Source organism: Equus przewalskii, chromosome 7 (assembly GCF_037783145.1).
Source record: "Equus przewalskii isolate Varuska chromosome 7, EquPr2, whole genome shotgun sequence".
In the NCBI taxonomy this organism is placed as follows: domain Eukaryota; kingdom Metazoa; phylum Chordata; class Mammalia; order Perissodactyla; family Equidae; genus Equus; species Equus przewalskii.
Window position 1 is genome coordinate 8,956,051 of NC_091837.1, and position 1,153,433 is coordinate 10,109,483.

Sequence of the window (1,153,433 nt, forward strand, 5' to 3'; positions counted from 1 at the left end):
CTGAGTATAACTTATCTTGTTCCTTTCTCTACTTATCAGACACAGCTCAGATGAAAATAACCAAGAACAGGTGCATCAGCATTGGTTAAAGCTGCCAGGCCTTTGGCAAATCTCGCTGACTTAGGCCAAACACCACACAAAGCTTCAGGAAATTTTCTGCCATCAAAGTTCTATTTATACGACCAAAGAGGGAAGTTCGGGGATTTCAAATCCATAAACGTATGCTTTAATACCTAAAGAGACTATACCTGTGCGAAATCAAAACAGACGTGGATACTTACTGCAGTATTGTTTTTAATAATAAAAGACAGGAAACAACCTAAATGCCCATCAGTAGGGGATTAGTTAAATAAATTGTGGTACATCCATTTAATATATAATGGAACACATATTAAATAGTCATTAAAAGGAATGAAGAAGCACTCTATGAACCTACATAGAATGATCTCTAATACATACTGCTAAGTAAAAAAGATGTGCATGTGGTATGCTGCAGGGGAAGGGGAGTTAGCAAGGAGACATCGGATACATGAAGGTTTGCAAATGTTACCTATGTGTAGAAGGAGATGTAAGAAATGAGTAAACGGTTGGAGAGGAATCTGGGTGATGGAAGGCAAGGAGAGGAGAGAGACCTACTTCTCCCTGTATACTCTGTACCTATTGAATTTGCTCCGTGCACATGTAATTTACCTTTCAAAGGTAATAAAATAGAGACTAACCTGCTAAATCAACAGATAATAACATTCATTTTCTATATGCAAACATATTCATTCAGTAAACTTTATTGAACACCTACTATGTGCCAGTGGAATCAAAAAGGGATTGGCCTATAGTTATAGAAGATGTTAGTACTGGGGGAATCTAGGTAATGGGTACACAAGATCTCTCTGTACTGTTTTTACAACTTCTTCTTCTAATTATTTACAATAAAAACTGTACCTTAAAATAATGGATTAGGCAATCCCTATATTCAAATAATTTCCTTTCTTTTTTCCCTGTTTCCTTTCTTCCCTTTTTCCATCCTTCTGGAAACATTTATTACTATATGAAACAGATAGAGAAGTCATAAAAGATGACAATAAAGTACACCTTAACTATTTTACAAAGTAATTTTAGGAGTTTGAATCTCATCTTGCTTCTTTAAGGTGATTCAAATTTAAGGCATGCTAGCATTCTTCCACAGTATTTATATCTATTTCTGGAAACTTTCATTTATTGTATTTAAACATCATATAATTCTCTTGAAAGGTACAATAGATGTTATACAGACAAGTAGCGGCAGTTCTTTCAAAACTCTTAGAAGTGTCTCTTCCACCTTTGAAGTACACCATCAATCTACGTCTACTTTGAGCCTTGAGGCGGAAGGCCAATCTGGGCCCCGATTCATCAGTGGTTTAAACCTTGCTTCAACCTGTCCCTGATTTGCAATGGCCACCCAACCAGGAGTCACAAACTCAAACAATGCTCCAGGGGCCAGCCAGGGAATGCGACTGAGCGAGGTGGGCCAGGTGTAAGCAAAAATAACCCAGCAAGTAAGATGGTAAATGGCAAAAGGGCCTCGGGCAGAAACACCCGTGGGAGTGGTGGCCTGGGAACACATGGCCATCCGGAAGGCCTCCACCACACATTGTTGCTCTGGGGAACATGGGCCTAGGATTTATACATCTGATTTGTTCAAAATAAGCAAAAATCCAGATATATTGGTAGTGTCTTCTGATTTTTAAATGTTTGCAGTAGATTTTAAAGATTTGTATTGCCCTATGGGGCCAAATAAACTCATCTACAGGTCATTTTTGGCCCAAAAGACACAGAAGAAAAGTCTGACAGAGTAGAGGCTGATTGGACCTGGTCATAAAACTATCAGTCCTAGACTGTAAAGGTAGAGGAAGAGGAAGAAACTCCAAGATCTGAGAAGTGTAAATACTGCACCATATAAGGAGACAGTTGCATGTGTGGGCAGTACCCTTGACTACATGAGGCATCTGTCTTCAGGATGCAATATTTCAATGAAGTGGAAATGTAGTCACATGTCTACTTGACCAGGAAAGGCTGACAATACATGAGGGGTCGTTAGAGCTTTGAAAGATAGACAAGATGAGTTGCTTAAAAGGTTTCCCTGATTATACTTTTATTTAAAGATAAAGTATTGAGAGAAAACGCTAGAAGAAAATAATGGCCAATCACTTGCTTTTGTCCAACTGTTTGAGATAGGGTGGCTTAGCACAGAAGTGAGTTAATAAGAGAGAAGAAGGATTTTGGGTGAGAATATAGACATGTACACTCCATTCACACTGGGTGGAAAGCAACATCAGTTTCCAGCAGGTAGTAATGAACAGGAATTGTTGACACAGCAACCCTTCCCATGGGTAACCTCCCCTTTCTGGTCCACATCGTCTCTCTAGTGCTGTCAGTCACAGAGCTCAGCTCTCTAACATATGTGGGCATGTGACCCAGAATGGCCAATCAGAGTATTCCACTCTGCTGGCTACAATGATTGGTTCAGAGGTAGGCATGTGACAAAAGGTGGACCAATCAGAGTCTTCCTTGAAATTTGATCTTTTGGAAACTGGGGGAGAGAAGGTCTGTCTTCTCCTGTGGGATCTCAGACTGTAAGGATTAGGCAAATTTAAACCATTTGTAGCTATTTCCCCAATCACATAGAAAATGCTGCTGCTGTAGATAAAGAAGGAGAAGCAGAGACAAGCTGAGATGAGACAAACAAGAAGGGAAAAGATTCTCACCGCATCATTTGAGGCCCTGGATCTACCCCTATGACAAAAGACTGCTGACAAATACAACAGTAAAGCTGACTAGTTCAATGACAATTTCAGTGACAGTAGGGAGCAGACATATACACACACCATAAAACCAAAGAAACACTGAGATCGAGGTAAGTCAAGAAACCCAAATTTTGCTAAAAGCAATTGAGTCAAATATAGTTTCATTTTGAGTTCTTTAGTAACTATCCCCCCAAAATTTTTGCTAACCAAGAAAAATGAGTGGCTGGCCCCACAACAGAGTGGTTGAGTTCCCGCACTCCACTTCAGCGGCCCAAGGTTTCGCCAGTTCGGATCCTGGGCGCGGACATGGCACAGCTCCTCAGGCCATGCTGAGGCAGCATCCCACATGCCACAACTAGAAGGACCCACAACTAAAAATACACAGCTACGTACCGGGGGACTTTGGGGAGAAAAAGGAAAAATAAAATCTTTAAAAAAAATAAAAATAATTCTGAAGCAAAAGATCTAAATAAACAAGTGTTGGGGCCAGCCCTGTGGTGCAGTGGTTGGGTTCAGCATGCTCTGCTTCAGTGGCCCAGGTTCATGGGTTGGGATCCTGGGTGTGGACCTACATCACTCAGCAACCACGCTATGGTGATGACCCACATACAAAACAGAGGAAGACTGGCACAGATGTTAGCTCAGGGTGAAACTTCCTCAACAAAAAAATAATAATAAATAAATAAAATAATGAGGTGTTCAGTATATTAATTAAGTGCATGGATGAATAGGTGAATGAATGAATAACTACTTAAACTAGAGTTTCCTATCATTTCAATTAGAGAACACTTAAAAGAAATAACTCACTATGTAGAAACAACAAAACCATATTCTCCAAATACAACATAGACTTCCAAGAGGCCTCACATTTTATTCCTGAAAGACACCTCAGAGATCATATAATATAGTTGTTGTTATTTGCTTGACAGGTGAGCAAATCAAGACCTAGAACCCACAGGCTAATAGATGAATACAAATTACACAGCACAGCCTCTCCCAGCCACCTATACTTTCTCATTTATACACAGGTGCTATCTGGCAACAATTAAACACCGGGCACAGATGCGATGTAGAAGAAAGGTATCCCACAAGTTTGCTTTATTTGTTTGTGTGTTTGAGGCACTGGCTTGCGGCAGAGCCACCTTCCCCTGCCCCGGCCAGCTAGAACCTTGAGGCTTTTGGAGGCCACAGCTTAGATATTGTCCCAAGGAGCTGACAATCCCTTTCCAAGAACAGCTGTGTGAGCGGTGTTACTTCTACCTCTTACTGTTTCCTTTGCTCTGAGCATCTTTCCCTTTTCCATCTAAGATAGAAGAAAGAAGAGAAAAATCAAGAAACAGGAATCTGAAATGAAACAATAATGAGAGTGAAGTTTGAAAGAGGCCAAAGAATTGATGATGTGGAGTGGGAACTGGGGCAACTCCTTTGGAGGACAATTGGGCAAAACCTATCAGAATTTAGAATTCACCCACCCTTTGGATCAAACAAGCCCACTAAGGTAAACTTATTCTACAGGTGCTTTTACACCTGCATGCAAACATTTCTTTACAAGGGACCTTCGTTTGAGCACTGTTCGTAGAAGACGAAGAATGGAAACAACCCGCACCCACCAGTAGAGCATGAGTTATGGACAAGTGATACAATAGCCCAGATTTGTTTTAAAATAATGCATTGGGGGAGAAAGTGTGGGTGGGGGTAGAGAAGAAAGAAGATTGCCCAGATGTTGGTAATTATTGAAGCTGGGTATTTGATACATGGAACTCCTACATTCTCTCTTTTGTATATGTTTGAAATTTTCCATGATACAATGCTTAAACATTTAAATTACATGTCCAGTAACAGAATATTCTGCAACAGTTAAAAATGAAATAGACTTATACGTCCTGATGCAGCAAGAGTTCCAAGACATATTGCCATATACAAAATGCAGGGTACATCACAGCATATATACTATTTTCCCAATTTTTTTTCTCTCTCTGAACCTCAGGTATATAGAATTAGACTAGTCATGGCACATACATCATTGGTCCATGTATGGCCCACTTTTATTTAATTTGTTAGTTACCTTTTACGATACAATGACAGTCATGATCCCACCATCCAAAATGAAAACTAGGACCTTGAAAATCACCTACAGTTTATTGTACAAAAAGATATGTACCAAATGTTAAGAGAAGCACTATTTACAAGAGCAAAACTTGGAAATAACCCAAATGCCCATCAACAGAAGAATGAAATGAATAAACTTTGATAAACGATATATCCATGCAATGAAATATGATATGAGTCAAAACCAGCGAACTTCAATGACTCACAACAAGGTGGATGAATATTAGCAATAGGATATGAAGTGGAAAAAATAAAGAAAGGTCCCAAAAGATTACATGCATTATGATATTCTTCTGTAAAGTTAAAAGCAACTTAAATGAAAAAATAAAAGTTTTAGGGTTACATATAGATGCAAATAAAGTATATAAAAGGACAGCAAAGGATTCAAAATGATGGCTAACTCAAACGGGGGAATGCAGAGGCATGAAATGGGGACTCTTACAGATATTCCCTTTTTTGCAAAACAAAACCATATACATGTATATATATGTATGTATGTATTCTCCCCGCAACCCCGGGATGTACAGAAGAAACTGTTGTCAAAATTGTTTGAAAAAAGGAAAACTGGAAGTCAGGGACGGAAAAGAGACTGACCATATTGAATCTTTTCTTTTACCATAACAGAAATCCAACTCAAACTGCCTTAAGCGAAGAAAAAGAAATTTAATGATTCACGTAACTGCTTTCCTCTGCGCTGTCATTTTCCTCAGTTTCTACACGGCAGCCCATCTCTTCCAGGCTCATACCGTTCCTGACGCCAGCGCTCCCGGGGAGGAGAGAGGTGTTTCCTCTATGCGCCAACCCAAGTCATGACTTGACTCTCATTGGCCAGAGTTGGTTTACGTACACCTCACTGAACCAATCACTATGGCCAGGGGGATGGAATATGCTAATTGGCTAGACCAGGCTCATCTGCCGTTCTCTGGAGCTGGGGACATGGGTCAGTCCCTTGCAACCACATAGACTGAGGTTGGGTGGTGACTGATTCCCCTTAGGAAAGGGGGAATGGATACTGGGCAGGCAGAACCCACAAAAGCAAAAATAGGTGTGGTACTCGCCTCCTCCGTCCCTGGCTCCCCACCCTTGGGTGGACAGGTGCTCCTCCTCCTGTTCTCGTGCCACCTTAAGCAGAATTTGGGTCATGTTGCACAACATTCGTCCATTTGTGTGTCTCTTTCCTCCTACTAGACCATTTAACTCCTTGAGAACAAGGACTATGCCTTTCGCTTAGGTAGGCAATCCCTGTAAAATACCTTACATACAGTTGGCACACAATAAATATTTGCTAAATGAATGAATGGCTCTTCAGTGTATGCCAAAATAAAGTCCTGACATTCAAGGCTTTTCCTGATTGGGCCCCGAGCCATCCTTCCTCTTTCTTCTACACCTTCCACAGCCTATAGGTCACACACACCAGGCCCTTTGCCACATCTAAGCCTTCATCTTGCTATTCCCTCTGCCTGGCTGCCCTTTCATCATGCTCAAAGAGTTCATGATGGAGGGATCCGGAAAGGCTGGCCAACCAGTTTCTGATCTCAAGACCCTGCAGCTGAAATTTCTGTAATAGAAAGCTTTTGACTACTCTGCTCAGCTTCTCATCTCCACTTTTCTTAAAACAAATCCACAGTCTCCTGAGACTGTTTGAACAAAAGGACTCACCTCTCTTCCTTGCTATAGTTGGTTCTCCGGCTGAAGAAGTCAGAACTGGGCTGCTAGTAAGTTGACAGGTGAAGCTGGAACCAGGAGGGCCAAGGAGGCTGACTCCTATCATGTGAGATGAGAAGAGCAACTGGCATTTATTGAGCATCTATACTGTGCCAGGCACTGTGCCAAGGGCTTTGTGCATTTTATCTCCTTTGATCCTTACATGGGGACCATAGTGTCCCCATGTTATAGTTGGGGAAGTGGAGAGGAAGTGGCTTCCCTATGGTCGCAGAGGTAATAAATGGTGAGGCCAGAACTGGATCCAGCTCTGATGCCATCTTCCTTGCTCCTAATCCCAAAATAGAGAGAAGAATAAAATAAATGCTCAGTGAGAAGTAGATCAGGAGGCTTTGTAGTCCCAGAAAGAGAGAGGGGGACAGTGGCTTCCTTGCCTCCTGATGGCTTCGCTGGTCCTGGCCCCTGTCTTTTAGGAGGCCCAACTATGCTTACTGTTCTTAGGTTCCTAAACACACCTTGAAACCTAAAAATTAATTCCTCTTTTTGCAAAAGCCAGCTCCATTTGCGGTAGACCACTGACAAGCTGTGTGGCCAGGGCACATCCTCTCTCTCTCTCTGGGCTTGGGTTTCCTGGTCTGTGGAATGTGGGCAATCCTCACCCTACTTCAGAGGGTCAAGTTGAGGATTACGTGAGATGATGGGTGGGCCATGGAGGGCAGCATGACCTGCATGTGGACGCTCATGATGGCTGTGAGCTCCGATTCCCCCAGCTCTGAGCTGAAGGCAGATTCTGAGTATCGTTATGCATCTCTTCCCACAGCACCTGGCACTGTGTCTCGCTTGCAGAAGGTGCTCAGCAAATACTTGCACTAGCCTATGGGAACCTTGAGTGGCAGCCACTCCTGATAAGCAGGACTTCTTAACTTCCATGCGGCTCTCAAGCCCTGGTGCTCAAGATACGGCCTACACTCTTGTTTGTTTCTTCAGTGAGTTAATGATTTACCTCCCATGTTAAATTTTGTTTAAACAGACATGACCCCGTTGGTGCCCAAGGCTCTGTCCCATCCAAAGTGGCCCAGGGATCAAAGAAGCCCAAAGACACAGGGAGCCCTCCCACTGCGCCATCCCGGAATTGTCCTTTAGACTGCTGGCATCTGCCTCTGTGCTGTTGTCCCCTTGGCCTACCCACCCTGCCTTCAGCCACGCTGTGGCTCGCCCTTAGTTTTCTTTGGGATTAATCTGCCTCTCTCCGGCCCACTGCAGCAGCTGAAGTGGCCACCCCCTCACTGCCCGGTGTTCCTGGGGCCACCCTGGGATCCCTCCTGCCTCTCTCCCCTGTAGATGAGTTATCTCAAGGTGTCTGGAGTGGATTCATTCATTCCCGTGAGGACACTGAGAGCCAAGTGTCCTCCCAGTGTTGCCCTGTCACTTACACCCACTCCGCAGCTACTGTCTCCTTGACTCTCAGATCTGGGAAAGTGGACTTGCCTCCTGGCTGGGGGCTTGGACAGGGTTCCTTCTACCCCCTATCTCATCTTCTCAGCCCTCCAGTCTGGGCTCCCTGTCCATCAACTTCTCTGGCTCCCAGCTCAGTTTCCCGCCTATATTAGTGTCCTAGGGCTGCCATAACAAATTATCACAAACCTGGTGGCTTAAAATGACAGAAGTACATCCTCTCACAGTTCTGGAGGCCAGAGGTCTGAAATCAAGGTGTCACCAGGACCATGCTCCTTCCAAAGAAGAGTCTTTAGAAGGGGAAGATCCTTATTCTTCTTCTTTTTTTTGCTGAGGAAGATTCACCCTGAGCTAACATCTGTTGCCAATCTTCCTCTATTTTGTGTATAGGCCGCCGCCATAGCATGGCCACCGACAAGTGGTGCAGGGCCACTCCCGGGAACCAAAGCTAGGCTGCCTTAGCGGAGAGCGCTGAACTTAACCACTAGGCCATAGGACTGGCCCCAGGATCCTTCCTTGACTGTCCCAGCTTCTGGTAGCTGCTGGAGTTCCTTGGCTTGTGGCTGCTTCACTCCTGTCTCTGTCTCCATCTTCACATGGCCTTTCCCTTCTTCTCTCTGTGTGTATTTTCATCTTCTGTGTCTTATGAGGACACTTGTCTTTGGATTTAGGGTCCACCAGGTAACGCAGGATGGTCTCCTCATGAGATCCTTAACTTAATTACCTTTGCAAAGACCCTTTCACCAAATTAGATCACATTTACAGATTCTGGGTGGATATATCTTTTGGGTGGCCCCAATTCAACCCACTACAACTAGTATTAACTGAGACCAAAAGAATATGGACATGCCAGGTAGTAAGCATAAAACTAGTGAAAGCTTGAGGTAATAGAGAGCCTGATCAGTGTGCCTGGAGCCCAGGAGGATGGTGAGAGGTGAGGTGGGGGACTTGGGGGGAGTTCGTGCACTACCTAGTAGGCTGAGGCAAGGAGATTGGGGATCTTCCTCATGGTCCTGGGGAGCCACAGAGGGTTTTAAGTAGGGGAATGACATTAGTCAATTGTCATTGATTATTGAAGATCTAGGGAGCAGACAACGTGTTATTCAAATAGAAAAAACGGCAGAGGGGATCTCTGCATCACAACATACCCCAAAACCAATTCCAAGAAGATTAAATTCCTCAACTGGAAAAGCAAAACTTCAGAAAGCACATATTGTTTTCACTTTGGAGTAGGAAAAGATTTCTTGAACAAATCACACTATAAAGGAAAAGAGACAAATTAAACTTTAAATCTTCTGTTACACAAAAGACACCATTAAAAAGGGAAAACAAGAGCACAGATGGGAAGATTTTTGTGACATGGAATCAACAAAAGATCAGTATCAGAAAGACATAAAGAGCATCTATAAAGAATAGGATAAAGATAAGCACCTGACAGAAAAGTAGGCAAAATATAACTGGGAAAGCCACAGAATAGGCAATCTGAACAGCCAATAAATGTGTGAGGAAACTCACTTATGAACAGGGAAGAGTAAATTAAAACCACAACAAGATCCACTGCACAGCCATCAGATTGGCAAAAATCAGAAAGTTTGACAATACCAAGTGTTGGCAAGGATGTGGAGCCACGGGAACTCACATGGCTGGGAGAGTGTAAGTTGCACAGTGGGATTGGAGAGCAATCTCATAGTATCTGGTACAGCTGAAGATGTGTACCCCCAACAACCACTCAATTACACTCCTACATGCACACATCTCCAAAAAATCTTGCTCGTGGACACAAGGTGGGTAAAAAATGTTCAGGGGGCGTTGTTTATAAGAGAAAAAAAAATTAAGGAGAAGATGACAATTAACAGAGAATGGATAGGTGTGATACAGTTGCCATGAAATAGCATGGAGTAAGTGAATGAATTACAGTTACATGCTTCAAGTTGGTTGATTCATAAATGCTAAATTAAAGAGTCAAGAAGAACACGTGCTGTATGACTTCATTTCAATAAGCTATACAAACGTGCAAAACAATACTACTTCTTGTTAGGGCATTCATGCAGATACAATAGAGTTAGAAAGAAATACATGGAAATAATAAACATCATGCTTCGGATAGGGTGCACCTGGGGGAGAAGAAGTGAATGGGAAGCGTGCGAACAGATTCTGCAGTTTGGGGGATGTTTTATTTCTCAAGCCATGTGATGAGAACACAAGCGTTTATTGTATTATCCTTTAAATCTTTCGATATGTCAACTATTATATACTTTAAAAAGAGGTGATACCAAAGAAGGTATACAAATAGCCAACAAGCACATGAGAGCATTCTCAATGTCACTAGGCATCAGAGAAACACAAATAAAAACCACGATGAGATGTTACTTCACAGCCACTAGGATGAACATGATATTTTTAAAGAATCCAGAAAATAGCAAGTGTTGGTGAGGACGCAGAGAAACTGGAATACTCTGTCTGCATTGCTAGTGGGAATGCGAAATGGTGCAGCTACTATGGAAAACAGTTTGGCGGTTCCTCAAAAAGTTAAGCAGAAATTACTGTATAATCCAGCAATTCCACTTCTAGGAAAATACCCCAAAGAACGGAAAGCAAGGACTTGAACACCCACATTCATAGCAACATCATTCACAAAAACCGAAAGGTGGAAACAACCCAAATGTGCAAATGTTTATCAACAAATGAATGGATAAACAAAATGCGGTGTATACCAACAATGCAATATTACTCAGCCTTAAAAAGGAATGAAACACTGATACATACTACAACCTGAATGAACTTGAAAATATCGTGCTAAGTGAAATAAGCCAGACACACAGGGACAAATATTATGTTATTCCACTTGTATAAAGTATCCGGAAGAGACAAATTCACAAAGGCAGAAAGTAGAATAGTGGTTACCAGGAACTGGCGGAGTTTAATGGGTACCCATCATTTAATGGGTACAGAGTTCCTGTCTGGGATGAAGAAAAAAATCTCTGGAAGTGGATAGCGATGATAGTTGCACAACATTGTGAATGTACTTAATGCCACTAAATTGCACAGTTAAAAATGATCAAAATGGGAAATTTTATGTTTTGTATACTTTATCACAGTAAAAATAAGTAAATAAGTTTTATTTACATTTATTTAAATAAAAATAAATTTTTATCACAATAAAAATAAAATTCGCCAAAAAAAGTAAAAGGATGGAAAAAAGATATACCAAATCAATTCTAATAAAAGGAAAATTATAGTGATGGTATTTAAAAAAGAAAGATTATAGCAAAGCAAGACACTGCAGAATCTAAGCTAGTTGTCACCAATATTTGTTATATTTATATATTTAAAAAATTAACCCTTAAAAGTAAACTTGGGGTCAGCCCTGTGATGTAGTGGTTGAGTTTGGCATGCTCCACTTCGGTGGCCCGGGTTCGTGGGTTCAGCTCTCGGGCACAGACCTCTACCACTTCTCAGCTATGTGGCGACAACCCACATACAAACTAGAGGAAGACTGGCACAGATGTTAGCTCAGGGCTAAACTTCCTCAGCAAAAAAGGAAGAAATTTTAAAAGTCTACTCAAAGAACAAATTGATTTAAAGAAAAAAGTAAACTGGATCAGGAGCATGCACGCTGTTTAGTCAACATTTTATTGAAGGTTAATGTACTCTCAGAGATGGGTAAAAATCACAAGTGTACAGCTCGATGAATTTTTATAAAATGAATACATCTGTGTATCCAGCTACTAAATCAAGAAACAGAACATTATTTCTGGGGCTTCCCTCCAGAAGCCCTCTTAATACTTACTCCTAATGCCTACCTTCCCCCTAAGAGTAACCAGTATTCTAACCTTGATACCCACGAATGAGTTTTGCCTGTTTTTCAACTTAATATAGATGGAATTATACGGCACATAGACTTTTGAGTTGGCACTTTCAAATCAACATTATGTTTGTGGATTCATTCTATTGTGGCAAGTAATTAATTTCATTTCCTTTACTCTCGCTGCTGGATAAAACCCCATTAGTGTGAACATACCCCAATTTATTTATTCAGTCTCCTGTTGATGGGCTATGGGGCAGTTTTCAGTGTTTGCTATTACAAAGAGTGCTGCTATGAACATTCCAGTGCGCGTCTTTTGGTGTATATGTGTACATATTTCTGTTGAGCGAATACCTAGGAGGGGAGCTCTTGGGTCACAGGGTGTGTGTACATTGTCGACTCCAGCAAATACTGTCAAACAGTTTTCCAAAGTAGTTGTTGTCCCAATCATCACTCCTGCCAGCAGGATCTGAGAGGGCCAATCGTTCCACATCCTCAACAACAATTGTTATTGTGTGCCTTTTTTTTTTTTTTACTTTTTTTTTGAGGAAGATTAGCCCTGAGCTAACATCTGCCGCCAATCCTCCTCTTTTTGCTGAGGAAGACTGGCCCTGAGCTAACATCCGTGCCCATCTTCCTCTACTTTATATGTGGGATGCCTACTACAGCATGGCTTGCCAAGCAGTGCCATGTCCGCACCCGGGATCTGAACTGGCGAACCCCGGGCTGCCAAAGCGCAACGTGCAAACTTAACCTCTGCACCACCAGGCCGGCCCCTGTATGCCTTTTTCATCTTAACCAATCTAGTGGATGTGTGGCATGCACATTTTTAAGGCTTTTGAGTCATGTTGCCCAAATAGACCTCTGGAAAGTTGCCCTAATTTACATTTCTGCCAACAATGCGTGAGTGCTCAGAAACCTTGAGTTCCTTGACCGAGTTTAAGTGGATAAAAATGTCCCCAGAGGGTCTCTACAAAAATCTATATCGTGGTCCCTTGAAGTTGTGTGATGTATTGTCCTTTGCAATCTACTTTGAGGTGTATGATCTCATTTGACCCTCGTAACCTGAGACAGGTAGAGCAGATATAATTATCCCCATTTTACAGGTTGGGGACTGAGGTTCTGAGATGTTTAGTCACTCAGCTTGTGAAGCATGAGGCTGGGAACACAGCTCGGGTCTTCTGACTTCCAGTTCAGAAATACTGTTAACAGAACACATTTACTTGCACCTATTTCTTTTTTTTAAAGAATTTATTTTTCCTTTTTCTCCCCAAAGCACCCTGATACATAGTTGTGTATTTTTAGTTGTGGGTCCTTCTAGTTGTGGCATGTGGGACGCCACCTCAGCGTGGCCTGATGAGCGGTGCCATGTCCGCGCCTAGGATCCGAACCAGCGAAACCCTGGGCTGCCTAAACGGAGCATGCGAACTTAACCACTTGGCCCGGGGCCAGCCCCTACTTGCACCCCTTTTTAAATGGATGGTGGCTACATCATACAACGGGGATATCTTCCAGGAATGAAGCTCATGTTAATTCCAAATTTGCTTAGAGGAACCTGATCTTCATGCCTAAATGTAGCCACATTCCGTACCTGGACCTGAAAATTCCCAGCGAAGTTCTCAAGGTCAAGGGCAAAGTTGAGTACATGCTCTCCTACCGCTTAATTGCTTTGAAACGTGATGGTTAACCTCTCCACTCAAGTAAAGCCTTTTCGCTAAGTCAGTGGGCCAAAGCATCATGTTCTTTCAACCCTGCTAAGCATTATAATCACGTAAAGCAGAAAACTTTTCTGTCTCTACCTAATGGACAAAGTCATTGAAATACTGACTCCAAACCACCCAGAACCAGCCTAAGCTGGTCAACACAGAGAGGTTTCTGCTATTAAAATTCCATTACCGTAGAAGGCTGGCACTAACAGGACTTTTAAATAAATTTTTTAATTAAATTTCATTTTTTTATTACTATTTTTTCCTTCTTCTCCCCAGAGCCCCCCAGTACACAGTTGCATATTCTAGTTCTGCTATGTGGGATGCTGCCTCAACAGGGCCTGATGGGAGATGCTGGGTCCGAAACCCTGGGCTGCTCAAGCCGAGCAGCAAACCAACCACTGGGCCATGGGGCTGGCCCCTGGGAGGACTTTTAAGTCTAAAGTCAGAGAGAGCTAAGGTCAAAGAGATGGCAAAAAGGTTTCCCCTGTGGGCCAACTCTCACCAGCTGTTGTGTTGAAAAAGACTCTGAGGCTGTGTGTGGACTTGGCGGGAAAGGCTCCTCGGGCTGGTGAGAGACTCCTGCCATGATACAGGAGGCAGTCAGAAAGCACACAGGATATGTGTTCACTGTGTGTAGGTGGCTCCTTCTCATTTCACAGGTGGAAGCTAATACTCAGAGGGGAAGCCACCTGCCCAAGGTCACGCAATGTATTATTGGATGAGCTGGGACTAAGTTGAAGGTCTCCTAGTGTTCCGGCTCTGACTCTTCCCCTCTCTGCACAGCCTCAGTGGACCTTTCCACCACGTGCTGGTCTCGTCTGGACGTCATAACAAGACAGTATTACTAAACTGTTTTCTCTTCCAAACAAAATCTCAGTCTACCCCTTGGTTTTCCTCCTTCTGGGTGTCCATTTGTCATTCATAGGCAATTTGTTACCTACATGCCATCTCCTCAACTGCACACGTGATCCGTGAGAGAAAAGTGATGGATCCAAGATTTCATGTGCAATCCAGCCCTATTCCCTTTGATGGAAGTCTGAGTCTCTAACCAGCCTAGCAGAAGGCTCTGATTTGTGTGCTTAGGGTTTTGGAAGAGGTCGGGGAACCAAAGTGGAGCACAATCCTCTTTCTGCACCTAATAACAAAAACTGTCACAGCAGAGTGTCTAATGTTCTGGTTGTATTGCCCCCTAGTGCTAGAAACAAGAACAACACACTAGGCGACTTGCAACATTTTCCAGCTGCAGCGAATTGGTCTTAGTGGCCTTAATTCAATCAAAACCCTTTATTTAGAGTTCTTATAAGGACACTAATCCTATCAGATTAGTGAGGAAGTTGAGGAAGGCAAGGTCCACGAGGGGAAGGGAATCACCGGGACATAAGGCAACTCAGTGGTACAGTCAGGACTGAAAGCAAGACCTAAGCTTTGAGTCCCGTATTCAGGACATTGCCATAGAGTAATAAACTAAGAAATACTTTTCTTAAAAGAAGCAATGACCCATCATAGCACATGCTTTAAAACACACAGCAAAATGCACATAAATTGTCTTTCTTCTGCCTCCTTTGAAGGCGGAAACTTTGGGTGAAGTACTGAGATCCCTGAGGATTCAGAAATGGCAATAACCATGTAGATGGCTCTTACCATCTATTGTGCTAGTCCCATGACCCAGACACTGGGCTTGGCAGGACTTGGCTGCTGTGACCACTACTCCATCCTACTTTTTTCATTCATTCAACAAATACTCATGGAACCCCTCTTCTGTGCCAGGCACTGTTATTGGTACTGGGGATGCCAAAATGGCCAAAACAGAGTCCCTGTCCTCAGGGAGACTAGATTCAATTAGGGCAGATAGATGATAAACAAGTCAATAATCAAACACATGGTACGTTGGCATAATGGACTGAATGATTATGTCCCCAGAAAATCCACATGTTGAAGCCCCAATGTGACTGTATTTGGAGACAGGGCCTATGAGGAAGTGATTAAGGCTAAATGAGGTCATACGGGTGGGGCCCTGATCTGATAGGATTAGGGTCCTTATAAGAAGAGACACCAGAGAGCACTCGCTTGCTCTCTCTGTCTGGGCATGCACAAAGGGGCCACAAGAGCACACAGGGAGAAGGTAGCTGCATGCAAACCAGGAAGAGAGGCCTCACCAGGAAGCAAATCAGCCAGAACCTTGATTTTGGGCCTCCCAGCCTCCAGAACTGTGAGGAAATTCGCATCTGTTGTTTAGGGCACCCAGTCTATGATATTGTGTTACGGCAGCCCGAGCCGCCTAAGCAGGTTGAGTAGCCATAATTACTATGGAGAGAAATAAGCCGGGGCCAGGGCATCAGGAGGGTGGGAGGCGATATGCTCCTTCCAATAAAGTGGAGGGGAAAGGCCTCTCTGATAAGGTGCCAGGGTGTAGCTCGAAGAACTTTTACATATATCACACTCACGTGCCATCCACCCAGATCAAGATATGAAACATTTCCAGCACCCAACATGCTCCCTCGTGCACTCTGCCATCAGTACGCACATACGAGCAACCACTATTCTGACTTCCATCAGCATGGATTAATTTTGTCTGTTTCTGAACTTCATAATAGTGGAATCTTATAGCATGCTGACGGACATTTGGGTTGTTTCCAGTTTGAGGCTATTATGAACAAAGCTGCAAAGAACATCCTTGAATATGTCCTTCGGTAAATATAACACTCACTTCTGTTGGGTATATGCCCGGGAGTGGAACTGCTGGGTCATAGAGCATACATTTGCTCAGGGTTAGTAACTACTGCCAAACACTTTTTCGAAGAGGTGTTATCAGTACATGTCCCCACCAACAAAATAAGAGAATTCTAGCTGTTCCTCACCAATGCTTTACATGTCAGACTTTTTAATTTTAGCCATTCTGGCAATTATGTCGTAGTATCCCTTTATGGTTTTAATTTACATTTCTCTCATAACAAAAGATGCTGAGTACCTTTTCATAGGTTTATTCGTCATTTTAATATTCTTTTCTGTGAAGCGTCTGTATGAGTCTTTTGCCCATTTTTAAAATTGGGTTGCCTACCCACAGAACGGGAGGAAATACATGCAAATCACATAAAAGGGTCTAGTATCCAGAACATATAAAGAACTCGTACAACTTAACAACAAAAAGACAAACAACCCAATTAAAAAATGGGTAAAGGACTTGAATACATGTTACTTCAAAGTAGATATACAAATGGCCGAAAAGCACATGAAAAAATGTTCGATGTTGTTAGTCATCAGGGAAATGCAAATCAAAACCACAGTGAGATACCACTTCACACTCACCAGGATGGCCATTAAAACAACAACAAAAAAGGAAAATAACAAATATTGGCAAGAATGCAGAGAAATTGGAACTCTCACACATTGCTGGTGGGAATGTATAATGGCGCAGCCATGGTGGAAAACAGTCTGTCAAGGGCCGGACCCTAGTCGAGTGGTTAAGTTCGCGCGCTCCACTGTGGCGGCCCAGGGTTCTGCCGGTTCGAATCCTGGGCACGGACATGGCACCGCTCATCAGGCCATGCTGAGGTGGCATCCCACATGCCACAACTAGAAGGATCCACAACTAAAAAATACACAGCTATGTACCAGGAGGCTTTGGGGAGAAAAAGGAAAAATAAAATCTTTGGGGAAAAAAAAAAGAAAACAGTTTGTCAGTTCCTCGATAAGTTTAAACATAGAATTACCATATGACCCGGCAATTCCACACCAGGTATATCCCCAAAAGAACTGAACATGTACAACCACACTTGTACAAAAACTTGTGTATAAATATTCATAGCAACTCTATTAACAATTATCAAAATGTGGAAACAACCCAAATGTCTATCAACTGATGAATGGATAAACGAAAAGTGGTATAGCCAACATACAGTGGAATATTGTTCAGCCATAAAAAGGAATGAAGTAGAACATGGATGAACCTCGAGAACACTATGCTAAATAAAAGAAGCCAGACACAAAAGGCCACATATTGTGTAATTACATTTATATGAAATATCCAGAATAGACAAATCCATACAGACAGAAAGCAGATTAGTGGTTCCCAGGGGATGAGGGGAGCAGGGAACAGAGAGTGACTGCTTAATGGGTGCAGAGTTTCTATTTGGGGTGAGGAAAAAGTTCTGAAATTAGAAGTGATGGTTGCACAATATCGTAGATGTACTTAATGTCACTGAATTGTGCACTTTAAAATTTACAATGGTAAATATTATGTTAATATGTATTTTACCACAATAAAAAAAATTGGGTTGTCTGTCATTTCTTATGGATTTGTAAAGGTTCTGCCTATACTCTGGATGTGAGACTTTTGCCAAATATATCTTCTTCCTCTCTGTCTTATCTTTTCACTCTCATTTTTTAATGTTATCTTTTAAATTAATGGAAATTCTTAATTTTAATGACAGCCAATTCATCAATCTTTTAATTTTTTTATTATTTAATTTTTCTTTTTAAAGATTGGCACCTGAGCTAACAACTGTTGCCAATTTTCTTTTTTTTCTTTCTGCTTTTTCTCCCCAAATCCCCCCAGTACATAGTTGTATATTTCAGTTGTGGGTCCTTCTAGTTGTGGCATGTGGGACGCATGAGCAGTGCTGTGTCCGTGCCCAGGGTCTGAACCAGTGAAACCCCGGGCCACCACAACAGAGCGCGCAAACTTAACCACTCAGCCATGGGGCCAACCTCCCATCTTTTCTTTTTTTTATAGTTAGTGCTTTTTGTGTCCTACTTAAGAAATCTTTGCCTATTCCAAGGTCATGAAATATTCTCCTATGTTTTCTTATAGATGCTTTATTTGTTTCAAATTTAAGTCTGTGACCTATCTCTAATTAAATTTGCATATGGTGTGAAGCATGAGTCAAGGTTTATTTTCTTCCATACAGAAATTAAATGCACCCAGATCATTTATTGAAAAGACCATCTTTTCCCACTGCACTGCAGTGTCACTTTTGTTATAAATCTGGTGACCACTGTGCTAAGGTCTGTCTCTGGACCCTGGGTTCTACCTGTTGGTCTGTTTGCCCACCTGCATCGTTACCACATGTGTAATTTGTTGCAGCTTTTCAGAAAGTCTCAAAATCCGGTAGTGTAGGTCTTCCAGCTTTGTTCTTTTTTGATATCAGCTTGGCTCTTCTGGGTCTTTTGCATTTCCATATAAATTTTAGAATCAGGTTGCCAGTTTATGCACACACGTGCACATACACACGTGCACACACACACACAAAACCTACTGGGCTTTGGGTTGGGATTCTGCTGAATCTATAGGTCAGTTGGGGAACTGACAGAGAGTCAAGAGGCTGTCCTCTTTCTTTCTTCCAGGGAAGAGGGAGAGATTCTGCTCCATCAGGCTCAGACGCCTCCCCACTTTCCTGTCATCTGCAAGGTTCCATTAATGCTACTTTCTCCCGGGAATACTTGCTTCCTCCTCTGACCTCCCACAGAAAGCTCTCCACATCTTTCTAATGTATCTCAACACAGTCCTACACTGTATTAAAGTCCCTTGGTTATCCGGTTGTCTGTGAGTTTCTAGAGAACAGGGAACCACGTCTGAGTCATTTGAGAGAAGGCAGGGGAAGCAATATAATGAACTGGGGAAGGTATAGACCAGCACAGCCCAGTCGAACTTCTGTGATGATGGAAATGTGCTGTATGTGCGCTGTCCAATACTATGGCCGGGAGCCAGCTGTGGCTATTGAGTGCTTGAAATACGGCAAGCGTGACCGAGGAACTGAATTTTTAAGTTTTCTTTCACTGCAATTAATTAAATTTAAACAGCCTTGCGTGGCCAGTGGCCACTGTATTGGACAGCACAGGAATAGACTTTGGGGAAGGAAATTGACCCCTAGCTCTACCACTCAGAAGCTGGCACCAAGCCCTGTCCACTCCACTTCCTGAAGGTATCCCAAATCCATCGTCTCCCCCTCCTCCCACTGTCACAGTCACAGCCTGGCCCAGGTTGTTCTCCTCCTGCTGCCAGACTGATCTTTTAGATAAAAAATCTGATTTCGTCTCTTTTATACTGAAAATACTTTAGTGCCCCCACTGACGAGCTGCTTCTCAAACCAGGAGCTAGTGACATATTCTTGGGGCTCCCTGAGTTCTTTATGCTAATTTTTAAAAAAATGTCAAACCCACAGAAAAGTGGAAAGAACAGAATTCATTTAGAATTACAAATTATTGACCTTTTGTCCTATCTTTCTGTTTCACTTTCGCTGAACCATTTGAAAGTAATTTGCAGCTATGAAAACATTTTACTCCTAAACATTTCAAAATACATCTCCTAAGGATGTTTTCTTATATAACCACAATTTCATTATGTTTATGATCATCTTGATATTTTGTTTTAATAATGTAAACAGGGGCTGGCCCCGTGGCTGAGTGGTTAAGTTCGCGCGCTCTGCTTTGGCGGGCTAGGGTTTCACTAGTTCAGATCCTGGGCGTGGACATGGTACTGCTCACAGGGCCATGTTGAGGTGGCGTCCCACATGCCACAACTAGGAGGACACACAACTAAAATATACAACTATGTACTGGGGGTATTTGGGGAGAAAAAGCAGAAAAAAAATAATGTAAATAATATAAACATATCCTCCATCATCCAGATGGCCTCTTTATATTACAGTATTGTGCCTCAAATTCAGTGCCTGTGTTAGACAGGATGGGCTAGATTCTACTGCAGTAAGAAATAGCCCCCAAACCTCAGTGTCTCGTAACAATCAAAGTTTATTACTATCTCATGCTACCTTTCCATTACACGTTGCCTGGCACTTTGCTCCATGTCACCTCCCTCCAAAAGCCAGGCTAATACCAAAGCGGCCGCCACCTTGAATATTGCTGGTTGCCATGACAGAGGGAAATAGCGTTCTGAAAGGTCTCACGCCAGCAATTAAATGCTCTGGCCCTGTTCACAACTCACTGGCCCATAGGAGTCGAGCAGCCAGAGAGGCAGAAATTTTGGTGAATAGAGTTAATGAGAACCACAGTGCCCAAGTTTTTGTTTGTGTTTGTGATCATCCTGGAGAGAAGATAGCACTACTTTGTCAGGGGTTAATAAGAAGAGAACAGAGTTGAGCTTAATGCTTAAAATTTATGTTTGCACCCACTGAGGGCTGGTGACATCCAGTATAGTGTACAACGGAAGGTTTCAGAGACCGCCTTCTCTTCCACTTTCTCCTCCTCACTCTCCTCCTCCTAGTACTTCTACCACCACTAACACAAGCACTGTGCTAAGCACTTTACGTGAATTATTTCATTCCACTATCCCTATGAGATAGGTGTCATCGCCGTGCTCTTTTACTCTTGAGAGCCTATGGCTCAGAGAGGTGAAGTCATTTGCTGCAGGCACACAGCTAGTAAGTGGTAGAACCCTGGGTCTACCTCAGGCAGCCTGACTTGGAGCACACACTACTAAGAGCAGGGGTTGTGGATATTCCAATAGAGAAAAGTGTGGGAAGAGTCAGTCTTCCGGCTGTCCTACAATCAGGGCAAACTCGAAGAACGGGGCCGTTGCAGCCAGCATCATCTCCGTTTGTTCTGAGTAGTAATTTCGTTTCAGCAAAGCAACTTTATCTGTCACATTAAATTGTTGATAATTGTAATCTTTATTTGTAAATTTGGTTCTGGAGTTCTGCAAGGAGTTTATCCCCAGTGCTACGCTTCTATATCACGATAAAAGTACTTTCAGTGAATACCATGTGGAGAGAGGGTCAGCAAGTTTTTTCCCTTAAAAAGGTCTATTTATACATTATTCAGGTTTCAGGAACAAAACCCTCCAGGATAAAGCTGAAGTTCCTAGCGAGGCTTCGAAGGCCCTTGGTGATCTGGTCCCTGTGTACATCTCCAGCCTCATGGTGTCTATACTCCCTTTTCTCCAGTCCTCTGGACCACTTGTAGCTCCCTGTCTTGTTTTCTCAAGCCTTGTATAAGTTAGGGATTGGTTGGGCTCCATATAACAGAAAACCCAGCTTACTATGGCTTAACCAAATAGGGTTCTTATCTCTCTCATGTAACAGGAAGTCAGAAGTGGGGAGCTCTGGGCTTGTATGGTGGCCCCTTGATGCCAGAAGGGACCTCCATTCCATCTATCATTCCTCACTCCCAACGTGTGGCTGTCAGCCTTGGGCTCATCCCCTCGTGGTCACAGAATGGCTGCTCCATCTCCAGCATCTTCTCTGCATTCCAGGCAAGGGCAAAGAGCAAAAGACATGCCAGCTGAATCTGCCCCTTTCAAAAGAATTTATCCAAAAGCTCCTCTTAGCATTTTTTGTTTCCGTCTCGTTGGTGAGATCTCTATGATCTGTCACACAGCCTCTAAGAGTTCGCTTACCTGCTGGCGGTGCTTCTACATTTCTGTGGTGAAATTGAGTAAATTAATAGGATTTCTACATCCTGGACAACACCTGCTTCTACTGAAAAAATTTCCAAAAATACAGATGTGTCAGCTCACCTTTTCCAGAAGCAGACACCGAGATGGGATTAGATGCACAAATTTATGGGAGAAACACCTGCGGACAATAAAGGGGAGGGGGCCAGAGAAGGCAGGGAGAGCCTTTAGACCCCGACGCAGCTCTCACACCTGTGAAGGGGAGGAGCAGGAAAGCGGTTTGGGTAAGAAGAGTCTCAGATGGTCACGCAGTTCTGATAAAGTCTCAGTGAGGCCAGTGGGGAGCTCTTGAGCCAAAGTTGCCTGGTGTAAGCGTCCCATGTTGCCCCGGAGTGGGCCTGCAACAGTAGCCCCACAGGACTCCTTCACTGCCTGGGAGGCCTTGGTGTGAACAGGAGTGCAGGGTGGATTCAGAAGGGCAGCACATTTCCACCACGGCCATACAGTATACTACGTTTCTGGACAAAGGGACCTTCAACAAATCCTTCCCCTACGATGCCCGCAGACCAAGTCTGAAGTTCAAACTGACGTCCTGAGCGTCCTGTGCTCTTCTCCCCGACAGCCCACGGCCCAGGGTGGGGGAGGGACTAACAACTATTGAGGCTCCAGTATGTGTTGGGACTGTTGTGTGTGCTTTTTTATCCCATTTAGTCATGAAGGCAGCTCTGGGAATTAGGTGTCGCCTCACCTGCTTCATAGCAATGTGGTGGGTGGTCGAGCCTGGCTGCCTGGTGGGGGCAAGCTGGTATCTGGTGTATTTGGCTTCTGGGGTGGGAAGTGGGTTCTTCCAAGACTGACGTGGTAGGAAACTCCACAAAGGCAGGAAGGGTCCATATGCTGGGCAGGAATTTAAAAAAAAGAAAGAGAGGGCGGCCGGGTCGCGCAGTGGTTAAGTGCGCATGTTCCTCTTCGGTGGGCCACGGTTCGGTTCGGATCCTGGGTGAGGACATGGCACGGCTTGGCAAGCCATGCTGTGGTGGGCGTCCCACATATAAAGTAGAGGAAGATGGGCATGAATGTTAGCTCAGGGCCAGTCTTCCTCAATGAAAAGAAGAGGATTGGCAGCAGCCGTTAGCTCAGGGCTGATCTTCCTCAAAAAAAAAGAAAGAGAAATGTCTCTCTAACTTTTCCTGATCGGGACCCTTGCCCAGGAAGTGGTGTAGCTCTCTCCTTTGTGCTCCCGATAGACCTGGTCCATGCCCTTATTGTGGCCCTGATCACACTGGTGACAACTGCTTAGATTATCTTCCCTTGTGTTAACTCTTTGGTTGTGCACAGAGGATCCTTGTCATCATTCAGTCTTGCAGCCCTGTAGGCACTGGGGATTCAGTGGTGAAGGAGAAGCACGCTATCCTTGCCCTATCAGAGCTTCTGGGCTGGTGGGGAAGACGATAAAACACAAAGGATGCAGAGATGGGGTGTGCAGAGTCCTATGGGAGGACACAGCATGGGAAGGAAGCTGGGGCAGGGGACAGAGGAAGTACATTAAAGCCAACGCTAGCCATATAGCTTTTGTAGCTGGCGACAGCTATTGTTGTGCCTGCCCCGCGTGCTCTCCCCTGTCTGCCCACCCCTCCCCACCTCCTGTGGTCCAGGTAAGGCTCTCAGTCACACTGCTCTGTCCCTCTGCCACCGCCACCCTGCTGGGCATGTGATCCTGGCCAGCCAATCAGAACACCAGTCCCCACGTCCACAGGGATTGGTTTAGGACGGGGAACGGGAGCCCAGCAGGGCCATTCAAAGTCTTCTCTGAGTTTTGATATAAGGGAACTGGGAGACAGGGCTTCTCTTCCTTTACAATTATAAGCTGTAAAGACAGTGTAAACTGGAGCTATTTGCCGTTTTCCCAGACGACATGGAAAAAGCCATCTGACTAGGCAAGAATGAGACCGATACACAAAGGAAAGTAAATAAAAATGGGGTGAAGGGAGAGCCCTGGTGATATCTTTCGAAGCCCTGGATGCATTTGTACCTGAAATCCATCTCTAGACTTTTTAGTTAAGGTGAATCATTAACTTTTTAAAGGTTACTTTAAGTAGTGTTGTCACTTGTTAAAGTCATCCTGACTGACACATTGAGTCTTTCATCTTGGATGTTTGCTCCTTCGCTCAGAGTAAGAGATTGATAAATATTTGTTAGATGGGTAGAGATTGTGGGTGGATGTTGACATGAGGTGGTTTTCCTCCTCCATCGTGCTTTTCACCTTCTGAAGCCTAGTAATTGAAATTCTCTGTGAATAATTCCTGTATTTACTTCATTTTATTTATTGTTTTCCAGCTTTATTGAGATATACAGTCAGCCCTCCATATCCGTGGGTTCCACATCTGCAGATTCAACCGACTGCAGAGCAAAAGGCCTGAGATGGTTGTGTCTGTACTAAACATGTACGGACTTTTTTTCTTGTCATTATTCCCTAAACAATACAGTATAACAACTATTTACATAGCATTTACATCGTGTTAGGTATTACAAGTAATCTAGAGATGATTTAAAGTATACGGGAGGAAGTGCGTAGTTTCAACGCAAATACTGCGCCATTTTATATAAGGGACTTGAGCGTCTGCATTTTTTGGTACTGGGAGGGCGTGGTGGAACCAATCCCGCGTGGATACTGACCGACGACTGTAATTGACGTATAACATTGTGTAGGTTTCAGGTGTACATGTTTTCTTGATACATACTTCACTTTTTATTTCTGAAAAATATAGCCACATAACTATGGCTTTGTGGCAGCTTCCAAGGGCTTTTTCATTAGGCACAGAGGATCATCTTAAGTAACAAATACATTGTTCTTGCTTTAAAAAATTTTTTTTTGAATATCCAAAATGTAGCCCCAGGATTTGAAATAATCAAAAGTACCACGATTGAGCACATCCAGAGTCCACATCTTGGTTTCTAGGATCATTTTCCAATTAAAGGAACCAGAGCTTCTTGGAGAAATGGCTGATTCCAGGACCGGGGCAGGAAATAGATAGAGATGAGCCTGGAGCATCTTGTGGTGGCAGAAGGTAAGGAAAGGCCCAACAACAACAAACATACTTTGATGGAGGTATGTCAAAGGGTCCCAGAGCTCCCAATGATAAAAACTGGAACAATTTGGGGCTGGCCCAGTGGCGCAGTGGTTAAATTCGCACGTTCTGCTTTGGCGGCCCAGGGTTTGCCGGTTCGGATCCTGGGTGCGGGCATGGCACTGCTTGGCAAGGCATGCTGTGGTAGGCATCCCACATATAAAGTAGCGGAAGATGGGCAGGGATGTTAGCTCAGGGCCAATCTTCCTCAGCACAAAGGGGAGGATTGGCAGCAGATGTTAGCTCAGGGCTAATCTTCCCCCCCCCCCAAAAAAGGAACAATTCAAACAACAACATAAATAAAGTAGTAGTGTTAGATTATAGCCCAAAGTATAAAATAAATATTAATGAGTCTATAGTGATATAGTGATTGAATAAAAAGATAAATAGGGGAGAAGTGATGAATCTCCCATGCAGAAGAATTCCAAATAACCTGTGTAGCTGCTCTGCCCTTAAGAAGGTGGAGTATATTCCTCACTCCTTAGATGTGGGCTGTCCCTACTGATGCCCTTGCAAAGAGTACAGTATGGAAACGCAGGGAAAAAGAAAAATGTAACAATGGAGAAAGCTGACATACACCACTTCAGCCAGGGGATCGAGGTCAACATCAGCAGTGACGGCAGGTTGGTGGTGTGTACCCTTAATAGGATGTGAAGAGAATGGCGCTTTACCTCTGTAGTCTTCTTCCTAAAAACTCACATCTCTGGTCTAACCATCAGAAAAACATACCTGACCAGTATTCCTCAAAGCCGTTAAGGTCGTCAAAAACAAGGAAAGTCTGAGAAACTGTCACACTCAACAGGAGCTTAAGGAGACATGACGACTAAAGTAATGGGGTGTCCCGGATGAAATCCTGGAGCAGAAAAAGGATATTAGGTAAAAACTAAGGAAATCGGTATAAAGTACGAATTTCAGTTAATTGTAATGTATCAATATTGGTTCACTAATGGTAACATGTATCATACTGATGTAAGATGTTAATAAAGGAAGAAGGTGGTTGTGGGATATGTGGGAACTCGCTGTGCTATCTTTGCAATTTTTTTTTAACAGTCTAAAACTGTTATAAAAAATGAAACTTTTTTTTAAAAAAATGTATCAGAGTTAGCAACAAACACACGTAGAGTGCTGCGAAGTTGTGAAGTAGTCACTGGCCTTGAGACCTCACCCTCTTTTCTTGAAGGCTAGTAAATTTGAAAAGCAGAGGGCTTGAGCTGCCTACTCAGGTGCTCCACCAGCAGGTTTAAAGGCTCAAGGCAACTCCAGAGGAACGCAGGCTAAAGAGAGTTCCACAGCTTCTTTTCACTGCGACTGAGAATTTCAGTTCAACTTACACATACCTATGGTCTGCGGGGGGGCCCCAGCCAGCCCTGCGGCCCTGAGACTTCCGGGAGGCCCGACAGGGCAGCGAGAAATAAAATGCAGAAGCGACTGGTAACTCAGGCACAGCAGGGAATTTTGAACTTACAACTCAGACATCAGGCTCACGTCACGGTGGCTGACATGCTCTGTCTCCCAGAATAAAAAGGGACAAAATGTTCCCCAGCGTTCTAGACCCCTCTGATGGGGCACATTCCTCACCCCGCTAGGAAAGCTGAGGGCACTGGACTTCAGGTGCATCTCTGAGGCCCAGGGCCAGGGGGTACCTTCGATCTCAGGCGTTTCCCTCACGCAGCTCTCTGGCAGAAAAGCAAAGCGAAAACAGTTTCAGCTGGGCCCGAGTTACCTGCCCCACCAGTCCTCAAACCGGGCCCAAGCCTTGGGGGTCTGGCCTGGCTCTTATTCTCACCCCGTTATGGGTGGTCACAGACTACAGATGAGGACAGGGGTGAGGAGACGGCTTGAAGGGTGAGACACCTCTCCTGCCTTCTAGGAAGTTGGAAACTGTCACTTGATACCATCAAGCCTGTCACTTTTCACTTTACAGTGCGATTCGTCATGCAGATGCTTTTGATTTTGATACAGTCCAATTTAACAATCTTTTCCTTAATGGTTTGCACTTTTTGCATCTTATTTCAAAGATCCTTCTCCAGCCTGATGTTCCAAATATATTCCTTAAATTTTCTTCTAAAATTGTAAGGTTTCATTTTTCGCATTTAGAGCTTTGATGCATCTGAAATTCATTTGTGGTCTGATGTGATGTAGGGAGCCAATTCTAGTTTTTTCCATATGAATAATCTGTTGTCCCAACACAATCCCTTCCCCGTTGACCTGCTGGTTTGGTGTCCAGGCTGAGTCAAAGTGGATCAATTCGGTCTACCCAGTGCGGGCCTCAGGGAGGAGCTGCCCTCTGGGTCACCGGACACTAGCCTTGCAGCCAGCCCCTTAGAAACTGCATTGATGAAGGAAGACGCCTGTTACAGTTTTTAGAAAAGTTGTGGTTTAAAACTGTGGAAACTTTGTAGGCAGAGAGAGAAGAGTGGTACAAGGGCATAGTTACAGATCCGGGCTTTAGAGTCAGACAGACTTACCATCAGACCCCCCCCTTTCCCTCTCATACGTGTTTCCTCCCAGCGTTCTATGGCTATCCCTCCTTGGAAGCCCCTTCTCCGACCACACCATCCCCAGCTCTTCCCTGGCTGCCTAACTGTGTCCACCCTCCCCAAACCACAGATGGCTCAGGTGAACCCTGGACAGAGGGAACCCACTCTTAGAGGCTTAGGTTGTGTTCCCTAAAAGCAGAGACAGAGGCAGGTGAGATTCTTGTGCGAGTGATTTATTGAGGCAGCGCCCTCAGGAGAAACCTGTGAGGAAGTGAGGAAAGCAGGACAGAGCCAGGGAAGAAGCCAAGCAAATATGTGCTTTCTGGAGAGGTCTAACCACAGCCTGATCCCACAGGGAGTTCTGGGGTATTTATTACACGCAGAGTTTGTCCCGCCTTGAGGCCAGGGAGCTGGGCTTTGTGCCCCACCCTGTTAGTCAGTCATTGGCCACGGGCCACTCGGGCTGTGTGTGTAACCTCCCAGGCATCTCCTGGCAGGGCAGCTCCCACTAGCTGACAGGATCCTCCAAAGAAGGATGGAGCCACAAGCTTTCAGCAGCCGACACCCAGAGCAGCTGGGAAGTGGGTGCACCAGCCTGTAAAAAGGACCTGGGCAGGGCACCAACAGCATCCTCCATAGAGACCAAGTCTCGCTGTGCGCTGCAAGTTAGTGTGACCTAGGAAGAAATGTTCTAGCAAAGACTGAGGATGTGATGATGGGAAAGGATTAGTGGAAAATATGTCCTTGGCTCTATCTTCACAAAGCTTCATCTGAGAATGATCTATTTTATTATTTGATGTTTATATTATGCTGGTTTAATTAAATTGTCCTTTGGCTTTATTCTTTCTGATGACAAAAGAAATCCTTGTGCACTGTAAATTATTCAGATGCTAAAGTTGTATCTTAGAAAGTAAAAGCGCCCCATGTCATACAATCTCTGCCCACACCCCCAGCCTGATGTAACCACTGTTAAGAGTGGGAAGTACATTATCTCAGCTTGTTATCCATAGGAGTCATTGTTCCGAAAAGTCCAGAAAGCAGAAATCTCATGAAATCTGACCCACTGAAAACCTCTAGCAAATATACTTACTGGTAAATTTGAAAGCTCTCTTTCTGAGATGGGGAATGAGACGAGACAGCTGTTCTCAACACAAATATTTACCATGGTCCTAAAGGCCTTATGACCTTAGGCCATGTGAGAAGACAATAATTAAAGCACAAGGTTTGAATAGAGAGAAGTAAAACTACCATTATTCAATAGCGACATGATTGTGCAAACAGCAAGCCCAAATGAATCTAAAAAGAAACCATTAGAATAAATGAGTCAATTGAGCAAATTTGCTAGATACAAGGTCAATATAAAAAATTTACTTCTGCACACAAGCAACAACTATAAAATGAAATGTAAAAAAGCACCATGATAATAGCATCAAAAATTCAAATATCTAGGGGCCAACCCAGTGGCGTAGCAATTAAGTTTGCAAGCTTTGCCTAGGGGGCCCGGGGTTCACAAGTTCAGATCCGGGGCTCTAACATAGGCACTGCTTAGCAAGCCACACAGCAGCAGATGTCCCACATATAAAGTAGAGGAAGATGGGCACGGATGTTAGCTCAGGGCCAGTCTTCCTCAAAGATAAAATAAAATAAAATAAAATATCTAGAAATCAACATAAAAAAGTTGTGCACAATCTCTTTACAAAAAAAAAAGCAAAATAATCCAAAAACCAACAATAACTATAAAACATTATTGAGGAGGAGTAAAGGATTTTTGAGGCACTGCTCGGGCTTCTTATTGTAAGCCTTTTACTTAGGCCTGTTTGGGCAGCTTTCTGTCCCCTGCCTGGACTGTGCCATCTTTCTATAAGCATTGAAGAAATCAGTAGCAAGTGTTTGCTTGTCAGGAACAGCAGCAAATACATGACATGCACACTTTATCTTAGAACAATCCTGTCCCCAGTTATCTCCATTGGGCAAGAGGACAGAGGGTCAGAGAGTTTAGATAAGTTGCCCAAAGTCACCCAGACAGCAAACTCTAACCCAGGCCTGCCTGGCTCAGGAAACAGTGCTCAGAATCATGGCTCAATGGCTGGCAACTCAATCTTCAGATTTATCGTGAGACAATATTTTTAAGTCCAAGGTTCTAGGAACATTTATAAAATTAATTTCAAAAATTCCACAAAATGGCAAAGATCCTCCTGTCAGAAACCTGGGAGCGAGTTAACCATTTTTTGCAAATGTGAAATAGAACTGCCGTCACTTGCAGGTGCAGTGAGGACAATGGCCACTAGATGGCCCTGCAGCTCTTTGCGGTGTCACTGCCAACCGCCTCGGCCTGTTTGCTTCTCGTGGCCAAAGCACAGAGAGCAAAGAAATGAGAAAAATAAGCACAGTGTAGGGCATTTTTCAAAAATGTTAATGTATTAAATTTAAAAGACCATCCTGTATTCTGAGATCACGTCTTTCCTGCTTTTGGGGGTGGTAATAGATGGTCGTCCCTGGGCAAGTATTCTTCCTTGGCAAAATTGACCTATTATGGTAGACCTCTCCAGCCCCTCCTTTTTTTAAAAAATAATCTTACTGAATTGTGAATTCTGAAAGTCTGGGATCAGTAAAGTATCAGCTTCCCATGAGAAACGGATCCAAGTCAAAAGTCTTAATATGGTTTCAGGATTCCCAGCCCTCCAAGCAGCGGCTCTTGAAATAAATGAGCCAACGTGACTGCAAATGTTAAATATAGTCATGAACATTGTATTTGGAAGATCTTTTTTTTTCTTCTTTCTTTTTGATAGTGAAATGGAAAAATGTTGATAAAAGAATCGTGAAGTCAAGGCAGCTCAGAGTCAGTAAGAATTTCCCAAGGGAAATATTGACATCAGTCGTTCAACAGTTGGAGTGTCAGGAAGGTACAGACATGTGGGGAGTTGGTTCTAGAGAAAGCAAAGCAAGAAGTCTTTGGTGCATCATGGGTCAAGGCTCAATCGAGGTGTTGACCGGGAAAGGTCAGAGCTGCCAAGGACTGGATGTTCTTTTTTTTTTTAGGAAGATCAGCTCTGAGCTAACGTCTGCCACAAATCCTCCTCTTTTTGCTGAGGAAGACTGGCCCTGAGCTAACATCCATGCCCATCTTCCTCTACTTTATATGTGGGACGCCTACCACAGCATGGCGTACCAAGTGGTGCCGTGTCCACACCCGGGATCCGAACCAACGAACTCCGGGCCGCTGAAATGGAACGTGCAAACTTAACCGCTGCGCCACCGGGCCGGCCCCCGGACTGGATGTTCTGAAATGGAAGGGAGGGGAACAGGGAAGAGGAATCTGGATGAATGTAGTCTTCTATTTTGCATTTAAAGATGTCAGTAACCGTGTCTCTGGGTGTGGCCAGAAGGCACCTGGGCCTCACCCCAGGATAAGAGTAGAAGGCCATCCAGTTATGGACACAGCCATTTGGTTTTTCTTTTCTTTAAGAACTGTTGAAATTTGAAACCCTCAGCTCAGTCTTGCTTCCAGAAGCTTCTCTGACTCCCTCACACACATCAAACCAGGTGACTGCTACTGTTTCTTAGTGTTGCTTGAAATTCTGCTTCAGTGTTTCCTTGGCTAACGATTTCCTCTCAGACCTACTGTGTGCCACTTAGCATTCTAATTGCTGTACATCTTGAATCGTTACAATATGAATAACCTTTCCCAAGTTCCAGTAAGCAGCCGGAAACTAGAGATGTGGCAATTCTCTTAGGGTGACTTTCCCTCTTGGTCAGGCAGGTGGATCCTGGGTTCTGCCCAGGTCAGGGCTCCAGGAATTGGGCTGGGCTGGGCACTGGGGGCCTGCAGCTCTGGGTGTGGAGCACAAAGGACCTGGAGTGTAAGCCTCCGATGAAGAAAACCAGGGAAAGTCCCAAGTGTCAAGTTTAGGAAAGTAGGTGTTAGGCAAGAGTCACACAGGAAGCCAAAATGGGCATCTGAGAATAAGCAAGATGAGCCAGCGAGTTCAGGGAGCTGTGCTGGAAAGATCCCCAGAGATACGGGGGTTGAAGGGCAAGGGCATTCTAGGGGGTGCCACTGTATGGTACTCCATGACCTCAAATGGCAAAGAGGCTGGCCCCAGCATCCTGGTTCCGGTAGGAGGCCCCAGGAGTCAGATAGAGCTGGGAAGGTGGAGGAGAATGTCCCCTGCTTGGGACAACTCTCCCTCAATTCTTCTATTTCTCTCCTCCCTGCTCCCTCTAGGTATTCTGAGCTCTAAAATTACCCCAGTTTTTTAAAATAGGAAAGAGGCATGCAAAGAGTTCCATAGGTATCCAATTTGATCATTCTAATTCTAGGTTTCCATTTTCCCAATGATATTTGAAGTGCCATGTGCATACATATTTTGTTTTCAGTCCAGGCCGATTTAAAAGGCTTGCAACAAACTCCAGCTTGCCTCTCCCACGCCTCCCCTCTCCTCGATCTTGCTCCTCAGAGGCAACTTCTTTGCTCTTACTTCATGTTACCTCCTGGATTTAGCTTCCTTTTTCTAAATAATAACATTATATTTTTCCATCTTCATGATCAATCCTTAACTTCATTAATTGACTTCCAAATGAGAAATTAGTTCTCTTTTTACAACCACATCCACTTCCCCTCATTCTTCCAATGTATTTTATGTCACCATTTTTATTAATGGAGTGCATTATTATGGTTATATAATTATTATTCACAGCAGAGACACATAGTATATGATGATTAAATTTTCTTTCTTTTATAACTCTTTGTTTTTCCTGTACTTATTAACTGCCTTGCTTTTTCACTTCCTTACTTTTCTCTATATCTATTGCTTTTTTTTTTTAACCAAATACTTCTATGGATCTTATTTTATTCCTATCTGGAGTCCTCCTCCTCCAATGTACACTACTTGTTCTCATAGCCTGTGGCACAACCTTCCTTCTCAGAGTCCCGTCGTTGTCTCCTGCGTGGGAGTTCTTATTTCCTAGATCCCATGCCTTCCTCTTTCTTGGGACACTCCCTTATTATCCTGGAGCACATCTGTCCTTTAGTTTCCTAAACACATGAAACGTACATTTTTAACAGTTTAATTTAGATATAATTCACATACCATATAATTAATCCATTTAAAGTATAAAATTCAATGGTTTTTAGTATATTCACAGAGTTTTGAAACCATCACCCCAAAAAGAAACTCCATACTCTTTAGCTATTAGCCTCCAACCCCTCTCACTATGCCCACCCCTCCAGTCCTAGGCAAGCACTAGTCTACTTTATGTCTCTATGGATTTACCTCTTATGGACATCTCATATAAACGGAATCGTACAATATGTGGTCCTTTGTACCTGGCTTCTTTCCCTTAGTGTAATGTCCTCAAGGTTCATGTGTCAGAATCTCCTTCCTTTTAAAGACTGAACAATATTCCATTGTGCGTTTATCCTGCATGTTGTTTATCCTTTCATCCATCGATGGACACTTGGGTTGCTTCTACCTTTTGTCTATTTGTGAATAATGCTGCTATGAACATGGATGTACCAATATCTCCAGTCTCTGCTTTCAATTCTTTTTATTGCCAAATAATATCCCATTGTATGGATATACAACATTTTATGTGTTCATTCATCAGTTGATGGACATTGCGTTGTCTGTCCTTTTTGGCTGTTTTGAACAATGCGCTATGAAAATTTGCATACACATTTTTGTGTAGACATGTTTCCGTTTCTCTTGGGTGTATATGTAGGAGTGAATTTGCTGGGCTGTACAGTAACTGTTTATGTTTCCCGTTTTAAGGACCTGCAGACTGTTTTCCAGAGCAGTTGCGCCGTTTTACATTCTTATCCGCAGTGTGTCGGGGGTTGATTTCAATTTCTCCACATCCCCATCAGCACTTGTTATTGTCTGTCTTTTCTATTACAGCCACCCTAGCGGGTGTGGAGCGGCATCTAACTGTGGTTGTGGCTTGCATTTTCCTAATGACTAACGATGTTGAGCATCTTTCCACGTGCTTTTTGGCCATTTGTGTATCTTCCTTGGAGAAGCGTCTACTCAGATCCTTTACTCAGTTTTAATTGGGTTATTTGTCTTTATTACTGAATAGTAATAGTTTGTATATTCTAAATACAAGTCCCTCATCAGATATAGGATTTGCAACAATTTTCTCCCATTCTGTGGGATGACAGGACACATTTTTTGAGTCCTTGAATGTTTGAAGAAATTCTATATTCCATCCTGCCACTTGAGTCATGGGTTTGGCTAGGTTGAGAAATCAAAGTTGAAAATCATTTTTCCTCAAAATTTGAAGACATTGCCCATACTTCAAGATTTGAATGTTGTTGTTGAGAAATTCTGTCCATTGTGATTCCCAATCTATGGTATAGGATTGTTTTTCTTTCTAGAAATTTAGCATTCTCTCTCTATCCATGGTGTTGTTACGTAACAGTTCCTTGATGCGGTTCTTTTCATTCTCTGTGCTGGGTAGTCAGCAAATCCTCTTAACATAGAGATTCGTGACCTCTACTTCCTTTATTTGTGTATTTTTTTGAGGAAGATTAGCCCTGAGCTAACATCTGCTGCCAGTCCTCTTCTTTTTGCTGAGGAAGACCGGCCCTGAGCTAACATCCATGCCCATCTTCCTCTACTTTCTATGTGGGACGCCCACCACAGCATGGCTTACCAAGTGGTGCCATGTCCGCACCCAGGATCTGAACTGGCGAACCCCAGGCCAGCAAAATGGAACGTGTGCACTTAACTGCTGTGCCCCTGGGCCGGCCCACATGACCTCTACTTCTGGGAAATTTTTTTTTTTGTATTATGGCTTCAATAATTTCCTTATCTCCATTTTCTCTGTTCTTTCTTACTGGAACTCCTATTAGTTGGATGTTGGGCCTCTTGGATTGAGCCATCAGTTTCTCTACTTTTTTCTCGCCTATTGTCCATCTCTTTGTCTTATTGTTCTACTTCCTGGGGCATGTCTTTGTCTGTATCTTACAAAATTTCTATTATTTTATTTTTTAATTTCAGTTGTCACACTTCTTAACATCAAGAGCCTTTTTTTTTTTTTTTGAGGAAGGTTAGCCCTGAGCTAACATCTGCCGCCAATCCTCCTCCTTTTTGCTGGGGAAGACTGGCCCTGAGCTAACATCCATGTCCACCTTCCTCTACTTTATATGTGGGATGCCTGCCACAGCATGGCTTGATAAGTGGTACATAGGTTTGCACCCGGGATCTGAACTGGTGAACCTCAGGATGCCGAAGTGGAACGTGTGCACTTAACAACTGTGCCACTGGGCCAGACCCCCAAGAGCTCTTTTATTATTATTATTATTATTATTATTATTATTTTATTATTATTGAGGTCATAATGGTTTATAACTGTGAAATTTCAGGTGTACATTATTATTTATCAGTTTCTTTATAGACTGCATCGTGTTCACCACCAATAGTCTAATTTTTGTCCATCACCATACATATGTGCCCCATTACACCTTATGCCCACCCCCCAAACCCCTTCACATCTGGTAACCACTAATCTGTTCTCTTTGTCCGTGTGTTTGTTGATCTTTCACATATGAGTGAAATCATGCTGTGTTTGTCTTTCTCTGTCTGGTTTATTTCACTTAATGTAATACCCTCAAGGTCCATCCATGTTGTTGCAAATGGGATGATTTTGTCTTTTTTATGGCTGAGTAGTATTCCATTGTATATATACCACATCTTTTTTTTTTTTTTTTTGAGGAAGATCAGCCCTGAGCTAACATCTGCTGCCAATCCTCCTCTTTTTGCTGAGGAAGACTGGCCCTGAGCTAACATCTGTGCCCATCTTCCTCTACTTTATACGTTGGACCCTTACCACAGCATGGCTTGCCGAGCGGTACATAGGTCCACACTTGGGATCCGAACTGGCAAACTCCAGGCTGCCAAAGCAGAACATGTGACTTTAACTGCTGTGCCACTGGGCTGGCCTGCTACATCTTCTTTATCCATTCATCAGTCAATGGGCACTTGGGTTGCTTCCAAATCTTGGCTGTTGTGAATAATGCTGCAGTGAACATAGAGGTGCATAAGTCTCTTTGAATTGTTTCAAGTTCTTTGGATAAATACCCTGTAGTGGGATAGCTGGGTCATATGGTATTTCTCTTTTTAACTTTTTGCGAACTTTCTGTACAGTTTTCCCTAGTGGCTGCACCACTTTGCATTGCCCCCAGCAGTGTATCAGGGTTCCCTTTTTTCCACATTCTCTCCAACATTTGTTATTTTTTGTCTTACCGAGAGTTCTTTTTGATTTTATTCCTTTTTCATAGTTTTGTGGATGCAATATTTTCTCCAGCTCCCTGAGGAGGATAACTCTAGGTTGGGGTATTTGTTTATTGTTATTGCTATTTTGTTTTCTCATAGCCCCTGCATTGCTTCTGTTTTCTCTGGTCCTTTTAGCTTTTCATTTTCGTCTCACTCTTTCATTTTCAAGGTTTTCCTCAAATGTCTGGGGATCCTTGGCCATCAGTTCAAAGTTGAGAATGGGGGGACTAGAAACCTGATTGCAAGTTCTGTATTTGTGTGACAGGCTTGTTAGCCATTTGATTTTCCCTGTAACATAACCAAGGGAAACCCTGTCTTTTTCCTGTGAGAATCCCCAAAATGACAGTGCGTCCGAGTCATTTATCTGGGACAATTCAGTTTTCCTGGAGGAGAACCTCCCGTCTCCTGTTTGGGGATAAACTTCCCGGGAGTAAGAGAGAGAAACAGACCTGGGAGTCTCACCGTTGGTTATGCAGACTTTCAATTAACCCCTTTGTTCTTGGTTCTGAGTCTTCTCTCCACCCCCTGCCACGCCTGGGGTCCCTAAATCTGGAGACTCTTAGGCTCAGTTTTTCAAAACTCTAAATTTAGCTGCACAGGTAAGATCTCTAGAGAACCAACTCTTTACTTTTCACCAGATATATTATTTCATTTTATCCCTTAATGATGACAAGACTTTGAATAACCCTTCAAACATAGAGTTGCCAGATTTAGCACATAAGAATACAGGATGACCTATTAAATTTGAATTTCAGATATACAGTGCAATATCTGGGACAATCTTTGCACTGGTCAGCTTGGGCTGCCATAACAAAACACCACAGATGGGGTGGCTTAACCAAGAGAAATTATTTTCTCACAGTTCTGGGGGCTAGGAGTCCAAGATCAAGGTGCTGGATAATTTCGTGTCTAGTGGGAGCTGTCTTGCGGCTTGCACTGTGTCTTTACAGGGCAGGGAGAGAGGAGGGGGTGAGCTCTCTGGCGTCTCTTCTGATAAGGATGCTAATCCTGTGGGATCAGGGCACCATCCTATTGACGTCATTTAAGCTTAATTACTTCCTCCAAACACAGCCACACTGTGGGTTAGGACTTCAACATACGAATTTTGGGTGGGGCAGGGGGCGGACACACAAACATTCAGGTCATAACAATCATGTACTAATAATTATTTGTTGTTTGAACTTCAAATGTAACCAGATGTCCTGCCTTTGGCAATCCTACTCACACGACTTATGCCCTTCCCTGTGGCTGTGCCGGGATCCAGGCATCAGCCCGCTCAGCCCTCAGGACAGCTGCCGGGGAAGTCTGCATCACCCCTGCTCTTACCCAGCAGGAAGTCATGCCCTGAGGGGTTAAGCAACATGCCAAAGTCACACAACTTGGTAGTGGCCAAAGCAGAAAGATGAGGCAAGAGTCAAACCGCTGAGGCAGGATGCAAATCCAGAGCCTCTGATGGCAAAGCAAAAAGCTGGTAACCACTTCATCAACATCCCTGTCCAGAGAGGGCTAAAGCCATTGTCACGCTTGGACAGGCTCTTTTAGCTCAAAGTACATAAAGTTCTCCAACATGACATTATTTACAAAAGCCACATGCCCATAAGTGAGTAATAATGCAACCTCTTCCCCTCCAAAAACTGTATCCATAAAGAAGGCAATGAAGTACCAGAAAACAGTTCTTCAGGGCAACACATTGGAAAACGGATGACCCCACTCCAGGGAAACGTGTCAAATCAAAGATTGCTGGGTCCTCTGCCTTTTTTCTAGGATGTTCACCTTTACATTTTTTTTAATTAAAATTTTTTTTCATTTAAATCTTTTAAGGAGGTATAATTAACAATAAATGCACAGATCTTAAGGTACAATTCAGTACTTTTTGACAATTGTATATACCCTGTAACAATTGCCCAAAACAAGATGTAGAATATTTCCATCACTCCGGAAAGTTCCTTTACACCTCTTTCCAACCGTGCCCTTTCCTTCCCCCACTGCAACTGCTCTTCTGATTTCTATCACCTAGAGTAGCCTGTTCTCGAACTGCAGATGAGTAGATTCATATAGATCATTCTCTTTTGTATCTGGCTCCTTGACTTAAAATGACACTTTGTTTCGTTTTTGATTGAGGTGAAATTCATGTAACGTAAAGTAATCGTTTTAAAGTGTACAATTCAGTGGTATTTTGTCCATTCACAAGGTTGTGAAACGTCAGCTTCTATCTAGTTCCAACACGTTTTCATCATCTCCCAGAGGAGATCCCATCCCCAGTAAGCAACCACTCTCCAGTTCTTCCCACCCCAGCACCTGGCAGCTACTAATCTGCTCTCTGTCTAACCTTTGCTTTTTACGGCTCAGCAGTTGTCAGCTGTCTGGTAAAATCTCACAAGTGGAGAGGAGTTATTAAACAGAGCTCCAAAGAAGGGAAGCAGGAGGACAGAAGCATGACTAGGTCAAACGAAATCAAGCCAGATGATGAAGCCACGAGGAAGGCCGTTCCTAACCCCCCAAACTGGAGTTTACTCTTCATCTTGAGCAGAAGGCTGCTGCTCCAGCCAGTCTGGAAGGCTGCTGCGTGCTGTCTACACGCCAGTGGTGTTTATTTCTTATCAACAAAGTACAATTCAGTGGCAATGTTGAAAGAGAAAAGCCCCACAGCTGGATCTCTCTACAAAGGGTATTGACATAAAGACCGAAGTAAATATTAACATCCTGGAAACAGCAGCAGGTGTTTTAAATACAAGAATAGCAGCCCCTGGGGCGAACTGTGACCACCTGCTGAGTAGCATCTACTTAGAATTTATTTGAAATGGTCATAATAGGGGTGATTTCTGACTTCTAGGTGCATTCTGTCATTGGTCTTTTTGCTAGGTCTTTCTTTGCAGGGGATTTCTGGATAATTTCTGATGTTTTCCAACCAGCTTCTTGCTCACCACCATACCCTTAGCACCTCATACATAGTGTGATGCTTGGCGCATAGTAGGTGAACAATAAAAAATTTTGGAAGGAATGAATGAATGAGTGAACTATCTGTGCTACTGATTGTAAAAGCGGAATCATAAAATCATTGCACGTTAGACTCAGAGGAGAGCTAGAGAGAAGGGAAACAAAATCAGTGACTTCCCACCAGGGACTGTGCAAGGCAGTGTCTATACATTACCCCATTTAATCCTCAAATCACCTTAAAGATGTCCTGATGCTAACTTTACAGATGAGGAAACTGATGGTCCAAGAGGCACCCTGCTGTCTCCCAGAACACTGAGTTCAAGCCTTTCATTGGATAATTGAGGAAACTCAGGCCCAAAGCAGTCAGGGGTCCTGACCCAGGTGACAAAGCTGGCCTAAGTTAGCAGCCTGACCAAAATGTTCCCAGGTCTGTTTCTAGCTGAAGGCATGATGATCCCAGAAGCAAAATGACCATTTGTATCTAAGGCATAGACAGTTTCCAAAGCTAGAGTATTTGCTTGTGGGGGGGAAAAGAAAAAGGAGCACGTGGCCTCCTGGGCAGATCTTAGGCAAATAAGCCTTTATGGGTAACACTAGGTAGACGCATATGACAGGAATCTCAGGGGATGGTCATGGGTGAGCAGAAGCAGGCAGGACACTTGGGAGGCCAAAAGGCCTGGGACTGGAGCACCTGGGATTGGCCCATGGGTCCCGGCTGATCCCTTTTCGCCTTTCTGTGCCTCAGAGAAGCAACTGACTAGGGACGTACTGAGGGCCTGCCAAGTGCCCTGCCAAAAGGGGCAAATTCAGTCAATAATAATTTGAGTGCAATTAAGTGGCTGGGGGGTAAAGAGGTGTATAAGAGTCAGTCCCTACTTCTTTCTCTGATGGGACAAACAACCATCCAGATTTGCTGAGACTATCCCGATTTAAGAGCTGAAAGTCCCGAATCCCAGGAAACCCCTCCATCCCGGGCACACCGGGACAGTTGGCCATCTTCGCGAGGTCTCGACGAGCAGAAGAAACCACATTTGCCATAATGACAAACAAACGCTATGGGTATCACGTGATGCCGTGTCTAACACAGACACCGCAACGGACACAAGACAACAAACGGTGTGTGCCAACCACATCAGTGCCTGCAGCAAAAGGCCTGAGTTCTGTGCTTTCATGGCTATGTGGGGAAACATCATTTAAGTATACACGTATATACTCATGTGTATATAACTTGTTTCAAGGAATTGGATTATATGATTGTGGAGCTGGCAAGTTTGAAATTTGGAGGGCAGACTGGAGGCTGGAAATTTGGGCAGAAGCCAACGCCGGAGTCCACAGGCAGAATTTCTTCTTCTTCAGAGAAACCTCTGTTTTGCTCGTAAGGCCTTTCACTGATGGGTGAGGCCCACTGAGATGATCTCCTTTACTTAAAGTCAACAGCTAGTAGACGTTAACCACGTCTACCAAACACCTTCACAGCAACACCTAGATTAGTGGTTGACGGAATAAACACTAATTATAGCATAGCCACATCGACGCATAAAACTAACCATCACAAGAGGAGAAAACCGTTCAGGGAAGTTACGTAAATTGTCCAAGATCATCCAGCAGATTGGTGTCAAAGTTGGGACTGGAAACGTGCTGTGTGTGACCACGAAGTCCACATCCTCATGTGTCTTGCTGTTTCTGGGCCTCCAGAGAAGTTCCTGGAGCATCAGAGCAGATTCCAAATCGTCTGCGTGACGCTGGTACGTCTGCGTCATAGTCATTTGCCTGTGTCTCCTCCTGGACTGTGAGTTGTTCGAGAAAACGTCTGTGTGTAAACATCTTTTTATCATCCACAGAACTAGTAAAGGGCCCCGTATGTGCCAGGCATTCAGTGAACATTTGCAGAATTAGAGAATCTAACTTCTTTTTTTTAGTTTGTTAACTTTTGGTTTTATTGAATCTCAATCCCCCCCCCCCACCAAAATAAAATCAAAGGAAAGGACTCTTGTGGCCATTACAGTATATTCCAGAATTCTGTGGTACGTTCTAACTCTGACTTCTTGACAGCCCTGTGAGGTGGGTCCTATTATTTTTGGATGAATGATAGGAAAACAGATGCTCTGAAAAGTTAAGGTGGTGTCTCAGATCACAGAGTTTGTAAGTGGTGAAACTCACGCTCGAACCCAGACAACTGGCTTCTTCTGTCTGCATGCCCTACCACCTTGCCACACTGCCCCAGGCAAACTGACCCCTGCGACCAGATTGGACCTCAGACGTCATGGAGTTGATTTCCTCCACTTCCAGAAGAGGAACAGAGAAGTACAGGTGTTAATAATGGCAGCACCCGGACCAGAGCTCCAGGCTCCTGGCTCCCCTCCCACACGCACATTTTCCCATTTTCCTAGTTGTCTCTCAAAGAGCGGCCCGGCTGGGGACCTTGCATACCCTCCCTGGGCCTCCAGGTGCTATTTACTCAGCTAGGTGTGGGCTCTGCCTGCCTCGCAATCTGTTGTTTGCACGGTAAATGCTGCCCAGGCCCCACCAGTCTATACCCCCAACCGAAGGATGGGAACAGAGACTGAAAGGAACATTCTTTTACTGGTTTCAGACACCTTGACTTGAGTTTTCAGTTTCTATCGAATAAAATGCAAATCACTGAATGTGGGGGTCACCTCAGAAGCATCATGTCCTAAAAGCAATAGGCCAGGCCTGGGTCGTTTCCTTGCCTGTGCAACCTCCAGGAAACTGGGCCACATCTGAAGTCACAGAGATCTGGGCTTGAATCCCAGTTCCATCACTAGTTGTGTGACCTTGGGTTTAACCTCTGGGAACCTCATCTTCTTCCTCTGAGAAATGGGGCCAATTCCTACCTTGCAGAAATAAGAGAACCGATGCCAATTTCCTCCTCGGTGCCTGGCACACGTCCCACACTTGCTAGCTATGGTTCCCCATATTGACATTTCACACACCCTCATGCTTGTTTCTTTGAAAATAAAGGGAACTTGGGAGCAAGGAGGACAAAAACAAGGCTTAATGTTCTTTGCCACTTTGATTTGCTATTCCCTGGCTTCTTCCTGGAAAAGGGTTCCAAGAACTTTTAGAAAGAGAAAGTGAACAAACATGGGAGATTTTAACTGGTAAAAACAGACGTGCAGATTCTGTCTTTCTCAGGGAGGCAAACGTCTACAGCTGGAACCAAACCCACTCAATCAGTAACTTGACCCCCCCTGATCAATTTCCAACAAGGAGTTCCTGTTCTGGAACCAGGATATGCAAACAAGGACACTTACTGGAAGGAAGGTTTCAGGGCCTCCGGATTTGTCAGCTGCCCACTCTCCCAGGAGAGCCGGTGGGACCTGTCAAGCCAGCTGCCAAGGCCAGAAGGCAAGCGGAACATTTCAAGGTCTACCGGGCCTCCTGCTTTTGAGTTGTTAATTTGAGCGGGATACATTCAAGAAATGCCAAGGAGGAAATGGTGTGGATTTATGGTTGCCAAGCCAAGTGGGGTGCAGGAAAAAAAACAAGATGAAATAGAAAAGGTCAGCTATCTCATTGTGCAAAGTGAGGAGGCGGGACAGGTGCAGGCAGCACAGCCTCAGGTCTCAGGAGCCCTTGGTTCCCTTCCCATCTCCTGACCTCCAGAGATAACGTCTCCCTGGGACTCCAAGGGAAAGTGACAATACCGCCGATGCTCAGATACCCGGAAGTCCCTTCTGGCTGCTTTAGGGAGAGAGGCGGAGCAGGAAACGGGGAGGGAGTAACTGTGCACAATTTAAAATCAGACGGGGTGGGGGTGGGGGGGTGCCGGTGGCGCAGCAGTTAAGTTCCCATGTTCTGCTCTGGTGGCCCTTGGTTCGCCGGTTTAGATCCTGGGTGCGGACATGGCACTGCTTGTCAAGCCATGCTGTGGCAGGCGTCCCACATATAAAGTGGAGGAAGATGGGCACAGATGTTAGCTCAGGACCAGTCTTCCTCAGCAAAAAGAGGAGGATTGGCAGCAGATGTTAGCTCAGGGCTAATCTTGTAGACCAGGGACTTCCGGGGGGTGGGGGGGGGAGGGGAAGTGTCATCTCTCTTTCTCATATTCCTGCCTCTATTTTCTTTTTTTAGAAAAGTTGTTGGTTAAAAGAGAAACGTTAAGGAAATCTTGAAGGGGGCTGAAGATGAGGATAGGAAAAGGACAAGGAGAGTTAAAATAAGTATATAGAAATCCAGAAGGATCTTTTTATCCACTTGGGCTTAGGGATAACAGCAGGTGTTAAAGATTGAATACACATTTTGTGTTAGTTTCAGGTATTTTTTTAGCACCAGGTGAACTATTACTGCTTTCTTGAGATTCTATGTCAGGGGCTAGGTGGCATCTAGCTTCTCTAGCCGGGAGAAGGAGCTGGAGGAAAAGAAAAGCTAAGTCCTGTGCAAACTCCTACTCATCCTTCAAAGCCCATGGGAACATCCCCTCCTTTATGAAAGCCTTCCCTGATGGCCCTTCCTTCTCGGTGTCACCACGAAGGGCTGGTTACAGTTACTGCATTGAAATGATTTCCATGTCTCTCTTCTCTTCTAGATTCCGCTCCCCTAAGAGCAAGATAAAGGCAGCACAGAGTTCAGGATGGATGAATGACCCCAAATCAAGGTTTTTCTGGCCATAGTTCTAATCGTGCTGCTGGAAATATCAGTTTATTTCATGTGGACACCCAGGCCCTGGGTAGACACCAAGTTAAAAAAAAAAAATCACTGAATTCAAATGGTTGAGCACAGGTGAAGGGTGGAGATTTCTGGGAGAAGCTCAAGTTAGTACAAAGGCAAATTGTTCTTCTCACGCTGGTGCCTGGGGGTGTGTGGGACACTTCTTTGATCAAGATTTGGGGAGTCCCTTTAGAAATCATTGTCTTCAACTTTTTTCTCCTAAAATTTTTAAGTCGAACTTAGAATCAGACAATCCACTCCTTGCAAGCCTGAACAAATCTGATTTTTCGAGCACTGATGAAACACTTTGAGAAATGTTCATTCCCATCGAAAGCTGTCCCCAGGGCAGCTATCTTCTTTACCCCTTGATCTGTTCCAGAAGGTAAGAAAAAGCCAGACTCACAGACCCTCCGAGCTGTGAAGTCACCTAGGTCACCCAGAAGGTGAATCTAAAGGACCCCCGTCTCCCCAGTATGTGTCTCTGAGATGTCAGAGAATCTGCGTTTGTTCCTTTGGCACCTCTCTCTGTACCGAGCTGCGCCCTGGGTGGGAGGCCAAGAGTCAGTGGGCATGTGCTCTGGTACCCGCACCCAGGCTTCCCAGGCGCCGAGGGGGCCGTCTTTGGGCAGGCAGAGCTCACGGGCGGGGGTTTGTTCCTGTTGCTAACATCCTCCTTTAGGTACCAAGGCAGAGCTTCCTAAAGTGAGGGGGTGTGGCTCAGGCTGGGATGGGCTGCTGCTCTGGAGCCTGGAACTAAATGAAACGAACCCCTTCCTGGGTTCTAGGCACTCTGCTAGGTTGCTTTCATGCATATTCCCACATTTTCTAGCAAAAACAAACAACAACAACAACAAAGGAATCTCTTGAAGAGGTTCCTGGTTTACTCCCGGTCATCCAGCAGAGCCGAGCGCTAACCCCCATCGCGCAGCTCAAGGTCAGCGGTTGGTCCACGACCTCTGGGCTCCCCAAAAGGCTGAGGATTGCTGCCGGGACAGACGACAAGTATTTTTGGAAACACATTGTGGGTCCTAAGGACTATAATAAATTCTATAATTCTGGAACTATATGCTGGAAAACACAACTTATTTTCAAACGGAAAATGATTGTGTTGTGTATGAAACAACAGGGTCCCATTTTTCAATTGCAGATCTCAGCTTCTTCTTTCCCAGACTGCACTGCCTCACCCACCTGTTCTGCGTAGAGCAGCTCCCATCAGCCTCCAGCCCCTACTATGGCGTAATCCAAACCCGGCCCCTGGCATCTCACCGAGGGTCATGGGGCTGTGTGCTCAGCAAATGTTTACAGCGCTCTGCTGGGAACGTTGTTCCAGGTCGCACTAACAGGGCAGATCACTGGCAGCCTGCGGCCAGGTCTGGCCCACCCAGGGGTCAAGTGAGCATTTTGTTCTCAGGTTGGGGGAGGGGTAACTGAGGAAAACTCAGCTGGTGTCCATTGCTACGATGTTTTTCCTGCTTTGTGGACCCCATCCATGCTTGTGGTCAGTAACTTCATTTCACACTTAGGCATATTTTAAAGACTTGGACCCTCGATTGTTCTGCTCAGCCTTCCAGGACCTGTCCAACTTCTGGCTACCAAATGTCAAAAGATGGAAGAAAGGATGAGATCAATGGTAGACTAGGAAGAGGGTAGCAACGCCAGTTGGCATTAGGGTGGACCACTGTTGGTAACAATAATACTTCACATGTATTACATGCTTTCTCTGTGTCTCATGCTATGTTAAGTATATTATTTTGTTCAATACTCAATTTTCTTTTTTTTTTAATTTTATTTTTCCTTTTTCTCCCCAAAGCTCCCTGGTACATAGTTGTGTATTTTTAGTTGTGGGTCCTTCTAGTTGTGGCACGTGGGACGCCACCTCAGCATGGCCTGAGGAGCAGTGCCATGTCCGCGCCCAGGACCCGAACTGGCAAAACCCTGGGCCGCCGAAGTGGAGCGCGAGAACTTAACCACTCAGCCACGGGCCCGGCCCCTCAATTCTCATTTTACAAACAAGGAAACTGAGGCTCAGAGGTGTTAAGTAACTTGTCCAAGGTTGCCTGTCCAGTACATGTTAGAGCTGAAACCCCCCCATGTCTCTCCATCTATTTCACAAGACAAGGCCCCTAGTGCGCAGGTGTAATGACTGTTCTTACAGGGTCTGGAAGTGGAAGATGGATGGGCTCTGTCCCAGTGCTCTCTGAAGTAAATATAATTCTGCTTCCTCCTCTGCTCCTGAAGCTTTTCTCTTCTCATAGCCCCTTTAGTCACAAGACCAGAGTTTAGACTATATTTTACCCAGCTAGCTCTCGGAACCACATAAATCCTGGCTGTTTTCATGGAAAAATAAAGTTTATGAGAGAACAGAAAAAGTACAGTTTACTGTCTTTTCCCACACGAATATCAGATGCACAAAGTCAGCTATAAATAAGAGAGGATTTTTTTTCAACGTTGTGAGTCCCCAGGCCATTCTCAGGAGATCCCGTCTCGGAGCCAGGTAAAGACAAGGCCCCCTCACCAAAGCGGGAGGGGCTCCGTCGCTGTTATTTTGGAATCAAAGCCTCGGAGTGCATATGTGTCTGGGAAGGTTGAATGAGTAAAGTCAGCTCTTCAAATAGATACCATTTACTGGAATTACTCATGAAACATTTCACAACAATGGATGAACCTACAGAAACTAAGTAATCAAAATCAAGGCAGAATCCTGGAACAGACAATGGGCATTAAGGGAAAAATGGGTGAAATCCAAATAAAGTCTAGAGTTTAGCTAATAGCAATGTGTCAGTGTTGGTTCTTAGTTTTGACAAATGTACCGATAGTAATGTAGGCTGACATTAGTGGGGGCTGGAACTGGGCAGGTAGGGGTGTATGGGAATTCTCTGTACTGGCTTTGCAAGTGTTCTATAAATCTAAAATTACATCAGAGTAAAAACCACCAACACCAGTGAACTGATATTTATTCTCCCAGTATTAACGAAGGGGGCCTGCAATGCTTAAATTTCTTTCAAGTGAGATAAAACTTGCTTCTGTCTTGCGGTTGAACCTTGGTGTCAATAAAGGTACTGAGAATGGAGGTTTGCGCTTTCTTTAAAGAGACAAGAACAAATGCAGAGCCTTTTAGCGATCTAGGTCAATGCCAAGAGAAAAGGGGAGACGTGCGGTATGTTTGCATTTTCCAAACATATCTTTTCCTTTTGTTTTGTGCCCTTTTAGGCTCTGTTTAATTTACTGGGCAAATGAACTGCAGGGTTTTGCAGCAGCCAAAGGAGTATTGAATTTCTTCGAACTGTAATACACACAAATGAATTCAGGAAGTGTTGCAACTCTTCTCCAGAAAGGGGTGGGCAACCACAGGATTGAAGGAAACATCCGTCCACACGACCGGGGAGGATTTCCTGCCCACATGCTCCCAGCCTCAATGTTACTTGAACGTTTCATAAACGTCCTCCTAGAAAAACATATTCATAAAATTAAAAGGACTAGGGTCACTGGTGCCAGCAAACCAAACGACTGTCATCCATTTCTAGAGGGCCGTGGAGCCCTGTGCACCAGATTCATTTCTTAGTTGTGACAAGCGTCCCATGGTCGTAGAAAATGACAGCATTAGGGGAAACTGGAATTGGGTGAGGGGCGTACACAGCACTTTCTGCAAGATTAAGATGCAACTTTGATTCCATTAGGGAAACAACAATATTATATAGACCTTTGCTCTTCACTCTTTCCTGTATCATTTAAGAGTTTTTTGTTTTCCCTTGGGAGATTATAGAAGTTGTCTTAGAATTTGTGCTTTCCTTTTCCATTTCCACTGGTGTTCAGAACAATGAGCAATGTAGTAATTTCTTGCTGGACTCTGCCTCTTGGTTACAGCACGGGCGTCTCCGAAATATGATGCCAAGCAAAGGCGTGGGACATATGAGTCTTTAACGAGTGTCAAAAGCATGGTGTCAGGGAGCCAGAATTCCTGAATGCTTTTCCCATTCTTCTCCTGAACCATTTTTAAATCTGTTTGGTCGATAAACAGGGGGATACAAAGATGAGTCAGATGCAGTGCTTGCCTTCAAGGTGCTTACAGACTAATAGAGAGATACAGGCAGGTGAACTTGTACTGGCAACTGTCACAAGTGTTTTGCTGGAAGTCTGGAGGACAGCATGGGAACAAAGCGGGTGCAGAGTGGGGTGATGTGGGGCACAAGGTTAGAGCAGTGGCTCTCAACCGGGAGACATCTGGGCTCCCAGGGGACATCTGGCAATGTCTGGAAATAATTTTGGTTGTCATAACTTGGGGGCGGGTGGGTAATGGGCTACTGGCATCTAGATGGTAGAGACCTGAGATACTAATAAAATCCTGCAATGCACAGGACAGCCTCCACAACAAAGAACTGCCCAGCCCCAAATATCGATAACGCTGAGGTTGAGAAACGGTGGTTCAAACAGAAAGATGAACGGGGGTTTTCCAGGCAAACTCAGCGGAAAAGGACATTTCAGAGAAATGGTAGGATTGAAGTATGGGGCAGCCAGATAAGCTAGAAAAGTAATCTACAGTCTTAAGCTGATTATTTTGTCCCTTTGAACCTCAATTTTCCCAGCCACAAAATAGTGATGCTGTAATGCTAAATGACTCATCTCTTTTCCTGGCATCAGAAAAAAGTGGCACTGATTAAAATTATGTCGCTGGGACCCACCTACTTTTAGTTGCCCTACGCAAGCATACTTGTTCCTCAGAGGTGCCGGGAGCCCAATCATGAGAAAAACAAAGACAGTGTTTGGGAAATCTGACTTAGGGTAACATGGTGGGTAAAGTGCCTGTGAAAGTGAGGACTCCATGGTGTGGTGTGTAACAAGAACCCAGCCACCACGGTATTTATATTTCTCACTTAACTTGGGATCTGGAAGTGGGCAGGCTAGGACTACACTGGGGCTAAATGGCCATCAGGAACCCAGACTCCTTCTGTCTTTCCCCTCTGACATCCTAAGCATGTGGCTTCCTTCCTCATGCTTGCAAGATGGCTGCTGAACCTTCTCAACCTTTCGAACTTTCATCAACATTCCAGGCAAGAAGGGGTTAGGGGAGAAAGGGCAACAGACAAAAGGCGAAATGCATCCCAGTTGAGTCTTTTCCATTAAGAAACTTTCCTGGAATCCTCTCTGACCAGAACTTCCACTTATCCCTTGGCCTGAACTGCATTACACAGCTATCTATAACTCCAAAAGAAGCTGGAAGCTGAGTGTTTTCAGCTGGGCACTCGACAAAATTAATTTTTTTTTAATAAGGAAGAAAAGTAGAATAGATGCTGTGTAGTAACTAGAAATATTGCCTTAGTGCCTTAAAATGAGCACAATTCCAGGCTTTTGGCATGAGTCCAAGATAGACCAACCTTATGTTGAATTCTGCTTTCAAGAAAACGGTATTGTGTAGCTATCTTCCAGGGTAATTTAAAAGATGGTCTGTCTTTTAAAGCATATTGCAGACAACCTGACAGTTCAATAATCATTTAAAAAATATTACTAGATGTCTAATATGTACTCGACACTGTACTAAACACAGAAGACCAGAGAACTATAGCACGTGCTTCTGTTTTTAATGAGCTTGTTGAAATCCAGTTGGGAAAAACATACAACACAAACAAATGAAAAGCTGAGTGACAATGAAAGAGTTAAATGACAATCTGAAATAGCCATAGAAGGAAGCAGGACGTTGTTGGTGGGAAGGTAAAATGATAAAACCACTTTGGAAAACTGGCAGTTTTTGAACATACACCCACCACATGATCCCGCAATTTCTCTGGTAGGTATTTACCCAAGAGAGATGAAAATACAAAAATGTCTTTCACGTAAAGATCAGTACACAAATGCTCGCAGCAGCTTTACCCACAAAAGCCCAAACTCGGAAATAATACCATTTCTAAACCTAAAACAGAATGGTTAATCTCACTCTTCAAGAGTAAAATGGAATCAAATTTCATGAATGTTTCTTTTTTCAAAAAAGTATGTTTTCTTGATTGGGAGGAAACTCCTCTATTAGACCCAACTTGTTAATTGTGCTATTTCAATCTTTTTTTCCTGCTCCATCTGCTGATTCCGGGAGAGGTGTGTTCGTCTCCCACTGTGATCGTGGATCTTGTGGATCTGTCATTTTCACCATTTATTTTCAGTTTTTGTTTCATACATTTTAAAGTATGCTACTGTGTTTATAAAGATTTATGACTGGTAACTTGTACCTTTAATCAACAGGTAACACCCTTCTTTGTCCTTGTTAATGCCTCTGCCTTAAATTCTATTTTGTCTGCTATTAATGTTGCTATATGTGCTTTTTTTCTGTGAACATTTGCCTGATAAGCCATTTTCCATTCTTATGCTGTTTTGTTTTATGTGTATCTCCCGTAAACAGCGTGTGGCTGGATTTTGGATTTTTCACTCAACCAGAGTCTCTCTCTTTTACAAAGAGAATATAATCCATTTATGTTTATTTTTGATTTTTTATATATTTGGACTTCTTCCTACCATGTTATTTCATGTTTCCTACTTGCTCTGTTTCTTGTGCTTTCTTCTTTTCTTATATTTTCTGAAATGACTGTTTATTGTTCTCTGTGTGTCTCTCTTACTCTCCTTCTCACTCTTGTTCTCTCTTTCTCTCTCCTAATGTTTTGGTTCTATTCTTCTACTACAATGGTCTTGAAACTTTTTTGTTCACATGTTCCATAAAATAATTTAGTAAAACTATATACTCCACACAAGTTTTAAACTTGACATCTAAAATTTCTCATCATAAGCTTAAATAGTTGAAAGGATGTCATTTCTAGTGCAACTGGGAGTATTGGCATTTTAAAATAAAACTTTTTCCTCAAAAAATTAAGAATAGAACTACCATATGAGGGGCCAACCCAGTGGCACAGTGGTTAAGTTCGCATGTTCCACTTTGGCGGCCTTGGGTTTGCCAGTTTGGATCCTGGGTGCAGACCTAGGCACCACTTGTTAAGCCATGCTGTGGCAGGCGTCTCACATATAAAGCGCGGAAGGTGGGCATGGAGGTTAGCTCAGGGCCAGTCTTCCTCAGCAAAAAAGAGGAGGATTGGTAGCAGATGTTAGCTAAGGGCTAATCTTCCTCAAAGAAAAAAAAAAAAGAAATATCATATGATCCAGCTATTCCACTGCTGGGTATTTATCCAAAGAACATGGAAACATGAATGTGTAAAGATACATGAACCTCAATGTTCGCTGCAGCATTATTCACCATAGCCAAAGTTGGAAGCAACCTAGGTGCCCATCAAGGGACGAATGGATAAAGAAGATGCGGTATATATACACAATGGAATGCTAGTTGGCCACAAGAAATGATGAAATCTGGCCGTTGACAACATGGACGGACCTTGAGGGTATTATGCTAAGCAAAATAAGCCAGAGGGAGAAAGTCAAATACCGTATGATCTCACTCATAAGTAGAAGATAAAAACAACAACAAACAAGCACATAGCAACAGAGATTGGGTTGGTGGTTAGCAGAGGGGAAGGCGATGGGGGTGGTTAGGCACATGTGTGTGGGGATGGATGGTAATTAGTCTTTGGGTGGTGAACATGATGTCATCTACACAGAAATCGAAATATAATGATGTACCCCTGAAATTTATATAATGTTATAAACCAATGTTACCACAATAAAAAATAAGTAAATAAAAAGCAAAAATAAATTACAAAAAACTTTTGTATCATTCTTTTAAATTTATTCAATGGAATCTAAATACCATAGTGATTTGCTATCCGTCATCATACATTTTTAAATACGAGCTGAGGATTTGGCCAAGAATGGTTGGCTGGGATGGGGGTTGGCACATTCTGGGACTGAGGATTCAAGTAGTCATTGCTAATAGATTGGTCACATATATTTGCATTCATGAGAATTTAGAAAATAAATATGTTGAAGTTAATGGGAACTTGTTTTCTTGTTGTCAGAGAACGGAGTTAAAATTGTGAAATGAGAGAAGGTTAGAATAACCCTTAGGTGTCGGATTGGAATTGGAGTTATTGGTGTGTGCTCATGAGTTTTTAATACATATAGATAGGTTGATATGAAAACAGGTATAGATATATATACATCTATCTACTTCTACATCTTTCTATCTATGTGGATATATACACACATACACATAAATATATTTTCTCGTTCTATCTGCTGAGAGAATGTAGAAGCAATGATATCCTAATAGCAATGGGCACATCATTCTCCACTAAAAGGAACCAGAGCTCCTTGGAGGAATGGCTGATTCCAGGGCTTGGCCTGGGAAAGAACAGATGAATCTGGAATATCTTGTTATACCAGAAAATAAGGATGTGCTCAAAGAATGATTGGGGCATGTCAGAAAGGACACATGCCACACACTCCCAGGGCTGGCCAGGTGGCGGAGTGATTAAATTTGTGTGCTCCCCTTCAGTGGCCTGGGGTTTGCGGGTTCAGATCCTGGGTGCGAACCTACCCACTGCTCATCAAGCCATGTTGTGGCGATATCCCACATACAAAAATAGAGGAAGATTGGCACAGATGTTAGCTCAGGGCCAATCTTCCTCACAAAAAAAAAAAAAGAGAGAGAGAGAGAAGAAGCTCCTATACATGCTACAACATGGATAACCTTGAAGACGTTAAGTGAAATAAGTCAGACGCAAAAGGAAAAATACTGTGTGATCCCACTTATATGATGTACCTAGAGCAGGCAAATTCACAGAGACAGAAAGTAGAATAGAGCTAACTAAGGGCTAGGAGGATGGGGGAGTGGAGAATTATTGTTTAATGGGTACAGAGTTTCTGTCTGGGATGATGAAAAAGTTCTGGAGACGGATAGTGGTGATGGCTGTAGAACAATGTGAATACACTTAGTGCCACTTAATTGTACACCTAAAAATGGTTACAATGGTAAATATTATGTTATGTATATTTTACCACAATAAAAAAAGGAGGGGGCTCCCATTGGCCAAGTCTGAGACAGCCTGAGAATCAAAATAAATAATGTAGTCACAGATTTTTAACCCACTGAGTAAAACAGGACTCTAGGAGTTGATACCGACGTAAACAAATAAGTAACAAGGGAAAGTTCCACCATACCATAGAATTCCAAATAATAAATACAGAAGGAATGAGGGAACTGGAAATCACTAATTGGAAATCATTATAGCAACAATTAATTTAGGCAGGAATCACCAGTGGATCCTAAGACTGGTGGGTGAAAGTCTAATGAGGAACAAGACAGGTAGATATCTCAAAATACCTTTCTACAAAATACTTATGATTAATAAGTATCACACAATAATTAACTTCACCTTGGAGAAACCTGGCAGACGCCGTCTTAACCAACTGGTAAAAGTTCACATCACTAGTCTGAGACAGACCAACATCGTGTGCCTCCTGAGGGGCACTGAGAAAAACCAGCATCACCTCTGTGGTTTTCCTGACTGAAATGCATAAATCATGAGGGAACATCGGATCCATCCAGACTGAGGGACAGTCTACAAAGTAATTGACCTGTACGTTTCAAAAATGTCAAGGTCAGAAAAGACTGAGGAACTGTTCCCAATGGAAGGACGCGAAAGAAACGTGATAGTCACCATAGGCAGTGCTTGATCTTGGACCAGATTCTGGACAATAAAGGACATTATTGGAACAATCAGTGAAGTTTGAATGGACTTTGGGGATTAGATAGTGATATTGTATCTGCATATATGCTAATTTTCAGATTTTGATGTTTGTATTGCAGTTACGAGGAGAATGTTCCTTGGTTTTAGGAAAAACACACTGAAGTATTTAGGAGCAATGGAGCATCACAGATGCAACTTATTCATAAATGGTTCAGAAAACAATTGTGACTATATACATGATGTATACACATATATACACACATCTACATACATCCACAGACAGACAGACAGACAGAGATTGATAAGGCAAACACAGCAGAAAGTTAATTGGGGAGTCTGAGGAAGGAGTCTGAGTAAAGAGTAAGCTGGAACTCTGTACTATTCTTGCATCTTTTCTGTAAGTTTGAAATTATATCAAAATCAAAAATCAAAAAAATATACCAACAAGCTCTTTATTGCAAACAAGAAAATTTACCTCATTTCTTTTCTTTTCTTTTTTTTTTTTTTAAGATTAGCCCTGAGCTAACATCTGCCAATCCTCTTCTTTTTGCTGAGGAAGATTGGCCCTGAGCTAACATCTGTGCCCATCTTCCTCTACTTTATATGTGTGACACCTGCCACAGCATGGCTTGACAAACGGTTCATAGGTCTGTGCCTGGGATCCAAACCAGAGAACCCCAGGCCGTGAAAGTGGAGTGCATGAACTTAACCACTGCACCACCAGGCCAGCCCCTCTCTTTCTCTTTTAAGTTATATTTCCATTCTGCTTTATCTACAGACTTTTATCTCAATGTAATATAGTTTAATGCTGAAAAGTCTATTATTGATTAGCTAATATGCCACCTTGCAAAAAAAGTATATACATTTAAGTATTTAAAAACTTTCTTCTTACCATAAAAATTATTCTGCATGGAGCTATCATAACAACTAAAATCATACAAATTTTACAAAGTTTATCAGAACAATATACATTTCAAGTTTTGATAAATGATTATTAAACATAGAGAGTAAAACAATGTTGGAAATGTAGCTTTAGATTCATCTATCATATATCAAGTACTTGGATTAGTAATACTTATTGCTGGCATGAGACAGGATTTGGCATTAATTTATTCCTTTATTTTTTTCATTAAAAAAAAAATGTAAGTGCCGGGCCAGCCTGGTGCCATAGTGGTTAAGTTTGCACAGTCCACTTCGGTGACTTGGGATTCATGGATTCGGATCCTTGGCACGGACCTACACACTGCTCATCAAGCCAAGCTGTGGCAGCATCCCATATACAAAAACAAAAACAAAAAATAGAGGAAGATTGGCACAGATGTTAGCTCAGGGCCAATCTTCCTCACTAAAAAAAAAGAAAAAAAACGTAAGTGCCCCAAAACATCATTCACATAACTAAGTGGAAGGAAGGCATTTTGTCACAACGTCCTTCAATTGTTTGAACATCTTTTGAGCTAGCAGCCAAGCCACAGAGTGACCCATCATCAAAAATTATTGTATTGAACTCTCAGCTGACAACTCAATTTTGTCTTCCATCAATTTTACTGAAAACAAAGAATTAGAACTAATGGAGTTGGAAAGGGATTTGGTACTCAGTGATGAGGGTCATTTCCTTTCTCAATACCATCACCAGCAGCTAGACTGGTCTATTTGTCTGAAGACCAAGAGTTTTTTCCACCTCAGGGGAATGCACCTTGGGTAGATTAAGCATGGGTGAGAAGAGGGTCTCCCCTTGGCAGAGCGCAAGAATGGGGGACTGCGAAAAAGAGAGGTGGGAAAAAGAATCTGCTCCAGAGGCACCATTCTCAGGCACATGGATCTTGGAAAAGAGATTTATCCATGTAACACACGTGGCTTGGACAGTCTTTGTGTACTGTTAAGGGTACATGCACCTTAGTTCTAAAATCACTATTAACACACCTATTTATTCTAAAAGTGTCTAGGATTAATCATTATGCATACCTTTCCCCTGAATAAGGAAGGAAACTTGGCAGGCATTTATTTCCCTCCTTCTCTCTTTACCTGTGCCGTCTCCCACATTGGAATCACCTAGACTAGCGTTGTCCAATAGAAATATAATGCAAGCCACTTATGTAATTTAAATTCCCGGTATCTAATTAAAAAAAAGAAACAGGTAAAATTAATAAAAAAGTTTAACCAAAATATCAACCATACTACCCTGTCAATGTATCATCTATATAAAACGTGATCAATGAAATATTTTACATTCTTTTCTTCATACTGTCTTCAAATCCAGTGTGTATTCCACACTTGCAGTACATTTTAATTCAGACTAGCCACATTTCAAGTGTTCGATAGCCACACGTAGTTAGTGGCTACTGTATTAAACAGAGCAGTCCTTGAATTTTACTTTCAGGTTGTTAATTGGGGTTTGGTTTGCTTTGTACATTGACATTTATTTAGACTTGATGTGCTTCTCATCACTGTTTCTTACATTTCACAAAGACTAAGAACATTGTATTTCATATATTTTATCACTCTTATCACAAGTGCCTAGTAAGTGCTTGAAAATACTAATGGCATCTGATGCAATAATTATCAGAATAATCTTACAGAGAGGATATGAAACTATTCAAAGGTTTGGACTTGAGGGTTCAAGACTTCATGGATAGCAATCGGCAGTGGGTCAGATTACTGTTTTTGAACATGATTTTAAATGTTTATCAAAAAGATAAAAAGCCTTGAAAACAAAGCTGGGGGAGTCAATTTCAAATTCCATCTCTACTCAATTAACGAGACCAAAATGCAATCTATCGACCTTTTCTCCTCTGCCCCAGCAGCACGTGCTGTCTCCATATGGTTATTCATTTATACCCTGCTGGACTAATAGGGGCCTCATGCATTTTCTTTTTATGCTAAATGATTTAAATTTCTTTCAGTCTCACCGAGATTTCTTCCACAGTGCCAGATATTCTCTTGGCGTTCACAAATGTTAATACGATAAATAAAAGGTTGCATGACAATTACAATGCACTTTTCTCAGAACGTCCTTCAGCTTTCCAAGTTCCTTTAACATAAATGTGTAATTCTCAACCAGTAGGCACTCCAAAGATTTCTCCCAAAAGGTCCCAGAGGCCAGGAGTGAGTCTCCCACCCCGGGAGATACATTAGGACCCAGAAAGCTCAAGGCTGATGAGAGTTAAGAAGGAGGCCCGGCTTCTTTGTCCTGCAAAGTCTCTGACCGCCCCCACCTCCTTTCCAGTCCACAGAAATAGTGTGTGGGAAGGACGCCCCGAGCTGGGCCAGCTCAGTTTAGATTAACAGTCACTGATGTGGCTCTGCCAATTTGGAGGAAGAAAACGCGTTACGGGACTCATGGTCCAGTCTTGGAAATAACAGAAACTGTGCCTCTTTAAAGGACCTGTATATCAAGAGATTTAATTGGTTTAGTTCCATCTTCCATCCTGTTCCCTCCCCACCAAAATATAACTGAAGAGCTAATGTGATTTAATAGTACCGATGAATTACCTAGAAACATTCTATCTTTTCATTTTTTGGGTATCTTCCAACCACCAGCTGGTGAGTTTTACTGATCTTTGCATCGTTAGAACCTAGAACAGCGCTAAACCCAGAGGAAGCAGTAACTACTTATTAAAGAAAGTACTGCTTTGTAATTCCAGGGAACTTAAGTTTTTGTAATTTGCTTTAAGAGAGTGAACATGCCTGCGTGGGGTGTTTTCTCCGTTTTAACATCTGTTTGTCTAAACTGCTCTCTGGCTGCGGGTTGGAGGTCCCTCTTTGGCAAGCGCGGGGCCCGGCATTGCTCAGCAATCGACCGGCAAGAGCCTCGAACTTTCCTGCGCTCGAGGGGGCTGAAGGTAAATCCCGGGACCCCCGATTTTACAAGTGAAATTTTCCTTTCTTGTCACTGAGAAAGAAAAAAAAAAGCAAGCAAGGAAGAAAAGTACGTTTATGCTATAAAGTTTAGAAATGCAAAAATATTGAATTACATCTGTTTCTTCCACTGGGAGCTAACACATCGTTTATTAAGACTTCACCAAGAGCTACACCTAGTTCTAAAAAGCGCGATCTCATTTACTAAAGATTTTTATTTCGCGGAATTTCACCGCAGGCTTCTTTCTAACCCAAGGCCCGATTCGCGCTCCCTCCCGACTTTCCGCGTCACTCGGAGCCCGAGGTGGCGCTGGAGACAAAATGCTGTCCGGCGGAGGTAAAAATCTGCTACTCTCGGTGAAAATTTGTCGGTCTGGAAACCGCTCGGTTTGGAATTAAACTCTGTCGTTCCGGGTGAAAATGCGTCAGTCTCGGGGGAAATCCGGGAGTTGAGGAAACTCCGAACCCAGCTCCAGACCCTTCCTTGCCAGGCCCGGGCCGCCCCCCACCTCCCCGTGGCCCCGCCCCCGCCCCGCGCTGGGGGTCGCCCCCCGGTCGCCTTCTCAGAAAATGCCTGGGCCCCCCCTGCCGGGGACAGCAATCGCCACGCTGGACGACCTGGCCCCGCCCCTGCCGGGCCCGGCGGGCCAATGGGAACCGAGATCGGCTGTGCGTCACGCGGCGCTGGCCAATCGCGGAGGGCCACGATTGTAGAAAGGCTGGGGGTGGCGGGGGCGGCCGGCAGGGCAGCGGCGGCGCGCAATCGCGTAGACAGTCTCTGGCCATGGTGGTGGTGGCAGCCGCGCAGAGCCCGGCCGTCGGGGGCCCCAAAGTGCTGCTTCTGTCCAGCAAGCCTGCCGCCGCCGCCGCCGCCGGATCCCCGGCCGGCCGGGCTCTGCCGCTCATGGTGCCGGGCCAGCAAGGCGCCAGCCCGGAGGAGGCGAGCGGGGGGCCGTCCCAGGCGCGCAAGAGACAGCGCCTCACGCACCTGAGCCCCGAGGAGAAGGCGCTGCGGAGGTGGGCGAGGGTCGAGGCGCGAACCCGGAGGGCGAGAGGCCGGGGTCTAGACCCGATCTGAAACCGGGCCAGGGGGCTGGGGTAACGCTGGGGCGCCCTCGGCCTGGCCGGTCCGGTGCCAGCGTGGCGCGGGGCGGGGCGGGGCAGGAAGCCTGGACTGACCGGATGCACCGCGCCGGGTGAAGTCCAGGGCTACCCAGGCCTTTTGTATTCCCTTCTCTTGTATCTCATTAGAGATGACCAGAGCTGGGTATGCGGGCACCTGAGTTCCAGGCCCCCTTGCTGTGTGCTCACAAAGCCATCGGTCAGCTCCTCCGAACTTGGGTGTAACACGGAGTCGATTAGTCTCTTCTTGGTTTGTCTACTGTTTTGGGGGCCACGGAGCTGAGATGACAGCTATTGAAAGGGCTGTGAGCTCTGTAAGGCTCACTAGTCAAACTCAATCTCTGCGTCCTTAAAGTGGTGTCTGCTTCATGAGGTCGTGGGGGAGACTGAATGAGAAATGCTTAGGACTTAGTCCTCCGTAAATGTGAATTCTTTTATGATCCGTGTGCCTCTTGTGATTTATTAAGTGCCTCCTCCAGCAGACACGGCCCAGCTACCGGGCACTGCCTAGGACCTCAGCACTGGGGCGAAAGGCATCAGCTGTCCCTTATTTGAGTTGGGTTTGGGGAGGGAGGGTTTCTGTCATAATGCTATGGCAGCTTCGTTAGATTTAATCAGTCCAGGTTGGACCCTGTTTGAGGAAGTTGCAGTCAGGAAGCAGTGGGGGAGTTGAAAGGGGAGGAGAAAATTTCTTATGATGCAAGATGGATAATATTTGTGTCCAGCCCCCATGCTGTGGCCAGGGTGGGTGATGCAATAGGAGAGAGAATAAAGCAGGTCTTCAAGCTAGATTGACAGAAGGCAGTATTTTTTTGTTGTTTCATTGAGAGGAGGAGTCTGAAGTATATTTTACGGTTAGTCTACCGTATCCTGTAAATTAAAATGAAAGCACCAGCTGGCTACGTTTTTAAATAAAGGTATAAAGTTTGAGATGACTCAGTGTGGTATATCCTTTCTGTTTTCAGGAAACTGAAAAACAGAGTAGCAGCTCAGACTGCCAGAGACCGAAAAAAAGCTCGAATGAGTGAGCTGGAACAGCAAGTGGTAGATTTGGAAGAAGAGGTAAAAATACTTCAGGCCAAATTCTTATCTTTTATCCGTTGTGTATCTTCCTGTGGTGAATGTTCTGATATTTGCTGCTCATCGCAAGTTGTTTCAGCTCCTTTAGAATACAGTTGACTTTGTAATTAAAAGTTAAACTAATCTAAGTCAGGGTAGATAGGTAGTTGGTTAAGTGGTGAAGCTTGATGAGAGTGGAAGTGATTGACCCTTTAGCATTTGGTGCCAGATCTATCTCAAATTTGCTGAATTACGACATTACGACAAAGTCTATCGAGTTGGCACTATGAAATTAGTGAAAGCAGATAGGAAATCATTGCTTAAACTTGAGACGCTTCCTGGCCTGGCCAAAAGTCCACCAACTGTTCCCTTCCCCTTCTAGGGTCCACGTGTTACCTAATCTTAAATCGTTGTTAGTTATACATCTTGAATGCATCAGGATTATTTCTATGGTTCTTTTTTTTATACATTTTGATTTTATGCTCCATGACTGCCACTTTTCTTATTACCTGCCAGTTCAAGATAGGATTTATTTTTAATATCGTATCTAAATCAAAGCCACAAGTCACCCCTTGCTGAGGTCTGTCTTAGTAGTTGGAGGCATTGTCTTATTTGTGACCCCAAGAAATGGCACTTCTTAAATAGCTTATTTTTATGACCTTGCCTTCTAATACCTACTGTGAACAACTTCATAAGCATAGAGTTTTCCAAAAGGTCAAGGAGAAGCAAAGGAAGCCAATTGCAGTGAATGTTCATCAAGTGGATTCTGAAGTGAAAGAATTAGATGTTTTAATAGCCTCTTATGAACTTTCTTTCAGAACCAAAAACTTCTGCTAGAAAATCAGCTTTTACGCGAGAAAACTCATGGCCTTGTAGTTGAGAACCAAGAGTTAAGACAGCGCCTGGGGATGGATGCTCTGGGTACTGAAGAGGAGGCCGAGACCAAGGTAAGTCACCTTCTTTATTTGGTGCCCTATTTGAGAACTGGTTCTAAGTGACATGACATGACCGATTTCTTTAATGACACATTCATTTTTCAAGTATGCAGTGAATAGTACTAAGTCCTAATAATTAAAATAAGTTACATGGCTCTCTAAGAGCAAACATTAACAAATGGCAACAGCCAACAGGATGTACCATTCCAGCATTAAGAACCAGAATAAGGGGCCGGCCCTGTGGCTAAGTGGTTAAGTTCGCGTGCTCCGCTGTGGCGGCCCAGGGTTTTGCTGGTTTGAATCCTGGGCGCGAGCCTGCCACCGCTCCTCAGGCCATGCTGAGGCAGTGTCCCACATGGCACAACCAGAAGGACCTACAACTAGAATATACAACTATGTACTGGGGGGCTTTGGGGAGAAGAAAAAGAAGAAAAAGATTGGCAACAGATGTTAGCTCAGGGCCAATCTTTAAAAAAAAAAAATTGGAAAAAGAATCAGAATAAGAGAGCCAGTCAAATCTGACGCTAAATGCTACTAAATTATAGTAGTTCTTTAATGAACATGAATGAGTAGAGAAAGGATTCATTGTGATAGTGACAGCTCTCTGACAGTAAGGTGACATATGGGTTTGAATCTATGGACTATGGCAAATTCAATGACAACGCTTAAGTGGTCTAAGATTGACAGTAGGGCAGTTCTACTCTATGAAGGTGATGTTCAGGACAAACAAAAATTACTATCCAAAAAGATTCTGGGTCTGCATTTCACTATAGAACTCTGTTACTTAGGAACATTATTATTAATGAGAATATGATTGAGATATTAAGAATATCGGTCCCGCCGCAGTCTTGCCTTGGGAAGGGAAAATGTTTCATTGCAAAGAAAATCACAATGAAAAGTTAGTCTTGCCTCCCTTTTCTCCTCTCTTCTTGAGGAGGACTCAAGAAAATGGAAATAATAAAGGTAAGGGGAAGATTTCAGCTCTGAAGAATAGCTTGCTAGCTTTCTTGAAAGTCAGGCATCATAGCCGCCGGCATGCATTTCCTCGGGGTCTCTCAGCTTTGGTTTTCCTTCTAGGGGAATGGAGCGAGGCCGGTGAGCGGGTCTGCTGAGTCCGCAGCACTCAGTCTACGTGCGCCTCTGCAGCAGGTGCAGGCCCAGTTGTCACCCCTCCAGAACCTCTCCCCATGGATTCTGACAGTGTGGACTCTTCAGACTCTGAGGTAGAGATTATTTAGATTTACTCAAGTGCGATATAACTAGTTAATTCCATGTTTGATGCCTAACATCCCTAACCAGATAGATGAGGGCAGGAGAAGTTAGTTTTGGTTGGGTTAGAGGTGAACATTGACTGCCTTACTGTTTCCAGGCGATTTAGGACATGGAGTAAAGTGTAGATAGATGGGTCTGGTGGGGCCCGGAGGTCATCCCGGAGCATAAGGATTAATTTTCATTATGGAACCTGGTACTTAAGTGTTCTAGGTAGATTCTCAGGTGCCTTCTCATAGTTGGACTCTGTTTAATTTTTTGCCTTTTGCAGTCTGATATCCTGTTGGGCATTCTGTTCAACTTGGACCCAGTCATGTTCTTCAGATGTCCTTCTCCAGAATCGACCAGCCTGGAGCAACTCCCAGAGGTCTACCCAGAAGGACCCAGTTCCTTACCAGCCTCCCCTTCTCCATCACTGGGGACGTCATCAGCCAAGCTGGAAGCCATTAATGAACTGATTCGTTTTGACCACGTATATACCAAACCCCTAGTCTTAGAGATACCCTCTGAGACAGAGAGCCAAGCTAATGTGGTAGTGAAAATTGAGGAAGCACCCTCCAGCCCCTCAGAGAAAGATCACCCTGAACTCACTGTCTCAGTGAAGGAAGAACTTGTGGAAGATGACTTCATTCCAGAGCTGGGTATCTCAGATCTGCTTTCATCCAGCCACTGCCTGAAGCCATCTTCCTGCCTACTGGATGCTTATAGTGACTGTAGATATGAGGGCTCTTCTTCCCCCTTCAGCGACATGTCCTCTCTGCTTGGTGCAGACCATTCTTGGGAGGACACTTTTGCCAATGAACTGTTTCCCCAGCTGATTAGTGTCTAAGGAGCGATCGAGTACTGTTGCCCTTTTCCTTGACTAATACATTGCCTGGAAGATAGCAGAGAAGCCTGCCTGCTCCATTCAAAAAGCCAAAGTAGAGGGTGTACAGTCCGAGAGAATTCCTCGAAAGTATTTGTCTGTTCAAACCTCATTAGGTCACCCCAAGTATTGGTTTTTGACATTCAACAGTGCAAGGTACTCAGATATACTACTGTAATCGAGAATTAAAGCTTTTGAGGTTGTACCTTTATTTTAGGGCATTAGTTTGCCCTAAAATACTTATGTAAGGGTCACTGGACAAACGTCTCAGACATGGAATTTATGAATGGCCCTTCATCATTCCTTTCCCCTTCTCAGCTTCCCAGGCTCGCCTCCAATTTTAGGTCCTTTAGTTTGCTTCTCCAAGCAGAGAACACCTACCTGAGGGGGCTCCTTTTCCCTCATTTACAGTTCAAGTAAAGATCAAGAATCTTTTACAAAATTATAGAAATTTACTATGTAAATGCTTAATGGAATCTTTCCCTGCTAGTGTAACTTTTGGAAGGTGCTTTCTCCATTTATTTAAAACCTACCCGTGCAATTAAAAAGTGCAATGCAGTGTCTTTGTTCTTTGATTCCTTCTTGGGCCTTAAGTCTTACTGTGCTTGCTCTAGGTGTCTCACTGTTTGCCATGGTAGTGACTTATCCAACTTGAGTAAGCATGCCACTTTTTAGTGACTGAAGGCACTTCCCCCTTAATTAGTACCTCTTTCAATTCCTGGCTGCCGTAAGTGATATAATCTACTCTTGAAGCAGTTTTATATTTCTAACAGTTTCTTCAGCCCAACTGACCAATATCCCACCTAGTAAGTGGCAGAGTTAGAACTCTTAACAAGGGTTTGCTATACCACTTTATGTTAGAGAAGGACATGCCATTAAATACCAAGATTCTCTTGCCATGATTATAGGGATTAAGAGCATTTTCTATCTCAAAACCCCTGGGTTCAATTCTGCCACTGGTTGGCCGAGTAACATTGGACATAGATCACTTATTTCCTCATCTATAAAGGGGCATAATAGTCTTTTTCTCTTAAAGCTTACTGGAGAATTAAAAGATGATGCACTATAAAAACTTAGTATATGCCAGGCACCATCCCCAAGCACTCAGGAGTTAATTATTACCTCCTAATCCACTTTGGAAGGGTTTTAATCTCTTAAAGAGGTATATACACTGTAGAACTGGTTTCAAAAAGAAGGAACCTGTTCAAGAAAAAGTCCTGGGGACATGAATACAACCCCAAAGCTACAGAGACTGGATAACCTCATCATCCTTCATGGTGCATCTTTCCCTTGGGATTCCTCTTAGATGACATTAAAGGGCTTCCCTCATTTATACAAATTATTTCACCTATGCCAGCATTATGCCAATATTTATTAAGACTACCTCTGGGGAGGTCAAAGTGAATGAGTGGACAAATAAGGTGTGATTCAAAGAATCCCAAGCTGCAAGGCAAAGCAGGCTATAATTTCAGCCAAGTACAGGGGACTGTGTTTGGAATGACTGGAGGCACGTCCACAAGCATACCAGGAGGCAAGACAGCCTAAGATACCTGCTTGCTGAAGTCAGAGCCCGATCCTAGTGCTTGGCAATACAAGCTTGCTAAAGCTCTGAGTTTCTGGATCCTAAATGTAAGGACAACCTCCAGCTGTCCCCATGATTAAAAACCTGATCACCTGATTTTCTAGAACTGAAAACTTAAGTGCTGAAAATCTATTTAGGGATTGTATAGACAGCTGTAATTACAGATGTATTTTAACCTCCATCGTAACAGAACAAGCAGCTGGAGATTGAGGCTCAAGTAATTTACATTCAGTGACATCACATGAAAGAGGCAGCTGTACTAACAGGAATAACGAATGGGACAGACATAACCTATAGATGATCAGGGTTTTCATTTCCTGCACAGATGGGTGAGAATTACTCAACACACTGTGCTCAGCCTTGAGAAAACACCTGGTATTCAAGGACATTTTCATATTGAAACACTAAATTGAATGGTTAGAAATAAAAATCCAGACCTTTTTCTGCAAAACCAAGGCAAGATTTCTATTAAATGCAAAAGGCTGTCCATAAATAATATTAAAAGAATCAGATGACAGATGTCTGCACACCATTTCCCTGGGCCTTGGAACACCAACCTATGCGCGTGTCTCCCGGCTTCTCTACTAGGTATGCTTCTCGGGCAGACACAAAGTAGGGAGAGAACTGTAGGCAGAAGGTAATGCTGCCTACTCCAGGAATATTGTATGGCATCAGCTACATTCTAACCACCTAAGAAGTACATCTGTACCCTATTATTCCTAAAGTTCATTAAGGCACACAAAGACTGGCTTGTTTACCCAATAATTATTTGCTGAAAGACAACATCCTTGTCTTGCTGGAGCTGTAGTCTAACACGATATTCTAACTGCATGTAGCTCGTCTCTAAAATGCCACTGGTAAAATATTTGAACCAAATCTATATACACAAAACTATATACCCTCAAGGAGTTTAGCATTACATTGCCTGAACACTGGATTGTAGATTATTTCAATGAAATCTAAATTACATTTTAGGTATTGCTGCAAAAAGACCGTAAAACCACTGGTCAAGCAGGAAGAACACTGGGCCTGCTGAGTTGAGTTATAACATTAAGTTATCACTATCTACTTAGGCTTTAGTTTCCAAACCTGTAAAATAAAGAAATTAGACAGCTTTGAGCTGTGATTTCCAAATTTTGGTGAAAAACAAAGCAATATCCTGAATCTTCTGTAATTGCAACCCAAACTTAACTCCACCTGCCCACAAATCAGGGATCCACATTTAAGAAACAATGGTTGTAAATATGCAGGCAATACTGCCACCCAGTGACCTGTCAACTCTTAAGGAATGACCATGTAACTGAACCTCATGGAATCTCCCTATTTCCTATTTTTAAAGGTCCCAAATCTGTAAAAAAAAAAAAAAAAAAAAAACCAAAAAACAAAACAACAAGACAACTGTGAACTTTCTATACCATTTCCAACTCCCTATTTGAACATTTTTGAAGACTCAGCCACCACTGCCATCTGAATACTGGCAATCAATCACCACTGCCAATCAGTGCTGTTGACTGACAACAGCAGTGAATTGCTAAGTGAGAGTGGAAAGCATTCTGTGGGTTTTAGAATTGCAAAACATAGTCTGCCTATTTTGGAAATAACTAATTCATTTATGAAACTTACTTTTAACCCAACATAATCATCTCTTCAGAATAAATTTAAGCCTTTCACAGATATGAATGCTGCTTCAAATACAATTTGGAAGAAAGCAAAGCAGTAGTTGATTTCATTTACTTAAGTGCAGGGATACAAATCTATCAAAAAGTCCAAAACACAAGTTTTATTGAAAACAATAAAATACAGAAACACCGGATTCTCATTGTAAAATAAAATTGACATCTTCCAAAACTTTCCTAGTACTGCACCCTTCTTGTCACTATTAGAAAAACAAAACCAAGTTCCAGATCCAAAATAATTAATGAAGCTGCTGATAAACAATCATTCATGGTTCTAGCTCCCGCACTAGTTATTTTTCTAAATTTTATATTTGCACCTTTTCAAGAATGAGTAGCAGCTGTTTTTTTTTTTTAGTTGACTGATTAATATTTGTGAGAACCGGACTTACTTTCTTCATATTAATGAAAAAAAACCACACACACCCTACTCAAACTCAGAGAAAATATACATTTGTTCATTAAAGCTCACCTGCTTTAGATAATTTTTTCTCTTCACACATTAGCATACTAAGCCAATGTTTGATCCATGCTGTAAAAGCTGTACAAAATGAAAAGACCTGTTAATTCCCGAGGGAAACCTTAAGGCAAAAGCAAAAGCCTTACGCTACAAAAGAAACACAAAGCCAAGGCCTGGGGACTGTGGAGAAGGCTCAGATGATTAAGCACCACAAGGATGAAGACAATTTTTGTACAAACAGATGCAAGAAGATAAAGTTTAAAAAGGAGCATTAGACATCTATTTTCCTGCAGAAATAATTATGTCAGATAATTTGACTCCTGAAACAAGTCTGTTTGGATTTTACTGGCCGGAATCTTGATTCTTTCCCATATTTACCAGCGGTATCAGAGCCTTGTTTGGGGGCTCTTCTTTCCTCCTCCTCATCGTACAGACCTTTGATCAGAGGCCTGCTCCACAATTACTATAGAAGACAATCAGTGTGCTTGGGTCCTTCTTTGGAAAGCTGTCACCTCCCCTTCTGCCCTAACACTGGGACTAACTCCAAATTCCGGGCAGTCACTTCATGTTTTTGAGTTGTACCAGAATAAATTTTTCAGCATGGAGATTTCTTTAAGGCTAGAAACTTTACAAGTTGGTCCCATTAAACAATAACCTAAAGGCAGGAGTTTTTCAAACGGCATGAATCAAACACTTGCACACTTCAACAGAAGACAGTTTACATTCATCTCTAAATCTGAGATTAAGAAACTATTAGCTGGTTTCCAACTGGTTTCAATACTGGTTTGAAGTTCGAATAATTTTACTGTGTAGACATTAAATATTTTGTTTAAATATTAAACATTAAATCATTTCCTGACTATCCAGACAGAAATAGAGAAAGCAGGAACAACAGGCAAGAGAAGAAACAGTCCAATTAACAGACTTGTAACTTCTATGCCATCTGTAACAAGAGGAGGGATTTCAGCACAGGTTTCAAAAATGCCTAGGAGCTGGTTTCTAAAAAGTCACCTGTACTTGGCATAAACCATTTTTTCCTACACAAGATATTGTATTCCTACAAAGAGGAAAGAAACTCAGAAAACAAAACAAGAAGAACTAGGGTGGTCTCCTGTTGTGTGATGAATGAGTGTTTAACAGTGTTACCCTATTACACTCATTTAATTAGTTATAGTGGATATTCTGTAGCACTAAAGGAACTGTCATTTTACTTTGCACTACTGAGTCCTTGCCACACAGAAGAGCTCTTCCTGAGAAATAAAAAGTTCAATCCTGGTTATCCCCAAAGGACATCTTGAGCCTGGTTTAGGTCACCAAGACAAAGACTTCCTGCTAGCAAAAGGCTATTCTCAGCTACTAACTTTTAGGCTTACTGCACAAAAGTTGAAGCACCAGGAAAATTGGCCATTTCAGTAAATCTCAATATCATTTGCCCATATATTCTCAGTTAATTATTCAGTCATTGTTTTCTAAACTAACATTAAAAAATGTTACTGAAAAATAACTGGGCTTACCAATTACGCAAGGGAAACCAAGGAGCAACAGTAGCACAAGGCAAAAAAGCCTTGAAGGAAAAACCTTTTCTCTGTAGTCTCATTGCATTTTTGGGGACAAAGAAGTGAGTCACAATGCTACTGGCTATTTAATCAATATAGCTACCCTGAACTGACAACTAATATACACATTTCAGAACCTCCGTTAAATTTCTTAGCAATAGGCTCAAGCTACCACTTTCTTCCCTCCTTCTCCCCAACCATAGTCACCACTGTAAACAGAGCTTCTATCTACAGAAGCAGCTGTGACTCAAGAGGCAGGGCACAGTCGTCGGAGGAGCAACCTTTCACCCTAATGCATCTTTTTCAACCCAAGTGTCTGAATGTTCCCCAAGTGTCTGAATGGTTTAGACAATGTAACAGATGACTTGAGCCACCCTGACACACACAGCTTCTAGACTTGCCTTTGCAGACCGTAATCTCACGTTCCTTTAACAAGCCCCCTACAAAACTGCTTTTCCGTTGAGACAAGCTTCCTTGGCAAAAAGCTGAATTCAAGAAATGGCTACCCAAGATGAGAGTCCCACCCCAAATCACAGGTGGAGATATTATTACACCCGTTTCATAAAATTTTCAAGTCCCTATATTATACAAATAGGCTCACGACTAAACACATGAGCCTTCTAAAATCTGACAACTTTAGTGTAGAAACTGGTTTCTAGAGTTCCATTTCTTCTTCTGTGCAAGCAGCTGTCTCCACACTATCGTAAACAGGCATCCCTGTTTGCCGAGGTTCCAAGAACAGTTCAGTTCTCTGAGGGAAGGCAGCGCCAGCAGCTGCACGCTCAGTCTGGCTCTCTCCTGTGTAGTTCTTAGCACTGGAGGATGGCTTTGGCTTGTCAGAAAGGAGTTCAGGAAGAGGTTTCCAGAGCACAAGCTCCATGGAAGGACGGCTCCTAAGACATAAAATATAGATTTTTATCAAAAATTTTAGGATATGAAAATAAGAGGTTGAAAAGCTGATGTCTGCTACCTAATATATAGAGTTAAGAACTGACAGCATCAAAAGAGATTTATGATAATCCAAATTAATCTTTAGAAAGGTCACTCAAATACATAAAATCTTACAGTTCTGCACCTTTTTTTAACCAAACCAACTGGTTGTATCGATGCTGTGATTAAAAGTAAGATACACATCCAATGTGAAAAATAGAGGCCCTTAATTTAACACTATTTTTTAAAATTGTGGTTCCTACTAGGAGATGTGGGCTACTATCTTGTACTAAAGCATTATAAATGAAAATGAAACACTGGACAAACACATTAAAAGGGTCTCAGTATGCTTTCTGCTTACTATAGCTATGAAGTATAATGCTTTTTTCAGTAAGCCAAAACGATTATGTCGCCAATGTCTATGCCTGCCCCTGAGCCCTCCCCCATCTAGGGATGGTTTGATTATTTCTGGGACCCAAAGGCAAGTAAGGCAAAATAAAACACAATGAAGAATACCTCCCAAAGGCTTGCTTCTGGAAAATGACCAAGACCAGAAAAGTGCTATGTTTTAGGCTGGAGGACAATGTGACCTGCCTACTCTTGGCTAAACAATATACCCACCCTCAGGGCTGGATAGTTAATTATAAACTCAAGTTAGGGGGCTAAGGCAAAACCTCTGTGATCGCATGACAAGCAGCAGCTAAAGCCACTCTGGCAAAAGGCAATAATGCCTCATCTACCTGGCATGATTGGGACTGGTGTCCTAGGAGAATTTTTCAGATATGAGACACACTAAGTACTAAGTCTAAGCCTTTCTAGGCAACACCTAAATGGCCCTTTATAACTTGCCTACTTTTTTACACAGCAGATAATGATGACTTGAGATCATCTAGACACAAGGACTAAAAGAATTACAGGGCTATCATTAGTTCTCAATTAATAGGCCCCAGGCTGCTTTGCTTTTTTTTTAGGTTCTTAAGTTTCCTTTCCAGTTTTCTCTCTTGTCCTCACACTAGACTATCACTACTTGCTACTACGAATTTGTTTGTTCTGTTCTCACTTGCTGTGTCTGTGTATCTACTCTGATGATCTAGGAAAGCAGATAACTGAGCTCATTAAGTTGTGTCTAAATTAAGAGCAAAAGGACTCTGAGAGCTAAACGCCTGAAGGGCTATACATTATGAGCCGAGAGTATGAGCTCTGGTTTGTGGCCTCTGTAACAACTATTTCGATTGCTGGGAGAGTTCTGTTTGCTTGTTTCCTGGGTCTCAATAGTGCTCCTGGACAACTGAGAAAGCCAGGTAAACAAGAGGTTTTGAAATGTGGTTCCTATAGCCCGTCACCAGAGTTTAAGAGAATGGGCTTAGACATCCCATTCCTAAATATGAGACTATAGTGCATTTCAGGACTTCAAAAGCATCCAGGGGTAAGCAGGCAAGGCAGCCACTACTGCGTATGTCAAACTCCTGCTTGCACAGCATTTTGCTCACCTGCAGTGAACTAAGAAAAGGTCTGTCTCCATCCTGGGCTAACACAAAACCTACTGTGCTTTCACTTGGTTGGTGATCAGGAGATGAAGAGATGGTTAGGATAGGACAGGTAATGGCTAGAGACATTGAGTTTTCCCTCCAAGATCAACCAGGAACCAAAACTTACATGGACTCAATCATTTTCTTTGTAAAAACTTCATCAAATTCCCTCTTCAAACCTGTTTTCATGGTATCAGAAAGGACAAGACTGGGGAGATGGTTAATATTTCTGTCAGCTTCAACTTCTTCATCTTCGTCAATTATCCTAAATAAAGACAGCAAAAGCAGAGAAAGAAAAATTATTTAGTCAAGCTACTATATAGTCTAGTAATGGGACAAAATTTAAAAAATAAAAAAGATGGGCCAGCCCCGTGGCTGAGTGGTTGAGTTCGTGGGCTCTGCTTCGGAGGCCCGGGGTTTTGCTGGTGCGGATCCTGGGCGCGGACATGGCACTGCTCATCAAGCCGTGCTGAGGCGGCGTCCCACATGGCACAACCAGAAGGACATACAACTAGAATATACAACTATGTACTGGGGGATTTGGGGGAGAAGAAAAAGAAAGAAATAAAAAAGATAAAAGCAACAGATGCTACAGGAAAAGATCAAGTAAAATATGAGGCCATACCTGAGTGAAAAAAGTACATCCAGGAGTTATTCAACATTTAACAAAATAGTTTTACATTATATGCAATTAAATTTGAAGAATGTGTCCCTGAAAACTCCCATAAACCAAAATTCAGTATCCAGAGATAGTAAAAATATTTAGTACAGTTTTACGAGAAGAGCTTACTTTAACATTTAATGTGTGCATTTTGAGTTCCCTGATCTTCAAAGTGAGAGGATGAGGATCAAAGTATTACCAAATGATGACTTAGATGAGCTTCAAAGAGTAGAGACGTTACAGGAGAAAGCAATCAGTCAGCTACGTACACTGCCCATTTACCTGTCCTCAATTTCCTGAAGCCTCCTTCGGGCAACTTCACACTGTGGTTCTCCGGTTGTCTGATCCATTTCTTCACAAATAGCATCTAACATGCCAGGCGCAGAAAGGCCACCAGTGCACGGATCTACTCCTTGGCCCTCTACGTCCTGATGCGCACAAAGAATCCAGTCATTAGGACCAGCACAGAGCCCTGCTTCAGTTAGCCTTTTCTTTCTCACTGGACAACTGGAAAAAAAAAATTTCAATGAAAATCCTAATATAAATGAAATATATATCATCCCTATTTCTAAACAAATTCTCACATAAAAAACCCTCTAATTTTTGACAGTCTGTGTTTAGAAGATAGAAGATCAAGTATTTTCTTTTCTCTCATTCTTAACAGCCTCCCTGAGATGTTTTCTTCTACTGCTCTTGGCCAAATTAGGCTGCACCTGCAAGATTCTGCCTTTCTAGTTGAGAAGCATTCAATGTGGGAACTTAAGGTCATTCCTATTTATTTGGGTCTAGACAGGTCAAGCAGGAAGAAAACAAAAATCACAAAGCAGCAATTCAGTGCCAGCCACGTTTCGTCACACTGCTGCTGCTCCATCAAACTGGGCATACGGGGTGGGTGGCCTGCAGGCATTCTATGTTCTCTTATGGCAAAACAGATGCCTCACTAGGTCTCTTCCAAGTACTACAAGGTGCAAATGATACTGCTGATTTCTTGGTCCTTCCCAAAAGTGTCAGACTGTCACTTGGCTCTATGAGTCTCCGATGAATAATGGGCTACACTTTCCTCCTACTATGCAACATAAACCATCTTTAATTCCTAGAAAAATTTATATTTCATAGAGACCTTAGAGTTCATCAAATACAATTTCTTTGTTTTGCAGATTAGAAACTAGGATCTAGAAAAGCTAAAGTGCCCCTCCAAAGTGTCACAGAGTAGAGCTGCATGTTGGACACCAGACCCCAGAGCTCCTGAATCCTACCTCTATGCCATTTTCACTAAAACCTCCAGCCTCCTTACGGAAGTTCAACTGTTCAAGCTCTTGCCATGAGCTAGGATCTGCAAGCACTATGACATGCCCAGTTTAGTTGAACGCTATCTGAAGCAAGTTAAATAGACAATTGGCTCTGTTTCATTTAAGCATATAGACCAAAAGTACTTTATTGCCTGGGCATCAGCAAGTGACTCTCAAAACCAGAACACAGCTCTGCAACCAAAAAAATTCATTAATGGCTACAATAGGTTCTGATTCTCTAAAGTGAGGGTCAAAGGAAGCGGGATGCGTTTTATAAGGAGAAATTTCTATTCCATGTTAAGACTATGAAAATCAACATTAAAGTCTGGCAATCTGACAAGTAAATATGCTCTCTTTAACTTAGATTTTTGATTGGAATCAACTATTAAATCATGTTTAGTTTATAATTAGCTTTAATTTGTACGTATTAAGAATGTCTAGCTGTACATCAAATATTTCTGCAATATTTTCATAGTTTTAAAAGTATGTAATGTTTGGAAAGCAGAAGAAAAAGTTATACACAGAAGAAACCAGCTAAGAAAAAGCAGAAATAAATCTAGAGGGGAACAGGTAATTTCCTAGCACATCTAACAATTCAACTGAGTGTAAGAGCTGGGTTCTGATCTCTGACCTCCAACATGATTTGGACTAAATTATTTCATGCTTGTAGGTCTATTTTGCAAATAATTAGAAATCAATGATGATTAAGTTCCAAAGAAGATGTGATATAAAAGACTTCAGAGTACTGATAAGAGCTATGGAAGTGGCAGCTGGGCAGCACACATCCAAATGTCAAGTCCCTCATCCTCCCAGGGCTTCAATCTCTCCATCTGTAAATTAAAGGTGGTTAACTAAGCCAATAGTTTTTACACTTCAAAGTTTTTATTTTTAACACTGGAACTCTTTATTCAATAATCTCTTAAAGGGAACCCCAAAAGATAATAGCAGAGGTCCCTGGGTATCCACAGCAATCCCAAGGTAATAACACATTATCTGGTCCAGTGGTTTTTAAACTAAGGCAACTTTCAAATCTACTGTCTTCCTAGTCTATGTATCAACAAGGTTAGAAAATCCAAAGTTTCTGCTGGCCAAAAAAAAATCATACACAAAGTTAAAAGACAAATGCCAAATTTTGGGAAAACATTTGTAACACACATAATAAACTGATTTCCTTATTAAAGATTTCTTATAGATTAACAAGATCAATAAGCCAATAAAAAACTTGCAGAAACATGAATGATTCACACACAATTAAACACAAATGACCTAAATGAAAAGACGTTCAACATCACTTATAATTTACAAAATACAAATTAAAAGTGATCTAATTTCTTTTTAACTATAAAATCCTATGCTCATAAAAGTATAAACAATTTAATGAACAGTTACAAAACAAACATCCATGAAAATAACTTTCAAGATCGAGACTGGTGCCAGCATCCCCAAATGATACTCTATTCCCTCCTCCCTACAGGTAAACGCTGTCTTCTATGGATATTTTTTTTTCAAAAACATGCTATCATGCATGCAGACATGCATCCTTACACAATGTTTAGTTTTGTCTGGTTTTGAACCTTATATTTAGGGAATTATACTATCTACGTTCTTGTGATGTTTCTTTTGCTCTTCTTATAAGACACATCCATGTTGCTAGGTGTAATTCACTTTTTTTCTTTTTGCTGAATAGAACTCCACTGTATGATCTTGTAATTTACTTTATCCATTTTACCATTAAGGGACATTTGGGCTGTTTCCAGTCGTGAGTATTATGAGCAAGGATGCTATGAACTTCCTTGCACGTGTCTCCTGATGTGCATGTGTCCACACTCAGGAGGGGAAGTGGTGGGCAAAAAGAGTATGCGTGCCTTCACATTATTAGATAATGCCAAACTGTTTCCCAAAGCGCTTGTACCAGTTTACGTTCTCAGCTATAGCATGTGAGTTGCTGCTGCTCTGTGACAGCTCCAATATCTGGTAGTAGAGTGAGGAGCTCATTGTGGCTTTAATATGCATTTCCCTACAAGACTGATGAGGTCGAACATCTTTTTATCTGCCTGATCATTTGGAAATCCTCTTCAGGGAATCCTTTCACTCCTTTTTCTCAACAGACTGCCTATCTATGAGACGCAACTTTTTACCTATCAGATGAGTCAAAAAGTTTGAAAATACAGTTCTGGTAAGGTGTAGAAACAGGCACTCCCACTGTTAAAAGAAGTATAAAGTGGCAAAACTCTTGTTCAAAATTTAAAATGCATGCACTCTGTACAACCAGAGGCACTCACAACTAGAACAGACAACTGCGGACTGGGGGCTTTGGGGAAAAGGAGGAAAAAACAAACAAATAAATAAAATGCATACACTTTTAAGACCCAACAATTCCCCATCTAAGACTCCACACTCACCTACTTGTAAGTAAATACAAAGAACTTAAAAAGAATGGTCACAGTTAGTAACGGCAAAAGATTAGAAATAACTTAGAAATCCATCAATAGCAGACCGGTTAATTATCTATGCCTAGGCTTCCAACGGAATTCCATCCAACAATTGAAAAAAAAAAAAAAAAATTAGGCAGAACTCGATGTGCCCGAACGCAACAAGCTCCAGGAGTAAAATGAAAGATCAACGTGTTGCAGTGGAAACAGTATCTTCCTACAAACGTAAAAAACCAGAGGAATATACAGCTATCCGCTGGCAGGTTTTCTGGTTATCTTCCAAAGGGGAAACGGCAAAGAGGGCACAGGCGTAGACCGGGGAGAGCGGTGAGCACGGACTGGGACGATTTTCAATGTCTCCTTTCGCACATTTGGACGTCTTCTCCCTCGCGCATGTAATAATATTCACGCGGCTCAAAACGCAAACATTACAATCGGTCACAGAGCGAAAAGTTCCCCTCTGCCCTGCCAGCCACCCAGCTACTTTCTCTAAAAGGCAACAACGGTCTCACTCCCTGTGCCTCCCTTCGGGGCCACCTGTTTCACCCTCCCACTTACAACAAGGAGGTGGGGATACGAAATAGGCTAACCGAAGGGACCATAAAGTGAATCAATGGCACCTGAAACTTACTCATCGTCTTCCTCCTGCTCTCGCTTGTGTTTCTTTTTGCAGCGACCCGAAACACTGTTGAGACAGACAGACAGGCAGTCAAGGGAGAGACAGGGGGCTCGCGCTCTCAGCATCCCCTCTTTCTTGCTCCAACACGCTTGCCCACCCCACACGTCCTAGCTGTCCCTGTCCTTGCCGAGGGGGCTGGACACTCAAGTCACACGGCCAGCCGGGCGCGCGCTGGGTGGTCCTGACCTCACTGGAGCCTGAAGTCCACACTTCTCATTCGTCACGGGAGCGGGAGGAGGACCCGGGGGCACCAGCGGAGGGAAAGGCGTTCGGGGCCGGCGCCGCGCTCAGCGCTCGTTCCCACGACCTCACCCGCAGGACCCGCGCTGTCCCACTTCGCGCAGGAGGAAACTGAGCGACCGAGGGGCAGCGGCCGCGCCGCGGGGACGTGCGGCTCCGCGGGGTCCGGAGCGGACTCGGGCGCCCTGGAGTTGGCGTCTCTGGGGATCAGTTTCCTCCTCCGCACGCTGCGCCCGGGGCTCGGGAGGAGGGAGGGGAACCAGCCCGCCCGCGCCCGCCCGGGGGCTCACCGTCCGCGCGCCGTGCCCCCGCCGGGGCTGCTCGGGGCGGCGCGGGGTCCCGGCCGCGGCACCAGCTCGGCGCCGTCCGCCCCCGGCGGGAAGGCCCGGCCCGAGAAAGCCGGCGGCGGCTGCAGGAAGTCCGAGCTGCCACTCAGGGGGAGGCCGCTGAAGGGCCGGCCGAGTGCGGCCATGGCCGGGGAAACGAGGAGACTGCGCCCGCGGCCCCGGCCGCCCGCGTCCCCAGGCCCAGCAGCTGTGGCCACAGCGACTGCCGACAGGCACCCGCCTCCGAGCCCGCTCTCGACCCCACGTCACGCCTTCTAGAACCCTCCACCCCGGGCCGCCCAGGGGCACGCCGGGATTTGTTGTGTGTGGAGAGCCGCTGCCGCGAGGGATGCCGGGAATTGCAGTCCTTGCAGACTACAAACAAGATGGCTGCCTCGGCTTGGCCGTTGGGCTGTGAGGATGGCTCTGGTGGGCCTAGAGCATAAGCCAGGGTCGAATCCTCAGTTTGCAAGTTACGTAACCTCTGTACCTCACTTTTCTCAGTAGTAAAACCTGTCTTCATAGAGTTTATGGGAGAAGTCAATGAATCAAAACATCTAGAGTCTTTAGAACATTGCTTGGCACGCACTACACACTCATTAAATATCAACTATTAATTCCTTCCATGTTTTAATGTAAGTGAAGTTGGTGAATGCTTAGAGGGAACAGCACCGAGGATCAGTGAAAACCTCAGAGCGCTTGTGAGAGGTACTGGCAAAGATAGTCGACCCCATTTTTCCCTTCTCAGGGAAGGGCTCCCTCATCCAGTTTGAGTTGCTTATGCCAACGTCAACGCCCTTTAGCCAAAAACCACCAAGAACACGCCTATAATTGAACAAAGATGGATTTATTGACTCCTTGCAATGAGGGAGTATCTCAGCAAGAGGGTGTTAGCCAAGGCTTCTTATAGGATTTGGGTGTGTCTTAGGTGATTTGGGGGAAGGTTGAAGGACAGCAGGACTTTGCTCTGGAATTAATAGTTAGGAAGCTGGGATAATTCTATGATTATTTTAGCCAATCTTTTCGAGAAGGTGGGAGGGATGGAGGGAGGTAAGGAAGCAATAGTCCTTCCTACTGACCAGGATGGGGGAATGTTTGGTCATTTTTGTGGTTTGGACAAGGCTCACATTTTTTCTTGATCCATCGAAGTCAGTTCTTAGTCCCTGTTTGATGCTGACATTCTGTGAAATTGTTTAACAGGAAGACATCAAGTCCTACCTGAAAGTACCAGGTCAGTTTCAGCTGTCGGAAGATGCTTTTATCATTCTAACCCAAAACCTAAGCATCGTGATTGGTGCCTCTTTTTTGTTCAGCTCCCTATTTAATCAATTAGCAAGTCCAGTGGGCTTTACTTCTGAAATGCTTCTAGATTCTCTTCATTTTTCTCCATCTCCATTGCCCTCATTATGGTCTAAGAAAAAATGAATGAACTCCTTTTGCCTAATGTAATAGAATAGAATAGGTTTACGTTTTCTGTGTGGCATTTACAATCCAGTTTTGTTTTCGTAAGTTAACACCCTTGCTTACCTCAACTAGATATGAAAGATAGTTTCCTGGGTCATTGCAATCCTGTGTTTATGCTAACGAATGAGATGACTCCAGATAGGGGCCGGTCACCAGAAAGACCAACTATGTGATTAGAAGATTTAGGGCTTTGAGCCAGCCCAACCTCTAGGGAGGGGAAGGAGGCTGAAGGTTGAATTCAACTACATGGTCAATAATTCAGTCAATAATGTTTGCATAATAAAACCCCAATAAAAACTCTGGACACCAAAACTCAGTGGAGCTTCCCGGTTGGTGAACACATTGATGGCTGGGAGGGTGGTACCCTGATTCCATGGGGAGACGGCATGGAAGATCTGTGTTCAGGACCCTCCCAGATCTGGCACTATGTGTCTCTTCATTTGTATCCTTTAAAATACAATCGTAATCATAAATATAACTTTTTCTTGACTTCTGTGAATCATTCTAGTGAATTGTTGAACCTAAGAGGGGTCATGGGAACCTCCTGGATTTGTAGCCAGTCTGTCATAAGTATGGATGACCTGGGAACTCCACTTGAGGCTAGCATCTGAAATAAGGGCAATTTTGATGGACTTCAACCTGTGCCCTTAAAGCTGTGGGGTCTCACGCTAACTGTGGGTTGTTAGCATTGGAATTACACTGCAGGATTGCAGTGGTGTCAGAATAGCAAAGGACCGAGAATAGCCAAACAATCTTAAAAAAGAATGAAGTTGGTGGACTCCAACTTTCTGTGATGAGAAAAACAACTTGTTTTTCTGAGTTGCTACCTAGGCGTTTTACAGTATGATAACCTTGCTCACACCCCACATCTGGACATTTAGCTAAGAACCTGAGCTTAGGATCCCGCTGTAAGTTCCTACTTTGCTTTTCCTGGGGCACCCAACTTAGAGTTAAGCCCACAAAAAGTTAGTGACCTCTGCCCCAACCACCTTATAAATAACAGGGGGTTGCTATGTGGCTGTCTCCTGCTTGCTAGTGACCTGGGAAGGAAGACTGCCATTCTCCTGGTTCATTCTGGCCATCTCCCTACCCCCAGCCCCATCCCCGCACTTCTGGGATTTGTGAGTAATAAATCTTTTGACTTTACTTCCTTTGTGTGGGTGTATTGAAACTGTACCTTCAATCAAAATGGCCCTGTGGGTTTCACTTCCCCAAAGTGGGAACTCAGAAACTAAGGGAGCTATCTGCCCACCCCATGTGGGTGGCTTGTGCCTCCTCATTCAGCAGGTCATAATCTGCATATTCGTTTTTTTTTTTTTTTTTGGATTGGCCCTGAGCTAACATCTGTTGCCAATCTTTTTTTTCTTCTCCCCAAAGCCCCCCAGTACCTAGTTGTATATTTTAGTTGTAGGTCCTTCTGGTTGTGCTATGTGGGATGCTGCCTCAGCGTGGCTTGATGAGCAGTGCCATGTCCGTGCCCAGGATCCAATCTGGTGAAACCCTGGGCCACTGAAGCACAGCTCGTGAACTTAACCACTTGGCTAGGGAGCTGGCCACTCTGCATGTTCTTAATTCAATACGCTAGCTCTAGCTTTTCAACACACTTTCCAATTTCAAAACAGTGTGGTATTGGTATAATGGTAGACATATAGATCAATGGAATTGAATTAATAAATACAAAATATACCCTCACATTTATGATCAATTGATTTTCAACAAGGTACCAAGACAGTTCATTGGGAGAAAAGAATAGACTTTTCAACAAATGATGTGGGACAATTGGATAGCCACATGCAAAAGAATGAAGTTGGACCCTTGACTTGCACCATGTACAAAAATTAACTCAAAATGGATTATTGACCTAAATGTAGGAGCTAAAAATATAAAACTCTTAGAAGAAAATACAGAGGTAAATATTCGTGATCTTGGGTTAGGTGATGGTTTCTTAGATATGACACCGAAAGCATAATAATAAAAGAGAAGATTGATTAGTTGAACTTCATCAAAATTAAAAACTTCTGTGGTTCAAAGGATTTCAAGAAAGTAAAAAGATAACTCACAATATGAGAGAAAATATTTGCAAATCATGTATTCAATAGGAGACTTTTAACCAGAATATATAAGAAAATTCTTACAACTCAATAATAAAAAAGACAACCAGGTTTTAAAATGGGCAAAGGATGTGAATAGACATTTCTTCAAAAAAGATTTTCAAATGGCTAGTAAGTACATGAAAATATGCTCAACATCATTAGTCAGAAATGCAAATCAAAACTACAATGAAATACCACCTTACACCGACTAGGATAGCTAAAATTAAAAAGACAGACAATAACAAGTGTTGACATGGACGTGGAGAAACTGGAACCTTCATACACTGCTGGTGAGATTGTAAATCGTATAACCACTTTGGAAAACAGTTTGGCAGTTCTCAACATATTAAACATAGAGTTACCATATGACCCAGTAATTCCACTCCTAGGCATACACCTGGGAAAAATGAAAAGATATGTCCACACAAAAACATGTACATTTATGCTAAGTGAAACAAGCCAGTCACAAAAGACCACTTATTATCTGGTTCTGTTCATACGAAATGTCCAGACTAGGCAAATCTACAGGTTAGTGTCTGCCGAGGGCAGGAAGTGGGGAGAGGAAGGGGAGGATGGAAAGTGATTGTCAAGGCTGGCCCCATGGCCGAGTGGTTAAGTTCATGTGCTCCGCTTGGGTGGCCCAGGCTTTCGCCGGTTCGGATCCTGAGCACGGACATGGCACCGCTCATTATGCCACGCTGAGGTGGCATCCCGTATGCCACAACTAGAGGGACCCACAACTAAAAATATGCAACTATGTGCCAGGGGGCTTTGGGGAGAAAAAGGAAAAATAAAAATCTTAAAAAAAAAAAAAAAGAAAAAGAAAGTGATTTTCTTTTTGAGATGGCAAAAATGTTCTAAAATTAGATCCTGGTGATGGTTGCACAGCTCTGTAAATAGGCTTAAAACCACTGAATTGTACACTTTAGATGTGGGGACTTTGTCGTATATAAATTACATCTCAGCGCAACTTTGAAAAAAACAAACCTGGTAGAAAGGTTGTGGGAGAGGAGCTCACACCTACCTCCGGCTCTCGGTGGTTTCTGACACCTACCGAAAGGAAGCGATAGCTATGCATGACCAGGCTGCCTCAGGTCCGTTTGCAAGACAAACCGCCTTTCCTGCTACAGGTGTGTGCCATTTTTTTTCTAACGTATGCTTTGAGGGTTTGGTAACTATTGTGAGTAAGAGATACATAGGAGTTATAGTTAGGTTTCCTCTACTTCTCTGAGAATTGGAAACTAAAGAAGCCAGACAAAATATGAACTATTATCATAATGATGAAAGCAAACATATATAAAAACAGCATGCAGAGAAATGATGGCTCCTCAGCCAACACTTGTAATATAATTGGTATTTAGGACCATGTTTTCTTTTTCTCTTTTTTTTATTGTGATAAAATATGCATAACATAAAATTTACCTTCTTAATCATTTTTAAGTGTACATTTTTTCCCCTTTTTTCTCCCCAAAGCCCCCTCATACATAATTGTGTATATTTTAGTTGTGGGTCCTTCTAGTTGTGGCATGTGGGATGCCACCTCAGCACGGCTTGATGAGCGGTGCCATGTCCATGCCCAGGAGTCGAACCGGCAAAACCCTGGGCCGCCAAGGCAGAGTGCACAAACTTAACCACTCAGCTACGGGGCCGGCCCCATAAGTGTACACTTTTTAAGTGTACAATTCAGTGGCATAAAGAACATTCACATTGTTGTGCAACCATCACTGCCATCCACCTCCAGAACTTTTTCATCTTCTCAAACTGACACTCTGTACCAGGAGCACATTTTCTGAAATTAGGGACCTGAGTTTGATTTTCCTCAAACTATTATTATGTGAATTTGGAAGAGCTCCTTTGCCACTCAAAGCCTTAGTTTCTCCATCTGTGAAATGGGGGTGATAGTTCCTGCCTGAAAGGGCTAATTCAAGGATTCGGTGAGAAGGGGAGCAAGAGGTGGTTATAAAAGGCCTGCTCACCAGATCTCTATCTCCTGCCCAGACATTTTTCCTCAGCTTCAAGCCAACCTCCAGTTGCCTATTGAACACCTATTGGAAATCCCAAGGACACACACACATCCTGTCCAAAGCAGAGCTCAGCCCCTCCTCCACCCCAAGCTGCAGCTCCCCTTCCTGGGTCAAGGCCTGTCCATCCTCCAGTGCACACACCATGAATTTCAGGTCCCTTAACTAAGCCCTCACCAGAACCAATATGTTGCTAAGTCCTAATGGTCCCATCTCCTACAACACTCTTGAATCTGTCCACTTTTCCCCCTCACCACAATGCTGCCTTAGTTCAGGAACCATCACCTCTCAACTCTCCTGAAGTCCCCACATAGTCTCCCTTTCTCCTCCTGATCTGGTTGCCTCGTTCTCAGTGTCATCTCTGCCACTTCCCCACTCCCACCCTCACCCACTGCGGTAAGATTCTTCTTCATTTGCATGCCATTTCTCCTGCTTACCTGTCTGAAAATGCTAAATGCCTTCCTATTCTTTAAGACTTAGCTCACGGGGTGCTGCCTCCAGGAAGCTTCCATGATTCCACCCCTAACCCTGGTCTAGGTTAGGAGGCCCCCTCTCTGCTCCTATCTCATTCTATGCTTCCTATCAATATTTGCCAAGTGCAGGGCTAGGCTCTGTGCTAAGCACTTTGTGTGGATGACTTTATGTACTCTTCACTCCTCAGGTTATATCTATACCTCCTCGTTATCCGCATTTTACAGATGAGAAAACCGAAACAGAGAACTTAACTGCTCAGGGTCACACAGTGAGTAACAGGAAGTACCAGAGGAAACTCAGTTCTGACCTCATGAAATCTGCAGTATCACAAATATAATTTGTAACTTCTTCTTCCTTCCTGAGTCCACAGGTGAATAGTCTCATTTTTTTTTCCTTGAGGAAGATTAGCTCTGAGCTAACATCTGCCACCAATCCTCCTCTTTTTTGCTGAGGAAGACTGGCCCTGAGCTAACATCCATGCCCATCTTCCTCTGCTTTCTATGTGGGACGCCTGCCACAGCATGGCTTGACAAGCAGCACACAGGTCCGCACCTGGGATCCCAACCCACGAACCTGAGCCGCCGAAGTGGAACACGTGAACTTAACCTCTGCGCCACTGGGCTGGTCACTCATTTTTTTAACCTTGCTGCTCTCACATCACCTCCTCTGCAAAGCCTATTCTGTCCCTTCCCCTTTTGCCAGCTGACTTAGTGGTTTCTTGCTTCATGCTTCCATGGGTCCTGGCAGCCCCAGGGAAATTTCCTGTTAAAATCCCCATTCCAGCTTCTCTTGAAAAAATCAGGAGATTGTCAACACAGTGTCTGAGTCTCACCATGCCAGCAAATACCAGAGTCAAGTGGCGTCTCCTCGCTCCTCTCCAGCTTTGAGGCGGGACACGTCCTCTCCATTTCCTGGGAGACCTCACTCTGTTCCAATAGCATCCACTTCCACCACCATCAGCCCTGTGTATTTCCTGCCTGGAGCCCTTACCCCTCTGTACTCTCATGATTCATTTCTGAGTCTCTTTTGCCTCCTGAGAGCAACCCCTGGAAAGGAAAACATGGTGTCTTGTCTTAATTTTTTCTTTTTCTTTTTTTTTTTTAAGATTGGCACCTGAGCTAACAATTTGCCAATCTCTTTTTTTTTTTTTTTTTGCTTTTTCTCCCCAAATCCCCCCAGTAGATAGTTGTATATTTGTAGTTGCGGGTCCTTCATAGTTGTGGCATGTGGGATGCCGCCTCAACGTGGCCTGACAAGTGGTGCCATGTCTGCGCCCAGGATCTGAACCGGTGAAACCCTGGGCCGCCAAAACAGAGCACACAAACTTAACCACTCGGCCACAGGGCCGGCTCCTTCGTCTTAATGTTTTCATCTGGCCAACTCTGATATATCCAACATGTCACAAAAAGCGACAGAACCAAAGGAATTCTTTGTTAAACAAAGCTTTAGGTCCAAGTCTGTTGCAGCCATTTGTCACTTGCCATTGAACACAATAGGTGGCATGACTGCTTTCTTGACTCAGAGAGCACATCTTTCTCTTTGCCGGGCGGCAGCCACAGAGACAGGAAAAAGTCCTTTAGCAATGGAGGTGCCTTCCTCTCTGGTTATAGATTGTTTGTTCTGTAATTCTCTCAGCTGCGATGGGCCCTCCCATTGGCTTCTGTGCAGAAAAGAATTAACATAGCAGCCCTGAGATTGCATATCCTTAGAAAGGCCTGTGACAAGTTGGCCCTTGGCTGGTGTCTGGGAATTTGGATTTGGGGAGGGTTTCCCTCTTCCCAGAATTGGTAAGAGTGGCCCACTGTGCCTAGATGGCTTGTAGAAACAATGCAGTTTATGCTGAATACCTGTTTTCCGTCTGGGAGTCTGGAATTCTGGCACACGCTAGGCAGAGTGCTTATGTGATCAGTGCCCAAGAAATATTCTGGGTACAGAGTCTCTAACGAGCTTTCCTTGCAGACAACATTTCCACACATGTTGTCACAACTTGTTGCCGGGGAAAGGAAGCATGTCCTGTGTGACTCCACTGGGAGAGGACCCCTGGAAGCTTGCGCCTGGTTTCCATCGGACTTCACCCCAAGCGCCTTTTCCCTTTGTTATGTTCCCTTTGGGTCCTCTCGCTGTAATAAATCCTAGCCATGAGTAGTCTTGTGAGTTCTCCTAGTGAGTCACTGAACCTGGGGGTGGCCTTGGGGAACACCTAACACAGGTTCTCTCTGCCTGTCTGGATTCTGCTCTCCCTCTTCCCTGAAGCCTTATTCCTTGGTTTCCACACCTGGGAGCGATCCCTTCCTTTGCCCAGGGAAGCTGCATGCACAGGCTTTGGAAACAGGGGCTCAGGTCAGATCTTTCCTCTGCTTGGCACGGTGCAGGCCCTGGTAAATGGCCCCTCTTGAGGAACTGTTTCATCCCCCGGCTGGTACTTAATCTGGTGAGTTCAGCCTCCCTAAGAGCACAGGCTTTGCAGGAAGAACTGGGTTTGAATCCCGGCTCTTGACTCTCTTACCTTCTGGGAGCTTGTTTCTTCATCTGTAAAACGAGTTGGATTGGGTTTAATTTGATGGAATCATGCAAAGTACTGCACACAGTGCCCAGAACACAGTAACCACACAGCAAATGGAAACTTTGATTATCGCTTTGTTATTGGTATAAAAGTTATCTCACCAAACAGACAGGAAACATCTAACTGCTCTCTCTCTCCCAGGACCAAGGCCAAGTATTCTCTGACACAAAGTAGGTGCTTGAAACTTTGTTGAAAGGATATTTACCTTCCAGTGAAAGGCCTGATTTTGTTGCCAAAGTAAAAATAATGTCATTATCTTTATTTATTTATTTATTTTAAGATTTTTAAATTTTTTTCCTTTTTATCCCCAAAGCCCCCCGGTACATAGTTGTGTATTCTTCGTTGTGGGTCCTTCTAGTTGTGGCATGTGGGACGCTGCCTCAGCGTGGTTTGATGAGCAGTGCCATGTCCGCGCCCAGGATTCGAACCAAGGAAACACTGGGCCGCCTGCAGCGGAGCCCGCGAACTTAACCACTTGGCCACGGGGCCAGCCCCTGTCATTATCTTTTAAAAATCAGATTTGAGTGCTTACTATGTGCCACGCACTGTGCTAAGCAATTTGTAGAGATAATTTATTTCATTTAATCTTCACAATGAGAGGGTTGGACTGCTGGCACAGCAGTTAAGTTCGCGTGCTCCACTTTGGCGGCCCAAGGTTCACAGGTTCAGATCTCGGGTGTGGACCTACACACCACTTATCAAGCCATGCTGTGGCAGGCGTCCCACATATAGAGGAAGATGGGCACAGAAGTTAGCTCAGGGCCAATCTTCCTCAGCAAAAAGAGGAGGATTTGTCGCGGATGTTAGCTCAGGGCTAATCTTCCTCAAAGAAAAAAAACCGTTGCAATGAGATAGGTGAGATAGGTACTATTATTCTTATCATTTTTAAAGTTGAGGAAATGAAGCTTAGCACAATGGTAGACTCACAGCAAATAAGTGGCAGAGCTGGGATTCAAACCCAGGTGTATCAGTCTGCTCGGGCTAACAAAGCACCATACACTGGATGACTCCAACAACCCAAGTTAGTTTTCTCACAATCTGGAGGCTGGCAGTCCAAGACCAAGGTGCCAGCATGGTCGGTCTCAGTTTCTGGTGAGGAGTCTCTTCCTGGCTCATAGACTGCTGCCTTTCTCACGGGGCCTTTCCCAAGGGCATGAGTGCAGAGAGAGAGAGGGAGGGAGCTCTCTGGTGTCTTTTCTCATAGGGACACTAATCCTATAGGATCAGGGCCCCATCCTTAAGACCTCATTTAACATTAATTGCTTCCTAGAGACACCATCTCCATATACAGTCACACTGGGGTTTAGGGTTTCAACACGTGAGTTTTTGGGGACACATCCAGTCCATAACACCAGGGCTGTCTGACACCAGAGCCTGAGAAGAAATAATCACAAATTAGTCAACACCTCTGATTTGTTCTGACACTATATTAGGAATTATGTGGGGAGGGAGGGAGATGTTTAAAGTGCTTAATTTGCTTCACTTGGTCAGAAACTTTAATCCAAACAGAGCTGCTAACCTTTCAGACGTCTAGAAGCATACCTCCCATAGGGCTTTCTCGGGGAATACTTGAAAAGGTTCCTGGATTTAGAAGTCCAGCTAAACTTGGAGTTTAGACTAAAAGGGAAAAAATTTGGAAGAGAGGAAAAGAAAAAAAAGTAATCCCACTGACTGACTCAGTCTTTTTTATTTATCCCTCAAGTCAGAAATGGTTTGTTGCTTGGCCCGGTGGCCTTTCCAGCTGATGGCAACAGGTGAAGGAAAACTTTTTTGAAGTTCCTCCAAAGACGTCCTTTGAGGCAATGTTTATCTGATTTCTCTTTGTGGTCAGATTGTTTTGGTTCTGATTATTGTTCTGAAGAAGGAATGAAGATTGTCTACAGGAGTATGCCAAACACTCCTCCACCTCCTTCTTTGCAGAAACACCCAATTTAATCAGGACATTTGCTCGCATTGTAATTATTTACTTAAAGAACTCCCTGTGTGTTTTCAGACAAGTAGCTCATTCTCCCTGTAAGTTGTGAGGGGGTTGGAGATTGTACTGATATTCCTACAGACGATTAAACCAAGACAGCTACTGTGGTTAATTTGCCTTCAGAAGATGCATAACTCCTAAAATGTTAACTAACATTATAACTGGATCAGGATTTACAAGATACAAATTCTAACACGAAGACAAGGCAGGATGCAAGGGAGTTGCAGTTTTAAGCTTTAGGAGTAGTGTTTAAATCCTGGTTCAGAACCCTGACTTTTTTCAATCACAAACAAGCAATTCTCTCCAAGAGTTTGAATGCTGTTTCTTGGAATTTTTTAATCAGAGTTTTCTATTTTAATCTTCCTTGACCCAGAGACTTAAAAAAAAAAAAGTATTTTTTTCTGGAAATGAGTCAAGAACTTAAACTGAATTTCCAAAGGTCCAGAGAAGCATGGGAATTGTGACAAGAGAGTGTCCACTGTCAGAAAGAAATTAAAACTGCTCCACCCCACCAAGGTGGAGCTGAAAATGTGGTTACTGTTTAATACTGGACTAGTTCTTGATAATATTATCCGTATTTTGAAATGTAGGGCAAAGAGACCCTTAGGCAGATCTGCACGGTTAACAAGAGGACTCTCTGTCAGTGAAGGTCATGGCATTAGAAAGATGTGGCTCTAGGGCAGAGGTTGGCAAATTCATGGCCAAATGCAGCCCACTGCCTGTTTTGTAAATAAAGTGCTACAATGACAGAGTTGAGTAGTTATAACAGAAGCAGTATGGCTCACAAAACCTAAAGTGTTCACTACCTGGCCCTTTGTAGGAAAAGTTTGCCCACCCCAACTCTAGAGCTGCAAGGTGGTCCGGTCCCCACCCACCTCCTCATCATTGGCCAAGATGGGGCACATGGCGTATCAAGTGCCACATGAAGAACTGACCACTCAAGCTCTGGCCAGGCTGTATTTCCCGAGGGAGAAACTTTGTCATCTGCTAATGCCTGAGTCACAGATTTAATTAAGATGATGTTAGCAGGTAAAGCATACCTAGTCTCAAGTAGTAGAAGCCAGAAAAGAAATAGACAAGAACTTTATTTTTAAAACTTCACAATTAACAACAGTTAGACGGGAATCTTCTTTAACTTGATCTTTTCTTCTACATTTGAAAAGTATCTCATCTTTGTTAAAATTTCCTTGGCTTTTTCAAAGTCATCTAAAATAAACAGAGACATTAACATGAGGCTTCATTTCAAGCAAGAATAAAATCAACTCTACCGACCGAGGCAGCCAGATCGAAGCTGAGCTCCGGGCTCTGGAGGGCCAATCAATTGCTCAGTAAATCTGAACAAGAGAGAGGAACCATCTGGATTGTTACAGGGATAAAGGGATTAACTAAAGGGGCCAAAAGCATGCTTGTTTACAGGATTCAGACTTTAAATATGCGAAGCTGATTCTCTCCAGGACAGTTCCCACATAATAAATGGGTTGTGTTTCAAGAGTTCTGTCTCATCATACCCGGTGGTCTAACCCTCAGGAGGATGTGGAAGCACTGGGTGATTCCTCTGTCAGGTGCTGAGGTACAGAGCTGCCCGCAGGGGGCCTCGGTCTCTGGAAATGACGCCCTCACACTAGTGGTTTCAACTGGGGGTGATTTTGTGCCATATTTTCTGGCAATATCTAGAGACATTTTCGGTTGCCACAACTGGAAAGGTGGTTACTAACATCCAGTGGGTAGAGGCCAGGTATGCTGCTAAATATCCCAGGGCATAAAGGACACCCCCCACGACAAAGAATTATCTTTCCCAAAACGTCAGCAGTGCCAGGTTGAGAAACCCTGACTTAGATATATGCAAAACTAAACAATATACCGTTACATTCATATATAGTTAAAACCATCAAGAAAAGCAAGAGAATGATTAACATGAACTTCAGGAGAGTGGTTACCATGGAAGAGGGATGCAACTCAAAGGGCCTACTGGGGCTTAGAAGGCAACGGTCACGTTCTAGTTCTTTATTTATAAAAATTATTTTAATGGTGGTAAAATACATATAACATATTTATTATTGTAACCATTTTTTTCTTTTTTTTTAAAGATTGGCACCTGAGCTAACATCTGTTGCCAATCTTTTTTTTTCTTCTTCTTTTCCCCAAAATCCCCCAGTACATAGTTGTATATTCTAGCGGTAGGTACTTCTGGTTGTGCTACCTGGGACGCCACCTCAGTACGGCTTGATGAGCGGTGCTGGGTCTACCCCTAGGATCCAAACCAGCAAAATCCCGGGCTGCCAAAGCAGAGTGTGCGAACATAACCACTCAGCCATGGGGCTGGCCCCTGTAACCATTTTTAAGTGTAAGGTTCAAAGGCATCAAGTCCACTCACATTGTTATGCGACCATCACCACCATTTATCCACAGAACTCTTTTCATCTTGCAAAACTGAAACTGTACCTATGAAACAATAACTCCCTATTCCCCTCTCCCTCCAGCCTGACAGCCACCATTCTACTTTCTGTCTCTATGAATCTGACTACTCTAGGTACTTCATATAAGTATTTGTCTTGTTGTGAGTAGCTAATATCATTTAGCATAATATCCTCAAAATTCATTCATGCTGTAGCATGTATCAGAATTTCCTTCCTTTTTAAGGCTGAATAATATTCCACTGTATGTATATGCCACATTTTGCTTATCTATTCAACGTCGATGCACATTAGGCCTGATTCCACCTGTTAGCTCTTGTGAAAAATTCTATCACCATATGTGCTACAAAAATTCTTTCCTTGACCAAATGCTAGCCAGGCTCCTCTGAGCCCTCTTCTGGACTAGGCCTCAATCTTGAACTAGAAAGGCCTGAACAAACACAAACACAGTTTCTAACAGCTCAATGCCCCATCCCTAGGATGACCCTAACCCCGCTTAAAATGCCTGCCTGAGAAAATTCAGGGCTGACAAAAGAATTTATTATTTATTCCAGCCAACACCTGAAGCCTGGGCCCCTGTCTCCCAGTGTCTGTGACTGGACAGGAGCCTAACTTCAGTAAATGCCAGTCAGCACACCCAGAAGGGTTTCACGTGGAACCATGCCTGCTTCTCACCGTTTGTAGTTTTTCCCTTCCCTCATTCTAATAGCTCCCTGAGAACCCTGTCTCTTTTTCCTCACCGGCCCTTTAAAATGCCCAGTCACAAATAAGTTGAGTTCAGTTCACCCTGGACACTTTCCCCTATTGCAATAGTTATTACTGACTAAAATCTGTCCTTAGCACTTTAACTAACGTCTGGCTTTGTTTATCTTCGATGGTTATTTGGCACTGTGACTTGGATCTGGATTGGAAACACCATTAGGCCCTCGGACGGACGTAACCACCAGGCTTTTCTGCTCGCACAGAGACCCATGTCTCATCTCCAGTCTGCTTGCTTGTTTGGGTATCTGGTGTTGAGTGTGATTCCCGATCCAATTCTCCAGATAAACGTCCGCTGAAGCGCAGCGAGGACAGACTTGGATCCTCAGGATTCTGAGCGCACTCTCTGAGGCTAGGCTAGAGTCCCAGGCTGCTTCTGAAAGGTGGCTCCTGGGCTGGAATTCTTGGCTCCTTGTTTCTAGGGGGGACTGGCTCCTGGGCTGGAAATGTTTCTCCCCTGGCTCCTTGTGAGGCCTTTGTTCTATTTGATCCTGCACCTTCCATGGGAACTCAGTCAACTGAAACCCTCCTTCTCAAACTCCTGCTGCCTGGATGCCACCATGGTGCTCTGTTGGCTTCTTTTCTTGGTGGTATCACTTATCCCCAAGCTATCGCCTTTAATACCTCCACTCTCCTTCCTCCTTTCACCACCTTCCATCTCCCTTCAGCTCCCTTGCATCCTTTGATATGTCCCCCTTCAAGCCCCTTCCGCCTCCACTCCTCCGTCCACCCTGCCAGACCTTTCTCTTCCCACTCCCATCCTTCAACTCCCTATAGTCACTGGAATCTTGGGCCCCCTGTCTCCTCTAGGGGTTCTCAAGGGACTCAGGTACCCCCAAAAGCAACCACCTAAAGCTGAAAAAGAAAAAAAAAAGCTAACTGAAAACAGACATTTAGTCTACAGCCTCCATAAGATTATATATCAGGGCCAAAAAATAAAAAATAAAAAATCTTAGGGGCCGCCCAGTGGTGCAGCGGTTAAGTTCGCACATACCGCTTCTCAGCGGCCCAGGGTTCGCCGGTTCAGATCTGGGTGCAGACATGGCACCGCTTGGCAAAAGCCATGCTGTGGTAGGCGTCCCACATATAAAGTAGAGGAAGATGGGCACGGATTTCAGCTCAGGGCCAGTCTTCCTCAGCAAAAAAGAGGAGGATTGGAAGTAGTTAGCTCAGGGCTAATCTTCCTCAAAAATAAATAAATAAATAAATAAATAAATAAATAAAATGTTTAAAAAAAAAAAAGAAAATCCCCTTCTCTTTTTTTTTTTTAAATTTATTTTTATTTTTCCTTCTTCTCCCCAAAGCCCTCCCGTACATAGTTGTGTATTCTAGTTGTGGGTCCTTCTAGCTGTGGCATGTGGGACGTCGCCTCAGCATGGCCCAACGAGTGGTGCCATATCTGCGCCCAGGATCTGAACCGGCGAAACCCCAGGCTGCCAAAGCAGAGTGCACGAACCCAAGCACTTGGCCACGGGCTGGCCCCTGCTTCTCTTCTTTCTTAAGCTATCTATGACTCATAGCAATCTCATAAATTATACTTTTGTAAACAAACTTAAAACATTTATCTTTTTCTCTCTTCCTGATCCCTCAAAAACTATTTTTGAGTATTCTTATTTTCATGGCAATATAGTTATTTGCAAAGGTTCAGTAAGAATCTGTCCTCTTTGTGATAGGACATACATAAAAACATTGGTTATACTACCAAAGTTTGGAATGGAACGTCATTTTTGAAAATGATGCATAAAATCAGATATAAGCAGACAACTTTAAGAAACTAAGGTTGACCTTATGGAGCCAATGCTTACAAAGTCTTCTGAAAAAAGCCAGCCTGGTACCTGGCTTATAGGGTTCCCAGCCTTACAAGTGAGTAAGGAAGGTCACTTCCTGGCAGGCCCAGGAACCTTAGGATATTTTAGAGACCTTGAGAAGAGGGGAATTCACCCAAATTTATAGGTACTGCAGGTGAAGGCTGATGGAGAATTCTTGGCTTGACGTCCTAGCATTGAGAGGCTTTTAAAGTCCAATCTGAGATTCCTTATACAAAGTTTCATAAAGAAAACTTAAAATGTCCTGTATGGCTGATTACCATTCTTGCTGTACTTGTGTAAATAATCAGGCTAAATTTAAGGAAACTAAAATTATTTTGTAAACAAGAATAATCTTACTTTGATTATCTTTGATCAAAAAGGGGGGTCATTGTAGTGAGAAACTTTATTTATTTCAGTGGAAATGTATAACACACCTTTGTGGGTTATTAGAATGTAGTCCTGTTCAGTCTTTGAGATTTTATTTCTCCCTATAAACTGGCTTACACATTTTATCAGCCCTTACCAAATCCTCAATTCTTCTAGTTTCCTTCAATATCTGACTACAACTTTCCAAAGTGATGTTTCCAATTCTTCTGCCTCCTTCCTGACTTGATGTCACTAAGAACTAAAACATGACTGCCCAGATCCTTATTGGGATTCAGCTTGTCTCACAGTTGCCCCTTTCCTCCAGGATCTGAAGCCACACAACTTGATGTAAACTTCAAAGAACTCAACACCACCACAAATCATGAATGGGCAACTTTTGTACTTGGAACTGCTGGTAGATGGGCCACTCAGAAAGTCCACCAGAACTCTCGCATCTTCCATGCTCTGCCCTGGGAAAGAACCATGACCGTGACACTGATGTCTAAGCCATCACTACAAACATTCAAACTATAAACCAGGAAATCCATTAGATTGGCACTGCCATCCTCACGCCACCATCTAAAGATGCTTAAGAGTTCAACGTCTTCTCAAGTGGCTGCCCTCTCGACTCAGAAATGGGGTTTATGCTCTGCTCCAACCATTAACCTTTGTTTTTCTTTTTGTTTCCATAGAGATGCTCCTCATTAAATGCCTGATCGCTCATGTCATCCAGCAAATATCCTCTATTACCAAGTATCAACAGATGGTTCAGCTAGTCCTTAATAAACATAAGGCGATCGAATGAGAAAAGGACTTACATTTTTCAGAGGAAAGAAGGGTATCTCTTTCTTAGTGTTTGTCCTAGCTAACACCTGAAGATAGGGCCCCTGTCTCCCAGGCTCTGTGGGAGGGTAGACGCTGAACTTCTATAAGCACCGCCGAGCAAACCCAGACGGGTTTCACCACCAACCCCTCCTTCCAGCTTTCTGTAATTTTTCACTTCCCTAACTCTGTTGAGCCCTGCTCATGCTCCCTCCCTACTCTCTCATTCTCCCTTTAAAATGGACTCTTTTCTCCACTGCAATAGTTGTTACTGATTCAAATCTGTCCTTACCACTTTAACTAATGTCTTGCTTTTTCTCTGACAGTGCATCTCTTTGAGCTCCTGTTGTCAATTCTTCCACCCAGAAGTGCAATTGCTGGATGGTACGGTAATTCTACTTTTAATTTTTTGAGGAACTGCCATACTGTTTTCCATAGTGTCTGCACTATTTTACAATCCCAATAACAGCACACAACGGTTCCAACTTCTCTACATCCTTGCCAACATTTATTATTTTCTGATTTTCTTTATAGTATCTATCTTAATTGGTGTGAGGCGGTATCTCATTGTGGTTTTGATTTTCGTTTCCCTAACGATTAGAGATGTCAAGCATCTTTTTATGTGCTTATTGGCCATTGGTATATCTTCTTTGCACGTTTGCATGTTCTATTTCTTAAGCTGAGTGGCAGGGACATGGGTGATTGTTCGATTATTATTCCTTAAATTGTACTTACATATTATTTGTTCTTTTGAAAAATTATCTTTCATAATTAAAAAAATAAAAGTATGCAAAGGTATAACAAGAGCTGGCGGTGGGCCTTGGTGGAACACAATCTGACCATCTTAGCCAGTGGGTTAGGGACATGGATTTCAGGAAGATACGTGGGGCTAGGTTCCTTTCTTGTCTGTCCTGTCTGTAATCTATATTCCCCCACATCTTTTTAGAGACCCGCCATCTGCCTGCTTCTCTGAATCGACTCCTCAAGTCCCTACAGAGTAGGCAGAACACTGTGTAAGCCTATCTCCTGGGCCCTAGCTAATTGGACTGGAGTGGACATCTGGCTCAAGCTGGGCCCATCAAATTCCCTCTCCCAGGAATCTAGAGTTGGGCCTAGGGGACTCCAGTCAGATGGGGAAAGGCCTTGCTCTTACAAGGTAATAGACAAAGCGGGACTCAAGAGTCATCCAGTGGAGGAGGCCACTTTGGAGCCCTGCACATTAATAAGGAAGCAGATGGAACTGGTTTATAGAGAGGAGAGGAGGATGGCGTGGACTGCCAGGGGCACAGATCCAGGATTGCAGTCTTGGTTCCAGACTGCTTTCTGGCTCCCAGGTTGTGTCTCTGAAAACCTCTTGTCACACTGTTCTATAGTCACTGCAAAGACTTTCTCTCTGGATTCTGGGAGAGAGTCCTGATTCCTTATAATAACCTCCCTTATTTGGGCTAGTATGAGGGGCTTTCTGCTTCCTGCAGTTAAATGATCCCTAAGCCAAAGAGCTATCATTTTCTTATGTAAGGGGTGGCAAAGTCAGGGATGGAGAGAAAGGTTGTTCTTGCTTAAAAATAGTTAGAAATAGATCTAGTCTCTGCAAGCTGAGAGTCAGGAGCAGTGGGGAGCAGGATGAGCATTCCATATTTGTAATTCAGGCACAGCTCTGCCATGGACTTCTCCTCCTGCGCTTTGCAGAAGAAACGGGTGTGCAGGTTTAGCCAAACGTTGAGCGTGCAGCCTTGCCCTTAGGATCTGCCTGTGTTGGTTTCAGCCCCCACCCCTCACCTTAGCTTTTCCTACTTGCTAAGGGGATTGGAAGCACTTTCTCTCATCCAGTCTTTCACTGGCATGGCACTGTTTTTGGCACACAGTGTATTTCTCTTGTAAGACTGTGAATCCTGAAGGCAGAAATGTAGACTCATATGTATTTTATACCTCCTTAAAATAAAGTCTTTAAAAAAAAAGTCAAGAAATGAAGAAAGTACCTCGTTCAAAAGCTCTGCTCACATTGTCTGTCAGTTCTTTCTGTTTGACTGAAAGAGAAAACCATTATCTTAATTTTTCTATTTGAATTGACGCATGATATGAAGACAACACTGAGTAATCATGCTGGTGTGAAAGCAACGCAGCAGGGAGCTAGGATCCAAGAGTACAGCATCACAGCCTCTGTCTCTACATGTCCCATGACAGCAGCTCGGTTTACTTTGGCTTGGGCTGACCCGTCCCACTCTTGCTTTTCCACCCATGAAAGGTCTGTGGGGCAATTACCAAGTCCCATAAAATGGTTACAGATTAAGAAAAAAAAAAGGACAAGGAAATGTCTTGATTATCTCCACCAAGCAATCTAAATCCTTCAGATTTCAGCAAGGAGAAAATTAACAAGCTGGGCTTGCCTATCAGGAGGGCATCACGGAGTGTTTTAGACAGCTACTTCGCGTTATATGGCCTCTCCGGAAAATGAAACATTTAGAGCATACTGTACCTTAAGGGAGAAGACGCCAGATGAACTAAAGGAGCAGCTATTTCGTGTTTCTGTTGTTTCCTCATTGGGAAATGAGGAATTTTACAGTAAGTGCATTTTCCACATATAAGTGTATCAATCATTTATATGGTGCTTGTTTTCAGAGCACTTTCAAATATATTATATCCCCATCGTAGGCAATGGCAGGTATTGGGGGATTGTCCTGTGGTCACGTGGTTGTTGAGTGGAGGAGCTGAGAAGAGACCCCCAAGTCTCCAGACTTCTAGACCGTGGTTAGAAACTCGCTTCTTGGGTAGCAACGTGGTTGACAGAAGAGCACTGGACTAGGAGTCTGGAGGCTCTGAAGTGCTGACCCCAAACCAACTAGCTCTATGCCCCTGAACTCTCACTTAGCCTGGGCCTCAGCAGGTACCTGTGCGGAAGGATTTAGGAATTAATGTAAATGAAGGTGAGTGACTCGCTCAAGTCGGTAAGGTCAGCCCTTTCTACAGGGCTAGAACAACCTCCACTGTTGCCTGAGCACTTACTACGGGCCAGGCATGTGTCAAGTGTTTTACATGCTTTATCCCATTCAGTTTGATCCTTGCAACAACCAGCATTAATATTGTCTCCATTTTACAGATGAGGAAACTGAAGCTCAGAGGGGTGGAGTCACTAGCTCAAGGTCACACAAAAGTCAGTACTGTGCCTTTTAGTGGTGTTGGGACTGAACCCAAGTCCACCCCACCCCAGAGTTTCACAATCTGCTGCCTTCCAAAGCCGTGCAGCTGCGGCTGCTGACTGCAAAGCTGGAGTTTCTCGTCTCCTCCACCCCCCAGACCTAATGCTGTGGATGCACCCTGAGCTGATAGTCCCCCCACCACGACTTCTATTTTACTGCTTTTAACTTGTTTGTTATTTATCCACTGATCTGACAAATATTTACTGAGCCTCTGTTATAATCCAAGTACGGCTCCGTGTGCTGAGGATGTGAGGGAAGCAAAAAGCAGACACAATTTCTGCCTTTGCAGAACTACTAGTCTAATAGGGCAGGCTGATATTGGTCAAATAATCTTACATAGAACAGTAAGGTTATAATGGTGATCAGTCCTACAACAGAGGTACAGACAGAGGTTCTTTGAGGATTCTCTCAGGAAGCAATGATTGTCCTCAGATCTGATGGGAGGAAGAATTAACTAGATGGGATCAGGGAGAAGGTTTTAGGCAGAAGCAACAGCATGTACAAAGGCACTGGGGTAGGAAGATGCATGGTACAGATAAAGAACTGGAAGTAGCCCATGTGGCTAGAATGGAAGGAACAAATGGGAGAAGTAGAGGCCAGACCATGCAGGGCCTTGTTAGTCATGCTAAAGAGTTTGGTCTTTAACCTGAGAGCACTGGGATGCCACTTAAAGTTTTTAAGCAAGGCCAAGGGTGATATGATTAGATTTGGGTTTCAAAAAGATCACACAAGATAAACTCAACCAAGGAAGTGAAGGATCTATACAATGAAAACTACAAGACTTTCTTGAAAGAAATTGACGACGACATAAAGAGATGGAAAGACATTCCATGCACATGGATTGGAAGAATAAACATAGTTAAAATGTCCATACTACCTAAAGCAATCTACAGATTCAATGCTATCCCAATCAGAATCCCAAGAACATTCTTCACAGAAATTGAACAAAGAATCCTAAAATTCATATGGGGCAACAAAAGACCGCGAATTGCTAAAGCAATCCTGAGCAAGAAAAACAAAGCCGGCGGAATCACAATCCCCGATTTCAAAACATACTACAAAGCTACAGTGATCAAAACAGCATGGTACTGGTACAAAAACAGGTCCACAGATCAATGGAACAGAATTGAAAGCCCAGAGATAAAACCACACATCTATGGACAGCTAATCTTCGACACAGGAGCAGAGGGCCTACAATGGAGAAAAGAAAGTCTCTTCAATAAATGGTGCTGGGAAAACTGGACAGCCACATGCAAAAGATTGAAAATTGACCATTCTTTTTCACCACACACCAAAATAAACTCAAAATGGATCAAAGACCTAAAGATTAGGCCTGAAACAATAAGTCTTCTAGAAGAGAATATAGGCAGTGCACTCTTTGACATCAGTTTCAAAAGAATCTTTTTGGACACTATATCTCATCTCCTCAGTTGAGGGAAACAATAGAAAGAATAAACAAATGGGACTTCATCAGACTAAAGAGCTTCTTTAAGGCAAGGGAAAACAGGATTGAAACAAAAAAACAGCTCACTTATTGGGAAAAAATATTTACAAGCCACTTATCCGACAAAGGGTTAATCTCCATAATATACAAAGAACTCACACGGCTTAACAACAAAAAAACAAACAACCCGATCAAAAAATGGGCAGAGGACATGAACAGACATTTCTCAAAAGAAGATATAAATATGGCCAATAGACACTGAAAAGATGTTCATCATCGCTAATCATCAGGGAAATGCAAATCAAAACTACACTAAGATATCACCTTACACCCGTTAGATTGGCAAAAACATCCAAAACCAAGAGCGACAAATGTTGGAGAGGTTGTGGAGAAAAAGGAACCCTCATACACTGTTGGTGGGAATGCAAACTGGTACAGCCACTATGGAAAACAGTATGGAGATTTCTCAAAAAGTTAAAAATAGAAATACCCTATGACCCAGCCATCCCATTACTGGGTATCTATCCTAAGAACCTGAAATCAGAAATCCCAAGAGTCCCTTGCACCCCTATGTTCATCGCAGCATTATTTACAATAGCCAAGACGTGGAACCAACCTACATGCCCAGAAACTGATGATTGGATAAAGAAGATATGGTATATATACACAATGGAATACTACTCAGCCATAAAAAAAGACAAAATTGGCCCATTCGCAGCAACGTGGATGGACCTCGAGGGTATTATGTTAAGCGAAATAAGCCAGTCAGAGAAAGATGAACTCTATATGACTCCACTCATAGGTGGAAGTTAACATATTGACAAGGAGATCTGATCAGTGGTTACCAGGGAAAAGGGGGGGTGGGGGGAGGGCACAAAGGGGGAAGAGGTGTACCCACAACATGACTAACAATAATGTACAACTGAAATCTCACAAGGTTGTAATCTATCATAACATTAATAAAAAAAAAAAAAAGATCACACAAGTGACAGTGTAGGAACATATTAGATTGAAGGTACAGATAAACCAGCCTGGAGTTACTGCAGTTGTCCAGGTGAGAGAGAATGGTAGTGTGGAACAGGGTGGTGGCAGTGAAAATGGATGGATGGATTTGAGACACATTTAGAAGGTCAGCTTTTCAAGACTTGGTGATGGAGTGTCTACGGGGGAAAGGGAGAATAAGTTGTTAAAGATGCCTACTCATTGTTTTGGACTTGTGCAACGGGAAAGTGTCATTCCCTTAGAAAGAGAACATCAGAAGAGGCATAGATGATTTTTTTGAGAGGGAGGGGAGACGCTCATGAATTCTATTTTGGACACATTGAGCTGGAATACACAAACTCCATGAAGGCATGGACCATGTCTTTCTTGTTCACTGCTGTATCCTCAGGGCCTGTATATATAGCAGGCATGCCATAAACACTTGTGAAGGTATCTATGTGCATACTATCAGAGTGAGAACCTTGAAGCCTTTTCTACATGGCATGGTCAATTTTATGTGTCAAATTTTAGGCTATGGTGCCCAGTTGTTTGGTCAAACACTAGTCTAGATGTTGCTGTGAAGGTACTTTGTAGATGTGATTAACATTTATAATCAGTTGATTTTAAACAAGGAGATGAACTTTGATAATGTGGTGGGCCTCATCCAATCAGTTGAAGGCATTAAGAGCAAAAACTGAGGTTTCCTGGAGAAGGAATTGTGCCTCACGACTAACATAGAAGTCCTGCCTGAGTTTCTGGCCTGTCAGTCTGCCCTACATATTCTGGGCTCACTAGCTCTCATAATCATTAAAATAAATTTCTGTCTCTCTCTCTCCATGTATAAATGTATACATACACACATATATACTAATGCTTCTGTTTCTCTGGAGAACCCCGACTGACAGACTATGGAATAAAGTGGAAAGGAAAGCAATCTGGGATCAGAAGATCAAGGTCTCAATCTTTGCTCTGCAATGTGACCTTGGGTATTTCCACAAACTTCTGAGGCCTATTTTTCTCGTCAGAGATAATAATGTTATCCAAATCACGTCAGGGGTAGGAAGGCGGATTGCAACCTGCAAAATACTACCATATTCTTGGTTGAAGGCAGACTTCCAGAGACTTAGGGATGTTGTGAGTCTAACCTCCAGACAAAATTGGTTTCAGTAAAATCAAGAAAAAAATTACTCCCTGAATCACGATGATGACCAGTACGTACTCTTTATATGCATTTTGCACTTAACCCCACACATGTACTCATAAGGGCAATAAAATGAATTTGGTGGTAGTTCATCTTTTACCTCTGACAACAGACTCAATCTCTTTCATGGCAGCTTCACTCTGAGCTTCGGCAAGTTTTTCATTCATTTCCATTATTTCCATGAGGAACTGCCTGTCCATTTCATAATCCGTCCCTTCAGGAATCTCTACTCCACGGAGCTTTAGCTATTCAGGCATAAAAGCAGGGAAAATAAGTTTTAAGAAACTTATTTACATTTATTTATTATTGATATTTACACTTATTTCTTAGAAATAAGGTTCAAGAAACTAGGGTCAGAGTCATAAATCCAACTGAGGACAGAATACCATTCACAGGGAAAACCTGAACTGTCCTGATAGTGAAAGAGTGAGGGTAGGCTGCTGGAAACTTGGGCTGAGACAGGAGTGCTGGGACGGGATCTCTCTCTGCTACCTGGAACTGGGTGACCCTGGGGGGAGTCATTCCTCCATTGGGGAGGTTAAACTAGATATTTGTAAAGATTCTACTAAATCCTAAAATTCTAAGGTGCTCGTCCCCCTCCAAAACTCCCCAAATTACTCTTCCCTAAAAGCTATTACCATCCAAGCCTTGAAATTTATAGAAAATAGTTAAAAAAAAATGCAATCGGGCAAGTAAGATTTAGAGAATACTGAGAGAAAACTGTATTTGTGTAGTGTCTTTGAGGCTAAATGTTGTTGGGTCCCTGGACTAGCTGAGGTCTCAAGCACTCTTCTGCTGAACACAGAGGAGCAGAGGTCCCATTGCACAATGGACACCAGGCAGTCCCACATAGAAGGGTTGGGAAATCACCTTACAAGATATAGTCCCCTGCTCAGGGGGGCCAGAAGGGTCTTATAGGCATCATTCACCAGGGTCGAGTGCTTCTCTGAGAAGTCCTTTTCAGTCTGTTAGCGGAGATGAAGACAGTCTTATTACCAACCAAAACAGCCATCTTACAGTCACAAACTCTTTCATGAAATACTGATGGGCAGGCACCTACGAAGTGGCCAAAGTAGAAGTGGTGTGGGATGAGCTGTCTTTATTTTCAACTGATGGGTTCTAATTCTTTTGGGAAGTCAGGTAAAAAGCTGTGGGTGCAGGACAGGTCCAGGGCCTGGCTGGCTGGGGGCAGGCTGCCACTGGGTGGAGCTGGTTGTCCAGCTCTGTCCCTGATAACCACATCACCACAAGGCCCCTGCCACCCACCCGGTGTGCACATGTGTTGGATCTCCTTAAGGGTGGCCAATAGGCTACCTGAGACCTCTGGCTGAAGAAGTCTGGGTGGACAAGACGCTGTAGCTGCTGGTACCTTTGCTGGAGCTTTGCAGTGTCAACTCTGAAGGAGCGGTTGCTGGAAGGAAATCGGGAGAAGACATTCATGCACCAAATATTTATAGGTTTGTATACTATGGGCCTGGTTCCTGGTCTCATGGGGAAGATGCAATAAACATGGAGACAGACATAATTTCAAAAAGCGGGAGGTGCTGTGAAGGAAAAGAGAATAGGGCCAGAGAGAGTGGTAAATGTGGTAGACAGCTGACATTTGAGCTGAAACCTGAATGATGAGCAGGAGTAATCAAAGGTCAGAGGAAAGAGTCTTCCAGGCAGAGGGACCACACAAAGGCCCTGAAGTGGGAACAAGTTTGGCACCTTGAACAACTTAAAGGGTGGTGTCACTGCAGCCCATCATAAGTGCTCAGTGCCTGCCGGGAGCAGATCCCAGAGATAAGGGGAAGGGGCATTCCGGAATCCCACCTGTCTTTCCAAGGCCCAGGTCTCTTCCTCTGTCTCCTGCTTTATTGTAACCCAATCCCTTTCGCTTTCTATGCCCAGAGCCTGCTCTGACAGGTTTAGCTCCGCCCACACGTCACCACCTGTCCAAGCTCCTCAACCTTCGGAGGAAAATGGGAAAAACTCAGACCTCCCCCCAGTTCTCACTTTTCCCTTAGACTCTGCCTACAATATTAGATTTTCTGTGCTTTTACTTTCTTATTTTGGCCAACACCTCAGTACTCCTTTCCTACAAGTCTCGACCCAATTTTAATCATCCTGACCCTATCTCTCAAGTCGCCCTTCTCCCGGGCCCCTCAGGTACTCTTCCCTCAGGCCCCGCCCCCCAACTCCGCTTTCCCTCAGGCCCCGCCCCTCGAGTCTCCCTCCACTGAAGCTTCGATCCTTCAATTTCCCCTAACTTCACTCCTCACCCCTCCAGTCCTGCCTCCACGCTTGTCTCTATCCCTCAAAGCCCCTTCCGTCAGGCCCGCCCTCAATTTCCTCTCTCTCAGGACACATCCCATCCTCCACTCTCCCAGACCCCGTCGCCAGCCCCAGTTCTCTAGCGCTCCGCCCACCTATCTGGCCCGTTCCTCCTCCTGCCCGAGCCTGATCCGCCCTCCCCTCTCGCACGCCAGCCCCCGACGTCCCTCTGGCACTGGCGCGTTTCCCGAAACCGCCTCCCGTACCAGTCCATGAGGCTGAAGTAGTCTCGAGTGAGGTCAGGTGGCTGCAGCGCGCGGCACTGCGGGCAGAAGAACCCGTCCCCCCGCACGGGGCCCCCTGGGCTGCCGCAGTTCCAACAGCCGGAGGGGTTGCTTCCCGCCAGCGATGCAGCATTGCAGCTTAGCGGTCTCCTTCCGAGAACCCCTGCTGGCCACAACCCCCACACCCGGAGCAAAGCCCCGGCCCTCCCGCCCCACATCTGGCTCGCGGCCTAACTGGCCGTGGTCACCCGTGGGGGGAAAAGCGGAGAGAGCGGTCGACCAGACTAGTGATGTTGATTGGCTGGGGAGCTGAGGGGGCGGGATCACCCGGGGGAAAACTGGCTGCTGAGTCCCGCTCTGCGTTCTAAACTACAACTCCCAGTAAGCCTGAGGAGACGCGTGGACGGTCACATCCGCTGCTCCTCATTGGTCCGGCGGCGGCGGAGGGGTGTTTTGATTGGCTGAGGGTGGAGTTTGTATCTGCTTGTTTAGCGCCACTCTGCTGGCTGCGGCTGCTGTGAGTGTGCGATTCCAGGTGGGCTCACGCGGTGAGTCGTAGTGGGGAACTATTCTTGAGTGTTTGGGGCTTCGAATCCAGTCCTCAGGGTCTTAATGCGAGCTGAATTTCCCGAGCTTCCGCTTTGTTCGGTTTTTGAGGTCGGGCGGTGGGGAGAGGAATGCGTGGCGACTCTCTTCCTTCTTTGTAGATAAACTCGAGGTGAAGTTCACTTCCCCTGTTACTTACAAGCTGAAACTAGCCGGGACATACAGGATAAGAAGGCACAAAGTTGTGCTGTTCAAAATCAGAGCGAAGTTGTTTTGTAAAGAGTTCTATAAATGTTTATAATTCCTACCATACTTGAGGATCAATTTCCAAAATATCTATTAAGTACCAATTCTTAGATGTTAGGCGCTGTAGGAACGGGAAACACACTGACCCATGTAGGAGGATGCCCTGAGAATGTCCATAAGTAAGTGTGTGGGATGGGGTGGCGGGGAACGGTTAGGAGGGCACCAGTCCTCCTTGGGACTCAGTTTCTCTATTTGAAAAAAGAATTATATTGCACTTGTAAGGGCTTTTCCAGCTGTCGGATTCTTTGGGACTGGAATTCAGTTCTCAATTATCAAGCATTAGTGGAGGAGGAGCTTTCACGCATCATCTCAGTTAATCCTCAAGATCTACTTTTTTCAGATAAGGAAATGGGCTCAGAGAGGTTGTAATCTACCTAAAGGTCATGCAAAAATTTGACTCGGGCATCTGACTCCAGACTATTCACTTCTAACCACTCCATTATACTTTCTCCTCATGGCTGAGACCAGTGTGGTCCTTATTTATCGTAAGCGATGATAGCAGCTGCTTCTTGAAACAGTCTTTTACCAGTTTTCAGGGTGGAGAAGTCTTGTTCGAAAAACAGCAGAAGGACACAGCCTGGCTGGGGTAGGAGAGCAGCAGGTCCTGGAGTGGCAGACTCAGCTCTGGCCTCACCTTCCTGTGCTTCAAGGAAAACTCATCAGGACCTTTGTATCTGGAAAGCTGTGTAAATGTGATCAGTGTGAGTAATGTTTACTATGTTCTCCTTGAGTAGCGTGAGTGTGGGCATCTGGAGAGAATGCCCTTTTTTTTTTTTTTTTTAAATCAGATTGGGGGTTTAAAGTTAGGGATTGAAAATGACCTTACTGTAAATTCTATTATCAGAGTTCAACTGTCCGTCAAGTTAATTCTAAAGCAAGGGTGGGAACCTATGTTACCGTCTCCTGTGACCCAAAGAATGGTTTCTGCAGGATTCTGTCATGCTGGGAGACCGTTTAGGGTGTTGACAAGCTGAGCCCCGTAATGACTTAGCATCACAAAGGGCTGGTTGGAGTTGTTTAGAGGAGTCTTCTTTGTGATCTGCCTCATTAAGTGGCCCTGCTCTTAGGTAGGAGTCAAGGAATCTAGAATGAAGAACACACAGTAGTCCTACCCTCCAGGAGCTGGCTTGGGGGAGGAGGGGCGTCAGTGTCATTTTATGTTAATGGCCACCCCTAGAGAGGCGCAGGGAGTTACGGTACAGTTTCTCTTTGCCCATCTTCTACCCCTGGCCATCTAGCCTGTCCCCTTCTTTCCCTTTCCAAAAATGTATGAAATTTAAGTGTAGTGTAGACTGTTAATGAATGTTTTAGATTTCATTTCTAATTTTTAAAAATTGAGTGAATGTAAGCTGTTACAAGTCTCTCTCCCCCTCAACTCAGTTTCATTGCTTTTTACTTATTTATAGCCTTCAAATAATATTTTTGTTTCTTTTCCCTCTGGTTTGTGGCTGTCAGACAAAAAACTGATCCGGTGAAAGCGATGTGACGAGAAGCTCTGTCCAGAAGAACTATAGTCTAGATTGTTAGAATTTTAATTTTTGCAGAGCATGCTTGCTCTGGATTTTTTTTTTTCCAATGTAATATGCCCATCCTTCACTCTTGAACTTTAAGTTTTGTTCCTTGAAACTCACCTTATTGTTGGACACTTATTTTGAGGTCGTGATGTCTCAGGAGAAGGATGTGGAGTGTCAGCAGTCCCACGGCAGTGCCTCCTCGCAGGCCCAGAGTGGCTCCTCGCAGTCCCATGGGCTTTCCTCACAGACACAGGGCACCTCCTCGCAGTCCCAGGGCACGTCCAGCTCCTCCACCAGCACAGCGCCCACGTCCAGCCAGTCCTCTCACTCCAGCTCGGGGACGCTGAGCTCCTTGGACACAGTGTCCACTCAGGAACTCTATTCTATTCCTGAGGACCAAGAACCTGAGGAGCCTGCTCCTGTCCCTTGGGCTCGATTATGGGCCCTTCAGGATGGATTCTCCAATCTTGGTAAGACCCTTTGTTATATAGTGTAATATTTTGTTCAGAAATACAATTAATGGAAAGTTGTTGTAGCAGAAAGCTCAAGACGCTCCTGGAATGATTCTGGAGTTTGAAGGTGATGAAAGATGAAACCAAGGAAGCAGTTTCGGGTGGGTGCTAGCTCTTAGCTATTGTGGGTCCCCTTCATTTTTTCTCTCAACACATATTAGTTGGGCATCTGCAATGTGCTGTGCCTCTGAGCATCTGAAGAGAGCTGTGGACTCTCCCTAGAAAAATGGAGATTGATGCAAACTTGCAGATATTTACCATTTAATCACAAAACCTCACTTAACCCCTGCTGTGGAATGCAGCAGCTTCGGAGCATCAATTGTACGCTTCAGAATAGGGAAGATTATTTGTTGACCGCCTGTTATATGTTTTTATCTCAAAATAGCCAACCTTGCATTTCAGATACATTCGTCCTCTCTGACACCTGGTTCCAATAGTAAGGCATTGCTATCAGCATGTTTTAAATAGCATTTTTTCTCCTTCTCGGATTAAAATGACCTCTTGATTTAAGAAAAAAATTGAACTTGACTTTAATGGAATAGAAAATAATAATGTAAAGAAATGAGTGACGAATGTACCATTTTGTGCTTTGTCAGTCAACCTTCCCTTGTATGTCATGTCCAACTTTGATGACTTGAAAAAACAGTGAAAAATGGAGAACAACTTTAAATTTAGAAGTAAACATTTGAAGCTATTTACTGATTTAAGCCATATTTTTAAGATAGGCTAAGGGCTTATCTTAAGCTTAGGTGAGTGGGAAACAAATAGTGGGAAAGGGGGAAGTGGGATGCATCACCTTTAAAAGTGAGATTACATATAAAGAGCCTGACAAGTGATCAGCATAAAGTAGATGCTCAATAAATAGAAGCTATTTATTATTATTTGTTACTGATCTACATCTATGTTTTCTTCTAAAATTTTATACTTTTAGCTCTTACATTGATCCATTTTGAATTGATTCTTGTCTGTGATGAGGTAGGGGTCCAAATTCATCCTTTTGCATGTGACTGTCCAGTTGCCTGAGCACTATTTCTTGAAACGGCTATGCTTTCATGAAACATTGAATGTTCTTGGCATCCTCATCAAAGACCATTTGACCATAAATATGAGGGTTTAATTCTGGACTTTCAGTTCTCTTCCCTTGATCTATGTCTGTCCTTGTGTCAGTGCCATAAAATCTTCCCTACTGTGGCTTTGTAGTAGGTTTTGAGATCCAGAGTGTGAGTCCCGATTCGTTCTTCTTTTTCAGGGTTGTTTTGACTGTTTTGGGTCCCTTAAATTTCCATATGAATTTTAGGATAAGCTTGTCACTTCCTGCAAAGAAGCCAGCTGGGATTTTGATAGAGATTGCATTGAATCTGTAGATCACTTTGGGTAGTATTGCCATCTTAACAATGGTAAGTCTTCCAATTCATGAACACAGGCTGTCTTTCCTTTTATTTAATTCTTCTGTAATTTCCTTCCACGATGTTTTATAGTTTTCAGTGTACAAGTCTTGGCACTGTAAAAAATTTATTCCTAAGGTTTTTTTTAATGTTTACTTTTTCTTATTGTGGTAAATATATATAACAAAATTTTGCCATTTTAATCATTAAGTATATAGTTCACTGGCATTAAGGACATTCACAAGGTTATATAACCATCACCATTATCTATTTCTGAAATTTTTTTCTCTGATAATTTCTCTCCTTTTTTCCCCCTCAGCTTTATTGAGATATAACTGACGTTTAACGTTGTGTAAATTTAAGGTGTACAATGTGTTGATTTGATACACTTAGATATTGCAAAATGATTACCACCATAGTGTTAGCATCGGTGGTAACATCGCATAATTACCGTTTCTTTTTTGCGGTAAGAACATTTAAGATCTACTCTTTTAGCAACTTTTTAAACATTTTTTATTTTTTAGTATTTTTTAAGATTTTATTTTTCCTTTTTCTCCCCAAAGCCCCTGGTACATAGCTGTATATATTTTTTAGTTGTGGGTCCTTCTAGTTGTGGCATGTGGGACGCTGCCTCAGCATGGCTTGATGAGCGGTGCCATGTCTGCGCCCAGGATCTGAACTGGTGAAACCTCAGGCCGCCAAAGCAGATTGCGCGAACCCAACCGCTTGGCCATGGGGCCGGCCCTCTTTTAGCAACTTTTAAGTATATAATCCAGTATCATTAACTATAGTCACCATGCTGTACGCTAGATCCCCAGCACTTATTTATCTTGTAACTGCAAGTTTGTACCCTTTGACCAACACCTTCCCATTTCTCCATCCCCCAGCCCCTGGTAACTACTAATCTACTCTCTGTTTCTGTGAGTCTAGCTTTTATAGATTCTACATACAAGTGATTTCATACAGTATTTGTTTTTCTCTGTCTGGATTATTTCAGTTAGCATAAGGCCCTCAAGGTTGATCCATGTTGTTGCAAATGGCAGGATTTCCTTTATTCTCATGGCTGAATAATATTCTATTATATATATACCACATCTTCTTTATCCATCATTCATCTGTTGACACTTAGGTTGTTTTCACATCTTGACTATTGTGGATATTGCTGCAATGAACATGAGAGTGCAGATGTTTATCTCTTTCGTATTCTGTTTTCATTTCCTTTGGATATATACACAGAAGTGGGATTGCTGGATCATATGGCAGTTCTGTTTTTAATTTTCTGAGGAACTTCTATACTGTTTTTCATAGTGGCTGTACTTTACATTCCTACCAACAGGGCACAAGGGTTCCCTTTTCTCCTCATCCTCACCAACACTTACCGTCTCTTGTCCTTTTGATGATAGCCATTCTAACAGGTGTGAAGTGTTATTTCAGTGTGGTTTTGATTTGCGTTTTCCTGGTGATTAGCAATGTTGAGCACCCTTTCATGTACCTGTTGGTCTTCTTTGGGAAAATGTCTATTCAGATCTGCTTACTTTTTGAAGAGACTTTCCTCTCTCCATTGTATGTTCTTAGCTCCTTTGTCAAAGATTAACTGTCTGTAGATGAGTGGTTTTATCTCTGGGCTTTCAGTTCTTTCCATTGATCTCTGTGCCTGTTTTTGTACCAGTACCATGCTGTTTTGATTACTGTAACTTTGTAGTCCATTTTGAAGTCAGGGATTGTGATGCCTCCAGCTGTGTTCTTTTTTCTCAGGATTGCTTTAGCTATTTGGGGTCTTTTGTTGCCCCATATGAATTTTAGGATGCTTTGTTCTATTTCTGTGAGAATTGGGATTCTGATTGGGATTGCATTGAATCTGTAAATTGCTTTAGTTGGTATGGACATTTTAACTATATTTATTCTTCCAATCTGAGTGCGTGGAATACCTTTCCATTTCTTTATGTCATTGATTTCTTTCAATAATGCCTTACAATTTTCATTCTAAAGGTTTTTCACCTGCTTGGTTAAATTTATTCCTAGATATTTTATTTTTCTGTTGTGATCATAAATGGTATTGTATTCTTGAGTTCTCTTTCTGTTAATTTGTTATTAGTGTATAGAAATGTAACTGATTTTTCTAAGTTGATTTTGTAACCTGGAACTTTGCTGTAGTTGTTGATTATTTCTAATAGTTTTCTGATGGATTCTGTAGGGTTTTCTATATGTAAACTCATGTTGTCTGCAAACAGTGAGAGTTTCATTTCTTCATTGCCTATTTGCAGTCCTTTTATTCTTTTTTCTTGCCTAATTGCTCTGGCCAAAACCTCTAGTACAATGTTGAATAAGAGTAGTGAGAGTGGGCGCCCTTGTCTCGTTCCTTTTCTTAGAGGGATGGCTTTCAGTTTTTCCCCATTAAGTATGATGTTGGCTGTCGGTTTGTTATATATGGCCTTTATTATATTGAGGTACTTTCCTTCTATACCCATTTTATTGATAGTTTTAAAAATCATAAATGGATGTCGAATCTTGTCAAATGCTTTCTTGGCATCTATTGAGATGATCATGTGGTTTTTGTTTTTCATTTTGTTAATGTGGTGTATCACATTGATTTGCAGATCTTGAACCATCCCTGTATCCCTGGTATAAATCCCACTTGATCATGGGGTATGATCTTTTTAATGTATTGCTGTATTTGGGTTGCCAATATTTTGTTGAGGATTTTTGCATCTATTTGATCAGCAATATTGGCCCGTAATTTTCCTTCTTGGTTTTATCAATGTTTGGCTCTGGTGTCAGGGTGATGTTGGCCTTGTAGAATGTGTTAGGAAGTGTTCTGTCTTACTCAATTTTTTGGAATAGTTTGAGAAGGGTAGTTATTAAATCTTCTTTGAATGTTCAGTAGAATTCTCCAGAGAAGCCATCTGGTCCTGGACTTTTTTTTTTTTGGGAGATTTTTGATTACTGTTTCTGTCTCTTTACTTGTGATTGGTCTCTTCAGAGCCTCTATTTTTTCTTGGTTCAGTTTTGGGAGGTTGCTAGGTCTAAGAATTTATCCATTTCTTCTAGATTGTCCAATTTGTTGACATATAGCTTTTCCTAGTATTCTGTTATAATCCTTTGTGTTTCTGTGGCATCCACTGTAATTTCTCCTCTTTCATTTCTAATTTTATTTATTTGAGCCTTCTCTTTTTTTCTTTGTGAGTCTGGCTAAGGGTTTGTCAATTTTGTTTATCTTCTCAAAGAGCCACCTCTTTATTTCATTGATCCTTTCTACTGTTTTTTTTTTTTTTTTTTAATTTCATTTATTTCTACTCTAGTTTTTATTTTTTTCCTTCCTTCTTCTGACTTTGGGCTTTGTTTGTTCTTCTTTTTCTAATTCTTTTAGGTGTACTTTAAGATTGCTTATTTGAGATTTTTCTTGTTTGTTAAGATGGGCATGTATTGCTATAAATTGCCCTCTTAGGACCACTTTTGCTGCATCCCATGAGTTGATATGGTGTGTTTTCATTCTCATTTATCTCCAGGTATTTTTTGATTTCTCCTTTAATTTCTTCAGTGATCCATTGGTTGTTCAGTAGCATGTTGTTTAGTCTCTACATATTTGTCACTTTCCCACCTTTTTTCTTGTAGTTGATTTCTAGCTTCATAGCAGAAATCAGATAAGTGCTTGATATGATTTCAATCTTCTTAAATTTATTGAGGCTTGCCTTGTTTCCCACCATATTGTCTGTCCTTGAGAATGTTCCATGTGCACTTGAGAAGAATGTGTTTTCTGCTGTTTTTGGGTGGAGTGTTCTATATGTATCTATTGAGTCCATCTGGTCTAATTTTTCATTTAAATCCAATATTTCCTTGTTGACTTGCTGTTTGGATGATCTACCCATTGATGCAAGTGGGGTGTTAAGGTTCCCTACTATTATTGTGTTGTTGTTAATATCTCCTTTTAGGTTTGTTAATTGTTACTTTATGTACTTTTGTGCTTTTGTGTTGGGTGCATATATAAGTGTTATGTCTTCGTGGTGGAGTGTCCCTTTTATCATTTTTTTTTTATTGATTTTTATTTTTTTCCGTTTTCTCCCCAAAGCCCCCTGGTACATAGTTGTATATTCTTCGTTGTGGGTCCTTCTAGTTGTGGCATGTGGGACGCTGCCTCAGCGTGGTTTGATGAGCAGTGCCATGTCCACGCCCAGGATTCAAACTGACGAAACACTGGGCCACCTGCAGTGGAGCGCGCGAACTTAACCACTCAGCCACGGGGCCAGCCCCCTGTCCCTTTTATCATTTTATACCGTCCCTCTTTGTCTCTCATTACCTGTTTTGTCTTCAAGTCTACTTTGTTTGCTATAAGTATGGCAACACCTGCTTTCTTTTGTTTGCCATTAGCTTGGAGTATCATCTTCCATCCCTTCACTCTGAGCCTGTTTGTCTTTAGAGCTAAGATGTGTTTCCTGGAAGCAGCACATTGTTGGGTCTTGTTTTTTTTTTTTATCCATTCTGCCACTGTGTGTCTTTTGGTTGGAGAATCAATCCATTTAAATTTGAGTGATTATTGATATACGAGGGCTTAATGCTGCCATTTTATCACTCGTTTTCCAGTTCTTCTGCATTTCCTTTGTTTCTCGTCCCATGTATTTCGGACTACCAGTTCAGTTTGATAGTTCTCTGATAGTTTTCTTAGTTTTCTCTTTATTTATCATTTGTGTCTCTATTCTAATTATTTGTTTAGTGGTTACTATGCGGTTTGTATAAAAAATCTCATAGATGAGATAGTGCATTTTCTGATAGCCTCTTACTTCCTTAGACTAAGCTGATTCCATCCCTTTCATCTTCGCTTTCTAAGTTCATATTGTCACAAGTTAATCCATCTTGTGTTGTAAGTTTCTGGTTAGAATGATGAGATTATATTTGTTTTTGATATTTTCCTTCTCTTATCTTTAATGTTATAATTAAGTGTTTGCTAACCTGTTATGATAGAGAACTGCAGTTTCCTGGTTTTGTCTACCTATTTATCTCCTTGCTCAAGGCTTTGTAACCCCTTTCTTTTCTTTTTCAAGTATGAGGGCCTTCCTGAACATTTCTTGTAGGGGGGGGTCTTGTGGTGATGAATTCCCTCCGCTTTTGTTTATCTGGGAAATTTTTTATTTCTCTGTCATATCTGTAGGATATTTTCTCTGGATAGAGTATTCTTGGCTGAAAGTTTTTGTCTTTCAGAAGTTTGCACGTCATTCCACTCTCTCCTAGCCTGTAAGGTTTCTGCTGAGAAATCTGCTCAAAGCCCGATTGGGGTTCCTTTGTAAGTTATTTTCTTCTGCCTTGCTGCCCTTAATATTTTTTCTCTGTCATTGACTTTTGCCAGCTTTACTACTATATGCCTTGGAGAAGTCCTTTTTACATTGATGTAATTAGGAGTTCTGTTGCCTTTTTTTCACTTGTATTTCCAGCTTCTTCCCCACATGTGGGAAGTTCTCAGCTATTATTTCTTTGAACAAGCTTTCTGTTCCTTTCTTCTTCTCTTCTCTCTCTGGAATACCTATAATCCCTATGTTGCATTTCCTAATTGAGTTGCATATTCTCTGAGAATTTCTTCATTTTTTTTTACTCTTAGTTCTCGCACTTGAAACATTTCTGTATTTCTGCCTCCAGACTGCTGATTCTCTCCTCCATGATATCAGCTCTGCTTTTCAGGAGTCCAGATTTTTCCTTATCTCATCCATTGTTCTTTTCATCTCCAACATTTCTGATTGTTTTTCTTTATAGTTTGAATCTCTTTTGTTAAGAAGTTCCTGGTTTCATTGAACTGTCTATCTGTATTTTCTTGTAACTCATTGAGTTTTTTTTACGATAGCTATTTTGAATTCTCTGTCATTTAGATTATAAATTTTTGTGCCTTCAGGAGTGATTTCTGGATGCTTTTCATTTTCCTTCTGGTTTGGAGAATTAATATATTTTTTCGTAGTGTTTGATGGTGTGGATTTGTGCCTCTGTTTAGTGATCTGGTTGCAGATTCCACCTGCTACCACTGGGTGGGAGTCAAGAGCTTTGTTTTCTGAGCTTGCCTTGACCCCAGCTCGCTTGCTCTCAGCTGTTGCTTTTCTATCATATGGGCAGGTGCTCTGGCCACCCAGCTGGGCTGAAGTGCCAGGCGGTGGGTAGGGGCATTCTCTTTTGCCTGTGTGATTCTGGGGGTGTTCTCGCTCTGCCCTTGCTATCTGCTCTCCTGGGGTGCTAGCTTGATGAAGCCACCCCCCACCATAGGTTAGTCACCTCTGTGTGGGGCTTTCTCACGGTCTGTGAGGGAATTTGGAGAGTGAAAGTGTTCCTGCTGAGGGCTGCCCCTCCCGCCTTTCCTTTCAGAGCTGAGGATGGTGCTGTTCCTAGGGTCACTACCATTAGGAGAGGAAGAGGAGATCCCCTTACCTCCTTCCACTTCCTCTTGGAGGGTCTGCCTTCAGTCATATGGCTGCAGGGGTCTCTCAGACGTCTTTTGCGTTATATGAATGTCCTTTTTGTTGTATCTTAGGGGGAAAGTCTAAGGGAAGAGCTCACTCTGCCATGATGCTGATGTCACTCTCCCAGATCTGCTTATTTATTTATTTTTTTTAAAGATTTTATTTTTTCCTTTTTCTCCCCAAAGCCCCCCGGTACATAGTTGTGTATTCTTCGTTGTGGGTTCCTCTAGTTGTGGCATGTGGGACGCTGCCTCAGCGTGGTCTGACGAGCAGTGCTATGTCCGCGCCCAGGATTCGAACCGACGAAACACTGGGCTGCCTGCAGCGGAGCGCGCGAACTTAACCACTCGGCCACGGGGCCAGCCCCCACATCTGCTTATTTTTTAATCATGTTTTGTTTTTTTTTTGCTATTGAGTTATGTGAGTTTTTTATGTGTTGGATATTAACCCCTTAACAGATATATGATTTGCAAATGATTTTTCCCATTCCATAGGTTGCCTTTTCAGTTTTTCAATTGCTTTTTTGCTATGCAGAAACTTTTTAGTTTTGTGTAGTCTTACATGTTAATTTTTGCTTTTGTTACTTGTGCTTTTGCTGTCATATCCAAAAAATCGTTGCCAAGACCGGTGTCAAGGAACTTTTTTTTTTTCTATGTTTTCTTCTAGGAGTTTTATGGTTTCAGTTTCAATTCTTATGTTTAAGTCATTAATCCATTTCGAGATAGTTTTTGTGAGTGGTGTAAGATAGGGGTCCAATTTCTTTCCTCTGCATGTGGTTATCCAGTTTTCTCAACACCATTTATTGAAGAGGGTATTGTTTCCCCATCACGTTCCTCTGGTAATTTCTTACCTACTTTCTGTGTCAGAATTTACCTATTCTGGATATTTTGTATAGTGAAATTATAACATTTATCCTTTTGTGTCTGCCTTCTTTCATTTAATGTTTTCAAAGTTCATTCATGTTGTATCAGAGCTTTATTTCTTTTTATCGGTGAATAATATTCCATTGTATATATTTTACACATTATCTCTATCCATTCCTTCATTGCTGGATACTTGGGTTCTTTCCACCTTTTGGCTATTTTGGATAATGCTCCTATTAATGTTTGTGTACAAGTATCTTTTTGTGTCCCTGTTTTCAGTTCTTTTGGGTATATACCTAGGAGTAGAATTGCTATATAATATGGTAATTTTGTGTTTAACTTTTTAGGGAATCACCAAGGTCTTTTTCACAGCAGCTGCACCATTTTATAGTCCCACCAGCAATGTATGAGGGTTCCAGTTTCTCCACATTTCACCACCATTATTATCTGTCATTTTGATTCTAGTCATCTTGGTAGGTGTGAAGTAGTATCTCATTGTGGTTTTGATTTGCATTTCCCTAATGGCTAATGATACTGAACATCTTTCCATGTACTCTTTGGCCATTTTTATATTTTCTTTGGAGAAATATTTTCTCCCATTCTTTAAGTTGTTTTTCTCACTTTCTTAATAGTGTTCTTTGACACACATGTTTCAAATTTTAATTATGTCCAATTTGTCTATTTTTCCGTTTGTTTTTTGTCTTATCTAAAAAAAGCATTGCTTAGCCCAAGTTACAAAGTTTTATCAGTATTTTTTCTTCATAGAGTTTTATAATTCCAGCTCTTAGAATTAGTGTTCGATTCTGTTGCAGTTGATTTTTGTATATGGTGTGAGCTAAGAGTTTCAACTATTCTTATTTTGCATGTGGATATCCACTGTGCTAGTACTATATGTGAAAAAGACTTCTTTCCTCAATAAATTGTTTTGGCACCCTTTTTGAAAATCAGTTGACTGGAAATGTGAAGATTTGTTTCTGGTCTCTCAGTTCTTTTCCATTGATCTATATGTCTATCCTTATGCTAGTACCACACTCTCTTGAGTTTGGTAGCTTTCTAGTAAGTTTTGAAACTGCAGAATGTGAGTAAGTTCACTAACTCTGAACTTCATTTTCAAGATTATTTTGGGTGTTCTAGGTCATTGCATTTCCATAAGAATTTTAGATTGAGCTTGTTAATTTCTGTGGGAAGGCAGCTGGCATTTTGATAGGGATTGTGTAAATTTGTAGTTTGGGAGTGTTGCTATCTTAGCAATATTAAGTCTTCCAATTCATGAACATATATAGACCTTTACAAATTTTTTTCAACAGTTTTGTAGTTTTTAGAATATGATTTGCATTTCTTTTTTAAAATTATTCTTAACAGTTTTATTCTTTTTTTGTTATTGTAAATGGAATTACTTTCTAATTTCACTTTAGGTTTGTTGATTGCTAGTGTATAGAAATATAAGTTTTTTTTTTTTTTTGAGGAAGATTGGCCCTGAGCTAACATCTGCTGCCAATCCTCCTCTTTTTGCTGAGGAAGACTGGCCCTGAGCTAACATCCGTGCCCATCTTCCTCTACTTTATATATGGGACGCCTGCCACAGCATGGCTTGACAAGTGGTGCCATGTTCGCACCTGGGATCCAAACTGGCGAACCCTGGGCCACCGAAGTGGAACATGCGCACTTAACTTCTGTGCCACCAGGCTGGCCCCAGTCCTCTTCTTTTTGCTTGAAGAAGATTGTTGCTGAGCTAACATGTGTGCCAATCTTCCTCTATTTTATGTGGGATACCACCACAGCATGGCTTGACTAGTGGTGCTATGTCCGCATCTGGGATGCGAACCTGCAAACCCTGGGCCACTGAAGTGGAGCCTGCAAACTTAATCACTACACCACTGGGCCAGCCCTGAAATACAAGTGATTTTTGCATATTAATCTTGTATCCTGTAATGTTGCTGAACTTTGTTTATTAGGTGTAATGATTTTTAGTGGCTTCCCTGCGGTTTTCTACATAGAAGATTATGTCATCTGTGGATAGAGATAGATTTGCTTCCTTTCCATTATGGATGCCCGTTATGTATGTATGTGTGTGTGTATGTACCCTAACTGCCGTGGCTAGAACCTCCAGTACAATCAACAGAAGTGTTAAGAGTGGGTGTCCTTATCTTGTTTCCTATGTTGGGGGGAAACTTTCAGTCTTTTATGATTAAATATGATGGTAGCTGTGGGTGTTTCATAAATGCCCTTTCTTGTGTTCACAAAGTTTCCTCCTATTCCTAGTTTATTGAGTTTTTGTTTTTTGATCATGAAGGGATATTGGATTTTGTCAGGCAAACGTTTGGTCTGTTTCTATTCTCTGGAGCTGATCTTGTGGTTTTTGTCTTATATTCTATTATTATTGCATGTTACATTAATTAGTTTTCACATGTTAAACCAACCATGCTTTCCTGGGTTCTCACTTCATCAGGTATAATCTTTTTTATATGTTGCTGGATTCAGTTTGTCAGTAGTATTTTGTTGAGGATTTTTGCATCTATATTCATAAGGAATATTGTTCTGTAGTTTTCTTGTGATGTATTTGTTTGTGGTATCAGGGTATTATTGACCTCATAGAATGAGTTGGGAAGGTTCCCTCCTATATTTCTTGGAAGAGCTTGAGAAGAATTGGTTTTAATTCTTTAAATGTTTGGTAGAATTTAAAATAAAGCTATCTGGGGCTGGGCTTTTCTTTGTAGGAAGTTCTTTGATACTAAGTCAGTCTCTTTACTTGTCATTGGGTCTCTTAAGATTTTCTATTTCTTCTTGTGTCAGTTTTGGTAGTTTGTGTCTTTCAAGGAGTTTGTCTGTTTCATCGATGTCATCTAATAGTGTCATACCGTTGTTCATAGTATTCTTTTTTTTAGTCCTTTTTATTTCTGTAAGGTCAGTAGTAATTACCTTTCTTTCATTCCTGATTTGAACAATTTGAGTCTTCTCTCTTATTTCTTTGGTCAGTCTTTCTAAAGTTTTGTCAATTTGTCGATCTTTTCAAATAACCAACTTTTGGTTTCATTGATTTTCTTAATTGTTTTTCTATTCTCTATTATATTTGTTTTTGCTCTAATTTTTATTATTTCTTTCCTCTGCTTGCTTTAGATTTTATTTGCTTCTCTTTTCCAGTGTCTTAAGGAAGGTTAGGTTATTGATTTGAAATCTTTCTTCTTTTGTAACTTAGACATTTACAGCTATAAATTTCCCTGTAAGTAATGCTTTAGCTGCATCCCATAAATTTTGGTATATTGTCTCTTCATTCATTTCAAAGTATTTTGTAATTTCCCTTGTGAGTATTTTTCTTTGTCCTTTCAGTTATTTAGGAGTGTGCTGTTTAGTTTCCACTTATATGGGAATTTACTAAATTTTTTTAAAGAATTTATTTTTCTTTTTTCTCCCAAAGCCCCCCCGGTACATAGTTGTGTATTTTTAGTTGTGGGTGCTTTTAGCTGTGGCATGTGGGACGCCACCTCAGCATGTCCTGACGGGTGGTGCCATGTCCTTGCTCAGTATCCAAACTGGCAAAACCCTGGGCTGCTGCAACAGAGTGCGCAAACCTAACCACTCAGCCACGGGGCTGGCCCCCTACTAAATTTCTTTATGTTATTGAGTTCTAATTTCATTACCCTTTTGTTGGAGAACACACATTGTATGATTTCTAAACTTTTAAGATATCGATGGGGGATTTCTTGGCCTGGCTTATGTTCTATCTTGGAGCAGGTTCTTACATGCATTTGAGAAGAAGGTGTATTTTCCTTTTATTGGGTGGAGTGTTGGGACTATCTTATTTAAATTTCAGAATAATCCTGTGAGTGAGTATTGTTATTCTTATCTCCATTTTACAGAAGAGCAAAGTGAGGCCTAGAGAGAAATTGATTAACTTGTCTCTGGTCATACAGCCAAGAGCTGGTAAACTCAGGAATTGAACCTATGACTTTCAGACTTTAAACGTAGGTTCTTAACCTGTAATTGGGAAAGAAATGAGTGTGGGGTAAGAAAGGTAACAAAATTAGCAGCCAAAGGGGACTGTGGAATGCAACAGAGGCTTGTTCCTGTTTAAAATGAGTGTATGAGGGGCCGGCCTGGTGGCTCAGTGGTTAAGTGCGCACGTTCTGCTTCTTGGCGGCCCGGAGTTCGCTGGTTCGAATCCCGGGTGCAGACATGGCACCACTTGGCAAAAAAAAGCCATGTTGTGGTAGGCGTCCCACATATAAAGTAGAGGAAGATGGGCATGGATGTTAGCTCAGGGCCAGTCTTCCTCAGCAAAAAAGAGGAGGATTGGCAGTAGTTAGCCCTGGGGTAATCTTCCTCAAAAAAAAAAAAGCAACAAACATACACACGAAAATAAATAAAATGAGTGTATCAGAGACTGATAGAGAAAGAGCTTAAAAATGCTTGAGTGGCATATATGGAAGATAACAAATACATGGATAAAGAGAACAGATTATTGGTTACCAGAGGGGAAGTGGGTTAGGGAGTGGGTGAAAGGGATAAAGGGGCACATATGTATGGTGATGGATAAAAATTAGACTACTGGAGGTGAGCACAATGAGGTATATTCAGAAATAGATAAATGATAACGTATACTTGAAACTACACAATATTGTAAACTATTATAATCCCAATAAAATTACTTGGGGAAAAAAATGCTTGAGTGGGAAGAAAATAAGGGTGAGAGTGTAGCTGAGGTGGGGGGTGAGTTGGGAGAAAGGGTGAGGGTGCTGTGGATTGAAAGACATGGGTTCAAGTCCTAGCTCTGTCCCTTGCTAGCTGTGTGACCTCGGGCAAGTGATATTACTTCTCTGAGCTTCATGGTCCTCTTCTGTAAAAGGGGAAATAATGTTAAAGGAATGGTCAGGAAAATATGCCAAAGGTTGGGATTGAAAGGGAGAGACAGGTTAGTTTTTCTCAGATGGCCTTAATTTTTTCAGTGATAGAGGATTCTCTGAGGGAGGTCAGTGAGTTTGAATTTCAAAGAGGTCTGGAATCCCTGGCAAAGGAAAAGAACTTACCTAAACTTTCACTTCATTTACCAAAACCAATGTATCTGTTCCTGTCCTCACACCCTCGCACCTGCACCCCCGTCTCCTCTCCTGGGAGGAGCGGCGCCTCCTTGGGTTCATACCTCTTGTTAGCTCACTGAGAGCTTCTGGCCCCCTTACCTCCTCCCTTGCTCTCCCTTTGCCCTTCCACACATCTGCCTGAGGCCTCTCCTAATGAGCAAAGATCCAGGCATGTCCTTCCATGGACAGCTGCTCCTTGCATTCTCTGTCCACCACACTTATTAGTGTCCTAAACTCTCATGCCGTTTTTTTCTCAATTGCCTCAGAATCTCCTGGTTTCTAGTAGAAATATCATGGTTCATTTATTCCTTCCTCTATTAAGAGATGCTTAGTTTGTTTTCAGTTTTTACTCCTGCAAGCAAGACTCCAGTGAATGTCCTGTTGTTGTCTCTTTCATCAGTTGGGCACTCTCTAGGGTGGAGCCTGAATCCAGTCGCTGGGTCATAGAGTAGGCATGGCTTTACTTTTAATGGATGCTGCCATATTGCATTCCAAAGGGGTCGTTCAGTCTATCCTTACTGTCTCACCTCCTCCATGCAGCCTCATTGGTAGCCCCAAGCAGATTTGCCTCAGAATTGTCTGGATAGTCTGCCTGTTGTATTACTGTTTTTTTTTTATGTTCATCTCCCCAGCAGACTTCAGACTCTTTAAGTGATTCATTTAATTTTTTTTTTAAAGATTTTATTTTTCCTTTTTCTTCCCAAAGCCTCCAGTGCATAGTTGTGTATTTTTAGTTGTGGGTGCTTCTAGTTGTGGCATGTGGGATGCCATCTCAGCATGGCTTGATGAGCCGTGCGATGTCTGCACCCAGGATCCGAACCCGCGAGACCCTGGGCCGCTGAAGTGGAGCGCGCGAACCTAACCACTTGGCCACGGGGCCAGCCCCTGATTTAATTTTTGAATACGTTATATTTGTATTAGGTACAAAATTCAAAAGAGGTGCAAGGTCTTCGTCCAGTTTCTGTCCTTCCCCCCTCTGCTTCCTAGTATTGCTGATTTCTTATGTGGCCTTCCAGAGATATTTGATGCATATATAAGCAACTAAGTGTCTATATGTTCTTTTTTCCCTTTTATTTTTAATACTAATTGTAATTCACAACACATTGGTTACAACTTATATTTTCTACTTAACAATATATCTTAGATGTCCTTCTATCAGAATATGAAGATCCTCATTCCTTTTTTTTTTTTTTTTTTTTGGTGAGGAAGATTGGCCCTGAACTAATACCTGTTGCTAGTCTTCCTCTTTTTGCTTGAGGAAGATTGTCACAGAGCTAACATCTGTGCCAGTCTTCCTCTATTTATATGTGGGATGCCACCACAGCATGGCTTGATGAATGGGGTGACCTAGTGGTTAAGTTTGGCACACTCCACTTTGGCAGCATGGGTTCAGTTCCCTGGCACAGACCTACATTGTTCATTGGCAGCCATGCTGTGGTGGTGACTCACATACAAAATAGAGTAAGATCAGTACAGACATCAGCTCAGGGTAAATTTTCCTCAAGGAAAAAGAGAAAGATTGGTAACAGATGTTAGCTCAGGGTGAATCTTCCCCAACAGAAAAAAAAAAAGAGAAAAAGAAAAGGAATAATGCTGGGGCCGGCCCTGTGGCCGAGTGGTTAAGTTTGTGCACTCTGCTTTGGCGGCCCAGGGTTTTGCTGGTTCAAATCCTGGGCACGGATGTGGCACTGCTCATCCTGCCATGCTGAGGCAGCGTCCCACATAGCACAACCAGGGGCACTCAGAGCTAGAATATACAACTATGTACTGGGGGGCTTTGGGGAGAAGAATAAAAAAAAGAAGATTGGCACCAGTTGTTAGCTCAGGTGCCAATCTTTAAGAAAAAAAAAATTTACTCAAAAAAAAAGAATGATGCTATAGTGAATAACCTTGTACATATGTCCTTATGTCCTTTCATAATACATACAATTCTCTCCTTTCTGGGGCCAAGGGTGTGTGCATATGTAGTTCTAAAAACTCAAAGTGAAATTCACATCACATAAAATTAATCTTATTGTGTGTGTGTGTGAGGAAGATTGTCCCTGAGCTAACATCTGTTGCCAATCCTCCTCTTTTTGCTTGAGGAATATTGTCACTGAGCTAACATTTGTGCCAATCTTCCTCTATTTTATGTGGGTTGCTGCCACAGTGTGGCTTGATGAGCGGTGCTAGTTCTGTGCCCAGGGTTCCAAACCTGTGAACCCTGGGCTGCCAGATCAGAGCGTGTGAACTTAACCATTATGCCAGTGGGCCAATCCCCAAAATTAATCATTTTAAAGTGAACAGTTCAGTGGCATTTAGTACAACATTGTGCAACCACCACCTGTGTCTAGTTCCAAAACATTTCCATTATACCAAATAAAACCCTATATCCATTAAGCAGTTACTTCCCATTCCTTTCTCCTGCCCTTGGCAACCACCAGTCTGCATTTCATTTCTGTGGATTTAACCATTCTGGATATTTTATGTAAATACCATCCAATATGTGGCCTTTCGTATCTGGCTTCTTTCATTTAGAATAATGTTTTCAAGATTCGTCCATGATATAAAATGTATGAGTTATAGCGTTTATGCCTTTTTATGGCTGAATAATATTCCATTATATGTAAATACCACAATTTGTTTAGCCGTTCCTCCATTGGGGGACATCTGGGTTGGTTCCACCATTTGGCTTTTGTGAATAGTGCTGGTGTGAACACTCGTGTACAGAATTTGTTTGGGTACCTGTTTTCAGTTCTTTTGGGTGTATACCTAGGAGTGGAATTGCTGAGTCATTAGACAGTTCTATGTTTAACTGTGTGAAGAACCACAAACTGTTTCCGACAGTAGCTGTACCATTTTACATTCCCACCAGCAATGTATGAGGGTTCCAATTTCTTTGCATCCTTGCCGTCACTTGTTGTTTTCCTTTTTTTGATATTATAGCCATCTTTATGGGTGTGAAGTGGTTGCGTATGTAATTTTGATAGATCTTGGCAAATTACACTCCCTAGACAGTGTATAAACTTATATTCTTATTGGCAATGTATGAGAGTAACTGCTTCTTCATACCTCTTGCCAACACAGTGTAATATGAAGTTTTTGGATTTTTGTCAATCTGGTTGTTGAAACATGGAATCTTATTGTCTTTTTGGTTTTTAAAGTTTCTTGTATTGAGTTAGCTTGGCCATCTTTTCATATGTTTGAGCCATTTGTATTCTGTCTGTTGTGAATTGTTTCTTCATATCATTTGCTCCTTTTCTACTAGATTGTTTGTCTTTTATTTGTAGGAACTTTACAGATATTAGAGAAATTAGTCCTTTGTGTGTGATAGGAGTTGCTAATATTTTCCCTAGTCTGTCTTTCCCTGAATATTTACTTGCCCACCGTATGCATTGTCCTAGGTGCTGGAGCTGTACTCTTAAACAGGAGACCCAAGGCTGCCCTCCTGGAGTTTATGTACTAACGGGAATGCAGGGAGACGATATACAAATAATCAAGATAATTTCCAGTTATGGTCCATACTTAGAGGGAAACAAAGCAGGATGTCATTATGATAACTGAAGGGTGGTGAGGTGGGAATCTGCTTACATAGAAACCTGAGTGGGAGGTGATCATTTGAGTCCAGACACAAAAGGCAAGATGGCCATTCAAATAGCTGTGAAAGAGGAATGCAGAGGCCATGAGGCAGATTGAGCCTGGCATATACGGGGCAGTGAAAGGAGGCCAATGGGCTGGGTGTAGTGGGCAAGGAGAGGGGTACAAGATGAGGCTTGTAGCCAGGGGCCAGATCCTGAGCATCTAGGCTGCCATGAGGAGGAGTGCTGATTTTGTACTGAGTATGATGGGGGAGCCTCAGGAGGGTAATAAGTCGGAAGTTACTATGATATCATGTCTTTTTCCAAATCATTAAAAATTGTTTGAGAACGCTTAATGTCTGCTTGTTATTTTGTGGTGATGTATAAACCATAATTTATTAAACTCATTGTTGGGAAATTTTGATATTTTTCCTCCGCTCTCATATTTAATCATAAAATCTTGATAAACTAATGTATAATTTTGATTGCCTTCTTAGGCTATTTTCCTACGATAGATTTTATGAGCAATTTTTAAAGGTGTTTGAGATGTGAAATTCCTCAGCCCGCTGGAGTGATCTTTTGTGTTACAGACTGTGTTAATGACAACTACTGGTTTGGGAGGGATAAAAGCTGTGAATACTGCTTTGATGAGCCACTGCTGAAAAAAACGGATAAATACCGGACTTACAGCAAGAAGCACTTTCGGATTTTCAGAGTAGGTGACAAATATCCATACATTTGGGAGAGCTGGTAATCTAGTCTTCACTCTTAGATATCTTCCCGCTATAACTCCCCACTGTTACAACTTTGAAATAAAATGTTCTCTATTTTAGGAAATGGGTCCTAAAAACTCTTACATCGCATACATCGAAGATCACAGTGGGAATGGAACCTTTGTAAATAGAGAGCTTGTAGGGAAAGGAAGACGCCTTCCTTTGAATAACAATTCTGAAATCGCACTTTCAGTATGGAATAATAAAGGTAATGTTGTTATTATTATCTTATGGTTACTGGAACTTTTTTCCTCTCATATAAAAGGAAAATTGACATGTATTCTTGCCGAAGTATGGTTTGAGTAAGTAAAGTAAGCAGATTTGCATTCAAGATTCAACCGAGTCCTAGTTGCGTTTTCAAATTATCAGGAAGTTCTATCATGATAGACACATTTCCTAAGGTTTAATTGGTTTGATTAGTTTTATTTAAAGCCATATGCTGTCAATTGAATTATCATATTGTTTACGAGAGTTCCTAGTTCATTGATGGATACAGGTTATGCCACATCAGTCTTAGATAGCTGTTGAGTTGTTGTTTTAGGCCATTAATTCATCTCCCTCCCTCCCTCCTCGTTTTTCCCTTTCGTGATCCCTTCCATTCATTCATTTCTGCATATATTTATTGAACTATTATATTCCAGGCAATAGGCTACAGGCTATGGGTTTTTCTATAAGAGTCTCAATTTAGACATTCCACCTTCTTAAATACCACGTGATTATCCTGTGAAAGTGGAGATGTTTATTGTCATCATCAAGTACTGTTTTATAAGCATCCATTCCTAAAACTTCATGAATATCACATCTAAAATGAACAATTGTCTTTCAGCGCAAAAGATTCAGTGCAGAAAGAGTAAAAATACCCTACAACTATCTGAGAGTTGAATAGCTTGGAAGGGTGTGTGTGTATGTGTGTGTAGATAACATCTTAAAAATATAGATTCCCACAGGCACTCTCCCGCAGACCCTCAACTAGTAGTTCCGAGATTTAAAACATCCTGTCTAGGTGATTCTTGCGCAGTCAGGCTTCAGATTGACCTCTGAGAACTATGACTATACTTGGCATGCTAACGTCCATTTTAGGATTGACTTAGTTTTCCCTGTTTCTGACTATTTTGTTTCCTATCTGATAGTTAGAGTCAGGGCAGCTGCATAGGGTTTTGCTGTTTGAGAACAGCTGGTGGAAGGGGCAACTGGGCCCTGAAATTTGGCCTGTCTTCCACTTGACAAGCTGTGTGCCACCTTCTAATTGGTCTCTCCAAGGGGCACCTTTTCTAATTTGAACACAGATGTCATATGGGTTAAAGGTGGCCATGGTTGAAATAGATCAAACTGGTATTCTGCAGACTGCATTTGGTCTACTGACATCTTATCAGGCATTTGCTGATATTTGTACTTTAACATGAAAATCCACGTTTCTTTGCGAAGGTAGAGTATCTGGCCACACTGAGCCTATAATCCCACTACTTGAGGATTTGCAGGTGCTGAGTAGAGGCTGCCTCCTTTAGATCGTGATATGTTTTCTCCTTTGAGTCCCCGTTGCTCCATGTTGTCTTACACTCAACCCTGCCTTCCAGCTTGTGTGGGCAACTGCGTTTGCAGCCCCTGAAGTAGAGCTTGACTTTTGTGAGAAATACATCTCCAGAGCCCCTCAAATTCCCAGATTCTCAAATGCCACTGGAACGTCTAGGTTCACAGATATCCACAAGCAGAGGGGCATCGTTGTCTCCTGGGTGGCCAGCAGGTTTCATTCACTAGGCAAGTGTCTACCTTGTGTGGACCAGTCTGGAATGAAGCGTACTGAGGTGGCTCAGATTCATGCCAGAGACTGGATCTCTAGGTTACTCCAGGGAGGTCAAAAACCGTCACCTGAAATCTGGGAAACTCAAGGGTCTTAAATTTCTCTCTTTCAAGATTTAACAGGTAGTTGCAAATTTACCATTGATGACTGTAGAATTGAAGTGTTTGGTAACTGATTGCAGGCTTGGCCCATGTGGATGGTTAAATTATTAAACGAATAGGTGTTTTTTTCCTCTTGTTTTTTCTCTGAGATACAGCCCGAATAATGGAGAAATCAATGGGATTCTTTTGGAAAATGCTATTTATTTAATTTTACAAGTAGGTTCAGGGCGGTTTGCACTATAAAATACCAGATATGTAAAGGTATAAATGGTAAAGAAGGTAATACAAGTATGATGACCTATGGTCTAATTTTTATTGGGTTGTTTATTGCTTGCCTAGAATATTTTTTCCTAGGCTCAAACTAATTGCCTTTTGGTTCTGAGCTTGTGTTAATCTGCATGGATATTTTATATTACTGCAATTGATTAATATTTTGAGGTCAAAGAATAAGACTAGCATTTATGTGTGGATTTCCTGTCCTATAGTGAGAATGATGCTGTGGATTTCCTGTCCTATAGTGAGAATGATGCTGTGTATTTCCATTAAAGAATGAAATTTGACAATCATCATTTTCCGTGGGTTTCATGATATGTATAGCCTATGTAAATAATTCCTTCAGGGTTAAATGTTAAATGTAATTAAAAACAATTGTCTTATATTCTATGTGTTTACTAAATTTTAGTGGCATTTATCTTCTTTTTTATTGAATGAATTAATGAGATCTATTTCTGCCTGTTTTTCCTTAGTTTTTGTATTTTTTGATCTGACTGTAGATGACCAGTCAGTTTATCCTAAGGAATTAAGAGATCAATACATCATGTCAAAAACTCTTGGAAGGTAATTTTCTTATTTCTTACAGATATTGCACTTAATTTTTTTCTAAACATTTGTCATTGCTTAGTTTTCCATTCCTGGTTTTATAACATTCATTATCTATTCATAACATATTTTAGGGGATCTATTTGTGATATGTATGTTATTGATTTATTTGATAATGATCAATTTAAATGAACAGGTTTTCCTTATAAATTTTATCTGTAATAACTTCTTAAAAGCAATTTTATTGATATAATTCACCCATTTAAACCCATTTAACTTACCCATAAAACTCACCCATTTAAAATGTACAATTCACTGGTTTTTAATATATTCACAGAATTGTGAAACCTTTACCACAATCAATTTTAGAACATCTTCACTAACTTCCAAAAAGAGACGTTTACTGCATTTCTGCTCTCTTCAGAATTTGTGAAATCTTGGGAAGTGAAATGAAACTATCCATTGAATAGGGCAAAGTTCTCAAAATTTTTGTTCTCAGGACCCCTTACACTCTTAAAAGTTGCTGAAGACCCCAAAGAGCTTTTGTTCATAAGTATCTGTTGATATTTACTATAGTAGAAATTAAAACAGAGACATATTATTAATACTTAGTTCATTAAAAAGAAACTCACTTATGTTAAGATAAATAACATTTTTTAATGAAAAATAATTACTTAAAAAATGATTAGTGAGGGGCCGGCCTGGTGGCACAGCCGTTAAGTTCACACATTCCACGCCTGGGGTTCGCCGGTTCGGATCCCGGGTGTGGACATGGCACCACTTGGCAAGCCATGCTGTGGTAGGCGTCCCGCATATAAAGCAGAGGAAGATGGGCACGGATGTTAGCTCAGGGCCAGTCTTCCTCAGCAAAAAGAGGAGGATTGGCAGCAGATGTTAGCCCAGGGCTAATCTTCCTCAAAAAAAAAAAAAAAAAAAAATTAGTGAGAAGAGAGGCATTGTTTCACATTTTTGCAAATCTCTTTGATACCTGGCTGGCTTAGTAGAAGATGGCTGGATCCTGATATTTGCTTCTTCATTTGGTCTTTTGTGATATCGCATGCCACGTAGCCTCTGGAAAACTCTGTACACTCATGAGAGAATGAAAACAAAAAAGGTAAATAATGTCTTAGTATTGTTCCAAAAATAGTTTTGACTTCATGGACACCCTGAAAGGGTCTTGGGGTCTTTAGGGGTTGGTTGCCTGATCATACTTTGAGAACCACTTCCTTAGGGAAGGTGTTCAGGACACCTTACCGTGTTACACACTGTCCTTCACCCTCCCATTCCTCCCCAACCCCCAAAGGCCTTTCTATTTATTGATGTTTTTGGAAACATGAGAGTAGGAAATAATAGAAGGCAAGACCACTCATATTCCTGCCACATGGAATCATGCATAGTGTACTCTTTATGACCATCTGTGGGAGATATTTTAGTTTATGGACATGAAATTCAGTAACTCGTTGTGTTTCCATATTTGCATTGGCTACGTGGAAGTTTGCAGCCAAATTTGTGCCTGCCCTTAAGAAATGTATGAGACTCTAATTTTTCTAAGGGAAGATTCCACACAAATCCTTTAACTTTTAGCGGGTGACAGAAATTTAACTCAAATGAGTCAGGTAAGAAATTTACTGGCTCTTGTAACTGGGAAATAGAGCAGCACAGCTGACTTCACCAGGCAGCCTTTGGGCTTCATTGCACTCTGTGGCTTTGTCTGTGGCTGGACCTAAGGGCTCCCACAGTGTTGCCAGGGATCTGGCTCCATCTCTGGATTCAGCTACTCTTTGTTGCCCTCCTATAGAATTGCTCTCTCTGTGCAGCAGAAAAGTGGCTTCCAGGAGCCCCACATTCATATTTTCTTTCTTCTAGAAACCACAGCAGAGAGAACTGTTTCTTTCCCAACATCAACATTTGATTCCAGGGAAAACCTTAATTGGCTCAATTTTGGTTACACGTCCACCTCCAGGTCCTCGGAGTGGGTGCTGTGCTATTATAGTCACTCCACTAGAGCTATGTGGACTCAGGGAAGATTTCTCAGGCAAAAGGTTACTGTTAGCAGCAGCAGGAGAATTGGAAAGCGTTTTGAGCAGATTTAAAAAAATAATAGTTACACGGACCAATATCTCACACCTTATACAAAAATTAACTCAAAACGAAACAAAAAACAATATATAAGAGGTAAAAATATACACCTGTAAGAAGACATAGGGACAACTCTTCATGACCTTAGATTTGTCAATGGTTTCTTAATAAGGCACTAAAAGCACAAGCAACAAAAGAAAAAATAAAGAAATTAGACTTTATCAAATTTAAAAACTTTTGTGCATCAAAAGACACTATGAAGAGGGTGAAACAGAACCAACAGAATGAGAGAAAATATTTGCAAATCATACATCTGATGAGGATCTAGTATTCGGAATGAAGAACTCTCACAATTCAACAGCAAAAAGATAACCCAATTTAAAAATGGGCAAAGGATTTAAGTAGACATTTCTCCAAAGAGACAGAAATAGCCAAAAACCACATGAGAAGATGCTCAGCATCATTAGTCATTAGGGAAATGCAAACCAAAACCGCAGTGAAATATCACTTCACACCCACTAGGATGGGCATAACAAACAGAAAGAGACAAGTGTTTGTGAGGACGTGGAGAAATTGGAACTCCTTTCCACTGCTGGTGGTCATGTAAAATGGTACAGCCAGTGTGGGAAATAGTTTGGTGTTTTCTCAGAGTTAGACGTAGAATTACCATGTAACCCAGCAATTGCCCTTGTAGGGTGTATACTCCCCCACATTGAAAACAGGTGTTCAAACAAAAACTTGTGCATGAATGTTCATTGTGGCTCTAGTCACAGTACTCGAAAGGTGGAAACAACCCAAGTATCCATCAACAAAGGAATGCATAAACAAAATGTGATATAGCCATACAGTGGAATATTATTTAGCTATAAAAAGGAATGAAATACTGCTACATGTTAAGGCATGGATGAACCTGGAAAACATGCTAAGTGAAAGAAGCCAGACACAAAAGGCCACATATTGTATGATTCCATTGATATAAGATATTTGGAATAGGCAAATCCATAGAGACAAAGCAGATTAGTGGTTGCCAGGGGCTGGGGGCAGGGTAGAATGGAGTAATGCTTAATAGGTAAGAAGTTTCCATTTGGGCTGATAAAAAAGTTCTGGAACTACATAGCGGTGATGGTTACACAACATTGTGGATGTACTTAGTGCCACTGAATTGTACCCTTTACAATGATTACAATGGTAAATTTTATGTTATATATATACAAAATACACAATAAAAAAGATGTCTTGGCAAACCCCTGACCCTACCCCCAAACCCACAATAGTTATAATAGTCTACTTCAGGCAGGTAATGAATGACTGATACTTGAGTAGCCATTCCTTTGGGCTGACCCAAGCTTTGGAGAACAGAGCCTACAGAGGATTACCTGTGTCCTCTGTGGCATCCCGGGTAGCATTCCTCCTCCATTTTACGATCCCAATTAATTGGAAATCTTTGAGAGCTTGCTGCAAGCAGGTTAACTGTGTAATGCTTTTGATTTCTTAGGTATTGTGATTTTATTTAGGGTGCAATTCATGGCATCCACTACTTACACACTTCCTTTGAAGACAGAATAAGAAAGAAATATATCAGTGAAAGTAATTCATTTTCAGATACTGTTTACTGTTACTTGTTTCAAGCGCTTATTTTTGACTAGGACTTTGTACTGTTTGATGTTTCTCGGACCTCTGGGATAAGTCATTTCTCTCTGATTTGTTCTTAGTGTCTGTCTGAGAATTTCACAATCTGGGATGACAGTAAGATTTAAGTCTGTATCACTTAGCTCAAAAAGTGGAATTTGGAGCTGACCCAGTGTTGTTGCATGGTCCACATTCACTTGTGCCCTTGACATTTTACATTGGTGCGGTGTTACTGTGTTCTCTGAAACCAGGGACAGTGGAAGGGTTGTAGATGGACCGTCTTTAACTTGTAATAGTTGAGGCTGACTCAGGAGTGGTGGGTCTCTCATAATTAAAAACATTCTCACAGTTACTTTCTCTATTTTTCTCTGTAGTGGTGCTTGTGGTGAGGTGAAGCTAGCTTTTGAGAGGAAAACATGTAAGAAAGTAGCCATAAAAATCATCAGCAAAAGGAAGTTTGCTATTGGCTCTGGGAGAGAGGCTGTAAGTACCTGTGTTTGTGGCTGCTTAGCTGTTCTTAACAATTTCTTCTTAACTTCTCAAAATAATTTTGGAGTGGTGATTTTCAATGTCAGAAAGAATTTACTGCTCAGATATGTGAATTTGTATCAAAGAACATTGAAAATTTTTGAGTATAGCCAACTAATCTAGAAACTTACTTACAGATAATTTGGTTCCAAAAATATTTGGTTGTACATAATAGTATACGTAGCAGGAAGTTTTTTTTTCTTCCAAGTTGTTACAAGACTGTTTTTACAATAAATGAAAGGAAATTAGGAAAAAAAAAAATCCAGTCACATCCCCATCACTGTAACCCTACAGCTGTTTTCAGTTTTCTTTTTCCTTCTAGTCTTTGTTCATATGAATTCCTGTTTTTAGATGGTTGAAATCATATTGTATATACAGTTTTGTATTCTTCTTTTCAACATAATCATTATTAATGCATAAACTTTCCCTAATATATCCTTTTTGATGATTGAGTCTTTATTTCATCGACTTTATCATAATTTATTCAACCATTTCTCTGGTTGATCATTTAGATAATTTCTAATTCTTTGTTCTTCCCATTAATGTGGCAATGAATATCTTAGTGTTTATAGATTTTTAAAAGCTTAATTAAATTATTTCAACAGTCTCTTTATATGGTAGCCATTCATTTTATTGCATTTTCTATAAAATACATTTACACTGGAATGGCCAAGGGTGTTGGTCTTTCAATATATGACCTAGCAAAGTAATGTGAAATATGGCCTGTAATCACATTTTCCTTTGTGGCCAGCTGTTTCTGGCTATTATACTTTAACATTCTTTAAAGATCAATTTTTTTCCCCCAAGACAATGCCATTCTCATGTGGCAAGAGGAATTTCCTTTCTGTGTTCATTGCGTTATAGATCTTTTCCCTTGTGATTCTGGATTTGTTTCCCATTTTCTGGGGGAGAAAATGCTTACCAGATTCTTAATGACTTGCAGCAAAATTTTCCTTCTTAATTTCCTCTTTCAAATCTTATTGGACTCTTTTAGAGCTCTCCACCGTCAGAGTCCACCCTGACTTGGTAATGAGTTTAACGGCTTATAGAAAGAGGCAGGCTTTTAAAATTAAACATCTGGGTTTCTTAGCCAAAGTCCATTTTACATAAGTATGTAATTCTATATCCTCTTTGCTTTGGAGGGTGTAGCCCCTGAGGTTGAGTAACTCAAGTCATCCTTTTGGAATTGTAACGGAGAGCAACTTCAGTACCCTGAAGCTTCCTCTCGTCGGAGCCTCTGTAAATACGACAGCCTGCAGTCAATTGGAACCAGTGTCTGCTCTATTATTAGAAATTTGACTTGACATTTTCCTTATACAGTTTAACTGAATACCTTCTTGCCTGTGGCTTTTGTTTGTTGTATCATTTTGATGAATGTAAATAATTCTACAGCTGATGAGACAAGCAGATCTTACCAGGTAAGCATGAGAAGAGTGGAAGCACATTTGTTTCTGGCTGTGGGAACTGGAGCAAGTGGCTTCCTTTCTCTCAGCCTCAGTTGTTCCATCTGCAAAATGGGGATAATAGAACCCAGTTCATTTGGGAATTATGAGGGTTAGATGAGATGACCGTTTTAATTAAAGAGCTTGGCATAGGGCCTGGTCACTTACTGAATGCTTACTATTGGCCAAGCACTTTGCAGAGTGATTTTAGGTGAGTTATTTAATTTACTGACCTCTAGGCCTTGATCTCTCTGTATGAGCAGAGCTGGGAACTCAGACAGCTTTTACTCAGCTGAGTTTAGCTGTAAATATTTTCTAAATATTGGCTATTATTATTACTAATAAACTCTAATATTATTTTATTTATCAAAGGATCCAGCTCTCAATGTGGAAACAGAAATAGAAATCTTGAAAAAACTAAATCATGTAAGTATTGCTGTAAAATATGACCCATACCTGAATTCATTCATCTCAAAATATAGCAGGAGTGCAAAGCATTTCAATATAATAAAGCTGGTATTAACCTGGGTTCCTTAACTGTGTATGTAAATGTGTACATGTGTGTGTTTGCATGCACGCATATATGTTTTTAGCTGCCATTTAGCTGGGAAGAAACTTTACCCTGAAATTTTGAGAGGACAATACTATGTAAAGATTTCATGATTAAATAATTATGTGATATTTCCACTGAGTTAGTTTCTGACCAAAAGAGATAGTAAATCTCCTAAATATTATATTTCATAGGGGCTTGATCAACTGATTATCTTTGTGAAGACAATGCTAATTTGGCAAATTTGGTTTAATTATACCTGAAGTTTTAACACCTCTGCATACCTTTTGACAGTACTGATTTCCATTTACTTCATTTGGAGTAAATCAAATAAATTCAAGGGTATCCAATAAGTATGACAACATTCTGTCCTTACATCTGACTAAATGGTGTCAGTGGCTTTGTTGAGTGTACATAGTTCCTATCTTTTTTGTGCCGTGATGACCTTGTCTCAATGGAAGTGTCTAAAGATGTGAGAAGAGAAAGTTAGCGTTGTGGATTCCATCTTCCTTTTTATTGTTCTTTTCATTTCTTCATTAATTCATGAGCCCTCATGAAGTCATGAGCTAGGTAGGCACTCGAGTGAAACTTGAAATAAGACCTCCAGTCTGTCCAGCTAAGAATTATCTTATGCTGATTCTTAACCTCCAACCAACAAGATTTCTTCTCCCTTTTCTCATCTCCTCAAATTGCCCCAAACAACAAATAGAAACTAAGACCAAAATCACTGCCATCATCACAATAATTCAGCAGCTTCCTTTAGAACCCATGGTGGATCTGAAAACCCATGAGAATCTGCGTGGCTGACCTTCCTGCTTGACTTTCTTCTAATTCCCTTCCAACTTCCTTCTTGCCTAAATTTTTCTTCTTCTCCAAGGGATCTGGAATCTCTTGTTAAAGAGAAGAGCCCTCTAATTATTTGGGGTGGAGTTGCTTCAAACATACCCCTAAGATAAACACTTAGAATCCTCAGAGAATTTTCTCTGATGTCAGAGGATCCCCAAACATAATATTTATACAAGTCCAATGTCCACTGCAGTCAAGAGGAATTTAGAACCCTAAAAAAGATCTCTGGAGATACTTCTTGGCAATTTACAAGGGCACGTGGAAGCCCTTGGGAATTTAATTTGGGCTCATGAGTGCATTTTGTTGCTTGAGGACAATGAGTTGAGCCTAATAGAGTCCAGTAGACTCTGGCCTTTGGAGTCAGGCATTGATTCAATCAACTGTCAAACACGTATTGTGCCAGGTTGTCTTCTAGGCCCCGGGCAGTAGTGAGCACGGATGGACTTGGCCATCCCTCCTCTCATGCGGCTTCAGTCTAGTGGGGAGACAGACCTGGGGTCCCATATCATCTCTGTCACCTCTTGGCTCTGAGAAGCTCATTTCAGTTTCTGGAGCCTCTATTTCCTCATCTGTCCAATGGACACAATGGGATATTTACCTCAAAGGTCAGCGTGAGAATTAAATGAGATGTGCTCGTAAAGCTTTCAGCACAGAAAACACACTTGGGGAATGGTAGGGATCTATAATTCCCTAAACTGTTCCCCGTGTGACCTAAATGGAGGGGCTGGGTTAGTAGCCTCTGGTTCCTGAGAGACACTTTCAGCTGTGACAGCTCCAGCCAGTGACCCTGGAGACAGTGCCTACTAGAGGAGACAGCTCATGCTGGCTTTGACCCAAGAGGACCTCTTCATGCTCTGTGAGCTCCCGGCCCCACCCATTCCCAGGTGGGCACTGCCTCTGCCTGATGAAGCCAAGCTGAACCAAGCCGCTCTCATTCTTAGCTCTAATCTCCTGTTCCTTTTCCGTGCATATCTTTCCTTCTGCTTCTCTTTTTTACTTTATCACTTGTGTATAGCTGGAGTCAGATAGTGCTAAAAGTTCCACAGCCTTCCTAATCTCCCTCTCTGCAAACATTTTACATCTCTTTTAGCGTTTTTTTTTTTTTTTGAGATTTTACTTCCGTATTTCTACATAACAAACTATTATCTCTTGGTTTATCAATTTTACATAGCTTATTGCCTTCCTGTTGTGTTTTATGAGAATTTCAGTTCTTCTTTCCTTTCTATGCCTCTTAATAAAGTACTTTAGTGCCTGTTCAGTGTTTTCTTTATTGTGACCATAACACATGTTCCTGCAGAGCCAACTATACTGTGATCATAGGGAAGGAGTGGTGGAACTTGTTGGCTCTCAGTCTGACTCCCATGGCCATGTGTTCCATGCTCACAATGTGGCTGGCAGGGTCTACCCTCAGTGGGTGGTGTATCTGTTATTGATGTTGTTGGTATTAATATGGGCAGCATATGAGTGTCTTCTGAGTGCCAGCCGTTCTGCTGAGTGTTAGTCCTCGAAAGATAAATAAGACTTGACTCGGCCCATGCGGTGTCTGATGAAAGGAGACCCGTGGTGGGTGTTAGTTTCCTTTCTCTGCCCTCCTGGAGCTCACAGCCTGGCTGGGAGACAGATGCTAAAGGTGCAGTGTGGGGTGGCACAGATTAGAACCACCGCAGGGAGTGTGGTGCATTCTGAGGGAGACATTTGAGCTGGAGCCTGATGCCTGAGGCCGAGTGTGCCCAGAGGGCTGGACCACCAGGCAGGGAGGTAGCTGAGGAAAAGTGTGGTGCTGAGAAAGAGCACAGGGAGTCTGGGCTGATGGGGAGTTTAGTGGTCTGGAGAGGAGGACGCTTGGAACAGGAGTAGGAGATGAGGCCGTGCTGGTGGGTCGGGGCAAGACGAGGGGCTGGGTCACGAAGGGCTTGCTAATCCCTGCTGAGAAATTAGATTTTAGCCTCTAGGCAGCAAGAAGCCAAAGGATTTCTCTCTTGTCTTCCTGCCTGCCTGCCTTTCATCTCATCCCTTCTTTTCCCTCCTCCTCACTCTCCTCTTTTCCTTCCTTTAAATATTTTTAAATTATATAATATTTAACACACATAAAATAGTAATTGTAAATTGTAAAGCAAACCAATAAAATGAACACCTTTCAACTCGCCATCCAACTTAAGAATGAAAACTTGACCTCCCTCACCCTCCAGGCCGATGTCCCCACTTTGCCCTTGTGGTTTTCCTCTTGGGAGCTTCTCACTAGTTTTCCTTTTTTCCCTCATTTAGCCTTGTATCATCAAGATTAAAGACTTTTTTGATGCTGAAGATTATTATATTGTTTTGGAATTGTAAGTAGTAAACTTTTTTATTTGTTTCCACTTAAATGCCTGTAAGCCCCCAAAGAATCGAATGCTGGCATGCATTTCTCATCCTGGGGACCCTCATTGTATGTATGTGGTGGTGGGGCCCACAAAGAGTGTGTGTGTGGGGTTCGTATAAATCCTAAAATCCCTCTGGTGTTTCCAAAGGAAGGTGGCTGAGAGGTCCCAGGCCCTGGATCTGAGGCCTGTGTTTGAATCTCACTCTCTAAGTGACTGACTGCCCTCGGGTTAGTTTATTTCACCTCTGAGTCTCATTTTCCTAGTGTTAAATGGGGAAGATAAGGATGCCCCTGTGCACCAAGTCGTAGTGATTAAATGCTATGAGGGAGGGAAAGCCCCCAGCAGAGCACCTGGCATCTGTAGGTGCTTAACCACAGGTGGATATTATTACACTGAAATACCTGCCTGTTAAGGGTGGACCTTTCTGTTTGGGATCACGGTACCAGGTTGCATGGTGACACCTGAGTATCTCTCAGGTGCTGGTTTACTTGCTGGTTTATTTCAGTGGCCATAAAGTCCTGTCTTATTTGGTGTGATGAAAATCATTTCCTGTCTCATTCCTGGAAGGGGCCTGTCTTGATGTCTGTTCCTGCATAAAAATGTAGTGTTTCTAGGGGTGGCTATTGTGGCAGACAGGCAAGGCTTTGCATCTGAGTGACCAACTGTGGCTATGCAGGTGACCATTAAGATTATATACCAGGGGTGGCCCAGTGGTGCATTGGTTAAGTTTGTGTGCTCTGCTTCAGTGATCCAGGGTCCACCAGTTTGGATCGCAGTTGCAGACCTGCACACTGCTCATCAAGCCATACTGTGGCAGCGTCCCACATACAAAATAGAGGAAGATTGGCACAGATGTTAGCTCAGTGATAATCTTCCTCACCAAAAAAAAAAAAAAAGAAGAAAAGAAAGAAAAAAAGATTATCTACTAGACAACAGCCCCAATCATAGCACCAGGGGAGACTGGATGGCCTGTGTGGTACTTAGGGGAATATCTGTTGCTATTAAATAGGAGCTTGGGACCTGACTGGATCTAGTTAAAACAGCTTAATTATAATAATAATAATAATATAATAATATAACAGTAACTGATTCTAATTAAGCACTTAATATGAGCAGAGTACTGCTCTGAGCATTTTACGTGGATTGAATCATTTAACCTTCTTTACAGTCAGCCAGGTTACTTACAGGTTATGGGTGGGTTACTATTTTTAGCCCCACTTTAGAGAAGAGCAAACTGAAGCACAAGGAATTGAATCTTCTTGCCAAGCGTCTACACCGTACCAGGTGCTTTACCTACATCACTTCTCTCTTAATTTTTGTGACAGCCATCAAGATAGGGGGGATCATCCCTATTTTTTTAAGAGGCAGAGACAAGCTCAGAGAGGTTACATAAGTTTGCCAAAATCCCACAGCTGGACTGTGGTGGAGCTGGGGCTCAGACCCTGGTTGTCTGATTATAGGCTCCTGCTGGCTTCTCTCCACCAGTCTCAGAATCACCTGGAGTGCACTATAAAATGTTCCTGGCCCCACCTCTGATCTATTGAAACACTTTTACAACCTTCCTAAGTGTCTCCGTTGCCCACTGCACACTCCTTTCATCCTTCCTTGTTCCTTAGTTTCCCACGGGCACATCGGATTGTGGATGAGGGTCATTACCTCATTGCCATTTACAAATGGGAGTCAAGAGTGAATAAAAATGGCAACTCTTTCCTGTGTTAATGAGTTTGTTTTTTTTGTGTTATTATTTTCCCTCCAAGTGAGTTTCCCTCCAGGAACGAGCCCCCTGCTTTGTGTGTTTCAGGATGGAAGGAGGAGAGCTCTTTGACAGGGTGGTGGGGAATAAACGCCTGAAAGAAGCTACATGCAAACTCTATTTTTACCAGATGCTCCTGGCTGTACAGGTAAGAGAATTCCTCAGTTCTTTGGATAACCTGCTTTCCTCTAGGTGAATTACTCCCTGAGTTAGGCAGAAAGCGAGCGACCGTGGATGAAAACCCAGAGAGCCGAGAGTCTGTGTGTGTGTTGTTCTGTTCTTGGCAAAAACTTCTCACCCCTTTGACTCAGATGAGACAGCGCATGCTGTGAAGCTTAAGAGAGAGTAAGAAAGGGAGTTACAGAAATAAATGCACAGTTCCATGTGTCTTCTCTTTAGCTTGGCGGTATTTCTGGAGGATTGGTCTCTACTTCTGCCTGATCCTTATAGCAATCTGCCTTTACCTCTTAGGGTGGGAGTAGGGCAGGTATGAGGGTAAGGATGGCAAGTTTGGGCGGTTGTGACAGACGGATCGCTCCCCATGGCACGGTGCTGGGTGTTCCCTTCCGTGGAGCATCCTCTTAACTGCAGCGGGCAGGCAGGCAGGCTTGTGTTGCTGCCTTCTCTTCTCTACTTTGGGAAAGTGTTGGGTGGAGGAACAGCCGGGGGTAGCCTGCCTGCTTCGAGGAACATCACCCTTTCTCAAACCAGGTTTGGCTGTGGTGCTTCCCCACCGAGGTTTCTTCCCTTGAAATCTTGCTCCTTGCAGGAAACAGTGATTGGAAGTAGTGCTTGCTGAGTGAGGATGGAGAGATTTTCCTGGGATGCTTCATCTGGGTTTGCCCTCCCTGGGGGCTTCACCAGGTCCCTTTCCCAGTAGAAGTGTTTTGGAGGAAATTTTTCCCTAGGCCAGGGAAGACTGAAGTCCATAAACATCTAACCAGTGCTTTACTCTCTTACTGGTTTATTTCCTCCCTTTTATTATACCAAGTATATCTGGGTGAATTGAGTGCAGATCGGTGGATGTGGGAATTTCTTTTTCCTAAAGAAATATGACAATATATAAAAATGAACACACAACCATCAACATTGTATTTCAACCGTAGAGTTTTCGAAGACTAATAGTCTTTGCATCGAGGAATATGTGAACTCTGGGTATTTAAACAGATAATTTACAAATATGTATTTTACAGATTCCTTTTAAAAATATTCTCAGGGATGGAACAACCAAATATATTAGTTTGATGGAATTTTTACGCTTTACTTTAATATGGTCTCAAGATATTTTATATCACTCATTTACATTTTTGTTATTGACATTGACGCCTGCCAATGGGAAGGGATATTTATTATCTTGAAAAATGAAATAAAAGGTTTACTGTCATAAGTTGCCTTTTTCACTCTTCTACTCTTTAATGATTTTCTTGAAAACAAATTTGTAAACACTAACCCCTTTACCCAATGGTTTTCTGTGATTTTTGAGACTATGGTTGAGAGTAACATGGCTTACGGTTTCACCCAGCTGTAAGATGCGTGTGTGTGTATCTGCTGATGTACCTACTCCATAAGTCTAAGGGTCCTGCCTCCCTTTGTGTGTAGTACCTTCATGAAAATGGCATTATCCATCGGGACTTAAAGCCAGAGAATGTTCTCCTCTCATCTCAAAAAGAGGACTGTCTTATAAAGGTGAGAAATTTGTGTTCTGTGTGTGATCACTCCAGTAGATTTCTGTTTAGAAACTGTTTTTTAATTCATCAGGTAAAACGTAGGAGCATATAAAGATTGAGAATTATTAGTTTTTAAAAAACAATTATTTTAAAATTATTTTAGAGGTCAGGTGGTATTGCTCCAATCCAGAGTCTAATGAGCTTTTATTGGGCTCCACTGTATACAAGCCACTTCTGTATTCAGAGGGAGGGAGGGAGTGGTCTAAATGGAGGAGTAAAGCACATCCCCTGTCATCCCCTTCCCTTTGTCTGAGGCAGTGCTTCCTGAGCCTGGCTTCCTTTTAGAATCACTGTTGATTAAATTAAATAAATATTTAATTAATTTAATTTTAAAGAACCATGACACTTCAGCATCTCTTGAAGGTGGCACCCAAGTGTAAGTATTTTTTTCCAAGCTCCTCAGGTATTCCAGTGTGCAGCCAAGGTTGAAAAACCAGGGTCTAAGAAGAACCATGCATTACTAGTTAGAATCCTAGAGTGTCTGTGATAAGGGCTATAAACATTTTGTGAGACTACAGAGAACACGGATAAGTTGGAAAAAACCCTGGGCCTTGAGGTTCCTTGGCTCAGAAATTTTAATTTAAGCAAAATTAAATAACTTGCAGAGCTTGAGATTACTTTACAAAGACGTGAATTTGCAGATGCCAGATTAACGGCAGGCGGGAATTATTGGATAGGCACTCATCTAGCCTGCATGTCTTTTGGGACCGCAGACTATGTTAGTCCTTTTTTTTTATGATGCCATTAAAATTGATTCCCTTTTGTCCTTAATTTTAGATTACAGATTTTGGGCAGTCCAAGATTCTGGGGGAGACCTCTCTCATGAGAACCTTATGTGGTACCCCCACCTACTTGGCTCCTGAAGTTCTTAATTCCTTTGGAACTGCCGGATATAACCGTGCTGTGGACTGCTGGAGTTTAGGAGTTATTCTTTTTATTTGGTAAGAAAAGTTTTCATTGCTTCAGAGTCTGGTTAGAGGTAATTAGGTGAAATCAGAAATATGTCCCGGGAGAGAGCTTGTGTTTAATTTAGGACACTTTTTTTGACCATCGATTTAAAGAAAAATCTAATTTTTCATTATGCTGAAAAAGAAATCTGTATATCCGAATGCCACTGAGAATGCCACTTGATTTCTTTTCCTTTCTCTCTCTACCAATATTAAGCCTTAGTGGGTATCCACCTTTCTCTGAGCATAAGACTCAAGTGTCACTGAAGGATCAGATCACCAGTGGAAAATACAACTTCATTCCTGAAGTCTGGGCAGAGGTCTCAGAGAAGGGTATGGATACGAAAGGGTTAAGAATTTGTGGTTTGCTAAAATGTGTGTGTGCTGTGGTGGGAGTTTCTTTTCAAATTTCCTGATGTTTTCTTCTGTCAATTCTGTTATTTTCTGTTGTTAGTTTTGTATCATTTGAGAGGCAAAAGAAGTTGTTAACAGTGTGGGCTCCAGAGCTCGGCCGATCTAGCCTCAAGACCTGAGCTGACTACGTCCTAGCTATGTGACCTTAGGCGAGTTACTTAACCTCTCTGAGTCTCCATATCATTTATAACAATAAACTCCTAGCTTAAAGTGTTTTTGTGAGGGTTAAGTGTAACATATGCAAATACCTGGCACCTATTTAAGTGTGCAAAATAATAAGTAACTTTTTAGTTATAAGGTTTCGTTTGAGTAAGCATGTAAAAGTTGAATATAATTAGTTACTTTGTTTTAGAATTTAAAAGTACAACTTTGTAATTCTCAAAAGAAAAAGTAGCAAGCTAAAGCTACATGTCAAATAACATAACATAGATGATTGTGTTAAATGTCAGACTGTCTAAGGAATAATGTTGCAATAAACAAGCTAGCCTCCCTTTGTGGCTGGCTCTCAAGCTTTATTTCTGCCAAGACTACAGTTCCAAGGAGCCTTTCGCTGGCTGAGGAACTTTTCACCATCAATCCATGGGTCTCGGGGAGAGTTGGCAGAGTATCCTGAGTGTCTTAGAACTGGGTGGAAGTGCAGCTTTAATTAGTTTTGAACTTGAGTCCAATAATGAGAGAGGGAACAGAGGGTTAAGAGGTTGTGATGTGCGAGCAGGGCGAGATGGGGAGCATCATGGTCATTTCTGGTATTCTCACAGCACTCTGATGAATACAGAGTGAGGAGGATTAGGGGGCCCTGCCCACCACGCCTGCTGACTCACAATGACCTCAGCCCCTCTCTCCTCTTTCTGGATGTTGGCCTGTGATTCTGGCATACTTAATTTTGCTGATTTAATGTATCTATCCTTTTCACCGTGATTTGCCAAATTATCTTATTGCTTTAGCTCTGGACCTTGTCAAGAAGTTGTTGATAGTGGATCCAAAGGCACGTTTTACAACAGAAGAAGCTTTAAGACACCCGTGGCTTCAGGTGGGTATGGGGCAGTGCCTACTAGCAAAAAATACATGGGCAGCCCTGATTTGTGCCTGAGACATGAGAAGGAAGATGGAAACACAATGTTTGCTTTGTTTGGTCTGTTTTTATAAGATTTTATTTTTTTAATTTTTTCTCCCAAAAGCCCCCCGGTACATAGTTGTGTATTCTTAGTTGTGGGTCCTTCTAGTTGTGGCATGTAGGATACCGCCTCAGCATGGCTTGATGAGCGGTGCCATGTCCGCGCCCGGGATTGCGATCTGGTGAAACCCTGGGCTGCCGAAGCAAGTGCGCGAACTTAACCACTCAGCCACAGGGCCAGCCCCTAGGTCTGTTGAATGCAATTGTTTTAGATCGAATTTTAGGTGTGTGGGGTGTGTGTGTGTGTGTGTGTGTATGGGTGTGAGTGTGGGTGTGTCTTTGTGTTTGGGTGCAACCTTTTCAACTAAACATGTGGCTCTTGGATGGACAAGCCCACTTTATGGCCTGTCCTGGTTCCACTTGGCTTCCTGAGTCTGCAGTTTGGCTGTGTTCCTTTCACGGTTGGTTCTAGCATCACACCTCCACCCCCAGCTGTGCCCTACTCTTTCCTCAAACCCCCACCCCAAACAGGTGGGGTGGGCTGCATTCCAACCATCTTCAACCTTAAATCAGGGAAGCAGGTTAGGAGGAGGAGGACAGCCTCTCTGGGGGAGAATCTGGCTATTTCTCAGGCCCAAGTGATTGAGTATAAAGGGTCCCACTTCTTGTTCATGGTGAGTAAGCATGCCATTAGTGCAGGCTGTTACCTGCGCCTTTCAAGTCTGCATTACCGCTGTGTTTCTGCTGGGGGTTGTGGCTGCCATTGGGTTATGCACTGACCTCACTGGAGCTGCCAGAGTTGGAGGTCCTTTGTGGTTTGCTGGGCTAGTCTTTGGTTTTGGAGTTAACTTACAGCATCGGGCAGTTTTCTTCTGACGAGCGTCAGGTCTTCAATTATGTGCAGTCCATTTGGCACAGCCATGCCCCTTTCTACTAACTTTCATTCGGTCTCTGTTTCCTGTGGGGTGGGGACTTACCCAGGTAGCTTGAACCAGGGGCTGTCACTCTGGAGGGTTACTGTTCCAGGAAATCCTCGAGCCAGCCAGTCGCAGCACTGTGCTTCTGGGACTCTGGGGAAGACCGTCCTCATTCTTTCTCTTTTCCAACCCTTCACCTCTTAACAGTTTTGCTCAGGTTGAGAACAACAAATCCTTAAAAGAACAAAAAAGTAGATATATGTTTGGGATGTTGCCCTGGAAACACCAGTCCCCCCAGAAGAAATCTGTCAGATGATTTAGCACATAATAGACCACACAGATTTGAAACAGCAGGACCCTGGAGAAAAGGAATTTGGAAACAAAGGGTGCCTTTGCATGTGGGAATTTAATTTCGATGAAAAAGAAAAACATGCCTCTTGGCTCTTTTCAAGTGCCCTGCTAGGGAAACTCTTGGGGCCAGATGTGGAGGTGGAGGAGCTTGCCAGTTAGGCCTGGGAACAGGGTTTGCATCTGCCGGAAATTTAAACAAGTCTATCTGATTTTTCTTGTCTCAAAAGAAAACTGTTACTGACACGGAGGAAGAGGTAAAGTTCAGCCCTGCCACAGGGGTCTCACTTGAACACCCTTTTGTCTACTTTTTGTTTTTGCAGCAAAAGGTGGAGCGAACATTGAGTGAGGACAAGGATGCAGATTCCCCATGTAAATCATCTGCTAGCGATAGTTCAGCTTTTATTTTGGGAAAATTCAGTGTTTTTGAAGAAACCAAACGGTTTTGTGGATCTGCCACTGGACTGAGCATTTGGAATGTGAATTCCGGTCTCTGTTTTGTCATTAATAGTGTCCAGTTTGGGGAGCATCCCTTATATCCACTTTTGGCCTCGTGTTCACTTCCCAAAATAGAGGATTCCTTCCTGCTTCCCTTTGAGGCATATTACAATTTAATATTACTGAATAGACTGTAGACACCTCAGAGGAAGGATATTTAGAGGTACACGTTGCGACCTGTGGTATGTAATGAGCTCCTTTTCCAAATTATTGCTAATTGACTTGTTTTAAATGTAGGCCTAAATGGGCTTGTGGTCAGTTCTGTTGGGCTGCCACAAGGGGCGTTCCAGCATGGTTTCATTTCTTAGTGCATTCATTCTTTCAGGGGACAATTAATGAGCTCCTATGTTGAGCACTGTTAGGTACTGTGGATGCAAAGAGGAGTTAAGATAAGCCCTTGCCTTGGGGTTCTGACAGTCTGAGTGGGGGCCAGGCCTGACCAGGGTCACTACAGAACAGTGGGATACATGTGTTAAGAGAGGTAGGTGCAGAGTATGGGGGATCCCCAGGATGAGATGGGACCACTAACCACGGGGCTTGAGGTACTCACAGGTTCACACGGTGTGGATAGTGTCTAACGGTTGGGTAGCCTGGGGCTGACATGGGTGTATTCATTTGCTAGAGCTGCCATAACAAAACACCCAAGACTGGGTGGCTTAAACAACAGAAATTTATTTTCTTACGGTTCTGGAGGCTAGAAGTCCAATTTCAAGGTGTTGGCAGCCTTAGTTTTTCCCGAGGCCTCTCCCCTTGCCTTGCAGGTTGGCCGCCTTCTCCCAGTGTCCTCACATAGTCTTTTTTCTGTGCGCTCACATCCCTGCTGTCTCTTTCTCTTTCTTTTTTTGAGGAAGATTAGCCCTGAGCTAACATCTGCTGCCAATCCTTCTCTTTTTTGCTGAGGAAGACTGGCCCTGAGCTAACATCCGTGCCCATCTCTCTCTACTTTATATGTGGGACGCCTACCACAGCATAGCTTGCCGAGTGGTGCCATGTCCGCACCCGGGATCTGAACCAGTGAACCCTGGGCCGCTGAAGCGGAACATGCGAACTTAACTGTTGCACCACCAGGCCGGCCTCTCTTCTTGGGAGGACACTAGTCATAGTGGATTAGGGCCCCACCCTAACAGCCTTATGTTAACTTAATCACCTCTTTACGGACCCTGTTTCCAAATATAGTCACAGCACTGGGGGTTAGGGCTTCAACATATGGATTTGAAGGGGGGGGGAGGGGAGCCAGAGTTCAGCCCACAACAATAGAGGACAGCATTTTCAACATTGACTGAGTCCCTCTGATATGGAGGCCCCTGTGCCTGTCACAGTGCCTGGCATCTAAGAGTGCTGGGGAAATATTTGTTCATGGAGTGAATGAGAAAGGTGGGCGAGGGGGACGGGCAGGAGGGCCAGGAGGGCATTCCCGGGGAAGGCTGTGAGCAGGTGTAGGAGGAAATAAGGCGCGGACCTTTAGAGTGGCACTGTGCCAGAAGTGAGATCCTAAGGGAGGTTGTGGAGTGGAATCCAGATGAACTTGGCACTCTCAAAATGGGCAGTGGGGAGCTACACTGAGTGATGCCATCAACAGAGCGATGGAAGCAGGTGATTCTCCACGAGATATATAACAGGTGAATTCATCTTTGAGCACTGAAGTTTTTTATACCCATTAATTTGCTGAATGTTGGAGGCCTTCACTCCCATGTCCTCTCCCCCACCCACCATGGTACACGTGGCTTAGTGGGAAGAGTAGGGTTGGGTGGGAAAGTAAGTGGGGCTTTGGAATCAGGCAGCTCTGGGTCTGTATTCTGCACACGTTACTTGTGGGTGGCTGAGCTGGGCGTCCAGCTGTCCTCAAAGCCTCTGATCCTAGTCATGGATGCTTTACCTTTCTGAAGGCGGGGAGAGCTGCACCGGGTCACCTCTCAGGACTCCCAGAGGCAAATCTTTGAACCCTGCAGAAGTGAATGTCCAGGGAGGTAGGAGTTACCCTCATACACATCTGGGCAGGATGTGCATGTGCTGCACCCCCTCTGCCCCCTCCAGCAGCAAGAAACACCTGTAATGCTGTGGCCTCTTATTGTCTTCCTTTCTCGTTAGAGCCAAGCTCTAGGCTATTGTGCACCTGAAGTCCTTCTGGGACTTGTACAGCAGTTGCTGGCTGAATTTTCCTAGGGTGCTGAGTTGGTTTGTTAGGCTGGCCCCAGTTACTGGCTTCATTGTTATCAAGGAGGAGAGGGGGTGTCCTGGAGTCAGCCCCCAGAGAACTGAGCCAACCCCAGCCTCTGGCCTCCTGCTTGCCATCTCTCAGCATCTGGGATGCTGGTTCTGCAAGTCTTGACTGCTAAGGTCTGTGGTTGTCTCTGACCCACTGAGAGCTCTTAGGTATGTGGGTTTGAGTCCTGACTGCTGATTAGACCACTCTGGGAAGGCAGAGGTGAGGACCACCTTTCTCTCCTGGAGCTCCAGCAAAGGTATGCCTCTAGGTGCACATACTGGATGTCTTTTCCCACTTCCCTGTTTCCAGGGGCATCCTAGCCTTGTCTTTCTAGGAGCTTTCTTTCCCTCAGACACAACCTATTTATGTTTCTCATTTCTTCACAGGATGAGGACATGAAGAGAAAATTTCAGAATTTGCTTTCTGAAGAAAATAAATCAACGGCTCTACCTGAGGCCCCAGCCCAGGTATTCTGGATGAGGGTCATTAAACGTAGGCTAAGTTTAAAGAGCAGATGAGCAAGGATGTTGAATTCCAATAGCCTCTTTAGCAGCAATTGCTTAACATTGTTTTTAGGATCAATGTGGTATATTTTGTTTCAGCTTGATCTGCTCTAGCAGCCTTAGAAGATTTAATAATGAAGAGTATGTTTAATGCATTAGAGAAGCCCAGCTAGGGAGTGTCTTTTAGGACGTCTCCTGCCAGTCAAGATTGGAAGCCTATTTTAGAGGTTCAAATTTAAATTTGTTGAAAAATTTAAAGTGTGGGCGAATGGTTGATAATTTATTGATTATAATTTTATTCCTCTTCAAGTTCTTCATAAGTTAATATCTATTCATTCTTGTCCTATCTTCTGTTGGTGAATGATAACACCCCTCTTCCCACTGCCCCTTCGCAGTTTTATAAATGGGAAAACAAAGACACAAAATGTTGTCTTCTCACAAAAGAACAAGGCTTGGGGCTCCTGGTGAGGGGTGTTGTAGTCCCTTTACACTTCATAATTTAGGAGAAGGTGACCAGAAGGAGGCTGGCTATGCTGCTGACTTTCAGTATATATCTTTGAATGGTTGGAAGCCACAGGGGAGAGAAATGTGAGTTTGATAAGCTTGTCTGAGTCTCGAGAGGTGTAGTGGAGATTCAGAGGTCAATGAAGACAATCAAAGAATCCAGTGGTTTTCTTTGAACATTTCTCCCTTTTCCCTTATCTCCAGCCTTCCACAAGTCGAAAGCGGCCTCTTGAAGGGGAAGCAGAGGATTCTGACACCACAAAGCGCCCGACTGTGTGCACTGCTGTCTCATGAACACTAGCTGAACATGGAAGAAATGTACCTTCTTGAACCTTGCTGACATTTTCTTTAAATCTGTTTTTTTTTAAATAACTTTTTTTTTTTAAATTTAGGTTATAATAGCTTACAACACTGTGAAATTTCATTTGTACATTATTTTTTGTTAGTCACCATATCAGTGCTCCCCTTTACCCTTTTGTGCCCACGCCCGCAGCCCCCTTCCCCCTGGTAACCACTGAACTGTTCTCTTTGTCCATGTGTTTGTTTATCTTCCCCATATGAGTGAAATCATACAGTATTTGTCTTTCTCTGTCTGGCTTATTTCGCTTAACATAAATACCCTCAAGGTCCATCCATGTTGTTGCGAATGGGATGACTTTGTCTTTTTTTGTGGCTGAGTAGTATTCCATTGTGTATATATACCACATCTTCTTTATCCAGTCATTGGTTGATGGGCACTTGGGTTGCTTCCACATCTTGGCTATTGTGACTAATGCTACAATGGACATAGGGGTGCCTAAGTCTCTGTGAATTGTTGATTTCAAGTTCTTTGGATAAATACCCAGTAGTGGGATAGCTGGGTCATATGGTATTTTTATTTTTAGTTTTTTTTTTCTGAGGAAGATCAGCCCTCAGCTAACATCTGCTCCCAATCCTCCTCTTTTTGCTGAGGAAGACTGGCCCTGAGCTCACATCTGTGCCCATCTTCTTCTACTTTATATGTGGGACGCCTACCACAGCATGGCTTGCCAAGTGGTGCCATGTCTGCACCCGGGATCTGAACCGGCAAACCCCGGGGTGCCAAAGCGAAATGTGTGCACTTACCTGCTGCGCCACCGGGCTGGCCCCTATTTTTAGTTTTTTGAGAAATCTCCATACTGTTTTCCATAGTGGCTGTACCGCTTTGCATTCCCACCAGCGGTGTATGAGGGTTCCCTTTTCTCCACAACCTCTCCAATGTTTGTTATTTTTTGTCTTGGTAATTATAGCCATTCTAATGGGTGTAAAGTGATATCTTAGTGTAGTTTTGATTTGTATTTCCCTGATGATTAGTGATGTTGGACATCTTTTCATGTGCCTATTGGCCATCTGTATATCTTCTTTGGAGATATGTCTGTTCATATCCTCTGCCCATCTTTTGATCGGGTTGTTTGTTTTTTTGCTGTTGAGTTGTGTGAGTTCTTTATATATTATGGGGTTTAACCCCTTGTCAGATATATGATTTGCAAATATTTTCTTCTAGTTGGTGGGTTGTCTTTTTGTTTTGATCCTGGTTTCCCTTGCCTGGCAGAAGCTCTTTAGTCTGATGAAGTCCCACTTGTTTCCCTTGTCCAAGAAGACATGGTATTCCAAAAGATCCTGTTAAGACCAATGTCAAAGAGTGTACTGCCTATATTTTCTTCTAGAAATTTTATGGTTTCAGGTCTTACCTTCAAGTCTTTGATCCATTTTGAGTTCATTTTTATGTATGGTGAAGGATAATGGTCTACTTTCATTCTTTTGCATGTGGCTGTCCCGTTTTCCCAACACCATTTATTGGAGAGACTTTCTTTCTCCCTTGAATGTGCTTGTCACCTTTGTGGAAGATTTGCTGTCCCTGGATGTGTGGTTTTATTTCTGGGCTTTCAATTCTGTTTCATCGATCTGTGTGTCTGTTTTTGCACCAGTACCATACTGTTTTGATTACTGTAGCTTTGTAGTACATTTTGAAGTAAGGGATTATGATGCCTCCAGCTTTGTTCTTTTTTCTCAGGATTGCTTTATCTATTTGGGGTATTTTCTTGCTCCATATCAATTTAGGATTCTTTGTTCTATTTCTGTGAAGAATTGGGCTTCTGATTGGGATTGCATTGAATCTGTAGATTGCTTTGGGTAGCATGGACATTTTAACTATGTTTATTTTTCCAAACCATGTGCATGGAATATCTTTTCATTTCTTTATGTCATCATCATTTCTTTCAATAATGTCTTATAGTTGCCATTGTATAGGTCTTTTACCTTCTTGGTTAAATTTACTCCTAGATATTTTATTCTTTTTTGTTGCAATTATAAATGGGATTGTATTCTTGAGTTCTCTTTCTGCTAGTTCGTTATTAGACTATAGAAATGCAACTGATTTTTCTAAGTTGATTTTGTACCCTGCAACTTTACTGTAGTTGTCGATTATTTCTAATAGTTTTCTGATAGATTCTGTAGGGTTTTCTATATATGAAATCATGTTGTCTACAAACAGCGAGAGTTTCACTTCTTCATTGCCTATTTGGATTCCGTTTGTTCCTTTTTCTTGCCTAATTGCTCTGGCCAAAACCTCCAGTACAATGTTGAATAAGAGTGATGAGAGTGGACACCCTTGTCTTGTTCCTGTTCTCAGAGGGATGGCATTCAGTTTTTCTCCAATGAGTATGATGATGGCTGTGGGTTTGTCATATATGGCCTTTATTATGTTGAGATACTTTCTTCTATCCTGATTTTGTTAAGGGTTTTTATCATAAATGGATCTTGTCAAATGCTTTCTCTGCATCTATTGAGATGATCATGTGGTTTTTATTCCTCATTTTGTTAATGTGGTGTATCACATTGATTGATTTGTGGATGTTGAACCATCCCTGTGTCCCTGGTATAAATCCCACTTGATCATGATGTATAATCTTTTAGATGTATTGCTGTATTCGGGTTGCCAAAATTTTGTTGAGGATTTTTGTATCTATGTTCATCGGCGATATTGGCCTGTAGTTTTCCTTCTTTGTTTGTCCTTGTCTGGCTTTGGTATCAGGGTGATGCTGGCCTCATAGAATGTTAGGATGTATTCCATCTTCCCTAATGTTTTGAAATAGTTTGAGAAGGGTAGGTATTAAATCTTCTTTGAATCTTTGGTAGAATTCTCCAGGGGAAGCCATCTGGTCCTGGAGTTTTATCTTTTGGGAGGTTTTTTTGTTTTTTTTTTTGAGGAAGATTAGCCTTGAGCTAACATCTGCCACCAATCTTCCTCTTTTTTCTAAGGAAGACTGGCCTTGAGCTGGCCCTGAGCTAACATCCATGCCCATCTTCCTCTACTTTATATGTGAGAGGCCTGCCACAGCATGGCTTGACAAGCATTGTGTAGGTCTGCACCTGGGATCTGAACTGGTGAACCCTGGGCCACCAAAGCCGAACATGTGAACTTAACTGACTGCTGTGCCTTGGGCTGGCCCTGGGAGGTTTGTGATTACTGTTTCAATCTCTTTACTTGTGATTGGTCTATTCAGATTATCTATTTCTTGATTCAGCTTTAGGAGGTTGTAAGATTCTAGGAATTTATCCATTTCTTTTAGATTGTCCAATTTGTTGGCATATAACTTTTCATAGTATTCTTTATAATCTTTTGTATTTCTGTGTATCTGTTGTAATTTCTTCTCTTTCCTTTCTATTTATTTTTTTTTGAGGAAATTAGCCTTGAGCTAACATCTGCTGCCAATCCTCCCTTTTTGCGGAGGAATACTGGCCCTGAGCTAACATCCATGCCCGTCTTCCTGTACTTTATATGTGGGACACCTACCACACACAGCACAGCTTGCCAAGCCGTGCCATGTCTTTACCAGGATCTGAACTGGCGAACCCTGGGCCGCTGAAGCAGAATGTGCAAACTTAACCGCTGTGCCACTGGGCCGGCTCCTCTAATTTTATTTATTTGAGCTTTCTCTCTTTTACTTTTTGTGAATCTGGCTAAGGGTTTGTCAGTTTTGTTTATTGTCCCAAAGAACCAGCTCTTTGTTTCATTGATCCTTTCTACTGTCTTTTGTTTCAATTGCATTTATTTCTGCTCTGATTTTTATTATTTCCCTCCTTGTGCTAACTTTGGGCTTTGTTTTTCTTTAACTCTGTTTTTTATAGTTTGTATTTTAATTATGGGAACAGTTGCTTTTCCATCATCATCGATACACTGTTCAAAACCTATTGGAACCTGGGCTTTATGCTTCTGCTTGATGACCAACTCTTTGTTTGCATGCCTTTTGTGTGTGTGTATCTGAAGTTGTTGTGTGCCTTTCATCTGGCGGTCTGTCCTGGCCGTAAGCAGGCAGGTGTTTCAGGATGTATCCCTGGTCTCAGCCTGGGGAGCTGCGTACAAATTCTAAAGGCCCCTTAGAAAGTTGCAGGGAAAGGGGCCCAGCAAGGTTGGGGTGGAGTTGGTAGAGACTGGCTGGCTGCCAAAGTCCTCATGAGATAGTAGCTGCTTATACCACAGGCCAGTGTTAAATTCTCACCTTCATAAAGATACAAGTCCACAGTCCCTGAAACCGTGGGGCCAGATAAGTTGTAAAATTCCAAGTTTTCCTGATTTTAGGAAGACGACATGGCACATCGACTGTACTATGTGTAGCACCCTGCAGAATCCTATAACCAAACAATTGAATATTTCTGTAGCAAATATTCACGGTAAAAAGTAGAGAGAAGACTATAAGTAGCTTCAAGTCAGTTCAGTGAGTTATGATGACTCTCAGGCTTCAGAGCTGTTTGGATTTTGGAAATGCAAATAAGGCATGTGGGCATGTCAGGTTGACCCAACAATGATCAAGGAGGCCCTGTGTAAAGCCCCTCTCTTGGTTGGTCTTGTCTAGTCCTCACAGTGATTCTATGGGTTGGGTCCTGCAACCACCCTTATGTTATAGGTGAGGAACCCAGGCTGAAGGAGTGACTTGTCCAATGTCACATAGCTAGTAAGTAGTAGAGCTGGGACCCAACCCAGGTCTTTCTGACTCTAAAACTAACGTTCCTCATCTCCTCAGTCTCGTATTCAATAAGACTCAGGGATGTTGACTCACACAGACAAAACTCACAAGAAGTTGATGTCTAAATCTTGAATGCCAGTGTGTTCAATGATTATGAATGGGTACAGCCCCATGATCTGTGCAAGTTGGAACACCTTGGTGGCAAGGAACAGAGGTCCATTCAAAGTACTTCATGGAAAAGGGGATTTGTTTCAAGGTTACAGATGGCTGGGCCTGGGAGCCATCAGGAACCCAGGAATTTCTAACGGCTGGCCTTTTGTCTTTCTGACCCATTGATTTTGCTTCTCTTGTAACTTTTTTCAGATGCCACTGGTCAGCCAGCCAGGGCAGGATCAGGGGCACACAGCTGTTGCCCCAGGCAATGGGGGTGATGGTTGGTAATTTCCATACGAAGGGTGTGCAAGCATTCTGAGGCTTGGCTGGCCTGGTGGGGGTGGGGGTGGGGGTAGATGGTGATTTAGGTGGTTTGTATATTTATGGGAATGAGGCTTAGATTGCCAAGTTAGATGGATTTTAGCTCATTTGAATATTTAATGTGAAGGCTGTGGTTTCTTAGGGCGTTTTTCCTTCTTGGGGCAGGGTCACCCAGCCCTTCTCTGTTTCCAGAGCACTGTGTACGAGCTCCCTCTGATTATACTTACCAGAGTAGGCTGAATAATGGCGCCCAAAGCTATCCTCCTTCTAATTCTCAGAATTTATGAATATGTTCCTTTACATGGCAAAAGAGACTTTGCAGATGTGATTAAGTTACGGATCTTGGGATGGGAAGATTATCCTGTCTTATCCAGCCCAATGTCATCACAATATTCTTTTTAAGAGGGACACAGGAGGAGTCAGAGTCAGAAGAGAAGGAGTGATATGCGTTGCAAATGGAGGAAAGGGCCACAAGCCAAGGAATGTAGGCAGCCACTAGAAGCTGAAAAAAAGCAAGGCAATGGATTTTCCTCTTGGAGCCTCCTGAAGGAACCAGTTCCTTACACCTTGACTTCAGCCAAGTGAAACTGATTTCAGACCTCTGACCTAGAAAACTGTAAGAGAATACATTCGTGTTGTTGTAAGCCACCCAATTTGCGGTAATTTGTTACAGCAGCCATAGGAAATTAATACACTCACCAATGGGGAGACACCAGCTGCTGACTTGGGGCTGCCCAGCATCTACTTCCTCTTCCTAATTTCACTCCAATTTTCTTTCGGGGGGATCTTTTTCCCTATCCTATGAAGTCATGGTGGGAGGGGGAGATGGTAAAGTTAAGTGTCTGCCTGCCCCCCATTATGGAAGCTGAAGGGGTCCCTGGAGGCTCCTTCCCTGACAGAGCTCCTCCCATTGTCCACCCAGCTGGAGGTGGGCAGAGGATTTTGCAACATGAGCAAATGGTGGTGGGCTGGCAACAGTGGTGGTAGGAGCAGTACTGTGCTAAGCTGCGCTCTCTGCACTTCCTGACTTTGGCTTTGGGCAAGTTACTTCAAACTGTTGAGCTTTTATTTCCTTATATGTAAACTGGGTGCAATAAGAGTACTAACCTCACATGGTGTTTGTGAGGTCCATCCATCAATGCTGGCTTCTATTCTTAAAGGTAGGAGGGCCATGTAAGTGGCCAGTGGGAGCCACTTGATCAAGTTCTTGATCAAGGAAGTAACATCATCTCTTCACCTTTTTGGGAGGCACACAAGATGGGAGGATAACCTAGATGCCTTTGGCAAAGCAGATTTGGGAACTGCTGAGGCTGGGGTGGGTGGTGGGAGCAGAGGTGGAGGGGCATTTCCCAAGGGCTAAAGTAACCGCCATTCCCTTCTGAAGAACAGGCATGTTGCCCCACGGCCGACCTGCCACATGCCTAGATGACGGTGCTGTGGACAGCTCTTAGTTTTGCCAGTCCTGCACCTGATGCCTCTTGTGGTAATTGCATTCCTATTTTTCTGGGGGAGGCATGCCTCCTTCCACTTGCCCGCACCCCATCTCCTTCTTGAGGGGCTGATCTCACCCCTTTCCTAGAGGGGCTCCATATAGCCAGGTCTGGCCAATCTTGCTCTGATTGGCTCAGGCAGGGGCATGTGACCCAAAAGGGTGCAATGAAAGTCAACCCTGGGACTTCGGCTGGAACTATTGGGAAACAGCTCCTGCTTTCCCCGTGGCATGTGAGCTAGGAGCTGCCGGGGACACTGGAGAGAACTGCATGAGAGTGAAGTCATCACAGGGGGAAGCAGTGCAGAGAGATTCAAGGAAGACTGAGGTTATTGTTTGAGCACCTGGATCTAGCTGTGCCTGAAGTGAGGTACCACCCCAGGACTTTTAAATGTGTTCCCGTTTTTGTTATACTCTGAGTTGGTTTTTTGGTCACTTGTATCTGGAAAAGGCCAGACTATTTACCATTTACAAACTCCAAGAGACCCCTGCAGACTCCTTTTTCTAGTAGGGAGAACATTCTCTGCTGCTGTTTTCCTGCCAACTTTAGGGTTTTCAGAGAGGTTTGGGGCAGAGAATGGAAAGCGAAGATGTGGGAAGTAACAGTACCTCCAGCCAGAAGGTTGTATGAACCCCTCCCAGCTAATTATACCACAGGGTTTGGGAACAGAGTACTCTCAGTAAACTTTTAGGAGTCTTGGAAGGATAGGGCAGGAATTAAACCAGCAAAGCTTGGAGAGCTTGGTGCGTGCCAGGTACTGTGCTCAGGGATGTACACCCATCGTCTGAAAACTAGCCTCAACCCTGTGAGGCACTACTACCGCTCTCCCCTTCGCAGATTTAGAAATCAAGGCTCTCTGGTTCGGACAAGTGGCCTGGTCAACGTTTCCCAGTTTGCAAGAGGTGGAGGTGAGACTTGAACCGAGATTTCCCTTCTCGAGAGCCCTTGGTTTGGTTACGTTAAAACTACTCAAGAGGTCTGGTCACCCGATGACCACTTGTAAGTACTAGGCGGCAGTTTTGACACTTTAGCTGGATTATCTCACTGAGTCCTCCCAACATGCTTTAGTTGTCGGACCTTCCTGATTAAGGACAAACAGGCCCCTGGAGACCTGACCTTAATCACGCAAAGGCTCTCGGAGATGCGAGACTCAAACTCAGGTTCTCCATTGAGTTTGGCTCTCCCAGGGACATGGGCATTCACTGTGCCACTTACGTTCGCGCACGCGCTTGCACACCTCCAGGACGGGGATCTCATCACTTCAGCGGCGTCGTTCCCCCGGCACTTCTTGGGGGTACTTCCCTCCTCGCCGAGTCCTGAGCCCCAAGTCCGGCGTCGCGGGTGAAGCAAAAGGGGCAGTGGCAGGAAGGGGCGGAGGCGCCTGGCCCAGGGTCGTCTGCAGTGCGGCAGGCGGCGGCGCCGAGCCCTGAACTGCGAGCGCTCGGGTCAGGCCGGACGGGTGCGGAGGGGGTGGGCGCGACGCCGGGAACAGCGGCCGGCTCCGAAGGATGCGAGGCGGGGCGCGCGGGGAGGGGGCGCGGCGAGTGCGCGCGTGCGCGGTTGGGGAGATCCGCGGCGGCGCGCGGGGAGCGGGCGCGGCGAGTGCGCGCGTGCGCGGTTGGGGGTGGAGTGGGTTGCCGCGGCGGCGCGCGGCACGGCGGGAACATGGCGCGCGGGGTCGGCGCGCGCGCCTAGCTGGCGGGACCGTTAGCTCGAGGCGGACGCGGCCCGGGCCCCGCCGGGATGGAGCAGTTGCCGCCGCCGGCGCTCGAGCCAACCCCGGGGCCGACCCCGGCACGGAGCCGCAGGCGGCGGGAGCCCGAGTCGCCGCCGGCGCCGGCGCCGGTGAGTGCGTGAGGGGCGCGGGCCGGGAGACTTTCTTTGTGAAACTCTGTCGGTGCGAGCCGGGCAGGGCCTCAGCGGCTGACGAGCGCCCGCGAGGCGGAATCCGTCCCCCGGGCCGGGTTCGAGCCCCGCCTCGCCCCGCTTGGCGGCAGGACCAGCTCTGCTGCCTGCCCGCCTCAGTTTTCTGCGGGTTTCTGTGCGCGCGCGCGCGGGGGTGCGGTATACAGTCGGCGCCTAATGCCGCGGCCCCTCCCCCTCGCCTTCCACCCCACCGGGAGGCGGCTGCCGCCTACCGGGGTCCCGCGGGAGAGGTAGACTGCAGCCGCTGGGAGACAGGTGTCGGCGCAGCCCGGGGAGGCTCAGGTGCAGACAGCCCCAGGTGGAATCTCAGGGAGTGAGCTGTCCGTCCCCGGGAGGAAACAAGTCTGTCGGTGGCTCAGCACCGTGATTTTGGGATGCTTTACATCCACCCCAGCTTCGTAGTTTGTTTGGGGGTATCGGTCAGGGTGAAGGATGCTGAGCGAAATGGACTTCGGAGGTGTGCCCTCGCCGGGTGGGATGGGATGGGATGGGATGGCCTTGAGCATTGGGCTCCCAAAACAGCCAGGGCATAGGAATAATCTGGAGCGCTTGAAATAGATACAGGCGTCCCAACTCACCCCAGGCCCACGGATTCAGGCTCTCCAAGGCGTAGGAGCAGGTTTTGAATTTGAACAAGCTCCCAAGTTGTTGTGATGCAGGCACATTGACAGGCACTGTTTTAGAGTGAGCTTCCTGCAGCGGGGACCTGTTGTGTTTATAGCTCACCATGGCATCCTGATAGCAGGCACAGTGCTTGGCACATGGTAGATGGTCAGAAAATATTTGCAGGAAGACTAAATGACTTAGGGAGTTTCCAAAACAGGAGTTCTTGAGACACTTTCAGGAGCTTTTTGAGATTATCTTTGTTAGATTTACTGTGTAATGTGATTTTTCTCAGGTCCCAACTTAACTTTCGTGACTGTTCATAATGCCGTGTCTTCAGTATGTTCTAGGCAAAAGCGGAGTATACATTGGTTAGTATAAACCATCCACTCCGTATGCCCTAGCTAGGTTAAAATTAATTCTGAAACAAAATGCAGAATAAAAAAAATGTATGTTTCTTTCTCTTCATCATTTGGGGATGCTAGGCTTATAGGATTTTGTTCCTTTGAGGCAGGTAAATATTTACATTTTCATCAAAGCAAATCTGAATTACTGTTTATTCAGAAAAGTTGGCAATTTGCTTAAACCTCTGAGTATTTGTAGTCTTTGTGTGACATTTTGAAATTGAGATTTATGTTTAGTTCAGAGTCGATGCTAAAATAGAATTGTTTGGAAGTTATTTGATATTTCAGGGCCTTTTTTTGGAATTTCAATAGTGTTTTTTTGTTCTTCACTGGATGAAATATGAATGTGTAAGAAGCCCAGACTAGGAGTTGAGGTTGCATCTGAAGAAGAAAAATGGAAAAATTAGGTGCTTTATTCTCTGTGTCATTTTTGTAGTTTATGTGGATGTCTTTTTTTTCTTTTTTGCATGTGTTGGTATTATTATGATATGATTTTCCCTTTGTTCTGTTGATATGATTAAATATATTGATTTTCAAGTGTTAAACCAACTTGGCACTTCTTTTTTTTTCAAATTTTTAAAATTTTTTTAAAGATTGACACCTCAGCTAACATCTGTTGCCAATCTTCTTTTTCTGGGGATATCTTTCTTTAAATCGAAATATAATTGACATTAGTTTTAGGCGTATGACATAATGATTCGATATTTGTGTATATTGCAAACATCCATCACCATACATATGATTTTTTTCCTTGTGATGAGAACTTTTGAGATCTACTCTTTAGCAACTTTCAAATATCCCAATACAGTATTATTAACTATAGTCACCATGCTGTACATTACATTCCTGTGGCTCTTTTTTTGTGTCTTTTAAAAAAAAACAAGTTTTTTGAGATATAATTTGCCTACCATAAAATTAACCTCTTCAGTGTACAATTTCGTGGTTGTAGTATATTCGCTATTTGCCCAACATCACCAATATCTACTTTTAGAGCATTTTCATCACCCTACAGAGAAATCTCATGCCCATCAGCATTTTTTATTAGATTGTATCCCAGCCCCAGGCGTAACTAACCTACTTTCTGTCTCCATGAATTTAGTTATTCTGGACATTTTTCATAATGTAATCTTACAACATGTAGCCTGGCTTCCTTCACTTAGCACCATGTTTTTGAGGTTCATCCATGTTGTAGCGTGTATCAGTACTTTATTCCTTTTTTTACCGAATAATATTCTATTGAATGGATATACCACATTTTGTTTGTCCACTCATCCATTGATAGACATGTGGATTTTTTCCACTTTTTTGGTTATTATGAATAATACTGCTATGAACATTAGTGTACAAGTTTTAGCATGGTCATGTGTTTTCATTTCTCTTGGGCATATCTCGATTGCTGGGTTATATGGTAACTCTATTTTAACCTTTTGAGGAGTTGACAGACTTTCCTAAGGCACTGCACCTTTTACATTCCTACCAGCAATGAATGAAGGTTCTAGTTTCTCTGCATCCTCACCAGTCCTTGTGGTTGTCTGTCTTTTTAACTTCAGCCATCCTAATAGGTATAAAATAGTATCTTGTTGCGATTTTGATTTGCATTTCCTTGATGAGTAATGATGTTGGACATTTTTTTGTGTGCTTATTACCTATTTGTTTATCTTCTTTGGAGAAATGTCTTTTCAAATCCTTTGTCCATTTTTTGGGGGTCCATTTTTTAATTGGGTTATTTATCTTTTTATTATTGAGGTGTTTCTTAAATATTCTGGATAGTAAACCTTAATCGGATATGTGATTTGCAAGTATTTTCTCCCATTCTCTACATTGTCTTTTCACTTTTTTGGGTAATATCTCTTATTGTAAAAGAAGTTTTAATTGTGATGAGGTCCAATTTATCTATTTTTTCTTTTGTTGCTCGTGCTTTTGGTGTTGTATCTAAGAATCCATTGCCAAATCTATGGTCGTGAAGATTTACTCCTATGCTTTCTTCAAAGAGTTTTATGTTTTTAGCCCTTATATTTAGGTTGTTGATCCATTTTGAGTTAATTTTTGCATAAGGTGTAAGGTAGTGGTCCTAGTTCATTCTTTGGCATGTGGTGATCCAATTTTCCAGCACTATGTATTGAAAAGACTGTTCTTATCTCATTGGTTGGTCTTTGTACCCTTATTGAAAATCGACTATGAGTTAGGTTTTATTTCTGGACTGTCAGTTTTATTCTAGTGTCTGTCTTTATGCCAGTACTACACTATTTGATGACAGTAGCTTTGTAATAGGTTTTGAAATTAAATGTAAGTCCTGTAACTTTGTTCTTCTTTTTCAAGACTGTTTGGCTTTTCTGGGTCCGTTACATATGGGTTTTAGGGTGAGCTTATCAATTTCTGCTGAAGAGTAGCTGGGACTTTTACAGGGATTGTGTTTCGTCTGTCCTTTTAGTAATGTTTTGTAGTTTTCAGTTCCAAGTCTTCCACTTCTTTCAAAAATTTATTCCTGAGTATTCTATTTGATGGTGTTGTACGTGCAACTGTTTCTAAAATTTTGTTTCATATTGTCATTGTTCATCACTATTTCATTGCTAGTGCACAGAAGAAATGTAATTGAGTTTTGGATATATCTTTTAATTTCATCATTTAGAGGTAGTCTGTTCCAATTTTCTGTTTCAAATGTTCCGCCCAAAATAGTGAGGAAGAATGGTCTTTGAAAGCTCAAGTATGGATGCAGATCTAGGTTCCTATCTCAAAGTTTTGGCTCTGCTACTTACTAGTTACGTGATTTTGACAGATCTTAGCTGTTGTACATCTCAGTGTTCTCATATATTTAATGGGCAGTATTGTTAAAGAAAAGAGAATATAAGTAGGTATTTAGAACAATGCCTTGTATGTCGTAAGGAATTGATATATTTCTTGTTTATCTTCTTCTGTTAATTAATTACATTTAAAAACAAGCCAAAAAACAAAAAACAAACAAAAACACCAAACCAAAACAAAAATAACTAAAAAAACCCCCAAACCCCCAAACAAACAAACCTAAAACCACAGACCAAAAAAAAAAAAAAAAAAAACCACAAAGAAAAAACCACAAACGAAAACCTCAAACCTCTTCCGGTCCCCATCTCTTTTTTGTGACCCAAGAAATCCCTGTGAGTGCTTGAGGAACATCGACAGACAACGTCTCGCATACCACACAGTTGTATTGTAAAAGCTGCTGAATCTAGGCTGCCCTATAGGCTATTCGACCACGTATTTCTAAGTATTATTAAAAACAATAAAAGTGTAACGCAAAGCTATTTGTTTTTACCCCATAGTTATTAATGTGCTGTTCTTACACTACTTATTTCTCCTAAAAGCAGAAGCAATATCTTTTCATTAAATTTTGATGATTATAATTCTATTTCTTTTAAATGATTGCTGTTTTTTAAAAACTCTGTTAGAGGGGCTGGCCCCGTGGCCGAGTGGTTGAGTTCGCGCGCTCCGCTGCAGGCGGCCCAGTGTTTCGTGGGTTCGAATCCTGGGCGTGGACATGGCACTGCTCATCAAACCACACTGAGGCAGCGTCCCACATGCCACAACTAGAAGGACCCACAACGAAGAATATACAACTATGTACCGGGGGGCTTTGGGAAGAAAAAGGAAAAAAATAAAATCTTTAAGGAAAAAAAACAAAAACAAAAACAAAACTCTGTTAGAGACGAAGCCTCATGTGTGAACTTAAACTTAATAATACTTTTACTTTGGTGTCTATTTTGGTAGCCAGAGTAGGTCACTATTTTGTATAGGAAGAAACCAGAGACACAATATAATCCAAATATGATGCTTGGAACACATCATATTCGTTGAATGTGTATTTACTATGAACCAAAGAAAATAATTGTTCACGCTGTAAATATTATTTTAACAATAACAACTTACTGCCAAAATCACAAGTATAATTAAATTTGTAACCCACAAACCCGCAGTTGATAACTCACAGGCGTTTCTATAAGAAAATTTTAAGTCGAAGTTGATCTTTATCTAAAAACTCTTTTATTATTACAAAAACTGCACATGTGCATCGTATAAAACTATAAAATATAAGATGAGCAAAATTACCCCCCATAGCATTACCAAATGTAGTGATTATGACTTAATACTTTAATACTTATCTTTGTGGAAATTTATCTGTGCGTCTTTCTATCTAACAGTATTTACACACACACACAAATGTATATAGATATTTAACTAAAATAAGGTAGAACTGCATAAATTGTCTTTAATTTTTATTGTGTTTTATAGTAAACTTAATTTAGGTAAAACTTACATACACTAAAATTTACGATTTTAAGTGTGTAGTTCTATGAATTCTGACAAGTATATGTAGTTGTATAATCACCAGCACAGTATGTAGAAGTAACAGAAGACTGTTTCTTTTTATTACTGAGTATTACTCCTTTGTTTGTGTCCTGCAATTTGTTATCTGTTCACCAGTTTTTGGTGATTGTGAACAGAACTACTATGAACATTCACACACAAGTTTTTGTGTTTTTCATACATGCACCCATACATACATATATATAAGAATGAGATTACTGGTTTGTATGGTGAACATATACAGAAACTGTTTTGAAACCTACTTTTTTTTCCAATCAACAATCCAATCTCCACTTTCCATTTAAGTAAATTTTCCTCTTATTAAATGCTCAGACAATAATCAGATTTTTTCCAGTCTATCCAAAAATGTTCTTTAAAGCTGTTCTGTCAAAATCAGTATTGAATCCAGGATCGTGCCTTAATTAATGTTGCTTAAGTCTGTTTTAATCTAGCATGATCCCTTTTTTCATGACACTGATTCATTGAAGAGATCAAACCAGTTGTCCTGCAGCATGTCCTATCATCTAGATTTGTCTGGTAGCTTCCGTGTGGTGTCATTTATCTTGTTCCTCTATTTCCTATAAACTAGAAGCTGTATAAAAAGACTTCGTGGGTATGAGTTAAATATTTTTGGCTACATTATATCATTGGTAATGTCTACTTAATGTTGTAATATAAGGCTTGTTTTATCATTAGTATTTTCTTGCTGTTGAGAAAGGGAAAGCAGTGGTAATGTCCTTCTATTCTTTAAGTAGTGATCAGAGACTAGTCCCTTTTGCTAGAGATCAAAAGTAGTATTGGGAGATTGAAAAGACGATAACACTAACTAGAGAGTAGAACAGAAAAAGGGGGAAGTAGGTGTCATTGTATGGCTCCATTTACCCTCACTGTGACCACTACCAAAAACTCCCTTTTCATCTTATGGTTATAGTTACTTCTAGGAGAAGATACTTCAGTCTGAAAAACATGCATTATTTTAAATTATTAATAGTGTAAAGTTAACTTGCAATAATCTGAAATGTGATTTGTTGAGATTCTAGATGACAAATAATTGATGATTTGTAATGAGTATGTGATACTATTTTGTGGAGGAAAGAATAGGATTGCTAAGAAATAGCAAGCGGTCTGAGTACCACAGCAAACCTGACTTTGTGTTGTGGTTTTGCAAGGAAAAGAAAGGTTAGCTCTGACTGTTAAATCAGGGAAAGCATGTTATTGTATGTGGTTTCTTATTCCATGATTATATATTTGGCATTTCCATGCTATCACTGGCTAAGTTTGCCACGGTGGAAGTTAAAAAATTGCCATAGTAGTGTTTCAACTTACTGTGGACTTAGTTCAGAAAATGGTAGGAAAAATTTTTTATCGGTATTCTTTGCACTTGCAGAATTGCATAAAGAATATCACTTTGATGAAGATGAAAATTACTGAGATTGTTATTGTCCTCTAATGTCAATCATCATAAAAAGAAAATCAAATTAACCTTGATACTTGTATTTTGCCAAATCATGCATATAGAAAGCCATTAGTGCTCATTTTTAGATTATAGACACAAGAAAAAATAGTTTATGAAGATGAGGAGGGGAAAATAATGGTGGAATAGATTAAAAGAAACAGATGTATTGGAAAAGAATCAACCAAATAAGCAGAAAGCAGAAGAAAGTGAAGATGGGAGGAGAGAAGAGGGTAATGTTTAGATTTAAAAGACAAACGTTCTAAAAGATATTATTGGGTTCTCTGTATACCTGGGCCTTTTCTTTTTCTTTTTTCTTTTTTTTTTTTGACTGAGCTCTGCAGCATCAAGTAAAGCTGGAATGGATTCAGTTCTTTGGGGCTGAAGGTATATTTCTTGGTTATTTTGTTTTAGCAGTTGGACTGGGCAGTTTAAGGAATGTAGTTCTGAAATAAGAATAAGTCTAATCTTGACATCCCATGTTCATGGACCAAAAGACTTAACATTGTTAAGATGACAGTACTCCCCCAATTGATGTACAGATTAAGTGCAATCTCTATCAAAATCTCATCTGCCTTGTTAGCAGAAATCAACAAGCTGATCCTAAAATCCATATTGAAATGCAGGGTGCTCAGAATACTTTACTTCCCAATTTCAAAATCTGCTTTAAAGCTACAATAATCAAGACAGTGTGGTACTGGCATAAGAATAACATAGATCAATGAAACTGAGAGTCCAGAAATAAACCGTCACATTTATGGTCAGTTGGTTCTCACCAATGGTGCAAAGACCATTCAGTGAGAGAAAGAATGGTCTTGACAAATGGTGCCAGACAACTGGATATCCACATGCAAAAGGATGAATTTGGATCCCTGCCTCACACCATACACAAAAATTAACTCAGAATGCATCAAAGACCTAAATGTAAGAGCAAAAACAATAAAACTCTTATCAGGAAACACAGGAGTAAATCTTTGTGACCTTGAGTTAGGCAATGATTTCTTAAATATGATACCAAAAACACAAGTAACAAAAGAAAAAGATAAATTGGACTTCATCAAAATTAAAAAGTTTTGTGTGTCAAAGAACAGCATCAAAAAAATGAAAAGAAATCCCATATAATGGAGGAAAATATTTGCAAATCACACATCTAAAAAGAGACTTGTATGGAGAATATATAAAGAACTCTTATAACTCAATGATAAAAAGACAACCCAATTAAAAAAATGGACAAAGTATTTGAATAGACATTTTTCAAAGAATATATGCAAATGGCCAATAAGCACATGAAAAGGTATGCAACATCATTAGTCATCAGAGTAATGTAAATCAAAACCACAGTGAGATACCACTTCATACCTACCAGGATAGCTAGAGTAAAAAAGACAGTGACAAGTCTTGGTGAGGGTGTGGAAAAATTGGAGCCCTCATGCATTGCTGGTGGGAGTGTAAAGTAGTGCAGCCATTTTGGAAAACAGTTTGGCAGTTCTTTGGACTGCTAAGCATAAAGCTGCCATATGGCCCAGTAATTCTACTCTTAGGATATATACCCAAGAGAAATGAAAGTATTTGTCCACAAAAACACTTGTAAATGAATGTTCATAGTAGCATTTCATAATAGCCCAAAAGTGGAAACAACCCATAAGTGCATCAAGTAACTGTTGAGTGGATAAACAAAATGTGGTATAGTCATACAATGGAATATTATTCAGCCATAAAAAAAGAAGTACTAAAACATAATACAACATAGATGAACCTTGGAAACGTTATTCTGGGTGAAAGAAACCAGTCACAAAACATCACATATTGTATGATTCCACTTATGTGAAATATTTAGCATAGGCAAATCCATAGAGACAGAAAGTGAATTAGTACTTGCCAGGCACTTGGGGAGGCAGAGTGGAGAATGACTGCTAATGGGTGTGGGACTTCTTTTTGGGATGATGGAAATATTAAAATTAATTTGTGGTGATAGTTACAAAACTCTGAATAAATCAAAACCACTGAACTGTCTACTTTAAATGGATGAATTTTATGGTATGTGGCACGTATCTCATTAAACATATAAAAAAGAAAGTCAACTAGAAAATAAAAAGAATATCTAATTTTTTAAAATGCCATTAAAGATATTCTCCTAAAGTCTTTATTTGCCCCTCTCCCATTTTTGTTTTTGCTAGTACATAGTAATATGAGGAGGATTATACCTGTCGTATAAGATTATCCTATCATCTGAGGCTGTCTTATGGAGTGACAAACAAATTCAGAAGATAAAATAGTTAAAATAGAGTGTATATGTATAACCAATTTCAAGCATATGGAAAAATAGATTGAGTCCAATAATAAACCTTTATGTTCTCTCATTACTTTTATTTGATAATTATTAACATTTTGCCAATAATTGGATATACTTTGAGAAATAGTTAAGATGTTTAGAATGTCTTTAATTTTCTAAAATAAAATGTGTTCACTAAGCATTTATGTAGAGAACACCTGAAATTAAGATGGATGAGAAAGTTTCTGTGAATTAAAAAAATGTCGTGTGAACATATTAAGATGTCTGAACTTTTTTTGGAATAGTCAGGTCTGTAAGTGACAACAATTTTTAATGCAAGCATGTTATCCTTCATGTGCTTATGAGATTACTGTGCCAAATTGTAGAACAGAGGGAACTGTCGCCACTGTAAGACTTTGCCCATGACCTGTCCTCTACTAGGAGCTTAGTTCCTGATATTTCATGAGTGCAATTTGGTATTGAGGAGTGTATATTTAATAAGGCTAAGCACTTAGGTTGGGATAGTACCTTTTATTTTGGAGTTAACTGGTCACAATCTGGGTATATTTTCATTCCCTTCTCAGGAATTTGCATGTTACCAATATGATTTTGGAATTCAGGCACCGTTATTGGACATTTGGCCTTGTGTGTAGTTTCTTGTCATTGGGAAAAGTATATTACAGTGGATTGCACAATTTCCTGAAAGAGTATTAAAAACACTGCCACAATTGCTTTTGTTCTGTACATAATGTTTTCGTATTGACTGCTGTCTTGGATCCTTATGGTTTTAGCTTATACAGAAACATGATTTTTGAAAGTTGCTCCACTGTCAAGCAGTGTTCTTCTTCAATTCATTACTTCCTAATCTCCACAAAGATTGTGGAAACCTTTCATAAAAATTGTTCAGGAAATTGGCCATAAATTCCAAATATATTTTATAAAAAATAAAATTTTCATTAGGCGTGTTTGGAAGAACTGTGTAAATTATAGAGTACTTGTGTGGAAGCAGTGTTCCTTCTATAAGTATAGTCTGTTGGTTTCAGATTAATATCACTAACCTGTTGTGTTTACTATGTGTCAGGCACTGTTCTAAATCCTTTATATATATTAACTCATTTAATCCTCACAACTACCGTATGAGGTAGGTACTATTGTTATTCTTGTTTTACACATGAGGAAACTGAGGTCCATTGAGGTTATTAAATAACTTGCTCAAGATCACACAGCTTGGAAGCCGAGTTGCCCTGGATTCTAGTTTAGCAGTCTAGATCTGGAGTCTACGTTCTTAACCATTGCACTAGACTATCTTTGATTTGAATGATCGTTACGCAAACAGTGATCAATTATAACTATCTTTTGCTATTGAATGTTAAACTTATTGCAGGAAAGCAATACAGGCAGTTCCTCTGGATATCTTGTTAAAATGTAGTTTTTATTGTGCACTGTATGGTTATGCTGCCACAGTATTCTGGAATTTGAGTTTCTATAATGATGATAGAGCAGAGAGACGAGTATTTGATGCTAAGTTTGTATCACAAGATAAAATTAACTAAAATGTAAGCAGTTTAATTTTTTAAGTATTTAAAGTTACAAAACTGTTGTTAAACTAATACTTAATGTAGTACCTGCCATAAATGTTTCTTGAATGAATGATGGGACTTAAACCAGATAATGAAGAAAGATAGTAAAGATAATAAAGGAGTGATTTTAATTTCATGTACATCTCTGAAATAAAAAGAATTATAAAATAAAGAAAAGCACTGCTTGTATCTTCCTTATTTATTTATTTAAGGGTTTTTTTTTTTTAAAGATTGGCACCTGAGCTAACATCTGTTGCCGATCTTCTTCTTCTTCTGCTTCTTCTTCTTCTCCTCCTCCCCCTCCTCCTCCCCCTCCTCCCTCCCCCTCCTCCTCCCTTTCTCTCTCTCTCCCCCCCGCCTTCCCTCCCCACAAAGCCCCCCAGTACATAGTTGCATATTCTACTTGCAGGTCTTTCTGGTTGTGCTATGTGGGACGCCGCCTCAGCATGGCTTGCTGAGCGGTGCCATGTCCATGCCCAGAATCTGAACTAATGAAACCCTGTGCCACCGAAGTGGAGCGCACAAACCCAACCACTCAGCTATGGGGCTGGCCCTACCTTGTTTATTGATAAAGGTGTATCAGTCTTTACAGTGAAAATTAAAAGTTGTTAACTAAAGACAAAGCATATTGATACTGTAAGTCGTTTGTTGATTGAGAATTTTAGTCCAAGGCCAGGTATGTGAAATAAATGTATAATTATAATTTCTTGAGAAAAGTTTTTGTTGTTGAAAAACAGTGGATTCCAGAAATTTATTCTTCATTTGCGTATTCTTCATTTGAATTTCCTGTGAGGCTAAAATATAGGTATTTACTTAATAAATATTAATTTTTGAGCTTATTTCTTATTCTTAAAGAGAATTGAAATAGCTGAATATCTGGAGATATTTTATCCTATTTTTTTATTTGCTTATTTATTTTTTATTGAGGTATTGGTTTGTAACATTATATAAACTTCAGGTATACGTCGTACTTCGATTTTTGTGTAGACTACATCATGTTCATCACCCAAGGACTAATTACCATCTGGCACTGTACACACGTGCCCTTTTACTCCTTTCACCCTTCCGCCTCCTCCCTTCCCCTCTGCTAGCCACTAATCTAATATGTATATCTATGTGTTTGTTTGTCCTTGTTTTTGTTTTTTATCTTTCGCATGTGAGTGAAATAGTGATACTTGGCTTTCTCTAGAATTTGGCTTTCTCTGTCTGATGTTTTTCGCTTAGCATAATACCCTCAAGGTCCCTCCATATTGTTGCAAATGGCAAGACTTTATCTTTTTTTATGGCTGAATAGTATCCCACTGTGTATATGTGTGTGTGTGTATATATATATATATATATATCACATCTTCTTTATCCATTCATCCATTGATGGGTGCTTAGATTGTTTCCAAGTCTTGGCTATCATGAATAATTCTACAATGAACATAGCAGTGCATATATCTTTTCGAATTAGTGTTATCATGTTCTTTGGATAAATACCTGGAAGTGGAATAGCTGGATCCTATGGTAGTTGTACTCTTAATTTTTTTTTTTTTTTTACTGAGGAATGTTTGCCCCAAGCTAACGTCTGTTGCCAGTCTTCCTCATCTTTTTGTATGTGAGTTGCAGCCACAGCATGGCCACTAACAGATGAGTGGTGTAGGTCCGTACCTGGGAACTGAACCCTGGGTGGCTGAAGCTGAGTGTGCCAAACTTAACCACTAGGCCACTGGGGCTGACCCTATTCTTAAGTTTTTGAGGAATCTGCATGCTGTTTTTTATAGTGGCTATGCCTATTTACATTCCTACCAGCAGTGTATGAAGGTTCCCTTTTCTCCAGATCCTCTCCAACACTTCTTATTTCTTATCTTTTTGTTTATTAAGATTATGATAGTTAACAACCTTGTGAAATTACAGTTGTACATTATTATTAGTCATGTTGTAGGTACAACACTTCACCCTTAGTGCCCTCCCCCACCCCCCCGTTCCCCTGGTAATCACCAATCAGTTCTCTTTGTCTATATGTTAGCTACCACCTATGAGTGGAGTCATACAGAGTTCGTCTTTCTCTCTCTGGCTTATTTCACTCAACATAATACCCTCAAGGTCTGTCCATGTTGTTGTGAATGGGACGACTTTGTCCTTTTTTATGGCTGAGTGGTATTCCATTGTATATACATACCATATCTTCTTTATCCAGTCATCAGTTGCTGGGCACTTAGGTTGGTTCCATGACTTGGCTATTGTGAATAATGCTGCAATGAACATAGGGGTGCATGGGACTTTTGGAATTGCTGCTTTCAGGTTCTTAGGATAGATACCCAGTAGTGGGATGGCTGGGTCATAGGTATTTCTATTCTTAACTTTTTGAGGAATCTCCATACTGTTTTCCATAGTGGCTGTACCAGTTTGCATTCCCACCAACAGTGTATGAGGGTTCCTTTTTCTCCACAGCCTCTCCAACATTTGTCATTCTTGGTTTTGGATATTTTTGCCATTCTAACAGGTGTAAGGTGATATCTTAGTATAGTTTTGATTTGCATTTCCCTGATCATCAGCGAGGATGAGCATCTTTTCATGTGTCTATTGGCCATCGGTATATCTTCTTTGGAGAAATGTCTGTTCATGTCCCCTGCCCATTTTTTGATTGGGTTGTTTGATTTTTTGTTGTTGAGCTGTGTGAGTTCTTTATATATTATGGAGATTAACCCTTTGTCGGATAAATAACTTGTAAATATTTTTTCCCAATTAGTTGGCTATTTTTTTGTTTCAATCCTGTTTTCCCTTGCCTTGAGGAAGCTCTTTAGTCTGATGAAGTCCCGTTTGTTTATTTTTTCTATTGTTTCCCTCGTCTGAGGGGTTATGCTGTCCGAAAAGATTCTTTTGAAACTGATGTCAAAGAGTGTACTGCCTATATTCTATTCTAGAAGACTTATTGTTTCAGGCCTAATCTTTAGGTCTTTGATCCATTTTTTATTTCTTTTTAATAGTAGCCATTCTGACAGATGTGAGGTGATATATCATTATGGTTTTGATTTACATTTCCCTAATAGTTAGTGACCTTGAACATCTTTTCATGTGCCTGTTGGCCACCTGTATATCTTCTTTGGAAAAATGTTCAGACCCTTGGCCCATTATTTAATTGAGTTTTGCTGTTGATGTTGTTGAGTTGTATGAATTCTTTATGTATTTTGGTTATTAACCCCTTATCAAATATATGATTTACCAATATCTTCTCCCACTTGTTAGGTTGTCATTTCATTTTGTTGAGGGTTTACTTTGCAGAAGCTTTTTAGTTTGATGTAGTCTCATTTGTTTATTTTTTCTTTTGTTTCCTTTGCCTGGGGAGACATGATATTAAAAAAGATACTGCTAAGACCAATGTCGAAGAGAGTACTGCCTATGTTTTCTTCTAGGAGTTTTATGGTTTCAGATCTTATATTCAAGTCTTTAATCTATTTTGAGTTAATTTTTGTGTATGGTGCATGATAATGGTCTACTTTTATTTTTTGCATGTGGCTGTGCAGTTTTCCCAACAGCATTTATTGAAGAGACTTTCCTTTGTCCATTGTATGTTTTTGGCTTCTTCGTCAAAAATTAGCTGTTCAGAGATGTGTGGGTTTATTTCTGGGCTCTCAATTCTGTTCCATTGATCTGTGTGTCTGTTTTTGTGTCAGTATCACACTGTTTTGATTACTACAGCTTTGTAGTATAATTTGACTCCAAGGAGTGTGATACCTCCAGCTTCTTTTTTCTCAGGATTATTTTGGCTATTTGTGGTCTTTTGTTGTTTGTACTCTATGTTTGAAGTCATGTCTATTTGTGAACTCAAAGCTATTTAGAGAAGAACTTTAAATTAAAGTTCTTTTTATTCTTTGTGAGGTGGGTTGTAAACAGGTTAGCAGATATAGAGAAATACGATTACTTTTCTACTTTACAGTACATTTTTATTTCTAGTTGAACTTAGAAGTGTAGAATGAATTCATGTGTTTACTAGTTAAAGTTTTTTCAAATGTGCTTAGTTTCCCACTATTGTCAAAGCTTTTGATTGATTTTACAGAGGGAGTTAAAGTGAATTTGTATCAATTTGGTTCAAAAAATTAAAAAAATTTTTTTTCTTGTGTAGTGTTTTATTCCTTTTTGTACATAGTGACTTCAGATGCAGCAGTATTTTAACACTGAGTTTTTGTAATCCTGAACCCTTAATCATGACACTAAAAACACTATCATTGTGTTTAACAATACTGCAAGAAAGTAAAAAGTACTTTTATTTAATTTCCATTTATATGAAGTTTGTGTGTAAGACATGTATTTGTTATTAAGGATCAGAAACTCTTTTTAATTTTATATTCTCGCTCCAGGATATTTTTGAGCTTCAGTCAATAGAAATAGTAATTTTAAAAATAAGTTATACATATGTTTACCATGAATTAACTTCCTTCTGATTTTTGAGTGGGACGGTAGTGAAGGTAGTAGTTTTTATTTTGCAGTGTGGAGGATGATTTGATTGCCTGATTTTCTGCCATTTTATCCTGTATTGTTCAGGGCACCAGAATTGTGTTGCCAGTTTTGATGTTCTCAGCAGAGAGTCTTGAAAAATCACTCCATGTGTGAGAAAATGATTTTACATATAGCTACAAATCCAGATAGGAACTTTAAAAAGCATGAAGCTAGTTGTGTGCAACAAGTGTTGCTTTTCAAAGGCTGCCTTAAATTTAGAGAGTAGGGGGCTGGCCCAGTGGAATAGTAGTTAAGTTTGCATGCTCTGCTTTGGTGGCCAGGGTTCATCAGTGTGGATTCTGGGTGCAGACCTGTTCGCCACTTATGAAGCCATTCTGTGGCAGGCATCCCCCATATAAAATAGAGGAAGATGGGCACGAATGTGAGCTCAGAGCCAATCTTCCTCAGCAAAAAGAGGAGGGTTGGCAGCAAATGTTAGGCCAGGGCTAACCTCCCTCAAAAAAAAAAATTTTAGAGAGTTGTGTATCATGGCATTGTAGCATATGTAGTGGTCAAAGGCATGGGATCCACACCTTGCTGTCCCATCTATAAAGTAAGAATACTACCGTTACATCCTTCACAGGGTTGTTGTGAGGATTAAATTAATTAACACATGTATACTATTTAAAACAGTTCTGGACATGTAGTAAGTGCTAAATAAAGTGTGGTTGTTTTTGTTGTTATTATTATTACTCTTCCAGAGTATTGGGAGATGATTGTGTTGGATACAGACTGACGCCCTTGATTTTGATCCCCTGCTCAAAGTTGTAGATTATTGAACAGATAGTTATGGGACCTTAGAACAGAAAGTATTTTGCTGGTTAAGTTATCTCTTAGCTCCACATCTATGTGTTTATTCTGCTTTCTGATCCTGGGGGCTGCAACTCTGCAAGCCTCCTTTCTGCGTTGCCAACTGCTCCCTGTTTGGCTGGCAGATAGGGGGCAGTAAAGGGCTGGAGGAGGAGGGAGGGACTTGCTCTTCCTTTGCTTTCTGTGGCCTTCCTCTCTGCTGTTCCTGTGAATGCCACCCTAACAACACTTCTTCATTCCTTCAGCAGCAGTACCTTCCTGTAGCAGTTGCTGGATCCAGTTGGCAGTTTTTCAGCACTGGAGGACCAGTTTAATCAAGCTTCCTTCAGATACCACTAGTGCCAGGCAGCTAGCACCCCTCTTCAGAGGTCTGATCCCAGACCTGTGAGGCCTCTCCTCAGAAATCAGAGACACCAGCACCTGCTGAGCAGTGCCTTCTCCTCAGAAGTCTGAGTTTAAGTTCCCTGGACCCCTCCTCTAAGCTTCTGTTAGCCTAGTGTTGGGCATGGTAGCTACTTTCTGCAGTTGCTGTCTGTATGATTCCTTAGAGGTCTCTTTTTTCCCCTTCAGCTCTTTACCTAAAAACTTCATACTCAGTTAACAAATCTTATATTAAGTTCTATCTGTTCAAATAACGGGTATGGGTCCTGTAGAGGCCATAAGGACTAGTAGCCAACAGGGATGTGCTTAAGAATTTGTTGCCACTTTTTTTGTTTTTAGGTAATTCTAAGATGACACAGTGTATCTTGACTTTCCCAAATAATTTTATAAAGTATCCCTTGAGAATCTTATGGAAAACATGAATCTTGTAGATTTACCGTTAATAAAGTTGTTGAATTAGACAATCATAGAGTTGATAGAAACCTGCAAGAAGTCTGTACCAAAATACAAGACCCTATTTTTTTTATTTAGTCTTAATGAATAATACTATTTCTTGGATGAAGACATGAGACCTTTCACAAATATGAGATGGATAGATAACACACTGAAAGAATTAGGATTCAAAGAGACATTGATATACTAGAACAGTAAGATAAAGATAATTCTATAATCTTGAGGGGAGGGACCATGTCTATTTTCTTTTCTTTTTTTATGTCCAATCCTTAGTAAATGCTTGGCACAGAGTATGTGCACAATAATTGAATATATTGATAAATCAAGGCAAAATTAATCAATTATAAGTGAGGTTCTGCGTTTAGGTTCAAATACATATGAACAGACCTTACATATGAGTATTTGTGGGAAAAAGTTTTGGGTTATCTGTAAGCTCAACATAAACTGACTATATTCAGTCACTAAGAAGCTAATGAATGCAGTCTTAGTATTTATTAATGAACATATGTAGTGTTATAGTCTTAGAAAGCTGCTGTTGCTTCTCCTCCATTCTGAGTTTGAGTCCAGTTTTAAGAATCATATTTTTAGAGGAACATATTAGTTAACTAGAGAGCATCCTAAAAGTGATTAGGTCACGTGATGAACATTTGAGAGAATTTGAGGTATTTAGAGAGGAAACATCATTTCCTACTCCTCACCTAAAGATTTACTGGTCCACTGGGAATGGTTGAAGTGACAAATTTGTGATAACTTCTTAGAGGATGTGCTAAGAAAACACCTCACAGTGAGGGAAGGGAAAGGAAGAACTAGGCATAATTTTTTTTCAGCCCCTGAGCAGTTCCTGAGTAGGCCGTTAGCAGGGTCTCAGTTCTGGGAAGGCATAAGCTGGCTTGGGTGTACATGGTCCTTAATTAAGGACTTGCTGGATTGCTGCTTTTCAGCCCTTACAAGTTACTGAGGGCACTTGGGCTTTTAAATGGGGATGTGATGGGAGAGCTACAGCTTATCAAATAGAAATGAGCAGGCACACTAACTTGTCTAACCAGCCCCTCTATAATGTACTCATTAATTCTCCTCTCCCCTGCTTTGCTCTTTCTCCCAAGTGAAAAGGACATGTTGCAAGGATAGAAGTTCAGCACACAACAGTCCTAAGCCACAGGAGCATACCAGAGATGTGGGAGTTGTGTACAATCTCTGAAGGTAGAACCTGCTGGCCTACAGCAGGGCGCAAAACTCAGACCAATGGGTGGAAGTGTTAGGGAGGCAGGTTTAGGCTAATGAGAAAAGAAACCTTTCTGGACAGCAAATAATAGGAAGTTGTATTTTCTGCTGTGGGCTTGGATTGTAGGTGTTCTGTGCTGTACTCTGAGGGCATATTTTTACAATAGGGATCAAATGGGCAATGGTAAAGATGCTGTCAGTTTCCTTTTTTGCAATATTGAGATGCTTAACTTGGTGTCTCATCTGATTGAAGGACCATCCTGCTGACCTACAGAACAGGTTGAGGGGGTACCCTTGAGGTCAAAAGTGGTATTTTCTGAAAAAACATTTGTCCGTTTCAGCCCTAGAACAAATGATAATCTCAAAGTTCTGCAATATAAAGACCGGCTAAGAAGATTTTGGCTTGAAAAATTTCTAAGCAGACATCTGCATTAACTGTAGACCAAAATCTCACAAATGTTTCAATGGACTTTTAGTTCTGTGTATCATAACTTCCCTTTGAACTTTCCAGGTAAGAGTGTTGTAAAATGTTCCCTTAAATAACCAATAAATAGACCAAGATTATTGAGGTTTTGAATATAAACCTATTACATTTTGAAAGATGTCTGGCAAAAACAATAGAATAGTTGCTATTAAGACATTATTTCTGGTAACAATTAGATAGGAGAATTGATTAACCAGCATAACCCTTTCTTCTCTGTAGCAAGGAGAATTCTACCAGATGACTCCTTCCTACTGTTTTGTGGACTCCGAAGGCGGTCCATGGTTCAATTTACGTGTATACCAAGAATTATCTGTAGACTGAGTAAATAAAATAACTTGTTTGCATACGTGCTTCTGTTTTTTCAAATATGTATAGATACTGTTTTGATTCACGAAATATAGATGTATTTAAAGGCAATACTGAATTCAGGATAGACTTTACTGTTTATTTGTATTTTCTCAATTAGCTGTCTTAAGATGTTCAATTAAAAGATCAGAAAAAGGTTTTGATGCTTAAAAGGGATCAAGAGACTAGAAATTATTGACAATTATTGATCTATATCAGAAGTTGGCAAATTTTTTCTATAAAGGGCCAGTAAATATTTTTAGATAGTAAATATTTCAGGCTTTGTGGGCTATACAGTCTCTGTTGCAACTTTAAACTCTGCCATTGTAGCACAAAAACAGCCATCGACAATATATGAACAAATGGGTGTGGCTGTGTTCCAATAAAACTTTATTTCCAAAGACAGGCAGTGGGCTGGATTTGACTCACATGCTGGTTTGCCTATACATGTGTGGTACTTTGAATTATCCTCAGAATTGCTTGTAATATTTTACTGGTTTAGTCATCAGTTATTAAGGTAAATAAAGTCTTTGTTGTGTGTTTATTTTATATTTGTCTGAGAGTCATGATTTTACCTTTAGGAAAACAGATATTTTAAGAGGAACAGGTCACTTAATAGTTTTTATTTACTGGTTCACCTCTCGCAAAATGCCCGTCAAAGAAGGAGAGTATGAACGTACCAGTAAGTTCGGGGATTACTAATCCTCAGGAATTTCCATTATTTGTCATAATTGCTGAAAAATAATGTTTTAAAAATTTTATGGTATGTGATAGTATAAATTATTCATGCTTATGTGTTAAATGTTTAAGTTGCATGTATTTGTAACTTGGTTGAATTTGAAATTTTAATAATTAATTTGACTGTGTATTTTGAATAGCCTTTGTTTTGAGTAAACAAGCCAAATTATTTTCCACACTAGCCTTGAAAGAAGGGAATTGGTTGGTTACCTAATAAAATGGTATCGACTTATTTGTAACTGTCTCAAGTGAAAAGAACATTGTAGAAATACAAAGTTATGAATATCAGATTTATGTTGTAGTAAATCTCCAAATCAGAGTTTTTATTGAATGGTTCGTGGTCTAGATTCTATTATTCACTGGCATGAAACTATAGGAATTAACAAGTAAATGCAATTTGGGGCTGATTGACGGGGACTTTCTTAAAACAAACAAAACCTCAACAGGTTACAAAATCTATAAACTGACAAATGGAATGTTTTTAAATGAGCAAAAGTAATTTTGGACATAGTTCTAGCATGGCTTATTCAGGTTGCAGGAAAAAGGCCTAAATAGACTTTTAGCATTTCCCAAACTTTGTAGGGACAAAGTTCTGCCAGATCTTAATAGGTATTCTGGGACATGAATAAAATGTTATGTTTTCAAGTAATTCTGGAAGGAAGGGTAAGAGCACGGACTCCCAGACTGCCTGGGTTTGAATCAGCTCCACCGCTTATTAGCTTATTATTTTCGCACTCTCCCTTTTTGTTAGGTTATTTAACCTTTCTGTGCATCATTTTTTCATTTAAAAATGGGGAAAATAATAGTACCTACTTCATAGGGTTTTGTGAAGATGAAACGAGTTAACACATGTAGCACTTAGAATAGTGCCAGGCACATATTAAGTCCTCAGTAATTTGTCTTATTTGGAAAGACTGTATATTCTCTCTCTTTCTTGGAAACTAACAAAATACATTAGCATGTTAAAGGTTCTAAGGAAGGCTTACGGTAGGCAAATCTGCTTTCTTCCAAACTATTTGAAAGTATTGGCAACTGTTGTTCTAGAATCAGCTAAAAGAGGTTTCAAATCTTAATAAATTTTTCAAAGATCCGAGTGAGGAATTTCCCCCAAATTATTTACATTAGTTTCCCCCAAATTGCTTGACAGTGGAATACCTTTTCAAGGACGCCTTTTAAGATCATTTCAAGGAAGAGTTTGGGAAGTGTTCACTTATTTGCGCTAAGGACTGGGAATTTATTGTAAGGATAGAGAGCTGATGACCTCTCGTGGTGTATCTGGCACTCTCTTTGACTCTTGTGTTAGCTGCTGCTGCTTCTTTTTTTTTTTTTTGAAGATTGACACCTGTGCTAACATCTGTTGCCAATCTTTTTTTTTTCTTCTCCTCAAAGCCCCCCGGTACATAGTTGTATATTCTAGTTGTGAGTGTCTCTGGTTGTGCTATGTGGGATGCTGCCTCAACATGACCTGATGAGTGGTGCCATGTCCGCACCCGGGATCCAAACCAGTGAAACCCTGGGCCACTGAAGTGGAGCGCGCAAACTTAACCACTCAGCCACGGGGCTGGCCCACTTGTATTAGCTTCTTAAAGTATCTTTATGATAGCCAACAAAGCTCTAAATTATCTCTATGCAGTAGAACTTTCTATGAAGAGGGAAATGTTCTATATCTACATTGACTAATCTAGTAGCCACTAGCTACCATGTGTGGCTGTTGAGTACTTGCTCTGTGGCTAGTACATTTGAGGAACTGCATCTTTAATTTTATTTAATTTTAATTAAGTAAAATAAAAATTTAAACAGCCACATATGGCTGGTGACTACTGTATTGGATAGCGCAGCTCTAAATGGTTTGCGTCCTAGTTACCTCTGTGACCTTACATGCTTTCACTTTTCACCCTGTTCTTAGCTACACTGGCCTTTTTGCTGTTTCTCAAACATGCCTGGCCCATATTGCCTTTATTTTGTTTCCTCTAGGTGCTGTGGGGGATCAGAATTGGCCACCCCAAAATGCATCTCTTTGCCTTGATTAATTTTAAGAACAAAAGACTCTGAAAGAAACTTTGACCTTCCCCCTAACTGCCTAAAACAATTTAAGATAAAAGGCCTGTCCCCAGGACAGGCCATCACTGTAGATAACTCTGGGTAGAGTTTGAGGGTCCTTGCTAAGCCCATCCTTATCAGAGTTCTGTCTACCATACGTTTGCTTTGCCATCTCCATGTGAATTGCCTTCCTCCCCTTTGAAGCCCCAAACCACTACCCCCAACATCCTCCTTTGTCTTCAGTAGAAGTTGATATTTAAGGTGACAACTTCAGCCATTTTGGCTGAGTTGCTCAGTTTTCCTGGGTTTCTCTCATGTATACACCTTATAAAGCTTTGTTTGATTTTCTCCCATTGTTCTGTCTCATGTCAGTTTGTACACCAGCCAGAAGGACCTAGAGAGTAGAGGGATTCTCTTCCTCTCCTACAATACCTAATTCCATATCTATTTCCGTGGCCAATTTCTTTGCCTTCTGACTTGTCAGTCTTTGATCTAGAAGATCCTTGTTGGAGTCACTGATCTTATCAGTTGTGGCGTGGCAGGAGGATTTTTTCCCCTCTAGAAGCACAGAGCTTTACAAGGCATGAAGAGCTGCCTGAGTCACAGATGGAGCCAGTGTTTTTTTGGCAAGCAGCTTATACTGTTATTCGTTATATACAGATTTTATCTCCAATGCCTATGAGAGTGCCTGGCACATAATGGATAATATTACTATGTTCTAGCTAAGAAATCTTTGCCTGGGGCTGGCCCGGTGGTGCAGTGGTTAAGTGTGCACGTTCTGCTTTGGTGGCCTGGGGTTCAGATCCCGGGTGCCAACATGGCACCGCTCATCAAGCCATGCTGTGGCAGGTGTCCCACATATAGAGTAGAGGAAGATGGGCACAGATGTTAGCTCAGGGCCAGTTTTCCTCAGCAAAAAGAGGAGGATTGGCAGTAGTTACCTCAGGGCTGATTGTCCTCAAAAAAAAAAAAAATCTTTGCCTAACCTAAATTCACAAAGCTTTTGCTCTGTTTTCTTCTAGGAGTTTTAGTTCTTATATTTTAATGTTTCTTTTTTCTTCTGTTTTTTTTTTTGATTAATCAAAAATTTTTATCATCTTTCTATTAAATTGTTAGTTATACAGTTTTTTACTCTTTATTTATGCTTCCCTTAGTGATTATGACATGCATCCTTGACATAAATGGTCTAATAAAATTAATATTTTCATCACTTAGCCCTTCCTCTAGGCTCGTGCAGCTCTGGGCCAGGGTGCAAAGGCTGGTTTTTAACTCCCTTTTGTCTTCTCAGCTAGACACCCTTAGAAAGTGAACAGATTCTACAGCTATGCATGGGTGCCCTGATATATAAAAGTAAGCTATGTTCTGTTTTCAGAATGATTTTTTTTGATATTTTGAAAAAAGCCCGTATATACATATAGTAAAATATCAGACAGTACAAAATTCAAAAGTTGGTCTTCCTCCTACCTCTACCTTCCAGTCCTCAAACAGCTCTTGTGAGACAGTTACTCTACCAGTTTATATATTGTTGCTGACATAATTAATCCATGTACATTTAAGCATGTAAGCGTATGTCCATGTGTTACTGAACCAGGTTCGTTTTTTGCCCACCACCCAGAAAGCCAAACACCAAGACGACGAGATTTGCAGCCGAGAGAGTTTACTCACAAGGCAGCCACGTGAGGAAGTGAGGAAGTGAGAGCATGAGCCTCAAATTCGCTTCCCTGAAAATAAGGACTCAGGGATATTTATGGGATAGGGGGCAAGATGGTCTGAAATGTGGGGGTAGGTGATTGGAGGTGAGGAGAGGTGAGGTCATTGATGATCTGCGCAAGCGTAGTCAGACTCCGTGCCTCTTCACAGGACCCATGCTCACAAAATGGAGGCGTTAGCATGATCTGAGTGTGGAGTTTTTAGCCTCTTGACGTCAAAACGTCGCCTATTGGACATCTGTGTGGGCCCAGTTGATGGGTTGGTGGTCTCAACTGGCTTGAAGTGGACAAGGAGTTCTAATTCCTGAAAAACAGCTCATATACCCATCACCATGGAGACCCAGGCTCCAGGGAGACGTTATCTATAGGAGCCTAGTGGGAGTCAGATAGCATATTGCCTACAGCAGCACAACAGATAGCACAGTTAAGGATGAGTGGGTTAAACAGCTAAAAGCTATAATCAGTAATTGCAAAAAGGAAAAAAACTTTAGTACCTAGCTACTTAATCATCAATGGCTAACTCTCTGCCGGTTTCACATGTATGCGTTATTTCCTTCCCCCTTTTTCATGGAAGATAACATATTGCATATCTCTATTCTGCATCTTGATTTTTTTCTATCTTTCCATGTCACTATATAAAATCTGCCTCATTCTTTTGGCTGGATTTATAGTATCAATTTTATGGATCTATTAAAACTAATTTATCTGTTTTCCTGCTGTGTAACATTTAGGTTATTTCTAACCTCATGCTAATGCAAATGATGCTGTTATGAATATCCTTATATATATGACTTTGTTTACATAGATAAATGTATCTGTAGGATAAATTACCAGAAGTGGAAAAAAATTCTAGAATTCAAAGTATATGTACTTTTTACATTTTTGTAGATATTCCCAAATTGTTTTATAAAGAAATTATATTAGTTTATACTTCCACCAATAATGTATGGGTTAACTTTTTCTTTATTCCCTTACCATTAAAGTGTGCTGATAATTTTTTTCCCATTAGTTTCAGAAGTGAAAAATCATATCTTGAGGTTTAATTTTCTTTTAAAATAACTGAAGTCACACATTTAAACTATTGTGCCTAAAAGCCATATAGATTTCCTTTCTCATGATCTATCTTTGCATATTCTTTGTTCATTTTTTCTGTTGGGTTGTTTTCTTTCTTACTGATTTGTAGGAGATTTTTATATAGTAAGAAAATTAGCCTTTTATCATGTGTTTCAAATAGTTTTTTACTGATTTGTTTTTCATCTTCTTGCTTTTTTAAATCTATTTTTTCCATGCCGATATTTAAAATTTTTATGATGTCAAATTTACCAGTCTTTTCTGTTATGTTTTTAGGTTTTGTGTTGTACTTAGGCCTTCTTCAGTTAACATGATAAAAAATTCTTCTGTTTCATTTTAATAATTTAATAATTTTATTTGAAACATTTAATTCTTTAATTCACCTATAATTTTTTTGATATAAAAGATGATAAGTATTTTTCTATATCACTTGAATAATCAAGATCTATAGAGGCCGGCCTGGTGGCACAGTGGTTAAGTTTGCATGTTCCGCTTTGGTGGCCTGGGGTTTGCTGGTTCGGATCCTGGGTGTAGATCTATACACTGCTTGTCAAGCCATGCTGTGGCAGGCATCCCACATATAAAGTAGAGGAAGATGGACATGGATGTTAGCTCAGGGCCAGTCTTCCTCAGCAAAAGGAGGAGGATTGGTGGCAGATGTTAGCTCAGGGCCAATCTTCCTCAAAAGAAAAGAAAAATCTATGACAGGGCTGGCACTATGTTTAGTAATTCTATGTGGCCAAATATTCTGAGCCCGTTTGGTCCATATGTTATTGACATTCCCACTACCCTTTTAAGTTGAGTTTGTCAGAGATTCAGAGGAAAATATCAACAATATTAATATATGTTGATATCCTTAAACTGTATGTGTATGAAATATATGAGGGAAGAAAGAATATCATAATCAGTCTAATTAAATGAGTAATTCAATATTTTATTTTTCTTTATCTGCTTAAGTAAAACTATTCACTCTAATTAATAGTTGCTGAATTTGACATGGCCAGTTATTCCAAGTACTATATATATATATAATCTGAGAAATACGTGCAGAAGTCTTTTCTTCCTCTCGGTCATGCCAAGTTTCTCAGTTGCAGAGAAGATAGAGGAGGACTAGGGGAACTATATTGCTTTTTTTAACCATACACAAAAATTGCTATTTCTTAGCCTCCTAAGGACCACCTTGTAACCAGCTGAGTAGACATGGCATATTTTGACAAATTGGAAGCTTCTGTGGACACTTATTAGAGTGCATTTTTCTCTTAAATTTGTGGACATTTGATGGTGATAATGGTGTTGGAGTTCTCTTCTACTATTTGTAATCTTTCTGCACCAGCCCAAACTTTTTCCATGGTGTTTTTCTTTGCTCTTAGAGGCCTTGTTTAGTAGTTTACATCAGTGTTTCAAGATATTTCTGGGCCAGCTAGATATTTCATTGAAAAGGTCCTTTGATTTCTTAATCTATGGTATCTCCCCTCTCAGATTTACAATGTGTAAAATAAAAGCTCTGAGAGGTCTTCCACTAAAGAAGAAACCTATTTAATTTTGTTCATCCCAGTATCCGGAGCACCTCGGGGTTCCTTGGAACATATTTTGGGAAATGTTACTTTATATTACTGTGTGTGTAGGTAGTAGAATGCAGACCTTTTTTTCTCTTAATTTGATTCTTATCTATATTGACATTGAACCAAAATTATTATTCTGAGAAGTAGGGAATGCTGTAATAGTAGGATCATATCTTTTTCACTGTTAGGTTACATATGAACCTAGCCATTTTACTTTTAAAGGCTGTTATTGCTTATACTCCTGAATTTTCAAATATAGAATTTGTTTCTATAATTTATGGCTGGTACTGCCTTTCAGTAGAGTCATGACGACTAGATTTTCCAAAATGAAATCAATCTTATACATTGTCAATGTCTTACACATTGGTTGGATGATATGCATAAAGTAATTAAAAATCAACACTGTTCAGGAAAATCCTGGTTGTTTGATAAATGTTACATAGTCCATTCACTGTCAAGCAATATATTTCATGATCATAATTTAAAACAAAACAAAAAACCAGAACTAACCAGAATACTTTATTGGTTAGCCACTTCCAGTATGAGGAAGTTGAGGAATATAACTTGGACACTGATATTTGAAACTTCTAGGATATTTTAATGTTTCAAATTCTCCTGGAAATCTAGGACATGATATCCCTGTAAGCGGTAGAAAAATAATGGTTGTCTGTGTGAGATTAGCGCTGTCTTTCTGCTTCCTCTCTGTGGTGTTTATTCTTTTTAACGCGAATACCACTGTGAGGAATCTATTACTATTGTGCATGTTGGTGTGTTACGTATCAGATTCTTCTTCTTTTGAAGGGAGGGACTGCACTTAGTCTTAAGGGAAGACATGGGGAAGAAAGTTACACTTATTAATTTCGCTTAGGGTAAGCCTGCTTAGAATTGCAAACTTTCTTGATACTGCTGTCTTAACTTTCTTCCCTTGGGACTCTAATGCAGTTCATAATTTTCCCCTTTTAGAAATGAATAACGTTTGACTCATTCACTCTCTTTGGTTTTAAAGTCAGTGCTATAAAGTCATAGAGGACTTAGCAATTTGGAAAAATCAACATCAAAAATGGCCTTAAATTGCCAAGATACAATTTACAGCAGATCTTTTTTCTTTTTGGTGATCTCCAAAACCTGGTGTTTGTCTTTGAAATTCCATGGTAGTAGCCAAATTACATTTCCCAAATTTGCAAGTCTGAAAAGATTTATTGGTACATTAAAATTTATTAAAAAATTTTTTTTCGTTTGAAAACTTAACATATGCTCATTGCCTAACATTTGGATAGGAGAAAGTTTTAAGAAAATAAAAGTAACCCATAATCTTATATCTAAAGATAATTTAGGCTAGTTAATATATTGATCTTGTTCCTTTCAATATCTTTTTTTTTTTTTTTTTTAGATTTTATTTTTTCCTTTTTTTTTCTTCCCAAAGCCCCCCGGTACATAGTTGTATATTCTTTGCTGTGGGTCCTGCTAGTTGTGGCATGTGGGACGCTGCCTCAGCGTGGTTTGATGAGCAGTGTCATGTCCGCGCCCAGGATTCGAACCAACGAAACACTGGGCCGCCTGCAGCGGAGCGCACGAACTTAACCGCTCGGCCACCGGGGCCAGCCCCTCTTTCAATATCTTTTTAAGTGCAACCATCTTAACATAGTTGAGATCATATTGTCTTTATAGGTTTGTATTTTGGTCTTTCCCTTAGCATAACTTCACCAAGGAAAAGCCTGAATCCAGTACTCTTTTGCATTCATTCATTCATTCTCTCAATCAAAAAATATGTACATATGTAAATATAAATGTGTATGTTTATAACTATATGTCTATATATAAACACACACATACATATATATACGTATGCATTCAAGGCAGTATGTTGGCTGCTTCTTGGAAAGTTTATTGTCTTTCTGGGCACAAAAGTTAACTATAGTACAAAGCAGACCGTGAAGAATGTCCATGTTCTCTTGAAGTTCAGACAAGGAAGCCCTCTGGATTATCTGAACTTTATCTCACAAAGTTTCTTTGTTTGTAGATTCCTCTCTTTGGTGCTAAGACTATTGGCCGGAGAAGTCCTGATGGACCAGTACTGAGCAAAGCTGAATTTGTTGAGAAAGTTCGTCAGAGTAATCAGGCCTGTCATGATGGAGATTTCCACACAGCTATTGTTCTGTACAATGAAGCCCTGGCCGTTGATCCTCAGAACTGCATCTTATACAGCAATAGATCTGCAGCCTATATGAAAATCCAGCAATATGACAAGGCGCTGGACGATGCAATCAAAGCTCGACTTCTCAATCCCAAATGGCCAAAGGTAGAAATTTCATTTACTTTCACAGAATCTTTTGTGCTGCTTTCTTATTTTAATGTGAGATTTTATTGACTCACTACAGTTATTAATATTTTAATAGTCTATACTTCAGCAAAATGTAGAATGGCTTCGTTAGAGCTGGTACGCTAGTGAATGGCTTCCTTTTTTGTGCTTTGGAAGTTTGCTTTCTATGTCCAAGTTTAATTCTTTTCCTGTATGTTTGAAATTTGAATTTTTTTTCACTCAGCTTCTTAATAGGATACATTCTAGTTATTTATATAGGTTTTGGACATCTTTTTTTTGCATAGATGTTTTAGATGGAGGATGATGATCATGTTTCTTCCAGTTTAAAGTAATTAATTTTATTCCCTGTTAATGAATGGTATTTAATCAGAGAGACTTTTTCCCCCCTAATAAATCATTATAATTAGCTGTATTCCCTTGAATAGTTTAAGGCTTGAGTTGTGATCTTTTTTTTTGTATATACTTTATTTTCAGTGTGTCTGTTCACCGCCTAACCCCCAGTTTATTTTATTTATTTACTTTTTTGGTGAGGAAGCTTGGCCCTGAGCTAACATCTGTTGCCAATCTTCCTCTTTTTGCTTGAAGAAGATTGCCGCTGAGCTAACATCTGTGGCATGAGCAGTGCATAGGTCCGCACCCAGGATCCGAACCTGTGAACTCCGGGCTGCTGAAGTGGAGTGCGCCAACATAACCATCAGGCCACCGGGCTGGTCCCACCCCCAGTTTATTTTGGAAATGATTTCTTAAGATGTGACTGAAGTATTTGAAATAGTTTTTATTGAACCACAAAACTGTTTGATCCCATTCTTGACTTCCTGTTGGGTTAACAAAAGTTAATGGTTATTTGCTAGAGATTTAAAAAAGGTTTTTACTGTCTTAATAATAATGTCATAGTTATATTACTTTATACTTTAATTCTCTAGGTATTTTTGGCTTCATTCAGTGGCATTTCCAGTATTGGTGCTGCCTCATGAATTGTTTAGTGTTCTGCAGTTCCCTAAAGGATTTCTTTTATAACCATAGTCATTATAAATTGAAAAAAATCTGTTTTAAAGCATTGTCATATGACACCATTTGGGAGTTAGAATGCTGTTTTAAAGGTCAGACCTAGGTTCAAGTTCCTTCTCTTCTATTAGTGACAGTATGGCTTTGGGTAAATCTCTTAACCTTTCTGGGGTTAAGATAAATGGGATAATAATACCTATCTTGTAAGGTTATTTAAGAAAGATAATTTGTTACTTGTACATAGTAGGTGTGTGGTGTATAATAGCTATGTTTGTGACATTTTTATTAAAAGTTCAGATTAATAAATTATTCTAGCAAGGCTTGGCAGGTGTCTTCTCTTTTTCTTTCTCCTTTTTTTTTTTTTGAGGAAGATCAGCCGTGAGCTAACATCTGCCACCAGTCCTCTTCTTTTTACTGAGGAAGATTGGCCCTGAGCTAACATCCGTGCCCATCTTTCTTTATTTTATGTATGGGATGCCTGCCACAGAATGTCTTGATGAGCAGTGCATAGGTCTGCGCTCGGGATCCGAACCGATGAACCCCGGGCCGCTGAAATGGAGTATGTGAACTTAACTGTTAGGCCACTGGGTTGGCCCCTCCTTTTTGTTAAAAGCTTGTGGTTGATGCAATAAGCCTGATGCATATAGAGACCTTAATTTTCAAATTAAGTATCTCCATTCCTTCCTTTTTTGGATCCACTTATCTCATGTCCTTATATTTGTAAACATCATTAAACTTTTATTTTTTTCCTTTTTCTGTGTCATTTCCACTTTCTCTTGTTAACCTCTTGTGATTTTTGCACAAAAAAATGGCTGAAAAAGGTGCAGTTTTATGGTTATAGATGAAAATTCAACCTTTCAAGATAACTTTTATCAGGTTTTAGTCTAATTTTTTCCCTTATTATAAGTGAACTTATTGTATATTGACAATTTGCATTAGTATTTCATTCAGCTCCATATTTGGCTTTAAGCAAACTTAGGAACATCTAGAATTATATAAAATTATATAAAATATAAATTAGGGTTTATTATTGAAATCATGAAAGGGTCTTCCTATACAATATGACTCATATTAAGATTAACTTATAAAGAAATTTCCATTACTGCCTAAAAAGTTTCATTTTATAAAAACTTGATTTTATACTTATTTTTCTAGAAATATACTCATATGTAAAAGAGAGTTCACTAATACTCTCGTCATAAATATGTCTGGTGAAATTTTATCAATTCATTTTTCTTTTATTTTTGACTTTCTGACTTTTTCATTATAACCCTTTGCCCTTCTGAAGTCTTTCTCTGAGATGTTGTCATTGTCTAGTTTGATGTGGGAAAATATACCTTCCAATTTCTATCTCTCTGTACATGTTAATTTTTTATGTAGAGATCCAAGGGCTCCAGAGATTAGATAGAGAGTCTTTTATTTACGTCTTTTTGTCTGAATGAAAGATTGCTTTTGGTGTGAAATGAGCTGCAAGAGAGATATGAACAAAGCACTATGAGAGCCCTCCAAAAAGAATAAGCCCAGTCCTATCACTAAATTAGGATACCTTATCTCCAGCTGCCTGTTAGCTCTTGTCTGTTGATGTTCATTCTTTTTGGGTTCTGTTTAAGAAATGTTTGTCTTACTCAAGATTATAAAGTTTTTCTTATGTTTTCTTCTGGAACTTTTATAATTTTTACCTTTAGGTCTAAGATTCATTTTGAATTAATTTTGGGGTATGGTATGAGGTAAGGGTAAAGTTTCACTATATTTTTTCCATATAGGTAACTGTGTTCCAGCAACATTTGTTGAAAACACTATTCTTACCCCATTGAATTATCTTTGGCACCTTTGTCACAACCATTTGACCATAAAAGTATGGGGCTATTACCAGACTCTCTACTTTGTTCCCTTGATCGGTCTGTCTATCCTTATGCCCTGATCATACTGTCTTGATTACTGTAGTTTTATTGTAAGTCTTGACATCAGACATTGGAGTTTCCCACCTTTGCTCTTCTTTTTCTATGTTGTTTTTGCTATTCTCTGTCTTTGCATTTTTCTGTAAGTTGTAGAATCAGCTTATCAATATCTTCAAAAAGCCTACTGGCAAATTAATAGGATTGCATTGAGTTTTTAGAGCAATTGGAGAGAAGTGCCATCTTAACATTATTGAGTTTTCCAATCCATGAACATGGTATATATCTCCCCATTTATTTAGTCTTTATTTCCCTTTGCAACTTATTGTAGTTTTTAGTGTTCGGGTCTTGCACATCTTTTATTAAATTTGTTCATAAGAATTTTATTTTTTGATGCTATTACAAGTGGACTTAAAATTTTTCATTTCTACTCTATTGGAATACAGTGTATTTTTGTACTTTGTGTCATGTGACCCTGTTGAATTCACTTTTAAGTTCCAATAGGGTTTTTTGCAGATCCCTTAGGATTTTTTCTGTACACAATCATGTTGTCTGCAAGTAATGACAATTCTTTTTCCTTTATTTTGCGTATGCATTTTACTTCTTTTTCTTGCTCTATAGTGCTGGTTAGGCTATCCAGTACAATTTTGAATAGAAATAGTGAGAACGAACTTCCTTTACTCATTCCTGATCTTAGTGGGAAAGCATTGAGCTTTTCATTGTTGAGGATGATGCCCTTAATCAGGTGGAGGATGTTCCCTTCAATTCCTATTATGATTGAGTGTTGAATTTTTTAAAATTTTTTTCTTCATCTATTGAAATTATAATATGTTTTTTTTCTCATGGTAAATTAAATTGATTTTGTTTGGGGATGTTAAGCCAACCTTGCATTCACAGGAGAAATACCACTTAGTCATTATGTATTATCCTTTTTATAAATTGTTGGATATGATTTGCTATAGTTTTGTTAAGAATTTTTGCATTTGTGTTTATGAGGGATATTGATCTATGTTTTCTTTTCTCATGATGTCTTTGTCTGGTTTTGGTATCAGAGTGATATTGGCCTCATACAATGAGTTGTGAAGTCTTCCCTCTTTTTGTATATTCTAAAAGAGTTTATGTAGGATTGGTATTGTTTCTTCCTTAAGTATTTGGTAGAATTCACCACTCAAGCCATCTTTACCTGGACTTTTCTTTGTGGGAAAATTTTAATTATGAATTCAATTTCTTTGATTGATATAAGGCCATTCAGGTTTTCTAATTCTTCTTTGATTAGTTTTGGTATTTTATTTCTTTCAATTAATTTTTACATTTAATCTCAGCTGCAAATTAATTGACATAAACTTGTTAAACATTCCTTTCTATTATCTTTTAAATTTTTGTGGGATCTATAGTGATGTCCTTTCTTTCATTCTTGATATTGTTAATTTGTGTCTTCTCTCTTTTGTCTCATTAGTCTGCCTAGAGGGTTATCAGTTTTGCTCATCTTTGCACATACTCAGCTATTGGTTTCATTGATTTTCAATATTGTGGTATGTTTTCTTCTTATTAGTTGTGCTCTTTATTATTTCCTCAAATTCTACTGTTTATTATTTCCTTCTTTCTAATTATTTTACATTTAATTTGCTCTCCTTTTCATTTCTTAAGATGGGAATTAGGCTATTTATTTTAAAGCTTTCTTCTTTTCTTAATATAAACATTTAAAGCTAAAATGTTCTCTCCTAGGGCTGCTTTTGCTACATCCCACAAATTTTGATGTTATATTTTCGTTAGTATTCAGTTTAGAAATTTTCTAATTTTCTTTGTGAATACTTCTTTAATTCATGTGTTTAAAAGTTTGTTGCGTACTTTCCTAATAGTTGGGGTGTTTTTAGTTATCTTATTATGGATATCTGACTTAATTCCATTGTGGTGGAAGAACATACTCAGCATGATATTAATACTTTTAAATTTACTGAGGCTTGTTTTATGGCCAAGCTTATGATTTATCCTGATAAACTTAAGTTTTACCTGGTAAAACTATTGGCACTTGAAAAGAATGTGTCTTCTGTAGTTGTGAGGTGTAGTTCTATAGATATGAATTAACTCAAGGTCATTGATGCTGTTGTTCATACCTTCTGTGTCTTTGCTCATTTTTTTTTTTTTTTGTCCAGTTATTCCATCAATTGCTGGAATAAAGAAGTTAAAATCTCCAACTAAGATTTTGGAAATTGACTGTTTATCCCTTTAATATTGTCAATTTTTGCTTCATGTTTTTTGAAACTATTATTAATATATACACTTCTATTATTGTTAGATCTTCTTGAAGAATTGATCCTTTTATCATTATGCAAGGTCCCTATTTATCCCTGGTAGTAATTTTTGTCCTAAAATTGATTTTGTCTGATATTGTTATAGCCACTCCAGCCACCTTCTCCTTATTTTTTGCATTGTGTATCTTTTTCTCTCCATATATTTTTAATATTTCTAGGCCTTTACATTTAAAATTCATTTCTTTTGGACAGCATATAATTGGGTCTTGCTTTTTAAATCAGTTTTGTCAATCTCTGCCTTTGATTGGAACCTTTGTCCCTTTACATTTAATGTAATTATTGATGCTGTTGATTTTTTTTTTTAAGCTTGGCACCTGAGCTAACAACTGTTGCCAGTCTTTTTTTCTCATTTTTCTGCTTCCCAAGGCCCCCCAGTACATAGCTGTATATTCTAGTTGTGAGTGCTTCTGGTTGTGCTGTCTGGGATGCCACCTCAGCATGGCCTATGAGTGGTGCCATGTCCGCACCCAGGATCTGAACCAGTGAAACCCTGGGCTGCCGAAGCAGAGTGTGTGAACTTAACTGCTTGGCCATGGGGCCGGCCCTGATGCTGTTGACTTTTGCCTCTACCATTTTATTATTTCTTTGTCTTCTCTGTTTTTGTTCCTCTGTTTCTCTTTTCCTGCCATTTATTGGTTTATTTGAATACTTTTTGAGTTGATTTTTTTTTCTCTTGAGAAAGTTTTCCATTCTTGTTGGTGGTGTTGCTTGGCAGGTAATTATTTTGGTTAGAATAGAACTGCATACTTTGTTTCTGGAGTTGTAGCTCCAACTTCAGTACAGATATTTTGTCTTTAGTTGAACTGCTTTGAATTTGTTCCATACATGTGTAACTCAAGTGTTAGTGAAAGATTCAAGTAGACAGAATTTGAATATCCCTTTTCTGTTTCTTTTCCTCCTCGGATCCCCTTCCTCCTCGGCCAAAGGCTATGGTTTCTTGTGCTTCCGTATTCTGATTCCCCAGGCCAGAAAGACAGCACTCCTCTCCCTCTACTCACCACTCCAATTGCACCCCACCTCTGTGACTTGAAAATGGGAGCTCACTTCACAATTCTCTTCTTCCAAAATCTGCCTACTTCTCTTCACTCTACAGTGCTTTCAGGTAACTCCTTTATGTATTATGTCTAGATTTTATAGTTTTTTTTTTTTGTATGTGAGAGTGGGTCCACTAGGATCTTACTCAGTTATTACTGGAAGCAAAAGTGACATCTTTTAAGTGATCTAAGGTTCCTCACGATCAGCAGATCCCCAACAAACTCATGTTGCCCCCTTGGACTGGTGGCTTTTTTGATGTTTTGAGTTTCTCTTATTGGGGTCGTTGTTCCTAGCTACCTGGTCTCATACATTTAGGATATTTATCTCTTTATCCTTTTTCATTCTTTGTATCAAATTAGTCAGTAACTCCTCTGCACGCTTTCTTAAATGTATTCCGTATATATCTTACACAGCTTATTTCCACAGCCAGTCAAGGTTCTTATAGTTTCATTCTTATTTTGTTGTGATAGCCTTTTATTCTTATAATGTTCTCATAAAAACTTTCTGTTGTTCCATGTTGCCAGTTGGACTGATATTTAAGACTGCACAGGCAGTCATGTTTCCCCCTTTGTTTCTTGCTACTCTGGTGACAAACCTTCTCTTCTTTTTGGTCCTGTCTTCTACTTTTCTTCTTCCGTCTTGTTTCTGCCAAGCTCTGTGCCTGGAGTTTTCTCCCTTGCTCCCACTATTATTGGGCTAAGTAGGTCCAGTTCAACTCTTACCTTTTCCTGGAAGCCACATTGAGCTTCTGTGAATATGTCATTCATCATCTCTTGCTAATTTCACTTAATATTTATATGGTTATATACACATGTCACTTGAATGTATCTGAGTTTTAAACTAGCTTGAAAATTCGTTGAAAGTTTGTCTTTTACTTATTTTATAGCCTAGACATTGCTGGGCACCTTTTTTTTTTTTTTAACCTCAGTGTCTAAATCAATGAGAAAATTAGGAGACGTAGTTGTGTATTTTCTTCTTGAAGACTACTAAGGATGCAGATGTCACAGACCATAAACTTATCACCTTGATGGTTTAGAAGTTCTTGCTTATCGTTAGATGAATTCCTCAATAGTTTTAATCTACTTTTTAATGAGTTCTGGAAGGAATCTAACATTTATTTCAAATCTCTCATATTAAAACCTTTCATATGTTTAGTGAGATAGCATAATATAATGGAAATAGTGTATACAGGCAGTCTTTGCTTTGCATGGTAGCAAAGTACCATAGAAAGGACTGTGCAAGCTGAAAAACCTTTCACTGTGATTTTTTCAACAATTTAGATTGTTCTGTGACATTTAAAAGTTTTTATCAAAATACTAAAAACTCTCTTGCTGTGGGTTATAAATGTATAAAGGATGGGAAAAGTATTAAAATTTATATTTATTTGGTACAACGTGATTTAAAAATGTTAGAAACATTGAGAATTTATTTTACTTTTCTGTAAAAAAGCTTATCTAGAGTTATTTGAAGAGTGCTTGCTGCCTTCTTCTCATCATATAACTTATGATACAGAGTGAGCACCTTTTCTATGCCTTGGCAAGGCATCATACTCCTTTCTAATTTGGATCAGCTTCCTCCATTTTAACCTTTGTGCTTTCAGTTTTATGAATTATCTCTGAGAATTCCTGTAATTCCAATAATTTTGCCAGTATCGCTTTCTCTGGGACGTTTTCAGGCTTTTTGTCACATCCTCTTTCCTCATTTATGTCGATAAGTTCATCTTCACTAAGTTCTTCTGCCTGAATGTCTTGAATGGTGGCTGCATCCACATTCCCATGGTCAGTTATTTCTTCTTTAACTCTCTTTATGTTTGATCTGAATTTCACCTCCAGCGTTATCACTTTTTATTTTTTTGCTGCACTCATCTCTGTTGGTCAATTCTGTCTTTCAAAAATCCATTTTTATAGAATGACCATGTGTTTATCACTGAGAGATAAGGAGACAACACTACTCCCTCTTTGCTGTTTGTGCGTAAGCTGAATAACAGATGTGTGGTGACCAATCACTGACAGACTTTGAAATAAGTGATGTGATTGGTCACTAAGCGTGATGTACATCTCTTAATTACATTGCCCTTGTGGACTAAGGAGCTAGGAGAGGAGTTGTGCTTTATACATTTACTCACAGTTAATATACCATGGTAACTGAAATTTGAACTGTGTTATTAAGAAACTGGTGTTATTTAACTGTGGTAACTAAAATTCGTGTATATTGAAGCAAGATACATGTGAAGTGAGGACTGCTGGTTCTTTGGAATTGGACCTGGATTTTTTCCCCCTTGCACAATGCTTCAGTAAACCTCAGTTTTCCCATTTGTAAACTGGGTTAGCATCACAAGCCTTGAAAGGTTGTGTTGAGGATTAAGTAAAATAATATTAGGCACTTAGCACAAGTTTTTCATATATTGGTTATTTAATGCATGATGGTTATTAATGATAATAGTGATCATCATGGTGATGTTAGTAATTGTTCTGTATTTATACACACATAGTTTTTCATCAAACTACCCAATTCTTTTTTGAGCATTTTTCTTCCCGCTATAATAGTCTCAGTTGTCTTCTGAATCTCTCTAATTTCTGCTCCTCATTTTTAAAAAAGTATGATGCCAAAATGGATAAAATATCCCGTTAAGATATATATGGAGTAAAATTCAAATCAAGTGTAAAGGAAGTTATAGAAGAAATAGCTGACCATGGGAATGTTGACACCCACCATTCAAGAGAGTCAGTCAGAATATAAGATATATTAAGAGGGAAGGGGAAGAATTATTTTTCACCACATATATAGGAATATGCTTTTTTGAATAACTTATCAGATCCTATTCCTCTTTTATATGTGTGCTATATTTCATTTATTTCAATTCAGTAAATATCTATTAGGCATTTACTATAGGCAAGCATAGTTCTGCTACTGTCTTCTCTGGTAACAGTATTTGGTTGATTTATCTTTTTTTAAAATTTAGCATGCTGACTTTTCTTCATTGTTTTGGTATTTTACTCTTCTCCATTATTAAAAAAAAACCCCACAAAGAATATAATGTTGATTTGTACTTGTATCTGCTAGCTTTTGCTCCGTAACAATTCACCCTAAAACTTAGTGGCTTAAAATGACAACTGTTTATTTAGCTCAAGATTCTATATGTCGTCAGCTGGGTGGCTCATCTGGTCTGGTCTGACCTGGCTGATTTCTGCTGGGCTTACTTATGTGTTCAAGGTCAACTAGAGGTTTGACTGCTGGTTGCATCATCTAAGACAGTCTCACTCACCTTTCTGACAGTTGCTGTGCTGTTGGCCAGGGGGACAACAGCAACTGGGCCACGTGCCTCCTATTATCCAGCAGGTTTTCCTGAACTTCTTCACATGGCAGTTGTAGGATTCCAAGAACAGCAAGAGAGTGGAAGCACAAAGCACAAGCACTTTTTGAGTCTGTTTATACCACAATGCTATTGTCTCATTGGCCAGAGCAAGTCATATGGCCAAGCCCAGAACCACTGTAGGGTGGGGATTACCCAAGGGCAAATATAGAAAGGAAAGAATTTGTGGCCAGTCTTGTAATTTACCTCAATATTCATTGTCAGATGATATGCACAATATGGTACATATACATGTGCCCTCATTCCTAGAACATATCCCTTTTTAGTTGTATCTATTTTAGTTTGACTTTTTACCCTTTATCTTTTTGTTCTGGAATTTTCTTGAATCACATCTTTTAGACAAGTCAGTTGTGAAGTAGTTACTGTCATTTTAGTGTAATTATGAGTTGCAGAAATAGTTATATTCTTCAGGGGTACCATAGGAAGAGAAACCCCAAGGAATGGTAGATTTTCATATGATACAACACTATGCAGGCATACCTCAAAGATGCTGTGGGTTCAGTTCCAGACCACTGCAGTAAAGCAAATATCGCAATAAAGAGAGTCCCATGAAGTTTTGGGTTTCCTACTGTATATGAAAGTTATGTTGACACTATACTGTAGTCTGTTAACTGTGCAATAGCATTATGTCTAGAAAAACAGTATACATACCTTAATTAAAAAATACTTTATTGCTAAAAAATACTAACCATCATCTGCACCTTTAGCAGTAGTAATCTTTCTGCTGATCCAGAGCCTTATAAAAAATGCAGTATCTGCAAAGTGCAATAAAGTGAAGTGCAATGAAAGGAGGTATGCCTGTGTAGGGAAAAGTTCCATAGTGGGGTTTTCCCATTAATTTTGAAGCACACCATAAATACCTCCTCTTTCTGCTCTTCCCATATTCTCATTCACTGATTTTTACCTGGTGACAGAATCCTATCATCAGGTGTAATACTTGATGACAGAGTATTATGCCTTATTTGTCAGGTATTATACCTGATCACAGAGTTATATGTAAGAAAAATTTTTTAACAATATCTTGGCCTCATATTTCCTTTTGGTTTACCTATGTGATAATAGTAACAAAGTATAATAGCTCTTTTTGAATGCTTTTTCCCAAAGGATTGTCTGAGTCTTTTTATTTGTGATATAAACTTTATACTCAGAATAATCTTATGAAGTAGATATTGTTATCATCCCAACTTTACCAAAAAGAACATTTATGCTTAGAGATTAAATACCTTGTGCAGGACATCCAGCTAGTAACTGGAAGAGTTGGACTTTAACCTGTGTCTGTCTGATTCTAAGGAATCTATGCTTAATCAGTATACTATACTATTTCCCTAGACAAGGGAGTCCATCAGTTAAGAGATCTTAAGAGTTTAGAATTCTCTTTCAAGTTTTAACACTGATATGTCCATATGCTGTTGAGGTAACTATTTAATTTTAGTTCTTATAATATAAATCAGGGCCTGAGATTGCAATTTACTTGCCTTTTACTTGTCATTACAAGTAAACAAAGTGTTTTATATGCCTTGAAGCTTAATGATAGAAATGCACAAGATGGTTTTTAAACTACGTTTTTATGGATAATCGGAATAGTGTGCATTCATTACACACTTCTTGGGTATATGTGCTTTTTATAATTTCAGTTCATTTCCTCAAGAAGAAATAAGTTTATTTATTGAGCATTTCTATGTGCTAGGCGCTGTTCTAAACCATAGTGTTTCAGCCAAAGACAAGGAGGAATAAAGTTACTACTAACATTCCGGTGGGGAGAAGCACGCAATAAAGTAGTAAATATATATGAAAATATTTGAAAGTGATATGTGCTCTGAAGACAATTTAAAATACGTTAAAGGGGCCGGCCCGATGGCATATTGGTTAAGTTCACACACTCTGCTTTGGTGGCCCGGGGTTCACAGGTTCAGATCCCGGGTGTGGACCTAGCACTGCTTGTCAAGCTACACTGTGGCAGAATCTCACATAAAATAGAGGAAGATTGGTACAGATGTTAGCTCAACGACAGTCTCTCACACTCACACACACAAATAAAAAATAAAACAGACGAAAGCAGAGTACTGAGAAAAGAGAATGACAGCACTGTGGGAGAGTGTGTGGGAGAAGATTCAGGTGAGACCTGAAAGAACCAAATGTGAAGATCTAGGCAAACTGCATTCTAGGCAGAGTAAACAGCGAGTGTGAACTTGGCTAACTGAAGAAAATTAGCGTGAAGGCCATTGGAGCACAGTGAGTGAGCGAATGAAAAGGAGATGGTAGGAGCTGAGGTTATTGAGGTGGGCAGGAGCTAGGTGATGCTGGGCCTTTTAAACCATTGTAAGGAGGTAATATTTTATTCACACACTGATGGGATGTCATTGGAAGAGTTTAACTAGAGGGATGACATTTAATTTATTGTCTAGTTAAAGGTTATGAGTATGTTTAATTCCCACATATTTGTGACTTTCCAAATTTCCTTCTGTTATTGATTTTAAATTTCATTCCATTGTTGGAGTACATACTTTGTATCAACAAAGAGATATCAATCCTTTTAACTTTATTGAGGCTTTCTTTATGGTCGAACATGTCATCTGTCCTCAAGAATGTCCCATGTGCACTTGAGAAAAATTCTCAAGTATTCTCCTGTTGGTGGTGGGGTGTTCTAAAGATATCCATTAGGTCTGGTTATATAGTGTTGTTCAAATCCTCTACTTCCTTGTTGATATGATGGATGGTCCTATTTAGTATTGAAAGTGAAGTCTCCAACTATTATTGTGGAATTTCTTATTTTTCCTTTCAATTCTGTCAGTTTTTGTTTCATGTATTTTGGGGTTTGGGTGCATATATTTTTATGATTATTATGTCTTCCTGAAGGATTGATCCTTTTATTAATTCCCAAATCCTTCTTTGTGTCGTGTAACAATTTTTGTCTCAAAGTCTATTTTGTCTGATGTCAGTATAGGCACTGCACCTCTCTTGGTATATCTCTTTTCATACTTTTCCTTTCAACCTGTTTGTATCTTTGAAACTAAAGTGAATGTCTTGTAGACAGCATACGGTTACATCATGTTCTTTTTTTAAAATCTGTTTTGCCAATCTCTGTCCTTTGATTGTAGTATCTGATCCATTTGTATTTGGTGTAACTGCTGATAAGGTAGGAAATATAACTGCCTTTTTGTTTGTTTTCTTCTGTTTTTCTCTTGTTGCATCACTTCATTTTATGTTAAATAAATGTTTTCTAGTGTACCATTTAAATTTTCTTGTTGTTTCTTTTATTATATATTTTTTATTATTTTCTTGGTGTTTGCCCTAGGCATTATAATTAACATTTTAATTTAAAATAATATAGTTTGAATTTATATCAATTCCAATAGTATACAAAAGCTTTGCTCTGATATAGTTCCATTCTCTTCTCCTTCTTTTGTGCTATTGTTGTCATACAAATTACGTCTTTATGTATTATAAGCCCATCAGCATAGTTTTATAGTTATTGCTTTATGCCATTGTCTTTTTTTTTTTTTTTTTTTTTTTTTTTTTTTAAAGATTTTATTTTTTTCCTTTTTCTCCCCAAAGCCCCCCAGTACATAGTTGTATATTCTTCGTTGTGGGTCCTTCTAGTTGTGGCATGTGGGACGCTGCCTCAGCGTGGTCTGACGAGCAGTGCCACGTCCGCGCCCAGGATTCGAACCAACGAAACACTGGGCCGCCTGCAGCGGAGCGCGCGAACTTAACCACTCGGCCACGGGGCCAGCCCCTATGCCATTGTCTTTTAAATCATACAATTTCTATCTCTTTATTGATAATCTCTATTTGGTGAGATATTGATCTCATGCTTTCCTTTAATTTTTTAGACATGGTTTTCTTTAGTACTTTGGACATGTTTATAATAGCTGATTTAAAGTCTTTGTCTAGAGCCAGGCGTGATGGCCTGGTGGTTAAAGTTTGGTATATTCTGCTTTGGCAGCCTGGGTTCGGTTCCGGTCATGGAACCATACCACTTGTCTGTTAGTAGCCATGCTGTGGCAGCGGCTTACAGAGAAGAGCTAGAAGGACTTACAACTAAAACGTACAACTATGTACTGGGGCTTTGGGGAGAAAAAAATAAAGTCTTTGTTTAGTAACTGCAGTGTCTAGATTTCCTCAGGAAGAGTTTCTATTGCCTGCTTTTTTTTTTTTTTTTTGCAGTATATGGGCGTACTTACCTGTTTCTTTGTGAGTCTCATAATTTTTTGTTGAAAATTGGACATTTTAAGTAATATAATGTGGCAACTTTGAAAATCAGATCCCTTGTCCTCCCCCCACGTAGGGTTTGTTTTGCTACTCTTTGTTGTTGTTGCCTTTTGTGAGTTAGTGACTTTCCTGGACTGGTTTTTTTTTTTTTTTTTTGCTGTGGAAGCTTCGCCCTGAGCTAACACGTATTGCCAACCTTCCTCTTTTTTGCTTGAGGAAGATTAGCCCTGAACTAACATCTGTACCAGTCTTCCTCACTTTATATGTGGGTTGCTGCCACAGCATGGCTCACAAGTGGTGCAGGTTTGTGCCTAGGATCTGAACCTGCAATCCTGGGCCAATGAAGCAGAGCACGGCAAACGTTATTAACTACCACACCATGGGGCTGGCTCCCTGTACTCATTTTTTAAAGTTTATATTCTTTGTCATGTGCAGCCACTGAATTTCTGCTCAGTTAGCTTAGTGGTCAGCTATTGATTGGACAGAGATTCCTTAAATGCTTTGAACCAATAACTGTCCTGACTTTGTTGAAGAGTTTGCTGAGTGTGTTGGGACAACCTTCAACACTCTGGCAGTTTACAGCTCTGTCTTAGCCTTCACTTCCTGCTTGTGTAGAACCTCAGGCTCAGGCAGAGGTGAGAGAATACAGCATTCTCAGGTCTTTCTTGGGTACGTGCACAGCCCTGCACGTTCCTAGATTCCCAAGAATAGTTTGGAATTTTTCAAAGTCCCTCTATGAACATCTAATTCTCCAGGTTTTTCTTTTAAATTTTTTCTTTATCCTCTTGTTTACCCAACTTGTATTCCTGCTTCAGGCAGCTGTGATGTTAAGCAGTTGCCACTGGTTTTGTTTGACGTACACCCTGGGGAGAGGGCTGTTTGCACGGAGCAATCTCTAAATCAGGTCAAATAAAGTCCTGTGAATGGAGCTTTCTTAAGGAGCTGCCAGACAGGTCAAACAGTGGTAATTTTCTGGGGCTAGGGTGTTTTGGGGAGCTCTAAACCATTCTGACTTCTCCATTGGCTCCTAAGCTTCTGCTTTTCACAGGTATTGTGCTTGAGAGGCTGCTGGTTTTCACGTCTACCACAGAGCTAGGGAAAGGGGATAAAAATAGCGTAAGGTTGTAACACCACAAACTTGCTGTTCTTTGAGATTCAGCTGTTTCTCTCGAAGAAACATGTTTTGGGTTGCTGCAAGTTGTTGGTTAATTTCCAGAATTCTGAAAAAGTTGATTTTGACAAGTTTTGCTAGTATTCTCATTGCTTTTATGGGAGAGTAGAAATTTGGAGTTGCTTACTTTGCCTTTTAGGTCCTTATTCTGTCATTTTGGAAGTGCTTTTCCATAATTTTATTTGTGGTCAAATATAAAAAATCACTGTGAGGGAAATGGAAAGTAGAAGAGTGAGAGCAGATGCTAAGTTTGACTAGAGCAGTGGTGGTGGACACTGAGAGAAGCTGAGGGTCTTGGGCTATGCTTTGTAAAGACTCACTGAACTCCACAACTGAAAGTCTCTTGCCGATCCTCGTAACAGTCGTCTGGTGTCGGTGGTGTTGTCTCTGTTTTACAGGTAAGGAAGTTCAGGGAGATTTAAGTAACTTACGCAGAGTCACAGAGTAAGAAAAAATCAGTATTAGAAACTGTTTATCTGACTCCAAATTTTCTTAACACCTGTGCGTTCTGCCTGATGACATTAAAATCAAAGTTATGAGTCAAATATTAAATTCACAATAAATACTTACAGTAAAACTGACTGTCTTCCTTGCATAATCCTTTTGTATAAGTTTATTCTTTTTTTAAGGAGGTAAGAATTTAGTTACTCCAAAGCTTTTTGTAGATGGTTGGAATGATAATCAGGAAGGGGATTTTTCATATGCAAGAATGTGACACTTCCCTTAAATTTAAGTGAAACTCTATATTCTACCATAAGCAAAATCCATCACAGCCAGTGGTTACTTATTTTATTTAATTTTTTTTCTTCTTCTTCTCCCCCAAACCCCCAGTACATAGTTGTATATTCTAGTTGTGGGTCTTTCTGCTTTTGCTATGTGGGACGCCACCTCAGCATGGCCTGATGAGCAGTGCCATGTCTGCACCCAGGATCCGAACTGGCAAAACCCTGGGCCACTGAAGTGGAGTGCAGGAACTTAACCACTCAGCCATTGGGCTGGGCCCCTGTTACTTCTTTAATGTTACAGATTTCATTACCGAAACAAGTGTTATTACCAATTTATGTTTGGGAATAAATAGTTTCTTATTTTTAATATATAGGGCATTATTTCATATGTCTTAAACATGATTTTATGACAGGCTTATTATTTGTACGCATTTGAAGCTATGTTTCAGGTGTTTTGGGTTAGTCTATAAATTGCACATGTACATACACACATAATTTTTAATTATAAAAGTAACTCAAAATTACTTATGGAAAAATCTCAATAAAAATTATATTCCTCCATCTGCTGCTCATCCCATTCCCTATCCCCATTCCAGTCTTAGAGTTAACTGTTTTTATCCAACTTGAATATTTTTTGAGATCTTTTGCAGTATACCTACAGCTCTACACATATGTATACATGTGCTCACACACATATGCCTACATATTTTTTGAAGAATGAGGGTTCTTTTTGAATGTTAGATTTACAATGTGTTTATTTTTCTCTGTTAATTCATATGCCTAATTATTTTTAGTAGCTATATAATATTCCATATTTTGAATGTACCAATTTACTATTTTTGATTTTTTACTTAAGAAGAAGATAAAAATCTATAATAAGAGCTGAGATAAAAAGTGGTTGAAAGATTTCTATCTTTTCTTGAGTTCATGTAAGAAGGCACAGAGTACTCTTTGTTTCTTTGTTATTCAAGAAAAGACTCCAAACAAAGGTCTACTTTCTAGTTGCCACCATTTGATTGGGAGCTTTTTCTATTTGGTGTTCAAGTGAGTCTCTCTTAAGCTTACTGGTCATTGTTTACTTATTTATGCGTTTAGTTTTTATTTTACTGTTGTTGATTTGAGATGAAAATCAGTTTTTTACAGAGAGGAATTTTTCTCATAAATGTGAGCCTGAGGTAATGCAGAGTCCACAGCATCTCCTTGGAAACCAGGCTTTTGTGGGATAGAACCAACTACTTTAAGATGGATGCTTTGTCCTTAGGAAATGATTCAGGAAGTCTGGCAAGAAGGGAAGTCTTGCTATAAAGGAAATTCGGGAAATGAGAGCTCAATTATTTAAATTCGCAGGTTTGTTTGTCATAATTCATTTCAAGAATGTTCTAATAACCAAGTTATAAACAGACGTATGATAAGTAACAAGTCTCACTTCCAGCTCCCAGATGGTGTGTCTTTATCACTTAGAAATGTGAATACATTGTTTTAAGTGAAGTGAAAGTTCTATTGTCGTTTGCACTTGACAGTTGATTAAACTTTAGATGTATGCTTTGTGGGTGATATTATTTAAAATGTATTAGGACACTCAACTTTTAAAGGTTTCTCTTTGTCTTGTTTCCTGTAATAAAAGTTTGGGAGCATTTTTTATGTTAATGAAAAGAGAAAGCTATCCTAGGGGTTTCCACAGTCATTTCATAAAAGTATTTTTCAGTAGTTTCAAAAAACATTTCCGATTCTAAGTTATGAAAGCAACTCTGGAAACAATGGCAAAGAAATAGTTTTTCCAAAAAATATTTTAAAACAATAAAAATGGTAGATGACCACTATATGTAAATAAAATTAATCTTTTTTGGAAATTGAAATATTGCTTCTACCAAAATTGGAACATTCTTCTTATATTTGTGTTACTATAGCAACACTGGAAGTCATTGAATAAATCTAGTCATTGATTAAATTTAGTGGTTTTCTTTTTCTCATAGGAGATTGGCTAATATTTCAGAAGTGTTAATTACACTGTTTCAGTTTTGAAGAAAGCTATTAAAAGAATTATTTTTACATTATATTTTAAAAGTTACCTTTAGGTAACTTCCTAGAATGTGAACATTATTACCTTCATTTGAATTTTCTGGAAGGAGTACCTTCCAATTTAATTGAAGGGAAATATTTTTTCTTGCTAATTGAAGTTCAGTGAGGCTCTTAAGAACTGAGGTTAGAATTGCTTCATATGTTTATTCCTTTAGATAATTTTTGAGATGTACTGTACCCTATTGTCAAAGAATTCCATTAATTTTTTTAACTTTTTATTTTGAAATAATTTCATGTGCTTATTAGTTTAGATATTTCTCTTTAAATATGCTGCACTCCACTGTCAAAGCATCTATATATTTTATTTACTTATATATTTTTATATTTTTAATTTTGGAATAATGTGAAACACAGAAAAGAAGACTTCTGAATAACCTTCATCTAGATCCCCCAATTGTTAACATTTTACCATATATATTTAGCTTATAATTCTCTCTTTGCCTATCGTTATTGTTATTTTCTGAACTATTTGAGAGTAAGTTGCAGACATGATGTCTCAACACCCCTAAATCCTTCAGTATGTATTGAGAACACTCTGATATACAACAATACAACCATTAAAACTAAGACGTGGGGCTGGCCCTGTGGCCGAGTGGTTAAGTTTGCACGCTCCTCTTTGGCAGCCCAGGAGTTGCCAGTTTGGATCCTGGGCGTGGACCCAGCACTGCTCCTTAAGCCATGCTGTGGCAGCATCCCACATAAAGGAACTGGAATGACCTACAACTAGGATATACAACTATGTACTGGGGCTTTGGGGAGAAAAAAAAAATCAAGATGTTAATATTGATACAATACTGCTATCTAATCCACAGACCCTATTCAAATTTCATTGATTGCCCTAGTAATATCTTATATAGAAGAAAGGGTCCATGATCAAGTACCTGGCAAGAATATATTAGGAGTCTAGTTCGGATAGATAGACTTTAGTATCAGGTCCGTACCACCTGCTTACATCGCAGGAAACTTATTTAATTGACTGGAGTTTGACCACTTTTGGTTTCCTAATTGTTGCTATTTCCTTGGTTAGTGCCCTGACCTTTGATCACTAAAATAATGTATTCGTTAACCTTTGTTCTGGGCTGTCAGCCTTTGCCTGTACTACCTAACCTGCAGCTCACTGCTACTAGTCTGGATTTTTTGTTTGTCTCTTGATCCTAGTAGTCAGTTCGTCTCTCTTGTTTCCTTAGCATAATAATATGTAAGGGATAAGTAATATTTTTGTGCCTGTGTCTGCCATGCCAGGTCCTCATGTAAGGTGCCTCTTCTGTGTAGAGTTAGGCGCAATATGAAACTTTTGGCATTCAGCATAATTTCATGTGTCACAGATAGTATTAAGACTATATAAAGCTGAATAGAGCTACACACCTAGAACCGTGTTTGTGTGTGTGTGCGTGTATGTAGATTATATTCTACCATGAATCTTGGGGTAGGCAGAAAGTGCTCTGGAATTATTTTGGATTATGCTCCTGCCTATAGGCTCTGTAATCTTCGTCTGGTTGCTTCATATACAGAAACTCCTCAGGTGGTAGCTTGTTATTTCTCTAGGGAGTGAACTAATGAAATCATAGCCTACCATTTGGGATTGCTTGGCAACTCTTGGAATGGAACATTATAGACAGAATATTCACTGCTTGAGAATTAAATAGCGAATATTAGTATGACATGGATTTGGATCAGTTTCTGAAAGTTGGGGGTTTGTTTCTTACAAGTAAGTTTCTTATGATTCTAATCATTCAACAGATAAGCTTTAACAATACTTGAAAATAGGCATTTTAAGAGTTGACTAGCTTCTAAGTAGTAGGTTTTCCAAGGAGAAGTTAGACTACAAGGTGGCATAAACTTCTGATTAAAAGTAATAATTTTTCTTAATGATAAAATATTAAATTTAAGTTTAAAGTCAGTTTGGATGAGGAATTTGTGTTAGCAGAGAAGCAGTGATTTGATTTCTGGAAAGTCTGTTGAGAGAGGGAAATATTTTCAGTGCAGTTGGCCTCTAGTACATATGTGAAGAATTCTTTACAAATCCGTGAGACCATGCATTAAGAGTGACAGATTGTTCAGTAAAATGCAACTTGCCTTTGGTTTTATGAATTTCCCAGACTTGTGCGCCCTCTTGTGTTTAACTTATAGTTAAGACTCTTCTATGTTATGTGGCTTTCAGTAGTTTGATGGATTGGGTTCGTCTATGTGCATTTTTTGAAGAGATTAAAAATTTTCAAGCATAATGATAAATATTCAGTGCATATTACCTAACCTTGTTATTATAAGAGGAAAGAATATTAAGTGTTTCCCTAGTTCTGTTCCCTACATTTACTTTCATATACTCCCCATCAAATTTTATTATATTTAATGAATGTATTTATTGAGGTGTATGTCCTTGAACATAAATTATTTTTTAAAAGGCTGAGAAGGTTTAATTATACTACTGTTTTTATAGGAAGCTTCTGTGGCTGTTGTAAGCTGTGTTGTGTGATCAAGCTAGTAAGTGCTTGGCACACTGTAGACCTTCAGTAAATATTTGTTGAAAGGAAGAATGGAAGTATTATAACTGATGACTTGTATTTTCTTATTGACTGAAAGAATTGAAATTAGTTGGATAATTGCCAACTTACTATATTCTGAAGGACAGTTTGTTACTCTGGTTCCAAAGACACCTGGAGAACAAGTGACTTGATCTTTGGGTCAGTATTTAATTGAAGTAGGACCTTTATACCTCACAGTACTTAGAACCATATTAAAATCTCAATCTATAACCTTCTTTTAATTGACAAGGAAGTAGGCCCCCTTATCTGGACCCTTCATGTTCTGAATTGCTTTGATTGATTTTGTGGATCCCATTAGAATCAGATCAACTTTGGTGCAGATTTATGAGCCATTGTGCCAAACTGATTATAGAAGCTTAGCAAATAGTGTCGTACACAAAACGTTTCATTCAAATGCGGGAGGAATTAAAAAGGTGCTTATAAAGAGTTCATTACCAAAGGTTCAGAATTTGAGAATGCTTTGCCTGCCTACTAGATAATAGTAAAATCCTCCTACATTTGGTTTGTATAGGCAATTATAGGCTAAATCATACAATTTAGAGTTGGAGAAAAAGGACTTTATATGGCTTTCTTGATTATGTTCTCAAATTTAATACCTCTTGCCTTTTAAAGAGTGAGATGTAGGATTCTTCACGTAAATCCCACATAGTTCTATAACTATATAGTGTCACAGAGTAGTAGTTTTGATTTTGGTTTTAGTGTTAATTTATTCTATACACAATCTTGTCTGTGCTTGTCACCTTGTAATTTTCATTGAAAAAGCATTCCATTGATAGTTTTTGCAATCTCTCAAATCACAATTCAAAAAGAAATTACTTTTGGAAAGAGTGACTTACGTATATGTAGTATATTTTTCTAAAGATTTGCTGCTCTGTATCATAAACAGCCACACCCATAATCCTGCCCCTTTTGTTCTTGATATATGTAGTATGTAGATTTATATTTTGATCTTTTAAGTTTGACCTCACCATTAGCAGATTTAAAAGAGTTCATTTTCTATGCACCAAATGGTTGGAGGGAATTTTGCTGGTTCTTCATATTCAGGATACTCTATAAATAATTTGACAAATATTTAGTAAATAGTAATTGTATGCATAGAACTGTGTCAACTATTCCTTGGTTATAAGTAATACGTTATTTGGATTTATCTTCAAATAATTTATATATGTGTAGAAGTGTTTACAACTTTCAAATTGTGTTTACATTTATTTCATTTTTTTCCTTGTTTCAACTCTGTGAGGTCAACATGGTAGGCCCGTTTATCCCTCTTTCACGAAGAAAATAGATCTGGAGAGATTGTAACTTGACTAAATGAATTTGTGTATGTGGAAGTACCTTGTAAAATATAAAAGGCTAAAAATATAAGAGAACTTTATTATTATTGGTTAGGCTATTCTCAAACTTGTGATTTTATTTTAGGGCCAATAGTCATTCTTCCTATGTACTATGTATTTTTCCATATAAATAGATCATATTGGCTAGTTGCCATACTGCTAGCAGCCAGTAACCCTGCCTCTCTATAATTTTGTTAGTGTTCATGGTGGATTGGAAATAGTGTAGTGTGTATTATAATATAATTCTCAGTCACTTCTGTGTTCCTGCCTACATATTGGAAGCAATTCTTAGCTCTTTCCACTATTCACATATTGGTTTAGAAAATAGATGAAATGTGCTTAAACAATTAGTTTAAACAAACTAAAATACCGACTCAAAAACTTGTATACATAGTTTCTTTTGTAGGGGCATCGGTAGTGTTACAATGTAATATCAGTTAAAAAACAAGGAGTCACTTAGAAACACAAAGTAGAATGGCGGTTGCCAGGGGCTTGCAGGAGCGGGAAACAGAGTAGTCATTCAACGGGTATGAAATTTCAGTTTTGCCAGATGAAAAAATTCTGGAGATCCATTGCACAACAATGTGAATATACTTGACACTACTAAACTGTACAATTAAAAAATAGCTAAGATGGTAATTTTGTGTGTGTGGTTTTTTTTGCCATAATAAAAAAAAAACATTAAAAAGGTGGAAAATGCTCAAAGTTTAGCATATCAACTATTCACGACCCTGCTACCTAGAATGAGCAAATGATAATGTTTTCTCTGCAGTGACTATTTGTGAGGTTAAATTTAAGTGAATCTTGGTGTTAGAGCTTGGTGTTAGCCTTGAGGCTTCTGCAGCCACCATATTATATCAGGTGAAATATAAACCTGCCTTTAATTTTTAGGCTATTGCTTTATTTGGTTCAGTTAAAATGGTGAGAAATGTTCTCTCTTCTAAATGATGTTACTTTTTTTATTCTGGTTTCTCTGGTAAGAGGAAGAGATGTATTATGTTTAATGACACTTCTGTGCTTTCACTCAGGAACCTCCTCTCCAGATGTCTCCCTGGCACTCATCATGAGCTATTTGGAGATATCTTAGGCTTTGCAAAATTAATAAGTGATTAGCATAAGATCCTAGTATAGTTATCTATAATGTACAGTGGTTTATGCGGGAGCTCTTCAATTTCTTTTAATAATGACTGTCAAAATCTCATTATTCTAACTTCTATTAAAATGTTAGTAGACACTGCTGTTTTATCCTTTAGTCTGAAGATTTAATTATAAAATAACTTTTCACTAAAAAGTAATTTATTAAAACAGAAGGGCTCCCTAACCAATAGCATAGTAATTTTCCTTTCTCAGTATTAATTTTCCTTTTAGTGCTACCTACTACGCAAATGCAGCAATTCAAACTGGCACATACATATTATGGAACCTTAGATAACTTCCCATCTCACTTAGAATAAAATTCTTTTTTTTTAAAGATTTTATTTTTCCTTTTTCTCCCCAAATTCCTGTGGTACAAAGTTGTGTATTTTTAGTTGTGGGTCCTTCTAGTTGTGGCATATGGGATGCCACCTCAGCATGGCTTGATGAGTGGTGCCATGTCCGCGCCCAGGATTCAAACTGGCGAAAACCTGGGCCGCTGAAGCAGAGCACACAAACTTAACCACTCAGCCACGCGGCCGGCCCCCTCGAATAAAATTCTTATCATGGCCCAAGAAAGCCCTGCTCTGGCCTGTGCCCCCCTCTCTGATTTCATTTTCTATCACTCACTTATTGACCCACTATACTCTAACCACAGTCTTTTTTTGCTGTTTGTTGAATATTTGCATTTCTTGTCTACTTTGGACTTTTTGCATTTGCCACCTGGAATTATCTTTTCCCCATATAATTATGGGTGGTTCATACATACATTCAGATATCAACTTGAATATCACTGCCTAATTTAATGTAACTATTTAGCCATCTGTAGTCGCATTGCCCTATTTTAATTCTCTCTATAGCTCTTGTTACTACCTGATAGTTTGTTGTTTTTTTTTTTTTTGCTGTCATCTGCCTTTGCCTCCTGGAATGTATGCTCCATGAGAGTAGGGAAGTTGGCTTTCTCTTTCCTCACTGTATCCCTGTGTCCAGAACAGTGTCTGACTTGTAGTAAATGCATAATAGTTGGACAAATGACTGATTCATTGTTGTCTCTTGCTGTGTGCTAGACACTGTGCAAAGTCCTTTGGAGGTAGAGTTTAGTCACAGAGACTGACAATTCAATAACCATAATACAATATTGTTAAGTCTTATAATAGAAGGATCTATAAAAAGCCTATGAGGCCATAAATAAAAGAGTAATTTCTCTTAGAGGTAGGTCATGGAGTATTAGAGATGAATTAATGTATTAATGCTTCATATTTCACATTAAACCGTTCTGTGGCACTTTGCTCATTAGTTACTGACTAGTTCTTGAATTTCTAATACTTCATTACCCTTGCTATTTACTTTCCTCTAAAAAGAGGGTGGTGATATTGACCTCAAGAATATTGTAAAAATTAATTGTTTAATGTTGGCTAAGTGCTTTCAAAATGCAGAATGTTGTATAAGCCCTGATGTTCTTAATCATATTAACAACCTCTTTCTATAATTGTTTTATTATACTTTGTTCCCAGTTATTCACATAGGAATAAATATTACACTGGTTTTTTTTTAAGATTATTTAGGAAAGGCCTGCTTGTTATTTGACATGGACCTTTTGCATTGTGTTTTTAGTAGAAAATAATATCTGTACTTTCTATTTATGCCAATGTTTTCTTAGAAGAGTAGTAATGTACTATAACCCCCAGGAGGCAGTAGGGTACCAAGAAGATGGTGTGCTTAGGCAAGCTAAACAGCAACGCGAGTCTGCTAGTGATTAGTGACTTGATTTAACGTGCAGAGACGTCCCTTCTTATTGATCAGATAGTGAAGGTTTCAACAGATATTTTAGCTTTCCTTTTCCTATGGTATTATGTTATCTTGTGTTTAAGAGTTTTTCCTTCCTCAAAGAGAAGATCTTATCTAGTTCAGTACTTGGAATGTAATGATATCTAGGGATTGTTATATACACAGAGGTAGCTCGCTTTTTACTATATCATACTATCCTGTGCTATATTACAGATTTTTTTCTAAAACTTATGAATAGAGTGGAACTTTCCTAAATTGAGTCTTACTTTAAACTTATTTTGGCAGTGAGCTTCAGCCTTCGTTTCTGCCCTGAAGCACCAAGGGGTAAGGTGCGCTTGAGACAGTGGCTTGCTGCTTCAGTGATTCTCAACTGACGGCAGTTTTTTTTTTCCCAGATCTTAGAGGGCTTCATGTTTCATTAACTAATTTAAAAGTCCTACTTCAGAGAGTTAGGGTTAACCATCTTAAAGAATTAGGGCTAGTAGCCATCAAAAAGAGTATTATTCTTAATATTTTACCCCTGCATCCCATTTATCTTTAAGGATTTTTTTTATATTAACATACCAGCAACAGTGTTTTCTGAAGTGTGGCCGTTTTATAGATTTTTTAACAGTGAAATAGTTGGGTATTTATAGATTCTTTCTGGAGAGTCCCCTGTGTGCCCCTGTGAACCTGCTCTTATCCTTCCCCTGAGTCCTGACTTAGCACACTGTGTTATAACTGCCTGTTACTCCGGGCTGCTTCTCTGGACTGTGAGCTTCTTGAGGGTGGGGACTTTGTCTTGTGCTCTCTGTGCTCCAGGCCCAGTTTGGTGCCCGGCACAGAGTAAATGCTCAACAGGTACTGAAAATGAGTGCTGGATTTGTGCAGACTAGAGATATTTTAAGTAAAGATACTTAGTGCAGAGACACAAAGATGCTATTTACAAACGTTTTCTGCTGTGGCAGGGTCGGGGGGTGGTGGTGGTTAGGAGTTGCGTTACACAATGCATTGTGTCAGTGAAATTTTAGGAAATTCTTATTGGGAGTACTGGTTTTAGAGGTTCCTGAAAGCACCAGTGGGCACTTAACACTGATTTTATTCCTCTTTGACGAAGATATGGAAGCCGACAGTTAGAAGGTGGTTTCTAAGAAGGTGGTTTGGCACATTGTTTCATTGATTACTAATTCCTGGAAATTACATGAAGTTGTTGAGAACTAGCATTTTAATTTATAGGTGTTGAGGCTTGATTTTAATGTTTTGTATTAACTTTTTTTTTTTTAAACCCACTTCTGTATAAAACGCATTCTACACTCTTGGTGGAAATATGAAGATATGAAAGCCCTACTCTTCCTTCTGTGGTTCTCTACCCATACACGTACACACATATTTTCCTGATTCTGATTTCAGAGTTAGCACATGTGTAGTTTAGGCCACGCTGTCAAGCCTGGTATCTTAGATAGATTAGCAGCATAAGGCACTGTTCTGTGTAATTCTGGAGATACAGTCTCTGGCTAAAGCTTGAGTGACTGCTCTTTTACCTGCCCACATTTATCATTGTTACACTCTCATTACTTTCATCTGTACTAAAAACTGCACAGCTTTATGTTACATAGGTTGTTTTTTGTTCTTTTTGTTTTCTGTCATCCAGAACATGAGGAAATGCTTTTAAAAATACTTGAAGCTCTAGGATAAGACTTCTCATTACAATTATTAATTTAGTTGTTTGGGGCTCATTTACAGATAAGTGCAAGGAATATTTTTGCCTCCATTATGACTTGTAAGAATTGAGAAAAAACTTAAAAAAAAAACCCCTATTCTCTTTTTAAAGCCATATGGAAACCCTAAGTACTTTGGGAAAGAGATGCTATCACTTGGTAATGGCTTCGGTACTGGAAGTTAGGGAAAGTGTTCCAATGCTTCATTTTACTATGTTCTCTGCAATGTACATTTTAGGTTAAAAGGTCTAGTAAACTGTTACAATTTACATAATCTCTGATTAAAATCCTCAATTTATTGATAGTCCCAAATTGTATTTCTAACTAGTCACCTACTTCCAGGGAATAAATGTGGAAATTTTCAATCTCATCGTAAGGTAAAAAAAAAAACCAAAAAGACTGTGATTCACTTTGGAGATGAGAGATAAGATTAGCTTATTAGCAATTAAAAAATAATGCTGGAAGCTTTTCCATCTCTAAAATTCATTTTGTCTTTAAAGTTTTAGGCACAGCATCGATGACTCTCATCACAACTTCCAGCACTTTATCTGTGCCTTAATTATAGTTCTGGGGACTTTTGATTTTTGTCTTTGTATCTTTTAAGAGTAGTTGTTAAATATATGAATTAATGAATGAGAAAATTTCTTCTTCCAAGCTTGAGAAGGCTTGATCAATAGTTTTATAGCTGATCTTTTCCTTATAACACCTCATTTCTGAGAAGTCATTCTTCCCCTCCCTTCTCCACTACTCCTTATAGTGCAGAGATTTGAGCAGTAAAACCAGTAAATCACCACAGACAGAAAAAACCTCTGGGTCCATGGGGCTCTTAGGGACATAAAGCAGTAATTATGTAGGTATATAACTTTTAAATAATTACTTCCCTTTTGAATAGAGATACATGCTTATAGTATGAAATTCAAGAAGGTACAAAAGAGTATAGAGTAAAAAATAAGTTTTCCTTCCATTCCTGTCCTCCAGCCATCCAGTTTCCCTCTCCAAAGGCAACTGCTATTACTGGATTGTTTTGTATCCTTCCCAGGGTATTTGATGAATGTATAAGCCTCTCCTTTTCCATAACTATATATATGTATATATGATCTTTATATATCTACATCTATCTATCTACATATAGACAGATATATAAGTACCTATAAATCTATACCTAATCTATATCTTTATGATTGTTAACAGTTTGGGATTGATAAGGAAAACAGAGATATTTAAAATATTTTAGGAATAAGAATTTTAGTCTGGGAGTTAGGGCTTACATGATTATTGGAAGAGCTGGAGGAGTGAATGTCAGGGAAATTACCTTGGAAAGTCAGGGAAGCAGACGCTGAAGACCTCCAGGGTTCTCAAAAGTTAATTGGGAAAATGCTGCAATTGTCAAGAATCTTTGAGATCACTTCTGCCATGTGCCTTGGGCTGCAGCCAATAAAGCAGGTGATTCTCAAACACTTGCCCAAAAGCTACTATGAATCTAACATCTGCCTCCAGCCACCTCTGAAGGGTAATGGCTTCTACTCTTTCCAGATCTCACATGCATTTTTTTCTCTGGCAAAATCTAACCCAGATTGATACAGAGAAGGGGTTTCTAGGAAACATAGAGGTGTCATAGAAGAGTGGTTGGTTGTACTAAGTTACCCAGACAATGGTCAATAAGATTTTTCACCTGAGAAAACTGCTTTGTCCCAAATAGGACTGTCATTCTTACTTGTACTCTAAGAAAGGGGTTTGAGATTTTTGATAAAAGATAACGGATTATAGACACCAAAAAAGACACCAAAAAAGGAGAATCAAGGAATGCAGTGTCCTGAAAGCCAATGAAGGTAAAAGTTTCCACGAGAATTATGCAGTTAATTGTAAACAATACTGTAATGAAGATAGAAGGGAGGAGGAAGAAGAAATCTATTGTGTTTGAAATGAGGATAGTCATTAGTGAGATTCAAGAGTAGTTTTGGCGGACTAGCCAGAGCAGCGACGTCTTTATAACTGGTCAATAGCATCATAATAACCAATCACATAAATGAAGAAAAGTTTATCAAGTGAACTTTGCCCTATTTTATCATCTTTCCAAGTGTTTTTCTGCTATATTTTTCATATTATTAAATGTAAATATCCAAGTGGAATGTAATACTCCTATAGTTGTCAGAGCAAAATAGTGTATACCTACAAATTACTTCTTAGTTCATTTACGTAAATTATCTTCACTTGAGTTAAAAAAAATCTGAGTCATATTGTTTGTGGTCCATTATTATTCCCAGGCACTATAATAAAAAGTACGTAGACAATATCAATTCATGGTTTTGATAACATACTTATGTAAGATTAACCATTGGAGGGAACCTGGTAAAGGGTACATGAATCCTCTGTACTATTTTTGTAACTTCCTATGAATCTATAATTATTTCAAAATTTAAAAAAAGTACATGGATCTGGCATTGAATCTAGGAATCTCTACTTACTAGCTGAGTCACCTTGGGAAATTCATCTAACTTATTAGCCTTAGTTACCATACCTATAAAATGAGATTGCTTTTTATAATACATCTAAATATATGTATTATACATTTTTGTAATATATCTCTCACAGGATCAATATAAGGATCAAATAAGATTTTTACTGAAAACAGTTTGTGGACAGCAGAGCACCATTTGAGTCTTACTCAAAATTGTACACTTTTTATAATTAAGAATACTTTTACTTATTAAGGGTCATTTATTTTTTCCAGACCAACTCACAGATTCATCAAAATCACTTTGAACTTTAATTGTGCTTTCTAAAGTTATGATTCTTCTACAATTGATTTTACCTGCAAACAATGAGTATACTCTCAGTATTATGTGTAGACCAAAGATTTGCAGTGGGGTATGATCCCTTTTGGATTAAATTCATATTTTTATTTTCTTAGGAACAGCAGCTGAAGCCATCATTTGAAAGGTTTGTCGTTATTTGTAGGGTAGGTAGGTTTTATAATCCATTTTTTAGGCTAGACAGATAAAAAAGAATAGGGCCTCATGGCTCTTAGCGATTGTGGTCCGTTATCATTCCCTAGCCACTAACAGACCACTGGTTTATCAGTTTTGGTTCTTTTCAACAGATGTTAATTGGGTATCTGTTGTGTGCTGGATAATGTTGTAGGCACTTGGGATACATCTGTGAACCAAAAGAAGAAGTTGCCATCAGTTGAGATGGAGCTTTTTAATGGGACAGGAGAGAAACAATAATCAAAATAAATATGTGGTACATTAAAAAATGATAAGTACTGTGGGAAAAAAAAAACAAGGTAGTACTGGTGGGAAGGATGGAAGTGAGGGTAGGTTTTATGCAAAAGGTAATATTTGAGCAAAGAGTTAAAGGAATTGAGGAAGATAATCATGAAAGTATCTGAAGGAAGAACACTCTAAGCAAAGGGAACAGCTAAAGCAAAGGCCCTGAGGCAGGTGGAGACCTGGTACGTTTGAAGAAGGAATTTCAGGCTGGAGTGGAATGAGCAAAGGAAAAAGTAATAGGACATTACGGGGACCAGAGCATATAGGTCATTGTAAGCCATTGTAAGAACTCTGGCTTTTACTTGAGAAATGTGGAGCCATTAGAAGGTTTTGAGCAGAGAAATGATAATATAACTTAACTTTTAAGAGGATTACTCTGGCTGCTGTGTTGAGACTGGACTGTGGGGGATAAGAGTAAGAGCACAGGGACTTGTTAGGACGCTATCGCAGTAATCCATGTGAGAGATGATGGTGGTAGTAGAGGTAATAAGAAGTAGTTAAGATTCTGGATATATTTCAAAATAGTGCCAACAGTATTTTCTGACAATTTCAAGGAAGTCGAGGATAATTCCAAGGTGTTTTGCCTGAGCAACAAAATGGGTAGATTTGCCATCAACTGAGATGGAGAATGTTGTGGTTGTGGTTGGAGTTGAATTGGAAAGAAGATCAGGAGTTCCGTTTTGGACATGTTGAGTTTGAGATGCCTGAAAGACATCCAAGTGAATTGTTGAGTAGGCAGTTAAATATGTAAGTCTGCAGTTTTAGAGAGAGGTATGAGCTGGAGATATAAATTTGTATTTAAAACCACGATATTAGTTGGAATTACCGTGGGGAGGTAGATAGAAAAGAGAAGAAGTCTGGGGACTGAGTCTGGCAGTGCTCTACCATTCAGAGGTCAAGGAGAAGACAAACAGCAAGCAAAGGAGATTGAGGAAGAGTGATGAGTGATGCAGAAATAACCAAGAGAGTGTGACGTCTTGGAAGCCGTAATATACCTCATCAGTGGGTGAATTATTGTTAGGCATGAGCGTGATCAAGATACTGAAAATGTATATATCAAAAGATGGTTTATGACTCTCATTCCTGAAAGTGGTGGGTTTAGTTTAAGTGGGTGTGAAAGTTGCTGATAGCGTTCTATAAATGTTCGTTAATTGAAATTAAAAAAATTATAATTTCTATAATTGTTTTGCAAAGGTTCATTGATCCTGCTAATTCATTGCATAAGCAAATATTTTGCATCATTGCTGGAGATTTTTAGTTCTTGCAGATTTGTTCTAAATTTTCATGGAGAAGATACTGAGGCCCCATGTAAGATTTAGAAATTGGAAGATGCCCATGAGGATCAAACAGGAAGTTATAGGAACCTTTTCAAGTACCTTGTTATTTTTATAATTCAACTAGGGATAATTTCAGGAAGTTGCCAAAAACCCCATATATTCCATAAAACTGGATTTATATACGAGAGTCCTTTTCAGGGAAAGTGTCAACTAAGAATGTACAACAAGATTATTTAGATAAACGAGAGGTTGGAAGATAGGGGAATGGTAGTTTTATCTTTTAGGGCTTAGAACTGCTTGAGGTAAGAATTGGAGAGTCTTATTTCAGAATAGCTCAATGCTGCTTTATTTCCCTGAAGTGCTAAAAGAGAAATGAGAGCTAAGAAGGCCTGAACATAGTATATGCAGAAGTTAAGGATGATGCTCAATGAAAATGCATAGTTTTTTTCTCTCAAATCTGAAAACAGAGATTAATTATATAAATATATCTCATAAATTAGTTTTGAAATGTTACTTGAAAAAATCATTTACTTAGTGATTCTAGTCTTTGGAAGAGAATAACTAACAAAAAGGCAGTTGCGTAATACGAATGAAGAGGTTTTCAAGAGCCCCAGGAGCAGTGTGCAGACCCTGGGTTTAGGTATTCCCAGGCAGTTTGTAAAGTTAGGAGTAAAGGTGCAAAAGTCCATCCACAACAGAAGCTTTTTCTGTGGCCCTGGGATAGAATGAAGTTTGGCCTAGTACCTTGTCTGCTAGTGGTGGTTGAGGGTCTTGGAGTTCAAGAAGGTATGCCATTTTTGTACTATTGTGCTCTTCTCAGATCTGCTGATATTTGTGCTAGATGCTAGAGAAGCAAAGAGGAAAAAACCAAGTTGAGGAGACAGACGTAAAGCTATGCCTTTTCCATTTCAACTATTGTCATGTTTTAAAAAGGCCTTTTCTACTAGTATTTAACATGTTAATCACAATGATTTTAAATTCCCTCTGTGTTAGTTCCAGTGTCTGGGTTGATTCTGTTGGTTGCATTGTCTCTTGACAGTGTGTTATCTTTTCTTGCTTCTTTGTGTGTCTCATATATTTTAGTTGAAAGCAGACGTCTTGTGTAGAGCAGTAGACACTGAAGTCAATAGTATTTATGCCTGGAAATGGTCATATCTCTTCTTTTTTCGGCTTTTTTCGTAGGAGTTGTGTCAGGTTAGTCAGAAGCTGAGCTGAGTTTGTTGCTGCCATTGTTATCCCCAGTCCAATATAGGCTTCAAATTCATCTAGTGTTACCTTGTGCTCTGGGTGAGGGCTGGTTTACCAGAGACTTTTTCTCAAAGTCTCATCCACTCTCAGTTTTTTTTAGTACCTGCACCTCAGAGAGAGTCTCTTTCCACATCCTTGCCTTCCCCCCATCTTTAGATCTACGATTACTACCATTATTTTGTTACTCAGTGCCTCCTAACTTGGTATTGGGGGCCAGGGTGGGAGTGTTTTTTGTTGTCCTGGTTTAGCCTCAGCCTTAGGCAGTTGCTGTGTTTGAGGCTTTCTCGGTGTTCCTGATCCAAGTTCCCTCGGAGGTAGAGGTAGGAAATGGCCTGGACCTGGAACATTTTCCTGTGTCTTTCCCCACTCAGGTCTTTTTCTGATCCCCTCTCCCAGCTTCGGTCAGCTTACGGCTTTTGTTCTGTAGGGAAGAAGGATTTGGATGGGGTTTCAGGCTTTCCTTGGAACAGCTGCTGCTTCCCTCTCCCGGGCCTGCACACAAGGGAGAGCTTCTCTGGTTTCTCACTCTTTCTCTCTAGCACCAAGAGAAGTCTCTAGAGGAGAATCTGTAAGTGGGTGAAATTCTGCTTGTTCTCTGACTCCCAGGGGTTCTATACTCTCTTGCTAGTCCACAGTTGGCTTTTAGCAATTTGTTAAAAATTTTAGCTGAATTTTTTCTACCAAGTGTATAGCACCTGGTATCTGCTCCAAGTAAGCATCTGCTCATCTCCTATTTCTCCTTGGAGGCATCTGTCTTTCCTTAGATTTCAGGGTAGTTGTTTGTCCTACAGCTTTAGTTCTTTAATGGTTTCTAGGAAAGTTTATGTTTGTTTAGATTATCCACTTTTATCTTATAAGAGTGGCAACAACTCTGTTTCCAGCATTCTACATCCTAAATGGAAGCCGGGAATTGTTTATAATGTCTTAAAATTTTAAACTTTGTTTCTATGATAGCCAGGCTTAAATGACATTTAAAGATAAATTAGTTCTGTTATTAATGACAGAAAGTATAATGCTTCCTTACTGAAATTTACAGCTTTATATGTTTTTTAAGTTACAATTTACTCCTGGTAACATAACGTTTTTATAAGTATATATTTTTTTCTACTTTAGGGAAAATTACTGATACTTGAGAAATTTTAAAACTATTTGACTTTATTTAAATTAGGAGAATTTTCTTACAGTTCAGGATTCAAGATAATAGATATGAAAGGTCTTTATAAAAATTCCAATTGTGGTACAAATGCATGGTTTTAGCGTTATTAATGATAAAATAATATCAGTTAAGCAATTCAGTTTCCTCTAATTTGTAATAAGCCCAATGAAAGGTGATGCTTCATACCTTTGTATTACTTATGAAACATACAGCTATGGTAAATTTTAAGTATATTTAACCACAATTTAAAAAATTGGAAAACATAGCTGAAAATTGCCTAAGTATCAAAAGAATTTTGATCTCTCATAAGAAAACACTAGCTTAAGTACTTTCTGTGTATGCTTTCAATGTGTCAGGTACCCAGCTTTATTAGCTAGACATCATGAGTCAAGGACTGATGATAAAAGAGAAGTACCATTTCTGGTCTCAGATCTATTTCTCCCTTTCTTCCCATCATGGATAGGTCAAACCATCATCTTAAACTTTTACTTTCATCTTCTCACACCAGGTCTTGCCCTCTGCTTTACAAGGAAAACAGAGATTATCAGGTTTTAATTTCATCTATTTCCTGTCTTCCCTAAACCCCTTGTACTATAAACATACATAAATTCACACTTACTTGATTTCTGTCTTTCCATCTCAGAGGAAGTGATTTTCCTCCTCTCATCCAAGGTTATCTCTTGCCTAGACTCTGACTTTCATTTCTGCTCATCTTCTCCAGAGCCATTCCCCATCAATTACTCTATCACTCTTTTTTTTTTAAATTTTTAATTTTTTAATTCAGTAACATTGGATTATAATAATATAAAGCTTTCAGATGTACATCGTAACATATTTCAAATTCTGAGTAGATTACATCATGTTCACCACCCAAAATCTAATTATAGTCCATCCCCTCACATGTGAGCCTAATCACTCCTTTTGCCCTCCCCACTCCTTCCCCTGTGGTAAACACCAATCCAATTGCTATGTGTTTGTTTGTCGTTGTTTTTGTCTTCTACTTGTGAGTGAGATCATATGGTATTTGACTTTCTTCCTCTGACTTATTTCACTCAGCATAATACCCTCAAGGAGACCATCCATGTTGTCACAAATGGCCGGATTTCATCATTTCTTATGGCTGAGTAATATTCCATTGTGTATATATAACACATCTTCTTTATCCATTCGTCTCTTGATGGGCACCTAGGTTGCTTCCAAGTCTTGGCTATTGTGTATAATGCTGCAATGAAAATTATCTTTATGGCATGTATCTTTATGTCTTTGCGTTTTCAAGTTCTTTGGATAAATACCCAGCAGTGGCATAGTTGGTTCATATGGTAGATCTACTCTTAATTTTCTGAGGATACTCCGTACTGCTTTCCATAGTGGCTGCACAGGTTGCATTTCCACCAGCAGTGTACTAGGGTTCCCTTCTCTCCACATCCTCTCCAACACTTGTTGTTTCCTGTCTTGTTAATTATAGCCATTCTGACTGGAGTGAGGTGATAGCTCATTGTAGTTTTGATTTGCATTTCCCTGATAGCTAATGATGTTGAGCATCTTTTCATGTGCCTATTGGCCATCCGTATCTCTTCTTTGGAGAAATCTCTGTTCAGATCTTTTGCCCATTTTTTAATTGAGTTGTTGGTTTTTTTGTTGTTGAGATGTATGAGTTGTTTGTATAATTTGGATATTAACCCCTTATCTGATATATGGTTTGCAAATACCTTCTCCCAATTGTTAGGTTGTCTTTTCGTTTTGTTGATGGTTTCCTTTGCTGTGCAGAAGCTTTTTAGTTTGATGTAGTCCCATTTGTTCATTTTTTCTTTTGTTTCCCTTGCCCAGTCAGACGTGGCACTTGAAAATATGCTGCTAAGACTGATGTCAAAGAGCATACTGCCTATGTTTTCTTCTAGAAGTGTCATGGTTTCGGGTCTTACGTTCAAGTCTTTAATCCATTTTGAGTTGATTTTTGTGCATGGTGTAAGGGAATGGTCTACTTTCATTCTTTTGCATGTGGCTGTGCAGTTTTCCCAACACCATTTCTTGAAGAGGCTCTCCTTTCTCCATCGTATGCTCTTGGCTCCCTTGTCGAATATTAGCTGTCCATAAATGTGTGGGTTTATTTCTGGGCTCTCGATTCTGTTCCATTGATCTGTGTGTCTGTTTTTGTGCCAGTACCGTGCTGTTTTGGTTACTATGGCTTCGTAGTGTATTTTGAAATCAGGGAGTGTGATACCTCCCTCTTTGTTCTTTTTTCTCAGGAATCCTTTGGCTATTCGGGGTCTTTTGTTGTTTCATATAAATTTTAGGATTCTTTGTTCTAGTTCTGTGAAAAATATTGTTAGAACTTTGGTAGGGATTGCATTGAATCTGCAGATTGCTTTAGGAAGTATGGACATTTTAACAATGTTAATTCTTCCAGTCCAAGAGCACGGAATATCTTTCCATTTCTTTGTGTCTTCTTCGATTTCTTTCAACAATGTTTTATAGTTTTCAGTGTACAGATCTTTCACCTCTTTGGTTAAGTTTATTCCTAGGGATTTTATTCTTTTTGTTGCAATTGTAAATGGGATTGTATTCATAATTTCTCTTTCTGCTACTTTGTTGTTAGTGTATAGACGTGCAACCAATTTTTGTATGTTGATTTTGTATCCCGTGACTTGACTGTATTCATTTATTGTTTCTAAAAGTTTTTTAGTGCATTCTTTAGGGTTTTCTAGATATAACATCATGTCGTCTGCAAAGAGTGACAGTTTCACTTCTTCTTTTCCAATATGGATCCCTTTTATTTCTTTTTCCTACCTGTTTGCTCTAGCTAGGACTTCCAATACTATGTTAAATAAGAGTGGTGACAGTGGGCATCCTTGTCTGGTTCCTGCACTTAGAGGGATAGCCTTCAGTTTTTCTCCATTGAGAATGATATTTGCTGTGGGTTTGTCATATATGGCCTTTATTATGTTGAGGTGCTTTCCTTCTATACCCATTTTATTTAGAGTTGTCAAATGCTTTCTCTACATCTACTGAGCTGATCATGTGATTTTTATTCTTCATTGTGTTAATGTGATATATCACGTTGATAGATTTGTGGATGTTGAACCATCTATCACTCTCTTATATCTTTAGTCTTTCCACAGATTCTTTACTGCTTCAGTCCTGCATTTCTCTCATCAGTTCTACACTGACCTTTAAGAGATTGAATTTTGGCCTGGAAAAAATCCCTAGTTTTATAATCCCAGCCCCACCAGAGTGTCCCCGGGCAAGTCACGTATAGCCCCTCAGAGGCACTTCTATAAAATGGAGATGCGGTTTACTGCTACAAGTTTGTTTTGAGGATTAAGTAAAGTTAAATGGAGTAATCAGTGTGAAGCCCCTTATTTCAAATTCTAGCACATAAGTTCTCCATGACGTTTGTTCCCAACTTTCTTTCTTCCTTCAGAGGCAGACTTCTTGAAAGAATGATCTATATTTGCAATCTCTATTTCAGGTGAGGTTTACAACCCCACTATTCTACTGTAACTTCTCTGTCTGAGATTACTAGTGATCTCCTAATTGCCAAATTCACTGAGTACTTTTCAGACCTTCAGCATGACCTTTCTCTTACCTCCCGCTAAAATCCTATTCCCACAAAGCAACCAGAGAAAGCCTTCTTTTTTTTTTTTTTAACAATTACGTTTTATTTTATTTTATTTTTTTGTGAGGAAAATTGGCCCTGAGCTAACATCCATTGCCAATCTTCCTCTTTTTGCTGAGGAAGATTGGCCCTGAGCTAACATCCATGCCCATCTTCCTCCACTTTGCATATGGGACGCTGCCACAGCATGGCTTGATGAATGGTATGTAGGTCTGTGCCTGGGATCTGAACTTGTAAACCCAGGGCTGCTGAAGTGGAGCACGTGAAGTTAACCACTATGATACCAGGTTGGCCCCCAGAGAAAGCTTTCTAAAATGTAAATCCAACCTTTTAGTAACTCTCCATCATATGTAGGATAAAGTAAATCATTTTTGGTAGGGAAAAAAGCACTCTTGCTCTAGATCAGTGCTAATATGGTAGGTTACTAGTTATATGTGGCTATTAAAATTTAAATTCAAGTTAATTACAATTAAATAAAATATAAAAAGTCAATCCCTCAGTCACACTAGCCACATTTCAAGTGTTCAGTAGCCACAAGTGACTAATAGCTACTGTATTAGTCAGCTTAGTTATAGAATATTCTCATATATCACATAAAGTTCTTTTGGACAGAGCTGATCTAGATTTGAGATATTTTTTAAAAAGGGAGACAGATTGGCATTATGCCAGACCTTGCTGGGTTGGGCAAGGGAATCATGGGTGATGATGCTAGAGAACTCATATTGTTAACCTGTGGAGTCAAGGTGCCTGGGGAGAAGCTGGAGTTGCCTTGAAATGAGGGATGCTTGGAAAGATCAGCAGAAGTGATGGTGGTGTCAGGAGAGGCAGGAGCTGGTTCTGTCATTTTGTTGCACTATGGATGAGAAATAAAGGAATCTCATTGATTAAATGAGAGAAAGAAATGGAATACTGCTGGAAATTTTGCTTTTTGCTTGCGATTGAGCAGTTATCTCAGAAGAAAAAAAATGGTGCTTACTTTTATTATTAAGAGAAAAGAATAAATGATTGAGAAACAGTTTCTTGGGATTTTTTTTTTTTTTTTGAGGATGATTAGCCCTGAGCTAACTGCTGCCAATCCTCCTCTTCTTTGCTGAGGAAGACTGGCCCTGAGCTAACATCCATGCCCATCTTCTTCTACTTTATATGTGGAACGCCTACCACAGCATGGTGTGCCAAGCAGTGCCATGTCCGGATGCTGCCAAAGCGGAACGTGCGAACTTAACCGCTGTGCCACCGAGCCGGCCCCAATTTCTTGGAATTTTAACCTTTTGGTAAATGATACCTCAGACCTGATATTAACCCATATGTTTTTTGGCTTAAAGGAATTTTGCAGGTATAAATGCTTTTGCTGAGCTGAAAGAGATATTTTTATTCTTATATTCTATAAATAGTCATCTCCAGTCTTTAGATTTATTTTCTGTTCAGCTTATAGTCAAGAATGCTGACTGTTTTAGTCCCATCTGTATAAGTTATTCATGCTGTGGTTTTTTTTAAGCTCCTGGATATTAATGTTTTAAGTTCCCAAACTTCCACGAGACAGGGTCCATACTGAAGGAGGCAGCTGTAAAATGCAGATGCTGACAAGCAGAAAAACAAAGAGATTTTCACAAGGAATTGTGGGTATTTAATGTAACTCTTTAGTTCACAGTTCAGTAAAATCGTGTTGTCTCCATAGTACTGCATTCTGTACTAACCTTCTGCTTTATTGCACAGCTAATTTTAAGGAAGAAAGATGTGTTACATTTTTCATCTGCTTCTTATCCTGCATTTTAACTTTTAAGCCTCAGAAGACGGGAATTCTACTGTCCCAGCGCAATTTGAGCTATTTAAAGTGGTCTGTACACGTTTGTAACTTTTACTTAATTATTGATGAGGAAACTTTAGTTTGTGTTTTATTATGATTATGAAAGTGAAGATGAATCACAAATTCATGAGTGGAACTGACTTTTTATTTACACTTGCTCTATTTTCTCGTTATGTCCTTTTAAAAAACGATTTTGTAAAATGAGAGTACTGCAGTGCTATAGAGGAAGAAAGGGAAAAGAGGTGATTGCATTGCGAGGGTGGATAAAGGGGCAGGCGTTGAGATCACTAGGCAACAGGCTGTGAGAAATGGAGCATTTCTCATTTGTGTCGTCATGTAACTATGGAGGAACCACCATAGAGCCTAACCTGGTATTTCTTTTTAATCAAGTCCAGCTGTTGGTCATGTGAATACACTCTTTCCTCTGGGTATTAAGGGTGTGTTTTCTCCTTTCCTATGGTATCTTAAATGGCTACTTATACATCACCTGGAATGTACTCATGTATTCTAGGAGCCCCTGTTACACTGGTCATTTTTCTTTATGAATCACAAGTAAAATCCTCACCCCAAGTTGCATGTAAAAACTTTAGAACAAAGAATGTTACTTGACCACATAAGTATTCTTTTTTTTTTTTTTTTTTAAATGAATAGAGCTCTTGTTTTTAATTTGATGAGCAGGGAACTTTCCAGCTCTAACCCTCTCTTTACAATCTGTCTTTAATTTGAGAAAAAGATGCATTCCAATTTTTCAGACATAAAACTATTTAATGGATTTTTTTGCATTCACTAGTTCTCTAGTCATGATGGGTTATCCTGAAATTCAACATATACCATTTCATAGATTTCAATCTCCTTTTCTCATTTGCACAATTACGTTTACTGCTTTGATATTAAAAAATAATTAGATGGCATCTCACCTTAGTCCTCCTTAAATAATACACAATTGCAGCTGTTAGACTGTTTTTATAGACTGTTGTTACCAACCAGGTCTTCCCTGAAAGAAATATGAAAGCATTTTCAACATCTTGGATCATTTAGTTTATTTTACTTATCCTCTGTGAGACATAATCTATGTGTATTTTTAAGACTGCTCTGTGTTTAAACATGGAACTTTTTTGTTCTACTGTATCTTCTTCGTAGCACTAAGAAACAAATACTTTTCCCTCTGTTTTCTGGAATCTTTTTCTTCCCATCTCCTCTTACTGTTGTGGAAATACTCAAGACGTTCTAAGTCCCAACACTGGACAAAGAATGGTCAGTTAATCATCCTTATAAATTCAGATAAGATAAATCTAAAAACTTGTATAATAATCATCTATTCTTAACTGAGAATAATGGGTAGTAATTGTAGGCGTGAATATTTGCTTTGTAGGCCACAAAATTATTATAATAATATTACTTTGTTTAAAAAATACCCACTTAATATTATTTTGAGATAATAACATTGTGCTTGTCAAAGCATTCTAAATAATACACTCTTTCAAAAGTTTATAAAGCCCTTACTCTGTTTTAGGCCTAATATCAGGTACATGAGATGCCACATGCATCAGTGTGTTGTTTATGATGCATGATCTACTAATAAGATTATGCCAGTTAATGTAGATACATAGGAAAATAGCCATGTGGCTAAAGGAAGAAGTGCTCTTTCAGTGATATCTGTAGATAAATCATTGAATTCTGCTTGTTAGAGGTTTCCTGCTCCTACCTGTTGAAATTTCAAATTGTATGTATGTGTTTGATAATTACTCATGACTATTAGTTTCTTTAAATATTTCTAATAGTTATTTAGATTTTTCTCCACTAAATCACATGTGATATATTTATTCCTTGGAATTTCCTGATATTACTTAATTCACTACCAAATGCCTATTTTGTGTCATTCTAGGGTATATTAGTAATCTCTAGGAATGATATAAACTTATTAGAGTAAAATTAGTTTTAGTTTATATAGATATCTTTTAAAAATTATTATTATTATTACTTTTTGAGGAAGACTGGCCCTGAGCCAACATCTGTTGCCAATCTTCCTCTTTTCTTTCCCCCTCAAAGCCCCAGTACGTGGTTGTATATCTTAATTGTAGGTCATTCTAGTTCTTCTAGGTGGGATGCTGCCACAGCATGGCTTGATGAGCGGTGCACAGGTCCATACCCAGGATCTGAACTGGTGAACCCTGGACTGCTGAAGCGGAGCATGTAAACATAATCATTCGACCACGGGGCTGACCCCTAAAAATATTTTTGAGGAAGAGAGCTATTGCAAAATCAAATAATGATAGAATTAAAATATGTGATTTAAATAAATGCTAATTTTCATTTAGTCCCAGAGGATATATTTTGAAACCCCAGGGATTTTAGCTTCCTAAGACAGGCTTTGCACTGTTTTTAGAGTGAGATGGATAACTGAAACCTAAAGACCCGGTTGTTTTCTCCCCAAATGTCATATTTTATAAATTACTTTAGGAATTGATACCGAATTTGTCAAAGAAAAGCAAATAGATTCAGGTAAAAATAATTACAATTCTATATTCAGTAGGAAGAATATTTAATTCCAGATCTTATGCGGTGTTTAGCCAGCCCTGGTGATCTAGTGGTTAGGATTCAGCACTCTCACCACCTCACCGTGGGTTTGTTTCCCTGTCAGGGAGCCATACTATTCATCATTTCAAATACCAGCAGGGTCACCCATGGTGGACATGTTTCAGTGGAGCTTCCAGACTAAGATAGACTAGAAAGAAGGACACACTTCTGGAAAAATTGGCCATTAAAACCCTATGAATGGCAGTGGAGCATTGTCTGATAGAGCGTTGGAAGGTGAGAGGATGGCACAAAAAAGTTTGGGCAGGATTCAGCTCTGCTGTACCCAGGGTCACTAGGAGTCGGAATCCATTCAAGGGCACTAACAACAAAAGTACAGTGTTTAATACATTATATACTGTCTCCAGTAAATAATTAAACATAGCTATGTTTAAAATTTGTGTAAAAATGACATTAGAACTAAGCAGTTAGGTAAATTTATGGACTCCTGCAAAATTGAATACAGCATGAAAGGAATCTCTGTAAGAGAGTAAAGGGATAGTGCAAGATGGTATAGTACTTAAATGGAAAACACAGATTGGTGGTCGCCAAAGAAGGGAGGAGGTTGTAGGGTGGGGAAAATGGGTGAAGATGATCAAAAGGTACAAACTTTCAGTTATCAGATAAATAAGTTCTGGGAATTTAATGCACAGCATGATGACTATGGTTAACAAAACTGTATTGTATATTTGAAACTTGCTAAGAGAGTAGATCTTAAAAGTTCTCATCACAAGAAAAATGTAACTATGTGAGGTTATGGATGTTAACTAAACTTATTGTGGTAATCATTTTGTAATATAGATCAAATCATTATGTTGTATACCTTAAACATATACAATGTTATATGTCAATTATATCTCAATAAACTGGAGATAGAAGGTGAAAACATTCACTGAGGAAAAAATTAAAAGATGGCATGGATTTATTAAGATTTGTTGAAGAAAAACATTTCAAAGACACAGCACTATAATGAGAAAATTAGGAAAGTGTAGTTATTCTTTCAACCTATATAATTGCCTATTATTTGGTAGAGAAGAAATCATAAGTCAAAAACTACCTCCAGGTTGGACAGAGTGCCCCTTCTCTGTGTTTCCTTATTACCTTCTATGTATTCTTGCTGCTGTCTTTATCATGCAATACATTGAAATTGTCTGTTTGCTTAGATATATATCTTAAAGAAACAATATAAATTACAGGCAAAGATTTTTCAAAAAGATGTCTGGTACAGCATTATTTAAAAATAATGAAAAACTGAAAACAGCCCGAAAGTCCTGTATTAAGTAGATGGTCATATGAATTTCACTTCTTCCATAGGAAAGAATGTAGTATTTTGACCTCATCATTAGGCTAGTGGCAAGTTGGTCACAACAGTTCCAGACACAACAATCTCCAGAGGGGGAAGAGGCACCTTTTCCTCTCTCTCCTTTAGGAGTGTGAAAATCTTGCCTGCAAGTTCTCAGCTGACTTATCCTTATTTCTCATAGCCCAGAATTGGATTTCATGAGCAGCCATTGGCAGGGCTGATAGGATCCATGGTGGAGAGGATTCAATCACAGAGACTGTTACAATGACAGATAAAAAATGTTGAGAGTGGTTATATTTTTGTAGTGGGAATAATGGGTGCATTTTATTACCTCACTTTTACTTTCCTAGAGCTTAGAAGATATTGCTTTAGTCATCAGTAAAAAAAAATATAGATGCATATTAAAATATTTTTGTGTTTGTTTGTCTGGGTTCCCAAACCATTTGCAGGCAGGGCACTGGTCTGTGGCTTCTTTATCATGGTATCTCCAGTGCTTAATCCATGCCTGGTGATAATAGGTTCTCAGTAGCTGTCGAACTGAATCAAGGATTTAATTAAAGTTAAAAAGAAACAAGCAATAAAGGAATGTAAAATATTATTACTTTTAAGTACAGTTCACATTGTGAACCACCCTGTATTTAAGTGCTAGTAAGTAAAATGAATTAATTAAAAAGTAATCATTCACAATAGGCTCTCATTAATTGTAATGCACTTTTCTCTCCCTAATTTTTGATGCTACTCTTTTTTATAGGACAAATTTTTCTCTACTTTTTGTGAGGTATTTCATAACTATACAAAAAGTGTAAATGTATAACTTTAAAGATTAATTATAAAGTGAACAGTTCTATAACCACCTCCCAAAAGAAATAGAATATTACCAGAACTTGGATTCCACTCGTATATGCTCTCGCCTGAACATCACACTCTGCTAACAAGGTAAACACTGTTCTGGTTTTTATAATAAATTATTCTGTTACTTTTCTTTATAGTTTTGTCATCTGTATGTAGATCCCTAAATAATATATTATCTAGTTTCACTTGTTTTTGAAATTTTTTGTAAATGGAATGAGACTGTAAGTATTTTTCTGTGACTTCCTTCTTTAGGTCAATGTCATATTTTAATATTCATCCATATTGATGAATGTTGCCATAGCTTGTTCATTTTTGCTCCTTTATAGAATTCCATTGGCATAAACATACTATAGTTTATTTATATAATTTATATAATTTCAGTATTTCTTTGTTTCCAGGTTTTAACTCTTAGGAACTATGCTGCCATGAACATTCTGAATGTTGCTATGAACGATTCTTTATGAAAGAGTTTCCCTTGGAGTTAAATTGCTGGGTTGCAGAGCATACATCTTCACCTTTACTTATAATGTAAAGTTGTTTTTCATAGTTTTGTTCCAATGTAACCTGCCATCAGCAGGATGAATTTGAGAGTTCTTATTGCTCCGCATTCGTGCCAATACTTGGTGATCACAATTTAAGTTACTTGCCAATTGGGTGAGTTGCAAGGAATTTTTAACTACTTAACTAAAACTTATGGCTGAGACTTGATTTGAAAAATCTTAATTTGAAAGTAAATTAATCCTTATTTCTTAAACATGTTCTTAAGAAGAAGATGTCACCACCAATTGAGAGAAAATATTTGTAAATGATATATCCAACAAGGGGTTAATCTACATAATATGTAAAGAACTCACGCAACTGAACAACAAAAAATACAGACAACCTGTTCAAAAAATGGGCAGAGGATATGAACAGATATTTCTCCAAAGAAGATATAAAGATGGCCAATAGGCACATGAAAAGACGTCAACATTGGGGCCAGCCTGGTGGCGCAGTGGTTAAGTGCGCATGTTCTTCTTTGGTGGCCCGGGGTTCACCGGTTTGGATCCTGGGTGCGGACATGGTACCGCTTGGCAAGCCATACTGTGGTAGGCGTCCCACATATAAAGTGGAGGAAGATGGGCATGGATGTTAGCTCAGGGCCAGTTTTCCTCAGCAAAAAGAGGAGGATTGGCAGTACTTGTTAGCTCAGGGCTAATTTTCCTAAAAAAAAAAAAATGTTCAACATCACTAATCATCAGGGAAATGCAAATCAAATCAAAACTACACTAAGATATCACCTTACACTCATTAGGATGGCTATAATAACCAAGACAGAAAATAACAAATGTGGAGAGGTTGTGGAGAAAAGGGAACCCTCATACACTACTGATGGGAATGCAAAGTGGTGCAGCCACTATGGAAAACAGTCTGGAGGTTTCTCAAAAAATTAAAAATAGGGGCCAGCCCAGTGGTGCAGCGGTTAAGTTCGCACATTCTGCTTTGGTGGCCCAGGGTTTGCCAGTTTGGATCCCAGGTGCAGACCTACGCACCACTTGTCAAACCATGCGGTGGTGGGCATCCCACATATAAAGCAGAGGAAGACGGGCACAGATGTTAGCTCAGGGCCAATATTGCTCAGCAAAAAGAGGATTGGCAGCAGATGTTAGCTCAGGGCTAATCTTCCTCAAAAAAAAAATTAAAAAATAGAAATACCATATGACCCAGCTATACCACTGTGGGGTATTTACCCAAAGAACATGAAATCAACAATTCAAAGAGACTAATGCACCCCTATGTTCATTGCAGCATTATTCACAATAGCCAAGACGTGGAAGCCACCAAAGTGCCCATTGACTCACGATTGGATAAAGAAGATATGGTATATATATATATAAAATGGAATACTACTCAGCCATAAAAAAAGACAAAATTGTCCCATTTGCAACAACATGGATGGACCTTGAAGATATTATTTTAAGTGAAATAAGCCAGACAGAGAAAGACAAACACCATATTATTTCACTCATATGTAGAAGATAAACAAACACATGGACAAAGAGAACTGTTTAGTGGTTACTAGAGGGAAGGGCAGTGGGGAGGTGGGTACAAAGAGTGAAGGGGTGAACCTATATGGTTACTGACAAATAATGTACAACTGAAATTTCACAATGTTGTAAACTATCATAACCTCAATTAAAAGCAAAGAATGCTTTTCTGAATTAGTATAAGTTCTGAGTCATGGTATCAAATTTGCTAAGATGCTATAATAGAGAATTTGTGGAATTTCTTGTTAAATTCATTTATCCAGAATTAGATCAATTAGAATAGATATCCAAGGCTTCAGTTATGATATTGGAGTTTGAGTCAGGTAGAAGGGGTGGTGCCAAAGATGTACTCTGCACAACTTAATTTTGCTTAGTTTGGCTACTGCCCAAAATTGCATGTAGCTTCAGATACTTTGCTTTGTGTAATAGGCATATTTTTGTGAGTATAGACCTGTTCAGGACATATGCATTCCTCAAATGTTCATGCATGTCATCATTTTGTATGCTTTACTTCAGTTAAGGAGCAAATTAAAAGAATAGTCTAAATCTTATTTATACAGAGAGAAAAACAATGCCAGCTTCAAAATTTTCTGATTTATTTTTTATATTTAGTTTTCGTTTTTGTGAAAGTTATACATATAACTCTTTTAAAGGCTCATTGAACGCCTACACTCCCCTGCAATGCCTTGCCTATCCTTACCTTCCCGCAACCATCTAGCTTCCTTGCTCTTGAGAGGCAAAAAAAGTTCAACTCTTGGCAATTTGTTTTGTAGTTTACCTCCCATATGCTTTCGCTTTTACCTCTTGTTTTCCTTTTTATTGTGGTAAATATACATAACATGAAGTTTACCATTTTAACCATTTTTTAGTGTATACTTCAGTTGCATTAAGTACATTCACAGTGTTGTACAACCATCACCACTTTTGCTGTTACTCCTACCTTTTTTTAAAAAAAAGAATTTATTTTTTAATTGAAGTATAGTTGACATCTTTTGCTGTTACTTTTTAAAAAAATCTTTTTAATTGAGGTCACACTTGTTTATAACATAAATTTCAAGTATACATCATTATATTTTGACTTCTTTATACACTGCATCATGTTCACCACCAAAAGTCTACTTGCCATCACCTTACACATGTATCCCTTTACTCTTTTTGCCATTCCTCCAACCCCTTCCCCCTCTGGTAACCACCAATCTGTTCTCTGTATCTATGTGTCTGTTTATCTTCCACATATGAGTGAAGTCATATGGTAACTATCTTTCTCTGTCTGCCTTATTTTGCTTAACATAATACTCTCAAGGTCCATCTATATTGTCACAAATGGCAGGATTTCATCTTTTTTATGGCTGAGTAATATTCCATTGTGTATATATATATATATATATATATATATATATATATATATATATGCACACACCCGACATCTTCTTTATCCATTCATCCATTGGTGGGTACTTAGGTTACTTCTAAGTCTTGGCTATTGTGAATAATACTCCAGTGAACATAAGAGATCCATATATCTTTTTGAATTAGTGTTTTTGTGTTCTTTGGATAAATATTCAGAAGTGGAATAGCTGGGTCATATGGTATTTCTATTTTGAATTTTTCAAAATTTTTTATTGAGTTAATGATAGGTTACAATCATGTGTGCTTTCAGTTGTACATTATTGTTTGCCAGTCATGTTGTAGGTGCACCCCTTCACCCTTTGTGCCCACCCCCCACCCCATCTTTCCGCTGGTAGCCACTAATCTGTTCTCTTTGTCTACATTTTTAAATTCCTCATATGAGTGGAGTCATACAGAGATTGTCCTTCTCTAACTGGCTTATTTCACTTAACATAATTCCCTCAAGGTCCATCCATGTTGTTGCAAATGAGACGATTTTGTTCTGTTTTATGGCTGAGTAGTATTCCATTGTGTATATATACCACATCTTCTTTATCCAGTCATCTGTTGATGGGCACTTAGGTTGCTTCCATGTCTTGGCTATTGTAAATAATGCTGCAGTAAACATTGGGGTGCATAGGACTTTTGGAATTGCTGACTTCAAGCTCTTTGGATAAATACGCAGTAGTGGGATAGCTGGATCATATGGTAGTTCTATTTTTAATCTTTTGAGGAATCTCCATACTGTTTTCCATAGTGGCTGCACCAGTTTGCATTCCCACCAGCAGTGTATGAGGGTTCCTTTTTCTCCACAACCTCTCCAACAATTGTTACTATTAGTTTTAGATATTTTTGTCATTCTAATGGGTGTAAGGTGATATCTTAGTGTAGCTTTGATTTGCATTTCCCTGATGATCAGCGATGATGAACATATTTTCATGTGCCTATTGGCCATCCGTATATCTTCTTTGGAGAAATCTCTGTTCAGATCTTTTGCCCATTTTTGATTGGGTTGTTTGATTTTATTTTTTGTTGAGTTGTGTGAGTTCTTTATATATTATGGATATTAAGCCTTTGTATGATATATGACTTACAAATATTTTTTCCCAATTAGTGGGTTGTTTTTTTGTTTCAATCCTGTTTTCATTTGCCTTGAAGAAGCTCTTTAGTCTGATGAAGTCCCATTTGTTTATTCTTTCTATTGTTTCCCTTCTCTGAGAAGACATGGTGTCCAAAAAGATCCTTTTAATACTGATGTCAAAGAGTGTACTGCCTGTATTTTCTTCTAGAAGCCTTATGGTTTCAGGTCTCACCTTTAAGTCTTTGATCCATTTTGAGTTTATTTTGGTGAATGGTGAGAAAGAACGGTCAATTTTCATTCTTTTACATGTGGCTTTCCAGTTTTCCGAGCACCATTTGTTGAAAAGACTTCCTTTTCTTCATTGTATGCTCTCAGCTCCTTTGTCGAAGATTAGCTGTCCATAGATGTATGGTTTTATTTCTGGGCTTTCAATTCTGTTCCATTGATCTGTGCACCTGTTTTTGTACCAGTACCATGCTGTTTTGATTACTGTAGCTTTGTAGTATGTTTTGAAGTCAGGGATTGTGATGCCTCCTGTTTTGTTCTTCTTTCTAGGATTGCTTTAGCAATTCAGGGTCTTTTGTTGCCCCATATGAATTTTAGGATTCTTTGTTCTAATTCTGTAAAGAATGTCATTGGGATTCTGATTGGGATAGCGTTGAATCTGTAGACTGCTTTAGGTAGAATGGACATTTTAACTATATTTATTCTTCCAATCCATGTGCATGGAATGTCTTTCCATCTCTTTATGTCGTCATCCACTTCTTTCAGAAAGGCCTTGTAATTTTCATTGTATAGGTCTTTCACTTCCTTGGTTAAATTCACCCCGAGGTATTTTATTCTTTTTGTAGCGATTGTGAATGGTATTGTGTTCTTTTTCTGTTAGTTCATTATTAGAATATAGAAATGCTACTGAATTAAGGCAAATTGATTTTATACCCTGCAACTTTGCTGTAGTTGTTGATTACTTCTAAAAGTTTTCCAATGGATTCTTTGGGGTTTTCTATGTATAAGATCATGTGGTCTGCAAACAGCGAGAGTTTCACTTCTTCCCTCCCTATTTGGATTCCTTTTATTCCTTTTTCTTGCCTGATTGCTCTGGCAAGGACCTCCAGTACTATGTTAAATAAGAGTGGTGCTAGAGGGCATCCTTGTCTAGTTCCTGTTTTCAGAGGGATGGCGCTCAGTTTTTGCCCATTGAGTATAATGTTGGCTGTGGGTTTGTCATAGATGGCCTTTATTATGTTGAGGTAGTTCCCTTCTATGCCCATTTTGTTCAGAGTTTTTATCATAAATGGCTGTTGGATCTTGTCACATGCTTTCTCTGCATCTATTGAGATGATCATGTGGTTTTTATTCCTTAGTTTGTTGATGTGGTGTATCATGTTGATTGATTTGTGGATGTTGAACCATCCCTGTGTCCCTGGTATGAATCCCACTTGATCATGATGTATGATCCTTTTGATGAATTGATGAGTTCTGGTTGCCAAAATTTTGTTTAGAATTTTTGCATCTGTGTTCATCAGTGATATTGACCTGTAGTTCTCTTTTTTCATGGTGTCCTTGTCAGGCTTTTGTATCAGTGTGATGTTGGCCTCGTAGAATATGTTAGGAACTGTTCCACCCTCCCTAATTTTTTGGAATAGCTTGAAAAGGATAGGTATTAAATCCTCTCTGAAAGTTTGGTAGAATTCCCCAGGAAAGCCATCTGGTCCTGGGGTTTTATTCTTTGGGATGTTTTTGATTGCTGTTTCAATCTCTTTCCTTGTGATTTGTCTGTTCAGATTATCTGCTTCTTCTTGAGTGAGCTTTGGGAGATTGTAGGAGTCCAAGAATTTATCCATTTCATCTAGGTTATCCATTTTGTTGGCATATAGTTTTTCATAGTATTCTCTTATAATCTGTTGTACTTCTGTGTAGTCTGTTGTAATTTCTCCTCTTTCATTTCTGATTTTGTTTATTTGAGCTTTCTCCCTTTTTTTCTTTGTAAGTCTGGCTAGGGGTTTGTCAATTTTATTTATCTTCTCAAAGAACCAGCTCTTTGTTTCATTGATTCTTTCTCCCACCTTTTTTGTTTCAATAACATTTATTTCTGCTCTGATTTTTACTATTTCTCTCCTTCTGCTGACTTTGGGCTTTGTTTGTTCTTCTTTCTCTAATTCGGTTAGGTATAGTTTAAGGTTGCTTATTTGGGATTTTTCTTGTTTGTTCAGATGTGCCTGTATTGTGATGAATTTTCCTCTTAATACAGCTTTTGCTGTATCCCATATGAGTTGGTATGGCATGTTATCATTTTCATTTGTCTCCAGGTATTTTTTGATTTCTTCTTTAATTTCTTCAATGATCCATTGCTTGTTCAGTAGCATATTGTTTAGTCTCCACATCCTTGTGCCTTTCTCAGCTTTTTTCTTGTAATTAATTTCTAGCCTTATAGCATTATGATCAGAGAAGATGCTTGTTATTATTTCAATTTTTTTAAATTTGTAGAGGCTTGCCTTGTTTCCCAACATATGGTCTATCCTTGAGAATGTTCCATGTGTATTCTGCTGTTTTTGAATGAAGTGTTCTATATATGTCTATTAAGTCTAATTGTTTTAGTTTTTCATTTAGCTCCACTATTTCCTTGTTGATTTTCTGTCTGGATGATCTGTCCATTGATGTGAGTGGGGTGTTGAGGTCCCCTACTATTATTGTGTTGTTTTTAACATCTTCCTTTAGGTCTGTTAATAGTTGCTTTATGAACTTTGGTGCTCCTGTGTTGGGTGCATAAATATTTATAAGTGTTATTTCTTCTTGATGAAGTGTCCCTTTGATCATTATATATTTTCCCTCTGTGTTTCTCTTTACCTGCCTTATTTTGAAATCCGTTTTGTCTGATATAAGTATTGCAACACCTGCTTTCTTTTGCTTGCTATTAGCTTGAAGTATTGTCTTCCACCCCTTCACTCTGAGCCTGTGTTTGTCCTTGGGGCTGAGGTGTGTTTCCTGGAGGCAACAAATTGTTGGATCTTGTTGTTTAATCCATTTTGCCACTCTGTGCCTTTTTATTGGAGAGTTCAATCCGTTTACATTGAGGGTGATTATTGATGCATGAGGGCTTAATGCTGTCATTCTGTCGCTCATTGTCTGGTTTTCCTGAGTTACCTTTGTTTCTTGTCCTGCGTGTTTTAGCCTACCTATTAACTACTGCAATTTCTTATGCTGGGTTTCTTAGATTTTTCCTTGTTTGTGTATTGTGGCTCTGTTCTGTTTTTTAGTTTAGTGTCTACCCTGAAGTTTGTATTTGTAATCTCGTGTATAATATAGTCCATTCTCTGGTGGTCTCTTACTTACTTGGCCTAGACTGATTTAGTCCCTTTGCTCTTCCCCTCCTAAATTATTGTTTTCATCTCTTATTCCAACTCGTGTTATGAGTTTGTAGTTAGAGTGATAAGATCGTCTTTGCTTTGGTGGTTTCCTTACCTTTATCCTAATGCTATAGTTGAATATTTGCTATCCTATTCTGATTCTATCTATTTGTCTCTCTACTCTGTGGTTTGTGACCCCTTTCTCCCTTTTTTTATTTTTTCAGATATGAGAGCCTTCTTGAGGATTTCTTGTAGTGGAGGACTTTTGGTTACAAATTCCCTTAACTTTTGTTTGTCTGGAAAAGATTTAATTTCTCCCTCATATCTGAAGGATATTTTTGCTGGATAGAGTATTCTTGGCTGAAGATTTTTATCTTTTAAAGTTTTTAATATGTCACTCCATTCTCTCCTAGCTTGTAAGGTTTCAGTAGAGAAATCCACTGAAAGTCTGATGGGAGTTCCTTTCTAGGTTAGTTTCTTCTGCCTTGCTGCCCTGAGTATTCTTTCTTTGTCATTCATTTTTGCCCTTTTTCTACTATATACCTTGCAGTAGGTATTTTTACATTGACAAGTCTAGGAGATCTGAAAGCTTCCTCCACACACATTTTCCCCTCAATCCCTAGATTTGGGAAGTTCTCTTCCATAATTTCATTAAGCACACTTTCTGCTCCATTTTCCTTTTCCACACCCTCAGGAATTCCAATGATTCTTAAATTCGTTCTCCTCATTCAATCCACTATTTCTCTGATATTTTCCTCATTCTTTTTAATCCTTAGTTCTCTTTCTTCCTCTGTCAGGAGCCATTCAGCCTGTCTATCTTTGATTATGCTAATTTTCTCCTCTATGGTGTCTACATGGGTATTCAGGGAATCCGTATTCTGTTTTGTGTGGTCCATTGTATTTTTCATCTCTAGTATTTCTGATTGGTTCTTCTTTGTAGTTTCAATCTCTTTTGTGAAGTAACTCCAGAACTTATTGACTTGTTTCTCTGTATTTCCGTGTACCTCATTGAGTTTTTTGATGATAGCTACTCTGAACTCATTTTCACTTAGTTTACCTATTTCCAAGTCCTCAGGATTTAATTTTGTGTTTTTATTGTTTTCCTTCTGGTCTGGAGCTTTTATAAATTGCTGAATGGCAGAGGGACGGTTTTTGCGCATGATGGTAGTATTCGGTTGCAGTTACAGCCTGTTGCCACTAGATGCGAGTCGAGAGCCGCGTGTTCTGAGTCCTCCGACTTCAGCCATGATGGCGGGTGCATAGTGTGGGTTGGGGGAGGAGGGGCACTTTCTCTCACCTGCTGATCTGAATTCCGATTAGCTCTTGCTCTCTGGTCTCCTGGGGCCCTACCTTGATGGAGTACCCACCCGTGGAAGCTTTCCCCCATCAGTGGGTTTCCACTGCACCGGTGGTGGGAGTCCTGGATGATCCCTGGATGTGCGGCTCCTCCCCCGCTCCTTTCCTCCCCTGCATCAGCGATCCCAGTCTCTAGGGGAGGGAGCGAAGTTCTCTCTTACCCCGTTCCAGCTCCTCCGAGGGTGGCTCCAGCCTCTCCGTCCTCCGTCGTCTTGCTGCTGTAGGTCTCTGACGGTCTCTGTATGAGAGTTATTGGTTGAAATTCAGTTCTTCTGATTCTTTGGTTGTAGTTTGGAGGGGAGAGAGTCCTGGGTCAGCTCACCCTGCCATTTTGCTGATGTCACCCCCCTCTATTTTTAATTTTTTGAGAAATCTCTATACTATTTTTCTCAGTGGCTACGACAATTTACATTTCCACCAGCAGTGTATGAGGATTCCTTTCTCTCTACATCCTCTTCACACTTGTTATGTCTTGTTAATTATAGCCATTCTGATGGGTGTGAAGTGATATCTCATTGTAGTTTTGAGTATAATTTTCCTAATAATTAGTGATGTTGAACATCTTTTCATGTGTCCATTGGCCAATCTGTATGTCTTCTTTGGAAAAATGTCTGTTCATATCCTGTGTCCATTTTTTGATTGGGTTGTTCTTTTTTTTTTTTTCTAAGAAAGATTTTCCCTGGGCCTACATCTGTTGCCCATCTTCCTCTCTTTTTTTCCCCACATCCCCAGAGCCCCAGTACGTAGTTGTATATTCTAGTTGTAAGTCCTTCTAGTTCTTCCATGTGAGCTGCCACCACAGCATGGCTGCTGACAGACGAGTGGTGGTGTTCTGTGCCCAGGAAGTGAATCTGGGCGGCTGAAGAGGAGCAGCCGAACTTTAACCACTAGGCCATCAGGGCTGGCTCAGGTTGTTCATTTTTGGTTGTTAAGTTGTATGAGTTCTTTATGTGCTTTTGATATTAACCTCTTATCAGATAGATGATTTGCAGATATTTTCCCATAGTTGGTTGTTGTGTTTTCATTTTGTTGATGGTTTCCTTTACCGTGCAGAAGCTTTTTAGTTTGATGTAGTCCCATTTATTTATTTTTTCTTTTGTTTCCCTTGCCTGAGGAGACATGATACTCAAAAAGATACTGCTAAGACTGATGTCACAGAGTGTATTGCCTATATTTTCTTCTAGGAGTTTTATGGTTTTAGGTCTTACATTCAAGTCTTTAATCCATTTTGAGTTAATTTTTGCTGTTACTTCTTACTTTTAAAGTATTATCTATTGTCTTCCTGAAATAAAATATGAAGATTGAACTCTTTCCCCTCTCTGGCACGTATGCACACTTCCTGTACTTCTATTCTCCCTGTATAATTATATCATAAATTTATATAGATTAAAATTATTTATATTAGTGTTATTCTGAAAACGCAGTTCACAGCTGAATCATTTGGTGTGCTATGATTACTTTTCCTTTCTTGTAAAACTTTGTTTCCTCTTGAGTTGATAGTAATTGTCCCCCAGTTTTTTTCTGTGTTTTTATCGCTAATTCTTTCCCAAATTATCCCCTAATTCTCTAAATCTCCTCTCATTGCACTTCGGACACACAGAGTGTTCAGTAAATTTTGTCTTCTTGAGGACATCTCTTCTGACTAGTTTCAAATTCTCAAGGAAGATATAGTTTCCTTATTTTTTGTAATGGCTCCAATCTTTCTCACAACCATCTTACCCACTTGGGTAGTGATAGGCGAGGAGAGGGGCAGGGTGTTAGCTTAAACTTGCCAGCTAACATCTGTTTGATTAGGTAATTCACTTTCTTTCAGGTATATGCTCAGTCTTTCAGATATCCCCAGATATGCCCCCTCTCCTCTTTCCCCTGCTGTGCCACGAGATGCTGTTTAAGTGCTATGGGAGTGGTCCTTAGGTGATTTTGTCATGGTGGTAGAGAGTATCTTGGAATTGTGTACTGGTCATTGGTACTGGTATCTGCTATGGGTAGCTTCTCTAATTTGTCCTGGACTGATTTGACTGTTTAGATGTTTTTTTGTGTGCGTTGGGAGTGATATTTCCAGTGCTAATGGAACTTCTGGATCCTCTGCATGTAGACCATAGGGAGCCAAGAGTATTGCCTCAAGCTCATTTACGTGTTACCTTTCTCTGCTAAGACACTGTTGTTCCTCCTTCCAGACCACATTGCCCCAGGACCATCCTGCATGATGGTATTCTCTCAGGATTTCATGTGGGGAGCTAGACAAAGCCTCCCCCTACTTTTGATTGTTCCCTTGTTTACATATTAGGAGTGGAAGAGGGGGCTTTCTCTGTCCCCCTAATGTTTGGAAGGTCCTTTATTTCATAGCCCTTTCTTTTCCAAAGTAGAATTTGTCACACCCTCTTGACTGGAGCCATAAGGGCAGATGGAGTACAGGGAGAGAAATTTGCCAATATGGGAAAATCCAAAATATCCCAATTACATTAATTAATTGTCTTATAATATAGCAGAAGAAATTTTGTCATCTCCTTTTAAAATGATTTCAGCACTTCTGAATTTTTTACATCTTTAATAGTAAATATACTTTTCCAACTCTGAATCAATCATTCTCAGTCATGATTTGTGAGATGTAATCTCAGAACAAAATTTGAGATTAGTAAGCAGTTAGTAAAGAGCTATTTTTATATTCTTATGGCATTTCCAGAAGTTGGCTGGGATGTGCAGATTCCATTATAGCTGCTTTTCATGTGGGAACTCTTGGATCAGATCCAGTTCTTTGAAAGATGGATTATGTGAATATTTGAGTGTGTTTTAAGAGTGTATCAAAATGTGTAATCAAGGAATCCCTTTTGATAGTGTTCTAGCACTTTAGGACTAACTACTCCAAGCCCCGTATCTTATTAATTCTTCAGTATTCATGCCAGGTATCATAAAGTGTCTTCTTTGGTACATTTTGGAGCAATTTATTTTGCATGGAAGCTTTGGTAGATTAAAATTGTTCTTAATTTTCTTTTTCTAGAGACAGAGCATAGCTATATATTACCCATGCATATTGTTTCTCTTGTCTTCCAGCTGAAGTGAGTACTAGTTGTTCTCTGCTGTGGATTATTAAGTTGTCAGCCTAGAGTACTGTACTATGTATGAGTGAGCCCCACTGAATATAGCAGAGATCTTCACCTTTGGTGCAGGGAGTTTGCATTCCTCTTTGAGAGCCTGATGAAAGCTATTGTCACTTCCCTTCCTGTACCTTTGCCCCAAAAATAGTACATAAACACATTTGTTTCTATTGTAGTTTTCTGTGTTGAAATATATATGATTTGTAGATCAGTGGTTCTCAAGATTGATAGCAGAGGTAGGATGAGGTAAGATGAGTATGGAGAGAGGGATCAGAATGATATGGGATGTTTTGCGATGTTTTCACGTCCTCTTGTCTTCTTTGAGCTAGTCTCATATACCTTGGTAGGTGGGTGTGGCTAGTGGTGTAGAATCACTGCTGGAGCGAGCCACTGTTCTTCATGCATTGTGCACTGTCGTTCAGATGCCCAGAATGTTGGGGGAGAAAAGTGTGATAACCGTATAACAGTCATGCATAAGGTGTTACGTTAAGTCATTTTAATGTAAAAATTAATAAATTAATGTTACCTCCTTAAAAAGTTGAAGTAAAATAGAATTGGGGAAATAGAACACTTAAGGCTGAATAGACCATTAAACCTGTGACATCTTTGAGGTGGCACTTTGTAAGTTTTTTGACATTGATTTGATTTCAACCTTAGGTTTTTAAAAAAACTATTTATTTAAAAAATTTTACATTTGAAAAAAGGAGGTGAAATTGACATTACATAAAATTAACCATTTTAAAGGGAACAATTCAGTGGGATTTGGTACATTTGAAACATTGTGCATCCACCACCTCTATCTAGTTGTCCCAAAATATTTTCATTGCTTCAAAAGGAAACCCCACACCTATTAAGCAGTTGCTCCTCATTTCCCCCTCCCCTCAGCCCCTGTCAACCACCAGTCTGCGTTCTGTCTCTAAGGGTTTACCTCTTCTGGATATTTCATATAGATAGAATCATACGATATGTGCTTTTTTTGTGTGGCTTCTTTCACTTAGCATAATGTTTTTGAGGTTCATCTACTTTGTAAATTTATCAGTCCTTCATTCCTTTTTATTTCTGAATACTATTTTATTGTGTGTATATGTCATAATTTTTTTATTCATGCAGTGATGGACATTTTGGCTATTTTCATCTTTTGACTATTTTGAATAGTGCTACTGTAAACTTGTGTGTCCATGCATTTGTTTGAGTACTATTTTCGCTTCTTTTAGTTATATATCTAGGTGTGGAATTGCTGGGAAAAGAAGAAAACTATTGTTTCCCTCTTTACTCATACTCTTACAACACCTCTGATATCAGATATATGGGTTTTTCACACCGAGCAGTTCTCTTATGGACACCAGCTGGGTGTCCTACAGTTTAATTAAGTTCTGACCCTAATTACCTGGAGTTAGTGTAGACTCCATAGGTTAAGGGATCAAACCCAAAAGACTGCTCCCCCACTTCAGATACTAATTGCAACTCCTAGATTGTCACCTATACTTTCGAGTGAATGGCTATAAATTGAGGATTCTCACAATCCACTCCGTGGGTTTGATAATTTGCCAGAATGGCTCACAGAACTCAGGAAAGTGCTTTATTTACTATTACCTGTTTATTATAAAGGGTACAGTTCAGGAACAGCCAAATGGAAGAGATGCATAGGGCAAGATATGTGGGAAGACGTGTGGAGCTTCCATGCATTCTCTAGGCGTGCACCCTCTCAGTGCCTCAGAGCGTTCAACAACCCAGAAGCTCTCTGAACCCCTTCAGTTAAGTTTCTCTCTGGAGCCTCCATTATGTAGACACAATTGATAACATCATTGGCGATTGAACTCAATCTTCAGCTCTTCTCCCCTCCCCAGAAGTTGGGGGAGGGGCTGAAAGTTCCAAGTGTCTAATCACATGGTTGGTTTCTCTGGAAACCAGTCCCCATCCTCCAAGAGCGACCTCATTAGCATAAACTCAGGTATAGTTGAAAGGGGCTTTATTATGAATAACAAAGAGCTCCTCTTACTCCTTCACTCAGGAAATTCCAACGATTTTAGGAACTCTGTGCCAGGAACTGAGGATGAAGACTGAATATATATTTTTTTAATATATCATGACATCACACTGGGTCATGTGGCAGTCCTACATTTAATTTTATGAGGAACTGTCAAACTGTTTTCCACAGTGATTGCACCATTTTACATTCCTACTAGCAATTTATGAGGGTTCCAATTTCTCCACAACCTCGCTAACACTTATTTCCATTTTTTTGGTTATAGCCATCCTAGTGAGTGTGAAGTGGTACCTCATTGTGGTTTTGATTTGCATTTCCCTAATAACTAATGATGTTGAGCATTTTTTCATGTGCTTATTGGTCATTTTTATATCTTCATTGCATCAATATCTGGTTTTGATGCAAAATGTTTGTTAAACACTTTGATTCAGAAAGGTAGATAGTACCAAAGCCAATCATTTCAATCCATATTTGCTTTGACAGGAATTACTTGCCTTATATCAAGGAATCCCAGAAATTTTCTAGACATTTGATTTACATGTATGTTATATTATTTGCTCTGCCTTTTAGCAGGGTCACAGCATCATTGACACTGTCTTCATTAGTAAGAAAAGGATGACAAGTGTACATTTCCCATTTAAGGTCATTGAGCAAAAGAATTCTTTTACAATATTCCTATAGATTTCTATCACCTTTTCTTGAAACACTTGAAAAGCCTTCCTCTAATGAAGTGATTGACTTTAATGTCAGAAGTCAAGCTTCTCTGGGGCTTTTGGCAATCTTTGACACTAGGGTTTGTGTGCTGGTTGGTCAGTTAACTGTTTCTCAGCTCCAAACCCACATACAGAATATAAAATATATTCTGTGATCTTGAAGATGGGACTCCGCAAACTACATTTCTTTTTTGTCAGCTGCTCCTTTCTTCTAGTGCAATAATAGTATAATAATAATGAAGACATTGAAAGCAGCATCGTAAGCATAGATACAAAGTAGTTGTTGTTGTGGATGTCTTCTGTGAAACATTTTTTTTTTTTTTTTTGGTGAGGAAGATTAGCCATGAGCCAACATCTGTGCCAATCTTCCTCTATTTTGTATGTAGGATGCCTCCACAGCATGGCTGATGAGTGGAGACTGTCCACGCCTGGGATCCAAACCTGTGAACCTGGGCCACCGAAATGGAGCATGTGAATTTAACTACTGAACCACTCTGGCCAGCCCCTATAAAGCCATTTTTAATTAGCTTGAATGAAGGTGGCTATATTTCTTATTCTCTTCCCCATGTACTCCATGATTCTATTTTCCATTACAAATTTTTTTGCTTCATTATTAATGTTTATCATTATTGTAACTATTAATGTTTATTAAAGGTACTTAATTACTATGCTTATTCAGTATTTTAAAGGTGATCTAAGTGTCCAATTTACCCTTTTGTGTGAGTATACATTTTAATGAGTAATTCTGAAATTCCATAATAATTTGAGTATCCCATATGTGCCAAGTATTATGTTAGATACTAGAGATATAATGATATACAATTTAGACGTGCTTTCAGGGAATACTTATTTTGACAGAGCAGACAACTACTCAGTAATTACAAAGCCAATGCTTCATGATAGAGAAAAGACAGGATAGTATAAGAGCATATGGCGGGGCTGGCCCTGTGGCTGAGTGGTTAAGTTTGTACGCTCCGCTTCGGTGACCCGGGGTTTCACTGGTTTGGATCCTGCATGCAGACATGGCACTACTCATCAGGCCATGCTGAGGCAGTGACCCACATAGCACAACCAGAGGCACTCACAACTAGAATATACAACTATGTACTTGGGGGGGTGCTTTGGGGAGAAGAATAAAAAAAAAAAAGATTGGCAACAGTTGAACAGTTGTTAGCTCAAGTGCCAATCTTTAAAAAAAAAAAACATATGGCAGGGGGATTAAGCATAGTTCACCTAGTTGACTGATTCAGGGAAAGCTTCTCTGAATTGATAGTTAAGATGAGACTTAGGAATAAGTATAAGTTAGCTGGATGTAAGGGGCAGAGGATGTGGAAGAGCATTCCAGGCTCAGCATTAAGAGAATGTGTGAAGTCAGTGGTTCCTGATGAGGCAGGAACCATATAACAATAGGTTTTATAACTCATTTTAAATAGATTGCACTTTATCTCAAAGCCAATGGGAAACCACTGAGGGATTTTTAGCAGAGGAGTAACATTACATTTAGTAAATACCTACTGCATGTCAAATGCTGTTCTAGGCACTGGGGATTCAGTGGTAACATGGCAAAATTCCTACTTCCTGGAATTTGCATTCTGATGCAGGAAAACAGACAGGCAAATAATATACAGTATTATTTCAGGTAGTGATAAGTGCAATAGAAGAAACAAAGGTAAGGAGATAGGAAATGAAGGGGAGGTAGCAGTTTTAGGTAGAGTGATCAGGGAAGTTCACCCTAAGGAGGTCATCTGAGGAGGTCTTTCTGAGTAGACATTTGAGCAGAGATTTGAATGAAGTAAGGGAGTGAGTCAAATGAAGATCTGGGGAAAGTGTGTCCCAGGAAGAGAAAACAGATAGTGAACAGTACTTGGGCAGGAATGAGCTTTATATGTTGGAGGAACTGCAGGAAGTTTGTGAGTGAGAAGATAGATTAGGGAGGAGGTCAGTAAGATATGAGGAATTTGAACGTGAGTTGTGAGAGGAAGAGAGGATGAGTCCTAGGTCCTTGGCCTATGCAACTTGGTAAATGCTGTTGCCAGTTCTGAGATGAGAAGGATTAAAGGAGAAATACATATTTTTTTGAGAGGAGTAATACAAAGCCAAGAATTCTATTTTAGATGTTAAATTTGAGATTCCTCTTGGACATCTAAGTGGAGATGACAAGTGGATATCTTGGCCTATGGGAGAGGTAAGTGCCTGAGTTACAAATTTGGGATTCATTAGCACATATCTGGTAAGTAAAACCGTGATAAAACTTGACAAGATCCTTAGAGAGTGTACATACAGAAGAGAGAAGTTCTGAGGACTGAATCTGTGGCACTTAAACATTTAGAATTTGGGAATAGGTGGGCAGATGAGTAAAGGAACCTGAGGAGTACAGCGAATGTGGTAAGAGAAAAAACTGGAGCATAGGATATCCTAGAAGTTAAGTGAAGGAGGGAATGATCCATTATGTCAAATACTAAGAATATATCCTGAATAAAGACCACTTTGATTATAGTATGGATGATGGACTACAGAGAGGCAAGACTTAGAAGTGGGGAAATAGAATGCTGTTTTACCTATCCAGAAGAGAAATGAGAAATTATGCCTTAGACTGGGACAGTGGCAATTGGGATGCAAAGTTGTAGGCAAATTCAGGAGGCAGAATTAACAGACTTGATAGTTGGGTATGGAGTGAGTGTTATGAGTCTTTGGTATAATCTTTTAAAAGATTGAACTTTAAAAACTAAAGTATTTAAATAACAGACAGACAAAAAACTAAAGTTACTGCAACTGGAGTACTTTTGTATGTTTGAGGCTGAAGTTTTTAGTATTATTTGAACTGATCAAGACTACAAATTTGGCTAAGTCAAACTATTTAGTGACATTTTAACCAATATTTTGGATTAGGGCATATCAATTGATCTTTGTGGAAAAAGTATTTCTAAGCATGTGGATAAAGTAAAGATTGCTGGAGTCATGATTAACTCATGTGAACGATTTTCAAGCAGTCAATTTTGAACAGGCCATCTACACAGCAAATCTTTTCAGGGTCACTATATGCTTGGAAATAAGGAAACTGAAATTCTTCAGGAAATTCTGTTATTCATACTTTGAAATATTTCTGATATGCTATATCCTCATTACGTGAAGTCCACGTTAATGAGGTGCTATATGATTAAAATACCCCAAGGTTTTTAGTTTCTTAGTGATAGTTTACATCTTACCATGCAAATGAACTCTAAATGATGAATTACTTATGATAAGTATTAAAATGAGTCTATGATAATTTCTCTGGAATTATTTATCAGGTAGAAGATGAGTAGATAAGAAAAGGACTTGGGGACTTTGACTTCTGGAAGAATAACAGACAAGTTAAGTTAAAGACCTTTCACTGCAGACTATTGGATAATGCATTGCTGGACTTTCAATTAAGGGAAATCTTACAGAACCCCTCAAGTGCAAAGCAAAACAAAATAACAACAACAAAATCCCAACTAAAAACTGTGAACTAAAAAAGGAACAGTAAAAGATAAGCACACATGAAAGGTTACCCTGGAAATAAATGCCCATATCAGCACAGCAGTTGGGAGTCTAAGTCTTGGGCTGATGACAAGGTAAGAAAGCTAAATATGAGATTCTAGCTTTAAGCCAAGGACCATAGAAGGGAGCTAAAGTGAGACTGATAGAACTCCATTGTTCCTGGCAGAAGCAAATACAAATTCTCTCCAAAGGAAAACATTTGTAATTTGCCCCCTAGGATACTCTCAGATTAAGATCAACCAGATATGAAGGTCATAATCAAAGATGACCAACCACACAAGGTAACAATTCATTCTTAAGGAGTTGGTTGAAAAAACAGTCAACAGATTTAGACCTCCAAGGACTTTCGATATTGGAAGGATCAGGTATAGAATATTAAATAACTATGCATTAAATATTTAAAGAAATGAGATGGACTCACAAAAATGAGCAAGTAACAAGAGATTAACGAATATGATCAGGAAGATTTGAAAAAGAACCAAATAGCATATCTAGAAGTGAAAAATGTTGTTATTGGAATAAAAACCTCAGTGACTTGGGTAAATAGCAAATTAGATATAGCTAAAGAGAGAATTAATGAACTGGAGGATGGATTTGAAGGAATCACACACAATGCAGCACAGAGGCAGAAAAATGGAATATATGACAGCGAGGTTAAGAGAAATGGAATAAGAAGGTCTAATATAGATCTAATCAGAATCCCAGAAAGTGAGACTAGAGAATATAGGAGAGACAATATTTCAAGAGTTAACAGCTGAGAGTTTTGTAGAATTATTGACAGGCTTGAATCTATAGATATAGGAAACACAGTATATACAAAGCAGAATAAATAAAAATAAATTCACACCTAAACACATTGTAGGTAGAACTGTGTCTGGTAGCCAGTCTCCAAGATGATCTGCAATGACTCTTTCCTTCCAGTATTCAGTCACATTTTTGTGTAGTTCCCTCTCACACTTAGTAGCGCTGACCTTTATAACCAACAGGATGTTGTGCAAATGAAGGAGTCTGGTTTCTAAGGCTAGGTCATGTAAGACATTATGGTTTTCACCTTGCTCATTCTTGGATCACTTAGTGAAGCCAGCCACCATATTGTGAAGACACTCAAGCTGCCCATGGAAAGGCTCAGATGGGGAAGAACTGAGGCCTCCTGCCACCAACTAGCATCAGTTTGTGAGGCATATAAGTGAACTACCTTGGAAGTGGATCCTCCAGCCCTGGTCAAGCCTTCAGATGATTGTATTATAACTGGGATTTTCCAAGATTATTGTATCAGGTCTTAATGTTGGTAAAAAGCAGAAGGTGAGATGTGAGCTAAAGTGAACAGTTCTACATTTTCCCTCTACTTAAATAGTATAGATGTCCAAATCTCTTCACATTTCACCGCCTGCTCAGGCAGCCATGACATTCTATATTAGCATATCATGGATCTGATTGGCCAATAGAAATGTAGAACATCTAATCTATTTTAAGTGAATGACTACTGAATACACCCAAGGTGATCCTTTGAAATAACTTAAAATAGGTCCATTGTGACTTTTTTTTGTTTTTTGTTTTTATTTTTTAATACTGGGAATAGTAGGTAGAATTCTGTCAAGACTGATCAAATGCTTTGCTGCAGTGCAAGTCCATTAGACCATTCCATTGATGTCATTACACTATAAAATAGAATTTATGAAACATGAGTACTTTTTAATGTTTCATTCTTCTCTTTTTATAGTTTTTCATAGAGCAAAATAATGTTAGAGGCCATTTTTCATATTAGCTTTGCCACGATACAAATGAGAAAAGTGCACTGCTGATAGAAGCAGGGCATAGAAGCTTGATTAATCATTAACAGTGTTGGTTACAAGGAAAATACACTGCAGTTACAGTTGATTCCTGAACACTAAGTTATTTGAATAGATATGTAGAATTATTGTGATTGATGAAATGAACTAGAACAGTCTTGTCTTTAAAGAATTGTAGCTTGAATCAAGAATAATGAAACCATACTAATGGAGATAAACTTTACTGACATTTTACACTTTTGAAGGGAAATGAGATCTTAAGCTGCTTTGGCTAAATTTTCAAAATGAATTGTAGTCATAATTCTGACATTATGGCTCTCTGTCCCTAAGAAATTCTTTAAAAGAATTTACTGCCTACTTCTGCAAAATGTCAATACTGTTATTTACCTCTTTTTTTCAGGAAGGTAGTCAGGATTAACTCTTTGAAAGTAGAAAATGTTATCTGTTAAATTGTTATATCTCATCACTAGAAAATATTGTTTCACTGAACAATTATAGAGAAGATAGTTATCGTTGATGTTAAGAGTTTATCACATACCTCATTGCACTAAAAATTTTGGGAAATTAAAGTGCAGATCTTATTTGTGAGCAAAAGTAACTTCCAAGCTTTGACTTATTAAATATAGAAGTGTGGAGATTTGGGGTTTGATAAAAAATCATTTACAATAGTGTTTTGTAAAATTAGTGATCTCCAATCTTTAGATTGAGGAAAAAGGTTAAAGCCCATAATTTCTACAGTTATTTTTCTCTTCCTATCAATTGCAGTTTTTTTGCAAATGTGTTAACGTAATAAGCATATAACCACATAGCTCTTCCTTTGAGAAGGGATCTGAACTAAAAAATACAGTGGTTATGTATTTTTACATTTAAAGATGTTCTTGTTCAATTAATTGGAAAATATTTGATTGCTTATTATATATTAACATACTAGGCACTGTGATGAGTACAAAAGAATTAAGATAGACTAAAAACAAAAATGGTAGAATCTAAATCCTTGGAGAATAGGACCATTTGTTTTTATTTTTGTGTTCATGGTATCTACATGGGGCCCAGCAACAGGAGACATTTAGTAAAGGTTAGTTGAATGAGTTGACGAATGAGAAGGGCTTTATGGTTGCCCTCAAGAAACTTAGAGCTCTTAGATATAATAAGATGAATATACAGAAAATCAGACTGAACAATAGACAATAATCAATAATTATGTGCTAAGTAACTAGAATTTAGAGGTATTAGAATGTGGAGGAAACACTCAAATAGTTTTCAAACATGATATTTGAAGTGCTATTATCAGAATTTATAGTTGCAATGTCAGATGAAATCTTCTTGAACAAAGTGGGACTTGAACAAACTCTAACAGATTGGTAGGATTTGGATGTGAATATGGGAGGCATCATAGGTGAAGAGAACATCATGACTGATAGGGGGATGAGAAAACGTGTTTTATGGGCCAATGAGAAAAACTGCCTTATTGGAAAACATTAACCTATACTAAGGTTGTATTGGTAGGTGGTATTTAGACAGAAGAGTTTGGATTCCCAAATGGCAGTTTTGCCATTCACCACCAAAACTGATGTGCTGAATGCTTCTAACCATATCCATCTTCCAGTAGTCTGCCTGGCACATTGCCTCTCAGCTATTTGCTCAAGGAGTTTGAGAGCTGCATAGGTAGCAAGAAATGGTGCTGTTAGTATCAGTAAAGCTGCCATCTCTGAAAGCTAGCAAACCAGCAAGATTTCAAGCTTTCTGACTAATGATTCATGGTGATGGTAAATAAAAAAAAAGTAACTTTAAATGGTATGGGATAGGCCAGGCTTGCCTTATTATTTGGAGGTTACCATTGTGGTATGATGTCAGGCTGGAAGGTCTCTCTGTTCACACTACAACATACTTCATCAGCACCCTGAGATGCCAGAACCAATTGATTATTTCTTTGCCCACCGACAAAACATATATTTGGAGAAGGGACCATGCTCAGCTTACTATGAGTGCATTTCTCAATCTTTCCCTAAGACCAGGATTTAATAGAAACGTGGGTAGAAAGAGCATAAGCTCACTGAATGCTGGTGAAGTAGAAAAAATAGTGAGAGAGTATCAGAGGATGAGGGACAAAGGGCAGAGAAGAGGCTTGAAGAACCAATGACAAATTTCATCCACATTACGGTTTTGCTCAGAGCTTCAGCTGCAGGTAATTACAGATTGGTTTAATATTATTGCAGGTGCTTGTAATTTATTAGGATTGAATTCAGTGGTTGGATATAACTGTACAGTATAGACTGGTAATGAGAAGAATTGAGTTTTCATTCTACCCTTTCCTGTTAATTATCTGTATGATTTTTAAACAAATTTGTTCATTTTCCTTCTTGAGGAAACTAGATTACGAGAACCAAGTGAAGGAATCTTGGAGTTCTCTTTTAATCCTAACATTTTGTGAATCTCTGTGGCAATCCAACAACATAGCTGGGAATGAAATTCATGGATACATATAATAAAACCCCTAGCAATTGCAGTCTGGATAAGAATACTTAATTGAGGGATGTGTTTATGTTTCCAACAAAGAAAGCTAACAGTTGTTCACAGGCTTTGTACTTTCTCTCTTACAAGTCAGAAGTATCTTTCTGTTGTACTGCTTGGTTCTTGGTTAACTTTATTATATTTTCATTTTGATTATATAGTATATTTAAAAATTATGCAATTTATATGAGCTGTCCAGGTGCAAGCATTGTTGATTGATTTTAGCTCCTTAGTAATTTTTATTGATCTAGTAGAAATAGACTGTAAATACCTGAGCATTGAGATATGTTAGCAATTTAATACTAAATACACCTTTCGACAGATGCCCACTTATAAAATCTGTCTGATTTAGTAGAGCCTCCAGAATCCTGGTCCGTGATAGAATAGGTCTGGGATGCCCAATCTGGCTTTAGATGCTTCTGGTTGGTTTCCTAGGAAGATATTTTGTTTGAGGACTGATGACTGAAGGCATAAGGCCAAATTTATTAATTCTTTATGCTGGAGTCCGCCTCTGCCCTGTCCCAGAGCAGAGTTCAATCCAAGGATTTGCTTTGGGACTGCCTTGTCCTTCCAAGATGATCTCGGGCTAGGCTAGATCCCTTAGGGTAACCACAAATTGTACTCCCCTCCCTGTGTAAATCGATGTCAAGGACATCGATGCTGAAGTAGGGGAAGAAAGTCAAATGTCACTTGGTAGATCCTTTGTCCTTTGTTAGACAGTATTTAGGTAATAATAAAAAAACTAGTACATTAGAATGATGTGACATAAAAGAGTTCCAAAAGAGAGCAGCAGTGTTGAGTGATTAGAAGTAGAGAGATTAAAGACCTATAATTTTCATATATGGTGTTTTTTTTTTTTGAGGAAGATTAGCCATGAGCTAACATCTGCTGCCAATCCTCCTCTTTTTGCTGAGGAAGACTGGCCCTGAGCTAACATCTGTGCCTATCTTCCTCTACTTTTTACATGGGATGCCTACCACAGCATGGCTTGTCAAGCGGTGCCGACTCCGCACCTGGGATCCGAACCAGCGAACCCGGACTGCCCAAGTGGAACATATGAACCCAACCGTTGTGCCACCAGGCTGGCCCCTATAGCATTCTTGATGGAATTATTGTAGCATTAAAAAAACTATGACTAAAGATGTCCTTACTTAAACACTGGCTGAAGGTTAAATAATTTTAGCTGTTTACCCACTGTTAAAGCATATGTTGTTAGAGAATGGTCTATGTTAAGCTTACTATGAATAAATTTCTCAGTCTTTCCCTAAGACCAGGATTTAATAGAGAAGTGGGTAGAAAGAGCATAAGCACTGGTTTTGCACAGTTTAATTTTTTTCAGCTAGTGAGAGTTAAGTGATACATATCTCTAGAATTGTTTTATGATACTTTTCTTTAACATGCCTCAGCATTAAAATGTCCTTAAGAATGTTGCATTATATCATAATAATCTGACTATGGAAGGAATGCAACCATATTACGGTTGAGTAAATTTTTCATGACCATAACACATGGATGTTAAATAAAAAATGATGGCTTCTTGGATTTGGTTGCAGTGTAAAGCTGTGACTCAGAATACTAGATTCATAGACTGGGGGTGGAAAGACAACAGACAGGACACTTAGTATGAGAGGCAGAAAATGTTTTGCATACTTTATAAGAGAGAGATGAGAATCTTAAGTGTAGTTCTGCATCATTTATTAATGGTAGAACCACTTAGTTGAAATGAATTAAGCATAAAGGCTTTTACTATTTCATCTTCATTCATTCAGCTGGTGTATAGGAGGATGGTTGCCGATTAAATGAACCTTTGGCTATGTTTATGCAGGGGGAACACTTATTTGGCAGTCCCGATCGCTGGACAGCACAGCCATGGAAGGTTGTAGCATAACTCCCATGTTCCACATGTGTGTAGAACAAACGGGCACACATGTGCCTGCGTGCACACGCAGAGAGAGAGCGAGATCTGTCTTAAGAAATCATTTTATTGAAGTATAATTTACATACAGTAAAACGTATTCATTCTAAATCTATAGTTCAGCGAATCTAACAAATATATAAATCTTTATAATTAGATTTATATATTTATCCTGGCTGTGCAGTCAAAATATAGAACATTTCTCTGACCCCAGAATATTCCCTGTGCCCTTTCCCAATCAGTCCATCCCTGTGCTCCTACCCAAGGCAACCACTGACCTGTTCACCATCGCTGTAGATCAGATCTGTCTTTTCTAGAGTTTCATGTGAATAGAATTGTACAGCATGGACTCTTTTGTGTTTAGTTTCCTGGCTCAGTGTAATGTTTTTGAGATTCCTCCATGTTGCTTTTATTATCAGTAATTCGTTCCTTTTTATTGCTGAATAGTATTCTATTGTGGTGTTCCAGACACACTACAGTTTATTTACCCATTCACTTGTTAATGGACCTTTGGGTTAGTTTTATCTTTTGGTGTTATGAATAAAACTGCTATGAACTTTTAAGTACAAGTTTCTGTGTATACGTGTTTTCGTTTCTCTTAGGTAAACACCTACATGTAGATTTCATTAGGTTGTGGGCATTTTTACTGTTTTCCTCTTGTGTGTTTGGTTGTTGTCGTCCTTTAGAAAGTGTTTGGCTGTGTTGTAGCAGGCAGTTATGCACAGATCTGTGTAGCTCCTTCCTCTTTGGAAGTCTGCCTTGCCACCTTCGACTGCCTCAGTCTTCCTGAACTCTGACCTCTGACTCTCTACTCAGTAAGACCTCTGTGTTTTGGATTTCCCTCTGTGCTCTATGGCCCAGAATATTCCTAAGAGCCAGAAGATCCTAAAGGGCACAAAGCGGGATATTCACAGGTCTCACCTCATTTGTTTCCCTTCTGTCAGGCATCACAGTTTTGTGCTGTTCTGTTGTCCAGAGTCTAAAAACAGTTGTTTCATATATTTTGTTCAGTTTTCTAGTCGCTGTTGCAGAGCATAAATGTGGTCTTTGTTACTGCATCATGGACGGAAGAGGAAGTCACCAGTGGTTTTAATGTAGGTCATAACACATTTGAAAGTGTGGTAAATAACGTAAATCTATCAAAGATTTATTCTGGGTAAAAATCTATGAAGATAGTCTGATCTTTTCTTATTGCCTTTTAACTAGTCTTCCCTTGTTTTATAGTAATGGTACCAGGAGTGTGATGATTCATCATGACCTATAGAATGAAAACTAGATCTGGAAAGATTTAATCTCATTTTGCCGCTGACTTGTGTGTGTCTTTAGACATATTCAAACCATTCAAACAACCCTTTCTTCCTCTGTAAAATGAAGAAAGCATATTCGACTGACCTAAGATTTGAAGTCTTTTTCAGCTGCAAAATTATGTGACTTTATATTATATCTATAAATGTCACTGCAGGTTGAATTCCAAGCTCTGAAACCAGTTAAGTATTGTAGAAATTGAAGAATCTGGGTTCTGGTTCTGGCAAAGTTTGTTCCTTACTTGATCTAGTTAAATAATAAAACAAGGATGAAAACAATATTAGACTATTGGATTTTATGGTACAAAGGGCGTGTATTCATAACAGTGTTTGATGCAAATAGATGGTAAAGTGCTATTACGATATCTGTGGGTTTGCATAGGATCTTATTTAGAATCAACTTCCTGCAGGGAGAGGCACAACTGAATGCATGGATATTCATGAATACATGGACATCTGAGGGCTGGCCCGGTGGCGCAGCAGTTAAGTTTGCACTTTCTGCTTCTCGACGGCCTGAAGTTCGCCAGTTCGGATCCCGGGTCTGGACATGGCACTGCTTGGCAAAAAGCCACGCTGTGGTAGGCGTCCCATGTATAAAGTAGAGGAAAATGGGCATGGATGTTAGCTCAGGGCCGATCTTCCTCAGCAAAATAAAAGAAGAGGATTGGCAGCAGTTAGCTCAGGGCTAATCTTCCTAAAAAAAAGAAAAGGATATTAAATTCTTAATCTCTATTAAAAATTCTCACTCAAATCCTTTAAAATATTAACTATTTTGGTTATGTAAAACATGCACATAGTTCCAAATATGAAAGGTACTAAAGAGAATTGATTGAAATATAAATTTATCTCTTTATCACCCCTCCCCAACCTTTAGCAATCTAGTTTCTCTCTCCAGAACCCCTTTCCAGAAGCAATATTCTTGTTTGTACTACCACAGATAGCCCATGCCTATAAAAGTATACCTATGTATATTAAAATTATATGTATATACACATATACACATACCGAGTAGCATACTATCTACATTGTTCGCATGTTTTTTTTCTTTTTATATTTAAAAATTTTTCCATATCTGTTTATAGAGAACTACCTTTGTCTATTAGCTGCTTGATATTGAACAAATGGGTATATCATAATTCGACAGTCCTCCATTAATGGATTGTTTTCAAGCTTTTGCTGATACCTTCAGTTTATAATGAATATATTTACTTGTAATTTTTTATTTATCTTAGATTATTATTTGTTTTTTGACATTGTTTATGCTGTGGGGTTTTTTTCATGCATAAAATTTCAATTTTTGTGTTTTTTTGTTTTTCTTTTGGAAGATTAGCCCTGAGCTAACATCTGCTGCCAATCCTCCTCTTTTTGCTGAGGAAAACTGGCCCTGAGCTAACATCCGTGCTCATCTTCCTCTACTTTATATATGGGATGCCTACCACAACATGGCTTGCCAAGCGATACCATGTCCACATCCGGGATCTGAACCGGTGAACCCTGGGCCGCAGAAGCAGAACGTGCACACTTAACTGCTGTACTGCCAGGCTGGCCCCAAGTTTTGTGTATTTTGATCTCTTTTATGTTTCTAAGTCTTTCAATCGTTCTTTGAAAGGCCTTCCCTACTCTTAAGATTTTTAAAATGCTCATTTTTATATTTAAAATTTTGACAAATCTGCAATTTATTTTCATGTGAGAGGATCCATCTTTATTTTGTTTCCAAGGTGGCTGTCCATCCATCTTTTCCCCACTGATACACAATTTCATCTTTATTATGTTCTAAATTTCCATATATATTTGGGTTGTTTCTGAATTCTCTCTTCTTTTTCATTGATATGCTCCTCTACTTATATATCATAGCCATGCTTGTAACTATTGTGGCATTATACTGTAAAATGTGTAACTATAGTTTAAGATCTGAGTTGAGTCAGTACTCATTACTTCTTTTTTTGAATATCTTTCCAGTTTTACTCACCCGTTTGTTTTTCTGTTTACTTTAGAATGAAGTTGCCTAATTAAAAAATTCTGCTGGGGCCATCTCAGTGGCCAGCGGTTAAGTGCCCATGCTCCACTTTGGCGGCCCAGGGTTCTCCAGTTTGGATCCTCAGTGCGGAGCTATGCACTGCTTGTGAGGCTGTGCTGTGGTAGGCATCCCGCATATAAAGTAGAGGAAGATGGGCATGGATGTTAGCTCAGGGCCAGTCTTCCTCAGCAAAATGAGGAGGATTGGCAGCAGGTGTTAGCTCAGGGCTAATCTTCCTCAAAAAAAAAAAATTATAGGTGAAAGAATTGACACTTTCATGGCATTGAATCTTTCTGTTCAAGATAGGATAGACCATTACACTTATTCAGTGCTTCCTAGTAGTTTCAAAAGATTTTATCATGTAGATCTTGCACTTTTCTTGATAACCTGATTCTTAGGTCAATCATATTTTTTTGTTGCTCCTAGAAGTGGAATAATTTCCTCTTTCATATCTTCTAAAATGGTTGTTTATATATTTGAAAGCCATTTACTTTTTGTATTAATGTTATTAGCTTAAAAAATATTTTTTCTAGTTAATTTCTATACGTTTTCCAGAAATTCAACCATATTAGCAAATAAACTTTACTCCCTTCTTCCTAGTTTTTAAACTTTTATTCTCTTATCTAATTGTATGAACTTTTAGAAAAATGCTAAGCAATCATGGTAACAGTGAATATGTTTTTGGCTTTTTCCTGACTTTGGTGGGAATACTTCTAGAGTTTCCTCATTAAATATGATGCTCGTTTTTAGGTTGAGATCTATATAAATTCATTTCTATTTTATTATGTTAAGGGAATAGCTATGTCCTTGTAATTTATTAGTTTAATTTGTTGAGATTTTATAAAATTCAGGCTTCTGTTTGTGTTGATTACATGTTATTGGTATTTTTATTTATGTGTTTCTGTTTCATTTCCATGGATATTTTCAACATTATGTTCAAACTGTTCTCTTTAAAGTGGTCTGTTTGAAAATGAAACAAAAAAATCAAACCATAAAGGGCATTACAGAGATTGGAAAGCAAGTAAAATTTGTTTCCATTGGAAATAGACTGATAGATTTGCAAAATCACTAGTATAGTGTGAATCAAAATGTTTCTGCATCATGTTAAAATAGTACAAAATTATGATATATGAGCCTTAAAGTTTCCATTTCAATTCCTACATTAAGTTTTTAGCTGACGTATTTGCAATTTTTAATGTGCTACTCCGGAGATTACAATATGCATCCTTAATGGTCTACTGAGGGGTAGTATGGCACCAATTCATGTAAAAGATGAGAACCTGGCAACAGTATAGTTTTATTTACCATCTCCTCATATTTTTTGATATTGTTGTCATATATATGGCACCATACTCTTTAAACCCCACAATATAGTGTTTTAATTTTTACTTTAAACAGTCATATGTCCTTTAAGAAATTAAGGAAAGAAAAGATATGTTTTTTATATTTATTCACAAATTTACCATATTTTGTGTTCTTCAGTCTTTCCCAAAGGTCTAAGTTTTTGTTTGGTATCAATTCCCTTCAGCTTGAAAAACTTCATTTAGATTTTTCATAGGGAAGGCTTGTAGATGGTAAATTCTCTCCGTTTTTATTTTTCTGAAAATAACTTTATTTTGCCTTAATTTTTGAAGATTTTTTCACTGAATATAGAATTTTAGATGGACAGTTTTTTCTTTCAGTGTTTAAAGATATTCCACTGTCTTCTGGACTTGTTATTTCTTATATGAAATCTTTCCTATTTGAAGTTTCAATATCTCATTCTTTCCCAATCAATGTCTTGAATTTCAGATGAGAAACTTGGTGAGACTATGAATTCCACTGTTGTTGTAATTCAGTAACCCACACAGTTAAATTTTGTTTTTGATTTTTAGCAAGATCTGCCCTGTATCTACAAGAAATAAAAGATTTTTTCAGGGCTCTCGTGGAAGCCCTGTGAATCTCAGATATGACTTGAGCTGAGAGTCAATTGAGTCTGTAATTTTTCTCTCTGTGAGCAATGAAGTACACTCGAAAGAATTCATCCCACATCATAGTCCTTAGAGTTGTTATCATCATAATTGTGAAGAGCACCAGCCATTTGAACCCCTAAGGCACTTGCTTCAGTTGATACTTGATTGGAAACAACCATAGGTGATATTTTGATTAACCGTGATGCCACTGCGTGCCATGGGTTTTTAGCATCCCATTTCCCATTGGCGAGGAGCTCGTAGTTCCCTCAAACCCACGTGCCCAAACAGACCAATCCCAGAATCCCATCTTTAGGAATCTATTTCCTGAGATTCCCTGTAATAATTCTCTATTGGTCTGGGTCCAATCAGGAGACAGTAATTTAAACAGGGAAAGTTTAGTGTAAAGAATCATTAAACTGTAATAAAAATGTATCTATAACACTTAAACGAACTCTCTAGAGTACCTTAAAGTTTAGAGAGAGTACCCAAGAAAGGACAGACTTAGAAGGATGTCCCTTCTTCAAGGCTGGAGACCTTGTTGACAAAGGTGTAGTTGTAGCCCATTGGATGGGAGAGAAATTTCTGGTTTATCTGGGCCAGAACTGGTCTGCAGATTTTAGGCAAGCATGTAACAACTCTTGGGACAGACTAAGCCTCATGCTGGTCACCTCACTCTGGTGACCAGTCTCCTAGGAGTGCAGAGGAAATGGGGACACCAGTCCTTGCAGGAGACCTGGAGTACACTGTGTCCACATTGGTAGGGATGTGGCATTGGGAGGGTTATAGGAAACACAACTCCAGGGAAAGGAGCAAGCAAAGGAATTTGAGGCACCAGTGTGGGTCGGGGGCCTGGAGTGTGCAGTATGTGTCTTGAGAGAGCTGCTGAAAGGTAATCATTAGGCTGAGCTGGGGGCTGTGAAATTGCTAAGGGACTGCATGTTCTTAGCACGTGGCTGTGGCAGAGTGCCACCAGATGTCCTCATACTGCCATCACTGATCCCCTGTGCAGCAGCCAGAAAAACTCTGGAGAGCTCACTTTCCTCCTTCAGTGGTCCTCTAGTGCCCTCTACTGAGAAAGCTCAGTATCGTGTTGACTGTAAAGGAGAATTCCATCCATTCTTGCAGAGCAGGTATTGAAGGGTGAATTTGGAGCTGAGAGACAATAAGTTAATAACAGACAAACCTGTCCTCTAACTTCTCAGGCCGGTAAGACTGTGGCTTTCTGTTTGAGTTCTAGCTGTCCTGCACTGTGTGGACTGGGAGTATTCTCAGACAAAAAAACATTTACATACAGTTTCTGCCAACTGCAGTTCGGTTCTTTCAAGGTTTGACTCCTATCGATCTTCTGTCTGACTTTGGTTGTTATTTTCCTTTAAATGGTTATTTCTTATATTTCGTTCATCATTTATAATGTTTATTTTCAGAGGGTCTATATAAGCTACTCTGTTATTACTGAAAGTGGAACCTGCATTTTTATTATGGAAGGAAAAATTTAAAGCTGTGAAAGATATGTTAGAATAATTATGTCTAACACATATTGAACATTTACCATGTATCAAATGAGATATGTTATTTTAATTCAACCTTCATAATAGGTAATTATTATCTCTAGTAGTTTTTCAGATCCAGGATATTAAAGTTCAGAGAGGTCCTTATTTTACTAAGATCATATGGCAGAGCTAGTATTTGAGTGCAAATGTGTCCCACTCCACAACACATGTCCCATACTTACAGATAGAAGAATAAGTGCAACTTCATTCATTGTGTTAGTATAAGAAGTCAAAAAAATATTCTGTAATTAGTGTTTGGACTTGTTCATTAGAATTCGAGTTTCTTTAGTGTAAAAGTGGTATGCTTCTCTTTTTTGTGATGAATTCTTATGATATGTGGAACATAGTACATTCTCAGTAGGTGTTTGTTAAATTGGATTTATTTCAATCTGAAAAGCCATACAAATATTTGTAAGAACCATTTTATGAAGTTATTAAATAAAAATACTTTTAGGTTTTTAATAGGGCAGTTAATTTTTCTTAAATATGTATTTTGTGTTTTTCAGATCTATTTTTATGTTCTCCTGAGGCTTTAATTAACATTCAGGATATAAGAATGAATTCTTTGTTATATTCACGGCACCTTCACAGACTCCATTTGTAGTATTCATGTCTTCTTTTTTGGAAACCTCATGAAATATAGATCATGACTATTTAAATGAAATTACTTAGAAAAGATACATTCTACTGTCTAAGTTTAAATATTTTTCCTTTTCCCCAGTGATCCTTTTAATCATCCATTTAAAAAAGATGTGAGTGTGTTTCTGCCTGAAAGATTTGTACTAGAGAATAACTAATAAAAACAAAACTTTAGATTAAAAGATTTTTTTGTGTGTGTGAGGAAGATTGGCTGACTTAACATCTGTGCCAATCTTCTTCTATGTTGTATGTGGGTTGCTGCCACAGCATGGCTTGATGAGCAATGCATAGGTCCATGCCCGGGATCTGAACCTTCAAACCCCAGGCCGCTGAAGTGGAGCGCATGAACTTAACTACTACACCACTGGGCCAGCCCCAAAAGGTTTTTTTAATATCAGCACATTTTATTTGTAGATCATAAAGACACGTTAAGTATAAAGAAAAATTACAAGTAATTTAAGCCCCTCAACAATGAGCCCAGTAAACATTTTTTCCATCTGGTATGTCCTGAACACTTTTTCATGGCTATAGAAATTTTTGAAAGAAAAAATGACTTAGAATAATTAAACGCTATTTCATTGTATGCAGATAATACAATTTTATTATGGTTTATTTATATAACTTTTTCTATTTGGGGACATGAAGATTGCTTCCAACTTTTCAACATTAAAATAATACTTATATGAATTTTTGCCTGTGATTCTTCCTTAGTATAAATTCCCAGAATTAGAATGACATGGTTAAAGAGTGTTATGATTTTTGTCGTCAATGATATGTAATTCCAAATTGCCCTCCAAACAGGTTATACTGATGTATGTTTTCGTCGGCAGCATATGAGAGTGCTTCTTTCACCATGCCTTTGCCAATGCTGTGACTTAGAATTTAAAAAAAACAACTTCATATTTTTGTGAAGTAAGGAACGGTTTCTTTGTCAATTTACATTTCTTTGATTTCTAGTGAGAGTAACATTTGCATATATTTACTGGCTACTGTTAATTTTTTGAGGGTAAATTACTTACTCATGTTCATTCGTCACCCCTCCATGACTTTTTTTTTTTTAAAGATTTTATTTTTTTTTCCTTTTTCTCCCCAAAGCCCCCCGGTACATAGCCGTATACTCTTCGCTGTGGGTCCCTCCAGCCGTGGCATGTGGGACGCTGCCCCAGTGTGGCCCGATGAGCAGTGCCATGTCCGCGCCCAGGATTCGAACCAACGAAACACTGGGCCGCCTGCAGCGGAACGCGCGAACTTAACCACTCGGCCACGGGGCCAGCCCCCTCCATGACTTTTTTAGAATTTCAAACTGACTCTGTTAAAAATAGTTTTTAATAAGGATGAATTTTGATAAAATTGTGAATTATTCAGAATCTGCTTTTTCACACTCTTCCTTCTCCAGGTTTTTCTGCTACATACTGTTTTGCCTTCATGTAGATTTTAAGAAGGCAGAGGAAAAGGAGGGAAAATATGAGATAATCAACGTAGAGCTCTTGGTACTGTGCTTGGCATTTACTAAGCACTTGCCACTGCTATTATTGTTATTACCGTTAAAACATACTTAATTACTATTGGATTTCTTTAGGTCCCTACTTTTTAAGATTTTCTCTATTTGGGTTCTGGACACAGGCAGATCTGGCTTCAGTTCGCTGCTTTACTACTTATAGATGTGACTTTGAACAAATTATCTAATCTCTCTGAGCCTTAGTTTCCACCTCTCTAACATGAAAATAATAACATTTATCTCGTAGGTTTCTTCTGAGGGTTAAATGTGAAAATGAATTGTAATGTTTAGCTCAGTGCTAGAACATAGTAAGTGATCAATCAATGCTCATATCTGAAAAGATATCTTTGGTTTAACAGGTTAAATCTCTCCAATTATATGTTTTCTTTCTAAAATGATCTTTCTGAAAATCATGCTTCCATCAAAGAAGTAACTTCAGTGGAGAGGATTTCAGACAGTGTGGCAGGTGGTAGGACAAAGCTTTTTGAGTAAGGAGTATCTTTTGGTGGCGAAGAGGAAGCCTAAGGGACGTAATTATATTTTTGAAAAGAAAGAAGAGAATTCACTACTACAGAGAAAAATTTTGTATGAAAGTTCAAGCTGCCACTGTTGTGGTACACTTTGAATGGTGAAAACATGTGCTCAACAATGACTGCATAGATTGATAAGAGAGGACAAAAAAGCTATTAAATAATGGCATCATCAGCTTTTTATTTTCCTAAAGCAGATCCTTTAGGGAAGTGACATACTAATGAAGCTAGAAAGACTGATTTATCTTAATCTAGGTCCTGATACAATGGGTTCTGATTAGTCTCCATAGTTCCCTGCCACGCAGTACATTGAAGGCTTAAAAGTTTTTATTGATAGTGGTTTCCGAAAGGCATAGGGAGACTGCTATGTAAGTAATCTTTGGCTAGTTAGTTCTCCTTCTCCTGAAACTCAACAGACTTTAGGCTTTGGTAAATTATGAGGAGCTGAAACAAACGAAGAATGGAGGGGCAAGGTCATCATTGTGAAATAATTATTAATGCGGTGTTCTGTGGAATTTGTGTTTTGTGGCTTTCAGTTAAAGGCAACTTGTCCAATTCTTTGTGATTCTTTTGGCTTAAAAACTCACACTTTTATTTTATCTTGTTCCTTAGATTTCTAATTTGGTATATTTATCAGCCTTTTTAATTGTTTGTTTTTCTGATAAGAAAATAATAAAAAATTAAAAACATTTGTTCTTTTTTTTCTGACTTTACCTAAATTGTTCCTTACCCTAGGACAAGTTGCTGAAGTACTTCTTAAATTTTCTATAGAAGTATCCCTAAAGACACAGTTTATTATTGCTACTTGTGGAGTTTGGCCAGAGCTGGCTGCTGCGACTGGGTGAATTCTTTTTTAAACATAGTGATTCATGTGAATTTTGCATTTTACTTATTCCATAACATATCGGCATTTGTTTTAATAACAGATGATTCAGATTACTTTCCACTGAGCAAAACTGATACTGCAAAGATGCACCATATTTTTTTCTGTGGTTTGAGTTTCTTCTCCATCACTGCCTCTGCTAAGAGGCTTCCAAATCAGTTTGGGAAGTACTGTCTTATAGAGAGTTGTTTCTGCCTTTTGGATAAAACCTAAGTTAGATGGAGGGCCTGCTGGAAGGTTATAGAGGATCCTTTGCAAAGGCTTCATCCAGGCCTTGCTTGGGTCATATTCAGGCTGGTTACCGTTTTTCTTGTCTCCTTTAGGTTTCGGAAAAGAATAGGGTCACTTCAACAATGGGCTTGGCATTGAACCATGGCTCTACAATTTTCTTTGCTAGCTGTGCGACCATGGGTAAAACCACCTGATCTTTCTGAGAGTCTGTGTCCTTGTTTATAAAAGGGGAGTAGTGATGCACCTGCCTCATCGGGCTATTTCAAGGCTGGATGGGACAACATGTGAAGAGCGCTGAGCACATTGAAGACCCTCAGGTACTGACTTTCCCTCCTCGCCCCCATCTCCCCTGACTTCCCTCTGAGAGCCTGAGAGAGCAGAGCTAGATTAAGTTGAGGTACCTGAAGGGTGCATTCCTGTGGCTGCCCAGGCTGAGTTTTGGTGATCTCAGTGTTATCTGGAAGAGTGTCCTCCGGGGGTCAGGCCAGCCCTATCCCAGTGGTGGTGGCAGCTGATTCAGGCTGTGCAGATTTTTTTTTAAGGTACTCACACCATTTGTAGTGAAAAATTTCTGTCAGTAACAATAACACCCAAATAACCTGGCTTTCAATAGCATAGAGTTGAAAGGGAGCAAACACACCAAGATTCAACTATGAGGTCTCCTGGCACACAGAGTGGGAAGGCCTCAGTGTTTCCAAATTGTCTCCTCTTTAGATTTTAGACTTGCCAAGACTCATTAGGGTTATAGTGAGAAATGATCTGGGTAAATCTGTAATGAGGTTAAACTGAATTATTTATTTTAAAATTAATATTCTAAACACTTGAGAATAGCGATCTTTGGGTCCCTTTTAATGGCAATTATCAGCTTCACATTGTACCTGATTTGTTTTTGACATTCTTTTCGGCACTGGTGATATATCAGTGAAAAAACCGACTTAGAATCTGTGATTACAAAATTTTCACATTTATATACTAGTTGAGAAGACAGACAATAAATAAAATAATAGAGATTGTGATAAATGCTAAGAGGTAAATACACAGAGTATTAGAGTATAACAAGAGAGACTGAATTGTGATAGGGTAGTTATGGAAGACATTTCTGAGGAGATGGCCGTTAATATGAAACCTGGAAGCTAAGAAGCGTCTAGCTTTGTGAGGAGCCTGCAGCACAAATGCTTTGAGGTAAGAGAAATTCTGTGTGTTCCCTATACTTACAGAGGGGCTTCAGGTTACTGTGTAGTACCTGAGGGACACAATGGTAGGAGATGAAATTGAGCAGGTAGGCATGGGCCAAAATGTATAGAAGCTTTATTTTAAGAGAGTAGGAAGCCATTTGATGGGTTTAATTAGGGGAGTGGCATGACCTGATTTGCATTTAAAAAAAATATTTATTTTTTTATTGTAATAACATTGGTGGATTACAGCATTATATAGCTTTCAGATGTACATTGTAATATATTTCAGATTCTGTGTAGATTACATCATGTTCACCATCCAAAAACTAATTATAGTCTATCACCTTACATGTGAGCCTAATCACCCCTTTTGCCCTCCCTCCTCCCCCGTTCCTCTATGGTAACCACCAATCCAATCTCCGTTGCTATGTGTTTGTTTGTTGTTTTTATCTTCTACTTATGAGTGAGATCATACGGTATTTGGCTTTCTCCCTCTGACTTATTTCACTAAGCATATTACCCTCAAGGTCCATCTATGTTGTCAAAAATGGCCGGATTTCATAATTTCTTATGGCTGAGTAGTATTCCATTGTGTATATATACCACATCTTCTTTATCCATTCATCCCTTGATGGGCACCTAGGTTGCTTCCAAGTGTTGGCTATTGTGACTAATGCTGCAGTGAACATAAGGGTGCATGTGTCTTTATGCATTTGTGTTTTCAAGTTCTTTGGATAAGTACCCAGCAGTGGAATAGCTGGATCATATGGTAGATCTATTCTTAATTTTCTGAGGATACTCCATACTACTTTCCATAGTGGCAGCACCAGTTTGCACTCCCACCAGCAGTGCACGAGGGTTCCCTTCTCTCCACATACTCTCCAACACTTGTTGTTTCCTGTCTTGTTAATTATAGCCAATCTGACTGGAGTGAGGTGATAGCTCATTGTAGCTTTGATTTGCATTTCCCTGATAGTTAATGATGTTGAGCATCTTTTCATACGCCTGTTGACCATCCGTATCTCTTCTTTGGAGAAATCTCTGTTCAGATCTTTTGCCCATTTTTTAATTGGGTGGTTGGTTTTTTTGTTGTTGAGAAGTATGAGTTGTTTGTATGTTTTGGATATTAACCCCTTATCTAACATATGGTTTGCAAATATCTTCTCCCAATTGTTAGGTTGTCTTTTCGTTTTGTTGATGGTTTCCTTTGCTGTGCAGAAGCTTTTTAGTTTGATGTAGTCCCATTTGTTCATTTTTTCTTTTGTTTCCCTTGCCCAGTCAGACGTGGCACTTGAAAATATGCTGCTAAGACTGATGTCAAAGAGCATACTGCCTATGTTTTCTTCTAGAAGTGTCATGGTTTCGGGTCTTACGTTCAAGTCTTTAATCCATTTTGAGTTGATTTTTGTGCATGGTGTAAGGTAATGGTCTACTTTCATTCTTTTGTGTGTGGCTGTGCAGTTTTCCTAACACCATTTATTGAAGAGAGTCTCCTTTCTCCATTGTGTATTCTTGGCTCCCTTGTTGAAATTAGCTGTCCATAAATGTGTGGGTTTATTTCTGGGCTCTCGATTCTGTTCCATTGATCTGTGTGTCTGTTTTTGTGCCAGTACCGTGCTGTTTTGGTTACTATGGCTTCATAGTATATTATGAAATCAGGGAGTGTGATACCTCCCGCTTTGTTCTTTTTTCTCAGGAATCCTTTGGCTATTCGGGGTCTTTTGTTGTTCCATAGAAATTTTAGGATTCTTTGTTCTAGTTCTGTGAAAAATGTTTTTGGAACTTTGATAGGGATTGTGTTGAATCTGTATATTGCTTTAGGAAGTATGGACATTTTAATCATGTTAATTCTCGCAATCCAAGAGCACAGAATATCTTTCCATTTCTTTGTGTCTTCTTCAATTTCTTTCGACAATGTTTTATAGTTTTCGGTGTACAGATCTTTCACTTCTTTGGTTAAATTTATTCCTAGGTATTTTATTCTTTTTGTTGCAATTGTAAATGGGATTGTATTCTTAATTTCTCTTTCTGCTACTTCGTTGTCAATGTATAGAAGCACAACCAATTTTTGTATGTTGATATGTTGATTTCGTGTCCTGTGATTTGACTGTATTCCTTTATTATTTCTAAAAGTTTTTTAGTAGATTTTTTAGGGTTTTCTAGATATAAAATCATGTCGTCTGCAAAGAGTGACAGTTTCACTTCTTCTTTTCCAATATGGATCCCTTTTATTTCTTTTTCTTGCCTGATTGCTCTGGCTAAGACTTCCAATACTATGTTAAATAAGAGTGGTGACAGTGGGCATCCTTGTCTGGTTCCTCTTCTTAGAGGGATAGCTTTCGATTTTTCTCCATTGAGAATGAGATTTGCTGTGCGTTTGTCATATATGGCCTTTATTATGTTGAGGTATTGTCCTTCTATACCCATTTTATTTAGAGTTTTTATCATAAGTGGTTGCTGTATCTTGTCAAATGCTTTCTCTGCATCTATTGAGATGATTGTGTGATTTTTATTCTTCATTTTGTTAAGGTGGTGTATCACGTTGATAGATTTGCAGATGTTGAACCATCCCTGCATTCCTGGAATGAAACCCACTTGATCATGATGTATGATCTTTTTAATGTATTGTTGTATTTGATTTGCTAATATTTTGTTGAAGATTTTTGCATTGATGTTCATCAGTGATATTGGCCTGTAATTTTCTTTTTTTGTGTTGTCATTGTCTGGTTTTGGTATCAGGATAATGTTGGCTTTGTAGAATGAGTTAGGAAGCCTCCCTTCCTCTTCAATTTTTTGGAAGAGTTTGAGAAGGATAAGTATTAAGTCTTCTTTGAACATTTGGTAGAATTCACCAGGGAAGCCGTCTGGTACTGCACTTTTATTTTCTGGGACATTTTTGATTGCTGTTTTAATCTCATTACTGGTGATTGCTCTATTCAAATTCTCTACTTCTTCCTGGTCCAGTTTTGGAAGGTTGTATGTTTCTAAGAATTTACCCATTCCTTCTAGATTATCCAATTTGTTGGTGTATAGCTTTTCATAGTATTCTCTTATTATCTTTTGTATTTCTGAGGTGTCTATTGTAATTTATCTTTTCAAAGAACCAGCTCTTGGTTTCACTAATTTTTTCTATTGTTTTTTTAGTCTCTATTTTGTTCATTTCTGCTCTGATTTTTATTTCCTTCCTTCTGCTGACTTTGGGCTTTGTTTGTTCTTCTTTTTACAGTACCTTTAGATGCCCTGTTAGATTGTTTATTTGGGATTTTTCTTCTTTGTTGAGGTAGGCCTGAATTGCTATAAACTTCCCTCTTAGAACTGCTTTTGCTGTATTTTGATTTCTCCTTTGATTTTTTCGTTGACCCAATTGTTGTTCAGTAGCATTTTGTTTAATCTCCACATTTTTGTGGCTTTTCTGGTTTTCTTCCTGTAATTTATTTCTAATTTCATACCTTTGTGGTCCAAAAAGATGCATGGTATTATTTTGATCTTCTTAAATTTATTGAGACTTGTTTTGGGGCCTAATATGTGATCAATCCTGGAGAATCTTCCATGTGCATTTGAAAAGAATGTGTATTCTGTGGTTTTTGGATCAAATGTTCTATATATATATCCACTAAGTCCAGCTGGTCAAATGTGTCATTTAAGGCCGTAGTTTCCTTATTGATCTTCTGTTCTGATTTGCATTTTTAAAAGGTCACTCTGGAAGCTAGGAGAAGAATAGATTGTGAGGGGGCCAAAAGTGGAAATGGGGAAATATGAGGCTACTCTAGCATCTGAGTGAAATGTTATGATACCTTGAACTTTGGTAGTAGCATTGAAGATGGAAAGAAGTCAAGGTATAGGATATATATTTTGGAGATACTGTTGACAGGACTTGCTAATAAAGTTTGTAAGGAAAAGAAAGGAGGCAAAGATGACTTTGAGGTTTCTGTCTTTAGTAACTGTTGGTGAGGAACAGACTAATGAGGGAGAGGGACAAAATGAAGAGTTCTGTTTAGGACATGTTAAGTTTGAGATACCTCTAGTAGACTCAAGGGGAGATATCCAATAGGCGGTTGGTTATTTGTATCTGGAGCTCAGAGAAGAGGTCAGGGCTAGAGATAAAGAATAGGAATTATCATCTTATAAATGGTATTTAAAGCCATGGGATAGGATGAGATCACTATGGGTCGTGTGTAGTTTAAGTAAAAGAAGAGGGCTTGGTACTGAACCCTGTGAAACTCCTGCATTTAGAGATTGAGTTGAAGAGCCAACAAAGGAGACTGAGAGGAAGCTGCCAGTGCAATAGGAGCAAAAGCAAGAGAGCCTAGCATCATCAAAGCTGAGAAAGACTACCATTTCAATAAAGGATGACAGTCAAATGTGTCAAAGGCAAGTGGGAGGTTGAGTTAGATGGATTTTAGAGAAGCCACCATTGTATTTGGCAATAAGGAAGTATCGTTGGCTTTGGTAAGTGCTTTCAGTGGAATGGTGCTGCAAGACATTATATTCATATGAGAGGAAGCATGAAGGGGGATTTGAGAAAGTTGGGAGTTAATCAAGTTGGGCGACAGTATTTTAGGGGAAGTATTGCTGTGAAAGGAAGCAGAGAAATGGGATGATATTTAGTATTTTACATGCCTAAGTATTATACCTAACTTTATCCCATACCTGCAAAGGAGGCGTTGAAGGGCACATTTCCTAAGGCTAAACTTCAAGCTAAAAGTCAGCTATACATAGGATTTGAACTTCAGTTTTAGTCTTATTTGTCAGAACATGACAAATAATACCTTCTGCTGCAATCTTTCATGTTCAAATTATTCAGATTTTATTATTAACCGAAGGGATATTATACTGATTTATTATTATAAACCTAACTGGATATTCAATTCCTCTATGTTCTGATAGATTTTCTGTCTACTTGCCCTATCAGCCATTAAAAGAGGTAAAGTTTTCCACAATAATTGTGGATTTGTCTACTTTTCCCTTTTAGTTGTGTCAATTTTTGCATTGTATATTTTGGTATGTTATTGGGTTGTATTAGTCAGCTTTTACTGCATAACAAACAACCTCAGAGATCTCTGTAGCATATAAAAATAAACATTTATTTTTTCCTTATGGGTCTAGGATCAACCAGATAGTTCTGTTACAGGCTGCAGGTTGAGTTTAGTTCTATTTCATGTATAGTTTTGCAGCCCCTGCTGTTGGGGTAAGGCTATCTGGGATTTTCTCTTCTTAGGGTAGATCAGTGAGCACAAGACTCAATCCAAACTGTGCAGACGCATTTAAGGCCTCTACTCCTGTCGTCCTCACTGACAATCCATTGGCTGATACAAGTAAAATGGCCAAGCCCAACATTAAAGAGAGTGGGGGAGAATACCTTTACTGAGATGTAGAGGGAAATGTATATTTGCTGAATAATAACGCAATTTATCATATGGGTATACATAGATTTAGAATCGTGGTATCTTCTTGCTGGATTAACTTTTAAAATTGTTACTATGAAATGTCTCCATCTCTAGTAATGCTATTTTTGTTAAAGTCTGATATTTATGTAGCTATACTAGCCTTCTTTTGGTTTGGGTTTACATGTTAAATCTTTTTCTACTCTTGTACTTTTAGTATTTCTGTATCTTTATACTGAAAGTGTGTCTCTTGTAAGTCACACGTTGAGTTTTGTTCCATTCTTTTTAATAATGGCTTTATTGAGATGTAATTCACGTACCATTGTATCTTTTTAAAGTATATAATTCAGTGGTTTTTAGTATATTCACATAGTTATGCATGCATCACCACTATCTAGTTCCAGAACTTTTTTGTCCTTCCAGAAAGAAATCCTATACCCATTAGCACTCACTCTCCATTTTTCCTACCCCACTCAACCTCCTAGCCTCTGCTAACTACTACTCTGTTTTCTGTCCGTATGGCTTTGCCTATTCTGGACATTTCATATAAATAGAATCATGCAATATCTGGTCTTTTGTACCTGGCTGGAATTTCACTTAGGTTGTTTTTTTAGGCTCATCTGTATCCTAGCATGTATTAGTCATTCATTCTTTTTTTAGATTTTTTTTCTTGCTCTGCTTCAGTTAATTATTTTCTGTTGGCCTGCTTTTTAGTTCATCAATAATCTGCTGTTAAACTCATCTATTGAATCCTAATTTCAGTAGTTGTTTTTCAGTTCTAGTACTTCAATTTTATATTTGTAGTATATTTTAATTCTCTGCTGAAATTCTCAATCTTTTTCCTAATATTTTCCATCTATTTCTCCATTTTTGTAAACATGTGAATCATGGTACTTTAAAAGTTCTTATTTGTTAACTCTACATTCTGAATTTCCTGTGGTTCTCTTGTTTGTTTTTTCTCTTCGGTGTCTGCCTTGTCTTTCTTGGCATATCTGGTACATTTTGATAGAAAGGTGGACATTGTGTGTAAAAATCACTGAGTCTACAAATAACGTTTTCTTGTGCAGAGGTTCTCTCTTTCCTCTCCTAGGCAGGTAGAGTGAGGCTGATCACTTTAATCCAGAGACTGAGTTGTGGCTAGCCTTCTAGAACTTTCAACTGAGAGTTCTGGTTGTTTGCCAGGGCTTCTTGCCTTGATGGGTTCTGAGCTCTAATTCTTGTCTCCTCAGCATTCTGAGACTGCAGAAAACTTTTTCCTCCATTTTGAAGGCTTTCTGTTTAGCCTCTTGTCCTGCGCTTGTTTAGCAAGTGTCTTAAGGAGAAAGCTGGCTGTGTGTCAGGCTTAGTTCTTTACCTCTCTCTTTTCCCTGGGATCTTGGCCCCTCAAGTTTCTAATTTTGTTTTACTAGCCCCAGGAGACAAGCAAAAAGCTCTGCTTGTTTCTGTGTTTTCCAGAAGCAACCTTCTGTCTGGAGGAAAGCCTGGATGGATTCTCAGCCTCTTGACCTTTGCCCAGAATTAGCCATGCCCCCAGGGAAAGAGGGACAGAAGAATACCTGCTCACCTCTGTGTTCTTTTCTCATCTCTGGAATCTTGGCTTCTCTAATGCTACTTGCTCTATCAGCTGTCTCTGATGCCTTTAAATAGATAGTTTTAAAAAAATATATTGTTTGGATTTTTGGGAATATTTTTGATGGGAGAGTTGGTCTGCCACAATCTACTCCATCGACTTGAAATCAATAGTTGGACCTAACTGGATAATCTCATTGCTTTTGTTTATGAGTGAGTCGAGCTCTCTGTTGTTCAGAGAATCACACTAAACTTTTATAGTTTTCTCATGTCTATGCAGTTGACCTCTAGTTGTACTCTGTAGGAAGGTAAAGTTTTGGTATTAATTACTTCAAACCTTGGAGATGGAAATTTATAAGATGTGTACATGAGACACTAGTTTATGAAACGCTTTTATATAATTACAAAACACTTTCAAAGATTTCAATTCATTTGGTTCTTTCAACTTTGTGAGGATAAGCATTATTATCTTCTTCAGTTTTCCAATTAAGAGTTGGGCTTGAAAAGACTATAACTTGTTTTCTATCTTTCATTTGCTCCTTTTGGGTAGAATGAGTTCTCAAACCCAGATCATATGAGCCCAAATCCAGTATTTTTTTCACCTGCATCCATTTGGAACTCTAGGAACTGGTTCTTTTGTAAATCAATTTGTCTTATTGCCTAATAGCTTCCTGTAAAGTATTATAACTGTAAAGTGGTATATAACTTACAGACATACATCAAGGATACACTTTCTTTTTCTCTTTAATTTGTCCTAAGTAGAGCATAAGCTCACAAATTGTTCTGTGTTTTGCTTTAACTGTGAACACTTGAAAGTGATAAATTTTACTTCTATCTTGTCTGTTTTTCTTCATCCTCTAGTAAAATGACCAAAGCAAAATTGAAGTGCCGGAAGAGAAATAAGACCCTTGAGTAATTCATAGAAAGAAGAGCTGTTTTCTTCTATTCTTAACAGACCCAGATTACTGTGAGGGTTCCTGGGTCTGATTGTTAAAATATTTTATTCTCTTTCTCCTTTGTCACCTGTCACTTATGCCATTATCAATGGTTTGCTTCTTGTTATATGTCCTTCTTCTCTCTCTGACTATTTTTGATCTGCTATTGCTGAGGAAATTAGGTAACCTAGGGTGTTAAAATTGTCTTAAAAAATAAGAACAGCATTTTAGGACTTTAGAGGGTAGCTGGTGTACCTTTTCTTTACTTTATAGATAATGAAATTGAGGTCCAGAGAAATTAAGTGCCTTGCCCAAGACACACAGCTAGCTAGTTAACACAGAACAAGAAGAACTGAATCTTCTTTTCTATGGACTATAGCATGGTCTTCAATTTTTCCACCGTTTTTTGCTTTTCATGCCTTGAATGAGGGCCTAGAAGCCTATAACAAGTTAAAGGACATTATTCTTGAATGTTTAGGGACATTTTTACTTCCTTCCTAATTGGTAGACAAATTCTTCCAGACATGTGACTTCAACATGTTTGATTTGTTTGTGTATATGTGTTTACACTTATTTAATCTTACATACTAATTTTCAAAAACTTGTCTATCTGTGATCTTAAAACAGGTAGCTGATAATGCAAACAAACCAGTTAACATCTCAGTTCACTGAAACCTGTGCAGCTGAAACCCTACAGCAGTCTTCATTTTCACGAATCTATAGTTTCCATGCTAAAGCCAGAAAGAGCCAATGATAGGAATATTTGAAGATTTCTGCTAAAAATTGCTGAGCATAATGTATCTAATATTTATAGTAGATATATATCATAGATGATTAATAAACATTTGAAGACTCCTCTGTCTAAAAACTTCAGAAAAGAGAAAAATTACTTAATAGTCACTTTGAATGAGTTCAAATTTAATATATTATGAAGTATTGAAGCAGTGTTTGGGGAAGTAAAGAGTTGAAAGTGTTTTCTTCCTATAGCCCTAATTAGAATAGTCAGGATATTGCTTTAATACGTATTTAACAAGTATGTTTAAGAACTTTAAATGACTTTATGAAGTTTTTTCACTTAGGATGAACTGTGGGACTCTAGGTTAACCTGGTTATTGGGAAGGGAAATTCTTGGTCTGATGGTTGAGTCATTCTCTAGCTTAGGAGCTTACAAGAGTTTTCTTACCACAAAGATAGCCTTGCCATTGTATACTGGACCTAACTGGAAGTTCACCAGCTACGGTGAATCTAGGCTCTGCTTAGAGCTCTCTGTCTGTATTCCTTTTTAGGGTAGAGGGGAGAGTGGGCGCTTGACTATCCCTTATGGAAATTTTTCTTTTCCTCTTTAGATTGCTAATTTCGTTGGGTATGTCACGTTCATGTCTTTTATGATGCTCTACTTTGGCTATAATCGGGCAAAAGCTAATTGGAAGAAACTCTTTAGCCACTTATTTACACTTGATTGTTTTACAATTTAGGACCTATCAATTTTTACCTTTGGAAAGGCAGTTTTCTCTCTTGCTTTTAGGGGACTGTTGTCCTCAAACACTAGACAGAATTTTAGAAATGGAATATATCAAAGTCCAGTAAATACTGGGAGTTGTGGAGTAGTGTGAGTTACATATATTCTAACCAAATAGTTAGTATACACCTTTGTTCTTAGTTAATAGATTTATCTTTACTTTTGGTTGTTAAAGAGTGCTAGAAGATTTCTGCTTTTATCCTGTTTACTTTCATGTTATAGAATCTATAGTTCTAGTCCCAATTTTCCCTGCTGACTAGTCCTTAGAGGATTTGTGGTTTATACTTTTATATTAACTCTCTTTAAATTTGGTCAGTTTGATATAGAGGAAAACTTTAGAGTCAGAAACACTTGGTTTGAATACCTAGCTTTGCCCTGTGCTAACTGTGCAACCCTGGGCAAGATATTTATTGTCTCAGCTGTAAAATGAGTTTTAGTGAATATATCTGTTAACTACAGAGTAGTGAGTTGTAGAGAATATTATTGATAACATATGAAAACTATTCTGTTATCCTGGAGCATGGCATATATTTTACAATTTAATCATTGATTTTTCAGAACCATTCTTGTGTCTTACATTTCTAAATAGCTTTTGGTTTTGAAATGCTTGCATAATTCTTAAGAAGCATCACAGTGTCTAGTAGACATGCTCATGCCTCAGAAAATCATTAGCATTGCCATATTAGTTTACTGTTTACGTTAAAATATGGATAATAAAATCATCTCTTTTCCAAATCACATGAATTCACTGAAATTTTCTTATAAATGGAAATATCTTACTATCCATTTTTATATAAAAAGATGTAAACTTTTATATAAAAAGTTGGTTAGGTAATACCTGACTTCTTTTGTAATTTACAAAATTTCAGACCCCACTACATATACCTTGTACAGAGGTTAGCTTGTATCCCAGCCTCGTGTGAGAAGGGCTAAACCAAGGGATGCTGAGGCCTTCCAAAGAGTGCTCTACTGTGTTGCATTGCCTAAATATTAGATTTCTTGATATTTGCCTTAAAACTCTCAATAGTTTGTGCTAAGAGCTCTGCTATTTGCTAAACTACCTTAGTAACCAGCATGCTGTGAAGCAAGACCCCACCTGGAATCTTTCAGTAAAATCTTTTTACTTTAGTTTTCCTATACTTACATGTGTGGTTGTATATTATAGACCAATGGGAAAAAAATAATTTTATGTGAGTAATGTTGCTTTTTCCTCCAGTTTTTTCACTGCTTTAAAAAATCATTAAGGGCTTTTAATACCTCTTTGAAAATAATTATCAACATTTTTAACTATCTTGAAATATCATAGAATCTATTATACAATTGTTTGAAAACGCTTTAAGTGGAATGTTTAAATTAGAAAAATCAGAATATTATTGAAAGCTTTTCTTTGATAGAAAAGCTGCTTTGAGTTTTATTTCATAATCATTAATTAAAAATATCATTTACACAAATTATGATTTACAACTGTCATAGTAATTTTCATCTATCTTCATAATAAAAATTCACTCTGTAATCTCTTGCATAAAAAGACAGTAAACAGCACCTGCCAGAGCACTGTAGCAATAAGAGCCATCAAGTGTGTATTCAATTCACTATGGAAAACAACAGTGAAAGAGTTAATAAAAGCTGAATGCATTACAAGATTACAAAGGTTTTTATTTATTAGGGGATAGGGAGGGTATGGAATATATGGGATGAAACATTAATAACCTCTCCATTCTGCAGGACCGACCTGTTGCTTTGGAACTACTCTCTTAGCCCCACAGGGACTGTGAAACTGTGTTTTGGTGGTCTATAGGAGAGGCTAGACTTGGCAAACGTTGTGGTGAATGATGTCACTGAATGCATACCATATGTATTGAGAGTCAGTGAACGCTGTTCTCACTGCCGTGCACAGGCATATGTAAGTGTTGGAATGGAAAAATCATTTTTATGAAAATACAGAGAAGTAAAACAAGAATGTTCTGTCCTAAGCCTGATCAAATCACCAGTAGCTGCCAAGTACGAATACTCCCTGTAAGGTTTTCTCTTCTTAATTCTCCAGCTTCCGGCCTTTTGTTGGCTCTCAAAGTAGACCCTGCGGAAGGCCTTATTCAGCATGTTCTTTCTCTTGATATGATATGAACACCAAATGAAAGTTCCATTTTCTCCATTAAAGTGAAGCTGGGAGAGTATTTTAGTGTGCATGGTTTGGAGCAGATGGAAATGATTAATTGATTTCACTAACTTGCCAGATTGTTCTCTTTTCCCCAGTAGAGCAGGGTTATCTGAGAGATTCGTACTGTTAATCATTATTCCACTCATTAATATATCAGAAAAGATATAATTGTTGTGTTTTAAATATTTTCGTTACTATTAAGACATTATGCTCTAATGGTACAGTAATGGATATATGGAATACATAAAGCAATTGGTTCCTATTAGGAATTTCAAGCCTGTAAGACAGAATAGAAGACTATATGGAGATACAGAAATGTGAAGTACCCAGTTATTTTATTCTTAAATTTTTATTAGCATGACACAGTGTCCTTAGTAAAAGTTCAATGTCATTTTTCTTAAGCTTAAATATATGCCATCTTAAAATCTTAAACTCCTTTGTATTATATACAAAGACCACCTCATATAAAAAATAATATGATTTTAAAATTATATAAAAATAAAAGCAATATTTGCCCATTACAGGACATTAGAATATATAGTAAATATAAATAATAAAATAAAGCATGTCATTATAACAGAATTCTGTTAATATTTCGATATATTTCATTTTAGATTTTTTCTGTATATGTACACATACGTATATACATAGACATATGTATGTGTGTGTAAAGACATAAGTGTATAGTTTTATTTTTATAAAATTTGGAAACCTTCTGAAATTAACATTTTTGACTATTTTTACTTAATGGTCTATCATGAGATTTTCTTATGTCATTAAAATGTTTTTAGAAATCTCATTTTTACTGAGAAATGAGGTTTTGTTTTAAAAAGGAAATGCTACCTTTTGGACTAGAAAATGTCAACAGACCCTTCCATTTCAGCTACTAAAATTTAAACCATGGAAACAGTGGGTAAGATTAAATAGTGAGGTGGCTGAAGCTGTCACTTGACACATTAACTCTCTCATTGGCTCTTTTCATTCTCGATCAGGGCATGACTATTGTAGGTAAAAAGCAAGAGCTAATATCTTCCTGACTTTGCATTAGAAAAAAGTGTGGGCTGGTTAATAACCAGTTCTTACTGTGTTGTCTTCAGTATGAGTAGTGAAGAAAAAATTTCCAGGTGAAAATATTTTAAAAAGAAGCACAGTGTGCAAAATTCATGTGGAAAATCACCTTTTTTCTGTTAAAAAAATTTTATTATGGAAATTTTCAAACATATACAAAAGTAGAATAGTGTAATGAGCCTATATCAAAAATTATCAGCTCATAGACAATCTTATTTCACCCTTACATCACCCTCCCCCCTCCACTAGGATTTTCTTGAAGCAAATAACAGACATTATATCAACAGACATTTGTGTAATATAAAAAAGCATTTTTTATTAAGAGCATCTCTTCCTTCAGAGCTAAGAATGGACAACCTCAGAGGGTGAGTATTGTAAAGTATGAGTCAGGTGTCAGAAAAATATTATGATGGAGAGAAACTGTAAAATCCATTTAGCAAACATTCACTGACTGCCTATTATGTTGAAACATTGCACTAGGTGCTGAGGATACAGATTTAAAAGATAGTGACCAGGCCTTCTCAGAGTTCACTTTCTAGGGGGGATACAGATAAACACTACATAATTATAATACAATAGAACAAGTGTGGAGTTTATATATGTGCATATGTGTGTGTATGTATAGTATCCTACACATATATGTGTGTATGTATACATGTGTGCATATGTATATATGTGTATATGTGTGTATGTGTGTGTGAGATGAGTATATATACATACACACATATAAGTATAGGATACTTTAGAAATACATAGGAGAAGTATATAACCCAAGGTGTAAAATTGCATGTGATTAGTAACTTCCCTTCTAGATTTTAGTTGTTTACATACAATTTTTTAAGTCTTATGAAGACAGTTATAGGAAAGAGATACCTAAAAGAGGTTAATGAACAATTTGGGTTGTATTTATTACACAAGTGAGAGGGAAAATAGATTTTTTCCTTTACCAAATTCATGATCAGGTTACTGTAGAAAACAAGAAAAGAAATGTATGTTGTTTTACTGCCAGGTTTATATTAAGGATCAAAGTCTGTAAATGTAGCAAATATAACAAATTATTGATTTACATGAGTCTATTGACTCAAGTGTAGTTGTGGGTGAATTGAAGAAGCTCATCTTTCCCATATTGATCCACATTTTAACTAGTATATTTGTTTGTGAGGCTGACTCCATAGGAAATGCTTCTTTCGGAAGCGTGAGTTACAGTGGGCCTGCCAGGCCTTCATGTGAGATGGACAATTATTATGAAACTAGCAATCGTTAGATCAGTGCTTTGAATCTGTCACAGGCTGCCACTGACTGGAACTAATGACTACTTATTAATTTTTGTCAGACAGTTTCATTATTTATTAGCATGTTAATAATCTGTAAGATTTTTTAAAGACCTTAGCTAATACTATTAAGATACTGCTCCAGACAACATTAGCTAAAATATAATGTGAAACATCCTTGCTGAGAATAATAGATTAACATTTTTATACAACATTTTAAAGTTGAGAGTTCACAAATCCCAACACTCAGTAAGGTAGCCTTTTCATTATCATCATTTCATAGATATGGAAACTGAAGCTTAATGATATTCAATGACCCTTTCAGATTTACTTAGTAAGTTGTAAAGCTAGTGTTTGATCTCAGTTATTTATCAACAAATACTCACTTTGAGTCTGCTGTAAAAGGCACTGGGAAATAAAGTTGTGAAAACTCATGGCTCTTATATCCTAGGGGAGAGCCAGATATTAAACTAATCAATCACAGGATTAATTATTTAATTACAATTGTGATTAATGATGGGAAGGAGTACAACGCAAAATGAGAGCATACAACAGGAAGACCTAACCTAGTCTGGAATTCTCTAGAGAAGTAATTCATCTGAATTCTCAAGAAGGTGGAGGAGGGTGGGGGGAGTGTTCCAGGTAGAGGGAGCAGCATGGGCAGTAGTCTGGAGGAAAAATGTTGTTAGATTTAGAAACTGAAATTAGACAGCTGTGTTTACAGCATAAAGAATGAGTGAAAGAGATGTCTGGTGAGGTAGCTAGAGGTCAGGGTCCAAATCTTATCCTTTTTAGCAGAAAGATTCGATAAATTGTTTAGTGCCTGCCATCCATGAGGCAATGTGTAATGGAGTATGAAAGAATACAGTCCTCCAATCTAAATTAGAAAATGCAAAAAAAAAAAAAAAAATGCTGCCAAAAGCCAGCCATGGACTTTTGTGGGTATTGTGGTATTATATGATCAATTTGTACTAATAAACTATATAACCCAAACTAGAATATGCTTGCTTTTATCCTTGGTTTAAAAGGTTAAGCCTTTTCCTCTGACTTTTGGAAAAATTGGAGAAGATTTGTATTATCCAAGATTTCTGCAATGATAGTCTTATTGTCAGAATCTTGTGGGCAGCTCTTTAGAAGGACTTTTGGGTGTTGCCTTTATATTTTCCCTCATAATTTCTTCAGAAAGGAGTCTGCATGATTCCTACTGTGTTGCCAGTCAGTAAGTGATATTTAGTGATATTGAAACCAGTTGATGAGCATTTTCCAAGCTGCAGCTCTCTCGGGTGCAGGGATAATGGGGATTAGGCTGTATTAGATATTGGTGCTCATTGTAGAAACAGCGGTTATCTTTTAACTGATTGTTATTAGATGGATTTTCAAGGCTTTGGTTATAGACCATTACCAGAAGTAGTAATTCTATTCTGTTCCATTTGAGATATATGTATGAGAGTGCTATATTAACTGTGTAAGTCTTAAAAGATTTGGTGAAAAAACGTAATGCCTTTATGGATACTAGAAAAAGCTTTTAGTACCAATCAGCTCTTCAATTTAAAACATCAGCATACACTATAAAACCCAAAACTGAATAGCATTTTAAAAATTCGTTGCATCAAAAGAGAATAGATATAAAAAAGTGAATAGGTAAGTGATGATTTTTAAAAAGTATATTTTCTAACATTTCATAGATTATTTTAAAAAGCAAAAAGAATACGATAATGAAAAGACTCCTCATCTATTTGCATTATCATGAAAATATGAAATTTGGAGATGTACTTGGGAAAGAACTACTCAGTAAGATTCGAATTCATTTTTCAAAAATCTGGATCACCAAGTAGGATTTCTTCAAACTTACATAAAGTTGTTCCTGGAGGAGATCTTGTTAAGAAGTAGAATAGGCATAAATATCATATGTTTCAAACTGACTTTTATCAGATCTGTAGTACAGACACTCTGAGATTCAAAATGTGAAGCTTCTTTCTACGTAGGAGTGTGAAATATAAGCTATGTATGTTTTGAAGTAATATCTTGATCTTATATTTGTTTTGTATCCCCCTTATTACATCAGGTATAGCAGCCTGCAATTAAAAAAATTCCATCTTGGGGTTGGCCCGGTGGCATAGTGGTTGAGTTCGTGTGCTCTGCTTGGGTTGCTCAGGGTCCACAGGTTCAGATCCTAGGTGCAGGCCTACCACCTCTCATCAAGCCATGCTGAGGCGGCATCCTACATAAAATAGAGGAAGATTGCCACAGATGTTAGCTCAGTGACAATCTTCCTCAAGCAAAAAGAGGAAGATTGGCAACAAATGTTAGCTCAGGTCCGATCTTCCTTGTACACACACAAAAATTCCATTCTCCATTCCGAAATTCTCCATTCTCACTGACACTGCCTCAGTTCTGACCCATATTAACTTTTAAAAACTTCGTTTTGTTTATATATAGTATAGACACAGAAAAGTGCAAAATCATGTGTGCAAGAGTGAACATATCCATATAACCACCTCTCAAATTGAAGAAATGGCATATTACCATTGTCTTGGAAGCACCTCCTTTTGCTTGCTCCCAGTCATTACCCCTTCACTTCTCTCTAAAGGTAACCACTGTCCTGATACCCAACATCATAGACTTTGACCTTTCTTTATAAGGAACCCAACAATATACATTCTCTTGTGGCTTCTGTGTGTTCTGGCTCCTTTAGCTCCACAGTATGTTTGTGAGATTGACATGTTACATGTAACACTAGTTTGTGCGCTTTCATTGCTGTATATTCAACAATTTACTTTGCTATTGTTGGATATTTGGATTGTTTCTAGGTTTTGGTTATTAATAACGATGCTATGATTATTCTGGGTGTATCTTTGAAAGCACATATATATACATTTCTGTTGGTATTTACCTGGGAATATAATTACTGGGTCATAGGGTAAGTATGTGTTCAATTTCATAGGTAATGTCAAGCTGTTGCGCTAATTTGAACTCCCACAAGCAGTTTATGAGACTTCTAGTTTTTCCAAATCATTTCTGACACTTGGTATTTTCAGTCTGTTTAATTTTAGCCAGTCTAGTGATTGTGTAGAGATTCTCATTATGACTTTCATTTGTGTTTCTTTCATGATTAAGGAAGTTGGGCACCTTTTGTTTGCTGTCCATTTGGATGTCCTAATTTGTGAAGTGCCTTTTGAAGTCTTCTTGCTGATTTTTTGTGTGTTGTCCTTTTTATTAGTGATTTATAGAAAAGCTCTCTATATAATCTGGATACAAACACTTGGTAAAGATATGCATTGCATAAATTTTCTTGCACTCGGTGGTTTGCCTTTGTGTTTTTCTAATGGTGTCTTTTGATAAACAGAGGTTGATTTTAATGTAGTCCGATGTACTATTCTTTTCCCTTATGGTAATGCTTGTATCTTGCCTAAGAAACCTGTACCTACTTCAGGGTCATGAAGATATTCTCCTATGTTATATTCGAAAAGCTTTATTGTTTTATCTTTTACATATAGATCTACAATTCACTTGAATTGATTTTTGTGTGAATGGTAAGAGGTAAGGGTAAAGTTTTATTTTTTTTCCCAATATGGATATTAATTGACCCAACACCATTTATTGAAAAGTCTATCCTTTCTCTACTGCTCTTCAGTGATACCATCATCATAAATCCAATGTCCATTTAAATATCGGTCTGTTTCTAGACGCTCAATATTGTTTTATTGATCTTTTGTTTGTATTTTCTTTAAAACTACACTATCTTAATTACTCTATCTTTATATTATGTCTTGATATCCAGCAGAGTAAATGCTTGTACTTTGCTCTCCTTCTTCAAAGTCGTCTTTGCAATTGGCTATTCTTTGTAGTTCAATATACATTTTAAAATCAGCTTGTCATTACCACATATGTGGGATTTTGGATTGAGATTGCATTGTGTCTATAATAGATCAATTTAGGGAGAATTAACATTTTTATAATAATGAATCTATGTCTGTAGGACCTGTAGTGATTGCCTCCCTTTTTATTCATAATGTTAATTATCTGAGCCTTCCTTCTGTGTGTTTTTTTCTTGATTAGTCTTTGGAGGAGTTTATAAATTTAATTAGTCTTTTCAAAGAATCAACTTTTGCTTTTGTTGAATTTTATTGAATTTTCTATATTATTAAGTTGTTTTCAATGTTTATTATTTCTCTTCTTCTACTTTCTTTGAGATTAATTTCCTGTTTTTTCCTTTAGCTTCTTGAGAAGGATGCTTAGATTATTAATATTTCAGTCTTTTCTTTTTATTTATATGCATTTAAGGCATGTACATTTCCCTCTGAACCCAGCTTTAGTTGTATTCCACAAGTTTTGATATGTACTGCTTTAATTATTATTTATTTCAGAATATTTTTCTTCCATCCTTTGTAATTTTTTTTGTTTTGTCCATTTTTTTCAAGAATTTATTGCTTAATTTCCAAACATGTTCTGATTCTCTTTTTATTATTGGTTTCTAGCTTAATTGCATCATTGTCAGAGAAATACTTTATATGAGTAGAGCCCTTTGAAATTTATTGAGATTTGGTTTTTTGACCTAATTTTTCAAAAGTCAGCTCTATTGATATATAATTTACATACAATAAAATTTACCTATTTTAAGCATAAGTTTAATGAGTTTCAACAAATGCATATACCCATGAAACTACCGCCTCAATCAAGATATAAAACGTTTCCATCATCTGAAAAGTTTCCTTGGACTCCTTTGTGGTCATCCTACTGCTATTACCCCTGGCCCCAAGCAACCACTGATCTGCTGTCACTATGGATTAGTTTTAATTGTTCTTGAATTTTGTTTAAAAGGAATCATACAGAATGCATGTATTGTTTTGTATTCGTCTTCTTTTACTCAGTATAATGTTTTTGAAATTTGTATGTTATTGCACATATCAGTAATTTGTGCCTTTTTTTTACTGAGTAGTATTCCATTGTATGAATATATCACAATTAGTTTATCCATTTATTTGTTGATGGATATTTGAGCTATGTCTAGTTTTTGACTATTATAGATGAAGGTATAATGAACATTAGTTTTTGTGGAGACATATGCTTCCATTTCTCTTGGGTAAATACCCATCAAACAACAACTCTCCATTCCTCCCTCCCCTCAGCCCTGGCAACCACTGTTCTATTTTCCATTTCCATGATTTTGACTACTCTAAATATCTCATAAAGGTGGAATCATTACAGTATTTGGCCTCTTGTGACTGGTTTAGTTCACTCAGCAGGATATCCTCAAGATTCATCCATGTTGTAGCATGCAACAGGATTTCCATATTTTTAAAAGCTGAGTATATTTCATTATATGTATGTACATCTGTATATATATATGTGTGTGTATATGAATACATATGTGTATTTATGTGTGTGTGTCTGACTTATTTCACTTGGCATAATGCCCTCAAGGTCCATCCATGTTGTTACAAATGGCAGGATTTCCTTCATTTTTTATGCCTGAATAATAGTCCATTGTCTATATGTACTCCACATTTTCTTTGTCCATTCGTCTGTCATTACACATTTGTGCTGCTTCCATTTTTTGGCTATTGTGAATAATGCTGCAGTGAACATGGGTATACAAATATCTCTTCAAGATTCCACTTACAATTCTTTTGGATGTATATCCAGAAGTAGCATTGTTGGGTCATATGGTAATTCTGTTTTTGGTTTTTTAAGGAATCTCTATACATTTTTCTGTAATGGCTACATCCTTTTACATTCCCACTAGTGGTACACTGGGATTCCAATTTCTCTAGATCTTTGCCAAGGCTTTTTATTTTATTTTTTATTTTTATTTATTTATTTATTTAAGATTGTCACCTGAGCTAACATCTATTGCCAGTCTTTTTCTTCTTCTTCTTCTTCTCCTTCTCTTCCCCCTCCTCCCCCTCCTCTCCCTCGCTCTCTCTCCCTCCCCCCTCCCCCCTCCCCCTCCTCCTTCCCAAAGCCCTCTAGTACACAGTTGTATGTTCTAGTTGTAGGTCTTCTGGTTGTGATATGTGGGATGCCACCTCAGCATGGCTTGATGAGTGGTGCTAGGTCCGTGCCCAGGGTCCGAACCAGCAAAACCCTGTGCCACTGAAGCGGAGCCTGTGAACTTAATCACTCAGCCATGGGGCCGGCCCCTATTTTTTATTTTTTTGATAGTGGCTGTCCTAACAGGTGTGAGGTGATATCTCATTGTGGTTTTGATTTGCCTTTCCTTGATGATTAATGATGTTGAGCATCTTTTCATGCATTTGTTGGCCATTTGTATATCTTCTTTGGAGACATGTCTGTTCAGGTCCTTTGCCCATTTTTTAATCAGGTTACCTGGTTTTTTTTTTGGTTTGTTTTTGAGTTGTAAGAGTTCTTTATATATTGTGAACCTTAACTCCATATCAGATATTTGATTTGCAATTATTTTCTCCAATTCTGTAGATTGCTATTTCACTCTGTTGATTGTTCTCTTTAATGTGTGCACGTTTTTAGGTTTTATATAGTCCCATTTGCTTATTTTTGCTGTTGTTGCCTGTGCTTTTTGTGTCGTATCCAAGAAATCATTGCCAAATCTAATGACATGAAGATTTTCCCCTGTGTTTTCTTCTCGAGGTTTTATAATTTTAGGTCTTACATTTAGGTCTTTAATTCATTTTGAGTTATTTGTATGTGGTGTAAGTGTCCAACTTCATTCTTTTGCATGTGGATATCCAGTTTTCCCAGCACCATTTGTTGAAGAGACTGTCCATTCCCTACCATGTGGTCTTGACACTCTTAGCAAAGATCATTTGGCCATATGCGTGATGGTTTATTCCTGGGTTCTCTATTCTGTTCCATTTTTCTGTATGTCTGTTTTTATGCTAGTACCTCACTGTTTTGATTACTGTAGCTTTGTAATATGTTTTGAAATTGGGAAATGTGAGGCCTCCTTTGTTCCTTTTCAAGATTATTTGGGGGGGGGGGCTGGCCCTGTGGCTGAGTGGTTAAGTTTGCACACTTTGCTTTGGCTGCCCAGGGTTTCACCAGTTCAGATCCTGGGAGTGGACATGGCACTGCTCATCAAGCCATGCTGAGGCAGCATCCCACATGCCACAACTAGAAGGACCCACAACCAAAAATATACAACTATGTACCGGGGGGCTTTGGGGAGAAAAGGGAAAAATAAAATCTTTAAAAAAAATCATTTTGGAAATTTGGGGTCTCTTAATATTCCATAGGAATTTTAGGATTTATTTTCTATTTCTGCAAAAGATGCCATTGGGATTTTGATAGGGATTGTGTTGAATCTGTAAACTGCTTTGGGTGGTAGGGACATTTTAACAATATTAGGTCTTCCTATTTATGAACATGGGACATCTCCATTTGTTGTGCATCAATTGAAATGATCATATGATTTTTGCTCTTCATTCTGTTAATGTGTTTTATTACATCGATTGATTTGTGTATTTTGAACCATCTTTGTATCCCAAGGATAAATCCCATTTGGTCATGGTGTGTGATCCTTTCATATGCTGTTGAATTCAGTTTGCTAGTATTTTGTTGAGAATTCTTACATCAATTAGTTTGTAGTTTTCTTGTAGTATCTTTGTCTGGCTTTGGTATCATGGTAATGCTGGCCTCATATGAATGAAAATGTTCTCTCCTCTTCAATTTTTCTTTTACTGTTTCTTAGAATTCTTCAGTGAATCTTTTGTTTGTTGGGAAGCTTTTGGTTGCTGATTCAGTCTCCTTTCTAGTTATAGTTCTGTTTAGATTTTCAGTTATTTCATGATTCAGTCTTAGTAGGTTGTATGTTTCTAGGAATTTATCCATTCTTCTAAGTTATCCAATTTGTTGGCATGTAACTGCTCATAGTAGTCCCTGATAGTACTTTTATTTCTGTGGCATCAATTGTAATGTCTATTTCATTTCTGATTTTAGTTATTTGAGTCTTCTCTCTTTTTTCCTTAGTCTAAGGTTTTTTCAATTTTGTAGATTTATTCAAAAAATCAACTCTTAGTTTTGTTCAATTTTTCTATTGTTTTTCTTTTTTCCATTTCATTTATTTCTGCTCTAATCTTTATTATTTCCTTCATTTTGCTGAGTTTGGGTTTAGTTTGTTCTTGTTTTTCTAGTTTCTTAGGTGTAAAGTTGTTTATTTGAAATCTTTCTTCTTTTTAAATTTAAATGTATATTGCTATGTACTTCTCTTTCACGACATCCCATATGTTTTGCTATGTTGTATTTTTATTTTCATTTATCTCAAGATATTTTTCAATTTCCCTTGTGATTTCTCCTTTGACCCATTGCCATTCTTTTAAATTTTGTTTTAATGGTATCTTATTGTGGTTTTTAACTTCCATTTCCCTGATGAATTAATAATGTTATGTGTCTTTTTTCTGTGCTATTGGTCATTAGCATATCTACTTTTTAAAAATATCTGTTTAAATTTTTTGCCCAATTTTTAATTGGGTTGCTTTCTTCCTATTAGTAAATTAAAAAAATTTATTCTGGATACAAGTCCTTCATCAGGCATATGCACTGAGAATGTTTTCTCCTAATCTGTAGCTTGCCTTTTGATTTTCTTAATGGCATCTTTAAAGAATAGAAATTTTAAATTTTGGTGAAGTCTAATTTATCACGTAATTTTTTTATAAGTTGCACCTTTTGTCTTATGTCTAGAGAATTTTTGTCTATTCAAAGATTGTGAATATTTTTTCCTAGGTGTTTTATAGTTTTGGCTTTTATATCTGGTCTGTGATCAACTTTTAAAAAAAAATTAATTAATTATTTTGAGGAAGATTAGACCTGAGCTAACTGCTGCCAATCCTCCTCTTTTTGCTGAGGTAGATTGGCCCTGAGCTAACATCCCTGCCCATCTTCCTCTACTTTATATGTGCGATGCCTACCACAGCATTGCTTGCCAAGCAGTGCCATGTCCGCACCTGGGATCTGAACCGGCAAACCCTGGGCTGCTGAAGTGGAACGTGCACACTTAACTGCTGTGCCACCAGGCCGGCCCACTGTGATCAACTTTGAGTTAACTTTTATGTACGGTGTGAGGTAAGGTTTGAGATGCATTTTTTTCGCATACAGCTATCCAATTGTTAAAGTATCATTGATTGAAAAACTGTCTTTTCCCTCATTGAATTAACTTGATAATTTTGTTGAAAGTGAATTGACTGTATATACCTGGGTCTACTTATGAATTCTTTATTCTGTTCCTTTGATTTATACATGTATCATGGCACCAGCATCACACTGTCTTGGTTACTGTCTCTTTATACTTTATAAAGAGTATAAAGTGTACTTATACAAGTCTTAAAGTCAGGGAGTGTGAGTCTGCCAACTTTGTTCTTCTTTTTCAAAACTGTTTTGGGTATTCTAGGTGCTTTGCGTTTCCATATAAGTTTTAAAATCAGCTTGTCAGGTTCTACAAAAAACTAGCTACCATTTTGATTAGCCTACCTTAAATCTATGGATAGATTTGGTGAGGACTGACATCTTAACAATACTAGATCTTTCAGTCCACCATCATGGTGTATATACTCCATTTATTTAAGTCTTCCTTCGTTTTTCATCATCCTGGCCTTCCAGACCCTTCATGATCTGACCTCTGCTAAAATTTTCAGCCCCAATTCTTGCTACTCCTTGACTCTAAATTCTTTTTCCATGTACACTGAACTGTTCACAGTTCCCTTCACACACAGTATTGTTTTATGCTTTGAGACTTATGTGATTTCCTTACCTGGAACACCAGACATATCACATATTCATATGATTAATAACAAGCTGCAGAGTCAGCCTGGGTTTGAATCCATCTAAAGCTTTTAATATATTACCTATCTCATGGTAATTGCTCACTAAATGTTAGCTTTTATGATGCTTGTATTTCCTTTGTCCACTAGATTGTGAAATCCTTTAGAACAGTGACCATATTTATTCATTTTTAAAAACTATCCAGTGCCTCATACAATGCTTGGCTTGTAGTAGATGCTCTACAAATGTTTATTTTATGAATTTTTGCAAGAGCTCTAGCAATAGACACTGAGGAATATTTTCCAAAATGTTCAAATTTCACACCAGTAACAGATATTCCTCTGGTGTCTGAAATTTTATCAAATAAGATACTCCATTTTTCAAGTTTACAAGCACATTAAAGGAAAATATAATGGAATAGTTGACATGTTTTTTGTTTCAGCCACAGACAACAGTGCCTCAAGTGATCTGTTTCTAGTTTCTCTTCCTCCTGTCTCATTTTGCAAAATTACTAACTATATTTTATTCTTTGTACAGCTTTATGGAACTCAAATTATCAGGAATCATGCAGAAGATTGTTACTGCTAACAAATAGAAATTGTTACTGCTAATGAAAATTATGGGATTACTGTGATAAGGAATTGTCTATTATAAATGTTGAGTTTTCTGCATATTGTAGACTTTAATGTAATTAGCTGTGTCCTAGCAAGATTATATATTAATCGAAAGATAAAACTCATCTGAATATTAAGGATAAATTGGACTTACTACTTCTACTGTTACCATTTTGTAATCATTTTCTCTTTGTAATGGTGGATCCTTCTATAAGAAAAGTATTTTTGAAAGATTATTACATGTATCTGACCTCGCCTCTGAATTCTTCCTATTTTATGGGAAAGCTCGATAAAGCCATATGGAGAGAAGATTAAAATAAATGATCTTAAACACATTGACACTGGAATTCTAACAGCAAAACGTGTGAATGGATGATAGCAGACAAAGGCCGCAGCTGTCAGACTGCTCACGATCGTCTTTTAGGTTAAGGTGGTGATGGTTCTTTCTTGGAGACTTCTCTCACTTTTGCAGGCTCTCCAAAGGGTTTAACATTAGCATATCAATTGAAAAAATATTTATTCAGTACTTACTATTTGTATTATTTGGAAAGATGTTAGAATTAAGGTATGTTATTATTTTTTTCAGCTCTATTGAGGTATAATTGACAAAATTGTAAGATATTTAAAGCGTACATCGTAGTGATTTGATATACATACACATTGTGGAAGAATTCCCCCCGTCTGGTTAATTAACACATCCGTCACCACACCTATTTATTTATCTACTTTTTGAGAGGAGATTTAAGTTCTGTTCTCCTAGCAAATCTCAGTTATACAATATAATGTTAGCAACTATAGTCACTATGTTTTCCATTAGATCCTCAGACCTTATTATCTTATAGCTGAAAGTTTGTACCCTGTTCCCAACCTCATTCTGTTTCTCTCACTCCCCAGCTCCTGGCAACCACTGTTTTACTCTATTTCTTTGAGCTTGACTTTTTTTTTTTCAATTCCACATATAAGTGATGCCAAGCACTATTTGTCTTTCTCATCTGGCTTATTTCACTTAGCATAATGCCCTCAGGGTTCATCTATGTTGTCACAAATGGCAGGATTTTCTTCTTTCTCACAGCTGAATAATATTCCATTCTATGTATATACCACATTTTCTTTATCCATTCATCCCTTGACAGACACTTAGGTTATTTCCATATCTTGGCTCTTGTGAATAATGCTGCAGTGAACATAGGAGCACAGATCTCTCTTCAACATCCTGTTTTCATTTTTTTTTTATATATACCCAGAAGTGGGATTACTGGATCATATGGTAGTTCTATTTATTTATTTGTTTATTAAGTAATTAATTAATTATTGTGGTAACACTGGTTTATAACATTATATAAATTTCAGGTTTACATCATTATATTTCGATTTCTGTGTAGATTACGTCATGTTCACCACCCGGGGACTAATTACAATCCGTCACCACACACATGTGCCTAATCACCCTTCTCACTCTCCTCCCTCCCCTCTTCCCCTCTAGTAACCACCATTCCAATCTCTGTCTCCATGTGATTATTTGTTGTTTTTACCTTCTGTTTATGAGTGAGATCATATGGTATTTGACTTTCTCCCTCTGACTTATTACACTTAGCATATTACCCTCAGGGTCCATCCATGTTGTCACAAATGGCCAGATTTCATTGTTTTTTATGGCTGAGCAGTATTCTATTGTGTATATATATCACATCTTCTTTATCCATTCATCCCTTGATGGGCACGTAGGTTGCTTCCAAGTCTTGGCTATTGTGAATAATGCTGCAGTGATCATAAGGGTGCATGTATCTTTACACATTCGTGTTTTCATGTTCTTTGGATAAATACCCATCAGTAGAATAGCTGGATCGTATGGTAGTCTATTCTTAACTTTTTGAGGAATCTCCATACTAATAGTGGCTGCACCAGTTTGCACTCCCACCAGCAGTGTATGAGTGTTCAATTTTCTCCACATCCTCTCTAACACTTGTTATTTCTTTCATATGGGCGTTCTATTTTTAATTTTTTGAGGAACCTCCATACTGATTTCTATAGAGGCTGCATCAATTTGTACTCCCACCAGTAGTGCACAAGGGTTCCCTTTTTCCACAACCTTACTAACGCTTATCTCGTCTTTTTTTTTTTTTTTGGTGAGCACGATTGACCCCGAACTAACATCTGTGCCAATCTTCCTCTATTTTGTATATGGGCCTCCACAGCATGGCTTGATGAGTGGTGGGTAGGTCTGTGCCCAGGATCTGAACCTGCGAACCCCAGGCCACTGAAGCAGGGTATGCAAATTTAACCACTATGCCACCGAGCTGGCCCCATATCTCCTGTCTTTTTGATAATAGTGTTCTAACAGATGTGAAGTGATATCTCATTGTGAGTTTTTTGTTTGTTTGTTTGTCTTTTGGTGAGGCAGATTGGCCCTGAGCTAACATTTGTGCCAGTCTTCCTCTATTTTGTATGTGAGACACCACCAGAGCGTGGCTTGATGAGTGGTGTGTAGGTCTGTGCCCAGTGTCCAAACCTGCAAACCCTGGGCCACTGAAGCAGAGTGCATGAACTTAACCACTACATGACCAAAGAAAAAAAAGAAAGAAAGAAAAACGGCAGACAATAACAAGTATTTGTGAGAATGTGGAAAAACCAGAACCCTCATCCACTGCTGGTGATTGTAAAATTGTGCAGCCACTTTGGAAAACAGTTTGGCAATTCCTCAAAACATTAAATAGTGACTTACCATATGACCCAGCAATTCTACTCCTAGGGATATACCAAGGGAATTGAAAACATGTCCACACAAAAACTTTCACAAGAATGTTCACAGCAGCATTATTCATGATAGCAAAAAAGTAGAAACAACCCAAGTGTCTATCAACTGATGAATGGGTAGAAAAAATGTGATATATCCATATACAGGAATATTATTCAGCCATAAAAAAGAATGAAGTATTGATACATGGTGCAATGAGGGTGAACCTTGAAAAGATAATTCTAAGTGAAAGAAACCAGACCATATATTGTGTAATTCCATTTATATGAAACATCCAGAATAGGCAAATCCAGAGAAACAGAAGGTAGATTAGTGGTTTCCAGGAGCTGAGGGGAGGTGGAAATGGGGAGTTACTACTAATGGGTATGGAGTTTCTTTTCAGGATGATGAAAATGTTCTAAAATTGATTGTGGTAATGGATGTACAACTCTGAATATACTAAAACCACTGACTTATATACTTTGAAAGGATGAATTTTATGGTGTATGAATTATATCTCAATAAAGTTGTTATTAAAAAAATCATGATGTTGGAGTTTATCTAATAGGCTAATTTAGAATTGCAGTCTTATGTTATCTTATCCATGTATGCTGTCTTCACAACTCTAATTTAAGTTCTTTCAGGATGGGAGCCATGAATTTGTGTTTCCTTCTATTTCTAGAGCCTAGCACTCTCTCTCTATATTGTATTTTCTCTATCTATACAAGCACACATATGCACATATACATATATATCATATCCGACATATCTAAATGTTATATAATTATAATCAGAGATATAGCTAAATAATCATATATCATGATTTTAGTTATTTGAGTCTTGTCTCTTTTTTTCTTAGTCTAGGTGAAGGTTTGTCAGTTTTGTTGATCTTTTCAAAAGACCAACTCTTGGTTTCGTTGAATTTTTCTGTTGCTTTTCTGTTTCATTTACTTATGCTCTGATTTTTATTTCCTTCCTTCTGCTAACTTTGGGCGTAGGGTGTTCTTTTTTTCTAGTTCCTTGGGGTGTAAAGTTGTTTATTTGAGATCTTTCTTTTTTCTTAATGTAGGCATTTATCACTTAAATTTTCCTCTTAGAACTGCTTTTGCAGTATCCCATACATTTTGGTATATTGTGTTTCCATTTTCTTTTGTTTCAAGATATTTTTTGAGTTTTTCTTGATTTCTTCTTTGATTCAGCTTGATAATAGATAAGTGAATATGACGATTGAAGATTGACTGTTGGATTCAGCAACATGGAGCTTACTAATGACCTTGACAGGAGCAGATTCAGTGGAGTGGTGGGGGTGAAAGCCTGTTGGGCATGGGTTTAAGAAATGATGGGAAGAGAAAATTGGAGATGATGAGTATATATTATGCATTAAATCCTCCAAATCTCCCCATTGTGTAAAACTTATATTAATATGTTCAGACCCATGAGACATTCTTAAAATTTTGTATTCTTGAAATCTCTCTGGAGCCTTCTGATCTACTCCGATTTAGATTAGTTGCTCCATAGCTATTGTATTGCGATAATCATTTACTGTCAACTGAGGGTTACCCCTCTCTTTTGATTCGTTTTTTTTTTTTTTTTTTTTTTGATCCCATGTCATCTTCCCATCTTTTGTTTTGGAAGTACACATTCTCTAGCTGTTTTGTGATAAATGAAACATAGGAAGAAAAATGTTAAAATTTTGCATGCGTTGATGAAAATGTCTTTCTTTGACTCTCACAGGAGATGAATAGTTTGGCTGGTTATAGTATTCTAAGTTGGGAATTATTTTCCCCTGTGAATTTTGAAGGAATTGATTCAGCCATTGTCTTTTTCTCTTTTTTTTGGTTGAGAATTCTGATGCTATTTAAAATCTTGATCCTTTATGTGAAGACTTTCTTAGCTCTGGGAGCTTATAGAATCTTCTTTGTCTTCCGTGTGTTCCAGGGAGGATTTGTTTTCATCAATTGTTCAGGACCCTTGATGGATAACTCCCAATCTAAAAACCTATGTACTTTAATTCTGGGAAGTTTCTGTTAATGATTTCTTTAATGATTTCATTTTCATAGTTTTCTCTGTTCTCTTTTTCTTGAACTACTCTTATTCAGATATTGAATCTCATTAGCTAATCTTCTAATATTTTTTCTCTCTCTTTTTCCACCTCTCTTGTTCCTTAATCTGTTTTCTGCAATATTTCTTCAACTTTGTCATCCAGCTCTTCTGTTTAGTTTTTTCATTTCTATCTTTTTAAAAAATTTCTAAGACCTTTGTTCTATGGTTATTCCCTTTTACCTAGCATCCCATTCTTGGTTCATAAATGCAGTATTTTCTCATTTCTCTCAAGGTTTTTTAGTTGTTTTAAAATTTTCTTCTTCAGTCTGTTTCTTCCAAGTTTCCTCTTTCCTTCCTTCCCCTTCCCTCTCTTCCCTCTGTATTTTAAGTCTCTGTCTTTCATATTTGGATACTTTTCTCAAATGTTAGATGATCTTTGAACTTCATCTGATATGTAAGAATGGGTACATGCTAGTCCTGGTTTTCTGGGGTTGTCACAGGGTGAGTGGCTGGGCTGTTTCCTTGGGAGGAACTCCTGATGCCAGGCTTTTTAGGTCTTTTCTCTTGAGCTTGTGAGACTCTGTAGTGAAGACTGTTTCAATTTCTGGCCCAAAGGATATTCTTTTGACTGCCAATGCTCTTGAAGTCAAGTTGGAAAAGGAAGTTAGAGAAGAATCATAACATTCATCAAGTAAACTTTCAGTTAATTCTCATTTCATGCAACATCTTATACTTCACTGTTCCTGGTGTCCCTTCTATGAGAGACCCGATATTTTATTCTCTCTCGAGGATAAATCTATGCCATCTTCCACTGGGATGCGGGGGGGCAGTTATTAGATAGTTTGAAAAAGGTATCTTGGTGGGAGTGGGGAGTTTAATTGCTTTTTTAACTTTTCACTATAAAAATTTCAAGCATATACAAGTAGAGAGAGATCAATTTCCATGTACAGTTACTAGCTCTTGGCCAGTCTTTTTTAATCTATTATTTTGAAGCAATCCTAGACATCGTTATTTCATTCATAAATATTTTAGTATGTATCTCTAAAGGAAAAAGACATTTTTAAAAAAGAAGGAACATTGCTGCAACACCATCATTACACCTAAATATCATTAATAATAATTTCTCATTATTGTCAGATAGTTTCATCAGTTTCAGATTTCCCTCATTGTTTCATTAATGGTTCCCATTTCTACCCCATAGCATGTTTGTTTGACTCATGGTCTAAATTAAGATCCATATATTGCCATGTCTCTTAAGTCCCTTAATCTCTCTCTCTTACTCTCATTCTCTCTTTCACTTTCTTTTTTTCTCTATTGCATATGCCCTTGCTCTCTCTCACTCTCTATCTCTCTTGCTATCTCAGTTTCTCTTTCCCCTTGCAAATTCTTGTTGAAGTAACAGGGTCAATTGTCATATAGTTTTCAGCCTGAACTTTGCTGATGGTATCCTTGTGATGTCTTTAACATGTTATGGTGTCTCTTCCATTTCCTAAAAACTGGTGGTTGGATTTAGACACTTTGTCAGACTGACTGTTGCAATTTTTTGTTTGTATATGGTGGCAAGACTACTTCAGAAGTGTTGCATACATCTATCATGAGGCACTAATGTCTTGTTTTTTCTTTTTGTGTTGTTGGCAGCCACTGATGATCATTGGCTAGTTCCTTAAATTAATTTGGGGTTGCAAAATGAAGATACTCTAATTAATTTCATTCCATCCACATTTATTAGCTAGAAAACTTCTATAAAGCAGTCTTCTTCTCATTTGCTATTTGGTTACCTGTGTTGTGGTTCCTATAGAAAGGCAGGATGACAGTTTCTACCCCTTAGTTTCCTGTTTTCACATTAATGAATTGGTTCCTTTACATCCTCCAAAGGGGACCCATGGATTTTGTGTGTGTGTGTGAGGAAAATTGTTCCTGAGCTAACATCTGTTGCCAGTCTTCCTCTTTTTGCTTGAGGAAGATTGTTGCTGAACTAACATCTGTGCCAATCTTCCTGTTTTTTATGTGGGATGCCACCACAGCTTGGTTTGATGAGTGGTTCTAAGTCCACGCCCAGGATTTGAACCTGTGAACCCTAGGCCGCTGAAGTGGGGCCTGTGAACTTAACCACTATGCACCAGGCCAGCGCCTCCTTTTTTCTGTTTAGTCTCATGAACCCTTGGATTTAAATGGATTTGGTGTGTGTCAGTCTGTTGCCATTATTATGCCTGACAATGATCAGTTTCTGGGCCTTGAAGCCTCTTCAAATTGGCTTCTGAGTCCTTTTGACATGACTCTAATGTCTTTGAAAGCTGTCTTAGTTTTTGGAACGACAAGATGTTTGGGCACATTTTGTACATTTTCTGCCTCAGACCTGGAATCAGCTGTTTCTTTAGGGAATTCTGTTCCTTTTTGGAGACATGATATTTAGAAGCCACAGACTATGTTCTAGGGGCTAATTGCTTCTTAAACAAATTTTTACCAGTCCTCCTATTTTTAGACCAATCTCCACGTCTTCTTTTAGAAGTGCCTGGTGCTGTTGCTTGCTGAGCCTTTGAGAGATTTTTCCATGTAAATTGATTGTTTCTTAGCTTTCTCTTCTGTTGGCTTAACTGTATTGGATCTGCTTAGTCTGTTTTCGCTTCTTCATCAACTTTACAGCTTCCAAAATTATGTTGCTCTTTTTTTCTGTTCCTGGTTGGGTTTTTTTTTTTTTGTCCTTTTGGGTTTATGACTTTAAATAAAATCTCTCATTTTAGTTTTAGAGAGTTTTTTTGTACTAAATATGTAAATTTTAATCTGTTGTCTTTAACTAGAAGCCATATATTAACTTCTTATAGCAATAATTTGGCTATCTTGATTTCACCCTCTTCAAAGCTTATTAGGATATTTTCTTAAACCAAGGCAGTACTCTCCCTAAGAGAAACTCTTTAAAAATATATTTTATCACTTTCCTTCAATAGGAAGAGGAAGAGAAGGAAAGAGATGGGAGAGAGAGAAACAAGGGGGCAGGAAGAAATGACAAGGCTGAGGATTTCATAGATGATTCCTAAGCTTAAGAATTTGTTGGTTTTATTGCTCTTGTCTTAAAAAAAAACCTTCTTGACTAAAAACAGTTTAAACTACTATATGATTGACTTATGTTTTAGGCAAAGAGGCCATTACTAGTGGTATCAAAGGAATTTCTTTTCTTTTAAGTGCACAGTATACAATTTTTATTCGACTTCTGTCTATTGTGGTGTGTCAACCATTTTCTTCTCTGATTAGAGAAACGTTAAGTTAGTGGGGTAAATTGCTTGGAAGAGTAGAGCCCTGTATAACTGCTCCATTTACTCGGTTGACAAAGGAAGTCTAGTTGCCTGAAACAGTGAATGCCTGAGGCTGTTGTCAGGCCCGCACTTCTCTGAGACCATCTTGTGGTTCTCCATTAAACCCTAAAAGTGAAATTACTATGTAAGTTTTCAACTGCATTCCATTCAGCATTTCTTTCTTTGTATTACTAATGGAGGTGCTTTTTGAATAGTTAAATTAACTGTGTGTGGTGGCCCTTAGTGCTGTTCATCACTACTTCTGGTTGTCTTCATTCTGGGGCACACAGTATCTCTGTACTTCCCTACCCCCTTGAAGTTAGACCTGGTTATATGACTTGCTCTGACCAAGAGAATGTCAAGGAGTCAGTACGGGATTTGCCATTTGCCGTGTTCTCTTCCACCTGCCTTGTGACCTGCCTTGTTCCATATGGTAGAAGCTCTCGCAGCTTGCATCCCTGAGTGAGGACTGTAAAGAGCAGAGCGATGGGTATGCGGGGAGAGCAAGAGAAGACTTTATTACTTGAAGCCGCAGTGGTTTGGGGGTGGTGCTGTGATGTAAACTAGCCTTTCTTTACTAACGGGCTGTGAATGTAGACTTAGTTACTTAGAAAAACGTGCTGCTATTTCTCTTGATTCCTGCTTAGGCAGTTAAGAACAAAAAGATATAGATGATTGATTTTTTAAAAACTTTATGGCTATTTTAAAATCAAGCTTGAGTTTATGAAGGATAAAATTTTAAAGTGTTTTGAAGGTGAGATTTTGGAGGAATATGTTCTTCTTATCCTTGATGGTTATGATTGTATCATAGGACACAAAAAGAAAGCTTTTGAATTCTGACTTTGTGGAAGGGTAAATATCTTTTAATGTAGAGATAAAATATAGCTTTCCTTTAGGAAAAGCAATATGCTTGGAAGTTTAAATCTGTTGTGTTGTTTTTGCTACCTCTCACTCATGGTGGCTTATTTCCTTTAATGGTTTAGTGATTTTTAAAAACAGATCATTTGTATATATTTGTTTGAACTTAATCTGTGAGAATCCTAAAGGCCTAAATTGGGGATTGTTTATTTCAGGGAGGATTTGCATTTATTTCTGTTAGAAGCCAAGGGCTCTACAGACTTGAGACCACTTTAGCAGCATTTGAGAGTCTTGGCTTAATTTCAGGGTGAGAAATTCTCATTCATTTCATCCAGGTTTAGTTCCTCCATGCCTCCCACTCGATTTTAGCTCATTGTTCCTTTCTCCACCTTAGGGCTTTCCCTTACTTACTTGTAAACCCAGAAATACGTTAGAAAATATTTTTTATAGAGTATCCTGGATCTAGTTGTATAATAGAGGACAAATCTTGTTTTGTTTGCCGAGAGCAAAAGCCCTAGAAAAGTCATTCCTAAAATATTGAGAGATATCCTATTTACTTGCAGTGTTCATTCATAATGTACTGTGTTCCTTTGGTAATAATGATATGTTACATTCATATAATGCAGGTTTACTAGGAGTTTTCATGTCCTATCTCATTTAATCTCCACAGCAACGAAGTATAAAAACCTTAAAAACAAAGGTATGCATGTTTGTTATTAAAACTAGTCATTTCCAAGAATGAGGAATTGACTTTATAAATCACAATTAGGAAGGGTATTTTGATATTAGTACTTATGGCAAAGTATCTCATTTGTTGTATTTTGCTTATTTTCATTCAGCAACATAGAACATGCTTACAATGGATAAAGAAAGAATATAAGATTGTATCTTTTATGATTATAATTAAGTCAATTACACATTCATATGGGTAAGCATTAGAAGTAAATGTGGCAAAATAAAAACACTTGACTTAAGGTATTGGGATTGTTATACTCATTTTTATTCTAGTGTTATGATTATGATTTTTTACAGTTAATAAAAGACATCTAAAACCTATTCAAAGGTTATTAATCTCCTAGTTTTAATTAAAATCTGTATATACATTTATGCAGAGAAAAATCAAAGATGGGCATATGTGTGTATGTTTGTTTACATATCAAAACCTTAACCATTATCATCTCTGGGTGGTAGGATTTCAAGTGATTTAAAAAAATTTATTCTTTATATTTTTGTAATAACCCATTTTTAAAAAGAGGGATAATTTATTACTTTTATAATTATAAAAAATGACAAAGCTATTTTTATTTTGAGAAAAGTGCCCTGTGTACTATAAAAACTAGGCTTTTGTTTAAAAATTTATCTTTTCATAGGCTGAGGAAGAAACAGCTTATGTCCAAAGGAAAAAGAAGTTTACAACGAATCTTTCCATAAATCTTACTTCTGTGATGAGAGTACGTAAAAATTGAAGACTAAATTTATCAACTAAATGTTGAGTGAGAGTCATTTGCCTTCAGAAGATCACATAGTATACTCAAATTTTTGATCATTCAACAGTAAATCTCAAATATTTAAGTAAATATTTGCCTGACGTGTAATTTATTAGAGGAATTAACATTTACTGAGGAAAGAGCCAGGTACTTTATATATGTGATGTTTAATGTCACAATCATCTTTAATCTCAGAACAGTCCTGCAGTGCTGGCATATCCTTCATTTTGTACATTTGTGAAAATTGAGACTTGACAGATTAAATAATGGGGCAAAGTCATTTACCTAGGAAGTGGAAGAGTCAAAATTTAAACCCAGTTCTGAAAGATTTGAAAGGCTTTGCTCTGTCCAGTGTGGCCTCCATAAAGAGTAGGCCCTTCCTGCTGTTTATCTTATTTGGTTTTGTTCTGTACTTATACCATTTCCATTTGGCACTTGGTTATTTCAGTGAAGGAAGATATTGAAAAATACACATAAAAAGTTGATTAGTTGTAATTCTCATAAGATTTGAGAAATTTCATTCTCCCCCCGCCCCCTTACGTGCCCCCTGCTTTTTTGGCAGTTTGCAAATGGTTAAACTTGATGAAATACTAATGAAGAATTACAGAGTTATTTGTTTGACTTTGCCACTTGGGACACTTGGCAAATGAGACAATTCATCTCAGTATGCAGCTAGTCTCATTTCTTAAAGAAAATTAATTAATGCAGTTTGTCTTCCTCCCATATCTCTGATTAGTCCTTTTATTATACCTTGACTTTCCTGCTTTTCTTTTCTTCCCTGGAAATATCTGTTTTTCAAGACTTCCTTGTTTCTTTCAACCTGATAAGTAAAAGCAATTTTCCTCAGTGTAAGTGCATATTTGTAATTTTAGTACACTTCAGACAAGACAAAGACATTTGTGCAATATCCATAGGAAGAAAATTCCTTGCTAAAAAATTTCAAAGGCATCAACCCCTTTTAAAGTGATTTCATCACTTTTCTTTTATAATTGTCTTTATAACTCTTTGTCTTCTTTTTGGCAAGATGGGTTAGTATTGTGTATATCTCACCACAGTTGTCTTCCTGCACGACAGCTCATTACTTAAATTTATTAGCAGTGTAATTATTTTGCTCTTAATACCTTTGCGTCTTAAAAATCATAATACCTATGATTTTGGGGCCATATTTTAGTGGTCTTTGAAGAACAGGGAGTTGTTTTCTATAATTTTAACAGTTATAACTAGAAATGTAATTTCTTTTCAGGAAATGTCTAGAGCAGTTTGTTACTCAGTTTCTTTGAATATATTTTTTCCCTATTTTCACAGTGTGGACTTCTCATTTTAAAGGTACAATGACTACATGCTCATTTTCTTTCTCTTTTGATATTCATCTGAAAAAATGGGATTTCAGAAAATCTAGCTTTTAAATCACTTTTAACATTTTTTCCACCCCACAGTCCCAGCAAGGCATCAGTTTGAAAAAAATGAGATTGTTATCAATCATCTACCATACCAATGTTATATAAAAAAATTTTAATCATGCTGGTGAGAACACGGAGAATTGGCATGAATATATTTAAAACCGACTGAATGAGAAAAGATATCAGAAAGAAAGGATGGAAGTGAAGTTAATTAGGAATTAAGCAAATACCTCATGTTAAGATAGCAGTTTGTATTTTTATATTAAAATTAAATAAAGGAAATATAAAAGTCACTGTTATAGATTATTCTGGTTTTCAGATTATTTTATATCTATATAGGATATTGACTTCCATATAACTAAAAATGAATTATAGTGAAATGGCTTGAGTCAGTCACGACCAGTTTAACAATGGAAGGATTTTATTTTTCTTAAGATTTGATAATCTTTTCTAATTTTGTCATCAGACCAGGTTTTAGAATTATTGGATTATTTCATTCAGTCACAGCCTTTTAAAAAAATGTTGACTATGTAGATTTACAGAAATAGTATGCCATTATTTGCCCTTGTGATAGCTGATATCTGGCAGTTGAAGGAATGGTAACCTTTAAAATGAAATAGCCCTGTCATAATATCATGACAGAAAACTGACAGGATAGTAAAAATATACTGGAGTTTGAGGGGCATTCTAGGGGGAGCAGTTTACAGATATTTTTATTAGGGAGATTTACAGATGCTATGCTATTTGGTATACTTAATGTCAAGCTGAGGAGGCAGATCGGACACATAAATCATGTTTGAAGATTCTAAGATAACCCAGAAGAGTCTTCAGATTTCAGAGAATAGTTGTGAAGTTGGTCTGCTATTTTCACCTTTTGCTTACTTACTCCTCTTATTTATACTTTCATTGAATTATTTCGATGTAAATCTATATAGTTTTTGTCATTTGAGGTTCTTTTGGGGTTGGAGTTATGGAGGGTTTCCTTTCTGGCCCCAGTCTATCATGAGTTTAGGGTCCATGGGAGCCATCTTTGGTAGAGGCCCTGGGGAGCAGGGGAAGGGAATAATTATATAGTGAGACTTAGAATGTGAGCGTAGGGAATGTTTTTGAGGTCGTCTACCTCTGAGGCTTCCAGGGAGGGATCTGAGGAGCTTCAAATATTAAAAGTGACAAACCATGGGGTATGCCTGTTTTTACAAATAAATTTGACATTCTGAAGTGCTGGAATTATAAAGCTTTTAATAAAACTTTAGGGGTGACGTGATGACTATAGCAGAGCTTTTGAAGAGCAAGGACAAAAGACTATTGCTTATCAGTCTTTACAAAATTGTATATCATGAAAAAAAATAACCTCATGTTAACTATTCACCAATCCTGTTGTGAAGTAGTATATTTCGTGTTACTTTTTGTATATGTTTAGCAAAACATTTCAGAATTTTTCACACTTCTTTAGTACCCTGTGAAATTTCATATTGGGTCATATACTTAATAGTAAGCTATAAACCCACTTTCTCCCTCTAGTGATAATAAGTTTATGCTGTACAGTTCTTTCATTGCTCAAAGATCCTTCTGGCATTGCCCCAGACCTCATAGCAGAGAGTAATGATTAGGTAGGATTATGTCACAATTATGACCTAAATAAACTTGTGGCTTACTTAAGTTTAGAAGAACCTCAAATTCTCTGAAGTCACGAGTTCAAATGGGTAAAATGGCAAGTTCTTTCTTAGAATATTCATTTAGCCAATACAGATACTCGTCTTGAAGAGGAATATGTAGGTTTAAATTTCAGCTCTGCCACTTACTTACTAGTTGTGTTGCATTGGGCAAGTTACTTAAGCTCTTTTTGTTTAGATCCTACATCTGTAAAATGTGAATAATGATCTTTCTTACTTCATAGAATTGTTAGGAGTAGCAAATGAGATAATATATAAACCATTTAGAATAGGGTCTGGTACATACTAAATGCTTAATAAATGTTAATGTAAGTATATATAGTTAAGTATATTTTAAATACTTTAGAACAAAGTTTCCTTCATTAATTTCATTCATTATTTTTTGAGCACCTACAATATACAAGGTACTGTAGAAGTTCTCTGGAGATGGAAAGCTGAATTAGACATGGATTCTGCCTACAAATTGGTAGGTGATGGTGTAGTAATAATTTAAACTTGTAAAAATCCTGTGCCCATAGATTCATTTGTTCACTTCATCATTAATTTAATAAATATTTATCAAGTGTCTGCTATGCAATAGGGATTTTTCTTTTTTTAAGATACTTGGGATACAACAATAAACCAAACAAACCAGATTTCTGTTCTCAAAAAACTCACATTTTTGTGGAAGGAAGCTAGTGATAAATACACTAGAAAAATCATTCCAGATAGTGATAATGCTCTAAAGAAAATAAAGTGTATGATGAGATAGAGAGTGATCTGGTTTCATGAGGAGGTAACATTTAAACTGAGACCTGACTGACAAGATGGAGTTAGCTACATAAAGATTTGAAGACACAGTTTCCTGACAGAAGAAACAACAAATACAAAGACCCTGAGACAGAAATGAACTTGGTGTACTTGAGGTACAGAAAGATCAGTGTCCTGGAGCGTAGAGAGTGAAGAGTTATGATAGGCAATGGTGTCAGGGAGTTTGGTAGATACCTGGTCATGAGGCTTTGTAGTAGGATATGGCAAAATATTTGGATTTTATTTAAGTGCAGTAGAAAGCCCTTGAAGAGTCTTAAGGCTGGAAGTGCCATCATCTGATCAGTGATTTAAAAAGATTACTGTGGCTGCTGTGTGGCTTATAGTGGTCAAGAAGGGAGATCAGTTAGGAGGTGAGTCCTACTGCAGTAGTTTGAGTGAGTGATGGTGATGACTTGAACAATAGAGAAGAAGAGACAGGGACAAATTCCAAATATATTTTGGTAGCAGAGCTGATAGGACTAGGTGATAGGATGGATATGGGGAGGGAAAGAGAAGAATCAGGATGGATCCTAAGTTTTAGCCTTGAGTGATCAGTTGTATAGAGGTGCTATTTATTATGATAGGAAGACTTGAAAAGGAACATACATGGCAAGGAAAATAGAAAATTATGTCTTGTACTTGTTAAGATTGAGATGCTCTGAAACATCTAACTGGAAAAGTTTGGAGGCAACTCCATATAGGAAGTCTGCACCCCAGTAGAGACGTTAAGGCTCAAGATATAATTTGAGAGTCATAAGCGTATAGATGACAGGACTGAATGAAATCACCTGGGAAGAGAGTTTAGTTTGAAAATATGTTAAGATCTAGTATATTTCTACAATGGAGTAGTGTGTTCTAAAAGATATGTTGTCTGAAAAAAAGAAAAGTCAATTAAATAGTTGATAAGGTAGTTTTGAGTTTAGGTTGAAGAAATAACATGGGCAACTTTTAGATGAAGAAACTTAAGAAAATTGATTTGATTTTAGCCAACATTTTGGGTTTTGTTTACATCTTGGTTTTATTTATGTAAATAAAATATTAAGAACTTGAGTGAAGAATGATGTCTTTAGTCATATTGTTAAAATCTTTCACTATCATAGTGGACTTTGAATCATTGAGTCCTATCTGGGTTAGAATTCCACTTTTACTGTGTATATCTGTGTCATCTTTAACCTTTACTTTATCTCTCTAAGTCTTAGTTTCTCGTGTGTAAAATGGGAGTAAGGATGTTTATCCATATTAGATATTTATTTCTATATGTATATTCATATACATGTATATGGTATATATTATATATATTTTGCCCAACTATACCAGGCATGTATAGGAACTCAAAAGGTAGCTTTATGATATTCTGTTCTGAGCTTATAATTCTTTTGGTATATTACTACCCTTCAATGTGTATTAGTTGATCCTAGAGTTCCTTTGCAATTTAGATAGTACTCCTTGGTTTGGAGTGTAAACTTCTGATTTCTCACTTCATCGGTTTAAACTGGGGCTATTCTCTAAAGTAGGATTATGGATAGCTATTTTTTCACTCAACTAAATTGACTTAAAGACAGCCAAGGCACCATGTCATCGCAGCTATGTCTGGGTTTCTTTGGCTACCTCTTAGAGGTTTCCAACTGTACTATTCAACTTATTTCTTAAACTTTAGACTGGAAGGGACCTTAGGCATCCTCTCCCCTCACTCCTGTCCCCACACTTTCTGGAAATTGAGATCCAGAAAGGATAGCTGACTTGTTTAAGGTAGTAGAGCAGGAAGTAGAACTGGGGTTCCTAACCCTTAGCCAGGTATATTTGCCCCACATTTGGAATTTAATACTTTATCTGAGTTATTCATAATTTGCTAGTTACATTCGTTTGAGAAATTGATGGTTTGAGATTTTAGAGTCCTGACATTCCACACCATTTTATTCAATGATTACCTCTAACTGTAATCATATCAGAAGTGTAGGTTTGTTGCCACAGGGCATACTGGTGATGAACAAAATTCACCAGATGGGTTTTATTTTGTATCACACAAGATAAATAGCAAGAATCTTTATATAAAGTTACTAGTCTGAATTAACATTCAGAAAAAGTCACAAAGGGAGCATTATCAAGCCGAAAAGATGAAAGTACTTTGGAAAAATATCATATAAGAAATAATGTTTCATAAAGAATAAATGTTTCACTGGCTATTGAGGTATCTAAAAGTGTTTAATTATCTCATTTCATGTTGTTTATATATCAGAGAGGCCTTTCCTGAGCACCCTATATAAAATAGTACCGTCCCATAACTCCCTGTACCCTACTCTGGTTAATTTTTTCATATCACTTACCACCATCTGATATGACATTTATATGTTACACATTTACATATATAAATAGTGATTAACTTGCTTATTATTTTTCTTTCTCAGTAGAATGTAAACTTCACGAGAGCAGAGACTATCTGGTACTTGGTTGGTCCTCAGGAATGCTTGCTTGGCTGTGGAAAACAGTTCAGCAGTTTACCAAAAAGCTAAATGTAGAATTACCATATATGACTCTGCAATTTCACTCCTAGGTGTACACGCAAAAGAATTGAAAACAAGTACTCAAATAAATACATATACACACACATTCATAGCGGCACTATTCACAGCAGTCAGCAGGGGGAAATATCCATCAGTGGATGAATGGACACACAAATTGTGGTATACATCAACAATGAAATATTCAGCCATAAAAGATGAAGATCTCATGCATACTATAACATAGACGAACCTCAAAAACTTTATGTTAAGTAACAAAAGCTAGACACAGAAGTTCACAGTGACCTTTTATATGATTCCATTTATATGAAATGTTCAGAATAGATAAATCCATAGAGACAATACAGATTGATGGTTTCCAGGAGTTGAAGGAGAGGGTGGGGGCATGGAGAGAAACTGCTTGTTGGGTATGGCGTTTTATTTTGGAGTGATGGAAGTGTTTTGGAACTAGATAGAGGTGGTGGTTGTACAATATTGCGAATGAACTAAATGCCACTGAATTGTTCACTTTAAAATGGTTAATTTTATGTTATGTGAGTTTCACCTCAGTAAATTATTTTTAAAAAATGCTTGCTTGCTTACTGAATAATGAATGTGGTCAGTTTGTTTGAGTGCCTGCTGAGTGTAGGGTATTGTGTTTAAGACTGCCAATTACTAGTTCTGCAGTCTGAGCAAAATGGGAGAATGGGAACAAGCAATGATTAGACTAAAATTCTGCAGAAGTTTTTGGTTTATATGGAAGAAGGAAAACACTTGATTGACGTGGAGCACACTTAGAAATAGTTCCTAAAACCTGATGTAACATGAGGGACAGAGCAGAATAAGATTGCTGGTGCATATAGGGTCTCTGTAACAGTGACATACACTTGTCAAGTTGAGAAATGCTAATTCTTTGGCTCTTTCCTTCCCATGAGACTGCCTGCCTGTATGACAGAGCTCATTTTACCTACTCCTCCTTACTTTATCCTTATTGTGCATCCTCCGTTCCAGCTGAAATCTTTCCAGCTTGGAGGTGCGGTGGAAGCACTGCAGCCCAAAAACCATCTTTTAATTGGCTAGAAGTATCACTGTTGACTGACGTGATCTTTCTTCCTTGGGGAATGAAGGAGGAGAACAGTACCAAGAAATTAATCCAAATTCTGTCTCAACATTGGAATCCAGTCATTTTACCCTAGCAGCTAGAAAAGCTTGCCCTTCATCCAAATATGTAGAACAAGTTTCCTGATCCCATCTTTTCCCTTCGTTTCATTCTGTAGCTTTGTTGAGCTCCGCGATGATTATCTGTCACGTGCAGACTTTCTGCTTTTTGCTAATCAGAATCTAGATAAATTTGGATTATTGTAAATTATAACCAAATGTCCAGACCTGGTGTTTTCCATACTAAAATACAGCCTTTTGTGTATATTCTATAATCACAAAGTGCTTTTTTCCCCTTAATTTACCCATGTTCTCTTTTCTGTTTATATTCCCGTGTGTTTAATTATTAGTAATGGTTTCTGTATTTTAGGCATCTCTCGAAATGGGGGAATATCTAAGTGGTAAACCTAAGGTTATTCTCAAATGTAGTGCTTTTCTATGAAAATTAATAATGAACCACCAAAATTTCTGTGGTATGTCACCTGTCATATAAGTGACAGAAATAAAAGTTAAAGAAACATTTTATTCTTTTAAAAGTACCTGTCTTGAAATAGGTAGATTTTTTTGTTGGGTAAGTTTTATAGATGTAATGCAGTATATAACAAAGAATAGAATATCAGAGTAGTGTAGTGATTACAGGCACAGGGTTTTGGAATCAGACCTGAACTTGCATCCCTTCTCTGTAATTTTTGGCTGTGTGACCTTGGTGAAGCCATTTAACCTTAATAATCCTCAGTTTGTCCATTTATAGGATGAAGATGATCAAACTAACTCTCTGATGTGTAAAGCCCTTTAAAAAAAAATAGGACCTGACATTTAGTCAGGAGTGATTTTTCTTTTAAATTAATGATTTTGAAAATACAATAAGAAAATTTTCAGTGTAACTTCTGTCTTTTGCAGCTGTGAACACTTGACTGCATTTTCTCTTTCTTGGTTTGCTTTCCTCCCTAACTATTCTCACCGTTGTCTCATTTGATATAAAACAGTGTAAAAGCATAAAAAAGCATTTAAAGTAGGCTAATCTACGAATGAAACTCTCTTTCCTCCTCTAGAAACTCAGCTTTTGACTTGGTTCTTATGTATGTATGCAAATGAAACACTGAAGAACTGTAGAAAGGACCTAAATAAAACATTGGTTTACCAATCATCAGATTGTTAGTATGCTAGAGAAATGTGCCAGACTGCTTTTGACAGAACCAGAATGAAAGGCTTTTTAAACAGCATGCCAAATGCTAATTAATTTTCTGAACATTTCAAGATTCCTACTGAGTTTATATTCCTGAGTCTTTCTACAGAGTCTGTGACCTGATATTATTGCCAGAAAGTTGATGGTGAGGTCACCAGTGTAAAATTTTAGTTTTATGGCAAGATAGTTGGCATAAAACATTAGGATCTATGTATAGCTTAGTTACATGAGAAACAAGTGTCTGAAAAACAAGAGAAAGGAAATTGTTGGATATGTTTGCAAAATTTCCCAACTCATTAAACAAATGCTTTTAGAATGAATGCTTGTAGCAGCACTCTTGTTTCTCGTATATAGCCTTTGTGAGATTGCTGTGGTAATCATTGTGACTGACAGTTCACATCTGGAGACTTGTAAAATCTGCATATTGATAACCTCCATTTGGCTTTGCCTCATCGTCTGTAATATGAGCTAGCTGCTTGCCTTTTTCTCTCCCTCAGGAAGGAGATGCATAGTCTAATAGGTAAAAACAGTATCTTTTCGTAGTTTTATTTCTTATATTATTCAGTAAATATTTAAAAATATGAATGAGTTCCTTTTAATGGACGCTTGGAGAGGAAGGGAAGAAAGAAGGGATAAGACAAGAGATTGGAATGGGCGTGGAGGAAAAGAGAAGAAAGGGAAAGGAAGAGATAAATTGAGAATAGATGACAGAATAGCAAAGATGAAGAGACTGGGGTTGTCAGGTATAGGGGTGGAGGAGAATGGGGCGGAGAACAAAGGTGATTATTTTGAGGTTAGTGTCAGTGAGAATTTACACACTTGTCATTTTAAGCTTTGAGATTCTGATTATCACCTGTTACTTACTGTCCTTTGAAATGTTTATTAATTAATTATGATTCACCAGCTCTAATACTTAAGTCATTAAAGGTTTCATTCCAAATGAGGTAATCAGAGCAGCCTACTAGAATGGAAAATTCTCTTAGATGCAACAGCAGTGACTAGTGAAAAATCATATTAAGGTCAGATTTGTCATCCTCTTGTGATTAGAGAGGTCTTTATAGTCAAAGAAAAGAAACGCTTATGACCCTTTGTATGAGAGTTTATTGTGAGGATATATGTGTATAGCACAGAAAGTCACCCTGATGGGGTTTTACTCACCCTTTGTGCAAACACTGGAAATGCAGAGGTTGTTATGGAGAAGCTAGCCTGCTTGTAAAGGGTAACAACCTAAGCCAGAGTGGCTCTCCTCATTCCATATACTGTTTGTCTGTTCATATATTTGAAAGAGAGACAGTCTGATTGGGTCAGCTTGCCACTCTGTGCTGAGTACCCCTTTTGGTTGTAGTTCTGTGAAGACATCTCAAAGGTGTTTCTTCTCCCTTGTACTTAGGCCATATACATTGCCTCGATTTGTACATTTGAAACTCAGTTCAGTCAGCTGTGGTTTGATTTCTTTATTCTTTGAGCACCTACAATAAGCCAGATATATACCAGGTGCTGGGAAATCAGAAGTGAGCAAGATAGAAAGGCCCTTGCCTCATGGAGTTTACATTTTGGAAGTGTGGAGGTGGTGAAACAGAAAATAAATAAATGAATGAACAAAGTGATTTCAGATGGTGATGTTAGCACACAAAGGGCACGATCTGCTTGCCTTGAGACAAACACCAATCGTCAAGAGGCAAGGTGGTGGCAGAGAAAGGGCATTTTATTACAACTCGCTAGCAAGAGGGAAGATGGCCGACTAATGTCCAAAAGAACCACCTTAACAGGGACACAGAATCTTGAAGCAGTTATATAGGCCAGTGGGTTATAGGGGAGGGGGTTAGGAATGTTGACTCTCTGGTGTTACGCACTGGGAGTGGCCACACCAGATAGACTCCCTGTCCGGGGATCATCACATTCCTAAGGAACTCAAAAGAACAAAGTTATTGTCTTATCAAAACTGGGAGATACCTACAGAAGCAGGGGTCATAAAATCTACAGAGCAGTTAGATCTCCTGGAGAGTGTATATCCAGCTGGGTGAGTTAGTCAGAGGTCATTCAGAGTTACAATATGGTTTCTTTTCTACCATATGGCTTCTTTTAAGTCAGCCTTGTATTGAGCCAGTGTCGGTAATAAGTCCCGTGGAGACAGGACAGAAGTCAGGGTGATGTGATACAGAGTGACTGGGGAGAAGGTCTGTTTTAGACAGGGTAGTCAAAGAAAACCTCTCTGAGAAAGTAGCATTTTAACTGAGGCCTCAATGAGCTGTGGCAGAAGGAGTAGTAGCAAGTGCAAAGGCCCTGAGGTTGGTTGGCTTGAATTAAAAAAAACCAAACACTTTTGGGGCCAGCCTTGTGGCCTGGTGGTTAAGATCGTGCACTCTGCCTTGGTGGCCCAGGTTTCTCCAGTTCGGATCCTGGGCATGGACATGGCACCGCTCATCAGGCCATGCTGAGGCGGTGTCCCACGTAGCCAGCCAGAAGGTCCTACAACTACAGTATACAACTATGTACTGGGGGGCTTTGAGGAGAAGAAGAAGAAGAAGAAGAAAAAAAAGAAGATTGGCAACAGGTGTTAGCTCAGGTGCCAATCTTTAAAAAAAACCCAAAACACTTTATTATGGAAAATTTCAAACAGAAAGATACAGAGAAAGTATAATGAAGTCTCATGTACTCATCACCAGTTTCAATGATGAACCTTCCACCCCACCCTATGTAATATGTAATGGTTTGACTATACCAGTTTATTTATTCACCTGTTGATGGACATTTGGGTTGTTTACAGTTTTTTGACTGTTATGAATAAAGTTACTATGAACATTTGTATACAAATAACTCTTTTTGTAAATGTCTTCATTTTTCCTGAGCATATACTTAAGAGTAGAATTGCTGAATCATATGGTTTAGTGTATTTCAACTTTATAAGAAACTGTCAAACTGCTTTTCAAAATTGTACCACCTCATTACTAATCAAGGAAATGCAAGTAAAGACCACAGGGAGATACCATGTTCACCTAATAGATTTTTAGAAGTACCATTTAACACAGTTTTCTCGGGGATGATTATCACTAGGACCTCTTACATCTTGCTAGTGGGAATGTTAACTTGTATAACTGATTTTGAAAACAGTTTGGCAGTATTTTGAAAGTTCAACTTTAAACTTCATACTCTACAACCCAGCAATTTCACTCCTAGGTGGAGAAACTTTTGTACAAGTGCACTAGGAGCTATGCATTAGAATTTTGAGAGTAACTCTGTTTATAATAGCAAAAAACTGGAAGCTATCCAAGTGTCCATTGACAAGATAAAGGGTAAATTGTGCATATTCACACATTCCAATATTATACGTTAGGGAAAATGAATGAACTGCAATTACATGCATCATTGATAAAGTTAATAAACAAGCAAAACTAAATAATATTTTGCTCAAGCATAATGTGAGAAAACTATGTCAAAAAAGGCAAGGAGATGATAAACACAGCATTAAGAGTATTTCCTCAGGCAGGAAGCAGGTGGATGGAGTGGTGGAGGTAAATCCAAGTTATGGGTAATATTTTGGTTTTGGATTGCTTTATAACGTAAATATAATCTTCAGTATATCTCTTGGTATGTCAAATATTATATTTAAAAGATCATACAAATTAAATAATTACTCTGGCTTTTATGTAGAAGAATGGATTGTAGTGAGGCAAAAGAGGGACTGATTTCATTGAAGGCAGAATCTGTTACAACTGTTACAGGAAAAACCTAGTTCATGCCTTTTCCTTGGAAGGGAACACTGTATTTGATGGGAGTGGACAAGTTTGGCAACCCATCCTGTATACTATGCTTCTTGGGTTAGTGATTCCCCATTCATACTTCTTCAGTGTTTAGGTCCAAATTCCCATTAAATAGGTATTTAGAAAATTGGAAACAATTTACTTAAAGTACATTTATAGCATTAATTCATCGTTTATTAATTCATTCAGTGTCTGCCTGGCATCGCCTTAATTACAGCATTTATGTTATCATTTGCAACTTAAATAAGAATAAACCTTTATTGATGGATTGATTAACTAAGCCTGATTCTTCACATACACAAGAGCCAACAAAAAAATTAGTATTTTACTTTGAAATTTAAACCCCTCTCTTTCCCCGTGCCCCCCTCTCTCCTTTTCTCTGCTGCGTTAGCTATTGTCAAAGGATTTCCCTTCATTCTCATTTGGGGACTGTATTTACATCTCATTTTTTGGATCTTCTTTTCCCTGGATCCCACATCTTCATCTTTTTTGGTTTACTCTTTAATTTTGGTAGAACATGCTCTCCAGTGCCTTCCCAAGAAAGGGAGCATAAGAGATATATTTTGTTCTCACAATTAGTTTAATTCTAGTTTAGAAATTATTTCCTCTCAGAATTCTTAAGGCATTGATTCATTGTTTTCTAGTTTTCACTGTTACAATTGAGAAGTCCAGTTCTATTCTGATTCCTTTCTTTGTGTGAAAGCTGAGCTTTTTTCCCCCTCTCTCTTTAGAAGCTTTTAAGATCTTTTCTTTGTCCCTAGCATTCTGAAATTTCACAACAATATGCCTTAATAGGGATCTGTTTTGATTCTCTGTGTTCAGGCAAATTTTTACAGAACTTACAGGCATAGAATTTGATAGTGTAGCTCTACTTTTCTCTATTTCTCTTCCTAGAATTTCTGTTACTGGCATTTTGAACCTCATGGACCTCTTGTTTAATTTTCTTACTTTTTTCCCCCCGTAATTTCATTACTTTGTCATTTTGCTCTAGTTTCTAGGACATTTCCTCTACTTTTTCTTTCAAATATTCTATTGAGTATTTCATTTCTTGCATCATATTTTTAATTTTAAAAATTCCCTTTTTAAAAAATTGAGATATAATTCACAAAGTTCACCATTAAAAAAAATGTACAATGCACTGGTTTTTGGTTCACTCATTAGGTTGTGCAACCATCACCTCTATTTAATTCCAGGACGTTTTCATCATTCCAAAAAGAACCTGTTAGTCATTCTCTATTCTCCTTACTCCCTAACCCCCTGCAACCACTAATCTACTTTCTGCCTCTATGGATTTGCCAATTCTGGACATTTCATGTAAGTGGAATCATATAATATGTGGCCTTTTACTTCTGGCTTCTTTCACTTACCATAATGTTTTCAAGGTCAATTCATGTTGTAGTATGTATGTCTTTTTTTTTTTTCCTGAATGTTCTTTTTTGGTACACCCTGTTCTTGTTTCCTTCGAGCAATATTTTCTCTTACTATCCTTTAAGGTATTTGTGATAACTTTTTGAGATTTTCGTCTGTGTACGTAGTCCCTGTTTTCCTCACGTTGCTTATTCCTGTTTGTTTTGGTGTGTGCTTTCTGTATTAGATGTTTTCTAGAAAATGTCTACCATTCTTATTTTTCTGCTTAGATTTAGGAGTGCAGGACAATAAAACTTAATGGAAGCTCTCTAAGCCAGGGTGAGACTGATTGACTGTGCTTTTCATCACATGGTGATCTGGCTGAGCTATAGAATTCCTTTGGGTCTTTTTTCCCTCTTGGGTGTAGTCAGATTCTCTACTACCAACTCTTCCATTTTCCTGCCTGAGGATTTACGTTTGGCTGCCTATCAGTGTTCTGAGAGCCAAACGTGTAAGCTTTTATTTCATCCACATGTCTTCAGTATGGAGCCCTCCAACCATGCCTATTATCTCTTAGCCCAGAGACTTCGTTTTCTTTTCTCCGGCTTCTGCCAGAAGAGGGAGGAGTAGTCATCTGGAAGTGTAACTGCTTCTTAAACGGACTTTCAACCTATCTTCCTGTTGCTAGCCCATCTTCTCAGCTTTCAGACGTATGTGGTACTGCCGCTTCCTGAGCCTGATAGGGATTCTCCACTACAAACTGGCTTCCTTTGCAGTTTTTCTCACTGGCTTAAGTTTGAGTTCTGCTAAATCAGTTACCATCAGTCCATCTGCTTTCTAGCTTTTAAAACTTTGCTGTTTTTGCCTCTTCTCCTGATCTTTTTTTCATTATGAGTTTATGCTATTTATAAAATCCTTTAATGTCATTTTAGTGGAATTTTGGAAGAGAAGAGGCCTAAATGCATGTGTTTAATCCACCATATTTAACTAGTATTAATTATTTTGGCAGAGTACTAAGAGAATTCTGTTAGCTTGCTAGGGCCGCCATAACAAAGCACCACAGACTGAATGGCTTAAACAACAGGAAGTTGTTTTCCCACAGTTCTGGAGGCTAGAAGTCTGAGAGCAGGGTGTCAGCAGGATTGATTTCTTTTGAGGCTTCTCTCCTTGGCTTGTAGATGGCTGTCGTCGTCTTCTAGCTTCGCGTGGTCTTTCCTCTGGGCCTGTCTGCATCCTAATCTCTTCTTGTAAGAACACTGGTCATACAGGATTAGAACCGACCCATATGACCTCATTTTACCGTAATTACTTACCTCTTTAAAGATCGTATCTCTAAATATAGTCACATTCTGAGGTACTGGGGGTTAGGACTTCAACATGTGAATTCAGCCCATAACAAGAATATTTTTGACATTATTAAGTGAATTTGATTTTATTATTTTTCAGCCTGTATACCTTTTCACTATTATTTCATTATAGTGTAAAGCAATCTTTTATAAGAATAATTATGGGTCACTTCCTCTCTCTTTTTTTTTCCTGGCGGAAGATCAGCCCACTGTTTCGTTTCAGGGTCTCTGCCATAGCCTGGTTGATGAGTGGTGTAGGTCCACACCTCGGATCTGAACCTGTGAACCTGGGCCACTGAAGCGGAGCATGCCAAACTTAACCACTAGGCCGTGGGGCAGGCCTCACTTTCTCTTTTTATTCAGTGAAATTAGTAATGTTTTAGCCAAGGCTCTTTTGTCGTTTTTTTGAGAAGGATTAGAAACTCACCCAAACTAGCTTAAATAGAGTATTTCTGTTGAGAAGTCTAAAGCCATTCTGATTCCAAATCCTTTCTTCATGACCCTTTAATATCTTCCTTTCTCTAGAAGCTTATAAGATTTTCAGTGTTCTGAAATTTCCTGATATGATGCCTAGATGTGAGTGCACTTTCATCTATTGCATTGGGTAGTTGGTGGGCTTTTTCAAACTGAAAATTAATATCCTTTGAAATTTTCTTGAATTATTTCTTTGATGATTTTTTCCCTTTGTTTTCTTTATTCTCTTTTGCTGGAATGTTTGCTATGCAGATATTGGCCCTCTTAGACAGGGCCTTGAATTTTTTGCTTATCTTTTCTCTCTTGCTTTCAATGTTTTCCTTTTAATTTTACTTTTGGAGAGACTTCCTTAGTTTTATCTTACTGTCCTCCTAGTGAGTCTTTAATTTTTATTTCATCTTTAATTTCCAAGAGTTCTTTTTGATTCTCTGAAGTTTTTTTTTTTAAGTAACCTGTTCTTGTTTTGTCATTGCGGTTTCTCTTTTTATGTATTTGAGGACACACACACACACACACATTTTCTGTTTGTCAAAATGTAATCTACAAACACAAAGGTATACAAAACAAGATGTTTCATTTATCAGAAGCAAACGTCTTTGAAATTACCATCCAGGACAAGTAATAGAATGCAGTTCTCCTGTCTTCTCCTTTTTACCTCCCATCTCCCACAAGAATTATTTCCCCACTGCTTGAGGCTCATAACCCCCGCTGGTAAAAGAGTGACTATACAAGTCAATCTTTACCATTATTCTTTATAAAGAGAATAGCAGCCAATTAAACAAAGAAATGTCATTGTATTAAAAAAAAGAGTGATAGGAACATCAGGAAGAAAATCATCCAGGCTGGAGAATTGGAGTGTGAAAGGTAGATATGATATTTGATGTAAATTAATAAAGGAATGATAGATATAAATAGATAGCCTTTTGTGTTTCTTAGTTGTTTAGAGTATGGTATTGTATTTGGGGCTTTAATTAGCAATACAGGAAAAACAGACTCTTTGAAGAAAGGTTTTTGATATTAACTTGTGTCACTCATTTATCAACCAACCATACATCATTTATTAAGCACTGAAGATTCGAAGATGCCTTGAGCACAGTCACTGCCCTTTACAGGCTTAATGATGCTCTCTGACTTCAAATGGGCCTTTCTTTAATTGGTAGATCCTAATAAAGGTCAGAACATGAAGCATTGAGTTTTTACCCAAGCCAAAGAGATGTATCTGAGACTGGCCTGGCAAGAGATTGGAATATTATGTTAATGTTCCCAGTATTCTTTCTCATCTTATACAGAAATCACGCTTCACTGATTCTAAGTTTCAGTGGATTAGAGGAAAATCTTAAACCCAGGAAGATTAATTCAAATCCTGTATTAACCTATTTGATCATGTCACAGTATTACTGGATAATTTGTAATTAGTGACAAGCATTTAGAGTTCACGAATAATCCTGTTTGGGTGATTGCTCCCATGTTCTGACCTTCCATGCTCCCTGTTGTTTGCAGGTGATAAATGAGCACTTTAGTTATCTATTGTTCAGGACACTCTGCTTTTTCTTTACCAAATGATACAGTATCTTCCCAATTTATGTTAAGCATGCGTTTTCCTCCCCCAGGTCTTTGTTTTTTGTCACAGTGTTCTTTCTAGATGGGTGTGTCTTTATTTCCCATGATTTTAGCTCTAGTATTCAACCTGGATTAGGTTTCTGTTATTAGGATTTTATTTTTCTGCATCACTAATCAGTTTCTAATGACATCTTGTCTTTTCATGTGAATTGAAGATTGAGATATAGGCATTCTAGCACTATAATGACCTATCTCATAAAGCTACTAAAAAGAACGATAACACCTTTTGGAAAAAGAGCTGTATATACATACCATAAGAAGGTAAATAAAAGACTGGTAGACTAATAATTATTCACAAAAGTACAACTTTCCAAGCTCTGAAAGATGAAAGGATTGGTAAGCTTGTCCATTTCTCGTTATTGAAAATGGAAAACTGCTTCTCTCATTCTACTGAGATCTAGTGAGTGACTCATTTTGGGAGAATATAATTTCTGTACTGAGCTGTTAAGATAGGTTTGGTTTTTGAAGTACATTTTGATTTCTCTGTTGATCCTCTAAATCTGTAGGCCTTAGACTGAAATGTGGGGAAAATCTGCTTATATCATCTCCGGGCTTTGAATCTAATCTTCTCTGGGTACCCATTTCTCTTACAGTGTTCTCTACCTGCTAAAACTTCTTCCTTTTTCATTGCTAGTGTGTAGGTTTTTCCCACACCAACAACCAGTTCTCTGGTTCTCCAGACACGAACTAGGGCTCCTCTGATTCGTTTCAATTCTGACACTAACTACCTGGAGTTAGTACAGACCCCACAGGTTAAGGGCTCAGTCCCAAGAGACTGCCCTCACTTCAGGTGCCGGTCAAAAGTCCCAGTTTGCCACCTGCACTTCTGACCAACTGACTATAAATCAGGGGTTCCCATGACCCCTTCTCAGGTTTAATAATTTGTTATAACAGCTCACACAACTCAGGGAAACACTTTTTGGAAGAGACGCATAGGGCAAGATATGGGAGGAGGGGCACAGAGCTTCCATGTCTCTCTTAGGTGTCCCACCCTCCCAGTACCGCAATGTATTCACCAACCCAGAAGCTCTTGGAACCTCATCATTTAGAGTTTTTATGGCACTTTCGTTATGTAGGCATGATTGATTAAATCATTGGCCCTTGGTGATTCACTGAACCTCTAGTCCCTTTCCCCTCCCCGGAGATCAGAGGTGGGGCTAAAAGTTACAACCCTCTAATCGTGCCTTGGTCTTTCTGGAGACTAGCCCCCAGTGACCAGTCATCTCATTACAAAAAACACTCTTAACCACTCCAGAGGTACCAAGGATTTTAGGAACGGTGTGCCAGGAACCAAGGACAAAGACCAAATATGTATTTCTTGATGTATCACAGTCATCTTACTGAATTTTGCCTAAGATGCAGTTTTAGGTTCTGGTCTCTTCCAATTTCCTTCTGGTCAATGTACCTTTTCTTTGTCAATTTTCTGTAGGGCTAAATATAAAATTTTGTTATATTATTTTGTTGACATATCTATGTTGATATGTTCAGTTGATGCAATTATATTGGGGAATTCCACATTTAGGTAAAAATAGAGTTTCATTTTAAGGCAAGGTATTCTAGAGATAATACCTAAAGCTACAAGGGTGATGACTGTGGTAGAAATTTGGGGCACTTCCAAGTATGTTTTTAAGCAGCAAATACATTTTTATGTGTTATGATTCTTTCCAAATTACAATGCATAGCTTCTTATACTTTCACTTTATGGAAGTAGATGAAAGCATAAGAAGGTATAAGGCTTGCTTTACATCTTAGCTAAGAATCTGATTGGCCTAAGCAAAATGTTGATTTATTGCAGTGGAACACTGGTATCTTGTGGAACGTAATGGCAAGATGTGTGAGCTAGGGCTCTTGAAGGAATGAAATAGAAAGCAGTTCGAAACTCAGGCAACCACTTTCTTAGTCTCTCTTTCTAGGGCCATGTGGTCTCTATATGAGTTTCTTGTTGCTGCTCTAACATGCTACCATAAACTTGATGGCTTAAACAACAAAGTTGTGGAGGCTCAGAAGTCAGAAATCAGTTTCATTGGGTTCAAATCAAGGTGTTGTCAGGGCCATCTTCCCACTAGAGGCCCTAAGGGAGAATCTGTTTCCTTGCTTTTCCATCTCCCAGAGCTACATTTCTTGCATTCTGTGGCTCATGTCCCCTTCCTCCATCTTCAAAGCAGCATAGCATCTTGTTAGTCATTACATTGCCTACTTTTTCTGTAGGAAAATTTCCCTCTGCCTCTCTTTCACAAGGGCCTTTTAATTATATTTAGGGCCTACCTGGATAATCCGGGAGACTCTTCCCATCTCAAGATCTTTTACTTGATCACATCTACACAGTACTTTTTGCCATATAAGGTAACATTCACAAGTTCCAGGGCTTAGGACCTGGATAACTTTGTGAACTGTTATTCAGTTTACCAGCCTCTTAGCACTGCACCTCTATCTGCAGCTGTTTATGCTTCTCTCTTTTTCTGAAGACTAGCTTTCTCAGTTTGGCATATAGGTACCAAGCATATCTCACCCACAATGGCAGCCTTAGGTCCTGGGTTCACAAGACAGTAGTCCAGACTAATAGGGTAGTAGACAATAGAATTGAGTATCAATTCCAGATTCCTATAAGAGGTAGTTTGAAGCCCTAACTTGGTCAGATGTCCAACCCTTGTCCAGCTTCCTATGGCCAGGGCACAGATTCATGCAAAACAAACATGCCTTCAGACTCTCAATCCTATTGAGGAAATGCAGTTCTCAGAGAAAGAAAGATAAGTAGGGGGCCTAAATTGAGGTTGTGAATTTAGTTATAACTAGAGACAGACTAAATACATGTTCTTGAAAATCATAATTTGAGCATTTTGGTTGTACTAAGAAGGATGAATCTAACGAGTAATGATAGACCCTTAATGATTATTATCTCTTTGTCCTCAAAACCAAATGAGAGCTAAACTTACAGTTGTGACCCTCAACATAGCATCATAAGAGGTAAATTCTTATATGTTTGAAAGAGGTAGAGGATGAAAGAAATGATAATCCAAGTTTAGAAGAGAGATAGGACACAGACTGAAAATTAGATAGCTGTGTGTCTTTACTGTTTATATTTCCCCTGAGCTTGCCGATTTAAATAGCTTTTACCTTCAGTCAAATAAATAGACTCTGTGGGTCTTGGGATTGCAATCTGGGCTTCTCCTAGTTGTGCTGTGAACTTCAAGAAACTGTCCCTTAACTGCTCCCGCCATTTGTAGACCAGCTGCAGATCTACCATGAGTATTCATTCAGCTTCTTCTCGGAGAGGGTGTGTCTGTTGCCCCAGAATTATGCGCACATTCTTTGAGGATGTTTTCCTTTTGGACACATGATCCTATTTTCATAGCATTCTTACTTGCACCTTATTTCTCTAAGTAAAACAGATCTTTTCCGGGATCTTTCAGATTTCTTTTATTTTAGGATATAACAAAAATTCTAAGCTTATGAATGCTTGAGGCATGTCTTTATATCTGTTTGTCATGTATAATTCCTAATACTACAATTCCATACTAAAAATTAATTGAGGATCCATTAATTGGTAGCACTTGAGATAGAAGAAAATGACCATATTCAACAGTATATTGTTAGTCTGGAAAGAAATTACTACCACAGCTGCCTTACTGAATAGGCTCACATGATGTGTCTGCTTGAAGCTAGATGCCAACAGATCAGTAAGTACAGAATTATTATAATAATAGGAAATCAGTATTAAAATTTAACAAATAAAGTCTTAGTTTTGTAATTTTTATTGAATTTTCAAGAATTCTAGTTATTAGTGTGGATTATTCTTTAAAAATATGATTCCCATTTTTGGTAGGGGCTGCTAATTTTTCACAAATAGAATAAAGTGCCCATTTTCAAAATTGTCTTCCTAATGTGTTCTAAGTTAAAGTAATAGTTACCTCTTCATGTCCTCCTAATGTATTAATTAGCAAGGTTACAGAAGATGTTTAGCAAGGTATATTGGATGTGAGAATGCTGATTATGGGAAGTGGGAAAAAATAAGAATAAAGGGGTTATGCTAGGAAACTAATGAAGGGTGAGGGGTGGGTACTGCCAAGTCTGGGCACCTATAAAGTACAGAAGATGTGGGTGCTGACCCACGAGTATATGCCGAGTGCTAGTCTCTGAAACCATCTGGCTTAATGCATTTATATGAGCAAATTAAAGATGTAAATGTGGCCATGCAGGATTAATCACTCACTGTGCTGCTCTTTGCTAATCCTAGCGCCAAATCACATTTCAGATTCTTGGTACTCTGTATGATTTCTTTGATGTATTACTTTTGTTTGCTATACCGTCTTTTATACAGCATTAATGCTCTACAGTGGAATTTTTTTATGTCTATACCTGCAACCCGGAGAAAGGATCTCAAGGGGAAAGATGAAACAGAACGCATCAACTCAACATTGTTTTATTTTCTTTCACTGCTCAAATGCTACCTCAAATCCTTAGTAAATTTACTGCTGTCTCTACGTTACGAATCTCTTGGCATTCTCAGTATAACCCTATATTTTCTGGCATTTTTCTTTCTTTTTATCCCCCAACTTTGTTGAGATATGATTGATATGTGACATTGTGTAAGACATTTACCTATTGCAAAATGATTACCACCACGGCGTTAACAAACATCTCCATCACGTCACATAATTGCCATTTTTTATGGTGAGAACATTTAAGATCTACTCTTATAGCAACTTTCAAGTATATAACAGTATTATTAACTGTAATCATCATGCTGTACGTTAGATCCCAAGAACTTATTCATATTATAACTGGAAGTTTGTACTCTATTTTTCTGGTTGATATTCTTCATGCCAAGAGTGGGAAGAGTTTTGAGTGAGAATGACTTGCCTGAGGTCACAGCTTAAGTTCTGGTGCTCAGAAACAATGAAATGTGATCACCACTGTGGTGGAAATTGCTAGCTGTTTCCCAGGATTCACTTCCTTTTCTTCCCTAGCAATAAACTCTCCAATTATTAACTGAATCTTTGGCCACCCAGAATAAATGCTACCTTTCCCGCCCTCACAGTTAGGGTGTACTATTCATAAGACTAAATTCTGGCCAGTGAGATGTAATCAGAAGTGTCAAGTACAATTTCTAGGACATATCTTTACAGGGAGGGATGTGCTTTTCTTCCCGTCTTTCTCCTTCCTGCTTGCTGGAATGTGGATATGATGGCTATTGCTTAAGTAGCTATTTGGACTGTAGTTGAAAGCTATGTGTTGAAGATGGGAGGAGGCAAGATTGGGGAATAGATCCTTTATAATAGTGGAGATGATATCTCAGCCTTGGACTTTGGTCTCTGGACTTTGTTTATATCGGATAAAATTAAACTTCTCTTAGTTAAGCCACTGTTATTTTGAGTTATCTAGTACCTGGAGCTAAATCTAACCCTGACTAATATAATCATCCCAAGATAAGACCTATTTTGTGCCCATTATAAAGTTGGAGAGTTGACAATTTCTAGAATTTAGATATGTACTTTTAAAAATTAAAATTTAGCTCCTGGTTTTCTTCTCATTATCTTTGTCTATCCTATTGTATTCCTGCAATTTTCCTACATGTAGAGTTTACCCTAATAATTGTGTTTCAGGAAGATAGCCGAAGAAAATAGTTTTCTCCCAAATGAAAAAAAACAGAGTTTATAAACCTAAGTCAGTAACCAGAAAGCGTAAATCTATGATGTTTTATAGTTCTGCTTATTAGATATGACCATTGGACACAGAAGTGCAGAAATGCCGTAAGAAATTGAATTTTTGGGGGAGTTTAAAAAATGGAGAGCATCTGGTGTGAAGTCTATAAAAGACCACAATATCAGGTCATTTCAAACTCTTGTGTGAGGTGAGATTTGGCTTGATGTAAGTGGCTTCCAAGTGATGGTCTTCCTTCTGTTCTGGAGGAGGATATTAAAGCAGTGAAGATGCTGTAGTTCAGTTAGGTGGATGTAAACATCCTGGGAGGGTCAACTCTGGGTAAGTATCATCTCTGCCAATGTTGAAACTGAAGTGAAAGCAGGGGGCAAACTTAGAGATAGCAGAAAAAGTAGAGATAAGATACAAGTCCTGATACTGAGAGAGAAAGGACATTTCATTTTAAATTCTGTTCTGAAGAAGATACAAGTCTGAGGATTTTTTCCCTTCTGAAGTGAGCAAATGAAGATCAGTAGAATCTTATCATGCTCTAATTTGATCTTTTTCATAGATAGGAAAAACCTTTCCTAAAGACAATTGAAAAGTAAACATCATCAAGAGAGTATAAGATACATGCCTGTAGTCAGGAAAACAAAGATGCAAATATGATAAATGAGCATCTGGCTTCCTCACCAATCTTCTAGGGGTACAAGCATGACCTGGCTTTATTTTCCTACAATCATTTCCTTCAACCATGCTCTGCCAAATCTGTCTTTCTGGGCAGATTCCAGATTCCATAACTTTCTGTGTGCTTTTGGATATTAAAAAAATTCATTCTGTTCCAATTTAAAACTCCAGTATTACACCCAATTTAAAGTTCTTCCCTTTTCCTTTCTCCAGAGCCAGTGGCCTAGGCCTCATCAGGAGAACTTTTCCTCCCCATCTCTTCTGGGTGGCTAGCTCTTCTGGTGTATTAGAGGGAAGGAGATGGAAAGGATTAAATGTCTCTCATTTTACTGATGCAATTGTATAGCTCACTCACTCTTAATTGTTGCAGTTTCTCTGGTCAACAGTGGCAGGTGTCCAAATGCTAGTTCTCTTATGGAAGCACATGTATGAATATTTTGGAGGACCCTTTAGGAGCTTCTCCATTGCAGTTTTTTAATATGAGAGACTAAGTTCCAGTTCTGTTTCTTCCAACCTCTCTCAGTGTCCACCTCTAGTGGTACACTCTAAAGCCTGTTCTTACTGGAATCCCCTTGTCTCCAGGCAATCCTCTTGGGTGGGATACCAGCAAGATGTCCCAAGTCATCTTCTCTGGTATGTACATTTTGGAAATTCTTGCATCTTTGCCATGCCAAATGATGAGAATTTAAGCTATTCTACCTTTGCACCCTTTCTGCTAGTTCTCTCAAATTAACAGGGCAGAGTAACTATTCATTGTTTAGCCAAGTAGTTCTCAAAGTGTGGTCCCTAGACCAGCATCATCAGCACCATCTGGAAATTTGTTAGATGTGTAAATTTTGGGGCCTGGTGGGGCCCACTGATCTGTGTTCTGACATGCCCAAACAGCTGATATAACTAATTATCCAAATAGGGAATGAGATGCCAGTCTTCTCTTACCACTGGTACTCTCAATCTTAATGATTAATTTTCTTGGGAGCCCCCAGCCCCTCTTTGACTAGGGGTAGGGAGAACCAAAAGACTCCCCAAGTAACTTCTCGGAATTTCTAATGTTGTTGTTGTTATTGTATAAACTGGAAAGGTAGGGGAGGGGAAAGCAGCAGCAGGAGGAATATTATTTGGGGGTATTAGCTTATGCTATATTATGCTGGGGTAACAATCCCCCAATCTCAGTAGCTTGCAAGTGCAAAGGTTTAGTTCTTATTCTCATTGCTTATTTACATTGGCTGCAGGTAAATTGCAGGCCTGCTCCACAACTTTTTTCTTCTATGACCCAGACTGGGCTCAGCTCCTCTTTTGAGACATGCCAGTCTCATGGCAGGGGAAAAAGAAGCATGATGGAACCATGTGATAGCTCTTAAAATTGTGTTCAGATGTGGTATATGCCACTTCTACTCACATTGTGTTTGCCAAACTTATTCATACGTCCAAGCCTGACATCACTGGAGAAGGAAGTATACTCATCTCAAAAGGAGGGATTCTTTTTGGATGGGCCAGCCAAAGAGAAGAGCAGTGAGTATTTTGAACAAATAATACAACCTATCACAGTTGCTTAATAAATTGTAGCTATTATATTATTGTTAAAATATAGTTTCTACTTTCAAGAGATGATAGGAGAGGAAACGCTAAGTAATATAGAGCTGCCAGAGAACAACTAATATTAATCTATATACTCTAAGGATAATTACAACATGAGTTTAGAGAAGAGAAGATTTTCAGACAAACTACGTGGTGAATGATGGCTGTGATTAGGATGGTGGGACATGAAAAGGGAGGGAGTTCTAGAATGGGGCAACGGATTAAGCCATGACATGGATGGCGGTAAGCATAACTGATGGAAAGGGCAGAGAAGAGACCAGTTTTCATGGACTAGGGTGACCTGATTTTAGAGTCAGGGAGGATAGAGTTGGCAAAGAGAGTAGGCCCGGATCATGGAGGACCTCAGAAAACAAAGGAAAAGATTTGGTTTGATATTGTAGGTAACAGGGCATTTTGTTTATCAGTTTTTAAGATTGACTTGATAGAACCATATGGTCCAATAGAGAGAACTAGATTGAGAATTGTAATGCTATTTCTGCCACGTATGAGTCATTTATCTTTAGATAAGTCAATGATCATTCATTCATTCAACAAAGTAAGTATTTGGTGTTACTATGGTACTATACCTGTAGTATTACAGGTGCTAGAGATATAAAGATGAAATGATAGAGATTCTGCTTTTAACAAAGTTTTAGGCAATTGGAACATAACTTCTGTAGAAAATAAAATAATGACAATAGGCAAGGAGGTCACAAGAGGACAAGCTTGGGAGTGTGCCAGATACTCTTGCTGAGGCGGGGGCCATAGGTAAGCAGATCCTGCCCATGGGTCAACTAAGCTACTGCATTTTGAATATAATGTAGTCGTTTAAAATTAGAGGAGGTAGCTCATGAGATGTCCTGGGTATTCTTTGGGGTGGAAAAGCAAGTTGTAGGTCCATAAATAAAGTATTATCTCATGTGAGTTGGAAAAAAATTTCTGTGTGCGTAGAAGAGTTCAGGCAGTGATGGAGAGGCTGAGTTTAAATTTTTATTTTATGCTATTCTATCTATTTACATTTTTACCACAATATATTTTAACTTTATAATTAACACTAGTTAAACAAAAGAGTATCTCACCATAATCAGCCTTTACCCGTGACTTTATCTCTGGATTCAAACATCCTAGTAGTAAAACCTTCATGTTCGTATACTTCAACTGTGACCTGGCTTCTTTCGTTTATTCAACTTTTATCCTGATAATCCTACTTGTTTTTCCTTGTAGAGTCTCATCAAATAGCTATTCTTTTCTTATAGACTCTCAGGTTCACTTCTATTATTTGTTTTTATGTTCAATTTTTTTTATTGTGGTAAAATTTATGTAATAAAATTTACCATCATAACCATTTTTTTTTTTTTTTAAAGATTTTATTTTTTCCTTTTTCTCCCCAAAGCCCCCCGGTACATAGTTGTGTATTCTTCGTTGTGGGTTCTTCTAGTTGTGGCATGTGGGACGCTACCTCAGCGTGGTCTGATGAGCAGTGCCATGTCCGCGCCCAGGACTCGAACCAACGAAACACTGGGCCGCCTGCAGCGGAGCGCGCGAACTTAACCACTCGGCCACGGGGCCAGCCCCCCATCATAACCATTTTTAAATGTATATTTCTTTGTATTTAACTCCTTTTCTTAATGAACATATTCTTCCACCTCCCCAGTCATCCTCCTCGGGACAAGCAACATTTTTTAAAAGGACAGCCTTGGAACTGATAGTTACAGCCAAGCCTGGGAATTTGAGAGCAGAGAACAATCCAGAATAGATACATACCAAAAATCAGAGCCAGATAATAGGTCAGGTGTCAAGATGTTCTTGAGGGCAAGAGCCAGGCATTGATTCAGATTTCTGGGTATTCAGAGACAAGGAATAAAAAACTTGCATAAGGAGAGGACATCAAGGAATCAGGACTCAATTTAGGAGATTGAGGACAAAGGCAAGATAATTGCATTGTTAATGTGGAGCAATAGCAGTAACAAGAAAGAAAAGAGATGGCTAATATATACTTTCTGCAAAAAAGAAGGAGCTAGTCTTGGACTATGGATGGGCCTGACTTGGAAGAGGGAAGCAGGTGGCACTTTGACCCTGTTTTGAGAGAAATGTTGCAGAGCAAGGCAATTTCTATCAAGTTCTATGCACCTTCTTTAGACTTTCTATTAGAAAAAAAGATTAGGATCTTTGGAGTAGGAATGGAATACTCCCAAACCAAACCACTTACCACTCCCACCCCCTTTGTCAAAACACACACCCACCACCCCACGCATGCACACACACAACTGCCTGCAGCCAGGAGATATTTTGAGCTTTGGATGTTGTATTCATAATCTTTTACTGGAATGCATGATACATTAATGATCTGATAAAACTAGAATACACTTATTATTCTGGTAAATATATTATTACTACCTTTCAGAAACTGACTTCAAATAAAAGATTAAGCCTCTTATTCAGGAACATAACTTTTGATGTTTTGATCTTTATCAAATCCTGGTTTGTATTAGAACTTCTATTTCAAGGGAGATTATCAAGAAAGTTATTGAAAAACAAATTTAGGTGCATCTGAATTTTTGAAATTATCTCACCCATTTCAGAGTGGTTTTTAGATATAAATTTGAAATGAAGTCCATACTGTCTTCAAGCTAAAATCAACTATTTTAGATTTTATATTTCCATTTGGATGAATTTGTTACCTTGTTTGTTTTATTTATTTATTTTCGTATCTCTAGAAATCCTCAAACAGGACTTTCTTACTCATTTAAGTGTATTTTATTATTATTTTGAATTGTACTCTAGGCTTTTTGAGATAAAACTTTTATGCCTAGAAAATCCAAATAAGTTGACTAAGATAGTAGAAAAAATGAGTTCAATTAAATAAGTAGCATTCCACTTAGCATCCCACCTAAGTTAGAAAATATAATGGGAAAAAAGAAGCACATTTATCAGAGCAAAAATTACTTAATAATAAAGTAAATAAAACTCTGTGTGATTTTATATAATGAAAACAGTAAAAATATCAACTAAATTTTTCTTGAAATTTGACATGATTAATTTGAAATTTATGTAGAAGAACGAATAGATTAGCATATCAAAGATTATTTTGAAAAACTAAAGCTAATGAAAAGAGATTAATTGTACACTATAATAAAGCATACTTTTAAAAAGGCTATAATTAAAACAGTATGATTTGATTTGATTTGATTATTATAACAACAATTTAAAACTCATACGTAATAACGATAAGAAGCTAGAAATTTCTATTGACAACATGAGTTTTGGATTTTCAGATATGAAAACTGTGACTGTTACTTGTCATTAAGATGTGACTATGCTTTAGGAAGGAGAGGTTTTTCTTAATATTTGGAACTGCTTTTGACACAGAACAGTCACTGTGTTTTAGATTGGAATTTTCAAATTTTATCTTTGAAGTCGCGGTGCCAAAATTGGTGAGGATTACAAGAAACAACCTTTTCACCTATATTTTTTGGGGGGCAGTTGAGAAAAGGTTTGTGCACAGGTTGTGGTTTTTTTGAGTTTGTAGTCGCGGATGAGATATGTTACGCTAGGCAGAGATTAGTTTCATCTTTATTTGGCCTTATTAGCTTTGTTCTGTTTCACTGGCTCTAACGTGTCTAAATAAGATAGCATACAGAGCCATGGTGTTGTTAGTAGAATGCTATGAAATATTGACATATTTTATTATAAATTTCAAATGTGCTATAGGCAATGATAATTATAGAAAATGATTCTGTGGTACATACTTACAGTAAATTTATATCATCAGAACATGTCCATGAATAAAATAACCCATTCAATTAAGAATGTTGATCTGTTTTCTCAACTTTTCATGCTGACATCAGTTTGCTAATTGTTTATTTTTGTTGTCTGGTACTAGAAGATGAGCGGTAGCTCATACCAAAGATTTAAAAAATTTATGCGAAGAAAATGTTTTAAGAAGAGAGAATTGTATTTTAACTTAATGTTTTTGTGAATTGGGGAAAGCTGGCTGCCTTTTTTTTTAGTAACATCTTTATTGTGATATAATTCACATACCATAAAAGTCATCCTTATAAAGTGTACAATTCTGTGGTTTTTCATGTAATCACAAAGTTGTGCAACCACTATCCAATTCCAGAACATTTTCATCTCCCCCAAAAGAAACCCTGTACCCATTAGCAGCCACTCTTCACTTCCCCATCCCCCAGTCACTGGCAACCGCCAATTTACTTTCTGTCTCTATGGATTTGCCTCTTCTGGACATTTCACATAAATGGAATCATTAATAGGTGTTCAGTTTCTTTTCTAGCAGCAGAATATCTGAATCCAAGTCTAGAAACACCAGCATTCTTACCAAATATGAGCAAAACTTCAGTTTTATTGCTAGACTTGATTTCACATCCCAGGAAGTGAGGTGATACATGAAAGTGTAGATTTGATGGCAAATTCATCAACGCAATGAGGGGAACATTTCAAGGAGATCCTATTTTGTATAGAATTATTAGTGTTGCAAGAGAGAGGGATGCTTAGGAGAAATGTGAACAAGAAAACCCTTTACACTACTAAAGAAAAAAAGGAAAGAAAAATAATATTTGTACATTTTAGTTAAATCTTTCACCCTATTTTGGTAGTTGTTTGCTAGTTGATTTTTGCCATTTACAGTATATAATTAACCCCAGCTGCTAACATGCAAAGTTATCTTTGCACTGTGTTCTATATGCAGAAAATTGCCAATAATTGTGTTAGATGGTATAATTGATAAGAGTATTTTTGTGAGAGTTGGATCTTCTGAATTATCTCCCATGCAGGTCAGTTGGTAGTTGTCTTATATGTGCATTCAGAACTTAAATGGAAAATTCTTTATGATCTTAATTGCAGTTGCTTAATTTAGTAATCAGAACGTCCACTGTCTGACCCATTCATATACTTTGGATATAGGGAGAAAAAGCCCTCTTATATTTATATGGATGGCCAGATAGACAGCACTTTAAAAAATTAGCATATGAATGTTTTGACTATCTCACTTAAGGCAGCCTGTCAGTTTGGCAGCTCTGAGCCTGTTATTTCTGTGTCTTCCCTTTTTGCATTTTCATGTTTTGACAAATGAGATTGTACTTTTGACAAGTGATTTGTACTTCATCTAAGGATTTCAAAGTGTTTTTCATTTATTTATTAAACTATCTAAAGATCATTTTATCTACCAATTTTTGGGTAATGTAAGATTCCCCCTAATACAAATAAAAATAGAAAGTGATATTACTGGAGTTCTTGAAATAAAAAACATCATTGGGCAATAATTATTTTTGAGAATAATTATTGCTTAGTTCTCAGCAGCTTATATTTCTTTCAACTGAACAGCTTTAAATTTACGCCTGGATGTAGTACTGATTTAAGGAGAATGGCCACTTTTTGTGTCACGTGGGAGAATGTATCTTTCACAGCTGAAGCTATTTATGAATATTCCTTGATAAATGAATAAATGCTATGTTGAAAATTTTATTGCAAAAGAAAATTCCATGTATTTAATCTTGTCATATAACTGACATTAGATTCACTCGTTCATTCAGTGAATCTTTGAGTGCCTGATATGTGCTGGGAACTGTTCTAAGTACTGGAGTTACAGTGGTGAACAATACAGATACCACTCTGTAGACCTTATAGTCTATTGGGTGACATAGAGATCAAAGAAGTCAATAATGCAATTTCGAATTGTAATATGTAGTTTGAAGAAAACAAAGCAAAGTAATAGAATATACAGTGAATGTGGGGAGGGAGTGAATTTTGGTCAGGAAGCTTCCCTGAGGCCTTGCTATTTGAAAGGAAATTTGAATATTGAGAAGGAAATACCTATTCTGGAGGAAGAGAATTCCAGGCTGGCATAACTGCAACCACCAAGGTCATGAAGGAAGCATAAGAAGGCAGGTCTGGCCTCAGCACAGTTAAGGAAAAGTATGATAAGAGAGGTCTTGTAGGACTTTGTAGGCCTTGGTAAAAGCTTTGTATTTTATCCTTTGTGCAAAGGGAAGCCTAAGGTGGGTTTTAAACAGGGGAAATGGATGTTCTGATTTACACGATAGAAAGATCATTCTGACTACACAGAGAGACTGAATCACAGGAAGCAAAGTGGAAGCTATTGTAGTAGTCCAGTTGACTTTAATGACATCTGTGGCTACAGAAGAAGGGGTAGAGGTGGTGAGAAGTGGCAGGATTTGCATTAGAATTTGTCAGTAGAGAGCTGAGGACTTGCTAATGGATTAAATGTTAAGGGTGAGGAAAGGATGGGAGTCAAAGGTAACTGTAAAGTCTGAGCTGCTAGATGAATAGGGATGCCATTAACTGAGATAAAATAAGACTGGCACAGCAACCGTTGTACCTGGGGTGCCGGAGCTGGAACTACCACTGCTGGAGCTGGATGCTGGATACCACAATGAGCTCCACTGGCACTGATGAACATGGTAATTGGATGTTGCTGTGGCTACTGCCAGAGTAAATTCTCTGTCACTAGTCTTTCTGTCACTTTCTTCACATTCAAAGTTCTGGCAAAGAAACAAACCTAGGTGTTCTTCATCCTAGCTATCAAGTGGTGGGAGAAAGTAATTATCTGACCTTTTTAGTTTCTGTCATGAGAGGTATTTCCTACATTCCACAAAGACTCAGATAATGAGTAATTCCCCCAAAACAGAGCGTGGAAGTTCACATATCAGGCAGTTCAACAACCACCATAAAAGTGTTAGTTTTGTGAATGTAATCCATTTAGTTGCTTATAAATTTATAATTATACAGTTAGGCACCAAATGAGTAGAGGGGCTTCAAATGGACCTTAAAAATAATATTTTCTCTCTACTGACTTTCTTTTCTCATAGCCCGTTTCCTGCCCTGGGATTGAGAAGAGATCCACTTTTCCTATGTTTCTTTTAACAAGAGAGAAATACAGCCTCTTTTGGTTAAAAACACACAAGTAAATAAGGCCCCAGTTCAAGCATCTTTCTTAAGTAAACATATATTAAAACACACACGCAATTACTACCATTGCACACTCAAGATTTCTTTAGGAAGGTGAATAAATCCTACAAAATCTAATGCACAGTGAGAAAGTCCAGCATTCAATCATTTTCCAGTAACACTTATTAAAGGACATGGGTGCTAACCTGGAAATATTTTAATTGTTATCTCTTTAGCAAGCAATTAATCTTCTATCATAAGAATGCTATGACTGTGTTACAAATTTTCCAATATAAATCACATCAATGGACTATCATATTTTGGGCTACAATCTTGTTACTTCTCTCTACCAGGTAGCCATAGTCACAGAGCATGTATAATTTTTCTGTTATATAATTTATCAATCTGGGAGAAATTTCTGTCTATGTTGTTCAGCAAAGAGTGTTGAACTTTGTTCTGGCAGATAGTTCTTACTTGTAGATTGTTTGCTTCTTTCAAGTTTGGTTGTTAAGCTTTGTTAGGGTGAGTTTAAGTATACTTTACTCTAGGCTAGTTTCTCCCTTCTATAAAGACATGACTTTTAGGAGTGATGTCACCATCATGGCAGTGTGAGTTGTTCTCTTTGTCTCTCCCCTCTAAGTTACAATCAATTGGATATCCATTGACCAACAAAGAATTCCAGACACAGCACAACAGGATACATAAGAGATCCAGGCATCTATATAGCTGAAGGTGGGTAGGCAGGACCCCCCCCGCCCCCCGCAGGGGGCAGTGGAACTAGGAGAGCAGCCCCGTCTCCCTTCCCCTGGCAGCAGCCATCCAGGGTGTGGATCCCCACACTGGCCCACATACCTGCGAGATGACAGGCATGGCTTGCTCCTTGCCTGCCTCCCAGCAGACCCAGACTACTTTTCCATGAATGGTCCCAGTGAGGGTGGAGAAGGTGGGCTGGCCTGCTCCCTACCCATCTCCCCATGGACTCATCCTGCTCTTTCATAATTGGTCCTGGCAGGGAGGGAGAAGGTGGGTTGGGTTACTCCCTGCCTATCTCCCAGGAGATCCAGTGTGTACACCCTCTCCCCTGGTAGTGGCTAGGTCTTTCCAACCGTGGGGATAGTATACAAAACTTGGATTTTCATGGCTGGGGTGGGATGCTCTGACCTGAGTTTTCAAAGCACACTGGATAGCACCAGAGACCAGAGGCTGCATAGTGAGCAGCAACAAAAGCCTCTCCTTGCTTAGCACCTGCTCCCCCCTAGCAGTGGCAGGTGTAACCTGTGACCAGAGGCTTTAGGAGCTGCAGCAGAACCAGTGACCCAGCCTGCACTGGCAGTATCCCCAACACCAGCTTCATCAGCAGCAGGGGCTGCATACAATTCCCCAGGTCCCCAGGGCCCCAGCAGTTACAGCAACACTCATGAACCCAGCACCCCCAGCAGCAGTGCAACCAGTGCCCCCAGACAACCCAGGAGCAGAGCCAGCACCCCCAGATAACCCAGGAGCAGCAGCACAGGTGGTGCACAGGGAAGCAGCATCTGAGCCTGTGGAGAAACTGCGGAAAGCCAGTGGAGGAACATGAGACCCAGGTGACCCTAGATGCAGTAGAAGTGCTCGCAGCCTGGTGATCCCACTGGTGACACTTGACACTAAAGAGAAGGCATCAGCAACCCTGGAGGCATAAGAAGCACAAGGAGGGCACTGATGATGCCCCTGGCAGAGGCATTGGGGGGTGGAAAGTGCAAGCTCTCAAATACAACCAGAAGCAGCACAGAACCAAAGTAACCAAGGCCGTAGCCAAATAAGAAAGGTGGTTACCGCCACAAATGCTCCGGTAAAGGATCAGTTCATCAAACACCACAAAGAACTACAGGAAGATGGCAGAATAGAAGGAGAATGACAGCTCTCTGGAAACCAGACTAGAAGTCACAGAAGATTACAATCTGACTAACAGAGAATTCAAAATAGCTGTCACAAAGAAACTCCGTGAATTACAAGAAAACTCAGAAAGACAGTTCAGTGAGCTCAGGAATAAAATTAATGAACAGAAGGAGTACTTCACCAAAGAGATTGAAACTCTGAAAAAAAACAAACAGAAATTTTGAAGATGAAGAACACAATAAATGAGATAAAAATAATGTAGAAAGCATTAAAAATAGAGCAGACCATATGGAGGAGAGAATTAGTGAGCATGAGGATAGAAACCTAGAAATGAGTCAGGTGGAGGAGGAAAGAAAACTAAGATTTTTAAATAATGAAGAAATTCTTCAAGAAATATCCAACTCATTTAGGAAAAGTAGTGTAAGGATTATGGGTATCCCAGAAGGTGAAGAGAGAGAAAGAAAGGAGCAGAGAACTTATTCAAAGAAATAATAGCTGAGAAATTCCCAAACCTGGGGAAGAAACCAGACAAGCAAGCATATGAAGCTGATAGAACTCCTAATTATCTCAACGCAAAAAGACCTTCTCCAAGGTATATAATATTAAAACAGTCAAAAGTCAACGACAAAGAAAAAAATATTAAGGGCAGCAAGGCAGATGAAAATAACCTAGAAATGAAGCCCTATCAGGCTTTCAGCAGATTTCTTAGCAGAAACCCTACAGGCTGAGAGAGAGTGGAATGATACATTCAAAATAATGAAAGACAAAAACTATCAGCCAAGAATACTCTATCCAGTGAAATTATCTTTCAGAAATGATGGAGAAATAAAAGCCTTCCCAGACAGACAAATGCTGAGAGAGTCCATCGCCACTAGACCTGCCTTAACAAGAAATGTTAAAAGGAGCCCTCCTATCTGAAACTAAAAAGCAAAGGTTTACAAAACCTTGAGCAAGGGGATAAATAGATAGACAAAATAAGAAGATTGCAGCTCTATACCAGAATAGGTTAGTAAGCACTTAATTATAACATAAAAGATAAAGGGAAAGAAAGCATCAAAAATAATTATAACCAATACAATTTGCTTACAAATTCACAACACACACACACAAAAATAAGAATTTATGACTACAAAAACATAGAAGGGGATGCAACCTGCATAGGCTAATGGAGATAAGAGGCTTTCTGAAAAAGGACTATCTTGGGCTAACCCTGGTGGCCTAGTGGTTAAGTTTGGTGCACTCTGCTTTGGTGGCCAGGCTTGGTTCCCAGGCACGGACCTACACCACTCATCTGTCAGTGGCCATGCTGTGGTGGCAGCTCACATACCAAAAAAGGGGAAGATTGGCAGCAGATGTTAGCTCAGGGCAAATCTTCCTCAGCAAAAAAAAAAAAAAAAAAAAAAAAAAAGAAAGAAAGAAATAAAAAAGAAAAAGGACTATCTCATTTATGAGGTCTTTTATATAAACCTCATGGTAACCACAAAACAGAAAAATCAGAGCAGAGTCACAAAGCACAAATAAAGGGAAACTAGAGAAAAACATCACAGAAAACCAGCAAACTGAAATAGCAGACAGAAATACAAGGAAAAAGAAACAATGTAAATATAGAATGACTGGAAAACAAGATAAAATGGCAGTATTAAGCCATCATTTATCAATAATCATTCTAAATTTACTGGATTGAATGCTCCAGTCAAAAGACACAGAGTGGCTGGATGGATTAAAAAACTAGTCCCAACAATATACTGCCTCAAGGAAACACATCTCAGCTCTAAAGACAAACATAGGCTCAGAGTGAAGGGATGAAAGATGATGCTCCAAGTAAATGGCAAGCAAAAGAAAGCGAGTATAGGTATGTTTATATCAGACAAAACAGACTTTAAGATAAAAAAGAAGAGTCAAAGATGTGTATTATATACTGATAAAAGGGACATTCCAACAAGAAGACATAATGCCTAACACAGGAGCATCAAAGTATATAAAGCAACTATTAACAGACCTAAAGGGAGAAGTTTACAGCAACACAATAATAGTAGGGATCCTGAACACTCTACTTAAATCAATGGGTAGATCATCCAGATAGAAAGTCAATGAGGAAACAATGGGCTTAAATGAAATGCTAGACCAGATGGACTTAATGTTCCATTAAGAACATTCTACCCCACAACAGCAGAATACACATTCTTCTCAAGTGCATGTGGAACATTCTCAAAGATAGACCATATGTTGGGAAATAACGCAAGCCTCTATAAATTTAAGGAGGTTGAAATCATATCAAGCATCTTTTCTGATCATAATGGTATGAAACTAGAAATCAACCACAAGAAAAAGCTAGGAAAGCCACAAATATGTGGAGACTAAACAACGTGCTACTGAACAACCATTAGATCAGTGAAGAAATCAAAGGAGAAATTAAAAAATACCTAGAGGCAAATGAAAATGAAAACAAAACATACCAACTCTGATGGGATGCAGCAAAAGTAGTACTAAGAGGGAAATTTATAGCAATATAGGTCTTACCTAAAGAAGCAAGAAAAAATCTCAAATAAGCAATCTTACACTATATTTAAAAGAATTAGAAAAAGAACAAACAAAGCCCAAAGTCAGTAGAAACAAGGAAATAATAAAAATCAGAGCATGAATAAAAGAAATAGAGACTAAAAAAACAATAGAAAGGATCAATGAAACTAAGAGCTGGTTCTTTGAGAAGATAAACAAAATTGACAAACAGCCAGATTCACTAAGAAAAAAAGAGAGAAGACTCAAATAAATAAAATCAGAAGTGAAAGAGGAGAAATTACAGTGGCTACCACAGAAATGCAAAGGATTATAAAAGAATACTATGAAAAGCTATGTGCCAACAAAATGGATGACCTAGAAGAAATGGATAAGTTCTTAGACTCATACAACCTCCTACAGCTGAATCAAGAAGCAACAGAGAATCTGAATCGACCAATCACAAGTAAAGAGAATGAAACAGTATTCAAAAACCTCTAAAAAACAGAAGTCCAGGACCACATGGCTTCTCAGGTGAATTATACCAAACCTTCAAAGAAGATTTAATACACATGCTTCTCAGACTATTCTGAAATGTTGAAGAGGACAGGTAGCTTCCAAACTCTATGAGGGCAACATTACCCTGATACCAAATCCAGATAAGGACAACACAAAAAGGGAAAATTACAGGGCAATATTGCTGATGAACATAGATTTGAAAATCCTCAACAAAATATTAGTGCATGGAATACAACAATACATTAAGAGGATTGTAAACCACGATCAAGTGGGATTTATTCCAGGGATGAAGGGATGGTTCAGCATCCACAAGTCAATCAACATGACACACCACATCAGCAAAACAGAGTGAAAATCACATGGTAGTCTGAATAGATGAAGAGAAAGCATTTGACAAGATCCAACATCCATTTATGATAAAAACTCTCAGTAAAATGGGTATCGACGGAAAGTACCTCAACATAATAAAGGCTATATAGGACAAACTCACAGCCAAGATCGTACTCAACAGATAAAAACTGAAAGCAGTTCCTCTGAGAACAGGAACAAGACAAGGATGTCCACTCTCTCTACTCTTATTCAACATAGTACTGGAAGTTTTAGGCTGAGCAATTTAGGCAAGAAAAAGAAGTCAAAGAGAGCCAAATAGGAAAAGAAGTAGAACTGTCACTGTTTGTGGATGACATGATTCTATATATAGGAAACCCTAAAAAATCCATCAAAAAACTGTTAGAAATAATCAACAATACAGTAAAGTCGCAGGGTACAAAATCAACATAACAAAAATCAGTTGTATTTCTATACACTAATGATGAACTAGCAGAAAGAGAAATCAGTACAATCTCATTTAAAATCACAAGAAAAAGAATAAAATACTTGAGAATGAATTACATCAAGGAGGTGGAAGACCTAAACACTGAAAACTATAAGACATTATTGAAAGAAATTGAGGAAGACATAAAGAAATAGAAAGATATTCCATGCTCATAGATTGGAAGAATAACATAGTTAAAATGTCCATATTACCTGAAGCAATCTACAGATTCAATGCAATCTCAATCAGAATCTCAATGACATTCTTCATGGAAATAAAACAAAGAATCCTAAAATTTTTTTTTAAAGATTTAAAAAATTTTTTTCCTTTTTCTCCCCAAAGCCCCCCGGTACACAGTTGTATATTCTTAGTTGTGGGTCCTTCTAGTTGTGGCATGTGGGATGCCGCCTCGGCATGGTTCGATGAGCAGTGCCTTGTCCACGCCCAGGATTTGAACCAATGAAACACTGGGCCGCCTGCAGTGGAGCGCGCGAACTTAACCACTCGGCCACGGGGCCAGCCCCCCCTCAAATTTATATGGAACAACAAAAGGCCCCAAATAGCCAAAACAATACTGAGAAAAAAGAACAAACCTGGAGGTATCACACTCCCTGACTTCAAAATATGCTACAAAGCTATAGTAATGAAAACAGCATGATACTGGCAGAAAAACAGACACAATGGAACAAATCAATGGACAGAATGGAAAGCCCATGAATAAAACCACACATCTATGGATAGCTAGTCTTCGACAAAGGAGCAAAGAATGTACAATAGAGAGAGGAAAGTCTCTTCAATAAATGATTTTGGAAAAACTCGACAGCCATGTGAAAAACAATGAAAGTAGACCATTATCTTGCACCATATACAAAAACTAACTCAAAATGGGTTAAAGACTTGAATGTGAGACCTGAAACCATAAAACTCCTAGAAGAAAATATAGCCAATACCCTCTTTGACATCGGTCTTAACTGTATCTTTTTGAATACCGTATCTACTCAGGCAAGGGAAACAGAAGAAAAAATAAATAAGACTACGTCAGACTAAAAAGTTTCTTCAAGGCAAAGGAAACTGTTAACAAAGTGAAAAGACGACCTATCACCTAAGGGAAAATATTTGCAAATCATATATCCAATAAGGGGTTAATTTCCAAAATCTATAGGGGCTGGCTCCGTGGCCAGGTGGTTAAGTTCGCGCGCTCTGCTGCGGCGGCCCAGGGTTCGGATCCTGGGCGCGGACATCGCACTGCTCGTCAGGCCACGTTGAGGCGGTGTCCCACATCCCACAACTAGAAGGACGTGCAACTAAGATATACAACTGTGTACAGGGGGCGTTTGGGGAGATAAAAGCAGAAAAAAAAAAAGATTGGCAACAGTTGTTAGCCCAGGTGCCAATCTTTAAAAAAAAAAAAATATATATATATATAAAGAACTCGTGTAACTCAACAGCAAAAAAATGAACAACCCGATCAAAAAATGGGCAGAGGATTTGAGCAGACGTTTTCCCAAAGGTATACGTATGGCCAAAAGGCACATGAAAAGATGTTCAACGTCACTAATTATTAGGGAAATGCAAATCAAAACTACAATGAGATATCACCTTACACCTGTCAGAATGGCTATAATTAACAAGACAAGAAATAACAAATGTTGGAGAGGTTGTGGAGAAAAGGGAACCCTCACACATTACTGGTGGGAATGCACACTGGTGCAGCCACCATGGAAAACAGTATGGAGATTTTTCAAAAAATTAAAAATAGAAATACTATATGACCCAGCTATTCCACTACTGGGTATTTGTCCAAGGAACATGAAATCAATAATTCAAAAAGGTATACACACCCTTATGTTCATTGCAGCATTATTTACAATAGCCAAGACATGGAAGCAACTCGAGTGCCCATCAACGATTGAGTGGTTAAAGAAGATGTGGTATATATATATATAATGGAATACTATTTAGCCATAAAATTAAGACAGAATTGTGCCATTTGCGACAACATGGATGGACCTTGAGCTTATTATGCTGAGTGAAATGAGTCAGACAGGGAAAGACAAATATTGTATGATTTCACTCATATGTGGAAGATAAACAAACACATAGATAAGAAGAACAAATTAGTGGTTACCAGAGGAGAAGAGGGTTGGGGGAGGCCAAAGGGGTAAAGGGGCACATATGTATGGTGATGGATAAAAACTAGACTATTGGTAGTGAACATGATGCAGTCTGTATAGAAACTGAAATTTACACAATGTTGTAAGCCAGTGTGACCGAGTCTTTATTCCATGTCCCAGATGTTCCGTCCACTCGGGCTGCTTAGAACTTGCAAGTCTTGCAGCCCTGGTGAGCTGTGGCAGTTGTTCATTTTATAGCTTCCTTTTTCCTAGGCTTGTGGAGTTTCACCCTACATTGGACAACTTTATATTCAGCCAAAACTCAAGGAGACCTCTTTGTTGATTTCTGGAGCACCTTGTCTGTGTGGCCCCTTAGAGTTCATCTTCTCCATTTCTCTACCCTGAAGGTTCTAGCTACTTTGTTCTCCTCAAACTCTGATCTCTGTTTTCTCGACTTGGCAAGACCATTAAGCTCTGCTTGGGATCCACTTCCTGCTCTGTGGTCTGGAAAGTGCCTCCAGGCAGAAAGCTAGGGTGTTCATAGGGCTAACTTCATTTGTTTTGCTTCTCTCAAGGTTCATAGTTCTGTGTTACTTATTGTCTGAAACACTATGAAAACAGTATTTTCCCCCGTATTTTGTCCAGTTTTCTAGTTATGTCAGGAGAGTAAGCCTGGTCTCAGTTGCTCTGTCATGAACAGAAGAAGTCCCATGAAGAAAATGATTCTATCACGGAAACACATGAGCGTTAGTTCTAGCAGTTTGCAGCCCTTAAAATGTAATCAACACAAATCCATAGTATTTTGAAGAAAGAGAAAAAAAATCACGGTTAGCACAGTAAAACAACAATAACAACAATATTAAGCAGATAGCATCATGTACAGGATATATTTTCGTGTATATAATTACATTCATAATTTAATCTTTGCAACAATGATGTTTAGGTAGGTGCTGTTATTATCTCCATTTTACAGAGTTGGAAATTGAGGTACAGAAAAATGGAGTAATGCATGGTCACACAGCTAGTATATGGTAGATCTATGGTTTGAACTAGGCAGCATTGGCCACATAAAAATTGCTGCCTCAGGAAACTGGGTAGGTCTCCCACCCATCCCAGCTGGGCAGTGAATTGTGTTGTATTTAGAAGTAAAGCATTGCTCAAGATTCAGTTCTGTTCCCTCCCTCCCTCTCTCTCTTTTATCTTTTTGCTCTAATTCCATCCCTGGGGGAATATTTTTTTTTAAGCAAAAACTTTATACATCATTATGTGAATGACCTCCAAATCTCTTTATCGTTATAGCTGTATATCCTTAACTCCAGACCAGACCTCCACCTACCTACTCCATATCCCTGGGTATCTCTTCTCTCTACCTCAGGCTCTATAAGTCTCAAACTGAATTCACTGTCTACTTGTTCTTTCTGTGATCCATACCTCAGTTAGTGGAGTGTCTCTTTTTCTAAAAGATGATGAAAAATTTTAGAATCGTCTTTATTTTTTTATTTTTCTTTAATTTTTTTTTGATTTATTTTTTTTCCCTTTTTCTCCCCAGAGCCCCCCGGTACATAGTTGTGTATTTTTAGTTGTGGGTCCTTCTAGTTGTGGCATGTGGGACACTGCCCCAACATGGCCTGACAAGTGGCGCCATGTCCGCGCCCAAGATTCGAACCAGTGACACTCTGGGCCCCCAAAGGAGAGCGCGCAAACCCAACCACTCGGCCATGGGGCCGGCCCTGGAGAGATTCTTGCCCTGGGAGGCAACAGGAGTGGCCAGCCTCTAAGGTTCTACACTTCTCAGATCCTGGGGTCGGTCTTCAGGAAGGAGGCACCCCTGGAGGGCTGGGAGGTGGTGTGAAGTGAGCACCATTGATGCAGTAGTTTTGGAGCTTTTAAGGCTTCAAAGCTCTGCTCCTAAACCTCCCTATTCATGATGGATAGGTTCATATGACAGGGTAGATTGTTATACACAGAGCCACATTTTCTTAAAGAGCTAGGAAAACAAATCCCCATTCTATTCATTAAATTCTTTTTTTTTTTTTACTTTTTATTAAGATTATGATGGTTTACAACCTTGTGAAATTTCAGTTGTACATTATTGTCAGTCTTGTTGTAGGTGCCCCACTTCATCCTTTGTGCCTACTCCCCACCCCGCCTTTCCCCTGGTAAGCACCAATCAGTTCTCTTTGTCTATATGTTTAACTTCCACCTATGAGTAGAGTCATACAGAGTTTGTCTTTCTCTATCTGGCTTATTTCACTTAACATAATACCCTCAAGATCCATCCATGTTGTTGTGAATGGGACAATTTTATCCTTTTTTATGGCTGAGTAGTATTCCATTGTATATATATACCATATCTTCTTTATCCAATCATCAGTTGACAGGCACTTAGGTTGATTCCATATCTTGGCTATTGTAAATAATGCAGTGAACATAGGGGTGCATGGGACTTTTGGAATTGCTGATTTCAAGTTCTTAGGATAGATACCCAGTAGTGGGATGGCTGGGTCATATGGTAGTTCTATTTTTAATTTTTTGAGAAATCTCCATACTGTTTTCCATAGTGGCTGCAGCAGATTGCATTCCCACCAATGGTGTATGAGGGTTCCTTTTTCTCCACAACCTCTCCAACATTCGTCGCTTTTTGTTTTGGTTATTTTTGCCATTCTAATAGGTGTAAAGTGATATCTTAGTGTAGTTTCGATTTGCATTTCCCTGATGATTAGTGATGATGAGCATCTTTTCATGTGTCTATTGGCCATCTGTATATCTTCTTCGGAGAAATGTCTGTTCATGTCCCTTGCCCATTTTTTGATCGAGTTGTTTGACTTTTTGTTGTTGAGCTGTATGAGTTCTTTATATATCATGGAGATTAACCCTTTGTCAGATATATAACTTGTAAATATTTTTTCCCAATTAGTGGGGTTTTTTTTGTTTCAATCCTGTTTTCCCTTGCCTTGAAAAAGCTCTTTAGTCTGATGAAGTCCCATTTGTTTATTCTTTCTATTCTTTCCCTCGTCTGAGAAGACATGGTGTCCGAAAAGATCCTTTTGATACGGATGTCAAAGAGTGTACTGCCTGTATTTTCTTCTAGAAGCCTTATGGTTTCAGGTGTAATCTTTAGGTCTTTGATCCATTTTGAGTTTATTTTGGTGAATGGTGAAAAAGAATGGTCAATTTTCATTCTTTTACATGTGGCTTTCCAGTTTTCCCAGCACCATTTGTTGAAAAGACTTTCTTTTCTCCATTGTATGCCCTCAGCTCCTTTGTCAAAGATAAGCTGTCCATAGATATGTGGTTTTATTTCTGGGCTTTCAATTCTGTTCCATTGATCTGTGCACCTGTTTTTGTACCAGTACCATCCTGTTTTGATTACTTTAGCTTTATAGTATGTTTTGAAGTCAGGGATTGTGATGCCTCCAGCTTTGTTCTTCTTTCTCAGGATTGCTTTAGCAATTTGGGGTCTTTTGTTGCCCCATATGAATTTTAGGATGCTTTGTTCAATTTCTGTAAAGAATGTCATTGGGATTCTGATTGGGATAGCATTGAATCTGTAGATTGCTTTAGAGGTAGTATGGACATTTTGACTATGTTTATTCTTCCAATCCATGTGCATGGAATGTCTTTCCATGTCTTTATGTCATCATCAGTTTCTTTCAGGAAAGTCTTGTCGTTTTTGTTGTATAGGTCTTTCACTTCCTTGGTTAAATTCACCCCAAGGTATTTTATTCTTTTTGTTGGGATTGTGTTCTTGAGTTCTTTTTCTATTAGTTCGTTGTTAGAGTATAGAAATGCTACTGATTTATGTATGTTGATTTTTATACCCTGCAACTTTGCTGTAGTTGTTGATTATTTCTAATAGTTTTCTAATGGATTCTTTGGGGTTTTCTGTATATATCATGTCGTCTTTATTTTTTTATTTTTCTTTAATTTTTTATTGTGGTCTAAATAGTTTATAACATTGTGAAATTTCAGTTGTACATTAATATTTGTCAAACCCCATATAAATGTGCCCCTACACCCATTGTGCCCACCCTCCTCCCTTCCTCCTGGAAACCACTAAATTGTTCTCTTTGTCTATAAGTTTGTTTATATGGAATCATCTTTAAATCCTTCTGTCTCTGTCCCTTTCACGTAACAGGTTCTTAGGACCTGTTTTACTTGTGAAATGTCTCTCAAGAAAGTCCTTTTTCTGCTTGTACTGCCCTAATTCAAGGCCTCTTCATCTCTTATTGATCTATTGCAACAGAAACTTATTTCGCCTTCCTGTCTTTATTGTTCTCCAATTCTTTCTATCTTTCACAATATTTCCAGAGTTAGCATAAAACTCGAATAGATTTGCCAATACCTTGATTAAAATCCCCTGTGCTCATCATTGTATTCTAAGTCAGGAGTTAAGAATAAGGCTTTGGAGTCTAATGGACTTGAATTTCCTTTCATCTACTTTCTAGCCATGATACTTTGAGAATTTACTTAATTCTTTAGCTATAATTTTCTCTTCTGTAAAATGGGCAGAATAGTAGTTCCTCCTCATAAAGGTATTAGGAGTAATCAAGGAAATAAAAAAATATATAAAATAGTTTAATGCTTGGCACATTATCAGTAAATAATGGTTATTATTATTATTGCTATTGTTAGGCTATTAGCTTTCACAGTCCTCTAACCTTAAGTCCACTTCACTGTGCCTTGCGTTCTAGGTTTCAGATCTATTAGATGACTTGCTAGTGTGGCGCACATTTTCATACCTCCACGTTTTTGCTCATGCTCTGTTCCTTCAATCTGGAATACTCCTCCCCAAATCACTTCTCTGCTTGTTGAAAGGATGCTCTGCTACCTCTCCTGTAACACCTTTCTCAGTTACCACAGTCAGGATTAATTGCTGTTTGGGGTTTCATAATCTTAATGAGAGAATATGCTATTTGTTATTTCATTCTTCTGGCACTTAGCTTTCACTAAGAGCTTGGGCTCTTAAGAGTCAGATGAATAGAAGAAGGTCAGTAAGTGTCAGCTGCTACTGTTATTGTTATTTTTGTTAGTTGTGTACCTGTCTTCTCCTTCAAACTCTACCAGACTGCTATCTCCCCAAGGGCAAAAATCATCTGATTTTTGTCTCCTCTCACAGTGTCTAGTACTGTCCCTTGTATATGATAAGTACTCAGTCAGTGTGTGTTGAATTTAAAGGGCTGGGTTTCAGCCTCTCTGTCATTGACTGATAGTGGAAGGAAGTGAGGTGGGGAAGGTTAGAGGTGATCTTCTCTGGAGGTTGTGGAGCAGTTTACCCCCAAGGAATGGGAGCATAGTCCTGCATCAAGTTGGCTGTTTGGCAGAATTCTTACTGTAACAAGTTATTTTAGTTTCTTTCTTTCTTTCTTTCTTTTTTTTTTTTTTTTAGCAAAGCAAGGCCTTTATATTCTGAAAGCACCCAGTTGTGTGAAATATCACTAATGAGGCAAAATCTTTTGGTCTCAAATATACTGCTACTTTTGTCCCTTTACTTTCCTAACATCTCTTTAGATACGTGAAAATAATTTAGAAGTCTTTAGGGAAATTAATATATTTCCCAAATACTGTTTCACATTGAGTTTAATACTCTACTTCTAAAACACAATAAATATAAATAAGTATGAGGCTAGCTTTTTCAGGCATTTACCCTGTGATCAATGTTAGACATGTTACTCCTTAGGAAATCTTGAAGAAATTCACAACAATGGAAAAAGGTGTGTTTTCTCCATTCATTTCGTCTTTCTTGCTTTTGTTCAAATTTGAATAGACAAGTGGTTATTGAGGAAAAATACTATTTTAATAGAGTGTTTTACAGTATCTGCTTTTAAGGAAGTGATTTGCAAAGTGCTATGTTATAAATGAAGGAGTTGTAAAAATGCCTTTTAGTAGCTGTGGATCTGATAAATTGTGTTCTTACTATTTGATATTGGATCTTTGAAACAATAAACTAAATTACAACATTTTGAACCATGTTAGCTTGGTAGCTCTATATAAATAATTCCTAATGGAGAAAGTATATTGGTATAATGGTAATTCTATAAATATTTCAGGTATAATTGCCAGTTCAATTTGGATAAAGCAAAATAAATAAATACACAGAGACAAAAAAATAAGGTGATTTAAGATAGTATTGGTATTTAAAGGTTTCTAGGGAATGGTCCTCTATCCAGTGGTACCTATTAAGTGAAAGTTGAAACACACCAGACAGCAGGGGAAGAAATACCATACAAATAAGTGACTCAAAGGATATGCCTCAAACACTGAAAACTAGTTTAAAGCCTTGTATCACTTTGAAGTTTAAATTGATTCTGTCTTCCTATAGAAACATAAGTATATTTTCTCTCTCCTTTCCTGTTACAGTCCGCTGTTTTCAGACCCCCTCTCCTGCAATTTAAATAACTTTGTCTTTTATTAAATCCAACAACATCTGATCATGAGAGATTGCTCTTCAGTCCACAGACCATGATGGTATGCATATGGATTCACAGATGCCTTCAGAAAACCACCCCACAGATTAGGAACCACGTGGGTCCCTTAATTTACAAACGGGAAAGTGAAGCCTTGAGTGGTTTAAGTCAGCAGTCACAAATTAGGACTTGCACATGGAATTTAGACCTACAGGCATGTTTTGTTTGGCCTGTTAGGATGCTTTAGAATTTTTGAGCAAACAGTTAAAAATCAGGAAAAACCAGGAAATTTTTAGCTTCTCATGAAAATTTAGAGAATCTGGCACCATTGGACTGATATTCCTGTATGACATCAATTGACTAGAGTTACGTAGTGGCTACCTCTTTTGCATGATTCTTGTAGCTCCAGGTTTACAATCCTCATAATTCCTTTTTGTCTCAAACCTGACTCTGTTTCACTTATTCATGTCCCCTACCTTGCCCTTCTGAAAGTTGTTTTATATAGCAAGTCAGAGGCAGAGTAGAAAGTAGAAACTTTTCTCCTGGGCTCCCAAGCAATTGTAGGTGCCTGCCCCCATCACGCAGGCGTTGGTTTATAAACCCTGGGTTCTAGCCCTTCCATTTGCCATTAACTTGCTGTGTGGCATTGACCAGGTCATTTAACCCCTCTGAATTTCAGTTTTGATATCTGTCAAACAGTCATAATCAGCATTTTAATCATGCACATAGTTTAAAAAAAAAATCTAAATTCATATAAAAAACAGTCTCATAAAGTCATAGTTAATATTTTGTTATATATTAGATTGCTTAAAAATGTTGCTTCAACCATGCCCCTTGCCTACTGTTAATACTTTCAATGCCCTGCATTCTGCAAAGTACAAATTTCTTTGCCTTACAGTGTTCCCTACCATTTGGTTCCAACATACCTTGCCAAAGTATCTTTTACTTTGTATGGAATAGAATGGAATTTCACTCATTCACTATTCATTCTTTTTTTCTGCCTCACCGTTCATTGTTTTATCCCATAAATATTGAGCACCTCTGCTGTGCCAGGCACTATTCTGGGCCTGGGGCATTCCAAAGCTGAATAAGACAAAGTCTCTTCCTTTAACATTCTCATACTTAAGCCTTCTATTTTAGGCAGGTCAGTATTTTGTATCTTGACTACATCTTACATATACTTGCCTCCTCTGCTCACACTATTCTCCTTTTTCTCTTTCTTTCATTGTTTCATTCAACAAATATTTCTTGACTGCTTGTTGTGTCAGGCACTGTTCACTGGGTGTTGGTATTATAACAGAGCAAAGTCCCTGCTTCCTTGTCATTTATCTTCTTGTGGGATGAACAAGAAAGACCTTAAATAAATAAACAAATAAGATATATGTATGTCATTAGGGTTATGAAGGAAAATGTAACAAGGAAGATAGAAAGTAACAGTATGTGGGTCATGGTGCTATTATTTTAGAAGGGATGGTGAGAGACAGACTTTGTAATATGATATTTTAAGAGTCCTGAAGGAACTGAGGGAAGGAGCCAAGAGAGTATCTGGAGGAAGAGTGATCCATGCAGAGTGTGCAACAAGTGTATGCTTGACATGTTCACGGGACAGTGAGGTTCAAGACGGCAGGGGCTGAGAAAGAGAGTGGGAACGGGGTAAGAAATGAGTTCCAAAAGGTAGGGGGTCTAGGTCCTGAATGGCATTACTGGCCATAGTAAGCATCTTGGCTTTTGGCTCTAGAATGAATTGTATCTCCTCTAAATTTTTACTTCACATTCCTTTGTGAAACTTTCCTTGACCATCCCTGTTTACAGTGATTTCTCCTTCTAACTCCTGGAATACCTATTGACCACATAAGTCATTTTTTGCTTAACTGACTAAGGCAATGCCTGGTTGTCTTCTTATAGGCCTTCTGTTCTGTCCTAACTTCTTTGTAACTTCATCTAGCGTGGGGACTTAGTCTTACACCTTTCTAACCTACATGATGCTTTGCACCTAGTTGGCACTTAATATATGTTTGTTTTGTGAGGCTTTGGCCTCAGATGTCAGCAGTAGGAATTTGAAAGCCATGTCTAAGAAAGAAGTGAAAGGACTTGGTGATAGATTAGACATAAGGAATGATGTTAATGTTTTAGTTTGTGATCCTGGAAGAATAACAGTGCTATGGACAGATAAAGGAAATTTGGGAAGAGAAACTGATTTTGGGGTAGATTGATGAATTTGGTTTGGAATTTATTGAACTTTCCGTGCGAGGAAGATATCCAGGTTAAGCTGTGCAGAATGATTTGGATATGTCGGAACAGATACAGGGTATTGGTATTATTTGTGACTGCTGCCTGCAGTCTGTAATTTCAAGAGTGGGAACAGCCTCTAACTCATATTTCTAGTGCCTGCAAAAGGGGCTGGTGAATTATGGGTGCTTAAATCATAGGCACTGAATAGTTTTATTGAGATGAGAGGTAAGGTCGGTGTGTAGCTAGGATACACATCATGGAAAGAGCATAGGCTCTGGCGTCAGGTCATCCTGGGTCTGAATTCCAGTCCCACCACCTTCTATGTGTTGTGGTTTTGGTTGAGCAAGTGACCTCTCTGAATCTCAGTGTCCTCATCTGGAAAATGGAACAATGAAATCTTTCTTGCAGGGCTGTGAGATGATGAATGTAGGCATGGGTCCTGTCATAGAGTAGTGGCTTAAGAAATAGTACCTATTCAAACAGCTATAATTGTTAATATTATTATTAAAAAGATAATACTTTCATTGTTGAATTTCAGACTCTTAGGCTTAGAGAAGAGCTCAAAAGTAAACTGTTTCAGTTAACTGTTTTGAGTATTTTAATGACATTTATAGTCTGATATAGTTAGTGTCCAATCTGCATATAATCACCCATATCAGCCAATCCTGCCAATGCATATAGAAGTCTGAGAGTAATAAATTAAACATTGTTGGAACATTGGACTCATAGTATATCAGTTACTATTATTATGTACATCAGTTAGTATTCTAGTAGCTTACACTATCCGTTTTATTCCCAGTTGTCAAAAGAGCCTCATGGAATAGGAGTTGATAGACATGTTGGATGGCAAATAATAGTAGAATTTGATATAGTATTTTGTATTTGGAGATATATCTCTTTAAATAGGATGGAATAATTTTACAGAAGATGAATGAAACTCAATCTCCATAGCAATATATGTATATTTTTCTTTGCTGAGAAAGATTTGCCCTGAGTTAACATATGTTGCCAGTCTTCCTCCTTTTTTTCTTTTATGTAAGCTGCCACCACCACATGGCCACTAACAGAGAGTGGTGTAGGTCTACACCCGGGAACTGAACCCCAGCCACGCTGAAGCAGAGTGTTCCAAACTTAACCACTAGGCCACTGGGGCTGGCCCCATAGCAATATTTTTTATAGTAATAAAATTAGTGCTAAATTTAGAGAAGCAAAGTCTATTCTTGGTTACATTTTTTATTATCAGATACCTCAAATCTTTTCCTTCAAATCACACATTAAGATTTTGTCTCCTTTTGATCTAGAGTCCTTCCCTTTTCCTTTTTTCTCTTGATATAACACAACTTAAGTACATCTTTTGAGATGGTTTCCTGATTTTGTAGATCTCTTCTAGCTCTGATTCCTTAGAAGCTGTTGGGTGCCTCAGAAACTGTATTTACTTTTTGCTTTGGAGCAGATGTCGTGGCACTAAGACCCAGAAACCATTTGCTCTGTGTGGCTGGAGCTGGGCAGGCTGTGCTCACACTGAAGGGAAGGAAGTCATTAGTGCAGACTGAGCTGTGGAGTTGGGTTCTTGCAGGATTTCCTTCCAGCCTTTCCCCACTAAGGTTCTTGGGAATTAAAAAAAAAATCTAAACACACAAACCAAGTTTTCCTATTTACAGTATTCAGGGAAGGTAGACATTTCGTGAAGGGCAGATCCTTTCCCCAAGTTCCAAGAAGGAAGAGAAAACAGCGTAAAGAAGCTCTGATTACAGATCTTTGGAATTTTCTTTGCTAAATTTTACAAACGAGAAATACACCCAGAATTTTGGGAATTGCTCCAGGCTGCGCGTGAGGGTTTGATTGCTTGTCTAATCTTTTTTTGAGAAGAGGAGAATTCGCCAAAAGGGGTTTGGATGGCAGGAGCCGGGCTGGGTTTCTGCAGCAGCTTGTGTTCTCAGTCTCTTCTCTGAGGGAGGGTCTCAGCAGCCGAGCTTGGAGACCCCCTGCCGCAGGCTCCTTTTGCAGGCGCTAGCTGGAGGGGAAAATGCCCCGCTCTGGCAGGAGTGTGCTGGTTGCTGCTAGGACTTCCTAGCCCGGTGGGAAGTGTGTTCGTGGTTTGGGGATACTTTTCATTGAACTGAAGGCGAAAAGACTGGACTCTTCTGGGCTTTTTCCCTTCGCAGTGAATATGGGAAACAATTAGGAGGTGGGAGGGAGGCAGCATGACTTGCAGTCGCCGCTGCCCTGCATCTGCCCCCAGCCCCAAGCCAGCATCTTGATGTTCCACGTATCGGCTGTACAAATATGATGAAATGGCAGCCCCGGAAGAAGGTAAGTGTCCCGGAGTGGGAACGGGGCCCTGACGCCCAACCCAGGGAAGGGTGACAGGGGGCGGTTGCCCTCGGGTCCCTCTACCCCTTCCGTAGTTTGCTGGACCCACGGGTCCGAGCAGCTCCGTCACCTTAGGGACTTGCACCAGTCCCTTAGGGATGCGTTGCCAAGTCTGGTCTGCGTTCACTGCCCTCTTAAGTTTTTCCTTCTTGGTATGCCTGGACTCTCAGGGGTGACAGCTCAGAAACATCCGTTTGCTTTAGAAGCCCTGTGGAGCCAGTGACACGATTAGCTTTTCAGGAGCCAGCCAAGACCTGCCAGGGTCTAAGGACTAGGTGGCGCCCCGTCTGGGGGGTGGGGGAGGCATTTGAGGATGTACCCCGACACATTCCAGTGTCCCCGCAGGTGGGTGTTGTAGCACTTACTTCCCCAAGGGGTTAATAGGCTTCCAGCCGCTGGCAGCTGCTTCCCCAGGGCCCCGCTGGGGGGCGAGCATCCCCAGCACAACCGCCCAGCAGCTGGTTCCCGGGCTGCAGGGCCGCGGGGCCTCCTTCCCTAGCGCTTGGGGCAGGGCCCTGGCTGGGCCTTCAGCCCGCGGGAGCCCGAGCGGCTGCGTGGGCCTGCGCCAGTGGGCTCGCCGGCCATTGTGCGCGGGTGTGTGTCTGTGCGTGTCAGCGTGCACGGCGTGTGTGCATCGATCGTGGGGAAGAGGGGGAGGGGGCACTTTGCTTTTTGCGAGATTATTTCCTAATATGGCTCCTTTGTTGAGAACTCAGGAAAAAAAAAACCAGTGGTTCTATCAAAATAAATTGCTATTGGTCCCAGAAATAACGTTTCTAAATGTGGGACTGGTCGCTACCCCAGGACGTTCAGGGAGAAAGACAGCTTTCTTCAAGTTGTTGGTGGCTGTAGGTTTGGCTAGGGCTCCCTTTGCTAACTTGTCTGACTGGCGCTAACTGTTAGGTGAACCCAGTGGTTCACTGCATAGCAAGACTCCCACCCCCCGCCCAACCTTCCCAACCCCCCCCCCCCTTCAAATACCTAATTTGGCCGTGGTTTTTATTGACATTCTTCTGAAGGAAAACATAGCGAACTGAGTATATTGTGCCCCTCCCCGGCTGTGACCTGTCTCTGTTAGCAGCTGCCTGGTGTTTTACTTGAACTAGCTAAACTGACTCTTTCTTTGTGGCATGATGTGTGATACCATGTTTTACATCAGAACTGAAATAGAAATCATGTGTGAAATGCATGAGAAGATATTGTGCATTTGTTTTATTGCTAGAGAATCTAACAAACCCTGCTTCAGTACAGCCTGGTGAATTGAAAGGTTTTCTTTGATATTTAATTGATACAGTTTTGATCTCTAAGTCATTTCTACCTCATCCTGCAGTCAGAGTCTCTCATCTATTAGTTCTCATCTTAGAGCTTCTTTCAGTGAGATTGGTTTCATTTGTTTTAGTTGAGATCTATGTATCTCCCCCCACCCCCATAAAAATCAGAGTTAGCATTAGGAAAACCCATAGAGGAAACCAGATAATTAAGCAATTTAAACAATGCTGTTAATTCCTAAAGCCCCCCCCCCTTTTCTTCTATATTTGTAAATTGTGTATTTATGAGTACTTTTAAGATGTCTGCAAACTATATATTCATAAATGTCTGTTTTTTCTATTTTACCCAATATGCAGTAACTCATGTGGTTATGTCTGTGGAAACCCCTCTGGGTACTGGTATTGCTTGAACCACGGAAGTATTATTCTTGGCAGTCAGGTGGATTTCTGGACTCTGGAAGATTCTGTTTCAAGTGTTAGGATTCACTCTGCAGTATTTACTCACTCTATGATGCTTAAATTGCTATACCAGAAGGTTGTGTTTATTCACTGTATTCATAATCCCAAATCATCATGTTATAAGGATCTAGATAAAATTCTGCAGAGGTCATAGCAGATTAAAAAATAAGCTGAGCCATCAAATACTGTATGATTGTTTGGTGGTGGCTTGAGAACAAATCTTGCTTCTTCTACATTGGAAATGGAAGCTTCCTTGAAGAGACTCGGTATTCAATTCAGGATACCAGTAAGTCCTTGCAAAGATTAGGTTTATCTCTGGCAAGAATGCTCATGTGATCAGATCATTGCCATGGTTTCTGGCTGGGTCTGCTAGCACATTTAGAGTGGTACAGTCACATGCCATGTGTTTTGCCAAACTGTTTCATAAAAGCATTTACACTACAGATGAAAGGTGATATTGCATTGATGTGATTTTAACAAAGCCAGGAAGATCATCCATAGAATGCTGCCCCAAGCAACATTTGTGTATAGCTGGACTTCAGGACTAGGATCGGTTGGTAGCTTGCCATCATGGTGCCCTGTCAGCCACTACCGGTGTTGGCTTTTGTATACTCTGGGCTCACTATAAGAGAATGACCATAGGTTCTAGGTTTCTTTGTTTCTGAGCATGTAGCTGGGGTACATGATTGAAGGGGAGTTCTTTACTCCTCTTTTCTCTGCTTACTTGCTGAGTTAAACAAAATACTAAAATTCAACATGTGGACTCTGGAGTATTCAATTAGAATCTGCTACCTTTTCACAAAGAAACCACCAGAACATGATTAATCATATTCTGCTCTCGGGACCAGTGAGGAGCTTAGGACCCAGTCTTCCAGAGCACAGTAGGCCTCTCACCAAGAGCCCTGTGATTCCCCTGAAACAAGATTCTGTGCGGTTGTGATTGCATCATGGTAAGAATGACATTTAATATCACGCAAATAGCAGCTTCCATTTTTAAGGCACCTACTCTAAGCTAGGCATCTCTACTTGCTCTACATGCATTCATTTCTTATCCAGTAAGGTGGTAGGTGTTACAATTTGCATTTTACAGATAAGGAAACAGGTTTAGAAAGGTTAAATGACCCATCCAGAGTCACGTGGCATGGCAGGGTCAGAGCTAGAATTGGATCAGGCCTTATTTGCCTCAAGAGGTGTATTTGTCACCATTGTACTTGGGAATTTTGATGGCCAGGGCTGTTTATCTGACAAAGATATAGCCTGAGAGCTGAGATGATCCCAATATATGAAGGTTAAGCTATAACTTTTCTCCCTTACTCTGGATATTAATACCAAGATGCTCTTCTTTCCTCTCCTTCTTGGAGAAACACAGTGATTTTATCTGCCTCGGAATTTGTAGAGCATTTAGAATCTATGCCCTTTTAGGCTGATTGTCTTTTATTGATAGTAACCTTTTTTTATCTCTTAATGTATATATAACTTTATCTCTTTATGTATATATCTTGCCTCTCAATTACACTTCAAGCTTCTTGAGTTCAGGAACCATATCTCACACTTCTTTTTTGATGCCAAAGATAATATAGTTGCTCAATATTTATTTGATGTAAAAGTAAATTAGAACTATTACTTTCTAAAACTTGTATTTTTAGACTTGCTTATTCTAAGAGTTGGTATGAACTTTAAATGTGAAAAGTTTCAAAATGTTTCAGTCGATTCATAGATATTAGGCTGTAGTGGATTATTAAAGAAAACCAGAATATTTTGCCACTCACTTCTAATCTTTTGTACACAATATCAGGGAGCGGACAGCTACACTTTCCACAAAATCTCCATGGCAGTCATTGTTAAGACGTACTACCAGGCTCCATGGATCAGCCTCCTGATCCAGTGTCACGATCCTTTTATTAATGTAATCTTATTGGCCTGGCAAAATATACTTTTTCCTGTTTTCATGTTAAAAGGCTATTATGCAGCACATTATTTTTATCTTATATTTGCAGAAATGATAGTAATTAAAATGTTCATCTCCTAGGAATATGTTTGTTTACAATTCTGAAGTGATTTCTGCTCTTAAAAATCCAAGGATTAGTATCAGATAACACTGTGTAAATAAGGCAGCAGTCAAAACCTTCAGGAAAGCTGCTGCTGGCTGGATTTTTTCATTGCTTATCTAATGTTATTTTACTGTTCACACATAATAAAAGATCATTAATAGGAATATGTCACCTAAGCTACATTAATTATGTCATTTGAGAATCATATGATGTATTTATCTTGTTTTACTTGTCACATTAATATAATGTGAATCTGGCTTCTTAAATGACTTCTGTGATGGAGCTTCATTTAAAAAGCTTGTTTGGAAGCTCACTTGTAAGGATTCCATCCTGTAAATTTGTGTCTTGGAATACAAAAGAGTGTATTTTAAATCCCTGCACTTTGTCTATGATAAAGTATTTTGTTTCTGGTTTGGAAAGCTAAGTCTCAAACTTTAATACAGCTATACTAAGTTACTTAGTTACCTGCCTGAATGCTGTGCTAGTTGATATTATTATATTATTCATTTTGGACCACAGTTTGATAGTCTAAAATTAGACTTAAAAATAATCAAGCACTGGGGACAAAAGTAGTCATAAAGAGAAGTCTTAGAAGTTTCATGATAAAGGTCTTTCTGCAAGTCCATTCTATGCAACGTTGGATCAGTACAAGCTAGATACCCAAGTTTTGGTTCTGGCAGTTTTCATGACTTGTGTCCTTGGGCATGTCATTTAATCTTTCGTAACTAACTCCCCACTGTTATAGTTTAGCGCCTCGTTATCACTTGCTGGATCTATTACCCGTGGCATCCTAATGATTTTTCTTTTTCTGGTCTATTTTTTTCTCTTATTTTTCCTTCTCATTCCTTCTAGAGTAGTTGTTAAAAAAACACATATCCGCTCACATTATTCACTTTCTTAAAACCCTGCCATGTCTCTCCATTGTCTAGTAGAGGTCTCCAAGGCGAGGTAAGCACACCTTGGGCTAGGGGGTGTGCAAGAAACTGACTGGGTTATGGGAAAAATAAGAGAATTTCTGTTTTTATGTATTTTTGAATCTAAAAGAATAAGAATTAAATTAAGCTTTACTAATCTTTCGATATGGTTTGCCACTTGCACCCTTATTTGTTCGGAGGCCGTATGGGGTTCTTAGTGATGCACACTCATTGTTCACGTCAGTCATTTGTTCACCTTTAGTGTGGTATGGTGTACTGTAGTTTCCATAATAAAAGATCTTGCCTAAGTGATTACTTTTATTAAAGAGAAGAAGAAGAAAAAAGGAGAGTGTAGCGTAGGTTGTATAGATGAAGAGGATGGGCTTTGAAGCTAGACTGCCTGGGTTTGAATTCCAGCTCAGCCTCTTTGAAGTTGTCTAGCCAAGTTACTTAAACTCTCTGTACTTCAGATGTCTCATCTATTTAATGTGAATGGCACCTAGCTCTTGGTGTGACTTTGAGAATATAATATAAAATACAAGGAGTGCCTGGCACGTAAAATGTGCTTACTGCATTTTTCCTGTTAGTGTGATTGTACCATACAGTCCAGCTGGACCTGGCTCACTGGGCCTCTGTGCATTTGCATATACTCCTTCCTTTGCCTAGGATGCCTTCTTCTCATACTCTTCTTAATTGCCTTCCTTTGCCACTAGTCATAGCTTAAGAACTAACTTGACCTTCTCCTCCTTAGTGAATCATATAATTGCTGGGCACAGTTGGCCATACCCTCATTTGACCATACTTTTATCGACCATAGTCATAGCCCTGTACTGTAACTGTCAGTATGTCTGTCTCTACCAGTGTAAGGATTTGAAGGCATAGGCACAGAGTAGGAACTGAACGAGTGAATATTTGAAAAAATGTAGTGTATTTATGGAATGAGATGGTCAATGATCTTCCACCAGTTGGCAAGATTCTCTGACTTGCCAGTTATTGGAAATACCTAACTTGCAAATTTGTCTCTAACCATTTCTCGCCACCTCAGAACGTCGTATTGACTATGAGTGAGGGTGATTCATTAAAGGGATAATCTTAACCATGCACCTGTTAAAAATAAAGTCACAGTTTTGAGGTGGTGGTTGCAAAACATTGTGCGTGTAGTAAAGGCAAGTGAATTGTACACTTTAAAATGGTTACTTTTATGTTATATGAACTTCACCTCAGTTGGAAAAAAATGGGGGAAAAAGTTACAGTTATTTGTAACACATCTCAAAGCTATCACAAAACATCAGTGCAGCAACACTGTGGTTGTAAACCAGCAGAGTAAATCTTTATTCCCTTCAACCCTAAACAGTTTTGCTTTTGTAAAATTGGTAGGGAATGGTCATCTATAGAAAACTACTTCTGGAAACATTTGAGAAGCTGGGAATGGTTGATCGACCTGATAAGAAGTGAAGGAGGTCAGCGATGAGGAAATCTGATTTGGCACCTTTACTGTTCAGGAGCTAGCCAGTAAACATTGCCAGTGTGAGAGGCTACAGAGTTTAATTGGTCCTAACTTCAAGAAAGGGCGCCAGCAGCCACGTTCATTTTGCTAGTCAGTCACAGTGATGACATGCTGTGGAAGACACAGTGGAAGCAAGAGAAAGCCTGAAATCCTGGCTGGCCCTTCTTAGCTTCCACAGTGAATTCATTATATCATTAATAACAATGTATGTCTTAGCTTTAAGACTTTGCTTTTATTGATGTGCTAAAAGCATGTACTTTTATTGAAAGCTATAAAAATTATATCATTTAACTGACATTTTTAGGATTTATTTGAAGCCTTTGTCCTGAACTTTCTTGTTAGTCCCCCCTTTAGGTTTTTGTAGCTAAGAGGGGTTTTCTCATATGGTGGAGCCCTTTAACTATATTGCTTTTTCAGCACATTTATTTATTCTGTTAGAGTGTTCTGTCTTTGTTATTTTGAGTATTCCATCCTTTTAGCGTATATTTTAAGGAAAAACATAAAACTGTATTCTTTGCCTTACACTTCTGTGTAATAAACTTAGCATTTCTGGAAAAGGTACATGAAATAAGCTTGATGGCAATTGTCAAAGCTGCACATAATCTTTTCGCTGGTATATGTCTCTCAGTTTGGACTATTAAAGGACTGAAATTTCTTTAACTTAAATCTGGCTATGTAAGCCAGTGTCCATTCATGAAGGCACCCATATTTCCAGCATTATTTAATTTGTGGGAGGTAGTGTTTTCGATTTACATCCCATTGTGGAACTGAGACTTGCGGAAGCGCAGATATTGAGGCAATTCTGAGTTAGAGAGCAGTTCACATTTTGGAATAGGGTCAAAGTGGAGTTGGGAGCCAGGAATTCATTGTGGGAACTCATTGTGTTTGGATCCGTACCCTCCAAAACACGCAATATACATAGACTTGAACCTAGAAAGGTAATAGTAGGCAGTAGGGAAGGGAGAAATCCACAAGGAAATGTTGTTGCGCATCCTGGGATAACTTTCTTATATTCTATGTTGGCATAACAACACTTATTAGATTAGAAATGGTTTTCTTTTTATTGAGAAATGATTTCTTATTTTGACTTGTCTGGTGTAGTGTTTCTTGTTTTAAGAAAAATCAAAATACAGTATTTTGAATGGGAAAACAGATTGAATGCCAAATTGTTTTACATAACTAAAAACCTTGAATGTCCATTATATTTATCTGGATTATTACTTCATTGCTCTGACCATTTATTGTTAAGCATATTATATATTTTTTATTATTTATAAATGAACATAGGAGGAATGCACACACATATTTTCAGGATTATGCTAAATTGTAGTATCTATGCAAAGGTGTAATGCTTAAGCCCATATATATCAGATATTTTTGGAACTGTGTTTGTGGAGTTGAGATTCTCAGGCATAAATAAGATTGCTATGTTTTTGAGAAGTAGAAAGAAAATGTCATAATTTTGTGATGGTGGACCCATGATCATTTTGGTGGACTTTGGGTCTTTACTACTTAATAATTAGTTTTTTCCAACAGAGGGTGGGCTAGAGAAAGAAAAGATATAATGCAAACCACTTTATTTTATTCTTTTATTTTTTTAAAGATTTTACTTTTCCTTTTTCTCCCCGAAGCCCCCCGGTACATAGTTGTGGGTCCTTCTAGTTGTGGCACGTGGGATGCCCCCTCAGCATGGCTTGATGAGTGGTGCCATGTCTGCACCTAGGATTCGAACTGGCGAAACCCTGGGCCACTGAATCAGAGCTTGTGAACTTAACCACTGGGCCACGGGGCTAGCCCCTATTTTATTCTTAATAATTTTGGTAAAGATATTAGGTCGAACCACATGAAATTGCTGATGTTTGACCATCTTTTATATACAAAAATAGAAATTTGCTATGGTTCAATTAATATTTGAGGGATTAGGAATGGTGGTGATAAATATTGAAATTAAGACTAAAATGTATTGGGGGATTGTTTATGAATTTTAATATTTGTTGAATACTATATTTATTGAAAAAGAATGCCAAGCCAGATACACCAAAGCAAAGTCAGACAAGGGAAAACTACAGTGGTATTTATCAAATCATTCAAAATTTATCATAATAATATTATGAATTTTAATATTCCATATTCACATTCCATAGTCACCATGGTTTCCATGGAAAATCCCTACACTAATATTTAATTTATGTGTGTGTTCTTGTGAATTTCCTGTTAACTCAAACTTAATTCATTAGCTGCCAGAATTTGTTAAATTTCGATCATTTTTTGGATGTGAAATTTTCTAAAATATGTTACACATTTTTTGCCTTCTTAAACAAGAGGTACTAAGCATGATTTAAACTTCTACTGATTACTCAGGATTATCATCACAAACATGAATTATTCTACTTTGCTGTAATATTGCAATACTGTCAAAGCTTTTAAGGAAGATAGCGTTATTTGTTCCTATACTGAATGATCCCAGATTACTCTTTATTTCTTTTAAAATCCTTTTGTGCCTTCTTTGTACAATTTTTATCTTTCTTTCCATGTTGCCCAAATTAATGCTGCTGTCACGTGCCTACCTCTTGTGATTCTGTTTTATATACTTGTTTCCTATCTGTGGTGGGTAAGAAACACAACTAACTGAGCCTTAGCTTGTGACTGAGATTAAAGTAAGTAGACTCTGAATGAGGGTTTCTCTTATAAGTATATGAACTTTAGAGTGTGAACTGTGGCTTTCTGTTTTGACTGCTTAGAGGTTTTTGTTTTTGTTTGATATTTGATACTTACCTTCTGGTTTTAGATAGTTGAGGTAGTTAAATAAGTGACCTTTTGATAAGTTAGATATTTATTATGCTTTTGATTACCTACATTTAGATATATTTAAGAAAGCATGGTCACAGGGACTGAAATTTTGAATGATAAATACCATTGTAGTTTTAGATATATTTAAGGATGCATGGTCACAGGAACTGAAATTTTGAATGATAAATGCCACTGTAGTTTTCCCTTTTCTGACTTTGCTTTGGTATATCTGGCTTGGCATACTTTTTCAATAACTTGTTCAAATACATACACACGATAAAAAACTATGGTGGAAGGACCTAGTATTAGCAGATTATGTGAAGGGTAGAATTGCCTATCCTGGGCAGTATATGTGATTGCCTTTGAGAAGAAATGACCAAGGAATGTGGGATTCATTTAAATATTAGTTATATATCAATTAACCAAAACATCATTTTTTTAGTGACACAAATGTTATTTTAAACAACCCTTTTAGTTTTAGCTTAGGCTCTTACTAGACAGTGCTTACCATACTGAGACTAAAACGTTTTTAGAAATGAAAGGAACCTTAAGAAGCATTTAATTTTACGGATTAGGAAGCAGAGTCCCAGTAGGGTAAACTGGCTCCCTCAGAATCACGTGGCTGTTCAGAGGCTGGCCCCAGACCTGGGTGCTCTAAGGAGAGGGTCATGTCCACTGGGCTGTAGGGCTTCTACTTCTTCTCTAGGAGCTGGGAATTTAGTGTTGGCCTGGTATGTTAAAAAAAACACACAGTTATATAGATGCTATATTTTGAAGACACAAGAAATTTATTTGCTTTCAGATGCCTCTTCTGTGACTTATTTTCCTAAAACTTCCTTTGTGCTAATGCTTTAAAAATCCATAGTGAAATGCAAATATGATAGTAGCATTTGTTTGCTATTTGTTAGCTTTGCTGATCTGTCACCTAGCAAGACATTCAGAAATGGGATCCTTATAACCTCTTGATCTAGCTGGTAGGGAGGGGTTCATGAAACTTCAGGACTGTAGTGACTGAGAAGCCTGGTTTGAGAGGAGGATGAGGTCACTTTGATGGGGACCCTGACTAGCCAAGAAGCAGCATTCAGGGTTCTGTGATTTGGGGTCAGGCGAAAAAGATAGTTGAGAGAGGAAATAGAGGGTGTTGACCACAAACTTCGCATACTTCATAATTTCAAGGGAGGATGAGCACTAGGTCACGGTAGGTGACGCAAAAAGATCAAGAGTAAGGGAAAAAAATTACTGGCTACTGTCAATAAAGATAGAATAACATCTCAAAAGTAAACAGTTTGCTTAGGTTTACACAAATATGAAGTAGACCTCATTGATAAGTAAATCATATTGGAATGTACTTGTCACTGCTCTAATTATTTCTAATGATAGCTATGGTTCTCAAGAAATTTTAATGAACCATATAAATGCTATCCTCTTTATAGTGGTCATGAAACAAACAATTTAGGACTGGGCTCTTATGGAATTAGTGTTTATAGTCAATAACTGTGACTGTGGGTAAATTATCTGTGTTGATTTGAACAGACCTCTCTGACATTATTTATTTATTTATTTATTTATTTATTCATTTTTTTAAAGATTTTATTTTTCCTTTTTCTCCCCAAAGCCCCCCAGTACATAGTTGTATATTCTTCGTTGTGGGTCCTTCTAGTTGTGGCATGTGGGACGCTGCCTCAGCGTGGTCTGACGAGCAGTGCCATGTCCGCGCCCAGGATTCGAACCAACAAAACACTGGGCCGCCTGCAGCGGAGCACGCGAACTTAACCACTCGGCCATGGGGCCAGCCCCTCTCTGACATTATTTTTTAAGGTGAATCCACAATATATCTTTGCATTGCATCATGCTGAATTAACAATAAATGAGAACGTAAATTCCTACAGCAGCTAATTTTTGAATTATTGTAAATCTACGGAATGTACTGCTGACATTTAGAAGTTGATTAAAATAGGATAAAAATGTGGAGAAAGTGAGTAGATTTATCTTTTTGTTTAAAATTTAAATGTAAAAATTCTAATTTTAGGAGATACCGCTTAAAGGAAGGATCTTAAATTATAGGTTATTGATTATGTGTAATTATATGTGTAAGTATAATTAACATTTATTCTGATCAAATAAACTAGGGAAGATTAATAGGCACAAAGGTTATAAGCTCACCATGGGTGAGTTTTAAACACTAATATAGAAATGTACAGTTTTTGGTTAAATATAACCAGGTATTTGTTCAGAGTTTAAAATATATATAATTTCTTAATGGGTTCTGTAACTATTTTAGATGCTGTTTCAATGATACACTTCTAAATGGGAATAACTTTAAAAATCAAATCTCTTTTAAATTATTAAATTATAAAACATTTACTAAAGCTGTTGGAGATACAAATATGAATAAAATACATTTTCTGTAGAAGGGAGGATACGACAAGTGCACAAATAACCTGAAATGTGAGGTGACATCTGTTAAGTATCACCAGAGAGAGTGAATAGAAGGAGAGGTTACTGCTGAGTTGGTGGAAGAAGGGGAAGAGTTTGGATTTCAGGACAGGAAGTAGCCCAAGAGAGTCTGCGTGGTGGAGTGGCATTTCAACTAGACTTGATGGCTGATTTTTACCAGACGAAGATGAGGAGGTCATTCTAGGCAATGAGAATACTATAGGAAAAGGCATGCTCTGATCATGTTTGTACAACGTGGTAAGGAATCCCAGTTTGGTTGGAGAATAGATTTCAAATGCCAGCTGAAATCCAGATGTTATTGGCCCCTAAAATGGTGAAATTAGGTTTTCACATGCTTATTCTCCTCGTAATGCTCAGTGAGTAACTGGTCTTTCTCACACTTTCTTATTAAAGGAGAATGAAAAACTGAGTAGATTGCTTATGATGGGATTTTATTTGGCTCTGCAAGGATTTTTATAAATACTACAGCAGCTGTTTACATGTTTTTCATGATTGCCCTATGCATATCAGAATAATTCTCCTCATTGTTTCGTGCGTAAGTCCACATTTGACTCAAGTTTATCTTTGAATGTTTGCCGTTTTCATTTTGTTTTTACTCCTTTGGGTAGTATTAGTTACCTGATGATAGGAATATCATAAATTTGGAATTTCAAGTGCTTCCAACTTCAGAATGTCATCTGTTTACTACACTTACTACATGGTACTATTAAACAATCAGTTTGAGGGCTGTAGCACAATTCACAAAGCAACAATCTCTCCTGTATTTCCAGATAGAGTAGTAGAAGGGAATGATATTTGCAGGATGTGCTATAGTGGTATATTTAGAGAGTACAAGATAATTACTTGTAATTATGGCAATTTTAGTAAGGGAAATCATCCTAATTTGTTCCTACTAAGAAGTAGAATTGCTCTACTCATAGCATTTGAATCTTTTTAGGAGATTAATGTCGTGTGCCTTCATTACTTCGAATGGACATTACAGCTTTTCACTACATCAGAAATTACCCCTTTAATTCACGCTTCTGTTTGAATTCCTGTTAAATGCAATCCTCACTTTTAAAAAGTCATATTCCAGAGCCGTCGTTGGAAAGAACTTATACGTCCGTCCTGAGCAAATTGTCAAAGAACAGTACATCTCTGCTACGAGAGTAAACTTCCGAAGAAGTCATGGTCTGGGTGGTGAAAACAGTCTTAGACTTGGAGCATCCTCCTGTCATGCTATTCCCTGAAGATTGTAAAATATAGATGGCCTTTAGGCTGATGGGTAATTGCTGTGGCTTAAAAGGAATGCTATGTCTCTGGGCATTTTTATGAAGAGAAAATTCTGACTACTTTTCTTATTTTTAAGTATTTAATTATACCATCTGGGAAAGATATCTTACATGTAGTTAAGACAGAGAGAAAATGGAGTGGGAAGAATGGGTTTACACTAGAATATAATTAATTGGAAAGAATATTGAAAAAGAAATGATAGACATATGTCTACATAGGTGACAAAGGTGCTAAGTATGGAAAGTTAACTCATTGTTAGGCTATGATTGTCTACAAAAATAAGTGATTTCAGTCTTCAGAGCTGCTGGGATGGCTTGAAAATTCTGAGTTTTTCCATTAGCACCTATTTCTTAACATTATACAATAATTTCTTTTGGCTCCAGTGAGTTGAAGCTGGTGCCCTAGTGCTAAAATTTCTGTCTCCTCTGATGCCAGGTACACTCAGCAGTAATCAGAAGCCATACTGGAGTACAGCAGCTTTTAGGTAGGATCAGGCAGAGCCAGTGAGACACAAAAGCCACAAGTGACTCAAGAGTTGTTCTCTTATTTTGAAATGTCCTGCTCCTTCGACTAAGGCCTAAATTTGTAGTCAAACTTGGGTTCATCGACTCAATGAAAATTTCAATATGCATTTATTGAGGCCTATTATGTACCAGATGCTGGCTGTTTACATCATAATGAGGAATAAAAATGAGTAATGCTTAATGGTGACTCTGTTATTTCAAAATATAGGATAGTTCTGTTTATCCTTATGAATATTTACCAAGTAAGTAATTACTGAATTTGAGAGAACCAACTAATTTACTAACTATAAGCACTCCCATAATTTATGACATGTTAGACCTTGGGGGTACAGATTTAGATATAATATGATCCCCATTCTCAACAAGCTTACAGTCTAGACAGGAAGTCAGGTGAGAAAATCAATTATTGCAATACAATATGATAACAATGGTACCACTTACAGAGTGCTATGGGAACATTGAAAAGAAGGAAGAGGAGGTTATATGAGCTAAGCATTGGAACTATGTGTAGATGTTGTCTAGGTTAATAACTACCATGTATTTCTATAGTATAGACTTTCTTACCACTTATCCTTTCATTTTTATTACAGTGATTTTCAAAAGTAACTAAAGTAAGCTAATTTTGAAAGTGTTCACCATTCCTCACCATTCTGATTTCATTTGTTATTTCCATGTTAGCATATTGTTATTCATGGCTTGATTTCCTTTTAGATATTTTTAGAAGCTAAATGTGCGTTTCCTACATATTCACCTCCAATTAGATTAGTTTTTGCAGTTGGATTCTTAATAAAATGAGTGCTACTGCTAGCCTTTTTTTTTTTTTTTTTTTGCCTTATGGCATAATGTGCTTTTTTCCAAATACTTTAATATACAGACCTTTTAAATACATTACTCATATTAATTTTTTTTTAATTTAAGAAAGCAGTTCTTTTTTTTTTTTGAGGAAGATTAGCCCTGAGCTAACTACTGCCAGTCCTCCTCTTTTTTGCTGAGGAAGCCTGGCCCTGAGCTAACATCTGTGCCCATCTTCCTCTACTTTTATGTGGCACGCCTGCCACAGCATGGTGTGCCAAGCGGTGGCATGTCCACACCCGGGATCCGAACTGGTGAATCCCGGGCCGCTGAGAAGCGGAAGGTGCGAACTTAACCGCTATGCCACTGGGCCGGCCCCAAGAAAGCAGTTCTTAAAATATATTTTATTAGATTCACTGAGGAGGAAAAATTCTATGGTTAAATAAATTTAGAAGAGGTGTACATACTGTCTCCCTCTTGGAGATTCATTTGGCTTTAAGGGTTCTGAGAAGTCCCACAATTTAAAAAGGAAGGAAAGGGAGGAGAAAAGAGACTTCTTTACCTTTATTCAACCAAATATTTCCCAAATATGGCCTCTTTTATTTTTTAAGATTGGCCCTGAGCTAACATCTGTTGCCAATCTTTTGTTTTTTCTTCTTCTCCCCAAAGCCCCCCAGTACATAGTTGTATATTCTAGTTGTGGGTCCTTCTAGCTGTGCTGTGTGGGACACTGCCTCAGCATGGCTTGATGAGCAGTGCTAGATCTGCGCCCAGGGTCCCAACTGGCAAAACGCCGGGCTGCTGAAGTGGAGCTTGGAACATAAACACTCGGCGACGGGGCCAGCAGCCCCTGGCCTCTTTTTTTTTAATGGTATGAAAATACATGTGTTTTGGGAATTGCTTTCTTAACATATCTTTGTTTTTAGATTAGATGTAAGAATTAATATACATAGTCAATATGGAAATATTCTTTTCTTCTTATGGCTGAAATTAATTAGAAGGAAATAGTAGAAGGAAGAAGTCAAGAGACGGAAATAAAATGAGAAGACTATAGGTAGAGAGATGTGAGAGAAAAATACTGGTAGCAGTAGAAAGGTACAAAGAAAACTTATCTTGTAAAAGTTATGAAATGTTATTAAAATGTGACAGAGTGAAATCCATTTATCAGGTTCTTGGATTTAACATTTCTCCAGAGATAGGAAAATGTTGCTAAGTGCCAAAGTATTTTTCTCACATTTAATTTTTTATAGTGCTTAAAACATTTCCCTGCTGTTTTTCCTGAAAAATATTATGAGGGTTTCATTTTATTATTAAAGGACTAAAATTTTTAACAATATAAAGTTAGATAAGAGGGCGTACTTCCTTTGGTGAATTTCACGATTGGGAAAACATTTTTCCTTCCTGGCTTTTTAAGGGCAGCTAAGTTTGAGGTGGTATGAAAAGAATCTCTAAGTTTGATGCTGACTGTGATAGTGTGACCTATAGTAGAACGTCTTTAAGTCTTGAATGAAGGTATGAATTGTTCAATTGTTTGGTTACTTTTTTTCATGGAGTGCTATTATTCTTTTGGATATCAACTGGGATAAAAGGCCATTTCTGAACTTGATTAAGGGGAAGTCAGAGAAGGCCATTGAGTCTGCCCACTCTCTTCTTGCCAGATAGCTTAGGAAAGAACAGAAATTGAGTTGGGAGAAGCATGCTCTAAGTCTTGTCAAAATATTCTGGTTAGCTCTTTCATGGTACATCACCAGCTGGTCCCATTACATCAAAGCAGCCTTAGAAGTAGAAAGTAAGAAAGGTGAAATTGTAGAGACCCTTTGGGGTTAGAATGGCCTGATATAACTCCTGGGGCACACCAACTGACCATAGGAAAATAGATTCAGAAAACTGACTGTGTAAATCGGACTTTTAATTTGATTAATTAATTAATAATATTCTCTGCTTAGTTTTTTTAACTTTGGCATTTTAAGTCTTTTTGAAAATGTCATCAGCTGTATGGAAAAGAACCAAAGGAGGATTTTGTTGTTGTTTTCCTCCACTCCCACTTGATTGGATTGTTCATTGAACAAATATTTAAGAAGTGCCTATGAATTTTGATAAGGAAAGACTACACCTCTTGGTGCCAGTGAGATGGTGGCAGCCACTGTCAAAGTGAATGGACTCCAAGGAAAAGTGAGACTGAGGGGATATTGTTGGGCTCTGTTGTTTTAGTGAGGAAGTTTCCCTTACGGTTTCTAGAGTTTTCCATCTCATCTCAACTTGCCCGAATTGAACTCCTTCTTCAAGGCCTTACTCAAGTCCTCGTCTCCATGAGGCTCTTTGAGATCCACCAAGTTGGAATTAATCCCTTCTTTCACTGCACTGTTTTAACCCTATTAGAGCAATTATTGTAGTTTGATCAATTAATTGATTGATTAGTTCATTTGTTCAACATGTGTTTGTTACACACAATATATCAGCTATTCAATGTATCAGGGAGGGGGCTGATGAGTAAGACTCTATTCTTGTCTTCACTGAGGTAATTGTGCATTGCTTTTGCTTGTTTATATCAGTTTCTCCCACTAGATCTTAAACCCCTAAAGAGCAGTGATGGCTCTTAGCCCTCCTCTCCTGTGTGCCCAGCATAGTGCCTGACTGAACAAGGCATTCAGCAAATGCCTTTGAATAGACTGAATTTGTTTTTGTATCTGACATACAGAACTGAAGATTCATGGATATTGCTTCATTATAGTTGAACTCTGTTTGATAGGCTTATATTGGAGGAAACCCGAATTCAGACAGCTTATATTAAGTGACACATCCAGCTGTATTTAGTAAGTCAGTAACAGATGAATTCATATTCTGATACTTTTTATGTTAGTTTGCAAGCCACTGAACTATTATGCCTTACTTTAGCTTATTTTGAATAAACCAAATAACTGAAGAACTATGTTTTAGAAATATAATTTGTAGTAGAAATAAAGGGTTGGATCTTTGTTTATATGCACGATGATTTAGTAAGCAATAGAGTCAGATGTCAAAAGGCTTTTAGGTCACTGGTTGAGTAGCATTGTGGTTTATTATTTACCTTTTGCCTACCACAAATGTTCTTCTAATCCAAGAACCCAGAGTAAATGTTTGCTGAGAGTCTCTGCAATGCCTAAACAGTGAAATATTCACATGCTTTAGTGGTAGCAAAATTGAATGGCAAACAGCTGCCAGCAGCCATTCCTTACTGATGTAATCCAGGAGGTTTGTGAAAGGCGAACATATGGATAGGGGCTAACTGGAAATTAGCAAAGATCTAAATGTTTGACTAAATGCGGTTATAGTTTGGTATGGTAGAGCCCAGAGGTGAGAAATGACCTCATATCAAAGCCAAATGGAGAAAAAGAACTTTACTGGAAACAGCTATGACACAAACACTGAATTAAGTATGAAATGCTTTTTCATGCGACTATATGCAAAGGAAGTAGTTATCAGACTTATGCTATGGCCTGAGTATTCAGGAGGTAATACATCAGGATGAACTTTTTAAAAAGACACAATTCCTGCCAGGGTATAGTTGGGAAGCATATCTTAATATTCAGTTATAATACAGTATTCTAAGTATTCTGATGGAAGTATGTACTTCAGATTATGGGAACTGAGAAAGGAACATGAGGGAAATTGAGAAAGTTTCTCACACTTGAGGGAAGTGTAGAGGGTTTGTTTCAGGCATGGCATCACCATGGGCAAAGGCAGGAAGATGTGAGACAGTAGTACACGTTTGTTTATTTACTTATTTGTTTATTGTGGGAGTGTAAAGTGTGAAGGGCAAGTAATTACTAAGAGCCTAATTTCCTGTATTCCTTGATATAAATAGTACCAAAAATGATAAATAATCAGGAAAATAGATTTCTGTGGTTTTTAAAAGTATTCCCTAATGTTTAGTGCAGCATCTCTTCTGTGAGTGAAAGGACAAGCTTTCATCGCGTCTTTTTATGTGCAGTTATTTTATTAGGTATTCTTCCAAGTTATTTCATAAGGTTAATGTTACATGAGTTAAGTACACCAAGGAACCTGGCATTTCTAGATGCAACATTCGAGATTTAAATTGTTCTAGTGATCCCAAAGAGGGATGTAGAAATCTGTGATCTTGTGACACCTGTGAGTTGCTTAGCTAATGAGTGAGCATAGCTGCCTACCCAGCAACCTTGTGTTGAACCATTTTATAAATATATCCACGTTTGAATTACTGCTAGTGGAATCTTGACTTCTCCCTGCTATGCAGTGTCCACATCCACCTCTTTATCCTGCTGGCCTATGAGCTGTAAGTGGCCATCATCAGCACTTCGCAGGAGCATTGCTCTGGTTTTGCACAGACAGGTAAGGTTAATGTACCTACTGTAATGATGTAACTTAATGGACTTCAGAGTTTATTTGCATGGCAGGATTTATTTTAATGGCATCATAAATTACTTTCCAGCATTTATAGAACCATCGAGGGTCTGAAAAGGGTTACCTAAAATTTTCAGTTATATTTTAGTGAATTTTGCGGGTGAAGCTATATGCTATGGTATCTTTTGCAAACTTGGGGAGTTAGAATGATCCAGAGATCTTTAGGAATGTCAGGGATCTATAGTAGTTTTTAAATTTTTGGCTGTTAATCTGGAATCTTTCTCCTCTCAGGTACATGGTATGTAATATCTCTATTTCTTTATTTAAAAAACTGAACTATTCTTTCACTATTTTGCGTGCAGAGGTAGGTGACTGGAAATAAGAAAATCGTAATTTGTATTATCCATTGATAGGAATTGTTAATAATGTTAACAGTACATTTTAAAAAATGTCATTGATTTTTAAAACAAAAATTAAACTTTTAGTGTTTATGAAATAAGGGCTTTCTGTCTGAGTTTTAAGATGCTTTTGAGCTTCTTGAGGAAGCATGGATAAAATTTAACTTATTTAATGTTATTGAATGGCAAAAGATGCAGACTGTATAGAATTTAGAGGTATGTGAGGTTTTAAATCACAAGTGTCTGTGTCTCTGTGTTTGTGGTGGTGAGTTATGTGGTTCCAAAAAAGGCTTCTGACCATTAACTTCTGAAACCCATTTATACATCTGCCCATTTCATATATAGAACCTCTTACTGTTCATCAAAGCCATTTAACAGGGAGGCCACTCAAGTGTAGAGTGAGAGGAAGGCAGCTTTCTTTTCCTGTTTCTGAACATTACATTATTACTATTATTCTGTTGAGTGTAACATTTTGTGCTTTGCTGACTTAACAGAGATGCTTATATTCATTTACTCCTCTCTTTTGCTCTTAAAAATAATCACTGGGATTTTTAAAGAGAAATACAGCTGAAGGCCATAACATCCCCATCAAATCTGTTTAAAGCTTATGTTAGAACACATTTGTTGCTCTTCATTTTTTTTTCTTTTTCCTGACTAGGTATCTATTATAGCTCTTCTTGATTTGAAATAGCAACTTTAGGCATTTTGATAAATGCCTTAATTATATAATTTTATCAGTTCTTGTGAAAATGGTATTTCTTCTTTAAGCAGATAATCGGCCTAGATTGATAATTATTGCTAATATATGTATGGAAAAAACATTCCAACCTCAGTCATCAGAGAAATATGATACAGCACTTTTTCACTCCTATTTCTTTTGATGAAATGCTTATTTGTAATTTTCTTTGAAAAGTCAGTAAATTACCATGTAAAATGAAATCAAAACAATTCTTTTTAAAGGTCTTTATTAATTGTATTTTCCTAGATTGAGACAAATCAGTTTCCAGGGTTGAAGTTTAATTTGTTTAATTTTGAAAGAGAATGTGCTAAGTATGCTTTTCGATGTGCTCATGTAAGGGTGGAATAGAATAGGATATGCCAGACTCCTTTTCTATAATTAGCTGGTATAAGACAAAAGAAAGGAAGAAAATAGAAAGATTAAAAATACATGGGAGCATAATTTAAGATCATATAGCATCTTTGTAGGTTGCTTTGTCAGGTAAACCAGAAATGTTGTGGCTCTTTCCTGACTGAGCACTTGGTTGTTGGTCACTAATAGCACTAGCCTCTGCAGGTTGCAACTCTATAGTAGAGTAAGGTCTCTCTGAACTTAGATCATTTTAATGGTAAAGAAGTTTTTATTGGGTCAGACATATGTTATATAGTTTTTGGATAAAATGTGGCATTCTACATTTGAATACATATCAATTAATGTAAAACATAGCAAAAAGAGAGAAGACATCTACTTTCTTTTCCAGGTGTGTCTCAGCTAAAACTGTGCTTAAAATGTTGTTTCTTGGTTTTCTCACTGTAAAAACAGAATTAGAGTTGCCTTCTTTCAACTGGGGAGAACAAAAGAGATAGCCAGAAGGTCAAAGAGTTAAGGCATGCACTCTCTCTCTGTTTTTAGGTGTAATTTTGAGAATTACTGCAGCTGCAGAGAAGACAAACTACCAGGAAAATACTTAACTTTCACCTAGTGTTGCTATTTAGTAATTTCTAATTGGTATCAAAGTTAGAAAAATAAACTATGTTTTCCAAGAGATACACTTGAGCTTTTGTGTTATATTCATGCCTTTTTTTTTTTTACTGCAACTCTGCTTATTAGTTAATAGTGAATTAAAAGTAGATTTTTAATATGGTGGAAGAGAAATAGGCATGTTTATCAAAAGATGAGCAGTTAGTCATCCAGCCAAGAGCTTTCATCTGTCTTCTTTTATAATTGAAACAAAATCTATTAGTCCTGTCAGTCAGCAGTCATCTGGGGTGATGACAAGGGCTGTACAAACACCAGTAGCAGCTGCCAAAGAATCAAAGATGTAACTTTTCAGCATCAGGCTTGCCTAATATGAAATAAATCAGCCCTTCCTGATAAGATTGGTAACTCAATTACTTGACTTCGGAAAATCCGTATCCTGTAGTTTGGATTTTGGGAGATTTTCCTCTTACTTATCATCTTTAGCTCTTTTTATTGAAAATGCATTGAGTCTCACTCTCATTTTAGAACTGCTATTGGGAAAATAGCGTTCTAAGCTATATGGATATTGATAACACTGGCAAGAAGTGTAACAGAAAGAAACTGAACAATGCTACGCTTAGAGTATGAGTGAAGTTTTATTTAAAGTGGAATAAACAGCGTCTTTTGTCATGGTCTGTTTGCTCATCATCGGGTGCTCTGGTTTAACCAGAAGGCCAGCATATCGTGCCTAGAAGGTGGTGGTTTCCTTGTTTAGATTGTTGATTTGCTGTTTAACATCATGTTTGTAACAAGAGTCCTAAATCAGCAGTGTTTCTTAATGATGCCCTCAGACAGTAAGAAAAGGCTAAAATTCTCTTCTGGTTTGCGTGTTTAGTTCAGTTAAACAAATATGTGTGCAACATCTACTTTGAGCAAGGAATTAGGTGTTGGAATAGATACAACGATTCAATAGGCGAGGTTCCATCTATTGAAGAGGTTAACTTCTTGTGGGGGGACCAATGCAAATCTAGCGTAATACAGGGCAGAATATAAGAAACATTTTGTAAAGTGCTGTGGAACACAGAGGAGGGAAGAACTCCTCTGAGGTATCAGATAAGGCTTCTTGGAAGAAATAACATTTTAAATTGTCATGAAAAATGGGTAGAATTTCAACAGGTGGATATGAGGGGTGAAAGTATTTAAAAACAATTATATTCTTTTTTTTCAAGTAATGAGTCTGAAAGAGGGAAATATTGATAAAATGAGAAATTATGGCTTCAGATAGTTATATAGAATCCTTAGTTATGATTCCGTGTTTAATAGGGGTTATTTAGCTTTTAGGTTCTTACAAGAGACAAAAGATTCAATAGAATGCTGATTCCTAAACCTGGCAGGTCATTATAATCATCGAGGCCTAGGAATCTTACAAATGACGTGTTTCTGGATTCTGCTCCTGGAGAGTCTGTCTCAGTGTATCTTGAGTAGGGTTCAAGATTCTGAATTTCAGTTTTCTGTGGCTCTCTCCTGCCAGGTTTGGAAGGCAACCTTCCCAGTATAGTCTTCCTCCTCTCATTCCCAAGTTTGCAAATCAAAGCAAAACAAATGGACATGTTTTAGTCCATGCTTAATTATTTGATCCTTGAAATTTCAATGTTCAAGTGGAATTGGAGTTTATTGTTAGCTATAGGCACATAGGTGCTCAATAAATATTTGTCGAATAGATAAAAATGTACTAAAAATCTTAAGGGTGTGCTGGAGAGTATCCCATAATAAATTTCTTTAAGAGACTCACCCTTTTTTTTGGTCTGTTCTCTCTATGTTTGATCACAGTATGTAATGCTCTTAGGTTTCTGGAAAAGCCCTGCAGGTTCCTTGTGGCCCATGCTTTGAGCATCACTGATAGCTAAGTTCCTATAACATTATGAAGGGCAGCTAGATAAAGCGAGTCATAATGCTGAGAATTTCTGTAATTTTAAGCATCTTTTGTAGCCTGTATTTTTGCTTCTTCACTCAACCAAAAATCTGTTTTCTAGAGATTCTGAAAAAATCTATACTGATGAGTATTTTGAAGTTCTGAGCAGTTCAACTGCTGTCATTGGGGGTTGAACTGTGCACTATATTTGATTTGTTATAGCTTCTTTATTCTACTCGCTCAGCATTTTCCTGGCAGTTAATTACACAGTGGCTTTAGGGTGCATTCCATAAGATGCTGAAGACACAGCTTTGCTGAAGTCTGACACACTTTCCTCCTTGGTTACATAGCTAATGGCCACTCTGGGATAATTAGTGAGAAGAAACTCCAATGGCCCAATTACTGTCTTCTCAAGGTTTTCCCTCTTAATTCTTCTTTGCTTAAATCTTGAAAGATTCCCTCCATTGTAGATTCTGCTTGTGTGCTGTTTAAAACTGGGTTTTCTTAGTTATGGTCAGACAAAAGGTAAACGATCTGTATTTTATGTGTTGAGAGTACTGTAAGAAGTTGATTGTATTTTAGAGAAACCATAGAGTAGTTCCATTCAGAGTAAGAGATAGCTAATATTTTCAAAGCCACAGTAATTCCTGGGTTAAGACTCATACTAACAGTCCTCATCTATGTAGTGAGAGGGCTTGAGGTTTTAGGCTCAGAGCTATTAGGGTTTCCATAGCTTTGCCTGATATGTAGATTAGTAATCAAATATTGTGCCATTTTTCTGTCAGGAAGCTTGGCTTGGGGTATTGTAACTTACTAATGTAATGAAAATGCATGTGCATATGCCTTGGTAATAAAACTATGTGAACATGTCTACCACAGTGTTTGCTAGGTAGGTAGAATCTAAATCTTGTAAATTCCTGAGTCATCTAAGTCAGCCATATGTCGTCTGCCTTTTTAGAATTTCTTTCCAACACAGAACACAGTGATTTCATTCTTTTTTCTAAGGTTCATGTCAACAGAAGGCACTTTTCATTGGGATTGTGCAAGCAAATGTCTATTTCTGAATTTTGTCCAAACTGGGGAAAAAATGACTATGTTAAAAGAAACTCCTTTGAAAAATTGCTTTATGGAAAGTTATTAATATTATGGCTATGCTGTGGATGTGCCATTTTCTATGAATGTGTTCTTTATATAGAGAGAAGGTGCTCAGTGAATATTTGTTGATCGAATGAATGTAATGAAGTTTTATCGCAGGAGTTCTAAATCTTTCCTTTCACTGCAGTCTTCCTGTTTGGTTCGGATGTTCCCAGCTCTCTTTGCAGAGCATGTTACTATCTCACCCAGCCTTTTGTTTCAGTGTTGTGTGCTGTGCTTTCCCAGATAGCTCATGAGGATTGGTAGGGGTAACTTAAAACCTTGGGGTGATGAAACTGAGCCAAGCCACGTTGCTGGAGCTCACCCTAACTTGTCATGTTTTATTGAAGCAGTAAGATTGATGGACATAAGAAAAGAATATTCTGGGAGTATAACAACAACAACAAGTTCTGTTTTACATCCTGGCAAATCTTCCTCTGGTTCGTCTCCAGCAAAGTAAAAGTTCTTTGGGCATTGAGGGTGGGGGCGATTGTATTCAGTATGTAATTACTCCATAATATTTAAGTAATTTCCATTACTTCAGATTGACACATGGAGGGGCTTCGCCTGCTGAGACTGTTCAGAATCCTATAGGAAATTGTGACTGAATGGTATTTTTCTCTAATATCCTCTCAATAAATATTTTTGCTAAGAAGAAGTCTTTTAAAGAATAAGGGAAAAATAACTAATCAATTCATAGAATATTGTGATGTAGTACGCTGAAATTAAAGGAACCAGAGGTGGAGAACAAGATTATTGAATGTACTCTTTATAACTACTGAGATGGCTTCTCAAATGTGTTTTTTAGAGTTTTGTCTACTTGCATAAAGAAAAATCAGGCAATTTTTATAGAGTTTTCTTTCATAGATATGGAGATACTTAGGAAAATTCAAATTTTAATATTGAAATGTTAGAACTTCTTTAAAAGAAAGCTTTTAAGTCCTTTTCCTTACTCAAGGAATTTTCCAGAAATTCTATGCCCTTTGTAAATATATACATTCTTAAACTTTTTATTGAAGGTTGCAAAATGTGGGGAATATATGCATTTGGTGTTTAAAAATTTTTTTGAAATTATTTTGGCCCTTTTAATAAGTTGCATCATTATTTGGATTTTGTCCAGTTTAGAGGCTGAAGTGCCTGATAAAGCACTGAAGGAAGATTTACAACTGTCGTAGCATAAGCTTTTTTTCCAATGATATGATCCTTTTCCTTTCATTGGAATAGCAGTCAGCAAATTGAGGTTTGGTGGTATTTCTTCTGTGTCGTAGCTGTGTGATCGTAGGCACATTATGTACCCATTCAGAGCCTCAGGGTTCTTATCTGTAAAATTGGATAAGGAACTGTGCCTGTCTCAGAGGGCTGTTATGAGGATCTCAAGGGGTAATATATGTGAAAGCATTTGGGAAACTTATAAAGCAATACATTATGACGATTTGTGTGAAAGGGAGTTTCAAATCATATTTACCTTTTGGTCACTATGGTCTATTATAAAATAAACCTATACTTAAACTTCTTTTTATTAATTTCAAAATGAGATTTCACCACAGTTCTAGAATCACATTGAACATATGTTTTATTCTGATTCAATATGGTGATAAATTTTTCCCTTAAATCTGTACTATATATTATTTTTTTCTAATAAAATTATAATTGCTTATCTGCATGCCCCTGAAGGATTGTCTCTCTTTTTCTTTAACTGTTTCTTCATTTAAAATTTCTCTTATTTATCTCAAGGGAATTTCATTTATCTGATATTATCTTATTTTTTCACTTGTCATTTAAGGAATGTGTTAATTAAACTCAGACCCAATACCAACCCTGGCACGTGCAGAGACCCTCCTCCCATTTGACATATTTTCCTTTATCATTTTCCTATGTGATCTCAGAGCCACTTTTCAATCCATCTGGCAGTGCTCCTATTAGGCCAATTTTAATTAAACTTGTGAAGTAGATTCTGAGACCCTGTCTCAGATATTTTACTAGAGTACAGTTTTAGATCATTGGTTTTGCCATAATTCAACAAAATATGCAATTAAAATATTAAAAGTAAATTGATCAAGTCTGTCCAACCTGATTATGTTTTTTAAAAGTTGTAAATATTGTACTGATTATTGCTTGTTACTCCATTTATTTCAAAGGAAGATATTTCTTGAAGTTTCTATACAAAATTGGACATTGAACTATACATATTGTGAATTTATTGGACAATTAGCAGAATTTTGCTCTACTTTTGGTGCTTAGATCATTGCACATTCACTTTTTCTCCCTGAGGGACTAGCTTACATCCCTGTCCTGTCCTTCTCTCTTCAATTCTCCCCCCTCCCCACCTAGTAATAGAAAGGTTTGGTCAGACAACCTTGGTGTTTGAGATACTTGTTACTGTTTCATCCTGATCATCTGTGTTGCCCCCACATGTCTGAAGCACACACCTCCAGTGAGAATGCTTTTTCCATCATAGGGCAACTCTGCTGCAGTTTTCAACTCGGAACCACCTTCTTAACCCTGAGATACGTCTTAGTCTGACAAGAACATAACACATTGGGTTCTCCCCACACCCTCCATCCTCTTACATTATTTTAGAGGGCTGCAGTTAGCATCCCAGATGTTTCAAATATTCCTTCCTGCAGGCACTCCCCAGTTACAGTCTGATCAACTTCAGATTTACTGTTGTTCTCTAGAGAGCTATGCTCCATCTGTACAGGGTGTTTGTTTCTGAAAGGTCATTTCCTGGTGTGAATTCCAACCAAAGGAGATCAAGCCAGAGTACAGCCTTTTTTCTCTTGTGTACTCATTTTACTTGGAAGAGAAATTAAGGCTCCATTCAGATGTGCTGTATAGCACAGAAAATTAGATGATGATGTGACATATTAATGATTGACAGACAGAAATAGGTGAAAATAGGAAGACTAAGCTCATCTGAGTTTTGACATGTGTCTAGGTTTCATAGTGAATTAAGTAGAGAATTATTTCTGAGTTTGAATTAGTCCCTAGTTTATTCTTCTCATTTTTATAATATCCTCTTCAAAGCTTAAAGATAACATAGCTTTTCACCTCTCTGTTGGGTTTTATGTCATTAGGCTGTCATTGTACTTTCTTTTGATCAACCGCAAAGCAAATAGTCCTCCTTCATTTATTCTGTTGTTAGTATCATTGTAAGTGATATGGACCACAGCTCATGGGAATGGTGGGAGGAAGTTACCGAGTCTTTTTTTTTTGAGCCCTCAATCCTAGTTAAAATTTTCTGAAAACATAGATTTGTTTCCTTAGCATTCTAAATAATTTTGACAAGGTATTTTGAAGTATAAGGGATTCCTCCTGCATTATACATTTAAAATAAGGTTTCCTGTAACAAAATTGATTCTCTTTAACCCCTGTAGCAGCCTTACAGGCTGCTTCTGGTATCAGTATAAATACTAGAGTTCATTATAGCATTTCAGCTTTTATCTCTCAGTATTTCATGAAAGTAAAACCCATTTCTCATCGTTTTTTAGTAATACATCAGATGCCCAGGAATAGTCTGATCTTATAGGAGTCATAAGCATGTTGGTGCCTGGATTCTTCGTAGGAGCCCACCTGAATGTGCTCCCAGGCGTTAGAGATCTAAATAATGCAGCAAGTGAGATGATTTTTTTTAAAAAGGTGACAACCAACTGTTTATATAAAATATTTTAAATTGACTAAGTTTGCCTACAACTGTTTTGCCTTCCTGTCTACTTGCAGCTCACCTGCCCCATCTCCTGCCCATTCTGTTACCAAGCATCACCATTCCTAAATACAGAAAGAGAAAATATTATAGAAAAACACGGGACATGCTAAGACTGTGAAATGAACAGAAGAGCAGTAGAGTAACAAGCTTTAACTCTGAGAGCAGAGCTGGCACTAAAGGAGCAGTAAAATTTTGTCAGTTGGTGGAAGGATGAGGGAAGGATATATCTGGCACAGAACTGTGAAAACACCTGGCATACCTAGTAGGTGGAGAAGATCACTGTGGCAGGATCTTAATAAGTTTGGTGGGATATTATAAGGCTGCAAGGCAGAAAAGATGGATTGGGTCATATTGTGAAGGCCTTGTACTCCAAGAAAAGGAGTTTTTGGTTTTGTTTTGGGGCCAGTGAACATCCAAGAAACATTTTCCGAACTCAGCAGAGAACCATGATCATTTTTCCTCTCTGTCTGTCTCTCTGTCTCTCTCTGGCTGCATGGTGGAAGATGAAGGAAGAGAGGAGCTGTGGAGGAGGGGTAGAGGGAGGACCTGTTAACCACCTGAGGCAGTAGTTGTAGTCAAGGGGTAACAGAGATGGGCTAAGATGCTGACTCTGACCATCTGGCACAGCCTGCATTCATCTTTTACTCGGCAGATCCTCAGATGTCTGAAGGCAGTCTTGGTCCTTTATCAAGGCATATATCTGAGGAACTTATGAAGTCCCAGCTTCTGTCTCCTGCTAGAACAGGGTATAATGGTCAGTGACTTGTCAACCTACTTTGTAGAACATCCCTTACTATTCTCGTCTCATAATTTTTATGCAACTGTACTATTTTTATTACTTTGAAATTACAATGCTTTAAAATATTTTATTATTTTGAAGTAAAATTGATGTAGGGTCTTTATTTTAGGAGACTCCAGCAGGGTCCAGAACTTTTGGAGAGCAGGATCCTGGAGACTTATGTGATATGATTCTGTTTGCCAGATCTCAGCCTGGCAACAAAGAACTTTGGTTTTGGTTGTTTCTCATATCTCTCATAAGGAAAACTTAAATGATTCAGGTATTACACTGGTTTCTGCTGTAACCCAGCAGTAATTGTAGCTCCTCCAGTGGTTGGAACCATTCATTTTTCAAGATACTACTTTCATTGCCTTTGCGACCCCCGAGATCATCAGTAGTGAAGGCCATTAAACTGACGTTATAACTGTTGCTGGGAAACTAGTACTTTCCTGCAGGCATCATTTAATCCTGTGCCTTTTTGGAAAGGTTATAGTTCTCATTTAGTTGTCAGGGAACATGCTGCTATCTTACAAGTACTGCTTTCTGATGAACTCATGCAGGAGGGATGCTGTTTTTTGCAGAACCTCTTTTTGAGGTTCTGAGGATGGGTAGGCATGATCTCCTGAACCAAAATGCTTTTCCAAGAAATTGGGAGAAGCTTGCTTTTAGATTACTAAGTATGATAAACGTAGCTGAACTGAATGAGAATGCCTTCCCTTCAGAGCAACTGCAGTTGCTCTTCCTGGTTCCAGATAGCTGGAATCTGCAAGTGTGGCTGTCATTGACTTTGCAGCTGGACTCAAGAGAAATTTTTATTATTATTATTTTTTTAAGATTGGCACCTGAGCTAACAACTGTTACCAATCTTCTTTTTTTTTTCCTCTGCTTTTTCTCCCTAAATCCCCCCAGTACATAGTTGCATATTCTAGTTGTGGGTTCTTCTAGTTGTGGCATGTGGGACACTGCCTCAGCATGGCCTGATGAGCAGTGCCATGTCTGTACCCATGATCCAAACGGGTGAAACCCCAGACCGCTGAAGCGGAGTGCATGAACTTAACCACTCAGCCATGGGGCCAGCCCCTCGAGAGAAATTTTTAAGGGTGACAAAACATGATAAAAATATAATACTTTGATCTAAAATCTATTAGAAGAAGTTTGATCTGGAGATTTGCTTAATATGTTTAAAAAAAAAAACAGTGCCTACTGGATAGGTTTTTATTGGAATATGTAAAAATTTACTGGTAAAGCAAGGATATTTAGTCTATCATCTTTTTTTAAGCAAACTTGAAAATAAAGGAATTGTGTAAAAATTAAGTCTTATTCATAGCATACTCAAATTACTGTTTTGGAAACACTTGTTCAGGTTAGCTTTGTGTTTTGTTTTAATTCTGTCCATGGTGAGGAGAATTATTACTGGAAAAAGCTGTATATTGAAGTTTCTATTATTAAAGATAGAATTCTTTCCTTTCAAAAAGATTGAAAAAGCAAGAATTCTACCTATATATTCACTTTATTTGCTAGTTCACCAAATTACTATTTTTCTCTGTTTCTAGGCATTTTATCTTTTTATCCTCATAAGTGTATCCCAAACTCTTCATTTAAACACTTTACTGATTGTATCTCACTAAATATCAGTTTTGGTATCCTCATACTGCCTTAGCCTCTCTTGGGTTCCTCCCAATCTACTTGGCTACTGTCTCTTTTTGAATGACTTCTTTCTGAATCCCAGATATCATCTGTTGATTACTAAGGTCTGTGCTTAGAAGTCACAATTTCTTCTTTCTCACATTAATATAATCTATGTTCCTTCTCACAATGAAATGCTTACCAGAGTGCCATAATTTATTTTCATTCATTATTTAGCAGGTTCATGATAAAGCATAAGTAGCTTTAAGATGAATACAGGTAAACTGGAACCTGCTCAGGATAGCCACCACAGCCAAGATAGTGAATGACAGGGGTGGCTTTTAAACTATTTCACATGAGGAATGACAGAGGGAAAAGGGTATATTTAGAAGTAGGAAGGGGCGTATAGTAATGTGTCCTCAGTATTTGAAGGATTATCACGTGGAAGAGGAATTAGCTATGTTCCACTTTGTCTTAAAAGGTGTGCAAGGACAAATTTTATGGTATATTAATTACATTAAAAAAAATTTCCAGTTGGTGGAAATGACAGGAACATGTTTTGGCTTGTTTCATTTAAGGGAGAACTTTCAAATAGTTAGAATGGTCTCAAATAAGATGCTCTCCCTCTGGAAGGTAGTGAGTTTTCTGTTACTGGAGATTCTCAACTATGTGCTGGAGAGCTGCTGTTGATGAGATTTAGGCATCAGGTAGGAGGTTGAATTAGATGACCTCTATGCCCGATTTCTTTGATTCTAAAAGATGCACTTTTCTCAGCTCTTAGTAATATAGGGATCTGTAAACAATAGACATGATTATGAGAATGACCTCTCTTTTAGTTTTAAGTTTAGAACCATATCATTTAACAATTGTTATTTTTCTTCCCATGATTATCACCAATTTTTCACAGCAGGAGAAGGGTGGAGTGAAACTCCCACATCTCGAAGGCAGATATTGTATAACGTTGCAAGGAGGACAGGGAAGCAAGGATAAGAGTCATAAATTGCAGCTGGAAGCTTGGAACTGATTCCTTTACCCTGCAGTAGCTCAGAAAGGATTCGGCTCCAAGTTTAATGAATAATGAAACATGATCTGAAGAAATTCTATGCAAGAAATACTCTGTCGCCTGGTTCTTAGGTGACTTCTAGTAACTGTACCTTCTGCTCTACATGGGAAGCAGCTCTCCTTGTTCACTTTCCCTTTCAGAGTTTGAGGCAATAGTTCAGGATTCACTTGGAAAGCTCATTTTAATTGCAGGTTAATTTCCAACACATGTTGGTGACCTGTGGCCATTGCAGAGCAGATGTAGAAAAGCACTGGCTTTAAGACTGAGCTTTTAAAATAAAAGTTGGGAGTTTTTACTCAGAGTGTTTGCTGATTGTGTGTATTACGAAATGAAACATTACCTTGAAAATCATGAAATCTTCTAGGTGGAAAGTACTTTAGGAGATACCTGATCCAGTTTCCTTGTTCTTCCTGAGGAACTAAAACAACCCATTGGAAAATGATACTGGAAAGTTGTATGTTTGCCACATACAATGGTGATGTTTTAGAAACCTTATTATTTTTTTCAATGCTTTGCAACTTTTAGGAAGTCTGCTTCCTAGCATCTTATTAATTAAGTCTACTCTATAAAAATGTGTTTACAAAAGAGGAACAACAGAAACTGTAGCTGAGTTTACAGTAATTCTTCCATAATGTAAGCAAAATATAAGAGAGATTACTGAAATAGAAAAGAGGTTACTAAGAATTCACAAACATCTTTTCTGGAATACTATTATTGAATAGAATCATGTATACCCCTACCTGTCATTCTAAGAGTTAATTGACACCCTGTGACCTTAACTTCTCTATCCAGTTCACTTTCCTTAGAGAGGATGTTGACTCTGTGGCATTCAATTCAGTTCCGTGGGTTGTGTACTTGGCATTGTGCCAGATCCAATAGACTGGCCCTTTGGTCATCAAGCACCAATAGAAGTGATTAGCTGTGTGAGAACTAGAAAAATAGAGGAGATAAGAAATTTGTCACCAGGGTGATTCAGTCCTTGTATTCATTAGATGTGCAAATCACAATACATGTACTGCAAAAATACTTAGATTAAAGATGTTATTGTACATTGTAACAACTGTCAGATTTTTCTTTCTTGTAAAATAAGATTAGAGCTCTGAAAAATATAATCAGTGAAGCAGTTAAGTGGATTACCAAGACACACCTACCTTGAACCTCAGCCTTATAGAGAATCAAAAGACATTCTGTCTTGTCCAAACACCAAAACCTTGTGTAAAACCCTGCTTTTGTGTATGTATGTATGTGTGTGTATACATAACAATTCTTTCATATTCCCAAACCTTGGAGCCCAGGGAGCCTGGGCATGCTGGACAGGCTTGTTGGGAAGGACCTTGTTGATAACAGCCATGGAGAACTACCCGGCATAGAATACCAGAAACCCTGGAAATTAGCATTGCTGTGCTTGTCTTTGCTTTCCTCCCTCCTGCCTTCTCTAGAAGTATCTTTGTCCCAGGTCTGGGGAAAGACTAGGCAGGCTAGGAGAGAACTGTATTACTCATCTTCCTAGTTAGGCCAGAAAATGTTAGAACACATGAATTTATACTAGTGGGTCATTTTTTGATGTATTGCTCTCAACAGGCAGGTAGAGACTCACCTATGAAGTACCAAGAAGGATAGTACTTATCCAGTTGCTAAAGCATAAAATATGTTGCTTTTCAACACATCTCCATCTTGCTTCAGGCAGGCCACATACGTACCTTTTTAGCACAGGTTAGAATTTCTAGGGCATGTGCCTCCTCAGAGGGCTAAAACTGACCCTGTAAATTTTTCTGTAAATTGTTAACAGCCTTTTCAAAGGTTTTAAGCATTTCCATGAATTAATAATAAGTGAAAACCTCATTTCCAACAAGAAGTGAAGCATAGAATGGAGTCCATCATGAGTTCTGTTTCTTGTCTGAGGGAAGGGTCTATAGAGGTAGAACGCAGACTTACCCAGGTTAACCGAAAGACTAAGACTCCTGACCTTGGACTCCTGATGTTCTCGTTAGGTGTTATAAGACTTTGAAATTTAGAGACTTGTTTCTAAGATAAAGCTTTTCTTCCCATAATTAGATGTTTACTAGTGCCGGGTTTTGAACTTTTAACATAGCAGATGTTACCAAAGTTTCTGGTTGTCTTTCTGGGTGTCCCGAGGATTTTTTTACTGGATCCCAGTGGAAAATGCGTTTCTGGGCCCACAAGGCTGTTCCTCTGCAACACAGCAGGGACAAGCTCTTCCCCATCTGTCTCAATCATAGATTTCCCCCTGAAATTCAGGAAAACGTTTGCTGTGTTAAGTCATTAACAACTGTTTCAAAACAGTCTGATTTCTAACAGTTGGAGCATGTGGAGATACCTAATTAAAATAATTCCAGTCTCGTTAATAAGTGTGTTTTCTAGTTGCTATGGGATTATTGCTATCAAATACAAAGGGTATGAGGCTTAGCAAGTGAATTTAGCTTGTACTGCAGTCCCTTTGCCAATTTCATCGTAATTTAAGAGTTTAAATCCTTATATTTTTTCTTATATTTTCATTTCAATGAATGGAAGAGGTAACTAGAGAAATGTCAAGGATGGGAATACTAACAACAGACAGTACCTGTAAATTCCACAGGAGATTTAGCTGCCCAGAGAAGTTCACAGAAATTGAAATACTACTACATGGTGAAATAGCCTCTTGTCTGAACTATCCACTATCTTTTCCACTAGTCCCTCAGCTGAAATTGATCTCTTCCTCCTCTGAATTCCCAGAGTGCTTTATATATATCCTTCTTATGGTACTTTCTACTTTCTGCTGTAGCTATTTATATAAACATCTTGTGTAAATGCTTCTCCTTGAAGGCAGGCTCTATGACTGACTAATCTCTTGTCTCCCATGGAACCTAGTGCAATTACTTGCACATCGTGTTTACTCAGTAACGTTTGTTGAATGATTGACCAATAGAAGGAAGAAACATTTTACCATAGACTCTATTTTATATAATTATATTCTAAGTCTTGAGAAGAAACTTAGAACCTGTTCTTAGGTATATAGGGATATTTTTATTTTTAAATCTCAAAAACACTGTCAAAATTATTAAAAGACTTTTGCATGTTGCATTTCATATGAAAAGAAACTGAAAAATGATCCTCTTAGGAAAATCAACAAAATCTTGCAGACCGAATATCAAGTATATCAAGCCTTCTTCAAGAAAACCCTGTATGAAGAGAGAATTCTTTATTAATTGTACAGAGTTCAGAGCTATCACTGAAGTGTCCTGTCTTGACAACACGCACTATTAAATGGTAAACTAATGGGCGAACAGAAGAAAACCACCAAGCATTTGAGGAAGTATTAGAAAGTCAAATATTTAATCAAGCCGTGCTTCCATCCGTCATTGATCATTCCTAGCCCTGGTTGACTCTGAAAACAAATTCTCCCACTGCTGTCTGACACTTTCTGACATCATGATCATTGACATACTCACTTCCCCAGACTCCATCTTCCTTAAAGCTCTGCTTTCTCTAGATAATTCTTATAAAACAAACATTGAGGTTTTGGCAGCTAACGATCCTAGTAAGGAGTCATAGAGGGGCACCTGAGAAGATAGTGAGAAGGAAAATCAGGGGTGGGTAGGAGAGGTGATAGAGGGACTGGAGAGAGGGAAGAAACTGGAGGTTATGTGCTGGGATGCAGGCTGTGAGCGAGAAGCTGCCGAGGAGAGATCAGGCTGGGCCACAGGTAGGCCAGTGCCTTGGAGAGGGTAACGTGTGTTGTGGAGACCAGTGGTCCACGTCTGTGACCTGCATCATTTCCTTTTTGTGTATATATCTTAAAAACAATGCGTATATTCTAGTCTTTTTCCATCTTACTAATATTCAGATGCCTTTTGTTAGTGGTTGTGTGTCTTTTGCTTCTGGAGCCTGTCATTTTAGAAGCAAAGAAATCAAAAGCCAAGCCAGTCACATGGAGATGGAAGCTTGTTACTTCAGCTTTTTGGGCAGATGTTTCTTAAGAAAATATGTCTGTCTTCTCTATTGCCTTTCCAGCTCTGGCTGACCTCCTCAGACCTGGGGTGTGAATGGCTGTAGAGATTGTTTTCATGACAAAATGAGACCTGTCACTCCTTTGAACCACACAAAGCTGTTTACCTCTGATGGCAAGAAGCCGAGTAAAACCTGTGTAATGCTCTCCTGTAGCCTCTTACACCTTTGCTATACGTGAAGCAGACGAAATGTGGCATTTGTGATAACAGGATGCTATTTACAGACAACAGACAGCTTTGATTGGCTGCCTGGTATGTTGGGAGTAAAGAGGTCCTGATTTAATACTTCTCCTGAAGCACTTGGGTAACATAGTGGGAAGAAGGGCAAAATGGGCCTTCATGGAGACAGGTGACTCAGGAAAGTATCTGTTTAGAGGGCCTAAATTAGGACATAAAGTGAACAAATGTTAGCCAAGCTTTGACTTTAGAACCGGGCATCATGTTTAACAAGGGATCAGGGCAGTTGTCTACTTAACGAGTTGAACTGTCACTATGGAATCCACCTGCCCTTTCACTGCTATGTTCTCTTTTGGACTTTAGTAACACTAATATTATAAGTGGGTAACAGCTTTGTGCATAACCAAGGTCTGTGGCTAAAACAAAATGTTTTGGGCCAGTTGTTTTTCCAAGTGTTAGCCTTGTAGTAGTCATGTTTGGGATCTAGCGCCAGTAGCAGAGAGCAGCGACTGTAGTCTGTGCTCCTTCTGGTATGTTTGGCATGAGTGCATTGGTAAATTTTTGTGTATGTCTCATGATTTGCTTAATAACAGATAGATGTATGGTTAAGAGATATATAAGCACAATATCTGTAACCTTTGAGATTGACTACCTCCCTAGGTTAAATTACCTTCTGGAGACTGGGAGATTGTATAGAAGTTGTGTAGACGTCTTACTAGTCTGTGACTCAAAAATAATTAGACATGATAAAAAGAACATTTGAAATCTTGGTTGTAAGAGCATGATTGGAGATAAAACTTTTGAAATTCTTTTCCAGTTTCACAGATGGAGGAAGGTTATCAACCCTAATAATAATAATAATAATAGTAAATAAACCATTTACTGAGTGCCTCCTGCATGCTAGGCACTGTTCTGACATCATTACCTACTTCATATCCTAACAATACAGCAAGAGGGTTTTTATTTTTTTAAAGATTGGCACCTGAGATAACATCTGTTGCCAATCTTCTTTTTTTTCTTCTTCTTCTTCTCCCCAAAGCCCCCCAGTACCTAGTTGTATGTTCTAGTTGTGGGTCCTTCTGGGTGTGCTATGTGGGACACCACCTCAGCGTGGCTTGATGAGCGATGTCATGTCTGCACCAGGATCTGAACTGGCGAAACCCTGGGCCGCTGAAGCAGAGTGTGAGAACTTAACCACTCGGCCACAGGGCCAGCCCCAGCAAGAGGGTTTTAAAATGACTGTCTTACAGGGGAGGAAACTGAGTCTAAGAATGGGTCAGTAACTTGCTGACGATCATGGATTTATAAGTAGTGATCTGGGATTTGAACCTGGATCCATCTGACACAGGTGTGCTGCACAATTTCTATAGTTGTGTGCTTTAACATGAAAAAATTACAGACAGGCCTACAAAGAAGTAGTGACAAAACTTCTAAGGTATAGAAGCCTAGAAAGCAGAGCTTTCAACAGGTTATCAAAGATCACAAACCAACAACCTGTGATGATCAGAATGAATTATGGAGTGAGTTACTTAACTAACACTCCAGGGTAATTTCAGGTAAAGGAAAGAGTTAATAGCTCTTATTTTTGCTTGTGCCACCACAGGATTTTTAATGAACTGATTTTCTCTGCTTTAAAAATGACAGTGCTTGTAAGCCGTGTGTCTCCTATCACCACATTAGGCATTATTCAGTGCAGACACCAGGAACTTACTTTTCTCCTTCATCTGTCTACCACTACTACTGGAAACAGATGTTCCTCTAAGCCTACCATCCCAATGCTTCCTCTGACAAGCTCATATAAAGTGGCAGTATTGCGTTTGCTCTTCCTACTCTTCCATTTCAGGGGTTAAACAGAAGACTTCAGTCTCCGTGGCATCAGCATTTCCACAGAGATGTACTCTTGGGGAGCCCATAGTTAGGAGTAATTAGTGCTGAAATCAGACTTTAGCTTTGGACTGAGGATGGGGGAACTTGACCAGTAAGCAGATGGGTGGGAGATCTTGTTTTTTGTTTCTATCTAAGAAAAGGGTCTTTAAAAAAAATCCTGTGTCTGAAACATAGCACTTGTGAATTAAATGCACAGATCTTTTCCAAGTTGATCTTTAGGTTTGGCTGTGTGGATCAGTAAATGAATTGATCCTGTCTCTGTTCTGCTGTGAGTGTAGCGGTTTCGTTGGTTCACGGACGGCACTGCTCTCCATTAGGAGACTAGCCGGTGGGTAAAGCGTTAAGTTGTTATGGGTGGTGGTTCTTCTTCCTCTTCCTCCTCCTCTTCTCCCCCCTCCTTCCTCCCTCCCTTCATTCTTTCTTCCCTTTTCTACTACCACTACTACTTCTTTTTGTCCTAAGGACATTTTATGATTTAAAAGTCCTATTGATATGCTAATAAAGAGACAACATTAATTTGATAATAATTATCTTGACATTAGGGATGTATGACATATGCATGCTTATTGCTCAGCATAGTGCTGTTCAAATTGGGGGTTTCAACAAATACTTGGGAATGACTCAAGGAGTACAAATGTTTTTCTGAATTTGATTTCCCTGAATTTATTTTAAGCACATTTAAAAGCTTTGGTTTTTATTTTTATTTTGGCCATATGACTTGAATAATCACTTAGTGAGCAGTAACAGGCCTGTTATAGCGGCTAATGTAAGGAGATGCTTTTGGTGTAAGGGCCAGTTCAGCTTTTATATGTTTGCTTTTCTCTCATTGGTTCCTTGATTGACTAAAATATGCCTTTGAATTTTCTCTTTGTTTCTCCTTCTGTCTGGCCCTCTACCAACCTAACGTTCTGCCTCCTTTTTAAACTGTAAACAATTCTGTTATCTTTTTTATCATACCTCCTTGATCCCCATTTTTCCTGCCCTAGCTGCCCCTATCTTCTTCTTCAACTCAAATATAAACAACAATTAAGGAAGATGAAACATTAATTTAAAATAAGAATAAAACCTTTGCTTTTTCAACGTTTGATGAATATGTATTTGTATTTTTAAAAATGTTTCAGACCCTTAAGAGTTGAAAGAATGAAATTGAATCTTGTTGGATTTCTTATGTTGCATACTCGTTTAGAATATAGAAGGCTGAAATAGTAATACTAGAAATATCTTAGTGGTGGCCTGGGGCATTGGCACTGCTGCTGTTACCCTCCGGGCGATCCTAAATATTTTAGCCAATATTTATGTGTTAAGTCACATTCATTTAGATCTTCTCAATCAGTCTGGATAATATGGCCTCTAACTTGAAGGTTCTGTTTTTTTCCAGATTGAGGATCCTTACTAACTCAAAGGTTTTTGCTTTGTTTAAGCTTTGTATGTATATGATAAGGAAATGTTTCCAAGTGCAGGGTGGTGATATTATTGCTCCTGCTGCTGCTACTAATACTGTTACTACTATACGCAACTATATGTGTATTGGGGCTTAGGGGAGGAGTCCTGGCATTTTCTGAGACATTGAACAGAAGGACTTGAGCTATGCAGATTGGCGCAGGGAAGAAGGCAAGTTATACCTGGCTTGGGAGAGACAGCTTAAAGTAAAAATTGATTCACGGGGATTCTAGATTTGATCCTAATTTGGACAAACCAGCTGGGGTCCATCTGGGATATCTGAATTTGGTCTGGGTATTAGATGAGATGGAAACTTATTGAAACGGAAAAGTGAAGGCTTTAAAAATCAGGTTGCAGAAGAGTATGTGGAATATAATGTTTTGATGAAAACATGTGTATGAATATGTGTATATGGGGCAAAGGGAAAGACCTAATAGGATATATATCAAGATAGTAACAGTGCTGATCTCTAGATGATGGGAATGTGAAATTTTAAAAAATTTTTTGCTCATCTGTATTTTCTAATTTTCTACAATGCACATGCTTCTATTATTATTATAGAAGGTTGTTTTGAAAATTGGCCGTTGAAGAGGAATATTTAGTAGAGTCTCCTTTTGGTTGTAGGGGAGGATGGCTATTGGTGTGGATCCAGGTGAGGTAAGACAAGGGGTAGAGTGCCTGAAGCCTTAAATACAGTGACTTTGATAATACAAAACATCAAGAATGAAAAAACTTCTTATCTTTTAACTGATAATATTTAAGATAAAGTTATCAACTTGTGTGATTATGAGAAATTTACCCTCCTAATTATATTTTAGAGTGATACTAAAATTAGTTTTTATTCTCAGATTATACAGTTTGTAGTGGAAAGAGCTCAGAAAATGAGCTGGGTGGCTGGGGAAGCCCACCTGGGATTTAAATTTTACAGAGATAATGCAGAGTTCATTGTATTAAGAGTTTGGCAGAAATCCCCAGGAGTTAAGACATTTCAAACAAAGGCTGACAGGAGATAGTTGGCTGGAAAATGAAAAAGTCTGGTAGAGTTGAAGTGCATCATATATTAGGATCATCAGCAATGCAAGGAATTTTCATTGCCAAATCACTAAAGTTAGAAATTTAAAAAAATAAAAGAACTGTTTTGGCTTTTACAGTCCATATTTAAGCTTTCAAAAATCACATTATATTTGAACCAGCTATTGCAGTCTGTTTTTCTAAATTGGAGTAGGAAGAAAGGGATAGAAATAAGAAACTGGAAAATAGAAGAAGGAATAATGGCAAAAGGCTGGAGATGCTCACATGGTAGGAAAGTCATGTTTACCCTGAGAAAAATATTATTATGAAGCTGCACCTTAACTCGGGAGGTAGGTTCTAAAGTCACTACCTAAAGTGAAGAATAGAATTGTCAAAATTACCTTGAAAAATTCCTTTAAAAACTCCACGTTAGAGATCAGTAAATTCACTATAGCAGATTTTCCCTCCATTGTTAGAACAAAGCAACATTTCTTTGGTTGAACCCCAGATATACTTGGCTAGCCTTTATAGGCTATGATTTGTAGGCAAAAATAATGCATTATACACTAGAACCACCCTCAGCATGACAAAGTGTTCACACCATGAGAGGTTCATAGAAACTGAGGCTGACTGAAGGGAGAGCACATTCATCACCTCTTTCCATCTCTCCTGAGCACACATGTGGGGCCTCTGTAACCACTTGGGCTCCATAGTTCTCAAGATGACCATTTTAGGCACTTACCAGATGCTCTTTGGTTTGGAATAGGATGGGGACTGCTCCTCTAGCCTGACAAGACCTATACTGCACCTTACAATACCTATGTTTCTGGAGCCATTTAGTTCTGGGGCAACTGGTGTCACCTTGAAGATTGGGTCTGAACTGGGCTCTCAGGGCATCCAGTCTGGTCTAGATGCCTTTAAGATGTTCAGACTTGGCTCACAAATCCTGAGGATGTGTGGGATTCTAAGGATTAATTTTGAGGCTACCTGAAACTTGGGATATATGCAGGGATCCTGGACTGAAAGCCTGCTGAAATGTTAAAGGAGTCTTTTCCAAAGTAAGATTCATGTGACCTGGAGTTTCCTTGTACAATCTGAGAGGCTGTATTTTATGGTAGAAAGAGCACTGAATGAGAGAGAGAAAACTTGGTTCCGTACTGCTTCTTATCTGCTCTATGTTTTTAGGTCAATGTTTCTCAGCTTTTTATGTTTGTGGCACATTTTATAATAGAGCTTTGGTGACATAATTGAAGGGGATAAAATCTCAAACAGCACTAAACAAATAATTAACAGTTGAGTAGAGTTACAATTAGAGTATCACAGAGTCTTGGCTCGTGTAAAAGCATCTTTGGTTGATATACTGTTTACTTGGTCACTCTTTCAGCACTGTTTTGCTGTTAGAGCTGCGCACTGCCTGACTGCTTTCTCATATAATTACGATGCAAAGTATTTGTGGTTTCATTAAATACACTCTTTCTTTGGCACCAGCTTTGTGGTGTGTTAACTGCTCTTTCCTCTTATTCGTAGCAATTCTGTACTCTGAATTTGTGCTTTCATCTGATAAGAAGGGATAACAAAAACTGTCTTACCTACCTTAGGACTGTTATGAGGATCAGAGAGCTATAAAGGATGCAAAAATTTTATAACACTTTTATGAACTTGTGCAGGGTTATAGAACTATAAGGGAATTTTGTCTGTTTGTCTCTTTGGCCTACTAGACAGTAAGATTATTGGAACCAGGGACTGGATTTTTTTCCTTTACTTTGTTCCCATTACATAGCTCAATGTTTGGCATATGAAAGATAGTCAATAAATATTAATTAAATTAAAATTTAAAGTTACTTTTATTCTTAGTATTGGATTGGTTTGCCACACAGCCAACCTCCTCTGTGCAAAGTGGTGTCAGTAATACAGAGACCCAGCTGTAGACTGTGATCTCGTCCTGTGTACAGACGAATAAGGTGCGTGTTTGGCACTTCTGGTGGGTTTGGATGGGGAGCAGGGACAAAAAGACAATCAGAGATTCAGGTGCCCTCTTTTGAGAAGCATTTTTCCTAAACGTCGTCAGCTGCATTGTCGCATGGCTGCGGTGTGCAGCATCTGTTTAGGCTGGTTCGAGATGTTCTGAGTGGCTTTTATTATTATAGTGTGTCTACTGGAGGCTCTTCCACAGCCTTATAGATTTCATTTTCTTTAATTGGGATGGGGAGGGAGAGAGAGAACAGCATTTACTTGGCATTCTTGCCTTTTAGAGCTTTGGGTTATTGATTCAGGGGCCTAGAATAGTAATGCTTGGAAGTAAAGGTTCCCTTGGGAGCACCGATGTTAAAGGGCAAAGGGAAAATGATTAGAATTTAAATCTCCAGACTCCACTGAATTTGTGGCTTCATTAAAAAAAGGAGGAGGAGGAAATGATCTGGGCTGCTGCTGTAGGCTTTGTTTAACACTTGCATCCACCAACTGATAACTCAGAATTACAGCCGTTACAAGTTGAGCTTTGTGGCCAAGTCTGAACAGCCAGCCAGTGGACGGGCTGCTTTTACTGCCAGACGTCATTTTGGGCCGTGTTCAGTTAGGGCCAATCAATTCTAGCAAAATATCTCTATTTTCTAAGGGAGAATGTAACCTTTGGCTTTGGCTTTCTTTGAGCTAGTGAAATCTCTTCTCTGCTTGTTTGTAGAACATGTAATCACCAAATTACACACATACTTTGTTCTTTGATGTGTCTCTCTTTAGAAATTCTACTTACCCAAAGTCAAATTTTCCTTTTAGAGTATTTATCTGATACCCAGTATTGCTACTTTAAATAGTACGTTCTCTAGCTTGTCTATTAGCAGAGGAGAGCAATAAGAAATAATGGAAAGAACATTAGACTGTAATGACAAATAGGTTCTACCACCAAACAACTGGGTGACCTTGGACTAATCACTTAACCTCTCTGAGCATCAATTCTTTTGGGTTCAAAGTGAAGGACTTGGGTTAATGACTTCTGGGTTTCTTTGAGCTTGGAAATTGTATCATTCTATGAAATAAAATGTAGTCTAGTTAATCTTTCAACCTTCAGCTAATCGGAAAAAAATCTTATTTTCTGCCGGAATTTACAATTTCCTTATAGAGAGACCCTATAGTATAGTGGTTAAGAGCGTGGGCCATGGAGCCAGAATGTCTGGGATGGAATCCTTGCTCTGCAGTCTACTAGTTGATAGTCGATCTTGGCTATTATTTAATCTTTGCGCTTCAGTTTCCTTATCTATAAAATAGTGACATTAATAATGCCTTTCACAGGCCTGCCTGGTGGTGTAGTGCTTAAGTTCACACACTCTGCTTCAGTGAGCTGGGGTTCACGGGTTTGGATCCTGGGCGTGGACCTACACACTGCTTATCAAGTCATACCCTGGCAGTGTCCTACATACAAAATAGAAGAAGATTGGCACAGCTGTTAGCTCAATGACAATCCTCCTCAGGTAAAAAGAGGAGGATTAGCAACAGCTGTTAGCTCAGGGCCAATCTTCCTCACTAAAAATAATAGTAATAATAAAGAAGTAAATAAAAATAAAAAATGTTTAAAAAGATAATGCCTATCTCCTAGAGTTGATAAGAGTTAAAGTATATAATAAATGTAAAGCACTTATTACAGTGCCTGATACTTAAGTACTAAATGTGTTACTATTAATTTGTTTTCCCAATGAATTTGCTTCTCTAATGATTCTACTTCAATAAATATTTAATGTAGCATATATTTCCTGAGCACATCCCAATAGAGGGAAAAGGCTGCCATAATTATTTGGAGTTGCAGGGGAATGTCATCTTGGTGTTACAAATATGGAATAATTTATAGGAAAAAATAGAGAGTTAACTAAACTAAATACAGTCGCTAAATTAACATATATATTTCAGAAACCTACAAACGGTTCCTATCAATGATAGTGTGCCATGCTTCAATTTATTTCAAAATCTGTTTTAAAATCTTTTTTTTTTTTGAGGAAAATTAGCCCTGAGCTAACATCTGCTGCCAATCCTCCTCTTTTTGTTGAGGAAGACTTGCCCTGAGCTAACATCCGTGCCCATCTTCCTCTACTTTATATGTGGGACGCCTGCCACAGCATGGCTTGCTGAGCAGTGCCATGTCCGCACCTGCGATCCAAACCAGCGAAACCAGGGCCGCCCAAGCGGAACGTGTGAACTTAACTGCTGCGCCCCTAAAATCATTTTTTTAAGCCGTGAGAAGAGGTGTCATGGTACTCAAGAATCAGCAGACGTGAAGTTCTAGCATTGTGACCTCAGACAAGTCACTTCTTCACTGTGGGATTTAATTTTCTCATGTGAAAATGAGGTCGTTGGAATATCTGATCTTTAAATGTGTTTTAGAATTCTAGGATTTAGAGCCTTTAAGCATAACTCAAAGGTACTGTATTATTTGTCTGTATTAGCCATGGTTGTGAATATTTTTCAGATTCTAAGGAATATGAAATTTATCATTGCCTTTCCTGATTTTGCCTGCTTTGATGAAAGATAAGCCACAGCTCATATCCAAATGGTGATCAGGTCTTGGTGCATGGTGTTTCAAAATGTTGCTTTTGTTTGAGTATATTTTGTAATGTAAATAATTTGGTGGAGCAGCATATGTCAGGGATGAAATAGCTCTCCAAAGACATGGGGGTTGTTTACACAGGGTTTATATAAATACACAATAATAATGAATATTGCAATTGTTGCTGTTTTTATAAAGGAAAATGTTTTCTGGCACCACACCCGCCTCCTTCAAGAAGAAAGAGAGAGATAAAGAGGAAGGGAGTGAGGAAGGAAGGAAGATTGATTTGCTCTTTTTTTAAAAAAAAATTGTGTATGGCACATAATTGTGTATGTTAAAAACAAATCCTGTTGCTGTATCCATAAAAATCTACACATACATGTGCACATGTCCAATTTGAGTCAAAGGAGCGCTGTCAAGCCTGACTGGGGATGTAATGTAATATGCTTCTGATCTCCAAGTTTTCGAGTTGAAACTCAAGTCCCAGCCCGAGGACTTGAAATTAAAGATAAAAGTGTGGAGGCTTTCACTTACAATGGAATGTTGGTTATTTGTCTTGTTGACAATAAGTAGATCATTTAAGCTGGTTCAGTAGGAGTCATAGTTACCATGCCAGCTCCAATATGTTTCTGACTATTCTGAGAGGAGAAAGACCGAATATTGAGTGATCAGGTACAATATAATATCCTGAAGGCTGCACTATTGAAATGCTGTGTGTTCTACATGCTCTAGGTTTCATGACAACAAAGCAAGAGACCACCCTCCTTAGGGATATTGGACAGAGGCCCAAGCAGCTGCGAAAGTGAATAGGAGAACTGTCCCTGTTTTGTCTTGGCTTTTCCGTTCATTTTGTCCAGAAGTTTAGTATCCAAGCAGAGAGGTCACATACTTATTGGGGTTTGAGAGTCAGACTGATCTTATTACAGATTAGATCTTTTTATAACAGTAAGTTGAATCTTGTATTAGCAGAGGCTGTTTAATTTGAGTAGTGATTTTGGTGTGATTAATAGAAACCTTCAGAGAAGGACTCCTTATGTGGTAGGGCTGACGGTTTTTAGGAATCCCAGAATTTGGATTTAAATTTAAGATCTTGGGCACAATGGAAAAATAAAATGTTTTTAGTTGTTTTCAAAATTAAATGCAAAAACTTGTAAGTGTTATATTCAAAGCAGGGTGCTAGTGACTTTTGATAATTAGGCATTTTAATATAACATGATATTATACATATCTACAAAATTGTACACTAAAAATAAGGGTTATGGGATAAAATAGGGCTAGATGTTGACTACTCACAATCTATGCAGCTTTGAACTATGGAACCAAAAAAACAATAGCTTGGACTGGCCAGGCTGGCAGCTCAGCATGGATGGAAGTTGCCATAGGTATTAAAAATGTACTGAAAGACAGTAAAAAATGCTGACTTGCAGAAATGTGAGATAATACATTTGAAAGTGGAGCCCTGAGCCAGTGGGGTTGCCATCAAGGTGAGCACAGAAGGAAGTAAGACTTGCCCTGAGATGAGAACCAGAAATTATGCCTGTCTTAGCCTTGTGTACAGGCATATTCACTTTTCATTTTCCTTAAATAGAGCAAAAGGCCTTGTCTGTATAGCAGGCTGGCTGAAGCCATTTTACTTTTTCTTCTGAAGGTTTTAATTCTATTCTACTATTCCAGTTCCTCTTGACTTAGAAAAAAATCACATATGAACCAATATGACTCTCGTGTTCTGTTGACGTGACCTAAGTGGTGCTATAGAAACATGTGTTGTAGCAGAACAGACTGTAAAATGCAACATATGAACTCTGCCTACAAAGAGTTGATCATTTAGTTCAAAATATGAGAAATAAAGTTAAAGTATGAAAGGTTTAAAAATGACTCCGGGAAATACTGTGAAATGACAAAATGCAGTCTGTGATTATCATATGATTAATCTAAGTGTAATTTCTCTAGGAATTCAGAAGTAGGGGAAGAGCTCTCCAGAAAGGAATGGTTGGGGACAGCTTAGGACAGTTGGATCATTGATTTTAGTTTCTTTTTCTAACCCTCTTTCTGAGTGAAGCTAAATAAAAACATTTAACTTAATGCTTCTGAGGAGTTACACAATTCTTAAGAATCTATAGCTATTAGATATCTAGTGTTCTCCCTCTCTCATACTTCTTCCTTTCTTCCCTTTCACCTGATGGCATTTTTTAAAAAGCTCTCGAAAGGGGCTGACCCCGTGGCCAAGTGGTTAAGTTCGCTTGCTCGGCTTCAGTGGTCCAGGACTTGCCGGTTCGGATCCTGGGCACAGACCTATGCACCGCTCATCAAGCCATAGTGTGGCACCATCCCACACAGAAGAACTAGAATGACCTACAACTAGGATATACAACTATGTACTGGGGCTTTGGGGAGAAAAAAAAGAGGAAGATTGGCAACAGATGTTAGCTCAGGGCCAATCTTCCTCACCTCCCCCCCCCCCCCGAAAGAAAGCTCTCAAAGTAAAATACTTTATGGAGTCATAGTATGGAAAGAATACTTATATCTGACTCAGTACCCATTCAAAGATAAATATTTTAGGGATGGATTGTTAGCTTTCTTTTCTAGTGTTGAGTAACTTGTGATTGTATAGGCAGGGAGTTCAATTTGATTCAACAGAGTTCTTCTGAATGCCAAGTATTGCATAGCACTGTGCTAATTGCTGGTGGGTCTCTACCCATCAGGAGAGAGTAGCAAAAGAGGCATAAATAAAATAACATAAAGTATAGGAGAAAGAGAGATAAATGCCAACTGGTAAAATTGTGGATGTCTTCTTGTAAAAAATGGGATTTTAGCTGAGCTTAGAATGATTGCAAGATTTTGGCGTACGTACTGGAAGAGAAAAGTATTTTGGGCAGAGATGGAGCAAAGAATAGACATAGGAAAATGCTGAATGTGATCAGAAATAGTGAGTAGAGTTGCGAGTGGAGTAAAGTTTGCATGGGGGCTAATGGATGGGGTGTTTAGTAAAAGATAAAGTTGGAAAACTAGGTTGGAGCCAAACTGTGGAAGTCTTTGGATACCAGGCTGAAGAATTTGATTTATTTTATATATAGCGGTAAGCCAGTTAAAGTCTTGAGCCAGAGAATACATCATCAGACTTTGGAAAGGAAAAAAGCCCTCATAATAGTTGAGTGCCTACTAGGTACACTGCTACTAACATTACATGCTTTATATTCTTATTTTAATTACTCCTCATAATAGTCCTGAAAAGTAGGTATTATGTGTCTGGAGGGAGTATGTGAGAACTCTGTACCTTCTGCTCAATTTTGCTGTGAACCTAAAATTATTTTAAAAAATAAAGTCTATAAATGTTTTTAAAAGTAGGTTTTATTATCTCCATTTTATAGATGAGCAAACTGAAATCCTGAAAATTTCAAATGATTTGTTCAAGGTCACATGGCTGGTAAATGACTGTCAAGGAAAGTCTATACCTGTCTAATTTTTAAAGTCTGACATCTTTCTCTTAGGAAGTACATTAAACAAGAGTTTGGATGCAGAAATAGCAATGGTAAGCCTGTTGCCAAAGTTAGATGATGGTGAGCAGAACTGGCAGTCGTAATGGAAATGAAGTGATGTAAAGAAGTGTTATGGAGGTAGATTTGAAAGAACTCAGAGACTAATGGGATGAGGGTAATAACGGAGAGGACTTATTGAAGATACAACTGGGAGAATATCTTCTTTTGGTCACCAAATATTTAGTGCACATCTACCATATACTGGATACTGATTTAGGCAATGGGGATTCAGCACTGAATAAAACAAAGTTCCTGCTTTCATGGAGTTTCTATTCTACTGTGGGAAAGAAAGACAATACATAAATACATTGGGATGGGATGCAAATTTATCTTGGGCAGAATAGAAAGGCATTTCTTAAGAAGTGCTGTATGAGCAGAGACCTAGAGGACCTAAAGGAAAAAGCCATGTGGCTTCTGGGGAAAAAAAGAGTAGTCCAGGCAGAGGGACCATCAAGAGGGCCCACAGGAGGGAATGTGCTTGCTGTACTCACAGAACAGGAAGAAGGACTATTTGCCTGGACTGGAGGGAATGAAGAACATAATGGTAGAAGATGATGTCAAAGAGGCTACTGGGGGAAGGGTGGATCATGAAGGACTTTTGTAAGGACTTTGGATTTTACTCTAATGGGAGGACATGAGACCAATTGGGAGACCCTTGTTGTAATGTGGGCAAGAGAAAATGATGGCTTGGACCAAGGTGGTAGTGATAGAGTGGTAAGAAGTAGCTGGCTTCTGGATATTTTTTGGAAATTAGGACTAACTGGATTTGTTGAAGGATTGGATATGAGGTAAGAGAGAAAGAATGGAGCCAAGTTATTTGGCCTGACCAAGTGGTAGAATGGAGTTGCCATTTATTTAAAAAGGGGGAGAGTGTAGATGAAGGAGGTTTTAGGGGAAGGTAGTGGGAATTAAGAGTTCATTTTTTTGATGCCTATTAGACATCTAAGTGAAGATTTGAGTACACATTTGGAATTCAGTGGAGATGTAAATTTCAGAGTTGTAGGTTATGACTATGGTCAGTTACCCTGAAATGACAAACCCTAAATGGAGATAGGTGAGGGGATGTGGACAATTTGGGATAAACACATCATTATTGTGGGCAGAGGAAAGTGTCTCAAACTCAACAGTGTTGTTTTCCTTAAAGAAAGCACATGAGTAAAGCAATAGACATAATAGAGAAGCAGTCTGAAAAGCAAGTATTAGGGACTTGAATATTTACAAAAGAAGGTAGGGTCAGAAACCAGGATAGGAAATCAAGAAGGAATGGCCAGTGAATGAATGACTACAACTGCTTCTGCATCCGATCTCTTGTCTAATACACTTCTTAACTGGAAAGATGATAGACTTTAGAAGAATGAAAAGAGAAGGGAGTCCTTGAGGCCAAAAGGGAAAATGTTTCAAGGATGAAGAAGTGATAGGTCGAGTAAGATGAATTTGAGAATTGGTCGATGGATTTGACAGCACAGAGGTCACTGGTGATCTTGCTTAGAGAAGTTTTGGTGGAGAGAGCTTAGGAAAATTGGAGACAAAGTAGTGACAGGAAGAATAGCTCGGTTCCTGCATTTTGAAGTTCTGTTATTAGGTGCATACATATTTATGATGATAATATCTGTCTGATGAATTTGCCCTTTTGTAATTATGAAATGTTCTTCTTTACCTCTGGTTCTTTTCTTTGTTTTGAAGTGTACTTTATCTGATATTGATATAGCCATATGCTATAGACACTTCAGTATCGATTTGGTCTAATTAGCTCTCATATTCATTTGATAATGAAGATTTTAAGTTGAAGCTATTTGCACAGTGATATAGGTTTGGTCTAATGTTATGCATTCTAGCTCTTCTGCTCATTTGCTCATTTACTTGTGTTGGATAGCTGATGAACTTAGGAACAGTTACCAAAGGTCAGATCCATGGATAATCCTGTCAAAGAATCAAATCTACTCGTTATCTGTACTTGAAGATGGCACAAGGTGAATATCATATTTGCTGTGCCTCATTTATGTCAGAAACAGCTTTGGGGTTCAGGGAATACTCATCTGATGATGTGGAGAAGGCAGCTCAGAGCTCTTGCCAAGTCTAATAGAGAGTAATAAAATGCCTTGGTATAGTTGTCATAATTGCTACTATGATACTATAGATTAGTATATTCATATTTATATCTTGAGGGAAAATGCAGAGAATTTAATTTGACATTTGGTTGGATAGGATGATGGTTTGCTTTATTTTTTTTGATAGCTTGGATCATACCGGCAGTCACGTTCTTTCATGACTACTGCACTGATCCCTTAATAAGGCTCATGTTGCTAGTTACAATAGAATAATTAAGTTCTCCTATTGGCTCTGGGCTGCTTCCACAATGCTTACCTTTTGTCTATAAATCTGAATGTTGGGCTGGCTATCTACTGCTGTCCATTTTATTCTTTAGCCAAATAATGAAGAATAGGCACTTCCTCTTCCAGTGCCTCCTGCCAGTGCATGTCAAATATGTTTTAGAATAGCATGGCGATCTAAGGGATACTTAGTTTTTAATCCAATCTATTGAGGTATCAGAGAAATATATGTTTTGAAATATAAATAGAATATAATTTTTAAGGAAACAAAATAGTCTTTAAATCTTGCAGTTTTCTTTGGCAGAAGAACAGTATTACCATCTGGTTACCAAACTGTGGTACCCCTTAAGAGAATTGGAGGTGGTCCAGTTTCCAATAAAATATTGGATTAAGTGATTTCACTTGAGTTTTTATTATTTTTAAGTACATTTCTAAACCTCTGTTCTCCCTGTAATTTGCAGTTTGCATTTAGTTGCAAGCAGTGATTTTAGTTTACATGATGAATCACTCTATACCAACATTTGTAGGATACCACAAAAAATATTGTGAGAGTGAAAATGCCAGGTTACTAAAATGCAGCAGACAGGAAGGCACCATATACTAATAAGACAGCTCCATCCTTGAATCCTTGTGTTGGAAGGGAGGGAACTGATATCATTGGGCACTGATCTTGTACCAGAAGCGTTGCATATTTTCTCTCTTTTAGGTTTGCAATAAGCATTTAAGGTAGGCTCATTCATTCCTCACAAAAATGTGCTGAATCAGCAAGAGCAGATATTATAATTTCTGTTGCACTGGTCTGGAATGGTAGATAGAAGTTTGTGAGTTGCCTGAGGTCACATAGCCAATCAGTGGTAGACTGGGACCAGTCCGTCAATTCCTCATTCCTAATCTGTTCCTTCCGCTGGGTTTCCTGAGACCTTTTTTGGAGAATGTGATCATAGAACTGTAAGAAACTTTAGTGGTTCGTTTTTCCAGTTAGTTTAGCCTTCTCATCTAACATTCTCTCTTTCAACAACTGCAAATGTAGTGTATGTATGTCCCTAATACCAAGGTGAATACTGTCCTACCCTGTAGGAGTTCCAAGTAGGAGAGGTAAGGCAGGAGTGAAATAAATGCTAGCAGTGACATTTAGCAGGTGTGGATTTCTGAGGGCCTAGAGAAGTTGTGATTCATGTAAACTTTCCCAGTGACGCAGTGGAAAAACCAGGACGGGAGCACTCATCTGTAAAAATGGGGATAATAGAACATTTCTTCTTAGGCTTGTTGTGAAGATTAAATAGATTATCAGATAATCCATGTGTAAAGTATTCAGAACAGTAGTACCTGGCACAGAGTAGCTGATCCAAACATATTAGTTTCAATTTCATGCTTTTTCTACTCCATAAAACTACCTCTCTAGATGGAAGTGGATAAGAAGGTCAAGAATTAAATGTGTGTATCTCATGGACAGGAACAATAGAGGGAAAAACATGCTTTTTCTTATGGAAATTTAACCAATGAATTGTTACTCTTCAGCAGAAGGGATTGATTCTAAGTGATTGGATTTCATGCAGCATACAGAATTCCACAAACCAATCCTTTTAAGCACGTTCCTGGTTCTTAGCTCCTCCTACGTTATTCCTTATGCACCTAGATCTCCACATTTGTTGGGTTAGTTTTGGGGTTAGTTTTGCTGTCACATGTGTCACAACTTTGGGAAGGAGCCATTTTTATTTTATGTGTAGACTATGATTTGTATGCTCTTCCAGCAGTGTTTGGTGCCCTCATTGTCCTGTATACTCCTGTTTAAAACACAGACAAAGCAAAATTGCTTCTCTCTCCTCTAAGTTAGACCTAAAAGGTGCTCATTCTGGACTTTATTCACCTGTATTAACAGTGGAACTTTTAACTGGAAGTGGTATGCCAACCATGCTTTCTTCTTTTTTTTTTAAACTCTTTATTTTGAAATAATTTTAGATTTACAGAAAAATTGCAAAAATAGAACAGAGAGTTCTTGTACACACTTCATATAGCTTTCTTTAATGTTAAAATTTTGAATAAACATAGTATAATTATCAAAACTAATAAATTAAGATAAGTACAGTACTATTAACTAAATTACAGCCATACACATTTGACCAGTTTTTCCACTAATGTCCTTGTTCCATTCTAGGATACAGTCTAGGATCCCACATTTTACTTAACTGTCGTATCTCCTTAAGTCACCTGTAATATGGGACTTGTCCCTCTTGTCTTTGTCAGTCCTTCCTTTAACAGTTTTTCTGGTGCAGATCTGCTGCTGATGAATTCTTTCAGCTTTTATTTATTTATTTATTTATTTATTTATTTTGAGGAAGATTAGCCCTGAGCTAACTGCTGCCAATCCTCCTCTTTTCGCCGAGGAAGCCTGGCCCTGAGCTAACATCCGTGCCCATCTTCCTCTACTTTATATGTGGGATGCCTACCACAGCATGGCGTGCCAAGCAGTGCCATGTCCACACCCGGGATCCAACCTGGGGAACCCTGGGCTGCCTAGAAGCAGAACGTGCGCACTTAACCACTGCACCACCAGGCCGGCCCCTCTTTCACGTTTTAAAAACATCTTTTTATTTTATTTATTTTGAATTGTGGCAAAATACATGTAACATAAAATTTACCACCTTTGCCATTTTTGAATGTACAGTTCTGTACTGTTGAATGCATTCACATTGTTGTGTAACCAATCTCCGGTGATCTTTTTACCTTGCAAAACTGATACTCCATACCTATTAAACAACAACTCCCTATTCCTGCCTTCCCCCATTGCTTGCCAACTACCATTGTACTTTCTGTCTCTATGAATTTGACTATTCTAGGTACCTCATATAAGTGGAATCATACCATATTTGTCTTTTTGTGACAGGTTTATTTCACTTAGCATAATGTCCTCAAGGTTCATCTTTGTTGTAGCATGTACCTGTCTATCTATGTATCATTGTTTATTTTTAAGGCAGAATAATATTCTGTTGTAGGTACATACCACATTTTGTTTATCTAGTCATCTATCGATAGAAACTTGGGTTGCTTCCGCTTTTTGGTTATTGTGAATAATGCTGCTATGAACACTGATGTACACATACCTGTTTGAGTCCTTGCTTTTAGTTCTTTTGGGTATATACCCAGAAGTGGAATTGCTGGATGATATGGTAATTCTATTTTTAATTTTTTGAGGAACTACCATACTCTTTTCCATATCAGCTCTTGTATGTCTGAAAATGTCTTTTTTCCCTATGATGTTTGAAGATATTTTCACTAAGTCTAGAGATTTCTTTCAAAGATTTAAAGGTGTTGCTCCACTTGTCTCTCATGTGTTGTTTCCAATGAGAAGTCGCTCTTAGCTTTGTCCTTGTGTAAAAATCTTTATTTTCTCTGGCTGTTTTAAGATTTTTTTCTTTATTAATGTTTAAGAGAACTGATCATGATGTTCCTTGTAGTTTTTGTTAAGTAGTTTTTATTTTTAAAAATAATCGTTTTTACTAAACTTGGAACTTTTTCAGTTATTTCCTCAGATATGTCTGTCTGCCCTCTGCTCTCTCTCTTCTCCTTTGGAAGCTCCAATTACACTATACGTTGGGTTGCCTCAAGTTGTTTACAGCTCACTGATGCTCTGTTGAAACACAGTGTTTCCTTTTCAGCTGTTTCAATTGGTATGTCTTCAAATTTACTAATCTTTTCTTCAGTTTCTAATTTGCTGTTAATCTCATTCTCTGTATTTTTTAAATCTGAGACAGTGTATTTTTATCTCTAGACCTCTGATTTGTGTCTTTTTAAAAATATCTTCCAGGTCTCTCCTTAACGTGAGTGTGTTTTTTTCTATTTTCCTGAACATAAAGAATAATGTTATAATAACTCTTTTAGTATCCTTTTCTGTTACTGTGTGTCATTTCTCATTTGGTTTCAATTGATTTAGTCTTCTCCTCATTATGGGTTGTATTTTCCTGCTTATTTTCATGCCTGATAATTTTTGATTGGGTGTCAGACGTCGTGAATTTTACTTTGTTGGATGCTAGGTATTCTTGTATTTACAAAATATTAACTTTGTTGTGGAGCTTTGTTGCTGTTAAGTTACTTGGAAATGGTTTGATCCTTTTAGGGCTTGCTTTTAACATTTGTTGGGTGGGATCAAAGCAGCCTTTAGTCTGTGCTACCTTTGCCCCACTAAACGCAGTGCCCTTCAGAATACTTCATATTCCATGTATTGTGAGGTTTTTTTTCACTCTAGCTGGTGAAAAGACTATTTCTGGCCCTGTGTGAGCTTTGGAGAGTGTTCCACCTTTTCTTTCTGGTGGTTCTTTCCCCAGCCTTGGATAGTTTTCTCACATGGATGCTCTGATCAGTTCTCAGATGAAGACTTAGGGTGGGGGACCCTCTGAAGATCTCTGCAGTTTGCTGTCAGTGCAGCTCTCCACTTTCCAGTATTCTCCCCACCATAGCCTCTTTGAGCCCCCAACTCTGTCTTCTCAGCTAAGGGAGACTGCTAGGCTCTTCTTGGTTCCTCTTCCCAGAGCTGTAGCCTAAAACTCTCTAGGCAGTGAGCTTGGGCAATCATAGGGCTCACCTCTTTCTTTGTCCTGTCTCAGGGATCGTTGTCCTTTGCTGTCTCTTGTCCAATGTCTGAAAATTATTGTTTCTTATTTATTTTTTCCACAGTTTTTTACTTAAGTAATTAGGTAGATAAGTCTTGTCCCTGTTACTCCATCTTGCCTGGAGGCAGAATTTGAGCAAGTTGTTTAATCTCCTTATGCTCTAGTTTACTCCTCTATAAAATGAAGATAATATTTATGGATTTGTGAGGATTGAATAAGATAATATACATAAAGCACTTAGTACAGTTCCTGGCACATACTAAGCCCTCTGTAAATGTTAGTTGTTGTTATTATTGGCACCAAAAAGGAGAACGAATGGCTTGAATCAGTTTGGGGAACTAGGATCGTGAGCAAGTCTTTTTTATTCTGACTCACTTTCTCTGAATCATAAGTGCTAAAAAGCAAGAGCTATTAGTGGAAATCTTTTTTTTCCCAGCCATTTCCTTCCCCTCCCCTCCTGTCTCCTCTTCTCTTTATTTTTAAGATAAAATAAACATCTAAAACAGGCCTAAAACATCATGCTTAAGACCCTAATCAATGTAGATATAGTAACTTTCTCTGAAGCCATTTTTTCCACCAAAGTAATAACAGTATAGTGAATAGGAGCACAGTCGGCAGAGTCAGACTTGGATTAAAATTTTTGCTTCCCCTTTTGCTAATGTGTAGCAAAGTTACTGCCTAATCCTCAGTTGCCTCATTTGTAAAATGGGGCAATACCACATACTTCATGTGGTTGTTAGGAGGATTAAACAAGTTAATACATAAAGCCCATACGTACATAAAGCTCAGTGCCTGTCTCATAGTTAGGGCTTAATAAATGGTGGCTATTAGCTTTACTAGTAGTGAGTTCACAAAGTTCACACCAGAGATCTAAACCTGACATGGCTGCATCTAACTCAAATTTCTAGGCTGTGGTTTCCTTTTAGTAGTCTTTTCTTCTTAATGTACAACTTAACAATATTTATATATCACTTTATAGTTTACAGAATGTATTCACATACATTATTTTATTTGGTGCTTGAATCTTTGTCTCTGTTTTCCAGTGAGGGACCTGAGACTCAGAGAAGGTAAGCAATGAACTTAGGGCCGAACAGCTAGTAAATGACAGAGCCGCAACTACAGCAGTGATGAGAGAACTCCTGTTAAAGTGTTCTATGCACTATCCATGTTGTGTCCTAGTGAAACATTTTATTTGTGTCTAGATTTACATACTGCATCGTCAGCAATGGGTTTTATATTCTTTCAGGGCAAGGATCATGAGGAGTCTTGCTCTATTTTGCTTAGTGACCAGCATTCAATATATAGATATTATTTATATATCTATGAAAAGAAAAACATACTTTTTCTTTTACTGTGTACTTCCCCACAGTGAGAATGATTATTGTGTAATTAATACATATTTGTGTAGGACACTATTAAGTGATATTTCTTCAAAATGTAGATGTGTAACTATACTCTTGAGAAATTTTAATTTTGGAAGCAAATATCTTCTATGTAGATAAATTTAGTGCATTTTCTTTTCAGGATAAAGCTTTTCTAGAATTACATCAAATGGAGCTCTTATTTGCCAATTTCATGGAAGTTATAATAATTCCTTTAGAAGATTCCATTTATAGATCAAATGTCTATGACTAAATATAATTACTTACAGCTAAATCTGATCAAAGCAATAAGCTCAAAATAACTTACATGGAATTTAAAGCAAAGAAGAGAGGCAGGATTCAAATGATGGACGTTTCCAATTGTTTCTTTTGAAAAACAGTCTTTATTTTGAAAAATATCTGTGTTCCTCCACATTTGCTTTCAGAAAACAAAACAAAACAAAAAACATTTCGACTTTTATTTCATGGTTTTTGCCTACACTTTAGTATCTTTACAGAGAAAATTTTCTTTGAAGCAGTTAACTATATGTTAATTATCATGGCCTATTCATGGTAATTGATAATTTTTTCTCCCTTTACTTCCCTACTATTAGAATAATTGTATTCTTTTAAGGAGCCTGTTTTGACCAATTTTTGTTTTTTTGTCTGTACTGCTTCTAGATTTAGGCAGAGGATTGCTGTCATTTCAGCTAGTTTTGGTCAAATCATCCTGTTAAACTTAGTGCAGTTATTTGGTAGTAGTCTTATTTATTTCCTTAGCTACTGGTTATGTTCTTCATAATTACCTATAAAGCAAGTTTTTGTTTTTGTTGTTTTAATACAACACATTACCCTAGGTGATAAATCTACATTCTGTGGTCCTTGCTCTCATAATTAAAATATCTAGTGGGTGCAGATGTTAAACAATGCTGTTTCTGAAGATGTGATTGGAATTTATGGATTCTACTTTTCTTCATCCTCTCTTCTCCAGCGGAAGGGTTCTGTTAATAGCCCTAGAATGCCCTAGGATGCTGAGTATTACTATGTAAGTAAAGCATCCTGGAGCATTTGGAATCCTTTTGATTTGCTCATCTTTTACAAAACATTGGATGCTTAAAAGCCGTTAAACCTTTGTGTATCATATGAAGGAAGGACTTCATAAAATACCTGAAGAAGTTAAAATGAAAGTCAAACTCCAAGGTTGTTTTTTTCAATTTGTAAACTAGGAATAAAACTTCCCTTACATTTTGGCCTTTTCTGTATGTGAACATCTGGCACAGTATCTTGCACATAGTAGGTGCTTGATAAATATTTGTTATTTGAATAAATGAAAGGATCCAGTAAATAATGTGAAAGTACTTCCAAAGTATAAAGTTATCTTTAGGGGTGAGCTCACCAATATCTGGTGTTCTCACACTCTGTCTTTTATTTGCTCTGCGTGCTCTTCTATCCTGCTCTTGTGGTATTCTTCACCTCTCAGCCTTTTGCTATAAATTAGAAATTTATATTAATTAATTTAATTTATTAAATTAAATTAAAAAGAAGGGTTCAGCTAAATGCAAACTTCAGCTAGAAACATAGACTGTTCTGGAAGGAACTTAGCTAACTCACATTTTACTGATGGAGGCATTCCTAAGTTTCGAAATGGCTTGTTTGAGGTCATTTTGGTTGGTCAGTGTATGGTCTATAGCTCTGTTCTCCTGACATCAGTGTTTGCTTCTCTATAGCACAAATCTTGCTGCTTTCCCCACTTTAGATGTTTGCTAGCTAGGACGTGTTGGCAGGATGAGGAGTCACTGAGATTGATGGAGAGGCAGAAGAGAAAAGGAGAGGGAAAAGCTGACCATCACCATCCAAGAATCCCTATCCTGGCCCTTCTGTTAGGAACAGTTATAGAGTTTCCACCCTGTTCATAGAACAAAGAGCATAATCCTGGAAAAAATAGGTATCAGTGTCTTATACTTATCTTCTTCCCTTTTTAAAAAAATGATAAATAGGACAAACCATGAACAATAGGGAGGTGGGGAGAGAAAGTGGCAGCTGGCAGAGTGTTCAGGGAGTATGGCTGGGACTGTAGGGAGAAAAAAACATTGCCATGTGGGTGAGTGAAATGCTGGAGTTTCAAAGTGGCAGTAATTTTACACTGAAAATCCTGTAATTATGTGCTTGGCTGTTTAATAAAAACATCCTGTAGTGAAATTATTATATGTTTACTCTGTATCTGAGATGCAGATATCTTAAATATATGTGTCATCATGGGATGGGTGCTACATCTTAAGTTTTTTAAAAAAGGAAATTAGATGTTTTTAGTAGCAGCTGCTCAGAAAATTTCCAACTATGAATGATCAATTCAGAGTTACCTGATTAAATCTATCATTTGTCAGTCTTGAAGGTTTCCTGTTTTCTGAACTCTTGAAAGAAAATTTCTGTGGAAACAAATGGTTGTATTATTAACTTCTTAGATGTGAACCTACTGTGAAAAAAACTGGTAGAAAGGGTGGTTAGGTTGAATCTACATGTCTGCATGCAGGCTATCTGGCCTGAGACTGAAGTTGAGTCTGGGTTTCTAAGTGATGGAACCTTGTGACTTTGCACATAAGAGCAACCATTTTGCTGCTTTAATGACAGTTAAAATGATCTTGAGTAAATAGAGTTAACTGTAGTAGCCCTGAGTCACCTGGGGATATTCTTAAAAACAGATTCTGATTCAGTGGATCTGGGACAAGACCTGAGTTACTGCCTTCTAACCAATTTTCAGGTGGTGCTAATGCTTCTGGGCCAAGGACAGCAGTGGATAACAAGGGTTTACCGTGTCTCTTCACTTTCTTAACTCTCCTCCCTCTCTCTGTAGTTCTATCTTTCTTCATCTGTGTGTCTCTCCATCTCTGTCTCTCTCTGCTTCTGTTTCTTACTCTTTCTGTCTTACCTTCTCTGTGTGTCTCTGCCTTTCTGTCTCTTTCTCTGCTTTCTCCTTCTCTGTCTTCTCCTTTTTTATCTCCTCTCTCTGGCAACCTGCCTGTCTGCTTAAGTCCTCTTTCCAGCTTTCTTTCTTTCTCTCTATCACACACGCATGCACACACACACACACACACACACACACTCCCCACACTCAGAGAGTTACATGTAGGGCGCAGTGATGCCCAGTGAAGAATGTTGATCACTATTTAATGATGTTGATGATGTATTTCCTATTTTGAGTCTAAGCCAAGGCTTTCTTTCTCCTTGTTGTCACAGATAAGGAACAATGCCAATGTGGGGGTGTGGTATCTAAATTTTTATTCATCGTTGGGATTCTGGACACTGAGACATCCGTCTAGAGGCGATCATAGTTCCCTCAAGACTGTTAGAAAAGCACACAAATCCCCTAGTCTGGTTTGGTCATTACAGAAGGCTACAGTGGTAATTCAGAATCCGGCAGTCTTAGCTTATAAGCTGAATTCCTCTTCCTAATTTAATCACTACCCTTCAAGAAGTCATACTTCTTGCAACCATACATCTACTTGCCCCCAAGATTTACTCCTGATAGGATTCAGACCAGCTAGCTAGTAATTTTGAACTAATTACTTAGACCTTAGGCACTGAGTTCGTCATCTGTAAAATAAGAGAGTTTAACTGGGTGGTCTCCAAGGCTCCTTTTAGCTATGACATTCTGTGATTTTTAAAATCGTTAGGTAAAGAACATTTTACACTGTTAGTTTAGGCTGTTAGTTTGTTCACATTCTTTATTGAATCATTTCCCCCATCAAAATATAAATTCTTTTTCTGTAAAATGGAGCTAGATTTGATGTGTTTGAAGGTTAATCAATATATTGAGTTCGTTTCTCAATTATCTCTACTAATGTAAATAAAGGTTAATGTAAGCAAAAAATCATTTTTATTTGTTTGCGAATACATTATCTAATTACAACAGAATTTTCTTTCCAATTAGTTTGCTTAGGTGATATTTGACATAGTTTATATTTGTGGAGCTACCTGGATCTATCACTATCTAGACATAACATCTAACACTAGATAATCTGAAACCTAAAAAGCCCAACTGAGTGCCTTTTACTTTTCAGTGCTCTGGATACTCTCTACTTCTTATCAGTGAACAGAAGTACAGTTAGTAACTGTTTTAGAAGATCCAGTGGATCTTGGGAACATCCATTGTACAATCATGTACCGTACAACGATGTTTTGGTCAATGGTGGACCACATATATGGCGGTGGTCCTGTAAGATTAGTACCGTACAGCCTACGCATGTAGTAGGCTGTACCATCTGGGTTGTAAGTATGCTCTATGATGTTCGCACAATGACAAAATTGCCTAACGACACATTTCTTAGAACATATCCTAGTTGTTAAGCAACAAATGACTGCATTTTCTTTGCTTTTGGTGGAGAAGAAATGAAGATACCAGGTAGAGTGAGTAGGGCCATGAAAAGCTGAGTTACTTATATACCTAAGTATTTTCTTCTGTAAATGGTCCCTATCAATATACTGGTACTAGTTTGAATGTTCCTTGGATTCAGCATCTCAAAATTTCACATATTATGTGTTTTCTATCAAATTAAATATTAAAAAACCATAGGTGATTACTTATTTCCTGAGATAAGACTTTTGATTTTTTCAGGGAGACCTTTGGATAAATATATATTTGTATATGTAGTCATAAAGCAGATTGGTATGTGCAGCCATTGGTATCACAATGAAAGTTCAGATAGATGGGAAATGTGAGACTGGACAAGATGTAGAATAGTCTTCACGTAAAATGTTCATTTGTCCCTCAGAACAGGTATATCTTGCTTTAAAGAAATATGATGTGTAGAAAGAGTTTAACTGAAGAGAATTTAATGAGGGCACTATTTACAGAGGTTTGAGCAGGGTTAAGGAAACTGAAAAAGGATAGTGAGAATCTGAGACTCGCATCACTGGGAAGCTGTCACCACCTCCCCTAGGCCAAAAGGAGAAAAGGAGGGAAACAGTGTTATTGAAGCCTGATGAGAGTTGGCATTGTTGAAGAAGAGCTATGTGATAAGAAGCTGTAGATGCAGAGGAATGAAGCCACTGATAACAATGGTGATGAGACAGAGAGGGAGCTGAGGGGTTGTAGGAGAGGGATCAGGAATAAATACTGTGATACCTCCCTCCTCTTGCATTCTGATCTCTTGCCAAGTGCCTCCCATTGGTTGAACCCAACTCAAAGCCAGGAGTTGGGGGGCGAGGGGAGCCATATTTGTCCCTAGAGGTTGGCCTCCTGGTGCACAGAGGGAGCCGACAAAACAGGGTGTAAGGGGAGAGAGGGATGACAAACAGAATAATTAGCACAGAAAGGATACATTTTGATTCACAGATAGAATTTAGCCCTAATGCAAAATGAAGCATATCTATGATTTCATCTCATGCTTACTATATATTCCTGTTAATCTTATGCATATATTTTTAGTATCCTTTAAACTTCTTACAAATAATAATTTTCACTGTGCCTTGTGAATACCTTATGAAGGACTTCCACATAAATGCTAAAAGCCAAAATCAACTTGTTCTGTAGATTTTGTTTACTTCTGTAAATCTTTATTATTCTTAAGAAAAGGAGGCGTGCTAGTTGGTCATGTTGACATTTTCTTTTAAAGCTGATGAAAGATACTTTAAATTAAGCATGAATCTTTGAAGAACCTGCCAGTGCATTTTTAAAACATGACCAGTTCTCTGATGTACATGGACTGTATAAAGAAAAGATTCCATTTTAACACCGCGTATTTTCTTTTGAGTGATGTGTTGCTAATCTAATCATAGCACTTGTTACAACTGATCACACAGAGGATGACCTTTTTCAAATATGCCTGTAGTCGACTTACCTTCCTGATACAACTTGGATCTCCCCATCACCTACTACCTTTCTAGAGGTTTACAACCCATTTTTATTTGTGCCTCATCAGAGTTACGTGTGGTGCTGTGAGACTCCATCTCTTGAATGAGAGAGTTCTGTGTTAGAAACAAACAAAACAGTAACAACAACAAAAACCCAAAAACTTTTTAGTACGTTTACAAACAGATAAGTACTTCAGTCTGCCCTTAAATGTAGTCCTTTTGTGTTCAAGATATGGGAATTCTCTAACTTTGCTAGTCTCCCTTGCACTGTCTACTCAGAAGGAGCTACCCCTGATAAGTAACACCCCTGATAAGTAATACTCTGGCCCTGCTAATGGGGCCAGATATATTGCCCTATTGGTTCATTTGCCCCTTGCCACCTCGGTTCATTTCTAGTCCCTGATCCTTACACTCTTTAGAGTACAATACTATTCTAATACTGGCTTTTCAAATCTAAACTTTTAAGAAAAGAGCTGGGTGTTTTTTCCTTTCTGGGTTTTTTTTTCTTTTGCAAAAGTGGTTTAAGACAGGAAAAAAGCAGTGGATACTCTAAGTAGTGACTCCTTGAAAAACCAGACACCCTTTGAAGTCCTTGATTCAGATCTAAAGTCCATTGGCTTACCACTGTGGTCTGAGAAAGTAACTTCAAGTGTATGCACCCTGGCCAGGACGTGACTTCATTCTCGACTGTTGGATCTCTTTCCCTTCTAATATTGTTTAATAGTTATCTTTTTTAGAACATTTATTTTTTTCAGGGCACATGGGTGAGAAAGCTGAAGTATTGAAGTATATTTATTTTGTTGGTATATTTTTATAAACTCCTGAGATGGGTGTTGCTAAAAATTTTATTCTCACTCTTTTAAATGTTTTTGCACATTCTTTCAGCACAACCCACTGGTCTATCTGTTTAAACACTCATCTTACTAGACAGAGCGTTCACATTGTAGTGTACACATTCAAATGTGACTTCACAGTAATATTGCAGCATCCTGTTGCCATGACAGGATGGAAGCATTTTTTGTAGTTTTTCATTATTATAGTCAAAAAATTTAAAAATAAGACTACTGTGTATCACTAATCTTTTGCAATCATGGAAGAAAATAAGGAACCAAATAAATTGTTTGGGTAGTTTAAGGGAAAACAAAATAAGGAAAATCAGCTGCTTTATACATATCAGATTTCTTATGGAGGTAGCTGAAAATCTGGTCTCTCCCAACTGACATATTCCATCCGTGTCTGCTTTATTCACTTTATCATATGTAATCTTGTCGCAGATATAGAAAACTACCCGAAATTGCAAACCTCAGAGGTGCCTTTGTTGTACTGTCTCACATATTCACTTCTTTTGCAAAGAAGAATGAAAACAGGGTAGAAATGAAATGATTGTTAATGCTGGGATATAACCCTTTTATGCTTTTCAAAAAACAGATTTATTGAGATATAATTGACATACAATAAACTGCACATATTTAAAGTTTTATATGTTTTGACATATGTATATGCTCATGAAACCATCAGCACAATCAAAATAGTGAATATATCCACCCCTCCAAAGAAGTTTCCTTGTGTGTGCCCTTTGTGCTTCCTCCCAGCGATGCCCTCTTCAGGCAACAACCAGTATCCTTTCTATAAATTAGTTTGCATTTTCTAGATTTTTATATAAATGGAATCATACAGTATATACTCTTTTGTGTCTAGCTTCTCTCACTCAGCCTAATTTATTTTGAGAGTTGTCCGTGTTGTTGGGTTTATCAATGGTTTGTTTCCTTTTACTGTGGAGTGATATTCCATTGTATGCATATACTACAATGTATTTATCCAGTCACCTGTTAAGGGACATTTTAGGTTGTTTCCAGTTTGGGGCTATTATAAATAAGGCTGCTATAAGAATTTGTGTTCAAGTCTTTGCATGGATATATATTTCATTTCCTCTTAGATAAATACCTAGGAGTGGAATGGCCGGATCATATGGTAGGGGTATGTTTAACTTTTTAAGAAACTGCCAAACTGTTTTTAAAAATGGCTGTATCATTTTACATTCCCATTGTCAGTTTATGAGAGTTCTAGTTTCTCCACATCCTTAACAACACTCGGTATGTATGGTCAGTCTTTTTAATTTTAGTCATTTTAATAGGTGCATAGTGGTATGCCATTATGATTTTAATTTGCATTTCTCCAGTGACTAATGATCTTGAACATCTTTTCATGTGTTTATTTGCCATCCATATATCTTCTTTGGTCAACCAGTTGTTTTGATTGGATTATTTTCTTAATGCTGAATTTTGAGAGCTCTTTTGCCCCAAATATAAGTCTTTTATCAGATATGTGCTTTGCAAAGATTTTCTTTCAGTCTCTGGCTTAACTTTGTATTCTTGTAGTTGTCTTTTGAGGAGCAGCAGTTTTTAATTTTGATGAAGTCCATTTTTTCAATTTGTTATTTCATAGATTGTGCTTTCAGTGTCATATATAAGAAATCTTTGCTTACTCCAAAGTCACAAAGATTTTCTCCTATGTTTTCTTTTAGGTGTTTTATAGTTTTAGATTTTATATTTCAGTCTATGGTTGATTTTTGTTTGTGGTATGAGGTATGGATCCATATTCTTTTTTTTTTTTTTTGGCATGTGGATATTCAATTCTTCCAGCACCCTTCATTGAAAAGGCTATCCTTTCTCCACTGCACTGCCTTTGTGCCTTTGTCTAAAAACAATGAATTTTTGTTATTGTGCTCTTCCACTTTTCTGTTGTGTTGTTCAGCACTGTGACAACAAAAGGAGAACAAAGACCAAACTTGCTGGAAAATAAACAAGACCTTAATTGTCTGGCCTCAGCTTAACTCTCCTTGTTCATCTCCTACCGTAACTGGTCTCTTCCCATCTCCCCCTGTTTTACTGTGTAGAATTGTTCTCAATTCCCTGACTCTATGGAATTGTTCTCAGTTCCCTGACTGTGTCATTGGCTTTCATGCCTCTGTGCTTTTCCAAAAGCTCTTCCCTCTGCCTGAGATATCCTTTTCCCAGTGAAGCATCAACTCCTTTAAGTCCATCCAGATGCTACCTCTGAGAAACTTCTCATTGCCCAAGTTAACTGCTCCCTCCTTTGTGTCACCAAAGCACTGTAGACGGACCTCTATTGAGTACTTATTACTTTCTATTGTGATTATCTGCATATCTGTCTTTCCTAATAGACTATGAACTCCTAACAAGACAGAGACAGGGATCATGACTAATTCATCTTTGTATCCCAGTGGCTAGAATTCACTAAGTAAGAAAATGTTAAAAGAATGAGTGATTGAGAGAAGAAAGAGGAATGTAGAAGTGAATATTTTAAGAGAAAAACTTGTTGAAAAGAAAATACATTGTATTTAGATTAAGTTTGCCTTTGTGGGCAAAATGTGATAGGGGCTATAGGAAATTTTGGGTGTGACTGCATATTTGCTCATGGGTTTCTTTACTAACTTCACAGGCTTCTTGGTTAAAATTTGCTGTTGTTTCTTTATGCAGTTAAATGCAGTTAGTAAATGACAGAGGAAAATAACAGAAGACAGTAATCAAGAAAGGTATGTTGAGAATGGTATTTTCAATATATATTTACATGCAAAGGAAGAGGAAAGAAGTTGTTGAACTAACAGCTGTTGAATTGTGGCACATGCTTTCCTTTTGGGTGCACGTTTACATAGTTTATAGCACTTAACCATATGCAAATCGATTGGTATTTAATAAGTATATGACTGATATGTGCCATATTTTGTTATTGCTTTTAAGCCAATTGCGGTGAGTGACATTCAATGCTACTACCTTTTTATGCATAGTTTTTAAAAATTCTTAATCCCAATGCTAGTGATTTAATTAGAAATGTCAGTGAGATCTAATTTTGGTACTATTTTTACATGGTATTACTCACTAATATTTGACAGGATTTCTAATAGACTAATACATTCAAATTAAAGGGAGAAGTGACTAGAGGTAATACACATACAAATATGCATGTATACATGCGTTAATATCAACACATAGATTTCATTTTTTTTCCTGTTTATGAGAATGGCCTTCACAAAAAAACACAAGATTTGTGTTCTTCTAGCATTTGCAGAAACAGCCTTTAAACAGAAGCCCTGAGCCCATTAGCACTAATGAAAACAGTCACCCACGGGAATAAGATGGATGTCTTGTGTTTGCATGTGGTAATCTCATGTATGTTTTCTGCTTCAAATAGTTTCCTGAAGATTGCTTTTGTGTTTTTAGGTTCATGTGCCTTTTTCTTAGTGGCTAAGCTGTTAGGAATGAGACTTATGTTGCATTACTGTCAATCATTTCATGGCCTTATTTCCTAATTTTGAATATCACCTAAATAAATCTATCACATCAGAGTTGTTCATGTATGCTGATGGTATTGAACGAAAATGAATGTTTATGAGTTTCAGATTTAATATTGATGTCTTAGTGAGAAGGGGACCCTTATACTTAGCTTTAAGAATGCTGGACTTTGTTTTAAAACAAAAAAAATAAGTGTAGCTCAGAGGATTTTTAGGGCAATGAAAATACTCTGAATGACATTGTAATGGTGGATACATAATCATTATACATTTGTCCAAACCCATAGAATGCATAACACCAAGAGTAAACCTTAATGTAAATTAAGGACTTCGGGTGATAATGATGTGTAGGTCCATCAGTTGCAACAAATGTACCTCTCTGGTAGACGATGTTGATAATGGGGAAGCTGTGTATGTGTGGGAGTATATGGGAAATCTCTGTACCTTCCTTTCAATTTTGCTGTGAACCTGAAACTGCTCTAAAAAAAAGTCTTTAAAAAATACAAATGAATACAAACAAATATTTTTTAAAAGCAGTGCCATCCTAATGTATATTTTACCAGTGTTTCAGAAAATATCAATTTTATGTAAAAATAATATGATCCTAATTAGTGTTTGAAACCAGCTTTATTGTAAGCTATCAAGGAAGAACTTCATGTGATCTCAGGTACTTTGTTCTCAGTGTTCTGCCCAGGATCCCAGAGAGGCTGCAGGCTCAGTTAAGCAGGTAGGATTCTAGAACATACGTTCTGTCTTCCTTCTCTGTTTGCGTCTAAGCAGGCCTTTTTCAATCTGTTTTATATATTGAACTTCTGGTTAAGATTTTGTTTGAAAAAAGATATTAGCTGCTTCAGAATGAGGAAGAAGAAGACGAGGAGGAGGAGGAGGTGGAAGAGGAGGCTACAGGTGGAGGGGAGAGGGAAAAAGAGAGGAGGAGGAGGAGGTGGGAGGGAGAAAGGGAGAAGGAGAAGGAAAGGTAAGTGTTTTGGATTGGGGATCAGATGTTCTTGAATAAGACCCGACCCTGCTAGCTCCGTGTCATCTTGGGCAAATCGCTTCTGGGCTTTGGTTTTCTCTTCTGTAAATGGGGAGAGAGAGGGTTTAAACTAGATGATATCAAGGTATATAGTATCTCTATAATATCCTGTGTGTTGCTCAGAATAGGGGCAGCCTGAGCATATGCAGGTCAGAGCTCTCTGCCCTGGCTCTGCCAGTCTCACACCCCCAGGCCAAATGGTCTCTTGAAGAGACACCAAAGCCTGACATTGATAAGAGGCCATTCCAGAGTCTCAGAATTTCCCTCTGTGCTGAATGGCGCCCAGTAGGCTAGCCTATTGTGGTCTATAAACATAGCTTCTCTGGTTACCAGTGTGCATCTGCTTGACGGTTGGCAGGTGGCTCATGGGCTTGCCATGAACCAGGTTCTTTTTCTTGGGATCCGCCCATGTACTGTCTGTTACTTAACAGGCAGGTGAATGCCACTGGATCCAGAAAGGATTTCACCCCCAAATGTCTTAGGCACTAAGAAACCTCTAAAGCATATACAGACACACTTCTTCTCTAACTCCAGTAAAATATGCCTCATATGAGGAAAAATGGATTATTAGATTCTGGCTGGGTAGCTCTTTTCCGTGGCCCAGTCACTAAACCAGATTTGCTTGATCAATTCAAAATCTGATTTGAGGGGCTATCACAGACGAAGGTTATTGTTTAAATGGTTGAGGTACATGACTACTGTCATACAAACCATTTTGTTTCCTGGTATGATCCTGATATGACACCTAAGATAGCCACTAGGGATAATGGAAGAGATTTTTTAAAAAAGTCTTTTAGACTTCTTTGCTTACTATTTAATTTTAGTCATTCTAATCCATATTCTAGAATTCAGCCCATAGGCTCAAACCTGTTAGTAGTTAAAATTATGCCAAAGTATTTTTACCCTTGTAGTGGGGTATTATTAATGAAATAATCTGCTTATTAGAGTTATTATTATTGCTATCTTAAGAATTGATTTTGTTGTGTAGTTCAGTAATTTTCTAGAAGGTTAGAGGAATCAGGGTACTTCTCAGGTTAGATCCCATTCCATATTACTTAGAGAGCTGAAGACAGGAGATGTGAAGGCCACATAGAAAAGTGGAGAGCAGAGTAGTAAACAAGGATGGAGTCGAGAATAAGAATCCATTGGGAACTGAAATAGAAGCCACAAGCGAGGAGGGTCAGGAATCACAGTGGTCCTCGTTCGCTCACTGCCTGCAGCCCCTCCATTACAGGCGAGTGGGAACATGGGTACCTCAGGCTGGAGGCAGACAATTACTTCAAAATAATAAGTTTCTTGGCATGAAATGTTTTATCTACTGAGTAGGAGAATGAATTTTGTGATATATGAGGATATTATTGGCTTAGGACAAGGCTTTCTTTCCTAATTGGAGGTGCTTTGTGGGCTCACTATTAGCATACCAGCTGATTCCTCTTGTGTTGCACTGCAAATTGCTGATTAACTGCTTTTATGTATGCAGAGCTGACAAGTTGCCTCATTTAGAAACAAACAGTAGTGCTCTAAGGAACTAGTCAGAAGTTCAAACTGACATTTAGAAATTGTAAACCCACAGACTTCATGACAAGTAATACTGTCAGTTTAAATTATAGCTTTTCTACCTAGAGATAGGATAAAAAGAGCTAGTACTATAGCCTGTGACCAGTGTATTAGAGAGATTCTGCTCTAGTGAGCTGAGAGATTGCGCTATTTGGATCTAACATTCAGCTGCACTTCTTTTTCCGTGGATATTTTCTGGGTGATCAGCCAGTGTGAAGGGTCGACACTGCGAACGGTTGTAACAAATGCATATTAGTTCAACCAAAAAAAATGCTCTCTTCTTGCTTTCAGGGGAGTATTTTGAGTAACTGAATTAGGAAATGAAGGAATTGAGAGTTCACTTCTCAAAATAAAGTACTTTATGTTAACATGAGGAAGTTTAGCAACAATTTCACCATCTGGAAAGACTGAATTATATAAAGTATGTGGAATGAGGGTAAGGAAGAATCAGGTTGAAGAAAATAGCTCCCTTCTTGATTTTGGTATCCCCTAGCTAAGTGCTTCCTCGTCATCCCTCTTACTATCTATCTGGCGTTTTGATGAACGTTCTCCCTATGAAATCAAGGAATCAGCTCTCCTGCAGTGAAAGTAGATTGTATCCCAGAGTAGCTTGGTCTCACCTGCTGACCTCGGAATCCTTTGTGACTGACTGCTGGTGACTGAGGGGGAAGGGGAGTCGAGATTGGTGAGTCAAGGTGCATATTGGTGTGGTACATTGGGGAAAAAATGAACTTTACACCTGTTATTTTTTCTTTCTTTTTTTTTTAGACTACATGTTTATGTAAAGCCATTGAATTCTAGAATGTAAGAAATAGAGTTTTTAAAAATATGACTGGAATTGACAGAAATTTGACCGAAATAATTTCCACCTAATGATTAAAGCAGTGGCTCATGTAGAGAAATGGTCACAATCCTAGTCCCCTCCCGTCTGCCCTTTGCTTAGGGAGCACATCACACTGGGATGGAGCTGGACCTGGAGTCAGGAGGCATGGGTTTACGCCTGTCTTCCATGCCTTGGGCAATGCATTTCACCTTCTGAGTCAGTTTTTCATCTGTAAAATGAGGATACCTATTCATCTCTATGTATAGGTTATTGTGAGAATAAATTGAAATTAAAGCTATTTTATGAACTATGATGTTTTATGCAGATGTTGGGTGGTATTATTATGATTATTATGTAGTGTAGCCAGGATCAGCTTCATGGGCCTGTAACCAGTGCAGTTACATGAGATCTCATGCTCAGACGGGGGTCCTGTGCTTGGAATTGAATGCTGTGTGGTCTTCATCTTGAAATTCTGAATAGTTGTATCTTTGAATTTATATTATGTAAGTGAAGTCAGATGGGACAGTGGAGCATGTGCTGGGGGCGTGGATCTGGGGCACAATCCAGCCTTTTGACACTTTTCACTTCCCTAGGGTGAATTCTCGGCTGCCAACTCCCCTGCCCCTGCCCAGAGAGTGCTGCCACCCTCCACCCCTGGCAGGGGCTGGGTATGGGCACAGGAGGAGTGGGATTTGGTGTGTACTCTAAATACCAAGTCATGGGTGGTGCTTGGGTGCCTGTGAGAATCTGCATTGTCCCATGAACATCTTCATGCCCTAGGGAGTACAAGATTAAGTAGCATATAAAAATACACCATAACTTGTTTAGGGAGAGACCACCGAGAAAAAGGAAAAAGCTCTTTTTCCTGCTTTTAAACAGGAGGCCCCACATTTTCATTTTGCACTTGCCCCACAAAATATGTAACGGGGCCCAAGTATAGTAATTTTCAAACTCTGCCTTTCAGAGCCCTAGAGATTTCTCTGGGTCCCTTCAAGGCCCCTGTAGGATAGATAATAGTGACTTCAGCAAGAGCAGTTTGGTAGAGGTGGAGTAGGGAGTAGCCAGAAAGGAGTGTATGGAGGAGTGAGTGAAAGGCGAGGGTGTAGACGGCAGTTGAAACAAACTTGTTCAAGAGACTGGCCTTGAAGACTAGGGAACAGAGTGGTAGCTAGAGTGGGAGATAAAATAGAGGGAACAGTTCTTTGTTTTTTGTTTTTTAAAGAGAACTGAGCATATTTAAGTGTTAGTAAGATGAAGTTAGTCGAGAGGAAAAGTGAAATATAATCATTTCCAAAATATTTTCTGAAAATTTATTATATAGATTTTGCTGTACATTCTTGAACTGAGGTTCAAAAGTTTTCATTTTCCAAAGCAGCAGAAGGCGCCTTAGATGCTATTCTTCATATCCAAATAGGGGAGGGCAGTGTGAGCCCCCTTAATGTGGCTCAGGGCCATCCATATTTGGCTGTCTTTTCAGCTGTCGTGGGCTGGTGCTGGAGCAGAAGGCCACGCAATCCGTTTTTCTTGACTCAATAATACAGCAGGGTGATCTTCTGCCCTTGCACACTGTGTTTGGGTGTGAGATCTGCTGGGCCTTTGAATACTCAGCCCTGCAACATGCTGGCGGCAGCTGTCGTATTGGCTCCTTAAGGTATCTGGGATAGCTGTTGGCAGTGACTACTATTCTTTGACTCCCTAGGGAATTGGAATTAATTGGCTCCTACTTGAATATTTATCAGAATTTGAAAGTAGTGAATAGGAGTATTTTGGATTACTATATTTTTGTTTCTTTATCAGTACAATGGGAGTAGTAATCCCTACCTCACAAATTGTTGAGAGAATTAAATGAGATAAGATATGTAAAATGCTTAGGACAGTGTCTGGCACATGATTAGATGCTTGACAAATATTAGTTTCCTTCCTCATTTCTCTCTCTTTTATTTTAACTAAGTGTTGTCTGGATATACCTTTCTTGATGCAGTAGAGATAGTCACAAAAAATTATGTGCTGTCAATTTAAAATTTTTAATTTTGTTGGCTGAAATGTCCATCAGAAGAAACCTTTCAGTGATAATTCCTTTTCTAAAGGGGGAAAATACTTTTGTAAGGAAAACATCTCCAATTTATTTTTTGAAAATATTTTCCTCTATAGTGTTTATTTTAAATAAAGGCAAGTAGATTTAAACCTCAATAGAGCTCTCTTTCTTATCTGTAAAGTCAGGATAACAATAATACATAGCATGGTGTTGTTAAGAAGTTTATTCTAGAATGATGGCTAGCACATTTTAAGTGCTCAATAAATATTAGCAATAATTATTATTTTCTTCAACTGCATATTATTTTGAGATTAAGGATCCTAAGTTTTTGAACATTTATACCCATATTTCCAACAGTAAAGTTGTCTTGATTCTTTTGTTTTTAAAGACGTTTAAGATATGTTAGTAGATATCAATAATATTAGGAAGAGGCATACTCTGAGTCACATGCCAGTTTTATCTGTTTGTTTATTTGTTGTGGTAAAATATATGTATCATAAATTCTATCATTTTAACCTTTTATTTTTTTCTGAGGAAGATTAGTCCTGAGCTAACATCTGTGCCAGTCTCCCTCTATGTTATATGTGGGTCACCGCCACAGCATGGCTGATGAATGATGTAGGTCCATGCCCAGGATCCAAACCTGTGAACCTGGGCTGCTGAAGCAGAGTGTGCTGAACCCAACCCTAGACCACAGGGCCAGCCCCTCATTTTAACCATTTTTAAGTGTACAGTCCAGTGGCATTAAGTACATTTGCTTTGTGCAAACATTACCACTCTCCACTTCAAGAATTTTTCATGACCTGAAACAGAAACTTTGTACTCATTAAACACTAACTCCTCATTCCTCCTTCTGCCAGTCCCTGGTAACCTCTATTCTACTTTCTGTCTTTATGAAGTTGCCTATTCTAGGTATATCATTTAAGTGAGATCATACAATATTTGTCTTTTTGTGTCTGGCTTATTTCATTTAGCATAATGTTTTCAAGGTTCAGCCATGATGTAACATGTATCAGAATTTTATTTTTTTATATGGCTAAGTAATAATCCATTGTATGTATATGCCACATTTTGTTTATCCCTTCATCTGTTGATGGACATTTGGGTTATTTGCACCTATTGGCTATTGTGAATAATGCTGCTTATAAGTATCTATTTGATACTTATGAGTATCTATTTGATAAGTTTTACACTCCCACTTGTGATGCACCAGAGTTCCAATTTCTCCATATCTTTGTCAACACTTTTTTTTCCCCATTTTTTGATAGTATCCATCCTAATGAGTGTGATGTGGTATCTCATTATGGTTTTCATTTTGCTAATAACTGATGACATTGAGCATCTTCTCATGTGCTTGCTGGTCATTTTTGTATTTTCTTTGGAGAAATGTCCATTCAAGTCCTTGACCCATTTTTGTATCAGATTGTGTTTTTTGTTGTTGTTGATAATAGGAGTTGTATATATTCTGGATTATTTATATTCTGGGTATTAATCCCTTATCAGATATATGATTTGCAAATATTTTCTCCCATTCTATAGGTTATCTTTTCACTCTCTTAATAGTATCCTTTGTTACATAAAAGTGTTTAGTTTGGATGATATCCAATTTGTCTGGTTTTTTCTTTTGTTGCCTGTGCTTTTGGTGTCATATCTACGAAAACACTGCCAAATCCAGTGTCATGAAGCTCTTCCCCTTTGTTTTCTTTTAAGAATTTTATACTTTTAGGTCTTTGATCCATTTTGAGTCAATTTTTGTATATGGTATAAGGTAAGGGTCCAACTTCATTCTTTTGCATGTGGATATCTAGTTTTCCCAGCACCGTTTGTTGAAAAGACTGTCCTTTTCCCATTGTATGGTCTTAGCACCCTTGTTGAAAATCACTTGACCATATAGGCAAAGGTTTATTTCTGGGCTCTGTATTCTATTCCATTGATCTATGTCTGTCTTTATGCCATTATAACACTGTTTTGATTACTATAGCTTTGTAGTAAGTAGGAAATCAAGAAGTATGAGTTCTCCAACTTTGTTCTTCTTTCTCCACATTTCTTTGGCACTCAGGTCCCTTGAGATTCCATATGAATTTTAGGATGGGGTTTTGTTCTATTTGCTTTTAATTCATTCATTTAAAATTTTAAAATAGTGGATTGAATAAATTTGTGAGTACTCCAAGTAATAAAGTCCTTAAGGCTTCCTATAGTTGCCAACATATAAGGCAATAGAAAATAAACTAAATTGATCTATAACGCTTTTTAAAAATCATGCTCCAAGTGTACAGCGAGACTGTGATGTAATGAAATTGATCTTTGTGTATAACTTTTAGGGATGCCTTATTATTGTAAAGCCATATCAATATAGAGGCATTGTTATATAGTGATTAAGAGCATGGCTTTTGGAATCAGACACAGCTTTGCTTGAATCCTGGCTCTGCCATTCACTACTTATATGACTTTGGGCAAGTTACTTCTCTTTGAGTCTCAGTTTCCTTATCTGTAAAATGAAAATAGTAGTAGGGTTATTTTGAAAATTAAATGTAGTAACACATTTTAGCACGTCAGACACACTTAAATTCTCAAATAGTAACATGGCTAAAAAAATTTTGGGCTAATGTGCTTTCTTTTTAATGGGGTTCTCCTTTTGGGTAGATGTTTAATAACGGAAGAGTGGGCAGCTGGTGATGTGTGTTCTGCCAGTTTTGCCTCTAACAAGCTGTATGATTGAAGATGATTCTGGGCTGAGATTTTCTCATTTGTAAAATAAGGTCTCTTCTAGCTATAACTCTTCAGTTAAGTCTTTCTCTCTATTCTCTCTGGAACCCTTGTTAGATGTATTTCGTACTATCTTATTCCATCTTCCTTGTCTCCACTTCTTTTTCCTATATTTATTTCCTTGTCTGTCCTGCAGTTTGGGTGATTTCCTGGGGTTATCTTCCTAGTCACTAATTATTAGCTGCGTATTGTTCGGGCTGCCAATTGAGGTCTTCCCCCACTAATATGCACCCCCTCCTTTTGTTTCTAGAGTTTCTATTTGATTCTTTTTCAAATCTGCCTGGTCAATTTTCATACTGTCTTTTTTTTAGCCTTATTACTTCTCTTCCTTTATTTAGCTCCTTCAATGTTTTAAATATTGTTTTCACCTTTCCTTTAGTCTGTTGAATGATGCCTAACTCTTATGGTGCAAATTCTCCCATCTACATTACTTCTCTGGGTGGTGGATGGAGTTTTTCCAGTCTCTGTTTCATGAGCAGACTTTGGAGACTCTTGGTTTTATTCAGTTTGTTCATGTCTGCTGGGCAGCCTGCATGAGGCCTGCAGCCTGGGCACCTCTTGCTGAGGCAGCATCAGCATGTCCCTCCAATGGCTGAAGCCTGTGACTGATGCCAGTACTCACTCTTCCTGCGAGCTTTATTGGCTTCAGCTCCTGCTCACCACTCTGTCTTTATTTCCTCTTTGTTTCTAGCTTTTGGGGGATTTCCCTTCCTTAGATACAAACTTGGGCATGTAGCCTAAAATTATTTTCATATATTCTACCCATTCTGTGTTTTCAGATTAGGAACTCTGTCTTTCCACAGTAGGCCAGTACACCATTTTTGCCATATTGACTGCAAGCCTCTGCAGATATCTAGACATACACATATATTTTCCTGTCTTATAAGTCTTCAGAATCTTTGATTAAACATCTCTCCTTTTTTCAGCCCTAGCATAGTACTTTGTATATAGTTGGTACTCAGTAACTAGCTGTTAAATGAGTGAATGAATGAATGAGATCTAAGGCATTGGTTTCCAGTTTTGAAGTCTAATAGACCAATTTTAATTTCACCATTTTAATAGACCAATTTAATCTCACCAATTTCACTGGTGAAAATTTAAACTTTATTGTTGCTTCATTTTTGTTTTCTTCTGTCTTATTCTCTTTTTAGATGAACTACATAACCTATTTTAATTAAAGCGAACTGAATTAGAGGGTGGGTCATGGAGGGGAGATTACCCAGAAACTAAAACCCAGTAGAGAGTTCAAAACTGCATCAGGAACTGATGATCCAAAGAGGGAGGTAAATATCAATAAGACACTGAAAGTTATTCTTAGAATCAGTGAAAAGCCCCCAGGGACCCTTCTGAAAGGAGAGAGCAGTGTTATCAGCTCCCCCTGTATCAACCATTTGTGTTTTTTCGTGAAATTCACCTCCTTATCTTTATAAGCAGACTTTGATAAAAGATTGCTGCCTAAGTAGTGTGTTTTTTCTTGACTTCCAAAGCTGCTTTAATTTTCTCATAAATACCAAGATAATCTCACTGAAACTAAGTGCCTCCTTCCATCTCAAGCAGAGCCTATTTTCCTGCTCTTCAGCTTGAGCAGGGTTAATGTTGGCTCTGAATGAACATCTGCTGGCCCCATATTGACACAGGAATAAATTATTCAGCATGTAGTATTTGGGAATTTAAAAGCTCCATGATGAATTCTACAAAACTATATTATGTCTCTGACATTCTAGGGTTTCATTATTTTGTCTTCAATTATTAACAAAGGCTTTTCACCTCTCAAAGCGTATATGGAATTCTTCAGATCAAGCGAGCCCAAGGCTGAAACGATGGAAGACAATATTAAGACGTGATGTTTGCCTATTTGTTTTGGTAGTATTTTTCTTTTTAGGTGGACTAAACAACGCTTTCTCTACACATATAAAATTGAGATCCATTTGTTATGAGAGTGAGCTCTTTTGTTTGCAGAACATAGGTTGTCAAGAGACACTCTCTATGTGCAGGGTTGCCGGTCCTTTCCTGACGGCTCTGGAGAAATGTTTCTTGAGGATTATAACAGTAATTCTCAAACTTCATTTACTATAACAAATTATCTGTTTCCTATATGTACATAGAGTGGTTCATTAAAACCTAAAGTCAAGCAAGGGGGTCTCCTAAATACCTCTTCAATCATTTTCTGTTTCTCTACTGTCAGTGCATTGACTCCAGCCCTCTTTGTTTCTGATTACATTGTTGTGGTGGCTTCCCACTAACTCAGGGATTCTTAAGTGTGTGTGTGTGTGCACACACATGTGTGTGTTTGTGTGTGTGTGATGGACCCCTTTAACAGTCTGGTGGAGTCTATGCTTACAAAATACTGATTATAGAAATACAGTTCCATCTGTGAAGTCCTGTATAGCTGAAAGTGTGAAATAGCTTGTAGTTTAACCTAATTCAGACCTCAAAAAATATTCCATCAAAGCTAAAACTTTCCATTCTTGTGATTAACCCCAAAGCAAATTTTTGGAGAGTTTGAATAAAATACATTAAACCATGAAAAAACCAAGTTTTTAAATTTTGATGAACAGATAATTAATACTATTAGTTCTTTAAAAAGACCAGAAAATAAGAATAATGATCCAGATTTTCTTACATTAATTTATTCACACAGTACATTTGATTCCTAAAATTGCTAGTAAATCTGCTAGATGCATAGAACGTATAATGGGAAAATAAGCTGAAATAGCTATGAGAAAATTGTGCTTATCTGGAATGCAGTTAATGTTTAAACTTGCCACTTTGTTACTGCTCTTATAGCCTTCTTTAGCTGCTATTTTATATACAGTGTGTGTAGGAAGGGACAAAGAAAGGTGAGAGATAATGAATCTGTTTCTCTCCAGTGCTTATGTCACTCTCTGCTAATGAGTTAGATGTGGAAAAAAGTACATTTACTTACTATTTCAACCTTCTAGGTACATGCTGGACAGGTATGCTGGTTTTGTACAAGAAGATAACATTACCGTCAAAGTAACATTTTACTTCAATGTAATAATTTTGGGTTAATGTTTTAGAAGTGTTGGGCACTGTGGGAAATGAATAGTAATGCACTGGGATCATGTCGTTTGTCCTCTTTGTTTTTTATCAACTCACTAGTGGAAAGTTAGTTCAAATCTTTTCTGGGTTACTGTAATAAATTATTTGTTTTCATATTTGTCCCCACTACATAATGGCATAAATAATAATAATTGCTTACATTTGTAACTAACTGTTTATAGAACATTTTTACTTGTTTGATCTCATTTTATCCTCACAGTAACTTGTGACACAAATATATCAGGGATTATTTATCTCTGTTTCACAGAAGAGGAAACTGAGGCCCAGAGAGGTTGTGACTTGCCTAAGGTCACAGAGTAAGTAAACGGTAGAGTTGAGATGGAAACTCAGGCCTCTTGGCTTTGTTCCAGGGCTCTTTCCTGAAACTCCAGTCAGAGAGGGTTTGCTCTTTGCTTTCTCTGCACTGTCCTTTTGTACTGCTCAGGCAGATGGATGGGCGTTTGTTCAGTCTGGGTAATGGACATGGATTATGTCCCCATCTGCTTGGTAGAAAATCAGTAACTAACTGAGCAATGTCCATTTAAAATATTAAATTGCATCAAAACTTATGACATTTAAAGTGCATTTACAATTTAGTTAAGATAACAATTTCATCTGTTTCTATGTAATTACAGAGGTTTTCAGTCACTTTAATTTAGCAGGCTGGAAAAATATGACCTCTGGCAACATGGCCTTTTCATGTCATTTTGTGTATGTGTGTAGCTGATGAACTTGGGGAGATTTCATTATTTTCTGCTCTGCTTTTCCGAGGGCTCTAATTGTCTCTACTGCAACCCCCAAACTGCCTCCTCCTGTCTGCTGACAGCAGTCAGCATTTCCATGTGCCAGAGAGCAGCAGATTATTGATTTTGTTTTTTGTGTCAGGGCACTGTGTGTGTTGCTTGAGGTGGTCTTGTGGGCATTTAGTTCATCAGTGATTATGCACAGGACCCACTTTAGTTTGAACTATGAAGGAAATGTCAAACAAGAAAGGATTGGGACAATTCTTTTAAGAGTGAACATCAGGGAATTTATACTAGAGAGAAACACTGAGCTGTCACTTCTCCTTCAGCTTTTCACTTTGATTTCCAGTTGGCATGTTTAAAGAGCCTGACATTTAGTTTCTCTGTGTTCACTTGAGCAGAGAGTATGGGATCAGAAGTCATTGATTGGTTAGCAGTAGTCTATAACTCTTAAGTAGCATTCGATCATGGGTGAAAGCTCCACATGTTTGGAAGTCAGTGCTCAAACAATTAGGTGTATCTACAGCCTGTGGTGGTCTGTCCTATTCTGATTCAAACATGGGGAAGTTGGTCTAGTGCTACTAGGCTTCAAGGAAGCCTCACCTCCTCTCAGGAGAGACCAATTCCAAGGACACAGGAAATCTGTGGGCTTTATTTTGGGCTCAGATAACCTCTGGAGGCCTGCTAGGCCAGACCTGCACCTGGTACCCTCTGGGAGCCCCAGTGAATCCTGAATATGATCTCTTTCCCTTGGCCCCTCAGCTACATTCCACCTTTCAAGGACGGGAGGCATATGAGAGCACTTGAGGGCCACTGTGCATGTGGGCAAGGGCTGGAGGTACATCTACTGCTTTCGTATTTTCTTTTGACAAGCTGAGACCACATCTATGAGTTCTGCAGTTATTCCTAGTGTCTAAGGGAGTAATAGTTGTTTTCTTTTGTAAATTTTACCCCAGAGGGAATCTTCTCCTATCATATCCCTCAAGCACTAGGTGGACTGTTGGAAACCAAGGTGAGGTTCTAGACTAACTTGGAATAGTGGAAAGACATGTGCCTGGCTCTTCCTTGGTGGCTTCATACTCCAGTGGCAAGCCTGCTCTTGGTTTTGATTGGTTGATACCAATCTGATAGTTCTGAAAGGAGATGTCAAAACCCCATTGCTTTAAGTCTCTCTTAATGTGTGATATGGCATAGGTGCTATCTTCTTGCTGCCCTTCTCAGTGGGCCTCATCTGCCGCATCTCCTGGAACAATGGATTGGACATGTTTATTTTGCTCTGTTCTCTCCTTGCACCTCTTTCTCTAAATTATCTCATTGTCTGTATGTAAAAAGTCTTGTACATTTCAGAGATTGGCGATCTATGAAGTTTGTGCTGAGCATGGCTCTTAGACAGTTTTCATGAATACTCAAGGAGGTTAGGTCCACAAGTCCCGCTCCTTATCACTTGCAAGGGCTATTGTCATCCACCTGCTCTAACAAGTGGTAGCTTTTGCATCTTTCTCTGATATTCTTTGGCCCATTATCAGCCAGCTTGAATTGTCTATTCTCAGACTCTGGTGAGAGTTTAGAGCTGGTGTCGCCCCTCCTGGCTTTTAGAAGTTTCCAGTGAGCATAAAGTAGACCCATTGTTTCAGGTAAGAATTGTTGGCCAGCACATGTCTTCATTCCCCGCTATTCGAGTTGCTGTTTCTAATCCAGTCTGACACATTAGAGTCAAAGCAATGCAAAACTTTGGTACCCCATTTTGACAAAGTAGGTGATATCTGGTATAAAGAATGATGAACTAAGAGCTGACATGTGGAGAGTTAGACAGGCCTGACTTCATGTTTCACATCTGCCATCTATTACCTTATGGCTTTAGGCAATTTATTTATCCTTCTAAACCTTAATTTCTACTCAGTAAAATGGGCTAATAGTAGGTATTTCACAGATTGTCACAGAGATTAAAGATAGCACATATGAAAAGCATCGAGGGTAGTGCCTGAGTTTGTTTTCCTGTCATCCACACAAACCATCCTACCAGCATATCTTACCCTGAAGATTTAATAAGAATTTATGGATTTATAAGGCAGCATGAGTGATTCAGGTTAGTTATATGAAATAATCTTTTGGCTGTGAATGCTGACTTTTTTCCGAGAGAAGGTTTTAACATTGAATGAATTCCCAATTATTTTAAACGCTTTTGTATAATATTGTCTGAAGTGAAGGTGATGGACCAAGTAACTATTTAAGATCACTGTAAGCCCTGTAGTTTTAGTATTCTTTGCTTTTTTTGAAAAACCACTATAATATGCCTGTCTGGGTTTTAAGTTCTCGTTTCTATGCAGTTAAAATCTTTGAAAAAAACAGTGAGTGGGGCCGGCCCAGTGGCGCAGTGGTTAAGTGCACGTGTTCCGCTTGTCGGTGGCCCGGGGTTCGCCGGTTCGGATCCTGGGTGCGGACATGGCACTGCTTGACAAAAGCCATGCTGTGGTAGGCGTCCCACATATAAAGTAGAGGAAGATGGGCATGGATGTTAGCTCAGGGCCAGTCTTCCTCAGCGAAAAGAACAGGACTGGCAGCAGATGTCAGCTTAGGGCTAATCTTCCTCAAAAAAACCCAAAGAACAAAAACAGTGAGCTTCATAAGAATTTTTTCTTGTTTATGTAACTGGAACATTAATGTTTTTGTGAAGATGTTTTCTCTTAAAAATAAAACAACTAAAAACCAGTTTCTTTGCCAAACTCTCAAAGTTGCTTTGCCTTGGGCTCTGTGAGCAAGCCTGGGCCGATCCATAAAAGGTCATTGCAGGCACCTCAGCTAAGCAGTGTCCTTAGCTCTCTGAGAAGAGTGGGGCTGAGGGAAACAGGAGAACAGGAGGCCTGGGAAAACCGTGGTTCTGGACTTGAGGATTCAATAGTCCCATGCATGGTATAAGGATTTTTAGGGGTGATTATTAGCGTTTTGGCAGCGGTTATATTTTTCCTTCCTGTGAGTTTTTATTTTGGGGGTCTAGCTTTGGAAGTTCTGTTAACCAGCACTTTATTGGCTGTAGTGTGACATATTCCTCTGTGGTTCCAAATATTTGTGGCTGTTGTGGGGTTTTCTTTTTAATTTCAGTTCCTGTGATATTAAGACTGGCTAGTTGAAGTTATTTATTTTGATACAGAAAGGTATTATGACTAAACCATGCTGAATAAAATTTCAGTCAGGGAGGTGACACACTACCAGGAAAGAGCAGCGGCTTTGAAAGTTAGATCTCAATTTGAGTCCTAACTCAATTGCCTAAGGAACGTGTGTGACATAGGGCACGCTGCTCAGCTTATCGGAGGCTCCTCTCCCTGGAAAAAAGGAATGAATAGTTCTTATATTTTAGGGTGGTTGAGAACATTAATTTTTTTCCTCTATTTATTTATTGGCAGTAATGTTGGATTATAACATTATATAGCTTTCGGATGTACATCATAATATATTCTGAATCCTGTAGAGATTACATCATGTTCACCACCCAAAAACTAATTATAGTCCATGCCCTCACATGTGAGCCTAATCACGCATTTTGCCCTCCCCCCTTCTCCCTTCCCCCTTGGTAACCACGAATCCATTCTCTGTTGCTATGTGTTTGTTTGTCGTTGTTTTTATCCTCACTTATGAGTGAGATCATACGGTATTTGACTTTCTCCCTCTGACTTACTTCACTCAGCATAATACCCTCAAGGTCCATCCATGTTGTCACAAATGGCCGGATTTCTTATGGCTGAGTAGTATTCCATTGTGTATAAATACCACATCTTTATCCATTCGTCCCTTGATGGGCACCTAGGTTACTTCCAAGTCTTGGCTATTGTGAATAATGCTGCCGTGAACATAGGGGTGCATGTATCTTTATGCATTTGTGTTTTCAAGTTCTTTGGATAAATACCCAGCCGTGGGATAGCTGGATCATATGGTAGATCTATTCTTAATTTTCTGAGGAATCTCCATACCGTTTTCCATAGTGGCTGCACCAGTTTGCACTCCCACCAGCAGTGTACGAGGGTTCCCTTCTCTCCACATCCTCTCCAACACTTGTTGTTTCCTGTCTTGTTAATTACAGCCATTCTGACTGGAGTGAGGTGATACCTCATTGTAGTTTTGATTTGCGTTTCCCTGATAGCTAATGATGTTCAGCATCTTTTCATGTGCCTATTGGCCATCCGTATCTCTTCTTTGGAGAAATCTCTGTTCAGATCTTTTGCCCATTTTTTAATTGGGTTGTTGGGTTTTTTGTTGTTGAGATGTATGAGTTGTTTGTATATTTTGGATATTAACCCCTTATCTGATATATGGTTTGCAAATATCTTCTCCCAATTGTTAGGTTGTCTTTTCGTTTTGTTGATGATTTCCTTTGCTGTGCAGAAGCTTTTTAGTTTGATGTAGTCCCATTTGTTCATTTTTTCTTTTGTTTCCCTTGCCCAGTCAGACGTGGCACTTGAAAATATGCTGCTAAGACTGATGTCAAAGAGCATACTGCCTATGTTTTCTTCTAGAAGTGTCATGGTTTCAGGTCTTACATTCAAGTCTTTAATCCATTTTGAGTTGATTTTTGTGCATGGTGTAAGGGAATGGTCTACTTTCATTCTTTTGCATATGGCTGTGCAGTTTTCCCAACACCATTTCTTGAAGAGGCTCTCCTTTCTCCATCGTATGCTCTTGGCTCCCTTGTCGAATATTAGCTGTCCATAAATGTGTGGGTTTATTTCTGGGCTCTCGATTCTGTTCCATTGATCTGTGTGTCTGTTTTTGTGCCAGTACCGTGCTGTTTTGGTTACTATGGCTTCGTAGTGTATTTTGAAATCAGGGAGTGTGATACGTCCTGCTTTGTTCTTTTTTCTCAGGAATCCTTTGGCTATTCGGGGTCTTTTGTTGTTTCATATAAATTTTAGGATTCTTTGTTCTAGTTCTGTGAAAAATATTGTTAGAACTTTGGTAGGGATTGCATTGAATCTGTAGATTGCTTTAGGAAGTATGGACATTTTAACAATGTTAATTCTTCCAGTCCAAGAGCACGGAATATCTTTCCATTTCTTTGTGTCTTCTTCGATTTCTTTCAACAATGTTTTATAGTTTTCAGTGTACAGATCTTTCACCTCTTTGGTTAAGTTTATTCCTAGGGATTTTATTCTTTTTGTTGCAATGATAAATGAGATTGTATTCTTAATTTCTCTTTCTGCTACTTCGTTGTTAGTGTATAGAAAAGCAACCCATTTTTGTGCGTTGATTTTGTATCCTGCGACCTGACTGTATTCCTTTATTGTTTCTAAAAGTTTTTTAGTGGATTCTTTAGGGTTTTCTAGATATAAAATCTTGTTGTCTTCAAAGAGTGACAGTTTTACTTCTTCTCTTCCAATGTGGATCCTTTTTATTTCTTTTTCTTGCCTGATTGCTCTGGCTAGGACTTCCAATACTATGTTAAATAAGAGTGGTGACAATGGGCATCTTTGTCTGGTTCCTGTTCTTAAAGGGATAGCGTTCAGTTTTTGTCCGTTGAGAATGATATTTGCTGTGGGTTTGTCATATATGGCCTCTATTATGTTGAGGTATTTTCCTTCTATACCCATTTTATTTAGAGTTTTTATCATAAATGGATGCTGTATCTTGTCAAATACTTCTCTGCAGCTGTTGAGATGATCATGTGATTTTTATTCTTCATTGTGTTAATGTGGTGTATCACGTTGATAGATTTGTGGATGTTGAACCATCCCTGCATCCCTGGAATGAAACCCACTTGATCATGATGTATGATCTTTTTAATGTATTGTTGTATTTGATTTGCTAGTATTTTGTTGAGGAGTTTTGCATTGATATTCACCCGTGATATTGGCCTGTAATTTTCTTTTTTCATGTTGTCCTCTTGTTTTGGTATCAGGATAATGTTGGCTTCGTAGAATGAGTTAGGAAGCCTCCCCTCCTCTTCAACTTTTGGGAAGAGTTTGAGAAGGATGGGTATTAAGTCTTCTTTGAATATTTGGTAGAATTCACCATGGAAGCTATCTGGTCCTGGACTTTTATTTTTTGGGAGGTTTTTGATTGCTGTTTCGATCTCCTTACTGATGATCGGTCTGTTTAAATTTTCTACTTCTTCTTGGTCCAGTTTTGGAAGGTTGTATGTTTCTAAGAATTTATCCATTTCTTCTAGATTATCCAATTTGTTGGTGTATAGCTTTTCATAGTATTCTCTTATTATATTTTGTATTTCTGAGGTGTCCATTGTAATCTCTCCTCTTTCATTTCTGATTTTATTTATTTGAGTCTTCTTTTTTTTCTTGGTGAGTCTAGCTAAGGGTTTGTCCATTTTGTTTATCTTTTCAAAGAACCAGCTGTTGGTTTCATTAATTTTTTCTATTGCTTTTTTACTGTCTATCTTGTTTATTTCTGCTCTGATTTTTATTATTTCCTTCCTTCTGCTGATTTTGAGCTGTGTTTGTTGTTCTTTTTCCAGTACCGTTAGATGTGCTTTTAGATTCTCTATTTGGGATTGTTCTGCTTTGTTGAGGTGGGCCTGAATTCCTGTAAACTTCCCTCTTAGAACTGCTTTTGCTGTCTCCCACAGATTTTGGCATGTTGTATTTTCATTTTCATTTGTCTCCAGGAATTTTTTGATTTCTCATTTGAGTTCTTCATTTACCCAATTGTTGTTCGGTAGCATTTTGTTTGATCTCCACATTTTTGTGGCTTTTCTGGTTTTCTTCCTGTAGTTGATTTCTATTTTAATACCTTTGTGATCAGAAAAGATGCGTGGTATTATTTCAATCTTCTTAAATTTATTGAGACTTGTTTTGTGTCCTAATATGTGATCAATCCTGGAGAATGTTCCATGTGCATTTGAAAAGAATGTGTATTCTGTGGTTTTTGGATGGAATGTTCTGTATATATCTACTAAGTCCATCTGGTCTAACGTGTCATTTAAGGCAAGTGTTTCCTTATTGATCTTCTGTTTGGATGATCTATCCATTGGTGTAAGTGGAGTGTTAAAGTCCCCTACTATTATTGTGTTACTGTCTATTTCTCCTTTTATGTCTGCTAATAATTGCTTTATATATTTAGGTGCTCCTATGTTGGGCACATAGATACTTACAAGCATTATATTTTCTTGTTGGATTGTTCTCTTTAGCATTCTGTAGTGCCCGTCTTTGTCTCTTGTTACAATTTTTGTTTTAAAGTCTGTTTTGTCTGATATACAAAACTTTCTTTTCTGTGCCATTTGCATGGAATATCTTTTTCCATCCTTTCACTTTTAGTTTGTGAGTGTCTTTAGGTCTGAAGTGTGTGTCTTTTATGCAGCATATACATGGGTCTTGTTTTTTTTAATCCAGTTAGCCACCCTATGGCCTTTTATTGGAGTGTTTAGTCCATTGACATTAAAAGTAGCTATTGAGAAGTACGTATTTATTGCCATTTTGTTACTTTTTTTTCTGGGTGTTTTAGTAGTTCTTCTCTGTTCCTGTCTTTTTCTCTTGCTCTCTTCCCTTGTAGTTTGATGGTTATCTTTTAGTAATACGTTTGATTTCTTTTGTCTTACTTTTTTGCTTCCTTATTGTATGTTTCTGATTTGTGATTACCATGAGGATCCTATTTAATATTCTATGTATATAACAGTCTGTATCGAGTTGATAGACTCTTTAGCTTGACCTCTTTCTAAAAGCTCTACTTTTTCACTCCCCTCTTCCCATATTTTATGTTTTTTAAATCATATATAGTCTCTTGTTTAGTGTGTGTCCATCCATTACCCTCTTATCATTGAAATAGGTGATTTTAGTACATTTGTCTTTTAACCTTCATATCATTTTCACAGGTAGTTAATCTGCTAGCTTTACTAATTTTTACCTTTACAAATGATTTTATTGCCTGTTTTTTTTGTTGTTGTTTTGCTTTTTTGATAATATATATATATTTTTTATCTCTATTTGTGGTCATTGCTTTTCCACTTAAATAAGTCCGTTCAGCATTTCTTGTACAACTGGTTTCTTGGTGATAAACTCCTTTAATTTTTGCTTGTCTGGGAAGCTCTTTATCTCTCCTTCCAATCTGAATGACAGCCTTGATGGATAGAGTATTCTTGGCTGTAGGTTTTTTCCTTTTAGCACTTTAAATATGTTGTGCCATTCTCTTCTCGCCTGTAGGGTCTCGGCTGAGAAGTCCGCTGATAGCCTGCTGGGCTTCCCTTTATATGTCACTTGTGGCCTTTCTCTTGCTGCTTTTAGGATTGTCTCTTTGTCCTTAATTTTGGACATTTTAATTATAATATGTCTTGTTGTGGGCCTCTTTGGGCTTATCTTGTTTGGAGCTCTCTGTGCTTCCTGAGCTTGGATGTGTTTCCTTCATCAGATTAGGAAAATTTTCATCCATTATTTCTTCAAATAAATTTTCTGCCCCTTTGTCTTTCTCTTCTCCTTCTGGGACACCTATAATCTGAATGTTAGCATGCTTGATATCCCAGAGTTCCCTTAGACTGTTCTCATGCTGTCTAATTCTTTTTTCTCTTCTGCTTGGGTGATTTCCTCTTGTCTTTCGTCTAGCTCACTGATCATTCTTCTGCATCCTCTACTCTGCTATTGAGTCCCTCTAGTGAATTTCTCATTTCCAGTATTGTATTCTTCATTTCTGATTTTTTTTTTTATATCTTCCAGTTCTTTGCTGATGCGCTCACTGTGTTCATCCAGTCTTCTCCCCATATCTGTGAGCATCCTCATGATATTTTGTTTGAACTCTTTGTCGAGTAGGTCACTTGTTTCTGTTTCATTTAGTCCTTTTTCTGGGGTTTTGTCCTGTTCCCTTGCTTGGAAAGTATTCCTTTGTCTCCTCATTATGCCTCTTTCTCTGTGCTTATTTCTATGTATTAGGTGAGTTGGCTATGTCTCTCGATCTTGGAGAAGTGGCCTTATGTATGATATGCCTTATGAGGCACAGCAGTGTGCTTCCCTCTCATCACCAGTCCAGAGGATCCAGGAGTGACCCCTTTGTGGGATACTTGTGTCCTTCAGCTGTGTCAGGGTTGCTCCCACTGCAAGTACCTAGGGAGTCCAGTCTTTCCTTCCCTGGCCAGCTGTTTCTAAAGCCGGTTTGGGGAGCCTCAGCACCATTGGCTACAAAGTCTATCAGCACATTCCTATTGCAGTTTTCCTCTTAATTGGGTTGGTACCCAGTGTAGCTGGTTGCTAGGCTTGGGGGCTTACAGATGCTATAGGCCTCAGGCCTACAAGGCTGTTGTCAGTTCTCTTAGGAGTGCAGCTGAGTGGGGCTGGCCCTAGGCACAGGAGCACTCAATTGTTTCAGGCTTTGGAAGGTGGGGCTGATCCCTTTTCTGCCACTGATAAGCCTCACCCCCCACAGGACCATGCACACCGTCAACACAGTCCTGTTCCATGCAAACTTCTCAACCCCTTGGAACATACCCCGACGCCATCCTGCAGAGGTCTCCACCTCTCCACCAACGCCCCCTACAGTTCACCTGGTCCTCACACAGGCTCTGCCCCACAGAGGCAGACACCCTTGCCTGCTTGTAGAGGATCAAGGCGCCCAGCCAATGCAGGCTGAAAAGTAGCCTGAGGGCTTGCTGTTAGGTGCAGTCAGTCCCTAGGGTAGTTGCCTGCCCTGGCTGAACTGGATTAAATCTGTGCTCTAGTGGGCATGGCAGACCCCTGGGCTAATAGGCCAAGGGATGAACCTCAGTGGTTCCCACTGGGGTCTGTGTCAGCACGTCTGGACCAGTTCAGAACAATGGCCCCCACCAATGTCTCAGGCTCTGAAGAGGCCCCTCCTCTCACCAAGATGCCCCCAGAACCCACCAGGTGAGTCTCATTTCACCAAAGGACTGTCAGCCTTTTCTTTGGTGATTTTAGGTTGCTGCAATGAGTGAGTTTGTGCGTGGGCCCTTTAAGACCTGGGTCTTTTTGGCTTTCAGCCCATAGCTTTTCTGGGGGTATCCTTGCTGCAGTTAATAACCAGCAAAGCTAGACAGTAAGCTCCGCCCCCCTCACCCCCCCACCCCAGTTGGGCTGAGTCTGAAGGATGCTCATAGCAGTATCAGCCCCTGCTCTGGACCTCACTCCTCCAGGGAGGGCTGTTTACCTTAGGGTGACTCCTACCTGGCTGGCTGAGAAGCTCCACTGCTCCCAAAGGTGGCTTTTTTCCTCTCCAGCAAGAATTTCTGCCTCTTCCGCCTTAGTCAGGACTGTCCCTTGTTGTGGGGGTTCTTTTTATCAAGTTTTCAGTTTTATCTCGAGGGTAACTTTTCCAAAAATAGTTGTAACGTGGTTGTGTTCGTGGGAGGAGATGAGTTCAGAGTCTGCTTACGCCGCCATCTTGACAAGATCCCTCGAGAACATTAATTTATGTAAAGTGTCCTATATGTAAAGATCTGCCTATGTTAGTACCCTACTTTCTTCTCCTTTGTCTTCTACTTCTTATTCATAAAAACATTCAACCTCTGATTTTAAATGGGGCCAGATCCTTACTAGCTCTTTTGGAGATGAAAGGAGAGAAAAATCCTTCTTTCTTCCTCCTATTGAGGTCGGGGAGATTCATTTTCTCACCCCTTTGGGAAACTTCCCTATCCCAAGGGTGGGCTATATCTTATTTCATGCAGATTATAGAAGTAGGATGATTATAAAATAACTGTGAGATTGGGACAAAAATGGAGTGCCTGTGTGATTGTTAATTATAATAATTCTCATCACTAATAATACCAATCAGAAAATAGATTTAAGTATTTTCAGTTATATTTCCTCTAAACATTCCAGATCTTTCGGTATGTTAGAGACTCATTCCTACAATATCCTTAATGCTTTCAGATTTTTAGGTTTGGCAGGTGGTATCATGGATCAATAATAGCAACAAGGTATTTGTCATGTGTTAATTCTTAAGCATATGTCAGAAAGATCTTGATATCAGATTCTTCAGGTCAGGAAGGAAAGCTAAAGAAATTTTGAATTGAGATTATTTTAAAGAATACATTGTTGAATTTGCGGTTATTTTCTTGGTAATGTTGCTTTAGGGAGAATGTGTTTTATTATTCTCTCTGGTCAGTGGCTCTTCTTCAAGACACAACTTGAAGACACTTGTTTTGAATATAGTCCAATTTCTGAGTTGTGTTCTGACACCACACTGGATTATTAGACCAATGGTCACGGGATTGGTTTATGTGTGGTTAGCACATTCTTTCACGGGGCTAGAGCAGATGCCAAATGAATAGTAAATGACTAAGGCTGTTTTAAAATAGCAAATGCTATTTGTTTTTATTGAATTTTATAATATAGCTAGAGAGTAATAGTGGATATATGTACATAAGTGGTTATGTTCATATATAAACAATAGCATATATTTAATGTTGAAGTAAAGAATCTTTTTCTTTGTTCTTTCTATAAGCTCCCGAGGAAATTAAAAATACCAGAACACTGGGTTAATCCAAGCTTTTACTGTTCATGTAATTTTTTAAACAGGTAGAAGCTAGTTTTATATCAGTGTTTGAAAGCTGTAGAGCAGCTGTACTGGTGTGCTGAATACATAACTCAGTGAAAATGTCACTGCAAACAGAACAGGCTCCAATAGCTGTTTATAGGTGTTTCCACATGTTCCAAATTAAATTATATTCATCTCCAGTGCCACATTCTACAAATCTCACAGAAAGGACTTATCTGTGCTCCATAAATGTAATCCTTTGGAATTCTTGAATTAGACTGAGGCATAGACCAGGCGTTGTTATTCTTTTGTTTCAGAAACTTTTAAAGACACTCGTGATTTTCTCGTCCAGGTTTTTCTGTTTAATCTCTATTGTATTTTATTTTATTCTAAATTTAAACAAATTTTTGGGTTATACATTTTGGAAATAGTTCTGACTGTTAGGTAAATCTTTAAAGTGTGTATACGTTATTCATAAGGTATTGTATTTTTTCGTTATGTGTACATGTGTATGTATGTTCTCTTCTGCCACCAACTAGAAGTTGTCATAGTGAAAACATTTCTTTTTTGCTTAACTTTTTTGTGAGAATAGCCTGGTTCTCTAGTAGAGAGGCTAATGTGAATTAAAAGGTGTTTGGAATTTCCTCTCATGGGTCTAATAAAAACTTTAGTCTAGGTCTGAGTGTGTGTATATTAATTTCTCACATTTATGGAAGAAATACTTTATTCTTTAAGCTATTCTAGTTTCTCTTATCTGGTTAGTCTCATATATTTATAATATGATTAATAGTTTGCTTTACAAATTAGACATGCTGTATGGATGCATGTATTTGATAAAATTATGGTATAACTTCAACTCTGAAATATAAATTTGATTGGATCTGTATGAAAGATAAGTTCTCAACATAGGATTTTATATATATATGCATGTGTATGTAATTTTATACACACTGTGTGCGTATCATACATACATACATATATAAAATCCTAAATGTCTTGTAAATTAACTTCATCTTGCTTCCACTTTTATCTATGAAGATTTTGTAACCAAATGACTATTTTAAGCCAATTTAAGCCACAAGAAAAAGTTAGAGAAATTTCAAGTTTTGTAAAATAATATATGTCTGAATAGAAAAGTATTGGCAATATATAAGCTAAAATGTAAGTAAGGGTCTGTGGGCGATGGGATTAAAGGATGAATTGACTTTAGCTTTGGTTGTGCTTTTATATTTTTCCTAGATTTTCTAGAATGAACACGTATTCTTTAATTAGAATAATATAAATTTTTTAAAATAAAATAAATGTAGTTTAAATTTCTTTGAAAGAAACATTTTAAACTTATTTGTTCTAACTTTTAGTTGAGAAATAGGTCTTATTTGATTAATAATGCAATAAGCATATTAGCATAAAGAACGCGAGTCCAAATTGCAAACTTAACTGTAAAAAAGTTTTTAAGTAATTTTACCTTTTTATGTCACTATCACATTAACATGTTATGCTCTGAGAACATAGTTTTCTAACCCAGACCATATGCAGCAGTTAGGAAATTTAACACAAAAGCAATTTTAGCTCTTATAATCCAAAGATAGATTACTTTTTATTACAGAGTTTTTAAGTACGTCCAGAGTATAAATACATACCAAGATTTGCTAACATTAACATGTCTTTATGATATAAGCTGAGCTAGTTCAAAATTGCAAAATCCCATAAGAAAAGCATCAGGAAGTCTGACAAATTCCAAAAGAAACATGAAATTTACCCATGTTATTATGACTGCAATTAATTGAGCAGCCTTTCTTCTTCTTCTGTTGTTCTGATGTATTGGTCTCCAAATGCCCACAATTCTTATTTGCATTTGCCTTTAATTCGTCTTAATTAGCCAATTGCGGAAGCCAGTACTTTTTTGACCTTAGAGATAGATGCATCTTAGGATCCTCAGGGCATTAGTCAACGCTGGGATTTGTTTTAGGCTTCTCAAAGATACTACATATTGTGCTCTTTGGAGACTTTAAAATAAAATATTTCTCTTCCTAGTTATCTAATTTAAGTCAATATTTCAGAGTATATTTAATGCTGGAAAAAGGCATCTGCGCAATAAAAAAATGTGACATTTTTGGAGCATTCACTAATGTGTAAAATGTTATATTTTCTATTCTGGTCATTTTATAGAGGACCTTGAATGTAGACCCTGTTTATTAGAGACTCCTGAATGCATAAATCAATTTTGACGTTTTCTTTGGTCTAATGATAATGTAACTTGTTAATAATTACTATAGTAACTTCCAATTAAGGAGAATTGTGACTTCAGATTAGATTCCTTCTAATTAGTACTTTGTCACTTTACATCATCAGAAAATGGTGTTTGCTAGTCTGGAATTAAGGGAAGAGTTCCATTTGGCAATAGGTGGTTCATTAACACGTGGAAAGAAATAGACCGCGCTCACTCTTATTGCCAATTGCAAATGTTTTTGTTAAAAGGAAAAGCTTACCCTGCTTTGTTGGGGGATGGTGTTGGCATATTTCTTATCCAAAACTCTTATGTTAGGTTTTCTTTTTAGGAAAAAGTGTTTGAAAAGGAGACATTGAAATGAAACCAAGTATGGTAATCATAAGGCTCCAAATGGTAGTGAATACGGAAGTATTAAGAGGAGAAATTTGGGCTGCCTCAGCAGTTAGCCACTCTATAAATAATTAAAAATGTAGCATTTCACAGAATAGGATTCTAGAATGTTACAGTTGTAAGGAACCTTAAGAAATCACTTAACCCAACCCCTCATTTTAGAAATGATGTAATTGAGGCCCAGAGAGGGGAAAATAATTGAAATTCACATAGCTGGTCAATAACAAGGCTAGGACCCACCCAAGATTTCTTTTCTCCCTGTCCAGTGTTCTAGTTTGCTACCATATATTGTTACTGTCTTAATTACTGTGCTGTCGGAAAGATTAACCTAGTCTAACTGTTTTGCAAGAAACGTGATTATGATTGAACTAGAGACTAGAAAATGTAGTGATTTATTTTCTTTAGATTGCCAAAAGTTTGTTACAAAATTATGCCACAGAACTTTAACTTCCTTCACCATAATTAACGTGGTAACTGATGAAGTATAAGAATTTTTAAATTTGGCATGTAAATGATTTTAAATTAAATGTCATTTGGAATAAGGAGCCCAAATATGTAACTTAAGAGCTTTTTCTGGAAGTAGGGGTAGCTACTACAGAAGTATGGATAGAAGTACAAAATGATATATCAGAATCGAATGTTGGCAGAACAATTAGCATAACCTAGTTCATTTTCATATAGAAGTCAACCCCTAGCATGATAGGGGAAAGGGACATTCTTACCTCGTTGCTTGAAATGCTTTCTTTGCTGTCGCAGTGAGAGACAAACAGCTGAAAGGATCAGGTTTTGAGTGGATATTAATGTCTCCAGACTATTTTGATTTCAAGTATACTGATATCTGTGTACTAAGTTATATCTGTTTATGTTGAAATCTAGAGGCCTTCACTCTCAGGGGAGGATAAGTGAGACAGCAGGAAGAGCTCAACTTTCTAAGCCTCCCTTTTTGTTTTTATTGCAAGGTGTTTTTACAGTTGTTGCGTTTGTCCAGTTTAAAAAAATTATTCAGATTCTTTGAAATAAGCAAAGGAAAAGTTGAATGATTTTCAAATAGACTAAATTGAGCTCTTGTAATTTAAAATCGTTTTATTTTTGTTTGCATTGGCTCTGCTTATTGAGTTTAAATATTTCTTCAGGAAGGACCTCTTCTGATCTGTGCTTTCCCTGGCAAATGAAATCAGTGTAAGCACTTGAATTTCAAATGCATGTTTTTTACATTTAAATTGCTGTTCTCTGCTATAGGAAGAGCTCATGAAAACCATCTATAGTTCATAAGGCTGGACTCTTACAGTGAAATTAGAGGCCATTAGAACTATTGGTCTTGTTTCCAACTGAATTAGTTAACTGCCTGTTAAGGTTCAGAGCTTATTGACCAATAGGCATTTATTATCCTGGCCATAATGACACAATGATTTCCATTAAATTCTAGAGTTTGTGGAAATAAAAAAGAGATCTTGCAAAGAAAGTGGTTAGTGGTTGCATTTAATTATTAGGATTAATTAGGCATTTAAATGGGGATATAAAGTATATTTTAAAAACAAGTATTTCTGTTTCATTGCTCTGAGCCAATTGTGCTGAAGGGAATGAAGATTTTGTTGTTATTTCTTAAAAGTACTGCTGGTTCTCTTGTTTTACTAAGTGTATACACTAAAATTGGTGAGCCATGTCTTCAGAGAGTACTTATCAATATTACAGGATATTTGGTAGTTTAACATTTGCCGTTAATAGTATTCAGGATAATTTTGAAAATAATCAACATGATTGGTATAGGATATTAAATGTACTCATCTGGAAGCCTAAGAAAATGGTTTGTCTTTTTTTCAAGGACTTTTAATGTGAGAATTTCAGAAACTGTATTTCTATCATTTCTATATTTTTATTTAATTATAGTCACAATTTTATAATTGACAAGGATTCTTTACATAAGATATCAATTAAATTAGGGGTTTTTCCGCATCATTTTTGAACTTGTAGTGGTTAAAAATGTATCTTAGAAGCTAGTTAAAAGAACTTATTAAAAAATTAATGTATCCTGAAAGAAGGTAGAGAGAATGACAGGTTATGAAGTGGAACCTAGTTTTTAAGCTTTTGGGATTCTATCTATTACATTAAAAATTGATGTAGGATCTGAATATTCATGTCTAAGACCGTTTGAAATGATAAGCTGCAGAATTAGAGCTATCTCTGTAGAAGACTCATTTGCAAGTGTCAGCCAACATTCCTTTCAAACAACTTGAAATGGGTTTCTTAATTTGCTTTAGAAGTGTAGTTTCAGAAAGTTGATGCAGCCAAGTTCATTTGCATTTCCTCTGGACAGGATAAATCCACTTCATTGATATTAGTTTGGATAATTTCTCCCCAAGGGGCAGTGCATCTTTTTCAAACTCAGAGATCCAAGAGCATTATGGGTAAAGCATCCTAGGTTAAATTCCTATCTGTCCTGGCTGGGAAGCATGCTGAGCCATATAAAAGATGTAAATATGGATTTAGTCTCTCTGGATTTCAGCATCTAAGGAAAGGAAGGAGGAGAGAACTGAGATTTTGAAAGACACTGAGTTCAAGGAATGAATTTGGAAATGGTCAGGATTGCAAGTTTAGGGAAAGCAGAATGAGAGAAGATGTGCTAGTGGGATGGAATTCTGTAGTTAATAAATATTTATTGACGGATAGATTATATATCTGTGGTAGGCTATTTGTGTATAGATATGAATAAACAATGACTCTTGCCTTTGAAGAACTCGTTTTTTGTAAATTTGTTAGTTTGTTTGTTCATTCAGTAATCACTAGGTAACTACTCTGTGACAAACACCACACTGGAGATAGAAAGATGAAAAGGCATTGTCTCTGTACTTCAGGAGCTTTTGGGCTGACATGTTTCTGACATTCCCATTTGGAACACAGAAAAGATGTTCCCTTATAAATGTTGTTTTAAAGGACAGCTGTATGCTATAGGAGTAGAAACCTAGCTTCAGATCCACACACTTCTGGGTTTGAATCTCTGTTCTGTCACTTACAAGTTATTACCTTGGGCAAGTTACTTAACCTTTACTAGCCTCAGGATCCTTATCTTTAAAGGAAGACATAATAATTTACCTTGCAGGATTATTAAGACTAAATAACATTACTTGTGTGAAAGTGCTTGTCACATGCTAATGAATATCAGTTCCATTTCTTCTCCTTTCTGTAATAGGGCTAGTCCTGTAAGCCAATGACATTTTGTATGAACTAGGTCATTGTGAACTGGCTGGTTAATATAACCACCCTTTCTTTACAGCATAATTTTTTCTTTTTATGGAAAAAATGCTTGAAACATTCTGAACAGCTGATTTGAATATGAACTTTTAGAAAATAAGTCCTTTGTAAATTGGGGAAGACCTATATTCAACTTTTACATGCACTTGTTCATATGTTGCTTTGAAACAATTCTTTATTTAATTTGCAGCTTTTTTATCTCTCCTCAGGTTGATTATTTGCTTTCTGAAAGCTGAGATTAATTAACTCTTCTTACATTCTTCTGTAGCACTGAATACATTTATACATAGTAGGGAAAGAACGCATTCTTGATGAAAGGTGAAACAGTTACAGAAAAAATGCCAAAGGTGAATTTAATTAAAAATATGAAATCATTTTGATTATGCAATTTAAAACTTGTCAACAAATAATACTAGAAAATATTTCAATTTAAAAGTTTCATAGAAAGAGAGCTTAAATGATAGAGGGCACAAAGTTAGCAATTTGTGATCTTTGGAAGAGGTGTGGAGTCACATTGTTGCTGCACAAAAGGTACCTGTCAGATAACACACCAGAATTGTGTGCTGCAAGAGACCCTCTTAGGGCAAGGAAGAGCATTCATCTGCAGCTATTTAGCCAATCAAGGCACCAATTGTCTGTGAATATTACCAAGACCTAGATGTTTTAATAGTTATGCAGTTGTATTTGGTGGTTGTACTTGTTTTTAAGTGATTTTGTAAAATACAGATAATCCCGCTGAATATGTAGTTTTTAACACATTGATATTATACCTGAATAAAGTTTCCGAATATTTCTCAATCAAAATAATTTAATAAGTTTCTAATTATGTAGGAACTGCTATGTTATTCTGATGGCTTTTTTGAAAGAGAATTCATTCGCCCCATCTCTGCTGTTTCTTTTTTGGAATTGCTGCCATAATTTCATAGGAACGCATCACCAATAGGATGATTATGCTGATGAATGGAAGCTTCTTGGGCCTGTTGGCAGGCACTAAGTAGGCTCTAAGCAAACTGAAATTCATTGAATCTTAGCAGGGCTGTTAAAAAAATAAGTGCAAATTGTCGGAAGAGAGATTTGTTCCTTAACATCGTCACTTGACTCTTGGATAAGAAATGTTAGGCAAGAAAGAGACTGTTTCAATTTGTCATCCTCCTGAGACCTCAAGATGTTATCTGCAGTGCTGAAATAAACCATTCCTTTCTATAAGCAGAGAAAATGAGAAAATGGTTTATGCCCAGATTGGTCCATTTAGTTAGGAGGACAGTCACATAAATAACTACCTAAGAAAACAAAAACAGAGGAAGAAAATGGGAAATCCGAATCTTTGGCATAGATCCTTTCAGGATTAAAGTCTTTGTAAATAGTATGTGCCGGACAGAACTGCCTGTTTAGGGCAGCTGTAATGTGGCAGGAGGAAGACATTGTGAACTTTAACCTCTCTTTACCTTAGGTTTTCCTCTATAAAATAAAAGCCATTTTCTTTTCACATCTCACAGGAGAAAGCTAGATTAACTCATGATTGAGAGAAAGCCCTTCCATCAAGGGGTTATAGAGATGTAATGACAATGATAATGTAATTACTGAACATGTGTCAGCAGTGTGATGTGACTAATAAGAAATGCATAAGATCCCAGGATGTACACAGACAGAGAAACAGCATATGTCAACTGCACTTCGTGTCATCAAGTCCTGTTTATTTCTTTTCTGTGATTTGCTTATTTTCTTTAAGATATATATATATATATCTACCTTAGTGAGACAAGAGAATCTTTGGGAGTGAGTCATAGGACAGCAGGAAGAAAGTGGGAGGCAGCATGATGTAGGTGAAAGAGCATGAATTTTGGCATCAATCTGATGTGGGGTTGGTGAGCCAAGGAGTCGAAAGAAAGATTTCTTAGACTCTCAAGATCTGGCAGTAGTGCTCTTTTATTTAGAGAATAGTGTGGAATAGCATGGGGACAGGACCCATGGGCAGTCAGAGCTTCTGCTGCCGCTGTTTCTGCTGCCCCCGCTGGCATGGGGACAGGGCCCATGGGCAGGCAGAGCAGCTGCTGCCCCCGCTGACATGGGGACAGGACCCATGGGCAGGCAGAGCTGGTGCGTGGGGACAGGACCCACGGGCAGTCAGAGCTCCTGCTGCTGCCCCGAGTTGAGGGTTAGGGCTAATTTTATAAGGCATGGGTACGTGACTTATTTTTACTGGAGAAAAGAAAAGATGATGTAAAAAGTCATTAAATGATTTCAGTGCAGATGGGGTCTGGTTATTGTGCGGTCATATAACTTTAGATACGAATCTGGCCATATAGATTGGCATGTAGGTGAGGATGCCCTGGGCTTCTCTCCCTGGGGCGGTCCTAATTCATACCATAAAAAAAGTCCACTGGGTCGTATAGTTTGGCATGTAGGCCAGGTCACCTTGGGCTTCTCTAGCTGGGGCAGCCTTAATCCACATCAAATCTACCCTGATTGAATTTTTCCCTGCTAGCTGTACAACTTGAGCAAATTTCTTTGCTTCTCTGAACTCAGGTTCTTCATTTTAAAAATGGGATAATAGGGGCCAGCCCCGTGGCTGAGTAGTTAAGTTTGTGCACTCCACTTTGGTGGCTCAGGGTTTCGCTGGTTCGGATCCTGGGCGCACACCTAGCACCACTCACTCATCAAGCCATGCTGAGGCGGCATCCCACATAGCAGAACCAGAAAGACCTACAACTAGAGTATACAACTATGTACTGGGGGAGCTTTGGGGAGAAGAAGAAGAAGAAAAAAAGGGATAATAATGCCGGCTTTTCAAAGGTGTTATGGGAACTAAATGGCTCATCTCATGCTGTTCTTTCCCAGTGTGGTGGCCTGCTTTGACTTCCACAAGCATACTACTCTCTTTTCAGTCACAGGCCTTTGCAATCCTTCCTGCAGTGCTCTTTCCTTGGCTAGCTTCTTACCATCCTTAGCTCTCAGCTTAAATGGTACCTTTTCTGGCATATTTTTAAATAGGGTAGCTCTTCCCTACCAGTTATTCTTTCGTACTCTACGTGTTTTGTTTCTTTATTGTACTTTCACGATTTATTTTTTTTTTACTGTGTCTTTGTTTACTGCCTATCTCTTGCACTAGATATGAACTTTAGGAGGGCAGGCCCAGTGTCTATTGCTCTCCCTTGAATTTCACTGACACAGTGCCTAGCACACAGCTAATCATGCAAAGATTTGTTTAAAGTATGAGTGAATGAATACAAAGCACCTGGAAGAGTATGGGTAAATTAGGAGGCACTTAATGAATAGTAGCTATTAGGGTTATTGTTAGTAATTGTCCCTCTACTTAGAGACATAGGTATCCACTCTGTCTCTGCTCCCTCTTAGAGCTCCAGGAGAGAGTAATGAACAATAGAGCACCTGCACTGGGTGTCAGAGCCAACAGGGAAAATGGTTTCCTTTTCCTCTATTTAAACATACAGTCGGCTCTTGTCGTTCATAGTACTTGCGTTGTATAGAGTTGAGTGAATACTGAGTTAGCAAATACTGAACCATTGCTCCTAGGGAAAATACATGGTTAGGTTCCTGTAAGGCTCTGGTCACAACATTTTTATCAAGGGACCAACAAATAATTTTGTGTTATGTGTGCTTCTGTTTAAATATACCTGAGTTAATATATATTATTGATTCATTAACAATGAACTCATGGCCAACAGCACTGTAAATAATACCTGAACAAAGCTTTCTAACGCATGTATTTTCTGTATAAGACACATCACAGCCTTCTTGCACTTAGGAATGCTTCAGCACCACACTTAGGGAACATTTAAAACAGTGAAATCACCAATGAAAAGGATATTTGTTTCCATATGAGAACTGAAACAAGAAGGCAAAGTGTCAACTTGTTTTACCTCAGCCAGGAACATGTGGATTGGGTGACTTAAATTTTTTGCTGCTCTGCACATGTCCTTGGGTAAACATGAAGTATTGATTTTGGGGTTACAAATAAATTTTGTAATTTACAAAATTTACAAATTTCAAATTTTTAGGTGAATTTTTTCACCTACAGGTGAATTTACAAATTTACATTTTGTAGGTGTACATTTTGTAGGTGTGAATTCACCTATTTACAAATAAATAAATAGGTGAATTTACAAATACAGAATCCACGAATAAAGAGATCACCTGTACATATTGCTATCTATTATTTATATTTAATCTCGTAACTTAATTTTTTTGGCATTGTTACCATACAAAATTGGGGTTCTCTACCCAGTGCGCATTAAAAAAAGCAAGTTAGGGGCTGGTCCGGTGGCGCAGCGGTTAAGTGCTCACTTTCTGCTTAGGCGGCCTGGGGTTCGCTGGTTCGGATCCCAGGTGCAGACGTGGCACCGCTTGGCAGGCCATGCTGTGGCAGGCGTCCCACATATAAAGTAGAGGAAGATGGCGCAGATGTTAGCTCAGGGCCAGGCTTCCTCAGCAAAACAGAGGAGGACTGGCAGTAGTTAGCTCAGGGCTAATCTTCCTCAAAAATAAATAAATAAAGAAGCCAGTTAATTACAGCATCAGCCTTTGGGAAAAGAGATCAGCTTTTATTCTGAGATCGATCTGGAGGGAGAACAGGCAGCGTGTACCCTCAGATCTGTCTCCCCGATTCAGGATTTGGGGCAAAATTTAAGAGGTTGGGGAGAACTGGCTGGCACATGGAAACACTGGTGGGACAAGTTTTGATTGGTGGGCTTCAAGCATTTATGGTAAGGTTTAAAATATTTATGACAGGGTTCTAAACATTTATGATGAAGTTCCAAACTTTTATGATGGGGTTCTAAACATTTTTGATGAGGCGTGGAAGGAATTTTAACACTGAATCTTCCTAAATGACAGAATCTTCGCTTCTGATAAGAGTCTGACTCTCAGGTTCCAGTCAGTTCCCGGTCCTCGGGTTCAGTGGGAAGCAGGATCTTTGGTTCTGAGGTCGTTTCAGGTCACGATTTCTTCTTTCGCGCATGCTCTGGCTACATGACTTTGCAGTTTTTCCAAAAGACAATCCTTAATCACTCTCTTGATAAGAGATGGGGTCTGTTCGAACTGGCTCTAAATGGACCCATGGTTACAGCTTTACGTTAAATAATAGACATTTATATAAATAGAATATTATGTTACAAATATAATATTTATATAAATAACTCTTCCGCAGTAGTTTTGTCATTTGTTTTATACAAAGCACATTCCATTTTCATGTGTTCTTTTTGTTTTACAATAGGGCTTGCAGTGTGTGTGTTGTGTGTGTGTGTGTGTGTTTATACATGCTTTTCATTGAGATACCCAAAGCAGCATTTTACTTTTAAAAATACCTTTAAATTTAAAAAAATCATCCACAGGGTTCACACCCTGAATTGGTCTTTATAGATTTATCTCTTGACTTTATTTGGCTTGTAGTTTGACCCAGTTTGGAGAAATTGGCAAATGGGCTAAATGCTAGTAATAAAAATCAAACTTGAAAAATAAAAAGTTATCCGTTCACCCATTGAATGACATTTGGATTGTTCTTAGTTTGGGGAAATTATGAGTAGAGCTGCAATAAACGTTCATGTATAGGTTTTGTGTAAACATACGTTATTCCTCTAGGATAAATACCCAGAAGTGGGATTGCTGTATCATATAGTAAATCTGTATTTCACTTCTTAAGAAACTGGAAAACTACATTCCAGAAGTTTTCATTCCACTAGCAATGTATGAGTTCCAGTTGTTCTGTATCTTCACTAGCACTTGGTATTGTCATTTTTTTTTAACTTTTTATTAAGATTATGATAGTTTACAACCTTGTGAGGTTTCAGTTGTACATTATTGTTAGTCAGGTTGTAGGTGCACCACTTCACCCTTTGTGCCCTCCCCACATCTCCCCTTTCCCCTGGTAACCACCAATCAGTTCTCTTTGTCTATATGTTTAACTTCCACCTATGAGTGGAGTCATACAGAGTTTGTCTTTCTCTATCTGGCTTATTTCACTTAACATAATACCCTCGAGGTCCATCCATGTTGTTGTGAATGGGACGATTTTATCCTTTTTTATGGCTGAGTAGTATTCTAGTGTATATATATATACCATATCTTCTTTATCCAATCATCAGTTGATGGGCAGTTAGGTTGCTTCCACGTCTTGGCTATTATAAATAATGCTGGAGTGAACATAGGGGTGCACGGGACTTTTGGAATTGCTGATTTCAAGTTCTTTGGATAGATACCAGTAGTGGGATGGCTGGGTCATAAGGTATTTCTATTTTTAATTTTTTGAGAAATCTCCATACTGTTTTCCATAGTGGCGGCACCAGCTTGCATTCCCACCAAGAGTGTATGAGGGTTCCTTTTTCTCCACAACCTCTCCAACATTTGTCACTTTTGGTTTTGGATAGTTGTGCCATTCTAACAGGTGTAAGGTGATATCTTAGTGTAGTTTTGATTTGCATTTCCCTGATGAGTAGTAATGATGAGCATCTTTTGATGTGCCTATTGGCCATCCGTATATCTTCTTTGGAGGAATGTGTGTTCATGTCCCCTGCCCATTTTTTGATCGAGTTGTTTGATTTTTAGTTGTTGAGCTGCTTGAGTTCATTATATATTATGGAGATTAACCTTTTGTCAGATAAATAACTTGTAAATATTTTTTCCCAACTAATGGGTTGTTTTTTTGTTTCAATCCTGTTTTCCCTTGCCTTGAAGAAGCTCTTTAGTTGACGAAGTCCCATTTGTTTCTTCTTTCTATTGTTTCCCTCATCTGAGGAGTTATGGTGTCCAAAAAGATCCTTTTGATACTGATGTCAAACAGTGTACTGCCTATATTCTCTTTTAGAAGACTTATTGTTTCAGGTCTAATCTTTAAGTCTTTGATCCATTTTGAATTTATTTTGGTGAATGGTGAAAAAGAATGGTCCATTTTCATTCTTTTACATGTGGCTGTCCAGTTTTCCCAGCACCATTTGTTGGAGAGACTTTCTTTTCTGCATTGTAGGCCCTCAGCTCCTTTGTCAAAGATTAGCTGTCCATAGATGTGTGGTTTTATTTCTGGGCTTTCCATTCTGTTCCTTTGATCTGTGCACCTGTTTTTGTACCAGTACCATCCTGTTTTGATTACTGTAGCTTTGTAGTATGCTTTGAAGTCAGAGATTGTGATGCCTCCCACTTTGTTCTTCTTTCTCAGGATTGCTTTAGCAATTTGGGGTCTTTTGTTGCCCCATATAAATTTTAGGATTCTTTGTTCAGTTTCTGTAAAGAATATCGTTGGGATTCTGATTGGGATAGCATTGAATCTGTAGATTGCTTTAGGTAGTACAGACTTTTTAACTATGTTTATTCTTCCAATCTGCTTGCATGGAATGCCTTTCCATCTCTTTATGTAATCATCAGTTTCTTTCAGGAAAGTCTTGTAGTTTTCGTTGTATAGGTCTTTCAGTTCCTTGGTTAAATTCACCCCAAGGTATTTTATTCTTTTTGTTGCGATTGTGAATGGGATTGAGTTCTTGAGTTCTTTTTCTGTGAATTGGTTGTTAGAGTATAGAAATGCTACTGATTTATGTTGATTTTATACCCTGCAACTTTGCTGTAGCTGTTGATTATTTCTAATAGTTTTCCTATGGATTCTTTGGGGTTTTCTATATATAAGATCATGTCGTCACTTCTTCATTGCCTATTTGGATTTCTTTTATTTCTTTTTCCTGATCTGGCCAAAACCTCCAGTACTATGTTGAATAAGAGTGGTGAGAGTGGGAACCCTTGTCTTGTTCCTGTTCTCAGAGGGATGGCTTTCAGTTTTTGCCCATTGAGTATGATGTTGGCTGTGGGTTTGTCATATATGGCCTTTATTATGTTGAGGTACTTTCCTTCTATACCCATTTTATTGAGAGTTTTGTTTATCATAAATGGATGTTGGATCTTGTCGAATGCTTTGTCTGCATCTATTGGGATGATCATATGGTTTTTGTTTGTCATTTTGTTAATGTAGTGTATCACGTTGATTGACTTGCGCATGTTGAACCAACTCTGTGTCCCTGGTATAAATCCCACTTGATCATGGTGTATAATCTTTTTAATGTATTGCTGTATTCGGTTTGCCAAAATTTTGTTGAGGATTTTTGCATCTATGTTCATCAGTGATATTGGCCTGTAGTTTTCCTTCTTTGTGTTGTCCTTGTCAGGTTTTGGGATCAGATGGTGTTGGCTTCATAGAATGTGTTAGGGTTTCATTTTCATTTGTCTCCAGATAATATTTGATTTCTTTAATTTCTTCCCTAGTCCATTGTTTGTTCCGTAGCATGTTGTTTAGTCTCCACATTTTTGCCCCTTTCCCAGCTTTGTTCTCGTAGTTGATTTCTAGTTTCATAGCATAATGATCAGCTTGATATTATTTCAACCCTCTTGAATTTATTGAGGCTTGCTTTGTTTCCCAAGATATGGTCTATCCTTGAGAATGTTCCATGTGCACTTGAGAAGAATGTGTAACCTGCTGTTTTTGGATGGAGTGTTCTATATATATCTATTAAGTCCATCTGGTCTAATTTTTCATTTAATTCTATAATTTCCTTGTTGACTTTCTGTCTAGATGATCTATCCATTGGTGTTAATGGGGTGTTGAGGTCCCCTACTATTATTTTATTTTTGTTGATATCTCCTTTTAATTTTGCTAATGGTTGCTTTACAAATTTTGGTGCTCCTGTGTTGGGTGAGTATATATTTATAAGTGTTATGTCATCATGGTGCAATGTCCCTTTTATCATTATAAACTGCCTCTCTTTGTCTTTCTTTATCTGTTTTGCTTTGAAGTCTACTTTGTCTGATATAGGTATGGTGACACCTGCTTTCTTTTGTTCATTATTAGCTTGGATTATTGTCTTCCATCCCTTCAGTCTGAGTCTGTGTTTGTCTTTGGGGCTGGCGTGTGTTTCCTGGAGGCAGCATCTTGTTGGGTCTTGTTCTTTAATCCATCCTGCCACTCTGTGTCTTTTGATTGGAGAGTTCAATCCATTTACATTTAGAGTGATTATTGAAATGTGGGGGCCTAACACTGCCATTTTATCACTTCTTTTCTGGTTCTCTTGCATTTCCTTTGTTTCTCATCCCATGATTTTTGCACTACTAATTCAGGTAGGTAGATTTCTGTATTGGCTTTCTTCTTATTTGTAATTTGTGTCTTTATTCTTGTTATTTGTTTAGTGGTTACCAAGTGGTTTGTATAAAACATCTCATAGATGAGATAGTCTATTTTCTGATAGCCTCTTATTTCCTTAGATTAAGATGTTCCATCCCTATCCTATTCCCCTTCTAGGTTCCTATTGTCAGATTTTTTTTTCTCTTCCTTCTTGTGTTGCGAGTTTGTGGTTAAAATGACAAGATTATATTTATTCTTGCTGTTTCCCTTCCTTTTATCTTTAATGTTATACTTAATTTTTGCTAACCTGTTCTGATGGAGAGCTGCAACTTTCTGATTTTGTCTTTCTACTTATCTCCTTTGCTCTGGGTTTTGTAACCCCTTTCCTTTTTTTGATTTTTCAGGTATGAGGGTCTTCCTGAACATTTCTTGTAGGGGAGGTCTTGTGGCAATGAACTCCCTTAGCTTTTATCTGGGGAAGTTTTTATTTCTCCATCATATTTGAAAGATATTTTTGCTGGATAGAGTATTCTTGGCTGCAAGTTTTTTTCCTTCAGAGTTTTGAATATATCATTCCACTCTCTTCAAGCCTGTAAGGTATCTGCTGAGAAATCTGCTGACAGCCTTATGTGGGTTCCTGTGTAGGTTATTTTCTTCTGCCTTGCTGCCCTTAGTATTTTCTCTTTGTCATTGACTTTTGCAAGCTTCACTACTATATGCCTTGGTGTTGGTCTTTTTACATTGATAAAGTTTGGAGATCTATTGGCTTCTGTCACATGGAGTTCCATCTCTCTCCCCAGGTTTGGAAAGTTCTCAGCCATTATCTGCCCCCTTCTCCTTGTCTTCTCCCTCTGGGATACCTATAATCCTTATGTTGCATTTCCTAATTGAGTCAGATAATTCTTGGAGTTTCTTCATTTCTTTTTAACCTTAGTTCTCTCTCCTCCTCTATCTGCAGCATTTCTGTATTCCTGTCCTCCAAATTGCTAATTCTGTCCTCCATATTATCGACCCTACCGTTCAGAGAGTTCAGATTTTTCTTAATCTCCTCTATTGTGTTCTTCATTTGCAATATTTCTGATTGGTTCTTCTTTATAGTATCAAGCTCTTTTGTGACATAGCTCCTGAACTTGTTGAGTTGTCTATCTGTATTCTCTTTTAACTCATTGAGTTTTTTAATGATGGCTGTTTTGAATTCATTGTCATTTAGGTTATAGATTTCATTGTCTTTGGGATTGTTTTCTGGGTACTTGTCATTTTCCTTCTGTTCTGGAGATTTAATGTATTTTTTCATACTGCTTGATGGCGTGGGTTTGTGCTTCCGCATAGAGATAGAGTTTAGTTACTGCTTCCACTTGCTTCTACTGGAGTGGGGTGGGGGGAGCAGCTGTTTAATCTGCACCAATCAGGATCCCTGTCAGCTGTTGCTGGCCGGACCTTGGCTCCTCCTTGTAGTCACAGTGGAACTGTGGGGTCTCTCAGCAGCTGTGGGGACAATCGCAAGGGGGCCTCAGGTTGCTGGTGCCTACTGTCGCAGACCACCTAGACGCGTTCCCTCCTTAGGGTCTGCAGTGGTGTTATGGGCTTTCACAGTGGATGGGAGCAGGTTCACCTAGATTCGCAGCTTTGTCACTGTCAGGGCCCACAAGATCTCACTTGCCCCCTCTGGGCCACAGCAGGACACTGTGAGTCAGAGGCAGCTGTTGGGCTGCTGCACTGCCCAGGATCCTCCTGCCCTGGGGCCTCCCAGCATTCTGAATGCTTGGTGGGGCCTCTCCGCTAATGCTGAGTAGAGGCTTTCCCCATGGCTGCTGTGGGACTGTGGATTTTCCCCCTGGACCATGGAGGAGGCTTGCTGGGACTCCAACCTGCCCCTGCCCACTCACACGGGCTCCCTGGGTGTCCCTTGTCCCCTCTGGGACACCTCCGGAGTCCGTGAGTCAGAGGCAGCTGGTGGGCTGCTGCCCTGCCTGGGATCCTCCTGTCCCGGAGCCTCTTAGTACTCTGACTGATGGGTGGGGCTTCTCTGCTAATGCCGAGGAGAGGCTTTCCCCCAGATGCTGTGGGAGTGTGGATTTTCCCACTGAGCTTAGGGGCAATTGCAGGGGGCTTAGGTAGGGCTGTAGTCACCTGTTTCCACCGTCGTTCTGCCAGTGTGCGCACACGCCTGCCCTTGGTGCCTGGCGATGCTATGAGCATGTCTACTGGAAGAAAGTCGCTTGCAGGTACTAGACTGTCTGGGGGTAGGGGTTCAGAGAGTTTTCGCCTATCTCCACCTCCTCCCAGGCGGAAGTCTGTCCACCTTCCGATGTATAGCAGCACCGGTCTCTCAGGCATCCTGAGATGCTGTGTGGATATCCTTTGTTGACTGATGAATGTCCAATTAGTTGTGGATTCAAAGGCGGAGAGACAAAGAAAACTGCTCACTCCACTATGTTGCTGACATCACTGTCATCATTTTTTTTTTTTTTTGCTTTGCTTTTTATCATTATTTTTCAAATAGCTGTAGTAGTTTACTTTGCATTTCCTTAATGGCTAATGATGTTGAACATCTTTGCATGTGTTTATTTACCATCTAAATATCCTCTCTGTTGAAGTGTGTGTTCAAATCTATTGCCCATTTTTTAATTGGGTTCTTTGTTTTCTGACTCAAGTTTTCATAGTTTTTTGTATGTAGTGGATGTTATAATAAAAGAAAGAGGGAGGATGAAGAGAGAGTAAGGAAAAAAGGGGAAAAAAGAAAAAGGAAGAATTAATGAAAAAAAACCCTCTTCAACATCTTGCAGATTAGTTCTATGCTGGGGACTCCTTCAGTTCTTAGCTGGGTCCTTTACAGCCCTGCTTTAGCCTTCCCTTCTTGCTTGGGCTGAGGCTAGAGAGTAGTCAGAGGTGAAAGGTTAGGGTCTTCTCAGGTCTTCTGAGTAGGGCATGTTCATGGCTTTGTAAATTTCCCAGTATACATGGGTACTTTTTAATGCCCTAATGTTTCAAAGAAGCTCTTTCCCCAGCTTTTCCTTCCAGATTTGCAGTGCTTCATTGTATGCCTCAACTGTAATCTTTGGCCCCAGGTGACTGGAGGTTGTTTATTTGCATTAAAATGTTTTTGAGGGGCTGGCCCCGTGGCTGAGTGGTTAAGTTCGCGCGCTCCGCTGCAGGCGGCCCAGTGTTTCGTTAGTTCGAATCCTGGGCGCGGACATGGCACTGCTCATCAGACCACGCTGAGGCAGCGTCCCACATGCCACAACTAGAAGAACCCACAACGAAGAATACACAACTATGTACCGGGGGCCTTTGGGGAGAAAAAGGAAAAAATAAAATCTTTAAAAAAAAAAAATGTTTTTGAGGAATGCCTGTGGTTTTTCTGCCCTAAGAGAGTTCTAAGTTAAGTGAAACAAAGGCGTGCACCTTACATTGTCCTTAGCCTTCAGACAGATCAGAACAGACAAACATGATTATTTGAGAATTAAGGTCTGCTGTGATCCCTCCAGAGCCAGGCAACTGGTTCCCACACTGGGAATGTGGGCTGCTGGATTCAAGACTGTCACCAAGCCAGGGAGGAGGCTGGGGCAAGGCCATGTTAAAATGTCACAAATCTTTCCTATTATTTAAAAAAAATTTTTTGTTTGTTTGTTTTTGAGGAAGAATAGCCCTGAGCTAACATCTGCTGCTAATCCTCCTCTTTTTGCTGAGGAAGACTGGCCCTGAGCTAACATCCGTGCCCATCTTCCTCTACTTTATATGTGGGATGTCTACCACAGCATGGTGTGCCAAGCGGTGCCATGTCTGCACCTGGAATCTGAACTGGTGAACCCGGGACCGCCAAAGCAGAACGTGTGCACTTAACCACTGCACCACTGGGCCAGCCCCTCCTACCATTTTTAAGTTGCCTTTTTCTTGGTTCAGCATTTGTTTTGTTGGTGTAAACCTGTGATTGTGTTCCAAAGTTCAGACAAAGTTAATCCTGATAGTTTTTCTTGAGTTTTCAATGTTTCTTTAGAGGGATGGGCCCTTGAAGCTACCACGTTGCCATTTTTGCTCTGATTCTTTCTTAGTGTCATATTTAATAACTTTTTGTCTAACTCTATGTCACAAATATTTTCTTCTAGAAGTTTTATAGTTTTACTTTTTCATATTTAGGCCTGTGTTCCAGTTGAGGTTATTTTTCTATAAAGTGCAAAACATGGGTTGAGGTTCATTTTTCTGCATGTGAATGCTCAAGTGTTCCAGCACCATTTGTTGAAAAGTATCTCCTTTCTTTTTTAATTCCCTTCCCAACTTTGTAAAAAATTAATTGTCTGTATTTCTGTGCATCTATTTCTGGACTCTCTGTTCTGTTCTCTTGATATGTATCTATTTCTTTACCAGTATTACACTGTATTGACTACTGTAATTTCACAGGAAATTTCAAAATTGGCTTCTATAAGACCTCCAACTTTTTATTTTTCAAAATTATTTTGGCTATTTTAGTTCCTTTACTTTTCTGTATAAGTTTTTAGACTCAGCTGTCTATATGTACAAAAAATCTTGTTGGATTTTGATTGGAATTACATTAAATCTATTTATGTTGGTTCAGTTTGGGGAGAGTTGACATTGTAACTATGTTTAGTCTTTCAATTCGTGTACATGGTGTATTTCTTCATATATATAGGCCTTCATTTATTTCTTTTATGAGCACTTGGTAGTTTTCAGCACACTCATCTTATGTATATTTAGTTAGATTTATATCTAAATATTTTACTTTTTGGAGCTGTTGTCAATGGTATTACTTTTAAAAGTTCAATTTCTAGTTATTCTTTTTTTTTAGGAAATTTGATTTATTTTTGTGTGTTAACCTTGTATCCATTGATCTTGCTAAATTCATTGGTTAGTTATAGGAGCTTTTTTCTGTATTCCTTGGGATTGTTTATATAGATAATCATCTTGGCTTCTTATAGGAACAGTTTTATTTCTTCTTTTCCAATTTGTTTGCTATCTATCTATCTATTTATTTAGACTTATTGTACTGCCACCTTTCCCTCTAGTATGATTTCTCTTGTCTCTAAAGAACTTCCTTTAGCATTTGTTTTAGAGTAGGTCTACTGCTAGCACATTCTTCTTTAGTTTTCCTTCATCTGATAGCGTCTTTATTTCAGCATCATTCCTGAAGGATATTTTCCTGAAGGATTACAGAATTCTGAGTTTACAGTTCTTTTCTTTTAACACTTTAAAAATGTCTTTCCACTGCTTTCTGGCCCCCATGGTTTGTGATAAGAACTATGCAGGTATTTGAATTGTTTCCTCATGTGTAATATGGCACTTTTCTCTGGGTGCTTTCCAGATGGTTTTCTTTGTCTTTAGTTTTCAGTAGCTTGATTATGTTTCTAGGCATGGATTTCTTTGGCATAATCTTGTGTGAGGTTTGCTGACCTTCTTGAATCTGTAGGCTTATGTCTTCCACAAAACATTGGAAATTCTCAATTATTGTTTGTTCAAGTTTTTTTGTTTGTTTGTTTTGTTTTCTTTCTGCTCCATACTCTTTTATTGTTTCCTACTGGGACTCCTATGACATGAATGATAAACCTTTTGGTATCACCCAACATAACCCTGAGGCTCTGTTTAATTTTGTTTTTCACTTATTTTTCTCTCTGTTATTCAGAGTGGGTAATTTGTATTGATCTATTTTTAAATTCACTCATCTTTTTCCTCTGTCATCTCAATTTTACCATTGAGCCCATTCTTAGTAATTTAACTTGTTATTGTATTTTTATGTTTTAAATTTTTTATTTGGTTTTTCTTTATATCTTTTATTTCTTTTCTGAGAGTATCTGTCTTTCCACTTGTTGCAGGAGTGTTTGTCCTTACTTCTTACAACATGGATATAATAGCTACTTTAAAATCTTTGACTGATAATGTTAACTTCTGTGTCATCACCTCAGAGTTGGCATCTCTTGATTGCCTTATTTTCTTGAGAGTTGAGATTTTTCTCATTCTTCATAGGCCACATAATTTTGTTTATATCTTGAATGTTTTGGTGTTATTCTTTGCATCTTGTTTAGATTTTAAGAAGAATGTAGTTTTTTATTGTTTTGTTTTCTTGTGTTAATAGTCAAGTTACCTGATTAGATTCAGGCTATAGGTCCCAACCCATATTTTGTGGACTTCATTTCCTATGTCACTTAAGTTTTCAGACCCTTTGTACTTCTACTAGGACCTTTCTTTTGTATGTATCACCCAGTGGCCAGTCTGAGAACTAATTAGTAGTCTCTCCTATAGTTTAGTCCTCAAAGCCTTAGGTATGCTATTTAGGGTCAGATCCATACACCTCTTTATGGGATAGCTCTCATAAGCTGCCTCCTATATCTAATCTCCCTGCCACTTTCCTGCTCTCTAGCTGCCCCCATCCCTTCCCATCCTCTAGCCAAAAACTAGGACTTTAGTTTCCCTGCTCTGCCATGTATATCCTGTAATTATGTTCATATGAGACATCAAAGAGTGAGGGAGCAGAGAGAGAAAAAAAAGCATTGGGACTCATTCTGCACCCTTGGGACCATAGCTCCTGTGATCAGAGAGAAGTGTCCCCTTTTCAGAATTTTAGATGCCCGCCCAGCAGCCACTGCTATTGCCATGCCTGCCACTGCTGGCTTGCACAGGTTGTGGACTGGGCAAGAATGGAAAGAAAATTTTAAAAACAGGATTTTCTTCACTCTTTCTGACCCTTTGAAGTCCTTTTTTGCTCCTCTGACCGGAAGAAGAGGACTTTTCTTGGAATGCTTTCTATTCGCACCCAATGAGTACTTGCTCGTTTTGAACTGCCTTTGCTTCCAAGCTGGGTGATACCAGATGGGAAGGATAAACAAAACAAGCAGGAAACCCATTGCTGGTTTGGTACTACTTTGAATTCTGGTCTTCTCCCTCAGTCCATCTGCTACCATTTACTATTCAGAGTTCTCAGAGAGCTGTTCCCTGAAGTCTTTCTAGGGCGTGGTTGTATTTAGCAGGAAGGACTGGATACTTACTCCATCTTGCCTAGAAATGGAACCCCTTCTCTTTTGAATAAAGATATAAAGTGTACTGTTATATTTTTGTTCTGGTAAGTATTGAGAGGCAAACATTTTTCTTTTTCTTATTTTTCATTGTGATGTGTGTCACCCTAACATATGTGTACCAATGTAGAAAGATTACATAATGCAGGAAAGGGAAAGAGGTAGGCCATGAAGTTTATCATTTAGAAAAACATGTATGAAATATTTGTGTAAGTTTTTGGGGGGCATATATTCTTGCCTTTCAGCCCTGCTCTCACCACTTGCTCATGTCACCCTGTCCATGTCCGTCTCTCTAATACTTGTTATTTTCTAGAGACTCTTACTGCCAGCTAGCAATTGAAGCAGTTGACAAAGGTATAGGTTGTCAGTGGTTTAGGCAAACTTTGCTTTCCCAAATACCTAAAGTCAAAAGAGAGGGGCTATTTTAAGGATTGGGGCTATAGGCGGTATGGAAATGGTCATTTATTTATGTTTTCTTTTTTAAAAAAATTGTGTGAACTCTTCATTTTCTTCTATAATTTTTCATATAAAAATAATTCTCCATTGATTGTAAAAAAGTATCACTGTGGTGTAAGATGTTGATAGTGGGGAAGGTTGTGTGTTTGTCAGAACAATGGTTATATGGGAATTCTCGTACTTTTTGTTCAATTTTGCTATGAATCTAGAACTGCTCTAAAACAGTTTATTAATTTAAAAAATTCTCTTTCAAAAACTTCAAATAAATTTGACATTTCAGGAGATGTGTTATATTATTGTATGCCTTTGCCCTTCTTCACAGTATAATGCTATGAACTCCCATTTTAATTGTAATTTGATGATAAAAGCAAGAGTTGATAAATCAGAAAGATGAGAGAGATAAAGGAATGAGTCACTAATGGTGGAATTTCATCTGGTCAAGGAAGCCTTACGTAGAACTCCTATATTCCAATATATAGCATTTATGGCAATAATTTCTGATAGACTGCTTTGTGGAGGGAGTAGATTTCCATTAATCTGGTATCGTTTGGGTATAGCTGCATAATGGTAGGTGAGATGCTAAGTATTTTTTTCAACATTTAGTGAGAATTCAGGATTCTTTAATTCCCACATTATTGGCTCCAGTGTTTTTCCGAATCCACCATTCTCTCTGCCCATCATTATTTTTTCCATTTTGCTTCTGGTCTTACTGCCTTCTCCAGGGCCAGGCCATGCGTGAAGGCACACGTGCTCTGTGTTCCAGGGTAGGGGGGATTGGTAGGGCGGGGGCACAGAACTCATGCCAAAGCCAGATGATTTCTTGGAGAATGTTCAGGAAATTCCCTGGTTTTCTTCTTGGCATGACTTTTCTCTCCTCCTATGCCACACCCATAGAGTGAAGGCACAAGATATGGAAACTTCAGAATCATTGCTCTAGGGGACTTCAGACTTCTTTCAGTGTTTATTTTTAAAGCTTGAAAGAGAAACTCCAGATGATGGTACACACGTTTTATAATCTGACATAAGCTTTAACATTGGGAATCTCTCCAGTGCTAGAAAATGACACCTACTTAGTTATTTAACTCCTGGCTGTCATTTCATCTTTTCTTTATCTTCTTATCAAATTTCTAATTTCTTTTTAAAATATGTTACCTTAGCACTTTTCATATAATTAGTTTAAAATTAATTTTGGGAAAAGAAATAGCTGATATGATATGAAATAGTCAGGATTGAGAGCAGATTTCCTTGAAATTGATATTGAACATACCAAAAGCCAATGTTGGAGAGAAAAACAATTCACAGCTGCAGATTTGGTTAGAACATTATGTTTAGGCCATTTGGGCCTCTAACTCTGGGTTGCAAACTAAATAATGGTGTTTTCTAAAATAGCCTCCTATCTCTTGCATGTGCTTTCAGCATACACTAAGACAGACAGTAAAAAAGTGGAAGTGTAGTTTTATGGAGAGATAGGAACGATTACTCCCAGCTGAGCAGGTAAAGCACATTGCTACATGAAGAATGTGTTCTTTGCTGATTCTCGAGGTTTTATTTATTTTTATTTTTAATATAAAGTGTCAGTAAATAGAAGCAAGAGAAAATTCACCTGAAAATGTCAGAAAATAAAAGAAGAATAGCAAATTTTATTGCAGGTAAAAGTCCATTTTAGCCAACAAACAAACAAGCATTGGCTGAGAAGCTTGCTGATGGCTCCTTTTGTTTCTCTTTGATTTAAAGCCTCATGCCTGTAATCTAATTAACATCGAACTGAGTTGCAAGTACAGTGGCCTGTTTGGTTCAATAATAATACATTTATATGAAAGGTTAATGAAATGAATTTTCCCTCCATCCAATTCATTAAAAATTGTTCTACAATCAACGGTTGCTAATGGAATAGAAATTAAATATTCATGTTCATAAATTTTCTGTGTCATTTCTGATTTTCCTTCATTTCTGCCTCCATAGGTTGAATTTTGCAAGTACAAGAATTCTCAGACAAAAAGCTTGATGTAGAGGTTAATTGCACACCATTAATTCTTTTATCAAAGAGGTAGTGTGGAATAGTGGAAAGAGAGTTTGGTAGCACGTTTGTCTCACTTTGCAGCTGTCTGATTTGGGGCAAGTCTTGTAACCACCTCTTTTTCTACCACAGCCATTATAAGAATTTCTTGCAGGTACTGGGAGGGTTAGTGATAAACTATGGAAAGCCCTGAGCAAAGTGTTGGGCACAAAGTAGCGGGTAAACAAATGATAACTAGAAAAGGTTTTGGAAAATAAAACTCCTACATATATGCAGTAAAACTTACAGTAATTTATAGTGGCAGGATCGATATGGTCAGAATGGGTTCTTGTTAATTCTAAATGTCTAATTCTAGGCATCAGGTTTGGGCCTTAGAACATCTTGTAGTAATTCTAATAATCAATGAAACAGAATGAAGTCTCTGAGAAGAAGGACTGTTTCATGTTTCTATAGACAGATTTTTGATCATCTATTTTCTGCCACTATTTCTTCTTTTCCACCTAAGCCAAAGGACCTTATTTAACCTGCATATAATGTTTTTTCCCAAATAATGAATGCACTAGATAATTGAAGCTTAGTCAGTCAACTGCCAAAGTATAAACATTTTTAAAACCAATTACTTTATTTTTTGGTTTTACAATTGTTTTGGGTTTATCTAAATTTTTTTTCCCAGATGTTCATCGTAATATATTTCGAATTCTGTGTAGATTACATCATGTTCACCACCCAAAAACTAATTATAGTCCATCCCCTCACATGTGAGCCTAATCACCCCTTTTGCCTTCCCCACCTTCCCCTATGGTAACCACCAATCCAATCTCCATTACTATGTGTTTGTTTGTCATTGTTTTTATCTTCTACATATGAGTGAGATCATACAGTATTTGACTTTCTCCCTCTGACTAATTTCACTCAGCATAATACCGTCAAGGACCATCCATGTTGTCAGAAATGGCCAGATTTCATCATTTCTTATGGCTGAGTAGTATTCCATTGTGTATAAATACCACACCTTCTTTATCCATTCGTCCCTTGATGGGCACCTAGGTGGCTTCCAAGTCTTGGCTGTTGTGTGTAATGCTGCAATGAACAAAAACAGACACACAGATCAATGGAACAGAATCGAGAGCCCAGAAATAAGCTCACACATTTATGGACAGCTAATATTCGACAAGGGAGCCAAGAGCATACGATGGAGAAAGGAGAGTCTCTTTAATAAATGATGTTGGGAAAACTGGACAGTCACATGCAAAAGAAAGAAAGTAGACCATTCCCTTACACCATGCACAAAAATCAACTCAAAATGGATTAAAGACTTGAACGTAAGACCCGAAACCATGACACTTCTAGAAGAAAACATAGGCAGTATGCTCTTTGACATCAGTCTTAGCAGCATATTTTCAAGTGCCACGTCTGACTGGGCAAGGGAAACAAAAGAAAAAATGAACAAATGGGACTACATCAAACTAAAAAGCTTCTGCACAGCAAAGGAAATCATCAACAAAACGAAAAGACAACCTAACAATTGGGAGAAGATATTTGCAAATCATATATCAGATAAGGGGTTAATATCCAAAATATACAAAGAACTCATACATCTCAACAACAAAAAAACCAACCACCCAATTGAAAAATTGGCCAAAGGTCTGAACAGAGATTTCTCCAAAGAAGATATACCGATGGCCAACAGGCACATGAAAAGATGCTCAACATCATTAGCTATCAGGGAAATGCAAATCAAAACTACAATGAGGTATCACCTCACTCCAGTCAGAATGGCTGTAATTAACAAGACAGGAAACAACAAATGTTGGAGAGGATGTGGAGAGAAAGGAACCCTCATACACTGCTGGTGGGAGTGCAAACTGGTGCAGCCATTATGGAAAGCAGTATGGAGTTTCCTCAGAAAATTAAGAATAGATTAAACCAATTTTGATTTAAAAATTTCCCTCAAATGTATTACCCACTTTACAGGCTTTTGAAACAGAAGATGCCAAACATAAGTTAGCTATTTTCTTAATAACTCAAGGTGATCATTATTATCATTAATTTTTGTTTTGTGCCTCAGTTTTTGTCAGCCCCTCACCCACTTTACCAAAGGTGATTTCTAGTCTGTGAGCTGGTCAGGCAGATGAGCCGCTTGATTAAATTGCAAATGTCAAATAGAGACACTGTTACTGAAAAATTCACTCTGTTCAATTTTTTACAAAGTACCTACTCTATGTTTTGTATCTGATATCATTTAGCACCCATTGTTACAACCCTTTGAGGTCATCATTTTCATCCTCTCTATAAGTGGAAATGGAACATGAAGTCTGGTAAAGTTAAGTGCCTTAGCCAAAGGCACACAGCTAAAAAGTAACCAGGACGGGATTCCAGTCTCAGCCTTATGAGTCCTTTCTCTTCTGTGTCAGCTGCCTTGGGAATGAGGAACAGAGCTTCAGTTCAGAGCTTTTGTGGTAGTTATTTAACTTGCTTAGTACATCCCTGTTCACTTTCCAATTTAGATTTGTATTTGGAAGTTTGTTGTTAGAGGAAGACCAAACTTTAGAACTGTACTGTCCAATACAGTAGCTACTAGCCACTTGTGGCTATTTAAATTTAAACTAAGAAAATGAAATAAAATTTATAATTTAGCTTTTTAGTCACACTAACCACATTTCAAGTGCTCACTGGTCACATGTGGCTGGCTAGAGGCTACTGTTATTAGTGCAGAGAACAGTTCCATCATTGCAAAAAGTTTTATTAATTTCTCTATTGTTCTAAATCAAACATGCATAAAAAAGGACGTAAAAATAATTTGCATGTATGTATCCATACAGGTGCCTATTTCATGCAAGAAGATGACAACTTATTGAGGCCATGCATCCTGTGCCTTCATTTTTATGTGTCAGATTTTTATGTGACATAATGTATAGTTTATAATATATAACAAATTTTATAGTAGGAAATATGTGCATAGTATTTCCATTTTGCTCTTATGATGGATATATGTTTTAAGTAATACAAACAGTCTTTTATTTTCCCATATGATGCTTTCCTGAAAAAGTATATGAAAGCCAAGTACATAGAAGATCAAACATGAATATATCAGACAAAAGATTGACATGTTCAGTGAGTGGGGAGTGTTAATTCCTAGAGAACTAAAAAATCAATTCTCAAATCATGGCTTTCCTTTTAAAAATCATTTTTTATGTATTCTCTGTTTTTGTCCTTTTCCATCACAACTGAACATAGTTGTTTCATGTACATTCAGTGACGTTAAAGTTTTTCTGCTTTTGGCATCCTATAATCATTTTCATTTTTGACTCAGTTGTGTTAAATTATAGGTTAGTGCTGCTGATTTTTAAGAACTAGACTCAGCATTTCTATTTTCCCTATTTCTACTCATATTAAGATAAAATAATAAAGGAAAATTCAGTAAAATAGTTATGTAATTTACAAACATTGTTGAAAAAGATGGTGATGGATGGTGTGGTAGCAGATGGTATGACTGGCTAGCAGGTATATCACCATGTTCTAGTTAGAGATGTCTGTTCTTCAAAAGATGTAAAAAAGTTCAAATTCAAACAGTGAAAGACAGGTTAGGAACATTAAAGTATAATATCTGAAAGTACAGGTTAAATAGAAGGCAGAATATTTGTGAATGTTTGAACTAAGTAATGGATTATGTATTGTAAGTATAAGTAAACATTCTAAATTTTATATATCTTTACCTATTACATGTATTTGTGGTATATTTTATGTTATAAATATACACATGTACCTATGAGGGTAGTTGTTTACTTCATCACTCATTTGAGCCATGGGAGAGTAGGATGTGAGGTTATTATTGGGTTCAGTGATGTTTTCGAATCGTGAACCAGGAATGGAATGCTTAAAGGTCCTTCAGTACTTCCAGGGGCGTTTGGAGTAGCTTACTGTTTCTCATGTTTAGTCTTTGAGTGTTTTGCTTTACCCTGTCTTAGTCCATTTGGACTGTAGCAAAATCCCGCAGACTGAGTGGCTTAAAGAACAGACTTTCATCTCTCGCGGTTCTGGAGGCTGGGAAGTCCAACACCAAAGAGACAGCAAATTTGGTGTTTGGCGGGGTCCTGGTTAATAGATCGCTGTCCTCTTGCTGTGGCCTCACATGGGAGAAGGGAGGAGGGAGGAGGGAGGAGGGAGCTCTCTGGGGTCTCTTTTATCAGGGCACTAATCCCGTTCATGAGGGCTTCACTGTCATGACCTAATCACCTCCCGAAAGCCCCACCTTCACATCCCACCACGTTGGGGATTAGGTTTCCACGTATTCATTTTGGAGGGACAGAAACACTGAGTCTGTGGCAAACTCTCTGAGGTAAGAGGAATGGCCACTTGATAAAGCGCAAATACTAACAATTTTAACAACAGAGCATGAATACTTTGGTCGTTAGTTACATTTTTATTACTGTAAAATTATTAAAAATCCTTGCTATTAGTAAGCAGTTACTGTAGGTATCAGTCAAGACATTTATAGCTTTTTTTAAAAAAAAATTGTGTCTTTCTCAAGTCATTTATAGCTTTTTATATTCTTCCCTCTGGACTGTGAGCGCCTCGAGGATACGAGTCCTGTATTTGTTTCTTTTTATTTGTGGTACACACCACAGTGCCTGGCAGTGTGGATTTTAGAGCGTGTTATTGAAGAAAGGAGGGAAGGAATGAAAACTTATTCTTGTAACTCAGTTGTATTTCTATTATTTGTGAGGTTATTTAGTAGCATGTGTAGAATAATCACTGGGGGCTCTTTGTGGTGAACAATAAAAAATAAATGAATGACTCTGCAACATTTGAAAATCTAGGCATCCTGCCTTTAGTCTCGTATTAACTAGCTCCCTATAAGTTTCTCTTCTTGGCTAAAGCTTCAGGTTAAAACCCTTGTTCTCGAGGTATAGGTGCTCCCAATGGTCAATCCATGTTGCCTTTCCTTCTCTGTCTACTACATAATCAGTGACCAGAATGTGGTACATGTCAGGTGGGAGGGCTGCTGAGGCAGGGGGATACATTATCTGAGGTTGGCTGGGTACCAAGTGTTCAACATTGCTTTGTAGGCCCCACCTTCGTTTGGCATGCTGCACATATACTACCCCTACTCAATCCTAAAAGTGATCAGAAGTTTCCCTTTCCCACTTGAAGCAACTTCTTGTGAAACCTGTAGTGGTCAGTAACAGAAAAATTAGTAGCAGGAACCAGAAGGGGAGAAGCAGGTAGGCTACAGTGGATCACATCGATTTTCTTGACTCTCTGGTAAACAGCTGTGAATCTCAGCACATCTTGACCTTCTCTTTGGAAGAGGCTGGCGAGGGGTCCTGTGGGTGGCTGCTACATCTCCTAAGACTTGATGATACCAATTTCTGGTAGTCAGGTGTTTCTGATTTTGCCTGGGAGCCCTACAGCAGTGAGTTTCCCACTTGCCAACAGTCTTTTGTGGAGCAGGAGGAGGAGAGAATGAAGAGGTGATAGGAATTGAATAATATTATATGGAATAATAAGAGATTTAAAGTTTTTCTTGGATTCCCCTTATATCCTGTTAGGCTGTAATTATGTGTTCTTGCTGTGATTCTTTCTCGTTAACAAAATAGCTAATTTTATTGAGTACTTACTCTATGTCAGGCACTGTGCTGAACTGTTTCTGTTGTACCACAGTTACCCACAGTAACCTAGGTTTTGTCATCATCAACTTGAACTCCATAGTGGCATATCTCTCCAAGAAGTATAGGTAACTAATTTGTATTCAATAGCTGTTTGTACATGTGATGAAAATTGCATGGAAAAAAGTTGGGAGAGCTCCACTCTATGAGTTTGGAACAGGATTTTGTCAGAGTTTGACTCATGCTTGACAGGCATACAATTCTTAAGCTTTTTTTTTTTTTGAGGACAATTAGCCCTGAGCTTTTTTGCTGAGGAAGATTGGCCCTGAGCTAACATCTGTGCCCATCCTCCTCTATTTTATATGTGAGACACCTGCCACGGCATGGCTTGATAAGCAGTGCTTAGGTCCGCACCGGGGATCCAACCCCGTGAACGGCTGCCCACCAAGGCAAGAGTATGCAAATTTAACCACTATGCCACCTGGCTGGCCCCACAACTCTAAGCTTTTAACAAGAAAATCTTATAAAGTTGGGTGGGGGATTCTGGAAGGGATAAGGGAGGACCAAGGGAGACTTTGAGCCTTCTCTGCTATACCACTTTTCAAAATCTTCTGAAGAAAGGAAGCCAAGATTGTGGATGATTGGTCCAATCATACCGTTTCTCATCTAATTTCTGAGTGCCCTAAGAAAACAGAACACACACATTCTTCTTTAACTGCTCTGTGAACTTAATACCCTAACTCGCAGTTCTCTGTGGACTTTCCCGACCTATTCGGGAGTAGATAAATCATACTTTTCGGTGATTTCATTTGGCAGAGAGGGAAATCAGTTCTTCTCTCAGTGAAGTAATGAATGATAAAGTTTTGCTTTAAATATGCAAGAAATTATAAAAATTCATTGAGAGTAATGAAAGATTTTTGTGTTCTTTCAATTTTATTGAGACATAGTTGACATACAGTAAGGTGTACAGCATATATTGTGAAATGATTACAATAGATTTTTGTGTTTCTTAAAATATGTGCTTGAATCAATAACTACAGATATTTTTTCTCTCTCTCCATAAATAATAATTATAGTTTATAGGTATTTAGCATATTTATGTATAAATATATGTATATAAATTTAATACATATATACAATTTATATACATATATACATAAGTATATATGTATATAAATTTTTTTAGTTTAGCTTTAATATAGCATTTCTAGAATTATGTAAACTATAGTTATTTTTAGTTGGATGTGGTATATATTGCCTCTTGGGTTATAAAAATCACCTAAAATGTGAAATAAAAACGGTAGTGAAAAATATCTATAAACACATTAAAGATTAAAACAGTGGCTGAGTCCAGTGAAAGGAGGTGATCTTATGAATTAGTAATGAAAGTGCATTTACAGGTTATTGTCTTACTTGGGTCTGAGTTTTAACAGCTGCTGGTAGTTTAAACTAATAGAAGTCTGAATAGCCCATAATAATCTGAGTATTCATTCTGTTTATGGATTGTTTCTTAATAGAAACACCAAATAGTATTGCTTTCCTTAAATTACCTCAAAAGGTAGTTATAAAAATGAAATAAGGTAATATGTTTTGTAAACATGAAAGGTGCTCTCTCTTACTCTCTGTGTGTATGTGTGCATAATGTAAAATTATAAAATTATGTATTAAGTTTATTGAGTAGTAGTTTTAGAAGTTATTTGAAGCTTCATTTAGATCCCATGAATACAGTTTGTGACAATTTCAAAATATATTGGACTGAAAAAGTTAAATTTGTGTTATAGACAAATAGTATTGTAAGAATATTTAAGTTGAATAGGAGGCCAAGTATTTCAGAAACAGATGTTGTCTTATAAGCAGTGAATGCATTAATGTCATTTTTATGTATTATTTAATCAGGTACAAGGTCCTTTGCTGGTTATGTATTAGTAACACTTTGTTCATTTACTTGGTTTTACTCTGTGTGCTTGAAAACAAACTGCATGTTCTTAAGACTATTCTTAAACTTAAATATTTTATTAATTTTCTGGCTCTTTCTGCAATTGGCTAGAAGGAAGGATGTTTTCCTGTAATCACAGATGATAATACTAGTTTTTAAACTAATACAATTAAAGAATACAAAGGACAACAGTCTTATTTTGTCTCTAGGCAAAGCACACATATTTTAGATAACAGCTTTTAAATATTATGTCTGAAACACCACATTAAATGTATCCATGTTATGTTACTTATTATTAAGATTGTCTTAATAATAATCACACATTGAGTTTTCCCTTTACGTAAAAGGGGAAAATATAAAACAGGTAGAATTTGAATGTCTCTCAATTATCTTGCACTGTACCAGATATTTGGTGAGATGTAAAGAAATCTCCAAACCTTTGTCCCTGAGGAGCTTATGCTATTAAAGCTTGGGAAAAAATATTTTAAAAATCATCAAAAGACAATAAATAAAAGCAATATATGAATAAATGACAAGAATGTAATAAAATTAATGTGTTCTAGAAGAGAAGAGAGTGAAAGTTTTAAATATAGTTTGCCTGAAAGGAGTATGCTTACATTTATGATGTTGGAAGAAATCGAATTTGATTATGAACCATTTACTAGGTTTTTGATCCAAGACTATCTCAATCTTAGTTTGCTGACCTGTTATTCTAATAGAGAATCACTATCAGCCTTGTTGGAGCATAGCGTATAAGTAAAACATGCATTATCTTTTCTTTATTTCCAGGCATACTTCCGACAGGGTGTTGCCCTCCAGTACCTCGGACGTCATGCCGATGCCCTGGCAGCCTTTGCATCTGGACTGGCTCAGGACCCCAAGAGTCTCCAGCTTCTGGTGGGGATGGTAGAAGCTGCTATGAAATCTCCCATGAGAGGTAAATATGATAAAAGTATTTGGTCCAAGACTAACTTAAAGTAGAACATTTCTAGCCTTCGAAGACTTTAGACTCAGGCCTTCAGAATTGATAGGTTATCAAATTTGTGAAGATTGGATATTTTAGATGATGGAAGATGAAGAATCACTGGCAATAGTTGATGTTAATGAGGCAGAATAGGATGGTGGTAAGGCCACTGGGATGGAAGTTTGTGAACCTAGATTATATTTTGGAATTTTTTGTTAACTAACTATATGACCGTGGATAAATGAATTGAATTCTCTGGATTTTAGGATTATCTAAAGAATCCTTATTTTTTTTGTGGTTCTAAATTCTATGCCTCTAAACCCCAACAACTCTAGTAGTAAACTGATTTGCTCAGTTGGACCAATATGCCATCTAGAAATAATCAAATAAGCGAAGATATTAGACATTCTAATTTCATAAAAGGAAATATGGATCTAACTATAGGCTGTGTCTAACATTTTTCAAAGGAGCATTAAAAGATTATGTTGAATTAAAAGTAAAGAGAGAGAAACAGACAGACACTAGCTTGCATGGTTTTCTCCTCCTATACTTCTGTTTTATACAATTGGTATTATGGAAAAACAATGGATTGAAACTAGTCCTGTGGAGACTGGAGGTGTTCTAAGGCCCCAAACCGATTGGTTTCACTTTGAGGAACATTGGTTTTTGAGGAATGAGCTCTTAGGAAGATTGGGCTGAAAGTGTACACCAAATGTCATCTTTGCAGAGTGATGGAGACAGTAAGGCAGATTGATGGCAACTGGTAGACCGCTAATAATATTCCATTTTAATTAGATCATGTCAAACAGAACTCTATTTTTGTCTCTGAAATGGTACATTTTTGAATGAACCTCAAAATTTTGATGGCAGTATCATTAGACATTTTATCTAGTTTTGAAAAGATTTGCAGCATTAGATAGTTTTAATATATTGGTTAGTATGGTACTTGGCTTAAAATATATGCTAAGTAAGAGTTTGATGAACTAAATGATACTCATATGATCCCTGGGCAATTCATAGCTATAAAAAGTATTTTCCTGAAAGTTGAAGATTTCACATTTTAGGAAAAAAAGTGGTAAGGAAACCTCTCTTCATGCAATTTTATAATCCCATACAAAGGTGAGTCTTTGCTGCAGGAACCTAATGGCTTCTCCCACTGGGGGACTTGCTGTTAATAAAGTCTGACTCAGAGCAGGTGCGCTTTGGAGCTCCAGGGCTTGGGGGAGGGTGGGTGGGGGGGGGCGGAATGGACAACAAGAAAAATCAATCTGTCTCTCCTTTCCATTTTTCTAGTATTTTCTCATTCGCTCCCTATACACTTCCACAAGTAATTTACATGAAACAGTTTTTGTTTAGTTCATGAAGATATCAATTCTTTATTCTGAGGTGTTTCTGCTGCTACCTTAGAATATTGGAGTGAATGTGTTGAGATCAGCAGAATCATACTTACCGTTTTGCCTTTGAAGCAATTTGTTTAGATAAATGTAAGGATATCTTCCCTGTGCTGTGAGAAGTAGCTCAGCGCTGCTCTCACCTTTAGGTTTTTCTGTGCCATATTCTTTCCCATCTTATAGCAAGTGACCTAAGGCTGACCCTGAAGAAAGCTGCATCTCGCAGGTGCCTGAAGCTCTTCAATATTTTCTTCTCTTTCCTTAAAGCAATTTAGTTTATCTCGTTTATTTTTAGCATTGCCTTTACTGCTGTATCTATTCCAGGTGGGCTTTTCTTATCAACATTTCTTAGAGAGACTGTTGGCTTTGCACGGTGTGGTTCTGGGCATCATCTCACATCTTAATGACCTCTTTTTTTGTCATATGGTTGTAATTCACAAAATCTGTCACCATTTGCTGCCTATTTTCCCCCCCACTGTTTGTTTAGCCTCCTGCAGCTTTCTAAGTTTCTGCCATTGTTGCGTAGCTATGCAGTCTGTGTCGCTTTACATATAGGTCTGATCTAGTGTGTCAGTTGTTTTTGTTTTGTGATTCTTAACTGCAACAGAGAAAGCTCCCTGGTCCAGGTGCATCTGTAAAGAAAGCTCCCAGGATGTGCACGGTGTTCTGTAGTTTGGCCTTTTTTGAAAGTTTTAAGATTTCATTTCTTTTTAAAGGTAGGGCCAAGCTATATTAATATACCCTTGTTCCCAAATAAATATGTGATATTTATCTACATTGAAACTTACTTGATGTTTTTATTTTGTTGTTGCCTATATTGCTAACTGAATTAAGTTTTACTTTAATTTTATGATTTCACTCACGCTCACCAACCCGGTATCAGTTAAACAACTACTCCTGTGGATCTATTTACATCATAATATGTAATGTATTTCCTTTAAATTGTTAATGAAAATATAAAAATAAGGATAATGTAAAATGATACTCTCTTTTTCATGATTAAGTTATCCTTTTACTATTTTCCACTTCTTCTTTTTAGATAGTCTTTTAGCAATTTCAGTTCATTGTATCCCATAAATGTTTATGCAAATTTGGATGGTGTAGCATAGTAGTACTGCCAACCTCAGATTTAATAATATAATTACAAAGTGAGATTGAGTTTATCTTTGTTTGTGCCTCTAAAGACCTAGGGCTGCTTCTTGCTGAGGGTTCTCTTGTGTGTATTTTCTCTCCTCCCGTAATTCAGCAATGTAAAGACTATTACGTTTACGGGCTATCACCTGTTGTGGCTTCTACCAATTCCAGAGGATCTAGGGAAGCTGATTTTATGAAGTGCTGGTGGACAATGGCTGTTGAATGTAGTATTAGCTTTTCTCTCAGCGTCAAGTTGGGGCTCATCTTTTATTTGCCTAATTGTCCACCCTCAGTGAAGTCTTCTGATTCTCTTTGAGGTGGCAGTCACTTTTCACAGGAGGCCTGTTTCTGAGATGTGTTAAAAAAATAGACTTTGGGGGCCGGCCTAGTGGCATAGTGGATAAATTCACACGTTCTGCTTCAGCAGCCCAGGGTTCACAGGTTCGGATCCTAGGCGCCAACCTATACACTGCTCATCAGGCCATGCTGTGGCAGTGTCCCACATACAAAATAGAGGAAGATCGGCACAGATGTTAGCTCAGGGCCAATCTTCCTCAAGCAAAAAAAAAAAAAAAAAAGACATTTCCCCCCAAAAGATCAGAATGTAATTCTAACGCCATTTGCTGTTCCAATGATTGAACAAGGTTGCCTCCCTTCTCTATACCTCAGTCCTTATCTGTAAAAGGGAAATGATGTTATCTACCTCCTAATGTTCTGAGAATCAAGAACTAGATTGTGAAGGCAGGTCCCTTGTAGGATGCCTTCCCCTCTGCAGCGTGATGCCCTTCTTCTCACTGAGGAGTAGAAGTAGCAGCAGTGTTAATCCTGCCCTTGTACTGACGGTAGGCACAGTGTTGTGGGTGTGGAACGAACACTGCACAGTGCCTGTGGTCCTCTTGCTGAGCGCTCACTGGAGAACTTTCTCTCGGGCCTCAGTGCCAGGAAAAGCTGTGTTTCTCCTGAGGGTTGGTGAATTTTTCTCTTAAAGGTCTGGGAATTTTTAAAGTGATCCTTTATCCTTTTGCTTTGTCCTCTATGAAGTGTAGAGCCCAGTGTCCTGGCCACTTTTAGGAAGTGTGCCAGGGCTTGCAGTCCGCCTGTCTGTATGCTGAGATTTATTGTCTTACTCTTATTTTCCACTCACTCTGACTTCTGTGTTTTCCAGCTTATTTCTATAGAAGGCCTTTGAATCCTTTTGGAATGAATTCGAATATATATAAATACACAAAGAAACCCAGAAAAATGTGAAGTGGCTTAGACAAAGTGCTAAACATGTCAGTTGTTTTTATTTTCATTTCTTGAGGAGGGTTAAGTTTTCCTTTTAGTGCAAACCAAGTTTTTGGTTTTTTAATTGTGGTAAAATATATGTAACATAAAATTGGACCATTTTAACCATTTTTTAGTGCTACAGTTCAGTGGTATTAACTGCATTTACAATGTTGTGCACCCATCACCACTATCCATCTCTAGAGCTTTTTCATCTTCCCAAATTGACACTTTGTACCCATTAAACAAACACTCCCTCTTTTCCCCTCCCTCCTGCAAATGGAAATTTGATCTTCTACCTCTTGTTCATTCAATTTCGTTTTTATTTAGTGAAAATTTGTACAGCTGAAGATTTCTTTTTCCTTTGAGAATCTTCCGGGTATTTCCCTCAGTCCTCCTGCTGTGGCAGTGTTCGTTCTTCTTTCTACTGTTGTGTAGTTGTAGAGGCTCAATTAGATGGTTCTTTTTTTGAACTTAGTCATGGATGCTGTTATTAAAAAATCACCAGCTGAAGCACAATCTCTTTGCCAGCCATCAGTCATTTTTGTCTGTTAGGATCTGAGCACTCTGCCTGTGTTTTGGGAATTCCCTATCTTATACTTCTGCCTCCTGCCTTCCACTGTGAAAGCTGAAAACATCAGATCCTAATCTTCCCATTCTCCTTTGCAGCTAGGACCCCACCTTTGAGTCAGGAGCTAAAGGTTCAAAGAAGAAAAGATAGCACAAAATTCGTTCAGGTAGTGGTGAGTGGCAACAGTGGCATCCATTTTCCACACGTGGCATCCAGTAGGGGTGGAGGCAGCACTGCAAGCTATGGTGTCATGTGTTTAGTTGTAGCAGTTATGCTGCCCTCACCAGGAAGCTTTTGTGGCATGATTTTGACTGTGAGTCTGAAAGTCTGGTTTTCCACCCTTCGCAGTAGCTACTTAGTGCATTTCTTTTCTACTTAAAACCAGCCAAGATTGGTTTCTTTTGTAAACAACTAAGAATTTTGCCTGGTATGGTATCATGAAGCCTGGACTTGGAGCCCTGCAATGGGTGCTTCTCTTGGCTCTGTCCCAAGCTGTCTGACCTTGAGGGAATTATTTAAACACTCAGATTCTTCTTTTCTAGAATAAGGGTATTTTCAAGGTCTTTTCAGCTCTAAAATTCTATTATTTTTGCTTCTGCTAATTGGTTGGAGGGATGCTAATGTAATTATCATTGGCTGCCAAACCCGTCAGCAGGTACCACAAAAATTCTGCTCACAGTTATTTCAGTATGATATTGTTCTTTTCTATTCTATCAATTCCTGGATTCTTGTGCCCGTATTTAACCCTATTGGTTAGCTAGTGTTTACTGGTACTATGCGCTGCTTGCATCTTGACAGGTGTAAAAATGTTCTTTGTTCTCTGTTTAGTGATCTGATTAAAGGGAAAAAATGCTTTAGGCACCAGTAGGTTTTGAGCTTTCCATGGTAATGTTGATTCAGACGAGAGCTCCTTAGTGGAGAGTTGAGATTTGAAGTCATAAATTGTAAAAATTACATTTTAATGCAGTACTGTTGGTTGAGAGATTCAAGATTTAAAGAGACCAGCCTTTTTATAGTTTTTTTACATATGCACAGTGAACGCTAATGTGAAATAGTTTTTCAGGCAAGCTAACAACAAATGCATTATAAATGCTACCTCATTGTAGGGTTATAGTCATTAGCTCTGCAGTTGTCTTTAAAAAAAGAGAGAGAGAAAAAGGGGAGACGGAGCTTAGCGGTCATCCACATTCAAACTCAGCTTCACGTGGAAAGAATCTTCCTTGTGGCTTCCTGACTCCTGTTCTATGTCCTTTCTAACACCGTGTGAAAATAAAATGAGATCAACAGTAATCTTGTCTTCCATCTTAGCTTAGTGAACTCGGATGATTTCTTTATGATTTTATTTTTCACCATAACAAAAATTGATAATATTTTTATTTGGTCACACTGGTCTCAGAAGCAGCAATGGACACTGGATTTTCAGTGAGGACAATGGGTATTTTGCTGGGAGAGCTTCTTTTATTGCATCTTCTAGGGGCAAAGGTGGACAGAGCTTATTAATCAGTCCTTCAGATTCAGGTTTAACAAACATTTACCGAACGCCAGATGTGTTCGGGACTTTCAGCTAGGTGGCAATGGCAAGTTTTTCTTTTGAGCCCACATTGTGTCAATTGCTATGGAGTTATAATGAAGTATTAAAGAGTCTCTACAGCAGTCTTCAGATTTAGCTGGGAAAATATTTTTAGAATTAAGGCATGTGGAACAATTTAAAAATAGTTAAGGTTCAAACTGTGCAATACTAGCAATAAAAATGCAGCAAAAGTTTCGATACAAAGATTAATGTGGGCTTGAGGACCCAGGGGTGCTGCATAGCAGAGGTGGGACTTGAGGGGTGTGTTGTGATATTTTTGAAAGGACAGCAGGACAGGGGAGGGAGAACCATTCAGGAAAAGTGGTGTCATGATCAAAGAAAGAGCGGACGAGAGGATGAGTGTGCCATAGGCATGTGAGAGTGAAGAGAAGGAAATTGCTGGACTGGGGTTAGTGTTACAGAGTCATATGAATAAATGGACAGTGAGGGTGGTGCTGGATTAAAAGTTGAAGAGTTAGTACTTGAAATAGACCATTGAAAGATGTGATACACATTGGTTTCTAGAGCATATTAGAAAAGATTGTTTTGTGTGTCATCCTACATTCTCCTGTTTTATTTTTCTTCAGACTCCCTCGAGCCCACTTATCAGCAGCTTCAGAAAATGAAACTGGACAAGAGTCCCTTTGTGGTCGTGTCTGTGGTTGGGCAGGAACTCCTGACAGCTGGCCATCATGGGGCCTCTGTGGTTGTCTTAGAAGCTGCTCTGAAGATTGGCACCTGCAGCCTCAAACTGAGAGGTTCCGTTTTCTCTGCCCTGAGCAGTGCTTACTGGTCTCTTGGAAACACAGAGAAGAGCACTGGATACATGCAGCAGGACTTGGATGTAGCCAAGACCTTAGGTAGAGTCATGCTTTTCTCCTTTGTTTCACTACAGAAAGGACATAAAGAAAGCTGATTAGCCTGTCATGAATGGGAATAACATATGCAATGAAGAGTGAGTGTGTCTCTAGAACATTCTCTGTTTTGGAGTACTCACTTCTTTAGGGCTTTTCGTATAACAAGATAACAAGGCTCCCAAAAGGCCAAGAGATGTGGATTAACATAGTCATTACCCTCCTCAGAGGTTTGGGCTTACAGATTTAGTATCCCAAACGATAGTATTGGTGGGTGAATCTTTAATCTTGACTTTTGTTTTTGCCTATGTTCGAATGCATCATCATTTTGTCAGAGGAGACAGTACACTGCAGTGGTAAAAGTGTGGACTATGGAGCAAGACTACTGAGTTTAGAATCCTGGCTCTGCCACTTAGTAGCTGTGTGACCTTCAGCAAGTTGTCTAACCTCTTTGTGCTGCCATTTCCTCATTTGTAAAATAAGTATGACTTATGATTGTGATTGCCATTGCAGTGATTATTCAAGGTCTTGCAGGATTGCAGTAAGAGAAGGGATGTGGTAAATCTGCCATCAGCTTACTTGTAAAGAAGCAACATATAGTAGGTTTGGAGTCAAACGACTGAACCAACAAGCTGATGGTTGTTCAGAACCAAAGGTCATTGGCAGAGCAATGAGGTGACTCAAACAGCAGCTGGGTTGTGTCAAGGTCTTTAACCTCTCATTTCCAGGACACGTATGTCCCTGACTGCAGTTGTATTTCATAACAACAATAACAGTTGTTGTCTAGAGATTTAAGTTCTAGGTCATAACTTTCCACACAGAGTCTTGTAGAAGAAGAAAATACTTTTCTAAAAGAAAGCGAGTGAAATCTTAGCTGGTAAATCTGTGGCCCTTAAATTAAGATGGGCATTATATGTTATAAATAATGCTATAACTTAGAGAAATTTTATCTCTGTTTTTTAAAATCCAATTCAGGTGACCAGACAGGAGAATGCCGAGCTCATGGGAATCTGGGCTCTGCATTCTTCTCCAAAGGGAACTACCGGGAGGCTCTCACTAACCACAGGCATCAGCTGGTGCTCGCCATGAAACTCAAGGATCGAGAGGTAGGACGTTTACCTACAGACCAAAGACAATGTTTTTGAAACATGGAGTCTTTTTTGCTTTCCAAAATATTTTAGGTACCTTCAAATATTGCTTTCAGGAGTTGATAACCTTTACTTCTATCTTTCATCAACAATCAGGTGTTGGATCTCTACCACATATAGGCTGTAGGGATAGAGAGATAAATAAGACGTGGTCCCCGACCTCAGGATCTAACCGCTTGGTCAGATATGTTGTTCCTATTCTCTTCAAATGTGCTGTGGAGTCAACATATGAAAAACTAGCCAAACGCTATATCATGATATATTTATTAAAATCAAGAAGCACACTTTATGCTTTATTTGAGATGGAATATTACTACTGCAAACCCTTCACATTGTTTGTTTGGTGGATTTTTAACTCAGGTGGTAGAAGTATAGTAAGTCTGATTGAGAGACCTGAATTGTAATGATAAAGAAATATCATCCTAGTCTTTATTAGAGAAATGAAATGTAATATTATCAGAGGCTTGATATCTAGTAGATGTGGCGTGATGAGAAAGTGCAGAGGGGAAGGAAGGTGGAGTTTGGAGTGAGAAAGACCCAGGTTTAAATCCCTGCTCCAGCACTTTCCAGCTCTGGGATCTTGGGGAAGTTATTACTTAACTCCTCTTTGCCTCTGTTTTCATATTCAGAAAATGCTGATTCTATTTATTCCATATACAGTTGTGATAGGGTTATAAATAATATATGTAAAGTACCTAGCGTGGTACTTCAGTAATGATAGTATTATGGTATTAATATGATATTATTAATAAGGAATGGAAGGTTAGTAGCAGAGGCAACAATAAATTTATGAATATGTATTGGGAAATATTTTTAGCTACATTCGCATCTCAGAATTTCACTATGGGACGTTATTATATTGTTTAAATGATCCAGCATCTACAGTTCTCTAGAACATGGTCAGGCACTAGGAAGGAATTGAGGAAGAAAAAAGTCTTTGCTTCAGTGACGTGCTGGAATCTCCCCTTTGGAAGGCTGGACTTCTGCAAAGTCTCTTTCATCCATGGGTGTCAGAAAAAAGTCTTTGAAAACCACCAAAATAGACCATTCAAGGGTCATAGACTTTTGGCAATTTTATTTTCAAGAGAGTTGCCTAAACACTTTTCTCTTTGCTTATCTACTCTTAGTTTACAAACAATTCTTGTAAGCCATATGATCTGATTTCTTGATGTTCAGAGAATGAAGAGAGGGATCAGACTTCTAAAGGCAGATATCCTGATGGCATTAAGAAGTGAGAGCCAGGATTAAGAACTAAAACAGCATAGTTGTCAAGATATGGCCATTTAGTGAAAGGACAGATAAGCTATGAATATGTCAAGAGCTTCATTTATACTCTATTTCCATAACCTTTGGCATGTATGTATTAGCCCAATTAGTGGATAGGGTAGAAAGACTTTTTTTTTTTTTTAAATATCCCTCCATTTCTTTTTTTTTTTTTTTAAGATTTTATTTTTTTTCCTTTTTCTCCCCAAAGCCCCCTGGTACATAGTTGCATGTTCTTTGTTGTGGGTCGTTCTAGCTGTGGCATGTAGGACACTGCCTCAGCGTGGTTTGATGAGCAGTGCCATGTTCACGCCCAGGATTCGAACCAACGAAACACTGGGCCGCCTGCAGCGGAGCGCACGAACTCAACCACTCGGCCATGGGGCCAGCCCGGTACAAAGACTTTTAATAGGGGCATAAGATTGTCATACGTGTTAAAAAGAAGTGACATTTTTCTGCATTCCTTCTTCTTAATAGTGTAATTTTCTATAGACTGTGTTATCTGGATTTTATAAACCTTTGCTGTATAATAATTTATTAAGAAGTCATTGAATTATAAGGTTGGAAGGGACCTTGAGGTAATGCTGGTACCAATTCCCTGCCCCAAACCTTCCCATCTTGGAGTTTCCCCCTGCTGCAGACACCCTCTCTCCCCCTGCCCTTGGCCTCTGCTCAACCACTACTACAGTGCTTCACAAGCCTGCCTATTGGGAAAGCCTCCTCATGCATGAGTGAGAGACCTTGAGACTGATTTTTAAACCTATTTTCTTCTTCTCCTCTGGGGGTAGACAGAGAATGTCCAGCTATCATAATCATGATCTATGGCCTCTCCTTTTCTAAATTGACAAATCTCATTCATTTTCTCCTCAAAGTTTCTGATTATCAAAACTTGAATAATTTTTACAACCCTTCTGGCTATTCCCCTTTCGCTCTGGCCCACTCTGACTGCTGGTTAGCCATAGCTTGATCGCAACAAAAGCCTCATTCTGGGATGTTCTGCTGTCTAGCCCATGCTGCTGCTCTGTGTTGCTGAAGCATATTTATCTGATTTCTAGATTGACCTATAGAATTTCTGTTTTCTCTCAGAGTGTGTCTCTTCTGTTGGGTTTACCTCTAGAATTATAGAGTACCATTTGTTTTCTTGAGAAATTTATGTATTTTTTTTACCATTTTTCTTAATTTTTAAGGTTGTATTTGAGTGCCACTTCTTGCCTGCCTGAAGTTAATTGGAAATCTTTATTCCCACATCCCTGAAATCAGCCACCAATTGTTAAGACTGGACTTAATATTGGTTTGGAACTTAAAGGAATACAGTTGTGAGTCACTTAACGATGGGAATACGTTCTAGAAATGCGTCATTAGGTGATTTCGTCATTGTGTGAACATCATACAGTGTACTTACACAAACCTAAATGGTACAGCTTACTACACACCTAGGCTATGTGGTGCTAATCTTATGGGACCACCATCATCTATGCGATTTGTCTTCACTGAAACATCGTTATGTGGCACATGACTGTACATAAATGTCTAAAAGGAACTACTGCAATGATATGTATTTCATTTAGATTCAAAGTGTTAGTTGGCCAGTCTTCTGGGATTTAATTCACTCCGCTCACGAAGCACCTCAGGTGTGCAGAGCACTGGCTGAGGGCTCAGGGTGTAGGTGGTAGATGTGTGTTCACTCTCCTCGAGGGGCTTATGTTCTCTTTGAGACAGAGTTTTAACACAACAAAAATATTAAAACACTGTGTGAGCAATATGATCAATGTTTTCTTAATCACTACCAAGATTCTGGAATTACAGAGGAGACAAATGCTGGTATAGACTTGAGGAAGCGTCATGAAACAGGTGCAACTCAAGCTGGCCCCTGAGTGAGATGTAGAAATTGGTATATGCGGCTCTAAAACCTGCTTGGCATTTCAGTCATGTTTTGCTGAGTGATAAGACAGTTCATGCCATTAGCAAAGATTAGACATTTTCCACCATCCTATTCGGTATACTCACAGACTCTTGGTTTATTTAAAAGGCAATATTTATTAGTTTTATCCGATTGTGTAAGAAATACATTAAAATAACCAACTGTAAGCCTGCCATCTTGTTAATATTTTTGAGTATAATGTTTTGGTCATATATGCAATTTATAATTGTTTATATCTGTTCAAACAAAAATTGAAATCCTTTTGTAATACCATTTTATGATTTATTTTTTCATTAGTATTTTTCCACTTAATTTTTAAAAAAATTTTATTGAGCTCATGATAGTTTATAACATTGTGAAATTTCAGTTGTACATTATTATTTGTCAGTCACCATATAAATATGCCCCTTCACCCCTTGTGCCCACCCCCCAACCCCCTTTTCCCTGGTAACCGCTTATCTGTTCTCTTTGTCCATGTGTTAGTTTATCTTCCACATATGAGTGAAATCATATGGTGTTTGTCTTTCTCTGTCTGGCTTATTTCACTTAACCTAACAGCCTCCAGGTCAATCCATGTTGTTGTGAATGGGACAATTTTGTCTTTCTTTATGGCTGAATAGTATTCCATTGTATATATACCACATCTTCTTTATCCAGTCATCAGTTGATGGGCACTTGGGTTGCTTCCACTTCTTGGCTCTTATGAATAAGGGTGCAGTGAACATAGAGGTGCATAAGTCTCTTTGAATTGTTGATTTCAAGTTCTTTGGATAAATAGCCAGTAGTGGGTTCGCTGGGTCATATGGTATTTCTATTTTTAATTTTTTGAGAAATCTCCATACTGTTTTCCATAATGGCTACACCAGTTTGCATTCCCACCAGCAGTGTAAGAGGCTTCCTTTTTCTCCATATCCTCTCTAACATTTGCTATTTTTTGTCTTGGTCATTATAGCCATTCTAACGGGTGTAAGGTAGTATCTCAGTGTAGTTTTGATTTGCATTTCCCTGATGATTAGTGATGTTGAACATCTTGTCATGTGCCTATTGGCCATCTGTATATCTTCTTTAGAAAAATGTCTATTTTCCACTTAATTTTTTTTTTTTTTGAGGAAGATTAGCCCTGAGCTAACTACTGCCAATCCTCCTCATTTTGCTGAGGAAGACTGGCCCTGAGCTAACATCCATGCCCATCTTCCTTTACTTTATATGTGAGATGCCTACCACAGCATGGCTTTTGCCAAGTGGTGCCATGTCTGCACCCGGGATCCGAACCAGCGAATCCCGGGCCACCGAGAAGTAGAACGTGCGAACTTAACCACTGCGCCACCGGGCTGGCCCCTGTCTTCCGCTTAATTTTTAAACCTCTCTTCATTTTATTAAATGTTCTACCGAAAGTCTAAGGACTCTCGTAATTTATTTCATCTATGTCCCTACTGTTTTGTTAGTTTGTTTCAAAATTTTTGGTATTATAAAATCTGGAAGAACATCTTTATAGATAAATCTTTGAACATATCTTTCATCTTTCCTTTGGTTAAATTGTTAGAAGTGGGCTTGCTTGGGAAAAACATATTAATAGGCTTCTGATACTTCTAAATTGCTCTCAGTAAGGCTGTATCTGTTTTCAGTCCTACCAGCAATGTATCAGGTTTCAGTTCTTTGCACTGGCTAACACTAGGCATTACTATTAAAACTAAAAAGTCAATTTAATAAGTAAAAAAAAAAAAGTGATATCATTCTTTTAATTTGCATTTCTTTGACCACTGTTGGGGTTGACTGCTTTTTAAAAATTTCTTTTATAATGAGCTTTATGCTCATATTTCTTCTATAAAGAGCTTAATATTCAACCTATTTCTTTCTATTGTGATATTGGTTATTTTCTATTGATCTGGTTCTGGGCATTGCTGTATCTTCCCACTGAGCTGTTGTGTTCTAATATACAGCTTTAATCGTTGTTGCTTTATAATACGTTTTATATCTGCTACAAGTCCCATATCATTATTCTTTTTTTTTCCTCCTCTAGGAAGATTGGCCCTGAGCTAACATCTGTTGCCAATCTTCCTCTTTTTGCCTGAGGAAGATTTGCCCTGAGCTGACATCTGTGCCAGTCTTCCTCTGTTTTGTATTTGGTTGGCACCACAGCATTGCAGCTGACGAGTAGCGTATGTCTGTGCCTGGGAACTGAACCCAGGCTGCTGAAGCGGAGTGTGCCAAACTTAACCACTAGGCCACTGGGGTCGGCTGCTCATTATTCTTTTTAAGCGTGTCTAGTATATTCTTTTCTCCCCCTTCTCCCAAAATTAACTTTAGAATCATTTTGTCAAATTTTGAAGACTTCCATTGGGGTTTTTTATTGAAAGTGTATTAAATTTACATATTAATTGTGGATGAATTTGTCTTTTCAATAGTTGATTTTCTATTCAGAAGCCTAGTCTGTTCCTCCATTTACCCTTTTCTGCCCCTCACTGGTCTACACTTTTCGGGAGATTTTTTCCTAGATAGTTAATGTTTCTCATTGGAAATGGGGTATTTTTTTCTGTTGCATGTGTGTTTTTTTTTAAATAGTTGTTGATGGCATATAGGAAAGGTGTTTATTTTGCATGTTTTGTAATTGGTCATGTGAAACTTCTCTCATTATAGCTCACGATTCTTTGTTGATTCCTTTGGATTTTCTTGTAATGCAAATTTTATGCAAATAATGATAATTTGGCACATTTCTTTCCTTATATTTTACCCCTACTTTTTCATCTCTTAATTATTGCAGTGGTTAGAACTTTGAGAACTCTCCCAAAAAACAATCATACCCTCTATCAGTATAAAAATTTCAGAGAAGGTGCTTTTTTATTATTATCCTACTCTTAATTGTATCTGTGATCTCAAATTGTACCTTGGTTTCCCTTTTGCATTATTTTGATATTGAAAAAAAAACAGGATACTGCCTTTTGAAGCACAAATTAACCACTGTGAATGCTGTGACTGGTGAGGATACCAAGCTGTGTCTTTCTGCCTCTTGCATCTTTGGCTATAAATACATTTTAAGGTTTTCCCAAGTAGCAAGATAGCAGGCTGAAATCCCTTTGTCCACTTACCTTGAAAAGCAGTGAGTTTTTCTTTTATCTGATTACTTTCAGATACTAGCAGAGGTGCTACCTTCTCCACAGGATTTCTCATTCTAACTAACCTTCTATCTGCTTTAATGGTTTCAAAATTAATTTCAGGTGCCCACAGAGACCTTCCTGTTAGACAATATTAATTGTTAGAAGAGTGCATAAATTATATTGTTTTAGAGATGTTGTTCTCTATTCAGGGACTCTGATATGCAAGTATGCTGATGACTCAGAAGGTTTTTTTTGTTTTTGTTTTTGTTTTTTGAGGAAGATCAGCCCTGAGCTAACTACTGCCGATCCTCCTCTTTTTGCTGAGGAAGACTGGCCCTGAGCTAACATCCATGCCCATCTTCCTCTGTTTTATACGTGGGACGCCTGCCACAGCATGGCGTTTGCCAAGCGATGCCATGTCCACACCCGGGATCCAAACCGGCGAACCCCGGGCCACCGAGAAGCAGAATGTGTGAACTTAACCACTGCGCCACTGGGCCAGTCCCATTGGAAGTTTTTTTTTTTATTAGTCTGATTTCTCTCCTGAGCTTCATATTTCTTTATCCAGCTGCCTCCTGGACACCCAATGTGCCTGAGTTAGCCCTCAATCTGTGCCTACTTCTGCGTTCACTAGTTGTCCTATTGCCTAAGCCACCTTACTCTCATGTTTGGTTTGTTGCTGGGTTCTCTTCTTTCTATAAGAGAAACCACTTTTCTGGCTCCACCCTTCTGCTCTACCATCTTTTGCCTGGACTTTTGCAGTAGCCTCTTCTCACAACTTTCCAGACCACTTTTTTTTTTTTTTTTTGGTGAGGAAGATTCGCCCTGAGCTAACATCTGTGCCAGTCTTCCTCTATTTTGCATGTTGGATGCGTCTACAGCATGGTTGATGAGTGGAGTAGGTCTATGGCCGGGATCTGAACCTGTGAACCCAGGGTGCTGAAGTGGACTGCGCGGAATTTTAATCACTTGGCAATGGGACCAGCCCCATTCCACACTTTTTAACAGATGCTCTCCTACAAGCCAGGGAGAGAGGATGTCTGCTACTTGGATCTATGAGCATAGCCTGAAGCTGCTGCCATAAGTAGATAATTTCTTTCAAGTATAGTTTAGTGGTTGAGAGTGTGAACTTAGATATTAGACAAGCTTGGGCTTGAACTTTGGCTTTGCCATTTATTACCGTGTGACCCTGAAAGTTACATAACTCTTCAAAGCTTGATGGACGTGTGAGTTGTTTCCAATTTTTGGCTGTTATGAAAAAGCTGCTGTAAACATCCTGGTATGTATCTTTTGATAAACATCACCATTTATTTCTAAGTGTTTAGTCATGCATATGTTTAGATTTTTAGATTTTTATCAGCTTTCCAAAGTAGTTATACCAGGTTATATCATCAGCAATGTAAGGGATTGTTAAACCTTAACAAAAAATAAATAAAAAGTAAAAAGAAAAAGGTATATGGAAACATAGATGTCTGAGTAAATAACTCTGTATGTGTGGTTACATGGAGGAAGTGATTCTAATAGTGACTGCTTTGTTTATTGTTGTGAGAATTAAATGAGTTAGTTTAATAAAGTACTTGCTTAGCACAGTGCCTGAGAAATAGTAAGGATTCAAAAAAGATTCAACTGTTGTTATTGGCATTATCATTGACATCATCATTTAAATGATTCATATGAGTGTTGCATATGCTTATGTAATATCAGTGTTTATTTTAATGTAAAATTGTTTTAATTTCACTTTTCTTGTTTTACATTTTATGTGGTTACTAGAAAGTTTAAATTATTATATTTGTGTTAGCATTGCTCTAGCCCATTTTCTATTATGGTTTCGTTTTTCATAAGTGGGAATATGATAGTTTTCCAAATGTTTTTTTCACTTATTAGTTTTGAACCTCTTTTCATGTCAGCACATACAGATCAACCACATTCTTTTGAACTTCTGTGTAGTGATATGTATTGCGGATGTCCCGTTCATCTGCTGATGGAATGTTCAGGGAGATTTTTTTTCCTTTTACAAACATGATTGCAGTAAAAAAAGACCTTGTTTAAGTCTCTTTCTATACATTTAGGACTAAAGTCGTGTCTGACAAGTGGGATCGCTGGGTCAGCAGGTATTATACACATTTCAAATTAAAAGATTTGCCCAAATTGCTCACCATAAGCACTTGATATCAATCTTTTAGGTTTTTTTTTCAAATTGATTGGCAAACCATAGCCCTTAGTGATCCCTCAGTTATAGCACTTCTCATTTACTAGCTTGTAATGGTGATCATCTCTCCAGTGTATAACTGGTGGCTTCCGGAGGGAAAAGAGAATAGATTATTTATAATAATAAATGAGATAATCTCATTCATTCATTCAACACGTTTCCTTGGTGCTTACTATGTGCCAGGCGCTATAATGCCTTTGGATATAAAGAGAAACATGCCATTGTTTCTGCCCTCAAGGACCTCGAATCTTCTGGCAAACCTCCTGCAGTGTTCTGTAATCCAGTGTTGGTGATGCTTATCACCTGGAGGAGGAACACGGAGGTTTACAGTAGGTGGAAAGTGCTCTCCTCTCCTTGGTTTCTTGGTTTTCCTTAGAGCTGGAGAAGAAGCCTTATGAAGCCCAGGAGTAAATGCCAACTAAGTTTACTCATCTTTTCTTTTCTGCATTACTTTGCTATCATTAACTAAACTCTAAAATTCACATTCAATAAGGACTTTTTTTTACATTCTCTAATGCCTCCAACATAAAAGATCTTTTAAAATGAAATTTTATTCTTTGTGATTTTGAAGATTACAGGTAAATCATAATCGTTATCAATTTACGAAACCCGTGGGGTCACAGGAACGGTTACTGACCCCCAAAAAGGGCTACTCAATTTTGTGAGAAAATTGAGCCTCTGAATTTCCTTTAAAATGTAGCTACAGGAAATTAATTAGATGATTTCTGATGACATCATCCTGACCACAGTACTTTCTCTGAAAACAATGCTATTTTTCTTGGACCTTTTTGCAGACATTTTCTACACCATGTATATTAGTGTATTAGTAGTGCTAATATGAAACCCACACGAAGGTTTGTGGGGTGTGTGTGTGTGAGAGAGGGAGACAGACAGAGAGAAAGAATGTAGGAGGTAATTGTTTTACTTCCAGTAGTGCAGGAGAGTGGGTTAGAAGGTAGAAACATTCCATTTCAGCAGAGAACTATATCCTCAGTGGGAGTATTAAGTTCAGGAGGGGAATGCTTGGCAATCTTTTCAGTGAGGTGTATCTTATAGGCTTTGGAGAAACAAATAAGATTGTTAAGCTGTAACTCTTCAAATCACTGAAGATTGTAAGACTTGGAAAGTAGACACTTGCAAAGAATGGTGAAAGGACATCAATTTCTTGATTGTGCTTTTTGTACATTGTATTATAAATCAGCTGGTACAGACCTTTTGGCTCTGTAATGAGTTATAAAAAGCTCTTTTTCTCCTACTGGTAAAATAGTTATTACCTCAAAAGAAATTGCACGCCCAGTGAATATATGTGTGTGTGTGTGTGTGTGTAATATATATGTTTGCAAATCATTCTGCCTTCAGCTGTTCCATTTTTTCCAACTGTATTTTTTTCAAGTTCTAATTTATCATGACTTTACCTATTATGTTTTTGTTTGTCTTCTTTTAGCCATAGCATTTTACAGTTTCTTCCTCTATGGAGTAGAAGGAACTTCAGACTAAGAATTGGAAGATCTAAATTTGAATCCTGGTTTTACTACCAGTGGCCTTGTATCGTGGGCAGATCTCTTCTGGAAGCTCTCTTGGTTGCTGGTTCACCATCTGTAAAAAGAAAGACCAGGTCAGATGGTCTTTGGAGCCCTATTGCCTGACACAGTAGCCATTAGCCACATGTAGTTATTTTAAATTAAATTAACTAGAATTAAAGTAAAAACTTCAGTTCCCCAGTCACAGTAACCACATTTTAAGAGCTCAATAGCCTGTGTTCCTAGTGGCCACCATATTGGACGGCATAGAAAAAATTTTCTCTTATCTCAGAAAGTTCTATGGAATGGTGCTACTAGAGTCTCTGGTAGCTCTAATCTTTAAATTAGTCAGAAGACAAAAATTACATCAGTGTGAATCATAGAACACCTTCACTTTTCCATAGTACCCACTGTTTATGATAGAATCGTCTATATTGTCTGTAGATACATGGAGAAAGAGGGAAAGTTCTGCTTCTACGGCAAAGTAGCTTATATCAGCCCAGACACATAGAACAATTATAAACTCTGGGCAAAATATAAAATGAACAACTATGTGAAGGTACTGGAGAATGACCAAAATCAGGCAGAAAGTGGAGGAGAATTAGCATTTGGAAGAAAGGAATAACACTAGATAAGTTTGCTGTTTTTAATATCTTTTTTGGCCAGAGTGCCCGCACCAGCCCCATAGTCTACTGAAACTTGTATAGAAACCTGTAGTCTTATTCGTTGTGCAGAGGACAGAGTTTGGACTCACAACAGCAGCAGAAAGTGAGGAGGAAATCTTGGAAAAGAGAGAGTTACATAGAGGAACCCCAAAAGATACGTATAAATTCTGACCGTATCTCTGGGTAACCCCTGCTGTAAGCATATGAGGGCAGATTCCAAGCAACTTGGCTAAGGCTGAAAGAAGCGAACAGAGATTTTTAGCTGCTGCTCACTTCAGGGGTAACAGTTTGGTGTTTGAGTCCATCAGGGTTAACTGCCTGCAAAAACAAAAAAGTTGATAGTCTATAGAATAATATAACAAAGTCCCAAGTGTCTACAATGTATCATTCACAATGTCCAGGATATGTTACAAAATTATTAGACACATGAAGAAACAGGAAAATATTCCTGAAGAGAAAGGCATTCAATGAGACCAAACCCAAGATGACCCAGATGTTGGAATTAATAGATAAGGGTTTTTAAACAGTTATTAGAAGTATGTTCCAATATGGAAAGTAAAATATGCTCATAATGAATGAATAGACAGGAAATCTAACAGAGAAATAGAAACTATCAGGAAGTAAAATATAATTTTTAGCACTAATAATATCTGAAATAAAAATGTTCACTGGATGGGTTTAATAGAGTATTGGAGATGACAGAGAAAGAGGCATGAACTTGAACATAGGTCAATGGAAATGATCTAATCTGAAAATCAGAGAGAAGATAGATTGAAAAGAGTTAACAGAGTCTCAGTGTCTTGTGGGACAATATCCAAGGGTCTTACGTATGTTGGATTATGTATGTATTGTGGAAAGGCAAGATAAAGAAAATAATGGAAAAAAGAATATTTGTAGAAATAGTGACTAGAATTCCCTAAATCTAGTAAAAATAAGGGGCCGACCCCATGGCCAAGTGGTTAAGTTCACGTGTTCCACTTCAGCGGCCCAGGGTATCGCTGGTTCAGGTCCTGGGCTCAGACATGGCACGGCTCATCAGGCCATGCTGAGACAGCATCCCACATAACACAACCAGAGGCACTCACAACTAGAATATACAACTATATACTGGGGAGCTTCGGGGAGAAGAAGAAGAAGAAGAAGAAAAAAAAAAGAAGATTGGCAACAGATGTTAGCTCAGGTGCCAATCTTTAAAAAAAATTTAAAAATAAAAATAAATAAATTTACAGATTCTAAAATTCCGGTTAACCTCAGGTAGAACAAATACAAAGGAAACCACACGTATGCACTTTCTAGTCAAACTTCTGTAAACCAGTTATAAAGAGAACATCTTGAAAGTAACCAGGGGAAAGTGACACATTATGAAGAGAGGGAGAAACAATACAAATTATGGCTAATTTCTTACGAGAAATAATGGAGTCCAAAAGACAGTGAAACAAAATTTTCAAAGTGCTGAAAGCAAAAGTAATGCTGCCAACCCAGAATTTAATAATCAGCAAAAATAGTTTTTAAGAATGAAAGCAAAATAAAGACATTTTCGGATAAGTGAATAGCGAGAAAATTATCAACAGATCACTAAATGCTAAGGGAAGATTTTCAGGCTGATGGAAAATGATATCAAATGGAAATTCAAATCTTCAGGAAAAGAGGAATAGCACCAGAAATAATAAGTATGTTGGTAAATATAAAAGACTACTTTTACTTTTTTTCCGCATATTTCTTTAATATGCATTATGTCTGTTTAAAGCAAAAATTATAACCTTAAATTGTAGGATATATAGCATACATGGATGTAATATATTAGATTCTCGTATATTGTTGTTGGAAATGTGAAATGGTACAATCACTTGAGAAAAATGTCACTGACTCTGTGGTCCAGCAAGTCCATTCACAGATATTTACCCCAGAGAAGTGAAAACATTAGTCTGAAAAATGACTTGTACAAGAATTTTCATAGTTTTATTCATAATAGTAAAATATGAGAATAGCCCAAGTGGTCCTCAATGGAAGAATGGATATATAAACTGCTGTATAGTTGTAAATATGTGCAGCAACAAGAATGAATCTCAAAAACATAAGATTGTGTGAAACAAGTCAAACATAAAAGAAAACGTACTTTACGATTCAATTACCAACATGTTCTAGAACAAGCAAAACTAATGTGTGGTGAAAACAGTGAGATCAGCGGATGCCTTTGGGAGCAGAAGTAGGGGCAAGGGGTTGATTAGGAGGGCATATGGATGGACTTTCTAGGGTGATGGGAATGTTTTCTCTCTTAATATGTGTTCAGGTTACCTGGGTGTTTGCATTTGTTGAAACTCATCAAATGGTAACATTTAAAACTTATGCATTTGGCTATAAGTAAAGTTTTTATTAAAAAGTAAATATTGAACTGTAGGTAGTGATACACATGTTGTAGTATTTAGGGGGAAAGTATACTAATGTCTGAAACTTACTTAATATATCAAAAAACAGATGGATTGATGAAAAGGTGTGTAGCTGTGTAATAAAGCACATTTAGCAAAAGCACATTTAATAAAATATTAGTAATTGCAGAATCTTAATATGAATATATAGGTATTGACTGTATAATTCTTTCAAGTTTTCTCTATCTTTGTAATATTTCACCATAAAATGTTAGAAAAAACAAAGAATAGAGGATTTGTTGGTGAAAGAAGGATGAGCAGTAATCCTAGTGATCAGACCTCTTGGTGGGAGCTGACCTATGTGGAATAAATTTCACTGGGTGCCCCCGTCTCTGCCTCCTCCATGTTAAGAAAGCAAAACCACACCACAACTCCCCTTTTCCTTCCTGGCTATACACGCACAGCATATCCTGGAACAACATCCAGCAAAATACTCCTTTACGGGTGAAACCAGGTTCAACTAAATGTCAGAAATTGATGAATTGCACATGAGCCTTGAAGGGCAGTTTTGGTGGTATGAGTGGAAGGATGGAGTGACAGTCTCATCTTCTCCGCTTTAGGAAGGCCGGAGTTCTTGCCTTAATTGCATGGCCAGTGGCCTTTTCTTATAGCATTGGCTGTGGGGAGCCACCTCTTCCTTGCAAAAAGGTGGTAGAATGGAGCAGGGAGGAAGATATAGGTCCCTGGTAAAAGTACTTTATGCAATTTAATAGAAATCACCAGAGCTAACTCTCTCATTTTATCCTATGAAATAGGAAACTTAGAGAAATGAAGTGACTTGCCCAAGATCAACAGTGTATTCCTCAATTTGTTATATTTAAGAATAATTTCCTTGTGTGATTGACGTTGCACTTTACTTCTAAAGATCCTAAATTAGTCAAGTATTTTCTCTGTAATGATACAATTTGCAGAATGTTAACTGAGTCCTAGTCATTTAAAATGGTGATTATCAGTGATAATGAATAATTGTATGTATGTGATTAATGTTTACCATTTACAAGTAAATTTGTTATTTTCTTATACATTATTTCATGTTATTCTCACAAAAACCTTGAGCATATATTTGCATTTCAGGAATGGATTTTTGTATAGTTTGATACGGTTCAGTAATTTCGCAGAGAGACGGGCTCCCTGGGCTATACCAAAAGCCTTTTGCTTGGTATCGCATGTGCTGCCCATATTAGGGACTGTGAACTGAATCAAGAGCTAAGAGATATGAGAACATAAAGAGTCCAAATTAAAAGACTCAGAAACAGAATCTGACATATTGGAGACTACAGCATCATGCAAGGGTGGAGAGGAGTTTGAGTGCTCTTGTTCCTAAGGGCACTGATGACAATCTGTAATGCTAAGACTTTTCATTCCAGTATGATGGGTGGCAGCCTGCCCCGAGAGAACAGCTGCTGGATTAACTTGCACCCCCTTGATTTTAACTTTGGACCATAGAAACGTGGAGAAACTGAAGCAAATTAGTAAAATTGTTTCTGTTTTATTGATGAGAAAATTAAGGCTTAAAGAGGATGGGTAATTTTTCTTTAGGCCACACAGCTAATAACTGTTAGAATCATCATTTTGGAAAACAATATAAAATATGTTCTGCTGGCTACTTGGAATAGAATTTTTGGTACAAATCATTAATCCTTGCTGAAATGAAATCTATCCTGTGTGTCCAGTTTTTAAAAAGATAATTTCCAAAACAAAAACAACAACAAAAACCACAATTTCTTACAGTCCATTCTAAAAGGACATCACTGAGATTGGTTTAATTTTATGTCATTATGGCTTAGAACAATTAAAATCTGATGAGAATAAATTGTAAGAACAATGCTCTTCCCATCCATTGCTACAGATGATCCAAATTAGGAATCTTTTCTTATTTTCAATTTTAGCTCACTATCGAAAAAAAAGTCTGTTTTCAAAGCAGTAATCAGAATCCTTTATTCTCCCTGAATGAAAGCACTTTCCCCTAATTACCATAAAACACGTATGAATCTCAAAGTTCTCCTTTTCTACAGAGAAATCACATCCCAAAGAAATTACCATTGAATTGCTTATTGCTTTTATTCCTTAATTCACATTCTTCTGCAGACTCACCTCCCAGGTGTCCACTGGTTTCTGGAGGTATGTTGGAGCGTGTCTTTGAGCCTTTCCTGGAAGACAGAGATTGAGAGTGCCAAGAATCTTCTAAATTTTTTTTTTTGCCATTTCAGCCTCTGATAACGCTTCAGTAATTAATCAGTTAATTAAGCTGATTCTGTTTAGAATTTGTGATAATTGGTTAAGCCTAAATTTTACCTATCTTTTAGGAGGTTTTACTAGGCAAACCAAGAGGCTAAAATGATTATAGAATGAATAAAATCCTCAAGACAATAAGCATTCCCAATTCTCCAGAAATATTAGGCATATAAAGAATTAACTATGCTGATCAGAATTTATAAGCCGAATGTGGTTAAGATCAAATAGACCCTGGTAGAGTCCTCACTCTGACACTTATCTAGTTGGCTGACCTTGAGTAAGTTACTTAAACTTCTTTAAACCTCAGTATCGTAATCCATAAAATAGGGGTAATATGCAACAAAGTATTTAACAGTGTTTAGCATAGAGCATGTGGTCGTTTGGTAAATGTTAGCTGCCACAGGAGTCGCTGCCACCATCCTTATCATCTTCGTCGTCCTCCTGTAGCCATGAAAGCAATTAGAGAAGTTCCAGTTACCATGTATACCTGACAGTATCATATCTCTACCTGCTTATCTAGTCAAATCTTCTTACTAATTCAGATCCCCCTCTCTCATGAATCCAAATCAGTGAGGTACCTAGTTTTCCTTTGATATGTAATTTTATTCTGTTACTTGATCCTGGTGGCTTAGGCTAGCCAAATTTGAGTGTTGATAGATTTGAAGTATCCCTATAATAAAAATAGTAGTGACAGTCCCTATTTTTTTTTGATCCTGTAGCTATCTGTAAACCGTCCTCTAAAGTCTATCACTTTCTGTATATCAGTAACTTTACTTGTTATAGTCCAATGCTGCTTCAACTAGGCGAGCAGAATCACTTGACCAGCCTTTCTAAACTAAACCTACCAGCTCCCACTTCATACCCTATCTGCTGATTCAGTGTCCTCACCATCTCAATATTATAATGGAATGGAGCAGTAGACACCGTAGTTTGAAAAAGAATTTTTTTAAACTTCCTCTTTTCCCACAATAGATTAAATACTTGTTACTTTCCTCTACTGCAGAATAACTTTACTCTCTCCAAAAAAGCAACGGGAGTGCCTTCATTCATGAAAGAGAGGAAGACAAAGGGCATTTTCATATGAGAACAATTATAGTCAGTATGACTGTTTCTATCAGTGGCTGTCTTTTCCAAGGCTCAGCAGAGTCTGATAAGGGGTTCCTTTACTAAATTACTGGAATGGAAGAATATCCAGTTCCTGTAAAGCCTGGGCTTGGTTTCTGGTTCCTAACATTGTTCAGTTTTAAAGCCGCCTTCATTACATATGAGATCCTGAAGGAAAATGTTTAGAAAAAAACAACTGCCAAATCAATAAGATTGCTTTGTTAACAGTCTATATCACAAACCGTGTGCTGGTCTTATGTTTTAGGCAAACTCATGGTGGTGGTGGGAATTTACTTTAAGGGCCTTCTCTTTCTTCCAGGTGAAATATGCATGAGATAGGAAAGGGCTTTGCTCAAGCTTTCACTCCAGACTGATGGATTTTCTGAAAGTTGCTCTAGAAATGTAGAATTTCTTATAACATGTATGTAATGCAGCCTAAATAGTCCATCCTGTTTTAAAGTTCTCATTCTTCTAGTGATTGCTGAATGTTCGCTCTATCACAAATGGACCCCTCCTATGAGGTTCAAGATACTGAATTTATTTTCTTGATTTATCCTGTCAAACTACTCATTTCCTCTCAGCCAGCCAGGTGGGAGCCGCCCTAAGGTACACAGTCCTCCCTGGAGGAGTGAGGTCCCTGAGCGGGGGCCCGATACTGCTATAAGCATCCTTCAGACTCAGCACAACTGAGACGAGGGTCTTACTGTCTGGCTTTGCTGGCTATTAACTGCAGGGGGGATACCCCCAGAAAAGCTATTGGCCGAAAGTCAATTTGCTCATTTCCTAATGCATCCTTACTAGCGTCTTTCCTGTAATCCATACTTTCTTGTTTTTGTTGTTGTTACTCTTAATAAACAATTCTTTCCCTCTTGTCTTAGACTCTTTTTGTTTTGCTTATCTTTAAAATTGATTCCTCATAGAAACAAATGTCTTATGTGATCAAGTTCCCATCCTGGCCTTCTGTACCTTAGTCACTTCATAACCTATAGATGAGCTATAAGTTTAAGCTCCTATTTCTGAGACTGTCTCATTCCTGAGAGTCTTTTGAACCCAAAGAAGGGGCAGCTGGATGATATATTGAGCAGAGAGTCAAAAGGAGGAAAGAAGTTGTGTATGGATCATTTGTGAAATGAATTTGCGATTTAAGGACTGCTATATGTGTGTATATGTTTGAATAAACTTTTATTGAAGTATAACATGCACACAGAAAAGTGCACAAATCATTTTTAAAAATAAATTTTCGCTATGTGAACATACCTGTGTAACTTTTCCTCAGCTCAGGAACTGGAATGTTACCGGAACCCAGTAGTCTGTTTCTCCTCTCCTTCCAGTACTAACCGCTCCCAAAGGATAACCAGTTTTCTGCTTATAATAGAGTAGGTTGGTTTTCCTATTTTTGAGCTTCATATGAATTCATAGTATATCCTCGTTTGTGCTTGGCTTCTTTTGCTCAACATTATGTTTGTTAGATTCATGATTGTTGATGCCTGTAGCAGTAGTTCATGTATTCTCATTTCTATATAGTATTCTATTATATGAAAATATACGCTCTTTATTCATTTTGGTTGTTTCCATTTTTTCTATTGAAAACTCTGTCTCAGTGTTATTGTTGATCCTTTGAAGATGCCCCCCACCCCCCACCTCTTGCTTTTTCTTTTGGTGTTTAGTTTTCAGCACTTTTACTATGAAATTGCCTAGGTGTGGTTTGCTTTGAGTTTATACTGTGTGAGGTTCACTGAGCTTCTTAAACATGTGACTTGATGCTTTCATCAATACTGGAGCATTCTCAGCAATCATCTCTTCAAATGTTGCTTCTACCTCATTTTTTCTGTCCTCTTGTTCTAGGCCTCCAGTTGCATGTAAGTTACAGTTTTTTGCCATGTTCCATTTGTCTGTTCATGCTTTACACTGTGTTTTCCATTCTTTTTATCTCTATGTGTTTCAGTCTAGATATTTTTTACTATCCTGTTTTTTAGATAACAAATATTCTCTCTTTTGCTATGTCTAACTTTCTGTTAAGCCTATATGTCACACTCTTAATTTCAGTCATTTTATTTTTCCAGAATATCAATTTGATTTTTTTATAGATTCTAGTTCTCTTATAATTCTCCATCTTATCATCTTTTCTTGAACATATTAGTCACAATTATTGTAAATTCCATGTCTAATAATTCATGGGTTTGTTTCTGTTTTTTCTCTTTGTCCTATTTTTGTTGTGCCAGGTTCAGTTTTTTGTTGAATGCTCATCATTGTTCATGAAATACTAAGAGATCTCAATGATATTGTCTTCCTCCAGATAGAATTTTCTTTAATATATGGTATGCATTTAGAGCAGGAGTAGATCATCTTAATCCAGTCAAGAATGAGGTATTTCAGAGCTAGGTTTCAGTCTGGTCAATTTTTGGTTCAACTTTATTTCTAGGCTCTAGTCTTTCAATAGTTCCAACTTTAAGCCTGAGGTACTTATCAGGCCCTACCACCATGGTGGGCTCTGAATTTCAATTTTTATCTTACCAGTACCATGGGAATGCCATTAACATGATTTATTGTAATTGCTTTCTACTTCTCCTCTTTTAGGTGTGTGCTAGTTATAAAATAGTGACTGCCTTGATGGTAAAGATGGCTCAGGTTCTTGGGCTCCCTTTTCTGTAATATTGATCAAATTCCGAGATCCTTGGTAGTCCTTAACTTAGAGTTTTATCTCCCTAGTCCTGTGTAATTGCTGAAGGCTCTGCTAAGTTTCTGTGCGTCATAGTAGCCACTTTATGTTTGACCTCTCAACCTTTTTCCCATGACCCTTTCATATTGGAAAATTTCTCCAGCAGATGTCAGGCTCACCTCAGTGAGTTTCTCTTTGTCCAGGATCTTGGTGCCTTAAGTCTTGAATGCCTTGATCCACTCCAGTGCCTTTAAGTGGATTTCTTTTAAAGACCAATTTTTTTTCTAGTTACTCTTGGCAAATGAGTTCTTCTGCTAAAAACTAGTCTGTCATAGCTGGAAGTAATTTATTATGTGCTTTTTACTCATTAATATTTTGACTCCTGATGTTTATTTATTTAGAATCACAACTTTTGATTAGATAAGGATCTTAGAGAGAGCCTTGCTCTCATTTTATCGCTGAGACAGTGAGGGCTCTGAGATAGAGAGACCTACCCAAGGACACACAGCCCATTAGTGGCTGTTCGCATGTCAGGGACTCCCAACTTCTAGTTGATTGGGTTTTATACTGGTATAAAATATCACTGGTAATGTAATATTTGTGTCTTCTACTTACTTACTGAGGTCGTAAACCATGTCTAACCAGCATTCTATGAAATCAACTCGACTTGCACTTGATTGAGTGATGATAGTGCTGTGACAAACTTCATATTATGAGAAAAGATTTTACATTTTGAAGTTGTGATAATATTGTGAAATTGCAGGCACATCCACAAAGCCCTATATGTACTATTTAATATGCCCACATTTAAGATTCTGAAGTTCTTTTTTTCCCCCTTTTCTTAGACTCTACGTGTAAAATGAGTTTTTTTCAATCTAGAGAGGATAATTCATAAAGAACATTACCAGATTATGCCATCTGGAGTGCTATAGAAAAGTATGTATTAACTACAATAGCTCAGCTCAGCTGGTGTACCAGAGAAGAATAAAGTATATATGACTATGGAATCACATACAGTCAAAGGGTGCTAAACCAAAGAATATTGTTGTGTACTTTTGCAATTTACTTTCAGAATGTTTGGATAATCTTAATCTTATTACTTCTTTTATCAGTCAAGTTGATAGCTTCTCTTACAAGGGTAAACTTGCTTGTAAACCAGAGGGTACCCTGTAGAATGAATGGAGCTGACTCTGACTAAAGAGTTTGATCTGGTTTATGGGTCTCATAGAGGAGCCATTGACAGTGGCTTTGTGGTAACATAGCTGGTTTCTCATGCTGTTTAAAGATGTATAAAGTAGCATCTGGGTTGCCTATCTATTTGCCCTTTAGTTTTTGTGTTAGGAAAAGTAAAACATAGGTAATGGAAATAGGTAAATAGAAAAAGATATTAATGGGGAGTAAATATTGCTTAGCATTTGACCTCTGTACATATAAAAGCTACTTTAAAGTGTTGGTTTTTTTTAAATGACAGAGTGTAATCTGTACTTGGTGATAGTCTGGAAAAGAATTCCAGTGTTGCTTTGGGCTTTCAGCTTCTCCAGACAAAGTACATTTATTAGGCAATGTCTGATCCAGGGATTATTACTACTTAATAGTATTGCCAGAGCCATAATTTTATGTGCTTGTGACTTTTCTCACCTCTCTCTATTTTGTTTCAGAGTAAGTGTAACTCTGAAGAGTAATATTTCCAGTATTTGCTCTCTTTTTTAATGCAGTTTTAGGATTCAAATGCTTCCTCAGTGTGTCTCTTTTTGTCTTTTGCATTTTGCTTTTTTCATAAGATTTAAAGGAATAATAAATGAAGGTAGTTAAGGTAAGGGACAAGAAATAAATCAGTGATTTCTTTGAATCCAGGCCCGGGGAACGTAGGAATTCTAGAAATGTAGAATTTTAGAAGTGGAAAGGACTTAGGGAGATCACCTATAGCATTCTTCTCATTTTATAGATGAGGAAGCCAAGGTGCATAGGTTGTCTATGTGGCTGATTAGGAGTAGATTTGGAACTAGTCTGCAGGCGTTCTGACTCCCAACTGAGTGTTCTTACCATCAGTCCCTCTCTTCCACACATGTTTTCTTCCAACTTAAAGTCTGGGTGCTTTGGTATTTTGTACAGCCTGGGCTGTATCTTGGGCTTTTTTCCCCTTTTCTGATTATAGAGATTGATTGGGGTGGTGCAGGTTGGATCCAGGGCATTTAGTTGTCACTTTCCTATGTGAGAGCTTTGCTTATCTCAGTTACTAAAAGTAAGCTTCTAAGAAAAACGCATGGTTCTCCCTGCCCCACCCCCATTTCATAAATGTCTTTCTTTATCCTAATAAACCATCCTTGAAAACTACTCTGTTTCTCTAAACTTTTTTTCTGATTAGCATAAATTCAGAGCTAGTCTTCTGAAAGCTTGTATCCCAAAAGTTATATGTAGGATGACATCAAGTAAGTTTGGCATTTCTTCATTCAAGGTCTTGTTCACATCATGAGCTATTTCATTGTGTTACAGAAATCAATATTGGTACATTATGCAAGAAGTCAAAAACTCATTTCCAAAGACAATGTTGTTAAATGTGGCTAAATAGCTCTGGCTAGAATGGGCAATGTACAAAAATAACTTTAAAGAACAAAACTGGGAAGAGTGTTGAAAGACCACAAGGACTTGAAAGAAGAAATTAAAAGGAAAATGAAGAGAGAAAAGCAATGTGTTTCTCATTGGGCAGAGTTCCCCAGAGGGACCCTGTATTCAAATACTCTTTGACATTGCATTTGAATCCTTAGCTTCCAAAGGCCACCGATACCACAGAGACCCAACAGTGTGTAATGGTTCCTTCATCTCCTGGGCCTCTAGACGCCTCCTATTACAGCCCCACATTTAAAAATAGCAGGGAAATAAGGGAAAATCATAAACTAGCTATAATAAAATTAGTGCTTGCGTGAAAGACTATTGCCAGAGAACAGCTTTTAGAAGGCCCAGTGCTGCCAGAAGGCTGCTGGGTGTTGGCAGTATTCAAGCATTCACTGGCCAGCATGTTGAGACCTGAATTAGGCGTTTTATTAAAGATAGAGTGTCTTTTCTTCATGATCGTGAGTGTAAAGAGGTTTTTTTTTTAAGTAGTAGAAAATGGAGCAGAAAAAAATAGATTGTCATAATAAATAAATGTGTTACTCTTCTTACCAAAATAAGAAGTAGAAAGTAAATAACATTGACTGAAGAAGAAATATTACTGCTTTTCTTAAAAATACTGATTAAGCCAACGGTGTCTGAGAGCTAACATCTAAGAAACTAGATATCTAGATAAGGAACACCATTACCACTAACAAAAACCCAAGTCTTCAGTAATCTCTAAAAGGGGGAAAAAGTAGGAATGAGACATGAAGGTACTGTGAGGATCATTGCATTTCCCATTAAATGCTTACTTGTAGAAGATCTGGAATTCTCATTACAACTTGAAAGGAAAACTGATTCTCTCTCAGAATCAGATATTTTCAAACTAGTATGTCACAGAGGCTGCTCTGGTTCGATGGTTCTTGCTACTAAGTATGCACTACTGTGGCAATTGGCTTTCGTTCCCACATACATCATTAACATGGATGAGTCTTGAAGTCAGTCTGCCTTCGAGGATGTGTTTCAGTGACCTGGATGAAAAGATTTTTACCTAACCTCATGAATCAGTCTTTTAAAAGGACTTTTATTGGCATACGCCCCACCGTGTCTCTGCTGTTGAACTTGTAGTACTCCTTTCCTGCGCCCACTGCAGGCAGTGGTCTGGATCATGTTTCTCTGTAATATTCTTGTTTCTAGTAGCCTTGGAAAGAAGGAGTTGGAGGATTTCAGTAATAATACCGTTACAAGGGCTATTCGAGTAAGAAGCTTGGGTAAATCTAAAAAGTTGGATCGGCATCCAAAGCTTTCATTTTAGGTAAACTCTTTCCTAGGGCTGCAGGGGCCAGGCCATTAATCTGGTTGGTATACTCCGTTTGTTTTTAATATGTTGAGTGTGCAGAGTATGCATCTACATTCTATTTATTTGTTTATTTGTTTGTTTATTGGTGAGGAAGATTGGCTAACATCTATTGCCAGTCTTCCTCTTTTTGCTTCAGGGAGATTGCTTCTGAGCTAAGATCTGTGCCAGTCTTCCTGTATTTTGTATCTGGGACACCATCACAGCATGGCTTGATGAGGAGTGTGTAGGTCTGTGCCCAGGATCTGAGCTTGCGAACCCTGGGCCACCAAAGCGGAGTGTGTGAACTTAACCATTATGCCATTGGGCTGGCCCCTGCATCTACATTCTAAATGGACAGAAAAGAGCCTATTCTTGATGGCACCGTAGGCTTCAACATGCCCTTTAGGTTTAAATAAGGTAAAATACCTAATATTAAACTTTGAGTAAAAGGATTTTACTGCAGCTGATCGGCTCTAGTCCCAAAGGACTTGATTTCTGTCCTGTACTATGGTATAGGAATGTGGGATATAAATCATTTTAGAGACATTGCAAAAACAATTACTAAAACCCTGAGCAAAGACATCTGAATCTAGAAACTCTCTAAGTGATATTATTGGCTTTAGTATGTCTAGACAATGCCTACTTCTGATTAGGTACTGCAGGTTTAATTCATGTGTGGTGATCGGACAAGAAGATTGATAGTACTCGGTTAATTTATATGATGATCTCCCTCTGAGGAACTAAAAATATTTTATATGTTTTAGCACATTCAGTGTTATGACTCTCAGACATCCATGTTTTATTCTGGTTCTACTTTATTTCTCTTGGTTAAGGAAAGAACTGGACGTAAGTAAAGGATCACAAGAAAGCAATGACTTGGGTCCTCCTCAACCAAATTTCAGAAACAGATATTTTGGCTTGCCTTCTTCCTGTTTGCTAAGTGCGATTTGCCCTGGCACTTAGCTGTTTTAGTGTCCTGAGTAGGCTATTAAAAGGAATGGATTTCCTAGCTTATAATGTTTCTTCTAGATTGATATGCCAAGATTAGACTCTTGAATACTGGAGAAGCCTTTCCAGGAAATAGGAATAGAAATTCAGCTGCTTTTTCTTCTCACTAGAAACCAGTGTTTCTGTGGAGTTAGGCAACTGGCTTCTTTCAAGGTATAGAATAAGAAATCACAGAAATGGGAAATAAGAAAATACTGTAGGTCATTTAGCCCAATGTTTTGTACAATACCTGCTATTCCCCACAGGCACCTGGGAAGTTAACTACTGTACAAGATAATTTTCTCAAATGATGTAATCTTAGTAACTCAATATCCTTGGTGCTTTCTGATTTTGAGTTTAAAAGCAGTATAATAGGAAAGGTCCAATATTTTATGCAATTCTGTATTAAAATCTAACTGTTTACAAATATCTGAAGAGCAGTGATTTCCCAAACCCTCATTCAAACACACGCTACACATGTCATTGTTGAGATGCTGTCATGTAATCATTCTGACAGAGTCTGGGCTTTTATAGCATTAGTGAGTAAACAATTTTCACATGCTTAATAATCCTGTACATCACTTTTCTGCTATAGTAATGCCGTATGACAAAACAACCACAAAACCTCAGTGGCATAAAACAATACACATTTATTTTTGCCTACATATCTCTGATCAGAGCTAGGTTCAGCGGAGCTTACTTACGTGTCTGTAGTCAGCTCAAGTCAACTGGGCAGTGGCTAGGCAGCTTCCTTGATCTTGCCCAGCCTCTGTCACATATCTGAGACTTCCTTGGGACAACTGTGTTGAGCAGGCTCCGTTCCATGAATCTCATACTCCGTTGGGTCACTCTGGGCATGCTCTTATAATGAAGTCAGAGGAGCAAGTGCTTTACAAGCTTCTGTTGTATCACATTTGCTAACATCATATTGGCCTAAGCAAGTGAACTTGACTGAGCAGAGTCAGCACCACATCCTTAATGGGAAGAGTGAAGAATTGGGCTATCAGTGCAGTTGTGGTGGTGTAATTATCTCATAAATGAGCATGACTGAAGATGATACACCCAAGTCCCAAAAACCTTAATATGTATTGTTTTTAATGTGATTCCTTTTGAGGAAGTAATAAACCTATTGTCCATGTTTTTGGTAGGAAGAACGGGACAAAGCATGACTAGAATCAGTTTACCTGGCACTTTCATACTTTTTTCCATTTAATCCCCACAAAAACCTACAAGAACTCTTTTAATAACTCTAATAATTATCACTATCCCTGAAATATTTGGGCTTTCTCGCTTCTATCTGGGTGCTGTTGAAGGAATGTTGATGAGATAACTTTTAAAAGCCATTTCCAACGCTAAGATTTTTATGATTCAGTGGTTACTGCATAGTTTTTCTGAGTATATGTCTCATTTACTATGTTATCTTGGCCAAATGACTTTGACTTTTTGTTTCAACATTATTCTAATATTTGTCTTTTCCCAAGAATTTTCAATATATAAATAAGTTGGTATAGGTCAATCATCAGCAACCTAGCACAGGAGATGATTTTTGAGTAGTGCTGCTAGTTATTTGGCAAAACTGTCGTGTAATAACAATAGCTACTCTTTACTAAGCCTCTCTTGTGTCCCATGGGATACATGCAGTATCTCCTCTAATCCTCTAATCTGTGGCTTACTGTAAGGTAAGCCACAGAAGTAGGGAATCTTATCTCCGCTTTGCAGATGTGGAAACTGAGGTGCCTTCTTTGAGGAAACATTTCAGCAGGTGATCTGGTACCCACTCCTTCTCATTTCCTTCTCCCACAAAGACTGATTGGGAGAGAGTGAATTGATAAGCCATTTGAAAAACTATACTTGGTAGTTCCTCCCATAGGCAGAAAATCACAGGATGGATGCATGGTATGCATGACCCCACGCAAGACATTTGCTTGAAATTACAATTGAGCAATCCATCAGTCTTACAGTTCCATTAATTGTGTAATTTGTACAGGTTGCTAATAATAATAATTTCTCAAAACCACATTAAAAAAACAATGGGCATAGGATACATAAATGTATGTTAATCACTTTTTTTCTTCCAGGCTATTTGTGAAATATGTGTTGCAATTCTAATTTATAAATACTATATATTTACATATTGTCTTATTTCCAAGGAGCTCGAGGATAAAATAGATTATCTTGTTGAAATTGCCATTTTTGTAGGTCAAAAAAAATAGAATATCGCTAGTTTCATATGATTTAATCTAATATTCAGCACCATTATCTGCAAGGGAAAATGAGGAATCACTCAGAAATCACTAGAGTTGTATTCTTCATCCTAGACCTTACTCTTAACCTTCAAACCCCTATTTCAGACTTCCTTCCCTACAGCTCTCCCAGTGTGTGTCACAGGCGTCTTCAGTTCATCCAGTCTAAATCGAAGCTCTTCGTCTCCTCTCCCTCCTGTGTGGTCTCTCCGATTCTCCTGGCTCTGCTGATGCCTAATGCAGAAGCCTGGTGATCATGCCAGCTTCTCACATTCTCCACAGCCAAGGCAGTCTTCAGGTCCTATCCAAGCTGACACAAACACACACGTATGTGTTTATATGGCTCATACATGCATGCTATATGAGATATATATGTATCTATCTCTTTTAAATTTCCTTTCTTCTTTTTCCCAGGAGACCCTCATGGACACCCTCATCATCTTCCCCTGAACACATTTAAAATGTGTTGTGTGTTCCACAAATGATGGAAGGGACAACAATCTCTGAGTTGGTCTTTCTGCATCCCCACTCCCTCCTTTTGACATATTCTCTCTAAGACTTCAGAGCAGAATTTCAAAGTGCAGATCTAAACACAGCATTCCCCTGTATCAAATCCACCAGTGACTCATGTAGCTCACAAATCAAAGTGTCAACTCATTAGCCCTGGCCTTTCATGATCCACCTCCTAATTACATTTCCACTACCATTTACTACTCCTCTATTTGTGGATCCTGTCCACTAGCCTGATGACTCTCCTACTCCTTTTGTCCGGAGATCAAACTTTAGAGCAAGCTTCATCCTCTCTGGTCAGACTTCCCTAAATGCTGCGTCAACATAATCTCTTGCCAGGTGGACTCCGAGCAAAGTTTAATGAAAGAACGTTATGTACCCCAGGTTCACTAATCTATCAACATCACCTCGTTAAGAACACAGAGCACTACATTCATTTGTTTTGCTTCACATGTATGTAAGAATTGACACAGGAACCTATTGAATAGTGTAGATTCAGGAAAGTCGGATGATTATATGAAATAAAAGGCAGATTGTATCTGTATGTAGTGAAATTGTCCCACTTCAGAATTGAACATTTATTATTAAAGAAAAAGTAATGTACATATTGCTGATTTTTTTTTTTTGCTTGCTGTTCATTTTTGTATAACTAGGCATGAGATGTTTATTTTGGACTTTTGTATATAATGAACTGTCATATGTGAAGCACAAATGTAATAGAGTGTTATTATTTAAAAAACATTTTTTATTGACGTATAATTGACATATAACGTATCAGTTTCAGGTGTACAACATAATGATTCAGTATTTGTATATATTGTGAAATGATTACCACAATAAGCCTAGTTAACATCCAGCAGCATATAGGTACAAATTTTTTTTCTTATGATGAGAACTTTTAAGATTGACTTTCTTAACAACTTTCAAGTATGTAATACAGTATTACTAACTATAGTCATCATGCGGTACATTACATCCTCATGACTTATTTTTATTTTATAACTGGAAGTTTGTACCATTTTACCCATCCCACTACCTCCTGCCTCTGGCAACCACCAATCTGTTCTCTGTATCTATGAGTTGTTTTGTTTTGTTTTGTTTTTAGATTTCATATATAAATGAGATCATATAGTATTTGTCTTTCTCTGTCTAACTTATTTCTCTTAGCATAATGCCCTCAAGGTCCATTTATATTGTCCCAAAGGGTAATATTTCATTCTTTTTTATGGCTGAATAATATTCTATTGTGTACGTATACCACCTCTTATTTATCCATTCATCCATTGAGGTATACTTGAGTTGTTTTCATATCTTGAGGGGTGCATTTAAATCAAATTGGTGTGTTTCTTTTCTTCAGATAAATACTGAGAAGTGGAATTGCTGGATCATAGGTAGTTCTATTTTTAAGTTTTCAGGAAACCTCCATACTATTTTCCATCGTGGCTGCAACAATTTGTGTTCCCACCAACAGTGCACAAAGGTTCCCTTTTCTCTACATCCACACCTACATGTTTTTTGTCCTTTTGGTAATAGGCATTCTAACAGGTGTGAGGTGATAGCTCATGGTGGTTTTTGATTTGCATTTCCCTGATGATTCGTGATGCTGAGCATCTTTTCATGTACTTGTTGGCCATTTGTGTATCTTCTTTGGAAAAATGTCTATTCAGATATTCTGCCCATTTTTAAGTTGGATTTTTTTTGCCATTGAGTTGTGTGAGTAGAGTTTTATTATTTAAAAAAATTTGAGTTAGCTGCTCACTCTCTCTAAACCTTTGTTTACTCATCTGTAAAATGGGGGAAAAAGCAGAAAATACTTCAGGGATATTAAAGACATTAAATGCATGTAACACATTAATATCATGCATAGTACGTAGTAAGGATGTAATAGATTTTAGCCATTATTATTTTTTGTCTCTTGATGCCAGAAACTGTCTCATTTATCTCTTCTTTGTTTCATTCAACATCTAACATAAAGCTTCACCATGAAAGCCTATTCTGCAGTTTCCTTAAAAACCACTTTGTACATCTTAACTCTGATTCTGGAATTCTTCCAGAGCAGCTTCTCTGCTTGCCTGCCCTCCTCTTCCTTGTCTTTGCCAGGCCTGACTCCTGAGCCACCCTTGCCTCCCACCTCTTATTTAGGCTCTGTAGTTTTTGGCTCCAGCCCTGCCCCTGGTTATGAGGGACTGACTTCTGGTAGTCATTCTTAGGTCTCATGAACAACCCCTCCCGGTGAGGAAAGCCCTGGTTCTTCATTGGCAATCAGGGCTTGTGGCATGGCAGATTTGCCATCTTTACTTGCCCTTAGGACAGAAAAATCATACCTCTCAGGCTAATATTTGGCCAATCCCTGCCTTAGTGCTTAACTGAATGATTTGAATATAATACATGACTCCTTGGAATCCTTAGCAAATAGCAGTCTTATGCCTAGATCTGACAGTCTTAGTCCCTTCATTAAGATTGATCTTATTTTATACATATTTTTTAACTTTAAGAGGGAAATCTTATAGTTAATTGTATCAGAGGTGAAACTGTAGAAATAGGCTGTTTATATTAAATTTCAGTGACTAAGAGATATTGTGGACATACGAGACTTATTTGAGATACTTTGATGTGAATAAAACAAGATCAGAGAAACAAATTGGATAATGAATATATTGCTTTGAAAAATGTAACTTTAATTTAGCTCTGCTGCAGTGTGGAAAATTCTATTTTTCTAATTTAGTGGCTCAGAACTATTCTTTGCATAAAGTCTAATTTACAAAGTCAGTAGCTGAGAGAAACATTTGTGTCAGAAACAGATGGCTGCAGGGTTGTGTCAGATAGAAATGGCTGCAGGGTTGTGTTTGTTGTAATGGTTCAAGCTGTAGGTCTACTCTTATGTGACAAACAAGGGCCACCGAGGAGTCTCTGCTCAAACTGATGGCCTTAACTGATTTTGCCTAGCATCACTGTATGTTGAGGGAGATTTTAGCCCTGATTTTGCTTTCAAGTACTCCTGATTTCCTTCTCTTTGTTATTATTTCACTGTAGCAAGAGAGAAAGGGTAGACGTCTAAAGCCTGAAGTTGTTTTATCTGTTTTTCATAACACATTTTGTTGACCTTGTGTAATATCAGTTTAGTAAAGAGTCTTCTATTAAAATGTTTGTACAATGACAGATGGCAACTAAACTTTTGGTGGTTAACACAATGTAGTCTATACACAAGTTGAAATAGAATGATGTATACCTGAAATTTATATAATGCTATAAACCAGTGTTACCTGAATAAAGAAAAGGTTTCTGATGCAGAATGTTAGAATAGTAGATCTTGAAGGACCTTGAAGATCATCTAGCTCAGTGTTTTCTGGACTGGGTCCTGAACTGTATTCTGTAAGATGTTAGAAGGCATTCCAATAGTAAAGGGTTCTATGGGCATAGTAGGTGTAGGATTTTCTTGGTAGTGCTGTTGAGTCAATTCCAACTCCAAGTGACCCTTTGTACAGCAGAGTGGAACCCTGCCTGGTCTTTTTTTGTGCCATCCTCACATCTTCCGGCGCTATATCAGACGATGCTCTGCTGCTATTCCCTAGGGTTTTCATGGCCGGGTTTTTTCAGAAGTGGCTGGCCAGGTCCTTCTTCCTAGTCTTAGTCTGGAAGCTCTGCTGAAACCTATCCACCATGGATGACCCTGCTGGTATTTGATACCAATGGCATAGCTTTCAGCATCACAGCAACACGTACCTGCCACAGTATGAGAACCAACAGATAACAGAGGGGTGGTGTGTTTCCCTAATAGGGAAACAAACTCGGGCTGTGGTAGTGAAAGTGCCAAATCTTAACCATTAGATCACCAGGACTGGCTGGTATATAATATCCAAGGCTAAGAAGTAAGCTTAGTAGGCTTCTTTCTGCAGGAGTACTCAGAACTTGAAATGTGCTAAGGTACTTCATTAATAAAAAGGGAGTTAAATAGGGAGGGTTAGTTAAGTACGGAGGGTGACTCAAATTTATTTGAACTCTTTTTATGTGGACACCTACTAACATGTATCAGAAGGATCCAGTTAAAATAGTGAGACAGAGTATGCTTCTTTGCTGCTCAGAATCATTGAAATAGGTTCCTATCTCACGCAGAATAAGAGCCAGGGCCCCTTACAGTGTCCTCCAAGACCCTTCAAGGCCTGATCTCCTGTCTCTCTCCAACCTCCTGTCTTGCTACTCCCTATCCTGCTCCAGGCACACTGGACTTTCTCAGTGAGGCCTGCTCGGATCATCCTGTTGCCAATATTCCCTATCCCCCTTCCTGCTCTATTTTTCTCTACACCATGCAGTGTCTTCTACTATACTAACTATATCATTGCTGTATTTCGGTTTTTTTGTTGTCTGTTTCCTCCTACTAGAATGTTATTCTGTGATGACAGAATTTTTTGCGTCTTGTTCTCTGTTGTATTCCCAGCCTTTAGAATACTGCTTTATACGTAGTAGATACTCAATAACTATTTGTTGAATGAGCTAATTGTCTTTGGAAGAAATCAAGAGAGTCTAAATTAGGGTGATATTCGTGAGGCTAGGAACAAAGGTGCAGATTTTTACTGCCTCCATCCTGAGTGGGCCGAGCAGGGGAGCAGAGGCACAAGCCAGAGGATCCCCTCTAGAAAGTCTTTGTAGAGGAAAGAGGAGTCATATTTTGATCTTGTAGTGGATGTGCTGACAGTTTCCTCCTCAGGACCAAGGGTGAGAAGGGGACACGGGAGGAAATTGGGAATGATACTTCTGAAATAGGAGTAGGTGATGGCGCTCATCTTACTGTGCTGTACTCTCCTGCAATTACGATGAGTGTCACATGAAAGGACAAGGGCAGCCCTCTGGCATGGCCTGACAGTGAACCCTTTGTCTAGAGCTGAATTGGCCCTGAGTCCCAGAAACACTGACCTGTCATTCATTAAGCATATATTTACAGGATGCCAAATCATGCCAAACAAGTTATACAAGGAAGAGATTCATTTTGGGGGTGCTATTTTTCCAGTGACAGATTTTGTTGTTTTGTTTTGTTCTGTTTTGTTTTTGCAAAGCTTATTCATTTGGTTTCTAGATATTGATAATTTCACCTTTTATTTTCCAAATCTGTCATGTCAAAAATGAGTCTGTTTTTGTCTTTCAAAAAACATTAGAACGCTAGGTTGGAGACTTGATGCTATAATGACATTTCTAGTTCTTGCCCCAAAGAAATAGAAGTTTTATTTTTTAGCTATCTGGTTTGTTGAGATTCCTTTCTACTATCATATATTTATCAAAAGGAAATAAGAGAAAAACTTTTAACCTCATTCTTTTCCAGATGGGTAAAATACGCCACTTCTGTTCCATTAGCTAAAAAGAATGTACTGTCCTGGAGAGTTAGTCCAAAATTTGTCCTCTATTAATGCAAAATGTTATAGTACAAAATCACAGCTACTAGTTTTCCACTTCTTCCACTCCTGCTTCATAAAAAGAGAATTGTTTAGAGGTATGTTTATGTCCCGTGAGATTCTGCTCTAGGACATGCGATTGCCCTAAATAAAGCACAGGCTTCGCTAGTTCCTAATAAATTATTATGTCTTCCACATCTGTTCCTGTCTTTTCTCTGAAGCATTCATCCACAAGAACACAGCATAAACTGAAAATACCAGAATCGTGGGAAGGCATTTTTCTGATAAATGCATTGACAGTTGATTTGTTGTGATTAGAGGAAAACCTCAGGAGTAGAGGGTTTGGGGCTGAAAACTGATTCTCTGCCTCTACTGCCAGACAGTGTCTCCTTCTGCCCTTTTCCCCTGTCCTTGCTATTTCCTCTGAGGGAAATCATGTGACCCCGTCACCACAGTTTTTAATGTCAAATATCTAAGTGTCTTTAAAATGCAGCACAACACTTTTAAAGCAAATAGTGGAGTAGTTTCATCTGACATTTCCATTATAGCTGCTCTTAGTGGATTCTAGACATCATACATAAAGGTGGCTAGCTGATACTTTTTAAAAAAAAATCATGATGCAAACCCATTGAGCTGTCTTTTCATATTTGATGCTCCATCCATTGAACATGCAACACATTTTTTTCTTAGAAATGTGATTTGAGCTGAGGATATCTATAATAGTCTAGACTAGATTTTTCTAGCATTTATCTTATATTTTAGAAATGCAGCCATTTCTCATAGTTTTGTGACCTAAGTATTTCTGAACTAGTATCAGTTACTTTGTTATCTCTAGTACTCTGAGTCCAAATTGAAAAAAGCAAAATGTTTAAATTGCCACCATTGTTACAGTTACTGTCAAATTGTTGTTTTATATAGAAGTGAAAATTGTATTTTCAGACTTTGTATACACTGTTTTTGCATCTTTAAAGTTTTATTAAATCCATTTTTATTCATTCATTAAATGTTTAATGAGCATCTATTATGGGCCAGGCACAGTGTATGATGACTTCAATACAAAGATGAGCAAGATTCACTCCCTGCCTTTGAAGAGCTCATAGTCCAGAGAGAAAAGCAAATAGGGAAATAGGGAAATTACAGCAATAATAAATCGCTTCTCAAGAGCTATTACATGTCTATGATATGTGCACATCTGTTACATTGTACCACTTGACTCCCCAGTAATGGACAACCAGGTTGCCTTCAGCGTCCCACCATCACAGCAGTGCTTCAGAGATCATCTTTGTGCCCTTCTGGACCTGTATGAGAATTTCTTTGGCATATATACTCAGGGGTGGAAGGGTGAGGTCATAGGATGTACATATGCTTGATTTAACCAAAAACTGCTAGGTTCTTTCCTGGAGAGGATGTATCAGTCTGTACCTCCACAAATGTGTTGCTGTGTTCCATATCTCAGTCAACACTTGACGTTCTTACAGCGTTCTAATTTTTGTTGCCCTAAGAAGTGTAGCGTTTCCTCATTATTGTTTTAATTTGCATTTCTTTCGTTAGTAACAAATTTGAGCATCTACTTGTATTCTTGTTAGTCTTTTGAGTTCCTTCTTCCATAAATCATTAGCCATTTTTGTTGTTGAGGTTCTGTCCTGTTCATTTGCCGGCGTCTTTCATATGCTCTAGAGTTTAGGACACTTGCCAGATTTAGACATTGCAAATGCCTTCTCTTATTGCTAGCTTGGTTGTGAGTGAGTTTGTGTAATTATTTGTATATTTTATGCGTTTTGCCCTTATTTTATAAAAATGAGTGGGGAAACTAAATATAAAAATGCTAATACTAGGAAAAAGGTATGTGGATCTCATAAACTAATACGATTGAGATAAAGATGGAACATTATTGGCCCTGCCCAAAACAGTATGTCTTTATCCTAAATTGGGGTTTCTTTCACTTCTGGTAAATGAAAGAAAAGAATAAGACTACAGAACATATGTAAGGTGCTGAAAATATATCTTTGAAGATCCTGTCTTACAGCTTGGATGTAATTGTAGAACAAAAACTTCCCTTATAATATGAAATTCCATTGTTTGACCTGTGCCCATTCAGCCTTTGTTCACATCTTCAAGAAAAATTATCACCAAAAGTAGGGCACAGCTCTGTCTGAGAGACCAGTTACAAGGGCATTGCTTAGTAACATCCACCACTTTAGGGCGTCGACTAATTCCAACTATAGTATGCTTATAAAAATGTACTTGTTTTTTTCTGCTAATGAAGGTGGATGATAGGAGGACTGAAAAAGAGTATATTATTAGAGGGCAAGTATATTATTATTTGGGGAAAAGTCTGGGAGCCTTTTACTCAATGGTTTTTAATTAGTATAAAGAAAGGAAGTAGGATTTCTAAAAGGACAATAGGGGTAAAAATCAACTAAGACTTTCTACAAGATTTGCTTGAAGAGCTTAGGAAGGTGAGCAGACAATATGTAGTTCCTCTTTTCTGTCTTCAGCCCTTACTTTAACCTCTTTCTCTTCACCATCAGCCTTATGAATATCTTCGGGTCTCTCTTATCTTAGAAAAAAATTCCCTCGACGCTGTGTCCCTTTTTAGCTACTGTGCTATTTCTTTATCACTGATGTGAGCCACATTTCTCAAAAACATAATCTACACTTATTACTGATGTTTCCTGACTTTCTGGTCACACTTACTTTTTTTTTCCCCCCTTTTTTTTGAGGAAGACTAGCCCTGAGCTATCTCCTGCCAGTCCTCCTCTTTTTTGCTGAGGAAGCCTGGCCCTGAGCTAACATCGTGCCGATCTTCCTCTACTTTATACGTGGGACACCTACCACAGCATGGCGTGCCAAGCGGTGCCATGTCCTCACCCGGGATCCGAACCGGCACCAAGAAGCAGAACGTGCGAACTTAACCGCTGCACCACCGGGCCTGCCCCTACACTTACTTTTTTTAAAAAAACTCTTTAATCATTTAAAAATATTTATTTTATATGCTTTTCAGACAGTACAGACTAGGTTATCCTGTAATAACGACCAACCAAAAAGTCTCATTGGTTTAGACAATGGAGGTACATATATTGTTTACACTATATATTATTTGCAGGTCATCAGAGAGTCTCTGTTCATTGTAGTCACTCAGAGACCCAGACTGAGAGATTAGCCACCATCCTGAGCATCATTCTGGTTGCAATATCAGAGTGAAAGCTATCTCACACTGGAATTGATACATGTTGCTCACCTACAGGTGGGCCAAGAGGTGCAATCTTATGTGCCCAGAGGCAAAGAGCTGGAAACATTTGGTGTTAGCACTAATGACAACCACAGTTATACTATGTCATGCTTCAGGGGTGCTAATTCTCAAATTTATTGCGTTCTGTGACTCTTGGTGAATGGCTTTCTTGTGTGTTCTACGCATTTGACAAATTGTGAGATAATCTTTATTGGGAGTGATTTTGGCGGAGTTCCTACAGGTTGGCTTTGCATTTGCTTCTGCTGAAGACATTCAGGAGTTTCCCTGGTCTAAGACTTGTTCTTAATGTTGATTTCTTGGTTTGAGATTCCATATAATTTGGGAGATTTAAGTTCAGGCTCCATAGCTACATATCACAGAGGCCTGGGGTTTTAATTTGTCTCTGTATATGGTGTTTCTATCCAGAAGACAAATGACAAGGTTTCTTGTGTCTTCCAGGAGTAGTTTTTCTAGTCCCCTTTTCATGGAGGGAGAAGGCCTTTTCCGGTCCTTGCTTTGTACAAGAGTATCAGTTCTGGTTCTCTGCCTTCTATGAACCTAAGGCCGGGTTTCTTCCTCCCCGTTCAGGTATTATTCCTCATCTGATGGCCTTAGACCACCACTCTGTTGGCTCCTATGCTTAATATTTTGGTTTTGAGTTCCCTCTCTTTCTAGGACCTGGGGAATTTTAGCATGTCATTATATCTGACATTTCTATGTGTTTTAAAGGAAGGGGGTTCACACCTAGCCTCCAGTCTCTCTTCAGCCATTATAGTATGTCTTTGCCTTCCCCCTTAAACTCAACCCTTTTTCAGTGATTTCTGATTGACTTCCATTTTAGCAAATTCCAGGGATACTTTTCAGCCTCTTATCTTATCAGACTTTTTCTGCACATTCAGTATTCCTGAATAAGCTCTCTTTTTGGAATGCTATTCTTCCTTGGGTATTCTCTTCTGATCCTTTTAGTACTTCGTATTTCTTCACTTTCATTCCTGGGCTTTCCCAAATATGTCCACTCACTAAGTGTTGATGTTCTTCAAGTTTATTTTTCTCTACATTCTCTGTTTGTATGATCCCATGTATTTTCATGATTATAAGTATTACCAAAAGTGTATTTCCAGCTTTACCCTTTCCCTTCCTCATGTATTCAGTGGCCTGCTGGACATATGCATTTAGATGCCCCAAACTAAGCATATCTAAACCTAGACTCATTACTTTCCCCTCTAAATTCATTTCTCTCCATGAATTCCTGATATCACTTAATGATACTATCATTCCTCTGGTCACTCAAGCAGGAACCCAGACCTTTCATCCTAGATTCCTCCTCTCCTTCAACCCCTCATCTAGTCAGATACCAAGAATTGCTGTTTTAGCTCCTAAATATTTTAAAAATCGGTATTCTCCTCTCCAGCTCTATTACCATACATCATTAAGGTCCTCTTTATTCATTCACTTGTTCATACAACAAGTATATATTGGGTACCTTCTGTGTGCCAAGTACTGTGTGCTAGGTGTTGTGGTCACAGTGTTAACTAAGACAGCAAAGTCCTTGCCCCACAGAGCTTTTATTCACATGAAGGAGATAGTGAACGAATAAATATATAATATATAATATGATGTTAGAGAGCAAGAAGTAATTGCATTGCAGTGACATTCTGTTGTTACCTAGTGGTGATTTAGGTAATTTACAGGTTTAGTTTTTTGGAATGTGAATAAAATCTCTCTTGAAGATTCGATCTATAATTACAGTCAGTGCAAGAAAATGTCATACTATGACTCTTTCTCTGGGTTTTAGATCTGCAAAACATAAATTTACTTAAAGTAGTTTGGAAGTATGAAAAATTGTTTCCATTGCATTATTGAGATGTAGTCCTTTAAAAAATCATTTGATTATATAGATATGTTATTTTATATGGTGGCTCTTTCTTTAGGCTGTATTTAGAAAATTTCCTAGAAGTGGAAATATATACTTCCTCTCAAGAGTATTTGTATAGTTTTCTTTTCATTTAATGTTTTGTTTTTTAGTCCGTTGTCTGAAATATCTATTTAAACATTTTGTAAGTGTCTTTAAAATGATGTAACTTTTTTCAGAAAACAAAAACAACAGTAAACTATAGCTATTGAGTGAGTGAGCACTGGAGTACTCAAATCCTATTTTGGCATTTAATAGGAATGGTATATATTTGGGTATCTTTGAACCCACATTATGCTATTCTTTGGCTTGCTCCAGTTGGTGATGAATCAGTCAACATGTTTCTAAAACCAGTAGCTGAACCATATAATTAATAACTGCTGTTGGAGGAGGGGCAGGAGGGCAGAACATTGATCTGGGCTTGCTGGGGGAGTTAACTACCATCACATCTGTCCCCATAGTCAGGTTCTGCCAGAGGATGGTACCAGGTCTTTTGTAGCCTTTGAACACAAACCTGAATCTTTCCCCTGATGTCCACGTCTTAAAAGACTCCAGCAGTAATCATGGAGATGAGCCTGGCAGTCTGAAATGAGTAAAAAAAGATCCCAGCATCCAACTTATTGCAAATGAACAGCTTCTCTTCTGGTTTCAGCTGTTTCATTTAGATAAATGCTTCTAGGAAGATGAGACAACACCATTTGCATTTATGGGTTTAATCATGGCAGTTACAGCTTAACTGTCTGGCTTCAGTTTTGTAGAAATATATACCATCATCTGCCTCCTCCCCTCCTTTCTTGATCTTGCAGCCATTCTCAATTCAGTACATTTCAATAGTTGGAATACAGCATAGCAGTGTGACAGGTTAAACACAATGATTGGAGACTTCATCTTATTTCTCATACTGATATGCTGGAGCTCTGTTTTTGTTAGGGAGCTGTGGCTGATGTTAAACAATGACTGTCGCTACTCCTGGATAATGGGACAGGAGACGTTGAAACAATCTGTTGTAATTGCCCTATCAAATGAGTTGAAGCAAAAGATAGAAATGAAATTACTCCATATTGGCCCAGGGCTGTTCTGGAAAGAGAGTTGTAGCATGTTACCATGTAGCCCTCTCATGTGTACAAATTAGGATACTAAATAATTTTGTGGCTGTTTCTGAGTGTGTCGTCACTGCACATAATAGAATTTAATTTTCTCTTCTAAAAAAAATTAGTAACTGAGTGGAGAATGTCTTACAGCTAGCTGACATGGCCAATAACCAATTGTCTTCAGGATCTAGGATGAATGCTCATGGTCCTGGTATGTGTTTGTTTTGCTTTCAATCACATCAAATATGGATTACTGAGAAAGAGAAAGTTTCCGATCCAGGATATTTTTTTATTGAATAGTGGAATGGAACTACCCTGTCTCATAGCCCTTTTGATATTTCAAAGCATACATTTTCTCATATTTTCATATCATTTATTAGGATAAATATTACCTTTCCACACATTAGACTGTGAAACACAGCTCAAAATAGGTTAAATAAATTGGTTAAGCTTGCTCAATTAATTCCTAACCATATGCCACCATAGATTTGTAAATCTCTTTACATTTTAGTTAGTAATTCATACTTGTTATATTTTTGTTTCTCTCAATTGTGTCACAGTCAGGTATGGAGTCCAGCTCTCTCATTTCCAATCCTGTTGCTATTCCACACATTTTTGGTAAAGAGCCAGATGGTAAATACTTTAAGTTTCTTGGGCCAGATAGTTGCAATTATGCAACTCTGCCATTTGTAGCACAAAAACAACCATAGATAATAAATGAATGGGTATGGCTGTGTTCCAATAAAACTTTATTTACAAAAGTAGGTGGCAGGTGGGATTTGGCCAACCCTTTCTCTAAACCAGTACCTTCTAAACTTCTCCTTTTATGGTTCCCATCTGTGACTCCTTCCAGTCTCCCATATTTTGAAAGTTAGGCTTTCAAACAAACTCAATATTAAATAATAATGAGTTTACTCTGTCATTTTTAAATTAATGTCAATCAAAACCTGTCATGGCCATGTTTCTTTTCTTTCTTTTTTTTTTTTTTAAGCCATGTTTCCTTTTTTTTTTTTTTCTGAGGAAGACTTGCTCTGACCTAACATCTGTTGCCAATCTTCCTCTTTTTTTTTTTGGAAGATTAGCCCTGAGCTAACTACTGCCAATCCTCCTTTTTGCTGAGGAAGGCTGGCCCTGACCTAACATCCATACCCATCTTCCTCTACTTTATACCTGGGACATCTACCACAGCATGGCTTTTGCCAAGCGGTGCCACGTCTGCACCCAGGATCCAAACTGCAAACCCTGGGCCACCAAAAAGCTGAACGTGTGAACTTAACTGTTGCACCACTGGGCCGGCCCCCTCTTCCTCTTTTTTTTTTTGCTTGAGGAAGATTAGCCGTGAGCTAACATCTGTGCCAATCTTCTCTATTTTGTATGTGGGTCGCTGCCACAGCATGGCTGACTAGTGGTGTAGGCCCACACCTGGGATTTGAACCCGTGAACCCAGGCTACTGAACCGGACTGTGCTGAACTTAACCACTATGCCATGTTTCTTAAAAGCTGTGACCATTGAGTCAGATATTACCTTGTGATACCCAGAGTCTAATTTCCTATCAAAGGCATAGCCACCTAGTTGATGACTTGAAAGTTAGATAATGATAGAACTCAAACCCTGGGCTAATTGACTACCTCCTTCTTTAGCTTCTGTAGTCTGTTACGTGCCAACTGCCACCTTGCCATCAGGTTCTGGAAATAATCCCCTGATGTCTGCATCTGTAGGCTTTCATCTCAGTCAGTCTCTCAGTCGCTATGCAGCCTCATCCAAGTAAATTAACCCCAAAAATTGCTTCCAAAGATGACCCTCAATATTGTTGGGAGGGCATAATCGTTTTTGGTGGGTAAGCATCTTTTTAGAATTATGTATGGAAATAGAGAAGGGATTCAAACCCAAGTATTAATATTTTTGTGTTAGAGAATATGTACTTTTAAAGTTTAAGAGAATTTGACCTGATAGATTAATGGGTCAGCCTTGTGATTCTTAATATATGTAATTGAGTAATTGATTAGATTTATGATTTTGAGTTAGAACTCTAAGTTTGTAAACAATATTAAAATATTTTAGAGAGCCCAAGAATGATCATATTTGAACATTTATGTATAAGAATTACCTACATTCTTTGAAAGGTCTTGTTTATCAGTCACGTAACTAGAAAACTTAAAAAGAGAACTGAGTATATTAAATTTATAAGTGTAGTTTAAAGCATTTAATTGAGTTTAAGTTAAATTATAATTGTCTTTGAAAATGATGTTATAAAGAGAATAATAAGAATAGTGAGAATAAGAAGAAAGAGTGAAGGAGAATTTTGAATTTCAAAATATAACAAATGGATAAATAAACCAAAGAATGCGTGGATACTCTTTTCTGTTTGTGTCCTCTAACACGTTAAAAAGAAAAGCCTCACACTGAAGTGTTCGGTAAGAGTAATCATTGTGACTGTGCTGTGCTGATGGAATTCCAGGCACAGCAAAGACGCGTGGTGTTTTAGTTACTTGCACAGTTTACAGTTTCCTAGAGGCTTTTGAAATATTGAAAATGGTTTATGAATCTCCACGACTGTCTTCCAGGACCATGATTTGCCAGTTACTTACAATAGACACCGCTCTTATGTGTGGAATTAACTTCCTAGTTGAGTGTTAATTGAAATGTTACATTTAAGTGGCTGAGAGTCCTCATTTTAATCACAACACGAGGAGTGAAACCTCAAAGATGCTGCTCTGAGGAACAGTGAATTGGTCTCCACATGAAATAGTGAGCCAGTGGCTGGTTTTTAGGCCTGACCTCTGAGGTAATGTCTCAGAACTGAGTTTTCAATAAAATAGATAAAGAATTTTTATTAAGTTTCCTGAGCTGGAAACACATCCATCCTCTTATTTTGCTGGACAATGTGTTTACCATTAAGGGTCTGCCTGTCTCAGTGAGAGCTCAAGGCTGCTGTGGAGGGCATGCAACCCTGCCACAGGAGGAAGTGAAGCTTGGCTGGATCCCAGTCGCATTACAAGTCCTGGTGGAGGCACTGCCCTTTTGCCCTTGTCCTTGGGAAATCTATCCGTTCCTAGAGCTACCAGAGATTGCAAGACATTATCTCATTCAGCCCTCTGACTCCAAGTAGGAGTTTACTTAAATGATCTCTGGCAAAGGAGAATGTCTTCATGTACTACTTGTATAATTCAAAATTAATTTTAAAGATATATTTAAAAAAAATTACCTGTGGGAGATTTCATTCTACCTCTTCCTAAGATCTGCAGGCATGGTGAGTCGCCTTGCTACCCTATGAGAAGTAATGATGATAAAGATAATTAAAGCTTATATATATTGAGCGTTTTCCATGTGCCAGATACCCAGGTAAAAATTTTCTATGCATTCACTTATTTAATCCTCTCAGCTGTCTGCTGGTGCAGATACTGTTCTTTTCCCCATTTTACAAGTGAGAAAACCCAGGGTTAGGGCTCCCGAGTGCTGGAGTTGGGATTTGAAACCTGGGTTTGTTTCATTTCAAAAGCTGAGCTCTCGACCTCTGTTGTTATTCTGTCTTCCTCAGTTGTGGTACTTAATTTGTCCTCTTATTGTGTTTTTCTTCTGGGAATAAATTATTAGGCTATATAAAGAATTACATAATACAGTGCAAATTGAAGGATTTGGGGGATTAAGGAATTGATGTTATTCTATGAGTCCTACTTATTATTAATTAACATGTACAGTATTTATGGTTGGAAGGACATACTGTATTTACTCACGTGGTAAAGCTGGTATAAAAGGAAACAGTTTGTGTAGTTCTGCATTTTCTCCCTTTGCTAAATACCCCACACTGCTTTACATTTTAGTTTATTCTTACCGTGTGGAAGAGTGGAGAAGCTAGACTAGTGAATTATCAAGTCCTCATGGCAAGAGTTAGGAAACAAATCTGCAAGAGAACTATGATTTGAAATAAGAGTGTGGGCCTTTATTCCTGGCCCTGTGGATTAGAAGCCCTCTAGGTTTACAAGGCATTTTGGGTAGGATTCTTTCTCTCTCCCGAAGTAAACATCAGTGGAGAGCAAGCTCTAGTGTGGCTTCAGTGGGTGTGTATTACGTAGGACAGAGCTGCAGCCAGAAAAGTGGAATCATATTCCAAGTCTTTCCTCTTCTTTACTAGCATTGAACTGACTTTAAAAAAATTACCTATTTATTCAGGTGGAGCATATAGTAGGGTATATATTGGTTATCTTCATAATATTTTTATAGTTGGCAGTGTTGAGAATTGTGTTCTGTTCTAAATTCTATTGTCCTCCTTAATTAAAGAGCACCTCTGGAATTAACTTTCATTTTTCCATGGTGAATAAGAGCCTGAGAAAGTAGTAGAGATTAAAGTAAATTCAACCCCCGGCCTGGCCCCTGGTTTCCAGGCTGGCTACAGTGAGAACTGTCAGGGAGATAGATGGGGGCTCTAAGGTTTCCTGGAGTTTTCAGCCATGTGTGGGCACCACATGTGGTGTGTTCAGTGAATACAAATACAAGAACACATGCTGTTTCCATTAGGGACACTTCAGACCCCTCTCTGTCCCCAGCCTTACTGCAGAGTTGAATGGGTCATTTATCATAGGCCACTTACTGATAGTGACTGGCGCTCAGGCCCTGCTACAAATAAGCAGCAAACAGTGTGACTTAGTTCTTGCAGAATGTTTATCATACAGTAATATTATTTCTTAGTAATTCAAAATTTCGTTTGCAAAGAAGAAGCGTTTTACTAGCTGCTTCTAGAGGGGACTGTATTTAAAATGCAAATCTGACCATGTATCTACCTTGCTTAAACCTTTCAATGACTCATGATAGTCAAAATCATTCAAGACTGGTTCCGCCCCCTCTGCAGCCTCATCCCCTTCGATTACCTCTAGGAGGCTGAACTGTTGTTAGCTCTCCACTTATGTCATAGAATTTTTGGCTTTTCCTTGACATCTGCTTCTTTGTTCCTTTTGTTGACAAGTCCTTTCTCCGCCTTCTTCGTCAAGGTAAAGCATTCTCATGTTATGAGACGTAGGTCAGATATCGCCTCCCTCAGCAAGTCTTCCTTCTCTTCCACTAGTCTGGATTTGGCGTCCCCCTCTGGGTGTTCAGAGAATGGTGAGATGTCATCTGTCATAGGTAGCTCTCATCTCACTGTATTGAAACAATATTTCTGTCTCTGTCTCATGGTGTGAGCAGCCTGAAGGCTGTCTTGCCTCTGTTTTCTCACCCGCCTTCAGGTGCCCAGCCCAGTGCCTTGAGCAGCACAGAGACAGCCAGTAGTGATTCTTGAACTGAGTTGAACTGCCTTGTAAGCAACTCAGAGCTTCACTCAGGCACAGTCACATATGATTCTCATTATCTTCCTTATCCCATTGCCTTACACACCCGCACTATGAGAAAGTTCATACTGAAGAACTGGCCGGCAGTGGGACTCCCTCAATTTTCCATGATTGAGGAGTCCAGATATACAAACCGTACAATCTGTTTTCCTTCGTGAGTGTTGTCACTAGGGACATTCTTTATTGAGTGTTGTCCCTGGCAGTCCTAGCAGGCACCTAATAGCCGCATCATCTATTGTTTACACTTAGGAGAAAAGTAGTATCTTAGAAAGAGTGCCTGCTATCTCGAAGATCTTAATCATTTCCCTGTTTTCTTTGGCATAGCTGCCCAGGGTCAGAGAGATCTTGTCCTCAGCCAGGGCTCTGGTCAAGTTTCTCACTGCTTCATTTTGTGATTGCATACCGTTTACTTTCAAGAAGTGCATTTTCTTCCTAACCAGGTGCTGGGATGTGTGCAGAACAGTTTAAAAACCATTTTCATTGACGTATAGGGTATCCTTGCCTTTTATTCCATCTTATTATTTTTGCTAGGTTTCCATGCTTGGTTTGTCATTTCTTCAAGAGGTCACAAAGCATGATGGGAATAACAGGAGTTTTGAAGTCGGAGACCTGAAGTGAAAGCTGAACTTCACCATGTAAAATTCTGATTGCCTTGTGGCTTAACCACTTTGAGCCTTAGTTTTCTCCTTTGAAAATGAGAATAGTTCCTATGTCATTAGGTTGGTGTGAGGATTCAATGAGATAATTTATACGTATAAAGTATGAATACTTAGTCACTGTGATCATTACCACGTGCAACTATGCTAGGGTCTTTGTGGGATATAAAATACTGACACAAGAAACAAGGAAGTAACAGTATAAGATGTTATGTGAAAAGTGGCAAGATTAGTGCCTCAAAGAATCACAGAATGTGAAAGACCGGAAAAGAGCCTTAGAGACTATCTTGTCTAGTCACCCCTGAAAAACAGGGTTTAAGTTCTGACTGTATCATTTATTAACTGTGTCATCTCAGATTCAGCTTCCTTGTTTTTAAAATAAGGAAAATCATTAATCTGTACCCCTTTACTTTATAGAAGTGGCTTAAGGATGAAATGGAGTCATTACTGTGTGCTAGCAGATAATGGTATTGGTATTACTGTAATTGTTGTTAGGAGCTACATAATCTTCCTACTGCATTTTGCTTTTATATTAAATATAGTTGAAAGTCTGTGATTTTTTCTCCATCATGAAGCATGGAAAACTGTTAAAATAGTTATTCAGTTCTCATGCATCTGTTAAAGAAAATTTCTACTTCTAAATGTTATCAAAACCCCAAAGGGAAGCTACTGTTCCCTGCCATTTGTGAATGTAAGCATGACCTCTGAAAAACAACTTTCTATGATATAAAAATGAATTCTGGCTTGCTTTTTCTCTCTTCATTCTGTTCTAGTGAGCTCTAAGGGCATCTGAATGATAACTGCTTTCTCTCTTAATACATAATGTCTCCACTTGAACTTATCTTGCTTGTAGGCATGACACAAGCAACATCAGGGCTGGGCACTCTCAGTAGGCCTCCTTCTAGGTGTATGTGGATGGCCAGCTAGATCACTTTCACTTCACTGAGCTGTGAAATTGACACCAAATTGTGCCATTAGCTTGTTTCTGAAGGGTATGTTGTGCTGGATGTTCTCTTCTTGCTTGCACGGTACATGACAAAAGACGACAAAATTAAAATGTCCCATAAACGAACATGAGCGAGGAAATTTAGATGTAATTTGTTGTGAATTAAAAACATTGAATAATGTATCAAGAGCCCCTGGAAGCAGAGGCGCTGAGAATTCAGAGCAGGCACTTAGTACTTGGGGAAGAGAAAATGTAGAGCTTTAGGTTTCTCTTTTGAAGTGTTTTCAGATTTTCCTTTGCCTTCTTTCTTAAGCCCTTCCAGCAAGGGGACAATCTTAGAGTCAGTTCAGTCATTCAGTAGCACTTACCTATCTGTTCGCTGGTGTAGGTGTACTGGTATGTTCATAGGAGTCTTTTTTTCTCTCCATAGTTAAATCATTCTTTGCCTACCTTTTGATTAGAAAATTGAGATAAATTATTTCTAAGTAAAATTTTTCCCCTATATTTGAAAGGAGGTGAAGGGTAACTGTAAATGTGGTTGGAATAGATTTCTCTGAGTGGAATCCTTGTCGTCCTTGTGAAAGCATTCTGCATGGGAAAGCAGTGGCTGCTCTCCATCTACCTTTGTGCTTTCCCTTCACTCTTCTCCCAGATATCCACTTAGCGCACTCTCTTACTTCCTCCAGGCTTTTATTCAAACCTACCCCAACCCTGCCTATCTGCCTTCCCTGCTGTATTTTTCCCTCAGAACTTATCACTAACTTGTGGCCATGTTTTATTGCTTCTCCTCGGCATATGTGTATTTCACATTTTAACATCTCTGAAATTGGGATGTGTCTAATATTCAGTGACATCTTAGATTCTGAAAAATAAATATGTATACTAGCTCATTTTCTTTATTGTCTTTTTCTCACCTCTAGAATGTAAGCTCCCTGAGGGCAAAGATCTCTGTTTATGTTTTGCATTCTGTATCTCCAGTGCCTCTGACAGTGCCTGTAACGTAATCGGTACTCAATAAATATTTATTGAATGAATTGAATAAACTGTCTAGATTCAAAGCATTTGGGGTAAAACTATTTTACATTTACTCCTCTATCGTTGTCTTATCATTCCCCCTCCTATTTACCTTTATGTTAGCCTACTAGTCTTCTCTGTGCCAGAGGACACTCTCATTTCACCTGGCCTGCATCCCTCCTTCTATAGCTTGTGAGGTCACTAAAGCAGTGAGCTGGCATGTACAGTGGATATCTGTTCCCCATTCCCTATAACTCAAGCCTAAAAGTCTAAGAATTCCCCTGCTGGCTCAGATCTTACTTTGTCTAGCTCTGTAGTCTGTAGTCTGTAATCTGTATTATGTAGTCTGTAGTCTGTAATATGATAAGAGCATCTAAACTCACGCTGGATTAGCGCAGTGCTTTTCAAACTCTCTGTGGCTAAAGATCAGTTGTAAATTTTCAATCCATCACAAATTGACACAGTTGTAAAATACAGGAAAAAAAGTGAAAACAAAACAGAGAAATGAAATAAAATTTTAAAAAGACAGATCTACAAGCCTCAATTTTTAAATTATTAGATAAAAATAGATATAAAATCACTTTGCCAAATTGGTAAAAATATTCCTGAATGCTTACTCTCAATTTCTGTCTATATCTCATTGCAGACTAGTAACAAACAATCTGTAGATCAGCGCAAGTCTCTGGGCCACAGTCTGAGAAGCACTGTAACAGGGCGCAGTTGCCAGATTTGATGTTCCATCTAAAACGAGTCTGCTTATTATTACTTCTACCTTTTATAGGACGTTGGTCAAAGACGTTAAATAAAGTTGAAATTTACCTATTCCGATCAGCACCAGTAATTGATTGGTTAATAAAAAAGTCATTTAGAATAGAAATCATAAGAAGGATACTTACATATCCAGGGGGATTATTTCAACTAAAACAAACATGAAAAAACACTGACCCAACAACCATAAGATGTGGAACCAATGCCTTTTCTTTCATGCAGCCCGTAGAGTTCAGCCGAGTTGTTTTTGCATAAACCATACCCATTTACAATTTCATTTTCTTCAAAGAGGTGAAAGAATTGAGTGTATCATTTACAAAGAAATCTGAATGCAGAACCCCTTTACATTTTTATGATTTTAAAAAATATTTTCTAGTTACTATTATTATTGTCTTTTTGCTGAGGAGGATTATCCCTGAGCTAACATTTGTGCCAGTCTCCCTCCACCTTATATGTCGGTTGCTGCCACAGCAAAGCTGGCAAGCGGTTTAAGTCCACGCCCGGCCAAACTTAACCACGATGCCACGGGGCCAGCCCCTATTTTATAGTTGTTTTACCTGTATTGAATTCATCTCAAATTCAGTGTCTTTCTAAAGTATTCAGTTGTTTTGTTTTCTTTTGTTTTGAGAAACAAGAGCTTTGTTTTTGTACTCATTGTTCACCAGTTTACTTAATTTCTTAATTACTGTAACAAATAAATGTGCCATGAGGTGGTTTGGGAGCAGACATAACAGATTCTTGGAGAGTGTACCACTCCATTAGGAGTAAAGGTGCTGGGCAGTACTGGAGAGCAGGCGGCTGTCAGGGGTGATCTACGTGCTGTGGCGCTGCGCAGGGTGTTCCGCAGAGGCAGCGGAAAGCAGGGGCTAATCTGTGCGTTGGTATGAAGATCCCTAAAAATAGTTTCTGCTATGCCATTTCATTCATCGTACTTTCTTTTTTATCTTCAAAGTACCACTTTTAAGCTTCTGCTAGTACTTCTAGAATTCTGTTGAATGAATCTTTCAGCCATCCTATTTATGATAATAAATGTTTCATTCATATCCTCACTTAGGTTTTTTTCCTTAAAAAAGAACCTGGTCTTTTTAGTATGTAACCATATGACGCATCCCAATCCTTTGATTACTTTCTTTTCCTTCCTCTAGTTTCATGATCACTTTCTTACATTGTTATAATCAAACTACTCTAAGATCTGTGCCTGAAACATAAGAGGAGAGGAAGCCCATTTTTTGTAACTTTTGATTTTTATGTAATCCAAACTTACAAAAAAAATTGTAAGAGTAGTACAAAGAACTCTCATGTGCCCTTTACCCAGGTTCAATCATTATTTTGACTCTCTTGATTTATCGTATTTTCTCTTTCTCCATATATCTTTTTAACTTGAACCTTTTAAGAACAAATTATAGACATTTACCTTTTATCCCTAAACACTTAAATTTATCATATTTACTGAGAATAAGGGCATTTTTTCACACAACCATAGTGCATTTATCAAATTCTGGAAATTTACATTGATTTAATACTATTATTAAATCCACAGCTCATACTCAAATTTTGTCAGTTGTCCCAATAACATTTGATCTTCCTGTTTTTTCTTGGTCCAGGATCCAATCCAGGATTACATTTTGCATTTAGTTTTCATGTCTCCTTAGTCCTCCTTTAATCTGAATAGTTCCTCAGCCTTTCTTTGTCTTTCATGACCTTGACACTTTCAAAGAGTACAGGCCATTTCTTTTGTAGAATTTCCCTGAATTTCGGTTTTTCTGATGTTTCCTTATGATTAGTTTCCGGTTATGCATTTTGGGGGCAAGAATCCCACAGAAGTGATTCTGGTTCTTCTCAGTACATCCTCTCAGGAGGCACATGGCATTGGGGTATCTGATTCCTGGGCAGGTGAAATCTGATCACTTATTTCAGGTGGGGTCTGCGAGATTTCTCCACTGTGAAGTTACTTTTTTCTTTGTAATTTCTAGGAAATTTATATGGAGACACTTTGAGACTAGACTATGTATAGTTCCTGTTTCTTCCTTCTATTTTTATTAGTTGACGTTTTACTAGAAAGAAGAGGTTTCCTTTTTCCACTCTATAATAGTATGGTCTCTTGGAGTCTGGTATTTTTAATTTGCTAAATGGGTTACAAATCTGTTTCTATTGTTATTTAATTTGATTTGATGCTCAATTTGTCCTGGATGTGGGAGCCCTTTTAAGCTGACTCCTATGTCCTTTTGACATGTCTCCATTATTCTTTGAGATTTTTCTTTTTACTTTCTGGTGCAACAAGATGTTCCAGGTTCATGATCTACTTTCCCTGCCCAAGTACTACAATCAGCCATTTCTCCAATTATCCCTGTTCCTTTTGGAGAGGAATGGCTTTAGAAATCAAGATCTCAACTCTAGTTTTGCACATTGCAAATGAGTTATCAATATTCTTCTCTGTAAACTAAACTTGGGGGCAAAAGGTGTGTGTAAATACTATCTATATCTATATCTATGTATGTTTGTATAAAGATGTATACATACATTATATATGCACATACATACGTGTATATACACACATATATAATATATACATGTATAGCTATTTCTACATTTACTATATTTAAAAATCATGCGTTAAAAGTCACTAGTCCCTACAGATATCCCCAGTTCCACTCCAAACCATAACAGAGTTCATTCTAGTCTTCCTTCTTTCCATGTTTGTAACTGCCTTCTTCAGTAGTGAGAAACCTGACTTCTGTTATCCTCAATGTATTTTCTCAGTCCTTTAACATACAGAAAGTTGTTTCAGAAGTACTAATCCATCCCACTATGCAAAACAAACTCCATAACTGGAATCCAATATTTGTTTAGGGTTGTTATTGTCTTTGCCTGAGGGCACATAATAAAAAATCTAAAAGTTTGTTTCACAAGTTTCTTGGGTTAGTTTCCATTCTTTAATACGATTATGTTATTCGTTGGACATACAGTTAGATTTATTTATTCCTATCATATAGTGAATAGAATTCAGGGATGCTGCTAAACATCCTACAAAACACAGGATAGCCTCCAACAAACAATTATTTATCTGTGAATGTCGATAGTGCCAAGATTGAGAAACCCTGGTCTGTAAGCAGTGAGAGGTGATGAGGGCATGAGCGGGTAGGTCTCGGAAGATTGGGCTCTCCTTGAAGGCAGTTACTTCCAGAGAGCTATTATAGGCTCTCTAGCAAGGGGAGACTTAACCGTTGGGGGCTTCAGGTCCTCAGCTTCCTCAGAATATGCCCATCTATCTCCATTCTTTGTTTCAGGACCCCATTCCTTTTTCCTTGATCTTGCCTGTGAGAGCCTGCTAGAATTCCTGGAGGAAAAACTTGCATGAGGGTAGTGACCCTTCTATGTCTATGTTCCCTAGGAGCTTTACACTGTTATGCTAGACCGTACTGGACTTTTAGCAGTCTGCTAAAAAATTTTAGTTTAATCTTCTTACTCGCTTTTAGGGTATTTGGCAGCATCTGTCTCAGGTAAACAAATACTCTGTCTGGTTTCTCTTTTTGCAGTTCCTTGTCTCTCCCTAGATTTCAGGTTAGTTGTCTGCCCTGTGACCTCCATTGTCGGATCAGCTCAAGAAAAGACATTAATTTGTACTTTGTCCAGTCTTTTCTTATTGTAGGATTGAGTGATACACTTTCCAGTTTTCTATATTTCTAAGCTGAAATCAGAAGTCACTAACCACATTTTAAGTTCTCAATAGCCACATATGGCTACTGGCTACCATATTGGACAGAAAAGATTATAGAATATTTTTATCATTCCAGATAGTTCTGTTGTACAGGATTGTGTTAGGTAGAAGGGAAATTGGAGAGACAAAAAGGAAACAAAAAATAAAAATTCTGCTTTGGTCATATGGAATAACTAGGAATAGACTAGACCTTCCACTATAAACAACTGGAACACTGGCCAATAGACGTGAAGAAAACTGTTTTCAGACATTGAACAAAGTTCAGGCCTATGGAGCCTAAGAGAGAGGAAGTGAGAGAGTTGAGCCTTACAGTTACCCTGGTTCTACCCAGAGTGCTTTACAGAGCATAGTGCAGGGAGTGGAACTGAAGCAGAGCACAATGGTCTCACTGATTTGAGTGGAAGAAAAACAGATCATAGTTTGAGGACTCCAAAATATCTAGAATTTGTGGAGCAGACACAGGAAGGGGTGCCAAAGACAAAGACCTCCAGAAATCAAGGGAACTTATGGATCCCCTTGAGTCTTTGGATGAATACCAAGCTGTATTTGCATAAGGAAATACAAATATTTCCATGAAGCCAGACAAAAGTAATTACAGGGACTTGAACAACCAGCAGAGTTACCACAGGGCCAGACTGGAAAGACCTTGTTGAACACCCAGGGCATTTAGTAGAGACCCTAAAAAGACTAGGAGTAGGACTTGACAAGCCTGGTAAAGGCTATGCTGGACCCATCCTAACAAACTTAAAAGAAATCTCAAACAATCTGCAAATAAGTGATACAGATGATGGAATTAACAACAAGTACTTTAAAACAGATATTATAAATGTGTTCAAGGATTTAAAAGAAAACATTTGGTATCACGAAGGGAGAAATGGAAGCTATCAGAAAGAACCAGATGAAGAAACTTGTATATTGGAAAAATACAATGTTGAAAATGAAAAATTACTAGATAGGCTTAATAACAGATTAGACACAGCTGAAGAAAAAAACCAAAGAACCTAAAGATGGAACAATAGAATCCATCCAAACTGAAGAAAAGGAAAAAAGGCCAAGGAAAACGAATAGAGCCTCACAGGTCCGTTGGACATGCCAAATGATCTATCATATATGTAACTGTATTCCCCGAATAGGGCCTACAAATATTGAAGAAATAATTACCAAGGACTTTTCTACTAGTTTGAAAATTATACAACTGGGAAATCAATGAACCCCATCCATGCAGGGTAAACATAAAGTAAACCACATCAAGGTACACCATAGTCAAACTGTTGAAAACAAATGATAAAGAGAATGTCTGAAGAGCAGCCAGAGAAAAAAGACATTAAATACAAGGAACCAAGATAAGAAGGATTGCTGACTTCTCATCAGAGGCAATACAAGCCAAAAAAAAAAAAAAAAAAGAATATTGTCTTTGATGTGTTAAAAGAAAAAAGTCACCCTAGAATTCTATATGTAACAATAATGTACGTCAAATATGAAGATGAATTAAAGACATTTTCAGAGAAAAGCTGAGAAAAACTGTTGCCAGCAGACTTGCACTAGAGAAGTGTTAAAAGAAGTTTTTCAGGAAGAAGGAAAATGATACCAGAGAGAAACTTGGATCTCCACAAAGGAAAGAGGAGAGCTTAAAATGAAAGTGTGTGAATAAATATTAATGACTTTTTCCCTCATTTTTTCATTTTTTAAAAAGATAATTGATTGTAAAACAGAAATAATAGCAGTGTATTGTGGAGCTTACTTATAACATGTTGAAGTAAAATGTATTACAATAATAGAGGACGAAAAGGGGAAATAAAAGTATACTGTTTGTTGTAAAGTTCTTACATTACACATGAAATAGTGTAATACTGTTTCCAGGTAGACTGTATGAAATTAAAGACGTATACTGTAATACCTAGCAGCCTTTCTCAACTGGAGTTCCTCATCTCAACCACAGAACAAGCAAAATTATTTGAGTGACTGTTGTCTCAGTTCTCCTAAGGATGGAATGTAATGAGTGCCGTTCTATGATGCACAGGAGAAGAGTTAAGTCATTACGTACAGCGGATGCCTTAGGGCATTAGGGCTTAATTCTGCATTAGAATCCCACCCAGTTGAAGAGGGCTGTGAGAGCAACCACTGGGAAGGAGGGGAGGGGGGAGAGGAAGAGGGAAAGGGAGAGAACTAATAAGCCAATAGGAGGGAGAGACAGAGAAAGAGAGAGAGAAAGAATTTATAAGCCAATAGAAGAGAGAAAATGAAATTCTAAAAACTGCTCACTTGGTCCAGAAGAAGGCAGGATAAAAAGGGGAAAAAGGAACAGAGGAGAGATGGAAGTTCCAGGTTTTGGTCGATCATCCAGATGTCAAAGCCACTCCCAGTTGCTTGAGCTCAGTGAACTTCCAGGATTAAATTTGTCCTGCATTATATTCCTTTCATCTTAACATCATTAAGATAAATTCTTATAAGTCATCCTCAGGGTTCTGTTGATATGAGTTGTAAAATCTTGTCATTCTATTGGTGTTTGGCACCTCCTCACATGTCATAGTTTTGTACCTGACCCCTTGGAGCTGCCAAGACTTGAAACTAGTTATTAGCTTAAACAGTTGTTCTCAACTAGATGCACTTTTCCCCCAAGGGACACTTGGCCTTGTCTGGAGACATTTTTGGATGTCACAACTGGGGGTGGGGTACTACTGGAATCTAGTGGATGGAAGAGGGGGCTGCTAAACACCCCACAGTACATAGGACATTCCCACACAACAAGCTGTTATTCAGCCCAAAATGTCAATAGTGCTGCCACTGAGAAGCCTTTAGTTTAGAAGCAGTGAGAGCTGATGGGGATGGGATCAGGTCTCAAGGAAGATTAGCATCCTCTTCAAGGCAGTTGCTTCAGGAAAGGCTATTCATTATAGGTTATCAGGAAAGGGAAGACTAACCCTTGGGAGTTTGAGGTCCTCAGTTCATCAGGATATGCCTATGTGTCTTTATCATTTTTTTCAGGGTTCAATTGCTTCTCAGTCAATACCTTAATTAGTGTTCAGAAATCTTAAACCTGGCTTCGGAAAATAAGAGCTTCTTTCAGGACAGTCATAGAAACTTTCTGGTTCCTTATTCTGACCTTGGGCTGGGAATTTAAAGTGCTGAGCTCATAATTTTCTTTCTTCAAGTTCTCTACCATGCATGGAAGCGACCAACCAAGCCTATAATCTTTATATTCCATTTCCACTAATATGTACCATGGCAGCCGCTTCTGAATCACCCGAAGTCTTGCCCCTTATTGGCACTTGACTTCAGGTGACTATAGGTAATACTTGTATAATCTGTTTTGCCACTATATGCCATGCACTATCAGCATCTCAGTTAACACTGGCAACAGAGTCACTAATGCCTTTAAGTATTGTCAGATCAGGCAACCAATTCTAGATTTTCTTTCATTCTATTGCCTTGGAACTCCATTTCCAAGACCAATAGTTATATCAGTCATGCAAGCAAATCCACTATGAGTGTTAGGGGATAAGGAATTTAGTATAGAAATTAGACTTTACACAAATGTGGGAGTAGCTAAGGAAATGAAGGTCTAGAAGGGGGCGTTGGAGGATCAGTTGAAAAATCACTAATGCTCTCCTCCTGAAGCACTGGCACAGGTGGACAAGGTGGAGCTTGCAGAGGAATCTAAGAAGTTGAGCATGTTCAGCTGCTGGAGTTGAATTGTGAAGCGGGAGTTCATGGAGGCGTCTGTAGGGGAAGCTGTTGCTTCTGTGTAACTACTGCCAGGCATCTAGGAATAGATCTGGGACTGCTGTTGGTCAACAAGACTAGCAGTTAGGAAGAAAACCTGGATGTTCAGCAGAGGAAGACAAACTGAAACATACCAGGCACTTCTCTCTCTGTTCACCATCATATTAGACCATGAAAATTCTCAGCAATAGCTCCTGCTTCACTTCCACATGCCAAATTTCTCACAAGGTCCTTTTTTGGCATACTCTATCTAACCTGAAACTGTACAAGGAAGGGGATTCTAGGAAATGTAGTTCCGAGCTTAACCAAGTTAACAGTAGATCAAATGGTTTCAGTTTTTACATTTTTATCTATGATCCATTTTGAGTTTATTCTTGTGTATGGTCTGAGGTATGGATCTAATTTTATCTTTTTCCAAAGGCTATCCAGTTTTCCCCATCAACATCTATTAAAAAGTGCATCTCTTGTTCTGCTTCGGTGGCCCAGGGTTTGCTGGTTGGATCCCAGGTGCAGACCTATGCACCGCTTATCAAGCCATGCTATGGCAGGTGTCCCACATGTAAAGTAAAGGAAGATGGGCACGGATGTTAGCTCAGCGCCAGTCTTCCTCAGCAAAAAGAGGAGGATTGGCAGCAGATGTTGGCTCAGGGCTAATCTTCCTCAAAAAAAAAAAAGAAAGAAAAGAAAAAAGTGCATCTCTGCCACAGTGCCTTGAAATGCTGTCATTATCATATTATAAATTTCTTTATGTGCTTGCATCTATTCTGGACTTTGTATTCTGTTCCATTGTCCATTTGTCTATTAGGTGCCACTACCACATTGTCTTATCCTAGAGACATTTACTGTGTTTTCATATCTGATAGGGCTAATCTTCCTTGATAGCTTGAAAGCTCATATTTAAATGCCACTCTTATCTCACTTTAGTTAGAACCTCACTTAGATCAGTGTTTCACCTTGAATATTAGGAATTATTTATGGAAAGGAGGAATTTGATATTTAGAGGTCAATTATTTTTGCCACTGATTACTGTGGGGTTTCGGTGAGGGTGAAGCTTCTTTCCTATATGGAGTTGAGTGAAGGCAATAGACCAGATGTCAAATGCTAGTACAGATGTTACTTCCTTCCCTGGTCTCTTGGTCTTGCCTGTGTTAGAACCTAACAACAACAACAGAATTTTAAAAAACCAACGAGAATATCGTGAGAATGACTGGAGGAACAGTAAAGTCTGGACTATGAGAAAGTGATCTGGGGACTAGTGGTAGCTTTAATACTGACTCTTTGTGACTCTGGGCAAGTGGCTTCGTCTCTTTGGGTTTTGATTTTCCATCTGCCATATGAGTGGGCCAGAGTAAACACCTCAAACAGTCTTGTCTTTTCTAACATGACTAAACCTCATAATACCGTGTATCAGAAAAGCCCCAGAGAAGACGCACTTGTAACGCATATTAGCCCCTTCCTTGGAGATAACGTAAAAGATCACAACTCAATTTGGAAGTAGTCATTGGCTGATTGTCTATCAGTGAGTATATTTTAAGCGCTTATGTGTAAGCTCACAACTCCACTGGAATAGTTCAGCATTGTAGTTCTAATTTAGAAGTAAATTGTTTTTTGGTTGCTTTTTGGTGCTTTCCTAGCATGTCTCTTAGAGTTCAAGGATTTTATTTATTCACCCCTTTTTTTCACTATGTATGAAAAAACTTGAAGGGATCTCGGCCTCTCTCTAATTCTGTATAGTCTTTAAGTTAGAAGATGAGGCATAATAGAAAATGGAGTTTTGGATCCTAGTGAATTCCCTTTTCCCTAACAATTTTGGCAAATTCTTCCGTTGTCATTTAGTCAGTGATGTATTAGACTGTAGAATGCACATTAGTTATGGCTCCTTGTGCTCTTGTAACAAATGCAACACATGGCTTTGAGTGGTGTGATGTATTGCTGGTGAATTTTTCATGTCTGAACCAAACTTGGAATACATATGTTCAACTAGGGAATCAACCCCTGGGTGTTTATTATCATTTTATTTTTCACTATTTCACTAGTTGTATAATGGACAAATATTCACATATTAAACAATAAGACAAGATTCTAGAAGAGTATATAAATAGTGCGTTCATTAAAATGTGTGCGTTTTGTGAGGTGTAGAGACATCTCCTTATAATGAAGGAAAATATAAGCATAATTATGTGATATATATGTTACAATTTAAAAGCAATAAAATATGATAAAAATTATCCAAAACAAATATAAATTAATTGGGAGCACTTTAGACTACTCTTTCTACCAATGTACTTGATTTTCTCCAAATTATCACTGAAAAAAATCCAGAATTTTAATGCTCAATTAGTATTGAACATTATAAGGTGATAAAGGAAATACAATTCAAAATTAAGATGGAAATTTTTTAAAAACTACATAAACATTGAATGTCATAAGAGGAACCCTAAATAAAAGAAAGGCAAAACAGTTACTCATAAATCTGGAAGAAGCGTTGGTCAAATTATTTTGTTCACACTAATTTTTTTTAAAAGATTTTATTTTTTCCTTTTTCTCCCCAAAGCCCCCCAGTACATAGTTGTGTATTTTTAGTTGTGGGTCCTTCTAGTTGTGGCATGTGGGATGCTGCCTCAGCATGGCCCAAGGAGCTGTGCCATGTCCGCACCCAGGATTCGAACCGGCGAAACCCTGGGCTGCTGCAGCGGAGCGGGTGAACTTAACCACTCGGCCTCGGGGCCGGCCCCACACTCTACTTTTCTGTCTTGAGCCACATACAGGAACAGTCCTAGCTCTACTGCTCGACTGATTATTTAATTACATTGTCTCAGTTTCTTCATTTATAAAAGGGAGATTGTACTCAGGTTCTTTTGATTTCAAGAATCACAAATTTGTGAAAAGCACATTAAGAGAGTGAGTTTATTATGAGGATACAAGTACCCTAGAATGTAAACTCCAGTAAAGACTACCAGCTTTCTCTTTCCACTGGGCTGATTTGTGTCCCTGTCTCGAGATCTCTGACAATTGTTCTGTCATCATTTGGCCTTGCTGTGAGCTCAAAGCTGCCTCCTGAGGCCTCTCTTTTTGTGCACTTTTCAGCTTTAGCTTTAGTCTTAACTGCGTCATTCTCTTAATGTTTATTAGTTTAAATTCCCAAAAGTGGATTAATCCACTTGGTTGGAACTCTTTTTTCATTTCAGACCACAAAACAGGTCATTGGTATTCCAGTTGATTGGCTGTCTTTCAGTCAGATGCCCGTGCCTGGTTCAGTCAGCTATGATGGGGTGGTTGAAATACTGTGGTACTCAACATGGACAGCTATGGCTCTCAGCAGTGGTTGGGATGAAGAAGCAGTTTCCCTTAAAAAGGACTTGTGGCTGGCATTCCTCGTCACTGGCTTGTCTGATACAAGAAAACTAATACCTGACTTATATGGTTATAGGTTAATACTCTGAAAAATTATTCATGGCTCCCAATTCTCTGCTGGATACTTTCTCAGACAATGTGAACTACGTGGCCCTGAGGTGCATAAGTCTAGAATAAGTATTTACACTTTGCATCAAATCAGAAAGAAAACTTTCCTTAAATTTTCAAGCTGTTGATTGATACTAATTTGCATAAACAAATTAAACCATTTTCGATTGCTTCTTTGCTATTATCAAAGCTGGGATTAATATATGGTTAGAACGGTAAATGACCTGATGGTTGATTTCTTTGATTCCTTGGAACAACAAATATGTTCCTTGCAGACATTTATTTTCATAGACTTTCCTAAAGGCCATGCCTGGTCTGTTAGAGCTGAGTTCCTGGTGGCTCTTGCATAGCATCTCCCCATCAGCCGTGTGTAAACTGCTAACATTCCATGACCCCTCACAGGACTTATAAACCAAACAGAACCCAGAGCTGTTCCCAGCTGTGATCTACAGACACCAGCCCCTCTTGCATTGAGTTTATCTTGTGATTCTAGGAGGAGTTAGAAGAGTTATAGATATAAGCTGTGTGTTTTGACTTCTGTAGGGATTTGGAATTAAAATTTAGAAATAAGACGCTAGGCTTGTTCTCCTGCTCTATGTTCAAAGTCCGGATTCAGATGTTATGATCTTCTCTTTGAGTTTCATTATCTCCTGTATGAAAACACTTATGATATTAAATGTCCATTTGTTTTACATACCTATCTCCTCCTATAAACTGTTAGTTCCTCAAATGCAGAGACCATGTTTAATTCATCTGTGCATTCTCCTCCCCACCTCTCACCCTCCTGCCTGTCTCTAGCACAATAATATACATGCTAGATTCTGTAGTCAGCATTTGTGTCATGAACAGGTTGTTGAAAGAAAAGCTAGAGTTATTAACTTTAGAACATACCTAAATAAGTGCAAATAGATGGATCACCAATATTATGTACTAATATTTACTATAATTCACGCCTGTAAAAGACTTGATACATATTTTACCAGTACAAACTTCCCATGTAGGCACACACATCTCTCTTACTTAAACATTTTTGCCGAAAACTCCCACAAAGAATTGAGTAATGAAGTTAGACTTCCTATGAGGTCATTCCTCTTGGCTGACAGGGATTAGAATCCTGGGATTGGGATGAATGAGAGCTCAATATTTACAGTTATGGGAAACTTTTCCTGCCCATAAAGAAAAAATTTTGGTTCAACTCACACTTGACTTAATGTTGAGACCCTTCCCAGTTGGCACTATAGGGTATACTTCCAAGGGAAAATATCCCGTTTCTGCTTAACTTTCCCAGCCTCTCTCTGTGTCCCCCAACATTAGTGTAATAGGAGAAAAGCCCCTGGATGAATCTGTCATGGCATGTGAAGGAAATGCTGTGGAAGAATATCCTTTAAAGAATCTTCTGTGATGTCCAGGTATCACTTGAGAATGAGAGGGTTGTTTTCTTTTCTGAGCAGTGAGAAGACAAAGAACTCCCCCAGGTGTGAAGGTGCAGTCTTATATTGTAGTCACCTGTGAACGGATTGTAATAAGTCTTGTCTGGATGTCTTGAGTTAGGTTTAATAACCTACAGAAAGCTTCAGCAGGATCAATAAGCCTTTTACAGCCAACAGAGCTCTCTGCGTACTGCTGCCTATCTGCAAGGCATTCTGCCTCGGCTTAGCTGGAAAGGGCCTTTTCGTGGCCAGGGATGTTTGCTTTCACTCTTTGGCTGTCTCTCTTGTACATCATACTGTCACTTGGGCTAATGTGACCATTGCAAGTAGAAAAAGAGCCTGCATTTTTCTTTGTCAGGTTCTGTTCCCTTTCACAGTAGAAGTGACGCCAGTTGGAATCTGCTGTTGGAGGATGCAGGCTATGGCCACAATGGCTTTTTCCATTCTTTCATTTCCAACTGGTGGCAGCTGGTGACCAGGCTAGAGAGCAGGTTCTCACTCTTTGAATAGTCTGTCTGGAGCCCAGAAACATTGTGTATGTGCATCCTATTTATTACCATATCATGAGGCAGTCATTAGAAATAGAATTCTGCCCTTTTTTAGATGTTTAAAAAAACTTAAGAATCTCAAAATGTTTTATAGAACTGTAATTCTCAAAATCCTCTCAATGAGGAGGGAAAACATCAACATTTATATCTGGTATAAGAGTAAATTTTGGAGAAGTTATGCTGTTTCTAATCCAAAGAGCTCAGAATGAGGCTTCAGAGTTATTGCTCTCCACCCTGGATGATTATTCTCAACTCCTGATTCATATGCTTGTAGGATGAAAGGGGCTGGTGGGGATAAGCTTTCATGACTAGCAGCCCTGAGGAAAGGACTTTTTGCCTTCCACTCTACTCCCCTATAACATTGTTTTGAGGACCCCTTGACTTTAATTATACAACCTCAAATAAATGGTTAGGAGAATAAGAAAACAGTGAAATTAGTTGAATCTGGAGTATTCAGATAAGCTAGTTGGTTTCATATTTTATTTGTCTACATTAGAATAGGGCTACCAGGTAGAAATGAATAGTTTTAGAGTTGGCCTTTGCTGGGAACAGTTGATAGTAGTTCATTATGATAGCTGTAGAAGTTAATCATCTTCTTGATCCACTCTGTTCTCCCTTATTTTAGCTGGCTTAACTTAAGTTTTTAGTTTGTGTTTTATTTTATTTATTTTTTTGAGGAAGTTTAGCACTGAGCCAAATTCCATGCCCATTGTCCTCTATTTTATATGTGGGACGCCTGCCACAGCATGGCTTGATAAGCGGTGGGTATGTCCGCACCTAGGATCCAAACTGGTGAACCCCAGGCCGCCAAAGCCGACTGCGTGAACTTAACCGCTGCACCACCGGGTCAGCCTCTTTTTGTTTGTATTTTAAAGCCAAATGGTGGGCTCATTTGTTTTCTGTTTGATTTCTAAACGCAGTAGATAATATTCGAGAGATGCAAGATTAGCTATTTTTTCCTTTGCAACTAACTTTATTATATTGTTGGGGGGTTGTTTTTATTTTTAAATAATCTGGGATATATTTATATTCAATTTTTGGATTTAAATACAATTTAAAAAATAGTTTCCACCAATAGTGGGGCCTTCACTATCTAAGTGTTACTCTCTTCAAATCTGAGGTGTAGTCTGGGCATCTGTAGTTTTTTAAATTAATTTTTTATTGTGGTAAAGCATGACATAAAATTTGCCGTTTTAACCCTTTTTAAGTGTACAGTTCAGTGGCATTAAGTTCATTCATGTTGTGCAACTATTACCACCATCCATCTCCAGAACTTTTCATCTTCCCCAACTTAAGCCCTGTACCCTTTCAACATTAACTCTTCATTCCCCTCCCCACCACCCTCTCAGACCCTGGTCACCGCCACTCGACTTTCTGTCTCAATACATTTGACTACTCCAGGTATCTCTTATAAGGGAATCATATGATATTTAACCTTTTGTGTCTGCCTTTTTTCATATAGCATAATGTCTTCAAGATTCATCCATGCAGCAGCATGTGTCAGAATTTTCTTTCCTTTTAAGTCTGAATAATATTCCATTCTGTGTATATATCACATTTTGTTTATCCTTGTATCTGTGATGGACACTTGGGTTGCTTCTACCTTTTGGCTGTTTACTAATGGCTACTATGAACATCGCTATACAAATATTTGGGTCCCTACTTTCAGTTCTTTTTGGGTGTATACCCAGAAGTTGAATTGCTGGGTCATATGGTAATTCTGTGTTTAGATTTTTGAGGAATCTCCATACAGATCTTCCTTGACTTACGATGGGGTTGCGTCCTGATAAACCCATCGTTGTCGAAAATGCGCTTACTACAGCTAAGCCACCGAACATCACAGCTTATTCTAACCTACCTTAAATATGCTCAGAACTTTTACATTAGCCTACAGTTGGGCAAAATCATCTAACATAAAGCATGTTTTCTAATAAAGAGTTGACTATCTCATGTAATTTATTGAATACTGTACTGAAACCAGTATGTACACATACTGGTGGTATGTATACAGCATGGTTGTTAGTATATTGGTTGTTTACCCTCATGATCATGTGGCTGACTGGAAGCTGAGCTCACTGCCACTGCCCAGCATTATGAGAGAATATCATACTGCATATCACTAGCCTAGGAAAGATCAAAAGTCAAGATTTGAAGTATGGTTTCTACTGAATGCATATCACTTTTGTACCATCATAATGTCGAAAAATTGTAAGTTGAACTAGCATAAGTTGGGGACTGTCTGTACTGTTTTCCACAGCTGCTGCTGTGGAACCCACAAAGGTTCCACTATCTCCGCATCCTCACCAGCACTGGTTATTTTCTTTCTTTCGTATGTTTTTAAACATATAATAGCATTATAATGGGTATGAAGTGGTATCTCATTGTGATTTTGCTTTGCATTTCCCTTATGACTAGTGATGCATGTTTTCATGTACTTCTTGGCTGTTATATATCTTCTTTGGAGAAATGTCTATTCAAATCCTTTGCCCATTATTGAGTTGGATTGTTTTGTTGTGGTTGAGTGTCAATCCCGTACCAGATATATTATTTGCAAATATTTTCTCCTGTTTTGTGTGTTGTCTTTCCACTCTTTTGATAGTGTTCTTTGCACAAAAGTTTTTAATTTTGATGAAGTTTAGTTTTTCTGTTTTTTCTTTTGTTTCTTGTGCTTTTGGTGTCATATTTAAGAAACCGCTGCCAAATACAAGGTCATGAAGCTTTTCCCCTATGTTTTCTTCTAAGATGTTTATAGTTTTAGCTCTTTGATCTATTTTGAGTGAATTTTGTATACGGTGTAATGTAAGGATCCAACTTCATTCCTTTGCTTGTGGATATACAGTTTCCCAGCACTATTTGTTGAAAAGACTGTCATTTCTCCCATTCAGTGGTTTTGGCACTTTGGAGGAAAATCTATTGACCATGGGAGGATTTATTTTTGGACTCTCTGTTCTATTCCATTGGTCTAAATATCTGTCTTCATGCCAGTACCATACTGTTTTGATTACTGTATCTTCCTAATATGTTTTGAAATAAGGAAGTATGAGTTCTCCAATTTTGTTTTTCCTTTTCAAGATTATTTTGGCTATTTAGGGTCCCTTGAGATTTCATATGAATTTTAGGATGGATTTTTCTATTTCTGCAAAAAAATGCCATTGAGGTTTTGTAGGAATTGCATTGAATCTGCAGATCATTTTGGGTAGTATTGTTATTTTAACAATATTATGTCTTCCAATCCATGAACATGGGATGTCCTTTCCATTTATTTACATCTTCTTTAATTGCTTTCAGCAATATTTTGTAGTTTTCAGTGTATAAGTCTTTTGTCTTTTTTGTTAAGTTTATTCATTTGTTCAATTTATACTTATCATTTTTAAAGTTATTTTTATTATTTTTATTCTTTTTGATGCTATTGTAAATGGAACTGTTTTCGTGATTTCCTTTTCAGGTTGTTTATTGTTAGTATACAGTAATGCAACTAGTTTGAGCATGTACTTTTTTTTTTTTAAGATTTTATTTTTCCTTTTTCTCCCAAAGCCCCCTGGTACATAGTTGTGTACTTTTAGTTGTGGGTCCTTCTAGTTGTGGCATGTGGGATGCTGCCTCAGCATGGCTTGATGAGCAGTACCATGTCCATGCCCAGGATGTGAACCGGCAAAACCCTGGGCCGCCAAAGCAGAGCATACGAACTTAACCACTCAGCCATGGAGGGGCCAGCCCCTAGCATGTACGTTGTTGAAAAGCTTCTTAGAGAGTTCTGATGCATGTCTTTGGTTAGGCACCCTGCTCCTAGGCCTTCTCAAACTCCCTAGTAGGATTTGGGACTAGAAATGGCTTAAATTTCATTTCTGCTATTTACCATTTACTGTCTTATGACCTTGGACATTTCTTCACCATTAAAATGGGAATTATACTATTGATCATACAGGGTTTTTGTGAGGGTTAAATGAGATAACTTTGTGTACCACCTAGAATTTAGTAACCCCTTAACAAATATTAGCATTCATTTTGTTTATTAAAAAAAAATTTCATTTCACTGTTATTCCTAAATTGGTAATGCTTGAAGTAAGTTTTAAAGCCAATGAGAAGTTAGGTGAAAGAAGAGTGTTTTGGCAGAAATCACCCCACATGTGAGGATATGGAGGTGTAAAAAAAGTTTGCCGTGTTGGGTAACTATATAGTGATTAAGAACATGGGTTTTGGAATTAGGTATATTTGGATTTAAATTCCAGCTCCTCTGCTTCTTTGCTCTGTGTTCCTGAGTGAGTTATTGAGCCTTTCTGACATGAGTCAAAAAAGAATTCAAAACTGAAATTAGTAAGTATTCTGAACTGAATGAAAATACAGCATATAAAAATTTGTAGGATGCTGCTAAAGCAGCACTTAAGGGGACATTCATAGCAGCAAGTAGCTACATTATCAAAGGAGAAGGGTCTCAAATCAATGACTTCAGCTTCCACCTTAAGAAACTAGAGAAAGAAGAGCAAATTACACCCAAAGTAAGCAGAAGAAAGGAAATAATAAACATCAGATCAGAAATCAAAGAAATAAAAAAAAGAAAAAATATAGAAAATCAATAAACCCTAAAGCTAGTACTTTGAGAGAATCAATAAAATTTATACTCTAGCCAGACTGATCAGAAAAAAAAAAGACACAAATTACCAATATCAGGAATGAAATAGTGGATATCACAACAAATATTAAAAAGATAATGGAATATTATGATTTATGCCAGTTTATGCCAATAAATCTGACAACTTATATGGAAGGGACAAATTCCATGAAAGATAAAAACTGCCAAAGCTCACTCAAAAATAAATGGATGACCTGGATAGCCCTTTATTTACTAAAGATATCGAATTAATAAACTGGACTTCATCAAAATAAAAACCTCTGCTCTTTAAAAGATACCACTGAGAGGATAAAAAGAAAACAAACAACACAATTTAAAAATTGGAAAAAGAGTTGAACAATCAAAGAATGGCAGTGAATGGTAAAAACAACATAAAAAGATTCTCAACATCAATGGTTTTTAGGGAAATTCAAATTTAAGCCACAATGCACAACCCTACATACCTATTAAAATGGCTAAAATTAAAAAGACTATGCCGAGTTTCGGTGAGGATGTGCAAGAACAGCACTTCTATACGGTGCTGCTGGGAATGTAGAATTGTCCCACCACTTTGGAAAACAGTTCGGCAGTTTCCTGAAAGTTTACACACATGCCTGTCATACGACCCAACCATTTTAATCCTGGATATTTACCCTAGAGAAAAGAAAGCTTATGCCCATACAAAGACTTGTACATGAACATTCATAGCAGCTTTATGAATAATAGTAAAAAAACTGGAAATAAGTCAAATGTCCATTAACAGGTGAACAGATAAACAAATTGTAGTTATATTCAAACAAAGGAATTCTTCTCACTAATAAGAAGGAACAAACTATTCATACACGCAACATGACTAAATCTCAAAGCAATTATGTTGAGTGAAGAAATCCCCCTACTCCCCCCGCCCCTGCCCCAAAGAGTACATACTATATGATTCCACTTATAAAAAACTCCAGAAAATACAAACTAATCTTTAGGTACAGAAAGCAAATCAGTAGTTGCTTGGGGACGGGGGCAAGTCATGGGAAGGAGTGTAGGGATTACAAAGGAGAAGGAGGAAACTTTTGGGGGTAATGGGATATGTTCACCATATTGCCTGTCATGATGGTTTCACAGGTGTATGCATTTGTCAAAACTTATCAAGTTGTACACTTCAAATATATGCTATTTATTTTATGTCAATTACCTCAGTATATAAATTGCATGCTATTTTGAATTATCTGTGCAATTCTACCATTCTTCAGATCATTGTTATACTTTCTTTTTGTATTTGTGTTATTGTTCATCCATAGCAGAAAAGTTAGTTTATCTCAGTCTGAAGAGTTGATTGGAGACATTTCCCCAGGTAGAAGCAGGAGTGAGTAACTTGAGACCATGGAATGAAAATATGAGGCACTCTTGTTTTTCTGGGAGATATGGCGTAGTTGTGAGGTTTATTGTGGGATCATTCATGGCCAGACTGTGTAGTTTAAGGAGCATGGGGTTTGGAGGCAAAGAACTTGTGCCCATTTACTGGTTCTTACTAACGTTGGGTAAGTTTGTTAACCTCTGAGCCATAGTTACACATTGTAAGGTTGAGGGCAGTCGTGAACACATTTTAATCAGGATTCGCTTGTTTTAAGTGAAGAAACCTCCTTAAACTAGTTTAAGCAAAAAAGGGAATGTAATCACAGGATATAGAGGTATCTAATGAATTCTGGGGCAAGAAGTTCAGCTGAAGCCTCAGGAGTGACTGGAACCAAGGTGAGGTCATTCTCTCATATTTGCCTCTCATCAGGCGTTCCCTCTCTCTCTCCTTCTCCCTCTTTCCCTCACCCTCCCTCCCTAGTTCAGAACCTTGTTTCTCTGTGCACGTAGGCCAGACACACAGGCATCCTGAACTTAGCCCTATATTAGTTTCTAGCTCCTGGGATTGATTACTAGCTCCTAGTTTTCAGCAGAAACTCTCTACAGGCCCTGAGGCCTGATGAGAGACTCTCAGAAGAGGTCATCTGACTGGCCCAGCTGGGTTCTGGCGTCCATTGAGGTATAATGAGCCATGGGTGGAAGGGTGGAGTCATGTAGACCATGCACTAGAGGCTTTGAGAACAGATTCTTGAGAAGGGCTGGATGAGACAGGCATGTTGAATACTACCTGTGCTATAGAACCCTGGTACTCCATGCATCAGCAACATCAGCATCACCTGGGAGCTGGTGAGAACTGCATAATCTCAAGCCCTGCCCCAGACAGTGCATTTTAACATGACCTCAGGTGTTGCACATGCACACTCAAGAAGAACCGCTTAGAGCAGGATTTCTCCACTTCAGCACTGACATATGGGGCTGGATCATTCTTTGTGGTGGGGGACTTCCCTGTGCCTTTTAGGATATTTAGTGGCACCCTTGACCTCTACCCACTGGTTGCCACCCCCACCCCAGCTGACAACCAAATATGTTTCTAGACATTGCTGGATGTGCCCTGGAGGAACATTGCCCTGGTTGAAAACCACTGCTATAGAGGATTAAAAGAAATAACATGCAAATTTTTTTTAATAAACTGTTAATATCTGTATAAATATTAGTCAGTCTGATGGAATTTGCCCTTCAAAAGCCAAAGGCCGTGTAAAAAGATTTAATGTCAGGATTTTGGTGAATTTTTATTTCTTCATAATGTTAGGGTTTGTAACATTCTTGTACACTTTACTGCATTAATTTGGAAAGCCATTTCTTCTCACTTTCCATTTTTCTGATATAGTGGTAAAATGTTTATTCACATAGATATCATGTACACATTAAATCTTGAACTTAGCCGCTTATTTAATTGTACGTGTTTTCTATAAAATAGCTGTTGTCGTTTAACAGTGAGACCTTTTCAAAGAAATCTCTTTGGGAAGTTCAAGCTCTAACCATTCAGGAAGTTCCACTGCTGTGGCCAACTGTGGAGATGTAAAAACAGATCAAATCCAGTTCAAATAATTAAGTTCTAATGCACAGATGTTTGAAGCTCATGGAAATGGATTATAAAAGCCAAAATCATTGTAATAGCTTTCCTTAAACTTTTAACAATGAACAGTGGAAGTAAATATTTTCTCAATTTCAATTTCTGTTTTTGGAGAAGTAAGCCAAGTATGCTTTCCAGAGGGACTTTGCTGGCTTCACCTAATGTGGTTTAAAACTTCCTTTTTTTATCTTTAATTTCTTACTTGCACTACTATACAAAGTCTGTTCTTGGAGGAAGGAGTCTATTGCAGTAATGGCATTGAGCAAGCTCTCGATAAATATTTGTGAAATGGAAAGAAGGAAGACCAAAGAGCAAGCAGACAAGCATGATGGTGCAGGAGGCGCTGGCTCTTGCCAACTCTCTCCGTAGAGTGCACCTGCTGGGTTCAGGGTTGTGCTGAGAGCATCTTGACAGAAGGGCCTGCCTGTTCCTAGACGTGTTCTCTCCACAACTCTGACTCTAAGGGCATCTTAAGCAAATTAGTTCTTTTTTTGTTAGCATATCTAATGCTTGTTCCTCATTATGAATGGAGTTCTTTCATTGTTGTAGGCCAAAGGGCCATTTTTAAAATATGCATGTATGCATATTTTAAAATAAAATGAAAAGATGTGTGCATAATTTGTTCCCGTTTCTAGGGTTTAATATTCACATTAAGGGCCAAAAAGGGATCATGCAAATTAGCGGAGACCTTGTTTCCAGCCACTCCCTGTTGGGGTCATCTTGAGCATTAACAATCAGATTTGAAGGATTCATTTCAACTTAAAATCTTTCATCATAGAAAAGAATTGACTGATACTGTTGTACATGTCTGAGGATGATGAATAGCCCTTTTCTTGCCCGATAGAAGGTAGGTAGCTTCAGAACATTTCTTAGTGCTGAACTCAATAGCCAGCCTCGGAAATACACATTTGCTGTGTCTGCGATCCAGCTTTGTGCTTGTACATTAGGTTTAGTCATTAAAATCTCATATGCAAGGGCAGAAGGAAGCCATTCTCACATGCTGAATGAATTTTGAAGAGAAAATACTTTCACTGTAGCTTCAGACGCTAAAGATACCAAGTGCCAAGGCTTATGTTTTTCTTGTCAGCAAAGGCAGAGGGACTTAAAATCACCTTCGGGTCATGTGGATTTTCTGGGTTACCCATAGTGGCAGTCATGAACTACACTTGGGATTTTCTCTCTTTTGAAAACATGTGGGTGTTGTGTTCTGCTTTACCTCTCACATCTGGTGATCAGAGCTCAGGGTCAACAGGGGAAATGTCTGACTGCGCATGCAGATTTGCAGTTTGTCCGTAAAAGATTTAGTGCTGTTTTTTCAGCCTCTATATCAGGCTTCAACTGCATTAATGCCCATTAAAGAGCAGGGGTTATGTGAACCCAGGCATATACACAGAGCTCCCATCAATATTGCAAGAAGTGGGTGTGTAGCGGGGGGCGGGGGGTGTCAGTGAGGGTGAGAGAACAGAATTAGCCTCCTAAGGCAAGATCAATATAGCACGATTTAATTGCTTCCTGGGTTTGTTGTTTCAATAATTTTTATTGAATAACCACAAGATGCCAGCCACTATTCCAGGTGTGAAGGATACAAAGTTGAATGGATAGTTGGGGCCTTTTCTCTCTCATACCCATAGTCTATTAGGGTAAAGACCACACCAAATAAAGAGGCCTGAACAGTGGGCACATTTCACAGAAAATAACTTTTAAACCAGGTCCTGAAAGGTAAGGAATTCCCCAGATGGAGATGGAGGAGATGGGGCAGTCCAGGCAGAGTAAACAGAGGATCAGTCTCAGAGGCATGCAAGTTCATGCCGCGTTCAGGATGTGGCAGGCCATTCCCGTGGTTTCAATCTAAGGAGCATCAGCATGAAAGGGAGACAAGACTAGATGGGCAGATTGAGGCTGGACTGTGGTGGCGTTCATAACATACTGCGGATTTACACTCTACCCAGTGTCCTAAGCAATGGCAAACTATCAAAGCCAGTTCCTGCCTTCTCTTGCTTAGCGCCCAATACCAGGACCTTAAAGTTCAGCCTTACCTAGGCAGTCCCTGAAGCAAAGGTTGTTCTGAGCTATTAGCCAGTGGAATCTAGAACTAGTCTTGCTGCTAAACTGTGGTATGCCCAGACACTCACAAGCTCCCTGAGCTCTGTAACTGGACCCTCACTCTTTTCTTGTTCACCTGGTCCTTGTGTCTGGGCTTTTGCTTGGTTTCCAGTTAGCTTTCCAATTCCCAGAACTAGTTCTTGCTTCAGGCTTCTGCTTCCTTGGCTAGAGCCCAGACACTGAGTCTATCTCTTATCAGTCCTCCTTCTCCAGCCTAGATTCTTCTTTCCATAACCCAGCTGCTCGTTGGGATGCTGCTCCAACTGACAACTTTCTTGGAGTCACAGCATTGTCACCTACTTATGGTGAGTGCCTGTTAATTCTCACGGTTGTATCCAACCCACCAAATCAGACCTTCTTGTATAGCAGTACTGTCTCCTCTGGGCTTGTTTCATCTCTATGAATATAAATTTATGTTGATAATAGACCTATATACCCCTCCTTCTCCAAAACTGTCAAACTCATTAATTCTTCTCACCCTAATCTTGGCTCTTCTCAGCTTCTTCCTGTTCCCACTCCAACATATGTGTGGTAAGCATAGTGTTAAGGTGGTCCCCATGATTCCTGCTTCCTGGCGTTCACGCCCTTGTATGATTGGCCTCTCCTTGAGTGTGGGCAGGACCTGTGACTAGCTTCTAACCCATAGGATATAGTAAAAGTGACAGAATGTATGTGATTATGTGTACACGTGGCTGTGTTATGTAAGACCGTAGCACCTGTCTTGCTGAAATCTCTCCCTTGCTGGCTATGAGGAAGCAAGTAGCCATGGAGGGGAATTCCGTGTGGCAAAGAACTGCAGGCGGCCTTGAGGAACTGAGGGGAGTCTCACTGATAAGCAGCGAAAACCTGGAGCTCTCAGTCCTACAGCCATAAGGGACAGAATGCTGCCGACAGCCGCAGAAACAGGGAAGCAGATCCTTCCCCGGCTGGGTCTCCAAAGGAGGACCCAGGCCTTGCGGACACCCTGACTGCAGGCTTGCAGAGGACCCAGCCAAAGTGTGTCTGGCCTCCTGCCTCGTAGAACTGTGAGATAATAAATAGGTGTTATTTTAAGCTACTAAGTCTGTGGTAATTTTGTTATGCAGCGATAGATAACTAATACAGTGTCTCTGTGGAGCAAAACAACATGCAGCAATTAGAATATCTGTTCTGGTTAAATACTTGCCATCTGGTAATTAGATGTGTAATTGTACTTTATTAAACGTTTTTCTCTCTCTCCTACTAACATTCATAAGGAAATGGGAAATTTTTATTTTCTACAAGGAACTGGTTCATCACCTTAATTGTCTCATTCTTGAAACAGGTGTCCTAGATTGAGGACACCAGATGGGATCCAGCAGCTGGAGTAGGAAAACTCTGAAATCACAGAGATTGTGTTGAGTGCAACCTTGTAGGTAGCAGACAACAAAGAAAAAACAAATGAGTTCTTAACGATTTTCTTGGAAGTATTGGGGAAGCTGTCAGGTGTATCTGCAGTACAGTAATAAATGGTTCAGGGTGAGTATTTACTATCACTTTTGAAATTGAGACAGTTTACAAATATCTACTAGAAGAAAATTTTAACCTTTGTCCAAAGCCTTTTAAAATCTCTTGCTCTCAGAATAGTATTAGATTGATCTGTTATTTATGCATCATTCCCATAGTAATTTTCCCATTTATTGTTAGTTCTTCTGATCTTCAATCATTTAACCTCTCTTGGCTTTTGCATATGTGCAAAAACGGGATAATGTTCATTTTATGTAGGGGAAAGAGTTAAAAATAACATTTTGTGAATACCTACTGTGTACTTAGCTACTTGTTTCACATCTCATAGATCTTCACAGCAGGTCTATGAAATGGGGCTATTTTTAAATCTTCATTATGTTAAGTGAGCAAACTAAGGCCAGAGAGGTTAAGTAACATGCCCAAGAGCACACAGCTAGTAAGTCTCAGATTCAGAACTTAAATCCTAATGACTTCAGTCCTGTCTTTCCTCTACATCAGCAGTTCTCAAAGTCTGGTCCTGATATCCTGGGGTCCCTGATATCCTTCTAGGGAATCCATGAGGTCAAATTATTTTCATAATAATACTAAGATGTTATTTGCATGTGTGTACATGGTGTTTTGTTTGTTTGTTTACTGTGTTGATGTTTGCACTGATGGTACAAAAGCGATGGTGGGAAAAACTGCTGGCACCTTAGCACGATTCTGGGCAGTAGCGCCAAACTACTAGAAGTCAGTATATTTTTCACTGCCATAAACTTGCAGTTAAAAGGAAAAACAAAAGCCAGTTTCACTTAAGAATGTCCTCAATGAAGCAATGAAAAATGTTAATTTTATTGAAACTCAAACCTTGAGTACCTGTCTTTTTAATGTTCTCTGTGACCAGACAGGTGTGTGTAAATTACCTCTGATGCATACCAGCCAAAGCACTGTGGGTGTCTCAGAGAGAAGCACAGTGCAATTGTTTGAGCTGGGAGTTGAGTTGCTATTTTTTTCATGGAAGACATTTTTTACTTGAAAGAATGACAGAAAAGCTGCGCTATCCAGCCTTGAGTATATGGAGAGATTTTATCAAAAATTAGTGAGTAGAAAAAAAAACCAAATGAGAGAGGCTATCACTTCAAGGAAAATAGTGTTTGTTGCCAATTCAAGGTTTCAAGGAAAAGTTAGTATTTTGAAAAACTTGTATTTACCACTGTGACTATGAACTTAACTTCCCAATACTCAAAGATTTTTCAGATGAACTTGGTGGTGAGTTTTTGATGAAATGTGTCAACATGTGGAAGATCTGTAAACTCAGTGAACAATATTTTCGAAGTCACCGATGCATGAGGTTACAAAGTCACGAGTAGGTAAAAGATCCATTCAAAGTGCAAGATGGACCAGTGTGATGGAGTACAAAAAGTTCATTGATAGAGTCTCAGATTCCACATTGCAGCTAACCTTTAAAAAATTATCGTTGTCAAGTTTTGGTATAGTATTAAGGGATAATATTCACCATTATCCCTTTTCCAATTACATATCTGTGTGAGGCACGATTTTATTCACATATTTCAACCCAAACAACATGTTGCAACAGATTGAGTATAGAAACAGTTATAAAAATCCAGCTGTCTTCTGTTAAGCAAACGTTAAAGATTTTTAAAAATATAAAGTGATGCCACTCTTTTTTGTTATTTTGTTATTGTTTTAGAAGAAATAGTTGCTTTTCATAAAAAAATGTATTTGTATTAACCTATATTGAGTTTATAATATTTAATGGCTAATAAATATTTAAAATTTTTCACAATTTTGGTTTCTCGTATATCAAATACTGATATGTAAAACCCACATAAACAAAACCTCTGTAGTGTTGTGCTTGTCAAGAGTATGAAGGGGTCCCGAGACTGAAAAGTGTTTTCAGAACTGATGCTTTATACTGTGTGGTTTCCTGTACGTATATGTCTATTCTGAGACTAAATGAAATGTTATAAGCAGACTAACTTGGCACTAAGCACCTTAAAGATGCATGGTCCTGTCACTAATGATGATGAGCCAGTTTCACTTTTATTCTAATTATTAGCCTTAATTTTGCTGTTGAGAAAGAAATCTCTTGATATTAGGTTATATACAATTATCACTTTCCTTCGTCACCACATTTCCTTTTTTTCTAAATATAACCCATAAATTAGACATGTCTTGGCTGAACTGATATAAATAGGTGTGTGGTGAAACTTGTTTTATATTCATGTCTGAATTTATTGTTAGGTCATTTGTAGATTTTTCTGGCAAGTTATACTCACTTTTAACGGTGCAAAACTGTAGACTGCTTTACTGACCAATTTATGTAGGTCGCAATCAGACTTGCCATTGAAATAATTCCTTTGCCTTGCAATCTGGAGGCAATATAAATTGAGGCTGTTAATTACTCCTCTTCCATCTTTCTTGTATAGTAGAGTGGTTCTTGGGACACAGCTTTGGGACGGTGTGTATCTTGTGTAGTCATTAACACTTGGCTGTTAAGAGCAATGAGTTCTCTGACTTGGACCATTTAATGACACCTAATGAATATGCGAGAACTGACTACAGTAAATCTCTTGCCTATATATGAGGATGTTTAGTATTTTCTCCACACTTGAGCTAAATGTTTTCATCCTGTGAAACTTATTATTGAAAGTAATATTTACTGGCATCAACATCTTTAGTGGACGTCAGGCTCAATAATGACTGTGGTGTTGCTGGACCTCTGTAGACGCTGCCAATATTCTTTCTCCCTCGGTGCCTGCCTCCTGTCCTGCTTTTATTTTACCCTTCCCTCATATGTAAATGAGGCCCTGTAAGGCTTATAAATTCAGCTCAGTAGGATTATGCATGGCAAAGATGACATAAACAGAATCTATTCCTTACTACATCCCACTTTACAACACATAACTCATGTCTCACCACATATCTCACTCCAAATACCTTATGACTATAGGAGAGTTAGACTCATTAATGAGTTTATGCACCAAAGGCTCAGTCTAGGCTCACCTCCTCTCTGAAGGCTTTTCTGACTTTCTCTTCACCCCCGCTCACTGAGCCTGTTCCAAGTTGAATTGATTACTCCTTCCTTTATGCCCTGACTACATGAACTTTTTTCCAAATCAGCCATGATAATTACTGTACTCCTTATGTGCCCGCTCTCCGTACTATACTCTAAACTCTTCAGCAACGGGGACCATGTCTCATTCATTCATTCTACAGATGTTGAGTGCCTCTCTCTGTTACAGTTGCTGTGCCGGGTGCTGAGGATGCAGCAGTGACCCAAAGTGCCTCTCCTCTCAGAACTTAGCCATGCCTGTCCCCAGCATCTGGCCCCACAGGCTGTGCTATATAGTAATGGCTTAACAAAAAATGTCTATTGAATGGTATGAGGCTTTTCATGCACAGTCTTTTCGGGTATTTAAGTTTTTACCCAGTCAAAATTTAATGAGCTGTACTCTGTGCAAGTCTGGCTTTTTTCTCTCTGATTCCAAGGTAGCCTTTGTATGTAAGAGTAAGAAAAGTTAATAAAAACATGTCTTATGTTTGCACTATATCTAATGATTGACAAATCATCTTCCATACAGTGATCCCTTGGTATCCAGGGGGGATTGGTTCCAGGACCCCTGCAATACCGAAATCTACGGATGCTCAAGTCCCTTATTTAAAATGGTATAGTATTTGTGTGTGACCTACGCACATCCTCTCGTATACTTGATCATCTCCAGATTACTTATAATACCTAATACAATGTAAATACCATGTAAATAATTGTTATACTGTATTGTTTAGCAGATAATGACAAGAGAAAAAAGTCTATACATGTTCAGTACAGACACAACCATTGCAGGCCTGTTGATGTACAGTTGGTTGAATCTGCAGATGTGGAACCCGCAGATACAGAGGGCTGACCATATTTCTTATTTCACTGGATTCTTTTACTTCCCTAAGAGAGCAGAGAAGATGGGTTTATTCCCATTTTGCACATGGTCACTAGGATCCTAGTCTTCTGATTCAATCCCAACACACTTACGCTCACAAACATATCCTCACACACACGCGCATGCTTTAAAGTCATTTTAGAGATTTGTCAACTTCAGATGGCCTTGTTTTTATTTCTTTAGAGATAAAGTCCATAATGAGGCTGCTATCGTAGGGAAGAAAATTAATCTCCCAATGAGGAGATAGGAGCAAAGAGGGCAGGGGAGGCATTATTTTTCACAGCAAAACCCAATTCATGTGATCCATCATTGGGACCTCTAGCTTCCTTTTGTAGTGTGTGAAGTGGTAGCACCATGGTAGCAGTCATGAATAAACATGGTATTTCTGTGTTAGAAAGCACCACATAGGCCATCTGGTCCAGTCTCCTTTTTCACAGCTAAGGAGACTGAAGTACAGAGAAGTGCAATGACTTATTTAAAGAGTCTCAGCTAGTTTAGTGGTAGCCAATCTATAGATCACTTGGTGTGAAAATATGAAACTAGGAGAGCAGTGGTCTCTTGGGGTCTGCTAAGTCTGTTTAATAGGGATGTGTGTCTGAGAAACCTTTTAATTCCACTCACCTGTTTTGAGTCAGTGGCTATAAAGTAATTTTCCTTGGCAGGTCCCAGATGATTCTAATGGGCAATTGCTCTTCTGAGTGATTGGAGATTGACCCTCTAGTATGTAGAGGATAATCAACTTCAGTCTAAAATTTGCATGCACAGTTTTCTGGTAGACCTTTTCCCAGAGGCTGACGTTGGTTTAAGGTCTATCAAGTCTTAGAGTGAGTTCTAGGTGTTGACTCCAGCCTTTCTGGAGTCATCTTTGAAGGTTTCAAATAAATTTTTTTTGGTTAGAGGTTAAAATACTATATTTTAGCAGACCAGGGATTATTATAACTTGAATTCATAGGATATTAATTTATGTATAAAAAGGGAAGTTACCATTGTGTAAGGGTGGACTATAGCTATGCCTGGTGAGCTAGAGGAGGTCATATGTGGGTGTGTGGCTATTTTTATTCCCCGATTTCTAGAATCTTTGAACTTCTTGTTTTCTGGCTTGTGACACAGAGAAGTTAGGAGTTCACACTCAGAGCTAGGACTTGAACCTGGTTCCTCTGATTCCTCTAGTGTGGTGCTCTTTTCACCAGCCTATCCTGTAAGTGTGTAGCAATTCCAGCAGTCCCTGCCATTTCATTGTTTTAGTCACATGTTATATGGATGAAGAGCCTAATGATGTGTGGACTTCGTGACCAGGGCTGGTGAAGGAAGATAATGAGAACCATAGCAAAGCACCATTAGGCTTGACTAATACTAAGTTACTTTGTCTTTAGTCATTAAGAAATTAGGATCTGTGGATGTCAGGGAGTGCTTCTTGGGAAATGCCTGGGTCCTTTATTCATTTAGCAAATATTGAAGCACCTGGTAGCATTTTAGGCAGGTTACAGAATGGAGGGAAGAGACTGCACATACACACAGTCACACACCTACTACAAGTTCTTCATTTATTGCATGATGTATAAGGACTTGTAGAAGCAACGTGGCTACACAGAGTAGTCATAGGTGCAGCATAGTGTTCTCTTGCCCCTTGGTTGTCTACAGGGCACGCAGCTTCCTGAGACAATCTCCGTGCACGTCAAATTCTGCCAGGTTGAGTACCTCCTACTCCACACTTTTTTTGTTTTACTGTCATACTTTATCTATCTATCATCTGCCATCTATCTATATATGTTAAACCACTTTATTGAGTTATGCTTGGCACACACAAAGCTGCACATATTTTAATGTATATAACTCTATGAGTCACACCCTTTTATTTTCAGGCTTTCCTCACTGTTCTAGAAGAGCTTATACTTACAGTATATGTGTTGTGTTTAAATACCTGTTTGCAAACTTAGGGTGCTCCTGAGTCCTCCAGCAGGCTCAGCATGAGCGAGGCCTTGATGGAGAGAAAATAGAGAACATTCGTATGTGTCCCTGAACCAGGTCTCTGCGTTCAGCTTTTCAGTGTACCTGAAGTCCACCCTTTGATGTTGGTATTGATGTTTATAATGCTGAGTTTAGAAAAATCTTTTTCTTCTGTATACCTCCTGTGTTCTGGGCACACTGCCATGGGTTTACATAGTTAAGAATCTACAAGGGCAGGTACTGTTGGCCTCATTTTATAGCCTGAATAAACTGAGGCCCAGGGGCATAAATAACTTGCCCAAGGTCATGCATGTTAAGTAGTAGAGCCAAGATTCATTTCCACATCTTTCTGACTCCAAAGGTGGCTCCTTGTCCTTTTCATGTGCTGTATAGCCAAGGATAGTGTTTTGGAGTTAGTGTTTTCTGAGTCCTTTTGTGTTCCTCTAGTGGAATGCTACAGTGATTTTTAGGCGAACTAACCCATAGTGATCATACTATATCACAGCAGTAAAGAACTATTTATTGAAGGCCTATTTTTGTGCCTCTTTTTACAGCTACTCAGCGCCCACTGAGTCAAGTGGTGTTCTCTTCAAAGAGCTTAGTGGCTTGTTAGTTATCTGCATTCAGAATTTTCTCCTCAAGGATACTATATTCAACTTGTACATAACCTCAGTAATAGAAAATCCCCAACTGGGACAATCTAAATGCCATTTACATTTGGAGGATTGTCCCAAATTCACCTTCCTAATAACATTTTATATTATCCAGTGTTGAAATGTTAGAGTGAATTACTTGTCCTGACTAGTCCTTCTCTTTGTCCTTCAAGTTTTGTTGCCTTTGCCCCTCCTCCTTTTCTGCCCAGAGTACGGACTTTTCCCCGTTATCTGTAACAACATGGGTCAGTTGCACTTAAATTACTTTTGAGTGGCTGTTTCTTGCAGTGGTGCTGAGTAAAGTACTAGGAGGATGGCAACAAGGATGTAGTGTGGCTCCCAGGGTAGAAATGTGTCAGTTTTCTTTTCCTGGCATCCCCATAGCCAAAATTCAGTCACTTTTCACACTCCTGAAGAGAGGACCCATCTCTTTTGTTTATGAAGCCCTAGTGCTATTTAAGGCAAAATGCAGCTGCCAGGTCTTAAATAATTTAACAGAGGAAATACTAATCAGAGCTCATCTACTGCAAGGGACATATTAACCAGATTTGTACATCAGCAGAGTAGGCTCAATTTTCCTTTGTGGCCTAACATCTGAGCAATATGATAAACTAGGTTCTCTTGCACTAGCTCTGGACAGTTAACTGCTGCTTGGGCTAGCACAAATACTATAATTAGCTTCTAATGTTATTAAAGTTGAAAGGTGATTAGAAAGTGGACACGTTTTGTTACTTCTCCATAGAATTAAACAACAAAAGATCTGTGTCAGAGCTCACAGTGAACAAATATTTTACACAAAGAGATCTGAGGAGGGTAGAGCATTTGTTAACCTAAATCTTCTTAGGTTTTTCCCTTCATTCTGTAAATGCATATATTTATCATCACTTACCAATCTGTGATCATGGGTTTTTGTATTTTAATTAGCAATTACTGCAGAGTGTCTCACAGCTGACCCAATGCGTAATTAGACTAATCATGGGAGTAGATTTTGTAAGATGGCTTCCAAGGGACTTAGGTGGAATTTTAAAGTAATGTTTTGCTTTAGATCCTAGGACTCTAGCCTCTCCCTTTCCCAGTTTCCAGTCATGTCCCCCCACCGCCTTTGACATCCCATGGCTATTTAGGGATTTGTGCAGACCGAGTCTGCTGTAACCTTCTTCTACTCATCAGATACTTAAACCTTAGCATGAATCAGTGAGGGGAAAACCAATGTTATTTCGTGAAAATCAATGTGCTAAGCCTGATCACTAATGGTGAAATAAATGATTTTATGGCTTATTAAAGGAATTCATGCATGGGGAAAGGAAAAGGATTTGGGCTTACATGGCTTTTTCCCTGATCTAGGAAATCATACCTTCATTTTAGATTTGTCCTTGCTCTCAGAAGTTTAATTTGAATGTATTTGTCCCATCAGATGTTTTATTCTGTTGTTCATTTAACATCTTCATCATTGAAAATTCTCATTTAATTTGTACCAGCCAAATAGGTTAATCATTCACCTATCTGGCATTTTCCTATGTTAATCTCAATTCCCTCAGTCCTTTGGAAACCACTAGATGGAAGTGTCATTTTATTAAAATTTAATATCAACTTGACCCTGGAGTGTGGGTAGCTGGGCAGAATTATCAGGTGTAAATTCTAGTCTGGGCTTCAGGTGCACGTGATCTTTTCTGGTCTTGTCACATGTATTAATTACTGTGCTGTACCACCTTGTACAGAGGTTCTGAGAAAAATGAGGCTTAGAAATTTGAGAATATTTATAAGGAAAAAATATCCAGATCTACTATAGAGAAGTAAATGAGATTGATTAGAGTCATTTCTGTGTGTGTGTATGTGTGTGTTTCTAGCATTAAAATAAAAGAGCATCTTTTCATCTTCACTGTATTCATTGAAAAGTTTTAAGCCATTTTTATTTCCTGTTTCTGTCTAAGAAAGAGCAAAGAAACATAAAAACACTACAGGTAATATTTCACAAGGATCCTTATGATGACGATGAGGCCGATAGTGAGTTGGTTGTATGCTCTCCACTAAGATCATATTTTACCTGGAACACATATTAGTTTTTGGCATTTGGTCTGAAATCCAAGAGACTAAATAAATAATAAACAGTTTTAAGAGAAGGGTAGGGAAAATGCAAGTAATAAAGTAGTAGTTACTGCCACCAGGAGTCCTCATCATTTGGACACTTAATTTTCTTTGAATAAGAGAATAGATACATAGCTCTGTTTTTCTAGTGTTCCCTATAGTGTCTAGCATTTATGAGTATTTAATAAATTTTTATCATAATTAATATCCCAGACAGATTGGGATTTTTCTCTGGGGGGATGGAAGGACTAGAGGCCTAGGAATGTTGGGACAGATTAAGTGTGTTTTTATGAGTTACTATTTGCCTGTGTCTGAGGGCATCCTGATTTACTTATTCATCGTGCTCCTTGCCTCAAGCTCAGTTCTTTGTTCTTTGTGGCAGAGGAATCATATCGCAGAGTGATGGGAGTCAGGCTGAGTGTTTTTGTGTTGGGCACGTGGAGTGGGAAGAGCATGGACTTCAGAATTAGACAGACCTGGATTTGAATTATAGGTCTACTGCAATCTGGAAAATGGGGACAATTCCACTTCTCTTGCAGGGTTAATATGAGAACAGAACTAGTGCATATAAAGGTTCAGACATGGCAGAGGCTCCTGATATTAGCTATTACTTATGTGCTTTAGACAGAGATATTGAATCCAAGAGGACATCAGTATAAGCAGGTTGGCCTGCTCACAATGGTAGTTCTGGTTTGCATATTGGCTAATGCCCCATCAGAGTGTACTAAGTCCTTATAGTTACCGAGTTAAATTCAGCACATCCTTAGGGAGCACTTGAATCCTATGAGAGAAGTGAGTAGGAGGTCTTTCCCTGGAGGAGCTTGCAGTTTAATCAGGGCTACGTAGAGCTAGCTGCTTGCTGAGTCCTGTGTAACAGGCACATGCTCTGACCTTCAGAAGAGAGAGAGCGATTACCGCTTTGCAAGGGGGGAAGTCAGGATGGATTTCGTGAAAGAGTTGGTAGTTGAGAGAAATCATGAAGAATGGGTGAAGTTTTGACAGGCAGAGGTAGCTATGAGAAGTGAAATCAAGGTATTAAAAATAAGGCAATGAATAAACTTTTTCTCTTTTTTTTTATGGAGCAATAACATAATCAGAAGAGATTCTGAAGGCACAATATCAATCTCCTTGTGACAGGTGAGGCAGAGATGACATAAATAGCAGTGCTTCTGCTGCTGTCAGTCCTGAGCCAGAGTTTAGTATCTTTATTGAAAACACAGATGAATGCTCATCAAATTTATGGATAACACAGAATTGTAGTGGGGTGGGTTAATCCACAGGGATGTGCGCAGGAGAAGGGGCTGAGGCTGGGGGACAGTATTAGGCTTTAAAAGACTTCTGCAAGTTGGACTCCTGATCACAGTCATATAGAATAGCATTTGGTGAGATCAAAGAATTAGCAGTTTAATTCTGCCATTAAAACAAACAAACCAAGCCCAGCTGGATAGGGGAATACATAAAAATTCGCAGAAACTTGACCTGGAAATTATCACACCTCCTGTTACAAGAGCACAATCAGGCCCTGGGGACCTTGGGGCCATTCTAAGACAGGATTCCTGGGTAAAAGTGAAGAACTTTACAGGTTACAATAAAAATAGCTTCCAATTATTGAGGGTATACTATTTTACTGTGATAAATAATGGTTAACATTTATTGAATATTTGCTTAGTGCCAGGCCTAAAGATAGGTATTATCTTATACCTCCCAATAGCCTTGCAAGGGAGCTCTTTATCCCTATTTTACAAATCAAGAAGTTGGAGCCCTGGAAATTTCGTAACTTGCCTGAGTGCCTAAATGAAAAAGCCACAATGCCTACTTGGTCCCAGAGTTCGTGCTTGCCTCTCATTACCATGTCATCTTCCACCAAAAAATACAAATATGTGCAAATAAGTGTAGAGAATCAAATCTGCAAGATGATACATGCAATATGTTACTATGTATATGGAATTTGAAAACATACAAAACTATAATGTTTATGGACTCCTAATACACAGTAATAGTATTAAATGTGCATGGGAGTGGTAAACACCAGATTCAGGATGATGCTCACTCTGGAAAGGGAAGGGGTATGTAGGCTGTATCTGTAATGTTTATTTTCCTTAAAAAAGAAAAGAAGAAATCTGAGGCAAATATGGGAGAGTGTTAAGATTTGTTAAAACTGGGTCAAGGGTATTCATTATATTATTTTTCATACTTTTCTGTTTGAAAATTTCAAAAATTAAAAACAAAAAGAAAACCAGTCCTAAATTACCACATAAAAGCTTTAGTGGCAGTTGAATGGGAAGGAGGGAAAAGCTAGACGATGCATGCGCCTCTGAAGTCCCTCTTGGACAGCTGTAAAACTGTAGTTCTCCGATCACCAAGGGCCCTGCTAGTCGGACATCTTTATTGCCTTGTAAATCTGATACAGATGATGATGCAAAGAAAATTCTTCTACCTATCCTTGCTTCTCTTGTTTTTAAAGTATTGAATAAAAGTAGGATTTCGAAGTTTGTGAATCGATTCAGATGCATTGAAAAGAACCAGGGCTCTGTGAAGCCAGACTGACCAGGGTCTCAATCCCAGCCCTGCCACTTGACAACCGTGAAACTGAGGACAAGTTACTAAACCTCTCAGAGCCTCTGCTTCTTCTCTGAAATGAGGAAAGCATGACCTCATAGGATCGTCATGGAGTTAGAGATGACATGTGTAAAGAGTTGAGCACATAATAGGTACTCATGGTAGGTTGTTTCATTTGGTCTCTGAAGCTCTATACAAATACTAATTCCATTCAATTCCGTGTCCTAAATATTTTTCGTATCTGCTCACTTCTCTCTGATCCCAGGGCCGTCACCCCTGTTCCGGCTACATTCATGTCTCACCTGGACTTAATAAACAGCCTCTCACCTGATCATCTGTGTCTGTGCTGGCTCCCCTCCAGGTTTTTGCTTCCCTGTAGTCAGATCTTTCAGAAACCCATATGAGGCCACACCTTTCTTGCCTTTCGTGCTCCCTGTTGGGTGTGCCCCAGGCTACCCCTTCCATCCTCTCTCATCTGCTTTCTCACTACTCTCAGTTGCATTCCATGACTCACCCATACAGAGTTTTTTCAGCAACTTGGCAATTCCTTACTCTCTTGCCTCTTGCTTCTTGTCCTCCTCCCCCTGCACCTTGCCCCACCTCACCTTTCAAATTCTTAATGCATTCTTCAGGCTTCATTTCTCCTCTTCTCTTTTTTTATCGAGGTATAATTGACATATAACATTAAATTAGTTTCAGGTGTACAACATAATGATTCCGTATTTGTGTATTTTGTGAAATGATCACCACAATAAGTCTAGTTAACATCTGTCACCACACATAATTACAAAATGTTTTTTCTTGTGTTGAGATCTTTTAAGATCTGCTCTCTTAGCAACTTTCAAATATGCAATACAGTATTATTAACTATAGTCACCATGCTGTACATTACATCCCCATGACTTATTTTATAACTGGAAGTTTGTACCCTTTGACTCCCTTGCCCCATTTCATCCCCCACCCATCCCCCCACCTCTGGCAACCACCAATCTATTCTCTGTATCTATGACCTCAGTTTTGTTTTTTGGGTTTTTTTTTAGATTCCACATATAAGTGAGATCATACAGTATTTGTCTTTCTCCATCTGATTTATTTCACTAAGCATAACACCTTCAAAGTTCATTCATTTTGTCACAAATGGCAAGATTTCCCTCTTTTTATGGCTGAATAATATTCCATTGTTCCATTGTTCCATTCCATACATACATACCACATTTTCTTTATCCATTCATCCATCAGTGGACACTTAGGTTGTTTCCATATCTTGGCTATTGTAAATAATGTTGCAGTGAACATGGGGATGCAGATAATTTTTTCGAGTGTTTTCATTTTTTTCAGATAAATACCTAGAAGTGGACTTGCTGGATCGTATGGCAGTTCTATTTTTAATTTTTTGAGGAACCTCCATACTGTTGTCCATAGTGGCTGCACCAGTTTACATTTCCACCAACAGTGCCCAAGGGTTCCCTTTTCTCCACATCCTCACCAACTGTTATCTCTTGTCTTTTTGATAATAGCCATTCTAACAGTTGTGAGGTGATATCTCATTGAGGTTTTGATTTACATTTCCCTGTTGATCAGTGATGTTGAGCACCTTTTCATATACCTCTTGGCCCAGGCTTTATTTTAGATCACAGTTTCTCTGGGAGACCTTTGTTGATCCCTACCCAAGGTTAAGTCTGGCTGTTTTCGCCTCATCTCCTGCACTTCCCCCGTCTTCACCAAACACTGTATTGTAATTTCTTGTTTGAAGTGTGTGCTCTATGCTAATCTTGCACTCTTCATGAAAGCAGAAAGCATCATGGTCATTGCTGTATCTCCCACCTAGCTGCCAGGTAATAGGTGCTCACAAAATATTGGTTTGGTGGTTTGAGTGAATGAATCTTGAGATTGATCAAATGCTCCTCCTATGTTTTACTCACTGTGTGCTCTTGGTTAAATGACCCAACTGACCCTGAGTTTTCTAACCTATGAAGTGCGTAACACCATCCAACTCCAGTGTGTTGTGACTTGCAGGTGAGCCAATGTATGTAAACTGCCTGGCACATAGTGGAGGCTGAATGAATGCTAGTTTTCCTTCATAAATGGATAAGTCAAAAGGTGCAGATTTTCCAAGAAATATGACTGTACTTTCTAAAAATAAAAACAAAAAGTATTGCTTATATATATAGTAACATACAATATAACTTTGTACTTGTAAATCAAGTGGCGTGAATCTCCAAGAACCTATTATCAGCTGCTTCGCTCCGCAGAGTTTCTAATCTTTCTCCTATGTAGTGGCAGTCCTAGGCCGTTTCCAGCCTTCGAACCAGCAACTCTGTTTATGTTGTTCCTTAATTGCTATGTGGAGATGGAGGGTTCAAGACTGTATTACACCGTTTGTTTGTTCCCCATTCCGGGCCTTAACTGTCCTCTCATGGCTCTTAAGTTCTCAGAGGAGCTGTCTTCCTGGCCCTGCAGTGCTAACTAAACCCACTTCTAAACTGTTCTCTCCCAACCCTGGTGTCTGATCCCGGTGGCTAGGATTTTGAACTGCCTTTTTAAGGGTAGCCGGTTACCAAGACTAACTCCATTTGGTCCTAATTTATTCTTTCAAGACTCTTCTTTTTAATTCAGGGTTAATAAGACCAGGATTTTAAAAAAGCAAATAAAACTTTTTTGAATTGTAAATTAGTACATGCTGCTGTAGAAAATTTAGAAAGCAATGATTAAAAAGGCAAACAAAAATGGTGTCACCTCATTTCCCATCTGCAAGAGCTGTTAACATTTTGTATTTCTTTTCAGTCTTTTCAATCTTCAGTCTTTTCAGTCTTTATTTTCTTCAGAAAAAGTTCATTTTATTCCTAATTTTATAAATCAATATTTATAGACAAGTTATATGGAAAACAACAAATGTCATCCACAGTTTCATGACTCAAAAATAATTACTGTTAATATTTTTGTATATTTTATTTCTGACATTTTTTAAAGTAAAAAGTATATAAATAATACTTGGATAGATTCTCATGGTACATTTTTTAAACATTACAGTAAAATGAATATACCCTTTCTTCCTCCCCCATCTCTTCCCGCATCATCCTCCCAGAGTAACACTTTTTTCTATTTAGTAAGTGTATCCTTCCTCAGGGGCTGGGTGGGGCAGGCGGAAGAGAGGGTAGTTATTGGTATCTAGAGAGGATAGGCCAAGAATGTTGCTAAACATCCTCCAAGACATAGGACAACCCCCACCCCCCGAACAAAGAACTATCCGGGCCAAAATGTCAATAGTGCCACTGTTGAGAAAGCCTCTTCCAGATCTTATTCTGTGAATACCCACACACATACACATACACACATGATTTAGTTTTATGCTTTTTAAATGTAAGTGACATCATACTCTATTGTTCTGCTGCTTGCTTTTTGCTGTTAACAATATTTTAGAGATATGTCCAACTCAGTTTATATAGTTCTACCTTATTTCTTTTATGCATAGTATTGTATTATATGGGTTTGCCATTGTATATTAAATCACTCCCCTGTATGATTATTTAGGCTATTTCTAATATTTTTAAATTATCTTTGTGTCTATTTCTTTGTGTGTATTTCTCTAGAAGACATATTTAGAAGTAGAATTACTGGGTTGCAAGGTACTACTCTTGTTTTCGGGAATACGTTAAAAAGCAGATTGTGATTGCATTGTATATACAATGTATTAAACCACTCTTCTCATTTAACTTTATATCATGACTCTGACAGACACTGAACTATTTGGTTTATCAAATTTGTTTTCTCTTTTTTCTGGACTAGATTACATTTCCCAGCCTCCTTTGCAGTTAGTGGTGGCCTGTTACTCATTTCTAGACAATGGAATGTGAGTGGAAATAATTTTTGCTACTTCTAGGTCTGGCCCATGAAAAAATCCAGTCATGATTATCCATGATTATCACTCTTTTTCCAACTGTTAGGTGGACAGTCACGCCCAAGGGTAACGTTAGAAGCTACAGAGTGAAAATGGGAGAGCTGCTGGCAGCTGGGGTCTCTGAATGCCTTTGTGGAACAGGGCCCCATCTCCACCCCATTCTGCCTCTGCCAATCTGGCACCACCTTGGACTGTTTCATGGACAAGAAATAAACTTTTTTGTGTGTTAAGTCAGTGAAATTTTGGTGTTCGTTGCAGCAGCTAGTATTATCCCAATTAGTAGAGTGAACATTTTTTTGTTTCATAGAATACTTTGAAAACATCTTTTAAAATAACTGTATGGTATCCCATAATATGGTTATGCCATAATTTATTTAACCGTTCTGCTATTACTGAGCATTTAACATGTTTATAATTTTTTCTTATAATTTTGTGACAACTTAGCTACAAATATCTTCCTCCACCTTTCTCATCATTTTGTTTGTATAGAGCAGTGGTTCTCAATTGGGAAATATTTTTCCCCGTAGGGGACATTTGGCAATGTCTGGAGACATGTTTGGTTGTCACAGCTTGGTGAGGGGGGTGTTACTGGCATCTAGTGGATACAGGTCAGGACTGCTCCTAAGCATCTTAGAAGGCATGACACAGAATGATCCAACCCAAAATGTCAATAGGGCCAAAGTTAAAAATTCCTCGTCTTGAGTCTTGAAGGAAAATTACTGCATTAAAGGACTTTTTTGTGTGTGTGTGAGGAATATTGGCCCTGAGCTAACATCAGTTGCCAATCTTTCTCTTTTTGCTTGAGGAAGACTGTCCCTGAACTAACATCTGTGCCAATCTTCCTCTATTTTGCATGTGGGATGCCACCACAGCATGGCTTGATGAGCAGCGTCTAGGTCCATGCCCGAGATCCAAACTTGTGAACCTGGGCCGCCAAAGTGGAGTGCGCAAACGTAACCACCATGCCACTGGGCCTGCCCCTAAAGGACATTTTTAGGACTTTTGATTTGTTCTGTTAACTTGCTTTTCAGAAAGGCTTCACCAGTTTATATTTGTACCAACAGTGCATAAGAGTTGCCTCACTCCAGTCTCACCAATACGGTGAGCTTTTTTTCACTCTTTGCTATTTGAAAATTGAAGTAGAATCTTGTTTTCTTTTGTGTTCCCTTAATTACTAGTGAGGATGAATTTTTCCATGTTTGATTGGTTTTTTTACATTCTGTTGGTGAATTGTATGTTCCTTCATCTCTTATTTTTGGTGAATATTTCTTTTGGGAAATTTTGCCATTTAATTTACTTTTGGTATTTGCCATGTTTTTGATATAAAGAAATTAAAATTTTTTATACAGTCATATCTTTTGATTTTATTCTTTGTGATTTCTATTATTTTAGGTTTAGAAAGTCCTTCTCCATTCAGAGATTAAGTAATCACCTGTATTTGCTTCTAGTTTTGTGTGTTTTATTTTTTATGCTTAACCTTTCTTTTATCTCTCTGATATTTATTTTGAAGAACTGTGTGTTTTTAACCAATTGTTTCCTATCCATTTGCTTGATAATCCTTTATTTCTCCATTGAACCTATAACTAGGATTTTTGAAGAAGCTTTAGCATAATTTGAAAAAATAAACTTGCGTTTAAACGTGTTTCTTATGATTAAAAATGTAATGCAAATATGAACCGTAGCCTAGAAGCAGGAAATGAAGTGGATGTTTAGAGAACAACAAATACGCCAGGAGGTCTGGGTTGTAAGGAGGGAGATAGTAGTAAAAAAGAAGGTTGGAATCACATTGAGAAAATCGTTACTTGCCAAGCCTAGGGGTTGGATTAGTATGCATGGGGAAGTCTTCAAAGGTTTTTAAGCGAAGGGATGGCATAATCAGAGCTCTGCTTGAGGGAAATTAATAAAGTAGTATAATGGAGGGGCTAGAGGCCAGACTACCTAAGAGGTTGTTAAAGCAATGCAGATGAGAGATAAAGAGGCCCAGAGTGGAAAAGGTCTCAAGTAAGAACAGGGGTCTCAAAAAGCAGCTGCCCAGGGGCCAGCCCTGTGGCCGAGTGGTTAAGTTCCCGTGCTTCGGTGGCCCAGGGTTTTGCTGGTTCGGTTCCTGGGCGCCGACATGGCACGGCTCATCAGGCCATGCTGAGGCGGCATCCCACATAGCACAACCAGAGGCACTCACAACTAGAATATACAACTATATTCTGGGCGGCTTTGGGGAGAAGAAGAAGAAAAAAAAAAAGATTGGCAACAGATGTTAGCTCAGGTGCCAATCTTTAAAAGAAAAAAGAAGAAAAAAGCAGATGCCCAAAGGAGCCAGGCAGTACTGCAAATGAATGAAGTGTGTTTGGATGTGGAGATGGTGAGGTCTGTGGAGAAGGAGAAAATGCATGCATATACTATCTAATGGGGACAGTGCTGTTTATATTTAGTTAGGTGGTTTTTCCTGTGTGGGAATATGGGTCAGTGTTGTCAGATCTGGTGTTTTTGTTGCTAGGGAAGTTGAAAACCTGGATTTGTATGTGAAGTTTCCTAAGTTAAAAAAACACAAAACACTGTGTGAACCAAATAAAATATGTTTGCTGGCCACCACATGCCACATTAGACATACCTCAGAGGTAGATTCAGTAGGACTTGCCCATCATTGGATATAGGGCAAAAAAGATTTTGAGGAATCAAGATAACGTCAGAGTCCAGTGGTACATGGGGCAGCCACTATAGCACAGCTCATTCTTGAAATTGGAGTGACTGGGTTTGAATCCTAGCCCTGACTTATTAATTGGATGGCTTTGGGCAAGTCATTTCATCTCTCACCCGTGAATGAGGATGATAATAGTATCTATCTCATAGGATTGTTTTGAAGATTAAATGTGTTAATACACGTCAAATGCTTAGGCCAATGCCTAACACAGAGTACTCCGAGAGTAGGTGATAATTATTACTTTAATTATTAGAATGAACACTGCAGTTTAGAGAATAGGTTGTGGGCACAGCTGGTTGGGGTTTGTCTCGACACTTCAGCTATGTGCCCATGGTGCGTTACTTCACCTCTCTGTGCCTCATCTTTAAAGTGGGGAATAACAATACCTTCCTAATTCTGCTGCTTATAAAGGGCCCAGCACAATGGTCTAGTAATAAGTGGATTTGTTGAGTCTTCTTGAAACTACTTAGGCTTCTTAATGAGAAAAGCAAAGCTGAGTGCTCCACCCAGTTAATTAACTGTGATTATGATGACTTTCTTTTTTTTCCCCCTGGCTTTTAAAATTCTCTCTTTGCTTTAGCTCTTCATCAGCAAGACTCTGTGGTTAAGGTTGCAGATTGACCTTATATCAGAAGTTACCCTCCCAGCTCTCCATTCCCTTGGGTTAGCCTCATCTTCATCCCCACTGCTATGGCTCTGGTTCAGGCCCTTAGAACTTCTTCTATACTTTGTCACTCAACTCCTAACTCATCTCCCTTGCCTCCAGTCATGCCTCTGCCACAGTCCATCCTTCACACTGCCCCAGTGATCTTTCTGTATTGCAAAACTGGAATTAATTATTACCTTAGTTTTTGTTGTTGCCATGGTTTTGCTTGCCTTTCTATGTGCCAGTCACTAACATAAGACTTTCCAACTGAACTATAAAATTCCTTTCTAGAGTGCCAAACGTATCAAGTAATCTATACCTTTTATTTTTTCTGGAGAAATCCTTCTCACAAGCCTTTGTGTCCTGCTCCAAACTTCACTAGTTGTTCTCTAGGCCCCCGCACAGCTGCCATTCTGAGACTTCCCTTCCCTGTGATCCTGAGAATTCCTTTCGCCTCTTTTACGTCTTGTAGCCTCTGTTTCCTTGATTGCATCTTTTTTTTTCCCTTTGGTTTACACCCATGTGTTGCTGAAGAATACCCTCATTAGTTCCCTTAGAAAAGAGGCATGATAAACAAAGTTTCTGAGACTTTGAATGTCTTGATAGTCTTTAATTCTACCCTTAACCTTGATTGATAGTTTGACTAGAAATAGAATCTAGATTAGAATGCTATTCTCCCAGAATGTAGACAGTATTTGGTCCCTCGTCTTTTAGCTTTCAACTGCCGTTGGGAAGCCAAATGCTATTCTGATTCCTAATTATTTGTATCTTAGCAGATTTTTCTCTCTGGAATATTTTGAGATCTTTTCTTTATCCCTGTTGTCCTGAAATTTCATAGTGGGTCTTTTTTCTTCTTTGTTGTCTGGAATTTCATGTGTTTATTTTCTGAGAAGTTTCCTTTTAAAAAAATTTTACCAGCTTGGTCAGATGTTAGGCTTCTTGGGTTGATCCTCTAATTGTATCCTCTGTTGTTCTTCCTCTTTTCTATTTCTTTGTCTTTTCTAAATCCTGCTTCCTGTGAAGTAATAGTCTTCTTCAATTTGCTCTACTTCATATGCTGTTTTCTGCTGTCATCTCACATTTTGGAGACTTGTCTGTTGTTCTCTGAATGTTTTGTTTGTATGGCACTCAAAAAGGTCATGGCTGCAGTGTGTTGTTTTATGTCCCTGAAGACTTTATACTTTTTGAAAGTTTTTTTTCCATCCTTTCATTGTATCTGTTCCCTCTTGAGTTCCTTTTTTGTTTGTTTCTTCTTTTTGGTCACTGTCTTGCAAGTTAGAGGTTTCCTCCAATGTCTGGTAATCTTTGGCTGGCTGCTCATATTAGGGGTGAGGCACTAAAAACTGGTTAGAGCCTCTTATTGTTGGGTGGGTCTTGTGCACAGATGGACTTCAATGCAGGTTGAAAACACAGTGAGTTTTTTAATTTAAGGAATCCCCTCATGTTAGTATGTGCACATCTTTTCTTTGGACCAATTTCCCCAGATATTTCCAGTCTGCTGCTGGAAGATATACATGTAGCCGCCAGCATAGTAGAAACTGAGCACAGCACAGGGGCTTATAATGTGGAGAGGTCTGCCCAGTGAGGAGAATCTCACTATTCAGAATGCAGATTTTCACTGATCTCTCTATTTTTAGTGTAGCATCTCGTTTCTATCTTCATCTCTAAACATCTGCAGAAAGTAGGCTTCCATCTTTTGCCAGATTGGAGGAGCATATCTAGAATTTAATTGCCTCTTATACAAGCTTACATTCCATCCTGTTTCAGCCCTGAACCCCTTCCACTGAACATCAGAAGCCTTAGTGCTCAGCTCCTGCCTCTTTCCAGTGTTCTGCAGCTGCTCTCAGCACCCCACCTTGCAGGCAGTTTGGTTTCCATTTTCTCTGTCCTACTAAATCAGTAACCATTCATCCAGCTGTCTTCCATCTTCCAGAATTTTGTGGACATGTCTCATCTGATGGCATCTTTCTCAATCTTTTTGTTTTTATGGGCTTACAGCTTTTTTTTTTTAATTCTCTTGTTGTTTTAATGGGGTTTATGACAGAAGTTGAGAGTCTTGGGGATTTCCATTTTCCCTAGTCACCCAGAGGTCTACTGCACTTAGTTTTTTCCAGTCTGTCCCCTAAGCTGTGAGCGACTCTGCAGCAGATACCTGGTCTCATTTATCTTTTTATTTCCAGGGCCTAGGACATAGTAGGCACTCTAGTGTTTGTTAAATGAACAAGTGAATAAATAAATTTTAACTATTCTTTTTTAGTTTTGCAAAACATTTGTTTTCTTGATGTTTCTTGAACCAAAGTGCCTACAGTGCCAGTCTAGATTCTGCCGCTGTAGGGAGGCAGGTCTCCATTGATTGCAGCTGGTATGCACAGTACGCTTGAGTTACTTAGAATTCCCAGTGGGCATTGTTATGTAGAGGATTTTATTAAGCACCCAATGATGAATATATCTCCTAGACTCTTATTACCAACCCCCTGAAGCACATCCTTGATGCCCCCAGCTGACTTAATCACTACATCGTTCACAAGTACCCAACGCATGTTTAATGCACTACTCTAGTTTTGTCTGTGATGGCACCCATGAGAAGTGTGAGGACCACTATTTATCTTGTTAGAGAGAAGACATTGGAAGAAGCATCCCAGGGGAAATGTAACTCACTTGGGCACATCTGGATTCTGCTATAAAAGACTGGCAAATCCCTGACTGTAGCCTAGAGTGAGGTTGTGGATAGTGGCCTCTGCCTTTTATCACTGGTTCAGCAAGTTTAATTGTGTTACACTAAAATTAGGTTAAAAAAAATCAAAGTTCTGTCTTTTTGACTGCTCATCAAATGCAAATCAAGGCACTGTGTTTCCTTTAAATTAAATTCAAATTGTCATGCTTTCACATTTATGAAAACTGTTTCTGATAATGTTTTGGCGCTATTTTTTCATTTCTTTCCTTTCTTTATTTTGCATCCTTTGTGTACATAAAAGGTTAATCTTAACCTTTGTGCTCATTTAATGACTCTCTGTATTCAGAATTTCTACCTATTTTTCTTAGATTCCAGGCACATAAACAGGCTGAGTGAAATCACCACCAGTAGAACTTGGGAAGCAACACTTTATTTATCTTCCTGTTTTCTCCTGTATTTACTCCTCTTTCCTCCTCTTTTGAACTATAGAAGTAGGTAAAATATGCTTTAGGTGTAATCAGATATGATACAACATGTACTTTCTTACAGGGAGAATGTGCTGCTACTTTCTTGGGAAGAAGCCAGAGCAGGAAGAGGCTGTATCCCACCATCTGGAAGTGGGGCATCATCAGAATTGTCATCACTCACCACTTCACCTTCTCCCTCCCACTGCTTTCTCTCTTTAACAGTGACCAAATCATCACCTCCCCTTTCACCGTTTACTAGGACCAGGGTAAACCAATCCATTCCTAATCCATGATTTTTTTTCAAAAAGAGGCTTCTGAGGTATCCATAAAACTACACAATTTCCAGCAGTCTCTATTTAATTCCATAATACTTTGAATGGAACCTTCTGGAAATGGACCCTGCCATTCTAGGAAATGGGCTAATTCTTCCTTCTGTTGAGCTCTCATCACACCTACATTACTAAGGTACATTTAAAAGGTCCTGCCTGAACTCACAGCCAATACCACTGTTGAAAAGCATCTCTATCTCTAAATGGAATAAACTTAAACCTGAATCATAACACGTCTTCTGAATGTCTGTAATTACAGACATTTGGGAGCAGTTTTCTGGGATTTTTCAGGCATACCAGACACATTAACTGGTCCTAGACTTGGCACAGTCTCTAAACTTTTCACTTCATATCTCTGCATTTATATATAATCCTGAGGATAATATTAATCAAATAAAATACATCTCTTTTTAGACTCATGGATAGGTTGGCAAACTTGAAGACATCTAAAAGTAGTTTTTATATCTGGGGCGGGGAAGTAAAAAATTGTAAGGTGGTCAAAAAGCAGCAGTGTGTAGATTGTTGCAGGTTCTTTCTTCCTCAGTCTTAATAACATTCTGCATCTGTATCCAGTTTGTGATAAAGTTTGACAATAGCCATTTTTATTAAATATTGCAAATTAGAAACACCTGCCTGCGAAGCTATTCTGAGCACCTAATTATAAACAGCAGTAATAATGAGTCCTTTTGAGAGCAAGTGCCCTTGCCTTCTTCCTCAATTTTTGTCTGGGGTTTCTGGAGGAGGCAACGCAGTATCATGGAAATACTCAGCTTGGCAGTCAGGTAGGCCTACATCTAAATCCTAACCTTGCTGTTTATTAGTTATTTGACTTTGGACCAGTTGCTTAATATTGTCTGTTTCCTCATCTGCAAAATGAAGGTTAAAAGTCCTACCTCATAGGGCCTGGTGGGGATTTGGATAATGTAAATAAAGCACCTGATGTATCATAATTCATTGACTCTAAGATGCGCATTTTTTCACATTTTAGTATCTCTGAAATCAGAATCATCTTAGAGTCAATAAGTAAGCATACTATCATTATTTAATTACAACATTTGTATTCCTTTATTTGTGGTACATATTGTAAAGTGCTTCTTAAATTGATGGCAACTTTGATTTGATGAAATATGGTATGCCTGGCTCTCAAAGAATAGTAGTCATATTTATAATTATGATAGGGGCTGGCCCGGTGGTGCAGCAGTTAAGTTCGCACATTCCACTTCTCGGCAGCCCAGGGTTTGCTGGTTCGAATCCCGGGTGCGGACATGGCACCGCTTGGCACGCCATGCTGTGGTAGGCGTCCCACATATAAGGTAGAGGAGGATGGGCACTGATATTAGCTCAGGGCCAGGCTTCCTCAGCAAAAAAAAAAAAAAAAAAAAAAAGGAGGACTGGCAGTAGTTAGCTCAGGGCTAATCTTCCTCAAAAAAAAAAATATATATATATAATTATGATATATTTTTTCTAAGAAATATTTTAGTGGTAGCCAGGAAGAATCTGTATTTTACTAATTTTCCTAGACCATTATAATTCTTAGGAAAAAGAGTATTATAGCAAAAATAATAGTGGCTCCTGTTTAATTATTTCATGTCTCATATGAACAATGCAAAGATAAAAGGGAGTAGATGTCATAAGATTTAGCAAGAAGGTAACTGATTGGACGAGGATCAGCAGGTGGCAGAATAAAGACAGATATGAGGGCCCGTGAGTTCTATGCAGACGGATACCGAAGTGGCAACCCAGAAACACCCATGTCTATGGATCCCATATTCTTGCAGCTGATGGAAAGTTTTAGTGTGCCAGAATTTTACTTCAAGAAGACTAGAAGTTCAGAGGTGTTGGTACCGCACATTCATTCTGGCATTCTTAACTTGGAGGATGGAATTTTCTTCTTTTATATCCTTGTGCAGACCGGAAGTCCGATGACTGTCAGTTTGGTACTTCAAGTATTTGTTGAGCGCCTGCTGTGTGGCAGGCATTACACTATACTGTGAAGTTACAGAGATGAATAAGACAACTCTTGGCTTCACGAAGCCCCCAGTCTGCCTATTTCATGTTACGCTCCTCTTCCCTTCACCCATAGTCTGTGTATTTTCTTCTTGCTTTAAGAGAAAATATATGAATCATTTCTTTTTGCTTTAGAAGATATTTCCTTTGAAACTTTAGTACATTTTCTGGTATTCACTTTCATCCAAAACAAGCATACCACTGAAGAACAAATTTAAAAACGAACATGAAGAATTTGATCACACTTATAATTAGAAATTTTATCTATCAGTGTAACCTATATTTAATGTCAGCTTGGATATTTTTATAGTAAGCTAATATTTGAAAAAATAGTTTAGCATCTTAATTAAAAATTTAGTTTTTCTTCAGTGGACCTATTTTGTTCCTTTTTTAGATCTTGGTATAATGTCTTCTTTCTTTGGGGATTCCCAAAAAGGAATGTGTATGTGCTTACGTGCCCAAATAATTTCTGTGCCAAAGGAACAGTAACAAATGCCACACAAGGGAAATGACATTTTAAGATTTTTTAATTAATATAATGAGAAAGCAGAAGGAAGGCACTAATTTAGTGCATTTAAATTTTAAGTAAATGTATAAAATGGGTTAAATGAATATAAATATATGACTTTAAAATTACTTAATTTACTCAATTTTGTTGGTATCTTGCATCTGTAATAACAGCTAGCACTAATTGAATATTTGCTATATGCCAGGCACAATTCTAAGCTCTTTAAATGTATGCTTCTGACAATCCCATGAGATAGATATCATTACCCCCACTTTGTAGATAAGGAAACAAGGACAGAGAGAGTCGGTGACTTCCTTAAGGGAACATAGCCAATAGAGACAGGATTCAAACCTAGATAGTTCTAACCACTGTATCACCGTGGAATTGCTAAGTCCATAATTATTCAGGAGAATCAGTAGCTGTTAGAAAAGCTACTAAAGTTTTATTAAAGTTTGCCATTGAATTTGTCACTGAATTGTTGGCTTGGGTTTTAGAGACAAAAGCAGTTTGTATCTAAAATATTTTACAAACTTCATCTGTTAACCTTGTCACATTAATTTTGGAGATAATATTTATTATTTAAGATAAAACTGTCAGAAATTTATTCTAAGTGGATCTTATATAAATAATTGGCATTAAAGTAAAGATTATTAAATAAAAACTAGTGTAATTATAATTTCAGGATTCTAATAAAGCTGGTCTAGGGTGGCTGCTGAATATGTGGGCCAAAAGACAGGGAAAAATCAATGAGAATGGTGAGCTTTTGACTGGTTGTTGGAATAAATAGTGATCGCATTCACTTCTTTTACTAATCATGGAAGTCACAAGAGTAAGGGAAAAGGCAGTGAGGGCTTGAGTTTGAGGTGACTGTGAGATGGCACAATGGTTGGCAAAGCAGAATGAGGAGGGTGCCAGCTTGGGGCCTGAAGACCTAGGCTCCAGTCCTGCCTTTGCTGCTCATTAGCAGGTTGACCTTCGGCCAAGGTACTGGAGATCTCTTGGCCTTAGTTTCTACAACAAGAGACACTGAGGAGGGTTTTTCAAACTCTATAGGGTGCCGTAGAGTCTCTTAAGGGTGCTTGGGGAGAAAAGTGGACCCTGGTCTAAGTTAACCTAAACAACTACACTTTTAATCACACAATCACACATATTTGTAATTTGGTTTAAACAAAGTTTGAAAACCAGTGAATTAGGTGATCTCTAAGGTCCCTGCCAACTCTAAAGTTCTCTGTCTCTTGTCCTGAAATCTGAGTTTGGAATCATCCAATGGAGATAAAAGTTGAATCTGCCAGAGTGAGTGAAAGTACAGAAAGCTGAGATTGTGGTTCATATATTTGTGACCAGTTAGATGCCTCGAATTTCAGAAGGTCTCAGCCTGCATTTGGACCTGTCCTTTACAGTGGAGGGCCATAATGATATTCCTTCGTAGATTGTAGCAGAAGCTCTCTTCTTAATTTCCTCACGTCTTTCCAGGATCCTTGAGGACTCCCTTCCATCCGATTTAAAGTTTTCTTGTTTAAATTGTTATCTGCTGGCCCCTGCAAATAAGCTGTCGTTTTCTTGGACTTTCTTCCTTCCAGGAAATGTCTCCTCTGCCTCTTGTATGTGCACTTGCACATGTATGTGTTTTCCATCTCTCTCTCTCTCTCCAAATTTCTCCATTATATCCTGGCCAGCTAAAGCCAGATTTTATGATTCAGTGTAAATACTGTCTTCAAAAAGATGATTGACTATGTTCCAACCCCCTACAGAACAATATTTTATAGCCCACTAACATTCAGGTTGGCTGGCAAGTGTGGAATGCAACAATTTTGATTGGACTAAAGTATCATTGTGGTAGAATATGTCTCCTAACCTACGTCAAATTAGTACATAAGAAACTTGAGTGAATCCTGTCCTTAAAAACTCATTGAGTCTAGCTTATCTGCCTGTTACTCCCCTAAATAAAACTGAAGATGTAGGTGAAACTGAGAGTGGAAAATAAGTTTCCAAAAATAATTTTAACTGATTATTTTAAGCGAGTGAGGGAATTTACCTCCAGTCAAACTCAGCTGCCTAGTAGAAATCCAAGTCTCTAGGAGTTTTACTTGTTCATCATTGTGTGGCCAAAGAGCTAGGTAGAATAGAGTTTTCTGTAAAGATCTTCCTAGATGGCTAGTATGTGGCTGTAGTGGAAAGAGTTAGGATGTAAAGGAGGGAGGAGAATCCTTCAATAACCTGCAGGAGATGTTAGGGAATGACGCGTCTTTCCTCCAGTGTTCAGCATCCGCCTCACTGTTCACAGTCCTTCACGAGCAAGTAGCATGCACTCCTCCGCTGGCTGCAACTTGGCAGTTACCACACATAACACAGATGCCTGTTGTATTGCATCAAGTTTACATGGAGCATCAAGTTTTTTAAAAAATGAAATCATTATAAATTCTGGCAGTTTTTATGGTATAATTAAAATGTCTAGCAGGATACCTCTGGGAAACTAAATGCAGTTTTACTATTTATAGAGCCAGCAGAGGTAGTGTTTCTTGCCAACTTTCATATCTTATGACCTATAAATTGCTCTTAATAGCTAATCTGTCATCCCAGCTTCTCATACAAGAAAGCTTGTTTCCTTATTAATCTGTTAATTTGCATCTGCAAAGGACATTTACAAATTCTTGGTTTAAAAACATTGCTGTATTAATGCTGGGCATTATAAATAATTTATCACCTGTGATAGCAACTCTCAGGTCTAGGTAATAGATCTTTCTGACATTGTATTATTCTTCCAACCCTAATATAATTTTGATAAAAATAATTACTGTGAAAGCTCCTCTGGCCCCACAGTATTAGAAAAGGCTGGCAGGTTACCATGGAGAAGCTGTAACTATCACTAACCACTCGCTAAGCTCATAGTAATAAATTCAGACCAACTCTGCCAACTATGATATGGTGTACGGTAGAAAGAATTCAGATGTGCACAAATTACTCTCCTAGCTTTCCTGTAACAACTGCAAAATATTCCTTCAACCCTAGGTTTGCGCATCGGGATAGACTGATTAGATTGATTATAGTAAATCTGACACCAGTTATTGACCATAAACAGTATGAAAATGATTTAAGACTATTGAAGACTATGTAATTAAAATTTTCCCTGTTTGTGTGCTATTTCAGTTTCTTCTTTTCGCTGTGAGTTCACAGTTCTTAGAGCTCCTGTTTCATGAAGCTTTCTCCCTACCAAAATCTTTAATATTTAACTATTTTTTGTTTGTATTTTTTTGATTTGTTTTTTCCTCTATTTTAATCGAAGAAGGATTTGTGGTATCAGGAAACAAAACATCAAAGGAAGAAATCAGAGTAATGAGAGGATTAGGGTCATATCACAGGCCGAAGTCAGGGCAGTTTGCACATGTTATGGGATTCTATCTGGCTGCTAAAGGGAGGTTCTACATCAAGCCATAAGCTTCCTGGTGATCCAAACAAAAAGATAAATTTGACCACTTATAGGATTCACATTTTTCTTAAGATAAAACCATCGCAGCTGCTTGGTAGGAGCATTGAGATCTGAAAGAAATTTTTCCTTTGATCCTTATAAGGATAACATTGGGTGACATCATGGACAATGTCCTCATCAATATAGATTATACATTTTTTAAATTATTTTTGTCCAGTTAGTTTTGTGTGACTGTTGAGTGAGGAATTCTAGACATTTATGAACATCATATAACCTTTTGTACAGAATTGCTTTATCAGCTCAGTTGCTGATTAAGGGTAGATTTTTAGGCTATACTACACTCATTAAATAGGGAGTGTATGTCATTTAAAATTGTAGGAAGTGTATCGACCCCACAGAGCATGATTCAATTTTCTGTTTCTAAAGATTTATATTTGGTGATTGTTGACTCCCCCTAAATAGGCCTGCAATTTGGATAAATTACTACTAGGTAGACCTTTTTATCTGGGTTAATATAGGTTTTTAAAGATTAACTAAGTTTATGATTATTAATTTATGCTCAGTATTGCATTAATCAGGCTAGGCCAGGTTATGCTGCAATGACAATAAATCCCCAAATCTCAGTGGCTTAAAACAACAAAGATTTGTTTTTTGTGCCCACTGTATATTTGTTACAGGTCAGCCAGGGCTCTATTCCACATTGCCATAATTCTCACTTGAAGTTCAGTGCTGATGGAGCAGTGTGTAGCAAAGAGAAGAGAGAATGTGGTGAAGCATGCACTGGTTCCTAACCCTTTATCTGGATATGATCACATCATTGGCCAAAGCAAGTCACATAGCCACTCACACCTGACTTCATGCAGGCAAGGATGTATGATCTTACCTGCCTGGAAGGAGGGAAGCCATCGTATTTGTGAACATCCCTAAAACTACCCTAAGTATCATTAATGCTTAAAACATATCTTGTATTCTAATTAGTCATTATTTTAGTTAAGCATTTTGTTGTTGTTGTTGTTACTGATCTCTTTTCTTCTCATCTACTTCATGGAAATACATGAAAGTACAAATCTGATCACATCAGTCCCCTACTTAAACCCGTGCCTATTATTGCCCCTGGGTAGATTTTAAATTCTTCAATTAGAGGCTAAACTATGTGTAGTCAAATAGTATGAGAGCTAGAGCTAGAGTCTGACATATGTGGATCTGAACCCTGGCTTTGCCTGGCTATTTTTTAATTGTGTACTTTTAGGCATCTCACTTTATTTCTTTGAATTTAGTTTTGTCTCACAAATGGATATAATAATAACACACACTTAGGAAAGTTGTTATAATGATCAAACGAGACAACATACATGGCTAATACTTTACATTTTAAAAATTGATAAGGGGCTGGCCCAATGGCATAGCAGTTAAGTTCACACACTCTGCTTCGGCAGCCCGGGGTTCATGGGTTTGGATCCTGGATTCTGGGCAGGAACGTACACTGCTTATCAAGCATGCTGTGGCGGCATTCCACATAGAAAATAGAGGAAGGTTGGCACAGATGTTAGCTCAGGCCAATCTTCCTCACCAAAAAATAAATAAATAAGAATACAAATTGATGGACAGATGGAACTTATCCAAACCTACCTTTCCAGACTCCCCTCCAGCCACTACCCCCACTTCCAGGTCTAAATGGCTTCTTGCTCTCTAATCCTTAAACACTCTGTCATACTTCATGCCTTTGCTCGTACCGTTTCCATTTCTTAGAATTCCTATTCCCCAAATGAGGAAAACTCCAATTTATTTGTTTTTTAATTAACAGATGTAATTTTTTAGAGCAGTTTTAGATTTACAGTAAATTAAGTAGATAGTACAGAGAGTTCCCATATACCCTCTCTCTTCTCCACTCAGTTTCCCCTATTATTAGCATTTTGCATTACTGTGGTACATTTCTTACCAATAGCGATATTATTAACTGAAGTTCATAGTTTCCATTAGAATTTGTGTTGTACAGCCTATGGATTTTGACAAATGGGTAACGTGGTATATCCACCATTATAATATCATGCAGAGTAGTTTCACTGCCCTAAAAGTCCCCTGTGCTGTACCTATTCATCCTTACCCCCTCTGCAACCACTGATCTTTTAATTTTCTCCATAGTTTTGTCTTTTCCAGAATGTCACATAGTTGCAATCATACACATGTGGCCTTTTCAGACTGGCTTCTTTCGTTAAGCAATATACATCTAAGGTTCCCTTCCTGTCTCTTTGTGGCTTGATCGATAATTTCTTCTTAGCACTGAATAATATTCCATTGTAAGGATGTACATTTATTTACCCATTCACCTATTGAAAGACATCTTGGTTGCTTTTAGTTTTTAGCAATGATGAATAAAGGTGTCACAAACATTTGCGTGCAGGTTTTTGTGTGGACGTAAGTTTTCATTTCATTAGGGCGAATATCTGAGAGCATAATTGCTGCATCATATGGTAAGAATATGGTTAGGTTTCTAAGAACTACCCAACCGTCTTCCAAAGTGGCTGCGCAGTTTGCATTTCCACCAGCAATGAATGAGAGTTCCTGTTGCTCCATCCTCACTAGAATTTGGTATTGTCAGGTTTTTTGGATTTTAGCCATTCTAATAGGTATGTAGTGATATCTCGTTGTTTTAATCTGCAATTCCCTGATGACATGATGTGGAGCAATCTTTTCATCTACTGATTTGCCATCTGTATATCTTCTTTGGTGAGGTATCTGTTCAGATCTCTTGCCCATTTTTAAATTGGGTTATTTTCCTATTGTTGGGTTTTAAGATGTTTATAGTATATTTTGAATAGAAGTCCTTTGTCAAATATGTGTTTTGCAGATATTTTCTCCCAGCCTATGGCTTGTCTTTTCATTCCCTTCAAAGTCTCTTTTGCAGAGCACAGTTTTTAATTTTAATGAAGTCCAACTTATCAATTTTTTCTTTCATGGGGTCATGCCTTTGGTGTTATATCTAAAAACTCATTGCCAAACCCTAGGTCCCCTAGATTTTCTCTTCTATTAGCTTCTAGGAATTTTATAGTTTTGCATGTTACACTTAGGTCTATGATCCATTTTGAGTCAATTTGTATGAAAGGTGTAAGATCTGTGTCTACATTCACTTTTTTCGCATGTTGATGTCCAGTTTTTCCAGCACCATTTGTTGAAAAGACTATCCTTTCTCCATTGAATTACCTTTGCTCCTTTGTTAGAAATTAGTTGACTATGACATATCTGTGTGAGTCTACAGAATTTTCTTGAGTACATGAATGAATGAACAAATGAACTGATCAACCAAGAGACCCAAAACACTCCAATGTCTGTGTAAGCTCTGACCGCTTGAAGTAAAGTGCTTTTACCAACAGTACATGTTGGATATACCAATGATTCTAAAATGCCTCTGAGTAAAGGGTGAATTTTCTTATGCCTACATTTGCAGAAGAGTACTCTGAGTAATATGCTTCAGCATATGAAGATCATAACACTTTCCCCACCATAAGTGGGGCAAGCTTCTTGTGTTGTCTTTTTAGTTGTGGTGACATAACTCATGTTCTATTTTCTGGTCACCTTCTACCATGCCTTTGAAATGAATAAGGCTAGATGAGTGTTATCTTGCTGGGGTACAAAGAGAAACTAAAATCTAAAACTTTTGAGCATCTTCTGTGTGCCAAGTACTGAACCAGGCTCTTTATAAGTACTACCTTATTTAGTACCCATCAAGGCAGTGTGAGGTATTAATATTCCCATTTTACAGTTGAAGACACTGAGGCTCAGAGATGTTGCATAATTTGCACAATTCACATAGATTGTCATTTGAACCTTTGCATGCCTAATTCCAGAGACTGTCCCTATTATTCCACATTCCTCTGCCTCTTGGGCTGTAGGTGGTTAACCCAGGACCTTGGGTTTGTAGGCACTAAACTGGCAGGGAATACAAGGTGCATGTGGATTTGGGCAGTAAAAAAGAAAAGCCATGTTACTGATCCTAGCTACAGGTACATTTCCCTCTTTTTAAACCTGCATGTAATTAGTCAGTCAGCAGTTATATTGAGTATTCTCTATATGTGAACATAGTCTTCTCACAAAATAGAACTCTTATTAAAGATACGCACAATGAGGGGAAAACATGCTAGATGTGAAAGAAAGCATGTTTAATTCTTCAAAATAATGTTTAATGGTGGTATCATCAATATGGTTATAGTTTGGGTAGTTTAAACTTTCTCTATTTTGTGTCTCAAACTAAAAGCGCTAAAGGTGGTCTGAAAAAATATGAGCGAATTTCCTACTCTAGTTCCATGTCCCAGGAAACTGACTGGTCAGATGTAGTTCTTCTGCAAGTATTTGGGCCACAGAGCAAGGGGAGATGACTCTCGGGTGCTACGTCTGCAGCTGGAAATCATGCTTTGGCAAGAACATGAGTAATTTATGTCTTGTAAAAAGAGAAAAGTATTGTCTTATTCCAACCGGTTTGTTAGCGTAAGTGTTTGTGTGCATTTTAGTATTCAAATACAGATGTTCCAAAATGTTTCCACTGTGGGAAGCAGCTGCCGCTATTCCAGCCCAGAAATCTCAAAGAGATTAATATCCAAAGGCAGCGTGAACCTTAGTGGCAAATGCAGCATCTGCTTGAGGTGGGGCCTGTGATTCCCCATAGATAGTGGGTCTTCAGATTCTTGTTAACAGCCTGAAACCATGTTTCAGATCAGAGCTTATTCTGCAGAAACAGGAACAAAGACAAGTGATTAATTTGTAATTCACTTAGCTGATAAATATTATCACATTTGATTTGCCCAGGGGCTGTAAAACACTGGACTTCATTTCCTGTGGCAACTGATAGGAATATAGATATTTGGTCGTAATGACTGATGTTTTCAGTTGCCATTACTAGCTTCTGCTTGGTAACAGAGCTCAGCCCAACCAGCTTGCAGTCATAAAACATCCATCCACACCTTAGTTATGCATTCACAGAGACTTTACATTTACTCAGGACACTCACATGCCCTGCTTCATCTGATCCTATCCTAGTCCCAGGAAGTATGTACACTAGCATTATCAGCACAGTTACAAATAAAGAAAACACAGGTGAAGAAGGGAAATGACTTATCAGGATTACACAGCCAGGGCCTCTGACTCTAAACCCTATTCCGTTCTTATACTACATCAAGTTGCCTCTCTAATTTTAGAGGCTATGATGTGTGCTTCATAAATCGTGTCATCCTTTCTGGAGATGCTGGTTTCCAGGACACCCGCATGAAGAGTCCCAGCCTGACAGCACTGCCCGATAACTGGAGGGTGCCAGGAAGAGCTAAGCTAAGATAGTAGTCTTTCTTTCTTTGCCCCACACCCCAGAGGGGAAATGCTTGAATGCTCCCTTTCCTTACTCAGCAAATGAGCTCCTCTATCTCCATGGCATTTAGAGAAATGAAGAACCAGAAGCAGAAGATCCCAGGTCTATCATTTGGAGTTGTCATAAACCGGAAGCCTGGGGTGTTGCGCCTGCCCCAGGCCTTCCACAGCCATCCCCCGCAGTGTTTGAGGGCTCATTGCCTCCAACCGGATCTGTTATTTGGGATTATCTGTGAATTATTTATGGTTTACACATTTGACAGAGACTCGTGGCTGAGTTGGAAAACTCTCAGTTCATAGCTTACTGCTGGGGCCTAGAATATGTCTGGAAAACCGAGGCTCAGAGAAGTTAAGCTTTTAAAGGTCCCAGATCTAGTAAAGGGCAGTGCAGTTTTGAACCGAGTGTGGACTCAAAGTTTCGGACTCTAAGTTACACTAGCTCCATAGTGAAAAAGCCATGTGTTTTACTTTCAGGGCAACAAAGATTTGGGGGGGGGGGTGTTGTGGACTCTCTTGCTCCCTAGCCAGGCTTTGGTAGACAAGAACCCCAGAGAATGAGGTGGGGAGGGCCAGCTACAGAACTCGGGGAAAGAGGCCGAGTCTCTGGGCCTGCAGCGAAGGAGGAAAAGGAGATTGTCGGGTGAGAGAAGGGGAGTTGTGAGCAGTAGAAAGGTCCATGTACCTTGTGCTGCCCTGAAGTCCTAGCCTCTAGTCCTGAAGAGGCTCCCAAAGTGGGAACCTAGGCCAGTATATGCCCAAGTAGCATGTTCTTTGGTGGCATCATTGCTGCCTCTGCCAGAATCACACTTCTACAGGATTGTGACTTTCACGGAATTGTTTCTGCTCTCCCTCACTCAGAAAAAAAAACAAGTAAATTTCTAAGTATTTATTTCCTCTCTATTTTTCTACATCTTTTTGTTGGAACATCTGTGAAATGATAAAAAGCAACTTAAAATGATATGGAACCCTTTGCAAATACACAATTTACAAACACTGTAAAGATGGTCAGTGTCTCAGTTATTCTGATCAAGGACTGCTATTTCACAGGCAAAGAAATAGGGTAGCAAATCACTCACATCTCTAAAATATTAATAAATGTGTTCTGAAATGCACAGACATAGAACACATCTCATAAAGAAATTCTCCAGGTGAGAGGCCTTCCCTCGCTGTTATTCCCTAGCCTGGAGGCCTTCATGAAGATTGCTTGCCTACTTGTGACAGACACACCCTTTGTTCTGCCAGGATCACATGTGCCTGTTAGGAACAGGGAACATCGTGAAGAAAGGGAGCTGCATGGCCCTAGCTGTAGGTACACTGTGAAGGAGAGGAAGGGTAGGCAAGCCTCCCAGTTGTAGAATGAAAAAGCCTAGTGTAACTTCCCTTTTATGTCTCTGCGAAGAATTTAGACACTGAAGACTAGCATCTAGGACTCTATGCGCTTGGTGAGATTTTGGAACCCGTATAACATCTCCTTTGTTGTTTTGTTGCTCCTGTTTGGTTAACTATTCTGTCATAGAGTCTTTTTCATTAAAACCTTCAAGACAAAAAGGGCTCGTGTACTTTTCTTTAGACAGGAAATGCATGAGTGACAAGCAGGGTGAGGGGCCTAGGAAGATAGCATCTTTCTGCACAGAGGCTGGAGTCAGAAGAGCCTCCGGGCAAGAAAGGCAAAGCTAGAAGAACCAGTTCAGGCCTGAAAGGGGTGGTGAGGCCCAGTGGGGACCACTCAATTCAGAGTAACCACCCACTGTTTTCCTCTAAGCCCTCCACAGTAACCGGCACTGATGAGGTCACACTGGGGGAACAGGACCCTCTGGTGGGTCCTGGGTCACAAAATCATCAATCATCATTCTAAACATCTCCCTTAGCATTTGTTTTGGGAGAAGACAAAACTAGAGAAATGCCCAGGAGTGCAAAGAGCCAAGCATGGATTTCTCCTATGAATTTCCTCTGCTATATTATATGTAGTAATTAATTTTGGTTTTCTTCAACTTTTTCTTATACTACACAGGTTAATAGCTATTAAAAGAGATATAATATTATAATATTAGAAACGTCAATAAGTCTTTAAACTAACATGAAGGTTCTATGGAACGCAACCTGTTTCTATGAGATTAGATGTTGAAAGTTACTAATTAAATGATATTGTCTTTTATTAGGAACTTGCTGTTTGGATGTGCTCTTTTTCAGTTCTGCATAGGTCTGTGGACCACTGATAGAAACACCATTAGGAATTGGATTGGATGGTTACAGGCAAACTCTGTAAAGTTTCACCTGCTGAAACAAACAAAAGCCATTTTCTGATGTGCTTTCATTTCTCTGCCTTATCCTTTCTCTCCAGGCAGCTTCATCAGCCTTGAGCAGTCTGGGCCACGTGTACACAGCCATTGGAGACTACCCCAATGCACTGGCCAGTCACAAACAGTGTGTTCTTCTCGCCAAGCAATCCAAAGATGAGCTTTCTGAAGCCCGAGAACTTGGCAACATGGGAGCTGTGTATATTGCTATGGGTGACTTTGAGAATGCTGTGCAGTGCCATGAGCAGCATCTGAAGATAGCCAAGGACCTGGGGAACAAGCGAGAAGAGGCCCGGGCCTACAGCAACCTGGGCAGTGCTTATCACTACAGGAGGAACTTTGACAAGGCCATGTCTTACCACAACTACGTGCTGGAGCTGGCGCAGGAGTTGATGGAGAAGGCCATTGAGATGCGGGCCTACGCTGGCCTGGGCCATGCTGCCCGGTGCATGCAGGACTTGGAGAGGGCTAAACAGTACCATGAGCAGCAGCTGGGCATTGCCGAGGATCTCAAGGACCGGGCTGCAGAGGGGCGAGCGTCTTCCAATCTGGGTAAGGACAGGATTGCTTCCAAGATCCAGGGTCCATACTATGGGCTGGAAATGAGCTGGAGTAGCCTGCTACCTTTTACTGGAATCTGTGTGTTTGTATTCAAAAGAATCTCCTCGTTGTGTGTGTTGTATATTTCCTTCAGATATATTTCCTTGGAGCCTGCCTGCTGTAAATCACACGATCCTTCCTGTCATCGCAGTGCTCTAAGGATTAGAACTCTGAAATACTGGAAAAACAAAACACCCCAACCTTTTAATCTGTCTAGAGAGAAGAGCAACCAGATTTATCTAATTAGAGAGAAGTGGCCTGAAATGAGGATATAAAGCTTTGTTTGGTTTAAATGAAAGAGAAGCTGCTAGGAGGTCATGAAAGAGAATTTGAGAGGATTTTTGTTTAAAAGGATTTCTTTACTTGTTTACATTAACCCCACAAGAAATGTATTTTTTCCTCAAAAGTGTTTGTATTCACAAATGATATTGACAATTTTAGTATAAATGAAAATTTATTTTTTGAAAGATCTATTTAGATAAGATAGATTTGCAGTCACTGTTTTGATAGTACTTGGTTACAGTTAAGACATTTATAAATTTGGGAGAATTGATATGTAATGGTAAGAGACAAAAAAATATGTAACTGGCTACTTTGTAGAAGATATTGTTATCTTGTCTTTTTACCCAAACCAATGTGGGTATGATAAATGCAAGGAACAGATGTGTTTGGAAGTATAGGCTGAACTCATCCCTGTGCCTGGAGCCCCATGGTTTGTTCTGTATCCACAGGGACTTGGGGTGGGGAGAGGACAAGGAGAAGGTGATTTTATTGATGTTAGTGTATGCTTATCAGATACTAGTAGCAGCAGAACGTAAAACTTAGCCCCCTTTTCTTATATGACCTGCAAAACCAAGGCTCCCCGTCTCTATTTATAATTTGAGCACTACTCCTCCCTCCCCTCTACCTCTGCTTACTGTGACCATATGTTTTGTGAATATGGCTGTTAGAAAAAGTCTGGCAAATCCCTGGAGATGACTCTGAAGATGGTATTGAGATCGGAATGAGAGTCTGATAAGAACCATAGAAATAGCTCTTTGTATTATATATTCACTCAACAGATTATAAGTATTTATTGAATCATTACTGTGTGCTGAATCCTGGCATAGTTGCCGTAAGCGATAGAGAAGTTAAAAAAAAATCCTTGCCCTTAAAGAGCTTGTAATTTAGTGGGCTGGCCCGGTGGCGCAGCGGTTACGTGCGCACGTTCCCCTTCTCGGCGGCCTGGGGTTCGCCGGTTCAGATCCCGGGTGCCGACATGGCACCGCTTGGCATGTCATGCTGAGGTAGGCGTCCCATGTATGAAGTAGAAGAAGATGGGCACAGATGTTAGCTCAGGGCCAGGCTTCCTCAGCAAAAAGAGGAGGACTGGCAGTAGTTAGCTCAGGGCTAATCTTACTCAAAAAAAAAAAAAAAAAAAAAAAAGAGCTTGTAATTTATTTGGGAAAATAAGACTAATACACAGGATAACAGTGGCTTCCCTGTAAGACAGTGTTAGTGATGTTGTGTTGCCATGGAATTCCTAGAAGGGAGACCCTGAGGACTGAGAATAGCCTGGAAAGCTTCTTGGAGGAGATTAGACCCAAGTGGACCTCGAAAAACAGTGAGGTTTGGCCAGGAATGGGATGGCATTGATGGCAAGGGGTATGTGAAAGTAGGTATGAGATGCAATAGGTTGGCATATCTGAGGGATGGTGGCATGATTAGCTTTCAAGAATGTGCCAGAGGATGGTAGAAGGTTAGTGCGAAAACTGCACAAGAGATGTGCAAATGAACAGGAGCTCCTGAAGGTTTTGAAATATAGGAGTAAGAAGATAGACTAGATATTTAAAGAAGACAAGTCAAGCAGTGGCACATAAAACAGACTGGAGGGCTTGGAGCCTGGGGTTTAGAAGGCCATGCATATTGGACTGTTCAGATTTTCCCTGTCATCTTGTGTCAGTTTTGATAAGTCATATTTTCCAAAGACTTTGTTCATTTCATCTGTTATTGAATTTATTGGCATAAAGTTGTTTATAGTATTTCCTTATTTTCCCTTTAATGCTTGTGGGATGTATAGTAGTATGCCCTCTTTCGTTTCTGTTATTGGTAGTTTGTGTTTTGCACTTGTACTCCCTCCCCCCCTTTACTGGATCATTCTAGCTAGAGATTTATCAATTTCAATGATCTTTTGTAAAGAACCAACTTTTACTTTCGTTAATTCTTTCTATTGCTTGTCTGTTTTCTATTTCACTTATTTCTGATCTCATTTTTATCATTTTATTGCTGCTATCTACTTTGGGTCCTCTTTCTAGCTTCTCAAAGTCGAGCCTTGGTCATTGGTTTTAGACCTTTCTTTTTTCTAATACAAGCATTTAAAAATACAAAATTTGGGGGCTGGCTCTGTGGCTGAGTGGTTGGGTTTGCACACTCTGCTTCAGTGGCCTGGGGTTTCACCAGTTCAGATCCTGGGTGCAGACCCATCGCTGCTCGTCCGGCTATGCTGGCGCAGCGTCCCAGGTGCCACAACTAGAAGGTTTAGAAGGACCCACAACTGAAAAACATGCAGCTATGTACTGGGGGGCTTTGGGGAGAAGAAGGAGAAATAAAATCTTTAATCAATCAATAAATAAAACAAATATATAAAATTTCCTCTAAATACTGCTTTAGCTCCATCCAATAATTTTTTATGTTAGTGTTTTTACCTTCATTGAGTTTAAAATATTTTCTAAAATCATTTGTACTTTCCCTTTAACTCCTGTGTGGTTTAGAAGTGTTTAATTTTAAAATATTTGGGATTTTCCTATGTAGTTTATTGTTACCAAATTCTGCTTTAATTTCACTGTGGTCAGAGAACATACTTTGTAGGATTTTAACAGTTGTAATACTCTAAAGATGTCAATTAGGTCAAGGCAGTTGATGGTGTTGTTTAGATCATCTTTGTCTTTTTTGATTTTTTTGGTCTATATCTTTTGTCAGTTGCTAAGAAAGAAGTTGTTCAAATCTGCAACTATTATTACGGACTTGTGTGTTTTTCCATTTAATTCTTTGAAGCCTGGCTTCATGTACTTTGAAGCTCTCTTGTTGGGTGAATATTCGTTTATGATTGTTTTGTCTTCCTGACAGATTGGCCCTTTTTATTGTTCTGAAATGTGCCTTTTTTATCATTGATCTTGTCTTTTTGTCTTGAAGCCTACTTTGTCTGATGCAACTGTATCCACTCCTGCTTTCTATGCTTAATGTTTATGTGGTCCATCTTTTTCTGTCTATTTATTTTCTATTTCTCTGTGTCTTTATATTTAAAGTTTGTTAATTGCAGATGACATCTAGCTATGTCTTGCTTTTTTATTGATTTTGATAATTATGGCCTTTTAATTAGAGAATTTTTTCCAATTAACATTTAATGTAATTATCAATATTGTTGGATTTAGGTCTACCATTTTACTGTTGGTTTTCTGTTTGTCCCATTTATATTTTGTTCTCTGTTCTTCCTTTCCTGCCTTCTATAGGTTAATTTAATCATGTAGATTTGTCTATTTGCTTGTCAGCTCTACCTCTTTGCATTACTTTTTAGTAGTTGCTCTAAGGATTATATATATATTTTTAACTTTTCACAGTCTGCTTTAAGCTAATATTGTACCACTTCCTGTAAAATATAAGTACCTTAAAACCTTAAGGGTCTGTTTACACCCCCCTCCCTGTACTTTATGCTATAGTTGTCACATTTCTTACTACACCTGTATTCTTTTCAAATTCCACAATACAGTGGTATTTTGTTGTTGTTTTATACACCCATTTTAAAGAATTAAGAGGGAAAATATTGTTTTCTGTTTATCCTCTTATTTATCATTTCTGGTACTTGCATTCATTCCTAGAGCTTTGAGTTTCCATCTCATCATTTCCCTTCAGCCTAAAGAAATTCATGTAGCATTTCTTATAGTGCAAGTCTGCTAATGATAAATTCTGTTCATTTTTGTTTACTTTAAAATGTCTTTCTTTCACCTTCATTCTTGAAGGATATTTTTGCTGGATACAGAATTCTAGGTTGATAGACTTTTTTTTTTTCTTTCTTTCAGCAGTTTAAAGTAGTCTTTCCAGTGTTTTTTGGCCCCCATTATTTCTGATAAAAAGTCAGGGAAATTAATGATCTATGTGGCATAGGCTGATTTTTTCTTGACTGCTTTCTGGATTTCTTCTAACTTTGGTTTTCAACAGCTTGACTATGATATGCCTAAATATAGCTTTCTTTGTATTTTTCCTTCCTCTGGTACTTTGAGCTTTTAAATCTGCAGATATCTTTCCCAAAATTTAGGGAATTTTTACCAATTTTTTTTTCAAATATTTCCTCTTGCACATTCCCTCTCTCTTCTATTTATGAGACTCTGCATTATTTTAGACCCTTTAATATTGTCCTATATATTACTGAGGCTCTGTTTATGTTTTTCTTTTTTATCTGTATTATTAAGATCTGAAAACTTCTGCTAATCTATCTTCAAGTTCACTAACTCTTTCTTCTGTCTTCTCCAATCTGATATTAAACCCATCCAGTGAGGCAGAGTTTGGGATTCCCCAAGACTACTCTCACTTCTGACATCAACTGCAAGCAGGGGTTCCCCAAATCACCCTTAGGTTTAATAATTCATTAGAAGGACTCACAGAATTCACTGAAAGCTGTTATTCTCGTGGTTATGGTTTATTACAATGAAAGGATACAGATTAAAATCATCCAAGGGAAGAGGCACATGCGATAGAGTCCAGGAGAGTTCTAAGCATGAAGCTTCCAGTTGTCTTCTCCCAGTGTGGTTCATGAATGATGCTAACTCATCCAAGCAATGATGTGTGACAATATGTACAGGGTATTATCAACCAGAGAGACTCATTTGAGCCTTGGTGTCCAAAGTTTTTATTGGACTTTGGTTACATAGATATGGTTGACCACATGCATGAGTGACCATAGTTTCCAGCCCCTTTGGAGGTTGAGCTAAAAGCTTGCACCATAAATCACATTGTTAGCGTCAACTATCTGGCATGGCCAACACCCTCAAATAAACTAAGACACTCTTTTTTGTTGTTGTTGAGGAAGATTGGCCCTGAGCTAACATCTGTTGCCAGTCTTCTTCATAGTTGTATATCCTAGTTGTGTGTGCTTCTAGTTCGTCTGTGTGGGATGCTGCCTCAGCATGGCTTGATGAGTGGTGCTGGGTCCATGCCCAGGATCTGAACTGGGGAACCCCAGGCTGCTGAAGCAGAACATGCAAACTTAACCACTATGCCACCAGGCCGGCCCCAAATGAAGACACTCTTAAGTAGGTCATTCTAAGGACTTAGAGATCGGTTCTCAGAGCCAAGGGCAAAGGCCAGGCCTCTTTGGGCAAGGTTAATTTTTTACTGAATGGGGGAATTTTTTTTTCAGATATATATTGCATTTTTTAGCTCTAGAATTTCCATTTGTTTCTTTTAATTAAGATTTCAGTTTTTCTGCTAAGATTTATGTGTTTATTCATTACATGTATGTTTTCCTTTATGTAGCTGGGCCCTAGTTATTAAAAAAAGCTTTTAAAACCTTGTCTGCTAATTCCATGTGGGTCATCTGAGAGTGAGACTATATGAATTACCTGTTGTTGACATTGCTGTTTTCTAACAGCTTGATTGAGATGGAATTTACATACCATGCAATTTACCCATTTAAAGTGTATAATTGAGTAGTTTTTAGCATAGTCACAGAATAGTGCATTGCTTGCCTTTTGTTTTGAATATTAGTCACATTTTGATGTTTCTTTGTATATCTAGTAATATGGGATTGTATCCAACGTTGTGAATGATACTTTATAGAGACTCTGGATTCTGATATATTTCTCTTAACAGTATTGACTTTGTTGTTGTTTTACAGGTTAATTTGGCTTAGTTCAAACTCTAAACTCAGTCTTGCCTGTGGTGGGTAGCAGCTGAAACCTCTGTTCAGATCTTTTAGCTTCAACTGGGCTGCTTAGATTCAGCCTTGCACATACATATTTCAGGAGTTACACAGAGATTTGTGTAGAATTTATACTCAGAATTCAAGGCTCCTCACTGTGGCTCTCTCTGGGATTTTTCCTCTGGTTCTTCAAGCCAATAAGACTATTTCTACCTGAGTTTTAGCCTCACCACATGGCACTAATTGGAGCTTCACCCGCTTTGTCCCCTAAAAAAATGCCCTCTAGCATTTCAAAAATGGGAAATTTACCCAATGACATTCCCTTCTTCAAAGAGTCAACTCGAAACTCCCTACAGTTTCTCACTGCTTCTGCTTTTGGTTACACTCCAGTGCTTTTAAATAGATTCCTCTCCTTGCCTCTTCCATGCCCACCCACCTGCCTGCCTCTGTCCCCCTGCCAGACTTTTTAGTTGTTGTCTGTAGGAGGGTTGGTCTCCTCCGTTACTGGAGGTAGAACTCCTCCTATTCATTTTTGAACCATTACAATTTGACTTGCACCTTTTGTCTCCTGAAAAAGATCGATAGTGGCAGAGTGAGAGATCTTTGGACGGTTCTAAATTTCCCTCATCAGGATGCAGCATGTGGTATGTTCTACTCACTTTTCCTTGAAAGTCTCTCCTAGTTTCTGTGAAGCACCACTGTCCTGATTTTCTTCTTGGCTCCTCTTTCTGTGCTTTCTTCGTTGGACTTTCTTGTCCCCCTTTTAGAAAAATGAACAATTGTGAGAAATTACAAAAGGTGCACTTAGTTTTGTAAAAGAATTCTACAGTACAAAAGTGTATAAAGTAGAAAAATGAGGTCCACTCCCTTACATTATTACCTTCCCCTGTCCCACTCCTCAGAGTTAACTACTGTTAACAATTTGGTTAGAGTCTTTCCAGACCTTTTTATTATGCACATAAACACATGGCAGTACAATGATATATTTAATACACACATGTGCATACAGATTGTTCCTTTTTTCAAAACTTGGATCATAATATATATACCTTTCTGCAGCCTGCTTTTTCTATTCCCTCTTCTCTCTTAGGCTTCCCTCTGTGTCATTATTCAGATATCCTACATTATTTTTAATGGCTCCTTTCCATTGTATCACCATTTGTTAAATGTGGAAGTTCTTGTGTTTTGTTCCTTGGTTCTCTTCTGTTCTTTTTTTTTTTTTTTTATCTCCCTTTATCATTTTTACCACCATACCTTCAACTACTACTTCAACGTACATTGTTTCTAAACCTGTATTTATCAGCTCTGACCTCCGGCCTGAGCATCATTTTCACATTTCTAACTGCCTAGTGGATACTCCGTCTGCTTTTCATGCCGAGTTGTCGAAGATAGTGAGTCCAAACGTAAAATATCTTATTCCTAAATTAACTGCTTCTTCTAGCTTTCCTAATTCTGTTGGTGACAGCCCAACACCTCTAACTATCTGTATTAATTTTCTATTGCTACCATAACAAATTGCCACAAACTTAATGGCTTAATACAACACAAATTTATTCTCTTACAGTTCTGGAGATCAGGAGTCTGAAATCAGTTTCACCAGGCTAAAGTTAAGATGTCAGCAAGGCTGGTTTCTTCTGCAGCTTGTGGGGAAGATTGAGCTTCTAGTGCTGCCTGTGTTCCTTGGCTTGTGGCCTCTTCCTCCGTCTTCAGAGTGCATCACTCCAGTCTCTGCTCTGTCATCACCTTGCCTCCTCTTCTGCCCTCACTTCCCTTGCATCCCTCTTATAAAGACTGTTGTGATGACATCAGGTGTAACTGAATAATCCAGGTTAATCTTCTCCTCTCAAGATCCTTAACTGAATCCCACCTGCAAAGTCCCTTTTGCCATGTAAAGGAACATTCACAGGTTCCGGGGATGAGGACGTGGACATATTTGGGGGGCGATGATTATTCAGCTTATGTTATCATCCTGACTTAGAAATCTAAAGTCATCATTGATTTTGTCTCTCTCTCTTTTTTTTTTTGGTTGATTCTCAATCTAACAGTTGTCAAATAAGTATTCTCATAAAGGTTCATTTCTTTCACTGCCCCTTCCTAGGTGCCCAGTCTGTTCCATTAACCTACTGGTTGGGTTTTCCTCACTCCTCCCTCCCTCCCCTATCTCCTCCCTCCCATATGCCATCATTAGACTGATCTTCCTAAGGCTGTACTCCAGGTAGTAGTTGCTGCACGTTGCATAGCACATTATGGTCAGAGTCCTCACCTAAAAATGGGGCCTGTCATGATTTCCATTCTTTAAGTTGACTACTTCCCTGTACATACTCCATACGTTACCTGAAACTGGGCTTTTCTATCTTCCCTAGTCTCACCACATTGGCTATGCTTTCTTGCTTCAATACGTTTCCTCAAGCCATTTCTTCCACTTAGAACTTTTGTGTCCCTATCCTGCTTGTCTAAAGTTTACTTATCTTTTTAGGATTATCCCAAATACTGTTCACTACTTGAAGCCTCTCTTGATAACAAGATAAGTTCTTTACCTTGTCTGTGCCCTAGTAACACTTTTAAAATTTCCTTAATTCTATTTATATTCAATCATAAATTATGTTTATTTCTATACTTGTATAGTTACTTCTGCTGGTTTAAGACTTATTAGAAGTATGAACAACATTCCACTCTGTAGTCTCCATATCACTGAATATAACCCCTTACACGTAGTATAAGTAGTAATTAATTTTACACTAATTGGTTGTTTTTCTTTGGAAATCCACAGTATGATGTATGGGGACATATTTAAAGTAACCGCTCAAAATGTCAAAGGGTCTGTGAGACCTCACATGGAAGTTCTGGGTTAGCCATGTGATTACATTATGCTTGTTTTACTGTACTTATTTGTCCTTCTAATAGACCCGTGAGGTAAACTATTATTATTCCTTTTCACTGATGAGGATCCAGAGATTAACAAATGTTTGTGACTCACCCGAGGTTATAGAGTAAGAGGCAGAGTCAAGGCTAGACTTCAGGTCTCTGATTCCATGTCCACAGATCCTTCCATGAAGGAACATTACATCTAGAATGGTGGATTCCAGTAGGAGCCATGCAGGGATTACCAGCCTAGGGCTAAAAGCCAAAGATGCTGCTGCTTCTGCACCCATCCCCCAACCTCCATAGACGGGAAGATGAAAAAGAGGAAGCACTACCAGAAGGGTGATAAGCCACCTTGAAACAGTGATCCCTTCTTGTGCCCAGGTAGAAGATAGCAAACCTTCTAGAGAAGTATAAGCACCATCAGGACGGAACAGCCCTTTCTTCTCTTTTCCTAGAGAAGCTATTGTCTCTTGATTACCTGCATTGATCTAGACATTTTGCATATATTATTTCATTTCATCCTCACCACAAAGCTATGCGGTAGGCATAGAAGTAAAGCTACTGGCCCAAATGTATGCCCTTTATAAGCAACAGAGGCAACATCCAAACCCGGGTCTGCATGCTGTCTTCTCCTACAGCCCACAGGCCCCCATGAGCCCTACACATTTATTGAACAGTTAGTTCTTCTGCTTGAGAAGCACAGACAAGACTACACAGATTGCGAAAGTATAATAATGTCCATAATAAGCAAGCCAAACCACACACCTCTGCTTTTCATTCAAAGCCCTTCCTATTGAGGATTATGAAAATATAAATTCAAAAAAAAAAGTGTCCCAGGGCCTGAAACAGATTTTTCTAGACATCTGAAAGAAAGTCACAAGAATGTGCTTTTCTTGTTTGAAAGAAGAAATGAGAAATGGAGAGCATCAACCAAAGCAGGAGATTTTTCTGATCAAGCACCAGAGGACTCACAGAAAATGATTCACACTCTAATTAAGGTTGTGACATGCACATCCTGTGGTGTGCCCCACACCTATCAGTGCCTAATAAATATTAATAATATTTATTCTCTCCTTTGGGTCAAGATTTGTCACCCTGCTTGTCTAGACATTGCTATTTAAAAGGAGCTGTGATTTGCTTATAGATACAGCATGTCTGTAAACACGCAAGCAGAGGCAGACGGGGCAGTAAATCTTGGTCAGAGCTGCACTTTGGACTGTTGCAGGAGAGGCTGCAAAACTGTTGTTGGAATAATGAAGTGGATGCTTGCTGCCAGGTACCAGAGTTCTGTCTCCAGCAGGCAGAGTCTAGCAGTAAATTAGCTTATGTTTCAGCTTGGCAGTTGGCACTTGGTTCATTTGTAGATGCTAATTGTAATCTGATGTTATCAGCAGCAGGTAATTGAAATGGGCTTGATGAATTACTTAATTTCTTTTAATAGCTGAGTCTTCAAGAACTGAATAAAGAAGATAAGGTGATCATGAGGAAAATACAACAGCTCTATCTTTCTAATTAGTGCTTGGAGGTTTTTTCTTCTTTACACAAATGATTATGAACATGTGAGGCTGAATAGGTTTATGAGTCAAAAGCCCCCATGGGGGCATTTCCCATTAGGCAGCCCAGTCCTGAGCATTGATAACACTTCTGTTAGGACTTCAGAAAGGAATACTTGAGTGATCACTTTGGAGAACATTCACTTCTAAACACAATTTTCTTTTCCCAGACTTAGATGGGCGCTGCCTACTTGGGGTACTGCCCCTTTGGCACTCATCCTACCTTCAGCTCCTCTTCTGTGGCTATTTTCTGTGAGGAGTGCTACCTGGCACCATACAGTGAGCAGGGGAGCCTCACAATGATGTTACTGAGGCTAACCTGGCACTGGCACCTCCCACACCTGTCTGTCCCTAAGTCTTTCCATCTGTAGCAGTTCCTGCGTAGCCCTTTGCTTTGCCAGCAATGATGGGTACAGATGTGACCCTGGGTCCTGCCATCTGTGCTGGACACTGCATACTGGACCTATGCCATATGACTGCAATGAGCTTTGGGGTCTTTCTTTGGAATCATTTGGCTCTGCTTTTAGTCTCATGTTCATTCCTTAAGTAATCCATCTGTTTGGGGTGACTTTGGAGGAATTTACTTTTGACTAATTTTTTGAGAAAATCAAAGTAACAGCAGAAAGTGTAGAACCTTAGAATCAGGTCTCTTAGATGGACATTTGGAGATGATATAGCAAGTGATTGCTCAGATCACCTCTGTGGTTCTCCTTCATGGCGAGTTCTATTTAAAGACAGCTTATTGTTAGGGGTGAAGATTCCAGGTCTCTAAGCCACCACCATGATTGTGGGAGTAACTGCCTTTGATGGTGAATGGGTTGCAGGGATTCTAGTAATGTTCTCCTTCTTGATCTGAGTGGTAATTACATTGTGCTTACTTTGTGAAAATTTGTTGATTTGTATGCTTAAGATTTTATACCTTCCTGACCATATGTTATACTTTAATTAAAGATTTATTTTAAACACACATTGAACTCTGGGGGCAGAGTAGAAATGGAATGGTACGCCTTTCTTGATCCCATCCATGCCTGTGGCTTTAACCATCATACACCAGCTCCCCAAACCCAGACCTCACTTCCACCTGAGACATCTATCTACTGCTGCTTCCTAGATACCTCCATCTGCCCCAAATAGGCCTCTCTTCAAGTCCATGAGTTCACATTTCCCTGTTTCTGAGAATGGCAACACAATCTCAGTGCCCAACCTAGAAATCTCAAAGTTATCCTGGGATCCCTGCCTCCTTCTCTCACAGCCCAGATCTAGTTGGTCAAAAGTGCTGAGAATTCTGCCTTTTCAAGCAACTTCTAATGGTCTGCAGGGCTGTGTTTTCAGCCTCCCATCATCTCTTACCTGGAATATTGCAACAGCTCCCTCCATACTCGTCTCCCAGCTTCCCCTTCCGTTTATTTTCCATGTTGCTTCTATGGGAACCATCTCGAAACCCCAACTGTCACATCATTTCTATACTTAAAACCCTGTAGTAGTGCCCTATTACCTTCAGGATGAAGTCCAAAATCCTTGGCCTGGTGTGAGATAATAGAAAATAAATATATCAGTTTCTGCCCCCAGTTCCTGGCACAGAGCTCCTTAAAAGCCCTGTAATTTCCAAAGTGATAAGAACACTAGGAGCATCTCTTGTTCTAGTGTTTATCTTTGACCATCCCTGACACAGGGCTCCTAAAATCCTTATAAATTCCTAAGAGCACTAAAAGCGTCTTTCATTTTAATGAGGCAACTCTGGGGGTCTCCTGGATGGCTCCTGGATGGGGGCTAGTCACCAGAAAGACCAAGCCATGCTTAAGATGCTTGGAATTTTCAGCCCCACCCCTCATCCTCCAGAGAGGAAAGAGGGGCTGCAATTGGAGTTAATAATTGCTCATGCCTACATGAGGAAGCCTGTATAAACCCCCAGTGGTAGGGGGTTTGGAGAGCTTCCAGATTGGTGAACCGTCCACACTGAGAGGGAGACACACCCCAGCTGCGTGGGGACAGAGCCTCCTGTGCTTCCCTCCTGCGTTCCGGGAGCTGCTCTGGCAAGTGACTCCAACCTGAGAAGGAGGTCCGTGCACCTCCAATCTGTAGCCAGCTGGTCAGAAGCCCAGGTGATAACCGGAGCGCGCAACTGGCATTTGAAGTGTGTGAGGGTGGCAGTTTTGTGGGACTGAGCCCTTACCTGTGGGATCTGACACTATCTCCGGGTTGTTATTGAAAGAATTGAGTTGAATTGTAGGACACTCAGCTGGTGTCAGACTCACTTCTTGTTGTGGGGGAAACGCCACAAACATTTGGTGACCAAAAGTGTCAGAAGTGAAGTGTTCTGTGTGAGCAGTAAAGGAAACTCACAGGAGAGAAACACAGTAGGGAAGAACTGGGTTTTTCTTTTCTTTTCCATCTTTTTCTTTTCTTTACACCTGGCGTATATATTTTTCAACAACCCTCAACATTCAAAAAGTGTTTATTGAGCACCTACTATGTGCCAGGAACTATGCCAGTGGCTGTTTGGTAGACAAAACAGGCATTTTAAGTGCTTGAAGGAAATGTACTTAGTGATTTCAGAAAGTATTACATGGGGTATAATTTGAATTGAGAGGGTGTCAGAAAACTCTTCTCTGAGGAACTGGCCTCAATTTATCTTACTAATGCCACTTTCTGCTGCTCTCATTCCTCCCTGCTTTCCAAACCTCTGAACTCTTTTACTCCTCCGTGGCTTTCTTCATGCCATTTCTTCTGCCCTGAATATCTTTTTCTTTCTGTCAAGTCTGTGAAATCTTACTTGTTCATTCCTACTTCAATAAAATGTCACCTTGCCCTTAAGCCTCTTAGGCTCCTCCAGGAAATTTAGTGTTCATCTATGTTCCCCTAACATTTTGTACATGGTACTTATTAAATATTATAATTATTTACCAACTACATCATAAATGCCAAGAATGGGCAGGATATGTATCTTAGCTTTTTTGTGACCTTATTACCTAGTGAGTAATGCTTGGTCCGCAGTGGGTCCACCGTGTGTATATATGTATGTATGTATCTTGAGTGGATGAAGGATGATGTGAGCCAAGCACTATGGAAAATGCCGGGAACTAGTAGCTGGAGTCTGAAGTTAAAGTAATTACTTACCTCTTTTATGTTTACTGTGTTCCCGCATTTGTGCCTCACTGCGTTCTTTAAGTCCAGGTGTCATTCCTGCTGCTTCTGACCCTGTGGCCCAGGGAGACCAATTCTGGGCAACAGTGGCAGTTTCTGTGTATTTCATATTGGACCTTCTCATTCTCATGGGTGTAACTGATCTCTAAAACTCTCTGCTCTTCTAAAAAACCGAAATTCTGTGATTTTTCCTCGGAATGACATGTCTATAGAAGCTGAAACTTGATTCCTAAAGCCTTTTAAATGAACCTAAAATATAATCAGCTTGAAAAATAGTTAAAACCTGTAGGCGGTGATTAGGTTTTCTGATGCCGTTTTAATTTTACTCCTTACAGTTAGTGGGAATACTGAATGGAGCAGATTATCCTCCTTCTTTTACATAGTCCTCTGCCCTATGTCTAAATGAGGCAGTCTGATTAGCAGGCTAACTAAATAATATATTAACTTTTCTGGATCTTTATCCAAGAAGTTTACAAAGCATGGCTAAAATGAAGCCTTTTGTTCAGCTTCGAAGAACCCTAATATTTATTACTTTTGGACAAGAAAATCACTAGAGTATCACACAGTTTCTTCTTTTAAGTACATGAACTTAACAGTCTATACTCCTTTGCGTTTAACATCTAGCCTCAGGAAACTGATGCTAGCTTCACTTTTTAGGTATTTAACAGGTTCCATATAGAGTATATGAAAAGGCCTTTGTAGTCGCTCCAATACACCCTTGAAGTGGCATAGAAGTCATGATAATAATAAGAGGAATGACTCACGGAATGTTTCCAGTGTGCTGACACTATACTTGGTATAGCTGCTTAGGCAGTGTTTCATTATCATTTAAAAATTCAGAAAGATAGGGCTTATTATTCCCGTTTAGAAATGTAAACCCTAGAGAACAGAGAGGTTAAGCTGTCAAAGATCCCACAGCAAGTGTGTGGTAGAGCTGGGATTTGAGCCCAGAACTCTCTGAATCTAAAGTCAATGCTCTTTATACTATGTCACACTGCCTTTCTAAAGAGAATGGCTAAAAATATTTAGGAAAGAGCTAAAACCCTTGCATTTTTAAGTGAGTAGGACAATTTGACATTGTAACTGGAAAAAACTGGGATTTGAGTATTTCTCTTTACCCACAGCTTCTTTTCCTTCACATTCACTCATGGCTGTTTCATACTGGGTGCACATAAGTACACCTACAGACTGAATGAGGACAGAAGCGTGGCTGCTCACATGCCACAACCTGAACTCTCCCCTCTTTTCCAGCATGAAATCCACAAGAGGCTTGAGTATTTAAGACTCTCTTCAGCATAATTAGTAATTTCATGGAGCCTTCAAAAAGTAGCTTTCACCAAGCACCATTTTCAGCATGTTGTTCCAGAAATTCTTCTTGAGGCTCTTTCTGACACAGCAGAAAATGCATTTATTGAATTGGATTAAAGCTGGAATGCAACTTTTAGTTGGTATTGCTGACTCAGCCTGTCCCCACTTGACTTTCAAACAGCTTTATTTGCTCCTGAATACAAGCTCTCAGTTTTCAACGGATTTCAAAAAGTGGTCCTTTCTGTCTTCCTTTGAAGAGTTAAGTTACTCTGGGAAGTGAACGCTTTCATTTTCTCGTAAAAATTGCATTGGTGCCATTTAAAATGTTTCCAACAGCAATTAAAAAGTGAAGTAAATGCTTTGTTGTTATGTGTCCAATGTGCTTGTAAAGCAGGCCCTCATCAGAAGAGACCCAGTGGCAAAAACGTAACAGATTTGTGTGCTTGAGCCAGAATGTCAGAGTTGGCCACTTATTTGAAACAACAGCAATTCTGTAATTGTTTCCCTGAATCAAATGGAAGGTCCCTTCAAATCTATTATCTAATACGGAATAGGACAAAGACAGCTTATAACATGGCCCAGCTGTTGGAGTGCTCTGGAGGGAGATATAATATGCTCTGTGGCTCAGTAAGCAGAAGGTAATGGACTAAAAGTTATCAAGCCCTTCACAACAAGGAGATCTGGAGTTTAACCAGAAATTTCAGACTGTCAGCCTTAACAAAGCAGATGGTGTTCTCCAGTTCGCAGCACCATCCGGCGAGCTGGCGTGTCTGCCTTGACAACTAGTAGTACTTCTTAATGCCTGATGGAGAAAGACATCCTCTTTGTCGTCAGTGAAGAACTCACGCTCCTCTGTGTTTGACAAAGGGAACAAGAAGCACCTGCATGCTAAATCCTTTGCTTAACGCTTTTATGATCTTTCTCTCCTACTCCCTTGCTGTCCTCAGGGGCTATGGCATTCTGCCTAAGAATCCTGCTGGACTGTTCTTTTTCCTTCTCTTGGTACCGTAGAAACACTCAGATCCTGTGCTGATCTCTCTCTATTTTGATCACTAAGAAGCCCCATTCACAAATGGCTCACCTTCACTGCCAATGTTATGGGCTTTTACAGTGTTGTTTGGGTAGGGTGACTATCTAACTTATTGCTAGGACAGTCCCAGGCACCGCCAGGATATAGGATATAGAGTCACCCTACATGTAGCATACATGTGAGGAATCTGACTGATAGAGTCAGGTGGCCTGGCTTTCTGACCTTGGAGAAGGTACTTAATTGCTCTCTACATCAGTTTCTTCTTCAGTGAAATGGGCATAATTTTAACACACATCTCACAAGATGGCTGTGAGGATTGAGTGAGTTAATATGTGTAAAGCCATTTGAACAATGCCTGGCACATAATAAACACTCAAAAATGTTTTAATCACTATCATCATAGTTTTATATCACGGGTGGGAAGAGTATAGCATTTGTCAATGCAAAACTAAGATGCTAAAAGAAAGGAGAAAATGCTACTGATACGTAACATTTCTTACCCTTCAGAATTTTCTGATCCACTGAAAGTTGAAAGTGGTCATCAGGGACCAGCAGTACTTGTTGTTATTTGATCTCTTCATCTCTTTTTTTCCCAGCTTTATTGAGATATAATTGACATGTAACATTGTGTGAGTTAGAGGTGTACTATGTGATTATTTGATATATGTATATATTGCAAAATGCTTTACCACAATAAGGTTGGTTAACACATCCTTCACCTCACATCATTACCATTTTGTTGTTGTGGCCGTTGTTGTTATGAGATCATTAAAGCTCTGCTTTCATAGCAAGTTTCAAGTATACAGTACAGTATTGTTACCTCTAGTCGCCATGTTGTGCATTAGATCGCCAAAACTTATTCATCTTATAACTGAAAGTTTGTACGCTTTGACCAGCATCTTCCCATTTCCTCCACCCTCAGCCCCTGGCAACCACCATTATATTCTCTATGAGTTTGATGGTTTTAGATTCCACATATAAGTGTGATTGTACAGTATTTATCTTTCTCTGGCTGACATTTCACTTAGCCTAAGACCCTCAAGGTCCATCTGTGTTGTTGCAAATGCAGGATTTCCTTCTTTTTTATGGCTGAATATCATTCCATTGTGTGTGTGTGTGTATAACATTTTCTTTATCCATTCGTCCATCAGTGGACACTTAGGTTATTCCATGTCTTGTCTATTGTGAGTAATGCTGCAATAAACATGGGAGTGCAGACATCTCTTTGAGTTAGTGATTTCATCTTCTTCAGATATATACCCAGAAGTGGGGTTTCTGGGTCATATGGTAGTTCTAGTTTTAATTTTTTGAGAAACCTCCGTGCTGTTTTCCATAGTGGCTATACCAATTTAGTGCACCAGGATTCCCCTTTTCTTCACATCCTTGCCAGCATTTGTTATCTCTTGTCCTTTTGATAATAGCCATTCTAACAGGTGTGAGATGATCTCTCATTGTGGTTTTTATTTGCGTTTCCCTGATGATTAGTGATGTTGAGCACTTTTCATGTATTTGTTGGTCATTTGTATGTCTTCTTTGGAAAAATGTCTATTCAAATCCTCTGCCCATTTTTTAATCAGATCATTTCTTTGCTATTGAGTTGTAGGAGTTCCTTATATATTTTGGATATTAACCTCTTATCAGGTATATGGTTTGCAAATTTTTTTCCCATTCCACATCTTGCCTTTCCATTTTGTTGATTGTTTTGTTTGCTGTGTAGAAGCTTATTAAGTCGATGATTTTTGATTTTGTTGTTTATGCTTTTAGTGTTATATCCAAAAAAATCATTGCCAAGACTGATGTCAAGGAACTTTTCCCCTAATTTCTTAGGAGTTTTATGGTTCCAGATCTTATATTTAAATCCTTAATCCATTTGCACTTAATTTTTGGAAGTAGTATAAGATAGGGGTCCAGTTTCATTTTTTACTTGTGAATATCCAGTTTTCCCAGCACTTTTTGTCAAAGAGACTGTCCTTTCCACATTGAGCATTCTTGGTTCCCTTGTTAAATATTAGTTGACCATATATGCGTGGGTTTATTTCTGGGCTCTTGATTCTGTTCCTTTGGTCTGTGTGTCTGTTTTTATGCCAGTATCATACTGTTTTGATTACCATAGCTTTGTAATATAGTTTGAAATCAGAAAGTGTGTTTCCGCTTTGTTTTTTCTCAAGATTGCTTTGGCTCTTCGGGGTTTTTTTGTGGTTCCATGTGAATTTTAGGATTGTTTTTTCTATTTCTGTGAAAAATGTTGTTTGAGTTTTGATAGGGATTACATTGACTCTATAAATGGCTTTGGATAGTATGGACATTTTAACAATATTAACTCTTCTAATCCATGAGCATGTGATATCTTTCCATTTGTGTCTTCTTTGATTTCTTATACCAGTGTTTTATAGTTTTCAGTGTATATATCTTTCCTGTCCTTGGTTAAATTTATTTTTAAGTATTTTATTGTTTTTGATGCCAATGTAAATGGGATTGTTTTCTTTATTTTTCAGGTAGTTCATTGTTCATGTGTAGAAATGCAACTGATTTTTGTGTGTTGATTTTGTGTTCTGAAACTGTACTGAATTTGTCTATTAGGTCTAACAGTGTTTTGGTGGAGTCTTTAGGATTTTCCATGTACAAGATCATGTCATCAGGAAACAGAGACAATTTTACTTCTTTTTCCTGATTTAGAATTATGTTGAAGTATATTCCTTCTATACAGTAGTTCCCCCCAATCTGCAGGGGATATGGTTCCAAGACTCCCAACTGATGCCTAAAACTATGGATAGTACTGAACCCTATATGTACTGTGTTTTTTCCTATACATACATACCCATGATAAATTTTAATTTATAAATTAGGCACAGTAAGAGATTAACAACAATAACTAATATTAACATAGAACAATTTCAACAGTATACTGTAGTAAAAGTTATGGTAGATCTTAGCAACCTGAGTATACGATTTTTTTTTTGTTTCTTATTAAGTTGAGAACTTTTACCTTCTCACGTAAAGGAAGTACTGTATGGCTTCTCTGGCATATCTAAATTGCCAGCATTGCTACTCCTCTGCTTTGGAGCATTTATTAAGTAAAATAAGGGCTACTTGAAGACAAGCACTGTGATACCATGACAGTCAATTTGATGACCAAGACAGCTACTAAGTGTCTAATGGGCAGTTAACATATACAGCATGGATATGTCGGACAAAGGGATGATTCAGGTCTCAGGTGGGACGGAGTGGACAGTGTGAGATTTCATTACACTACTCAGAAAGCTGTGCAATTTAAAACTCATGATTTATTTATTTCTAGACTTTCCCATTTTATGTTTTCAGACTATGGTCAACTGCAGGTAAGTGAAATCACAGAAAGTGAAACCACGCATAAGGAGAGACTACTGTATCCAGTTTGTTGGGAGTTTTTATCGTGAAAGGATGTTGAATTTTGTCAAATACTATTTCTGCATCTACTGAGATGATCACATGATTTTTGTCTTTATTCTATTAATGCATCACATTTATTGGTTTGCGTATGTTGAACCATCCTTGCGTCCTGAGGATATATCCCATTTGATCATGGTGTATGATCCTGTAATGTGCTGTTGGGTTTGGTTTGCTAGTATTTTGTTGAGAATTTTTGTATCAGTGTTCATCAGGGATATTGGTCTGCAGTTTTCTTTATTGTAGTATGTTTATCTGGCTTTGATATCAGGGTAATACTGACCATGTAAAGAGAGCTTGGGAGTGTTCCCTCATCTTCAATTTTTTGGAAAAGTTTGAGAAAAACTGGCATTAATTCTTCTTGAAATGTTTGGTAGAATTGACCAGTAAAGCCATCTGGTCCTGGGCTTTTCTTTATTGGGAGGTTTTTGATTACTCATTCAATATCCTTACTTATTATTATTCTGTTCAGATTTCCTATTTCTTCATGATTCAGACTTGGTATGTTGCATGTTTTTGGGAATTTATTCATTTCTTCTAGGTTGTCCAATTTGTTGGTGTGTAATTATTCATAGTAGCCTCTCATGATCCTTTGTTTTTCTGTGGTATCAGTTGTGATGTTTCCTTTTTATTTATAATTTTATTTATCTGGATCCTCTCCCTTTTTTCTTGATAAGTGTAGCTAAAGGTCTGTCAATTTTCCTTATCTTTTCAAAAACCCAACTCTTAGTTTTGCTGATCTTTTCTATTTCATTTGTTTCTCCTCTGATCTTTGTTATCTCCTTCCTTCTGCTAACTCAGTTTAACTTGGTCTTAGTTTGTTCTTGTGTTTCTAGTTCCTTGAGGTACAAAATTAGGTTGTTTATTTGAGATCTTTTTTTTCCTTAATGTAGGTGCTTATCACTATAAACTTGCCTCTTAGAACTGCTTTTGCAGTGTTCCATAAGTTTTGGTATGTTGTGTTGCATTTTCATTTCTTTCAAAATATTTTTTTTTCCTTTTTATTTCCTCTTTGAACAGTTGGTTTTTCAGGAGTGTGTTGTTTAATTTCTGCACATTTATGAATTTTCCAGTTTCCCTCCTGTTAATGATTTTTAGTTTCATACCATTGTGGTCAGAAAAGATACTTGGTATGATTTCAGTCTTTTAAAATTTGCTGAGACTTGTTTTGTGACCTAACATATGATCTATCCTGGAGAATGTTTCATGTGTGCTTGAGAAGAATGTCTATTCTGCTGCTCTTGGATGGAATGTTCTGTATATGTCTGTTAAGTCCGTTTGGTCTAAAGTTTATTTAAGTCCAATGTTTTCTTATTGATTTCTAGTCTAGATGATCTAAGCATTGTTGAAAGTGGGGTATTGAAGTCCCCTACTTTTATTGTATTGTTTTCTATTACTCCCTTCAGACCTGTTAGTATCTGTTATTAAGGTGCTTCTATGTTGGGTGCATGTATATTTACAATTGTTATATCCTCTTGATGAATTGACTCCTTTATCATTATATAATGACCTTCTTTGTCTCTCGTTGCAGTTTTTCACTCAAAGTCTATTTTTTTGGCATAAGTATAACTACCTCTGCCATCTTTTGGTTTCCATTTGTATGGAATATCTTTTTCTGTCCCTTCACTTTGAGCCTGTTTCTGTCCTGGAAGCTGAAGTGAGTCTCTTGTAGGCAGCATATAGTTGGTCTCATTTTGGGGTTTTGTTTTTTTGCTGAGAAAGATTTCTGAGCTAACATCTGCTGCCAATCTTCCTCTTTTTGTATGTGAGCCACCACCACAGCATGGCCACTAACAGATGAGCAGTGTAGGTCTGTGCTCAGGAACTGAACCCCGGCTGCCAAAGCAGAGCATGCTGAACTTAACTGCTAGGCCACCACGACTGGCCTGGTCTTTTTTTTTTTTTTAACCATTCAATCAGTCTATGCCTTTTGATTGGAGATTTTAATCCATTTACATTTTGGTGTGTCCTCCCATGGCTGCACAGTCTCTCTCTGGTTTTGTGCATGGAAGTGGAGGCCAGTGATGGGGGTCAGCCCAGGTGTGTCCTGGTGGACAGCTGCAGAGACTAGCCCTGAGTGTCTGCACAGTGGAGAGGGTCAGCTGCAGGAGTCTAGGCTGGCATCACTCTTGCACAGCTGCAGAGGCCTGGGCTGCCTTCCTGTGCAGTTCCCAGGCTCCAGTGAGAGCGTGGGGAAGAACTCAAATAGGTGGTGCTAGCAAACACGAATACCTGTGGAATGAAAGCTGGTGAAATTTGCAGGTGGTCCACAGTAGTTTTGCTGGCCATTGGTCTCTTCAGTGGTGAAAACACTGGAGTTGTCTACAGAGCAGGTCCCTGTGGAGCCATGGGCGCTGCATGGCTGATACTGGTAGTCCCTGCTTTTCTTCCTTGTTCCTAGATTTCTTTGTACATCTCAGCTTTGCTAGTCTCTGTGTGGGGTGAAACCGAAGCAGATCTTTCTTCTGATGCACCAGAAGGCTAGGGAAGCTGGTTGCTCACTCCACTTTTTTGTTCTCAGCAAAGGAAACTCTTTCTAGCTGGAGTTGGCATTGAGCAATGCCGGCTGGGGAAATAGGATGATGCAGGCAAATTGCAGTTGTTCTTCCATCCCTTTTTCAATTATTCTCAATTTTTTTGTTCCAGTGTGTTGCTGAAATTTCTTAAGTGGACTCCAGAGCTCTCTCAGAGCTGTTTTTATTCATGGAAATCTGTCTAATTGTTGATCTTTGTGGGGGACAAAGGCTAGGGTGTCCTACTCCACCATCTTGATGATGTCAGTCCTACTTCTGATCACTTCATCTCTTACTGACAAACTCTCTGTTATCACTGTCTGACAGCTTTCTGACAAGAAACATTTCAAATGAAAGAGACCCATAAAAAAATATCCAAATCAAAACATCGACTTGGGAGAACTCACCCCAGATTCTCACTCTGCCACCACTGTTGACTGATCTTTGGAGTAAGGCACTCAGTTTTGGATACCAAGAAAGGAAAAACTCAAGCAGATATGATAAGCTAATGTTCTGTGGCTCAGAGATGGCTGGACTGGGAGTTAGACATTCAAGAGCCTCAAAGTGAGCTCTGAACCTTAGCCTTTGCAAGTCACTTCCCCTCCCTGGGCCTGAGTTTTCTGACATGCCAAAAAAAAAAAAAAGCCACATAATATATTTATTCTTCATAAGATAGTTATGAGGCTCAAAATGAGAATCTGAAAATGCTTTGATGACTGTTAGGTACTGACCAAGTAAGAGGCACATCAATATGACTCTACTGAGAACCTAGAAGTTAGTGTGTTTTTTGTTTAGTTTTTCCCCTGTAAGATAAAGGTAATCCTGTGGCGGAAACTTTAAGGAGGATATTTTCCTGTGAGGCCACAGCAAGTGGTGGGCAGAGCATGGCTTTGAAGTGAGGTGAACCTGGCGCTTCATAGCTGTGCGCCTTTGCATTACTTAACCTCTCTGACCCTCAGGTTCCATCCTGAGGTGTTGTGAGGAGAGACCCCCTACCTCTCAGAAGCTTTCTCAAATTCATACTGGGGCTCTTCTGCACCCTTGCAGCACTCTCTGTCTGACAGGCAGGGAGCACGTTTCTTACTGCCCTGCCTGGCTGGCTTCCTTGTCTGCTTCTCTCTTCAGGCTGCAAGCCCCTGGAGAAGCTGCAGGCTCCCCATCTGATGCATTTGTATTCCTAGTGCTTAGCTCTCTGCTTGTTAATCTTTTGCCAAGTGAATTGATGAGTAGTGCTTAGCACATAGCAAGCACTCAGTAAATGGTACTGCTGTTATTATGCTTTGAGAGATTTGTCTCTTTTAAAATAAGCTTACAGATGTCTCCACTCATCTCAATTAGCTGGATGTTAAAATGCAGACTTGGGTAAAGAATGACCATAGCACAGCAATTTGGCTTTCCAGAAGGTTTTTGCCAAAGGAAGACAACAACTGCCACTTGTTTTGTTAATGGTAAACCCAGATTTTTCTAACTGTGACCAGAGATCTCAGAGTATAATCTTGAAAGAACTTGAAGGTATACCTGGTAGATTTCCAAACCATCTTCCACTATTAAGCTGGTAAAACCATAGCTTCCTGGGATTCTCAGAGGGGAGGGAGACTGTGGCAGGCAGGAGACAGAAAAACCTGAGCCTTGGTGTTAGGCCTGGGTTTGAATCATAGCTCTGCCATTTATGAATTGTGTGACCTTGGGAAAGTTGTATAAACTCTTCAAACTTCAATTTCCTCTTCTGTAACATGGAGTTAAGAATAGAACCTCCAGGGTGGGTGTGTGGGGTGCAGCTCTTATGAGGATTAAATGAGACAATGTATATGAAGCACTTTTCACAATGCCTGGCACACAGTACAGACTCAGGAAATCATGGCTGATATTGCACTGAGACCTCCCATGAACTCGAGGCACTGCTGGCACCATAAGGCTCTTTTCCTTCTTTCTTCTGTATTCCCTTTCCCTCCTTCTCTGTGTGATGTCAAAACTCTGGGAAAATTTAAAGAAGTTCTTCTTTGTAGAAAACTTGAAGGTTCCTGACCCACACAGATGATTGGAGCTAGTGCCTCTTGTGCTGTAGGATTTGCTAGGAGAAAAGTTTCCTCCTATGCTGATGAAAAAATAACTTTCTTCCCTTATATGGTTTTAACTTGTACTGAGCCCCTTTTTCCTGTTTTAACATTTTAGACCTTCTATTTGATCTTGGAAAGCATTTTCTTTTCTTCCAAATATGTTTGTAATAATTGCAGAAGCAGTGGTGTGCTTGTAAAGTACATGCCTGACTTTTAGTCCATCTCTGTGCTAGGGCCTTCCTCCCTTCACCTTCTCTGTTCACCCTCATTTAGGAAGAAGGGAGTCATACTAAATGTTGCCAAATAATAGCAGTCATGTTTAAGAAACATGTTTTACCTATATTTGTTCTCACACTCATTCCTTTTGGGATATGTATAAACAAACACATACACACATACGTACATATACACATACCAGTACTCTCCAACACAAAGTTATACTTGAAAAGAAAGAAGTCTTGGAGTCAAACAGAATAGTTGATAAGCAGGAGCCATCTAGCTTTTCAGTTCTTTATTTTATTTCTGAAGTATTTCAATGGTATGTTCTCCAACCTTTTCTAACTATGAGCCTTGACTCACAAAGGATGGTTTTACTATTTCATTCATTTGTCCATTTATCTGTTTACCCATTCTTCCATCCATCTGTCCATCAAGTAATTTTTGAACACCTGCCATGCTTGAGGCATCATTCTAAAAGACAAAATTCAGTGGATTGGGTGTCAAGAGATGGGGGTTTTAGTTCCAGCTTTGCCATTAACTCAGTTTCCACAGAGAGGAGAAATGACTTACTCCAGAAATATAGTAATGCGGAGCTCTTTCTCCCTCTGACATTTTATAATACATCCCAACAGAAAATTCGACCAGTACCCGGGTACCATGGTTGAAGGACATTTCACACCCCTTGAGAGTCATGAAAAATGTACAGATGGCTCCGTTGTACATTTAGGCACTTTAATTTATGTCAACATTCACGCTTTCTTCAAAGAGCTCAGTTTATTCTGGGGAATCTCATGGTGGTGGTGGTGTTTCTGAATGACAGTATGCCCATCGTGTAATTTTTGGCTTGTCGTGACGGTCTCCCAAATGTCAAATTTTCATTTTGTGAAACCATTAACAATGGTGGACAAGAAATGTCAGAAAAGTCCAACCCTGATTTTTCTTCTTTGCTTTTCCTTTGTTCTGCTTTTATGGCTCCAGTAACAGGAATTTTATTACAGCAGTTTGTGTCCTCAGCTCTTTTGCTGAGGCTCTGCATAATTTATGATCTAGATTCCAAAATGTTAGTGAATTGCTCCACCAGAAATAATGGAATGTGACAGCAATGGATTTCACATTCTTGGCCCAAATGTTTGTGTCTGTGGTTTACAAGTCATTTCAGAGCACGATTGCTACATTGCTCAAGCTGTTACTGCGAATGAATTCTGACAAAAGAAGAGAATTTTGGTAATTATAAAAACACAAAGTGGATCTGTGCAACAGTATTCTGCTTATGGGTATCAGAAAGAAGAGCATATTTCCCCCTGCCCAAGCTGTCACCTTCCCACAGACATGGTTCACCTCTCTATTCTGGGCCACACTGCTGAATATTAGGTAGTGGTTTAGATCGCAGAGTATCTGTTATGTGAAAGGTATACATGATTGGTGAGTCACCATTTATCGGACACTTATCCTGCCTGAATAAAGTGCCTGAATAAAGTCATGATATGCCCTTGAAGGCATCACCTTTTTAAAAAGTTTTCTTTTGCAGGGTAAATGCCTGATGAGATAGTAAATAAGTCTCACGTAAACCCAGATGACCAAGAAGCCCCAGAAGCTGTTTAATTGCTTTTTGTTGAAATGCATTTTTATTACGTATATCTCCCATCAATTTCAGAAAGATCTAGAAATAGAGCCTACTTTAAATGCAAGATCATAAATGACCAAAAACTGCAGCTACTTCAGAAGTATTAACGAGACTGTTTGGTGTAATAAATGAATCCTTGCTCCCATGTTGATGTGGCTTTTGTTGGTGAGTCGGAAGAGGTTTAGTGGTTGTGGAATTAACTGTATAAAGGATTGGGAGGTTTGTTTGGTATTAAATTGTCCTTTTTATCGCAAAAATAAGATAAAAATCATCTCACCAAATTCTTGGACTCTTCTTGAAAAGAGTCCTGTATATTAATTCTTGTGATAGAGCTGATAGAAATGACACAAATGCAGTGTGGACGAGAGCATGCTGCTACAGTTGTAAAGGTATCCTCCAAGTTCTAGGACACAGCTGCTCTTTTCTCTTAGTAAAAATATTGATGAGTTGTCTCCACACCAATTTGAACCTACTCAATGATCGTACTACCCAGAGCATGGACAGAGTCATGAACTAGAATGTATACATATGTATGTATGTACGTATCTGCGTTCTCACTATACCCGCCAGTAGATGTGATGAAAAACACTTAGGACTTTTTATTAGTTTGTTTATTTACTACTTAGTGAGCATCATGTCTCGGACGCTGTTCTAGGCATTGGAGATAAAGCAGTGAACAAAAACAAAACCACTGCTTCACTTACATTCTAGTACAGGAGACGTGTTTTTAAACAGACAAACAAATAAGTGCCAGGAAGGAAAATAAAGCTGGATAAGGGGTAGAAAAGGACAGCAAGTGGATGGAGAGGAAAGAGGAAGTCTGGGAGCCAGCTAGGATACTTCAGCTGGTGAGGTCAAGGAAGGCCCCTGTGAGGAGGTAACTTGGAGGAGAGACCTGGATGAAACACCGAGTGAATTTCAGAGTGAGCCAAACTTGGGTTGGAATTCCATCATTGTAACTTACTTGCCGTTGGACCTCTCTCAGTCAGTTTCACCATCTGTTAAAGTGCAGTTAATAAAACCTTGCTTGCATGAATGTATTTAGTGTTTATTGATATTCTTCCCCTTCCTCCTCTTTTTCTTTTGTATTTAAAAATTAAATATAGCTTTATATTCTCTGACCATGCTGGTTGACCTTGAGTTTACAATATTTACAGTAACCATATTTTCCAAGCAAAAATTCAAGACTCAAGAATCTGATCTGAAAAAAATACTTATTTCTGATTTACGAATTTGTTTATATAAATAAATATCCAAGGAAGTTATAAGAATTAGACTTAATTATACATTTAATTAGTCTTTGCCTTTATTGAGAAGATTACATGAAATTGGTGATTTCTAGAAAGTTCAGGCTCATGGATATCTTAACTATGTTAAATGCCTGCAGTCTCATAAAACTCTTTTGGGGAGTCCAGAAGTCAGTTTTAACAGATTTGATCTTAACTACTTGGAACTGTTCATGGGACAGTGGGTGGCATGAATGTTGACTTAGTAGGAAGTGACAGAAAAGTTCTACAGTTCGAGTTTCTAGTGTGGTGTGTTCCAGAGACTGTGATCTGAGTGGGATTGAGGTGGACAGCATTACTGTCAGTTCACAGTAACATGAAAAGCTTCTTTAGAGAAAGAGTCTGCTGGGACCTTATTAGTTCTAGAGCCACCAGCTGCTCTGGGGAGAGATTTCCAGGCACAGCAGACGCAAGGCTGTGTCTGTTTTACATCCAGTTCCTCCCAGGGAGCAATACGGCACACAGCTCTGTCCTGGCAAGACTTCCGGCCAGAGGAGCCCCTGGATCTGGAGCATTCAGTTGTCACAGTCATCATTATAATGCTCTTTTTGTGCAGTGCTTTATGAATCACTTCATTTTGTCCCCAGTAACAAGCCTGCAGAGAGTCAGGGCAGCCCCGCTTGATCTGATGGGTGAGGAATTCACATGTCCAAGCTCAAGTAGGAAGCCAGGAGTACACCCAGATCCTTGCCCGTGAACAAGTTTCCCCTGGGCCACGTGCTAGGAAGGACCACTTTCCTTTGCACAAGAGCTGCACATCCTTCCACAGAAATCCTCTGGGTAGTTATGGTTGGTGCAGTGATCTGGTCAGTTGTATGAGGTAAGGCAGCAGAGGAGAGAAAGGAGTTTGGCTCAGGGCCTGAAGCCAAAGAGAACCATGCAGGGAGAGAGGGTACCTAAGAGAGGAAAGAGCCTTTCCTTGGAACATTAGGATCACAGACTCTAGAGCTAGAGACGGGCTGTAGTGATTGTATAATACAATCCCCTTGATGTTTAGAAAAACAAAACAAAACCAAACCACAGCTCAGAGAAGCTGAGGGATTTAAATTACAGAGCTGGTTCGTGGCCAAGCAGTATGAGACCCTATTGTTTCTAATGTCCAGGCAAACAGGTTTCTTAGTATTTTCCTTCTTCATATCAGGCTTACTCTCCTTAATCTCCCTTCTGCAGTAAAAAGCCCTTTAATTTTTGACAGTTTCATATTTTAAAATTGTTCATCTAGTGCTCATGGTTCCTAAAAGCAGTCCTGGTTAAAATGTCTTTAGTTGAAGTAAGGGCAGTGATTAAGGCCATCCTATCCTTGTTATGTGGGTTTATCCTCCTTACCATCATCTCTCTGATTTGTGAACATACTACAGAAATGGAGCTCACTGGGTCCTGGAGGCAGTTGCTCATTTCATATAACTGAGTTTTATTTTCTGTTGTTTCACGTACCACAAGGTATTGTTCTTATTTCTTTCTTTGTCTCTCCTCACGTCTAGTCGGTGAGCTCTTTGAAGGCCTGGCACCGGGCCTTTTGAGCCTGTGGATTGCATCCGCTAGCACAATGTATGACCCTCAGAAGGCATTCATTAAGTGTGTTTGTTTTGGTAGCATGTTTACACTGCAGTCCCCTCAACTCCACCCCATCTCCTTCCTTACCCATTCCCCCAACTCAGGATGACAACAGTTGCTCTGTAATCCTAATAGTTAACAGACAGGAAAATTTGGAGCCTTGTGATTCATGCTCATGTTTGTCTTTTTAAGTATCTGTGTTTTGAGAACTAGTGGTCATTGTTATTCTTTGTTCATCTGAACTGTCCTCTATTTTTGTCTGTATCTTTGAGTTCAGTTCAACGATACTGATTTCCTTTTAATGGAATAGGAGCCACCTCAGATCTTTCCTGCATGTTGAGTTAAGTTTTGGTGTTTAGGAGAGGCAGTGCCGCCTGGTGATTAAGAGCTCAGGCTGTGGAGTCAGAGGGGCACAGGGTCTCATATCCTGTCTGTGGGGTTATCTCTAGGCCAGTTGTTTGGCCTTGATAAGCCTCAGGATTTTCCCAAGCTGTTAAAGCCAGAGCTGCATAGACTAAATCAGTATCATCACAATTCTAAACAGCAACAGATTCCTGGGTTGTTTTCTTCTTCACTCATCCATGCAGATGGAGACATGGGCTTCTGCCAGAGTAGGCATCTTGATGGTGATGCTGGGTAGGAGGAAACATACAGAATCTCACACTTTCAACTCTCTTATTAGTTATTAAAGCTTCCCATGTGCAAATACTTGTAAACATTTGCTCAGTGTTTTTAAAAATTTGTGGCAGAAAGATTTATTGGAGCATTTGAAGATTTTTGGATCTCATTTCCCAAGAACCTAACTGTGCATCCCTTTACCCATTATTAAACATTTATAAAAGTAAAGAGTTCTAACAGCTTTTGACAATATCTTGCAATTGTAATGATTTTTGTTATCAGACATTTGTTTGCTTTAGACTCTGGCTTGTTAATATTATAGTTCATTTCACAGACTGAGTTAAAAGAGTTTAAGGACTGTGGAAGTTTTAAAATCTGTCCACAAATTCATTGACATTCCTCCCTGCAAAAAGTAGAGCCTAATTCTCCTTCCCTTGAATGTAGGCCAGACTTAGTGATTCCCTTCTAACCAACAGAAAATCACAGAAGTGATGCTGTGTGACTTCTCAGTCAAAGTCATAAAAAGGATACAGCTTCTGCTTGGCTCTCTCCCTCTGTATCATTCACTCCGAGAGAAGTCAATTGTGAGAATCTTGTGAGAAAGCTCAAATTTCATCTCCCAGTGGAGGGTAGAAATGGTTATTCCCCCTCCAGACCAAGAGAGGGCCTCCAGGAGAACTACTCATAGCGTTTGAGGTACCTGCAAGAATGGGAGTTACATTCTTCAGACAGATGTCTGATTATGTAGTGAACTTGGTGGTCTGCTTCCTGTACCTCCTGAGAGGGAGGGGAGAAAGGTGAAGACAGGGGCTAGTAGCAGAGAGCAGGCACTTCCCTATTTGGCAAATCAGGCACACACAAATTTCTGTGGACTAAAGAGTATAGAAGTTGGCTTGAGACAACTCTCCAGAAGCCTGCCCAAGAGGGCTGCCTCTGGGTGAGGAACCCCAGCAGCACAAGGCTGTGGAGTGTAACTCTATAGATAGGGTCTAAAAGAGGGTTCCCGCATCAGGGAATTGTGCAATGGGTAGATGTCTCCCCAGGGGCTCCAAAGAACTTATCCAAGACCCTCACAAATGGGGCCAGCATTTGGATGCCAGCTTAAAGGCAGCATCAGTAGCCAGTCTTGGGCAAAAAACCAGCAACAGCTAAGAGAATACTGCCCAAGTAAGAGTCATCTGTCCCTTTCCATGCCCCCCAGGCCAACATATTGGAGGATTGAGGGGAAGAGAGAAGCCGTTTCCTACTAGTTGTTTTCCAGTAGAACTTTGACAGACCTTCCTCTGTGTACTTATGGTTAAGCAACCTAAGTTTCCCATCCTCCTTGGCAAGGATGTGTTACTACTTCTAGCCAATAAAATGTGAGGCCATGGAAAGCACACATGCAGTTCTCCAGTGTCTGTTTTCCTGCCACAGCCACTGCGGTGGTGGGTGTGCAGAACAGAGCCTCCTGCTGACTCACCTTGGACGTGCAGAGTGAGCAAGAAACAGACATGTGGTAAACCTCTGAGACTGGAGTGTTCTTTGTGACAGCATAACCTAGCCTACCCTGATTAATACAAGCAGGGGCATGGAAATGGAATGCCCTCGTTTTAGATGTTTCCCTGGACATCTGGAGCTCAGTTGAGAAGTCAGGTTTTGAATTTGAGGTCTGTGCAGCCTGAGTCCAGCTTTAGAGAGCAGTGCTGCTCTTAAGAGTGGGCCGGTGCCAGTCCATGAACTATCTATTCCCTGAGAATATAAGGAGAGAAAGCAAGAGTGAGCATTTCAAACTTGATAGAAATTGGACATTGCTGTGGTATTTTATTGCATTTTACAATAGTATTAGTCCGCAATAGATTGTAAAAAGCAAAAAGAATCCAACTGGCCCTTCGCCTAGAAACTTTGAGAAGCACTGCTATATAGTATATTCAAATCAATCTTAAATATAGTTAAAAGAGTAATCAATTTGGAATTATTTCTTCTTTGTATTTATCCCATATATCCATTGTTTCTAAGGCTTCTTGATCTTTCTTTTGAAATGACTCTGACATAGTAACAGTTACAGCTGTATATCAGAAGCCATCAGACGTAAATGCCCGTATTTCCTCCCTTTCTCTTTCACACTTGGCTCCACCTCTTCATTACTCTTCCTTTCAGGTTCTCCTTCCTCAACTCCCATTTACTTCTCACCCGCCGTAAGTCTGGCTTCTTCTCCCACCACTCTTTTAAATTTCTTTTGCTAAAGTCTCCAGTGATCTTCTAAATGTCAGATCTGTCAGCCTCTCCTTATACTTCGTTTACTTGAACTCCCCGTCCTGTCTGCCATTCCTGACACCCTTCCTGGAATTCCTCCTTCACTTGGCTTCTAGAGCTCCTTTGAGCCCTGGGGCCTTACTTCTCAACAACTCTGCTTAGCGAAAGCTGGATATAAATCATTAGGAGGGTAAAACTTTTGAAATTTAGTGCATTGATGGATTTAATAAACCATTGTGCTTATTTTGTAAAGAATCCTTTTATAATGTGAATAAGCATTTTCTTAGTTATAAAAGATAGGTTAGTTTTTTATTACAGTTTTTTTTTTTAAGGAAGTAATACTGGAAACCGAACACACAGTAACATGAGCTGATTCACTCTTAATTTCTCTTCATCCCAAAGCATTATGAAATTATGTCTTCACTTTAAGACATTTCAATTTATGTAATTTACTTCAGTCATCATTTGCTGAGTGCTTTCCACTGGTTATCTACGGGGCACATTAATTCTTTGTTAGAAAGGTGAAATGATTTGCTCAAGATCGTATCACCAACTTCCGCTTCTAGGAAAATGGAATAGACGTACTTTCCCTATTTCTCCCACTAAGTACAACTAAAAACTCTAGACATTATATATAAAACAAGTATAAGAAGACTCAGAAAGGTAGGGAGAAGAAGGCAGACTAGCTAGGAACCTCAGGACCCAAGAAACAATGTGATGGTGAATTCCCTGGGTCTTCTTTTTCCTTTATTTATCGCAGACGGGACACTGGAGAAGCCAGCAACCTGGAAGTACCAATGGGTGCAGACCAGAAGAAAAAAAAAACAAGAGAAAAACTTACAGTCTAGCCAAGTGATCGGTCTACCAAGACAGAGAGCTTTTAGACAATCTGCTCTACTCCAGCCAAATGCCACAGAAAGAATTGAGGCCCCACCTCCGCCAGCAAAGGCCAAGTGGAGAGCCTAAACTTTTGCCCTTGCCAGGTTACGAAGAGGCACCCCAACCCATCTTCTGGGGTAGTGCCAGAGAAGGCTAAGTGAGAAGCTAGAACTTTCATCCCTGCCAGCTGAAACTTTCACTCGCTCAACTCTGCAACAGTGGAAACCACCTGGGGAGCCTAGACCTCCAGCCTCACCGGGTGGCAACAGTGCATTCCTCCTTCTCCTTCCTGGGGTGGCACCAAAGGAGACATAGTGGAGAGTCAAGACTTCCATCGTCAATCCGTGGTAATGAGACCGTTAACCCCACACCCCATGTCAGTGGAGAACACATGATGAGCCTGGACTTCCACCCCCACTAGCAGTAATGAGGTACCCCTCCCATCTCCTCTCTGAAGGGTGATTGGAAAGTCAGGACTTTCACCATCTCTCAGTAGTAACAAGGCCACCTTCTCCCATGGTGTCATTGGAGACCATGTGGGAAGCAGTAATGAGGTGACACTACCCCTCCCAGCCAGGGTGATATCAGTGGAGGCCTGAACTTCCACCCCCACCCAGAAATAAGAAATGCCTCCTCCATACCCTCAAGTACAACTAAAAATCCTGGACATTATATAAAACAAAAATAAAAATACTCAAAGACAGAAAATAAACCAGCTAGGGACTTCAGGGCCTAAAGAATGACCATAGTAATGAGCTCCATGGTAGTGAGTTCCCTCAACAGAGACTAAATGGAGAGACCTGGACTTCCACCCCACCTGGCAGTGACAAGGTGGTACCCTACCTTCACCCACCAGAGTGATGTCAGAGGAGACCTGTTAACACACAAGATTTAAAAAGATCCAGAATCTTCTAACATAATATCCAGACAAGCCAGGTTTCAATTAAAACTCACTCATCATACCAAGAACTAGGAAGATCTCAAACTTAAGGAGAAAAGACAAGCAACAGACACTAACACCAAGACGACACAGATGTTAGAATCATCTAATAAAGATTTTAAAGCAAACATCACACAAATGCTTCAAAGAGTAACTATGAAAACACTTGAAACAAGTAGGAAAAAATGAAAAGCCTCAGCAAAGAAATAGAAGAGATAAAGAAGAACCAAATGGAAATTTTAGAACTAAAAAATATAATAACTAAAATAAAAACCTCAACAGATGGGCTCAACAGCAAAATGGAGAGGACAAAGGAAAGAATCAATGAACTTGGAAATAGAACAATAGAAATTATTCAATCTGAGCAACAGAGAGAAAATAGACTGGAAAAATATGAATAGAGCCTTGTGGACATGTCGGACTATAACCAAAGATCCGACATTTGTGTTATTTGAGTCTCAGAAAGAGGAGAAAGGGACTAAAAAGAATGTGAAGAAATAGTGGCTGAACGTTTCCCCAAACTGGCAAGAAACGTAAACCTACAGATCCAAGAGCTGAGCAAACTCCAATAGGGAAAAGCCAAAGAAACCTACACCAAGACACACTGTAGTCAAGCTTTAGAAAACTAAAGACGAAGAAAAATGTCTTGAAAGCAACCAGAGAGAAACAGCACATTACTTTTAGGGGGAAAACAATTTGAATGACAGTGGAATTATCATCAGAAACCACGGAGGCCAGAGCAAGTGGCACATCATTTTTCAAACCCTGAAAGAATTATTTCAACCCAGAATCCTATAACCAGTGAAAATGGAAATTAATACATTCTCAGTTGAAGGAAAACTAAGAGAATTTGTCACCAACAGACCTGATCTAAAAGAATGGCCAAAGGAAATGCTAAAAGAAGGAATTTTGTAACATCAGGAAGGAAGAACATGGTAAGAGCAAAAATATAGGTAAATATAGTGGACTCTCCTATTAGCAAGAATATGTAGAAAAAGTCAACAATACCATCAGCCAACAGGATCTAATTGACATTTATGGAACATCTCACCCAACAACAGCAGAATACACATTCTTTTCAAGCTCCCACAAAACATAAATCAAGGTAGAACATATCCTGGGTCATAAAACAAACTTCATCGAATATAAAATAATTGAAATCAGAGGATGTTCTCTGACCATGATGGCATCAAACTAGAAATCAATAACAGAAAGATAGATAGAAAATCTCCAAACACTTGGAAACTAAGCACACTTTTAAATGACAAGTAGGTTAGACAGAGTCTTAAGGAAAATGAAAAAATACATTGAACTGAATGAAAACCAAAATACAACATATCAGTTTGTGGGAATCAATTAAAATAGTGCTGAGAGGGATATTTATAGCACTAAATGCTTACATTAGACAAGAGCCAAAAATCTCAAATCAATAATCTAAGCTCCCACATGAAGAACCTAGAAAAAGGAAAGCAAGATAAACCCAAAGCAAGCCAGAGGAAGAAAATAAATAAAGGTAAGAGCAGAAATCAATGCAATTGAAAACAGCAAAACAATAGAGAAAAATCAATAAAACTAAGAGCTGGTTCTTTGAAAAGATCAGTAAAATTGGCATACTTGTGGCTACATTGACAGAGAAAAATAGAAGACACAAATTACTAGTATTGGGAATGAAACAGAGAATATCATTGTAGACCCTGCAAACATCAAAAGCATAAGGAAATACTATGAACAACTCTACACACATAAATTTGACACCTTACATAAAATGAACTAATTCCTTGAAAAGTACAAACTACCACACTTACTCAGTGTGTACCAGGTAATTTGAATAGTCCTATAACTAGTAAGGAAATTGAATTCTTTGTTTAAAACCTCCTCAAAAAGAAATCTCTAAGCCTAGATGGTTTCACTGAAGGACTCTACCAAACATTTAAAGAATTAACACCAATTCTGCAGTCTCTTCCAGAAAATGAAAGAGGAGGGAACACTTCCCAACTCATTCTGTGAAGCCAGTATTACCATGATATCAAACCAGGCAAAGACATTTTAAAGAAATTTATATACATACATATGCATTATATACACACACACACATACATGCAGGTATATATAGTGAATATAGATGCAAAATTATTAATGAAATATCAGCCAATAGAATTCATCAACATATAAAAAAAATTATACACCATGACCTGAGGAGTTTATACCAGGAATGCAGGACTGGCTCAGTATTTGGAAATCAGTCAGTGTTAGCCACCATATTAACAGACTCAAGAAAAAAAATCACATGATCATGTTAATCGATGCAGAATGGAAAAATAAAAACAAAACCAAAAATATCTGACGATACAAGTGCTGATGAGGATGCAGAGCAATTGGAACTCTCATACTTTGCTGGTGGGAATGCAAAATGGTACAGCCACTCTGAAAAACATAGACTCATCGTATGACCCGGCCATCCCACTCCTAGGTATTTATCCTAGGGAAATAAAGTCTCCATGCTATCTTTGCAACTTCCTATGAAAGTAGGAGTATTTCAAAGTAAAGATCAAAAAAAAGAGAGATCACAGAGCCAGCTAGGGTCAAAGCCAGGATTGAGAACAAGGTCTTTTTGCTCTTATCAAAAGCTTAGTTACTATTCTGAACCCTCAAGAAACTTAACTGATTTTGCTCTTTCAATCTCAAAATGCCAAATCTGGATGCCAAAAGTGATGAACTCTTCTAATTCTTCTACCTGAAAGAATTATTTCTTGACTTCCAGAAGCATTTGGTGCCATTTTCAAGAACCACTGGCATATTCTATAGTTCACTGCATTTATATTTGCTGAAGAGTTTGAGATGTCCTCTGCCCTTTGGTGCAGTTAGCTTGTGACCTGAATCAAGCTGTCAGTGGGATACTTCCAACGTTGTCAGTCATGTTAGAAAATCAGATTATTAGTGTATCCCAGCATTAAAAGGATCTTAGAACCATGGAACATTAGAATTGGAAAAGCTTTTTATAAAACATTATTCAGTCTAACTCCTTCATTTTACTGATAAGAAAACTTGTGTTTCGGAAGATTTATTGCCTAACCTGAGATCACACAACAGATTCATGGCTAAGCCAAGAGGAAAACACATTTCTCCTGGCTGTTAGTACATTTCTGTGCTGTAATGAGGGTCCTGTTGAAGTCACCAGGCTGAGAATTGTGCTTATAAAGTATATTGAGACCACTGGATGAGTGATTGTGAACGCCTCCCACCATTCAGTATTTCCATCTCAAAAGGGTTGCCTTATTAAAATGTGTAATTTTATAGAGCAACAAATCTGATAGTGCATGATGACTTCTCCCATGCTACCTTCAGGCATATACATCTGTAGTAGCATTCACACATTGGACTCCAAGAGCCCAACTTTTACAAGTTGATTTTTTCATATCTTCTCATTTCATTCTTTTGTTTTTTTATTGCATCTAGGTGAAGAATCTTCTTTTTCCCTAGAGTAGTGACCCTTGGAATGTGTGGTCACTGAGATGTCACAATACTAATGGTTTGCATCTAGCTTACTTGGCATAATGGCCACAAATTTCTGAAATCAAAAGTTCTGAATCTTTTAAATAATGAATGAATTCTTCCCCCAGTGCTGTTGTAGGGATTAGCCCAGGGACAGAAGAAAATAATCAGAACAAGCAAGTGAATATTTAGTGCTACATACTAAAAATTGTAATAGTTACAATTTTTTGAGCATTGATTCCATTCTAGGCACTGTGCTAAGCTCTTTAGTGCATCTCGCTTAATCCTTAGTGCTCTTTGTAGTAGATGTAACCACCACGTTATGGATGAGGGAACTGAGGCTTAGAGGGGGGTAAGCAGTTTACTCAAAGTCACAGAGTTAGTACATGGTAGATATGTATGTCTCATAAAATTGATTGGGGAACTGATCTTCAGCCAAAAAATATTTACCTTAGAAAATTTTTTTATTTTTAGCTTAGAAACAGACCCAAGCCTCTCAACATAATATCCAATTATTTGATAAATCTTTCTAATAAAAAAGGCCTTATTGGATTTTTTTACTTACGGTCCTTGCCCAAATGCCTCCAGCACCTGGCACTGAGTGACATACTTGCATAGCAGGTACCACCAGTGTTTGTTTGTTGGGTGTCCTGGCTATTGCCATTGTTACTCAAAAGCACCCAAACACCTGCTCCTCTCTGGTGACAGATAAAGTTCTGTCCCCCAGGAATGCAAGAAAACAGAATCTAGAGGGCTGGAGGAACCTCTGTAGAAGTTATCATAATTGAGGTGATCCAACCCATTCATGTAGCAAAATGGAAATTTCAGATTTTCCAAAAGACAAGTAGACTCTTAAGGATGCTTTTCAAAATTATCTTACATAGAAACCTTAATTACCCAGCTGTCTTTCTGCATCTAAAATAGCGTTTAATTCACCCAGAAATTTTTCATGCCCAATTTTTTAAACAATGTTATTTCTGTGTAAAGATGGATACATATGTATAAAACAAAAATTGCATTATCATTCTGATAGGATGCACACTGGTCTAAGATTATTATGCTCAAACAAAACTATTGACGTTGTTGAGAAACACCATTTTCATTTGGGGATAAAACTAGGGAAGTTTCTGAATCATCAAAGAGGCAGTTTAATGTTATTTTCGTGAAGTGGAGGAAGAGGCCCAAGGCTCCTTGTAGGTTGTAATGGATCTTCTGCTTTTCCTCAGTAATAAACAAAGGGAGAAATACCTTTAATTCTTGGGCAGAAGGGAGGGGAAGCGGGCTTTCCATACTCTTGTGATTCAGACGTGTTTGTTAAGTTGAATCAGATGATGACTAACGGCAAAAAGGAAAATATTGTAAGATGAGAGACAGTGGGCTTAAGCCTTCAAATTTTTCATACAGAATCTCTGATTCAGACTGGTTTCTTTATAGGTGTTACACTTGCTATAAAGTCTCTCAAAAATAAAAACATTTTGAAGATTCGAGAGACTAATATGATGATACTTCCTAAAAGTATGTTAAGGAAATATTAGTAGTGCTTTACTTCAGTTGAGAGCTTTACCATTTACCGTCTTGGTACTCAAAGTGCGGCCCGTGGGTCAATAGTGTCGCATCTCCTGGGAGCTTATTAGAAATGCGACTCTCAGCTCCACCTCGGACCTAGAAAATCAGCTTCTGTGTGTTAACAAGGTCCCCTGTGATTCTTATGCACGTTAAGGTTTGAGAAGCCTTGGTCTGCAAAGTACTTTTACGTGCATCATCTCCCCTGCCAGCGTAGCATGAACACAGGAGGAGGTGAGATTGACCTTCCCACATGCAGGAGTCATTTCCCCTGAGGTGAGGGAAATATTGATAATGATAGCCACGATGTGCCGGTCATTCTGCACGTTGATCGTATTCGCTTTCTCCTCACTGCCCCTCATGAGGGACATATTAGCTCCACTTTACGGTTGAGGAGAATGAAGCTCAAGAGTAAGTAGCTCACCCCAGATCACACAGCCGAGAAATGCTAGCGCCTAGATAGTTCCCTGATCTCAGAGCCTCTGCTCTTTTCAAGTATTCAAGAACATGCTAGAACGAGAAAGGGACTTCAGCCTTGGCTGCATTTTAGAATTGCCCAGGGAGCATTACAAAATACTGATGCCCACTGTCTTAGTGTGTTTGGGCTGCTAGGACAAAACACCGCAGACTGGCTGGCTTCTAAGCAGCAGAAACGTATTGCTCACAGTTCTGGAGGCTGGAAGTCTGAGATGAGGGTACCAAGATGGCTGGGTAAGACTGGGCGACCCTCTTCCAGATCATGGCAGAAGGGGCTAGGGATCTCTCTGGAGCCTCTTTTATTAGAGCAGTAATCACATTCATGAGGGCTCTACCCTTATGACCTAATCACTCCAAAGGCCTCACCTACTAATATCATCACCTTTGGGCATTAGGATTTCAACAGATGAAGGTTGTGGGCATACATTCAGCCTATAGCACCTACCCTCAAGAGTTCTGATTTAATTGATGGGAACTGGGCCCGGCATTGGGATTTTTAAAAGCTCCCAGGTTGATTCTAATGTGTACCCCAAGGTTGAGACCCACTGGTTTACAGACTGGCTAAATGTCTCTCTGCTTGGCACTGTTAACAGGACCTCCATTGGGAATAGCTCATCAGCCTCAGTTCACTTGTTGCACAGATAGACTTCGAGATTGCTGGCACTGAGAATGCTGGAGTAGCGGTATAGATAACTAAACCGTTTGGTGTATTGTTACATGCAACAATTCTGTTGTGTTCAGGGAAAGAAAAATTGATAATGGCCATCCAGATCTAGGTAAATGTGTAAAGGCAGATAGGCATCTTTTGCAGTCTTCATGATGAGTCCAATTCTCTTATCTTACTCCTCATGCGGCCTGGTCCTCATCTCCAAGCACCACTTACTTAACATCTTGTGTGTAGGTCTGCAAGTGGGTCTCAGTATTAGGCACAGAAATGTTGAGAATAGATACCTAAGTTTTAATCCTGCTTCATCATTTGGTGACAGGAATTGGCTGTGTGCTTTACATAAGTACTTCATTTAATCCTCACCTTATCCTGTTTCTCAGGTGCACAACTGAGGGCCAGAGAAAATAAAGTTTACTGGAGCTGCAGTTCAACTCAAAGTAATGCCAAACAGCTCGTGTTCTTTTCTCTTTGCCACGCTTTCTTATAAGAAGGACGTCTAGCCTTGGAGAGTTAATCCCTGGGAATTCAAGTTAGTTCAACAAAGACTTTTGGAGGCTTTGGTGTGACCCAGACACTGATCTAAGTTCCAGGGCTCCAGAAGCGAAGAAAGTAAGATCCTGTGCTTCACGAAGCTCATGGTCACGAAGGGCAGACCAATTGGCTAGAGTAGCGCTGTCCCTAGAAAGACAATGCAAGCCACAATGTCATTTACATTTTTCTGGTGGCCACATTTTAAAAGGTAAAGGAGAAATTAATTTTAATAATATATTTTATTTAATTCAATGCATAAAAAATATCATTTCAACACGTAATCAAAATGAAAATTAATAACGTATTTTACATTCTTTTTCTTATACTAAGTTTTTGAAGTCCTGAGTGTATTTTGTATTACAGCACATCTCAGTTTGAACTAGCCCTGTTTCTAGTGCTCAGTGGCCACGTGTGGCTAGCAGCTACCATACTGGACAGTACACATCCAGACAAACGTTGAGGAAAGCCTATCTTGGTTGTTCTTGGAGGAACAGGGGTTAGGGGAGGTTGGTTGTTTATTGCTCCCGTTTTCTACTTTAAAAGGTACCTAAAAGCCGTAAACTGGATAAGTGTGATGCTGTTTTCCTTAGGTTGTATCTCTGCACTCAGGTAAATAATGCAGTATGCTTCTTAGAGACCTCAGTTGTAAATGCTCTTATATATCAAAATTTCAGCAAAATGACTGATTTCAACTCTTGACAGAGAATGTTTCCTAGCCCAGTCCAGAGAAAAGTTACCTGTGTCTCCCAGGCCTGGTGACCCACTGGTTCCTCCTGACAGTAACAGATGTTTTTAATAGGGCTTGACTTTGTAATGATTATAGTTACATCAAATCTTTTAAGAATCAATTAAACAATGTGTTTCACTTTATTAGAATATTTTAAAAATTGGCTAGGTCACAAACTGTTCTGTAGAACCCGTCTTCTGGGAGATGTGGATAAGGCTGTCTTGCTGTGCTCAGATCATTTGGGATACCAGATCCCCCTCCAGGAAATTCATCCTGCACAGTAGCATATGAAAGGTCCTGAGAAGTCCTGTATTAACTTTGTTTAGCCCAGTGTTTCACACTCACTTGACCATGGAAGACACATGTGTCTCTAGACAGCTGTTAGCATCTCATGGGGCACAGCTGCCTGTGGAGCAAGGTTTAGAAAACACAGAACTAGATGATTATTTTGCTATGACCCTATATTTACATAATGGCAGCCTTTCCCACCAGAAGGGAAGACATAGAACCTCTCGTTTTTCAATCTAAATTTACATAGTTTAAACTAGGGAGTGAGTCCTCAGGCCATCAGATCTTGAGAACTGCCATCATTTCTGTGGAAATACTGTCTTGCATCTCTTAGACTGGAGTCACTGTATTTAGTGAACCGTCCTAGAGAGCGGAATTTGAAGAGGAATGTGGAGCGTGGATTAACTCAAATACCACGAGAGTCTGGAACTGCTGCCTAACAGTGGGTCACAAAACACTGGAAACCCACAGTCCTCCATGGATTACATTTGTGATTTTGATCGATCTGAATGATACATCCAGGGTCCAGCCCAATACTTAGATTATATAATTTCATGATTAGGTTATTTCATTATATTAAAGAAAGGCCACTTTTTCTTTTGGGGAACCATGCTTGTCCTTCATTGGCAACCCCTGGCCCCGTGTGGTTTAGGAACTGCTATCAGGATGGAGTGTTCCTGACTTCAGAAACTGGGGGACTTGGTCACTGTAGAAACCGCTCAGTGCTGCAGTAAATCATTTCCCATCTGCTTGAACGGAGAGCCAAACTTAGTCTCTCCACTCCTCTCCAGTCCGCTTTTAGGACCAAAGTATTCTCTCTTGTTTCATGTGTTGGTTTTTGCCTCAGGGGTACAGTGTCTTTCAGTAATAGAGAATATAGTGGCTTTGCTGCTTTCTAATTTCCATTTCCCCAGCTCCTCTAAGGACTCTAGATGGATATGTGCAGTCTCTAAGCCCCCAGTGTGGTATTTTTTTTCACCTAATTTATGCAGATGCCTCATAAGAGAAAACTCATCCTTTTGTCTCTTACCCAGCTTTTTGTAATGAACTATGCAACATTTTTTTTAATTTAATGGATGAGTATTTTAAAGCATTTGTGAATTACTTACAAATGTATTTTTATTAATTTTATTAATGATTTTTTTTTAAATCACTGTTAAGCCGATTACTTAACTGCTTGGTGATAATTCTTTTTTCAAACAGACCTTTACGAACTATTGCAGTTAAGAAGCACATCATAAAAAGAAATATGAATCCTCTTGCTGTCAGCCTACACAGTAGTGATGTGTACAGTTTTGTGGTACCACAGTTCAAGGTGTAAAAGCATTCCTTACTATTTTTCCCCCCACTGAAAAGAGCCTTTGGCAGCCTCAGTAGTCGTTAGAGTGAGCACCTAGCAGCAGAGGCCTTTGTGTGCTGTTTGTCGAGGCCCCGTCCCTGCACCTGTTTCCCTACTCTGTGACTGCGCCTCCCCCACCAGGTCGTGAGCGGGAACCCTGTGTTCATGATCTCTTATTCCCCATGCCCACTTCAGCACTACAGTAAATGTTTGCTGAAAAGATGATAAAGGCATTTTAGCAAATTATGTCCAAGCCAACAGAGATTAATAAGTCAAGTTATTTTTCACTTTGGAGGACTCACAGAACCTGATCCTAAGGAGATGAGATCGGAAACAGGTACATACTAACAGTAACCAGCTGTCTGACTTTGGGTAGGTTGCTCCCCTTCTTTGTACTTCAATTTCTCCATCTGGAAAATGAATGATTAATAACTTTGCATCCCTCTGAGTAATACTATAAAGATAAAGGGAAGAGAGAGATGAGAGCACGGTGAGCTCTTTGGAGGCATGATCTGTGTAACACTCAGTCATTGTAATTGCCACTGTTACTGTTTCTCTAGGGTGTGCAATGTATTCAGTTTGCTCTGTTGAAGCACACAGAGGAGAGCTAGCGGGAGTGGAGGGTGTGTACTGGTGAGGCATGGGAGACGAAGTTGAGAGCTAGCTGGAGTGGAGGGTGTATACTGTGAGGCATGGGAGACTAAGTTGGTTAGCAGTTGAGAACCCATCCAGTTTAGTATCGATCTTTTCAGTGTTGGGGAACCTCTGGGACTTTGTCCTGAAGAATTACCTCCCCTGACCCCCATTCGAAGTTGATGAAGTGAAAACCTGAGACAACTGGAAACCCATGACTAGATCTCAGGTGAGCAATCTAGAGATGATTTAAAAGGCACTGGGCATAGATAGTACCTCCCCAAATTCCGCTTTCACTACCTACATCCTGCTCACAGAAGCTTCATTTATTGCTCAGATGCCATTAAATGCTGTCAGATATACTGGTTAAGAGCTTGACCTTTAGAATCAGACTGCCTGGGTTCAAATCCCAGCTTGCTGCTCTCTAGGTGTGTGATGTCAGGCAAGTTCCTTAACCTCCTTGTGACTCATCTGGAACATCAGAATAATTATAGTGCTTAATTCATAGGCCCCTGTGAGAATTACATCAACACAGGTACAATGCCTAAAACAGGGCCTGGCACGTAGTATGTCCTTGATCATTTTAGCTATTAAAGTAGATGCTATTACACACCAGGGATTGAGCTAGGCGCTATGTACATCGTCGTCTGTCATCTAGCTGTAGATCTGAGGCTGGGGTTTGGCCAGTACCCAAGCACATGGAGAATGGGGCCAACTCCATTGGAGCACAAACCATGCACTTTATTTATGAATAAATATTAGGTACACCTTGCTATATTTGAAGCTCAAACAGGAAAAAAATAGAGATAGATGAAAAATTGCTACAGAATAAGGGAGAAGCAGCATTGATTCTCAGAAGGAAAGCAGACCTTTAAAAATTGTTCACTGTAGGAACTAAGAGAAAAGTTTACACAAGTTTGGCATCCTTAGCAGATGCAAAAAGACGTGAAATAGGAGTGGAAGATCATAAGGAGAAAGGAGGTTGATATGGGAAAAAAGAATCAGATGAAAAAGAAGATGGGTGATGGAAGGAAGAATTGCAAGGAACCTAAAAATGTAAAATCTGAAATAAAGGTAGAACTGAGCGCAACTGATCCAGGGGGAAACTGAGTCCACGATATGGAGAACAGGCTCTGTTAGAGCATAGAGGAAAAGAACAAACAAGTGAAGACAAGAGTTAGGAAGTGTGACTGGAGGCCTTGAGGGTCTTCTTTTTCTCATCTGCTCCCACATTTCAGTTGGCCAGTGTATTGTAAAGTGGCTTCTGCTACCAAGAGAACTTTGAACCTGCCGTGTATCTGTCAACTGCCCTGCTTTGTTTCCTTGACCAGTACCAGAAAATGTGTTTCTTTTGCCACATCCTTCACCCCCATTTCGAATGACTCTTGTTCCGTGTGATACCCCTGACAGCCGTAACTGATGTCGTCCTATCCCGGCACTTCCTAAGAATGGCTTAGTTATTTTACATTGTGAAAACACTATCAGAAGAGTTACTGAACTAAAAACATTTCTTTTTATTCTACAAAGCAGAGCTGTAGAGAGCAACGTAATGACCATTTTCATTACCAAGAAACTTGAGAAATGATTGTCTACATTCTTTAAACCCGTATTGAATGATATAATTGTAAGCAAATACCTAACTGCAGATACCCATCATAAAGTCCTTTTTATTATTATCTTCCTTTACGAACCTGGTCTTAGTTTAATTATGTTTAAAAACCTGTACATATAATATGATCTTTTTTTTTTTTTTTGAGGAAGATTAGCCCTGAGCTAACATCTGCTGCCCATCCTCCTCTTTTTATTGAGGAAGACTGGCCCTGAGCTAACACCCATGCCCATCTTCGTCTACTTTATATGTGGGATGCCTGCCACAGCATGGCTTGCCAAGCGGTGCCATGTCCACACCCGGGATCTGAACCAGCAAACCCCAGGCTGCCAAAGTGGAACGTGCGAACTTAACTGCTGTGCCACCTAATATAATCTTAATAGTATAAACAATCCACACCAACACAAAAACAGATTGTCAGGAACTCTACTAACGTGTTAGCAATGATTGTCTCTGGTAAGATAGATAGCTATATAGAGGTTTTCTGTGTTTCATATTTTCTACATTGAATATTATAACAGTAATACTTTGGCTAAGAAACAGAAAATCTGATTTATAGTGGCTTAAACAAATAGGGGCTTATTTTTCTCACAAAACAAGTGTGAGGCACCTGACCTTGGTTCAGAGGTTGTGGATAACAGGGCCTATTACTCTGCAATTCTCTTGGCCTTTCTCTCATGCTAGGTCTTTATGCCTCATGGTCACATTATGGCTGCTGCAGCTCCAGGCATCATGACTTGTTCAAATCAGGAGAAGCAGGAGATGCTGAGCCAGCTGCTTTTGTATCCTTTTATCAGAAAAGGAAGAGCTTTCCCTAAAATGCTGGCAGATTTATGCTTTTGTCTACTGACCAAAATAGTGTCTTTGGACCAACCCTGGCTTCAAGGGAGGCTGGGAAAGTGAATAGTTAGCTTTTCAGCCCCATAGCCAGAGGCAGCAAGAGAGAAGGAGGAAGTTGGAAATGAGTGTTGGCTGAGCCAAACTTTTCTGTCTGCCAGATGCATTTTTTAACATGTGTTATTTTTATAATTGAAAAAATATTTTTGAGATTCTTCAATTTCGATTATAGAATCTCAATAACGTAAAAATATGCACAACAAAAGGACAAAAAGAAAGCCACAGAAGCATTAAAGTTGTCTGGGTCTTGACACTAATGGTATTCTGCGTTAGCATTCTGTATGTGATCAAAGGGGAGAGACTGGGTGGTTCCTTTATTTATATGTGCATGGAAGAAGTGGTTGGCTGGAGATAGGAGTGTAGATGGACAGCTGACTGGTCTGGCAGGACAGACAGACAGGAATCCACCCCTTCCTGATGTAGGAGATCTGAAGTGTGTCAAGAATCAGCAAGTGTTTTGGGAAGCCCACGTTTAGGTGATTTCTACAGGTTTCTCTGATCCTATGAGTCTACAACTTGAATAAAGGAGGTAAATGGGGTTTCAGATTTAAAGCTGTTCACAAAGCTTTCTAGGTGGACATGTTTCAGTATAATCTGTGATATGCCTAAGTGAGCCAGCCTCAGGAGCCTCTAATTTCCTAAGTTAATCCCTCTCAATTAAACAGAAAGGGAAGAAAAACTGAAAGCAGGAAATGGATTCACAATTTCAATCCCATTTTGCTCTTTTCCATGTTTTCAAAATTACCCTAACCAAAAGTCCATGTACTAATAGAAAAATGAGCAGAATATATGAATCACTTGTTTTAATAGCATTATGCTTAATCTAGCTAGAACGCTTCACACAATCATAGAGTTTGAGTTTTCTATCCAGTGTAAATTTCTAAAATGAAGCTTTTCAGACCCGATTGCCTTGGGAAAGCAGATTTCATAATTTGCTCTCCAGCCTTGCTGGAAAATCCATCTGCTTTGCAATTGAATTTGCAAAGTGAAATCATTTTGAAGGGCTGTTCTTTTGGCCTGCTCTTCTGCTCCTCCTCCCTTTCCCTGTCTGTTTCCAGGACTCCCTGTTGGTCTGGGCAGGCTGTGCCATCCCCTCCTCCTCTCTGGGTTGATGGAATGTTGTGGCCCTGGGGCATGGGCTTTGTCCTCACCCCAAATTGCACGGCTGAATTCTCCAGCAGTTGCTGCTTTGGACCCTCAGAGGGACAAAGTAACCCAGGGGAAGAGCGCTGGGGTGGGAGGCGTGGGCCTGAGTTCAGGTCCTAGCTCTGTAACCTAGTGACCATGTGGCTTTTGTGAGTGTCTTCAAATGCAGACCCAGCCACCCTGCCTTTGTCCTAGAGTGAAACAAGATAGTGGAGGCCCGAGGACTTTGACAACTGACAAGTGCCATAAAATGTTAGATTTAATTCCGCTCAGCAATTCAGCAAACATTTTTGGGAACCTTGAGCTTTAGGTTATCTGAGGCATATCCATTAGGTAGTTCGATTTATGAGACTTATGTCTAGGAGAGATCTCCAAGCTGGCATTGCATATTTGGGAGTCACATAGTAGGTTCTTAGTGTCACGGTGTTGAATGAGATCACAAAGGAGAATTTCGTATATTGTTGTCATTATTATTACTGCTGCTACTATTTTTATTATTTAGGAAGTGTTCCCCTCTCCCTTATTATCATAGTGAAATTGGGAGGAAGCTCATATGTAGGTATTTTTAAATTTATCTTCTTAATGAATGAATTACATTTCACAGGTAAAAAACTGGTGAAGGCAATCAGTTAGTGAGGCAAATTTTAAAATTGTTTTCCAGTTTCTCAGTCTTTTGCTTAAATTATGGGATACCAGCCCAAAGACTTCCCAATTAATTAGCTTTGAAGATTTATTTTAACAACGTAAACTGGATGACCATACAGAAACGGAATTTTTTTTTCAGATTATTAATTAGTACCAGGGTGTAAAATCGCCTTAGAGCATCTGGTGTGTCTCGGTACAGTCCATTGGCCTTTAGGGGTGGCTTCTTCACTGTGCAAGACTTTCCCACATGTTGCAGGCTGTTTGATACCCTGAGCCCACCTACAGCCTGCCAGTTTGGGCCCCCAGATATTTTGACAACCAAAAATGCCCCACCACATTTCCAAATACCCTCAGGGGGCCTCTGCCATATGCACGCACTGAGACCCTTAAGGAAATGGGCCCCATTATCACATCACATGCAGAGCTTGGTTATAATGTTCTCAGAGCCCATAATTTTGCACTCTCCTTACATGAGATGATCTGGTATCAAGTTCCCTTTCGTGTACTCACTTTGGAAATATGATGGCATCTAAGACTTAGAGTGAATTGCACTCTATACAATAATGCTAGAGGGAGTGGCGATTTTGATTTTGTTATTTGTAATACTTAGGACTATAGTTATTGAAGCTGTCTGGAATAGTACCAATACCCTAGAAAATGGAGACTCACACCTTGGCATTCACTTTGTTTGATCTTTGGAATAGCCATCCGAGAGAGATGAAAACTTGAGGCCAGGAGAAGCAGTAACTTTTGTAAGAACGTAAGAGTGAAGTGGTAGAGCCAGGCATAGAGAACTTCCAGTGCTGGCCACATTGCCTGTCCACCATAAAGTACTATCTCCAAGTAACTAGCACTTCTGGATGGTTAAAGCTGGTAAAATAGGGCCCATGGCACAAATTGCAGCAAAGTCTAGTAGTGATAGGCTAAGGGCATAGGCAGATTACTGGGGCAAAGTCAGCTGAGCATGCAACAGGTATAACTTTCGATTGCTTGCTTGTTTATAACTTGTTTCATTCCATAAAGGATTTTACTTAGCTTACAATCTCAAATGATGATACTATAGAAATAGAAAATCAAGATCAGGGAAATACAAATAAAAGTAGAAACCAAGATCAGGGAAAAGAGCCCAGACATGCAACCCATAAAGGTTAACATAGTTGTTGTAGTAGAGTTTCATATTTGAGTCAGAGCTTCCTGGCGGCCAAAGCAAAAAGAAAAACACATAATTCTCATTACCCAAAGGATGAGAGCATAGAATTCCTCAGGGGAAAGAAAGCTGAATTCTAAAAGAAATTTCTTAAGAGAGATTTTATATAAGGGATTCTGGTAACAAAATTTATGGTATCAATACAGTTTTGACAGCAAAGATTATAATAGATTTCAGTGTGCTTTTTCTAGTAGCAAAATTGAATCAAAAACAAATAACTAATCCTGGGGCATTAAGATTAACCTTTAATTCACTGAAGCCTACTCTGTGCGGGTCCAAGGTAATTTGGTTTGTTTATAGATTTTAGTGGTCTCTCCTGATCCAGAGCTAGAATTTAAAACATCCAGAGGTGTAGCTGATGTAGTTTCCCTCAGGAAACTCCTATTAATAGGTGTCTCTCTTCTCACACAGGCTTTGTCAGCACAGTTTGAAACTGTAGGTTATGGTGAGGGTTTGGAAGGTTGATATTAGATGGTACGTTCATCAGGAGGTACTAGGGTCTGGTACAGTAACAGCAGCTCACAAATCTTGGTGGCCGCAAACAACAAAGTATTATATTTATACACAGCCTACTACAGGTTTGTGTAACCTTCACAGGCAGCTCACTAATCCAGGCCTGCCATGGCTCCATCTTGCTATAGCGGCACCATCCGGCACACACAGCTACCACAGTCAATGAGGCACGGGAAGAGAGAGCATGGAATATTGTACTCCAGCTCTTAAACATTTGTCTGGAAGTAACGCATGACTTTACACACATTTCATTGTGCAAAGAAAGTCACTTGGCCACACCTAACTTCTCCTGGGTGGGGAAAATACACGTCTAGTGTGGAAGAGAACCAGAGAGTAGGGAACATTAGTAAAGTCTGCCACAGATCAGGGAGAAAGGCAGTGCAAGCCAAGCAAATGGGATGAGAAAGTCAGGCATACGAGGCAGGGTGGGATGGAGTGGAAAGGCGAGTGGAGCTGCTTGGCTGCTGGCATAGCATAAAGAGCCTACATGGGACAGGAACAGCTGGGTTGGACCTGGATTTTGGAAGCTTGTAAATGCCGTTTTAATTGGTCTATACTTTACTCTGCAGGCCAGAGGGACCCTCACAAGGTGCTCCAGGGAGGTGGGACTGGTCCAGTTTTTAGAGGCTCAGCTCAAGGGAGGGGCAGAAGCAGCTATCTCAGCATTTCAGTGATTCTACCCCAGGCCTCGAAGCAAAAGAAATGTTTGTTTCATATTGAAACTAACTCCCTGTAACATTCTCTGCATTATGAACTTGTGAGGGTGCCTCTCACCTCTTATTGTGATCCAGAATGAAAACCAGGCACACTTTGCCTCTTCCAAACAGTGACTAATGGCGGGGCTTGGCCCGGCAAGCCCAGCATATTTTTCACTCTGCTCTGGGCTTCCAACCAAGTTCTCTCGCAGTGGTCTGGCCACAGCCGTTAGGGATGACTGTGCCCAGCACTTCCTACCTCCTCATCCATCTCTGGAGCGCCCCTCTCCAGCCACCTCCTTTTTAATTGGTTTAATTATAGCTTCCCCTACTTCGTGGCCCAATTAATCTTCCCCACTGCCTCAGGTTTTACAGCTGTACAGGCCCAGGGAATTTCAGAGCTATTCACCTGCAGTCTTGGTTTTTTAACTATCCAAGGGAAGTAGGAAGTGGGGCCATATATGAAGGCAGTGAAAATATCTGTGGGCTCCACTGGGCTGCAGACGGGCTTCTTGTCACTGTTATTTAGCCCAAGCCTTTGGGATGGTGGCAGGAGGGGGCTGCAGAGGAACTGACTCTGCCTCTGTTCAGGCTAACGGGAGTTTGAGGGCCAGGGATTAGCAATTAGGACTTCTCTGTTTTTCTTTTAAGTACATTTTATTTCCTCCAAGTTTGGTTATAAGATGAATAAGTTCTGGGGATCTAATGTACAGCATGGTAGCTGTAGTTAGTAATATTTAGTGTATACTTGAAATTTGCTAAGAGGGAAGATATTAAGCATTCTCACCACAAAAAGGTAATGGGCGTGTTAATTAACTTGCTTGTGGTAAACATTTCACAATGTATATGTGTATCAATTCGTCACATTGTATGCTCTGTACAATGGTATTTGTCAATTATACCTCAATAAAGCTGGGGGGGAAATGACAGATAGTTTCCATTGGAGTGTGTTTGTGGGAGGGAGAGGTGGCATGTGCAGGGATTTCCTTGACCTTATTATAGCGGGCTCCTTAGAACTGAAACAGAAGGGAAGGGCAATTGGGATCTGGGACAGAAGTGCCACTGAACTCTCAATGTCACTGAAGACATCCTAAATTGCTGTTGAAGCAAAGAAGATAACAGGCTCTTAACTTCACTTATCCCTTGGAGTAACAGGAAGAGCCTGGCGGGTTCGGTAGAAAAAGTAGACAGATGTAATTAAGATAAATGATGGCAGAAGAGACACACGTGATGGCCCAAGAATTCTCCGGAGGTGACACCCACACAGATGACTACTTCTGCCTCCTCCTACTACATTCCTGAGTCTCTTAGGATTTTCTAGTCTCTAATGTGTACTTCTGTGCTCTGTATACAAATTTAGCCAGGCTGTCAATCTGTTTTTATATAGCTTCCATAAGGTTGGTTTGCCACAACAGTATACTAATGTTAATAAGGAGGAAATGGGTGCAAAATCATGTCCACCTTTCACTAGAAGACATTCCAGCTTCGTTTCAGAAGGGGAGCAGGTGAAAGAGCATGGACTCCTGAGTCGGAAGAACCTAGGTTCCACTATCAGTCCTGCCGCTTAAAGCTGTGTGGGCCTGAGTAAGTCCTTGAAGCTCCTGGGTCTCTGAGACCACAATGTTGACCTCACAGGATTGTTTTGAGGTGTGAATGACATCATTAAGTAGAGAACCAGCCCATGTTCTCAGGAAAAGTTTACCCCCCAGGAAGGTGCTCGTAGCTGAAATCATATGACAAGTAATTTTGGAATTATCTGCCATTTTAAAATATCTGTTCCTTTGCTGTCCTCCACTGGCAAAAATAATGGAGACTTGTTTCCAGGTACATAAAAAGTAACCTGAAAATGAGTTAGATAAAACATCCAGTTGGTTGCATTTCTAACATAGAGCAGTTTGCTGTCTTGCCTTTGATTCCAGCCATCTGTTTACTAACCAGCTCTGTCCCGTCCTCCCCACCCCAAGCGTTGAGATATTTTAGGTACAGTGTAGAAGAACCCTGTGGAAATTTGAGAAGGAGAGGATCCAGGGAACCTAAAGATGTCTATAGTTGGAATAATGGGTCCCCTGGAGAAACGTGCCACTTCTCCTGGTGAGAAGGAGGATTGAGAATATGCAGTGCTGTTTCTGTGGAGCAGGTTTTCTCAGCGGTTTTTACCATCCCCTCCCACCGTGCCTGTTTGATAGACAGGGTATCATCTTATCCTTTAAGATCATTTGAAATTGAAGGTAAAACTACGTATCATGACTATAAATAAATTAAAGCAATAGGACAAAGCACTGTGTTTTTTTCAATCTGTACATGTCCTCCTTTCAGCCTGGAGAAGGATATGGAGGCTGGTATAGGCTGACCAGCTGATTTCTTTTTCTACTGAGGTCCCAAAGACGGAAAAATGAACTTAAACATCCACATCAGGACTTAGCTATGAGGAAGAGTTTCCTGATCCAAAAGGGGCTACAGAAGAATGTGCAGTACAGATCTCTCTGCATATCTTTACTGTTTGATTAACTTTCTATTGTGGGAATTTTCATACACTCTCACACACACACACATGCACATACACAGAGAATAGTATAATGAACTTCCATGTATACATAACTCAATTATCAACAATTTGGTAATCTTGTTTCATCTATTTTCATAAACACGCTACATGCTTACCGTTCTCCCCCCTGCTGGAGTATTTTTAAAGCAAGCCATAGACATCATGTCATTTCGTCTGTAAATACTTCCATATGTATTTCTAACAGATGAGAACTTTTTAAAGCATGGCTACTGTTCCATGTCACACCTAGTAAGACTAATAACAGTCCCTTCATGTCTCCTGCATATCTTGAAAGCAGATGGGCTAGTACAGCTGAGGACAAATGTGGGTCAAAACTCTCTCCTTCAGCTCTGCCACTAACTCACTTCCTCTCACTGGGCCTGGGTCATGTCATTTATAAAGTGAGCCTCTTCCAGTCCCCAAATCTTATATTTCTTCTGCGAATAGCTGGTGATTTGGCTAGGATGGAGCAGAACTCACCCTGTTGGACAGCAGCAGGAAAGGATAGCTGAGCTCTTAAAGCCTCATTTGGATTGTGCACTATTAATAATCAGAACAATAATATTTTCAATAAATGAGAAGAGTGCTTCCATTGTTTATGGAGTTGCACTGAAACCCTGCTTTCAGAGAATTCACCAGTAGAAGGCAGCCAGAATTCATTGCCAAAATGCTAAATGTTCTAGTTTCAGTAGAAATTCTTCTGCTTGGCTTGTCCTGTTCACACCTCCCTTGGTCTTTGCTGGTAATGGTTAATAATAAAAGCAAATGTATTGAGCATTTACTCTGTCCCAGGCACTTGTCCTAGCTTCTCACCAGCATGATCTCCTTGGCTCTCACAACAGCTCTTTGAAGTAGGTAGTAGTATTTCCATGGCAGTAACCATTCCTGATGCATAGGTGGAGGCCAACTGTGGTGATGTATAAATTTATAACCGTGTGTTCTTTCTCTGCACGCCCTTGTGAGAACTCAGCTTTGTGAGGATCTTCTGCCCCACTAATCTTCATTTAATTCCCCTCTCGGCAGTACGTTGTCACCTCGTGCACCCCTGCTGACAGGCCCTCTGTAAGTCTTCATCTGAGTGACGGCCCTGGAAAATCAAGCTGTGGTCTCGAAGGGGAAGGAGGATCTGCAGATTGTCTCCTCAGCACGTGCAGTCACTCTGCTGGCAGCTCTCAGGGCCGCCTTTGTGTTGCCTCAACAAAGAGAAAGGCTGCCAAGAGTGTGTCATGTTCCGTTCAGAATTCTCCAGGCTGGCAGCGACTGGGACAGTAGAGACACGGGGCAGATGAAAAAATTCCCATCTCCGCCAGGCCCACCTCCTCTTACCCTTGCCTGTATCCCAAGTCTTTGTTTTGAGAATCTTCCTAGGATTCTTTATAGACCCTTGGAAGTGTCAGACGGAGGGGAAGAACAGGAGAAAAGGGGAATGTTCGGGCAAGCTGGCTGGGGGTCAGATCATTTTGCCATAACCAGCAGGCAGTTTCTTTCACAGATCATTGAACCCTGGGGAGCCATTATCATCCCAACTGCTCCCTATTAACTAGGCCAGACTCTTAAGGCCATGAGAATAAGAGACAGAGAATTCCTTTTCCTTTCTAAGTACTGCTCATACCGTGTTTAGATAGCATGCTATATAGTTTACAAAGCTTGTTGATATATGCTATTATGTTTTTCACACTATTTCTTTGAGATGATTATAGCCTGACCTTATTAATAAGAAAATGGAAAACACCAAAAAGTTTTCAATTAAAAAAAAAGAGGCTGAGAGACATAAAGTGGTCTCAAAGATACTAAGCTGAATGAGGTAGAAGCCAGTCTTGTAAAACAGGACTTCTGATTTAAAGTTCTGTGCCTTTTCCATTATAGTGTGCCTTCCAGATGCTTAGCCAGCTTCCTGTAGGATGGGGTATAAGTGGACAGGGTGGGAGGCTGGCCAGGAGACCTGTGTCTTGGTGGTAGGGAGCATGCAAAAAACCTGAGCTCCCTTGAGTGCTTTCTCGGAAGGTCTCTCACTGCTTGCTTCCCCTTAACATCATCTTAGCAACAAAATAATGATCATATTGGCTTAAAAATCACTGCAAAGAAATCCCAAAGCTGTGGGGAAAAATGAACACAGAGGCATCGCTGCAGAAGAAAGTGCTCAGAGGGAGACACTCCTGCTGCCCTTGCTAGCTCTGACTCTTCGTGACTGTGGACTCATGGCTGGGCAGATATTTTGACCCTCATTTTAGAAATGCAGAAGCTGAGGAGAGAGGGAGTAAATGATTCATTCCCTCTAAGGATACCTGGAAAATTTAAATCTAAAAGTTTTACTCTTTAGATAAAAGCAGTTTAGCGATATAGGCCAAATTCAGGCCTTTAGAACTGCAATGTGTGTCACTAATAATTTTTCACCACTGAAAGTGTTCCAGGTGATGCTAAGGTATTGCCTCTTGGGGAGCTTAGAGTTTCTAACCTTGAGACAGGTTCTGAAAAACTCTGGTCCTTCCAGCTAGGATGCTGGTGACATCTCCAACCCAGGGAAGTGACCAGACCCAATCCCTGGGAATATTACTCCTCTTATTGGATCAGAGTTTCAAAAATACTTTCAGTAATTTTTAAACAAAGTGTTATATATTCGCTATAGAAAAAAATGCCTAAAATACAGATAAGCAAAAGGAAAAAACCATAATTTTACCACCCAAAGATTACTGTTAACATTTAAATAAATTTTATTCTCTATGTGTATGTATAGATATAAATATATATGTCTATGCACACACCCTATTAATGTTTTTATTAAAATGTACTTCTTTGTGACCGTATATCCTATTAATGTATTGTAATTTTTCCCATATTGATATATAAACTTCTACTTCACCATTTGTAATGGCACCATGTTATTCCATTGTATAGACTACCATGATTTACTTAGTTTTTTAAAAAAATTATGAAGTAGTTTACTCATACAAGAAAATACAGAAAAGAATTACCATAGTTTATTTAATCTCTACCACCTCAAGAATTCCCTTTCCTGGAAGCATATAGTAATTTCAGTAACTAATATTTGAATTTCACTTTACAATGTACAATGCACTTGCACATACATCATTTCATTTGATCTTCACTACTACCCTCTAATGGTATCAAGAATATTATTTTCCTCATTTTATAGATGAACTAAAAAAAGTTCAGAGAGGCTAAATGATTTATCCAGTACCCTAAGTCCAGTTAATGTCAAAGAGATGGCTGGGCCCAGAGATAGGTGCCACTCCTGTGGCAGGGCAGACCTCCGCCTCAGGCAGAGGAGGAAGTCGGGACCAGAAGAGTGGCCCTGACATGCTCCTCTCTCCCCGCCTCACTTCAGCAGCTGTTATGTGTACTGACATTATTTGTTTCATGACTTCTTCCTTATGACCCTGTGTGCTTTCTGAGGGCAGATTCGTGTCTTCATTGTTCTCTCTACCCCTGCTGCCCACCACAAGGCTTAGTACACAATAAATACTCAGTTAATGTTTGCTGGGTCAGTGTGTAAGTGAATGGATGAATGAATGAATGACAGGTCTCATAGAGATAAATAAATTACAGAGACAGGATGTTGACAGTTTTCTTTCTCAGTGACCGTTTTCAGTTCAGACATTTTAAGAACCCATCTTGGTGTTTTTGAGTTTTTGTACTTCTGCAGGTTTTGGTCACTCATGCATTGATGCATGGAAAAGCATGTTCGAAACCAAGAGCAAGGAGAAACCTGGTTGGATACTAGATTCCCTGTACCTTTTCCAGAGCCCCCCACCCCAGCCCGAACTGGGATGAACCAGGCTTTCCTCAAAGGCACCTCCCAAGTTACTTTTATGATATGCCTCATTTGGAGCTACTTTATATTTATGATATATCTCACTTTGAGCTGCTTGTAAAAACAATAGCTTAGCAGCTAGAGCATAGTTTATGAGCATTGTGTGAAGGACTATTATAGTTGACAGTAAAAGATGTATAGTAGAATTACAAGAAATTCTGGTACAAAAATTATTCAAATCCCATCACCTAACAAGGCAACTGTTTTTATTTTAATAATCCCCTCAAGGTCTTGTCCACGTGCACACATTTATTTTCCTAGTTGTTGTCACAAGGAACATGCAGCATTGTTTTCTGCATTTTTCACTTAACATTATTGTAAGAACGTTTTTCCCCCATTCTTCTGCATAGGCTTCATAATTATCTTTTTAATGACTGCATAATCCTCTCTTGAGTTGATATACCAACATGTGCTTATACAGTCCCCCAGTGTTTGTCATTTACGATGTTTCTGATTTTCCACTCATCTGTCATGCTGCGGTGAAGACTGTTACGCTATAGCTTTTGCATCTGTCGAATGATTTCCTTAGAATACATTACCTGAGTAGGATTGCAGGGTCTGAGCAAGACCATGTTTATGGTTCTTGCCCTGCTGCTGCTTCAAAGGCTATTGCAGTTTCTGTCCAGCGGTTAATGTCTTTACCAGTTTCAGGGCAACCTTGTCAATGTAGGGTATTGTTTAAATTTTTTGTTTGCTAATTTAGTAGAAGTAAAATGATACTTCAGGGTTGTTTTATTTTGCATTTCTTTGATTATTAAAAGAAATTAGCATTTCCCCTGTGGTTACTCTTTGTATTTCCTTGCACATGAGTTGTCTGCTCACACCTACTGTTCTTTGTCTATTTCAGTAAATTGGGGTCTTGATTTTTTTAAATCAAACCAAATGAAATCTTTACACACAATAGCTATTGAATTTTTTCATATATGTTTCATGTATTTCCCAGTATTGTGTTTGCCTTTTAATTTTAGATACATATTTGTAGTATGAAATTTATTTTTGTAATCAAATCTGTCAATTTGCCATTGCTTCAAAGCTTAGAAAGCTATACCCCCTCTGGAGAGCTGATAAATATTTAATTCTACCTTCTGTTATTTTAAATTCTTTAATTCATCTGGATTGTATTTGAGTATAAATTGAGTTGCAAATTACATTTGTTTCCAAATTGCTAATCGGTTATTCCAACGTTTTTCTGTTTTTATTCTCTTTCTCAGGAATCATACACCAGATGAAAGGCGATTATGATACTGCACTGAAGCTGCATAAGACCCACCTGTGCATCGCCCAGGAGCTGAGTGATTACGCTGCCCAGGGCCGTGCCTATGGGAATATGGGCAATGCCTACAATGCTCTGGGCATGTACGACCAGGCGGTCAAGTACCACCGGCAGGAGCTACAGATCTCCATGGAAGTGAATGACCGCGCCTCACAGGCATCCACACATGGGAACCTTGCTGTGGCCTACCAGGCCCTAGGTGCCCACGACCGAGCCCTGCAGCACTATCAGAACCACCTGAACATTGCCCGGGAGCTGCGTGACATCCAGAGTGAGGCCCGGGCCCTCAGCAACCTGGGCAACTTCCACTGCTCTCGGGGAGAGTATGTCCAGGCTGCCCCCTATTATGAGCAGTACCTCCGGCTTGCTCCTGACCTTCAGGACATGGAAGGAGAAGGGAAGGTCTGCCACAATCTCGGCTATGCCCATTACTGCCTTGGCCATTACCAGGAGGCGGTGAGATACTATGAGCAGGATCTAGCACTGGCAAAAGACCTTCACGACAAATTGAGCCAAGCAAAAGCTTACTGCAACCTGGGCCTAGCATTCAAGGCTCTGCTGAATTTCAACAAAGCTGAAGAGTGTCAAAAGTACCTACTGTCCCTAGCCCAGTCTCTGAATAATTCCCAGGCTAAATTTCGAGCCCTAGGGAACCTGGGAGATATATTCATCTGTAAAAAAGATATAAATGGTGCAATAAAATTCTATGAGCAGCAGCTGGGCTTAGCTCACCATGTAAAGGATAGAAGACTGGAGGCCAGTGCGTATGCAGCCCTGGGCACTGCATACCGAATGATCCAGAAATACGACAAGGCCTTGGGTTATCACACGCAGGAACTGGAGGTATATCAGGAGCTGAGTGACTTGCCAGGGGAGTGCAGAGCTCATGGGCACCTGGCTGCTGTCTACATGGCCCTTGGGAAATACACAATGGCATTCAAGTGTTATGAAGAACAGCTGGATCTAGGGCAGAAGCTGAAGGATCCAAGTCTAGAAGCCCAGGTCTATGGCAACATGGGCATCACAAAGATGAACATGAATGTGATGGAAGAAGCCATCGGCTATTTTGAGCAGCAGTTGGCCATGCTGCAGCAGCTAAGTGGAAACGAGTCTGTGCTCGACAGGGGCCGGGCCTACGGCAACCTGGGGGATTGCTACGAGGCCCTGGGTGACTATGAGGAAGCTATCAAGTACTATGAACAATATTTATCTGTTGCCCAGAGTCTGAATCGCATGCAAGACCAAGCTAAGGCTTACCGGGGTCTGGGAAATGGACACAGGTAAAAATGACAGAGGACAAATGTGGTTGATAAACCTGCACAAAGAGCAGTTGTGACAGTAACGCAACTTAATGTCTGCATGGCAGTTTATTAACTGTGGAGCATTTTCACACGTATCTCATTTGGTTCCTCTAATGAGTCTTTGAATTTAGCAGGGGATATTATTACCATTATGTTATGGAGGAAGACACTAAGGCCCAGAGAGATTACGTTAATATCCGAGATTACCCAGCTGAGAGTCAAACCCAGGGCTCTCTGACTCCAAGTGTAATGCCTTTCTGACTACTTCATAATGAGCAGGATAAAAAATCGGAATGGGAAAGATGAATGAACAAATTCAACTGATCTTTTCTGAATGCTCCCCACATTATATGAATGTGTTTATTAATACAACATCCATGCCCACCAATTACTTGAACCTCATTTTGTTGCTTTTAGGGAAAGCAGAGTGAAGAAACATACTATCATCATGCTTGGCATCTTGCATAGATATCTTGCTTAATATGTATAGCAATCCTGTATTACTTTAAATTTATTATCATCTGCTATGGGGTTGGGATTTATTATCATCCAGACACTGAGGCTCAGGGAAAGGAATTCATGTGCCCCCCACAACTGGTTTGGTCTTCTGCCAAAATCCATGCTCTTCCCACTCTTATCATGCCATCTCTTAGCAGCAAAAGAAGACACTGCTGGCCAAGGTGATGCTTCCCTTCTAAATGTGGGGAACCCGAGAAGGTGTCTGTGTCTGCAGAATATATGGCCTCTCCAGATAGGCAGGGGATTAGGGCTCCTGGAGTGGAGGAAGGGCAAGGGTCAAACTAAATCATCACCCACAGAGTGCTCTGAGAAGCTCAGGGTGAAAGATTTATGGCCATTGTAAAGTGATTTCAAAAACATAGTCTAAGCGGTAGTGGAAATTGGGAGGCCCGAAGAACCAAACAGTTCACTTGCTATCATTGTGCCTATTAATATATTTTATGTTTCCTCTGGGGTGTATATCCCATTGAATCTCAAGCTCTTGGGAAGGTCACTTAGGGATGACTTTTGAATTGCTTTCCAGATTATGAAATTCCCCTGCATCTCACTCTAAGGGCAAATGATAGATTTTAGCCAGAAGAGGAGTTAAGAGCTTCTATAGTAAGTGACAGTGACAAATGCTTTTCATTTTCTCAGGGGCTTTAGCATGTCTGCACCTGCACAAAATAATATCATTGCTTTTCTGTCTACCTACCCACAGGGCAATGGGGAGCTTGCAGCAAGCCCTTGTGTGCTTTGAAAAGAGGCTCGTGGTCGCCCATGAGCTTGGGGAGGCCTTTAATAAAGCCCAGGCCTATGGAGAGCTGGGAAGTCTGCACAGCCAATTAGGGAATTACGAACAAGCGATTTCCTGCCTTGAACGCCAGCTGAACATTGCTAGAGAGATGAAAGACCGAGCTCTGGAAAGCGATGCAGCCTGTGGCCTAGGGGGCGTTTACCAGCAGATGGGGGAATATGATACAGCCCTGCAGTACCACCAGCTCGATCTTCAGATAGCAGAGGAAACTAACAACCCCACATGCCAGGGCCGAGCCTACGGGAACCTGGGCCTGACGTATGAATCCCTGGGCACCTTTGAGAGGGCTGTGGTCTATCAAGAACAGCACTTGAGCATCGCTGCACAGATGAATGACTTGGTGGCCAAGACGGTGTCATATAGTAGCCTTGGAAGGACCCATCATGCTTTGCAGAACTATTCCCAGGCAGTCATGTACTTACAGGAAGGTAAGTGAAAAGGTCGATCATGGTCTCTCAGTCTCCTGTGAGATGGAGTTCAGAGACTACTCTGAAGAAAGTATGCACAGTTTGAGTGCCCACCTCTGCTTGGAGAGAGGATCTCAGAGGCCACATCATCAGTTCAACTCCAAAACCATGGTGTCCCCACTGAGTGTTCCTTAATAGTACAAAGGTGTTCCATTGTCCAGAATGCGTTACCCAGGTTGTCTTACTCTGCTAGCCAGCTGCCTAAGGAGCTGATATCATCCTTGCTTTTCAGAGCCCTCTGCTGCGTGGATAACATGTTCTCACACAAGATGAATCAAGTAAGATCTAATCGTATAAAATCTAAGGGCCTGAATCAGAGGAAAATGACCATCTGTTCCAAGCCCTGATGTCCCTCCAGAAAATCTCTAAGCTGTGTCAAAACTATGTGGAAGTCAATTTTGGTATGGCAGCTGAGGTCTAATCCAGCAGCATCAGTCTAAGGGTCATTCAAGCAGTTGACCAGGCTTCCTTCCCAGTGCTTATGACCCACAGTGCTTGGGCTGGTGCCACGGTCGTCTTGTTCCAGGAAAGCCCAGAAAGTGACTGCTCCTCCTGTTCCTCCTCCTCTCCTCCTCCTCTTCACCTCCTCTCTTCCTCCTGCATCAGATTCCATGCACTTACCTGAGCAGTCAGTGCTTGGATGCTTCCTTCCTCGTGAAGCAGAAGTCCCATAACAATGTGTTTACCTTCCACCTCCTTACACTGGAATGGAGCTTTCTACTCGGGAAAGCACTTCCCCTCACATGGGCACATTGCATCCTCTCGTCCTGGGAGGGCTTTTGCATATATAGTTTATTTAGTTGGATTTAATTCTCAGGTAGCCTTTAGAAGTGTATCTTTTTATTCCCATTAGCAGCCAAGTGACCTGAGGCTCAGAGAGTACAGTAGTTTGATCCTGACCATGTGGTCAGTCAGTGGTGGAGTGGGGCTCAGCCCAGGTTTTCTGACCCCAGGAACCACTGAAGACCCTGTATAGAATCATTTCTAAGCTCGCAAGAACAGAGCAGGCTTGGGGCAGTCGTATCGCTATTACTTCTGAGCCCCAGCTGGGAAGCCAGGAGAGAGGGAAGCAGGAAGCAAAGTAGAGAATGGGCCAGGGGCTGACGGTTCACTGTCCTCCTTTGCACAGACCAGGAATTGCTCTGGCCTGCAGGCTGAGAGGTTACTGAGAGGCTGGGAGCCACTTCCCAGACCTTATTTGGCTCCCACTCAGTGGGAACTCTGCCTCAATTAAATATGAGAGTTGGCTTTTGGTTTCCTGAAGCTTGACTGTAGTAAAATGCCAACAAACTGGGGGGCGATTTTCAGTTAAATTTGTGAAAACTGTTAAATTCAGGCCCAGCATATGACAACCTTTCAGCTGTGTTCTTTTGTACTCCTGAAATATTGTTTCCATGAAGCAGCTGCTTCGCCTGAGACGTTGTAACATACTTCTATATTTATGGAAAACTCCATTTCTTCATTGTTTTTTGTAATTTAAGTCTTGCAGAGATCTAAATTCTAATTGTGGCATCTCCATGGTGTCTGTTTCATGGATGTGCTCCACCAGAGAGCCTGGTGTGACTCGTGGACCAAAGCAGATGCCTCGTCTCGGGAGCTGTTCCAGGTGCAGGACACCTGGAAGGCGCTTTCTGAGTGCTCTGAGTCGGGTCTGCAGCCTCTTGCAATGAGGGAACAGTCCAGTTGGAAACCACCTCAGTGCTCTCTCTCTCCTGCCTTTCAGAGGGGGCTGAGGGTCTGCATCACTATCACGGGGTGGGGTGGCCTGGTCTGAGTCTTTTAACAAGCTCTCCAGGTGATTTGAATACACACCCCTGGTTAAAACCACTAGTCTCATCCAGCTTTTTCTCTTTCTGCAAATGAAGAAAGGGATCCTGGAGGGATTTAGCGACTGACCTGGAGTTTTGCAACTAGTTTTGGGCAAACTGGGCTTTAGGAGAGCTGGATGGGTGGATCAGATTCCTATAGAGGCAGAAGCCGATAGAAACTGGGCAGGACAAGTACCATGTCTGGTCAGTGGGCTTTTAACTATTGCTGAGCCTCTGACTAGGGGCCAGGGAGTGTCCTCCATGCTGGGAATCCAGCAGGGAACAAAGCACAGCCCCTGCTGGCACAGAACCTGCCTCCTGGGGGTGGGAGGGCTGCCTCGATGACTGCTCCTCCTGACTCACAGACTCAGACCTAGCGGGGATAGCTACACTGAAGGATGGATGTGGTTAGCTTGTGGAGGGTTGAAACAGCTAGCATCCTGGTTTCCACCCAAGAACCATCTTCTTTCATTTGTGTTCCTATTCTATGAGGTATTTTAAAATGTGACTAATTTGCAAGTATTATTTTTGGGTACAGTGACATGATTTAAACTTACACTGCTATTTCTAAGTTTTCTGACTTATGTGCATTCTGAAATGCATACTATTTTACAAGCATGAACCTGAGTATTGCTTTTATTAGCCTCTCAACTGACTTAGTTCCTTTCCAAAAGTCTGAAATTGCATGGGCCCAGCATGCTCAGAGACAGGTTCCCATCCACCTTGGATTAGATTAGAAAAAGGAAGTCCTTCCTTTGTGGAGCCGTAGTGTGGGAGCCTTCATGCTGTCTTCTGCACTAGCTAACTCGTATGTACAGAGAGCAAGACAAAGAACAAAATGTTGCTGAGAACTGCTTAGCGGCCAGTACAGTAAATGGTTGCCCTCACATTTGGCTCCCACAAAGCCCTAGAGGTTGCTGGTGTCCTGAAATCCAGAAGCTTGCTGTGGGTAAGTGACCCAAACTGCAGGTGCCTATCTGAAGGCCATTAGAATGAGGACAGTCTCATTGAAAGCTTTCGACTCATAGCACTTGTTCTGCAACCCCGCTGAGGCACATCAAAGTCTCAGCCTTAAAGGAAAAACAGATTGCATGGGAAATGTGTCAGTGGCATCAGTAACAGAAGGCAGGGTCAGGCGGTGTGAGCATTCTGCTTTTGGGAAGACGTCAGATGCATCTCCCATCAACACTGATTGGAGGCACTGCACGTGAGATAGGAAAAGTATTAGCGTGGCTTCAGTGCTTGACTATGGAACTGTCAGGAAAAGCTTTGGCCAGCCAAAGGATTGGGTTAAATTTATAGGCCAGAGGTTTTCATTTGCAAAGCCAGGGATTTCACATCTGGCAGGGTGGCCAGGTTAGGTTCCGTTGCAGTGTTTCCGCCTGTCCTGCAAACCTGTCTCCTGCTGACAGCCTTCACCTGAGCTCTTGCTGGGGCATCCTGAAGCGTCCTGGAAAGGTCGCTACCAACACAGACTTTGAAGAGAATGCTTACTCTGCCCTGGCTGCTTCTACTCTTGCCCTGTATTTTATCTGGCTGCGTAGTTAACGTTCTTTATATACACCTGAGGCACAGTTACCCTCCAGGACTCCTTGGCAGGATGGAATTGTCCGTCTTTTATGTGTCCTTAAAATTTCTTTACCTGATTTCAGGTTTAAGGTTAGCTGAGCAACTGGGCCGAAGAGAAGATGAAGCCAAAATTCGCCACGGTCTTGGCCTCTCCCTTTGGGCTAGTGGGAACCTGGAGGAGGCCCAACGTCAGGTGAGCAGGAGAAACCCTGTCCTGAGTGGATTTTGTTTCTAGAAGCATGGAGACCTTGGGATTGCTGTCCTAGTGGTGATGACATTTGCCAGAGGTGCTGACCTCTACTCTTGGGCTAATGTACAGGATTTCCAGCCTGTACCAGCCCGGAAGTGTTGAACCATAGGAGAATTCTTGCTCGCTTGTGTGGTAGATTTCTCAATAACTTCTTTGGAGTTCTTTACTATTAATGTGCTGCTCTTCCTCATTAAACCTTAATATGAAACTGCATACATTTTATGACAGAAGGACGTAATCCAAGAATTCATGATTAGTGGATTTAACGTCTTTGTAGGTTTCTAGTTATATCAGTAGATAGCGCTCTCTCTCGCTCTCACACACACACACAGTTCACGTTTCTGCATATATACAAATAGTTCAAGAGAAGCCCGCTCCCATGCTGCCTCTGAAAGTAGAAAGATCTCCAGAGTTATGGGTTCCTCGGTAGGAGCTGTGAGACGGCGTCATCTAAAGTCACCCACGTAGGCAGCGTGTGAGTAACTACTGCAGAGGGCCCTGTGCTAGGCAGAGGGGGCGGAGGAGAAGTGAATCAAGGCTCCTGTGGAGGTGCCCACAGGAACTGAGGGAGTGATGTGACTGAATTTGTGCCATGGCATCCTGGAATTTTATGGTATTTACTGCACCTTTTTTTTTTTTTTTTACTGTACTTTTAAAACTATTAAAGGCAGTTTAAATGATTCTATAATTTCCTGGTTTTAAAAATTAAAATTTAGGGGCCGGCCCGGTGGTGCAGCGGTTAAGTGCGCACACTCCACTTTGGCGGCCCGGGGTTCGCTGGTTCGGATCCAGGGTGCAGACATGGCACCGCTTGGCACTCCATGCTGTGGCAGGCATCCCACATATAAAGTAGAGGAAGATGGGCACAGATGTTAGCTCAGGGCCAGTCTTCCCCAGCAAAAAGAGGAGGATTGGCAGCAGTTAGCTCAGGGCTAATCTTCCTCAAAAAAAAAAATTATATTGATATAGTGATAATTTTCTAAGTGCTTTCACTCACTGAATTTATTCCTCAAATGACCCTCTAAGGTAGAATGATAACCACCCCCTTTATAGAGGAGAACAAGAAACTGAGCTCTGAATCTTGCCAAGACTCACACAGCAAATTAGTGGCAGAGTTAGGAATACATTCCTCTCTCCTAGTCTTAGTCTTGGAATTCTGTTTAAGTTTGCGTGAACTTAAGATTCAGTACTATTTCCAGCATGTAAACAGCGGAGAAAAGTCTTGTGGTCTCGCTGAGAAGCCTATCAGAGTAGCAGTACAGTGTCTCCTTAGGATGTCGAGAGTCTAGTCCTGTGGATGTCCCTGTGAGTGGGCGTGGCTCCTATGGAGCTTGTCTAGCAAAGACCTGACCCTGGGGCACTAGCTATGGAGGGCAGTGTTTGGTTCAGCTGACCCACCTGCAGAAAGCTGTCTTCCTCCTGCGAGTGTGGCTGCCTTCATCTCCTTTCCCCTCAGCCCCATCTGTTTCTAGCCTACCTCCACCACACCTGTTCTCGCTCCAGTCCTTTAGCATCGTGAGGCATGGGGGTGGTGAGTTACGGTTGCTTGATGACAAGAGGAGTGGCTTTTTGTTTTAATCAAAATCAGCGCTTGGTTGGATTAATAGCTGTTTTTTTTTTTTAACTTTCAGACTATGAGTCTATAACTCTTGTCTTTTAGATCCCTTATATGTCAACAACTGACTACGTGAACTAGAATTTACTGGCTATGATCTGGTGCCTTTTCAGGCCCACAAAGACCTACCTGGACGTAAAGAGTCATCCTTTCACACCTTTTAACACAATTTTTAGGTCGTGTACCAAGATGTGAGCACAAGCTGTCTTTAGTTGGTGGACAGTGGTTTCTGAGGAATGGATAACGTACATTCTTTGTCCCCTACTTGCAGCTTTATAGGGCCTCAGCCTTGTTTGAAACGATCCGACACGAGGCACAGCTGAGCACAGACTACAAACTGTCCCTCTTCGACCTGCAGACGTCGTCCTACCAGGCCTTGCAGCGGGTGCTCGTCAGCCTAGGTGAGAGCAGCTGGGGCTCCCCCCTTGTGCCCAAGCCTCTAATTTGTTTAGTGATTGCTGTGATGAAACGTGATTTGTTGTTACAACAGATTGTGAAGCCACAACCACAATCCAGCCATTGAACGTTCATTCGTTTATTCAACACATATTTGTATGTACTGAATGCCTGCCCTAGGGATTAAAGTCAAGAAGCCCTGGTTCCTGCATTCACGAAGCTCTTAGCCTGTTAGCGAAGGCAGTATGACATGATTGGCACCAGGTAGAAGAAACTCAGGTGCTGTGGAAACAAAGCAGCTTGGCAGGCAGACACAGGAGCCAGGGAAGGTATCCCGGAGACAGGGACGCTTAAACCAGGTCTTCTCCCCCAGATTCCGCATATCTTTAATTCTGCTGGTAAATGTTTTTACCATCTGCCTGCTAGGCTGTGGTGTAATCAGTGATGATTCTCCCAGGCCTGTGGTGCTGCATTGCACGGCGCAACATGCATCTTCCCTCACCTGGGCCTTAACTGTTGGCAGCCATCCTATTCTAACTCCCCTGTCCTGCACCTCTCCTCAGGCCTATCCATCTCTGCAGGCCATTTTCCCAAACCCAGAACTTGGGTTTAGGAGGTACTCATTGGAATAAACAATGTCTTTGAAGTTGGATGTTGAGGGCTTGTCAGTCACCTGTCCTTTGCTTGGTGTGTATGAATACTCAAACTTCCACTTGCAAAATGTATTATTAAATGTCCTCATTGCCTGGGATTACAATTTATTATCTATTATAATCACAGTGTTAAGTCTGTCTAGCGCTTTGGGGCCAATTTTCCAATGTGCACAGAAATCGTCCCTGCTGTTCCAGTTAATAACTTAATAGAGTGAAAGAAGACATTTGCATACACACGTATAAATCCCACTTTCTACTGATGCTTGAGCTGCAGGAGGCAAGGCACTCTTTAAGTGCTATGCCAGAGCTGTAGCCTCTGGTCTCCTGCCTCTGCCCGCTCTCCCTTTGGAGCCTCGTTCTAGCAACTTTTCCATATTTATATTTAAGACGTAAGCAAATACCTGCATTGTGTTCCTTCAGCACTTCTAAACAAGCCTCACTGGAAAGCATGTTGCTTTATACTTTTTGTTCTTTCATATTTGTGCAGTAGCTTTTAAACTAGATTACAGACTAGTCTTTTAGAGGAAGTGGGATTAGAAATTGGATTAAAGACTGAGAAACAACTTGAAAGAGAAGCAATTTCAAAAAACTAAAGACCTCAGAGCTTTAAACCTTATACCCATGGAGACTAGAAGAGAGAAGAGGAGTGAGTGTGTGGGAGCCCAGAATGGAATGAGGTATCAGCTCTAACCATAATATCACCTGTTATGTGTGTGGTGTTTTGGATAAAGCCTACCACCGTCTTCACATACGGTACCTCAGTTAATCTTGACCATAGCCCTTTGAAACAGGCAGGACAACTATTAGGATCCCTCTTTTTGAATGAAATGGGGAAGGGCACCCCCAGCAGAGGGGCCAGCATGTATAAAAGCACAGAGGTAAATTAGGGGGAAATGTGGAAATGGGGCTTGACGGTATGAGGCATAGAGGGGCTGTATCGAGGAGATATAGAAAGATGGTCAGGGGTAAACCAAAGAGCAAAACATCAGGTCCAAGAAGCCAAGTGAAAGGGCTCAGAAGCCAGGAGGCCAGGGTGCGACTCAAGATGTGGAATAGAGAACAGGCGGGGCTGAGGACGAATGCTCTGAACACAGTCAGCTCTTTTGTGGGTGGCTGCAAGACAGGGGAAGCCCCGATGCTTAGGGTGGTATGGAACCTGAAAACGTGGGGTTTATAAGAATACGCACTGCACCCATCATCTGAGGCAGGCGGTCAAATTTTAAACAGCGTGACTGAGTCTGCCACACATTGGAGTGCAGAGACAGTGAGGTTTCTGCCCAGAATCTGAGTAAGCACACTCCCTATGGACTTCTCAGCTTATCCCTTTGTCTCCTAGGCCATCACGATGAAGCCCTGGCTGTGGCAGAAAGAGGACGGACAAGGGCATTTGCCGATCTTCTGGTCGAACGACAAACAGGACAGCAGGATTCCGACCCCTACTCCCCGGTCACTATCGATCAGATCTTAGAGATGGTTAATGGCCAGAGGGGACTAGTGCTTTACTATTCCCTGGCCGCAGGCTACCTGTACAGCTGGTTGCTTGCTCCCGGCGCAGGTAAGATCTCTTTCCGTGGGCACAGGACATTGAGACACTGGACTTTGAAAGTCTAATGAATAGAGGTAGGAGAGGTGCGTTACCATAGATCAGATTAAGGAGCTGACGTCGGCTTTCAGCAAAACCTCAGCGGCAGCGCATATTCCATGGTGGGGCGTTCAATTAATAAAACAGCCCAGCTTTCTCATTCCCCCAAGAAATCGCTGCTCCTTGCCGGTGAATGTGAAAGCATTTATCAAGGAAGACTAAGAGCAGGATTAATTTCACCAGCAGCCCTATTTTTAGGCAGCTGTTGTTCATTAGCTAATAAAGTGATGACTGCAAGTCCTAACGCGTTCTTTCTAGATGTGATTTAATAATTGTGACCCTTTGTCATGGTAAAGTTAAAGAGACTAAAATGATAATGGCAGTTCTATCAGTATATAAATGAAGTCTTATGCTTGAATTTTCTGAGTCTAGCAGAACCCATTTTTAACCACTTCTGTTATAAATCCATTTCAGAAGTAAAAATCCCCTTTGATTAAATCGGCATTAAATGTTCAGGCTGTAACAGTTGCACTAAATACAGAACAACTAATTAGCTGTTAGGGCCATATTTTTTGCATAATAAAATGCTGATGGCTTTACCATGTTGGAGACACACCAGATCCAATTAGAGTTTATTGACTGGGGAAGTGGATCTTATAATTGGGAATCTCGAAGAATGGGGCTTCTCGAATATCTGTAAGCCAGTTTCAAAAAGTTCAACTGCCAGGGAGAATTGACAAGATTTTCTTGATTATGTTTCTATCCCTCTGATTTGGAAAAAAAAAAAAAAAAAAATGATGTCTGGATGACAGCTCTCAGATGCCTCTTGGGTTCAGAGTACCATGCTTATACATTCTATGCCTCAGCATTATTTTTAATAATCTTTTCCCCTTAATTCTATATTTTTATGGGCTTTCTACAAAGAACATTCTTACCTCTGACCTTTTTATGCTAAAGGTTTTAAGTTGTGTTGTTCATGGTGACATGGTAAGTGTCAGCTACAGTGGAATGAATCCCTGTGTATCCCAGCCCACAGAGGGGCACGAATACCCAGGAGGACACGGTTGATGATGGACGTATCAAGTTCTGTCTCTCTGTGGTTGTTACGTTTTGGGGACGTGATTTGACAGGTGGTATATCCAAATCCCTGTAATAATGAGCCATGTATAATGAGGCTCCTATTGTTTCTCTTTTCGTTCCTCTTTGCTCTTAATGAGACTCTGAAGCTTTCTCTGGGGCTCTAAACCAATCAGAGAGGACCAGCATTATCCAGCGCTGACACACCTCATTACCATTTGAGAATGTGTCCTGTGTTTATTGCCAGAAAACCACCGTGCATTGCCTCAGTTTCATTCAGCCATCATTTTTTGCTCCTTTAATCCATTAATGACCATTGACCAGTTAGTTTTATTTAAAAATAATTTGAAATATTTTTATCTGGCCTTTATACTGCATATTTATTTCAGTTTGCTCTTGTGAAATGGAAGGCCTTTGATTACCACGTGGCTGGTTTTATTTTTGTCCGGGATTCGGTTTCTGGGGAGCCCGTACCTTGGCATGCTCAGGCACTCTTCCCGAAAGGACACTTGCCTAGTTGGTGCTTCTGAGAAGCAACTGTTTTGAAATACCTATGAAGTAGTCATCATTCCAGGAGCTTCTGAATATCTCATCGAAAGCAAAAAGCCCTACCTTGAGTTCTCTGGTTTCAAGCACCAAACCTGATGGTGAAAGCTGTAGAAAGGGGGCTGACCACACTTCTGAAAGCCCTCTTGAGACCTAGGATTTCAGAATTTCTTCACATGGTTTGGAGGATGGCATGCTTATCAAAGAGGTCACATGGTGGTGGCATTGCTATCCCCTATGCCCCGCTTTTCTCACCCCCAATCCCAATTGCGTGTAATGTTGGCTGTGCCTGTGTTGTTTCAGGAATTCTGAAGTTTCACGAACACTACCTGGGTGATAACACAGTGGAAAACTCCAGTGACTTCCAGGCTGGTAGCAATGCAACTCTTCCAACAGCTACCAGCTCAGCCCTGGAGCAGCACGTCACCAGTGTGCGGGAGGCCCTGGGGGTAGAGTCTTACTACTCGAGGCAAGTAGTACAACCTTTCCAATCCCATCTTCAGATACAATCTCAGGGGTTTTTTACACTTTTTATTCTTTTGTAAACATCCTATTTGAGCTAATGGGAGAAATCTTTTGGAATTCACACTTTTGTTCTAGTCTATTCACAGTTGCTGCAGCAGAGACAAATATGTGTCCCTGGAGTGCAAACCCCTTAGTGGGATATCTTTCTTCTTGGGGGCAATTTCCTTTCAGACAGGGACGGGCCTCGTCAGAGATGCCCATTTTCTAAGGAGAATTTATAGAATGTTTAAACGTAAACATGGCTTTGAATTTAACATACCAGCTAATTAGAACACAGATGATTTTTTGGTTATAAACAGATTCATAATGAGTTTGTTTGTACTATAGCTGAACGCCTGTTTGAGAGAGTAATTTAGCACCAGAGACAGGATCTGTGCGTTGAGGGGCTGAGGTGGAGGAAATTGAAGTCCCAATATCAAAAATAGAGAAGTGCTTCTTGCAAAGACTGTAAAAGTTATATGCTTATACAAATATTTTATCATGATTGACTATTTTACATGTGGAAAATAACTTCCACAAGCACCCTGCTTCTGGAGAAAGTCAACAGAGGAGGGTCCCTACAGCTGGGTCATAGCCAGATGTCCCAGGCGTCTCAGTCCTCCATCCAGCGGGTGACAAGTGTCAAGAAGATCCGTAAGCCAGAGAATCTGCTGTGTTAGCTGGTGTCAGGCCCCAAGCGTATCTGCTTGGTCTCTTGAATGGTTTCATTTGTAATCATAAAAATCCTAAGATATCACTGAGATTTCTTTAGAGATGCTTAACCATCTCTTAATACTCTTGAGTGTGTGGTAGTCATTGCCAGCAGCTGGATTGATCTTTGGAGTGCTTACGAAGTCGAGGACGAGTTCTTAGATGAAAAATAATCATTGGATAATGTAATGTCAAGACAGGAAGGGGTTGTAGTGGTCATCTAGTCCAACTCTTTTTATTTAACAGAAGCCAGCAATGATTGGGACTTGCTGACAGCCAAGTTAGTGTCAGAGCCAAGATCAAAACAATCTAGATCTCGCCCAAACACCCAGGCCAGTGCTTGTTCTGTTTTTAATTATCAAAATTAATATCATATTTTAAGAAAATAGCAGAAGCATGTAAGAATGTCATCTCTGGCTTCTGTCTGTATGAAGTATGAACAGGCTTCAGCCACATGCACACATTGTTGTCTTATTTCTCCCATGACTGCTGTGCATCCTGGAGCATCCCTGTCCTTAACCCTGGGGAGTGGTATGCTGATTACAGGGGCTTGACATTGTGGTAACCCCCAAAAACTTGGAAGTAAGGCTACTCCCTGAGATTTAATTATAAATGACTGTAAAATAAGTTAGGCCAGGAGTATACAGAGCTGCTTTAGCAGAAGAAAGACACATAGGCCAGTCTGATTAAACTGTAACCTGACCAAAGATACTGCATATCCAGAGCAAGTGTTAAAGGAGAATGGTTGGATAGCAGTAGAAACACGGAAAAGGGGAGAGTAAGCAGGGCAGATTTTGGCATTGCCCATTTCTGATATTGTTAGGGGGAGAATCTTGGCTAAGGGACTCGAGCCCCATTGGAAGGCTATTCCCATGGTGGACTTGCAGTCACCATGCTCGTATTTCTCACCCTCCCTCCCTTCCACAAATATTTGAGCACCTACTATGTACTATGCAGACTAGAGACTGGGGATAGAGTAGTGAATAAGGCAGGCATAGCTTCTGCTCTCAGGTAACTGAAAGATAGTTAACAACAGAGCATATAAGATCTTTTAATTAAAATTGTTTTAAGTGCTTAAATGAAAATGCAGGGTGTAATGAAAATGTATAAGCAGGGTGGGGAGACCTATACTGGGCATTGAGGGGGCTGCCTTGAGGAGGTTATATCTGAGTGAAGCTCAGAAGGGTGATGAGAAATAAGCGGTGAAGGCCACCCAGTCCTTGGGTGACCCACGGTGGAGAAGACCTCTCAGGTTGTCCTCCTGCCGTCCCTTGTTCAGGTTCCATGGTTCTTGTCACACTGTCTGATTATCATTTGGTTTCTCATGTGAATCTACTTGCAGATAGAAAATGCGCATAAACTGGCATTCTGGTTTGTACAGCTCTGCGAGCTTGGTTAATGAAAGTGGGCTCCGAAGAGGCAAAGCCTCTGAGCCCAGGCCTAAGCAATTCTTTTATATCATCCTGGGTGGTGAGTAATTCTGCTTCCAGATGCCTTTTGAATTGAAAAAATGGCTTTTGGGTTATAGTTCAGCTCTTCATCACTGGCAGGGAAAGAGGAAGGACTGTAACTTGCTCGTGTTCCTCACTTTAATCTTTTCCCCTCTGCCGTATGCAAAAAGCTAACGAGTTACGAGTCCTTAGGGATCTCTAGGACTTTGGGGGGCTTGGTGCTCACTCAGCATGACTTTGTTGGGCTGCCCTCGGTAGCTTCAATCCCCACTTTGGACTGCCAGAAATAAGGCCTTTCTTGCTACTTCAGGCTAGTCTCATTAGAAATTTGTTCATATATTGTAAGCTTAAACTCAGGTTCTTGATTATGATATTAAAATTGAACACCGTAGTGGTGTGGTTTGAGTTAGTCAACTAGTCAGAATGGAGTTTTTGTGAGACTGATTTCTGCTTCACAGTTTCATGAAATCAGTAAGAACATTTCAATGACAGATAAATTATTTTTCATCTATAAAATTAGTAAATATTTTTAAAGCCATAATGCTCAGTGAGGGTAAGGATGCAGTGAACGAGCAGTCTCATACCCTAGGGACATAAACTGATTTGGCCTTTCTAAAAATAATTTGCCAGTAATATTAAAAATCTTCAAAACGTTCATACCCTTTGACTCAAAAATTCTCACTTTAGAAGTGGAGCAAAGATGTGTTCATAGGAATATCTATAATAGGTCTATATGTTATAGAAAAAAATTTAAAGCAACTTCAATGTCCACAATAATTGTCAAATTATTTTATATCTATCCAACATATTATGTTGCAATTAAAATTATGTTTACAGAAAATTTTTAATCACATAGCTAAATGTGACAAAATATTAAGTGAAAAATGTAAGATATAAAATTATGTATATAACAATTTAGATTTTGTGATATATTCAAAAGATGGGTATAGACCTATTATAAATATTCCTATGAATACATCTTTACTCCATTTCTAAAGTGAGAATTTTTGAGTCAAAGGGTATGAACATTTTAAAGATTTTTAATACTACTGGAAAATTATTCTTAGAAAGGCCAAACCAATGTAAACTAAGAAAAAATTCTTGGAAGGAAAGCGGCCATAGTGTTAGTGGTAATTACAGCTGGATGACAGAATTATAGATGCTTGGTATTTTATTCTTTATACTTTTCTTTATTTTCAGTTTTTTTCACAATGGACAATAGCCATGAACAAACAACTCTGTCATTCAAAAGGAAAAAAGAGAGCTTTCTGTAATTTAAGTTTAGAGAGAATGCAGTCGAAGTTTCAGAGCCTGGCACCGTGATCTAGCTGTAGGAAGGCATTCTGGGTTTATTCTCCATTCTTGCCTCTTGGTAAACGCCATGCCCCAGCCACCACACCTTCCTCTCTGTTCTCTATGTGTACCCTGTGACTTCTCCTCCCCTCTAGCTCAGGCATCTCTACCTCTGGCTCTGTAGGTGTAGCTGCCCACTACACATCTCTGCCTGGGTATCTTCCAGCCATTTCTACTCTAAAATATCTAAAGCTCAACTCTTGAGTTTCCTCATTTCTCCCCCAAATCAATCAATGTAATATATACTACAGTAACAGAATGAAAGACAAAAAGCAGATGATCATCTCAATAGATGCAGGAAAAGCAATTGATAAAATTTAACACCCTTTTGTGATAAAAACACTCAAACTAAGAAAGGAAGGAAATCACCTCATCATAATAAAGGCCATATATGGAAAGCTCACAGCTAACGTTGTACTCAATGGTGAAAACTGAAAGCTTCCCCTCCAAGATCAGAAACAAGGCAAGGATGCCCTCTCTTGCCATTTCTATCTCACATAGTACTGGAAGCCCTAGCTAGAGCAATTAAGCAAGAAAAAAAGAAATAAAAACCATCTAAATTGCAAAGGAAGAAGTAAAATTATATCTGTTCACAGATGACATGATGTTGTATGTGGAAAACCCTAAAGATTCTACACAAAATCCAAAAAAACCCCATTAGAACTAATAAATGAATTCAGCAAAGTTGAGGATACAAAATCAACACACAAAAATTAGTTGCGTTTCATATGCTAACAATGAATAAGCCAAGAAGGTAATTAAGAAAACAATCTCATTTACAATAATATCAAAAAGAATAAAATACTTAGGAATAAATTTAACCAAGGAGGCAAAAGACACGTACACTGAAAACTAAGAAACATTGCTGAAAGAAATTAAAGACACAAATAAATGAAAAGACATCCCATGTTCATTGATTGGAAGACCTGATATTATTAAAATGTCCGTATTACCCAAAGCAAACTACAGATTCAATGTAATTCTACCAAAATCCCAATGACAGTTTTGCGAAAAATAGAACAAAACCATCCTAAAATTTATATGAAATCTCAAAGGACCCCAAATAGCCAAAACAATCTTGAGAAAGAAAAGGCTAGAGACCTCATACTTCCTTATTTTAAAACATATCACAAAGCTATAGTAATCCAAACAGTGAGATACTGGCATAAAGACAGATATATAAACTAAAGGAATAGAATGGAGAACCCAGAAATAAACTCTCACAATATGGTCAAATGATCTTTGACAGGAGTGCCAAGGCTACATGTTGGGGAAAGGATAGTCTCTTCAATAAACGGTGTTGGGAAAACTGGATATCCATATGCAAAAGAATGAAGTTAGACTCTTGTCTTATACCATATGTAAAAATTAACTCAAAATGAATTAAAAAGCTAAACATAAGACCTGAAACTAGGGGCTGGCCCTGTGGCCAAGTGGTTAAGTTCACATACTCCGCTTTGGTGGCCCAGGGTTTTACCAGTTCGGATCCTGGGCACGGACCTAGCACCACTCATCAAGCCCTGCTGAGGTGGTGTCCCACATGCCCCAACTAGAAGCACCCACAACTGAAATATGCAACTATGTACTGGGGGGCTTTGAGGAGAAAGAAAAATAAATAAAATCTTAAAGAAAAAAAAAAACCGAAACTATAAAACTCCCAGAAGAAAACACTAGAGAAAAGCTTCATGACATTGGATTTGGCAGTCAGTTGTTGGATATGACACCAGAAGCACAGGTAACAGAAGCAAAGTTAAACAAGTGGGACTACGTCAAACTTACAGTTTCTGCACAGCAAAGGAAACAAACAATAGAGTAAAAAGGCAGCCTATAGATTGGGAGAAAATATTTTCAAACAATGTGATACGGGGTTAATATTTACACTGTATAAAGAATTCCTGCTACTTAACAACAAACAAACCAAATGATCCAATTCAAAAATGGGCAAAGAACTTGAATAGACATTCTCCAAGAAGATATGCAAATGGCCAACAAGCACGAGAAGACGCTCAGCATCACTAATCATCAGAGAAATGCAAATCAAAATCATAGTGAGATGCCACCTCACACCTGTTAGGATGGCCACTATCAAAAAACCCCAGAAAATAATAAATGTTGATGAGGATGTGGAGAAATTGGAACTCTTGTGCACTGTTGGTGATACGGTAAAAAGCTGCGGCCCCTATGGAAAACAGTAAGGAGGCATGTTTTTTACCATAATTTTTTAAAAAAAGTATAAAGCACATTCTGAATCCATCCGCTTCTGTCTGCAGCACAGGCGCAGTGCGGATCCCGGTCATCTCTGTCCTGAACCATTGCTGCCGCTCCTCTCTGACTTCTCTTGCTCCCTCTCCCTCTCGTGGCCTTCCAGTGCCTTTCAGCCATAGTGATCTTTCAAAGATGTATTTGGGACTAGATTTCCTTGCTCTTCTGCCCATCACAACCCGCCCCCCCAGCCCCGCCCCCCACTTTATCCATTCAAAGGTTCTGATGGTCTTCAGACTCCAGCTCAAGTTCCGTATGCTATCCTGTAAGCCCGTGAGATCTAGCCTCTGCCTGCCCCTTGAATGGCACCTCTAGTCCTTCTCCAGCTTGGCATCTCCCTGTGCCCCAGCCTCCTTTCACCTCCTAGGATATACCAAGGGCTTTCCCACCTTGAAGCTTTGCACATACCCTTCCTTCTCTCTGTAAAATTCTGCCTACTGCTCTTGCTGTGGCTGGTTCCTTCTCATCTTCAAATTCCTGCTTCAATGTACCTCCTCAGAAAGACCTTCTGAAGCTCCATTGTCAGGTTCATTTACCTCTGCATATCCAGTCCCTAGGGCAGTCCTGCAATATAGTAGATGCTTAATAAATGTTTGAGTGAATAAATGTTTGACTGACTCTCCGAATGAATGAAGCTCTCCTTTCTGCCTGGAATTGTCCTCCTCCTGTAGATAGTCTAATCACCCGTTAGAGCTCTGTTCAAATCTCGCACTGCTTCCCTTAGGGCCACTCAGGTCACTCTAAGTCCAAATCAGGTTTCTGCTCGCCTCTGTGGCACCTAATAGTAGCACTTATTTCATAATCGCCTGACTTGTGTGTCTTCCCAAGCAGATAGTGATGCCATGGAAAGCAGATGCTGTGTCCTTCTCCTTTCTGAATTCTCCCTGTCTGACACAGTGCCTGGCCCATAGTGAGACGTCAGTAAATTGAAATTTAGTCGCCAGAAGACGTGCTGTGAGCAGGCTGTCTGTTCATGCTGGGCTGGTTTACTGATTCTCTTTCTCTAGTGGGTGTGAAAATACATTGTGCCCCTAGAAATTGAGTCCCTGTGCCTTGGGGAACACCTTTATTCAATTACCCACTGCCTGGCCATGGTGTCCTTGTTACTCTGCAGACCGTTTTTGCTCTCCTTAATGGCCTCTTGCTGCTGAAAGGAAGTACAGCACTACAAAGGAGTTTCTGAAAATGGATTTCAAATAAAAGAACTGCTTTTATTAAGTGTTTAATAAGAACTTCCAGTCCCTTCTTCCCAGATCAAGAGAGGCGTGGATTGAAGCCACTGTAGAGAGCATGAACCTCCCATAATGGAGGTGTTAGGAATTTCAAAACACATCTTCAGTTTTTAATTCTGATGTTTAGCCAGAGTCTGGCTGCCTCCTGAGCACCTGGGACAGTACAGTGGCACTTTGGGAACGCTAAGCTCACTGATAGCCGGGCTGTGTTCAGTAGTAGATCAGGTCTGGAAGGAGTGCTCCCAGGGGCTTTTGAATAAATGTCAATTGTAGACTGCCCTTATAATAGGGTAAATATTCCTTTATTGTAGATAAATAGTAAACCTTGATCAAGTGTAGCTGTTATTCTTCTTTTCTTTTGGTGTTTTTCTATATTTCTAAATTTTCTACAGTGAAAGTTATTTTTAGAATCAAATGCATTTTCTTGTTACAAAACACTGATAATTTAGATTGCACCAATTCATAAATAGTGATGGCTCCAGTTGATTCTAGACTGATAACAAGTGGCAGTTATTAACAAGTCTGACAATGCCAAGTATTGGAGGAGATTTGGGTCCACGAGACACCTTATGTGTGGCTGATGAGAGAGTAGATTGGCATAACCACATCAGAATACAATTTTTTTTTTTAAGATTTTATTTTTCCTTTTTCTCCCAAGGCTCCCTGGTACATAGTTGTGTATTTCTAGTTGTGAGTCCTTCTAATTGTGGCATGTGGGATGCCGCCTCAGCATGGCCTGATGAGTGGCTCCATGTCCGCGCCCAGGATTTGAACTGGCGAAACCCTGGGCTGCCAAAGCGGAGTGCGCGAACTTAACCACTCTGCCACAGGGCCGGCCCCCAGAATACAATTTGGCAGGACCTTCTAAAGCAGAATATTCACATACCCTTTGACCCAGATATAATATATAAGAGAGGCTCTTGTATATGAACAAGAATGTTCAGATCTGCACTGTAAACAATAGCAAAATCCTGGAAACACCCACATGCCATCAGTGAGAGAGTGGATGAGTAAATGGTGGTGCAGTTCCAAATGGAACATTAGGCAGCAGTTAAAAAGAGATGAGCCATAGTGAACCCAAAGATGAGGCTAAATCTTAGAAATATAATCTTAAGTGAAAAAAGTAGGTCCTAAAATACTACCTACAGCATGACATCCTTTTAAGAGAGTAAAAAGCAACTGAAATTAAAATACGCTTTTAGGAATACATCTAGATGCCATAAACCTTATGTAGCAAGGACAAGCAGGGAGTGAAGGCCATGGGATTTGGGCTGGTACTTGCCTCAGGCAGAGGAGGTGGGGGATGGGCTCCGGGGGAGGTAACAAATGATTAGACGTAAGTTGTGCTCTGGCTTTTGTTTTGGGTGGTTGTTTTGTGAGCACTTCTTATGTTATTAAAAATTACTAAATAAGTAAATGAAAGGAGGCCGTACATGGATTAATGATGAGAGGGTGTCTGGAACCAAAGATTATGATTAATCCAATCCCAAAGAGATTCCTCTCACTCCCCAAAAAAGAGGAAAGAAAGAATTTTTCAAGCAAATGAACTGCAAAAGCAAAATTGCCACTAGGACATATTTAATTGATTTATAAATGGAAAATTGTTAGACTGATTTAAATTATTTGTATCTCTCCTTTAAGCAAGTACCCAAGCACCATTCATTGCTACATCATTGGCTTATTTTCAGTTACACTGGGTCTTTGAAAGTTTAAAACTATCTTTACAATATTTTCCAATTCTGGCTTTTTGCTAATTGAGGCTGACGTTCCAATTAATCCTAACTATTAAGGTTTTATTTTACAAATCAAATATTTTTTCTTACCCCAAATCCTTTCCATAATTCTGTGGAATAAAAGAGGATATGATATTTTGGGGCGTTTATTTTGTGCCTTAAACAGAGTTTCCAATTTGATTCTAAATTAAGGTAGTACCATTTTGAAAATATTTTATGAGCGTGTAGTCTCTGCCAGAGCTGGTACTGCGCCTGGAAGTATATGCATGAATCGTAGCTGGACTCCTTGGCCTTACAGTAGCTCACAGTGTGGAACGCACAACAAGTGTGTAAATTATTAATCTACTACGTGTGAAATGTTACGTAAAGGTCTAAACAAAGGAGGCTGAGCCTTGTTCTGCCTACTTGGGGGCTAGGCAGTGGTCCAAGAGGCTTCCAGGGAAGGTGGCTTCCGTTTGAGCTGGGCCCTGCAGAGTGAGGGGAGAAAGGTCATTCTAGGCAGAGTTGCTCCTCACCGGGCAAGGGTGTGGAGGAAGGAAGGGCCCAGGGCCTTCAGAGGGTGAATGGTGGTGGCAAGAGGAGGACAACCTGTCCTTTGCTTCAGGAAATGTGGTCTTCTCCATCACAGTCGCTCAGCTGCTGCGTCCTAAGGCTCGCCTCTTTCTCGCAAGATCTGAAGTCGGGCTCCCTTTCTGATGGGGTGGGTTTGCTTGACTGATTTTCTTATGTCTTGTCTTCTTGGGAGATGGCGGGGTTCCAAAAGGCAGGCCTTATCTCTGAAGTGACTCAGTCAGGCTCAGCTACATCTGTTTGAGAAAAGAAAAGATGATGCCAGGTTAGGGATTAGAGCACTAAAGAGACAGCTGCAGAAATGAGTGGAACACACTACAGACTCTGGTCTTGTGCCCTTGATTCCCGAATTTGGATTCCTTCCAAAAGGCTGAGTATAAAATGAGTTCAGAAGGCTTCGGTAAGCTTCTTAGTGTAAGTCAGCAGCTTAGCAAGGAGGATAAGTGTAGTTGGCCTTCTAGTATGACCTCTGAAATAGCCTAAATTGAATCCCCTTTTGTATTTCTCGTGAACTTTTTTAAAAGCAAAATTCTTGAAATTGCTACATAGGAGGTTTTTTTCTTCATATTCATGGGTGGGATAATCTGGTGAATGGTGGAATCAGCCTAAAGATAAAAAGCAGAGTGCAGTGACTCAAGGAAAACCATTATGTGCCTGTCATTTGGCAAGCGTAGGGGCCTGGAACTGTGAATGGCCTGGGCTTCCCTGGGCCACCAGCTGACGCTTCTGCACCTGGGTCACAGGGTGGGGGACAGTTTGGTAGATGCCATGAAAACCTAGGAGGGGCACTATTGGTCACCAGACATTTCTTCTTCTTCTTCTTCTTCTTCTTCTTTGCTGAGGAAGATTCACCTGGGCTAAGATCCGTTGCCAATCTTCTTTTTGCATGTGAGCTGCCACCACATCATGGCCACTAACAAACAAGTAGTATAGTTCCGTGCGCAGCAACCAAACCCGGGCCACCAAAGCAGAGTGTGCCAAACTTAACCACTAGGCCACTGGGGCTGGCCCCAGACATTTCTTCTTTTATTTCTTGTCCCAGATCTTTCACTCATGGTCCCAAAGCTTAGAATGGCATTCCTGTTAGAACCAGGGCCACAGGGAGAGGGGTGGGGTGAATCCATTGACCAATCCAGACATTCAAGTGCTTCCCTCTCAGTTCCACATCAACTGTTGGCTGGCTGTTGCCATAACCAATTTTGTAAAAATTCTTTGAACTAATCAAATCTCAATCTCCCTGACTTTGTATATCCTGCCCTTTGCCCCAGTGAAATTCCCTGGCCTTTTCTTTCTGATTGATTCTGTGCAGCTTTATCTAACAATCAATATTTAAGACATTTAATATATAACTCTTGACTTATCTTGCTTTGGGAAAATAACCCCAGCATAGCCACGAAGTTCGTCTTTGAACTGGTTAAAATAGGCATTGTTTTTCATCCCGCTTGTACTTTGAGCTCAAATCATAGCACTTTATGATTTGAGCACAGGGGTAGGAGGCCCTGGAGGGGTGCCGTCCTTAAAGGAGCACATTTTGCTATGACAGACCCACAACTCACACTCTATGGGTTGAGTTTTCCTCCAAAATGCCATATAGCACCTTGAAATTTCAGACTTATAACCACAAACATGAATTTCTGCTCTGGGTCTGTAGGTCAACTGGAGTGGTTCTACTTTAGGCTGCCTATTGGGCTTAGATCCCTGTGTCTCATCTTTTTCTGACCAGTGGCAAATAGGCAAGACTCTTCTCATAGCAGAAGTCAGGACCGCAAGAGACCAAGCACATTTAGAGCTCTGCTCACCTGTTGTCCGCTCATGTTCCATTGGCTAAAGCAAGCCACGGATCAAGCCAGACATCAGTGGGGTGGGAGTGTATCTATCCCATGGAGCAAATATACACTGAATAGTAACACAGTTTCCTACTCACACCTGCCGGTGGAGACCTGGAGAGAGAGAAGGGTGATCTTCGCTCAGGCTTCAAGCTCCTGTTCGCTCCAGCATCTGATGGTTGACCATTTGTCTGCTTTTCTCTCTCGCCCCTGGACACCACACACACCCAGGTGTGGTGAGGCTCTGCAAGCACTCCTCCATCTCCTCTGATGGCGTCTCATCTTCCTCTTTCTCTGAAGCTATGGGCATTTCCCCTCACTCACACTTGGTTATTGGACTTCCCCTTGGAAACGTAGTCTTCCTCTCGGACACAGATTATGTCCCTGACCCACTGTCTCGCTTGATTTCTAGGCTTGACCTTCCTGCTGTATATAAGCAGCTCCCCGGAAATTCACCTCAAGCTCAGCACACCCAAAATCATACCTTTTCTCAGGCAACTCCTCGATCTGGGATAACTTTATTCCCAGTTTTTCCCATTTATTTTAAAACCTCCATCTTTTCTCCCAAAGTTCCTTAGTTTTGAGGCCTTTGAATCATTTGTACTTAAATTTCTCTTTCCTTTATTGCTGTTTATTTAATCAATAACTTAACACTGTCTGCTCTTACCCGTTTGCTGGCTACTTCTTCTTCTCTCCTACTTTCACCCTTTCTTCTCTCCTGCCTTTTTCTTCCCACTTCCACCCCTGTGAAGTACCAGGAAAGCACAGTATTATCCTGGGCGCTCAAAGAGGTGGATTACCTAGATTAAGTAGTTAATGCAGACCTTGAACTAACATCCACATTACAAGACTTGACCCCTAGGCCAGCACGTGGAGCTCTTCTGATTCCCAGTAACACATTCAGCTCGTTATGGCTTCACAAGTAATGAGATGTTCTTTCCTGGCTTTTGATAGACTTATGCTAATGCAGTGAAGGTCACTGCTAATAAGCTAGGAGAGGCAGAATTGATCTAAGGATCTGTCACTTCCAAAAACATATTGTCTGATGGAGACAAAGTTATCATCATAAACTTGTCTTTTTCCGTCTTCCTGTGCATGCTGCATGTCTCCCTGCCAAGTAGAGACTCTGGGAGATAACGCTTCATTTTCTGGCGGCCCTCAGCAAAGCTTCCTGGTTTAGGAAGGACTAAGTACCGTCTCATCTCCAGAGTTGGCCATAGCTGTTCTGCACTTGCTTCCCTCGGCTTCCACACTAGGGCCTCCCTCAAGCGTGTTGCTGATAGGGGCTTCAGGTCATTTTCTGCTTCCTCACCTCCAGTCCCACAGGTGGATCAAGCAACAGTGGATGCTTCTACCTAAAACCGGAAGTTGGATTGACATATCCTGTCCAGGAAAGGATATAGCCATGGGATAGCTTTCAGCTTGTGCTGTAAATTAATATATATACTTATTAATTTAGACTGATGAGGTTGAAACCATATGCATCACATATTGTCACCTCAAGGTTGGAGACAGCCTTTCTTGTGAAGATTAAATGGAAAGACTAAGTGATACATGACATTGATTTCCTTTCCTTTAGCTATCCACTGCAAGCCATCTCCTCTGTCTTTTGGATTTGTTTCTTAATGATGCTTTGGGTGCCACGTCCCCATAGAAAACTTAGGAAATCTCTTTGGGGTTGTTTAAAAAAAAAGCTTTTTGTTAGTCTGGATAGTTTTGCTGTTGTGGATTTCTCTTTTCTTCTATCTCAGCAGCTTGTATGTTTCCTTTTTGACTGTCCTTAATCATAGCCTTATTTATTTTGTGGAGTTTATGTTGTAATGTCTCTCTCTCCCTCTGGACTAGAGGTCCACTGAGGGTGGGGATTGGGTCTGTCTGCTTTATCATCAGTACAGTACCTGGAACGTGGTTGACTCTCAGGGAATAGTCACTGAGTGGCTAAGTGAAATGGGCCTACCTCTTTTTCCATATAAACACTGTCTATTAATAATTATGTTAAAGCTGAAGCTAGTAAAGTTTCAGATTAATACTAGAATTGGTCTGGCTGTGTACTAGAAAAAACTACTTCCAAAGAAGGACACAGAATGAGCTCACTGGGCTAATACCCGAGTGAAATAAAAAAGAACAAGAAGAGTATGTGTGTACAAACTTTCTTTCAGTCAAGCATAAGCTAAGGGTTTGTTGTGTGTTTCTTCTTGTCTATTTTCTCCTCCTTTGGTTCAATGTTGGGTTTTAAGCCCTAGAGATTAAAACTCAGCATAGTTTATAGTGAGTAAGGACTTTGGATTATGGTGTTTTTGAATGTTGGAAATGGCTAAGTTTAAAAGAGAGAGAATTATAGTTGGAAGAAAGTTACAAGGAGGAAAAAAGCTATTTGTCTAACTTATCTTTGAAAATGAGTCAAACAGACAGGAGAATCTAGATTCTGTAAAATACGCGTCATTTCAGTTTCCCATGGCAGATAGGATTTCTCAGTAAATGTACACAACTTTGATTTCATCTTACACTACTAAATAATATTAATAAACTGAGATGCATAAGGTGCCTTATTGGGTGCTCTGTCATGCCAAGTTAATGCTTCATATTTTAACTCAGACTCTCTATTAGAACCTCTCAGCTTGCTTCTTTTTGGACAAAGAGAGAAATGGCCTCTGTTGGCCCTTTTCCATAAGCTAGACACAGGTTTGCAAACTCAGTAGATGTTTGCATTGTCATCTGAGGCTGTGATTGTGGTCCCCATTTTACATAGCAGAGAGCTGAAACTCAGAGCTATTCTATGAGTTGTCAAGAGTTCACAGCTAGTTAGATGGTGGCACTGGAATTCAAAGGTGGGCATTAGAAAGACCTGGCAGAAACAAAGAGCACCAACATGCCTCCTGGGGCTCTAGAATTGTATTTTCCAATGATTTTTTTTGAGGATGAGAAAAAGACCGACAGAAAATGATTTCTTCGCTGCCTTTCCAGACTTTTGCTGCCCCTTTGGAGGTTTCAGTAGACTTTTCTCTTTCCCTTCTGGAAACTTCCATCGAGTCTCCAAGTACTGGATATTTTCCTGTCTCACTGGCTTCAGTAGTAAAATGGAGGAAAGAAAAATGTAGAAAAATATACAAGATGAAAACATAGAGAAACATTCTGTCAGAGTGCGACACGTCACTGAAATAATTTTACTGTGGTGAGTTTGAGAGCAAGGAGAATGGTTTCTCATCGAGAAATAAAAGTCCTTTGGCTTAAAGAATATTTTCGAAAAATAAATCCTTCATTCCCCTAGGTATTTCTTCATGTGAAAATAGTTCGTATCAAGCCGCATCATGAAAGAAAGAGTTCAGCAGTCCTTGAGAATTTGCCTATTTCCCATTCAAACATTAGAGTGATCGTTTAATCTTACATACAATTCCCCGAACTCTCCGTAAATCAGTGCTTTGGTGATTTCAGTTCAACCTTGAAACAGACTGGGATCTGTTGTATGTTTGACTTCATTTGAAAGAGAGAAGCAATCTTAAAGAAATAGGCACTTCAGAGGCTTAAACCCTTTGCCCATGGGGACAAGAAGAGAGGAAAGGAGAGAAGTAAGTGTGTGGGAGCCCAGAATAGAATGAAGTATCAGCTTTAACAATAATAATACCACCCATTATGTGTGTGGTGCTTTATGTAATGTCTGCCAGGCGTCTTCACATGTAGTGCCTCGGTTAATCTTTACAGTAGCCCTTTGAGATAGGCAGGATAACTATTAGCATCCCCCTTTTTTTTTTTTTTGAGGAAGATTAGCCCTGAGCTAACATCTGCCACCAATCCTCCTCTTTTTGCTGAGGAAGACTGGCCCTGAGCTAACATCCGTGCCCATCTTCCTCTACTTTATGTGTGGGATGCCTGCCACATCATGGCTTGTCAAGCGGTGCCATGTCCACACCCATGATCAGAATTGGCGAACCCCAGGCCGCCAAAGCAGAATGTGCGCACTTAACTGCTGTGCCACCAGGCTGGCCCCTTAGGATCCCTTTTTTTGGAGACAAGGAAATTGAGCCTCAAAGACTGATCCAAGGTCACACAGCCAAAGAATGAAGTCAGAACTTGAACCCAGGCTTCCAGGCTCCAATCTACTGCTCTTTCCACCAAGCCATTTGTCTCTCTTAAGGCAAGTATTTACTGTGGATAAGCTCTTGTTAGATTTGCCGAGGCGCATGCAAAGTCTTTGTAATGGAGCTTTTCCTATGTTTGAGACATGTGGGTGTTGCCTGGGGGTTGTAATAGTGCTTATAGAAATGGAATTTGAGTTGTAATAATGAAGTTCTGAATTTTCTGTGTAACACTTCAGATGAACTAAATTTAAGTCAACAATATATGGATGAACTGGTTTACTTAACTTCTTCATAGCTTGAGCATGTGGGTTCTGGGATAAATCTGAAGGTGCTTAAATCAAAGCGGGATAAGAAACAGGTAGCAAAGAAGAAATAAATACGATATCACTTAGTGTGATGTAAATATGGTTAAAAGAACAGCTGTGGAGTGTTTGGAATGAAGATAGTATGGACAACTTTAGAAGCATTTTTCTAAGTTAGTCCAAATAGAGTTTGAAATCTTTTATCTATTCATTCTTTTAATTCATTCAGCAGTTATTTTCCGAGTATCCCCATAATGCCAGTCACTGTGCTGGGCCCCAAGAATTCAGAGAAAAGAGGGGACAGCTCCACGGCCGAGTGGTGAAGTTCACCCGCTCTGCTTCACCAGTTCAGATCCTGGGCGTGGACATGGCACTGCTATTGGGCCGTGCCGAGGCGGCATCCCACATAGCACAGCCAGAGGCACTCACAACTGGAGTGTACAACTATGTCCCAGGGGGCTCTGGGGAGAAGAAAAGAAGAAGAAGAAGAAGAAAAGAAGATTGGCAACAGATGTTAGTTCAGGTGCCAATATTTTAAAAAAGAAATTCAGAGAAAAGACACGTTTCCTGTCCTTGAAGAGCTCACAGACCAGTAGGTTTGTGGGTGTCATAAATAGAGACACTCAGAGCACAGGCAAAAGTTTCACAAAGGTCTGGCATTCATCTTATGATAAGCACCAAGTTTACCTGCTCCCCAAAATTTTCCAATCTTTTATTTTCTTGCAGTTGGAATTTGCAGCATTACGAGAGATATTACAGTCAGTCTAATTTGTGAGAAATCTAATCATAGAGGCACTCGCAGCAAATATTTGTTGAATGCACACTCTGTGACTGGTCCTTTGCTCGGTATTGGGGTTACAGAGATGAAACCAATAGATCTCCTGCCATAAGGTGCTGTCAGTCTAATAGGAGAGAAGCAATAAACAGATACACCCAATCCGGACTCTGCTGCTTACCAGCTGCATGACCATTGGCAAGCGGTTTAATCTCATGGAGTTTTTGTAACGATAAATTGATAATGCCTGAAAAGCAGTAGGGTAGAGCTGGGCACAAGAAGCCTTCATGTAGTTGCCACTGTTGGTTATTATGAGAGAAGTGGGAGAGGCACACAGAGGGGCCACTTGTGCCTCAGGGATGGCTTAGTCAGGAGAGGCTTCCTGGAGGAGGTGCTGCTTGAGCTGCATCAGAGGTGCAGTGGGTTTTTGCCATGCCAACAAGGCAGTGTGAAACCCAGGTGGAGGGCACAGTGCAAGCTGAGGCATGGGATTGACAGTTGCCCCATTTAGGGAGATGCCGGGAGGGCAGCACATTTGGGATATAAAGCACAGGGAGAACTTTGACCTAAGCACTCATAAAAACAGGCTGGAGAGGTGCAAAGGGGCTCGATGCTATGTGGCTTTGGAGAGGGGTGTCGCCCCGCAACCAGAGGCAAGAGGTTATCATTTGAGAAAGACACATGGTCCAAATTGTCCAGGGAGAACTCAAGATCATTTTGCCTTGTTCTTTCTGAGGTTTTTGGGTTAAATACTGTCTGGTCAGTTATTTTAAGGAAAAAAGAGAACCATTTAAAAAACCTGCTGAACAATTCAAAGTCCTGTTGAACATCTGCCTTTAAGCAAGAAGTATTGTGTATACAAAGGAGGAGGGCTCACTTTCTAGTTCTAGGGAAAACTGGAAAATTATTATTCTGATTCGGTCCGCAAATACTGTGAGAGTACGCCGAATATAAAATATGTGCATGTCCTGGTAATGTCTTTGATTGAGTTGGCAGAAAATTCCCTATCGGGGGTAAATGTTTAGGGGGGCAGGCAAGGTTTCCAAAATCCCTCCTCCTCAAACCCACCTGACATGGCCAGGGCCTGACGCAGTGACAGCCTGCAACCTGAAACGGTGTCAAACTCTCTTTTTACCCTATTTCTTTTAGAAGTGAAATTTAATACTTTTGTCATGATGTCAGTAAAAATAAATAAAAAAGATAACAGTAGAAAGAATGGTCTCCTTTCTTTGAAGGGCAGACAATGTGAGACTCTTGAGCGATCTTTAAATACTACAGCAGCAGAACTGTCAAAGGAGCTTGCTGGCCCTCAGTTTAACCATAGAAAAACATGTTTTCTTAAATTATTTTGGCCTCATAGCGTGTTTTCTTAACTGAGAAAGGATCACAGTTAGCATGCCTGACCCTTGTTGCCCTGATCATTTTATGAAGAAGAATAATGTTGTTATGGCAGAGCAGTCTGGAAAGAATGTCAGCTCGCTTAGGTTAAAGATTCTCAGTGACCTTGGAGCACATACTAAGTCGGTGGAGAAAGAAGAATTGAGGGATAAGTATGTAGATCGTGAACTGTGGCAGAGTAACTAGTACTTTCTTCGGCATCCACGGGTTTTTCACTTCCTTCTTTGGAAGAATCTCATCTTGGTGGGAAGTATAATTACCCTTGCATATGCCACTTTGGGAAGAGAACGTGTGTCCACAATCACTGAAAGGAAATACTCTAGCGTGGTAAGAGTCTGTCCTGGCTGGCCTAATGAGGTTTAGCAGCTGCTGCCAAGACGCTTTGCAAGGGGGGTGGCCTGGCTGGAATACCAGAGGCATTGTTGGTTTCTGGATGCGATAGGGAAGGCCACACATTCCTATGTCGAGTATATCAAAATGATGCCTTGAGGCTCTGATAGTTCTCGTATAGACACTCCTATTCATTCACTATTTACCTTTTATTTTAGTTTTTGAATAAGTGGTACTTGTATATGGTACAAAATTCGAAGGGTTCAAAAGAGAAAATGGTGAAGTCTCACCCCCATCTCTTGTTCTCACCACCTAATTCTCCTTGGAGTTGCCAACGTTATGGTTTCCTGGGTATCTTTCCAGAGGAAATCTCACCCGTTTACTCTGATGTGTCTGTCTCCTTGCTTCTTGAGGGCAGCAGCGGAATTTGACAATAGGTATGGTAAAACTCCTTTGCAACCTTAGTTCTGAACATAGAGCCAATGCTGGGAAGTGTGAACTTATTTGGGGGAGGTGTGTAGTTAGGTCTGTTTACAATAAAATACTAATTTTACTTTATGTTTTATAGTAGTGGAATATTTTTATTCCATGTCTCACTTTATCCTTATTACAATCTAGAAAACAGATAAGAGCAGGTGTTATTATTCCCATTTTATAGTTCGTAAAACTGAGGGGAAGAGAAGGTGAGTGCCTTTCATCACATCTTACAGCTAGTCAGTGGCGGCATTAGACTAGGAGTTCCCCTGTGTTCGCGCTTCTGTTCCGTTTCGGAAGATGCAGTGTCGGGGGATTCTCCATTACTGTGTATTTTGACTTGTAAATGGAATCTGTTCTGATTTTAGACATTTGTCTCTTGCCTTCAGTAAAATATTTGAAGAAGAAGGATTGTTAAAGACCTATACTAAGAAAAATATGTCATTATAACTAATCTCTGAGCCCTTCTCTGTGCCAGGCATTGTGCTAGGTGCTTCCTGTATGCCATTTAATGTCACACAACCTTGTGCGGTGGGTGGTATTAACCCATTTTACTATCGAGGAAACTGAGGCATGGAGAGATGAAGTAAACTACCAGCGATTATACAACTTGAACGTGGTAGAGCTGGAATTCAAATCCAGATCTCTGCCTATTTAGCCACGCAGTGCTGCCTCCCCGGATTGGGTTACCAGAGCAGAAATGGTTATTATCTCCACAATGCAGATATTTTACTTATTTAAAGATCCAGCAAATACATATGGGTCTTGATTATTTAGCAGTTATTAAAAGGTGGTAAGAATTCAAGTATCAAATTCTGTTAAAATACCATAGAATATTAAAGAAGCAAAAGCTTGCTTTCTGCTTTCATCAAGTTGAAGGCATAGAAGTAACACAAATAAGCTTCAGAACATAAATAACACCATCATAAAACCACACTCGGAAACATAGAATCAGAGAAGTTTGAAGTTAGAGAGGCCCAGGAGGTTATTTAGAGACTCCATCCAAGCCTGAAGTCATCCTTTTCCCTCCGATTTGTGTGTCAATGATACCACCAGCCTCCCAAGACACCAAACCCACAGACATGGAGTTCTAGTACATTCCTTCCACTCCTTCATCTCCAGTCTTCTGAGGAGCAGCCTTGCAAACTAAATTTAAAGTGACCATCAATATTGCACCCCTCCCTTATCCACAGAAAAAGTAATAAGCCCATGTCAGTTCTTTCACGTCCATCCCCAGCCCTGCCAACTATGCTTCTCCTGGGTCATATCCTGTCAAATCTGGGCTAGAAAAGAAACACCAGCCCAGATTTCTGGACCCCAGTCTCTGTGCAGTCCAGGGCAACAGACTCTCTGCAGGCCTGAGAACCCTCCTAAACCGCAGCTCTCCTGCTGCTCCTCTGGTGAAGCCTGCACTGACATTTCTGCGTGGGTCCACGCTTCAGCTCCTACTCCACCTCCCCACTGCTCTGCTAGTCGTCTCTCCGTCTCCTCACATCCCAGGTTCACATGCCTGCCTCTGGGCTTTTGCCTCAGGCCGCATCTTCATCCAGATGCCTTCCCACCGAGGGCGCTGGACTATGGCGTTTGTGTCGGTGGGAGGTGGAGTCAGCCCGCACATCCATCACTGGTAGAGGGATTATGTAAACTGTGGTAGAAGCACACTATGATGTATTAAGCAGCAGTAGATATGCAGTGGTTCCACTTCCAGTGTGGTGAAATAAGCTCCCTCCAGGACAGTCCTCCCACGAATCACAACTAAAATCTTGGGGGGAAAAGTACCAACTACCTGAAGATACTAGAGAGTGAACAGAAGCAAACAGATTTTGGAGAGGTGTTGAAACATGGGAGAAAGGAATGGCACAGTGTGTTTCCCATTTGTACGGCTTTTAGCCTAAGGTCAGGCCACAGTCAGCTGCCACATTTGGCATTTAAAACTCCCATAGAAAATGGCAGCCATTCTGGTCTGAAGAACCAGATGGTAGTGTTCGGGGCTACTGCAGCCGGTGTATAAACTCGACCCAAATCTCTGGATGACCCTGAACTGCAAATGCACGGAACAGGTTCTAGCTAAAGAAAGGAGAACTGAACTGAGGTTTGAGTTGCCACTCAAGAGAGAAAATTTTCCATTTGAATCCAATCAAGTTAATTGCCTGCTTTTAAAAAAACAAAATCAATACTCTTTGGAGGACTGTAACAGAATTCACATTATAACTTTCATAATATCCTGGATACATTGAAAAATTATTTGACATACAAAGAACTGGGAAAATGTGACTCAGTTTTGAGAGAATAGATAGTCAACTGATACCAAGACTGAGATGACATAGATGTTAGAATGAGCAGACAAGGATTTCAAGGCGTTTATAACTATGTTCAATGAAGTATGTTCATAATGAATGAAAATACAAGACAGAATAACAGTATATGGATATATATTATCAAGTATATTTCAATATATATATAATAAAATATAATTCAGCAGAGAAGTAGAAACTTTAAAAAACACAATGAAAATTCTAGAACTGAAAAATACAATATCTAAAGTTAAAAACTCACTGGATGGGTTTAACAACAGAATAGAATTGACAAAGGAAAGAGTGAACTTGAAGATAAATCAGTAGAAAGTATCTAATCTTAAGAGAGATAAAAAAAAAGATTGGGAAAAAAAGAATAGAGTCTCTCACAGATCTGTAGGATGATATCAAAAGATCAACATGCATGTAATTAGAGTCCAAGAAAAAAAAAAGAGAATGAGGTAGAAAAAATATTTGAAGACAAAATGACCAAAACATTTCCAAATTTGGTGAAAGACAAACATTTAAAAATTCGAGAATCTCAGAGAACCCCAAGCAAAATAAATAAGGAAAAGGCCATGCCTTGGCACATCAGAGCAAAACTTTTGTAAATAAGATGGAGGAAATTCTGAAAGCAGCCAGAGCAAATCAACACATCACGTAAAGGGGAGCAGTGCGGGCGATACGGATTTCTCATCGGAAAGAGCGGAGGGTGGGAGACGTGGTATGACGCCTTTGAAATGTTGAGGGAAGAAACTGTGGATCTAGAATTCTGTAAACAGTGAAAGAATCTTTCAAGAATGAAGGCAAAATAAAGATATTTTCAGATTAAAAGAAAAAAGCTAAAAGTATTGAGCATCAGAAGACCTGTACTACAAGAAGTGCCAAAAGAAGTTCTTTAAGTTGAAAGGAAATACTGGGTGGGAACCTGGATCTTCACAAAGAAATATAGAACATCAGAAACGGAAAAAAATGAGTGAAAACAAAAGACTAGTTTTCCCTTATTTTTTTAAAGTGCGTATAAAATGCATAAAATACATATCACATAAAGTTTGAAATAGTGTTAAATGGACCAATTGATTGCACGGTTTCTACTTTTTTACTTGAAATGATACTTTGAAAAGTTAAGAAAGTATATTGTAATCTCTAGAACAGCCATTTTAAAAAACAGAATAATGTATATAGGTAATCAGCGAATATAAATTAAAATGGAATTCTAGAAAACATTCAAATAATCCAAAAGGAGGTAGGAAAGGAGGAAGAGGAGGGAAAAAAAAAAACCCACAAGGAACAAACAGAAAATAATAAAATTGTAGGTTTAAATCCAACATATTAGTACTGTCATTAATTATTGAGGAATTAAATATTCTGATTAAAGGACAGACATTGTTAAATGGATTTTTTTTAAAGTGGAACCAAAATATCTGTTATTTGCAAATAGATTGAAAGTGCATGGAAAAAGATATACCATGCAAACAGTTAGTGTAAAGAAGACTAGACTGCCTTCAGTCAGATAAAATAGACTTCAGAATAGAGAATTACCAAAGATAAAGAGGGACATTTCTCTTTTTTCTTTTTCTTTCTTTCTCTCTTTCTCTTTTTTGGTAAGGAAGATTGGCCCTGAGCTAACGTCTGTTGCCAATCTTCCTCTTTTTGCTTGAGGAAGATTGTCGCTGCGCTAACATCTGTGCCAATCTTCCTCTATTCTGTACGTGGGATGCCACCACAGCATGGCTTAATGAGTGGTGCGTAGATCTACATCCAGGATCCAAACCTGTGAACCTCGGGCCGCCGAAGCAAAGCACATGAACTTAACCACTACACCACCAGGCTAGACCCAAAGAGGGACATTTCTTAATGATAAAAGGATCAAAATACATGAAAACCATAAATGTATGTTTGCCTAATGAGAAAGTTTCAAATTACATGAAACAAAATTTGATAGAATTAAAGGGAGAAGCAGACATTTCCGTAGTTGTATTTGGTGATTTTTAATACCACTCTTTATTGATAGAACAATTAGAGTTTGATAGAACAATTAGAACAAAAACAAAAACCCATAAAACATAGATGATACAAAAGCACCATCAACCCCCTTGAGCCTAAGTATATTATAGAACACTACATCCCCAAAGTCAAGAAGACATACTCTTTTCAAGTGCCCATGCTATGTTCAACAAGATAGACCTTAAAACAAATCTCAGTAAATTAAAAATGATTAAAATACTGTGGATGTGTGTTCTGACCTCAGATATTTGGAAATTAAACACACATATAAATAATCCATAGGTCAAAGAAGGAAACAGGAAATTTAAAAATATTTCTAATAAATGATAATGAAAATCAGCACATCAAAATTTGTGGTATGTAGCTAAACATACATAGAGGGAAATTTATAGCTTAAATCTTTATATTAGAAAAAGAGAAAGATAAAATCAATGACCTAAGTTTACACTTACAGAAGCTAGAAAAAGAAGAGCACAGTAAACCCAAAGTTAAGTAGATAGAAGGAAATGATCAAGGTAAAAGCAGAATTTAATGAAAGAGAAAACAAAAACAATACAGAAAAATTCACAAAGGTCAAAGTTGCTTCTTTGCAAAGGGCAAACAATAGATAAACCCCTAGTGAGACTGGCTAAGAAAAGAAGAGATAGAACATGAATTAAGAATGTAAGAGCTGAAAGAGGCATCATTGCTACAAAGCTTACGAATGTTAAAAAGATAAGAAAATATTATGAACAACTTATGGAGAGGTTGTGGAGAAAAAGGAACCCTCATACACTGCTGGTGGGAATGCAAACTGGTGCAGCCACTATGGAAAACAGTATGGAGATTCCTCAAAAAACTAAAAATAGAACTACCATACGATCCAGCCATCCCACTACTGGGTATTTATCCAAAGAGCCTGAAGTCAGCAGTCCCAAAAGTCCTGTGCACCCCAATGTTTATTGCAGCACTGTTTACAATAGCCAAGACGTGGAAGCAACCTAAGTGCCCATCAACAGACGAATGGATAAAGAAGATGTGGTACATATATACAATGGAATACTACTCAGCTGCAAAACAGAACAAAATCATTCCATTTGCAATAACATGGATGGACCTTGAGAGAATTATGTTAAGTGAAATAAGCCAGCAAGAGAAAGATAATCTGTGTATGACTCCACTCATATGAGGAATTTAAAACTATGGACCAAGAACAGTTTAGTGGATACCAGGGGAAAGGTGGGGTGGGGGGTGGGCACAAAGGGTGAAGTGGTGCATCTACAACATGACTGACAAACATTAATGTACAATTGAAATTTCACAAGATTGTAACCTATCAATAACTCAATAAAAAAATAATAATAATAATAAAAAGAAAATATTATGAACAACTTTGTACCAATAAATTTGGCAACTAAGATGAAATGGAAAAATTTCTTGAAAATGCAGTTTACCAAAACCAACACTAGATGCAAAAGGCTATGACTAGCCTTATATCTATTAGTGAAATTTGGTTCATTAAAAAGCCTTTTAGCAACAACAAACTCACTTAAAGCCTGGGTGGTTTCACTGGTGGCTTCTATCAAATAGTTAAGAAAAAACTCACAGTTTTACACACACTCATTCAGAAAGTAGAAGAGGAGGAAATGCTTTTTCACTTGTACTATGAGGTCAAAATAATCTAAATACCAAAACCTGACACTGATATTAGAAAGAAAAGGAAATTTCAGACAAATATCCCTCATGAACATAGGTAAAAAAGTATTTAGCAAAATATTAGCATGTCAAATATAGCATGACCAAGTAGGGTTTATCCCAGGAATGCAAGGTTGGTTTAACATTAAAAAGTCAGTCAATATACTTTACTATATTAACACATTGGAAGACTCAGTATTGTTAAGATGTCAGCTCTCCCCAAATTATTTGTTGGTTCAACACTATATCAATAATAATCCCCAATGTGATAAGCTGTTCTAAAACTTATGTGGAAAAGCAAAGGACCTAGAACAGAGATTCTCAAACCATGGTCTATGGAACAGCTGCAGTTTTGTAAATTAACTTTTATTGGAACATGGCCACACCCATTTGTTTACATATTTTCTATGGCTACTTTCATGCTGCAAGAACAGAGGTGAGTAGTTATGACAGACACCATATGGCCATCTGGCCCTAAAATTTAAAAAAAGTTTGCTGACCCTTGATCTAGAATGTCCAGAGCAATACTGAGGAAGAAAAACAAAGCTGGAGAACTTACTCTCCAGCTGACTCCAAGACTCACTGTAAAGCTCTAGCACTCATGACAGTGTGGTATGTGAGAATTGATAAGAAAGTCAATGGAGCAGAATAGAGAGCCCAGAAATAGACTCACACTTTTTTGGTCACTTGATTTTTGACAAAGATACCAAAGCAATCCAATGCGAGAAGAAAAGTCTTCTCAACAAATGGTGCTGGAATAACTGGATACTTCTATGGGAAAACATGAACCTCAAACCTTACCTCATACCAAACACAAAAATCAGTTCAAGATGGATCATAGGCTTAAACATAATAGCTAAATCTATAAAGATCTTAGAGGAAACCATGGGAGAGTCCCTTCCTGACTTAGGGGCAGAGAGGTCATAGAAAACAATAGCCATAAAAGAAAAAAATTATAAATTAGGCTTCATCACAACTTAAAATTTATGCTCCTCAGAAGACATGAAGAAAATGAATAGGCAAGCCACAAATTATGTATCTGACAAAGACTGGTAAAGAACTCCCAGAACTCAATAGTAAAATAGCGAACAATCCAACTTCAAAATGGAGAAAGATTTGAACATTCAGTTCACAAAAAAAGTTATGTGAATGGCAGTGTGCACATCAAAACAATATTTAACATTATTGGTCATCAAGGAAATGTAGTTTAAACCACAGGAAGATGCCACTACCTTCCCACCAGAATGGATAATATTTAAAAGACTTCACAACACAAATGTTGGTAAGGGTGGAGAGCAACAGGACCACTCATGTATTATTGCAGTGACTGTAAATATATGGTCACTCTGGAAAAAGTTCTAACAGTCTTTATGAAACTAAACATATACCTACCCTGTGGGCCGGCAGCTTCGCTCCTAGGTGTTTACCCAAGAGGACTGAAAATACGTATTCACAAAAGGAATTCTATATGCATGTTATTAGCAGCTTTATTCATAATATCCCCAGACAGCTTAGGTGTCCATCAACAGGAGAAAGATTAAACAAACTGTGCTATAGTCATACAATGGAATGGTGCTCAGCAAAAAAAGTAACACTACAAATACAAAGAAAGCATGATGAATCCCAAAAACACCTTGCTGAGTGAAAGGAGCCTTATACAGATGAGTATGTGCTGTATGAGTTCACACATATGAAGTTCTAGAACACATTTAGTTAATCTATGGTGGAAAAAAATCAGAACAGCAGTTGCCTCTGGGGTGGTGACATGACAAGTGCATGGCTTTGTCAAAACTCACTGAATGTACATTAAGATTTGTGTAGTTCATTTTACATAATTTTTATTTTTTACTGTATATAAATTTTACATTAAAAACCATTAACAAATATTGTATTCTAGCTAAGAATATGACTTCTGAAGTATTTAGGAGAAGTTTAATTAAGTCTGCAAATTTACTTTGAATTGCATCCAAAATACAAAATGAATCGATGAATGGGAAGAGAGAAAAATAGTTGGATAAGTATGTGATAAAGCAATTTTACTAAAATGTTAATGATAGAATATAGGCAGTAAGAATTTGAGTATTCACTATAAAATTCTTTTAAACTTTCTATATGTATGATTTTTTCAAAATAAAACTTTGGGAAAATTTAGGATTGCAACATGGACATATGGATCTTAAAAATATAGTGGAAAAATAAGAAAAAGGATGAAGTATATAATACAGTATCATTTACATGATTAAAATACCTATATCCCTATTTAGGGGGAGAAATTCAGGCAAAATGATATACAATGAACACGTTCGAACAGTTACCACTGGGGAGAGGAATATGAGTGGGGTCTAGGGTCAACGATATGAGTGATGGGTGGGTCTCGGATAGATAGGCCTTGTGTGGACAAATGATAATGGGGCGAGAGGAGGGAGGGTGGCTGAGTGGATGGAAAAGCATTCAACTTAGCCAAATCTTGGCCTCACAAGTTACTAACTATGCCATTTTAGGCAAGTTGTTCAACATCCTTTAGACTCACTTTCACATCTCTAAAATGGGCATTATGATCTCTACCTCGCTGAGTTGTTCTGAGCCTTAAAACTAAATAATGTCCAGGACATTTCTAGTACAGCCCTTGATCTACGGTAGATATTCAGCAAAGGTCTATCCTTCTTTTTTCCTTTTCTTTCCACTCTTCTAAATCCTCGGTGTCCTTCAAGGGGCTTACCTTCTCTGACTCTACAATGCCATGCCTCTTTTTCCTGTTTTTCAAAGACTCTTAGCACTTGCAGCCCATTCCATTCTATCGCTTTTTGTCTCACACGTGTGTAGAGTTGCTTTGTATTTATCTGTCTTATCTCCTCCACTACCCATTCCATAGCTTCTTGAGGGCTCAGAGTGTAGCTTTGAGAGTCCCTCTGCCCAGTTGTCACCAGTATTGTTGTGTGTAGTTACTTGAATGTCTAGATAGTGTCTGTATTACTCCCTATTTTGTCTCCACGTGGAAGGGGCTGAGCACGTATTTGATGAATGAATGAAAGAATAGACCTGTTTTTCGCTGCTCTTTCCACTCAGCGCTGTCTAATAAGCACATTGATTTATCATTGCTTTTAGCCACTGCTAGACTTGCTGAACTTGTCCAAACGCACAGATGCAATGGTATGAGCCCCACTCAGGTCTGTGGCAGGATATTGCTCCAGAAACACATTTGACTCAAAGACCGGGACCCTCTTTTTGCTGTGGGTGCTCTCTTAGCCATTCTGTTAAACTATGGATAACATTTTAGAGCTGGAAGTGATCTTAGATTTCATGCAATCGGACCTTCAAATGCTAAGAGTTAGACGAAAGGGTCTGGATATTCAAAGTCAATTGGGATTAGTCAGAGAGATTGCCTTTAAGGAGGAGGTAAATATTAAGCAGAGTTTGTTGATGGGGAGAGATGTGGGTTGTCTAAAGAGAGGGTGGAACATTCCAAGGGTGTAGAGTGACATGAGCCAGGTATTGGTGATGACAGCAGGTATGTGCTGGAGGGGAGCCCACAGTGGGGCGTTGGCTGCTCATCGGGATTATCACATGACATAAAGGGGGCAAGAGAGCAAGTGGATGAGTTGGAAGCCATCACCATTCCCTCTGTACTCTGTCCTTTGCAACACCCTTATTTCATCCTTGATTTGGTCCTGACCTCCTCTTCTTTTTATTTGGGCCAAAGACAGGCTCAAACCCTGATTTTCAAATGAAATCCAAATGACACATCTGGAACCCTGTATTTCAGCCCGGAAATGTTGGTTTTGCGTTGTGTTTGGCACAGATAACAGCCAGCTGAGATGGCCCAAAACCCAGGAGGGACCTTTGGGACAGCCTCAGCCTGATATTTCCATGTCTTCAAATCAATCCAAGCTACTCATTAGGAGGCCTCATTTCAGCAGGCAGTCTGCTATGTGCGGGACCATCCTGGGATCACCATAGCCTTCCCTTTGGTCCGGCTCATCATTCCCTCTCCATTCCTGCTTCCACCACATGTATGGATCCTGGAAGACAGCTGAGGAAGCCAGTCTCCTTGCTTACATTCCTGGAGGGCCAGATACCCAGCATATGTGCCCCTTCTTCCCCTAAAGTGGTCCCTATACTATTTTCCTAAACCAGATCATCCCTTTTGACTCAGTAAATGTACTAGGGGTTTGTTGAAGCCTTCCCTTGGCTAACAAGCATCAGGATGCATTTACATTTAAAAGAAGAATTGTTTAATGCATTCTAAAAACCTTAAAAGCGAAAATGTCCATCAGCAGGCTTTACTTCTACTTTTTTTTCTTTTTTTCTTTTTTTTTGCTGAGGAGGATTGGTCCTGAGCTAACATCTGTGCCAGTCTTCCTCCACTTTATATGTGGGTTGCTGCCACTGCATGGCTCATGAGTGGTGTAGGTCTATGCCTGGGATCCAAACCTGCAAACCCAGGCTGCCGAAGCAGAATGTGCCGACCTTAACCAGTATGCCATAGGGCCATCTCCTAGTAGGCTTTACGTTTTGCTCCCAGTGATACCAATGAGCACTTTCTTTGGGTAAAAGCTGTCTCTTCAGAAGAGTTTGCTTTTTTCTTTCTTAGTAATTCTTAAACTGTTCTTTCTTTTCTTTTCTCTAATCATTGAAAAGGAAAAAAGAAATGTAGCTGCCTCAGTAACTACTTTCCTGGATTCCAGGGCCCCTGGGGTATGTGCCGTCTAGGGCAAGCAATCTGTGAAACACTTCAGAGTTAAGCAGGGAGAGACCATAGTTCAGGGTTTGGGATTCCATTTAATGGGCAACAGCATTTCTCCATTTAACACTGCTTCACTATTTATGCAATGAAAGTAGCTCTGGAGAAATCTACGCTGTTATTCCCCTTGCTCTTTGAATTTGGATTTTCCAGTACTCCATCCTCAGTCTTAATGATGCAGGTTATTACAATTTGTTGCTTCTCATGACACACGTAGTAAATCCTGGATTCAGAGATAGCAATTCTTCAACCCTATCCTATCTTGAATGAAAACTACTCTTCTTATTTGATTTCTCAGCAGCCATTATCGAGTTATGCTTCTTTAAGGTAAAAAAAAAACCCACCACTAGCAGAATAATTTGGATCCATGTAGATTGTATGCAGATGCCCAGTGGGAGAAGACAGGCAGTCCTGCGTCCAGAGGGATGAGGAATAAAGCCTCTGCCTCACATGCCTCACTAAGGCCTGGTTTTCCATCCTGACGCAGCAGAAGTCATTTCATTCTTTGCATTTCTTTGTGACCAACATGCCGATACATTCACCAAGCTGTGTAGACAGTTTCTCTAGCACCAACAGCTTTTATTCCCGCTCCTACCCTGCTGTAAACCTAGAAACAAATATTTAGCTGGCTGTGGAGTGCCATCTACATGAGTGCTCTCCCTCTGGGGGTCTGCTGCACACGCAGCGCCTGGCTGGTCCTTTCACTGTGCACAGGACATATAATATATTTACGTCTTGTGTAACCATAGAAACCTGTTGTGTCGGAGAAGACTTTATGATTTTGCTGCTCTCCAGAAAGAGATGAATAAAGCCACAGGGCAACCTGCCACCTCTTGCTTAGTTACTTTGTAATCGTTTAGCAATTAAGACTGCAGAACGTATTTACTATAATTTTCACATCTGTAGACATTTTATAGGGTATTGAATATACATAAGGAAATAAAAACACTTGAGACATTATTTAGAAGCCCCATAGCCAACTCAATTTTTTTTTTTTTATAACACACAATTTGTACTTCATTCGTTATTCTTGAAAATGGCTGGTCTTTTTTTCTGTGGTAGTGTTTTCTTTGGGTAATCCCAGGCATGAGGAATTCATACGTTTTGTTCTGCTGGTTCTACAAGAGGGCTGTGGAGAGGACACCAGTTTGGGAGCTGGGAGGAGTTAGGCGTAAAGCCCAGTTTCAATCGGGGCCCTTCCCATTACTCGCTGACCTTCCTGGGGCAAATGACTGAATCTTGCAGAGCTTTTAGGGGCTTTTAACAAAAACCTATGAAATGGGAAGAAGAAGAAGAAGATCTACCTTGGTGGATCATTGTGACAAAAACAATAGTATAGGACAAACAGCTGGCACGTGATAAGAATGCCACTATACGGTACTATTATCATTTCTATCGTTCTTAACTTTCGTGTCTTTTGATCTAATACGGAATTGTACCACAAGTATATTCTGATGCCTGCAAAAGCTTGTTTTGTGTAGCACATGTATGGTACTTCATACTTATCAAAGACTTTACAAATATTTATTAATTATAAAAACCCCAAGGGAGCTGAGGAGTACAAATTCCATCTCTTTTCCAATTAATTCTGCACCTTTCCATTTGGCAAATACATGTGTTTCAGGGCTTTTAATAGAGCAAGGAACCCCCTTGGCTCTTTTGTCTATGCCTTGGATTGTTTAAAGGAATTATCCACGATGTCATGGAAGCTCTGATTCAGCTGCTAGATGGCTTGGGCGACCCCTGCTGGTTGGCTGCAAGATCAGGAATGCCCAGCAAGCCAAAAGCCGCATCCTCAGCCCCAGGCGCTGTATAAATTAGCTGTGGACTCTGTGGACTAGGGGCGGTAGGCTGTAATCATGGCTGCGAAGGCATGGAGTTTACTCTTATTGTTATTATTTTCTTTATTGTTGTTATTTAAATGGAGGTATTAGAAGGCAGGAGACGTTTCCCACCAGCTAATAACCATTTAAGTTGCATTTGGGGGCTTTCACGACTTGACAACAGCCTTTCAAAATCTCGAGCTGTTAAACCCCCTACCGGGTTAATGTGGCAGAAAAAGACAAGAACGACCCCAGCCAGCGGGTTTTTGTACAGTGCTGTGTCGTAAGCATCTGGGATAGGAAGGGGAAACGGATCTTTTTAGAAAATCCAATTAGAGAGAGAAGGAAATGTGCTTTGCTGAGAGAGAGAGAGAGAGAGAGAGAGAGAGAGAGAGAGGGAGAAACAGAGACACGTTCTCCCCCAGAGGTAACAGACCTCGATATTAACAAAGGAAAATCCTATGTTACCTTGATTTGTTTCAGAAAACCAGTGTTTCTGGATATCTTCTCAGGAAACAAACACTGCAAGTGAACAAGGAACTGTTTCCACTCAGAGTTCAGTTTAAATAATAACAAATGTGACTCTCCAAAAGCATCACAGAGATAGGGGAAATGAAAGACTTTTCCTGGTCTCTCTTAGAGCATAGGAGTCATAGTCCCCGACACTCTTGTTTCTGTGCTTTAATTGAATGGCCTCATAAAAGATCTAGGGACTAGGGAGTGGTCTTAGAAGTCATCTCCAGCTTTTAGGTCCCACACCCCACATGAAGAATAATCCCCCTCCCCACAGCCTTTGCCTAGCATTGAGTCACACCTTGACTTCCTCTGTTAAGCGGTCTCCTTATCTAGACCAAATAGAGTCAGTTTGGTAGCTCTTGGTGACATTATTTGTGTAGAAATTTCAAATATGTGCAATTTAGTTAGATTTAGAGGATTATAAATAAAACTACCACACAGCCCTTCAGTTTACCTCATTAAGGGGATCACGTTGTATTAGAGTATGCATTTTCATTATGACATATTAGGGCTGGTTGCATTTATAATAACTCTGAGGGCATTCTCACAGTGCCCCGTGGAGGTCTAGCTGCAGGACTCCCGTTACAAGCAGGCACAGTAGGAGCTTTGCTATAATATTCTCATTATCCAAAACTCTCATCTCTTTTTCATTTGTTAAAGGGGTCATTTGGCTTTTTAATATAACTTGTATTAGTGCAATTGTAGGAAACAAAAGTCTTTAAACGCTGACTCAGGCAGGTCTCTCTCTGTAACAGCTGATGAAAGGTATGCCCATACTCCACACTTTACCTTCATGCCGCTCAAATCCCTCCAGTGTAAATGCTCCTAAATGATACGTAGCGTGTACATCACGTGTGCAAATGTTCCTCCCAGAGACCTTCTTGGCTTTTAGTGGACAAGGGAAGTGGACCTCATGGTGATCTTTGAAGACCATTTTAAGTTATAATAGCCCGTGTTTTCCACAAGACCGTGGAATCAGATGAAATTTAAAAGCCTGTGTAGTGTATGAGAGCTGCCGAGAGGACTGCGGGAATGGATCACCTCCGTGAACTTTGGGGTCCTCCCTCCCTGACTGCCTTTGGAACCCATCTCCTTGGATCAGGCTGCTTCTGCGCCTGAGAGGCTAGAATGGCGGCCTGGGAAGGTGCAGGCCCAAATTCAGGCTCACCTGGCTCTGAGGCTGCGTTCTGCTGCTTAATACCCGTGGGGCCTTGGACAAGAGCCTCAACTCCTCTGCGTCCCCCTCCAAGCATTTCTAACAAAGACGTGATCTGCCTCCTGGCCTGCCTCCTGGCCGTGCCTCGAGGATTAATGCGAGAGGGCCCTGGCACTCAGTCACTGGCTTCAGCTGTTACTAATAACGTGTCTCAGCTCTGTTGCCCTTTGGATTTGAAATTGGGGGGCCCTACAAATGAGAAAGGGTGCCTTATTTTAGATGCCCACAGGAAGGGCCCAGAGCTACTCACCCGATAGAATGCTTTGTCTGCACACGCCCTCACTCACTCTCGCATGACATACCCCTCGTAGGACACACCCCTCACGCATACAGCTCTCACATGACATGCTCACTTCACATAGTAACATGCTCACACCCCTCACACAACACGCATGTTACACACACGTTCATGTCATGCCCTCACTACCGCACACTGTTGACACTCCCACCCTCACAAATGCACATACTTACCTCTTCACACTATGCATACATGCATTCACACTCACATGCCGCATGATGAAGTGAAGCAGGGCCATCGTGAGCCCTTAGACAGTCCCCAACCAGGGTGAGGAAAGGAACAGCCAAGCCCTGTTCTAGAAAGTGCCATGGATTTGGGAGCAGCCTCCAAGGGCACAGCATCCTCCAGTGCTCCAGAAATCTGGCCCAAAACCCAAGCCTGCTTAAAAAAAATCCCTTCTATAACAATTCCCCCTTTCTTCGGTCACCTCATAGGAAGAAAGTTCGAGATTCTAGGCAGGATATGTAAGAAAGATACACTCTATTCGGGACTGTGTGTTTTTGAGTCTTCAGCTCCCTCACCTTCACTTCTCAGAGACCAGGAACCCAGTCATTCGTGGATTTATCCAGGCAGAAAAAAACCTTCCACATAGGCAAGGGTGGCTGCTTGCCCCAGAGTCCTATTGCACAGGATGGTGGCTCTGAGTACAGGGCCCCATTCTGGGGAGTGGAGGAGCCAGGAAGTTCTCCCCTCAATTTTGAGCAGAAGCCTGACTCTAGGAAAGAATCCAGGAGGAGGATAAAGATGCCTCCTTTCCTCCATGCCTGAAGGCAGTATGATTTCCTTAACCAGAATAGAAGACAGCCCAGGATAGACTTTTGTTATCAAATAAATTATGAGGCTACTTAAATTGCTCTTCCCACGAACCTGAATGTGGTCATATGCAGTAGCCAGGGTTTGTCCCACTATGGCCAAGGAGAAGAGAACATTACACTCACGTGGGCCTGCTCTGGGCTGGAAGCCTGCTGAGGGTGAGGGGCAGGCCTGCCTCCTCTGCCGTTATCACAATGGGTGGAGGGAGGGCAGGTAAGGAGATAGGACTGTTCTTGCTTGGCTGGGTGCCTTTGGGAACTTTGGGTCTGGAAGATGGTGAAAGTGGAATCTTGCTTTTTGTAGGCATTTCATAGGCTCTTTGGAGGTGCCCTGCAGCTTGCTGGATCTTCCATCATTCTCCTGCAGGCTCCCTTGAGACACTTTCTCAGCCCTTGGTATCCAGTGGTGCACCTCCCCTGGCCTCCCCAGGTGGCTTTGTGGGACAGAACTCAAGATGAGTCGTGCCAGCTCTCCTCTCCCCGTGGACCACATCTGGTCACAGGAAACACTCTTGCATCCCTGACTCCAGCAAACTCTCACAGTGCAGGCTGGTCGCTCCCCATCTGAGCAGGGACAACGGTGGGACAGTGAGAACCCACTCAGCAAGGGTCAGGCTCCAGTCCTCCCAGTCTCTCTCTCACCTCAGAGTGCAGATTTCCAAGCTCTCTGAGAGGTGCCCCAGTGAAAACACCTCCACCAGGCCTGAGGTAGGAGAGGTGCCCTTCATTCCTTGTCCAAAAGGGTGCGATGAGGACCCACTGTATGGGGGTAGCTGTCTCCAAGGAACTCTCTTCACCAGCCTCCTCACTCCCCCCTCTCTGGTCTCTCTCAGACCCCTGATCTGGCTGGGGACTAAGCGTCCTAGGTCAGGTTCTCAGGGCCATTTTCTGTGTGCATCTGCGCATGGAGAGCTGAGGAGGAGCACCTGTCCCTTTAGTGGCTGGTGTTTATTGTACTGGCTCCTCAGTTAAAAAGGTCTCATTCTGACATTCTATTCCCTATGTGCGCACGTACACACACACACACACACACACACACAGCTGTCATACAGGCCTCTCTATTCACAGAGTGGGAGCAATGTTCGCTTGGTGGGAGGACAGTGGGACTCTTACATTTCACTTGCTTACCATTTTTTGAAACAATTTAAATATTTGCCGCAAGTATATCTTACTTCTAGAGTTAAAAGAGAGTAACCAAGATTAAATCACCATACTCTTTTTTCTAGCTTTTGGTGTTTTCACCAAGGAAAGCACATATTGCTGCTTCATATTGCTATGGCTAACAATTCCATTAGATGCTTACAGTAACAACACAATGATAACTTTCGTCTCTTCAGTCTGCCTTTTACAAAGGGCTTCACCTATGTGCTCATTTGGTGCTCAAAGCAATCCTGTGTAGTTTGGGTGACTTTCTTTCCTGGATGTATCTGGGCGTGCGAGTATGTGTATTTCATTCTCATACCACACACATGTGTGTTCACAGAGTTGGAAAAGAGAGGTGTCCGTTGAGTGCCTACCAGGTTCCTCTGGGTGCTATACGTCCATCATTTCACCACTCCTATAATTGTCCCCACTGTGCTTACAAAGAAGAGAGGCTTGCTTGCCCAGGGGACACAGGTGGTGACCAGGAGTGATGGGATTCAAACCTAGGTCTCTCAGACTCCGGGAATTTGGCTCTTTCCACTGCCACACACAGCGTCCACCTGGGTTGAATTGGGCTTTATTGTTGTGACAAAACCAAATCGATGGTAGAGAGGGTTTGGGAGCCACGCGGTCAGGGGCGAACTCCATTGCCAACACTTTCTCAGCACGGGTTTCAAAAATGAGTCTGAGTAATGGGGCCTTCCAATCAATTACAGTCTTTCTCTCTTCGTGCATACAGGCTGTTCAGCTAGCGGAAGTGAAACCGTCTCATTTGTTTGATCACTGTGTTTACTGAAGGGAGCAAAGCTAGGGAAAAAAACCCTGTGTTCTTCCTCTTAACACTTAAGTACAGACTAGATAATTCCAGGCCATGAGATAAGCAGGGTACTCACAAAATGCTTCCGAGTTAAAATTGCACAGTTGTTCTGGATCCCAAAGGCGGGAGGCTTTTTTTTTTTTAATTCATATGATCATCTGCAGGCATTTCAGAAGAGGCCTTTTATTATCAGTTTAACAACTGTAGCACATATCAGAGCTTATTGATTGATCAATTGAGTGTGTGTGTGTGTGTATGTATTCCAGGAAGGCAAATGCAATCATTTGTCTTCAGAGCAACAGAAAATTTGTTCTATAAATAGTAACTGTTAGATAATAGCATGGATTATAATCTTGAGATGATCCAGAGAAAAGCAATTTCTAGAGTGATATACAGGAGCAAGGAATTAAATTTAGTTTCATCCAACTATAAGCATTTCTAGAGAGACAAGTGGATAACAATGACTGTTGATTTCTGATAAGAAACTAATACTCCGTGGGTGGTGCTGCCAGTGAATGCTGAAGGGGCCACACTGCTAGTGTGGCTTTCACTTCAGAGTCCGCGCTTGCTGTGCCACACTCCCTCTGGTCGTGAAGTCTGGACTGTGATATGAGTGGCCTCACTGGGAGGAATTTCCTAAGAACAGCCTTCACATTGTCCCCGTCCTCAGGGTTGATTCGAGTACCTCTTTCTGTGCTGTGCAGCTCACACTCTTCCTACCCTCTGAGTCTTGCTGGCCTACTCTCCTGTGTGCCCACAAGTTTGAATGATGCCAGAGCAACTCGGGCAGCTGTGGCACTGACTCTCTGCAGTAAGGCCTCACAGGTCTCCGAGGATACCTCTCAGCCCTCCCCTCCATCTCCTCCTCTCAAAAGTTTGCTTAAACCAAAGAGGGGGTTTTGTAATAAGGTTACGGGGACAAGGAGTCCCACGAGATCCAAGAGCAAACTTGGAGTGGAAAAGGAAAACTGCAAGGAGCCTCTGGGTTCCACAGGCCAGTCTGGTTCTCATCACTGCCCAGCTGCTCCGGTTTACACCTCCTACTGCAGACCTCCAGTTTGCAAATTGGAGGTGCAAAATGCTTTCTGGTCCTAGTCCCAGAGCGGGAAAAGAGGTCCCTTCAGCAGCTCCTGTGCTCACACACAGCCTGCGGTCTACAGAGGTCACCCCCAGCTCTCCCTCAATTCCAGCACCAGTTTTGGGGAAAGAAATCTGATTGGCGCAGCTTAGGGCAGATGTCCACCTCTGCTCCAATCAGTGGTGGGAGTCACCAGGTATAAACTTGGCACTGGGAACTCACCCCTGTGGATCAGGGAGGCAATTTCTAAAAGTAGAATCTTTATGATCAGAGCAGATGCCCCAAAGCTGTCTATTCCACCAGCATCTCCTCCTGTCCTGAAGATATAGCCTGTTTTCCTGCTTTCAAACCTCACATCAGCATCTCTGTTTCTTAGGTTCTTCTCCTATGTGAGACAACCCATGGACTCGGATACTTTTTCCCCAGCTCCCCCTTTCCTTGCTATTCCTAAAAGTAAGCCCCAGGCTCTTTTCATTTTAGATTTACGTATAATCACTATGAAAAAACAGACAGGTGGGGCCGGCCCGGTGGCGCAGCGGTTAAGTTTGCACCTTCCGCTTTGGTGGCCCGGGGTCCACCGGGGTAGATCCCGGCTGCGGACATGGCACCGCTTGGCAAGCCATGCTGTGGTAGGCATCCCACATATAAAGTAGAGGAACGTGGGCAGGGATGTCAGCTCAGGGCGAGTCTTCCTCAGCAAAAAGAGGAGGGTTGGTGGCAGATGTTAGCTCAGGGCTAATCTTTCTCAAAAAAAAAAAAAAACCCCACCAGACAGGGACTAGCAAGTAATTCGCATGGGAAAATTTCAAACGTCTCCTCAGAAATCTTGAGTTCCCAAAGTCCCATGTCTTGAGTTTCTGGGACTCTTGCTAAGTGGCTTCTGGGATAATTGGGTCTTTTCAGCTGTTGGCAGACTGGCCATGCAAAGCCCAGAAAATGCCCGTGGTGCTTGTCATCTGTGCATCTTTTCATATCTCCAAGACATTCTCTGCTGCCTGGCTCTGGAATCCTAACATGGGGCGCTGAGGCAGTCAGGCCTGGTCTCTCGTAATCAGGAAGCCCAAAATGACTATATGCAGTGGCAGCAAATAAACTAACTCTTGCTTCCTCAATTTTCGTCAATTATAAAGAGGTCTTTGCTTTGAAAGAAGGAACATTTTCCTGCCTTTGATATGATTCCTTCGGGTGTGGGGCTAATGGTGTAGGAGCTACCTCATCACCCTGTGCATCAGAAACTGAAGATGAGGCTTTTCACCCATTGTTTCTAGCTTCAGAGTTGCAAGTAACTGGTTATCAGTGCAAAAGAAGCCTCGAGATGGGGGTGAGGGAATGAAGAAAGAATGAGTTAGCAAAGGGATGTTGAGACGTAAATAAAAGTGTGCCTGTGTGGAGCTTCAGTGGCAGCTGTCAGAGGGATGATGGAGAGTGTGTACTTGGAGAAATCAAGAGGCCACGCTTACAAATGAGAATCTTCTCTGCAGCCTCTTGCCAAGCCCTGTCTCTGAGAACAGGATGAGCTCTGGCACGACTCCGTGGCGCTTGATTCATGGGCCATTTCTATCTCTCCAGGGAATGCTGCGTGTGAACAGCATTTTGGAGCCTGCCTCTGGTGACGGCATGATTTATATTCCCCAGAGCACACAGGGCTGGGCTTCTTGCAGGGTTCCAGGAGCAGATGCTGGCAGGGCAGCTGGGCACCATGAAGCTACTGCCCACCTGCTGGACTCTCCAGCTGCCCTCTCAGCCCCTCACCAGGACCCATGCCACCGTCCTGCACTTAGATCAGCTTGTACTGACTTTAACCTTTGGCCCTCACTGTTCTCTGTGACTGAGATGATCTAAACCTCAACCTTTCACGCAACTCCATGCAGGAGGCTGGAGTGGAGTCCAGCCAGGATTCTGACTGGTGGGCAAGTGCCAAGTCAGGGGCCTGGAGCAAGAACAGAGACATCACTACCCTTGGCCCCCCTGCCAGGGTCCAGGAGTAGAAAGGGCCAGGAGGCAAGTCGAGCTAGAATCCTTAGGCCTCAAGAAGCACAGGGAAGGGGAGATAGAGAATAGAGTGTAGTAATCAGGCCCAGAAGGCAGCACAGGTAGGCAGGCCAAGGGTCCAAAACTGGGTCAGTAGGACTGGAACGTGAGCAGAATGCGGAGAAAAGAGAGGCATTTGGTGCATCGCCACCTTGCCAGTGCTGGGCAGCTGAGTGGGTCAGTGCCCTCCTTCTCTGCTCCTCCTACTTTGCCACCCAGCTCACACCCCTTCTCTCCCTTGAGGCCTTCTGGTGTCGCCTTTGTTGAAATGTAACTACTGAACCGTGACTACTAGTTTTGTCTTCAAAGCCACCACTTTTCTGCTGTTCCTTCTGTTTCAGATCATGGCCATCAGAAGAGTGGCCAGAATCAGGCATGCGTCCAAGTGCCCCAGGGGCTCTTTCTGCACAACCACTGGCAGGTTTTTCTTTCATGGGCAGTTCATAGGCAGTTTCTCTCTTTCTTTCTATCTTTTGTTCTCTCTCTTCCACCCCCGCTGGTGGTTCAGTCTCTCTCTATACACACATAGACACACCACTGTGTAGTAATTGTGTGTGTGTGTTGCAGGGATTAGTCTGCATCTTCTCTGAGCTTCTCGAGGGCAGAGGCTGTCTTCATTCGGAGTGATCCCAGCCCCAGCTGAGGGCCTGGCACACACTGGTTGCACAATGAATGTTTTTGAGGCTGGTCGGCCTGATGGCCAGATAAATGAATGAGTAGCACCAAGTTTATCTTACTCTTCTGAATCCCTCTCGGGATTTGGTAACAGGAGGATTTATTTTATTTTTTTAAGTTAACTTACGGTATGTATCAGGGTTAAAGCAGGAACAAGAAACCACACAATAAGTTGAGCAGGGATAGTTTTAAGATAAAGAATTGTTAATTATAGCAGACATTAGAGTAAAAAGAGATTGGCTAGTAAAAGTATTCTAACGACTACAGGAATAGAAGATATAAGGAGCAGTCAGTACCTCTGAGGATTGAGATAGAGTGCCCAAGGAAGAGGGGCCCCCCGCACCCCCCACCGAGGGCTGAGATCTGGACCTTGTTGGAGAAGGCACTTCCATGGCTCACTCAGTGGCAGAGAAGTTACTGTGATACCACACTGGTGGAACTTGCTGGAAACCCACCCACTGCTCTCCAGGGTGCTTTGGAAAGCTATTCACATGGAGGTGTCTCCGTCCACTGCAGAACCACCCAATGAGTGGTCACCAAGGGAAATTAATGTCCACTGGGGGCTGCTGGCTGCCATGTACTGCAAAAGTGGGGTTGTGGAGAAACTACCCAAGCTGCAGGAACTGGGTACTGGGCAAGCCATGTCGCTGCAGGAGCTGGACACTGGAGAAACCTCTCATGGTGCAAGAGCCAGATGCTCGAGAAGCTGCTTCCACTGCAGGAGCTGGATGCCGGAGAAGCTACCCACGCAGCAGAAGCTAGGTGCTGGGGAAGCTCTCTGTGCTTCAGGAGCCTGTGAAACAACGGACACGAGAGCCAGGAAGGCAAAGACCCTTGCTCTTGCATGTCTCTCCAGTGCTCTCTACTGACAAAGCTCAAACTGTGCCAGCTGGCATAGGAAAAATATTTAAAGGGCTTAATCCATTATGTTAGGGCAGGCAATGAAGGATGAATTTGGAGCACAGAGGCAATAAATGGCTAACTGGCACACAGTGAAATTTATTCTTTTGGTGTACAGGTCTATGAATTTTAATACATGTATAGAGTTGTGTGACCACCACCGCAATCAGGATACAGGACAGTTCTGTCACCCCAGCTAACTCCATCTTCTTATAGTTATTCCCTATACCTCCCTCTACACCTAACCTGGCAATCACTAATCAGTTCTCTGTCACTCTAGTCTTGTCTTTTTGAGAATGTCATATAAATAGAATCATACAGTACATAACCTTTTACCACTGGCTTCTTTCACTCATTCTAAAGTTTTTGAGTCTTTGAAGTTGTTAACTGTATCGATGGTTCATTCCTCTTCTTTTTTTTTTAGAGAGATTGGCCCTGAGCTAACATCTGTTGCCAATCTTTTTTTTTCTCCTCCCCAAAGCCCCCCAGTACGTAGTGCATATTCTAGTTATACGTCCTTTTTTCCAGTTCTGCTATGTGGGACCCCACCTCAGTGTGGCTGGATGAGTGGTGCTAGGTCTGTGCCCGGGATCCGAACCAGCGAAACCCTGAGCCGCTGAAGCAGAGCGTGGGACCTTAACCACTCAGGCACTGGGCCAGCCCCTCATTCCTCTTTTTCCGAGTATTCCAGTGTGTGGATGTACCACAGTTTGCTTATCCCTTCACTCGCTGAAGGACCTTTGGGTGGGTTCCAGTTTGGGCAGTTATGACTACAATTGCCGTAAACATTCATTGGTAGGTTTTATGTAACACAAATTTTCATTTCTTTAGGGTAAATGAATTTATTTCTTCAGAAGTGGAATTCCTGGGTCATATGGGAAATATATATTTCACCTTATGAGAAACTGCCAAGTATTCTCCAGAGTTACTGTACCATTTTGCATCCTCACCAGCTGTGTATAAATACGAGTTCTAGTTGATCTGTGTCGCCAGCACCTGATATTGGTAGCGTTTTAAAATTTGAGCCATTCAGATAGATGTATAATGGTATCTTGTCATGGTTTTGGTTTGCATTTCTCTAGTGGCTAATGACATTGAACATTTCTTCATGTGCTTATTTGCCGTTCTTATATTCTCTTGGATGAAGTGACTGTTTAAGTCTTTTGCCCATTTTTAAAATTGAATTGTATGTTTTCTTATAGTTGAGTTTGAAAGTTCTTTATATATTCTGGATACAAGTTCACTGGCAGGTACATGGTTTGCAAATATTTCCTCTCAGTCTATAGCTTGTCTTTTTCTTTTCTCAACAGTGTCTTTCACAGAGTATAAGTTCTTAATTTTTATGACATCAGTTTTATCAGTTATGTCTTTATGGACTGTGTTTTTGGTGAAATGTCTTAAGAAATCTATAAGTAATTCAAGATCAGAAAAATTTTCTCCTACAAGTTTTATACATTTCTTTGCATTTTTATATTTAGATCTGAGATTGATTTTGAGTTAATTTTTGTGTAAGGTGTGAGGTTTAGTTCAAGGTTCATTTTTTTGCGTGTGGATGTCCAGTTGTTCCCAAGCCATTTACTGAAAAGACAATCCTTCCTCTATTAAATTATCTTTGTACCTTTGTCAAAAGTTGATTGGCCAGATTCAGGTAGGTCTATTTTGGGACTCTATTCTACTCCAGTGATCTGTGTGTCTATCCCTTTCCCAATACTGCACTATCTTTGTTACTGTAGCTTTATAGTTAGTCTTAAAATCTGGCAGTGTCATTCCTCCAACTTTATCCTGCTTCTTCTAAATTGTTTTACCTGCTCTAGTTCATTTACCTTTTCATATAAATTTTAGAATCAGCTTCTCTATAGCTACAAAAATGTCTTGAGATTTTGATTGGAATTATGTTAAACTTATACATCAATTTGGGAAAAAGTGCTATCTTGATTATGTTGAGTCTTAAAATCCATGAACATGGTATGTCTCTCCATTTATTTAAATCTCCTTTGATTCTTTCATCAGCATTTGTAGTTTTCAGCATACAGATCCTATACATGTTTTTTTAGATTTATGTCTAAGTATTTCATTTTTAGAGCAATTATGAATGGAGTCATTTTTAAAATTTCAGTTTGCAATTGTTTGTTGCTAGTATATAGAAATATTGACTTTCTGTGCATTGATCTTGTATCCTGAAACCTTGTAAAATTTTGTATATTCCTTGGCATTTTCTACATAGACAATCGTGTCTCCTGTGAATATGCAGTTTCTTTTCTTCCTTTCTAATCTGTATACCTTTTATTTTCTTCTCTTGCCTTTTTGCACTGGCTAAGACTTCCAGTACTGTGTTGAATATGAATAGTGTGAGCTGACATACTTACCTTGTTCCCAAGGTAAGCATTCAGTCTTTCATCATTAAGTATGATATTAGCCATAGACATGTTGTAGCTGCTCTTAATCAGGTTGATGAAGTTCTCTTTTATATTCCCAGTTTGCAAGTTTTTGTCATGAATTGGATTTTGTCAAATACTTCTCTGCATCAATTAATATAAATATGTATCTTTTTCTTTAGTCCATTGATGTGGTAGAGTATATTGATTGATTTTTCAAATATTGAACAAGCCTTACATTCCTATAATAACCCTACCTGCCTTTGACTTGGCATATAATCCTTTTTATATGTTGCTGAATTCTATTTGGTAATACTTTATTGATGATTTTTATGTCTGTTTTCATTTGCTCTGTGGAGTATTGGTCTGTAAGGGTTTTTTCCCCATGTTGTCTTTGCCTGCTTTTGTCTCAGGGTAACATAGGCCCCCATTAAATGAGTTAGAAGTGTTCTTTCTTCTAGTTCCTGGGAGAGATTGTGTAGAGTTAGTATTATTTCTTCTTTAAATGTTTGGTAGAACTTTCTGTCAGACCCTGAACTGACAGCTCTCAACTGCCCTCCAAGTTCAAGACCCTCCACCATCACCTCCTCCTTCTCTTCCACTCTCACCCTCTTCTCCAGCTCAACTGAGCTATTCCCTTGGCCCTAAATAGTCCCCACACTGTCTTGTCTCCACATCGTGCTCATACCATTCCATCTGCCTTGAAGCACCCATCCCCGCAAGTGCCTACCTGTCAATGTTGTGTCATTCAGAATGCCTCTCAGATGCAGCTGATTCCAGGAAAACTTGCGTGCCCTCCCTGTCTTGGTTATAGGCTGGTGCCCTCCTTCTGCTCCTTCTTCATCTACCTTAGCCAGTAATCGCTAGTCATGCTAGATGGTAAGTGTGTGACTCCTTCTGTTCAGCCTCTGCAGCTCTTGCATACAGGTCCCACTCAGCAATCACTGTTGAGGGGAAGTGAATGGAGTGAGGGCCTGAGGTGATCAGCCTAGGTGATGTGCCATCTCTAGAAAGTCTCTCAGGGAAATAGGGCGAGGTGGCTGTGATTTGAGGACCACCAGTGGCAAGGCATTGTTGGGCCCTGCTACATGGATGAGGTTTGTTTTGTAAATAGGAGATTTCCTTATCTGTGACATCGCCTGTTTGTTTTTCCCTTCAGTGTTAATACTTTGAAGGGTCAGGAAATAGGAAACAACCCCATTAAGCATGAGATTCTGAGGGCTCAGTCAGCGTCCGACAGCAAGAGTGGAACTGCAAGATAATGGAGGCCGATACTGGTTCCAGCCAATTCTTCTCCCCTTTGCAAAGCGCTGAATGACAAGCAGATTTCTCAGCTCCAAGCAGGCAGTCACATTCAGATGATAAATGTGTCCCTGGACAGAGGAGCTTGTTGAGTGATATTTACCAGGGTCTCTGTGAAGGGCTCTCAGCTCCCAAGGGAGCGTTTCAGGCCTTCAGCTTCTCGCCTGTTCAGCTGAGACTGGTGGGGCAGTGAGAATAAAACCTCATTCCCTGCTTTCCAGCAGAATGGAAGCCATGCTGATTTGTTTAGGTGCTGGGAAATTTCCTGGTTTCTCTTGCTTCCTCTATTCACCCACTCCCTCCCTAGTCAAACCCCAGCAGAGAGAGGCTTGGAATGTGTGAGAAGCTTACGGCCTTAGAGGGGGAGGGGTGGGGAAGTCAGTGCCAAAGACCCAGGCTGGCATCAGTCCTGGCAGTACCACCTAGTGCTCCTTGGCCAAATTCCTCAGCTTCTCTGAACCTGCCTCCTTGGAAATAGGATGGACATGAGAAGAGCCAGCTCACAGGGTTGTTGTACATATAAAATTAAATCCGTGTGAAATTACTTTGCATGTTGTAAAATGCTCTCCAGCGTAAGTCAGTCATTCATTCGGCAGTTCCTCACTGCACGCCTCCTGCATGCCAAGCACTGTGCTGGGTTTGTAGGACCATGTCCGGATTGTGTGGGCCAGAAAGAAGAGCAGGCTAATGGCCTTTATCAGCCGTCAGTGTGGTTCTGGGGTGAAGGCAAGTAGCTGTCCCAGAATTTGTACCTCTGTGCTATCCCTGAAGACTGCTCCACTCTCAACACTTTTCTAGGGCTTCAGCTCTTGGGAACCTTTCCCAGTGGCTGGGCCTTTTTGTGACCTGTGACAAGGAACATGGCTGAATCAAGACTCTGGTGTTTAATTATCAAATGTGTCAGTCTGGGTTCTCCAGAGAAACAGAACCAATAGGATACACACACACACACACAGATTTATTATAAGGAATCAGCTCACATAGTTACGGAGGCTGAAAAGTCCTAAAATCGGCAGTCAGCAAGCTGGAGACCTAGGGGAACTGATGGGGAGAGGGTGTAAGTTTCAGTCCAAGTCTAAGTCTGAAGGCAGGAGACTGATATCCCGGGTTGAAGACAGTCAGGCAGGGAGAGGATTCTCTCTCACTCTGCCTTTTTGTTCTACTCAGGTCCTCAGTGGATTGGATGGGGCCCATCCACACTGGGGAGGGCAGTTTGCTTTCCCCAGTCTATTGATTCACATGTAAATCTCATCCAGAAACACCCACACAGACACACCCAGAATAATATTTGACCAAATGTCTGGGCACCCCAGCGCCCAGTCAAGTTGACACATAAAACTTACCATCACACTAGAGTTGACGTTCACACAGATCATGCCGGTACCAGGCAGCCTCACAAGCTGTGTCTCATTTGGCTCCATAACAACCCAGTGAGGGAGTCATTACCCTTCTCCGTTATGAAATCCTGATGTTTGAAGCAGGTCGTGTTCACCTTAAACCCAAATCTCAATACACCGAGCTGTCCCTCCGGGCCACAGGAAGTCTCCCTTTCCAGATCCCACTTCTCACCCAGCGTGCGAAAGGCCTGTGCCTCCGTGAGTCTGTCTTCTGCCTCCAATGCCCTGGTGCTCTCCACTCTTCCACACTGGTCCTTAGTCAGCAGGAAACTGTGAACAAAGTTGTCATACGGGCTGGGCGTTATCTGTGGACTAGATGTCACGTGGCCTTCCACAAAGTCTGAATGTGATCATCATGCCGAAGGGAGGTGGAGGCTTGGTTGAGAGCTCTGCTTTTGCCGAGATGAGATGGTGCGGTGTGGTGAGCACTGGGAGGAGGACGGCCGCAGGCGGGCAGCGCTCCCTCGGATGCGTTTGCGTCTGTTGTGTCTGTCTTGGTCTCATCAGGCCACAGTGCACGGCTTTTACGTTTAATAAGCCTTTGTCATTTTAATCATGCCGATGAATCAAGGCACTCCTGGGTATTTCTGTTTATTTAAAACCCATTGTGAGATATTCTATTATAGTCTGTCATGGGGGAAATGTGAATTTATTAATTCAAAAATTGTACCATCCTCATGCTGAGCTTGGAAAATGGGCTCCAATCAGCAACATTTCGCAAGCCTGCATTTCAAACACGGGACCACTCTGCCTGGCATCGCAGCCACTTGTATGCATGTCTATCTTCTCGTCTGGACAATGCCTTTTTGGGCTCTGTTTCCCTGAGGCCTAGCATGGTGCCTAGCACATGATAGGTACTTAGTTACTGTTTCTGGAGTAGAATGGACTGGAATTCATGCTAGGAGGATTGCCACAAGCCACACTCACCTGAGCTCTACTCTGGAAGGGCGCCCAGGCAGCCCACCACAGACACAGCAAATGTGCCGTAATTTTGGCAGAAAAGTGTTGAACACATAGTGCGTGTCAGGCATATGCTAGACGCAGGGTGTGCAATGCTGGTTCAGGCACCGCTCCTCCCGGTAGGGAGTGCGCAGCCGAGTGAGGGTGACAGCCAGAAACAACCAAGCAGAGTGCCTTTTGAGAAGCACTGGACAACAGACGGATGAGGGGCGTGGGGACACTGAGGAGGATGCGGGGTGATGCCGGCTTCAGGAGGCACTCAGGACCAGGGGTTTGTTGGGCAGAAGAATGGCACAGAACCTCAGAGCAGACTTTGATCGCTCAGCACTCCCTTTCTCTGACTGTCTTTCTCTGCAATTTTCCCCCAGGGCCTGTGCCAGCAGCGAGACGGAGAGTGAAGCTGGAGACATCATGGACCAGCAGTTTGAAGAGATGAACAACAAGCTCAACTCGGTTACTGACCCCACTGGCTTTCTGCGGATGGTTCGCCGCAATAACCTCTTTAACAGGTGAGTGTGGGCTCTGTCTCCCAGGCCCACTGCAGGCGAGGTGTCCTGAGCACGGATGACATGCTCTTGGCTGATGCTCCTTCGACTGGTTGGGCTTCTGGCCCGTGTCATGTGTTTGTAGAAGTGAGCCTGACACTACCGTGGTCTCATGCTCCTCAGGGCTTTGGTGTCACAGCAGCATTTCCAGGTCAAGTGAAAAAACAGGGGCAGGCTTGATGTGACAGTCTGCATTTAGCTGGGATGGGAGACCAGGGGATGGTTGGCCTCTTCTTCACATAGTCTCCGAGCTGACTTCCTAAACACCAGGCCGGAAGCAGACAGGATAGCTTCACATCCTTCTTTGCCAGTTTCTGCTGGTAACTCGTGGGCCAGGCACCTGTCTTGACCTTCCTGGCCTGAGATTGAGGGAGGCCAGGGGAAGTGGGGGTGCTGGCATTGCTGGAGAGAGAGCTGGTCCAGACCCGGGCCCACTTCTCTACCCTGAGACCCCATCTCCCTGTTACTTGGCCAAATAGGCCTTCACTGCTTTGAAATGAGTCAAGGTTGGAATTGAATTGCCAACCAACATACCCCTGCATCTTTTTATCAGAGGTGATGGCTGAACTGCATCCAGATAAACAGAGGCAGGTGGTTGGGATTGAGGGGCACCTGTCCCACTGTCATTTGGTTGCCTAGCAACAACCCAGGAGTCGCATTTAGGTAGACTTTCCAGAAAGACATCCTGCACTCTCTCAGGTCCTTGCCATGGCCTGAGTGCCTGACTTTAAAGGGCAGCAGGTTGAGCCTGGAGCACAGGAGGGAAGTGACTGTGCTCTGGGTGGAGGCAGCCGCTGCCTGGCGGCCCTGCTGTGTGGGACATTGTGTGCCCTGTCTGTTCCTACTCCAGGCCCTGGTTTCCTCTCATTATTGTGCTGTCAGGGTGACAAACTTTTATTTACTTTCCCAGGGGCAAGCTGAATGGGACAGAAGCCAAGGGCCAGGGATGTAGGAACTGGCAGCTTGGTTGAAAGGAGGCCAGAACTTCAAGTTGGATCACCCCCCATCCTTCTGCCCTGCCCCCTTCGCAGGGGTCCCTCATGCCCTTTAGTTTCCTGTAGGGACACAAGCAGGTAGGAGGAGGCACGAGATCAGGCCTGTGCTCACGTCCTCTTCTGCCAGCTTCAGGCCAGTGATTCATGACACTTCTGGGTGATGTGATCCACGGTTGTAAACTGGAGTTCGAAGAGCCGGCCTTGCTGCTTGCCAGCTGTGGGACACTGGGCAGGCGGTATCTACCACTATCAGCTTGTTTCCTCATCACTGAAATGGGGACAAACTTCGTACCTTGCAGGGTTCCCTTAACCTGGGTGTTAAAGGAGCTAATGTATAAATAACACACTGACCGGCTTCTTAATGCATAGAAGGCACCCGTACACATGGTAGCCTTCCACTGTTTTGAGTAAAGTGGGAAGGACAGTGCTAAACTTGAGTCCTTATGATAATCTGGGTGGATGAACTTTGGGAGGGATGGAATTCGTATGTACCTGTGCATCAGTGTTAGCCACCTTGGGCTGTGGCCTCCCTGTCCTTCCTCTTCCCATCCTGCCTCATGTCCTTCACATGAGAGAGTGCCAAAGGGAGGCAGGCAGGCTTCCAGGGCCGACCTGATCGTAGGTGCCGGCAGTCAGGAGCCCCTCCTCAGGAGCCTTGGGCACTACAATAAGAAATGGGTCAAGCCTGGTATAGCTGGGATCCTAGCTTATCATCCCTTGATGGGAGGTCATGTAAATTTTGGATTATGGAGTTGCTCATTTTGGGAAAATGGCGGTTGTCCTTCCGAACAGCTCTGAGAGAGGTCCTGTGAGCACAATACTGTGGATTAATTCATTGGTTCATTTAGACGGTGCAATCTGTGCCAGCCCTGAGGCTGGGTGGGGAGCAGCAAGGCTTACAGCACTGGAGCCCGGGCCTCCCTGCCTGGCTGCTCTGCACCCAGCTCCCTCAGCAGGGTCTGCAGATCCTTCCAATTGTGACCTTCTGGAGGCTTCTGAGAGCAGATTGGATGAGGAGAAACAGCATGCATTCTTTCAGCTTCAGTGCAGTGAGCCGTAAGGCCCAGCACAGGTTGCCATGGCCTGTGCCCTTTACCTCTTTCTGACAAGTCCAGGAAGAGGGTTCTCTGGCCTTCTTCAGAGGAGAGCAGAGCTGTGGGAGGGAACCACAGAGGCAGAGCTGTCCTTGTCAGTCAGAAGGGCTCAGGCCCTCGAGAACTTGTAGTCCAGCCTCGCATCTCCCAGCTGAGGGGCACACATAGGCTGGGGAGGTGGAGACCTGCCATGAGCAGATGCCAAAGCTAGATCTCAGGCTGCACCTGCCAGCTGCCTTGCCAGCCTGGGCCTTCCCACCTCGAGGCCTGCCAAGTGCGCTGCCCTGCCCTGCCCTGGGTCCCAGGCCTCCCTCTCTGCCCCTTTCACGTCCAGGGATCTCAGCTAGGAGGAGGGCTGGTTTATCACTGAATGGAATGGCTAAGAAGTGGCTTTTCTGCAGACTCCTCAGAGCAACTAGGGCTTACAGAGTGCCCGTCTCCTGGAGCCCACAGAGGTGACGTGGAGGCAGCCCTGTGCACAGGGCCTTGAGTGCACTGGAGCGGCACCAGCTCCCGTCCGCAGGCTCTCCAGCTCGGTGATTCATGGGTTCCTTCACCCGTCTGTTCTGACTGGTTTGCTGGACTCGTTCGGTGATGAGGCTGCTGCAGCTGATACGAGTCAGTGCGACTTGCCTTTAGAGTTTTCTCTCTTGCCACTGCAGCACTTGTCTTTGTCCTGCCTTTGTTTTTGAGGTCTCCCCAACCACTATTTTTCTTCTTGCCCTGTGCACTTTGGTAAAAAACACATTTGTCAAGCCCAGGACAGGTACCACTAGTGAGGAAAAGCAAGATTTCTTCTCTTGTTTAGCACCCTGACCCTGGGTGGTCCCCACAGGGCAGAGCAGCAGCCCTCGGAGAGGCCTCTGCTCCTCATCTGCAGAATGCTCAGGCAGTTATGTTGGAGGCTAGAAGGCCAGTGTGTGTGTGTGTATGGGTGTGTGTGAATGAGTGTATGTGAATGTGTGTGTGTGGGGGTGTGTGTGTGGCTGAACCTGGGGGCAGTCAGCAGATTATGTCTGCTACAAAGAAGAGGAAGAAAATGGGACATGCTTTCAACCACACCTGGATCCTAGGGCCCAGGGCGGAGCCTCGGCACTGGAGGTGTGCCCATCCAGAACCAATTAGGACCAATATCCAGAGAAATGTTCTGACTTATGTCGCCGCCACTGTATAACATGCATCCTAAGTCTTTACTTTTCCACATTATGGCTGTGTGTGATGTGATGTGGAGAGGGGCTTTCCTGTCGCCCAGAGATTAGTGGCTAGAGCCAAAACAGACGACAGAGAAGTGTTAAGTCTCCCCATTCCAAAGAGAGGTGCCACAGTGGGGCCAGAGCCCGCTCTCAGGTCTCTGTGACCTCCAACTAGCACCCCAAAGACATACCCCCCATCTCTAACAGAAGACTGGGTGGGGGAATTGACAAGTGAGACTCTTCTGCCTGGTCAGGGTCCTCTAAGAAAATCAATCACAAAGATTGGGGTCCTGCAAGAAAGGGACAGAGAGAGAGGCATCACCATCCCATGGGACTAGCCTCCCATGACTGTGAGGCAGGGAGAGAAGAGAGTAAAGAGAGGGGCCTAGCAAGGATGGGCCCACCACAGTGTGGTCTGCATGCCCACGTCTAGTGTGGCACAGACGAGTACCTTTCCTAATGGGTGGGTCACATGGGCTCAGTCTCTTGCTGGGCAGAGGGCCTCAGCAGCAGGAGTGATGAGGTATGCAGCCAGTGGCAGGACTAAGGTGACAGAAGAGACAGAACAAGCTGCCCTGTGTTGGGGGGTGCACGGGGAAGCCCCTGCAGGGCCCTCAGAAGCCAGGGAAACACATGGAGGGACATCAGCAGCACTCGTCCTCCCACACTGCCCTCACTGCCAGAGAGTCAGGTCTTGACAGTGGGGGGGAAGAGGGGAGGGAAGGAATGCTCCCAGAGCCCACCCTGTGCCCAAATCCGTGAGCAGAAGCCTGGCCTACAGTGGAGGCAGGAGGGGATGAGGTGTTCACTACACAGCAGGCTGGGGGCCCCTCTACCCAGGATTCCTAAAGGCATGGGGAAGAGTGACTGGAGAGAATAAAGCTGTCCCCACAAGGTCAGCCTGGTCAGTGAGCTGGAAACTGCACACCTGTGTCTGTCTGTGCGTTTGCGTTGTGCGGGTATCTGCAGGGCTGTGTGGGTGCGGTTCTGTGGAAGCGTCTACGTGGGCTGCCCTGAAGCAGGCTGCAGCGGTGCCGCGGAAGTCCACTGTGGGCCGGGAGGCCCTCTGCAGATGGTGTTCTCTTGATCTCTGTGTTCCTGGGTCTGGGCGGATCTCTGTGAGGAGACACACAGTAGGGGGAAGAACCCTTGGGCTCCGGGCCCAGACAGACCTGGATTTGAAAACTAGCTCTACCTTTTATTAGTGGGTGGCCTTGAGCCTTTTATTTTTTCATCTGGAAAATGGGGGTAATAATGCCCACTGATACGGTTGTTATGAGGATGCAATAAACATGATGATGGATAGGTCGACCCTGCTGTGTCGTAAGTGGTTTCTCTCCCCATCTTGGGTCTGAGGTTTCTGTGGCGCCAAAGGCCTTTTACCGGGGGAGGAATCAACCACTTTTTGAGTCAAATCTCCACCCTGAAACCTGATTGGATAGCTCAGTGCTTCCTCCCCTTACGACCTCTCGCTGGCTACCAGACACCAGAAAGGCTGAATAAATGCAGAATGATGACCCAACTGGATATCAGTTACAGCCACAGCTCTGGCCTTGAGTCTCAAGGCTCCATACTCAGCTTCTGGCTGGGTTCCTGCTAGCCCTGTCCTCCGCTCTTTGGTGAAGGCCCTGTTGCTCTCCTGCTGGCCCCAACAAAAGGGCTAAGTGTTCTCCCCAGCTCCGACCTGGGCCAGTCCCCCAATCCGTATTCCTCTCACGTGGCAATTCTGCCCTGCCAACAGCTGCTCCACAGCTGGGTCCAGTCACTGGGCCTTGAGCAGGAGCCCTTGTCCTGGTGTCCCATCGGTAGGCACAGCCACCAGCCCTCCTCAGGGCTCCCTGTCTGTCCCCATGTGCTGCCTCGAGGCACCCACCAGGTCAGCAGACCCCTTGGGCACTGGCACACATGCTCTCTCCAGGCAGCACAAATACAAGTGAGATGCAGCTGTGAAATTAAGAACTCTCCTCAGAAGTCACTTTCAAATCAGGTCCATCAGGTAGTGACAAGTTCAAAATGCAAAAAGATTCCCCACAGGCTGCCTCTAAGTATCAAGCTTACCATATATTTTAAGGCACAATTTAATTTATGAATAATAGTTTCTTTACCATTTGTTTATTTGTTCCCTTTCTTGTTCCAGAACTTAAGACAGTTTACCAAACCATACAAATGACACCAGACCATATAAAAAATAAATAAATGGATGAGAAAATCAAGATAGAGGGGAAAATAAAGGTAGAAGAGAGGGAGTGACGTTTACATAGAAAACATGTGTCATCAAGCACAGCTAGAGATGGCTGGGGTTGGACTCTTGAGTTTTCCTAGCAGCCGAACAGAGAGGTCAGCCCAGCTGTCTGCCTGGGCCTGGCCCTGACCCAGACCTGCTGGCTCGGAATCTACTTATGACGAAGTCCCAGGGGCTTCATGTGGGAGTCACGCTGAAGAAGCGTTGTCCCACCTTTCCTTAAGGGGCCCTGAGCCGAAGGTCCCCCCTGGGGCCTGTTCCTCCTGCATCCCCCATAGTCCTAATGCCAACTCCCCCCGCAGTGAGCTCACGCCCCAAATGCAGTTTGCTGCCAAGGCCTACCAGGCCAACCCTGTAACATTTCTAGCCTCCTTCCCTCTGTCTATTCCCATTGCCAAGTTCGTTCTTGAGACTCACTCTCCTCCTGAAATCACCATTCAACATGATCCTAGGAGTAGGTCACAAGGTCACCAATGCTTAGTGAGGTTACTGCCCAAGTCTCCCAACTTGTTGATGCAGAACTGGGCTTGGCCCCCTGCCAGCTGAGACTGTCGCCTGTGCTGCTCTTGTTACTACCCACCTGGTCAGCAGGCCGCTGGCTTTGCCACCCAGCTCTGGCTGGAGCACAGTTCTGATTGCTCACTCTCTTGTTTGGGGTCCCAGGGGTTCTCAGTGGAGCGGCAGAGCCTGGCATTTGAGTCCTAGTCTGGCCATCCTTCCTGCCTGTCATTTCCTTCTTCCCTTACCCTCTGTCCTGACCCAAAGAGACCATGGAGCTGCCCTCTCCCGCCTCAGAACCTTGGCTTGGGCACAGCGAAAGGCCAAAGAGGGTTTCCCCTGAGGTGCATCTCAAACAGACTCTTTCATGAATCTGTCTTGGATACCCTAACGAGGAATAGTCTTCCCCTTCTCAGAATCCCCTGGCACTTTATCTGTCGGATAAGGAGCCACCACCTTTTGCCTGGAGTTTTAGTTATGTACGTCCCAAGGCCAGATCCTCTCTGATTTCTCTCTGTATCTCCCAAGGTGCCTCGCCCTGCGCTTCGTGTTAAGTAGGTGCAGGTACTTGCTCATTTGTGGAGGGAAGGAGGGAAGGCGGGAGGACGGGAGGAAAGTGGATTGGTTGGTCAAGATTGAGACAGACATTATGTAACATCAACAGTGGTGATGCCATGGTGATGACAGTGGTGACCATCTGCTGATTACTTCCTCAGAACCCAGCACCGTGCTAAGTGCTTTGTTATCTTAGTCAGTCCCTACAACAGCCACGAGGGGTGCTATTGCAACCCTTTTTAAAGGTAAGGACACTGAGGCTCAGAGAGGTTAAATTAGTTGCCCAAGGTCAGACAGCTAGTAAGTGACAGAGCCAGCATTAGGATCCAGATCTGTCAGTCTCCAGAGACAGTGTTCTAGCCCCCCCAGATCCACACCCATCTAACACCCCTGCCGAATGATCACTCAGACTTTGCTTGAACTCCTCCAGTGACAGGGAGCTCACTATCTTCTGAGGCAGTGCATTCTGCCTTTGGACAACACTGACTAATACAGCTCTGGAGGTTCTTTATGGGCCGGTGAGTGAGATTCCACGGGTTTGTTCGGGTGGAGGAGACAGGCTTGGACCCACAAGTTTCCTATGGGTGCAAAGCCCTTTGGAAAGGTTTTGCTGTATTGATGGGCATGCATCAGCTGGGCAGGCCATCACACACGGGGTCATCTTTGCTTCTCTCCATCCCTGAGCCAGTGATAAATGAACAGGTACCTGCATCTAATTGATGAGCCTGTCCCCCAGTGACTGCCCAGCTTGGACCCTCTGTCCTGACCCCAAATGGGTCAGCAAGGCTGGCCTAGGCATCAGGTTTTTCCAAGGTAACCATCTCCAGGCTTGGCCGTGAAGCCTCATGCACATTGCAGCAAAGAGCAGATAGCCACATCAAAGTGCCCTCAGTAGGCAGAGGTCATGGCTCCTGTGGGAGAGAGAGCCCAGGCCTTCTTGGAGGACGGGTGTGCCACAGCCTTTGACCTAGGCCGTGAACCTGCCCACAACCCGACATTCCTGGGAGAGCCCAAGAGCAAGGAGAGAGAAACCACACGCAGCCCCAGACTCATCCCTGGGCTTGAGAGGAGCCCGCACCGCTGGAGGAGCAGGGGTCCCCGCCTGAGCCCACCCAGCATTGTGGCTCTTCTCCTGGGGAGGGAGCCAGACCCAGGGAACCAGGCACTCGGTAATTAAGGAGGTGAGCAGGCAGAAAGTCTCGGCAGCATGTTGAATAAGTGCTTAAAAGGCAGCATTTGACAGCCTTCATCTCCCAGAGGGGACAACCCTTCGTGTGAGGATGTTCATGGCGGAAAGTCACTGAATGGTGTCACAGTCCTCTTTTAAATTGAATTGAGGCATCTCTGGCTACTTGAATATAATGGATTTGCCAATTAATTTTTCCCTTGGCACCTTAAAACCCAGGTACTTGTTCAAATCTCAGGATGGCTCCTCTCCCTCAGAAGACCAGTTCAGAGCTCAGAGCGCCAGAGGGGACTTTGCAGCATCCTGGTCAGGGCTCAGGGCGGGGAGGAAGGAAGCGGGTGGTTTCACAGGCAGCAGATCCCAGTGGAGCATGAGCTCCGCGCACCGTCTGCCAGGTGCTCCCCAAAGCAATCCTGGCTGCTGCGGGGCAGGAAGCCCCCACCGAGAGGCAGAGGGGCTCTCAACCCTCGGAGGAGCAGAGGCGGGACTTCCCCCAGGCCCAGGACAGCCAGCCCTGCTCGCCCCTGCCACTGTGAGCGCAGACAGGAGGCCACCCCACCTGGCCAATGGAAAGTGAAAATGTGTGATAAGACGTCCTCAGAAGGGAGGAGCCACGGGCAGAGGAGCAGAGGAGCAAATTCATACCAAGAGCGAGCTCAGCGCCACGGGGAAGCAGCCTGCTTCCTCCTCCCCGCCCCTGCTCAACCCTGACCTGGAGGCAGGGTCCTGCTTGCCAAGGGCCCTGGAAACTGGTGCTCTGTGCCATGTCCGCCATCCTGGGGGAGTGCGCACCCTCCAGACGAGGTGAGTGTTCCTGGCTCAGCTTACTCCACAGCCCTGCGTCTAGACAGTCAGGTGGGGGAGGCCCCAAGTGCCTGGTGGGGATGGAGAGCAGAAGATAGGACATGGAGAGGTGGAGACGTGGGAAAGGAGAAGACGCTCCAAGGTGGCCTTGCCCTCCCACCTGCCTTCAAGCTTCAGGCCACATATGCGCACCCTTGCAGAGCCTCTCAGGCCTTGCTTGGTCCTCATGAGATTGTCAGCTCTAGGAGGACAAGGACCAAATCTCCCTGTTCACTGATGTCCCCCCACAGTGGTCCTGGGCCAGCCGCCTGGGAGGCACGCATTGCTTGAGGGAGTGAACCCTGACAAATCCTTGGCGCCTGCCTCTGGGTCAGAATGCACATAGGGGAAGCTGCAGCCCACCTGTTTTTAGGGAGCTCTGGTCCCTCATGATTTTTGGGGTTGTACCAAGCTCTAGGTCGCTGGTTCCTCCCTCCATGCCACAGAGACGGGGATGGAGTCTCAGGGGCAGACCGGCTCCAACCCTCCCTGGAGTCTTCAGGCTGGCGCAAGGGCCCTTAGTCTCATTTGAAGGGAGCCAAGCCCCTGCTCCCTTGTTTCCTCCGGCTCATTTCACTCTCCATCTTTGAGTGTGAAAGCCTGAGACACCCGTGTGTGTGTGTATTGAGGGGGGCTCTCACTACGCCCTGCTGTCTGCACGGTGACCTAACTCCCCTCCTTAAACATCAGTGTGTGTGAGCCCGGGAGTCTGAGCATACGGGTCTTCTGCAGGCCCATCCCAGTTATAAATCCCCCGCCTGGAGAATAGATCTCTTCATCCCCGAAGGTGATTCATGAGCAGCGAGTGCTGCCCAGGCCGCCTGGTGTTTGTCATCATTGCAGAGACATAAACTACAGCCCGATGCCTCTGCCCTCCTTGGTAGTGCTTCACATATCATCTCATAGCTCTGTACTCTGTCCTTGCAGGGCCAGGCAGCTTTCCCCTTGCCTGCCAGCCTCCCCTCTCCCTGAATAAGCGCTCGCTCGCTCTCCTTGTTCTGCCACCATGCAATGGCCACGCAGTGGAGAAAACAAATATTTCTCCAGAAGCAGATTAATGAATGCAATCTGAAGAATGAGCTAATAAAGACGGTGTGGTATGAGAAAATCCTCTCTCCATGAGCCAGGCTGTCAATTAGCCCAACGGGGGTCCCTGGCAGTAGACAGACAGGCCTGGAGGAAAGCGAGCCAGTGCCACCTGCTGGAGCCGTGCAGTGGTGCATCTGTGAACCCTGGGAGCCCAGCCCTCCTTCACTGCTCCCACAAAGCAGACGCCGCCTTCTGCCAGCTCCACCTTTGCTGACCCAGCAGCGAGGAGGGCAGGGGTAGGTGCAAGTCTGCAGGTTGTTCAGTGTGTCCCCACGGCTGGGACAGCACGGCAAAACCCCTCCGGGCCAGGTGGGAGGCCTGGCCCCTGCCCTGCCTGGTGCCCAGGACAGGTCTCTTGCCCTCTCTGAACCTCCGTTCCTTATCTGTAAAGGAAGACCAACCCCACCTTATAGACCCCTGAGAGGGCGATGTGGATGTGGCAGGCCTGGCAGGTGCCCAAATGGGTAGCACAGCCCTTCCTGTGGCTCACGTTCCTGCCACATGGGAAGCGTTTCCACTCCTGTCAAAGCCCCCATTCTGATAAGTGGAAAGCACCATTCTCCCGTCTTGGAGTCCAGATTGCTGAGGCAGAGAGAAGTCAGCCAGGCTGAAAGGCCCTGCAGAAATCAAAGCGGTACAGTAAGCGAGGTCCCACCACTGAGGACCCCTGCCCCGCTCCAGGGCCATTCTTCCGCAGCGCAATGGATGCACTAGGCCATCATGACAGCGCCAGGAAGGAGGCAGATGTGCCTGCAAGGAGGACAGCAGGGAGCAGATCGGCCCACACACCCGTTCACACCTGTCAACCACTGCCGGCCAGGAACTCAGAGCCCAGGGGACCTGCTGCCACTCGGCTGTGACTCTGAGATCCTGACTACAGGGGTGTGCGTCAGTGGTGCCAGCTCTCCTGGGCAGATTACGGCACCTGAAGGCCGCAGTCACACCCAGCGCTCATGCAGGGCGAGCACAGGGAGGGCTGCGGGGCTTTGGGTGCTATGCTGGTGTCCTGTCGGTCAGCAGAGGGGTTAAAAGAGCCTCTGCAGTTTTGATGGCTTCCCAGATTGAGTAGATTTTTAATTTTTTAAACTAGAAGAGACCTACAAGGACTTTAGTACCACCTCTTCTTTTTACTCTTTTACAAGGAGAAGAGGGGAGTGGAAAAGTGACATGAGTCACTTGCCAGAGTCACACAGCCCATGGGTGACGGAGGCAGCCTGGCGGTCCTGTTGTTAGTCGTCTGTCACCGTTCCCAGGCCCAGGGCTAAGGAGCTGGCCGCTTGGCTGTTTTGCATTACTGACTGCGTCTTCATGCAGATCTCCGGGCAGACCTGCCCCGGTACAACAGCTGCAGTAGGTCACTGCAAATGTTGTAAAGCAGAAGCAGCACGCGAGAGGGAGCTCCTTGACTGCAGTCGCTCAAGGCGGCTGTGGCACCTGATGATGGTAGAGGTGAGGAAAACGCTGGCCCAGCGGGGGCTGTGTCCTGCCTCCGGCTCCCAGGCCGAGACCCTCCCCGCACCTGCACCTCAGGAGGCCTCCCGCCTCTTGGCTTTGTTTTCCTGCGCTCTGATTCTCTGCCCCTGGGCCTGCTGCCCCTGGGACAGCTCTCCGTGGGGACCAGCACAGACTGCTGCCGCTGAGGCAGAATGAGGCGCCCGGGCTGCCAGTGTGCGGAAGCTGGACTGCAGCTCCCGCCTGAGGAGCTGTGGCAGAAGAGGTCAGCGCGGGGCAGGGAGGCAGGCCAGGGAAGCCACTGCCTCGGGGCTCGGGCTGGCGCGCACCAAAGGCCTCCCACTCAGGGAAAAAAAAGTCTTGAATGGATTTATTTTGGCCTCAAATGACGGTTTCAAGTTGGTTGTTTCTTTGCTTTTTGTTTTTTTAGTCACCGTGTATTTTCTGGGCTTTTGTTTTTACTTTGAAAAGGCTATCTCTAGGGATAGGTGCTCTCCATTACACAGAAGCACAGACCAGAGGGGGCTCTCAGGGGCTTCCTGCCTGACCAGCGCAAGAAGCTGCATGGCCAGGGCCAGTGCACCCACCCAGGCTGCACCGGCTGGGGTCAGTGCCCAGGAGCTATTGCCCCAGAGACCGTTCTTCTATGACCTGCCAGGCCTCGAGAGAGACCAGGGTAGGAGGCTGAGAGCCAGTGTGAATGTGGCATCGAGGGGCAGAAGTCAGCAAGCACAGATGGGGCACAAGTTGGGTTGACAGCCTGAGAGAGAACAGGACAATGTCAGATGCCACAGGCAGGGTGCTTGGCCAAGGCTCGTACATGGGGCCTCCACTGGCAGGTTTGTGTGCCCTGGGGTGCCCTGCCCACCCTGCCAGGGCCTGGTTCTTGAAGAATCTGCACTGCCTGGAAACATACAGATGCCTAGAGAGGGTGTATGAGGAACCTCTGCAGAGTAAATAGGTGCCTTGATCGCTGCGTGTCTACCAGCTCTGGCCAAAGACGTCTGACTGGTTTCTCAACTGAAGCCAGGGCCGAAGGTGGGGTGTCACGTGGCCTGATCGTGGCTGCTCTGCAAAGCCCAGCCCTGGAGACCAGTGGGAGATTTCTCAGGGAGGGGTGTCCACAGCCTTCCTCTGATCATCCCTAGGAAGGAATTAGGCTAGGGGGAGGGGCTTCCTGTTCAGGCAAGCCTGGTAAGTTTAAGGAGGTGGGCTGGCCGGCCCTACAGGCCTCACCTCCTCCCCACAGCATAACCCCGGGGCCACAGGCCCACCTAGACCACTTACCCTCCAGCCTGCAGCCCTGACCCTCCGTCCACTTGCCCCCTACACTCACTGTCCCAAGCACCCCAGTCTCTGTTCCCAATGTCTGTGACTTCCCCTACATAGTTCTCTTGGCTTAGAATGGTCTTCTCCACCTTATCCACAGTCAGGCTAACTCCAGATTGTCCCTCGTGCCCACATCAGGTGGTCCTCTCCCAGAAAGCCCTCCCGTGGCTCTACCTGACCAGCAGCTAGTCAGGGTCTTGTGCCTTGGTATTTCCTCACTGCCTTGCACAGGGACCCACGGCCTGGCCCCTCTGTGGACCTGCGTGCCTGGCATGTGGGTAGTGATGCATGTGGAATGCGTTAGCCTTCTAGGGCTCTGTAGATGCCTCTGGCACTTCATGGGGTTCAATAAAAAGACACCACTGCCATCTGCGCTTGCACCCTGGAATCCTCAGCCTGTCGCCCACCCTCCTGTCCAAGCCTCTGTATCACTTTCCCATCAGCTAAGACTCCCAACACCTTTCAGGTTCTGCATGCTTTGCAGCTGTCCTCTCCAATCCTGACATTCCTTGCCTGTGGGCAGCGTTTCCCCTTTTTGCAGATGCAGAAAGTGAGTCCCAGAAGGTGAGTGACCTGCCCCAGGCTGGGATTCACGCCCAGCAGCTCTCTCTACTGCACACCTCCCCACCTCCCTCCAGATATTTTCCTCTTTTGAACTGCCCTTCCCTAGCACTTCCTTGCCATGCCACTTCCAGAAACCATGGAGCAGCTCACACTGCCCACAGGGTGCCCTGCCCAGGCCTCCAGGGCCTGTTCAGCCTGACGGCCTGTGCCCTCAGACTACCCTCACCAGGGAGAGGTGAGATGGGCCACGTGTGCGGCTCTAACTTTTTGGAATAAGCAGCGTGCTTTGGGCCAGCTGGAGGGCCCCCTGTGCAGCTTGGGTCATGCTGGTCTCCTTGTTCCCCAGAGGGGAGCTCGTGGGGATGCTCTTTCCCCGGGAGCTTTTTACTTCGGAGCCTTGGGGTTTGTGGAACGCCCCCATCAGTCACCATTTGGACCTGCAGTCACAGCATTGTCTGGGGACATGGCACTCCCGCTGGGCCTCTGCGGCTGGATTAATCAGTCTCAGGTGTCTCAAATTGGGTTTCAAACCCACAATCCAGGCGGACACAGATCTAGGGAGTGAAATGAGAGGTGCACAGGGAGAGGGGCACTGAGCGGTCCTGCTGCCACCCCATCCTGCTGTCTTGATGGCAGCACGGGCTCTCTAGGCCATGACCCCTGCCTGCACACACACGGGCGCGGGTGTAGGCACGTACAGCACCGTGAGAGTCACGGCACGTCACGCCAGAGTGCCTCCTCTGGAGAGCAGTTTGGTACTCCTGCAGGGGAGCTGCTCTCCGTGGGTGCTCTGTGGAATTAAGTGGGCCTCTGAATGTCACTCCAAGGTTATCTGTGCTTCGCTGACTCTGACGGCAAAGACGCCGCAGCCCCAGTGCCTGTAATTACGTGTTTCCTGAGTGAACAAGGTGAGGAGTGGGTGTGCGCAGGCTCACAGACCCTCCAAGTCCTCTGCTCCTCCTCCTTTTGCTGGGAGCAGGCTGAGGGGCCCAGGATGCTCACAGCTTGGCTTGGCACGGCCCTAGAATTTAGGTCAAGTGGGACATTGCTGAGAACACCAGGAAAGGTGGGGGAGGGCAGGAGGTGGAAGTCTATACCTGGAAAACACAAAGGAGTCTTTCAAATCGTTTCTTTTGGGGATCACGGATCCTCGCCTGGCCCAGGAGGGAAAGCCGCCTTCTGGTTTTTTCTTAGGTAACAAACAAGGAGCTGCCACTGCCAACAGCCCAGAGTGCTCACCGAAGCTGGGCAGTGTGTCCAGTGTGAGACCTGGTCTCTGCCCTTCAGGGCTCTTGATTACATAGCAGAAGCTCCCAAACTGGCACAATGTTAAATCAAGGTGAAGAGACCACTGGCTGTACAACAGTCACGTGGAGAATGTCACCAGAGGCTGTGCTGAGGCCACAGCGGCCAGGCAGAGGGGCAGGACCCGAGAGAGGAGTGGGAGCAGCCTGGTCCCTGCATCCAGAGTGGGTTTGTTCCCCCGCCTGTTGCTACTTCTGCTCACCTGTGCAGTTTGTCCTCTGTGGGTCCCCAGGGCCTGGCAGGTGGCCAGTGCTTCAGAAACCTAAATTAGGAAATTCTAAATTAATGAATGAATCAGTGAGTGTTCTCATCTTATATTGAGAGTGTGAAACTTGGAGCCACTGGGGGTGAAAATATCATCCTTGCTAATAAAACTGCCTGGGAACATTGAAACCTAGATTAAAAAGCAAAACAGAAGCCTGCAGCGACTCGGGCTGACCCACTCGGCAGGGCCTGCCAGGTCAGCGCTCCCTAGTCCCCGCCTGATGGGGGCCACGGCCTTCAGGGCCTTGTGCCATGCTGGGGCTCAGCTGGGTGCCCAGTGGCTGACCTGAGCCCAGGTTCGGGCCAACATGCTTCTTGTCTTGTCCGTGGTCCCCCCCTGTAGGGTAATGGGCCTTGAGGCCCTGTCCTCCCTGTCAGCTTGGTGGCCGCTGCTGATTCTAATGGTCCTCACGTTTGCCTGCACACAGCCGCTCCACACAAGGATGTAATTAAATCCTTTGAACAGCTCTTTGGGACATTTGATTATGCAGAAAAACTCCATAGAAATGTAAGCTGTTGTGTGCAGCTGGTTTACCCCGCGGTTTCTGTCAGTGCTCACTGTTCTGTGAAAATCACCTGAAAGGGAGGAGGAGGGGGCGAAGCCGGGAGGGAGGCCGGGCCAGACCCTGCTGTGCAGCCTCCGACCTGCCTTTTCCAGGAACTGGAGCACTCTGGGGTGAGCAGCGAGTCCCCGCCTGCCCCATGTGTGCCCTGGTTAATCCCTCGGCCCTTTTCCCCCCAGGAGCTGCCAGAGCATGACGAGCTTGGTCAGCAACACCATGTCGCCAATCAAGGACGGGACCTCCTCTCTTCCCAGGAGGCAGAGCTCGTTCGCCAGGCCCCCGCTCCGTGCTCTGTACGACCTGCTCATAGCACCCATGGAAGGGGTAAGTGCCTCCAGGGCCAAGAGGCTTCTGGGTGTCAGTATGCATCATTTACTGCTCAGTGCCCACATGGAGGTTTTCCAGAACGTGAGTCCTCTCTCCAGCTTCTCAGTCAGCATTTGGAAGTTAGAGGAGGCACGCATTCTTGGTTGGCTGCTGGTTAGTGGACGAGGCCCTGAGTCTCAAGTCGGTAGATCGGGGTTCAAGGCCTAGCTCTGCTCCTTACTAGTGGGATAAATTTGCCTCGGCTACCTCAGGTACAAAGTGAAATGCTACTCCCTTCCCAGCTTGCACATCACACACTGAGAGGCTCTGTGAGGTGCAGGGCTGTGCAAGTCTCAGCAGTTGTCAGTAGGAACCAGACCGTCAGCATGGGCCTCCAGCAGACACCACACACCGGCTGGCTCTGCCGCACCCTGCTGGGAAGCTTCCCTGCCTCTCCACCTCTCCTTCGAAAGTCTTGCCTGAGCGACTTCAAGCAGGGCTGTGCTTCCTGATGAGAACAGATCCCGTGGCCTCTGCCATTGTCAGGAGTCACTGACTGCATTACAGAGTCCGACTTCAAAGACACCCTTGCACTTGTGATTTCTCGAGAAGGTTGAGAGCGGCCGCCAACAGGTTTTTGTGGCCTTGGTGTTTGCACATCATTTTCCAGTCCAGACACTGCTCTCTGGCTGGGTGGGGAATGCCGAAGGGCTCGGGGATCTTCGTGAATCTGAGTGGTGAGTCCATCAGCTGCCTTTGTATACGACTGTGTATCAGTGAGCTCTGGCTGCTGTAGCCCCGTGGGTTGGGTGGCTTAAACCGTACACATTTCTCTCTCTCGGCTCTGGGGGCTGGACGTCCCGGATCAGGGCGCCAGCATGGTCAGCTTCTTGGTGAGGGCCCTCTTCCTAGCTTGCAGACACCTTCTCACTGTGTCCTCACATGGCAGAGAAAGGGAGAGAGAGAGCAAGCTCTGATCTCTTCCTTTTCTTCAAGGGGCACTAATCCCATCATGGGGGTCCTGCCCTCATGGCCTCATCTGAACTGAATTCTCTCTTAAAAGCCCCACCTTCAAATACCATCACGTGGAGGGTTAGGGCTTCAACATAGGAATCTGGGGAGACACGAGTATTCAGTCCATGACACACCACCAGGAAAGCCCAGGGTACCTGCAGGAAATGGAGGTTGTGCTTCTGGGAGATGGGGCCCTCCGGCAGGGAGGGCTGTGATTGACAGGCCCCGGAGCAGGCGGCACGCTGTCTCAGCCAGCCTTTGTACCTCCTGGTAGCCGCCCGCGACCAGGCGGGAGATTGTCTCTCGGATGTTGTGGCAGCTCTTTCTCGGGCTTCAGCCACTGGCAGGGGTGAAGCACGTCCTCGGGAAACCGCACCTTGACAGGGATTCCTTCGTCCCCAGGAAAGGCCTGTGATTTCCCTGCCTGGCCTTCCAAGGATGTGTCTCAGCTTGCCTGGTGTTTTTCAGAGTGCTGCACTGCCTGCCAGTGCCCTCTGGACTTCCCTCACTCGGGGAGATGCGGGGTGAGCACAGAGCCTTTCCCATGTAAGGGAGCCTGCAGGCTGAACCTGCACCTGGCACTGCCCGTTCCTGGCTGGGTGACCTTGACCAAGCTGCTTCCTTCTCCTCCTTGAGTACCTGGGTCCTCAGTGGAAAATGAGGATGATGCCACCGAGCGTGTCGGGGTAGAGCAGGGAGGGATGAGATGAATGTGAAAAGCACGCAGGGCAGTGGCAGCAGCGAGTGCACACCTGGTGAGCGGTGGCTGCTGTGCCCAGATACCTGCCACCACCCCGCTGAGCCTTCCCTTGCCCAGGCCTCCGGTCCTGTCAGCACAGAGGCCCAGCCTCTCCTTCCCTGCCATGCGCTCAGCCGTCCCCTCCTTCTCAGGATTGTTATCCTCTCGGCGTCCTCCTTTTAATGAGGACCGAGACTGCAGAGAGCACTCCAGCTCGGAGCGTCTCAGATGCCGTAATAACGCAGCCTGGTTTACATGCCGAATCTCAGGCAAGAAATACACACCTAAACCCTTAGGCTGATTTTTCAAGTTTTCTTTGCTACCATCACCCATCATGCAGTCTCTTTCAGTGACTCACCACCAGCCCCTGCTCTTGCCCTGAGCTCTGCATTTCACAGTGATCCTCTGGCTCCTCTGAAGGCTATTTGGACCCTCCATTCTTTCACTCATTTGGGCCTCCTGACTCCCTTTGCATTTCCCTCTTTTGCATTCAGATCCCAGATTACTTGCTCCATGAGTGTCACATTGGCTGGTGGAGAGGTGGGGAGGGAGTGGCGAGCCGAAGGCAAAGACGGAGACTGGCTGTGACCCCAGTGTGGCATTCGGAGGCTCAGGTCATCTGGAGCCGGCGAGCTCCTCTCCTCTCTCTGGCTCAGCTCAAGTGTCCCCTCCTCTTTGAATTCTTCCTTGCCCTCTTCTCCCCACTGCCCTGCTCCTTCATGCCCCGCCCTGCTGCCGGGCCCCGTGTGTCCCTGGCGTCTTTCGTGGCGCCCGATCCTTGACTGGGCTCAAGACTTACCTCTTGGCGTGCCTCTCGTTCTCTCCCTTGCTGCCCACCTCACACTCCTGGAGGCAGGACAGTCCCTTATCCCTATGTCCCTACCAACTGACACAGGGTTTGGAACATGTTGGCACTCAGTAGAGTTTATGGCATGGTACGTGGTCCAAAGCTGCATTTTCTTTTTGGGTCTAGTTTGGCATAGAAAGCAGAAGACTCAAGGCAGAAATCAGCTAATGGATTTTCTGCAGCCCCTTTTGTGTGGCACCTGGGAACTTTCTGAGAGGTTTTGAAGCAGAAGGAAGGGGCTGGGCACACTCTTGAGCAGCACTGAATCTGGCGAGCAACTCCCCCTCACCTCCCGATCCTGCCAGCCAGCATGGTGCCAGGTTTCTGGCTTCTTTCGGGGTAGGATCACGAGGCCAGCCGACATGCCCGCAGAGGACCCACACCTCAGCATTGTTTCCCTGGCTGATGCTGCCCCATTGGCTGGGAGGAGGCTGTGTCATCAGGCAGAAATCCTCTAGGAGGAGAGCAGTGCAAAGAGGAAGCTGGGAGCAGGGAGAGGCGGCCCCCCACTCCATCTGTAGGAGTGTTTCTACCTAGAAGAGAAGCTGCTTCAGCACTGCTCGTCACCCTTAAAGGGGATTCTATGAGTTTATAAAAGCTGAACTGTGTCTTTTTTAGACAGTTTTTCTCCCTGAGGTCTTTCCCCTGTGATTTAAAGAATAAAAATATACCAATGGGATTAGTGGTAGCTCGTGTCTGGACATCTGTGTTCCTCTAGGCGTGCTAGGAAGGGCAAGATTTATGGACTCGAGCCTTAGACGAGGTGGAACAGTGATTGAAATCATGCCTTTGTAAAGTTAACTAAGGAATGGAAAAGCCCTGCCGCAGACGTGTGACGGTGTCCTGAAGGCTGCAGTGGCCCGTCTGCCTTCAGAAGCTCCACTGTATGAACTCACGTAGCAGCCCCGTGCACTCACCTTCAGGGGTGGTCTAATCTCAAAGAGAGGCACTTAGTTCGAAAGCATATCCTTAGTTCCTGATGTTTAAAACTGTTCTCTTTGTGATGGAGGTGTTTGAACACAGTGAAGGAGTTTGGCTGCCTAAATGAGATGCAGAGTGAAACCTTCCAAGGGCCATTAAAGCAATGGATCAGAGCAAGAGCTTTTCCTTGGCTAACCAAGGTGATCCGCTGGGTTTCAGTAAAAACACTTATCTGAAAAAGTGGCATCTCATCAGGAGTCCCTTCCATCCCGTTTCACCTGTTCGTTCAACGTGTGTTTATTGGTGTGTGCTGGGCACGCGCTGTCCTGGGCCCGGAGGTGGAGGCTGAGAAGCAGGCAGCAGCTCGCGACTGCTGCTCACGCGTGTGCCCAGGTGGAGCAGACGGCTGCCTGGTGGAGGAGGCGGCCTGGACCATCCTCCCACTTCCCAAGGCAAGCACAGCTTGCTCCAGAGGCCCCTGGAGGGCGACACAGCACTGTCAGCCCTCTGCCAGCGCTGTCAGCTGCCAGACAGAGCCAGACCCTTCTCCACATTTCCAATGAAAATACAAATCCAAACCGAAAGTCCAAGATTATGAATCACTGACACTTCAAGACTAAAACGATTAGCCTCTTCACATGGGGCTTATAATTATTTGAACAACTGCCTTTGTTTAGCCGCAGTCCTGTTGCTAAGGGACTAGGTCAGACAATATGAAAAGTGGAACAGAATAATATTTTACCGTAGGCTCGCACCAGCATTTGATTTAATTTGGCTTAAGGGAAACACTGTCATGGCTCTTTCCTGGAACCACGCTGTCCTTTGCTGTCAGGATGGGGCAAGCATGTCCAGTTCTCTTTGAGGAAGACCCACTTACATCTGCACATGAGCCATCATCAAACATTAAATCAAGTCCTGTCTGATACCCAAAGGAGAAAATGTCACGAGAGAAAAGTTGCCAGTATTCAGTGTGAAAGGGGAGGGGACCCTGTTTGCGTCCGTGGCATTTGCTTTTAACCAAATTCGAGTGAAGGATAGTAACCTAAGCCTCTGAGCCTGGCCTGCCCTGCTTGTGGTGAAAGATGGATCCTGGACCTGTCTCGTCCTCGCAGTGGGCGCACACACAACCACGCGCCAGCAGTGGTGTCCTGGGGCCTCGTCTGCTGCGCCGAGGGCCTGCAGGGCTGCTGTGGCGAGGCCGCCCGTCCTCTCAGGCCCCACCCCACTCCCTTGGCTTGCAGCCGGCTTTCAGCCAAAGCCAGGAACCAGGTTTCGAGCGTGAAATTCCCTGGGCTTTGGTCAAACCACTGTTTAAAGGTCCAGATTTGGGGACTTTCAGGATCCTTGGAGCTTGGACTCATTCTAGTTATAGTCTCTGTCATCCTTTTCATTATTTCCATTAATGTAAATGTCCTGTTTCCTATATTTACAGTCTTAAAAACCAAGGTTGTAGGGCATGTAGGGCAGGTGGCAACAGTGAATGACTTTGATCAGAAAGAAAAGGACCCCTTGTCCACCTCCACTCTTGATTAATGAAGCTGCCTGTCTAAGTGGAGTTACCTGTTTCAGGACCCTAGAAACTTAGTAAAACTTGCTGTTCGTGTCGTTAGGTTGGTCAGCGGGCGCTCCAGAAATTCGCCCAGACCCATCATGTAAGGACGTGAGCCAGAGGCCTGGCTCTGCCCAGACCTTGGCCGCGAGGAGCCTGGCTTTGGCTGTCATCACTGTAGTTACTGCTCTGAGGGAAAAGGACGCTTGGCAAATCAAGCAGCATGATAAACCAGCTCACCCCAGAACCGCTGCCCCGGGAGCTGAGACAGCCTCCAGGTGCCTGTTTTCTCAGTAGATCGGAGGGTTTGGAGATAGCCAGCAACGTTTGTCCACAGAAGCAATCAGACCCACACTCCAGAATGTGGAGCAGAGGAGGAGGCCCTTGAGACTGCATGCTCAGGGCTGGCAGCCCCGCCGCCAGGCTGGCTAATTGATTTCTGATTGAGACATCTGTAGTAATATTCAAATGAGGACAGACGTCAGCCGAGGACAGCAAGCATTTCCACAACTGATTAGGAGAAGGAAAAATTGAGGCAATTACTGGCAAGCTGTCTGTACCACTGAAACCGATGGTGAGAACACCCTGGCTAATCCGTGAGTTCCCACAAGGTGAGTGGTGTTCTCACCTGGATCAGTGCTGTTGAGTGAGAGTCATCTGGGTCCTGGCTCTATTCGAGCTGATGTTCCACAGCAGCCATCTCAGCCCTACCCCGGGCAGGTTCAAGGTAAGAGGAGGCACTCTTGCCATTGAGGGCGTGTGGGCTCCTTTCTACCAGCTCAGCCAAGAGAGCGAGGGCCCCCACTGCACAGAGCCCTGCAGCGTGAGCAGACCCGTGACTGATTCGGCTGAGGTTGGACCTGGGGCTAAGGCAGGCCCCTCTGGCTCTTGCTGACTGTTGGTCATGTTTCTCCAGCACCTGAGTTCCTTACCCGTCCCCTGCTTAGGTCCTTCCGGCCACCCAGTGGTTTATTTGGTTGGCCAAAGCATACAGTTGAGCAGCTTGATTTACTTTTGCATTTCTGGTTGGAATACAGTGTCTACAATCTTGGTAGATTTTAGTCATGGTTTGAGGGTTATTTCCAACAGGTATGTGATATTTGCTGAAACTGTATAACCTACCCATCATACCAAGATTTCTCAGAAGCATCACAGAAAAGATTCCTTTACCTTAAAAAGTTCTGTTTGATCAATTCACTCAATCAAAAATGTGTGTCAGGGGCCGGCCCAGTGGCGCAGGGGTTAAGGTCACACGTTCCAATTCTCACTGGCCCGGGGTTCGCCGGTTCGGATCCCAGGTGCGGAGATGGCACCACTTGGCAAAAGCCATGCTGTGGCAGATGTCCCACGTATAAAGTAGAGGAAGATGGGCATGGATGTTAGCTCAAGGCCAGTCTTCCTCAGTGAAAAGAAGAGGATTGGTAGTAGTTGGAGCTAATCTTCCTCCAAAAAAAAAAAAAAAAAATGTGTGTCAGGGGAAAAAACCGAACCCTGTACACAGTTATGGAGTATCCAGATTCCTAGCAGTTTTTTACTTCTGGAATCTTTGTTGTGGACAGTAAAATCCATCTCATCCCAAATCTAATCAGCCCAAAAGCTCACAGACCCACGAGTTTTCTCTCTCTCCCATGGTGAGCCGGCATGTTTATTCCTCTGGCCTGTGATACTGTGAAACTCTGAGAGACCGCCTTCGTCCTCCCAGGAAAATGAAACCCCACACGAGGAGGGCGCAGGCTGATCCTCTGAACCCTGGTGATGTGCAGGGAGCACGTGCCTCTTAAGCCAGAAGTCAGGACACATGCAGCATCACATTTGATACCGGTGCTTTCTGAACAGCTCAGGACCCCTGGTCCCCATGAGGAGATCCAGGAGAGCCCCACTGACCAAAATGGTGATCACACCAGATCTCGGCACCCAAGCCCGTGTCAGGATCTGCGGGCTTGCCTGGGAGAGCCGCACACCCAGAAATTTGACTTTAGAGTAGCTGCTTGGTGGTGGATTTCACAGGTGTCAGGTGTCACGGACACTCAGTAAATAGCTGTGGATGATGTCATGATGGTGACATGAGGATGAGAAGGTTGGTGGTGACATCGGTCTCACTTAGTCCCTGGGCTAAAATCTGGAGCTGGATGCTCCAGAGAAGTCATTTATGTTTTAGCCACATTAATGTTTATAAACACCAGAGGGAAGGGGTATGAGGTATACTGGAAAAACGATGGAGGAGAAAAGAATAGTGTAAATAATAGGGCCTGTGTTCAGCTTATCTCGAGCACCTGAAGACAGTTGTGAATTTACATGTGACCAGTATATGCCAGTACCCTCTGGGTGCCAGGCACAGTGCCCCACACACTCCCGCAGCTGGCTTTGCCTGCAGGCCTGTGAGGTAATGGACCTGAGCACTGTCTTGTGGGTTTGGAAACTGAGGTGCAGCGAGGTGACTGTCTTGTCGCCGTGCTCAGAACCACCACCCCACCCCCAACCCTCACCAAGCACCCCACGATCTAGCAATTCCAGGTCACTAAGTGCTTCCGACACAGCAGGATGACCCAGACCCCAAGGCAAAGGGCTCTCCCTGGAATGTGCCTTCCCTTCCTGGTCACTGGACAAAGCTCTCCATCCTTTCAAGCCCAACTAGACAGAGTCTGGGTCTGATCACACAGTAGGTTAACCAGGGGAAGTTGAAGATCAAGACTTATTCCCCGTGGTAAAGGAGTAACTCTAAGATAGAAGGCAATTCTGTGTGGTTCTCTTGGGCTGAGGGGGGATACCCAAGAAAGGACAAATACTGGAGAAGGTGGGGTCCAGCCCCCTGGAGAGCAGTGACATTCACTGGTTTGGCCAGGCCGGAGCTGGTCTAGAGTTGCGGGACAGCATCAGACCCCCTCCAGTGCGGGTGGGAGGCCGGGCGATGAGCTGTGAGGGCAGGGGGGATGGGAGGCCAGGCACCTGTGGGCTGCACGGGCCTGGTTTCTGTGCAGAGTGGGCTCTGGGAAGGTTCTCGCTAGGTCGAGATTGCAAGGTCACAGAGGGACCCCTGGGCTCCCCTGGATGTCCTCACACACACTGCAGACCTAGGCAGGCAGGAGGGCTCCTGCCCCCCACAGTGCCCCTCAGCGCCCCCACTGAGGAAGCTCAGCACCGTGCTCACATGACAGAACCGGCTGCAGGATTCCAGCCCATTGCCAGAGCAGGTGGTGACTGGGCTTCGGGAGCTGAGAGGCTAGAAACTGATAACAGTCGCCCGGAGCCACCTCCAGGGTGCCCACCGCCCACGCCGTCTAAAGAATGACTCTCTCAGCCACGGGCACCACTGGGCTTTAGCCACTTCCGCTGCCTGCTGGGGCGCCGGTCTCTGCCCACTCCATCCCCGGGCCTGGCCCGCAGTGAGCACTCCAGTGTCTTTGTGGCCTGGACTCACCCTGGGACGGGCGGGGCGGGTGCAGTGGCGAGTGTGAAGGGTGCCCCTGGGGGAAGAGGCAGGCTTTGGCATACCTGGCCTCCTTGTCTTGTTCTCCTTCAAGGATCCATTTCTAGAAACGGTAGAGGTCAGGAAGTCCGAGTCTGTGCTGGAGTTGTTTGGACTCTCTTAGTTGCAGGTGTCAGGCTGATGACTGAGCCCTTTATCTTTCAAACCCAGGACCTAAGGAGCCAGCAAATACCCTTTCTAGACTGACACTCGGAGGCGCAGAGCAGCATTCCCTTGAATCATCCTCTTTTTTCATCTAACAGATGATGTCTAATTTGGATAGAGACATCACTTTATTTTCTGTTTCCAAGTTCACATTGGATTATAGCTAATCTTTCAGTACAAGGGCAATGCTTGCATATCCTGGAGGTAGAATTCAGAAGACAGTTTCCAGGGCATCTTTTCCAGCATGTTCAGTCAGTTTTCCCAGTGCCTTTTCCCTGGAGCTGTCAGTCTGCCAAGTGACCTGGCTGCTCACAAGCCGGTCTGCTGTCACCCGCCTCCTTCCACGCCACCCACACAGGGGTCCCATTCAGGGCCACCTCAGTACCAGCCACGACACTGTCCTGGGAGGACCCAGACCTATGAGTTGGGAGGCGCAGTGCAGAGAAGAGTCTCCCAATCTCCCAGGCTGAAATTTCGGAGACTTTTCTCTCTCCTCACCCCTAAGGTCACTCTTCTCCCAGTTTTGGCAACTCTCCTTGTCCCCTTCTCTTGACGTCTGTCTCCTTGTCTGAATTATCGTGCACAGCCCCATCTCCTGTGGTGCAGGCTGCCTCTGAACACTTTGTTGGAGGTTCCTCAGCAGAGGACACATGGCAGGTCCCTACAGCCTACAAGAGCCCCATTTTCCTGCCTGACCTGGGGGCCCTCTGCGGTCTGGCTCCTGTGTTCCTCTTCAGCTTTGCCCTCCGTTTATCCCACGGGACTCATCTGCCCAGGCCGGGCCTTCCCCAGCCCTCACATGCCGGGGCAGCCTCCTGGCGGGGTCTGGCCCCGTGTCCCAGGTAGGCACTCCCACCCTCTGCAGCTGCCGTTTTAGACTTATGTGGTGCTGTTATATTGAATAGTGTCTCACTCCGTAAGGGCTTCTTGCGTACATTTTGTTTTTCTGAGCAGATCATTGGAAGCTCACAAGCAGGGACTGAGTCCCGGCTTATCTGACTTCTCTGTAGTCCACAGTAAGCACATGACAGACACTATGCAATGGCTGATGGAGAAGCCGAGGCCTGGCGGGGAGAACGACTTCTGACAATCGGGCCACATGAGAGGACCACGCCTCATAGAAAGAGTAGACATCACTTGTCAGAGAAGACACCAGCTGTCTTCGAGGACATGAGATCACTCATCTTTAGGCTTGTGCCGGACGAGAAGGTCTGGTGGGCAGAGTTAGCAGAGGCCCTGCAAAGACATTTGACCAGTGAACTCTTTCTCTAAACGGCTTCCAGCCTGAGGGTTACGCCTCTTGCCTTGCCCAGCACTCCTTGATTGCCTGCGAAATAGGTGCTGTCATGACCAGGGACTTGTCCGAGAGTGGTGTGTGTCCTGGTGACATCAGTGACCTGTGGGATAACACCTGACAGAGATTTTTGGGGGTTGGGGCCCCGGCAGCATGAGTCCAGGGAGGACCTACAAGGATGGGGCTGGTGTCTCATTCAAACATGCCTGGCCACCCTGGGTCAGCTGATGATGCTGCCAGTTTTGCACATGGCAGGTGGCCCAAGCCCCCATGTGGCAGCAGGGCTCTCGCTGAGCAGCCAGCAGTTGCCAGTGTCACAGCTGCTGACCCATCACTCAGGTCAGGGCACCTCAGCCTGGCCGCTCCGGTCCAGCTTCCAGGTCCGCTTGGCACAGTGCAGCGGCAGGTGCGCTGACCTCCAGAGCGGCCTCACAGAGCCCCCTCCACCTGCTGAGTCAGGCGGGGCCTCAGGGTAGCCCCCAGAGGGGAAGTGGGCCAGGAGCTGACAGCTGGAGTGAAGCAGGGCCGTGGGTGCCCAGGCCTCCCCACCGCCCTGTGCCAGCCCAGAACTCATCACAGACAGCATTGGGGTTGCTGTGACACACCCTACTTTCTCCTTCCTGGGTTGTACAGAGACTTTTTTTATCCCTTCTGGGAAAATAGCTCTTAAAGCAAACAAGAAGCAAATTGGTTTAGTAATTTTTATTTCTGCTTTTTTTACATGCATCTAGAATTTTAAAAAAAGAAAGCCACAGGGGGTTTGTACAGACTGAATGTCCCGCCAGGCACTTGTCACTTTGGGTTAGCTGAGTGCCGTCTGCCACCCTCAGCGAAGCGCCCACAGCAGTGCGTCAGACGGATTAGGCGTGCACATTCGCTCCTCCGAGCACAGCAGCACCCTGGTGGGCACTGCGCTTGGTTGGCAGACGGCGTGAGGGTGAGCGGAGCCTAACTGGGACTCTCCCATGGAGGCAGCACTGCCCCCGAGACTCAGACCCGGGCCAGCACCCCGGGCCCTGGTGCTCGCACACGGTCTGTCAGACCCGGGACCTTCTCCCGTGCAGGCTCCCAGCGGCCGGGGTCAGCTGAGCAGCTCCGGGCAGCATCTCCTTGAGTACCAGCAGCAGCTTCTGTTTCATCTCTGTGTACGCTCAGCCTGCATCTAGTCCCATTTTCACAATCGTTGCCTACTTATTTTATCAAAATTCATATGGCCTTAGTCTCCATCAACAATTCCTTTGGAAAGAGATGAGGACGGGAATGAGAAGGTGTCTGTCTGTCTGCTGTGGGTCTGCGTGCACCCTCCCTCAGGGCCTCGAGAAGGGCCTTTCCGGGGTGGTGGGTGTCACATCAGTGTGTTAGATCTCCTGACAGCCCCGGGGGAGTGGGTGGGGACAGCACCTGCAGAGCCCAGGGACAAGGGGCCATCCTCTCCTCAGAGGAGGAGCACAGAGGCCCAGAGATCACGGAAGGGCCCAGAATCAGGAGCCCTTCTCCTCCAGAGGATGTCATACCAGGTCCCAAACCTTCTGTCCACACTCTGGTTTTCTAGCCTGCTTGCACTGAGATGGACAGCACATCCCACTCTAGCTGAGTTCTTGCTGCTTGTTTTGAGAGGAGTCATTCCTGCACTGCTCTTAGGGTCCCTGTGCCACACAGCGTCCCCTACCCTGGTCCTTTGGGCCACACCGTGACTTGCAAGCCTTTTCTGATTCAACTGCCCTTTGCATTAATTCCCTGCCTCCTATAGAAACATCTGGATCTATTGGGGCCAGTCCTTGTCTTTGTGGGACATCCCCTGCCATGACCCTGGTCTCCTGCCTGCTCTGCAGACTTGAAGAGACTGCCCTCTGACCTCCTCCTTGGGGCCTGTGAGGCAGGCAGAAGCCCCCACTTGGTGATGCTCCCGTGGGCAGCACCCCACCCCATCACCCACGCTCCCGCACGGACCCTTTGGATCTGCCTGGTCCCTCCTGGGCATGTTTCAGTCAGTGCTCCGTGCTTGCTCTGCAGGGCCTGATGCACTCCAGCGGCCCCGTCGGCCGGCACCGGCAGCTGATCCTTGTTCTGGAGGGGGAGCTCTACCTCATCCCTTTCGCCCTCCTGAAGGGAAGCTCCTCCAACGAGTACCTCTACGAGCGCTTCGCCCTCATCGCCGTGCCCTCCCTCCGCTCCCTCAGCCCGCAGTCCAAGGTAAGGCTCGCAGCACGCTCGTGGGGCCTTACTCTCGGGTCCTCGAGCCACGGTCTCTCTGGCCAGGAACTCTTCAGAAGGTTGATGTTACAGTTTGCAGCTGGGTAGTATGACCTTAGAGTAGATCTGTCCAAAGGTGGGGGGACAGCCCTCCTGACCCCTGACAAATCTTTGCTACCTCAGGAAGCTATGATTTGCATCATTTCTGTCTGAATTTCTTTACTGTGACATCAGGGTTGGGAGCCACTCAGAGGCACTAAGTCAGGCTTGAGGCCAGTCCGAGTGTCTGAGGAAGCTGGTTGCCCATGGTCAAGCATAGCCCTTGGGGAGGCGCTGTGGCCCAGCCTTCACCGCGCTCATCCCGCCCTAACGCTGACCGCTGACTGGGCGCCAAGTCTGCCCAGCGGAGGGACCACAGGCAGGGGTGGGACAAATAAGATCAGCGTCAAGTGGAAAAGAGTCCCACAGGCCAGCAAAAGGACTGCAAACAAATGAAGCGGCTTGCAGGGAACAGGCAGGGACTTGAGTCTCATTCAGCAAAAACATCAGCACAGGAAGAAATGCGAAAATGAAGAGGCGACAGTGGCCATCCGCAGAATCATGGGTCTCAGCCCCAGCCACCCTTGGCCCTGCCCATCTGATTAGAGAGCCTTTTGAGCAACCTCAGTCCTCTCCCTCTTCTCCAGACTTGCTCAGAGACCCTGAGACCATGGCTTCCTCCTGCCCCGTCCTGGCTCCCGACGTCCCCACCCCCCTGGCACTGCGCTAGCAGCACCCGCACCTGCCCCAGACATGGGAGGGGCAGGAACTGCTCAGCCGTCAAACTTGAAGTTGCCTGCAGGCAGAAGCTGCTCCCAGGGCCCCTCAGACCCCTGAGGGCTCGGTCAGACAGGCCTCCTTGCGGTGGAGAAGGTGGTTTGGGAACCAGGCCCTTGTTGACCTTGTCATTGGCATGGTTCTCAAACTGGGCCAGTTTCTGCCTCACGAGGTGTTAGAGATCTTAGTTTTGACTGTTTTTGTTGCTGAACCATACCTTTCTTATGGGACAGAATCAGTTCAAAGTGTTCTCTGAGTTTTTCTCGTGTCCATGGTTGACTGTGAAACTCAGACGCAAAGTGAGCTGGCCTCATTGGACACTGTCCCGCACACAGGGCCTGCTGCAGGAGCACCAGGGGTCAGCAAGCGCCCATTAAGGGAGCTTTATTTGATGACAACAGTAAGCTGGCTGTTTGCCAGCTCAGCCAGGGAAAGGCAGAGTCCCGTCTCCTGACAGACTCCCGAGTTTAAGGCATCACTAAGCAGAGGCACCAAAAAGTTATTTTGAAATAATGTGATACTTGATCTTTCCTAAAAAGCATCAAAAGGCATCGTGGGGAAAATCAGAACTCTGTTGGACTTCTTCATGCTGATGTTAGGATCCAGTGATGTTTGTATTCTGCAGCACGTAAGGCGGAAGGGAACTCTCATCCTCCAGTATGTCGTGCCTCCAAAGGACGTCGTTTGCCCTGTCTGCCCTGAGAGTGACTGGCTTCTGCCCAGTTTAGACTGTCTCCCCTGCAAGCCCTGTCTCCCCAGGAGTGGGTTTCCCATCCCTAGGAGCACTCAGGGAGGTCTGTGGGAGGGAGAGACGTGGGGCAGGCTGGCACCACAGCCCCTCGCCTCCTCCACGTCCCGTCCCGTCAGCGCCTCCTCACGCAGCCCTCCCGGGCCCTCGCAGACAGGAAGGGTGCTTCCTCCCATCCAGCTCTGGTCGTTTTCAGGAGCGTGTCCTAGCACGAGGGACTCTCAGTGAGAAGTGCACTCCTGTCAACGGGGTGTTGAGAATGCGTGAACGAGGTTACTGGGAGAACAGGCGGAGTCAGGCTAGACCCGGCCCTGACCAGACAGCTGGCCGGCCTGTGCTCTGGAGAAGCCCCCCGCCCAGCCAGCCACTGCCTGGCAGCCTGGCCACTGTCTGACAGGTGGTCTGCGTGTCTTTCCTCCCCTCCTAGTCGCACCTGAGGAAGAACCCACCCGCATACTCCAGCTCCACGTCCATGGCAGCTGTCATCGGCAACCCCAAGCTCCCGTCAGCAGTGATGGACAGGTGGCTGTGGGGGCCGATGCCATCAGCCGAGGAGGAAGCCTACATGGTGTCCGAGCTGCTGGGCTGCCAGCCCTTGGTGGGCAGTGTGGCCACCAAAGAGAGGGTCATGAGTGCCCTGACCCAAGCCGAGTGCGTCCACTTTGCCACCCATATCTCTTGGAAACTGTCGGCCTTGGTGCTCACACCCAGCGTGGATGGTAACCCTGCCAGTAGCAAGAGCTCCTTCGGCCACCCCTACACGATCCCCGAGTCCCTGCGGGTGCAGGACGATGCGAGCGATGGGGAGAGCATCTCCGACTGCCCGCCGCTGCAGGAGCTCCTGCTCACGGCGGCTGACGTCCTGGACCTGCGCCTTCCCGTGAAGCTGGTGGTCCTTGGCTCCTCGCAGGAGTCCAGCAGCAGAGTCACGGCCGACGGGGTCATCGCGCTGACACGGGCCTTCCTGGCTGCCGGCGCACAGTGTGTCCTTGTGTCTCTGTGGCCTGTGCCCGTGGCTGCTTCCAAGATGTTTCTCCACGCCTTCTACTCGTCCCTGCTGAACGGCCTGAAAGCCAGTGCTGCCCTGGGGGAGGCCATGAAGGTGGTGCAGAGCAGCAAGGCCTTCTCGAACCCCGCCAACTGGGCAGGTAGGAGCATGGCCGCCGGCTGGCGCCTCTGTCCGTGGGCCTCGGGGTGGTCTTCACAGCCCCTGGGTGGGCAGTGGGGAAGGGCGGCATGGGAAGATTCAGGGAGAGAGCCTCGTCTGCTCGGGCTCTTGCCTTCTGCCAAATCAGTCTCGTCTTCCTATGGCATTAAAATGGTCTTTTTGATCAGGGAGCGGCAGAGCAGTTTGCCATCGGGGTGTGAATGTAAAACTCCCCCTGAGCTTATTGTCCACTGGATGACCCATCCTATGGTGCCCTCATGTTAAAGCCTGACTCCTGAAGAGAGCAGTGTTGTAGAAAGACCCTGGATTCGATCATCAGAAGCCTTGGGTTTGATCTAGCTCCACGTCCAGGCTGTGTGACCTGAGACAGGTTACTTACCCTCTCTGAAGCTCGGTGTCCTCAGTGATAACGGGGATGGCAGAGGCAGTGCCGATGATAGCTCTCTGTCCACATCTGAGCCCTTCCATGAGGAGTGGCACATGAGGTGGCACACATTCTGGAGGGCCAGCAGTGCGTGCTCTGAGTGGGCCTGTTGCAGGGGCACAGAGGGTCTGGGAGTGAAGGGAGAATGTGTCCTGTGACATCTGGTCACAGGAGGGGGGCGAGGGCCTCTGCCTCTCAGCTCCATGTCATGACCTGTGGACCCACCCTGATGGGCCTCGACCCACAAAGTCCTAACCCAACCCCAAGCCATTCCCCCAGCCGGCCTAGCGCCAGCCGGGCTGTCTGCTGCCAGCCTCGTGAGCCTTCAGCCTGAGGTGTTCGCTCAGGATCGGCCCCACACGTCCCTGAACACTCCAGAGCCAAGGGCAGGCCCACCACTGCTGGGACGACGGCACCCACCTATAAAGCAGAGTGTCTGAAACCTTGAGAAACAGGAACACCAGAAATGCTATTCCAAACACTTCCATTTTAGTGTTCCAGTGGCAAAAAATATACCAGGTGTATATTTAAAAGTTTGGAACAAAACGGCTTCCACTTTACTCTTCCTCTCAAGATAAATCCGGTTGCCATGCGCTGATATTGCTGGCGTCGTTTTCCGAAGGTGGGTGGCCCCTGAAGGGGAGCCGTGGCACCCCAGGCCCAGGGTCCCGCCAGCGCAGAGCGGTGCCGCCCACGCTATGGCGGGCACCAGCTGGATGAGCCGGGCTGTTGAGAAACGGAAACACTTGTTTACTTCACCAACTCAACACAGCAGAAGCATTTTTCAAAAAGGTTCAAGAACATTCAGTTGGTCCAACAGGCCTCCACTTTGGCGACCTCGCCTCACAGCCGTCTCCTCATTATGCCACCACACGGGCGGGCAGATCCTGAGGGTTTAGCCTGGCTGTGTTGCTAAACTGCTTCTGCCGTCAGGACACGCAGGAATCAGAGGCCCTGTCGGGGGTTCCCATGGTGGTTGTCTGCTCCACATCCGCTCCCGGCAGTCAGAAGGGGCTCTGGGCCCCACGTGGTCCCACAGGATGTGCTGCAGGCTGTGTGCGAACCTGGCCCCTGGGCTTGGCTGTTTGTTCCCTGCAGGGCCGGCTGCCCCTCTCTGCAGGACCCCCTCTCCGTCTTGCCAATATGCTTACAGAGGTGGTGTTTTGTCCTTGTTTAGTTTTAGAGACAGATAATATAAAAGTCACAGCTTTGTTCTGGGGAAAATGACGTTTGATGATGTTGGCCTGTTAGCCTCGGCTCACTCACTCTCCTGGAAAACCCTGTCCCTCCATTATTTGGGGGCAAGTTGGTCCTACAGTTGCTTGGTGGCTCGAGGAGACTGCTCGTCCGTGCCTCCCCAGGCCCTGCTGGTGGAAGTCAGGGCCGGTGGCCGCGTCGGGCTTCCCCAGCCCAGCCCTTTGCTCGTCCTTAGGATGGAGGAGCACCTCCTCCTGCTGCCTTGTCTGTGGCCCAAGGAGGAGTCGAGTCCACCTGCCCCTCTGTCCCTGGGCATGTTCCAGACAGACAGATGAATTTCAGGGAAATTCAGGCAGGTCATTCCTGGGGGTGGTGGCTCGCCAGCCCGGGACCACACAGCCTCTGGCCTTCACTCACAGCACCGCAGGAGAGCAGAGGCGCTCTCCTGAGCAGCTCTCCCCCAAGCAGCGCTCTGCTTCTGAGCCATTGCACAGCATCGATTCTTATGGGGGATGGGACGAAAGGGCGCCCAGCTGCCCCGGCTAGTTAGACGGCCCACAGTCTGCTGGGAGCGGCCGTCCTGGGCAGGCCCCTTTCAGGCAGGGTAGCTGAGGCGTAAGCAAGCTGGAGAGGCCAGCCGGGGCTGGGAGCGGGGCTGGGCTCCCGGCTGCCCGGCAGAAGGGAGGCGGGCTCTGAGGTGCCCTCCGTGCTCTCCGCAGGCTTCCTGCTCATCGGGAGTGATGTGAAGCTGAACAGCCCCTCGTCGCTCATCGGCCAGGCCCTCACAGAGATCCTACAGCACCCGGAGCGCGCACGGGATGCCCTGCGAGTACTGCTGCACCTGGTAAGGGGGCCGCGGGAGCCCCTCGCCAGGCTTCCTGGGAGCAAGTGAAGTGCACGAGGAGAGAGGGGTGGTCGAGGGGTTCCATAGCATCCAGGGACTAGCATCAGTGAGCAGGTGGAGGAGACATCCTTCCCCAGTGTCCAAGGGTCGAGCCAGTCGGTCTGAGCGGTGAGCATGATGTGTGGTGTCATGCAGATGGCTGCAGCCGTCCTCGCCAAGACCCCGAGGAGGGGGCGCTGAGGAGTGGCCTGGAGCAGAGGCCCACACCACGGCCCTTTCTGGGCCTGGGCTCTCTGCGCCTCAATTTCCTCCTCTGGAAGGGGGGATAGAACGAACTCTTCCAGGTCATCATGAGGATTAGAGAAGAGGTGAGTAGCTGGCACACACAGGGACCCAGTAGCTGAGAGATGGTACTTCATGATCAGATGACACTGGCCTTCCCCTAACGGCAGCTGGAAACAGTCCAAGCCTGACCCTGCCCTTGGCCAGCCCAACCTTGCGGGGCCTGGGCGAGGGCACAGATGGAGGCCCCAGGCCGCTGTCCACACGTTTCAAGTTACAAATCAAGCCAAGAAACAGGGACGAAGCTTGTTCCGCGCTTCCACCGGGACAGCCTGGAAGGCCGCTTCAGGCAGTTTAGCTCTTCGCCTCCTTGGAGCTCTGCCAGAAAGACCAGCCTCGCATGGGGGCAGGGCCCGCGCCACACCAGGCTCTTTCCAAACTCGATGCCAACAGCTGCCCCATGGCCCCCTCGCAGCACAGAGGTGTGCACACCATGGCCCAGTCCGTGCTCCGTAGGGAGGCCCAGGGAAGAGCTCTCCCCAGGCCCTGGGAGCTTTGAGTGGGGAGTTCAGAGTCTGGGGCCTGGGGTCCAGGAGGGCATGTCCCCTTGTGGGACAAACTGACTGCCCCCTGGGCCTGCGGTGCTGGTGCTCAGTGCCCTCCTGGTGATAGATCAGTCACAAACATTTCTTAAGCTTAGGGTCTGCCTGAGGAAGGTGTTCTCAGCCCTGGAGGAAATCAGTGTGTGCACAGGCAGGAATGCCGTAACCCGAAACCCTCCGAGAGTCCGCAGGTCAGACGGAGGGAGCCTGTGCGCCTGTCTCCCCGATCTTAACCTGTGCCCGGAAGCCACACAGAGCCTTTAAGCTGCTGGGCACTAAGCCCCTTCTCAGGCCCCTGTCATCCCCAAAGTCACCCTTTTTCCTTGCTGCATCCCCAGCTGTTCTTCTTAGGTGGCCAAACTGCCACCTCTACCCACACGTGTGGCTTTCTTCTCCCCCAGGCCGTGGAGCAAGAGCCAGCGCTCAGCTGCTCCCCATTCGGCCTTGAGGTCCCTCAGGCACATTTAAGGGTTTTCTCTTCTTTCTTGGCTTCATCTTCTGGAATGAGTTCAGGGGCCATGGGTCAAGTCCCCCAGCCTTACCTCCTTCTAACTACCCTGGGTGCCCCTTGACCCCAGTGGGCAGTGTCTCTCCAAGGTCCTTCCAGCCCAGCCTGATGGACAGCCAGCTGGCTGGTCTGTCCTGCCCGGGAATGCTCATTTCCTCCCGTTTGTGATGTCAGTCCCCCGCATCCCAGGGTTTCACTGTACGAAAAGTCTCAGGTGACATCTTGGATGACTCTCCTGCCCCTCCATGTGCCCAGGGCATGTGATATCTCAGGATGGACTGAGACAGAAGCTGCTGGGGGAAGACCAGGGGGTGTCAGAAGTGCTGTGGAATGCTCACAGGGGAGAGTCCCATAGTAGTTAGCTGGATGAACTCAGTCCACATGTGCCAGGCACCGGTTTAGGCCCTAGAAGGTGGGAGGGGTACTTGATGATAGAGGGGGAGGTATAGGTTCTGGAGGCCAGTGATGTGGGATGAAGGAGAAGTTGGAGGTGGGGGAAGGACATTGCCAGCCAAGGTCCCATGCTGGGCACCGCTTGGTTTGTGTGAAGTGGATGGGCAGTGAAGGGGGTCTGGAGGCCTGAGGGTTTATCCTAGGAACGGGGATCTGTTCCATGGTGTGGGGCAGACCCCTGACCTCAGATTTGTCTTCAGACAAATCACTTTCGTGTCTGTGGAGAAGAGCCTAAAGCAGAAGGAAGTGGGTTGGGGAGGGGACAGAATTCTTCCTAGTCGCACCAGCCCATGCTGGCTCTGATTGTAACATCCTTTCCCTTTGTACCCTCCCTTGCAAGAAGTCGGACCATTGCTGCAGCGTCATGGTCCTCAAGCCTGGGTGCCCAGGCGGCAGCAGTTAGCCCTGCGCTGGCTTCACACGTGGGGCTTTGTGTTCCCTGAAAGCCACTCAGAGAGAAACCGGGGCTAGCTCCTGAGCATAGTGGTGCCTCACTCCACCTTCCGTTCCAGGTGGAGAAGTCCCTGCAGCGCATCCAGAACGGGCAGCGCAACGCCATGTACACGTCCCAGCAGAGCGTGGAGAACAAAGTGGGCGGCATCCCCGGCTGGCAGGCCCTCCTCACCGCCGTGGGCTTTCGACTCGACCCCCCGGCCAGCGGCCTGCCTGCGGCCGTCTTCTTCCCAACCTCTGACCCGGGTGACCGGCTCCAGCAGTGCAGCAGCACCATCCAGTCCCTCCTGGGTGAGCCTCAGGCAGGGCTGTGCCACTGAGGGACGGGCTGCCTGCATGCACTGAGAAGTGGGTGACCATGGTCCCTGTGTTCAGGAGCACGCTGGATTGCGTAGCTGGGGAGGAGCAAGAGAGTGTCTTAAGAAAGGGCAGAGTCCCACACACAGACTTCTCCCGATTTGGAGGAAACGAGTGCTCTTGACTCAGTCTTGTGATCGTAGTGGCAAGGCCACGTCTGCCCCAGCGGGCACGGCCCTCGCTCTGCCTCCTCCTGGGGTAACATGAGGCAGTGTTGGGCAAACAGGAGCCGCTATTAATATTTATTGAGCAGCTTCGGATCTGACAGCCGTGTGGCCAACCCCGGGGCAGAGCGGGCTGCAGATGCTCAGGGCTGCCCTTTGTGCTTCTCCTGGGTGGTGATGCTGCCTGGGCAACTGAGACGGGGTCCTGGGAAAGTGACCGTGCAGTTGCAGGAGGGGCAGGACTGGCCCCTGCCTCCACCTGCCTTTCTCAAAATCATTCTCTCCTTTTCCAAGTCAGATATGGATGCACATGTCTGGCTGTTCTGAGCTTTTGAAAATGCCACCAATGCTGAGTGTTTCAGGCTCTTCCCCTGGGAAGGCAGCAGGACTGTGGGTGCAGAGCCCCTCTGGGTAACACCTGCCCCCACTTCTTGGTTTAGGTCTGCCCAACCCTGCCCTCCAAGCCCTCTGCAAGCTCATCACTGCTTCCGAGACGGGCGAGCAGCTCATCAGCCGGGTGAGTTGAGTGGGGTGGGCTGAGCCCAGGCCTAAGGGCTGTGCCAAAGACAGAGGGGGTTGGGCCCTTAATCGGAACCTGCAAGTAACGCGGTCTCATTGCTCTTTTCAGCCTTTGTGATTAGAAGGGAAAGGCGAGGGTTGGGAGTAAGAGAACAGCCTTCCCCAGCACGTGCAGGACACGAAGGGGCAAGTTCTTGCAGCGTCCTCTCTGGGCGCTGAGTCCCAAGAGCGTTAGGGCCTTCAGATTAAGGGGCCCTGTCACCTGTGGTCTCAGGGCATTTCCTGAATTCTTCATTCAGTGGCCTCCTGCACCTTGTCATCCACACCTGCCAACTTTTTCAGCTGACTGACTAGCGTCACAGCCACCTTCCCTAGGCCAGCCCACCAGCGCAGCTCCAGGTGTCCCAGGACTTATTCTCACCCAGAGTATGAACTCCACCTGAAACAGAGCAGCCACTGAACCACAGTGGTGCACAGCACGTCAACTCTGATGCCAGATGCCTGCCGCCTGGCAGCTTTTAACAGTGTGCTTCCTTTTAGGAGAATGTAGACCTAATTCAGGAATTTGGAGGGTCTTAGCATCACGTAGGTCCTCCCTAACTTGGCTGCAGACTTCTGATCTTCCTGCTGTCCAGCGAGGGTCTGGACAAGCCCCAGGGTGACAGCAGTGTGGGGGGCTTCTGGAGGGCGGAGCAACCCCTGAAAAGCACAGAGCAGTTTTCTCTGGTCATCTTGGAGTATAATAATTTTAAAAAATGAGATATATTGTTACTAGATGTTTATCAGTAGGTTTCATTTTAAGCAGAACTATTTCCATGTGAAAATAAAGCTGCTCTATCTAGGATTAGCCTCTGAAAATCTGAGTGGTGTCTGGAGCCTCCCGCTGGCTGGGGTTGTTTCCACCCCAGATTTGGAACGTAGCTTGTGATCTGGCCCCTTTGTGGAGTGCCTGCTCATTTTGTAATAAGTGTTAATCTGTTGAACAGGGTCAGGAAGACACTTCCAGAATGCTGCATATTAAAACACCCTGAACCCAGGAGGGCTAGAAGCCTGTGCTCTACAAAAAGGAAGAAGTACATTTGCAGGGCAAGGCCGAGAGGCCAAAAAGCCAGTTGCTTAATTTCTTGCTTTTGGTGGCAGCACACAGACTTTCCACCTGATATTCTGCCCGGCCTCAGGGAGGTGTCCCGGGCTGCGCCCAGCAGCTGGTGGATGGTGGCCATTTCCTGAGTCACTAGAACCAGAGACTTTGGTTTAAAGAGTGGCCTATCCGTGCCCGCTGTGCCCCTTCCCCACTCGAGTCTGGCCTGGCCTGCTCCTCTCCTTGCAAGGAAGGGCAGGGCCTGGCTGACCTGACCCCGAGCGCATCTGGCCTGGGTGTGGCTGTTTGTTTTCCTGTGTGTCCCTGCTGACTCTTGCTCCTCTCCCCTCCCGGTCAGAGCTGCAGGCCTGGTGTGGCGCTTCCTAAAGTGATCAGCTCGTGTTGCATAACAACCTGTGCTTGAGTCTAAACTCTCTTCTTTCTCTCTCTTTTTCTTTCTTTTTCTTATATTCTGCTGGCCGAAGGCTGTTAAAAATATGGTTGGAATGGTGAGTACTACTTTAAGTAGCAACTGTCGTCAGGTGAGCCCCTCGACCCACCTACCCCCGAGACCCCTGGCACGCTCTGAGCTCGGTGCGCACGTGCTGTCTCTCGGAGCTGCATGCACGTGCCAACCTGCGCTCCGGGCTGGGGCGACCAGTGCCGCTGGCTCAGGCCGTCTGCCCCTTCCTCTGCTCTGGCTCCCCCTTTCCTGCTCCACCCTTCTTGTGTTCTTGGTTTGACCTTTCAAGTTCCATTGGAACAGCAGGGACAGAAGCAACTTTAAGTGAGTGACACTCTGAACCCACGCAAGGCCCCTGAGGAGAGTTCAGAGACTCAGGAAATCTGAAACCCCACGGGCGCTGGCACAGGTTGTGTGGGTTCTTCTCGAGTGCTGAGGCTCTAGAATGTAATGTATTCCTCTTCACCATTTCCCTAAGATCCTAAGGATGACTTAAGTAGAGAGAGAGCTGGCCAGTCCTGTAACCCACCCATCTGCTAGTCCCTGAGCCCCTCTCCTCTGCTCAGTAGCCCCACGTACGGCAAGTGGGGACAAGGGAGGACATGAGGCTGGAAGCAGAAACCCTGCTGTGGGCCGGCCCACAGCCTCTAACAGCTGCTGCCCCTGGAGCTTCCCACAGAGAGGGCAGCAGGTCAACAGGCAGGGGGGGCTGTCAAAAGAATTTCAAATGCTACGTACATGTAAGGGCATTAGCAGTGACACCAACAGGTGACACAAGAATAACTTGGGGACCAATCCGAGGCGGGCCAGAGGGGAAGCAGACACTGGGAAGGAGCGAGAGCTCATGCTGTTCTCCTCACTCAGCTCCACCAGGTGCTGGTTCAGCTGCAGGCCGGCGAGAAGGAGCAGGACTTCGCGTCGGCTCCCATTCAGGTCTCCATCAGCGTCCAGCTGTGGCGGCTCCCGGGATGTCACGAATTCCTGGCGGCCCTAGGTAGGACATGTCCTTGATTAATTGTTTCTTTAGTTCCATTTTTTAAAAATCGGTTTTTCTCCAGGTTTCTGTTGGGTAAAGTTGGTAGACTCTTAGGGATCTTACTGTTTTTTTTAGATATGTCATTACTTAAAAATAATTACCTCAAAGATTCTAGTGCTTTAGCACAATTCCCAAATGGCCCTCCAGCTTTGTCCCATTTCCCCTATGTTATGATTTCATCTCTCTCACTTGTAGTCACCAACTTACTAGGAATCTGCCAGATCCAGTATTGTTGGGAGTCAAGCCATGATTAAAAGCTAAAGAAAATAAAGTCATAAAATAATGGTTTCAGTGTTGGTCTCTATCACTGGCTACTGGCAGAAAAAGGAAATACTCTTGAAACCACCCTTGATTTGACCCTGGGGATCTAGAACTGCACATAACACCAGGATCCTCGTTCAACCCAGGACACTCTTCCTTTGTCGACCCTGGAACGCAGCTGAGGCAGCTCCTGACATCATTCTGCTCACTTCCCGCACGTGCGCGTGTTGGTAAAACTCCACACGAGGCCGTGAGCCCCCTCCTGCCCCGATAAGTACCTGTGTGGCTGGCTTCAGAGCCATTCACTCCACAAGCTATTTTTTGATCACTGTTCTGTGCCACGTGCTGCTCTGGGCACCAGGGATGCAGCAGTGAGCCCAGCACAGAAAGCCCTGCCTCTCAGACTCTTCATTCTAGTGGGCAAGAGGAACAGAGGCAGTAAAGGCCTAACCGAAGGGGAGCACGTGACAGACAAAAGCATCAGGGTCACGGTGCTTGGCTGGAGGGTGGGGGCAGGCCCAGGGAGCCTGTGCTTGTTTTCAGGATGAAGGATCCAAGCAGAAGGAAGTGCCATCGGCAGCCTGAGCATGAGGCCCACGCAGGGGTGCAGAGGACGCGGGGGCAGATGAGGCAGGGGTGGGCAAGCCATGGGCCGCAAGGCCGGGGAAGGCCTTTGGTCTCTAACCCGAGGGAGTGGAGAGTCTCTGGGGGAAGACATGGCCTGAAGTCACTGTTACAGGGACCAGCCATCAGACATGGCAGGGCAGCAAGTCCTTACAAGGAACCCTGCTTGGGGAGCCTGGGTATTCAGTACCGGGCCATCTTTCCTAATGAGCTTTAGATGGTCCTCTCTCCCCACCTCAACTTAGGGCTGGCTCCCTCTGTACCTGAAAGTAAAGAGGGGAACCCAACACCCTGCAGGGGCTCCAGATCCCCAAGTGTAGACGCTCTGGTGTCCTTTACAATTTGTACTATGTGCTTGTTTTCTGGACTTAAAGCTTGGTCTTCCTGGTATAAACATGTAGAAGTAAATTTATCTTAAATAAAGGTAGTGAGTAGCAAACAGAGCGAGTAAGAAGGGCAAGTGCACACCCAGGATGAGTCTCCCACTTGGGCGACAGGCTGTAGCGTCGGCCTGGGGCAGGGACAGGACACAGGAGAGCCAGGAGGGTGAAGCCTTAACAGAGGAAGAGCAAGGCTCTCCTCGTCGTGCAGGGCCGAGGCCTCCCGGGGTGTGGGTGACACAGCCGCTCCTCGCCTGAGAAGCGGATGTTTTCTCTGCCCCTTTGCCAGGCGGATCCCTGGCCCGCTCTGGTGTCGGGATTGGGGGTGATTCTCACGGATGTTCCTCTGCTCCTCTGTACTTTCCACGTCCCGTTGATACTCAAGGTGCGAGTCGGTTTGCACAGAGAATCTGTCCGTCCCTTGGACTGACAGTGGGGAGAAGAGTCGCTGCAGGCCGGGCAGCTGGAGAAGCGCTCCTCACTCCTCACTCCCAGAAACCCCTGGTGTCCAGCCTCAACATGAAGCACTGTCACAACCTGTCACAGCGCTGTCGCTTATCAAGAGGACTCAATTCTTTGGAAGCAACCAATTCAAACCATTTTGATAAAAGTAGAGGTTTCTAACTAAAACATTACATTTATATTCTTAGTTATTTGTTCTTAAATGCTAAGTTCTCTGAGACCTTCCTGCTGCTTTCAGGGACTGTATTTTCAAGCTCAGAGAGGAAAATATCCCAGAGCAACCAGAGTGCCTAATGGCTTCTGGAGTGACGCGGATTCACAGAGGAACGGTAGTGCCCGAAGAGCATCGAAGTCCTTGCATAGGATAGACAGACAGACAGGCCCTCTCTCCTTGGTGAATACTCTCCGTCGTGAACTGCACGGCCTGCTGACCGTGGCAGCACCGCGTCACAGATGCCTGTCCCTGGGATGTTGTGCAGTCGGCGGGGGAAAGGGCCTGCCCCCCGGGCCTGCAGCACCAGGCACGTGCCCTGTTTCAGGAGCTCAGGGATCCGCCGAGGGGCGGCGTGAAGACCTGCCGTGTGGAAGGCTCTTCAGGGCTCTGAATTCTTGCTCAGTGGTACCTGTCTATGGACGCAGCCCTTGGCCACGGTGTCTGTGTCTGGCTTCTTCCTCCTGCGCCCTGGGGAGATGTGTGCTGGGTGCCTCTGTAATGTCTCTTAGTAATCTAGGTGCTGTGGCATCAGCTCGTTAGCCAGCCTCTTGCTCGGGAGGCCCAGGCCTGCTCCAAGTCTCATGAGAACCGTTGGCCTCAGGGAGCAGCCCCCTCCCCTGGGCTCTGGAGGAGCATAGTGGAGGCCTGCAGGGTGGGTCAGCCAAGACAGCCTTCTCCATCGAGAGCGCTCATTTCAAAGCCCTTGCTGGCAGACACTGACCAGGTATGAAGACATTGTCCTTGACCTTGAGAAGCCTCTGCCTTCCCGCACCAGCTTTAAACACTGGAGCCACTGCCCAAGGGAGTGGCCCGTCTCTGTCCTGGCCAGTCTTCTTTAAGTGGATTGTTCCGCAAAAGAATGGAGAAAACAACGAATGTTGATGAGCCTTTTTAATTCCAAGCCTCAGCTCTCAAGAAGGTGGTTGAGGGCAGGAAAGCAGCCTGTGCTCTCTGCCCGGACAGGGATTGTCCCTTCACACGCACAGGGGGCAGCCCCAGGCAGGGCGCTTGCCGAGGGGTGTGCAGGGGTTCCCAGGAGCCTGTAGGAGCAGCCCTGCAGCTCTCATCCTTTTCAGGAGACGGGGTCTTCCCTGAGGAAGCAGATGTTTATGTTCTTTGTTCCTCTAGGTTTTGATCTCTGCGAGGTTGGTCAGGAGGAAGTAATCCTGAAAACCGGGAAACAAGCCAATCGCCGAACCATGCACTTCGCGCTCCAGGCCCTGCTCGCGCTCTTCGGTAAGAGCTCCGGCCCGGCTCCGCGTGCGCCCCCTGGGGGCAGATGCCGGCACAAGCCTGGCGACGCTGGGGAAGGGAAAGTGAATACACTTGCGTGTGTCTGTTAGGGACTGCTCAAGCGCAGCAGACAAAACTCCCCGCTCTCCTGGTCCTTGCAGTTAAGCCCATGCAGTGCACTAGACGGGGTGCCGCCGAGCGCTCTAAAGGAAACAGGCAGAGCAGGGGCCTAGCAACGGAGAGCGGCCGCAGAGCAGACGGGAGCAGGAGGAGTGGCGCCCGGGGCCCTGGCCTGGGGGGCAGTTTTCAGGACCCCAGGGGCACACCTGCCTGCCTGACGCCCTCAAAGGGCCACCTGGCTGCATCTGAAGACTAAATGCTGGCTTGGATGGTGGCCCTGATTTGAAGGTAGAACCAACAGGATCTGCTGAAGACTATGTCAGAAAGAAGATCAAAGGTCATACCCTGTTATTTGGGACAACTGCCAGAATGGGACTGCCTTTTGCTGAGACCTTGAAAGTGGCAGGAGGAGTGGGTGGGGGCTCCATCTTGGACACGTTCAGGTTTGAAATAGCCATCAGACATCTCCACAGGCGCCCATTGTACGGGTTTGGAGTTCAGGGAGAGGCCAGCGTGGAGATCTCAGTGTGCATACAGCTGCGAGGGGAAGAGGACTGTGTCCTGTGGGCACTCTTGGGTTCAAAGGTCACAAAGATGAGGGGGGGCCTGGGAAGGAGCAGTCAGTGAGGGCTGGGTGGGATCGACTGTGCAGAACTGAGCAGTGAACGCTGGATGTGGCAGCATGGGTCTCGTCAGTGACCTTTACAAGACTGGGGAGGACAGAAGCCTGAGTGGAGTGGGTTCAGAGAGGTGGAGGAGAGGCAGTGTGGAGAGAGAGCGTAACCGACTCCCAGAGAGTTGTTAGAAAGTGGAGCGATGGGGCCGGAGGTGGTAGGCATGGTGGGTGTGGGTTCAGGACAGGACACATCCCAGACTGCCTGCAGGCCCCAGCCCCAGTCAGAGCAGGAGGCAGACGTCCCGAGCAAGGGAGCAGAGTAGGGACCGGCGTGGTGGTGGTGGTGGGGTCTGCAGCGTGTGGGCTGTGAGCTTGCCTAGGGTGTTTCTGTCCCTATATAAGATTTACTTTTTCCAACAGGACCATGTTTTTCAGGATTATAAGATGAATTCAAGTTGTATATAAGTAGCACTTGTTAATTCTTTGCCAGCTTCTGTGCATATAAGGATGCTTGTGATTTTGGAAGAAAAATCAAAACCATATAGATTTCTAATTGCCCTCTGGGCACGTATGTTTTGTCTTAGATTCTACCGAGCTGCCCAAGCGCCTCAGCCTTGACAGCTCTTCCTCCCTGGAGTCTCTGGCCTCGGCCCAGTCTGTCTCCAACGCCCTGCCCTTGGGCTACCAGCACCCTCCCTTCTCGCCCACCGGCGCAGACAGCATCGCCTCGGATGCCATCTCTGTGTACAGTCTGAGCTCCATCGCCTCCTCAATGAGCTTCGTCTCCAAGCCCGAGGGTGGGTCAGAAGGTGGGGGCCCCCGAGGACGGCAGGACTATGACCGGGCCAAGAATGCTTACCCACAGCGAGCCACCCTGCCTCGAAGCCCGCTGTCCCCACAGACCCGCCCTGCAGGCAGCAAAGACGAAGAAGAATATGAAGGGTTTTCCATCATCAGCACTGAGCCTTTGGCGGCCTACCAAGAAAACAGAAAGACACGCTTCTCCCCAGATCACAAACAGTCCCGAGTTGGCACAGCTGGAGGTGTGAAAGTTTCAGTCAGCTCCAAGGGGAGCATAAGCACTCCAAATTCTCCAGTTAAAATGACTCTCATCCCCAGCCCAAACTCACCCTTCCAAAAGGTTGGAAAACTAGCAAGTTCAGATACAGGAGAATCAGACCAGTCTAGCACAGAAACAGATAGTACCGTGAAATCCCAAGAAGAAAGCAACCCAAAGCTTGATCCACAAGAGTTGGCCCAGAAAATTCTAGAGGAGACACAAAGTCATCTCATCGCAGTGGAGCGTCTTCAGAGGGGTGGCAGTCAGACCAGCAAGAGTAGTAATCCGGAAGATGGCATTTCCATGCCAAATAGTGCCGCTGTCTTCAGAGCGTCAGAAACAAGTGCGTTCAGCAGGCCTGCCCTCTCCCATCAGAAGAGTCAGCCGTCGCCTGTTACTGTTAAACCAAAGCCCCCAGCCAGGAGCTCGTCCCTGCCCAAGGTGAGTTCCGGGTACAGCAGCCCCACCACCTCGGAGGCGTCCATCAAGGACAGCCCAAGCCAGCACAGCGGCCGGCCGTCGCCCGGCTCCGACTCCCAGACTTCTCTGACCGAGCAGCCGCTCTTCAAACTGAAGTATCCCAGCTCTCCTTACAGTGCGCACATTTCCAAGTCACCGAGGAACATGTCCCCAAGCTCAGGCCATCAGTCTCCTGCCGGTAGTGCCCCCTCCCCGGCTCTCTCCTATTCCTCAGCTGGCTCTGCTCGCTCGAGTCCAGCTGATGCTTCCGACATAGACAAACTGAAAATGGCAGCCATTGATGAAAAGGTGCAGGCTGTCCATAACCTGAAGATGTTTTGGCAGAGCACACCCCAGCATTCCACAGGACCGATGAAAATATTCCGAGGGACCCCTGGAACGATGACTTCCAAAAGGGATGTCCTTAGTCTACTAAATTTGTCACCTCGGCACAACAAGAAGGAGGAAGGAGTAGACAAGCTTGAACTGAAGGAGCTGTCTTTGCAGCAACATGGAGAAACACCACACAAAGCCCCTCCCAACGGCCACTGGCGCACGGAGACCACCACGCTGAGCACGCTGCCACTGCCCGCAGGCCCTCCTGCCGCGGCTCCCACGCGCCCTTTGAGACTTCCTTCTGGAAACGGCTACAAGTTTCTGTCCCCAGGAAGATTTTTTCCTTCCTCCAAATGCTAAAGCATCTGAAGACCCACTGACTCAGAGCGCAGCAGCCGCAGAGAGGGGCCCGGCACTCACGTGGCCGGCTCCGTCCGAGTGCGGTCACCCCACACAGCCACCAGCCCCCGGGGCGCTCTCCGGGCACGGGGCACCACCATGCCCAGGCGCCACCACACACACGGCTGGTGGCTCCTCTGGGACTCGGGGCCAGATTCACCAAAAGCCAGGACTTCTGTGGGGTTGGTACAGGAGGCTCATAGAATTTTCTACACACTTCACCAAATGTTTACCTTTGAACTCCCTGCTTCTCATCTTCAATGCGATTCTTCGACAGGATTTTTGTACAAACGTGGTCATGGTTTGAGGGCGGGGAGAGCAAAGGGAGCACATATTTTGCTAAGAGGTATATATGCAGTACCTTTTATACACAAATACAAATAGAGCTTTTTTAAGGCTTTCAGGTGCTGGTTGGGGTGGGATATAGAAAATCTAAGTTGAATTCTACATGAAAGTGTTATATTAGCCAAAAACAGAATAATGGTTTTAAAAATGCCAATGATTTGTAATTGTAGCGATTTTGGTCTCGTGATATTGTAAGGTCACACTAACAATGCAATAATTCCCGTCTGAACAGCGCTTCCATCCTGAACTCTGCTCGGCTCCATCGAGCGGCACAAATGTCCCTGGGGCCCCGCTGTCAACCAAACTTGAATTTTCTTAAAAAGTTTATGTAGCTTTTATCCAGGCATTTTAGAACTATGCAATTGTGATTTAAAATGCAACTTTGTGCTTTTAAAACATTATCGACCTTTTTTGTACGTGGATAAACAACTTGGTTTTATTATCAATAGTACTTTGCATTTATAGCTATTATTTTTAAAAGCTCAAAAAGTTTTTTAAAATGTCAAATTTTGAATAATCATCAATAAGTATCAAGTTTGGGGGGAAGGTTGAAATTATTCAGTTTCCTTATAAGCAAAAAAAAAAAAAACCCCATGCTAACTTAGATTTAACGAGAATCTAGCCTTCCAGCTCCTCTTCGCTTTATCAGCTGCTTAATTTTATTCTCTTTTCCCAACTCCAGGCCTCTGAAACCTCTTCTGTCTAGTCTAAATCTGTTGCCAGGTTCCCACAATCCCCCCTCCCCGTGTCTGAGCGGCATATGGACCCTCGTCTTCCCTGTGCCCAGCGCTCCTTGCTCCTGTGGTCTGGAGGACCACCCCCCACCCCCCACCCCACAGACCAGCGTCCACAGCCTGAGAAGCAGGGCGCTTTTACTGGGCTTTACATCCAAATTATTGCTGAACAGGGAAATAGAGCTCCCTGAGAGTGTTGTCATCGGAAACAAAGGGGGGCTTCTTCTATAGCTATGACGGTGCACTGAAATTCTAGCCAGCTGAGATGAGACAGAAGAATAGTCTGGGTAGCGGATAGGGGTAACCATTCACTTATTTCGGTAAAGAATGAAGTGCTGAAAATCCTATTAGTACTAAGTTTAGTTGGAGAACTTAAATCAGCCTCTTTTTGATAATTCTAAAATTAAAATCCTACTGTCCTCACTCACGAAAGCAAACAATAAGGATGTCCATTCTAACCCTGATCCCAGCACTGGAAGAGAAATACTTTATAAAGAAGCAAGCAATTATGAGGTTGTCTTTATGTCAGTAGGGAAAAAATAAATGGTAATAAAAGTACCAGTGTAGCAAAGGAAAGCCGTTTATAGCACTGTGCGTTTAAGTAGCAAAATCAGGTCCTCAGCAACGAGAACCCAGCCTCAGTCAGTTTCTGGATCCATGTGCCGACAGCCAGGCTGCTCCTTCCTCAGCACATCGCAGCCTCTTTCCTAAGTGCCAGGGAGGCCTGGAGGGAGGGCTGGGGGCCGGGCTCCCTCTGCGGGGGTGACGCTGTGTCCCGTCTGCCTAGCTCCAGTGCACACCCGCTGCCACCCGCTCTGCTTCCCGTGGTTGCCGAGCCAGCCAGCAGGACTCCCCTCACCCGGGTTTAGTCCCAAGTACATTGTTCTTTTAGGTTTCATGTTGAAAAGCCAAGTGGTCTAAGTGATTTTTTCTGTCCTAGACACAAGCTTCAATAAAGGAAAGCAAAGATGATGAAACAGCAGGACCAGTCTAAAAATCACTGTAGAGTTGCTGCTTTATGTTTACTGTCAGTCTGGTGTTAAGTGAATCTTTCAGGCTACACTGAAAAAAGTATGCACTTAAAACTTAGGTGAGATTGTATAATTCACAGATTTCTTTGTACAGGTCAGGGGTTGGCAAACTACAATCCCTACAGGCTGAACCTGGTCAGAGGCCTGGTGCTTCACAGCCAAGAGCTAGGAATGGGTTCCACATTTTTAAATAGTTACATAAATACCTACATAATATTCTTGATTTTGCTCTTGGCCTACCAAGCCTAAAATATCTAATGCCTAGCCCTTTAAGAAACAGTTTGCTGACTCCTGGTATAGGTGCCAGAAAACAATTAGAATATGTTTTTTTCTACAGTCTAGGGAAAGGGAGTGTCGGGCTGTGGATGAATTGATGGGCGTGCGTGGGAACCCTGAGCCACGTGGATGGAAGCGAATGACTCCTGCCTGATCCCGCGGCTCTTTGCCCCATTTGGAAGGAATCAAAGGATGTGGGTAAAATTTGCAAAGAGATTTTTCCCTGGTCATAGGCAGACAGCGTTGGCTATGTTTTTCAGCTCAGGAAACTGGAATGTCCTGCCCCTCCTCCGCTCCATCAGACGCACGTACACTGAACACAGCAATAAGATCTCCCCATCCTAGAAACCTGGGTCTGACCACAAAGCAAGGCAGCAGACTCGCTCTTGATTCTCACCAGTGGACCACTCAGCTCCTTTGCTGACTTTAACTAAGTCAAAATAGCAAGACAGAATTAGCTGCTAAAACTGTTCTGCTCTACATTAGCGTGTAGGAAAATGAAAAAGCTCTCACCTTCTTCCCCTTCGAAAAACTTCATGGTCCACACTGATCCTTGCTGGGCCTGAGTAGGAGACGCGTGCCGCCCACACTCCTTGTCCTGCTCGCGTCTGTCCCGGCGACCCTCCGCAGGGGAGCCTTGTAGCAAGTCCCCACTATGGTGCCTGTCCCACCGCTTCCCGCCACAAGGAGAACTGTCACTTTGCTAGTTTCAGTTCAGGTTGGAAAAAATACCACACGAGAATCTGGTTTGCTTTTAGTAAGTAGGCAGAAAGTGAAAATTGTATAATTTTCATCACGTTTTATTGTTTTATCTAAAATGATTGTACATGTGGTTTGTGAACTGGGCCCTTATTTGTGCCAGATCCTTCAACGACGTTCCATGTAAGGACACACGCGGTCACTTCTCCCGTCCTCAGACGCCGTCCCACTTGGCACTCACGCCCCTTGTATGCAGTGTTAGCCATCTTTGGCCTATGTGGACTTTTTTTTGTAAATTACACAGTTTCCAGATGGCATTAAACTTTTTATATTACGAAATTTACCATGTAAAAAGAACTTCATATTTTTATTGAGACTGCTAAGGCACTTGGCCTTCCTTTGTGATTTCAGTGTCTATTAAAGCATGAGCTCCCTCGGTTTTAAGAGCTGTATCTGACTCACTTTCTATGCACATCCCACACTTTTTCTGGGTTTCTTTGCGGTACACAGTGTGGTCGTGTGTCGTTAATCCATGTGTCTCCATCTGGAGTTTCTCTTCTAGATGCACTGTAGCCCCACGTTAGCCATGAGAGCCTGAGAAAGTGCGTGGCTGTCCCGAGGCTCCGGTACCTGTGGGTGGTGGTGACTGAGACGTTGAATGCTTCTGATCTTGTGTGATCATAGCTGGAGGGCCAGAGAACCCTACGGTTGTAGAGACAAATAAAAACAATTCATTACCACCAGACCCCTGTATCTAAAGAAACTTTCCGAGAAATATTTGAGAAAGAAGGAAAACAGTCCTAAAGGGAAAAGTCTGAGAAGCCTGAAGGCTAGTGAACAAAGAACTAGGTAAATGGGAATAAATCGCAACAAATATTGATTGATTGCATAAAGAGCAATGTCTCATTTGGATAGCAATAGAAACATTAAAATACTAGACAATAATATATGAAATAAGTTAAAGTGTTATAGGTTGGGAAGAGAAGAAAGAGTAGATTATTATTATTTTTGCTGAGGAAGACTGGCCCTGAGCTCACATCTGTGCCAATCTTCCTCTATTTTGTATGTGGGATGCTGCCACAGCATGGCCACTGACAAGTGTGGGTTCATGCCCAGGGTTCTGAACCTAGGCCACTGAAGCAGACCACGCCAAACCACTACACCACGGGGCCTGCCCCAAGAGTAGATTATTTTTAGAGTAACTTAAATATGCATAATCACATGCACAAAAAATAGAAATAGAGGGTTATACTTCCAAACTAGTTAGTGGAGGAGAAATAAGTGAATTTTTAAAAACCTGGTTGATCTAAAGGAATAGAAAAAGGACGGAACAACAACAAAAACCATTTTAAAAGCAGGACAAATAGAAAACAAGGTTAAAGAAAGAAAGAAAAGTGGGACTGGCCCTGTGGTCGAGTGGTTAAAGTTCTGTATGCTCTGCTTTGGTGGCCTGCATTCACCAGTTCAGATCCCGGGCACAGACCTGTACCACTTGCTGGCCATGCCTTGGAGGCATCCCACATATAGAGTAGAGGAAGATGGGCACGGATGTTAGCTCAGGGCCAGTCTTCCTCAGCAAAATAAATAAATAACCAGTAATCATTATAGATGTCAGTGAACTAAACAATTAAAAAGACTGACAGATAATGGCAATGTATAATATGCTCTTTAAAGAACTATATGCTGTTTGAAATTTTTAAAAAACTACCAAAGGGCCACAAATGGTTGACAGTAAAAGGATCAGCAAAGTAGTTATTAAAAAGGCACTAATAAAAACAAAGATCTATTTTCTAATGTTTAAAAAACTTAGCAGAAAGGTAAAATTCTAAATTTGTATGCAGCTAACTATGCAGCTTCAAAATTCATAAAGTAAAAATTGGCAGAACTCCGTGTGGAAAGTACACTATCATAGTGGGAGATGCTCCCTCCTACTCTCACTAACTCCCGGATCAGCGTACAAACTTAGAAAGCACGCTGTAGGGTTAGACGATGGAGCAAACAGGCTTAGAAGGGGAGGGGAGAGAAGCTGGTCTCCGACAGCGGCCCTGCATGCTTCACGAGCACGCACGGAGCACTGCATGAAAACACCGTGCACGGGGTGTGTGGCAAGTCCCAGCAAATACTGAGGAGTCAGTGTCACGGCCACCATCTCTGCTTACACGCTACCTTCAGGAAATACATAAATTATATAATAGCTTAAAGATAAATTTTAAATTCCATAAAAATTAGTGGGATGCAGTTAAAGTGGCACTTAAAAGACAAATTTATAGCCATAAATGTTATATTCAAGGGTAACCTTCAAAATACATAACTGCATGAGCTCCAGCCAACAAGGAGGGCTGCCCGTGCCACGATCCCAGTGAGAGCTGGCACACGCTGGGACAGCAGGCTCACCACTGAGCCGGCGGCCAAGCCCTAAGCAGTTAGCAGAACAACAAACCCAGCAGGAAAAGAAGGGAGGGGGTAAGGACAGCCAGAAATTAACACAGACGACAATATAGAAGATCCAGACGGGCCAAGTTCGCCAAAAAGACAAAAATACACTAACTTCTCAAAAGGTTGATTGTGTGCACGTGTGTGTGTGAGAGACAGATTGACAGAGAAGAGGAAAGGGAAGAAAAAGTGGGTATAGCTAAAGATGCAGCACAGATTAAAAAATAAAACACTATAAACAATTTTATGCCAACATAGTGCAAATGCAGAATGGCGGCTCACGGGGTTCAGGCACACACGCGGTTGGGGGTGCAGAAGGGGCAGGAGAGCGGCGCCCCGCTGGGGAGGGAGGCGCTGGGGAGTGGGTGTCGGTGACTCCAACTGCACAGCACGGTATGTAACACACACCTCCACGTGGTCCCAGACAGGAACTGTTTCATCATGAATTTACGAATGAGCGAAAAGCATTATTAGCAACTACATAACAATAAATTTCATTATACTAACTTAAAAAAAAGTGTTAGTTCTGGTGCAAGAAGGACAAAAAACCTGACTAAGGTCCATAAAACTAAAATAGTAATCACAACTCCTTTGCCTTTATGCAACTCTCCAAAAAATGCAGGCTCAGATGCTTTTACGTGTTTTTACCACACTTTCAGGGCCAGTTAATTTCTATCTTTTCAAATAGTTTAAGAAAATATAAAAACAAGATATGCAAATTACTTCATGATGCTCTTCTTAATTCTAAGGTCAACAGATAGAATAAGAAAACAATAGGCCCATTTCACTTATAAACCTGGACATAACAATCCTAAATAAAATATTGGCCATTAAATCCTTGTATTTTTAAAACTAGGAAAACACAGGTTGAAAGTGCATCTGCGTGTTAGTCTTTGCTGATGACCACACACGTGTCCCTCCGGGGCCAGAGCTCTGGCCCTCAGGGACATCTGTAGACACCACACAGGGAAAAACAAGAAGCATTAAACCGCGGAGAATGTTACTATCTTGAGAACTACGAAGTCAATGGTTTACATGGTAATTAGGCAGGAGGCCCATCTATCACACTCCTGTTACAAGAACAGTGAAATATAGATGTCAATGTAAAGGAAATGCCAAGCAGTCCTACCATTTCTTAAGGAACGATGTAAGAACCGGCTATTACTGCTGCGCTGGAAACTGAATTTAACACCATAATGTGTTGAGGAAACCTAAGGACCAAAGGTTAACGCAGCACCGCACAAGGATTTGTGAGCACCATGCGTGGTCCCTATCACCTTAGGAAATACGATTGATGCTCTCCGTTACTGCCGAAGAATTTGCACAGCCACTGGTGCAACACACGTCTTGTTGATGCTTCCCTGGAAGGAGAGTGTGGCCTTGATGACCATTTGCTTAGGCGCTGAGGACCTCAATCGAGAGCTGACACACAAGACAGGGCTGAGCAGGTCTGCTCTGAGCTCCCGCAGCTGCGCTTGAATATTCCTATTCTAATGCTTTCTTTATAGTCGCTTTGTTTTGTTGTTTCAAACCTCAGAATTTCTGGACAGGGACCGCAGCTTGGTACCTTTCTCAATTTAAAAGCTCCTTCAACTTTCCCAATGAGTGTGCCTGCTCGCAGCCTCTAATAATACTAAATAATGGCAAACAGCAGGGAGCTGACAGGCTAATGCTGCATCCACTCCAGCAAATGAGGCCGAAACATCTGGATCCAAAGACATTAAAGGGACGTGTCGGCATTAAGGAAACATTTTGCCTCTCAAATGAATTTACATCCAATCTCAAGATTTTTATTAAATTTGTAGCAACTGTGCATTTGGGCTTCAGGGAACAATAATATTCTTAAAGATATAAATATTCTCAATATGTTTCTATTAAATAGAAAGTTCTAAAATTCTAAAATAACTTTACATCGCAGAAGCAGAACTCAAAGCCTGCCCTTTTAGTTAACTGGGACAGGTACATGAATCGGAATTCTGATCTGCCTGGCAGCATTTTGCCAAAAGTCTGATTTTTTTTTTTCATACACAGAGCTTTCTGAAATATAGTCATTTTCTTTTTGAGCCCAAAATGCGAGAGTAAAATAAAAGTGATAGGTAATTAAGAAAAAAAAAGAGGCAGTTCTTATCTGTCATTTCAAAAGTCACTCATTCCACAAATATTTGCTGAGGGTTGTTGTGATAAATAGAACGTAGCCAATAAAAAATAAACAAGCAGAAAGTTAAAATTGGTATTAAAAAGTCCATAAAATAAAGCCTGTGTACTTCACTTAATTAGATGCCATCCTCGCCAGTATTACACACAATTCCAACAGCTGCGCGAATCAAAATGCCAATCACTGTGCCCCCCACCCACGGCCCAGCCTGAGGGACGAGACAGCGTGTTCCCCGTGGAAGGACCCACGGCCCCGGCTGCAGCTGACTAGGCCAACCCCGTGCGAGGTCAGAACCTTCGGAAAAGTCCCGGCATCAGCTGCCTTTTCTCATGAACTCAACGCAGGAAATGCTGACTAGATGCCGCTGAAGAGAAAACCTAAAGGTAATGAGGGAAACTGAGGCCAGCGGAGCCGGCACAGCCATGTGCAGGCCAGGGGTGCAAAACCGATGAGCGAGCCGAGGAAGCCAGCAGTGGAGAGAGGACCTGGAGAGAGACAGACAGCTTCGGGCCACGCTGCGGGGCCACGTTCCGTTCCTTTCCACTTGGGGTAACTTAAATGGGACTTTTTTCCTTTCGATTTAGTGGCCTTCATTGTGACTCTTTGAACCCACGGCACAACAGGAGCCAGAAGAGGAGCAGGACGGAGGGCTGCGGAGTCAGGCAGGTGGGAAACCAGACAGAAATGACAGGAAGGAATTGAGTTACACATGTATGGCTTCGGACGCCTGGATGGAGACAAACAAGACAATCGATCAGAAGAGAAGTCCCACGGCCATTCCTACGACTCACGCTCTGCCTGCCTCCTGTTACACTGCGGGTGGAGCTGTCGGGTCCCTCTCCGCGGCCACCACCCCCACCTGCCAGACCCACCGTCACTGCCCACTACAGGTCGGCGCGTCAGTAATTCCTTCCTCTCCGGGCCGTCGCGCTCCTCCTCTCAGAGGAACCCTTCCTCTCAGCACAGACACGTGCGGTCGTCGCTCCACTTCAGCCCCTCATCCCCATCCAGCCAGCAGCCCACTTCTCTGCTCTCCTTCCAGAACAAAGCTTCCGACGGGTCTATACGCAGTGTCACCAATCCCACTCTTCCTCTTCTCTCTTGAACCCCCTCAAATCAAGTTTTTGCCTCAAGACAAGATCAACTGCTACATCCACGTTGCAAAACCTGGTGGTCAATCCACAGTTCTCTGCACCGCAGCACAAAGGACACAGCGTCGCGTAAGAGGCAGGCTTCACAACCTAAGTGCCCAGCAACAGACGAATGGATAAAGAAGATGTGGTACATATATACAATGGAATACTACTCAGCTGCAAAACAGAACAAAATCATTCCATTTGCAATAACATGGATGGACCTTGAGGGAATTACGTTAAGTGAAATAAGCCAGCTAGAGAAGGATAATCTGTGTATGACTCCACTCATATGAGGAATTTAAAATTATGGACTAAGAACAGTTTAGTGGATACCAGGGGAAAGGTGGGGTGGGGGGTGGGCACAAAGGGTGAAGGGGTGCACTGACAACACGAATGACAAACATTAATGTACAACTGAAATTTCACAAGATTGTAACCTATCATTAACTCAATAAAAAAAAAGAAAACAAAGAAACATGACATTTCTCACACATTCAAGTTTGTGGAGTAAGATTCATACCTACAACAGGGAAGGGTTTTGTCCAAAATTATATTAATACAAGACTAGAATTTGGTTCTCTTAAAATGACAAATTGTCTTGAGTACTGGGTTTGCTTTACCTATAATCTGCCCAGACAGCAGAGATTCTGTACCATAAACTGACTTTGGCATGCCCTTAATTATATTTTTCAAAAGTCTTAAAGAGCCACATTTCCTTATAATTATATTATCTTATTCTTTGTTTAAAATATTGTACGGTCACTTTGATTACTGCTTTGACTATCTCTCTGACTATACTGGAACGTCCCTGAGATGAAAAAAAAAAAAAAAGAGGCAGGCTTCAAAGAACAGCTTAATCTGCATTTAATTAAACTTTTAAATTTCTGTAAAGTTACAGACACATATATAACTTTTAATTTACTGTAGATTATTACAGAACAGAGATTATTAGAATGAGTTACGCAACATCGGGAGAAAACAATGAGGCGGATCCGGAAGATGGGCCCCCACCACGCCACACAGCGCTTTCCAATGCAGCTTTCTGCAGCGAGGAAAACCTGTGCCGTCCAACCCCCGGGGCCACCAGGCGCTGTGGCTACCGAACGACAGAAATACGGTTAGTGTGACCAGGGGTCTGAGTTTTTATTCTAATATAATTTAATTTATTCATATGTATAGTGGACTGGTCTGGTCTCTTAAGCCAATATTATGAGGCAAAAACAGACACTGGGTACTCTTCAAGAATCAAAGAATTTGAAGCAAAAGACATCACAACCAAATGTGAACACAACTGTGTTTCCACATGCTAGCAACAAACACTGGAAAACAAAATTAAAACCAATGCTGTTTACCATTATGCCAATAAACATAACATAATTGATTAAAATACACTGAACTATATAGTAAAAATGGGTGCAGTTCATAATATGTAGATTATACCTTAATAAAGTTGATGAAAAAATACTCAGAATAAATTTGGGGCTGGCCCCGTGGCTGAGTGGTTAAGTTCACGCGCTCCGCTGCAGGCGTCCCAGTGTTTTGTTGGTTCGAATCCTGGGCGTGGACATGGCACTGCTCATCAGACCACGCTGAGGCAGCGTCCCACATGCCACAACTAGAAGAACCCACAACGAGAAATATACAACTATGTACTGGGGGGCTTTGGGGAGAAAAAGGAAAAAATAAAATCTTAAAAAAAAAAATACTCAGAATAAATTTAACAAAAGATAAGACTCCTACATTGAAAACTACAAAACTGCTGAGAAAAATTAAATAAGACATAAATGGAGAGAGACCCTGTGTTCACAGGCGGAATACTCAATATTGTTAAGACGTTAATTCTCCCCAAATTTATCTATAGAGTCAACACAATTGCAACTAACATATTGGCAGGAAAAAAGTCTTAGCAGACTTTTTATCAGAAACTGACAAGTTAAATCTAAAATTTATTTGGAAATGCAAAGAATCTAGAAAAGTCAAAACAGACTTGAAAAAGAAAAGTTGACCTGATGATGACTAAAGCTACAGTGAGTAAGACCATGTGGTCTGGCATACAGACAAGCAGCTCGCGGACAGAGTCCAGGAATATACAGCCAGAACAGAGCGCAGACACAGACGGCTAACTGATTTTCAACTGGGGTGCCCAGGTAATTCAACAGAGGAAAGTACGGTATTTTCCACATGCGGTACCAAAGCAACGACATCTCATTTAGGGGAAAAACCTCAACAATTACTTCGAGGCACACGCAAAAACTAATTCAAGATGGATCATAAACCCAGACTAAAAAGCTGAAATTATAAAGCTTCCTACATATGAGAACATCACTTTGACCTTGAGTCAGGCAAAGATTTCTTAAGGCACAAAAAGCACTAACCACAAAAGAAAAAGTAAATAAGTTGGAATGTACCAAAATGAAAACCTTCTGCTCTTCAAAAGACATCACTAAGAAAACGAAAAGACAAGCACATGGGGCCAGCCCTGTGGCCGAGGGGTTAAGTTTCCATGGTCCGCTTTGGCAGCCCAGGGTTTCGCTGGTTCCGATCCTGGGCGCAGACATGGCACCACTCATCAAGCCATGCTGAGGTGGCATCCCACATGCCACAACTAGAAGGACCCACAACTAAAAATATAGAACTATGTACCAGGGGGTTTTGGGGAGAAAAAGGAAAAATAAAATCTTTTTTTTTTAAAAAAAAAAGGCAAGCACAACCTAGAAGAACATATTTGTGATACTTTTCCAGGGTACCTTTACCTGCCAAAAAGACCTGTGTCTGGAATATACATACAAACGCCTGCGACTCCGCAAGAAAACATCAAACAATAAAGGCAAAAGATTTGAACACAAACTTCACAAAGGAGGATATGTAAATGATTAATAAGCACACGAAAATGCGCTCAGAATTATTAGTCTTCAGGGAGTGCAAATTAAAATCACAATGAAAAAACACTCCCCCCTCTAGAATGGGTCAGTTAAAAAGCTTGACCGAATGTCGGTGAGTTGACACAACAACTAGGACTCTCGTGCCTCGTTAGTGGGGGTGTAAAATGATACAACCACTTTGGAAAACTGTTTGACAGTTTCTTATAAAACTTAACATATACTCACCCAACTCTATGTCTAAGTATTTGCCCATGAGAAATGAAAACATGCTCACAAACAGACTCATTCGAAAATGTTCCAAGTTGCTTTATTCATAGTAGCCCCAAACTGGGAAAAAACCCAAATGGCTATCAGCCCTCCGTGTCTTCGGTTTCCACATTTGCGGATTCAACCAACTGCAGACGGAAAGGCACAGGGTGGTTGCATATACTGAACACGTACAGACTTGCTTTCCTTGTCATCATTCCCTCAACAGTACAGCATAACAACTGTTTACGTAGCGTTCACACTGTATTAGGTATTATAAGAAATCGAGGGATGATTTAAAGTACACGGGAGCATGTGCGTAGGTTATATGCAAATACCACGCCACTTTATGGAAGGGGCTTAAACCTTCTCAGATTTTGGCACTTGTGGGGGTTCCTGGAACCAATCCCTGGGGATACCGAGTGCCAACTGTATGACCCCAGCACCCAGAACGGTGCCTCGCACAGATTTTTCTAAATATAATGAAAGAAACACAGGACCTTCATGTAGAAAATCATAAAACTTTATTGAAAGGCATTAAAGAAAGATGGATCGTATTCATGGATAGGAAGCCCAAATATCATAAAGGGTCAATCATTCCAAAATTAGTCTGAAAATTAAGCGTAAGTCCAACTGAAATCCTGAGTTTTTCATAACATTTAACAAGATCATCTTAAAGTTCACATGGCCATGCAAAGGACTCAGCAGCCCTGATAGTATGAGAAAGGGTGTGTGTGTGTGTGTGTGTATGTGTGTGTGCGCGCGTGCACGTGTGCAACAAGGGGAAACTGCTTTACCATCGAATGAGTCTCGTTGAGAAGAACCTAGGCCAGGTGGCCTGCAGGCAGTCCACACCCCCGGGTGCCCCCTCTGCTCTCCTTGAACTCACAGGGCTGGGTGTCCAGCAGCCACATTTCCTGGGAGCCCACGGGCAAGTTTCTGGTTAGGTTCTCAATGAAAGGCATTCATATAACAATGTGAGGGCAAAAGAGAAGTGTGTTTTTGCTCCTTCGTCAAGGAGGGGCAGACGCATGATGGACTTGAGCACACGTGAGATTCTGCAGTATCCTTTAGGTGTTTTTTGTAAATCACCAGTATTGGTGACAACCAATTATTTCCAGAGATTTTCTGTGGTTTTTGCACGTTCCTGACTCCCTGAAAGTCAGTGGCAAACCTGAGAGGCAGCAGTCAGTCACTTCCTGTACCTTCATTCCTCCAGTCCTGCCACTGTGTTTGTAAGCCCCAGCTCTCCATACTGAACCTGTTCTTGCTTGGAATACACTGGTTTGTTTCACAGACTGGACCCTGGCTGAAGGAAAAGTCACGGTATATAAGGTAGCGTGGTAATGACCAGCCCAGAAACAAGCATGCAGACTAATGGAAGAGAAAGCTCTGAATGGAGACATGCACATATGGAAACGACATACGCGGAAGTGACAGCGCAGAGCAGTTTCACAGACAGTTCACGGATCAAAATATGAACCACTCTACAAATATTGCTGGAACCCATTTCAAAAGAAACAAAATAATAAACTGGATCCTGACTTCTTACCATACACAAAAATCAATTCTAGGTGATCAAAGCCTTAATTGTGAAACATAACTTTTTATAAGCATTATAGAATATTCTTATGATTTCAAAGTGAGAAAAGACTTCTTAAATAAGACAAACATTAAAAAACATAAACCACAAAGGATGCATCAAAAAGCATCTTAAGCTCTCCCCCTCTTCTTTTCCCCCCAAAACATTCAGAGCAAAAGCCTGAGGCAGTTGTGAGCAAGGGAGGCGTCCACACCGGAGAAGAGCACAGCAGCCTGGGGGGGATCACAGACTGGGATCAGGGTGAGGAGGGCACCTCTGAGCCGTGGGGAGGTGGCGCGGGGTGTCAGAGCACAGGCTGGGTGAGGAGGATGTCCACATGGAAGAGGGGTGACGATGGTCCCGTGTGGGGTGCTGGGGCCTGAGCGGGTGAGGGGAGCATCCACCCAGGTCAATGGCAGCAGTGGCAACAGGGATCTGTCACATACAGTGGGACTGGTTAAATACACAAATATACCAAGGAGGATGGGGGTCAGGTTTCTCACTGTTGGAGAGGGAGTTACAAATATAGACAACGAGATGAACCCTGTATGGTGCTGGATTGGAGGTACTGATGTCAACTCATTGTTTACAGCTATTGACCGATCAGTCAGTCAATTGATGGATATACAGATATATTCCCCGGGTCTGACTGGAAGGGCCTAGCAGCAGCAATACCCCAATAGGAATGAAAACACCTAACACTCAGACCTTGGCTTCTAAACACCCCTCTCCAGTAAAAGGAAGCGGGGCTCCCTGGAAAATGGGATTCCAGGCCTGGAACATCTTGTGTATCAGAAAGTTAAAAAGCCCTGAAAGAATGTTAGGGACATGTCAAAGGTGCACAGGTGACACCTTGAAGGGGCTCCCACTGGCCAAATTAGGTACCATTTGAATCTTAAAATAAATAATGCTAGTAACAAAATATAATCCAGTGAATAAAATAGGAAACCATGAGTCCATACTGATATAAACAAACGAATAAACTGAAAGTTTGATGAGGAACAAGATAGTTCCCATCTGTAGAATATTTATTTATTTTATTTTTTAAGGTTTTCCATTTTGCTCCGTATCATGCTCCTGCTCTCTTCTACCTTCTGGAACATATAAATTATACTTAGAATTGCTGTTTCAATATCCTTGTTTTTTTAATTCTGTCATCTGTGACATTTCTTGTCAGTTTTCAATGAGTTTTCTCCTCATTAAGGTATTTTCCTGCTTTGCATCTCTGATAATTTTGGTTAGATGCTGGACATTGTAGCTGTTACACTCTGGGGTGCAGGATTTTGGGGGGAGGGTTTCCTTCAAATGTTTGTGTGTTTGATCTGGGACATGGGTAAGTCACCTGGAAACAGCAGGGTCCTTCCGGGGCTTGCTCTCCAGCTCTGTTAGGACCAGAGCAGCATGGAGTCCAAGGCTCATTCTGCTCCACCTCGGAGGTGTTGCCTTCTGAGAACTCCAGCCAGTGCTGAGCATGGCGAGGTTTCTCCAGTCTGGCTGTTGGGGACACGAACTGTCCCCTCCCTGTGAGCTCCACAGTGTTGCTGCTCATTATGGTGGTTCTATCCCCAGACTCACGACTGTGCTGGAGACTCGAGGAGCAGGTCTCCAGAGCTCTCTCCGTGGCTCTCTCCCCTCTGACCCTCTGTCCCTGGGTTCCAGTCATGCTGACCTCCCCAAACCCTCAAGCTCAGCTCACAGAGACACGGAGCATGGGTGAGCTCCCTTTCCTGTGATGAGGACTGGACGCTCTCTCCAGGCACCGACTTGGGGCAATCATGGGGCTCACCTCACTGGAGGGGTCACCATCCAGCACCAGACCCAATGTCAAGAAACCACTGTTTGCCATATTGTCGGATTGTCGGTATTGTCTAAGACTGTAGCATAAGTCTGGACCCTGTTATTCCATCAGGGCTGGAAGTGGATGTGGACAATGAGATATTTACACTGCTTCAAAGTACTTCTCCACAAAATGTTTACCAATCACAACGAGAAAAAGAGTAACTTTACACGGAGAAGCCTAGCAGACATCATTTCAATGACGGGACCAAAATAAACATCATCAGAAGTGGGTCCAAAGGAATCATGTGCCATTTCATAAGACAGACCCTCACTCCTGTGATGCTCCTGGCAAAGACGTACGACCCGAATCCGGGCAAGAGGAAACATCAACAACTCAAAGCGAAAGACATTCTACAACACAGCTGGCTTGAGAACGGCATACACATTTTGGAAAGTAACTTGCTAACAACTATGAGAGATGTTTATGCCCCATGACTCAGCAACTTAAATACCAAGTACGTATTCTAGAGAAACTCATACTTGTGGACAAGAAGAGGCCCATGGGAATGCCCATCGTGGTATTATTACAGCAAAAGGTTAAAAGTCAACTTAAATACCCACCAAGAAGAAAATGACGAAATGTGTAGTAATGAAAAAGAATGAACTAGAATGTGTACACACCAACACGGATAAATCCTGTCAACAATGAGTAAAAATATCTACTACAGATAATGCACGGAAAGCATAACAGCAAATTTACGGCTGTGGCGGAGAACACAATGGAGGAGGAACACGCCAGCAGTTTCAACTGTATTTACAATGTTTTATTTCCAAGGATAGATGGTAGACGCATGAGTCTTCATTGCTGTTCTCTTTACCTTTCTGAAGCTATTTTACCAAAATATGTTACTATCTTAAGTTGAAAATTTTCCACCCAAAGTGGTTAACATAAAAACATTGCCCAAATAGTTTTATTTTAGCATACCACTGGTTTTCGGAAAAAAATATACTCATAAGGAAGTTCTGTGTAGGTAACATCAGATAAACTTTCATTGTATTTAACAAGTAATTTCCCGACATTTAGCTAATTTTGACAGTGCAGCCAGGCTATCAGCTTCATCTGGAACCTGACCAAGTGATAAGGAGTGCAGATCTGAGTAACTGATAAAGCTTTAAGACATCTTGAGAGACCGGATGGAATGGCCATTACCAACCAGCACTGACCAGCAATAATTATATAGGCTATTTGCCATGTAGTTGCAGACAGCTATACATACTCAACTTCATCAAAGAAAATGAGCTTAGCAACCAAAAGCTGTTATTTTCAGCTTTTCCATCAGAAGTCATGGGCACACAGATGAGGATGCGTACAGAATAAGAGAAGATTTTGGAGTCCAAAGTTTTCTGTCAGAGGTAACAGAGGAGAAGTGCTCCTTCCTAGTCTTTTGGCACAAACAACTGGTTTGACAAGTGAAAAATTCCTTAAGGTTGGCTATGTAGGCTAAAGAATGGTTAGTTTGATTCTGATCTTTTTTTTTTTGAGTAAAATTAGCCCTGAGCTAACTACTGCCAGTCCTCCTCTTTTTGCTGAGGAAGACTGGCCCTGAGCTAACGTCCGTGCCCATCTTCCTCTACTTTATACGTGGGACGTCTACCACAGCATGGCATGCCAAGTGGTGCCATGTCCGCACCTGGGATCTGAACCAGCAAACCCTGGGCCACCGAAGTGGAACATGCACACTTAACTGCTGGGCTACCGGGCCAGCCCTTGATTTTAATCTTTAAAAAAAAATCAGTAAAAGCGGTTATGTGTACAGGGTTCTAAAGATGCAAATGACGTCACAACTGATGGAGTAGATGCCAGATTGTTTTCCAAGATGATCCCAGGTCCCAACCCTCTACACCCCATTCCTGCCCAGGTCCTGACACACAGAATTGCAGAGACAGCTTCTCAAACTTTTAGGATTCACAGAAGGCCGCTGTGGTTTCCACGGAAGGATGTGGTTTTGATGCATCTTCCTGGCCACAAAAGAGCATCTGGCATGGAGCATATTCTGTTTGAAGAGTAAGTTGCATACAATGGCTTTTTTCTTTGAAAATTTGTAATGAAAGAATTCTTTTGAAAGAAAACCCACATGCAATAACATTTGTATAATGCTTTCCATAAATCATGAAAAACCTGTTTTTATATGTATACCGATTTGGATATTCTTGTTAAAATAATGCATGCAGAAACACATATACATATGTATCCTTCAACTTCCAAAAAGGTTTGAGAAGCTCTAAATAAAAGTACAGAATAAAACCCATAAAAACAAAAATGAGTCAAGAAATGAGGAAGGAAAGGAAGAAAGTGAGTGAGTTTCTTGCACGGGAGGGTTGCATCCCAGTGTGGGCTAGGACTGGTCACACAGCTCCTGCCACAGCCCCCTCCCCAGGGCCCCTCCAAGCAGGGGTGGTCTGGGGCACCGAGCGTGGCCTGGCACTCTTCTCACTGACACTCTCGAGTCCACACCAGCGACAGGCGGTGTTCACTCCCCACACCCAGAGACTTGGCCTGAGGCCCACACCCTGCTCCTTCCCCAGGCTTCCACCAAACGCCAGGCATCAAGGACAGCTACAGCGACTCCGCCCACACAGAGGGCCAGAGCCCTTAATGTTGCTCGGTTATATTTTTTCATCTTTTACTTTTGGGATGACTTTCAGCAAGCACACCTGGGGAGTCCCTGAAGCACTGAGACCTCAGACTGGTTACTAACCCAGGGAGGAAGTCTCCCCCCAGCCAAGTTCCGCTGGGCCCGGGAGTGCACCAGGCGCTGGACGGTTGCTAGGAGCTGGAGGATCGAAAGGTTAGTGAACATTTCCCACTCACTACTTTGCGGATTTTCTATTCTGGCTTTTTCCTCTCTCCCTTGCTGTGCTCCGAACTCCAGGCAAAGGATTTTATGTTTATGGTAGAAGGAACTGATAAAGAGAAATGGTGGGACTGAGGGGGCTTTCCGTTAACGAGACTCATAAACTTTAATGGTTTATTACCCTGAAAGACATCCAATTACCACAGCTCTAATATCTTGCCAATCTTGTATTAAAAAGTTTTTTTAAAGGGCAAAATGCCAATGAATAATATCTCCACTTTCCATTTTCTGAAAATTAAGCTGAACCTTAAAATCATATCATGAAAGTAAAATTTTTAATTCATCAGGATTAGAATAAGGTTAACAAATATTTCTCTACTTTCATTTTCCAGATAAGCTTAGAACTCCTCTTTCAGAGCATCATATCATAGAATAATTTGCCAATAAGAACATTCAGCATAACTTAAGGAAACATCCAGGATATTCCAAAATTCTTTTTTATTTTTATTTTTATTTCTTTTGAGGAAAATTAGCCCTGAGCTAACATCCACCACCAATCCTCCTCTTTTTCTGAGGAAGATTGGCCCTGAGCTAACATCCGTGCCCATCTTCCTCCACTTTATGTGTGGGACGCCTACCACAGCATGGCTTGCCAAGCGGTGCCATGTCTGCACCCGGGATCTGAACTGGTGAACCCCGGGCCGCTGAAGCAGAACGTGCGCACTTAACCACTGCGCCACCGTGCCGGCCCCCAGATTACACTTTTAACACAGTAAACTGGTCAGCCTATAGAATTAGCATCCCCAAATAACACCTAACAGAGAACTGTTTCTCATTTTGAAGATACTATTTTTAAACATTCCATGTTTATAATTACAAACATCCTGGCTCCTTAAAGAGGGAAAACAAAAATAAACATTTTAGGGTGGGAAAAGTTTCACTGTGCTTCTGTCTTTTCAAACCAGATGTCATGAAACTAGGTTTCATTTTCCACTAAGATGGAGCTTTGAGTGGAAGAAAACAGGTTCTTGTATATACTCTTCTTAAAACCAACTGTGCAAAAAATAAGTACATTTTCTATTTGCAAATAATATATAAAATTACAGAGAAGAAAGGAAAAATCACCCCAAATCCCATCATCACTTAGATAAAACTACTTTTACCATTTGCTGAATATTCTTTCCTTTTTGGTTTTTTTTTGAGGAAGATTAGCCCTGAGCTAACATCTGCTGCTGCCAATCCTCCTCCTTTTGCTGAGGAAGACTGGCCCTGAGCTAACATCCGGGCCCATCTCCCTCTACTTTATATGTGGGACGCCCACCACAGCATGGCTTGCCAAGTGGTGCCATGTCTGCACCCGGGATCCGACCAGTGAACCCCAGGCCGCCGAAGCGGAACGTGTGCACTTAACCGCTGAGCCACCGGGCTGCCCCCTCAAGTATTTTTTTTATTGTGGTAAAATACACATAACATAAAATTTACCATTTTAATCATTGTAATAAGTTGGAATAAATGTACAACTCAGAGGCACTAAGTACATGCACAATGCTGTGCAACTGTCACCACTACGCATTTCTAGAATTTTTTCATCACCCCAAAGAGAAACTCTGTACCCATTTGTTATGGGTTGAATTGTGTCCCTCAAGAGATGGTGACATGCTAACCCCAGTACCTCAGAACGTGACCTTCTTTGGACACAGAGTCTTTACAGAGGTAATGAGGTTACGACAAGGTCCTCAGGGTGGGATCTCATCCAATATGACTGCCTTTCAAAGGGAAATTTGGACGCAAACACACACACGCACAGAAGGAAAAGCCCTGTGAAGATGAGGCCTGGAGCATGCTCTACAAGTTGAGAAACACCGCAGACTGCCATCAGCCACCAGAAGCCAGGGAGAGGCACAGAAGGGTTCCCCTACGGCTTTCAGAGGGAACATGGCCCTGCCAATACCTTGAGTTTGGACTTCTGGCCTCCAGACAGAGACAAATAATTTGTGTTTTTTCAGCCACCCAGTTTGTGGTATTTGTCGTGGCAGCCCTAGGAAATGAAGACACCATTCAACAGTAACTCTGCTGCCCCCACTCTGACCCCTGGTAACCTACATCCTACTTTCTGTCACTATGAATTTGCCATTCTAGGCACCTCATATAAGTAGAATTACAGCATTTGTCCTTTCGTGTCTGCCTTATTTCACTTAGCATGTTTCCAAGGACCATCTATGTTGCAGCATGCATCAACATTTCACCCCTTTTGATGGATAACATTCCATTTACATATACACCACATTTTGTTGATCCATTCCTCTGATGATGGACACTAGGGTTGTTTCTACCTTTTGGCTACCGTGAATAATGCTGCTATGAACACTCGTGTACAAACATCTGTCTGACTCTCTGCTTCCAATTCTTTTGGGTGTGCACCTAGGAGTGGAATTACTAGGTATGACGTGCAATTGATGACTCTATTATGAGCTGTCCTTTGGGGTCATGCCTAAGAATTACCGCCTAACCGAGTCAAAAAGACTCTCCCACTATGTTTTCTTCTATAGTTAGCACTTACATTTAGGCCTATGAATGATTCATGGGGAATTAATTGTAGTATATGGTGTTAAGGGTCTAAGTTCTTCTTTCTCTCCTTTTTTCTTGCATATGGATATCCCATTGGTCCTCCACCATATATGCTGGAAAGACTAGCTTTTCCCCACTGCATTCCCTTGTCAACTTTGTCAAAACACTGTGTTTTGGCCAACGTGGAGTAACAGTGATCACAGGTACCATCTTGCCTGAAACCAGGGAACAGACAAAATATATGAAAAAATAGTTTTCAGGACACTAGCTATAAGGCAATAAAGATCAGTGACCCTGAGAGACAGGAAACAAATGAAGTGAGCTCTCCAACAGTCCTGGCTCACTACCTTGATAGTTTCCAGGACGTGGTCCAGGTAGGGGGAACCCAGTAGAGTCTGGTGGACTCAAGTTGAGGAGATGTAGCTGAGGATGTGGGAAGAACAAGATGGCTAGCTTGCAGGAGAGAATACGAGAAGAGAGAGCTGCACAGAGAGAGCTCTGAGGACCTGCAGACAGTCAGCCGTGAGTATTCAGCTGAGTAATGATCAACACATGCATGTGAAGAAGCTACCTTAGGCCTGTGATCACTCAGGATGAAGAACAAGGCCTGTTTCCACCAGCCAGCCAGAGTCACGAGGCACTGGGTAAACAAAAGCATCTTGCCTCAGTAGTGGGCAAGAATTAGCTCAAGGCTGACCAGTGCTCTGGTCCTGCCTAACAAAGCAAGACCCAAAAGGACCAAACTGCTCCCAAGTAATTTAACTGTGTCCCAGGACAAAGCTCCAGAATATGTTAGGAACACAAAGATATTCAGGACCCCAAAAGGTAAAACTGTCTGGCATCCAGCAAAAACAGCTAGGCATGCTAAATTATGTGAAATTATGACCTATAATGGGAAGCAAATCATCCCGTCTTCTTTCCATTCAGTCTTTCAACATTAAGATTTGATTGTAGGTTTTTTGAAGATGCCCTTATTAAGTTGAGGAAATTCTCTTCCATTCCTAATTTGTTGATTTTTATCAAACACGAGTGTTGGATTTTGTCAAATGATTTTTCCCTATCTAAGATGATCATATTTTTCCCCTTAATTCTATTAACATGGTGATTCATGTTAATTTTTTAATAATAGCTTTATTGAGATATAATTCACATACGCAATTCACCCATTTAAAGAATATAATTCAATAGTTGCTAGTATATTCACAGAGTTGTGCAACCATCACAATTTTGGAACATTTTCATCACCCAAAAAGAAACCCTATACCCATGAGCATTCACGCCCTTTTCCCCAAGCCCTGGGCAGCCACCAATCTATTTTCTATCTATATGGATTTGCCTACTCTGGACATTCAAATAAATGCAATCATACAATATGTGGTCCTTTGTGACTGGTTTCTTTCATTTAGCATAATGTTTTCAAGGCTCATCCATGTATCAGCACTCCATTTCTTTTTATTGCAGAATAATCCCATTGCATGGATTTTATTTTCTTTATCCACTCACCAGTTGACGGACATTTTATTTCTGCTTTTTAACTATCGTGACTAGTGATGTTATGAACATTTGTATACATGTTTTTATGCATACATTTTAATTTCTCTTGGGAATTATATCCAGGAGTGAAACTGCCAGTCATATACTAACACTACGGTTAACATTTTGAGGAAATGACAGACTGTGTTCCAAAGTGGTCGTGCCATTTTACATTCTCACCAGCAGTGTATGGGGATTCCAATTTCTCCACATCCTCACCACCACTTGTTATTATGTTGTTTTGATTATAGCCTTTCAAGTGGGTGTGAAGTAACACTGTAGTTTTCATTTACATTTTCCCTGATGGCTAATGATATGGAGCATCTTTTAATATGCTTATTGGTCATTTACATATCCCTTGGAGAAATGTCTATTGAGATCCTTGGCCCATTTTTTATTTGTGTTGTATTATTATTGAATTGTAGGAGTACTTTATTTATTCTAGATACAAACCCTTTATCAAATATATGACATAGAAGTAGTTTTTCCAACTCTGCAGGTTATCTTTTATTTCTTGATGGTCTTTTGAAGCACAGAAGTTTTAATTTAGATTAAGTTCAAAGTATTTTTTTTTTCTTCTGAGGAAGATTAGCCCTGAGCTAACTACCACCACCAATCCTCCTCTTTTTGCTGAGGAAGATTGGCCCTGAGCTAACATCTGTGCCCATCCTCCTCTATTTTTTATATGTGGGACACCCGCCACAGCATGGCTTGGTAAGGAGTGCATAGGTCCGACCCTGGGATCCAAACTGGCAAACCCCAGGCCACGGAGGTGGAGTGCGCAAACTTAACTGCTACACCATCGAGCTGGCCCTTCAATGTACTTTTTTCTTTTGTTGCTTGTGCTTTTGGTATCGTATCTAAGAAACCACTGCTTAATCCAAGGTCACAATGATTTTATGCCTATGTTTTCTTCTAAGTTTTATCTAACATTTAGGTCTTTAATCCATTTTTAGTTAATTTTTGTACATAATAGGGAGTTCAAATTCATTCTTTTGCGTCCTTATCTTGGTCCCCTTGTTGAAAATCAATTGACCACAGATGTATGGGTTTATTTCTGGTCTCTCAATTATATTCCGTTAGTCTATATAATGGAAAAGCCTCAGTTTTTTCCTTCCTACATAGGGGAAAAATCCAGTTCTTCCCTACTGTGTTTCTCTCCTGTGAGTCTCCTTTACCATTCATGTAAAACACTTCACTTCTGACACTTCTGGTCACCAAATGTGTGGAGTCTTCCTCACAATGACAAGCAAGTCTCTGACACGAGCTGGGTGTCCTACAATTTAACTCCTTTTTTAAAGATTTTATTTTTCCTTTTTCTCCCCAAAGCCCCCCGGTACATAGTTGTGTATTTTTAGTTGTGGGTCCTTCTAGTTGCGGCATGTGGGACGCCGCCTTAGCGTGGCTTGATGAGCAGTGCCATGTCCGCACACAGGATCCGAACCTGCGAAACCCCGGGCCGTCGAAGCGGAGCGCGCGAACTTAACCACTCGGCCCGGCCACTTAACTCAATTCTGACACTAACCATCTGGAGACAGTATCAGGTCCCACAGTAAGGGCTCAGTCCCCCCAGACCGTTCCTCTATTCAGATGCCAGTCACAAGCTCAGGTTATCACCTGTGCTTCTGACCCACCAGTTACAGACTGGAGGTTCCAACAACCCCCTCCTCAGGTTTGCTTAATTTGCTAGAGCAGCTCAGAGGACTCAGGGAAACACTTACTTACATTTAACAGTTTATTAAAGAATATATAAAGGATACAGATGAACAGCCAGATGAAGAGACACATAAGGCCAGGTCAGGAAGGGTCCTGAGCGTAGGAGCTTCTGTCCCCATGAAGTCGGGGTGCGTCACCTCCCTGGTGTGTATGTGTTGGCCAGCCTGGAAGCTCTCTGAGCCCTGTACTTTTGGGGTTTCACAGAGGCTTCATCACGTAGGTGTGACTGATCATTAACTCCATTTTCAGCTCTTCTCTGGTCTCAAGAGAACCGGGGGCAGGGCTGAAAGGTCCTAGCTTCTAACCATGGCTTGTCTTTCCAGTGATCAGCCCTCATCTAGGAGCCATCCAGGAGCCCATCCGGAGCTGCCTCATTAGAACAAAAGACACTCCTATCACCCAGAAAATTACAGTCAGGAGCCTTGTGTTAGGAACCAGGGCTAAAGACCAAACATTAGAATAAAAGGCAATCCTGTGCTCTTATCACCCAGGAAATCACAAGGCTTTTAGGAACTTCCTGCCAGGAACCAAAAGCAGAGACCAATATATACATATTTTTCTATTATCTCAGTCTATATGTCTATCTTTTTTTTTTTTCCTTTTTCTCCCCAAAGCCCTCCAGTTCATAGTTGTATATTCTTTGTTGTGGGTCCTTCTAGTTGTGGCATGTGGGACGCTGCCTCAGCGTGGTTTGATGAGCAGTGCCATGTCCGCGCCCAGGATTCGAACCAACGAAACACTGGGCCGCCTGCAGGGGAGCACATGAACTTAACCACTCGGCCACAGGGCCAGCCCCTATATGTCTATCTTTTTGACAATAACACATTGCTTTGATTACTGTAGCTTTGCAGTAAGTTTTGAAATCAGGATATGTGAATCCTCCCAACATTGTTCCTTTTAAGGATTGTTTTGGCTATTCCGGATCCCTCGAATTTCCATATGAATTTTAGATCAGCTTGTCAATTCCTGTAGAGAAGCCAGTTGGGATTTTGATAGAAACTGAATGGAATCTGTAGACCAGTTTACAGAGTACCGCCATCTTAAAAATATTAAGTCTTCTGATCCACAAACATAGAATCTTTCCATATATTTAGGTCTTCCTTTAACAATTCAATACAAGAAAAAAAAAGTATGGAGGTTCCTCAAAAAATTAAAAATAGAACTAACCGTATCATCCAGCAATCCCACTTCTGGGTATATATCCGAAGGAAATGAACTCACTATGGCGGAGAGCTGTCTGCACCCTCACGTTCACTGCAGCATTATTTACAATAGCCAAGACATGGAAACAACCTTAGTGTCCATCAGCAGATGAACAGATAAACAAAATGGGGCGTGTGTGTGTCTATATATGTACATATGTATGTATGTATGTATCTATGTATACACACAATGGAATACTATCCGGCCATAAAAAAGAAGGACATTCTGCCATTTGTGACAACATAGATAGACCTCGAGGGCATAATGCTAAGTGAACTAAGTCAGACAAGAGAAAGACAAATATTGTCTGATCTCACTTACATGTGGAATTTAAAAAAAAAACCCAAAACAAAAAAACCAAACTCATAGAAAAAGAGATCAGACTTGTGGTTACCAGAGGTGGGGTGTAGAAGGGGAGCACGTTGGGTGAAGGTGGTCACGAGGTACAAACTATCAGTTACAAGTCAGATGAGTACTAGGGACAGAACGCACAGCATGACAACAGAGACAGCACTGTGGATGGTACATTTGAAAGCTGTTAAGAGAACAGATCCCAAAAGTTCTTATCACAAGGAAAAACAATTTTTTTTCTTTCTTTTTCTGGTATCTATATGAGATGATGGATGTTAACTAAACGTACTGTGGTAGTCATTTTGCAATATATGTAAGTCAAGTCATTATGCTGCACACCTGAAACTTCCATAGTGCTGTATGTCAATTACATCGCAGTAAAACTGAAAGAAAAATTTTTAAAAAATCAAAGCAAACTAGAAAATAAATTTAATCATTCCAGTTCCCCTCCTTAAAAAAAAGGTCTCTTATTTTAAAAAATCCACAAACTATGAAAGAAATTTAACATCATAAAAATAAAAAAACTTCCACATAGGGAAAAAAACACCCACCAAAAGCCAACTCAAAACACAACTGATAAAAAGGGGTAAACATCTGTGACTCATATCACAAAGGACTATTCTCTAATATATAAGACCAGCAACTTAATAGAAAACTAACCAAAGGATAAAACTAAAATAATATCCTTTTGGTAAAAATCCCAAAACTTGGTAACACATTTTGTTGGCAAGGCTGAGGGGAAATAGTCACTCTCATACCTCAGTGGTAAGAGTGGAAACTGGCACAATCCCTGTTGATGGCAATTTGTTAATACTCTTCAAAATTAAACACGTACCTCTCATTGTACCCAGCAATTCTAATTCTTGGAGTTCATCCTACAGATATATTGCACACATGTTAAATGGTTTTGCCTTGCAGCATTGTTTGTAACAGCAAAATGGTAAAAAAAAATCTTAATGTCCATTAGAAGGAAGGTAGTTACATAATAAATTATGGACCCAATGGATATACTCTGGGGCTGTTAGTGAAAAAAAAAAAACTTTTCTAAAACAAATAAAATAACCCCCAAAACCATACAAAGTGGCTGCCTTTTATGTACTGATATGTAAAGGTCTCTGAGATATCATAAATGAAGAAAATAAAGTATGGGACAGTGTATAGAAGAGGCATAAATCTGTGTAAAAGGGGGAAGAGGAAAAATTTGCATTTCTACTTGGATCTATATGCATTAAACAAAATCTCCACAGCATACACAACCAACTAATGACAGCTGTCTGAGGTGGGACCTAGGCAGCACAAGAACAGACTCCTGGAAATGGAACTGCTAGGTCGATGGATAAATGCATACGTCATTTTGTTAGATATTGCCACATTCCCCTACATAAGGGCTGTACCATTTTACACTACCACCAGTTAGGTATGAGTGTGCCTGTTTCTCCACATCTCCAACAGTCTTGCAAGATTTTTAGCTAAGCTGTTAAGTAAAAAATGATACCATAGTGTGGTTTTATGTTTTTAAATTCAGCTTTGTTGGGGTGTAATTCACATCAAGGTGCACAGTCTGATGAGTTTTGACAAACATATATTTGTGTAACACCACCACAACCAAACTATAGAACTTTTTCATCATCCAAACAATTCCTTCATGTCCCATTCCACCATCCCTACTCCCTGACCACCACTAACCTGATTTCCGTCCCTACGGTTCTGCCTTTTCCAGAATGTCATATAATGTAATCGGAGTATGAAGCCTTGTGTCTGGATTCTTTCACTTAGCATAATATTGGCATCAATAAGTTTGCTCCCTTTTGCTGCTGAGGTGCACTTCATTGCATCATACCACAGTGTGGTTTTGATTTGAATTTCACTTATTATGAGTGGGGTTGAATATCTTTAAATATGTTCAAATGCCATTAGACTTTCCTTCCTGTGCACTGAATGTTCAAGTTTCTGTCCAGTCTTTTTTTGGGTTTTTGATCTTTCTTCTCATTTTTTGAGAGCTCCTTGTATATTAACGAGCTTAGCCTCTTGTGACATAGGTTACAAATATTATTTCTCAGTTTGCTATTGACTTTACAGTACTTCTGGTATGCAAACAGTCTTTAATTTTTATGTAGTCAATTATCAATCTTTACTTTAATAGTTAGATCGAGTAAGAGTGAGAAAGGCTTTTGACGGTACCAGGTTATAAAGGAATTCATCTGTTTTTTTCTTCTAGCTCTTGCATGCTTTCACTTTTTACATTATATGCTGGCCTATTTGAATTTATTTTGGTGTGCAGTGTGAGGTTTAGATAACAATATTATCTTTTTCCAAAGTGCTATCCAATGATCTTAACTCATTAAAAAGTCCATCTTTTCCCCAGTCATTCCAATATAGCAAATCTCCCTAAGTATGTAAGCCTATTTTTGGAGTTTCTATTCTGTGCCACTGATTTGTCTATAGCGTCACTCCAGCACTCTCTCCTCATTGTAGAGGTCTTAGAGTGTGTTTCAATGTTTGGCGGGGCGAGGCACACCCCACTTACTGTTCTCCTTTTTCAGGGATTTCGTGACTGTTCTTGCTTGTTTATTTTTCCATATAAATTTTATAATTAATATTTCTGTCTCCTGGAAAAAAGTTGATATTTTTATTGGCATTGTGTTTATTTTTTAATATGGGGAGAAACTGACATCTTTGTGATACTGCAACATTCTTTTCAAGAACATAGACTACCTTTCCATTTGTTAAAGTCTACATTTGTGTATTTCAGGAATGTCATAAAGTTATCTTCATATAACTTTTAAACATTCGCATTAACTTCATCCTTCGGTATTTTTTTTATCACTATCGAAAATGAGGATTTTGTTCCATTGCTTGTTCTAGGCGGTCACTGTTTGTATTTACATGAAAGGTACAGATTTTTACGTGTTAATTTGAAGAAAACACACTTTCAGCTTATAGTAATTTGATTTCAAACTAGATTAAAAAGTGTTGGATTCAAAAGGATTTTACATTTGAGTTCAAGCAATTTCAGAATGTCACTCTCATTCTCTGCAGAAAGTACTCACGTCACAGAATCCATCCGCACTAACTGCACATTCTATTAACAATCTCAGGAAGAAGCAAAGGACAAAATAAACCTAAAAGTTACAACCAGACATCTTTTCCTCAAGATGGTCTTTTGAGGTTACGATTAATGCAAACAGAGGAGAATGTTTCCATCAGTATCTGTTTGGAGAAAGATGTTAGAAGTGCGCATGCTAATACTGTCACTTTTTAAAACCGTGAAATGGTCTTAAACTTAGTGGAGAGAAAGAAGCACTCAGGATTTCTCCCATGTGACAGAGATACTAATACAGATATTGGAATTAAGATTTGTCTTAAGATAAGCTAATAGAGAATGCTTAAAAGTTATACTAACATTTAATTTAAAAACATCTTCACCTATTATACTAGACCCACTGTAGAACAGCCACAGAAATGCGGACTTATCATTCCAACGGAAAGAATCCTACCACATGAAACAATAAAGATGTGTCGTATAAGTTCACTGTTCACATGCAGCAACCATTTTACTAGGTATCCATTTTTACAAGGCAGAACATGTTTTCAATGGCTATGATTTTTTATTATTATCAACAATAAAAGACTATATAGTTTTTTTCCTCTTCCCCCACCCTGTTTTGTTTTTAACTTTATAGGTGTGCCATCAAGGTAGTATAGTGTTGCAATACAGGCCCAATAATATTTATTGATTGCTTCCTAACTAATTTAATGACAAATCTTTTAAAATTTGATGCTGTTTCAAAATAGTATATATTCTGGAAGCTCTCTTCTGCCACCATTTAACCTTATGAGAAGTGAATTGTAAGAAACATTAGAGAAACTAGAAAATTTATTTGAGTGGCAAGGAAAAGAGAACTCAAAAGTCACTGTACTACTCTAGTTTACCAGAATATTCCCTCTAGCACCAAGTCTTATCTCTAATAGATAAGTAAGAGGATTCTACACGAGTGAAAACAGAAAATGCAATTACATTTTATTGCAAGAAATTTGGAAAACGTATTTTTAACAAAGTTAGCTATTCAAAAGTGTTACCTTAGGCTGTCTCTTAATAGCTCCTTTTCACAAGTGTGAAATTTAATGAAGGCAACAGCATTTACAAGCAAGACCAAAATGGTATCTTAATTACTAGCTGCATTTTCTTAGGCTACAAGAGATTAAATGGAAAGAGAAATTAGTTTTACAAATGGCATCATACATCTTTATGTTACCCACCCCCCTATCAAGTCACAGATGGTTATGTATCTCGAACTTCCTAATATTATAGGCAATTTTCTTTTTCTTGGGCACACCCAAATCCATCACTACTCTAGATTATATATTACTTTTGAATCATTTACAACGACTATCATAAAGATTTAACATTTACTGACCACACAAAATGACCTTTTCTCTTATTGGGCTTTACATGAACATGAAATTTAAGACTTGTTGAAACTACTGGCCTTGTCAGTTTGCAGTGTACTCAGTACATAACAGTTTGGAGGAATACCTTGACCTGACCTAACTAACTCTAATAAAGGGTTCCTGGCCCAGTTACTACTGACTGCCAACTCTAACAGCCAAAGCCTGGGATGAAGCCATGGCTAACATTACTGCTGCCTGTCACACAATTCATATCATAAATAAGGACTCACAAGGGCCCACATGGGACTGCTCTCCTCAGACGAGTGTCTATAAAACTCATGCAATTAAAAAGAGCCCAGAGATTTTGGGGGCTGGCCCCGTGGCCGAGCGGTTAAGTTCGCGGCTCTGCTGCAGGTGGCCCAGTGTTTCGTTGGTTCGAATCCTGGGCGAGGACATGGCACTGCTCATCAAGCCACGCTGTGGCAGCATCCCACGTGCCACAACTAGAAGGACCCACAATGAAGAATATACAACTATGTACCAGGGGGCTTTGGGGAGAAAAAGGAAAAAAATAAAATCTTTAAAAAAAAAAAAAAAAGAGCCCAGAGATTTTACTTTTAATCATGGCCGAGTAACTCCTATTGGACTAATAACTCCACATATAACAACTACAAACTCTGGACAAAATATCAAAAAAACAACTACCTAAAGCTACTGGAGAGCAATCAAAAGCTGGAAGATTCTAGAGTGTAGGGATAAGCACTTGGGTTGAGTTTTCCATTTTCTACTTTGGACAGGCCTCAGTCTGTGCCATGGCAAGAGGCTAAAACTCATATTAAAAAAAAATCTATAGTCCTACTTTCTTGTTCCAGAAGAAGGATTTTAGGGTAAATGTAGCAGCTGATGTGGAGGAAAATGCTACAAAGGGGAGAGCAAGAGAGGAGTCCCCCAAATTGTGTTCATAAACACTGTGTTTATAAATTGTGTTCACAAATCTATGGCTAACCCCTGAAGCACACACATGGAACGCAGACTCAGAGCAGCTCAGAAAATACCAAAGGAACAGAAACGAATCTGAGCTGCTGCCCACTGTGAAGCAGCTAAGAGTGTCCAGTTCCAGTTCAGCCAACCTAGTGGCCTGATTTTTAAAAAAGAAAAATTCAATACTCGTAGGAGGAACATAATAGAATCCAAAGTCTTTACAATATATCATCCACAAAGTCTAGGATACAAGCCAAATAAATGTACTTGACATAAGTAGAAGCAGGAAAATGTGAATCAAACTCAGAGACATTTAATGGAGACTGACCTGGAAAGGACCCCAGATGTTGGAATTTACATACGAGCAATTTAAAGCAGATATTACAACTATGATCAAGGACATTAAGGAGAATACGCTTGTCAGGAATGAAAAGATAAACTCAGCAGAGAAATAGAAACTATATAAAAGGAGTAAATGGACATTTTAGATTTGGAAATTACAATATCTGAAATAAAAGACTTCACTGAATGGGGTAAGAGCAGTTTGCAGATAACAGAAGGATACACGAAACTTGAAGAGACACCAGCAGAAATTAGACAATATTTAGAGAGAAAAAAATATTTAAAAAAAGTAACAGAGCCTCAGGGACTAGTGAGATAACATGAAAAGGTATAACATGAGTATAATCGGATTTCTAGGAGAGAGATTACAAAAGAAAAAAATGAATAATGGCCAAAAACTGACTCAATATGGTGAGAGACATAAACTTGTAAGAAGCTCAGCAAACCTCAAGACAAACACAAAGAAAAATATGCCTAGGTACAGCCATCATCAAAATGATGAAAATCAGAATTAAAGAGAAAAATCTTGAAAGCAGCCAGAGGGGAAAAAAACCCACATTACACACAAGGAAATAATGAATGATTCAAAATATCTGCTAACTCCTCATCAGAAACACAAAAGCCAGAAGAGATAATGGAACACTACCTGTAAAGTTCTAAAAGAATAAACAATAATAAATCTAGATTTCTATATCTAGCAAAAATATCCTTCAAGAGTTAAGGTGAAATAAAGAGAATTTTAAATTAAAAAAAAAACTAAGACAATTCATTGTCAGCATATCTGCATTACAAGAAATGCTAAAGGAAGATCATTAGGCAGAAGGCAAAGGATACCAGATAGGAACAGATCTCTACAAAGACATAAAGAGGGCCATAAATGGTAAATATGGGGGTAAACATAAAAGACTATTATTTCCCATTAATTTCATTAAAATCCATATGACTATATCACAAAAAGTGTAACATTGAACAATGGAGTTAATCATGTTTCTAGATGTATTATGTATGACAACTATATCATAAAGAATAGGGGAATGGAGTAAATGAACCTACATGGCTGAAAATTTCTTATATATTTATGTGCTGTGGTACATAAATTTTAACTCCGATTATGAAAAAATAAGTTTATACATTTTAATTCCTAGAATAACCACTTTAAAAAATACAAAGACGTGGGGCTGGCCTGATGGCATAGTGGTTAAGTTCCTGTGCTCTGCTTTGGTGGCCCAGGTTTGCAGGTTTGGATCCTGGATGCGGATCTACACACAACTCATCAAGCTAAGCTGTGGCAGCATCCCACATACAAACTAGAGGAAGAATGGCACAGATGTCCGCTCAGGGCCAATCTTCCTCACCAAAGGAAAAAAAAAAAACCCCGACAACAACAAAAAACAAAGAGGAATAGTTAAAAAGCAGAAACAAAAGAACAAAAAACAAAGAAGATAAACAACCATACCAATAATTACATTAATTGTTAGTAGACTAAACATTCCAAAAAGCAAAGGTTGTCAAATGGATAAAAAGCAGCTAAATAGTGTCTGTGAGAGATACACTTTAAATACAGACACAAATAGGTAGAAGGTAAATGGATGGAAAGTCATACCATTAAAAGATACAAAAGTATGAGATGAATGGAGTGGCTATATTAATATCAGATAATGTAGATTTCAAGATAAAAAATATTACCACAGGTAAAGAGAAAAATTTTATAATGACAACAGGTTCAACTCAACAGCAAGATGTAATAATGATAATGTGTATCTACAGATTAACAACTGGAAATTGAAAATTTTAAAGTAGTGATAGCATCCAAAAACATAAAATGCTTAGGCATAAATTTAACAAAACATGTTTCAGACCTTTACACTGTAAAGTGTGAAACACTGCCAAGAGATATTAAAGAAGACCTAAAAAATTGAAGATATACTTTGTTTATGGATTGGAAACCTCAATACTTAAGATGTCAGTTCTCCCAAAATTGATTAATTTAATCCATTCACTCAAAAGCCCAGCAGGTTTATTTTCATAGAAATTGGCAAGCTCTTTCTAAAATTTATGTAGAAATTGATGACAAAATAATTTTTAAAAAGAACAAAGATGGGGGATTGATTTAAAGATTTACTTTAAACTTATAATAATCAAAGCTGTGTGTTATTGAGTAAGGATAAACATATAGATGAGACTGGAGCAACTGAATATAAATATACAAAAAAAATGAACCTCAACCCTTACCTCATGCCACAGACAAAATTTTATTTGAAATGGACTGAAGACCTAAATAAAACAAATAAGACTACAAAACTTCTAAGAAGATAACATAGGAGAAAAATTTCTGCAACTTTGGGGTAGGAAAAGATTTCTTAGATAAGATAGAAAAAGCATGAACCATAACACTAAAAAAACTGAAATATTGGATTTCATCAACAGTTGAAATGTCTGTTCTTTAAAACAACACAAGTAAATAATACATTAAGTAAATTATGCATATATCAAAGAACCTATATCCAGAATATATATTTTTTTAAATCTTACAACTCAAGACAAAAAACAACACAATTAAAAGAATGGGTAAGGGGAAGATCCAAGATGGCGCCGTGAGTAGACCTCTTTGTCTCTCCCCCTTCGAGTCTACAATTATTTGGACACTTATTGCTTGACAAAGGATATCCAGACAGCATCTCAGGACGTCTGAGATACCCACGCGACTATACATCGGAAGGCAGACGGACTTTCCTCCAGGAGGATGTGGAAATAGGTGAAAACTCTCCGACCCCGACAAGCAGCCTAGTACCAGCAAGCGGCTTTCTTCCAACGGACGCCCCCAGAGGATCTACACACATCTAGGGCAGGAGCGAGCACACAACAGAGGAGCGACGGTGGAAACAGGTGACCAGAACCCTACCTAAACCCCCCGCAATTACTCCTAAACACAGAGGGAAACTTTGGAGTTGCACACCTGAGCCCGCGGGGAGACCACGCCTGGTGTTCGCGGCGCCCGGAGGGTCCCAGAGAGAGTCGCTGAGGGTACGGAGGTCTCCCAGCTGCCGTTGCCCACCCTGTGGGAGTAGGGATTGCCAGAGATCTCGGAGAGGACCGGGGCTGGGGGAACTTTCAAAGGCCGGCTCTGCGACCCGGAGGGGAAGCGCCGGAGTTCCGCCCGGGCAGCAGACAAAACTCTCTGTCTGCCATTAGCAGAGGGGCCATGATGAGCATTCATGGCTCCGGGAGAGGCCCGGAGAGAATCCCAGAGGGCGGGGCGACCCCCAGCTGCTGTTGCCCGCCCCGTGGGACTAGGGATTGCCAGAGATCTCGGAGAGGACCGGGGCTGGGGGAACTTTCAAAGGCCGGCTCTGCGACCCAGAGGGGAAGCGCCGGAGTTCCGCCCGGGCAGCAGACAAAACTCTCTGTCTGCCATTAGCAGAGGGGCCACGCCCAGCATTCACGGCTCCGGGAGAGGCCCGGAGAGAATCCCAGAGGGCGGGGCGACCCCCAGCTGCCGTTGCCCGCCCCGTGGGACTAGGGATAGCCGGAGATCTCAGAGAGGACTGGGGCTGGGGGGAGTTCCAGAGACCCAGCTTCGTAGCCTAGGGGGAAACCCTACAGGCTCACAGCAGCCTTAGGGAAAGCCTCTGCACAGCACCAGTAGAAGGCACCCAGCCGCCAGCCACAAGGCTGGAAGACCCCAGGGCAAAAGCAGCATAGCTAGGTGAACTAACCACAGACTGTAGAAGATGCCAATAGCTCTCCTGCGACCCGTAGAGGACAAGTGAGATTTTGTGGGTGCCGACAGCAACGGAGTGACAAATATAAGTGATCCCACCCCTGGCCGCTGGAAAAGCCCATAACACCGTTGCAGACCCCAAGGAGACAGCACATCTAGGTGGGCTGCAACAGTAGGCACCAGCAGCCTGAAGCCACCCTGTGACAGCCCCCACAGCAGAGGAGGGAATCCAAAGGGCCACTGTGGCTACGAAGAGGGGCCCAGGCCCAGTTAGCAACTACGGACAGGGTTCCTGGTTGGTGCAGTATAAACAGCTGCTCCCCCACCGCAGCAGCTGAAACAAGCGAAAGGAGCAACTAAACTCTATCTCCATGCGGAGGCACAAATCAACAACATCAAGCAATATGAAAAAATACATTAAATCTCCAGAACAGAAAGAAAGTAACAAATACACAGAAAACAATCCCAAAGAAAATGAGATATATAACCTAAATGATGATGACTTCAAAACAGCCATCATTAAAATTCTCAATGAGTTAAGAGAGAATTCTGACCGACAACTCAACGAGTTCAGGAGCTATGTCACAAAAGAGTTTGATACGATAAAGAAGAACCAAACAGAAATATTGGAAATGAAGAACACAATAGAGGAGATTAAGAAAAATCTAGATGCTCTGAACAGTAGGGCCGATAATATGGAGGAAAGAATTAGCAATTTGGAAGATGGCAATATAGAATTGCTGCAGGCAGAGGAGGAGAGAGAAGCAAGACTAAAAAGAAATGAAGAAACTCTCCGAGAATTATCAGACACAATTAGGAGATGCAACGTAAGGATTATAGGTATACCAGAGGGAGAAGAGAAGGAGAAAGGGGCAGAAAGCCTATTCAAAGAAATAATGGCTGAGAACTTCCCAAATCTGGTGAGGGAGATGGATCTTCAGGTGACAGAAGCCAATAGATCTCCAAACTTTATCAATGCAAGAAGACCAACTCCACGGCATATAGTAGTGAAGCTAGCAAAAGTCAACGACAAGGAGAAAATACTAAGGACAGCCAGGCAAAAGAAACTAACCTACAAAGGAACCCCCATCAGGCTATCAGCAGATTTCTCAGCAGAAACTTCACAGGCTAGAAGAGAGTGGAATGATATATTCAAAAATCTACAGCCGAGAATTCTCTACCCAGCGAAAATATCCTTCAAATACGATGGAGAAATAAAAACTTTCCCAGATAAACAAAAATTAAGGGAGTTCATTGCCACAAAACCTCCTCGTCAGGAAATCCTCAGGAAAACCCTCATTCCTGAAAAATCCAAAAAAGGAAAGGGGCTACAAAACCAAGAGCAGAGGAGATAAGTAGAAGGACAACAACAGAGAGTAGCAGCTCTACATCAGAACAGATTAAACCATGGGATGAGAAACAAAGGAAACTGAAGAAAACCGGAAAACAAGACACAAAATGGTAGTGGTAGGCCCCCACATCTCAATAATCACTCTAAATGTAAATGGATTGAACTCCCCAATCAAAAGACACAGAGTGGCAGGATGGATCAAAGAACAAGATCCAACAATATGCTGCCTCCAGGAAACACACCTCAGCCCCAAAGACAAACACAGACTCAGAGAGAAGGGATGGAGAACAATACTCCAAGCTAATAATGAACAAAAGAAAGCAGGTGTCGCTATACTAATATCAGACAAGGTAGATTTCAAAGCAAAACAGATAAAGAAAGATAAAGAGGGACAGTATATAATGATAAAAGGGACTCTCCACCAAGAAGACATAACACTTATAAATATATACACACCCAACACAGGAGCACCAAAATTTGTAAAGCAACTCTTAATAGAACTAAAAGAAGACATCAACAACAATACAATAATAGTAGGGGACCTCAACACACCATTAACACCAATGGACAGAACATCCAGACAGAAAATCAACAAGGAAATAATAGAATTAAATGAAAAATTAGACCAGATGGACTTAATAGATATATATAGAACACTTCATCCAAAAACAGCAGGTTACACATTCTTCTCAAGTGCACATGGAACATTCTCAAGGATTGACCATATTTTGGGAACCAAAGCAAACATCAATAAATACAAGAGAGTTGAAATAATATCAAGCATCTTTTCTGATCATAATGCTATTAAACTAGAAATCAACTACAAGAAAAAAGCAGAGAAAGGTGCAAAAATGTGGAGACTAAACAACACGCTTCTCAACAAACAATGGATCATTGAAGAAATTAAAGAAGAAATCAAATTTTATCTGGAGACTAATGAAAATGAGAACACGACAAACCAAATCATTTGGGATGCAGCAAAAGCAGTCCTAAGAGGGAAATTCATCGCAATACAGGCTCACCTCACTAAACAAGAAAAAGCTCACATAAGCAACCTCAAACGACACCTAACAGAACTAGAAAAAGAAGAACAAACAAAGCCCAGAGTCAGTAGAAGGAGGCAAATAATAAAAATAAGAGCAGAAATAAACGATATTGAAACAAAAAAGACAATAGAAAGGATCAATGAAACAAAGAGTTGGTTCTTCGAAAGAATTAACAAAATTGACAAACCCCTAGCCAGACTCACCAAGAAAAGAAGAGAGAAATCGCAAATTAATAAAATCAGGAATGACAGAGGAGAAATCACAACAGATACCAATGAAATACAAGAGATCATAAGAGAATACTATGAAAATCTATATGCCAACAAATTGAACAACCTGGAAGAAATGGACAAATTCCTAGACTCCTACAATCTCCCCAAACTGAATCAGGAAGAAATGGAGAATCTGAATAGGCCAATCACAAGTAAGGAAATAGAAACGGTAATCAAAAACCACTCCAAAAATAAGAGTCCAGGACCAGACGGCTTCTCTGGAGAATTCTACCAAACATTCAAAGAAGACTTAATACCTATTCTCCTCAAACTGTTCCAGAAAATTGAGAAAGATGGAGAACTCCTTAACACATTCTATGAAGCCAACATCACTCTGATCCCCAAACCTGACAAGGACAACACAAAGAAGGAGAACTACAGGTCGATATCACTGATGAACATAGATGCAAAAATCCTCAACAAAATTTTGGCAAACCGATTACAGCAATACATCAAAAAGATTATACACCATGATCAAGTGGGATTTATACCAGGGACACAGGGATGGTTCAACATCCACAAGTCAATCAACGTGATACACTACATCAACAAAATGAAAAACAAAAACCACATGATCATCTCAATAGATGCAGAGAAAGCATTTGACAAGATCCAACACCCATTTATGATAAAAACCCTCAGTAAAATGGGTATAGAAGGAAAGTACCTCAACATAATAAAGGCCATATATGATAGACCCACAACCAACACCATACTCAATGGACAAAAACTGAAAGCCATCCCTCTGAGGACAGGAACAAGACAAGGGTGCCCACTTTCACCACTCTTATTCAACATAGTACTGGAGGTGCTGGCCAGAGCAATTCGGCAGGAAAAAGAAATAAAAGGAATCCAAATAGGTAACGAAGAAGTAAAACTCTCGTTGTTTGCAGACGACATGATCTTATATATAGAAAACCCCAAAGAATCCACAGAAAAACTATTAGAAATAATCAACAACTACAGCAAAGTAGCAGGGTATAAAATTAACGTGCATAAATCAGTAGCATTTCTATACACTAACAATGAACTAACAGAAAAAGAACTCAAGAACTCAATCCCATTCACAATCGCAACGAAAAGAATAAAATACCTTGAGATAAACTTAACCAAGGAAGTGAAGGATCTATACAATGAAAACTACAAGACTTTCTTGAAAGAAATTGACGATGACATAAAGAGATGGAAAGACATTCCTTGCACATGGATTGGAAGAATAAACATAGTTAAAATGTCCATACTACCTAAAGCAATCTACAGATTCAATGCTATCCCAATCAGAATCCCAAGAACATTCTTCACAGAAATTGAACAAACAATCCTAAAATTCATATGGGGCAACAAAAGACCGCAAATTGCTAAAGCAATCCTGAGCAAGAAAAACAAAGGCGGCGGAATCACAATCCTTGATTTCAAAACATACTACAAAGCTACAGTGATCAAAACAGCATGGTACTGGTACAAAAACAGGTCCACAGATCAATGGAACAGAATTGAAAGCCCAGAGATAAAACCACACATCTATGGACAGCTAATCTTCGACAAAGGAGCAGAGGGCCTACAATGGAGAAAAGAAAGTCTCTTCAACAAATGGTGCTGGGAAAACTGGACAGCCACATGCAAAAGATTGAAAATTGACCAGTCTTTTTCACCACACACCAAAATAAACTCAAAATGGATCAAAGACCTAAAGATTAGGCCTGAGACAATAAGTCTTTTGGAAGAGAATATAGGCAGTACACTCTTTGACATCAGTTTCAAAAGAATCTTTTCGGACACTGTAACTCCTCAGTTGAGGGAAACAATAGAAAGAATAAACAAATGGGACTTCATCAGACTAAAGAGCTTCTTCAAGGCAAGGGAAAACAGGATTGAAACAAAAAAACAGCTCACTAATTGGGAAAAAATATTTACAAGCCACTTATCCGACAAAGGGTTAATCTCCATAATATACAAAGAACTCACACTGCTTAACAACAAAAAAACAAACAACCCGATCCAAAAATGGGCAGAGGACATGAACAGACATTTCTCAAAAGAAGATATGAATATGGCCAATAGACACATGAAAAGATGTTCATCATCGCTAATCATCAGGGAAATGCAAATCAAAGCTACACTAAGATATCACCTTACACCCGTTAGATTAGCAAAAACATCCAAAACCAAGAGTGACAAATGTTGGAGAGGTTGTGGAGAAAAAGGAACCCTCATACACTGTTGGTGGGAATGCAAACTGGTACAGCCACTATGGAAAACAGTATGGAGATTTCTCAAAAAGTTAAAAATAGAAATACCCTATGACCCAGCCATCCCATTACTGGGTATCTATCCTAAGAACCTGATATCAGAAATCTCAAGAGTCCATTGCACCCCTATGTTCATCGCAGCATTATTTACAATAGCCAAGACGTGGAACCAGCCTACATGCCCAGAAACTGATGATTGGATAAAGAAGATGTGGTATATATACACAATGGAATACTACTCAGCCATAAAAAAAGACAAAATTGGCCCATTCACAACAACGTGGATGGACCTCGAGGGTATCATGTTAAGCGAAATAAGCCAGTCACAGAAAGACGAACTCTATATGACTCCACTCATAGGTGGAAATTAGTATTTTGATAAGGAGATCTGATCGGTGGTTACCAGGGAAAAGGGGGGGTGGGGGGAGGGCACAGAGCGGGAAGTGGTGTACCCACAACATGACTAACAAAAATGTACAACTGAAATCTCACAAGGTTGTAATCTATCATAACATTAATAAAAAAAAAAAAGTGTGACCCCCATTTTCATCAGATAAGACATTTTTTAAATGCTGGAAAAATATACCTCAAAATTTAAAGTGTGCTGGACAACCGGTAATCTTTGTTTCCTTCTTTTTATTTATCTACCTTTTCTAAATGTTCAAGGAACATGTGTTATTTTTGTAATAAGAAACAATAAAAGGAAATTTTAAGGAATAAATGTAACAATGATACTAACCTAACTCTGACGAAAGTTTTGGAAATATCTATGCAAAGAAATAGATACATAAAAGAGGGTAATTCCAACCTGTTAAGTGATGTCCACAGCTTTAGTAAATTGCAGACTTGCCTTTTTCTCCAATACTTGGTCCCAGGGATCAGTCTGGACAGGAAATGGCAGAGTTGACCAGGGCTCGAACTCAGGTTCCATCGATCTAATCCGGAACCAAGAAAATCTTTCAGAATGCAACAAAGATCATTTTAGAAGCCAGATTACACTGGATCGTTTACCCAATATGCCTGTGTACTTCTTTCGAGATCTGACAACATCTTTAAACAAAACAAGAAGTATGCCATTTTGGTGACTCAAAAAAGAACAAAGACATAAAGAGCCTTCAGTCAACTTCTCTTCGCTCAGCTTCCCTGACCATACCTGGCTCACTCCCAGTAGAGGGGAAGGAAGGAAGAAGCCACAACGCTTCACCCACTTCCTCCTTTCCAGGGAAAGAGCAAGTAGGGATGTGGGAAGGGGTGGGCACCCAAGGGAAGCAAGGTTTCTACACGACAGCCCAGAGTGGGCTGTGGCCTCCAGAACCTTCCATCCCGTGGTTGGCAAATAGTGGTGTCAGTGCTCCTTCGTGACCTCACAGACCTTACCTCCCCCCACACCAGCCATTCTGAACCCACTTGAAGTTTTCATTTATTTTTTGCTTTGAACAAACACTCTGCGCTAAGTGAACACATTCACATGGAGTATTGGGTTTAACCATCACAAAAAGCCTGTGAACTTTCAGCTACAAGATGAACAAGGTCTGAGGATCCAACGGAAAACAGGGTGACTGTAGTTGGTAAGATTGTATTGTATGAATGAAATTTGCTAAGAGAATAGAACTTAAATGTTCTCACCCAAAAAAAAAGATAAATATGTGAGGTGATGGAGTGATGGATGAGTTAATTAACTAACTGGGAAGAATCCTTTCACAATATGCATGTATATCAGATCATCACAATGTACGCTTTAAATATCTTACAATTTCATTTGTCAATTATAGGTCAATAAAGCCGAAATGAAAAAATAAATTTTTAAAAAAAAAAGAATGGGTAAAATAATGGATTGAAGACTTGAGAGTAAGGCCTGAAACCATAAAACTCCTAGAAGAAAACATCGGTAGTAAGCTCTTTGACATCAGTCTTGGCAATGATTTTTTGGATTTGACATCAAAAGCAAAAATAAACAAGTCGGACTACATCAAACTAAAAAGCTTCCGCGTGGCAAAGGAAACCATTAACAAAATGAAAATGCAATCTACAGAATGGGAGAAAATACCTGCAAATCATATATCTGATAAGGGGTTAATATCCAAAATACATAAAGAACTCATACAACTCAATAGTAAAAAAAATCCAATTAAACAATGGGCAGAGATCAGAGCAGACATTTTCCCAAAGACGACATACAGATGGCCAACAGGTACATGGAAAGGTGTTCACCATCCCCAATCATCAGGGAAATGCAAATCAAAACCACACCGAGATATCACGTCACACCTGTTAGCATGACTATTATCAAAAAGACAAGAAACAACAAGTGTTGGAGAGGATGGGGAGAAAAGGGAACACGTGTGCACTGTTGGTGAGACTGCAAACTGGGGCAGCCACTGTGGAAAACAGTACAGAGATTCCTCGAAAAACTAAAAATAGAACTACCACAACATCCAGCAATTCCACTTCTGGGTGTTCATCCAAAGAAAATGAAAACAGTAACTCAAAAAGGTATCTGCACCTCTATATTCACTGCAGCATTGTGTATAACATCTAAGACATGGAAGCGACTTAAGTGTCCAACGATGGATGAATGGATAAAGAAAATGTGGTATAGCTACACAATGGGATATTATTTGGCCATAAAAAAGAAGGAAATCTTGCTGTTTGCAATAACATGGATGGACCTCAAGGGCGTTATGCTAAGTGAAATAAGTCAGAAAGAGAAAGACAAACACTGTATGATCTCACTTGTATGTGGAATCTAAAAAAAGCAAACAAGCTCATAGACACAGAGAACAGATTGGTGGTTGCCAGAGGGCGGGGGTGGTGAGTGAAATGGGTGCAGGGGGTCAAAACGTAAAAACTTCCAGTTATAAAATAAGTTATGGGGATGTAATGTACAGCACGATGACTACAGTAATAATACTGTATTGCATATTTGAAAGTTGCTAAGACAGTAGATCTTAAAAGTTCTCGTTACAAGAAAAAAATCTGGAAACTATGGTGATCAATGTTAAATAGACTTATTGTGTTGATCATTTTGCAATATACACAAATATGGAATCATTATGTTTTACACTTGAAATTAATGTAACATTATATGTCAATTATATCTCAATTTTAAAAAATGGGTAAAAGATTTGAACAGATACTTTGCAAATGAAGATGTATGAATGGCCAGCAAACACATAAGTCATCAGAGAAATCCAAATTAAAGCCACAAGGAGATAATTTTAACCATTGTGGTGGGTGGATAATGTTAAGACTGAGAACACCAGAGTTGATGAGTTTGAGCAGTAAGCAGAACTCTCATGTATTTGTGGTGGAAGCATAAGATAACACAACTACTTTTGAAATCTACTTGCCAGTTTCTTACTACAATCAATTCCACATCTAAGTATATATACAATAGAAATTAGTACAAAAGTCACTAAAAGACTAGGGTCACTATTTGTAAAAGTCAAAAACTAGAAATAACTCAAATGACTATTAACAATAAAATGGCTAAATAGTGCATATTCCTATCAGGAAATATTCTACAGTAATGAAAATGAACAAGCAGTCGTGGATGAATCTCACATAGTGCTGAGCTAAAGCAGCCAGACACAAAAGAATGCTCATTATTCCATTTATGTACAAGTTCAAACTCATGAAAAGCTGATCTATCACGACATGAGATGAGAGTGCTTCCCCCGGATGGCAAATACTGAGGGGCTACGAGGGGACTTCTGGGGTTCTGGGAGTGCTCTACACTCTTTCTTTATCTAGGGGAGGTTATGTGTTCTTATTATCAACAATTCACCAAGCAATATACTTATGACTTTTTTGCACTTTTCTGTATGCATGTTATATTTTAATAAAAGCTTTCCTTTCCTAGAAAGAAAAGATGTATCTCCTACAAAGGACCAGAAATTAGATGACTAACTTCTTCACCCTGACAATGAGAGCTAGAGACAGGCCAATGGTATCTCAAACACGCCAAGAAAAGACAAATCTCAGCCTGGAATTTTATAAAGTATTTTTTAAGAATGGAGACAAAATATAGACATTTTCAGACAAAAAAAATCATAATTTACCACCAACAGACCCTCATTAAGGTAAATTTTAGAAGGTGAATTTCAGCAAAAGTAAGATTATCCAAGATGGAAGGGCTGAGATGCAAAAGGGAATGATGAGCAAATATAGTGATAAATATTTGAGCAAACCCAAATAAATATCGATTGTAAAAAACAGGTTCAAAAATGTTTGATTTGTAAGAGAAAAATGGAATGGAACCAAAATAAAATCCAGTATATTGTTCAAACTCTTGTTCTAAGTTAGACCAAAAGATGACAAGGGGGAATAAAAGGAATACAAGCAATGAGATGAACCTAAAATTGCTGAAATAAATCTGTAACAAATGAAATGGACAAATGCACCAGTTAACAGAGTATCAGGATACACAAAAAATCAGACTGGGGGCCAGCCCAGTGGCACAGCGGTGAAGTTGGCAAATTTGGCAGCACAGGGTTGGCCAGTTAGGATCCCGGGGGCGGACCTACACACCACTTGTCAAGCCATGTTGTGGCAGGCATCCTACGTATAAAGTAGAGGAGGACGGACACAGATGTTAGCTCAGGGCCGATCTTCCTCAACAAAAAGAGGAGGAATGGAGGCAGATGTTAGCTCAGGGCTAATCTTCAGCCAAAAAAAAAAAAATCAGAATATGAACGTTAAACAAAGAATCTGGCTATAATCTGTTAACAAAAGCCACACTTAAACATAAGCTAAGATTGAAAGCCAGGGGATGGAAAACAATAGCATTTATAGGAGAAATTATATGATGTCTTGCATTTGCTTTAAAATATCCCCCAAAAGAAATAAATTGGGGAGAAAGAGTAGATGAAACAAGAATGCCAAATTGATTAATTGTGAAAGGTAGGTGAACACATGGGAATTCATTATACTCTTCCAATTCTGCATATGATAAAATTGCTTTTGTAATAATCAATGAGTTCAAAAAGACGAAGAGAAAGATACCCCAGGAGAATACTAACCCACAGTAACTTGGTACAGCTATATGAATGTCAGATAAAAGGTAAAAGCATTGCTACAGGGACATTACATATAATAAGAGTATCAATTCACCTGAAAGATGTAAAAGTTCTACTTTTTATGCACCTAGTAACATAACCTCAAAAGTATATGGCAAAAAATTGAAAGAACTACAAGGAGAAAAAAAATACATCAATCACTATATTGGGAAATTTTAACACATCTCATTCAGTAAGTGTTGGATCACACACACACACACACACACACATACACAAATCACTAAGGAGTTAGAAGATTTGAACACTGTAATAAACAAACTTGGCCTAATAGTCCAAAAACTGGAGAAAACAGATTTTTCAAGAATATGACCTTTACACTCAAAATTAGAAATGAAAGGGGAGACATTACAACTGATATTATAGAAATACACACAATCCTAAGAGACTACTATGAATAATTATATGCCAACAAATTACATAACCTGGAAGAAATGGATACATTTCTAGAAACACACAACCTAACCAAGACAATCAGGAAGAAATAGAAAATCTGAACAGACCAGTAACAAGTAAAGAGATTGAATGAGTAATCAAAAAACTCTCCAAACAGAAATTTCCAGGACCAGATGGCTTCACTGGAGAATTCCACTAAACATTTAAAGAATTAACACCAATCCTCCTCAAACTCTTCCAAAATACCAAAGAGGAGGGAACACTTCCAAACTTATTCTACGAGGCCAGCATTACTTTGATACCAAACCAGACAGGGATATCACAAGGAAAGAAAACTACAGGTCAATATCCCTGAATATAGATGCAAAAATTCTCAACAAAATATTAGCAAACCAAATTCAAGAACACTTTAAAAGAATTACGCACCATGACCAAGTCAGATTTATACCTGGGATGCAACAATGGTTCAACATATGCAAATCAACAAATGTAATACATCACATCAATAAAATGAAAGATGAAAACCACATGATCATCTCAATAGATGCAGAAAAAGTATTTGACAAAATAGAACATCATTTCATAATAAAAATCCTGAACAGACTGGGTATAGAAGGAACATACCTAAACATAATACGGGTCACATACGACAAACTCACAGCTAACATCACACTCAATAGACAGAAATCGAAAGCGTTTCCTCTAAGATTAGGTACAAGGCAAGAACGCCCACTTTCACTACTCCGTTCAACATAGTACTGGAAGTCCTGGCTAGAGCAATTAGGAAAGACAAAGAATGAAGAGGCATCCAAATCAGAAAGGAAGAAGTAAAATTGCTGTTATTTGCCGATATGATCCTATATTTAGAAAATCCCAAAGAATCAGTCAAAAAAACTGTTCGAATTAATCAATGATTTCAGTAAAGTGGTAGGATACAAAATCAACATACAGGAATCAACTGCATTCCTTTACACTAATGTTGAAGCATACAAAAAAGAAATAAAACCATCCCATTCACAAGAGCATCAAGAACAATAAAATACTTAGGAATAAATTTAACCAAGGAAGTGAAAGATCTGTACAATGAAAACTACAAAACTCTTTTTTTTTCCTGAGGAATATTCGACCTGAGCTAACATCCACTGCCAATCTTCCTCCTTTTTCGTATGTGAGCCACCACCACAGCAGGGCCACTAACAGATAAGAGGTGTAGGTCCATACCTGGGAACCGAACCTGGGCTGCTGAATCAGAGCCGCCAAACTTAACCCCTAGGCCACCAGGACCGGCCCTAAACTACAAAACTTTGCTGAAAGAAGTTGAAGAAGATACAAACAAATGGAAAGACATTCTATGTTCACAGATTGGAAGAATTAATATTGTTAAAATGGCCATACTACCCAAAGCCATCTACAGATTAAATGCAATCCCCATTAAAATACCAAAGGTATTCTTCACAGAAATAGAAGAAACAATTCTAAAATTTGTGTGGAACCAAAAGACCCCGAATAACCAAAACAATCCTGAGCAAAAGAACAAAGCCGGAGATATCATCCTTCCAGGTTTCAAACTATACCACAAAGCCATAGCAATAAAAACAGTATGGAACTGGCACAAAAACAGACACATCAACTAATGGAACAGAATAGAGAGCCCAGAATTAAACTCCAGCATATATGGTCAACTAATATTCAACAAGGGAGTCAATACGCAATGGGAATTTCCAATTGGGAAAGGACAGTCTCTTCAACAAATGGTGCTGGGAAAACTGGAGAAACACACACAGAACAATGAAATTGGACGCCTATCTCACACCACTCACAAAAATTAACTCAAAATAGATCAAAGACTTAAACACAAGACCTGATACCATAAAACTCCTACAAGAAAATGTAGAGAAGTTTATCAATATTGGTCTTGGCAATAATTTTTTGGGCATAACACCAAAAGCAAAAACAAAAGAAAACATCAACAAATGGGACTGCATCAAACTCAAGAGCTTCAGCACAGCAAAAGAAATAATTACACAACAAAAAGACAACGCACAGAATGAGAGAAAATTTCTGCAAAGCATATATCAGACAAAGGGGTTAATATTCAAGATATATAAAGAACTCAGTCAAGTAAATAACAAAAAACCAAACAATCCAATTTTAAATATGGGCTGAATAACTAAACATACATTTCTCCAAACAGGGCATCAAAATGGCCAACAGACACATGAAAAGATGTTCAACACCACTCATCATCTGGGAAGCGCAAATCAAAACCACAATGAGCTATCACCTCACACCTTGTCAGAATGGCTGTCATCAAGGAGAAAACAGGTGCTGGCAAGGATGTGGTGAAAGGGGAACCCTTATACATGTTGGTGGGAATGTGAATTGGTGCAGCCACCATAGAAAATTATATGGAGGTTCCTGAAAAACTTAAAAATAGATCTACCATATGATCTAGCAATTCTGCTTCTGGGTGTATACCCAAAGGAAATGAAAACAGGATTTTGATGAGATATATATATGCACTCCCATGTTTATTGCAGCTTTATTCACAATAGCCAAGATATGGAAACAACCCAAATGTCCATCAACGAACAAATGGATTAAAACAATACGGTACATATAAATACTAGAATATTATTTAGGCATGAGAAAGGAAGATATTCTCCCATTTGCAACAACATAGACGGACCTTGAGCACGCTATGCCAAGCAAGATAAGTCAGACAGAGTAAGACAACTACTGTATGATGTCACTTATATGTATGTGTAATCTAAAAAAGTTAAACCTTTAAAAAACAGAGAGTAACTCACAACTAGAATATACAACTATGAACTGGGGGGCTTTGGGGAGAAGAAAAAAATAACAGAGAGTAAAATGGTAGTTACTGGGGGAGGGGCTGGGGGGGGGCAATAAGAGCCATGGTGTGTAAGGATATAAACTTGTAACGAGTAGTAAATAAGCCATAGAGATCTAACACACAGTATAATGAATATAGACAATAACATTGCACTATAATTATGCAATGTGATCAATATTGCTACATTAGCAATATTATATAAATGTGTCAAAGTAACATATTGTACACCTTAAACTTATACAATGTTACATGTCAAATTTATTCAATTAAAAAAAAAGAATAAGACCTTTAAAAAAATGTCAAACATATAGAGGACCTAGAAAAGAGTTTGATATATGTCAGAGTTAGCATATACGTTAGAGGAAAGAGTTACATAAATGATGCTAAGATCATTTGTTATCTACATGGGGAAAAAACCCACTGGATCCCTACACCTCATACCGTATACAAAAACTAGGTCCAGGTAGACTAAAGACCCAATGTAAAATGTGAAACTTTAAAACTTTTAGAACATAGAATAACTTTATAACTTCTGGATAGAGAAGTGTATTATTTTTGAGATAATACATTGATAGCTTAATCTATAATAATCTTCAGGGAGGAGGCATGAAATAGGAGAGACGGAGATGAATCATATAGGTACATATGGGGGCTTCAGCTTTACTGGCAATGTTTTATTAGCTGGTAGGCACACAGATGTTCATTACAGTTCATATGTCAGAAGTATTTTACAAGAAATTCTTAAATGTAAGAATAGAACGAATACTTGTCTATACTACTGCAATAGATACTATGACAACAGTCCTATCATAAGATTAAGGATTAGAGTGAAATGAATTAGAGTATATCTATGTAAACAGAAAAGAAAAAGATGTTAGGGGCCGGCCCAGTGGCGCAATGGTTAAGTGCGCACGTTCCGCTTCGGCGGCCCGGGGTTCGCCAGTTTGGATCCCGGGTGCGGACATGGCACTGCTGGGCAAGCCATGCTGTGGTAGGCATCCCACATATAAAGTAGAGGAAGATGGGCATGGATATTAGCTCAGGGCCAGTCTTCCTCAGGATAAAGAGGAGGATTGGCAGCAGTTAGCTCAGGGCTAATCTTCCTCAAAAAAAAACAAGAAAAAGAAAAAGATGTGAACAACTTAAGAAAGAAAATCCTAGTTAGAGGACAGAGGAAGTGGGAGTAATTAAGAACATCTCTGCAGATATGGAGCCTAAGACAATGAGTAGAAAACCAGTCTTTGTATAGCATCTACTATATGTTATATGCTTTAAAAAAGTCTTCCACTTAATTTTATGAAACTCTTAAATTATATATTATTACTATTTCACAGATAGGACTCAGATACTATAAGTAGTATGGCTAGAGTTTTCCTGGCTCCAAAGCCAATATTCTTTATATTATAACATGCTGCAATTAACAGAAATGGTTCAGAGGGGAAGCCAGCAACACATGCATATATGTGGATGATCATCAAAGTCTTTAAAAGACATTTGCACACAACGAAAATTATATGGTCTTTGAGTACAGTAGTGGTAGTTGCCTCACTCAGATCTAGTTAGAGACCCAGCCTTAACCAAATATTCACAAGATGATAGTGGTTCTTCAACACAGCACAGCTCTGCAGACATAAAATTAAACTTCTTGAGCTACTATTTTAAGCATCATTTGCCCTTCTCTGTAAACTACTACCTGAATCTCACGATACCACCAGTTTTCTTCTTAAGCCACATTCTGCCATAAGGTATGAAATGGGGAAAATTCAACATCTATTTCAACAATAATAAACATTTTCTTCAGTAAAATATTGAATGATCTGAATTCTTTTTCACAGATGTCTGCCTGTCACTAAGTATCATCAGCATCTCGTATACGTGAGGGCCTCAATAAATGTTTCCTGAACGGAAGAATGAGAAAGCAAATGAACGCGTGCACGTAAAACATTACAACTGGCCTCCCTGCCTTCATCCCAGCTCGCTGAGATTCCCCAGGTGACTAAGTGGCATCTCTCTTCTAAGTTGGGAAAACCTGAAGCAGCTATTTCCAAGGCCCTTTAAAGCTCTTAAAATTCTAGGATTTTTAAGTCAGTATGTTTTAAAATACACACTTTAATCAAATAATTTAGCAACAAAAATTCTGATTCCTTTAAATCATAAAAATAATGAAATAGAAAATTTATAGAATTTCGTGTAAGGGAACTGCAAGCAGGATAGAGAAGAGAAATATAAGATAGTAGTTTTCTAGTGGGAACCAGGATTTTCAGTGTTGAGGAGAGGAGATAAAAATATAAAAGAGACTAAGTGAAAACTCCATAGTCCTGGATTTGAGTTAGGATAAATGAGCATAAATTCATGAGGTACTTTACCTTTTAAAAAAGCTATTTTTATTATTTATTGGTTTCTAATTATTTTATTGAGGTTACATTTGTTTATAACGTTGTGTAAGTTTCAGGTGTACATAATTATATTTCGGCTTCTGTATAGCCTGCACCGTGTTCACCACCAAAAGTCTAGTTTGCATCTGTCACCATACATATGTGCTCCTTTACCCCTTTTGCTCTCCTACCACCTTTCCCCTGTGGTAACCACCAATCTGTTCTCCTTGTCTGTTTCTCCGCCACGTGAGTGAAATTATACACTGTTTATCCTTCTCTGACTTATTCCACTTAGCATAATACTCTCAAAGTCCACACACATGGTTGCAAATGGCACGATTTCACCTTTTTTATGGCTGAGTAGTATTCCATGGTGGGTGGGTGTGTGTGGATTTATCTATGTATCTCACATCTTCTTTTATCCATTCATCCACTGAGCCCTCATACACTGCTGGTGGGAATGCAAACTGGTGCAGCCACTAGGGAAAGCAGTATGGAGAGTCCTCAAAAAATTAAAAATAGGGGCTGGCCCCATGGTTGAGTGGTTAAGTTCACACACTCCACTTCGGCGGCCCAGGGTTTCATCAGTTCGGATCCTGGGCACCGACATGGCACCACTCATCAGGCCATGCTGAGGTGGCATCCCACATGCTGCAACCGTGACCCACAACTAAAAACACACAACTATGTACTGGGGGGCTTTGGGGAGAAAAAGGAAAAATAAAATCTTAAAAAAAAATTAAAAATAGAAATACCATATGATCCAGCTATTCCACTTCTGGGTATTTATCCAAAGAACATAAAAACACTAATTCAAAAAGATATATGCACTCCTATGTTCATTGCAGCATTATTCACAACAGCCAAGACTTGGAAGCAACCCAAGTGCCCATCAGTGGATGGATGGATAAAAAAAGCTATTTTTATATTTGTACAATTTATAATTTGTACGCTTGGAAATTCTATTATTTATACATAATACCTATTTAAAACAAAATGTTAAACTACATATTGAGATGATATGTAAATTTCAGTTACAAAATATAATTATATTGTGTTCATGTCATATTTAAATGACATATATTTATGCATTATCCATATATTTGTACAAAATTTTTTTAGCTCTAGCTACCAAAAAGGCCTAAAAACAATGCCCAACCCATTAGCCATGACATACCTAGCACAAGATTGTGCTTCGGAAATACTATTTGCCACTAAAAGAAACTAAGGTTTCCTGGCAAAATGACAGATTTCAGTCTGGGACAGCAGAAAATGTACAAGATCAGTCTTTTCACACTAGATCTTGTCACACCAGATACAAGGAAATTATCAAACACTAATAGGAACACATCAAAAGGACTCAAGAGATGAGCTGAAGAAGCTGGACTGGCCAAAGGTAAAACGGTCTGAGCAATAATGATAAGAATAGTAAATGAAATAGAAACCAGTTCTTCAAATTTGTTTAAATTGACACTAAAACATAGCAATTGATCACTGTTAGAGGATGACAGGAAACTAATTCTCATTTTGAAAACTGATTTAAAAAAAGGGGGGGAACAAAAATCAAAGTTTTATTCTGCCTTTCCTATATAAACTGTACTATATGTATAGAAGTATTCCCGCCAATTAATCAAGAATGACTCAATAAGAATGTCGCCATTTTGCAATTCCCAATAACTTAACAGATCTAGGCTTTTAGCAGTAATGGCTGCTTTGACTGCAAAAAGAGACAATAGAGGGGCTGTGGTTAAGTGTGCACATTCCACTACGGTGGCCTGGGGTTCACTGGTTCAGATCCCAGATGCGGACGTGGCACCGCCTGGCACGCCATGCTGTGGTAGGCATCCCACATATAAAGTAGAGGAAGATAGGCACGGATGTTAGCTCAGGGCCAGTCTTCCTCAGCAGAAAGAGGAGGATTGGCAGCAGTTAGCTCAGGGCTAACCTTCCTCAAAAAAAAAAGAGAATAGAAAATGTGTCTCCTGATGAAAGAGCACATTAGCACATTACCACCTATGAAGTAAGTTTGCCAAAAATACTGCCACTGAACCTGACCAACCCTGAAGATCTAAAAGCAGCAAAATCCAGAGTGTGGAAAATTCTACAGATCAAACAACCCAATTTCCTCAACAAATTGCATGAGGAAAAAAGATAGGATTACACGTAGATAAAAAGAAGCAAACACTAAACCCCATAGTTTGGGGGGATGCATACTAGGGTGATCGAAACTATAAAGAAAGGCAAGGAAGTGATTCCTATAACAGTCAAGAAGGCAGTTACTTTTGGGGGAGAGAGAGCTGTGACTGAACAGGGTATATGAAGAACTTATGGGGAGACTGGCAGAGTTGTATTTCTTGACCTGGTGGAGATAACAAGTGTAGTTCTCCCTATAGTAATTAATTTGTTTTATGTAACTTTTTTGCATCTGTATTATATTTTACAATAAACAGTTCTTTTTTAAAAAGTTTGAAAACATGTTGGAATAGTTCGGGGAAATGGGTACTCTCACTCATTGCCGGCGGGAGCGTAAAACGGTACAGTCTTTAGGGAAAACAATTAGGCAAAATCTGTAAAAATTATAAATGCACACACCCTTTGACTTAACAATTCCACTTTCAGGAATTTATCTTACAGTTAGACTTACACATATGTGAAATACAAAAGGCTATTTATTGCAGGACTCTTGTAACAGCAAACTACTAGATACATCCCTATTGGCTACCAATAGGAGACAAATTAATAAATTATAGTGCACTATACAATGGAATTATCATGCACCTACAAAAATGAAGCGGCCCAAAGTGATCTACAGATTCAATACAATCCCTACCAAAATCTCAATGACTTTTTTGCAGAAATAGAAAAACTCATCCTAAAATTTGTATGGAATCTCAAGGGATCCTGAATAGCCAAAACTATCTTGAAAAAGAAGAACAAAGCTGGAGGACTCACATTTCCTGATTTCAAAACTTACTAGAAATCTAAGGTAATCAAAAGAGTGTGGTACTGGCATAAACACAGCCAGAGAGATGAATGGAACAGAACAGAAAGCCCAGAAATAAACCCTTTCATATATGGTCAAATGATTTTCAACAAGGGTGCCAAGACCATTCAATGGGGAAAGGACAGTCTTCTCAACAAATGGTGCTGGAAAAACCACATATCCACAAGCAAAAGGATGAAGTTGGACCCTATCCAACACCAGATACAACAATTAACTCAAAATGGATCAAAGACCTAAATGCACGAGTTAAAACTATAAACTCTTAGAAGAAAACACAGGATGAGAGCTTCATAGCCTTGGATTTAACAACTATTTCTCAGATACAGCACCAAAGGCATAGGCAATAAAAGAAAAAATAAATTGGACTTCTTGAAAAATAAAAAATTTGGGCATCAAAAGACAGTATCAACAAAAGATTTATCAACTGTTATAAGAATGCAACCCACAGAATGAGAGAAAATATTTGCAAATTGTGTATCTGATAAGGGATTAGCATCAAGAATATACAGAAAACTCCCAAAACTCAACCATAACAAAAAAAATACCCAGTTTGAAAATGGGCAAAGCACTTGAATAGATATTTCTCCAAAGAAGATAGACAAACGGCCAATAGGCACACGAAAAGATGCTCACATCGTTGATCAGGGAAATGCAAATCAAAATTACGATGAGCTAGTACCTCACACCCATTAGGATGGCTATCAGGATAGAAGCATGGTGGCTGCCAGGGCCTGGCTTGGGAAAGGCATCAGTGGAGTTACTGTTTAATGGGTACAAAATTTCAGTTTTTTTATGAGATGAAAAGAGCTATGGAGATGGGTACACAACATTATGAATACATTTAATACTACTGAACTGTACACTTAAAAATGGTTAACATGGTAAACTTTAGGTGTATTTTACCAAAAGAGAAAAAAATGAGGAAAGAAAACTTAATTGAAATGGATCTCAGACCTAAACATAAAAGGCAAAACTTTAAAATTTCTAGAAGGAAACACAGTAAAACAAAATCTTTGTGACTTTGGGGTAGGTAAAGATTTCTTAGGTAGGACACAAAAAGCATGAATCATAAAGGAAAAAAAACTGGTAACTTAAGACTTGCTCAGAATTTAAAATTGCTGTTTGAGACATACCATCAAGAAAATGAAGAGGCAAGCTGCTGACTGGGAGAAAATATTGGCAACATATACATCTGAGAAAGGACTCGTATATATAAAGAACTGAGAAAGGACTAGAACATATAAAGAACTATTATGACTCAATAATAAAAAGACAAACCAATTTAAAAATGGGCAGAAGATTTGAACTGATACTTCACAAAAGATGTACAAATAACCAATAAGCACATGAAAAAGTGCTCAACAGCATTAGTCTTCAGGAGACTGTGAATCAAACTACAATAAGATCCCACAACATGTCCACTAGAATGGCTAAAATGTGTTGACGGGCACATGGAGTAACGGGACTCTCATACATTGCTGGTGGGAACGTAAAATGGTGCAACCACTTTGCAAATCCACTTGGCAATTTCTCCTCGAGTTAAACATGTACTTGCCTTATAATCCAAGAGAAAATTTCCCAAGAGAAATGAAAACATGTATCTACAGAAAGACTTCTGCACAAATATTCGCAGTAACTTATTTTTAACGGCCAAACACTGGAGAGAACTCAAAAGTCCATCAACAAGTAAATGGATAAAACAAAATCCAACATATAGATATAAGGGGCCATCACTCAGCAATGAAGAGGACTGAACTACTCACAACATCAATGAATCTCAAAAACATTATCCTGAGTGAAAGAGGACAGATACAAAAAAATACATGTTATATGATTCAACGACAAGAAACTCTAGAAAAGGCAGGTCTAATTTACAGGCACAGAAAGCAGTCCCATGCATGCCGGGCTGGGAGTGTTGGAGGACTGACAGGGAAGTGGCACAAGGAAACCTTTTACAGCAATGGAACTGTCATGTATCTTGACTGTGGTAATGATTCCCAGAAGTATATATTTGACAAAACTCTTCAAACTGTATACTTAAAATAGGTGCATTTTATTGCATGTAAATTATAGCTCAGTAAAGTTGATTAATAGCTGCACATGAGAAGACATAAACAAGATTTCTCCTTTACAAAAGAGAAATAATAATAGTACCTACTTTATATGTGCTGTGATGAGTAAATGGGTTAGGGTTAGCATTAAATCACGTGAAACACTTATGGCCTGGCATATAATAAAAACTCAAAAAATGTTAGATAAGATTTTCTTAAAGATAAATAACTTTGCACAACAGAGTCACTACAAACCAGTGGTTCTCAACCAGGAGCAATTTTTCTCCCCAGGGAACACCAGGCAATGGCTGAAGACATGTTTTTCCTTCTTCTCCCCAAAGCCCCCTGGTACATAGTTGTATATTCTAGTTGTGAGTGCCTCTGGTTGTGCTATGTGGGATGCCACCTCAGCATGGCTTGATGAGCGGCGCCATGTCCACATCCAGGATCCGAACTGCTGAAACCCTGGGCTACTGAAGCGGAGCACATGAACGTAACCACTCGGCCACAGGGCCAGCCCCTGGAGACATTTCTGATGGTCCTGATTGGAGGGGTGCTACCGGAATCTAGTGGATAGAGGCCAGGGATGCTGCTAAACATCCTACAATGCACAGAACAGTCTCCACAATAAAGAATTATCTGACCCAAAATGTTAATACTGCAGAGGTTGAGAAGCCCTGCTGTAAGCAAAGTGACAGAACAATCCACAGATGGAAAGAAAATACATAAAGTGCACATAATCAACACAGAATTCAAATTCAAAATGGCTATATATACCTTCCACAAATCAAAAAGAAAAAAAAACAAAACCAATAGGAAAATGAGCAATAAATAAGAACATGGTCAGTAAATATGGAAAGATCTTCACCCTGCAGGGAAAAATAAAGTGAATACGTGAGATAGCATTTTAAAACCAATAACGTGCCAAAAATGACAAATTCTGACAATACCAAATTTGATGACGATACAAAAGAACAGAAATCTGTATTATGCTCTGCAGGTGAAAGGGTAAACTACAGCTATATCTGGTTACAGATATGAATGGTACGTACACATACATGCATTCTTCTTGCATTAGGATGAATAGTGATTGATAGTTACCACTAGGGATGAAGAGGAACTTAACTATATCTTAATTCAAATTGCTGTTCTGCTCTCTGAAAGGTGTAACCTTCCACATGATTCCCATTCATTGGACATCTATTACACACCAGGCAACATGTAAGATAGACACTTTGCATACTTCATATCTTTTACTCCTCACAACAAATCTATGTTGTGGATATCAGGAGTTCCTTTTTATAAATGAATAAATTGTGTTTGTGAGATTAAGTAATTTACTCAAGGTCACAGCCAGCAAGTGGCAGAGCCAGGATTTAGGCCAAGGGCTGTCTACTACAAAGCCCAAGCCTGTCCCTTCCATGGTGGTACAATATTATGACCTATGCCCTCATGTTTGACAAAATTAAAGCATTTTTGGGAATATTTCTAGTTTTCATAGAAATAGTCTCAATTGGTAACTCTGGAATGAGATGTTACAGAAAACAGGATGGCAAGATGCAGAGTAAGCAAATGAAAGCTACAGACCTCGTCCCCAGAAAAATGTACATAGACATGAAATTATGTATATAATTTCAGTGGTTCCTAAATTCCCTGGGAGCACTCACCAAAAGGGCTTTGCATCCTAGGTTAAGAACAGCGGCTTTAGGGGAAAAAATATAAACAGGCCAAATTCAATTGTAATATTTGAAGGACCGTTGAAATTTCTTTGACCAGAGTTGTTCTTTATCAACACGCATAAAATAAGTGTCCCAAACACCGTTCAGAATCTTTTGGTTTGCCTCAGTAAAATCTACCATCATTTTTACTAGAATGAGCTCTTAGCTTCAGAACTGTAGACAAGAGAAGTAATGAGACTGGTGGTTACATGAGGCTTGAAGAATTAAATTCAGTTGGACACCTAGTGTGTGAAGGTTACCTTTGTTAAGGGTTGAAAGTCATTTCAAGGAACGCGAGAAATCAGGTTTTAATTTTTTCTACATCCAGAGACAATTACTAGTAAGTTCTATCCTATCTTATGCCCACATTTGCAAAAGTACACAAGATTCAATACCATTAGTTTTAAAACAAGAAAATGTCACACAGTCCATTAGTTTATTTTTTTCATGTGTAATTGTCTTTTCCTTTATATGTCCTTTGCGCTCATTTTGAGGTGATACTTCATGGCTTTCCCACTCCCTAGTCCTCTTTGATATTCCCAGGAAAATTGGGACATTTTTCTCTCTTAAGCAGATGTAATGTACAATTATTTAGTTTAGTTATACAGATGTCACATTCTACCAACCTAGCTAATTTTGTGTATGTTTTCTTTCCCTCAATAAATACATCCAAACTGGGTGTTTTCCAGTTGAGTGTTTTAACATGAATCTTCAGATGGGAAAAGGAGACAATGTCCACAGCATATTCTGGTTCAGTTACGCACCATCCAGCACACCGTCTCATTTATTTTACACACATTTGAATACTATGAGCAGCAACTGAGCTATGCAGACAATGGAATCAGTGAACACTTGTGGGAAGACTTCAGAAGTTACAGAAATGTTCCACAACATCCTAATTTTTCTTGATGGTTGATAAAGCATGTCAACCACAATTTATCCATGCTTTTAAAGCTATTTGTAACTTCAGGCTGCATAGCATCTGGGGAGAAACTACGACATAAAATGGACTAATTAGTTTGGCAGTTCCTATTACCACCTCGGGCCTTCATCTCCTAATTGATACGGGGGTCTGGCACTCCAAACTGCATTTGCGCTACACCTGTCTCTAAGCATCTTCTAGATTTTGACCATATCTCCTCCTTTCCATAACCGAGAACATGCCTCAGCTTATTTATTTATTTTTATCCAGAAAAAAGTCAGTGGAGTGGAAAGACCAGATTTGGAAGTTATTAAAATCTGGATTTGAAACCCGGTTCTGCAAACACGCCGGCTGAGCGAGTTTTGCACAAATCCCTAAACGTGGCCCTCTGAACCTTTTTTTTTGTCCTTTCTAAAGCCCGCGAAAACACCTCTCTCACGACGCCGTTTCGGGGTGAACGAGATGAAGCGCCTTCACCCCCCAGCACAGCACTTGGCCGCGCCAGGTGCCCCGTCCGCTGGAGCCGGCCCCAGGTCCAAGCTCCCGGGAGGAGGAGCCGGGCGCCTCGCCCCATCTTCGCCAGTCACCGCGCGACGCTCCAACACGCCCCCCGAGGCCTCCCCGGGGCGGCTCTGCCTCCTGCGGACCCTCTTCCTTTATGCATAGACTGTCACTCTTTTGTTTCCAAGCGAGGGCAGGGAACACATCTTGTTTCCAGGTGTTGCCCCATGGCCTACAACTGTGCCTGGCTTAGAGGGAGCGAGCGACCCCTGAGTGACCCCACGGAGGGAGCGAGCGACCCCACAGAGGGAGCGAGTGACCCCAGAGCCCGGGACGGAGGAAGCGAGTGACCATCCCAAGGTCCACCTCTCGGCTTCCAGGCACGGGCGGCGGGGTCGCGTGGGACCTTCCCTGGAACGGCGGCCCCGAAGAGGTCCCTTCCTGGGTCTCACGGCCGAGCCCCTCTTCCCCCCGGGACTCCGTCGCGAGCGTAGGACGCTCCTCCTGTGGGGCCGCAGGCCCTAGAGGACCGTGGAGCCGGGACAGGGGGCGTGTGGCGTTGGGGACTCGGCGGCCACCGCTGCCGGCCCCGCCAGGCGATCAGGGTCAGACGGCGGCCCTCACGAGGCCTCTGGAGGGCGCCCGGGTCGTGACCCGGGGAAGGTCCTCCCGCCGAACCGGCGGCGTCGGCTTCCACGCCCCTCACAAGTCTCTCACGCGGACTTCACAAACGGGATGTCCGTCAGGAAGGTGGGCCTCCTCTCAAAGGCAGGGCGAGAAACTTCAGTCCCGGTCACCGGAAAACGACTTCCAAGGAACCGACTGGAACACTCACCACAAGACGCCGGCGGCACGCACGTCCCAAAGGAGCTGGACTGGAGGGAGCAGCCCTAGGAGGGCGTGCGCGTTCGCGCAGGCGCAGTAGCAGCCGTACGCGCTCGGGAGAGCCGCGCAGCCGCTCTGAAGACCTCGTGCGCCCAGGGTGGGGCGCGGAACTGGGGCGGGGCTAGCCCCTCGCGCGCGCTGACGCGACGGGTCGCGGCGGAAGGGTGTGGACGCGCAGGCGCTGTGGGGGCTCGCAGGGGCAGGGAGGCGGGGCCGCGCAGGCGCCGTGAGAGGCGGTAGCGGCGGCGGCGGTGGTGGCGGTGGTGGTGGTAGCGGCGGCAGCGGCGGCAGCTGTGAGGGGGTTCCGGGAAGATGGTGCTGATTAAGGAATTGTGAGTGGGTCGGTGGGCGCGAACGAGGCTCCGGGACGGCGGTGGTGGGAGATGCAGTGATGGAGAAGTAGCGGGATATTCCTAAGAAGGAGCGGGACCCGGACCGGCCGCTCCCTGCGCGCGCCCCCTGCCCGCTCGAGGCCCTTCCGCCGCGCGCCCTCCGCCCCACCCCAGCCCCCCAGGGCCTCGCACTGGTCACCCTGCTGCCCCCTGCCCCGGGCCGGCGGCGGCTGGTCCCGGCCTGAGCGCGTGGCTCGGGAAGGCGCGGCCGGGAGTTTCCGCTGGGACCCGCCTTCTTCCCAATCTCCCACCCCCGGTTGAGACTGGGCCCACCCCCAGGCCCCAGGGTGGGGGCGACGTGGGGAGTCTGACTGTGATTTGTCGTCTGGGGTGGAGCCCGCCTGAAATCGCGGGAGATGGGCTTGCCAGGTGAAGGCAGCCCGGGTGTCGGCACTCGGGGGACAGCGTAGGCGCCCCGAAGTTCCTGCGGGAGTCGGGAAACCCTGCGCTCCACCCGGCCGCTCAGTTCACCGCACGGGAGGGCCATCTCTCTGCTCCGAGTCTCAGTTTCCACGTCTTTAAGATGGGGTGACACTCTGGGCTCCACCTACTTCACGGCGTTGAGGTGACGAGTTGGCCTGTGTGTGGTCTGTTCGATGGAAGGGTTTCCAGGCGCTTCCGATCGACCGGGCGATTTTGTTGAGAAGTTGCGGCGTTTCCCACCAGCAAGGACTGGCAATTTCGCAGGGAATCTGATTGGCGATGAATATTCAGCTGTCATAGCTGGTTCGTGTCGTCAGCATCCCTTGGGCCACTAGGGATTTTGAGGATGGTCCGTTCTTTGTTTTTTCAAATGCTCTTTTCATTTTAAATTCTTAAGAATTTTGGCTTAATTTAGCTAGCTCCAGACACTGTATTTTTTAGGATTCGTTCTCAGAGTTTTTTTAAAAAGTCACTCCTCTGGCTTCTCTGCTTAAAACTCTCCAAAGACTCCCTGTCTCACCGAGAATAAAAGCCAAGGCCTTTACAGTAGCTTCAGATCTCACACTACTATTTTCTTTACTGCTCTGAGCTCATTTACTCCCTTCCCTTGCCCATTCGAAGCATCCTTACTATTCCTTCACTACTCCAAGAAAAAAGCTCAGGTCAAGGCCTTTCTGCTTGCTATTCCCTCTGCCTAAGGTGCTCTTCCCTCGTCTCACTAACTCGTTTTCTTCCTTCAGGCCTTTGCTTAAATGTCACTTTTCTTAGAGAATCTCTCTGAAGACCTAATTGCAGCCCCTACCATTTAGTATTTGCTTTCCTGAATTTGTTGTTCTCCAAAGTGGTTATCACCATCTAACATGCAACACAGTATTAATTTTTCTATTTTACTGGATGTATTCTGTTACTACATGTAAGCTCCGTGAATTTGCCTGTTTTGCTCACTCCCGTATCCCCTGCTCTGAGAACGTTCCCTGGCACATAGTAAGTGCTCAGTAAATATTTGTTAAATAAATTAATGAAAAATTACGACTTTAATCTGTGACAGGGATCCTGAGAAAAGACACATTTTCACTTCAGGCTTATTTATAGTATTGAACTTTGGATTTATACAAAACTTTTCTCCCAAGTTGTTTATTCACTGTATCATGCAAGTTGTTATCTCATTTATTGCTCTCACATCTTTGTAGTATAGGGAGGTGGCAGATATTAAGACAAATGGAGGAAATAAGACAGAAGGACATTGACTTGGCCCAAGTCACATTAGCAGAACTGATTTTAGATCACAGATTTAGTCATTTCTCTTCTGCTAGAGTTATTTCCTCCCTCCTAAAATGTGAATTAAGTGTTCAGTCGATCCCTTTGACGGTTATGTGAGGAGTATCAAGCTAACTCATAGAAAGCGATCCCCGTTGGGAAGTTACACTATGCTTTTCGCAAATCATTACCTTCATTATAAAAATTTAAATGCTCCGAGGTAACAGATGTTGAAATGTGCCCAAAGTGTAATTTTTTTGATAAGGAGTTATAAATTACATTTCTCGATGTTCACTCCTCATGTATGTCTCCCCTGGACTTATTCTCCTCTTAGACTTTTTGAAGGCAGAGGATGTTTCTTATATTAAGTATTCCCAGTATTGAGCCCAGCATCTAGTCTAGCACACTGTGAGTACCAGTGTTGTTGAATGAAAAACATGATTCTTCCTACTCGCAAGTCAACTTTCTAAAATTGTTTTTGGTTAGGAGCGATGAATAGGTCATTCCCATGTGAAGATGTTGGTAAACTGTAAAATGCTTTGGCAAATGTTTGTTGTCCTAAAATATGCCATCAATTTTTGACATGAATTGAAAGGTTGGAAATGACTTTTCAGGGTGGAGAGTTCCCTTCAAGTTGTTACTTAAGCAATAGGTGAAGTTGCTGTTAGTGTAAAGTCCTGGTTTTAAAGAACTACTTGCTAGTTCCATTTGGAAAATGATTTTCGTGAGGAATTACAGGGAAGTTTGAAAATTTTCAAATTGCTCAAAAGTTGAATACTACTTTTAGAATAATAATGGAAAATCAAAGCTTGTCTGTTGCTTTTCTATTTTACTTTTTATTAAGTAAATCTTGAAGAAGTTACTTGACTCATCATTCATTCACAATGTCTTCATCAGTCGCTTTCGTTTTGTGGAATAAGTTTCCCCTGAAAGTGTTACATAAAAAGGAGGCTCTTCAGCTAGTGAGTAGTAGTTAAAATTACTCAGCAGTAGTTCTTTGGTTTTGTGAAGCTTCAAGGAAATCTTTAACTCTTTCCTCTCTTCCTTCCTTCCATTTCCTCTGCAGCCCATGATTTTGATTCGGCCTTTGTAAATCTGCCCAGTCTCCCAAAAGATGGCTTCTTCCCACTCTCCTGCTTCTCAGCATTTTTAAACACCTGCACATTACTTCCTCAGGTTAGCCGTAGTTATGCTTCTGATCTATATCTTAGTCTTTCCTCTGACCTCTGCACTCCTTTTACCTCGGTCTCTTTTCTGTTACTGAGACAGCAAGCAAGTTGGTGTGTACCCTCAGGAGACAGCTAAAAAGATTTGGTATAAGCACTTTGTATAACAAGTTTATTCTTTTTTTTTTTTTTTGGTAAGGAAGATTAGTCCTGAGCTAACATCTGTTGCCAGTCTTCCTCTTTTTTTTCCTTTTTTCTCCCCAAAGCCCCAATACATAGTTGTATATCATAGTTGTAAATCCTTCTAGTTCTTCTGTGTGGGATGCCACCGCAGCATGGCTTGATGAGCGTGTAGGTCCACGCCCAGGATCCAAATCCATGAACCCTGGGCTGCCGAAGTGGAACGTGCGAACTTAACCACTATGCCACCTGGCTGGCCTGCAACAAGTTTATTCTTGATGAGAATAAAAGTTAGTAACCATTGTGACTTTGAGACTGTTTATTGTCTTTAGATAACCATTTTCTGAAAAACAAAGAATGATAAGTGATCCTCCCCCCACAATAGTCAAGGAGGAAGAAATAACAGGAGGCATGTTTCGTACGTGTTGGAGATTAAGGTGATGTGAGTATTCAAACACAGATGTTTGAGGAGACGAGGGAGGGAGAAGTAGGTGGAAAGTGCGGCTGAAGAGAAGTTGGAATGAGGAAAACTATCGGGAATGGTCTGTAAAATGAAAATCAAGGTGACTGCTGAGATCTTTGTCTCTCTCCTTATAATAGAGTTAAATCAAGACTTTAAATGGCACTGCTGTGGTAGCTTAATGATTAGGGGAGAAAAGCCTGAGAAGGACCAGGCCCAAAAAAAAAGGAAGTTGCTCTCTTGGACATTAGCTGTTATGTTGAGACAATTGATATTTGGGGATGGCCTTGGTTTCCAGAGTGTACGGTGGGAATAAGTGAAGATATTTCCCTGTAAAAATCTGCAGATAAACTGCAATATTCTGATATAAAATAATTCGCTATAATACTGTTTTTTGGAATTCATCTTTAGGAGCATTATGTTTCCATGTAGGTCCTTTTGTATGTCCGATAACAAACTTGCTTGGACAAGATCAAACATAGCAACCTTGTAGTGAATCCAACTGAGTCTACCCTGGAGGGGGTTATATTTATGAGGTTCAAGGTATTTTCTATGGTGAAGTCTTTTTCTTACTAAGTCTAAAGTACCTTTCACTTGTTTTTCTTTTAATAAAATTGAGAAGTAATTGGATATTGGGGAAATTTTTGGAAGCGTTCATTCATGAGATTTAAGACTTGCATTCTGTGAGAGGTTGCATAGTATGTAGATGGAGAATGAAACCATACTAAAAATGTCATGAGGGCAACCTGACCAGACAGTCCACAAATAATACATTCTGTACCCTGCAATTTCCAGTGATGAGTTTTCTCTTGTTCCTTCACTCCTCACCAGAAGCTCTGAACTGCGTTTTTAAGGTCCTGGCACAGTCAGCGCTAAATGTGAGTGATCATTGAGAGCCAGGAATGGTAGTCTTATTTCCCCAGTTTAAAAACCCTTATTTAGAGCTGTAGGCATTGTAAAGACCCTCTTTCATAAATGACATCGTCGTACTGTGCTGTCATTGGATTTAAAGTAAAAACTCCCTTAGACGTGGAGATCTGTGTTTTAAAGCCGACTTTTTCATATGTAACATGTATTCTTTTTTCTTTTGTCTTCTAGCCGTGTTGTTTTACCATGTTCTGTTCAGGAGGTAAGTCTTGCTTGCTTCTGTATTATTTTATTGGTATAGTTTATTTTGGTATGTTAGTCTAAAGTCATATTTTCATTATATTCATTTACCTTTACATTCCAGTTTATGCGACAAAATAATTATGGTGTGTTACAGATAATTAATTGTAAATGAATTTCTGTTACACTTGTTTTGGGGGGGGGGGTCTACAGATTGTGGTTTAACCTCCTGTCCAGCGCAGGAATTGTGTCTGCAATATCCCAGAGAAAGGAGGTTCTGGCCTCAACTTGAGCACTCTAAGGTTATGGAACTTGCTACTTAGAGAAGCGGCCGACTTTGCTGTTGGATATTTTAAACATTTGTCTTTACTTTAAACCAAAATCTGCTTTCCTATACTGTTTGACTGTTGTTTACAGTTCCTTCCACTTGAGCTTTGGGAAATAAGCCTGTTCTGTCTTGCATATGGCAGCCCTTCAGGTTTTCTTTTGACAGTTTTCTCGCCTCCCCCAAACCCTTTTCTTCCGTCTTCTCTGCGTGAGGTCACAAGGTTAAACATTCCAAGCATGTTCCTTGGCCTGATAGAACATAACCTCTAGACCTCCTCGCCAGCTCTAGCCTGGTCTCACCGCTGCATAGGTCATAGTTGTTGCTGTCAACTGAAAACAGTATTCGAGACATGGGCTGCCCAGCACGTAACTGTGAGAGATGATTGTCTCCTTTGAACTGCACATGGTCCAGAAATACATGACCCATTCAGAACTTGGCGGCCCACAGTTGTAACTATATGTAGGATAGCCAAGAATGAGAATAAAAGCAGAGAAGGCTTCTGAGAAATCAAGGTATGTGGCAAAATCGCTGAAGCCGTCTGGGTCCTTCTGTAACTTGCTCACGGTTTGCACTGGCTCAGTTATCTGTTTTCCTAGAGGCTGACAGTAGATTAGAAGCAGTGAATTGGAAGTGGGACAAAACAAACTGATAACCTAAGAAGTGACAGCTGACAGAAGACAGAAAAAAAATAAAATGCAGGAACTAAAATGAGTAGCTGACACTGTTTAATGTAGACTTGGACACAGCTGTATATACCTCAGTAGTGCCTGGGTTTCACTGTATTAAAACACTGGAGGCAAGCCAGGCGCCCCTATTCTTTACTCGTACGATTGATCATTAGAACTTAAAGGTGGAAGCTGACGTTTGTTTTTGTTAAATTTTTTCTTTTGGTTTCAGCTAGTTGGATCAACTTGTTGAAATCTTTGTGAGTCTTGGTATTGTCACCTAAAATCTCAGCTTTTTGTTATACTCAGACTTAATAAACATGTCTCCTGTCTCTATTTAAGTTATTCTTAAAAATGAGAATGAAAGCCTAGTGGCGTGCCACAAAATATCAGTCCATTAATAACGTTTTTGGGATACTGTTGTTTGGTTGTTTCTGTGTAAATTTTTCTTATTCTGTTCCTGACCAAGATCAGATTTACCTCTCGACTTAGAGACATTTTAATCCTATCTTTGAAATATGACGGTGTTGAAAAGTACATTTTGAAGGACTTAAGGATTGTAGCATTACTGGACTAACCCTGGTGGTGTATCACAAAAACTAAAGGGAGAAATGCAGCCCTCTCTGCAGTCTGAAATCCCTACAGAAATTTATTTTTGATGCATTTAAGAAATGTGTTTGGTTCTAGCTTCCTAATCCTTCCAAGCCGAGTGTGTGCGTGCGTGTATGTGTATGTACATACGTACGTGTTTAAATTAACCTTCAAGAAGGCATCGTATTCCCTTGGCCATTTTAGATAGGAATATTACTGAGCTTACAACTATCCCTGTTTTTTGTCCCTGAAATAAAATGTTAGTTTTGAATTACAGTCCTCCCTCGGAATCCTCAGGGGAATCATTCCAGGTATCGTGAGGATACCAAAATCCGCGGATGCTCAAGTCCTCTGTGTAAAAATGGCGTGGTATTTGCATGTAACCTACACGCATCCTCCCGTGTAGTTTAAATCATCCCTCGATTAGTCGTAATACCTAGTACAGTGTAAATGCTACGTAAATAGTTGTTATGCTGTGTTGTTGAGGGAATGATGACAAGGAAAGCAAGTCTGTACGTGTTCAGTACAGACACAACCATCAGAGGCCTTTCCCTCTGGTTGGCTGAACCTGTGGAACCTGTGGATACGGAGGGCCGACCGTGTAAGTTTTTAGAGGTAGCTTTTCTTTGAAAATACACTTATAAAAAAGAAAACCCTTTTTTCAGTCTGTCTTCACTGGGAGGAAGAAATTTAGCCAAATTTGAAGAGATGGGAGATAGTGCCACGTTGAGTCACTAGAATAAATTAGAACACAAGAACTTTGCTTTTTATCATTCATTGGAACTGTTAGTGACTCCACATTGGCATAGAACAACACTGCCCACTCACAGGTATTGGTTTAGGCCACTGAGAATTCTGGTTCACTCTAAAATGAAATAGAAACCACTGTCAGCAATTTGTTGCTTTTTATGGTAATACTTGGGTATTTATAATACCTTAAAAACAGTTTCTGTGTACTTGAAATGTCACGATTAACAGTTCTGGTTCTGGGTTCCCAGTGCTCTTTCTGTTTAGGTGGGCAAGGGCCAAATTGGGTGTGTCACATAAGTCATGGAGAAAAGACCCTAGGGGTGTACTAAAATTTCTGGACTGTAGTGGTTCTTTGTGTTTTCAGGCTTTTATTATTACACTTTATATCCCCCCTCTTTATTATTGAGAACAGTATGCTGGTTGCTCAGCTTTCTTTCTCTCTCTCTTTTTTTGGTGGGGAGAGGGGGTGGGGAGGAACATTGGTCCTGAGCTAATATCTTTTGCCAATCTTCCTTTATTTTGTATGTGGGACACTGCCACAGCATGGCTTGATGAACAGTGTGTACGTCCGTGCCCAGGATCCGAACTGGCAAACCGTGGGCCACCAAGGTGGAGCGCACGAACTTAACCACTATGCCACCAGGCCAGCCCACTCAGCTTTTTTAATTGGCAAAGTGACAATTGTATTCCTGCCATACCTTCCTCAGAAGTTTGTAAAATTAAATGAGATATAATAGACACAAAAATGCTTTGGAAAATACAAATGTGTATTTTTATTCAAAAAGTCAAACCAAGTGTCAAGATGTTTTCTTGATAAGTAGATAATACATATTAAAGCGCCAGAGTATTTGAAACTGGCAGTTTTCTTGAATAGGGGAAACTTGTAGAGTTTCTTGAAGCTGTATGATCATCTGATGTTTGTCTTCCTAAACATAGTTCTAATTTGAGTCATGTTTTCATATAGAACATATGTGCTGAATGGTTTGGGTATGTTTTTCTCTATCATCTATAGTGAAATTTTAGCAGAGGAGGCGTCTGCAGTTACTCCTGCCTGACTGGGATTCTGTGCTCTTTGAATTTCAGTACCAGGTTGGGCAGCTTTACTCTGTTGCAGAAGCTAGTAAGAATGAGACTGGTGGTGGAGAAGGAATTGAAGTCCTGAAGAATGAACCTTACGAGAAGGATGGAGAAAAGGGACAGTACACACACAAAATTTATCACCTGAAGAGGTAAGCAGGGTTCACATTTGATGCTTAATCATTATATTAAATAATTAATGCTTTAACTACCCAGCTTGCGTATTAAGCAGGTAACTACCTAACTTACTAGATGTGCTGAGGTACTTTTAAAATCTCACTGGGACGGTATGTTGCATTTTAATTTTTTGAGAGAACTCCCCTCCTTTGTTGGTTACTTTTAAATTATAAAAGTAATACATCTGCTTATAAAAAAATTCAAACAGAAGAGATTATAAAATAAAAACTTAGTCCCCTCCTCTTGCTATCACATATCCATAATCCCAGAGAGAAACACTAGAAACAGTTTAAAGTGTATTCTTCTACATCATTTTCTATACGTATTCAAATAAATTTTTAAAAACAAACATATAAAGAGATAGAACCCTTATATCACTTTGCTTTTTACAAAAAATTTTTGTTTTCTGCAGTTTGCTTTATTTTTTCAAGCAACGTGTCATGAACATTCTGCCATGTTATTATTTAGTATCCATGTCATTCTTTTTAAAGCTGAATAAAATTTCTTAGGTTCACAGCATAGTTTACTTAACCATTCTCTAAATGGTAAGTCGATTTAGGAGTTTTAACTATTTTCCTTTTTGTCTGTTAGAAATAATATTTCTGTGAACATGATTGTAGAGAAGGAAGTCTTCATGCCTTGTTTACTATTCCTCCAGGAGAAATTTAGAAAAGTAGGGTTGCTGAAAGAACATAGCTCATTTTAATTTTTTTTTTCACTGCCAGGTGGCCCTCCGAGAGTTTGATGGTGTTCATTTTCCCATCTTTTTAATTTTTGCCAATTTGATACACAGAAAATAGTCTTTTGTTTAAATTTGCATTTCTTCATTAGTGAAGTTGAACGTCTTATGTTAACTGACCATTTGAATTTCTCGTGTGACTTGACCATTCAAATCCTTTCTTTGTTGTTGTTATGTCTCTGGTTTGTAGAAGTTCTTTTGCACATTCTCCTGAGTTTGGCAGTCTAATCTCTATCTTTGGCATAAATATTTTAAAATGGAAAATGCATACCAATATTTGTCTAAGGGCAAAAGACCAGTAATGGTTTTTGAAGGTCCCAGGGAATCTTTGCTCTTCTCTCGCCTTTATTCTCTTCGTATTGAAACAAATGACACCTCTATTTTGTAGAGCTGAAAGTTGTGAATGAGCTGTGATGATCACTATTTTTTATATTCTCTCAGTTTAAGACTACGGCTTGGTCTATAGTGACGCATGAATATAAAGTAGGTTATCACTTTCTAGAACCTTAAATTTTATTGTTATTATCTCTTAGAACACAGCATTCCTTTGCTTCTGTTGCAGGTTTAAATGAAGGCAATAACTGATCGATCATTTATCCATAGAGACTTATTCATGTTTCTGTTAATTTGTTAGCACCCAAAGTATATCTAAAAAATGTGTCAATTGAGAGAAAATTTGGGCGTTCCAGATGGTATAATCTAGATATAGAAATAGTATTTAGAGTATTGAATTTACTTATGCATACTCAGCTTTCTTTTTCTAGCATTTTACATTTGCTCATTAATTGAATTTTACCAATACATAAAGCTCCCTTCACTGTAAACATTCAGCTCTCTCTGAGGGGTTCTAAAATAAACCAGAAAGTTCATATATAAAATTTTCTGTTGGTCTTTGATGTCCATATGTGAATAAACTTGAAATAGATTCAAGATATCCTTCATTTGAAAACTAGGAGTTGGAATATTGGGGAAATAATTGATATATTATTACATGGAAAAGACCAGTTGCTAAATATGTACATAAATATAAATATGTTACATATGTTTCTAAAAAACTAATCAGAAAAAAGCCTAGAAAGAGATTCATTAAAATGTTAAGAATGTTTTTCCCTTGGTGGTGGTTTTATGGCTGATTTAAAATTTTTTTTACTCTTCTGTATTTTCATTTTATGAGGAAAAAAAATAGTGAATAATATGTTTGAAACGTCTGATTTAGGTGACAGTCAAGCCATAAATAACATCTCTCTTAAGTTGAAGAGGGCTGTATAAATATGGTTAGTGCAAGAGAGATTCCTGTTCTGGAGAGCTTATTTGGGCATGAGGTTTTCAGTATTCCTTTCAGGCTGTTAATTCAGGATTAAATAAAGGAAAACCTTGGCTCCCTGGAGCCAGCCTTCCAGCTCCCTCAGGCTTCAGGAACAGCTTTGTTCCTAGAAAGAGCTGATGTCGTTCCACAGTCCCCTTGGTCTCACCCTCTCCTGCCCTCACTCTCCTCGTTGCAGTCCTGAGAGAGAGGCAGTGTGCACATTGTACGTAAGAAGACACTCAGGTGCCCCTCACCCAAGTCACACAGCTCGCGAGTGGCAGAGTGGTGACTGAGACCTGGACTCTGATGTCTAATCCCGTGTTCTTTTGGTCACAGGTTGGTAGTTCCAGGTACTTGACGACAAGCGCTCAGAACCTGATGAGCACAGGTGTCCGTGAGAAGGGAGGGAGCAGTCTGATTGGTTGGTGAGGACTGAGTGATGCCCATAGAACTCTGGCCTTGTCACACAAAGATGGCAGCTGTGGACGAAAGCATGGAGAGGCATGAAACAGGAAAGGAAAAAGGGAAAGAGGGCGGCATTGATGGGTCTCAGGCAGTTTGGCAGATAATAGCCACTCTGACAGTAGTGAAAAACAAGCACAAACCTGTGCTTTTCTAAAGACAAAACAGGGACCAACTGTCGCCGTAGTCTGGGGGAGGAAACGGTCATGGGGCAAGGCCAGTCAGATGCCTACACTCGCAGTTGTTGGTGTCCTACTGGAGGCACGTTAGCCACGGGATAACCAGCCATATTATGGAAGGGCAAAGAATCCTGTGGTAGTGAGTGCTGAGGCCCTCTTGGTGCCGTAGGAAAGACTGCGGTCGTGGCACAGGGCTGGTGGTGCAGCCGCATCAGACCTTAGTATCCTGTAAGGGCATCAGTTCAGCGTGCTGAAGACATCCCTGCAGTCCCGAGAGAGTGGAGAGCCCTCTCCTGAGGAAGTCAGATTTGTGCCCAGTAATAAGATATTCTCTTTTCCAGTATTTAGTCCATTTTGTAACCTGTAGTGCTCAGTGCACTCACTGTAGCATCAATCAAATTGCAGACTTGGCAGGCTTGGCTGGCTGAGGTGGTTGGCTAAGGCCACCGACACCTCATTTTACATTTGAGACACTTGAAATTCTGAGATCCGCTTTACCCGCTGTCATTCAGGTCTCTGGATTCCCTGGCCAGTATGCTTGCACATTTCACCAACATACTTGGTAAGATATACACATGTAATCTCAACCAGAAGATTGAGAAACAATCTTGGCAAGGTATTAAAACATCCAAAGTTCAGTGACCATCACAAGGGACATTTCAAATGCCTGGTTTCCTCGAATCTCACATAATATTGTTATAGGATAGTAAGATTTTTCCCATATTTTTTGATAACTGGTAGGGAGAAGTTGCTCATGGTAGTTCCAAGCAGAAGATCTGGTACTTACTGTATTCTTGCTGTGTGCTGGTCGCTGTCAGTGCTCCGGGTGGGGGCTCATTTGTTCCCCTCAGCACCCTTTTCTAGTGAGGGAGCTCAGTTCCAGGAAGGTGAAGTGCTCCCTGGCCCTGGGCCACGGCTGTTGAGTAGCAGAGACAGACTGTGACCACACGCAGCGCGGTGACCCCAGAACCTGCCTTTTTTTTTTTTTTTTTTAATTGAGTTGATAGGTTACAGTCTTGTGTGATTTCAGTTGTACATTAATGTTTGTCATTCGTGTTGTAGGTGTACCACTTCACCCTTTGTGCCCACCCCCAACCCCATCTTTCCCGTGGTAGCCACTAATCTGCAGAACCTGCCTGCTTAAATCACCTTGCTCTACTGCTGAGCCTTTGGGGGAGTTAGAATATTTTCCGTTTCCTGAAGTGGACTCCAAAGGAGTTTATGGAGAAATTCTTCCAAAACCGTGGATTTTACCATATCCCATTTTCTCATAAGTCTTTAAAGTCTCAAGTCTTCCAAAACAAAGTTAAACTTTAACAAGGTGCTCAAGATTATCAGCACATCCCCGATTGTATAAGTCTGTCCAGAGTAAAGACCCTTGGTCTAAGCAAGCCAGTCTCCTCCTTGTCCTCCAGAAGAGGCCTTTTCAGCTCCTTAGGCTCTTTTCATCTGATGTGGGTTGCTCATCACCGGCTCAGTTTCCCGAGCACAGCTCAGGTCTGTCCTATGCAGAGGAATTTCCTGACTACTTTTATTCTTCCCTCAACTCTGTCACTTCTTGTCACCTCTCATTTTGACACCTAATCATGCACATACATATCAGAAGACATTTGTCTTACTGACACCATATACCATAAAAGTTCGAGTATGTTTCCTTAAGTTGTTTAGTATACGCTGAATAGTGGATGGTAGGGAGCGAGGACAGAGTTTATTGGGCGAAGAATTTCAAAGCAAGGCAAGGAAATGTGCTGCAACTTTTGAGATGCTTTTCAGAGAAAAACTTACAGATCTCCTGTGACCTCATAAGAGCACACTGACCAAGCCTTTTGTTGTTGTTTTCTTTCCCTTCTTGGGGAAGATCGGCTTTACTCTTTTTTTTATTTCTCATTGGCATTGTATGTACCTTCCCGAGCTCTAGTCAGTCCTTGATGGAGAATTCATGAAGCTTTGCCGACTCCAGAATGGCTTTGTTCCCCAAAGGTTGAAACAGCAAAGATCTGGTAGAAAAATCTTTGTAAAATACCATGTGTTTCAAGTTAAGAGCTCATTTTTGTAAGCAAGAAGTGTCATTTGCCAGGAGCTAAAGTTCTTGTTTAAAAATGAGAGGTTTAAATCACCTGAGAATGCAAAGATTGATTATATGTGATGATTCACATTCAGAGAGCATCTTTGAGTAAGTATAAGTAAGAAATTAATAAATGTCAACCAAATTCAGTAATTGTTTCTTGAGTCTAGAATTAGCCATCAACAGATAAGTTTTTCTTCGTATGTAGTTCTGAGTCTTAAATTTTGCAGTTTAAAGCTTTCTGTCAAGAGTGATCCTGTTCCAGAAGACTATCGGAAATATTTCTGAAATGTATTGTTTCCCCTTTATGATATATTTCGTTTCTCATTGCTGTTCTTTTGTTATGTGAGAAATACTTCTCTTTTTATAGTTGTTCAAAACTTGAGTCTTGTTATATCTCCTGGAAGTTAGCCAATTTGTATCTGGTTATTTTGTACCTTTTCCAGAAATCAGAGGATTTTAAGTCATTCTGTAATTTTTTTCCTCTTGTATTTCTCCGTTTCTTCTTTCTTCCATCTCCATCACCACTAGTTAATGCAAGTTACCATTCTCTCTCTTGAACTTCTCCAGTTGCCTGTAGTCTGATCTCTTGCTCTCCATTCTTGTGTCTATTATAAATAATGCTGCTGTGAACATTTGTGTACAAGTTTCTGTGTGGCCATATGTTTTTATTTCTCTTGAATATAGTCATATGTTGCTTAACGATGGGGGTATGTTCTGAGAAGTACATTGTTAGGCAATTTTGTCATTGTGCAAACATTATAGTGTACTTACACAGACCTAGATAGTGTAACCTATGTAGTCATGTGTGTGGTCTTTCATTGACCACAACCTTAGTGGCACATGACTGTACATATGTGTGTGTGTCTGTCTACCTACAGTTGGAATTGATGGATCGTATGGTAACTCCTCACTTTCTGAAGAACTGCTGGACTGTTTCCAAAGACTGCACCATTTTACGTTCCCCCCAACAGTGCACAAAGGTTCCAGTTTCTCCACTTCCTTGTCAACACTTATTATTTTCAGGGTTTTTAAAAGGATTATTTTATTGAGGTCATATTGGCTTAGAACATTGTGTAAATTTCGGGTGTACATTATTATACATCATTTTCTTTATAGACTGCATTGTGCTCACCACCAGTAGGCTAGTTTTTTTTGTTTTTTGTTTTTGTTTTTTTGAGGAAGATTAGCCCAGAGCTAACTACTGCCACTCCTCCTCTTTTTATTGAGGAAGACTGGCCCTGAGCTAACATCCATGCCCATCTTCCTCGACTTTATATGTGGGATGCCTACCACAACATGGCTTTTGCCAAGCGGTGCCATGTCCGCACCTGGGATCCAAACCAGCGAACCCCAGGAAACCGAGAAACAGAACGTGTGAACTTAACCACTGCGCCAGCGGGCTGGCCCCAAGTAGGCTAGTTTTTATCCGTCACCATACATATGTGCCCCTTTACCCCTTTTGTCCTCCATCTACCCTCTTCCCCTCCGGTAAATACTAATCTTTCAGAGTTTTTTTTTGATAGCAGCCATCCTAATGGGTGTGAAGTGGTGCCTCGTGGTTTTGACTTGTTTTTCCCTGCTGATGAATGATGTTGAACATCTTTTCATGTGCTTGCTGGTATTTGTAGATCCTCTTTGGAGAAGTATCTGTTGAAATCTTTTACCTGTTTAATTGGGTTGTCTTTTTGTTATTGTAAGAGTTCTTTATATATTCTGGATACTAGCCCCCATCAGATACATGACTTGCAGTTTTTTTCCCCTTTCTTTGAGCTGTCTTTTCACTTTCTTGATGGTGTCCTTTGAAGCTTAAAATGTTTATAGTTTTGATGAAGTCCAATTTATGTATTTTTTCTTTTGTTATTTATGCTTTTGGTATCATGTCCGAAATCATTGCCCAATGCAAGGTCACAAAGATTTACATCTATGTTTTCTTCTAAGAATTTTAAAGTTTTAGCTCTTACATTTAGATCTTTAATCCATTTTGAGTTAATTTTTGCCGCCATCCATTCTTACCATCAGTTCAGTTTTCCACGCAAATCCAGAATAATCTTAAAACTTAAATCGGGTTGTGTCATTCCCCTCCTTAAAGCCTTCAGTAGCTTCTTGTCGTACAGAGAATAAAATCCAAACTCTTTGGCCTGTAAGATGGGCCCCAGTGTGATCTGTCTGCCCCCTGCCCACCTCACCATCCTCATCTGGTTCACCTCTCTTCCTTGTTCAGTATGGTCTAGCCATGCTGGAGGCTTCACAGTCGCCCAAGCAGGCCACGTCTTTTGCTATCTTAGGACCTTTGGCTATGCTGTTCCCTCTGCCTGCTCTGCTGTTCCCTGTCTCTTTATGTAGCTGGCCCTCCACACCCTCAGATCACCATGGTAATGTCACTTCCTCAGAGAGGCCTTGCTGAGCACCCTTGCCCCAGGTGCTCACTTGCCCATTGTCCTGTCCCTTCACAGCACTTCAAGAGAGGTAATTCTCTTCGCCTTTTGTTGTTTACTGGTCTGTTTTCTGCTTCCCTTCCTGCAAGGTGAGCTCTGGGTAGGAATCGTCCCTGTTTGTGCACCGTTATTTACACAGCACCTGGCACATTCAGTAAATAAATGAATGAATGAATGAAGTGCAGATGTATTTAAGGTGTATTTCAGTTGAGTATAAGATGAATGATTTGCTTTGTTTATGGCAAATTAGTCAGGTCTTCCAATTCTTTGCTCTGTTTTTCTACATTTTGATGTTTATCCACAGTAGGATAGAGAAGGATGGAAAAATGGAACTTTGAACAGTTTTGTTCATTTTATTTACAGGTAGCTGTAAACATTTCATGGGAAAAGTGCAGTTTGAAATGATTTGCCAAGGTATTATTTATCTCAGGAACAGGATTTAAAAAAAATATGCTCCTAGATCAGAAGAAGTTCAGTGTACATTATGGTCATTTATTATGTATCTTTTAAACCATATAAGCCCTTTGTTTTCCTAGACCACTGTGACAAAGTTGTCTTACATTGAAACAAACATCTTCACAACCGTTGTTATATTGAGGTTAGATCTTAATATTATCTCCTCTCGACACAATTGATAAAACACTTCAGTTGAATTTTACCCTGAAGGTAAATATTCTTGATGTGCATTCAGTGTTGGAGTTGGGGAAGGGCTGTGTAGTAGCAAAGAACTTTTGTGCTCTTGGACATTATGCTATAGCTAACTTTAGCTCTTGAATAGCTGAAATCCAGAAGTGTTTACCTTGAGGTAAGCACTGTCCTGAGTGTTGGTTTATCATGAGAGAATAACATTTTGTGGATAGTTTGGGAGAACAAAACGGGGAATGTCCTTTTCATGTCTTTGTTTTTGATGGCTTAGCTCCATTTTGTTAATTCAGTTAATATTTCCCCTTTTCTGAGACTGTCTAAGCTTCCAAAACAGAATTTCCTGCATTTTGCTGAATTGACTTCTTAAGTGATACCGAGGTGGAAAAATGATGTATGTGCTTTCAATTATATATAAATGGCACACTTGAACTGCCCTGTTAGGAATATGTTGAAGTTGCCATAAATGAAAATTCCTCTCCTTTAAAGTAGAATTGGAATTTAATTTTATTTACTCCATTTATGCATTTTCCTTAAGTTTAGTCAATTACTTAGATTCATGGAGGAGAGATGTGTTTGTTAACATTCTCATGTTAAGTGTAAAAAGCCAGTAAATTTGAAACAAAGCTAGCTCAAAGGTTTGGTCATTCTTAACTAAGTCAAAATAAGATGAATTGTTGGAATTCACATGGGAAAAAAACGCATCCTGGAAATAAGATAACAGGCGTTTGGGAGCAAGATGAAGAAATATTAAAACTTTTTTTGTAGATCTCGCTCTTGCTGGCCCTTAATGACTGCCAATTTTCTTCTGTTTGGGTCAGCAAGTTTTAGAACTTTTGATGAATATTAAAGTTTTTAGAATATTGGGCACAATAGGAATAAATAGGATAGTTAAAATATGTTTCTGAGCTGGTACACAGCTATTTTTCTCCTACCTTATTTTCTAAATTGATCAAATGAACCGTTGATAGATCTGTGACACCCTCAGATATGGATAGGTAATCTTGTAGCTCATAGTAAAGACGTTATACACATGTATCACATAATGCCCTCATTAGACTTCTCCCACATGTAAAGGGATTTTGGTCCAGTTTTCTACCAGTGGAAGAAGTAATTTGGATTGCTAGATAGTTTTTGACTTTGATGTGATATTATTTTCAGGTAATCTGGCTTCATTTTCTGAAGTTATACTCCTTTGCATGAATCTTCCCAACATCTGGAAAAAATACGTGCTCAGAGAATTAGCCCTCCTTCATTATTATCTTTTAAGGATGTTAAAATCCTCCTTCATTATTATCTTTTAGGGCACAGGTAAATCTCTCTGTGCCCTTGCAATCTTGCTCATACTGCCATGTGTAATAGTAGTACTTAAGCTTTTCTTTTCTAGTGATTGAATTTCCCCCCGTAGTGGAAGCTCCAAGCAGTGTACCCATTCTTGTGTACTGAGAAGACAACGAAAGGACTGTCCACATTGCCTCTTCTGTAGCTGCACGGCTCTCTGACTGGGGTAGGGTTCCTTACATCTACCTTGCTTAGCCTCCGGAATTCAACAGAGGAATGTCTGGTCAACTGCTCAATCTTATTATCGGGCCAAAAGTCTTGTCTGGGTCCCAAGTTTTCTTAGTTTGTTCTTTCTCTTAGTTTAGGAAGTTAAGTTGTGTTTAAAGATTTTCGAAGAAGCAGCCCTGATATGAAAAAATATATAGGGCTTCAAGTTGGAGTATAGAATTTTGACAGACAGTTATTTAGCCACTTCACTGCTGGTTGTATGAAATAATGAATGAATGCTCACCTCGCAATGGTAATGGGAGGTTCAAGTGAAGAAAGGCTCGTCATGGTACCCATCTCCCTGTCAGCTTATAATTAAAAAGCAGTAACTACCTTTTATTGAGCTCTCATTGTTCTGTGCAATGTGCTAAACGCGTTACAGGTGTTATCTGATTGAATCCTTTCCATAACCCTGCAGAGCAGGTAATATGAACTCTGTTCAACACGTGAGAAAGTTCGGAGAGCCACCTAATATGCCCAGGGTCACACAGCTCTTAAGTGGTGAGGCTGGGATTTGAATCCTCTCTGTGTAAAAAGCCAGTGCTTGCAAAACTGCTTTCTTAACAGTAGGCTTGAATCAGTAAAAATGGCCATTTCCCTTGCATTTCTTTGAAGACTGGTAAGACTGATTTCTCCATTTGTGTGTTAACCAGTATGTTTTGTATTTGTAATGTGTCTGTGGATGTCCTTTGCCCACTTGTCTTTTGGGATCTTTCCTGATTATCTTATGAATTTGCACAAGCTCATCATGTATTAATTATATGTTTAACCCTTTTCATCTGACCATACTTGAGTGACATTCATCTTCCAAATCCATAAAATTTCGTGCTTGGATATGTTTTAATATCTCATTTTCTACATGGATCCTTCATTGTCATTTTTTAAGGTTTATTGTGTAAAATGTATTAAAAGGTTTCCATATAGAGATACGCTCTTATGGGCGCTTTATTGTGTTAAGGAGCAGCATAGAGTAGCGCACCTACCTGGAGAACGTCCGTGTTCTATTATGCACAGCTTGAACAGCTTCAGTTCCCTCTTAGATTTCACGTAAGGGGAGTAGATCAAAAGCCCGTAGGAGAGAAGTTCTTCTACTGAAAAAGAAATCCTTTTTCTGGTTAAACATAATCTTTATCATTTTGTTGTTGTTACGTTAATTTTGCACTTGATCACTTTGGGATTGAAAATAAAACTGTTGATAACAGTCTTGAACCCGAGTTCGTGAAGCTTAGGACATACTCACCTTGGATTACAGCACTCTTTGAAGCAGTCTGGCAGATGCCAGGAAAGAGTTGGTGGTGCTGTTGAAAATGTATCCGTGTTTCTTTCCTCCCAGCAAAGTTCCTGCGTTCGTGAGGATGATTGCGCCCGAGGGCTCCTTGGTGTTTCACGAGAAGGCCTGGAACGCGTACCCCTACTGTAGAACAAGTAAGGCTGGTCCCAGCTGCTCTTTCAGCCCTTTAGCCACTGCTGATGAGGAGAGGGACTCCCAGTGCCATCGCCTTTGAGGAGGGTGACACCAGGCAAGGCCTTCTCTGGGTTCTCTGGTGGTCACTGCACCAGCTACGGCAGAGGAGAGGCTGCTTTGGCTTCCTCCCCCCAGACCTTTGTGAGGGGCATGGGCTCATTCTCAGATGACAGCCAGCTTGAGGTCCTTGCTGACAAGTAGGCTCCAGGGGCGAGCAAACAAAAGGAATACAGAAACCTGGAGAATGGAGAAACACCTGGAGGGGTCTTTTGGTGTCGTTTCCACAGTCTTTTATTTATATTGCCACATAGTAAGGGGAGGAATATGACAGACTTCTGAAACAGTTTGTTTGCTAAATTAGCCTTATAAACGATCTTCTGCTTTTGTGACATTATTCCTTTCACTGTTGTTTTAAAATTAGATTCTTGACTCCATAAAGTATCCTATAGTGTCATTTGCGTAGAAACTGTGTTTTGCAAACATAAACTGCTAAATGTTCTGTTTTCAGGTAGTTTAATCTGTGTGACATTAAATATTAAACCAGATTATTTTGACTCGGATTAATATTCTGAAATTTTTCCCTTCTCTTGCCTCCTTGTCCGTTATGCCTCAGTTGTAACGGTGAGTAAAACTATTTTTATGTCACATACTCTTCATCTTTTAACGTTGCTTTGCATAGGAATTATTTTCAACTGTGCTTGCTTTTTTATTAAAACTGCCCACCACTGCATGACTCCTCCTCTGCGCTCCTTCCACCAGCCCACACTCCACCACGTGTTCCCAGTGTTGATGGGCTCTTTCCAGCCTTCTCTCAAAATCTCCCTGTTGACTTTATTTTGCTTCTCCTACTTCCTTTGAATGCCAGATTTGCTCACCAAACCTCACAGCTTCTTTAATATTAGCCCTGTATGCTGCATGACAAGTAGGGTTGTTTAAATTATTTAAAAGCATGCAGCATTTGGTTTGCCTGACAAGTCTATAAAAATAGGTAGCTAATGATTGTTAGTCACTTGAGGATCAGTCTCCCTATGGCGTCAAAGCATGGATGCTTATGCTGGGGAAGGCTCCTGCAGATAAGAGCCCCGAAGAACCGGTGAAAGATCACTGTCATTTTGCTGTTGTGTTTTCTGCAGAATGAATATATGAAAGATGATTTCTTCATTAAAATTGAAACATGGCACAAACCAGACTTGGGAACATTAGAAAATGTAAGTTTCAACTCTGGGCTTTCAGTGGAGAAGCCCCTGGAAATGGGAATACTGTAGTCCGTTTTCTCATCACCAAAGTGATGCCACCTGCATTAGACCAGCGCCTGACCACACCAGGGTGTATCAGATTGCAGTGAGGCAAGCAAGCAACCAGAAACAAATGGGCTTTCCTCATCTGTCCCTTTGCCTTGGCCCATGTGGACGTTGGTGAGGTTGCTGTTTTTATCAGCAACTCTATCTGGGACAGGGAGACTACAGATAAACAAAATTCACAGATAATCCCCAAACCAATTTTAGCCATTAATTTTAGGGGTTTTCCCCCCCGTCTTTTTGTCTCTGCATTTGGCAGAGCTGCTCTACAAAACTAAATTGATTGCTTTAATTTTTACCTCCATTCCACTTTGTGGGGATATGGGTTGGTATCGGAGAAATGACTAAAAGGCAGGAGGGAGAAGGTACTCTGAATAATTTACGAAAATGTTGACAAGCTCCTGGCTTTTACAAGTTGCTGCACATTTATCCCTAACGTAGGTTTCAAGGAAGTCAGGTACGATCAGTGTAATCATTAACTTTAGGTAAGGGTTATCAGTGAACTTGGGAGCGCATCTGGTATAGGTTGATGCCCTTGGCCCAGTAGTTCTCAAAGGTGTGGTCCCTAGACCAGCAGTAGCATCTGGGAACTTGTTAGAAATGCACATTCTCAGGCCGCACCCTATACCTACTGAATAGAATCTCTGGCCGTGGGGCCCAGCAATCTCTTTTTTCTGGTGCATGCTCCAGTGTGAGAACTGCTGTTCCACACTTGCGATATGCTGTTATAGGAGAGTAAGTTAATGGTAATTGTGGTAGATTCTGTTCTTACTGTGCTTTTATGTTATTAGTGCCAATTAGAACTTTTGAATTGTAATTTGTCGTATTTGACTTGAGTTTTTCTTTCAGGTGATCATTTGACATTTCATGTTATTTTTTCATAGTAACTAAAATTTAGAGTCTAAATGAGATGATTGGTATGCTTTGGTCTGTGTATAATTTAATCTGCCATTTTAAGCTTTCAAATGGGCATATCTTTGGCAGTTTTTAAACAGTTCTTAATTGGTTCATAGATGGAGTTTCAGAAATAAATGATTGGACAACATGAGGTATAGAGGAGTTGACATCATACTGAAACTGAATAGCTTTAGGATAATCAAATTCAGGAGAGGTTTAGACCATACAGTGCAGCTTCTTGAAATCTTAATTATAATGTCATCTTGTGTTTGTCTAGGATTTAGAAGTTACAAGGACTTTGTTGTGTATCATTTGAGTAAAACATAGGTCAGGTACATTTGTTAGATGAATTCTCTCTAAGAACTACCAGAAAATAATGATGACAGATTTCTGTTAATTTGGCAGCATCATCACACACACACGTGCTTATTATTTGGAGTTACAAGGGGTAACAGGATTTCTAGATCCCTCAAGACTACAGACAGCAGAGTTAATGAAATAGCAATTTGGATTTTTTATCTTCTCAATGTACTCTGAGAGACTCCAGATAAGGATTATATATGTAAGTATAATAGTTTTGCCTAACAAGAATAGTCTATAGTTGGTTTTGTTTCTCTTTGTCATGTGTAGGTACACGGTTTAGATCCGAACACATGGAAAACGGTTGAAATTGTCCATATAGATATTGCAGATCGGAGTCAAGTTGAACCAGCAGTAAGTACTACGTGTTATTCAATGACATTTTAACCTGTTGCCTCTTACATCTAAAAATCGTTTTCTTTTTTTCATGTATGGCCTCCATTTCTACACTGAAATAAGCCTGGAGCTTGGGTCTGGGTCTTTGCAGCAGAACGACCAGAGAGCAGGAGAGCTGGTTTTGCTTCCTGTGTGGATTTCACCTGTGCACAAGCGATCCCTTTAAGAAATCCCAGGGTATCTTGGGTGGAGAGAGGTTTCTTTTCATTGGGGGAAAGAGGAAATAATCGTACTTACGAAAGAATTCTCCCTTGAGCTTCCTCAACTGAACTTCTACTTCTAAAGTGTGATTAAGAAAGCAGAAATTTAATTTACATGCAAATTTACAGTAACTCACGTAGGCCTAACTTTGTCCTTTATGGAAAGTGGTTGATGATGAAATACTCAGTTTAGCAGTTCTGTAGCTTTCTATTTTGATTCTTACTAGATGTAAATATATGGTACTCTAGGCTTTTGACTTAAGATTTTTTTCCCTAAAGACCTTTATTCTCCTCTTACCCCCTCACATTAAGACCCATGCATCACTTTGCTGTAGTTTGTAAATATTAGCTCAGTTTTTTCTTAGTATGCTGGGTGCTGCTTTGGTTTTGCAAGACATAGTCGTGAACTGTTTGCCTTTTAAGACAACCAGCGACCAACCCTCTTCCTGCTAGTCTAGAGAGCTAAAGCTTTGGGGTAAGAGTGGCACCCTTCAGCCCTGTTGCATAGTGGTTAAGTTTGGCACGTTCCGCTTCGGTGGCTTGGGTTCCTGGGTTTGGATCCCGGGTGTAGACCTATACCACTCGTTAGCCAGGCTGTGGCAGCGACCTGCATTTAAAGTGGAGGAACATTGGCAGAGATGTTAGCTCAGGGCTAATCTTCCTCAGCAAAACAGAAAAGAGAGGCACCCTTGTTTTGTCAAGGTAAAGTGCAGCATGTTCAGTTAGCATTTCATTTCACAGCCCCTTGATTTCATTGTCAGTGCTTGTTCCCTGAACTTGAGCAGTGTTATAAGCTGAACAGAAATAACCCAAACGCTAAATGTCTAGTTTTGCTGTTGAAATTTAAAGACAAACCTTATAAAACAAAGATCCCCTACCTGTTCTCAGAAATCGCTGGGATTGGGGCTTCCAGCAGAGGGCCTCTGCTGGGCTGGGTCCTGTCCTGTGGGCCCCTCCCTGATTAGAGGTGTGAGCACTGATGGGGCCCTTGTCATGGAAGTTCTTAAAGTTTAGTCATGCTGTGATTTGAAGTTATTTCAATTTTAGGTCTATTTCCACCTTTGAAATTATATAGGACTTTTTTTATCCTTAAAAGTAAATATGTGTTCTCTTTTTAAAACAATATTCAAATATGTTTTGCCCTTTTATTTCTCTTGGTATCTTTTCCAGCCATGATTTACTGTATGTGAAAGGACGGTGACAGGAAGAAAAATGATTGGGAGTGAGTAAATGAGTGAGTCAGTTAATGGCTACGTCGGGATGGCTTGCATGCCAGCAGGACAGAGCACCAGGGTTGGGTGCCCCAGGGAAGTCAGCCAGGTTATTTGTCAGGGTTTGAAAACATCGTGCTGGCCAAGTGAAATGATCCAGTCTTGTGGTTTATAGGTTTGCATTCCATGTTGTTCTCTAGCAGATACAAGTCACCTTTGCTTTTGCTAGGGCATGAGAGTAGTTCTTTGTTCTTGTCCTCAGGCTAAAATGGGCGCTCAGTCAGTGTTCGCAGGCAGGAATACAAGTAGAAAGAACAGTGGAGGCAGATTGTGCCAGAGCCCTGGGTCCCATTCCTTCCTCCCCCCACTTAGACTTTGGAGAGGAGGGGAGAGGCACTGCTCGCCTCGAGGAGGCCTGATGACAGCACTTGAGATAGGTGCTTGGGTGGAGGGCCTTGCACACGCAGCGGCTGCCCTCTGTGTAGGATGATGTCTGAGGTGGACAGATAGAGAGAGAATGGATTGGGGCCAAATGAGAAGGGTCTGTGTCTTGAGTCCGTGGAGCTGTGACTAATCATACATTCTGAAACTATACTGGCCTCAGATTCGAATTGTGAGGTTCTGCCACCTGCTGGCTGTTAAGTCTTGGACAGGTTACTTAACCTCTCTGTGCCTGTTTTATCTTGTATGAAATGGGGTTAGTTATCTCACAGGATTAAATACAAGCACTTAGAGCAGTACCTAGTTTAACAAATGTTCGCCATTGTTGTCAGTGTCATTAGCAGGAGTTCTGAGAGTCTGTGTTCATACTACGCATTGTTTGGGGAGTGAATAAATGTTCATATGTGTTAGTTTTCCAGTGTTCACAGCTCTTGTTTTCGAATTTAGATTTTAGAGGTTAGTAAGATACAAATTTATTTTAAAGATTGCTCAATTCAGAGTACCTTTTTCTTTATTGTGATAAAATACACATAACATAAAATTTACCATCGTAGCCATTTTAAAATGTACAGTTCAGTGACATTTAGTGCATTCAAAATGTTGTTCAACCATAACCACTGTCTAATTCCAGAACATTTTCATCACCCAGGAGGACACCCTATACCCATTAACAGTCACTCCCTGCTGCTTCCTCCCCCCAGCCTTTGGCTACCACTAAGCCAAAGGCTGTCTGTTTTCTGTCTCTATGGAGTTACCTTTTCTGGATATTTCATGTAAGTGGAATTATAACAATATGTGGCCTTCCGTGTCTGGGTTCTTTTACTTTAGCATGATGTTTTCAAGGTTCACCCCCGTTATAGCATGTGTCATTACTTCATTCCTTTTTATGGCTGAATAATAGTCTGGTGTATGAATATATCACATTTTATTTATCCATTCATCTATTGATGGACATTTGAGTTGTTTCCACCTTTGGGCTATTGTGAATAGTGCTGCTGCAAACATTTGTGTCACAGTAGCTTTTTGTCTGTGTGTTTTCTCAGCTGTAGATACTAAAGGTACAACTGATATCATGTAGGGATTCTCAGACATTTTGACGTTAAAAAGGGAACCCTGACATGCACATTTTCTGCTACAAAAGCAGGGAGGGGAACTCTGTGTGGTGGGACGTGAAGGTGTCCTTAACAGTTTTTAAGCCTGGGGGTGAGGAGCAGAGCACTGAGCCACCTGGGGCTGTGTGAAGCCTGGGTGTGGAGGGGAGAGTCCTAGGGCTTGGCACCCATTCCAGCAAGGAGGTAGGTGAGAGACCTGGTAGCACAGGGACTCTGGGTCTGCCCTTTGCTTCTGCGCGTCCTCCTCTGTCCACTTGCTGGCACAGACAGTTGCCTGACGTTCTTGCGTTAGGTTCTGCCCCATCTATTTGGCCTTGAATAGTTCATGTTTGTCTTAGGGTTAGCTTCTATTGCAAACACCTGGACCACCTGGCCATCTTCTTACCAGATCCAATTTGGTTTTCTCTTGAGTTAATTTATTCATCTGATTCTGCTCTTTTATGTTCCTTGAAAATTCTAGTCCACAGCATTGGGGAAAAGGAAGCTTAAGAATGCATTTGCAATTCTAAAATGGCGGTGCCTTCATGTCAGTAACAGATTTTGAGTGCCTGCTCAGTCTCTGCTGCTGACATCACCCTGCAGTATTGGTATGGTAACCGCAAGAGGCTTACAGTCGAGGGGAGACAAGCCCAGTGCAGTGAAATAGTTAACAAATGGCAGGGGCTTCTGCATGGTCCAAAGTGCTGTAGGATTTCAGAGAAAAGAACAAACGATCTGTGAGGACAGAAATCTGAAAAGACTGAATGGAGGAGTTATAACATGAGGATAAGTAGGATTTTGATGGGTGGAGCCGTCTACCCCCACACTCGTTACACTTCTTCCTCTTACCCTCGTTGCTCTCACATATTATAAATTTGTTTTTCTCTCTCTCCTTTCCAAACAGAAATTGTACCTTAGAGGGAAGAATCTTTGTGCTGTTAATTGTTGTCTCCCCAGCTCATAGAACAGTGTCTAAGATATAGTAGGTACTCAGTGAATCTGTGTTAAATGAATGAAAGAATTGTAGGCAAGCATAATAGACGCGAAGGTACAGGTGTGTTAACCAACACTGAAGTAAAAGCTGGAATAGTTTACAGAGTTGAAGGGGACCACAGCTACCTAGGCCTTACTGCTTTCACACTGTGCCTTGCACAATCCTGAGTGTGTTGAGCACGCTCGGGTTGTCAGGATGGAGCAACTAGAACATGGGGCTGAGGAGCTCTCTCTGTCCCCCTCTCCTAGCACAGTCTACTTGTCTGACGTTAGTCCTCACCGTAAGGTCTGCCTGAACACAGTTCTGCAGCTACAGGAAGTCTGGTTTCAGGGTGAGGAAACTAAAGCCCAGATAAACTAGTTCTTCTCAAGATCATTATCTAATGCCAGCAGTGGAAATTCTAACTCTCAGTCCAATGTTCTTTCCACTGCCTCTCGATTCCTTCTGTGCCGAGGCCCTGCTTTGTCACTCCTCGAGCTGCCACTTGAGCACTCTCTTCCTCTCCTACGACTGGTCCGCCACTGACCATGTCCTCTGCGTTCCTGTCCCGGTGCACTGCTTGTTCTGGCCTCCCTTCTGGGACTCCTTCCTCTCTGTCCGAAGCCTGTGTGTCCTGCAGGAACTAGGTCAGATTCCATTTTCCTCCAGCGAAATTTCACCCGTGTTGCAGTCTTCCTGTTTGCTGAATTTCAGCTTTTGACCACACTGTTGTGTCTTGTTCTCTATGTTCAGGAACCCATCTCCTTTCCGCAGGGTGGGTGCTTTCTAAATATTTGTCAGATGAGCCTAATGAGCTTGAGGATAATGGTGACACAAACCTCTGTGAGTCAAGAATTTGTATAAAATCAATTTGATGTCAATTTGATAACACCTGGGTTGTCAAGGGGGGGGTGGTGAGGAAATAGGCACTCAGGTGCATTGCCTCTGGGAGTGTAAAGAGGTACAACCTGTGAGGCAGAATTACAAATGTACATGCCGTTTGACCAGCAAAATTCCACTTCTAGGAATTGAGCCTACTCAGTGTGAAGTGACAAATGTATAAACAAGATGGGAAACAGTGGTGAAGTCCAAATATTTTTTCATCAGTGGGGAACTGATTAAAAACATTATGGTTCCCCCGTGTGATGGAGTTCAGTGCAGTCGTTAAAAGGGAGTGAGCTCTTATCTGTTCTGATAGGGCATCTGTTCCAAGATAATGTGGAGGGAAGATGACGAAGAATGTGTGTAATATGCTTCCATCTGTAGTATTGTAAAGGGGAGAAAAATAGATCTTTATGTCAATATTTTCTTGCTTATGTATAGATGGTCAAGAAGAAGGCTGAAGACCATGGTAACGGTGATTCGTTTGAGAATTGGGAGCTAGATGGCTAGGGGACGGCGTGGAAGAGTTGAGGTCTGGTAGAGACGTGCACAGTAGGGGATGTCCTCTTCTCACTAAGTGTATTTGTTTTTTATTGCTGCGTGGCAGATCACCACAAATTTAATGGCCAAGTAATATAACCTAGTTAAAGAAATGGCAGCCATTTCTTTTGTCACCTTCGCCATAGTCTGTTGGTTAGAAGCAAGTCACAGTTTCCGCCTGTGCTCAGAGGAGGAGATTATACAAGGTTGTGACTCATTGTGGGCGTCATCTTAGGGTATGTCTGCCATGCCAATGGTCAGTTTTAAAACTTGCTCTTCAAGGATTCAAGTGACACTAGAATTGGGAGGTTGGTAACCGTGAATGGGCCGAGAAGTTGAGTTTTCCCTAGGGAGACCTTCTGAAGGTGTGGTACTCTCTCAGAGTGCAGACTGTGGCACCTTAACTCCTGTAGGTTTTAGTCTCAATTGCTTAATTCATTGATTTTGTTTTTAATGAACTCTGGTTTTTCTCAAATGAGCTAGTTTTTCTGAAAACTTCTTAAATGGTTGAATTTCTTTACTGCATATTACTTGCTTTAAAAGAAAGAAAAATAGTTGATTAGTGATTTTGAGAGGATAACTGGCAAAGTCTCCTCCCAAATCAGGAGGAATGTGAAATAGTTGGGAGTTCAAGAAACTGAGAAGTTGGAAGTGAAGTTTGAATCGTTTAACTCCACCTGGTGGGAGTTTTCTGTCACTGCAGGTGGATTTAATATAAACGGGGCCTTAAACATTTTAATTGAGTGTGACTGTTGATTACTTTTAGGGTTTAACTCTCCTGGGTTGCTGTTGTCAGACGGTTTGTCTCCCAGTCTTGTAGACTTGCAGTTTTTCGGCTGGCTTATGAACTGTGCTTCACCCTGCGTAGAAGGGATGTGATTAGACCCACAGGCTAACTGAATACTTGGGTGGATGCTTTGACGAAGGGTGGCACTGTCACAGTAACTCTAGGAACAAGGATTTATTGTGAAAATCTAGTTCTGTGACCCTGGGTCCCAGAGTAATTTGCTACGTAAGTCCTATATATTTAAATATTGGGTTATTCAAGTTTTTTGTGGATAGCTTATGGGAAGTTTGTAAAGGACTGTTACTGTAGCTGCTGTTCTCCGTAATTTTCTAGAAGATATATCATTGCCTAATGAAACAAGCTGAGCAGTCAGGGATTTCTGCTTAAATGTCGCCACCCAATTTCTTTTGGCCACCGTACAAAACAGATTTCCTGTTTCAGGGGAAAGAGGCATTGTAGCCAAGTGTTAAGGTGTTATGTCCTTTAAGGAGGGAGGCTCCTCCTGCTGGGCATTCCAGCAGGACACACCCTTTTGCCCCCACACCCTCCTATCCTCTCCCCATTTTAAATCTAACCCAACTATCACACCTGAAGAGCCTTCCTCGGTAAATTGGGTACCCCTTGGGGCCCTAGACTGTTCTGTACTCATCATCTCTGTGTTTCCAGGACCTGCAAGATGCTCTGTATTGAGGCTTACACGGAGTGAGCTTTTCAGTAAAGGTTTGGTGGGTCAAAGAGAATTTGTAGGTTTTTTTCCTCTGTTGTTTTTTAAAAAAGGAAAAGAAAAAAGGACAGTTTGGAGGAATTAAGTTTTTGTTGCTCAAAATAGTAAATGAACAAAATACTACTTGAGTTCCTTCATTACTAATCCTATATGGTGAAGTATATATGATGTGCCTTCAATTCTAAAAATTTTGTTGTTTCTGAATGATTAAATACCTTTCCGTCAGATTAGAAAGTGTTTTAGTTAGATCAAATTGTAATATGACTCAAGGTATCCAGCATAAAACATGAGAATATAAATTCTAAAGTTTTTTTAATTTCTAAAGTTGTCGTTGATAGATAACCACAATAAAAAGTTGAGAATTCTTTAAATGTCCTGATGAAATGCACATGCATATCTTCAACTCATTTCCAAAATATACACAAATGAGTCAGCTAACATCTGCTTCTGCTTTTTTTTAAGGTATAAATTTGAATCTGGCCCCTTTTAATCATCTCCAGCACTTTGTCTAAGTAGCTTTCCATGATTTGTATACAAAAGTCACTTCCCAGGAGAGGAAGACTCTTTAAAGTGTAAGCCGAAGTGTACACACGATTAACATCAGAGAGACCTTCGTTTTTGGAAGCAATTTGAAAGAAAATGAGCACGGTTTAAAAAACAGACAGAAATTGGAACCACATTTTTAGGTATTTATGTGTAACCAGAAAGAATTGTATCAGCCTTCCTCGGTAGTATCTGCTTCTTCTGTAGTACATGCTATGCGAATTTATTTCTATAATTTCCAAGGGGTTTTTTTTAGTAGATAAAATGCTTAACTCAAAATTTTAAGGCTCACAGGTCTAAAAATGATACAGCTTAACATCCATCCAGCTGTTTTTTAGATGTCAATAATAAGGAAATATTAGTAATATGAAAGCATTAAATTGTTTGGAAGATGTAGTTTAAAAATAGAGATCGATTCCATATTAAAATTCAGTAAGGTAAAGGGAATGAATTTTTTTCCCTCATGTTTCAGCATGTCAGAGTTTGTTAATTTGTGGGTGAGAGATTTTTTTCCAAATGAGGCATTTCAGACCCAAGAGTTGCCCAGTTTTGTAACAATGGTGGTGTTTCACTGAAGATGGTATTCCTAAAAGAGACACAAGTTAGAAACTTGTGTGCCGTATTGTTTCTGGGCCACAGAAAGGATGTGCACGGTGTGCTGTAATTGATAGGGTCCTTCATGGGGACTTCCCTGCAGAGCTTAGAGGAGCCCTTTTAAGGTATGTGATCTGGTAAGCTTGCGCTCTTAAGATAAAACTCAGATTTTGTCCATATCTCTTCCTTCTTTGTCTCCCTTTAACCCTTTCCATCCCGATTTTTACTGCATGCCTCTCGTCCTTACCTGCTGTCGATGCAAATAATACATAATTAATCCATAAACCAAAATTGGGGTGAGTTTGTTATGAGCCAGGTCTGAGGGCTGTAGTCGGGGGCCTTCCTTCCCAAAGGAAGGAAGGGCACCAAAGAGCTGGGGTGTGCAGAGTGGTTATATACTCTCTTGGAACAAAGAGCATACATCACCTAAGACAGGAATATCTCTTTTACTAGTGTCACAAGATGTTTAGCTGGCACAGCAAGTTGGTGGTCAGTGGTCACAAGGTGAGCACAGCAGGTTGGTTTCCAGGAAGAGATGCTTATCCTTAAAGAAATGCCGACATGGGGGCAAGTTACATCCCTATCTTGAGGGTGTCGTTCTTGTCTTTGGGACATAGTAAATGTTTAAAGCAGATGTACAATGCCTGCTCAACAGGCCACATCAGGCCCTTTTGGAAAAACAAGGTCAGGCCACATTAGTTTTACACCAAATGGCTTCCCCGTATAACCTAGTGTATCCTGTTGCTTTTCACTTTTTATCACTCCTCATGAGCATAATTGCCATGATATGTTTGTCCCAAGTCTCCGTCCTTTTTTCCAGTTCCTCCTCATTCGCAGGTGTCCCTCCTGGGGAGTGATGAGGAGGGGGTGTCTCACACTGTGGGCTCAGAGTGCTACAGCCTCCCTGTGGCCATGGTACCTGCCCCCAGGAGCCAGACTTCCCTTCCTGGGCTCTGGTCCTTGAGTCATTGCTGCTGCTGGACTCTAGACTGCTCTGTGCACCTCTTTCCAGCAGAACACTTCTGAGCAGCTTTTTCAGTTGTGAGCTCCTGTGAGCAAAGCAAAGCTGTGGCTCTACTCACTAGTCACAGTTCTTTCCTTGATGCCCCACAGGACATAGGCGCTCCGAAGTGAGGGGATAGGGCTGCTGAGAAAGCTTGTCCTTCCCCGCAGACCTGGGGTCACTTCTGCTCAGTCCAGCTCGCTTAGCCTCTCCCCTGCTTGTTTAGTGTTTGGACTAAACTTGCACCATGGCCCTGAGACAGGTGTGTACGTGTGAATTCCATTGTGGGCTGAATCTGTCCATTGGTCCTCTTCTCTGAATATTCCTTGGAAATTAAGAGGTACTTTTTAGGGCTGCTGAGACCTTCTAGGAGCATTGTGGCTGATTCCTGAACTTGCTTCTCAGAGCCTTAGCTAGGAGTCAGGCCAAACGCCCCCTTCCAATCAAGTAAGTCTGCCCATGGGCAGCTTGTTAGAACTGCAAATTCTGGGTGAGTGAGGGGGAATTGGGGGAAGGTGGTCCTAAGGTACAAACTCCCAGTTAGAAGATAAGTATTAGGAAAGTAATGTACGACATGACTACAGTTAACACTGCTGTTTGATATATAGGAAAGTAAAAAGGGAGTAAATCCTAACAGTTCTCATCAGAAGGAGAAAATTTTTTTTTATTGCAGTCATGTGTCGCTTACTGACAAGGATGTGTTCTGAGAAATGTGTAGTTAGGTGATTCTGTCAGTGTGCAAACACCATAGAGTGCACTTACACAAACCTGGATGGTATAGCCCACTACACACCTAGGCTATATAGTACTAATCTTACGGGACTGCCGTTGTACATGTGGTCTGTGTTAACATGCGGTCCATCGTTGACCGCAAAGTCATTATATGACGCATGACTGTCTCCTTATGGGATGATGGGTGTTAGCTGAACCTGTTGTGGTAATCATTTCACAATATATGTAAATCAAACCATCATGCTGTACACCTTAAATTTACACGGTGATGTATGTCTATCCTCAGTAAAACTTGGGGAAGAAAATGAAATGCAAATTCTTAGTCCCCTCCTCAGTCAGAATGTTCACGTTGGAGCTCTGGACTCTGTTTGGCTCTCCAGGTGATTCCTGCACGTGCTCATGCTCGGGAAGTGCTCCAGTGCACCAGCAATGGTGAAGACTGTAGGGTGAGCACCCTGCTTCTAGGATTTTGGAAGCAGAACCAATTTCATTTGGAGGCCATGGTCCAAAACGTTTACCCCAGCCGTTATTTTTACTGTTAATGAGTTTGGGCCCGCAGAAGTGCGGTAACTTCCCCTGAGCCACATAACTAGTGGAAGGGGAGCCAAGACTCAGAAGCAGGGCTGCTGCTTATTTTTGTCTTTCCAGAACATCTTCTCACTGTATGATGTTCCTTCCTTTGCAGTATGTTGATTGAGCTTTCTTAATTTATTTAAAACAAGCAAGCAACTGCCTTCTCTTCCAGCCATCTTCCCTAGTCCCTCAAAAATACCAGTTTTTATCAGTGGCCTTGGTCCACCTCCATCTATAACTCCTGAACTCTGGCATATTTTGAAATTTGCATACGTGCAATAGAGTAAGAGGATTGGGGACCCTAAGATGTTTTTTGGTGTATGTACTTATAGAAAACACTCCTACATGTTCTTATATGTTCATTTAGCAAGCATTTATTGGAACTTGCTGTTTGTTCTGCTTTGATATGGTAAAGATGGTATGGTAAAATAAAGGAATAATGTGTCTGTCTGAAGAGAGTGCAAGATTCTTAGTCAGTGAACACGTTAAAGTGTTTCTAAGTGGAGTTAATTTGTTCCAGCAGTTGCTTGTACAGTAGGGCAGCTCTGAGTGCCCCTCCACCAAAGGGTTTTTCCTCACAACTGATACAGACCAGTGCTGGGCTCCAGGCTGCAGCCAGTGTCGGGGTTCAAAGGCTGGCTAGAGCTGGCACGTTTGGAGTTTTGTACGTTTAATTGCATATCAGAAGACAGTAATGGGATTGTTGGGTTCATCTGTACTGCTCATCTAAGCCACTGGGAGAAGTCCCAGAATAATTTTCTAAAGGATTGTGATGTCAAAGAAAATAAAGATGGGGTTTTTCAAGTTTGTGCTTTTTGCTTGTTCTTTCTAGTGTTGACCAGTTTGTTCTTTGGTTATGATCGATTTGTTTGGTGAGTATGTTTTGGTAGGCAGAACAAAGTCTCATTTAGTTAAGAGCAGAAATAGGCTAAGCAGTACCAGATTTTCTGAAATTCCGGTTGCCCTTGGAAATGAACCTATCAGACTTGCCTTTTCCTGCATTTAGCCGTTTTCACTTTGAACGCACCATTCCATTATTTGAGTGTTGAACAATCCAGCACTTTTTAATTGTTTTAAACCATCAGTGTGTATTGTTTTAAAGTTACTGCTTTTTTTAAAGATCCTTTTTCTTAAATGTCAGCCTTGGAAAGTTGATGAAACTTGGTTTAGTTTATTTAGGCATGTAAGTTTTGGTCACACCTTAAGCAGTGCTTGTTTCTTGTGCTCTAGAAAGGATCCAGGCATATCTTTTCTTTTCATCAGACATTCTGTGAGACAGTGCCCAAATGTACATTTAAGTAGACAGTCTTGGCAACATATGTGTTACTGCACTGCCTTTAGAAAAAACTTCATAATTTTAAAGAAATGTAGGAATCAGAAAATAAGCTTTCTGAATCGTTAATTTTTTTTTTTAATTAAAAACATGAAATCTGGCTGGAAAAAGTTAAATGTTAGATCAGACCATGCGAAATTGTTAGTATTTGTCAGCTTTTGAGCTACAAAAGTGACATTTTTGGGGGTCAACCTAATAGAACTACCGAGTTTACTCTTGGTAGATAATAACCCTAAGTGGCCAGCACTGACCGTCGCTCCAGTTCGTCCTCTCTCCCAGCTTTCACAAAACTCCCATGTCTTAGATGTTCGTTTTGTTCCAGCTGTTGCCTCTTACTTCCTAAGAAGGGCTTTCTGCTTCTCAGAGCTGTGTGGTGGCTACCCAGTTCTCTAGCCCTAAAAAGAGCTTTTGTTTACTAGAAGTCTGTGGCTGAGATCCAGCCAGTCTGAGCAGAGCCCGCGGTTGCCAAACGCTCCTTCGCTGGTTCTCTTTGGCGTGAACAGACACTCGATCTGGTAGAGTACCTCTTCCTGTTGCCATTAACATGCACCTAGACATTCATTTCTGTCTGAAAAGTTTGTAACTTATCTCTGGTGTTTGTGCGAGCGCTCCGAAAGCTCTTCATTGAAGTGTGTGCATAGTAAAGAGGTGAGAGTTGTAACCCAGTCCCTAGCTGGTAACAGTGGCCTCCTTGAACTCAGAAAGAACCAGAACAAACCAAATACCACTGGAGATAGCAGTGATTTTGCTTTTGCTTAAGAAATTTCCTCTTGTGTCAAGTGCTCTTCTCATCTCACCTCTGTTATGCAGTGAAGCAAACTTGTCAAGATCTTTTTTGTGGTAAGTTATAGAGCTATTTTCCCTGTCCTCAAAGAAGATATAGATAAATGTTAGCATGGTCCTTATTGAAAAGAAATGTGAAAGTGTTTTCCACTTTATTCTCGTGCCTTACATGGTCAAGTGCTTTTGGAACTCTTGTAAGATTTGCGTCCAGTAGTGGATTTAGAGTGTCCCCCTGTGTTTGGAGGCATAGTTGGGTGGCAGTGCCCTCTTGTGGGAAAATAACGTACTGCTTATTTCATGCTTGCTTAAATCTTAGCAAGGATTTTAAAATTTCTCTTACAAATCTGCTTGTGCGAGCATATTTTTCACAAAGTACTTTTTCACTAGAACCCATTATTAACTTAGTGGCTATTTCTAACCTCTTCCATGTTTTGAAAGTAAAAACAGGGCGGGGGAGTTGTGGAGGGTGCGAAGTAGAATTGCTCTAGTTCTTGGGTGGGGAGAAATGCTCTGGTAAGAGTTAGAAAATGTTTTTTTGAGCAGCAAATGGCAGATGTTTTCAAAGAAATTAGCATAAACAGCTCCAAGTCGAGTTTTTTTAAAGTGTATTTCTTTTAAAGGCCCTTTTTCAGCGCTTTCAACTCTCAGGGATGGTTCTCTAGGCTGAGAGGGAGCAAAGCTCCGGTGAGGTACTTGCGTCTCATCAGCTGATAAAGAGTAGAGCACATCCCGATTTTGCAGTGAAGTGTCTGGTTGGCCTGGGTGTCGAGGAGCTGCCGCCAAGTCCCAGCTCTTCTGCTGAGCAGAGGCGGCCCTGGGCGAGGTGTTGCCTTTCCCACCCCCGGGGTGATGGGAGTGCCTTTGTTGCAGGTGGTGAGGGTTAACTGGGAGACTGCGTGTGCCTGCCACATAAATAAGTTCTCCAAAAATAGTAGCAAGAATGATGCTGCTTATCAGATTTTGCTCTTACTGTAAAAAAAAGAAATGATGTTTAATTTTTTTCTGCAGTTATTTCCTATTTATGCTAATGGGTTAAATGGGGTCCTGGGACTCAGGAGCGGCTGTGTCCGAAGGCCAGATCATGAACCAACATGGACATTGTACTGGAGAGGGCTCACCCTGTGGATTTTCAATAGGATGTTTCCCCTCGTTTTAGTTAAAGGAATTTGATGTGATATGTTCTGTGATCTCCTGTCATTTAAGAAAAATGCTTCTTGTGTTAAAACTTTCCTGTACATATTACTCATGTTTCAGGCATATGCAATTTAATTTTAATTTATATAATGCTTAACAAGCACCTTTGTGACTTGTTATATTGTGTAGGTGTGCGTGAAACGCAGCCTTACCCAAACCAGTAGCCCACCCACCCCTGAGGGGAGGCCAAGGAGTGCCCACAAGCCCTGGGCTGTGCAGGAACTCCCTCTCCCACCCCCAGGGGCTTGCTCCTCTCCGTCTCCTGCCCAGCCCATCTGGAGCAAAGTATTTGCTTCCCCTGCTTGGTTGTAGGATATGGAGTCTGTCACCTCAGGTTTTTGGTTGTAACTTTTTTCATAGCTGAAATTCTGATTTTCCCTTTCTCTATGAATTTGTAACTTTCCAAAGGCTTTGGGCATCTGCCTTCATAAACATGACAGTGTTGGTGGTCTCTGGCTGCGATTTGGATGAGATGAGAAAGAATGGAAGAGCAGTTAGCCTGTGCTTGAGCCCAGAAGTGCTCGAGGCCCCGGCCACCTTTTAGCATAGAGCTCTATTGACAGCCCCCGACCCGCTTCTCTCTCCGCTGTGCTCACCTCGACCCCAGGTCTGTGAGAGTAGAAAGATTACGAAAAAGTGTCCTGTTCGGGTGTGTAGGTTTGACTGCATTTCTTGGTTCTCAATGCAGTTGTTTAAAAATTCAGCTTTTAGGATTCGTTGGTGGAAAGCCAGTAAGGATTAATGAGAGGGCTGAATTAGAAAATATTTTTTAATGCAGTTTTGTTCCTCTGAGGTACATTCAGTAACAGAAACTAGGCCAACAAGTTATTGACAATTAGTGGTCCTTTGGGAATCTGCTTTAATGAATAGATAAGAATGATTTGTAATTAGCATAATAATTATATGCAAATGAATGCTTCTGAATTGCTCTAAAACACTTCTGAACTGTTTAAACAGCCCTCCTGAGGTCTTGTTACTCTATTAATTTGTGTAGCAAATCTTCTTTTCATAGATCACGCAAAGATAAACTTCAGTCCGGCCCCTGTCCGAATTATTCTGAATTCCAAGGTAGTAGGACCTGAATTAATGAGATTTACTTACACTATATTAATGGTACTCTGTGGGACCCTGAGAGGGTGAGGAGTCACTGGGGAGAGGTAATTAAAAATAGAAAAGAAAGCTGCTTGTTGGAAAAGAACTGTTGAAATGAGTTTCTTAAAGAAGTTAGTAAATGTTATTTCTCTTTACACCTCTGTTTCTTGCTATTGCAAAATTTAGTGCAAACATTTTTTTAATGGGCTTTCCCTTGGAGTCTGGCTTGAATTGTGTCGGCTCCAGTTAGTTACGCACTAGGGTCAGCGGTGGTGGATCTAGGGCCTGCCTGTGTTCCAAGTGCCACAGCACTGAAAAACACAGGGCGTGCTAATAACTGAGGTTTGTTATCTTCATAGTTAATTCAGCTTTCCCCCAACCTGGTCTTCACTTTTTAGGATGTGATTAGAGGAAATAAGCTTTGCTAAGTTGAGCAGCAGTACCTGTACATTTTAAACTTAGTGATTATCTTTGAGCTATTTGAATAGACACCTAATTAATCGTCTTAGGCTAAAGGAAAGGGTTTTGCAGCAGGCGGCAGGATCCTAATATTTCTCTCAAGTTTTTACGTTTACCCTGTAGAATTGTTTCTCTTTGGGGTGGGCGTGGGGAGTGGCTCTCTTCTAAGCAGGCGTCGAGGAGTTGCTAGTGCTTGTGGTTTGGGCTCTCTTTTCCCCGTGGACATTTAGCCTCACCTGTGGTAACCCACGCGTGGTTCTTTCAGCAGTTTCCTGATGTCTGGAGCTCATCTCGATTTTTCTACAAGCTGTCAGGAAACTCCTACCAGCCTGCCCGCCACCTCCTACTCACTTCCGCATTCAGGGTCATGAGTTAAATCTGGGCTCAAGGACATTTAGGTTGGCTCAGTGCAGATTTTGTACTTGCATTTTGGGGGACAGCTTCTATGCTAAAAGATTCATAAAACTAATACTCTTTGTTTTCAGAACGAATCTGGTTTCTGTTGAGAGTTTCTGTTGAGAGCTGTAGTGAGGGACAGATGTCCACCCAAGAGGCAGCACAACTTTCGTTTTCCGGTGACAGAAAACGGTTATTTAGAAGAATTTAATGAATGTATTCTGTGGCTCCTGCACGGAGACTCAGCAATCTGTTTATTTACCATATTATATTTTATTTGTTCTCCAAAGGCTGTCTTGACTTTCACTTGCCTCCTTTTTTACTTAAATAAGAGTTTTCAGTTAAATAGAGTTGTATTAATATTAATCTGAATCTACCTATGCTGATATCACTGTATTTTTCTGTTGTTCAGGCGCTAGTGTTGGTGGAGCGAGCAGTGTCTAGGGACATTACATCTAACTTGATAATGATGGGTTTACTAAGCCCTTATCCTGGCCAGGCCTCTGGGCATCATACAGATAATTAAAGTTTGATCATAAAAAATTTTAAACACAATATACCTTAGCAATAAGATTTTTCTACTTTTAACACTCATTTTAAAAATACGTTTCCTTGGCGTAGTGAATTTGCTTTCTTTTTTTCCCAAGGATTGCAGAAAGTGCATAGCAAATTCAGCCTTCAGAATACCCAGGAGCTGAAGACTCAAGTAGGCTACAGCTGTCTTCACCCACAGTATTCTAAAAGAACTAATGAGATGAGAAGTCTGCAGCTGGTGGCAAGCACAATAAACCATGAGCCAAGGGCTTCTCTTCATCAGAGCCTCCCCTTTCCCCATGGGATCCCAGAGGAGACAGAATACTAACAAAGCCAGCAGGCTGTCTCATTCCACGCTATTGCTCATTTGCAGCTATAATTGGTAGCTGAGGTTGCATTCTGTACGCTGAAACTGTCATACGTGAAGGAGTATATTTGTTCATTGTGATACGGGTATAAATCGGCCAGTTTTCAAATACAGAAAGACCAGAGTAGAGACCCAAAAATAAAATTGTAGCGGAGAAGATACTGTTCAAAAAATTAAATGTTTGTTATAGAGATACAAAACTGAGGTGGTTAAAACTACGCCTCCTTCCTGCTTTTTAGTATCTTGCTACTTAATTCAACTGATTAAACATTTACGTATTCAAACCAACATTAAAAAGCACAGAAATTCCTAGGTTTTGACAAGATGCGTTATCCTCATCTGTCAAGGTTAAGGTGCTATTGTTAATAATTGGGTTTTGTTAAGTTTTTAGTGTATCTTTAATGTTTGCTACTTTGTATTTAAGAGAAAAAAGTAGGGAGGGGAAACAGCTTTGGAGATACGCGTGTATATACGTATGTATAATAATTTATATGCACACATGCATTATAGGAAAATCCATTTGGTATCTCTGATGCTGCTGCTGCTTGGTTTTTTTGAAATGTGTTTTGTTTATCTGACATTTGTGGACTCCCTTCTGCCATCCTCCTGTGTGGTGGTCTAGAATGAGCCCAGGACAGAGGCTAAGAGCTTGTGTTAAGGTCCTGGGTAGGTGAGCCACACCACCTCCTTGGCGGACTGTGGTTTCCTCATGTGCAAAACAAGGTGGCTTGAGTGGTCTTCAAGGTTCGTTTCCCTCTATAATTCTGTGAATCCGTAGTTCAGGAAGTTTCTCCGTGAACAACCAGCACTAATACCAAGGGCTCAGAAACATATTTTCCGAGACAGTGTAGCAGTTAGGTCCAGAGTGGAGAAGTTTTCAAGTGTTATTCCATATTCTTCAGTTAATTAATCTGTGTCACACAGGCATTGAAACCCCTGAAGTTGTCGCCGTGGTGTGGAGCCAGGGTCAGGAAGGAGGAGCGTTATCAGAGAAGTCCGTCTCATCCTTACGCTCACATTGTCACCTTCGCTGGTGCCACAGTCATGCTCAGGCCCATCTCTTGGGGCAAGCCACTCCCTAATTAATTTACTCCTGCACGAGAATAATTTATGTTGGCCACAATTTAGACCAAGCTCGCTTAGTTAATTCTTAAATTAGTTGTTTCTTGGTTTATGTACTACCCTTACTGTATACCATCAGTGTTTTTTTCCTTTAGTGTTACTGATATTTGTGTACACTCTGTTTTGTGGCTTTTCTTTTTCTCTCTCTCTCGGAGCGGGCAAGTTTAGAATCCACAGAAGCAGTTCTCCAGTCTCCATTTCATCAATTTTAAGATCTCTCCCCACTGATTTTCCCTTCATTTTTTTAATATAGTCAGAATCAGGATTTGTCTTCCAGTTATGGCATATTTTAGTGGCTGTCTTCCTTAATGGTACATAAAATAATGGAGCATCCTCTGATGACCTTTTAGATTCAAGAAATGTGATATTTACTGTTTGACTCATGCCAGGCTCCATGATATCTCAAGATCTTGTAAAAATTTTAAAAAACCAAAAACTTCAGCATCACGCCCACAGTGAGGTCACTCTCCAGTTAGGAAAAAAGGGGGAAAAAGTGTTTCTCCCTCAAATGGGATGAGCTATTAAACACTGGCCAGGCCTCTGGGCATTATTCAAATAATTAAGATTTAATCGTAAAAAATTTTAACACTATGCACCTTAGCAATAAGATTTTTTTTACTTTGAAAGATGATTTTTAAAATTTTTTAAGAAATACCTTCCCTTGGCTGGTGTTGGTTGGTTTCGATTCTGGCTGTAATTCTGCTCTCCATTCTCTGTTGGCAGTTCACGTGTAGTCCCTGGGGTTCAGTTAGCTTTTCTTTGCCTTTTTTTCTGTCTCCAGCTAGACTGCGACTTTCTAAGAGCCAGAACCAAGTGTTGGTTCTCCTTACGTCCTCAGGCCCATGGGACATACCTCTTAGCGTCCTTTGCACTGTTCCACGTGGTGGCTGTTCAATAAATAGACCTGATTGAGGATGCTGAGGTCAAAAGTGATACTTGATGTGATGTTAAATATTTTCACTTTCGGAGAATTAGGTGTGTCTCGGGGTTTTAGTTCCAAGCCTGTGACCTAGGAAAAAATGCGTTATGGAGTTAGGTGATTATGTCTGTTAGCAGGATAGCCGATTTCTTACTGTAAATCCAGGTCTTGAGACCACCTGTGCAGTTGATGGTTTCCTCAGTAGTGAGGTTGTTAATTTTTACGGTGCGGTTCTAAGTTGGAATTTGAGAATTCGTGTCAGCTGACAGTGCTCGAATTCTGCTGCCTGGTTGTCCGGCTCCTTGCAGTCGGCTCATCTCCGGCTGTCTCTCGTGGGTTGTGCCGACGGACCTAATGCCTGTGGCCACGCCGCTTTGCGTATTTAGAGCAGGGAGGGCCTGTGTGGCCAGCTAAGTTTGCTTGTATAATTGAACCCCTTGTTGGGCGTTTTTAGAGCTTTTTAGAAGACAGTAGGCTTTGAGTTCAGGGTCACATATTTACCCACTTAGCTTTCTTTAAAGTTTTGTTTTCTCCCTGAGCCTCACATAATTTATTGATACTTTCTCTTTCGGAATTATTAACGTGTCATGTGTGTTTACTGAGGAACTGTTGAGTCTTGATTGACTGCTTCTCAGCCTGTTTTGCTTTGTGAAAGTTTGTGTTATGCTTTGCAGTATGTTCAGTGCTTGCATTGCCCTTATCTCCAGAACAATAATTTTTCATACTTGACTTGTCTGGGCGTTTTTCCCAAAATAGGTGGTCCCTCCATGAATGCGATGAAGGACCCCAGTTCAGAGATTCTACACAGGAAGGAGGGGCCCTCCCTTTGTCGTATTTTTGACTGACCTCTGTTCATTGTTACTGTTACAACTCATTTCTTTTTTTAAATCTGGACTTTAGCTCTTAAAAAGTAACTTTTTATTTTTATCTGTAGATTGTGCGCAGTGACAAAAGAACTTCTTAAAGCAGATAGGATTAAAAAGGTTTACTCCTTTCATTTCCTTCATTCTATCAGGAAGAGGAAATTAAGGGAAACAGAATTTACACACACTAGAACCGTGCCTAAAACCTGAACTTCAGGACTGTTCCCTGTGGCTTGATACAACTGAGGTCGTCCTTTCAGAAACCCCTCCCTTGTTTCTTTTGACAGTGAGGGGCTGACATGAGTACAGTCTCTCTTCCATGAGGAAGCTAAGGTCTGTGTACCCCATGGCTCTCTGTGGACCGGGGTGTGGAGAAGCTGGCCTCCTATGGAGGTGTCGCCCACAGACCAGCCGCCCAAGAGATCGGGGGTGCCCCGGGGTCAGTGCTTCTGCTCCGTGTTCCTAGTCACAGTAGTTGCTCTCTAGCGGTTCTTAGACTCCTTTGTCATCATCTGTGGGTATTGTCAAAACCTAGATGGGTATGCTTTATTTCTTGAATGTGATTCTGCATTTATCAGAATGCTGAAACTGTTGGAAAATGTCGGAACATTTGTTCTTGGACATAGCTATCCAGTAAACAGTGATGCTGGACTGCTAGTCAAGACTTCTGTTACTCTTTATCGTATAGTTGTTTTGCCTCAAGGTGGAAGTTTACAGCAGAGAGAACCAAACTGAAAATTGAGTGTCGTATAGAAGCATTTTCCTACTTTTATGCAAAAGCACAGTAAGCCTAGTCGGTTTCTGTCCTGTGTTTTAGTAGCTGCAAAGAGCTGTTCTGGCAAGGTTGAAGAATTTCCTCTGGTTTTCTTCTCTGCTCTGACTTTGTTTTGCTTTGCAGGACTACAAAGCTGATGAAGACCCAGCGTTATTCCAGTCAGTCAAGACCAAGAGAGGCCCTTTGGGACCCAACTGGAAGGTACTGGATGCTGACCTTTCTGACAGGCAGAGTCTTGGCAACAGAACACTTGACAGGTCCTGAGTCTGGAAGAGCTGGTGACGTTTAAGTGAAAAAATAGAAATGGCACAAAAATAGTTTTATTTGCGCTAAGGACTTACGGCCAGTTGCAGTTGGCCAGCAAGTCTGCTGCATTAACAAACAGAACCTAGCCAGACTGTCACTCTCAGCATAATGCTACTCTGATAACCCTTAAAAGAGACGAGTGATTTAGTCTGTGGGGATTGTAATGTTCTCTTTGGAGACTCGAAGCAGTACAAAAATCCATATTAAATGAAAGTTTACAGTTTAAATTTAGGCTTAGTAAAAACTGAACAAGTTTTCCTCACCCATGCTCATGATCCTGGCCTTTTAAAATGGTTATATTTTGGAAAGCAGGACACCAGAAAACAATTTTGATGGCAAGTAGTTGTTTTCTAATAAAGAACACATCTTTACTTTCTTCATGGAAGTAAGAAAAGCAATGTTAAGGTAATAATTTAAACTGCTGTAAACATATAATGCATTTTTTTTTTTTTAAGATTTTTTTTTTATTTTTCTCCTTTTTCTCCCCAAAGCCCCCCGGTACACAGTTGTATATTTCGTTGTGGGTCCTTCTAGTTGTGGCATGTGGGACGCTGCCTCAACGTGGTCTGATGAGCAGTGCCATGTCCGTGCCCAGGATTCAAACCAACGAAACACTGGGCCGCCTGCAGCGGAGCGCGCGAACTTAACCACTCGGCCACGGGGCCAGCCCCAAACATATAATGCATTTTAAAGACAACTGCTAAACTAAATGACAACCCTTAAAGAAGGCTTAATGTGTTGATAGCAAGTTATTACAGCTAATTTGACAGGAGAAGGGGAGCATAAAAACCTAAATATGCCCAGAGCGGATTTCCCACCCACAGGAGTTTACTTGGTAACCAGTCTGTTTATGCTGAAGCCAGACAGGTCATCAATAAGTGGTATCTGGGTGCTAGTTGTTGCTTGTAGACAGAGGATTTCTCTCTCAGCCCCACATGTCATCCACTGAGTGGTTCTCCCTGGGTGTCAGACTGTTCTGTGACTGTCTTGCACATCAGTTAAAATGAAGAATGAGTGACTTTCTTCTGTAAGAAATGATTCATAATTACCTTATTTTCACGTTTGTTCTCTGGGTAGAGTTCAGTTCACCATTCTCCCAGTTTAATGGCCATGACTGGAGCTTTTTTAACTTAATACCCAGAAAGTGATATATGTCACTTATAAATTAGGGAACAAATTCAATATGCATGATCTAAGTTTACTCTCAGAGATTAAAAAAACTTTGCCCACCCTTTTCCAGCTTTATGGCTCTGGCCTTGGGCACTCGCCCTGAGTCAGAGAAGGCTTTCTCCTTTGAGATTTAATGCTGGCCTTCTAGAGGAGAGCACCGTGCAGGGCAGCGGACAGGCCGCTCCTGCTCAGTGGCCATGTCTTCCAGACGGCCGTCTTGCTCCAATAAGTACTGACTCTCTGGCTGATGGTAGTCTTACGGGGAAAAGAGAGGCGCGAGGTTGAGACTTGGAGGGGAATTAAATATTTCATTTTCTTCAGATTATCGATTTTTCAAATATAAACTTGAACAGGCAATGGGTGGTGGGCTATTTGTTATGCTTGGGCTCAAATCCTTTCTGTAGGAACTCCTAACTCAGTTTTTAACAGGCAGCAAAAATAGTTTGATGCTGACTTCTACCTGATTTCCAAGCTTTTGGGAACTTGGAATATGATTTTTATTCCTTTTTTATTTATGACCTTTACCTTTTTCATTAACGTTGCTTTGTCTTTTATTGTCAGTGATTATTTAAAATTCTAGAATAGGTTTAGTTTTTAGTGATAATGTAAATTTTGCATTTTTTCAGGCTGCAGTATAACAGTCTTTTCCCCCATTTTGTGTTTGTGTGTGTTGAACAGTAGCTTCTTATTTCCCTGCGAGAATGCTGGCTGGTAGTGATAACTTCTACCCATTTCTTATTGGTTGTTAACTCAGCCAAATGATGGTGAATGCAGCTCCTCTTATAAATCTAGTCACTGCCTAAATGAATTTGAATAAATTCTCAGAAATAACTAAAGTTATCAAGAATAACTAATTAAATAAGTAATAAAACCAGCCATTTATTAATCATAAATAACTAATTAAGCCAGTAATTAAAATCTACTGACTACTGTGAAGGAAAATAAAGAGTGAGAAGGACGACCAGCTGATAGAACAGCAGACAGATAGGAGCCTGTGGACTGACTTGAGCTTACAGCACCTCCCCATCTGCTGTGACGTCAGCCCCGTTTGTCGGTAACTGGAGTCGTCGTGGCCCTGAAGGGAGCAGTGGGCACGGGTGGTAGTTGGAGCTTTCTGCACTTCTGAAATACGAGAGTAGGGAAGAAGGACATGGTGATTCGGGCAGAAAGGAAGAAGGAATCTTGTTCTGGACCCTCTGACCCGGGATGGCATGGAGGGAAGCCGCTCCGCAGGCCTTCCACGCCCTTGCAGAAACTCACCTTGCCAGAACAAGTTCCACGTGCACTCAAGGCCGAGTGCGGACCCGGTGATCTCTGTGACACTGCTTCCTTATCCCACGGTGGTGGTCTCCTTCTGAGTAACATTGCCGTATTTGCTGCTTTTCTGCACCACACTGGGTAGGGGAAGAAACCTTTTCTTTGGTGACAGACACTACGCAAGGTCGTATTTAATGTTCACAACCTTTCTGTGGGGTAAGTATGACTGCTTTGTTTTATAGATGAGAAACGTGGATAATAGTTGTAGGAGAAACAGCAGAATGTCTGCCATTTCTGTAGCGCCTGATTTGGTGCTGGTCACAGGGAGACGTGTAAGGTGTGGAGATGTAGCAGGTTCTGACTCCTAATCCGGTGACTTGCAGATCACCAGTCTGTACCTTTTATGCCCCATTGCATCGTGGCAGTTGTGTGGCTCTCTGTATTCATGGTATTTGCCAGAAGGTGATAATTCTTGTTAATACCAGGTGCACATTTCCAGTGGTCAGGGAACCTGTAGGTGACAGTGGCGCTAAGGGAGATCCATTAAATACCCATCATGAATCTGTCACAAATCGTGACTTAAATGACTTAACCCTAACTCTGAGCCTTGGTTTCCACGTCTCTAAAATGGGAATAACATTAGTAACCTCAGAAGGCTGTTCTAAGAGCTAAATGAAGTAATGAGTTTTGTTCCCAGCACAAGAAGTGGTCGTTCTTATCATTCTTGTCATGCCTTTGTCTTCGACAGTAAAAGACCTTCATTGTCTCTTAGGGTTGATGAGATCTATAAATATGCTACCTTATGTATGACACAGTTCTTCCTTTTCTCTGTCTAGTATCCAGGGGTTCCACTGGTTCTAGTATCTGGGGATCGTCAAACACATCTTCCTTCACTTGTCCTTACCCCTTGTGGGTATGTGTGTTTAATGAGTGCTTGGCTTCGGTCAGCCATAAAGCAGAGGCCACACAGTTTAGAGAGCCTTCGCTAACGGGATCATTGGGCTGCTAGGGAGTAGATTTCCATATTTTCCACATTCTTTAGAAAAGAAAACTTTTTTTTTGGCCTATGGTATGGTACATACGTCTTATTTATTTTTTATTTTTATTTTTTTGGTGAGGAAGATTGGCCCTGAGCTAACATCTGTGCCAGTCTCTCTCTATTTTATATGTGGGATGCTGCCACAGCATGGCTTGATGAGTGGTGTGTAGGTCTGTGCCCAGGATCTGAACCTGTGAACCCTGGGCTGCTAAAGTGGAGCACTTGAACTTAACCACTACGTCACTGGGCTGGCCCCCATACCTTTTATTTTTTGAAAACCACACACCCAGAGATTCAGGCCTTAGTTTAGTGGTGTATTGATTTTCCACCTGAAAAACTTTTTTAAAGCTGAGCACATGAATTATGTTTTGCACTTTAGGTTTCAACACTTGATTAAGGGACTCTGTGCATAGTGACAGGAGAGTGATTTATAACCTGATAAAGATTTTTGCTTCAGGGCAGAATTTTGCGTTTCTCATGGATGTAAATGTCTCACTTCTCTGTAGCACCACACATGCGTGTGTACATGTTTCAGTTCGTTTTGTGTGTTGGGGGCTTTGTGTGTGGTGCGCCGTTGGGAAGACTCCCTATTCCGATGCCTCCTCAGAAACAGTTTACATGTGGATTCATTTCGCTTTCCAGTTTGCCGCCTCTGATCTGGCGAGGAATTGTCGTTTCGACAAGTTGAACACCACCTTTGAAGATTATGGTGTCATTTTTATCGTATGGCAAGGCGTCACTGCTTTCTTCATTTAATCCATACACCTCAGGAAGACTTAAACTTTTGTGTTTACATATATACGATAATGAATAATTAGGCTTGTAAAGGTCTTTGTAAGAGGCTTCGCTGAAACGCCTGGCCCTTACAGTGCTTGACATGTCTGAACACTGAGATACAAGGGGATCAGGTCAGATAAAGAGGTTGATCCAGAAATTGTGGTGGCTTTTCTCTTATCTTTATTTATCTGTATGCTCTTTCTGATCCTAACGCACGTCCTGTTTGTCTTCCGTGTTAGTTAACTGCAGTCTGAGTGAAAGCTCTGGCAGTCGGAGCTTGGCCTTTCAGAACAGTTTGTCACACCAGTTCCTGGCTCAGTCGTGCTGTGGATGTGTTTTAGAATTACCGCGGAGGCCATTCTGGGTCCTCCAGCCAGTGGAAGGCAGCCATCTTTGGGGATCATAGGGATGTGAATTTGTTTCCTTTTGTGCTACCGAGACTCCCTTTTCTTCCCACCTCATGCCTGTGAAAAGGTGGTGGCCTTGGTTGTCAGTGCCCTAAAGTAAGGACACCACAAGGTTCTGTCGGCCAGGCATGGGAAGGGTAGACAGGCGGTGAGGGAGGATTTGAAGCCCAGCTCTGGAAATCCGGGAGAGAGGCTGGCAGGAAAGCAGCCCAGAGTCCTCGAGAGGCGAGTGAGCAGCACTGCCTTTTACCGTAGGCACCGCAGGAGAAGACGGAGGGCGCTGCTGTGCCTTCCTCCACACAGGCCGAGGCCGAGACCGGGAAGGAGGCGGGGGCGCTCTCACCTTTGAAACCCCACAGTAGGGGGCATGAGAAGGTGACTCATTAATTTCTGGTTAGACCACATTGTGGGTTATATATTATGTATAAAGCAGACCTTAAAACCTGGCTGATTGTTTTGAGTACTTGGTTTGGCAACTAGGTTTTTAATTTAGTATAAAAAATAGTATTTTACACTTAGTATGCATTAATTATGCAGCTCCTACAGAGGACACCAAAGAAGCTATTCCCTGTCTTCCGGAAGCCAAGTGCCCCAGCAGCAATACGTGGTTCGTTTTAGCCTTGTCTTGGGTGCTGAATGCCTCTGTCCTCAGGCGGAGCTGAAGGCCTCAGGCAGGGACAGGCCTGGGTCTTCCTCAGGGTCGAGGAGCCACTTGACAGGCTGGGCCTCTTGCAGAGGGTCTTACTGGCACTGTCACGGACTTAATGTTTCTCCACGAGTTGCACTTGAGGGTGAACTGGTGGTTTCACTTGTACATAGTGTCACTCCTGCAGTAATCGGACACAAGCATGGAGCGCATGTCATAGAGCTGATCAGTAAAATGGGTGTGAGTTACAAAAATACTAAGTTTGGAGACATGGAAAATGTGACCGACTGTCCTCTCACGGGCAGCAAGCTTTACCGTCTTAATTTCATTTTGCCTATTTTTGTGAGATTAGTGTCACCTACAGTTAGTTTCCTCTTTCCTGAACTTCATCCCACGTTTACTTCTTCCATTTAACATTTCACATTTGCCCAACCAGATAGAGCTCTCCAGCCTCTGAGCTCTGCTGAAGGCTTTTGTTGATGACCTTCTCGTGGCACTTGGGGTGCCTCGTGTCAGGGTGGTGGCTTTTGTGTTCACTCTGTCTTATTCAAACCCTCCCTCCCTGTCCCCCTTTACTCACTGAACTTTCAGCTGTAGGTTGTGTCTGACTTACCCTGATAGGTGGCAGTGCCTAGAACAGAGGCTTGGCCATAGTAGATACTTAGTTAAGTTTTTGATAAATTCAAGTTAACTATCTTAAACCAAATACAAATCAAGCAAATGTTAGACTTGCCATGTACTTAGAGAGAATGTAATGTCCAGTGTAGGTCTGTCCAAATGGCTACCAGAATCTCAACAAAATTGAAGGCACGAGGAGCGTGCTTTGGGAAATTGGGTTTTGCTTGAAATTTCAGCACACGTACTTCACATGTCTTCTGTGATCTTGTGTTGATATTTACTGAAGCATGCACTGGCAGCAGCCCCGGCAGTGCATTTATTTTTAACTTTCTTAGTAAAATCTGTATTGGAAACTTACGTTACAAAGTCAACAGCTGAAATTGAGCGTTCAGATTGCCTAACATTGAAAAATTAAAATACAAAGAGAGTGTGATCCTTAAAGAAGCGGCTTTGTCCTTGCAAGGTGTTAACTCTGGTTAAGTGTAGCATATGACCTGTTCCATCTTCATCCCAACACATTTTAAATAGGAAAGACTGTGGAGTTGACACGTAGCATGAGACTGTGAGAGGACTACAGTTTTAAAAAATGAATTTCGAGGATGCCTTTGGGGTTTTTTTTTTTAATTCTCTTACATTTGTATATATTTGTTTGTCACAGATACAAGAAACTAGTTCTTGTGGATAACATGGGCTGATTGCTCACCATTCCAGTTAAACACACTGCGTTTTGTTTACTTATGTTGTGTGGCTCCAGTATACATTACTCCCCCTTAGGCCTCATCCACATACCTCAGGGTAACTTAATATGTGTCGTTAAATTAAAAACATGATTTGAGTTTAGGGGTTTCATTTATAGTTAGAAACATGAAATGTAAGGAATTCAGTGAATACACAAACTATTTAAATACAATTTTGGAAACATTTCACAACCAGCTAGTGCTTGCTCTCTTACAGATGAAACTTAAATGATGTAGGAGGAGTCGTAATTTGGTGTTCTTCTGTTAGCCCATGACTTTCATTTTATAGAATTTCTGGTGGTTCTTGTCTTTTGGTAACCAGCCGTTCTTTACCTGTTATATGTAGTTGTTCTTTTATGTTTTTATGCTTTAATCTACATAAAAGTTGTATTTATCAGCAAAATAATTTTATTTACTCCTAGATTAGGAGAGCAATAATCCTGTTTTGTTTTAGTTGAGGAAGTGTTAGGTTTGTGCTGGATTGGAATTATGTATGAATGATCTAAATTCAGATTTTGCTTTACATGCTTTGGGTTTATTTTTTCAACTGATGAAGAATCAGAAAACGTTTCTGTTGTTTAAGGCCAAGGAGGAGACTTTGCCCTGCCCCAGTGGTGAACTCCCGAGGCCTGGGCAGGCGAGTTGGCACTCCTTTGGCTTCTGTGGATCCTAGAGCATTACTCTGAATGTAGGGTCTCAAATATTTGTCCCATTGAGGTTTTCACATTTTAACAGTTACACGTTTTTTCTCAGAAACATTTCTGATAACTGTGAAGAGTTAATTGTATTTTACTCTGCATGTAAACCTCATTTTTGCTTTACAACTTTAAGATTAGGAAAAATTTAATATGGACTGGACTAAAGTTATATGTTAAAGACCTTAATTCAACTTTTAGCTTGATTTTGTTTAGCTGTGATTTATTAAACATCAGAAAGAAAAGAGGGAGGAAAACATTGTTTATAGTCAAAGAAGAATGGGGATTTGAACTAGTACCCAGATAATTTAGGGCAAAGTAAATCTTTGTCCTAAAATACTCAGCGGTGGGCAAAAACTTTTTTAGAGTCTGGTTTTTAAACATACTAGGGTTTTTTCTGATTATAAAGTGATATTTGTTAAATTTTGAAAATGAAGAATTGTACACAGAAGAAAATAAAAATGAATTTTAGTCTCACCATTTAATTACTGCTATTTGTTATATTTCCTGATTCATTAGTTTATTTTGTTGCAAGTGTTTATACAATATGTAGACACCTATTTATATTCATATTATGCTTTTTTCCCCACATGGTTAACTATTCTTTAGAAAGATGGTTTTTAATGGCTGTGTTAGTACCCATTGTTTGGAAGGCCTGTGAGGTGTTGCACCGCTCTCCCTCAGTGGGCGTTGTGTTGTTTAAGAAGTCTTGGTTTTGGCCATTATAAACAATCTACAGTGTTGTCACTTTCTCACCTGATGAACTGGGAGCCGTTTCTGAAAGTGGAATTAGCAGGTAAAGGGTGTGTGTGTGCGTAGGATGTGATCAGCTCTAAGACTGTGTAATTACGTAGTGTCAGATTTCACCCTAGAAAGATGGTGCCAAGAGGATTCTTTTTGCTCGTACTCACTGCATCTAGGCAATGTCACTATTTTCTCTTTCATCATTAATTATGGAGATTTTTTAAGCCATGTTCTTAATTTAAGCATTAGTTTTAAGACCATAGTTCAAATTAAGAGATGAATTGCATAAGTCATTTTTAGAATTGGATGAAACCTCAAATATCACATGGATACTCATAATAATGATTGAAGAAAACACAGAGCTGCCATGTTCTCAGCTTTCTCTTGGGGACACGTGAGATGGTGTTTCTGTAAGTCACCTGCGCCTCCCACTGAGGTATTGATGCTGTGGAGAGTTAGGCCAAGAAATAAAGGCATCAGGCTGTTTGTTTACTTGTTTGTTTTTTAATTGCTTTACATATTCTTCCCTAAACTTTTTTTTAAAAAATAATTACTTGTAAGTTGGATGGAAAACAAAAAGCAGATTGAGACTAAATATGTATTTTAGATCTGGGGAAGATGGCTTAGAGAACTGGTTCTTTTTCGTCCTATCACTTACAGTTTTTAAACTAAATTTCGTAGACTAGTGTTACTTGATAATTTCGCAGTATTACCGTAATTGATTTGAGCAGCCTGCCAGAGTCACTAGAGAGAATGTGAGAAACAAACTTAGGTAATTGTTGAAGTCACGTGTGTGCTCTGTTTTTGGAGCCCACATTTGGTATAGGCATATTTGTATTAAATTTAGCCTACTCTTTAAGTGGAACCATGTTTCATCCTGCTGTTTTTATAAAATGATCGGAGAATTCTGAAGAGTTGGTGTGCTAGTAGAAACACCCAAGGTTTTCTTTTAGCACAAGGTGTCCAGTGATTGGGAGTTTCAGAATAAAGCTATCAGCAGCCTGTAACTAATAGGACCTCGGAGTGTCCACATGGAAGGTGTCTTAGGGTTTGTCAGTGGTGCAGCTGAGGCTCTCAGCCATGGAGGGCATTGGGCACGCGGGGCTGTGCAGGGGGGTGTTTGGTTAAGCCCAGGCATATTACGGAAAAAAGTGCAAAATTATATGGAGTTTTAAGACAGGCCGTTGGGTGTCAGGGCCATGTGCTGACCACCTGCAGCCCTGGGGCAGCCCTGGCACTCGAGGAGCTGAGCTCACTCACCGCTGCTTTTAGTGTCACATCCGTGGGCGCTGAAAAGCTCCAGAGAGCCCAGCCTTTCCTTTACTGCTGGAGAAGCAAGGCCTGAGAGGGTAAGGATCCTGCCCACCTCACAGAGGAAGGGAGCTGCAATCCGAGTCCCCTTCCTCTAGTCTAGTGCTCCTTGCTGGGCAGGTGATGGCACACTTTCAAGTACTCTATTCTGCCTGTGCCCAGACTCTCATAGAAAGGCTCTCAGTGGCTCTCTCTGGGTTAGAGGGTGCTTCACCACTGGCTCAGTGCTCATTGAAAAGTGATCTGCAAAAGACCAGCCTTGTCATTATTTCTCTAAGGCCGTGCACTCAGAAGCTAGCTCTGTCCTATGGAAGGCTGCTTGACTGCTCTGACACACACCAGAGCCCAGCTTAAGTGCATGGGGCCTGAAGCTCAAGGAGAAGGGGAGGGAGTTGCAAATATATGATTTTATTCAGGGCCACAGCATCCACAACAGAAGAGCGTCCTTTCTGATAGAGATCATTGGCACCAAAGGTAGTGGTTTTATCGTTATTTATATATATAATTACTCTCCTCTCTACCAGCCACTTTTGTGTCCTCTGACAACACGTGGCACAGATTTGGTTGTAAATGGTACCTGCTTAAGTAATTGCTGAATTAAACTTGTTCATAAAGTATGAGGTGGTGTGTGTGTGTGTGTGTGTGTGTGTGTGTATACATACATATCCGTGCTGAATTTTCACATCGGTACTCTGTTTTATGGGAGGGAAATCATGGAAAAATAGAGCTAAGCCAGCTAAGTTCTTCTGTTGACATAGAACTCACCTACAAAAGGACAGTTTGCTGTATGTAATGTTTTTCTTTAAATGCCTGTGTGTTACCTCATTGATTTACCCCATGTACCAGGTCGTTATTCAGAAGGTGAAATGTTATTACAGAAGAGATTTTCTGAGAAAAGTTATCAATCATGCAGGATTCTTCAGAACTTTGAGTCCTATTAATAATACCAAAAGAGAATTTTTTCATATATCATATCCTAAGAATTCACTTGAAACTGGAACATTCTTGAGGATTTGGGGCAAAGGATGTCCTGTACTGCTATGATTGCGTAAATGAAGAATAATCTTGAGGTTTTAGAATGAGACCTGAGGCAGGCACCGTCTGTGTTCGCTCACTGCTGTGAGCCGGGCCCAGGCGCTCTCAGGGCTCAGCTCAGGAGGGCTTGGTCTCCTGCACACACCCCTCGGAAGAGCTGTGGTGCGCAGTGGGTCCCTCGTGAAAACACCCATGTGTGCTGCGGGCCCTGCCTGCCCCGCCCACGCCTCCCCAGGTAAACACTTGAGGACACACGTGAGCTCACTGAGACAGAAGCCTGCACTGAGTTTCACAGAAATTCTCAGTAATGCTATAGGTTGGACTTACCCCTTGCCCAATTTTTATAAAGAAAAACTTCAAAACCAGCCCAAAAACTGCAAGAGCAGTGAACACCTCCGCCTAGATTCAGCAGTTGTTAACGCTTTGCCATATGTTTTTTCCCCTGTCCTCCTCTTCCTTTTCCTCCTTCCTTCCCTTCCTCTTTACCCAAATACATATTTTAGAATGTTTTTGTTTTGTTGTGGCTGAATATAGAGTATATATAGAGAATACAGAGTATAAAAATTCACTCTGAACCTAGAGTGACAATCTGAGGACCCAAATTCTAATTGCTTTTTTATGTTTCCTTCTGAAAGTAATTGCAGACTTTATATTTTGTCTCTCTTAATATTGATAGTCCCCCCACCTCTCTCCCTTGCTCTTTTTTTTTCTTTTTATAAATATTTTCCCTTTTTTACCATGACAACTCTTTATTTGATTCCCTGAAAACAGCCATTTAAACTGTGAGGTGTAATCATTTGTGGAAATTAGAGTCCGGATGTATGGGATTTGCCTTCGCATACTTGATAATTATACATCATCTTTGCTGCTGCATCTTTTTTGTATCCCCCTTCTACTGAAAGTACCTCACTTAATAAACAGCCCCTCCACCTGCCGAGGTTTGAAGACACAGAAGACGACTAAACTTCCTCCTCGTTTTTTCTTGTGCCTCACCGCATCCACGGTGGGAGTGCAGTAATGTTGTTAGGAGAACCCTTATGCGTTGTGAACCTTATGTGATGTGACTAGAATCTGGTATTTAATATGAGTCTGAATAGTGTAATTCGAGGCAGAGCAATGCGCCTATTAAACTGTAGAGCCAGGAAGTAACTTCTTCTGTGAAAGGAGGGTTTGCAGCAGGGGAATACTGCTGCTTTTGCTAAAATGATTTCAAACTTCCAAATACCTGAATTAAACACATGTGAGATTGTAATTTTTTTCATGTGTGTCTGTGATGTCGTTACACAAGTCAATTTTAATCAAAACATAAATATTTAAGCCACAATTTCTCCTTTTCAATTTTCCTCATGCAGAAGGAGCTGGCAAGCAATGCTGACTGCCCTCAGATGTGTGCCTATAAGCTGGTGACCATCAAATTCAAGTGGTGGGGACTGCAAAGCAAAGTAGAAAATTTCATTCAGAAGGTAAACTCACTTCAGAATGTGGTGACTGCAACTGAGGTTAAGATTTGAGGCAGCTGCTAATGGGATATTTCCTCTCTTAACGCTTCCTTTTTCCTTTATGAGGTGAAAATCCTTGTCCCCGTGTAACTCTTCTCGATTCTTCTTTTTCTCCCTAGAAACAGCAGACAGATGCCAGCGGAGGTGTTCAGGGGCTTTCTTTAGGGAGGAGCATAGCGGGTTTTTCAAAGTGCTTGCCTGATGGCTTACCCAGGTCTTCTATAGAGAGCCCTCTACACATAAAGCATGTCCCCAAGGGACCTGGTGTCCCAGCACTGGCTGGAGGGAGACCCAGGCTCTGTCCCAGCCCAGCTGGGTCCCCCCTCATCCCTCCACACAGTTCCCTCCTGACACACACTTTCTTGTCTACCTCCCTCTTTCTTGTGGGATGTCGTCTTTAGAGGTCCTCACTGAGAAGACTTACACTCTGAACCTAGGGTGACATAATCTGAGGATCTAAATAGATTCTAATGACCTCTTTTTTATGTCTTCTTTATTAAATTGAAAGTAACATGCGCAATTTGATTTAGAAAGGGGGAGAATTGCACTTGTATAAATACACATGTTGTAAACACATGAGGAATATGGAGTTTCTCTGAGGTTTACTTTCCCTGTAGTGTGAATGTTTATTCCATTATAATTACGAAGAAGCCCCTGTTAATCTCCGAACCTACAACCAGTTGCATCTGAGTTTCACCATAACTTTTCTACTTTTAAACTGTAACTGCTCTTAACATTTTTTAAAAACTGGATCTTAAAGTGCTGGAAACTTTGATTATTCTGGGGCCTGCTTGCTGTTGGCCCACAGTAGGCACTCTGTAAATATTGGCTTCCTTTCTTCCTCTTGGAGCATAATAATAGATAACTCGTCCAGTTCTGATAAATAGAAGTCACACATGTAATGGATGAAGTCCCTTCTTTTCATGGAAAAAAATTTAAAAGCTGAAGATTTTCCAAAAATACTAACTGTTTGGTACACTTTTGTCTCTTCTTGAGAAAGTTTAGTAAAACTTTAATAATCCAGCAGTTAAAACCACTAATAATATATATGGTTTTACGCTACACATATATATATAGTGGCAGTAACATTAAAGTACAAAAATTAATGGAGAGTATGCAATGATTCTTAATTCAATGAAACACCTAATTCCAAAGAAAGTAGGACTCTTTTCTTTCAGTGCATTATTTTATTCCACCTCAGAGTATTCTTTTGAATTGCACAGAAGTTAAGAATGGCAATGTATAGTTTTATAGCAGAAGAAATTGAGTTGACCTTTGGTCACTGACATTTAGAAAAAGGTAAAAATAAATCGGGTTCATCAGGAGTTTACGTTGGATCAGAATGCGCACAGTACGTTATTTTTTTGTTCCTACTGGGAGAGATTGTTTCACATTTCACAGAGAAATTTTTATTTTGTTGTACAACACAATAATAGGATGGAATTAAGATTTCCACTAATCAACCTAGAGTGGTCTTTTCAAACCAAATGTATGTGGATTTCATGGGTTAATTGGGATGCATAAGGTTAATATGTTGTTAAACTTAGATATTTACCATCTTACACTACTTTTTTTCTTTGTTTTAAAAGCAAGAAAAAAGGATATTTACAAACTTCCATCGCCAACTTTTTTGTTGGATTGACAAGTGGATTGATCTAACAATGGAAGACATTAGGAGAATGGAAGATGAAACTCAGAAAGAACTAGAAACGGTAAGACTTCCGACTTGCTGTTCTGTAGAAATTCTCTAATTCTCCCTTTCTAAAACTGTGTGTGCTCAGTAAGTGTAGACTTAGAATTAAGAAGAGTATTACTAAAAGCTATTCTTTAATCTTCATTTCCTCATCAAAATCAAGTTTCTTAGACACTAATATCCCTTCTCATGTTCTGATTTCTCTTTCCTTGTGCATCTTTCATGAACATAGACTAGCGCTTTCTTGATCTAGAATTTGTTACCTGTAAAATGTCCGCTGGTTTTGTAACCAATTCTTTTTCGTGCGTTAGTTCTCTGTGCTGGTATCTGGTTCTCAGCCCTTCTAGACGCTCACTTTATCGGACCACGTTGCCTTTGGCTCATTTTGTTACCATAGTAAGTTATTAATGTTAGCACAGTAAGTCCTAGTTCTCTTCTGTAGCAAAGATAAGGCTAGTGATACTGTACCTGATTCCAAAAATGCCGCCTCCCCTCCCACAACTAGCAATGAATCCTTATTTCTTCATAAGCTTTAGGCAGAAATTCAGGTGGTCTCCGGGCTGGAGGTCAGCATGCCATGTTTCAAGGTTAAGCCTACCCTCACTCCTCCCTGCCAGCAGGGAGCAGGCCCCGCAGTGCGTGAGCACCCCTTTTCTCCCTGGCACAGTCTTCCCCGACTTCCTCTTGCACGAGTCTGGTTTTGCTTTTGCTCTGGGCTACGCTTCTTTTCAGTGAGAGTAAGGCCCCACGGGGGAAATGAACCCCAGGAATGTAGAGGATAGGCTCGTGGTTTCCATGCAGTCATCTCGAGTCCTGCCAGCGCTCCGCGTTGGAAGCCCTGCAGGCGAGTGTTTGATGAACGCCTGTGTGTGAGGCAGGAACTCCATTTAATCACTGGGGAATGGCAGCAAATCAGGTTCTTTGGCACAGAAGGAAATCTATTTGTCTGGCACATAGCATCGTAAAGAATCTGTGTTTAAAACTGCTTACTTTTGGTGATTATGGCAGATCTGCTTCTAATTAGCTTTATACAAACCTTCTGAGAGGACTAGGACATATTTTCTTTATAAGGCAATAAAGTGTTTTAACCTTATCTTATACGTAAAGTAAACTTGAGGCAGTCTCCAACTTATGAATGGATTTTGTTCCAAAAATTTTTAAGTTGATTTTTTGAAATTTGGAACATGTTTTCCCATAGAGACAACATTATAAATTGGGGTTTGGTTTCTAAGCCAGCCAAAGGAAGCCTGTTTGACTTCAGTTTCTCATACTAATAGTATGACTGAGTTCTGGATCTTTGGGAGTAGGATGATAGAATGGCAAGCGTGGAGGACTCTCTCTCCCTTACCCCTTTATTTTTAGCCTGGCCCCAGGCAAAATATTTAAACAGGCAAGAGTAAGTCGTGGGTACTTCTTACCTTTCTTTCCATGCCTCTCTCCCACTCCTGGCTTCCCTTTCTCAAGAGTCAGATGCCCTTCTGTAAGAGGCACCACCGCCCAGTTTTAGTTCCTTTCCCTGCCTTGCCAGCTCTCCCCCTCCAGGTGCTCCAGGCTCCGGAGATAGCTGCCAGCTCCGCCCCAGCCCCTCCGAGCAGCTGCTGTCAGCTGGATAGTAAAAAGAAAGCAGCGATGTTACACTTATTCTCACTAAGCTCATGGTACAACCTTGCGTCTCCAGAAAGGATTTGCCCAACACCAAGATAAAACAGAACAGACTTAGTTTTGGTGGCTTGAACTCTCAGCACAGAAGCTTGCTTTTGGTTTTGGTTTTGATGCTCAAGGCCTGTCCGTCACGTGAGGAAGACAGATCACGGTTGAGGATCATGAATGGAGGGCTCTTGCACAGAACTTGGCTGAGAGCTCTCCTTCCCCCACGGCAGTGCTCTTCCTTCTCTCACAAGTTCTCAGGCTCAGGATGCCTGACCACAGAACTGTGCCAATGTCAGTGTGATGAGAGCCCTGACAAGGCACTGGTGGCTCACTCCCACCTGTGGCAGGGGGCCTGCAGCCTCAGCTGCTTCTCCATGCAAGTCAGTTATTCGTGAGTTGGGAATTGCTCTTGAAAGGAAAGTGTAAGATAGACAAGCAGTTACGTGGAAGCCCAGTTTACTAGAAGATACCATCATCACTGTACGCTCTTGGCTCAGAGTGACTCTTTCCCTCATGGACTGGGTAGAAACCTGTCATTGATTCAGGGTTGAGGGGACATGGCAGTTTCTCTCTTAAATGTTTCAAAAACATTTCAAGACAGATTTCAGCGTTAAGTGCTGATCATCTTAACGTTAAACCCCATTTGAGTTCTTTTGCTCTAGGTCATTGGAGAGTGCTTTATTCCACATCGCACTGCTGCTGCCCTGAGTCCTAACGGCTGGTTTGTGAGCATCTTCAGAATCTGGGCGCATCATGCCTGTAGGCCAGAACGCCTAGCTGAAGAACGCCTGCCTCCTGAAGAGGCTTGACATTCTCAAATCCTCCTTGCCACGCAGGCATTTCCCCTTTTCTTGACGGCCTGTTTCCCTGACACCTGATGATAGAATTTGATACATTGTAATTCTCTTCTTAATTCGCAAATATTTTAAGAATTGGATTTTTTTCAAGTGGGTTTGGCCCTGGAGAGAAGGAATAGCGTCTTGAGAGGTGAGGCATGAGAGGAATGCTCCTGCCTGCCTATAATCCTGAGGAGAAGTACTGGGGGTAGGCCAGCCACTGAAGGAGGCCTTGGGGCAAACGTTAGGCCTCTTGTGCTCAACTGGCACTTCTGTGGGGCGTGCGTGGGGTAGGAGGGGTTAATTTTAGAAATGTATTTATTGCATTTGTCTCTTTTCTCTCCGTTCTTAACTTCCTCATTGAGTTTTTAATTACAGGCTGTTGTCGTAGCTGTCTGTCCTTCCCGACGCACCCTCATGTCCTCCATTGTTTCTCATGTGCTCTTCCTGTGCTATCTTCTTCTTCCTTTCATCCTCCCTCTTTTCAATAAACTTCCCATCAGGAACTCCTCTGAGGGACCCTGGTCTCAGAAGCAGCAGAGGTGGCCACACCTCATGGCCTCCTGTCAGGTCTAGGGACTATGAGAATTGGAACCAGACCATCGGGACATTTTCTCACATTGTATTGGTGAACAGTTTATTTCTCCTTGGCTTATCTTTGATAATTTCACATCATCAGTCTGCAGGCTTTTGTTTCCTAGATTCAAAAATAGATACACATTTTTTGTCCTATGTAAGAAAAGCCTTTTGCAAGATTTTCTTTAGACCAAGCTTACTTGAGGGGCCTCAGAAGTTCATTCTCAGTCTGGATATAGTTATAAACAGGCAGCAGTCCCCTCACAATCTCTTCTAGATCCTTTTGCTCCCCTTGCTTACTAACCCAATTTAGAGTGTGTGATTTTAGCAGCTCATGATTTTATTTTACGTTTAGATGCGTAAGAAGGGTTCCGTCCGAGGCACGTCGGCTGCTGATGTCTAGATGAGTCCCCTGTAGGGTCAGAGACAATAATCAAACTGTGTAAGTGAAGACCTGGGGAAAAAGAACGTTTAACAACCAATACCTTTTTGGTAATGGGTAGTTAACTTGTTAAGCAGAGACTAAATGTTAAAATGTGGTTTAATTTTTAGAATTTGAGATATATATTTTGGAAATGGACAGTGAAAACTTGTGTACTATTCTGTAAGAATTTTATCTGTGGAACAGGCTGTATTGAGTAATCCTGAGCTGGTTCTTAGTGTTAAGTTTAGAAGCTGGCTGCCAAGTGCACACATCATCGTGTAGCACGGTCCTGGAAGCCAGCAGAGTTTCACCGCTAACCAGTTAATTGACCTATTTCTTAGTAGGACCATTTGTGGTTAGTTAAGGAAATACGTAAAAGCATTTTAAATCAAACAAAGATCTTTCATCCCATACCATAGGGGCCAACCTCAATAAGTCATTTTAATTGAATGTTTTTTGAACACCAGAAAGTCTTCCTTCATGTTGAATCTTCAATTATCTTTACACTTAGCTTTAATATGTGTAAATACACTTTGGTTCTCATTTACAGTATAAAACATTTCTCCCGTCTTGTTTCTCTAACACAAATTTATATGCCCAGATAAGAGGTTTTCCTAGAGGAGAGAAAGCCTCCAAATCTATCCCACATAGTGAAAGCAGTGCGAGGAAGCAGAGATGCACAGCACACTCGTCGCTTGTTAATATTGAACCGCTGGGCTTATCAGAAGGACGAGGTGGAGCGCTCTTCCCACTCCCGTGAGTCTCGGCTGCCCCTCACATGCGCTGCCCGCTCTGTGATTACTGAGCCCGCGAGCAGTGAAGGGTTCAGTCGTGGAGACAGAGTTGTACCGAGTAAGAATGAGTGAGCTCTACCAGGATTCCTCCAAAGCCCTTTCTTTAAATTCAGCGTTCATTTTAAAAAATTTTACGTTGTTACTTTTGTTAAGTTCTTCTAAGTTTCTGTGATTTATTTCTGCTTCTAATTTATTTCACCTCTGATGAAACAAAATGTTATGTCACTAGTAAGACCAAAATTTTCAAGAGATTAAATTTTTAAAATGCAGTAGTTGGGGTACCTTTTCTGCCTAACATTTTGCTACGTTGAGAATCTTTTTCTGGAGAATGTGTGTGGCAGGCTACTGTCTGACATTTGTTGTGTCTCTGTATTTTAACACATTGCACTGTCTTTTGATTTTCTTACAGTTACGTAATCAAGGTCAAGTGAGGGGAACAAGTGCAGCCAGTGATGAGTGAAGAAGAATCTGACCAGTATCTTGCAGTGTTGACAGTTCCCAGGCCTGTGTGTGTAACTCTGTACTCACAGGCACAGGTCCCCAGCCACGTGTATATATATGTTGGTGTGTGTCTGTCTGTAGCTGTATATAAAGCGCATGTAGAGCTGCAGACCCAGTACACACACTGTGTATATATGTACATACAGACATACTGAAGGGATTAGTACAATTTCTCCGAAGTACTGTACCTATCTTCAGCAAGAATGCAAAAGAAAATATTTTCAATATATATACCTGGAACAGATTTTAATAATTATCAGAGTGATACCATAAATGGACAGATTGACTGCGATGTAATACTAGCTGGTATGTTTCATAAATGTCAAGTTGTTGTGGACCAATATATATATAGCCTTTTCTTACTTTCCTGTTCTTTTAAATCCGTCTCCTATAAATTTTTATTTTAGTCCCATAAGCAACAGACTCCCACAGAAAAATTTATTCAAAATCTTTTGGTATTCCAATGAATCTGGAATATAAACTTTGAATGTATTTATAATGATTTATTTCTGAACAGTCATTATCTTGCAGTTCAATTGGACAATAGCTATTAGTAAGGAGTACAGTTACAGGCCACTTTTTACTTGTTTGCCCTGAGGGAAAACACCCTTTTTAAAAAAAATTTCAGGTTTTTATTGGATTTTTGTATTTTAAATTTCAAGTATTTTTCTACATCAGACCTAGCAAAAATGGAGATGGTGGTTTGTGATTTATAATAAACACTATACAATTTTCAGGCTCCTGTTAGGCAAACAAAAAAATTGGTGAAGAAAGGAATAACATCGTAGGCTGTTTAGCAAAACTGGAAGTACAGCACTTCATGAGTCTCACTTTTGATGAAACTACTGTTCTCTGAAATCACAGCTTGGAAACTATGCAAACGATCTCCATTCCTCACAGCTCACACGGTAGGATATAGCTAGTGATGACATGTTGCTCTTTTCGTGCTGAAACACACTTGAAGGGGGAGATGCTGACTTTGAGACGGGAGAATTTAAGGGGCAGCACGAGGCCTGGCTGCTCACAGACAGGGGGCCTTGCCGAGGGGCCAGTGCATCTCCGCGCATTCTGATGTGCTCTCCAGTAGGACGTCATTGGGACGTATCCTGAATAAGCAGCGTGAAAATGCCGCTTAGAAGCTGCTGCCACCTTTCTTTCTTTCTTTAAGAAAGGAACAATAGCTAGGTGAGATTTTCCTCAGCTTTCTCTGTCCAAATGCAGTGATTCTCCCGTCAGTCCCGGAAGCTTGAGTAGAAGGATACTGTTGAAGCCTTCAGGTCACAAACTGTCGTGTTTAACCTCTCATCCTCCCCAACACGCCAGGCCCTGTAGTCACATCACGTTAGTGATCTGATTTGCTGACAGTCCTGCCCTCCCTGCCCGTCGTCTTCCCACGTGTCCTGTGTCCCCACTGAAGTGATGGCGGCGACTCAGACAAGGGTGTTCAGGATCGCTCCTGCAGTGCGAGTCCCTGTGCTCCCCGGCTCCAGAGCCACATCGCGTGCGTCCTCCGTGCTCTCAGGATCGAGACCGAGGTTTACTCTCTGGGCACTGCTGTAAGATAGGTTTTGTCAGCGCATAATCACTGTCTGCAACGTATTTGATGCGAGGAAGATGATTGCTAATTTTGTGAAGTAAAGAGTCTAGCCCTCTCCTTTTAATGAACTTAACTCTCACTGGCATCTGTAGCATCATTGGGAGCTTGGGCGCACGTGGAAATGAGAGCCCGGCGCATGGATTTTAATGTTTTTCTAACAACTGTGGAGATTTGAGGGGATGTGTGGTGAATGTAAAATATCTAGTTTACTTGGCAGTCTCTTGTGTAAATTACAGTAAAACAAAGTAAATGAAATTTAAACAAAAAATAAATTTGATCACAAAATGCCACTTGTGTGCTTGAGTGGTTGTTTCCCTGATGCCACATCCAATTCAGAACATTGCGGACCACTTCTCTGCTGTTTTTTCAAGAATTTTTTAATTTGCAGCACTACCACTCCGGGAAAAGTAAAGAAAAAATGGGTTTTTATTTTTTATTGCAAACTCCTGTTCTTGAACTGCGCCTGTGCCACATTAAGTTGTTACGTTTGGTTTCTTAAATAATTTTATGCTTTAAAAGCTAAGCAGTAAACTAAAGAAGGATGATTATTAGTCTCAAAGGTTTTTTAAAAATTATTTTTAAAGAGGAAAAATACGGAAAACCCACATTGCTTTTAAAAGCACTCAGTAGGGATTTTGCCGTTAGATTCTGAGTGTTTTGAGATTGTGGCTTTTTGGTTTGGGGCTTTGTCCTGTCCAGTCTGCTATTTTTGGATGTGTAACAGTTAGTTTTCTCATGGTTCCAACTTAACGTTCCAGAGCTGCTCAACCTTCGGAGAGGGGGCCAGCTGTGTGGATGGATTTCCTATGAAATGCTCTATGTCCGGGGTGTTCCTTTGCTTGTTTTCTGAGGTAATTTGCTCAGTGTTTGATTTCAGGCGTCATGTTTGCATCCACGATGACAGCCGTCACTCACGCGTTCAGCAGCCTGAGCACTTTGACGCCCGGCACTCAGGTCTTGCTGGAGGTACCGAGATGGACTAAAAGCCACGCACAGTCCAGAGCAGGAGACAGACGTGTGAGCAGGTAAATTACAGGTTGGTGTGGTAAGTAGTCACTTACCAGGAGAGACTTAGTTGAGCGCTCTTAGGGCTATCCATATGGTACAGATGAGAAAGCACAAGTCCAGGCCAAAGGCAGCTGAGGGGCCCAGGGGGGCCCACTCTTGGGCGGGTGCTGGAAACAGTGTGGGCCTGGGGTCAGGTGGACCCCTCCTGGCCCCTTGCTGAGTCTTGGACCCCTTGTCTGTCGGTAGAGGCCACGATGTCCAGCAGTAGTGTGTTCAGGATCAGTTGAGACATTGTGTCCTCTAGCCTATGGTGTGTCCTCTTCAGTGTGATTTCTCCATTTTTGTTCCATTCGTTTACTAAACTGCCTTCTGGTTGATCTAAAATCACTGTGGACCTAACATCTGGCTACTAAAAAGCTCCCCTTTCTTGCCCCTCTGCGATTTATGACGCTGTTAAGTTTCACAGCCCAACTTCCTCCTCAAAATCTTGTCTCTGAGGAAGTAAGCCAGCTTTATGAAGTTGTCTGACCATCTCCTCTGAGCAGCTGAGTTGACAAGGGGTCGGCGTGGAATCCCCTGTCGTTGGCCGTTTGCAAGGAGAATGTCGTGCCTGTTCTGAGACCCTCAGGTGTGACGCCGTGAGAACCACTGAGTGTTAGGAGGTGGAGTTCAGCGGGCACCAGACTGCTTTTTTCACATTACTCTCACTGGCAGTTTTGGAGTTTGGGACTTCACGGAACTGAAGGGAGGGAGAGTGCTAGGGGACAGGTCAAAGATTGTCCTGCAGAGCTTGGAGCATCTGCTGCCAAGAGGGAGTTCCTAGGAACCCTGCCAGTGTCATGTGGGGTTATGTTTTCTGACTTGGAAATATTAAGCAACGGGAGGTCCCTTCAGAACCAGTTCTTCAGCCAGATTGGATTGGGAAAAGTGGAAGCTGCAGATATCCTGAAACTGCCTCTCACGGAAGTTCCAAGTCCATGCTAAGGCTTTCAAGCAGTACTCAGCAGTCTGGGGCATCTGACGCTGTAACATCCATCCTTCTCTTCCTTCTGGAAGTGCCGTGTTGAAAGACATCTTTATTGTTCGAAAGGGCTTGGAACCGATTTTGTTTGCTTCCCCGACTCCCTCAAGATCGCTTGCACTCCCCGGAGGGTTGTGTGAGGAACCACTGCTTCATGACCTCCTCATACTTTTCTCTACTGTTGAATTAAATCATGAGTTAAAATTGGTCCATGGATGAAAAAAGAGCCTCTTCCGTTTCAGCCAGGCTCTCCTCGGCTGCGTCTTGTGAGTTCCCATCTTCTCAGTGTTTGTTCGGTTATGGTAGGGCTACTGGTCTGAAAAACTTCAGCTCATGTAAACCAGAGGTTCTCGACCCCAGCTCACCTTACAGTCACATGGGGAGCCTTTCAAAAACTTAAGTTGCCCACCAGTGCCCTTTCTGTGGCTTGGGTTCCATGTGCCCTGTTTCCAAAGGATAGGGGAAAAGGGTGAAGAGAATTCCTACTCTTCTGGAAGGTGATTGAGAAGACCACCTTCTCTCAGAGCCCAGGGCCCCTCCCACGCGGCCTGCCTTAACCTGGCCTGATCTCGGCAGCAGGCCTCGCCCTCATCTGGCTCTTCGGACTCCACGCTGCCTTGGTTAGTAGATGCCGTCATCTTTTACATGTCTGTGTGTTTCACATCAAAGTACAGTTGTACCCCAAGATCGCCTCCCTTAATGGAAACTTTGACTCTGAACCTGCTTTCACCCACAGCAGATTCCTGCCTACCCTGCGCAAGGCCCCCTTTGAGTCCTAGGGTTAGAGGGGAGGAGAGTAAAACAAAAAAATCGCTAAGGTCTCGTTTCTGCCCTCAGAGAATTAAAGCCTGACAGCCAGCTGCAACAGGAGGTAATGATCCTGGTGCTGACGTACAAAGAGCAGCAAGAGCGGAGGAGGGAGTTCCAGGTCTGCATCCTCTGCTTTCCAGACACCTAAACCAGACTCTTCCAGCGGAAGGGATCTAAAACCACACTCTTAGTCTTCCCGCCTTTCCCCCAAAGGTACTGGCGTCTCCCACCAGGTAACTGCATCACTGGCTGTGCTGCCCAAGCCAGAATCCTGGCTGGTCACTGAGTCTCAAAAAGTGCCCCTAAATGCTTGTGAAGTCCTGCTCTGTTATGTCCTGGTCCGAGCCATGCTCAGATGAGTCATCCTCTCATCTAGGGCAGGGTTCCGAAAACTGTAAAAGGATAGACAGTAAGTATTTTAGGCTTTGTAGGCCCTATGGTCTATCACAGCTATTCAACTCTGCCCTTGTAGCAAAAACAGCCATAGACCACATGTAAATGAATAAACGTGTCTGTTTCAATCAAACTTTATTTACACAAACAGCAGGCCGGATTTGCTGGTGAGGCGGTAGTTTACCAAGTCCTGGCCTAGAGCTTGGATAACCTTACTCAGGCTCTGCCAGAGGTGATATCCAGAACACCCCTGATTGTGCTACACCCTGCATGGCTCCCTGAAGCCTTGAGGATCAGTGCAGCCCAAGCGGATGACCAGGGAGAGCCTTGTTCTGCAGTTTGTAAGGTGGAGCCAGTGAGACTCATCTACCTTGTGGCGCCGGAGGTTCAGGCTTGGGTGAGAAGGAGTGAGCTGATCTCTAGCGCATGGCAGGGATGTCGTCCATAGAAAGGGCCCTGAGCATAAGAAGATGGCTGCTGTAGTTTGCCATCAGATCCCCAGCCAATACCAGCCGAAAGTGCAGGGTACTAACAAAAGCTGATGTAGGAAATACAATAGATAATGCTGGTTAGCTACACTCTGCTCAATTGGCATATTTTACTTCACTGTATGTTGTCCAGAAAACACCATCTGTGACTGTTAAACTAAGTGCTATAGTCATGGAAAAGCTCATAGATGTCCTGTATATGTTCCACGATTGAAATTTAGCTCTCTAGGTACCACTGCTAATGCGTTACACTGAGCTTGGCTTCACAGCTCCTGATGGGGCACGGTAAGGCCAGGCCTTTGCCTGGAGCATCAGCCCAGAGTTTCCCAGAGTCAGTGACGCTCGACCTCGGGTCAAATCAGTTTACTCCTTGAATGCTGAGAAGCAGTAAAGCTCCATGACTTGCCTCTGCCTCGTTGATCCCTTCTGTGTTTGACACCACCTGCTCATCAGGCGATAGCAGAATTGCCTTGCACTCCAGACTGAGGGAGGTTCATGGAGTGGAACGGAGGAGTGGCTTCCAGTGTTTATTAATGTCTGTGCTGAACAAAAGCTTCGCCCCAGGCATCCCATGGCACGCCGGCTCCCTGCAGCCTGGAATACTGATGGCATGTTCTCTCAGAGCCGCCTCCACCTTCCCATGGCCCTGAGACAGCGGAGCCGACTGAGAGGTGCTGGGAGTGCTTCCCGGCCCTGGTGTTCTGGACCCATCACCCCAAAAATGTCACCCCCAGGATGGCGCTGTGAGGACGAGAGACATCTCCCAAGTAAGGCTGGAGGAACGCTGAGATCAGGCTCAGAACAGCCGCGCACAGACATCACACACGCCGTTCATTCACTTAGATCAGGGGCTGGCAAACTTCCTCTAAAGGGCCATCTAGTAAATATTTGGGGCTTTGTGAACCATATAGTCCAAGTTCCAACTACTCAGGTCTGCCTTTGTAGCCTGAAAGCAGCCATTATGTAAACGAATGAGTGTGGTGGTTCCAATAAAACTTTATTTACACAAACAGATGGTGGGCTGAATTTGGCCCAAGGGCCATAGTTTGCCAATCCCTACTTTAGATACTTCCCCCAAAGACAGCCAACCGTAATAGCGCTGGCTGTGTGTCAGGCACTATTCTAAGCACACACATAGATGGCCGCGTTGAATCTTTACAATCCGCTGTGAGGCGGGTGCTATCAACCCCCTTCTGCAGGTGAGGAAACTCAGGCCCCGATAGGCATCTTTCTGCTAGGTCCTATTACCAAAAGCAGAGGAGCCATGGTTGTAATCCAGGGGGCCACTCCAGAGTCGTGTGTTACCACTGCTCGCGTCCCGCCTCCCTGTCTTTCAGAGCCGCACAGTTCCACGTCTGTGGCCTTTACTAAGGCTGCATGCAAGGAGCAGCCATAGTGATAAAAACTCTCTTGAGGACACTCTATGTTCTTAAACACCACTTAGGAGCAAACTGCCATGACCCATTCTTCCCAGAGCTCAGAGCCAAGAAAACATTTCTTCCTAGGCGGTGTTGAATTTCCCCCTGGGTCTTGGTGGCAGGCAGGAAACTCCCATGCTGCACCTGACGTCAAGGGAGGCAAGCTCTTTACTCAGGGCTTCCTGGCCTTACTCCTCCCCCCGCCACCCCCAGTCCCCGAGCCCCATCCCTCGTACTGGGTTTTTGTGATGGCCTGGTGAGATCTGGGGGGTTGTGGTTCTGTATCCCTGCCGCCTCTGTCACTCACCCCAAAGTCCTTGAGGGGGAGGGTTAGTGATAATTCTCAAGCGTCTGGAAGCACAGTGTCTGCTGCGTCGAGGAGAAAGCTGCCATCACCTCGCATGCAGGAAGTCCCTTGGCCTGTGAACATCGGGAGGGGAGCCACCACGGTGGTTTTGTTAGCATGGCGGGACCGTGGGTAGTTTTTTCTCCCCAGATTGTCCTCAGGGTTTCATTTTACAAGACAGCCTTATTTGGAACTATTTTTGTCGCGTCCAAGGCCCCGAGATGGCTTCCTGCACACGAGTGCCCCGCAGTGCCTGCTATCACTACGGATGAGATTTTCCGTCCGGCATCTGGGGGCCCATGAGCTCACTCCTCCCAGCGCGTGCCAGAAAGCCGTCGGGGGGGATTTCAGGATGCCTCGCAGCCCCTTCCAGCCCGACAGGCTCAGATTTTCCACTTGTGCGATTGAGGTCAGTGCCTGCATTCTGGCTGGCCGGCTCCCCGCACATGCGCATGCCAGGCCTCAAGCCCGGCTTCTCCCACTTGCCCTGGAATTCAGCCCCCTCGCAGGTCCCCTCCATCCCCAGGCTGTGTGCGCGCCACACGGCACCCACCATCCTGTGGGGCTCCATGGGTGATGGGACGGCCTGGCCCAGCCCTGGCTCTGGGCCGCTGCGATGAGATGGCGGCTGCTGTGTTTGCTCATGCCTTTGTGTGAGCGGGGAAGAGTCGTCCGGCCAGCCGAGCCACAGTGGGATTAGTGTTGCTTGCCAAGAGCTTCGTTCCCTTCCTTGTCAGCCTACCAGAGAACAGGGAGCTCGGCAACCATGGCTGCTGCCGTTGGGTTTTACTAATGGTCGCTGCTGCTGTCTCTCTCGGAGAGGCCATGCTGGACACGGGGGCTCTGGTATCTGACGCCTGCATTCCCAGCCTGCCACGTCCACTAACTGAGCAATGGGCCAGCTAGTAAGTCTCGGCCCCGCTGAGCATATGTCCTGTCAGTGAAGGTTGGGGTAATCAGACCAGCATGGAATGTGGCCATGAGACAAAAAATGTGTAAGTGATGTGTGACAATCTCTTCAGCACCAGACTTGCCCTTGTTGGTCTACTAGTCAGCCAGGGTGACCAGCTATCCCGGCTTGTCCAAGATGGAGGCGTTTCCTGGGAGGCTGGACTTTGGTGCTAAAACCAGCACAGTCCTGGGCAAACTGGGACAGTTGATCACCCTATTTCTAACCCCACGTCAGCATTCTTTAAGCCAGCCACTTTCATTTAAAAACAAAAGCTAAACTAACATTGTCTAGGAGACAGACAACCTTGTTTTGTAGCCTGATGTGCCCCAGCCACCTGCCTACAGCCCTTTCTCCAGCCCAAGCAGGGCACAAGCGGTTTCAGGGTGGGGAGGCAGGTTGTGGGGACGGGGGTCTCCAAGGAGGTGCTGGCCAGGAGGACCTGACGGCACTTTGCTCAGGCAGGACGACTCCTGGAGGCGGGAGGACATCCCTCCTCTGCCCAAGCATGCTCTGCTCTAGGTCATGGTTCCGCGCTGACACCGTCCTGGGGAGCCGGGAGTTCCCACACTTCCATGTCCTTCAGGAAACTCAGGCACATGTGGGTCAAGAAGCTGCCCTCAGCTGAAAAGAGGCAGCGCCTCCTGCAGCCAAGGCCTCTCCCAAAGGAAGGTGGATCAGGTCATTCCATGTCTGCCTTCAGGACCCAGAGAAACCTCCTCGCCATGCCGAAGAGGCCCTGCGTGTTGGCCCGGCCACCCCCTCCATCCTCATCCCTCCCCTCCATGCCCCAGCCACACTCGCCTTGTTCCAGGTTCTTTTGAGACCGAAGGCCACGATGTCCTCTAGGCTGAGAGCTCTTTCCCTCCTCTGTTCATCCTTCGACCTCAGCCCAGGGGCCACATCCTGGAAGTCACCTCCCCTGACCTCCTGACTAGGCCAGCATCCCTCCTGGCCACTGCCATCTCAGCCAGGCCAGGAGCTCTGTAAAGGCAGGTACCAGGAGCACTAGTGGCACTCACCATTGTAGGCTCAGGGCCTGTCCACTGCCCGCCTCGGGGTAGCCCACACTCCACAGATCTGTTTTGAATGAATGGAGGGGAGGCCCACAATTTAACCGCTCTCCTCCCATGCGTTTCCCACCGAGCAGCTAGGCAGTCTCCCTTAACCGCTGTTAACCGTGCCCCCCGACCCTGCCTGCAGCGCAGCCGAGGCCCCATCCCAGGGAGAGCCACTCCACCCCAATCCCCTCCCATCCTAGGCGAGGAAATATTTCTGTTTTATGACTAACTCTGCTCCTCATTTCTCTCGCGTTATCTTAATGAATTAACTGGGTCCCCATCGTTCCCCCGGCCCCCCGCAGTTTATGAGCTGTACAGCAATATCTGCGATCTTAGTCAACCCCACACAGTTGTTATGCTGGTTCCTATTACAGTAATTGGCATAAACTTTATTCTTTTGCAGAGAGATTTTTTTTGGCCCGCTGAGACTGCATAACCATCTGCCATAAATTGAGACTAGTACGGCTTATTTTGGTGAATGCAAAATTGGATCCCATTCTTTACTCTGTGGCTTGATCCGACTTCCAGATGGTTAATCCACATGAAGTAATAGGAATGCACCACAGCTCTGCTTAGCTGAAGATGGAGACGTAATATTTATTTGCTGATGTGGAGGCCTCCGAACGCTGCCCTGTCGGGATGTCAATATATAACGCAGCAGCCCAAAAATGTCAGCTTGTTCCACAGGAGCGACAGCGTTCCTCTGAGTTGCCATGGGGGACCCCCGGATGCCTTTTTTTTTTTTTTTTTTTGTCTGCCCTTGACCTAATCTCAAGAGGTTTTGTTCTCTCCTGGGCTGTTTCTTATCAGCCATGTCGGCCCGTGTAGCCGGCTTCGCATCTGCTTTGACTTTAGTGCCTGTGACATTTTCATTAATACTCCTCCAAGGTTGAGCCTTTATTCCAAATATCTTGTAGCTCACGGAAGCCGAAGCTCAGCTGTGCCCGGCTGGGGGCTGCTGGGAAATTTGGCCCAGCAGCATCGACAAGCTCGGACGTCTCCACCCAGTTGGGTTAATCTGCTCATTTTCATTTTTGCTTCTCCGCACCCTGGCCTGCCGTGCTGGGAAAGCCCTGAAAGATCTAGGTCAGCCAGTCGTGGCCTTTTAGACCCCCTGGGGCTTTCCTTCCCAGGAGTCTGGACTGCCCCTCTGCGTGGATTCCCACCCCGGCCAGCCTTCCTTGCTCTCGCACACTCTCCCCGGACTTCAGAGCCTGGCCATGTTTCCCCGCCTGCCCCAGGGAAGCCTGCGACTCAGGGCCTCCCTTCTGTGCCCACAGGGCCCTGTCGACCACCTGCATTTGAATCACCTGGGGAGCATGTTAAAAATGCAGGCTCCTGCCCTGAGTGGGGCCAACTGCCCTTGTTGGTCTTGATTTTAGCGCTGGAAGTCATGCGTCCTGGGGGAGCCCTCAGACCTGGGCAAATGGGGACAGCTGGTCACCCTACCTGGGTCCTAACCTCGACCCCAGAATGAGAACCTCCAAGGGCTCGGGCCTAGGCATCTGCAGTTTTTTTTTTGGTGGGGGGGGGTGTTTGTTTTGTTTTGTTTTTTGAGGAAGATTAGCCCTGAGCTAACATCTGCTGCCAATCCTTCTCTTTTTGCTGAGGAAGACTGGCCCTGAGCTAACATCCGTGCCCATCTTCCTCTACTTTATATGTGGGTTGCCTACCACAGCATGGCATGCCAAGTGCTGCCATGTCCGCACCCGGGATCCAAACTGGCAAACCCCGGGCCGCCGAAGCGGAACGTGGGCACTTAACCGCTGGGCCACCGGGCTGGCCCTGGCATCTGCGTTTTGATCAGTTCCTGTGGGTGATTCTGATGAGCACTGGAACTTGGGAACCAGAGCCCTCAGGGCCCAGGCTCCCTCCCCCGTGTGCCTGGCACCCAGCGGACCTCTGGAGCCCTTTGAGTTGAGCACGCAGTGCTATCCTCATTTACTCCTGGAGTGTTTGCGTCCCTCCACGGAGGGAAGGCTCTCCCAGTTCCTTGCTGCATTCTCAGTTCCCAGCTCCGTGCCTGGCCCACAGCCGACACTCTGAACAGACTGACTAGGAACAATTACATAGAAGCCAGTCTTCACGGTAGGGAAGTGCCCCAGACCTGTTTTTTCACGTACTTTTCCAAAAGTTCAGGGGTGGACTCCATTAGAAATTAGATTAAGGAAATTCTAGTAAGGGCAGGAATTAGGACTTGGATAGTTCTTAAGGGAATGAAAACCTTGAAAGTTCCAAGATGGAACAAATAAGGAATTAGAGCTAAGAATTTCTAAGATGGAATGGACTGGAACCCTGAGCGTTTGAAGACGGAATTGCTCTTCCTTCCTTAATCGTCGCAGGAGCTTCTGCAGGCAGGAAGAACAAGAGGCGGATGCTTGTACCTGACTCTCGGAGCCCAGCATCCCTTAGTGCTTTCAGCTGCATAAAGTCTGCAGCTCCCCAACTAAGCACAGCTGTGTATGCAGATGACAATTGTGAGGGCTCTGGGCCGGGTGGTGGGGGCGAGGGAGCCCAGAAAACAGGCTGAGCCAAGGGGAGGGAGTGGGAGCAGGTGTCTGGCTCCAGCAGGATCCCAGCACTCGATCCTTCACTCCTCAACCTGGGTAGGTCTCAGCCAGGTGACGGCCATCTCCTTGTCACCTGAGCGCAACCTCAGCTGTACCCCAAGTTGCCCAGCTGCCTTGGGCAGCAGAATTTGCCGCCTCCCAAGTTTAGTTTCCTCGTCCGTACAATAAACCTGGAAAGGCTCTCCTCTTCTTTGGATTGTGGCTTCAAAATGGGGACAAACAGCAAGGATTACTTGTGTGGGTTTCACCTGTGAGAACGCTGTGGTTGTGGCTGACCCAGGGTCCCTGTCCCACACGCTGCTCACGACCATCTGGTTGGCAAGAAGGAGTGGGTGCGAGGAGCAGAATCTGCCACTGCAAACAGGAGCCCCAGGGGTGACCTCAACAAGGGACCGGGCCTGCTGGCTTTAGTGGCAGGCAGCATGCTTGTTCAAGTGGATGAAGTCCAGCCCCAGCGACAGGCTGCACTGGAGGGCCCTGGGCACCACCGAGCGGAGACCTGGCTCAGCCCCCAGCTCCTAACCAGGTCAGTGGTGCCCCTCATGCCCCATGTTGGATTCTGTCAGCTCTGCCTTCAAAATACGTCCAGGATCCGACCCTTCTCACCACGGCCATCACAACAATCCTGACCCAGCCCGGCCACCAGCCTCTCTCCCTGGACTGGTGCTCAAGACCTTCCTAGCTGGCCCTTTTTCCTCCCATGGAGGAGACAGAGGATTGCCCTTAAGTATCAGGTCACGTCCCTCCTCTGCTCAGAGTCCTCCCTGTAACTCAGTGCAGTGCACATCCCTTACTGGGACCACCGGCCCACCTCTCTGACCCCACCCAGTCCAGCCATACTGTCCTCCTGCTGGCCACTTCTCCGATGCTTCAGGCAAGTCGCCTCAGGGCCTTTACACTGGCTGCTGCCCCACCTGAACACTTGCTCAGAGCCCCTCACCGCTCCCTCCCCTGCCTCACTAAGATGCCCAAATGTCGCCTCTTCAGGGGGCCCTCCTCAGCCCACCTTATATAAAACAGGCCCCCCGATCTGTCCTAGCTCTTTATTCACAGCACTCACTGCTACCTGTGTTGTGCGTGTGTGCACGTGTGTGTGCCTGCGCATGTGTGTGTGTCGCTTGTCTTTCGCAACTGGACCCGAAGTTGTGTGAGAGCCAATTTCACCATTCTCAGTGCCTAGAACCAGGTGTGCGCTAGGTGCTCAGTAGGCGTTTGTACCTAGGCACCTCCGACGCTGCCCCCACATTAGAATAGGCTGGCGACACTCAGTGAACCACACGGTAGTTGCAAAGATCACAGTATAACCAAACAGGGCTGTCCAAATGCACTATAATGGCCATTAGCGTCTCTCCCCCCCAGAGCAGCGATTCTGGAGCATTCCGTGTAATTGGAGCCCAATGAAGCATATGGCAGTGCTTCCACCAAGCCAGAGAGCTGAGCTTCCCCGACGTGGGCTCTGGTTTCTCTCTTTTTCTCTGTAACAATAAACCTGGATCCACCATTGGGCGGGCCCCGTGGTCAGGATCACAGGGGAATGCTGGGGAATGAGGCTCACGCTAACAGGATTTAATCCTGAGACGCTGGGCTATATATCCAGTGGCAATTTCCTGGATTTTGCAGCCAACATAAATAACAGCGAGAGGATTCCCACTGCATGATGTGAGGCGCGTCCTGCTGCTCCAGGGCGGGAAGCTGCCCAGCCTGGGCTGCTGTCGATGGACCAGGCAGGGGCCCCCAGTGCAGTCAGCAGAGCCGCACCCCACTCCCCTCCCACCTGGGCCAGACCACTCCCTGGCCTCACTCCCTCTGCCAGGAGTACCAGGCACTGTGCAAAGCGTCCTCAGGGTGAGAAGGGCTTACAGCCCAATGAGAGAGACGAGAATTAAGACACATATTTGGCACTCAATTCAGCCGTGTAGTGAAATGCCTTTTCTGTATGTACAAATCCTGTCTTTCCAACTGGACTGGGAACTTCCTGGGGGTAAGGTCTGCATTTTAGACAGCCAGCTTGTAGAAACTTGGAAGTCATCTGTGGCACTTCATTTTTATAGTTGAGATCACTAAAGAAGTTGAGAAGTTAGTAGGACAAGGTTAGAAAGAACTTGCATGTCCACCTGTGGGGAAATGGACAGATAAAATGAGATATTCATGAAATGGAATATTACGCAGGAGTGAAAAGGAGTGAGCTACCTCCATGCTTACAGCAAGGATGAATCTTGAAAATTCATATTGATGGAGAGAAGAAAGTTGCAAATAGGCCACAGAGGATGCGATCATTTATGTTCATTTAAAAACCACCCACCCAAGGCAGTGTTACTCATTGTTCCTGGATACATAAATACATACATAAAGGGGTGGCAGGTGTCCCGAAAGGATGGAATTCCTTTAAGTATGCAATGGCCCATGACCATGGTATTGCGGACAGGAATAGACTGGTGTTGAGGGTTTGTCTAGGCTGATGATGATGTTGAACCACTCGTGGATAAGTGTCCTTGAGGGGGCCAATTCGTTTCCGTGTACCCGCCAATCAAAAATAAGTCAGTTGGGCTCCCCGCATCTCCCCGCCTGTGGTGGCACAGCGTCTTGGTGTCCTGAGCCGCCATGTGCCTCCCCAGCGGGTCCTCAATAAATACCTGTTGAACTCATGGGACTTGCGCATTCATAAAGCCATATGCTAGGAGAGCTCTCTCCGCCATCAAGAGACTCTCTGCCGACTCCTGCAATGAGAACCCAACCCCTAGCGCTAGTGCCTTTCCCCGCTCCCTGTGAGATTCTGCCGGTCCCTCGATTTGCGTGGGGCATCGTGGGGTCTGCTTGTTCTTGCTGCTGGGCCTGTTTTTGCAGCTCCCTCTGCTTGTTCTTGCTACGGGAGTCTGACTCAGCTGTAGCACCCGCTTCCTAAGAGTGGTGTTGGTCCTCTTTTTCTCTTTCACAACCAAAGGTCTTCTTTGGTTCTGTCTTCTTTTTTATTCAAGCCACTTGCCTTGAGTAGCTTCTCTGTGCCTTTAGCTCTGCTGGGTGGGATCCAGATGTCAACACAAGATAGTTCCTCCCCTCACGGGACTTCAAATGCAATACTCCTCCTTCTCCGGGCAGGCCCACGATCGGAAGACAAGGCCAGAGGTGCAGGAACAGGGGTGCCCAAAGGGCGAGGTTTGTTCCAAGCAGGGCCTTTCATGAAGGCCATGGACGACCGGGCTTGCGTGCAGAGGCGGGTGGGCGGGAGGGAGAGGGCAGTGGAGACCGGGTTCATGAGGAACGTGGGAGGGCCTGGAAGTCCACATTCCTTTCGGAGAGAGGGGCTCTCTCCGCCTGTCGACAGCCCTGAGGAGCCAGTCATGCGGGTTTGGGGGAAGGAGGGCCCCAACTGGGATCCGCACAGGTTGAGACAATTAGGGGGATAATTTGGGCTGAGTCATCTTGGCGGAGGCCGGGAGGAGCGTGTTCAGTGGGTGGGGACCCCATCACCGTAATTGCTCCAGACTTCTGCTTCTTTTGGACATGGCAGTAAAGTCAGCTAATCCAAGGCTTGAAAAGGGCTGGGTCTCCTCCTGCAGCGTGGCGTTAACTGCAAAATCTGCCTGAGCCTGACCCCAGGCTGACCTGGGGAGGACCCTGTCCCGGGGCAGGAGGCTGGGAACAGAAGGGAAAAAGCAGGCGACTGACATAGCCTCAGTGCCCCCAGCTGGAAAGCGAAAGCGGGAATAAGGCCACACTCCGCCAATTCTAAGTCCTTTTTTTCTCTCTTGCATTTTAATTGCTCTAAAATTGGGGTGTGGTTTACAACTGACGGTGTCTTAGATTTCATGAAATATGGTGATAAAAAGAGGAAAATAGAAGAATCATAACCGTTTATGGAACTGCTTCCAAGAACTTTACGGTTTAAACCTCTTGACAACTCTGTGAACTGGATGCTGATTTCATGCCCATTTTATGGATGGAAGAAACAAGGTTTCAAGGGTGAGCCACACACCCTAGGTTCCACAGCCGGGAGCAGGGGATGCAGAGTCTGGTGAAGTGGCTTTTGACGCCTACCCAGGCACACGTAATTTGAAAAGAGAGCAGATTTCAGTTCTCAGCTCCTGCCTGATGCATGGCAGGTGCTCAGTCTTCCTGCCCTTCCAGGCTGTCTCTGTTCAGAGTGTGGCACCGCCCAGCCCAGGGAGGTTCCAGAAATGTTTGCTGCCTGCCAGACAGTGTGGGTGGACAAACTTCCTGTCATCGAGGCCCCACCCACCTCTCCCAGCCCACCCCAGAGGTCAGCCGCAGGCAGCCTCCGCACTCTGTCTGGTGAGTGGGCAGCCTGGCTAGAGTGCTGGAGAGGTAACTCGCACCCCAGGAGCAGCCTGCAGCCGGAGCAGGACCGGCGCTGGGGGGGGTAAATACCCCACAGAACGACCCACCCTCAGTCGAATGCCGATTTGGGGAACTTCCAACATCTGAGTTTCCTTTTCCTTTCAACTGTAAAATGGGGACAAATGCCCTCACCATGGAAGTCCTATAAGGATTTAAAGAGATTATGTACAAGAAGCTCAGAGTCACTGTGCAGTGGCCACACAGTGAATGTTAACTGGAACCACTGATGTTAGGAGTTAATCAACACTTATTTTATTCCCTGGACACTTCATACTCCTGCCACGCTGACCTTTTTGGGTCCCACCACAGGGCCTTTGCACATGCTGTTTCTGCTGCCTGGAATACTGTTCCCTCCTTTCTTTGCTTCGTTACCTCCCATCCCCCTTCAGCTTTTAGCCTGCATGGCACTTTTTCAGGGAAACCCTCCACGACCCCCACATTCTCATGGCATTTTGTACCCCTCATTGCCATTGTTCCAACTCTATAGCTTCATGTGCTTGTTGAATGCTGCCCCTCTCTTTAGTCTATAAGCTCCACGAGGGCAGGGGCTGTGTCTTTTTCTCTTTTGCTCATGACACCTTCCCTTCCTCTACCCACAGGTTCTGGCATACAGTCAACACTCAATAAATGTTCATTGAGTGAATGTCTGAAGAGGGGGCTGGTGTCGAAAGAAAACTGAAGGAGTGACTCAAAAGCAAAGAATTTGGAGGTGGGGTGGGTGAGGGAAGACAGCCGCGTTGGTTTCCGCCGTCTAGCCCGGCCTGCGCTCCAAGCCCACCTCTGGCTCCTGCAGGCTCCATGAGGCGGCTGGAAGATGGAGCTCCAGGTTCCTCATCTGGGAAACAAGGGAGGAAAACCCTATCTCAACGGGTGGTGAGGAGGAGTAAATAAGACATAGTGCAGAGCTGAGCGGAGCCAGCTCTGTCCTCGGACAGAGGCGACTCCTTCCACTCCCATTAAAAGGAGGGGCTCCTCACACAGCGGGGGACGCTCCGGAACTCTCCACAGAGCCTGGGGATGCGCTGTGGCCACGAGGCCGCTGCCGCCGCCCAGTCGTAACTGCCGGGTCAGATGTAAGTGCGTCCTGCAGAGCAGATGGCCACGCCGGGCGCCTCCACACATCGCCCTGGTGTCGCCGGCAGGGCCACCTGGCACGCGCGGGGCCTTCCCGGCACGTCCTGTCTGTCGCGGAGGCTTCTCCGGCCGTGGCTCCCGCTGGGTCTGCGACTGGACACTTGACGCCAAGTCCCAGGGGGACAGCGAGGGTGCGGGGACGGCCGGCGAGGAGGACAGAGGGCCCCGGAGCAGGGGTTTTGTCTTCCGCGCTCAGGAGGCTGCGGGAGTCACGGGGCAGGGACGGCGGACAGGGTCACTGGGGGCACCGCGCATCGGCTCCGAGCCAGCCGCCACATGCCAACGGTGATGCCTCCCTGGGCCTCGGCTCCCTCCTCTCGAAAGTGGGGATGATGGTCCCTAGAGACTGAAACGCCCTGAGGCACAGCGGTCTCCTCCCTCTCACCCTCCATCCGTCTCTGGACCCTCAGCTCTCGGTCTGCTTCTCTACCTTCTCCCGGACCGCACCTCCCCTGGCCTGCAGCTGCTCTAGTCTGAGTTTCTCATGGCTGCCGAATTGGCCGTGGTAGTGGGGCCTCGGGAGAAACTGAAGCACACACACTCACATACACACAGCCATACACATGGATCCTCACATGTACACACGCACAATCTGTGCCACCAGTGAGATGTTCACATTGCTCCTAGATTTCCACCATGATAGAAAATACTGGAATGAACATCATCCTGTGGATATTTGTTTTTGCTGTGGTTTTTTGGGGGGCTTTTTTTTTTTGCTGAAGAAGATTCACCCTGAGCTAACAGCAGTTGCCAATCCTCCTGTTTCTTTCTTTCTTCTTTTTTTTTTTTTGCTTGAGGAAGATTAGCCCTGAGCTAACGTCTGTGCCAATCTTCCTCTATTTTGGATGTTGGACACCTCCACAGCATGGCTAGTGAGTGGAGTAGGTCCACACCCAGGATCCAAACCCACAAACCCGGGCCACCAAAGCGGAGCACAGGGAACCTTAAGCACTTGGCCGCAGGGCAGGCCCGTTTTTGCTGCTTTTGAATTCTCTCCTAAGGATAAATTTCAAAGTGAGAGAGCCCTGGATCTTGCTCTGTAATTTTGTCATTTTGGGGCATTGAGGATGGCATTTCCAGCAGGGCTGTTCAACAAAGGCACAGACTGCGTTGGGTGGCAGTGAGCCTCCTGTCCCTGGAGACATGTAAGACAATTGGGACGGCCATGTATTGATCTGACAACTGTTTGTCGGGCCTCACAGTGTGCCAGGCCCGTGTTAGGTGCTGAGGACACAGGCGACACGGTCCCCACCTTCCTGGAGCTCACAGCCCGGGGGAGGAGACAGAGAGGTAAGGGAGGTGACCTCAGAGCGCGGGCCGTGCTGTGTGATGAGGGGCGCTCAGGGCTGTTTGCTCCCCTGCTCAGGCTGCGAGGGCCCCGCCCCAGGCAGCCACAGCTCTGCGTGTCAGGACGAATCGCCTGGGCGGCGGGTCACGGTGGCATGCCCCGCTGCGTGGGACCTCAGCTCCTTCAGCCTGCAGCCCTCCATGTGTGAGGCGGGATTCCTTCTGGGGGCTCCCAGGCCCTGTCTGGTCCTGACTCTAGAAAGAGGTTGTTTGAGGCCTCCCCCTCCGCAATATTTACCTACAGAACTAGTGGCTGAGACGGGGCTTGCAACAAGGCAACTTCTAGAGTCACTTCTTAAACGTCTGAGAATCCGTGGACGGCTTCCCTGGGCTGTTTCCAGGGAGTGAACATAACCCCACCCTGCAGGGGCCACATTGTGAACTGCTGGTCTTCGTGGTGGTCTGAAGGAAGTCCGGAGACCTGACTGCTCTTGGGTTGCTGTGTGACCTTCCACCAGTCCCTTTACCTCTCTGTTTCCACTTCAGGCAAATGGGGATGGTAATCCAGTGGGTTCCTGCTCGGCCCAAGGCTGGGCCACTTTTCCCCCTCTGCTTCATGGTCCATGATCAAGGCTCCTAGAAAGGGAATCCAGATTTTCCTTTGGGGACCAGTCTCCCTGCCACCTCAGGCTGTGGGTTTGGGGTGGAGGTGATCCCACCCCCTAACTCCAGGTGTGGGCCTTGTTGTAGAGCTGGCCAATGGGATACCACTGCGATTGGCTGAGGGATGGGCCTATTAGAGCCAGGAAGTGGCAGCACTAGGACTTGGGCTGAAAGTACTGTGTCACAGGCATTCTCTTTCTGGTGGGGTTGCTAAGCCACAGGAGGCAACCCCTGAGCTCCTGGGACCCATCTTATCATCACAGAGGGAGGATCTGTCTCAAAAGACTCCAGAACAGAGCCAAGACATGGGGAGAAGCTGGTTTCTAAATTAAGCACCTGGATGCAGCCATACCTGAAGCTAATGTCAATTGTGTGAGTCAATGAATTTCCATTTTGCATCAGCCATTTTGAGCAGGGTTTCTTTCACTTTCCTCCTTAGCGTTCTGTTGCCTCTAGTCACACCCTCTTCCAACGTAACTGCTGCAGAGGAGCTAGACTCATCTTTCCAAAGTACAAATTTGACCTTGTCAGTACTGTTTAAACCCTCCCATGGCTCTCTAGCGCCCTCAGGATAAAGTCCCAATTCCTTGGCCTCGCGTTCAAGCCCTCCAGACCTGGGCAGCCTCCTCTCCTGCTCTGTCCCTCAAGGACGTTATATTCAGCCACACACTCACCAGCCTCCACACCCTTGTGTCCTTCCCGGTGCTGTTCCCTCAGCTTGATTGCCTGTCCCCACTGAGCTTACCTTTCCATGTTCAGTTCCAAGGCACTTCCTGGGAGACCCTGGCTGAGTTTTGCACATGGAAACTACTTGCTCACGGCATCACTGGGAGTGGTCTGAGAAACATAGGCCCCCCCAGCTACAGGGCTGGATTCTCTGGGGTGGGGTTCAGGGAGCTCTGATTCGAATGAGAGCTCCCGAGGACTTGCGCCCCCCCTGCTGTGTGACTCCCGCTCTGAGCCTCAGTGGCCTGCTCTGTAAAACGTTCATCCTCTCCCTGAGAAGGTGGCTGGGAGAATGAGGGGTGACAATATTTATATAAAGCCGTAGTGTGCCTGGGGCACTGAGGATACTCTGTAACAGCAATGATGGTCATCCTTATTACTCTGTCTTGTGGGGTAACCAATGGGCCCCACCTGCCCTGGACTCAGGATTCCTTCAATGTGGGGCTTTCAGTTTTAAAACCAGGAAGATCTCAGGAAAATCCAGATGAGGTTGAGTGCCTTACATCTCTTTCTTTCTTTTTTTTTTTTGGTGAGGAAGATTGGCCTTGAGCTAACATCTGTTGCCAATCTTCCTCTTTTTGCTGAGGAAGATTAGCCCTGAGCTAACATCTGTGCCCATCTTCCTCTATTTTGTATGTGGGAGAGCATGGCTCGATGTGCGGTGCATAGGTCCACGCCAGAGATCCGAACCTGTGAACCCTGGGCTGCTAAAGTGGAGCATGTGAACTCAACCGCTGCGCCACCGAGCCGGCCCCATCTCTTGCTTTCTCTTCCCTGAATCTAAGATTGTGCTTGTCTGCGTTGGCCCCACTGGCCAGTAGGAATCACTCAATCCGGGGCCCCAACAGAAGGGCTGGAGGCTCAGTGAAGAAAAGCACAAACAGTGTTTGAAAATATTAAGAATCGGTGTTTTCCTTGTGGGAAACATGCGATGTGGTCTTCCTGTTGCCCTTCATCCCGTGATGCCCTCCACCCTCCCCACGTTCCCTGGCCTCTCGGCCTCACCCACGTGCGCGATGGGGCCGAGAAAGCCACACTGGCCAGACTCCAGCTTGAGTTTTCAGAGCTCTTGACGCTCCAAACTATACATCTAAATATCCCCTTCTCTAGAGTCTTGGGGATTTTTTTTTTCCGCATCGAGTTCCTGGATTTATTTTGAGCCAAACGGCTCCTCACCCAAACTCCTCTGCCTCCTTTTCAAACCCAAGGCCACGTCCAGGCTCGCAGGCCCAAACCGCGCTTACATAACCCTCGGTGACACTAAGTGCTTGTGAGGCCAGCCGGAGCGCGGCCGGGCCGCCAGCTCTGGAGCACAGGGGACATTTTGTCCTGCAAAATGATGCTGTTTGGGGTGTGTGCGTGCGCGCGTGTGTTTTTCCCCTCCTGAAATTCAAAAACAGCTCCTTTTGCTCAAGCTGTCAAAAAGGAGAAGAAGAAGAAGAAGAAAAAAGTCTGCAATAATTTCAGCGCTGGGCCCAGATCAAGAATTGCAAATGCTAAGAGAATATTTTCCAAAGTTATGAGGCGAGGAGGAGTCCGAGTTACGGAAAGTCAGAGGCTGACCTTGTGTAATTTCCAGGGGCCTTGTCTCCTGGCTGGTCCCTCAACGGCGACGGGGTTTTTCTCTGATCATCACAGCTCATGACGATCTGGTCCTCACTATGCACCAGGCCTTTCTTATTTCCTCCTCGCAGATTCTCTGATTAGTCCCAGTTGCCCGGGAGGGAGGAAGATCAAGTTTGGAGAAGCCAAAGGAACTTGTCCAAGGTGCGTTTACTGATGGCTGGAGAGCGGTGATTTGACTCCGGCTGGGCCTGACTCCGAAGTCCAGGCTTCTACCACCGCAGGATGCTGGACGTGAGCACCTACTGTGCGCAGATAGATGCGTTTCACCTTTCATGGCTTTCTTGCTGACTATCCAGCCTAGACGTAGCTCAGGCTGTAGCCAGTCCTCCAAAGGTGGCATTTGATGTTTCCACAGGAAGAGTCACATGCGGGAGGGTGGCACCTGTGGCCACTCTCGGCTGTTCAGATAGATGGGCCTGTGACGAGGGCTCCTAACACCTACTTCTTCTTCTTCTTCTTCTTTTTTTTTGGTGAGGAAGATTGGCTCTGAGCTAACATCTGTGCCGATCTTCCTCTATTTTGTATTTGGGACACTGCCACAGTGTGGCTTGATGAATGGTGTATAGGTCCATGCCTGGGATCTGAACCGGTGAACCCTGAACCGCTGAAGTGCAGTGCATGAACTTAACCCCTATGCCACCAGGCCGGCCCCCTAAAACCTACTTCTTTGATGGAGAAATCTGACGCCTGAGATCAACCCCAAAGGTTGATCAACTCAGAATCTGCCTGCATGAAACAGGCCAAGGAGAGAAAGGAGCGGCCGTGGGTTAAACACCGACTATGTGCATTATAGACCTCGTCTGGTTTAATTCTTGCACTGACTTCTGAAGCCAGGCGCTACCCTACAGACCTGTGAAACTGGGCTCAGAGAGGGAAAGACATTGCCCGAGGTCACACAGCCAGGGAGCAGTAGAGCTGGGATGGAACCCAGGTTCACCCAATCTACAGCTGGGTCCTGAGTGTTCGCTCCGTGCTAGATGGGGCCCTGGTGACGAAGAGGTGAATGAGACACACCTTCTGTCCATAAGGAATCTAGTTGGGGATTTGGGCCAATGACTTTACGAGATGAGGTACTGGGATGGGGGTAGCAAAGGGGCCAGGAGAGCCCAAAGGAGCCCCCTGAACAGTCAGGGAAGGCTTCTTGGAGGCGGTGATTGTCTACACTGAGACCTGTCAGCCTGGGAGATCCATGATGGCAGAGGCTGCATGTGTCCTGGTCACCACTATGTCCCCAGCGTGGTGCCTAGGACGTTGTAGGCACCCAAAATGTGCGCACTGAATCTCTGAACTCGCGGGCGTTATTCAAGGTGAGAGGAAATGGTTGTGATGGACGGAACAACGGCCCCCAAAGATGCCCACGTGCTAACCCCTGTGACGGTCTTTCCTCGCACGACCAAGGGTCAGTGCAGGTGGTTGAGGTTCAGGATCTTGAGATGGGCCTGTCCTGCACTGCCTGGGCCGGGGGGCAGGGTGACTCTATGACCCCTCAAAGCCGAGAGCCTTTCCCGACTCTCTTGGGAGGGAGCTGTGACTGTGGAAGGACGGCCAGAGAGACGCAACACTGCTGGCTGTGAAGATGGAAAAAGGAGGTCAGCGAGCCAAGGACTGCGGCCGCCCCTCGAGGCTGAAAGAGGCAAGAAAACAGTCTCCCCTACAGCTTCCAGAAAGAAATGCCTTAATTTTAGCCCAGGGAGACCCTCACCTCCAGAACTGTGAAGACTTCTAGCCTCCAGAATGCTAAAAGAATAAATGCGTGTTGTTCTAAGTCGTTAAGTTTGTGGTAATTGGTTACAGCAGCGACAGCAAACTGATCCCGTGGAAGAGAGTTCCAGGCAGAGGAAGAGCATGTGCAAAGGCCCGGAGGTCAGAAAGAACATCCAGGGCCAGCAGGAGCTGTGCAGGCTGGTGTGCCTGCTGCTCCATGCCCCTCCTTACATATTGCCAGAGAGACAGGTGGGCACCTGCTGGCACAGGCAGGCAGCCAAAGCTCCTCTTGGTCTTCTGTATGTGCTCCCGTGGGGTGTGATCTGGAAAGCGGGCCGGGCAGACAGACTGGCAGATCGCACCCGGAGCGCCCCCTCTCATCCCTGGCCTGCCTTCTTTCCAGGGATCTTGTGAGAACAGCGTGCGGTAGGGCCCCTTGGAGGAAGGTGGAAAGCTTGCCCGTGATAAAGGCTGTCAGCTGTCTGCCTGGAGCCCAGGGTTCTGTTCCTGTTTGCTCTCATTGTCATAATACTCTTTCTTTAAATGATGTGGTCTCCTCCAGGAGCTTCCTTTGAGCCTGTGAGGTCTGTACGCCAAGGACAATAGGCCTGATGCACAGAGGAGAACAAAGATGCCCAGAGAGGTGCACCGACCTGCCCAAGGGTGCCCAGCATGTTGGGCAGAGCTCAGCTGGGCCCTGCGTCTTCTGCTGCTCTTTCCTGTCCCCCAGGCCACTTCTTGCCTGAAAGGGGAGTGGCATACAGAGTTTTAGGGTTTTTTTTATTATTGTGGTATGATACACATAACGTAAAATGATCATTTGAACCGTTTTAGAGTGAACAATTCAGTGGCCTTTAGCACATTCACAATGTAGTACGACCATCACCTCTGTCTAGTTCCAGAACATTTTCTTCACACCAGGGAAACCCTGGACCCATCCTCCTTCCCCAGCCCCTGGCAACCGCTAAGCTACTTTCTCTCTCTCTAGATTTACCTCTTCTGGACACTTCATGTAAATGGCATCATACAACATGTGACATTTCATCTGGCTTCTTTCACTTAACAGAAGGCTTCTGAGGTTCCTCCATTTCCACCTGTTTCCAGTTCTTTTGGGTGCATACCTAGAGGTGGAATTGCTGCGTCGTATGGGTGACGCTGTGTTTCATTTATGGAGGAATCCATGGGTTAAGTTGCGCCAGCGTAGAATCTGGCGTGCTGTCGAAGGTCAGTAAATGTTTGTGGACATCTACAGCGGTTGATCAAATTCCCGGCCTCCCAGGCACACTTCTTAGGGCCAGGACTGCCGCAGGGACCAAGGCGGACATCCTTCCTCCTCGTGGACCACCTGGGAAGCACAGGAATGTGACGTGTCCTTGCAGGAGCACTGAGCCATGCACCTTCAACTAGGAGGTGACATTCAGGTGAGCTGTGACAGGTGAGAGAGAGCCATCAGCTGGGAGAAAAGGATGGCAAGAGAATTCCAAGCAGAGGGGACAGCCTTGTCATGACGTGTAAGCTGGAGAGAGCTTTCGATGTCACCCAAAACCATCCGTTGTCATAAAGAGGGAGAAACTAAGGTCCCGAGAAGAGAAGGGATAGACAAAGCTTATTATAGCTAAAGGTCAAATTACGGCTGTTGTCTGCATCCTTGATGGATCGTGGCTTGAGGGAGAGGATCCTGGCCAGTTGTAAGAGAACGGGAGGGGCCTTGATGTGTCGTCCCCTGAGTCCTCCTGGCAAGCATGTGTGCGTGCGTGTGTGTGTGTGTGTGTGTGTGTGTGTGTGTGTGCAATGTTCAGGGAACACTCTTCCTCTGCAGGCCTGTCACCTGTTTCACAGAGTTGACCCCTGGCCTTGCTCCTGTAAATGGCCTTCTGTTAAATTCCCGTCACATCCCCCCGTCTGAGCTCCTGATGGACGCCCACCCGATACAGGCGCGGAGTAAGCTCTCAGTAAAGAAACACGGAGAGTCTTTCCGGATGCTCGCGACGCCCAGCACGCTGATCGGACGAGGAAAGTCAGAAGCAATGACCAGACTGGGCACAAGGTCTCAAGTCATGGCTTGGTTTTGTGCTGAAAAGCTTTCTCAGTGGCTAACAGGATTTGGGGGCTAAGATCATGCAGTGGCAGTGTACCCAGCAAACGGTGGGGAGTTGCTGGCAACTTTTCATTTGAACATCTTCTTTTCCGGAGATGTCCCTTCTCCCCGAGGAGGTGACTATGACACGGGTGGACACCGCTGAGGTCCAGGCAGAGCAGGGTTCAAGGTCTGCCACAGCCCATCCCTGATTGTGGTCCCAGCCACGTCACTTCAGCGCTGACTCCTGGCTGCCTGCTTGGCGACAGGGACCAAAGAGTGGTTCTGAAGATGAAAGTAAAAGAAAAACAGCCGCTGCCATTCCCTTGGTGTCAAGCTCTTTAAATATGTCATCTTGTTGGGTTCTCACAATAGCTGTGTGAAGGGATGGGAAACTGAGGCACAGAGAGATTACATTAATTTCTTTTATTGTGGTAAAAGTCACCATTTTTAACCATTTTAAAGTGTATAACTCAGTGTTTTTAGTAAATTCACAATGTTGTACACCCGCCACCTTTATCTAGGTCCAAAATATTTTCATCACCCCAAAAGGACACCCCACAACCGTCAGTAGTCGCACCCCAGGCCCCGTGCCTCTGGGCACCAGGCAGCCGCTAATGTGCTTTCTTCGTCTATGCAGTCGCCTCTTCTGGATGTTCCGTTTATAAGGAATCATACAACAGGTAACCTTTTGTGCCTGGCTTTTTCACTTAATGTTTTCAAGGTCCATCCATGCTGTACCAGGTGTCAGTATTTCATTCTTTTCCATTGCTGAATAATATTCCGTTACATGAATATGCCACATTTTGTTTCTCCGTTCATTCACTGATGTACGCCAGGTTGTTTTCACCTTTCGGCTGTGATGAATAATGCTGCTGTGAACATCCACGTCTGAGTTTTTGTTGGCACACCTGTTTTCAATTCTCTTGGGTCTATACCCAGGCGTGGAATCGCTGGGTCAGATGGTAATTCCAAGTTTAATTTGTCAAGGAACCCGAATTCACTTTTAACTGGTCCTGGGTCACACAGCTTGTGAAAATAAGGGAGAGCTAGCTGATGTTTCTGACTCAAGGCCAAGTTCTTGGCCACAGAGCCCTCCTGACGCTGAGGGCTGTGGGAGTGTCTCCCTGCGTTAGGCCACTTCCAGCCCTCAAGAACGGCCACCGTCATTTATTAAGAAGTCAAGCGGAGGCACCGTCTGGTGCCAGCGGCATTGCTTCAGAGGAGGAGAGATGCCGGGGGAGGTGCCGGGGGTGACCTTAGAGGAACAGCGTGTGTGTGAGGTCAAGTGGCCGTTGGCTGTCCTCCTGCGTGAAGTGGGGTAAAGCTCAGGGGTGGGAATGTCCGCGACCGTGGCCGTCAACAGCACAAAGAGGGTACATGGGAGGCAGTTTAGAAGATCCACAAGACGCGGTTCAGCTCCGGCTCCGCCATTTGAACAGCACCTCCGGACCCTCCGTTTTCCCACCCGTAGAATGGCACTGCCATCAAAAGCTCTCCGAGTGCTAAGGACCGGCCGTCACACATGTTGGTGGGCCGGCACTTGTTAAGGGCTCCGTCAGTGACAGCTGGCATGGTTGTCCCAGTGGCTTTTGGGACTATTCCCCATCAGAGACTGCCCAGCCCAGGCCCGAGGCCCGCATCTGCCCTGAGCTAATCTTGATCCTGATAAGAAAGCGCGGGGGCAGATGCCATTGAAACGATCGCCCCCAAATTTGGAACGTGTTCCTTAAACAATCTCGGAACCGCCTCGCAGTGTGAGCTCCCCTCCATTGCTAATATCCTTAGGGATTTAAAAAGTATATTTTGCAACAAAGAGGCCTTTGTCTGCCGGGCTGGGCAGCCTGGCGGGGATATTACTCGAAACCTGATCTGCAGACACTAGCTGCAAACCTACTGTATTGTGCCCAGCAGCGCCGGGCCACCGTGAGGCCGCTGGATTAAATTGGGCCTTTTGTTGGGGCGGGAAGGGCCACCAGCCACGTGACACAGCGGGGTCTTAACCCTGCAGGGGCCGACAGCCCCCTTCCCAGGAGCGTCTGGGCCTTGGTGATCCCTCACCGCAGCCCGGGGAGGGGCACGAGCTCCATCCCTGCTGTCTAGATGAACAGCAGGCAAGGGTCTCAGCCAAGGTCACCCAGCACGTGAATGGCACAGCTGGGATTCGAACTCGGATCTGAACACAAGCCCTGTGCTCCTCTTCAGGCCCAGGCATTGAGTTCTAGGTCCAATCATTCAGCAAATGTGTGTTGAGTACCTACTGCAGGTAGCCCCCGTTCCAGTCACCGTGGATCCAGTAAAGAATAAGACAAAGACATTGGCTCATTCGTTCATTCATTCATTCATTTAACTATTTTTTTACTGAGCTCCTACTATATGGCAGGAGCTGCAGAGCCAAAGGGGAACTGTCCAGCGGGTAATTCACTTTGCAATTCACACACCCGGAGCTCCAGGAAGCAGCCATGTTTCTAGCTTTTCCCTCCTGCTTTCCCAGTGCCCAGCACCACGCCTGGCACAAAGTAGGTTGTTTAAAAAAGCAACTTTGTGTACATGTATGTTTGCAGCAGCCCCATTCACAATAACCAAAAGCTGGACAGAACCCAAGTGTCCATCAATGGATGAATGAAGAAATAAAGTATGGTAGATCCATACAATGGAATATTACTCAGCCATGAAAAGGAACAAAGCACTGATACGTGTGACAATGTGGACGAACCTCAAAAACGTATGCTCAGTGAAAGAAGCCTGGAGCAGTGGTCACAGATTGTATGATGCCATTTACATCAAGTGTCCAGAATAGGCAAATCCAGAGGGGTGAATGCAGATCGGTGGTCGCCAGAGGCTGGGGGTGAAGAACAGGGAATGACTGCTTCTTGGGGAAAGGATTTCCTTTCGAGGTGGTGAAAATGTTTGGAACTAGATTGAAGCGGTGGTTGTACAACATTGTGAATATACTAATTGCTACTGAACCATTTAAAAGGGTGAATTTCATGTTATGTGAATTTCACCTCTATAAAAACAAAATGAAGTGACTTTCACAGTGACTCTGTAGGGGTGTGGTTTCGACGGCTCCATTTTACAGATGAGGAAGCAGAGGCTCCGGGAGGGTGCTGGGCTTCCTGGATGCACAGGGGCTGGCTTGTGGTCTTCTGGCAGCCCAGGCCTGGCTTCCACATACCCCATGCTGCAGCCTCGGGAAGAGGTTTGGCACCGTCCCCCACCGAGAGCTAGTGTCAGGCCCTCTGCATGGTTGTTCCAAAGGCCCGAGGTCAGGGTGAGTGTGCAGGTCTGTCAGAAACTGGTCTCAGCAACGAGGACCCCAGAGAGGTCGAGGGGGAGTTTGCCAAACCAACTTGAAGGGCCTGTTGGGATGGAGACATATTTCCACGAGGCAGGGTGACCCGTGCTCATCAGCCGCCTTCACACGTGTGTCGAAGTGCCGGGAGACACCTGAGCCTCCGTGCCTGGGGAAGTCACATTTCTCTGCACGTCCAGGGCGCGGTGGAGGCGCGTCTGCAGCGATGTGCAATGAGAACGCCGCCCCTTCCCCGCGTTCTCACTCCGGCTACTCACTGAGTGCAGAGTTAATCCCACTGCTCCGGTCGCCTCCAGGGCACAACCAGGTTCTGCAGAATTAGGGTCCTTCTCGGGGAGTCGTCTGGGGTTGCAGGAGTTGTGCTGACATTTCTCCTTCTGGAGGCTGGGGTGGGGCTTCTGATTTTCTGCGTCTAAAGAATTCTGCAATCAGGGGTCAGGAGCTCGGTTCTTGCCCAGGTGGGGAGTTGTGTCTGACTTGCCGGCGGGCTTGTGCCTTCCTGCCTCCCCTCCAGCTTCACTGAGTTGCCCCGACTCCTCCATGATGCCTCCATCCCTCCGCTTGCCTCTCCTCTGCCTCTTACTGCCTCCCCGCCAGCCAGTGCATCTAGGACACACACATGCCCTTCCTTTACGCAAACTGGAGCGAGGGCCAGCCTTCCCATCTCGTCCTTCAGACTGGAACCTGGGAGCCTTCTGGGCCTCTCCCTGTTGGCTTGCTGTTCCTCTGCCTGAAGTGCCCTTCCCTGCTTCTTGGGCAACACTCTGCTTGGGGGTCACCTCCTCCAGGAGGCCTGCCCTGATCCTCTTTCCCCTCCAGACTCTCCTCTTTGCTGCTGCAGGCCCACAGCTTCCCCGATATGGGCATCCAGTCCCCGTGTTTCTCTCCCCAGCCAGGGCAGGGCTGGTCTGGGGCACAGTGGGGCTCCCGAACCCTTTGTGGGAGGAGGGGGAACTCGACTCCTCTCAAGTCCTGGGCGCTGCGACTGCATGACCCCCGTGGGGAAACAGGAGGCAGCCCAGAGGCCAGGCTCAGTGTCGGATGGAAGCTTCTGGCCTCAGTCTTCTTGTCTGTACAGTAGGCGCTGGGAGGATTTGGTGAAATAAAGATCCATAAAGAAAAAGATCCAGGACCCACTTGTCTAACTCACCTTTCAGTCCCCAGGGCTGCACAGAGTAGGTCTTCAAACATCTGTTGTATCAACGAGTCAATGTTTAAAAAGCACTCAGGCTAGTGTATCACAGGTGCTCAATAAATTACAGTGGCTATATTATTATTATTATAAATGGGAAATGGAGGCCCAGAGAGGTGAAGTGACTTGCCTGAGCTCACACAGCGTTTGGGGGGCAGAGCTTGGACTAGAAATCAGGACGAATCCAAATCTGGGACTCCTGGACTCTCTACATCTTGATCCCGTTACGTGCCAGGCTCCGAGCTTGGCCCCTTGAGGGATGGAGATGAATGAGACATGGCCCTCGACCCCGATGAGCCTGTGATCCAGTTCCAGGGGTCAGCAGATAAACGTGAGGTTGGACCACGAGAGGAAGCTGGCCCAGTGCTGAGAGTCGGCACAAAGGGGCCTGGGAACAGGGAGCGGGGCAGACGTCACTGTGCCCCGGGTCAGGGCGGGCTTCTGAGGATCCTCGACCCCGAGCACAGCGCTTTTCAAAATTAGTTGACCTTGACCCAAAGCCTGAAATATATTTTACATAAACACACTAACACGCAAATGAAACAAACGTTTCACCAGATAATTCTTACTTGTGTACTTAGTCGGAGAGCTTAAGGGTTTTTTTTTATTGTGGTAAAATATACATAACATCAAATTTACTATTTTGACCATTTTTAAGTGTATGGCTCAGTGACACTAAGTATATTCTCAATGTTGTGCGACTATCATCACTGTCCATTTCTAGAACTTTTTCATCACCCAAACAGAAGCTCTGTGCCCGTGAACAGTAACCCCCCCCACCTCCTCCCCCAGGCCCTGGGAACCCGTATCCTACATTCTGTCCGTGACTTCACCTCTTCTAGATACCTCACAGAAGTGGAATCATATGATATTTGTCCCTCTACGTCTGGCTTATTTCACTTAGCATAGCATTTTCAAGGTACATCCATGTTGTAGCGTGCATTGGAATTTCCTTTCTTTTTATGGCTAATACTCCCTTGTATGTATATACCACACTCCCTAAATGGATTTTTAACCTATTAATTGGTCACAGCTGTAGTGTGAAAAGCTCTAAGTGGGGCTTTGTAGGATGAATAGGAGTTTATGGGGCCCAGAAGGGCAAGTAACAGTGAGACCAGAGAGGAAGACAGAACAGGGAGGAGTGGACTGTAAGACCTGCTGGTCAGCAAACCTCCTGGGCTTGATCTAATAGGTCTTAGCAATGTTGCTCTGGGCCCCCCACCCTGCCACTTTCTCTGGCTGGCAAGATGTCTTCATTCATTCATTCATTCAGCAAATGTCTATTGAGCACCCACGTGTTGCCAGAAACAGCAGGGACCCAGAAACAGGCAGAGCCCCTCTCCGCCTGGCACTCACTATCGAGTAGGGTGGACAGAGTTTCATTAAAGGATTCCATGACATAATGCTCCTGGATGTCACACTACCCAGTTGTTGGGCTGGGAGAGCATCCTCAAGTCTAGGCTCCTCTAGGAGGAGGGTTTCCCTAAGGATGTGGCAGCTGAGCTGAGGGATGGCAGTGCATTCACGGGGCAAAGGGGGCGTGGGCAGGAAGGAGCCCTCCAGCTGTGGCACCGCACCTGCCAAGGCCTGGAGGGGAGGGGGCGAGAGGGGCCGAGTGTGGGCTCAGCTGGGGAGACAGAGGGGGCCGCATAGTGAGGTCTGCAGGGCCAGGCACGGAGGGCCTCTCAGGCTGTGGCGAGGAATTTGATCTTACCTCCCAAATGATGGGATCCACGGACCCGTTATAAGGATGCAGGTGGGGGTGGGGGAGGGAGGAGGGATGCGTGTGACCTGATTTGATCAGATTCCCACCTGGCTGCTGCCCAGGTGGGGAGGGTGGTGGCCAGGACCAGGGGACGGATGGAGCAGGAAGGCATTTCCACAGGACCTGGGGATGGGTAGGATCAGTGTGTGTGTGTGCACGTAACTGCGTGTGTGTTACACACACGCGCATGCCCCCCGTGAGTGTCCGAGTGGGGTAAGCACCTCCAGGCTCCCCTCCCTCTGCCTGAGACTTGCCACGGATGCAGGAGGGGGTCCAGTGCCCGGGGGTGGTCCCTCCCTCCCGGCCCCACCTCTGGAGCGTCCTCGGGTGCCTGCACGTCCCGCCTCTGCTCTCTCCCGGCTCCCTGTGATTTAAGAGGCATTTTCCTTCTGGGTGATATAGATTCCAAAACGCCGCATCCATCTCCTCGGCGTGGTGAAGCCAGCCTGTCTGAGTTATAGCAGATTGCTTTCTGCGTGCGCGAGGGGCGGAGGGCACGGGTGTGCTCTCTCTGCTCCCTGGACCTGGAACATTTGAGCAAACATCCCTGGCTGCTTTGGAAGTTACCAAACCCAGATGAGCTCATCTGAGCCAGAGGTGGGGGCAGCTGGCGCCTGGAGCCTGCCCAGACCTCACCAGGTGGCCCGGTGGCAAATGTCAGAGGCGGCTGGGCCTCAGCTGGGGAGGAGGCAGCCAGGGGCGGGTGGGCCCCTCACAGCTGGGGCCTGGCCCCGAGGCCCCTGGGTGGGGAGGCCTGCGGGCTGCCCTTCCTCAGCGCTGGCAGCGTGTTGGTGTTGCAAGGCCTCTGGATGCAAGCTGGGAGCCCCAGGACCGCACGGCCAGGGTCTGCTCGGGAGCAGATGTGGACGCAGGCACCTCATCAATCCTTCTCAGGGCCGCCCTATGGGAGCCGCCCGCCCTGCAGGGGCCTCGCTCCAGCTCCACGCAGTAGCGCTGTTTATTGAGTGTTAACTATGTGCTAAGTGCTCTGGGCCGGGCTCACCTCCCTGCCCCCCCCCCCAACCCGAGGAACCATTATTCTCCCCATTTGACAGATGGGGAAACTGAGGCTCAGACAGGTTAAAGTGATGTCCAGCGGCCGAGCTTGAGGCTGACCCTATTCCCCTCTAGGCCGTCCTGGCCTTCCTGTTGCACACAAAACAGGGCTCCGAGGAAGAGCTGCTCCCATTGTCACGGGCCAAACGGTGACCATGTGTGAACTTTCCCAAGGACCTGACTCAAATAAGCCCGTTCCTTCCTCTCTCTGGGCTCTATTTCCTCATCCGGGTGGGAAGGGGGGTTCAGAGCCCGCCAGCCCGTGGTCCACTGCGCAGCCTGAGTGGCAGGGGAGGGGTGTCAGAGCGCCCCCTGGGGAGTTCTGTCCCTTTGGGCGACAGGCACAGGCTCTGACTTCGGAGCAGCTCTCCCCACGCTCCGTGCCGAAGCCGTGTGCCTCCCTCTAGGTTCCCTGCTGTAAAATGGGCACGTGCACACCCCCGGTGAGGGCTGGCGTGAGAATCAGGAATCTAGGGAGAGGACTCAGCATGGAGGCCGGCACACAGGGAGCGCTCAAAACTGGAGACCACTTCCCTCCCATTGTGAGTTGCCAGAGGGGCCCCCCGCCCCCGTTTCCTACTCTGGGGCTCACACTTCCAGAAGCTCCAGAGAAGAACCGTCCACCCTGATAAGCCCCTCCACCTGCCTCCTAGGGGAGGTGCGAGACTGTGACGCTTAACCCATATCATTTCATCCCATCCTCACAAAGGCGCTTTGACCTAGGTTCTGCTAGGAACTTTCACAGATGGGGAAACTGAGGCACAGGGAGGGGACTGACCTGATCAAGGTCACAGATCTCAGATCTGTGTGAGGCTCTGAGCCACACCAGCCTGCCCCTCGTGGTGGGAAATGAAGAGGGACATGACAGCGCCGAGCAGACAGCGACTTACTTGGCCGGCCCCTGTAGCTGTCGCTGCTGCTGCAACACAGAATGTGGCTTCAGACGCCTGCTGTGCGTCGGGTTCCTTCCTGGGGGACATGTCCTCAGCACCAGGCGCTGCGAGGCCAAGTCTGGGTGACCTTCTCCATGCCTCGGGGCGGATTCTCCAGGTCCCCCCACCCCCAGTGCCGCCTTCCCCGGCAGGAGAGAGGTGGGGATGGGGGAACGCCGGGCGGGCGACGCGATTTGAACGGCTTTGGCTGGTCTGAAGTTTTCCCATCGTGTCTGCTTGTTTGGTTCCGTTTATGAAGCTGGTTTGCCAGCTAGATTCTCGGTGGTAATGAGCCTGCTTTGCTGACGGCTGGGGAGAGAGAAAACCTTCCATGGAAGGAGGGGGACAGTACCCTGAAGAGGTTTGTTGAATAATTATGAAGCCTGCTGGAACTTTCGCATTTTCTAACTAATTGTGTAGGGAGTGACGCTTTCTGTGTGATCCTGTTTTTTTTTGCGGAATGGGAACTTTTTCAAGGGGAGGCTGGACTGGGCCCTGGGTTTGCTGGGGCCTCAGTTGCAGCCGGTAGGGCTGGTTTGAGTTATTTTGGGACCGGGGCCTGGGTTCAGCACACGCCGCTTAGAGAATGGAAAATAGAAGCTCATAGCTGGATGCCGTCAGGGGGAGAGAGATCCTTGTAGATCCAGAGGCCGCTGAAACAGCTCTAGGATCCTGATCCCGAGTTTGAGAGCAGGCCCTGCCGCGTACAAGCTGTGTGGCCTCCCGCATGTTTCCAAGGATAACGGAGAAGCTCTCATCAAGATTGCTCTTCGCACTTTCAAGCCGCGCTCCAGTTTCTGATGCCCCGGGTCCCAGCGAAGCAGGCTGGATGCCGTCGAGATGTTGGTGCTGGCCCGGAGCTGGATTCGTGAAAAAGGAGTGTGCCTGTGGGGAGGCTGGGCTGTCAAGGAGAGCTTGAAGCTGGAAGCAGGTTCCAGAGCCTCGGCCCCTGCGTGTCTGGGTCCCTGGGAAGTGGAAATGCCTTATGGTAGGCAGGGTTCTCGCCCGGCTGTGCAGGGGGCCCTGCCCGGCCGGGCGGGCTGGGACGCAGCCGCTGTTGTTCCAAGGGAAATTCAGCGGCTCCCTCATCTTGAAACTCTGTGGTCAGGCCCTGGGGGTATCTCGGAAAGAGGGGAGCACAGGAAGGAGTGGAGAGAGCAGAAAAGGAGGGGACTCCTCCCCAGCCACCCTCCAGGGCTCAGACCCAGGCTGGTATGTGGGGTCAGCCCAGGCCTGGTGTGAGTCTCGCTCTGCCTCTCACTTGCTGGATGCCTTGGGGCAAATCCTTTCACCTCTCTGTGCCTCAGTTTCCTCCCTTATAAACATGGGAAAAATACAGAACTTACCTCACAGGGTCGCTGTATAATATAATAATAGAGGATAATAGAGGATAATAATGCATATTATGTATAATATATATTATATAGCATGGGCTGGGTGCTTTCCCACACTTTCAGCCTCCCTGACACCCTTGGGGACAGGTCCTATTATAGATCCAGTCCAAGGCTTGCCCAGAGTCACGGGGTCAGAGCCTGGTGGAACTGAGCTTTGAGCCTGCCGGGTCCAGCTCTCTTGTCAATACCCCTCGGCCTCTCCGGCAGAGGGCCCGGTGGGAAGTCCTACTCACCTGGAAGCAGCACGTGTAGTCGCTGAGGCAGAGGGGACCCTTGTCCGTGCCAACAGCCCCGAGGTGGCAGAGCCGGCGGGCACTGCCTTGGTCTGTGCTGGCTGCTGGGGGACAAACTTGAGACTTTCCCTTCCCCGGGCCCTGTTTCCAGGAAAACCAGTAAAGATGGCTTCTGGGGCCGCTTTGAGAAGCAGAGAAAGGGGAGACCCTGAGGTCTTCAAGGACCTTTTCACATTCACTTCTGACTATGTCACTTGGCTTTGCTTAAAACCTTTCATGGCTCCCCAGAACAACGTCTAAGCTTTCCCATGGGCCTTTGTGGTCCTCCTCATCTGGGTCCTGCTGACCTCTTGAGAGGCAGCCCCTGCCCCTCCCTCATCCTACTCTAAATAAAGTGCTGCCCGAACCTTCCCACAGCCCGTCTAACCTGATTCCTCTGCTTGGGAAGTCTTTCGACCATGGTCTGGTCGTTAAACTCCTATTCTACCTTCAATACCCATCTCTGGGAACCCTTATCTATTATCCCTTCCTCTCAGCACAGTTATTTTACCCCTTATAGTGTGTAATGTAGTCTTCTTCTTGTAGAATACTAGGTTTCCTTTCATCTGGCTTGAGGGCTTGGACTAGACCTTCTGCTTTTTCTGAGTTCCCAACTCGAGCCCTGGTACACAGTAGGCACCCAATATGTATTTATTCAATGGACAGGGAGGAGAGACCTCAAAAGATATCAGGCGTCATGCACAGAGAGAGGGAGGGGATGCTGTTGCTTAGCAACTGGCAGTCTGCGCCCACATGGGGGTCTGGTCCCTTCCAACCTCTAGCCAGCTACTATCCTCTGTCAGGCCATAGCTGGGCCTCCCCTGGGGGCTTCAGCCTGGGGTGCTCCCTGGACAGGTGCTGGGCCTGCACCCATTTACACCAGAGCGGTGTGGGCTGGGGGAGGTTGAGGTGACCAACGAAGGGAAACCTTGTTTCTCTCGAAGACTGGTGGCGAGGCCAGGCTGATTTGTCACAACAAGCCGGCGGCTCTAGGATCATTGTTCTGTTCTCCAGCTCCCTGGATCCAAACCCAGGAGAAATAATAATGATCATAACAGTAATAAGAGAGGCTACCAGCTAATGAGTGCCCGCCATCTGCCATGCTCTGTGCCACTTTTTAAACATTGTCTCCATCCTTATGCGCCATAGGAACCAGCTCAGAGGAGGCAAGTATTTCATCCAAGGTCACCCAGCTCGTAAGTGGCGAAGACAAGATTTGAATCCGAGTCCGTAATGTTAAAGCTCTTCCCGTTTCCTGACTCAGGAGAGGGAGTCTTTTGAGGGCCCCTCTACCCCTGGGGAAGGGGGTTCCCCTCCAGTCCCCTGAGGGCCTGTGCCTGCGGGAGACACTAGGTCTGTTGTGATTGCAGTGTTTCTGAGCTCTAAAGGGCGCGGCAGTGAGCGGCGAGAAGGCTGAAGATAGAAGTGTGTGCATGTGTGTGTGTGCTAATTTCTCATGCTTGTGTAGTCGAGAGACACACAGAGAATAATACTAGTCATAACCACGATCATATTAATAATGACAGCAGTGGCAGTCGTGATAAAGGTGACTGCCATTTCTCGGCACTTACACATTCCTTGCGCCGGGCTAGTGAGCACTTTTCCTGAACTGTGGCACGCAGGCAGAGCAGGCAGTGGGTAAGAGCCAGCTGGGGGTCAGGTGGACTGGACCGGAATCCCCACTCTGCCATTCTCTGACTTTGGGGAAGTCACTTGACCAGTCTGAGGCTCCCTGTCCTCACCTGTCAAGTGAGTTCAGAGTCCCGACCTTGGGGGGTTGGGTTGCTGCAAGGGTGAAATGGGCCCCTGGCTGTAAAGGACCAGTGTGACGCAGAGGGAGCCTTCCATACCCCGTGGCCAGTAGGCAGACACGTCCGCTCGGGAGGTGTGTGTGAGTGTGCATGCCCGTGTTGGTGTTGGGGACCTGATGGGTGGCGTGAAGCCTGTGTGTCCACACAGTGAAGGTTGAGTGTCAGTTGTTTTGTGTTTTTGTTGCGTGAGGGGTTCACTAATGGGGGCCCCCTTTGGGACGGGAGCTCCTGGGCTGGTTCAGGGATGCCAGGCTCTCGGCCCCAGTGGGGCGGGTTCTGGGGGGCCACTCCAGGCAGCTCCCTGCTTGTCCCCAGCTCCAAGCACCCCTCATCAGCTCCAGGGTCCCAGTCCGGCTGTGTGTCCTTCTCCACCGCCCAGGAGGCCCCCTCAGACCTGTACCAACGCTCTCAGTGACCTTCAAGGGCAGGGCTGGAGGAAGGGAATGAGGAGGGAGAAAGGCCCCGAGACTGGACCCTGTGGCTCCTGCTGCTCCAGGCTCTGTGCCGGCGGGCGGGGACTCTGAATTCATCTGAGCGCTAGGGGGCAATGTGTCTGTTCCAAAGAAACGCAGGCCCTCGCAGGCAGGCGGAGAGCACACACACGCACACGCAGGGGCGCCCACGCCAGGGAGGCACACACCCCAGGGCATCCGCAGGCACAGACGGGCACAGGCAGGGCCACACGCCCTCACACTCGCAGAGAAAACGGACACCCGTGAGCAGAGATGCAGGCACACAGGTGTGAGGCACTTGTGCGCACACTTAGGTTCAAACACAGAAGCATACACACAGGGGTTGGGGGACAGACAGTGCATCTCCCCCGGGCACATTCCTGGAGACACCCGGAGACACAGGAACGCACCGCCATGCAGGCGTGTCCACAAACACGTGAGGGTGCTCTGCTACCCCCGCACGGGCAAAGACCCAAGTGCAGGTCCTGCTCCACACCCGCACAACATGCGCAGTGTTAGGAAAAGGCGACCCAGACACACATCCTGCGCAGAAACACAGCCGGCCCCAAACACACCCTCCTTTCAGACACTCACGCACCACGGAGACTTAACTTTTGGAAACAGCCCCAGAAAAATACTCCCACACCCCCCTCCCTGGAGTGCACAGAATTATTCCACAGGAAACCTGCCCAGGTGTTCAGGGGACCCCCACCCAGCCCCATGTGAAGTCATGCCTCAGCGAGGGCCCACCCCAACGGGGGTCTCCCCAGACTGCAGGTCTCTGAGCTGTTCCTCCCACTGCCCTGGCCCACCCAGCGCTCCAGACAGGTCCCAATTTCCCCTACTCCCTCCAGACACATGTGGAGACAGGAGGCACCTATAGACACCCAGAACCCAGAACCCACCGCTCTGGACCAGGTATGTGACCAGGTGTCACGGGCTTTCCGAAGCCTTTGCCCACGCAGAGCCCTCCTCCTGGAAACCATTCTCCCGGCTGGTCCCCTTCCTGCCCGGAAGGTTGCCCCCTGCTCTGGCCTGGGGCCCTGGGCGGGCGGGGGTGGGTAGGCTCGCAAGAGGCCTACTCAGGCTCTTTATTTCTTTGTGCCGATATCAGCCAAGCCCCGGTCTTTTCTCCAGCCCTCACTTCCCTGTCACTTCGCTAAGTAATAATTTCCATGTCCAATTCCATTTCTTTTCTAGTTCTGAAACCTCTGAGCTATCAGCAAGAGGATAGTTCACATGAAAACTAATTACACAAAATCAATATTTAATCACAGCCCAGCAACCTGATCCTGCAGAAAAATCCTGTTAAAACTCCGCCGCCCTATACAAATACTTCTTCCCGATGCTTATTTATGGACCCCATTTTTTGGTGGGGGTAATTTTCATTTTTAATTTCAAAAAGAAAAAAATATCTGTGGACATCCACAACAGGGAGGTCCCAGGAAGGGCCTTAGATCTGAGCTTGCTACAGCTCTCTGAGTTTTAAAGTTGGAGGTTTTGTATTGTTTGTTTTTATCTGTATTCCTTTTCGGCGGGGGGGGGGGGTGGGGGGGGTGGGGGGGGGTGTTATTTTCTTGGGGAGCCCCTCCAGACTCTGCTTGCTGCCTCCCCTCGGCCTGCGTGGAGCCCATCCTCCTGGCATTTTGATTCCAGGACACCCCAGCGGCTGCCTGCCTAGCAGCACCTCCGGAGAGTCATGATTCCGCGCGCCCGCCGTGCTAACTTTTTAACTCCCGCCCGCGACGGTGGAGTGCTTAATCTGAGGTTTTTAAATAAAAAGGGCTCAGGGGTTGGTTTTATTATAACGTTTATTTCATTTCAGATTTCATGCGCAATTTAGCAAACGCTAGACAGACTTGGGCGATAAACACTTTCTTTTGTGGGGGGAAAAGGCATTTTTATACACCATGCTTAATTTTATTTAGATTTAATAGCGATACCAGGGCACTTCAAAAAAGTTCTTTTTTTTTCCTTCCCCTTCTAAGAACGCTGGTCTGCTAGCAAAACCGCCTCGTGCTATTTTATGGCAGGGAAAATAGACGTTCTCCCCTTCTCTCCCTACACACACTTTAGGGATGAACACACACACACACACTCACACACAGAATAAACACCTCCTGTACCCTCCATCACCTCTAACTCCCAACTTCTAATTGCAAGATAGATTTCAGCCTCAGTGGAGATCAGGAAGACCTAAACATTTTAAATAAGATTATTGGGATAAATATTTCATAAAGAGCAGGGCAGATATTAAATTACTCCTATTGATTTTAGTATCACAACCCAATTCCGTTCCTTGGCCTCTTCAGTTTAATTGATCTCTTAAGGAGGCCGTCCTCGCGCCCGCAGAGGGCCTGGGCCTTGGCCCGGCCGCCCGCAGTGGGGTGCTCCGGACAGCGCGTGCGTGCGTCCTCCGCGCGAGGGTTTTCTCGGGGCTCCCAGCTGCCTGGCCGCTCTGGTGCTGGGCTCATCGGATGTGTCCCCGATAAAGTGGCCGAGTGGTCATGGCTCCTCCTGGCGGAAGCTAGCGACGGAGAACCGGGAACCCCAGACAGTGGGGATAGGGAACCATTGTGCGCGCCCTAGTGAGGGAGGAGCGAGCACGCGCCCGGATCTCTCGAGGGGAACCCTAACTTCGAGGTTCCCCGTCTGCTTTCACCTCCAGGAAAATCTGAGGGCCGGCTAACTTGGGCGCCACTAGGAAGCAGGCGGCGGGGGAGAGCCGAGGGTTCGCCCCAGGGCTCAAGCGCAGTCGTCACTTAGCGACTTTCCGTGGCGAGTCCAAGAGAATTGCCTGGCGACCCCATTGTCTGCGCGCCCCGCACCGCTTACCGCCCACCTCCCCGCCCCCTGCCCACCCCGCAGGTCTCGCTTCAGTTGGGGGTGGGGAGTTGGTAACTGTGTAAGTGGGAAGGGGGGTGAACAAAGCCAGCTCCCGCCATTCTCCGCCTGCGCCCTCTCCAGCCCGCGGAGCCAGGAGGCCAGGGCGCGCCCCCAGCGCACTGGCGCCGGACCCCGAGGCGAGACCGGCTCGAGGGACCCCGGAGCGGGCGAAGTGCGGGTTCGCAGCGGGGGCCTCAGCAGCCAGCACCCAGGACCACCTTAAGAGCGAGCCCCGCCCCGGACCCGGAGCTCGGGCTGCGCTGATTGGTGCAAATGTAATGGCTGAAATTGATTGCTGAAATGCAAAACTTGTTGCTGCTTCTCCCGGCGCTGGGCGAGAGGCAGACACAGAGAGGGGAGCCGAGACCCTCGGAACGCCCCACGCAGAGCCCCCCCGCCAGCCAGGAGAGGGGTACGCGGACCCCCCAGAGGTGCCCCCGCCCCCCCAATCCGGGCTCCGAGAGCGCAGCCGGAACGCCTTAGCCTTCTAGCCCAGCGTGGCCCCCCAACCCGCGTACGCCCCCCTCCCCGGGTCCGAGGGGGACTGGCGAAGCACCTCGGCGCGGAGGCAGGGAACCCGAGCCTTGGAGCGACCCAAGCCCTCGTCTCGCTGCCCGTCCGCGCCTGGAACGGGGCGCGGAGCCCCCCGCGAACTCAGAGACCGAACAGCGGACGACAGAAGCGGCAGGCAGCGGACGTGGCCGCGAAGCGGCGCGCCGGGGTGCAGCGCACCAGCCGCGGAGCAGGGGAGCGGCGCCTTCCCCCAGCCCTCCGCTCCAACCCCGGGCCCGCCGCCTCCCCAGCCGCGCTGCGCCCTCGGCTCGGGGGCGGGCGCCGGTGATGCCGAGCGGAGCCTCCAGTCCTCCGACCCGCTGAAGAAGCAGTAGCCGCTCGCTTGGGGCCGCCGGGGACTGTGCGAGCGGATCGTGCTTGGAGGAGGCTCGGGCTGCGGAGCGCGGGGACTCCGGGGGCGGGGGGAGGGACCGCTCTGTCCGTACCCCGGCGCCAGCCGCCGCTTTCAAGGGTCTCCCTGCTCGGTCCCTTAGCAGCTCCACCACGGACTCCGGCAGGCTTGCGGCGGCGTCCGGGGCTCCCCACTCGATCCAATCGGACTTAAGAAGGTGATCGCTCTGTTCTCCCTCCTTCCTTCCCGCCTCCTTCCCCCCACTTAACTTTTTGTCTCCACTCGTCCGCAGCTCCGTCCCCTCCCCGCAAACCCACCCGCGGCTGTGCCCACGGCCCGGGGCATGGGCCCCCCAACACGGCTCCTGGAGGCCCCGCGGCGCCGCAAGATGTGAGAGGCCCGCGTGGGGCAGAGGCAGAGCTTCGCGAGAGGAGCAGATAACCCACACGCCTGGCGAGGTGGCGGCGCGCGCTGCGCCCCCGCGGTGCTGAGCGTCCCGGAGCGTCCAACCCAGCGCCGGAACGAGTAGCTGGCCGGAGGCGCGCCGCGGAGAGCAGGCTGTCATGCCCTATTGATCCCCCCGCCCCCCGCCAAGTATGTTTGGGCTGGACCAATTCGAGCCCCAGATCAACAGCAGGAACGCTGGCCAGGGCGAGAGGAACTTTAACGAGGCCGGACTAAGCATGAACGCCCACTTTAAGGCCCCGGCTTTCCACGCAGGGGGACCCCCTGGCCCGGTGGACCCTGCCATGAGCGCGCTGGGGGAGCCCCCGATGTTGGGCATGAACATGGAGCCTTACGGCTTCCACGCGCGCGGACACTCGGAGTTGCACGCGGGGGGGCTGCAGGCGCAGCCAGTACACGGATTCTTCGGAGGCCAGCAGCCGCACCACGGACACCCAGGAGTCCACCACCCCCACCAGCATCACTCCCACTTCGGGGGCAACTTTGGCGGCCCGGACCCAGGGGCCTCGTGCCTGCACGGGGGTCGCTTGCTTGGCTACGGAGGCGCCGGCGGCGGCCTGGGCAGCCAGCCGCCGTTTGCCGAGGGTTACGACCACATGGCGGAGAGCCAGGGGCCCGAGAGCTTCGGCCCGCAGCGACCCGGGAACCTTCCGGACTTTCACAGTTCGGGCGCCTCGGGCCATGCCGTGCCTGCCCCATGCTTGCCGCTGGACCAGAGCCCTAACCGAGCCGCCTCCTTCCACGGCCTGCCCGCCTCCAGCGGCTCCGATTCCCACAGTCTGGAGCCCCGGAGGGTGGCGAACCAAGGAGCCGTCGACTCGCTGGAATACAATTACCCGGGCGAGGCGCCCTCAGGACATTTCGACATGTTTTCGCCTTCTGATTCCGAGGGGCAGCTGCCTCATTATGCGGCTGGCCGCCAGGTTCCCGGGGGCTCTTTCCCGGGTGCCTCGTCCATGCCCAGAGCTGCAGGCATGGTGGGCTTGTCCAAAATGCACGCCCAGCAACAGCAGCAGCAGCAGCAGCAGCAGCAGCAGCAACAGCAGCACGGCGTGTTCTTCGAGAGGTTCGGCGGGGCCCGCAAGATGCCCGTGAGTCTGGAGCCGGGGGTAGGCTCCCGACACCCGTTAATGCAGCCTCCTCAGCAGGCGCCGCCGCCCCCGCAGCAGCCTCCCCCGCAGCAGCCGCAGCAACCGCAGCAGCCGCAGCCGCCGCCGCCCGGTCTTCTGGTCCGACAAAATTCGTGCCCTCCTGCGCTCCCGCGGCCCCAGCAAGGCGAGGCGGGCACGCCCAGCGGCGGCCTGCAGGACGGGGGCCCCATGCTGCCCAGCCAACACGCGCAGTTCGAGTACCCCATCCACCGGCTGGAGAACCGGAGTATGCACCCTTATTCCGAGGCTGTGTTTAACATGCAGCACCCCCCTCCGCAGCAGGCGCCCAACCAGCGGCTGCAGCATTTCGACGCGCCCCCCTACATGAATGTGGCCAAGAGGCCGCGCTTTGACTTCCCGGGCAGCGCGGGAGTGGACCGCTGCGCGTCGTGGAACGGCAGCATGCACAACGGCGCTCTGGACAACCACCTCTCGCCCTCCGCCTATTCGGGCCTACCCGGCGAGTTCACGCCGCCTGTCCCCGATAGCTTCCCCTCGGGGCCACCCCTGCAGCACCCGGCCCCGGACCACCAGTCCCTGCAGCAGCAGCAGCAGCAACAGCAGCAGCAGCAACAGCAGCAGCAGCGCCAAAACGCGGCCCTCATGATTAAGCAGATGGCGTCGCGGAATCAGCAGCAGCGGCTGCGCCAGCCCAGTCTGGCCCAGCTAGGCCACCCCGGGGACGTGGGCCAGGGCAGCTTGGTGCACGGCGGCCCGGTGGGCGGCTTGGCCCAGCCGAACTTTGAGCGTGACAGCGGCGGCGCGGGCGCAGGGCGCCTGGGCACCTTCGAGCAGCAGGCGCCGCACTTGGCGCAGGAGAGCGCGTGGTTCCCAGGGCCTCATCCGTCGCCAGGTGACCTGCTGCCTCGCAGGATGGGCGGCTCGGGCCTGCCGGCTGACTGCGGCCCGCACGACCCTGGGCTGGCACCGCCCCCTCCGCCGGGTGGCTCAGGGGTGCTGTTCCGGGGCCCTCTGCAGGAGCCGCTGAGGATGCCCGGAGAAGGCCACGTGCCCGCGCTGCCCTCACCTGGCCTGCAGTTCGGGGGTAGCCTGGCCAGCCTGGGCCAACTGCAGTCGCCCGGGGCTGGGGTGGGGCTGCCTAGCGCTCCCTCCGAGCGCCGGCCCCCGCCGCCGGATTTCAGCGCGCCCGCGCTCGCGGGCCAGCCTGGTTTCCCGTTCGGCGCGGCAAACCGGCAGGCCACGCCGCACAGCGGCCCGGGCGTGAACTCGCCCCCGAGCACGGGTGGGGGCGGCGGCAGCACGGGCGGCGGCGGCGGCGGCGGCGGGGGGGGCGCGTACCCGCCGCAGCCTGATTTCCAGCCCAGCCAGCGCTCCTCGGCCAGCAAGCTGGGCGCGCTCTCGCTGGGCTCCTTCAACAAGCCCAGCTCCAAGGACAACCTGTTCGGCCAGAGCTGCCTGGCTGCGCTCTCCACCGCCTGCCAGAACATGATCGCCAGCCTGGGCGCTCCCAACCTCAACGTGACCTTCAACAAGAAAAACCCGCCCGAGGGCAAGAGGAAACTGAGCCAGAACGAGACCGAGGGCGCGACCGTGGCCGGCAACCCGGGCTCGGATTACTTCCCCGGAGGGGCTGCTCCTGGGGCCCCAGGGCCCGGAGGCCCGTCGGGGACCAGTAGCAGCGGCTCCAAAGCCTCGGGGCCGCCCAACCCGCCCGCCCCGGGGGACGGCACCAGTCTCTCCCCGAACTACACCCTGGAGTCAACGTCGGGGAACGACGGCAAGCCGGTCCCCGGGGGCGGCGGCCGGGGCCGGGGTCGCAGAAAAAGGGACAGTGGTCACGTGAGCCCCGGGACCTTCTTCGACAAGTACTCTGCCGCGCCGGACAGCGGGGGCGCCCCCGGGGTGAGCCCAGGGCAACAGCAGGCGCCGGGCGCAGCCGTCGGGGGAAGCTCCACCGGCGAGGCGCGCGGGGCGCCGACGCCTCACGAGAAAGCGCTCACGTCGCCGTCGTGGGGGAAGGGGGCCGAGTTGCTCCTGGGGGACCAGCCGGACCTCATGGCGTCCCTGGACGGCGGGGCCAAGTCGGACAGTAGTTCCCCGCACGTGGGCGAGTTCGCCTCGGACGAAGTCAGCACGAGCTACGCAAACGAGGACGAGGTGTCTTCCAGCTCCGACAACCCCCCGGCCCTGGCCAAAGCGAGTAGGAGCCCTCTGGTGACAGGCTCGCCCAAACTCCCTCCCCGTGGGGTGGTCGCCGGGGAACACGGACCGAAGGCGCCCCCGCTGGGCCTGGGCATCATGTCTACGTCTACCTCGACCCCCGACAGCTACGGCGGCGGCGGGGGCGCGGGCCATCCCGGCACGCCGGGCCTGGAGCAGGTCCGGACCCCGACGAGCAGCAGCGGGGCCCCGCCACCCGACGAGATCCACCCCCTGGAGATCCTCCAGGCCCAGATCCAGCTGCAGAGGCAGCAATTCAGCATCTCCGAGGACCAGCCCCTGGGGCTCAAGGGTGGCAAAAAGGGGGAGTGTGCCGTCGGGGCCTCTGGCGCGCAGAATGGCGACAGCGAGCTGAGCAGCTGCTGCTCCGAGGCGGTCAAGAGCGCCATGAGCACCATCGACCTGGACTCGCTGATGGCCGAGCACAGCGCCACCTGGTACATGCCCGCTGACAAGGCCTTGGTGGACGGCGCAGACGACGACAAGACGCTGGCGCCCTGGGAGAAGGCCAAACCCCAGAACCCCAACAGCAAAGAAGGTATAGCATCCTTCCCACCTCTCCCAAACCCGCCCCGCCCCACTGCAGGCCTGGAAGGCTCCAGAAAGGCGGAGGGTCCTTGAGGTTAGGAGAGCACAGGCTGCCAGGTAGATTCTGTTTCAACAGGGTGGTAAGAACTGAGGCGGCAGCCCTTTGGGGGTTATTGTGAATCCCCGTCTTCAAGTTTTAGCTGGCTTGCTGGTTGCTCAGAGGACCAGGTCCTTTTCCTTTTACCCTAAGACTCCTCATCCTCAACATTCAGGCTGGTTCCACTTTTTAGGAGTTGTGTCCATCCCCCTCCTCCTGGCAGGCCACCTGGGAAGTTGTGTTGATGTTTCTCTACCTTCTCCTAATCAGCCAGCCTCCAGCCTCAGTTCCCTTTGGTGTGCCAGCATCCTTAGGAAAGAAAGTTACCAGCTCTGGTGTCGCCAGGCAGCACCACTCAGGGGCGATGCCTAATTTGACATTTGTTCCTAATGAATAGCTGTTCGTCTCTCCTTAACTCCTAGAGTTTCCTTGAAAAACTAGGGACCTGTCTGGGTCGCAGGACACAGGTGGACTTTTCAGGGTGTATCTCCTTGGCATCTGGTGGGGGGGCCGGGGTTGGGGTGGGGTCTGCTTGGCAGAGAGCGGACCCCTCAGCCAGGGCATCATTTGTGTATGGGGATAGGATATATCTTCTTAAGACACAAAGGACCCGCGTTTGTCAATATCTCCCCTGGCTTTTGTGACAGATGTCTGGACCCAGCTCTCGTTTGCATTCTGAGCACCCCCTCCCCACCAGGCCCGGAGGCCTTAAAGGTGGGTGGGATGGGGGTCAAGAAATGGACCACCATTGCAGTTAAAGGAATATCAGTTTTTTTAACCTAAAGATGACTGGGCTGCAGTAGATATCCATTTTATTATAATGAGGCCTTTTTTTTTCCGTACAGATAATGGCTTCTTAAAATTAACATCATTTTTTTCCCCCCATTCCTACCTTTTTCTGTTCAACCCTAGTTGAATCCCCTTGGTGTCACCAGATGGAATATTCCCGTGCAGCCAGTGGCCGGACTTAAGCTTGTCTTTTACAAAATCCACCTCCTGCTTCTTGCCCTCTCCTAGAGTTCTCTTCCTCTGACTTGGTTTTCCTGGTCCTCCCCACATCCTGCCATCTCTTGACCCTGGGTTTGAGGTGAGGGTAGGTTTTAGGAGAACGGGGTGGGGGCAGGGGCGGGAGGAGGAGGGGAAGTGAAGCAGGCGGGGAGTTGGGTGGCTCAGAAGTCGGGGGGCGGCGGGCGCCCGCCCGACCGGGTAGCCTTCCCGCTTGGGTTTTCTAATTCATGAATACGTCCGCGCCGCTCTTCTCTTTGTTTGCCTACCGCCCAGCCCGGGACGCCGCGCTCTCATTTGAAGCCGCGTTTAGCATGCACAGCAGCCGCTGTGCCCAGCATCAGCATTCTGCAGGCTTCTCCCGAGCAAGGCCATAAATTGGTTAGTTTGGGACCCTCGGCTGCTTCTCCTCCCCCCTCCCCCTTTTGAAAATGGAGTGGGACTTAGCATCCTGCGCGCTCGGCCCCCCTTCTCTTTTATTTTCTTGTACACAACATCTCGATCCGGTCGATCGATAGCTGGTTAGCACAAATCGCAGCCCCTGTCACTTCTACCTGGCCTGGCTTGGCCTGGCCGCCCCTCCCCCTTCCCCCTCCCCCCCCATAATTAACAACATATTGGCCAAAATGGGGTGAGAAAAGTTAAAAAAAAAACAAAAAGCAAACCTGATTTAGAGAATTAATAAAGAAAAACCAGTAGCACTTTGCCTGCGAGCCTTTCGAAGGCCCTTTTTTAATAAGATTTTTTTTTAAGGTGCCACACCACTCTCTCCCCAGTCCAACTAGTTTTCCTTTGCAGAAAAAAAAAAAAATGCAGGGGGCTGTGAATGAAGAAATGTCGTTAAAGAAACGTTTTGTTTTGTTTGTTTCATTATCACAGTCAGGCGAGGGAAAATATTTTTGGGGATACAGATGCTGGGCACGTTAAGGTTGACTTCCCCTGTGAGCTGAACGCGGCCCTCCCCTGCCCAGGAGAGGACAGGGACTTCCTTCACAGACCGGGCCAGCCCAGCCGCCTGAGAAGCCTGGGCAGGGACACCCACTTGACCTCCTTTGTTTTCCACTCTCTGATGTGGGAAGGATAGTTTCCTAGATAAAGCCCCGAATTGAGGTCACTCACAGCTTCTGCAGCCTTGGGGCTGCTAGTTAAGGCTTTATAAGGTATGTGCATCCGATTTCTACTCCCTTACTGGTAGTAAATAAGGATGATTGAACTTTTCATTATGATAACACCGTGCAGTTCCATCTGTACATGCTGTATAAATAGGTACACAGAGCCTTCAGCAGGGTCCCGAGCCCCCCGGCTGAAATTCAGAGTGAAGTGTGCCACTTCGAAATAGAGTTAAAACATTTTTTTTAAGGAAAACATTCTGCTGCTCCTTAAGCACCGGCCCGTGGTCCCCCCAGCCATGAAGCAGTGGTGTCCCCAGGCTTTAAAGGTACCTTCTCTAGGTTCCAGCCCTAGCAAGCACTTTCTGTCACCTCCCACCCCCGCCCGCCAGCCCCTTTCAGGCAAAGCTCATTTTTGTAATGATATTTTATTTTGTCACGCCATAAAACACACCCGTCCTAATGTGATTAAATATTAACACCGTTTCTGAAATTCTTCGCTCCGATGGCAAAATCCTAGCCGGTATTTAACAAAATGATCCGTGCTCAGATTGGAGAGAACGAAGAAGTCTTCAGAACTGCACCAGCCGTGTAGCCACTGGGACGTGCCCAGATTGTCTTATGGGGCTTAGTTGTCTTTTGGAGGGGAGGGAACTCGACTGGCAAGTTGCATTTCTCGCAAAGTCTAGGCCAGAATCACATGCGATGATGATTTTTTTACGAGGAAAGTGAACTTTTCCAAATTATGGTTCCTCTGACTTCTTAACCCACCCAACAACTTTTCTATAATGAAACTCTGCATCTTATCGAGGGGGTTCTGTTTGCACAAAGTTGGAGTGGGGGGAGGGTGAGGTTGAAGAAAGAAAGAAAAAAAAAACCAGCCTGAGTTTGGGCCTATTCAGACATCCATTAAATTACTGAGGATTACATGAATTTGAAATTAGTTTGCAAAATCGCCCACCTATCTTTGTAATAGATGTGTGGCTATGGAGGAATTTCCAAACAGACAGAGAAGGAGAGACAATGTTAGATTGTAGAGAAAGGATATGAAGCCTAAAAAAGGGTGTTTTCCCCTCTCCTGCCCTTGACGATTTTCAAAACTTGAATTAACCGTGGTCTGTAATAAGTTTGGCCTTGCCAAAGTTCCATTCCGTGGGTTGCTCTCTATCTTGAGGTCCCGAGCTGTCTAGAAGCGCTCTTTCACACACACTGAAATGGGAGAGCTCTCTGTATACGCTCTGCATACAATCCTGCCCTTTTTGGAAGTATGATGTTTTTACAATGATGTGGGAGAAATTTTTGGAATTTCATGCTTCTCTCCGTGTTCCAGTTGGAACACAGTCAGTGCTGAGAAATACTAGGCAGGCAGGATCTGAACGTTGAATCTCCTTAGTCTAGGAGCAGGCCTGGGGGAGGCTCGCAGGGGGGATCCTAGTGCTATTTTTCTGAGTCGCTCTCCCCCCTCCCCACACTGCGGAGAGAATTTTTAAGGCTCACTCAAACTTGTTTTGGGAAGGCAAGGAGCCTTGCTCTCCCGTTTCCCTGCGAAATGAGCCAGCCCCGGGTTGCATGCCTTCATGGGACTTTTGCGCCTCCGGAAGATGTAACCCAAAACTTCGCAGGTGTTAATCAGGAGTAATGTAAACAGATAGGAGCCCGCTTTGTGCCGCGAGGATGGGGCCTGCCCACTCCCTGGCTCGTCCGGGACACACTACTACCGTTCTTTGGTGCTTGTTTAATATTTCATCGGTGTAATAAACCTGTCTGCTTTGCCCGCCTCCCCACATAAAACCCCAACCTTGTGCACATCTACAATTATACATTTCTACTAAACGTTAATAAAGGACAGGGATGTTTTAAGGGGCTGAAGCTTATCGCTGTTGAACTTGTCATGGTTTCTGCCACTGGATTTTTCTGACTGTTTTGCTTTTAAATAGCCACGGCCTTCTAATATGTAATATCTACTTCTATATCCTTATGTATATAAATATAGTCCATTTTTTTGTAGATTGAAGGCCTTTCCTCAAGGATATCTTCCTTTCATATAAATTCATTTCGATTGCTTGCGAGGCCCCTTCAGACCGGAAGTAAGAGTCTGTTGAAATGTACTTCTGTTTTATTGAGGTTTCTAGGAAAGGAGCAAGGGTTCGTTAATCTAATTTCTCTTTCTAGCAATGAAATTCTCTGATTCCTGATATGATTTTGTTTGCCTGACAGAGGTATTTAAATTTCCACAAAGAATCGTAATAGGTCCTGAAAATACGACTGCCCTCGCCAAGAAGTGACTTGATACCCTCTGCTGATATAAAATGTACCTCTTTGATAAACAGTCCGGGAGGACCAGGTGAAATTAGAGGACGCAAATTCTTCCCACTCTGGAAGAGCAGATTTGAGTGTATCCTTGGGATTTCACAGGACCTCCCGAACTCCCCCCATGCCGGAAGATTTAGCAAAATCACCTTTCTCTCCACTTGAGTGACAATAACATTGGGTGGTGTTCTCTGCTCAGGGGGTGATCTGCTTTGCTGAGAGCATTTAGGAGATAAATACTCCTAGCAAGGAATACTGTATTTACCTCTGTTTGGCTAATTTTGGAGATTAAAAGGCTATAGCTCTACGTAAGCGGATCAAATGTCCAGGGGGTATGTGAGGGCAGGCAGGCATCTCAAACACATTGCAACATAAAGGCGCCAAACCCTCCCATGCCAGAGGGGACCTGGATCTCCCAGGGGCCCCCTGTAACCAGTGGGTACACCTTATATCCTCCCCTCCCTGCCCGCCTGCTTGTTCCTCTCAAGTCTTCCGTCTGGAGGGGATTGGAATAACCCAGCTTCATCATTTTGACTCAAGTCAGGGTTTCGACTCTCCGAGCGACGTGTTTGTTTGAAGGCAATGTGTATTTTTAGGCCCGTCTTGGGTGGACAGCTTTGAGCGTGGGTTTTGATTGCTTGTGGCGGAGATGTTGATATATACACGAGCACATGATGGAGAAGAGAGACATTTGGGGGGAAATTTTCAAGTTTCCTCGGCTCCTCGCACACACTGGAGCCACACGCAGTGGTCTGGGGGCCGGCCTGAAAGAGCATGGCCGAGGTGGGCGTCTGGTCTGGGTCTGTCTGTAGACCCAGGCAGGAAAGCAGGGCCCCACGAGATTCAGATGTGAAGGAGCTCCCCTCTGTAGCCCCCTCGCCCCACCCCGGCGTACACACATATACATATGCATGGCCAAGTATATTTCCATCAAACCGTCCGGCTCCTCCTCCAGTTTACCCTTAATCTGCTTTCCGAAGGCGAGTGGGCAAAGAAGCTAAACCTTCCTTCTCAATGGCCTTAGCTGACAGGTTCTGCTTCTGTAAAGGATTGAATGAGCACAAGTCCTAAAAATGGAAGGAGGATTCTGAAGATCCTTCTTACGAAATCTCGGCCTCCTGGGCCTCCTGGGCCGTGGGTGACTTTGATCTGGAGAATTTCGGTAGCAGACGCACGTCGCCTCTCGCCGCGCTTCGTGCGTGAGCGAGCGTGGAGGTGTCTCTCTGGCTGAGTTCAGCTGACACCATTCTCCAGCCAGGAGAGGAATCTTTGAATCAGCACCCCGCCCTCCGCTCGGCTGCCCCCCACCCCCTCCCAGCTGTGGGAAGCGGACGCTGCTTCTCATTTATGGAAATTCCTCTCCTTTATTGTAATCTTTTGGTACCCACGACGTGGCGGAGACGACGCTGGGCTTTCGAATTAGTCACAGCCTTGGCTTCAGGGACCCTCTGGGTCCTGAGGCACAACTGCTCAGCCCACAGTCCCCACTCAGTGCCACTTGGGCCCTGAGAAACCGTGAATGGGACCCAAAGGAAGAGACGATTCTGGGACCCCCGCACATTTCGCTCGATAGGACGCCCAGCGCACAAATGGCCCTGATCGTCTCCAACGGCACGACCACATGCATCCCACACCCAGCCTCACCTGGGCGGTCACTTTAGGGTATCGGTGAGATGACCCTATGGGTGTGCACTTTAAGGGGCTACAACTCCGTACTTATTCTGTGAGCGAGATGGAGAAGCAGAGTTAAGTTTGATTGACTTGAGCGAAGAAGGGTGTTGGAGAGACACCATTCTCGCGAGCTGTAACCATCAGAGGACGCCGAGGCCTGCTTTGTTTGCTGGGCTGCATTTTAATCAGCGGCCTCCCAGGTTAGGGAACAGAGTGAAGGGTCTGCTCCCGACACCGTGTTTGCTGAGAAAGGACACGGGGTGCGGGGTGGCGGAGAAACTGTCACAGGTCTCCCCGAATTGTGAGATCCAAGGAGCTGTTTCAAATCCGTTACTGACAGCTTCCAGTTTTGGCCCTACAAGGCCACGTCAGATCGGCACCGCTGGCACTTAGTGAGTGGGGGGGGGGTCTGTCATAGCCACAGCATCCTAAGGTCTCATTCTCCCTTTTGGCTGAGAAAGCGGGTGGGTTTTCATTATCACCACTTCCTTGAGAAGCTGGATCCGAGAGAACTTTATAGCGATCGTGTGCATCTCCTTTCACGATTTATACATCCTCGCATGGACCCAAATGCCCTTTAAACATAAAGGCAATTGAATTTAACAGTTTGGAGGTCTGGGCGCATTCATGAGAATAAATTGGCTCCCTCTGAAGGCCCCAGAAGGAACGTCTTACATGGAATAGACTTGTCCAAAAAGGGGGAAAAGCCTTCAGTAAACATCCCACCGCAGACTCACATTGTTGGGGGAAAGCAGGTTTTTATGTTCTGATTTTTAAAGCTCAGAGGTGGCCTCCGTCTTGCTCCCCATCCTCGACCTCTGTGGAAGCCCAGGGACTCCTCATGCTGTGTTTGGCCCTGCGATTCTGTTCCTCCGCGCAGTCTTTCGTTTCAGGGGTACAGTCCGACTTACCTGAGCGAGTGTTCGGTGTGGGTGAAGCGAGGCGTGTGGACGATGGTTTAGGGACCTGGGGAGACCCTCTGTCAGAGGCATATCTGGGGCCCTTTGCCATGGATGCTTTTGGAGAGTCGAGTGTTTGAAGACACTCGGGCGGTCAGCTAGGTCTTGCTTTAATCCTGCCTGTCTCCAAAACTACCTTGGCACCTACTCAGGAATAGACGGCTCTTGTCACACCTTCGGAGGGAGCACCGACTGACTTTGGTGCCGGGGCGTTTCCGGCCCTTTCCCCTGCAGCCTTGTCCTGGGAAAACTAATTGGCCCGTAAGAAGCATTTGAGACTGAGGATTTAAAATTGCTTTTTCCTTCTCACTGTTGATAATAGTTTAAAAAGTGTTTGGGCATAAAGATTTCATTTGATCTTAAAGCTTGGGTCAAAAATCTCCCTGAAGGGGCACGGTCTCCGGCCTTTCTGACGCAGCTGGCTCTGCGTGGTGTGCCCGGGGAAATGCGTCTGCCGCAAAGTTGAGGGCCCCAGGGTGGCGTTCCTGCTCGTGTTTGGGAGCTCCCGGAACGTGAGGCGACAGTTAATGAACGAAGCCCTCCATCGACACACTTGCACACGCACGCACGTGCACACACACTTGCATACGCACACGTACACACACACACACACACACTGTGCTCGCTATTCATCCAGGGCAGGGCGAGATGTCAAAAAGATGTGACCCGTTTTAGTTACCGTGAAGCCGTGTTTTCAGACGCCCTTGGATCTTGGAACACAAGCATTGTCGAATGATTGGCAAGACCACCAGGAATAAAATACTTCTGAGGGACCATCTTATGATCAGAGAGGGGGTGGGGGAGTCCGCAGAAAACACAGCCTGCTTTGAAATCCCCAAAGCTCAGCCTTCCAGAGAAAGCGCGGGCTGGTTGAGAATTCGCAGGGATGTCAGCGGGTTTTACCGCGTCTCCCTGGGCTGTTTGAAAAGTCCTTGAAAACGGTAGGGCCCGAGTCCTGATGAGGATGATCTACCATCCTTTCCTGGGAGCCGGAAGGCAGAGAGAGAAGCACCCCCAGTTAGCAAGACTGGATGGAGACTGGGGTACAGTTTATTTTCTCCATGGATGATGGGGGGAGAAATGCATCCGGATGAGTCGAAATGTAATTTACTGACACTTGGGGCTCAAGAGTGGAAAGTAATTTATAAATGTGGAAGTCATTTATACAGCACCTCCTGGGCAAGGCTGGGGGCGAGTGGATGGCTTGCCGGCCAGTGTCGGCCATCGTAAAGGATGGAAAGTTCTTGGCCCAGCTCTCCCTGCTGGGCCTGGGGCTTCCACATGCCCGCAGATATGGGGGAGATAGGTGTGGAGGACCCAGCCTGGGACTGACGTCTGCGTTGTGTGTCTGTTAGCGATCAGGGCCCATTTCTGTTTACTTAGGGACGGAGGCAGGCACAGGGGGCTGGGGGCGGTGAAGACCCAGACAGGCCCTGCGTGGGGCAAGCCCTTGGAACGTGCTGGTGGCCCATTTCTCTTGCAGAGGAGCCGGCCCCATGAGGCCTTCTGCAGATGCATCGAGTTCCGCCAATGCGCCCAGGTCTTTGCATAAAAGAGGGACCTTGTGCCTGGTGCCCCTGTGAGGTGACCACCTCCCAGCACGGAGCCTCTCCAGGGATATTCTTGGCTTGCAGGCAGGTCCCGCTGCCTTGAAACGCAAGCGGTGCCCTCCCACACAATATATATATATTTTTTCTTTTTCTGAATGGTAGGCAAAAAGGGAATGAAACGAAGGGACGAGTTCAGCAAGAGGAAGATTTCCCTGACTCAGGGTACGCCACGTGTGGAAGGGAGCTGGAGAAATGAGAGTCCTCTCTTTCCTTCTCTTCTGGGGACCCACGGGCCAGCCATGAGCAGCCCTTAATGCTTTTGTAGCGAGGCCTAATTGGCTCAAAACAAATTGACCATTTTTATCCCCTGCAATGTAACTTTTGGTGCTTGTTCAGTATTTCAGGGAGGGGAGGCTGTGGACCAAAATTTGGCTTTTTTAAACAGGAGCAATTTCACGATCCTTATGCCGTGACTATTTCTAAATTGTCTGGGCATAAAGCTTTGGAGGCCCCTGGCTGGTTTCTGCTCGTGTGCACGCACGCGCACGCACACGCCCACTCACGCACATACACGTACACACACCAGCCCGAGAGGTCTTAATAAGAAATGGAAAAAATAAGTATTCTTTTTTTTCCCCCCAAGAAGCGGCTTGTACAAAGTTTGCGCCTCGTTCAGTTTTAAGTAGAAGCTTATTGATCTCAGTGTGGTCAATTTTTGCCGAATTTGTAATCCCGTTAGCCCTCTGGGAGAAGCATGATTAATTTACTTGTGCATTTCGCTATTTTGGGTCAGTTTAGTTAATAAGCATTTATTTTGTGCTCAGTGTGTGTGAAGCATTTTGGTGGGATTAGAAGTGTGTGTGTGTGTGTGTGTGTGTGTGTGTGTGAGCTTGTGCGCTAATGGGCCTGCTCGCCTGTCACGGAATAAAGGCCCCCAGTTGTGGTTCCCATCGCCTCCCCAGGACAGGAAGAGAAGATGAGTGGCCCCTTCTGCCATCACTCATTGGGGAGGATGGAGAAAAAGCCCAGCCTCCCAGAGTCTTGGGGACAGCCAAAGAACATGGGGCTTCTTCTCCCGCCTTGGTCCCCCCAAAGTTTCAGAGCATTAATTCTTCATTGCCTGGGAGCTGAGCACCGACATGGAGAAGGGTTGGGAATCTTAAACCTCCTTGGAGCACCTTTCGCGCTGCTGCTTGACAAATGGTGGTGCTGGGGGGCGGGCGTGTGTAACTTCTAGAGAAACGCATGGTTTGACTTCCAAAGAAGGAAGAGAAAGTATGCGTAAGTCTTGAAAGCTGGGGGGAAAAAAAAAAACCCAGAGCCAAACAGCCCGCAGCTTTGGCCTTTCCCAACACTGAGTCTCGAAAGGGGAGCATGTGTCATTTTGATGGTGCGGGCTCTTGAGCCGGGCGTCTCTGGGTGCCCCCCACTTCCTCCCTCGGCTCCCCACAGCCTTCCTGTCTCTCTGCTTCCAGATGATGGGTTCAAATTCCACTTTTAGTGGTTTTTTTTTTTTTTAAAGATAGGTTTGGGCCATAACAGTTTCAGAGCCACTGGTTTCCCGAGCACCCCCAGCCTCCTTTTGCTTGATTCCCCGCACGTCAGTTTGCGCCGAGGCCACCCCTGTGCAGAGCCGGGGCTGGACTGAGGATTTTCGGCTGAAATGAACCAGCTTGAAATGAACCAGAGTCGCTGGGGAAACAGGCGCTGGGAGAGATGGGGATACAATTTCTCTTTTTATGTGGGCCCGTTAAAGTCTAATGGACATTGGTGTCTAGCCTTAAATTTGGAGAGGGTCTTTATCTAACCCTTAAAACCAGAGTTGTTTCCGGTAATTTCGACACCCCAGGCTAGACCACTAAATCTTCCAGAAGCTCGTCTGGAAGACGGTGGTGGTTGGGGTGGGAGGGGCATGGGGCACACCTGTTACCTGGTTCAGCTATAATTATGACATTTCTGGACTCCTGGTTTGAAAGGAAGAATTTATGGAGCGAGCCACGCCGGAAGAGGCGGCCTGTGGTGTTCTGGCTCACGGCAGCGAAATCGCAGGGGCCCCCACGCTCGGTGCCCATCACAGCCCCTGCATTTCCTTAATGAATTAATTTAGTTCCCCGACATTTGGTATTAAGTAAGTAGTTATTTTGGGAATTCAAGAGAGAAAGAGCTGAAAGAGCTAGAAGACTTTTTTTTTTTTTAACTTTTTGGAAAAAAGGAAAAGTGTTGCCTTTTGAAGTTGAGACGTCCGGGCATGCGCTGTTGTGGGGGAGGACCCGTGTGGTGGGACGTGGCAGAATGTGGCAGAGCGGCCTGGCCCCATCCCCGCCTGGAGTTTTGCTTCTTGACAGGGGACTTTTCCACTGTTAAGAACGGTGGAGGCCGCGACACCCAGACTCCATGCAGTTTGTTTGGAAATATTGTTTAGATTACTCTCGCTTTTCAAATTGAGAGAAACTTAGTTTAATGGGAAAATAGCAGTCTTACTATCTTGCTGTGCTTACTTTAACATGTAAAAATGGTTTGTTTTCACATCCTGAAACGCATCCTTTCCTTGTTTGCTTGTCTGATGGAAACCCGTGAGTGTGTGTGTGTGACACCAGCACACACATCTGTGCACACGCAGGCAATCGAATAGTTGTGATCACGCAACCAGAAATCAGTTGCAATTGTACAGCTGGCTGAAGGGACCCAGGGCATTCGCTTTTAACTTAAACCATCTTGTCCCTTCTTCTCCCCATCAGCACACTACTCCTAACACCTCCCCACCTCCCTCAACAATATTTATTTCTTCCTTAAAAAAGGAATGCCGGGCCTGTGTGCTGAGGCTCCTGTTGGACTAGATTTTTCAGGGGTTATGTATTAAATGTGTTTGAGGGCGATTTCAGCCCTCGGCCTGGTCGTCCCAGTACTAATGGTGGCAGGGCCTATTATAGAGAGGCAAAGAATATTGTAAATGGCTTATGCAGAAAAACCATTTAGATAAAAATGCAATTTTCCCGTCTGCATCGAGTGCTAAGAATTAATAGCACATTCTTTCTAAATGGGTATTTTTATATTATATTTTCCTCCTAATGAAATTCTTTTCCCAAACAGGAGCATGTTTCATTTTAAACTTTCAAGTAAAATGGATCTGTTTTCAAGGCCGCCAACGCCACTGTCCCCCTTCTCAGCGGGCCCCTTCCCTCTGTGCTCTGAGCCCAAGATTTTCGAGGTTAGATCCCGCGGAGAATGGCGATGGTTCTGTCCCTTCGCTGTCTGCAATAAGGCTGGGAACAGAGAGAGGGACTGACCGGGTTTGCCCACACTTCGGTTATTTCTTCCTTCTTCCTGGGGTGAGTTTGGGGGTGTTTGGTGATTTCGACAAATAGAGAAACTGGTCCTGACAGTGGAGCTGTTTGTGCTGGGCGCCCCCCACCCGTTCCCCTGCCCTGGGTGGGAGGCTCACCTCTCTTGTCCCAGGGAATTTCCCACCATCACTGGGTGCATCCCTCTCCCTGGCTTCTTCATTACTTCAGGGGAGACCCAGGTACCCCCTGCCTGCCCCCCATTACTTGACAGCTGGGAAGGGGGATGCTCTCGGCCCCGGAGCACCCACCGAGGGATGGTTCCGTCCGCAAGCTTTCCTCCAGGGCCTCTGTGGCCACTTTGGGAGGAGTGGAAATTCAGGACTTCTTAGAAGGCCGACTTCATGCATTCCAGCCGAAGTTTGCGGCAGCATCCTTGTGGAAAGTCTCTGAAAGCTTCCCATGCTGGCTGCCCTGGGCCAGTATCTGCTGACCAAATTTTTCCTGCCCTGGGTGTTTATATGTGGAGATAGAGGGTAGACTTGCATTGACAACTTAGATGTCCAGACGCCTCAGTGGTTGAAGCCACAGCATTGCGGTAGATGAATGTTCGCAAAAAATATGCTTGTAGTTTTCACTATTGAAATGGCACTAAGGTGAAAGTTTAGGTAAGATTTTAGAGTGGGAGAGAACTTCTCCCATTTTTGTGCCCCTTCCCCACAACATTTTCCAGCGGAGAGATCCAAGGCCCAGAGAGGGCATGTACCTCGGCCAAGGTCACACAGCACAGTGACAGAACAAGAATTGGACTATAGCTGACTCTCGGCCTTGACCTTCTCTTACTATCTCTCGGCCCCCTCCTCTGGGAGCTAGGACCTGATTCTGCCTGGCTAAGCCTTGTGCAGGCCAGGGTTGGGGTCTTAAACTGGAAGTTTCCAAACCTTTTGTAGACAGCACCATGACACACATTCCGGATGACAGTAACACTGGTCCCCATTCCTCTTACGGAGGGGGACATTGTGTAGGAGACAGTTCTTGACCTTGGGGAAGCCGTGGTAGCCCCTGATCCTGCCAGATGGGTGGTCTAGGTTTGAGGCCCGGCCCTTTGACTCTTCCTCGCTGTGTGATCTTACCTAGGCTACTTAACCTCTCTGTGCCTCCATTTTCTCATTGACGAAAGAGGATAATAATAGTTCCTACCTTGCGGGGCTTGGAGGATTCAGTGAGTTAGTACATACGTGAGAAGATTCTCAGACCACCTCACACAGAGGAAACGCTGTGCCAGCACCAGCCTTTATTGACCACCTCCTGTATACCAGGCATTTCATATATGGGGTCATAGGACCATTTGAAGTGCAGGGTGGTGTCGCTGCTGTTGTCTGTCCCATCTTAGGGGCCAGAAAATGAATCACAGAGAGGCTGTGTGACTTGTCCTTGGCTGTCGAGTGGTGCTGGCTGGAGAGGCACTGTGCCAGGCCGTACCTCAGGCACTTAGCACGGCCCTGGCCTGGGGACTTGCTCAGTAAATGTCCCCATGTCATACGGCAGGGCTGGGCTGGAACCCACTGCTCCCACGGTCTCAGCGCTTGCTGTCGGACCCTCTCCTGGCGGGGCAGTCAGACCCCGTGTGGACCTGGCTGCGCTGATCCCTGCCCGCGGGGTTGGCCGGGTCAGGCTCGGGTTGCCGGGGCGGGGATGGCAGTGGCGTGGTGTTTCTCTCCTGCCTGACAGCTCTCCCCGTGCACTGGAGGCACGTCCCTGACGTGCGTGAGGGATGGTCAGCCTTCTCGTTGAAGGCGTTCAGGAGAGGAGCCGGCCTGTGGCCTTGGAGCACTTTGCCGGGAGCCCATGCCAGCCATAGCCAATCTGGGAGCCAGCAACAGAAGAATTGAACCCAGGGTCTGGTCCCCCAGGTGGGGCCTCAGGAACCTGACAGGCCTGGGCTGAACAGCGAGAGCGAGAGCAAGACAGAGCGAGTGAGCATGGGAGGGCTTGAGCACCTCTGCCGCAGGTCGGGGAGCGGTTAGGAGTCAGACAGGCCTGGGTTTGAATCCCAGCTCTCCCACTCATGTGCTGTGTGACCTTGGGCAGGTGGTTCACCTCTCTGAGCCTGGGCTTCCTCACCCGTAACACAGGAGTAATCCCTGTGCCCCCTCAGAGGGTTGCTGGTGAGCCCTGTGCCCTGGGCTTTGGCATCAGCTGGAGGGGGGTCGTTCTCTGTTCCCACAGGGGACCCTTGGCCAAAGCATGACACCTCTCCCAGCCTCGGTGTCCTTGGCTGCAAACTGGGGCGAGTAGCACAGCTCCCTAGGGGCCCTGGCTGTGGTCCTCAGCCGGGGGCTATGTGACCCCCTCCCCCCAGGGGACATGTGGTGATGTCTGGAGACCTTTTTGATTGTCACAGCCGCAGGGAGGGAGGGTGCTCCTGGCCTCTGAAAGCTGGAGGCCAGGGATGCTGCTAAACATCCTGCAGTGCGTGGGACTGTCCCTCCCCCAGCCTCCCCCAACGAAGAGCGTCCAGCCCTAAGTCAAAAGTGCCAGGTTGAGAAACCCTGAACTGCAGTGAGGGATTGAGCTCAGGCTCCAAATAACCCTCAAAACCCGGTAGTCAAGGCTGAATTCAAAAGCGCCTGGAATATTTATTCAGTCGACAAACACCTATCCAGCACTTGCCATGTGACAGCGCTGCTCCCGGTGCTGGGAGGGCAGCGGGGAGCCGACAGACAGAAGCCCCTGCCCGCACGGGGTTTACATTCTAGGGGGGAGACAGCTCGGCAGACAAACCACAAACAAGAAGGATGTCCCGGAGGGAGCAGGGCCGGAGCAGAGAATTACATGGGGACGGGCCACTGGGGGAGGCCTCCGTGGGGTGGCTGAGACCTGGGTGATGATTAGGAGCCCGCTGGTGGTGTGCTGGTGACTTCCCACAACTGGCGCTTTGCACGGGGGTGATCCCCCTCGTGTAAATCCTCCCACGTGGCCGCCGTCCAGCTCCCAATGTAAAGTCAGCTGTCACCCGGCTTGCACATTTCCTGAACCTTTCACAATAGATTCCCGCACCCTGGAGCCAGCGTGTCGAGCTCTGTGGGACGGGTGTTCAGGCGAGGGCACAGCAAGTGCAGGAGCCCCAAGGCAGGGCAGAGCTGGCTGGTCCAGGAACAGAGGGGGACTTCTGTTGTTGGGGAGAGACGATCCAGACAGGCAGGGGCCGGCCCGCTCAGGGCAGGTCCTCACCATCCGGTCAGGAGTGTGGATTTTATTCCAGGTGTGCCACAGAGCCGAGGGAGGATGTCGCACGCAGGAGGGATGGGATCTGATGGCACATAGTAGGTGTGCAATTAACGGTGGTTGCATCTGAGCCCAAAGTATGTGAGGAAATGTCTGTTTCCCTTCTTCTCCTTCACGCCTGGCTCCTTGTGAAGTGGAAGAAACTCTCTTCCAGTAGTTTGGCAGCAGCCGGGCCACGGGTCGGGGCAGGGGCTGTCCCCACCCTCCCGGGGGACAGAGCGCTCAGGCCCCAAGGGAAGCCTGCCACAGGAGGGGCCGTGGGGGATGTCCATGCCCCCTGGTCTGGGCAGGCCATGATTTATGTCCCGGCTCCGGGAGCCTCCATTTCCCTCTTTCCCAGGCATTGTTCTCCAGGCCTGCAGAGGTCACTGGACAGGAAGGTGCAGGCCCAGCTGGGGCCACCCCGAGGAGGCACAGCAGGCTCAGCCTCGTGGTGACCCGGGCTGGGCGTCCGCCTTCTGGAAGCTTCCCTTTGGCTTTTCCTCCCTGACTCTCTGACTTGCCAAGGAGTGGTAACAGGCCGCAGTCATTGAGCGCCAATCACATCAAGCCCCATTTTGTAGATGAGAAAACTGAGGCTCAGAGAGGCCAAGGAGCCTGCCCGAGGTCACCCAGCTTGAGGGGGGAGAGGAGGCAGAGTGCGGATTCACACGGGGGCCTGTCTGACTTGGGGGCCTGTGTTCAGGACCGCTGAGGACGAGATGGAAAGTTGATTTCCCACCAACAGATGCTCCAAGTAAAGACCCGCTCCTCATCTCGCTCGTCTTCTCGCCCTTCCTGGCAGTTGCCAGCCGTGCCACTAACTATTCAGGTCTTCCCCATCTGTTCCCACAGGTGACGGGGCAGCGGTCAGAGCCCCAGGTCTGGGGGCCGGGAGGTGACTTGGTGTGATTGGGGCAAGGCCACGCAGCCTTCCTGCGCCTCGGTCTGCCTGTCTGTCAAGTGGGTCAATCCTGGTATCTCTGAACACGCTGGGAGCGGGGAGCATCTGCCGTGTGTCTGTTACCTTCTCTCTCTGTTCCCTGTGCCCTGCCCGGGCCGTAGCTGAGAACAGAACAGACGCTGTGCCTGCTGGGGGAGTTAGTCAACATTTGATAAACAGGACGGTTGCGTTAATGTTCCTAAGAAGTTGGCCAGGGTAGGAGAGAGGGGTCTGGGGTGGGCCCAGGATGGCCAAGTGGCTCTGAGCTGAGTTGAGACCAGAATGAAGACAGTGGCCCCATCCCCAGCACCTGGCACTGGCTTGGCGGCCAGTAGGTGCCCGGTGATTGAATGAATGAAGCAGCTGCAGGCCTGTGTCCTTGCCTGGTCCCCGGGCTGGGGCGTGAGTGCCACCACAACACTCCTGAGACCTAGGAGGGGTGATGGGGGTTCCTTCTGGGGGGGCTGGGGAGGGGCTGGTTCAGGGTCCACGACCCCAGCCCCCATCTCTGCAGGGGTGAGTATGGAAGGGAGGGGGACCCGACATGGGTCGTCCCCTCTCTCCACCCCCAACACTGGTCTCCCCCTGCCCCTCCCCTCTGTGGTTTGTGCTCCCCTGAGACGCAGTGGCCCAGGACACAGCCCCTGTCCCGCCCGAGGCTTGTAAGAGATGCAGGGCCTGCCTGCCCACGGTGGTCTGGGAGAGGGTCCCGGATTTCCTCCACGAGTCCCCTCCTCGCTGGCCGCTGGAGCTGGCGTTTACGTCCCAGACCTTGGGGAGGAGGAACGACAGCGCGGGAAGGTGGGGCCCAGCCGGAGCTGCCCTGCTTCCCCTTGGACCTCGGTTTCCTCATCAATTTTTGGGTTAAACCGGGTCATGGTGAGGATTATGGGAGATAATGAAAAGCACTCAGCCTGGCGTCTGGCACATCCCAGAGGTCACCAAACCTTGACGTAAATGCTTTCCACCCCTGGGAGGGGGAATCAGGAACCCACGAGAGGAGAGTCTGCTGCGGAAAGTGGGGGAACGGCCGGCCTTTTCCGGGACCCCTCATTCCCCGGTGCGCTGCGGCAAATTTGCCTCCAGAGTTTGGAAGGGGGACCTTGGGCGCCGCGGAGGGTAGGCATGGTTGGCAGAGATTCCCCAGGTGGCTAGATGTTTTAGAACGCAAGTCAGTAAGAAAATGGATCGGAGATAAAAATTGTGCATTTTCTGGAACCCCATGGAGGTTTCAGGACCCTGGCTCCATATACCCACTTCTTGGATTCTCTGTTTGTGTGGGGTTTGGAAAATCAGTCCCTTGCTGGTGTTTGGAAACTTTTCTAGAAATCCTGACAACAATGTTAATAATATGTAAAGGAATATTAAAGCGCACCGTCTAGTCTGTATCTAGATGGTGACATGATCTCCACGGGCAGCTACCAGACAAACCACGTGGAGCCCTTAAAAACTGTGCCTGGCTGGTAGGCACCCCCCTAACAATGACCTGCTGCTTTGTCATTGGCCTGGACCACCGACTCGGGACGGTAAAGAAACATACCTTGTCGGACTTTTCTTCTCGCTTCTGTGTCTCCCCAAATCCATGGGATGGAGAACAAGCCCGTTGGCTGGAGATTTCATCTAGATTTTGCTTTCGGAAAGAAATCTCCTCTGATTCTCTGCCTCGAGCATCAGTTTCTGGTTTAATTAAACAAAGTTGGGCGGTGAAGAGGGCGCGTAGGGAGCAAAATCCTTTCTGCTCCGAATGGGGCGTGTCGCTATCCCCCTGGTGTTTTAAAGACCGGTGCAAAAACTCTGCCTGCCTGTCCCTGGGGGACAGAAAAATGTCTCCCGCTGTGGCTCCCCCAGGCTCCCTCCCTCCCGCCGTCTCCCCCTCCTCGTTTTCCTTCTCTCTCTTTCATTCCTGGAACAATTGTCCGGCCCGTTCCTTTGGGCTCCTCCACATTCCCTACCCCAAACAAAAACCATCCTTAACCCCAGATGACCAGGCCTGCAGCCGTTCTGTCTGGTATGTGGCGTCCGCCTGGGGTGGGGGGGTTGTGCATGCTTCCAATTTATATTCTGGCATGCCAGCTTCAAGGGGAGCAGAGGCCGGGGAGACAAGGCCTCGAGGAGCAGGGAGCCCAGAGCCACCAGACAAGAGAGGAGAGAGGCAGCGAGGGAAGGACGGAGGCTCAGGGATCTGAGGCCAGCCCGGGGCGCCAGTGGATCCTGGGTCAGGCCAGGCCCCGGCTCTGCACATCCCACCACCCCCCACCTTGTGGACTTTGGGTTTTCCTCTGTTTTCTATTTGGTTATTATTATTTTTTAATGAGGTCAGCCTGAAAATCCATCTGCCTGGGCCTGCCTAGGTTTGAAGGCAATTAAACCGGAGACTAACCTCTTAATTAGGGTTTCGCTGTGTAAATCTCATTTGATAAATTCCTTATCATCCTTGGCTTTAACTACAGCGCAGCCTCGAGAGGGGCCCGAGCTTCCCCTGGGACCGCTAAGCGAATCGCCCCCAGAGAGGCCGCCCGCTCTGCACCCCGGGCTCCGCCAGCTACCGCCTCCCCCAGGAAGGGCTGGCAGGGAGGCCCCTTTCAGGGTTAATTAATCAGAAAACGTCGCGGGCCCGGTGATTCCGGAGAAATTCTTCACCACCTTTTCATTCTCCTGTGCCCCCTTCTAGGTCTTTCTTTTTTTTTTTTTTAATTGTTTTTGGGTGAACTGAACTCTGCTGAAGGAAATCTACAGCCCCCCCCCTTGCCACTGTGTACCCCCCCACCCCGCCCCGCTTCTCCCCAACCTGTTTGTCTGTGGATGGTTCAATTTTTTTCCTTCCCTTTTTTAAATGCAAGTGCCGCTGGGAGTAGAAATGTCAGGGGTCAGGCTGAGCGGGGAGCTGGGCAGCCTCAGCCGCTGCCTTTGCCATTCGAGAAACCAAGCTGAGCTTAACCCTTTGGAGCCCAGCCCCGGCCTGTGGGTTTGGACGCTTCTTACTGTCTTCCCTGGAGTCAGGGCACTGTGTCATCTGGTCTCCTTTTTTAGGGTCTTAGGCTAAAAATCACTTCCGTGGTGGTAATGGGAGGGTGGGAGGGAGAGGGCTAGGGGGCAGTCACGGCAGCATCCCCTAGAAGGATGGCGAGTTGGATTCGGGGACCCACAGCATGTATTGAGCACCTCCGGATGCCGCCCGTGTAGATGGGGTCAGTGGGGCAGGCCTGGCCACGTCACTGCCTCAACCCCATCAGCATCCCAGGGAGACGGTCGCTTAACAGATGGGGAAACTGAGGCATGGGAGGCGTGGTACATGCTGAGGCTCCCAGCTGGTGACAGGTAGCGGTGGGATTGAGGCCCAGCTCTCTCTGTTCCCAGCCCCCAGTTCCCGTGTCCCAGAGCCTCCTGGGGTCCTGATGGCTCAAGGATGGCGTTTGGATTCCTTGTGCCGCTCTGCAGCCATCGAAATGGCACGGGAGCCAGTTTGAGAGCTGAGCGTGGCGTCCTCACGCCGCTGTGAAGCAGCTGCTTTTGCTGACCCATTTTACAGATGGGAAGGGTGAGGTGCAGAGAGAGAAAGGACCTGCCTGCGGGTATGGACAGCAGATCTGCCCCCTATCTTTCTGCCCACTGGGCCAGGCTGCCTTTCAGCGTGGGGCCGCTGCCGGGGCGTGGAGACAGGAGAAACGGTCCCGAGCTGTTACTAGGCCTCTGGACCACTGGGTCTCCATCACGTGTGCAGTTACCCACGGGCGATGGCGAGACGGATGGTCTGGGAAATGGGGCTCAGGAGAAGGTGCGTGTGGCTGCGCTGTTGTCAGGGTGACCTGGGGTCTGGTCTACCAGTGGCTTAGGTAGCACATGGGGTCCACATGGTAATGACCACAGATGTTATCCTCGAGTCTTGGTTTCCCCATCTGTGAAGAGAGGGTGGTGGCAGTGTCCACCTCATGGAGGTCTGTGGGGAGAGATTGTGCCTGTTCATACACAGACAGCTTTATGATCAGTAACTCATATCTGGGAAGCTTCAATAACGCATCAAATTTGTTATTATTTATCCCTAAAAAAATGTAGGCACCAACGGAGTCCCAAAGAGGAGAGCCCCATGTTACGATCAGCACCTTTTTGGGTAGCCAGGAACAGGAGGCCTCCCTGTGGGAGGCAGTGAGAGCTGCGAGCAAGAAGCTCTGCCCTAGCCCACCTCCGGGGGTCGACCTCAGAACCCGGGCTGTGTGACTCTAGGCAAGTCACCTAACCTCTCTGTGCTCTGGTGCTGGGGGAAGAATGCCACCTTGGCCAGCAGTGGGATGAATGTGGACCTTGAGGCTGCAGGGGGAGCAGAGGAGGGTTGCTTTATGGCTTCGCCTGTCACTGGGCAGTACCTTTGGGATCCATCCTGCTGGCTGGGCCTCAGTTTCCCCGTCTGGAATGAGGAAGCTGCAGTGAAATTTAGAGGAAGCGATACACCTGGATGTACTTCGCAACCTCCAAGAAAGCTGTTTCGCCGTCAGGCTGGCACCAGGGGGCTCGTGAGAGAGAGTCACGGAGATAAAAGGACCCAGACGATGTCGGGGGTCCTGGGTCTGAATGTCGGCGCCCTCTTTTGTTACGTGGTCTCGAGTGAGTCATGTTGCTACCCGATGCCTTAATTTTCTCATCTATAAAATGGGCTTGTGGGGTGGCTGTGAGGGCTAAGCGAAGCGAGGCATTCGAGGTGGCACCCTGGGCTCCGCACGGTGCCATGCGCCTGGCGGACGGTCACTGGAAAGGTCTTCGGAGCCCGCGGAGCCTGCCTGTGGCCCCCTCCCTGCCTCCCGCTGAAGCCAGCGCCGGCATCTGCTTCCCCAGGAGCTGTTTAATATTCCGCCGCGGTAAAATGAACTCATCGGAGCCCTCCGAAAACAGCTGAATGAACCCCGGGCGTCCGGCGGCCTTTCAGAGCGGCTCCAGACCCCCTCGGGCCTCGAGGAGGCTGGCAGCAGCAGCAGCTGCAGGAGAGGGCCCCCTTTTCTTCTTGCGGCCCTGGGGGAGCCTGTGCCCCCAAAGGGAGCTCCTGGAGGGCTGGCCGGGGGGCTGGAGCCTGGGGAGGGGAGGCCTGTTGGGGGCCTCATTTGTACTTCTTGGCTCAGAGGTTCTGTGTGTGGGGCCTCCTTGGGGAGGCCGAGAAAGCTAAGCCTTCCCCAAATTCTTCTCGGGATCTTCCCCTACCCCAGCCTCAAACCGGGCCCAGCAGAGGCCGGAGCCCCCAGCCTGGAGGCAGCGATGCTTGATGGTGATGGTGGTGATGGTGATGATGGTGATGATGGTGATGATGATGGTGATGATAGGACAGCAGCATCCACTGAGCACTTGCTGAGTACCAAACACTGTGTTAAGTGTATCATCTGTGCTGTTGGATTGACTCTTCGAAACCACTGGGGCAATTTCCTATCCTTACTCCCATTTGACAGATGAGGAAACTGAGGCCCAACAGGGGAGCTGGCTTGTCCAAGGTCACGCAGCCAGGAAGGGGCCAGGCAGGGCTTCAGCCAGGGATAGGCTCTCTCCTGGATGGCACGCAGACCTTTGGGCCCTGGTGGCCTCTTCTGCAAACAGGAGGAGCTCTAAAACGCCCACCTGCAGGGTTTCCCCGAGACTGAGCGAGTCACGCCATGTGTGGAGCATCCCAGGTGGGCACACGGGCGGAGCTCACTGAAGGGCTCACTGTGACCCTGACTCAATTCCGTTGTAAGCCTGTTGCCTGTAGAGTCCGGATTTCGGTGCCCTCTCGCATGTCCCCGCCCCCAGTTGCTCCCACGTGCCCCCGTCCCACCCCAGCTCTTGGAAGGCGGATGGGAGCAAAGCACTTGCCGGTAGCAGCCGAATTAATTTCGTGTAATTATGCCCGATAAAATTAAATATGACTTGCAATTAGTCTTGGGCGATTTCTCTCCTGGGAGGCGGCGAAGCAGTGGGGTGAAGACCGGCCGGGTTGGCGCCCGCTCGGCTGGGTGCTGGGCCTGCTGGCAGTGGGAGTGAGCTGCCCCTGAATGTCCCTGTCACCCGGACTCAAACCCGCGGCTGGGATTTCTCCCCGAGGCAGAGAGCGCCGGGGAGGGGGGGGCCGGGGGGGGGCCGGGGGGGGGGTCTGGCACACACGGCCCCTCTCGCCTTATTTTCTTCCTGAGGAGCCTCAGCAGGTACCTCTGGGCTTTCTCGTTCCAGCAGGTGGCCTGACATGCGTCTTGTCCCACAACTTCTCAGGACGATCCCAAGAGCTGACCGCCAGAAATGGAATCCAGGGTGTCATGTTTCCTCCCCAGGGTTCAAATCCAGCCACAGCACTTCCCAGCTGTGGGGCTTTGGCCAAATCCCCTCCCTTCTCTGAGCCTCAGTTTTTCTCATCTGTAAAATGGGGGTCGTTTGGACCACTCAGTGAGTTCATGCAGGTGTCTGCGAACTTTTCCTGTGAAGGAGCCGATGGTAAATATTTTGGGCTTTGCAGGCCACAAAGTCTCGGTCACGTCTCCCCAGCCCTGCCCTCGTCTGCGAAAGCGCCACAGTGCGCACGTGAACTGGCGTGGCTGTGCGCCCATAAAACTTTATTTATGGACGCTGGCGTTTGGATTTCATATCATCTTCATTTGTCGTGAAATACTCTTTTTTTTTTTTTTTTGACTATTAAAATATGTAAAAGAGCAGGGCCGGCCTCATGGCCGAGTGGTTCAAGTTCCGCGTGCTCCGCTTCGGCAGCCTGGGTTCGCGGATTTCACCCGGGTGTGGACCTACTCCACTTGTCAGCCATGCTGTGGCGGCGACCCACATACAAAATAGAGGAAGATGGGCTCAGATGTTAGCTCAGGGCCAATCTTCCTCACCAAAAAAAAAAAAAAAAAGGGGGGGGGGAAGGAAATTCTTAGCTCCCAGCCTGAGAAAAACCCAAAACCCAAAAAATCAGGTGGTGGGCTGGATTTGGCTGGCAGGCTGCTGTCTGCCAGCCCTGGACTTAACACATGGAAAGTGCTTAGCACAGTGCTCAGCCCAGAGATACTGTGCAATGCAAGGATCCAATTACTGTTATTATTTTCTGGACTTGAAATACCTTTGATGGGTGTATTTAAGAGTAAGTTAAAAACAGGTTTGTACCATGAAGTGCGGGGGATGATAAATATCCTTTTTTACTGTTTATACATTATCTTTACATTTTTATTTTGTTCTTTGATCAAGGCAGGATCTGTTACCCCCATTGTAGGGCGATAGAGGCCCAGAGAGAGAACGTGCCTTGTCCAAGGTCACACAGCCAGGAAAAGGCAGAGGCAGGACCTGAGCCCACGTGGTTCTCTGCCTGGCCTGGGCTCCAGAAGCCAGTTATCGATAACAGATTACGATTGCCACTTAGTGACTGTGACCTTGGGTCTCCAAATTTCCCTCAACTCCTTATCTGGAAACCGGGAATAATAATGCATACCTTGTAGCTGGTCGTGAGCATGAAGGAAGGTACCGGTGACACCTGAGGCTTGGGGCGGCCACACAGCAGGTGATCGATAAGTTGGCATCGTTGTTCTTATTATTGCTGTTGTTGTCACCGTCCTTCTTAGTCTTCAGGCATTGCATTTCCAGGACTCTGAGCTTTGACTATCCACAGCTTTAACGTGGGAGAGGCGATGGGGAGAGCAAGAGGCAGGAGAAGAGAGTTTTGACCCTGGCCTGGCCTGGCCCCATCGCCTGACCTCGGGAGAGCCCCCTTCTTTCACTGGGCCTCAGTTTCTTCTTCTCTCAGATTGGACTAGGTGAGATTTACAGATTCAATGTCAAGTGCTAATCTGGATCCATTAGTTCTGGCTGCCTGGAGCACCGTGTTGAGAAAGACTCTGAGGCTGTGTCTGGGTTCCCTGGGAGGGAGTGCTGTGATCGATGAGTAATGTCTGCCGTGGGCTCAAGAGGAAGTACGTTTTGGTGGGAGTCCCAGGTGGTTGGTAATCCTGGAAAGGTGACCCTGGTGGCTCCTTCTAAAATTTCCCTCGATCTATGGAAGCTTCCCATTTGAAAAGGGCTTGCCTTTTGTAAGAAACCTAGTTGGCACGGAGACCGCCAACAGATTGGGAGAGACCATTTAGGTTATGATTCTGGGCCAGCGCAGTCCCACAGAACTTTCCGAGCTCATGGAGGCCGTGTCTGCGATGTCCAGTCCCATAGGCGCTATCCACGGACGGTTGTTGAACGCTTGACATGTGGTTCACGAGGAGTGGGTTTTTAAATTTTATTTAATTTTCAATTTAAAATTAAAAAGCCACCTGTGACTCGTGGCTGCCATCCTGGGCAGCCCAGCTCTACATTCGCGGAGCCCCCGAGCTCACAGGGGCCCCGAGATCGTCGACTTGTTACAGCCCAAGCATGCCATGAACTCCAGGTGGGTTGTGGGTGGGGCGGGGGAGCCTGTTGCTTAGCAACAGACCCAGGCCCCGGCGGCTGGAAACCACCTCGGCAGGAGTGTTGCTCAGGTGGCTGACTGCACAGGAGCCTCCGCACTGCTCGCCCCCCCCGGGGGCCTGGTTCCCATGGCTCAGAGCCTGAGGGGGCAAGGCTTGGCCTGGATCAGATGCCCCCATCTGATGGCATGTATGCGGGCTTCTCCTCCCCGCAGGCACCCTGGGAAACAGGCAGGTGCTGCCAGGCACACAGTGGGCAGGCCAAGAAAGGGTGACGGGGCCCTCAGGAGAATGGGAACCATTTTGCATTCTTTCCTGCCCTCCTTCCCTCGCCCTCTGTCCCTCCCTCTCTTTCTGGTGTGGGGCAAAGTAGAAAAGCCTTTGGAAACAGACTTGGTTTCGTCCTGCCTTGGTCGCTCCCTAGCTGTGTGGCGTTGGGCAAGTCACCCCACCTCTCTGAACCTGTTTCTGCATCCTCTAAAAAGGAATAACGTGCACATACAACCAGCCACACAAAAGCCCAATGGCAAACACTTCAAAAAGAAAAAAGAATGAGAGCGCCTCCCTCCGAAGGGAACGGGACGGGCAGATGCGGGATACACAGAAATTTTTAGGTTGGTGTTGGGAACGTGGTTCCCCTCCCTGGACAAGGAGGAAAAAGAGAGATGGTGTCAGAGCAGTGGAGGTGACTTAACTGGTTCCCGTGCCTGGCGTCAACTTAAAATGCGCCTCCGAGGTTATCCCCGTGGGTCCAGGCATGGGGTCCGCAGGCGGGAAGGGGCTGGCGGGGCTGTGGGTTGGGACGGGGCCTCCCCGGTCGTCACCCTCGGGCATTCGCCAGCTGACCTCGCGAGTTTTTCTCTGTGTTAAAGGCCGCGCACCTTGTGGCCTCCTCACCGGCCGCAGGGTCTGAAGTAAACAGGGAGAATCCACCCTCCGGACTAGGAAGGCAGCGTGTGGCCGTGTCGGGGTTCTGGGGAGCAGGTGGGTGTCCTTCCTCCCTTTCTGGAAAGTCTGTGAGAGGGTGGGCCCCTCTCGGTGCATCTGGGGAGGGGCAGTGGGCAAACCTCCTGATGAAGGCTTGTTTCATCGACTCCCTGGGAGCCTTGGGAAGTTCTTACTGAGGTCAGTCTGAGATTCCGGGTGATAGGGTTTGAATCTTGCTTATTTTGGTGATTTTTGAGGGTTTCTTCCTGCCCCAGGAATTGATGCAGTCAGCACATATTGGTTGAAGGCCTACTGTGTGCCAGGCGCTAGGGCCGCAGTGACGAATAGGAGAGACAAGATCCTCGCTTTCATGGAACTCACAGTTGAGGGGCTGTGGCAGAGAATAGGGCAATTATTACAGTATGGTGGGCATCGGAGGCCACCGGGGGGCTCGGAAAGACCCACCTGAAGAAGGAGGGTATGGAAGAGTCACCTAGGTGAGGGGACCACGGTCGTGGTTCAGGAAGAGGGGAGAGCAGGCAGGAGTAGAGTTGCCACCACTTGGTGACAGCGTACCGCAAACTCCATTATCAAACCTTCTGAACGAGGTGGGGACCCAGTGCTAGCTTGGGCAGGCAGGTCGGAATCCTCTGATCTGGTCACACGTCTGCGCCTGACTTGCTCCTCTCTGGCCTCAGTTTCCCCATGTTCAGCACCAGCCGACCCAGTCTTCCTAGGGTCCAGTTCCACCTTCCTCAGAAGACCACAGGGACAAGGGGCCATGGAAAGTGAGGCACTGTGTCTTACTCCTGCTTCTCCATACCTGAGACATAGGCCGAATCCGGAAAATCCTTCCAAGAGGTGGGGTGTGGGTGTTGCAGAATGCGTCGCGTCTGGGGAAAATCCGACAGCAGGAGAGGCTGGGGTCAATCCAGTCACCTACCCCCGACCCTTGTGCCTGCTTTTCCCACACTCCCTGCCTGGAAGGAATGTGCTGCCCCCACTCCCCTCAGAGCCCTACCTTCCCAGGTCAACCCCAGGACACACTCTGGGCATTGCAGGCCCGGTGGGAACATGTGGGCCCAAGCCAGTCCCCTCTCCCGCCCCTAAGATAAGATTAGCCAACACTACCCATCAATCCACAGTGTGATATGGGATAGGGAATGCCGACCTGGGCGGCCGCTTTTGGTCACAGAGTCACAGGCCTGGCAGCTGGGATTCCTGCTGCTTCCAAAGGGTATGGCAGCCCAGAGAGGGCAAGTAATGCACCTGAAGTCACACACCGCGCTTCTGGCAGAGCTGGGCCTCGGTTTCCTGCAGGAGGGAAAGCAAGTTGGGGGTTGTTTGTGGCAGGAACTCCTCCTCCCGTAGAGCCAAGGCTGGACCTGCCAGAACCCGTGGGAGGTGAGAGCTGAGGATGGGCGGGCCAGCCACCGGGCAGCGGGGGGCTTCATTCCCTGTTCTTTTGATGAGAGTGACCAGCCAGCTCCTGGCAAGCCCCGACCGGCTTCTACTGCTCTCCCCCCATCTGTCTCCTCCAGGCCAGGCAGATGCCACGGGGTAGTTGAGAAGATACAGGCTCTGGACTCAGAGGCCCGGGTTCGAGTCCCTGCTCTCCACTTTCTAGCTGTGTGACCTTGGCCCTCGCAGGGCTGTCAGGGCGATAAATGAGATCAGGCAGCGCGAAGACCCCGGGCCAGCCCCAGTGTTGATGCTCTGCCCACTGCTGTCCACGCAGCCCCACTTGCCTGGCCCGGCCGGGTGCCCCTTGCCCATCATTCTGTCTGTCCCTGAGGCGGGGCCGAGCTGTGACAGAGCCCTCAGGCCATGCAGGAGCGTGTGCTGGGGGCCGCCGTCTCCTCTGGCCTGATGTGCCTGGCTCTGCCGCCGAGCACCCGCCTCTCTCCTCTTTTGTTGCATTGGTGGACACGCTCTGGAACACATTTTTTTATCCCACTCTGCCTCTGTGGCACGAAAACAGCCCGAGACACCAGGTGAACCTACGAGCGTGGCGGTGTTCCAATAAAGCTTTATTTACAACATCAGGCGGAGGGCCAGATCGGACCCGTGGGCCAGGGTTTGCTGACTCTGGCAGGTCCTTCATCTGTGAAATAGGGCTAAGAGAACAGAAGCTGCCCTCCGGGGTGATGGTGAGGAATTAGTGAGATTAAAAGAATGAACCCGTGATAGGCGTTAACTCTAACTGTTGTCCTTTATTATTAATATTATATAACATCCTCCTGGCAGCCCCGCCCTGTAGGTGTATGGCCTCATTTCACAGATGGGGAAACTGAGACTCAGAGAGATCGACTGACTTGCCCTCTGCCCTTCTGCTCACCATTGGATGACCTGGGACATGTCTCCGCCCCTCTTTGTGCCTCAGTTTCCCCACCTGTATCCTCAGAGAGGATCCGTTGATATAAATGCACGGGGCACAATGATCACGTCCATCATGTGGAGGAGGGGTGGAGTCCCTCAGCTGAGACGGGGCAGGGCTGGGGTTAGGACCCGAGCTGCGTTTCTCAGGGACCCGGGTTCCAGGCGTCTGACTCAGAAGCTGCCGGGGAGGAATGACCGGCTCATTTCTCCCAGAGCTCTCTCAGAGTACCGTTCCCACGGGGGTGGGATAGGATCCCCCCACTGGCTTAGAGTTGGGGAGCACAAAGGACTGTGTCCCCGACGAGGGACAACGTAAGTCAGGCGTCCCACGCCAAGGCCAGAATGGCTAAGGGGCAAGCCTCTTATTATTTGGACAGATTCCCGATGCCCCTCCCCTGCTCTAAAGCCTTCCTTGGCTCCCCTTTGCCGGCAGGAGCAAAGCCAGACTCCCTCCTGGGGCCTCCATGACTGACTCCATTCGAGCTCTGCAGCCTTCCCATCCTCCGTGTCCCCCTAGGCCCCAAATCAGGGCCCTGCGCTGGCCTCTGTTTTCCTGAAACAGTCGCTCCAGGGTTTGGAGCCCCTCCGGCCTCTCCCGCTCCAAAGTTTCCCACTCGTCCTTCAGCCCCCAGTGCGTCTTCTCCTTCGAAGTCTCTTCCCGGATCCCCTCCTGGGCCCTGGCGCCCACGGCACAGGCAGCCTTTTGCCCTGATGGCAGTCGCGCTGTCCCACAGGTGCGCATTTACCAGGACGTCCCTCCACCGGGCGGCGAGCTCTGTGTGGGGGTCACTCTCCGAGCCCAGCGCCCGGCGCGTAGCTGGGAGCGCACGGCGGGTTGTGACGCCCACTGCCACGCCGTGTGTGTGTGTGTGTGTGTGTGTGTGTGTGTGTGTGTGTGTGTGTCTCGAGGGCTCCCTCTCAGAGGCTGCCCCGGGCCCAGGTGGGCGGAAATGATGGTGGGTACCGGGCATCGAGCATCACCTGGGGACCAGGCATTTCATCCCTCTCTGCAAGGCAGGAAGGACCAAAGTTGTTCTCCGGGTGAGGAAATGGCGACTCAGGGAGTCCCAGGAGCCGATCCAGGGTCACACAGCCCGGCAGTGGCAGGGTTGACATTTGAACCCAAACCTCTGTCTCCAGTGTCCCACGACCGAACTGCTTGTGGGAAGGGAAGAGAACAGAGAGTGGGAAGAGGGCTGCGCTGGAGACAGAGCTGGAGAGAATCTCACATTCTATCCTCACACAGGCACTAGCAGCAGCAGCTGCTGTTTCTTGGGGCGTCCTTGCTGCCTGGCAGTATGCTGAGGCTTGGCTGGCGTTGTCACTGGGCCCTCCCCGTGGCCCCATGAGAATAATACCGTCTCCATCCCCGTTTCATGCATGAGAAAACTGATTCTCAGAGGCGGTAACGTCCCCAGCGCTCTGGACTCGCACCGCAGTGCTCTCCCTGCACGAGCACCCTCGCTGCACCACGTGGACACAGTCAGAAGGAAGGTGCGGGCCCAGGGCTCGGCCCCCAGCCCCCCAGCCTGTCATGTCTTGGTGGCACACAGGCCAGGAGTGGCCTGGGGGGTGTGCAGGGCTGCATCTGTCACAGGTCACTGGCTGCATGGCTGGAGGATTCAGGAGAAGGGGACCAATCAGAGGCGCTCAGGCCCTGTCCATCCTGTGGGCTCTGGCCCTCAGATGCCACGCCGGCCCCTCCTCCAGGGCCCGCCCCCAGCTCCTGGGGGCCTGGTGCCAGCGATGCCCTCCCCGCTCCGCCTCAGTGCAGCCCTCAGCCAGTTCTCAATCTGAATGGCAGCTGCCCTCAGCCAAGTCAGCTCCAATTAATTTCCGGAGGCTTCCAGGGGCCCGGCCGAGCCTCTCACAGGCTGAGCTGCCCCGGCGGCTGGGCGAGGCCCCTCCTTCCCCCACCGTGGGGCCTCACAGGGCCCCTCCCATCATTGGTGGGGGGCCTCCCTGGCTCTCAGAGCCCCGGGGGATGGCCTGTGCTGGCCCCCATCCGATGGGGCTCAGGGAAGACTCTCTGGCAGCGTCCAGAGAGAAAGCATCAAAAGGGGGCTTTGGCCTTTGTCCTTGGCTGCTCTGTCACCTCTGGTCTCTCTCCATCTGTGAGCCTCAGGGCCCTTTCCCAAAAAGTGAGAGTGTGGATCTGAGAGAGGGAGGAGGATGGGGGGGGCGGGAGGAGAATGTGAGGGAGGTGGGAGCTAGAGGGAGATGGGAGGAGAGAAGGAGGGAGAGGTGGTACCTGCCCCTGTGGCTGGGACATTGTACTTTTTCACGTGACTTTGATGAAACCGCACACTTTGGCATCAGACAGACCTGGGAGCGACCCTGGCTCTGCTGCTGGCCGGTGTGTGACTGTGGGCCAGTGACGTCCCCTCTCTGAGCCTCAGTTTCCTCCCCTGTCAAGTGGGCTGGAGTGTCAGGCTCTCTTCCTTGGGTGTTGGGGTGATGTGATGAGATCGGCCGAGGCCCGGCCTGTAGGGAACCTGAGGTCAGTGTCTTCGTGTCCCTCGCATTGGGAGGGCTCCTGCCCCAGCCTCCTGCCTACATGGAATGTAAAATCTGTTTTCCCCAAAGGGATAGAAAGAATCAGGGGGGCTGTGCATCCACCCACTACCATTCATTTTAGAGGGGACCAAATAGGCCCAGAGAGGGGGAGTGACTTGCCCAAGGTCACACAGCCAGCAGGTGAAGAGCTGGGATGAGAAAGCGAGTCATTGATTAAGATATTTACCAAATCCTATTGGGTGCCTGCTGTGCACCAGGGACCACAGAGACAGCTGGTAGCCACATGGGCGTCTCCCCCAGGGTTCCAGGCTCCTGTGATCTTTACTGGAGGGATTGTTACCCTCTTCTACAGATGGGGAAACTGAGGCTCAGCAAGTTGAGCTTGCCCAAGGTCATGGAGCTGGCGATGGGCAGAGTTGAAGTTCAGTCAGAGATGGGGTTTGAATCTGCGCTTCTGAGCCCAGAGTTGGGCCCCCCAAAGCTGCCGAGCGTGGGGAGGGCGCCAAGTGGGGTTTGGGTTTGCTGTCTTCCTGCTTGGCTGGTGGCGGTGTAGACCCTCTTTGTGCTGCCTGACATCTGGCTTAGATTTGCTGTTCCTGCCCCTGAGCCCAGAGCCGGTGAGGCCCCGGGACCCCCTCTCCCTCCCTGGAGAAGGGGATACGGGCCCAGGGGCTGGACATGGAGGCAGCCGAGGTGGGGTCCTCCTCGGGGTTGTGGGGCTCTGCAGAGGATCCCAGCTGGGGTTCGGGGGCCAATTCCACGGGGTGCGGTCCCCCACAGCCCCAGCGGGGCACTCTTGGAGACGGGCCCTCGTGCTGCATTAAAAGCGCTGCCTCTGGGCCGGACTCTTCTCTCCCAGGACTCCCATCTGCTCTGACAGCTGCTGGCCACGGCCCGAGCCCCGCCACCCGCCAGGCACGATGGACCTGGTGTAGCTGGCAAGGAGCTGGGCCCCGTGCTCATCCCATGTCGTGGAGAAGGAAGCTGAGGCTCAGAGAGGGAAAGCGACTTGCCCAAGGTCAGCCTGCTGGGAAAAGTGCTAGGAACCGTCATGCAGACCTTGGTCACCTGACTCCAGAGTCCCTCCATGATGTCTTCCATCGTTGGCGCCTGTGGCCAGGGGGCCTGAACTCAGGCTCCCGCCTGCAGGACGTGTGTGTCACTGCTTCCCTGCAGCCCGCTGGGCGGGAGCTGGTGGTGTCGTTACCATTATGGGAGCTGGGGGCGGGTGTGCCATCTGCGAGGGAAGAGGGTCACATCCCTCAGAGGAGTGGCGATGCAGAACCGTTGCGGCGGGGCCGACAGCCGGGTAGGGTGGCCGGAGTCAGCAGGGGTGAGGAGGGGAGGGTGTTCGAGGCGGAAGAAACCTCAGGAGAGGAGGCATGGAGGTGGGAAGGATCAAGGCTTCGTTGAGGGACTGGATAGCTGGGGTACTGAGAGACGAGGCTGCGGGCCCAAGAGGGGAGCAGGCCAGGTCATGCGAAGCTGGGGACTTTACAGGGGCACTGGGGAGCCATGGAAGGTTGAAGCAGGAGAGCGGCCTGCTCTGGCTGGTGCTTCAGAAAACTCATCCGGCTCATAGGGGAAAAAGGGCTTGGGGGCCAGTGGGCAATCAGAGAGAGCAGCAGGGCGGCTGGTGCAGGCAGGGGACACTGGGACCTGAGCACAGTGGGGCCAATAGGGCAGGGCAGAAGTGAGTGGGCTTTCCAGGCAGCCTCTTCCCGCCCCGGCACTGGACCCTGGGGCATGGAGAGGAGTGAAGAGCGACATTCAATGCCCGGGCTTTCTCAGAGATGGGGAACAGGAGCTGGGGCATCTGGGGGGCCATGGATGTGTCTGGGTCCCTGAAGGACTGCAGGGCTGCTGGACAGAGGCACCAGGAGGAGGGGGCCCCGTCCTGTGGCTCCCAGGCCCAGCGGCCCAGCCCCTCAGCTGAGCAGCAGTCTCGCAGTCACCAGCATCTCCCCCTGCCAGGTCCCAGCAAAGGAAAACCCCAAATTCATCTCCCTCTGCCGGCATCCGCCAGGGTGAGCGGGCGAGTCATTCGCTATTGTGTCGTGGGGCCCACACGGCTCCTTACATAAGCTTCCAGTTAAAAATACGCTCAGAATTCTAATTCGCCAGCTCTGCCTGGGATGGCACCGGGGGCCCCCCACCAGCCTCTGTGGGCAAGGGGTGGTACCCAGGAGACCAAGAAACCACCCTGCGGCAGGCGGCTGGCACAGGGCAGTGCTAGCTCTGGCTGCCTCTGAGGCCCAGGGCTGTGACAGCTCAGTAAGTGTGATCATCCTAAGAACAGCTAACCGTTTGTGAAGCTCCTCCCGAGCGGGAGACTTCACCTGGGATCTGCTTAGTCCTCCCAGCAGCCTGCAAGGGGGTTCCCGTTTTACACCCCAGGCGAACACCCAGTCCAGGCCACACTCTGGATGAGCACCCAGGACCCCTTGATCTGGGCGCTAGTTGGAGCCCACCCTCGACCCCCAGCCTCCCCCGCTATACCCGGCCCTTCCCTCTGGTGGGCGGGAACCTTTCGAGGGTTGAGGACAGCACTTCCGCTGCGCCCCCCACCCAGCTCACCTCGCCTGAGCATGTGGCTCCCGAGGATTGGAACCCGTCCTGGGGCTCTTGCGGGCAGAGCAGGTGGGGACAAGGCCTGTTTTGCTCACTTTACAAGAGAAAGAAAGGAAACTCTGCCCCCTGCGTGGGCGGCATCTGCAGAAGTGAAATTAACAACGCGATGTCCCCAGGTAAACAAAAGCGCGTCTTTTCCCTTCTCCTTTCACCCCCGTCGTGGCCGGCAGAAGGGTCACTCCGCCGTCCCCGTTCGCAGTCCCGCCAGCATCCCGGCCCAGCAGCGCAGGGCGGTCCTAGTGTTGGCGGGAGCACGTGGATCATGTCACTGGATCCCCGTAACTGCCTCCATGGCGGCCAGTCCTATTATTTCCCCCATTTTCCAGGACTGAGGTTCTGAGAGCCGAAGGGATGTGCGCAAAAGTCCCCTGCTCCACAAATGGTGGGCGCCGTCCTGGTGGATCCTGTAAGAGAAACGGAATCACATTCCTCATTCTCGCCGCCGCTTTTGTGGCACCGGCTCGGGGTCCTCTCTTCCCTTCGTGGAATTTCCTGTCCCCGTGGCGGACTGAGACGCCCAGAAGACCAAATTGGAAGCGAGTCCGCGCGGCGGGGTGCGCCGGCTGCGGCGGGTACCTGGATGGAGTGACACGGAGCGGGAGCCGGGAATGACCGAGTGAAGACAGTGGGTGCGGGGAGAGCGGGCGTCCCAGCTCCGGGCCCTGTGCGCCCCCTCCGCGTGGGCACGGAGATGGTCCGTTCTGGCCAGCAGGCGGATGTCTTTACGAGCAGCCCCGAAGTCCTTCCTTGCTGGGCGGGCGGGCCATCTGGTCCCCGTGAGCCAGCAGCCCGCCTCCTCGGCCCCTGTGCCGCCTGCACGGGATGAGGCACACGCGGCCTTACACGTTTTGCGTTGATGACACCTCTGCCTCAGGGACTGACCCCCCACATGCACGGTGTCGTCAGCTCTTTCTCTTGTATGGTCTCCCCAGGCTGCTCTGAGCCGGCCCACCAGGCATCTCCATCCCCAAGTTACAAATGGGGAAACTGAGGCTCTGCTTCTGGCGGCCAGCTGCCTGGGTATGGGGAATCTGGGGTTCCACCTCAGCTTGTCCCTCTGGGAATCCTGGGCCAAAAGGAGAGGGCTGGTCCCAAAGCTGGTGACCAGGCCCCGGGTGACCCCTGAGCAGCAACCTGCCCCTTGGGACCTCAGTCTTCCCATCTGTCAAATAGGCACGAGGGTCACGTTGCAGTCGGCGCGTGGGCCCCGACTGTGCTGTGATGGGCAGACCAGACCTGCCCCACCCCCATGCAGCCACACGATAGGGTCCCCTCCCCCACACAGCCACAGCCTGACGGCAGAGGCCGACAGCTAGCAAGTGGAAAACATGACAACACCCATCCATTTCGCAGTGTCTGCCAGTGCCGGGCGCTGAGTAACTCCGGGGTCACCCCCAACCCTGGGAGCTGGCGAGGGGGCGGTTTTATCTCTGGCCCCCGCATGCCTACACCCACTAGCCGAGGATCTGGGGACGAGGGCCTCTCCCAAGCCGGGCAAGCTCTGACTTGAGGCGGCTTCCGTGGGACTAATTTATGGCAGCCACTCGGCAGCCCGGGGGAGCCGCGGTCGGAGGGCGTGTTGGGTCCCCCCAGCTGGAATGAATCCGGCGGGAGGATGCGTTTGGTCATGCTTGGGTTGTCAAGAACTGAAGAATAATATTCTCTCTTCCAAATACTCCCTGTGGATACCAGACTCTCTTGCTCGTCCCAGGCAGAGGCTGGGGACTCCTGCCCTGTGCTCTGTGATGTGGGGCCAGCCCCTCACCCTCTCTGAGCCCCAGGTGCCCCCTCTAAAGTGGGGATAAGGGTGCCCCAGCCGCAGGGCTTGGATAATACACAGCAGTGTTCACACCCTCATTAATTCCACCCCAAGTAGGAAGGGTGGCTGTGTCTGGATTGGCACATGGCCGTAACTTGGAAATGCAGCATCTTTAGGAAATTTGCCTATTTGGGCTAGTCTGGAGCCCTCACTCAGCAAACCCAGCTGCTAGCAGAGTCCCCAAGCTTCCTCCATCCCAGCGTGTAACCCAGGGCACTCCGACTCCCCTTTGTCTTCCTGCTGCGGCAGCCACGGAGCCGGGGAGCCGGGCGTCTGGAGCTCAGCCTGGGTGTGTCCTTCTTCAGCTGTTCAAACTTGGGCAGGGGGCCTCGGTTTCCTCTCTGTGAAATGGGTGCAAGCATTGCTGTGTCAGCTCCTTGAGAGAATGTGTGTAAAGTGAGATAAGGAGCCCCTTCCAGAATCCGTCTGTCTCCCTCTCTCTCTCCGGCAGATACTACTGCCCGAGTCTGGATCTTGCAATGCTTGGAACAGAATTCCTTTTGGGGGTATGAAGCAGTGGGGTGTCGCTGGGAGCAAGGCAAGCGTGGGCTCCAGAGCAGAGGCATGGGGACTGTGCCTCAGCCTTGCTAGAATCCAGGGACTGCCGCGTGCTGGGGGACCCTGCATCTGGTGCCTCTAGCGTCCTGGGGACGTTCTCCCCAGGGAGCCCCGGGTGTGCCGTTTGCAGCTTCCCGGCTCCACCACTGGCAGCCAGCTTTGAAACCTTGAACTCAGAACCTCAGCTTCCCCTTCTGTGAAACAGGGCAGAGACTCCAGTTTCGTGGGCAGGAATGTGCCCATCTGACCAGTTCCAAGGAGAGGACAAGGCTTGGGGGCTCCTAGATGGCTGCAAGGACCCCTCATGTCCTGCCCTCCCCAGATAACCAATGATGGTCCTGGAGCCCTGTCTGGGGATCGCTCTATATGCCACACCATTACGAGGCCCCTGAGGAAGATGACGTCCCCACACTTCACCAATGAGGAACTGAAACTCAGAGAGGGAGAGTGGCAGACCCCTGGCCACACAGTAGTGGGGCTGGGATTCGAGCCCCAGTCTGTGACTCTGAAGTGCCTGTGCTGTGACACTGTCTCCTGGCCTCAGCGTCAGCTCCAGGACGAGGGTGAAGACAGTGTCTGCCTTGTTTCCTGCTGGATCCGCAGGGCTGGCGCCCCACCTGGCACGTCACAGGGACTCCAGAGTGGGGCTTATTAATGGAATGAATGGGGGAAGGGGCAAAGGAGAGAATATTCGTCCCCAGCTCCTCCCAGCATGCAGGTCCCAAAGCTGGGTGTCTCTGGGGCTCCAGGCTGGGGACCCCAAACCCAGTTAGGCACGGCCTGGCTTCGGCTGCCTGGACCCATCCTTCTGGGAGGGTTTTCTTTGCAGGCCGTGGCTCAGCTCCCCGGGGAGGCCTCCCCCCTTAATCCCAGAGGGCGGGCCAGGCCGGGTGACTCCTGCCTGGCACAGGGCCCTGGCTGGGCCTGCACAGTGTGCTGAGGAGGGCGGGCCGGTCACAGAGTTCAGTATCTGGGTGTGCTCCCTCAGCCAGAACTGGGCCCCCACCCCCAACTTCAGCTTTTCTCACTTCTCCTGAATCAGAAATTTACCACCAGCCCATCTTCAAACCCAGCTCTTCCCCTTCCTGGCTGTGTGGTCTTAGCCAGATCACCTCTCCTCTCTGAGAGTCAGGCTCTAGAGAAGAGAAATAATGAGAATATTCATCAACATATAGAAGGTCTCAGAACAGGACCAGTGATCACTGGCAGCTGTAAATTAGAAGTCCTCCGAAATGACTGCTTCATTCCTTCCCTGCCTCAGTTCTTGCTCGCTTCTAGTCTAATTCATACTAAGGTGTGAATGTTTGTCAAACTGCCTTTCCCCTTGAGCTTGTCTAACCAGACATCACTGTGATCTGTGGATTTTCTGGTACTTTACGATGAAGTGGGAAGGAAATTGACAGGCTTTTCCTTGAGGGTGTCGGGGAGGAATAGACTCCCTCACCCCATCACCCAGAGTCCCTTCATGCAGAGCTGGGGATTGGCAAAGGGCACTGGTCTTGTTGGCGAGTCCAGGTTCTTAGTCTTTACTGCTCTGGGCAGTTTGGCACTGTTTAAGGAAGGTCCCAGCACATAGTAGGCCCTTAGCATATGTCTGTCTGGAGGATGACAAGAGAATGGGCTGTGCTCTGGACCTGGACAATCCTCTCCTCCACCTTTTTGCTGCATCTGGTGAACTCCTACACATCCTTCAATGCCCAGTTTAGATGCCTCTCCTCCAGGAAGCCTTCCCACCTTCCTTCAGGTCCAGTTAATCTTTCGGGAACTCTAGTCCATCAGAGGTGGGCAGACCCTGAGTTTATCCTGCCCAACACTCCTATTTCCTAAGGGGAAAAAAACTGAGACCCAGCAGGGGGACTTCCCTTGGCTGCGGCTCACAGCCAAGTCAGAGGCAACAGCTGGGGGATTCGAACCAAACCAAAGATACTCTAGATCTTGAGGCGTGGAAAGAGGGCGCCGACCCTTTGCTCCCCTCCATGAGGGCCTCCTGCAGAGCCTAGGGTGCCGCTAACATTCTCTTCCTTCTTTCTCCGCAGCCCACGACCTCCCCACGAACAAGGCCTCGGCAGCCCAGCCCGGCAGCCATCTGCAGTGCCTGGCCGTCCACTGCACAGACGACGTGGGTGACGCCAAGGCCCGCGCCTCCGTGCCCACCTGGCGGTCCCTGCACTCCGACATCTCCAACAGATTCGGGACATTCGTGGCCGCCCTAACTTGAATCGACAAGAAATGCCCTCTCCCCCTCAGGCCCTTCCCTCCCCCCTCTCTCTCCCCTCCCCCTGAACCCTGACCCCCCTTCCCCCCCCCGCCCCCGTTAATTTGAAAGGGCCACTATTGCTGGATGATTTTTTTTTCTAGGTTGGTACCTGCTTAGTGGCATATGGACCGGAAAGGGTTAATTTAAAGGGAAAAAAAAAAAACCTCAAAAAATTTTTTTAAAAAGAAACTCGTCTGCCACGGTATGTTACCAGTGTTAACCCTTCTGCCGTTAGCAAACTTTTGCTTAAGCCTTTTTCCTGCTAGATAATTCCCCATTTTTCGGTAATCTTGGCATACGTTTTTTAGATGACCTCTTTCCTTGTTTAATTTCCATGCTGCTGTGTGTCCAAGCATCGTTATTTCAAAGAATTGCTTTCCTTTTTTATTCTCTTTTATTCTTGTTCCTTTTCTCCCTTCCTCCCCCCACGCCGCCTTTTTTTTTTTTTTTTTTTCCCCTTCTCCCTTTTGCTTTGTTCACTGCTTATTAAAATGGAAATCCTGGAGCATAGTAGTTCTGGAATATTGCCGGGTGAAAGTCGGATTGTCATCACAATATTATATATTGACACCCAACTGTCATCAGTCAGGCAGAAGCCAAACAATTAATGCCCCCCTTAGGTATTCTGCCTGGGGTTTTGTTTTGTCTGTTCCCTAAGAAAATAGAGATATATGTTTGCGTTCCTACAAACACACACTCAGCCTTCAGCTCCGTTCTCTCTCCTGCTGGAAGCTGCCGCCTCGGCAGTGGAGGTGATGACGTGTCCAGCCCGCTCTGTGGGAAGGAGTCGGAATGTTCGACGCTGGGGTTTTCTCTCCTTTTCTGGGCCTCCGCACAAACGCCCGGGCTCTGCATTTTCACACTGTGCTAAGCAGTCCTCTTCCTGGGCGGGGGGTGGAGGCCGTCCAGCTTGCTGTGTCTCTGGGGACTCCAGGCGCCGGCCCCTCTGCAGCCAGGCCACCTGGGTCTTGGGTGCTGCTGGCCTTAGGGAGGATCGATTCTTAGCCCTTGACCTTTCTAGACAGCTGTTCCCCGCCAGGCCTCCCCGGGGACGAAGGAGGGGGCTGCGTCCATCTCCCCCACTGCTTCCGTTTGGTCCCCATTCTCCATCTATTTTCCCGCCTCCAGCCTGGGCCGCCCCCCATCCCTGGGAGGGACGGGGCGTTCGCCAGCCCTGTCCGAGGGGTTCTGTCACAGAGGAGCCTCCGGGCCCAGCCTGCCGAGCCCCCCTGCTCCCAGCCTGGTGTATTTCTTTGTAGTGGTTCGCAGACTCTTAAGGGCTGGGGGAGGAAGAGAATAGAACTAATGGCTTTGATTCCTGGGCCTTTGTTTTTCTCCGGAATTTTTTTCCCCTTTTCATTACATCTCACCCTCTTGCAAAACTAGAGAGCAGCGTCTTGCGGAGGAACAAGTTCTCCTCTGAGCAGAGAGGAGGGGCGGCCGGGTGAGCAGGGCAGCGGAGAGCAGGGCTCCCAGACCCAGGCTTTCACGGGTCCTCCCAGGGTGGCTGTCACTGGACACCCAGGGCTGGCAGCGGTGGGCACCTCTGGGTGCTGGTGATGGCTGCAGAGGGCTTGCGTGACTCGTGGGGTTGTTGGGGGGCACCTAGCTTGCAGGGTGGGCCAGGCAAGAAGGGACTCACGTCACTTCACTCAAATCGGTAACGTTTCTATTTTATTTGTTTTTGCGAAAGAGCACGTCTTACCAAATGTTCCATTTTGAGCCTCGCACTCTCTCCCCCAACCCCAGGTCTCCAGAGTTTGCAGACCCGGCTCTTTTTTTTTTTTTTTTTTAGCAAGCGACCTGAAGATTTGGGGGCTCACCCTACAACACCCACCTTGTTTATTTCGAAGAACTTTTCAGCAAATGGAGAAGAGCATCCAGAAAAAATCTCGCTCTTTCCCCTCCGTCCTCTTCTTTCCTTCGGCCAGTCCTTGCGGCTCGGGTCCTGGTCTGGATGGTCCCAGGTTCTTGCCCGGGCCGCCTGACCGGGACCCCGGCCCGCAGAGGGCAGGCAGAAGCAGCTGGTGGGAATTTATCAGCCAGGAGGTGCGAGCTGACTCACTTCCTGTGTTCTGCCACCAGAGGAAAGAAAAGGAGAGAAAATTTCCCCCGGCCACCGGCTGCAGAACCCCGTGCCCCTCTGATTCCGCCGTGTACAGCTGTTTGAGAGCTTCCTCCTTTGATTTTGGAAACAGGAATAATTTCTCCTTAATTGCTTAAGGCTGGGGAGCCAAGCGTCTCGACTTGGGTGTTTGACTTTTCCCCCCGCGTCGAGTCCGTCAGCGCTTGGCCATCAGCTCGCGGTCCCAGCAACTCGGAAACCCCTGCGGTTTGAAAGTTTCTCGCTCCCCACGACCCCAGAGTGGAGCAGCTTTTCAAATAGCCTTAAGCAAAAGGATGTGATTTCATGAAATCGGGTTGAATGGAAAGAATAAAAGCGAAGGACAAACACAGCCGCCCCACGAGACTCCCAGCGCCGGTAATCGGTACTACATAGCAAACTCTTCGGGAAAGGAAATGAAAATGTTCTTGCACATGTAAAATAGGAAAACTTAACTCTGCTGTGTGTTAGGCAATCCTGTAATCTTTTTTGACTCTTAAAAGAAATTCATTTCTGAAATGCTAGGTTGGAAGACTGTGACAATAGCTCATGAAATTGAGTGTTATTTTTTTCTTTCTTTTTTTAAAAAAAAAATATGTAAAGTGCAGTCTTCTGTATTCATACATATTGTATATACCTGTATATGTTTTCCTGAGCAGCTAAATAACAATAAATATGACGTTAATGGTGATGGTGGTCCATTTGTGGGCGGGGCTTTCTTTTTCCCCACCCCCCTTCCCCTTTTTCCATAGGTCTCTTGAAATTCCCCCGGGGGGATGGAGGGCCGGTCTGGACGCTGTGGGGCGTGTGTGTGTGTGCACGTGTGCGCGTGTGCATGCGTGCGGGGATGCTGTTCTGAGTTGGGGCATCTCAGATCTTCTCCGATAGCCGCTATGGATGTTTGGGCTGGATCCGTCTTCGTGGTGGGGGCTGTGCTGTCCACTGTCTGTCTGGCAGCTTCTCTGGCCTCTAGATGCCCATAAGACCCCCTCTCCCCCTCCTTTGTGACAATCAAAAATGTCTCCCAACGTTGCCCAGTGTCCCCTGCGGGGCATGACCGCCCGGGGCTGAGAGCCACTGGTATCTGGTTAGTGCCGGAGGGCGGGGGCAAGGGGAGACCCCCAGGGGGCCGTGCTGTGTGATGGTTACTCTCTTGGGTCCGGCTAAGCTCTGTGACCTCCCGCTAGTTACACAGCTTCTCGGCTCCCCCTCGTCATCCATGCCAGGGGTCTCACTTGAGGAGTTGTTACGGGAGACTGTGTGTGTCCCTGCAGGAGGGCTCCAGATGTGTGACCTGTTAACGTGGCGCCATTGTCGGCGCGTGGCACAGCTGGCAGTGCTTTGGGTTCTGGCTGTCCTGGGTTGGATGCCATGTTCTCCGCTTGCAGGCGTGGGCCACGGGCAAATGGTTTAACCCCCGTCTCCATTTTCTTGTCTCTAAAATGGAGTGAATAACGTCCCGCTTGAAGGTGACTGTGAGCGCCACCCTGTTCCAGGCCCTGCAAGTGCTCTGGCTGTCCTGTGGGCCGCTCTGTGGGCGGCAGCTTCACGCTGGCACCTGCAGCCTCAGGCTTGAAGTCATTGAAGAAGCTTAGTCTGCAAAGAGGGGAATGAGGGGCAGAGATAGATAAATTGACAAAGTGAGAGGAATATGCCCAATAACCCATGGCAGTGCAAGAAATGAGTGTCACCCTGAGAGATTCATGAACCCCATGTCCGTCATGTCCAGGTGGGGTTTTGAAGGATGAATAGGAGTTCATCCTCTTCATCCCAGCATATAAATTGACCCTAGTTTGGCAGAAATTTGGTTGCATTTTTTTTCCTTCAGCTTTGAAATTTTTCTTTATATACATGGCATATTTGTCAGAATATAAAGTTTTAAGGATGAGGTCTCTATATTCGTTTTAATTTGGAGGAGCTTAAAAATCTCTTTAACCTTTAGAGGTCTCCAGCCCAAAGTGACAGTGGGATATGATCATGTTCAGTACCCCAGGAAGGGAGGAAAAGTGAGAGAATGATGAGCACTGGGTGGGGGCATTTTGGAGACACCAGGTTGGTGTGAAATGAATGGACGAGTGAGTGAATGAATTTGCGTCTCAGAGGGTTCAAGGACCAAAAGGACCACGGACTGGCCTATCGTTGAGGGGGGATGGGGGCTGCAACAGCACGGTGCATCTTGGCCCCAGGGAGGCCGGGGGAGGGCTCCGGCAGCAGGCTGGTCCATCTGGTGGGCTGGCCTTTCCACACTGACAGAGAAACATCATCTTAGCCAGTGGTCCCACCGCACCCTCAGCGTGGCTGCCCTCTTCACCCAGGGCTGAAGATTCCAGAGGGCCGAGGGCTGTCTCATGGGAGGGGTGGAGGAGGAGTCAGGGGGACCATCTGCCCTTCGAGAGCTGGGGGGCGGTGCAAAGAAGGACTCCCCATCCCACTTTCTTTTTAAAAGATTAGAGGCCGGCCCGGTGGCATAGTGGTTGAGTTTGCGCACACTGCTTCAGCAACCTGGGGTTTCACTGGTTCAGATCTTGGGCACAGACCTAGTCACCACTCATCAAGCCATGCTGAGGCAGTGCCCCACATACAAAAAATAGAGAAAGATGGGAACAAGTGTTAGCCAAGGGCCAATCTTCCTCACCAAAAAAAAAAAAAGATTAGAAAAAGATGCCAAGACCAGAGCGAAGCATGGATTTCCCTAATCCCTGACAGGGGGTCAGCAGGAAGGACCCCACCTGGGGCACCACAATTGAGTTGTAGACGAGACAGAGGGTGTGGGAGTTTTTGCCCCCAGACCAGGCTGATCTGACCTGGAAGTGATTCGGGGTGAGTTCCAAATTCTGCAACTATAACCCAGTGTGATAGGATGGGAAGAAGACGCGAATTCTGCAATTCTAGTGTCGCCTGATGACATGCTCCAGGAACCTTGGAAGAATTTATGTTCATTGAGATAAAATGCATATCACACAAAATTCACCATTTTAATGATTTCAATGTGTACAATTCAGTGGCTTTTAGTATAGTCACAATGTTGTGCAACCATCATTGCTATCTGATTCTAGAACATTCTTATCACCCGAAAAAGAAACTCAGCACCCATTTTCAGTGAATCCCAATTACCCCGTCCTTCCAGCCCAGCAACCACGAATTTACTTTCTGTCTCTGTGGCTTTGCTGTTCTGGACATTTCATGTAAATGGACTCACACAATATGCGGTGTTTTGTGTCAGACTTTTACTTAGCATAATGCTTTCCAAGTTCCCTCGTTTTTACGGGTAAATACTATGCCGTTGTAGGACTATACCACATTTTGTTTACCCATCAGGCCTGTTCTTACCTTTTGACTATTATGTTCATATAATAATGCTGCTGTGAACATTCACATACACATCTTTGTATGAATGTCCATTTTCGATTCTCTTCGGTATTTTTCTGGGAGTGGAATTTCCTGGTCGGATGGCAACTCTGTGTTTAACTCTTTGAGGAATCGCCAAGCTGTTTTCTGCAGCAGCTGCACCATTTTTCATCTTGGAAGGAGTTTTTGGTTTATTTAACCCAATATTCCCCACCCCCCATTTAACATTTTAAAAATTGAGGTATAATTATTTTTTTAAGATTTTATCTTTTTCCTTTTTCTCCCCAAAGCCCCCCAGTGCATAGTTGTATATTCTTCGTTGTGGGTCCTTCTAGTTGTGGCATGTGGGACGCTGCCTCAGCGTGGTTTGATGAGCAGTGCCATGTCCGCGCCCGGGATTCGAACCGACGAAACACTGGGCCGCCTGCAGCAGAGCGTGCAAACTTAACCACTCGGCCACGGGGCCAGCCCCTGAGGTATAATTTTTATACTACGAAACACACACATCTTAAGAGTATAATCTGATGTGTTTTCACAAATGTCTACACCCATGTGACCCAAACCTCTATCAAGATTACACAACAGGGGCCGGCCCAGTGGCATAGTGGTTGAGTTCACATGCTCCACTTTGGCAGCCTGGGGTTCGCAGGTTGGGATCCTGGGTACAAACCTACACACCTCTCATCAAGCCATGCTGTGGCAGCGTCCCACATACAAAATGTTAGCACAGATGTTAGCTCAGGGCCAATCTTCCTCAGCAAAAAAAAAAAAAAAAAAGGAGAGATTATACAAGAGGACAGGCTCCCCAGAAAGTTCCCTTCTGTCCCTTTCCAGTCAACAACCCACCCCTATAGCCATGGCTGATTGGATTTCTCTCACCATTGATTAGTTTTGCCTGTTCTCGCACCGTGAATATCATAGAAATGGAGTTACACAGACTGTACTCTTCTGGGCCTGGTTTCCTTCCTCCCATATTACGCTTTTGAGGTTGCATGAGTCAGGAGTTCAGTCCTTTCGTTCGTTCACCTGTTGATATGCACTTGAGCTATTTTCAGTTTTTGGTTACTAGGAGTAAAACTACTAAGAATGTTTGTATTCAAGTTTTTGTGTGGACTTAAGTTTTGATTTTCATATAGCAGGTGTATATTTCCTTTCTTAAGAAACTGCCAAACCATTTGTCAAAGCGTTTGTACCACTTTGCATTCCCAGTGGTAGTGTCTGAGAGTTCCACTTCCTTCCAACATCCTTGTCAACATTTAATATTATCTGTCTCTTTAACTTAGCCATCCTTGCGTACGTGTTATGATGTCTCATTATGATCACAATTAGTATTTCTCTGATAATGTTGAGTATATTTTCATGTGTTTATTTTCCATCTGTGTATCTTCTTTGGTGAAGTGTCTGTTAAAATCTTTGCCCAATTTTTTTTTTATTAGGTTGTCTGTCTTTTTATTATTGAATTCTAAGAGTTCTTTATATATGGTGGATACAAGCCCCTTCACAAAATCCATTTTATCATGTTTCTTTCATGGCGAGAGCTGTCTGTGTCCCTGTGTCCTCATGCTTTCTTCCAGCAGCTTTATGGTTTTACATTTCGCTTTCATGTTGAGCTCTCTGATATATTTTGACTTTGGTTTGCATGTCATGTGAGGCAAAGGTAAGAGTTCTTTTTTTCCAGAATATCCAGCCGTCCCAGCAGCATTGGTTGAGGCACTTTCCACTCCTTCATCAGATTGCTTTGGCAACCTTGTCGAAAATCACTGGACCACGTATGTGGGTGTCTAGTTTTGGACTCTGTGTGCTGTTGATCTCTCTGTCCATCTTTCGCCACGTGGGCGGATTCTAGGCTGGGGTACTGCTGGAATTCTGGCACGTTCCCTCTGGAGGATGAGCAAGCGGGGGAGTCGAGAAGGACGATCCCAGTGTGTCCCACTGTACGTGATCCTAAAATAAACACCCTGAAAACACGGCGATGTCGCCACTGCCTGACGACCTGAGACCTTCGCTGTCTGTTGGGAAAAGAGGTCACACATTTGCGAGAGGTGTTGCAGACCCAGGGGCACCGAGCTGAGAGCTTCTCCTGGTGGCAGAGAGTTGACAAAGGGGTGACTCCGTTGCTAGGAGGTTGGGAATTGCTGAGTCCGTGAGCCTCCCGTGCCACCGTACGCCCTACTTTCCAAAAACATCGTTCTGTCTCTCCATTTTACACTGAAGACATGGAGGCTCAGGATGTCCAGTGTCCTGCCCAAGGTCACACAGCAGGTCAGTTACAGGGCCGGGGCCCAAACCAAATGCCCTTCTGCTCTGTCTCCTCCTGCTAACTGTCCCTTGTCCCGAGACGTGGCTCCAGGTAACAGGAGGGGACGGTGGGTCCACCGAGAAGTCTGTTTTGTTCATGTCAGTATCTGCAGCAGCCAGCCCAGGGCCTGCCACGCGGCAGGTATTCCCTAGATGTGGGTCAAGCAAAAGGGGCTGTTGGTGGTCCTCCCCACCTTTGGCTGCTGAGGTTAATGAGTAGAGAATGGGACTTGTCTCTGGGGGTGAGAGCTCACTGCTCAGACTCAGACTCTGGCTGGGGCTGCCTATGGCTGTGCTCACAAAAACGCACACCAGGTTATGAGTGAACTCTGTTATGAGGACTGATACAGCTGGGGAAGGAAACAGAGGGTGACGGGGGATTGCTCAGGGATTCCTCCCTCAAGAGGGCTAGGGGAAGAGACTAAGAAAGTGGGGGGGTGAGCCAAACAGATATCGGACAGAAGGAACAGCATGTGCAAAGGCCCTGTGGTGGGAGCATCTTCAGCATAGTGGAGGAACATTGGGGTGGCCATAATGATAATGATTCCACTGGGCCCAAACTCTGGAAGGGGCTTCCAGAATCTAGCCGCTGCCCTCTGAACCTCTCACTCTGGTGCATTTAAAGACAAAAACCGAAATAAGCTTCCAGCATCTTCTATACTTCATCACTCTCTCCCACGGTCCCAGTGTCCCCTTGAGTTTCTCTGTCTTGATCCTGACCCCACCTACTCCATTATCACCTGGCCTGGCCTGTCTCTGAGGTTCTCGGCATCTCTGGCTGCCCTCAAAGGCCGGTCAGTGTCAGCCATTCGCCTCGCTTGATCTTGCGGAGGGAGGTAACATTAGGGTCTGTGTGCACAGAGGCTGCCAGGCCCAGAGGGACAGCGCCAGGGTCTGGGGAGGCAGGAAAGGACACACCTGGAGGCGCCAGGGCGTGGCTGTGATGCTCCCCGACTCGAGCGGGGAGCTCCACTTCATCTGTCGATGGTTTGGGGTTTCCAGGGGTGCTTCTTGCTGGCTGGAACGGGGAGGGGCTGTGACAATGTTGTTGCTGCTGCTGCTGCGGGGACCGCCACTCCTCGGACACACGCCCAGAGGCTTCCTGTGCACCGGCTCCGGCTCAGGCTTCTTGTCCACGTTTCCTGGGACTTGAACTCAGGCCTGCCTGAGCCCGTCCAGAGCTCTGCCACCACCAGAAGGTCCTGGTCCAGCGGGCGGCGTGTGGGGCAGGGTTTGAACAGGTGGCACGAGGAGCCCAGTGCGGAATTCCCCGCTACCCGCCCAAGAGTCCCCTCTCTGGGCCTTAGTTTCCCCATTTGAAAAATGGCCTTCAACCAGCCCCTGCCACCAGCACCTCCCAAGGCGAGACTCCCCCGAGGGAGAGACGGAAACGGGGGGTGAACTCCAGCCCTTGCTGTTTTCAGAATCCGTGCAGCCCAGGGTCATTGATCACCTACTGTATACGACACGCTGGCTCGGCGCTGACCCTGCACCCCTGCTCAGACAGCCGCAGAGGCCGTGCCACGGAATCCTTCCTGGTTTACAGATGGGGAAACTGAGGCGCGGGGATGAGCAGTCTGTGGGCCAACGTCGCCCAGGAGGTGAGTGGCCCGTCAGAGCCACATTTGGGAAGCACAGTGGCCACCCTGAGCAGATGATCCACACGTCAGCTGCCGTTGGTGGTGGAATTGACCATTGCGTGCCTCAGTTTCTCCTTGTGCAAAATGGAGATACTAAAAAAACAATATTAGGAAACACTTGTGTGATGTTTGCTATGTGCGGGGGCCTTACAGTGATGAGTGAAATTAACAGCACACGCACAGGCTCGATTATGAGCCCTATTTTCCAGAGAAGGAAGTCGAGACACAGAAAGGTGAAGCCACTTGGCTGAGGTCCCCTGGGCAGCTGGTGGCAGCTCCCCCTCCCGGGGACATGAGGAGTCAAACATACTCCGCACAGGGCCAGGCCGGGCCAGCCCCCACTGGGTGAAACAAATGAGGCTCAGAGAGGCACAGCTACTTATCTGAGGCCACACAGCCTGCCAGTGCCAGAGCCTGGGCCCAATTAGGCCTTTCGGTTTCAAGGGGCTGATTTTTTTGCTCTCCTTGCTCTGTTCTGCGCCCTGTAGGCAGTAATCGCTGGATAAATGCTCTGTTCTCTGCCCAGGGCAGGGCCTGGCGGAAACTTCTCCCATCCTTTTAGCTGCTGCTGGCTAAGGAGGCGGGATGGACAGGCTGGAGGGGAAGAAGCTGCGGATTTTCATGCCCTGCTCCCAGCAGGGCAGCCGATGGGCTGAGGGCTGGGCCAGGAGGTGCTCCTGGGGGCCACCCCTCCTGCCCTCCAGCGGGAGGTGGGCGCTCCCCCTTCTCCGGCCCCTCCTCCTGGGGCCGCAGCCCTGCAGGTCTGGCCGGCGGCATGGGGGCTGGAGTAGGGGCTGAGGGGCCGCGGGGACCATCGGGATCAGTGCCACTGTGCACTGTGCCGCGGCCTTTGTCCCCACCATCACGGCCCCTCCCGACAGGTTGGAGGAGCTGACCCCACGGGCATCTCACCCGCAGGAGCGCATTCTTCCTGGCCGGCCTCTGGAGCCCCTCCGGCCGCCCCTGGCAGCTCCCACTCCTCCAGCCTTTGTCCCAAAGAGGAACTCTCAGGAGTTCTGAGCCCCTCGGAGGACAAAGGGCTCATTGAGGCGCCAAGGCCAGGCAGAGGGGGAGGGGAAGGGCGTAGGACAGAGCGACTGGCAAGAGTGACAAGGCTGGAGCCCCCAGGGACCAGGTTCAGACCCCGCTCCCGCCACACCAACCCCCCAGGGCCCCGAGGACCTCGCCTCTGGGAGCCTGGATTTACCCGTCTGTGAGATGGAGTGAGAAGGAGCGATGAGACCCGCAGTGGCTGGTTACTGCCTGCAACTGTCATCTTTATAATGCACGGAGTTGAATATTGTTGCTATAGATACCAAGGCCGCCACCTCGCCTGGACCCCCGGGGGCCGGCTCTGCTTCCAAACCTGGAATTTGGGAGAACTCAGAAAGGCGGGCTGGGCGGGCCTTCACCACGCGCTCCGTGACACCCCAGGGGGCTGCTGTCAGATACTGGGAACCATCGCCACACTCTCGTGGGGTGAGATAAAGACCTCCAGGCACACGAATTCGAGAACTTTCTGTTTTTAGAGCCTTTTCGGATCTCAGGATTTCACATAACAGAGTAAACAAATCCTTTACTGCTATAATTCATTCATTCATTCAGCAAATATCTATTGTGCCTCTGCTGTGTGCCAGGCACTGCTTCAGGCTCGGAGGACCCAGTTAGGAACAGGCGAAGACCTTGCTCCGTGGAGCTCACACTGGGGTGTGTGGGTGACGTCTACACCCGACTCTCCATGTAGCCGGGGGTTTGTGGAGTCATCCAACCTCGTTTACAGATGCAGAAGCCACTGCTGTCCACCCCTAGCCCTCAGGTTTTCTTAAAATCTCCTCCTATATTGTGTGAAAGGCGGATGTGCGGATGGGATGGCGATGGGTCCCGAAGTGGATGCCACGGTCAAGACCAGCTGGAAGATGAGGGAACTGGCCTGGGCCATGAACTGACTCACAGTGGAGCCCGGAGTGGCAGGCAGGGCCTGAGTCCTCAGCGGCCCCAGAGCCCAGCTCCCCGGGGCGGGGTGAGTGCTGTGTGGGCCCGGAGGGTTGCACGGGCCTGGGTGCGAATCCTAATGGACTTCCTGCTGGCCTAAGAGGTGGCCTCTGGGGCCTCAATTTCCTCAGCTGCAAAATGGGCTCAGTGAGAAGCTTCTAGAAGGACTGAACTATTGAGCCGCTGGATGGGGAAGGCGCCTGAAGCAGCTTAAGCTCTGAAACAAAGCAGCTTTTCTCTCTGGAGTTTGGAGCAGGGTTTTCCCCTTCGGTGAGCCGCTGTAGGGGGGGGTGGGGCCCTTAAAAGACCCCAGAGGTACAAGTTCCCATCCAGACTCTCTGACCCGATCCTCCTGGTGTGGCGTCTGGACTCCTGACCTCTGGGCTGGGTGGTGAAGGCTCAGATTGAGAGACTGTCACTCCCGCAGTGGCCCCGGCCTGGGGACCACAGGCCGCTGTAGTGGGAGGCGGGTGAGCGGCAACCCCGCTTGGGATGCGGATGGAGGGCCAGGGGCCGTGGGCCAGGAGCTCACACTCAGGTCGGCTACACGATTTGGAGGCCGAGTGCCAAACGAAAACACAGGCCCCTGTTCGAAAAAGAGGAACAAAGCACAAAAAAAGGCACTCGAATATAAAGCTCTTCCCTTTCTTTCCACGTCTCTGATTTCTCCTGGCGTTTTTTATTTGCTATTTAACATGGCGCTAGGTAAAGAAAAGTTCAACTTTTACTTCATCAGCATGAATTGCACCGCTCATCCACGGATCGTGCCAGCTTTAAGTACAAATATAAGAACATTTATAGCTCACACGCGGAATCGTGGAAAGGACGCGATTCGTGTTCGTGGTTCGCGCATGCACGTGTATTTCGTTTTAACCAGAACAGTGGAAAGCAGGAACTGGCTGTTTTTATTTCATTTCCTGACGCCATCTGCCGACACTCCCCCTTCGGCGAAAGGAAGAGGAGTTGTGAGTTGCTCTACCCTCCCCCGCCTTCCGTGTCATTTCCAGCGTCAGGGCGCGGATCAGAAAGGCTCCCGCAGGGTTCCGTGGCCGTCCATGTTTCCTAGACGCCTTCCCTCTGCCTTTGAAGAAAGTTCGGGAGGAAAGGGGGGCCTCGCGCGGCTGTCAGCACCCCCTCTGCTCAAGCTTAGAGGCGAAGCGCTCACCTTTCACTTGACCTGCGTCCGCTGGAGCCCTGTGCTCCCGGGGCCTCGTGAAGGCCACCCGGGGGCCGGGCCGCAAACAGCAGCAGCCACTCGGGCAGCGAGGGCCACCTCGGCTCACACGCACGCGCCCTGGTCCCGGAGGCCTTCGCTCACAAAACACAAGCTCCGAGACAAACTATTAGGAGTTTTAAGACGGCGACAGCCAAACATTCAACCAAGTGTGGGGCCTTTGTGAGTGTGGGGTCCTGTGGGCTGGACAAGTCACACACTCATGAAGCTGGCCCTGTTCCAGGGCACTGATTCCCTTACAGATGGGGACACTGAGGTCCAGGGAGGGGCAGGGGCCCTGATGAGGTCGGAGATGGCCAAACTAGGCCCTCCTTGGAGCTCAGTTCCCTCGTGATTGGACTGGAGATCATATTTGCCTCATGGGGATGGGGTGCTGGTGAGGACTGAGTTTACAGAGGCCGATTATGTCCCTGTCTCTTGCAGTTCCAACACTGGCTCATTTATTCATTCAACAAACACTAGCTAATATTTACTATGTGCCGGACAAGACTGACGTGATCCTGGTCTTCAAGGAACTTCCAGTCTGGTGGATGGGGCTGTCTACTCCAAGCCTAGATAGACTGTCTAGAAACTTCCAGAGCAGAGGCCACGACTCTGCTCCCCCTTGATAAGTGGCAGGAGGGTGGGACATGTGACAGGATCTGCGTTCCAGGCGGAAGGCGCAGCCCGGGCAAGGGCTCAGCCGTGAGACAGGGTTTGAGGGGAAAACTGAACTCCTAGAACCTGGATGGGGAGAGGTGAAGGTGAGGGAGGTTTGCGCTGGAGGCCCCAGAGGTCACGTGAGTCCGAGTCCCATGCCCCACCCCGTGAATTCTGGGGCCAGGCCCCCAGCCAAGGCTTCTCCTCCAAATTCGGCTCTGCGGGGAGCTGAAGAGGTCCCGACAGCTGCCTCACGGCACAGACGTGCCAGGCCTTCTCTCTCTGCCCCTTCCTTGCTTCCTTCCTTCCCTCTTTCCCGGGCCTGGGGCTGGGCGGTCCCTCAGTCCAGCCCCTGCGTGACAACATCAGCTGCCTTGTGCATCCAGCTCACGGGGTGTCCAGCCCTGTGCCAAGCCTGGGCCTTATCTCACCAAATCCTCTCTCATTTTCGAGATGAGAAAACTGAGCTCAGAGAGCCAAAGTGACCCTGCCGTAGTCATTGTGATTGGGGACCTGGGTTTAAGGCCAGCCATGGGAGGCTCGCCCCTGGGCCCTGAATCACCAGCCACACTGCCACAGGCCTGGATGCTCACGTCTCCCCCTTCTCTCTGCCTTCATGACCTCTTTTCCTCCCACCTGGTAAACTCCTATTCATCCTTCAGAACCCTGCTGAAATGGCCTTTTCTTTGTTTCTTCAAGCCTCCAAGGAGAGAACATTCCATTTCTCCATCCCACAAATATTTGAGTACCTCTATGTCCTAAGCATGCTGCTGGGTCCTGGTGAAACACTGATGAATGAACTAAGCTGGTTCCACCAATTAACAAGTAAATGCAAACACAATACATTGTTACCAGCTGTGAAAACAGTTATGAAGGACACGAACTGGGTGCTTTACTAAGGAATAATAGCTTGGGATTACTATGTATCGGGTGATCAGAGAAGTTCTCTTGAAGAGGTGAGATTTGAAAGTGCCTTCCAGGCAGAGGAACTGGCAGTGCAAAGGCCCTGAGGCAGGAAGGTCTTGATGTGTGTGAAGAACAGCAAGGAGACCAGTGTGGCTAGACCGGAAGGACAGAGGAAAGGGTGGTAGGAGACGAGGTAGCAAGGCGGGCAAGCTCCACTTAGAGCAGTTCCCTAAGGTGCTGTGGTGTCGGAGTCTCTGCCTCCCTCCTGGGGCAGAGGGATCAGATCAAATCCTCATAATGTCCCCAGAGCAGTGCCTGCCCTCCAGGAGGTGCGCAGCTGAGGCGGTTTGAGGCCGTCACCAGTCTGCAGGCAGGTGACGGGCAGCTCCCTCCTTCCTCCACTCAGGAAGGAGGCTGGGTCCTCCCCACGTGGCCGGCTCTTCTGGAACACCCACCTGCGGGGTGCAGTGGGTCAGCTGGTGGGGGCGGAGGGGTGCTGACGTCGGGCCCAGGAGAGGACCAGGGAGGCACTCTCTTTTCGGGACTCAGGCAGCATCTGCAGCTCATTTTCCTGTGTCATTTGTATTTTCTCTGAAATCCTTCTTTTTAAGGTTTCAGCCAAATGCTCTGTCACACAGGCTGCAGCTTCAAAGGACTGTCCGGGGAGCTGAAGGGCGTCGGGTGTGGCCACTCCGGGCCTCTAGCCTCCCCGGGGTCCCACTCCAACCGCCCTCCTGCCCGAGGCAGCTGGACCCTGGGAGGGGAGTGGAATGGATGGGAGCCATGAGCCATGCCCAGCGAGTCTGCGGGGTCCCTGTGCCCGGCTCCGTGCTCAGGGAGGCCATCCAGGCTCCACGAGAGCCGGGGGCAGGGCCGGGGGCACCCCCTGCACCAAGGCTCCGAGTGTGCTCACAGCGAGCAGCGTAGAAGCTTCCAGCAAACTTGCAGCCTGGCTCCTGTTCTCACGTTAAGGATGGGCGGGGCTGCCAGAGGGCACACAGGTCTGCCAGAGTCACAGGCTGCCATCTCTCTGCTGAGGACAGAAGGGTTCTCTGAGGTCCTTTAGGACAACCAACCATTGTACAGTCGAGGAAATGAAGTCCTTCAAACCGACAGGAAAGGGTGGGGTCAGGATTTGCACCAGGAATGTCTGCTTCAGAGAAGGACGAGTGAGGGAACTCCGGCCCTAAAAAGAGGGAAGCCTCTCCGAGGGGAGGGCTGGCTCTGCCCGGAGAGGATGGTGGGGGACATAGACGCCTGCATGAAGCATCGCGCCCCCTGCCAGCACGTCATTCCGCCAATGTGTCTGGAGAGGTGGGTGCAAGCCCTTCGGCGGACAGGGGCAAATAATCTTGGACCCCCTAGGGAGACGGCTATGTCCTTCCAACTCCTCTCATGACATCAGGGAAAGACTCCTGTTGGGGCTCATGTGTCTTTAACACTTCTCTCCAGCTCTTACTCATCCCCCTGTGAACAGAGGGGCCCAGAGCCTTCTGCAGCCAACGCCGTCCAGCTGGAATTCAGTGACAGCTCTGTCAAGAAGGAGCCATTTGAGCTGAGCCCAGAAGGGTCACTGGGAGTTTGACGGGGAACAGGGAGGAGCTCTCGGACTGGAGGGAACAGCGGGGAACAGTCCTGGAGGCAGGGGGAGCGTGGCGTATCTGGAGAGAGAGGAACTGTCTGCCGTGACTGGCACTGCAGCGTGTGGGTGACAAAGTGGGAAGAGGCCCGAGGTGGAAGGGCCCCAGTGCCATTGGAAAGGAATTTGTCCCATGGGCAACGGGGGTCATGAGAGGGCTTGAGCAGGGGCAGGGGTTTTGCAGGGAGTGAGTCTAGAGACAGGTAAGTAGTCAAGAGATGGTACCCGTGCTCTGGGCTAAAGATGACAGTGACCCAGAGGAAGATGTTGGCTTTGGGGATGAAGACACCAGTGCTGGCCTAACAACCAGACTTTACCTAATGGTGATGGTGATGACGATGACGATGATGGTGATAGTGATGATTGCAATGATGCCGACGGGGGCAGCGGTGCTGGTGGTGCGGATGATGATGGTGCTGATGGTGGCGATGATGATGGTGGTGACCACGATGGTGATGGTGGTGGCGGTGATGACAGTAATGATGAGGATGATGGTGGCGATGATGATGGTGGTGATAGTGGTGGTAACAGCATAAATAATACTCCCAACTAACATTTACTTTTATATTCCTCACCTCATCATTATCCTTAAGCCACTATCCCATGGGAGTGACACCATTTTTATCCCCATTTTTCAGGTGAGGAAACTGAGGCTTGCCCATGGCCACCCAGTTAAAGAAGAGCAGAGGGGAGATGGGGTGCCAGGCTGGCCTAACAACCGACTACTGAGCTCTGGACCAAGGCCTGCTGCTTCCAGGCAGCAGGTGGGGGAGGCTGTGCCCCAGCCTCCCCCCTGCCCAGAGCCCCGAGAGGGCCAGTTTCTCTCCTCCCCGGCCTTTGTCCTCCTTTGACCCTAAGGGTTTAGACTTTGAAGGCCCCGGCCGCACTTTAGCTGGAGGCTTGTCATCCCCTTGGCATTGGCGGCTGTGCTCTGGTCCCCAGGGAGGGACGAGATGCCTTTCCACAGCCCTCAGCGCTTTTGTGCCAAACCCTGGCCCGGGTGAGACGACTGTGGAGGAATTTGGTCCATATGGATCTAATTTCTCTTGGAATATACAGCAAATGGTGCTGGACAAAGCCAGGCTGCCTTGGCCGGACCTGAAATATGTGGAGGATTGCTTTCGAGATGTTTGACAACTCCAAGACTCAGCGGGATGGGCCGGCGGCAGTGGGTTATGGCAACCGGTCCAAGAGTGAGCAATGGAGCGCCACGGCTCATCCTGCGAGCATGCCAGGGACACACAGGCAGGGCCCAAGATGCAGGGGCATTAGGCCAGGCTGGCGAGGTGCTGAGCGGGGCTGCCCGGGCACCACAGCCTCTTCCCTCCAGGAGACACGGCAGAGTGCAGTGTCGGGAGCTAGGTTTATTCTCCTGCTGGGTGACCCCAGTGAGTCTCCCGACCCCGCTTAGACTTGAGGGTCTCCCTCTGTCAAACGGGGCAAGCGGTCCGGGACAGGGCCGAGCAGGGCAGAGTATTTTGGTTTTATCCAGCCTCCCTTCCCTTCCGGGCATCTGTTCCTCCTTTCCTCAACGAGCGCTTGTGATGGGGGCTGCCAATCATAATGCCCCACCCTCCCACTGCAGCGATTGGTCTAAAGATGGGCATGTGACCCACACTGGGCCAATCAGAGTTCTTCCCTGGGATTTCTGCTCATGGGCTGGATCAAGGCGACTCTTTCCTCCACAGAGGTGAGCCCTGAGCTGTCTGCCACCGTGTCCCTCATGTGTCAGTGACTGTACTGTGGGGCCTGTGGAGTTAGACCGAAGGACCAAGCCTTCAATTCCTCTTCCCCGCCCCTTCCTCTGTCTACGCCTCCTTACACGTGGCTTTGCAGTTCCTCCATCAAAGGGCGGAGTCTGTTTCCTCTCCCTTGAATCAGAGTTTGGCCATACGACTTGTGTTAGCCAATGGAATGTGGTAGAAATGTCCTTAGCCAAGGTTTGAAGGAGGGTTTGCAGGCTCTGCTGTCTGTGGGACCCCTGCCCAGGTGCCATGACGACAAGCCTGGGCCAGCCTGCTGGAGGACAAGAGGCCCGTGGAACAGACTCGAGTGGCCAAGGCCAGCCTAGATCAGCGAGCTGAGCCCCAGACGTGAGCACCAACCCAGCCAAGATTAGCAGAGCCACCTGACCAAGCACTGTAGATGTGGCAGCAATAAATGCTTAGCACCAGATGCTGCCAAGCTTATGTCATTATTTTGTCACACAGATTTAATGTGACAAAGGTAACAGGCAGTGACAATGAGGGGGAAAGGGAGAGTGTCTTCCTTAAGCCATCTCTGGCTGTGCCTACCTTGCTGGATGCCATCATGAAGGACCACGAGCCGCCATCTCCCTCCACCCCCACACCCACCCCTCGGCCGCCGAGAAGGTGTGACACAGGCTTCCAGAACTGTGCTTAAGTGCCTGTAATTAATGGCAGGGCTGACTCAGAAGGCTCGCCCCGCCTGCCCACCCGACTCACAGAGGAGTTTGCAGGAGCTGAGTAATTGTATTGTTTATTGCACTAAATGCAACATTAATCAGGCACCTCGGAGGTGCTGGGGCTGTCCCCACGGGGCACTCGCTCCACCTGTGTGATGGACATGGGGGTCCCAGCTCCGGCCTGCTGGATGCTGCCCCCAGCCCAAGGCCTCTCTGGTCTCCCTGTGTGATGGAACCCACTTTACAGATGTGGAAATCGAGGCCCAGAGAGGTCAAATCACTCCTTCAAGATCACCCAGCGGGGGAGGGAGGGGGAGAGGACTTGAACTTTTAGGTGCACCTCCATCCAGAGCTGGGCTGTGAGCGATACCCCTGCAGGTGCCCCGGGACCACCAGCCGGCCCCCTATGGCTTCAGGCCTTCTCTCTCAGACTCTCTGAGCCCTGGAGGAGCGGGGACGAAGCTGGCAGACAGCACCGACCACCCAGATGTTTTGCCTAAAGCCGCAGGAAGACTCCGGAGCCCCGGGCATCAGTAAATCTCCACGAAGTTGCTGGGAACTGGCTCAGGGTGGCGAGGAGGGGGTGGCGCTGACAGGCGCAGCTCTGCAAGGTGCTGGTGACTTTCCACCTCACTCCCGTGGGCGGGAGGGGGGGTCTCTCTTCCCTACACCTCGTGACAAGGTGACTATTTTTAAACCCCTCTTTTTATAGTTAAAACGTGTTCACGTCAAAGCCACCACGTCAGGCACACCAAAGGCATCCTGGAAGTGACGTCAGGCAGACAGGCCCCGGGGAGCGGCCTGGAGCTGACGTCAGAGCCGCTGAGCTGGCAGCCTGGGGGAGGGGCTCCGATGGGTCACCCACTCTTCCTCGCCTCTCCTGCTCCCCTGACCCTCGGAGCTGTCCTGCTGGGAGTTTCCTAGAGACAGGGACAGTGGCTCCATCCAGAACTGACCATCCACTCCGGCCTCCGGCTGGAGTCCCAGGTGCTGTTTGCCCACCTCTACTGAGCACTGAGGGCTGATGGCGCTGCCCTCCTTTCTAGTCACAGGATGAGCCAACCCCATCCCATCCGGCACCGCACGCCCCCTCCCTAGCCCCCCAAATCCATGGTCCATACCAGGGCCAGAGTGCCCTTCCTAAAGACTAAATGTGATCACGGATCTCCGCTGATCAAAACCCTTCCTGGTTCTGCTCCCCATTGTCCACAAACTAAAGGCCCCCCTGCCCGAGACCTGACCCCTGCAGGCCTGAGCCTGCCCTTCCCCCAGCCTCCGCTCCTGCGGCTTCCTGTGCATGCTCTGTGTCCCGCCACCCGCTGCCCCGGGCCTCTGTGCGTGCTGGTCCCTCCACCTGGACCACGCTTGCTCCGACGCCCTCTCCCCAGCCCGTTGCTATTTGTTGTGAGCATCTCCTCCAGCTGGACCTGGGAGATGGGACGCGAACAGGGGGCAAGGAGAAGTGGCCTGGGTTGCCAGGATGAACTCGAAGGGGATCAGCTATTCCGGAAGCCTATAGAAGAAGAGGATGGGACCCGGGCTAGAGAACAGGCAGGCCGGCTGGCCGGACGATGGAGTGGGGTTTCCTTCCTGCCTGGACGGGACTTGGGGAGCAGCTTACCTGGGGGCTTGGAAACCGTTTCTTGGGCCTTTGAGTTCCTGAGAGCATGGAGGCCACAGCAGAGCCCTCACTCATTCTATTTCTTCCGCCCTGTCTTTCACAGATCTTCCCTAGAAGATTTTTATTAGAAAGAAATGTTTTGCACCTAAAAAGAAAAATAAAATGTTTGAAAACCCCAAGTTTTCAAGTCAGATTGCGTATGTTCAAACCTCTGCTCGCCTACGTAGCTGTGTGACTTGGGGCAAATTACTTGACATCTCTGAATCTCATTTTCCTCTTCTGTAACATGGGAATAATAATCATACCTTCCTCGCGGTTGTTTGGAAGAAGGTGACAGACTGTATTTTCCAAAGATGGTCACAACAATGTTTCCCAGCCCTCATGGCCTTACAGAACGTGGCCAATCCCTCGTCAAGAGGTAGAGCCTGAGTCCCCTCCCCCTGGAAGCTGGCTGGGCATTTGCAGTTGCCTCTGCCAACAGGAGACAGTGGAGGGGATGCTGTGACTTCTGTGGCTCGGTCATAAAAACGCCCTGCACTGTGCCTGGTGCTCCGGGCATGCTCATTCTTGGAAGCCAGCCGCCATGTTGTGAAGGAGCCCAAGCAGCCTGTGGGAGGAGTGGAGACCCCCAGGGTACAGCCCTGCTGAGCTCCGGCCGACAGCGGGCACGAACCTGCTGGTGCGTGAGCGAGCCACTGTGGAAGCTGACCCCCTAGTGCGCGGTCGGTCTGCCTCCGCTGATGCTGTGCGGAGCAGAGGCGAGCTCTCCCTGCCGAGTCCTGAGAACATCACAGACTCGTAAGCAAATGAAGTGATGGTTCTTGCTTTCAGGCCCTAAGTTTTGGGGGGATCTGTTACATCGCAGGAGGTTTCCAGAACAAGGAATAGGTGAGAGAATGCACGCAGGTGCCTTGGCCCAGGACTGCGTGCCTTGTAAGCACTTTTTACACAGGAGAAATTGAGCACAGAGACTGTAGCGGGCTGTCCCAAGGTCACACAGCTACTGGGCATGTTTTCCAAAGACTGAACTTGCACCCATTGCTCAGAGCAGAGTTTGTCAACCGGGCTCGGGTACCTGCAGACGGGTTGGCGGCCAGTCGGTCCTCCCCGAATCTCGCCTCGTGGGCCTGCCACTGCTGCCCCGGGGAGGCAGGGCCGAGGGGCCCAGCTGGGCGTTGGCACGTGAAGGGCCCCGGAGGCGGGGAGCGGGGCATCTCTGGCACCAGCCCCAGCTTCCTGTCTGCCTGTGGCTCCTACTCCAGCGGGAGCTGCTGTGAGAAAGGCTCTGGGTGACGCTTTCCTCTCAGCATTAATAATACTGTTAATTAAGCGGCCAAGAGAAGAGCACGGCTGGCGCCAATGAGAGGACAATGGTCTGAAAAGGAAACAGAGAGACACAGCAGCAGCTTCCCATGCAGAGCTTTCAAAAGAGCAGCTGCGGGCGCAGGCGGGTGGGGGCAGAGGGGACGACGTCGCCAGAGTGGCCATCCCAGCGCGGAGGAGCCCGTGCCAGCCGCCCAGCTGTGCTCCTCCCTGGCACCCCCTGCCTGCCCAGCTGGACGAGGGCTTCTCTGGGGCTTCTGCAGAGGCTGGGCGAAGCACGCAGCCAGAGGCCACCCGCTGGGCCACACACACTCCTCATGGGAATCAGGCTTCCATTTCCTCACCCACGAAATGGGGAGGTTGAATGAAATCCTATTTCTTCTGTGTCCGTATTGATTGGAGGTGGCGGCTTGGGATGTGGACTTGAGAATTTAGAAGCCAGATCAGTGCTCTACGGAAAAGCATGCTGGGATTGATTAGTGATGTCTGCCACGGGTGTGGGACTGGCAATGTGGGCCCAGAGTGCTGCCTGTGGATGGGGTCTCCAAGGCCTGTTCATTCATCCAATAAATAGTTTAAAAAAACAGCCACTAAGTGCAAGGCTTCCCCTTTTCCTGTGCTAGTTTTCCCGTCTATGCAACGGGTGCCCAGGAACAAGTATCTTCTTTTCTCTGGGTTACAGAGATAAAGAAAGCGGGAAGAACTTTCTTGAAGTAGGAAGGGCTAGGAAAGAGTTGATGTCAGTCCTGTTTTCAGTGGAGGGAACTACAGCCTGGCCACAGGAGGCAGGGCTGGAACCTGGCATCCTTGCCCTGGGCCTCCTTCTGCCCCCTGCCAGCTCCAAAGGCCGCTGACCCTGCTCCCGGATCTTCAACACCACTCCCGGCCCCCAGCATCCCTCATCTGAGCGATTCTGACAGCCTCCAGGATTTCTCCTTCTGCATTATCCCATAGTGGCTAGAGAGCTTTTTCTTAAACTGAAATTGAATCAGGCCATTCCCTTGCTCAAAGCCCTCCCATGGCTCCCCAGTACCCTAGTCCCAAGCCAGAAGGCCTTGGCATGGTCTGTGAGGGCCCTGCTGCATTCGGGCCTTCCCAGCTCTTGCCTGCTCTGGGGCACGCCTGCTCCTTCGGCCTGGAACTTCCCACCACCCCTTACACACAACTTCTCCTCATCTGTTAAGGCTCAACTCAGTCCACAAACAACCCCAACGAAGCTTTCTCTGCTCCCTCCCCATGTCCAGCCAGATCAGCCCCATCCCCCAGGCTCCCCCAGACTCCCATCTCCCCATCTCTGTTCACACTAGCTTGGAACTGTCCGCTGATCTGCCTGTCTTTCCTTTTACTTTGTATTATTTATTTTTAAAGGTATGCTTTTTTTTTTGGTGAGGAAGATTGGCCTGGAGCTAACATCTGTTGCCAATTTTCCTCTTTTTTTTTTTCTCCCCAAAGCCCCAGTACATGATTGTATATCCTAGTTGTAAGTCCTTTTAGTTCTTCTGTGTAGGATGCTGCCACAGCACAGCGTGGTGAGCGGTGCCGTGTCCGCACCTGGGATGCGAACCTGTGAGCCCCGGACTGCCGAATTGGAGCGTGCGAACTTAACCAATGAGCCATGGGGTGGCCCCGTCTTTCCTTTTAGACTCAGTGTGTGTTCTTCCCCCAGCACAGACCTGGCATCCAGCAGGCATTCACTAAATGCACTCACAGCCTGACAAGCCTTGCCGGTTGGAGCTTGCTCTCAGCTCTCGAACCCTGGCCCCTGCTTGCTGGCCTAATGGAGAAGGGACCAGCCCCTGAAGACCCCTGGGGCTCCCCACTCCCCTTCTCCCTGTGGCTGTCTCGGGCCTGAAGGGCTGGCAGCTGTGAATTTGCCAGGCAGAGGTCATGGCAGCTCTGGGCCTCCTTATTTTTGGCATCTGTCTTGTCCTCTGAGCATCTTTGGTGGAGAAGAACAGCTTGATGGGAAAATGCTCCAGCAGACATTCCACCTTTAACACGTTTTGCTCATGCCCTGAATGGGGCCCCATGATCCATTTTGAAACCTTTGTAGTGGGCAGAAAGAAGGACAGCAGTAACACTAAAATGTTGTCGGGGGCATGGGAGTAAAGGGAGGATGGAACTAACATTATCAAGCACCTATTATGTGCCAGATTCTGTGCTACTAATAACAGCTACCATTTGTATAGCATTTACTATGCACCAGGCACGGAAAATGTTAGGATCTGCCTTCAGGTATGGCTGGATCCAGGTGCTCAAACAATGTCATCAGAACTTAGTTTCTCCTGGCCCCACTTTCCTCTCCCAGGCAAGCCCTACCTATAGGACCCTGGGCAACTCCAGAACTCCACTTTCCTCTCAGAACTATTGCAGAAATAAAGCCTTTCCCAATAGCTCCAGCACAAGTTCCAGAGTTCATCATCACTGACGGCACTTGGGTCACATGCATGTTCCTCAACCAATCACAAGACCAGGGGATGGAGCACTTTGATTGGCCGAGCCTGGCTCATGCATCCGTGAAAGAGCTGGGGAATGGGCTGTCTCTCAACTTCCCAGACGGAAGGAGGTGGCAGGGTGACGCCAAGGGAGCATCAGGCCCCAGGAGAGAGGCTGGGTGCTGGGCAGGCAGAAACGACAACTGTCCGTCACAGGGGGCTGAGCATCTCATTTTCATATTACTGATGAGGAAACCCAGCCACAAAGAGCTAAATGACCTGCCCAGGCTCACACAGCTCTAGGACTGGCTCAGAAAAGCCCCTTGGGGGCAATAAACCATCTGTCTTTCCCCTCCCGTGTATTTGTTGAGCACCTACTGTGTGCTGGGCATTATGGTAACTCCAGAGATGACAATGGTGGGTGACGCAGATGTGGGCCCTGCGTGGCAGAGCTCCTGCCTCCCGGCCCTTGCCCCTGCTGGACCCTCCACTGCCAAACCCTCCGCACCCCACCCCTCCCCATCCTCGCTGGCCTGTGTTACGATCCTCCCCCTCTTTCTGTCTAGTTCCAGGGAGGGACGCCATCCTCTCCGAGCCTGCCCTGCTGGCTGCGGCCAGACCCCCGATCCCTGCCCCAGCCCCCCCGCAGCCCCTCCCCTCCATCAGAACATACTTGGTCTGTCTCTCTGCAGGGGGTGCTGGGGGACCGCTAGTCTGTCTCCTCCTGCCCCCCACACATCCTGACCTTCCGCAGGAACCTGGGACAGGCTGGCTGAGTTGACCCCACCCCCAGAGAGAACTGAGTGTCCCGCTATGCTAGGTGGAGCTGCCCCATGAGAAATTCAAGCTGGCCGTCTGTCCCCAAGAGGGAGACCAGCACAGACGGCGTCTCTGTTCAGTGTTGGATGGATGGGTTTGTCCACTGCTAGTCACCCCTGCAGGCCGGGGCACCCTGCCTGCCCCTGAGAGGTGCAGAAAGGATGGAGAGGCTGCCCCACTCACTCATAAACATTTATTGAGTGCCTACTGTGTGCCAGGCACGTGCCAGGAGGAGGCACAGAGGGGTGAATGAGAACAGGTCCCTGGGTTCCGCCCCCCTTCCCCACTCCCCACTGCCCACCCAGGGCCCACAGACTACTGGGACAGAGGATGTTCATGGAGAAGCATACGGTGCTTCAAAAGAGAGACACGTGGAGTGAGGAGGGTGCGTATCAGGGAGGGCTTCCCCGTGGAAGTGGCAGCGAAGAGCTGAACTGGGTGAAGAGCATAAGGGACAACCATTCTGTAGGAGGGACTAGCATGTACAGAGGACCTGAGGGGAGAGGGGACAGAAGGCCTCTGACAGGTTGAATAGTGTGGTTGGAGCTCTGAGAGGGCCGGGCTGAGTCGGCCGCGGGAAGGAGGGTAATACGCCGTGGGGAGCCAGCTAAGAGCTACAGCGGGGAACTGATGGGGTCTGACTCGGCTTCAGAAAGATCCTCCTGTTTGCTGCGTGGAGAAAGGCTTGGGGGTGGGCGGCCTTGGGGCGAGGAGGCGGCTGTGCCGTCTGGATGGAGAAGGCGGTGGTGGTGGCGGGTGTGGGGAGGGGGCGGTGGCTGCGGAGGAGGAGCTGAGCCATCCGAGAAGTCTCGGCGGTAAAGAGGAGGGGGCACAGGTGGCACTGGTGTCCCGCGGTGGCCGTGGGAGGGGGCCGACCGCCACCACTGACCCGGGGTGGATACAGAGCAGGTGCCTGGTGGGGGAAGTGTCCCCTCCCAGCCCCCTACACCTGCCTCAGGCCTCCCCCATGCACAGCCTCGCTCACTCACAAACATCCTGCACGGTCACGTGCACACGCTCGCTCACACGCGTGCTCACTCACGTCCTCACTCACAAGGCCGCCGAGTCCTATATCCCGGTCGGTCTCCATCGCGGCTGGGTGAGGGCTCCACTCCCCTCAAATCCCGCCACCTGACACGGGGACTCTCTCTTCCCGTGTTCACGGCGGCGGAGGAGAGACCCGGGACCCCGTGTGGGCTCCTCCAGCTCCGCCCCATGTCCACACACGTTGCTTCCACTTCCCATCGGCCAGAGCGAGTCCAGGTCCCGCGGACGCCGAGCAGGTGTGACCCCTCTGCGGGACGGGCAGGGAGCATCTGTGCCCAACCGCGCCAGGGCCAGCGCACCCCCGGGCTCGCACGGGACCCCCCACTGACACACACACTCCCCCCATGCCCACCGGCAGCCTGCCATGCACGTTCTCAATCACACTCTGTTGGCACTCACACCCTCAGGGCACGCGTGTGCTCTTGCCCTTAGCATCCCTCCCGCTCGTTAACACGCTCCCTCATCCTCACGCTCCCCTTCTCACGGCCCCACACACTTCCACACACACTTGTCCTTTGGCACGTTCCCACACTCAACCTGGTCCACACCTGTGACCACCCACACTTGCGATGGCTCTCAGACACAAGCACGTCCACTCATGCCTTCAAACACACGTGCCCCCCAGCCACGCCCCACACACGCTTGCACACATGCACCTGCGGTCATGTCTTCTGCACACACATGCCTCACACTCAAAAAGCTCACTAGAACAGCACGCACAGCCGTCAGGCTGTTGGGTCCCTCCCAGGTGAATTGCTCTCGGCGCCTCCTGCCCTCTGGGTCTGAGTGTCCAGCTCTGTCCCCTCCAGCCTGCTGGCGCCACACCTCGAAGGCGGGCAGGCGGGTCTGCGCGGAGCCTTGCTCAGCGGGAAGTCCCTGGTGCCCCCCTCTTCGCTGGCACCCAAGGCCTGTCACCTCCCGGCGCCCCCAGGAGCCTTGATGCAGCGGCTCCCCATAATGGGCAGCACAGGGTGGATCGACGAGCCTCCGTGTGCAGTGGGAAGCAGAATTAACACGGTTTGGGAAGCCTTAATCGCACCACTGAGGAATTGCAATCCGCCTCCTTTGGAGCTTCCTTCTGAGCGCGTCTTTGCCTCCACTGAGCGTGCGGAGATGGAGAACGGCTGCAGAGAGGCATCCACGCAGGGCGGGAGCCCGAGAGCCAGGCCCAGTCCCGTCTGTCGTGGGAGGGAGGGGAGGTTGCTTAGGCGGGGGAGGAGAGACTGCCCTCCTCCAGGAAGTCCTCCTGGATTGCCACAGCCCCTCTGGAATCCCCCCACATCCCAGTTCAGCTCGTGGCCTCCTGCCTCTGTGGTTTGAGATCATTTTATGTGGATTCTCGCAGCCTCTTGGTGGTGAGAGGCCTTGTCCACAGCACCCCTTCAAGGAGCCTCTTGCCTACTGTTACCGTTATTGCTGTTGCTATTATTTACCTCTGTCCTCCATCTAGTCAAGGCCCCGGATCAGTGGGTTTTGTGTGTTTACCTTCTTTGTGAAATAGGCTTCCTTTGTCCTTAACTTTCAAAGCTCAGGTCTGAGGAAATAAACCGTGTCAGTTTGGCTGTCTCAATGGCACTAAGGAGGGTTGTCACTGAAAACGTTTCGGCCTCCTTAACCTCTGGCACATGAAGCCCCAATTTAAAAAAAAAAGGAGGAAAGAAAAACTGTGCATGGTTTTGGAGTGACCTTGTGCCTTGTCCACACCTCCAATCTCTCACCCATTCCTGCCCGTCATATCCTGGAGCCCGAATTGCTGAGAACCGCTGAAGATCTGACCCTGAGGCTTGGTTACGGCTCCCTTCCCAAGTGTCTCTCAGGCTGAAAGGTTAGGGGAGGCATTGTGGATGAGGAGGGCTTCAGCAGGATGGGTTTTGCAGGACGAGTAGGAGTTTAACAGAGGGAGGAAGGGTCTGGGAAAGGGCCTCTCAGGCAGAAGGAACAGCACATACAAAGGTAAGGAGGTAAGAGGCAGCTAGGCATGCTCTGGGGAAGGTGGAAACAGCATGGCAGGTGCAGATGGATACAAAAGGGGTCAGAACTTGAGGGGAGGAGGAAGTTTGGTCTGCAGTCTGAGGGCACAAGGGAGCCAAGGCAGGGCTTATGCAGAGGGTGGTAGGATTCCATTTGCATATTAGGATGATCCCTGTGGGTCCGAGAAAGAGGAGCCGATCTGGAGGGAGGAAGACTGGAGTCCAGTCACGAGCTCAGGGAGGAGGCAGCTGCGGGGCCCAAGGGAGAGGTGAGGGGACCTGGCTGGGGTGAGGGGTAGAGAGGACAGGAGGGCCCGTGTCCTATTCAGGAGCCTCGACCCTCATCAGGGCACCCTGCCCCTTTGCCCGCATTCTATTTACGCCTCCAGGCCTTTCCTCCTGCTGTTCCCTCTGCCAGTAACCCACTTCCTCACTTTCTCTGCTCAGGACATTCCTACTTTTTCGTTGAGACCCAGCTCAGGTCTCTTCCTGGGAGTCTCTCTGGTCCACCGTCTCCGCACGGGCCAAATCGACTTCCCCCTCCCATCCTCCACCATCACACATCAGACCACGCAATCAGACCACGTCGTGGCCCCGAGGTGGGGCCATGGACCCCTTTTTCCTCGTCCCCACGTCCACGTCCATATGCGGGTGCCTGACACCCGTCCTCGGCTGGGGAGCGTTTGCTAAAGGAATAAACACGTATGTGAAGAACCTCAGACTTTCTCAGCCTCCTGAAATTCTGTCGTCGGTGGGACGTTTGGGCGTGGGCACGAGTTGTGCACAGGGACGCGTGTGCGTGTGTGCTGTGCGTGGGCAGCCTGGAGCATGTGTTGCCACACGTGTGAGACGGGGTGCGCGTGCACCCGGGTGGCGGGGAGCAGCGTGTGGCATGTCTTTGTGGGGTGAGAGGCACACGCGTGTGGCCGTGACTGTGTCAGGAGCTGGGAACATGCGTGTGGCCATGTGGGGGATGTGGGGGATGTCTGGAGTCACGGGTGCATGGGGCTTGCGTGGGTTCTGCTCTGTCCTGAGCTTTCTGCCCGCGCTTCTGGAATGTGACGGTGCGCCACGTCCCTGGCGGGGCTGTACCCTGCAGGTCCGCGTTCAGCTTGGGGTCCGAGTTCCCGCCTCTCTGACCCTCTCCTGGATGCGGCCGGTGCTGCCTCCCTATGCACCACACTTGGTATTGCCAGGCCGCTGGCCCCCAGGACGGGCCTGGGACCACCACAACCCACCCAGCCAGGCGGCTCTAGGACAGGAGCCCAGGCCTCTGCCCCCAGCTCCCCAGGCCACTTTAGCGTTGGGGGCTCTTCGGCTCCCTCTTCTCTGCCGCCCCCGTTCCGCAGACTCTGGCATCGAGGGGCGTCAGCGGGTGGGTTTAATGTGCCCGGGCAATTCTCATGGCTCAGGTGCCAGCGGCTATAATTTACCCACTAAATTATGGCCATAAATTTCCTCTAAGAGATGGGTCCCCAGGCAGGTGGGTGGCCTGAGGCTGGTATCATTGGGCAGAGTTCAGTCTTACTAAAGGGGAGCTCCGGCCGGTGCAGGGCCAGGCTGCCCCAGGGGCCTGTTGTTGCCAGGCATGGGGGGGGAGGGGCGTGGAGCGGGCAACCGTGGTGGCACAGGCAGGGCGGTGGGCTCTGCTGCGTGTGTAGAGTGGAGAGAACCAGGCGGCTCCCTTCTAAGCATCAATCTGGTCCTGCTTATAGCAGGTTGAACGATGGTCCCCCCAAAAGATGTCCCCCGGAAGCTGTGAAGGTGGCTACTTGGAAGAAGAGTCTTTGCAGATGTCATTAAGTTAAGGTTCTCAGGATGAGATCAGCTTGGATGCGGGTGGGCCCTAAATCCAATGACAAGTGTCCTTAGAAGAAGAAGGAGAGAGGCCGGCCTGGTGGCGCAGCGGTTAAGTTCGCACGTTCTGCTTCTTGGCGGCCTGGGGTTCGCCGGTTCAGATCCCGGGTGCGGACACGGCACCGCTTGGCAAGCCATGCTGTGGTGGGCGTCCCACATATAAAGTAGAGGAAGATGGGCACGGATGTTAGCTCAGGGCCAGTCTTCCTCAGCAAAAAGAGGAGGATTGATAGCAGATGTTAGCTCAGGGCTGATCTCCCAAAAAAAAAAAAATAAATTAAAAAAAAAAAAAAAGAATTCCCTAATGAAACGGAGTCTCCTTTCTCATCGCCTTCCTGGTGACTAACGAGGACAAGGCCTCTGCTGGGTGCTGACGCATCTTTAACACCTCTGCTCCGGCTACCTCCCTTTTGAACAAAAAGCAAGCAATCCTCAGGCTCGAGCCCGCCGCAGCCTGCAGGCCCTGGCTGGACGCTCACAAAATCGCTCTGCCCTGTTTTCATGGCATTTGGTGTAAAGGCACCGTCTATCCAGGGCGAGTGACATGCACTCCTGTTCACACCGGCAGTGAACATTGTCCTTTCTCAGGACACGCCTTTAAGCTGAAAGAATGAGTTGATATAAAGAAAAGCACTGGATAAATGGGAGCGTTGGCAGGAGTGAAGCTGGGAAAGTTTGCAAAGTGGAAGGAGGATGGTGGCCGGGGGGAGGCCCCGGCCGAGGGGCGGTCACGGGGCACGTGGGGCTGCTAGCCCCACGGCCTGCTCGTCATTAACAACCACCCCTCGCGTCACAGTTGACAAAAGCTCTTTGCAAGTGCGGTCTCCGCGGTGCATCTCACGCCCAGGGACCCCGCTCTACGGGGTTCTGCGCACAGCTGCATCCTCAAAGCATCCAGCTGCCCTTCGCAGGTCGTGACGCAAATTTCAAAGGGGTCAGCGAACTGCTCCCGATGCGTGGCCTGAGAGGAGGGCACGGCATGGATCCCAGCTGCCAGAGGAGGAAACCGAGGCTCAGAGAGGCTGAGGGGCTTGCCCAAAGTCATATTGCCGTGGATCCGTTTCCTGCGACAAATTGCCACAAGCTTGGTGACTTAAAGGAGCAGACACTCAATCTCTCACAGTTCTGAAAGCCAGAGGTCTGAAATCAAGGTGTCGGCAGGGTCCAAGGCCCTGGGGCAGGTTCTAGCTCTGGCCTCCTGCAGCCTTGGTGGCTCCGGGCATTCCTTGGCTCGCGGCTGCATCATTGTGACCTCTACCTCTGTCTTCACACGGCCTTTCCATCTGGGTCATCTCCCCTTCTTCTTTCTTTCTTTTTTTTGAGGAAGATCAGCCCTGAGCTAACATCTGCTGCCTATCCTCTACATCTGCCCATCTTCCTCTACTTTATACGTGGGACGCCTACCACAGCATGGTGTGCCAAGCAGTGCCATGTCCGCACCCGGGATCTGAACCCGCAAACCCTGGGCCACCAAGAAGCAGAACATGAGGACTTAACCACTGCACCACTGGGCCGGCCCCTCATTAGGGAATTCTTAATGCTGGGTCCGCTGTGATCCAGACTGTGGGAAACCGTGCTCCAGCCCCACCCCCTGCCCTGTCGCTACTCCTGGCCAGGGCGGGGGCTGGGATGGACTCAGCTGAGGTCATAGCTGACAGCACAGCCAGCACTGGAATCTGGGTCTTTGACTCCCATTCCAGTGCTCTTCTGAATGTGCTAGGCTCCCTTGCCGTTGCTGTAGAGAGGCCTCCGGGCAATACGCTGCTTTATCTCAAGTGGGTGAGACTAATGGTGGCCCTTAGGTGCTGGGTGGCAGACAAGTCACTCCTCGCTCGCCACAGCCTGGGAACAGGGCTGACCCCGATGAGAAGGGAGGACAGGGTGCTTGGGGTGGGGCTCAGGCTTGACCTCTTGGAAGCTTAGCTTGTCTACCTGTCACACGGGTAAGACCATCCATCCTTGCAGGATGATGGAGCAGCTCGCTGTGATAAGTGGGCAGTGCCCGCCCGGGGCCTGTGGAGCCCGCATGGGCAGGTTGCCCTCCGTTGGCATGGCCCATGGAGCTCAAGGCCATCACCGCGGTGGGCAGGGGCGCTGGCCGGGCCGGACTCCTTGTGTCAGCAAGTGTGGTATAACGGGGAGCAGCGTGGGTGCGGGGGATTTGCAAGTTTGTGAGGCTGGCGCAGAAGTCAGAAGCCCCTTTTTGTCCCAGGGCGCTCAGGGGGGTTGGGTCCCGAGATGCGGGCAGCAATTAGAACCGAAAAGCCCCTGGTGGTTTGTCTGCCTGCAGAAGAAGGAGCACTGGGCGGGGCTCAGGGCGGTGCTCCAGTGTCGCAGCTCTGCTCCAGACTCACTGGGTCCTGGGCTCGCCCTTTCTCCTCGTGGGCCTCGCTTTGCTCATCTGTGAAATGGGGATGACTAGTCATCAGACGTCACGATTCTCGCTCAGTCACTCATGCAGGCAACACTGAGTGAGCCCCTTCCCTGAGGAGTCAGACACTGGAGCAGTTGGAGAATAACAAGCCCACATCCGAATGGTCACGTCAGATACATGAGTGAGGAATGCCGGGAGCCCTGGGGGGTTGTGGGGAGGTGAGCGGGTCTCACAGCCAGGATGGTGCAGGAGAGCAGGGCGTCTAAGAGATCCTGTCCCTGGAATCTGGAACCCAGGCAGGTCAGGGGGCAGTGCTGCTCTGACGTCAAGCTTGGGAGCGGTTCCAGATGCCCCTAAACGAGGAGGGGTGAAGGGACAAATGATCTGGGGCGGGTGGCAGTGAGCTCTGATGCTCCTCCGGCCTGCCACCCACAAACCACGCCTTGGGGTTCTCACAGTGTCATATGAACAACGCTCATTCTCTCAACTTTCTGAAAACTGTGAAGGACCCTGGCTCATGTCACTGAGCTGAGTTGGTGGGCTGGACACGCCCTTGGGGCTTCCAGACGGGGCCCCAGCCCCTCTCTACCCAGGCCCCCCCAGGCCCACCGGGTGCCACCCCAGCTGCCGAGCAGGCGCCTCTGGGGCGGCGAACGGGGATGCGGTGTTCAACCACAGTGACCCTCCGAGGAAGATGAGGGTCCCTCCTGAAACCCGCTCTCAGCCCCTCTGTCTACACCCAGGAGCAAGTCTCAATGCTGGTGTGCCTTTCACGCCTCTTCAGCTCTGGCCAACCTCCGACCTCCGTTTACAAGGAAGAGGGGAAGGCGGCCCGGAGCTCGGCATTAGGCGACAGGAGCGCCGGCCGTCTGGGACCCAGTGACAGCCTTCTGCTTCCACTGTATTTATTTTTCTTCTCTTTCCAGGGCCTGTTCCACTGCTTTTCCAGTTTTCGGTGATGATGATATAAAGTTTCTTTGCAGAATACCTTTAAGGGAATGAATTTGAAGAACACATAACATCGAATGCTGTTTCTTCGGGTGCCACACGGACGATGCTGGACTCAGGAAGCTGGGCCTGGAGTTTGGGACCGGCTGTCCCGGGCGATGGGAGCCCTGGCAGGTCTGTGAGCAGGGGAAGGGCTGCCCACAACTGTCTCCCAGGAGCGCTGGGGACCCCGAGTCAGGCCCAGGCCTAGCCTGAGTCCACGAGGCCCCAGGCTCTGAACTTCCGTGGTGATGGAGAAAGATCGAGAGACAATAAGGCAGCGAACCGTGGCGGAGGGTTTATGAGGCGGCCATGCTCGAATGGTCGAAAGTTAGGGAAAATGTATTTATTACAACACTTTTCATGGGCAAGTTATCATTTTGTCAAACTTTATTAGAGGGACTAATTAATGGGTTGTAAAAAGTACTAGTGCGTGGCCAGAGAAAGAGCTGGTCCCGGGGACATTGGCAGCCCCACGATTTATGAGCCCTTGGTTCCCCATTTATTAATGCAGAGAAGGCACGTGGAGTGGGTTATATATGGGCTGGTGCAGAGACACCTCCCTTCCCCAGAGGCTGGCGGGCCTGGGAGGGGGACGGGCAGGGGCCCTCCAGCCACTGGGAAGGTCAGGAGGCAGGTGGTGCGGGGCAGGGGCCCATGGTAGGAGAGGGACACCTGGCTGTGTGACCTTGGATGACGTTTTCCTCTCTGTGCCTCAGTTTCTCATCTATGCACTTCAGGGCAGATGTGAGGAGCCAAGAAGACCCTGGGTAGGAACATGCCTTATAAACTATAAAGTGCTCTGCAACATGAGACCGGCTGCGGAAGGCTGGCGTGGCCAAATGACAGAGGGTCGGGCAGACATCAAGAACGACCTTGATGGTGCTCCAGTTTACGGCAGGGGCTGGACAATCCTCCCCTCGTTCCATTCCCCCAGTCCACTCTCGTTCCCCAGCCCTTTGCAGGGTGGCTCCTTCTCGTCTTTAAGCGCTCAGTCAGGGGCCTCCTCCTCCAGGCAGCCCTCCCTGACTGCTCCACTTGCTGCACTCTCTAAGTGGTGCTCAGTTCATTTCTCCCAGGCCCCATGCAATCTTCGTTTATTTAGTGATTAGTTGGCTGACCTGTGTGCTATCTGCCTCCTCCATGTGATAATAGAGCAGGGGCTGTGCCCATCTTGTGCCCTACTCTGTCCCTGAGGACCAATGGATGTTTACTGAGAGGATGAGGGAAAACCTGTGGGCATCAGGGCTCAGAGATGGGACCACGAGGTGCACATGGAAGGAAGTGACAGAAAGCTACTGCCTGGGCAGCCACAGGAGTCTCTCAGTAAATGCGGGTCACTGCGGGGAGGGTGGCTTGGGGCCTCGTCCTGACCCTCCCCAGGTGCAGCGGGGCCAACCTTCTGGCACAGCCCCCTCTGTCCAGGCCACAAGTTATGGGGGCAGCGCAGCTGACTTCCCGAAGGGGGAGCCTTCGGGCCCTTGGTGGAGATGACATCAGGAACCTCGAGTGGGGACCCACATTTGTATCTGCTGTGTCTCAAAGGCTTCCTTGCAAACAGTCTGACCGTGCGGTGAGGGAGGGTGCCCCAGGCTGCAAACAGCGACAGCAGAAACTGACTGGGGCTGGGAAGCAGGGGGATAGGAACGTCCCACAGCTGCGGGTTCAAATCCTCGCTTGAAACCTTGGGCACGTCGCTCCACACTCAGCCTCGGTTTCCCCATCTGCAGAGTGGGGATGCTAAAGGTACACACCTCACCGGGCTGGTGTGGGGATGCGAGATGATGTCTGGGGAGCTCGTGGCCCCAGGAGGCCCTCAGACACGGGGCTGCCCTGCTCGTTCCTGCCTCAGTCTCGACCGGGCCGCGGGCTCCGCTCCCCTGGGCTCAGCTTTCTCCTGTGCCGAGCCTCGTGACTTCTGTGAGGACAACTGGCCCCTGGCTGGGGACAAGTTCTCCTTTTGGTCTCTTGACCGGTGTGGTATGAGGTCAGCGAGTGTTAACCTGGCAGGGACTGCTCCGCAGGGTCAGTGGGAGGACAGGAGCGGAGGGTGGCTTGGAGGAGTAAAGGACCCACGGTCTGCACTTCTCCTTGTTGCTTTTTCCCCAGCAGGGGAGGGATGCACACAGGTGTCGTCCTCGCTTCCCCTCGGAAGGGGGCTGGCTCTGCTCGGGCCTCCTGGCTGCTGTGAGGGGCGGCCCGTCGCTTCTCGGGCTCTGTGCATCTTCCAGGTGGAGCTTTCGTGTCTCCTTGTCTCCTGGTCCCCCCAATGCTGGGAGGTTGGTGTGATGACCCCATTCTCCAGGTGTGGAAACTGAGGCTCGGGAGCTCAAGGTGTGTGGCTCTAAAGGACTTCAGTACCGGGCGCTGGTGGGCTGTGGGGGTGTAAGACCCAATCTCCACCCTCGAGGACCTCCCAGGTCGATGGGGGAGATGGACCCAGAATGACAGACCAGGATCAGAGACAGACTCAGGACGGAGGAGCTTTCTGGAGAAGGGGACGTTTTAGCTGGGCACTGAGTATGAATTTTCCAGGGACACAGAGAGAAGGATGATGTTCCAGGCAGAGGCACCAGCATGTGCAAAGGTGCGGAGGATCAACAGGAGCCGTGGCCTGATCTGGTGAGGCTGGAATGAGGAGGGGAAATTGGGCCACGGAAGAAGATGAGGCAGGCGAGATCGGCAGGCACAAAGCCATGGAAAGCCCTGGAGGGCGGGCCGAGGACCAAGGTCGGGAGGAGAAATCCGATGGAAGGATCAACAGCCACGCCATCGACTCATTTGTTGATAAGATCATTCCAGAACGAGTGCTCTGATCCTCACCAGCTGCAACAGCTCCTGTGGGAGAATCTAATTCTCAGTGACGAGAAGGACTGGCAGCAAGTCACACGTGCGAGTCCGGGGTCCCAGGTGGAGGAGGAACAGGGACCCCCATGTTCCCGAGTCATTGGTTGTCAACAGATGGCCGGATGCCTTTCCCCGGGAGGTCCCTAAATTTTGATAACCCCCTCCTTTTGGCCAGCCGAGCCCCATCATGGCACGTACTGAGTGGGGTTGGTCAACAGCAAGACCACCTGTGTGAGGGGCTGGTGGGAGGGGAAGCCAGTGCCACGCTGCCCCACAGAAAGCTGGGACGCTCACTGGAAGGAGCCAGAACTCTCCACGGGAGTCTGCAAGAGACCCAGGGCAAGGCCCGTTCTTCCCAAACTGGGTCCAAGTGCATGGTGTGCCGGCCACAAATTCTTTCTTACGCTGTGTGGGGTTCTCGCTCCTACCCTTGACTTGTTTAGTGTTGTTTTGAGTGATTTAATACTTGTGACGGGGTGGCCAAGGATTCTAGTTTAGGAGAGGTGCCAGGAACATTCAAAGGTTGCAAGCAGCTGCCCGCAGGGAGGGGAGCCAGGGTTCTTTGGGGGGGAAGGGCCAGATGCCCACAGATGCCAACACAAGGATACGTCTGCTTCGAGCATCTCCCAGGGTGGCTCCAATTTTGCTCAAAGCTCTTCTTTGAGCCTCCTGTTGTTTCGAATCAACTTCTGACCTGTTTGCCGGGCTCTGGGGGCCCTGGGCCTGCCCACCTCTCCCTCCTGTCTGCTCTGCTCTGGCCACGCCCCTCCTTACTCTTTCTGTCTGTTTTGTTTGACGCCCAACCCTCAGAGCCTAGCAGGGTGCCTGGCGCACAGTAGGTGTTCATTAGATGTACGCCGATGGGACGAGTGAATTTTTGCGGGCCCCGGGGAGTGCTTTCCAGGCCAGGCTCATTGAGCCGTCCCGGCTGCTCTGCAGGGAGGCTGAGACGGCGGCCAGGCCCTGCCAAGGATGCACAGCCCGGAGGAGGACTTGGATCCTGGCTGTCGTCTCTTCCGATGGAACCACCCAGGCTCACAGGACTCGTCTGAGGTTACACGACGGGGTCAGCCTCGGACTTTCTGAGGCCAGGTCCCCACCCTGAATCCAGGCCCTGGGGGCCCCGTCTTCATCTCTTTGTTCAGGAATATGGAGAATGGTATTTTTATACTCTACTCCCCTCACCTCGAGCCTTCCAGATGCCTCCCAGCAGGAGCTGGGACCAGGCTGCCCGAGGCTCTTCCCAGGTCCTGTGGTGTCGATGGGGCTCAGAGTGAGGGTGCCCGTGCCGACCCGGGGCCTGGGATATGCCGGCGGGCAGGCTTGCCCTTCGTCCAGCTGCCCCAGCCCCTCAGCTCTTCCTCCTCATCCCTTCTCTCCTTCTAGAGACATCAGGAGCCTTCCCAGCGCTTCCCTTTGGGCCTCTGAGACTCCAGCTGTGGCCAGCTGCTGGGCTTGGGACCCACCCTGGGGCAGGGGTGTGGGGTGAGCCTGCAGGCCTCCCAGACTTACAGCCAAGGAGGTGAAGCCGCCTGCGTCAGCAAGTACTGGGCGCCGACTGTGTGCCAGGCACCCAGGCATGGGGATGGACAGGGTTCCTGCCCCGGAGGGGCGAGACACCCAGACCAGGAAGCGTCAGAGGAGGCAGAGAGTGGGGCTCAGGTGGGCTGTCCCAGAAAGGGACAGGAAGGGAGACTGAGAAAGCCCCTGCTCGAGGTGAGTCTGGAAAGATAACCCCGCTGTTTTCCAGATGCGTGAAAGGCATTCCAGGTGGGGGGGCACAGCCACGAGACTCCCTCAGGAGCCCGGGGACCCAGCGGTGAGGCTGGCCTCTCTGTGGGCCCCCTTTGGAGTTGGGGTGACCCTGCCTGGGTGGCTTTGTACTATGCACAGAGGCCAGGAAGCCTGGCCTGCACTGGCAGGTGCTGGTTCTCCATTTAGGAGAACAAACGCCCCGGGATATTTTGGTGCCTCTGCTCATTGTCACAGGCACTTGGGTTCCATGAGAGCAGACCTGCCCCCCCAGGATTCGTTAGGAAGCTATTGGCAGTGTGAGCACTTCCTGCCTTCCAGAGGATGCTCTCCTTTCTCTAAAAAGGTGATTTGCTCAGTCAGTCACTTGACAAACATTTACCCAGCATGCCCAGCAAGCCTGGCCCTGTGCTCACTCCAGAGACAGGTGAACGAGCCGGCCCGGCCCCACCTCGGTGGGGCTGGCAGTCCGGGGCGGGGAAGATGCGGAGTTACAGTCATGCTGGGCTCTGGGAGGGAGGAGGAGGGGAGCAGCGAGAGAGAACAGGGCAGGGGGCGACTTGGTTTGAGTTGCTCAGAGATAAAGATTCAAAAGCAAGTGGTTTGCTTCGGAGATGCTCTGGGAGGGAGGAGGAGGGGAGCAGCGAGAGAGAACAGGGCAGGGGGCGACTTGGTTTGAGTTGCTCAGAGATAAAGATTCAAAAGCAAGTGGTTTGCTTCGGAGATGATTCTAGAAAGACACCTGAAGAGAAGGGAGGCGGTGAGACAGGGAGGGGAGGGCAGCTCATGCAGGGCGTGACTCAGTTACCCCATGCGCAGCTGGAGTTCCAGCCTGGGGGCACCTCGGGGGACCACGTCAAACTCGCCCCTCAGAGCTGTGTCCCCTCTCCTGTGGGGAGAGGGAGCCGGGGCGTTGCTATACCAGCTCCCAGAGCCGATAGTTCTCTCGCGGGTCCGGAGAGGCCCCCAGGTCCGTGATGCTGGGGCTGGTGGCAGGGTTCCCTGGGATTCTCAGAGATGCTCAGGCCTGAGGACTGTGGGGGGGGGGGTAGTGGTGGTGGGGGGGCGCGTTAATTTCTGTTGCTGCTGTAACAAGTGAGCACAGACTCAGTGGCTTGAAACCACACACATTCATTCCCTTACAGTTCTGGAGGTCGGAAGGACGAGAATCAAGGTGTTGGCGGTGTTGAAAAACGAAATTCGGTGGAGTCAATTTTAAAGATCCCACTGGCTTTGTTCAGCGATTCATGAATCGGGCAGCATCCAATCTAGGAGACTGAAAAGAGTTCCGAGAAGCTGCACAAAACGCAAGACTTTGACGGGCAGAAGGAAGCAGGAGCACTGGTTTAAGAGTCCATTTCTGAGAGAGCCGAAACTGGAATTAACTCTTGGTTTGCTGACATGGGGCTTAGCATCAGCGACTCCTTTTTGGGCCTGTTGTCTTGTTTTTTGTTGTGCTTTTTTTTTTTTTTTTTGCTGAGGAAGATTTGCCCTGAGCTAACATCTGTGCCAATCCTCCTCTATTTTCTTGTGTGTGGGATACCTCCACAGCATGGCTGGTGAGTAGCATATGGCCATGCTCAGGATCCAAACCTGTGAACCCGGGCTGCCAAAGCTGAGTGCATGGAACTTTAACCACTCGACCAGGGACCGGGCCCCTGTTGTCTTGTTTTAACAATAGAGATGATTTCCTCTGGAAGTTCCAGGGGAAAATCCATGTCCATGCCTTTTCTAGCTTTTAGAAGCCACCTGCACCCCTTGGCTCGTGGCCCCATCCTTCATCTTGAAAACCAGCAATGTAGGACCTTCTGATATCTCTGTTTCTGTCTTTTCCTCACCTCTTTCAGCTCTGACCTTCCTACTGTCTTATAAGGACCTTTGTGATGACACGGGACCCACCCAGATAATCCAGGATAATCTTCCCATCTCTAGATCCTTAACTTCATCACGTCTGCAAAGTCCCTATTGCCAGGGAAGGTCACATATTCGCAGGTTCTGGGGACTAGGGTGTGGGCATCTGTGGGGGCTGTTTTTCTATGTCCCACAGGGACCCACAGCACGTGTTCTAGGCGGGTCCAGGGAGGCCTCCCAAGGGCGAGGGCATTTAGCCTGACTCTGAAGATTGAAAAGGCGTTCCCTGCACAGGGAAAGTGAGCGGGCAGTGGATGGGCCTCTGTGCCTGTGGCCTGAGCTGCTGCGTTCACAGGCCTGACAAGAGGCTGCTGTGGATGGAGCAGAGTGAGCAGGGGGGGGGGGGCGGGCAGGAGGGTTACAGCAGCTGATGACATGGGACTGGCCAGTGGGAACCAGGTCACCCGGGAACTTGTAGTCTATTCTGAGAGAGCGGGAAGCCTTTGGAACATTCCAAGCAGGAGAGGAATCTGGTTTGCATTTTGGGAAGGTTACCCTGGCTGCTGACCCGAGGATGGGCTGGTGGGGTCAGCGGAAGGGCCGGGAGAAGGGTGTTCTGAGCAAGGCCTGGGGTGTGTTCTGGACAGAGGAGGGGCTGCGGGTGGAGAAAGGAGGTGGGGCTTGAGGAAGATTCCAGAGGTAGAAACGAGACTGGAGGTGGGTCGACGCCAGCAGAGGAACTAGAGTAGGACTTCCGTTCTGTTGGAGGCAGGGACCCAACGATGGGTTTTAGACGAATCACTCAGTGTGAAACATCCTTGGCAAATGGGAAGGATCCCGGCTCTGTTCTGTGAAGCATCACCTGGGCCGGTGGTAAGAGCCAGGGCTGGCAGGCGTGGAGGGAAGAGCAGTCTGTGAGGTGGGGGCCAGGGCTACAAAAGCTAGCTTTCCCCCTCCCTCTTTCCCCATCTCCCTCCTGTCTTCCTTCTTCCTTTTCAAACCAAATACCTCTTATTTTGAAACAGAAAGAGGAAAGCAGTATAAACTCCTTACTCTAAGAAATGCAACCTGCCTTAGGTAAAAAGCCGAGTCTCCCCCGACTCCATCCCTGCATCACTACTCTTAGAAGGCAGCTGCCATCAGTTCCTCCTACGTCTTCCCAGGCGTTTTTGTGATGGTTCATTTTCCTGTATGTTTTATGATTTGGGATTGTGAGCTCATCTTCGGCAAGGCCGTATCCGTGGGAATCCTGGGTGCCATGGCTGCGGGGGCGTCTGGTACCCTCCAGGGAGCTTTAGTGTTTGCTTCTGTCTGGTTTGCCATGATAGCATCATCCCCGGTCTCAGTTTGGAGGTTCCCTCCCTGGCAGGTGATACAAATTTAAACCCCAAATTGCTGTGATAGTAGGTACATGATTATAAATTCTTAAGGGAACTTTTTTCTCACTCTGAGTCCAAGCCATGAAAGACAAACTTCCTTGTTGCTGCCCTTTGCCTGCACATAATGTTTTCACCTACTTCTTCTTCCTTTGAGAATATTGCCCTTTGGGAGTCCTGGTTTTGGGTAGGGGGTCTCAGTTCCAATACTTTTCCCTTGGAAGACTTCCTGGGTGGGAATCCTAGCCCCACCACTCACTAAAGATGTGACCCTGGGACACTCATGGCTAACCATCTCTGAGCCTTAGCTTCCTCATTGGGGATGATAAAGGTTCCTATATCATAAGAGTTTTGCAAGGGTTAAGTGAAGCGATAAATGTGACCATCTAAAATAGAGCATGTCAAGCCCTTGATAAATGCTGGCAATGATGACAAGCGTTCTTTTGTTTTTACACAGATGGGAGCATAAGATGCTCATTGTTCTTCCTGCTGCTTTTTCTGCAGATTGCTCTGTATCAGCCCAAATGGCTTCAGGTAGTTCTTTTTAATAGCTGCGTAGTACTCCCTCCACAGACACACCACAGTTTATCTACCTTGTGCCCCGTCAGTGGGCATTTCAGATGTTTCCAATTTTTCTCTCTGACCAACAACACTGTGACGAGCATCCTGCGTGTCCGTCTTCATCATCACTCATTCCAGTTTACTTCCAGACCACGTCCACGAAGTGGGATTGCTGGGGGAAAGTGAAGCCTCTTTCAGAGACAGTTTCCCTCCACCTTCATTTCCTTACCCCCTTCCCTGAGGGAGACTCAGGAGACGTGGTGACTGAGGGGAAATGTACAACAAGGACCCCGAAAGTCGCACGCATAGACATTTCCCCTTCTCTCCTGTCTAATTTTTCTCTGCAGTGAAAGATATCTTGATTAGACAGTAATTAAGAGTGTTTTGGACAGCACAAATCACTAACCGCCTCCCAGGTGCTTAATAAGTGCCAAGGCTGCCAAGAGAAACATTTATTTAGCATCATAACAGGCTCCGTGGAGCCAAGTTCGCCTTCAGCCATGGCACCGTAACACAGGAGGATGGGAACAGGGTCAGGGCTGCAGTGCCCGCTGGACAGGGCGACGGAGGCGGCCGTGCAGGCAAAGCAAGCGCACCAGGGTTGGGAGCCAGACAACTCCAGGTTCTAAGCCAGTCACCGCCACTTACTACTTGTGAGACCACGGCCAAGTTGTGGACCTCTGTGTCCTCGCGTGTAAGTCAGGGCTTGTGACTTCAACTGCGGTGGGTTCTGGGAGGCCGTGGAGCGCAGCAATGAAGACTGTGAACTCTGGGCTCTAATCTGGCCACTTCCCCTTATTCGCTGCTGGCTCGGGGCGTGTTTCTGGATGTTTTCAAGTCTCAATTTCCTCATCGATAATGTGGGAATACGAATAATCCTATGAGACCAGCTTATAGAATTGTGGTTAAGATAAAGAAGAAAGTATACGCAACGAAATTAGCCCAGTGCTTGGCACAAATTAAATGCTCAAAAAATTAGTAGTGTGTATTATTAGAAGTTTGCTGAGTATTAAAAGAGATGATGGATATACAACCAAAAAAAACTGTATAATGAATATTCATGTACGTGGTAGTTAAGGCAATGCTGGCTGCGTTAACAGATGGAACTGTTGCATGCATGGTCGGACACGATGAAAGTTCGTTTCTCACTAATGTCACAGCCCACTGCTGGCATTCCTGGTTGGTGGCCCTCCTCCATGCAGTCATTCAGCCACCCAGCCTCCTTCTATCTTGTGGCTCTACCGTCTTCAACTTGTGGTTCAGACAAAGAGACACACCTACTGGTTAACGAGTCAGTCCTGACGTGAGCCATCCCTCCATCTCACAGTCTATTGGCCAGAGATCATCACATGACCCCACCTCATTGCAAGGGATGCTGGGAAATGTAGTCCCTGCCTGATCAACCACTTCCCAGCAACAGCTCTACAATATGGAAAGAGCAAGAATCCATGGTGGTGACCTCTGCTTAGCCCAGCACCCTCAGTTCCAGAGGGTGATCTAGAAATGGCCCCAGTGGGATAGAAGTGCCCAGAGTCATCCAGTGGGTTGGATCTTGGGGTAGGGAGGGGTGTGTCTCCCTTCCTTGAACCTGGGGTGATCCTGGTGCTGGAACCGCCATCATCTCCCAGACAGTAACGGGAGCAATGATTCCCCTGGAGCCTACAGGACGTGGATCACCCCTGTGATCACACAGAACGTTTTTATTATTACCATCACCTATGTCGCAGAAGAGGAAACTGAGGCACAGCATGGCTACATGCCTTGCCCAGGGTATCACAGCAAGTAGGGGCCGACCCAGGGCCGGGTCACGGCAGAAGGTCCCGCATTCAGGCCCGGGGCTGGAGCCCCTCCACCTCCCCCAGGTGACTTCGGAGCCCCAGGCCCGCTGGACAAGGCTGGGCGCCTGTGAAGCCAGTGAACCCACCAGCGGAAGAATAAAGAAGAACGGTTATTCTCTCTGGGACCTCTGATTTGTTCCTCCAGCAGGTTACACCGCGCCTGCCCCCCCGCTGGCCACCTTCACTGGCCTCGTAAGCCCTGGGGTGGCTGTCTGGGCATTTCTGTCCACCCAGCACTGAACTCGGAGGCAGACACACCAAGGGGCTCAGCATGTATTTGTCGAATAAAAGAGAAAAGGAAGCCTGAGGGGAAATTGATCTGAATGACGCTGACGTCCACGTTGGTGTATGGAGTGTGGGCTGTGGAGGGCAGCAGGAGCCCCCATGGGGGACTGGCCCTTCCCTGAATCCTCACATGGCCCTGGGAGGTGAGCTCCACCGATATGTCTACTGAGCAGACTGGGAAACTGAGGCTCTTCTGCAGTTCCTGCTTGTCAGACCTGCCTGACTCCTCATCCCCCGCCGCACCTGCTGCCCGCTGCTGCCTCTGGGTCGGCCGGGTCCTGCAGCGAGGCACGGACGGCGGGGCCCAGCCTGCTGCGGACACCAGGTGACCGCTGGGAGAGCCTTCCTGCCTCGGGTGGCCCTTTGGCTGTCTGCCGGAGTCACAAGGGGCTGACAAGTGGCCTCTGGGCATCTATAATTAGGCTTGCCTGGCGTGGGGGTGCTGGATCTTCTGTCCCGGCTGATGTTGGCTGAGCGCTCGCTGGGCGGCAGAGCCGTGCTAAGCCCTTCACACCCTCGCCCCCCACCAGGAGCCCCTGGCGGATGCATTAGCCTGGCCATTTTTCAGTGAGGAAACAGACCCGAGGGGCCGTGGCTGAGATCTCTCAGCTGGGAGGGGATTGGAACAGAATTTGAACCCAGACCCCTGCAGTGGTGACCCCGGCTGGTAACCACCGGGCACTGTCAGTGAACGGTAGCTCCACGTTTCCAGGTCAAAGCAGGGTGTCAACTGAGCAGGCAGGAAGAGGAGTCCTGGGCACTGGGCACTGACTGTTCTCTTGTGCCTTTCTATCTGCTGGAGGGAATGCCCCTCACCCAGATCTCTATGTGTCTGGCTCCTTCCCCTCCATCGCGTTTCTGTGTAATGGTCACCTCCTCCAGGAAGCCTTCCCTGACCACACCTGCTCCCAATCAGTTATTTCTTCTTTGAATGGATCTCCAGGTGAAATGATCTTTACTGTTTATTGCACATTTAGCTAGACGTGAACTCCACGAAGCTGGAACCCTGGGGAGGGCAGTTAACGGGCTGAGCATGGAGGTCTCCCAGACTCCAATTCCCACTTTGACCAGATGTCCTATAAATAGTCGTCAAGTGAGTGACTGACTGAGGGGAACGGCTCCTCAGGGACAAGAGGTCACCAGGATGGATGGGCAGGTGAAGGTGGGGACAGAGCCTCAGGCCACCTGTGTGCCCAGAGCGGGGCTTCTCCAGCTGTGGGTGGACAAGGAGCAGGATCCAGCCTCCTGGGAGAGGAAGTCTGGGCCCTGAGCAACGGGACGCTGAGGGCAGGGGCAGAGTGGCCTCCCTTCGTCCCAGCTCACTCTGGGGACATGTGACACTGGTAGCTCCTGGAGCAGAGCAGCTTCCTGGACTCCGGCCTCGGGGTCCTGAGGAACCACTGGCTGTGTTGGGACTGGCTTTGGGGACCTGGAGGTGGGACAGCTGGAAGGTGAGAAATGAGCGGGACCTCGGGGTAGGAAAAGAGGGGCATTTGTCGTGACTTCCCCAGGCTGGCCCCTTGCCCAAGGCCTGGCACCTCCATCAGCCAAGACTGTTGAAGGAATTAATGAAGGGTGGTCCCAGGCAGACCCCAAAATCCTTTTTCTCTAACAAACACAAGATGCTTTGCGTGGTGCAGAGGGGTTTTCAAGCGTTAATGCATTTTATTCTCACAACGACCTACGAGTCGGCTCCTATCATTAACCCCATTTTACAGAGAACTAAACTGAGGCACAGAGAGCGGAAGTGACTTCCTCAAAGTCACGCAGCTGGAACTGGAATTTGAACTCTGCCTTCTGGCTCCAGAGTTGTGCTTCTAACTCTCCACTCTGCGGCTTGTCTGGGGCCAAAATACTCTGACTCGAAGACTAAAAGGCAGTAGTTTGAGCTGGAGTTTTCACAAGAGAGTTCTTGCTCAGACACCCAATATGGAACATATAGAAGATGGGCGCTGCCCCGGCCAGAGGGGAGCCTGGAGTCGGGGAGCCCTCCAGGCTCAGCCCACTACCCCCGGCCTCCACCCCACCACCACCGCAGTTCCAGCTTGTGGTCCAGCCTCGTGTCTGCTTCTCTCAAGGACTCACATGTTCTCAAAAGCCAGAAACAGATGGGTTTGACCTTTTGGTGGCTATTGTTAAGCTTTTCCTTAGCCCCAGAACCCTTACAAATCGCACAGGTCTTGGGACAGGGGGTTGTAGATGAGAGGCCCCCAGCATGGCCCCCCTTGGGGCATCTGAAGCCCCAAAGGGGTCCCATGGGGTAAGACTGCTCAGGGACCCTACAGGATGCTGACATCCTGAGACCTTCTATCTCCCTAAGACAGGCTCACCTGCTAAAGATTTTTTTAAATTGAGAGACAATTTGTATAGAGTGAAATGCACAAATATTGCATGTTACCCCCATATTGCCACCACCGGAATCAAGCTAGGAAATGTTTCCAGCCCCCAACAGCTCCTATGTGCCCATCTTTAGTGTTTAACTATTTCTCACCTTCTGAGATCCTTAAGTTTTCCGAAGAAGCCACTAAAGCAGGAATCAGCAAACGATGGCCTGTGGGCCAAAACCGGCCCACCGCCTGTGTTTATAAATAAAGTTTTATTGGAATGCAGCTGGACTGATTTATTTACATTGCACCCACTAGCTGCTTTTTCTTCACAGAGAAAGTGTGTCGAGCCCTGTTCTAAAGCAGAACTTTCTTTGACGACAGAAGGTGGTGGGCCTGCACTACCCAATATGGTAGCCACGGGCCACACATGGCTACTGAGGCCCTGAAATGTGGCTCGCTGAACCAAGGAACTCAGTTTTTAATTTTGTCTAAGGAAAATTAATTTACATCTGAATAGCCTCCCGGGTCCCAGGGCTAACCAGTTCCCATGCAAGGCCGCTAAAGATCCCCAAGAGAGACCACCATTCTGGGAAGGGACACAAGTGCGTCCCCAGCTTGGGTCTCCCGGAAGTGGCCCCGCCATCTCAGGCCAGCAGCTTTGGGGTTAATGAAGAGGCAGCCTGGGACTGCTGCTTTTTCTCCAAAGATGTTGTTTGTATTGATAGATTTTTGGATGATATTCTAGCATTCAAAAAAAGGGAGAGAGAGAGAGAGAGAGAAAAAAAAAAAAAGAAAAAAATCAATGCTCTGCTGATTGTACCAGGAAGGGCAGTCGATTGGTAAAGAGCGGCAGCCGCGTATTGGGAAATAGATTTTTCTGCCCTCCAGACATTAGCTTGAAATTCTTTGAAATGAGGGACCACAATCTGTGTCAGAAATGAAAGATTAAGGAGGTTAATATGCTGGGCCTCCCCTCCTCCTTTTTAATTTCCACGTCTCGGGTGCCCTTGGCCTCCTGAGGAAGGACACATGCGCCGCCACCCTCCGCCCCGCATCCCCTCCCCCCACTCCTCGTGGGGCGCGTGGAGGGGCAGAGGCCCGTCACCCGCCCCTGGGGAGGATGCGGCCAGGAGGAAGCGGTGGCCGGCCTTTGTTCCCTGCAGGGGGCTCAGGGCCTCCAGTTCCGGTGGCCTTCTCTCTGGGGGTGATTTTCTGGGGTCTGGTGGCTGGGCCCGGGTCCCACTCCTGGCTCATCACAGACCTGCAGGGCCCCTGGACTGTGGGCAGCCCCAGGGCGGGCCCTGGGGAAGGCCTGTGCTGAGGACACGGTCCCCTGGAACCCCCCAATGTCATGCATTACAGGTTTGCGTGCGTGAAACGAACTTCAAACGTGTGAAAACTGAGCAATAAGCTCCTATGTCGTAAAGAGGCGAGGATTTACCCCTGGAGAGTGAAGTGTATTTTTAAATTCCTTAGTAGACCGTGTTTAGACGAAGTGGTCGACAGACTTTTCCAGAATTTTATGTGTCCACTTGGTTAGCTCTTTGCCTTCACAGTTGAACGTACTGCTGGCCGCCTTTCAATGCCCGAAGCAGCTGGTGGAGGTGAGAGACCTGCCGCTTGGGGCCTGCTCCCTGGGCTGTCCTTCTAGCTCTCGAAAATGCCCGGTTGACGGGACCCGCCCCTCTTGGCCCTCAGAGCCATGCTTCCGGGAGCCTGCTGTCACCCAGTCTGCGAACACCTTCACAAAGTCAGGAGCAATGTGATGTCCAACGAGGTGCACGGGCAGCTCCACAGAGCATCAGGACCAGGAGAGAGAGGCCCGGGGGACACTGGGTTAGGGGGTTGGGCCCTCCACGAGGCCACAGGGCCCCAACGAGCCAAGGCAGCCGCGTGGGATGTCACACAGCTACACGCAGAAGAGACTCAGCTATGGTGTGACAACAGGGGGCTGCTGGACACTTCTTGGAGTGGGCCTGGGACCGAGTGACTCCATCCAGGGATCCAGACACAGGAAGCGCCGAGCCCAGTCTTGCTCTCCACCCCATCCCATTACCTGCAGCCAGGAGCCTCCCTGGGGCCAAGCTCTCCAAGGTCAGCAGCCCTGTTCGTTCCAGGGTGGCTGCAGCGGCTTTGCAGGGGAACGGGGCAGATGGTGGGGACTTGGGCTGGCCTTTCTGGCTTCTGATTTGGGGCACCCGCTAGGAAGAAGGGTGGGTCCCAGGGGATGTTCCCGCCGCAGGTGCGTCCCCGGGCACACAGGGGGTGCCTGGATGAGATGAGAGAAAGTGGGGTGGAGGGTGTCTTCCTGACCCTTCCCCCCCAGGCCAGGGTGAGCCCCTGGGGCTCTCAGGTGCTTCCAGCACCCTCTCTCCGTGGCACATCCCACGGGGCAGCTTTCCTTCCGTCGGTGCCAGTCCTGGGCACGTCAGTCTCCCTCCAGACTGAAGCTCCCCCAGAGCAAGGCTGGTGTCTGTCCTCTCTCTCCACATGGCCTCTCTGGCTCCGTCTTGCCGTGTTCCCGGAACCCAGCGAAGGGCAGGACATGCCATAGATGTTAGGTGGATGAGCGAACTCGAGGAATCATCGTGAAGGGCAAAGAAGGTGATGCCAGCAATTTATTTAGCACTTACTGTGTGCCAGGCACTGTTCCAAGCACTTCCCTGGACCAGCCCCAAGAGGAGGTGAGAGCACAGAGAATGCTCTCAGCAGACGCTTCCTGATGTCTGTGGAGCCGAATGCCACCAGGGGCCCTGGAGGGGCCCCAGAGCCACCCCATCCCCAGGCCTGCTGTGTCCCAGGTGGAGCCCGGCGTGAGGTCGCGCGGAGCAAATGGATCCAATTCTCCATTGCTCTGTGGGAGGGAGAGCTGCTCCCTGAAAACCCCTCTCGGGAAAGCTGGGACCTCTGCGGCTGCTTGCACTCGGGGCCAGAGGCCTCAGGAGCTCTGTCTGTCCCTTGGGCTTCACATTGCAGCTGGAGACCCTGCTGCCTGTCACTCGGGCAGCGTGGATGGAGCAGGACAGGCAGCAACCTAACCAGCAGGTTCTCGAAGCAGCAGGACGTGGGGTCTTATAAGCGATCTTGAATGGGAAAGAAGGTGAAAGATCATTCCATTCATTCATTCATTCATTCACTCTTATGGCAGAGACTGGCCAGCTGTTCACTAACCCCGTTTCTCTTTCTTCCAAGGCACCCGAATAGGCCGCGTTTCCCAGCCTCCTCCACACTCAGCTGCAGCCAAACGACTGAGTTCCGGCTACTGGGATGCGAGCAGAAGCGACAAGGCCACACTCAGGCCTTGCTCATCACTGCCCCGCCCCCCCCCCCCCCAGTCCTCCATCTCTCTTTCTCCACCTGCCAATTGAATGCAAGTGACTCTGAGATCCTAGAGGAGGGAAGAGCCACAAAATGGAAGGAGCCTGGGCCCTTGGGGGGCTGCCTACTGCTGTAGAACCCCCAGTGGTCCTCAGAGGAAGGGAACAAAATCGTCGTGTTGAGCCACTGAACTGGGGACTTCTCTGTCACAGCATCTGGCGTCCTCCTAACTAACAAAGCTCATTCTGCAAATACTCACTGAGCGTCTGCTGTGTGCCAGGCTCGGGGCAGAGAACTGGGCTCGAGCGGTGAACAAGGCAAACGAGGCCCCTGCCCCTGGGGAGCTTCCATTCTACTTGAAAAGACAGAGCAAACAAATAGGATTATTTCAGATGGTGGCAAGTGCAATAAGGAAAAAGAAGGCAGGATAATGATGCGGGGAGGGATGGAGGAAAGAGAGGGGCTCTTTAGGTACTTAGGGAATGTTTCTTTGAGAAGGGAATGTAACATCTGTCCTGAGATCTGAAGGCCGGCCATGCCAAGAGCTGCAGGAAGGGCATTCCAGGCAGGGAGAACAGCATGGGCAAAGGCCCTGAGGTGGGAAGAGAAAGGAGGCCACAGGGGCTGGAGGGAAGTGGGGAGAGGGAAGAGATGGGTTTGGAGAGAGAGGTGGCAGTCAGATCAGCAGAACCACAGAGAGCACAGGAAGGAATCTGCATGCTAGCCGAGAGTATTGTAATCATCTCATGAGCCATGCTTTGTGCTAAACATTGGAGATAAAATGATGAGCACAAATGGATGCTGTCCCATTCTCCTAGTGCTCAGATTCTAGGTAGCTGACTGCCCATCTGAAACTTGGAGCCTCTCTCAAGTGTCTCTGCCAAGCTGCCTTTTCTTGTACGCCTCCTGTGACAGGGAGCTCACCACCTAAAGAAGTAGGTCACTGCAGCTCTGCACGGTTCTGATGGTCCAAGGCCCTTCCTTAAACTGCCTCCTGGGGACCTTCACTTTTTCTTAGTGGCTCTGGGAGTAAATAAGGAAGTCACCCCTTCTGTCTTATGGGAGCAGGGCAGCTACTCTGTGCCAGGAAACAGGGACACAAAGGAGAATAAAACAGGCCCTTGCAGGCAAGTATCTTTTGGTCTTTTTGGAGAGCTGAGATGTGCTCAGATCCCATATGGCATATTATTATCATGCTATAGCATGAATTTGTAAATGCCAGGTTGCTTAAAGCATGGAGCAGGAAGGAAATAGAGGCACCATTCTCACTTGGGCGAACCAAGGAGGGCGTCACGGAGGAAGAGGTGTTTCAGCTGCCTGGAGGGCAGGGGGACAGATGGGGTGGGGGGCATCTCCTCCCCATCAGGAGATGGTGGGCATGCACAGTGGCTCCGGGGGAGGGGGGGCACCTCTGTGTGGGACCTGTGCTCTGAGGGGGTCAGGGTGAAGCTTTGACACATTAACTAATGTCCCCCGCCCCTCCTCCCTCTGTTTCGGCAGCCACAGGGCGCTCTGTATTTTCTGCCTCAGGGACGCTTGTAACAGCAAAAGAAGGACAAAAAAGAGCCAAGTTTGTGGCTTCTGGATTTCAAAAGTCTGTTTTAAGTCACTAGAGTCTGGCTTTTGAGCCTCAGTAGTGCACGTGAGGAAGGACCCGGGGCACAAAACTTAGAATCTAAGAGACAATGGGGAAGACTGTTCAGTCAAAGGTGGTTATTGTCATCCTGGAAGAAAGGGCAGTTCCGGGGCCGGGGCAGAGGGAGGCTGTGGGAGACGAGACAGCCCCCTGTGGAGGGCAGTGGCAGCCTCGCCTGGCAAGCAGGAGGCACGGGCCTGTAGATGAGCAAATAAATGACCAGGGTGAAAAAAGCAGGGGCTAATATCTCACAAATATCCTGTTACGTGAGTCTGGGCGTTTGTTGCCACCTCCTGCCATCCTTGCTGCTAATCAGGATTTGTTCCTGTCCGTCCAGGGGCCTACTGGAGAGAGACTCTCTTCTGCTGGTTTTGCTAAGCTACTCTAAGGGGAGAGCCTACCTGAGAACAAAATCAATCAAGAGGAAAATTGACTTGAAAGAGACAGGCAGCAACTTACACAGTGTTATATGTCCATTATATCTCAATAAAACTGGAAAAGAAATAAATTTTTAATAAAAGAAAAAAGGGAAAGGCAGCTTCTTGTTGCCATTGTTGAGACCCTGGATCCAGCCATACCTGAAGTAGTAACTTCAAGAATTTTTCAGGTATGTGAGAAAACAAATTATTGTTCTTGTTTGTTTGTTTCTTAAGCTACTAAGAGTTGGGTGTCTGTCACTTGCAACCAGGAGTCCTGATAACACCATCCAGCAGTGGGAGCGGGGTTTACCATGTTTTGACTAAATCAGGCAGGACCCGTTCTCATTCAAGTCTCCCCTCCACTCTGCGAACCCAGGAGCTCTCTCATTTTACAGAAGGGCCGGCTGAAACTCAGAGGAGACCTGAACCAAGCGCAGGCCTCATGGCACAGCAGCAGCATGGCCAAGATCTAAACAAGCTTTGCTCTATAATTCAGACCCCACTCCACGGCCGCCGGGCTCCTCCTGGGGGCTGCCCTGCCGCCGACGCCGCAGAGAGAAGCCGGGAGAAGGGGGGTGTCCGGGGTGCGCGCAGAGCCTCGGGAGCGAGCCGCCGTGCGCATCCGGATGGGGAAGCGAGGCAGATGGACCCTCGGACTCCGCCGCATCGTGTGAGTTCGCGGCGTCCGCAGGTTCTCCCCTGCTGCGTTTATAGGGACGTCTTCAGGATTCCCTTTTTGATGTACGAGAGAGGCGCCATCGGCTGGGGCCCCTCCCGCCGAGGGGGATCTGCGAGTAAATCACTGCGAACCAGGGGCACGTGTTTGTGCTGGGCGCGCCCCGGGCGTGCTTTGGGATAAATCTTCTGAGTGATGGACGTGCTTACCCGTGTGACCCCGGGGACCAAACAGCACGGAAAGGTCAAGTACGAGGGGCAAAAGGGAGCTCGTCCTTTGCTCCGGCTCTGGACTGGAAAGCAGAGCAGGAAGAAGGTGGCAGGAGCCTATACTGGTTTCCTAGGGCAGCCGTAACAAATTAGGGGGCGTAAAACGACAGACCGAATTCTCTTAGAGTTCTGGAGGCTAGAAGACCGACATCGAGGTGTTCACAGGGCTATGGTCCCTCTGAAGCCTCAGGGGGAGAAGCCTTCCTTGCGTCTTCCAGCTTCTGGGGGCGGCTGGCCATCCTTGGGGTTCCTGGGCTTGTAGACACGTCACTCCGATCTCCGCTGCCACTGTTGCCAGGTGCTCCCGGGTGCGTTTCTGTCTCGGTATGCAAATCTCCCTCTCCTTTCTCCTGTAAAGACACTCATCACCAAATAACGGCTCATTCCACCCTGGATGACCCCATCTTAACTTAGTTACACCTGCAAAGGCCCTACTTCCAAACAGAGTCGCATTCCAAGGTTTGGGTGGACATGAATTTTGGGGACACACGATACAACTCAGAACAGAGGATGACAAGGCAGCTTTGGCATGAAAGGGGGCCTTCAGAATGGGCACCTGCCCCTCTGGGGGATTTCTTTAAGATGACACATCTCATAGCAGCTTCTGTTCACCCTGACTAATAGTCAGGTCACTCCAGGGTGTAGGTAGGCTGAATGAAAGTGTTCTCTATAACTCCGCAACTCCACTCCTAGGAATGTCCCCACTAGAAATGAGGCCTCCGGGCACCAGAATGTTCATAGAAGAATTATTCATTTTGGCTGAAAACTGGAAATTACCTGATGCCTAGCTTCAGTAGATTGGAAAGCAGTCACAATTCTTTGCAGCCCATCTTCTGAAGAGACAGAATATTTTTTCTTGCCTTGAATCCCGGCTGGGCTTGTAATTTGCTGCGGCCGATAGAATGTGGCAGAAGCGATGTGTGCTGGTTCCAAGCTCAGGCTTCAAGAGGCCTTGCACGCTTCTCTGTGCTTCTTGAACTCTTGTGGTCACCATGGGACGCTTCCAGGCTAGCCGGCTGGAGGCTGAGAGATGCGTGGAGCAGAGATAAGCTTTCCCAGCTGACATCATCCTAGAGCAGCCAGCCTCAGCCATAGACGGTGGACACATGAGCAGGTCCAGCGGAGACCAGCCCAACCCAGCCCAGAAGACCACCCTGCTGATTCCCGTCCAAATCTACCAGCAGAAGCCTGTGCTAAATAAATAGCTGTTGTTTTAAGGGGCTAAGCTTTGGGATACTTTGTTACCCAGCAGTAGCTAATTGATACATCACCAGAGCAAGATGGATACATTGTGGCTCAGTTGCACAAGGGGATAACATGCAGCTCCAGAATGAATGAGTTACCGCTACACACAACAGGCTGAATGGCAGACACCCAGCTGACGGAAAGCAGCTCAACACAGACTAGCGCGTTCTATATGATTCCATTTACACAAACAGTCCAGAAACCGGTGAAAATCATCTCTGGGGAGGTAAGTCAGGAAGCTGCTTACCTTTGGGGCCTAGTGACCAGGAGGGGCATGGGAGGGGACTTCCCGGGCTGGTTATACAGGTATGCTCTCCTCGTGAACTTTCGTGGAGCTGTACATTTACGATGTGCGCGTTTTTGTGCATGTGGATTAGACTTTGGCAGAGATTTAAAAATGTCAGGTTTGTTTTTTGTCTCGATGGGGTTGCATCTTCTGGGAAGGACAGGTGTGTAAGGGGAAAATCATGTAGCCAAAACGCCCTTGAAAATTCCTTGGGAAGCTGTCACGTGGGAGCCAACTGCCGTCTCTCAATAAATCCAGTGCAGTGAGTTTTTCCTCTCGCTTTGGGACAGGTCGCTATTTTTCCTGTCAGGCTCCCACTGAAGCAGAGGTTGAAGAAGAGGTTTAGGGGTCTCGAGCTGTGACTCTCACAGGGCGCCGGAACGGCTGGGGGCTCACACCCAGAGATGTGCCGGCCCAGAGGTGAGGGCCCGGCTCAGGGCAGTTCCCTTCAAAGCCGGGGGTGTGAGGAATTCCCCCATCCTATAGTCTCCCCCATTGAAGAGGGGGCAAATGTGTTAAGTTGACCTTAACTAAATTTAACTCTGTTCAGTTAAATTCGTGTCTGACTCAAGGCAAGTGTATTAATTAAAGATTTAACTCTCGATTAACCAGCTGTTCTTCACCTGTAATCCCAGCATGCCCTGTGCCATCTGGAATGTCAGGGTTGTGTCAGAAAACCTGAGCTGTGGTCCTCATGTCATCCCGGGCAGGTGACCCCATCTTGCTGGGTCTCGGCGTCCTCCTCTGTCAGTGGAGGAGGCTGGACTTGGACAAGATGTGTACCCTCTGCCACTTCGAGAGCCTGTGATTCTAAGCCACCCTTTGGGAGATAAAAATACCCCCAGACCTGGGTCCTAAGGGCTGCCGTAGACTTTCTGGGTGACCCTGGGCCGGCGCTCCCTTCCCTGCCCTATCGCTCTGTCTGTGTCCTGGGCGGCTCAGTCCCACGGCTTTCTTCTGCAGGCACTGAACAGAGGTGGGGACAGGCTGCGGAGGACAACTGTGATCGCCAGGCCCAGGATGAGCGATTGCTTGGGATAAAGACAGTGGCCACGCTCTGCTCTGAAGTGGAAGTCCGAGAGGCGGGCAACATGCTCGAAGCTTCGGGGTGGGGGCGGGGATGGGGCAGCTTCTCCCATAGGTCGGCTTTCTCCTGAGCCCTACGTTCCTTTCTGAACTCAAAAGGCAGCCCAGCCCTGGCTGGAGAGTGGGTGGTTCCAGCTACTGCGGGTGGACCCTGGGGCCACAGACACTGAGAGAGCAAGAATGGAAAGGAGAGAGAGAAAGAGAAGGACAGATGGACACAGGGGACGAGAGAAAGACAATCACACAGGGAGACTTTCATCTTTTCAACAAATATTTATGGAGTACCCACTGGGTGTAGATGCTGTGCTTGGAGCATAGAGAGGAGAGAGACAGAGACAGAGACAGAGAGAGATGAGAATAGACAGAGAATAGACAGAAAGAGACAGAAAGAGACAAAAAGAAAAACTAAGATGTATTTCATTCACCATTTCACAAGCATCCGTTGAGCCCCTGCCTTGTGTCAGAGGCAGATTCTGGGAGAGGGGGAGTGGGGAGCCCGCTGGACCGAGTCTATGGGGGGCCAGGGCCTCCTCGGTCAAGCAGAATGTTACAGAAACACGCACGACACCAGGCCTTCTGACTCCAAGCTCCAGGTCCTCCCACGGGTGCCCCCCACCCTTGCCCACTGACCTGCCACTCTCAAACTCCCCCCTCGGGTCCTACTTGGGGCTGGGAGTGCAGCACAGGGGGGCACCCCTCCTGGCTGCTCCCCTGAAGTGTATGGGAGACCCTCAAAGAAACTATAGACTCCTGGGCCCTGACTCTGGCACTTGGGCTTCAGGGTTGGAGGGGGGGGGGGGGTGGGCGGGTCCAGGGCCTGGGAATCTGTATTTTCACAGCTGCTGCCTCCCCGGGCTCAGCGGGTGCGGGAGCCCAGGTGGTGGACACGTGTCCCCGGGGGGCCTCTCAGGGGGCTCCCGCTGCTGTCACAGCCACACACGTCCTTTTGCAAACACACACGGCCCATGATTGATTCTCTGCCGTTCCCCTCACAGCCCAGCGGGTCAGATTCAATGGCCAACGTGCTGCCCACACACCCTGCTGGAACCACTTCCCCGCCCTCTGCCCCGGAAGTCGTTTGTTTGTTTTTAGACACAGCCTTTCTGTCCCGCTGAAAGGCCACCAGCCTCCCGGGAGCCGCCCATCCAAGCTGGAGCCGGGCTGGATTGTCCCCAGGCTGGGGTGCTGCTGCAGGGACCCGGATGCCGAGGGTGGGGCTGGCTGGGCTGGGGGGCCCAGGTGGGGCCCCTCACCCTCCATGGTCCCTCTGTGAGCCCAGGGAGGGCACCTCATGCTTCCTGCTTTGGGGCAGCCTTAGACGGATCTGGGTATTTGTCCAACGTAGCAAACACACTTTTACACACTCAGCAGCTGTGGGCGGGGGTCTCTCCCTCCTCCTTCCTCCTTCCCATAAACACTATTTATTAAGCACCTACCATCAGCCAGGGCTGGGAGTTCCAGTGCCTTCCTCTCTCCATCTACATGGATGAATCCACAGGCAGCCTTTGGTTATTCAAAGGTTAGGCTCTACAGTCCATCAGACTTGGGTTTGAATCCCAGGCCTGCCCCTCCCCCGTGCCTCAGTGTCCTGATCTACTAAATGGGCCTGATAAAGCCAGCTGGAAGGGTGGCTGGGCGAGTTCCCCACATCCTGGGTGAGAGAGAGATGCCTGGCACGAGCCTGGCTCACAGAAGGTGCTCAGAGCCTCTCCCTTGCTCCCTCCCGCCTCATCCCCGTCTCTCTTGGTCTCTGTCACCTGGCCTCCCTCCCCACCTCGACCTGTGCTATAGAGGAGGAAGCTCTGGGCCAGGAGTCTGGATCCCTGGGTCCCCATTCTCACTTTACTGTACCCTGCTGTGTGATCTTGGGCAAGTATCTGCCCAGATCTGGTCTGCCCAGATCATCCCAAAGGCCCGTTCTCTGCTGTGTGCCCAGGCTGTGAGTTCCTGGGGCCACTGGACTCGGTTTCCCCTTTCTGGGTGCTTTCCATCTTGTGTAGTACACAGTAGGCGCTCTGGGAATGAACATGGAAATGAGGTGAGGGGTTTGGTAGCAACGTCTAGGCCCCAGATCATGCAGATCTGACTGGAGGGCTCTGGCTGTCAGAACGGAGCTCCTGTTGGAAGGGCTGGGCCTGGGAGGTGGGGAGGAGGAGAGGTTCTTATTTGCATGGAAACGCTGCAGCCTCAGCCTCCAACACTGGTGAGGCAAAAACGGGGATGGGGTGGGACTAGAGGGCCAGTCTGGCTTCAGACGCCCCCAACCCCGTGGGTCAGAGCAACAGGTAACCCTGTCCTTGTCTCCCCTCCCAGGGGCCTCATCTCACGTCTTTACTTCTTTCTCTCCTTTCTGGGTCTAGCAGGTCCAAGAAATAGGGCCATGCACACTCACCTGTTACTTTACCCACCCACCCACCCGTCCATCCATCCATCTACCCACCCACCCATCCATCCATCCATCCAGCCATCCATTCACCCACCCATCCATCCATCCATCCACTCCCCCACCCATCTATCCATCCACCCATCCATCCATCCATCTATCCAGCCAGCCAGCCAGCAGCCAGCCAGCCAGCCATTCACCCATCCATCTATCCATCCATCCATGCACCCATCCATCCGTCCATTCACACATCCACCCACCCATCCATCCACCCATCCGTCCATCCATCCATCCACCCACCCATCCACCCATCCAGCCATCCAGCCACCCATTCACCCACCCACCCATCCATCCATCCAGCCAGCCATCCAGCCTGCCATCCAGCTATACAGCCATCCATCTATGCATTCACCCACCCATCCACCCATCCACCCATCCACCCACCCATCCACCCATCCATCCATCCATCCATCCATCCATCCATCCACCCATCCACCCATCCATCCATCCACCCATCCATCCATCCATCCACCCAACCCTCCACCTATCCATCCACCCATCTATCTATCTATCCATCCTCCCATCCATCTACCCACCATCCACCCATCCACCCATCCACCCATCCAGCCATCCATTCACCCACCCATCTACCCATCTACCTATCCATCTATTCATCCATCCATCCTCCCATCCATCTACCCACCATCCACCCATCCATCCATCCACCCATCCATCCACCCATCCGCCCATCCATCCACTCATCTACCCATCCACCCATTCAACCACACATCCATCTATCCATCTACCCATTCACCCACTATCCACCCATCCATCCATCCACCCACCCACCCACTCACTCACCCCACAAGCACAGCTGTGGTTTACCCTTAAGGGGCTGTGAGCCTGGTGGGGGGTGACAGCAGGTCAGTAGGTGGTGATAATTCAGGGTGTTGGAGACACACAGGGCATGTGGGAGCCCACAGGGGGCCCCTAAATCAGCCCGGGATGGTGGCTGTCAGGCAGGCTGCCTCGAGGAGGGGATGTTTAGGGAAACACCTGCAGGAATTAACCAGGGGAGGAGTTGGGGGTGGGGGGCATATCAAACAGAGGGAACAGCGTGTGCTAAACTCTGAGAGTGGCTCTCCAAGGAACTGAAAGCAGCTCAGAAATGGCTGGAAGTGGGAAACCAGTAATAGTAACAACAACACCAACAACAATGATCTCCTCCCCTGGGCATCTACCCCAATTTATAGACATGGGAACAGAGGCCTGGAGAGGTGGAGACTTGCCCAGGGCCCCAGGCTGCGTGAGCCTGGCCTCCTCACCAGGACAGACAGCCCAGCTCCCCCGAGGGCAGGAGAGGCCAGGTGGATGGCTTCCTCCCAGCACTCCCCTGGGCTGAGCCCGAGGCCCCGGGAGGCCGTGCGGGTGGGGGCGGGGCGTGGGAAGCTGCAAACTGGTTTGGGGCAGTAGGGCTTTCCTGTCGCTGCCGGTGGCCCCCGCCTTTGTCCTCATGTGTCACTGAGGAATGCAGCTCCAGTCTGGATAAAGGCAGCTTTGTTTGCAGCCTCAGGAGGGGGGCGGGGAGCAGCTCGGCCATGAAAGTGTTACTGTCGCTCCCTTCTGGCTGGCCCGGGGCCTCGGGTCCGGGCGGGAAGCACCTCTGCCCCGTGGACGCCCACATCCTCTGCTGAGCCCTCGATGCACTTCCTGACCTTGGCGAGTAGCTTCCCTTTCTCTGAGCCTCAGTTTCCACATCTAGATAATGGGAATCATAGCCACCTGCTATGGAGGGCTTTGAGGCTCCAGCTAAATAAGCCACGTGGTGGACTGCCTCTGCGAGGCCTATTGATGAAGGAGAGAAAGGCAGCTCAGAGAGGTACAGTGACTTGCCCACAGTCACACAGCCTAACCTTGCAGGGGGGCTGAAGTCAGGTGCTCGCCGAGGGTGGCAGGGCAGGGACACAGACCTGTTTGCCTCCATCTGCAAGCGGCTGGGTCCTGGGCGGGCCTTTTGCCTTAGTAAGGAAGGGTGGCTGGGGACACTGGTGAGCGTGCACTTGCTCACGGAAGCCTCGGACGGGGGCACTGGGTTTGTCCTTGGTCGCTGCTGTCCCCAGTTGCCCGCACAAGGTTGGCGGTCAAGCCCAGGGGTGCAGCCACAGCCTCTGTGTGACCGCGGGCTGGTCCCACCCCCTCCAGGTCTCAGGGTCTCCCTCTGTGACGTGGATGTGATGGGAGCACGTGGCACGGGGCTGCGGGGCAAGTTCAAGGAGAGAATGCGCAGTCAGTGCAGGACCCGGCCCCGGTCAGCAGGATTAGGGGGACAATGGATATCGGCTCGCTGGCTGCACAAAGGACTTTCTCAAGGTCACGGCTTGGATCAGCCCTGGCTCCTCCTGGCTCTTCCTGCCTGGGAAGGAAGGGTGTGCACCCAGAGCAGCGGAGTCCTGGGTGGGACTGTCGAGGGCAGGAGAAACAGGGAGCGTGAGCCGCCCAGCTCTAGCCTTTGGGGAGGAGGTGACATGGCCCCCCGCCCCCTCCCCATGGTGACGGATGTGCACAGACAGACGGGTCACGGCTGAGCACACTTAGTCATGGCCCAGATATAACCTTGGCCTCAGGGGGCGGCTACCTCTGTCTTGCTCCCTCCCAGCAGCTGCAGCCAATCCCAGTCAATCCAAGACCTCAGTTTGCTTGGCGTGTGGGTCTGAGCTCACTCCCTCTGGATGCGAGAAGAAATGGAAGCCCAGAGGGGGGAGCAATTTACTCAAAGCCACACAGCAAGGGACAAAATCATTCACCCACTCACCGACTTGGCAAAGAGTGGGTTAAGTCCTTCAAGAGGGCATTCCTGGAGGAAGGCCTGGCTTGTGCAAAGGCACAAAGGAGAAGTCCTGTGATGGTTAGGGGTTTGGGAGCTGGAGTTGGTCTGCGGGGTTAACTCCTGACTCTGCCACTTGCTGTGTGACCTCAAGCAAGTGAATGAACTGCTCTGTGCCTGTTTCCTCACATGTAAGTTGAAGATATTCGTAGGGCTTATGTCACGGGATGGGTGTGAGGATGACAATGGGATCATCCATATCGGGTGCTTAGCATGGGGTCTGGTACACAGTAGGCGCTCGATAAACAAAATAAAGGACTCGTAGAACTTGGGGACCGCCAGCCAGCCATTGGTAGAGATTGGCTGGAGCCTAGCGGGGGAGTTTGTGGCTCAGTTTGGCAGCTTGGGGAACCAGAGAAGGAGGCGTGTGTGTGTGGGGGGGTTGACTGTAGACTAGAGGCCAGAGGGCAGGGGTGGGGCCATCCAGGGGAGCGATCATGGGGGACTGGCCCAGAGCAGAGGCGGTGTCAGGGAAGAGAAGGAGGTGGAAGGACTTGGTGCTGTCTGGGTGCAGGAGGAGGGGGGGACGTGGTCCAGGATAACCGACCCCCCCCACGCCTCCAGGATTCTGATGGAGCTGAGGGGCTGCGGAGGGCGAGGCAGGTGGGGCCCTCGATGCCCGGGGGACGAGGCCTTGGAGGGGTCATCACCCCCAGGGTGGGATCCGGTGCAAGATAACCACGCAGGGCTCCTTGTTCAGAAAGCAGGAAAAAAGCGCCAAGAAAGGTACCAACATAGAAAGCTTTTTCCTGTCTTCCGTGTATCTCGTCTGCTCACACGCATGCTCCATCGTCCTGTCGGCCTTCACTCAGAAAACACAGGTTCAAAGAGAAAATCAGTAAGGATTCCAAGACGGCAGCAGCAAAATGTTTGAGCCGGGTGGAGCCCTTCTGGCTGCAGGGCAGGCAGGTCCACGGAGCTGACGCTTGCCAGGCCCATTTTACAGATGGGAGATGGCGGCTCTGGGAGGGAAACGCCGGGACCTAGAACCTGTTCTCCTCCCCAATTCCAGAGCGTCCTGTATTGCTCCTTATCTGTGTCTTCTTGTGTCTAATCTCTACTTACCAAACTCCCAAGCACGGTCTGAGGCAGTCTATGAGAAAACACAGGAGCTGTTCTCATGGACACAGAGAGAGAGGCAGCATTGCCCAGTGGGAGGGGCCGGCCTAGGTGCTGTGTGACCTTGGACAGGCCAGGCGAACTCTCCTTGCCCACCATCTCTCAGCAGAGACAGCTTAGAGCCCGGAACTCCTGCTCACCCCCAACAGGGCTTGTCCACCACCACTCATGTCCCCCTCAGTGTCTGAGGCTGGAAACAACCGTAAGAAATATAAACCGCAGACCCCCAATGTGCTTGCTGGCTGCTCAGGCCTTATTTTTTTTGGCCGCTAAGGAGACTAATAAATGGCTTGCCACTTGACGTAATCATTAAGGGCTCCACTGAGCTGTGGGCAGAGCTTCCTCCTCTCTCGGGCCGGGCCTGGGGCGCCCAGCCACCGAGGGTGGCAGTGATGGATGGTGTCATCACAGGGCTCGTCCCTGGGGGCATGTGGGCGGCGGGCGGGCACGACTCTCTCCTGCGGGCTCCTGGGCTATTCATTATGGGCAGGGCGTTGATGTGTGGGGGTGACGGCTGGCTTCCAGGAGGGACGTGAGTGGGACTTTCGAGGGGAGTCGGGCCAGGGTGGACGTAAGACCAGCGCTCGGGTGCAAGGAGTCAACTGACGAACGGAAATAAACAGATGGAAGGAAAAAAGCGTAATCTCTGTTGCAGGTGATCCAAAAATACACAATAAAGTGTGTTTTTGCAAAGTGATAAAATTGGTAAACATTAAAAAATATTTAATTAAAAAATGTGACAAATTGATTGCAGACTTTTTCCCAATTCTCTAGCCCTTCCTACATCACTACCGTTTGCAAAGTGGCTTTGCAGTGATGGAGTCTATTTCCCACCTGCTGAATCAGGGCTGCTTCACGTGACTCGTGCTGGCCAATCGGAGGTGGTAGATGTGCCACGCTGCCCGTTCTGAGCCTAGGCCGTAAGGGGCCTCGCAGCTTCCGTTCGCTCCCTTGGAACGCTGCTGCCGCCATGTGAACAAGCCCGGGCTAGCCCGCAGGAGGATGAGAGGCCACGGGGAGCAGGGCCAAGCCCTGGACGTATGAGAGCTCCCCGTGAAGACCAATAAAACCAAAGATGCCCAAGTGAGCCTAGCAGACGAACTGCCCAGCTGACCCGCAGACACACAAGCAATAATAAACGCTTACTGCTTCAGGCCATCGAGTTTGGTGGTGGCTTGTTACGCAGCAATTGCTAACTGATACAAATCAGACCACCCAGTGTTGGTGATGGTGTGGGTAAACAGGCTTTCCCATGTGTAACCAGTGGGAAGGCAGTTTGCTACAATGTTGCATATCCATCGAAATGACTAAAAGATGAAAAAGCTTTATAAATGCAGGGCGGTATTATAATTTTGTGGCCCTCAGTTTCTGGATCGGGAAAATGGGGTCCTAGTACCCATCTCACAGGCTGTTGTGGAGATTCAGTGACTGGACCCAACACAACATGTGGCCCTGAAATAATGCCCCCAGAGTGACCGTCCCCTCCTCTGTGAGCACATCACGGGGGCTACACACTCAGGGAAGCTTACTTCTGGTCTCAGCTTTGGGCATTGATTTCTTCAGAAAGCCTCACACATCTGTTTCCTGCGGATAAAGATTTATCAACAAGGATGTCCACTGCAGCATTGTTTATAGTAAACAAATGGAAACAAACAACAGGACCAACGAGGGAAGCCATTGTTGCTTATTTTGCTATTTAATTATTGTTGCTTATCCTTCACTAATTTTTCCTAATATTGCTTAAATAAATTAAGATCTGGCTGCATGCTCAAGTGCAGTTCAGCCGTGAAAATCAGGTTTTAGAAGAGAATTTGCTGACATTCAAATGTTCAGGCTGTGAACTGAAAAAAAAAATCAAATTACAAAACAGAATGATAATGTGATCCTAATTCTTGTAAAAAATTGTTTTTTTTTTCTCTCTCTCTCTTTCTAAATCCATGCAGAGAGAAAATATCTGGAAGAAACCACGCTACAATGTTGCCTGGGTTTGTCCCTGATGGGAGGGGGCTCTATGTCTCTTTTTCGTCGTCTTCCTATTAGCACATCTACTTTTGGTTTCTTCCGTGCCAGGTGCCTTATTAAACGCATCCATCTGGGGTCTCCTCTAGTTCTTGTGCTGAACCTTCGAGGCGGATGCTGGAATCATCCCCATTTCACAGATGGCAACATTGAGGTTGGGAGGAGGTCAGCAAATGTGAGTTAAGTGAGCCAGTGAGTGAATGAATGAAGCCAGAAGCCTGTGGCCAAGAGGAAGACGGGTCTGGAGACCTCACTCCCATTAGCTTCTTCCTTCACTCAGTCGCTGCATTTTCCAGACCTGGAGGAACCCTGGGAAATGATGTAGCCCTACATTCTTGGTTAAGTTTTAGAGCTTTTCTTTCTTTTAATAACCTTTTCATCCTGAAGAACAAAGAACTATTCATTGTGGAAAATTTAAAAAATGATAAAAGTATGAAGGAGGAGACCCCCCTCCCACCGTTTCCACCGTCAGGATGATCAAGGTTGACATTTGGGTGCGTTTCCTCCCAGATTCGTGCTCTCTGCGTTTCTCTCTGTCTGGTTGGCATCACGCTGGATGCACAGACTTGTAACCTGCTAGTTTTATGACGCGTCGAGAGAGGTCCACATGGACGTAAGCCCAGCAGTGGGATATTCTGATGTGTGGGCATCCTTGATGGATATTACCAGTCCCTGCAGTTTGAGGAGCCTCACGGTTTTGTAGGGAAGGGTGACAAAGGCGGGACTGGGCACCTGGGGTCCCAACCCCCGAACTCTGAGTTCGCACAACTCTATCTCTAGCTGCTTTAGATACTGAGGAGCCACCTACAATTTTGATCAAAAAGGAGAATCCTTTGCTCAGAAAGGTTAGGCCCATCATCTAGAGAGGACATGGGACCCGTTCAAGGTCCCCCAGCCAATCAGAGGTGGACAGGGGGCTGGGATGGGCATTTATTGGACAGTCGTTATGGTGCCACCTGGATGCCAGGAGCTGTGCGGGCCCTGAGGAGTCGGGGGCTGAAGCAGACAGACCCGGCCCCGCTACCCTGAAGCTTCTGTCCCGTGGGGGAAGTTGCAAGATCTTGGTCATCGGACAAATGACGAGTGATCCCACAGTTGCAGTTTGCGACTGGAGCGATTGGAGAGGAAGGCAGAGTGGAGGCGGAGATGGTCTCTCCAGGGGCTGAGTCTGAGCTCAAGGGTTGGAAGGAGTGGGGAGCAGGCCGGAGGCTGGCTTGGCATGAGCAAGGGAAAGAGCAGGAGGAGCCAGGTCAGAGAGCTGGGGCGACCAGGGCACGGGGTCCAGGTGAGAGGTGAGCAGAGGGATGTAAGCAGGGGAGGGACGCGACGGGACCCACATTCTAAAAGGCCCCTGGCTGCCATGGGCTGTGGCTGGCAGCTGCTGAGGCCCTGCACATCCAGCTCCTGGAGCATGTGGCTCTTACAGGGCCCTCGCCGCCCCCAGGAGATGACAGGTGGGCCCATCGGCTCGGCCACAGACTGAAACCCCTTTTTGCACTGCAGGGGGATGGGAACAGCAAATTGCTCCCCTGGCCTGGCTGACACCTGCCTGCCCCGCCATGCCCTAGGTCACCCCCTGTCCGGGCATCAGCCGGAGCCAGGCTGGCTGTATCCTGCTTTGCTCCGCCACCCTGTGACCCTCCCTATGACCTCGGTGTCATGTTGAGGCCAGAGCCCGGACCGAGTGCCTTCCTCTCAGCCCCACCAGCTCACCCCTTCCCCACCTGTGTGGACGCAACAGACATGGCCATGACGTCACCCGCCCAGGATCACAGAGCTCGTGGGGTGCAGCTGGCCTATAGGACAGGTGTCTGCAAACCCCAGGTGCCCCACCCGGGGTTCTGCTGCTGAGCACCCAGGGGGATGCCTACCACTGGTTAGAGGAAGGGAGATGGGGAAGGGTGTTCTCACCAGTGGGAGCAGCATATGCCAAGTCCTAGAAGGGACAGTGTGTAAATACATGGATTTTTTTTAACTTTATTGAGATATAATTCACGTACCATACAATTCACCCGTTTGAAGGGTAGATTCAGTGGTTTTTAGTATATTCAAGAATTGTGCAACCATTGCCACAATAAATTTTGGAACACTTCCATCACCTCAAAGAGAAACCCTGTGCCCTTAGCGCTCATCCCCCAATTCCTTCCTCCTCCCAGCCCTAGGCAACCATGAGTCTACCCTCTGTCTCTACAGACCTGCCTGTTCTGGACATTTTGTATAAAAGAAACCATGCAACATGTGGCCTTCTGTGTCCAGCTTCTTTCATCAGGAGTAACGTTTCTGAGTTTCATCCGAGTTGTAGCACATGTCAGTGCTCCATTCCTTTTCACGACTGAATAATATTCCACTGTATGGACGTACCACATTCTGTTCACTGTTGACTGGTTGATGCACATTTGGGTTGTTCCCATCTTTTGACTATTACGAATAATGCTGCTGACATCCGTGTACATTTCGTATGTCCATGTGTATTCATTTTTCCTGCGTGTACCCCCCTGGTAGAGGAATTACTGGGTCAGATGGTAACTCAAGGTTTAATTATTTGAAGACTTGCCAGACTTGTTTTCTGAAATATATGCTTTTAAAAATTGTAAATGTGTGTGTGCGTGCATGAATATATATGCACCAACAGTGGTATCTGTATGTGTGTGTTAGGTATGTAAACACATTTGTACATGTGTTTGAGTGTTAAATTGTCCTTACATGGCAGCTATCATGATAATTTTTATCTTACTTATAGAGGTAGCTCGAGAGGCCTTCCTGGCAGGGGCATCAGGATGGGCAAAAGCTGGCAGGGAGGAGCGAGAGAAGTGAGTTCTGTCTTTGGAAAGTGCTGGAAAGTGGCTGGGTCCACAGCAAGCCCCCACATTCGAGCCCACATGTCTTTCTCCCACCCTCCCAGCCAGGGCCCCAAACCCACAGTGTCTCATGCAAATCATATGCAAATCTCCCTCTCCCATCAGCCCCGTGGCACCCAGAGGAGTGGGAAATATTCTCGTTTGGGTCCTTCCCTTCATTAATTTCCAAGCCGTAGTACATTACTCATGGATAATTAAGAGTGAGCTATTAATACAACGGTTAATATTCAAGTGCAGCGAAGAGGAGAGAACTGTAAGTCACAGGGTCCCATTCGACAAGACGTCACCGTTTAGCGAGGGGATGTTTTTTTCGCCTTCCAGATGCTCGGGACTGCTGGCGTCGAAATGGGGGCCTGCAAACTTCCTTTATTGACCTTAAATCACCGGGAAATCCACTGGAAGGGCTCGGTGGAGGTGGCTGGGCAGCAAGCACACCCGGAGTGTGAGTGTCTCCACAGGGCACGTCCCGAGCGAGGAGACGGCCCGGCCATCCCGGCTGTCAGGGGATTGATGGCAAGGATGTGGGGCGGAGGCAGCGACAAAGGAGAGAAGGTGACCGTCAACACGATCGGCGGGGAGTGGATGGAGTGTGGAGCGGCCGATTCTGGCCGCCCGCAAACCGAGCTCTTCCTGGCTGGTGGGGAAGGCAGCCTGGGCTGCCCACACACTGCCCGCGTGACCTTGAACATAGGGATCCTCCTGTGTTTCAGCCTCAGGGATCCTCTGGGCCTGACATGGAAAAGGAGCCTAATGAACATCTTGGAGCACCCTGAGGCCTCAATCTGTAAGATGGGCTCTCCGTGGAACAATCTCATGAGCCACTTCTCACCTTCCTCTGCCTCAAGCCGGTAAATGGCACATGGCCCCTGGGGGTCACTTAAATGCCAGTGGCCGTCAGTTACAGAGGCCCGGTGGCACGTGTGGGTGGCAGACCTGGGTCACATTCTGGGCCTGCTCCTCTCTAGCTGGGTGGGGAGTCCTGTCGGTTTCTCTGGGGTTCCACCCTCCCGTCTGTAAGGTGGGGGGACAAGTTGTCCTGGGGCTGTCCCCAGTTCACGCCCAGAGAGGCCTTTGTGCATCGTGAGCTCTTGCTAAGCGCGTGGTGCATGCTGCTCGTGGTATGTGGCTTGGTGGTTTGGGCAGCGGCTTTGGCTGTGGGCTGATTGTGTGGCCCAGGCAGTGCAGGTGGGGCGGTTGCTGGAGAGAGGCGGGCCTGCGGGCATAGATGTGAGGCTGAAGGAACTGCCCTTTGCTGGCGTGAGCTGGGCTCTTCCACGTGGACTGTCTGACTCTCACACCCAACCCGCCGGGCACAACCCCTTCCTCCATTTCACAGGTAAGGCCGAAGAGGCCCAGAGACGTCAAGGAACCTGCTCAAAGCTGCCCAGCAGAGCCCAGTTCTGGGACTCCTGAATCTCTGTCTCCAAGGCCTGTGCTGCCTGGTCTCCCTTGGGACCCCAGGCAGTGCTTGCTGGGTGGGTGGGGATGTGCTGGTAACAAGCTGGGCCTCAGAGTCAGGCTAGAATCGCAGCTTTGCTCTGTGTGGTCCTGGGCACGTGACTTTTTCCTCATCCCTCAGACCCCTCCTCCTGAGGTGGGGATAACCGAATGAGAACCCACCTGCTGGGGTTGTTCTCTAGGGCAGACGAGGCAGCGTTCTCCAGGCTGTTGCTGGGCCCCTGGCAATTGCTCAGCACGTCTCAGCCCTGGGAATAATCCATGTGCCCATTTCACAGATGAGAACACTGAGGTTCACAAAGGCAAAGTGACCCTCGAGGTCATTAAGCGGCAGGACTGTGTTTGAACCAGAGATGTCTGAATCCAAAGTGAGCCTTGTGACCCCCCAGTCGTTATTAGATAGTAATATAATAGTAACAGTGATAGTATCATCGATTTCGTCTCCTGCTGACCCAGGGATGCCCCCTCTCCCCATCGCCCTCAGAATTGTTGCTGAGCAGCCTCTTGGGTTTCTCAGGGTGGGGATCCTGGTGGGACCCAACTTCGAGGGGCAGAAACACAGAAGGGCAGGGCAGGCCTCTCTCCAGCCCCATCCTGGCCCTCCCCTCCCCCGGCCTGAGGCAGCAGAGGGTTGTCTGTCACTGGTCCTCCTTTCTCTGCCCACCGCAGGCCTGACAAAAGGGCTGTCAACTGTTTCCTCGCTTCCCTGTGCCTCACCACCCGCCTTGGCCATCGCAGCAGGGGGAGGGTGCACCTTGGCCGCTGGAGGCTGGGGAGGGCTGGTGCAGCCAAGACCCCAGAGGGTTTGCCAGACACTGCTTCTAGCTCTGCTCCAACTCCAGAGAAATTGTTTTGGATGAAAGAAGAATTTAGCAGAGAGGATGGAAGCTTAGGTACCAGGTTCTTGTGTTCTTAGAATAAATATTGGAATCTCCGAGTCAGAGCAGAGGCCCTGCTCAGCCTGGGGGTCCTAACCCCTCCGGGGCAGTATTTAGAGCATGTCGGATGTTGGCTTGGTTGATTTTAAAAGATCTGCAGCCCCTTGTCAATGATGACACGGAGCCGCAGAGCCGGCCAAGGTGCCCAGGCTGCGCTGCACGTTGTGGGCATTTGAGCCCTGAATGGGGGTCACCTGCAGCCCAGCCGCCGAGCTGGAACTGTATCTTGCAGTGCCTGACTCCTTGTCCAGTGCTCCCCTGTCTTCATGGTTGGCTCACCTTGCAGAAAGTTGGGGAAAGTTGACTTTCAAATGGGGCACCAAGGCCTGGCAATGTGGCAACCAGGATATAAATGGACCCCCCGCCTAGGGTGCTGGTGGGGTGAGCTTGCGTTCATAGGTGAAACAAGAAGCTGTGGGGGAGGGAGCTGTTCCAGGGCCCTCCAAGCCTCCCACAGGGACCCTCTGGCCCTCACTGGAATGTGGAGAATTAAAATGAAATGACTCTTCTCCCAGGGGTGGTGGCCATGTTGGATAATGGCTGTTGGTGATGGCTGCCATATTTGGTAATGAATGCCAGTGATGATGGCCAGACTTGGTGTTGGCTGATAGCTGTGACATAATCATGGAATTACGATGGTGGGCTAAATTAGGCAGTGGGCTAATAAAATTTCTAGACTTTCTACTGATTTCCTCAGAGGTAAGGAGAGTATGACAAGAGGAAGAGAAATTTGGGTGGCTGGGAGCACCCGACCTGGTCCGGCCCCGGCCTCAGTGCAGAGGCTTCAGAAAGCCTTGTTGAAGGAATGGAGGAGCAGGAAAGGATGTGAGGCTTCCCCACCCACCCAGCCATCCAGCCACCTACCTGTGGACTCAATGTGTGTGTCCTCCAAATTCATACATTGGAGCCCTAACCCCAAGTGTGGCTGCATTTGGAGAGGGCGCCTCTAAGGAAGCCATTAAAGTTAAGAGGTCAAAATAGTGGGGCCCTGATCCAATAGGATTGGTGTCCTCATAAGAAGAGACACCAGAGAGCTGGCTCTCTCTCCCATGTACACACAGAGGAAAGACGTCGTGTGTCAGGAAGAGAAGCCTCACCAGAAACTGAATCAGCCTGAACCTTGATCTTAATTTCCAGCTTCCAGAACTGTGACAAAGTAAATTTATGTTGCTTAAGCCACCCAGTCTAGGGCATTTTGGCATGGCAACCTGAGCTGACCAGTACGCCTTTCATTCCCCTTTGCCCTTCCTTCTTTCCTTGATTCCCTTTCTCCTTCCGTCTTTCCTTCCACCTATCCATCCTTCCATCGTTTCATCCTTCCATGCACCCGTCCATCCATCCGTCCACTCATTCATCCATCCATCCACCCGTCATCCATCTATCCATCCATCCATCTACTCATTCATTCATCCATCCATCCATCATCCATCTATCTGTCCATCCTTCCATCCATCCACCCATCATCCATCCATGTATCCATCCATCCATCCATCCATCATCCATCTGTCCATCTATCCTTCCATCCATATACCCATCATCCATCCATATATCCGTCCATCCATCCATCCATCCATCCATCTACTCATTCATCCACCCATCTGTCCATCATTCATCCATCCATCCATCCATCCATCATCCATCTATCATCCATACATCATCCTTCCTCCCTCCATCCCTTCCTCTTTTCTTTCCTTCTCTCCTTCCACTCATCTACCCATCCTTCTGCCCCATCCTTCCTTCTCTGCCCCCTCATCCTTCCCACCCTGGCACTGTTGGAGAGTCTTTGCCGCCTGGCGTCCTCAGCCTGCACCCTGCACCACGGCATTACCCACAGTCCTCAGAGCCTGCCCTTGGGGCTCAGCCCAGGGCTGAGAGGACGCCTCTGTACATTTCCTGTCCAAGGCACTTCCTATAGTAGTTTCTCTTACTCAGTTGCCACACAGGAGAACCTTGTTAAGTCAGACCAAACTTACCCTTCAAATTTGATAAAAAATCCAACCAGCCGCGTGTTTGCCCCATGAGGTAACAAATAGAAAATTACTTTTATTTACATAAATAGCAATGATTACACCCCAACAGCTGTGCAGACAGCAGAGGCCAGAGCATTCAGGGAGGTCTTCCCAGGGGAGGCTGGCCTGGAGAAGCCACGTACCTGGGAGAAGGGCCCCCAAGGGGGGCTTGCGGAGAATTCCCAGCAGCCTCTCCCACCTGCTCCACCTCAGCCCCGCCCCGGCCGGCTCCATGCAAATCACCCAGGAGCCTCATTTGCATCCCCACCAGCTCATTTCCATATCCCCCAGCTCTGGGTGGCGTGGCTGCCACAGGCTGGCTGACAGCAGCTCCTTTTGTTTTCACATGCCATCCAGGGAGTTGCTCCTTCATCCTTCGAATTGGGGAAGAAAGAAAGAAAGCGAGAAGAAAGAAAAAGGAAGGGGGAAAACCCTCAAGACAAAGAGACAGGCACCATCTGGGCAAGAGGAAGAAAATGCCACTGTCTGGAGTTGGACCCTGGGGGAGGCAGGCGACAGAGGGACAGGGCCCCGGGGCTGGCTGGAGAAGGAGAGCTTGGAGTCGCCAGAACTGGCTTGAGTCCCGGCCTCGTCATTTACTTGGCTCTGGCCTCCCGGGCAGGTGACTGGGAAGGCTGTGCCTCTGTTTCCCCATCTGGGAGTGGCAGTGCCACCCCAGCGTATGGACGTCACCCAGCACGTAGCAGCCCCCAGCTGCCGCTCTTATGCTTAGTCCTGCTGCAGACCCCTGGCCATGTAGGAGAAGGTGGCGCTCCCGGCACACCTGTGTCCATGGGGTCGGCGGTTGTCCACCTGGCTCTTCCTCTCTCTGTGCCTCAGTTTCCCCCAGATGGTAAGATCTCCAAGGGCTGGTTCCCTTTAATTCTCCTCTCCTTCCACTGTTTAGTGACCAGCAACAGAAGCCAATGTATATAGTGACGACAATGATGATGATGACGATGATGCTGATGGCACGAATCTTAATAGGGTCTGCAGGAGAGGGCCCAGCCCTGGCCAAGCCCTGGCCCTGGGTTTTCTCATTTTGTCCTCCTAACCACGCAGCGGGCCAGGTTTACTACCACCCCCATCTTACAGATGAGGACACAGCGGTCCCCACAGAGGCGTCGGCCTGTGCTTTCCGCAGGCAAAGCTCTCACCTCCTAGAGGACTTTGCCTGCGCCCCTTCCCATCCCCCTCCCCTTGAGCCACACCCTGGCCCAGAGAGCAGCCCCTGGACTCCCCTGCAGTGCATTGCTGGGAGGGGGTGGCACTCTGGCGGTGCCAAGGGCGGGGGCTGGGGGCTGCCCTATCTCAGCGAGGTGGGCCTTGCCCAGGGGACCCTCATTTGGGCAGGGCCGGCCTGGGGCTTGGTGGGTAAGGAGTTGGAGTGCCTTGTGGGTAGGCGAAGGACACAAGTGTTTGTTCCTGCACTTTGTCTCTCACCTTGTGATCCCTCCAACCCCTGATCCCGACCCTGCCTCTAAAGCCATCTGCCCCCACCCCCAAATTTCTTTCCTCTCCCAGGTTCCTAGATGAGTGAATGCAGTGCAAAGGCCCTGTGGTCCACACACACTAGGGTCTTTCTCCCTCTTGTTCTCACACATTTGGTTGCATTGTGTGTGTGTGTGTGTCCATCCCACAAGCAGGACAAACATGCTCCAGTGCGAATATGTGTGTATTCCTGTAGGTGCAAGGGCCCTTGTGTCTCCACAGTGTTTAAGAACATGGATTCTGCTGCCAGCTTGTGTGGGTTCAAATCCCGACTGTGTCAGTTGCCAGATGTGTGGCTTCAGGCAAGCCACTTAGCCTCAGATGCCTCATCTGTCAAATGGGGTGAGAATAGTCCTTAGCCTTGCTGTGGGAATCGAATGAGTAACACATCCATGACTATGGAGGATGATATTGGCCCATGGAAGCTCTCTATAAGAGCCAGCTGTGATGATGACGGAGTGTGTATGTGTGTGTGTGTGTATGTGTGTGTGAGTGGGTGCAGCAGGTCAGGTTCAGAACCTTATGAGAGGGGGCACGTATGTTGCACTCATCACATGTGCATATTTGCACTTGCCCATGTGGGTGAGTGTCTGTACACACACATGCAGCACACCTGGGCACGCCCGTGTTCCACATACCCGCGTGCATTGCATGTGAAATGTGCGTTCGTGATGAGTAGGTCAAACCCAGGAGACGAGAGCCTCTGGTGAGGTACGGATTCGTGCTTGCTCTGAACTCTTCATACCAGTGCTCGTTACCTTGATTCATACCTTAATTTGTGTGGAAGGGTTTGTAGGGAAATACAACTTGCTCCTTCTTCAGGAAGTATTAGCATTTGCCTCAAAGGCCTCTAAACAGGGTCTTCTCTCTCTTTTCTTCCACCTTGGAATCAGGAACAATGTCCCCTAGGCAGGAACCAGAGAGTGGCTCAGGTGACCAGCACAGGCTGGCAAAGCCCTCGGCTGGCGGGCTGGTAACTCGCCCGCTATCTGCAAGGCTGGCTTCGGGAGCCTCTCTCTGGGCCCCCCTGGAACTGCCTCCCTCTGCTTGCTCGGAGGGCCTGGGGAGATGACCGAAGCTCTCTGCTTGGCCCCAGGCCTTCCCTAAGTGTTTTGACGCTGGCCCGAGGATCACGTTGCAGCTTTAAATTTAGCAGCGTGCAAAGCCTTGTGTAACCCTGGCTGATTCATCTTTCCAAACCTGGCTCCTGTGTGGGATCCGGGGACCTCTCAGAACCTTTTAGGAAGGGACAGAGTTGGAATGACCAGGAAGGGGACCCCAGGGGGCAGGAGACCCTCAAATTCCTGTAGACCCCTGCCTGAAACCCCTCCCATTTCTTAATCATTCCTCTCTGTCCCAGAGCCTTGGGCCACCTGGCCACTTGCCTCTCTTCCGAGTAGATGAAGCTGCTGCCCAGACAGGAGCCCTTGGCTAGAAGTCTTAAGACACAGGTTTGAGATCTGGGCCACCTCGGAGTCGCTCTGCAACCTGGGCAAGCCCCTTCGGCCCCGTGGACCTCAATTTCCCCAGCTATCCAGTGGGCTTCAGTTCCTCCCTGGTTGTCCCCGAGGCTGGTGTGAAGATGGACTGCACGGGATGGTGTCTGTGATCTGTGACTGACTACGTCTTCTGAGTTTCCCAGAAGCCTTTGCTCTAGAAATTTTGGTTGATTAATCTGTGGCTGGCGAGGGTGTTGGTGGGGGTCCCTGAGGGGTGTTCCCTCAGAGCCTGGCATGTAGAAGGTGCCGTGCAAGTGGTAGTCAAATGGATGACACCTTCCAGGGCTGACAATTTCTGGATTCTGGCCCACCCAAGGTCACACAGCCGGCGAGGGCCAGCTGGTAGCTCTTCTCTCCTCTGGGAGGGCACGGACCCTGGGGGTGACACGGGCCACTGCAGTCCTGGTGTGCCTGTCCAGGAGGAGGAGGGCGAGAGATTAGCACCCAGGGGCACACGGTCACTCGAGGAGGCCGCGCGCTCCCTGGGAGGCCTGGTCATCCGGCCAGCTCGTCTCAGGGGGAGGAGTGGGGGGAACCTGACACGCCCGAACACCTGGTCCTGTCACTCCCAGGGGATTTGGTGAGCCGGTGGGTAACCCGGTTGGGTACATGCTGTGCCGGGTGACCAGGAGCTGGGGGGGTCGGTACATTCTTTGTGAGTCCAGCACAGTGCCACACAATAGCAGGACCCATAAATATTTTTGCATAAATAAATCAACAGGAGAACCCTTGACCTCCCCACCAAAGTCTCAGCCAGTCTTCCCCAGCTAAACTGATGTTCCCACCATGATCTCAACATCCACATCCAGAAACCTGGGGGTCTCCTCTTGCTTTCTCCCATTGGCTCACTCGTCGCCTACCGCCCATCTCTAAGACCCGACCATTCTACCTCCAGATGTATCCAAATCCACCCTCTGCCCCCCTCGTCGCCATCTCCCACCTTGCTCACTCCCTCCACCTTCTTCTCCACCAGGAGCATCAGCCGTCCTGGCAAAGTCTAAGTGGCCATGTCAGTCAGCCGCTCGAAACCTGTGCCTTTTAAAATCAAATGCGACCTGTGCCTGTAATGCCCTCTCTTCTCCACCCTCACACGGCTCTCAGTTCTGCTCCTTAAACGAGCCAAGGTCAACCCAGGTCCCACTTCAAGCGTTTGCTTAAGCTGTTCACTCTTCTGCATGTTCTCGGGGCTGCTGTCTTCTTGTCTGGGGGGTTTCACAGTGTTTGAGACTCTGTTCTTATCTCCTTATGGTTCTTTCTGTACTCAATATCTTGATATTAGGTTATAGCGACACATCTGGGACAGAATTGGGAGGAAGAAGTTAGGGGATGATTGGAATGATTAGAAAGGAGGAGAGAGGTACCCTTTACTATGATGGGCTGTTTGCCCTGTAGTCATCCATTCAGCTATCCTCCCTTCCTCATTCTCTTCCATCCACCCACCCACCCACCCATCTACACACCAACCCACCCATCCACACACCTATCCATCCACTCACCCATCCATCCATTCATCCATCCACCTACCCACCCATCCATCCACCCATCCACCCACCCACCCACCCACCCATCCATCCATCCATCCACCCACCCACCCATCCATCCACCCATCCACCCACCCACCCACCCATCCATCCATCCACCCACCCACCCATCCATCCACCCACCCATCCACCCACCCCCACCATCCACCCACCCACCCATCCACCCATCCACCCATCCACCCATCCACCCATCCACCCACCCATCCATCCACCCACCCACCCACCCACCCATCCATCCATCCACCCACCCACCCATCCATCCACCCATCCACCCACCCACCCACCCATCCACCCATCCATCCATCCACCCATCCATCCAGTCACCCATCCAGTCACCCATCCATCCATCCACCTACCCATCCACCCACCCACCCACCCATCCATCCACCCATGCACCCACCCACCCATCCATCCACCCATCCACCCACCCACCCACCCATCCACCCATCCAACCACCCTCCCACCCACCCACCCATCCACCTACCCATCCATCCATCCATCCACCCATCCAGTCACCAATCCATCCATCCATCCATCCACCTACCCACCCATTCATCCACCTACCCACCCATTCATCCAGCCATCCACCCATCCATCCACCCACCCATCCACCCATCCAACCATTCACCCACCCATCCACACACTCATTCATCCAATCTTTATCAAACTCTTTTTACTTGACCCGGCCAAGGCAGATAATCTTGCTGTACCTCTGTCCTCTTCTCTTTAGAATGGGACAAACATACCCACCTTATGGGGCTGCTACGAGGACCACACAAGATAGTGTGTGCACTGTTCCAAAGGCCTGCCTGGCACAGGGGAAGGGCTCGGCCAACACTTCTCTCAGCAGTGCTGGCAGCAGCACCTGGATTTGGAGGACAGGCATATACCCGTTTCCCCCGCCCGTGCACCTGCAGAACTTGCACCTTCTCTTCCCTCAGCAAGCTCATTGCTAGAGGCTCCGTCATGTCACACTGCGCCTGCGGAAGGAGAGGGAGGAGCTGCTGCCCCCGTGACCCACAGGTCGTTTGGAGCAGGTGGGCACAAGGGCAGCCTTCCGCTGGCCCTGGTGAAGCACAGGGAGGGGAGGGGCCAGGCTGTGGGTGGAGGTGGGGCCCTTTCTCTTTCTCTGGATCCCTCTCCAACTCTCTCTCTCTCTCTCCCCCTCACTCCCTTCTTTCTTCTCTTTCTTTCCTCTTCCCTTCAATTCTCTTCTCTCTGTCTTCCCAACTTCCACTCTGTCTTTCTCTGTCTCTCTCCTTTTTCCTCTTCCTCTTTCTCTCTGTCTCTCTTCTCCTTCCGCTTCCTTCTCCCCCACTTTCTCCTCCTCCTTTCTCTCTCTCTCTTCCCAACTTTCACTCTCTTTCTCTCTCCGTTCCTCTCACTCTCTCAGCATCAGCCAGAGGACCTGCTTCTGCTCGTCTTGGTCCTGGCTGCCTCACAGAATCACACAGTAACAGCCTCATCCTCAGAATCTAATGGCATCTCACCTCGGAGTCGCAGGGGGCCTTGGGGACAGAGAACAACGGGGTCAGAGAACCACAGAGTTGACACTCCTGGGGTCTAAGCTCCCCAGAACTCCAGACTCAGGGTTCGTTGAATCTCGGACAACAACAGAACATCGCGATGGCGGGATTTTAGAAGCGCAGAGAACGGACTGCTGGGCCTGGCTGCACGAGTGTTCAATACCCCATTCCTACATTGCCACCACCTTCATTTAAGAAATATTCACTGTGTGCCAAGCACTAGTCTAGGCCACTGGGGACAAATCTGTGCACTAAGCAGGGAAAGCTCCCTGCCCTCTGGGCTTGACCCCCGGGAGGCGGAAACGGCCGCATGTGACCAGCTGATGTGGCGGGTTCGGGGGTAAGGGCTGTGGGGTTTTTGGCATAACCCAGTACCACCTACGTTATTGACTTAATATTTTTCTTTAAGTTGACTCACCTTAAACACACAACTCTAGTTTTAAAAGGAAGCTTTATATTACTGGAAATATTGAGAAATGACTATCAGTGGCCACCAAGAGAAGATGTCTTCGAAAATAAATACGACACTGTAACAGGGGACCTGACTTGATGCTGCTTCTTGCCTCTCCTCTGAAACGTCGGGAGGTCTGCCCCCCTTTGTCGTGAAGGGGACTCGGCAGGTGATGGAGCTGCCAAGGAGGGGCAGTTGTAAGGACATAAAAAGGATGGAAAAGAAAGAGATGCTGTTTAGACATCCCCTCCATGTACCAGGGAAATCCTTGGGCCTGGCCTCAGCCTGCCTCTCCGAGCCCCTAATTAGCTGTGTGACATTGAGCATGTCATCCAACCTCTCTGAGCCTCAGTTTCCCCGTCTGGAAACAAGGGCATGAGGAACGCATCTTCCTCCCGGGGCTGTTGTAGGGGTTAAAACTTCAGGTGGGCTGGAGGCTGAGCGGGGTTGGGCCCCTCCTTCCCTCCTCTCCAGGCCCCTCTGCACAGCTGCTCCAGGCTTCTGGGGGAGGGTCCCCAGGCCCAGCCCCTCCCGGACCCCCACACCCCCACACCTTCTCCTCCTGCTCACCCTGCCCTGGTGGGAGTGCTCAGGATGCCTCCTGTGGGCTGAGCCCTCAGGGCAGCGGCTCTGGGGCAATTTATGGGCCCAGATTCCCTTGCTGCTGATCCCTCCTGGCTGCAGGGTGTGCCCCCCGCGGTATTTCACGCCCCTGGAGATTTAGGGGCTCACCGTTTCCTGCAGGGAAATCGGGCCGGGGGGAATTCTGATGCCTGTTAGCAGATCTCTCGTGCTTTCCCACCTGGCGGGGGATTACACGGGGTTGGACGAGGGCTCCGCAAGGGCGATAAACTCCTGTATCTTTATTCCTCGCAAGAAGGGGCTGTGGGCCGGGCAGACCCCGGGGAGGCGAGTTCAGATGGCTTTCACCATCCATGTCGAGACCTTCCAAAGGATGCTGGGACTCATCCAGGAGTGACAGGTGTGGTTCATTCATTCATTCATTCATTCATTCATTCATTCAATGTGTATTTAACCAGGGCCCGCCCTGGGCGAGCACTGGGGATACAGTACTGAACAGAACGTGGTTCCTGCCCTCCTGCAGGTCACAGTTCACCAGCAACAGGCTTTGAGAGCCCCAAAGAGGGCGGCCCAGCCTGGGAAGTCCAGGAAGACTTCCTGGTGGTGGTGGTGGTGGTGGGTGGCATATAAGCTGAGTTTTTGAAGCCTGAGGAGGAGCCGTCCAGGGTTGGTGGCTGGGAGTGGGGAAGGAGTTGGGGGAGGGAAGGAGGAATGGAGGGAACAGCGTGGGCAAAGGCAGGGAGTGGGGAGAGGGAGGGAGCAGGGTGAGTGGGGGGCAGTGAGGGATGACGTGGGGGAGCAGGGGGCAGGGCCAGGAGAGGGCCAGGGGGGCTGTGGGGAGGGGTCTGGAGGGGTCAGCATGGCCGTGAGGAGATGAGCAAGGCGGCTGTGGCCGTGTCCAGGAGAGACGGCAGCTGGGAGAGAGAGGAGCAGACACACCTGGAAACTATTACGGGGTGGAATCCACAGGACCCGGGCCTGGGGCCAAGGGTGTCTGCTTGGCGGCGTAAGCAAGCAGGGTGGGGGACCTCGACCTCAGACCATCAGGCAAGCGTGTGGTGCGGAGTGTCAAGGAGCAAAGCACACCACCGCTCTGGGCCCAGGCTCCCCGCATGGGTGCCTCTCGGGCTGCCTGACTCAGAGATGAAAAATCTCTTGCACTAGACAGGTGACTGCCGCGGCCCTCAGGGACCCCACCTCCTGTCTTCTTCCCCAGCCCACGGGGAGTGAGGGCTGCCCTTGCTCCAGCTCCAGGGAGGGGGTTGGGTTCCTGGGGGGGCAGAGGTGATGGGGGGCCTGCCTCCCTCCTCTCAGGCCCTCCCTCTGGTTTCATCTGGGGCTCTGCGGTGTTTCATCGAGTTTCTCTCTGAAATGCTAATTCGTCCCCTCATGCTTCCTTTCCTTCCCCTCTCTCTCTCTCCTGCCTTCCCTCCATTCAATACGTATTTATTGAGGCCCAGTATGGTCCAGGCACGGTTCCAGGCACTGGGGGATGCAGCACAGCCCAGATCAGGCAAAGATCCCTGGCCTCATGGAGCTGACATTCCAGCAGAAGGAGGACCAACGATAAACAAAGCAGTTAAGACGTGTAATATGCCCAATCGTGAGAGAAATAACGCAGAGAAGGCTGAAAAGGAGCGTTGGGGTGCCGGGTCGAGCTCCTGGATTGCTTCGTGTCACTCCCACGGCCGGTCCTTGCCACCCCCGTGTGAGTCCGCAAATGGTGCGTGATGTGGCCTGCCATGTTTTAAAACTTTCTATAAATGCAAGCATCCCATATGTGTATTCCGTGCTCGCTTTCTTGGCTCCACATCCGCGTTTGAGAATGATCCTTGTTGATACGTGACGCTCCAGTTGACACGCTGTCACCGCGACAGACCGCTCTGCAGTGTGAATATGTCACTACTCATTGGAGTCATCCTCCCAGGGATGGACATTTAGGTTGTTTCCAATTTTTTTTTCTCTTACCACCCCAGCTGTAGGAACTTTCTTGTAACAGTCACCACCCCTGATCTCCAGTATTTCCGAAAAGAAAGGGACCTGGCGACAGAAAACCAATAATATCTGTCGAAGTGCTCACCGTGCCCCACGATGACGAGAACGAAGACCATAAAAAAGAGCTCCGGGTACCGAGCGCTTACTTCATCCAGGGCTGTTCCAAGCACATCAAAGCCCGCCACCTCCTTTTTGTCCTCACACTTTGTGAGGCGGAGCCCAGCGCTGATCTCACGGAACAGATACAGGTGTGGAGACCAGAGAGGCTCAGGAACTTTCTCAAGGCCACCCAGCCAATTGCAAACCCAGACCCTCTGAGCTTAACCACTGCCCTGCACTGCCATGTCCCCCTCCCTCCATCACTCCCCTCCAGCCAGAGTGGCCTCCGTCATATCGCTCAAACACCCCCAGCTTGGTCCTCACTCTGAGCATTTGCACCAGCTGTTCCCTCTGTCCAGAATGCCCTTCCAGTCTCATGTCCCATGCTGCCTCTCAGGACCCTTCCGGGATCCTTGTCTCTTTCCTTCCCGGCATTCCCGCCACGCGTAATGAAGCGGTCACTGGGTGATGGCTTCTGTGCGTGACTTCCATCAGGCAGGTCCTTGATCTCATTTCTCTCTACATCCTTAGTGCCCAGCACACACAGTAGGTGCTCAATAAGTAATGCTTCGACACAGCGCTGCCTCCGTGCCAGGCCCTGGGCTGAGTGCTTTATGGAGATGATCCCGTTTCATCTTCACGCTTCTCTCCTGAGGTGGGGGATGGTCTTCATTCTCACAGGCAAGGAGGCTACGGCTCAGGGGCGGTAAGTCATTTTCCCGGGGTCACCCAGCGAGGGCAAGCAGGGGCGGGATGTGAAGGCAGTTCTGCCCGCCTAACGTCACTGCTGCCTTCATTGTCTCCCAGGACACTTGAGCATCACACACATCGGATTCACACATCAGAGCTCAGAGATGCCACCTTCCTTCCACAAAAGGGGAAACTGAGGCCCAGAGCAGGACCAAGACTTGCCCAGGGTCACACAGAGAGTTGGCAGCAAGTGAGGCCAAGCTCCTGTCACATCCTGGGCTCTCAGACCCCTGGCCACACTGCCCCAGCAGCACGAGGGTGACCGGTGTCACCTCTCTCTCCACACTGGGGGCCGGCGGCCAGGGACACGGCTGACAAGGGAGAGCCTGGCGGCAGAGGCACAGATCAGAGACGTGTCTGTCGCTGTGGCTGGACGCTCAAGGAGCCTCCATGATTCAGGTCATCGGGCTGAAGCCACCAGGCGGGGGAGGGGCCCCGCTGCAGCCGGGATGGTCAGCTGGCTGGGCTGCAGGGGGCCGCAGGGCCCCGGGAGCTGTCACCGCTGACTGATGGATGGGGACAGCTTCCAGTCGCCGGCCATCCGCGCCACGAGCCCCGTGGCCATCTCGGTGGCCGCCCACGCTGGCCTCCCGCCCGGCGCCCGCCTTTGAACGGCCACAAGGCCTTTTGTTCCAGCAGCAGGGGCTGGGCGGGCAGCACGGAGGGCTCCTTTCAGAGGAAGGAGCCGCCTGCTGGGGCTTCCCCCTGCCCTCGACCCCCACTGCGTTCCTCTAATTACCTGCGGGCAGGAGGGGCCGGCGGAGGGGTCCAGCTGAGCTGCTAGGAATCTGCTGCGAGTGGGGGTTGGGGGTGGTCAGAGAAGCCTGGAATTCTAGCCTCCAGATCCCAGATGGGAAACTGAGGCCCAGAGAGGGCAACAGCCTTGCTCGAGGTCACACAGCGAGTTAGAGGTAGGACTGGGCCTGGATAAGGGGCGGGAAGGACACTGGCACTTAATATATTTTAAACGCCAATTAGGTGCCAGGCACTTGACACCCACTATCTTCTTGAGTTAGACAGACCTGTTTCAGGTCGCTCTCGCTTCCCAGCTCTGTGTCCTCAGGCAGGTTAATTTCCTTCTCTGAGCCCAGTTTCTTCATCTACAAAATACACTTATTCATTGAGCACTTCCCATCTTCAGGATCACGAGGCAACATAAATTTGACAGTCTCTAACCTGGAGGACCTCTCGCCCGACAAGGGGACAGATGAGTCAGTAAAAAGCCCAGCACACGAGATAAGTGCTGTGCTGGCTGGGTGGAGGCAGGGGTGGGACCTCAGGGGGCCCCCCACCCAGCTTGGAATCATGGAGGGCTCCACGGAGGGCGCCATGCCTGACAATTTTATCCAGAGGGCGACGGGAGCCATGCATGGGTTCTGAGAGTTTAGAGATGGGGTCCCCAGGGGAAAGGAGCTGAGGCAGAGGCGGGCGGTGGCATCGAGTCTCCTGCAAGGGCCCAGCTGCGAGGTGACAGGCTCAGGCCCATCCCTCCATCTTCACAGGCGGGGCTCCCACCCAGGGGCAGAAGTTTGGCGGTTCCTCAAAAGGCTAAACATAGAGTTGCCATATGACCCCGCAGGTCCCCTCCTAGGTCTATTCTCAGAGGGACTGTCAAGTGGGACTCGAACAGACACGTGTCCACCCATGGCCACAGCAGTGTGATTCACGGCAGCCGAAGGGCAGGAACAGCCCCAACGTCCATCACAGATGAATGTGTAAACCCAAGGTGGTCCATCCACACAGCGGAATATTATACAGCCTTGAAAAGGAGCGAAGTCCTGCCACACACTTCCATGGGGACAAACCTCGAGAACGTCACGCCCAAGAAGCCAGACACAAAAGGACCAACCCTGTGGGGTTCTGCTTCTAGGAAACGTCTACAATGGGCACGTTCGTAGAGACAGAGAGCAGAGCAGAGGTCCCCAGGGGTGGGGGGACGAGGGAATGAGGAGTTAGTGTTCAGTGGGGACAGAGTTTCTGCTTGCGGTGACGACAAAGTTTTGGATACACTGGTGATGGTTGCACAACCTTGGGCCATTATGAGTGTACTTAATGCTACTGAGTTGTCCACTTAAAAATGTTTAAAATGCAAACTTTATGTTATACGTCTTTTATCACAGTTAAAAAAAATTAATCACGGACCCAAACCCACTGGATTTATACTTGAAATGGGTGAATCGTGTAGTAGGTGAACTACATCTCATTAAAACTGTTAAAACCGGTGGGAGCCATGCTGGGGGTCCTCAGGCGCCCAGGGAGACGGGAAGAAGGGGAAATAGGCTTTGGGAGACAAAGGCCACCGCACGCTCAGTTTGGCAAATGCTGGCCTGCCGCCTCTGACCCCGCCCTGTGGCTACATAACATTCCCAGAGCCTTTTGAAAGATTCCAGCCCTACTCCTGTGCTGACTCGCTGTGTGCCGTTTGGCAAGTCACACAAGCTCTCTGGGCCTCAGTTTCCTCCTCTCTACATCACCTGTGCTGAGGGCTGGCTGTTGTTGGGCACAGGGTCAGGTTGCTCTGAATTGCCTCTTTCACCCTATTCCACAGGAGAACACAGAGGCCCAGAGAGGGTGGGCGCCTTGCCGGGGTCTCCCAGCACAGCAGCGCTGAGCCGGCCCTAGAACCTGGTCTGGGGCTGCCCAGCCCCCCTCCCGTTGGCCCCCGGCCCTCCCTGGCCAGCCCCGTTCCCTCCCCTCGCCTCCCTTCAGAGCTGGTCACGGATTTTGTTCCTTCTGCAAATGATCTCCATGTGTCCGGGATTGGGTTTCCCGCGTCTGGCCCTGTCCCTCTGGGGACCCAGGCCCCCCACGGTCTGGTGCGGCGGGCGGGGCCTCCCCGGCAGCTCCACGGCTCCTTCTGACCCCAGGAGGGGGCCCAGGCGGCCGGGCCGGGCATCTGGTTTAACGATCAGAGCGGGGGCTTGTTTCGGTTTCAGTGACCCGTGGAGCCCCCAGGAGAGGGAGGGAGGTGACCGGGAAACGGGGCGCAGAGAGGCAGCAGGGGGGTCGAGAGGGCCGGAACGGAGCAAAGGGAGCGTCCACGGGCATCTGCGCCCCAGCAAACTCACACGTGCTCACGCGCACGCGCACGGATGGAGGACGGAGCAGACGCCTCCTCACACCCACCTGCGTCCCACGGGCATCCCTCGCTCCCCCGCCCAATGGCCTGCTCTTCTTCGCGCATGCGCCGTACCGTCCCACCGCTGGGCCCCGGTCTGGTCTGGTTCCTTCACCCGCGAGGCCCTGCCGGGCCGTCCCTGCAAATGCCAAGCCTGCGATTTCCAAGGGCCAGGCTTCTGGGTACCCTTCCCTGATCCCCACCTCCACCCGCCACCGTTGGCAGGGCCCTCTCCCGCCTCAGACCCGCGGGCGGCGTGGGGGCGCAGAACGCGTCTGCTCCGTGCTGTGTGACCGCCCAGTGATCTCGGCAGGTCCCTTCATCCCGTAGAGAGGCCCCGCCACACCTTTCGCCCTACTGGATTCTCAGGACAGCCCTACTCGATGGTCTGCATCTTGAGGATGCAAGGAGAGTTCAGAAAGCTGTAGTCATTCGCCCGGGGTCACCCAGCTGGCTGGTAGCAGCCTGGATTCCATTCTCGTGCCTGTGCTCCCCCCCTTGTGTTGTCGAGAATGCCAGCCTGGGGCTCAGAGAGGCCTCGGCCACTGCCAGCTGGCCCCTCGCTGCTCCGTGGCTTTCCCTTGTTGTCGCTCTGACGGTGGCATGAGACTTCCCAGGGCCCTTCTGGTCCCTACGCCATGTGGGGCCTTGGGCATCTCCCGGCCCCTCTGGGCCTCGGCCTCCTGGGCTGCAGGCCGGGAAGCACCTTCCCACTCGCTTGACCGGACTCCACGCTGGGAGGGAGACTGGGTGGGAAGAGGCGCTCCCACTTCTCGGAAGGGCAAACTGAGGCTCAGAGAGGTCCGGGGCCTTTCTAAGGAGCCACAGCCGGGCCGGGGTGGGGCTGGGACTCGAACCCAGGCTTTCAGCTTTGCCTGTCAACCTCAGACTGACTCCTGCCTCTGCCTGGCAGGTATAAACCAAGCCCCGGGGCGCTCGCGTCTTTCTCACACCCTCGCTGATCCTGGCCTCGGGGTGGCCCGTCAGAGCCGGCATTCAAGAGAGTTCCAGGGTGATCTGGGGGGGAAGGGCTCACTGGGGACTCGGGGCTCCATGGACCCTTCTGCCTGACTCCCAGTGGGGTGGCAGCTTTATTTCCTCCCTCCGGTGGGCGTCCTGCTAGTCCCAGCTTTGTCGGTGGCCCTGAGGATGAGGACCGGTTGGTAGGAAGACGCATCCAGCATTAGGACAAGGCCGTGTAAGTGTCGGCTGTTACTGTCACTGTTCATCATCCGCTTGGCATGGCGTTGGGGACATGCTGAAGCTGGCTTTTGGGCAAAAGTCTCGTTCCTTGTCACAAGGACTCAGGGTTGAGCTGGGCTATGACACTGGCCGTGGCCTCTCCAAGCCTCAGTTTCTGCATCTGTGAGGTGGGGACGATGCCGCAGTCTGTGCTCTTGCGCAACCTCAGGGTCTCAAGCTATTCGGAGCCACCGGATGACAAGTGTGACGCAGCCCATGCAGGCTCCCCCACCCCATCCCAGGCGGCAGAGCCTCCCACCCCATCCCAGGTGGCACACCCCCCCACCCCATCCCTGACGGCACACCCCCCCACCCCATCCCTGACGGCACAGCCCCCCACCTCATCCCTGACGGCAGAGCCCCCCACCCCATCCCTGACAGCAGAGCCCCCCACCCCATCCCAGGTGGCACACCCCCCCACCCCATCCCTGACGGCACAGCCCCCCCTCATCCCTGATGGCAGAGCCCCCCACCCCATCCCTGACAGCAGAGCCCCCCACCCCATCCCAGGTGGCACACCCCCCCACCCCATCCCTGACGGCAGAGACCCCACCCCATCCCAGCCGGCAGAGCCCCCCACCCCATCCCTGACGGCAGAGCCCCCCACCCCATCCCACATGGCAGAGCCTCCCACCCCATCCCTGCCGGCAGAGCTCCCCGGGGAGCAGCCTCTCCGTAGGGGGTGGGGGCAGGGGTGGTGTCCGGTTCCAGCACCTGGTTTCTCCGCCTGCAGGGCCGGCCGGGGGCCAGCCTGAGCCTCCATCCGGACCGAAAATACCCGTGCAAATCCCCCTGCAGATCACCAGCCTCCTCGCATGGGCCTCCCGGGGACACACCGGAGGCTAAAATAAGACCTGAAGTCAGCAGGCGCCTGTCCCCGGCCGCCTCCCGGTTCAGCCCAGGCCCTTGGGGGCTCAGCGCTCCCTGCGCGGCCGGATTCTGAACTGACCGTGGGCGCCGGGCGCCTCGGAGGGGTTCTAGGGCACAGGTCCCTGCCTGCCCTCGAGGGGCAGGGGCAGCGGCCTGCGAGGACCTGGAAGTCTGCTTTCCAAAGGTCCCACGGCCGCTGGCACTGGGTGTCCGCCTTCCCCCACCCCGACACCGACTTGCTCTCATTGACTCACACGTCTGTGTCCCCTCCAGCAGCACCGGGGGCCTCTGAGGGCAGCGAGGGGCTGAGTGACCTTTGCCTGTCTGAGCGAAGGCTGCGTGGGATGAATGAAGGAAGGAATGAATGAAGGAGTGGCTATGCAGCTCACTGGAGAATTCTGGACTCTTTGCCCCCCACAGCAGGGAGAACTTTGGGGCCCAGATTCCCCTTGACACCAGAGCTCAGTTCAGAGGCACGAGGAGGCGTTTTCTAAATTGCTTGGGCCCCCTCCTCCGGGAAGTCTTCCGTGATACCCTCCCCACCTGCTCTGCACCGTGACCCCTGGGCTTCTCTCACCCATCTCATGCTGTTCCCTCCCCAGGGCCCACCCCAGGCCTGGCCCGGAGTAGGTCACCAGTAATGATGAGTGCGAATGCAAACAAAAGGATAAATGGAACACCTCGCCGGCTTTGTCTTCCAATGTGGGCGCTCAGAGAGGGCCACCCTCTCATGTCAGGCTCCCCTCTTTTTCGTGGTTTCAGTCCTGTTGCCTTTTTTCGAATTCCTGGTGCTTTCTCCAGCCCCCAAGCACTTGCGTGTGCCGTTACTGCTCCCTGAAGCTCCCTGCCCGCAGCCAATTCCTCCTCCTTGTCTGCATCAGGGTTGCATGCCTTGACTGAGAGGGTCCTATTGTCCGCACAGAGCCTCAAGTTCTCACTGAAGCCACTCTCTTCCCGCTTGAAGTGCGAGCTCCCTGACGCAGAGGCCATATTGACTTCATCTCTGCATCTCTGACCCCCAAGTGAGCTGGGAATGTTTGTTGAATGAATGCATGACCTTGTTGCAGAACCTCGACTGTGGCTTTTTTCATTGTTGGTTCTAAACCCTAGTGGGGCTGGAGGACCTGCGCTGGGGCCTCTCAGAGGTGGGTGAGTCATGAGGAGCGAGGTGCGGCTTGGGGACAGGGCCCTTGAGCTTGGGAATGCTGGTCCATCAGCCTGGGACCAGAGATCTTTGGACCACCGTGCAGCAGCTCCTTGACCTGAGGCTGCACTGACACCTCCAGAAGCTGAGATGTCCACCGCTCCCAGAGCTCAGAGAGGGACTGAACTGGCCAGAGGTCACACAGCACGGGGTGGAGAAGCAGTGCACGAGCTTGCTGGAGAGGGTTCTGGGCCCCCAACTCCCCCCAGGACCTGCAGGAGGAAGGGGAAGCAGCACCCAGGAAGCTCTTAATAACGTTACAGACCCGTGTGAGTGTCAGGGGTTACTATCACTATCAAGACAAGCGGCTCCCACTGCCAGGAAGGGCCTGACCCATCCTCCTGAGTGATGATGGTGATGATGATGGTGGTGATGATGACGATGATGGTGGGATGATAATGGTGATGATGATAATGACAGTGATGGTGGTGATGATGATGGTGATGATGATGATGGTGATGATGAGGGTGGGATGATAATGGTGATGATGATAATGACAGTGATGGTGGTGATGATGATGATGGTGATGATGGTGATGATGATGATGGTGATGATGGTGGTGGTGATGATGACGATGATGGTGGGATGATAATGGTGATGATGATAATGACAGTGATGGTGGTGATGATGATGGTGATGATGATGATGGTGATGATGAGGGTGGGATGATAATGGTGATGATGATAATGACAGTGATGGTGATAGTGATGATGGTGATGATGGTGATGATGATGATGATGGTGATGATGGTGGTGATGATGATGGTGATGATGATGGTGGTGATGGTGATGATGATGATGGTGATGATGGTGGTGGTGATGATGATGATGGTGATGGTGGTGATGATGATGGTGATGATGATGGTGATGATGAGGGTGGTGATAATGCTGATGATGATGATGGTGGTGATGATGATGGTGATGATGATGGTGATGATGGTGGTGATGATGATGGTGGTGATGATGATGATGGTGGTGATGATGATGGTGATGATGAGGGTGGTGATGATGATGGTGGTGATGATGATGGTGGTGATGATGATGGTGGTGATGGTGGTGATGATGATGGTGATGATGATGGTGATGATGAGGGTGGTGATGATGATGGTGGTGATGATGATGGTGATGATGGTGGTGATGATGATGGTGATGATGATGATGATGGTGGTGATGATGGTGGTGATAATGGTGATGATGATGGTGGTGATGATGATGGTGATGATGATGGTGATGATGGCGGTGATGATGGTGACGGTGACGATAGTGATGGTGATGCTGATGCTGATGGCATATCAATTGATTAGAGCCTGTGAGTCCTGGCCTAGTGCTGAGAGCTGGGGAGGTGGAGAAGAGAATAACACAGCCACACTCACGGAGCATCTGCAACGTGCCGGACGCTCCCCTAATTGCACTTCCTATATTAACTCATTTAATCCTTTTGATAATCAATTTTACAGATGATGCAACTGAGGCCCAGAGTGGCTAAGGGAGTCTCTTGAGGTCACAGAGCTCCTAGGGGGCAGAGGGATTTGACTCAGGGCCTCTCTACCCTTGACCACGGCAACATGTGGCATCTGGGTCAGCCACAGTGCGTGCATCGAGGGGGCCGGGCCCATGACACTAAACTCTCGAGCTCCAGCAGCTCCCAGCCCTTTCATCATGACAGGTGCACAGCTTCCTGTCTTTTTTTCACACTTACTCAATCAGCAAACATTATTGAGCACCTACGCTGAGCCAGGACCGTTCTCAGCACTGGGATCCAGCTGGACAAGTGCCCCCCATTCAGGGGAGGAGACGACTTGGGAGCCTGGGTACATGGTGGCATGTGCTCTGAGGGGGAAGCCCAGGGACCTGGGGACTCGCCCTGTTTTGTTCTGTTTTTTGTGGGAGATCAGGGGAGGCTTCCGAGAGCAGTGAAGTTTCAGGGGTGACCTGAAGGAGGAACAGGAGTCGGACGGCGGCCAGCAAGGGGGGGAAGCAAGGAGGCCTGGAGAAGCTCCCAGGGGCTGGGTGTTCCAGTTCGTCCCACCACAGGCCTTCGCATGGTCTGTTCCCTGTCTGCCACACTCTTCCCTCTTGGTCTGGCTCCCACTTGCTTTGCAGGTCTCGGCTCAGACATTGGCTCCTCCGGGAAGCCCCCCCAGTGCCCCCTTGGCTGGGTTGGTGGCCTCCTCTAGGCCTGATGAGTCCCATGCCACCTGAGTGCTCCCTAGGCCCCGAGCTCCCCGAGGGCCAGGCCGGGTCTGGTCACCTCCCTGGGCCCCATCAGCGCAAAGGGGACGCCCGAGGAGGGTTTACTGAATAAACGGAGTGAAGAAAGCCACCCGCTGCCTCTCCTTGCTGAGGGCGAAGGCTGCGGACCCCGGGACCCCGGAGACCCGCACACACAGACCCCTTCTGCCCCCAAATGGCTTCCCCTTGGGAGTTTACCGAGACTCCACTGATGACCCCACGTGGACCGACGTGGGTGGAGTGGGGACAGGGTCCCGTCGCTCGAGGGCAGCAGGGAGGTGTCACCAGCAGGCGCGAGGCTTTGCCCAGTGACGGCTGCTTTTGATTCGAATCTGCTCTCAGCTGTTTGAGAACCTCTGCCGGGACACAAACATGAGTCCTCATGCGGACACACAGACGTGGGCATGCAAGGGTTCATGCATGGACACGCGGACACGGACACACAGACACATACGTGGTCACATACACGGACACACCCATGGACACACATGCATAGACACACACAGACACACACACGGACACATGGCGCTGGGTCCTGAAGCGGGGGGCCACCATGTGGTAGTCCCCAGCCACCGGGTCTGCCCCGTGGGTCCCACACTTCTCCCCCTGGGCTGTGGGTGAAAGAGGCCGCCAGCGGCTACCTGGCTCACGGGTTACTGTGGGGATGGGATGAGCAAAGTGATGAAGGCCCAGCTTCAGCAGAGGCTCAGCGCGTGGGGCAGGGCGGGTGTCACAGGCGTCTGCTGCCCTGGAGGACCCCGTGCTCGGGGGGGCCCGTGCCTGGCTCTGTGCTCTCTGTCACCATCCTAAATTCTTCGCAACTTCCTGAATGCGGGCCTCGCCTTCTCGTTTGGCCCTGGGCCCTGGAGACTCTGCAGCAGTGCTGTGCGTGTCCCCGGGAAGCTGGAGCTGCGGCCCGGAAGCCTGAGGGAGAGCCCACGGGAACGCAGACCCCTGGGGGGCTGTCCGGAAGGCGAGGAGGCCACATGCTGTGGGAGGCCAGGCTCAGAGGCTGCGGCTGCACAGCCCCGGGGCCCGGGAGGAAGCTGTGGACTGGTTTGCAACAAACGTCCACGTGGATTCAGAGCATGGAAGGGTGGATTCAGGCCAGAGCAGAGAGGGCGGGGACCTGGGACCCCTGCCCTCCACTCCTGGCTGCCCCACTCATCGGGCAGCAGCCGCATCTCGGGGGCCTCGGTTGTCCCCATTTCTGCAGTGGGCGCTGAGGACGGACCGGCCTGAGTGTTGGCGCCCTGTCCCTCCTGCTCCGCAAGCGGGGTATGGAGGCCCGACGACATCTCCACCATGAACCTGGCCTCAGCATCTTGCCCTGGAGATCAGCGGCCGGGCCGGGCCGTTATCTGCTCGGAGCAGGTGGAGGCCCCGAGCTCCGGGCCCGCCAGCCGCCTGGTTTGTATTTTTAACACCCGGCTCTCGGGCGGTGACAAGGTGTCTGCTAAGTGAGGTAATAGGCAATTGAGTGGGTTCCGCTTTGCCGAGGGCCCTCATAAATCACGTCTGTCAGGGCCTGTGTCACGGTCCAGGGCAGCGGCCGCGCGGCAGCAATTAGCAGGCCTGCACCCGGTGGCTGGACCGCAGCCCGCTCGCCAGCACCGTGAGCCTGCCAGGGCCCCCACCCTCCTCTCTGTCTGTCCTCTCTGTCCCTCCCCACCCCACCCCCCCCCCCCCAGCTTGGCCTCCAACAGGCAAGGAGGGGCTGATGCGGTGCAGGACCGGGGCAGCCTCGATGCTCAGCAGGCCGTGAGGTGGCCTCTGTAAGTGTCTTCCCCTCCCTGGGCCTCAGTTTCCTTGTCTGTAAAGTGGGTGAGATAGTCCCTGCTGAGGACTAAGGAGTGGAAGTGACACGGGGGCCGATGTCTCTGGACATAGGGATGCGTTCAATGAGTGACGGTGACCATGGTAACGGACACCTTGATGGCGCTCGCTCTGTGCCATGCACTCCTCTCCCCACGCCCCCCTACCTGGTCCCGAAGCTTCCTTTTTGGCGCGGGGTGGGGGGGCGGGAGGGATGCACAGCAGCTTGAATATGTTAATAGCAGTTACTAAGGCAGAGGCGCACTCCTGCCACCACCAAAAATCCCATGGGGTTGATACTCCCATTTTACAGATGAGAAAACCAAGGCCCTGCTCGGTTTGTCACACAGCTGGAACGAGGAGAGGCAGGTCTGGAACCCAGGCAGCCCGGCCTCCAGGTTTGCGCCCCTCGCCCGTGTGGCTCCACTGGCCAGCAGAGCAGCCTGGAGCTTTGGGAGGGAGTGAGCTCCCCATCTAGTGAAGAGTCTCAGCTGCAACTGGGCAGATCTCTCACTGGATGTTGGGAGAAGGGGTGAGTCCTGTGTGAGCAGGGAGAGTGGCATGGACCCTCTCTGAGATAGCTCTAAGCTGTTGGGATTGGGGATGCTGATGGGGAAACTGAGGCCAGAGAGGGTGAGGAAGTTGCCCAAGGTCACACAGCCAGTTGGTAGCAAGTGTGGGACTTAAAGCCCGCTAGTGTCTCTTGGTTGGGTTTGATTTGGTTCCACGAACGTCATTGCACTGGGCACCTGATGGATACAATTCATCCCCGAGGGGCACCAGCCCCCTGGAAACATCAGTTCCTTTCTGGCCACAAGGCAGCCTTCTCCTCAAGGCCTGGTTTTCTTCTGGTCCCTGGCGTCCCCAGCCGGCAGCTCAGCCCCGCCCCCGGCGTCTCCCGGCCTCACCGTGCTCATCTGTGAACCGGGCTCTTGTCCATCACGTCTCTAAAGGGGAGCAGAGCCCCCAGGTCCTTTCTTAGAGACACACACTCGCTGAGGGGAGCAAAAGATGCCACACGGACACACACCCGTTCACACAGGCTCACACGCCCCCACTCTCGTACGCAGTCACACACGTACTCCAGCTCAGAAACACAGACCTCACACGACACCCAGCCTGTCAATCATCCTTTGCACCTACCGTGTGCCCGTCTGGGGGATACAGGGTAATCCCCACCCAGAGAAATCGCTGCCCTCAGGCCACGGCCCCCGGCCCCACACGGCTGCGCACGCACAGCCCTGCACACCCCCCCATGCGCACGCCCCCCCGAGTCCCCGCGCCCTGCTCCCTGCGCGCCACCCTCTAGGTTCCAAAGGCCCCATCCCTGCTTCCTGGGGTGGTGGGGCTGGGGGGGCTCAGACGCACACAAGGCAGAGAGGACACCCGCCCCCACCCTGCCCTCCTCAGCATCCCCAGATGGGACGCCTGTGGCTGCCGCCAGTCCCTCCCCGTCCCCCTGCCAGCCTGACCAAGCTTTGTGACTAGGAAGGGGTGGGGGTGGGGCTTCCAGGGGAAGATTCTTCCAAGACAGCTCCGCCGCCTGGGGGCTGCCCTGGGGCTGCCTGGTCAGAATAGGGGCCCGAGGGGCATAGCGGGGGTTTTGGAGGGATGGAGGATGGTCCAGTTGGGGGGCACTTGGGTTGACTATTTCTGCCTCTTTTTGGGGCCCAAACACCAAAGTCCAGCCTCCAGGCTCATCCAGGGCCCACCAGCTGCACAGCCCCCCGTCCGGCCCGACTCTCTCCATCCCCCACTGGCTGGGAAGACCTGGGTGGGGTGGGGGTGGGGGCCCTGGAGACCGCCATCTGCATGGCCGTCGGCTGCCTCATCTCCCTGGGGGTCACCGGGGGCCAGGGTCGACGCCGGGCCCAGCTGCCAATGGCGCCCCACGACAAGCCGGGCCCGGCCTGGCTCTAATTGATGACACTGGGGCGTCTGCGTGGGCCCAGGTGGCAGGGCCTGGGCAGCCTCTGGCTCCCTCAAGGCACGGCCCGGCTGGGGACAGGAGAGTGGGGAAGACAGCCGGCTAGGGGCGGGGGCGTCTGTGAGTCCCAATTAAGCGACGAGCGGCCAGCGCAGGCTGCTCCTAATTTGGTTTGGGATAATGAGCTGTGGAAATTGGCTCCTCTCCGACTGGAGCCTAAGCCCCAGCTGGGCTGGGCCCCGCGAAGGACTGTTCCATCACTGCCCTGCGGACTGAGGGGCGGGATGGGAAGCCAGCGCCTCTGGTGGGCACCGCACTCTACAGTATGCACACACTTCCTCCTTGGTGCTGTCCTGGGCGTCTGCTTAAGGGGGAGCAGTTCCCAGTGTGGCCCATTTTCCAGATGCACCAACTGAGGCTGGCCCAGCGAGGGCGTGTGGAGGAGTCCCAGTTGTCTCCTTGGCTCAGATCTTCTCATACACGGGCACCTTTATCTTCCTGAGAAGTCTTTTGGTTTTTAGGGTCGCCAGATTCAGCAAATTAAAACACAGGACCCTCAGTTACATTTGAATTTCAGACACACAATGAATGAAATTTAGCATCAGTCTATCCCGGGCACTATCTGGCACATACTTATACAAAAAAAACTGTTTCTTCTGTATTTTATCGGGCAACACTATCCGCTCTTCCCAAGGGCCTCGGGAGAGCCTGGGGGTAGCGGGAGCAAGCTCTGGAGCCTGTCAGACCTGGGTTCACACTGGTTTTGGTGCTTTCCTCCTGTGGGGTTGCGCTGGGCACCACCCTTCCCATCCCGCGACCCCGAGAGGCCCACGTCCTGCTCCCCAGAAGCTGTGGTGCGTTTCCTTGAACAGCAAAACAGGCTTTGAGAGGGGGGCATCCTGGATCCTCGGGGGGCCCAACGTCATCGAGAGGGTCCTTATAGGAGGAAGATGGGAGGGTCAGTCAGAGAAGGAGACGTCGTGACGGAAGCAGAGGTTGCAGTGACGCAGCCCGAGGATGGAGGAGGGAGCCACAAGCCAAGGAACGCAGGGCCCTCCAGAAGCGGGAAAAGGTGAGCAAATGGATTCTCTGCTGGAGTTTCCAGAAGGAACACAGCTGTGCTGACGACTTTAGCCCCACAAGACCCTTTGGAATTCTGACCTCCAGAATGTAATAAATTCCCGTGGCTTTCAGCCACAAAATTTGGGGCGATTTGCTACAGCAGCAAAAGGAAACGAACACAGTGGCCTTGGGGAAGTTGCCCCAGCTGTCTGGCTTCTGTTTTCTCGTCTGTGGAATGGGGGTGGTCCTCCTTTCCACATGGGGCTCATTGAGGTTTCTCTAGGGCACAGCTGCCAGATGGTCCCCTCGGCGGGGGTTACTGTGAAACCTCAGGGGGCTTCTGAGGCCCAGCTGAAGCTGCCTTCCCCCAGCGCCTCGCTCAGCCCAGCCAGAGGCATCTTCAGACGCCCCGAGGGGGCCGAGAAGCAGACTCTGCCTTTCTGGGAATGAGCTGGGCTGGCCCCGGAGGACATGGCTCAGAGCACCTCCAAAAGCTGCTCTTCAGAGACGGAGGAGTGAGTCCTGGGGTCTTGGTGGACCCCTAACTCCCAGCTGTGTGACTTTGGGTAACTGAGTCACCATTCTGTGCCTCAGCTTCCTTAATGACTCAGGACACATCCCCCTCCCGGGGTCCTCCTGAGGGTGAAGTGGAATGCGATCAGAGCCCATGAGTGGAGGCACTCGGGAGCCCGTCAGCCAGCGCTGGTCTCATCGGCTCCGGGTTGCTCCCATTTCACAGATGAGGATGCCGAGGTCAGAGAGGATTTCTGAAGGTCACACAGTACGTGGTCGCCAGGCCCTGGACTGGACCCTGGGCCTCCCGATACAGCCCTGTCTGCTCCTGTTGGACCTGACACTGCCCTTTGCTGTTGGTTGGGGGCTCTGAGGGGATTTGAAATCTCTGGGGTGCAAATTAGCCAGGAGCAAAATGGGAAACCAGCTCCTGTGCAGCTCTGAGATGCACCTGACGACCGGCATGTGGCCGTCCAGGCGACGGTGGTCCCGGCGTGGTCCCGGGAGGTGGGGCTCTTATTCTGACTAGGGGCCGCTATGCTCACGTCATGCCCGCGTCCTCCTTGGCAGTGACTTCAGAGCTAGCTACCAGCCGGCCACAATCCAGCCCTGCCTGGCCGAGACCCTGGTCCTCCAGGCCAGCCTCTGTCTCCCCGCTCTGCTGGATTTGGCCAGAGACGTCCCGGCCTCTCCGAGATGCAGAGCACAGAGGCCGTCCTCTCGCTCCCGGAACCACGCACGCGGTAGCTGTTATATCGTAGTTCACAGAGGGAGAAATTAAGGCTAGGAGAGGTGAGGGGACTTGTCCAGGGCCACTCAGCGAGAACGTGTGGGGGAGGAAATGGGACCCAGGACTTGTGGGTGAGCCCCCAAACCTTCTGCTGTCCTCTCACCAGGAAGGAGGAATTGTCTAGTAATGGCAAGGGAAGCCTCTGACGCCACACTGCCCGGGTGGGTGCAAATCTCATTCCTGCTTTGCACAAGCTGTGTGACCTCAGACACGTCACCTGATCTCTCTGAGCCTCAGTTTCCTCACTGCAAAATGGGGTTGGTGATAATCGTACCTACCTTGAGGACTGTCTGGGGATTAAATAAGCTAATAGAAGTGAAGTACTCAGAACAGGGCCTGACTCGTAAGAAACTCCCCTTTAAGCATTGATGTCCTTCTGTTTATTTCACTGTGAAAGACAGATACTGCCATTGAGACAAATGGCACATTGGGTATGGCATTAAGTAACATCAAACCCCAGAGGGAAATGAACTCCCCTTTTGAATTCCTATTTGCATTACTGTCAAGGCAAAGATCTCCGGTGGGAGCTACTCTGACCCCCACACCTCCCTAAAACTTCTCATCTTCCCTTTCTTTTCTTTTCTTTTTTTTTGGTGAGGAAGATTGGCCCTGAGCTAACATCTGTTGCCAGTCTTCCTGTTTTTCTTTTTCCTCCTCAAATTCCCCCAGTACATAGTTGTATGTTCTAGCTGTAGGTCATTCTGGTTCTGCTATGTGGGACGCTGCCACAGCGTGGCCTCATGAGTGCCCTTAGGTCCGTGCCCAGGATCCAAACTGGCGAACCCTGGGCTGCCAAAACGGAGTGCATGAACTTAACCACTGGGCCATGGGGCCAGCCCTCTCATCTTCCTCTTTAACCAAAAGGGACCAGGCTGCAGGCCAGGGATGTGGCCGGCCACGGCAGTCAGCTAGAACTCAGCAACACGTTTTCACTGGGCTCATTTTTGAGATTACTTTTATTTTGTGACAACCAGTACCGATTGCCCATTTATGAGGCTGATTTCGAATGCCCTGTCTAAACAAACCGACTTAAAGAAAGCGGCCACGTCCTGGAGGAAGGAATACACCCTAACGTCTTCCCAGCGCCCGTGCCTGTGCCTGCGATAGGCGGGCCCCTTGGCTCTCATCCCGTGTGACACAGGTGAGCCGGCTGCAGGGGGAATTGTCAGAGATGTTTAAAAAATTGGGACAAAAACCTTTTTCGTATAATTTCTGTCCTGGGCCTCGGTGTCCACAAATATATCAGATACGGACGATCATCCCATGAGCTGACCACACTTTCGAGAGCACAGAGCCGTGTTCTAGAAACACCAGAGTGACCGTGAATCCCCAAGCTGTCTGCAGAAAGGAAATTGTCCCTTTGCAGTGGCGGGTTCCTTGTCCTTCACCCCCTCCCCACCTCCTGCCTCTGATGAAATGGCCTTAATCGTGCCTTCAATGTCCTGGGAAATATATCATACTTATGTTTCTTAAGACAAAGAAACTCCTTATCTTTCTCCTTTCTAGTCTCAACAAACACAGTCTGTCTGTGTGCCCTCCTTCCCTGCTAAAAGTCCACGCTGGGACAATTTTTCGGAAGGCAGTTTCGCAGCAGACATCTAAAGCATCCTACAGAAGCATGTATCATCTCTCTGCTCAGCCATCCCACTTTTAGGGCTTCATCTTTAAGAAAGAAACGATCACCACGGTGCATAAAGATTCAGCTATAAAAGGACGTTCATCTGAGCAAATATCTAGAAGCAACCTAACTGCCCAACCATTGGGGATCGGTTAAATGAATAACACTGCATCCCCACGATGCCATGTCTGATAGCCAGCCTGTTAACAGGACGTAGCAGGAGAATGGCAGCTGCACGGGGGCAAGGGTTTTGTACATCAGTTTCTTTTTCCGCTGCGCTAACTCTAGGGTCTAGGACACAGCCTGGCATAAGTAGGTGCTCAATAAAAATTTGCTGGAGGATGAGGGAATGAATGAATGCTTAACAACACGGAAAGATCAACTTACTATTGCCGAATTATCCGTGTTATCCCATTTTCTGTAAATATGCATCACGTACATACGGAGAAAAAGTTTAAAGGTAACAAAATGATCAGCTTGGTGTTTTCTAGACTTGCTGATTTCAGCTGATTTTCCTTCATGACTTTTCACTTACTGATATTTTCTAAAGTTGATTCAATAAATGTATCACATCTGAAATAAGAAATAGCAACGCGAGTTGTTTCTTTGTGAAACTTTGAAATCGAGTTGTTTCTTTGTGGAAATTTGAAATCGCCTGCGGGCTGGAGACAACCCCACTCGTTTGATGAAACAGTGTCTACTGCATAGATTCAAAGTTCTCTAATTTAAAGAGCTCCCATCTTCCCAAACTCTGGATGACAGCTCTGGAGAACGTGTGGTTTCAAGGCCAGGGAGCCACGGGTCCCTGCCGTCCGGCTCCGCGTTTATGCTCGACCAGCCAGTTCAAAGCTCCATGACCAAAATGTCAAATCCAGGATTTTAATCCATGACAAAGTGGGAGAATTTCTCATGTTTCTCTGTGGAAATTCTGGGCCCTGAGCATCAAGGAGCCCGGCGGCCCCCACCAGCCCAGTCTGGATGGAGTATCCGGGATCCAAGGGGATGGGGTTGGCCTGGCCCGATTCTCCAAAGCCCAGGGTGGGGGCAAAGACCCCTGATGTCCTCGAGGGCCCCGCAGGAGCTGCGGGAGAAGATGCTCCGGGCATGGGGTTAACCCTGATGACGGCTGAGAGTGCTCTGTGAACAACGTTGTCGGCCAAAGGAATTTCAGACAAAGGGGAAGGGAGGCGGGGGTTTGAGGGGGTCTTAGGGAGAGAGGGGCACGCGGATCCCGCACCCATGAGAAGGAGGCTTTCTCCATTTGTGGGCAAAATCAACGACATCGGACATACTACAAATTGTTACAAAACAAGAAAAATCCTTGTCACTGCCTTTGTTTTCTTTAATTTTTCTGTAAAATTTCCTCCCACCTTAGGATTTAGACACATACTAAGGTAAAAACACAGTGATTTCTCATCAAACTCGGTCATCTCTGTGCGCGAGGCCCAAGAACGCCAGGCTCTCTCGGGAAGAACCACAGAGGTGCCCAGTCACCCCGTGGACGCCGTGCTGCCGGCCACTCCTGGGGGCAGCAGGTGAGCAGGACACTGGTGGCCCCTCCGGCGTCCTCCAGCAGGTCCTGGCTCAGCAGTGCCCTTGGGAAGACGCCTGGTCCCCCCGCAGGGCTCAAGTGGGAGCCGTCGCCCCTTCCTGTCCGGCGCTGGGGCCCGTCCTCCCCGGTGGGGGCGGGGGGCAGCATCCAAACTCGCCTGTGATGTTCCCGCAGCCCTGGGGGCCTGTGTTCTTGGGGTGACGCCCATATGATGGAGGAAAACGATGACTCTCAGTTTCTCTTCAGGACCCAGGAAATTCATCCTTAGTACATTAAAGAAACAGCCTTGGAGAAGATGCGACTCTGCCCGTCTCCTTGAAGAAACGCTCATTTCCTTCCCTGCACCCCCGTCTGCCTCCCCTCTGCCTGGTTTGGTCCTGTAGCTTCCAATATTGTTCTTATTTTTTCTTTTTAGCCGTGGCACTGTTGGGTCAAGGAAAATCTTTGAGAACTCCAGAAATGAGCTGATGAACAGGGCGGCCCCGGCTGGGGGGGAGGGGCCCAGAAACCCCACTCTGCTTTTTCCCATCGTACCCCATGGGGGTGCTCGAAAGGCTTCACGGAACCCCCAGGGTTCCATAGAAAACAGTTTGAAAACCACCAGTGGGAGCTCTGGCTCCTCCATCTGGGATTCAGAGCTGGTCTGAGTTCCAGCGCTGCCCTGGCCTTGCTGTGTGGACCAGTTCTTTTCCTCTCTGGGCCTCAGTTTCCCCACTTTTTACAGAACCTCAATGTGTAGAAGACCCAAGGTGAAAAATAAGCCCCCTATCTGAAAGTGAGGAAAACGAGAAGCCCAGAAAGGGCACTCCACTTGGCCCGGGGCACACAGCTTTATCCTGAGGTTTGGAAAACATCCCAGCTTGAAAGGTCAAGGTCACTCCTCGAATGAGGGGGCACCCCATTTTGTTCCTGGCGGAAGCCCTCCACGCTGCCATCACCCAGTGGGACACGGGCAGGCCAGACATCCACACGCCGGCCCCGCTTCCCCCGACGCCCTGAGCCCAGGGCTTTCCCATCTGGAAGGAGTGGCCCTCTCAGGGTATTTATTTTATTCCTGTAAAAGTGGGCAGTGGCTCTCCAGGGCCGTGTTGATGACCCGTCTGGCCAGAACACCTTCCTGCTATTTCAGGATGAAGACAGTAAATGCCTTTTCTGGGATGTCACGGTGTAAACACTGGGCTCTCGAGGGAAGAGGCAACAACCACTGGGCCCTAACCCCACGTCTGTGACAGAGCCAGGGACCAGGGAAGGGGCTGCAGGCTTTGCGATGAAGCCCACCCCGCCCCGCCAGGGCTCGAGGGACCGGGGCCCTTGTCCTCACTGGGGCTGAAAGCAGGTGGCAGCTCCTTTTTCCTGGTGACAATGAAGGGTCGGGAGCCCCCATCAGGTGCATGGCGAGTGGCTTTCCGTCTCTGATCCTCGGCATCCTCATTTCTAAAACTAGAGTAATCACAAAGCTCTCAGCACGTGCCGGGCCCACAGTAGGTCCTCAGGACGTCACAGCCACGATGATTACTGTTATCGTTGTTAATATGATGATGGGGATGATGATGAAGCGTGGTTGAGCAGGGCATACTCACTGCGCCCCAGAAGCTCATGGGGGAACTGGGGAGACAGGACTGGCAGTCCGAGCGATGGGCGCTGGCTCGGGCTAGGGACGGGGTGGCCCAGGGGAAGCAGCATGGAGGGAAGGAGGGCTGGTCCACGGAGAAGGAACAGGCTGGCCAAGGCTGGGCGGAGAAGCAGATCACAGCTCTTCAAAGGCCGAAGGAAGCTGGCCAAGGCTGGGACGCCATGCATCGGGGGGCAGTGGCGAGAGGCGGGATTGGGGCATCCCCAAGACCCTGTCACACGCAACCCCGCGAGCCATGGCAAAGGCCTGTGCAGTTTCCCTGGTGATTCGCACGTTAGGCACCAGAAGTTAACTTGCCCCAAAGGACACTTGCCAAAGGCGGGCTCTCGGGCATGGGCGACCCATGGAGCGCTGGGGCCAGAGCCAGGGCCAGCGACACAGTGTGGGGTCCAGTGGGGCTCCCCAGCAGCCTCCGTGGTTAGGGGCGCAGGAGGCCAAGGGGAGAGGCTGGAAAAATCAGGTCAAGGGAGGCAGTGACTATTAAGCGGGGAGCAGGGTGCAGCTCCTTGTTCTGACTCCGCTGTCAACGTGCCGGTTAAGCAGCTGGCATGGGCAGCAGCCAGGCAGTGCCGGCTCCACCGAATCGCAGGAACTGGGGATGGGGCTCGGCGAGGCGGCCGGCAGCGGGGGTCCCAAGGACGGCTGCCAGGGTGGGTGCGCGGGCAGCCATCAGCCCTGGGGGGCCTGCTCTGCTGGGGTCTAGAGAGAGAGGGTGGGGCCGACCCAAAGGAGCGAGACCAGGCCCTGGGAAGCCGATCCAGCCCCTAGGATGGTGGTCCAGCCGCGTTAGCGGTAAGAACCCCCAGGTGTGCCCAGGGATCTTTGCTATGCAGAGCGCCTCCTGGGTCCTCCAGCGGAGCGTGGTGCTGGTGGTGGTCTGGGTTCTGAATCAGAGGTTTGGGTTCAAGTCCCTCCCCCCCTTGAGAGCTGGCTGACCCTGGAAAAGTCCTCCTTCCCTCTGAGCCTCTTTTCTCCTCTGTAAAATGGGTTTGTCACATCATCACCTGCCCTTATGGGCCAGGGCACAGGGTAGGCGAAACGTGATGTGCCCTTGGGGCTGGTGCACGCAGGAGGGGCCCAAGGAATGTCAGCTGCTGGTAAAATGCTGACGACGACCCTAAGTGACGTCTTTGCTCTGTGCCTGGCCCAGGCAGTGGTGGCTCTGAGGCCAAGATGCAGCTGCTGAGGAGGGGAATTCGCTGACGGATTCGATCCACTGACGTTCCTGGGGGCTGATGAAGGGCAGGCCCTGTGTCCACTGGGAACACAGACATGACACAGCTCTGGCCCCACTCACAAGCCAGGGCTCTCCTTCCCTGCTGGCGCCAAGGCCCCACACTGATGACACGTCCCCCACCGGAGTCCTCCTCTCTGCCCTGGAGCCCTGCCTTCTCGTCGCTCCTCTTCAGCTTCCTCTGTGAGCTCGTCTTCTTTTTGTCTCATAGACTGGAGCTCTTCCCTCTCCCTCTTGCCTACCTCATCTTCCCACCCCCACCTCCACTTCCCCTTCAGTTCTTCCATGGGGGTGGCCTTTTCCTGCCTCAGGGCCTTTGCATCTGCTGCCCACCCCCAGGAACCGATGTCTATTCTCTGTGAACACTTCCTCCACCTCAGTTTCCATTCTGGACTCATTCATTCATTCACTCACAACTATTTGTGGCTGAAATATTGTCACTGTCATGTAAGCTCCAACATGCGAGAACTTTGTCCTGCTTACCACCCGCTCCCCAGTCCCTGGGACAGAGCTGGCAGATGGTGGACCAGAACCACACTTGCTAAAGGAACCAAAGAATCATGAGCCTCTTCGGGGAGAACCTTCTCTCAGACATTGACAGCCACAACCCTCACCCCCCCGGGAGACATGAAGCCTAGGAAGAGACCAAAATCTCTTGGTCTGAGCTCAAAATCACATCAGAGGAGTTGGAAAGGTCCCTAAAAGGTCATCCACCCCATCCCTTCCACCCCCACTTGAGAGATGTGGAAACTGAGGCCCCGAGTGTCAAGTGATGCCCAAAGTCATGTGGCAATTTGGTGGCCAAGCAAGGCTCATGGAACGGAGCTCTGGCCTCTTGGCCGGGAGACCGTGGGGGTCCGGTGGCCCCAGGGGCGATCCCACAGCAGCCAGCCGGGTCATATTTCTGTCACGTTACATAATGGTGGGCAGGTAATAATCACTCAGTCTGCGCCGTTGCAGCGCATAATGGGCAGGAAAATGAATTCAAATGTCATTGGCTACAATAAAGGGAAGGATACTCGGTGCTCCCAGCGCTCCGCAGGCTGACGGGGGGCGACGCGCCTTCTCCATGAATCACCTGCCACGCGGGAGGGAGGGCGTCACAATTATTCCCTGAATGCCAGCCCGGCAGAGTGTAATCACCGGGTTATCTTTATAAGCAAAGCCGATGGATGTGTGCGTGTGCCAAGGAGAGCAGGCCTGGGGCACGTGCACGGGTGTGTGTGTGGGGCCCCGGGACAGGGTGGGGTGGCTTGTGCAGGTGTGCATCTACCAGTGCACGTGCATGTGAGTGGCGCTCACCCATCTGGGCGTGTAGAGTGACCTGTGCACGCTCTGGACAGGCAGCCCCACGAGGACAGGGTTCCTCGTCTGTGTCATTCACCAATGTTCCCCTGGCACCCGGCCTGGTGTCTGGCACACAGTAGGCGCTTCATAAGTGCGTGTTCAACGCATAAACAAATCCCGCAGCCCCACTGCTCCTTCCTGTGAGAAACCCTCAGCTCTGGCCGCGTCTCTGCACCCTGCGTTCGCCACCCCAGTCAAAGCCGCTCTCATCTTGACCTTCCTTTCCGTCCCTGGGGACCCCTTCAGTCCACAGTCCAAGCAGTGGCCAGGGGGGCGTCTTCTTAAAACTCAAATCGGAGCAAGTCACTCTCCTGATTAAAAAAAATAAAAGAAAAACAACCCAGTGGCTCCCCATGGCACCCAGGTCAAACCCCAAAATCCTCCCCGGAATCTTCAAGGTCCTGAGTGGGCTGGGGCCTGCCTCCCTCCTCTCCCACTTCCCCACCCCTTTTCCCTCTTCCACTCTTCCAAGGCGGGGGTGGTGGCCTTTTCCTGCCTCAGGGCCTTTGCATCTGCTGTCTCCTCTGCTTTCAACAGAGCCTGTTTAAATATGGCACCTCCTCTGGGAGGCCTTGCCGTCCACTCTCTAATCTCCATCCTGCGCTTTCCTGTCCGTCCATTTGCTCTAGCACATTTGTCACCGTCCGTGAGCACTCATGCATCGGTTTCCCTCTAGACTGAGTTCTGGAGGGCAAAGCTACGTCGGTTTGATTGCACAGAGTACCACAAGCCGCCAGCCCAGCCCTGGGCACACGGCAGGCACCTCCCACATGGCAGCCATCGGCTAAGCACCTTGCTGGTCCCTCTCGGTCACCACCTGCCATCCCTCAGCATCCTTGCATCACACACCAGGAGGCCACTCTGCGTCCAGAGGGCCGGCCTGGGGGACCCTGGCTCCCTCTCTTGGGGCCTCCGTCTTCCCTCCTGGTAAATGGGGCTGCCCCCCGGGCACGGCCGCCTGGCTCTGCGCAGCTGCCAGGATGGACTGGGGTCCCGGAGGATGAGCCGTCCCGCCGGGGGAGGCCTCGGCTGTAGTCTTTCCTGTGCCTCGGCTGCTTCCCGGGACGGGACGGAATTTTCATTTTTCAGTCTCAGCCTGCAAGGGAGAAGCGTGGGCCTCTTTGCATAATTTTCATTCCAGGAGGCCGGAAAGGGGGTCTGCACAGGTGTTTTCAAGAGGAAGGAGGGGGAGCCGGGAGCCCCGGGGCAGCTGTCATTGGCAAGAGGCCAGAGGCGCCTGTTTTCCAGAAGGATGGAGGGAAAGGAGCCTGGGGCGTGACTGAGCGCCGACTGTGTCCTCGCTTGTGCACCAGCTGCCACACGCTCCAACGCAGGAACTCCTGCAAACAGCCCGCAGGGCAGGTGCCGCCGCCCCCCACTCCACAGATGCGCAAACTGAGGCTCAGAGAGAGCAGGCGCGCGCCCGAGGTCACGCAGCTGGGGACTGGCAGGGCCAGGATTGGAACCCGGGGCTGCGTGGCTGCCAACTTGTGACCTTCACCGCTGCGCTTTTAGTCTTCTTTTCAAACAACAACAACGCTACGCACAGGAATAATAATTCCCCTTTCATGGGAAGAGCTCCCCCTGGTTCCCAGAGGGCTTTGGGCACATGAGGAGGCTCAGAGGGACAAGGCGACTGGTCCAGGGTCACACAGCATTCCAGGCCTCACCTCGCAGCCCCTCAGTCCAGCAGCAGCTGCTCTGTCGCTGCCCTGCGGCTTGTCGGTCTTTTCCCGGAGAAGGAAGTCCAGCTGGACCATGGGGGCGGCCACTCCCCAGCAGCCAGGCACTTGGGGACGCTTGTTTCCGAGCCCCCTGGCCACCCCCGGTGTCGAGGGCCCATGGAGGGGTGACGGGCTGGAGATGTTATTCCCGCAGTGGAAGCATCTGGCTGGGACATCCCAGCTCCACTCCAGGGCTCCGTCTGCCTCTGTCCCTGAAGGGACGTGGGTCTGGGGGGCGCAGGCAGGAGAATGGAGGCTGAAACGCAGCGGTGTCCCTTGAGGGTGGGGGTCCCGGGCCTTGCTGACCAGGGGCCTCCGGCTGTCAGAGATGCACAGCGCTTCCCCACCGCGCCTCGCTCGCGGCTGCACGGCCCCCGTCCCCCCTCTGTCCCTCTGTCCCTCTGTCTGTGACTCTCCTCTCTCCATGGGCCCTGCCAGCCTCTCCTGGTCCTTGTCTCTGTCTCTCTCCCTCTCAGTGTCTCTGCTTCTCTCTGTTTCTCTGTCTCTCTTTCTGTCTCTCTTTCTTTGCTTCACTTCAAATCCTGTGTGTTTGACCCTAAAGGATGGAACAGGAAAACAGCTGCGAAAGGACACAAATAACCCAGTTTTTTTTTTTTTTGGTGGCAGTGGGGAAAGGACTCAAAGGGAAAAGAACCCATAACAAACAAAACAAACGTTGTATGGTTGAGTAAAAGATTATAAGGGAACCTCTTAAGACAATTTTGAAAAATTAAAAAGAAACTGAAATTCAGCTTTCTTTTCCCTCTAAACCAGTTCTGAGTCCAATTCTTTGGCCTCCTCTGAGCCCGGTTCCTTGTCTGATAAATGAAAGAAAGACCCCCCCCCCCCCCCCAGTTGCCGTTAGGTGAGATGCTCAAGAGAAAGCTGATGAGGGGAGCCCCGGCCCTGCACCTGTCCCAGAGTGGGTGCTCACGGGATGGTTCCAACTGTGTGTCCTTGGACAGGTTGCTTGCCCTCTCTGAGCCTTCAAAATGAGGACAGGTTCGGAGTCTTGGCCGCTCCTGACTCCTGAACCATCTCGGCACGGTGGGGGGCAGGGGCTGCAGATAGGCAGCTCCGGGCCCTTCTCCCCCCAACCCACCGCAGTCCTGGGTGCGAATCCCGGCGCACCCAGACTCTCCTGCACGACCCCCTTCCCCTCGCTGGCTCCGCCCGGGTCACAGGCGCGCCTCCTCCCGGCTCGGCTCCAAACCCTCCCCCGCCCCACCTCCCGCTCTCGGAGGTCCCTCCGCCTGGGACGTTCCGCCCGCCACGCCCCGCCCGACCCCTCGGCCTCTGCTTGTCTGTCCTCGAGGCGCCTCCCGCGACCCCCGCCCTGGAGCGAGGCCCCGCCCTCTCCTCGCTGCTCTGCTTCCAGAGGGAGCGTCTCTCCGGGTGGTGCCTGCGGTGACATGTGCCGCCAGGTGCTCAGTGAGCCGCCCTGGGTGCCCGCCAGGCTCGGGCTCCGCCCTGAAGAAGAACAGAAGGTGATGAGCTCCCCATAAATCCCTCGAGGATGCTGGGGTTTGGGGAGGCAGCCGGTCACCGCCCAGGGGGTCCCCCATCTCCCACAGGCGCCTGCTCCCCGCAGGACCCTGTGCGCAGACGAGGGAGCGGTTTGAATTCCCGTCTCACCCACGAGCCAGATTCCGTTATTCCCATTTCCAGACGAAGGAACAGAGGAGGTCACATCCCTGCTCCAGGCCACACAGCCAGGAAGAGGCAAGGGGGAGCTGGAGCCCACGGCCGGTCTCAGGAAGTCCCCGCCTCCGGGCTGCCTCCCAGGGCTGCCAGGGGAGCACCTGGTCCACCCCCTGAGCTCAGAGAGATTAAGCCTCCTGCCCAAGGTCACACAGCGGGGTGCTGGAGGTCCCGGCTACAGCCCACAAACCCCCCACCCTGGCGGGCCGGGACTGGCACCAGGCGGCCCCCTGGCCACCCTCTGCCCTCGGACCCACCCAGGGGCGCCCCCAACACCGTGGGTGCCGCTCAAGGAGCGGCGGCAACTTCATTAATGACAGATCGGTGGGGTCGGGGAGCGAACGGAGCGCCCAGAAATCAGCCCAAGGGGGCGACCGCGCCGGGACAGCGCCGCGCTCGGAGGTCCCCGGGTCGTGCGGCCGGAGGGCCAGGCCCCCGCGCGTGCGTCCCCAGCCCGCAGCTCTGCGCGCCGGCCCTCCCGGCCCCTCGTCGTCCCCGACTCTTCTCTCTCTGCTTGTCCCCCGCCCCGCTCCACCCCTGCCACTGTCAGCCTGGTCCCAGGGGGTCCCCCACGCCCCGCCTGCGCTCGGTGCCCCCTGGGTGGGCACAGTGCCGGGAGCCCACCCCCCACGCTCCCCTCTCAGTCCCACTTCCACTTCCCCATGGTTATAGCCGCTCTAGGATCAGGGTTCAAATTCTCCCCCTGGTTCTTGGGTGCCTCAGTTTCTGCCTCGGTGAAATGGGGATCATACAAGAACCCCCCAGCATCGTTCATGGGTCAGCGCATGAACAGGTCTCGGATGTAAGCCCCCAGGTTTGGGAGCTCTGCCCCCTCTCCTGGCCTGCATGTGGCCACACCCAGCACTTGCAACACAGGCATGCCCCCCCAACAGTCCCCTGATTTTTGTCTGCATGACACTATGCCCATGCTCTTCACATGCCCATGTATGTGCCAGAAACATACTCATTCACAAATGCATCATGCACACACATGTCTACATGTGTCAGAGGCACATGTGCATCCTGGTTAACTATGCAAATCACAGTCTGGGGAGAAGATGCCCCTGGCAGAGGAAACAGCATGTGCAAAGGCCCTGTGGTGGGAGGGAACAGGTGTGCTATAGAACTAAAAGAGGCAATCATGCCTGGTGTGGCCGTCGTCCTGTTTTCCACAGAGGGACCTTGGATGACAGGCAGTTTTGTAACCTATTGCAGAGTGTGACTCAGTCTCTTACACAATCTTGCCAGGTTAGTGCTTCTCCGATCCAGGCCTTTCAGCTCACCTCCATCCTGCCTTTACCCACAGAGTTTCAGCCTCTCCTAATTCAGCCCTCTTTCCCTGCCCCACAGAGGGGCTCAGGTCTCTATGGCCAAGCCCAGGGACCTCCATCCTGGTGAGAGTTGAGCTGAGGAAGTGCGGGCCAGTAGGGAGGAGGCCAGCCATAAATTTCCAGCAGGTGGCCGCTGGCAGCTCTCTGTGTGCTCTCAGAGGCCATAAAATTTTACTAGAGCCAGGGCTGCCCATCACAGAGCCAGGCAGGGTTAGAGCCCGCCGGGATGTCGGCCCTCCGTGCCTCCCTCACCTGTCGGGCTGCCCCACCCCATGGCTCGTCCGCTCTGCCTGCTTCCCTAAGAGACTCGGGACGGGCCACCATCTGCCAAGGGCAGCGCACTTTACAGTTTAGGAGGTAATTCCCACCAGCCCCATGAGGAATCTTCCAGGCCTCCCAGGGAGCTGTCAGGGCAGAGTCATCAAGCTCATTTAGCAAACAAAGAAACAGACTGGGGAGGGTGATGCCACTGACCCACGCTACACAGCGGATTAAGGTGAGGTGGGAAACTCGAATCTAGGACTCCTGAGTCTTATAGAAAAAGAGTGTTTTTTCATCTTTGGTTTCTCTTTTGATGAATAAAAAGAACTCATCTGTTCACTGATCCACCCATTCTTCTTTCCAACTATCCATCCACCCACCCACCCACCCACCCACCCATCCATCCACCCATCCATCCATCCACCCGTCCATCCATCCATCCATCCATCCATCCATCCACCCACCCACCCATCCATCCATCTACCCATCCACCCATCCACCCATCCACCCATCCATCCACTCATCCATCCCTCCCTCCCCCCAGTAAATCTCTGTGAGGCACAGACTCTATGTAAGGTGCAGAGGTAAATGAAACACAGCCCTGCCCTCAAGAAACAGACATGGCGATAAGGAAAAAAAGTCAGCACACAGTCCTCAGGCACCCAATGTGCGCAGAGCAGCGTGCGGAGAGCTGAGGATGGGAGCAGAAAGAATGGCGATGGGGCATCATGTGCCACTGCTCTCACACTCCCTCCTGTCCCAGGCTCGCTGTGTGCCAGCAAGTGTGAGCAGTGTCCCATGGTCTGCCACAGGTTCGAAGCACAGAGCTGCTCTGCACCAGGCCTGACACGGGATCGAACTTAGGGACCGCCTTGGTCCTGCGAGGTCTGGGTATTCTGACTCTTGTCTGGGCAGTAGGGAACTGAGCTGGTGGGATGGGGTGGGTGAGGGGTGCAGCGGGAGCCAGACAGGGTGTGCGGCGCTCGGACCCAAGGTGGCCAAGGAGCGGAGGCTTCTGGGAAGGGCTTGCGGGGGTCGTGGGCAGGTTCAGCCTGGCTGCAGGCGGCACAGGAAACACCTTTGCCTGGCAAACAGGATGGTCGTTTGCTGTCGGAGCCTCGGGGGCCTGGGTTCGGGAGGAGGGGAGCCCAGAATAGTTCCTGTCCACCCCCCTGCCCCCTGCCCGGCCCCTGCCAGCCCTTCCGCAGCCCCGGCCCCCGTGCCCACAGCTGGGAGCCCTCCCCAGCCAGGCTGCTTCCTCTGAGCCGCCCAGGGTCCGAGCTGCAGAAGGGGAACAGAGGCTCCGAGACGGGGAGCAGCTGGCCCTGCGCGACCCCACCCCAGAGCGGTGACCCCCGATTAACCCGGCTTCCAGCTTCAGGCCCAGGGTTCCTGCAGGGTCCAGGGGTGGGGGAAGAAGGAGGGGCATTTGGGGGTCTTCCCTCCCTCAGGCAAAGCTGCCATCTGAGCAGATCTAGGTCCTCCTTTTTGGGGGCTCCCAGCCCTCGTCCCTGCACCCCGTTTCTCTGGGAGCAGCCAATGACAGAACCTTCCAGGTACTTCGTAGGCCCTTCCTAAAGGCAGGTGGCCCCCATGGGGGATTTCTGGCATGGTGCTCGGTGACATAAGGGCTCATGTGTATGTGTGTGTGTGTGTGTGGTGACCGCGCCTCTGGCAAACTCGGAGTCTAACCCATCCGAACCCCTTTCCCCTCCCCACCCCGCAAAGTGCCCCTGTGTGCGGGGATGAACAGGGTGAGAGAGGCTGGGGGGCGGCGGGCAGACTCACCACCACCCCACACTGTCCCCAGGGTGCTGGGAAGCCCAACCCTGCCTGCTGTGTGATCTCTGGCAGAGCACACACCCTCTCTGGGCCTCATGATGCCCTGAAAAGGACACCAATTGGTAGTCTTTTCTTGCTCTTGAATCTTCCGATGTGATGATTTCAAGCTTCTGTGACCCTCAGGTCCTATGAGCTTATTACGTGAATATTCTGAGTCTGTGATTCTTAGACTCGGTCTTTCTAGAATTTTCTCAACCACGCTGTCTCTCACTTGTGCACAAGTGTGTGTTCTGAGAGGCCCTACAGGGTGAGCTGAGGCTCCGAGAGGGCTGGTGAGCCCCCCAAGGTCACACTCAGAGGTGTCCCTCCGCTTCGGCCTTGCGTCTGCACCCCCAAAATTATCGGCAGTGTCGCTCGTCAGATGGCAGAGCTCCATCTGGTAAGAAAAGGATTCCTCTGCTCTGACTGAGGGTAAGCCAAGTTTCTTTTTCCCATCCTCCCTTCCCTCTTTTATCCAATCATTTATTCATTCGACAAACACAACACAGAAACAATCTCACCCACCATTTATAGACTTCACTTCAGACAACACAAAAATGACCCAGGACCCTTTTTCAAGAAGCTGTGCTATATCAGAAAGGCAGGTTCTTTGACATCATCCAGAGCCCTTAAAAATCTCTGCTCCCCCACTTCCATGCTGTGTGAGCTTCAGCAACACCCTTCACCTTTCTGGACCTCAGTTTCCTCATCTAACAAATGAGGACAATGGTGCCCACCTTGCTCCGTTCCCTGCCCGCTGGGGGGCGAGCGGGGGTGGTGCTGAGGATGTTTCTCCTCTGGGGGAGAGTGGGCCCTGGGGAGACGCGACTGCCAGGGCTACTATTTTGGCGGGGAGACCAGGCATCAGTTGGGAACAGGACCATCCTGGGAGCCCAGCGAGGGGCCCGAGGGTCCAGGAGGCGCGTGCGGGTGTGCTCGGCGGAGCCCCTGCGCCGCAGACGCCGCGAAGCCGGGCGTGAAATCTGGGCGCACGCGGCGCGCAAAGCCCGGGCCCCGCGGACGCGGACCGTCCTTTGATGTGCTTTCGGGGTGTGTAATTAACTGTAACTGAAATATTATTTGATCTTTTATGTGGAAAATCAAATTGTGTCGTGTCAGACAGGAATAAATACACACCGGGCGGCTCCGCGCGGGGGCGGCCCTGCCCAGCGCCCCTCCTCCGACGCCCGCCCCCTCCAGGGTGGAACAGAATCCTCGCCTTTTAGACCTTTTCCCTTTGTCTGCTCGTGAAAGGCCCCATTGTCCCGGGGGAAGGGCGGGCGGGGCTGGGGCCAGCGCAGGGGCTGGCGAGGGGGTCCCCCGCCCACAGCCTTGGGAGCTCGTCCCCTCCCTGGGTGCCCGTGGGCAGAGCGCCACGGCCGTCTGAGCCTCAGTCTCCTCACCCGGGCGCCCCCTGAGGAGAGCACTGGGCCCCGGGAACCCTCGGGGAGCCACGTTTGACAGGGGATGGGGGTGACAGCCCCTCGGGGCAGGGGACGGGGGGATCTGGGGGGAGTGATGCTGCCCAGAGGGGAAGAGCATAGCCTAGTGGTTATGGCCAGACTCCAGAACCAGGCAGGCAGCCCATTCACCAGCGGGGAGACCTCTCTGAGCCTCAGTTTCCTCATCTGGGAAATGAGGACCTCCCTCATTGGGTTGGAAGGCACCTTAATCTTGGCACATTCTGTTCCACCTGCCTAGGACGCCCTTCCCTCCCCTCTCCTCCTAGTTGACACTTTTACCCATTTGTCCGGGCTCAGCTTAGACATCCTTTATTTTTAGGGGGGACTTTTGCTGACTCATCTGAATCTGCCTTTGTGGGGGTCTCCCTGCCCCCTCCCCCATTTTCCCTCCCATCACATTGAGCACCCCCCCCCCCCCCCCCCGCACTTCCTTATGCTATATCTGCCTCACCCTCTGCCCTGGGAGCTGAGGAAGCTCCCCGGGGGTCCCCGGGCCTGGAACAGCATCAGGCACAGAGTGGGCGCTGGGGCAGTGGTCGCTGCCATTGCGCCCTGCAAACCCCGGCTGCCCCTGGCCCAGCCTGTGCTCTCGGAGACTCTGGAAGAAGTTTCGCCTGGGACCTGGTGCTGCGAGCGGGAATCAGAGATGGCCAAGCGAAAACACTGGGAGCTGGGCCTGGGCCAGATCAAACATCCGGGAACTAAAAAAATAAACAGAAAAAGAGGGGCCACAGTTATCGTCTGAACCTGTAGTATTTACCTGACTGGGGATGAGGGTGACCATGCTGAGCGGGCCATCCCGTTGCTGCCAGCTGGTCGACCTCCGGGGGGTGGGGGGCTTCTCGCTGCCCTGGGCAGACGGGCAGAGAAAGAGCCAGAAGACGGGCCCCGGCTCCAGGACTCGCGCTGCACAGACGGGGAAACTGAGGCCAGCCAGGGGACAGCCTCCAAAGGCCACACAGGGGTGACAGAGCCCAGAGCAGTTTCCGTGTCCTGACTTCTCAGCAGCGCTCATTCCTCTAAGAAAAACACCGGCAAAAACAATAAAAGCTTTTGTTGGATGCGCACTGGGTGCCGGGCGCTGGGCCGAAGGCTTTCCACCGGGCCCCTTTTCAATCCTGTTGTACTCAGGCCACATTATGGCTTTCGGGGGCCCGCTTCTCCCTTAAACAATTACCCCAAATTATATTTTATGACTATGTTGGTATAAAGATGAAAATATTAATTTTATATATTAAATTGTTATCTTCAAAAAGGTCTTTTGTTTCCCTTCTGATTTTAAAAGAAATTAAAACATTTTTAAAGCCCCCAAATCTATGGTGGGCCCTCAGCTCTGTGATGACCGTAGTGGATGGATAAGTTGGTGCTGCACAGAGGAGAAACTGAGGCTCAAAGAGATGAGGCCACTGGCTCAGGGCTACGCGACGTGTTAACAAAGGGGCTGGAAAAACCAAGGCCCAGTGGGGGCGTGTGTGTGTGTGTGCGCGCGCGCGCGTGTGTGCACGTGCGTGTGTGTGTGTGCATGTGAGGGGGGCTTGCTGGGTGCCCCCAGCAAAGTGTAGGGCAGCCCCACCGGGCCCCAGGCAGCCTCTGCTGCCCCCTCTCTCCAGGAGCTGGGCTGCAGCCATGCCACCTGGCGTCTCGTGTCTGTGAGTCCACACGGCGACACATTCCCACTGTCCTCAGGAAGCCAGTTCAGAGGGCTCCCATTCTCAGTTTCTGCAGTTTTGGGAACCGCTGACCCCACCCTGACTGTTTGGGGGGGGGGTTCCAGGACCAAAAGCCCTTGTGGGGACCCCTTTGCTCATCCCGTCCCTGCCTTGGTCACTGTAGGTCAGGACTTGGGGCTTCCCGAGGGCTGGACCACCTGCCCGCAGCCGGGAGAGATGCTACAGTTGGCACAAAGGTCATTAAACCACCCATATCAGGCAGCGAGAAAGCGGCTCCCTTTTCCTTTTCCTTCAGCCTCCTGGAAGCTCCTGGCAAATTCTAGAAAGTCTCAGCTGGGCGCTGACGTGTCTTTAACGCTTCTCGCGAAGGCTCGCCGGTCCTCTCTGTAAAGCCCTGGGCGCAGGGAAGGTGACGTGTTGGGCTCTAAGTGAGCAGCACTGTTTTTTTCTTTCTTTTCGTGGCTCCTTTCTCTTGACGGCATATAACGCTGGCTTCCCATTTAAGGTAAGGACACAGAGTTTCTTTTGAAAATAAGTTTAAGTAAAAGGAGGAGGTCCCATTAGGGAAAAAATGCTCAGTAGATCATCACAGAGAAGAATTACGGCTAGGGCAGAAGTCATGCTGGAGGCACACAGACCAGGGAAGCCTGGACAAGCTGCTGGAGGCCACAAACGCATCCTTGTTGATTTCGCTTTGGGGCTCAGAGAGGGGCAGCGACTTGCCTGAGGTCACACAGCAAGACCGTGGCACTCAGAAAGGACCCAAACTCAGGTCTTTGTGACTCCAAAAACCTATGCTTTTGTTTCAGGAGTCATTCACATTTTGGAGTGGGGTGGGGTGGAGGTCAGGAGCCTCTTGGTGCACTTCGGAGAAGCCTGTGGGTACATGGCCATGATTTTGCTATAATTTCAGGATTTTGGTGATCTAGGCTCCAAAGTCCTATTCTGTGTACACTCTGCCACGTGTCCTCCATTATCCCTGTAGGATGGCAGACGTCTCCTGCCTGTGACTCCATTCTTCTCCTGAATACATTCATAGAACCCCCGTTGTCCAACTGGCCCCTTTCTCTAAGGACCACCATGGATGCAGGAGGGGTTAGAGGTGGTCGGGGGGACACGCATCCCTGTCATGGGTCCACACGGCCCCAGAGCACAGTGCAGAGAGGTAGGCCTCCCTGAGTGGAAGGAAGCTGGTTCTCACCACCAGAGCTGTTCCAGCCGGGCCGGTCAGAGAGTGAGCTCCCCGTCACTGGAAGTATGCAAGCAGAGGCTGCAGGCCTTGTGGTTGGAATTCTCACCCTGGGAGTGAGACGGACCCTAAAGCTCCTCCTTCTTTAAGAGTCACAGTCCCAGCATGTCCATGGGGTTGGTGGACGCATCTTGGGGACTGGGATCAGGCAGGGCTTGGGGGGAGGCCACTCTGCCATGCCCCACCTCCCCTGCTCCTCCCCTCACCTGGCTTGATTTTTCTTCCCAGCACTCATCACTACCCTCATTCTTTTGTACGCTGTTCTAGTTATCGGTTGCTGCGTTCACAAACTACCCCGTTACTTAGTGGCTTAACAACAGCAACAGTCATTCGTGTGGCTCATCAATCTGTCACACGGGTGGGGCTCGGCACAGACGCCCCTCTCTGCTCCGAGTGGCGTCGGCTGGGATGGTTTGATTGGGGACGGGAAGACTCATTCCCGGGACAGCTCACTCCATGGCCGTTGTCTGGAGACGTGGGCCTCCTCGAGCTGCTTGGGCTTCCTCACAGCGTGGAGGCTGGCTTCCCAGAGCGAGTCTCCCCAGAGGGCTGAGAGGAAGCAGGCGATGCTGTTAGGACCCCCCCGTTCCCCCGGCAGTAACACGGCCACACTCCAGCCGCAGCCTGTCGGACGGGCCGTCACAAAGCCCAGTGTCGAGAAGGGGCAGAGGGTCCACCTCTCGAACACGGGAGACAGGAGACACCGTTGTGGCATCTTTGGAAAACAGCATCTCCTGCGGATGTCTGTTTACTTCTTTGTTACTGTCTGTCTCGCGAGCACAGGGGGCTGGTCTGACTCATCGCTATCTCCCCAGTTTCTGGAAACTGCCTGGCAAATAACAAGTGCTCAATATATGTTTATTGAATATATAAATAGAGAGATGAATGTAAAAAGAGGCAGAGATATAAAAAGACAGCAAAATACAGAAAGAGGGAGAGAGAGATGGAGACGGAAAAGGCGGAGACAGAGGGAGACCAGGAGAGACACTTGGTGAGACAGGTCAGGCCTGGCAGAGGGGCAGCTGGCGTCCAGCGGGCCCCAAGGCGGGGAGTCCTGGGGGGGCTCCAGCCAGGCCTACGTGGGGAGGTGGGAGTGGGGTGGATTTTGGGGTCTGCAGCCTGTGAGCTGGGGTGGCCCCGGCCCCCGAGGGGTCATGGCCAAGGCGGAGGAAGGCTGTGTCCGGCACAGGCTGGCCCCACGGCCAGGGCCCCAAGGCCAGCGGGGGCTGATGTGGCCGTGGTGGTGGGTGCAGGCGGCCCCCTCCGCCAGCAATTTCCCTACAGCCAGAAGCACGGCATCCGAGAGTAATGGAACAGAGGAATGTCGGTGACATTTTTCTAAAGAGGAAAAATGTGGAGTTTCGAGTCAAAAGGAAAGACTTATTGGGTTCGCGGCGAGGCTAGCGCTCACTTTTGAGAACAAACTGCTGGATCGGGGGCACGGTGGAGTCCCCGGGAATGCTCACCCGCGGCCGCACGACGCCCGCCCACACTGTTTTGACTACATTGTTCCCATCGATTTTCCTCCAGTTCCTCAGAAATGGAGACTCGGCCATCTCTGGGGATCGAACCCGGGGAGGGCGAGATGGAGGCAGAAGCACGGGGCAGGAGGGTCTGGGGGCCACATCGCTGGCTGGGCAGGCACTGCCCTCGAACCTGGGCTAACTGACAAAGTGGACGACAAGGCCCAGCACGATTTGCCCAGCGTTTTCCATTTTCCCACTGAGAAAGTATTTTTTTCTCTCTCTCTCACATGCTGTCTCATTTGTGACCCTCGTAGCAATCCCACCAGGCTCAGAGAGCTTCAGGGAGTTCCCAAGGTGACAGCATCAGCCAGGGGCAGAGGCCCAGTGCAGGCCCGGGGCCCCTGGTTCTCAGGCCGCTGGGCCTGGAATGTGGCCTCTGGTTCGCAGAGGTCTCTGGTTACCTGAGAGCGTCCTGGCCAGTCTTCTGGGTTTAGACGCGGGCTTCCAGAATCTGCCTTTAACACCCCGACCCCTCTCCTGCTGCACATGCGCATTACTGAGTGGTCTTTAACTTACTCGTTCTTCTTCTGGAGCATCTGCTGTGTGTTGAGCTGTGAACAATTGACGTCTCGAACTCAATGCATCCCAAACTGAACCCACCATCTCCTTCCCTCCTCTCCTCCCCCTGCTCTGGCGTCACTTGTCCCATGAATGGCAGGACCACCTCCATCTTTCCAGGAGGCCCCCCCTTGGCTCCTCTCCCCTCCCTCCCAGACACCACCATCCCCAAGGCCTTGAGATTTTTACCTTCCAAATCTCTCCTGAATGCATCTGCCTCTCCACATTCCCACTGCTGCCACTGCCTTGAGGCCACCAGCTTTGACGACTGCAATGGCCTCCCCCAGTTCATTCTCGCCCCCACAGCCCATCTTCCACACAGCAGACAGAGGCACCTCTCCAAAACGCAGCTCACTCCCTGCTTGAAGTCTTTCTGCTAGTTTCTCGGGATGCATGGGGTCTGGACCCTGCCTACCCTCCAGCCCCATCCTGCTCCTCCAGGCCCCGCCCACTCTCCAGGCCCCGCCCACTCTCCAGCCCCGCCCCTCTCCTCTAGGCCCCGCCCACTCTCCAGGCCACGCCCACTCTCCAGGCCCTGCCCCCATCCAGCCCGGCCCCTCCTCCAGGCCACGCCCACTCTCCAGGCCCCACCCACCCTCCAGCCACGCCCCTCTCCTCCAGGCCACGCCCACTCTCCAGGCCCCACCCACCCTCCAGCCCGGCCCCTCCTCCAGGCCACGCCCACTCTCCAGGCCCCACCCACCCTCCAGCCACGCCCCTCTCCTCCAGGCCCCGCCCACTCTCCTCCAGCACCCCTCGCCTGTCCAAGTCCCACCCTCGTGACCAAACCACCTTCAATTTCTCAAGCATTGCCTTCTCTCCAGTCCCTTGACCTGCACACCCTGTGCCTTCTTTCCGGAAGCCACCCTAGATTGGAATCATCCGCTCTCCCGTCCTCCTGGCCCTGGCTGCGAGCTCCTTGGAGATGCACCTGGGCTTTATCGGTTTTTGCATCCCCAGCATCGGCCACACACCTTAGCACACCCGCGTGGGCTGGGGGCACGTTCACTGAATGACAGGATGACTCCAGCCTGCTGATCAACCTAGTCGTCCGAAGACGGGGTCTTGAGCACCCGGCGCTTGCCCAGGCGCGTGGCGTGTCCCAGGGGTCTGGAGGTCCAGCCCAGGGCTGTCATGGGGCCCAAGCGAGCAGAGAGGGTCTCCGGGGCTGGGGATCAAGTGGGGCTCGCCATCTGGGAGCAGGGAGAGTGTGGTTGTTCAGGGAAAGTTCTCTGGCAAAGGAGGCTGGAGTCTTGTTTGGGGATAGGGAAGGGGATCTTGATGGGAGAGGCATCCTCTGGAAGGTGTGACGGCTTGTGCAAAGGCACTGAGGCTTGAAAAGGCAATCACCCTAGGCTGGGAGGAGGGAGAGAGCCAACACTGAGGTTGTCTGAAGCCAAGACCAGTGCAGTATCCGAAAGTCAGGCTCTCAGAGACGGGAGGACCTGTGGAAACATCAAACTCAATGCACCATTATGGATGGGGAAACTGAGGCCTGGGGCAGGGGGATTTGCCCACAGCCACACAGCAGGAGCTGAGTCCAGCTCCTTTCATTCGCGCACGGGGTCGCAGTGCATTCTGGGGAAGAGAAGCACTGGGGGCCCAGGAGGGACTGCCAGTCCTCAGGCCTGTTCACTGAGTGTCCGTGAAGGGTGGGGTCCCAGGCGCGCAGACTGCAATTTCCTCAGGGGAAACGAGCTGCCATCCACGGGGAAAGCTGTCTGGGGCTGAACGCCGCCCCTGGACGGGCAGGACAGGGAGCACAGGGAGGTGACCCTGCAGACACCCAGGTCGCCTCTCCCGCCAGCAGCTGCCACGGCCCAGGAGAACCGGAGGTCGCCAGGTTGGGAGCACTCTGTTCTGACCCCGCTCCAGCCCCGTCCAGAAGGACCGGGTGGGGCTGCTGCCCGGCCCCTTCATCAGCTGAGCTCCCTATGTAATAACAGTAACAATAAATAATAGGCGCTGCCATCGCGGGAACCTTTCCCCGAGGCTGGCATTGCGTGTGGCCAGCCTGACTTCATTGAATGCTCCGTCTCCGCCCCCCGATGCCTGGTGTGGTGGGAGGGCGAGGCTGCCCCATGGCGCCCCAAAGAGAACACCCCGGGGTGCCTTCCCGGGCGCTCTAGCCCCCTCACAGCTCCGGCCCACCATGGTTTGCAGGGCCCTTGCTCGATGTCTGTCCCTCTCATTAGATTTGAAACTCGTGATGACCTAGACCGCGTGCCTAGCACAATCCTGGTCCCCACAGGTCCTCCATCGATGCCTGTCTAATGCTGTGAAATAAACACACACACACACACACACGCACACGCACACCAAAGGAAGCCAGGATAAGTGATGACATAAACCCGGATATGTAATGAGCAGATTACAAGCGAGAAACTGCTTTGAAAGGATTATTATTTTATGTTTTACACAAATGAGCCAGGTTCCAAGAGCCACTATTACTGTTTTGGTAAATAACCTTTCACACTTTTTAAGCTATGTGCAGGGATCTCACATGGCTCAATTCCAGTCGGCACCATTCATATTGTATTTTGAGTGACTTTAGTTGTCCAGTGCACAGCCTGGGCAACTGCGTATGGCAACCCTGGGTATGGATATGTCTGTCAGTGTTTATTCTTTATAGAAATGATGCCAGGCTACATATACTATTTGAAAAGTTGCATTTCTCACTAAAAAACTCTGTGATCATCTTTTATGTTAACAAATACTTCATTTTTAAGTGTTTAAAAAATAATTTAAATTCTTAGGCTATTTTCAGTTTTGCTCCATTTATAACAATATCACGATGAACATGCTTTGGGTCATTTGTCCATTTAAGTTCTTGGGGTAAATTCTAAGAATCCTGAGCAAGAGGGTATTTGAAGTTCAAGGCTTTTGAACAAAGGAGAGCACCTTGCAATGGATTGGTCATGCCTGCCATGGAGGGCTGAGTCGAGACGGACAGAGTGCGGGGATCAATTAATAATGTCTGCCATGGCTGTGGGAAGGGAGGTGGTGGCGCCTTTGCCATGTATTGGCTATTCCAGGACTAGACACTCTTAGAGGCCATGAAAGCTCTGAAAAGACTGGGAATTTCCCCTGAGATCTTGTTCCTTATCAATGTCTAGATTTTTAGGATCGATTTATCCAGTTAGCCAGCGCTCCCACCCCGGTCTGCCTCATTCCAGGCATGTTGCGATGGACCTGAGAGCCAGATGACATCCGATTCTTCTCTCTTGACCCTAATCGGTGTCTCCTGACATGTCTTCAGCCTGCAGAGGGAGGACTGGGGATTTCCCACGATTTCAGTATTCCGTTCAGTTTTTATCATTTTAAGGTTCATGCGTTTCTAATTGTTCTGAATACCATGGCAAAATTAATAGTTCTATGGTTGGTTTATTACATTTAGTAAAATTATGTGCATGCAGTGTTTGCCAAGAGAAGACGCGGCAGGCTCCTTAATCATGTAAAGATGATAATTTAGTTGTTACACTTGTTGAAATGATGGGATTAATTTTTAAAAAGTTTGCAAACTGGAGGAGAAACGTAAAACATTAATTTAGTTAGACAAGCAAGCCGACAACTGACAAATCCTTTCAGCCAAACCTGGTAATGGAGACGCTACGGACCCAGCGGGAAGGAGATCCGTCAAGGAGGCACAGGCGCTTTCAAGGAATTGGGAGTTTGATAATGGAGTGTGCTGTGCGACTTTTGGGGAGGCACTTTCCCTCTCTGGGCCTTCGTTTTTTGTTTTATGAAATGGGACTAGATGTGTGGTTTTCAAATCATGCAGAGCCCTAGGGTTTCAGAAAACGTCCTGGGATCTAAAAAAGGCAGGTGGGATGAGGGTTCAGCGGAGTGGATGTCACCTTGGGGGAGCTTGCTGTGACTCCTTTTCTGGGTGCTGTGCCCCATTTCACCTTGGGGACTCTCTCCACCCTCTTTGCCATCCTTCCATGTAGTCCTGGAGGAGTCAGCCCACCTCTGGCTCTGACCCGGGATTGGCCCATGAGATCAGCCCCAGCAACAGTGATTGGTTTGGAGCAGTCACATGACTCGAATCCGGCCAATCAGAGCTGATGAACATTTTTCCTAACACCTTCGCTGGAACGATCTACATAAGGATCCTTCTTTCCCTTGGTGTGGCCCAGCCAGGGCCTGGGGAGGCTAGAGCTGTGGGGGCCATCTGGGTCGTGATTTGGGAAGAGTCTGTCTGAGAATGAAGCTAATGCAAAGGCAAGTCAAACCAAAATACAGAGCAGATTCCCCATGTCGTCACTCCAGCTCCTGGATCCAGCCATACCTGATGTCTTGGACTTTTCAGTTATAGGAGCCTATAATTTTTTTTTTGCTTCATCCATTAACGGGTCCTGTAATTTACAACACAAAGAGTCCCAACTAACCTGGTCTCTCCTCCCGCCTCAACTGGAGCCGAACCGTGTTTATCCATTTTATACTTTGGAATTCCATTTCAAAATTTTGTTTGAACAAAGCATTCTGTTACTAAAAAGTAGGACTGGGACCAGATGGTTCCTCAGGGCGTTTGAGCTGTGCCATCCTGTGTCCATGGGTGATGACACGGGTGCGTGTCCACAGGGGTGTGAACCAGGCGTGGGCTCCCACAGAGGAAGGACTCAAGTTCGAGTTCCCTGAGAAGGCGCCCTTTGTTGTGGATCTTGAAGGATGTGCAGGAGTTCTCCAGAGGGAGGGAGGAAGCAAAGGGCCTTCCAGGCAGAGGGAACAGCATGTGCAGAGGGTCTGGAGGTTGAAAGCTGAAAGGCGTTTGGGGAAGACTGGACAATCCGGGGTGGCCAAAGGAGGGGATCTGTGGCTGGTGAGAGGGTGGAGGCCTGAAGAGATGAGATGAAAAAGCAAGTGGGGGCCTCGAATGCCAGCACGAGGAGCCGGACTGTGGCTGGCAGGCAGTGGGCAGCCATGGCGGGTTCTTGAGCAGGAGAGGAGCCAGGCCGTGGAGGGCTGGTGGCTGGGAACAGGCCAGATGTGAGGGGGAGATCAGTGTCCCTGGGCGGCTGTGCTGAGACCTCTGGTCCTCTGTCTGCGGCAGGAGGCGTGGAGGACCAGACATTCGGCTCCAGAGGGATGGCAGGTCCCCGCAGCCCGCATTCCAGAGCCGCCTGGGCCTCTCCATTCCCAGCCCCGGAATCCCAGCCCTATTTTGGGGACGGGGACTCGGGAGGCGCCGGGTGGAAGCCGGGAGGATGGAGAAGGGGCCCCCGACTGCGCCGGGCCCGCTGGCAGGGCGTGATTTACGGGGACGTCGTCCTGTTTCCCAGGGAAAAGCCGTCCTTTCCCACCGCCTCGCGGGCTTGGTTCGCATCGAAGGATGTTAGGAAAACTCTTGCACGTTTGAGGGGCCTGGAGGGTCCCTCCCCCCAGACCCGCCAGACGAGCCGTGTGACATCACGCTTCAGGCCTGTCCCCGCGCCGTTCCGTCTTCCCGGATCACGCTTCCCAGGGTAATAGTAACAACAGCAACAGCAGAGAACCAGCGGCCACGACGGCGGCCGTCAAGGTTTACTGCGCGCCTACTGTGTGCAGGCGCAGCGTCAAGTGCGTTATGTGCGCTTTCTCACGAAATTCTCTTCACCGTAGCAGGAGGAGGGAGAGACTTCTGTGGTCCTGAGTTTGGAGAAAAGGAGGCGCAGAGGGAAGAAGTCGTGCGCCCGAGGCCAGCGCCGAGGAGAGGAGGGGGCGGGGCTCGAACCCGGGGCTGTCTGGGCAGCGACAGGCCGTGCATCTGTGGCCAGGAATCTGGGGATGGGGAAGAGCGAGAGGAAGGCAGAGAGGAGCCAGAGAGGGGAGAGCAGAGGAGGAGGAGGAGGAGAGGGAAACTGAGTCACATCTTGGCGGGCCTGATGAAGAGAGTTCTAGAAGCGGCAGGATCACTTGCAAAGTGTCCCTGAGGCTCCAGGTGCAAAACCACGGGAGAAGATAGAGCTGAAAGGGGGGACCTGGGGGCTGTGTGTCAGGAGGAAGAGGGGCAGGGAACCCCGTGGATGAGAGGGGGTGCAGGAGGCTGGGGCTCCCGGGGACCGGGTCTGGGAGGAGGTGGAGGGCGTGGAGGTCGACCTCCAGGGCTTCTTTCTCAAGGAGCCCCCAGCACCCGGGCCTCTGAGCCTCCTGGCCTCCGTTATCAACCAGAGAGGAGTCCCAGAGCCACAGACGTCCGGTGCCTTTCACACACTCACCTCGACCCAAGTGTGGCTTTTAATGCAGAGAAGCCGCAAGGCAGAGAAATTGGGTGTTGGGGAAAATTTATTGCATTAAAAAAAAAATAGCAACTTGCAGGGCACCACGGACGGTGTGGTCTGGGTACCAGGCACAGCCAGGCGGCTTCTGCCATCAGCTCTGTCTGCGCGTCTCCGTGACGGAGGATCCGAGCTCGTGGGGGCACCATCCAAATCAGGTCAGCGTCTGGTCTGAGGCCCTCCAGGCTGGGAGGCGGGGCGGGTGTGTCAAATGGTCAACTGACCGCCCCTCCCCACTGGGCACAGATGCGCAGGGTGACTCACAACCAGCTTGGTGACCAAAGGTTTGTTACATATGGGGAAACTGAGGCTCAGAGAGGGCAGGTTGGAATCTCAACGTGCGCCAGCCTTTAGAGCTTGTCCTCTCGCTTCTCCCAGGGCCTGGGAACTCTGGCTCCCGGTTGCCCACGGTGGGGGCGAGGTTGGGTTGGTTCAGAAGGAACCCCCTGCGCCCCACCACCCCTGGCCTTTGTGGGTTCCCACCTCCGAGTACAGCGTGAGGTCTGAGCATTGAGGCCAAGCATCTGAGTGACCCCAGTCAGCGTGTGCCCCCAGCCCCAGCCTCTGGACCAACGGGGCCCCAGAAGCCACAAGGCACCGAGAAGATGGGGGGGGGCAGAAGGAGGAAGGGGGAGCGTCGAACTGGCGCTCAACTCAAGGGAAGAGGGATGGAGCCACGCGCGTGGTAACAGACTCAGTGGGGACGATGCTGGCCAGCATTCTCCGAGCTCTGCGCCACAGCGGCCTCGCGCCCAGCACTCTCCGCGGATTATCTCACCCAACCCACACAGCAGCCCGGGAGGCGGGTCCTTCATGATGCCCGCCTTACAGATGGGGAAACTGAGGCTCAGGGAGCTGAAGAGAAGGGCTGGGATTCCCGCCCCACTTCCGCATCCCCCTGCTCTGTGCCTGATCCTCCCCCAGTGGGGATGGGTTCAGGAAGGCCCCGAGGCAAGGGTGTGGCTGACTGACCGCTTCTGTCCGCAGGCCCCCCCATTGACCCCGGGCGACACTGGCCCCGAGCTGATGGGCTGTGCCAACAGCGGCACGTCACCTCGCCTTCCCTGAGCGACCTGTGGGTTCCAGGGAGGCAGCGATGGTTCAGACAAATTGAGCTGGCCAGACGGGGCCCTCCCAGAGGGGGCTCTCCCTGCAGATCTGAGCTGCTTTCCGCGGCAGCTGGAACAGCAGTCACGGAGCTGGGAACAGAGGCTGTGCTCCCACTCTGTGCCCTGTGCAGAGCCAGGCTCTCGCTTAATTATCTCATCAAATCCCATAACATCCCAATGAAGTGAGACCAATATCCCCATTTTACAGAATAAAGAGACTTGAGGCTCAGAGAGGTCAAAAGACCTGCCCAAAGATGCACAGCAGAGAGCAGCCGGGCTGGGGTAGGAACACGGGGCTGTCCCTCCCTTCACTCTGCCTTCCTCGGTTCTGGGGTCACCTGTGGACAACCCTCATGAGCCCGGCTCTTCCTGGGATTGGCCCAGTCAGCTGTCTGCTCGAGGCATCAAGAGAAAGGGGAGCCCCATCATTCAGCTTCTGGGATCGTGTCCAGGGATGGCAGGAGATGCCCGCACGTGGAAATCCACACCCTGCTGGGGACGGGTGTACACGTCCATGCACCCTCCCCGGCACATGTGCAGCCTGCACACGCATGTGCACACACTGCAGGCAGACATGCACATGTGTGCACAGCCACACACATGTGTGCCCATGCTTACACCCAGCTGCAGTGGGTGAGCACACTGTGTTCACAGGTGCACAGGTCATGGGTGTGCACACATGTGCTTTTGTGTGTACCATACCCACACCCACGTGCACAGGGATGTGTCCAGTCACACTCATGTATGACCATGTTTGTGCAAACATGCACGAGTACACACAGCAGGTGTGTCTACATGTACACACACATGTACTCAGACACACTTGGACCCTCACATGTGTGTCCACAACTCAGGCATGCCCACATACCCACTCAGGGGTACCAGTGCATGTATTTGCACACACACATGCACACTTCCCTGATATGTGTACACACTCACATACGAGTACAATCTCATGCCCTGCACACGGCCTTTGGCACCGGCTGAGCCCTCCACTGCTGGCCTGCGGGCAGGGAGAGAGCCAGAGTGGGGACACAGGGACCCAGGATTGACACCTGGCTCCTCTGTCTCCTAGTCATGTGGGTTTGGGTAGATATTTAACTCTCTGGGCTCAGTTTCCCCATCTGTCCGAAGGGTGATGTGAGAGCCAGCTCTCAGAGTGGCTGTTTAGTTAAGGAAAGAGCCTGGCACATCATAGAGTTCTTAGAATTAGTGGCTGGGTCGGCAGGAGCCATGACTCTGGATGGTGTCGCTGCTTCTTGCCTTGTTACTCAGGCCCGGTACGTTCCCCCTTCCATCCCCATGTGCAGTCCACATGCCAGCCCTCTGGAACTCTTCCTAGTTCCCCGAGCCTAGGAGGCCTCTCAGGCCTCCCGGATTTTAACCATGCTGTTCCCACTGCTTGGAATGCCCTTCCCCTACATCTCTCCAGAAAACTCCTATGCATTCTGCAAAACCCAGCCTAGGAGTCATTTCCTCAAGGAGGGCCTCTGTGAACATACCCTCCCCTGCTCTCCCACAGCTGCCTGTTTACCTGCCTGTGTCTCCCCGTCAGTCCTCGGTGCCTGGAACGTAGTCGTTACTCACCCAGTCACACTCTCTCCTACGAGAAGCTCCCAGTCTCCAGAGAGCTCGTGCCCATCACTGAATTAAAAGACCAATGACAACAGTAACGGTGGACACCAGCTGCTGGACGCTGGGCCCCCGATAAACACAGCACCTTCACTGTCTCAGTCGATGCCCCCCAGCTCCATGAGGTCGGAACCCTCATCATCCCATTTTACAGACAAGCAAGCTGAGGCAGGAGAGGGGAAGCGGCGGGCCCGAGGTCGCCCGACAGCGCGGGGCTGAGCTGGGGGCCTTCTGGACTCCAGTGTTTGCGTCTTAGCTGCGTCCCATGGGGAATGAGTAGATGGCTGACTGGCTGACTGAATGAATGAATGAATGACAAATAGGCGGATGCAGAGACCAATGGCTGCCTTACTTCCTCATCATGACAAGTGCCTTCAATGCCACCAACCCCGAGGCAGATGCTGCAGCCCCCTTCCTGGCTGGTTGGCCCCGGGCCCCCCCGCAGCCTTGATTTCCCGACAGGCCCTGACCATCCCCCTTGTTCTGTCGAGATGCCATCAGACTCTGGGCCTTGGCCGTCTGTGGGATGTGGACGGTGGGTGGCCCAGGGTGCAGGGCCCCATGAGCAGAGACAGGCCAGGTGCCACCCGGGTGCTCAGCCTCCCTGCATCCACAGTGAGTTAACCCCCTTCGCCTCTGCCCGCATCTTCCTCCTGATTAAAATTAAATTTTTATTCGAGGGTTCATTGTCTGTCTTTCTTTCCTCCTCCCTCCCTCCCGCCCACCTTTCCCCTCCGCTTACAGACCTTATGAAATTCCTCTGTGTCGGACGTGGAGCCGGGTGCGAAGAGTAAGGTAAGACTTGTAAGGCTCCTAGTCCTCAAGGCAAGCATTCATTCACGCATTCATTCATTCAACAGATATCTATTCAGGGCAGACTTGGAGCCTGGAGCTGGTAAACCGCCGGGAACTGGGGAGACCGGGCCCTTGTGCCCATGGAGCTCCCGGCTCGGGGGGAGATGTGAACCGAATTTCTCCCCCCAGCCCCGCCCCGTGCAACTCGGCCTCCAGACCGTGCTGGGTGGCTCTGCAGGAGGACGTGCAGAGAAAAGCCTGGGGTCCCCCGGAGGGGGCGGCCGGGGAAGACGCAGAGCAGGGACGCTTAAGCCGAGCGGCTGGGACTTTGGGGTGAGGAGCGTCCAGGAGGGGGGGCAGGCTGGGACTGCAGGGGGCTGCATGGCTGTGCCGGATTTCTGCGGCGGGGGGCTCTTTCTCCACCCCCTCGGCCCCTCAGCCGCCTCCTGCCGCCTGGACCTCGGCCCCGTCTGAGAAGGTGACCCTTCAGCCGGTGGGGGTGTCCCCCGTTCTCCTGGGCTTCCTGGTGGAGCTGCGTCTCCCCGTCAAACCCCAGAATCTGGCAAATATCTCAGGGAGCGGAACAAACCCCAGGGGGGGCGCCAGGTAGGCGCAGGGCCAGGTGCAGGGAGGAGGGACAGCCCGGGGAAGCCCCCCGGGACCACGGGGTCGGGTGAGAAGGGGCGGCGGGGGATTTGCCCCCGGGGCCTCGGTTTCTGCCTCTGCGCAATGGGAGTGCAGCTGACTGGGTGTCGCTCTCGCCTCCAACAACCCACGGCTGCTGAGCAGGGTTCAACAAAGGGTCCCGGCAGGTCCGGCTTCTAGAAGCAGTGGAGGGAGGGGCTCTGAGCCGGGCCTCCTACCCCACAAGCCCCGGTCCGAATCCTGCACTGCCCATCCCGGGCTGGTTGACCAGCTACTCCAGGCCCTTGTGCGCCTCCAAGCCTCAGTTGACCTCGTCCAGGAAATGGGCACAGGCCACCCATCCCGAAGGGTCCTCTTGAAGATGAAATGAAAGGACACAGCCCGTGCCAAAGGGGGTCTGCATTTCACCGGCGAGTGGGGCAGAAGACGAGCCGAATTTCTATTTTCCGTGGTCATATATTCGTTTTAATATATACCGGATACAAATCTAACGAGCAGGGCCCACCAGTGGTTTCATGGGTGTTATTGCTTCCGATGAAGCTGAGGATGGAAAACACGGTGAGTCAATTAAAAACGAAGAGAAATAAATGGGGAGGGGGCTTCAGAGGCGGCAGAAATGGTGAGAGGGCCGAGTGTTGGGTTCTCAGGGAGCTCACATGAGGAGCCAGCGTCAGGCGGGGGCTCAGCCTCCAGGATGGGCTGTGGCTGCGAGAAGATGACGGTGACGATGGCGTTGGTTGTTGAGGTGGTCGTCCTCTGTGTTATTGGGGAATGCCAGCCAGCTCTCTGACTAATTTGCTCCGTGGCCTTAGGCAAGGCCCTATCCCTCTCTGGGCCGGAGCTCACCCACTAGGAGATGTCCGTGGACTACGATGCCCTAGGATGGCCTACGGCTCCTGGGCCTGCCCGTCTGCCGAGGCTCTGAATCGTAGGGCCTTGTTGAGGCCACCTCTGTCCCCAAGCTCTCGGGAAACTCGTGGTGTAAATGGCCAGGCAGAGCCAGCAACAGGAGCATTTGATTAAAACCTGGCAGGGCCAGCCCAGCCGAGGCCTCCCCGCCAGAGGTGACGAGGACACAGCCCTGCTCCTGCCAAACCCAGTGATTTATGGACCTGCCCCAAGGCCACGCTGTTGGCACTTTGCAGCTTGGGGGCAGGGAAGCCGGGAGGGGACGGGAAGAGGGGTTTAATGAGGCAAGTAAATATCAGGTGCACGGTGGCGCTGGCCACAGCCAGGGGCTGGGCTGGGGGGCGGGGGGGGGGAGGGGTCTCCTGGCTGGGAAGCGAGAAGGGTCTCGCCCGAGTCTGGGGCCTGCGGCGGCTGCTTCACTCTTGGTCGTCCCGCTCCAGGGAGCGTATCTGAGCAGAGAACTCGCATGAGATGGGGGGAGACGAATTCTCAAACGGCTTTGCCTGCACCAAATTCACACCCTGATCTCCTTCTCCGAGGGGCAGCCTGGAATGGGGACAAAGGAGGCCAGGCTAAGAGGCAGAGTCTTGGATCCAAATCCTGCCTTGCTAGCTGTGTGACGTTGGGCGCTGTGTGCTGCCTCTCTGAACCTCAGTTTCCTCCTCTGTAAACCGGGATGAATTGGTGGCGCTGAGAGTCTGGGAGTCTCGAAGAGGGGCCGGCCCTGGATGGAGGTGAGTGCACGCGGTGAGAAGAACGTGTTGCAGATGCTGGGCTGGGTGAGGACGACGCTGGTGAGCCAGCTCCCCAAGCCGACGGCACGCCTGGTAAACAGCAGGCACTCACTAGTGTCAGCTCGTGCCTGGTCTTGAGGTTTGAGAAATACCTCTCAGGGATCCTCCAAAAGAGGCCATGAGAGGATATAGCTGCAAGGAAGGGCATCCTGGGTGGAGGGAACAGCATGTGCAAAGGCCTGGAGGTGGAGCAGAATCGGGGCTTGGTCAGGAAAGCGTGACACGTCTGGGTGACAGGACAGCTCAGGCCGTGAGGCTGGGGGAGACCGAAGTGAGAGGGCGGGAGGACGGGGCGGGCACAGTCAGAGTTGTTTTCTTTCTCTTCAGTTTTTTGGTTTAATTCCTTTAGACAATACCCACGTTTGTAATTTTATACACCTGCATAAACGTCATGTCAGCCATGCGTTTCTTTAGTGCTGACAGCTTTATTTCCTTTTTTTCTTTTTCCTCGGCTTCCTCCACCCCCTTCTCCCACCTCAGACCACCCTCCCCAAGCAGGTCACCCAAGGTAACCAGCTTGTCTTAATTCTCCCATAATCGTCATCCCTGGCCCCAGGGTCCTATCGCCATAATCAGACACACACGACACGTAGGTGAAGCTGGTGACTCCCTCTGGCAGCGTCTAGATCACATGCACACACTGTCTCCACCTTGCTGTTCCCACCCGCGTCCCTGGGGGACCCCTTGAGCCAGTGGGCATGGCTCTGCTCGGCCCTGTCCAGGGCTGTGTCACCTCCTGGGGCACGGGCGCACCCCCGGGCCTTCACCCTTCCCTTCCTGGGGGCCGTTGTCTGGCTTCGTCTGGCGCGGTTTGCGCCACTGCAGGCGATGCTGCAGGAAACCTCTTGAGCACGCAGCCCCAAGTGCATGCGTTTGCTTCCGTGGGAGAGGCTCCCAAGGAGGGGGATTTGCTGGGCCCGAAGGTAGAGTTCACATTTCCTGACATGGAGCACAGTTGCTTTTCTAAGGGCTCTAACACTTTACATCTCTGGCAGTGATGATCAAGAGGGTGTTTTCGCCCGGTCTAGTGGGGACCAGGGAGCTGGGTTTCCAAGGCTCTCTGGCTGCAGAGGGGGGAACGGACTAGAGGGTGAGCTGCTCTGACCTGGTCGATTATTTGACTGATATCTGCCAGACTGTTGACTCCATGAGGGTAGAGTCCGGTCTATCTTGATCGGCCTGGGATCCTCCTGTAGCGGGGTACACCTACTCAGTGGTGAATGAAAGGAGGGAGGGGTACGTGGGTGGGTAGACAATTGGATGGGTGGATGGTGTGGTGAATGTGGGGGTGAATGGAAGGACAGGTAGATGGGAGGGTGAATGGGTGAAAGAATGAGGGGTAGGTGGGTAGGTGGGTGGATGGAGAGGTAAGTATATGGTAGGATGGGTGGATGGACAGATGGATGGATGGAGGGATGGATGGACGGATGGATGGATGGATGGACAGAGAGGTGGATGGATGGACAGATGGATGGATGGATGGATGGATGGACAGACAGGTGGATGGACAGATGGATGGATGGAGGGATGGATGGATGGATGGACGGATGGATGAATGGATGGACAGACAGGTGGATGGACAGATGGATGGATGGAGGGATGGATGGATGGATGGATGGAGGGATGGATGGAAAGATGGACAGACGGGTGGATGGATGGACAGATGGATGGACGGATGGATAGATGGACAGGTGGATGGACAGGTGGATGGGTGGGTGGATAGATGGATGGATGGATGGATGGATGGGTGGATGGACAGGCGGATGGATGAATGGACAGGTGGATGGATGGACAGATGGACGGATTGATGGATGGATGGATAGATGGATGGATGGATGGACGGATGGACAGATGGATGAATGGATGGACAGACAGGTGGATGGACAGACGGATGGATGGAGGGATGGAGGGATGGATGAATGGACAGGTGGATGGATGGACAGATGGACGGATTGATGGATGGATGGATAGATGGATGGACAGATGGATGGATGGATGGGTGGATGGATGGATGGATGGGTGGGTGGAAGGGTGGATGGGTGGATGGGTGGATGGATGATGGATGGATGGGTGGATGGATGGACAATTGCATGAGTGGATAGGTGGATAAACTGAGAGCAAGCCATGGTTTCTGGAGGCTTCCATCTTTCTCCAGTCCTGGGTGTGAACAGATAAGAAAAGGAGTAAATTATCAGCTCCTCCCCTCACACTGAGAAAATGACAGCAGAGGCCGTTGGCAGAGAGCCGGGAAGATATGTCTCTGGGAGGAGAATTGGTGAGCAGCCCTGCAGATGGTGGACAGAGTGACTTGGTTCACTGTGCCCTGCGCTGGCTTGAGGCTCCGGGGTGCAGCCCCAAGCAGCCACATCCCCAACACCCCCAGTGCCCAGAGGCCCGTGCCCCACAGCAGATGGGGGATGCTGAGGGCCGGACATGAGGCTTCCCATGAATGGAGGGCCCGGCTATGGGATGACAGGTTGGGGACATGCCTCTTCTCAAGTGTGATGAGTAACCAACATTTATTGAGCACCTACTGTGTGCAAGGGTCCATGCCTTACACATATCTCATCATGACCACAACAACCCCATGGGCAGCTACTCTTATTGCTGTGTCGTAGATGAGTAAACGAGGGCTCAGAGAAGTTTGGTCACTGGTCTGAGGTCACACAGCACAGAAGTGAGTTGCTGACCAACCCTCCCCCACTGCTTTTTCTCTACTGCTCTTTGCTGCTTCTCTAGGGCCTGCCCAGGGGGGTCCCAGCTTTACAAGAGCGAGTCTAAACTCCTCCCCTCCACATTCTGGCCCAACCTGTCTGCTTGGCAGCCCCAAATAATATTCCAGCTCCAGCCTCTTCCTGCCTCCTCTAGAGGCTTGTGGTGGTGGGGAATGGGGCCGTGGAACTGGAAGACCCATATTCGAGTCCTGCCTCTGCTATTTCCTAGCCTCAGTGTCCCTGTCTGCCAACTGGGTTCATATCTGCCCTCCAAGGATGCTGTGAGGAACTGTGAGGTCGCTCTGTTCTTGCAAGGGGTGTTAGGGACTGATTAAGCTCGATATTAAACAGATTTGTCTGTATCTGAAATGGGGAGCGAGCTCCCTGTCATTGGAGGTGCGCAAGCAGATCCTAGACAATTCATTGACATGGCTCCTGGCATCAGTGAGGGGGTTGGGCGGGGGGACTTTGAAGCCCCTCCCAGCTCTGGGTGCCTGTGACTGTGGCTGGACCCTGGCCAGGATCCCCTCCCACGGAGTTGCCCCGAGCCTGATGGCTCCGAGCCCATTTGCGCTCGCTCCCAGCGTCACACTGGCTTCTGGCTCCTCAGGCCTGTCGCGTTCTGCCAGGCGGCCCCTATCCTCGGGCTGGGAGGGACCCCTCCCCGCCTGCCTCCTCCTGTGCCCGTCCTGTTCGTGAGGCTGTTGTCCGGGGTTGCTGGGGCAACCCTGGATCTGTGCCCCACTCCTGGCCCCCCGACTTCTGCCCCTTTCCACGCTCTGGACACAGCAGCTGCTCCTGTCTCCTGCATGAGCAGGGCCCTCGGCTGGAAACCCGTCGATGGGGGTGTTTGCAGGCACCCTGAGCCCTCAAGATTCCAGGTTTTCCCTCCCATTCCAGCTGTAGGGGCACCTTCCTGGCTGTATCGGGGGAGCAGAAATGCAGACTCTGCAGCCGGGCTGTCTGAGTCTGACTCCTGCCCCAATCTTCCCTGTGGAGATGCTCAGCCAGGAACGTCCGGGCCCTCTCTGCGTCTGCGCGATTGTCGCAAAGCTTTTGCCTCTCGGAGGGACCCTGGGCGACGAGAGCGACGAGGGCGTCCTCTCTGGATGTGGGAACAGAGCCCACGGAGCCTGTGCTGACATTTCTACCCTAGGGGGCTCCTGGCCGAAGGCTGGGTGTCCATGGTGACCGACGGGCCTCCTTAGTCCCTGAGACCCTCCGTCATCCCTGTCATTTCTCTCCCACCCATCACCGGACCCTGTGCCCGAAGTGGGGCTGGTGTCCAGGACGCCTTGTCCTTCTAACGTGCCCCCTATCCTGACCCTGAGGGACCCCCATCCCAGGGGCACAGAGATTTATCAAGAACCCTGGGAGGGCCTGGGAGGTGGGGGACCCAGCACCAGCCCTCTTTACTAACAGTTAGCTTTGAGGGGGCCCATCCCTTCTCCGCACCTCAGTTTTCTGTCCAAGTTTTGGGTTAGATCCAATCAGTGGTTTTAGAGAATTCCATTTCTTTCTTTTTCCTTTTATTTGCAGCAACGTTCTTCCTTCGAGTGAAATCGTGGGTGAGACGGCAGGAAGAAAGCAAAGCGGACCAGAATGTGGGTGGGGATCTAGAAAATTCTTCCACAAAAGAAGAGGCTGAACACACAAGCTTTAGAATCACCTCCCCAGGCCCCTTGTCCCGTCGAGACTTGCCTGTCCCCCGCCCCAGCCCCTTGGGCGCCTGTCCTCCGTTCAGAGCCGCGGAGTAGGTGTAATTGGTTCTCCAAGGCGGTGGCTTTGCACTGAGCAGGGGCTTCCCAGAGACCTGGGGCCGAGAGCCCACTAAGACGGGGGGCAGATGGGGCTGGGGGCCCAGTGAGGCCTGGGCAGGTGGCCCGCTGGCGGGGACACGAGCGGCTCCCCCCCCAGCCCCGCGCGGCACGCTCTGTTTATACCGAGAGGGCCTCTGACTTCACGACGAGAGTATTTTGGGAAAGACTGTCTCTCCCACATCTGGATTGCAGTGGGACCAGCTGTTGCTCCCGTCTCTGTGTTCGCGCTGTTGTCACGTGTGGGGATGGGTCCGCCCAGCGCTGGGGGGTGGGGGCTGGAGCGGGACGGATCTGCTCCCTCCCACGGCTTCCTGCGTGTCCTCTGTTCTCCTTGGAAGCTTCTGGCCTGGGCTGGAGGACCCGGGGCTCCAGCCCGATGGCCTGGGTTTGGATTTGACTCCCGCTCACACACACACACACACACACACACACTCACTCCAGTTCAGCCCAATGAGTGTATTTTGAGCAGGTCGTGCGAGGCAACTTCCCAGCTCTGAGCAAGGCAGAGGAGGGCCATGTCCTCCTGGAAAGTCCTGCCTCATGGGGGAGGCAGACTCTTCGGGGATCCCAAAACGAGCCACATGGAACAACATCGTTCCAACTGGGGAAGAGCTGTGTGGGGATAACCAGGGTGTGACGGTGACGGTCTGTGGGGGCTGTGGAGTGGGTGGGGGTTACCATTACAGGGGGTCCAGGAGACACTCCCCCCACTCGGAAACAAGGCCATATTAAAATCATGAAGGATGACAAGGAGCTGGTCATGGGAAGATCTGGGGGCAGAACGTTCTAGAAGAGGGAACCTCAAGGCAAAGGTCGTGAGGAGTGGGGAGATGGTGGGACCGAGTGGGTGGGGATGAGGCCACTGAGGGTGATGAGGCGGCCCATCCAGGGTCCCGTGGTCACGGTGTGGGTTCCAATTTTCTTCTATGTGTGCTGGGAGCCACTGGGGGTTGTGGGCATAGGAGCTTCTCAGAGACGTTCAAAGACCTTGGCGTCCACCCATGTGGCCCCGACACACCCACGAGCATGGTGCACATTCCGGGCACGCACGTGATCCCCTGGGGGCCCACACACATACCATTCCGCCGGGGCACAGACGTGCATGGTGCCCACCGCAGCACACGGCTGTGTGACTCTCGGGCACATGCATGGGCACACCCACGGGCACACCCACGCACTGTGCCCGCCTTCCCTGGCAGAAGTGGCATGAAGTGACTCACTCCCATTCTGGAGACCCCAAGGCTGGGGCGAGGGCGGGGCCCGGGGCTCTCCCGGTTGGGGAAGGTGAGGGGCAGCCTCGGCTGGGGATGGAGGCTGATGTCCTGACAGGCCGCCCTGTTTCTGTGGCTTCTGTGAAGGGCGGTGCTCTTTGAGTGGCGGGAGGGCAGGGCAATGGAGAGGGCCGCAGGGGCCCCGCCTCCCACCCCTGGGCCTCAGTTTCCCTATCTGTAAAATGAGCAGGGGAACCTGACACCACTAAAGGCCACCACACCCCGAGGCTGTGATACTGGAGTCGTGTCCCATTCTCACCTAAGCCCTGCAGTGGATTCCAGGCAGGAGACATGGGCCCAGCAGAAAGCAGTCAAGGAAGGCTTCTAGGAGGAGGAGGCTGGAGCCATCCTACCTAGCCCGTTCCTGCTGGAACAGAAGCCAGAGCTGAGCTGCCCTCTGGAGAGTCCGTGGCAGGGCACAGGCAGGTCGCCGGGCCGCCTTCCTGCCGCTGCCTGTGATGTGCCTACGTGTGCGGTCCCACACGTGGGGACTCTTTGAGATTGATAGGATCACCCCCATTTTACAGATGAGGAAACTGAGGCTCAGGTCTTAGGGCTAAAGCTAAAGAGCTGGAAAGTTGGAGCCAAGTCCGCTGCCTGACTTGCAGGAGCGCTCCAGGGTCCCCGTCTCCTCTACTTCCGGCCCGAGCCCGCTGTGAGAGACAGAGTGACTCCCTTTGAATGGCAGGATCTGGAGTCATTACGGATGGAATGAGGGCCCAGGACCCTTTGGGAGGAGCCGGAGCCCCAGTGTTTCTCTCAAGGGCAGCCCTGGGGGGGTCCCTCCATCCCGTGGGGATGCCCCTCGCGCAGGCAGGGGCTGAGCGGTCACCCTGTCTGTCTGTTTTCCCGTGAGGGCAGCTGGGGCTGTCTCGGCCTCTTGGACGGCCGTGTGCTCCAGTGTGGACGACGGAGGGCGTGTGGAAGATGACAGTCCCAGGGCTCCAGCTGCCGCGTCTACACGGACGGGTCTCCAGTCTCCTTCACCGCTGCCCGCAGGGTGGGGACGCCCTGATCCTCACAGCTGTGGGAACGGCCTGCGTGCTGGACTCACAGACATGGCTCACGTCCCAGAGCTCGGTCCCTTCTCTGACCCGCTCAGCTGTGAGTTGGGGACTAGGAAGAACACTGGCATCGATGCCCGGCTATGCCAGCCCCTCACTCTCGGATTTCCTGTGTCGGGAATCGAGTAAGTGCCCCCTGAACATCAGCTGGGAGTATGACCCGTGGAGCTGTTGGGAGGGTGACATCAGAGAGAACATGCAAAGGACCTGTGACACAGTAGGCGCTTAATAAATGACCGTCGCCAGTTCACGTAAAGGGCTTGGAGCAGTTGGCCGGGAAAATGGTCCCAACACAATGAGTGGTGACGTGGGGTGGTGCGTTTGTCAGTTAGACCACGGTCTGGGTTCTGCCCTAACTATCATTGTACTGGGAGTCTGTCACACGCCGGGCTCACGTCAGACCCTTTATAAGCCTTGTTCTCATGAAATCTTCCCCTCACCCGGGAGGGGGCACTTTATCTCCCCCATTTCACTGAGGAGCAAATCGAGGCTCAGAGGTACCAATCTCGCTCCTCCTTTCGAAGTTCGGGGAGGGAGAGGCAGGATCTGCCCTGAGTTCCTCTGCCGCATGTCCAGGACGGTCACCCCAGCCTCGGTCCTTTCTGGGCCATCTCAACGGTCTTCACCCCGTTATTTACCAACGTCATTCTTCAAATCCCCCTGACATTGCCTCAGCCTTAGCAACACCATCCGTGACTTTCCAGGTTGAAAGTGGGGATATTTTTAACACATATTAAAATAAATATTGAGAATTGCCAAAAAAAATATTTTTTGCTTGTGTGCCACCTACTACCATGTCTTGCCCACAGCGGTGTTTAAAACTCATTTTGGGACTTGCTGATCCAGTTCGACTGTCTTCTTTTGTGGTGGGGCACAGAGAAGTTCAGTGATTTGCCCAAGACCCCACAGCAAGCACAGCTCTGGCTGCCTAACTCCCAGCCCTGGGGGCATCCCCTCCAACAGTTATGTGCATCAGGGAGGCAAAGCTCGCCCACGGGTGGGCCCTGCCTGATTCTGGAATGAGAGCATGCTGGGCTTCCAGGACACCATCTTCATCAGTCCTGAGGCCTCTTTTCGGGCATGCCTTCTTGCTCCCATTTTAAAGTTGAAGGAACGGAGGCTCAGAGAGGTAAAGCAACTCTCCAGAGGACACACAGCCAATAAGAGGTGGAGCTGGGACTTGAACCCCCGATCTGGGTGGCGTGTGAAGCAGAGAGCGTGGCTAACGACACACGGACCCGGCAGCAGGGTTGCTGTGCCTGGGGCATGATTCGGAGGACACAGGCCAGCTGGGGGCCTTCAGTTTTGAGGTTGACCAACCTCCTTTGTGTCCCAGCCTGAGACAGAGACGCGGCCGTCGCTTCTCGCTTTCTGGAACGGACTGAGGTCCAGAGGTCTGTGCCGCAGCTGACGGGCCACATATTTTTAACTCAGAGAAGAATGAAGAATGCCCCGGCCGTTCCGCGCCTCCCGCCAGCCGTGCCTCCTCGGGACCAGGAATGCGGCTTGCTTCCTGCCTGCAGCAGCCTCTCGTTTTCTCCGGGCGAGACGGCCAAAGGTCTTGGGAATTTTTGCAAAACTCTCAAACCTGGCTGCGAGCCAAAGGGAAAGGGCCGGGGAAGGGCTGGCGCTGTCGGGAGAGGATAAAATACGGCACTCCTGCGGCCGCTGTTCCCCAAGTCACGGGGGGCGGCAGGCAGCCCCACAGGCCACCGGGCCGGCTCCCAGGGTCCAATTTTCGCAGCGCGCAGAGACACAGTCTGCAGGACTCTGAGACGAACAGTTGTGGCCGGTGATGCAGCTTCGCTGTGGGCAGTGTTAACGGGTCTTCACATATTGCATGAGGTAGGTGCCATTGTCAACCGCCCATCGTCTCAGATGAAGAAACTGAGGCTCAGAGATGTGTGGTTCCTGGCCTAAGGTCACACAGCCAGGAAGTGGTGAAGCTGGAATTTGAGCCCAGTCTTTACCATCGTATCACCACTACCCACACCTAGACAGACATGCACCCACGGATACACACACAGACACACGTAGACACAATACACCCATGCGTGCAAACTCACGTACACACACACCTGCGTGCACATGCATGCACACACAGGCGCAATGCACTCACATGCAATTCACACATGCCCAAGTGTACACACACACGCACACATGCAAACATGCGTTCACACATGTGCACACGGGCACTGACTCGTCACACGTCCCCAGAGCAGAAAGCAGGGTGCTCACCTGGCCCCCTGGAGCACGGCCAGGACCCCGGCCCTCAGACCCTGGGAGCGTCGGCTTCCTTCCGCCCCCCCCGCCCAGACAGATGTTTGCTGTGGTCCCGCCAGCCGGCCAGATGTGCTGGACGCCCCGGGATGTCTCGGAGACCCAGAGGCTGAGGGGGTGGCCAGATTGCCCCCAGATGTCTCCGCGACGCCGCATCCAACCCTGGGCCGAGAGGAGCCAGGCGCTGGAAAGGGACCCCTGCCCTGCAAGGCCACCCGGTGGGCTCTCACCACGCGGGGGCAGCAGGACAGGGGCTCAGCTTTGTGTCCCAAGGAGGAGCCACTTCGAGACTTGTGACTGGCCCTCTGCCTTCGAGCCTCAGCTTCCACGTCTGAGCAGTGGGGGCAGCAGGGCCACGTGGCCTCACACGGCGTCAAGAGGCTGTCGGCACTTAGAAGCGAAGGGAATCTCAGAGATCTCGTGCGTCCCCACTTGCAGACGGGGAAACCGAGGCACGCAATTGCGCCGCGAGCCGCCGGCCCATGGGGCTGGGAAACGGTCCCAGAAGTCCTGCCGGGGTAGCTTTTTATGTGGAGCTGAGCTGGCTCCTCTGGCGGCAACAGGTCACAGAGCACACGCACGGGAGGACGGCTCCGTCCCTCACAGGCAGCCCTTCTCATGTTGCCTTTTCGTCCCAAGACATTTTTCCCAAGGATTTCTGACCAGCAAGATGGAATTTCTCTGAAAAGCATCCAACTGGCCCCAAAACTGACACCCTCCATATAACACTTGCCTCTCCCCGGACCCTGGGCACGGCTCCCTTCCATCCCAGCCTCTTTGATCCAGTTTGGGGGTTTCAAGCCTCGGGATTAAGGGCGAGGATGTGAGGAGCCCCCCGCCCCAGCACTGAGACGACCACATGCTGCGTGCGCCGCTGGCCCTCCGCTCCCAGGGAACGCCACAGTATCAAGAGGGCTGGGGGACCCTGGGCACGTCGCTAGGGCTCTCTGAGCCTCGGTTTTCCCATCTGTGACTTGGGGGCGACCACCTTTCGTGAGGTTCAAAAGGAACAAGAGGGGGGCGGCGCTCAGCAGGGCTGGCACAGGGAGCTCTGGGCTGGCGTGTGTGGCCTTCGACGTGGAGCCGTTTTCCAGAGGGACGGAGGACACGGCTGAGGTGGCCCAGCTTCAGAAGGCGAGCGGCCGGGGCAGAGCCCGGGGCTGGTGGACCCGCAGCTCGGCTCTGGCTGCGGGCCGGCCCGCGGGGTGACGTGCAGGGTCGTTTTCCAGGCCTTCCTTCTGGAACAGACCTCCCATTCTCTGCAGACCCTGTGCTTGCCTCTCCTGACTTCTCTTCTCAGACAAAAATCTCTGTCACTCGTCCCCGGGCCACTTGGTCTGGCTCAGACCTATAAAAAGCCAACTGGGGCTGTTATTTTAAGGGCTGTCCCTGTGTCCCCACTGGAATGGGCCTCTGGTTCCCATGGCTGGGGACAGAGCTCCGACTGGCTTTCAAGAGGAACAGATAGAGGATGGAACAGACAGAGGGTAGCAGCTAAATTTACACTCTGAGGAGGGGCAGCCCTACTGTGTGCTCCCTGGGCCCCCCAGGCAATCCTTACAGATAAGGAAGCCGCAGCTCAGAGAGGGACAGCACTTTCCCCAAGGCCACACAGCATAAGAGTGAGCGGTTCTCCCAGACTCCCAGCTCAGAAGCTCCCTGCCGGCTGCCTCGCCTCCGATGCCCCTTTCCAGGGGTCACTGCCTCTTCTCTCACCAAACTCATCCTCCTCTTCCCCTTCCCCCATTCTTTTCTTTCTTCCTCTTCCCTGCTCCTTGCTTTCCTCCTCTCTTCCAGTTGGTTCTTTCTCCAGAGGTCTTCTGATCCCAGCTGCTTTTCCTGTCCTGATCATCATATAATAATGGAAACACGTCAGGAGACAGTCAGGACACTGAGCCGAGTTTTTGAGCGTTTCCCACATCGCAAGCCGCGAGCTACGCCTGCCCCGTGAACGACATCCTCCAGGAGCCGCAGCAGGTGGGCACGTATCGTTCCACCTGACAGGCAAAGACGGGGGTGCCCAAGGAGGACGTCAGAAGCTGGGGCTGGGGTCTGAGACCCCCCACTTCACCTTCATATGTGTTAGACGCGCACCCCCCCAAACACACTTTAAAAATTCAGGTTTCACTTACAAACTTTCAAGGGCACAAAGTTTATGCGAGAGCTCAGCGCGTTTTCCCAGCCGAATGCCGCCCATCACAGAACCCAGCCGGTTCCCAACACCCTAAGAAGGTCACCTGTGAGGCCTCCCGGTCAACGGAGGCCACAGTCTTAACCCCAAGCTGTGGCCCCAGCCATCCCTGGGCTGGAATCCCGATCCTGTCACCTCCAACAATTTGTTGCGCCTCTCTGGGCCTCAGTTTCCCCATCTGTCCACTGGAGCTCCTAGCCCCTCCCTTCTCATAAGGCGGGGACAGAAAACCCGGTCTCAGGTTACACACATGACAGAGAAGTGGGGCTTCTTGTCCATCTTGTTAGTGTGTCAGAATCCCGATGGCTGATGTCGCGGCGCGCGGTGCGGCCCCATCCCTCTCTGAGTCCCGAGGCCCCAGCCTCAGAAGAGCCAGCTTCTCTGGGGAAATGAGGCACGGTGGCCCCTGACCCCAGCCGCCGGCCCGACCCCGACCACGGCCTGCAAGAGGCTGACCCCCTCCCTGGCCTGGGCCCCGCGGTCGGAGGCTGCGCCCGCCCGCGCCCATTCATGTATTTTGTATTATAAAATGACCGCGGTCGCCATGGCAACATAAAAGGAGCCGATCTCATTACTGGGGCCTGGACACATTATTTTCTCCAAGGAATTTCTTCTTTTCATTATTTCTCTCCAAAGGTCAGTTATCCTCTGAGGCGGGGCGGAGGGCGGCGGGGGGGCCCGCGAAAGGTGAGCCGGATTCCTGGCAGAATTCCCCTGGCGGAATTTACAATCATTTTGCCTTTTTCCCTGCTCTTACACCGGTGGAGAGATTTTTTTTTTCCGCAGCCCAGTGGTTCACTTTAACCCCTGCAGCCCTGGCAGGCAGCTGCGCAGGCAGCAGACCGGGCTGTCCCTGCTGGGCTGCCCTGGGAACCCCCACCCGTCTCTGTGCCTCCTCAGAATGGTCACCTGAGGTCACCCGACTCTATGTCCCGAGGGAGGGGAGTTTGGGGTTTGTCCTATTTGCTGTGGAGAATTACGGGGGGGCTCAAAGGCAATTTGCTTTTTCTCTTAGTCCTCTCACTGGGAAAAACATCCCTTTCAAAATTCAGTGTTAGTGATAATGGCAATAATTCATACTGATTCTCTGGTATGGTGGTTAACAATTTGGTTCTAGAGTCACACAGGCCTGGGTTCAAATCCTGGCTCTGCCACTTTTAGGCTGTGTGACCTTGGGCAGGTTGCTCCACCTTTCTGAGCCTTATCCATATCCATACAACGAGCCTCATACTGGTATCTACTTCACAGGTATGGGAGTGAGACATGTATGCAAACCCGAGAGCCGAGTCCCTGGCACCCAGGAAACAAGAAATCTTGGCAATTACTTATCTTTAGGCGATACATAGGTGCCACTTACTGTGTGTATCAGTTATCTATTGCTGTGTAACAAACAAATCACCCCAAGATTTAGTAGCTTACAATGACAATAATCCCATTTATTATCTTTCGTGGTTTCTGTGGATCAGGAATTTGGGAGGAGCTGGGTTGGGTGGTTCTGGCTCAAGATTTCTCTTGCTGTGACAGTCCCACGTCTGGGGCTGTCATCATCAGGAGTCTTGACTTGGCCTACAAGACCGAATTCCCAGGTGGCTGCCTGGCGGCTGGCTGTGGGTCACGGACCTCCGTCCCTGGGTCTCCACGTGGGCTCGTCCTCAGGGCTGCTTGAGCATCCTCACGACATGGTGGCTTCCCCCAGGAGTGACGCAGGAGAGCAAGGCAGAGGCGACTGGGGTGTAACTGTCTCCTTCACGTAGACGAGCTCGTTTAACCTTCACTGTGAAGCTTGGAGGCTGACGCCCATTTTACAGATGAGGCAGTTGAGGCTCAGAGAAGGGAAGTGACCCGCCCGAGGCTTGGAGTCCTGGAGACTGTCCAGCCTGACGTCAGACCTGAGTGCTCTCTCCCCCACCTGCTTCTCGTGGACCAGTACCTACGCTGGCTGGATTCTCCTGGTGCAAAGGCACGGAGATCTGTGGAGAGAAACCCTGGGGCAGCCTGGCCCGTCCCGCAGCTGCTCGGGGCAGAGCTGAGCGCAGACACTCAACGAGCGAAGCCAGTCAAAACGCTCCCCGCACGGAAGCCGGGAAAAGCGTGTTTGTGAAACTGACGGTGTTTTGGTTGACAGGCAAATGTCTGTATTACACGGCCACAAACGGCTGGAAGATGCAAAAACGCAGTCAATCATCGGGGACTTTTTTGTTCCTCTTTAAAGAAGAAAAGCTTTCCCACCACCAAGCAGGATGAGCGATGTTTGCCCCATGTTTGCAGATCTTTCTGCCTGATCTAGCAAGTTCCGGGGGCCAGCCTGGAGGCCCAGGGGCAGCCCAGGTCCGTGTGAGCCAAAGGGGGCAGGATTGTCAGGGTCTCTTCAGGGAGTGGGGGGTCACAGACCAACCGGAGGGAGGGCGGGCTGTCCTGAGAGGCACCGGTGCTCAGCGGGAGAGAGCGATGCCGGGATCCCAGCTTGGTTGTCAGCAACTTGCTTCTTGGCTCACTGGGGCTCCGAATGGCCAGCTGACTTTGAGAAATGCAGCTGTCCTCAAACCCTGACGTGCTCAGCACCTCCTAGGATGGCCGGCAGGAATGAAGACCCCCGGGCGCCAGCCCTGGAGAGTCCCACTCAGCCGGCTGGGGGGGTGCCTGGGGGTCTGGATTTTTAATACCAGTCTACCTCCCCCTCAAAGCACAGAGGCAAGTGTTTCTGGGGCCGCTCTGAAAAACCCATGGTGTGGAGGAACGACCCCGAGCTCGCTGTTTCCTCAGCCCGGTACACTCCTGGTCGTGCTTCCGGGCCCAGCGGGGCTGTGTCCCCGGGAAGCCACTTCTGACTCCCTCTTTCATAGGACGGGTCCCCCTTGTAATGATTCGGGGCCTCCCCCCTCATTTTTTCTGGCTCGGTCTCTCAAAGGGATGTCTGATGTTTCATTCTTCTGCCCAATATCAGTCCTCCACATTGGGAAGCCATTGGTTCACTCATTCACTCATTCACTCACTCATTGGACAAGTCTTATTGACCCACTGCATGGCAGAGGCTGGGGGCACAGCAGCCAAGACAGGCCTGGTAATCCTGCCCCCAAGGAATCCACAGTTCGGGGGGAGAGAAATGAGTAAATATCTGTCAGTTGTAAGTGTCCCCAAGGGAATAAACAAGGAGCTTAGTTGGAGAATGATGGGGGACCTTCCTGACACTGGAGCTGGTCATGGAAGACCTCCCTGAGGAGGGGAACTTTGGTTTGAGATCCAAAGATGGGAGGAGGCTGGTTACATGTAAAGTGGAGAGATACCATTCCAGGCAGGGAGAACAGCATGTACAAAGGTCCTGGGGCGGGCAAGAGCTAGGAGTGTCCAAGGCATGAGCAGAAGGCCGGTGTGGCTGGAGCAGAGTGGTGAGGGGCAGAGAGCATGTGATAGTCAGAGGTCTGACCACCTGCGGGGCACAGCAGAGTTCTGATTGTATTCTGAGTCTGATGGGAAGTGTCCGGAGGGTGTTACGGTTAGAGGTTAAAGAGCTCACAGGAGACCATTCTTTAGACCAGATCTCTATTCTTTGGCAGATAAAGCATTACCATTTTACCCATTTCCTGGGAAACTTCCGGTAAATGTGGCCATCACTACTGCTATGACTTAGACCTTAGTTGTCACCTCCTCTGGCAGCGTCATATGCAGCTTCACCAAGGCATTTGTGATGGGCGCACGGATGCACCATGACGCACCACACATCCTCAGAATTGTCCCCAGTGCCCACGTCACTGGATGACAGATTCCTGAGGGCTGAGCCTCATCTCACTTCTGTGTCTCCTCAGAAGGCTCCCTGACCCCCTGTGCCTCAGTTTCCCCTTATGGTAAGTGAGGAAGGGCAAGTCTTTGCCAAAGTGGGTGGCTGCGATGAGTGGGTAAGTGAATGCTCAGAAACGGCTCACCACAGCGCGTGGGACCCAGTGATGCTAACAGGGGTGGGCTGTGCTGCTTATATGCTCAGAGGATGTTTGTGGGATAAAGGCTGTGGGGCAGCCCCCACCGCCCCCAGTCCCAGGGGAGTTTGGCTCATCAAACGCTCCAGCACTGGCGAGGGGCGTGTTTAGGGCTGCTATCTGGCTGTTCTCTTCATTTCTCAGATTTGGTGCTCGCCGGAGAGCCACGTGGGGTTCGTGGCGTCCTGACCCCTGTGGTGAGACGGCTGGAGGGAGCCGGGGAGGGTCTGGGCTGCGAGCTGACGTCTCCTGGGGCTTGACGCCCTGGTCGAAAGTACAGGAGGACGGTTCCCCTTTGAGGGGTCAGGGGCAGCAGGACATTGAGCCCCCGATGTGATGTCCGGAGCTCAGGTCCCTCTGTCCATCCATCAGACAAGCATTCACTGAGCACTGATTGTGTCTGGCCCTGGGGACCCAGCAGCAAACAGACGGATGCCATCGCTGACCTCACAGACCTGGCGTTCCGTACAGGATGGGAACGGAGGTGGCGTTCCATGAGCACCTACTGTGTGCTGGGAATGTCTCCTGCATGATTTTCACACTTGGAACCAGCCAAGGTTGGTTTGATCGCCCCACTTTCCAGACACCAACATGTGAGGTTCAGAGAGGTGAAGTCAGTTGCCCAAGGTCACCAGCTCCAGGAAGGTCACCTTGGAATTTGGACCCAGACTGTTTGATTCTCGCCTCAACCCCCCTTCCATGGAAGGAACAATCCAATGTGGAGGTTGTCATTCTTCCTCCTCTGTGGGGACCTGATTCCTGACCTGGGCCTCCTTGAAGACAGGACCTGTGTCTTCTCTATCCTGGGTCCCCACAGATCCCACCTGTTGCCTAATGGGTGGCAAGGGCAGAGCATAAGGCTTTCAGACAGAACCAAGTCCAACCCTCTTCCCGGCACTTGCTAAGCCACCTCTCACAGGAAGCCTGCCCTGATTGCCCCAGTCATGGAGACCTCACCTTCCTCTCTCTGACTTCAAAGGGCCCAGACTGTTTGTGGCATCATCTGCATCAACATCCTCTCCCTCTTTCTCCTCCCTCCCCCTCCTCTCACTGGCAAATATTAATTAACCACCCACTGGGGTGAAATGTGCAGCGGTAAACCGTAGAATCTCTGGGTTAGGAGAGGCTGGACTTGAACCCCATCCCTCTCACTAGGTATGTGGCCCTAGGCGAGTCCTTTTACTGCCCCGAGCTTCAGTTTCCCCGTCTTTAATGTCAGAGGCTTATTCTGATGATTCAATAAGATAGAATTTAGAAATTTCTTCCATTGTAACTATGAATGGGGTGAATCTGTGAGACTTTAGAATCCAGGAAGAAAATTGCTCTCCCAAGTAGAGCTCCTGATGACTTGCTAAGAGCAGATGAAGAGCTGTGAACAGTGATTGAACTCCTATTTTATTTAGCCATCAGAGGAACTTTGCAGGAAGGGCTATCACATATTTACTGCTGAGACGGGATCAAGGAACATGAACCGACAGTTTTGTGAGGTGCGTGCCTGAGCCCAGGCTCCTCCCCCTGGAACTCCAGGACACTCTGCAGCCGGGAACACAAACTTCCAGTTCCTAAGAATTTTTGCTGAATGGATCTGGTTAACCCCTCTCTGCTGCCATACTCCCGCCAGGTCTGTCCATCCGAGAAGCTCCATTCATTAGGCAGATGTATCAATAATCCGCATCCATCCTTCAGGTGGTTTTTCATTTTTTTAATGGCGGTTGAGCATTCATTCTCATTAAGGCCCCGGGAAACACGAGCTCCGGGGCCGGAGCCTTCAGCTTACGTCAAACACCGTGAGCACTAAAATTCGCTTCTTTTTGATTTAGTCTCTTGCTGGCTTGAAGGACTGGATTTTATAACAGGTCAATTTCAGACCATTTGATATTGATATATGAAGATCCTTAGGGATTGTTGAATGCATTTTTCATCCAGCTGCGATGGTATCATATAAGGAAAATGGGATTGACTGTTAAGTACAAATTGAAAAAGACATGGTCATTTAAGATAACTCCTTATCTGTATACAAGGAAATGGTATCAGGGAAATAGACCACCAGTTGACAGAAATAAATTTCACCTTGGGTTCCTCTTCCCCATGCCTCCTCCACTGCTGTTCATGCTCGTCCAGGATTATTCAATTATTCTGAGAGCACTTTCCTGGGGTCCCTGTTAGAGGATATATCCACAGGGAGAAGAGAATTCTCCACTGCTCTGTTCTGGAAGGAAGGATTGGGTAGGAGGAGCTGGGACCATTAACAGGGCAATCTTTGGGGAGTTTGGAATGCGGCCGCTTCAGCCTAGAATATGGCAGGTCTCTTTAGCAGAGCCCCTCATGGCTTGCTAAGAGCGGGTGAAGAGCTGAGAACGATGATTTCATACCTTTCTTTTCATCCATCAGGCTCACTGGCATGACCTCAGCTGCTCACACTAGGACCACTGGAGTGGTCTTAGCCAGGAGGGGCCCCTCCACGTGACAGCCAGGCCCGGAAAACGATGTGGCCACTGAGGGACCTGTGGCCTGGGTGACGGGTTGAGAATTTCCATTCTTGGGCAGTAAACGACTCTTCATGGCTCCCATCTCTTTGACACCAGACAGTTGACACAATCTTTCAGAGCGGTCATGTCTGCCCTGGGAGATGGCGCTGTCCTCCACCCTCTACCCATGTCACAGTCGAGACGGGACGGACTGGATCAAGCCAGAACAGGTCCTGCCTGACTCTGAAGTTGGCACTATGTCCTGAGCCTCACACAAGCAGAGAGGGGTTGGAGGCCACTTGGGAAATTCCTCAGATTCCCAAATATCCCCCTCACTGGTCAGTGGGGTGGCTGGAAGCTTGGGTCTAGTCTCCCAGAGAGGCACAGTGCGTGGACCTGTTTCTGCTCTCACGGTCCCCATTCTCCAGCTCCTGGGGTGCAGGGGGGAGGAAGACCCTGCTGGTATGCCCTCCTCCTCAGGTCCCCCTGCTGGGAGATCTGCTGGGAGGCGCGTGCTGTGGACTCCCGAGGAGGATGAGGCGTGGGGGGGGGGGGGGTCTGCCTTGGTCCTCAGATGAGCAGGGCCTGCGTCCTGCCTGGCTCCTCTGACCCACAGTGGGAGTCAGCATCTGAAATTCCCTCTGATTCCACAGGGGGAAGGGCTCTTGCAGCCCCTGAGACAGCCAGGTGATCTGGGGCCTAAAAGTGAGGCCCACCTAAGGCTCCTGAGGACCTACTGTGTGCCAGATGGGTCACCTCCAGGAGACTCTGAGAAGCGTTGTGAGGAAAATGGGGCCAGTCCCTTTACATGCACAGTTTTGCTAGAACTCACAGCAAGTTAAGCATCATCACCCCCATTTTACAGCTCAAGAAACTGAGGCTCAGAGACAGGAAGTAAGTTGAACAAGTTGTACAGATAAGTTAGTGGAGGAATAAGAATTTCAATCTGGGTTTGTTTGACTCCAAAATAACTCATCCATCCATCTATCCATCTGTCTATCCAGCCATCCACCCATCCATCCATTTCATCATGCATCTCTTCCCTTATCCACTCACCCGTTCATCCATCCATCTGTGCATCCATCACTCCATCTGTCTGTCCATCTGTCCCTCCGTCCATCCATTCATCCTTCCGTCCATCCGTCCATCCATCCATCCATCCATCCATTCGTCCATCCATTCACCCATCCACCTATTCATCCATCCATCCATGCATCCATCCACCCACCCATCCACCCATCCATCCACCCATCCACCCATCCATCCACCCACCCATCCATCCACCCATCTGTCTGTCCATCCATCCATCCATCCATCCATCCATCCATCCACACATCCATCTACCCATCCATCCATCCATCCACTCACCCATCCATCCATCCATCCACTCCCCATCCATCCATCCATCCATCCATCCATCCATCCATGCAGTGTAAATCAATCATAGCGGGCAATAACCATCCTTAATCATTATGACTGACATCCTAGGGATCAGAAGGGATCTCAGGCCTGTTCCCAGGGCCACCACATCTGGAGTCTGACCATCAATCATCATGACTGGACACTTGGACCATGTTGGAGGCCGTAGTCTAAGCTTGCCAGGAGAAGGCAGGAAGCCACAGGCTCCGGGGTGCCTCCTGCCCAGCATGGGGACTGGAGCTGGGCGTCAGAAGCTCTACCGGGAAGACGGCGGGTGTGGGGAGTGGGATGGAGAGAGGCTGGCATAAGGAGTTCCCTTCCCCCAGAAACCCAAAGGCAAAGTCTCCAGCAGCCTCTCATTCCAGCCCACCTGTCAATCCAGGCGGGCAGCGAGCCAGCGCTTCCGGAGGCCCGTGAATCATAGCACTGGATTCCGCGGCGCTAGGAACATGCAGCCTCTTTCAGAGACTCGACGAAATGAACCTGCAGTCCATCGAGACCTTTAGGCCGCCTCTCCCTCTCGCTCTCTCCTTATCCCTCTCTCTCTGACTCTTCACTCAGGCAGGGCCTGAACTGCTGGCTGACAGGGTGATCTGTTCTCCAGGAGCTGCAGGGACCCTTGGCGGGAGCTGGGACAGGCTCGGAAGAACCTTGGGGGGGCCCAGGGCTCTGGGTTCGGGTCTTGCCCACGGCCCTTGAGCAACTCTCTGCCACTCCTTGGACCTGAAATAGAAGCTCGTTCCTGATGCTTCTGAAGTCTCCTCCGGCCTGGCCCAGCAGGGATGGGTCTTCTCTAAAGCAGAATGGCTGGGGGCCCCATTGTGTGCAGGCCCCCGAGCACGGTCCTCACGCTCCAGGAATTCACAGTCTAGACGGGAGGAGAGAGGCGCAGGCAGCTGGGAGTCATAACCCCAGCGATCTGAGAATATTAAGAGAAGCAACTCTGTATTAATTGCCTGTGGCTGCTGTAGAGAATTACCAGGAACTGGGTGGCTCAAGACAAAACAAATTTATCGTCCCACAGTTCTGGAGGCCAAAAGTCCAAAATGTGTCAGAGGTCCAAAGTCTCTGTGGGGGGGGTCTTTCCTTGCCTCTTGCAGCTTCGGGGGCTCCAGGCACTTCCTGGCCGTGGGCACACCCCTCCAGCCCCTGTCTCCGTCTTCACGGGGGGCCTAGTCCTCATTAGGTGCGTCCCCTGTCCCAGGCCCAGCATTCCACGCTTTGTGAGTCATCAATGACGCCCGCGGGCCGGTGGTGTGGTGCCCATTGCACAGAGAGGGAGGGCGAGGCCCAGCTCACGTCAGAGCTTCTGCTGCGGTGTCCCCGAGCCCCGAGACGGTCCATCGAGAGTGAGGAAGGGGGCCCTGTGGCTGGCGGGCCTGCTTGGGAAGTTCTCAGGAGCAGGTGCCGCTGAGTTGGGCTGTCTCCACGGAGGAGTCCAAGATGAGCCCTGGGGGGAGGTTGTAACCCCAGTGGCTTTCCCCATCGTACAGGTGGGGCAACTGAGGCTCCCAGAGAGGGGAAGTGGTGTGTCCGGGATCCCACAGCGAGGGTGTGGCAAAGTTGGGATCAGAACTCAGCTCCCTCTGACTCCAGAGCTTTCTGGCACTGGGACTCTCTCTGCATCTCCCTTCCCCAGCACGTGGGCCTCGTATGATCAGGAGCGAGTGCTAAGACCGCTCGAGGGGAGCGCTCGCTCCGTCGCAGCTTCGTCTCAGACCTCCATCCCTGACTCCCGGAAGCCTGTCTTCAGTCCCCGCAGCCCTCGGGATCCTACAGCACGAGCGGGCTCCTGGCACCGTCTGCTGCTCACCCTCGAAGGCTCCCTCTCACCCAGGGTCAAGGCCGAGCACTGGCTGTGGTCCTCATCTCCCACCTCCACTCCAGCCCAGCATGCCGGCCTCCTCCTTGGTCCTCCCCCTCAGCTGCACCCTCGGCCCCAGGCCCTGCCTCTGCGTCCCCTGCTTAGGCTGTTCCTTGTCTGAATCTGTGCGCGGTCATCTTCCTCCTCCCCTCTCCGATTTGCGCAGCCTCCTCCGGCCACCTTCTTTGAGATGCTTCGGGCCCCGGCCCTTCCCATCACCCATCCTGCTCCCGCTCACTCAACAGCACCTTCCACCTTCTGCTCTGTTACTTATTGATTCATTATCTGCCTCCCCCAACCAGAAGATAAATTTCACAAAGCAGAACGTTTTATCTGTTGTGTTCGCTGCCCAGTCTCCACTGCCAGCTTGGCACCCAGTAGGACCGCAATAAATCATCCTTGAGTAAGCAAATATGTGTCAATAACAATTTGGGGGGTTCTGTTTAGTATCAAGAGGTCATGTGGGAGAGTGGTTAGTGGGGGCAGACTTGAGGTCAGACGGACATTAGATCAGATTCCAGCTGTGCCACGTATCAGCTGTGTGACCTTGGACAAGTGAGTCAGCTTCTCTGAGCCTCAGTGTTCTCATCCTGCAACAGGGATGCTAACTAACCACACCTGCCTCAGGAGGAGGTGGTGAGGCCTGAGTGAAGCCATGTGTGGAGCCCACTCACCACCAGGGAATACAGTAGGTGATCAATCAATGTTACGCCTTTTATTGTCAATGAATCAGAGATTGTTGGAATTTCAGCAAACGGCTTGGAAGATTGCCTGGTCTATATTCCTTTTGCAGGTGGGGAAACTGAGGCACATTCCATCACCTAGGAGGGTTGGCACTTTGCTTTCCCCTCTAAATTAAGATTCCGGGCCTCCAGGATTCTTACAGCCTCGAGGATGAGGCAGAAACTCCCAGAACTCTGCCCTGGGCGTGAGGAGTGGACACAGCCCAGACTGGGAAGGCGGCCTTGCCTTCAGGAGGGGCTGTTCATGGGCGAAGGCTGACTGGGTGCTCTCTGAAGGACCGGAGGCCTGGGGGACACGGCCTGAGGTGACCGGTGTCCAGAGAGGCCCCGGGTCAAGTCAGAAGAATGGAGCCCTTGCCAGGTGCGTCCACAGAAGGAATTCAATGCAAGGAACTCTTTCAAGGGATGGCAGAGGAGCTGCAAGGGCCAGTGGGAGAAGCTGGGCAGCCAGAGACCAACAATTACAGGGTGCCACTGTCCCCTGCCCCAGGGCTGGGGGACACAGCAGGGAGGGGGCATTGTCAGAGTTCAGGATCCAGGGTGGCCTGACGGGGCCCACAGACGAGGTGCAGCCACCGCCAGACAAACTGCAGAAGCAGCCGGAGATGGGGGAAGTACCCTGCATCTCCCCTCCTCCCGCCCTCCCGGCTCCCACTGACCACTCCCATTGGCTGACGCCACCCGGAAGTGGGTGGGCAAGGGATCCTGGGAATTGTAGTCGTAGGGCCGGTCTGCGTAGTGCAGAGCGTGGTGAGGACGCGCAAGGAGACGGCGGGAGGTGGCATGGCCAGAACTGGCAGCATCTCAGGAGGCTCTGAGCCCTCATGGGGGGGACCCCAAGTCCATACAGATGAGCCCAAATTCCACCAGGACCTTGACCATGGCCTCTGGGGATAACCTGCAGGGCTGCGCATGACTGTCCTTGGGACACCTGGGGGGGTCCAGGCCACTGGCAGCAGCAGGGCTGGACAAACAGGTGGAGTCTGAGCTGGTTAGAGGCCGTTTGGGTTAACACCTCAACATTCTGGGATCCCAACAACCTCACTTGGAGGGCCTGGGGACAGTTCCCCACCAGCCTGGCCATGCCTTCCTAGGGTCTTTCCCCTGCAGACACTCATCCTTTTCCTTCAGGAGACCAGCCTCTACTATGCCTTCCCCCTGCCCTGAGAAGGAAAACTGGGCCCCTCCCCACCCTTAGCCCGGGCCCCTCAGGTTGGGTCAGGTCCCTTCCCCCATCTGACCTCTGGTCCTGCAATGCTACCTTCTCCCGCTCCATTGCAGCAACACCCCCTTGTCTCTGTTCCACCAACGTGCTGAGCTTGTCCGGATCTCAGGGCCGTTGCACATGCCCTCCTCTCCCCTGGAACATTCTTCTCCCAGACCTTTCTGTGGCTGCCTCCTGCTGAAACCTCCCGCCTCAGAGAGGCCCCCACCCACTCCTGCTCCATCTGCTTGTTTCATTATGAAATTTTCTCGTTTATGTGTTTCCTGGTTTCACGTCCAACTCCCCCACTGGAGACTGAGCAGAGCCTGTCGCGTCCACGGGTGCCTCCAGCATCGGGTACAGCGCCACACAGAGACGTCTGTAAAAACAGTGTCTGTAAACACTGACGATGTGACAGCGCATTCTCGTTAGAGATGAGAGGAGAAGGGACGCAGCAGGTGCCTCCCTGCGCAGGGAGCCTGGTCGGGCCGGAGCGGGAGATGGGTGCTCCGCCTGCCCCTTGTCCTGGGCGTCCCGGTGCCCTGCCGGTCTCAGCACAGCCTCCTCGGGAGGCGGGGCAGCCAGATTGGGGCTGAGGGGCCTGACTTTATGGGTTGAGGTGGGGCAGGAGGGCCCGGCTGGGCACGCCCACATGGGCAGACATTCAGCCACCCGGGGTGTGGCACGGACGAGGTGGGTGTGGCATGGGGTGATGTGGGCGTGGTGTGGACGTGGTGGGCGGGGCAGGGTGTGTTGGGCGTGGTGAGGAGCACCCCAGCTGCATCAAGAGGCAGACAGAGCCCAGAACTCCAGCTCCGTGCTGTGGCCCCCGCCTGGGCCGGGTCTGCCCTGTCCACTCCCTTCCAGCCTGGAACCCTCACAGGGCCCAGGTGGTGAGTGGCCACACCAGCCCAAGGGACAAAAAAGTTCTGTCCTTCTCGAGACCAAACAGGTGAGGTGTGGAAACCCAAGGGTGGCATGCCCACCTGTGACATCTCATAGGACATGCTGATTCCAGAGCTGGGGACACCCCGGGGGGCCTACGGCTGACGAATTTCCAAACTGCGGGTGCCCCTGAAGACAGAGAGGAGGCTGCGGGCCAGGACCCCCGCTCCACAAGAGCATTTTCATGTGCACCCGACCCACATCTGGGCTGTGTAACGTCCGAGAGGTAAAATGGGCTCTGTGGGTTCTATTTTTAGTTAATTAAACTTGTTATTTTGAGATGATTATAGATTCGCATGTAACTGTATGAAATAATACAGAGAGACTCCACGTACCCTTTACCTGTTTCTCCCAGTGGTGACATCTTGCAAGACTAAAGGACAACATCACAACCCTGATATTGACATTGACACGGTCATGGAACAGAGCATGTCCATTACCACCAGGATGCCTCCTATCACCTTTTATAGCCACACCCACTTCCCTTCTACCCCCAGCTCCTCCTTAACCCCTGGCAACCACTCATCTGTTCTCCATTTCTATAATTTTATCATTTTAACAGCGGCATATAAAAGGAACCATCCAGTATGTAACTTTTTGGGACTTGCTTTTTTGACTCCACAGAATTCTCTAGAGATTCATCCAGGTCGTGTGTACTCGCCGTTCCTTCCTGATCACTGCTGCGTAGTATTCCACGGCCGGGATGTGCCACTGTTTGTCGATCCATTCACCTGCGTGCAGAAGGACATCTGGGTCGTGTCCAGTTTTGGGACATTAGGAATAAAGCTCCTGTAAACATTCACATCCAGGTTTTGGTGAGAACACGAGTCTTCATTTCTCCGGGATAGATGCCCAGGAGTGAAATGACAGGACTGGGTCGAATGGTAGCGTGTCTGCTTTTTGAAGAAACTGCCAACCTTTTTGCCCCGTTTTGCATTCCCATCGGCAATGTAGGAGTGATCCAGTTTCTCCACGTCCACACCAGCATTCAGTGTTGTCACTATTTTTAATTTTAGCCGTGCTCATAGGGGAGTGGCGATATCTCCTTGTGGTTGGAATTTGCATTTCCCGAATAGCTAATGATCTCTTGGTCTCTGGTTTAAAAAAGAAATGTTTTGAACTGCTATTAGCTCCCACTGGCCCATTTCACTGATGAGAGAAACTGAGGCCCAGGGACTGAAACGGACTCGCCCAGATGCAGCTGGCTCCTCAGGCTCCATCCCGACTCCCGGTCATGGGCTCTTCTGAGAAGAGAGAGAAGAAAGCAACTCTGTAAAAGCACGCTTACTTTTACATGGAGAGTAGAAGGCACTATTCTCATATTCTAACTGAGTGTGTGTGCTTTCTGTGACACGTCCTGTCACTCTGTATTCTTGCCGTTTGGAGAGCTGGCTTCGAGGTGCCTGCGAAGGATGAGTTGTCACAGCTGAACTCTGCTGGATGGCCATGGGACCGCACCATGTGACATCCCATCTTTGCAGACCTGGAGCGCTCCTAGGCTGCTGTGAGTGCCGTGGTGGCATCTGGCCAACGAGGGGACTGTTGGACACTGACCCCCGAGGGACAGGGGCCATGTACCCTCCCGCTGAGAGAAGTCACTAATCCACCCTGAGAGAGAAACGTGGCCACCAGTGCGGTTCGAGGCTGGAGCTGGCCGGGCCAAGCCCCAGGTCAGCGTGTAAGCCCCAAGCCATGCCCCCTCCCTCGGCCCGGCCCCCCACCTCGCAACGATCCGATCCTCACACAACGGCCCCTCCCCTCCTTGGCCCCCCGCATCCGCTGTGTGTCTTATTTTCTCTTATTTTATTTTCGGAGAAAGCAGCTTCCCGGAGACCTGGGGGTGGGGGCGGGGACGCAGCATCTGTGAAGGAAGGGCGGCTGCGAAGAGACAACACAAAATTTTTTTAAAAGCACTGTAATAAATGCTATTCAGAAAAAGAAAAAAGAGAAAAAGAAAACCCTCTCCGCAATCGCTGAAAAACACAGCCCATTGAGATGACAAGCTGAAAATCATTTGCAAAGCGCCCAAACCGTTCCCTTTGTCACCCAAATCCTTCTGTTGACAGTTACCTTTCAATCCCACAATTGTGTGGAAGGGGCTGATTTCATGCAATGTTCTACCCACCCTGCGTATTAATGAAAAGGGGGGGAGGAAAAAACTTGTAAGAAGGGTGTTTAATGGGCTGACAGACAGGCCGTCTGGATTCCCGGCCCAGGCCCCTTATCAGTGGCTCACAGTGGGGCTGCTGCTGTCGCCCCGTCCAGGCGCACCCGCCCTGTGTCTTGGCCCCGCGATAGAAGCTCTGGATCGACTGGTTGATTTTTATTATTATTATTTTTAAAAAGGCTTGATGATCTTTTCTCCTTACCAGAAATGAGGGGACAGACGCAGGTCATCACTTAACGCCATGATTCAGATGTGCACCAAAACATTAATTGAGCACCCACTGTGTGCTAAGGGGCCGGGCTGGGTGCTGGGGTCAGGCATGGATAAGGCAGACAACGTCCCCATGCAGGGAGCTTCCAACGCAGGGACCAGTGTCAGCAAACCAGGGATTTGCCCCCGTTGGGCCAGGTGTCAGAAAAGGTCGACGTGGACCCCACTGACTCCTGGGAGACTGGGCCCCCCAAATTCTTTTCTCTATGCGCCCCCGAGACAGAGGGGCCTGAGGACCATCTGGCTCCATCTTCACGCCAAGAGGCCGTGTTTTGGCAGCATCGTCACCGCTACTGGGCTGCAGGAGGCTGGACAATGTGACCTCCACAGTCAGTTCAGTTCGGAGGCTGTGTGGGATCTCGAGGCTGCACTTGAGGTGGGGCCCAGACCCGGGTTCGAATCTTGCCTCTGCCATTTACTTCCTGGAGGGCTTTGGGCAAGTCCATTGTTCACCTCTCTGAGCCGTGTCTGAGTCTCCTAGGCTGTCACGTGCGGTGGTGACATTACTGTCGTGGAATCGCTGGGCGGATGTTACAGACTGACGTTTGTGTCCCCCCACCAAGTTCACATGTCAAAAGCCTGGCCTGCAATGGGAGGGGCAGGGCTATGGTCTGATGGGGTCAGGGTCCTTAAACGAAGACACCAGGAAGCACTCCTGCCCCCCCACCGCCCCAGCCAGGTGAGGACACAGCGAGAGGTGGCTGTCGGCAAGCCGGGGAGGGGGCCCTCCCAGAGCCCGGCCACGCTGGCACCCTGCTGTCCAGCTCTCAGCCCCTAGACCCGTGAGACAAGACAACGCTGTTGCCGAAGCCACCGGACTATGGGGTTTGTCATGGCAGCCCGAGCAGCCAGACGGAGGAGAAGGTGAGCTTCTGGAAGCCGCAGTCCTGGCCCTGCCTCTTTCCCTCCCTCGCTCGCTCCCCTCTCTTCCTTCCCTTCTCTTCTTCCACGGATTCTGGAATTCCAAGAGGGGTCCTGAGCCGGGGTGGCGGGAGAGCTCAGGAGCACAGAGGAGTTTCATTTCAAGGGTGTGTCTGTGACGACGAAACCTGCTCCCTGGCTGGGTGGTGAGCTCCCCGTGGTGGCAGGGCTGTAAGCGGAAACTGGAAACCAGACGACAACTTGGCGAGGCTGTCACGGTGATGCAAGGTTGGGCCACATGGGTTGGAGGGACCTGAACCTTCCTGCCTGGCCAGCCAACGTAGTCTGGAGCGGTAGGCGTGCGAGGACCTGCCAGGCCTGTTTTGTCCCCCACGTGACACACCCAGTTGGCTCCATTTGCCTCCAGCCCTCAGGCCCCCCGCCCAGGGGTCATCCTGGAATCCTCTCCTCCTCTCCGCCCCACACCTGGTCCTTCTGCGCGTCCCCACAACTCTGCCATTGAAACGTGCGGAGCCTGCCGGCCCTCCCCTCCTCGCTCACCCCTCTCCTCCGGCCCCTGCAGTGGCCCTTTCTTAACCCAGCCCGTCACAGCATCTCCTGCCTGCCCACACCCGACTCGCTCCGTTCCCGCCACCCCAGAACTCTGGCTGTCCCTTCAATATGCCGACTGTTGTCCCCTTTGCACTGGCTGTTCCTTCTGCCTTGGACACTGTTCCCCCAGGTCCTCACAGGGCTGCTTTGCTCTCCATCCAGGTTCCTGCTGTCACACCACCTCTTCTGAGAGTTCTTCCCTGACAGTGTCCCCCACCCCATCACGACCTTCCCTGGTGGTATTTCTCTCCCCAGCATGTGTCACACTTCTTACTGTATAGTATATTTGTTCTATTGATCATCGTCTGCCTCCTGCACAGGCCTGGGAGCTCCTGAGAGTGGGAACTGTGTCCACTTGGCTCTCAGGATGTCCCCAGATGCATAAATGGAGTCACACGTGGCCTCCAGGCTCCTAGTGGGGTGGTTGTCCTCTGACCTCCTGATTCAGAACCACAGCATTATCGCATCCTTTCCCTCCTCTTCTGAAGACCAACACGTGCTGGGCAGCGAGGACAAGTAACAGCCGCCTCTCATCCTGATCGCTCATTCAGTCACTCAGTAAACATTCATTGTCATGTGCCCGCAACGTGCAACTGTTTGGGACCCAGCTACGAAAAAGATGGGCATGGAGTTGACATTTTTATTGCGGAGACTGAGGTACGAAAAAAGTCAGTTAATAGAAATGATGATGTCAGGCACGATGAAGAAATATGGAGCAGGGTGAGAGGCTGTGGGGGAGGCTGCTGTCCAAGGGGCAGTCAGGGAGGACTTCCTGGAGGAGGAGGCAGTCTCAAAGGCCTGAATGAAGTGCTGTGCTGACAGGGGACAGGCGGGGGCACCGGCGAGGCAAGGGAAGCCGGGCGCCAGATGGTAAAGGGCCTTGCAGGTCCGAGGTGCTGCCGGCAGCCTCGGATATATTTTAAGGAATGGATTTCGCACAGTGTAAATTTGAGTGGGTGCCCGGGAAGGCCGAGTGGAGGAAAGAATGAATGAGTTAAGGGTGTAGGTGAGCGAGCACCCCCCACGTGGTGGTCCCCTGGGGTTCAGTGTACTCCCCTCTTCTCTCCACCCCCCAAATCAGCCCACATGGAGGGTGAGCCCCTTGGAACGGCACCACCTCCACGGTCTTGGACCTTTCGCCTTCTCCTGGGGCCTCAGCTCAGCTCCAGTGAGGGCGCCCCCGGTGGGACCCAATGGGGCGCCGCCCCCAGCCTCCTAGGGCAGGAGCGAGAACCCAGACTCGTCTGTGTTTCGGGTTCCGCACGGCCCCCTCCCCTCCCCACCCCCCCCCCCCCCCACGATCGCTGACGACGCGGATTTTAATATATTCACACTGGCCGAGCCATTTGCATTCAGATGCAATTAGGAGGCGAGACACGGACCCCTCAGAGCAGCCCCCAGGAACGGGGAGGATCTGATACACTCTGGGGGCGGGGGCCCTGAGGTGGGCAGAGAGGTCCGTCCTGGCTGGGCTGAGCCCCGTCCCCCCGCTGCCCTGCAAAGATGGGGGGCTGCAGCAGCCTCGCCTCCCCGCCTCCCCGCCCCAGCTCGCAGCATCTGGCTTATTCCGTTCGTCTGGGGTGGGAGCCGTGTTGGCGCTGGTAGAAACTGGTCAGGGCGGGGTCCCCTCGATTCCTACTGCGTGTGAGGCTCTCTGCTCCTCCTGGGTCTGGGCCCCCGGGACGGAGGGAGCTTCCATTCTCGCGGGACACAGACAGGAACAAATTAACAACGAAAGAAACAAGATAACAGCGGAGTAAATGTAGCAAGGGAACCGCACAGGCGGAGGGCGCTCTTTGGGGCGTTTCTCCAGACAGGGGTGAAGGAAGGCGGGGAGGTTGGTTGCCAAATCGTGCCCAGCCTTTCACTTCCCGTGCAGCGCCCCCTTGCAAGGCGCAAGCATGGCAGGTCACTCCTGCAGGAAGCCAGTCTGTTTCCCACCCTGGACCCCAGCTTGGCCATGTGACCCGCCTGGGCAATGGGGTGTGGTGTCAGGGACTAGGACCAGCTCCAACCCGAGGTCTCAAGGGACCTTGCCCATTTCTGCTTTCTCCCTGGGAGCCCTGCCACCCCCTTGAGAATGAGCCCAGGCTTTCCTGCTGGAGGATGAGAGGCCGGTGGAGCAGAGACCAACCATCCCAGCCGAGGTCAACCCAGCACAGACAGAACCCAGCCCATCTGCCAGCTGACTCAGATGCAGAGGGATCCTGTGACCAGCCCCGAGCAGTAGACCTGCCACCCAACCTGCAGACTGGCGAGCTAGACAAATGCCTGCTGTTTTAAGCTGTGAAGTTTTGAGATGCTTTGTCACGCAGCATTGCCAACTGATACAAGGGTCAATCTGAGGAAGTGACATTTCTTCTGGGACCCAAAGGATGAGAAACTAGCAGTGGGGAGAAAAGGAAATTCAGGAGGGAACAGCACGCACAAAGGCCCTGAGGTAGGAAATGTGGAGGCTCGTTTTAGGGACAGGAAGGAGGTCAATGTGGCAAAGAAGGAGCGTGGAATGGACGAGAAGGCGCAGTTCCCCCATCCACGGATGAGGGCAGGGAGGCTCAGAGAGGGCCAGCGGGCTGCTCAGGGACCCACAGAAAATGCCCGGGGCCAAGGTGGCTGCAGCTGGGCTCTCAGCAAAGTGTTTTTCTCCTGGGGGATCCTGGGGGAGTGCCAGACCAAGGGCTGAGGTGTCAGACAGACAGGTTTCTCATCCTGCCTCTGCCCGGGGCAGGCCAGGTGACCTCGGGGACTCAACCTTCTGTGTGCCACTACGTCCTCATCTATGAAATGGGCGAGTATGGCAAGGTTTTCAACGCAGTGTGTCCCTGCAGCAGCCTCCACTGGCCCGCCTCCTCCTCGCTGGCCCCGCCCCTGCCTCCTCCACGCTGGCCCCACCCCCACCATATCCACACTGGCCCCGCCCCCGCCTCCTCAGTACTGGCCCCGCCCCCGCCTCCTCCACGCTGGCCCCGCCCCCGCCTCCTCCGTACTGGCCCCGCCCCCGCCTCCTCCACGCTGGCCCCGCCCCCGCCTCCTCCACATCCTTTCTCCCGGGTGGTCTTTCCAAATGGCAGACCTGGCTGTCCCGTCGGTGTGTACAGCCCTCTGGTGGACTCGTTGTCTTCAGGACAAGGACAGGCTCCACAGCATGGCTGAGCAGCGCTCACCCCAGTGAGCCAGGCCACTCCCTCCTGCCTCACCCCTGCCCTCCCCAGCCACTCTCCGGGGCACACCACGTTCTCTGTCTCCCCAGAGAGTGAACCAGCCTTTCTGCTTGCTGTTCTTCCCCCTACGACTCTGGCTGTCTTCCCAATGGCCTGGTCCGTCCTTTGGCTTTTGTGGGTTTTTTGTGAGGAAGACTGGCCCTGAGCTAACATCTGTGCCCATCTTCCTCTACTTTGTGTGCGGGATGCCTCCCCTGTGTGGCTGATGAGAGGAGCATGTCCGCACCCGGGATCTGAACCTGCGAACTTGGGCTGCCAAAGTGGAGTGCGCGAACGTTAACCGCTCTGCCACTGGGCTGGCCTCTTGATTCTTGTTTTTATTCAGTGCCCCATTTAGATGGATCAAAACTCATCAGGATACAGACGGACAGGCACCAAGACGCTCCTTCTCCCTCCTGGCCTCCAGCCTCCCGGCGCCCCTCCTCAGGGCCAACCCCGTGTTCAATTTGCATGAGTCTTTTCAGAGACATTTTATGCAAATGTAATCAAATGCTTAAATAATCAGCCACCTGCTGCCTTTTACACAAATTCTCCCATCCTCAATCCATCTTTTTCCACTCATCGCAACCTGGAGATCCTCCATGTTGGGAAATAAAGCACTCCCTTATTCATTTTACATAGCTGCATAGTATTCCACAGTGTGGCTCACTGTCATTTATTTATCTAGTCTCCTATGGATGGGGGTCTGGTGTGTTTTCAGTATTTTGCCATTTCTTAAATGCTTCATCTGCATGTATGGGCGCAACTCTATAGCATAAATTCCTAGACTGGAAAGTGCTAATTTATTATATTGATAGATTTTATCTGATTATTCCCCATAGAGAATACTAGTGGACACTCTCCCCAGCAGAATATGAGAGTGGCCTGGCCGACCCTTCATCATTTTTAAGACCGTGAGCAGCTGTCACCTCCTCCAGGAAGCCTTCCCGGACCTTCTAGCTGGCTCAGACCCTCATCTGGGCCCTCGCCTCAGCCCAAACAGGTGGCACCCGGTATTGCGATGGTCTGTTCCCTTTTCTGTCCCCATGGTCAGATTGGGAGCTCCCTGAGACCTAATCCTTGCTGTCCTTAATAAGCCCGGGGCTCCATGCTGAGTAAACACTCGGTTCCCTTTCTGCATACCCCAAGGGCGGGGCTCCCCTGTGGGCAGCCTCTACTTACCCCTTGTCCCCTGCCCCAGGCAGAGGGCTTCAGTCTCTACCCCCAACATGTGCAGGCCACCCCTGTGCCAACACCAAGCCCCTTCTCCAGCCACCAGGGCCTCCGCCCTCTCTCTTGAACAAATAATAATTGTTAGAAAAAGGCCTGTGGATAAATTATTATCTTGACCCTCATTCCAGTGCAAAAAACTTTTGCTAGCTGCCAAGCGAAAAGTCAAAATTTGCATTTAAATAGAAAACGTTAGGCCAGCAGAACAGGGAGGCCAAGGGCCCCGGAGGCCTCTCCCTGGTGGGGTGGGGCGTGGCGGTCACCGAGCCCCTCCCCAGGTACCCAGCGAGCCGCCAGGGGCCCTTCAGAGCTGGAGGTGAACTGATCTTTTCTGTGGTTCGTGGCCCCTTGGGGCCTACAATTTCCAGTCCCTGCCGCAGTTCCGCAAAGGCCTTGTGGCCCAGCCCCATAGACCTCAGATGCCCCTGCTTCAACCCACCTTGGACATGAGTCTCCTGGCCCCGCCCCTGGTGAGCAGGTAACCACAAACGACAGGGGCCCGCAGCGGCTCCCAGAGCCTGCCCAGCAGAATGTCTGGAGATGGTTTTAGAGCTAGCCAGACAGAGCTCAGGGCTTGGCTGCTTGCTAAGTTGCTTAGCCTCTCAGAGCCTCAGTTTCCCTGTTTGTAAATGACAGATAATTATATCTTCTTGGCTAAGCATTCCTATACAATCAATATAATTTATTATAATTCATAAATGTAGTTGTTTCTGTTAGTTCAATTCATAATGTTGGAATTCCCCTCTGGCATCCTTGACAAGCGCTTGGATACCTCCCACGATGGGGTGCTCACTTCCACATGGACCAGTCCGTTCCATTTGTCTGCACCTCCGTCACACACGCTGGCTCTTCTTTTCCAGGAGGGTCCCTGTCATTGTGGGAAGACCTAGGCCCTGCCTTGTCATATTCTCTAACCCCTTTTTCTGGCGAAACCCCAAACTTCTCTTGACTGGAGAGTCCACCCAAACGCCCAGGAGGTTCGCTCCCCTGGGCAGCCAGGAAGTTGACAGCAACTTCCCGATACAGAAATTCAGGTCTAAGGAGAGAAAAGAACCACAAGTGACGTGCGGTGAGTACCACTGACTTGGGCACTCGACTTTGAGTCTGATTTCTACCTGGGTCAACGTGGATAATTCAGCTTCTTGGAAGCTCAGTTTCCTCCCTGAACAATGGGGAGGCTGGTCCCTATCTCATGGGACTGTCCCAAGGACGGACCGAGACCACGCTGAGCACGGTGCGCGCACCGGTGAGTGCACGGTGGAAGCTCATGGCCAGCTTGCAGTCTGTTTGCACATAATGCGCACAAGGGAGAAATAAGGGCTTTCTAGGCAATTCAGCAATTGTATCTTGAGCTCCCACTCTGTGCCAGCATCTGGCCGCCTTTGAATGCATCTCTGAGAGGGCAGGAACCCTGTCTGCATTGCAGTCATTGCAACCACACTGCCTGGCACACAGTAGGTGCTTTATAGAGGTTTGTGTCTGGATGAACGAATAAATCCCTGCTTTGTCCTCAGCTCCCAGCACAGCGCCTGGCACACAGTAGGTGCTCAAGAAACACTCAGCCGGCAGGAGCAGGGAATGCAGGCACAAAAAAGAGAAGTGCCCAGGGCTTGTATCAGCAGAGGCATTTGGCTCCACGTGGATCCCATATAGGACCTTTTTCCACAGTTGACATGCACTGGCTGCCATCCTACTATGTGCTCGCTCTGTCATGGGGACTGGAGTGGGAGGGAATAGTGGAGGCCTCTGTACTTAAGGGCTCATGATGCTGGGGAGAAACCAGATGTGGGTGGGAGAACTCGCACCTGACAGGGTGGTCAGGGTCCCGGCTGGAGGGTCCCCGAGGCTGTGGACGGGGGAGGAGGCTGAGGCTGGGAGATAAGAGCATCTTCCTGGAGGATGGGCCTCGGAGCCGGGCCTGGGCAAGGTCAAAGGCAGACACTTCGGAGGACGCCAAGACCAGGGGGCAATGTGGACGGGGGAGACAGCAAGCAGGGGACGGGGCTGCCGGCGGATGGGGACCCGGGCGGCTGCGCCCGGTGCTGGCCTCTATGTGGGAGCCGGTGCACGCCGTGGGGAGCTTCCCACAGAACTCCGGCTCATGGCAGAATGTTCGTCACACTCCTCGTCTCCCTGCGTGTGTCTTCTAGCCCTGCTGGCCTCTCTGGCACTTTGAGAGCATCTGGGAAAGGCAGCTGTCGCCTCCAGGCCAGACGCTGAGCTACTGGTTTTCCAGCAGACGAGTCCAGGAAGCAGGCCCACGGCTTGTCCAGAATCGGAGACGCGAATATGAATATGAGCCACTGCTCCTGGAGTGCCAGGTGCACACGAGCATCCTGTTTGAAACCCCAGCAACCGGACCCGATAGACGTTCTCATCCCATTTTACAACCGAGGAAACTGATGCTCAGAGAGGTCAAGAAATCAGCCCAGGACCACACAGCAAGGAAGCACTGGAGGGGGCCATCAGGCACAGTGTCTGTGGGAGTGTAAAGCCTGTCCTTAGGAAGAAAAAAATTGTGCACATAATATTTTTATGGAGTTAAAATTGAAACAGTAAAACGTGTAAGGTACATAGTATTCATAAACACAGAGTTAGAGACAGCCAGGAATATTGAAAGTAGCTGCACCTGGGGAGCACGTGGGGAGTGAGCGGGTGCGGGGCCAGGATCACTGTTTTGGCTACAAAGCCTTTCAGTACTGTCATATTTTTTAAAACCTATGTGCCTGCGTTCCTTTTACACAAAATAAAAGATTAATTCAAAAAAAAAAGGACAACTGCCTGTAATTCACTATTCAGACCATCTTCCAGGTCCTCAGGTGGCAGCAAGCCCAGGTCGGTGGCCTCCCACACCAGCCCATGGAGGTTCGCCTTCCAGTTTGTTTGTTTGTTTGTTTGTTTTTGGTGAGGAAGATTGGCCCTGAGCTAGTATCTGTTGCCACTCTTCCTCTTTTTGCTTGAGGAAGATTGTTGCTGAGCTAACATCTGTGTGCCAATCTCCCTTTACTTTGTCTGTGGCACGTCACCACAGCATGGCTTGACGAGTGGTGTGTAGGTCTGTGCTTTGGATCCCAAGCCCCAAACCCTGGGCCACTGAAGCTGAATTCGTGAATTTAACCACTGGGCCACTGGGCTGGCCCCTTGCCTTGTAGTTTTAAGAGTGACCGGGGTGGGGGGGCGGTGGCCAGCCCGGTGGCGCAGCGGTTAAGTGCACACATTCCGATTCTTGGCGGTCCAGGGTTCGCCGGTTTGGATCCTGGGTGCGGACATGGCACCGCTTGGCACGCCATGCTGTGGTAGGCGTCCCACATATAAAGTAGAGGAAGATGGGCATGGATGTTAGCTCAGGGCCAGTCTTCCTCAGCAAAAAGAGGAGGATTGGCAGCAGTTAGCTCAGGGCTAATCTTCCTCAAAAAAAAAAAAAAGTGACGTGGGGTCCCCAGCATCGCAGCATCGCGACTCCTAGAAGGGATCCACTGCTAATGGGCACAGCGGTTGTTTCCACACATTTGCGGAGAGCAGCTGGGTGGGGCCCGGCACCTGCGTGAGGGCTGGAACTGGACTCTCAGCCACAGTGCTCCCTGGCGCTGACTGTGGGCTCGTCTGACCCGGCACGGGGTGGGAGTCCCTGAGCGCAGAGGCTGGGCCTCACTGGCTCTGCTCCAGGGCCCGGCTCCCGGCCTGGCACAGTGACCTTCCTCCAAGGCAGGACTGACCAGGCCAACCGGTGCCTGCCTCCAGGGCCCCCAGTGGGAGTCAGGGGGACGTAATGACCCCAAGCCACTTCCCTGATGATGGATGGTGAAGGCCATGGCTCGCGCTGAGAGAGACGGGGACACTGGCAGTGTCCTCGTCGAGGAAGTGATGCTTGAGCTGAGCTCTGGGGGCCGGAGGAGCATTAAGCTGGCAGAGCTACAGGGAACAGATTTCTAAGCTGAGGGAACAGCATGGGTGAGGGCAAGAAGGTGGGAAAGAAGTAGGCTGTCCAAGGAACGGCCGGGAAGCCAGAGTGGCTGGACTGGCGGGGGGAGGGGAAGCAGGGAGGAGGGCAGGCGTGGAGGGAGGAGGGCGGGTGAGGGGAGAGAGCGAGAGGAGGGAGGCAGGGAGGAGGGCAGGGCCCTGCCAGGAAGCCTGTGGGGCTTCCTCTCAGGAGGATGAGACTGGAGCCAGGGCGGCCAGGGGGCTGCGGTCTGGGGGCAACGTATGCTGGGAGAGGAGCGGGGAGCTCTGGGGGCCATGGTCCCCTTTACGGGCAAGAGCGGGACGGGCCCGTGAGGGACACGCAAAGGAGCTAAGTCTCCTGGAAAGGTTGACGAGGTCCCCACTGTCCCTCTCTGAAGTGGCTTCATGCGCTTATAATGTACCCGTCAAACCAATCAGCTGTGCGAAGTGTTGTGGGGGCTGCGTTTATTGGATCCTGGTCAGCTTGGAATTTGTTAAATAAGGTCTGCTAAGAGATGGAAGAGAGCCACACGTGGGTGGGGTGGGGCCGCTCCGGCATCCCCAGGGGCCTGCAATGCAGACAGGGCAACAGGGCTGGATCTGGGGGGCTGCGGGAGGCTCGGCTGAGCCTGTGCGAGGAGGTCTCTGCCCAGAAAGTGGGGGGTCCTCATGATCTTTTAGCCTCAATGGGTCTCAACCCTGCCCGATCACTGGACCCCCGGGGAACTTTAAAAAATTACAGTCTGATGCCCTGCGGCCACCCCAGATCAGCTGGATCCCGTGGAAGTGGGGAGCAGAGCACCACCCATCCTTCTCAGTCCCACAGGAATGCTGGTGTGCCGCTGCGGGGGACAACAGACTCTGCTCTAGCCTGGTGGTCTCCACTCGGGGGCCGTCGCCCTCCCCGGGGACCTTTGGCAGTGTCTGGAGACACTTTTGGTTTTACAGCTGGCAGCTACTGGCATCTGGTGGGCAGAGGCTGGGGATGCTGCTGCGCATCCTGTGACGGACAGCATGGCCCCCACCACGAAGACTGGTCCTGCCCCAAACGTCCACCGTGCTCTGGTTAAGAAATCCTGCTTTAGTGTAATCCACCCATTTGGCAGATAAGGAAACTTAGGCCCGGACTGTCCGATGGGGTATGTCTGGGGTCCCACGGGGGTGTATGGAGGGTCGGGCAGGCAGGACTTGTGGACTTGTGTCCCTGGACCGTGTGCCTGGCCCTGTGTTAGGCTCTGTGGGGTTGGAGATCGTCCTGTCAGATTCCATAGGCCAAGTCGGTCAAGTTAGATATGGGGCACATGGCCCGACCCAGGATGGCCTTTGTCCGAGTGTCTGGGACTCAGCAATTTCTAAATGTGCTCGTCTTCCAGTGTGGAAACCCCAGACAGATGCCATCCCTTTAGCAGGCTTGACCCCAAAAGATGGTTCCAGAGAAAGAAAGAGGCCTGTTTGGATGTCGCCGACATGGAGGGCCGGAGGAGGTCTCAGCCCCATACCGCCGGTCTCGGACCACCGAGGGTCTGTCCGTTTGTCCATTCGTCCATCCGTGGTGGTAACCCGAGCCGGGAGCATGGCTGGGGGACCGGCTGATTGCAGGCGGGGGGAGGGAAGATGAGCAGAGATCGCCCGCAGAGAGGAGCCAGCGGTGGCATCGGGGGCCGGGCGGGGACCCCAGGGCTAAAGGCCAGCACCGCTTGCCTTGATGGGGAACATAAAAGTGTGTGCAGACAATGGCCTGCCAGCCTGGGGCACTCCAGGTCTGCCCTAACCCTAACCCTGGACATGGGAGGAGCGGGTTTTGGGTGGAAAGGCGCTGGATGAGGAATGGGGGAGGGAATTCACACTGGCGAGGCCTCCTCTGGGGCGGGCGCTGCGGGAGCCCCGTGCGCCCCTCAGAGCTGCCCCGTCGCACATTATTGCCTTTCCCGTCCAGACTCAGAACAGGAGAGAATGTCCCTCCAGCGATCCAGCCAGGAGGCAGGCAGTGTGGGATTTGAACCTGCGTCTCCCCGACTCCAGCGCCCCTACTCCTCCTGCTAACTGGGTGTAGGGAGCGACGGGGGTGCCCACTGCGGTTGGTCGGACTCGGATCTTCAGTGCCGAGCTGGCCGGCCGCTGCACGTGTGTTCCAGAAACGAAAACCCAGCTTCAGGCCCTCCAGACTCTTTGTGGGGTGCCCACAGCTCCCTGTTTCCTCTTTCGGGGCCTCAGTTTCCACATCTGTAAAGGGGTCATCCAGTTGCCACCTTTTGCTCTTGACCCCCAAGAAAAAGAGGTTGGAGGGTGAGAATTTGGTTCTTGAATGTGTCTGAGGTCAAGTCCACGGCTGGCTGGCATCACCCTCGGGCCCCCCGGAGCTTCCCGCAGCAGCACCCGCTGCCCTGTGGCGTGGGCACGGATCTCGGCCTGCAGGACCCCACCGCGCACGGCGACGTCTGCTCCCGCCATCGCCCGGCCATCGGCCGACAAGACAAACGGCCAGGAAACCGTTTCAAATTAACTCCGTCTCCATTACAGGCGCTTTTATTAAGATAAACTATTTGGGGGATGTTTACAGGAGAGAGCCCTTGGGCGAGGCGGAAGGTCAGAGGGAGAGTCGGTGGCAGGCACCATTGTCATTCGAGAGCTTGTGGTGCTTCCCCGCGCTCAGACATGCGACCCTGCCCCTCGGCGACAGACGCTTTGGGCCCGTGACACGCTTTGTCAGAATTTCATTTGTCCGAGCGGCTACCCCCTCGCTCTTGGCAGATGTGGGTGTTAGGGCCCTTCTGTGGTCCTTGAAAACGGAGCAGGAGCTGGTCCAGCTGCGCATCTCACCTCGAGGAGGAAGACAAAAATGCGCCCTGGAGCCCGGGGGGAGGGCAAATTTCTGTTCATTCGTTCACTCATTCATTCCTTCAATCATTTGCCCCCTTGTTTATTAATTCATTAGCCTATTCAGTCATTCACGTCGACTTTTATTCATTTCCCCAGTCACTCAGTTTGCAGCTGGAATCCTGACTCCTCATGTGTCCTGACGGCCATCAGAGCCTCGGTTTCTGCACCTCAGAAGAGGGATGGTGACCGTCCAGGATGGTGCTGTCTGGCTAACTGGGTTATTCCGGGAAAGCACTTGGCGAACGCGGGCCCACCTGCCGACGCCCACAGGATGGGGCTGTGGGGCACGCGGCTTGAGCCCAGGGCGTCTGGTTCTGGGGTCTGCGTTCCTTCCTTTGCCCTGCTCGTCCGCTAAATCTCAGCGCATGCGTAGCTGGGCCGGCTGACCCAGCCCTGGCCCCTCAGCACCGTGGCTGAGTGGCGTCCGCCTAGCGCAGATCCGAACCCGGATTCTCGTGTCCCCTGTTGGACTTGCCCAGGGTGGGGCCGCCTTCTCTGGGAGCCCTAGTACCCCGCATAGGCCACCAGTGGTACTCGTCACCATCTGTCCAACAAGCAGTGTCAGGCAGAGACCCTCCTGGGCCCGAAGGACCACTTTTCTCTCCAACCTTGGGCCAGCCCTTCTCTTCTCTCTGGGCCTCAGCTTTCTCCTCCACACAATAGGCACAGAGGGTCTCTGAGCCCCTTTGGCTTCTGAAACGATGATTATTTGAGTAGAGGGCATAGGTGTCACTACAACGCAAGGACCCCCTTTGGGAAAGCCCTGGGGGTGCCGGGCACACACGGTTGACATTAACCAGTACTTGGAAGTCCCCACCCCCATTTTTGTGGCCCCAAGGATCTTCCCCTCCATGGAGCCCCAGGGTCCTGGGGGCACCCATCCCCGCCTCTGAGTTGCTCTCAGAACCTGACCATCCCCCCAGCTGCCCTCCTTCTCTTCCCCAAACACGTCACCAGCAAATACCAAAAATTCTTACTTCCTCTGGGCTTCTCCGAGGAGACAAACCCTCCCATTTCTGCACCAAATTCCTTGGCTCAGCCTGGGGGAACCCACGAAGCTGGACCACCCCCCTCTGTGGTGGGTGAGGCGTCGCTCACACGGTCCGGGCGCGGGGAGGGTGAGACGGGTCAGGAGATAAACGCATCGCGGTGGCCGCGCCCCAGCTATGGCGGGGGCAGGAGTGTGGGATGCGACTGGCAGGCCGCGGGGGGACATTCTCCCCGTCGAGCCCAGTGTGGGTTTTCCTCGGCTCTGCCAGAGCATTGCTATTCACTCAGAGCCCAGAAAAGTGGAGAACTCACAGGGTAGTTTGGCAATGACAAAGTCAATGGCAAAGGGAAGAAAAGAACATTCCAGTCTCTGTATTCCGGAGGCTGGAGAAGGGAGGGGAGATCAAGTTAGATTCGCAGAGTTCGAAGGCTGAGCGGGACTCCGAGGCCCCCGGAGAGGTTGTGGGATCCAGATGTGGACGGGGCAGGCGGTGGGGGGAGGGGAGGCCGGGCGGGGTGGGGGAGGGGGGAGGTCTGTTCACAATTAGCCTTGATTTTGTGTGATGACATTGAAATTGTGGGCAAACATGAAAGCTGGGTTGTGAGGACACGTCTGTCCGAGCGGCCCGGGGATTAATCCGACGTGAAGGACGCGGGCCAAGGGCTGGCACCACATGGAAGCATTTTGGGCTGGTTTTGATGTCCCGCCAGCTGAAAGGGGCTGATCGGCTCAGGCTGAGGACCCCCCACCCCCACCCCTACCCCCCACCCCCCCGCCCCCCCGGGCTGGCTGGCTGGCTGTGGGCGAGAGGTTAAGTCCCGAGCGCTAGAAGGTTCAGCCTCCCGCAGGACTGCCCTCTGGCCCAGCCGGACCTGGAACCGACACGGCCGCTCTGGATGTCCGCGAAAAGCCAGGCGCGGGGGGCATCCTGCGGGCCCCAAAGGCCACGACGGTGGGGGCTGGGGGCTCTGTGAGCTGTTTTCAATATTCCTGGCATTCCAAGGGCAGGGAGAACCCACATGCGGGGGCTTCCTAACAGGGCTCTGCTGGAAGAGGTATTGGTTGGGAGTCTTGGCATTTTATGGTGACCCTGGGGGCTGGGAGGGCCCCCCCCCACCCCAGGGCTCCAGCCCAGGGGGGCCTCTCACTGAGCTCAAGTCGGGAAGAAACATCATTTCGATGTCTCCACACTGTGGTGAATCTTGGGACTAGAGAGAAAGGTGTGGCCTCGGGTGCAATGCCAGGGGCCACTCCTTACCACGTGGGTCCCCTGGGAGTAGGGAGCCCCTCTCATCTGAGCCTCAGTTTCCCCACCTGCAAAATGGGGAGAATAATCGGCTTTCCTTCACAGGATACTTGCGAGAGATGGATACCCTCACCTTTAGAAACTGTTAGCATCTAATAAACACCCAATAAACAACCGTCCTGGTTTCCAGCTTTACTGGAGACAGCAAACGCTTAAATACGGCTGGAACGACCATCCGCTTGTTGCAGACAGGCTGTTTATCGGTGTCCCGAGAAAGCTTTGTGAGTGCTGCAGGGTGCGACCGAACGTGCCTGTGGCTGAAATGAGGGCACAGATTCCTCTCTGTCAATTCAGGCCGCAGCTCGGCCCTCAGCCCTCAGCCCCGCTGTTCGTGACCTCAGGCCCCATCACGTGCTGGCGGGCCGGCTGCCAGGGATCAAGCCGTCTGGAAGCCCGGAGCCCCGCCGATCGGAGCGGAGGAGCGTATTTCACGCAGTCCCCGTGACCCCAGGAGGTCCTTGGGGAGACAGGAAGGAAGGGGCTCTGTTTTGGTGGGGGAGGGGCCGGGAGACGCTCTTCAGGGCAGAAAAGGAGTTGATGAAATTTCAGGATGTGCTGAGGTCAGCTTCCAGCCGGCTTGTCTAGGTTAGAGAAAAGTGATCGCCACCCCAAACACGCTCCTTAATGAAGCACAGCCTGTGCGTACAAGGCTTCCCCTTCCTGCCTTTTCCCTCCAGGAGGAAATTCTAAATCCTGAACACCAACGACCACAGAATTCTATTTACATATATTTATATTTTCTCTTCACACATATTCAGAGAGCTGGAAGCAGGGGAAAAAAGACTGAGATTTATTCTAAATGGAAGTAATGTTCCATAACTGAGCTTCTGACTATGTGGTAAGAGCAGGTGAAGAGAGGTGAATAGTGGTCAAGCTTGCCTTACTTGGTGTTTGGGCCTTAAATTGAGATAGAACCAAGTCTGCCCTTCTGAAGAACAGAATTAAATTGTACGAAGCAATAAATAGACAAGATTTTCCAAAGAGATGTGGACAGGAAGAGGCGGGTTGAGAGGTGAACTTCTTACGGTTGTTAGTGAGGTTTGGTGCAGCTGGGCTGGGGCGCAGGCTCTAGATGTGAGGTCTAAGGGGCTTGTTGCCTGACCAGGTCGAATGCTGAGGCTTGCCTTGCTCTAGCTTGCCGTGGGCGAGGAGGTTGCAGCCAGCCAGGCAGCAAGCTCTGCATCCATGTACATAAATCAGAGAAGAGAGCGAAAGCCAGGCAGCTTGCCTGTTTCCAGGCAGGATGAGGCCGTGGCCCTTCCACAAGGAAGGAAAATGGAGGAGGAGGTCCCAGGGACGCTGCCCGCTAGCAAACCTGGCTTAGTCCCTGCTCCAAATCTTAGCCACTCAGGGGGCCTCCCCGTTCTTGGTGGGAGAGATGAGCTGGGCGAGGGTGGTGTTGAGAGAGAACACACATCCCGTCTCCCAGGATAAAACGTCACAGGTGGGACTGGTGCCCTCACAGGGCCATGCAGCTGGGTGAAGCGGTCACTGCAGGCCTTACGGAACAGGGAGAAAAGGGAGGCCCAGACCCCAGAAGACACTGCCTGTTAGGAGCCTCACCGAAGACACTGAGCTCTGGGGATCTGGAACCGAATTGCAGGTGCCGGGCTGTGTGAATGGCCATTTGGTGCCTACTGCGCCCCAGGCCTGTGCAAAGCACCGTTCACATTTCTCCCCACTGCTGGGCCCTGGGGACCCCTCCCCGGTCCTCTGGCTCCCTGCTGCCGGGGACCACCCCTTCGGAGTTCACGTCTGACTCTTTGCTGTGACGTTACTACCTATGTAAGATCCCTAAATAAGACATTGTGGGGGCTGCCGGTTTCTTAACTTCACGCTCACAGAATCGTCCCGCGTGCTTGCTTCTTTCTTTCCTCATTCTGTTTCTGAGTCTTACAAGCTGTTGCATGCTCTGTGATTAATCAATTCCTCATTTTAAGGTTTTACTTGGAAATAGTTGAACAGTCACAAAAAGCGGAAAAAATAGTGCAGAGTCCCCATGTCCCTCCCGCCAATAATCATGTCTTATGTGACCTCAGAGCAGCGCTCAAAACCCGGAAGTCGACGGTTCGATGTTAATGATGCTGATAACTCAGAGGTCACCAGTGTGACGCGCACTTTTTAATCCCCCCCCTCAGCGTACGGTTCCACGACATTTTGCGTAGATTTGAATACGTATCACAGTGATGGGGCTACAGAACTATTCTGTGGTCAGAAAGAAACTGCGGCGTTACCCGCAACAGCAGTGTGACTTGTTTATTTTTAGCACTGTGTGGAGTCCATCCCACACCTGATGGACTGTCTACACCGATCCGTCCGTTCTCCTGTCCACGGGTGTCCAACTTGGGGTGGTTTCTGACTTGGAGCTCTCTTTTATTTTTAATTTTTACTCATTTTTTTCCAGTTTTATTGAGAAATAGTGCACATACATCACTGTGTAAGTTTAAGGGGTACAGCATGATGGTTTGATGTACGTACATTGTGAAATGATTACGGTAGTAGGTTTAGTTAGCATTTGTCATGTCACATAGATACAATAAAAAGAAAAGAAAAAAGTTTCCCCTTGTGAACTCTTAGGATCCGCTTTCTTAGCAACTTTCCTGTGTATCATACAACAGTGGTAAGTGTATCACCACGCTGTACGTTTCATCCCCAGTCTGTATTTATCTTATAGCCGGAAGTTGATACTTAGGGACCACCTTCCTCCAATTCCCCTCCCCCACCCCCACCTCCGGGAACCACAGGTCTGACCTCTCCGTCGGTGTCGCTCTGACCATGCGTGTGCATGTTAACTGGAGCACATGGGCCAGCATCTGTCTTGGGTGTATTTCTAGGAGTGGAATTGCCGGCTCAGAGGGGCTGTGCACCTTCCACAGGAGCCCTCATGGCCAAATTGTTTTCCAAGTGGTTGTCACAATTTACCCTCCCGCTACGGTATCCCCAAGAGGCCCCAAACTGGGCCACAGCAACGGCCTGTGTACAGAGCTGCTTACAAAGCTTGTTAACATTCCCAGCCCGGTTAACCCCCCAGCCCCTGTGGCACAGGCGTGAGCCCTCACCCGCGTCTGCACAGCTAAGGAGCCAGGCTGAAGCGACTCACCCAGGTCCACACCGCGTTCGGGTTCCAGATCTGAGATCTCTCCGGGAGCAACAAAGGCCACCGCTGTTTCCTGTGAGCGGGCTCTGACCTAATGGCTTCCTGTGTGCTGACCCAGTGCAGCCCTGACAAGGATCCTGTGAGGCAGGTAGTCCTTGTTAGACTTATTGTATGGACGGAGAAATGGGGGGATGGAGGGGGAGCTAAGGAACGGGCCCAGGATCCCCTGGCCAGGAACGGCCACTGCTTGGATTTGAACCCAAGAGGGCCCCTTGGTTCCTTATCTGTCCGACCCTCTGCTCAAGGGGATGCCCTGACCCTCCTGGCGCACGACTGAGGTCTCACACGGTGGCCCCACTCAGGTCCCTGGCAGCCTCGTGCAGGGCCCGGAGCTCGGCTTGGCTGGGCTGGGGTTGGCGCCAGTGCCCACTGGCCGGGGCTGGGTGCCTGGTGGACCCCTGGACCTTGGAGCCCAGGACCCCACCCTGAGGAGCCCACAGGGATGCGGGGAGCACGTGGAGTTCTCAACCCTATTGGACCCTCAGCTTGGGCCTTCTGGGGTCGCGCTGTGTGTCTTCTTGACAAAACGTGGCACTGGGGCCGGACCCTGAGCCCTTTCACAGGGCGACACTGAGCTCGCACACCCAGCACTTCTTCCTGATGATGGGCTTAGTCATGCTCGAGAGCTGACAGCCGTAAACACGCCACCACTTTGCCCTCCGAGTGTTCTTATTTGCGGCAGGCCGCGCAAAGAAAATATTAACAGAAACCAAGCTCCTTGCTCGTAATGGGCTGACAAGGGCCGCTTTGGAGTGGCGAGGGCTGCTCCCATCTCTCTCCTTTGCTTTCTTTCTAAAGAAGCTATAACTCGAGCTAAGCTGCCGCTGGCTACTCTGCTCTGGGGCGCGGAGCTGAGCGAGGCCGATGGCTTGGGACAGGGAACATGGACTCCCTCTGGGGGCCCAGAGGCAGGAGGGAGGGGGAGCCCGTCAGCTGAACGGGAAGAGCCTGGGACCCAGAGAACTGTCCTCGGGGGTGAAGGGGGGTCCTGGGGTCCTGGACACCGGGACAGTCACTACCGCTCTGCAGTCAGTTTCCACATCTGTGAAACGGGTCAATGCAATGACCTTGTCCAGGTCCCGCACGCTGTACCGGCCGACCTATTTTTTATCCTTTCTGATCTTCTGGGTCCTGACCTGGTGAGGATTTGAGACACGGATACTGGTCTATAATTGCGGGATCGCCAAGGTCCTGGAGTCTCTGGGTTTCTGTTGTCCCATGGTTCTCTGACCTGAAAACTCCGGCTGTCTGAGTATGAAGTCGCATGGGCGACAGCAGCTGACATCAGTGGTAGCCAGGCCGGTTTCAAGAGCGTGGCCCTGTGCTCAGTGTAATGCTCTGCTGTCGCCGACCGGAAAGTCACAATTTTTAAACAAAGGACCCTGCGTTTTCATTTGGCACTGGGCCTCGCAAACTACGTAGCCAGTCCTGGGGGTAGCAGTTAAGAGAAAAGACTCTGGAGGCGAAAGGACTTGGTTCAAATCCTGGCTCGGCCCCTTCCCGACTGTGGGACTCTGAACAAGTCACAGCCCCTCTCTGAGCCTCAAACGGTCTCATCTGTAAAACGGAACTGAAAGCTCCCCGGGGTCCTGACTGTGGAGCCCCAGCCTCGCACTGAGCTCCCTGGAGACGCTTGAAAATGGGCGTCCTGTTCCTGGCTATTGGGCGCTCTCCCTGGGCTGGCCACTCTGCCACCCACTTTACCTAGGTGTCACAGACGAGGGCAGGGTGGCTGAGAGGGGGCCTGGCTTGCTTCTGCAGCTGAGAAAAATCAAGGCCCAGAGAGGCTTAGAGAGGAGCCCAGGATGCTCTAGGTTGGAAGAGCCAGGGCCGAGCCCTGGGATGTGTGGCACTAACCCTTTGGCTGCACGGCCTCCCTTCTGATTTAACTTTTAACTACTTTTAACCTCAAACACATGCAAATCAGATCAGTCTCAAGAACCCCCAGGAACCCAGCACCAGCCTCGACATCTATCGACTCCCCATCAGTCCTGTCCATCTTGCCTCCACGCCGTCAAACAGGAGCATCCAGAAATAAACGAGCTGTTAGAACGAGCGTGCTGGTCACGGCAGTCTGTGCTCTGGGCCTGCAGAGGTCCGGCGTTTCATAACTCCAGACTCAAGGGGCTGACGCCTGGGGCACTGTGGCATTCAGACAGTCCATGTGGAAACGTCGCAGCCGGAGGAGCCTTGCTCTCAGTCCGAATCCAGCTCCCGGGCTCGGCGTTTCATGTTCCACAGAAAATGGAGCAAACGGCGCCCACAGGAGCGGTTTTAAGGGCTCCCCTTTTCAGTCTCCTTCCGGTTGCAAATCGTTTCCTTGCATTTTATCTTAATATTCCTCGATGGAATGCTGGGATGGGAATTAGTTTGCAAATGAGCCAAGTTGCGAACTCTGACTGTTGATGACTTTGGCTGTGTTAGTTATTTACTGCTGTGTAACAAATGACCACTAATTTTGCAGCTTAAAACCTACATTTAGTAGCTCACACTTTCTGTGAGTCCGGAGCCCAGGCCTGCCTCAGCCGGGTCCTTGGCTTAGGGTCTCCGGAGGCGGCCGTGAAAGTGTCAGCCTTTGCTGTGTTCTCATCCGAGGCTCGACTGGGGAGGGGCCTGCTTTCAAGATCTCTCGGGCTGTTGGCAGAATTCCTCGTTGTTGTAGAACTGAGGGCTTCAGCTTTTTTTTTGCTGCCTGTAGGTCAGAGGCCGCCTCTGGCTCCTAAAAACCGTCCACATTTGCCTGCCATGTGGGCCTCCCAATGTGGGTGTCTGCACCACGGCACCTTGTTTCCTCAAAGCCAACCAGAGAACGAGAGAGTCTCGCAAGACGGGCACTAGAACCTGACGCAGGGAGTCAGGTATATCCCGTCGACTCTGCTGTATTTTATGGGTTCGAAGCAAGTTCTGGGCTCTCCTCACACTCCCGGGAGGGGATGGTGCAAGAGCACGCGTATCAGGAGGTGAGCAGCGTGAGGGACCACTCGAGCATCTGTACCACAATGGCTCATTCGTTCATTCATTCATTCATTCGATTAGACTTACTGATGGCTCGCTCTGTACCAGGCTTGGAGGCTAAAACAGTGAGCAAGACAGACGCCATCTCTGTCCCTGGAAGCTTCTATGGAATGAGCGAGGGATGGGCCAGTGGGGGACTCAGCATCCCGGGGGAGGACGTGGGGGCGGGCAGACCCAGCTCTGGCCCCGCTGGGAGTCTTCTGACTTGACCTTAGCCTTCCTGGGCCTCCCTCAGCCCATCTGCCCAGTGGAATACGTGCCATGGAGCCCACCCTGACTCAGGGGTGACAAGAGGGTGCAGTCATCGAGGCGAGCGTCCACTGAACAGGGGTGACAGTAGCCGTGCGGTCCCAGCTCACCCTCACCCCGGCAGCACCCTGTTGGGAACCTGGGAGCTGCTCGGGGCACGGTGACTTTGATCGTGAAGCACTGACTATGTGCCAGCTGCATGCTGGAATGTTCCATGCTGAGCCCATGCCCAGTGGAAGGGCTGAGATGGGACTTAGCGTGGGGTGTGGAGTGCAGCCTGCTCAACAGCGCTGGCTGGGAGCTCACCCAGGATGACATTTTAGCAAAGCCAGAGCCTGCTGGTGGCAGCCGGGGAGTGTTCAGGGCACTAGGACCCCCCCAAATCCTCTCGTCTGTGGGGCCCCTGCTGCTGGCACCTGGGCTGGACCTTGCTTATGAGTGGACCCTTCCCTAGTCAAGGGCAGCCACCGTGCGCCCAGGGGAGCTGCTGCTTGGGGCGGGCGCTCTGGTCTTCCTAAGAGCTGGTGATGCTCCTCTAGGGAGGAGAACCATCCATGGCTCCCCAGTGCCTTTGAGATAAGTGCCAACTCTGGCTTGGGCAAGGCCTCCTGTGGACCAGCCCCTCTGGTCTCAGCCTCGTCCCCCGTCTCCATCCCCCTGGCTCTCTCTGCTCCAGAAGCCTGGACACCCCACCCCTCATGGACCCTTTCCTGCTCCCTTCACCCGGCTGGCTCTTGTTTACCCTTAAGTGCTGCTTCCTCCGGGAAGCCTCACCTGACCTCTGCATTAGATCATGTGTTTTACATTCCAAAACCTTCTGCACTTGTCCTTTGCAGCACAGTGCAAACTTGGACTCATTTAAATGATCATTGAGGATCATTTGTTTGTTGTTTCCACACTAAGCTACAGGTGTCACATGGGCCTATTGCTCACCGTGGGCCCAGAACCAGCACACAATAGGCACGCAGTAGGTGTCTATTATTGAGTGATTTTTTTTAGCTAGCATCCCAAAAGACCCCAGGTTCCCCTGCTTGGCACCCAGGAAGTGCTCTAGATATAAAGACCTTACAGGGCATCTTGTCCCATCCTCTTATCCCCCAATGGGGAAACTGAGGCACAGAGAAGCAAGACGACACTCGATTTTGGGAGTCAGGCACACGTTGGCTCCCCTGCCTGCCCCATCGTCACAGCTCATGCCTTAAAATATCATTTAAATAAAATTCATTTTTTCTTAATTATACAACTACTAGGGGATCGTTATAGAAAATCTGGAAAAAATACGAAAGCTCAATCTAAAAAAAATCTCAACCCAAACATTCCTGAAACCTAAAAGTTAAATTCAGCAGCCTAGCAGTCCGTGTGCCAAATTCAGCTCTTTTTTGCCTTAAAGAGAAAACCCCTGTTAGTTCTACCCCCCGGGGACAAGCACTCTCCACGTTGAAGTACTTCTCATCTCTTTTCTAGGCTAACTTTTTACATAGATGAGAGCCTGCTGTTGATATCCAATATTTTTATTCCATTCTGTTGACAGCAGGCCCCTTGAGGGTAGAATCCACGTTCTGTATGTGCTCGACTCTCGAGGGGCCCAGGACAGAGGCTGGCACACAGTAGGTGCTCAAGAAGTATCTTTTGATCAGTTGAAGGAACGAAAGGGAGAGTGGATGTGCAATCATGGAGGTCTTTTGGGAGGAGGCAGCTTTTAATCTGGGCCTGGCGGGAGCTTCCCTGCCGGTAGGGGGTTTAACGCTCCACTGTGGCCATCTGGCAATTCCTGATAATTTTTGGACAATAGGCCCCGCCTTTCATTTAGCACGGGATCCCCCCAAATATCGTGTAGCCGGTCCCACAGCCGCCAGACCATGGACAAGTCATTTAACGCTCTGGGACTTGACTCCTGATTTGAAAAGGGAGACGGTCCTCTCCCCTTCACAGCGGGGCGGCCTCGAGGACAGCCTCACGCACGTACATAATGGCTTCAACCTGCATCTGCCAAGCACGCGCTCATCCCCCCACCGCACTAAGTGCTTGAGTTCTCGCTGCCTCTCCCAGCCGTCCCGCGAGGAGGGAACTCCTGCCTCATCCCTTTTACAGATGAGGAAACTGAGGCTGCGAGTGGCAAAGTTGCCTGTGGGAAGTCAGCGGTGGAGCCGTGAACATAACAGGACTGGGGTCCCCTCTGACCCCCAGCTCCCGGGGCCTGCAGAGCGCAGTAGGCATGCGTCCTCCGGCGCCCTTCTTCCCGGATGCACAGGTCAGTGAAGGCCGTTTTTGCCACCCAGCTGTCACCCTTCTTCACATTCCGAGGCCTGTTAATGAACGCCTCCAATTTTCTTTTTTTCCCCACTTCCTCCACATTAATGTTTTTATTGAGTTCATAATAGTTGCATCATTGTGAAGTTTCCCTTGTACATTATTTCTTGTCTGTCACCACATCAGTGCTCCCCTTCAGTCCCCGTGCACACCCTCCACCCCCTTCCCCTGGTAACCACTAATCTGTTCTCTTTGTCCATGTGTTTGCTTATCTTCCACATATGAGTGGAATCATGCAGTGTTTGTCTTTCTCTGTCTGGTTTATTTCACTTAACCTAACACCTTCAAGGTCCATCCATGTTGTTGCGAATGGGATGAATTTCTCTTTTTTTGTGGCTGAGTAGTATTTCATTGTATGTATATATATATACCACATCTTCTTTATCTGGTCATCAGTTGATGGGCACTTGGGTTTCTTCCACACCTTGGCTCTTGTGAATAGTGCTGTGATGAACATAGGGGTTCATAAGTCTCTTTGAATTGTTGATTTCAAGTTCTTTGGATAAATACCCAGTAGTGAGGTAGCTGGGTCATATGGTATGTCTATTTTTAATTTTCTGAGAAATCTCCATTCTGTTTTCCATAGTGGCTGTACCAGTTTTCACTCCCACCAGCAGTGGATGACGGTTCCCTTTTCCCCATACCCTTTTCGACACTTGTTATTTATTGTCTTGGTGATGATACCATTCTAACGGATATAAGGCAATATCTCATTGTGTATTGATTTGCATTTCCCTAGTAATTAGTGATGTTGAGCATCGTTTCATGTGCCTGTTGGCCATCTGTACGTCTTCCTGGGAAAAATATCTGTTCAGATCCTCTGCTCATTTTGTGATCGGACCGTTCATCTTTTTGTTGTTGAGTCGTGTGTGTTCTTTATATATTTTGGAGCTTAAACCCTTGTCGGATATATGATTTGCAAATATTTTCTCCCAGTTGGTGGACTGTCTTTCTGTTTTGTTCACGATTTTCTTTGCCTCGCAGAAGCTTTTTGGTCTGATGGAGTCCCATTTGTTAACTTTTTCTTTTGTTTACCTTACCTGAGTGGACATGGTATTCAAAAAGATGTGACTAAGACCAGTGTCAAAGAGTGTGCTGCCTATATTTTCTCCAATTCTCCACAGCCGGCGGGGGCACAAATAGCGAAGAGGAGGGCGTGGTTTCTCCCCAGCCCCTCCCACAGCGCCCCCCGCCCCCCTGCCGCCTGCCAGCAGGCTCACACCAAGTCCATTTCAGCTGCTTTGGCAAGAGGCTTGGCAAAGTCACAGGCCCATCGTGGGGTGGGGATGGGGCTGGGAGCGAAGGGTCTGTGCAGGGAGCGGGGCATTCTCCCGAAGGAACGCCTGGGGTGGGGCAGGTGGTTGTGGGGCCAGGGGGACGCTCTCCTTCGCTGTGCCCTGAAACTCAGGGGCTCCTGCCAGTTTCCCTCCCCACCTCAGCAGCTGGCAGGGATGGGGTGAGAAGCCCTACTCCCTAGGCCGGCATCTGCCAATAAGTTGCTGTGTGACATTACGCAAGGTGCTCCCCTCTCTGGGCCTCAGTTTCTTCTCTATCAGACTGGGCGTATCTTTCCGCTCCTGCATGCTGTTGGTGTGAAGGCAAAGAGGATGACAGAGACCCACGCTCGGGGAATCGGTAGCTTCCTCTACTGGCCGCCTTCTGCCTGCTGGCCTCTGCACGGCCTTCCCCTCAGCCTCGAATGTCCCCGCCTGGGAAGCAAGAGGCCACTTCCCCACCTGCTCCAGATCTTTGTTCAAATGTCACCTTCTCCTTGATGCCTCCCTCCACACCCTGTTTATACTTGCTGTCCCTTAGCGCTGCTCCGCCCATTTTTTTTTTTCTGGTGTAACTGTCGTGCGCCTTTAGAAAAGTGCCCGCACCTTAGGCATAGCTGGGCGCCCTTTGGCAAACCGAACACACCCGTGTGGCCAGCACTTGGATGAAGAAAGGGAGGGTCTCAGCCCCAGAGCCCCTCATGCTCCCGTTCTGCAAACTTGGATCCCGTATTTGTCATTTGTGGCATCTGGCCCCTGCTGGAGGGGCAGCTCCGGGACAGCTGGGTCCGTTTGCCCGTCTTGCTCCCTGCTGTATCCTTGGCACTTGGAATGGTACCCACTCGCACACTCAGGGCCTTGTGAGTTGGTACCTTTACTGCCCCCATTTTCTACACGAGGAAAACAGAGGCCAAGAGCCGTGACGTGACAAGGGGCTCGCTGTGGGTCAGGCTCTGTGCCGTCTGTGAGGATGTGGTCCGAAGCCAGACCCCCACCTGGTAACACATTCTGGAACAAGGCAGGAAGGCTGACGCCCCGGAAATGATGCCCTGGGGCCCCCCAGGAGGCCTTTGTGACCTGCAGATGTGGGGCCACCATCGCTTCTTTGCAGGGAGAGCCCCTAGCTTGGGTGGTTCTGTGGGGGCAGGGAGCTCTGGAAGAGGGGTGCCCAGGGTCCCCCAGGCTCTGCCTGAAGATTCGGAAGAGGCTCCTGCAGTCTGGCCCCTGCTGGGAGGAAGGAAGGACCCGGGGATTTGGCGGGGTGGAGATGAGCCAGAAGGTGGTGTGGAATTAGCTGGAGAGCCGGTGGTGTCAGATTTGGGGGGAACCTGAGACCGGTGGTTTGAGCAGAAAGGGTGGCTGGAATGGGACCCTGCGGGTGAGGTTGACGTGTCCCATCTCGTCCAACAAGGGTGACTGTGGGCGTCCTAGCCCCATGGCCGTGTTAGCAAGGAGGGCCCTCACCTATGTATGTGGGAAGAGTGTCGGAAGTGGGCCTTGGACAGGGGGGCGAAGGATCTAGGGGTCCCCCAGAAGGGGCTTTGATAATTGGGGTGGACCCCGCAGGCTCTGGAAGAAACACGTGGAGTATTTCAATAGGCTGACGGACCTTTCCCCAGGAGCCGGCCAGAGAGAAGATGCGTGAGTGTAGCGGTCAGGTCCCCCGGGCTGGCGGTGGGGCCGCTCGGAGATGCCCCTTCGGTTTTCTTCCTTCTGCCAGATCTGCCTTCTGGAAACACTTCCTACCTCTTGCTCTTCCCTCAGTGGTAATGCATCATCTAGACTCGTATTTTCAAATTTTAGTAACTGAAAGGATCGTCCGGGGTGTCTGTTAAACGCAGATGTCGGGCTGGCCCCGTGGCCGAGTGGTTAAGTTTGCGCGCTCCGCTGCAGGCGGCCCAGTGTTTCATTAGTTCGAATCCTGGGCGCGGACATGGCACTACTCATCAGACCACGCTGAGGCGGCGTCCCACGTGCCACTACTAGAAGAACCCACAACGAAGAATACACAACTATGTACCGGGGGGCTTTGGGGAGAAAAAGGAAAAAATAAAATCTTTAAAAAAAAACAAAACAAAAAACGCAGATGTCTGGGCGCCGAGTCCCACGAGCTTCCTTAACAGCTTTATTGAGACATAATTCACACGCCATACGATTCGCCCATTTAAAGCGTACAGTTCAACAGCGGTTAGTCTATTCACATCACCACAATCGATTCTAGAACATTTTAAGCACCCCAAAAAGAAACCGTGTTTCTTTAGCCATCACCCTCAACTCCCCACCTCTACCCCAGCCCCTGGCAACACGAATCTACTCACTAGATATGAATTTGTCGATTTTGGACATTTCACATAAATAGAATCATGCAATAAGTGGCCCTTTGTGTCTGGCTTCCTTCACAAAGTGTCATGTTTTCTGGGTTCATCTATGTTGCAGTGTGTGTCAGTGCTCCATTCCTTTTCATGGCTGAATAATATTCCACTGTATGGACGTACCACATTGTGTTTATCCGTTCATCTGTTGCTGGATGTTTGGGTTGTTTCCACTTTTTGGCTGTTGTGAACATTGCTGCTATGAACATTGCTGTCCGTGTTTCTGTTGGAGTCCCTGCTTTCAGTCCTTTTGGGTACATTCCTAGGAGCGGAATTGCTGGATCAGATGGTGACTCCATTATCTTAGCCATTGAGGGTCTGCCAGACTCGTCCCGGGCATTTTGACTTCGTAGGTCTGGAGTAGGGGTGAGGAACCCACATTTCAACCACTTTCCTGTTGCATCACAGAGTGAAGAATCACCTCCTCATTTAGCCTCTCTCTCCTAGGACCCGACCCCAAGCTGCAATCCTGGCTTCTATCCACTTCTCCAGCCAGTGAGGCCGTTTGCTCTTCCTTTAACGGAATGGTCGTGGTCCCACCTCGGCGCCTTTGCTCAAAGCAGATCTCCCCCTTGGCGTGTCCTCTCCCCCATGTCACCTCCCTGCCCGGATCCGCATGGTCTCCAGGCCCACATGGCAGGGCGCGTCTCCCGAGGAGCCCTTGCTGAGCTTCCCAGGCTCAGGGCCCCGCCTCTGTCTGTTTAACACCCGTCACTCGTTCTCTTCAGTCTGTAATTATTCGTGGATGCGCCGTATCTGACACGCTGGACTTCCAGGGCCCTGAGCTGTGCCTTCTCGCTCTTTGCACTCTTTGGTCTGGAGACCGTGCCCGGCCTGCCGGGATGGCCTGGGAAATGTCTCTGAAGTGCAGAGGCGACAATTCCCAAAGCTGAGAGGAGCTTCCTGGGGGCCAGCTGGAAGCTCCGTCACTCTGGACTGTAAGCTCCCCGAGGGAGGGACTGGGCTGGGCTTGTCTGTTGCCGTCTTCCTGGTTTCCAGCATGGGGCATGGGGAGTGGCAGGCACTCACGGGGACACTTGTGGAGTGACCGAGCGATGATGCCAAGACCCCTAGGTGAGACAGCGAGTATTTTGGCCAAGAGAGCAGGTGTAGAGCAAGACCCTGGGAGTCAAGGACCGTGGGTCTGAATCCCGACTCTGCCTCCAACTCTCACCCTTTGACCTTGGGCAAGTCCATTTCCCCCTCTGGGCCTCAGTTTCCCCATCTGTAGAATGGGGACACTGGAGTAGATGAAATTGAGTCAATTTCCAGCCCTGCCAAGCCTGGGATGGCCTTTGCCAGAGTGAGAAACCCGGCTTAGCGGGGACCCGTTCCCGTCCGTCCCAGGGGAGGCAACCACAGTGTTCTCAATTTGGGAAATCGCTGGGGACGTTTGGGGACGTTTGGGCACATTGTCCCCAGAGCCTGACCTCCGGCCTCTGATTGATCTGGGCATGTTTTCAGTGCACATTTCGAGTGGAGGGTCTCATGGCCCCTAGCTGTTCCCTCCAGGGCTCCCTGGCCACGTGCTCCGGCTGTTTCTGACCCAGGCCTGGGGCGGACCATGCACATTGGTCCAGCGGTCAGGAAGACCCCAGAAGGGCCAGGGCCTGGGGGCTCCGGGAGCACAGGTCCCAGGGGTCTGGCTCTGGTGCATGGAAACCCACCATGGCCTCCAGTCTCCCAAGGCACGGGCGTCTGTCCTGGTTCCATTGTGCGCTACTGAATCCATGACCTGCTTCCTGCACCCCCCTCCTCCCACACCTCTTGCTAGATAAGGGCCTTCCACTATTATTATGGATAATAACAACCAAACGGATGGAACTCCCGCTGGGTACTAAGTACTTTAGAAGCCTTAACATGGAGAGTGGGGCTTAAAAGCTTGCGGCTTGGGTTTCAGAAAGGCCCAGAGCCCCAGTGCCACCTGGAGGCTGTCATGGCCTTTGATAAAGTCCCTGCACAGGGCTTGGGGCCACAGGCCTGGAACCAAGCAGAACCGCATTCAGACCTCAACCTGCCGCTTGGCCTCCAGCACAGGACGTCACATCTCGGAGCCCCAGCTTCCTCACTGGTGAGACGGGCACAACACTGACTAGGGGTCACTGGCCCGGGAGAGCTCGCGTGTCGCCTGCTCACGGGAAACACCTAAGAAGCTCCGTCCGTGAGAACGACTCTCTCTCTCTAGGCGCTCGTCACTCCTCCACCAGGGTGACTCCATCCTGACTTCTAACGGTCCTCGCTCTTGAACCTCACCTGAACGGGGCCCAGGCGTCTGCACTCTCTGCGTCTGGCTGCTTCTGCTCACACGTCTTCGAGATTCATCCATGTCATCGTGGGGGTCAGTAATTTGTCCCTTTTCATTGCTGGGGAGTTTTCCAGTGACTCCTCCATAGTCTACGCTCTCATCCATCCTCCTATCGATGGGTATCTGAGTAGTTTCCAGTCTGGAGCTATTAAGAAGAGCCGGGGCCGGCCTGGTGGTGCAGCGGTTAAGTTCGCCATGTTCTGCTTCAGCGGCCCAGGATTTGCAGGTTTGGATCCCGGGTGCAGACACAGCACTACTTGGCAAGCCATGATGCGGCAGCCGTCCCACACATAAAGTAGAGGAAGATGGGCATGGATGTCATTTCAGGGCCAGTCTTCCTCAGCAAAAAGAGGGGGATTGTCAGCAGATGTTAGCTCAGAGCTAATCTTCCTGAAAAAAAAAAAGAAGGGCCGGCTGTCAGCGCCCTCCTGCTGGTCTCTGGTCCCCCACATGGCTTTCTGTGGGCATCTTCCTGGGGACAGACGTGCTGGCTCGCAGGGTGGGTGCGTGTCCAGCTTCAGCAGATCCTGCCAAGCACCCTCCCCAAATGGTGCACCGAGAATTCGCTTTCACGTTAAGTAGTTTTTTTAAAATCAATGTGAAATTCACATAACATGAAATTAACCACTTTAAAAATGACCATTTCAGCGGCGTTTAGTCCATTCACAGTGTTGTGCAAGCACCACCTCTGTCTAGTTCCAAAACAGGGTTGTCACCCCACAGGAGAGTCCACGCCCATGGAACGGTCTGGACGTTAAGCTCCACGTCTCCCTCCTCCCGTCTCTGTGAAGCTGCCTGTTTTGGTCATTTCCTATCAATGGACTCACGCTCTGTGTGGGCTTTGGTTCTGATTTCCTTCACTCGGCGTAACGTTGTGGAGGTTTATGCATGCTGTCACCGGCATCAGGCCTCCGTTCCTTTTTCGGGCTGAATAATATTCCACAGCATGGATAGACCATACCCTGTTTATCCACTCATCCGTTAAGGGACAATATTTTAAAAATTTTACATAAACATCCAAAATGTGTGTATTGTTAGAAAAACTCATACAGTGGGGAGGGGTTAGTGTCGAGAACAAAGTCATCGTCTCTCCCACCCGCAGCCCAGATAACCATGGTCCATGCGCTGTTGTTGTAAATATACTCATGTCAGACACACGCACACACGGCGGGTGACACAAATGAGACCCTGTGGCTGGCTCTCTTCCCCTCGCTTCGCAGTCACTGGAAAGAGGGTGGCAGCTTGTACACCCTCCCCTGGGAATCAGCTGTGATGTGGTGGTTTCCTCAGGGCCTCAGCGCCAGAGCCTGGAACATTCTCTGTCATGTGAGTCTGGGCCACAAGGGTGTCTCCTGTGGGTGGAGGAGGCCCGGTGGCAGCTGTGGACCAGGTGGGGACCAAGAGAGGCAGCGGGAAGGTCTCATCTCTCGGGAGGCCCTCTCCCTTCCTCCCTCCCCAAGGTACTTACTCTGAGTGGGTGCCAGCCAAGGCCGCGCCAGGCTAGGGGTTTCCATCCATTTCCACATCACTCAATCCTCAGTTCTTTTTTGTTTTTGAGGAAGATTGGTCCTGAGCTAACATCTGTGCCCATCTTCCTCTACTTTATATGTCGGACGCCTACCACAGCGTGGCTTGCCAATCGGTGCCATGTCTGCACCCAGGATCCAAACCGGTGAACCCCGGGCCGACGAATTGGAATGTGCGCACATAACCGCTGTGCCACCGAGCTGGCCCTCAACCCTCAGTTCTTCCTATAAAACTTGCTCTATTCTTCAGCAGCTCCTCAAGGCTCCTTATCCTTGCTCCCTGACTTTTAAAATCATTTTCTCCCCTTTTCACCCCACTGGCCCTTCCCCCCGGCCCACAAAGCTTTCCAAAATGCTGGAGAAAGAGATGCAGGCTGGGAGGGGGGTGGAGGGGGCGCTGGGGGCCTGACGGGAGCTGGGCCAGGCAGGCCAAATTCTTCAGGGGTTGGATTTCCACTGGGTCGGCTTCCTGCGGTGTCGCTCCACAAAGAAAACAAATTGAAATCCAGCCCAGGTGGCCGCCTAGGTCTTTCCACCTGGAGGACGGATCGCAAAGACTGCTCCGGAGAAGGCGGCCGTGTCTGGGGAGCTGGGGTCGTCCGTGTGACCCCACGTGTCTCTGGACTATTGACTGGGAACTCAGTATAGAGCACAGCCAGGAGCGGGGGGCAGGGCAGGCTTCATGGCGTGGGACCGCTGCAGTTGCAAGGACCCCCTGCTCAGAAGAGCCCCCCACTTCACTTAACGCTCTGCTGTTGCTGTCTTGAAATTCTGCACACATTTTTAAACCAGGAGCCCGCATTTTCATCTTGCACCAGGCCCGGCAAATTACGGAGCTGGTCCTGCCGGAGGGTGTAGTCATCGCCTCGGCAATGTCCCTTTGACCCTGGCACATATCGTCTCTGGACCTCAGTTTTCCCAGCTGCAAAATGGGAGGACCCATTTGCAATTTGGCTGCGTGGGGATGACTTTTGGGGTACGGCCATCCCTACCCCAAATATCTCCTTTTGAACTTCTCGGAAGGTGTGGCAGGCCACTGTGACAGTCACTTGCTCTCATAGCGAGGTCCCGGGGCCAGCAGCAACAGCGTCACCCGGGAACGGGTTAGAAATGCCAATTCTGAGGTCCACTCAGACCTTCGGACTCAGAAGCTCTGAGGGCGGACTCAGCAGTCTGTTGCAACAAGCGCTCCCAGGGAGTCCGAGGCTCACTGGTGGGTCGTTGGTGTAGATGTTGACAGCCTCTGCTAAACCGTGGGATCCGGGCTCGGGAGTCCAGGAACTGAGGGCTCCTTCTGGATCTGGTGCGTGACCTCACTTCCCTGCTCCAGGTCTCAGCATCCTTGTCTGTAAAATGGGCAGGTCGGCTCCACCTTGCAGGTGGCCGGAGGGGGACACGCTGCCTTGCGCACAGTCAATGTAAAGCGTCCTGAGCACAGATCATTTTAAAACGCTTTGATGACACGTCAGTTTGTTTTATGACAAATGAATGACTCTGCCCCTGGGTTTCCCGGGGGGCTGCCTGCCCCGACCTAGGCAGCCACAGGTTGCCGCTTCCCTTGTGTAGACCGGAAGCTTCTCTGACGCTGGAAGGATATTTCCTTTGTTTTTGGCAACTGTCGGATGATGAGGGCGGTGGAGACAAAGCTGGACTTTTCAGCCTTTGTTCTCGTCTTTAAAGAGAAACCCAAGTGGGCGCATTTTAAACTCGTGAGCGTCAGTTTCCTCACCTGTAAGATGGGGAGAGCATCACCCGCCTTTTCGAGTGGCTGTGTAGATTAAACGAAATAATTTATAGAAAGGGCTCAGGGAGGGGCCTGGGGCGCAAGTGGGAGTCAACAAGCTTCGTGTGATTACTATTCGGAGAAGCTCGGAAATCGGTTCCAGCCTGGTCTTCTTTGAAACAGGTGGGAATGTGAAGAACCAGAGACCTTAGAAAGTGTCATCGGAGCCAGAGAGCCTGGACGCAGGGACCCCACGATGCTGAGACCCCGTGGGCCACCCCTGCAGCCTGTGAAGAGCGTTCCCACCCCGGGTCTCCCTCCCTCCTCACGGTCGCCCCGACGAGGGCCGGGCAGCTGCAACTCCATTTTCCGGGAGGACCGAGGTCTCAGAGAGGCCCTGCCATGTCAGCTCAGCCTCTGATGACGCCCCTTGAGGAGAGGGTGGGGTGGGGGCTGCTCCGTGAGAGCATTTCAAGGGCACCTCCACCCTCAGAGGCAATGGAGGCTGCCAGGATGTCAGCAGAGCCAGGTGCTCCCACAACAGTGATGGGGCGGGGTCCGCGAGGCAGGGCTCCTGCGCGGCAGGTAGAGGCTGGGCCCTTGGAGGCAGCGAGGGTCCGGGAGGCGTGGAGAGCAGGTGGGCTGGTGGTCCTGGTGCCTCCACCCCCAGCAGGAACAGATTGGGGACGACAAAGATGGAAGGAGGGAGGGACCGCGGAATCCTCGGGATGCGATGGCCGGGGGCAGGGGTGACGGGGCCTCACGAAGGCAGCACGGGGGCGGGGCGTCCCTCTCCCCATGTGTTTCCAGTTCAGGGCTGGCTGCAGCTCTGGACCCTGTTTGCTTTGGAAGGGCCTGCAGTTAACTCCTTCCTGCCTGGTGGGCTGGAGATGGAGGCGGCCAGGCTGGGATGTGCTGGCTTGTCTTCCCCGCCTGGTAATCCAGGGGGTGTTGGGGTGATGGAAACAAGGACGTCCACCAGGGCTGCGACTAGACACCCCCTTAAAGCGTGTGCCCTGGGCACCTCGCTGGCCTCATCATGGTCTGGCTGTGGCCCCTCCTGCCTGCTCAGATGGTCACACCTACTTAGCTCTTTGCACTCAGTGTGCACACTCACGTGCACACACTCGTGCTGTTGACAAATCCCTCTCACACTCATTTTCTCTCCTCGCCTTCACCATGACCCAGCCAGCCAGGTGCCACCCCCGCCCCCGTGATGGGGAAACTGAGGCTCAGAGAGGGGCGGGGTCTTTCCCGTAGTCCCTTAGCAAGTGGCTGAGCCAAAATGCAAACTCACGTCTCTTGGGCATCAGGGGCTGGTTTAAAATCTGCCCCTTTCTCCACTGTGGGGTGAGACCCTGGGTCAGGCTGCGCTGCGGGCTGGAGGCCCGGGGGGTGGGGTGGGTCACTGCCCCCCTCTCATCTTCCTTCTGTTGGGGTCAAGCCGCCGCTCCCAGCCTCTTTCATCCACATCTGGCCAGCGATACAGAGATCCAGTCCAGTGACTATTTTGATCTAAGAAAATTGCAAAGCAGACTCTTAGGGCTGGGTGGAGTGTAATAGGGGCCGCCCCCAGCCCAGACTCCCCTGGGGACAGGAGGACCCCAGAGGCCTCCTCTCAGATGCCTTCCCTGGGGGAACCCTCAAAGGCTGTCTTTTTGCTTCCATCCACGTTCTTTTGTTCTAACAGAAAGGAGGGATGGGACCGAGACCCCAGAACCATGACTGTAAGAGCTCGTATTTACCAAGCGCCTTCTGGGTATGAGGTCCTGTCACCCCCATTTCACAGATGACAAAACCGGGGCTCAGGAGGGTGCGGTCGTGTAGCCCAGCCAGCGTGTGGCCAAGCCAGAGTGTGAGCCTGGGGTCGGCTAATCCTTAGGGACTCCTCCAGCGGCACCGCCCATCTTGGGTTCTCCCTGGCGCCCCTGGGACCCTCAGCAGCTCTATGTGGGGCTCGGGGGGAGTCACGGTTTGTTGACTGAATCATCATCAGAAGCACGTATCCACGACTGGCGACTCCAGACTTTTCTGCTGGCGGTGAGTGAACCCTTCCCATGCCCTCCCTTGCCCAGGATGGAGGCAAGTGTCTGTGGGGCGGGGCATGGAGAGGGATGTGGCCAAAGGGAGGATGGAAGAAGCTAGACCTTCATTCATTCATTCAACAAACACGAGTCGAGCCGTGTGCTGGATGCTGGGATAAAGCAGTGATGAGACCCACGAGCATCCTGCCTCCTGCTGCTGACTTCCCTCCTCTCGCCTCAGTTCCTGGTCACTGTGTGACTCTGGACAAGTTGCTTTCCCTCTCTGGGCCTCAGTTTCCCTGGCTCTGAAACGAGGAGCCCAGACTCTGACCTCAGAGTTCCCTCCAGCTCTGAAGCATTTAGTTGTTTCCTCCTTCCAGTGGGCGAGGCCTGTGTTCTAACTTACTCCTCATGGCCGCCATGCTGACTGAACTGGGGGTGGCAGAGCTGCCACACTGGGCTGTCTTCTGCCTTCTCCATGTCCGGGTGGGACCAGTGGTCGCACCCCTCGAGTTTCACCCTTGAGTGTTTCCACCTCACACACTCAAGACTCAGAGAGGTCGCCTGCACGTCCACGGAGCCCCTGCAAGGTTGCTGATGGGTCAGGAGGACTGGCTGGAGGGGCCGAGAATGTGTCAGGGAAAAACCTGTAAGGAAGCTGTTCCAGAAATCCGGGAGAGAGGTGGTGGCATGGAATGGGGGAAGGTGAGGCTGGAGAAGAGATAAATCCAGATATCTACATAATGATAGAATCAACAGGACTGGGTGAGGAGTGTGTCAGTCACTTGTCGACACACAATGCTGAATAACAAACCATCCCGAGGGGCGCTGTGGTCAACGATGGTGTTTATTTCACTCAGGGGCTTACAGGTCGGTGCCTTAGATGGGGCCGGGCTAGACGGTTCTGATCTCGGCTGGGCTAGCTCGCACATCCAGGGCTTGACCATTGCAGGTTGATCTGCGATGCCTTTGGCTGGGGACGATGTGGCTCTGTCCCCCTGTCACTCATCCGGCAGCAGCCTACCTTGGTGTATTCTTGTGGCGATCCCAGAGAAGCAGCAGAGTGCAACGGAAAGTGCATGCACACACACACACACACACGTGCACACACACACACATGTTTCCAGCCTTTGCTTGTATCATGCTTGCTAGCGGCTCATTGGTTAAAGCAAGTCACATGGTCCAGCCCAGCATCAGAGGGGCAGGGCAGTGTGAGGTCACACGGCCAAGGGCATGGGTACTGGGAGGGTGAGAACTGGGGCCATTAATGCAGTCTGCCATAAGGTAGAAAGAGGAGGAGGGAAATCGGGGCAAAGCTGCCGTTCCTTCCACAAACACCGTCACACCACAGTGTCCTGCAGTATCCTTTTCCCACCTAACCACACTCCTGAGACTTCATGCCCTCTTCATGCATCCGGACCCACTTGGCTCTTTTCAACAGCTGCCTAGTAACTTCCATCGTCACAACCAGCTCTTATCTCCAGGGAACACATGAAAATACCGAGGCTCAGAGAGGTAAAGTGACTTGCCCGAGGGCACACAGCAATAGACGGGAGGCAGAAACTGGATCTGTTCTTGGCCACCGCGCTCACGTTTTTTCGCTTCTTCCCAGAGAACCATCCCAGGGGCCAGTTTGGGCAATTCCCAAGGTCACCAGGGGTCATTACCGAAGCACAAGAAAGACTGGATTTCAGAGTCAAGTTCTTCCTTTCTCCTGAGCCCACAAATCACGGAGCCCAGTTTTCCCTGCCTCTGAAAACAGCCCTGATGGCTTTGCTGTCTGCGGAGAGCTGTGGAGGGCTTTCTCAACCCAAAAGAATTGTGGTTGGTGGAGGGAACCCTTTCCTGGGAGTCGGGGGTCCCCGGGCCCCGCTCTGTGCTCCTCACCTGCGGCTGAGTGGCTTTGGGCAAGTCAACGAAGATCGCTGGATTTGGGGTTCCCCCACCAGTAGAACGGGGACCCTCATTCCGAGGGAGCCTCCAAACCTCCCTGAAGAGCCTCCCTGAAGAGCCGGTTGGCGCTAGGAGGAGAGTCCCTGAGAACACGTCCAGCAGAGTCTCTGGGCTCACTTGCTCCTCTGTAAACTGGGGAGAAAGTGTCCACCCCACGAGGGCCGGCGAGCCAGTGGGCGGAGGGGCCCCGGGGCGGACCTGGGAGCCAGCGGGAAACCGGGCACTGGCAGCAACCAGCTGCCAGTGGACGCTGCTCCTCCAGCTGGACAACCGGCTGTTAGCACTGGAAGCCCGTGAGGGAGTCTCGATCTTGCTTTGTGCTTGGGGAAACTGAGGCTCAGACTAGAGGGGCCTTTTCTGGGGCCCAGAGGAATTGGTGACACTGCCCGGGTGGACACACACGTCTCCAAAATGTCAGCCCCAAACTCTTGTTACCCCGCCAGGCGGGGCCCCATCCAGTGAAGATGAGGAAGATACTAAGTGGCGTCTACACAGTGGCGTTCGCGCCCCCGCGGGCTTGGCTCTCAGGCAGGGTTTCATTCACTTCTGACAACGCCCTATGTGGCGGCTGCGACTGTTCCTCCCATTTTATGGGGGAGGAAGCTGAGGCCTGGAGACCTCGGGGGGCAGGCCGGTTGGGTTGTGGGGTACATGCCGCTCCTGCAGGTCAGCTGCAACTCTCTGGCTTTCTCTCCCACCAGATAAAACGCACTGGAAGGCCAGCGAGGGAGGGTGATGTCATTAGAATCGGCGCTAAATGAAATGAGAAAGGAACTAAGTCATTCTCGAGTGTCGGCGCTTGAGCTGTTGTTGGCAACAAACGGCTCGAGACGTAGTTCGCAGCCAAGGGTACCAGGGTGGGCCTCTGTCATCATCTGCTAAGACTCAGTCACGGTGCTGACATCTCCGGGGCCTCCGAGCCCCACAAGGGACTGTGTCCGGGCGATGGGAGAGGGGACTCTGCAGAAAGATGGGGGGGCACGGCGCAGGCCCCGCGGCGGTCTCGCTGCCTGACCTCAGGGCAGCCACTTGCCCTCCATGGGTCTCGGTCACCTCATTGTGAAATGAAATGGAAACGTCGAGCTCGTGGAATGTGCCTGGGCTCGGTTCGCTCTTCCTCCTCTGCCCCTGGCCGGGTCTTCCAGGGGACTTCGGCTGGACCACATCCTCCTTACCCCGTGCAGAGGACGCCTCGCTTGGGCCATCGGGAAAATGGAAAAATAATAGGTGAGATGGTTCATCAATGATCAGTGAATTGAGGTGGTTGATCTGCCAACATGAGGCCGTTTCTCCCCATTTCTCGCCTATTTTCTTTTTTAACAAACATACCTGATCACGAAAATTCAATCAACAGGAATGAATACGGAGTGCAATTGGGCCCATAATGCCCCAGCCCATTAATTCCAGTGTTATTCCCTCCATGGAGATCCATTCGTTCAGTATCTTCCCATGTCCTTCCGGCTCTTTGCTTAAGCGTTTGCCTGTATAACGCGCCCTCCCCACGTGGTCCAACTTTTTCACCTAAATGAGATTGTACTTTACACGTGGTCGTTGTATTTCGCAGCCTCGCCTGCTGCTCACGGGATATCGACATGCTGCCTCCAGTTTCCTTGCAACCGGGTAGAGCGTGTGACTTCCAGCAGACGGGCGACACACGACTGGGTCGCTGAGTCCTCGCGTGGAGGACGGTGACCCGAGAGAGTGACCGAACTCACATCAGACGTTGTGAGCAAGAAATAAACCTTTTCTGCATTAAGCCACGGATGTCCTGGGGGCATATTTGTCACTACAGCCGAGCCTGACCCGTCCCGGCTGATACGTCACGTGGCTTCCCGTTTCACCTATTTCACAGGCATCTTTCATGCCTTCATGCGTAGCTCCGGCTCACTCTGTAATATCTGTGTAATGGGTCACAGCATGGCTGTGCCTTGATTCATCCGACCAATCCTCTTTAACTAATTCTAACTATTTCCAACTTTCCACTATTACAAACAGTGCTGTGTAAACACGACTCTTGTATTCTGGCACATTCACGGACATCTTTGTGCACGTTGATTCCCAGCGGGGGCGTTGCTGGGCCAGTGGGCACGTGCATTGAACATTTCTATCGCTGAACGACCCACCCCCAAAATACCAATTTTGACTCCCATCGGTGGTTTTGGGCAGTGCCTATGGCTCCGCCCTTGTCAATGCAGGATATCATTAATCTTTTCATTTTGTCGATGTGATGGATAGAGCGTGGTGAACTTTTCATAGCAAGTTTTTTGGAAGGTTGGAATTTTCAGCTGTCCTGCCAGCTTCCCCCTGCCTGTTTGGGAGAGAAAGAGATTCCAGCCCCCAGAGATAGACACTGGAGAGAGATACGCGCATGCACATGTGCACACACACACACACGCAGAGGGTCAGGGAAGTGAGACAGAGATGGAGGTAATGACAGATGTTGAGACACACGCATAAACGTAGATTCAGAGACCCCAGCGTGGCGGAGGCTGGAGAGACCCAAACACACGGGAAGAGAGAGCGAGCGAGAGGGAGGCACCGTCTCCCCTTCTCCTTGGGTTCACACCCCAGCCCCCAACCTCCTCAAGCAGCGCTCCGCTCCTGAAGTTGGACCTCCAACACCTCTGCGGCCCATCGCTGGGGGACCAGCCAGCCTCTGGGTTGGGACGGGGGCCGGAGTGCCGTTGGCTCGGTTCCTGTTGGCCTGAAGTCGTGAGCCTGGCTTGTTTGTACAGTTCTTCATGCTTCTTCCCCGTATCTTGGTGTTTTTGGCTCCAAACTAGCCGCCTCCCAGCCAAGGAGGAGATAACTCACCCGGCGGGGCCCCTGGGGCACCGAGAAGGACGTCAGGAAATAGCCGGAGCATTACGCACCTCCCCGCCCTCGGACGTCCCATCTCGTTTTTGTAAAGTGTGGAAAGAGCAGGGGGCTGCTGAGGGAGGCTCGGACCTGAGGGGTTGCTTCCTGTTTTCTCTTGAATCAATCGTTTTCCTGGAGACATTGTCTCCGGGCCTGTCGAACACTGTTTTCTGGTGGGTGTGTGTCCTGCATGTCTATACATGCCCGTGCAGGTGTGTGGGCACTTGTGTGCTCTGTCATCAATGAGCCAATTGACAAACAGACCTGGGAGAACCCTGGACAGGGGCTCTTTTCTCTTTAGACATGCCCCTTACTCTTGCAGCCTCCCAAGAAAGAAAGAAAGGAGTTGGCCAAGATGCCTCTTCTTCCAGGAAGCCTTCCCAGATGCCACAGCAACCTTCTGTGTCTCATTCATGTCTGCACCTCACATGTTGAGCACAGGACACAGAGGAACTGTGCTTTCTCCGATGGGGAAACTGAGGTTCAAGGAGGTTCAAGCTGGCTCAGGGTCATTCCGTGAAGGATCTGGGATCTGAGTCTCCAGGAGGCTGCTCCTGAGCCTGATTCTTTTGTTCAGGAGCACAGAGAGGGTAGAGCCTTGCTAGCCTCCACCAGAAGCGCAGAGGAGGACTCATTGCTATTTTCGGTTCTTTTAGAGGGATGTCAATGGCGTTCCATGGAGCCAGACTTGAAATCTCCTCTTTTGGGAACTTTCACCAAAGCGGAGCCTGCTTCTCCCAGAGCTCAGAGACAGTCCTTGGGCCGGCCTCAGGCAGAGCCACCAGGTCATGGCGGCCTGGGCAGTGTAAGGCCCCTTCTGCTCTGGTGTCAACAACAATTTCCAGTTGAGCCCGGTGGAGCCCGCACGGCCCCATTGTTGGAAAGTGGGAGAAACGCGGAGAGCGTCCCGGGGCGGGGGTGGCACCCACTGCCGCGGCATTGAGAGCCCCACTGCTCTATCCCCATCGTTGCTTCCCCGCTGTGTGGCACCCACGTCCATGCACACATACCCGCACGCACGTGGGCAGACTAGCCTGGAAGACCTCGGAACCCCCGTGCTGGTCCTCATCTCTCTCTGGGGCTGCTCGGCAGCCTCCCCAGTCCACACTTCCTTTCATCTCTAAAAGGGGGTGAGGTTCCTGGGGACGAGTTGAGGCTGCGCTGTGACGTGCCCACTTGCTGCCTTGCGTCAGCTGGGGTCACGATGTGACCGTGTTGCTCTGAGCCGCTTCCCCACCTCTCTCTCTTTAGCGGGGTCTGCTCCATCCTTCCCTCTGAGGAAACTTGCTTACATTCTCCTAGAAGACATCTGAGCGGGCCAGTCCCTCCCTCCCAGGCAGACCCTGGAAGTCCCCTGCCAATCAGTGAGTGGCTCACCCTTGGCTAGATGCCCATCGCTTTGCCCGATCAGTGTGGTCAGGGGCAGGTCACATGACCCAAACAAAGGCTACTTAGGGAGGTGGGGATGGTGGGTGGGGGTCCTCCCAGAAATGGGCGAGGGTGGTCTGGCTCCCTGAATTGAACCGGGAGCAGCCAATGAGGGGCAGCGGCTCAGATCCTGCTCTGCCCCCTGGCAGCTGGGTGCCACGGGACAGTGCCTGGAATGAAGCTCTGTCGTGTCATTTGCCAGGTGGCATAATAACAAGGAGTCCGCTGTTTTCCCAGCACTGCTGTGCGCATCCAGTTGCATAATTCAGACAAGGTCCTCGGCCCCGGGCCTGGCTCCACGTCCATCTTCAGGGCCTCCGGATTCCCTTCGACTCCCGACTTCAGACGCTGAGGGGCCTGGTTCCCTCTGCTCCACCCTTCACTGAAGACGATGTGCCCAGCGCTGACAATAGTGCCAAGAGGGTGCGTCTAATTTTAAGTCCCAGTGTGCCACCGATTTATTTTGGTCCATGAACTGTTGCTCAGCACCTGTTGGCATCTTGGAAGGCCAAGGCCTTCTAATTTTGAGCACCACCAGGGGCACACCTAATTTTAGACAGCTGCTGTGCTGGGGGCTCCCGGGGCGATGCAGGCTGTGTCACTGGGAGCACCCAGGGCCAGATGGGTGCAGACCGGGGCGGTGACAATGCCCGAGGGACCCACACGGCTCACACCCACACGTTAACTCCTGGTTCTTCGGAGCTTTTACTCCAGCAAGTTTTGTACCAAGCCCAGCGCTTTTCACGCATTACCAAATTCGCTCTTCCCTGGAAGTTTCGATCAGCCAACAACCAATTACTGAGCATCTACCATGTGCTAGGCGCTGCGGATGCAGAATATGTGCCACAGCCCCGCCTGCAGAGGACTCACGGTCCAGTGCTCACAGGCGAGCCAAGAATGGCTATAGCGCGGCGTGATGAGACCCCAGCAGCTCCAGGCACCCGGCCGCCTTTGAAGAAACATCTGGCAAATGCGTGAAAGCCACGCTCGTGACAGGGAGAAGATAAAGTTGCTGGAGAAGGCACGTTCCAGTTCTCCTCGGGCGTTCTTCACAGAGGACGTCACACACTGAGCCGGGCCTTGAAGATGAAGTGCTCCTCTCCGTGGGGAAGGGAGGCGGGCGTGCCACGGAGTGTTGGCCCCACGCCCATCCCTCGGCACTAGTGTTTCCGTGCACGCCAGCCCCACCCAACGGCCGGCTCCAGGAGCCCTGTGTCTGAGGGTTTGTCCCACCTGGGCTTGCTCTGCCCTCTCCAGGGGCAGACAGGAAGGGGCTGGGGGCGCTCCCTCCCAGGAAGCCGGGAACTGCCAACACACAGGAGCTGGGCATCAATACCCCGGCTCTTTCCCGTCTCTGGCGGAGAACTCGGAGATGCGTCTGGGATCTGCCACGGCCTCCAGTGGGCTGAGGCCCGGCCGCCCGCGGCGGGAGCTGCCACTGAGGATGCGTCCTCTACGGCTGCCTTCCTCCCTCGCTCCTTCCTCCGGCTCCCCAGCCAGGGCATCCTGCCCGCACCAAGTAGACTTCTCATCTTGGGGTCAGCTGCCAGGGGAAGCTGGACCACGACAGCAGGACAGTCAAAGTTTTCTTTGAAAGAAGAGCAGAGAGGAGTGTGGGTCGCTGACAAGCTGCATTCCTGAAATGCGGGAAGTGACCCAATCAATGAGGAGGCTGGGAATCTGGCCGTGGCCACCCCTTCTGGCCTGCTTTGGACCAGCCCAGCGGAGAATGTTATCATCCTCATCTTGCAGACAAAGCCTCCGATGCCCAGAGGAGGGGAGCTCACTCGGAAACACAGAGCCGGTGAGCTGTGGATCGCAGACTGGCGTATGTCCATGCTAATCTGGCTGGGTCAGTCTCAGCGTGACTCAGTTTCTCTGCATGTCACTGCTTGGTTCTACAGAGTAGGGTTCAAGGTCGGAAACCCCTGTGGGCTGGTGAGCGTTCTCTGTTCCTTGGACACAAACCACCTCTGTGATCCCCTGGAACGAGGCGGGGGACGGCGGGGGCGGGGGTGTGCATGTGAGGGGCCAGGTCAGCCGCAGAGGCCGCTGGGTCAGCCTGGTGCCGGCCTCCCTGAGGAGTGGCACTGGCGGTTGGCTGAGGGGGGGGTGGGGGCCGGGCTGCCCCCTGCAGGGCAATGGTCTCTGAAGAGGCACAGGAAGGGGATGGGCCTCCACGGGGAATAGGCTGGGAGGGTCCCAGGTGGGGTGTCATGGACATTCGCCCTTTTCCCCTTCTCCCAGGCTAATTGGTGTTGCTTTGGGGGTATCCCCACTCTCCCATTCTCAGCCCTGTGGGTGGGGTGGTACAGAACTCACCCTGCACTCCAGGGAGGCCCCTGAGTGCCTTAAAGCCATCAGTATTTTCCACCCCCAAGCTGTAGTGGTTGGTTCGGGGGTAGACCATGGAGAGCCCAAGAGATGCATCTCATGGAGAGCAATGAGAGGCAAAGAGACATTTGCTGGGGTTTCCAGAAAAGATGCACTTCCTCTCTCTCCTACTTGAGAACAAGGAACAAGGAAGCAATATCTGAGAGGGAGGTGGCCAAATTGCTACCAGACCAAGAGAGCCTGGAGCTTCGGTGTACTTTTCAGGGGGCACCTTGGAGCAGCTGAGAGAGAGAGGGGAGAGAGAAACAGGTGTTACAGGAGGCAGAGTAGAGACACAGAGAAACGGGGACCTTGGAGACATTGTTTGAGTTGCTGGATCAAGCCTTGCCTGAAAGCACCATAGCCCTGAATACTTCAGTGGATAAGTTAATAAATTTCTGTCTTGTTTTTCTTTTTAGAAGAGGGGTTAGGTTTACTGAGGTATAATTTACTTACAGTAAAGTTCGCATTTTTTAGTGTGCAGTTCTAGGCATTTTGACAAACACAGTCACATAACATCTACCACGGTCAGGATATAGAACACTTCCATCATTCCCTAAAATGCCTGTGTATATTCCGCCCCTGTCCTTTATTTTAAGGGCAGTTTGGGTTTGGTTTTCTGTAACGCCTGTGGCAAGAGTCCCATGGTAAAAGGGTGCATGGTCGTCCCCGGGATCGAGTCCCCAGGATCCCTTCTCCCGCCCTTGCTTCTCACCCGCTTCTTGCGAAGATTGGCCGAATGCTCGCTGTGAACTCCTCTGGCCGCCAGCCCTCGTTCCCCCTCCTGGCTGCAGCAGTCAGCGGGGGCGGCCCCGTGTGGGAGAAGTCGCCGTCCAAGTAACAGGATTTGCTGGAGCAGAGCTGTCGGCAGAAATTCGCTCCTTCTCAACTCCGACTCAGGGGCTCCTGGGAGACCTGGGGTCTTCCCCAAGCCCGGGCGTGGGCAGCAGGGGCAGATCCACGGCACGGATCATTAAAATCCTGCAGTTGCTGACAGGTCGGTGCTTTGAGCCACTTCTTCCTCTGGGCCACGAGGGAGCCGACCTTTCGGGGCTCAATAAGCCAATTGCTGCTAAAGAGGAGATGTGGATGGTGTTTCTGGGGGGGCAGGCAGCAGCGGGAAGGAGGAGAGGGGAGGGGGTTGGGGGTGGGCAGCCTTGGGTCTGATCCCACCCTGCCGGGAGGCTTGGGACAGCACTCCCTGAGCACATCAGCACTCAGTTGGCACCTGCTGTGTGCCTGGCACCCTGTGGATGGGTGTCGGGTTGTTGTCACCCTACCAGAGGACTCAGGGATGCAGGGTCTCAGGCTGGAGGAGAACTGACAGGTCACCTCGTCTCCTCCTCTGGTTGTACAACCGGGCAGACAGTCCGGAGGGAGAGTCACCCGCTTAAGGTGTGGTCCCTCCACAGTCCCCCGTGCATCCCACCCCATGGCTGCAAGGCCCCCCTCATCCATCCAGTTCTCACAGCCCAGAAATGAGCGGGACGGAGGGACACTTGCTCTGGAATCTTTCAGGCAACCCCTGGCACATCTCTTGCCCAACCTGGAGCTGGGCATCGGCAGGAACTGATCGCTTCCTGCGGCGGGCGGGTCCCGGGAAGGCCGGGGAGGCCCCGGCTGTGAAGATGGAGGGAACGCCCACGGGCCACCGTGGGGAGACCCAGGGAAGGGCCACATACGTCCAGCGTCTTGTGGGCGCCAGGGACATTCCTCACGTAACCTGGCCGCAGCTTGCAAGGTGAGCACGCCTGACTTCACTTGACAGAGGAGAAAAGAGAGGCGTCTGGGAAGGACTTGACCTTCAGCCCGGGTCATCCGCAGGGTCCTGGGGAGCGTGGAAACCTGGGTCCCGGGGTCCCCGCTGCCCTTGCTTTCAGGGTCATGTGGGACAAGCCACACGCCCTTCTCTACAGCCTCGAAGGCTCAGAGACAAAAATGGAGGCTGGGGCTGAACTAGTCAGCGCCTCTCAAGTCGGGCACGTGTGAGAATCCTCGGCAGGGCTTGTGAGAGCAGATGGTGGGGCCCACCCAAGTGATGAATCTCTGATGCCTGGGGTCATGGACGCGGCTCCTGCGTGCGTCTTTCTCGTGAGTCCCGGGTGAGGATGCTGTTAGTCCGGGGACCACACTTTGAGAACCACCGGGTAAGATGAACTCAGACCCCTGTGAGCAGCATCCTGGATGGTTTCTTCCCTGTGCCGCTGTGCCCTTGGGCCACCCCGCCATCCGCCGGCCCCCTCGAGTTCTCAGGGTGTCTGGGAAGCCCAGAGGTCCGAGCTTCAGACTGTGGACTCTACAGCAACGGGGCTGTCTTTCCGCAATTCAAATGCAGCGCAGTGAAAAGATGACAGAGAGCATCAGGATCGATACTCCCGTGAAGAACCGAGGGCAGGGCTGGCGGGTGGCCGTGGGGGTCGAGGTGACAGCTCCCCGGAAGCCCCGGCCCGCCCCCATTGGGTCGCGGGATTCATGCTGCTTCTGCCAGGCTGCTCTGATGGATTGGCTCCCCCGGGGGACCCTCCTGACTTGCCGTGGGTAAATAAAGCCTTTATTTCCCAGGCCGGTGGGGAAAAATTTCAGGCCTTCATAATTAAGTGTCTGGGTGAAGGGCAGCTGCCGAATTCTGGCGCTGGGTGCCCGTCAGGCCGGTGATGGATGGGCACAACACATCATCCCCCCGGCAGCCGGGCTGTGAGCTATGGGGTCGTATATCACGGCACGGCCGTGTGGCCCGCACCGCACGCGGACGCAGGCAGCCCCACCTTGGGCCTGGGTGGGGTGAAGAGAGGCCCGGGCAGGCCGGGGGTGACAGGGGACCTCTCCTGATCGCTCATGGGCAGACGAGGAAGCTGATGGCCACCGCAGCCTGGGCGAGCCCCCAGGCCTGGTATCTCTGCCGCCCGTGGCCTTCCCACCCACCCGGTCACTCAGGACAGATTCGGAAGCCAAGCTCAGTTCTGCCTCTTTCCTGACTCCTTCCATCCAACCCGTCCCCAACGTTCCTGCTCATTCTGCCCCTAAATGGCCCTGGAACTCACCTACTTCCCTCCATCTCACAGTTGTGTCTTCATCCAAGCCACCACCTCTGTCTCCCTCTTGCTCTGCTCTCCCAGTTGGTGGCACGTCATCCCTCTCCCTCGAAAGTGGCCAAGTCTGGGTCTCCAGAAGCCTCGCAGCTCCCACTCCCTCTCTCATTTTTCTGCCATCGCTGTGAGAAGGACGTGCCCAGGCTAGCCCTCTGGTCCTGGGGGGAGGATGAGGGACACGTGGAGCAAGGATCTTCCAGCTAAAGAGCCTGAGCCAAGCCCACCCACCGGCTGACCCCCAGATGTGTGAGCTGTAATGACAGATGGTAGTTCTTACACACCACCACAGTTGGGGGCTGTTTGTTACACAGCAATAGCTGACTGATACATGCAGCCACTGCGTGATGTGAGCCCTCCGACCTCTCCAATCCCGTCTGTTACCATTCTCTCCGTAAAGACTGCTCTTCCCTGCCTCAGGGCCTTTGCCCGTGCTGTGCCCACCCCCTGGAAGCCTTTTTCATGGTTATCTTCTTTCTATCCTTTAGGCCTTGGGATAAATGCCACCTCCTCAGAGACACTTTCCAAACCATTCTATCAAAAAGAGGTTTTGACATTCTCTATTTCAGTCTCCCATTTATATGTCCTTTGTGAAACAGAATTTTTTTGGAATTATTTTAGTTTTCTCTCCTCACTTCCCCTACCCCTAACTCTATTTTTTGTCTTGATCTCCTTCTCAGCACCACGGGCCTATGATGGCAGGGGCCAGGTCTCAGGTCTCTCGTTCA

General features: G+C 44.4%; 7 protein-coding genes and 3 long non-coding RNA genes across 42 annotated transcripts; 6 read left to right on the forward strand and 4 right to left on the reverse strand.

The window, feature by feature from the left end:
• Positions 1–57,568: 57,568 nt before the first annotated feature.
• On the forward strand, positions 57,569–62,639 carry XBP1 (X-box binding protein 1). The gene is given in 6 exon segments (XM_008524990.2): positions 57,569–57,848; positions 58,919–59,015; positions 59,831–59,959; positions 61,025–61,060; positions 61,063–61,170; positions 61,488–62,639. Coding segments are annotated over 6 exon segments (1,161 nt in total). The 5' UTR covers positions 57,569–57,615; the 3' UTR covers positions 62,046–62,639.
• A 2,784-nt stretch (positions 62,640–65,423) lies between these two features.
• CCDC117 (coiled-coil domain containing 117) lies at positions 65,424–75,747 on the reverse strand. Its single transcript, XM_070628694.1, has 5 exons — positions 75,403–75,747; positions 74,825–74,878; positions 70,755–70,979; positions 69,939–70,076; positions 65,424–68,245 (listed from the first exon to the last, which is right to left on the reverse strand). Exons 1-5 carry the CDS (start codon positions 75,582–75,584, stop codon positions 68,008–68,010), a joined length of 837 nt encoding a protein of 278 aa, XP_070484795.1. The 5' UTR covers positions 75,585–75,747; the 3' UTR covers positions 65,424–68,007.
• Positions 75,748–87,096: 11,349 nt separating this feature from the next.
• On the reverse strand, positions 87,097–101,778 carry HSCB (HscB mitochondrial iron-sulfur cluster cochaperone). Of its 10 annotated transcripts, XM_070628692.1 has the most exons (7): positions 101,432–101,467; positions 100,836–100,972; positions 100,335–100,431; positions 99,896–99,985; positions 99,121–99,265; positions 94,177–94,224; positions 87,097–87,234 (listed from the first exon to the last, which is right to left on the reverse strand). In XM_070628692.1, exons 5-7 carry the CDS (start codon positions 99,218–99,220, stop codon positions 87,143–87,145), a joined length of 240 nt encoding a protein of 79 aa, XP_070484793.1. In that variant the 5' UTR covers positions 99,221–99,265; positions 99,896–99,985; positions 100,335–100,431; positions 100,836–100,972; positions 101,432–101,467; the 3' UTR covers positions 87,097–87,142. The 10 variants fall into 10 exon arrangements, 9 of the variants coding, with proteins under 9 accessions (XP_070484793.1, XP_008523199.1, XP_008523197.1 ...); XR_011542355.1 differs by lacking the exons at positions 100,836–100,972; positions 101,432–101,467 and adding an exon at positions 101,543–101,778 and having other exon boundaries at positions 99,891–99,985; XM_008524977.2 differs by lacking the exons at positions 100,836–100,972; positions 101,432–101,467 and adding an exon at positions 101,543–101,778.
• A 78-nt stretch (positions 101,779–101,856) lies between these two features.
• Positions 101,857–146,240, forward strand: CHEK2 (checkpoint kinase 2). 19 transcript variants are annotated; one of them, XM_070628681.1, is made up of 16 exons: positions 101,857–102,108; positions 102,949–103,113; positions 103,868–104,396; positions 122,340–122,464; positions 122,583–122,730; positions 125,168–125,258; positions 129,323–129,431; positions 131,291–131,344; positions 134,580–134,641; positions 136,476–136,575; positions 138,027–138,113; positions 138,932–139,095; positions 139,319–139,434; positions 140,460–140,545; positions 144,985–145,065; positions 145,810–146,240. In XM_070628681.1, the coding sequence occupies exons 3-16, from the start codon at positions 104,075–104,077 to the stop codon at positions 145,897–145,899; spliced, it is 1,635 nt and encodes a 544-aa protein (XP_070484782.1). In that variant the 5' UTR covers positions 101,857–102,108; positions 102,949–103,113; positions 103,868–104,074; the 3' UTR covers positions 145,900–146,240. The 19 variants fall into 19 exon arrangements, 16 of the variants coding, with proteins under 16 accessions (XP_070484782.1, XP_070484779.1, XP_070484780.1 ...); XM_070628678.1 differs by having other exon boundaries at positions 102,001–102,108; positions 102,942–103,113; XM_070628679.1 differs by having other exon boundaries at positions 102,001–102,108; positions 102,942–103,113; positions 104,069–104,396.
• On the reverse strand, positions 125,873–154,162 carry LOC103554110 (uncharacterized). 2 transcript variants are annotated; one of them, XR_011542357.1, is made up of 7 exons: positions 153,770–154,080; positions 141,607–141,780; positions 130,892–130,983; positions 128,696–128,868; positions 127,430–127,494; positions 126,229–126,321; positions 125,873–126,150 (listed from the first exon to the last, which is right to left on the reverse strand). It is a non-coding gene; the product is annotated as an uncharacterized lncRNA (long non-coding RNA). The 2 variants fall into 2 exon arrangements; XR_011542358.1 differs by lacking the exon at positions 127,430–127,494 and having other exon boundaries at positions 153,770–154,162.
• Positions 154,163–154,180: 18 nt separating this feature from the next.
• TTC28 (tetratricopeptide repeat domain 28) lies at positions 154,181–751,452 on the forward strand. Of its 4 annotated transcripts, XM_070628671.1 has the most exons (23): positions 154,181–154,399; positions 182,450–182,728; positions 470,231–470,378; positions 476,925–477,197; positions 478,167–478,297; positions 585,020–585,527; positions 642,737–644,078; positions 645,319–645,842; positions 649,342–649,451; positions 651,395–651,524; positions 653,509–653,727; positions 655,681–655,846; positions 702,802–702,942; positions 718,330–718,474; positions 730,465–730,644; positions 732,636–733,356; positions 735,717–735,841; positions 738,199–738,430; positions 739,101–739,177; positions 740,746–740,769; positions 741,588–741,717; positions 744,829–744,936; positions 746,254–751,452. In XM_070628671.1, the coding sequence occupies exons 1-23, from the start codon at positions 154,298–154,300 to the stop codon at positions 747,882–747,884; spliced, it is 7,446 nt and encodes a 2,481-aa protein (XP_070484772.1). In that variant the 5' UTR covers positions 154,181–154,297; the 3' UTR covers positions 747,885–751,452. The 4 variants fall into 4 exon arrangements, with proteins under 4 accessions (XP_070484772.1, XP_070484773.1, XP_070484774.1 ...); XM_070628672.1 differs by lacking the exon at positions 740,746–740,769; XM_070628673.1 differs by lacking the exons at positions 154,181–154,399; positions 182,450–182,728 and adding an exon at positions 347,393–348,185.
• LOC139084713 (uncharacterized) lies at positions 751,439–807,689 on the reverse strand. The gene is made up of 3 exons (XR_011542359.1): positions 807,536–807,689; positions 788,652–788,736; positions 751,439–751,710 (listed from the first exon to the last, which is right to left on the reverse strand). It is a non-coding gene; the product is annotated as an uncharacterized lncRNA (long non-coding RNA).
• On the forward strand, positions 765,795–800,977 carry LOC139084714 (uncharacterized). The gene is made up of 2 exons (XR_011542360.1): positions 765,795–766,070; positions 797,965–800,977. It is a non-coding gene; the product is annotated as an uncharacterized lncRNA (long non-coding RNA).
• Positions 807,690–807,761: 72 nt separating the features above from the next.
• On the forward strand, positions 807,762–870,686 carry PITPNB (phosphatidylinositol transfer protein beta). 2 transcript variants are annotated; one of them, XM_070628696.1, is made up of 11 exons: positions 807,769–807,917; positions 812,562–812,592; positions 815,988–816,133; positions 826,871–826,967; positions 828,136–828,210; positions 829,828–829,911; positions 850,208–850,285; positions 862,179–862,289; positions 863,915–864,037; positions 867,436–867,522; positions 868,708–870,686. In XM_070628696.1, the coding sequence occupies exons 1-10, from the start codon at positions 807,898–807,900 to the stop codon at positions 867,481–867,483; spliced, it is 813 nt and encodes a 270-aa protein (XP_070484797.1). In that variant the 5' UTR covers positions 807,769–807,897; the 3' UTR covers positions 867,484–867,522; positions 868,708–870,686. The 2 variants fall into 2 exon arrangements, with proteins under 2 accessions (XP_070484796.1, XP_070484797.1); XM_070628695.1 differs by lacking the exon at positions 867,436–867,522 and having other exon boundaries at positions 807,762–807,917.
• A 39,895-nt stretch (positions 870,687–910,581) lies between these two features.
• Positions 910,582–954,800, forward strand: MN1 (MN1 proto-oncogene, transcriptional regulator). The gene is made up of 2 exons (XM_008529716.2): positions 910,582–914,348; positions 951,785–954,800. The coding sequence occupies exons 1-2, from the start codon at positions 910,610–910,612 to the stop codon at positions 951,964–951,966; spliced, it is 3,921 nt and encodes a 1,306-aa protein (XP_008527938.2). The 5' UTR covers positions 910,582–910,609; the 3' UTR covers positions 951,967–954,800.
• Positions 954,801–1,153,433: the final 198,633 nt, after the last annotated feature.

Bases quoted from the DNA above. Each gene is read 5' to 3' on its own strand.
- TTC28 (XM_070628671.1), top strand. From the start codon at position 154,298: ATGGAGCAGTTGCCGCCGCCGGCGCTCGAGCCAACCCCGGGGCCGACC. The intron at 154,400-182,449 runs GTGAGTGCGTGA...CTTTGTTTGTAG, and splicing joins CGCCGCCGGCGCCGGCGCCG to ATTCCTCTCTTTGGTGCTAA. The intron at 653,728-655,680 runs GTAAGATCTCTT...GTGTTGTTTCAG, and splicing joins GTTGCTTGCTCCCGGCGCAG to GAATTCTGAAGTTTCACGAA.
- HSCB (XM_008524973.2), bottom strand. From the start codon at position 101,778: ATGTGGGGCGGGAGGGCCGGGGCTTTGCTCCGGGTGTGGGGGTTGTGG. The intron at 99,986-100,286 runs GTGGGTGGCAGG...CTCCGCTAACAG, and splicing joins CCAACACATGTGCACACCGG to ACTGAAAAGGACTTCTCAGA. The intron at 94,225-99,120 runs GTAAAAGATGAA...TTTCTCTTTCAG, and splicing joins GATTGAGTCTGTTGTCAGAG to TCAAACAGAAAGAACTGACA.
- MN1 (XM_008529716.2), top strand. From the start codon at position 910,610: ATGTTTGGGCTGGACCAATTCGAGCCCCAGATCAACAGCAGGAACGCT. The intron at 914,349-951,784 runs GTATAGCATCCT...CTTTCTCCGCAG, and splicing joins GAACCCCAACAGCAAAGAAG to CCCACGACCTCCCCACGAAC.
- CCDC117 (XM_070628694.1), bottom strand. From the start codon at position 75,584: ATGGCCGCACTCGGCCGGCCCTTCAGCGGCCTCCCCCTGAGTGGCAGC. The intron at 74,879-75,402 runs GTGAGCCCCCGG...CTGTCTCAACAG, and splicing joins GGGGGCACGGCGCGCGGACG to TGTTTCGGGTCGCTGCAAAA. The intron at 70,077-70,754 runs GTAAATGGGCAG...GTCTTTATTTAG, and splicing joins CTTCAGGAAATTGAGGACAG to GATAATTGACGAAGATGAAG.
- PITPNB (XM_070628695.1), top strand. From the start codon at position 807,898: ATGGTGCTGATTAAGGAATT. The intron at 816,134-826,870 runs GTAAGCAGGGTT...CTTTCCTCCCAG, and splicing joins AAAATTTATCACCTGAAGAG to CAAAGTTCCTGCGTTCGTGA. The intron at 829,912-850,207 runs GTAAGTACTACG...TTTGCTTTGCAG, and splicing joins GGAGTCAAGTTGAACCAGCA to GACTACAAAGCTGATGAAGA.
- CHEK2 (XM_070628675.1), top strand. From the start codon at position 104,075: ATGTCTCAGGAGAAGGATGTGGAGTGTCAGCAGTCCCACGGCAGTGCC. The intron at 122,465-122,582 runs GTAGGTGACAAA...TCTCTATTTTAG, and splicing joins AGCACTTTCGGATTTTCAGA to GAAATGGGTCCTAAAAACTC. The intron at 139,096-139,318 runs GTAAGAAAAGTT...ACCAATATTAAG, and splicing joins GGAGTTATTCTTTTTATTTG to CCTTAGTGGGTATCCACCTT.